Source organism: Synchiropus splendidus, chromosome 16 (assembly GCF_027744825.2).
Source record: "Synchiropus splendidus isolate RoL2022-P1 chromosome 16, RoL_Sspl_1.0, whole genome shotgun sequence".
In the NCBI taxonomy this organism is placed as follows: domain Eukaryota; kingdom Metazoa; phylum Chordata; class Actinopteri; order Syngnathiformes; family Callionymidae; genus Synchiropus; species Synchiropus splendidus.
In genome coordinates this window covers 1,290,654-2,444,086 of record NC_071349.1, presented here as the reverse complement: position 1 = coordinate 2,444,086, position 1,153,433 = coordinate 1,290,654, and positions in this window count along the sequence as shown.

Here is a 1,153,433-nt window from a genome sequence, read left to right as displayed (position 1 = left end):
TGCAACTACTAGAAAGACCCTTTCTGCTATAGTGGGAGGTGAAAATTTCATGTTCTGGAGCTTACCTACAAAGTTTTGGCACAATGCAGAAAACAAATTTTCATCCTCAGATAAGGTCGATTTCAGAACGCCAAACATAAAAATGTTGAGAACTTTGGAAAAACACTTCAGACAGCTAAGATTTGATGTGCAACTACTAGAAAGACTCATTCTGCTATAGTGGGAGGTTAAAATTTCATGTTCTGAAGCTTCGCTGCAAAGTTATGGCACAATGCGTAAAACTCGTTTTCAGCCTGAGATGAGGTTGATTTCAGAACGCCAAACATAAAAATGTTGATAACTCAGGAAAAACTCTACAGACAGCTTAGATTTGATGTGCAACTACTAGAAAGACCATTTCTGCTATAGTGGGAGGTGAAAATTTCATGTTCTGAGGCTTTCCTGCAAAGTTATGGCAAATTGCGTAAAACGCGTTTTCAGCTTGAGAAAAGGTTGATTCCGAAACGCCAAACATAAGAATGTTGATAACTTTGGAAAAACACTTCAGACAACTTAGATTTGATGTGCAACTACTAGAAATACCCTTTCTGATATAGTGGGAGGAGAAAATTTTATGTTCTGAAGTCGCCCTGCAAAGTTATGGCACAATGCAGAAAACGCGTTTTCAGCCAGAGATTAGGTGGGTTCCAGAACGCCAAACATAAAAATGTTGATAACTTTGGAAAAACACTTCAGACAGCTTAGATGTGATGTGCAACTACTAGAAAGAACCTTTCTGCTATAGTTGGACGTGAAAATTTCATGTTCTGAAGTTTCCCTGCAAAGTTATGGCACAATGCAGAAAACACGTTTTCAGTCTGAGATAAGGTTGATTCCGGAAAGCCAAACATAAGAATGTTGATAACTTTGGAAAAACACTTCAGACAACTTAGATTTGATGTGCAACTATTAGAAATACCCTTTCTGATATAGTGGGAGGTGAAAATTTCATGTTCTGAAGCTTCCCTGCAAAGTTATGGCACAATGCAGAAAACCCATTTCAGCCTGAGATTAGGTGGGTTCCAGAACGCCAAACATAAAAATGTTGATAACTTTGGAAAAACACTTCAGACAGCTTAGATGTGATGTGCAACTACGAGAAAGACCCTATCTGCTATAGTGGGAGGCTAACATTTCATGTTCTGAAGCTTCCCTGAAAAGTTATGGCACAATGCAGAAAACGCGTTTTCAGCCTGAGATAATGTCGATTCCGGAAAGCCAAACATAAAAATATTGATAACTTTGGAAAAACACTTCAGACAGCTTAGATTTGATGTGCAACTACTAGAAAGACCCTTTCTGCTATAGTGGGAGGTGAAAATTTCATGTTCTGAAGCTTCCCTGCAAAGTTATGGCAAAATATGTAAAACGCGTTTTCAGGCTGAGATAAGGTTGTTTCTGGAACGCCAAACATAAAAATGGTCTTAACTTTGGAAAAACACTTCAAACAGCTTAGATTTGATGTGCAACTACTCGAAAGACCCTTTCTGCTATAGTCGGAGGTGAAAATTTCATGTTCTGAAGTTTCCCTGCATAGTTATGGCACAATGCAGAAAACACGTTTTCAGTCTGAGATAAGGTTGATTCCGGAACGCCAAACATAAGAATGTTGATAACTTTGGAAAAACACTTCAGACAACTTAGATTTGATGTGCAACTACTAGAAATACCCTTTCTGCTATAGTGGGAGGAGAAAATTTCATGTTCTGAAGTCTCCAGGCAAAGTTGTGGCACAATGCAGAAAATGCGTTTTCAGCCTGAGATAAGGTGGGTTCCGGAACGCCAAACATAAAAATGTTGATAACTTTGGAAAAACACTTCAGACAGCTTAGATTTGATGTGCAACTACTAGAAAGACCCTTTCTGCTATAGTGGGATGTTAAAATTTCATCTTCTGAAGCTTCCCTGCAAAGTTATGGCAAAATATGTAAAACGCGTTTTCAGGTTGAGATAAGGTGGGTTCCATAACCCCAAACATAAAAATGTTGATAACTTTGGAAAAACACTTCAGACATCTTAGATTTGATGTGCAACTACTAGAAAGACACTTTCTGCTATAGTGGGAGGTGAAAATTTCATGTTCTGAAGCTTCCCTGCAAAGTTATGGCACAATGCAGAAAACGCGTTTTCAGCCTGAGATAAGGTGGGTTCCAGAACGCCAAACATAAAAATGTTGATAACTTTGGAAAAACACTTCAGACAGCTTAGATTTGATGTGCAACTCCTCGAAAGACCCTATCTGCTATAGTGGGAAGCGAACATTTCATGTTCTGAAGCATCCCTGCAAAGTTATGCAACAATGCAGGAAACGCGTTTTCAGCCTGAGATAAGGTCGATTCCGGAACGCCAAACATAAAAATATTGATAACTTTGGAAAAACACTTCAGACAGCTTAGATTTGATGTGAAACTACTAGAATGACCCTTTCCGCTATAGTGGGAGTTGAAAATTTCATGTTCTCAAGCTTTCCTGCAAAGTTATGGCACAATGCGTAAAACGCGTTTTCAGCCGGAGATAAGGTTGATTCCGGAACGCCAAACATAAGAATGTTGATAACTTTGGAAAAACAATTCAGACAGCTTTGATTTGATGTGCAACTACTAGAAAGATCCTTTCTTCTATAGTGGGATGTTAAAATTTCATGTTCTGAAGCTTCCCTGCAAACTTATGGCAAAATATGTAAAACGCGTTTTAAGGCTGAGATAAGGTGGGTTCCGGAACGCCAAACATAAAAATGTTGATAACTTTAGAAAAACAATTCAAGACAGTTTAGATTTGATGTGCAACTACTAGAATGACCTTTTCTGCTATAGTGGGAGGTTATAATTTCATGTTCTGAAGCTTCCCTGCAAAGTAATGGCACAATGCAGAAAACGCGTTTTCAGCCTGAGATAAGGTGGGTTCCAGAACGCCAAACATAAAAATGTTGATAGCTTTGGAAAAACACTTCAGACAGCTTAGATTTGATGTGAAACTACTAGAAAGACCCTATCTGCTATAGTGGGAGGCAATCATTTCATGTTCTGAAGCTTCCCTGAAAAGTTAAGGCACAATGTAGAAAAGGCGTTTTCAGCCTGAGATTAGGTGGGTTCCAGAACGCCAAACATAAAAATGTTGATAACTTTGGAAAAACACTTCAGACAGCTTAGATTTGATGTGCAACTACTGGAAAGACCCTTTCTGCTATAGTGGGAGGTGAAAATATCATGTTCTGAAGCTTCCCTGCAAAGTTATGCCACAGTGCGTAAAACGCGTTTTCAGCCTGAGATAAGATTGATTTCAGTAGGCCAAACATAAAAATGTTCAGAACTTTGGAAAAACACTTCAGACTGCTATGATTTGATGTGCAACTACTAGAAATACCCTTTCTGCTATAGTGGGAGGAGAAAATTTCATGTTCTGAAGCTTCCCATGGAAAATTATGGGACAATGCAGAAAACGGTTTTTCATCCTGAGATAAGGTCGATTACGGAACGCGAAACATAAGAATGTTGATAACTTTGGAAAAACAATTCAGACAGCTTTGATTTGATGTGCAACTACTAGAAAGATCCTTTCTGCTATAGTGGGATGTTAAAATTTCATGTTCTGAAGCTTCCCTGCAAACTTATGGCAAAATATGTAAAACGCGTTTTAAGGCTGAGATAAGGTGGGTTCCGGAACGCCAAACATAAAAATGTTGATAACTTTAGAAAAACAATTCAAGACAGTTTAGATTTGATGTGCAACTACTAGAATGACCTTTTCTGCTATAGTGGGAGGTTATAATTTCATGTTCTGAAGCTTCCCTGCAAAGTAATGGCACAATGCAGAAAACGCGTTTTCAGCCTGAGATAAGGTGGGTTCCAGAACGCCAAACATAAAAATGTTGATAGCTTTGGAAAAACACTTCAGACAGCTTAGATTTGATGTGCAACTACTAGAAAGACCCTATCTGCTATAGTGGGAGGCGATCATTTCACGTTCTGAAGCTTCCCTGAAAAGTTAAGGCACAATGTAGAAAAGGCGTTTTCAGCCTGAGATTAGGTGGGTTCCAGAACGCCAAACATAAAAATGTTGATAACTTTGGAAAAACACTTCAGACAGCTTAGATTTGATGTGCAACTACTGGAAAGACCCTTTCTGCTATAGTGGGAGGTGAACATTTCATTTTCTGAAGCTTCCCTGCAAACTTATGGCACAATGCGTAAAACGCGTTTTCAGCCTGAGATAAGGTCGATTCCAGAACGCCAAACATAAAAATGTTGATTACTTTCGAAAAACGCTTCAGACAGCTTAGATTTGATGTGCAACTACTCGAAAGACCCTTTCTGCTATAGTGGGAGGTCAAAATTTCATGTTCTGAAGCTTCCCATGGAAAGTTATGGGACAATGCAGAAAACGGTTTTTCATCCTGAGATAAGGTCGATTACGGAACGCGAAACATAAAAATGTTCATAACTTTCGAAAAACACTTCAGACAGCTTAGATTTGATGTGCAACTACTAGAAAGACCCTTTCTGCTATAGTGGGAGGTGAAAATTTCATGTTCTGGAGCTTCCCTGCAAAGTTATGGGACAATGCAGAAAACGATTTTTCATCCTGAGATAAAGTCGATTCCGGAACGCCAAACGTAAAAATGTTGATAACTTTCGAAAAACACTTCAGACAGCTTAGATCTGATGTGCAACTACCAGAAAGACCCTTTCTGCTATAGTGGGAGGTGAAAATTTCATGTTCTGAAGCTTCCCTGCAAAGTTATGGGACAATGCAGAAAACGATTTTTCATCCTGAGATAAAGTCGATTCCGGAACGCCAAACGTAAAAATGTTGATAACTTTCGAAAAACACTTCAGACAGCTTAGATTAGCTCTGCAACTACTACAAAGACCCTTTCTGCTGTAGTGGGAGGTGAAAATTTCATGTTCTGAGGATTCCCTGCAAAGTTATGGCACAATGCAGAAAACGCGTTTTCAGCCTGAGATGAGGTTGATTTCAGAACGCCAAACATAAAAATGTTGAGAACTTTGGAAAAACACTTCAGACAGCTAAGATTTGATGTGCAACTACTAGAAAGACCCATTCTGCTATAGTGGGAGGTTAAATTTTCATGTTCTGAAGCTTCCCTGCAAAGTTATGGCACAATGCAGAAAACGCGTTTTCAGCCTGAGATTAGGTCGATTCCGGAACGCCAAACATAAAAATGTAGACAATTTTGGAAAAACACTTCAGACAGCTTAGATTTGATGTGCATCTACTAGAAAGACCCTTTCTGCTATAGTGGGAGGTGAAATTTTCATGTTCTGAAGCTTCCCTGCAAAGTTATGGCACAATGCAGAAAACGCGTTTTCGGCCTGAGATAAGGTCGATTCAGGAACACCAAACATAAAAATGTTGAGAACTTTGGAAAAACACTTCAGACAGCTAAGATTTGATGTGCAACTACTAGAAAGACCCATTCTGCTATAGTGGGAGGTTAAAATTTCATGTTCTGAAGCTTCCATGCAAAGTTATGGCACAATGCGTTAAACGCGTTTTCAGCCTGAAATAAGGTCGATTACGGAACGCAAAACATAAAAATGTTGATAACTTTGGAAAAACACTTCAGACAGCTTAGATTTGATGTGCAACTACAACAAAGACCCTTTCTGCTATAGTGGGAGGTGAAAATTTCATGTTCGGAAGCTTCCATGCAAAGTTATGTCACAATGCAGACAACGCGTTTTCAGCCTGAGATAAGGTCGATTCTGGAACGCCAAACATAAAAATGTTGATAACGTTCGAAAAACACTTCAGACAGCTTAGATTTGATGTGCAACTACTAGAAAGACCCTTTCTGCTATAGTGGGAGGTGAACATTTCATGTTCTGAGGCTTCTCTGAGAAGTTATGGTACAAGGCTGAAAACGCGTTTTCAGCCTGAGATAAGGTGGGTTCCGAAACGCTAAACGTAAAAATGTTGATAACTTTGGAAAAACACTTCAGACAGCTTCGATTTGATGTGCAACTACTAGAAAGACCCTTTCTGCCATAGTGGGAGGTCAAAATTTCATGTTCTGAAGGTTCCCTGCAAAGTTATGGCACAATGCAGAAAATGCGTTTTCAGCTAGTGATAAGGTGGGTTCCAGAACGCCAAACATAAAAATGTTGATAACTTTCGAAAAACACTTCAGACAGCTTAGATTTGATGTGCAAATACTAGAAAGACCCTTTTTGCTATAGTGGTACGTTAAAATTTCATGTTCTGAAGCTTCCCTGCAAAGTTATGGCACAATGCAGGCAAGGCGTTTTCAGCCTAAGATAAGGTCGATTCTGGAACGCCAAACATAAAAATGTTGATAACTTTGGAAAAACACTTCAGACAGCTTAGATTTGATGGGCAAATACTAGAAAGACCCTTTCTGCTATAGTGGGACGTGAAAATTTCATGTTCTGAAGCTTCCCGGCAAAGTTATGGGACAATGCAGAAAATGCGTTTTCAGCTTGAGATAAGGTGGGTTCCGGAACGCCAAACATAAAAATGTTGATCACTTTGGAAAAACACTTCAGACAGCTTAGATTTGATGTTCAACTACCAGAAAGACCCTTTCTGCTATAGTGGGAGGTGAAAATTTCATGTTCTGAAGCTTCCCTGCAAAGTTATGGGACAATGCAGAAAACGATTTTTCATCCTGAGATAAAGTCGATTCCGGAACGCCAAACGTAAAAATGTTGATAAATTTGGAAAAACACTTCAGACAGCTTAGATTTGATGTGCAACTACTAGAAAGACCCTTTCTGCTATAGTGGGAGGTGAACATTTCATGTTCTGAGGCTTCCCTGAGAAGTTATGGCACAAGGCAGATAACGCGTTTTCAGCCTGAGATAAGGTCGATTCCAGAACGCCAATCATAAAAATGTTGATAACTTTCGAAAAACGCTTCAGACATCTTAGATTTGATGTGCAACTACTAGAAAGACCCTTTCTGCTATAGTGGGAGGTGAAAATTTCATGTTCTGAAGCTTCTTTGCAAAGTTATGGGACAATGCAGAAAACGATTTTTCATCCTGAGATAAAGTCGATTCCGGAACGCCAAACGTAAAAATGTTGATAACTTTCAAAAAACACTTCAGACAGCTTAGATTTGATGTGCAACTACTAGAAAGACCCTTTCTGCTATAGTGGTAAGTGAAAATTTCATGTTCTGAAGCTTCCCAGCAAAGTTATGGCACAATGCCGAAGACGCGTTTTCAGCCTGAGATAAGGTGGGTTCCGGAACGCCAAACATAAAAATGTTGATAAATTTGGAAAAACACTTCAGACAGCTTAGATTTGATGTGCAACTACAAGAAAGACCCTTTCTGCTATACTGGGAGGTGAACATTTCATGTTCTGAAGCTTCCCTGAGAAGTTATGGCACAATGCAGAAAACGCGTTTTCAGCCTGAGATAAAGTCGATTCCGGAACGCCAAACGTAAAAATGTTGATAACTTTCGAAAAACACTTCAGACAGCTTAGATTTGATGTGAAACTACTCGAAAGACCCTTTCTGCTATAGTGGGAGGTGAAAATTTCATGTTCTGAAGCTTCCATGCAAAGTTATGGCACAATGCAGACAACTCGTTTTCAGCCAGAGATAAGACCGATTCTGGAATGCCAAACATAAAAATGTTGATAACTTTCGAAAAACACTTCAGACAGCTTAGATTTGATGTGCAACTGCTAGAAAGACCCTTTCTGCTATAGTGGGAGGTGAACATTTCATGTTCTGAAGCTTCCCTGCAAAGTTATGGGACAATGCAGAAAACGCGTTTTCAGCCTGACATAAGGTCGATTCAGGAACACCAAACATAAAAATGTTGAAAACTCTCGAAAAACACTTCAGACAGCTAAGATTTGATGTGCAACTACTGGAAAGACCCTTTCTGCTACAGTGGGAGGTTAAAATTTCATGTTCAGAAGCTTCCCTGCAAAGTTATGGCACAATGCGTTAAACGAGTTTTCAGCCTGAGATGAGGTTGATTTCAGAATGCCAAACATAAAAATGTTGAGAACTTTGAAAAAACACTTCAGACAGCTAAGATTTGATGTGCAACTACTAGAAAGACCCATTCTGCTATAGTGGGAGGTTAAAATTTCATGTTCTGAAGCTTCCCTGCAAAGTTATGGCACAATGCAGAAAACGCGTTTTCGGCCTGAGATAAGGTCGATTCAGGAACTCCAAACATAAAAATGTTGAAAACTTTCGAAAAACACTTCAGACAGCTTAGATTTGATGTGCAACTACTAGAAAGACCCTTTCTGCTATAGTGGGAGGTGACAATTTCATGTTCTGAAGCTTCCCTGCAAAGTTATGGGACAATGCAGAAAACGATTTTTCATCCTGAGATAAAGTCGATTCCGGAACGCCAAACGTAAAAATGTTGATAACTTTCGAAAAACACTTCAGACAGCTTAGATTTGATGTGAAACTACTCGAAAGACCCTTTCTGCTATAGTGGGAGGTGAAAATTTCATGTTCTGAAGCTTCCATGCAAAGTTATGGCACAATGCAGACAACTCGTTTTCAGCCAGAGATAAGATCGATTCTGGAATGCCAAACATAAAAATGTTGATAACTTTCGAAAAACACTTCAGACAGCTTAGATTTGATGTGCAACTGCTAGAAAGACCCTTTCTGCTATAGTGGGAGGTGAACATTTCATGTTCTGAAGCTTCCCTGCAAAGTTATGGGACAATGCAGAAAACGCGTTTTCAGCCTGAGATAAGGTCGATTCAGGAACACCAAACATAAAAATGTTGAAAACTCTCGAAAAACACTTCAGACAGCTTAGATTTGATGTGCAACTAGTGGAAAGACCCTTTCTGCTATAGTGGGAGGTTAAAATTTCATGTTCTGAAGCTTCCCTGCAAAGTTATGGCACAATGCGTTAAACGAGTTTTCAGCCTGAGATGAGGTTGATTTCAGAATGCCAAACATAAAAATGTTGAGAAATTTGAAAAAACACTTCAGACAGCTAAGATTTGATGTGCAACTACTAGAAAGACCCATTCTGCTATAGTGGGAGGTTAAAATTTCATGTTCTGAAGCTTCCCTGCAAAGTTATGGCACAATGCAGAAAACGCGTTTTCGGCCTGAGATAAGGTCGATTCAGGAACACCAAACATAAAAATGTTGAAAACTTTCGAAAAACACTTCAGACAGCTTAGATTTGATGTGCATCTACGAGAAAGACCCTTTCTGCTCTAGTGGGAGGTGAAAATTTCATGTTCTGAAGCTTCCCTGCAAAGTTATGGCACAATGCAGAAAACGCGTTTTCAGCTTGAGATAAGGTGGGTTCCAGAACGCCAAACATAAAAATGTTGATAACTTTGGAAAAACACTTCAGACAGCTTAGATTTGATGTGCAAATACTAGAAAGATCCTATCTGCTATAGTGGGAGGCGAACATTTCATGTTCTGAAGCTTCCCTGAAAAGTTATGGCACAATGCAGAAAACGCGTTTTCAGCTTGAGATAAGGTGGGTTCCAGAACGCCAAACATAAAAATGTTGATAACTTTGGAAAAACACTTCAGACAGCTTAGATTTGATGTGCAAATACTAGAAAGACCCTATCTGCTATAGAGGGAAGCGGACATTTCATGTTCTGAACCTTCCCTGAAAAGTTATGGCACAATGCAGAAAACGCGTTTTCAGCCTGAGATTAGGTGGGTTCCAGAACGCCAAACATAAAAATGTTGATAACTTTGGAAAAACACTTCAGACAGCTTAGATTTGATGTGAAACTACTAGAAAGACCCTTTCTGCTATAGTGGGAGGTGAAAATTTCATGTTCTGAAGCTTCCATGCAAAGTTATGGCACAATGCAGACAACTCGTTTTCAGCCTGAGATAAGATCGATTCTGGAATGCCAAACATAAAAATGTAGATAACTTTCGAAAAACACTTCAGACAGCTTAGATTTGATGTGCAACTGCTAGAAAGACCCTTTCTGCTATAGTGGGAGGTGAACATTTCATGTTCTGAAGCTTCCCTGCAAAGTTATGGGACAATGCAGAAAACGCGTTTTCAGCCTGAGATAAGGTCGATTCAGGAACACCAAACATAAAAATGTTGAAAACTCTCGAAAAACACTTCAGACAGCTTAGATTTGATGTGCAACTACTGGAAAGACCCTTTCTGCTACAGTGGGAGGTTAAAATTTCATGTTCTGAAGCTTCCCTGCAAAGTTATGGCACAATGCGTTAAACGAGTTTTCAGCCTGAGATGAGGTTGATTTCAGAATGCCAAACATAAAAATGTTGAGAAATTTGAAAAAACACTTCAGACAGCTAAGATTTGATGTGCAACTACTAGAAAGACCCATTCTGCTATAGTGGGAGGTTAAAATTTCATGTTCTGAAGCTTCCCTGCAAAGTTATGGCACAATGCAGAAAACGCGTTTTCGGCCTGAGATAAGGTCGATTCAGGAACACCAAACATAAAAATGTTGAAAACTTTCGAAAAACACTTCAGACAGCTTAGATTTGATGTGCATCTACGAGAAAGACCCTTTCTGCTCTAGTGGGAGGTGAAAATTTCATGTTCTGAAGCTTCCCTGCAAAGTTATGGCACAATGCAGAAAACGCGTTTTCAGCTTGAGATAAGGTGGGTTCCAGAACGCCAAACATAAAAATGTTGATAACTTTGGAAAAACACTTCAGACAGCTTAGATTTGATGTGCAAATACTAGAAAGATCCTATCTGCTATAGTGGGAGGCGAACATTTCATGTTCTGAAGCTTCCCTGAAAAGTTATGGCACAATGCAGAAAACGCGTTTTCAGCTTGAGATAAGGTGGGTTCCAGAACGCCAAACATAAAAATGTTGATAACTTTGGAAAAACACTTCAGACAGCTTAGATTTGATGTGCAAATACTAGAAAGACCCTATCTGCTATAGTGGGAAGCGGACATTTCATGTTCTGAACCTTCCCTGAAAAGTTATGGCACAATGCAGAAAACGCGTTTTCAGCCTGAGATTAGGTGGGTTCCAGAACGCCAAACATAAAAATGTTGATAACTTTGGAAAAACACTTCAGACAGCTTAGATTTGATGTGAAACTACTAGAAAGACCCTTTCTGCTATAGTGGGAGGTGAAAATTTCATGTTCTGAAGCTTCCATGCAAAGTTATGGCACAATGCAGACAACTCGTTTTCAGCCTGAGATAAGATCGATTCTGGAATGCCAAACATAAAAATGTTGATAACTTTCGAAAAACACTTCAGACAGCTTAGATTTGATGTGAAACTACTAGAAAGACCCTTTCTGCTATAGTGGGAGGTTAAAATTTCATGTTCTGAAGCTTCCCTGCAAAGTTATGGGACAATGCAGAAAAAGATTTTTCATCCTGAGATAAGGTCGATTCCGGAACGTTAAACATAAAAATGTTGATAACTTTCGAAAAACGCTTCAGACAGCTTAGATTTGATATGCAACTCCTAGAAAGACCCTTTCTGCTATAGTGGGACGTGAAAATTTCATGTTCTGAAGCTTCCCTGCAAAGTTATGGCAAAATATGTAAAACGCGTTTTCAGACTGAGATAAGGTGGGTTCCGGAACGCCAAACATAAAAGTGTTGATAACTTTCGAAAAACACTTCAGACAGCTTAGATTTGATGTGAAACTACTAGAAAGACCCTTTCTGCTATAGTGGGAGGTTAAAGTTTCATGTTCTGAAGCTTCCCTGCAAAGTTATGGGACAATGCAGAAAAAGATTTTTCATCCTGAGATAAGGTCGATTCCGGAACGTTAAACATAAAAATGTTGATAACTTTCGAAAAACGCTTCAGACAGCTTAGATTTGATATGCAACTCCTAGAAAGACCCTTTCTGCTATAGTGGGACGTGAAAATTTCATGTTCTGAAGCTTCCCTGCAAAGTTATGGCAAAATATGTAAAACGCGTTTTCAGACTGAGATAAGGTGGGTTCCGGAACGCCAAACATAAAAGTGTTGATAACTTTCGAAAAACACTTCAGACAGCTTAGATTTGAAGTGCAACTACTAGAATGACCTTTTCTGCCTTTAGTGGGAGGTTAAAATTTCATGTTCTGAAGCTTCCCTGCAAAGTTATGGCACAATGCAGAAAACGCGTTTTCAGCCGGAGATAAGGTCGATTCCAAAACGCCAAACATAAAAATGTTGATATGTTTGGAAAAACACTTTCGACAGCTTAGATTTGATGTGCAACTACTAGAAAGACCCTTTCTGCTATAGTGGGAGGTGAAAATTTCATTTTCTGAAGCTTCCCTGCAAAGTTATGGCACAATGCGTTAAACGCGTTTTCAGCCTGAGATGAGGTTGATTTCAGAATGCCAAACATAAAAATGTTGAGAACTTTGAAAAAACACTTCAGACAGCTAAGATTAGATGTGCAACTACAAGAAAGACCCATTCTGCTATAGTGGGAGGTTAAAATTTCATGTTCTGAAGCTTCCCTGCAAAGTTATGGCACAATGCAGAAAACGCGTTTTCAGCCTGAGATAAGGTCGATTCCGGAACGCCAAACATAAAAATGTTGATAACTTTGGAAAAACACTTCAGACAGCTTAGATTTGATGTGCATCTACTAGAAAGAGCCTTTCTGCTATAGTGGGAGGCGAAATTTTCATGTTCTGAAGCTTCCCTGCAAAGTTATGGCACAATGCAGAAAACGCGTTTTCGGCCTGAGATAAGGTCGATTCAGGAACACCAAACATAAAAATGTTGAAAACTTTCGAAAAACACTTCAGACAGCTAAGATTTGATGTGCATCTACGAGAAAGACCCTTTCTGCTCTAGTGGGAGGTGAAAATTTCATGTTCTGAAGCTTCCCTGCAAAGTTATGGCACAATGCAGAAAACGTGTTTTCAGCCTGAGATAAGGTGGGTTCCAGAACGCCAAACATAAAAATGTTGATAACTTTGGAAAAACACTTCAGACAGCTTCGATTTGATGTGCAACTACTAGAAAGACCCTATCTGCTATAGTGGGAGGCGAACATTTCATGTTCTGAAGCTTCCCTGAAAAGTTATGGCACAATGCAGAAAACGCGTTTTCAGCTTGAGATAAGGTGGGTTCCATAACGCCAAACATAAAAATGTTGATAACTTTGGAAAAACACTTCAGACTTCTTAGATTTGATGTGCAAATACTAGAAAGAACCTATCTGCTATAGTGGGAGGCGATCATTTCATGTTCTGAACCTTCCCTGAAAAGTTATGGCACAATGAAGAAAACGCGTTTTCAGCCTGAGATTAGGTGGGTTCCAGAACGCCAAACATGAAAATGTTGATAACTTTGGAAAAACACTTCAGACAGCTTAGATTTGATGTGCAACTACTAGAAATACCCTTTCTGCTATAGTGGGATGTTAAAATTTCATGTTCTGAAGCTTCCCTCAAAGTTATGGCAAAATATGTAAAACGCGTTTTCAGGCTGAAATAAGGTGGGTTCCGGAACGCCAAACATAAGAATGTTGATAACTTTGGAAAAACACTTCAGACAACTTAGATTTGATGTGCAACTACTAGAAATACCCTTTCTGCTATAGTGGGAGGAGAAAATTTCATGTTCTGAAGTCTACCTGCAAAGTTATGGCACAATGCAGAAAACGCATTTTCAGCCTGAGATAAGGTCGATTCCGGAACGCCAAACATAAGAATGTTGATAACTTTGGAAAAACATTTCAGACAGCTTAGATTTGCTCTGCAACTACTAGAAAGACCCTTTCTGCTGTAGTGGGAGGTGAAAATTTCATGTTCTGAAGCTTCCCTGCAAAGTTATGGCACAATGCAGAAAACGTGTTTTCAGCCTGAGATAAGGTGGGTTCCAGAACGCCAAACATAAAAATGTTGATAACTTTGGAAAAACACTTCAGACAGCTTAGATTTGATGTGCAACTACCAGAAAGACCCTATCTGCTATAGTGGGAGGCGAACATTTCATGTTCTGAAGCTTCCCTGCAAAGTTATGGCACAATGCGTAAAACGCGTTTTCAGCCTGAGATAAGGTCGATTCCGGAACGCCAAACATAAGAATGTTGATAACTTTGGAAAAACATTTCAGACAGCTTAGATTTGATGTGCAACTACTAGAAAGACCATTTCTGCTATAGTGGGATGTTAAAATTTCATGTTCTTAAGCTTCCCTGCAAAGTTATGGCAAAATATGTAAAACGCGTTTTCAGACTGAGATAAGGTGGGTTCCGGAACGCCAAACATAAAAATGTTGATAACTTTGGAAAAACACTTCAGACAGCTTAGATTTGATGTGCAACTACTAGAAAGACCCTCTCTGCGATAGTGGGAGGTGAACATTTCATGTTCTGAAGCTTCCCAGAGAAGTTATGGCACAATGCAGAAAACGCGTTTTCAGCCTGAGATAAGGTGGTTTCCGAAGCACCAAACGTAAAAATGTTGATAACTTTGGAACAACACTTCAGACAGCTTAGATTTGATGTGCAACTACTAGAAATACCCTTTCTGCTATAGTGGGAGGTGAAAATTTCATTTTCTGAAGCTTCCCTGCAAAGTTATGGCACAATGCGTAAAACGCGTTTTCAGCCTGAGATAAGGTCGATTCCGGAACGCCAAACATAAAAATGTTAATAACTTTGGAAAAACACTTCAGACAGCTTAGATTTGATGTGCAACTACTAGAAATACCCTTTCTGCTATAGTGGGAGGTGAAATTTCATGTTCTGAAGCTTCCCTGCAAAGTTATGGCACAATGCAGAAAACGCCTTTTCTGCCTGAGATAAGGTTGATTCCCGAACGCCAAACATGAAAATGTTCATAACTTTGGAAAAACACTTCAGACAGCTTAGATTTGATGTGCAACTACTAGAAAGACCCTTTCTGGTATAGTGGGAGTTGAAAATTTCATGTTCTGAAGCTTCCCTGCAAAGTTATGAGACAATGCAGAAAACGATTTTTCATCCTGAGATAAGGTCAATTCCGGAACGCCAAACATAAAAATGTTGATAACTTTGGAAAAACACATCAGACAGCTTAGATTTGATCTGCAACTACTAGAAAGAGCCTTTCTGGTATAGTGGGAGGTTAAAATTTCATGTTCGGAAGCTTCCATGCAAAGTTATGGCACAATGCAGACAACTCGTTTTCAGCCTGAGATAAGGTCAATTCTGGAACGCCAAACTTAAAAATGTTCATAACTTTCGAAAGACACTTCAGACAGCTTAGATTTGATGTGAAACTACTAGGAAGACCCTTTCTGCTATCGTGGGAGGCGAACATTTCATGTTCTGAAGCTTCCCTGCAAAGTTATGGCACAATGCGTAAAACGCGTTTTCAGCCTGAGATAAGGTCGATTCCGGAACGCCAAACATAAAAATGTTGATAACTTTCGAAAAAAACTTCAGACAGCTTAGATTTGATGTGCAACGACTACAAAGACCCTGTCGGTTATAGTGGGAGTTGAAAATTTCATGTTCTGTAGCTTCCCTGCAAAGTTAAGGAACAATGCAGAAAACGCGTTTTCAGCCTGACATAAGGTGGGTTCCGGAACGCCAAACATAAAAATGTTGATAACTTTGGAAAAACACTTCTGACAGCTTAGATTTGATGTGCAACTACTAGAAAGACCCTTTCTGCTACAGTGGGAGGTTAAAATTCCATGTTCTGAAGCTTCCCTGCAAAGTTATGGGACAATGCAGAAAACGCGTTTTCAGCCTGAGATAAGGTGGGTTCCGGAACGCCAAACATAAAAATGTTGATAACTTTGGAAAAACACTTCAGACAGGTTAGATTTGATGTGCAACTACTAGAGAGACCCTTTATGCTTATAGTCGGAGGAGAAAATTTCATGTTCTGAAGCTTCCCTGCAAAGTTATGGCACAATGCAGAAAACGCGTTTTTAGCCTGAGAAAAGGTAGTTTCCGGAACATCAAACATAAAAATGTTGACAACTTTGGAAAAACACTTCAGACAGCTTAGATTTGATGTGTAACTACTAGAAAGACCATTTCTGCTATAGTGGCAGGTGAAAATTTCATGTTCTGAAGCTTCCCTGCAAATTTATGGCACAATGCAGAAAACGCATTTTCATCCTGACATAAGGTGGGTTCCGAAACGCCAAACATAAAAATGTTGATAACTTTGGAAAGACATTTCAGACAGCTTAGAGTTGATGTGCAAATACTAGTAAGACCCTTTCTGCTATAGTTGGTAGTGAAAATTCCATGTTCTGAAGCTTTCCTTCAAAGTTATGGCACAATGCAGAAAACACGTTTTCAGCCTGAGACAAGGTGGGTTCCGGAACGCCAAACATAAAAATGTTGATAACTTTCGAAAAACACTTCAGACAGCTTAGATTTGATGTGCAACGACTACAAAGACCCTGTCGGTTATAGTGGGAGTTGAAAATTTCATGTTCTGTAGCTTCCCTGCAAAGTTAAGGAACAATGCAGAAAACGCGTTTTCAGCCTGACATAAGGTGGGTTCCGGAACGCCAAACATAAAAATGTTGATAACTTTGGAAAAACACTTCAGACAGCTTAGAGTTGATGTGCAAATACTAGTAAGACCCTTTCTGCTATAGTTGGTAGTGAAAATTCCATGTTCTGAAGCTTCCGTGCAAATTTATGCAAAAGGCGTAAAACGCGTTTTCAGCCTGAGATAAGGTCGATTCCGGAACGCCAAACATAAAAATGTTGATAACTTTGGAAAAACACATCAGACAGCTTAGATTTGATGTGCAACTACTGGAAATACCCTTTCTGCTATAGTGGGAGGTGAAAATGTCATGTTCTGAAGCTGCCCTGCAAAGTTATGGCACACAACAGAAAACGCGTTTTCAGCCTGAGATAAGGTGGGTTCCGGAACGCCAAACATAAAAATGTTGATAACTTTGGAAAAACTATTCAGACAGCTTAGATTTGATGTGCAACTACTAGAAAGGCCCTTTCTGCTATAGTGGGAGGGGAAAATTTCATGTTCTGAAGCTTCCCTGCAAAATTATGGCACAATGCAGAAAACGCGTTTTCAGCCTGAGAAAAGGTGGGTTCCGGAACGCCAATCATAAAAATGTTGATATCTTTGGAAAAACACTTCAGACAGCTTAGATTTGATGTGCAACTACGAGAAAGACCCTTTCTGCTATAGTGGGAGGTGAAAATTTCATGTTCTGATGCTTCCCTGCAAAGTTATGGCACAATGCAGAAAACGCGTTTTCAGCCAGAGATAAGGTGGGTTCCGGAACGCCAAACATAAAAATGTTGATAACTTTCGAAAAACACTTCAGACAGATTAGATTTGATGTGTAACTATTAGAAAGATCCTGTTTGTCATAGTGGGAGCTGAAAATTTCATGTTCTGATGCTTCCCTGCAAAGTTAAGGAACAATGCAGAAAACGCGTTTTCAGACTGAGATAAGGTGGGTTCCGGAACGCCAAACATAAAAATGTTGATAACTTTGGAAAAACACTTCAGACAGCTTAGATTTGATGTGCAACTACGAGAAAGAGCCTTTCTGCTACAGTGGGTGGTTAAAATTTTATGTTCTGAAGCTTCCCTGCAAAGTTGTGGCACAATGCAGAAAACGCGTTTTCAGCCTGAGATAAGGTGGGTTCCGGAACGCCAAACATAAAAATGTTGATAACTTTGGAAAAACTATTCAGACAGCTTAGATTTGATGTGCAACTACTAGAAAGGCCCTTTCTGCTATAGTGGGAGGGGAAAATTTCATGTTCTGAAGCTTCCCTGCAAAATTATGGCACAATGCAGAAAACGCGTTTTCAGCCTGAGAAAAGGTGGGTTCCGGAACGCCAATCATAAAAATGTTGATATCTTTGGAAAAACACTTCAGACAGCTTAGATTTGATGTGCAACTACGAGAAAGACCCTTTCTGCTATAGTGGGAGGTGAAAATTTCATGTTCTGATGCTTCCCTGCAAAGTTATGGCACAATGCAGAAAACGCGTTTTCAGCCAGAGATAAGGTGGGTTCCGGAACGCCAAACATAAAAATGTTGATAACTTTCGAAAAACACTTCAGACAGATTAGATTTGATGTGTAACTATTAGAAAGATCCTGTTTGTCATAGTGGGAGCTGAAAATTTCATGTTCTGATGCTTCCCTGCAAAGTTAAGGAACAATGCAGAAAACGCGTTTTCAGACTGAGATAAGGTGGGTTCCGGAACGCCAAACATAAAAATGTTGATAACTTTGGAAAAACACTTCAGACAGCTTAGATTTGATGTGCAACTACGAGAAAGAGCCTTTCTGCTACAGTGGGTGGTTAAAATTTTATGTTCTGAAGCTTCCCTGCAAAGTTGTGGCACAATGCAGAAAACGCGTTTTCAGCCTGAGATAAGGTGGGTTCCGGAACGCCAAACATAAAAATGTTGATAACTTTGGAAAACCACTTCAGACAGCGTAGATTTGATGTGCAACTACAAGAAAGACCCTTTATGCTATTGTGGGAGGTTAAAATTTCATGTTCTGAAGATTCCCAGCAAAGTTATGGCACAATGCAGAAAACGCGTTTTCAGCCTGAGATATGGTGGGTTCCGGAACGCCAAACATAAAAATGTTGATAACTTTGGAAAAAACATTTCAGACAGCTTAGATTTGATGTGTAACTACTAGAAAGACCCTTTCTGCTATAGTGGGAAGTGAAAATTTCATGTTCTGAAGCTTCCCTGCAAAGTTATGGGACAATGCAGAAAACGCGTTTTCAGCCTGAGATAAGGTGGGTTCCGGAACGCCAAACATAAAAATGTTGATAACTTTAGAAAAAACATATCAGACAGCTTAGATTTGATGTGCAACTACGAGAAAGACCCTTTCTGCTATAGTGGGAGCTGAAAATTTCATGTTCTGAAGCTTCCCTGCAAAGTTATGGCACAATGCAGAAAACGCGTTTTCAGCCTGAGATAAGATGGGTTCCGGAACGCCAAACATAAAAATGTTGATAACTTTGGAAAAACACTTTAGACAACTTATATTTGATGTGCAACTACTAGAAAGACCCTTTCTGCTATAGTGGGAGCTGAAAATTTCATGTTCTGAAGCTTCCCTGCAAAGTTATGGCACAATGCAGAAAACGCGTTTTCAGCCTGAGATAAGGTGGGTTCCGGAACGCCAAACATAAAAATGTTGATAACTTTCGACAAACACTTCAGACAGCTTAGATTTGATGTGCAACGACTAGAAAGACCCTTTATGCTACAGTGGGAGGTTAAAATTTCATGTTCTGAAGCTTCCCTGCAAAGTTATGGCACAATGCAGAAAACGCGTTTTCAGCCCGAGATAATGTCGTTTCCGGAACGCCAAACATAAAAATGTTGATCACTTTGGAAAAACACTTCAGACAGCTTATATTTGATGTGCAACTACTAGAAAGACCCTTTCTGCTATCGTGCGAGGTGAAACTTTCATGTTCTGAAGCTTTCCTTCAAAGTTATGGCACAATCCAGAAAACGCATTTTCTGCCTGAGATAAGGTGGGTTCCGGAACGCCAAACATAAAAATGTTGATAACTTTCGAAAAACACTTCAGACAGCTTAGATTTGATGTACAACGACTAGAAAGACCCTTTCTGCTACAGTGGGAGGTTAAAATTTCAAGTTCTGAAGCTTCCCTGCAAAGTTATGGCACAATGCAAAAAACGCGTTTTCAGCCTGAGATAAGGTGAGTTCCGGAACGCCAAACATAAAAATGTTGATAACTTTGGAAAAACTATTCAGACAGCTTAGATTTGATGTGCAACTATTAGAAAGACACTTTCTGTTATAGTGGGAAGTGAAAATTTCATTTTCTGAAGCTTCCCTGCAAAGTTATGGCACAATGCGTAAAACGCGTTTTCAGCCTGAGATAAGGTCGATTCCAAAACGCCAAACATAAAAATCTTGATAACTTTGGAAAAACACTTCAGACAGCTTAGATTTGATGTTCAACTACTAGAAAGACCCTTTCTGCTATAGTGGGAGGTGAACATTTCATGTTCTGAAGCTTCCCTGAGAAGTTATGGGACAATGCACAAAACGCGTTTTCAGTCCTGAGATAAGGTGGGTTCCGGAACTCCAAACGTAAAAATGTTGATAACTTTGGAACAACACTTCAGATAGCTTAGATTTGATGTGCAACTACCAGAAAGACCTTTTCTGCTATAATGGGAGGTTAAAATTTCATGTTCTGAAGCTTCCCTGCAAAGTTATGGCACAATGCAGAAAACGCGTTTTCAGCCTGAGATAAGGTGAGTTCCGGAACGCCAAACATAAAAATGTTGATAACTTTCGAAAAACACTTCAGACAGCGTAGATTTGATGTGCAACTACTAGAAAGACCCTTTCTGTTATCGTGGGAGGTGAACATTTCATGTTCTGAAGCTTCCCTGCAAAGTTATGGCACAATGCAGAAAATACGTTTTCAGCCTGAGATAAGGTGGGTTCCGGAACGCCAAACATAAAAATGTTGATAACTTTGGGAAAAAAATTTCAGACAGCTTAGATTTGATGTGCAACTACTAGAACGACCCTTTCTGCTATAGTGGGAGGTCAAAATTTCATGTTCTGAAGCTTCCCGTGGAAAGTTATGCCACAATGCAGGAAACGCGTTTTCAGCCTGAGATAAGGTCGATTCCGGATCGCCAAACATAAGAATGTTGACAACTTTGGAAAAACACTTCAGACAGCTTAGATTTGATGTGCAACTACTAGAAAGACCCTTTCTGCTATAGTGGGATGTTAAAATTTCATGTTCTGAAGCTTCCCTGCAAAGTTATGGCACAATGCAAAAAACGCGTTTTCAGCCTGAGATAAGGTGAGTTCCGGAACGCCAAACATAAAAATGTTGATAACTTTGGAAAAACTATTCAGACAGCTTAGATTTGATGTGCAACTATTAGAAAGACACTTTCTGTTATAGTGGGAAGTGAAAATTTCATTTTCTGAAGCTTCCCTGCAAAGTTATGGCACAATGCGTAAAACGCGTTTTCAGCCTGAGATAAGGTCGATTCCAAAACGCCAAACATAAAAATCTTGATAACTTTGGAAAAACACTTCAGACAGCTTAGATTTGATGTTCAACTACTAGAAAGACCCTTTCTGCTATAGTGGGAGGTGAACATTTCATGTTCTGAAGCTTCCCTGAGAAGTTATGGGACAATGCACAAAACGCGTTTTCAGTCCTGAGATAAGGTGGGTTCCGGAACTCCAAACGTAAAAATGTTGATAACTTTGGAACAACAGTTCAGATAGCTTAGATTTGATGTGCAACTACCAGAAAGACCTTTTCTGCTATAATGGGAGGTTAAAATTTCATGTTCTGAAGCTTCCCTGCAAAGTTATGGCACAATGCAGAAAACGCGTTTTCAGCCTGAGATAAGGTGAGTTCCGGAACGCCAAACATAAAAATGTTGATAACTTTCGAAAAACACTTCAGACAGCGTAGATTTGATGTGCAACTACTAGAAAGACCCTTTCTGTTATCGTGGGAGGTGAACATTTCATGTTCTGAAGCTTCCCTGCAAAGTTATGGCACAATGCAGAAAATACGTTTTCAGCCTGAGATAAGGTGGGTTCCGGAACGCCAAACATAAAAATGTTGATAACTTTGGGAAAAACATTTCAGACAGCTTAGATTTGATGTGCAACTACTAGAACGACCCTTTCTGCTATAGTGGGAGGTCAAAATTTCATGTTCTGAAGCTTCCCGTGGAAAGTTATGCCACAATGCAGGAAACGCGTTTTCAGCCTGAGATAAGGTCGATTCCGGATCGCCAAACATAAGAATGTTGACAACTTTGGAAAAACACTTCAGACAGCTTAGATTTGATGTGCAACTACTAGAAAGACCCTTTCTGCTATAGTGGGATGTTAAAATTTCATGTTCTGAAGCTTCCCTGCAAAGTTATGGCAAAATATGTAAAACGCGTTTTCAGGCTGAGATAAGGTGGGTTCCGGAACGCCAAACATAAAAATGTTGATAACTTTCGAAAAACACTTCAGACAGCTTAGATTTGATGTGCAACTACTAGAAAGACCCTTTCTGCTATCGTGGGAGGAGAAAATTTCATGTTCTGAAGTCTCCCTGCAAAGTTATGGCACAATGCAGAAAACTTGTTTTTGGCCTGAGATAAGGTGGGTTCCAGAACGCCAAACATAAAAATGTTGATAACTTTGGAAAAACACTTCAGACAGCTTAAATTTGATGTGCAATTACGAGAAAGACCCTTTCTGCTATAGTGGGAGGTAAAAATTTCATGTTCTGAAGCTTTCCTGCAAAGTTATGGCAAATTGTGAAAAACGCGTTTTCAGCCTGAGATAAGGTTGTTTCTGGAACGTTGGAAAAACACTTCAAACAGCTTAGAATTGATGTGCAACTACTAGAAAGAACCTTTCTGCTATAGTTGGACGTGAAAATTTCATGTTCTGAAGTTTCCCTGCAAAGTTATGGCACAATGCAGAAAACACGTTTTCAGTCTGAGATAAGGTTGATTCCGGAACGCCAAACATAAGAATGTTGATAACTTTGGAAAAACACTTCAGACTACTTAGATTTGATGTGCAACTATTAGAAATACCCTTTCTGATATAGTGGGAGGTGAAAATTTCATGTTCTGAAGCTTCCCTGCAAAGTTATTACACAATGCAGAAAACGCGTTTTCAGCCTCAGATAAGGTCGATTCCGGAACGCCAAACATCAAAATGTAGATAACTATGGAAAAACACTTCAGACAGCTTAGATTTGATGTGCAACTACTAGAAAGACCCTTTCTGCTATAGTGGGAGGTGAAAATTTCATGTTCTGAAGCATTCCTGCAAAGTTATGGCACAATGTGTAAAATGTGTTTTCAGCCTGAGAAAAGGTCGATTCAGGAACACCAAACATAAAAATGTTGAAAACTTTCGAAAAACACTTCAGACAGCTTAGATTTGATGTGCAACTACGAGAAAGACCCTTTCTGCTATAGTGGGAGGTGAAAATTTCATGTTCTGAAGCTTCGCTGCAAAGTTATGGCACAATGCGTAAAACTCGTTTTCAGACTGAGATAAGGTGGGTTCCGGAACGCCAAACATAAAAATGTTGATAACTTTCGAAAAACACTTCAGACAGCTTAGATTTGATGTGCAACTACTAGGAAGACCCTTTCTGCTATCGTGGGAGGAGAAAATTTCATGTTCTGAAGTCTCCCTGCAAAGTTATGGCACAATGCAGAAAACGTGTTTTTGGCCTGAGATAAGGTGGGTTCCCGAACGCCAAACATAAAAATGTTGATAACTTTGGAAAAACACTTCAGACAGCTTAAATTTGATGTGCAATTACGAGAAAGACCCTTTCTGCTATAGTGGGAGGTAAAAATTTCATGTTCTGAAGCTTTCCTGCAAAGTTATGGCAAATTGTGAAAAACGCGTTTTCAGCCTGAGATAAGGTTGTTTCTGGAACGTTGGAAAAACACTTCAAACAGCTTAGAATTGATGTGCAACTACTAGAAAGAACCTTTCTGCTATAGTTGGACGTGAAAATTTCATGTTCTGAAGTTTCCCTGCAAAGTTATGGCACAATGCAGAAAACACGTTTTCAGTCTGAGATAAGGTTGATTCCGGAACGCCAAACATAAGAATGTTGATAACTTTGGAAAAACACTTCAGACTACTTAGATTTGATGTGCAACTATTAGAAATACCCTTTCTGATATAGTGGGAGGTGAAAATTTCATGTTCTGAAGCTTCCCTGCAAAGTTATTACACAATGCAGAAAACGCGTTTTCAGCCTCAGATAAGGTCGATTCCGGAACGCCAAACATCAAAATGTAGATAACTATGGAAAAACACTTCAGACAGCTTAGATTTGATGTGCAACTACTAGAAAGACCCTTTCTGCTATAGTGGGAGGTGAAAATTTCATGTTCTGAAGCATTCCTGCAAAGTTATGGCACAATGTGTAAAATGTGTTTTCAGCCTGAGAAAAGGTCGATTCAGGAACACCAAACATAAAAATGTTGAAAACTTTCGAAAAACACTTCAGACAGCTTAGATTTGATGTGCAACTACGAGAAAGACCCTTTCTGCTATAGTGGGAGGTGAAAATTTCATGTTCTGAAGCTTCGCTGCAAAGTTATGGCACAATGCGTAAAACTCGTTTTCAGACTGAGATGAGGTTGATTTCAGAACGCCAAACATAAAAATGTTGATAACTCAGGAAAAACTCTATAGACAGCTTAGATTTGATGTGCAACTACTAGAAACACCCTTTCTGCTATAGTGGGAGGTGAAAATTTCATGTTCTGAGGCTTTCCTGCAAAGTTATGGCAAATTGCGTATAACGCGTTTTCAGCTTGAGATAAGGTTGATTCCGGAACGCCAAACATAAAAATGTTGAAAACTTTCGAAAAACACTTCAGACAGCTTAGATTTGATGTGCAATGACTAAAAAGAACCTTTCTGCTATAGTTGGACGTGAAAATTTCATGTTCTGAAGTCGCCCTGCAAAGTTATGGCACAATGCAGAAAATGCGTTTTCAGCCTGAGATAAGGTGGGTTCCAGAACGCCAAAAATAAAAATGTTGATAATTTTGGAAAAACACTTCAGACATCTTAGATTTGATGTGCAACTACGAGAAAGACCCTTTCTGCTACAGTGGGAGGTGGAAATTTCATGTTCTGAAGCATCCCTGCAAAGTTATGCCACAATGCAGGAAACGCGTTTTCAGCCTGAGATAAGGTCGATTCCGGATCGCCAAAAATAAAAATGTTGATAACTTTGGAAAAACACTTCAGACAGCTTAGATTTGATGTGCAACTACTAGAAATACCCTTTCTGCTATAGTGGGAGGTGAAAATTTCATGTTCTAAGGCTTTCCTGCAAAGTTATGGCAAATTGCGCAAAACGCGTTTTCAGCCTGAGATAAGGTTGTTTCTGGAACGCCAAACATAAAAATGGTGTTTACTTTGGAAAAACACTTCAGACTACTTAGATTTGATGTGCAACTACTAGAAAGACCATTTCTGCTATAGTGGGATGTTAAAATTTCATGTTCTTAAGCTTCCCTGCAAAGTTATGGCAAAATATGTAAAACGCGTTTTCAGACTGAGATAAGGTGGGTTCCGGAACGCCAAACATAAAAATGTTGATAACTTTAGAAAAACACTTCAAGACAGCTTAGATTTGATGTGCAACTACTAGAATGACCTTTTCTGCTATAATGGGAGGTTAAAATTTCATGTTCTGAAGCTTCCCTGCAAAGTTATGGCACAATGCAGAAAATGCGTTTTCAGCCTGAGATAAGGTGGGTTCCGGAACGCCAAACATAAAAATGTTGATAACTTTGAAAAAACACTTCAGACAGCTTAGATTTGATGAGCAACTACTAGAAAGACCCTTTCTGCTATAGTGGGAGGTGAAAATTTTATATTCTGCAGCTTTCCTGCAAAGTGATGGCACAATGCTGAAAACGCGTTTTCAGCCTGAGATAAGGTTGATTCCGAAACGCCAAACATAAGAATGTTGATAACTTTGGAAAAACACTTCAGACAGCTTAGATTTGATGTGCAACTACTAGAAAGACCCTTTCTGGTATAGTGGGAGGTGAAAATTTCATGTTCTGAAGTTTCCCTGCAAAGTTATGGCACAATGCAGAAAACGCGTTTTCAGCCAGAGATAAGGTCGATTCTGGAATGCCAAACATAAAAATGTTGATAACTTTGGAAAAACACTTCAGACAGCTTAGATTTGACGTGCAACTACTAGAAAGACCCATTCTGCTGTAGTGGGAGTTGAAAATTTCATGTTTTGAAGCTTCCCTGCAAAGTTATGGCACAATGCAGAAAACGTGTTTTCAGCCTGAGATAAGGTCGATTCAGGAACGCCAAATATAAAAATGTTGAAAACTATCGAAAAACACTTCAGTCAGCTTAGATTTGATGTGGCACTACTAGAAAGACCCTTTCTGCTATAGTGGGATATGAAAATTTCGTGTTCTGAAGATTCCCTGCAAAGTTATGGCAGAATGCGTAAATCGCGTTTTCAGGCTGAGATAAGGTGGGTTCCGGAACGCCAAACATAAAAATGTTGAGAACTTTGGAAAAACACTTCAAACAGCTTAGATTTGATGTGCAACTACTAGAAAGACCCTTTCTGCTATAGTGGGTGGTGAAAATTTCATGTTCTGAAGATTCACTGCAAAGTTATGGCACAATGCAGAAAAACACTTTTCAGCCTGAGATAAGGTGGGTTCCGGAAAGCCAAACATAAAATTGTTGATAACTTTGGAAAAACACTTCAGACAGCCTAGATTTGATGTGCAACTACTAGAGAGACCCTTTCTGCTATAGTGGGAGGTGAACATTTCATGTTCTGAAGCTTCCCTGCAAAGTTATGGCACAATGCAGAAAACGCGTTTTCAGGCTGAGATAAGGTTGATTCCGGAACGGCAAACATAAAAATGTTGATAACTTTCGAAAAACACTTCAAACAGCTTAGATTTGATGTGCAACTACTAGAAAGACCCTTTCTGCTATAGTGGGATGTTGAAATGTCATGTTCTGAAGCTTCCCTGCAAAGTTATGGCACAATGCAGAAAACGCGTTTTCAGCATGAGACAAGGTCAATTACGGAACGCCAAACATAAAAATATGATAACTTTGAAAAAACACTTCAGACAGCTTAGATTTGATGTGCAACTACTAGAAAGACCCTTTCTGCTATAGTGGGAGGTGAAAATTTCATGTTCTGAAGTTTCCCTGCAAAGTTGTGGCACAATGCAGAAAACGCGTTTTCAGCCTGAGATAAGGTCGATTCTGGAATGCCAAACATAAAAATGTTGATAACTTTGGAAAAACACTTCAGACAGCTTAGATTTGACATGCAACTACTAGAAAGACCCTTTCTGCTGTAGTGGGAGATGAAAATTTCATGTTCTGAAGCTTCCCTGCAAAGTTATGGCACAATGCAGAAAACGTCTTTTCAGCCAGAGATAAGGTCGATTCTGGAATGCCAAACATAAAAATGTTGATAACTTTGGAAAAACACTTCAGACAGCTTAGATTTGACATGCAACTACTAGAAAGACCCTTTCTGCTGTAGTGGGAGATGAAAATTTCATGTTCTGAAGCTTTCCTGCCAAGTTATGGCACAATGCGTAAAACGCGTTTTCAGCCTGAGATAAGGTAGATTCCGGATCGCCAAACATAAGAATGTTGATAACTTTGGAAAAACACTTCAGACAGCTTAGATTTGATGTGCAACTACTAGAAAGACCCTTTCTGCTATAGTGGGATGTCAAAATTTCATGTTGTGAAGCTTCCCTGCAAAGTTATGGCAAAATATGTAAAACGCATTTTCAGCCTGAGATAAGGTTATTTCTGGAACGCCAAACATAAGCTTCCCTGCAAAGTTATGGCACAATGCAGAAAACGCGTTTTCAGCCTGAGATAAGTTGGGTTACAGAACGCCAAACATAAAAATGTTGATAACTTTGGAAAAACACTTCAGACAGCTTAGATTTGATGTGCAACTACTAGAAAGACCCTTTCTGCCATAGTGGGATGTTAAAATTTCATGTTCTGAAGCTTCCCTGCAAAGTTATGGCAAAATATGTAAAACGCGTTTTCAGGCTGAGATAAGGTGGGTTCCGGAACGCCAAACATAAAAATGTTGATAACTTCAGAAAAACACTTCAAGACAGCTTAGATTTTATGTGCAACTTCTCGAATGACCTTTTCTGCTAAAGTGGGAGGTTAATATTTCATGTTCTGAAGCTTCCCTGCAAAGTTATGGCAAAATATGTAAATCGCATTTTCAGGCTGAGATAAGGTTGTTTCTGGAACGCCAAACATAAGCTTCCCTGCAAAGTTATGGCACAATGCAGAAAACGCGTTTTCAGCCTGAGATAAGGTGGGTTCCAGAACGCCAAACATAAAAATGTTGATAACTTTGGAACAACACTTCAGACAGCTTAGATTTGATGTGCAACTCCTCGAAAGACCCTATCTGCTATCGTGGGAGGCGAACATTTCATGTTCTGAAGCTTCCTTGCAAATTTATGGAACAATGCGTTAAACGCGTTTTCAGCCTGAGATAAGGTTGATTCAGGAACGCCAAACATAAAAAAGTTGATAACTTTTTAAATACACTTCAGACAGCTTAGATTTGATGTGCAACTACTAGAAAGACCCTTTCTGCTATAGTGGGAGGTTAAAATTTCATGTTCTGAAGCTTCCCTGCAAAGTTATGGCACAGTACGTAAAACGCGTTTTCAGCCTGAGATAAGATTGATTTCAGAACGCCAAGCATAAAAATGTTCAGAACTTAGGAAAAACAATTCAGACTGCTAAGATTTGATGTGCAACTACTAGAAATACCCTTTCTGCTATAGTGGGAAGAGAAAATTTCATGTTCTGAAGTCTCCCTGCAAAGTTACGGCACAATGCAGAAAACGCGTTTTCAGCCTGAGATAAGGTGGGTTACAGAACGCCAAACATAAAAATGTTGATAACTTTGGAAAAACACTTCAGACAGCTTAGATTTGATGTGCAACTACTAGAAAGACCCTTTCTGCCATAGTGGGATGTTAAAATTTCATGTTCTGAAGCTTCCCTGCAAAGTTATGGCAAAATATGTAAAACGCGTTTTCAGGCTGAGATAAGGTGGGTTCCGGAACGCCAAACATAAAAATGTTGATAACTTCAGAAAAACACTTCAAGACAGCTTAGATTTTATGTGCAACTTCTCGAATGACCTTTTCTGCTATAGTGGGAGGTTAATATTTCATGTTCCGAAGCTTCCCTGCAAAGTTATGGCACAATGCAGAAAACGCGTTTTCATCCGGAGATAAGTTCGCTTCCGAAACGCCAAAAATAAAAATGTTGATAACTTTGGAAAAACACTTTCGACAGCTTAGATTTGATGTGCAAATACTAGAAAGACCCTTTCTGCTATAGTGGGAGGTGAAAATTTCATGTTCTGAAGCTTCCCTGCAAAGTTATGGCACAGTACGTAAAACGCGTTTTCAGCCTGAGATAAGATTGATTTCAGAACGCCAAACATAAAAATGTTAATAACTTTGGAAAAACACTTCAGACAGCTTAGATTTGATGTGCAACTACTAGAAAGACCCTTTCTGCCATAGTGGGATGTTAAAATTTCATGTTCTGAAGCTTCCCTGCAAAGTTATGGCAAAATATGTAAAACGCGTTTTCAGGCTGAGATAAGGTGGGTTCCGGAACGCCAAACATAAAAATGTTGATAACTTCAGAAAAACACTTCAAGACAGCTTCGATTTTATGTGCAACTTCTCGAATGACCTTTTCTGCTAAAGTGGGAGGTTAATATTTCATGTTCTGAAGCTTCCGTGCAAAGTTATGGCAAAATATGTAAATCGCATTTTCAGGCTGAGATAAGGTTGTTTCTGGAACGCCAAACATAAGCTTCCCTGCAAAGTTATGGCACAATGCAGAAAACGCGTTTTCAGCCTGAGATAAGGTGGGTTCCAGAACGCCAAACATAAAAATGTTGATAACTTTGGAACAACACTTCAGACAGCTTAGATTTGATGTGCAACTCCTCGAAAGACCCTATCTGCTATCGTGGGAGGCGAACATTTCATGTTCTGAAGCTTCCTTGCAAATTTATGGAACAATGCGTTAAACGCGTTTTCAGCCTGAGATAAGGTTGATTCAGGAACGCCAAACATAAAAAAGTTGATAACTTTTTAAATACACTTCAGACAGCTTAGATTTGATGTGCAACTACTAGAAAGACCCTTTCTGCTATAGTGGGAGGTGAAAATTTCATGTTCTGAAGTTTCCCTGCAAAGTTATGGCACAATGGAGAAAACGCGTTTTCAGCCTGAGATAAGGTGGGTTCCGGAACGCCAAACATAAAAATGTTGATATCTTTGGAAAAACACTTCAGACAGCTTAGATTTGATGTGCAACTACAAGACAGACCCTTTCTGCAATAGCGGGAGGTTAAAATATCATATTCTGAAGCTTCCCTGCAAAGTTATGGCACAATGCAGAAAACGCGTTTTCAGCCTGAGATAAGGTGGGTTCCAGAACGCCAAACATAAAAATGTTGATAACTTTGGAAAAACATTTCAGACAACTTAGATTTGATGTGCAACTACTAGAAAGACCCTTTCTGCCATTGTGGGAGGTGAAAATTTGATGTTCTGAAGCTTCCCTGCAAAGTTATGGCACCATGCGTAAAACGCGTTTACAGGCTGAGATAAGGTCGATTCTGGAACGCCAAACATAAAAGTGTTGATAACTTCGAAAAGACACTTAAGACAGCTTAGATTCGATGAGCAACTACTAGAAAGACCCTTTCTACTATAGCGGCAAGTGGAAATTTCATGTTCTGAGGCTTCCCTGCAAAGTTATGGCACAATGCAAAAAACACGTTTTCAGACTGAGATAAGGTGGGGTCCAGAACGCCAAACACAAAAATGTTGATAACTTTGGAAAAACATTTCAGACAGCTTAGATTTGATCTGCAACTACTTGAAAGACACTTTCTGCTATAGTGGGAGTTGAAAATTCGATGTTCTGAAGCTTCCAAGCAAAGTTATGGCACAATGCGTAAAACACATTTTCAGCCTGAGATAAGGTCGATTCCGGAACGCCAAATATGAAAATGTTGATAATTTTGGAAAAACACTTCAGACAGCTTAGATTTGATGTGCAACTACTAGAAAGACCCTTTCTGCCATTGTGGGAGGTGAAAATTTCATGTTCTGAAGCTTCCCTGCAAAGTTATGGAACAATGCGTTAAACACGTTTTCAGCCTGAGATAAGGTCGATTCAGGAACGCCAAACATAAAAAATATGATAACTTTTGAAATACACTTCAGACAGCTTAGATTTGATGTGCAACTACTAGAAAGACCCTTTCTGCTTTAGTGGGATGTGAAAATGTAATGTTCTGAAGCTTTATGCAAAGTTATGGCACAATGCGTAAAACGCGTTTTCAGCCTGAGATAAGGTCGATTCCGGAACGCCAAAACATAAAAATGTTGATCACTTTGGAAAAACACTTCAGACAGCTTAGATTTGATGTGCAACTATTAGAAAGACCCTATATGCTATTGTGGGAGGTGAAAATTTCATGTTCTGAAGTTTCCCTGCAAAGTTGTGGCACAATGCAGAAAACGCGTTTTCAGCCAGAGATAAGGTCGAATCAGGAATGCCAAACATAAAAATGTTGATAACTTATTAAAGACACTTCACACAGCTTCGATTTCATGTGCAACTACTAGAAAGGCCCTTTCTACTATAGCGGTAGGTGAAAATTTCTTGTTCTGACGCTTCCCTGCAAAGTTATGGCACAATGCAGAAAACACGTTTTCAGACTGAGATAAGGTGGGTTCCAGAACGGCGAACATAAAAATGTTGATAACTTTGGAAAAACATTTCAGACAGCTTAGATTTGATCTGCAACTACTCGAAAGACCCTTTCTGCTATAGTGGGAGGTGAAAATTTCATGTTCTGAAGCTTTATGCAAAGTTATGGCACAATGCGTAAAACGCGTTTTCAGCCTGAGATAAGGTCGATTCCGGAACGCCAAACATGAAAATGTTGATAACTTTGGAAAAACACATCAGACAGCTTAGATTTGATGTGCAACAACAAGACAGACCCTTTCTGCAATATTGGGAGGTTAAAATTTCATATTCTGAAGTTTCCTGCAAAGTTATGGCACAATGCAGAAAACGCGTTTTCAGCTTGAGATAAAGGTGGGTTCCCGAATGCCAAACATAAAAATGTTGAAAAGTTTGGAAAAACACTTCAGACAGCTTAGATTTGATGTGCAACTACCAGAAAGACCTTTTCTGCAATGGTGGAAGTTTAAAATTTCATGTTCTGAAGCTTCCTTGAAAAGTTATGGCACAATGCGGAAAACACGTTTTCAGCCTGAGATAAAGTCGATTCCGGAACGCCAAACATAAAAATGTTGATAACTTAGGAAAAACACTTCAGACAGCTTAGAATTCACGTGAAACTACTAGAAAGACCCTTTCTGCTATAGAGGGAGGAGAAAATTTCATGTTCTGAAGCTTTATGCAAAGTTGTGGCACAATGCGTAAAAAGCGTTTTCAGCCTGAGATAAGGTCGATTCCGGTACGCCAAACATGAAAGTGTTGATAACTTTGGAAAAACACTTCAGACAGCTTACATTTGATTTGCAACTACTAGAAAGACCCTTTCTGCCATTGTGGGAGGTGAAAATTTCATGTTCTGAAGCTTCACGGCAAAGTTATGGAACAATGCGTAAAACGCGTTTTCAGCCTGAGATAAGATGGGTTTCGGAACGCCAAGCATAAAAATGTAGATAACTATGGAAAAACACTTCAGACAGCTTAGATTTGAAGTGCAACTACTAGAAAGACCGTTTCTGCTATTGTGGGAGGTGAAAATTTGATGTTCTGAATCTTGATGCAAAGTTATGGCACAATGCAGAAAACGCGTTTTCAGCCTGAGATAAGGTGGGTTCCAGAACGCCAAACATAAAAATGTTGATAACTTTGGAAAAACATTTAAGACAGCTTGGATTTGATGTGCAACTATTAGAAAGACCCTTTCTGCCATTGTGGGAGGTGAAAATGTGATGTTCTGAAGCTTCCCTGCAAAGTTATGGCACCATGCGTAAAACGCGTTTTCAGGCTGAGATAAGGTCGATTCTGGAACGCCAAACATAAAAGTGTTGATAACTTCGAAAAGACACTTAAGACAGCTTAGATTCGATGAGCAACTTCTAGAAAGACCCTTTCTACTATAGCGGCAGGTAGAAATTTCATGTTCTGAGGCTTCCCTGCAAAGTTATGGCACAATGCGTAAAACACGCTTTCAGCCTGAGATAAAGTCGATTCCGGAACGCCAAACATAAAAATGTTGATAACTTTGGAAAAACACTTCAGACAGATTAGAATTTTTTTGTGCAACTACTAGAAAGACCCTTTCTGCTATAGTGGGATGTGAAAATGTCATGTTCTGAAGCTTCCCTGCAAAGTTATGGCACAAGGCAGAAAAGTCATTTTCTGCCTGAGATAAGGTTGATTCCGGAACTCCAAACATAAAAATGTTGATAACTTTGGAAAGCCACTTCAGACAGCTTGGATTGGATGTGCAACTACTAGAACGACCCTTTCTACTACAGCGGCAAGTGAAAATTTCATGTTCTGTGGCATCCCTGCAAAGTTATGGCACAATGCAAAAAACACGTTTTCAGACTGAGATAAGGTGGGTTCCAGAACGCCAAACATAAAAATGTTGATAACTTTGGAAAAACATTTCAGACAGCTTAGATTCGATGTGCAACTACTAGAAAGACCCTCTCTATTATAGCGCGAGGTGAAAATTTCATGTTCTGAAACTTCCCTGCAAAGTTAGGGCACAATGCAGAAAACACATTTTCAGACTGAGATAAGGTCAATTCCGGAACGCCAAACATAAACATGTTCATAATTCTGGAAAAACACTTCAGACAGCTTAGATTTGATGTGCAACTACTAGAAAGACCATTTCTGCAATTATGGGAGGTGAAAATTCGATGTTCTGAAGCTTTCCTGCAAAGTTATGGCACAATGCGTAAAACGCGTTTTCAGCCTGAGATAAGGTTGATTCCGGAACACCAAACATAAAAGTGTTGATAACTTTGGAAAAACAATTCAAACAGCTTCGATTTGATGTGCAACTACTAGAAAGACCCTTTCTGCTATAGTGGGATGTAGAAATTTCATGTTCTGAAGCTTCCCTGCAAAGTTATGGCACAATGCAGAAAACGCGTTGCCAGCCTGAGATAAGGTGGGTTCCAGAACGCCAAACATAAAAATGTTGATAACTTTGGAAAAACAATTCAAACAGCTTCGATTTGATGTGCAACTACTAGAAAGACCCTTTCTGCTATCGTGGGTCGTGGAAATTTCATGTTCTGAAGCTTCCCTGCAAAGTTATGTCACAATGCAGAAAACGCGTTTTCAGCCTCACATAAGGTCAATTCCGGAACGCCAAACATAAAAATGTTAATAACTTCCGAAAAACACTTCAGACAGCTTAGATTTGATGTGCAAGTACTAGAAAGACCATTTCTGCTGTAGTGGGAGGTGAAAATTTCATGTTCTGAAGCTTCCCTGCAAAGTTATGGCACAATGCAGAAAACGAGTTTTCAGCATCACATAAGGTCGATTCCGGAATGCCAAACATAAAAATGTTGATAACTTTGGAAAAACACTTCAGACAGCTTAGATTTGATGTGCACCTACTAGAAAGACAGTTTCTGCCATTGTGGGAGGTGAAAATTCGATGTTTTGAAGCTTCCCTGCAAAGTTATGCCCCAATGCAGGAAACGCGTTTTCAGCCTGAGATAAGGTCGATTCCGGAACGCCAAACATAAAAATATTGATAACTTTTGAAAAACTCTTTAGACAGCTTAGATTTGATGTGCAACTACTAGAAAGACCCTTTCTGATATAGTGGGTGGTGAATATTCGATGATATGAAGCTTCCCACCAAAGTTATGGCAAAATGCGTAAAACGCGTTTTCAGCCTGAGATAAGGTCGATTCCGGAACGCCAAACATAAACATGTTCATAATTCTGGAAAAACACTTCAGACAGCTTAGATTTGATGTGCAACTACCAGAAAGACCATTTCTGCTATAGTGGGAGGTGTAAATTTCATGTTCTGAAACTTCCCTGCAAAGTTATGGCACAATGCAGAAAATACGTTTTCAGCATGAGACAAGGTCAATTCTGGAACGCCAAACATAGAAATATGATAACTTTGGAAAAACACTTCACACAGCTTAGATTTGATGTGCAACTACTAGAAAGACCCTTTCTGCTACAGTGGGAGGTGAAAATTTCATGTTCTGAAGCTTCCCTGCATAGTTATGGCACAATGCAGAAAACGTGTTTTCAGCCTGAGATAAGGTCGATTCCGGAACGCCAAACATAAAAATGTTGATAACTTTGGAAAAACACGTCAAACAGCTTAGATTTGATGTGCAACTACTAGAAAGACCCTTTCTGCTATAGTGGGATGTGAAAATGACATGTTCTGAAGCTTCCCTGCAAAGTTATGGCACAAGGCAGAAAAGTCATTTTCTGCCTGAGATAAGGTGGGTTCCGGAACGCCAAACAAAAAAATGTTGATAACTTTCGAAAAACACTTCAGGCAGCTTAGATTTGATGTGCAACTACTAGAAAGACCCTTTCTGCTATAGTGGGAGGTGAAAATTTCATGTTCTGAAGCTTCCCTGCAGTGTTATGGCACAATGCAGGAAACACGTTTTCAGCCTGAGATAAGGTGGGTTTCAGAACGCCAAGCATAAAAATATTGATAACTTTGGAAAAACACTTCAGACAGCTTAGATTTGATTTGCAACTACTAGAAAGACCCTTTCTGCTATAGTGGGAGGTGAAAATTTCTTATTCTGCAGCTTTCCTGCAAAGTGATGGCATAATGCAGAAAACGCGTTTTCAGCCTGAGATAAGGTTGATTCCGGAACGCCAAACATAAGAATCTTGATAACTTTGGAAAAACACTTCAGACAGGTTAGATTTGATGTGCAACTACTACAAAGACCCTTTCTGCTATAGTGGGAGGTTAAAATTTCGTGTTCTGAATCTTCCCTCCAAAGTTATGGCATAATGCAGAAAACGCGTTTTCAGCCTCACATAAGGTCAATTCCGGAACGCCAAACATAAAAATGTTGATAACTTCGGAAAAACACTTCAGACAGCTTAGATTAGTTGTACAAGTACTAGAAAGACCCTTTCTGCTATAGTGGGAGGAGAAAATTTAATGTTCTGAAGCTTTCCTGCAAAGTTATGGCACAATGCGTAAAATGCGTTTTCAGCCTGAGATTAGGTTGATTCCGGAACGTCAAACATAAAAATGTTGATTACTTTGGAAAAACACTTCAAACAGCTTAGATTTGATGTGCAACTACGAGAAAGACCCTTTCTGCTATAGTGGGATGTAGAAATTTCATGTTCTGAAGCTTTCCTGCAAAGTTATGGCACAATGCAGAAAACGAGTTTTCAGCATCACATAAGGTCGATTCCGGAATGCCAAACATAAAAATGTTGATAACTTTGGAAAAACACTTCAGACAGCTTATATTTGATGTGCAACTACTAGAAAGACCGTTTCTGCTATAGTGGGAGGTGAAAATTCGATGTTCTGAAGCTTCCCTGCAAAGTTATGGCACCATGCGTAAAACGCGTTTTCAACCTCAGATAAGGTCGATTCCAGAACGCCAAAGATAAAAATGTTCATAATTCTGGAAAAACACTTCAGACAGCTTAGATTTTATGTGCAAGAATGAGAAAAACCCTTTCTGCTATAATGGGAATTGAAAATTCGATGTTCTGAAGCTTCCCTGCAAAGTTATGCCACAATGCAGGAAACGCGTTTTCAGCGTGAGATAAGGTCGATTCCGGAACGCCAAACATAAAAATATTGATAACTTTGGAAAAACTCTTTAGACAGCTTAGATTTGATGTGCAACTACTAGAAAGACCCTTTCTGCTATAGTGGGAGTTGAAAATTTCATGTTCTGAAGCTTTCCTGCAAAGTTATGGCACAATGCGTAAAACGCGTTTTCAGCCTAAGATAAGGTTGATTCCGGAAAACCAAACATAAAAGTGTTGATAACTTTGGAAAAACAATTCAAACAGCTTCGATTTGATGTGCAACTACTAGAAAGACCCTTTCTGCTATCGTGGGAGGTTAAAATTTCATGTTCTGAAGCTTCCCTGCAAAGGTACGTCACAATGCAGAAAACGCGTTTTCAGCCTCACATATGGTCAATTCCGAAACGCCAAACATAAAAATGTTGATAACTTCGGAAAAACACTTCAGACAGCTTAGATTTGATGTACAAGTACTAGAAAGACCCTTTCTGCTATAGTGGGAGGTGAAAATTTAATGTTCTGAAGGTTTCCTGCAAAGTTATGGCACAATGCGTAAAATGCGTTTTCAGCCTGATATTAGGTTGATTCCGGAACGCCAAATATAAAAATGTTGATTACTTTGGAAAAACACTTCAAACAGCTTAGATTTGATGTGCAACAACTAGAAAGACCCTTTATGCTATAGTGGGAGGTGAAAATGTCATGTTCTGAAGCTTCACTGCAAAGTTATGGCACAATGCGTAAAATGCGTTTTCAGCCTGATATTAGGTTGATTCCGGAACGCCAAATATAAAAATGTTGATTACTTTGGAAAAACACTTCAAACAGCTTAGATTTGATGTGCAACAACTAGAAAGACCCTTTCTGCTATAGTGGGAGGTGAAAATTTCATATTTTGCAGCTTTCCTGCAAAGTTATGGCACAATGCAGAAAACGCGTTTTCAGCCTGAGATAAGGTGGGTTCCAGAACGTCAAACATAAAAATGTTGAGAACTTTGGAAAAACACTTCAGACAGCTTAGATTTGATATGCAACTACTAGAAAGACCCTTTCTGCTATAGTGGGAGTTGAAAATTTCATGTTCTGAAAATACCCTGCAAAGTTATGGCACAATGAAGAAAACGCGTTTTCAGCCTCACATAAGGTCGATTCCGGAATGCCAAACATAAAAATGTTGATAACTTTGGAAAAACACTTCAGACAGGTTAGATTTGATGTGCAACTACTAGAAAGACCATTTCTGCTATAGTGGCAGGTGAAAATTTCATGTTCTGAAGCTTCCCTGCAAAGTTATGGCACAATGCAGAAAACGCGATTTTAGCCTGAGAAAAGGTAGATTCCGGAACATCAAACATAAAAATGTTGACAACTTTGGAAAAACACTTCAGACAGCTTAGATTTGATGTGTAACTACTAGAAAGACCATTTCTGCTATAGTGGCAGGTGAAAATTTCATGTTCTGAAGCTTCCCTGCAAATTTATGGCACAATGCAGAAAACGCATTTTCATCCTGACATAAGGTGGGTTCCGAAACGCCAAACATAAAAATGTTGATAACTTTGGAAAGACACTTCAGACAGCTTAGAGTTGATGTGCAAATACTAGTAAGACCCTTTCTGCTATAGTTGGTAGTGAAAATTCCATGTTCTGAAGCTTCCCTGCAAATTTATGCAAAAGGCGTAAAACGCGTTTTCAGCCTGAGATAAGGTCGATTCCGGAACGCCAAACATAAAAATGTTGATAACTTTGGAAAAACACATCAGACAGCTTAGATTTGATGTGCAACTACTGGAAAGACCGTTTCTGCTATAGTGGGAGGTGAAAATGTCATGTTCTGAAGCTTCCCTGCAAAATTATGGCACAATGCAGAAAACGCGTTTTCAGCCTGAGAAAAGGTGGGTTCCGGAACGCAAATCATAAAAATGTTGATATCTTTGGAAAAACACTTCAGACAGCTTAGATTTGATGTGCAACTACTCGAAAGACCCTGTCTGTTATAGTGGGAGTTGAAAATTTCATGTTCTGAAGCTTCTCTGCAAAGTTAAGGAACAATGCAGAAAACGCGTTTTCAGCCTGAGATAAGGTGAGTTCCGAAACGCCAAACATAAAAATGTTGATAACTCTGGAAAAACACTTCAGACAGCTTAGATTTGATGTGCAACTACTAGAAAGACCCTTTCTGCAATAGTGGGAGGTGAACATTTCATGTTCTGAAGCTTCCCTGAGAAGTTATGGCACAATGCACAGAACGCGTTTTCAGCCTGAGATAAGGTGAGTTCCGGAACGCCAAACATAAAAATATTGATAACTTTGGAAAAACACTTCAGACAGCTTTGATTTGATGTGCAACTACTAGAAAGACCCTTTCTGCTATAGTGGGATGTAAAAATTTCATGTTCTAAAGCTTCCCTGCAAAGTTATGGCAAAATATGTAAAACGCGTTTCCAGGCTGAGATAAGGTGGGTTCCGGAACGCCAAACATAAAAATGTTGATAACTTCAGAAAAACACTTCAAGACAGCTTAGATTTGATGTGCAACTACTAGAATGACCTTTTCTGCTATAGTGGGAGGTTAAAACTTCATGTTCTCAAGCTTCCCTGCAAAGTTATGGCACAATGCAGAAAACGCATTTTCAGCCGGACATAAGGTCGATTCCGAAACGCCAAACATAAAAATGTTGATAACTTTGGGAAAACACTTCAAACAGCTTAGATTTGATGTGCAACTACTAGAATGACCCTTTCTGCTATAGTGGGAGGTTAAAACTTCATGTTCTGAAGCTGCCCTGCAAAGTTATGGCACATTGCAGAAAACGCGTTTTCAGCCTGAGATAAGGTGGGTTCCAGAACGCCAAACATAAAATTGTTGATAACTTTGGAAAAACACTTCAGACAGCTTAGATTTGATGTGCAACTCCTCGAAAGACCCTATCTGCTACAGTGGGAGGCGAACATTTCATGTTCTGATGCATCCCTGCAAAGTTATGCAACAATGCAGGAAACGCGTTTTCAGCCTGGAATTAGGTGGGTTCCAGAACGCCAAACATAAAAATATTGATAACTTTGGAAAAACACTTCAGACAGCTTAGATTTGATGTGCAACTACGAGAAAGACCCTTTTAGCTACAGTGGGAGGTGAAAATTTCATGTTCTGAAGCTTCCCTGCAAAGTTATACCACAATGCAGGAAACGCGTTTTCAGCCTGAGATAAGGTCGATTCCGGAACGCCAAACATAAAAATATTGATAACTTTGGAAAAACACTTCAGACAGCTTAGATTTGATGTGCAACTACTAGAAAGACCCTATCTGCTATAGTGGGAGGCGAACATTTCATGTTCTGAAGCTTCCCTGAAAAGTTATGGCAAAATGCAGAAAACGCGTTTTCAGCCTGAGATTAGGAGGGTTCCAGAACGCCAAACATAAAAATGTTGTTAACTTTGGAAAAACACTTCAGACAGCTTAGATTTGATGTGCAACTACTAGAAAGACCCTTTCTGCTATAGTGGGATGTAAAAATTTCATGTTCTGAAGCTTCCCTGCAAAGTTATGGCAAAATATGTAAAACGCGTTTTCAGGCTGAGATAAGGTGGGTTCCGGAACGCCAAACATAAAAATGTTGATAACTTCAGAAAAACACTTCAAGACAGCTTAGATTCGATGTGCAACTACTATAATGACCTTTTCTGCTATAGTGGGAGTTTAAAACTTCATGTTCTGAAGCTTCCCTGCAAAGTTATGGCACATTGCAGAAAACGCGTTTTCAGCCTGAGATAAGGTGGGTTCCAGAACGCCAAACATAAAAGTGTTGATAACTTTGGAAAAACACTTCAGACAGCTTAGATTTGATGTGCAACTCCTCGAAAGACCCTATCTGCTATAGTGGGAGGCGAACATTTCATGTTCTGATGCATCCCTGCGAAGTTATGCAACAATGCAGGAAACGCGTTTTCAGCCTGAGATAAGGTCGATTCCGGAACGCCAAACATAAAAATGTTGATAACTTTGGGAAAACACTTCAAACAGCTTAGATTTGATGTGCAACTACTAGAATGACCCTTTCTGCTATAGTGGGAGGTTAAAACTTCATGTTCTGAAGCTGCCGTGCAAAGTTATGGCACATTGCAGAAAACGCGTTTTCAGCCTGAGATAAGGTGGGTTCCAGAACGCCAAACATAAAATTGTTGATAACTTTGGAAAAACACTTCAGACAGCTTAGATTTGATGTGCAACTCCTCGAAAGACCCTATCTGCTACAGTGGGAGGCGAACATTTCATGTTCTGATGCATCCCTGCAAAGTTATGCAACAATGCAGGAAACGCGTTTTCAGCCTGGAATTAGGTGGGTTCCAGAACGCCAAACATAAAAATATTGATAACTTTGGAAAAACACTTCAGACAGCTTAGATTTGATGTGCAACTACGAGAAAGACCCTTTTAGCTACAGTTGGAGGTCAAAATTTCATGTTCTGAAGCTTCCCTGCAAAGTTATACCACAATGCAGGAAACGCGTTTTCAGCCTGAGATAAGGTCGATTCCGGAACGCCAAACATAAAAATATTGATAACTTTGGAAAAACACTTCAGACAGCTTAGATTTGATGTGCAACTCCTCGAAAGACCCTATCTGCTATAGTGGGAGGCGAACATTTCATGTTCTGATGCATCCCTGCGAAGTTATGCAACAATGCAGGAAACGCGTTTTCAGCCTGAGATTAGGTGGGTTCCAGAACGCCAAACATAAAAATGTTGATAACTTTGGAAAAACACTTCAGACAGCTTAGATTTGATGTGCAACTACTAGAAAGACCCTTTCTGCCATAGTGGGATGTTAAAATTTCATGTTCTGAAGCTTCCCTGCAAAGTTATGGCAAAATATGTAAAACGCGTTTTCAGGGTGAGATAAGGTGGGTTCCGGAACGCCAAACATAAAAATGTTGATAACTTCAGAAAAACACTTCAGGACAGCTTAGATTTGATGTGCAACTGCTAGAATGACCCTTTCTGCTATAGTGGGAGGTTAAAACTTCATGTTCTCAAGCTTCCCTGCAAAGTTATGGCACAATGCAGAAAACGCATTTTCAGCCGGAGATAAGGTCGATTCCGAAACGCCAAACATAAAAATGTTGATAACTTCGGAAAAACACTTCAAACAGCTTAGATTGGATGTGCAACTACTAGAAAGACCCTTTCTGCTATAGTGGGAGGTGAAAATTTCATGTTCTGGGGCTTACCTACAAAGTTTTGGCACAATGCAGGAAACGCGTTTTCATCATTAGATAAGGTCGATTCCGAAACGCCAAACATCAAAATGTTGATAACTTTGGAAAAAAAACTTCAGACAGCTTAGATTTGATGTGCAAGTACTAGAAAGACCCTTTCTGCTATAGTGGGAGGTGAAAATTTAATGTTCTGAAGGTTTCCTGCAAAGTTATGGCACAATGCGTAAAATGCGTTTTCAGCCTGATATTAGGTTGATTCCGGAACGCCAAATATAAAAATGTTGATTACTTTGGAAAAACACTTCAAACAGCTTAGATTTGATGTGCAACAACTAGAAAGACCCTTTATGCTATAGTGGGAGGTGAAAATGTCATGTTCTGAAGCTTCACTGCAAAGGTATGGCACAATGCAGAAAACGCGTTTTCAGCCTGAGATAAGGTTGATTCCGGAACGCCAAACATAAAAATGTTGACAACTTTGGAAAAACACTTCAGACAGCTTAGATTTGATGTGTAACTACTAGAAATACCATTTCTGCTATAGTGGCAGGTGAAAATTTCATGTTCTGAAGCTTCCCTGCAAATTTATGGCACAATGCAGAAAACGCATTTTCATCCTGACATAAGGTGGGTTCCGAAACGCCAAACATAAAAATGTTGATAACTTTGGAAAGACACTTCAGACAGCATAGAGTTGATGTGCAAATACTAGTAAGACCCTTTCTGCTATAGTTGGTAGTGAAAATTCCATGTTCTGAAGCTTCCCTGCAAATTTATGCAAAAGGCGTACAACGCGTTTTCAGCCTGAGATAAGGTCGATTCCGGAACGCCAAACATAAAAATGTTGATAACTTTGGAAAAACACATCAGACAGCTTAGATTTGATGTGCAACTACTGGAAAGACCGTTTCTGCTATAGTGGGAGGTGAAAATGTCATGTTCTGAAGCTTCCCTGCAAAATTATGGCACAATGCAGAAAACGCGTTTTCAGCCTGAGAAAAGGTGGGTTCCGGAACGCAAATCATAAAAATGTTGATATCTTTGGAAAAACACTTCAGACAGCTTAGATTTGATGTGCAACTACTCGAAAGACCCTGTCTGTTATAGTGGGAGTTGAAAATTTCATGTTCTGAAGCTTCTCTGCAAAGTTAAGGAACAATGCAGAAAACGCGTTTTCAGCCTGAGATAAGGTGAGTTCCGAAACGCCAAACATAAAAATGTTGATAACTCTGGAAAAACACTTCAGACAGCTTAGATTTGATGTGCAACTACTAGAAAGACCCTTTCTGCTATAGTGGGAGGTGAACATTTCATGTTCTGAAGCATCCCTGAGAAGTTATGGCACAATGCACAGAACGCGTTATGGCAAAATATGTAAAACGCGTTTTCAGGGTGAGATAAGGTGGGTTCCGGAACGCCAAACATAAAAATGTTGATAACTTCAGAAAAACACTTCAAGACAGCTTAGATTTGATGTGCAACTGCTAGAATGACCTTTTCTGCTATAGTGGGAGGTTAAAACTTCATGTTCTCAAGCTTCCCTGCAAAGTTATGGCACAATGCAGAAAACGCATTTTCAGCCGGAGATAAGGTCGATTCCGAAACGCCAAACATAAAAATGTTGATAACTTCGGAAAAACACTTCAAACAGCTTAGATTGGATGTGCAACTACTAGAAAGAACCTTTCTGCTATAGTGGGAGGTGAAAATTTCATGTTCTGGGGCTTACCTACAAAGTTTTGGCACAATGCAGGAAACGCGTTTTCATCATTAGATAAGGTCGATTCCGAAACGCCAAACATCAAAATGTTGATAACTTTGGAAAAAAAACTTCAGACAGCTTAGATTTGATGTGCAAGTACTAAAAAGACCCTTTCTGCTATAGTGGGAGGTGAAAATTTAATGTTCTGAAGGTTTCCTGCAAAGTTATGGCACAATGCGTAAAATGCGTTTTCAGCCTGATATTAGGTTGATTCCGGAACGCCAAATATAAAAATGTTGATTACTTTGGAAAAACACTTCAAACAGCTTAGATTTGATGTGCAACAACTAGAAAGACCCTTTATGCTATAGTGGGAGGTGAAAATGTCATGTTCTGAAGCTTCCCTGCAAAATTATGGCACAATGCAGAAAACGCGTTTTCAGCCTGAGAAAAGGTGGGTTCCGGAACGCAAATCATAAAAATGTTGATATCTTTGGAAAAACACTTCAGACAGCTTAGATTTGATGTGCAACTACTCGAAAGACCCTGTCTGTTATAGTGGGAGTTGAAAATTTCATGTTCTGAAGCTTCTCTGCAAAGTTAAGGAACAATGCAGAAAACGCGTTTTCAGCCTGAGATAAGGTGAGTTCCGAAACGCCAAACATAAAAATGTTGATAACTCTGGAAAAACACTTCAGACAGCTTAGATTTGATGTGCAACTACTAGAAAGACCCTTTCTGCTATAGTGGGAGGTGAACATTTCATGTTCTGAAGCTTCCCTGAAAAGTTATGGCACAATGCACAGAACGCGTTTTCAGCCTGAGATAAGGTGAGTTCCGGAACGCCAAACATAAAAATATTGATAACTTTGGAAAAACACTTCAGACAGCTTAGATTTGATGTGCAACTACTAGAAAGACCCTTTCTGCTATAGTGGGATGTAAAAATTTCATGTTCTGAAGCTTCCCTGCAAAGTTATGGCAAAATATGTAAAACGCGTTTTCAGGCTGAGATAAGGTGGGTTCCGGAACGCCAAACATAAAAATGTTGATAACTTCAGAAAAACACTTCAAGACAGCTTAGATTTGATGTGCAACTACTAGAATGACCTTTTCTGCTATAGTGGGAGGTTAAAACTTCATGTTCTCAAGCTTCCCTGCAAAGTTATGGCACAATGCAGAAAACGCATTTTCAGCCGGACATAAGGTCGATTCCGAAACGCCAAACATAAAAATGTTGATAACTTTGGGAAAACACTTCAAACAGCTTAGATTTGATGTGCAACTACTAGAATGACCCTTTCTGCTATAGTGGGAGGTTAAAACTTCATGTTCTGAAGCTGCCCTGCAAAGTTATGGCACATTGCAGAAAACGCGTTTTCAGCCTGAGATAAGGTGGGTTCCAGAACGCCAAACATAAAATTGTTGATAACTTTGGAAAAACACTTCAGACAGCTTAGATTTGATGTGCAACTCCTCGAAAGACCCTATCTGCTACAGTGGGAGGCGAACATTTCATGTTCTGATGCATCCCTGCAAAGTTATGCAACAATGCAGGAAACGCGTTTTCAGCCTGGAATTAGGTGGGTTCCAGAACGCCAAACATAAAAATATTGATAACTTTGGAAAAACACTTCAGACAGCTTAGATTTGATGTGCAACTACGAGAAAGACCCTTTTAGCTACAGTGGGAGGTGAAAATTTCATGTTCTGAAGCTTCCCTGCAAAGTTATACCACAATGCAGGAAACGCGTTTTCAGCCTGAGATAAGGTCGATTCCGGAACGCCAAACATAAAAATATTGATAACTTTGGAAAAACACTTCAGACAGCTTAGATTTGATGTGCAACTACTAGAAAGACCCTATCTGCTATAGTGGGAGGCGAACATTTCATGTTCTGAAGCTTCCCTGCAAAGTTATGGCAAAATATGTAAAACGCGTTTTCAGGCTGAGATAAGGTGGGTTCCGGAACGCCAAACATAAAAATGTTGATAACTTCAGAAAAACACTTCAAGACAGCTTAGATTTGATGTGCAACTACTAGAAAGACCCTTTCTGCTACAGTGGGAGGCGAACATTTCATGTTCTGATGCATCCCTGCAAGGTTATGCAACAATGCAGGAAACGCGTTTTCAGCCTGGAATTAGGTGGGTTCCAGAACGCCAAACATAAAAATATTGATAACTTTGGAAAAACACTTCAGACAGCTTAGATTTGATGTGCAACTACGAGAAAGACCCTTTCTGCTATAGTGGGATGTAAAAATTTCATGTTCTGAAGCTTCCCTGCAAAGTTATGGCAAAATATGTAAAACGCGTTTTCAGGCTGAGATAAGGTGGGTTCCGGAACGCCAAACATAAAAATGTTGATAACTTTGGGAAAACACTTCAAACAGCTTAGATTTGATGTGCAACTACTAGAAAGACCCTTTCTGCTATAGTGGGAGGTGAACATTTCTTGTTCTGAAGCTTCCCTGCAAAGTTATGGCACATTGCAGAAAACGCGTTTTCAGCCTGAGATAAGGTGGGTTCCAGAACGCCAAACATAAAAATGTTGATAACTTTGGAAAAACACTTCAGACAGCTTAGATTTGATGTGCAACTCCTCGAAAGACCCTATCTGCTATAGTGGGAGGCGAACATTTCATGTTCTGATGCATCCCTGCGAAGTTATGCAACAATGCAGGAAACGCGTTTTCAGCCTGAGATAAGGTCGATTCCGGAACGCCAAACATAAAAATGTTGATAACTTTGGGAAAACACTTCAAACAGCTTAGATTTGATGTGCAACTACTAGAATGACCCTTTCTGCTATAGTGGGAGGTTAAAACTTCATGTTCTGAAGCTGCCCTGCAAAGTTATGGCACATTGCAGAAAACGCGTTTTCAGCCTGAGATAAGGTGGGTTCCAGAACGCCAAACATAAAATTGTTGATAACTTTGGAAAAACACTTCAGACAGCTTAGATTTGATGTGCAACTCCTCGAAAGACCCTATCTGCTACAGTGGGAGGCGAACATTTCATGTTCTGATGCATCCCTGCAAAGTTATGCAACAATGCAGGAAACGCGTTTTCAGCCTGGCATTAGGTGGGTTCCAGAACGCCAAACATAAAAATATTGATAACTTTGGAAAAACACTTCAGACAGCTTAGATTTGATGTGCAACTACGAGAAAGACCCTTTTAGCTACAGTGGGAGGTGAAAATTTCATGTTCTGAAGCTTCCCTGCAAAGTTATACCACAATGCAGGAAACGCGTTTTCAGCCTGAGATAAGGTCGATTCCGGAACGCCAAACATAAAAATATTGATAACTTTGGAAAAACACTTCAGACAGCTTAGATTTGATGTGCAACTACTAGAAAGACCCTATCTGCTATAGTGGGAGGCGAACATTTCATGTTCTGAAGCTTCCCTGAAAAGTTATGGCACAATGCAGAAAACGCGTTTTCAGCCTGAGATTAGGTGGGTTCCAGAACGCCAAACATAAAAATGTTGTTAACTTTGGAAAAACACTTCAGACAGCTTAGATTTGATGTGCAACTACTAGAAAGACCCTTTCTGCTATAGTGGGATGTAAAAATTTCATGTTCTGAAGCTTCCCTGCAAAGTTATGGCAAAATATGTAAAACGCGTTTTCAGGCTGAGATAAGGTGGGTTCCGGAACGCCAAACATAAAAATGTTGATAACTTCAGAAAAACACTTCAAGACAGCTTAGATTCGATGTGCAACTACTATAATGACCTTTTCTGCTATAGTGGGAGGTTAAAACTTCATGTTCTGAAGCTTCCCTGCAAAGTTATGGCACATTGCAGAAAACGCGTTTTCAGCCTGAGATAAGGTGGGTTCCAGAACGCCAAACATAAAAATGTTGATAACTTTGGAAAAACACTTCAGACAGCTTAGATTTGATGTGCAACTCCTCGAAAGACCCTATCTGCTATAGTGGGAGGCGAACATTTCATGTTCTGATGCATCCCTGCGAAGTTATGCAACAATGCAGGAAACGCGTTTTCAGCCTGAGATTAGGTGGGTTCCAGAACGCCAAACATAAAAATGTTGATAACTTTGGAAAAACACTTCAGACAGCTTAGATTTGATGTGCAACTACTAGAAAGACCCTTTCTGCCATAGTGGGATGTTAAAATTTCATGTTCTGAAGCTTCCCTGCAAAGTTATGGCAAAATATGTAAAACGCGTTTTCAGGGTGAGATAAGGTGGGTTCCGGAACGCCAAACATAAAAATGTTGATAACTTCAGAAAAACACTTCAAGACAGCTTAGATTTGATGTGCAACTGCTAGAATGACCTTTTCTGCTATAGTGGGAGGTTAAAACTTCATGTTCTCAAGCTTCCCTGCAAAGTTATGGCACAATGCAGAAAACGCATTTTCAGCCGGAGATAAGGTCGATTCCGAAACGCCAAACATAAAAATGTTGATAACTTCGGAAAAACACTTCAAACAGCTTAGATTGGATGTGCAACTACTAGAAAGACCCTTTCTGCTATAGTGGGAGGTGAAAATTTCATGTTCTGGGGCTTACCTACAAAGTTTTGGCACAATGCAGGAAACGCGTTTTCATCATTAGATAAGGTCGATTCCGAAACGCCAAACATCAAAATGTTGATAACTTTGGAAAAAAAACTTCAGACAGCTTAGATTTGATGTGCAACTACTAGAAAGACCCTTTTTGCTATAGTGGGAGGTGAAAATTTCATGTTCTGAAGCTTCCCTGCAAAGTTAAGGCACAATGCAGAAAACGGGTTTTCAGCCTGAGATAAGGTCGATTCCTGAACGGCAAACATAAAAATGTTGATAAATTTCGAAAATCATTTCAGACAGCTTAGATTTGATGTGCAAGTAGGAGAAAAACCCTTTCTGCTTTAGTGGGAATTGAAAATTTGATGTTCTGAAGCTTTCCTGCAAAGTTATGGCGCAATGCGTAAAACGCGTTTTCAGCCTGAGATAAGGTTGATTCCGGAACGTCAAACATAAAAATGTTGATAACTTTGGAAAAACACTTCAGACAGCTTAGATTTGATGTGCAACTACTCGAGAGACCCTTTCTGCTATAGTGGGAGGTGAACATTTCATGTTCTGAAGCTTCCCTGCAAAGTTATGGCACAATGCAGAAAACGCGTTTTCAGCAGGAGACAAGGTCAATAACGGAACGCCAAACATAAAAATATGATAACTATGAAAAAACACTTCAGACAGCTTAGATTTGATGTGCAACTACTAGAAAGACCCTTTCTGCTATAGTGGGAGGTGAACATTTCATGTTCTGAAGTTTCCCTGCAAAGTTATGGCACAATGCAGAAAACGCGTTTTCAGCCAGAGATAAGGTCGATTCTGGAACGCCAAATATAAAAATGTTGAAAACTATCGAAAAACACTTCAGACAGCTTACATTTGATGTGCAAGTAGGAGAAAAACCCTTTCTGCTTTAGTGGTGGGAATTGAAAATTTCATGTTCTGAAGCTTTCCTGCAAAGTTATGGCGCAATGCGTAAAACGCGTTTTCAGCCTGAGATAAGGTTGATTCCGGAACGCCAAACATAAGAATGTTGATAACTTTGGAAAAACACTTCAGACTACTTAGATTTGATGTGCAACTATTAGAAATACCCTTTCTGATATAGTGGGAGGTGAAAATTTCATGTTCTGAAGCTTCCCTGCAAAGTTATTACACAATGCAGAAAACGCGTTTTCAGCCTCAGATAAGGTCGATTCCGGAACGCCAAACATCAAAATGTAGATCACTATGGAAAAACACTTCAGACAGCTTAGATTTGATGTGCAACTACTAGAAAGACCCTTTCTGCTATAGTGGGAGGTGAAAATTTCATGTTCTGAAGCATTCCTGCAAAGTTATGGCACAATGTGTAAAATGTGTTTTCAGCCTGAGAAAAGGTCGATTCAGGAACACCAAACATAAAAATGTTGAAAACTTTCGAAAAACACTTCAGACAGCTTAGATTTGATGTGCAACTACGAGAAAGACCCTTTCTGCTATAGTGGGAGGTGAAAATTTCATGTTCTGAAGCTTCGCTGCAAAGTTATGGCACAATGCGTAAAACTCGTTTTCAGACTGAGATGAGGTTGATTTCAGAACGCCAAACATAAAAATGTTGATAACTCAGGAAAAACTCTACAGACAGCTTAGATTTGATGTGCAACTACTAGAAACACCCTTTCTGCTATAGTGGGAGGTGAAAATTTCATGTTCTGAGGCTTTCCTGCAAAGTTATGGCAAATTGCGTATAACGCGTTTTCAGCTTGAGATAAGGTTGATTCCGGAACGCCAAACATAAAACTGTTGAAAACTTTCGAAAAACACTTCAGACAGCTTAGATTTGATGTGCAACGACTAAAAAGAACCTTTCTGCTACAGTTGGACGTGAAAATTTCATGTTCTGAAGTTTCCCTGCAAAGTTATGGCACAATGCAGAAAACACGTTTTCAGTCTGAGATAAGGTTGATTCCGGAACGCCGTACATAAGAATGTTGATAACTTTGGAAAAACACTTCAGACAACTTAGATTTGATGTGCAACTATTAGAAATACCCTTTCTGATATAGTGGGAGGTGAAAATTTCATGTTCTGAAGCTTCCCTGAAAAGTTATGGCACAATGCAGAAAACGCGTTTTCAGCCTGAGATTAGGTGGGTTCCAGAACGCAAAACATAAAAATGTTGATAACTTTGGAAAAACACTTCAGACATCTTAGATTTGATGTGCAACTACTAGAAAGACCCTTTCTGCTACAATGGTAGGTGAAAATTTCATGTTCTGAAGCATCCCTGCAAAGTTATGCCACAATGCTGGAAACGCGTTTTCAGCCTGAGATAAGCTCGATTCCGGATCGCCAAACATAAGAATGTTGATAACTTTGGAAAAACACTTCAGACAGCTTAGATTTGATGTGCAACTACTAGAAAGACCCTTTCTGTTATAGTGGGATGTTAAAATTTCATGTTCTGAAGCTTCCCTGCAAAGTTATGGCAAAATCTGTAAAACGCGTTTTCAGGCTGAGATAAGGTGGGTTCCGGAACGCCAAACATAAAAATGTTGATAACTTTCGAAAAACACTTCAGACAGCTTAGATTTGATGTGCAACTACTGGAAAGACCCTTTCTGCTATAGTGGGAGGAGAAAATTTCATGTTCTTAAGTCTCCCTGCAAAGTTATGGCACAATGCAGAAAACGCGTTTTCAGCCTGAGATAAGGTGGGTTTCAGAACGCCAAACATAAAAATGTTGATATCTTTGGAAAAACACTTCAGACAGCTTAGATTTGATGTGGAACTACTAGAAAGACCCATTCTGCTATAGTGGGTGGTAAAAATTTAATGTTCTGAAGCTTTCCTGCAAAGTTATGGCAAATTGTGTAAAACGCGTTTTCAGCCTGAGATAAGGTTGTTTCTGGAACGCCAAACATAAGAATGGTGTTAACTTTGGAAAAACACTTCAAACAGCTTAGATTTGATGTGCAACTACTAGAAATACCCTTTCTGATATAGTGGGAGGAGAAAATTTCATGTTCTGAAGTCGCCCTGCAAAGTTATGGCACAATGCAGAAAATGCGTTTTCAGCCTGAGATAAGGTGGGTTCCAGAACGCCAAAAATAAAAATGTTGATAACTTTGGAAAAACACTTCAGACATCTTAGATTTGATGTGCAACTACGAGAAAGACCCTTTCTGCTACAGTGGGAGGTGGAAATTTCATGTTCTGAAGCATCCCTGCAAAGTTATGCCACAATGCAGGAAACGCGTTTTCAGCCTGAGATAAGGTCGATTCCGGATCGCCAAAAATAAAAATGTTGATAACTTTGGAAAAACACTTCAGACAGCTTAGATTTGATGTGAAACTACTAGAAATACCCTTTCTGCTATAGTGGGAGGTGAAAATTTCATGTTCTAAGGCTTTCCTGCAAAGTTATGGCAAATTGCGCAAAACGCGTTTTCAGCCTGAGATAAGGTTGTTTCTGGAACGCCAAACATAAAAATGGTGTTTACTTTGGAAAAACACTTCAGACTACTTAGATTTGATGTGCAACTACTAGAAAGACCATTTCTGCTATAGTGGGATGTTAAAATGTCATGTTCTTAAGCTTCCCTGCTAAGTTATGGCAAAATATGTAAAACCCGTTTTCAGACTGAGATAAGGTGGGTTCCGGAACGCCAAACATAAAAATGTTGATAACTTTAGAAAAACACTTCAAGACAGCTTAGATTTGATGTGCAACTACTAGAATGACCTTTTCTGCTATAATGGGAGGTTAAAATTTCATGTTCTGAAGCTTCCCTGCAAAGTTATGGCACAATGCAAAAAATGCGTTTTCAGCCTGAGATAAGGTGGGTTCCGGAACGCCAAACATAAAAATGTTGATAACTTTGAAAAAACACTTCAGACAGCTTAGATTTCATGTGCAACTACTAGAAAGACCCTTTCTGCTATAGTGGGAGGTGAAAATTTTATATTCTGCAGCTTTCCTGCAAAGTGATGGCACAATGCTGAAAACGCGTTTTCAGCCTGAGATAAGGTTGATTCCGAAACGCCAAACATAAGAATGTTGATAACTTTGGAAAAACACTTCAGACAGCTTAGATTTGATGTGCAACTACTAGAAAGACCCCTTCTGCTATAGTGGGAGGTGAAAATTTAATGTTCTGAAGTTTCCCTGCAAAGTTATGGCACAATGCAGAAAACGCGTTTTCAGCCAGAGATAAGGTCGATTCTGGAATGCCAAACATAAAAATGTTGATAACTTTGGAAAAACACTTCAGACAGCTTAGATTTGACGTGCAACTACTAGAAAGACCCATTCTGCTGTAGTGGGAGTTGAAAATTTCATGTTCTGAAGCTTCCCTGCAAAGTTATGGCACAATGCAGAAAACGTGTTTTCAGCCTGAGATAAGGTCGATTCAGGAACGCCAAATATAAAAATGTTGAAAACTATCGAAAAACACTTCAGTCAGCTTAGATTTGATGTGCAACTACTAGAAAGACCCTTTCTGCTATAGTGGGTGGTGAAAATTTCATGTTCTGAAGATTCCCTGCAAAGTTATGGCACAATGCAGAAAACGCGTATTCAGCCTGTGATAAGGTCGATTCCGGAACGCCAAATATTAAAATGTTTATAACTTTGGAAATACACTTCAGACAGCTTAGATTTGATGTGCAACTACTAGAAAGACCCTTTCTGCTATAGTGGGAGGTTAAAATTTCATGTTCTGAAGCTTCCCTGCAAAGTTATGGCAGAATGCGTGAATCGCATTATCAGCCTGAGATAAGGTCGATTCCGGAACGCCAAACATAAAAATGTTGATAACTTTCGAAAAACACTTCAAACAGCTTAGATTTGATGTGCAACTACTAGAAAGACCCTTTCTGCTATAGTGGGATGTTGAAATGTCATGTTCTGAAGCTTCCCTGCAAAGTTATGGCACAATGCAGAAAACGCGTTTTCAGCATGAGACAAGGTCAATTACGGAACGCCAAACATAAAAATATGATAACTTTGAAAAAACACTTCAGACAGCTTAGATTTGATGTGCAACTACTAGAAAGACCCTTTCTGCTATAGTGGGAGGTGAAAATTTCATGTTCTGAAGTTTCCCTGCAAAGTTGTGGCACAATGCAGAAAACGCGTTTTCAGCCTGAGATAAGGTCGATTCTGGAATGCCAAACATAAAAATGTTGATAACTTTGGAAAAACACTTCAGACAGCTTAGATTTGACATGCAACTACTAGAAAGACCCTTTCTGCTGTAGTGGGAGATGAAAATTTCATGTTCTGAAGCTTCCCTGCAAAGTTATGGCACAATGCAGAAAACGTCTTTTCAGCCAGAGATAAGGTCGATTCTGGAATGCCAAACATAAAAATGTTGATAACTTTGGAAAAACAGTTCAGACAGCTTAGATTTGACATGCAACTTCTAGAAAGACCCTTTCTGCTGTAGTGGGAGATGAAAATTTCATGTTCTGAAGCTTTCCTGCAAAGTTATGGCACAATGCGTAAAACGCGTTTTCAGCCTGAGATAAGGTTGATTCCGGATCGCCAAACATAAGAATGTTGATAACTTTGGAAAAACACTTCAGACAGCTTAGATTTGATGTGCAACTACTAGAAAGACCCTTTCTGCCATAGTGGGATGTCAAAATTTCATGTTGTGAAGCTTCCCTGCAAAGTTATGGCAAAATATGTAAAACGCATTTTCAGCCTGAGATAAGGTTGTTTCTGGAACGACAAACATAAGCTTCCCTGCAAAGTTATGGCACAATGCAGAAAACGCGTTTTCAGCCTGAGATAAGGTGGGTTCCAGAACGCCAAACATAAAAATGTTGATAACTTTGGAAAAACACTTCAGACAGCTTAGATTTGATGTGCAACTCCTCGAAAGACCCTATCTGCTATAGTGGGAGGCGAACATTTCATGTTCTGAAGCATCCCTGCAAAGTTATGCAACAATGCAGGAAACGCGTTTTCAGCCTGAGATTAGGTCGATTCCGGAACGCCAAACATAAAAATATTGATAACTTTGGAAAAACACTTCAGACAGCTTAGATTTGATGTGAAACTACTAGAAAGACCCTTTCTGCTATAGTGGGAGTTGAAAATTTCATGTTCTGAAGCTTTCCTGCAAAGTTATGGCACAATGCGTAAAACGCGTTTTCAGCCTCAGATAAGGTTGATTCCGGAACGCCAAACATAAAAATGTTGATAACTTTGGAAAAACACTTCAGACAGCTTAGATTTGATGTGCAACTACTAGAAAGACCCTTTTAGCTACAGTGGTAGGTGAAAATTTCATGTTCTGAAGCTTCCCTGCAAAGTTATGCCACAATGCAGGAAATGCGTTTTCAGCCTGAGATAAGGTCGATTCCGAAACGCCAAACATAAAAATATTGATAACTTTGGAAAAACACTTCAGACAGCTTAGATTTGATGTGCAACTACTAGAAAGACCCTTTCTGCCATAGTGGGATGTTAAAATTTCATGTTCTGAAGCTTCCCTGCAAAGTTATGGCAAAATATGTAAAACGCGTTTTCAGGCTGAGATAAGGTGGGTTCCGGAACGCCAAACATAAAAATGTTAATAACTTCAGAAAAACACTTCAAGACAGCTTAGATTTTATGTGCAACTTCTCGAATGACCTTTTCTGCTATAGTGGGAGGTTAAAATTTCATGTTCTGAAGCTTCCCTGCAAAGTTATGGCACAATGCAGAAAACGCGTTTTCATCCGGAGATAAGTTCGCTTCCGAAACGCCAAAAATAAAAATGTTGATAACTTTGGAAAAACACTTTCGACAGCTTAGATTTGATGTGCAACTACTAGAAAGACACTTTCTGCTATAGTGGGAGGTGAAAATTTCATGTTCTGAAGCTTCCCTGCAAAGTTATGGCACAATGCAGAAAACGCGTTTTCAGCCTGAGATAAGGTGGGTTCCAGAACGCCAAACATAAAAATGTTGATAACTTTGGAAAAACACTTCAGACAGCTTAGATTTGATGTGCAACTCCTCGAATGACCCTATCTGCTATAGTGGGAGTTGAAAATTTCATGTTCTGAAGCTTTCCTGCAAAGTTATGCAACAATGCGTAAAACGCGTTTTCAGCCTGAGATTAGGTGGGTTCCAGAACGCCAAACATAAAAATGTTGATAACTTTGGAAAAACACTTCAGACAGCTTAGATTTGATGTGCAACTACTAGAAAGACCCTTTTAGCTACAGTGGGAGGTGAAAATTTCATGTTCTGAAGCTTCCCTGCAAAGTTATGCCACAATGCAGGAAATGCGTTTTCAGCCTGAGATAAGGTCGATTCCGAAACGCCAAACATAAAAATATTGATAACTTTGGAAAAACACTTCAGACAGCTTAGATTTGATGTGCAACTACTAGAAAGACCCTTTCTGCCATAGTGGGATGTTAAAATTTCATGTTCTGAAGCTTCCCTGCAAAGTTATGGCAAAATATGTAAAACGCGTTTTCAGGCTGAGATAAGGTGGGTTCCGGAACGCCAAACATAAAAATGTTAATTACTTCAGAAAAACACTTCAAGACAGCTTAGATTTTATGTGCAACTTCTCGAATGACCTTTTCTGCTATAGTGGGTGGTTAAAATTTCATGTTCTGAAGCTTCCCTGCAAAGTTATGGCACAATGCAGAAAACACGTTTTCATCCGGAGATAAGTTCGCTTCCCAAACGCCAAAAATAAAAATGTTGATAACTTTGGAAAAACACTTTCGACAGCTTAGATTTGATGTGCAACTACTAGAAAGACACTTTCTGCTATAGTGGGAGGTGAAAATTTCATGTTCTGAAGCTTCCCTGCAAAGTTATGGCACAATGCAGAAAACGCGTTTTCAGCCTGAGATATGGTGGGTTCCAGAACGCCAAACATAAAAATGTTGATAACTTTGGAAAAACACTTCAGACAGCTTAGATTTGATGTGCAACTCCTCGAATGACCCTATCTGCTATAGTGGGAGGCGAACATTTCATGTTCTGAAGCATCCCTGCAAAGTTATGCAACAGTGCAGGAAACGCGTTTTCAGCCTGAGATTAGGTGGGTTCCAGAACGCCAAACATAAAAATGTTGATAACTTTGGAAAAACACTTCAGACAGCTTAGATTTGATGTGCAACTACTAGAAAGACCCTTTTAGCTACAGTGGGAGGTGAAAATTTCATGTTCTGAAGCTACCCTGCAAAGTTATGCCACAATGCAGGAAATGCGTTTTCAGCCTGAGATAAGGTCGATTCCGAAACGCCAAACATAAAAATATTGATAACTTTGGAAAAACACTTCAGACAGCTTAGATTTGATGTGCAACTACTAGAAAGACCCTTTTTGCCATGGTGGGATGTTAAAATTTCATGTTCTGAAGCTTCCCTGCAAAGTTATGGCAAAATATGTAAAACGCGTTTTCTGGCTGAGATAAGGTGGGTTCCGGAACGCCAAACATAAAAATGTTGATAACTTCAGAAAAACACTTCAAGACAGCTTAGATTTTATGTGCAACTTCTCGAATGACCTTTTCTGCTATAGTGGGAAGTTAAAATTTCATGTTCTGAAGCTTCCCTGCAAAGTTATGGCACAATGCAGAAAACGTGTTTTCATCCGGAGATAAGTTCGCTTCCGAAACGCCAAAAATAAAAATGTTGTTAACTTTGGAAAAACACTTTCGACAGTTTAGATTTGATGTGCAACTACTAGAAAGACCCTTTCTGCTATAGTGGGAGGTTAAAATTTCATGTTCTGAAGCTTCCCTGCAAAGTTATGGCACAGTACGTAAAACGCGTTTTCAGCCTGAGATAAGATTGATTTCAGAACGCCAAGCATAAAAATATTCAGAACTTTGGAAAAACAATTCAGACTGCTAAGATTTGATGTGCAACTACTAGAAATACCCTTTCTGCTATAGTGGGAAGAGAAAATTTCATGTTCTGAAGTCTCCCTGCAAAGTTACGGCACAATGCAGAAAACGCGTTTTCAGCCTGAGATAAGGTGGGTTACAGAACGCCAAACATAAAAATGTTGATAACTTTGGAAAAACACTTCAGACAGCTTAGATTTGATGTGCAACTACTAGAAAGACCCTTTCTGCCATAGTGGGATGTTAAAATTTCATGTTCTGAAGCTTCCCTGCAAAGTTATGGCAAAATATGTAAAACGCGTTTTCAGGCTGAGATAAGGTGGGTTCCGGAACGCCAAACATAAAAATGTTGATAACTTCAGAAAAACACTTCAAGACAGCTTAGATTTTATGTGCAACTTCTCGAATGACCTTTTCTGCTATAGTGGGAGGTTAATATTTCATGTTCCGAAACTTCCCTGCAAAGTTATGGCACAATGCAGAAAACGCGTTTTCATCCGGAGATAAGTTCGCTTCCGAAACGCCAAAAATAAAAATGTTGATGACTTTGGAAAAACACTTTCGACAGCTTAGATTTGATGTGCAAATACTAGAAAGGCCCTTTCTGCTATAGTGGGAGGTGAAAATTTCATGTTCTGAAGCTTCCCTGCAAAGTTATGGCACAGTACGTAAAACGCGTTTTCAGCCTGAGATAAGATTGATTTCAGAACGCCAAACATAAAAATGTTAATAACTTTGGAAAAACACTTCAGACAGCTTAGATTTGATGTGCAACTACTAGAAAGACCCTTTCTGCCATAGTGGGATGTTAAAATTTCATGTTCTGAAGCTTCCCTGCAAAGTTATGGCAAAATATGTAAAACGCGTTTTCAGGCTGAGATAAGGTGGGTTCCGGAACGCCAAACATAAAAATGTTGATAACTTCAGAAAAACACTTCAAGACAGCTTAGATTTTATGTGCAACTTCTCGAATGACCTTTTCTGCTAAAGTGGGAGGTTAATATTTCATGTTCTGAAGCTTCCCTGCAAAGTTATGGCAAAATATGTAAATCACATTTTCAGGCTGAGATAAGGTTGTTTCTGGAACGCCAAACATAAAAATGTTGATAACTTTGGAAAAACACTTCAGACAGCTTAGATTTGATGTGCAACTCCTCGAAAGACCCTATCTGCTATCGTGGGAGGCGAACATTTCATGTTCTGAAGCTTCCTTGCAAATTTATGGAACAATGCGTTAAACGCGTTTTCAGCCTGAGATAAGGTTGATTCAGGAACGCCAAACATAAAAAAGTTGATAACTTTTTACATACACTTCAGACAGCTTAGATTTGATGTGCAACTACTAGAAAGACCCTTTCTGCTATAGTGGGAGGTGAAAATTTCATGTTCTGAAGTTTCCCTGCAAAGTTATGGCACAATGGAGAAAACGCGTTTTCAGCCTGAGATAAGGTGGGTTCCGGAACGCCAAACATAAAAATGTTGATATCTTTGGAAAAACACTTCAGACAGCTTAGATTTGATGTGCAACTACAAGACAGACCCTTTCTGCCATTGTGGGAGGTGAAAATTTGATGTTCTGAAGATTCCCTGCAAAGTTATGGCACCATGCGTAAAACGCGTTTTCAGGCTGAGATAAGGTCGATTCTGGAACGCCAAACATAAAAGTGTTGATAACTTCGAAAAGACACTTAAGACAGCTTAGATTCGATGAGCAACTACTAGAAAGACCCTTTCTACTATAGCGGCAAGTGGAAATTTCATGTTCTGAGGCTTCCCTGCAAAGTTGTGGCACAATGCAAAAAACACGTTTTCAGACTGAGATAAGGTGGGGTCCAGAACGCCAAACATAAAAATGTTGATAACTTTGGAAAAACATTTCAGACAGCTTAGATTTGATCTGCAACTACTTGAAAGACACTTTCTGCTATAGTGGGAGTTGAAAATTCGATGTTCTGAAGCTTCCAAGCAAAGTTATGGCACAATGCGTAAAACACATTTTCAGCCTGAGATAAGGTCGATTCCGGAACGCCAAATATGAAAATGTTGATAATTTTGGAAAAACACTTCAGACAGCTTAGATTTGATGTGCAACTACTAGAAAGACCCTTTCTGCCATTGTGGGTGGTGAAAATTTCATGTTCTGAAGCTTCCCTGCAAAGTTATGGAACAATGCGTTAAACACGTTTTCAGCCTGAGATAAGGTCGATTCAGGAACGCCAAACATAAAAAATATGATAACTTTTGAAATACACTTCAGACAGCTTAGATTTGATGTGCAACTACTAGAAAGACCCTTTCTGCTTTAGTGGGATGTGAAAATGTAATGTTCTGAAGCTTTATGCAAAGTTATGGCACAATGCGTAAAACGCGTTTTCAGCCTGAGATAAGGTCGATTCCGGAACGCCAAACATAAAAATGTTGATAACTTTGGATAAACACTTCAGACAGCTTAGATTTGATGTGCAACTATTAGAAAGACCCTATATGCTATTGTGGGAGGTGAAAATTTCATGTTCTGAAGTTTCCCTGCAAAGTTGTGGCACAATGCAGAAAACGCGTTTTCAGCCAGAGATAAGGTCGATTCTGGAATGCCAAACATAAAAATGTTGATAACTTATTAAAGACACTTCAGACAGCTTAGATTTGATGTGCAACTACTAGAAAGACCCTTTCTGCCATTGTGGGAGGTGAAAATTTCATGTTCTGAAGCTTCCCTGCAAAGTTATGGAACAATGCGTTAAACACGTTTTCAGCCTGAGATAAGGTCGATTCAGGAACGGCAAACATAAAAAATATGATAACTTTTGAAATACACTTCAGACAGCTTAGATTTGATGTGCAACTACTAGAAAGACCCTTTCTGCTTTAGTGGGATGTGAAAATGTAATGTTCTGAAGCTTTATGCAAAGTTATGGCACAATGCGTAAAACGCGTTTTCAGCCTGAGATAAGGTCGATTCCGGAACGCCAAAACATAAAAATGTTGATAACTTTGGAAAAACACTTCAGACAGCTTAGATTTGATGTGCAACTATTAGAAAGACCCTATATGCTATTGTGGGAGGTGAAAATTTCATGTTCTGAAGTTTCCCTGCAAAGTTGTGGCACAATGCAGAAAACACGTTTTCAGCCAGAGATAAGGTCGAATCAGGAATGCCAAACATAAAAATGTTGATAACTTATTAAAGACACTTCAGACAGCTTCGATTTCACGTGCAACTACTAGAAAGGCCCTTTCTACTATAGCGGTAGGTGAAAATTTCTTGTTCTGACGCTTCCCTGTAAAGTTATGGCACAATGCAGAAAACACGTTTTCAGACTGAGATAAGGTGGGTTCCAGAACGGCAAACATAAAAATGTTGATAACTTTGGAAAAACATTTCAGACAGCTTTGATTTGATCTGCAACTACTTGAAAGACACTTTCTGCTATAGTGGGAGTTGAAAATTCGATGTTCTGAAGCTTCCAAGCAAAGTTATGGCACAATGCGTAAAACACATTTTCAGCCTGAGATAAGGTCGATTCCGGAACGCCAAATATGAAAATGTTGATAATTTTGGAAAAACACTTCAGACAGCTTAGATTTGATGTGCAACTACTAGAAAGACCCTTTCTGCCATTGTGGGAGGTGAAAATTTCATGTTCTGAAGCTTCCCTGCAAAGTTATGGAACAATGCGTTAAACACGTTTTCAGCCTGAGATAAGGTCGATTCAGGAACGCCAAACATAAAAAATATGATAACTTTTGAAATACACTTCAGACAGCTTAGATTTGATGTGCAACTACCAGAAAGACCTTTTCTGCAATGGTGGAAGTTTAAAATTTCATGTTCTGAAGCTTCCTTGAAAAGTTATGGCACAATGCGGAAAACACGTTTTCAGCCTGAGATAAAGTCGATTCCGGAACGCCAAACATAAAAATGTTGATAACTTAGGAAAAACACTTCAGACAGCTTAGAATTCACGTGAAACTACTAGAAAGACCCTTTCTGCTATAGAGGGAGGTGAAAATTTCATGTTCTGAAGCTTTATGCAAAGTTGTGGCACAATGCGTAAAACGCGTTTTCAGCCTGAGATAAGGTCGATTCTGGTACGCCAAACATAAAAGTGTTGATAACTTTGGAAAAACACTTCAGACAGCTTACATTTGATTTGCAACTACTAGAAAGACCCTTTCTGCCATTGTGGGAGGTGAAAATGTCATGTTCTGAAGCTTCACGGCAAAGTTATGGAACAATGCGTAAAACGCGTTTTCAGCCTGAGATAAGATGGGTTTCGGAACGCCAAGCATAAAAATGTTGATAAGTTTGGAAAAACACTTCAGACAGCTTAGCTTTAATGTGCAACTACTAGAAAGACCCTTTCTGCTATAGTGGGATGTGAAAATTTCATGTTCTGAAGCTTCCCTGCAAAGTTATGGCACAATGCAGAAAACGCGTTTTCAGCCTGAGATAAGGTCGATTCCGGTACACCAAACATAAAAATATTGATAACTTTGGAAAAACACTTCAGACAGCTTAGCTTTGATGTGCAACTACTAGAAAGTCCCTTTCTGCTATAGTGGAAGTTGAAAATTCGATGTTCTGAAGCTTCCCTGCAAATTTATGGAACAATGCGTTAAACGCGTTTTCAGCCTGAGATAAGGTTGATTCAGGAACGCCAAACATAAAAAAGTTGATAACTTTTGAAATACACTTCAGACAGCTTAGATTTGATGTGCAAGTACTAGAAAGACCCTTTCTGCTATAGTGGGAAGTGAAAATTTCATGTTCTGAAGCTTCCCTGCAAAGTTATGGCACAATGCAGAAAACGCGTTTTCAGACTGAGATAAGGTGGGTTCCAGAACGCCAAACATAAAAATGTTGATAACTTTGGAAAAACATTTCAGACAGCTTAGATTCGATGTGCAACTACTCGAAAGACCCTCTCTATTATAGCGGGAGGTGAAAATTTCATGTTCTGAAACTTCCCTGCAAAGTTAGGGCACAATGCAGAAAACACATTTTCAGACTGAGATAAGGTCAATTCCGGAACGCCAAACATAAACATGTTCATAATTCTGGAAAAACACTTCAGACAGCTTAGATTTGATGTGCAACTACTAGAAAGACCATTTCTGCCATTGTGGGAGGTGAAAATTCGATGTTCTGAAGCTTTCCTGCAAAGTTATGGCACAATGCGTAAAACGCGTTTTCAGCCTGAGATAGGGTTGATTCCGGAACACCAAACATAAAAGTGTTGATAACTTTGGAAAAACAATTCAAACAGCTTCGATTTGATGTGCAACTACTAGAAAGACCCTTTCTGCTATAGTGGGATGTAGAAATTTCATGTTCTGAAGCTTCCCTGCAAAGTTATGGCACAATGCAGAAAACGCGTTGCCAGCCTGAGATAAGGTGGGTTCCAGAACGCCAAACATAAAAATGTTGATAACTTTGGAAAAACAATTCAAACAGCTTCGATTTGATGTGCAACTACTAGAAAGACCCTTTCTGCTATCGTGGGTCGTGGAAATTTCATGTTCTGAAGCTTCCCTGCAAAGTTATGTCACAATGCAGAAAACGCGTTTTCAGCCTCACATAAGGTCAATTCCGGAACGCCAAACATAAAAATGTTAATAACTTCCGAAAAACACTTCAGACAGCTTAGATTTGATGTGCAAGTACTAGAAAGACCATTTCTGCTGTAGTGGGAGGTGAAAATTTCATGTTGTGATGCTTCCCTGCAAAGTTATGGCACAATGCAGAAAACGAGTTTTCAGCATCACATAAGGTCGATTCCGGAATGCCAAACATAAAAATGTTGATAACTTTGGAAAAACTCTTTAGACAGCTTAGATTTGATGTGCAACTACTAGAAAGACCCTTTCTGATATAGTGGGTGGTGAATATTCGATGATATGAAGCTTCCCACCAAAGTTATGGCACAATGCGTAAAACGCGTTTTCAGCCTGAGATAAGGTCGATTCCGGAACGCCAAACATAAACATGTTCATAATTCTGGAAAAACACTTCAGACAGCTTAGATTTGATGTGCAACTACTAGAAAGACCATTTCTGCTATAGTGGGAGGTGAAAATTTCATGTTCTGAAACTTCCCTGCAAAGTTATGGCACAATGCAGAAAATACGTTTTCAGCATGAGACAAGGTCAATTCTGGAACGCCAAACATAGAAATATGATAACTTTGGAAAAACACTTCACACAGCTTAGATTTGATGTGCAACTACTAGAAAGACCCTTTCTGCTACAGTGGGAGGTGAAAATTTCATGTTCTGAAGCTTCCCTGCATAGTTATGGCACAATGCAGAAAACGTGTTTTCAGCCTGAGATAAGGTCGATTCCGGAACGCCAAACATAAAAATGTTGATAACTTTGGAAAAACACGTCAAACAGCTTAGATTTGATGTGCAACTACTAGAAAGACCCTTTCTGCTATAGTGGGATGTGAAAATGTCATGTTCTGAAGCTTCCCTGCAAAGTTATGGCACAAGGCAGAAAAGTCATTTTCTGCCTGAGATAAGGTTGATTCCGGAACACCAAACATAAAAGTGTTGATAACTTTGGAAAAACAATTCAAACAGCTTCGATTTGATGTGCAACTACTAGAAAGACCCTTTCTGCTATAGTGGGATGTAGAAATTTCATGTTCTGAAGCTTCCCTGCAAAGTTATGGCACAATGCAGAAAACGCGTTGCCAGCCTGAGATAAGGTGGGTTCCAGAACGCCAAACATAAAAATGTTGATAACTTTGGAAAAACAATTCAAACAGCTTCGATTTGATGTGCAACTACTAGAAAGACCCTTTCTGCTATCGTGGGTCGTGGAAATTTCATGTTCTGAAGCTTCCCTGCAAAGTTATGGCACAATGCAGAAAACGAGTTTTCAGCATCACATAAGGTCGATTCCGGAATGCCAAACATAAAAATGTTGATAACTTTGGAAAAACACTTCAGACAGCTTAGATTTGATGTGCACCTACTAGAAAGACCGTTTCTGCCATTGTGGGAGGTGAAAATTCGATGTTTTGAAGCTTCCCTGCAAAGTTATGCCACAATGCAGGAAACGCGTTTTCAGCCTGAGATAAGGTCGATTCCGGAACGCCAAACATAAACATGTTCATAATTCTGGAAAAACACTTCAGACAGCTTAGATTTGATGTGCAACTACTAGAAAGACCATTTCTGCTATAGTGGGAGGTGTAAATTTCATGTTCTGAAGCTTCCCTGCAAAGTTATGGCACAATGCAGAAAACGAGTTTTCAGCATCACATAAGGTCGATTCCGGAATGCCAAACATAAAAATGTTGATAACTTTGGAAAAACACTTCAGACAGCTTAGATTTGATGTGCACCTACTAGAAAGACCGTTTCTGCCATTGTGGGAGGTGAAAATTCGATGTTTTGAAGCTTCCCTGCAAAGTTATGCCACAATGCAGGAAACGCGTTTTCAGCCTGAGATAAGGTCGATTCCGGAACGCCAAACATAAAAATATTGATAACTTTTGAAAAACTCTTTAGACAGCTTAGATTTGATGTGCAACTACTAGAAAGACCCTTTCTGATATAGTGGGTGGTGAATATTCGATGATATGAAGCTTCCCACCAAAGTTATGGCACAATGCGTAAAACGCGTTTTCAGCCTGAGATAAGGTCGATTCTGGAACGCCAAACATAAACATGTTCATAATTCTGGAAAAACACTTCAGACAGCTTAGATTTGATGTGCAACTACTAGAAAGACCATTTCTGCTATAGTGGGAGGTGTAAATTTCATGTTCTGAAACTTCCCTGCAAAGTTATGGCACAATGCAGAAAATACGTTTTCAGCATGAGACAAGGTCAATTCTGGAACGCCAAACATAGAAATATGATAACTTTGGAAAAACACTTCACACAGCTTAGATTTGATGTGCAACTACTAGAAAGACCCTTTCTGCTACAGTGGGAGGTGAAAATTTCATGTTCTGAAGCTTCCCTGCATAGTTATGGCACAATGCAGAAAACGTGTTTTCAGCCTGAGATAAGGTCGATTCCGGAACGCCAAACATAAAAATGTTGATAACTTTGGAAAAACACATCAAACAGCTTAGATTTGATGTGCAACTACTAGAAAGACCCTTTCTGCTATAGTGGGATGTGAAAATGTCATGTTCTGAAGCTTCCCTGCAAAGTTATGGCACAAGGCAGAAAAGTCATTTTCTGCCTGAGATAAGGTGGGTTCCGGAACGCCAAACAAAAAAATGTTGATAACTTACGAAAAACACTTCAGGCAGCTTAGATTTGATGTGCAACTACTAGAAAGACCCTTTCTGCTATAGTGGGAGGTGAAAATTTCATGTTCTGAAGCTTCCCTGCAATGTTATGGCACAATGCAGGAAACACGTTTTCAGCCTGAGATAAGGTGGGTTTCAGAACGCCAAGCATAAAAATATTGATAACTTTGGAAAAACACTTCAGACAGCTTAGATTTGATTTGCAACTACTAGAAAGACCCTTTCTGCTATAGTGGGAGGTGAAAATTTCTTATTCTGCAGCTTTCCTGCAAAGTGATGGCATAATGCAGAAAACGCGTTTTCAGCCTGAGATAAGGTTGATTCCGGAACGCCAAACATAAGAATCTTGAAAAATTTGGAAAAACACTTCAGACAGGTTAGATTTGATGTGCAACTACTAGAAAGACCCTTTCTGCTATAGTGGGAGGTTAAAATTTCGTGTTCTGAATCTTCCCTCCAAATTTATGGCACAATGCAAAAAAAGCGTTTACAGCCTGAGATAAGGTGGGTTCCGAAACGCCTAACATAAAAATGTTGATAACTTTGGAAAAACACTTCAGACAGCCTACATTTGATGTGCAACTACTAGAAAGACCCTTTCTGCTATAGTGGGAGATGAAAATTTCATGTTCTGAAGCTTACCTGCAAAGTTATGTCACAATGCAGAAAACGCGTTTTCAGCCTCACATAAGGTCAATTCCGGAACGCCAAACATAAAAATGTTGATAACTTCGGAAAAACACTTCAGACAGCTTAGATTAGTTGTACAAGTTCTAGAAAGACCCTTTCTGCTATAGTGGGAGGTGAAAATTTAATGTTCTGAAGCTTTCCTGCAAAGTTATGGCACAATGCGTAAAATGCGTTTTCAGCCTGAGATTAGGTTGATTCCGGAACGTCAAACATAAAAATGTTGATTACTTTGGAAAAACACTTCAAACAGCTTAGATTTGATGTGCAACTACGAGAAAGACCCTTTCTGCTATAGTGGGATGTAGAAATTTCATGTTCTGAAGCTTTCCTGCAAAGTTATGGCACAATGCAGAAAACGAGTTTTCAGCATCACATAAGGTCGATTCCGGAATGCCAAACATAAAAATGTTGATAACTTTGGAAAAACACTTCAGACAGCTTATATTTGATGTGCAACTACTAGAAAGACCGTTTCTGCTATAGTGGGAGGTGAAAATTCGATGTTCTGAAGCTTCCCTGCAAAGTTATGGCACCATGCGTAAAACGCGTTTTCAACCTGAGATAAGGTCGATTCCGGAACGCCAAAGATAAAAATGTTCATAATTCTGGAAAAACACTTCAGACAGCTTAGATTTTATGTGCAAGAATGAGAAAAACCCTTTCTGCTATAATGGGAATTGAAAATTCGATGTTCTGTAGCTTCCCTGCAAAGTTATGCCACAATGCAGGAAACGCGTTTTCAGCCTGAGATAAGGTCGATTCCGGAACGCCAAACATAAAAATATTGATAACTTTGGAAAAACTCTTTAGACAGCTTAGATTTGATGTGCAACTACTAGAAAGACCCTTTCTGCTATAGTGGGAGTTGAAAATTTCATGTTCTGAAGCTTTCCTGCAAAGTTATGGCACAATGCGTAAAACGCGTTTTCAGCCTAAGATAAGGTTGATTCCGGAAAACCAAACATAAAAGTGTTGATAACTTTGGAAAAACAATTCAAACAGCTTCGATTTGATGTGCAACTACTAGAAAGACCCTTTCTGCTATCGTGGGAGGTTAAAATTTCATGTTCTGAAGCTTACCTGCAAAGGTACGTCACAATGCAGAAAACGCGTTTTCAGCCTCACATATGGTCAATTCCGGAACGCCAAACATAAAAATGTTGATAACTTCGGAAAAACACTTCAGACAGCTTAGATTTGATGTACAAGTACTAGAAAGACCCTTTCTGCTATAGTGGGAGGTGAAAATTTAATGTTCTGAAGGTTTCCTGCAAAGTCATGGCACAATGCGTAAAATGCGTTTTCAGCCTGATATGAGGTTGATTCCGGAACGCCAAATATAAAAATGTTGATTACTTTGGAAAAACACTTCAAACAGCTTAGATTTGATGTGCAACAACTAGAAAGACCCTTTATGCTATAGTGGGAGGTGAAAATGTCATGTTCTGAAGCTTCACTGCAAAGGTATGGCACAATGCAGAAAACGCGTTTTCAGCCTGAGATAAGGTTGATTCCGGAACGCCAAACATAAAAATGTTGATGACTTTGGAAAAACACTTCAGACAGCTTAGATTTGATATGCAACTACTAGAAAGACCCTTTCTGCTATAGTGGGAGGTGAAAATTTCATATTTTGCAGCTTTCCTGCAAAGTTATGGCACAATGCAGAAAACGCGTTTTCAGCCTGAGATAAGGTGGGTTCCAGAACGTCAAACATAAAAATGTTGAGAACTTTGGAAAAACACTTCAGACAGCTTAGATTTGATATGCAACTACTAGAAAGACCCTTTCTGCTATAGTGGGAGTTGAAAATTTCATGTTCTGAAAATTCCCTGCAAAGTTATGGCACAATGAAGAAAACGCGTTTTCAGCCTCACATAAGGTCGATTCCGGAATGCCAAATATAAAAATGTTGATAACTTCGGAAAAACACTTCAGACAGCTTAGATTTGATGTGCAACTACTAGAAAGACCCTTTCTGCTATAATGGGAGGTGAAAATTTCATGTTCTGAAGCTTTCCTGCAAAGTTATGGCACAATGCGTAAAACGCGTTTTCAGCCTGAGATAAGGTTGATTCCGGAACGCCAAACATAAAAATGTTGATAACTTTGGACAAACACTTCAGACAGCTTCGATTTGATGTGCTTTTTACGAGAAAGACCCTTTCTGCTATAGTGGGAAATGAACATTTCATGATCTGAAGTTTCCCTGCAAAGTTATGGCACAATGCAGAAAACGCGTTTTCAGCCTGAGATAAGGTCGATTCAGGAACACCAAACATACAAATCTTGAAAACTTTCGAAAAACACTTCAGACAGCTTAGATTTGATGTGTAACTACGAGAAAGACCCTTTCTGCTATAGTGGGAGGTTAAAATTTCATGTTCTGAAGCTTCGCTGCAAAGTTATGGAACAATGCAGAAAACGCGTTTTCAGCCTGACAAAAGGTGGGTTCCGGAACGCCAAACATAAAAATGTTGATAACTTTGGAAAAACACTTCAGACAGCTTGGATTTGATGTGCAACTACTAGAAAGACCCTTTCTACTATTGTGGGAGGTTAAAAATTCATGTTCTTAAGCTTCCCTGCAAAGTTGTGGCACAATGCAGAAAACGCATTTTCAGCCTGACAAAAGGTGGGTTCCGGAACGCCAAACATAAAAATGTTGATAACTTTGGAAAAACACTTCAGACAGGTTAGATTTGATGTGCAACTACTAGAGAGACCCTTTATGCTTATAGTCGGAGGAGAAAATTTCATGTTCTGAAGCTTCCCTGCAAAGTTATGGCACAATGCAGAAAACGCGTTTTTAGCCTGAGAAAAGGTAGATTCCGGAACATCAAACATACAAATCTTGAAAACTTTCGAAAAACACTTCAGACAGCTTAGATTTGATATGCAACTACTAGAAAGACCCTTTCTGCTATAGTGGGAGTTGAAAATTTCATGTTCTGAAAATTCCCTGCAAAGTTATGGCACAATGAAGAAAACGCGTTTTCAGCCTCACATAAGGTCGATTCCGGAATGCCAAATATAAAAATGTTGATAACTTCGGAAAAACACTTCAGACAGCTTAGATTTGATGTGCAACTACTAGAAAGACCCTTTCTGCTATAATGGGAGGTGAAAATTTCATGTTCTGAAGCTTTCCTGCAAAGTTATGGCACAATGCGTAAAACGCGTTTTCAGCCTGAGATAAGGTTGATTCCGGAACGCCAAACATAAAAATGTTGATAACTTTGGACAAACACTTCAGACAGCTTCGATTTGATGTGCTTTTTACGAGAAAGACCCTTTCTGCTATAGTGGGAAATGAACATTTCATGATCTGAAGTTTCCCTGCAAAGTTATGGCACAATGCAGAAAACGCGTTTTCAGCCTGAGATAAGGTCGATTCAGGAACACCAAACATACAAATCTTGAAAACTTTCGAAAAACACTTCAGACAGCTTAGATTTGATGTGTAACTACGAGAAAGACCCTTTCTGCTATAGTGGGAGGTTAAAATTTCATGTTCTGAAGCTTCGCTGCAAAGTTATGGAACAATGCAGAAAACGCGTTTTCAGCCTGACAAAAGGTGGGTTCCGGAACGCCAAACATAAAAATGTTGATAACTTTGGAAAAACACTTCAGACAGCTTAGATTTGATGTGCAACTACTAGAAAGACCCTTTCTACTATTGTGGGAGGTTAAAAATTCATGTTCTTAAGCTTCCCTGCAAAGTTGTGGCACAATGCAGAAAACGCATTTTCAGCCTGACAAAAGGTGGGTTCCGGAACGCCAAACATAAAGATGTTGATAACTTTGGAAAAACACTTCAGACAGCTTAGAGTTGATGTGCAAATACTAGTAAGACCCTTTCTGCTATAGTTGGTAGTGAAAATTCCATGTTCTGAAGCTTCCCTGCAAATTTATGCAAAAGGCGTAAAACGCGTTTTCAGCCTGAGATAAGGTCGATTCCGGAACGCCAAACATAAAAATGTTGATAACTTTGGAAAAACACATCAGACAGCTTAGATTTGATGTGCAACTACTGGAAAGACCGTTTCTGCTATAGTGGGAGGTGAAAATGTCATGTTCTGAAGCTTCCCTGCAAAATTATGGCACAATGCAGAAAACGCGTTTTCAGCCTGAGAAAAGGTGGGTTCCGGAACGCCAATCATAAAAATGTTGATATCTTTGGAAAAACACTTCAGACAGCTTAGATTTGATGTGCAACTACTCGAAAGACCCTGTCTGTTATAGTGGGAGTTGAAAATTTCATGTTCTGAAGCTTCTCTGCAAAGTTATGGCACAATGCACAAAACGCGTTTTCAGCCTGAGATAAGGTGAGTTCCGGAACGCCAAACATAAAAATATTGATAACTTTGGAAAAACACTTCAGACAGCTTAGATTTGATGTGCAACTACTAGAAAGACCCTTTCTGCTATAGTGGGATGTAAAAATTTCATGTTCTGAAGCTTCCCTGCAAAGTTATGGCAAAATATGTAAAACGCGTTTTCAGGCTGAGATAAGGTGGGTTCCGGAACGCCAAACATAAAAATGTTGATAACTTCAGAAAAACACTTCAAGACAGCTTAGATTTGATGTGCATCTACTAGAAAGACCCTTTCTGCTATAGTGGGAGGTGAAATTTTCATGTTCTGAAGCTTCCCTGCAAAGTTATGGCACAACGCAAAAAACGCGTTTTCGGCCTGAGATAAGGTCGATTCAGGAACACCAAACATAAAAATGTTGAAAACTTTCGAAAAACACTTCAGACAGCTTAGATTTGATGTGCAACTACTAGAAATACCCTTTCTGCTATAGTGGGAGGATAAAATTTCATGTTCTGAAGTCTCCCTGCAAAGTTATGGCACAATGCAGAAAACGCGTTTTCATCCTGAGATAAGGTGGGTTCCTGAACGCCAAACATAAAAATGTTGATAACTTTGGAGAAACACTTCAGACAGCTTAGATTTGATGTGCAACTACTAGAAAGACCCTTTCTGCTACAGTGGGAGGCGAACATTTCATGTTCTGATGCATCCCTGCAAAGTTATGCAACAATGCAGGAAACGCGTTTTCAGCCTGGAATTAGCTGGGTTCCAGAACGCCAAACATAAAAATATTGATAACTTTGGAAAAACACTTCAGACAGCTTAGATTTGATGTGCAACTACGAGAAAGACCCTTTTAGCTACAGTGGGAGGTGAAAATTTCATGTTCTGAAGCTTCCCTGCAAAGTTATACCACAATGCAGGAAACGCGTTTTCAGCCTGAGATAAGGTCGATTCCGGAACGCCAAACATAAAAATATTGATAACTTTGGAAAAACACTTCAGACAGCTTAGATTTGATGTGCAACTACTAGAAAGACCCTATCTGCTATAGTGGGAGGCGAACATTTCATGTTCTGAAGCTTCCCTGAAAAGTTATGGCACAATGCAGAAAACGCGTTTTCAGCCTGAGATTAGGTGGGTTCCAGAACGCCAAACATAAAAATGTTGTTAACTTTGGAAAAACACTTCAGACAGCTTAGATTTGATGTGCAACTACTAGAAAGACCCTTTCTGCTATAGTGGGATGTAAAAATTTCATGTTCTGAATCTTCCCTGCAAAGTTATGGCAAAATATGTAAAACGCGTTTTCAGGCTGAGATAAGGTGGGTTCCGGAACGCCAAACATAAAAATGTTGATAACTTCAGAAAAACACTTCAAGACAGCTTAGATTCGATGTGCAACTACTATAATGACCTTTTCTGCTATAGTGGGAGTTTAAAACTTCATGTTCTGAAGCTTCCTGCAAAGTTATGGCACATTGCAGAAAACGCGTTTTCAGCCTGAGATAAGGTGGGTTCCAGAACGCCAAACATAAAAATGTTGATAACTTTCGAAAAACACTTCAGACAGCTTATATTTCATGTGCAACTACGAGAAATACCCTTTCTGCTATAGTGGGAGGTGAAAATTTCATGTTCTGAAGCTTCCCTGCAAAGTTATGGCACAATGCAGAAAAGGCGTTTTCAGCCTGAAAAAAGGTGTGTTCCGGAACGCCAAACATAAAAATGTTGATAACTTTGGAAAAAACATTTCAGACAGCTTAGATTTGATGTGCAACTACTAGAAATACCCTTTCTGCTATAGTGGGAAGTGAAAATTTCATGTTCTGAAGTTTCCCTGCAAAGTTATGGGACAATGCAGAAAATGCGTTTTCAGCCAGAGATAAGGTGGGTTCCGGAACGCCAAACATAAAAATGTTGATAACTTTGGAAAAAACATTTCAGACAGCTTAGATTTGATGTGTAACTACTAGAAAGACCCTTTCTGCTATAGTGGGAAGTGAAACTTTCATGTTCTGAAGCTTTCCTTCAAAGTTATGGCACATTGCAGAAAACGCGTTTTCAGCCTGAGACAAGGTGGGTTCCGGAACTTCAAACATAAAAATGTTGATAACTTTGGAAAAACACTTCAGACAGCTTAGATTTGATGTGCAACTACATTAACGACCCTTTATGCTATTGTGGGAGGTTAAAATTTCATGTTCTAAAGATTCCCAGCAAAGTTATGCCACAAAGCAGAAAATGCGTTTTCAGCCAGAGATAAGGTGGGTTCCGGAACGCCAAACATAAAAAAGTTGATAACTTTCGAATAACACTTCAGACAGCTTATATTTGATGTGTAACTACTAGAAAGACCCTTTCTGCTATAGTGGGAGGTGAAACTTTCATGTTCTGAAGCTTCCCTGCAAATTTATGGCACAAAACAGAAAATGCGTTTTCAGCCAGAGATAAGGTGGGTTCCGGAACGCCAAACATAAAAATGTTGATAACTTTGGAAAACCACTTCAGACAGCTTAGATTAGATGTGCAACTACATTAACGACCCTTTATGCTATTGTGGGAGGTTAAAATTTCATGTTCTAAAGATTCCCAGCAAAGTTATGCCACAAAGCAGAAAATGCGTTTTCAGCCAGAGATAAGGTGGGTTCCGGAACGCCAAACATAAAAAAGTTGATAACTTTCGAATAACACTTCAGACAGCTTATATTTGATGTGTAACTACTAGAAAGACCCTTTCTGCTATAGTGGGAGGTGAAACTTTCATGTTCTGAAGCTTTCCTTCAAAGTTATGGCACAATGCAGAAAACGCTTTTTCAGCCTGAGACAAGGTGGGTTGCGGAACGCCAAACATAAAAATGTTGATAATTTTCGAAAAACACTTCAGACAGCTTAGATTTGATGTGCAACTACTACAAAGACCCTATCTGTTGTAGTGGGAGTTGAAAATTTCATGTTCTGAAGCTTCCCTGCAAAGTTATGGCACAATGCAGAAACCGGCTTTTCAGCCTGAGATAAGGTGGGTTCCGGAACGCCAAACATAAAAATGTTGATAACTTTGGAAAAAACATTTCAGACAGCTTAGATTTGAAGTGCAACTACTAGAAAGACCCTTTCTGCTATAGTGGGAGGTGAAAATTTCATGTTCTGAAGCTTCCTGCAAAGTTATGGCACAATGCAGAAAACGCGTTTTCAGCCTGAGATAAGGTGGGTTCCGGAACGCCAAACATAAAAATGTTGATAACTTTCGAAAAACACTTCAGACAGCTTATATTTCATGTGCAACTACGAGAAATACCCTTTCTGCTATAGTGGGAGGTGAAAATTTCATGTTCTGAAGCTTCCCTGCAAAGTTATGGCACAATGCAGAAAAGGCGTTTTCAGCCTGAAAAAAGGTGGGTTCCGGAACGCCAAACATAAAACTGTTGATAACTTTAGGAAACCACTTCAGACAGCTTAGATTTGATGTGCAACTACAAGAAAGACCCTTTATGCTATTGTGGGAGGTTAAAATTTCATGTTCTAAAGATTCCCAGCAAAGTTATGGCACAAAGCAGAAAATGCGTTTTCAGCCAGAGATAAGGTGGGTTCCGGAACGCCAAACATAAAAATGTTGATAACTTTGGAAAAAACATTTCAGACAGCTTAGATTTGATGTGCAACTACTAGAAATACCCTTTCTGCTATAGTGGGAAGTGAAAATTTCATGTTCTGAAGTTTCCCTGCAAAGTTATGGGACAATGCAGAAAACGCGTTTTCAGCCTGAGATAAGGTGGGTTCCGGAACGCCAAACATAAAAATGTTGATACATTTGGAAAAAAACTTTTCAGAAAGCTTAGATTTGATGTACAACTACTAGAAAGACCTTTTCATCTATAGTGGGAGGTGAAAATTTCATGTTGTGAAGCTTCCTGCAAAGTTATGGCAAAATGCAGAAAACGCGTTTTCAGCCTGAGATAAGGTGGGTTCCGGAACGCCAGACGTAAAAACGTTGATAACTTTGGAAAAACACTCCAGACAGCTTAGATTTGATGTGCAACTGCAAGAAAGACCCTTTATGCTATTGTGGGAGGTTAAAATTTCATGTTCTAAAGATTCCCAGCAAAGTTATGGCACAAAGCAGAAAACGCTTTTTCAGCCAGAGATGAGGCGGGTTCCGGAACGCCAAACATAAAAATGTTGATAACTTTGGAAAAACACTTTAGATAGCTTAGATTTGATGTGTAACTACTAGAAATACCCTTTCTGCTATAGTGGGAGGTGAAACTTTCATGTTCTGAAGCTTTCCTTCAAAGTTATGGCACAATGCAGAAAACGCGTTTTCAGCCTGAGACAAGGTGGGTTCCGGAACTTCAAACATAAAAATGTTGATAACTTTGGAAAAACACTTCAGACAGCTTAGATTTGATTTCCAACTACTAGTAAGACCCTTTCTGCTACAGTGGGAGGTTAAAATTTCATGTTCTGAAGCTTCCCTGCAAAGTTATGGCACAATGCAGAAAACACTTTTTCAGCCTGAGATAAGGAGGGTTCCGGAACGCCAAACATAAAAATGTTGATAACTTTGGAAAAAACTTTTCAGACAGCTTAGATTTGATGTGCAACTACGAGAAAGACCCTTTCTGCTATAGTGGGAGGTGAAAATTTCATGTTCTGAAGCTTCCCTGCAAATTTATGGCACAAAGCAGAAAATGCGTTTTCAGCCTGACAAAAGGTGGGTTCCGGAACGCCAAACCTAAAAATGTTGATAACTTTGGAAAAACACTTCAGACAGCTTAGATTTGATGTGCAACTACTAGAAAGACCCTTTCTGCTATTGTGGGAGGTTAAAATTTCATGTTCTTAAGCTTCCCTGCAAAGTTGTGGCACAATGCATAAAACGCATTTTCAGCCTGACATAAGGTGGGTTCCGGAACGCCAAACATAAAAATGTTGATAACTTTGGAACAACACTTCAGACAGCTTAGATTTGATGTGCAACTACTAGAAAGACCCTTTCTGCTATAGTGGAATATGAAAATATCGTGTTCTGAAGATTCCCTGCAAAGTTATGGCAGAATGCGTAAATCGCGTATTCAGCCTGAGATAAGGTCGATTCCGGAACGCCAAATATAAAAATGTTGATAACTTTAGAAAAACACTTCAGACAGCTTAGATTTGATGTGCAACTACTGGAAAAAGCCTTTCTGCTATAGTGGGAGTTGAAAATTTCATGTTCTGAAGCTTCTCTGCAAAGTTATGGCACATTGCAGAAAACGCGTTTTCAGCCTGAGATAAGATCGATTCAGGAACGCCAAACATAAAAATGTTGAAAACTTTCAAAAAACACTTAGACAGCTTAGATTTGATGTGCAAGTATGAGAAAGACCCCTTCTGTTATAATGGGAATTGAAAAGTTCATGTTCTGAAGCTTCCCTCCAAAGTTATGGCACAATGCAAAAAAAGCGTTTACAGCCTGAGATAAGGTGGGTTCCGGAACGCCAAACATAAAAATGTTGATAACTTTGGAAGAACACTTCAAACAGCATAGATTTGATGTGCAACTACTAGAAAGACCCTTCCTGCTATAGTGGGAGGTGAAAATTTCATGTTCTGAAGCTTCCCGGCAAAGTTATGGCACAATGCAGAAAACGCGTTTTCAGCCTGAGATAAGGTCGATTCTGGAATGCCAAACATAAAAATGTTGATGACTTATGAAAGACACTTCAGACAGCTTAGATTTGATGTGCAACTACTAGAAAGACCCTTTCTGCTATAGTGGGATGTGAAAATTTCATGTTCTGAAGCTTCCCTGCAAAGTTATGGCACAATGCAGAAAACACGTTTTCAGCCTGAGATAAGTTCGATTCCGAAACGCCAAACATAAAAATGTAGATAACTTTGGAAAAACACTTCAGACAGCTTAGATTTGAAGTGCAACTACTAGAAAGACCGTTTCTGCTATTGTGGGAGGTGAAAATTTCATGTTCTGAAGCTTCCCAGCAAAGTTATGGCACCATGCGTAAAACGCGTTTACAGCCTGAGATAAGGTCGATTCCGGAACGCCAAGCATAAAAATGTTGATAACTTTCTAAAAAAACTTCATACAGCTTAGATTCGATGTGCAACTACTAGAGAGACCCTTTCTGCCATAGTGGGAGGTGAACATTTCATGTTCCGAAGCTTCCCTGCAAAGTTATGGCACAATGCAGAAAACGCGTTTTCAGCCCGAGATAAGGTGGGTTCCAGAACGCCAAACATAAGAATGTTGATAACTTTGGAAAAACACTTCAGACAGCTTAGATTTGAAGTGCAACTACTAGAAAGACCCTTTCTGCTATAGTGGGAGGTGAAAATTTCATGTTCTGAGGCTTCCCGGCAAAGTTACGGCACAAAGCAGAAAACACATTTTCAGACTGAGATAAGATGGGTTCCAGAACGCCAAACATAAAAAAGTAGATAACTTTGGAAAAACACTTCAGACAGCTTAGATTTGATGTGCAACTACTAGAAAGACCCTTTCTGCTATAGTGGGAGGTGAAAATTTCATGTTCTGAAGCTTCCCTGCAAAGTTATGGCACCATGCGTAAAACACGTTTTCAGCCTGAGATTAGGTCGATTCCGAAACGCCAAACATAAGAATGTTGATAACTTTGGAAAAACACTTCAGACAGCTTAGATTTGATGTGCAACTACTTGAAAGACCCTTTCTGATATAGCGGGTGGTCAAAATTCGATGTTCTGAAGCTTCCCTCCAAAGTTATGGCACAATGCGTAAAACGCGTTTTCAGCTTGAGATTAGGTCGATTCTGGAATGCCAAACATAGAAATGTTGATAACTTTGGAAAAACACTTCAGACAGCTTAGATTTCACGTGCAACTACTAGAAAGACCCTTTCTGCTATAGTGAGAGGTGGAAATTTCATGTTCTGAAGCATCCCTGCAAAGTTATGGCACAATGCAGAAAACGGGTGTTCAGCCTGAGATAAGGTTGATTCCGGAACTCCAAACATAAAAATGTTGATAACTTTGGAAAGCCACTTCAGACAGCTTGGATTTGATGTGCAACTACTAGAACGACCCTTTCTACTATAGCGGCAGGTGAAAATTTCATGTTCTGTGGCATCCCTGCAAAGTTATGGCACAATGCAAAAAACACGTTTTCAGCCTGAGATAAGGTGGGTTCCAGAACGCCAAACATAAAAAGGTTGAAAACTTTGGAAAAACATTTCAGACAGCTTAGATTTAATCTGCAACTACTAGAAAGACCCTTTCTGCTATAGTGGGAGGTGAAAATTTCATGTTCTAAAGCTTTATGCAAAGTTATTGCACAATGATGAAAACGCGTTTTCAGCCTGAGATAAGGTGGGTTCCGGAACGCCAAACATAAAAATGTTGATAACTTTGGAAAAACATTTCAGACAGCTTAGGTTTGATCTGTAACTACTAGAAAGACCCTTTCTGCTATAGTGGGAGGTGAAAATTTCATGTTCTGAAGCTTTATGCAAAGTTATGGCACAATGCGTAAAACGCGTTTTCAGCCTGAGATAAGGTCGATTCCGGAACGGCAAACATTAAAATGTTGATAACTTTGGAAAAACACTTCAGACAGCTTAGATTTGATGTGCAACTACTAGAAAGACCCTTTCTGCTATTGTGGGAGGTTAAAATTTCATGTTCTTAAGCTTCCCTGCAAAGTTGTGGCACAATGCATAAAACGCATTTTCAGCCTGACATAAGGTGGGTTCCGGAACGCCAAACATAAAAATGTTGATAACTTTGGAACAACACTTCACACAGCTTAGATTTGATGTGCAACTACTAGAAAGACCCTTTCTGCAATAGTGGAATATGAAAATATCATGTTCTGAAGATTCCCTGCAAAGTTATGGCAGAATGCGTAAATCGCGTATTCAGCCTGAGATAAGGTCGATTCCGGAACGCCAAATATAAAAATGTTGATAACTTTAGAAAAACACTTCAGACAGCTTAGATTTGATGTGCAACTACTGGAAAAAGCCTTTCTGCTATAGTGGGAGTTGAAAATTTCATGTTCTGAAGCTTCTCTGCAAAGTTATGGCACATTGCAGAAAACGCGTTTTCAGCCTGAGATAAGATCGATTCAGGAACGCCAAACATAAAAATGTTGAAAACTTTCAAAAAACACTTAGACAGCTTAGATTTGATGTGCAAGTATGAGAAAGACCCCTTCTGTTATAATGGGAATTGAAAAGTTCATGTTCTGAAGCTTCCCTCCAAAGTTATGGCACAATGCAAAAAAAGCGTTTACAGCCTGAGATAAGGTGGGTTCCGGAACGCCAAACATAAAAATGTTGATAACTTTGGAAGAACACTTCAAACAGCATAGATTTGATGTGCAACTACTAGAAAGACCCTTCCTGCTATAGTGGGAGGTGAAAATTTCATGTTCTAAAGCTTTATGCAAAGTTATTGCACAATGATGAAAACGCGTTTTCAGCCTGAGATAAGGTGGGTTCCGGAACGCCAAACATAAAAATGTTGATAACTTTGGAAAAACATTTCAGACAGCTTAGGTTTGATCTGTAACTACTAGAAAGACCCTTTCTGCTATAGTGGGAGGTGAAAATTTCATGTTCTGAAGCTTTATGCAAAGTTATGGCACAATGCGTAAAACGCGTTTTCAGCCTGAGATAAGGTCGATTCCGGAACGGCAAACATTAAAATGTTGATAACTTTGGAAAAACACTTCAGACAGCTTAGATTTGATGTGCAACTACTAGAAAGACCCTTTCTGCTATAGTGGGAGGTGAAAATTTCATGTTCTGAATCTTCTCTGCAAAGTTATGGCACAATGCAGAAAACGCGTTTTCAGCCTGAGATAAGGTGGGTTTCGGAACGCCAAGCATAAAAATGTTGATAACTTTGGAAAAAGACTTCAAACAGCTTAGATTTGATGTGCAACTACTAAAAAGACCCTTTCTGCTATTATGGGAGGTGAAAATTTCATGTTCTGAAGATTCCCTGCAAAGTTACGGCACAATGCAGAAAACGCGTATTCAGCCTGAGATAAGGTCGATTCCGTAACGCCAAAGATAAAAATGTTAATAACTTCGGAAAAACACTTCAGACAGCTTAGATTTGATGTGCAACTACCAGAAAGACCCTTTCTGCTATAGTGGAAATTTAAAATTTCATGTTCTGAAGCTTCCTTGCAAAGTTATGGCACAATGCGGAAAACACGTTTTCAGCCTGAGATAAAGTCGATTCCGGAACGCCAAACATAAAAATGTTGATAACTTTGGAAAAACACTTCAGACAGCTTAGATTTCACCTGAAACTACTAGAAAGACCCTTTCTGCTATAGTGGGAGGTGAAAATTTCATGTTTGAAGCTTCCCTGCAAAGTTGTGGCACAATGCGTAAAACGCGTTTTCTGCCTGAGATAAGGTCATTTCCGGAACTCCAGACATAAAAATGTTGATGACTTTGGAAAAACACTTCAGACTGCTTGGATTTGATGTCCAACTACTAGATAGACCATTTCTGCCATTGTGGGAGGTGAAAATTTCATGTTCTGAAGCTTCACGGCAAAGTAATTGAACAATGCGTAAAACGCGTTTTCAGCCTGTGATAAGGTCGATTCAGGAACGTCAAACATAAAAAAGTTGATAACTTTTGAAATACACTTCAGACCGCTTACATTTGATGTGCAACTACAAGAAAGACCCTTTCTGCTATAGTGGGAGGTGAAAATTTCATGTTCTGAAGCATCCCTGCAAAGTTATGGCACAATGCAGAAAACGCGTTTTCAGCCTGAGATAAGGTCGATTCCGGTACGCCAAACATAAAAATGTTGATAACTATGGAAAAACATTTCAGACAGCTTAGATTTGATGTGCAACTACAAGACAGAACCTTTCTGGAATAGTGGGAGGTTAAAATATCATATTCGGAAGCTTCCCTGCAAAGTTATGGCACAATGCAGAAAAAGCGTTTTCAGCCTGAGATAAGGTTGATTTCGGAACGCCAAACATAAGAATGTTGATAACTTTGGAAAAACACTTCAGACAGCTTAGATTTGAAGTGCAACTACTAGAAAGACCCTTTCTGCTTTAGTGGGAGGTGAAAATTTCATGTTCTGAGGCTTCCCGGCAAAGTTACGGCACAAAGCAGAAAACACATTTTCAGACTGAGATAAGATGGGTTCCAGAACGCCAAACATAAAAAAGTAGATAACTTTGGAAAAACACTTCAGACAGCTTAGATTTGATGTGCAACTACTTGAAAGACCCTTTCTGATATAGCGGGTGGTCAAAATTCGATGTTCTGAAGCTTCCCTCCAAAGTTATGGCACAATGCGTAAAACGCGTTTTCAGCTTGAGATTAGGTCGATTCCGGAACGCCAAACATAAAAATGTTGATAACTTTGGAAAGCCACTTCAGACAGCTTAGATTTGATGTGCAACTACTAGAAAGACCATTTCTACTATAGCAGCAAGTGAATATTTCATGTTCTGTGGCTTCCCTGCAAAGTTATGGCACAATGCGTAAAACACGTTTTCAGACTGAGATAAGGTGGGTTCCAGAACGCCAAACATAAAAATGTTGATAACTTTGGAAAAACATTTCAGACAGCTTAGATTTGATCTGCAACTACTAGAAAGACCCTTTCTGCTATAGTGGGAGGTGAAAATTCGATGTTCTGAAGCTTCACTGCAAAGTTATGGCACCAAGCGTAAAACGCGTTTTCAGCCAGAGATAAGGTCGATTCCGGAACGCCAAACATAAAAATGTTGATAATTCTGGAAAAACACTTCAGACAGCTTAGATTTGAAGTGCAACTACTAGAAAGACCCTTTCTGCTATAGTGGGAGGTGAAAATTTCATGTTCTGAGGCTTCCCGGCAAAGTCACGGCACAAAGCAGAAAACACATTTTCAGACAGAGATAAGGTGGGTTCCAGAACGCCAAACATAAAAAAGTAGATAACTTTGGAAAAACACTTCAGACAGCTTAGATTTGATGTGCAACTACTAGTAAGACCCTTTCTGCTATAGTGGGAGGTGAAAATTTCATGTTCTGAAGCTTCCCTGCCAAGTTATGGCTCAATTCCGAAAACGCGTTTTCAGTCTGAGATAAGGTCGATTCGGGAACGCCAAACATAAAAATGTTGATAACTTTGGAAAAACTCTTCAGACAGCTTAGATTTGTTGAGCAACTACTAGAAAGACCCTTTCTACTATAGTGGAAGGTGAAAATTTCATGTTCTGAAGCTTCCCTGAGAAGTTATGGCACAATGCGTAAAACGCGTTTTCAGCCTGAGATAAGGTCGATTCCGGAACGGCAAACATAAGAATGTTGATAACTTTGGAAAAACACTTCAGACAGCTTAGATTTGATGTGCAACTACTAGAAAGACCCTTTCTGCTATAGTTGGAGGTGAAAATTTCATGTTCTGAAGTTTCCCTGCAAAGTTATGGCACAATGCAGAAAACACGTTTTCAGTCTGAGATAAGGTCGATTCCGGAACGCCATACATAAAAATGTTGATAACTTTCGAAAAACACTTCAGACAGCTTAGATTTGATGTGCAACTACTAGAAAGACCCTTTCTGCGATAGTGGGAGGTGAACATTTCATGTTCTGAGGCTTCCCTGAGAAGTTATGGCACAATGCAGAAAACGCGTTTTCAGCCAGAGATAAGATGGGTTCCGGAACGCCAAGCGTAAAAATGTTGATAACTTTGGAAAAACACTTCAGACAGCTTATATTTGATGAGCAACTACTAGAAAGACAATTTCTGCTATAGTGGTAGGTGAAACTTTCGTGTTCTGAAGCTTTCCTTCAAAGTTATGGCACAATGCAGAAAACGCGTTTTCAGCCTGAGATAAGATGTTTTCCGGAACGCCAAAAATAAAAATGTTGATAACTTTGGAAAAACACTTCAGACAGCTTATATTTGAGGTGCAACTACTAGAAAGACCCTTTCTGCTATAGTGGGAGGTGAAAATTTAATTTTTGAAGCTTTCCTGCAAAGTTATGGCGCAACGCAGAAAACGCGTTTTCAGCCTGAGATAAGGTGGGTTCCGGAACGCCAAACATAAAAATGTTGATAACTTTGGAAAAACACATCAGACAGCTTATATTTGATATGCAACTACTAGAAAGACCCTTCGTGCTATAGTGGGAGGTGAAACTTTCATGTTCTGAAGCTTTCCTTCAAAGTTATGGCACAATGCAGAAAATGCGTTTTCAGCCTGAGATAAGGTGGGTTCCGGAACGCCAAACATAAAAATGTTGATAACTTTGGAAAAACACTTCAGACAGCTTGGATTTGATGTGCAACTACTACAAGGACCCTGTCTGTTATAGTGGGAGGTAAAAATTTCATGTTCTGAAGCTTCCCTGCAAAGTTATGGCACAATGCAGAAAACCCGTTTTCAGCCTGAAAAAAGGTGGGTTCCAGAACGCCAAACATAAAAATGTTGATAACTTTGGAAAACCACTTCAGACAGCTTAGATTTGATGTGCAACTACTAGAAAGACAATTTCTGCTATAGTGGTAGATGAAACTTTCGTGTTCTGAAGCTCTCCTTCAAAGTTATGGCACAATGCAGAAAACGCGTTTTCAGCCTGAGATAAGATGTTTTCCGGAACGCCAAAAAAAAAAATGTTGATAATTTTGGAAAAACACTTCAGACAGCTTAGATTTGAGGTACAACTACTAGAAAGACCCTTTCTGCTATAGTGGGAGGTGACAATTTCATTTTTGAAGCATTCCTGCAAAGTTATGGCACAACACAGAAAACGCGTTTTCAGCCTGAGATAAGGTGGGTTCCGGAACGCCGAACATAAAAATGTTGATAACTTTGCGAAAAACATTTCAGATAGCTTAGATTTTTAGTGCAACTACTAGAAAGACCCTCTATGCAATAGTGGGAAGTGAAAATTTCATGTTCTGAAGCTTCCTTGCAAAGTTATGGCACAATGCAAAAAACGCGTTTTTAGCCTATGATAATGTGGGTTCCGGAGCGCCAAACATGAAAATGTTGATAACTTTGGAAAAACTCATCAGACAGCTTAGATTTGATGTGCTACTACTAGAAAGACCCTTTCTGCAACAGTGGGAGGTTAAAATTTCATGTTCTGAAGCTTCCCTGCAAAGTTATGGCACAATGCAGAAAACACGTTTTCAGCCTGAGATAAGGTGGGTTCCGGAACGCCAAACTTAAAAATGTTGATAACTTTGGAAAAACACTTCAGAGAGCTTAGATTTGATGTGCAACTACTAGAAAGACCCTTTCTGCTACAGTGGGAGGTTAAAATTTCATGTTCTGAAGCTTCCCTGTAAAGTTATGGCACAATGCAGAAAACGCGTTTTCAGCCTGAGATAAGGAGGGTTCCGGAACGCCAAACATAAAAATGTTGATAACTTTGGAAAAAACATTTCAGACAGCTTAGATTTGATGTACAACGACTAGAAAGACCCTTTCTGCTATAGTGGGAGGTTAAAATTTCATGTTCTGAAGCTTCCCTGCAAAGTTATGGCACAATGCGGAAAACGCGTTTTCAGCCCGAGATAAGGTCGTTTCCGGAACGCCAAACATAATAATGTTGATAGCTTTCGAAAAACACTTCAGACAACTTAGATTTGATGTGCATCTACTAGAAAGACCCTGTCTGTTATTGTGGGAGTTGAAACTTTCATGTTCTGAAGCTTCCCTGCAAAGTTAAGGAACAATGCAGAAAACGCGTTTTCAGCCTGAGGTAAGATGGGTTCCGGAACGCCAAACATAAAAATGTTGATAACTTTAGAAAAACACTTCAGACAGCTTAGATTTGATGTACAACGACTAGAAAGACCGTTTCTGCTATAGTGGGAGGTGAAAATTTCATGTTCTGAAGCTTCCCTGCAAAGTTATGGCACAATGATGAAAACGCGTTTTCAGCCCGAGATAAGTTCGTTTCCGGAACGCCAAACATAAAAATGTTGATAGTTTTCGAGAAACACTTCAGACAACTTATATTTGATGTGCAACTACTAGAAAGACGCTGTCTGTTATAGTGGGAGTTGAAAATTTCATGTTCTGAAGCTTCCCTGCAAAGTTATGGAACAATGCGGAAAACGCATTTTCAGCCTGAGATAAGGTGGGTTCCGGGACGCCAAACATAAAAATGTTGATAACTTTCGAAAAACACTTCAGACAGCTTAGATTTGATGTGCAACTACTAGAAAAACCCTTTCTGCTATAGTGGGAGGTGAAAATTACGTGTTTTGAAGCTTCCCTGCAAAGTTATGGGACAATGCGTAAAACACGTTTTCAGCCTGAGATAAGGTCGATTCCAGAACGCCAAACATAAAAATGTTGATAACTTTGGAAAAACACTTCAGACAGCTTAGATTTGATGTGCAACTACTAGAAAGACCCTTTCTGCTATAGTGGGAGGTGAAAATGTCATTTTCTGAAGCTTCCCTGAGAAGTTATGGAACAATGCACAAAACGCGTTTTCAGCCTGAGATAAGGTGGGTTCCGGAACGCCAAACGTAAAAATGTTGATAACTTTGGAACAACACTTCAGACAGCTTAGATTTGATGTGCAAGTACTAGAAAGACCCTTTCTGCGATAGTGGGAGGTGAAAATTTCATGTTCTAAAGGTTCCCTGCAAAGTTATGGCACAATGCGTAAAACGCGCATTCAGCCTGAGATAAGGTCGATTCCGGAACGCCAAACATAAAAATGTTGATAACTTTGGAAAAACACTTCAGACAGCTTAGATTTGATGTGCAACTACTAGAAAGACCCTTTCTGCTATAGTGGGAGGTGAAAATTTCATGTTCTAAAGGTTCCCTGCAAAGTTATGGCACAATGCGTAAAACGCGCATTCAGCCTGAGATAAGGTCGATTCCGGAACGCCAAACATAAAAATGTTGATAACTTTGGAAAAACACTTCAGACAGCTTAGATTTGATGTGCAACTACTAGAAAGACCCTTTCTGCTATAGTGGGAGGTGAACATTTCATGTTCTGAAGCTTCCCTGAGAAGTTATGGCACAATGCACAAAACGCGTTTTCAGCCTGAGATAAGATGTGTTCCGGAACGCCAAACGTAAAAATGTTGATAACTTTGGAAAAACACTTCAGAGAGCTTAGATTTGATGTGCAACTACTAGAAAGACCCTTTCTGCTATAGTGGGAGGTGAAAATTTCATTTTCTGAAGCTTCCCTGGAAAGTTATGGCACAAAGCGTGAAAAGCGTTTTCAGCCTGAGATAAGGTTGATTCCGGAACGCCATACATAAAAATGTTGATAACTTTGGAAAAACACTTCAGACAGCTTAGATTTGATGTGCAACTACTAGGAAGACCCTTTTTGCTATAGTGGGAGGTTAAAATTTCATGTTCGGAAGCTTCCATGCAAAGTTATGGCACAATGCAGACAACGCGTTTTCAGCCTGAGATAAGGTCGATTCTGGAACGCCAAACATAAAAATGTAGATAACTTTCGAAAAACACTTCAGACTGCTTAGATTTGATGTGCAACTACTAGAAAGACCCTTCCTGCTATAGTGGGAGGTGAACATTTCATGTTCTGAAGCTTCCCTGCAAAGTTATGGCACAATGCAGAAAACGCGTTTTCAGCTTGAGATAAGGTGGGTTCCGGAACGCCAAACATAAAAATGTTGATAACTTTCGAAAAACACTTCAGACAGCTTAGATTTGATGTGCAACTACTAGAAAGAGCCTTTCTGCTATAGTGGGAGGTCAAAATTTCATGTTCTGAAGCTTCCCTGGAAAGTTATGGGACAATGCAGAAAACGATTTTTCATCCTGAGATAAGGTCGATTCCGGAACACCAAGCGTAAAAATGATGATGACTTTGGAACAACACTTCAGACAGCTTAGATTTGATGTGCAACTACTAGAAAGACCCTTTCTGCTATAGTGGGAGGTGAAAATTTCATTTTCTGAACCTTCCCTGCAAAGTTATGGCACAATGCGTAAAACGCGTTTTCAGCCTGAGATAAGGTCAATTCCGGAACGCCAAACATAAAAATGTTGATAACTATGGAAAAACACTTCAGACAGCTTAGATTTGATGTGCAACTACTAGAAAGATCCTTTCTGCTATAGTGGGAGGTCGAAATTTCATGTTCTGAAGCTTCCCTGAGAAGTTATGGGACAATGCAGAAAATGATTTTTCAGCCTGAGACAAGGTGGGTTCCGAAACGCCAAACATAAAAATGTTGATAACTTTCGAAAAACACTTCAGACAGCTTAGATCTGACGTGCAACTACTAGAAAGACCCTTTCTGCTATAGTGGGAGGTGAAAATTTCATGTTCTGAAGCTTCCTTGCAAAGTTATGGCACAATGCAGAAAATGCGTTTTCAGCCTGAGATAAGGTTGATTCCAGAACGCCAAACATAAAAATGTTGATAACTTTGGAAAAACACTTCAGACAGCTTAGATTTGATGTGCAACTCCGAGAAAGACCCTTTCTGCTATAGTGGGAGGTGAAAAATTCATGTTCTAAAGGTTCCCTGCAAAGTTATGGCACAATGCGTAAAACGCGTTTTCAGCCTGAGATAAGGTTGATTCCGGAACGCCATACATAAAAATGTTGATAACTTTCGAAAAACACTTCAGACAGCTTAGATTTGATGTGCAACTACTAGAAAGATCCTTTCTGCTTTAGTGGGAGGTGAAAATTTCATTTTCCGAAGCTTCCCTGCAAAGTTATGGCACAATGCGTAAAACGCGTTTTCAGCCTGAGATAAGGTCGATTCTGGAACGCCAAACATAAAAATGTTGATAAAGACCCTTTCTGCTATAGTCGGAGGTCAAAATTTCATGTTGTAAAGCTTCCCTGGAAAGTTATGGGACAATGCAGAAAACGCGTTTTCAGCCTGAGATAAGGTGGGTTCCGAAACGGCAAACGTAAAAATGTTGATCACTTTGGAAAAACACTTCAGACAGCTTAGATTTGATGTGCAAGTACTAGAAAGACCCTTTCTGTGATAGTGGGAGGTCAAAATTTCATGTTCTGAAGCTTCCCATGGAAAGTTATGGGACAATGCAGAAAACGATTTTTCATCCTGAGATAAGGTTGATTACGGAACGCGAAACATAAAAATGTTCATATCTTTCGAAAAACACTTCAGACAGCTTAGATTTGATGTGCAACTACTAGAAAGACCCTTTCTGCTATAGTGGGAGGTGAAAATTTCATGTTCTGAAGCTTCCCTGCAAAGTTATGGGACAATACAGAAAACGATTTTTCATCCTGAGATAAAGTCGATTCCGGAACGCCAAACGTAAAAATGTTGATAACTTTCGAAAAACACTTCTGACAGCTTAGATTTAATGTGCAAGTACGAGAAAGACCCTTTCTGCTATAGTGGGAGGTGAAAATTTCATTTTCTGAAGCTTTCCTGCAAAGTTATGGCACAATGCGTAAAACGCGTTTTCAGCCTGAGATAAGGTCGATTCCGGAACGCCAAACATAAAAATGTTGATAACTTTCGAAAAACACTTCAGACAGCTTAGATTTGATGTGCAACTACTAGAAAGACCCTTTCTGCTATAGTGGGAGGTGAAAATTTCATGTTCTGAAGCTTCCATGCAAAGTTATGGCACAATGCAGACAACTCGTTTTCAGCCTGAGATAAGATCGATTCCGGAACGTTAAACATAAAAATGTTGATAACTTTCGAAAAACGCTTCAGACAGCTTAGATTTGATGTGCAACTACTAGAATGACCTTTTCTGCCATAGTGGGAGGTTAAAATTTCATGTTCTGAAGCTTCCCTGCAAAGTTATGGCACAATGCAGAAAACGCGTTTTCAGCCGGAGATAAGGTCGATTCCGACACGCCAAACATAAAAATGTTGATATGTTTGGAAAAACACTTTCGACACCTTAGATTTGATGTGCAACTACTAGAAAGACCCTTTCTGCTATAGTGGGACGTCAAAATTTCATGTTCTGAAGCTTCCCATGGAAAGTAATGGGACAAAGCAGAAAACGATTTTTCATCCTGAGATAAGGTCGATTACGGAACGCGAAACATAAAAATGTTCATAACTTTCGAAAAACACTTCAGACAGCTTACATTTGATGTGCAACTACTAGAAAGACCCTTTCTGCTATAGTGGGACGTCAAAATTTCATGTTCTGAAGCTTCCCATGGAAAGTAATGGGACAAAGCAGAAAACGATTTTTCATCCTGAGATAAGGTCGATTACGGAACGCGAAACATAAAAATGTTCATAACTTTTGAAAAACACTTCATACAGCTTAGATTTGATGTGCAACTACTAGAAAGACCCTTTCTGCTATAGTGGGAGGTGACAATTTCATGTTCTGAAGCTTCCCTGCAAAGTTATGGGACAATGCAGAAAACGATTTTTCATCCTGAGATAAAGTCGATTCCGCAACGCCAAACGTAAAAATGTTGATAACTTTCGAAAAACACTTCAGACAGCTTAGATTTGATGTGAAACTACTAGAAAGACCCTTTCTGCTATAGTGGGAGGTGAAAATTTCATGTTCTGAAGCTTCCATGCAAAGTTATGGCACAATGCAGACAACTCGTTTTCAGCCTGAGATAAGATTGATTCTGGAATGCCAAACATAACAATGTTGATAACTTTCGAAAAACACTTCAGACAGCTTAGATTTGATGTGCAACTGCTAGATAGACCCTTTCTGCTATAGTGGGAGGTGAACATTTCATGTTCTGAAGCGTCCCTGCAAAGTTATGGCACAATGCGTTAAACGCGTTTTCAGCCTGAGATAAGGTCGATTCAGGAACACCAAACATAAAAATGTTGAAAACTTTCGAAAAACACTTCAGACAGCTTAGATTTGATGTGCAACTACTGGAAAGACCGTTTCTGCTACAGTGGGAGGTTAAAATTTCATGTTCTGAAGCTTCCCTGCAAAGTTATGGCACAATGCAGAAAACGCGTTTTCAGCCTGAGATATGGGGGGTTCCGGAACGCCAAACATAAAAATGTTGATAACTTTCGAAAAACACTACAGACAGCTTAGATTTGATGTGCAACTACTAGAAAGACCCTTTCTGCTATAGTGGGAGTTGAACATTTCATGTTCTGAAGCTTCCCTGCAAAGTTATGGGACAATGCAGAAAACGATTTTTCATCCTGAGATAAGGTCGATTCCGGAACGTTAAACATAAAAATGTTGATAACTTTCGAAAAACGCTTCAGACAGCTTAGATTTGATATGCAACTACTAGAAAGACCCTTTCTGCTATAGTGGGACGTGAAAATTTCATGTTCTGAAGCTTCCCTGCAAAGTTATGGCAAAATATGTAAAACGTGTTTTCAGACTGAGATAAGGTGGGTTCCGGAACGCCAAACATAAAAATGTTGATAACTTTGAAAAAACACTTCAGACAGCTAAGATTTGATGTGCAACTGCTAGAAAGACCCATTCTGCTATAGTGGGAGGTTAAAATTTCATGTTCTGAAGCTTCCCTGCAAAGTTATGGCACAATGCAGAAAACGCGTTTTCAGCTTGAGATAAGGTCGATTCCGAAACGCCAAACATAAAAATGTTGATATGTTTGGAAAAACACTTTCGACAGCTTAGATTTGATGTGCAACTACTAGAAATACCCTTTCTGCTGTAGTGGGAGGAGAAAATTTCATGTTCTGAAGTCTCCCTGCAAAGTTGTGGCACAATGCGTAAAACGCGTTTTCAGCCTGAGATAAGGTCGATTCCGGAACGCCATACATAAAAATGTTGATAACTTTCGAAAAACACTTCAGACAGCTTAGATTTGATGTGCAACTACTAGAAAGACCCTTTCTGCGATAGTGGGAGGTGAACATTTCATGTTCTGAGGCTTCCCTGAGAAGTTATGGCACAATGCAGAAAACGCGTTTTCAGCCAGAGATAAGATGGGTTCCGAAACGCCAAGCGTAAAAATGTTGATAACTTTGGAAAAACACTTCAGACAGCTTATATTTGATGTGCAACTACTAGAAAGACAATTTCTGCTATAGTGGTAGGTGAAACTTTCGTGTTCTGAAGCTTTCCTTCAAAGTTATGGCACAATGCAGAAAACGCGTTTTCAGCCTGAGATAAGATGTTTTCCGGAACGCCAAAAATAAAAATGTTGATAACTTTGGAAAAACACTTCAGACAGCTTATATTTGAGGTGCAACTACTAGAAAGACCCTTTCTGCTATAGTGGGAGGTGAAAATTTAATTTTTGAAGCTTTCCTGCAAAGTTATGGCGCAACGCAGAAAACGCGTTTTCAGCCTGAGATAAGGTGGGTTCCGGAACGCCAAACATAAAAATGTTGATAACTTTGGAAAAACACATCAGACAGCTTATATTTGATATGCAACTACTAGAAAGACCCTTCGTGCTATAGTGGGAGGTGAAACTTTCATGTTCTGAAGCTTTCCTTCAAAGTTATGGCACAATGCAGAAAATGCGTTTTCAGCCTGAGATAAGGTGGGTTCCGGAACGCCAAACATAAAAATGTTGATAACTTTGGAAAAACACTTCAGACAGCTTGGATTTGATGTGCAACTACTACAAGGACCCTGTCTGTTATAGTGGGAGGTAAAAATTTCATGTTCTGAAGCTTCCCTGCAAAGTTATGGCACAATGCAGAAAACCCGTTTTCAGCCTGAAAAAAGGTGGGTTCCAGAACGCCAAACATAAAAATGTTGATAACTTTGGAAAACCACTTCAGACAGCTTAGATTTGATGTGCAACTACTAGAACGACAATTTCTGCTATAGTGGTAGATGAAACTTTCGTGTTCTGAAGCTCTCCTTCAAAGTTATGGCACAATGCAGAAAACGCGTTTTCAGCCTGAGATAAGATGTTTTCCGGAACGCCAAAAAAAAAAATGTTGATAACTTTGGAAAAACACTTCAGACAGCTTAGATTTGAGGTACAACTACTAGAAAGACCCTTTCTGCTATAGTGGGAGGTGACAATTTCATTTTTGAAGCATTCCTGCAAAGTTATGGCACAACACAGAAAACGCGTTTTCAGCCTGAGATAAGGTGGGTTCCGGAACGCCGAACATAAAAATGTTGATAACTTTGGAAAAACACTTCAGACAGCTTGGATTTGATGTCCAACTACTACAAGGACCCTGTCTGTTATAGTGGGAGGTAAAAATTTCATGTTCTGAAGCTTCCCTGCAAAGTTATGGCACAATGCAGAAAACCCGTTTTCAGCCTGAAAAAAGGTGGGTTCCAGAACGCCAAACATAAAAATGTTGATAACTTTGGAAAACCACTTCAGACAGCTTAGATTTGATGTGCAACTACTAGAAAGACAATTTCTGCTATAGTGGTAGATGAAACTTTCGTGTTCTGAAGCTCTCCTTCAAAGTTATGGCACAATGCAGAAAACGCGTTTTCAGCCTGAGATAAGATGTTTTCCGGAACGCCAAAAAAAAAAATGTTGATAACTTTGGAAAAACACTTCAGACAGCTTAGATTTGAGGTACAACTACTAGAAAGACCCTTTCTGCTATAGTGGGAGGTGACAATTTCATTTTTGAAGCATTCCTGCAAAGTTATGGCACAACACAGAAAACGCGTTTTCAGCCTGAGATAAGGTGGGTTCCGGAACGCCGAACATAAAAATGTTGATAACTTTGGGAAAAACATTTCAGATAGCTTAGATTTGAAGTGCAACTACTAGAAAGACCCTCTATGCAATAGTGGGAAGTGAAAATTTCATGTTCTGAAGCTTCCTTGCAAAGTTATGGCACAATGCAAAAAACGCGTTTTTAGCCTATGATAATGTGGGTTCCGGACCGCCAAACATGAAAATGTTGATAACTTTGGAAAAACTCATCAGACAGCTTAGATTTGATGTGCTACTACTAGAAAGACCCTTTCTGCTATAGTGGGAGGTTAAAATTTCATGTTCTGAAGCTTCCCTGCAAAGTTATGGCACAATGCAGAAAACACGTTTTCAGCCTGAGATAAGGTGGGTTCCGGAACGCCAAACTTAAAAATGTTGATAACTTTGGAAAAACACTTCAGAGAGCTTAGATTTGATGTGCAACTACTAGAAAGACCCTTTCTGCTACAGTGGGAGGTTAAAATTTCATGTTCTGAAGCTTCCCTGTAAAGTTATGGCACAATGCAGAAAACGCGTTTTCAGCCAGAGATAAGGAGGGTTCCGGAACGCCAAACATAAAAATGTTGATAACTTTGGAAAAAACATTTCAGACAGCTTAGATTTGATGTACAACGACTAGAAAGACCCTTTCTGCTATAGTGGGAGGTGAAAATTTCATGTTCTGAAGCTTCCCTGCAAAGTTATGGCACAATGCGGAAAACGCGTTTTCAGCCCGAGATAAGGTCGTTTCCGGAACGCCAAACTTAATAATGTTGATAGCTTTCGAAAAACACTTCAGACAACTTAGATTTGATGTGCATCTACTAGAAAGACCCTGTCTGTTATAGTGGGAGTTGAAACTTTCATGTTCTGAAGCTTCCCTGCAAAGTTAAGGAACAATGCAGAAAACGCGTTTTCAGCCTGAGGTAAGATGGGTTCCGGAACGCCAAACATAAAAATGTTGATAACTTTAGAAAAACACTTCAGACAGCTTAGATTTGATGTACAACGACTAGAAAGACCGTTTCTGCTATAGTGGGAGGTGAAAATTTCATGTTCTGAAGCTTCCCTGCAAAGTTATGGCACAATGATGAAAACGCGTTTTCAGCCCGAGATAAGTTCGTTTCCGGAACGCCAAACATAAAAATGTTGATAGTTTTCGAGAAACACTTCAGACAACTTATATTTGATGTGCAACTACTAGAAAGACGCTGTCTGTTATAGTGGGAGTTGAAAATTTCATGTTCTGAAGCTTCCCTGCAAAGTTATGGAACAATGCGGAAAACGCATTTTCAGCCTGAGATAAGGTGGGTTCCGGGACGCCAAACATAAAAATGTTGATAACTTTCGAAAAACACTTCAGACAGCTTAGATTTGATGTGCAACTACTAGAAAAACCCTTTCTGCTATAGTGGGAGGTGAAAATTTCATTTTCTGGAACTTCCCTGCAAAGTTATGGCACAATGCGTAATACGCGTCTTCAGCCTGAGATAAGGTCGATTCCGGAACGCCAAACATGAAAATGTTGATAACTTTGGAAAAACTCATCAGACAGCTTAGATCTGATGTGCAACTACTAGAAAGACACTTTCTGCTATAGTGGGAGGTGAAAATTACGTGTTTTGAAGCTTCCCTGCAAAGTTATGGGACAATGCGTAAAACACGTTTTCAGCCTGAGATAAGGTCGATTCCAGAACGCCAAACATAAAAATGTTGATAACTTTGGAAAAACACTTCAGACAGCTTAGATTTGATGTGCAACTACTAGAAAGACCCTTTCTGCTATAGTGGGAGGTGAAAATTTCATGTTCTAAAGGTTCCCTGCAAAGTTATGGCACAATGCGTAAAACGCACTTTCAGCCTGAGATAAGGTCGATTCCGGAACGCCAAACATAAAAATGTTGATAACTTTCGAAAAACACTTCAGACAGCTTAGATTTGATGTGCAAGTACTAGAAAGACCCTTTCTGCGACAGTGGGAGGTGAAAATTTCATTTTCTGAAGCTTCCCTGAGAAGTTATGGCACAATGCACAAAACGCGTTTTCAGCCTGAGATAAGGTGGGTTACGGAACCCCAAACGTAAAAATGTTGATAACTTTGGAACAACATTTCAGACAGCTTAGATTTGATGTGCAACTACTAGAAAGACCCTTTCTGCTATAGTGGGAGGTGAAAATTTCATGTTCTAAAGGTTCCCTGCAAAGTTATGGCACAATGCGTAAAACGCGCATTCAGCCTGAGATAAGGTCGATTCCGGAACGCCAAACATAAAAATGTTGATAACTTTGGAAAAACACTTCAGACAGCTTAGATTTGATGTGCAACTACTAGAAAGACCCTTTCTGCTATAGTGGGAGGTGAAAATTTCATGTTCTAAAGGTTCCCTGCAAAGTTATGGCACAATGCGTAAAACGCGCATTCAGCCTGAGATAAGGTCGATTCCGGAACGCCAAACATAAAAATGTTGATAAATTTGGAAAAACACTTCAGACAGCTTAGATTTGATGTGCAACTACTAGAAAGACCCTTTCTGCTATAGTGGGAGGTGAACATTTCATGTTCTGAAGCTTCCCTGAGAAGTTATGGCACAATGCACAAAACGCGTTTTCAGCCTGAGATAAGGTGTGTTCCGGAACGCCAAACGTAAAAATGTTGATAACTTTGGAAAAACACTTCAGAGAGCTTATATTTGATGTGCAACTACTAGAAAGACCCTTTCTGCTATAGTGGGAGGTGAAAATTTCATTTTCTGAAGCTTCCCTGGAAAGTTATGGCACAAAGCGCGAAAAGCGTTTTCAGCCTGAGATAAGGTTGATTCCGGAACGCCATACATAAAAATGTTGATAACTTTGGAAAAACACTTCAGACAGCTTAGATTTGATGTGCAACTACTAGGAAGACCCTTTCTGCTATAGTGGGAGGTTAAAATTTCATGTTCGGAAGCTTCCATGCAAAGTTATGGCACAATGCAGACAACGCGTTTTCAGCCTGAGATAAGGTCGATTCTGGAACGCCAAACATAAAAATGTAGATAACTTTCGAAAAACACTTCAGACTGCTTAGATTTGATGTGCAACTACTAGAAAGACCCTTCCTGCTATAGTGGGAGGTGAACATTTCATGTTCTGAAGCTTCCCTGCAAAGTTATGGCACAATGCAGAAAACGCGTTTTCAGCTTGAGATAAGGTGGGTTCCGGAACGCCAAACATAAAAATGTTGATAACTTTCGAAAAACACTTCAGACAGCTTAGATTTGATGTGCAACTACTAGAAAGAGCCTTTCTGCTATAGTGGGAGGTCAAAATTTCATGTTCTGAAGCTTCCCTGGAAAGTTATGGGACAATGCAGAAAACGATTTTTCATCCTGAGATAAGGTCGATTCCGGAACACCAAGCCTAAAAATGATGATGACTTTGGAACAACACTTCAGACAGCTTAGATTTGATGTGCAACTACTAGAAAGACCCTTTCTGCTATAGTGGGAGGTGAAAATTTCATTTTCTGAACCTTCCCTGCAAAGTTATGGCACAATGCGTAAAACGCGTTTTCAGCCTGAGATAAGGTCAATTCCGGAACGCCAAACATAAAAATGTTGATAACTATGGAAAAACACTTCAGACAGCTTAGATTTGATGTGCAACTACTAGAAAGACCCTTTCTGCTATAGTGGGAGGTCGAAATTTCATGTTCTGAAGCTTCCCTGAGAAGTTATGGGACAATGCAGAAAATGATTTTTCAGCCTGAGACAAGGTGGGTTCCGAAACGCCAAACATAAAAATGTTGATAACTTTCGAAAAACACTTCAGACAGCTTAGATCTGACGTGCAACTACTAGAAAGACCCTTTCTGCTATAGTGGGAGGTGAAAATTTCATGTTCTGAAGCTTCCTTGCAAAGTTATGGCACAATGCAGAAAATGCGTTTTCAGCCTGAGATAAGGTTGATTCCAGAACGCCAAACATAAAAATGTTGATAACTTTGGAAAAACACTTCAGACAGCTTAGATTTGATGTGCAACTCCGAGAAAGCCCCTTTCTGCTATAGTGGGAGGTGAAAAATTCATGTTCTAAAGGTTCCCTGCAAAGTTATGGCACAATGCGTAAAACGCGTTTTTAGCCTGAGATAAGGTTGATTCCGGAACGCCATACATAAAAATGTTGATAACTTTCGAAAAACACTTCTGACAGCTTAGATTTGATGTGCAACTACTAGAAAGATCCTTTCTGCTTTAGTGGGAGGTGAAAATTTCATTTTCCGAAGCTTCCCTGCAAAGTTATGGCACAATGCTTAAAACGCGTTTTCAGCCTGAGATAAGGTCGATTCTGGAACGCCAAACATAAAAATGTTGATAAAGACCCTTTCTGCTATAGTCGGAGGTCAAAATTTCATGTTGTAAAGCTTCCCTGGAAAGTTATGGGACAATGCAGAAAACGCGTTTTCAGCCTGAGATAAGGTGGGTTCCGAAACGGCAAACGTAAAAATGTTGATCACTTTGGAAAAACACTTCAGACAGCTTAGATTTGATGTGCAAGTACTAGAAAGACCCTTTCTGTGATAGTGGGAGGTCAAAATTTCATGTTCTGAAGCTTCCCATGGAAAGTTATGGGACAATGCAGAAAACGATTTTTCATCCTGAGATAAGGTTGATTACGGAACGCGAAACATAAAAATGTTCATATCTTTCGAAAAACACTTCAGACAGCTTAGATTTGATGTGCAACTACTAGAAAGACCCTTTCTGCTATAGTGGGAGGTGAAAATTTCATGTTCTGAAGCTTCCCTGCAAAGTTATGGGACAATACAGAAAACGATTTTTCATCCTGAGATAAAGTCGATTCCGGAACGCCAAACGTAAAAATGTTGATAACTTTCGAATAACACTTCTGACAGCTTAGATTTAATGTGCAAGTACTAGAAAGACCCTTTCTGCTATAGTGGGAGGTGAAAATTTCATGTTCGGAAGCTTCCATGCAAAGTTATGGCACAATGCAGACAACGCGTTTTCAGCCTGAGATAAGGTCGATTCTGGAACGCCAAACATAAAAATGTAGATAACTTTCGAAAAACACTTCAGACTGCTTAGATTTGATGTGCAACTACTAGAAAGAAGGTGGGTTCCGAAACGCCAAACATAAAAATGTTGATAACTTTCGAAAAACACTTCAGACAGCTTAGATCTGACGTGCAACTACTAGAAAGACCCTTTCTGCTATAGTGGGAGGTGAAAATTTCATGTTCTGAAGCTTCCTTGCAAAGTTATGGCACAATGCAGAAAATGCGTTTTCAGCCTGAGATAAGGTTGATTCCAGAACGCCAAACATAAAAATGTTGATAACTTTGGAAAAACACTTCAGACAGCTTAGATTTGATGTGCAACTCCGAGAAAGACCCTTTCTGCTATAGTGGGAGGTGAAAAATTCATGTTCTAAAGGTTCCCTGCAAAGTTATGGCACAATGCGTAAAACGCGTTTTCAGCCTGAGATAAGGTTGATTCCGGAACGCCATACATAAAAATGTTGATAACTTTCGAAAAACACTTCAGACAGCTTAGATTTGATGTGCAACTACTAGAAAGATCCTTTCTGCTTTAGTGGGAGGTGAAAATTTCATTTTCCGAAGCTTCCCTGCAAAGTTATGGCACAATGCGTAAAACGCGTTTTCAGCCTGAGATAAGGTCGATTCTGGAACGCCAAACATAAAAATGTTGATAAAGACCCTTTCTGCTATAGTCGGAGGTCAAAATTTCATGTTGTAAAGCTTCCCTGGAAAGTTATGGGACAATGCAGAAAACGCGTTTTCAGCCTGAGATAAGGTGGGTTCCGAAACGGCAAACGTAAAAATGTTGATCACTTTGGAAAAACACTTCAGACAGCTTAGATTTGATGTGCAAGTACTAGAAAGACCCTTTCTGTGATAGTGGGAGGTCAAAATTTCATGTTCTGAAGCTTCCCATGGAAAGTTATGGGACAATGCAGAAAACGATTTTTCATCCTGAGATAAGGTTGATTACGGAACGCGAAACATAAAAATGTTCATATCTTTCGAAAAACACTTCAGACAGCTTAGATTTGATGTGCAACTACTAGAAAGACCCTTTCTGCTATAGTGGGAGGTGAAAATTTCATGTTCTGAAGCTTCCCTGCAAAGTTATGGGACAATACAGAAAACGATTTTTCATCCTGAGATAAAGTCGATTCCGGAACGCCAAACGTAAAAATGTTGATAACTTTCGAAAAACACTTCTGACAGCTTAGATTTAATGTGCAACTACTAGAAAGACCCTTTCTGCTATAGTGGGAGGTCGAAATTTCATGTTCTGAAGCTTCCCTGAGAAGTTATGGGACAATGCAGAAAATGATTTTTCAGCCTGAGACAAGGTGGGTTCCGAAACGCCAAACATAAAAATGTTGATAACTTTCGAAAAACACTTCAGACAGCTAAGATCTGACGTGCAACTACTAGAAAGACCCTTTCTGCTATAGTGGGAGGTGAAAATTTCATGTTCTGAAGCTTCCTTGCAAAGTTATGGCACAATGCAGAAAATGCGTTTTCAGCCTGAGATAAGGTTGATTCCAGAACGCCAAACATAAAAATGTTGATAACTTTGGAAAAACACTTCAGACAGCTTAGATTTGATGTGCAACTCCGAGAAAGCCCCTTTCTGCTATAGTGGGAGGTGAAAAATTCATGTTCTAAAGGTTCCCTGCAAAGTTATGGCACAATGCGTAAAACGCGTTTTTAGCCTGAGATAAGGTTGATTCCAGAACGCCATACATAAAAATGTTGATAACTTTCGAAAAACACTTCAGACAGCTTAGATTTGATGTGCAACTACTAGAAAGATCCTTTCTGCTTTAGTGGGAGGTGAAAATTTCATTTTCCGAAGCTTCCCTGCAAAGTTATGGCACAATGCGTAAAACGCGTTTTCAGCCTGAGATAAGGTCGATTCTGGAACGCCAAACATAAAAATGTTGATAAAGACCCTTTCTGCTATAGTCGGAGGTCAAAATTTCATGTTGTAAAGCTTCCCTGGAAAGTTATGGGACAATGCAGAAAACGCGTTTTCAGCCTGAGATAAGGTGGGTTCCGAAACGGCAAACGTAAAAATGTTGATCACTTTGGAAAAACACTTCAGACAGCTTAGATTTGATGTGCAAGTACTAGAAAGACCCTTTCTGTGATAGTGGGAGGTCAAAATTTCATGTTCTGAAGCTTCCCATGGAAAGTTATGGGACAATGCAGAAAACGATTTTTCATCCTGAGATAAGGTTGATTACGGAACGCGAAACATAAAAATGTTCAGATCTTTCGAAAAACACTTCAGACAGCTTAGATTTGATGTGCAACTACTAGAAAGACCCTTTCTGCTATAGTGGGAGGTGAAAATTTCATGTTCTGAAGCTTCCCTGCAAAGTTATGGGACAATACAGAAAACGATTTTTCATCCTGAGATAAAGTCGATTCCGGAACGCCAAACGTAAAAATGTTGATAACTTTCGAAAAACACTTCTGACAGCTTAGATTTAATGTGCAAGTACTAGAAAGACCCTTTCTGCTATAGTGGGAGGTGAAAATTTCATGTTCGGAAGCTTCCATGCAAAGTTATGGCACAATGCAGACAACGCGTTTTCAGCCTGAGATAAGGTCGATTCTGGAACGCCAAACATAAAAATGTAGATAACTTTCGAAAAACACTTCAGACTGCTTAGATTTGATGTGCAACTACTAGAAAGAAGGTGGGTTCCGAAACGCCAAACATAAAAATGTTGATAACTTTCGAAAAACACTTCAGACAGCTTAGATCTGACGTGCAACTACTAGAAAGACCCTTTCTGCTATAGTGGGAGGTGAAAATTTCATGTTCTGAAGCTTCCTTGCAAAGTTATGGCACAATGCAGAAAATGCGTTTTCAGCCTGAGATAAGGTTGATTCCAGAACGCCAAACATAAAAATGTTGATAACTTTGGAAAAACACTTCAGACAGCTTAGATTTGATGTGCAACTCCGAGAAAGACCCTTTCTGCTATAGTGGGAGGTGAAAAATTCATGTTCTAAAGGTTCCCTGCAAAGTTATGGCACAATGCGTAAAACGCGTTTTCAGCCTGAGATAAGGTTGATTCCGGAACGCCATACATAAAAATGTTGATAACTTTCGAAAAACACTTCAGACAGCTTAGATTTGATGTGCAACTACTAGAAAGATCCTTTCTGCTTTAGTGGGAGGTGAAAATTTCATTTTCCGAAGCTTCCCTGCAAAGTTATGGCACAATGCGTAAAACGCGTTTTCAGCCTGAGATAAGGTCGATTCTGGAACGCCAAACATAAAAATGTTGATAAAGACCCTTTCTGCTATAGTCGGAGGTCAAAATTTCATGTTGTAAAGCTTCCCTGGAAAGTTATGGGACAATGCAGAAAACGCGTTTTCAGCCTGAGATAAGGTGGGTTCCGAAACGGCAAACGTAAAAATGTTGATCACTTTGGAAAAACACTTCAGACAGCTTAGATTTGATGTGCAAGTACTAGAAAGACCCTTTCTGTGATAGTGGGAGGTCAAAATTTCATGTTCTGAAGCTTCCCATGGAAAGTTATGGGACAATGCAGAAAACGATTTTTCATCCTGAGATAAGGTTGATTACGGAACGCGAAACATAAAAATGTTCATATCTTTCGAAAAACACTTCAGACAGCTTAGATTTGATGTGCAACTACTAGAAAGACCCTTTCTGCTATACTGGGAGGTGAAAATTTCATGTTCTGAAGCTTCCCTGCAAAGTTATGGGACAATACAGAAAACGATTTTTCATCCTGAGATAAAGTCGATTCCGGAACGCCAAACGTAAAAATGTTGATAACTTTCGAAAAACACTTCTGACAGCTTAGATTTAATGTGCAAGTACGAGAAAGACCCTTTCTGCTATAGTGGGAGGTGAAAATTTCATTTTCTGAAGCTTTCCTGCAAAGTTATGGCACAATGCGTAAAACGCGTTTTCAGCCTGAGATAAGGTCGATTCCGGAACGCCAAACATAAAAATGTTGATAACTTTCGAAAAACACTTCAGACAGCTTAGATTTGATGTGCAACTACTAGAAAGACCCTTTCTGCTATAGTGGGAGGTGAAAATTTCATGTTCTGAAGCTTCCATGCAAAGTTATGGCACAATGCAGACAACTCGTTTTCAGCCTGAGATAAGATCGATTCCGGAACGTTAAACATAAAAATGTTGATAACTTTCGAAAAACGCTTCAGACAGCTTAGATTTGATATGCAACTACTAGAAAGACCCTTTCTGCTATAGTGGGACGTGAAAATTTCATGTTCTGAAGCTTCCCTGCAAAGTTATGGCACAATGCGTAAAACGCGTTTTCAGCCTGAGATAAGGTCGATTCCGGAACGCCAAACATAAAAATGTTGATAACTTTCGAAAAACACTTCAGACAGCTTACATTTGATGTGCAACTACTAGAAAGACCCTTTCTGCTATAGTGGGACGTCAAAATTTCATGTTCTGAAGCTTCCCATGGAAAGTAATGGGACAAAGCAGAAAACGATTTTTCATCCTGAGATAAGGTCGATTACGGAACGCGAAACATAAAAATGTTCATAACTTTTGAAAAACACTTCACACAGCTTAGATTTGATGTGCAACTACTAGAAAGACCCTTTCTGCTATAGTGGGAGGTGACAATTTCATGTTCTGAAGCTTCCCTGCAAAGTTATGGGACAATGCATAAAACGATTTTTCATCCTGAGATAAAGTCGATTCCGCAACGCCAAACGTAAAAATGTTGATAACTTTCGAAAAACACTTCAGACAGCTTAGATTTGATGTGAAACTACTAGAAAGACCCTTTCTGCTATAGTGGGAGGTGAAAATTTCATGTTCTGAAGCTTCCATGCAAAGTTATGGCACAATGCAGACAACTCGTTTTCAGCCTGAGATTAGATTGATTCTGGAATGCCAAACATAACAATGTTGATAACTTTCGAAAAACACTTCAGACAGCTTAGATTTGATGTGCAACTGCTAGATAGACCCTTTCTGCTATAGTGGGAGGTGAACATTTCATGTTCTGAAGCGTCCCTGCAAAGTTATGAAACAATGCGTTAAACGCGTTTTCAGCCTGAGATAAGGTCGATTCAGGAACACCAAACATAAAAATGTTGAAAACTTTCGAAAAACACTTCAGACAGCTTAGATTTGATGTGCAACTACTGGAAAGACCGTTTCTGCTACAGTGGGAGGTTAAAATTTCATGTTCTGAAGCTTCCCTGCAAAGTTATGGCACAATGCAGAAAACGCGTTTTCAGCCTGAGATAAGGTCGATTCCGGAACGCCAAACATAAAAATGTTGATAACTTTCGAAAAACACTACAGACAGCTTAGATTTGATGTGCAACTACTAGAAAGACCCTTTCTGCTATAGTGGGAGGTGAACATTTCATGTTCTGAAGCTTCCCTGCAAAGTTATGGGACAATGCAGAAAACGATTTTTCATCCTGAGATAAGGTCGATTCCGGAACGTTAAACATAAAAATGTTGATAACTTTCGAAAAACGCTTCAGACAGCTTAGATTTGATATGCAACTACTAGAAAGACCCTTTCTGCTATAGTGGGACGTGAAAATTTCATGTTCTGAAGCTTCCCTGCAAAGTTATGGCAAAATATGTAAAACGTGTTTTCAGACTGAGATAAGGTGGGTTCCGGAACGCCAAACATAAAAATGTTGATAACTTTGAAAAAACACTTCAGACAGCTAAGATTTGATGTGCAACTGCTAGAAAGACCCATTCTGCTATAGTGGGAGGTTAAAATTTCATGTTCTGAAGCTTCCCTGCAAAGTTATGGCACAATGCAGAAAACGCGTTTTCAGCTTGAGATAAGGTCGATTCCGAAACGCCAAACATAAAAATGTTGATATGTTTGGAAAAACACTTTCGACAGCTTAGATTTGATGTGCAACTACTAGAAATACCCTTTCTGCTGCAGTGGGAGGAGAAAATTTCCTGTTCTGAAGTCTCCCTGCAAAGATATGGCACAATGTAGAAAACGCGTTTTCAGCTTGAGATAAGGTGGGTTCCAGAACGCCAAACATAAAAATGTTGATAACTTTGGAAAAACACTTCAGACAGCTTAGATTTGATGTGCAAATACTAGAAAGACCCTATCTGCTATAGTGGGAGGCGGACATTTCATGTTCAGAAGCTTCCCTGAAAAGTTATGGCACAATGCAGAAAACGCGTTTTCAGCTTGAGATAAGGTGGGTTCCAGAACGCCAAACATAACGATGTTGATAACTTTGGAAAAACACTTCAGACAACTTAGATTTGATGTGCAAATACTAGAAAGACCCTATCTGCTATAGTGGGAGGCGAACATTTCATATTCAGAACCTTCCCTGAAAAGTTATGGCACAATGCAGAAAACGCGTTTTCAGCCTGAGATTAGGTGGGTTCCAGAACGCCAAACATAAAAATGTTGATAACTTTGGAAAAACACTTCAGACAGCTTAGATTTGATGTGCAACTACCAGAAAGACCCTATCTGCTATAGTGGGAGGCGAACATTTCATGTTCTGAAGCTTCCCTGCAAAGTTATGGCACAATGCGTAAAACGCGTTTTCAGCCTGAGATAAGGTTGATTCCGGAACGCCAAACATAAGAATGTTGATAACTTTGGAAAAACACTTCAGACAGCTTAGATTTGATGTGCAACTACTAGAAAGACCATTTCTGCTATAGTGGGATGTTAAAATTTCATGTACTTAAGCTTCCCTGCAAAGTTATGGCAAAATATGTAAAACGCGTTTTCAGACTGAGATAAGGTGGGTTCCGGAACGCCAAACATAAAAATGTTGATAACTTTGGAAAAACACTTCAGACAGCTTAGATTTGATGTGCAACTACTAGAAAGACCCTCTCTGCTATAGTGGGAGGTGAACATTTCATGTTCTGAAGCTTCCCTGAGAAGTTATGGCACAATGCAGAAAACGCGTTTTCAGCCTGAGATAAGGTGGTTTCCGAAACACCAAACGTAAAAATGTTGATAACTTTGGAACAACACTTCAGACAGCTTAGATTTGATGTGCAACTACCAGAAAGACCCTATCTGCTATAGTGGGAGGCGAACATTTCATGTTCTGAAGCTTCCCTGCAAAGTTATGGCACAATGCGTAAAACGCGTTTTCAGCCTGAGATAAGGTTGATTCCGGTACGCCAAACATAAGAATGTTGATAACTTTGGAAAAACACTTCAGACAGCTTAGATTTGATGTGCAACTACTAGAAAGACCATTTCTGCTATAGTGGGAGGTGAAATTTCATGTTCTGAAGCTTCCCTGCAAAGTTATGGCTCAATGCAGAAAACGCCTTTTCTGCCTGAGATATGGTTGATTCCCGAACGCCAAACATGAAAATGTTCATAACTTTGGAAAAACACTTCAGACAGCTTAGATTTGATGTGTAACTACTAGAAAGACCCTTTCTGGTATAGTGGGAGTTGAAAATTTCATGTTCTGAAGCTTCCCTGCAAAGTTATGAAACAATGCAGAAAACGATTTTTCATCCTGAGATAAGGTCAATTCCGGAACGCCAAACATAAAAATGTTGATAACTTTGGAAAAACACTTCAGATAGCTTAGATTTGATGTGCAACTACTAGAAAGACCCTTTCTGCTATAGTGGGATGTGAACATTTCATGTTCTGAAGCTTCCCTGCAAAGTTATTGCACAATGTGTAAAACGCGTTTTCAGCCTAAGATAAGGTCGATTCCGCAACGCCAAACATAAAAATGTTGATAACCTTGGAAAAAAACTTCAGACAGCTTAGATTTGATGTGCAACTACTAGAAAGACCCTTTCGGCTATTGTGGGAGGTGAAAATTTTATGTCCTGAAGATTCCCTGCAAAGTTATAGCACAATGCAGAAAACGCGTGTTCAGCCTGAGATAAGGTGGGTTCCGGAACACCAAACGTAAAAATGTTGATAACTTTGGAAAAACATTTCAGACAGCTTAGATTTGATGTGCAACTACTAGAAAGACCCTTTCTGCTATAGTGGGAGGTGAATATTTCATGTTCTGAAGCTTCCCTGCAAAGTTATGGCACAATGCCGAAAACGCGTTTTCAGCCTGAGATAAGGTGGGTTCCGGAACGCCAAACATAAAAATGTTGATAACTTTCGAAAAGCACTTCAGACAGCTTAGATTTGATGTGCAACTACTAGAAAGACCCTTTCTGCTATAGTGGGATGTGAAAATTTCATGTTCTGAAGCTTCCCTGCAAAATTATGGCACAATGCAGAAAACCTGTTTTCAGCCTGAGATATGGTGGGTTCCGGAACGCCAAACAAAAAAATGTTGATAACTTTGGAAAAACACTTCAGACAGCTTAGATTTGATGTGCAACTACTAGAAAGACCCTTTCTGCTATAGTGGGAGGTGAAAATTTCATGTTCTGAAGCTTCCATGCAAAGTTATGGCACAATGCAGAAAACGCCTTTTCAGCCTGAGATAAGGGGGGTTCCGGAACGCCAAACATAAAAATGTTGATAACTTTCGAAAAACACTACAGACAGCTTAGATTTGATGTGCAACTACTAGAAAGACCCTTTCTGCTATAGTGGGAAGTTAAAATTTCATTTTCTGAAGCTTCCCTGCAAAGTTATGGCACAATGCGTTAAACGCGTTTTCAGCCTGAGATGAGGTTGATTCCGGAACGGCAAACATAAAAATGTTGATAACTTTGGGAAAACACTTCAGACAGCTTAGATTTGATGTGCATCTACTAGAAAGACCCTTTCTGCGATAGTCGGAGGTGAAATTTTCATGTTCTGAAGTCTCCCTGCAAAGTTATGGCACAATGCAGAAAACGCGTTTTCAGCTTGAGATGAGGTGGGTTCCAGAACGCCAAACATAAAAATGTTGATAACTTTGGAAAAACACTTCAGACAGCTTAGATTTGATGTGCAAATACTAGAAAGACCCTATCTGCTATAGTGGGAGGCGAACATTTCATGTTCTGAAGCTTCCCTGAAAAGTTATGGCACAATGCAGAAAACGCGTTTTCAGCTTGAGATAAGGTGGGTTCCAGAACGCCAAACATAAAAATGTTGATAACCTTGGAAAAAAACTTCAGACAGCTTAGATTTGATGTGCAACTACTAGAAATACCCATTCTGCTATAGTGGGAGGAGAAAATTTCATGTTCTGAAGTCTCCCTGCAAAGTTATGGCACAATGCAGAAAACGCGTTTTCAGCCTGAGATAAGGTGGGTTCCGGAACGCCAAATATAAAAATGTTGATAACTTTAGAAAAACCCTTCAAGACAGCTTAGATTTGATGTGCAACTACTAGAATGACCTTTTCTGCTATAATGGGAGGTTAAAATTTCATGTTCTTAAGCTTCCCTGCAAAGTTATGGCATAATATGTAAAACGCGTTTTCAGACTGAGATTAGGTGGGTTCCGGAACGCCAAACATAAAAATGTTGATAACTTTAGAAAAACACTTCAAGACAGCTTAGATTTGATGTGCAACTACTAGAATGACCTTTTCTGCTATAATGGGAGGTTAAAATTTCATGTTCTGAAGCTTCCCTGCAAAGTTATGGCACAATGCAGAAAACACGTTTTCAGCCGGAGATAAGGTCGATTCCGAAACGCCAAACATAAAAATGTTGATAACTTTGAAAAACACTTTCGACAGCTTAGATTTGATGTGCAACTACTAGAAAGACCCTTTCTGCTATAGTGGGAGGTTAAAATTTCATTTTCTGAAGCTTCCCTGCAAAGTTATGGCACAATGCGTTAAACGCGTTTTCAGCCTGAGATGAGGTTGATTTCAGAACGCCAAACATAAAAATGTTGAGAACTTTAGAAAAACACTTCAGACAGCTAAGATTTGATGTGCAACTACTAGAAAGACCCATTCTGCTTTAGTGGGAGGTTAAAATTTCATGTTCTGAAGCTTCCCTGCAAAGTTATGGCACAATGCAGAAAACGCGTTTTCAGCCTGAGATAAGGTCGATTCCGGAACGCCAAACATAAAAATGTTGATAACTTTGGAAAAACACTTCAGACAGCTTAGATTTGATGTGCATCTACTAGAAAGACCCTTTCTGCTATAGTGGGAGGTGAAATTTTCAAGTTCTGAAGCTTCCCTGCAAAGTTATGGCACAATGCAGAAAACGCGTTTTCGGCCTGAGATAAGGTCGATTCAGGAACACCAAACATAAAAATGTTGAAAACTTTCGAAAAACACTTCAGACAGCTTAGATTTGATGTGCAACTACTAGAAAGACCATTTCTGCTATAGTGGGAGGTTAAAATTTCATGTTCTGAAGCTTCCCTGCAAAGTTATGGCACAATGCAGAAAACGCGTTTTCAGCCTGAGATAAGGTCGATTCCGGAACGCCAAACATAAAAATGTTGATAACTTTGGAAAAACACTTCAGACAGCTTAGATTTGATGTGCATCTACTAGAAAGACCCTATCTGCTATAGTGGGAGGCGAACATTTCATGTTCTGAAGCTTCCCTGCAAAGTTATGGCACAATGCGTAAAACGCGTTTTCAGCCTGAGATAAGGTTGATTCCGGAACGCCAAACATAAGAATGTTGATAACTTTGGAAAAACACTTCAGACAGCTTAGATTTGATGTGCAACTACTAGAAAGACCATTTCTGCTATAGTGGGATGTTAAAATTTCATGTTCTTAAGCTTCCCTGCAAAGTTATGGCAAAATATGTAAAACGCGTTTTCAGACTGAGATAAGGTGGGTTCCGGAACGCCAAACATAAAAATGTTGATAACTTTAGAAAAACACTTCAAGACAGCTTAGATTTGATGTGCAACTACTAGAATGACCTTTTCTGCTATAATGGGAGGTTAAAATTTCATGTTCTGAAGCTTCCCTGCAAAGTTATGGCACAATGCAGAAAACACGTTTTCAGCCGGAGATAAGGTCGATTCCGAAACGCCAAACATAAAAATGTTGATAACTTTGGAAAAACACTTTCGACAGCTTAGATTTGATGTGCAACTACTAGAAAGACCCTTTCTGCTATAGTGGGAGGTTAAAATTTCATTTTCTGAAGCTTCCCTGCAAAGTTATGGCACAATGCGTTAAACGCGTTTTCAGCCTGAGATGAGGTTGATTTCAGAACGCCAAACATAAAAATGTTGAGAACTTTAGAAAAACACTTCAGACAGCTAAGATTTGATGTGCAACTACTAGAAAGACCCTTTCTGCTATAGTGGGAGGTGAAATTTTCATTTTCTGAAGCTTCCCTGCAAAGTTATGGCACAATGCAGAAAACGCGTTTTCGGCCTGAGATAAGGTCGATTCAGGAACACCAAACATAAAAATGTTGAAAACTTTCGAAAAACACTTCAGACAGCTTAGATTTGATGTGCATCTACTAGAAAGACCATTTCTGCTATAGTGGGAGGTTAAAATTTCATGTTCTGAAGCTTCCCTGCAAAGTTATGGCACAATGCAAAAAACGCGTTTTCAGCCTGAGATAAGGTCGATTCCGGAACGCCAAACATAAAAATGTTGATAACTTTGGAAAAACACTTCAGACAGCTTAGATTTGATGTGCAACTACTAGAAAGACCATTTCTGCTATAGTGGGATGTTAAAATTTCATGTTCTTAAGCTTCCCTGCAAAGTTATGGCAAAATATGTAAAACGCGTTTTCAGACTGAGATAAGGTGGGTTCCGGAACGCCAAACATAAAAATGTTGATAACTTTAGAAAAACACTTCAAGACAGCTTAGATTTGATGTGCAACTACTAGAATGACCTTTTCTGCTATAATGGGAGGTTAAAATTTCATGTTCTTAAGCTTCCCTGCAAAGTTATGGCAAAATATGTAAAACGCGTTTTCAGACTGAGATAAGGTGGGTTCCGGAACGCCAAACATAAAAATGTTGATAACTTTAGAAAAACACTTCAAGACAGCTTAGATTTGATGTGCAACTACTAGAATGACCTTTTCTGCTATAATGGGAGGTTAAAATTTCATGTTCTGAAGCTTCCCTGCAAAGTTATGGCACAATGCAGAAAACACGTTTTCAGCCGGAGATAAGGTCGATTCCGAAACGCCAAACATAAAAATGTTGATAACCTTGGAAAAACACTTTCGACAGCTTAGATTTGATGTGCAACTACTAGAAAGACCCTTTCTGCTATAGTGGGAGGTTAAAATTTCATTTTCTGAAGCTTCCCTGCAAAGTTATGGCACAATGCAGAAAACGCGTTTTCGGCCTGAGATAAGGTCGATTCAGGAACACCAAACATAAAAATGTTGAAAACTTTCGAAAAACACTTCAGACAGCTTAGATTTGATGTGCAACTACTAGAAAGACCATTTCTGCTATAGTGGGTGGTTAAAATTTCATGTTCTGAAGCTTCCCTGCAAAGTTATGGCACAATGCAGGAAACGCGTTTTCGGCCTGAGATAAGGTCGATTCAGGAACACCAAACATAAAAATGTTGAAAACTTTCGAAAAACACTTCAGACAGCTTAGATTTTATGTGCAACTACTAGAAAGACCATTTCTGCTATAGTGGGTGGTTAAAATTTCATGTTCTGAAGCTTCCCTGCAAAGTTATGGCACAATGCAGAAAACGCGTTTTCAGCCTGAGATAAGGTCTATTCCGGAACGCCAAACATAAAAATGTTGATAACTTTGGAAAAACACTTCAGACAGCTTAGATTTGATGTGCATCTACTAGAAAGACCCTTTCTGCTATTGTGGGAGGTGAAATTTTCATGTTCTGAAGCTTCCCTGCAAAGTTATGGCACAATGCAGAAAACGCGTTTTCGGCCTGAGATAAGGTCGATTCAGGAACACCAAACATAAAAATGTTGAAAACTTTCGAAAAACACTTCAGACAGCTTAGATTTGATGTGCAAATACTAGAAAGACCCTATCTGCTATAGTGGGAGGCGACCATTTCATGTTCTGAAGCTTCCCTGAATAGTTATGGCACAATGCAGAAAACGCATTTTCAGCTTGAGCTAAGGTGGGTTCCAGAACGCCAAACATAAAAATGTTGATAACTTTGGAAAAACACTTCAGACAGCTTAGATTTGATGTGCAAATACTAGAAAGACCCTATCTGCTATAGTGGGAGGCGAACATTTCACGTTCTGAACCTTCCCTGAAAAGTTATGGCACAATGCAGAAAACGCGTTTTCAGCCTGAGATTAGGTGGGTTCCGGAACGCCAAACATAATAATGATGATAACTTTGGAAAAACACTTCAGACAGCTTAGATTTGATGTGCATCTACTAGAAAGACCCTTTCTGCTATAGTGGGAGGTGAAATTTTTATGTCCTGAAGCTTCCCTGCAAAGTTATGGCACAATGCAGAAAACGCGTTTTCGGCCTGAGATAAGGTCGATTCAGGAACACCAAACATATAAATGTTGAAAACTTTCGAAAAACACTTCAGACAGCTTAGATTTGATGTGCAACTACTAGAAAGACCATTTCTGCTATAGCAGGAGGTTAAAATTTCATGTTCTGAAGCTTCCCTGCAAAGTTATGGCACAATGCAGAAAACGCGTTTTCAGCCTGAGATAAGGTCGATTCCGGAACGCCAAACATAAAAATGTTGATAACTTTGGAAAAACACTTCAGACAGCTTAGATTTGATGTGCATCTACTAGAAAGACCCTTTCTGCTATTGTGGGAGGTGAAATTTTCATGTTCTGAAGCTTCCCTGCAAAGTTATGGCACAATGAAGAAAACGCGTTTTCAGCTTGAGATAAGGTGGGTTCCAGAACGCCAAACATAAAAATGTTGATAACTTTGGAAAACCACTTCAGACAGCTTAGATTTGATGTGCAAATACTAGAAAGACCCTATCTGCTATAGTGGGAGGCGACCATTTCATGTTCTGAAGCTTCCCTGAATAGTTATGGCACAATGCAGAAAACGCGTTTTCAGCTTGAGCTAAGGTGGGTTCCAGAACGCCAAACATAAAAATGTTGATAACTTTGGAAAAACACTTCAGACAGCTTAGATTTGATGTGCAAATACTAGAAAGACCCTATCTGCTATAGTGGGAGGCGAACATTTCACGTTCTGAACCTTCCCTGAAAAGTTATGGCACAATGCAGAAAACGCGTTTTCAGCCTGAGATTAGGTGGGTTCCAGAACGCCAAACATAAAAATGTTGATAACTTTGGAAAAACACTTCAGACAGCTTAGATTTGATGTGCAACTACTAGAAAGACCATTTCTGCTATAGTGGGATGTTAAAATGTCATGTTCTTATGCTTCCCTGCAAAGTTATGGCAAAATATGTAAAACGCGTTTTCAGACTGAGATAAGGTGGGTTCCGGAACGCCAAACATAAAAATGTTGATAACTTTAGAAAAACACTTCAAGACAGCTCAGATTTGATGTGCAACTACTAGAATGACCTTTCCTGCTGTAATGGGAGGTTAAAATTTCATGTTCTGAAGCTTCCCTGCAAAGTTATGTCACAATGCAGAAAACACGTTTTCAGCCGGAGATAAGGTCGATTCCGAAACGCCAAACATAAAAATGTTGAGAACTTTAGAAAAACACTTCAGACAGCTAAGATTTGATGTGCAACTACAAGAAAGACCCATTCTGCTATAGTGGGATGTTAAAATTTCATGTTCTTAAGCTTCCCTGCAAAGTTATGGCAAAATATGTAAAACGCGTTTTCAGACTGAGATAAGGTGGGTTCCGGAACGCCAAACATAAAAATGTTGATAACTTTAGAAAAACACGTCAAGACAGCTTAGATTTGATGTGCAACTACTAGAATGACCTTTTCTGCTATAATGGGAGGTTAAAATTTCATGTTCTGAAGCTTCCCTGCAAAGTTATGGCACAATGCAGAAAACACGTTTTCAGCCGGAGATAAGGTCGATTCAGGAACACCAAACATGAAAATGTTGAAAACTTTCGAAAAACACTTCAGACAGCTTAGATTTGATGTGCAACTACTAGAAAGACCATTTCTGCTATAGTGGGATGTTAAAATTTCATGTTCTTAAGCTTCCCTGCAAAGTTATGGCAAAATATGTAAAACGCGTTTTCAGACTGAGATAAGGTGGGTTCCGGAACGCCAAACATAAAAATGTTGATAACTTTAGAAAAACACGTCAAGACAGCTTAGATTTGATGTGCAACTACTAGAATGACCTTTTCTGCTATAATGGGAGGTTAAAATTTCATGTTCTGAAGCTTCCCTGCAAAGTTATGGCACAATGCAGAAAACACGTTTTCAGCCGGAGATAAGGTCGATTCCGAAACGCCAAACATAAAAATGTTGATAACTTTGGAAAAACACTTTCGACAGCTTAGATTTGATGTGCAACTACTAGAAAGACCCTTTCTGCTATAGTGGGAGGTTAAAATTTCATTTTCTGAAGCTTCCCTGCAAAGTTATGGCACAATGCGTTAAACGCGTTTTCAGCCTGAGATGAGGTTGATTTCAGAACGCCAAACATAAAAATGTTGAGAACTTTAGAAAAACACTTCAGACAGCTAAGATTTGATGTGCAACTACTAGAAAGACCCATTCTGCTATAGTGGGAGGTTAAAATTTCATGTTCTGAAGCTCCCCTGCAAAGTTATGGCACAATGCAGAAAACGCGTTTTCAGCCTGAGATAAGGTCGATTCCGGAACGCCAAACATAATAATGTTGATAACTTTGGAAAAACACTTCAGACAGCTTAGATTTGATGTGCATCTACTAGAAAGACCCTTTCTGCTATAGTGGGAGGTGAAATTTTCATGTTCTGAAGCTTCCCTGCAAAGTTATGGCACAATGCAGAAAACGCGTTTTCGGCCTGTGATAAGGTCGATTCAGGAACACCAAACATAAAAATGTAGAAAACTTTCGAAAAACACTTCAGACAGCTTAGATTTGATGTGCATCTACGAGAAAGACCCTTTCTGCTCTAGTGGGAGGTGAAAATTTCATGTTCTGAAGCTTCCCTGCAAAGTTATGGCACAATGAAGAAAACGCGTTTTCAGCTTGAGATAAGGTGGGTTCCAGAACGCCAAACATAAAAATGTTGATAACTTTCTAAAAACACTTCAGACAGCTTAGATTTGATGTGCAAATACTAGAAAGACCCTATCTGCTATAGTGGCAGGCGAACATTTCATGTTCTGAAGCTTCCCTGAATAGTTATGGCACAATGCAGAAAACGCGTTTTCAGCTTGAGCTAAGGTGGGTTCCAGAACGCCAAACATAAAAATGTTGATAACTTTGGAAAAACACTTCAGACAGCTTAGATTTGATGTGCAAATACTAGAAAGACCCTATCTGCTATAGTGGGAGGCGAACATTTCACGTTCTGAACCTTCCCTGAAAAGTTATGGCACAATGCAGAAAACGCGTTTTCAGCCTGAGATTAGGTGGGTTCCAGAACGCCAAACATAAAAATGTTGATAACTTTGGAAAAACACTTCAGACAGCTTAGATTTGATGTGCAACTACTAGAAATACCCTATCTGCTATAGTGGGAGGCGAACATTTCATGTTCTGAAGCTTCCCTGCAAAGTTATGGCACAATGCGTAAAACGCGTTTTCAGCCTGAGATAAGGTGGGTTCCGGAACGCCAAACATAAAAATGTTGATAACTTTAGAAAAACACTTCAAGACAGCTGAGATTTGATGTGCAACTACTAGAATGACCTTTTCTGCTATAATGGAAGGTTAAAATTTCATGTTATGAAGCTTCCCTGCAAAGTTATGGCACAATGCAGAAAACACGTTTTCAGCCGGAGATAAGGTCGATTCCGAAACGCCAAACATAAAAATGTTGATAACTTTGGAAAAACACTTCAGACAGCTTAGATTTGATGTGCAAATACTAGAAAGACCCATTCTGCTATAGTGGGAGGTTAAAATTTCATGTTCTGAAGCTTCCCTGCAAAGTTATGGCACAATGCAGAAAACGCGTTTTCAGCCTGAGATAAGGTCGATTCACGAACACCAAACATAAAAATGTTGAAAACTTTCGAAAAACACTTCAGACAGCGCAGATTTGATGTTCAACTACGAGAAAGACCCTTTCTGCTATAGTGGGACGTGAAAATTTTATGTTCTGAAACTTCCCTGCAAAGTTATGGCACAATGCGTAAAACGCGTTTTCAGCCTGACATAAGGTCGATTCCGGAATGCCAAACAAAAAAATGTTGATAACTTTGGAAAAACACTTCAGACAGCTTAGATTTGATGAGCAACTACTGGAAAGACCCTTTCTGCTACAGTGGGAGGTTAAAATTTCATGTTCTGAAGCTTCCCTGCAAAGTTATGGCACAATGCAGAAAACGCGTTTTCAGCCTGAGATAAGGGGGGTTCCGGAACGCCAAACATAAAAATGTTGATAACTTTCGAAAAACACTACAGACAGCTTAGATTTGATGTGCAACTGCTAGAAAGACCCTTTCTGCTATAGTGGGAGATGAACATTTCATGTTCTGAAGCTTCCCTGCAAAGTTATGGGACAATGCAGAAAACGATTTTTCATCCTGAGATAAGGTCGATTCCGGAACGCCAAACATAAAAATGTTGATAACTTTCGAAAAACGCTTCAGACAGCTTAGATTTGATATGCAACTACTAGAACGACCCTTTCTGCTATAGTGGGACGTGAAAATTTCATGTTCTGAAGCTTCCCTGCAAAGTTATGGCACAATGCAGAAAACGCGTTTTCAGCCTGAGATAAGGTCGATTCCGGAACGCCAAACATAAAAATGTTGATAACTTTGGAAAAACACTTCAGACAGCTTAGATTTGATGTGCAACTACGAGAAAGACCCATTCTGCTCTAGTGGGAGGTGAAAATTTCATGTTCTGAAGCTTCCCTGCAAAGTTATGGCACAATGAAGAAAACGCGTTTTCAGCCTGAGATAAGGTGGGTACCAGAACGCCAAACATAAAAATGTTGATAACTTTGGAAATACACTTCAGAAAGCTTAGATTTGATGTGCAACTACTAGAAATACCCTTTCTGCTGTAGTGGGAGGAGAAAATTTCATGTTCTGAAGTCTCCCTGCAAAGTTATGGCACAATGCAGAAAACGCGTTTTCAGCTTGAGATAAGGTGGGTTCCAGAACGCCAAACATAAAAATGTTGATAACTTTGGAAAAACACTTCAGACAGCTTAGATTTGATGTGCAAATACTAGAAAGACCCTATCTGCTATAGTGGGAGGCGAACATTTCATGTTCTGAAGTTTCCCTGAAAAGTTATGCCACAATGCAGGAAACGCGTTTTCAGCCTGAGATAAGGTCGATTCCGGAACGCCAAACATAAGAATGTTGATCACTTTGGAAAAACACTTCAGACAACTTAGATTTGATGTGCAACTACTAGAAAGACCCTATCTGCTATAGTGGGAGGCGAACATTTTATGTTCTGAAGCTTCCCTGCACAGTTATGGCACAATGCGTAAAACGAGTTTTCAGCCTGAGATAAGGTTGATTCCAGAACGCCAAACATAAGAATGTTGATAACTTTGGAAAAACACTTCAGACAGCTTAGATTTGATGTGCAACTACTAGAAAGACCATTTCTGCTATAGTGGGATGTTAAAATGTCATGTTCTTAAGCTTCCCTGCTAAGTTATGGCAAAATATGTAAAACCCGTTTTCAGACTGAGATAAGGTGGGTTCCGGAACGCCAAACATAAAAATGTTGATAACTTTAGAAAAACACTTCAAGACAGCTTAGATTTGATGTGCAACTACTAGAATGACCTTTTCTGCTATAATGGGAGGTTAAAATTTCATGTTCTGAAGCTTCCCTGCAAAGTTATGGCACAATGCAGAAAACGCGTTTTCAGCCTGAGATAAGGCGGGTTCCCGAACGCCAAACATAAAAATGTTCATAACTTTGGAAAAACACTTTCGACTGCTTAGATTTGATGTGCAACTACTAGAAAGACCCTTTCTGCTATAGTGGAAGGTTAAAATTTCATTTTCTGAGGCTTCCCTGCAAAGTTATGGCACAATGCGTTAAACGCGTTTTCAGCCTGAGATGAGGTTGATTTCAGAACGCCAAACATAAAAATGTTGATAACTTTGGAAAAACACTTCAGACAGCTTAGATTTGATGTGCAACTACTAGAAAGACCATTTTTGCTATAGTGGGAGGTGAAACTTTCATGTTCTGAAGCTTCCCTGCAAAGTTATGGCACAATGCAGAAAACGCGTTTTCGGCCTGAGATAAGGTCGATTCAGGAACACCAAACATAAAAATGTTGAAAACTTTCGAAAAACACTTCAGACAGCTTAGTTTTGATGTGCAACTACGAGAAAGACCCTTTCTGCTTTAGTGGGAGGTGAAAATATCATGTTCTGAAGCTTCCCTGCAAAGTTATGGCACAATGCGTGAAACGCGTTTTCAGCCAGAGATGAGGTTGATTTCAGAACGCCAAACATAAAAATGTTGTTAACTCAGGAAAAACTCTACAGACAGCTTATATTTGATGTGCAACTACTAGAAATACCCTTTCTGCTCTAGTGGGAGGTGAAAATTTAATGTTCTTAAGCTTCCCTGCAAAGTTATGGCACAATGCAGAAAACGCGTTTTCAGCCGGAGATAAGGTCAATTCCGAAACGCCAAACATAAAAATGTTGATAACTTTGGAAAAACACTTTCGACAGCTTAGATTTGATGTGCAACTACTAGAAAGACCCTTTCTGCTATAGTGGGAGGTTAAAATTTCATTTTACTGAAGCTTCCCTGCAAAGTTATGGCACAATGCGTTAAACGCATTTTGAGCCTGAGATGAGGTAGATTTCAAATCGCCAAACATAAAAATGTTGATAACTTTGGAAAAACTCTACAGACAGCTTAGATTTGATGTGCAACTACTAGAAAGACCGTTTCTGCTATAGTGGGAGGTAAAAATTTCATGTTCTGAAGCTTCCCTGCAAAGTTATGGCAGAATGCGTAAATCGCGTTTTCAGCCTGAGATAAGGTCGATTCCGGAACGCCAAACATAAAAGTGTTGATAACTTTGGAAAAACACTTCAAACAGCTTTGATTTGATGTGCACCTACTCGAAAGACCCTTTCTGCTATAGTGGGAGGTGAAATTTTCATGTTCTGAAGCTTCCCTGCAAAGTTATGGCACAATGCAGAAAACGCGTTTTCGGCCTGAGATAAGGTCGATTCAGGAACACCAAACATAAAAATGTTGAAAACTTTCGAAAAACACTTCAGACAGCTTAGATTTGATGTGCAACTACTAGAAATACCCTTTCTGCTATAGTGGGAGGAGAAAATTTCATGTTCTGAAGCTTCCCTGCAAAGTGATGGCACAATGCAGAAAACGCGTTTTCATCCTGAGATAAGGTGGGTTCCAGAACGCCAAACATAAAAATGTTGATAACTTTGGAAAAACACTTCAGACAGCTTAGATTTGATGTGCAACTACTAGAAAGACCCTTTCTGCTATAGTGGGAGGTGAAAATTTCATGTTCTGGAGCTTACCTACAAAGTTTTGGCACAATGCAGAAAACGCGTTTTCATCCTCAGATAAGGTCGATTCCGGAACGCCAAACATCAAAATGTTGATAAATTTGGAAAAACACTTCAGACAGCATAGATTTGATGTGCAACTACTCGAAAGACCCTTTCTGCTATCATGGGAGGTGAAAATTTCATGTTCTGAAGCTTCCCTGCAAAGTTATGGCAAAATGCAGAAAACGCGTTTTCAGCGTCAGATAAGGCCGATTCCGGAACGCCAAACATCAAAATGTAGATAACTTTGGAAAAACACTTCAGACAGCTTAGATTTGATGTGCAACTACGAGAAAGACCCTTTCTGATATAGTGGGAGGAGAAAATATCATGTTCTGAAGCTTCCCTGCAAAGTTATGGCACAATGCGTAAAACGCGTTTTCAGCCTGAGATGAGGTTGATTTCAGAACGCCAAACATAAAAATGTTGATAACTCAGGAAAAACTCTACAGACAGCTTAGATTTGATGTGCAACTACTAGAAATACCCTTTCTGCTCTAGTGGGAAGTGAAAATTTCATGTTCTAAAGCTTCCCTGCAAAGTTATGGCACAATGCAGAAAACGCGTTTTCTGCCTGAGATAAGGTCGATTCCGGAACGCCAAACATAAAAATGTTGATAACTCAGGAAAAACTCTACAGACAGCTTAGATTTGATGTGCAACTACTAGAAAGACCCTTTCTGCTGAAGTGGAAGGTGAAAATTTCATGTTCTAAAGCTTCCCTGCAAAGTTATGTCACAATGCAGAAAACGCGTTTTCAGCCTGAGATGAGGTTGATTTCAGAACGCCAAACATAAAAATGTTGATAACTCAGGAAAAACTCTACAGACAGCTTAGATTTGATGTGCAACTACGAGAAAGACCCTTTCTGCTATAGTGGGAGGTGAAAATTTCATGTTCTGAAGCTTCCCTGCAAAGTCATGGCACAATGCAGAAAACCTGTTTTCAGCCTGAGATAAGGTGGTTTCCAGAACGCCAAACATAAAAATGTTGATAACTTTGGAAAAACACTTCAGACAGCTTAGATTTGATGTGCAACTACGAGAAAGACCCTTTCTGCTATAGTGGGAGGCGAAAATATCATGTTCTGAAGCTTCCCTGCAAAGTTATGGCACAATGCGTAAAACGCGTTTTCAGCCTGAGATAAGGTCGATTCCGAAACGCCAAACATAAAAATGTTGATAACTCAGGAAAAACTCTACAGACAGCTTAGATTTGATGTGCAACTACTAGAAAGACCCTTTCTGCTATAGTGGGAGGAGAAATTTCATGTTCTGAAGCTTCCCTGCAAAGTTATGGGACAATGCAGAAAACGATTTTTCATCCTGAGATAAGGTCGATTCCGAAACGCCAAACATAAAAATGTTGATAACTCAGGAAAAACACATCAGACAGCTTAGATTTGATGTGCAACTACTGGAAAGACCCTTTCTGCTATAGTGGGAGGTGAAAATTTCATGTTCTAAAGCTTCCCTGCAAAGTTATGGCACAATGCAGAAAACGCGTTTTCAGCCTGAGATGAGGTTGATTTCAGAACGCCAAACATAAAAATGTTGATAACTCAGGAAAAACTCTACAGACAGCTTAGATTTGATGTGCAACTACGAGAAAGACCCTTTCTGCTATAGTGGGAGGTGAAAATTTCATGTTCTGAAGCTTCCCTGCAAAGTCATGGCACAATGCAGAAAACCTGTTTTCAGCCTGAGATAAGGTGGTTTCCAGAACGCCAAACATAAAAATGTTGATAACTTTGGAAAAACACTTCAGACAGCTTAGATTTGATGTGCAACTACGAGAAAGACCCTTTCTGCTATAGTGGGAGGCGAAAATATCATGTTCTGAAGCTTCCCTGCAAAGTTATGGCACAATGCGTAAAACGCGTTTTCAGCCTGAGATGAGGTTGATTTCAGAACGCCAAACATGAAAATGTTGATAACTCAGGAAAAACTCTACAGACAGCTTAGATTTGATGTGCAACTACTAGAAAGACCCTTTCTGCTATAGTGGGATGTCAAAATTTCATGTTCTGAAGCTTCCCTGCAAAGTTATGGCAAAATATGTAAAACGTATTTTCAGCCTGAGATAAGGTTGTTTCTGGAACGCCAAACATAAGCTTCCCTGCAAAGTTATGGCACAATGCAGAAAAGGCGTTTTCAGCCTGAGATAAGGTGGGTTCCAGAACGCCAAACATAAAAATGTTGATAACTTTGGAAAAACACTTCAGACAGCTTAGATTTGATGTGCAACTCCTCGAAAGACCCTTTCTGCTATAGTGGGAGTTGAAAATTTAATGTTCTGAAGCTTTCCTGCAAAGTTATGGCACAATGCGTAAAACCCGTTTTCAGTCTCAGATAAGGTTGATTCCGGAACGCCAAACATAAGAATGTTGATAACTTTGGAAAAACACTTCAGACAGCTTAGATTTGATGTGCAACTACTAGAAAGACCCTTTCTGCTATAGTTGGAGGTGAAAATTTCATGTTCTGAAGCATCCCTGCAAAGTTATGGCACAATGCAGAAAACACCTTTTCAGTCTGAGATAAGGTTGATTCCGGAACGCCAAACATAAGAATGTTGATAACTTTGGAAAAACACTTCAGACAACTTAGATTTTATGTGCAACTACTAGAAAGACCCTTTCTGCTATAGTGGGATGTTAAAATTTCATCTTCTGAAGCTTCCCTGCAAAGTTATGGCAACATTAGTAAAACGCGTTTTCAGGCTGAGATAAGGTGGGTTCCTGAACGCCACACATAAAAATGTTGATAACTTTGGAAAAACACTTCAGACAGCTTAGATTTGATGTGCAACTACTAGAAAGACACTTTCTGCTATAGTGGGAGGTGAAAATTTCATGTTCTGAAGCTTCCCTGCAAAGTGATGGCACAATGCAGAAAACGCGTTTTCAGCCTGAGATAAGGTGGGTTCCAGAACGCCAAACATAAAAATGTTGATAACTTTGGAAAAACACTTCAGACAGCTTAGATTTGATGTGCAACTCCTCGAAAGACCCTATCTGCTATAGTGGGAGGCGAACATTTCATTTTCTGAAGCTTCCCTGCAAAGTTATGGCACAATGCGTTAAACGCGTTTTCAGCCTGAGATGAGGTTGATTTCAGAACGCCAAACATAAAAATGTTGATAACTTTGGAAAAACACTTCAGACAGCTTAGATGTGATGTGCAACTACTAGAAAGACCATTTTTGCTATAGTGGGAGGTGAAACTTTCATGTTCTGAAGCTTCCCTGCAAAGTTATGGCACAATGCAGAAAACGCGTTTTCGGCCTGAGATAAGGTCGATTCAGGAACACCAAACATAAAAATGTTGAAAACTTTCGAAAAACACTTCAGACAGCTTAGTTTTGATGTGCAAATACGAGAAAGACCCTTTCTGCTTTAGTGGGAGGTGAAAATATCATGTTCTGAAGCTTCCCTGCAAAGTTATGGCACAATGCGTGAAACGCGTTTTCAGCCTGAGATGAGGTTGATTTCAGAACGCCAAACATAAAAATGTTGTTAACTCAGGAAAAAGTCTACAGACAGCTTATATTTCATGTGCAACTACTAGAAATACCCTTTCTGCTCTAGTGGGAGGTGAAAATGTCATGTTCTGAAGCTTCCCTGCAAAGTTATGGCACAATGCAGAAAACGCGTTTTCAGCCGGAGATAAGGTCAATTCCGAAACGCCAAACATAAAAATGTTGATAACTTTGGAAAAACACTTTCGACAGCTTAGATTTGATGTGCAACTACTAGAAAGACCCTTTCTGCTATAGTGGGAGGTTAAAATTTCATTTTCTGAAGCTTCCCTGCAAAGTTATGGCACAATGCGTTAAACGCATTTTGAGCCTGAGATGAGGTAGATTTCAAATCGCCAAACATAAAAATGTTGATAACTTTGGAAAAACTCTACAGACAGCTTAGATTTGATGTGCAACTACTAGAAAGACCGTTTCTGCTATAGTGGGAGGTAAAAATTTCATGTTCTGAAGCTTCCCTGCAAAGTTATGGCAGAATGCGTAAATCGTGTTTTCAGCCTGAGATAAGGTCGATTCCGGAACGCCAAACATAAAAGTGTTGATAACTTTGGAAAAACACTTCAAACAGCTTTGATTTGATGTGCACCTACTCGAAAGACCCTTTCTGCTATAGTGGGAGGTGAAATTTTCATGTTCTGAAGCTTCCCTGCAAAGTTATGGCACAATGCAGAAAACGCGTTTTCGGCCTGAGATAAGGTCGATTCAGGAACACCAAACATAAAAATGTTGAAAACTTTCGAAAAACACTTCAGACAGCTTAGATTTGATGTGCAACTACTAGAAATACCCTTTCTGCTATAGTGGGAGGAGAAAATTTCATGTTCTGAAGTCTCCCTAAAAAGTTATGGCACAATGCAGAAAACGCGTTTTCATCCTGAGATAAGGTGGGTTCCAGAACGCCAAACATAAAAATGTTGATAACTTTGGAAAAACACTTCAGACAGCTTAGATTTGATGTGCAACTACTAGAAAGACCCTTTCTGCTATAGTGGGAGGTGAAAATTTCATGTTCTGGAGCTTACCTACAAAGTTTTGGCACAATGCAGAAAACGCGTTTTCATCCTCAGATAAGGTCGATTCCGGAACGCCAAACATCAAAATGTTGATAAATTTGGAAAAACACTTCAGACAGCATAGATTTGATGTGCAACTACTCGAAAGACCCTTTCTGCTATCATGGGAGGTGAAAATTTCATGTTCTGAAGCTTCCCTGCAAAGTTATGGCAAAATGCAGAAAACGCGTTTTCAGCGTCAGATAAGGTCGATTCCGGAACGCCAAACATCAAAATGTAGATAACTTTGGAAAAACACTTCAGACAGCTTAGATTTGATGTGCAACTACGAGAAAGACCCTTTCTGATATAGTGGGAGGAGAAAATATCATGTTCTGAAGCTTCCCTGCAAAGTTATGGCACAATGCGTAAAACGCGTTTTCAGCCTGAGATGAGGTTGATTTCAGAACGCCAAACATAAAAATGTTGATAACTCAGGAAAAACTCTACAGACAGCTTAGATTTGATGTGCAACTACTAGAAATACCCTTTCTGCTCTAGTGGGAAGTGAAAATTTCATGTTCTAAAGCTTCCCTGCAAAGTTATGGCACAATGCAGAAAACGCGTTTTCTGCCTGAGATAAGGTCGATTCCGGAACGCCAAACATAAAAATGTTGATAACTCAGGAAAAACTCTACAGACAGCTTAGATTTGATGTGCAACTACTAGAAAGACCCTTTCTGCAGAAGTGGAAGGTGAAAATTTCATGTTCTAAAGCTTCCCTGCAAAGTTATGGCACAATGCAGAAAACGCGTTTTCAGCCTGAGATGAGGTTGATTTCAGAACGCCAAACATAAAAATGTTGATAACTCAGGAAAAACTCTACAGACAGCTTAGATTTGATGTGCAACTACGAGAAAGACTCTTTCTGCTATAGTGGGAGGTGAAAATTTCATGTTCTGAAGCTTCCCTGCAAAGTCATGGCACAATGCAGAAAACCTGTTTTCAGCCTGAGATAAGGTGGTTTCCAGAACGCCAAACATAAAAATGTTGATAACTTTGGAAAAACACTTCAGACAGCTTAGATTTGATGTGCAACTACGAGAAAGACCCTTTCTGCTATAGTGGGAGGCGAAAATATCATGTTCTGAAGCTTCCCTGCAAAGTTATGGCACAATGCGTAAAACGCGTTTTCAGCCTGAGATAAGGTCGATTCCGAAACGCCAAACATAAAAATGTTGATAACTCAGGAAAAACTCTACAGACAGCTTAGATTTGATGTGCAACTACTAGAAAGACCCTTTCTGCTATAGTGGGAGGAGAAAATTTCATGTTCTGAAGCTTCCCTGCAAAGTTATGGGACAATGCAGAAAACGATTTTTCATTATGAGATAAGGTCGATTCCGAAACGCCAAACATAAAAATGTTGATAACTCAGGAAAAACACATCAGACAGCTTAGATTTGATGTGCAACTACTGGAAAGACCCTTTCTGCTATAGTGGGAGGTGAAAATTTCATGTTCTAAAGCTTCCCTGCAAAGTTATGGCACAATGCAGAAAACGCGTTTTCAGCCTGAGATGAGGTTGATTTCAGAACGCCAAACATAAAAATGTTGATAACTCAGGAAAAACTCTACAGACAGCTTAGATTTGATGTGCAACTACGAGAAAGACCCTTTCTGCTATAGTGGGAGGTGAAAATTTCATGTTCTGAAGCTTCCCTGCAAAGTCATGGCACAATGCAGAAAACCTGTTTTCAGCCTGAGATAAGGTGGTTTCCAGAACGCCAAACATAAAAATGTTGATAACTTTGGAAAAACACTTCAGACAGCTTAGATTTGATGTGCAACTACGAGAAAGACCCTTTCTGCTATAGTGGGAGGCGAAAATATCATGTTCTGAAGCTTCCCTGCAAAGTTATGGCACAATGCGTAAAACGCGTTTTCAGCCTGAGATGAGGTTGATTTCAGAACGCCAAACATGAAAATGTTGATAACTCAGGAAAAACTCTACAGACAGCTTAGATTTGATGTGCAACTACTAGAAAGACCCTTTCTGCTATAGTGGGATGTCAAAATTTCATGTTCTGAAGCTTCCCTGCAAAGTTATGGCAAAATATGTAAAACGTATTTTCAGCCTGAGATAAGGTTGTTTCTGGAACGCCAAACATAAGCTTCCCTGCAAAGTTATGGCACAATGCAGAAAAGGCGTTTTCAGCCTGAGATAAGGTGGGTTCCAGAACGCCAAACATAAAAATGTTGATAACTTTGGAAAAACACTTCAGACAGCTTAGATTTGATGTGCAACTCCTCGAAAGACCCTTTCTGCTATAGTGGGAGTTGAAAATTTAATGTTCTGAAGCTTTCCTGCAAAGTTATGGCACAATGCGTAAAACCCGTTTTCAGTCTCAGATAAGGTTGATTCCGGAACGCCAAACATAAGAATGTTGATAACTTTGGAAAAACACTTCAGACAGCTTAGATTTGATGTGCAACTACTAGAAAGACCCTTTCTGCTATAGTTGGAGGTGAAAATTTCATGTTCTGAAGCATCCCTGCAAAGTTATGGCACAATGCAGAAAACACCTTTTCAGTCTGAGATAAGGTTGATTCCGGAACGCCAAACATAAGAATGTTGATAACTTTGGAAAAACACTTCAGACAACTTAGATTTTATGTGCAACTACTAGAAAGACCCTTTCTGCTATAGTGGGATGTTAAAATTTCATCTTCTGAAGCTTCCCTGCAAAGTTATGGCAACATATGTAAAACGCGTTTTCAGGCTGAGATAAGGTGGGTTCCTGAACGCCACACATAAAAATGTTGATAACTTTGGAAAAACACTTCAGACAGCTTAGATTTGATGTGCAACTACTAGAAAGACACTTTCTGCTATAGTGGGAGGTGAAAATTTCATGTTCTGAAGCTTCCCTGCAAAGTGATGGCACAATGCAGAAAACGCGTTTTCAGCCTGAGATAAGGTGGGTTCCAGAACGCCAAACATAAAAATGTTGATAACTTTGGAAAAACACTTCAGACAGCTTAGATTTGATGTGCAACTCCTCGAAAGACCCTATCTGCTATAGTGGGAGGCGAACATTTCATTTTCTGAAGCTTCCCTGCAAAGTTATGGCACAATGCGTTAAACGCGTTTTCAGCCTGAGATGAGGTTGATTTCAGAACGCCAAACATAAAAATGTTGATAACTTTGGAAAAACACTTCAGACAGCTTAGATTTGATGTGCAACTACTAGAAAGACCATTTTTGCTATAGTGGGAGGTGAAACTTTCATGTTCTGAAGCTTCCCTGCAAAGTTATGGCACAATGCAGAAAACGCGTTTTCGGCCTGAGATAAGGTCGATTCAGGAACACCAAACATAAAAATGTTGAAAACTTTCGAAAAACACTTCAGACAGCTTAGTTTTGATGTGCAAATACGAGAAAGACCCTTTCTGCTTTAGTGGGAGGTGAAAATATCATGTTCTGAAGCTTCCCTGCAAAGTTATGGCACAATGCGTGAAACGCGTTTTCAGCCTGAGATGAGGTTGATTTCAGAACGCCAAACATAAAAATGTTGTTAACTCAGGAAAAAGTCTACAGACAGCTTATATTTGATGTGCAACTACTAGAAATACCCTTTCTGCTCTAGTGGGAGGTGAAAATTTAATGTTCTTAAGCTTCCCTGCAAAGTTATGGCACAATGCAGAAAACGCGTTTTCAGCCGGAGATAAGGTCAATTCCGAAACGCCAAACATAAAAATGTTGATAACTTTGGAAAAACACTTTCGACAGCTTAGATTTGATGTGCAACTACTAGAAAGACCCTTTCTGCTATAGTGGGAGGTTAAAATTTCATTTTCTGAAGCTTCCCTGCAAAGTTATGGCACAATGCGTTAAACGCATTTTGAGCCTGAGATGAGGTAGATTTCAAATCGCCAAACATAAAAATGTTGATAACTTTGGAAAAACTCTACAGACAGCTTAGATTTGATGTGCAACTACTAGAAAGACCGTTTCTGCTATAGTGGGAGGTAAAAATTTCATGTTCTGAAGCTTCCCTGCAAAGTTATGGCAGAATGCGTAAATCGTGTTTTCAGCCTGAGATAAGGTCGATTCCGGAACGCCAAACATAAAAGTGTTGATAACTTTGGAAAAACACTTCAAACAGCTTTGATTTGATGTGCACCTACTCGAAAGACCCTTTCTGCTATAGTGGGAGGTGAAATTTTCATGTTCTGAAGCTTCCCTGCAAAGTTATGGCACAATGCAGAAAACGCGTTTTCGGCCTGAGATAAGGTCGATTCAGGAACACCAAACATAAAAATGTTGAAAACTTTCGAAAAACACTTCAGACAGCTTAGATTTGATGTGCAACTACTAGAAATACCCTTTCTGCTATAGTGGGAGGAGAAAATTTCATGTTCTGAAGTCTCCCTAAAAAGTTATGGCACAATGCAGAAAACGCGTTTTCATCCTGAGATAAGGTGGGTTCCAGAACGCCAAACATAAAAATGTTGATAACTTTGGAAAAACACTTCAGACAGCTTAGATTTGATGTGCAACTACTAGAAAGACCCTTTCTGCTATAGTGGGAGGTGAAAATTTCATGTTCTGGAGCTTACCTACAAAGTTTTGGCACAATGCAGAAAACGCGTTTTCATCCTCAGATAAGGTCGATTCCGGAACGCCAAACATCAAAATGTTGATAAATTTGGAAAAACACTTCAGACAGCATAGATTTGATGTGCAACTACTCGAAAGACCCTTTCTGCTATCATGGGAGGTGAAAATTTCATGTTCTGAAGCTTCCCTGCGAAGTTATGGCAAAATGCAGAAAACGCGTTTTCAGCGTCAGATAAGGTCGATTCCGGAACGCCAAACATCAAAATGTAGATAACTTTGGAAAAACACTTCAGACAGCTTAGATTTGATGTGCAACTACGAGAAAGACCCTTTCTGATATAGTGGGAGGAGAAAATATCATGTTCTGAAGCTTCCCTGCAAAGTTATGGCACAATGCGTAAAACGCGTTTTCAGCCTGAGATGAGGTTGATTTCAGAACGCCAAACATAAAAATGTTGATAACTCAGGAAAAACTCTACAGACAGCTTAGATTTGATGTGCAACTACTAGAAATACCCTTTCTGCTCTAGTGGGAAGTGAAAATTTCATGTTCTAAAGCTTCCCTGCAAAGTTATGGCACAATGCAGAAAACGCGTTTTCTGCCTGAGATAAGGTCGATTCCGGAACGCCAAACATAAAAATGTTGATAACTCAGGAAAAACTCTACAGACAGCTTAGATTTGATGTGCAACTACTAGAAAGACCCATTCTGCTGAAGTGGAAGGTGAAAATTTCATGTTCTAAAGCTTCCCTGCAAAGTTATGGCACAATGCAGAAAACGCGTTTTCAGCCTGAGATGAGGTTGATTTCAGAACGCCAAACATAAAAATGTTGATAACTCAGGAAAAACTCTACAGACAGCTTAGATTTGATGTGCAACTACGAGAAAGACCCTTTCTGCTATAGTGGGAGGTGAAAATTTCATGTTCTGAAGCTTCCCTGCAAAGTCATGGCACAATGCAGAAAACCTGTTTTCAGCCTGAGATAAGGTGGTTTCCAGAACGCCAAACATAAAAATGTTGATAACTTTGGAAAAACACTTCAGACAGCTTAGATTTGATGTGCAACTACGAGAAAGACCCTTTCTGCTAAGGTGGGAGGCGAAAATATCATGTTCTGAAGCTTCCCTGCAAAGTTATGGCACAATGCGTAAAACGCGTTTTCAGCCTGAGATGAGGTTGATTTCAGAACGCCAAACATGAAAATGTTGATAACTTTGGAAAAACACTTCAGACAGCTTAGATTTGATGTGCAACTACTAGAAAGACCCTTTCTGCTATAGTTGGAGGTGAAAATTTCATGTTCTGAAGCATCCCTGCAAAGTTATGGCACAATGCAGAAAACACCTTTTCAGTCTGAGATAAGGTTGATTCCGGAACGCCAAACATAAGAATGTTGATAACTTTGGAAAAACACTTCAGACAACTTAGATTTTATGTGCAACTACTAGAAAGACCCTTTCTGCTATAGTGGGATGTTAAAATTTCATCTTCTGAAGCTTCCCTGCAAAGTTATGGCAACATATGTAAAACGCGTTTTCAGGCTGAGATAAGGTGGGTTCCTGAACGCCACACATAAAAATGTTGATAACTTTGGAAAAACACTTCAGACAGCTTGGATTTGATGTGCAACTACTAGAAAGACACTTTCTGCTATAGTGGGAGGTGAAAATTTCATGTTCTGAAGCTTCCCTGCAAAGTGATGGCACAATGCAGAAAACGCGTTTTCAGCCTGAGATAAGGTGGGTTCCAGAACGCCAAACATAAAAATGTTGATAACTTTGGAAAAACACTTCAGACAGCTTAGATTTGATGTGCAACTCCTCGAAAGACCCTATCTGCTATAGTGGGAGGCGAACATTTCATGTTCTGAAGCATCCCTGCAAAGTTATGCAACAATGCAGGAAACGCGTTTTCAGCCGGAGATTAGGTGGGTTCCAGAACGCCAAACATAAAAGTGTTGATAACTTTGGAAAATCACTTCAGACAGCTTAGATTTGATGTGCAACTACTAGAAAGACCCTTTTAGCTACAGTGGGAGGTGAAAATTTCATGTTTTGAAGCTTCCCTGCAAAGTTATGCCACAATGCAGGAAATGCGTTTTCAGCCTGAGATAAGGTCGTTTCCGAAACGCCAAACATAAAAATATTGATAACTTTGGAAAAACACTTCAGACAGCTTAGATTTGATGTGCAACTACTAGAAAGACCCTTTCTGCTATAGTGGGAGGTGAAAATGTCATGTTCTGAAGCTTCCCTGCAAAGTTATGGCACAATGCAGAAAACGTGTTTTCAGCCTGAGATAAGGTCGATTCTGGAATGCCAAACATAAAAATTTTGATAAATTTGGAAAAACACTTCAGACAGCTTAGATTTGATGTGCAACTACTAGAAAGACCCATTCTGCTATAGTGGGAGTTGAAAATTTCATGTTCTGAAACTTCCCTGCAAAGTTATGGCACATTGCAGAAAACGCATTTTCAGCCTGAGATAAGGTCGATTCAGGAACGCCAAACATAAAAATGTTGAAAACTTTCAAAAAACACTTCAGACAGCTAAGATTTGATGTGCAAGTACGAGAAAGACCCTTTCTGCTATAATGGGAATTGAAAATTTCATGTTCTGAAGCTTTCCTCCAAAGTTATGCCACAATGCAGAAAACGCGGTCACAGCCTGAGATACGGTGGGTTCCGGAACGCCAAACATAAAAATGTTGATAACTTTGGAAAAACACTTCAGACAGCTTAGATTTGATGTGCAACTACTAGAAAAACCCTTTCTGCTATAGTGGGAGGTGAAAATTTGATGTTCTCAACCTTCCCGGCAAAGTTATGAAACAATGTGTAAAAGGCGTTTTCAGCCTGAGATAAGGTCGATTCCGGAACGCCAAACATAAAAATGTTAATAACTTCGGAAAAACACATCAGTCAGCTTAGATTTGATGTGCAACTACTCGAAAGACCCTTTCTGCTACAGTGGGAGGTGAAAATTTCATGTTCTGAAGCATCCCTGCAAAGTTATGCCACGATGCAGGAAACGCGTTTTCAGCCTGAGATAATGTCGATTCCGGAAAGCCAAACATAAAAATATTGATAACTTTGGAAAAACACTTCAGACAGCTTAGATTTGATGTGCAACTACTAGAAAGACCCTATCTGCTATAGTGGCAGGCGAACATTTCATGTTCTGAAGCTTCCCTGAAAAGTTATGCCACAATGCAGGAAACGCGTTTTCAGCCTGAGATAAGGTCGATTCCGGAACGCCAAACATAAGAATGTTGATCACTTTGGAAAAACACTTCAGACAACTTAGATTTGATGTGCAACTACTAGAAAGACCCTATCTGCTATAGTGGGAGGCGAACATTTTATGTTCTGAAGCTTCCCTGCACAGTTATGGCACAATGCGTAAAACGAGTTTTCAGCCTGAGATAAGGTTGATTCCAGAACGCCAAACATAAGAATGTTGATAACTTTGGAAAAACACTTCAGACAGCTTAGATTTGATGTGCAACTACTAGAAAGACCATTTCTGCTATAGTGGGATGTTAAAATGTCATGTTCTTAAGCTTCCCTGCTAAGTTATGGCAAAATATGTAAAACCCGTTTTCAGACTGAGATAAGGTGGGTTCCGGAACGCCAAACATAAAAATGTTGATAACTTTAGAAAAACACTTCAAGACAGCTTAGATTTGATGTGCAACTACTAGAATGACCTTTTCTGCTATAATGGGAGGTTAAAATTTCATGTTCTGAAGCTTCCCTGCAAAGTTATGGCACAATGCAGAAAACGCGTTTTCAGCCTGAGATAAGGCGGGTTCCCGAACGCCAAACATAAAAATGTTCATAACTTTGGAAAAACACTTTCGACTGCTTAGATTTGATGTGCAACTACTAGAAAGACCCTTTCTGCTATAGTGGGAGGTTAAAATTTCATTTTCTGAAGCTTCCCTGCAAAGTTATGGCACAATGCGTTAAACGCGTTTTCAGCCTGAGATGAGGTTGATTTCAGAACGCCAAACATAAAAATGTTGATAACTTTGGAAAAACACTTCAGACAGCTTAGATTTGATGTGCAACTACTAGAAAGACCATTTTTGCTATAGTGGCAGGTGAAACTTTCATGTTCTTAAGCTTCCCTGCAAAGTTATGGCACAATGCAGAAAACGCGTTTTCAGCCGGAGATAAGGTCAATTCCGAAACGCCAAACATAAAAATGTTGATAACTTTGGAAAAACACTTTCGACAGCTTAGATTTGATGTGCAACTACTAGAAAGACCCTTTCTGCTATAGTGGGAGGTTAAAATTTCATTTTACTGAAGCTTCCCTGCAAAGTTATGGCACAATGCGTTAAACGCATTTTGAGCCTGAGATGAGGTAGATTTCAAATCGCCAAACATAAAAATGTTGATAACTTTGGAAAAACTCTACAGACAGCTTAGATTTGATGTGCAACTACTAGAAAGACCGTTTCTGCTATAGTGGGAGGTAAAAATTTCATGTTCTGAAGCTTCCCTGCAAAGTTATGGCAGAATGCGTAAATCGTGTTTTCAGCCTGAGATAAGGTCGATTCCGGAACGCCAAACATAAAAGTGTTGATAACTTTGGAAAAACACTTCAAACAGCTTTGATTTGATGTGCACCTACTCGAAAGACCCTTTCTGCTATAATGGGAATTGAAAATTTCATGTTCTGAAGCTTTCCTCCAAAGTTATGCCACAATGCAGAAAACGCGGTCACAGCCTGAGATACGGTGGGTTCCGGAACGCCAAACATAAAAATGTTGATAACTTTGGAAAAACACTTCAGACAGCTTAGATTTGATGTGCAACTACTAGAAAAACCCTTTCTGCTATAGTGGGAGGTGAAAATTTGATGTTCTCAACCTTCCCGGCAAAGTTATGAAACAATGTGTAAAAGGCGTTTTCAGCCTGAGATAAGGTCGATTCCGGAACGCCAAACATAAAAATGTTAATAACTTCGGAAAAACACATCAGTCAGCTTAGATTTGATGTGCAACTACTCGAAAGACCCTTTCTGCTACAGTGGGAGGTGAAAATTTCATGTTCTGAAGCATCCCTGCAAAGTTATGCCACGATGCAGGAAACGCGTTTTCAGCCTGAGATAATGTCGATTCCGGAAAGCCAAACATAAAAATATTGATAACTTTGGAAAAACACTTCAGACAGCTTAGATTTGATGTGCAACTACTAGAAAGACCCTATCTGCTATAGTGGCAGGCGAACATTTCATGTTCTGAAGCTTCCCTGAAAAGTTATGCCACAATGCAGGAAACGCGTTTTCAGCCTGAGATAAGGTCGATTCCGGAACGCCAAACATAAGAATGTTGATCACTTTGGAAAAACACTTCAGACAACTTAGATTTGATGTGCAACTACTAGAAAGACCCTATCTGCTATAGTGGGAGGCGAACATTTTATGTTCTGAAGCTTCCCTGCACAGTTATGGCACAATGCGTAAAACGAGTTTTCAGCCTGAGATAAGGTTGATTCCAGAACGCCAAACATAAGAATGTTGATAACTTTGGAAAAACACTTCAGACAGCTTAGATTTGATGTGCAACTACTAGAAAGACCATTTCTGCTATAGTGGGATGTTAAAATGTCATGTTCTTAAGTTTCCCTGCTAAGTTATGGCAAAATATGTAAAACCCGTTTTCAGACTGAGATAAGGTGGGTTCCGGAACGCCAAACATAAAAATGTTGATAACTTTAGAAAAACACTTCAAGACAGCTTAGATTTGATGTGCAACTACTAGAATGACCTTTTCTGCTATAATGGGAGGTTAAAATTTCATGTTCTGAAGCTTCCCTGCAAAGTTATGGCACAATGCAGAAAACGCGTTTTCAGCCTGAGATAAGGCGGGTTCCCGAACGCCAAACATAAAAATGTTCATAACTTTGGAAAAACACTTTCGACTGCTTAGATTTGATGTGCAACTACTAGAAAGACCCTTTCTGCTATAGTGGGAGGTTAAAATTTCATTTTCTGAAGCTTCCCTGCAAAGTTATGGCACAATGCGTTAAACGCGTTTTCAGCCTGAGATGAGGTTGATTTCAGAACGCCAAACATAAAAATGTTGATAACTTTGGAAAAACACTTCAGACAGCTTAGATTTGATGTGCAACTACTAGAAATACCCTTTCTGCTCTAGTGGGAGGTGAAAATTTAATGTTCTTAAGCTTCCCTGCAAAGTTTTGGCACAATGCAGAAAACGCGTTTTCAGCCGGAGATAAGGTCAATTCCGAAACGCCAAACATAAAAATGTTGATAACTTTGGAAAAACACTTTCGACAGCTTAGATTTGATGTGCAACTACTAGAAAGACCCTTTCTGCTATAGTGGGAGGTTAAAATTTCATTTTACTGAAGCTTCCCTGCAAAGTTATGGCACAATGCGTTAAACGCATTTTGAGCCTGAGATGAGGTAGATTTCAAATCGCCAAACATAAAAATGTTGATAACTTTGGAAAAACTCTACAGACAGCTTAGATTTGATGTGCAACTACTAGAAAGACCGTTTCTGCTATAGTGGGAGGTAAAAATTTCATGTTCTGAAGCTTCCCTGCAAAGTTATGGCAGAATGCGTAAATCGTGTTTTCAGCCTGAGATAAGGTCGATTCCGGAACGCCAAACATAAAAGTGTTGATAACTTTGGAAAAACACTTCAAACAGCTTTGATTTGATGTGCACCTACTCGAAAGACCCTTTCTGCTATAGTGGGAGGTGAAATTTTCATGTTCTGAAGCTTCCCTGCAAAGTTATGGCACAATGCAGAAAACGCGTTTTCGGCCTGAGATAAGGTCGATTCAGGAACACCAAACATAAAAATGTTGAAAACTTTCGAAAAACACTTCAGACAGCTTAGATTTGATGTGCAACTACTAGAAATACCCTTTCTGCTATAGTGGGAGGAGAAAATTTCATGTTCTGAAGCTTCCCTGCAAAGTGATGGCACAATGCAGAAAACGCGTTTTCATCCTGAGATAAGGTTGATTCCAGAACGCCAAACATAAAAATGTTGATAACTTTGGAAAAACACTTCAGACAGCTTAGATTTGATGTGCAACTACTAGAAAGACCCTTTCTGCTATAGTGGGAGGTGAAAATTTCATGTTCTGGAGCTTACCTACAAAGTTTTGGCACAATGCAGAAAACGCGTTTTCATCCTCAGATAAGGTCGATTCCGGAACGCCAAACATCAAAATGTTGATAAATTTGGAAAAACACTTCAGACAGCATAGATTTGATGTGCAACTACTCGAAAGACCCTTTCTGCTATCATGGGAGGTGAAAATTTCATGTTCTGAAGCTTCCCTGCAAAGTTATGGCAAAATGCAGAAAACGCGTTTTCAGCGTCAGATAAGGTCGATTCCGGAACGCCAAACATCAAAATGTAGATAACTTTGGAAAAACACTTCAGACAGCTTAGATTTGATGTGCAACTACGAGAAAGACCCTTTCTGATATAGTGGGAGGAGAAAATATCATGTTCTGAAGCTTCCCTGCAAAGTTATGGCACAATGCGTAAAACGCGTTTTCAGCCTGAGATGAGGTTGATTTCAGAACGCCAAACATAAAAATGTTGATAACTCAGGAAAAACTCTACAGACAGCTTAGATTTGATGTGCAACTACTAGAAATACCCTTTCTGCTCTAGTGGGAAGTGAAAATTTCATGTTCTGAAGCTTCCCTGCAAAGTTATGGCACAATGCAGAAAACGCGTTTTCTGCCTGAGATAAGGTCGATTCCGGAACGCCAAACATAAAAATGTTGATAACTCAGGAAAAAGTCTACAGACAGCTTAGATTTGATGTGCAACTACTAGAAAGACCCTTTCTGCTGAAGTGGAAGGTGAAAATTTCATGTTCTAAAGCTTCCCTGCAAAGTTATGTCACAATGCAGAAAACGCGTTTTCAGCCTGAGATGAGGTTGATTTCAGAACGCCAAACATAAAAATGTTGATAACTCAGGAAAAACTCTACAGACAGCTTAGATTTGATGTGCAACTACGAGAAAGACCCTTTCTGCTATAGTGGGAGGTGAAAATTTCATGTTCTGAAGCTTCCCTGCAAAGTCATGGCACAATGCAGAAAACCTGTTTTCAGCCTGAGATAAGGTGGTTTCCAGAACGCCAAACATAAAAATGTTGATAACTTTGGAAAAACACTTCAGACAGCTTAGATTTGATGTGCAACTACGAGAAAGACCCTTTCTGCTATAGTGGGAGGCGAAAATATCATGTTCTGAAGCTTCCCTGCAAAGTTATGGCACAATGCGTAAAACGCGTTTTCAGCCTGAGATAAGGTCGATTCCGAAACGCCAAACATAAAAATGTTGATAACTCAGGAAAAACTCTACAGACAGCTTAGATTTGATGTGCAACTACTAGAAAGACCCTTTCTGCTATAGTGGGAGGAGAAAATTTCATGTTCTGAAGCTTCCCTGCAAAGTTATGGGACAATGCAGAAAACGATTTTTCATCCTGAGATAAGGTCGATTCCGAAACGCCAAACATAAAAATGTTGATAACTCAGGAAAAACACATCAGACAGCTTAGATTTGATGTGCAACTACTGGAAAGACCCTTTCTGCTATAGTGGGAGGTGAAAATTTCATGTTCTAAAGCTTCCCTGCAAAGTTATGGCACAATGCAGAAAACGCGTTTTCAGCCTGAGATGAGGTTGGTTTCAGAACGCCAAACATAAAAATGTTGATAACTCAGGAAAAACTCTACAGACAGCTTAGATTTGATGTGCAACTACGAGAAAGACCCTTTCTGCTATAGTGGGAGGTGAAAATTTCATGTTCTGAAGCTTCCCTGCAAAGTCATGGCACAATGCAGAAAACCTGTTTTCAGCCTGAGATAAGGTGGTTTCCAGAACGCCAAACATAAAAATGTTGATAACTTTGGAAAAACACTTCAGACAGCTTAGATTTGATGTGCAACTACGAGAAAGACCCTTTCTGCTTTAGTGGGAGGCGAAAATATCATGTTCTGAAGCTTCCCTGCAAAGTTATGGCACAATGCGTAAAACGCGTTTTCAGCCTGAGATGAGGTTGATTTCAGAACGCCAAACATGAAAATGTTGATAACTCAGGAAAAACTCTACAGACAGCTTAGATTTGATGTGCAACTACTAGAAAGACCCTTTCTGCTATAGTGGGATGTCAAAATTTCATGTTCTGAAGCTTCCCTGCAAAGTTATGGCAAAATATGTAAAACGTATTTTCAGCCTGAGATAAGGTTGTTTCTGGAACGCCAAACATAAGCTTCCCTGCAAAGTTATGGCACAATGCAGAAAAGGCGTTTTCAGCCTGAGATAAGGTGGGTTCCAGAACGCCAAACATAAAAATGTTGATAACTTTGGAAAAACACTTCAGACAGCTTAGATTTGATGTGCAACTCCTCGAAAGACCCTATCTGCTATAGTGGGAGGCGAACATTTCATTTTCTGAAGCTTCCCTGCAAAGTTATGGCACAATGCGTTAAACGCGTTTTCAGCCTGAGATGAGGTTGATTTCAGAACGCCAAACATAAAAATGTTGATAACTTTGGAAAAACACTTCAGACAGCTTAGATTTGATGTGCAACTACGAGAAAGACCATTTTTGCTATAGTGGGAGGTGAAACTTTCATGTTCTGAAGCTTCCCTGCAAAGTTATGGCACAATGCAGAAAACGCGTTTTCGGCCTGAGATAAGGTCGATTCAGGAACACCAAACATAAAAATGTTGAAAACTTTCGAAAAACACTTCAGACAGCTTAGTTTTGATGTGCAAATACGAGAAAGACCCTTTCTGCTTTAGTGGGAGGTGAAAATATCATGTTCTGAAGCTTCCCTGCAAAGTTATGGCACAATGCGTGAAACGCGTTTTCAGCCTGAGATGAGGTTGATTTCAGAACGCCAAACATAAAAATGTTGTTAACTCAGGAAAAAGTCTACAGACAGCTTATATTTGATGTGCAACTACTAGAAATACCCTTTCTGCTCTAGTGGGAGGTGAAAATTTAATGTTCTTAAGCTTCCCTGCAAAGTTATGGCACAATGCAGAAAACGCGTTTTCAGCCGGAGATAAGGTCAATTCCGAAACGCCAAACATAAAAATGTTGATAACTTTGGAAAAACACTTTCGACAGCTTAGATTTGATGTGCAACTACTAGAAAGACCCTTTCTGCTATAGTGGGAGGTTAAAATTTCATTTTCTGAAGCTTCCCTGCAAAGTTATGGCACAATGCGTTAAACGCATTTTGAGCCTGAGATGAGGTAGATTTCAAATCGCCAAACATAAAAATGTTGATAACTTTGGAAAAACTCTACAGACAGCTTAGATTTGATGTGCAACTACTAGAAAGACCGTTTCTGCTATAGTGGGAGGTAAAAATTTCATGTTCTGAAGCTTCCCTGCAAAGTTATGGCAGAATGCGTAAATCGTGTTTTCAGCCTGAGATAAGGTCGATTCCGGAACGCCAAACATAAAAGTGTTGATAACTTTGGAAAAACACTTCAAACAGCTTTGATTTGATGTGCACCTACTCGAAAGACCCTTTCTGCTATAGTGGGAGGTGAAATTTTCATGTTCTGAAGCTTCCCTGCAAAGTTATGGCACAATGCAGAAAACGCGTTTTCGGCCTGAGATAAGGTCGATTCAGGAACACCAAACATAAAAATGTTGAAAACTTTCGAAAAACACTTCAGACAGCTTAGATTTGATGTGCAACTACTAGAAATACCCTTTCTGCTATAGTGGGAGGAGAAAATTTCATGTTCTGAAGTCTCCCTAAAAAGTTATGGCACAATGCAGAAAACGCGTTTTCATCCTGAGATAAGGTGGGTTCCAGAACGCCAAACATAAAAATGTTGATAACTTTGGAAAAACACTTCAGACAGCTTAGATTTGATGTGCAACTACTAGAAAGACCCTTTCTGCTATAGTGGGAGGTGAAAATTTCATGTTCTGGAGCTTACCTACAAAGTTTTGGCACAATGCAGAAAACGCGTTTTCATCCTCAGATAAGGTCGATTCCGGAACGCCAAACATCAAAATGTTGATAAATTTGGAAAAACACTTCAGACAGCATAGATTTGATGTGCAACTACTCGAAAGACCCTTTCTGCTATCATGGGAGGTGAAAATTTCATGTTCTGAAGCTTCCCTGCAAAGTTATGGCAAAATGCAGAAAACGCGTTTTCAGCGTCAGATAAGGTCGATTCCGGAACGCCAAACATCAAAATGTAGATAACTTTGGAAAAACACTTCAGACAGCTTAGATTTGATGTGCAACTACGAGAAAGACCCTTTCTGATATAGTGGGAGGAGAAAATATCATGTTCTGAAGCTTCCCTGCAAAGTTATGGCACAATGCGTAAAACGCGTTTTCAGCCTGAGATGAGGTTGATTTCAGAACGCCAAACATAAAAATGTTGATAACTCAGGAAAAACTCTACAGACAGCTTAGATTTGATGTGCAACTACTAGAAATACCCTTTCTGCTCTAGTGGGAAGTGAAAATTTCATGTTCTAAAGCTTCCCTGCAAAGTTATGGCACAATGCAGAAAACGCGTTTTCTGCCTGAGATAAGGTCGATTCCGGAACGCCAAACATAAAAATGTTGATAACTCAGGAAAAACTCTACAGACAGCTTAGATTTGATGTGCAACTACTAGAAAGACCCTTTCTGCTGAAGTGGAAGGTGAAAATTTCATGTTCTAAAGCTTCCCTGCAAAGTTATGGCACAATGCAGAAAACGCGTTTTCAGCCTGAGATGAGGTTGATTTCAGAACGCCAAACATAAAAATGTTGATAACTCAGGAAAAACTCTACAGACAGCTTAGATTTGATGTGCAACTACGAGAAAGACCCTTTCTGCTATAGTGGGAGGTGAAAATTTCATGTTCTGAAGCTTCCCTGCAAAGTCATGGCACAATGCAGAAAACCTGTTTTCAGCCTGAGATAAGGTGGTTTCCAGAACGCCAAACATAAAAATGTTGATAACTTTGGAAAAACACTTCAGACAGCTTAGATTTGATGTGCAACTACGAGAAAGACCCTTTCTGCTATAGTGGGAGGCGAAAATATCATGTTCTGAAGCTTCCCTGCAAAGTTATGGCACAATGCGTAAAACGCGTTTTCAGCCTGAGATAAGGTCGATTCCGAAACGCCAAACATAAAAATGTTGATAACTCAGGAAAAACTCTACAGACAGCTTAGATTTGATGTGCAACTACTAGAAAGACCCTTTCTGCTATAGTGGGAGGAGAAAATTTCATGTTCTGAAGCTTCCCTGCAAAGTTATGGGACAATGCAGAAAACGATTTTTCATCCTGAGATAAGGTCGATTCCGAAACGCCAAACATAAAAATGTTGATAACTCAGGAAAAACACATCAGACAGCTTAGATTTGATGTGCAACTACTGGAAAGACCCTTTCTGCTATAGTGGGAGGTGAAAATTTCATGTTCTAAAGCTTCCCTGCAAAGTTATGGCACAATGCAGAAAACGCGTTTTCAGCCTGAGATGAGGTTGATTTCAGAACGCCAAACATAAAAATGTTGATAACTCAGGAAAAACTCTACAGACAGCTTAGATTTGATGTGCAACTACGAGAAAGACCCTTTCTGCTATAGTGGGAGGTGAAAATTTCATGTTCTGAAGCTTCCCTGCAAAGTCATGGCACAATGCAGAAAACCTGTTTTCAGCCTGAGATAAGGTGGTTTCCAGAACGCCAAACATAAAAATGTTGATAACTTTGGAAAAACACTTCAGACAGCTTAGATTTGATGTGCAACTACGAGAAAGACCCTTTCTGCTATAGTGGGAGGCGAAAATATCATGTTCTGAAGCTTCCCTGCAAAGTTATGGCACAATGCGTAAAACGCGTTTTCAGCCTGAGATGAGGTTGATTTCAGAACGCCAAACATGAAAATGTTGATAACTCAGGAAAAACTCTACAGACAGCTTAGATTTGATGTGCAACTACTAGAAAGACCCTTTCTGCTATAGTGGGATGTCAAAATTTCATGTTCTGAAGCTTCCCTGCAAAGTTATGGCAAAATATGTAAAACGTATTTTCAGCCTGAGATAAGGTTGTTTCTGGAACGCCAAACATAAGCTTCCCTGCAAAGTTATGGCACAATGCAGAAAAGGCGTTTTCAGCCTGAGATAAGGTGGGTTCCAGAACGCCAAACATAAAAATGTTGATAACTTTGGAAAAACACTTCAGACAGCTTAGATTTGATGTGCAACTCCTCGAAAGACCCTTTCTGCTATAGTGGGAGTTGAAAATTTAATGTTCTGAAGCTTTCCTGCAAAGTTATGGCACAATGCGTAAAACCCGTTTTCAGTCTCAGATAAGGTTGATTCCGGAACGCCAAACATAAGAATGTTGATAACTTTGGAAAAACACTTCAGACAGCTTAGATTTGATGTGCAACTACTAGAAAGACCCTTTCTGCTATAGTTGGAGGTGAAAATTTCATGTTCTGAAGCATCCCTGCAAAGTTATGGCACAATGCAGAAAACACCTTTTCAGTCTGAGATAAGGTTGATTCCGGAACGCCAAACATAAGAATGTTGATAACTTTGGAAAAACACTTCAGACAACTTAGATTTTATGTGCAACTACTAGAAAGACCCTTTCTGCTATAGTGGGATGTTAAAATTTCATCTTCTGAAGCTTCCCTGCAAAGTTATGGCAACATATGTAAAACGCGTTTTCAGGCTGAGATAAGGTGGGTTCCTGAACGCCACACATAAAAATGTTGATAACTTTGGAAAAACACTTCAGACAGCTTAGATTTGATGTGCAACTACTAGAAAGACACTTTCTGCTATAGTGGGAGGTGAAAATTTCATGTTCTGAAGCTTCCCTGCAAAGTGATGGCACAATGCAGAAAACGCGTTTTCAGCCTGAGATAAGGTGGGTTCCAGAACGCCAAACATAAAAATGTTGATAACTTTGGAAAAACACTTCAGACAGCTTAGATTTGATGTGCAACTCCTCGAAAGACCCTATCTGCTATAGTGGGAGGCGAACATTTCATTTTCTGAAGCTTCCCTGCAAAGTTATGGCACAATGCGTTAAACGCGTTTTCAGCCTGAGATGAGGTTGATTTCAGAACGCCAAACATAAAAATGTTGATAACTTTGGAAAAACACTTCAGACAGCTTAGATTTGATGTGCAACTACTAGAAAGACCATTTTTGCTATAGTGGGAGGTGAAACTTTCATGTTCTGAAGCTTCCCTGCAAAGTTATGGCACAATGCAGAAAACGCGTTTTCGGCCTGAGATAAGGTCGATTCAGGAACACCAAACATAAAAATGTTGAAAACTTTCGAAAAACACTTCAGACAGCTTAGTTTTGATGTGCAAATACGAGAAAGACCCTTTCTGCTTTAGTGGGAGGTGAAAATATCATGTTCTGAAGCTTCCCTGCAAAGTTATGGCACAATGCGTGAAACGCGTTTTCAGCCTGAGATGAGGTTGATTTCAGAACGCCAAACATAAAAATGTTGTTAACTCAGGAAAAAGTCTACAGACAGCTTATATTTGATGTGCAACTACTAGAAATACCCTTTCTGCTCTAGTGGGAGGTGAAAATTTAATGTTCTTAAGCTTCCCTGCAAAGTTATGGCACAATGCAGAAAACGCGTTTTCAGCCGGAGATAAGGTCAATTCCGAAACGCCAAACATAAAAATGTTGATAACTTTGGAAAAACACTTCCGACAGCTTAGATTTGATGTGCAACTACTAGAAAGACCCTTTCTGCTATAGTGGGAGGTTAAAATTTCATTTTCTGAAGCTTCCCTGCAAAGTTATGGCACAATGCGTTAAACGCATTTTGAGCCTGAGATGAGGTAGATTTCAAATCGCCAAACATAAAAATGTTGATAACTTTGGAAAAACTCTACAGACAGCTTAGATTTGATGTGCAACTACTAGAAAGACCGTTTCTGCTATAGTGGGAGGTAAAAATTTCATGTTCTGAAGCTTCCCTGCAAAGTTATGGCAGAATGCGTAAATCGTGTTTTCAGCCTGAGATAAGGTCGATTCCGGAACGCCAAACATAAAAGTGTTGATAACTTTGGAAAAACACTTCAAACAGCTTTGATTTGATGTGCACCTACTCGAAAGACCCTTTCTGCTATAGTGGGAGGTGAAATTTTCATGTTCTGAAGCTTCCCTGCAAAGTTATGGCACAATGCAGAAAACGCGTTTTCGGCCTGAGATAAGGTCGATTCAGGAACACCAAACATAAAAATGTTGAAAACTTTCGAAAAACACTTCAGACAGCTTAGATTTGATGTGCAACTACTAGAAATACCCTTTCTGCTATAGTGGGAGGAGAAAATTTCATGTTCTGAAGTCTCCCTAAAAAGTTATGGCACAATGCAGAAAACGCGTTTTCATCCTGAGATAAGGTGGGTTCCAGAACGCCAAACATAAAAATGTTGATAACTTTGGAAAAACACTTCAGACAGCTTAGATTTGATGTGCAACTACTAGAAAGACCCTTTCTGCTATAGTGGGAGGTGAAAATTTCATGTTCTGGAGCTTACCTACAAAGTTTTGGCACAATGCAGAAAACGCGTTTTCATCCTCAGATAAGGTCGATTCCGGAACGCCAAACATCAAAATGTTGATAAATTTGGAAAAACACTTCAGACAGCATAGATTTGATGTGCAACTACTCGAAAGACCCTTTCTGCTATCATGGGAGGTGAAAATTTCATGTTCTGAAGCTTCCCTGCGAAGTTATGGCAAAATGCAGAAAACGCGTTTTCAGCGTCAGATAAGGTCGATTCCGGAACGCCAAACATCAAAATGTAGATAACTTTGGAAAAACACTTCAGACAGCTTAGATTTGATGTGCAACTACGAGAAAGACCCTTTCTGATATAGTGGGAGGAGAAAATATCATGTTCTGAAGCTTCCCTGCAAAGTTATGGCACAATGCGTAAAACGCGTTTTCAGCCTGAGATGAGGTTGATTTCAGAACGCCAAACATAAAAATGTTGATAACTCAGGAAAAACTCTACAGACAGCTTAGATTTGATGTGCAACTACTAGAAATACCCTTTCTGCTCTAGTGGGAAGTGAAAATTTCATGTTCTAAAGCTTCCCTGCAAAGTTATGGCACAATGCAGAAAACGCGTTTTCTGCCTGAGATAAGGTCGATTCCGGAACGCCAAACATAAAAATGTTGATAACTCAGGAAAAACTCTACAGACAGCTTAGATTTGATGTGCAACTACTAGAAAGACCCATTCTGCTGAAGTGGAAGGTGAAAATTTCATGTTCTAAAGCTTCCCTGCAAAGTTATGGCACAATGCAGAAAACGCGTTTTCAGCCTGAGATGAGGTTGATTTCAGAACGCCAAACATAAAAATGTTGATAACTCAGGAAAAACTCTACAGACAGCTTAGATTTGATGTGCAACTACGAGAAAGACCCTTTCTGCTATAGTGGGAGGTGAAAATTTCATGTTCTGAAGCTTCCCTGCAAAGTCATGGCACAATGCAGAAAACCTGTTTTCAGCCTGAGATAAGGTGGTTTCCAGAACGCCAAACATAAAAATGTTGATAACTTTGGAAAAACACTTCAGACAGCTTAGATTTGATGTGCAACTACGAGAAAGACCCTTTCTGCTATAGTGGGAGGCGAAAATATCATGTTCTGAAGCTTCCCTGCAAAGTTATGGCACAATGCGTAAAACGCGTTTTCAGCCTGAGATGAGGTTGATTTCAGAACGCCAAACATGAAAATGTTGATAACTCAGGAAAAACTCTACAGACAGCTTAGATTTGATGTGCAACTACTAGAAAGACCCTTTCTGCTATAGTGGGATGTCAAAATTTCATGTTCTGAAGCTTCCCTGCAAAGTTATGGCAAAATATGTAAAACGTATTTTCAGCCTGAGATAAGGTTGTTTCTGGAACGCCAAACATAAGCTTCCCTGCAAAGTTATGGCACAATGCAGAAAAGGCGTTTTCAGCCTGAGATAAGGTGGGTTCCAGAACGCCAAACATAAAAATGTTGATAACTTTGGAAAAACACTTCAGACAGCTTAGATTTGATGTGCAACTCCTCGAAAGACCCTTTCTGCTATAGTGGGAGTTGAAAATTTAATGTTCTGAAGCTTTCCTGCAAAGTTATGGCACAATGCGTAAAACGCGTTTTCAGTCTCAGATAAGGTTGATTCCGGAACGCCAAACATAAGAATGTTGATAACTTTGGAAAAACACTTCAGACAGCTTAGATTTGATGTGCAACTACTAGAAAGACCCTTTCTGCTATAGTTGGAGGTGAAAATTTCATGTTCTGAAGCATCCCTGCAAAGTTATGGCACAATGCAGAAAACACCTTTTCAGTCTGAGATAAGGTTGATTCCGGAACGCCAAACATAAGAATGTTGATAACTTTGGAAAAACACTTCAGACAACTTAGATTTTATGTGCAACTACTAGAAAGACCCTTTCTGCTATAGTGGGATGTTAAAATTTCATCTTCTGAAGCTTCCCTGCAAAGTTATGGCAACATATGTAAAACGCGTTTTCAGGCTGAGATAAGGTGGGTTCCTGAACGCCACACATAAAAATGTTGATAACTTTGGAAAAACACTTCAGACAGCTTGGATTTGATGTGCAACTACTAGAAAGACACTTTCTGCTATAGTGGGAGGTGAAAATTTCATGTTCTGAAGCTTCCCTGCAAAGTGATGGCACAATGCAGAAAACGCGTTTTCAGCCTGAGATAAGGTGGGTTCCAGAACGCCAAACATAAAAATGTTGATAACTTTGGAAAAACACTTCAGACAGCTTAGATTTGATGTGCAACTCCTCGAAAGACCCTATCTGCTATAGTGGGAGGCGAACATTTCATGTTCTGAAGCATCCCTGCAAAGTTATGCAACAATGCAGGAAACGCGTTTTCAGCCGGAGATTAGGTGGGTTCCAGAACGCCAAACATAAAAGTGTTGATAACTTTGGAAAATCACTTCAGACAGCTTAGATTTGATGTGCAACTACTAGAAAGACCCTTTTAGCTACAGTGGGAGGTGAAAATTTCATGTTTTGAAGCTTCCCTGCAAAGTTATGCCACAATGCAGGAAATGCGTTTTCAGCCTGAGATAAGGTCGTTTCCGAAACGCCAAACATAAAAATATTGATAACTTTGGAAAAACACTTCAGACAGCTTAGATTTGATGTGCAACTACTAGAAAGACCCTTTCTGCTATAGTGGGAGGTGAAAATGTCATGTTCTGAAGCTTCCCTGCAAAGTTATGGCACAATGCAGAAAACGTGTTTTCAGCCTGAGATAAGGTCGATTCCGGAATGCCAAACATAAAAATTTTGATAAATTTGGAAAAACACTTCAGACAGCTTAGATTTGATGTGCAACTACTAGAAAGACCCATTCTGCTATAGTGGGAGTTGAAAATTTCATGTTCTGAAACTTCCCTGCAAAGTTATGGCACATTGCAGAAAACGCATTTTCAGCCTGAGATAAGGTCGATTCAGGAACGCCAAACATAAAAATGTTGAAAACTTTCAAAAAACACTTCAGACAGCTAAGATTTGATGTGCAAGTACGAGAAAGACCCTTTCTGCTATAATGGGAATTGAAAATTTCATGTTCTGAAGCTTTCCTCCAAAGTTATGCCACAATGCAGAAAACGCGGTCACAGCCTGAGATACGGTGGGTTCCGGAACGCCAAACATAAAAATGTTGATAACTTTGGAAAAACACTTCAGACAGCTTAGATTTGATGTGCAACTACTAGAAAAACCCTTTCTGCTATAGTGGGAGGTGAAAATTTGATGTTCTCAACCTTCCCGGCAAAGTTATGAAACAATGTGTAAAAGGCGTTAACAGCCTGAGATAAGGTCGATTCCGGAACGCCAAACATAAAAATGTTAATAACTTCGGAAAAACACATCAGTCAGCTTAGATTTGATGTGCAACTACTCGAAAGACCCTTTCTGCTACAGTGGGAGGTGAAAATTTCATGTTCTGAAGCATCCCTGCAAAGTTATGCCACGATGCAGGAAACGCGTTTTCAGCCTGAGATAATGTCGATTCCGGAAAGCCAAACATAAAAATATTGATAACTTTGGAAAAACACTTCAGACAGCTTAGATTTGATGTGCAACTACTAGAAAGACCCTTTCTGCTATAGTGGGAGTTGAAAATTTCATGTTCTGAAGCTTTCCTGAAAAGTTATGGCACAATGCGTAAAACGCGTTTTCAGCCTGAGATAAGGTGGGTTCCGGAACGCCAAACATAAAAATGTTGATATCTTTGGAAAAACACTTCAGACAGCTTAGATTTGATGTGCAACTACTATAAAGACCCTTTCTGCTATAGTGGGAGGTGAAAATTTCATGTTCTGAAGCTTCCCTGCAAAGTTATGGCACAATGCAGAAAACGCGTTTTCAGCCTCACATAAGGTCGATTCCGGTACGCCAAACATAAAAATGTTGATAGCTTTGGAAAAACACTTCAGACAGCTTAGATTTGATGTGCAACTACTAGAGAGACCCTTTCTGCTATAGTGGGAGGTGAACATTTCATGTTCTGAAGCTTCCCTGCAAAGTTATGGCACAATGCAGAAAACGCGTTTTCAGCCTGAGATAAGGTTGATTCCGGAACGCCAATCATAAAAATGTTGATAACTTTGGAAAAACACTTCAGACAGCTTAGATTTGATGTGCAACTACTAGAAAGACCCTTTCTGCTATAGTGGGAGGTGAAAATTTCATGTTCTGAAGCTTCCCTGCAAAGTTGTGGCACAATGCAGAAAACGCGTTTTCAGCCTGAGATAAGGTTGATTCCGGAACGCCAAACATAAAAATGTTGATAACTTTGGAAAAACACTTCAAACAGCTTAGATTTGATGTGCAACTACTAGAAAGACCCTTTCTGCTATAGTGGGATGTTGAAATGTCATGTTCTGAAGCTTCCCTGCAAAGTTATGGCACAATGCAGAAAACGCGTTTTCAGCATGAGACAAGGTCAATTACGGAACGCCAAACATAAAAATATGATAACTTTGAAAAAACACTTCAGACAGCTTAGATTTGATGTGCAACTTCTAGAAAGACCCTTTCTGCTATAGTGGGAGGTGAAAATTTCATGTTCTGAAGTTTCCCTGGAAAGTTATGGCACAATGCAGAAAACGCGTTTTCAGCCAGAGATAAGGTCGATTCTGGAATGCCAAACATAAAAATGTTGATAACTTTGGAAAAACACTTCAGACAGCTCAGATTTGACGTGCAACTACTAGAAAGACCCTTTCTGCTGTAGTGGGAGTTGAAAATTTCATGTTTTGAAGCTTCCCTGCAAAGTTATGGCACAATGCAGAAAACGTGTTTTCAGCCTGAGATAAGGTTGATTCAGGAACGCCAAACATAAAAATGTTTATAACTTTGGAAAAACACTTCAGACAGCTTAGATTTTATGTGCAACTACTAGAAAGACCCTTTCTGCTATAGTCGGATATGAAAATTTCGTGTTCTGAAGATTCCCTGCAAAGTTATGGCAGAATGCGTAAATCGCGTATTCAGCTTGAGATAAGATCGATTCCGGCACGCCAAACATAAAAATGTTGATAACATTGAAAAAACACTTCAGACAGCTTAGATTTGATTGCAACTACTAGAAAGACCCTTTCTGCTATAGTGGGAGGTGAGAATTTTATATTCTGCAGCTTTCCTGCAAAGTGATGGCACAATGCTGAAAACGCGTTTTCAGCCTGAGATAAGATTGATTCCGAAACGCCAAACATAAGAATGTTGATAACTTTGGAAAAACACTTCAGACAGCTTAGATTTGATGTGCAACTATTAGAAAAACCCTTTCAGCTATAGTGGGAGTTGAAAATTTCATGTTCTGAAGCTTTCCTGCACAGTTATGACACAATGCGTCAAACGCGTTTTCAGCCTGAGACAAGGTTGATTCCGGAACGCCAAACATAAAAATGTTGATAATTTTGGAAAAACACTTCAAACAGCTTAGATTTGATGTGCAACTACTAGAAAGACCCTTTCTGCTATAGTGGGAGGTGAAAATTTCATGTTCTGAAGTTTCCCTGCAAAGTTATGGCACAATGCAGAAAACGCGTTTTCAGCGAGAGATAAGGTCGATTCTGGAATGCCACACATAAAAATGTTGATAACTTTGGAAAAACACTTCAGACAGCTTAGATTTGATGTGCAACTACTAGAAAGACCCTTTCTGCTACAGTGGGAGGTGAAAATTTCATGTTCTGAAGCATCCCTGCAAAGTTATGCCACAATGCAGGAAACGCGTTTTCAGCCTGAGATAAGGTCGATTCCGGAAAGCCAAACATAAAAATATTGATAACTTTGGAAAAACACTTCAAACAGCTTAGATTTGATGTGCAACTACTAGAAAGACCCTTTCTGCTATAGTTGGAGGTGAAAATTTCATGTTCTGAAGTTTCCCTGCAAAGTTATGGCACAATGCAGAAAACACGTTTTCAGTCTGAGATAAGGTTGATTCCGGAACGCCAAACATAAGAATGTTGATAACTTTCGAAAAACACTCCAGACAACTTAGATTTGATGTGCAACTACTAGAAATACCCTTTCTGCTATAGTGGGAGGAGAAATTTTCATGTTCTGAAGTCTCCCTGCAAAGTTATGGCACAATGCAGAAAATGCGTTTTCAGCCTGAGATAAGGTGGGTTCCAGAACACCAAACATAAAAATGTTGATAACTTTGGAAAAACACTTCAGACAGCTTAGATTTGATGTGCAACTACTAGAAAGACACTTTCTGCTATAGTGGGATGTTAAAATTTCATCTTCTGAAGCTTCCCTGCAAAGTTATGGCAAAATATGTAAAACGCGTTTTCAGCCTGAGATAAGGTCGATTCCGGAAAGCCAAACATAAAAATATTGATAACTTTGGAAAAACACTTCAGACAGCTTAGATTTGATGTGCAACTACTAGAAAGACCCTTTCTGCTATAGTGGGAGTTGAAAATTTCATGTTCTGAAGCTTTCCTGCAAAGTTATGGCACAATGCGTAAAACGCGTTTTGAGCCTGAGATAAGGTTGATTCCGGATCGCCAAACATAAGAATGTTGATAACTTTGGAAAAACACTTCAGACAGCTTAGATTTGATGTGCAACTACTAGAAAGACCCTTTCTGCTATAGTGGGATGTTAAAATTTCATGTTCTGAAGCTTCCCTGCAAAGTTATGGCAAAATATGTAAAACGCATTTTCAGCCTGAGATAAGGTTGTTTCTGGAACGCCAAACATAAGCTTCCCTGCAAAGTTATGGCACAGTGCAGAAAACGCGTTTTCAGCCTGAGATTAGGTGGGTTCCAGAACGCCAAACATAAAAATGTTGATAACTTTGGAAAAACACTTCAGACAGCTTAGATTTGATGTGCAACTCCTCGAAAGACCCTATCTGCTATAGTGGGAGGCGAACATTTCATGTTCTGAAGCATCCCTGCAAAGTTATGCAACAATCCAGGAAACGCGTTTTCAGCCTGAGATAAGGTCGATTCTGGAATGCCAAACATAAAAATGTTGATAACTTTGGAAAAACACTTCAGACAGCTTAGATTTGACGTGCAACTACTAGAAAGACCCTTTCTGCTGTAGTGGGAGTTGAAAATTTCATGTTCTGAAGCTTCCCTGCAAAGTTATGGCACAATGCAGAAAACGTGTTTTCAGCCTGAGATAAGGTCGATTCAAGAACGCCAAACATAAAAATGTTGATAACTTTCGAAAAACACTTCAGACAGCTTAGATTTGATGTGCAACTACTAGAAAGACCCTTTCTGCTATAGTGGGAGGTGAAAATTTCATGTTCTGATGTTTCCCTGCAAAGTTATGGCACAATGCAGAAAACGCGTTTTCAGCCAGAGATAAGGTCGATTCTGGAATGCCAAACATAAAAATGTTGATAACTTTGGAAAAACACTTCAGACAGCTTAGATTTGACGTGCAACTACTAGAAAGACCCTTTCTGCTGTAGTGGGAGTTGAAAATTTCATGTTCTGAAGCTTCCCTGCAAAGTTATGGCACAATGCAGAAAACGTGTTTTCAGCCTGAGATAAGGTCGATTCAGGAACGCCAAACATAAAAATGTTGATAACTTTCGAAAAACACTTCAGACAGCTTAGATTTGATGTGCAACTACTAGAAAGAACCTTTCTGCTATAGTTGGACGTGAAAATTTCATGTTCTGAAGTTTCCCTGCAAAGTTATGGCACAATGCAGAAAACACGTTTTCAGTCTGCGATAAGGTTGATTCCGGAACGCCAAACATAAGAATGTTGATAACTTTGGAAAAACACTTCAGACAACTTAGATTTGATGTGCAACTATTAGAAATACCCTTTCTGATATTGTGGGAGGTGAAAATTTCATGTTCTGAAGCTTGCCTGCAAAGTTATGGCACAGTGCAGAAAACGCGTTTTCAGCCTGAGATTAGGTGGGTTCCAGAACGCCAAACATAAAAATGTTGATAACTTTGGAAAAACACTTCAGACAGCTTAGATTTGATGTGCAACTACTAGAAAGACACTTTCTGCTACAGTGGGAGGTTAAAATTTCATGTTCTGAAGCTTCCATGCAAAGTTATGCCACAATGCAGGAAACGCGTTTTCAGCCTGAGATAAGGTCGATTCCGGAAAGCCAAACATAAAAATATTGATAACTTTGGAAAAACACTTCAGACAGCTTAGATTTGATGTGCAACTACTAGAAATACCCTTTCTGCTATAGTGGGAGGAGAAAATTTCATGTTCTGAAGTCTCCCTGCAAAGTTATGGCACAATGCAGAAAATGCGTTTTCAGCCTGAGATAAGGTGGGTTCCAGAACACCAAACATAAAAATGTTGATAACTTTGGAAAAACACTTCAGACAGCTTAGATTTGATGTGCAACTACTAGAAAGACCATTTCTGCTATAGTGGGATGTTAAAATTTCATCTTCTGAAGCTTCCCTGCAAAGTTATGGCAAAATATGTAAAACGCGTTTTCAGCCTGAGATAAGGTCGATTCCGGAAAGCCAAACATAAAAATATTGATAACTTTGGAAAAACACTTCAGACAGCTTAGATTTGATGTGCAACTCCTCGAAAGACCCTATCTGCTATAGTGGGAGGCGAACATTTCATGTTCTGAAGCATCCCTGCAAATTATGCAACAATGCAGGAAACGCGTTTTCAGCCCGAGATTAGATCGATTCCGGAACGCCAAACATAAAAATATTGATAACTTTGGAAAAACACTTCAGACAGCTTAGATTTGATGTGAAACTACTAGAAAGACCCTTTATGCTATAGTGGGAGTTGAAAATTTCATGTTCTGAAGCTTTCCTGCAAAGTTATGGCACAATGCGTAAAACGCGTTTTCAGCCTCAGATAAGGTTGATTCCGGAACGCCAAACATAAGAATGTTGATAACTTTGGAAAAACACTTCAGACAGCTTAGATTTGATGAGCAACTACTAGAAAGACCCTTTCTGCTATAGTTGGAGGTGAAAATTTCATGTTCTGAAGTTTCCCTGCAAAGTTATGGCACAATGCAGAAAACACGTTTTCAGTCTGAGATAAGGTTGATTCCGGAACGCCAAACATAAGAATGTTGATAACTTTCGAAAAACACTTCAGACAACTTAGATTTTATGTGCAACTACTAGAAAGACCCTTTCTGCTATAGTGGGATGTTAAAATTTCATCTTCTGAAGCATCCCTGCAAAGTTATGGCAAAATATGTAAAACGCGTTTTCAGGCTGAGATAAGGTTGATTCCGGAACGCCACACATAAAAATGTTGATAACTTTGGAAAAACACTTCAGACAGCTTAGATTTGATGTGCAACTACTAGAAAGACACTTTCTGCTATAGTGGGAGGTGAAAATTTCATGTTCTGAAGCTTCCCTGCAAAGTTATGGCACAATGCAGAAAACGTGTTTTCAGCCTGAGATAAGGTGGGTTCCAGAACGCCAAACATAAAAATGTTGATAACTTTGGAAAAACACTTCAGACAGCTTAGATTTGATGTGCAACTCCTCGAAAGACCCTATCTGCTATAGTGGGAGGCGAACATTTCATGTTGTGAAGCATCCCTGCAAAGTTATGCAACAATGCAGGAAACGCGTTTTCAGCCCGAGATTAGGTGGGTTCCAGAACGCCAAACATAAAAATGTTGATAACTTTGGAAAAACACTTCAGACAGCTTAGATTTGATGTGCAACTACTAGAAAGACCCTTTTAGCTACAGTGGGAGGTGAAAATTTCATGTTCTGAAGCTTCCCTGCAAAGTTATGCCACAATGCAGGAAATGCGTTTTCAGCCTGAGATAAGGTCGATTCCGAAACGCCAAACATAAACATATTGATAACTTTGGAAAAACACTTCAGACAGCTTAGATTTGATGTGCAACTACTAGAAAGACCCTTTCTGCTATAGTGGGAGGTGAAAATTTCATGTTCTGAAGCTTCCCTGCAAAGTTATGGCACAATGCAGAAAACGCGTTTTCAGCCTGAGATAAGGTCGATTCCGGAATGCCAAACATAAAAATTTTGATAAATTTGGAAAAACACTTCAGACAGCTTAGATTTGATGTGCAACTACTAGAAAGACTCATTCTGCTATAGTGGGAGATGAAAATTTCATGTTCTGAAACTTCCCTGCAAAGTTATGGCACATTGCAGAAAACGCATTTTCAGCCTGAGATAAGGTCGATTCAGGAACGCCAAACATAAAAATGTTGAAAACTTTCAAAAAACACTTCAGACAGCTAAGATTTGATGTGCAAGTACGAGAAAGACCCTTTCTGCTATAATGGGAATTGAAAATTTCATGTTCTGAAGCTTTCCTCCAAAGTTATGCCACAATGCAGAAAACGCGCTCACAGCCTGAGATAAGGTGGGTTCCGGAACGCCAAACATAAAAATGTTGATAACTTTGGAAAAACACTTCAGACAGCTTAGATTTGATGTGCAACTACTAGAAAAACCCTTTCTGCTATAGTGGGAGGTGAAAATTTGATGTTCTCAACCTTCCCGGCAAAGTTATGAAACAATGTGTAAAAGGCGTTTTCAGCCTGAGATAAGGTCGATTCCGGAACGCCAAACATAAGAATGTTGATAACTTTGGAAAAACACTTCAGACAACTTAGATTTGATGTGCAACTACTAGAAATACCCTTTCTGCTATAGTGGGAGTTGAAAATTTCATGTTCTGAAGCTTTCCTGCAAAGTTATGGCACAATGCGTAAAACGCGTTTTCAGCCTGAGATAAGGTTGATTCCGGAACGCCAAACATAAGAATGTTGATAACTTTGGAAAAACACTTCAGACAACTTAGATTTGATGTGCAACTACTAGAAAGACCCTTTCTGCTATAGTGGGATGTCAAAATTTCATGTTCTGAAGCTTCCCTGCAAAGTTATGGCAAAATATGTAAAACGCATTTTCAGCCTGAGATAAGGTTGTTTCTGGAACGCCAAACATAAGCTTCCCTGCAAAGTTATGGCACAATGCAGAAAACACGTTTTCAGCCTGAGATAAGGTGGGTTCCAGAACGCCAAACATAAAAATGTTGATAACTTTGGAAAAACACTTCAGACAGCTTAGATTTGATGTGCAACTACTAGAAAGACCCTTTCTGCTGTAGTGGGAGTTGAAAATTTCATGTTCTGAAGCTTCCCTGCAAAGTTATGGCACAATGCAGAAAACGTGTTTTCAGCCTGAGATAAGGTCGATTCAGGAACGCCAAACATAAAAATGTTGATAACGTTCGAAAAACACTTCAGACAGCTTAGATTTGATGTGCAACTACTAGAAAGACCATTTCTGCTATAGTGGGAGGTGAAAATTTCATGTTCTGATGTTTCCCTGCAAAGTTATGGCACAATGCAGAAAACGCGTTTTCAGCCAGAGATAAGGTCGATTCTGGAATGCCAAACATAAAAATGTTGATAACTTTGGAAAAACACTTCAGACAGCTTAGATTTGACGTGCAACTACTAGAAAGACCCTTTCTGCTGTAGTGGGAGTTGAAAATTTCATGTTCTGAAGCTTCCCTGCAAAGTTATGGCACAATGCAGAAAACGTGTTTTCAGCCTGAGATAAGGTCGATTCAGGAACGCCAAACATAAAAATGTTGATAACTTTCGAAAAACACTTCAGACAGCTTAGATTTGATGTGCAACTACTAGAAAAAACCTTTCTGCTATAGTTGGACGTGAAAATTTCATGTTCTGAAGTTTCCCTGCAAAGTTATGGCACAATGCAGAAAACACGTTTTCAGTCTGCGATAAGGTTGATTCCGGAACGCCAAACATAAGAATGTTGATAACTTTGGAAAAACACTTCAGACAAATTAGATTTGATGTGCAACTATTAGAAATACCCTTTCTGATATAGTGGGAGGTGAAAATTTCATGTTCTGAAGCTTGCCTGCAAAGTTATGGCACAGTGCAGAAAACGCGTTTTCAGCCTGAGATTAGGTGGGTTCCAGAACGCCAAACATAAAAATGTTGATAACTTTGGAAAAACACTTCAGACAGCTTAGATTTGATGTGCAACTCCTCGAAAGACCCTATCTGCTATAGTGGGAGGCGAACATTTCATGTTCTGAAGCATCCCTGCAAAGTTATGCAACAATCCAGGAAACGCGTTTTCAGCCTGAGATAAGGTCGATTCTGGAATGCCAAACATAAAAATGTTGATAACTTTGGAAAAACACTTCAGACAGCTTAGATTTGACGTGCAACTACTAGAAAGACCCTTTCTGCTGTAGTGGGAGTTGAAAATTTCATGTTCTGAAGCTTCCCTGCAAAGTTATGGCACAATGCAGAAAACGTGTTTTCAGCCTGAGATAAGGTCGATTCAGGAACGCCAAACATAAAAATGTTGATAACTTTCGAAAAACACTTCAGACAGCTTAGATTTGATGTGCAACTACTAGAAAGAACCTTTCTGCTATAGTTGGACGTGAAAATTTCATGTTCTGAAGTTTCCCTGCAAAGTTATGGCACAATGCAGAAAACACGTTTTCAGTCTGCGATAAGGTTGATTCCGGAACGCCAAACATAAGAATGTTGATAACTTTGGAAAAACACTTCAGACAACTTAGATTTGATGTGCAACTATTAGAAATACCCTTTCTGATATTGTGGGAGGTGAAAATTTCATGTTCTGAAGCTTGCCTGCAAAGTTATGGCACAGTGCAGAAAACGCGTTTTCAGCCTGAGATTAGGTGGGTTCCAGAACGCCAAACATAAAAATGTTGATAACTTTGGAAAAACACTTCAGACAGCTTAGATTTGACGTGCAACTACTAGAAAGACCCTTTCTGCTGTAGTGGGAGTTGAAAATTTCATGTTCTGAAGCTTCCCTGCAAAGTTATGGCACAATGCAGAAAACGTGTTTTCAGCCTGAGATAAGGTCGATTCAGGAACGCCAAACATAAAAATGTTGATAACTTTCGAAAAACACTTCAGACAGCTTAGATTTGATGTGCAACTACTAGAAAAAACCTTTCTGCTATAGTTGGACGTGAAAATTTCATGTTCTGAAGTTTCCCTGCAAAGTTATGGCACAATGCAGAAAACACGTTTTCAGTCTGCGATAAGGTTGATTCCGGAACGCCAAACATAAGAATGTTGATAACTTTGGAAAAACACTTCAGACAAATTAGATTTGATGTGCAACTATTAGAAATACCCTTTCTGATATAGTGGGAGGTGAAAATTTCATGTTCTGAAGCTTGCCTGCAAAGTTATGGCACAGTGCAGAAAACGCGTTTTCAGCCTGAGATTAGGTGGGTTCCAGAACGCCAAACATAAAAATGTTGATAACTTTGGAAAAACACTTCAGACAGCTTAGATTTGATGTGCAACTCCTCGAAAGACCCTATCTGCTATAGTGGGAGGCGAACATTTCATGTTCTGAAGCATCCCTGCAAAGTTATGCAACAATCCAGGAAACGCGTTTTCAGCCTGAGATAAGGTCGATTCTGGAATGCCAAACATAAAAATGTTGATAACTTTGGAAAAACACTTCAGACAGCTTAGATTTGACGTGCAACTACTAGAAAGACCCTTTCTGCTGTAGTGGGAGTTGAAAATTTCATGTTCTGAAGCTTCCCTGCAAAGTTATGGCACAATGCAGAAAACGTGTTTTCAGCCTGAGATAAGGTCGATTCAGGAACGCCAAACATAAAAATGTTGATAACTTTCGAAAAACACTTCAGACAGCTTAGATTTGATGTGCAACTACTAGAAAGAACCTTTCTGCTATAGTTGGACGTGAAAATTTCATGTTCTGAAGTTTCCCTGCAAAGTTATGGCACAATGCAGAAAACACGTTTTCAGTCTGCGATAAGGTTGATTCCGGAACGCCAAACATAAGAATGTTGATAACTTTGGAAAAACACTTCAGACAACTTAGATTTGATGTGCAACTATTAGAAATACCCTTTCTGATATTGTGGGAGGTGAAAATTTCATGTTCTGAAGCTTGCCTGCAAAGTTATGGCACAGTGCAGAAAACGCGTTTTCAGCCTGAGATTAGGTGGGTTCCAGAACGCCAAACATAAAAATGTTGATAACTTTGGAAAAACACTTCAGACAGCTTAGATTTGATGTGCAACTACAAGAAAGACACTTTCTGCTACAGTGGGAGGTTAAAATTTCATGTTCTGAAGCTTCCATGCAAAGTTATGCCACAATGCAGGAAACGCGTTTTCAGCCTGAGATAAGGTCGATTCCGGAAAGCCAAACATAAAAATATTGATAACTTTGGAAAAACACTTCAGACAGCTTAGATTTGATGTGCAACTACTAGAAATACCATTTCTGCTATAGTGGGAGGAGAAAATTTCATGTTCTGAAGTCTCCCTGCAAAGTTATGGCACAATGCAGAAAATGCGTTTTCAGCCTGAGATAAGGTGGGTTCCAGAACACCAAACATGAAAATGTTGATAACTTTGGAAAAACACTTCAGACAGCTTAGATTTGATGTGCAACTACTAGAAAGACCCTTTCTGCTATAGTGGGATGTTAAAATTTCATCTTCTGAAGCTTCCCTGCAAAGTTATGGCAAAATATGTAAAACGCGTTTTCAGCCTGAGATAAGGTCGATTCCGGAAAGCCAAACATAAAAATATTGATAACTTTGGAAAAACACTTCAGACAGCTTAGATTTGATGTGCAACTCCTCGAAAGACCCTATCTGCTATAGTGGGAGGCGAACATTTCATGTTCTGAAGCATCCCTGCAAATTATGCAACAATGCAGGAAACGCGTTTTCAGCCTGAGATTAGATCGATTCCGGAACGCCAAACATAAAAATATTGATAACTTTGGAAAAACACTTCATACAGCTTAGATTTGATGTGAAACTACTAGAAAGACCCTTTATGCTATAGTGGGAGTTGAAAATTTCATGTTCTGAAGCTTTCCTGCAAAGTTATGGCACAATGCGTAAAACGCGTTTTCAGCCTCAGATAAGGTTGATTCCGGAACGCCAAACATAAGAATGTTGATAACTTTGGAAAAACACTTCAGACAGCTTAGATTTGATGAGCAACTACTAGAAAGACCCTTTCTGCTATAGTTGGAGGTGAAAATTTCATGTTCTGAAGTTTCCCTGCAAAGTTATGGCACAATGCAGAAAACACGTTTTCAGTCTGAGATAAGGTTGATTCCGGAACGCCAAACATAAGAATGTTGATAACTTTCGAAAAACACTTCAGACAACTTAGATTTTATGTGCAACTACTAGAAAGACCCTTTCTGCTATAGTGGGATGTTAAAATTTCATCTTCTGAAGCATCCCTGCAAAGTTATGGCAAAATATGTAAAACGCGTTTTCAGGCTGAGATAAGGTTGATTCCGGAACGCCACACATAAAAATGTTGATAACTTTGGAAAAACACTTCAGACAGCTTAGATTTGATGTGCAACTACTAGAAAGACACTTTCTGCTATAGTGGGAGGTGAAAATTTCATGTTCTGAAGCTTCCCTGCAAAGTTATGGCACAATGCAGAAAACGTGTTTTCAGCCTGAGATAAGGTGGGTTCCAGAACGCCAAACATAAAAATGTTGATAACTTTGGAAAAACACTTCAGACAGCTTAGATTTGATGTGCAACTCCTCGAAAGACCCTATCTGCTATAGTGGGAGGCGAACATTTCATGTTGTGAAGCATCCCTGCAAAGTTATGAAACAATGCAGGAAACGCGTTTTCAGCCCGAGATTAGGTGGGTTCCAGAACGCCAAACATAAAAATGTTGATAACTTTGGAAAAACACTTCAGACAGCTTAGATTTGATGTGCAACTACTAGAAAGACCCTTTTAGCTACAGTGGGAGGTGAAAATTTCATGTTCTGAAGCTTCCCTGCAAAGTTATGCCACAATGCAGGAAATGCGTTTTCAGCCTGAGATAAGGTCGATTCCGAAACGCCAAACATAAACATATTGATAACTTTGGAAAAACACTTCAGACAGCTTAGATTTGATGTGCAACTACTAGAAAGACCCTTTCTGCTATAGTGGGAGGTGAAAATTTCATGTTCTGAAGCTTCCCTGCAAAGTTATGGCACAATGCAGAAAACGCGTTTTTAGCCTGAGATAAGGTCGATTCCGGAATACCAAACATAAAAATTTTGATAAATTTGGAAAAACACTTCAGACAGCTTAGATTTGATGTGCAACTACTAGAAAGACTCATTCTGCTATAGTGGGAGATGAAAATTTCATGTTCTGAAACTTCCCTGCAAAGTTATGGCACATTGCAGAAAACGCATTTTCAGCCTGAGATAAGGTCGATTCAGGAACGCCAAACATAAAAATGTTGAAAACTTTCAAAAAACACTTCAGACAGCTAAGATTTGATGTGCAAGTACGAGAAAGACCCTTTCTGCTATAATGGGAATTGAAAATTTCATGTTCTGAAGCTTTCCTCCAAAGTTATGCCACAATGCAGAAAACGCGCTCACAGCCTGAGATAAGGTGGGTTCCGGAACGCCAAACATAAAAATGTTGATAACTTTGGAAAAACACTTCAGACAGCTTAGATTTGATGTGCAACTACTAGAAAAACCCTTTCTGCTATAGTGGGAGGTGAAAATTTGATGTTCTCAACCTTCCCGGCAAAGTTATGAAACAATGTGTAAAAGGCGTTTTCAGCCTGAGATAAGGTCGATTCCGGAACGCCAAACATAAGAATGTTGATAACTTTGGAAAAACACTTCAGACAACTTAGATTTGATGTGCAACTACTAGAAATACCCTTTCTGCTATAGTGGGAGTTGAAAATTTCATGTTCTGAAGCTTTCCTGGAAAGTTATGGCACAATGCGTAAAACGCGTTTTCAGCCTGAGATAAGGTTGATTCCGGAACGCCAAACATAAGAATGTTGATAACTTTGGAAAAACACTTCAGACAGCTTAGATTTGATGTGCAACTACTAGAAAGACCCTTTCTGCTATAGTGGGATGTCAAAATTTCATGTTCTGAAGCTTCCCTGCAAAGTTATGGCAAAATATGTAAAACGCATTTTCAGCCTGAGATAAGGTTGTTTCTGGAACGCCAAACATAAGCTTCCCTGCAAAGTTATGGCACAATGCAGAAAACACGTTTTCAGCCTGAGATAAGGTGGGTTCCAGAACGCCAAACATAAAAATGTTGATAACTTTGGAAAAACACTTCAGACAGCTTAGATTTGATGTGCAACTACTAGAAAGACCCTTTTTGCTACAGTGGGAGGTGAAAATTTCATGTTCTGAAGCATCCCTGCAAAGTTATGCCACAATGCAGGAAACGCGTTTTCAGGCTGAGATAAGGTCGATTCCGGAAAGCCAAACATAAAAATATTGATAACTTTGGAAAAACACTTCAGCTTAGATTTGATGTGCAACTACGAGAAAGACCCTTTCTGCTATAGTGGGAGTTGAAAATTTCATGTTCTGAAGCTTTCCTGCAAAGTTATGGCACAATGCGTAAAACGTGTTTTCAGCCTGAGATAAGGTTGATTCCGGATCGCCAAACATAAGAATGTTGATAACTTTGGAAAAACACTACAGACAGCTTAGATTTGATGTGCAACTACTAGAAAGACCCTTTCTGCTATAGTGGGATGTCAAAATTTCATGTTCTGAAGCTTCCCTGCAAAGTTATGGCAAAATATGTAAAACGCATTTTCAGCCTGAGATAAGGTTGTTTCTGGAACGCCAAACATAAGCTTCCCTGCAAAGTTATGGCACAATGCAGAAAACGCGTTTTCAGCCTGAGATAAGGTGGGTTCCAGAACGCCAAACATAAAAATGTTGATAACTTTGGAAAAACACTTCAGACAGCTTAGATTTGATGTGCAACTCCTCGAAAGACCCTATCTGCTATAGTGGGAGGCGAACATTTCATGTTCTGAAGCATCCCTGCAAAGTTATGCAACAATGCAGGAAACGCGTTTTCAGCCTGAGATTAGGTCGATTCCGGAACGCCAAACATAAAAATATTGATAACTTTGGAAAAACACTTCAGACAGCTTAGATTTGATGTGAAACTACTAGAAAGACCCTTTCTGCTATAGTGGGAGTTGAAAATTTCATGTTCTGAAGCTTTCCTGCAAAGTTATGGCACAATGCGTAAAACGCGTTTTCAGCCTCAGATAAGGTTGATTCCGGAACGCCAAACATAAGAATGTTGATAACTTTGGAAAAACACTTCAGACAGCTTAGATTTGATGTGCAACTACTAGAAAGACCGTTTCTGCTATAGTTGGAGGTGAAAATTTCACGTTCTGAAGTTTCCCTGCAAAGTTATGGCACAATGCAGAAAACACGTTTTCAGTCTGAGATAAGGTTGATTCCGGAAGGCCAAACATAAGAATGTTGATAACTTTGGAAAAACACTTCAGACAACTTAGATTTTATGTGCAACTACTAGAAAGACCCTTTCTGCTATAGTGGGATGTTATAATTTCATCTTCTGAAGCATCCCTGCAAAGTTATGGCAAAATATGTAAAACGCGTTTTCAGGCAGAGATAAGGTGGGTTCCGGAACGCCACACATAAAAATGTTGATAACTTTGGAAAAACACTTCAGACAGCTTAGATTTGATGTGCAACTCCTCGAAAGACCCTATCTGCTATAGTGGGAGGTGAACATTTCATGTTGTGAAGCATCCCTGCAAAGTTATGGCACAATGCAGAAAACACGTTTTCAGTCTGAGATAAGGTTGATTCCGGAACGCCAAACATAAGAATGTTGATAACTTTGGAAAAACACTTCAGACAACTTAGATTTGATGTGCAACTATTAGAAATACCCTTTCTGATATAGTGGGAGGTGAAAATTTCATGTTCTGAAGCTTCCCTGCAAAGTTATGGCACAATGCAGAAAACGCGTTTTCAGCCTGAGATAAGGTGGGTTCCAGAACGCCAAACATAAAAATATTGATAACTTTGGAAAAACACTTCAGACAGCTTAGATTTGATGTGCAACTACTAGAAAGACCCTTTCTGCCATAGTGGGATGTTAAAATTTCGTGTTCTGAAGCTTCCCTGCAAAGTTATGGCACAATGCAGAAAACGCGTTTTCAGCCTGACATAAGGTGGGTTCCAGAACGCCAAACATAAAAATGTTGATAACTTTGGAAAAACACTTCAGACAGCTTAGATTTGATGTGCAACTCCTCGAAAGACCCTTTCTGCTATAGTGGGAGGAGAAAATTTCATGTTCTGAAGTCTCCCTGCAAAGTTACGGCACAATGCAGAAAACGCGTTTTCAGCCTGAGATAAGGTGGGTTACAGAACGCCAAACATAAAAATGTTAATAACTTTGGAAAAACACTTCAGACAGCTTAGATTTGATGTGCAACTACTAGAAAGACCCTTTCTGCCATAGTGGGATGTTAAAATTTCATGTTCTGAAGCTTCCCTGCAAAGTTATGGCAAAATATGTAAAATGCGTTTTCAGGCTGAGATAAGGTGGGTTCCGGAACGCCAAACATAAAAATGTTGATAACTTCAGAAAAACACTTCAAGACAGCTTAGATTTTATGTGCAACTTCTCGAATGACCTTTTCTGCTATAGTGGGAGGTTAAAATTTCATGTTCTGAAGCTTCCCTGCAAAGTTATGGCACATTGCAGAAAACGCGTTTTCATCCGGAGATAAGTTCGCTTCCGAAACGCCAAAAATAAAAATGTTGATAACTTTGGAAAAACACTTTCGACAGCTTAGATTTGATGTGCAACTACTAGAAAGACACTTTCTGCTATAGTGGGAGGTGAAAATTTCATGTTCTGAAGCTTCCCTGCAAAGTTATGGCACAATGCAGAAAACGCGTTTTCAGCCTGACATAAGGTGGGTTCCAGAACGCCAAACATAAAAATGTTGATAACTTTGGAAAAACACTTCAGACAGCTTAGATTTGATGTGCAACTCCTCGAAAGACCCTTTCTGCTATAGTGGGAGGAGAAAATTTCATGTTCTGAAGTCTCCCTGCAAAGTTACGGCACAATGCAGAAAACGCGTTTTCAGCCTGAGATAAGGTGGGTTACAGAACGCCAAACATAAAAATGTTAATAACTTTGGAAAAACACTTCAGACAGCTTAGATTTGATGTGCAACTACTAGAAAGACCCTTTCTGCCATAGTGGGATGTTAAAATTTCATGTTCTGAAGCTTCCCTGCAAAGTTATGGCAAAATATGTAAAATGCGTTTTCAGGCTGAGATAAGGTGGGTTCCGGAACGCCAAACATAAAAATGTTGATAACTTCAGAAAAACACTTCAAGACAGCTTAGATTTTATGTGCAACTTCTCGAATGACCTTTTCTGCTATAGTGGGAGGTTAATATTTCATGTTCTGAAGCTTCCCTGCAAAGTTATGGCACAATGCAGAAAACGCGTTTTCATCCGGAGATAAGTTCGCTTCCGAAACGCCAAAAATAAAAATGTTGATAACTTTGGAAAAACACTTTCGACAGCTTAGATTTGATGTGCAAATACTGGAAAGACCATTTCTGCTATAGTGGGAGGTTAAAATTTCATGTTCTGAAGCTTCCCTGCAAAGTTATGGCACAGTACGTAAAACGCGTTTTCAGCCTGAGATAAGATTGATTTCAGAACGCCAAAATTAAGAATGTTGATAACTTTGGAAAAACACTTCAGACAGCTTAGATTTGATGTGCAACTACTAGAAAGAACCTTTCTGCTATAGTTGGACGTGAAAATTTCATGTTCTGAAGTTTCCCTGCAAAGTTATGGCACAATGCAGAAAACACGTTTTCAGTCTGAGATAAGGTTGATTCCGGAACGCCAAACATAAGAATGTTGATAACTTTGGAAAAACACTTCAGACAGCTTAGATTTGATGTGCAACTACTAGAGAGACACTTTCTGCTATAGTGGGAGGTGAAAATTTCATGTTCTGAAGCTTCCCTGCAAAGTTATGGCACAATGCAGAAAACGCGTTTTCAGCCTGAGATAAGGTGGGTTCCAGAACGCCAAACATAAAAATGTTGATAACTTTGGAAAAACACTTCAGACAGCTTAGATTTGATGTGCAACTCCTAGAAAGACCCTTTTAGCTACAGTGGGAGGTGAAAATTTCATGTTCTGAAGCTTCCTTGCAAAGTTATGCCACAATGCAGGAAATGTGTTTTCAGCATGAGATAAGGTCGATTCCGAAACGCCAAACATAAAAATATTGATAACTTTGGAAAAACACTTCAGACAGCCTAGATTTGATGTGCAACTACTAGAAAGACCCTTTCTGCCATAGTGGGATGTTAAAATTTCATGTTCTGAAGCTTCCCTGCAAAGTTATGGCAAAATATGTAAAACACGTTTTCAGGCTGAGATAAGGTGGGTTCCGGAACGCCAAACATAAAAATGTTGATAACTTCAGAAAAGCACTTCAAGACAGCTTAGATTTGATGTGCAACTTCTCGAATGACCTTTTCTGCTATAGTGGGAGGTTAAAATTTCATGTTCTGAAGCTTCCCTGCAAAGTTATGGCACAATGCAGAAAACGCGTTTTCATCCGGAGATAAGTTCGCTTCCGAAACGCCAAAAATAAAAATGTTGATAACTTTGGAAAAACACTTTCGACAGCTTAGATTTGATGTGCAACTACTAGAATGACCCTTTCTGCTATAGTGGGAGGTTAAAACTTCATGTTCTCAAGCTTCCCTGCAAAGTTACGGCACAATGCAGAAAACGCATTTTCAGCCGGAGATAAGGTCGATTCTGGAATGCCAAACATAAAAATGTTGATAACTTTGGAAAAAAAACTTCAGACAGCTTAGATTTGATGTGCAACTACTAGAAAGACCCTTTCTGCTATAGTGGGAGGTGAACATTTCATGTTCTGAAGCTTCCCTGCAAAGTTATGGCACAATGCAGAAAACGCGTTTTCAGCCTGAGATAAGGTTGATTCCGGAACGCCAAACATAAAAATGTTGATAACTTTGGAAAAACACTTCAGACAGCTTAGATTTGATGTGCAACTACTAGAAAGACCCTTTCTGCTATAGTGGGAGGTGAAAATTTCATGTTCTGAAGCTTCCCTGCAAAGTTGTGGCACAATGCAGAAAACGCATTTTCAGCCTGAGAAAAGGTGGGTTCCGGAACGCCAAACATAAAAATGTTGATAACTTTGGAAAAACACTTCAGACAGCTTAGATTTGATGTGCAACTACTAGAGAGACCCTTTCTGCTGTAGTGGGAGGTGAAAATTTCATGTTCTTAAGCTTCCCTGCAAAGTTATGGCAAAATATGTAAAACGCGTTTTCAGACTGAGATAAGGTGGGTTCCGGAACGCCAAACATAAAAATGTTGATAACTTTAGAAAAACCCTTCAAGACAGCATAGATTTGATGTGCAACTACTAGAATGACCTTTTCTGCTATAACGGGAGGTTAAAATTTCATGTTCTTAAGCTTCCCTGCAAAGTTATGGCAAAATATGTAAAACGCGTTTTCAGACTGAGATTAGGTGGGTTCCGGAACGCCAAACATAAAAATGTTGATAACTTTAGAAAAACACTTCAAGACAGCTTAGATTTGATGTGCAACTACTAGAATGACCTTTTCTGCTATAATGGGAGGTTAAAATTTCATGTTCTGAAGCTTCCCTGCAAAGTTATGGCACAATGCAGAAAACACGTTTTCAGCCGGAGATAAGGTCGATTCCGAAACGCCAAACATAAAAATGTTGATAACTTTGGAAAAACACTTTCGACAGCTTAGATTTGATGTGCAACTACTAGAAAGACCCTTTCTGCTATAGTGGGAGGTTAAAATTTCATTTTCTGAAGCTTCCCTGCAAAGTTATGGCACAATGCGTTAAACGCGTTTTCAGCCTGAGATGAGGTTGATTTCAGAACGCCAAACATAAAAATGTTGAGAACTTTAGAAAAACACTTCAGACAGCTAAGATTTGATGTGCAACTACTAGAAAGACCCATTCTGCTATAGTGGGAGGTTAAAATTTCATGTTCTGAAGCTTCCCTGCAAAGTTATGGCACAATGCAGAAAACGCGTTTTCAGCCTGAGATAAGGTCGATTCCGGAACGCCAAACATAAAAATGTTGATAACTTTGGAAAAACACTTCAGACAGCTTAGATTTGATGTGCATCTACTAGAAAGACCCTTTCTGCTATAGTGGGAGGTGAAATTTTCATGTTCTGAAGCTTCCCTGCAAAGTTATGGCACAATGCAGAAAACGCGTTTTCGGCCTGAGATAAGGTCGATTCAGGAACACCAAACATAAAAATGTTGAAAACTTTGGAAAAACACTTCAGACAGCTTAGATTTGATGTGCAACGACTAGAAAGACCATTTCTGCTATAGTGGGAGGTTAAAATTTCATGTTCTGAAGCTTCCCTGCAAAGTTATGGCACAATGCAGAAAACGCGTTTTCAGCCTGAGATAAGGTCGATTCCGGAACGCCAAACATAAAAATGTTGATAACTTTGGAAAAACACTTCAGACAGCTTAGATTTGATGTGCATCTACTAGAAAGACCCTATCTGCTATAGTGGGAGGCGAACATTTCATGTTCTGAAGCTTCCCTGCAAAGTTATGGCACAATGCGTAAAACGCGTTTTCAGCCTGAGATAAGGTTGATTCCGGAACGCCAAACATAATAATGTTGATAACTTTGGAAAAACACTTCAGACAGCTTAGATTTGATGTGCAACTACTAGAAAGACCATTTCTGCTATAGTGGGATGTTAAAATTTCATGTTCTTAAGCTTCCCTGCAAAGTTATGGCAAAATATGTAAAACGCGTTTTCAGACTGAGATAAGGTGGGTTCCGGAACGCCAAACATAAAAATGTTGATAACTTTAGAAAAACACTTCAAGACAGCTTAGATTTGATGTGCAACTACTAGAATGACCTTTTCTGCTATAATGGGAGGTTAAAATTTCATGTTCTTAAGCTTCCCTGCAAAGTTATGGCAAAATATGTAAAACGCGTTTTCAGACTGAGATAAGGTGGGTTCCGGAACGCCAAACATAAAAATGTTGATAACTTTAGAAAAACACTTCAAGACAGCTTAGATTTGATGTGCAACTACTAGAATGACCTTTTCTGCTATAATGGGAGGTTAAAATTTCATGTTCTGAAGCTTCCCTGCAAAGTTATGGCACAATGCAGAAAACACGTTTTCAGCCGGAGATAAGGTCGATTCCGAAACGCCAAACATAAAAATGTTGATAACTTTGGAAAAACACTTTCGACAGCTTAGATTTGATGTGCAACTACTAGAAAGACCCTTTCTGCTATAGTGGGAGGTTAAAATTTCATTTTCTGAAGCTTCCCTGCAAAGTTATGGCACAATGCGTTAAACGCGTTTTCAGCCTGAGATGAGGTTGATTTCAGAACGCCAAACATAAAAATGTTGAGAACTTTAGAAAAACACTTCAGACAGCTAAGATTTGATGTGCAACTACTAGAAAGACCCTTTCTGCTATAGTGGGAGGTGAAATTTTCATGTTCTGAAGCTTCCCTGCAAAGTTATGGCACAATGCAGAAAACGCGTTTTCGGCCTGAGATAAGGTCGATTCAGGAACACCAAACATAAAAATGTTGAAAACTTTCGAAAAACACTTCAGACAGCTTAGATTTGATGTGCAACTACTAGAAAGACCATTTCTGCTATAGTGGGAGGTTAAAATTTCATGTTCTGAAGCTTCCCTGCAAAGTTATGGCACAATGCAGAAAACGCGTTTTCAGCCTGAGATAAGGTCGATTCCGGAACGCCAAACATAAAAATGTTGATAACTTTGGAAAAACACTTCAGACAGCTTAGATTTGATGTGCATCTACTAGAAAGACCCTATCTGCTATAGTGGGAGGCGAACATTTCATGTTCTGAAGCTTCCCTGCAAAGTTATGGCACAATGCGTAAAACGCGTTTTCAGCCTGAGATAAGGTTGATTCCGGAACGCCAAACATAAGAATGTTGATAACTTTGGAAAAACACTTCAGACAGCTTAGATTTGATGTGCAACTACTAGAAAGACCATTTCTGCTATAGTGGGATGTTAAAATTTTATGTTCTTAAGCTTCCCTGCAAAGTTATGGCAAAATATGTAAAACGCGTTTTCAGACTGAGATAAGGTGGGTTCCGGAACGCCAAACATAAAAATGTTGATAACTTTAGAAAAACACTTCAAGACAGCTTAGATTTGATGTGCAACTACTAGAATGACCTTTTCTGCTATAATGGGAGGTTAAAATTTCATGTTCTTAAGCTTCCCTGCAAAGTTATGGCAAAATATGTAAAACGCGTTTTCAGACTGAGATAAGGTGGGTTCCGGAACGCCAAACATAAAAATGTTGATAACTTTAGAAAAACACTTCAAGACAGCTTAGATTTGATGTGCAACTACTAGAATGACCTTTTCTGCTATAATGGGAGGTTAAAATTTCATGTTCTGAAGCTTCCCTGCAAAGTTATGGCACAATGCAGAAAACACGTTTTCAGCCGGAGATAAGGTCGATTCCGAAACGCCAAACATAAAAATGTTGATAACTTTGGAAAAACACTTTCGACAGCTTAGATTTGATGTGCAACTACTAGAAAGACCCTTTCTGCTATAGTGGGAGGTTAAAATTTCATTTTCTGAAGCTTCCCTGCAAAGTTATGGCACAATGCGTTAAACGCGTTTTCAGCCTGAGACGAGGTTGATTTCAGAACGCCAAACATAAAAATGTTGATAACTTTGGAAAAACACTTCAGACAGCTTAGATTTGATGTGCATCTACTAGAAAGACCCTTTCTGCTATAGTGGGAGGTGAAATTTTCATGTTCTGAAGCTTCCCTGCAAAGTTATGGCACAATGCAGAAAACGCGTTTTCGGCCTGAGATAAGGTCGATTCAGGAACACCAAACATAAAAATGTTGAAAACTTTCGAAAAACACTTCAGACAGCTTAGATTTGATGTGCAACTACTAGAAAGACCATTTCTGCTATAGTGGGTGGTTAAAATTTCATGTTCTGAAGCTTCCCTGCAAAGTTGTGGCACAATGCAGAAAACGCGTTTTCGGCCTGAGATAAGGTCGATTCAGGAACACCAAACATAAAAATGTTGAAAACTTTCGAAAAACACTTCAGACAGCTTAGATTTGATGTGCAACTACTAGAAAGACCATTTCTGCTATAGTGGGTGGTTAAAATTTCATGTTCTGAAGCTTCCCTGCAAAGTTATGGCACAATGCAGAAAACGCGTTTTCAGCCTGAGATAAGGTCGATTCCGGAACGCCAAACATAAAAATGTTGATAACTTTGGAAAAACACTTCAGACAGCTTAGATTTGATGTGCATCTACTAGAAAGACCCTTTCTGCTATTGTGGGAGGTGAAATTTTCATGTTCTGAAGCTTCCCTGCAAAGTTATGGCACAATGCAGAAAACGCGTTTTCGGCCTGAGATAAGGTCGATTCAGGAACACCAAACATAAAAATGTTGAAAACTTTCGAAAAACACTTCAGACAGCATAGATTTGATGTGCATCTACGAGAAAGACCCTTTCTGCTCTAGTGGGAGGTGAAAATTTCATGTTCTGAAGCTTCCCTGCAAAGTTATGGCACAATGAAGAAAACGCGTTTTCAGCTTGAGATAAGGTGGGTTCCAGAACGCCAAACATAAAAATGTTGATAACTTTGGAAAACCACTTCAGACAGCTTAGATTTGATGTGCAAATACTAGAAAGACCCTATCTGCTATAGTGGGAGGCGACCATTTCATGTTCTGAAGCTTCCCTGAACAGTTATGGCACAATGCAGAAAACGCGTTTTCAGCTTGAGCTAAGGTGGGTTCCAGAACGCCAAACATAAAAATGTTGATAACTTTGGAAAACCACTTCAGACAGCTTAGATTTGATGTGCAAATACTAGAAAGACCCTATCTGCTATAGTGGGAGGCGAACATTTCACGTTCTGAACCTTCCCTGAAAAGTTATGGCACAATGCAGAAAACGCGTTTTCAGCCTGAGATTAGGTGGGTTCCGGAACGCCAAACATAAAAATGTTGATAACTTTAGAAAAACACTTCAAGACAGCTTGGATTTGATGTGCAACTACTAGAATGACCTTTTCTGCTATAATGGGAGGTTAAAATTTCATGTTCTGAAGCTTCCCTGCAAAGTTATGGCACAATGCAGAAAACACGTTTTCAGCCGGAGATAAGGTCGATTCCGAAACGCCAAACATAAAAATGTTAATAACTTTGGAAAAACACTTTCGACAGCTTAGATTTGATGTGCATCTACTCGAAAGACCCTTTCTGCTATAGTGGGAGGTGAAATTTTCATGTTCTGAAGCTTCCCTGCAAAGTTATGGCACAATGCGTTAAACGCGTTTTCAGCCTGAGATGAGGTTGATTTCAGAACGCCAAACATAAAAATGTTGAGAACTTTAGAAAAACACTTCAGACAGCTAAGATTTGATGTGCAACTACTAGAAAGACCCATTCTGCTATAGTGGGAGGTTAAAATTTCATGTTCTGAAGCTCCCCTGCAAAGTTATGGCACAATGCAGAAAACGCGTTTTCAGCCTGAGATAAGGTCGATTCCGGAACGCCAAACATAATAATGTTGATAACTTTGGAAAAACACTTCAGACAGCTTAGATTTGATGTGCATCTACTAGAAAGACCCTTTCTGCTATAGTGGGAGGTGAAATTTTTATGTTCTGAAGCTTCCCTGCAAAGTTATGGCACAATGCAGAAAACGCGTTTTCGGCCTGAGATAAGGTCGATTCAGGAACACCAAACATATAAATGTTGAAAACTTTCGAAAAACACTTCAGACAGCTTAGATTTGATGTGCAACTACTAGAAAGACCATTTCTGCTATAATGGGAGGTTAAAATTTCATGTTCTGAAGCTTCCCTGCAAAGTTATGGCACAATGCAGAAAACACGTTTTCAGCCGGAGATAAGGTCGATTCCGAAACGCCAAACATAAAAATGTTGATAACTTTGGAAAAACACTTTCGACAGCTTAGATTTGATGTGCAACTACTAGAAAGACCCTTTCTGCTATAGTGGGAGGTTAAAATTTCATTTTCTGAAGCTTCCCTGCAAAGTTATGGCACAATGCAGAAAACGCGTTTTCGGCCTGAGATGAGGTCGATTCAGGAACACCAAACATAAAAATGTTGAAAACTTTCGAAAAACACTTCAGACAGCATAGATTTGATGTGCATCTACGAGAAAGACCCTTTCTGCTCTAGTGGGAGGTGAAAATTTCATGTTCTGAAGCTTCCCTGCAAAGTTATGGCACAATGAAGAAAACGCGTTTTCAGCTTGAGATAAGGTGGGTTCCAGAACGCCAAACATAAAAATGTTGATAACTTTGGAAAACCACTTCAGACAGCTTAGATTTGATGTGCAAATACTAGAAAGACCCTATCTGCTATAGTGGGAGGCGACCATTTCATGTTCTGAAGCTTCCCTGAATAGTTATGGCACAATGCAGAAAACGCGTTTTCAGCTTGAGCTAAGGTGGGTTCCAGAACGCCAAACATAAAAATGTTGATAACTTTGGAAAACCACTTCAGACAGCTTAGATTTGATGTGCAAATACTAGAAAGACCCTATCTGCTATAGTGGGAGGCGAACATTTCACGTTCTGAACCTTCCCTGAAAAGTTATGGCACAATGCAGAAAACGCGTTTTCAGCCTGAGATTAGGTGGGTTCCGGAACGCCAAACATAAAAATGTTGATAACTTTAGAAAAACACTTCAAGACAGCTTGGATTTGATGTGCAACTACTAGAATGACCTTTTCTGCTATAATGGGAGGTTAAAATTTCATGTTCTGAAGCTTCCCTGCAAAGTTATGGCACAATGCAGAAAACACGTTTTCAGCCGGAGATAAGGTCGATTCCGAAACGCCAAACATAAAAATGTTAATAACTTTGGAAAAACACTTTCGACAGCTTAGATTTGATGTGCATCTACTCGAAAGACCCTTTCTGCTATAGTGGGAGGTGAAATTTTCATGTTCTGAAGCTTCCCTGCAAAGTTATGGCACAATGCGTTAAACGCGTTTTCAGCCTGAGATGAGGTTGATTTCAGAACGCCAAACATAAAAATGTTGAGAACTTTAGAAAAACACTTCAGACAGCTAAGATTTGATGTGCAACTACTAGAAAGACCCATTCTGCTATAGTGGGAGGTTAAAATTTCATGTTCTGAAGCTCCCCTGCAAAGTTATGGCACAATGCAGAAAACGCGTTTTCAGCCTGAGATAAGGTCGATTCCGGAACGCCAAACATAATAATGTTGATAACTTTGGAAAAACACTTCAGACAGCTTAGATTTGATGTGCATCTACTAGAAAGACCCTTTCTGCTATAGTGGGAGGTGAAATTTTTATGTTCTGAAGCTTCCCTGCAAAGTTATGGCACAATGCAGAAAACGCGTTTTCGGCCTGAGATAAGGTCGATTCAGGAACACCAAACATATAAATGTTGAAAACTTTCGAAAAACACTTCAGACAGCTTAGATTTGATGTGCAACTACTAGAAAGACCATTTCTGCTATAATGGGAGGTTAAAATTTCATGTTCTGAAGCTTCCCTGCAAAGTTATGGCACAATGCAGAAAACACGTTTTCAGCCGGAGATAAGGTCGATTCCGAAACGCCAAACATAAAAATGTTGATAACTTTGGAAAAACACTTTCGACAGCTTAGATTTGATGTGCAACTACTAGAAAGACCCTTTCTGCTATAGTGGGAGGTTAAAATTTCATTTTCTGAAGCTTCCCTGCAAAGTTATGGCACAATGCGTTAAACGCGTTTTCAGCCTGAGATGAGGTTGATTTCAGAACGCCAAACATAAAAATGTTGAGAACTTTAGAAAAACACTTCAGACAGCTAAGATTTGATGTGCAACTACTAGAAAGACCCTTTCTGCTATAGTGGGAGGTGAAATTTTCATGTTCTGAAGCTTCCCTGCAAAATTATGGCACAATGCAAAAAACGCGTTTTCGGCCTGAGATAAGGTCGATTCAGGAACACCAAACATAAAAATGTTGAAAACTTTCGAAAAAAACTTCAGACAGCTTAGATTTGATGTGCAACTACTAGAAAGACCATTTCTGCTATAGTGGGAGGTTAAAATTTCATGTTCTGAAGCTTCCCTGCAAAGTTATGGCACAATGCAGAAAACGCGTTTTCAGCCTGAGATAAGGTCGATTCCGGAACGCCAAACATAAAAATGTTGATAACTTTGGAAAAACACTTCAGACAGCTTAGATTTGATGTGCATCTACTAGAAAGACCCTATCTGCTATAGTGGGAGGTGAACATTTCATGTTCTGAAGCTTCCCTGCAAAGTTATGGCACAATGCGTAAAACGCGTTTTCAGCCTGAGATAAGGTTGATTCCGGAACGCCAAACATAAGAATGTTGATAACTTTGGAAAAACACTTCAGACAGCTTAGATTTGATGTGCAACTACTAGAAAGACCATTTCTGCTATAGTGGGATGTTAAAATTTCATGTTCTTAAGCTTCCCTGCAAAGTTATGGCAAAATATGTAAAACGCGTTTTCAGACTGAGATAAGGTGGGTTCCGGAACGCCAAACATAAAAATGTTGATAACTTTAGAAAAACACTTCAAGACAGCTTAGATTTGATGTGCAACTACTAGAATGACCTTTTCTGCTATAATGGGAGGTTAAAATTTCATGTTCTTAAGCTTCCCTGCAAAGTTATGGCAAAATACGTAAAACGCGTTTTCAGACTGAGATAAGGTGGGTTCCGGAACGCCAAACATAAAAATGTTGATAACTTTAGAAAAACACTTCAAGACAGCTTAGATTTGATGTGCAACTACTAGAATGACCTTTTCTGCTATAATGGGAGGTTAAAATTTCATGTTCTGAAGCTTCCCTGCAAAGTTATGGCACAATGCAGAAAACACGTTTTCAGCCGGAGATAAGGTCGATTCCGAAACGCCAAACATAAAAATGTTAATAACTTTGGAAAAACACTTTCGACAGCTTAGATTTGATGTGCATCTACTCGAAAGACCCTTTCTGCTATAGTGGGAGGTGAAATTTTCATGTTCTGAAGCTTCCCTGCAAAGTTATGGCACAATGCGTTAAACGCGTTTTCAGCCTGAGATGAGGTTGATTTCAGAACGCCAAACATAAAAATGTTGAGAACTTTAGAAAAACACTTCAGACAGCTAAGATTTGATGTGCAACTACTAGAAAGACCCATTCTGCTATAGTGGGAGGTTAAAATTTCATGTTCTGAAGCTTCCCTGAATAGTTATGGCACAATGCAGAAAACGCGTTTTCAGCTTGAGCTAAGGTGGGTTCCAGAACGCCAAACATAAAAATGTTGATAACTTTGGAAAAACACTTCAGACAGCTTAGATTTGATGTGCAAATACTAGAAAGACCCTATCTGCTATAGTGGGAGGCGAACATTTCACGTTCTGAACCTTCCCTGAAAAGTTATGGCACAATGCAGAAAACGCGTTTTCAGCCTGAGATTAGGTGGGTTCCAGAACGCCAAACATAAAAATGTTGATAACTTTGGAAAAACACTTCAGACAGCTTAGATTTGATGTGCATCTACGAGAAAGACCCTTTCTGCTCTAGTGGGAGGTGAAAATTTCATGTTCTGAAGCTTCCCTGCAAAGTTATGGCACAATGAAGAAAACGCGTTTTCAGCTTGAGATAAGGTGGGTTCCAGAACGCCAAACATAAAAATGTTGATAACTTTCTAAAAACACTTCAGACAGCTTAGATTTGATGTGCAACTACTAGAAATACCCTATCTGCTATAGTGGGAGGCGAACATTTCATGTTCTGAAGCTTCCCTGCAAAGTTATGGCACAATGCGTAAAACGCGTTTTCAGCCTGAGATAAGGTGGGTTCCGGAACGCCAAACATAAAAATGTTGATAACTTTAGAAAAACACTTCAAGACAGCTTAGATTTGATGTGCAACTACTAGAATGACCTTTTCTGCTATAATGGAAGGTTAAAATTTCATGTTATGAAGCTTCCCTGCAAAGTTATGGCACAATGCAGAAAACACGTTTTCAGCCGGAGATAAGGTCGATTCCGAAACGCCAAACATAAAAATGTTGATAACTTTGGAAAAACACTTCAGACAGCTTAGATTTAATGTGCAAATACTAGAAAGACCCATTCTGCTATAGTGGGAGGTTAAAATTTCATGTTCTGAAGCTTCCCTGCAAAGTTATGGCACAATGCAGAAAACGCGTTTTCAGCCTGAGATAAGGTCGATTCAGGAACACCAAACATAAAAATGTTGAAAACTTTCGAAAAACACTTCAGACAGCGTAGATTTGATGTGCAACTACGAGAAAGACCCTTTCTGCTATAGTGGGACGTGAAAATTTTATGTTCTGAAACTTCCCTGCAAAGTTATGGCACAATGCGTAAAACGCGTTTTCAGCCTGACATAAGGTCGATTCCGGAATGCCAAACAAAAAAATGTTGATAACTTTGGAAAAACACTTCAGACAGCTTAGATTTGATGTGCAACTACTGGAAAGACCCTTTCTGCTACAGTGGGAGGTTAAAATTTCATGTTCTGAAGCTTCCCTGCAAAGTTATGGCACAATGCAGAAAACGCGTTTTCAGCCTGAGATAAGGGGGGTTCCGGAACGCCAAACATAAAAATGTTGATAACTTTCGAAAAACACTACAGACAGCTTAGATTTGATGTGCAACTGCTAGAAAGACCCTTTCTGCTATAGTGGGAGATGAACATTTCATGTTCTGAAGCTTCCCTGCAAAGTTATGGGACAATGCAGAAAACGATTTTTCATCCTGAGATAAGGTCGATTCCGGAACGCCAAACATAAAAATGTTGATAACTTTCGAAAAACGCTTCAGACAGCTTAGATTTGATATGCAACTACTAGAACGACCCTTTCTGCTATAGTGGGACGTGAAAATTTCATGTTCTGAAGCTTCCCTGCAAAGTTATGGCACAATGAAGAAAACGCGTTTTCAGCCTGAGATAAGGTGGGTACCAGAACGCCAAACATAAAAATGTTGATAACTTTGGAAATACACTTCAGAAAGCTTAGATTTGATGTGCAACTACTAGAAATACCCTTTCTGCTGTAGTGGGAGGAGAAAATTTCATGTTCTGAAGTCTCCCTGCAAAGTTATGGCACAATGCAGAAAACGCGTTTTCAGCTTGAGATAAGGTGGGTTCCAGAACGCCAAACATAAAAATGTTGATAACTTTGGAAAAACACTTCAGACAGCTTAGATTTGATGTGCAAATACTAGAAAGACCCTATCTGCTATAGTGGGAGGCGAACATTTCATGTTCTGAAGTTTCCCTGAAAAGTTATGCCACAATGCAGGAAACGCGTTTTCAGCCTGAGATAAGGTCGATTCCGGAACGCCAAACATAAGAATGTTGATCACTTTGGAAAAACACTTCAGACAACTTAGATTTGATGTGCAACTACTAGAAAGACCCTATCTGCTATAGTGGGAGGCGAACATTTCATGTTCTGAAGCTTCCCTGCACAGTTATGGCACAATGCGTAAAACGAGTTTTCAGCCTGAGATAAGGTTGATTCCAGAACGCCAAACATAAGAATGTTGATAACTTTGGAAAAACACTTCAGACAGCTTAGATTTGATGTGCAACTACTAGAAAGACCATTTTTGCTATAGTGGGAGGTGAAACTTTCATGTTCTGAAGCTTCCCTGCAAAGTTATGGCACAATGCAGAAAACGCGTTTTCGGCCTGAGATAAGGTCGATTCAGGAACACCAAACATAAAAATGTTGAAAACTTTCGAAAAACACTTCAGACAGCTTAGTTTTGATGTGCAACTACGAGAAAGACCCTTTCTGCTTTAGTGGGAGGTGAAAATATCATGTTCTGAAGCTTCCCTGCAAAGTTATGGCACAATGCGTGAAACGCGTTTTCAGCCTGAGATGAGGTTGATTTCAGAACGCCAAACATAAAAATGTTGTTAACTCAGGAAAAACTCTACAGACAGCTTATATTTGATGTGCAACTACTAGAAATACCCTTTCTGCTCTAGTGGGAGGTGAAAATTTAATGTTCTTAAGCTTAACTGCAAAGTTATGGCACAATGCAGAAAACGCGTTTTCAGCCGGAGATAAGGTCAATTCCGAAACGCCAAACATAAAAATGTTGATAACTTTGGAAAAACACTTTCGACAGCTTAGATTTGATGTGCAACTACTAGAAAGACCTTTTCTGCTATAGTGGGAGGTTAAAATTTCATTTTCTGAAGCTTCCCTGCAAAGTTATGGCACAATGCGTTAAACGCATTTTGAGCCTGAGATGAGGTAGATTTCAAATCGCCAAACATAAAAATGTTGATAACTTTGGAAAAACTCTACAGACAGCTTAGATTTGATGTGCAACTACTAGAAAGACCGTTTCTGCTATAGTGGGAGGTAAAAATTTCATGTTCTGAAGCTTCCCTGCAAAGTTATGGCAGAATGCGTAAATCGTGTTTTCAGCCTGAGATAAGGTCGATTCCGGAACGCCAAACATAAAAGTGTTGATAACTTTGGAAAAACACTTCAAACAGCTTTGATTTGATGTGCACCTACTCGAAAGACCCTTTCTGCTATAGTGGGAGGTGAAATTTTCATGTTCTGAAGCTTCCCTGCAAAGTTATGGCACAATGCAGAAAACGCGTTTTCGGCCTGAGATAAGGTCGATTCAGGAACACCAAACATAAAAATGTTGAAAACTTTCGAAAAACACTTCAGACAGCTTAGATTTGATGTGCAACTACTAGAAATACCCTTTCTGCTATAGTGGGAGGAGAAAATTTCATGTTCTGAAGTCTCCCTACAAAGTTATGGCACAATGCAGAAAACGCGTTTTCATCCTGAGATAAGGTGGGTTCCAGAACGCCAAACATAAAAATGTTGATAACTTTGGAAAAACACTTCAGACAGCTTAGATTTGATGAGCAACTACTAGAAAGACCCTTTCTGCTATCATGGGAGGTGAAAATTTCATGTTCTGAAGCTTCCCTGCAAAGTTATGGCAAAATGCAGAAAACGCGTTTTCAGCGTCAGATAAGGTCGATTCCGGAACGCCAAACATCAAAATGTAGATAACTTTGGAAAAACACTTCAGACAGCTTAGATTTGATGTGCAACTACGAGAAAGACCCTTTCTGATATAGTGGGAGGAGAAAATATCATGTTCTGAAGCTTCCCTGCAAAGTTATGGCACAATGCGTAAAACGCGTTTTCAGCCTGAGATGAGGTTGATTTCAGAACGCCAAACATAAAAATGTTGATAACTCAGGAAAAACTCTACAGACAGCTTAGATTTGATGTGCAACTACTAGAAATACCCTTTCTGCTCTAGTGGGAAGTGAAAATTTCATGTTCTAAAGCTTCCCTGCAAAGTTATGGCACAATGCAGAAAACGCGTTTTCTGCCTGAGATAAGGTCGATTCCGGAACGCCAAACATAAAAATGTTGATAACTCAGGAAAAACTCTACAGACAGCTTAGATTTGATGTGCAACTACTAGAAAGACCCTTTCTGCTGAAGTGGAAGGTGAAAATTTCATGTTCTAAAGCTTCCCTGCAAAGTTATGGCACAATGCAGAAAACGCGTTTTCAGCCTGAGATGAGGTTGATTTCAGAACGCCAAACATAAAAATGTTGATAACTCAGGAAAAACTCTACAGACAGCTTAGATTTGATGTGCAACTACGAGAAAGACCCTTTCTGCTATAGTGGGAGGTGAAAATTTCATGTTCTGAAGCTTCCCTGCAAAGTCATGGCACAATGCAGAAAACCTGTTTTCAGCCTGAGATAAGGTGGTTTCCAGAACGCCAAACATAAAAATGTTGATAACTTTGGAAAAACACTTCAGACAGCTTAGATTTGATGTGCAACTACGAGAAAGACCCTTTCTGCTATAGTGGGAGGCGAAAATATCATGTTCTGAAGCTTCCCTGCAAAGTTATGGCACAATGCGTAAAACGCGTTTTCAGCCTGAGATAAGGTCGATTCCGAAACGCCAAACATAAAAATGTTGATAACTCAGGAAAAACTCTACAGACAGCTTAGATTTGATGTGCAACTACTAGAAAGACCCTTTCTGCTATAGTGGGAGGAGAAAATTTCATGTTCTGAAGCTTCCCTGCAAAGTTATGGGACAATGCAGAAAACGATTTTTCATCCTGAGATAAGGTCGATTCCGAAACGCCAAACATAAAAATGTTGATAACTCAGGAAAAACACATCAGACAGCTTAGATTTGATGTGCAACTACGAGAAAGACCCTTTCTGCTATAGTGGGAGGTGAAAATTTCATGTTCTGAAGCTTCCCTGCAAAGTCATGGCACAATGCAGAAAACCTGTTTTCAGCCTGAGATAAGGTGGTTTCCAGAACGCCAAACATAAAAATGTTGATAACTTTGGAAAAACACTTCAGACAGCTTAGATTTGATGTGCAACTACGAGAAAGACCCTTTCTGCTATAGTGGGAGGCGAAAATATCATGTTCTGAAGCTTCCCTGCAAAGTTATGGCACAATGCGTAAAACGCGTTTTCAGCCTGAGATAAGGTCGATTCCGAAACGCCAAACATAAAAATGTTGATAACTCAGGAAAAACTCTACAGACAGCTTAGATTTGATGTGCAACTACTAGAAAGACCCTTTCTGCTATAGTGGGAGGAGAAAATTTCATGTTCTGAAGCTTCCCTGCAAAGTTATGGGACAATGCAGAAAACGATTTTTCATCCTGAGATAAGGTCGATTCCGAAACGCCAAACATAAAAATGTTGATAACTCAGGAAAAACACATCAGACAGCTTAGATTTGATGTGCAACTACGAGAAAGACCCTTTCTGCTATAGTGGGAGGTGAAAATTTCATGTTCTGAAGCTTCCCTGCAAAGTCATGGCACAATGCAGAAAACCTGTTTTCAGCCTGAGATAAGGTGGTTTCCAGAACGCCAAACATAAAAATGTTGATAACTTTGGAAAAACACTTCAGACAGCTTAGATTTGATCTGCAACTACGAGAAAGACCCTTTCTGCTATAGTGGGAGGCGAAAATATCATGTTCTGAAGCTTCCCTGCAAAGTTATGGCACAATGCGTAAAACGCGTTTTCAGCCTGAGATGAGGTTGATTTCAGAACGCCAAACATGAAAATGTTGATAACTCAGGAAAAACTCTACAGACAGCTTAGATTTGATGTGCAACTACTAGAAAGACCCTTTCTGCTATAGTGGGATGTCAAAATTTCATGTTCTGAAGCTTCCCTGCAAAGTTATGGCAAAATATGTAAAACGTATTTTCAGCCTGAGATAAGGTTGTTTCTGGAACGCCAAACATAAACTTCCCTGCAAAGTTATGGCACAATGCAGAAAAGGCGTTTTCAGCCTGAGATAAGGTGGGTTCCAGAACGCCAAACATAAAAATGTTGATAACTTTGGAAAAACACTTCAGACAGCTTAGATTTGATGTGCAACTCCTCGAAAGACCCTTTCTGCTATAGTGGGAGTTGAAAATTTAATGTTCTGAAGCTTTCATGCAAAGTTATGGCACAATGCGTAAAACGCGTTTTCAGTCTCAGATAAGGTTGATTCCGGAACGCCAAACATAAAAATGTTGATAACTTTGGAGAAACACTTCAGACAGCTTAGATTTGATGTGCAACTCCTCGAAAGACCCTATCTGCTATAGTGGGAGGCGAACATTTCATGTTCTGAAGCATCCCTGCAAAGTTATGCAACAATGCAGGAAACGCGTTTTCAGCCAGAGATTAGGTGGGTTCCAGAACGCCAAACATAAAAATGTTGATAACTTTGGAAAATCACTTCAGACAGCTTAGATTTGATGTGCAACTACTAGAAAGACCCATTCTGCTATAGTGGGAGTTGAAAATTTCATGTTCTGAAGCTTCCCTGCAAAGTTATGCCACAATGCAGGAAATGCGTTTTCAGCCTGAGATAAGGTCGATTCCGAAACGCCAAACATAAAAATATTGATAACTTTGGAAAAACACTTCAGACAGCTTAGATTTGATGTGCAACTACTAGAAAGACCCTTTCTGCTATAGTGGGAGGTGAAAATGTCATGTTCTGAAGCTTCCCTGCAAAGTTATGGCACAATGCAGGAAATGCGTTTTCAGCCTGAGATAAGGTCGATTCCGAAACGCCAAACATAAAAATATTGATAACTTTGGAAAAACACTTCAGACAGCTTAGATTTGATGTGCAACTACTAGAAAGACCCTTTCTGCTATAGTGGGAGGTGAAAATGTCATGTTCTGAAGCTTCCCTGCAAAGTTATGGCACAATGCAGAAAACGTGTTTTCAGCCTGAGATAAGGTCGATTCCGGAATGCCAAACATAAAAATTTTGATAAATTTGGAAAAACACTTCAGACAGCTTAGATTTGATGTGCAACTACTAGAAAGACCCATTCTGCTATAGTGGGAGTTGAAAATTTCATGTTCTGAAACTTCCCTGCAAAGTTATGGCACATTGCAGAAAACGCATTTTCAGCCTGAGATAAGGTCGATTCAGGAACGCCAAACATAAAAATGTTGAAAACTTTCAAAAAACACTTCAGACAGCTAAGATTTGATGTGCAAGTACGAGAAAGACCCTTTCAGCTATAATGGGAATTGAAAATTTCATGTTCTGAAGCTTTCCTGCAAAGTTATGCCACAATGCAGAAAAGGCGTTTTCAGCCTGAGATAAGGTGGGTTCCAGAACGCCAAACATAAAAATGTTGATAACTTTGGAAAAACACTTCAGACAGCTTAGATTTGATGTGCAACTCCTCGAAAGACCCTTTCTGCTATAGTGGGAGTTGAAAATTTAATGTTCTGAAGCTTTCCTGCAAAGTTATGGCACAATGCGTAAAACGCGTTTTCAGTCTCAGATAAGGTTGATTCCGGAACGCCAAACATAAAAATGTTGATAACTTTGGAAAAACACTTCAGACAGCTTAGATTTGATGTGCAACTACTAGAAAAACCCTTTCTGCTATAGTGGGAGGTGAAAATTTGATGTTCTCAACCTTCCCGGCAAAGTTATGAAACAATGTGTAAAAGGCGTTTTCAGCCTGAGATAAGGTCGATTCCGGAACGCCAAACATAAAAATGTTAATAACTTCGGAAAAACACATCAGTCAGCTTAGATTTGATGTGCAACTACTCGAAAGACCCTTTCTGCTACAGTGGGAGGTGAAAATTTCATGTTCTGAAGCATCCCTGCAAAGTTATGCCACGATGCAGGAAACGCGTTTTCAGCCTGAGATAATGTCGATTCCGGAAAGCCAAACATAAAAATATTGATAACTTTGGAAAAACACTTCAGACAGCTTAGATTTGATGTGCAACTACTAGAAAGACCCTTTCTGCTATAGTGGGAGTTGAAAATTTCATGTTCTGAAGCTTTCCTGCAAAGTTATGGCACAATGCGTAAAACGCGTTTTCAGCCTGAGATAAGGTGGGTTCCGGAACACCAAACATAAAAATGTTGATAACTTTCGAAAAACACTTCAGACAGCTTAGATTTGACGTGCAACTACTAGAAAGACCCTTTCTGCTATAGTGGGAGGTAAAAATTTCATGTTCTGAAGCTTCCCTGCAAAGTTATGGCACAATGCAGAAAACGCATTTTCAGCCTGAGATTAGGTGGGTTCCAGAACGCCAAACATAAGAATGTTGATAACTTTGGAAAAACACTTCAGACAACTTAGATTTGATGTGCAACTATTAGAAATACCCTTTCTGCTATAGTTGGACGTGAAAATTTCATGTTCTGAAGTTTCCCTGCAAAGTTATGGCACAGTGCAGAAAACGCGTTTTCAGCCTGAGATAAGGTCGATTCCGGAAAGCCAAACATAAAAATATTGATAACTTTGGAAAAACACTTCAGACAGCTTAGATTTGATGTGCAACTCCTCGAAAGACCCTATCTGCTATATTGGGAGGTCAGAATTTCTTGTTCTGAAGCCTCCCTGCAAAGTTATGGCACAATGCAGAAAACGCGTGTTCTGCCTGAGATAAGGTCGATTCCGGAACGCCAAACATAAGAATGTTGATAACTTTGGAAAAACACTTCAGACAACTTAGATTTGATGTGCAACTATTAGAAAGACCCTTTCTGCTATATTGGGATGTTAAAATTTCATCTTCTGAAGCATCCCTGCAAAGTTATGGCAAAATATGTAAAACGCGTTTTCAGGCTGAGATAAGGTGGGTTCCGGAACGACACACATAAAAATGTTGATAACTTTGGAAAAACACTTCAGACAGCTCAGATTTGATGTGCAACTACTAGAAAGACACTTTCTGCTATAGTGGGAGGTGAAAATTTCATGTTCTGAAGCTTCCCTGCAAAGTTATGGCACAATGCAGAAAACGAGTTTTCAGCATCACATAAGGTCGATTCCGGAACGCCAAACATAAAAATGTTGATATCTTTGGAAAAACACTTCAGACAGCTTAGATTTGATGTGCAACTACTATAAAGACCCTTTCTGCTATAGTGGGAGGTGAAAATTTCTTGTTCTGACGCTTCCCTGCAAAGTTATGGCACAATGCAGAAAATGCGTTTTCAGCCTCACATAAGGTCGATTCCGGTACGCCAAACATAAAAATGTTGATAGCTTTGGAAAAACACTTCAGACAGCTTAGATTTGATGTGCAACTACTAGAGAGACCCTTTCTGCTATAGTGGGAGGTGAACATTTCATGTTCTGAAGCTTCCCTGCAAAGTTATGGCACAATGCAGAAAACGCGTTTTCAGCCTGAGATAAGGTTGATTCCGGAACGCCAATCATAAAAATGTTGATAACTTTGGAAAAACACTTCAGACAGCTTAGATTTGATGTGCAACTACTAGAAAGACCCTTTCTGGTATAGTGGGAGGTGAAAATTTCATGTTCTGAAGCTTCCCTGCAAAGTTGTGGCACAATGCAGAAAACGCGTTTTCAGCCTGAGATAAGGTTGATTCCGGAACGCCAAACATAAAAATGTTGATAACTTTGGAAAAACACTTCAAACAGCTTAGATTTGACGTGCAACTACTAGAAAGACCCTTTCTGCTGTAGTGGGAGTTGAAAATTTCATGTTTTGAAGCTTCCCTGCAAAGTTATGGCACAATGCAGAAAACGTGTTTTCAGCCTGAGATAAGGTCGATTCAGGAACGCCAAATATAAAAATGTTGAAAACTATCGAAAAACACTTCAGACAGCTTAGATTTGATGTGCAAGTAGGAGAAAAACCCTTTCTGCTTTAGTGGGAATTGAAAATTTCATGTTCTGAAGCTTTCCTGCAAAGTTATGGCGCAATGCGTAAAACGCGTTTTCAGCCTGAGATAAGATCGATTCCGGCACGCCAAACATAAAAATGTTGATAACTTTGAAAAAACACTTCAGACAGCTTAGATTTGATGTGCAACTACTAGAAAGACCCTTTCTGCTATAGTGGGAGGTGAGAATTTTATATTCTGCAGCTTTCCTGCAAAGTGATGGCACAATGCTGAAAACGCGTTTTCAGCCTGAGATAAGATTGATTCCGAAACGCCAAACATAAGAATGTTGATAACTTTGGAAAAACACTTCAGACAGCTTAGATTTGATGTGCAACTATTAGAAAAACCCTTTCAGCTATAGTGGGAGTTGAAAATTTCATGTTCTGAAGCTTTCCTGCACAGTTATGACACAATGCGTCAAACGCGTTTTCAGCCTGAGACAAGGTTGATTCCGGAACGCCAAACATAAAAATGTTGATAATTTTGGAAAAACACTTCAAACAGCTTAGATTTGATGTGCAACTACTAGAAAGACCCTTTCTGCTATAGTGGGAGGTGAAAATTTCATGTTCTGAAGTTTCCCTGCAAAGTTATGGCACAATGCAGAAAACGCGTTTTCAGCCAGAGATAAGGTCGATTCTGGAATGCCAAACATAAAAATGTTGATAACTTTGGAAAAACACTTCAGACAGCTTAGGTTTGATGTGCAACTACTAGAAAGACCCTTTCTGCTACAGTGGGAGGTGAAAATTTCATGTTCTGAAGCATCCCTGCAAAGTTATGCCACAATGCAGGAAACGCGTTTTCAGCCTGAGATAAGGTCGATTCCGGAAAGCCAAACATAAAAATATTGATAACTTTGGAAAAACACTTCAAACAGCTTAGATTTGATGTGCAACTACTAGAAAGACCCTTTCTGCTATAGTTGGAGGTGAAAATTTCATGTTCTGAAGTTTCCCTGCAAAGTTATGGCACAATGCAGAAAACACGTTTTCAGTCTGAGATAAGGTTGATTCCGGAACGCCAAACATAAGAATGTTGATAACTTTCGAAAAACACTCCAGTCAACTTAGATTTGATGTGCAACTACTAGAAATACCCTTTCTGCTATAGTGGGAGGAGAAATTTTCATGTTCTGAAGTCTCCCTGCAAAGTTATGGCACAATGCAGAAAATGCGTTTTCAGCCTGAGATAAGGTGGGTTCCAGAACACCAAACATAAAAATGTTGATAACTTTGGAAAAACACTTCAGACAGCTTAGATTTGATGTGCAACTACTAGAAAGACACCTTCTGCTATAGTGGGATGTTAAAATTTCATCTTCTGAAGCTTCCCTGCAAAGTTATGGCAAAATATGTAAAACGCGTTTTCAGCCTGAGATAAGGTCGATTCCGGAAAGCCAAACATAAAAATATTGATAACTTTGGAAAAACACTTCAGACAGCTTAGATTTGATGTGCAACTACTAGAAAGACCCTTTCTGCTATAGTGGGATGTTAAAATTTCATGTTCTGAAGCTTCCCTGCAAAGTTATGGCAAAATATGTAAAACGCATTTTCAGCCTGAGATGAGGTTGTTTCTGGAACGCCAAACATAAGCTTCCCTGCAAAGTTATGGCACAATGCAGAAAACGCGTTTTCAGCCTGAGATAAGGTGGGTTCCAGAACGCCAAACATAAAAATGTTGATAACTTTGGAAAAACACTTCAGACAGCTTAGATTTGATGTGCAACTCCTCGAAAGACCCTATCTGCTAAAGTGGGAGGCGAACATTTCATGTTCTGAAGCATCCCTGCAAAGTTATGCAACAATCCAGGAAACGCGTTTTCAGCCTGAGATAAGGTCGATTCTGGAATGCCAAACATAAAAATGTTGATAACTTTGGAAAAACACTTCAGACAGCTTAGATTTGACGTGCAACTACTAGAAAGACCCTTTCTGCTGTAGTGGGAGTTGAAAATTTCATGTTCTGAAGCTTCCCTGCAAAGTTATGGCACAATGCAGAAAACGTGTTTTCAGCCTGAGATAAGGTCGATTCAGGAACGCCAAACATAAAAATGTTGATAACTTTCGAAAAACACTTCAGACAGCTTAGATTTGATGTGCAACTACTAGAAAGACCCTTTCTGCTATAGTGGGAGGTGAAAATTTCATGTTCTGATGTTTCCCTGCAAAGTTATGGCACAATGCAGAAAACGCGTTTTCAGCCAGAGATAAGGTCGATTCTGGAATGCCAAACATAAAAATGTTGATAACTTTGGAAAAACACTTCAGACAGCTTAGATTTGACGTGCAACTACTAGAAAGACCCTTTCTGCTGTAGTGGGAGTTGAAAATTTCATGTTCTGAAGCTACCCTGCAAAGTTATGGCACAATGCAGAAAACGTGTTTTCAGCCTGAGATAAGGTCGATTCAGGAACGCCAAACATAAAAATGTTGATAACTTTCGAAAAACACTTCAGACAGCTTAGATTTGATGTGCAACTACTAGAAAGAACCTTTCTGCTATAGTTGGACGTGAAAATTTCATGTTCTGAAGTTTCCCTGCAAAGTTATGGCACAATGCAGAAAACACGTTTTCAGTCTGCGATGAGGTTGATTCCGGAACGCCAAACATAAGAATGTTGATAACTTTGGAAAAACACTTCAGACAACTTAGATTTGATGTGCAACTATTAGAAATACCCTTTCTGATATAGTGGGAGGTGAAAATTTCATGTTCTGAAGCTTGCCTGCAAAGTTATGGCACAGTGCAGAAAACGCGTTTTCAGCCTGAGATTAGGTGGGTTCCAGAACGCCAAACATAAAAATGTTGATAACTTTGGAAAAACACTTCAGACAGCTTAGATTTGATGTGCAACTACTAGAAAGACACTTTCTGCTACAGTGGGAGGTGAAAATTTCATGTTCTGAAGCATCCCTGCAAAGTTATGCCACAATGCAGGAAACGCGTTTTCAGCCTGAGATAAGGTCGATTCCGGAAAGCCAAACATAAAAATATTGATAACTTTGGAAAAACACTTCAGACAGCTTAGATTTGATGTGCAACTACTAGAAATACCCTTTCTGCTATAGTGGGAGGAGAAAATTTCATGTTCTGAAGTCTCCCTGCAAAGTTATGGCACAATGCAGAAAATGCGTTTTCAGCCTGAGATAAGGTGGGTTCCAGAACACCAAACATAAAAATGTTGATAACTTTGGAAAAACACTTCAGACAGCTTAGATTTGATGTGCAACTACTAGAAAGACCCTTTCTGCTATAGTGGGATGTTAAAATTTCATCTTCTGAAGCTTCCCTGCAAAGTTATGGCAAAATATGTAAAACGCGTTTTCAGCCTGAGATAAGGTCGATTCCGGAAAGCCAAACATAAAAATATTGATAACTTTGGAAAAACACTTCAGACAGCTTAGATTTGATGTGCAACTCCTCGAAAGACCCTATCTGCTATAGTGGGAGGCGAACATTTCATGTTCTGAAGCATCCCTGCAAATTATGCAACAATGCAGGAAACGCGTTTTCAGCCTGAGATTAGATCGATTCCGGAACGCCAAACATAAAAATATTGATAACTTTGGAAAAACACTTCAGACAGCTTAGATTTGATGTGAAACTACTAGAAAGACCCTTTATGCTATAGTGGGAGTTGAAAATTTCATGTTCTGAAGCTTTCCTGCAAAGTTATGGCACAATGCGTAAAACGCGTTTTCAGCCTCAGATAAGGTTGATTCCGGAACGCCAAACATAAGAATGTTGATAACTTTGGAAAAACACTTCAGACAGCTTAGATTTGATGAGCAACTACTAGAAAGACCCTTTCTGCTATAGTTGGAGGTGAAAATTTCATGTTCTGAAGTTTCCCTGCAAAGTTATGGCACAATGCAGAAAACACGTTTTCAGTCTGAGATAAGGTTGATTCCGGAACGCCAAACATAAGAATGTTGATAACTTTCGAAAAACACTTCAGACAACTTAGATTTTATGTGCAACTACTAGAAAGACCCTTTCTGCTATAGTGGGATGTTAAAATTTCATCTTCTGAAGCATCCCTGCAAAGTTATGGCAAAATATGTAAAACGCGTTTTCAGGCTGAGATAAGGTTGATTCCGGAACGCCACACATAAAAATGTTGATAACTTTGGAAAAACACTTCAGACAGCTTAGATTTGATGTGCAACTACTAGAAAGACCCTTTCTGCTATAGTGGGAGGTGAAACTTTCATGTTCTGAAGCTTTCCTTCAAAGTTATGGGACAATGCAGAAAACGCATTTTCAGCCTGAGATAAGGTGGGTTCCGGAACGCCAATCATAAAAATGTTGATAACTTTCGAAAAACACTTCAGACAGATTAGATTTGATGTGCAACTATTAGAAAGACCCTGGTTGTCATAGTGGGAGCTGAAAATTTTATGTTCTGATGCTTCCCTGCAAAGTTACGGAACAATGCAGAAAACGCGTTTTCAGCCTGAGATAAGGTGGGTTCCGGAACGCCAAACATAAAAATGTTGATAACTTTCGAAAAACACTTCAGACAGATTAGATTTGATGTGCAACTATTAGAAAGACCCTGTTTGTCATAGTGGGAGGTTAAAATTTCATGTTCTGAAGCTTCCCTGCAAAGTTATGGCACAATGCAGAAAACGCCTTTTCTGCCTGAGATAAGGTCGATTCCGGAACGCCAAACATAAAAATGTATATAACTTTGGAAAAACACTTCAGACAGCTTAGATTTGTTGTGCAACTATTAGAAAGACCCTTTCTGCTATAGTGGGAGGTGAAAATTTCATATTCTGCAGCTTTTCTGCAAAGTGATGACACAATGCAGAAAACGCGTATTCAGCCTGAGATAAGGTTGATTCCGGAACGCCAAACATAAGAACGTTGATAACTTTGGAAAAACACTTCAGCCAGGTTAGACTTGATGTGCAACTACTTGAAGGACGCTTTCTGCAACAGTGGCAGGTTAAAATTTCATGTTCTGAAGCTTCCCTGCAAAGTTATGGCACAATGCAGAAAATGCGTTTAAAGCCTGAGATAAGGTGGGTTCCGGAACGCCAAACATAAAAATGTTGATAACTTTGGAAAAACACTTCAGACAGCTTAGATTTGATGTGCAACTACAAAAGCTACGTTTTCTGCCTGAGATAAGGTCGATTCCGGAACGCCAAACATAAAAATGTTGATAACTCAGGAAAAACTCTACAGACAGCTTAGATTTGATGTGCAACTACTAGAAATACCCTTTCTGCTGAAGTGGGAGGTGAAAATTTCATGTTCTGAAGCTTCCCTGCAAAGTTATGGCACAATGCAGAAAACGTGTTTTCAGCCTGAGATAAGGTGGGTTCCAGAACGCCAAACATAAAAATGTTGATAACTTTGGAAAAACACTTCAGACAGCTTAGATTTGATGTGCAACTACTAGAAAGACCCTTTTAGCTACAGTGGGAGGTGAAAATTTCATGTTCTGAAGCTTCCCTGCAAAGTTATGCCACAATGCAGGAAATGCGTTTTCAGCCTGAGATAAGGTCGATTCCGAAACGCCAAACATAAAAATATTGATAACTTTGGAAAAACACTTCAGACAGCTTAGATTTGATGTGCAACTACTAGAAAGACCCTTTCTGCTATAGTGGGAGGTGAAAATTTCATGTTCTGAAGCTTCCCTGCAAAGTTATGGCACAATGCAGAAAACGCGTTTTCAGCCTGAGATAAGGTCGATTCCGGAATGCCAAACATAAAAATTTTGATAAATTTGGAAAAACACTTCAGACAGCTTAGATTTGATGAGCAACTACTAGAAAGACTCATTCTGCTATAGTGGGAGATGAAAATTTCATGTTCTGAAACTTCCCTGCAAAGTTATGGCACATTGCAGAAAACGCATTTTCAGCCTGAGATAAGGTCGATTCAGGAACGCCAAACATAAAAATGTTGAAAACTTTCAAAAAACACTTCAGACAGCTATTATTTGATGTGCAAGTACGAGAAAGACCCTTTCTGCTATAATGGGAATTGAAAATTTCATGTTCTGAAGCTTTCCTCCAAAGTTATGCCACAATGCAGAAAACGCGCTCACAGCCTGAGATAAGGTGGGTTCCGGAACGCCAAACATAAAAATGTTGATAACTTTGGAAAAACACTTCAGACAGCTTAGATTTGATGTGCAACTACTAGAAAAACCCTTTCTGCTATAGTGGGAGGTGAAAATTTGATGTTCTCAACCTTCCCGGCAAAGTTATGAAACAATGTGTAAAAGGCGTTTTCAGCCTGAGATAAGGTCGATTCCGGAACGCCAAACATAAAAATGTTGATAACTTTGGAAAAACACTTCAGACAGCTTAGATTTGATGTGCAACTACTAGAAAGAACCTTTCTGCTATAGTTGGACGTGAAAATTTCATGTTCTGAAGCATCCCTGCAAAGTTATGCGACAATGCAGGAAACGCGTTTTCAGGCTGAGATAAGGTCGATTCCGGAAAGCCAAACATAAAAATATTGATAACTTTGGAAAAACACTTCAGCTTAGATTTGATGTGCAACTACGAGAAAGACCCTTTCTGCTATAGTGGGAGTTGAAAATTTCATGTTCTGAAGCTTTCCTGCAAAGTTATGGCACAATGCGTAAAACGCGTTTTCAGCCTGAGATAAGGTTGATTCCGGATCGCCAAACATAAGAATGTTGATAACTTTGGAAAAACACTTCAGACAGCTTAGATTTGATGTGCAACTACTAGAAAGACCCTTTCTGCTATAGTGGGATGTCAAAATTTCATGTTCTGAAGCTTCCCTGCAAAGTTATGGCAAAATATGTAAAACGCATTTTCAGCCTGAGATAAGGTTGTTTCTGGAACGCCAAACATAAGCTTCCCTGCAAAGTTATGGCACAATGCAGAAAACGCGTTTTCAGCCTGAGATAAGGTGGGTTCCAGAAAGCCAAACATAAAAATGTTGATAACTTTGGAAAAACACTTCAGACAGCTTAGATTTGATGTGCAACTCCTCGAAAGACCCTATCTGCTATAGTGGGAGGCGAACATTTCATGTTCTGAAGCATCCCTGCAAAGTTATGCAACAATGCAGGAAACGCGTTTTCAGCCTGAGATTAGGTCGATTCCGGAACGCCAAACATAAAAATATTGATAACTTTGGAAAAACACTTCAGACAGCTTAGATTTGATGTGAAACTACTAGAAAGACCCTTTCTGCTATAGTGGGAGTTGAAAATTTCATGTTCTGAAGCTTTCCTGCAAAGTTATGGCACAATGCGTAAAACGCGTTTTCAGCCTCAGATAAGGTTGATTCCGGAACGCCAAACATAAGAATGTTGATAAATTTGGAAAAACACTTCAGACAGCTTAGATTTGATGTGCAACTACTAGAAAGACCGTTTCTGCTATAGTTGGAGGTGAAAATTTCACGTTCTGAAGTTTCCCTGCAAAGTTATGGCACAATGCAGAAAACACGTTTTCAGTCTGAGATAAGGTTGATTCCGGAAGGCCAAACATAAGAATGTTGATAACTTTGGAAAAACACTTCAGACAACTTAGATTTTATGTGCAACTACTAGAAAGACCCTTTCTTCTATAGTGGGATGTTAAAATTTCATCTTCTGAAGCATCCCTGCAAAGTTATGGCAAAATATGTAAAACGCGTTTTCAGGCAGAGATAAGGTGGGTTCCGGAACGCCACACATAAAAATGTTGATAACTTTGGAAAAACACTTCAGACAGCTTAGATTTGATGTGCAACTCCTCGAAAGACCCTATCTGCTATAGTGGGAGGCGAACATTTCATGTTGTGAAGCATCCCTGCAAAGTTATGGCACAATGCAGAAAACACGTTTTCAGTCTGAGATAAGGTTGATTCCGGAACGCCAAACATAAGAATGTTGATAACTTTGGAAAAACACTTCAGACAACTTAGATTTGATGTGCAACTATTAGAAATACCCTTTCTGATATAGTGGGAGATGAAAATTTCATGTTCTGAAGCTTCCCTGCAAAGTTATGGCACAATGCAGAAAACGCGTTTTCAGCCTGAGATAAGGTGGGTTCCAGAACGCCAAACATAAAAATATTGATAACTTTGGAAAAACACTTCAGACAGCTTAGATTTGATGTGCAACTACTAGAAAGACCCTTTCTGCCATAGTGGGATGTTAAAATTTCGTGTTCTGAAGCTTCCCTGCAAAGTTATGGCACAATACAGAAAACGCGTTTTCAGCCTGACATAAGGTGGGTTCCAGAACGCCAAACATAAAAATGTTGATAACTTTGGAAAAACACTTCAGACAGCTTAGATTTGATGTGCAACTCCTCGAAAGACCCTTTCTGCTATAGTGGGAGGAGAAAATTTCATGTTCTGAAGTCTCCCTGCAAAGTTACGGCACAATGCAGAAAACGCGTTTTCAGCCTGAGATAAGGTGGGTTACAGAACGCCAAACATAAAAATGTTAATAACTTTGGAAAAACACTTCAGACAGCTTAGATTTGATGTGCAACTACTAGAAAGACCCTTTCTGCCATAGTGGGATGTTAAAATTTCATGTTCTGAAGCTTCCCTGCAAAGTTATGGCAAAATATGTAAAATGCGTTTTCAGGCTGAGATAAGGTGGGTTCCGGAACGCCAAACATAAAAATGTTGATAACTTCAGAAAAACACTTCAAGACAGCTTAGATTTTATGTGCAACTTCTCGAATGACCTTTTCTGCTATAGTGGGAGGTTAAAATTTCATGTTCTGAAGCTTCCCTGCAAAGTTATGGCACATTGCAGAAAACGCGTTTTCATCCGGAGATAAGTTCGCTTCCGAAACGCCAAAAATAAAAATGTTGATAACTTTGGAAAAACACTTTCGACAGCTTAGATTTGATGTGCAACTACTAGAAAGACACTTTCTGCTATAGTGGGAGGTGAAAATTTCATGTTCTGAAGCTTCCCTGCAAAGTTATGGCACAATGCAGAAAACGCGTTTTCAGCCTGACATAAGGTGGGTTCCAGAACGCCAAACATAAAAATGTTGATAACTTTGGAAAAACACTTCAGACAGCTTAGATTTGATGTGCAACTCCTCGAAAGACCCTTTCTGCTATAGTGGGAGGAGAAAATTTCATGTTCTGAAGTCTCCCTGCAAAGTTACGGCACAATGCAGAAAACGCGTTTTCAGCCTGAGATAAGGTGGGTTACAGAACGCCAAACATAAAAATGTTAATAACTTTGGAAAAACACTTCAGACAGCTTAGATTTCATGTGCAACTACTAGAAAGACCCTTTCTGCCATAGTGGGATGTTAAAATTTCATGTTCTGAAGCTTCCCTGCAGAGTTATGGCAAAATATGTAAAATGCGTTTTCAGGCTGAGATAAGGTGGGTTCCGGAACGCCAAACATAAAAATATTGATAACTTCAGAAAAACACTTCAAGACAGCTTAGATTTTATGTGCAACTTCTCGAATGACCTTTTCTGCTATAGTGGGAGGTTAATATTTCATGTTCTGAAGCTTCCCTGCAAAGTTATGGCACAATGCAGAAAACGCGTTTTCATCCGGAGATAAGTTCGCTTCCGAAACGCCAAAAATAAAAATGTTGATAACTTTGGAAAAACACTTTCGACAGCTTAGATTTGATGTGCAAATACTGGAAAGACCATTTCTGCTATAGTGGGAGGTTAAAATTTCATGTTCTGAAGCTTCCCTGCAAAGTTATGGCATAGTACGTAAAACGCGTTTTCAGCCTGAGATAAGATTGATTTCAGAACGCCAAACTTAAGAATGTTGATAACTTTGGAAAAACACTTCAGACAGCTTAGATTTGATGTGCAACTACTAGAAAGAACCTTTCTGCTATAGTTGGACGTGAAAATTTCATGTTCTGAAGTTTCCCTGCAAAGTTATGGCACAATGCAGAAAACACGTATTCAGTCTGAGATAAGGTTGATTCCGGAACGCCAAACATAAGAATGTTGATAACTTTGGAAAAACACTTCAGACAACTTAGATTTGATGTGCAACTATTAGAAATACCCTTTCTGCTATAGTGGGAGTTGAAAATTTCATGTTCTCAAGCTTTCCTGCAAAGTTATGGCACAATGCGTAAAACGCGTTTTCAGCCTCAGATAAGGTTGATTCCGGAACGCCAAACATAAGAATGTTGATAACTTTGGAAAAACACTTCAGACAGCTTAGATTTGATGTGCAACTACTAGAGAGACACTTTCTGCTATAGTGGGAGGTGAAAATTTCATGTTCTGAAGCTTCCCTGCAAAGTTATGGCACAATGCAGAAAACGCGTTTTCAGCCTGAGATAAGGTGGGTTCCAGAACGCCAAACATAAAAATGTTGATAACTTTGGAAAAACACTTCAGACAGCTTAGATTTGATGTGCAACTCCTAGAAAGACCCTTTTAGCTACAGTGGGAGGTGAAAATTTCATGTTCTGAAGCTTCCTTGCAAAGTTATGCCACAATGCAGGAAATGTGTTTTCAGCCTGAGATAAGGTCGATTCCGAAACGCCAAACATAAAAATATTGATAACTTTGGAAAAACACTTCAGACAGCTTAGATTTGATGTGCAACTACTAGAAAGACCCTTTCTGCCATAGTGGGATGTTAAAATTTCATGTTCTGAAGCTTCCCTGCTAAGTTATGGCAAAATATGTAAAACACGTTTTCAGGCTGAGATAAGGTGGGTTCCGGAACGCCAAACATAAAAATGTTGATAACTTCAGAAAAGCACTTCAAGACAGCTTAGATTTGATGTGCAACTTCTCGAATGACCTTTTCTGCTATAGTGGGAGGTTAAAATTTCATGTTCTGAAGCTTCCCTGCAAAGTTATGGCACAATGCAGAAAACGCGTTTTCATCCGGAGATAAGTTCGCTTCCGAAACGCCAAAAATAAAAATGTTGATAACTTTGGAAAAACACTTTCGACAGCTTAGATTTGATGTGCAACTACTAGAATGACCCTTTCTGCTATAGTGGGAGGTTAAAACTTCATGTTCTCAAGCTTCCCTGCAAAGTTACGGCACAATGCAGAAAACGCATTTTCAGCCGGAGATAAGGTCGATTCTTGAATGCCAAACATAAAAATGTTGATAACTTTGGAAAAAAAACTTCAGACAGCTTAGATTTGATGTGCAACTACTAGAAAGACCCTTTCTGCTATAGTGGGAGGTGAACATTTCATGTTCTGAAGCTTCCCTGCAAAGTTATGGCACAATGCAGAAAACGCGTTTTCAGCCTGAGATAAGGTTGATTCCGGAACGCCAAACATAAAAATGTTGATAACTTTGGAAAAACACTTCAGACAGCTTAGATTTGATGTGCAACTACTAGAAAGACCCTTTCTGCTATAGTGGGAGGTGAAAATTTCATGTTCTGAAGCTTCCCTGCAAAGTTGTGGCACAATGCAGAAAACGCATTTTCAGCCTGAGAAAAGGTGGGTTCCGGAACGCCAAACATAAAAATGTTGATAACTTTGGAAAAACACTTCAGACAGCTTAGATTTGATGTGCAACTACTAGAGAGACCCTTTCTGCTGTAGTGGGAGGTGAAAATTTCATGTTCTGAAGATTCCCTGCAAAGTTATGGCACAATGCAGAAAACGCGTATTCAGCCTGAGATAAGGTCGATTCCGGAACGCCAAACATTAAAATGTTTATAACTTTGGAAATACACTTCAGACAGCTTAGATTTGATGTGCAACTACTAGAAAGACCCATTCTGCTATAGTGGGATGTGAAAATGTCATGTTCTGAAGCTTCCCTGCAAAGTTATGGCACAATGCAGAAAACGCGTATTCAGCCTGAGATAAGGTCGATTCCGGAACGCCAAACATTAAAATGTTTATAACTTTGGAAATACACTTCAGACAGCTTAGATTTGATGTGCAACTACTAGAAAGACCCATTCTGCTATAGTGGGATGTGAAAATGTCATGTTCTGAAGCTTCCCTGCAAAGTTATGCCACAAAGCAGAAAACGCGTTTTCAGCCTGAGATAAGGTGGGTTCCGGAACGCCAAACAAAAAAATGTTGATAACTTTCGAAAAACACATCAGACAGCTTAGTTTAATGTGCAACTACTAGAAAGACCCTTTCTGCTATAGTGGGAGGTGAAAATATCATGTTCTGAAGCTTCCCTGCAAAGTTATGGCACAATGCGTGAAACGCGTTTTCAGCCTGAGATGAGGTTGATTTCAGAACGCCAAACATAAAAATGTTTATAACTCAGGAAAAACTCTAAAGACAGCTTAGATTTGATGTGCAACGACTAGAAATACCCTTTCTGCTATAGTGGGACGTGAAAATTTCATATTCTGAAGTTTCCCTGAAAAGTTTTGGCACAATGCAGAAAACGCGTTTTCATCCTGAGATGAGGTCGATTCCGGAACGCCAAACATAAAAATGTTGATAACTTTCGAAAAACACTTCAGACAGCTTAGATTTGTTGTGCAACTACTAGATATACCCTTTCTGCTGAAGTGGTAGGTGAAAATTTCATGTTCTAAAGCTTCCCTGCAAAGTTATGGCACAATGCAGAAAACGCGTTTTAAGCGTGAGATAAGGAGAGTTCCGGAACGCCAAACATAAAAATGTTGATAACTTTGGAACAACACATCAGACCTCTTAGATTTGATGTGCAACTACTAGAAAGACCATTTCTGCTATAGTGGGACGTGAAAATTTCATATTCTGAAATTTCCCTGAAAAGTTTTGGCACAATGCAGAAAACGCGTTTTCATCCTGAGATGAGGTCGATTCCGGAACGCCAAACATAAAAATGTTGATAACTTTCGAAAAACACTTCAGACAGCTTAGATTTGTTGTGCAACTACTAGATATACCCTTTCTGCAGAAGTGGTAGGTGAAAATTTCATGTTCTAAAGCTTCCCTGCAAAGTTATGGCACAATGCGTAAAACGCGTTTTCAGTCTGAGATAAGGTCGATTCCGGAACGCCAAACATAAAAATGTTGATAACTCAGGAAAAACTCTACAGACAGCTTAGATTTGATGTGCAACTACTAGAAAGACCCTTTCTGCTATAGTGGGATGTGAAAATTTCATGTTCCGAAGCTTCCCTGCAAAGTTATGGCACAATTCCGAAAACGCGTTTTCAGCCTGAGATAAGGTCGATTCCGGAACGCCAAACATAAAAATGTTGATAACTTTGGAAAAACACTTCAGACAGCTTAGCTTTGATGTGCAACTACTAGAAAGACCCTTTCTGCTATAGTGGGATATGAAAATTTCATGTTCTGAAGCTTGCCTGCAAAGTTATGGCACAATGCAGAAAACACGTCTTCAGCCTGAGATAAGATAGATTCCGGTACGCCAAACATAAAAATGTTGATAACTTTGGAAAAACACTTCAGACTGCTTAGATTTTATGTGCAACTACTAGAAAGACCCTTTCTGATATAGTGGGTGGTGAAAATTCGATGATCTGAAGCTTCCCACCAAAGTTATGGCACAATGCGTAAAACGCGTTTTCAGCCTGAGATAAGGTCGATTCCGGAACGCCAAACATAAAAATGTTGATAACTTTGGAAAAACACTTCAGACAGCTGAGATTTGATGTGCAACTACAAGACAGACCCTTTCTGCTATAGTGGGAGGTGAAAATTTCATGTTCTGAAGCTTTATGCAAAGTTATGGCACAATGTATAAAACGCGTTTTCAGCCTGAGATAAGGTGCGTTCCGGAACGCCAAACATAAAAATGTTGATAACTTTCGAAAAACACTTCAGAGAGCTTAGATTTGAAGTGCAACTACTAGAAAGACCCTTTCTGCTATAGTGGGATGTGAAAATTTCATGTTCCGAAGCTTCCCACCAAAGTTATGGCACAATGCGTAAAACGCGTTTTCAGCCTGAGATAAGGTCGATTCCGGAACGCCAAACATAAAAATGTTGATAACTTTGGAAAAACACGTCAGACAGCTTAGATTTGATGTGCAACTACGAGAAAGACCCTTTCTGCTGTAGTGGGAGGTGAAAATATCATGTTCTGAAGCTTCCCTGCAAAGTTATGGCACAATGCGTGAAACGCGTTTTCAGCCTGAGATGAGGTTGATTTCAGAACGCCAAACATAAAAATGTTGATAACTCAGGAAAAACTCTAAAGACAGCTTAGATTTGATGTGCAACGACTAGAAATACCCTTTCTGCTATAGTGGGACGTGAAAATTTCATATTCTGAAGTTTCCCTGAAAAGTTTTGGCACAATGCAGAAAACGCGTTTTCATCCTGAGATGAGGTCGATTCCGGAACGCCAAACATAAAAATGTTGATAACTTTCGAAAAACACTTCAGACAGCTTAGATTTGTTGTGCAACTACTAGATATACCCTTTCTGCAGAAGTGGTAGGTGAAAATTTCATGTTCTAAAGCTTCCCTGCAAAGTTATGGCACAATGCAGAAAACGCGTTTTAAGCGTGAGATAAGGAGAGTTCCGGAACGCCAAACATAAAAATGTTGATAACTTTGGAACAACACATCAGACCTCTTAGATTTGATGTGCAACTACTAGAAAGACCATTTCTGCTATAGTGGGACGTGAAAATTTCATATTCTGAAGTTTCCCTGAAAAGTTATGGCACAATGCAGAAAACACGTTTTCTGCCTGAGATAAGGTCGATTCCGGAACGCCAAACATAAAAATGTTGATAACTCAGGAAAAACTCTACAGACAGCTTAGATTTGATGTGCAACTACTAGAAAGACCCTTTCTGCTATAGTGGGATGTGAAAATTTCATGTTCCGAAGCTTCCCTGCAAAGTTATGGCACAATTCCGAAAACGCGTTTTCAGCCTGAGATAAGGTCGATTCCGGAACGCCAAACATAAAAATGTTGATAACTTTGGAAAAACACTTCAGACAGCTTAGATTTGATGTGCAACTACTAGAAAGACCATTTCTGCTATAGTGGGATATGAAAATTTCATGTTCTGAAGTTTCCCTGAAAAGTTTTGGCACAATGCAGAAAACGCGTTTTCATCCTGAGATGAGGTCGATTCCGGAACGCCAAACACAAAAATGTTGATAACTTTCGAAAAACACTTCAGACAGCTTAGATTTGTTGTGCAACTACTAGATATACCCTTTCTGCAGAAGTGGTAGGTGAAAATTTCATGTTCTAAAGCTTCCCTGCAAAGTTATGGCACAATGCAGAAAACGCGTTTTAAGCGTGAGATAAGGAGAGTTCCGGAACGCCAAACATAAAAATGTTGATAACTTTGGAACAACACATCAGACCTCTTAGATTTGATGTGCAACTACTAGAAAGACCATTTCTGCTATAGTGGGACGTGAAAATTTCATATTCTGAAGTTTCCCTGAAAAGTTATGGCACAATGCAGAAAACACGTTTTCTGCCTGAGATAAGGTCGATTCCGGAACGCCAAACATAAAAATGTTGATAACTCAGGAAAAACTCTACAGACAGCTTAGATTTGATGTGCAACTACTAGAAAGACCCTTTCTGCTATAGTGGGATGTGAAAATTTCATGTTCCGAAGCTTCCCTGCAAAGTTATGGCACAATTCCGAAAACGCGTTTTCAGCCTGAGATAAGGTCGATTCCGGAACGCCAAACATAAAAATGTTGATAACTTTGGAAAAACACTTCAGACAGCTTAGATTTGATGTGCAACTACTAGAAAGACCATTTCTGCTATAGTGGGATATGAAAATTTCATGTTCTGAAGCTTGCCTGCAAAGTTATGGCACAATGCAGAAAACACGTCTTCAGCCTGAGATAAGATAGATTCCGGTACGCCAAACATAAAAATGTTGATAACTTTGGAAAAACACTTCAGACTGCTTAGATTTTATGTGCAACTACTAGAAAGACCCTTTCTGATATAGTGGGTGGTGAAAATTCGATGATCTGAAGCTTCCCACCAAAGTTATGGCACAATGCGTAAAACGCGTTTTCAGCCTGAGATAAGGTCGATTCCGGAACGCCAAACATAAAAATGTTGATAACTTTGGAAAAACACTTCAGACAGCTGAGATTTGATGTGCAACTACAAGACAGACCCTTTCTGCTATAGTGGGAGGTGAAAATTTCATGTTCTGAAGCTTTATGCAAAGTTATGGCACAATGTATAAAACGCGTTTTCAGCCTGAGATAAGGTGCGTTCCGGAACGCCAAACATAAAAATGTTGATAACTTTCGAAAAACACTTCAGAGAGCTTAGATTTGTTGTGCAACTACTAGATAAACCCTTTCTGCTGAAGTGGTAGGTGAAAATTTCATGTTCTAAAGCTTCCCTGCAAAGTTATGGCACAATGCAGAAAACGCGTTTTAAGCGTGAGATAAGGAGAGTTCCGGAACGCCAAACATAAAAATGTTGATAACTTTGGAACAACACATCAGACCTCTTAGATTTGATGTGCAACTACTAGAAAGACCATTTCTGCTATAGTGGGACGTGAAAATTTCATATTCTGAAGTTTCCCTGAAAAGTTATGGCACAATGCAGAAAACACGTTTTCTGCCTGAGATAAGGTCGATTCCGGAACGCCAAACATAAAAATGTTGATAACTCAGGAAAAACTCTACAGACAGCTTAGATTTGATGTGCAACTACTAGAAAGACCCTTTCTGCTATAGTGGGATGTGAAAATTTCATGTTCCGAAGCTTCCCTGCAAAGTTATGGCACAATTCCGAAAACGCGTTTTCAGCCTGAGATAAGGTCGATTCCGGAACGCCAAACATAAAAATGTTGATAACTTTGGAAAAACACTTCAGACAGCTTAGATTTGATGTGCAACTACTAGAAAGACCATTTCTGCTATAGTGGGATATGAAAATTTCATGTTCTGAAGCTTGCCTGCAAAGTTATGGCACAATGCAGAAAACACGTCTTCAGCCTGAGATAAGATAGATTCCGGTACGCCAAACATAAAAATGTTGATAACTTTGGAAAAACACTTCAGACTGCTTAGATTTTATGTGCAACTACTAGAAAGACCCTTTCTGATATAGTGGGTGGTGAAAATTCGATGATCTGAAGCTTCCCACCAAAGTTATGGCACAATGCGTAAAACGCGTTTTCAGCCTGAGATAAGGTCGATTCCGGAACGCCAAACATAAAAATGTTGATAACTTTGGAAAAACACTTCAGACAGCTGAGATTTGATGTGCAACTACAAGACAGACCCTTTCTGCTATAGTGGGAGGTGAAAATTTCATGTTCTGAAGCTTTATGCAAAGTTATGGCACAATGTATAAAACGCGTTTTCAGCCTGAGATAAGGTGCGTTCCGGAACGCCAAACATAAAAATGTTGATAACTTTCGAAAAACACTTCAGAGAGCTTAGATTTGAAGTGCAACTACTAGAAAGACCCTTTCTGCTATAGTGGGATGTGAAAATTTCATGTTCCGAAGCTTCCCACCAAAGTTATGGCACAATGCGTAAAACGCGTTTTCAGAATGAGATAAGGTCGATTCCGGAACGCCAAACATAAAAATGTTGATAACTTTGGAAAAACACGTCAGACAGCTTAGATTTGATGTGCAACTACGAGAAAGACCCTTTCTGCTATAGTGGGAGGTGAAAATATCATGTTCTGAAGCTTCCCTGCAAAGTTATGGCACAATGCGTGAAACGCGTTTTCAGCCTGAGATGAGGTTGATTTCAGAACGCCAAACATAAAAATGTTTATAACTCAGGAAAAACTCTAAAGACAGCTTAGATTTGATGTGCAACGACTAGAAATACCCTTTCTGCTATAGTGGGACGTGAAAATTTCATATTCTGAAGTTTCCCTGAAAAGTTTTGGCACAATGCAGAAAACGCGTTTTCATCCTGAGATGAGGTCGATTCCGGAACGCCAAACATAAAAATGTTGATAACTTTCGAAAAACACTTCAGACAGCTTAGATTTGTTGTGCAACTACTAGATATACCCTTTCTGCTGAAGTGGTAGGTGAAAATTTCATGTTCTAAAGCTTCCCTGCAAAGTTATGGCACAATGCAGAAAACGCGTTTTAAGCGTGAGATAAGGAGAGTTCCGGAACGCCAAACATAAAAATGTTGATAACTTTGGAACAACACATCAGACCTCTTAGATTTGATGTGCAACTACTAGAAAGACCATTTCTGCTATAGTGGGACGTGAAAATTTCATATTCTGAAATTTCCCTGAAAAGTTTTGGCACAATGCAGAAAACGCGTTTTCATCCTGAGATGAGGTCGATTCCGGAACGCCAAACATAAAAATGTTGATAACTTTCGAAAAACACTTCAGACAGCTTAGATTTGTTGTGCAACTACTAGATATACCCTTTCTGCTCTAGTGGGAGGTGAAAATTACATGTTCTGAAGCTTCCCTGCAAAGTTATGGCACAATGCAGAAAACACGTTTTCTGCCTGAGATAAGGTCGATTCCGGAACGCCAAACATAAAAATGTTGATAACTCAGGAAAAACTCTACAGACAGCTTAGATTTGATGTGCAACTACGAGAAAGACCCTTTCTGCTATAGTGGGAGGTGAAAATATCATGTTCTGAAGCTTCCCTGCAAAGTTATGGCACAATGCGTAAAACGCGTTTTCAGTCTGAGATAAGGTCGATTCCGGAACGCCAAACATAAAAATGTTGATAACTTTGGAAAAACACTTCAGACAGCTTAGCTTTGATGTGCAACTACTAGAAAAACCCTTTCTGCTATAGTGGGATGTGAAAATTTCATGTTCTGAAGCTTCCCTGCAAAGTTATGGCACAATGCAGAAAACACGTTTTCAGACTGAGATAAGGTGGGTTCCAGAGCGGCAAACATAAAAATGTTGATAACTTTGGAAAAACATTTCAGACAGCTTAGATTTGATCTGCAACTACTAGAAAGACCCTTTCTGCTATAGTGGGAGGTGAAAATTTCATGTTCTGAAGCTTTATGCAAAGTTGTGGCACAATGCGTAAAAAGCGTTTTCAGCCTGAGATAAGGTCGACTCCGGAACACCAAACATAAAAATGTTGATAAGTTTGGAAAAACACTTCAGACAGCTTAGCTTTAATGTGCAACTACGAGAAAGACCCTTTCTGCTATTGTGGGAGGTGAAAATTCGATGTTCTGAAGCTTCCTTGCAAAGTTATGGCACCATGCGTAAAACGCGTTTTCAGCCTGAGATAAGGTCGATTCCGGAACGCCAAACATAAAAGTGTTGATAACTTTGGAAAAACACATCAGACAGCTTAGATTTGATGTGCAACTACTAGAAAGACCCTTTCTGCCATTGTGGGAGGTGAAAAATTCATGTTCTGAAGCTTCCTTGCAAAGTTATGGCACAATGCAGAAAACGCGTTTTCAGCCTGAGATAAGGTCGATTCTGGAACGCCAAACATAAAAATGTTGATAAGTTTCGAAAAACACTTCAGACAGCTTAGATTTGATGTGCAACTACAAGAAAGACCCTTTGTGCTATAGTGGGAGGTGAACATTTCATGTTCTGAAGCTTCCATGCAAAATTATGGCACAATGCAGAAAACGCGTTTTCAGCCTGAGATAAGGTCAATTCTGGAACGCGAAACATAAAAATGTTGATAACTTTCGAAAAACACTTCAGACAGCTTAGATATGATGTGAAACTACTAGAAAGACCCTTTCTGCTATAGTGGGAGGTGAACATTTCATGTTCTGAAGCTTCCATGCAAAGTTATGGCACGATGAAGACAACCCGTTTTCAACCTGAGATAAGGTCGATTCTGGAACGTCAAACATAAAAATGTTGATAACTTTGGAAAAACACTCCAGACAGCTTAGATTTGATGTGCAACTACTAGAAAGACCCTTTTTTGCTATAGTGGGAGTGAAATTTTCATTTTCTGAAGCTTCCCTGCAAAGTTATGCCACAATGCGTAAAACGCGTTTTCAGCCTGAGATAAGGTCGATTCCGGAACGCCAAACATAAAAATGTTGATAACTTTGGAAAAACACATCAGACAGCTTAGATTTGATGTGCAACTGCTAGAAAGACCCTTTCTGCTATAGTGGGAGGTGAAAATTTCATGTTCTGAAGCTTCCTTGCAAAGTTATGGCACAATGCAGAAAATGCGTTTTCAGCCTGAGATAAGGTTGATTCCGGAACGCCAAACATAAAAATGTTCATAACTTTGGAAGAACACCTCAGACAGCTTAGATTTGATGTGCAAATACTAGAAAGACCCTTTCTGCTATAGTGGGACGTGAAAATTTCATGTTCAGAATCTTCCCTGCAAAGTTATGGGACAATGCAGAAAACAATTTTTCATCCTGAGATAAGGTCGATTCCGGAATGCCAAACATAAAAATGTTGATAACTTTGGAAAAACACTCCAGACAGCTTAGATTTGATGTGCAACTACTAGAAAAACCCTTTCTGCTATAGTGGGAGGTGAAAATTTCATTTTCTGAAGCTTCCCAGCAAAGTTATGGCACAATGCGTAAAACGCGTTTTCAGCCTGAGATAAGGTCGATTCCGGAACGCCAAACATAAAAATGTTGATAACTTTGGAAAAACACTTCAGACATCTTAGATTTGATGTGCAAATACTAGAAAGACCCTTTCTGCTATAGTGGGACGTGAAAATTTCATGTTCAGAATCTTCCCTGTAAAGTTATGGGACAATGCAGAAAACAATTTTTCATCCAGAGATTAGGTCGATTCCGGAACGCCAAACATAAAAATGTTGATAACTTTCGAAAAACACTTCAGACAGCTTAGATTTGATGTGCAACTACTAGAAAGACCCTTTCTGCTATAGTGGGAGGTGAACATTTCATGTTCTGAAGCTTCTATGCAAAATTATGGCACAATGCAGAAAACGCGTTTTCAGCCTGAGATAAGGTCAATTCTGGAACGCGAAACATAAAAATGTTGATAACTTTCGAAAAACACTTCAGACAGCTTAGATTTGATGTGAAACTACTAGAAAGACCCTTTCTGCTATAGTGGGAGGTGAACATTTCATGTTCTGAAGCTTCCATGCAAAGTTTTGGGACAATGCAGACAACCCGTTTTCAACCTGAGATAAGGTTGATTCTGGAACGCCAAACATAAAAATGTTGATAACTTTCGAAAAACACTTCAGACAGCTTAGATTTGATGTGCAACTACTAGAAAGACCCTTTCTGCTATAGTGGGAGGTGAACATTTCATGTTCTGAAGCTTCCCTGCAAAGTTATGGCACAATGCAGAAAATGCGTTTTCAGCCTGAGATAAGGTTGATTCCGGAACGCCAAACATAAAAATGTTCATAACCTTGGAAGAACATTTCAGACAGCTTAGATTTGATGTGCAAATACTAGAAAGACCCTTTCTACTATAGTGGGACGTGAAAATTTCATGTTCAGAATCTTCCCTGCAAAGTTATGGGACAATGCAGAAAACAATTTTTCATCCTGAGATAAGGTCGATTCCGGAACGCCAAACATAAAAATGTTGATAACTTTGGAAAAACACTCCAGACAGCTTAGATTTGATGTGCAACTACTAGAAAGACCCTTTCTGCTATAGTGGGAGGTGAAAATTTCATTTTCTGAAGCTTCCCTGCAAAGTTATGGCACAATGCGTAAAACGCGTTTTCAGCCTGAGATAAGGTCGATTCCGGAACGCCAAACATAAAAATGTTGATAACTTTGGAAAAACACTTCAGACAGCTTAGATTTGATGTGAAACTACTAGAAAGACCCTTTCTGCTATAGTGGGAGGTGAACATTTCATGTTCTGAAGCTTCCATGCAAAGTTATGGCACAATGCAGACAACCCGTTTTCAACCTGAGATAAGGTCGATTCTGGAACGCCAAACATAAAAATGTTGATAACTTTGGAAAAACACTTCAGACATCTTAGATTTGATGTGCAAATACTAGAAAGACCCTTTCTGCTATAGTGGGACGTGAAAATTTCATGTTCAGAATCTTCCCTGCAAAGTTATGGGACAATGCAGAAAACAATTTTTCATCCTGAGATTAGGTCGATTCCGGAACGCCAAACATAAAAATGTTGATAACTTTCGAAAAACACTTCAGACAGCTTAGATTTGATGTGCAACTACTAGAAAGACCCTTTCTGCTATAGTGGGAGGTGAAAATTTCATTTTCTGAAGCTTCCCTGCAAAGTTATGGCACAATGCGTAAAACGCGTTTTCAGCCTGAGATAAGGTCGATTCCGGAACGCCAAACATAAAAATGTTGATAACTTTGGAAAAACACTTCAGACATCTTAGATTTGATGTGCAAATACTAGAAAGACCCTTTCTGCTATAGTGGGACGTGAAAATTTCATGTTCAGAATCTTCCCTGTAAAGTTATGGGACAATGCAGAAAACAATTTTTCATCCTGAGATTAGGTCGATTCCGGAACGCCAAACATAAAAATGTTGATAACTTTCGAAAAACACTTCAGACAGCTTAGATTTGATGTGCAACTACTAGAAAGACCCTTTCTGCTATAGTGGGAGGTGAACATTTCATGTTCTGAAGCTTCTATGCAAAATTATGGCACAATGCAGAAAACGCGTTTTCAGCCTGAGATAAGGTCAATTCTGGAACGCGAAACATAAAAATGTTGATAACTTTCGAAAAACACTTCAGACAGCTTAGATTTGATGTGAAACTACTAGAAAGACCCTTTCTGCTATAGTGGGAGGTGAACATTTCATGTTCTGAAGCTTCCCTGCAAAGTTATGGCACAATGCAGACAACCCGTTTTCAACCTGAGATAAGGTCGATTCTGGAACGCCAAACATAAAAATGTTGATAACTTTCGAAAAACACTTCAGACATCTTAGATTTGATGTGCAACTACTAGAAAGACCCTTTCTGATATAGTGGGAGGTGAACATTTCATGTTCTGAAGCTTCCCTGCAAAGTTATGGCACAATGCAGAAAACGCGTTTTCAGCTTGAGATAAGGTCGATTCCGGAACGCCAAACATAAAAATGTTGATAACTTTCAAAAAACACTTCAGACAGCTTAGATTTGATTTGCAACTACTAGAAAGACCCTTTCTGCTTTAGTGGGACGGGAAAATTTCATGTTCTGAAGCTTCCCTGCAAAGTTATGTCACAATGCAGAAAACCTGTTTTCAGCCTGAGATAAGGTGGGTTCCGGAACGCCAAACATAAAAATGTTGATAACTTTCGAAAAACACTTCAGACAGCATAGATTTGATGTGCAACCTCTAGAAAGACCCTTTCTGCTATAGTGGGACGTGAAAATTTCATGTTCTGAAGCTTCCCTTCAAAGTTATGGCACAATGCAGAAAACGCGTTTTCAGCTTGAGATAAGGTGGGTTCTGGAACGCCAAAGATAAAAATGTTGATAACTTTCGAAAAACACTTCAGACAGCTAAGATTTGATGTGCTAATACTAGAAAGACCCTTTCTGCTATAGTGGGACGTGAAAATTTCATGTTCAGAATCTTCCCTGCAAAGTTATGGGACAATGCAGGAAACAATTTTTCATCCTGAGATAAGGTCGATTCCGGAACGCCAAACATAAAAATGTTGATAACTTTCGAAAAACACTTCAGACAGCTTAGATTTGATGTGCAACCTCTAGACAGACCCTTTCTGCTATAGTGGGACGTGAAAATTTCATGTTCTGAAGCTTCCCTGCAAAGTTATGGCACAATGCAGAAAACGCGTTTTCAGCTTGAGATAAGGTGGGTTCCGGAACGCCAAAGATAAAATTGTTGATAAATTTCGAAAAACACTTCAGACAGCTTAGATTTGATGTGCAAATACTAGAAAGACCCTTTCTGCTATAGTGGGACGTGAAAATTTCATGTTCAGAATCTTCCCTGCAAAGTTATGGGACAATGCAGGAAACAATTTTTCATCCTGAGATAAGGTCGATTCCGGAACGCCAAACATAAAAATGTTGATAACTTTCGAAAAACACTTCAGACAGCTTAGATTTGATGTGAAACTACTAGAAAGACCCATTCTGCTATAGTGGGAGGTGAACATTTCATGTTCTGAAGCTTCCATGCAAAGTTATGGCACAATGCAGACAACCCGTTTTCAACCTGAGATAAGGTCGATTCTGGAACGCCAAACATAAAAATGTTGATAACTTTCAAAAAACACTTCAGACAGCTTAGATTTGATGTTCAAGTACTAGAAAGACCCTTTCTGCTATAGTGGGACGGGAAAATTTCATGTTCTGAAGCTTCCCTGCAAAGTTATGTCACAATGCAGAAAACCTGTTTTCAGCCTGAGATAAGGTGGGTTCCGGAACGCCAAACATAAAAATGTTGATAACTTTCGAAAAACACTTCAGACAGCTTAGATTTGATGTGCAACCTCTAGAAAGACCCTTTCTGCTATAGTGGGACGTGAAAATTTCATGTTCTGTAGCTTCCCTGCAAAGTTATGGCACAATGCAGAAAACGCGTTTTCAGCTTGAGATAAGGTGGGTTCCGGAACGCCAAAGATAAAAATGTTGATAACTTTCGAAAAACACTTCAGACAGCTAAGATTTGATGTGCAAATACTAGAAAGACCCTTTCTGCTATAGTGGGACGTGAAAATTTCATGTTCAGAATCTTCCCTGCAAAGTTATGGGACAATGCAGGAAACAATTTTTCATCCTGAGATAAGGTCGATTCCGGAACGCCAAACATAAAAATGTTGATAACTTTCGAAAAACACTTCGGACAGCTTAGATTTGATGTGCAACTACTGGAAAGACCCTTTCTGCTATAGTGGGACGTGAAAATTTCATGTTCTGAAGCTTCCCTGCAAAGTTATGGCACAATGCCGAAAACGCGTATTCTGCCTGAGATAAGGTGGGTTCCGGAACACCAAACATAAAAATGTTGATAACTTTGGAAAAACACTCCAGACAGCTTAGATTTGATGTGCAACTACGAGAAAGACCCTTTCTGCTATAGTGGGAGGTGAAAATTTCATTTTCTGAAGCTTCCCTGCAAAGTTATGGCACAATGCGTAAAAGGCGTTTTCAGCCTGAGATAAGGTCGATTCCGGAACGCCAAACATAAAATGTTGATAACTTTGGAAAAACACATCAGACAGCTCAGATTTGATGTGCAACTACTAGAAAGACCCTTTCTGGTATAGTGGGAGGTGAAATTTTCATGTTCTGAAGCTTCCTTGCAAAGTTATGGCACAATGCAGAAAATGCGTTTTCAGCCTGAGATAAGGTTGATTCCGGAACGCCAAACATAAAAATGTTCATAACTTTGGAAAAACATATCAGACAGCTTAGATTTGATGTGCAAATACTAGAAAGACCTTTTCTGCTATAGTGGGACGTGAAAATTTCATGTTCAGAATCTTCCCTGCAAAGTTATGGGACAATGCAGAAAACGCGTTTTCAGCTTGAGATAAGGTGGGTTCCGGAACGCCAAAGATAAAAATGTTGATAACTTTCGAAAAACACTTCAGACAGCTAAGATTTGATGTGCAAATACTAGAAAGACCCTTTCTGCTATAGTGGGACGTGAAAATTTCATGTTCAGAATCTTCCCTGCAAAGTTATGGGACAATGCAGGAAACAATTTTTCATCCTGAGATAAGGTCGATTCCGGAACGCCAAACATAAAAATGTTGATAACTTTCGAAAAACACTTCGGACAGCTTAGATTTGATGTGCAACTACTGGAAAGACCCTTTCTGCTATAGTGGGACGTGAAAATTTCATGTTCTGAAGCTTCCCTGCAAAGTTATGGCACAATGCCGAAAACGCGTATTCTGCCTGAGATAAGGTGGGTTCCGGAACACCAAACATAAAAATGTTGATAACTTTGGAAAAACACTCCAGACAGCTTAGATTTGATGTGCAACTACGAGAAAGACCCTTTCTGCTATAGTGGGAGGTGAAAATTTCATTTTCTGAAGCTTCCCTGCAAAGTTATGGCACAATGCGTAAAAGGCGTTTTCAGCCTGAGATAAGGTCGATTCCGGAACGCCAAACATAAAATGTTGATAACTTTGGAAAAACACATCAGACAGCTCAGATTTGATGTGCAACTACTAGAAAGACCCTTTCTGGTATAGTGGGAGGTGAAATTTTCATGTTCTGAAGCTTCCTTGCAAAGTTATGGCACAATGCAGAAAATGCGTTTTCAGCCTGAGATAAGGTTGATTCCGGAACGCCAAACATAAAAATGTTCATAACTTTGGAAAAACATATCAGACAGCTTAGATTTGATGTGCAAATACTAGAAAGACCTTTTCTGCTATAGTGGGACGTGAAAATTTCATGTTCAGAATCTTCCCTGCAAAGTTATGGGACAATGCAGAAAACAATTTTTCATCCTGAGATAAGGTCGATTCCGGAACGCCAAACATAAAAATGTTGTTAACTTTCGAAAAACACTTCAGACAGCTTAGATTTGATGTGCAACTACTGGAAAGACCCTTTCTGCTATAGTGGGACGTGAAAATTTCATGTTCTGAAGCTTCCCCGCAAAGTTATGGCACAATGCCGAAAACGCGTTTTCTGCCTGAGATATGGTGGGTTCCGGAACGCCAAACATAAAAATGTTGATAACATTGGAAAAACACTCCAGACAGCTTAGATTTGATGTGCAACTACGAGAAAGACCCTTTCTGCTATAGTGGGAGGTGAAAATTTCATTTTCTGATGCTTCCTTGCAAAGTTATGGCACAATGCGTAAAACGCGTTTTCAGCCTGAGATAAGGTTGATTCCGGAACGCCAAACATAAAAATGTTGATAACTTTGGAAAAACACTTCAGACAGCTTAGATTTGATGTGCAACTACTAGAAAGACCCTTTCTGCCATAGTGGGAGGTGAAAATTTCATTTTCTGAAGCTTCCCTGCAAAGTTATGGCACAATGCGTAAAACGCGTTTTCAGCCTGAGATAAGGTTGATTCCGGAACGCCAAACCTAAAAATGTTGATAACTTTGGAAAAACACTTCAGACAGCTTAGATTTGATGTGCAAATACTAGAAAGACCCTTTCTGCTATAGTGGGACGTGAAAATTTCATGTTCAGAATCTTCCCTGCAAACTTATGGCACAATGAGTAAAACGCGTTTTCAGCTTGAGATAAGGTCGATTCCGGAACGCCAGACATAAAAATGTTGATAATTTTGGAAAAACACATCAGACAGCTTTGATTTGATGTGCAACTACTAGAAAAACCCTTATTGCTATAGTGGGAGGTGAAAATTTCTTTTTCTGAAGCTTCTCTGCAAAGTTATGGCACAATGCAGAAAACGCGTTTTCAGCTTGAGATAAGGTGGGTTCCGGAACGCCAAACATAAAAATGTTGATAACTTTCGAAAAACACTTCAGACAGCTTAGATTTGATGTGCAACTACTAGAAAACCCCTTTCTGCTATAGTGGGAGGTGAAAATTTCATTTTCTGAAGCTTCCTTGCAAAGTTATGGCACAATGCAGAAAACGCGTTTTCAGCCTGAGATAAGGTTGATTCCGGAACGCCAAACATAAAAATGGTGATAACTTTCGAAAAACACTTCAGACAGCTTAGATTTGATGTGCAACTACTAGAAAAACCCTTTCTGCTATAGTGGGAGGTGAACATTTCATGTTCTGAAGCTTCCCTGAGAAGTTATGGCACAATGCAGAAAACGCGTTTTCAGCCTGAGATAAGGTGGGTTCCGAAACGCCAAACGTAAAAATGTTGATAACTTTCGAAAAACACTTCAGACAGCTTAGATTTGATGTGCAACTACTAAAAAGAACCTTTCTGCTATCGTGGGAGGTCAAAATTTCATGTTCTGAAGCTTCCATGGAAAGTTATGGGACAATGCAGGAAACGAATTTTCATCCTGAGATAAGGTCGATTCCGGAACGCCAAACATAAAAATGTTGATAACTTTCGAAAAACACTTCAGACAGCTTAGATTTGATGTGCAACTACTAGAAAGACCCCTTCTGCTACAGTGGGAGGTGAAAATTTCATGTTCTGAAGCTTCCTTGCAAAGTTATGGCACAATGCAGAAAACGCGTTTTCAGCCTGAGATAAGGTCGATTCCGGAACGACAAACATAAAAATGTTGATAACTTTTGGAAAACACATCAGACATCTTAGATTTGATGTGCAACTACTAGAAGGACCCTTCCTGCTATAGTGGGAGGTTAAAATTTCATGTTCTGAAGCCTCCCTGCAAAGTTATGGCACAATGCAGAAAACGCGTTTTCAGCTTAAGATAAGGTGGGTTCCGGAACGCCAAGCATAAAAATGTTGATAACTTTTGAAAAACACTTCAGTCAGCTTAGATTTGATGTGCAACTACTTGAAAGACCTTTTCTACTATAGTGGGACGTGAAAATTTCATGTTCTGAAGCTTCCCTGCAAAGTTATGGCACAATGCGTAAAACGCGTTTTCAGCCTGAGATAAGGTCGATTCCGGAACGCCAAACATAAAAATGTTGATAACTTTGGAAAAACACATCAGACATCTTAGATTTCATGTGCAACTACCAGAAAAACCCTTTCTGCTATAGTGGGAGGTTAAAATTTCATGTTCGGAAGCTTCCATGCAAAGTTATGGGACAATGCAGGAAACGCATTTTCATGATGAGATAAGGTCGATTCCGGAACGCCAAACATAAAAATGTTGATAACTTTCGAAAAACACTTCAGACAGCTTAGATTTGATGTGCAACTACTAGAAAGACCCTTTCTGCTACAGTGGGAGGTGAAAATTTCATGTTCTGAAGCTTCCTTGCAAAGTTATGGCACAATGCAGAAAACGCGTTTTCAGCCTGAGATGAGGTGGATTCCGGAACGCCAAACATAAAAATGTTGATAGCTTTGGAAAAACACTTCAGACAGCTTAGATTTGATGTGCAACTACTAGAAAAACCCTTTCTGCTATAGTGGGAGGTGAAAATTTCATTTTCTGAAGCTTCCTTGCAAAGTTATGGCACAATGCAGAAAACGTGTTTTCAGCCTGAGATAAGGATGATTCCGGAACGCCAAACATAAAAATGTTGTTAACTTTGGAAAAACACTTCAGACAGCTTAGATTTGATGTGCAACTACTAGAAAAACCCTTTCTGCTATAGTGGGAGGTGAAAATTTCATTTTCTGATGCTTCCCTGAGAAGTTATGGCACAATGCAGAAAACGCGTTTTCAGCCTGAGATAAGGTCGATTCCGGAACGCCAAACATAAAAATGTTGATAACTTTCGAAAAACACTTCAGACAGCTTAGATTTGATGTGCAACTACTAGAAAGACCCTTTCTGCTATAGTGGGAGGTGAAAATTTCATGTTCTGAAGCTTCCCTGCAAAGTTATGGCACAATGCAGAAAACGCGTTTTCAGCTTGAGATAAGGTGGGTTCCGGAACGCCAAACATAAAAATGTTGATAACTTTCGAAAAACACTTCAGACAGCTTAGATTTGATATGCAACAACTAGAAAGACCCTTTCTGCTATAGTGGGACGTGAAAATTTCATGTTCTGAAGCTTCCCTGCAAAGTTATGGCACAATGCAGAAAATGCGTTTTCAGCCTGATATGGTTGATTCCGGAACGCCAAACATAAAAATGTTCATAACTTTAGAAAAACACTTCAGACAGCTTAGATTTGATGTGCAACTACTAGAAAACCCCTTTCTGCTATAGTGGGAGGTGAAAATTTCATTTTCTGAAGCTTCCCTGCAAAGTTATGGCACAAAGCGTAAAAAGTGTTTTCTGCCTGAGATAAGGTCGATTCCGGAACACCTAACATAAAAATGTTGATAACTTTCGGAAAACACTTCAGACATCTTAGATTTGACGTGCAACTACGAGATGGACCCTTTCTGCTATAGTGGGAGGTTAAAATTTCATGTTCTGAAGCCTCCCTGCAAAGTTATGGCACAATGCAGAAAACGCGTTTTCAGCTTGAGATAAGGTCGATTCCGGAACGCCAAACATAAAAATGTTGATAACTTTGGAAAAACACATCAGACAGCTTAGATTTGATGTGCAACTACTAGAAAGACCCTTTCTGCTGCAGTGGGAGGTGAACATTTCATGTTCTGAAGCCTCCCTGCAAAGTTTTGGCACAATGCAGAAAACGCGTTTTCAGCTTGAGATAAGGTGGGTTTCGGAACGCCAAACATAAAAATGTTGATGACTTTGGAAAAACACTTCAGACAGCTTAGATTTGATGTGCAACTGCTAGCAAAACCCTTTCTGCTATAGTGGGAGGTGAACATTTCATGTACTGAAGCTTCCCAGCAAAGTTATGGCACAATGCAGAAAACCAGTTTTCAGCCTGAGATAAGGTGGGTTCCGGAACGCCAAACATAAAAATGTTGATAACTTTCGAAAAACACTTCAGACAGCTTAGATTTGATGTGCAACTACTAGAAAGACCCTTTCAGCTATAGTGGGAGGTGAAAATTTCATGTTCTGAAGCTTCCCTGCAAAGTTATGGCACAATGCAGAAAACGCGTTTTCAGCCTGAGATAAGGTAGATTCCGGAACGCCATACATAAAAATGTTTATAACTTTGGAAAAACACATCAGACTGCTTAGATTTGATGTGCAACTACTAGCAAAACCCTTTCTGCTATAGTGGGAGGTGAACATTTCATGTTCTGAAGTTTCCCAGCAAAGTTATGGCACAATGCAGAAAACCTGTTTTCAGCCTGAGATAAGGTGGGTTCCGGAACGCCAAACATAAAAATGTTGATAACTTTCGAAAAACAGTTCAGACAGCTTAGATTTGATGTGCAACTACTAGAAAGACCCTTTCTGCTATAGTGGGAGGTGAAAATTTCATGTTCTGAAGCTTCCCTGCAAAGTTATGGCACAATGCAGAAAACGCGTTTTCAGCTTGAGATAAGGTGGGTTCCGGAACGCCAAACATAAAAATGTTGATAACTTTCGAAAAACACTTCAGACAGCTTAGATTTGATATGCAACAACTAGAAAGACCCTTTCTGCTATAGTGGGACGTGAAAATTTCATGTTCTGAAGCTTCCCTGCAAAGTTATGGCACAATGCAGAAAATGCGTTTTCAGCCTGATATGGTTGATTCCGGAACGCCAAACATAAAAATGTTCATAACTTTAGAAAAACACTTCAGACATCTTAGATTTGACGTGCAACTACGAGATGGACCCTTTCTGCTATAGTGGGAGGTTAAAATTTCATGTTCTGAAGCCTCCCTGCAAAGTTATGGCACAATGCAGAAAACGCGTTTTCAGCTTGAGATAAGGTCGATTCCGGAACGCCAAACATAAAAAATGTTGCTAACTTTGGAAAAACACATCAGACAGCTTAGATTTGATGTGCAACTACTAGAAAGACCCTTTCTGCTGCAGTGGGTGGTGAACATTTCATGTTCTGAAGCCTCCCTGCAAAGTTTTGGCACAATGCAGAAAACGCGTTTTCAGCTTGAGATAAGGTGGGTTTCGGAACGCCAAACATAAAAATGTTGATGACTTTGGAAAAACACTTCAGACAACTTAGATTTGATGTGCAACTGCTAGCAAAACCCTTTCTGCTATAGTGGGAGGTGAACATTTCATGTTCTGAAGCTTCCCAGCAAAGTTATGGCACAATGCAGAAAACCAGTTTTCAGCCTGAGATAAGGTGGGTTCCGGAACGCCAAACATAAAAATGTTGATAACTTTCGAAAAACACTTCAGACAGCTTAGATTTGATGTGCAACTACTAGAAAGACCCTTTCAGCTATAGTGGGAGGTGAAAATTTCGTGTTCTGAAGCTTCCCTGCAAAGTTATGGCACAATGCAGAAAACGCGTTTTCAGCCTGAGATAAGGTAGATTCCGGAACGCCATACATAAAAATGTTTATAACTTTGGAAAAACACATCAGACAGCTTAGATTTGATGTGCAACTACTAGCAAAACCCTTTCTGCTATAGTGGGAGGTGAACATTTCATGTTCTGAAGTTTCCCAGCAAAGTTATGGCACAATGCAGAAAACCTGTTTTCAGCCTGAGATAAGGTGGGTTCCGGAACGCCAAACATAAAAATGTTGATAACTTTCGAAAAACAGTTCAGACAGCTTAGATTTGATGTGCAACTACTAGAAAGACCCTTTCAGCTATAGTGGGAGGTGAAAATTTCATGTTCTGAAGCTTCCCTGCAAAGTTATGGCACAATGCAGAAAACGCGTTTTCAGCCTGAGATAAGGTAGATTCCGGAACGCCATACATAAAAATGTTTATAACTTTGGAAAAACACATCAGACAGCTTAGATTTGATGTGCAACTACTAGAAAGACCCTTTCTGCTATAGTGGGAGGTTAAAATTTCATGTTCGGAAGCTTCCATGCAAAGTTATGGCACAATGCAGACAACGCGTTTTCAGCCTGAGATAAGGTCGATTCTGGAACGCCAAACATAAAAATGGTGATAACTTCCGAAAAACACTTCAGACAGCTTAGATTTGATGTGCAACTACTAGAAAGACCCTTTCTGCTATAGTGGGAGGTGAAAATTTCATGTTCTGAAGCTTCCCTGCAAAGTTATGGCACAATGCAGAAAACGCGTTTTCAGCTTGAGATAAGGTGGGTTCCGGAAAGCCAAACATAAAAATGTTGATAACTTTCGAAAAACACTTCAGACAGCTTAGATTTGATGTGCAACTACTAGAAAGACCCTTTCTGCTTTAGTGGGAGGTAAAAATTTCATTTTCTGAAGCTTCCGTGCAAAGTTATGGCACAATGCGTAAAACGCGTTTTCAGCCTGAGATAAGGTCGATTCCGGAACGCCAAACATAAAAATGTTGATAACTTTGGAAAAACACATCAGACAGCTTAGATTTGATGTGCAACTACTAGAAAGACCCTTTCTGGTATAGTGGGAGGTGAAAATTTCATGTTCTGAAGCTTCCTTGCAAAGTTATGGCACAATGCAGAAAATGCGTTTTCAGCCTGATAAGGTTGATTCCGGAACGCCAAACATAAAAATCTTCATAACTTTAGAAAAACACTTCAGACAGCTTAGATTTGATGTGCAACTACTAGAAAAACTCTTTCTGCTATAGTGGGAGGTGAACATTTCATGTTCTGAAGCTTCCCTGAGAAGTTATGGCACAATGCAGAAAACGCGTTTTCAGCCTGAGATAAGGTCGGTTCCGAAACGCCAAACGTAAAAATGTTGATAACTTTTGAAAAACACTTCAGACAGCTTAGATTTGATTTGCAACTACTAAAAAGATCCTTTCTGCTATCGTGGGAGGTCAAAATTTCATGTTCTGAAGCTTCCTTGCAAAGTTATGGCACAATGCAGAAAACGCGTTTTCAGCCTGAGATGAGGTGGATTCCGGAACGCCAAACATAAAAATGTTGATAACTTTGGAAAAACACTTCAGACAGCTTAGATTTGATGTGCAACTACTAGAAAAACCCTTTCTGCTATAGTGGGAGGTGAAAATTTCATTTTCTGAAGCTTCCTTGCAAAGTTATGGCACAATGCAGAAAACGTGTTTTCAGCCTGAGATAAGGATGATTCCGGAACGCCAAACATAAAAATGTTGTTAACTTTGGAAAAACACTTCAGACAGCTTAGATTTGATGTGCAACTACTAGAAAGACCCTTTCTGCTATAGTGGGAGGTGAAAATTTCATGTTCTGAAGCTTCCCTGCAAAGTTATGGCACAATGCAGAAAACGCGTTTTCAGCTTGAGATAAGGTGGGTTCCGGAACGCCAAACATAAAAATGTTGATAACTTTCGAAAAACACTTCAGACAGCTTAGATTTGATATGCAACAACTAGAAAGACCCTTTCTGCTATAGTGGGACGTGAAAATTTCATGTTCTGAAGCTTCCCTGCAAAGTTATGGCACAATGCAGAAAATGCGTTTTCAGCCTGATATGGTTGATTCCGGAACGCCAAACATAAAAATGTTCATAACTTTAGAAAAACACTTCAGACATCTTAGATTTGACGTGCAACTACGAGATGGACCCTTTCTGCTATAGTGGGAGGTTAAAATTTCATGTTCTGAAGCCTCCCTGCAAAGTTATGGCACAATGCAGAAAACGCGTTTTCAGCTTGAGATAAGGTCGATTCCGGAACGCCAAACATAAAAAATGTTGATAACTTTGGAAAAACACATCAGACAGCTTAGATTTGATGTGCAACTACTAGAAAGACCCTTTCTGCTGCAGTGGGTGGTGAACATTTCATGTTCTGAAGCCTCCCTGCAAAGTTTTGGCACAATGCAGAAAACGCGTTTTCAGCTTGAGATAAGGTGGGTTTCGGAACGCCAAACATAAAAATGTTGATGACTTTGGAAAAACACTTCAGACAACTTAGATTTGATGTGCAACTGCTAGCAAAACCCTTTCTGCTATAGTGGGAGGTGAACATTTCATGTTCTGAAGCTTCCCAGCAAAGTTATGGCACAATGCAGAAAACCAGTTTTCAGCCTGAGATAAGGTGGGTTCCGGAACGCCAAACATAAAAATGTTGATAACTTTCGAAAAACACTTCAGACAGCTTAGATTTGATGTGCAACTACTAGAAAGACCCTTTCAGCTATAGTGGGAGGTGAAAATTTCGTGTTCTGAAGCTTCCCTGCAAAGTTATGGCACAATGCAGAAAACGCGTTTTCAGCCTGAGATAAGGTAGATTCCGGAACGCCATACATAAAAATGTTTATAACTTTGGAAAAACACATCAGACAGCTTAGATTTGATGTGCAACTACTAGCAAAACCCTTTCTGCTATAGTGGGAGGTGAACATTTCATGTTCTGAAGTTTCCCAGCAAAGTTATGGCACAATGCAGAAAACCTGTTTTCAGCCTGAGATAAGGTGGGTTCCGGAACGCCAAACATAAAAATGTTGATAACTTTCGAAAAACAGTTCAGACAGCTTAGATTTGATGTGCAACTACTAGAAAGACCCTTTCAGCTATAGTGGGAGGTGAAAATTTCATGTTCTGAAGCTTCCCTGCAAAGTTATGGCACAATGCAGAAAACGCGTTTTCAGCCTGAGATAAGGTAGATTCCGGAACGCCATACATAAAAATGTTTATAACTTTGGAAAAACACATCAGACAGCTTAGATTTGATGTGCAACTACTAGAAAGACCCTTTCTGCTATAGTGGGAGGTTAAAATTTCATGTTCGGAAGCTTCCATGCAAAGTTATGGCACAATGCAGACAACGCGTTTTCAGCCTGAGATAAGGTCGATTCTGGAACGCCAAACATAAAAATGGTGATAACTTCCGAAAAACACTTCAGACAGCTTAGATTTGATGTGCAACTACTAGAAAGACCCTTTCTGCTATAGTGGGAGGTGAAAATTTCATGTTCTGAAGCTTCCCTGCAAAGTTATGGCACAATGCAGAAAACGCGTTTTCAGCTTGAGATAAGGTGGGTTCCGGAAAGCCAAACATAAAAATGTTGATAACTTTCGAAAAACACTTCAGACAGCTTAGATTTGATGTGCAACTACTAGAAAGACCCTTTCTGCTTTAGTGGGAGGTAAAAATTTCATTTTCTGAAGCTTCCGTGCAAAGTTATGGCACAATGCGTAAAACGCGTTTTCAGCCTGAGATAAGGTCGATTCCGGAACGCCAAAAATAAAAATGTTGATAACTTTGGAAAAACACATCAGACAGCTTAGATTTGATGTGCAACTACTAGAAAGACCCTTTCTGGTATAGTGGGAGGTGAAAATTTCATGTTCTGAAGCTTCCTTGCAAAGTTATGGCACAATGCAGAAAATGCGTTTTCAGCCTGATAAGGTTGATTCCGGAACGCCAAACATAAAAATCTTCATAACTTTAGAAAAACACTTCAGACAGCTTAGATTTGATGTGCAACTACTAGAAAAACCCTTTCTGCTATAGTGGGAGGTGAAAATTTCATTTTCAGAAGCTTCCCTGCAAAGTTATGGCACAATGCGTAAAACGCGTTTACAGCCTGAGATAAGGTCGATTCCGGAACGCCAAACATAGAAATGTTGATAACTTTGGAAAAACACTTCAGACAGCTTAGATTTGTTGAGCAACTACTAGAAAGACCCTTTCTACTATAGTGGGAGGTGAACATTTCATGTTCTGAAGCTTCCCTGAGAAGTTATGCCACAAAGCAGGAAACGCGTTATCAGCCTGAGATAAGGTCATTTCCGGAACGCCAAACATAAAAATATTGATAACTTTGGAAAAACACTTCAGACAGCTTAGATTTGATGTGCAACTACTGGAAAGACCCTTTCTGCCATAGTGGGATGTTAAAATTTCATGTTCTGAAGCTTCCCTGCAAAGTTATGGCAAAATATGTAAAACGCGTTTTCAGCCTGAGATAAGGTGGGTTCCGGAACGCCAAACATAAAAATGTTGATAACTTCAGAAAAACACTTCAAGACAGCTTAGATTTGATGTGCAACTTCTCGAATGACCTTTTCTGCTATAGTGGGAGGTTAAAATTTCATGTTCTGAAGCTTCCCTGCAAATTTATGGCACAATGCAGAAAACGCGTTTTCATTCTCAGATAAGGTCGATTCCGGAACGCCAAACATCAAAATGTTGTTAACTTTGGAAAAAAAACTTCAGACAGCTTAGATTTGATGTGTAACTACTAGAAAGACCCTTTCTGCTATAGTGGGAGGTTAAAATTTCATGTTCTGAAGCTTCTCTGAAAAGTTATGGCACAATGCACAAAAACGCTTTTCAGCCTGAGATAAGGTGGGTTTCGGAACGCCAAACATAAAAGTGTTGATAACTTTCGAAAAATACTTCAGACAGCTTAGATTTGATGTGCACCTACTAGAAAGACCCTTTCTGCTATAGTGGGAGGTTAAAATTTCATGTTCTGAAGCTTCCCTGAAAAGTTATGGCACAATGCACAAAAACGCGTTTTCAGCCTGAGATAAGATCGATTCAGGAACACCAAACATAAAAATGTTGAAAACTTTCGAAAAACACTTCAGACAGCTTAGATTTGATGTGCAAGTACGAGAAAGACCCTTTCTGCTATAATGGGAATTGAAAATTTCATGTTCTGAAGCTTTCCTCCAAAGTTATGCCACAATGCAGAAAACGCGTTTTCAGCCTGAGATAAGGTCGATTCAGAATCGCCAAACATAAAAAATATGATAACTTTTGAAATACACTTCAGACAGCTTAGATTTGATGAGCAACTACTAGAAAGACCCTTTCTGCTATAGTGGGAGGTGAAAATTTAATGTTCTGAAGCTTCTCTGCAAAGTTATGGCACAATGCAGAAAACGTGTTTTCAGCCTGAGATAAGGTTGATTCCGGAACGCCAAACATAAAAATATTGATAACTTTGGAAAAATTCTTCAGACAGCTTAGATTTGATGTGCAACTACTAGAAAGACCCTTTCTGCTATAGTGGGAGTTGAAAATTTCATGTTCTGAAGCTTTCCTGCAAAGTTATGGCACAAAGTGTAAAACGCGTTTTCGGCCTGAGATAAGGTTGATTCCGGAAGACCAAACATAAAAGTGTTGATAACTTTGGAAAAACAATTGAAACAGCTTAGATTTGATGTGCAACTACTAGAAAGACCCTTTCTGCTATCGTGGGAGGTTAAAATTTCATGTTCTGAAGATTCCCTGCAAAGTCATGTCACAATGCAGAAAACGCGTTTTCAGCCTCACATAAGGTCAATTCCGGAACGCCAAACATAAAAATGTTGATAACTTCGGAAAAACACTTCAGACAGCTTAGATTTGATGTGCAACTACTAGAAAGACCCTTTCTGCTATAGTGGGAGGTCAAAATTTCATGTTCTGATGCTTCCCATGGAAAGTTATGGGACAATGCAGAAAACGATTTTTCATCCTGAGATGAGGTGGGTTCCGGAACGCCAAACATAAAAATGTTGATTACTTTCGAAAAACACTTCAGACAGCTTAGATTTGATGTGCAACTACTAGAAAGACCCTTTCTGCTATAGTGGGAGGTGAACATTTCATGTTCTGAGGCTTCCCTGCAAAGTTATGGCACGATGCAGAAAACGTGTTTTCAGCCTGAGATAAGGTTGGTTCCGGAACGCCAAACATAAGACTGTTGATAACTTTGGAAAAACACTTCAAACAGCTTAGATTTGATGTGCAACTACTAGAAAGACCCTTTCTGCTATAGTGGGAGGTAAAAATTTCATGTTCTGCAAATTCCCTGCAAAGTTATGGCACAATGAAGAAAACGCGTATTCAGCCGGAGATAAGATCGATTCCGGAACGCCAAACATAAAAATGTTTATAACTTTGGAAAAACACTTCAGACAGCTTAGATTTGATGTGCAACTACTAGAAAGACCCTTTCTGCTATAGTGGGAGGTGAAAATTTCATGTTCTGAAGTTTCCCTGCAAAGTTATGGCACAATGCAGAAAAGGCGTTTTCAATAAGGTGCGAACCGGAACGCCAAACATAAAAATGTTGATAACTTTCGAAAAACACTTCAGACAGCTTAGATTTGTTGTGCAACTACTAGAAAGACCCTTTCTGCTATAGTGGGAGGTGAAAATTTCATATTCTGCAGCTTTCCTGCAAAGTGATGGCACAATGCAGAGAACGCGTTTTCAGCCTGAGATAAGGTTGATTCCGGAACGCCAAACATAAGACTGTTGATAACTTTGGAAAAACACTTCAAACAGCTCAGATTTGATGTGCAACTACTAGTAAGACCCTTTCTGCTATAGTGGGAGGTAAAAATTTCATGTTCTGCAAATTCCCTGCAAAGTTATGGCACAATGCAGAAAACGCGTATTCAGCCGGAGATAAGATCGATTCCGGAACGCCAAACATAAAAATGTTTATAACTTTGGAAAAACACTTCAGACAGCTTAGATTTGATGTGCAACTACTAGAAAGACCCTTTCTGCTATAGTGGGAGGTGAAATTTCATGTTCTGAAGCTTCCCTGCAAAGTTATGGCACAATGCGGAAAACGCGTTTTCAGCCCGAGATAAGGTCGTTTCCGGAACGCCAAACATACAAATGTTGAGAGCTTTCGAAAAACACTTCAGACAGCTTAGATTTGAAGTGCAACTACTAGAAAGACCCTTTATGCTATAGTGGGAGGTGAAAATTTTATGTTCTGAAGCTTCCTTGCAAAGTTATGGCACCATGCCTAAAACGCGTTTTCAGCCTGAGATAAGGTTGATTCCGGAACGCCAAACATAAAAGTGTTGATAACTTTGAAAAACACTTCAGACAGCTTAGATTTGAAGTGCAACTACTAGAAAGACCCTTTCTACTATAGCGGGAGGTGAAAATTTCATGTTCTGAAGCTTCCCTGCCAAGTTATGGCACAATTCCGAAAACGCGTTTTCAGTCTGAGATGAGGTCGATTCCGGAACGCCAAACATAAAAATGTTGATAATTTTGGAAAAACACTTCAGACAGCTTAGATTTGATGTGCAACTACTAGAAAGACCCTTTCTGCTATAGTGGAACTTTAAAATGTCATGTTCTGATGCATCCCTGCAAAGATATGGCACAATGCAGAAAACGGGTGTTCAGCCTGAGATAAGTTTGATTCCGGAACGCCAAACATACAAATGTTGATAACTTTGGAAAGTCACTTCAGACAGCTTAGATTTGATGTGCAACTAGGAGAAAGACCCTTTCTGCTATAGTGGGTGGTGAAAATTCGATGTTCTGAAGCTTCCCTGCAAAGTTATGGCACAATGTGTAAAACGCGTTTTCAGCCTGAGATAAGGTCGATTCCGGAACGCCAAACATAAAAATGTCGATAACTTTGGAAAAACACTTCAGACAGCTTAGATTTGATGTGCAACTACTAGAAAGGCCCTTTCTACTATAGTGGGAGGTGAAAATTTCATGTTCTGAGGCTTCCCTGCAAAGTTATGGCACAATCCAGAAAAGACGTTTTCAGACTGAGATAAGATGGGTTCCAGAACGCCAAACATGAAAATGTTGATAACTTTGGAAAAACACTTCAGACAGCTTAGTTTTGATGTTCAACTACAAGACAGACTCGTTCTGCAATATTGGGAGGTGAAAATTTCATATTCTGATGCTTCCCTGCAAAGTTATGGCACAAAGCAGAAAACTCGTTTTCAGGCTGTGATAAGTATGATTCCGGAACGCCAAACATAAAAATGTTGATAACTTTGTAAAAACACTTCAGACAGCTTAGATTTGATGAGCAACTACAAGACAGATCCTTTCTGCAATAGTGGGAGGTTAAAATTTCATATTCTGAAGTCTCCTGCAAAGTTATTGTAACGAATACGGAAGCAGGAGACTCAAATGCAGGTTGGGGATTAGAAGATGGTTATTTAATCGTGCTGAGCGGAAGGTTCTTCTGATTCCATGGAGGAGATCCTGGACTAGTGGTTGAGGATCCAGGAATCCGGCTGTCCGTGCGGTGATGGTGCAGGAGGTGCAGGCAGTGGAGTAGGGGTTCAGGAGGTGCAGGCAGGCAGAATCTGAGGCAGAAGAGACAAACTGAAAAGACTCTGACGATGCGTTGTGCAGGCAGAGATAAACTACTAACTATCCCGCTCGAGAACCAACCATGAAGGGTTGACGAACAGGCGAGGACTGGCAGGTTGGTCCGGTCTTTATGCCGTCAGAAGATTGGAGGCAGGTGTGAATGTCACGAGGTGGGTTGGGCGGTGACGTCAGCGGAAGAGGTTGTGACAGTACCCCCCCTCCGACGGACGCCTCCAGGCGGCCCACCGGGCATCTCCGGATGGTCTCTATAAATATCCTGTAGGAGAGTAGGGTCTAAAATGTTCTTCCGTGGAACCCAGCATCTCTCCTCTGCGCCGTATCCTTCCCAGTCCACAAGATACTGAACTCCACGACCACGTCTCCTGGACCGCAGGATACGCCGGACGGTGTAGGCTGGGTGGTCATCAATCATCCGAGGGGGAGGAGGGCTAGGGGTGGGAGTAGCCAAGGGGCTAGAAGAAACAGGCTTAATGCAAGAGACATGAAAAGAGGGGTGAATCCTGAGGGTTCGGGGCAGTTTAAGGCGGACCACGGTTGGATTAATAATCCTCAAGATTTCGAAGGGACCAATAAACTTGGGAGCCAGTTTCTTGGCATCAGTCTTCAGGGGGAGGTTCTTAGTGGAAAGCCAAACCTTGTCTCCAGGGCAATACTTGGGTGCTGTCTGGCGGTGGCGGTTAGTCAAACACTCTTAACGCTTAGAAGTCTTTACGAGCGTGGAGCGAGCTCTGCGCCAGGTTCCCCGACATCGGCGGATGTGTGCCATGACAGAGGGCACGGATATCTCCTTCTCCTGAGAAGGAAACAGCGGTGGCTGGTAACCATACAGACATTCAAACGGAGACATACCCGTAGCAGAAGAGACCAAGGTGTTGTGGGCATATTCGACCCATGGCAGTTGGGTTGACCAAGTGGAAGGCTGAGCCGAGATGAGACAACGGAGGGTTTTTTCCAGTTCTTGGTTGGCCCTTTCTGCTTGACCGTTGGTTTGTGGATGGAAACCTGAGGACAGACTAACACTGGCTCCAATGGCGGAACAGAATGCCTTCCAAACAGCTGAAGTGAACTGTGGACCCCGGTCTGAGACAATGTCGCTTGGCAGTCCATGTAGTCTGAAGACATTGCTCATGAGGAGGTCAGCTGTTTCTTTAGCCAACGGTAGGCTAGGCAACGGGAGGAAGTGTGCAAATTTACTGAAACGATCGATAACGGTGAAGATGACAGATTTTCCCTGAGAGATTGGTAACCCAGTAACAAAGTCCAAAGCTATATGAGACCAAGGTCGACGGGGAATCGGGAGTGGTCGGAGGAAGCCAGAGCTGGGTTGGTTGGAAGTCTTGTTACTGGCACACACATGACAGGCGGAAACAAAAGACTTTGTATCCTGGTCTAGCGTGGGCCACCAGAACCTGCGCCGGAGGAAGGAGATTGTTCTAGTGACTCCGGGGTGACAAGTGAGTTTGGAAGAGTGGGTCCACTCTAACACTTCATAGAGTCTTCATAGAGTCGGGAACAAAAAGCCTACCGGGGGGGCCATTGCCAGGATCTGGCTGCTGATGTTGGGCATTCTTAACTTCCTCTTCTATTGTCCACGTGACGGCAGCAGAGATGAAGCAGTTCCTGGGCAGAACGGTGTCAGGTGCGTCCAAAAGTCCAGTCTTCTCAGGGATACGGGAGAGAGCATCTGGCTTTGCGTTTTTGGACCCAGGCCTGAAAGTCAGGGAGAAATTAAAGCGTCCAAAGAAGAGTGCCCATCTGGCCTGGCGGGAATTCAACCTCTTTGCAGATTGTATATAGGCCAGATTCTTGTGATCGGTCCAGACGAGGAATGGTAGTTCTGCCCCCTCAAGCCAGTGCCTCCACTCTTCCAAGGCAAGTTTTACCGCTAATAATTCCCGATTTCCCACATCGTAGTTGCTTTCAGCAGGTGATAGGCGGTGAGACATGAAGGCGCAGGGATGTAGCTTACCATCTTCGGTGGAACGCTGGGAGAGAACCGCTCCGACCCCAACCTCAGAAGCGTCCACCTCGACCACAAATTGTTTTGATGGGTCTGGTTGGACCAGTATTGGCGCAGTAGTGAAGAGACGCTTAAGATTGGCGAAGGCAGCTTCAGCTTCAGAGGACCACTGGAAGTGTCTGGAAGTAGAGGTTAAGTGAGTGAGTGGAGCGGCGACCTTACTGTAATTCCGAATGAATCTCCGGTAGAAGTTGGCGAAACCAAGAAACCTCTGGAGCTGTTTGAGGTTGGAGGGAGTTGGCCAGTCGACCACTGCCTTCACTTTCTCCGGGTCCATCTTAACCTGGCCACCCGCAATGATATAACCAAGGAAGGAGACAGACTTGGAATGAAATTCGCAATTCTCAGCTTTCACGTAGAGTTTGTTCTCGAGTAACCGCTGGAGGACTTGACGTACGTGATTTCGGTGTTCTTCCAGATCCTTCGAAAATATGAGAATGTCATCTAAATAGACGAAGACAAACTGGTTTAACATGTCTCTTAAAATGTCATTGACCAGATGTTGAAAAACAGCTGGAGCATTAGAGAGACCAAAAGGCATGACCAGATATTCAAAGTGGCCGAGATGGGTGTTAAAACCAGTTTTCCACTCGTCACCTTCTCTTATCCGGACCAGGTGGTAGGCGTTTCGAAGGTCCAGTTTTGTAAAAATGGTGGCTCCCTGAAGAACGTCAAAAGCAGAATTAATAAGAGGGAGAGGATATTTGTTTTTAATTGTGATGCTGCTCTGAAATCAATGCAGGGGCGTAGACTCTTGTCCTTCTTTTCAACAAAGAAGAAACCAGCACCAAGTGGAGAGACTGAAGGCCTTGTAATGCCAGCTTCAAGGGACTCCTTTAGATAGCGCTCCATGGCCTCCCGTTCAGGGCAAGAGAGGTTGTACAAGCGAGACTTGGGTAACTGGGCACCTGGCAACAGATCAATTGCACAATCATAAGGCCGATGAGGTGGTAAAGATGTGGCTTTCTCTTTGTTGAACGCAGCTCTCAAATCTTGGTACTCAACTGGAATGAGAGACAGATCAGTGGTGTCAATGGTACAAGGAGGACCAAAAGTGGGAGGTAAAGCGGAGAGAAGACAAACTTTATGACAGTTTAGACTCCAACTTATGATTTTCTCATTTCTCCAGTCAATGTGGGGGTTATGCTTGAGAAGCCATGGGCGTCCGAGGATCACAGGCACGAATGAGGAGTCCAGAACATAAAAACTAATTTCCTCCTGATGGTTACCGGACAGCAGGAGGCGCACAGGAGCAGTCATACGGGTGATTGAAGCCAGGAGACGGCCATCTAAAGCATTTGCTTCAAGCGGTTCAGGGAGCAGAAAGGTCGAAATATTAAAGGTTTTCACGGTGTTGCCATCAATAAAGTTTTGATCAGCACCAGAATCAATGAGTGCAGACAATTTAAGTGACTGACCTTGGTGGGTTATGGTGACGTCAAACTTGGTGCGCGGACGGGGAGATTGTGGGAAGGAGGTGCGGCTCGCTAGGAGTCTCCCCGATTCTAGCGAGCCTGCCCGTTTAACGGACGGTGAGGACAGGTGGTTAAGAAGTGTCCGCTCCTCCCACAATACAGACAGCTGTTGGACTGAATGCGACGGCGCCGCTCCTCCGGATCAATGCGATAACGCCCCAACTGCATCGGCTCTGAAGTGTCATTGGGCGGGAGAGCAGGTGTGCCTTCATCCTTGGGGGTGTGACCAATCGGAAGGAGCGATTGACGAGGCTGGGCGGAGACTGTGTTCGGCGTGGTTTGCTGCTGTCTTTGTCTCCTCCGCTCACGGTGGCGGTTGTCGACCCTAATTGACAGCGCAATTAAATCATCCAGGCTAGTGGCTTCCGGATAAGATACGAGGTGGTCCTTGACGGCTTCGTTTAACCCCTGGTGGTAAACTGCCTGGAGCGATTCCTCTTCCCATCCCGCTTCGGCCGAGAGGGTCCGAAAAGCCACACTGTACTCCGCGACGCTGCGTGCGCCCTGGCGCAGCGTCAGCAGCCGTTTGGATGCGTCCTTACCCCGGACGGGATGATCAAACACCTTCCTCATCTCGGAAACGAAGGCGGAATAATGAAGCGCCGTCTCAGCTCCTCTCTCCTTCACTGCAGCCGCCCAGGACAGTGCGCTTCCGCGAAGCAGGCTCATAATGAAAGCAATCTTGGACCCATCAGAGGAGTAAGTGTATGGTTGTTGCTCGAAGACAATCTCGCACTGCAAGAGGAAGGATCGGCATTGACCCAGATCTCCGTCATACCTCTCAGGCGCAGGAACCCAAGGTTCGCGGAGCAGGTGAGGAGGTGGAGCTGCAACGGAATGAGTCGTAACGGCGGGCGGGTCGGAGACAATGGGTGGGTGAGGTGTTGGAGCAGTGGCTAACGGCGGGGCTAGCCCGTCACGCAGGCGGGCCACACTCACCGACAGTTCTCTGATGACCCCAACTAACTCTTCCAACGTTTGGTCATGTTGGCTTAAAAGAGCACCTTGAGATGAGACAGCCTTGCGCACAGCGTCCAAATCTGCTGAGTCCATCGTGGCCTGTTCGTTCTGTAACGAATACGGAAGCAGGGGACTCAAATGCAGGTTGGGGATTAGAAGATGGTTATTTAATCGTGCTGAGCGGAAGGTTCTTCTGATTCTGTGGAGGAGATCCTGGACTAGTGGTTGTTGAGGATCCAGGAATCCGGCTGGTCGTGCGGTAATGGTGCAGGAGGTGCAGGCAGTGGAGTAGGGGTTCAGGAGGTGCAGGCAGTGGAGTAGGGGTTCAGGAGGTGCAGGCAGGCAGAAGCTCTGAGGCAGAAGAAACAAACGGAAATGACTCTGACAATGCGATGTGCAGGCAGTGATAAACTACTAATTATCCCGCTGGAGAACCAACCATGAAGGGTTGACGAACAGGCGAGGACTGGCAGGTTGGTCCGGTCTTTATGCCGTCAGAAGATTGGAGGCAGGTGTGAATGTGACGAGGTGGGTTGGGCGGTGACGTCAGCGGAAGAGGTTGTGACAGTTATGGCACAATGCAGAAAACACGTTTTCAGCCTGAGATAAGGTGGGTTCCCGAACGCCAAACATAAAAATGTTGATAACTTTGTAAAAACACTTCAGACAGCTTAGATTTCACGAGAAACTACTAGAAAGACCCTTTCTGCTATAGTGGGAGGTGAAAATTTCATGTTCTGAACCTTCTCTTAGAATATATGGCACAATGCAGAAAATGCGTTTTCAGCCTGAGATAAGGTGGGTTTCGGAACGCCAAACATAAAAATGTTGACAACTTTGGAAAAACACTTCAGACAGCATACATTTGATGTGCAACTACTAGAAAGACCCTTTCTGCTATAGTGGGAGGTGAACATTTCATGTTCTGAAGCTTCACTGCAAAGTTATAGCACAATGCAGAAAACGCGTTTTCAGACTGAGATAAGGTCGATTCTGGAACGCCAAACATAAAAATGTTGATAACTTTCGAAAAACACTTCAGACAGCTTAGATATCATGTGCAACTACTAGAAAGACCCTTTCTACTATACTGGGAGGTGAAAATGTCATGTTCTGAAGCTTTATGCAAAGTTATGGCACAATGCGTAAAACGCGTTTTCAGCCTGAGATAAGGTCGATTCCGGAACGCCAAACATAAAAATGTTGATAACTTTGGAAAAACACTTCAGACAGCTTAGATTTGATGTGCAACTACTAGAAAGACCCTTTCTACTATAGCGGCAGGTGAAAATGTCATGTTCTGAGGCTTCCCTGCAAAGTTATGGTACAATGCAAAAAACACGTTTGCAGACTGAGATAAGGTGGGTTCCAGAACGCCAAACATAAAAATGTTGATAACTTTGGAAAAACATTTCAGACAGCTTAGATTTGATGTGCAACTGCTAGAAAGACCCTTTCTGCTATAGTGGGAGGTGAAAATTTCATGTGCTGAAGCTTTATGCAAAGTTATGGCACAATGCGTAAAACATGTTTTCAGCCTGACATAAGGTGGGTTTCGGAACGCCAAACATAAAAATGTTGACAACTTTGGAAAAACACTTCAGACAACATAGATTTGATGTGCAACTACTAAAAAGGCCCTTTCTGCTATAGTGGGAGGTGAAAATTTCATGTTCTGAAGCTTCCGTGCAAAGTTATGGAACAATGCAGAAAAATCGTTTTCAGCCTGAGATAAGGTCGATTCTGGAACGCCAAACATAAAAACGTTCATAACTTTCGAAAAAACACTTCAGACAGCTTAGATTTGAAGTGTAACTACTAGAAATACCCTTTCTGCTATAGTGGGAGGTGAAAATTTCATGTTCTGAAGCGTCCCTGCAAAGTTATGGCACAATGCGTAAAACGCGTTTTCCGCCAGAGATAAGGTCGATTCCGGAACGCCAAACATAAATATGTTGATAACTTTGGAAAAACACTTCAGACAGCTTAGATTTGATGTGCAACTACGAGAAAGACCCTTTCTGCTATAGTGGGAGGTGAACATTTCATGTTCGGAAGCTTCCCTGCAAAGTTATGGCACAAAGCGTAAAAAGCATTTTCAGCCTGAGATAAGGTCGATTCCGGAACGACAAACATAAAAATGTTGATAACTTTCGAAAAACACTTCAGACAGCTTAGATTTGATGTGCAACTACTAGAAAGACCCTTTCTGCTATAGTGGGAGTTGAACATTTCATGTTCTGAATCTTCCCTGCAAAGATGTGGCACAATGCAGAAAACGCGTTTTCAACCTGAGATAAGGTAGATTCCGGAACGCCAAACATAAAAATGTTGATAACTTTGGAAAAACACTTCAGACAGCTTACATTTGATGTGAAACTACTAGAAAGACCCTTTCTGCTATAGTGGGAGGTGAACATTTCGTGTTCGGAAGCTTCCATGCCAAGTTATGGCACAATGCAGACAACGCGTTTTCAGCCTGAGATAAGGTCGATTCTGGAACGCCAAACATAAAAATGTTGATAACTTTCGAAAAACACTTCAGACAGCTTAGATTTGATGTGCAACTTCTTGAAAGACCCTTTATGCTATAGTCGGAGGTGAAAATTTCATTTCCTGAAGCTTCCCTGCAAAGTTATGGCACAAAGCGTAAAAAGCATTTTCAGCCTGAGATACGCTCGATTCCGTAACGACAAACATAAAAATGTTGATAACTTTCGAAAAACACTTCAGACAGCTGAGATTTGATGTGCAACTACTAGAAAGACCCTTTCTGCTATAGTGTTAGGTCAAAATTTCATGTTCTGAAGCTTCCCTGGAAAGTTATGGGACAATGCAGAAAACAATATTTCATCCTGAGATACGGTCGATTCTGTAACGCCAAACATAAAAATGTTGATAACTTTCGAAAAACACTTCAGACAGCTTAGATCTGATGTGCAACTACTAGAAAGACCCTTTCTGCTATAGTGGGAGGTGAACATTTCATGTTCTGAAGCTTCCTTGCAAAGTTATGGCACAATGCAGAAAATGCGTTTTCAGCCTGAGATAAGGTTGATTCCGGAACGCCAAACATAAAAATGTTGATAATTTTGGAAAAACACTTCAAACAGCTTAGATTTGATGTGCAACTACTAGAAAAACCCTTTCTGCTATAGTGGGAGGTGAAAATTTCATTTTCTGAAGCTTCCCTGCAAAGTTATGGCACAAAGCGTAAAAAGCGTTTTCAGCCTGAGATAAGATAGATTCCGGAAAGCCAAACATAAAAATGTTGATAACTTTGGAAAAACACTTCAGACAGCTTCGATTTGATGTGCAACTGCGAGAAAGACCCTTTCTGCGATAGTGGGAGGTGAACATTTCATGTTCTGAAGCTTCCCTGAGAAGTTATGGCTCAATGTAGAAAACGCGTTTTCAGCCTTAGATAAGGTGGGTTCCGAAACGCAAAACGTAAAAATGTTGATCACTTTGGAATAACACTTCAGACAGCTTAGATTTGATGTGCAACTACGAGAAAGACCCTTTCTGCTATAGTGGGAGGTGAAAAATTCATGTTCTCAAGGTTCCCTGCAAAGTTATGGCACAATGCGTAAAACGCGTTTTCAGCCTGAGATAAGGTTGATTCCGGAACGCCATACATAACAATGTTGATAACTTTGGAAAAACACATCAGACAGCTTAGATTTGATGTGCAACTACTCGAAAGACCCTTTCTGCTATAGTGGTAGGTTAAAATTTCATGTTCGGAAGCTTCCATGCAAAGTTATGGCACAATGCAGACAATGCGTTTTCAGCCTGAGATCAGGTCGATTCTGGAACGCCAAACATAAAAATGTTGATAACTTTTGAAATACACTTCAGACAGGTTAGATTTGATGTGCAACTGCTCGAAAGACCCTTTCTGCTATAGCGGGTGGTGAAAATTCGATGCTCTGAAGCTTCCCTGGAAAGTTATGGTACAATGCGTAAAACGCGTTTTCAGCCTGAGAAAAGGTCGATTCCGGAACGCCAAACATAAAAATATTGATAACTTTGGAAAAACACTTCAGACAGCTTAGATTTGATGTGCAACTACTAGAAAAACCCTTTCTGCGATAGTGGGAGGTGATATTTTCATTTTCTGAAGCTTCGCTGCAAAGATATGGCACAATGCAGATAACGCGTTTTCAGCCTGAGATAAGGTGGGTTCCGGAACGCCAAACATAAAAATGTTCATAACTTTGGAAAAACACTTCAGACAGCTTCGATTTGATGTGCATATACGAGAAAGACCCTTTCTGCGATAGTGGGTGGTGAACATTTCATGTTCTGAAGCTTCCCTGAGAAGTTATGGCACAATGCAGAAAACGCGTTTTCAGCCTGAGGTAAGGTCGATTCCGGAACGCCAAACATAACAATGTTGATAACTTTGGAAAAACCCATCAGACAGCTTAGATTTGATGTGAAACTTCTAGAAAAACCCTTACTGCGATAGTGGGAGGTGAAAATGTCATGTTCTGAAGCTTCCCTGCAAAGTTATGGCACAATGCAGAAAAGGCGTTTTCAGCCTGAGATAAGGTAGATTCCGGAACGCCAAACATAAAAATGTTGATAACTTTTGAAAAACACTTCAGACAGCTTAGATTTGATGTGCAACTACTAGAAAGAAACTTTCTGCTATAGTGGGATATGAAAATTTCATGTTCTGAAGCTTCCCTGCAAAGTTATGGCACAATGCAGAAAACGCGTTTTCGGCCAGAGATAAGGTCGATTCAGGAACGCCAAGCGTAAAAATGTTGATAACTTTGGAAAAACACATCAGACAGCTTAGATTTGATGTGCAACTACTAGAAAGACCCTTTCTGCTTTAGTGGGAGGTGAAAATTTCATGTTCTGAAGCTTCCCTGCAAAGTTATGGCACAATGCAGAAAACGCGTTTTCGGCCAGAGATAAGGTCGATTCAGGAACACCAAACATAAAAATGTTGATAACTTTCGAAAAACACATCAGACAGCTTAGATTTGATGTGCAACTACTAGAAAGACCATTTCTGCTATAGTGGGATATGAAAATTTCATATTCTGCAGCTTTCCTGCAAAGTGATGGCACAATGCAGAAAACGCGTTTTCAGCCTAAGATAAGGTTGATTCCGGAACGCCAAACATAAGAATGTTGATAACTTTGGAAAAACACTTCAGACAGGATAGATTTGATGTGCAACTACTAGAAGGACCCTTTCTGCTATAGTGGCAGGTTAAAATTTCATGTTCTGAAGCTTCCCTCCAAAGTTATGGCACAATGCAGAAAACGCGTTTTCAGCCTGAGATAAGGTCGATTCAGGAACGGCAAACATAAAAATATGATAACTTTGGAAAAACACCTCAGACAGCTTCGATTTGATGTGCAACTACTAGAAAGACCGTTTCTGCTATAGTGGGATATGAAAATTTCATGTTCTGAAGCTTCCCTGCAAAGTTATGGCACAAGGCAGAAAACGCGTTTTCAGCCTGAGATAAGGTGGGTTCCGGAACGCCAAACCAAAAAATGTTGATAACTTTGGAAAAACACTTCAGAAAACTTAGATTTGACGTGCAACTACTAGAAAGACCCTTTCTGCTGTAGTTGGAGTTGAAAATTTCATGTTCTGAAGCTTCCCTGCAAAGTTATGGCACAATGCAGAAAACGCGTTTTCAACCTGAGATAAGGTGGGTTCCGGAACGCCAAACATAAAAATGTTGATAACTTTGGAAAAACACTTCAGACAGCTTAGATTTGATGTGCAACTACTAGAAAGACCCTTTCTGCTATAGTGGGAGGTCAAAATTTGATGTTCTGAGGCTTCCTTGCAAAGTTATGGCACAATGCAGAAAATGCGTTTTCAGCCTGAGATAATGTCGATTCCGGAACGCCAAACAGAAAAATGTTAATAACTTTGGAAAAACACTTCAGACAGCTGAGATTTGATGTGCAACTACTAGAAAAACCCTTTCTGCTATAGTGGGAGGTGAAAATTTCATTTTCTGAAGCTTCCCTGCAAAGTTATGGCACAAAGCGTAAAAAGCGTTTTCAGCCTGAGATAAGATAGATTCCGGAAAGCCAAACATAAAAATGTTGATAACTTTGGAAAAACACTTCAGACAGCTTCGATTTGATGTGCAACTGCGAGAAAGACCCTTTCTGCGATAGTGGGAGGTGAACATTTCATGTTCTGAAGCTTCCCTGAGAAGTTATGGCTCAATGTAGAAAACGCGTTTTCAGCCTTAGATAAGGTGGGTTCCGAAACGCAAAACGTAAAAATGTTGATCACTTTGGAATAACACTTCAGACAGCTTAGATTTGATGTGCAACTACGAGAAAGACCCTTTCTGCTATAGTGGGAGGTGAAAAATTCATGTTCTCAAGGTTCCCTGCAAAGTTATGGCACAATGCGTAAAACGCGTTTTCAGCCTGAGATAAGGTTGATTCCGGAACGCCATACATAACAATGTTGATAACTTTGGAAAAACACATCAGACAGCTTAGATTTGATGTGCAACTACTCGAAAGACCCTTTCTGCTATAGTGGTAGGTTAAAATTTCATGTTCGGAAGCTTCCATGCAAAGTTATGGCACAATGCAGACAACGCGTTTTCAGCCTGAGATCAGGTCGATTCTGGAACGCCAAACATAAAAATGTTGATAACTTTTGAAATACACTTCAGACAGGTTAGATTTGATGTGCAACTGCTCGAAAGACCCTTTCTGCTATAGCGGGTGGTGAAAATTCGATGCTCTGAAGCTTCCCTGGAAAGTTATGGTACAATGCGTAAAACCCGTTTTCAGCCTGAGAAAAGGTCGATTCCGGAACGCCAAACATAAAAATATTGATAACTTTGGAAAAACACTTCAGACAGCTTAGATTTGATGTGCAACTACTAGAAAAACCCTTTCTGCGATAGTGGGAGGTGATATTTTCATTTTCTGAAGCTTCCCTGCAAAGATATGGCACAATGCAGATAACGCGTTTTCAGCCTGAGATAAGGTGGGTTCCGGAACGCCAAACATAAAAATGTTCATAACTTTGGAAAAACACTTCAGACAGCTTCGATTTGATGTGCATATACGAGAAAGACCCTTTCTGCGATAGTGGGTGGTGAACATTTCATGTTCTGAAGCTTCCCTGAGAAGTTATGGCACAATGCAGAAAACGCGTTTTCAGCCTGAGGTAAGGTCGATTCCGGAACGCCAAACATAACAATGTTGATAACTTTGGAAAAACCCATCAGACAGCTTAGATTTGATGTGAAACTTCTAGAAAAACCCTTACTGCGATAGTGGGAGGTGAAAATGTCATGTTCTGAAGCTTCCCTGCAAAGTTATGGCACAATGCAGAAAAGGCGTTTTCAGCCTGAGATAAGGTAGATTCCGGAACGCCAAACATAAAAATGTTGATAACTTTTGAAAAACACTTCAGACAGCTTAGATTTGATGTGCAACTACTAGAAAGAAACTTTCTGCTATAGTGGGATATGAAAATTTCATGTTCTGAAGCTTCCCTGCAAAGTTATGGCACAATGCAGAAAACGCGTTTTCGGCCAGAGATAAGGTCGATTCAGGAACGCCAAGCGTAAAAATGTTGATAACTTTGGAAAAACACATCAGACAGCTTAGATTTGATGTGCAACTACTAGAAAGACCCTTTCTGCTTTAGTGGGAGGTGAAAATTTCATGTTCTGAAGCTTCCCTGCAAAGTTATGGCACAATGCAGAAAACGCGTTTTCGGCCAGAGATAAGGTCGATTCAGGAACACCAAACATAAAAATGTTGATAACTTTCGAAAAACACATCAGACAGCTTAGATTTGATGTGCAACTACTAGAAAGACCATTTCTGCTATAGTGGGATATGAAAATTTCATATTCTGCAGCTTTCCTGCAAAGTGATGGCACAATGCAGAAAACGCGTTTTCAGCCTAAGATAAGGTTGATTCCGGAACGCCAAACATAAGAATGTTGATAACTTTGGAAAAACACTTCAGACAGGATAGATTTGATGTGCAACTACTAGAAGGACCCTTTCTGCTATAGTGGCAGGTTAAAATTTCATGTTCTGAAGCTTCCCTCCAAAGTTATGGCACAATGCAGAAAACGCGTTTTCAGCCTGAGATAAGGTCGATTCAGGAACGGCAAACATAAAAATATGATAACTTTGGAAAAACACCTCAGACAGCTTCGATTTGATGTGCAACTACTAGAAAGACCGTTTCTGCTATAGTGGGATATGAAAATTTCATGTTCTGAAGCTTCCCTGCAAAGTTATGGCACAAGGCAGAAAACGCGTTTTCAGCCTGAGATAAGGTGGGTTCCGGAACGCCAAACCAAAAAATGTTGATAACTTTGGAAAAACACTTCAGAAAACTTAGATTTGACGTGCAACTACTAGAAAGACCCTTTCTGCTGTAGTTGGAGTTGAAAATTTCATGTTCTGAAGCTTCCCTGCAAAGTTATGGCACAATGCAGAAAACGCGTTTTCAACCTGAGATAAGGTGGGTTCCGGAACGCCAAACATAAAAATGTTGATAACTTTGGAAAAACACTTCAGACAGCTTAGATTTGATGTGCAACTACTAGAAAGACCCTTTCTGCTATAGTGGGAGGTCAAAATTTGATGTTCTGAGGCTTCCTTGCAAAGTTATGGCACAATGCAGAAAATGCGTTTTCAGCCTGAGATAATGTCGATTCCGGAACGCCAAACAGAAAAATGTTAATAACTTTGGAAAAACACTTCAGACAGCTGAGATTTGACGTGCAACTACTAGAAAGAACCTTTCTGCTTTAGTGGGAGGTCAAAATTTCATGTTCTGAAGCTTCCCTGAGAAGTTATGGCACAATGCAGAAAACGCGGTTTCAGCCTGAGATAAGGTGGTTTCCAAATCGCCAAAGGTAAAAATGTTGATTACTTTGGAACAACACTTCTGCCAGCTTAGATTTGATGTGCAACTACTAGAAAGACCCTTTCTGCTATAGTGGGAGGTGAACATTTCATGTTCTGAAGCTTCCCTGCAAAGTAATGGCACAATGCGTAAAACGCGTTTTCAGCCTGAGATAAGGTCGATTCCGGAACGCCAAACATAAAAATGTTGATAACTTTCGAAAAACACTTCAGACAGCTTACATTTGATGTGCAACTACTAGAAAGACCCTTTTTGCTATGGTGGGACGCGAAAATTTCATGTGCTGAAGCTTCCCTGCAAAGTTATGGCACAATGCAGAAAACGCGTTTTCAGCTTGTGATAAGGTGGGTTCCGGAACGCCAAACATAAAAATGTTGATAACTTTCGAAAAACACTTCAGACAGCTTAGATAAAATGTGCAAATACTAGAAAGACCCTTTCTGCTATAGTGGGATGTGAAAATTTCATGTTCTGAAGCTTCCCTGCAAAGTTATCGGACAATGCAGAAAACGATTTTTCATCCTGAGATAAGGTGGTTTCCGAAACGCCAAACGTAAAAATGTTGATAACTTTGGAAAAACATTTCAGACAGCTTAGATTTGATGTGCAACTACTAGAAAGACCCGTTCTGCTGTAGTGGGAGGTGAAAATTTCATGTTCTGAAGATTCCTTGCAAAGTTATGGCACAATGCAGGAAACGCGTTTTCAGCCTGAGATAAGGTCGATTCAGGAACACCAAACATAAAAATGTTGAAAACTTTCGAAAAACACATCAGACAGCTTAGATTTGAGGTGCAACTACTAGAAAGACCCTTTCTGGTATAGTGGGAGGTGAAAATTTCATGTTCGGAAGCTTCCCTGCAAAGTTATGGGACAATGCAGAAAACGATTTTTCATCCTGAGATAAGGTCGATTCCGGAACGCCAAACATAAAAATGTTGATAACTTTCGAAAAACACTTCAGACAGCTTAGATTTCATGTGCAACTACTAGAAAGACCCTTTCTGCTATAGTGGGAGCTGAAAATTTAATGTTCTGAAGCTTCCCTGCAAAGTTATGGCACAATGCAGAAAACGCGTTTTCAGCCTGAGATAAGGTAGGTTCCGGAACGCCAAACATAAAAATGTTGATAACTTTCGAAAAACACTTCAGACAGCTTATATTTGAAGTGCAACTACTAGAAAGACGCTTTCTGCTATAGTGGGAGGTGAAAATTAGATGTTCTGAAGCTTCCCTGAGAAGTTATGGCACAATGCAGAAAACGCGTTTTCAGCCCTAGACAAGGTGGTTTCCGAAACGCCAAACGTAAAAATGTTGATAATTTTGGAACAACACTTCAGACAGCTTAGATTTCATGTGCAACTACTAGAAAGACCCTTTCTGCTATAGTGGGAGGTGAAAATTTCATTTTCTGAACCTTCCCTGCAAAGTTATGGCACAATGCGTGAAACGCGTTTTCAGCCTGAGATAATGTCGATTCCGGAACGCCAAACATAACAATGTTGATAACTTTGGAAAAACCCATCAGACAGCTTAGATTTGATGTGAAACTTCTAGAAAAACCCTTACTGCGATAGTGGGAGGTGAAAATGTCATGTTCTGAAGCTTCCCTGCAAAGTTATGGCACAATGCAGAAAAGGCGTTTTCAGCCTGAGATAAGGTAGATTCCGGAACGCCAAACATAAAAATGTTGATAACTTTTGAAAAACACTTCAGACAGCTTAGATTTGATGTGCAACTACTAGAAAGAAACTTTCTGCTATAGTGGGATATGAAAATTTCATGTTCTGAAGCTTCCCTGCAAAGTTATGGCACAATGCAGAAAACGCGTTTTCGGCCAGAGATAAGGTCGATTCAGGAACGCCAAGCGTAAAAATGTTGATAACTTTGGAAAAACACATCAGACAGCTTAGATTTGATGTGCAACTACTAGAAAGACCCTTTCTGCTTTAGTGGGAGGTGAAAATTTCATGTTCTGAAGCTTCCCTGCAAAGTTATGGCACAATGCAGAAAACGCGTTTTCGGCCAGAGATAAGGTCGATTCAGGAACACCAAACATAAAAATGTTGATAACTTTCGAAAAACACATCAGACAGCTTAGATTTGATGTGCAACTACTAGAAAGACCATTTCTGCTATAGTGGGATATGAAAATTTCATATTCTGCAGCTTTCCTGCAAAGTGATGGCACAATGCAGAAAACGCGTTTTCAGCCTAAGATAAGGTTGATTCCGGAACGCCAAACATAAGAATGTTGATAACTTTGGAAAAACACTTCAGACAGGATAGATTTGATGTGCAACTACTAGAAGGACCCTTTCTGCTATAGTGGCAGGTTAAAATTTCATGTTCTGAAGCTTCCCTCCAAAGTTATGGCACAATGCAGAAAACGCGTTTTCAGCCTGAGATAAGGTCGATTCAGGAACGGCAAACATAAAAATATGATAACTTTGGAAAAACACCTCAGACAGCTTCGATTTGATGTGCAACTACTAGAAAGACCGTTTCTGCTATAGTGGGATATGAAAATTTCATGTTCTGAAGCTTCCCTGCAAAGTTATGGCACAAGGCAGAAAACGCGTTTTCAGCCTGAGATAAGGTGGGTTCCGGAACGCCAAACCAAAAAATGTTGATAACTTTGGAAAAACACTTCAGAAAACTTAGATTTGACGTGCAACTACTAGAAAGACCCTTTCTGCTGTAGTTGGAGTTGAAAATTTCATGTTCTGAAGCTTCCCTGCAAAGTTATGGCACAATGCAGAAAACGCGTTTTCAACCTGAGATAAGGTGGGTTCCGGAACGCCAAACATAAAAATGTTGATAACTTTGGAAAAACACTTCAGACAGCTTAGATTTGATGTGCAACTACTAGAAAGACCCTTTCTGCTATAGTGGGAGGTCAAAATTTGATGTTCTGAGGCTTCCTTGCAAAGTTATGGCACAATGCAGAAAATGCGTTTTCAGCCTGAGATAATGTCGATTCCGGAACGCCAAACAGAAAAATGTTAATAACTTTGGAAAAACACTTCAGACAGCTGAGATTTGACGTGCAACTACTAGAAAGAACCTTTCTGCTTTAGTGGGAGGTCAAAATTTCATGTTCTGAAGCTTCCCTGAGAAGTTATGGCACAATGCAGAAAACGCGGTTTCAGCCTGAGATAAGGTGGTTTCCAAATCGCCAAAGGTAAAAATGTTGATTACTTTGGAACAACACTTCTGCCAGCTTAGATTTGATGTGCAACTACTAGAAAGACCCTTTCTGCTATAGTGGGAGGTGAACATTTCATGTTCTGAAGCTTCCCTGCAAAGTAATGGCACAATGCGTAAAACGCGTTTTCAGCCTGAGATAAGGTCGATTCCGGAACGCCAAACATAAAAATGTTGATAACTTTCGAAAAACACTTCAGACAGCTTACATTTGATGTGCAACTACTAGAAAGACCCTTTTTGCTATAGTGGGACGCGAAAATTTCATGTGCTGAAGCTTCCCTGCAAAGTTATGGCACAATGCAGAAAACGCGTTTTCAGCTTGTGATAAGGTGGGTTCCGGAACGCCAAACATAAAAATGTTGATAACTTTCGAAAAACACTTCAGACAGCTTAGATAAAATGTGCAAATACTAGAAAGACCCTTTCTGCTATAGTGGGATGTGAAAATTTCATGTTCTGAAGCTTCCCTGCAAAGTTATCGGACAATGCAGAAAACGATTTTTCATCCTGAGATAAGGTGGTTTCCGAAACGCCAAACGTAAAAATGTTGATAACTTTGGAAAAACATTTCAGACAGCTTAGATTTGATGTGCAACTACTAGAAAGACCCGTTCTGCTGTAGTGGGAGGTGAAAATTTCATGTTCTGAAGATTCCTTGCAAAGTTATGGCACAATGCAGGAAACGCGTTTTCAGCCTGAGATAAGGTCGATTCAGGAACACCAAACATAAAAATGTTGAAAACTTTCGAAAAACACATCAGACAGCTTAGATTTGAGGTGCAACTACTAGAAAGACCCTTTCTGGTATAGTGGGAGGTGAAAATTTCATGTTCGGAAGCTTCCCTGCAAAGTTATGGGACAATGCAGAAAACGATTTTTCATCCTGAGATAAGGTCGATTCCGGAACGCCAAACATAAAAATGTTGATAACTTTCGAAAAACACTTCAGACAGCTTAGATTTCATGTGCAACTACTAGAAAGACCCTTTCTGCTATAGTGGGAGCTGAAAATTTAATGTTCTGAAGCTTCCCTGCAAAGTTATGGCACAATGCAGAAAACGCGTTTTCAGCCTGAGATAAGGTAGGTTCCGGAACGCCAAACATAAAAATGTTGATAACTTTCGAAAAACACTTCAGACAGCTTATATTTGAAGTGCAACTACTAGAAAGACGCTTTCTGCTATAGTGGGAGGTGAAAATTAGATGTTCTGAAGCTTCCCTGAGAAGTTATGGCACAATGCAGAAAACGCGTTTTCAGCCCTAGACAAGGTGGTTTCCGAAACGCCAAACGTAAAAATGTTGATAATTTTGGAACAACACTTCAGACAGCTTAGATTTCATGTGCAACTACTAGAAAGACCCTTTCTGCTATAGTGGGAGGTGAAAATTTCATTTTCTGAACCTTCCCTGCAAAGTTATGGCACAATGCGTGAAACGCGTTTTCAGCCTGAGATAATGTCGATTCCGGAACGCCAAACATAAAAATGTTGATAATTTTGGAAAAACACTTCAGACAGCTTAGATTTGATGTGCAACTACTAGAAAGACCCTTTCTGCTATAGTGGGAGGTGAACATTTCATGTTCTGAAGCTTCCCTGAGAAGTTATGGCACAATGCAGAAAACGCGTTTTCAGCCTGAGACAAGGTGGTTTCCGAAACGCCAAACGTAAAAATGTTGATAACTTTGGAACAACACTTCAGACAGCTTAGATTTAATGTGCAACTACTAGAAATACCATTTCTGCTATAGTGGGAGGTGAAAATTTCATTTTCTGAACCTTCCCTGCAAATTTATGGCACATTGCAGACAACGCGTTTTCAGCCTGACATAAGGTCGATTCTGAAACGCCAAACATAAAAATGTTGATAACTTTGGAAAAACACTTCAGACAGCTTAGATTTAATGTGCAACTACTAGAAAGACCCTTTCTGCTGTAGTGGGAGGTTAAAATTTCATGTTCTGAAGCTTCCCTGAAAAGTTATGGCACAATGCACAAAAACGCTTTTCAGCCTGAGATAAGGTGGGTTTCGGAACGCCAAACGTAAAATTGTTGATAACTTTGGAACAACACTTCAGACAGCTTAGATTTAATGTGCAACTATTAGAAATACCCTTTCTGCTATAGTGGGAGGTGAAAATTTCATTTTCTGAACCTTCCCTGCAAAGTTATGGCACAATGCGTGAAACACGTTTTCAGCCTGAGACAAGGTCGATTCCGGAACGCCAAACATAAAAATGTTGATAACTTTGGAAAAACACTTCAGACAGCTTACATTTGATGTGCAACTACTAGAAAGACCGTTTCTGCTATAGTGGGAGGTGAACATTTCATGTTCTGAAGCTTCCCTGCAAAGTTATGGCACAATGCGTAAAACGCGTTTTCAGCCTAAGATAAGGTCGATTCCGGAACGCCAAACATAAAAATGTTGATAACTTTGGAAAAACACATCAGACAGCTTAGATTTGATGTGCAACTACTAGAAAGACCCTTTCTGATATAGTGGGAGGTTAAATTTTCATGTTCAGAAGCTTCCATGCAAAGTTATGGCACAATGCAGACAACGCGTTTTCAGCCAGAGATAAGGTGGGTTCCGGAACGCCAAACATAAAAATGTTGATAATTTTGGAAAAACACTTCAGACAGCTTAGATTTGATGTGCAACTACTAGAAAGACCCTTTCTGATATAGTGGGAAGTTAAATTTTCATGTTCTGAAGCTTCCCTGAGAAGTTATGGCACAATGCAGAAAACGCGTTTTCAGCCTGAGACAAGGTGGTTTCCGAAACGCCAAACGTAAAAATGTTGATAACTTTGGAACAACACTTCAGACAGCTTAGATTTAATGTGCAACTACTAGAAATACCCTTTCTGCTATAGAGGGAGGTGAAAATTTCATTTTCTGAACCTTCCCTGCAAATTTATGGCACATTGCAGACAACGCGTTTTCAGCCTGACATAAGGTCGATTCTGAAACGCCAAACATAAAAATGTTGATAACTTTGGAAAAACACTTCAGACAGCTTAGATTTAATGTGCAACTACTAGAAAGACCCTTTCTGCTGTAGTGGGAGGTTAAAATTTCATGTTCTGAAGCTTCCCTGAAAAGTTATGGCACAATGCACAAAAACGCTTTTCAGCCTGAGATAAGGTGGGTTTCGGAACGCCAAACGTAAAATTGTTGATAACTTTGGAACAACACTTCAGACAGCTTAGATTTAATGTGCAACTATTAGAAATACCCTTTCTGCTATAGTGGGAGGTGAAAATTTCATTTTCTGAACCTTCCCTGCAAAGTTATGGCACAATGCGTGAAACACGTTTTCAGCCTGAGACAAGGTCGATTCCGGAACGCCAAACATAAAAATGTTGATAACTTTGGAAAAACACTTCAGACAGCTTACATTTGATGTGCAACTACTAGAAAGACCGTTTCTGCTATAGTGGGAGGTGAACATTTCATGTTCTGAAGCTTCCCTGCAAAGTTATGGCACAATGCGTAAAACGCGTTTTCAGCCTAAGATAAGGTCGATTCCGCAACGCCAAACATAAAAATGTTGATAACTTTGGAAAAACACATCAGACAGCTTAGATTTGATCTGCAACTACTATAAAGACCCTTTCTGATATAGTGGGAGGTTAAATTTTCATGTTCAGAAGCTTCCATGCAAAGTTATGGCACAATGCCGACAACGCGTTTTCAGCCAGAGATAAGGTGGGTTCCGGAACGCCAAACATAAAAATGTTGATAATTTTGGAAAAACACTTCAGACAGCTTAGATTTGATGTGCAACTACTAGAAAGACCCTTTCTGATATAGTGGGAAGTTAAATTTTCATGTTCAGAAGCTTCCATGCAAAGTTATGGCACAATGCAGACAACGCGTTTTCAGCCAGAGATAAGGTGGGTTCCGGAACGCCAAACATAAAAATGTTGATAATTTTGGAAAAACACTTCAGACAGCTTAGATTTGAAGTGCAACTAATAGAAAGACGCTTTCTGCTATAGTGGGAGGTGAAAATTTCATTTTCTGAAGCTTCCCTGCAAAGTTATGGCACAATGCCGAAAACGCGTTTTCAGCCTGAGATAAGGTGGGTTCCGGAACGCCAAACATAAAAATGTTGATAATTTTGGAAAAACACTTCAGACAGCTTAGATTTGATGTGCAACTACTAGAAAGACCCTTTCTGCTATAGTGGGAGGTGAACATATCATGTTCTGAAGCTTCCCTGAGAAGTTATGGCACAATGCAGAAAACGCGTTTTCAGCCTGAGACAAGGTGGTTTTCCGAAACGCCAAACGTAAAAATGTTGATAACTTTGGAACAACACTTCAGACAGCTTAGATTTAATGTGCAACTACTAGAAATAACCTTTCTGCCATAGTGGGAGGTGAAAATTTCATTTTCTGAACCTTCCCTGCAAATTTATGGCACAATGCAGACAACGCGTTTTCAGCCTGAGATAAGGTCGATTCTGAAACGCCAAACATAAAAATGTTGATAACTTTGGAAAAACACTTCAGACAGCTTAGATTTAATGTGCAACTACTAGAAAGACCCTTTCTGCTGTAGTGGGAGGTTAAAATTTCATGTTCTGAAGCTTCCCTGAAAAGTTATGGCACAATGCACAAAAACGCTTTTCAGCCTGAGATAAGGTGGGTTTCGGAACGCCAAACATAAAAATGTTGATAACTTTTGGAAAAACACTTCAGACAGCTTAGATTTGATGTGCAACTACTAGAAAGACCCTTTCTGCTATAGTAGGAGGTGAACATTTCATGTTCTGAAGCTTCCCTGAGAAGTTATGGCACAATGCAGAAAACGCGTTTTCAGCCTGAGACAAGGTGGTTTCCGAAACGCCAAACGTAAAATTGTTGATAACTTTGGAACAACACTTCAGACAGCTTAGATTTAATGTGCAACTATTAGAAATACCCTTTCTGCTATAGTGGGAGGTGAAAATTTCATTTTCTGAACCTTCCCTGCAAAGTTATGGCACAATGAGTGAAACACGTTTTCAGCCTGAGACAAGGTCGATTCCGGAACGCCAAACATAAAAATGTTGATAACTTTGGAAAAACACTTCAGACAGCTTGCATTTGATGTGCAACTACTAGAAAGACCCTTTCTGCTATAGTGGGAGGTGAACATTTCATGTTCTGAAGCTTCCCTGCAAAGTTATGGCACAATGCGTAAAACGCGTTTTCAGCCTAAGATAAGGTCGATTCCGGAACGCCAAACATAAAAATGTTGATAACTTTGGAAAAACACATCAGACAGCTTAGATTTGATCTGCAACTACTAGAAAGACCCTTTCTGATATAGTGGGAGGTTAAATTTTCATGTTCAGAAGCTTCCATGCAAAGTTATGGCACAATGCAGACAACGCGTTTTCAGCCAGAGATAAGGTGGGTTCCGGAACGCCAAACATAAAAATGTTGATAACTTTTGGAAAAACACTTCAGACAGCTTAGATTTGATGTGCAACTACTAGAAAGACCCTTTCTGCTATAGTAGGAGGTGAACATTTCATGTTCTGAAGCTTCCCTGAGAAGTTATGGCACAATGCAGAAAACGCGTTTTCAGCCTGAGACAAGGTGGTTTCCGAAACGCCAAACATAAAAATGTTGATAACTTTGGAAAAACACTTCAGACAGCTTACATTTGATGTGCAACTACTAGAAAGACCCTTTCTGCTATAGTGGGAGGTGAACATTTCATGTTCTGAAGCTTCCCTGCAAAGTTATGGCACAATGCGTAAAACGCGTTTTCAGCCGAAGATAAGGTCGATTCCGGAACGCCAAACATAAAAATGTTGATAACTTTGGAAAAACACATCAGACAGCTTAGATTTGATCTGCAACCACTAGAAAGACCCTTTCTGATATAGTGGGAGGTTAAATTTTAATGTTCAGAAGCTTCCATGCAAAGTTATGGCACAATGCAGACAACGCGTTTTCAGCCTGAGATAAGGTCAATTCTGAAACGCCAAACGTAAAAATGTTGATAACTTTGGAAAAACATTTCAGACAGCTTAGATTTGATGTGCAACTACTAGAAAGACCCTTTCTGCTATAGTGGGAGGTGAACATTTCATGTTCTGAAGCTTCCCTGAGAAGTTATGGCACAATGCAGAAAACGCGTTTTCAGCCTGAGATTAGGGGGGTTCCGGAACGCCAAACATAAAAATGTTGATAACTTTTGGAAAAACACTTCAGACAGCTTAGATTTGATGTGCAACTACTAGAAAGACCCTTTCTGCTATAGTAGGAGGTGAACATTTCATGTTCTGAAGCTTCCCTGAGAAGTTATGGCACAATGCAGAAAACGCGTTTTCAGCCTGAGACAAGGTGGTTTCCGAAACGCCAAACATAAAAATGTTGATAACTTTGGAAAAACACTTCAGACAGCTTACATTTGATGTGCAACTACTAGAAAGACCCTTTCTGCTATAGTGGGAGGTGAACATTTCATGTTCTGAAGCTTCCCTGCAAAGTTATGGCACAATGCGTAAAACGCGTTTTCAGCCGAAGATAAGGTTGATTCCGGAACGCCAAACATAAAAATGTTGATAACTTTGGAAAAACACATCAGACAGCTTAGATTTGATCTGCAACCACTAGAAAGACCCTTTCTGATATAGTGGGAGGTTAAATTTTAATGTTCAGAAGCTTCCATGCAAAGTTATGGCACAATGCAGACAACGCGTTTTCAGCCTGAGATAAGGTCAATTCTGAAACGCCAAACGTAAAAATGTTGATAACTTTGGAAAAACATTTCAGACAGCTTAGATTTGATGTGCAACTACTAGAAAGACCCTTTCTGCTATAGTGGGAGGTGAACATTTCATGTTCTGAAGCTTCCCTGAGAAGTTATGGCACAATGCAGAAAACGCGTTTTCAGCCTGAGATTAGGGGGGTTCCGGAACGCCAAACATAAAAATGTTGATAACTTTGGAAAAACACTTCAGACAGCTTAGATTTGATGTGCAACTACGAGAAAGACCCTTTCTGCTATAGTGGGAGGTGAAAATTTCATGTTCTGAAGCTTCCCTGCAAAATTATTGCACAATGTGTAAAACGCATTTTCAGCCTAAGATAAGGTCGATTCCGAAACGCCAAACGTAAAAATGTTGATAACTTTGGAAAAACATTTCAGACAGCTAAGATTTGATGTGCAACTACTAGAAAGAGCCTTTCTGCTATAGTAGGAGGTTAAAATTTCATGTTCGGAAGCTTCCATGCAAAGTTATGGCACAATGCAGACAACGCGATTTCAGCCTGACATAAGGTCGATTCTGGAACGCCAAACATAAAAATGTTGATAACTTTGGAAAAACACTTCAGACAGCTTAGATTTGAGGTGCAACTACTAGAAAGACCTTTTCTGCTATAGTGTTAGGTGAACATTTGATGTTCTGAAGCTTCCCTGAGAAGTTATGGCACAATGCGTAAAACGTGTTTTCAGCCTGAGATAAGGTCGATTCTGGAACGCCAAACATAAAAATGTTGATAACTTTGGAAAAACACTTCAGACAGCTTAGATTTGATGTGCAACTACTAGAAAGACCCTTTCTGCTATAGTGGGAGGTGAACATTTCATGTTCGGAAACTTCCATGCCAAGTTATGGCGCAATGCAGACAACGCGTTTTCAGCCTGAGATAAGGTCGATTCTGTAACGCCAAACATAAAAATGTTGATAACTTTCGACAAACACTTCAGACAGCTTAGATTTGATGTGCAACTTCTAGAAGGACCCTTTCTGCTATAGTGGGAGGTGAAAATTTCATTTCCTGAAGCTTCCCTGCAAAGTTATGGCACAATGCAGAAAACGCGTTTTCAGCCTGAGAAAAGGTCGATTCCGGAACGCCAAACATAAAAATGTTGATAACTTTCGAAAAACACTTCAAACAGCATAGATTTGATGTGCAACTACTAGATAGACCCTTTCTGCCATAGTGGGAGGTGAAAATTTCATGTTCTGTAGCTTCCCTGCAAAGTTATGGCACAATGCAGAAAATGCGTTTTCAGCCTGAGATAAGGTGGGTTCCACAACGCCAAACATAAAAATGTTGAAAACTTTCGAAAAACACTTCAGACAGCTTAGATTGGAGGTGCAACTACTAGAAAGACCTTTTCTGCTATAGTGTTAGGTGAACATTTGATGTTCTGAAGCTTCCCTGAGAAGTTATGGCACAATGCGTAAAACGTGTTTTCAGCCTGAGATAAGGTCGATTCCGGAACGCCAAACATAAAAATGTTGATAACTTTGGAAAAACACTTCAGACAGCTTAGATTTGATGTGCAACTACTAGAAAGACCCTTTCTGCTATAGTGGAAGGTGAACATTTCATGTTCGGAAGCTTCCATGCCAAGTTATGGCACAATGCAGACAACGCGTTTTCAGCCTGAGATAAGGTCGATTCTGTAACGCCAAACATAAAAATGTTGATAACTTTCGAAAAACACTTCAGACAGCTTAGATTTGATGTGCAACTTCTAGAAGGACCCTTTCTGCTATAGTGGGAGGTGAAAATTTCATTTCCTGAAGCTTCCCTGCAAAGTTATGGCACAATGCAGAAAACGCGTTTTCAGCCTGAGAAAAGGTCGATTCCGGAACGCCAAACATAAAAATGTTGATAACTTTCGAAAAACACTTCAAACAGCTTAGATTTGATGTGCAACTACTAGAAAGACCCTTTCTGCTATAGTGGGAGATGAAAATTTCATGTTCTGTAGCTTCCCTGCAAAGTTATGGCACAATGCAGAAAATGCGTTTTCAGCCTGAGATAAGGTGGGTTCCACAACGCCAAACATAAAAATGTTGATAACTTTGGAAATACACTTCAGACAGCTTAGATTTGATGTGCAACTACTAGAAAGACCCTTTCTGCTATAGTGGGAGGTGAACATTTCATGTTCGGAAGCTTCCATGCCAAGTTATGGCACAATGCAGACAACGCGTTTTCAGCCTGAGATAAGGTCGATTCTGTAACGCCAAACATAAAAATGTTGATAACTTTGGAAAAACACTTCGGACAGCTTAGATCTGATGTGCAACTACTAGAAAGACCCTTTCTGCTATAGTGGGAGGTGAAAATTACATGTTTTGAAGCTTCCCTGCAAAGTTATGGGACAATGCAGAAAACGCGTTTTCAGCCTGAGATAAGGTCGATTCAGGAACACCAAACATAAAAATGTTGAAAACTTTCGAAAAACACTTCAGACAGCTTAGATTTGATGTGCAACTACTAGAAAGACCCTTGATGCCATTGTCCGATGTGAAAATTTCATTTTCAGAAGCTTCCCAGCAAAGTTATGGCACAATGCCGAAAACGCGTTTTCAGCCTGAGATAAGGTGGGTTCCGGAACGCCAAACATAAAAATGTTGATAACTTTGGAAAAACCCTTCAGACAGCTTAGATCTGATGTGCAACTACTAGAATGACCCTTTCTGCTATAGTGGGAGGTGAAAATTTCATGTTCTGAAGCTTCCTTGCAAAGTTATGGCACAATGCAGAAAATGCGTTTTGAGCCTGAGATAAGGTTGATTCCGGAACGCCTAACATAAAAATGTTGATAACTTTGGAAAAACACTTCAAACAGCTTAGATTTGATGTGCAACTACTAGAAAAACCCTTTCTGCTATCGTGGGAGGTGAACATTTCATGTTCTGAAGCTTCCCTGAGAAGTTATGGCACAATGCAGAAAACGCGTTTTCAGCCTGAGATAAGGTGGGTTCCGAAACGCCAAACTTAAAAATGTTGATAACTTTGGAAAAACACTTCAGACAGCTTAGATTTGATGTGCAACTACTAGAAAGACCCTTTCTGCTATAGTGGGAGGTGAACATTTCATGTTCTGAAGCTTCCCTGAAAAGTTATGGCACAATGCACAAAAACGCTTTTCAGCCTGAGATAAGGTGGGTTTCGGAACGCCAAACATAAAAATGTTGATAACTTTTGGAAAAACACTTCGGACAGCTTAGATTTGATGTGCAACTACTAGAAATACCCTTTCTGCTATAGTGGGAGGTGAAAATTTCATTTTCTGAACCTTCCCTGCAAAGTTATGGCACAATGCGTGAAACGCGTTTTCAGCCTGAGACAAGGTCGATTCCGGAACGCCAAACATAAAAATGTTGATAACTTTGGAAAAACACTTCAGACAGCTTACATTTGATGTGCAACTACTAGAAAGACCCTTTCTGCTATAGTGGGAGGTGAACATTTCATGTTCTGAAGCTTCCCTGCAAAGTTATGGCACAATGCGTAAAACGCGTTTTCAGCCGAGGATAAGGTCGATTCCGGAACGCCAAACATAAAAATGTTGATAACTTTGGAAAAACACATCAGACAGCTTAGATTTGATCTGCAACTACTAGAAAGACCCTTTCTGATATAGTGGGAGGTTAAATTTTCATGTTCAGAAGCTTCCATGCAAAGTTATGGCACAATGCAGACAACGCGTTTTCAGCCTGAGACAAGGTGGTTTCCGAAACGCCAAACGTAAAAATGTTGATAACTTTGGAACAACACTTCAGACAGCTTAGATTTAATGTGCAACTACTAGAAATACCCTTTCTGCTATGGTGGGAGGTGAAAATTTCATTTTCTGAACCTTCCCTGCAAAGTTATGGCACAATACGTAAAACGCGTTTTCAGCCTGAGACAAGGTGGTTTCCGAAACGCCAAACGTAAAAATGTTGATAACTTTGGAAAAACACATCAGACAGCTTAGATTTGATCTGCCACTACTAGACAGACCCTTTCTGCTATAGTGGGAGGTGACAATTTCATGTCCTGAAGCTTCCCTGCAAAGTTATGGCACAATGCAGAAAACGCGTTTTCAGCCTGAGATTAGGGGGGTTCCGGAACGCCAAACATAAAAATGTTGATAACTTTGGAAAAACACTTCAGACAGCTTAGATTTGATGTGCAACTACGAGAAAGACCCTTTCTGCTATAGTGGGAGGTGAAAATTTCATGTTCTGAAGCTTCCCTGCAAAATTAATGCACAATGTGTAAAACGCATTTTCAGCCTAAGATAAGGTCGATTCCGAAACGCCAAACGTAAAAATGTTGATAACTTTGGAAAAACATTTCAGACAGCTAAGATTTGATGTGCAACTACTAGAAAGAGCCTTTCTGCTATAGTAGGAGGTTAAAATTTCATGTTCGGAAGCTTCCATGCAAAGTTATGGCACAATGCAGACAACGCAATTTCAGCCTGACATAAGGTCGATTCTGGAACGCCAAACATAAAAATGTTGATAACTTTGGAAAAACACTTCAGACAGCTTAGACTTGAGGTGCAACTACTAGAAAGACCTTTTCTGCTATAGTGTTAGGTGAACATTTGATGTTCTGAAGCTTCCCTGAGAAGTTATGGCACAATGCGTAAAACGTGTTTTCAGCCTGAGATAAGGTCGATTCCGGAACGCCAAACATAAAAATGTTGATAACTTTGGAAAAACACTTCAGACAGCTTAGATTTGATGTGCAACTACTAGAAAGACCCTTTCTGCTATAGTGGGAGGTGTACATTTCATGTTCTGAAGCTTCCCTGAGAAGTTATGGCACAATGCACAAAACGCGTTTACAGCCTGAGATAAGGTCGATTCTGGAACGCCAAACATAAAAATGTTGATAACTTTGGAAAACCACTTCAGACAGCTTAGATTTGATGTGCAACTACTAGAAAGATCCTTTCTGCTTTAGTGGCAGGTCAAAATTTCATTTTCTCAAGCTTCCCTGCAAAGTTATGGCACAATGCAGAAAACGCGTTTTCAGCCCGAGATAAGGTCGTTTCCGGAACGCCAAACATAAAAATGTTGATAGCTTTCGAAAAACACTTCAGACAACTTAGATTTGATGTGCAACTACTAGAAAGACCCTTTCTGCAATAGTGGGAGGTGAACATTTCATGTTCTGAAGCTTCCCTGAGAAGTTATGGCACAATGCAGAAAACGCGTTTTCAGCCTGAGATAAGGTGGGTTCCGAAACGCAAAACTTAAAAATGTTGATAACTTCGGAAAAACACTTCAGACAGCTTAGATTTGATGTGCAACTACTAGAAAGACCCTTTCTGCTATAGTGGGAGGTGAACATTTCATGTTCTGAAGCTTCCCTGCAAAGTTATGGCACAATGCGTAAAACGCGTTTTCAGCCGAGGATAAGGTCGATTCCGGAACGCCAAACATAAAAATGTTGATAACTTTGGAAAAACACATCAGACAGCTTAGATTTGATCTGCAACTACTAGAAAGACCCTTTCTGATATAGTGGGAGGTTAAATTTTCATGTTCAGAAGCTTCCATGCAAAGTTATGGCACAATGCAGAAAACGCGTTTTCAGCCTGAGACAAGGTGGTTTCCGAAACGCCAAACGTAAAAATGTTGATAACTTTGGAACAACACTTCAGACAGCTTAGATTTAATGTGCAACTACTAGAAATACCCTTTCTGCTATGGTGGGAGGTGAAAATTTCATTTTCTGAACCTTCCCTGCAAAGTTATGGCACAATACGTAAAACGCGTTTTCAGCCTGAGACAAGGTGGTTTCCGAAACGCCAAACGTAAAAATGTTGATAACTTTGGAAAAACACATCAGACAGCTTAGATTTGATCTGCCACTACTAGACAGACCCTTTCTGCTATAGTGGGAGGTGACAATTTCATGTCCTGAAGCTTCCCTGCAAAGTTATGGCACAATGCAGAAAACGCGTTTTCAGCCTGAGATTAGGGGGGTTCCGGAACGCCAAACATAAAAATGTTGATAACTTTGGAAAAACACTTCAGACAGCTTAGATTTGATGTGCAACTACGAGAAAGACCCTTTCTGCTATAGTGGGAGGTGAAAATTTCATGTTCTGAAGCTTCCCTGCAAAATTATTGCACAATGTGTAAAACGCATTTTCAGCCTAAGATAAGGTCGATTCCGAAACGCCAAACGTAAAAATGTTGATAACTTTGGAAAAACATTTCAGACAGCTAAGATTTGATGTGCAACTACTAGAAAGAGCCTTTCTGCTATAGTAGGAGGTTAAAATTTCATGTTCGGAAGCTTCCATGCAAAGTTATGGCACAATGCAGACAACGCGATTTCAGCCTGACATAAGGTCGATTCTGGAACGCCAAACATAAAAATGTTGATAACTTTGGAAAAACACTTCAGACAGCTTAGACTTGAGGTGCAACTACTAGAAAGACCTTTTCTGCTATAGTGTTAGGTGAACATTTGATGTTCTGAAGCTTCCCTGAGAAGTTATGGCACAATGCGTAAAACGTGTTTTCAGCCTGAGATAAGGTCGATTCCGGAACGCCAAACATAAAAATGTTGATAACTTTGGAAAAACACTTCAGACAGCTTAGATTTGATGTGCAACTACTAGAAAGACCCTTTCTGCTATAGTGGGAGGTGTACATTTCATGTTCTGAAGCTTCCCTGAGAAGTTATGGCACAATGCACAAAACGCGTTTACAGCCTGAGATAAGGTCGATTCTGGAACGCCAAACATAAAAATGTTGATAACTTTGGAAAACCACTTCAGACAGCTTAGATTTGATGTGCAACTACTAGAAAGATCCTTTCTGCTTTAGTGGCAGGTCAAAATTTCATTTTCTCAAGCTTCCCTGCAAAGTTATGGCACAATGCAGAAAACGCGTTTTCAGCCCGAGATAAGGTCGTTTCCGGAACGCCAAACATAAAAATGTTGATAGCTTTCGAAAAACACTTCAGACAACTTAGATTTGATGTGCAACTACTAGAAAGACCCTTTCTGCAATAGTGGGAGGTGAACATTTCATGTTCTGAAGCTTCCCTGAGAAGTTATGGCACAATGCAGAAAACGCGTTTTCAGCCTGAGATAAGGTGGGTTCCGAAACGCAAAACTTAAAAATGTTGATAACTTCGGAAAAACACTTCAGACAGCTTAGATTTGATGTGCAACTACTAGAAAGACCCTTTCTGCTATAGTGGGAGGTGAACATTTCATGTTCTGAAGCTTCCCTGCAAAGTTATGGCACAATGCGTAAAACGCGTTTTCAGCCGAGGATAAGGTCGATTCCGGAACGCCAAACATAAAAATGTTGATAACTTTGGAAAAACACATCAGACAGCTTAGATTTGATCTGCAACTACTAGAAAGACCCTTTCTGATATAGTGGGAGGTTAAATTTTCATGTTCAGAAGCTTCCATGCAAAGTTATGGCACAATGCAGAAAACGCGTTTTCAGCCTGAGACAAGGTGGTTTCCGAAACGCCAAACGTAAAAATGTTGATAACTTTGGAACAACACTTCAGACAGCTTAGATTTAATGTGCAACTACTAGAAATACCCTTTCTGCTATGGTGGGAGGTGAAAATTTCATTTTCTGAACCTTCCCTGCAAAGTTATGGCACAATACGTAAAACGCGTTTTCAGCCTGAGACAAGGTGGTTTCCGAAACGCCAAACGTAAAAATGTTGATAACTTTGGAAAAACACATCAGACAGCTTAGATTTGATCTGCCACTACTAGACAGACCCTTTCTGCTATAGTGGGAGGTGACAATTTCATGTCCTGAAGCTTCCCTGCAAAGTTATGGCACAATGCAGAAAACGCGTTTTCAGCCTGAGATTAGGGGGGTTCCGGAACGCCAAACATAAAAATGTTGATAACTTTGGAAAAACACTTCAGACAGCTTAGATTTGATGTGCAACTACGAGAAAGACCCTTTCTGCTATAGTGGGAGGTGAAAATTTCATGTTCTGAAGCTTCCCTGCAAAATTATTGCACAATGTGTAAAACGCATTTTCAGCCTAAGATAAGGTCGATTCCGAAACGCCAAACGTAAAAATGTTGATAACTTTGGAAAAACATTTCAGACAGCTAAGATTTGATGTGCAACTACTAGAAAGAGCCTTTCTGCTATAGTAGGAGGTTAAAATTTCATGTTCGGAAGCTTCCATGCAAAGTTATGGCACAATGCAGACAACGCGATTTCAGCCTGACATAAGGTCGATTCTGGAACGCCAAACATAAAAATGTTGATAACTTTGGAAAAACACTTCAGACAGCTTAGACTTGAGGTGCAACTACTAGAAAGACCTTTTCTGCTATAGTGTTTGGTGAACATTTGATGTTCTGAAGCTTCCCTGAGAAGTTATGGCACAATGCGTAAAACGTGTTTTCAGCCTGAGATAAGGTCGATTCCGGAACGCCAAACATAAAAATGTTGATAACTTTGGAAAAACACTTCAGACAGCTTAGATTTGATGTGCAACTACTAGAAAGACCCTTTCTGCTATAGTGGGAGGTGTACATTTCATGTTCTGAAGCTTCCCTGAGAAGTTATGGCACAATGCACAAAACGCGTTTACAGCCTGAGATAAGGTCGATTCTGGAACGCCAAACATAAAAATGTTGATAACTTTGGAAAACCACTTCAGACAGCTTAGATTTGATGTGCAACTACTAGAAAGATCCTTTCTGCTTTAGTGGCAGGTGAAAATTTCATTTTCTCAAGCTTCCCTGCAAAGTTATGGCACAATGCAGAAAACGCGTTTTCAGCCCGAGATAAGGTCGTTTCCGGAACGCCAAACATAAAAATGTTGATAGCTTTCGAAAAACACTTCAGACAACTTAGATTTGATGTGCAACTACTAGAAAGACCCTTTCTGCAATAGTGGGAGGTGAACATTTCATGTTCTGAAGCTTCCCTGAGAAGTTATGGCACAATGCAGAAAACGCGTTTTCAGCCTGAGATAAGGTGGGTTCCGAAACGCAAAACTTAAAAATGTTGATAACTTCGGAAAAACACTTCAGACAGCTTAGATTTGATGTGCAACTACTAGAAAGACCTTTTCTGCTATAGTGGGAGGTGAAAATTTCAGGTTCTGAAAATTCCCTGCAAAGTTATGGCACAATGAAGAAAACGCGTATTCAGCCGGAGATAAGATCGATTCCTGAACGCCAAACATAAAAATGTTCATAACTTTGGAAAAACACTTCAGACAGCTTAGATTTGATGTGCAACAACTAGAAAGACCCTTTCTGCTATAGTGGGAGGTGAAAATTTTTTGTTCTGAAGCTTCCCTGCAAAGTTATGGCACAATGCAGAAAACGCGTTTTCAGCCTCACATAAGGTCGATTCCAGAACGCCAAACATAAAAATGTTGATAACTTCGGAAAAACACTTCAGACAGCTTAGATTTGATGTGCAACTACGAGAAAGACCCTTTCTGCTATAGTGGGAGGTGAAAATTTCATGTTCTGAAGCTTCGCTGCAAAGTTATGGCACAATGCAGAAAACGTGTTTTCAGCCTGAGATAAGGTCGATTCAGGAACACCAAACATAAAAATGTTGAAAACTTTGGAAAAACACTTCAGACAGCTTAGATTTGATGTGCAACTTTGAGAAAGACCCTTTCTGCTATAGTGGGAGGTGAAAATGTCATGTTCTGAAGCTTCCCTGCAAAGTCATGGCTCAATGCGTAAAACGCGATTTCAGCCTGAGATAAGGTCGATTCCGCAGCGCCAAACATAAAAATGTTGATAGCTTTGGAAAAACACTTCAGACAGCTTAGATTTGATGTGCAACTACTAGAAAGACACTTTCTGTTGTAGTGGGAGGTGAAAATTTCATGTTCTGAAGCTTCTCTGCAAAGTTATGGCACAATGCAGAAAACGCGTTTTCAGCCTGAGATAAGGTCGATTATCGAACGCCAAACATAAAAATTTTGATAACGTTGGAAAAACACTTCAGACAGCTGAGATTTGATGTGCAACTACTAGAAAGACCCTTTCTGCTATAGTGGATAGTGAAAATTCCATGTTCTGAAGCTTCCCTGCAAAGTTATGGCACAATGCGTAAAACACGTTTTCAGCCTGAGATAAGGTCGATTCCGCAATGCCAAACATAAAAATGTTGATAACTTTTGAAAAACACTTCAGACAGATTAGATTTGATGTGCAACTACTAGAAACACCCTTTCCGCTATAGTGGGAGGTGAACATTTCGTGTTCTGAAGCTTCCCTGCAAAGTTATGGCACAATGCGTAAAAAGCGTTTTCAGCCTGAGATAAGTTCGATTCCGCAACGGCAAACATAAAAAAGTTGATAACTTTGGAAAAACAATTCAGACAGCTTAGATTTGATGTGCAACTACTAGAAAGACCCTTTCTGCTGTAGTGGGAGGTGAACATTCCCTGTTCTGAAGCTTCCCTGCAAAGTTATGGCACAATGCAGAAAACGCATTTTCAGCCTGAGATAAGGAGGGTTCTAGAACGCCAAACATAAAAATGTTGATACCTTTTGAAAAACACTTCAGACAGCTTAGATTTGATGTGCAACTGCTGGAAAGAACCTTTCTGCTGTAGTGGGAGGTGAAAATTTCATGTTCTGAAGCTTCTCTGCAAAGTTATGGCACAATGCGTAAAACGCGTTTTCAGCCTGAGATCAGGTCGATTCCGGAACGCCAAACATAAAAAAGTTGATAACTACACTAAAACTCTTCAGACAGCTTAGATTTGATGTGCAACTACGAGAAAGACCCTATCTGCTATAGTGGGAGGCGAACATTTCATGTTCTGAAGCTTCCCTGAAAAGTTATGGCACAATGCAGAAAACGCGTTTTCAGCCTGAGATAAGGTGGGTTCCAGAACGCCAAACATAAAAATGTTGATAACTTTGGATAAACACTTCAGACAGCTTAGATTTGATGTGCAACTACTAGAAAGACCCTTTCTGCTATTCTGGGATGTTAAAATTTCATCTTCTGAAGTTTCCCTGCAAAGTTATGGCACAATGCAGAAAACACGTTTTCAGTCTGAGATAAGGTTGATTCCGGAACGCCAAACATAAAAATGTTGATAACTTTGGAAAAACACTTTCCACAGCTTAGATTTGATGTGCAACTACTAGAAAGGCCCTTTCTGCTATAGTGGGAGGAGAAAATTTCATGTTCTGAAGTCTCCCTGCAAAGTTATGGCACAATGCAGAAAACACGTTTTCAGTCTGAGATAAGGTTGATTCCGGAACGCCAAACATAAGAATGTTGATAACTTTGGAAAAACACTTCAGACAACTTAGATTTGATGTGCAACTACGAGAAGTACCCTTTCTGCTATAGTCGGAGGAGAAAATTTCATGTTCTGAAGTCTCCCTGCAAAGTTATAGCACAATGCAGAAAACGCGTTTTCAGCCTGAGATAAGGTGGATTCCAGAACGCCAAACATAAAAATGTTGATAACTTTGGAAAAACACTTCAGACAGCTTAGATTTGATGTGCAACTACTAGAAAGACCCTTTCTGCTATTCTGGGATGTTAAAATTTCATCTTCTGAAGCTTCCCTGCAAAGTTATGGCACAATGCAGAAAACGCGTTTTCAGCCGGAGATAAGGTCGATTCCGTAACGCCAACATAAAAATGTTGATAACTTTGGAAAAACACTTTCCACAGCTTAGATTTGATGTGCAACTACTAGAAAGGCCCTTTCTGCTATAGTGGGAGGAGAAAATTTCATGTTCTGAAGTCTCCCTGCAAAGTTATGGCACAATGCAGAAAACACGTTTTCAGTCTGAGATAAGGTTGATTCCGGAACGCCAAACATAAGAATGTTGATAACTTTGGAAAAACACTTCAGACAACTTAGATTTGATGTGCAACTACGAGAAGTACCCTTTCTGCTATAGTCGGAGGAGAAAATTTCATGTTCTGAAGTCTCCCTGCAAAGTTATAGCACAATGCAGAAAACGCGTTTTCAGCCTGAGATAAGGTGGATTCCAGAACGCCAAACATAAAAATGTTGATAACTTTGGAAAAACACTTCAGACAGCTTAGATTTGATGTGCAACTACTAGAAAGACACTTTCTGCTATAGTGGGAGATGAAAATTTCATGTTCTGAAGCTTTCCTGCAAAGTTAGGGCAAATTGCGTAAAACGCGTTTTCAGCCTGAGATAAGGTTGTTTCTGGAACGCCAAATGTAAAAATGGTATTAACTTTGGAAAAACACTTCAAACAGCTTAGATTTGATGTGCAACTACTAGAAAGACCCTTTCTGCTATAGTGGGAGGAGAAAACTTCATGTTCTGAAGTCTCCCTGCAAAGTTACGGCACAATGCAGAAAACGCGTTTTCAGCCTGAGATAAGGTGGGTTCCGGAACGCCAAACATAAAAATGTTGATAACTTTGGAAAAACACTTCAGACAGCTTAGATTTGATGTGCAACTTCGAGAAAGACCCTTTCTGCTCTCGTGGGAGGTGAAAATTTCAAGTTCTGAAGCTTCGCTGCAAAGTTATGACACAATGCGTAAAACCCGTTTTCAGCCTGAGATGAGGTTGATTTCAGAACGCCAAACATAAAAATGTTGATAACTTTGGAAAAACACTTCAGACAGCTTATATTTGATGTCCAACTACTCGAAAGACCTTTTCTGCTATAGCGCAAGTTTAAAATTTCATGTTCTGAAGCTTCCCTGCAAAGTTATGACACAATGCAGAAAACACGTCTTCAGCCTGAGATAAGATCGATTCTGGTACGCCAAACATAAAAATGTTGATAACTTTGGAAAAACACTTCATACTGCTTAGATTTGATGTGCAACTACTAGAAAGGCCCTTTCTGCTATAGTGGGAGGAGAAAATTTCATGTTCTGAAGTCTCCCTGCAAAGTTATGGCACAATGCAGAAAACACGTTTTCAGTCTGAGATAAGGTTGATTCCGGAACGCCAAACATAAGAATGTTGATAACTTTGGAAAAACACTTCAGACAACTTAGATTTGATGTGCAACTACGAGAAATACCCTTTCTGCTATAGTGGGAGGAGAAAATTTCATGTTCTGAAGTCTCCCTGCAAAGTTATAGCACAATGCAGAAAACGCGTTTTCAGCCTGAGATAAGGTGGATTCCAGAACGCCAAACATAAAAATGTTGATAACTTTGGAAAAACACTTCAGACAGCTTAGATTTGATGTGCAACTACTAGAAAGACACTTTCTGCTATAGTGGGAGATGAAAATTTCATGTTCTGAAGCTTCCCTGCAAAGTTATGGCACAATGCGTAAAATGCGTTTTCAGCCTGAGATAAGGTCGATTACGGAACGCCAAACATAAACATGTTCATAATTCTGGAAAAACACTTCATACTGCTTAGATTTGATGTGCAACTACTAGAAAGACCATTTCTGCCATTGTGGGAGGTGAAAATTCGATGTTCTGAAGCTTCCCTGCAAAGTTATGTCACAATGCAGAAAACGCGTTTTCAGCCTCACATAAGGTCAATTCCGGAACGCCAAACATAAAAATGTTAATAACTTCGGAAAAACACTTCAGACAGCTTAGATTTGATGTGCAACTACTAGAAAGACCATTTCTGCTATAGTGGGAGGTGAAAATTTCATGTTCTGAAGCTTCGCTGCAAAGTTATGACACAATGCGTAAAACCCGTTTTCAGCCTGAGATGAGGTTGATTCCGGAACGTCAAACATAAAAATGTTGATAACTTTGGAAAAACACTTCAGACAGCTTAGATTTGATGTGCAACTACTAGAAAGACCGTTTCTGCTATAGTGGGAGGTGAAAATTCGATGTTCTGAAGCTTCCCTGCAAAGTCATGGCACCATGCGTAAAACGCGTTTTCAGCCTGAGATAAGGTCGATTCCGCAGCGCCAAACATAAAAATGTTGATAGCTTTGGAAAAACACTTCAGACAGCTTAGATTTGATGTACAACTACTAGAAAGACACTTTCTGTTGTAGTGGGAGGTGACAATTTCATGTTCTGAAGCTTCTCTGCAAAGTTATGGCACAATGCAGAAAACGCGTTTTCAGCCTGAGATATGGTCGATTATCGAACGCCAAACATAAAAATGTTGATAACGTTAGAAAAACACTTCAGACTGCTGAGATTTGATGTGCAACTACTAGAAAGACCCTTTCTGCTATAGTGGATAATGAAAATTCCATGTTCTGAAGCTTCCCTGCAAAGTTATGGCACAATGCGTAAAACACGTTTTCAGCCTGAGATAAGGTCGATTCCGCAATGCCAAACATAAAAATGTTGATAACTTTGGAAAAACACTTCAGACAGCTTAGATTTGATGTGCAACTACTAGAAAGACCCTTTCTGCTATTCTGGGATGTTAAAATTTCATCTTCTGAAGCTTCCCTGCAAAGTTATGGCACAATGCAGAAAACGCGTTTTCAGCTGGAGATAAGGTCGATTCCGTAACGCCAACATAAAAATGTTGATAACGTTGGAAAAACACTTTCCACAGCTTAGATTTGATGTGCAACTACTAGAAAGGCCCTTTCTGCTATAGTGGGAGGAGAAAATTTCATGTTCTGAAGTCTCCCTGCAAAGTTATGGCACAATGCAGAAAACACGTTTTCAGTCTGAGATAAGGTTGATTCCGGAACGCCAAACATAAGAATGTTGATAACTTTGGAAAAACACTTCAGACAACTTAGATTTGATGTGCAACTACGAGAAATACCCTTTCTGCTATAGTGGGAGGAGAAAATTTCATGTTCTGAAGTCTCCCTGCAAAGTTATAGCACAATGCAGAAAACGCGTTTTCAGCCTGAGATAAGGTGGATTCCAGAACGCCAAACATAAAAATGTTGATAACTTTGGAAAAACACTTCAGACAGCTTAGATTTGATGTGCAACTACTAGAAAGACACTTTCTGCTATAGTGGGAGATGAAAATTTCATGTTCTGAAGCTTTCCTGCAAAGTTAGGGCAAATTGCGTAAAACGCGTTTTCAGCCTGAGATAAGGTTGTTTCTGGAACGCCAAATGTAAAAATGGTATTAACTTTGGAAAAACACTTCAAACAGCTTAGATTTGATGTGCAACTACTAGAAAGACCCTTTCTGCTATAGTGGGAGGAGAAAACTTCATGTTCTGAAGTCTCCCTGCAAAGTTACGGCACAATGCAGAAAACGCGTTTTCAGCCTGAGATAAGGTGGGTTCCGGAACGCCAAACATAAAAATGTTGATAACTTTGGAAAAACACTTCAGACAGCTTAGATTTGATGTGCAACTTCGAGAAAGACCCTTTCTGCTCTCGTGGGAGGTGAAAATTTCAAGTTCTGAAGCTTCGCTGCAAAGTTATGACACAATGCGTAAAACCCGTTTTCAGCCTGAGATGAGGTTGATTTCAGAACGCCAAACATAAAAATGTTGATAACTTTGGAAAAACACTTCAGACAGCTTATATTTGATGTCCAACTACTCGAAAGACCTTTTCTGCTATAGCGCAAGTTTAAAATTTCATGTTCTGAAGCTTCCCTGCAAAGTTATGGCACAATGCAGAAAACACGTCTTCAGCCTGAGATAAGATCGATTCTGGTACGCCAAACATAAAAATGTTGATAACTTTGGAAAAACACTTCATTCTGCTTAGATTTGATGTGCAACTACTAGAAAGACCCTTTCTAATATAGTGGGTGGTGAACATTCGATGATAGAAAGCTTCCCACCAAAGTTATGGCACAATGCGTAAAATGCGTTTTCAGCCTGAGATAAGGTCGATTACGGAACGCCAAACATAAACATGTTCATAATTCTGGAAAAACACTTCATACTGCTTAGATTTGATGTGCAACTACTAGAAAGACCATTTCTGCCATTGTGGGAGGTGAAAATTCGATGTTCTGAAGCTTCCCTGCAAAGTTACGTCACAATGCAGAAAACGCGTTTTCAGCCTCACATAAGGTCAATTCCGGAACGCCAAACATAAAAATGTTAATAACTTCGGAAAAACACTTCAGACAGCTTAGATTTGATGTGCAACTACTAGAAAGACCATTTCTGCTATAGTGGGAGGTGAAAATTTCATGTTCTGAAGCTTCGCTGCAAAGTTATGACACAATGCGTAAAACCCGTTTTCAGCCTGAGATGAGGTTGATTCCGGAACGTCAAACATAAAAATGTTGATAACTTTGGAAAAACACTTCGGACAGCTTAGATTTGATGTGCAACTACTAGAAAGACCGTTTCTGCTATAGTGGGAGGTGAAAATTCGATGTTCTGAAGCTTCCCTGCAAAGTTATGTCACAATGCAGAAAACGCGTTTTCAGCCTCACATAAGGTCAATTCCGGAACGCCAAACATAAAAATGTTAATAACTTCGGAAAAACACTTCAGACAGCTTAGATTTGATGTGCAACTACTAGAAAGACCATTTCTGCTATAGTGGGAGGTGAAAATTTCATGTTCTGAAGCTTCGCTGCAAAGTTATGACACAATGCGTAAATCCCGTTTTCAGCCTGAGATGAGGTTGATTCCGGAACGTCAAACATAAAAATGTTGATAACTTTGGAAAAACACTTCAGACAGCTTAGATTTGATGTGCAACTACTAGAAAGACCGTTTCTGCTATAGTGGGAGGTGAAAATTCGATGTTCTGAAGCTTCCCTGCAAAGTCATGGCACCATGCGTAAAACGCGTTTTCAGCCTGAGATAAGGTCGATTCCGCAGCGCCAAACATAAAAATGTTGATAGCTTTGGAAAAACACTTCAGACAGCTTAGATTTGATGTGCAACTACTAGAAAGACACTTTCTGTTGTAGTGGGAGGTGAAAATTTCATGTTCTGAAGCTTCTCTGCAAAGTTATGGCACAATGCAGAAAACGCGTTTTCAGCCTGAGATATGGTCGATTATCGAACGCCAAACATAAAAATGTTGATAACGTTAGAAAAACACTTCAGACTGCTGAGATTTGATGTGCAACTACTAGAAAGACCCTTTCTGCTATAGTGGATAATGAAAATTCCATGTTCTGAAGCTTCCCTGCAAAGTTATAGCACAATGCGTAAAACACGTTTTCAGCCTGAGATAAGGTCGATTCCGCAATGCCAAACATAAAAATGTTGATAACTTTTGAAAAACACTTCAGACAGATTAGATTTGATGTGCAACTACTAGAAACACCCTTTCCGCTATAGTGGGACGTCAAAATTTCATGTTCTGAAGCTTCCCTGCAAAGTTATGGCACAATGCGTAAAAAGCGTTTTCAGCCTGAGATAAGTTCGATTCCGCAACGGCAAACATAAAACAGTTGATAACTTTGGAAAAACAATTCAGACAGCTTAGATTTGATGTGCAACTACTAGAAAGACCCTTTCTGCTATAGTGGGAAGTGAACATTCCCTGTTCTGAAGCTTCCCTGCAAAGTTATGGCACAATGCAGAAAACGCATTTTCAGCCTGAGATAAGGAGGGTTCTAGAACGCCAAACATAAAAATGTTGATAACGTTCGAAAAACACTTCAGACAGCTTAGATTTAATGTGCAACTATTAGAAAGACCCTTTCTGCTATAGTGGGAGGTGCAAATTTCATGTTCTGAAGCTTCCCTGCAAAGTTATGGCACAATGCAGAAAACGCGTTTTCAGCCTGAGATAAGGTCAATTCCGGAACGCCAAACATAAAAATGTTGATAACTTTCGAAATACACTTCAGACAGCTTAGATTTGATGTGCAACTGCTCGAAAGACCCTTTCTGCTATAGTGGGTGGAGAAAATTCGATGTTCTGAATCTTCCCTGGAAAGTTATGGCCCAATGCGTAAAACACGTTTCCAGCCTGAGATAAGGTCGATTCCGGAACGCCAAACATAAAAAATGTTGATAACTTTTGAAATACACTTCAGACAGCTTCGATTTGATGTGAAACTACTAGAAAGACCCTTTCTGCTATAGTGGGTGGTGAAAATTCGATGCTCTTAAGCTTCCCTGGAAAGTTATGGTACAATGCGTAAAACGCGTTTTCAGCCTGAGATAAGGTCGATTCCGAAACGCCAAACGTAAAAATGTTGATAACTTTGGAACAACACTTCAGACAGCTTAGATTTGATGTGCAACTACTAGGAGGACCGTTTCTGCTATAGTGTTAGGTCGAAATTTCATGTTCTGAAGCTTCCCTGGAAAGTTATGGGACAATTCAGAAAACAATTTTTCATCCTGAGATACGGTCGATTCTGTAACGCCAAACATTGAAATGTTGACAACTTTGGAAAAACACTTCAGACAGCTTAGATTTGATGTGCAACTACTAGAAAGACACTTTCTGCTATAGTGGGAGGTGAACATTTCATGTTCTGAAGCTTCCCTGAGAAGTTATGGCACAATGCAGAAAACGCGTTTTCAGCGTGAGATAAGGTCGATTCCGAAACGCCAAACGTAAAAATGTTTATCACTTTGGAACAACACTTCAGACAGCTTAGATTTGATGTGCAACTACTAGAAAGACCCTTTCTGCTTTAGTGGGAGGTGTAAATTTCATTTTCTGAAGTTTCCCTGCAAAGTTATGACAAAATGCGTAAAACGCGTTTTCAGCCTGAGATAAGGTCGATTCTGGAACGCCAAACATAAAAATGTTGATAACTTTGGAAAAACACTTCAGACAGCTTAGATTTGATGTGCAACTACTCGAAAGACCCTTTCTGCTATAGTGGGAGGTCGAAAATTCATGTTCTGACGCTTCCCTGGAAAGTCATGGGACAATGCAGAAAACGATTTTTCATCCTGAGATAAGGTCGATTCCGGAACACCAAACATAAAAATGTTGATAACTTTCGAAAAACACTTCGGACAGCTTAGATCTGATGTGCAACTACTAGAAAGACCCTTTCTGCTATGGTGGGAGGTGAACATTTCATGTTCTGAAGCTTCCCTGCAAAGTTATGGCACATTGCAGAAAACGCGTGTTCAGCCTGAGATAAGGTCGATTCCGGAAAGCCAAACATAAAAATGTTGATAACTCAGGAAAAACTCTACAGACAGCTTAGATTTGATGTGCAACTACTAGAAATACCCTTTCTGCTGAAGTGGGAGGTGAAAATTTCATGTTCTGAAGCGTCCCTGCAAAGTTATGGCACAATGCAGAAAACGCGTTTTCGGCCTGAGATAAGGTCGATTCAGGAACATCAAACATAAAAATGTTGAAAACTTTCGAAAAACACTTCAGATAGCTTAGATTTGATGTGCAACTACGAGAAAGACCCTTTCTGCTATAGTGGGAGGTGAAATTTTCATGTTCTAAAGCTTCCCTGCAAAGTTATGGCACAATGCAGAAAACGCGTTTTCAGCCTGAGATAAGGTGGGTTCCGGAACGCCAAACATAAAAATGTTGATAACTTTTGAACAACACATCAGACAGCTTAGATTTGATGTGCAACTACTAGAAAGACAATTTCTGCTATAGTGGGAGGTGAAAATTTCATGTTCTGAAGCTTTCCTGCAAAGTTATGGCACAATGCAGAAAACGCGTTTTCAGCCTGAGATAAGGTGGGTTCCAGAACGCCAAACATAAAAATGTTGATAACTTTGGAAAAACACTTCAGACAGCTTAGATTTGATGTGCAACTACTAGAAAGACCCTTTCTGCTTTAGTGGGAGGTGTAAATTTCATTTTCTGAAGTTTCCCTGCAAAGTTATGACAAAATGCGTAAAACGCGTTTTCAGCCTGAGATAAGGTCGATTCTGGAACGCCAAACATAAAAATGTTGATAACTTTGGAAAAACACTTCAGACAGCTTAGATTTGATGTGCAACTACTCGAAAGACCCTTTCTGCTATAGTGGGAGGTCGAAAATTCATGTTCTGACGCTTCCCTGGAAAGTCATGGGACAATGCAGAAAACGATTTTTCATCCTGAGATAAGGTCGATTCCGGAACACCAAACATAAAAATGTTGATAACTTTCGAAAAACACTTCGGACAGCTTAGATCTGATGTGCAACTACTAGAAAGACCCTTTCTGCTATGGTGGGAGGTGAACATTTCATGTTCTGAAGCTTCCCTGCAAAGTTATGGCACATTGCAGAAAACGCGTGTTCAGCCTGAGATAAGGTCGATTCCGGAAAGCCAAACATAAAAATGTTGATAACTCAGGAAAAACTCTACAGACAGCTTAGATTTGATGTGCAACTACTAGAAATACCCTTTCTGCTGAAGTGGGAGGTGAAAATTTCATGTTCTGAAGCTTCCCTGCAAAGTTATGGCACAATGCAGAAAACGCGTTTTCGGCCTGAGATAAGGTCGATTCAGGAACACCAAACATAAAAATGTTGAAAACTTTCGAAAAACACTTCAGATAGCTTAGATTTGATGTGCAACTACGAGAAAGACCCTTTCTGCTATAGTGGGAGGTGAAATTTTCATGTTCTAAAGCTTCCCTGCAAAGTTATGGCACAATGCAGAAAACGCGTTTTCAGCCTGAGATAAGGTGGGTTCCGGAACGCCAAACATAAAAATGTTGATAACTTTTGAACAACACATCAGACAGCTTAGATTTGATGTGCAACTACTAGAAAGACCATTTCTGCTATAGTGGGAGGTGAAAATTTCATGTTCTGAAGCTTTCCTGCAAAGTTATGGCACAATGCAGAAAACGCGTTTTCAGCCTGAGATAAGGTGGGTTCCAGAACGCCAAACATAAAAATGTTGATAACTTTGGAAAAACACTTCAGACAGCTTAGATTTGATGTGCAACTAGTAGAAAGACCCTTTCTGCTATAGTGAGGGTGAAAATGTCATGTTCTGAGGCTTTCCTGCAAAGTTATGGCAAATTGCGTAAAACGCGTTTTCAGCCTGAGACAAGGTCGATTCTGGAACGCCAAACATAAAAATGTTGATAACTTTGGAAATACACTTCAGACAGCTTAGATTTGATGTGCAACTACTAGAAATACCCTTTCTGCTCTAGTGGGGGGTGAAAATTTCATGTTCTAAAGCTTCCCTGCAAAGTTATGGCACAATGCAGAAAACGCGTTTTAAGCGTGAGATAAGGAGAGTTCCGGAACGCCAAACATAAAAATGTTGATAACTTTGGAAAAACACTTAAGACAGCTTAGATTTGATGTGCAACTACTAGAAAGACCATTTCTGCTATAGTGGGAGGTGAAAATTTCATGTTCTGAAGCTTCCCTGAAAAGTTATGGCACAATGCAGAAAACGCGTTTTCAGCCTGAGTTTAGGTTGATTCCGGAACGCCAAACATAAGAATGTTGATAACTTTGGAAAAACACTTCAGACAGCTTAGATTTGATGTGCAACTACTAGAAAGACCCTTTCTGCTATAGTGGGAGGTAAAAATTTCATGTTCTGAAGCTTTCCTGCAAAGTTATGGCAAATTGTGTAAAACGCGTTTTCAGCCTGAGATAAGGTTGTTTCTGGAACGCCAAACATAAAAATGGTGTTAACTTTGGAAAAACACTTCAAACTGCTTAGATATGATGTGCAACTACTAGAAAGAACCTTTCTGCTATAGTTGGAGGTGAAAATTTCATGTTCTGAAGTTTCCCTCCAAAGTTATGGCACAATGCAGAAAACACGTTTTCAGTCTGAGATAAGGTTGATTCCGGAACGCCAAACATAAGAATGTTGATAACTTTGGAAAAACACTTCAGACTCCTTAGATTTGATGTGCAACTACTAGAAATACCCTTTCTGCTATAGTGGGAGGAGAAAATTTCATGTTCTGAAGTCTCCCTGTAAAGTTATGGCACAATGCAGAAAATGCGTTTTCAGCCTGAGAAAAGGTGGGTTCCAGAACGCCAAACATAAAAATGTTGATAACTTTGGAAAAACACTTCAGACAGCTTAGATTTGATGTGCAACTACTAGAAAGACACTTTCTGCTATAGTGGGATGTGAAAATTTCATGTTCCGAAGCTTCCCTGCAAAGTTATGGCACAATGCAGAAAAGGCGTTTTCAATAAGGTGCGATCCCGAACGCCAAACATAAAAATGTTGATAACTTTCGAAAAACACTTCAGACAGCTAAGATTTGTTGTGCAACTACTAGAAAGACCCTTTCTGCTATAGTGAGAGGTGAAAATTTCATATTCTGCAGCTTTCCTGCAAAGTGATGGCACAATGAAGAAAACGCGTTTTCAGCCTGAGATAAGGTTGATTCCGGAACGCCAAACATAAGGATGTTGATAACTTTGGAAAAACACTTCAGACAGGTTAGATTTGATGTGCAACTACTAGAAGGACCCTTTCTGCTATAGTGGCATGTTAAAATTTCATGTTCTGAAGCTTCCCTGCAAAGTTATGGCACAATGCGTAAAACGCGTTTTTAGCCTGAGATAAGGTCGATTCCGGAACTCCAAACATAAAAATGTCGATAACTTCGGAAAAACACTTCAGACAGCTTATATTTGACGTGCAACTACTAGAAAGACCCTTTCTGCTGTAGTGGGAGTTGAAAATTTCATGTTCTGAAGCTTCCCTGCAAAGTTATGGCACAATGCAGAAAAGGCGTTTTCAATAAGGTGCGATCCCGAACGCCAAACATAAAAATGTTGATAACTTTCGAAAAACACTTCAGACAGCTTAGATTTGTTGTGCAACTACTAGAAAGACCCTTTCTGCTATAGTGAGAGGTGAAAATTTCATATTCTGCACCTTTCCTGCAAAGTGATGGCACAATGCAGAAAACGCGTTTTCAGCCTGAGATAAGGTTGATTCCGGAACGCCAAACATAAGGATGTTGATAACTTTGGAAAAACACTTCAGACAGGTTAGATTTGATGTGCAACTACTAGAAAGACCGTTTCTGCGATAGTGGGACGTGAAAATTTCATGTTCGGAAGCATCCAAGCAAAGTTATGGCACAATGCAGAAACCGCGTTTTCTGCCAGAGATAAGGTCGATTCCGGAACGCCAAACATAAAAATGTTGATCAGTTTGGAAAAACACTACAGACAGTTCAGATTTGATGCGCAACTACTAAAAAGACCCTTTCTGCTATAGTGGGAGGTTAAAATTTCATGTTCTGAAGCTTTCATGCAAAGTTATGGTACATTGCGTAAAACGCGTTTTCAGCCTGAGATAAGGTCGATTCCGGAACGCCAAACATAAAAATGTTGATAACTTTCGAAAAACAGTTCAGACAGCTTAGATTTGATGTGCAACTACTAGAAAGACCCTTTCTGCTATAGTGGGAGGTCAAAATTTCATGTTCTGAAGCTTACCTGCAAAGTTATGGCACAATGCAGAAAACGATTTTTCATCCTGAGATAAGGTTGGTTCCGGAACGCCAAACATAAAAATGTTGATAACTTTGGAAAAACACTTCAGACAGCTTAGATTTGATGTGCAACTACTAGAAAGACCCTTTCTGCTATTGTGGGAGGTGAAAATTTCATGTTCTACAGCTTCCCTGCAAAGTTATGGCACAATTCGTAAAACGCGTTTTTAGCCTGAGATAAGGTCGATTCCGGAACACCAAACATAAAAATGTAGATAACTTTCGAAAAACACATCAGACAGCTTAGATTTGATGTGCAACTACTAGAAAGACCGTTTCTGCGATAGTGGGACGTGAAAATTTCATGTTCCGAAGCATCCATGCAAAGTTATGGCACAATGCAGAAAACGCGTTTTCTGCCAGAGATAAGGTCGATTCCGGAACGCCAAACATAAAAATGTTGATAACTTTGGAAAAACACTTCAGACAGCTTATAGTTGATGTGCAACTACGAGAAGGACCCTTTCTGTTATAGTGGGAGGTGAAAATTCCATGTACTCAAGCTCCCCTGAAAAGTTAAGGCACAATGCAGAAAACGCGTTTTCAGCCTGAGATAAGGTGGGTTCCAGAACGCCAAACATAAAAATGTTGATAACTTTGGAAAAACACTTCAGACAGCTAAGATTTGATGTGCAACTACTAGAAAGACCATTTCTGCTATAGTAGGAGGTTTAAATGTCATGTTCTGAAGCTTCTCTGCAAAGTTATGGCACAATGCAGAAAACGCATTTTGAGCCTGAGATAAGGTCGATTCCCAAACGCCAAACATAAAAATGTTGATCACTTTGGAAAAACACTTCAGACAGCTTAGATTTGATGTGCAACTACTAGAAAGGCCCTTTCTACTATAGTGGGAGGTGAAAATTGCATGTTCTGAGGCTTCACTGCAAAGTTATGGCACAATCCAGAAAACGCGTTTTCAGTCTGAGATACGGGGGATTCCGGAACGCAAAAACATATAAATGTTGATAACTTTCGAAAAACACTTAAGACAGCTTAGATTTGATGTGCAACTACTAGAAAGACCCTTTCTGCTATAGTCAGAGGTGAAAATTTCATGTTCTGAAGCTTCCCTGCAAACTTATGGTACAAAGAAAGAAACACGTTTTCAGCCTGAGATAAGGTGGGTTCCGGAACGCCAAGCGTAAAAATGTTTATAACTATGGAAAAACACTTCAGACAGTTTAGATTTGATGTGCAACTTCTAGAAAGACCCTTTCTGCTATAGTGGGATGTGAAAATTTCATGTTCTGAAGCGTCTCTGCAAAGTTATGGCACAATGCAGAAAACGCGTTTTCAGCCTGAGATAAGGTGGGTTTCGGAACGCCAAGCGTAAAAATGTTTATAACTTTGGAAAAACACTTCAGACAGCTTAGATTTGATGTGCAACTACTAGAAAGACCCTTTCTGCTATAGTGGCATGTGAATATTTCATGTTCTGAAGCTTGCCTGCAAAGTTATGGCACAATGCAGAAAACGCGTATTCAGCCTGAGATAAGGTCGATTCCGTAACGCCAAACATAAAAATGTTTATAACTTTGGAAAAACACTTCAGACAGCTTAGATTTGATGTGCAACTACTAGAAAGACCCTTTCTGCTATAGTGGGATATGAAAATTTAATGTTCTGAAGATTCCCTGCAAAGTTATGGCAGAATGCGTAAATCGCGTTAACAGCCTGAGATAAGGTGGGTTCCAGAACGCCAAACATAAAAATGTTGATAACTTTGGATAAACACTTCAGACAGCTTAGATTTGATGTGCAACTACTAGAAAGACCCTTTCTGCTATAGTGGGATGTGAAAAATTCATGTTCTGAAGATTCCCTGCAAAGTTATGGCACATTGCGGAAAACCCGTTTTCAGCTTGAGAAAAGGTGGGTTCCGGAACGCCAAACATAAAAATGTTGATAACTTTGGAAAAACACTTCAGACAGCTTAGATTTGATGTGCAACTGCTAGAAAGACCCTTTATGCTACTGTGGGAGGTTAAAATTCCATTTTCTGACGCTTCCCTGCAAAGTTATGGCACAAAGCAGGAAACGCATTTTCAGCCTGAGATAAGGTGGGTTCCGGAACGCCAAACATAAAAATGTTGATAACTTTGGAAAAACACTTCAGACAGCTTACATTTGATGTTCAACTACTAGAAAGACCGTTTCTGCTAGAGTGGGAGGTTAAAATTCCATGTTCTGAATCTTCCCTGCAAAGTTATGGGACAATGCAGAAAACGATTTTTCATCCTGAGATAAGGTCGATTCCGGAACGCCAAACATAAAAATGTTGATAACTTTCGAAAAACACTTCAGACAGCTTAGATTTGATGTGCAACTACTAGAAAGACCCTTTCTGCTATAGTGGGAGGTGAACATTTCATGTTCTGAAGCTTCCTTGCAAAGTTATGGCACAATGCAGAAAATGCGTTTTCAGCCTGAGATAAGGTTTATTCCGGAACGCCAAACATAAAATTGTTGATAACTTTGGAAAAACACTTCAGACAGCTTCAATTTGATGTGCAACTACTAGAAAGACCCTTTCTGCTATAGTGGGAGGTGAACATTTCGTGTTCTGAAGCCTCCCTGCAAAGTTATGGCACAATGCAGAAAACGCGTTTTCAGCTTGAGATAAGGTGGGTTCCGGAACGCCAAACATAAAAATGTTGATCACTTTCGAAAAACACTTCAGACAGCATAGATTTGATGTGCAACTACTGGAAAGATCCTTTCTGCTATAGTGGGACGTGAAAATTTCATGTTCTGACGCTTCCCTGCAAAGTTATGCCACAATGCAGAAAACGCGTTTTCAGCCTGAGATAAGGTAGATTCCGGAACGCCATACATAAAAATGTTTATAACTTTGGAAAAACACTTCAGACAGCTTAGATTTGATGTGCAACTACTAGAAAGACCCTTTCTGCTATAGTGGCATGTGAATATTTCATGTTCTGAAGCTTGCCTGCAAAGTTATGGCACAATGCAGAAAACGCGTATTCAGCCTGAGATAAGGTCGATTCCGTAACGCCAAACATAAAAATGTTTATAACTTTGGAAAAACACTTCAGACAGCTTAGATTTGATGTGCAACTACTAGAAAGACCCTTTCTGCTATAGTGGGATATGAAAATTTAATGTTCTGAAGATTCCCTGCAAAGTTATGGCAGAATGCGTAAATCGCGTTAACAGCCTGAGATAAGGTGGGTTCCAGAACGCCAAACATAAAAATGTTGATAACTTTGGATAAACACTTCAGACAGCTTAGATTTGATGTGCAACTACTAGAAAGACCCTTTCTGCTATAGTGGGATGTGAAAAATTCATGTTCTGAAGATTCCCTGCAAAGTTATGGCACATTGCGGAAAACCCGTTTTCAGCTTGAGAAAAGGTGGGTTCCGGAACGCCAAACATAAAAATGTTGATAACTTTGGAAAAACACTTCAGACAGCTTAGATTTGATGTGCAACTGCTAGAAAGACCCTTTATGCTACTGTGGGAGGTTAAAATTCCATTTTCTGACGCTTCCCTGCAAAGTTATGGCACAAAGCAGGAAACGCATTTTCAGCCTGAGATAAGGTGGGTTCCGGAACGCCAAACATAAAAATGTTGATAACTTTGGAAAAACACTTCAGACAGCTTACATTTGATGTTCAACTACTAGAAAGACCGTTTCTGCTAGAGTGGGAGGTTAAAATTCCATGTTCTGAATCTTCCCTGCAAAGTTATGGGACAATGCAGAAAACGATTTTTCATCCTGAGATAAGGTCGATTCCGGAACGCCAAACATAAAAATGTTGATAACTTTCGAAAAACACTTCAGACAGCTTAGATTTGATGTGCAACTACTAGAAAGACCCTTTCTGCTATAGTGGGAGGTGAACATTTCATGTTCTGAAGCTTCCTTGCAAAGTTATGGCACAATGCAGAAAATGCGTTTTCAGCCTGAGATAAGGTTTATTCCGGAACGCCAAACATAAAATTGTTGATAACTTTGGAAAAACACTTCAGACAGCTTCAATTTGATGTGCAACTACTAGAAAGACCCTTTCTGCTATAGTGGGAGGTGAACATTTCATGTTCTGAAGCCTCCCTGCAAAGTTATGGCACAATGCAGAAAACGCGTTTTCAGCTTGAGATAAGGTGGGTTCCGGAACGCCAAACATAAAAATGTTGATCACTTTCGAAAAACACTTCAGACAGCATAGATTTGATGTGCAACTACTGGAAAGATCCTTTCTGCTATAGTGGGACGTGAAAATTTCATGTTCTGACGCTTCCCTGCAAAGTTATGCCACAATGCAGAAAACGCGTTTTCAGCCTGAGATAAGGTAGATTTCGGAACGCCATACATAAAAATGTTTATAACTTTGGAAAAACACTTCAGACAGCTTAGATTTGATTTGCAACGACTAGAAAGACCCTTTCTGCTATAGTGGGAGGTGAAATTTTCATTTTCTGGAGCTTCCCTGCAAAGTTATGGCACAAAGCGTAGAAAGCGTTTTTTCCCTGAGATAAGTCGATTCCGGAACGCCAAACATAAAAATGTTGATAACTTTGGAAAAACACTTCAGACATCTTAGATTTGATGTGCAACTACTCGAAAGACCCTTTCTGCTATAGTGGGAGGTGAAAATTTCATGTTCTAAAGGTTCCCTGCAAAGTTATGGCACAATGCGTGAAACGCGTTTTCAGCCTGAGAAAAGGTAGATTCCGGAACGCCATACATAAAAATGTTGATAACTTTGGAAAAACACATCAGACAGCTTAGATTTGATCTGCAACTACTAGAAAGACCCTTTCTGCTATAGTGGGAGGTTAAAATTTCATGTTCAGAAGCTTCCATGCAAAGTTATGGCACAATGCAGACAACGCGATTTCAGCCTGAGATAAGGTCGATTCTGGAACGCCAAACATAAAAATGTTGATAACTTCCGAAAAACACTTCAGACAGCTTAGATTTGATGTGCAACTACTAGAAAGACCATTTCTGCTATAGTGGGACGTGAACATTTCATGTTCTGAAGCCTCCCTGCAAAGTTATGGCACAATGTAGAAAACGCGTTTTCAGCTTGAGATAAGGTGGGTTCCGGAACGCCAAACATAAAAATGTTGATAACTTTCGAAAAACACTTCAGACAGCTTAGATTTGATGTGCAACTATGAGAAAGACCCTTTCTGCTATAGTGGGAGGTTAAAATTTCATGTTCTGAATCTTCCCTGCAAAGTTATGGGACTATGCAGAAAACGATTTTTCATCCTGAGATATGGTGGGTTCCGGAACGCCAAACATAAAAATGTTGGTAACTTTGGATAAACACTTCAGACAGCTTAGATTTGATGTGCAACTACTAGAAAGACCCTTTCTGCGATTGTGGGAGGTGAAAATTTCATTTTCTGAAGCCTCCCTGCAAAGTTATGGCACAATGCAGTAAAAGCGTTTTCAGCTTGAGATATGGTCGATTCCGGAACGCCAAACATAAAAATGTTGATAACTTTGGAAAAACACATCAGACAGCTTAGATTTGATTTGCAACTACTAGAAAGACCCTTTCTGCTATAGTGGGAGGTTAAAATTTCATGTTCGGAAGTTTCCATGCAAAGTTATGGCACAATGCAGACAACGCGTTTTCAGTTTGAGATAAGGTTGATTCCGGAACGCTAAACATAAAAATGTTGATAACTTTCGAAAAACACTTCAGACAGCTTAGATTTGAAGTGCAACTACTAGAAGGACCCTTTCTGCTTTAGTGGGAGGTTAAAATTTCATGTTCTGAAGCTTCCCTGCAAAGTTATGGCACAATGCAGAAAACGCGTTTTCAGCCTGAGATAAGGTGGGTTCCGGAACGCCAAACGTAAAAATCTTGATCACTTTGGAACAACACTTCAGACAGCTTAGATTTGATGTGCAACTACTAGAAAGACCCTTTCTGCTATAGTGGGAGGTGAACATTTCATGTTCTGAAGCTTCCTTGCAAAGTTATGGCACAATGCAGAAAATGCGTTTTCAGCCTGAGATAAGGTTTATTCCGGAACGCCAAACATAAAATTGTTGATAACTTTGGAAAAACACTTCAGACAGCTTCAATTTGATGTGCAACTACTAGAAAGACCCTTTCTGCTATAGTGGGAGGTGAACATTTCATGTTCTGAAGCCTCCCTGCAAAGTTATGGCACAATGCAGAAAACGCGTTTTCAGCTTGAGATAAGGTGGGTTCCGGAACGCCAAACATAAAAATGTTGATCACTTTTGAAAAACACTTCAGACAGCATAGATTTGATGTGCAACTATTGGAAAGATCCTTTCTGCTATAGTGGGACGTGAAAATTTCATTTTCTGACGCTTCCCTGCAAAGTTATGGCACAAAGCGTAGAAAGCGTTTTTTGCCTGAGATATGGTCGATTCCGGAACGCCAAACATAAAAATGTTGATAACTTTGGAAAAACACATCAGACAGCTTAGATTTGATTTGCAACTACTAGAAAGACCCTTTCTGCTATAGTGGGAGGTTAAAATTTCATGTTCGGAAGCTTCCATGCAAAGTTATGGCACAATGCAGACAACGCGTTTTCAGCCTGAGATAAGGTGGGTTCCGGAACGCCAAACGTAAAAATCTTGATCACTTTGGAACAACACTTCAGACAGCTTAGATTTGATGTGCAACTACTAGAAAGACCCTTTCTCCTATAGTGGGAGGTTAAAATTTCATGTTTCGAAGCTTCCATGCAAAGTTATGGCACAATGCAGACAACGCGTTTTCAGCCTGAGATAAGGTTGATTCTGGAACACCAAACATAAAAATGTTGATAACTTCCGAAAAACACTTCAGACAGCTTAGATTTGATGTGCAACTACTAGAAAGACCCTTTCTGCTATAGTGGGACGTGTAAATTTCATGTTCTGAAGCTTCCCTGCAAAGTTATGGCACAATGCAGAAAACGCGTTTTCAGCCTGAGATAAGGTCGATTCTGGAACGCCAAACATAAAAATGTTGATAACTTTTGAAAAACACTTCAGACAGCTTAGATTTGATGTGCAACTACTAGAAAGACCCTTTCTGGTATAGTGGGAGGTTAAAATTTCGTGTTCTGAAGCTTCCCTGCAAAGTTATGGCACAATGCAGAAAACGCGTTTTCAGCCTTAGATAAGGTGGGTTCCGGAACGCCAAACGTAAAAATGTTGATCACTTTGGAACAACACTTCAGACAGCTTAGGTTTGATGTGGAACTACCAGAAAGACCCTTTCTGCTATAGTGGGAGGTGAAAATTTCATGTTCTAAAGGTTCCCTGCAAAGTTATGGCACAATGCGTGAAACGCGTTTTCAGCCTGAGAAAAGGTAGATTCCGGAACGCCATACATAAAAATGTTGATAACTTTCGAAAAACACTTCAGACAGCTTAGATTTGATGTGCAACTACTAGAAAGACCCTTTCTGCTATAGTGGGAGGTGAACATTTCTTTTTCGGAAATTTCCATGCAAAGTTATGGCACAATGCAGACAACGCGTTTTCAGCCCGAGATAAGGTCCGTTCTGGAACGCCAAACATAAAAATGTTGATAACTTCCGAAAAACACTTCAGACAGCTTAGATTTGATGTGCAACTACTAGAAAGACTCTTTCTGCTATAGTGGGAGGTGAACATTTCATGTTCTGAAGTCTCCCTGCAAAGTGATGGCACAATGCAGAAAACGCGTTTTCAGCTTGAGATAAGGTGGGTTCCGGAACTTCAAACATAAAAATGTTGATAACTTTCGAAAAACACTTCAGACAGCTTAGATTTGATGTGCAACTACTAGAAAGACCCTTTCTGGTATAGTGGGACGTGAAAATTTCATGTTCCGAACCTTCCCTGCAAAGTTATGGCACAATGCAGAAAACGCCTTTTCAGTCTGAGATAACGTTGATTCCGGAACGCCAAACATAAAAATGTTCATAACTTTCGAAAAACACTTCAGACAGCTAACATTTGATGTGCAACTACTAGAAAGACCCTTACTGCTAGAGTGGGAGGTGAACATTTCATGTTCTGAAGCTTCCCTGCAAAGTTATGGCACAATGCGTAAAACGCGTTTTCAGCCTGACATAAGGTTGATTCCGGAACGCCAAACGTAAAAATGTTGATAACTTTGGAAAAACATTTCAGACAGCTTAGATTTGATGTGCAACTTCTAGAAAGACCCTTTCTGCTATAGTGGGAGGTGAAAATGTCATGTTCTGAAGATCCCCTGCAAAGTTATGGCACAATGCAGAAAACGCGTTTTCAGTCTGAGATAAGGTCGATTCAGGAACACCAAACATAAAAATGTTGAAAACTTTCGAAAAACACTTCAGACAGCTTAGATTTGATGTGCAACTACTAGAAAGACCCTTTCTGCGATAGTGGGAGGTGAAAATTTCATTTTCTGAATCTTCCCTGCAAAGTCATGGCACAATGCAGAAAACGCGTTTTCAGCCTGAGATAAGGTTGATTCCGGAACGCCAAACATGAAAATGTTGATAACCTTGGAAAAACACTTCAGACAGCTTAGATTTGATTGGCAACTACTAGAAAAACCCTTTCTGCTATAGTGGGAGGTGAACATTTCATGTTCTGAAGCTTCCCTGCAAAGCTATTGCACAATGCGTAAAACGCGTTTTCAGCCTCAGATAAGGTCGATTCCGGAACGCCAAACATAAAAATGTTGATAACTTTGGAAAAACACATCAGACAGCTTAGATTTGATGAGCAAATACTAGATAGACCCTTTCTGGGGGGCGCTACTGAGCAGGCTGTGGCGTAAGTCGTGTTTTTCCTCGGCTCCTCCACTTTGCATATTTAGATAAAATACATATCTCCAACATTTAATACAATACAAAAAAGAGGCAGACAAGATGGTCAAAGGCAAGAAAAAGTTGCCCGCTGAGTCGGACGTGCACTTGAGAGATGAAGAGGAGCGCCACTCTGACGAGCTAGCCAGCGTTAGCTCACAGGGCTCTCCGGCTCATGAGGCCACGTCGCAAAATACTTTGTCATCTATACTTGAAGCAATTAGACAGATGGACAAAAAGATGGACAACAGATTCGATGGATTGATGTTGTCACTCAATGCCGTAAAAGCAGCATTATCTGAAAACTCAGCCCGAATAACCGGACTGGAGGGCGCTCGGGACGACCACGAGACACGCATTGCTGACTTGGAGGCAACTTGTGAATGGCTGACGTCGCTTAACCGGAGCTTGAACACGAAACTCTGTGATTTAGAGGCGCGATCGAGGAGACAGAACATAAAAATAATGGGAATCCCGGAAAAGCCAGAAAACGGCTCCCCGACGGCGTTTGTCACAGAACTATTACTGAAGATCCTGGGAACGGTCAACTTTCCTCACGGGATTAAGATTGACCGAGCGCATCGCGTGGGCTGACTGTCCAGCAAACCTCGCATCATTATCGCGAAACTACACCACGACCCAGTGAAAGAGCGAGTGCTGCAAATGGCTCGGTCCAAAACGCCGCTGAGTTACGAGGGACATTGGATCAGCATCTTCCCGGACCTGCCTGCAGAAGTGATCAAAGACCGAAAGGAATTCGATGGAATCCGACGAGTTTTGAGACAAGCTGGACTAAGACACGGATTTCTTTTTCCGGCTCGTTTAATTCTCACGCACCACGGTGACACCAAGATATTTAACTCCAGCACTGAGGCCGAGGAGTATGTCGATAAGCACATTCAGCCACGACAGACATCGACGGAGAACACTTCTGCGATATGTCAGCAATGAAGAGCGGTAGAATATAAAGTGGACAGTTTAAGTTTGTAATACTGGCGTGAGTATCTCTTCGCATACGTGTGTGTCACGAAATTACTATTTGACGAGTTATAATAATCGTGATATTGCCTGTTCTGAGTTTTATAATGCTGTTTCGTTGGGTCGGTTCCAGATACATTGTTCTATCCTTGTTTATAACCAGTAATGCCACGTTGCTGCATTTATGCTGCCTTTTCTTTATTTTATTTTATTTTTTTTTCTTTGGCCTCTCGTTCTTTATTTATTAATTTTTTTTTTACTTCATGTACCATCTAAAGAACTTGATAATTCATGAAAATAACATGAATATTGAAGACTATGCTAATAGATATTTAATAGAAGTGGAGAGGCTTGACTTCTGTATTTGTTAGTTGTTACTCTTGACTTTAGAGAGCTGCAGTCAGGCTGAATCCAATGTGTCTTCTAAAATGGGTGTTTGATATGTTCTGGGGAGGGAGAAGTTGGGGAATTCTGTGTGTTTTTTTCTCTTTTTTTTCATTGAGATGTTGCACTAATAGGATGTCTTTATTGATCAAGATCAACATTTTGACACGGAAACTTTTGTGTTGACATGACGAGACCAGATGTAGTTTCAGCCACAAAGAACAATATAAATATATGCTCCTGGAATGTCAAAGGTTTAAACAACCCAACAAAAAGAGCCAAAGTATTTTCCCACATACAATCCTTACGCAGTGACATCGTTTTTCTCCAAGAAACCCATATAGTACACAAAGATTTCTTGAAGTTACAACATAGATGGAACGGTCATATTTTCCAATCCACATTCTCGGCCAAATCCCGCGGTGTAGCAATACTAATTGGTAAGGATATTCCCTTTCAGCATATTTCAACAAAAAATGACCCAAATGGCCGCTACCTAATCATAACCGGAAGGATTCTAGCATTACATGTAACTCTACTCAACATTTATGCCCCAAATTTTGATAATCCAGGATTTTTCCGAGGTGTGTTCAATAATATTTTAGATATATCATCAACTTATCTGATAGTTGGTGGGGATTTCAACTGTGTACTTGACACTAACATGGACAGATCCTCAACTCGTCAGAGCAAACCATCGGACTCCACCATTGTATTAAATAGTATAATGAAAACATATAACCTAGTTGATATATGGAGGGCACATCACCCGGATGGGAGAGACTACTCATTCTTCTCTCCTGTCCATAAAACATATACAAGAATTGACTTCTTCCTCATTGATGGCAAATTGATGACTGAAGTTGCCTCATCCAAATATGGAAACATATTAATCTCAGACCATAGTCCAGTAATCATCAATATAGATGTGGGCTGGAAACGGGCACCTTACACTTGGCGCTTTAACCCCAATCTGCTTAATGATGAAACATTTGTGGAGAGATGTTCAGGCAGTATCCGTGATTATTTAGAATTTAATGTCACAGGCAGCGTCTCAGACTCAGTAATATGGGAGGCCTTCAAGGCAGTGACGAGAGTTGTCATAATAGCATACGAAGCCATGCAAAAGAAAGTGAAAACAGCTCGACTCACAGAAATAGACCGGGAACTAAAACAAGCTGAAAAGCAGTACAGAGAGACAGTATCATGTGAAAATTTCAAAAGGGTTGCTAGATTAAAACAAGAATATAACAGTATTCTTTCCAAACACGTTAGCACTCTCTTGCTGAAAATAAAACACAAGCAATTTGAACTAGGCGACAAGCCTAGCTCACTACTGGCTCGACAGCTTAGAGGTGCACAGGCCAGCCGAGCAATCCATAAAATCAAATGTTCTGCAGGATACCTGATCACTGATCATCATAAGATTAATGAATGTTTTAAAAAGTATTATGCACAGTTATATTCCTCCCAACATGATAGGACTGATCAAGACATTCTTAGTTTTTTGCAGTCCCAATTTCTTCCAAAATTAGATGCTCACAGACAATGTCAACTAAATGCTGAACTAACCCTACAAGAGGTTCTTACAGCTATAAAGCAATTCCCAAATGGTAAGGCAGCAGGTCCAGATGGCTTTGGTATAGAATTTTATAAAACATTTGCAGATGATTTAGCACCCCTTCTTCTTAGAATGTACAAGGAGTCAATTAAGAATAAAAAACTACCAGAATCACTCTATAGGGCCAATATTTCACTCGTACTAAAAAAAGATAAAGACAACACTGACATGTCATCGTATCGACCAATATCATTGCTGAACTGCGACTACAAAATATTCACAAAGATATTAGCCAATAGATTAAATAGATAGATTAAATGAGCACATCTCCACGCTTATACATCCAAATCAAGTGGGGTTTATCCCTGGACGGTTCTCATTTTTTAATGTGCGCAGACTGATGAATATAGTATATCACAAATGGGATAAGCAGTCAAAAGCTGCAGTTCTTGCTCTCGATGCCCAAAAAGCGTTCGACCAGATAGAGTGGAGGTTTATGCGGATGGTGATCAAGGAGTTTGGCCTGGGTAGCAACTTTGCCTCATGGGTAGAAATGCTCTATCTTTGCTCGGTAGCATCAATCATCACTAACTCACAGAAATCTCCCCCTTTTATCCTTGAGCGTGGAGTAAGACAAGGGTGCCCCCTCTGCCCTCTTCTGTTCGCTTTATGTATAGAACCTTTAGCTGCCAGCATCAGAAACACACCGGAAATTGTTCCGATACACTTCGGCAATATAAATCATAATATCTCCCTGTATGCTGATGATGTTGTTTTGTTCCTTTCTCAGGCAGAGCAAGCAATGCCAGTCCTGTTAAATCTCATAAAAAACTTTGGGAAGTTTTCAGGATATACCATCAACTGGCAGAAATCTGAATTTATGCCTTTGGGAAGTGGATTAAACAAAGAGTTTATAAAAAATCTTCCATTTAAAATATCAACGCTAATACAATATCTTGGCACCTCAATTACCAAAGATCCAAATCTTTTATTCAAAAATAATTATGTTAATTTAGTGGATAAACTGAAAAATGATATTGAATACTGGCGGACACTTCCAGTATCAATGATCGGAAGAATTGCAGCAATAAAAATGATTTCATTGCCAAGATTTCTATACATATTTCAAAATATACCTATATTTTTACCTAAAACATTCTTTAAAAAAATTGACTCAATAATTCTTCCCTTCATTTGGGGCTATAAAACCCACAGAATTGGGAAAAAACATCTATGCAAAGCAAGGCATTTGGGAGGCCTCGCACTCCCAATATTTCAGCATTACTACTGGGCCGCAATATGTCGTGCGCTGACTTACTGGCAGAAAGCATTTCCTGAAGCTCCAACGCATTTAACCCCATCGTGGCTGACCATTGAACAAAACATTAAAGGAACTTCCCTCCCAGCTTTGCTGTATGCTCCAAAGGGGAATACAGGCTCTTCCAAAAAATATGGTTTCATTATCGAAAACTCTTTCAAGGTATGGCAGCAAATAAAGAAAACCCAGGATGTAAAGCAATTCAACCGAGCCGCCCCCATTTGTTATAATCATGCATTCCCTTCCTCACTCTCAGATCCTGTGTTTCTGATTTGGAAAAGTAAAGGACTGGTTAACATTCGGGACTTATATGTTGATAATATATTCTCATCATTCACCCAGCTCCAAGATAGATTCTCACTTCTGGCATCGCACTTCTTCAGATATTTACAAATTAGAAATTATGTTAAAACTCACATAACTAATTTTGAAACCGATGATCCCCCTCACTGCATAGAGTCACTGATGATGAGCACGCCGGATGCAAAACGCCTGGTCTCTCGCTTTGTCAATGCATTTTCAGAACAGCCAGATAAGTCGACACAACATCAAAGAACATCATGGGCAACTGAACTAGGCGTAGAGATATCAGATGACACCTGGCTGAAGTGTCTGCAGGCTATACACACATGCTCAATAAATTCCAGACATCAATTAATCCAATTTAAAGTTATTCATAGATTGCATTACTCTCGGGTTAGATTACATTCGTTTTACCCAGATTCCTCCCCAAGATGTATTAAGTGTCATCAGAGTGATGGTACACTGACCCACATGTTTTGGTCCTGCACAAAACTGAGGAATTTTTGGACCCGTATTTTTCAAATTCATTCTGAGATTGTCAGATGCAATATAGAACCTGATCCCAAAGCTGCAATCTTAGGCTGGTCAGAACAACTTGCAGACCTAGGCCGTCTTAAGACCCGTGCATTTTGGTACGGAAGTACTATTGCGAAGAAAAATATATTGATGATGTGGAACAAGGAAGCAGCACCATCAGTTGACTTATGGCTAATTGACATGGCTAATCTGTTGCATATAGAAGAAATACGATTTGAAAGACTTGGGAAAATTAGGACGTTTAAGAAAGTGTGGCAACCTTTTTTTGATTACCTTTCATCCCAGTAAAAACATCTGTTTAACTCGTCTAGATGTCTGTCATGGATGATCGTCAAAGAATAAATAGATCACTTAATCTAAAGTGCAGCAACTTTTTTTATTTATTTATTTTTTTTGGGTGGTTGTTTTTGTCTTTGTTTTTTGTTTTTCATGTTTTCATTGTTGTCCTGTGGTATATATATACAGATGTGTATTATAATTTGTGGTTTGTCAGTTATATAAACGTATACTAGGTATAGTGGGAGGTGAAAATTTCATGTTATGAAGCTTCCCTGCAAAGTTATGGCACAATGCAGAAAACGCCTTTTCAGCCTGAGATAAGGTTGATTCCGGAACGCCAAACATAAAAATGTTCATAACTTTGGAAAAACACTTCAGACAGCTTACATTTGATGTGCAACTACTAGAAAGACCCTTTCTGCTATAGTGGGAGGTGAACATTTCATGTTTTGAAGCTTCCCTGCAAAGTAATGGCACAATGCGTAAAACGCGTTTTCAGCCTGAGATAAGGTCGATTCCGGAACGCCAAACATAAAAATGTTGATAACTTTGGAAAAACACTTCAGACAGCTTAGATTTGATGTGCAACTACTAGAAAGACCGTTTCTGCTTTAGTGGGATGTGAACATTTCATGTTCTGAAGCTTGCCTGCAAAGTTATTGCACAATGTGTAAAACGCGTTTTCAGACTAAGATAAGGTCGATTCCGGAACGCCAAACATAAAAATGTTGATAACTTTGGTAAAACACATCAGACAGCTTAGATTTGATGTGCAACTACTAGAAAGACCCTTTCTGCTATAGTGGGAGGTTAAAATTTCATGTTGGGAAGCTTCCATGCAAAGTTATGGCACAATGCAGACAATGCGTTTTCAGCTTGAGATAAGGTCGATTCTGGAACGCCAAACATAAAAATGTTGATAACCTTCGAAAAAAAACTTCAGACAGCTTAGATTTGATGTGCAACTACTAGAAAGACCCTTTCTGCTATAGTGGGACGTGAAAATTTCATGTTCTGAAGCTTCCCTGCAAAGTTATGGCACAATGCAGAAAACGCGTGTTCAGCCTGAGATAAGGTGGGTTCCGGAACGCCAAATATAAAAATGTTGATAACTTTGGAAAAACATTTCAGACAGCTTAGATTTGATGTGCAACTACTGGAAAGACCCTTTCTGCTATAGTGGGAGGTGAAAATTTCATTTTCTGAAGCTTCCCTGCAAAGTTATTGCACAATGCGTAAAACGCGTTTTCAGCCTAAGATAAGGTCGATTCCGGAACGCCAAACATAAAAAAGTTGATAACTTTGGAAAAACACATCAGACAGCTTAGATTTGATGTGCAACTACTAGAAAGACCCTTTCTGGTATAGTGGGAGGTGAACATTTCATGTTCTGAAGCTTCCCTGCAAAGTTATGGCACAATGCGTAAAACGCGTTTTCAGCCTGAGATAAGGTCGATTCCGGAACGTCAAACATAAAAATGTTGATAACTTTGGAAAAACACTTCAGACAGCTTAGATTTGGTGTGCAACTACTAGAAAGACCCTTTCTGCTATAGTGGGAGGTGAACATTTCATGTTCTGAAGCTTCCCTGCAAAGTTATGGCACAATGCGTAAAACGCGTTTTCAGCCTGAGATAAGGTCGATTCCGGAACGCCAAACAAAAAAATGTTGATAACTTTGGAAAAACACATCAGACAGCTTAGATTTGATCTGCAACTACTGGAAAGACCCTTTCTGCTAATGTGGGAGGTGAAAATTTCATTTTCTGAAGCTTCCCTGAAAAGTTGTGGCACAATGCGTAAAACGCGTTTTCAGCCTGAGATAAGGTTGATTCCGGAACGCCAAACATAAAAATGTTGATAACTTTGGAAAAACACTTCAGACAGCTTAGATTTGATGTGCAACTACTAGAAAGACCCTTTCTGCTATAGTGGGAGGTGAAAATGTCATGTTCTGAAGATTCCCTGCAAAGTTATGGCACAATGCGTAAAACCCGTTTTCAGCCTGAGATAAGGTCGATTCCGGAACGTCAAACATAAAAATGTTGATAACTTTGGAAAAACACTTCAGACAGCTTAGATTTGATGTGCAACTACTAGAAAGACCCTTTCTTCTATAGTGGGAGGTGAAAATTTCATTTTCTGAAGCTTCCCTCCAAAGTTATGGCACAATGCAGAAAACGCGTTTTAAGCCTGAGATAAGGTTGATTCCGGAATGCCAAACATAAAAATGTTGATAACTTTGGAAAAACACTTCAGACAGCTTAGATTTGGTGTGCAACTACAAGAAAGACCCTTTCTGCTATCGTGGGAGGTGAACATTTCATGTTCTGAAGCTTCGCTGCAAAGTTATGGCACAATGCAGAAAACGCCTTTTCAGCTTGAGATAAGGTTGATTCCGAAACGCCAAACATAAAAATTTTCATAACTTTGGAAAAACACTTCAGACAGCTTACATTTGATATGCAACTACTAGAAAGACGGTTTCTGCTATAGTGGGAGGTGAACATTTCATGTTCTGAAGCTTCCCTGCAAAGTTATTGCACAATGCGTAAAACGCGTTTTCAGCCTGAGATAAGGTGGGTTCCGGAACGCCAAACAAAAAAATGTTGATAACTTTGGAAAAACACCTCAGACAGCTTAGATTTGATGTGAAACTACTAGAAAGACCCTTTCTGCTATTGTGGGAGGTGAAAATTTCATGTCCTGAAGCTTCCCTGCAAAGTTATGGCACAATGCACAAAAAACGCGTGTTCAGCCTGAGATAAGGTTGATTCCGGAACGCCAAACATAAAAATGTTGATAACTTTGGAAAAACACTTCAGACAGCTTACATTTGATATGCAACTACTAGAAAGACCCTTTCTGCTATAGTGGGAGGTGAACATTTCATGTTCTTAAGCTTCCCTGCAAAGTTATGGCACAATGCGTGAAACGCGTTTTCAGCCTGAGATAAGGTCGATTCCGGAACGCCAAACATAAAAATGTTGATAACTTTGGAAAAACACTTCAGACAGCTTAGATTTGATGTGCAACTACGAGAAAGACCCTTTCTGCTATAGTGGGAGGTGAAAATGTCATGTTCTGAAGCTTCCCTGAGAAGTTATGGCACAATACAGAAAACGCGTTTTCAGCCTGAGATACGGTGGGTTCCGGAACGCCAAGCGTAAAAATGTTGATAACTTTGGAACAACAGTTCAGACAGCTTACATTTGATGTGCAACTACAAGAAAGACCCTTTCTGCTATAGTGGGAGGTGAACATTTCATGTTCTGAAGCTTCCCTGCAAAGTTATGGCACAATGCAGAAAACGCCTTTTCAGCTTGAGATAAGGTTGATTCCGAAACGCCAAACATAAAAATTTTCATAACTTTGGAAAAACACTTCAGACAGCTTACATTTGATATGCAACTGCTAGAAAGACCCTTTCTGCTATAGTGGGAGGTGAACATTTCATGTTCTGAAGCTTCCCTGCAAAGTTATTGCACAATGCGTAAAACGTGTTTTCAGCCTGAGATAAGGTGGGTTCCGGAACGCCAAACATAAAAATGTTGATAACTTTGGAAAAACACTTCAGACAGCTTAGATTTGATGTGCAACTACTAGAAAGACCCTTTCGGCTATTGTGGGAGGTGAAAATTTCATGTTCTGTAGCTTCCCTGCACAGTTATGGCACAATGCGTAAAACGCGTTTTCAGCCTGAGATAAGGTTGATTCCGGAACGCCAAACAAAAAAATGTTGATAACTTTGGAAAAACACATCAGACAGCTTAGATTTGATCTGCAACTACTGGAAAGACCCTTTCTGCTAATGTGGGAGGTGAAAATTTCATTTTCTGAAGCTTCCCTGCAAAGTTATGGCACAATGCGTAAAACGCGTTTTCAGCCTGAGATAAGGTCGATTCCGGAACGCCAAACAAAAAAATGTTGATAACTTTGGAAAAACACATCAGACAGCTTAGATTTGATCTGCAACTACTTGAAAGACCCTTTCTGCTATAATGGGAGGTGAAAATTTCATGTTCTGAATCTTCCGTGCAAAGTTATGGCACAATGCAGAAAACGCGTTTTAAGCCTGAGATAAGGTTGATTCCGGAACGCCAAACATAAAAATGTTGATAACTTTGGAAAAACACTTCAGACAACTTAGATTTGGTGTGCAACTACAAGAAAGACCCTTTCTGCTATAGTGGGAGGTGAACATTTCATGTTCTGAAGCTTCCCTGCAAAGTTATGGCACAATGCAGAAAACGCCTTTTCAGCTTGAGATAAGGTTGATTCCGAAACGCCAAACATAAAAATTTTCATAACTTTGGAAAAACACTTCAGACAGCTTACATTTGAAATGCAACTACTAGAAAGACCCTTTCTGCTATAGTGGGAGGTGAACATTTCATGTTCTGAAGCTTCCCTGCAAAGTTATGGCACAATGCGTAAAACTCGTTTTCAGCCTGAGATAAGGTCGATTCCGGAACGCCAAACAAAAAAATGTTGATAACTTTGGAAAAACACTTCAGACAGCTTAGATTTGATGTGAAACTACTAGAAAGACTCTTTCTGCTATAGTGGGAGGTGAAACTTTCATGTTCTGAAGCTTCCCTGCAAAGTTATTGCACAATGCGTAAAACGCGTTTTCAGCCTGAGATGAGGTCGATTCCGGAACGCCAAACATAAAAATGTTAATAACTCAGGAAAAACTCTACAGACAGCTTAGATTTGATGTGCAACTACTAGAAAGACCCTTTCTGCTATAGTGGGACGTGAAAATTTCATGTTCTGAAGCTTCCCTCCAAAGTTATGGCACTATGCGTAAAACACGTTTTCAGCCTGAGATAAGGTTGATTCCGGAACGCCAAACATAAAAATTTTGATAACTTTGGAAAAACACATCAGACAGCTTAGATTTGATCTGCAACTACTAGAAAGACCCTTTCTGCTATAGTGGGAGGTGAACATTTCATGTTCTGAAGCTTCCCTGCAAAGTTATGGCACAATGCGTAAAACGCGTTTTCAGCCTGAGATAAGGTCGAGCCCGGAACGCCAAACATAAAAATGTTGATAACTTTGGAAAAACACTTCAGACAGCTTAGATATGATGTGCAAATACTAGAAAGTCCCTTTCGGCTATTGTGGGAGGTGAAAATTTCATGTTCTGAAGCTTCCATGCAAAGTTATGGCACAATGCGTAAAACGCGATTTCAACCTCAGATAAGGTCGATTCCGGAACGCCAAACATAAAAATGTTGATAACTTTGGAAAAACACTTCAGACAGCTTAGATTTGATGTGCAACTGGTAGAAAGACCCTTTCGGCTATTGTGGGAGGTGAAAATTTCATGTTCTGAAGCTTCCCTGCAAAGTTATGGCACAATCCGTAAAACTCGTTTTCAGCCTGAGATAAGGTCGATTCCGGAACGCCAAACAAAAAAATGTTGATAACTTTGGAAAAACACTTCAGACAGCTTAGATTTGATGTGAAACTACTATAAAGACCCTTTCTGCGATAGTGGGAGGTGAAAATTTCATGTTCTGAATCTTCCCTGCAAAGTTATGGCACAATGCAGAAAACGCGTTTTAAGCCTGAGATAAGGTTGATTCCGGAACGCCATACATAAAAATGTTCATAACTTTGGAAAAACACTTCAGACAGCTTACATTTGATATGCAACTACTAGAAAGACCCTTTCTGCGATCGTGGGAGGTGAACATTTCATGTTCTGAAGCTTCCCTGCAAAGTTATGGCACAATGCGTAAAACGCGTTTTCAGCCTGAGATAAGGTCGAGTCCGGAACGCCAAACATAAAAATGTTGATAACTTTGGAAAAACACTTCAGACAGCTTAGATATGATGTGCAAATACTAGAAAGACCCTTTCGGCTATTGTGGGAGGTGAAAATTTCATGTTCTGAAGCTTCCATGCAAAGTTATGGCACAATGCGTAAAACGCGATTTCAACCTCAGATAAGGTCGATTCCGGAACGCCAAACATAAAAATGTTGATAACTTTGGAAAAACACTTCAGACAGCTTAGATTTGATGTGCAACTGGTAGAAAGACCCTTTCGGCTATTGTGGGAGGTGAAAATTTCATGTTCTGAAGCTTCCCTGCAAAGTTATTGCACAATGCGTAAAACGCGTTTTCAGCCTGGGATAAGGTCGATTCCGGAACGACAAACAAAAATGTTGATACCTTTGGAAAAACACATCAGACAGCTTAGATTTGATGTGCAACTGGTAGAAAGACCCTTTCGGCTATTGTGGGAGGTGAAAATTTCATGTTCTGAAGCTTCCCTGCAAAGTTATTGCACAATGCGTAAAACGCGTTTTCAGCCTGGGATAAGGTCGATTCCGGAACGACAAACAAAAATGTTGATACCTTTGGAAAAACACATCAGACAGCTTAGATTTGATGTGCAACTACTAGAAAGACCCTTTCTGCTATATTGGGAGGTCAAAATTTCATGTTCTGAAGCTTCCCTGCAAAGTTATGGCACAATGCAGAAAACGCGTTTTCAGTCTGAGATAAGGTGGGTTCCGGAACGCCAAACATAAAAATGTTGATAACTTTGGAAAAACATTTCAGACAGCTTAGATTTGATGTGCAATTACTAGAAAGACCCTTTCTGCTATAGTGGGAGGTGAAAATGTCATGTTCAGAAGCTTCCCTGCAAAGTTATGGCACAATGCAGAAAACGCGTTTTCAGCCTGAGATAAGGTCGATTCCGGAACGCCAAACATAAAAATGTTGATAACTTTGGAAAAACACATCAGACAGCTTAGATTTGTTGTGCAACTACTAGAAAGACCCTTTCTGCTATAGTGGGAGGTGAAAATTTCATTTTCTGAAGCTTCCCTGCAAAGTTATGGCACAATGCAGAAAACGCGTTTTCAGTCTGAGATAAGGTGGGTTCCGGAACGCCAAACATAAAAATGTTGATAACTTTGGAAAAACATTTCAGACAGCTTAGATTTGATGTGCAACTTCTAGAAAGACCCTTTCTGTTATAGTGGGAGGTGAAAATTTCATTTTCTGAAGCTTCACTGCAAAGTTATGGCACAATGCGTTAAACGCGTTTTCAGCCAGAGATAAGTTCGATTCGGAACGCCAACCATAAAAATGTTGATAACTTTGGAAAAACACATCAGACAGCTTAGATTTGATCTGCAACTACTAGAAAGACCCTTTCTGCTATAGTGGGAGGTGAAATTTTCATGTTCTGAATCTTCCCTGCAAAGTTATGGCACAATGCAGAAAACGCGTTTTCAGCCTGAGATAAGGTTGATTCCGGAACGCCAAACATAAAAATGTTGATAACTTTGGAAAAACACTTCAGACAGCTTAGATTTGATGTGCAACTACTAGAAAGACCCTTTCTGCTATAGTCGAAGGTGAAAATTTCATGTTCTGAAGCTTCCCTGCAAAGTTTTTGCACAATGCGTAAAACGCGTTTTCAGTCTGAGATAAGGTCGATTCCGCAACGGCAAACATACAAATGTTGATAACTTTGGAAAAACACATCAGACAGCTTAGATTTGATCTGCAACTACTAGAAAGACCCTTTCTGCTATAGTGGGAGGTGAAAATTTCATTTTCTGAAGCTTCCCTGCAAAGTTATGGCACAATGTAGAAAACGCGTTTTCAGCCTGTGATAAGGTGGGTTCCGGAAAGCCAAATATAAAAATGTTGATAACTTTGGAAAAACATTTCAGACAGCTTAGATTTGATGTGCAACTACTAGAAGGACCCTTTCTGCTATAGTGGGAGGTTAAAATTTCAAGTTCTGAAGCTTCCCTCCAAAGATATGGCACAATGCAGAAAACGCGTTTACAGCCTGAGATAAGGTGGGTTCCGGAACGCCAAACATAAAAATGTTGATAACTTTGGAAAAACACTTCAGACTGCTTAGATTTGATGTGCAACTACTAGAAAGACCCTTTCTGCTATAGTGGGAGGTGAAAATTTCATGTTCTGAAGCTTCCCTGCAAAGTTATGGCACAATGCAGAAAACGCGTTTTCAGCCTGAGAAAAGGTCGATTCAGGAACACCAAACATAAAAATGTTGAAAACTTTCGAAAAACACTTCAGACAGCTTAGATTTGATGTGCAACTACTAGAAAGACCCTTTCTGATATAGTGGGAGGTGGAAAATTTTTGTTCTGAAGCTTCCCTGCAAAGTTATGGCACAATGCAGAAAACGCGTTTTCAGCCTCACATAAGGTCGATTCCGGAACGCCAAACATAAAAATGTTGATGACTTCGGAAAAACACTTCAAACAGCTTAAATTTGATGTGCAACTACTAGAAAGACCCTTTCTGCTATAGTGGGAAACGAACATTTCATGATCTGAACCTTCCCTGCAAAGTTATGGCACAATGCAGAAAACGCGTTTTCAGCCTGAGATAAGGTCGATTCAGGAACACCAAACATAAAAATGTTGAAAACTTTCGAAAAACACTTCAGACAGCTTAGATTTGATGTGCAACTACGAGAAAGACCCTTTCTGCAATAGTGGGAGGTGAAAATTTCATTTTCTGAAGCTTCGCTGCAAAGTTCTGGCACAATGCGTAAAACTCGTTTTCAGCCTGAGATGAGGTGGGTTCCGGAACGCCAAACATAAAAATGTTGATAACTTTGGAAAAACACTTCAGACAACTTAGATTTGATGTGCAACTACTTGAAATACCCTTTCTGCTATAGTGGGAGGAGAAAATTTCATGTTCTGAAGTCGCCCTGCAAAGTTATGGCACAATGCGTAAAACACGTTTTCAGCCTGAGATAGGGTCGATTCCAGAACGCCAAACATAAAAATGTTGATAACTTTGGAAAAACACTTCAGACAGCTTATATTTGATATGCAACTACTAGAAAGACCCTTTCTGCTATAGTGGGAGGTGAAAATTTCATTTTCTGAAGCTTCCCTGAGAAGTTATGGCACAATGCGTAAAACACGTTTTCAGCCTGAGATAGGGTCGATTCCAGAACGCCAAACATAAAAATGTTGATAACTTTGGAACAACACTTCAGAGAGCTTAGATTTGATGTGCAACTACTAGAAAGTACCTTTCTGCTATAGTGGGAGGTCGAAATTTCATTTTCTGAAGCTTCCCTGCAAAGTTATGGCACAATGCGTAAAACACGTTTTCAGCCTGAGATAAGGTCGATTCCAGAACGCCAAACATAAAAATGTTGATAACTTTTGAAAAACACTTCAGACAGCTTAGATTTGATGTGCAACTACTAGAAAGACCCTTGATGCCATTGTGCGATGTGAAAATTTCATTTTCAGAAGCTTCCTTGCAAAGTTATGGCACAATGCGTAAAACGCGTTTTCAGCCTGACATAAGGTCGATTCCGGAACGGGAAACATAAAAAAGTTGATAACTTTGTAAAAACACTTCAGACAGCTTAGATTTGATGTGCAACTACTGGAAAGACCCTTTCTACTATAGCGACAGGTGAAAATTTCATGTTCTGAGGCTTCCCTGCAAAGTTATGGCACAATGCAGAAAACGCGTTTTCAGCATGAGATGAGGTGGGTTCCGGAACGCCAAACATAAAAATGTTGATAACTTTGTAAAAACACTTCAGACAGCTTAGATTTGATGTGCAACTAGAAGACAGATCCTTTCTGCAATAGTGGGAGGTTAAAATTTCATATTCTGAAGTTTCCTGCACAGTTATGCCACAATGCAGAAAACACGTTTTCAGCCTGAGATAAGGTGGGTTCCCGAACGCCAAACATAAAAATGTTGATAACTTTGAAAAAACACTTCAGACAGCTGAGATTTCGCGTGAAACTACTAGAAAGGCCCATTCTGCTATAGTGGGAGGTGAAAATTTCATGTTCTGAACCTTCCCTTAGAATATATGGCACATTGCAAAAAATGCGTTCTCAGCCTGAGATAAGGTGGGTTTCGGAAAGCCAAACATAAAAATGTTGACAACTTTGGAAAAACACCTCAGATGGCATAGATTTGATGTGCAACTACTAGAAAGACCCTTTCTGCTATAGTGGGAGGTGAAAATTTCATGTTCTAAAGGTTCCCTGCAAAGTTAGGGCACAATGCGTTAACCGCGTTTTCAGCCTGAGATAAGGTCGATTCCGGAACACCATACATAACAATGTTGATAACTTTGGAAAAACACTTCAGACAGCTTAGATATCATGTGCAACTACTAGAAAGACCCTTTCTACTATACTGGGAGGTGAAAATTTCATGTTCTGAAGCTTCCCTGCAAAGTTATGGCACAATGCGTAAAATGCGTTTTCAGCCTGAGATAAGGTCGATTCCGGAACGCCAAACATAAAAATGTTGATAACTTTGGAAAAACACTTCAAACAGCTTAGATTTGATGTGCAACTACTAGAAAAACCCTTTCTGCGATAGGGGGGAGGTGAAAATTTCATTTTCTGAAGCTTCCCTGCAAAGTTATGGCACAAAGCGTAAAAAGCGTTTTCAGCCTGAGATAAGGTCGATTCCGGAACGCCAAACATAAAAATGTTGATAACTTTGGAAAAACACTTCAGACAGCTTAGATTTGATGTGCAACTACTAGAAGGACCCTTTCTGCTATAGTGGGAGGTTAAAATTTCATGTTCTGAAGCTTCCCTGCAAAGATATGGCACAATGCAGAAAACGCGTTTTCAGCCTGAGATAAGGTCGATTCCGGAACGCCAAACATAAAAATGTTGATAACTTTAGAAAAACACTTCAGACAGCTTAGATTTGATGTGCAACTACTAGAAAGACCCTTTCTGCTATAGTGGGAGGTGAAAATTTCATGTTCTAAAGGTTCCCTGCAAAGTTATGGCACAATGCGTTAAACGCGTTTTCAGCCTGAGATAAGGTCGATTCCGGAACACCATACATAACAATGTTGATAACTTTGGAAAAACACTTCAGACAGCTTAGATTTGATGTGCAACTACTAGAAAGACCCTTTCTGCTGTAGTGGGGGGTTAAAATTTCATGTTCCGAAGCTTCCATGCAAAGTTATGGCACAATGCAGACCACGCGTTTTCAGTCTGAGATAAGGTCGATTCCGGAACGCCAAACATAAAAATGTGGATCACTTTGGAAAAACACTTCAGACAGCTTAGATTTGATGTGCAACTACTAGAAAGCCACTTTCTGCTATAGTGGGAGGTGAAAATTTCATGTTCTGAAGTTTTCCTGCAAAGTTATGGCAAATTGCGTAAAACGCGTTTTCAGCCTGAGATAAGGTGGGTTCCAGAACGCCAAACATAAAAATGGTGTTAACTTTGGACAAACACTTCAAACAGCTTAGATTTGATGTGCAACTACTAGAAAGACCCTATCTGCTATAGTGGGAGGCGAACATTTCATGTTCTGAAGCTTCCCTGAAAAGTTATGCCACAATGCAGGAAACGCATTTTCAGCCTGAGATAAGGTTGTTTCCGGAAAGCCAAACATAAGAATGTTGATAGCTTTGGAAAAACACTTCAAACAACTTAGATTTGATGTGCAACTATTGGAAATACCCTTTCTGCTATAGTGGGTGGAAAAAATTTCATGTTCTGAAGTCTCCCTGCAAAGTTACGGCACAATGCAGAAAACGCGTTTTCAGCCTCAGATAAGGTGGGTTCCAGAACGCCAAACATAAAAATGTTGATAACTTTGGAAAAACACTTCAGACAGCTTAGATTAGATGTGCAACTACTAGAAAGACCCTATCCGCTATAGTGGTAGGCGAACATTTCATGTTCTGAAGCTTCCCTGAAAAGTTATGGCACAATGCAGAAAACGCGTTTTCAGCCTGAGATTAGGTGGGTTCCAGGACGCCAAACATAAAAATGTTAATAACTTTGGAAAAACACTTCAGACAGCTTAGATTTGATGTGCAACTACTAGAAAGACCCTTTCTGCTACAGTGGGAGGTGAAAATGTCATGTTCTGAAGCATCCCTGCAAAGTTATGCCACAATGCAGGAAACGCGTTTTCAGCCTGAGATAAGGTCGATTCCGGAAAGCCAAACATAAAAATGTTGACAACTTTGGAAAAACACTTCAGACAGCTTAGATTTGATGTGCAACTACTAGAAAGACCCTTTCTGCTATAGTGGGATGTTAAAATTTCATGTTCTGAAGCTTCCCTGCAAAGTTATGGCAAAATATGTAAAACGCGTTTTCAGGCTGAGATAAGGTGGGTTCCGGAACGCCAAACATAAAAATGTTGATAACTTTGGAAAAACACTTCAGACAGCTTACATTTGATGTGCAACTACTAGAAAGACCCTTTCTGCTATAGTGGGAGGTAAAAATTTCATGTTCTGAAGCTTTCCGTCAAAGTTATGGCACAATGCAGAAAACGCGTTTTCAGCCTGAGACAAGGTGGGTTCCGGAACGCCAAACAGAAAAATGTTGATAACTTTCGAAAAACACTTCAGACAGCTTAGATTTGATGTGCAACTATTAGAAATACCCTGTTTGTCATAGTGGGAGCTGAAAATTTCATGTTCTGATGCTTCCCTGCAAAGTTAAGGAACAATGCAGAAAACGCGTTTTCAGCCTGCGATAATGTGGGTTCCGGAACGCCAAAGTTAAAAATGTTGATAACTTTGGAAAAACACTTCAGACAGCTTAGATTTGATGTGCAACTACTAGAAAGACCCTTTCTGCTACAGTGGGAGGTTAAAATTTCATGTTCTGAAGCTTCCCTGCAAAGTTATGGCACAATGCAGAAAACGCATTTTCAGCCCGAGATAATGTGGGTTCCCGAGCGGCAAACGTAAAAATGTTGATAACTTTGGAAAAACATATCAGACAGCTTAGATTTAATGTGCAACGACTAGAAAGACCCTTTCTGCTATAGTGGGAGGTGAAAATTTCATGTTCTGAAGCTTCCCTGCAAAGTTATGGCACAATGCAGAAAACGCTTTTTCAGCATGAGATAAGGAGGGTTCCGGAACGCCAAACATAAAAATGTTGATAACTTTGGAAAAAACATTTCAGACAGCTTAGATTTGATGTGCAACTACGAGAAAGACCCTTTCTGCTATAGTGGGAGGTGAAAATTTCATGTTCTGAAGCTTCCCTGCAAAGTTATGGCACAAAGCAGAAAATGCGTTTTCAGCCAGAGATAAGGTGGGTTCCGGAACGCCAAACATAAAAATGTTGATAACTTTGGAAAAACACTTCAGACAGCTTAGATTTGATGTGTAACTACTAGGAAGACCATTTCTGCTATAGTGGGAGGTGAAACTTTCATGTTCTGAAGCTTTCCGTCAAAGTTATGGCACAATGCAGAAAACGCGTTTTCAGCCTGAGATAAGGAGGGTTCCGGAACGCCAAACATAAAAATTTTGATAATTTGGAAAAAACATTTCAGACAACTTAGATTTGATGTGCAACTACTAGAAAGACCCTGTCTGTTGTAGTGGAAGGTGAAAATTTCATGTTCTGAAGCTTCCCTGCAAAGTTATGGCACAATGCAGAAAACGCGTTTTCAGCCCGAGATAAGGTCGTTTCCGGAACGCCAAACATAAAAATGTTGATAGCTTTCGAGAAACACTTCAGAAAACTTATATTTGATGTGCAACTACTCGAAAGACCCTGTCTGTTATAGTGGGAGTTGAAAATTTCATGTTCTGAAGCTTCTCTGCAAAGTTAAGGAACAATGCAGAAAACGCGTTTTCAGCCTGAGATAAGGTGGGTTCCGAAACGCCAAACGTAAAAATGTTGATCACTTTGGAACAACACTTCAGACAGCTTAGATTTGATCTGCAACTACTAGAAAGACCCTTTCTGATATAGTGGGTGGTGAATATTCTATGATCTGAAGCTTCGCACCAAAGTTATGGCACAATGCGTGAAACGCGTTTTCAGCCTGTGATAAGGTCGATTCCGGAACGCCAAACATAAAAATGTTGATAACTTTTGAAAAACACTTCAGACAGCTTAGATTTGATGTGCAACTACGAGAAAGACCGTTTCTGCTATAGTGGGAGGTGAAAATTCGATGTTCTGAAGCTTCCCAGCAAAGTTATGGCACCATGCGTAAAACGAGTTTTCAGCCTGAGATAAGGTCGATTCCGGAACGCCAAACATAAAAATATTGATAACTTTGGAAAAACTCTTTAGACAGCTTAGATTTGATGTGCAACTACTAGAAAGACCCTTTCTGCTATAGTGGGAGGTCAAAATTTCATGTTCTGAATCTTCCCTGGAAAGTTATGGGACAATGCAGAAAACGCGTTTTCAGCCTGAGATAAGGTGGGTTCCGAAACGCCAAACGTAAAAATGTTGATCACTTTGGAACAACACTTCAGACAGCTTAGATTTGATGTGCAACTACTAGGAAGACCCTTTCTGATATAGTGGGTGGTGAATATTCTATGATCTGAAGCTTCGCACCAAAGTTATGGCACAATGCGTAAAACGCGTTTTCAGCCTGTGATAAGGTCGATTCCGGAACGCCAAACATAAAAATGTTGATAACTTTCGAAAAACACTTCAGACAGCTTATATTTGATGTGCAACTACTAGAAAGACCCTTTCTGCTATAGTGTTAGGTCAAAATTTCATGTTCTGAAGCTTCCCTGGAAAGTTATGGGACAATGCAGAAAATAATTTTTCATCCTGAGATACGGTCGATTCTGTAACGCCAAACATTAAAATGTTGATAACTAAGGAAAAACACTTCAGACAGCTTAGATTTGATGTGCAACTACTAGAAAGCCACTTTCTGCTATAGTGGGAGGTGAACATTTCATGTTCTGAAGCTTCCCTGAGAAGTTATGGCACAATGCAGAAAAGGCGTTTTCAGCCTGAGATAAGGTGGGTTCCGGAACGCCAAACATAAGAATGTTGATAACTTTGGAAAAACACTTCAGACAGCTTAGATTTGATGTGCAACTACTAGAAAGACCCTTTCTGCTACAATGGGACGTGAAAATTTCATGTTCTGAAGCATCCCTGCAAAGTTATGCCACAATGCAGGAAACGCGTTTTCAGCCTGAGATAAGGTCGATTCCGGAACGCCAAACATAAGAATGTTGATAACTTTGGAAAAACACTTCAGACAGCTTAGATTTGATGTGCAACTACTAGAAAGACCCTTTCTGCTATAGTGGGATGTTAAAATTTCATGTTCTGAAGCTTCCCTGCAAAGTTATGGCAAAATATGTAAAACGCGTTTTCAGCCTGAGATAAGGTGGGTTCCGGAACGCCAAACATAAAAATGTTGATAACTTTGGAAAAACACTTCAGACAGCTTAGATTTGATGTGCAACTACTAGAAAGACCCTTTCTGCTACAGTGGGAGGTGAAAATTTCATGTTCTGAAGCATCCCTGCAAAGTTATGCCACAATGCAGGAAACGCGTTTTCAGCCTGAGATAAGGTCGATTCCGGAAAGCCAAACATAAAAATGTTGACAACTTTGGAAAAACACTTCAGACAGCTTAGATATGATGTGCAACTACTAGAAAGACCCTTTCTGCTATTGTGGGAGTTGAAAATTTCATGTTCTGAAGCTTTCCTGCAAAGTTATGGCACAATGCGTAAAACGCGTTTTCAGCCTGAGATAAGGTTGTTTCTGGAACGCCAAACATAAAAATGGTGTTAACTTTGGAAAAACACTTTAGACAGCTTAGATTTGATGTGCAACTACCAGAAAGACCCTTTCTGCTATAGTGGGAGGTGAAAATTTCATGTTCTAAATCTTCCCTGCAAAGTTATGGCACAATGCAGAAAAAACGTTTTCAGCCTGAGATAAGGTCGATTCCGGAACGCCAAACATAAAAATGTAGATAACTTTGGAAAAACACTTCAGACAGCTTAGATGTGATGTGCAACTACTCGAAAGACCGTTTCTGCTATAGTGGGAGGTTAAAATTTCATATTCTGAAGTTTCCTGCAAAGTTATGGCACAATGCAGAAAACGCGTTTACAGCCTGAGATATGGTCGATTCCGGAATGCCAAACATAAAACTGTTGATAATTTTGGAAAAAACACTTCAGACAGCTTAGATTTAGTGTGCAACTACTAGAAAGACCCTTTCTGCCATTGTGGGAGGTGAAAAATTCATGTTCTGAAGCTTCCTTGCAAAGTTATGGCACCATGCGTAAAACGCGTTTTCAGCCTGAGATAAGGTCGATTCCGGAACGCCAAACATAAAAGTGTTGATAACTTTGAAAAGACACTTGAGACAGCTTAGATTCGATGTGCAACTACTAGAAAGACCCTTTCTGTTATAGTGGGAGGTGAACATTTCATGTTCTGAAGCTTCCATGCAAAGTTATGGAACAAAGCAGAAAACGCGTTTTCAGCTTCAGATAAGGTGGATTCCGGAACGCCAAATATAAAAATGTTCATAACTTTGGGAAAACACTTCAGACATCTTACATTTGATGTGCAACTACTAGAAGGACCCTTTCTGCTATTGTGGGAGGTTATAATTTCATGTTCTGAGGCTTCCCTGCAAAGATACGGCACAATGCAGAAAACACATTTTCAGACTGAGATAAGGTGGGTTCCAGAACGCCAAACAAAAAAATGTTGATAACTTTGGAAAAACATTACAGACAGCTTAGATTTTATCTGCAACTACTCGAAAGACCCTTTCTGCTATAGTGGGAGGTGAAAATTTCATGTTCTGAAGCTTTATGCAAAGTTATGGCACAATGCGTAAAACGCGTTTTCAGCCTGAGATAAGGTCGATTCCAGAACGCCAAACATTAAAATGTGGATAACTTTGGAAAAACACTTCAGACAGCATAGATTTGATGTACAACTACTAGAAAGGCCTTTTCTGCTATAGCGCAAGTTTAAAATTTCATGTTCTGAAGCTTCCCTGCAAAGTTATGGCACAATGCAGAAAACGCGTTTTCAGCCTGAGATAAGGTTGATTCCAGAACGCCAAACATAAAAATGTTGATAACTTTGGAAAAAAAATTCAGACTGCTTAGATTTGATGTGCAACTACTAGAAAGACCCTTTCCGATATAGTGGGTGGTGAAAATTCGATGTTCTGAAGCTTCCCTCCAAAGTTATGGCATAATGCGTAAAACGCGTTTTCAGTCTGAGATAAGGTCGATTCCGGAACGCAAAACATAAAAATGTTGATAACTTTGAAAAGACATTTCAGACAGCTTAGATTTGATGTCCAACTACTAGAAAGACCCTTTCTGCTATAGTGGGAGGTGAAAATGTCATGTTCTGAAGCTTCCCTGCAAAGTTATGGCACAATGCAGAAAACACGTCTTCAGCCTGAGATAAGATAGATTCTGGTACGCCAAACATAAAAATGTTGATAACTTTGGAAAAACACTTCAGACAGCTTAGATTTGATGTGCAACTACGAGAAAGACCGTTTCTGCTATAGTGGTTCGTGAAAATTCGATGTTCTGAAGTTTCCCTGCAAAGTTATGGCACCATGCGTAAAACGCGTTTTCAGCCTGAGATAAGGTCGATTCCGGAACGGCAACCATAAAAATGTTGATAACTATAGAAAAACACTTCAGACAGCTTAGATTTGATGTGCAACTATTAGAAAGACCCTTTCTGCTACAGTGGGATGTGAAAATTTCATGTACTGAAGCTTCCCTGCAAAGTTATGGCACAATGCTTAAAACGCGTTTTCAGCCTGAGACAAGGTCGATTCCGGAACGACAAACATAAAAATGTTGATAACTTTTGAAAAACACTTCAGACTGCATAGATTTGATGTGCAACTACTAGAATAACCCTTTCTGCTACAGTGGGATGTGAAAATTTCATGTTCTGAAGTTTCCCTGCAAAGTTATGGCACAATGCTTAAAACGCGTTTTCAGCCTGAGATAAGGTCGATTCCGGAACGCCAAACATAAGAATGTTGATAACTTTTGAAAAACACTTCAGACAGCTTAGATTTGATGTGCAACTACTAGAAAGACCCTTTCTGCTATAGTGGGAGATAAAAATTTCATGTTCTGAAGCTTTCCTGCAAAGTTATGGCAAATTGCGTAAAACGCGTTTTCAGCCTGAGATAAGGTTGTTTCTGGAACGCCAAACATAAAAATGGTGTTAACTTTGGAAAAACACTTCAGACAACTTAGATTTGATGTGCAACATCTAGAAAGACCCTTTCTGCTATACTGCGAGGTTAAAATTTCATGTTCTGAAGTTTCCCTGCAAAGTTATGGCACAATGCAGAAAACACGTTTTCAGTCTGAGATAAGGTTGATTCCGGAACGCCAAACATAAAAATATTGATAACTTTGGAAAAACACTTCAGACAGCTTAGATTTGATGTGCAACTACTAGAAAGACCCTTTCTGCTATAGTGGGATGTTAAAATTTCATCTTCTGAAGCTTCCCTGCAAAGTTATGGCAAAATATGTAAAACGCGTTTTCAGCCTGAGATTAGGTGGGTTCCAGAACGCCAAACATAAAAATGTTGATAACTTTGGAAAAACACTTCAGACAACTTAGATTTGATGTGCAACATCTAGAAAGACCCTTTCTGCTATAGTGCGAGGTTAAAATTTCATGTTCTGAAGTTTCCCTGCAAAGTTATGGCACAATGCAGAAAACACGTTTTCAGTCTGAGATAAGGTTGATTCCGGAACGCCAAACATAAGAATGTTGATAACTTTGGAAAAACACTTCAGACAACTTAGATTTGATGTGCAACTACTAGCAAGACCCTATCTGCTATAGTGGGAGGCGAACATTTCATGTTCTGACGCTTCCTTGAAAAGTTATGGCACAATGCAGAAAACGCGTTTTCAGCCTGAGATTAGGTGGGTTCCAGAACGCCAAACGTAAAAATGTTGATAACTTTGGAACAACACTTCAGACGGCATAGATTTGATGTGCAACTACTAGAAAGACCCTTTCTGCTATAGTGGGATGTTAAAATTTCATCTTCTGAAGCTTCCCTGCAAAGTTATGGCAAAATATGTAAAACGCGTTTACAGCCTGAGATAAGGTCGATTCCGGAATGCCAAACATAAAACTGTTGATAACTTTGGAAAAACATTTTAGACAGCTTAGTTTTGATCTTCAACTACGAGAAAGACCCTTTCTGCTATAGTGGGAGGTGAAAATTTCATGTTCTGAAGCTTTATACAAAGTTATGGCACAATGCGTAAAACGCATTTTCAGCCTGAGATAAGGTCGATTCCGGAACGCCAAACATAAAAATGTTGATAACTTTGGAAAAACACTTCAGACAGCTTAGATTTGATGTACAACTACTAGAAAGACCCTTTCTGATATAGTCTGTGGTGAAAATTCGATGTTCTGAAGCTTCCCTCCAAAGTTATGGCACAATGCGTAAAACGCGTTTTCAGTCTGAGATAAGGTCGATTCCGGAACGCCAAACATAAAAATGTTGATAACTTTGGAAAAACACTTCAGACAGCTAAGCTTTGATGTGCAACTACTAGAAAGACCCTTTCTGCTTTAGTGGGAGGTGGAAATTTCATGTTCTGAAGCTTCCCTGCCAAGTTATGGCACAATTCCGAAAACGCGTTTTCAGCCTGAGATAAGGTCGATTCCGGAACGCCAAACATAATAATGTTGATAACTTTCGAAAAACTCTTCAGACAGCTTAGATTTGATGTGCAACTACTAGAAAGACCCTTTCTGCTATAGCGGGAGTTGAAAAATCGATGTTCTGAAGCTTCCCTGCAAATTTATGGAACAATGTGTTAAACGCGTTTTCAGCCTGAAATGAGGATGTTTCTGGCACGCAAAACATAAAAATGGTGTTAACTTTGAAAAAACACTTCAGACAACTTAGATTTGATGTGCAACTACTAGAAATACCCTTTCTGCTATAGTGGGAGGTGAAAATTTCATGTTCTGAAGCTTCCCTGCAAAGTTATGGCACAATGCAGAAAACGCGTTTTCAGCCTGAGATAAGGTGGGTTCCAGAACGCCTAACATAAAAATGTTGATAACTTTGGAAAAACACTTCAGACAGCTTAGATTTGATGTGCAACTACTAGAAAGACCCTATCTGCTATAGTGGGAGACGAACATTTCATGTTCTGAAGCTTCCCTGAAAAGTTATGGCACAATGCAGAAAACGCGTTTTCAGCCTGAGATCAGGTGGGTTCCAGAACGCCAAACATGAAAATGTTGATAACTTTGGAAAAACACTTCAGTCAGCTTAGATTTGATGTGCAACTACTAGAAAGACACTTTCTGCTTCAGTGGGATTTGAAAATTTCATGTTCTGAAGCTTTCCTGCAAAGTTATGGCACAATGCGTAAAACGCGTTTTCAGCCTGAGATAAGGTTGATTCCGGAACGCCAAACATAAGAATGTTGATAACTTTGGAAAAACACTTCAGACAGCATAGATTTGATGTGCAACTACTAGAAAGACCCTTTCTGCTATAGTGGGAGTTGAAAATTTCATGTTCTGAAGCTTTCCTGCAAAGTCATGGCACAATGCAGATAACGCGATTTCAGCCAGAGATAAGGTCGATTCCGTAATGCCAAACTTAAAAATGTTGATAACTTTGGAAAAACACTTTCGACAGCTTCGATTTGATGTGCAACTACTAGAAAGACCCTTTCTGCTATAGTGCGAGGTTAAAATTTCATGTTCTGAAGTTTCCCTGCAAAGTTATGGCACAATGCAGAAAACACGTTTTCAGTCTGAGATAAGGTTGATTCCGGAACGCCAAACATAAGAATGTTGATAACTTTGGAAAAACACTTCAGACAACTTAGATTTGATATGCAACTATTAGAAATACCCTTTCTGATATCGTGGGGGGAGAAAACTTCATGTTCTGAAGTCTCCCTGCAAAGTTATGGCACAATGCAGAAAACGCGTTTTCAGCCTGAGATAAGGTGGGTTCCAGAACTCCTAGCATAAAAATGTTGATAACTTTGGAAAAACACTTCAGACAGCTTAGATTTGATGTGCAACTACTAGAAATACCCTTTCTGCTATAGTGGGAGGTAAAAATTTCATGTTCTGAAGCTTTCCTGCAAAGTTATGGCAAATTGCATAAAACGCGTTTTCAGCCTGAGATAAGGTTGTTTCTGGAACGCCAAACATAAAAATGGTGTTAACTTTGGAAAAACACTTCAGACAACTTAGATTTGATGTGCAACTACTAGAAATAACCTTTCTGCTATAGTGGGAGGAGAAAATTTCATGTTCTGAAGTCTCCCTGCAAAGTTATGGCACAATGCAGAAAATGCGTTTTCAGCCTGAGATAAGGTGGGTTCCAGAACGCCAAACATAAAAATGTTGATAACTTTGGAAAAACACTCCAGAAAGCTTAGATTTGATGTGCAACTACTAGAAAGACCCTTTCTGCTATAGTGGGAGGTGAAAATTTCATGTTCTGAAGCTTCCCTGCAAAGTTATGGCACTATGTAAAAAACGCGTTTTCAGCCTGATATAAGGTGGGTTCCAGAACGCCAAACATAAAAATGTTGATAACTTTGGAAAAACACTTCAGACAACTTAGATTTGATGTGCAACTACTAGAAATACCCGTTCTGCTATAGCGGGAGGAGAAAATTTCATGTTCTGAAGCTTCCCTGCAAAGTTATGGCACAATGCAGAAAACACGTTTTCAGTCTGAGATAAGGTTGATTCCGGAACGCCAAACATAAGAATGTTGATAACTTTGGAAAAACACTTCAGACAACTTAGATTTGATGTGCAACTACTAGAAATACCCTTTCTGCTATAGTGGGAGGTGAAAATTTCATGTTCTGAAGCTTCCCTGCAAAGTTATGGCACAATGCAGAAAACGCGTTTTCAGCCTGAGATTATGTGGGTTCCAGAACGCCAAACATAAAAATGTTGATAACTTTGGAAAAACACTTCAGACAGCTTAGATTTGATGTGCAATTACTAGAAAGACCCTTTCTGCTATAGTGGGAGGTTAAAATTTCATGTTCTTAAGCTTCCCTGCAAAGTTATGGCACAATGCAGAAAACGCGTTTTCAGCCTGAGATAAGGTCGATTCCGAAACTCCAAACATAAAAATGTTGATAACTTTGGAAAAACACTTCAGACATTTTAGATTAGATGTGCAACTACTAGAAAGACCCTGTTTGCTATAGTGGGAGGTGAAAATTTCATGTTCTGGAGCTTACCTACAAAGTTTTGGCACAATGCAGAAAACGCGTCTTCATCCTCAGATAAGGTTGATTCTGGAACGGCAAACATCAAAATGTTGATAACTTAGGAAAAACACTTCAGACAGCTTAGATTTGATGTGCAACTACTAGAAAAACCCTTTCTGCTATAGTGGGATGTTAAAATTTCATGTTCTGAAGCTTACCTGCAAAGTTATGGCAAAATATGTAAAATGCGTTTTCAGGCTGAGATAAGGTGGGTTCCGGAACGCCAAACATAAAAATGTTGATAACTTCAGAAAAACACTTCAAGACAGCTTAGATTTGATGTGCAACTACTAGAATGACCTTTTCTGCTATAGTGGGAGGTTAAAATTTCATGTTCTGAAGCTTCCCTGCAAAGTTATGGCACAATGCAGAAAACGCGTTTTCAGACGGAGATAAGGTCGATTCCGAAACGCCAAACATAAAAATGTTGATAACTTTGGAAAAACACTTCAAACATCTTAGATTGGATGTGCAACTACGAGAGAGACCCTTTCTGCTATAGTGGGAGGTGAAAATTTCATGTTCTGGAGCTTACCTACAAAGTTTTGGCACAATGCAGAAAACGCGTCTTCATCCTCAGATAAGGTTGATTCTGGAACGCCAAACATCAAAATGTTGATAACTTTGGAAAAACACTTCAGACAGCTTAGATTTGATGTGCAACTACTAGAAAAACCCTTTCTGCTATAGTGGGATGTTAAAATTTCATGTTCTGAAGCTTACCTGCAAAGTTATGGCAAAATATGTAAAATGCGTTTTCAGCCTGAGATAAGGTCGATTCCTGAACGGCAAACATAAAAATGTTGATAACTTTCGAAAAACATTTCAGACAGCTTAGATTTGATGTGCAACTACTAGAAAGACCCTTTCTGCTATAGTGGGAGGTGAAAAATTTTTGTTCTGAAGCTTCCCTGCAAAGTTATGGCACAATGCAGAAAACGCGTTTTCAGCCTCACATAAGGTCGATTCCGGAACGCCAAACATAAAAATGTTGATAACTTTGGAAAAACACTTCAGACAGCTTAGATTTGATGTGCAACTACTAGAAAGACATGTTCTGCTATAGTGGGAGGTGAAAATTTCATGTTCTGAAGCTTCCCTGCAAAGTTAAGCCAGAATGCAGAAAATGCGTTTTCAGCCTGAGATAAGGTGGGTTCCAGAACGGCAAACATAAAAATGTTGATAACTTTGGAAAAACACTTCAGACAGCTTAGATTTGATCTGCAACTACTAGAAAGACCCTTTCTGCTATAGTGGGAGGTGAAAATTTCATATTCTGAAGTTTTATGCAAACTTATGGCACAATGCGTAAAACCCGTTTTCAGCCTGAGATAAGGTCGATTCCGGAACGCCAAACATGAAAATGTTGATAACTTTGGAAAAACACTTCAGACAGCTTCGATTTGATGTGCAACTACAAGACAGACCCTTTCTGCAACAGTGGGAGGTTAAAATTTCTTATTCTGAAGTTTCCTGCAAAGTTATGGCACAATGCGGTAAAAAAGGTTTTCAGCCTGAGATAAAGTCGATTCCGGAACGCCAAACATAAAAATGTTGATAACTTTGGAAAAACACTTCAGACAGCTTAGATTTCACGTGAAACTACTAGAAAGACCCTTTCTGCTATAATGGGAGGTGAAAATTTCATGTTCTTAAGCTTCACAGCAAAGTTATGGAACAATGCGTGAAACGCGTTTTCAGCCTGTGATCAGGTCGATTCAGGAACGTCAAACATAAAAAAGTTGATAACTTTTGAAATACACTTCAGACCGCTTACAATTGATGTGCAACTACAAGAAAGACCCTTTCTGCTATAGTGGGAGGTGAAAATTTCATGTTCTGAAGCTTCCCTGCAAAGGTATGGCACAATGCAGAAAACGCGTTTTCAGCCTGAGATAAGATGGGTTCCGGAACGCCAAACATAAAAATGTTGATAAGTTTGGAAAAACACTTCAGACAGCTTAGCTTGAATGTGCAACTACTTGAAAGACCCTTTCTGCCATAGAGGAAGTTTAAAATGTCATGTTCTGAAGCTCCCCTGAAAAGTTATGGCACAATGCGTAAAACGCGTCTTCAGCCTGAGATAAGGTCGATTCCAGAACGCCAAACATAAAAATGTTGATAACTTTGGAAAAACACTTCAGACAGCTTAGATTTGATATGCAACTACGTAAAAAACCTTTCTGCTATAGTGGGAGGTTAAAATTTCATGTTCTGAAGCTTTATGCAAAGTTATGGCACAATGCGTAAAACGCGTTTTCAGCCTGAGATAAGGTCGATTCCGGAAAGCCAAACATAAAAATGTTGATAACTTTGGAAAAAAATTTCAGACAGCTTAGATTCGATGTGCAACTACTAGAAAGACCCTTTCTACTATAGCGGGAGGAGAAAATTTCATGTTCTGAGGCTTCCCTGCAAAGTTACGGCACAATGCAGAAAACACATTTTCAGACTGAGATAAGGTGGGTTCCAGAACGCCAAACATAAAAATGTTGATAACTTTGGAAAAACATTTCAGACAGCTTAGATTTGATCTGCAACTACTAGAAAGACCCTTTCTGCTATAGCGGGAGGTGAAAATTTCATGTTCTTAAGCTTTATGCAAAGTTATGGCACAATGCGTAAAACGCGTTTTCAGCCTGAGATAAGGTCGATTCCGGAACGCCAAACATGAAAATGCTGATAACTTTGGAAAAACACTTCAGACAGCTTAGATTTGATGTGCAACTACAAGACAGACCCTTTCTGCAATAGTGGGAAGTTAAAATTTCATATTCTGAAGTTTCCTGCAAAGTTATGGCACAATGCAGAAAACGCGTTTTCAGCTTGAGATAAGGTGGGTTCCCGAACGCCAAACATAAAAATGTTGAAAACTTTGGAAAAACACTTCAGACAGCTTAGACTTGATGTGCAACTACCAGAAAGACCTTTTCTGCGATAGTGGAAGTTTAAAATTTCATGTTCTGAAGCTCCCTTGCAAAGTTATGGCACAATGCGGAAAACACGTTTTCAGCCTGAGATAAAGTCGATTCCGGAACGCCAAACATAACAATTTTGATAACTTTGGAAAAACACTTCAGACATCTTAGATTTCACGTGAAACTACTAGAAAGACCCTTTCTGCTATAGTGGGAGGTGAAAATTTCATGTTCTGAAGCTTTATGCAAAGTTGTGGCACAATGCGTAAAAAGCGTTTTCAGCCTGAGATAAGGTCGACTCCGGAACGCCAAACATAAAAATGTTGATAAGTTTGGAAAAACACTTCAGACAGCTTAGCTTTAATGTGCAACTACGAGAAAGACCCTTTCTGCTATTGTGGGATGTGAAAATTTCATGTTCTGAAGCTTCCCTGCAAAGTTATGGTACCATGTGTAAAACGCGTTTTCCGCCTGAGATAAGGTCGATTCCGGAACGCCAAACATAAAAGTGTTGATAACTTTGAGAAGACACTTCAGACAGCTTAGATTTGATGTGCAACTACTAGAAAGACCCTTTCTACTATAGCGGGAGGTTGAAAATTTCATGTTCTGAGGTTTCCCTTCAAAGTTACCGCACAATGCAGAAAACCAATTTTCAGACTGAGATAAGGTGGGTTCCAGAACGCCAAACATAAAAATGTTGATAACTTTGGAAAAACACTTCAGACAGCTTAGATTTGATGTCCAACTACTAGAAAGACCTTTTCAGCTATAGCGCAAGTTTAAAATTTCATGTTCTGAAGCTTCCCTGCAAAGTTATGGCACAATGCAGAAAACACGTCTTCAGCCTGAGATAAGATAGATTCTGGTACGCCAAACATAAAAATGTTGATAACTTTGGAAAAACACTTCAGACAGCTTAGATTTGATGTGCAACTACTAGAAAGACCATTTCTGCCATTGTGGGAGGTGAAAATTCGATGTTCTGAAGCTTCCCTGCAAAGTTATGCCAAAATGCAGGAAACGCGTTTTCAGCTTCAGATAAGGTTGATTCCGGAACACCAAACATAAAAGTGTTGATAACTTTGGAAAAACTCTTTAGACAGGTTAGATTTGATGTGCAACTACTAGAAAGAGCCTTTCTGCTATAGTGGGACTTGAAAATTTCATGTTCTGAAGCTTTCCTGCTAAGTTATGGCACAATGCGTAATACGCGTTTTCAGCCTCAGATAAGGTTGATTCCGGAACACCAAACATAACAATTTTGATAACTTTGGAAAAACACTTCAGACATCTTAGATTTCACGTGAAACTACTCGAAAGACCCTTTCTGCTATAGTGGGAGGTGAAAATTTCATGTTCTGAAGCTTTATGCAAAGTTGTGGCACAATGCGTAAAAAGCGTTTTCAGCCTGACATAAGGTCGACTCCGGAACGCCAAACATAAAAATGTTGATAAGTTTGGAAAAACACTTCAGACAGCTTAGCTTTAATGTGCAACTACGAGAAAGAACCTTTCTGCTATAGTGGGACGTGAAAATTTCATATTCTGATGTTTCCCTGAAAAGTTTTGGCACAATGCAGAAAACGCGTTTTCATCCTGAGATGAGGTCGATTCCAGAACGCCAAACATAAAAATGTTGATAACTTTCGAAAAACACTTCACACAGCTTAGATTTGTTGTGCAACTACTAGAAATACCCTTTCTGGTCGAGTGGGAGGTGAAAATTTCATGTTCTAAAGCTTCCCTGCAAAGTTATGGCACAATGCAGAAAACGCGTTTTCGGCCTGAGAAAAGATCGATTCAGGAACACCAAACAAAAAAAATGTTGAAAACTTTCGAAAAACACTTCAGACAGCTTAGATTTGATGTGCAACTACGAGAAGGACCCTTTCTGCTATAGTGGGAGGTGAAAATATCATGTTCTGAAGCTTCCCTGCAAAGTTATGGCACAATGCGTAAAACGCGTTTTCAGTCTGAGATAAGGTCGATTCCGGAACGCCAAACATAAAAATGTTGATAACTTTGGAAAAACACTTCAGACAGCTTAGCTTTGATGTGCAACTACTAGAAAAACCCTTTCTGCTATAGTGGGATTTGAAAATTTCATGTTCTGAAGCTTCCCTGCAAAGTTATGGCACAATGAAGAAAACGCGTTTTCAGACTGAGATAAGGTGGGTTCCAGAACGCCAAACAGAAAAAAGTAGATAACTTTGGAAAAACATATCAGACAGCTTAGATTTGATGTGCAACTACTAGAAAGACCCTTTCTGCTATAGTGGGAGGTGGAAATTTCATGTTCTGAAGCTTCCCTGCCAAGTTATGGCACAATTCCGAAAACGCGTTTTCAGCCTGAGATAAGGTCGATTCCGGTACGCCAAACATAAAAATGTTGATAACTTTGGAAAAACACTTCAGACTGCTTAGATTTTATGTGCAACTACTAGAAAGACCCTTTCTGATATAGTGGGTGGTGAAAATTCGATGATCTGAAGCTTCCCACCAAAGTTATGGCACAATGCGTAAAACGCGTTTCCAGCCTGAGATAAGGTCGATTCCGGAACGCCAAACATAAAAATGTTGATAACTTTGGAAAAACACTTCAGCAGCTGAGATTTGATGTGCAACTACAAGACAGACCCTTTCTGCTATAGTGGGAGGTGAAAATTTCATGTTCTGAAGCTTTATGCAAAGTTATGGCACAATGCATTAAACGCGTTTTCAGCCTGAGATGAGGTTGATTTCAGAACGCCAAACATAAAAATGTTGATAACTCAGGAAAAACTCTACAGACAGCTTAGATTTGATGTGCAACTACTAGAAATACCCTTTCTGCTATAGTGGGACGTGAAAATTTCATATTCTGAAGCTTCCCTGCAAAGTTATGGCACAATGCAGAAAACGCGTTTTCAGACTGAGATAAGGTGGGTTCCAGAACGCCAAACAGAAAAAAGTAGATAACTTTGGAAAAACACTTCAGACAGCTTAGCTTTGATGTGCAACTACTAGAAAGACCCTTTCTGCTATAGTGGGATGTGAAAATTTCATGTTCCGAAGCTTCCCTGCAAAGTTATGGCACAATTCCGAAAACGCGTTTTCAGCCTGAGATAAGGTCGATTCCGGAACGCCAAACATAAAAATGTTGATAACTTTGGAAAAACACTTCAGACAGCTTAGATTTGATGTGCAACTACTAGAAAGACCATTTCTGCTATAGTGGGATATGAAAATTACATGTTCTGAAGCTTGCCTGCAAAGTTATGGCACAATGCAGAAAACACGTCTTCAGCCTGAGATAAGATAGATTCCGGTACGCCAAACATAAAAATGTTGATAACTTTGGAAAAACACTTCAGACTGCTTAGATTTTATGTGCAACTACTAGAAAGACCCTTTCTGATATAGTGGGTGGTGAAAATTCGATGATCTGAAGCTTCCCACCAAAGTTATGGCACAATGCGTAAAACGCGTTTTCAGCCTGAGATAAGGTCGATTCCGGAACGCCAAACATAAAAATGTTGATAACTTTGGAAAAACACTTCAGACAGCTGAGATTTGATGTGCAACTACAAGACAGACCCTTTCTGCTATAGTGGGAGGTGAAAATTTCATGTTCTGAAGCTTTATGCAAAGTTATGGCACAATGTATAAAACGCGTTTTCAGCCTGAGATAAGGTGCGTTCCGGAACGCCAAACATAAAAATGTTGATAACTTTCGAAAAACACTTCAGACCTCTTAGATTTGATGTGCAACTACGAGAAAGACCCTTTCTGCTATAGTGGGAGGTGAAAATATCATGTTCTGAAGCTTCCCTGCAAAGTTATGGCACAATGCGTAAAACGCGTTTTCAGTCTGAGATAAGGTCGATTCCGGAACGCCAAACATAAAAATGTTGATAACTTTGGAAAAACACTTCAGACAGCTTAGCTTTGATGTGCAACTACTAGAAAAACCCTTTCTGCTATAGTGGGATGTGAAAATTTCATGTTCTGAAGCTTCCCTGCAAAGTTATGGCACAATGAAGAAAACGCGTTTTCAGACTGAGATAAGGTGGGTTCCAGAACGCCAAACAGAAAAAAGTAGATAACTTTGGAAAAACATATCAGACAGCTTAGACTTGATGTGCAACTACTAGAAAGACCCTTTCTGCTATAGTGGGAGGTGGAAATTTCATGTTCTGAAGCTTCCCTGCCAAGTTATGGCACAATGCGTAAAACGCGTTTTCAGTCTGAGATAAGGTCGATTCCGGAACGCCAAACATAAAAAAGTTGATAACTTTTGAAATACACTTCAGACAGCTTAGATTTGATGTGCAAGTACTAGAAAGACCGTTTCTGCTATAGTGGGATGTGAAAATTTCATGTTCTGAGGCTTCCCTGCAAAGTTATGGCACAATGCAGAAAACACGTTTTCAGACTGAGATAAGGTGGGTTCCAGAGCGGCAAACATAAAAATGTTGATAACTTTGGAAAAACATTTCAGACAGCTTAGATTTGATCTGCAACTACTAGAAAGACCCTTTCTGCTATAGTGGGAGGTGCAAATTTCATGTTCTGAAGCTTCCCTGCAAAGTTATGCCACAATGCAGAAAACGCCTTTTCAGCCTGAGATAAGGTCGACTCCGGAACACCAAACATAAAAATGTTGATAAGTTTGGAAAAACACTTCAGACAGCTTAGCTTTAATGTGCAACTACGAGAAAGACCCTTTCTGCTATTGTGGGATGTGAAAATTTCATGTTCTGAAGCTTCCCTGCAAAGTTATGGCACAATGCAGAAAAAACGTTTTCAGCCTGAGATAAGGTCGATTCCGGAACGCCAAACATAAAAATGTAGATAACTTTGGAAAAACACTTCAGACAGCTTAGATGTGATGTGCAACTACTCGAAAGACCGTTTCTGCTATTGTGGGAGGTGAAAATTCGATGTTCTGAAGCTTCCCTGCAAAGTTATGGCACCATGCGTAAAACGCGTTTACAGCCTGAGATAAGGGCGATTCCGGAATGCCAAACATAAAACTGTTGATAATTTTGGAAAAACACTACAGACAGCTTAGATTTGATGTGCAACTACTAGAAAGACCCTTTCTGCCATTGTGGGAGGTGAAAAATTCATGTTCTGAAGCTTCCTTGCAAAGTTATGGCACCATGCGTAAAACGCGTTTTCAGCCTGAGATAAGGTCGATTCCGGAACGCCAATCATAAAAGTGTTGATAACTTTGGAAAAACACATCAGACAGCTTAGATTCGATGTGCAACTACTAGAAAGACCCTTTCTACTATAGCGGGAGGTGAAAATTTCCTGTACTGAGGCTTCCCTGCAAAGTTACGGCACAATGCAGAAAACACATTTTCAGACTGAGATAAGGTGGGTTCCAGAACGCCAAACAAAAAAATGTTGATAACTTTGGAAAAACATTTCAGACAGCTTAGATTTTATCTGCAACTACTAGAAAGACCCTTTCCGCTTTAGTGGGAGGTGAAAATTTCATGTTCTGAAGCTTTATGCAAGGTTATGGCACAATGCGTAAAACGCGTTTTCATCCTGAGATGAGGTCGATTCCAGAACGCCAAACATAAAAATGTTGATAACTTTCGAAAAACACTTCACACAGCTTAGATTTGTTGTGCAACTACTAGAAATACCCTTTCTGGTCGAGTGGGAGGTGAAAATTTCATGTTTTAAAGCTTCCCTGCAAAGTTATGGCACAATGCAGAAAACGCGTTTTCGGCCTGAGAAAAGATCGATTCAGGAACACCAAACAAAAAAAATGTTGAAAACTTTCGAAAAACACTTCAGACAGCTTAGATTTGATGTGCAACTACGAGAAGGACCCTTTCTGCTATAGTGGGAGGTGAAAATATCATGTTCTGAAGCTTCCCTGCAAAGTTATGGCACAATGCGTAAAACGCGTTTTCAGTCTGAGATAAGGTCGATTCCGGAACGCCAAACATAAAAATGTTGATAACTTTGGAAAAACACTTCAGACAGCTTAGCTTTGATGTGCAACTACTAGAAAAACCCTTTCTGCTATAGTGGGATTTGAAAATTTCATGTTCTGAAGCTTCCCTGCAAAGTTATGGCACAATGAAGAAAACGCGTTTTCAGACTGAGATAAGGTGGGTTCCAGAACGCCAAACAGAAAAAAGTAGATAACTTTGGAAAAACATATCAGACAGCTTAGATTTGATGTGCAACTACTAGAAAGACCCTTTCTGCTATAGTGGGAGGTGGAAATTTCATGTTCTGAAGCTTCCCTGCCAAGTTATGGCACAATTCCGAAAACGCGTTTTCAGCCTGAGATAAGGTCGATTCCGGTACGCCAAACATAAAAATGTTGATAACTTTGGAAAAACACTTCAGACTGCTTAGATTTTATGTGCAACTACTAGAAAGACCCTTTCTGATATAGTGGGTGGTGAAAATTCGATGATCTGAAGCTTCCCACCAAAGTTATGGCACAATGCGTAAAACGCGTTTCCAGCCTGAGATAAGGTCGATTCCGGAACGCCAAACATAAAAATGTTGATAACTTTGGAAAAACACTTCAGCAGCTGAGATTTGATGTGCAACTACAAGACAGACCCTTTCTGCTATAGTGGGAGGTGAAAATTTCATGTTCTGAAGCTTTATGCAAAGTTATGGCACAATGCATTAAACGCGTTTTCAGCCTGAGATGAGGTTGATTTCAGAACGCCAAACATAAAAATGTTGATAACTCAGGAAAAACTCTACAGACAGCTTAGATTTGATGTGCAACTACTAGAAATACCCTTTCTGCTATAGTGGGACGTGAAAATTTCATATTCTGAAGCTTCCCTGCAAAGTTATGGCACAATGCAGAAAACGCGTTTTCAGACTGAGATAAGGTGGGTTCCAGAACGCCAAACAGAAAAAAGTAGATAACTTTGGAAAAACACTTCAGACAGCTTAGCTTTGATGTGCAACTACTAGAAAGACCCTTTCTGCTATAGTGGGATGTGAAAATTTCATGTTCCGAAGCTTCCCTGCAAAGTTATGGCACAATTCCGAAAACGCGTTTTCAGCCTGAGATAAGGTCGATTCCGGAACGCCAAACATAAAAATGTTGATAACTTTGGAAAAACACTTCAGACAGCTTAGATTTGATGTGCAACTACTAGAAAGACCATTTCTGCTATAGTGGGATATGAAAATTTCATGTTCTGAAGCTTGCCTGCAAAGTTATGGCACAATGCAGAAAACACGTCTTCAGCCTGAGATAAGATAGATTCCGGTACGCCAAACATAAAAATGTTGATAACTTTGGAAAAACACTTCAGACTGCTTAGATTTTATGTGCAACTACTAGAAAGACCCTTTCTGATATAGTGGGTGGTGAAAATTCGATGATCTGAAGCTTCCCACCAAAGTTATGGCACAATGCGTAAAACGCGTTTTCAGCCTGAGATAAGGTCGATTCCGGAACGCCAAACATAAAAATGTTGATAACTTTGGAAAAACACTTCAGACAGCTGAGATTTGATGTGCAACTACAAGACAGACCCTTTCTGCTATAGTGGGAGGTGAAAATTTCATGTTCTGAAGCTTTATGCAAAGTTATGGCACAATGTATAAAACGCGTTTTCAGCCTGAGATAAGGTGCGTTCCGGAACGCCAAACATAAAAATGTTGATAACTTTCGAAAAACACTTCAGAGAGCTTAGATTTGAAGTGCAACTACTAGAAAGACCCTTTCTGCTATAGTGGGATGTGAAAATTTCATGTTCCGAAGCTTCCCACCAAAGTTATGGCACAATGCGTAAAACGCGTTTTCAGCCTGAGATAAGGTCGATTCCGGAACGCCAAACATAAAAATGTTGATAACTTTGGAAAAACACGTCAGACAGCTTAGATTTGATGTGCAACTACGAGAAAGACCCATTCTGCTATAGTGGGAGGTGAAAATATCATGTTCTGAAGCTTCCCTGCAAAGTTATGGCACAATGCGTGAAACGCGTTTTCAGCCTGAGATGAGGTTGATTTCAGAACGCCAAACATAAAAATGTTGATAACTCAGGAAAAACTCTAAAGACAGCTTAGATTTGATGTGCAACGACTAGAAATACCCTTTCTGCTCTAGTGGGAGGTGAAAATTTCATGTTCTAAAGCTTCCCTGCAAAGTTATGGCACAATGCAGAAAACACGTTTTCTGCCTGAGATAAGGTCGATTCCGGAACGCCAAACATAAAAATGTTGATAACTCAGGAAAAACTCTACAGACAGCTTAGATTTGATGTGCAACTACTAGATATACCCTTTCTGCTGAAGTGGTAGGTGAAAATTTCATGTTCTAAAGCTTCCCTGCAAAGTTATGGCACAATGCAGAAAACGCGTTTTAAGCGTGAGATAAGGAGAGTTCCGGAACGCCAAACATAAAAATGTTGATAACTTTGGAACAACACATCAGACCTCTTAGATTTGATGTGCAACTACGAGAAAGACCCTTTCTGCTATAGTGGGAGGTGAAAATATCATGTTCTGAAGCTTCCCTGCAAAGTTATGGCACAATGCGTAAAAAGCGTTTTCAGTCTGAGATAAGGTCGATTCCGGAACGCCAAACATAAAAATGTTGATAAGTTTGGAAAAACACTTCAGACAGCTTAGCTTTGATGTGCAACTACTAGAAAAACCCTTTCTGCTATAGTGGGATGTGAAAATTTCATGTTCTGAAGCTTCCCTGCAAAGTTATGGCACAATGAAGAAAACGCGTTTTCAGACTGAGATAAGGTGGGTTCCAGAACGCCAAACAGAAAAAAGTAGATAACTTTGGAAAAACATATCAGACAGCTTAGACTTGATGTGCAACTACTAGAAAGACCCTTTCTGCTATAGTGGGAGGTGGAAATTTCATGTTCTGAAGCTTCCCTGCCAAGTTATGGCACAATGCGTAAAACGCGTTTTCAGTCTGAGATAAGGTCGATTCCGGAACGCCAAACATAAAAAAGTTGATAACTTTTGAAATACACTTCGGACAGCTTAGATTTGATGTGCAAGTACTAGAAAGACCCTTTCTGCTATAGTGGGATGTGAAAATTTCATGTTCCGAAGCTTCCCACCAAAGTTATGGCACAATGCGTAAAACGCGTTTTCAGCCTGAGATAAGGTCGATTCCGGAACGCCAAACATAAAAATGTTGATAACTTTGGAAAAACACGTCAGACAGCTTAGATTTGATGTGCAACTACGAGAAAGACCCATTCTGCTATAGTGGGAGGTGAAAATATCATGTTCTGAAGCTTCCCTGCAAAGTTATGGCACAATGCGTGAAACGCGTTTTCAGCCTGAGATGAGGTTGATTTCAGAACGCCAAACATAAAAATGTTGATAACTCAGGAAAAACTCTAAAGACAGCTTAGATTTGATGTGCAACGACTAGAAATACCCTTTCTGCTCTAGTGGGAGGTGAAAATTTCATGTTCTAAAGCTTCCCTGCAAAGTTATGGCACAATGCAGAAAACACGTTTTCTGCCTGAGATAAGGTCGATTCCGGAACGCCAAACATAAAAATGTTGATAACTCAGGAAAAACTCTACAGACAGCTTAGATTTGATGTGCAACTACTAGATATACCCTTTCTGCTGAAGTGGTAGGTGAAAATTTCATGTTCTAAAGCTTCCCTGCAAAGTTATGGCACAATGCAGAAAACGCGTTTTAAGCGTGAGATAAGGAGAGTTCCGGAACGCCAAACATAAAAATGTTGATAACTTTGGAACAACACATCAGACCTCTTAGATTTGATGTGCAACTACGAGAAAGACCCTTTCTGCTATAGTGGGAGGTGAAAATATCATGTTCTGAAGCTTCCCTGCAAAGTTATGGCACAATGCGTAAAACGCGTTTTCAGTCTGAGATAAGGTCGATTCCGGAACGCCAAACATAAAAATGTTGATAAGTTTGGAAAAACACTTCAGACAGCTTAGCTTTGATGTGCAACTACTAGAAAAACCCTTTCTGCTATAGTGGGATGTGAAAATTTCATGTTCTGAAGCTTCCCTGCAAAGTTATGGCACAATGAAGAAAACGCGTTTTCAGACTGAGATAAGGTGGGTTCCAGAACGCCAAACAGAAAAAAGTAGATAACTTTGGAAAAACATATCAGACAGCTTAGACTTGATGTGCAACTACTAGAAAGACCCTTTCTGCTATAGTGGGAGGTGGAAATTTCATGTTCTGAAGCTTCCCTGCCAAGTTATGGCACAATGCGTAAAACGCGTTTTCAGTCTGAGATAAGGTCGATTCCGGAACGCCAAACATAAAAAAGTTGATAACTTTTGAAATACACTTCGGACAGCTTAGATTTGATGTGCAAGTACTAGAAAGACCGTTTCTGCTATAGTGGGATGTGAAAATTTCATGTTCTGAGGCTTCCCTGCAAAGTTATGGCACAATGCAGAAAACACGTTTTCAGACTGAGATAAGGTGGGTTCCAGAGCGGCAAACATAAAAATGTTGATAACTTTGGAAAAACATTTCAGACAGCTTAGATTTGATGTGCAACTACTAGAAAGACCCTTTCTGCTATAGTGGGAGGTGCAAATTTCATGTTCTGAAGCTTCCCTGCAAAGTTATGCCACAATGCAGAAAACGCCTTTTCAGCCTGAGATAAGGTCGACTCCGGAACACCAAACATAAAAATGTTGATAAGTTTGGAAAAACACTTCAGACAGCTTAGCTTTAATGTGCAACTACGAGAAAGACCCTTTCTGCTATTGTGGGATGTGAAAATTTCATGTTCTGAAGCTTCCCTGCAAAGTTATGGCACAATGCAGAAAAAACGTTTTCAGCCTGAGATAAGGTCGATTCCGGAACGCCAAACATAAAAATGTAGATAACTTTGGAAAAACACTTCAGACAGCTTAGATGTGATGTGCAACTACTCGAAAGACCGTTTCTGCTATTGTGGGAGGTGAAAATTCGATGTTCTGAAGCTTCCCTGCAAAGTTATGGCACCATGCGTAAAACGCGTTTACAGCCTGAGATAAGGGCGATTCCGGAATGCCAAACATAAAACTGTTGATAATTTTGGAAAAACACTACAGACAGCTTAGATTTGATGTGCAACTACTAGAAAGACCCTTTCTGCCATTGTGGGAGGTGAAAAATTCATGTTCTGAAGCTTCCTTGCAAAGTTATGGCACCATGCGTAAAACGCGTTTTCAGCCTGAGATAAGGTCGATTCCGGAACGCCAATCATAAAAGTGTTGATAACTTTGGAAAAACACATCAGACAGCTTAGATTCGATGTGCAACTACTAGAAAGACCCTTTCTACTATAGCGGGAGGTGAAAATTTCCTGTACTGAGGCTTCCCTGCAAAGTTACGGCACAATGCAGAAAACACATTTTCAGACTGAGATAAGGTGGGTTCCAGAACGCCAAACAAAAAAATGTTGATAACTTTGGAAAAACATTTCAGACAGCTTAGATTTTATCTGCAACTACTAGAAAGACCCTTTCCGCTTTAGTGGGAGGTGAAAATTTCATGTTCTGAAGCTTTATGCAAGGTTATGGCACAATGCGTAAAACGCGTTTTCAGCCTGAGATAAGGTCGATTCCAGAACGCCAAACATTAAAATGTGGATAACTTTGGAAAAATACTTCAGACAGCATAAATTTGATGTACAACTACTAGAAAGACCTTTTCTGCTATAGCGCAAGTTAAAAATTTCATGTTCTGAAGCTTCCCTGCAAAGTTATGGCACAATGCAGAAAACGCGTTTTCAGCCTGAGATAAGGTCGATTCCGGTACGCCAAACATAAAAATGTTGATAACTTTGGAAAAACACTTCAAACTGCTTAGATTTGATGTGCAACTACTAGAAAGACCCTTTCTGATATAGTGGGTGGTGAAAATTCGATGTTCTGAAGCTTCCCTCCAAAGTTATGGCATAATGCGTAAAACGTGTTTTCAGTCTGAGATAAGGTCGATTCCGGAACGCCAAACATAAAAATTTTGATAACTTTGGAAAAACACTTCAGACAGCTTAGCTTTGATGTGCAACTACTAGAAAGACCCTTTCTGCTATAGCGGGAGGTTGAAAATTTCATGTTCTGAGGTTTCCCTTCAAAGTTACGGCACAATGCAGAAAACACATTTTGAGACTGAGATAAGGTGGGTTCCAGAACGCCAAACATTAAAATGTTGATAACTTTGGAAAAACACTTCAGACAGCTTAGATTTGATGTCCAACTACTAGAAAGACCCTTTCTGCTATAGTGGGAGGTGAAAATTTCATGTTCTGAAGCTTCGCTGCAAAGTTATGGCACAATGCAGAAAACGCGTTTTCAGCCTGAGATAAGGTTGATTCCGGAACGCCAAACATAAAAATGTTGATAACTTTGGAAAAACACTTCAAACAGCTCAGATTTGATGTGCAACTACTAGAAAGACCCTTTCTGCTATAGTGGGAGGTGAAAATTTCATATTCTGCAGCTTTCCTGCAAAGTTATGGCACAATGCAGAAAACGCGTTTTCAGCCTGACAAAAGGTCAATTCCGGAACGCCAAACATAAAAATGTTGATGACTTTGGAAAAACACTTCAGACAGCTTAGATTTGATGTGCAACTACTAGAGAGACCCTTTATGCTATAGTGGGAGGTGAAAATGTCATGTTCTGAAGATTCCCTGCAAAGTTATGGCACAATGCAGAAAACGCGTTTTCAGCCTGAGATAAGGTTGATTCCGGAACGCCAAACATAAAAATGTTGATAACTTTGGACAAACACTTCTGACAGCTTCGATTTGATGTGCAACTACAAGAAAGACCCTTTTTGCTATAGTGGGAAATGGACATTTCATGATCTGAAGCTTCCCTGCAAAGTTATGGCACAATGCAGAAAACGCGTTTTCAGCCTGAGATAAGGTCGATTCAGGAACACCAAACATAAAAATGTTGAAAACTTTCGAAAAACACTTCAGACAGCTTAGATTTGATGTGCAACTACTAGAAAGACCCTTTCTGCTATAGTGGGAGGTGAAAATTTCATATTCTGCAGCTTTCCTGCAAAGTTATGGCACAATGCAGAAAACGCGTTTTCAGCCTGACAAAAGGTGGGTTCCGGAACGCCAAACATAAAAATGTTGATAACTTTGGAAAAACACTTCAGACAGGTTAGATTTGATGTGCAACTACTAGAGAGACCCTTTATGCTATAGTGGGAGGAGAAAATTTCATGTTCTGAAGCTTCCCTGCAAAGTTATGGCACAATGCAAAAAAAGCATTTTCAGCCTGAGATAAGGTTGATTCCGGAACGCCAAACATAAAAATGTTGATAACTTTGGAAAAACGCTTCAAACAGCTCAGATTTGATGTGCAACTACTAGAAAGACCCTTTCTGCTATAGTGGGTGGTGAATATTCGATGATCTGAAGCTTCCCACCAAAGTTATGGCACAATGTGTAAAACGCGTTTTCAGCCTGAGATAAGGTCGATTCCGGAACGCCAAACATAAAAATGTTGATAACTTTGGAAAAACACTTCAGACAGCTTAGGTTTGATGTGCAACTACTAGAAAGACCATTTCTGCCATTGTGGGAGGTGAAAATTCGATGTTCTGAAGCTTCCCTGCAAAGTTATGCCACAAAGCAGGAAACGCGTTTTCAGCCTGAGATAAGGTCGATTCAGGAACACCAAACATAAAAATGTTGAAAACTTTCGAAAAACACTTCAGACAGCTTAGATTTGATGTGCAACTACGAGAAAGACCCTTTCTGCTGTAGTGGGAGGTGAAAATTTCATGTTCTGAAGCTTCGCTGCAAAGTTATGGCACAATGCAGAAAACGCGTTTTCAGCTTGAGATAAGGTTGATTCCGGAACGCCAAACATAAAAATGTTGATAACTTTGGAAAAACGCTTCAAACAGCTTAGATTTGATGTGCAACTACTAGAAAGACCCTTTCTGCTATAGTGGGAGGTGAAAATTTCATATTCTGCAGCTTTCCTGCAAAGTTATGGCACAATGCAGAAAACGCGTTTTCAGCCTGACAAAAGGTGGGTTCCGGAACGCCAAACATAAAAATGTTGATAACTTTGGAAAAACACTTCAGACAGGTTAGATTTGATGTGCAACTACTAGAGAGACCCTTTATGCTATAGTGGGAGGAGAAAATTTCATGTTCTGAAGCTTCCCTGCAAAGTTATGGCACAATGCAAAAAAAGCATTTTCAGCCTGAGATAAGGTTGATTCCGGAACGCCAAACATAAAAATGTTGATAACTTTGGAAAAACACTTCAAACAGCTCAGATTTGATGTGCAACTACTAGAAAGACCCTTTCTGCTATAGTGGGTGGTGAATATTCGATGATCTGAAGCTTCCCACCAAAGTTATGGCACAATGTGTAAAACGCGTTTTCAGCCTGAGATAAGGTCGATTCCGAAACGCCAAACATAAAAATATTGATAACTTTGGAAAAACTCTTTAGACAGCATAGATTTGATGTGCACCTACTAGAAAGACCCTTTCTGCTATAGTGGGAGGTTAAAATTTCATGTTCTGAAGCTTCCCTGCAAAGTTATGTCACAATGCAGAAAACGCGTTTTCAGCCTCACATAAGGTCAATTCCGGAACGCCAAACATAAAAATGTTGATAACTTTGGAAAAACACTTCAGACAGCTTAGATTTGTTGTGCAACTACTAGAGAGAACCTTTATGCTATAGTGGGAGGTGAAAATGTCATGTTCTGAAGCTTCCCTGCAAAGTTATGGCACAATGCAGAAAACGCGTTTTCAGCCTGAGATAAGGTTGATTCCGGAACGCCAAACATAAAAATGTTGATAACTTTGGAAAAACACATCAAACAGCTTAGATTTGATGTGCAACTACTTTAAAGACCCTTTCTGCTATAGTGGGAGGTGGAAAATTTTTGTTCTGAAGCTTCCCTGCAAAGTTATGGCACAATGCAGAAAACGCGTTTTCAGCCTCACATAAGGTCGATTCCGGAACGCCAAACATAAAAATGTTGATAACTTCGGAAAAACACTTCAAACAGCTCAGATTTGATGTGCAACTACTAGAAAGACCCTTTCTGCTATAGTGGGAGGTGAAAATTTCATATTCTGCAGCTTTCCTGCAAAGTTATGGCACAATGCAGTAAACACGTTTTCAGCCTGAGATAAGGTGGATTTCGGAACGCCAAGCATAAAAATGTTGATAACTTTGGAAAAACACTTCACACAGCTTACATTTGATGTGCAACTACTAGAAGGACCATTTCTGCTATAGTGGGAGGTGTAAATTTCAAGTTCTGAAACTTCCCTGCAAAGTTATGGCACAATGAAGAAAACGCGTTTTCAGCCTGACAAAAGGTGGGTTCCGGAACGCCAAACATAAAAATGTTGATAACTTTGGAAAAACACTTCAGACAGGTTAGATTTGATGTGCAACTACCAGAGAGACCCTTTATGCTATAGTGGGAGGAGAAAATTTCATGTTCTGAAGCTTCCCTGCAAAGTTATGGCACAATGCAAAAAAAGCATTTTCAGCCTGAGATAAGGTTGATTCCGGAACGCCAAACATAAAAATGTTGATAACTTTGGAAAAACACTTCAAACAGCTCAGATTTGATGTGCAACTACTAGAAAGACCCTTTCTGCTATAGTGGGTGGTGAATATTCGATGATCTGAAGCTTCCCACCAAAGTTATGGCACAATGTGTAAAACGCGTTTTCAGCCTGAGATAAGGTCGATTCCGAAACGCCAAACATAAAAATGTTGATAACTTTGGAAAAACACTTCAGACAGCTTAGGTTTGATGTGCAACTACTAGAAAGACCATTTCTGCCATTGTGGGAGGTGAAAATTCGATGTTCTGAAGCTTCCCTGCAAAGTTATGCCACAATGCAGGAAACGCGTTTTCAGCCTGAGATAAGGTCGATTCCGGAACGCCAAACATAAAAATATTGATAACTTTGGAAAAACTCTTTAGACAGCATAGATTTGATGTGCACCTACTAGAAAGACCCTTTCTGCTATAGTGGGAGGTTAAAATTTCATGTTCTGAAGCTTCCCTGCAAAGTTATGTCACAATGCAGAAAACGCGTTTTCAGCCTCACATAAGGTCAATTCCGGAACGCCAAACATAAAAATGTTGATAACTTTGGAAAAACACATCAAACAGCTTAGATTTGATGTGCAACTACTTTAAAGACCCTTTCTGCTATAGTGGGAGGTGGAAAATTTTTGTTCTGAAGCTTCCCTGCAAAGTTATGGCACAATGCAGAAAACGCGTTTTCAGCCTCACATAAGGTCGATTCCGGAACGCCAAACATAAAAATGTTGATAACTTCGGAAAAACACTTCAAACAGCTCAGATTTGATGTGCAACTACTAGAAAGACCCTTTCTGCTATAGTGGGAGGTGAAAATTTCATATTCTGCAGCTTTCCTGCAAAGTTATGGCACAATGCAGTAAACACGTTTTCAGCCTGAGATAAGGTGGATTTCGGAACGCCAAGCATAAAAATGTTGATAACTTTGGAAAAACACTTCACACAGCTTACATTTGATGTGCAACTACTAGAAGGACCATTTCTGCTATAGTGGGAGGTGTAAATTTCAAGTTCTGAAACTTCCCTGCAAAGTTATGGCACAATGAAGAAAACGCGTTTTCAGCATGAGACAAGGTCAATTCCGGAACGCCAAATATAAAAATATGATAACCTTTGAAAAACACATCAGACAGCTTAGATTTGATGTGCAACTACTAGAAAGACCCTTTCTGCTACAGTGGGAGGTGAAAATTTCATGTTCTGAAGCTTCCGTGCAAAGTTATGGCAGAATGCAGAAAAGGCGTTTTCAGCCTGAGATAAGGTTGATTCCGGAACGCCAAACATAAAAATGTTGATAACTTTGGAAAAACACTGCAAACAGCTTAGATTTGATGTGCAACTACTAGAAAGACCCTTTCTGCTATAGTGGGATATGGAAATTTCATGTTCTGAAGATTCCCTGCAAAGTTATGACAGAATGCGTAAATCGTGTTTTCAGCCTGAGATAAGGTTGATTCCTGAACGCCAAACATAAAAATGTTGATGACTTTGGAAAAACACTTCAAACAGCTTAGATTTGATGTGCAACTACGAGAAAGACCCTTTCTGCTATAGTGGGATGTGAAAATGTCATGTTCTGAAGCTTCCCTGCAAAGTTATGGCACAAGGCAGAAAAAGCGTTTTCAATCTGAGATAAGGTGGGTTCCGGAATGCAAAACAAAAAAATGTTGATAACTTTCGAAAAACCCATCAGACAGCTTAGATTTGATGTGCAACTACTAGAAAGACCCTTTCTGCTATAGTGGGAGGTGAAAATTTCATTTTCTGAATCTTCCCTGCAAAGTTATGGCACAATGCAGAAAACGCGTTTTCAGCCTGAGATAAGGTGGGTTTCGGAACGCCAAACAAAAAAATGTTGATAACTTTTGAAAAACACTTCAGGCAGCTTAGATTTGATGTGCAACTACTCGAAAGACCCTTTCTGCTATGGTGGGAGGTGAAAATTTCTTGTTCTGAAGCTTCCCTGCAATGTTATGGCACAATGCAGGAAACGCGATTTCAGCCTGAGATAAGGTGGGTTTCAGAACGCCAAGCATAAAAATATTGATAACTTTGGAAAAACACTTCAGACAGCTTAGATTTGATGTGCAACTACTAGAAAGACCCTTTCTGCTATAGTGGGAGGTGAAAATTTCATGTTATGAAGCTTCCCTGCAAAGTTAAGGCACAATGCAGAAAACGCGTTTTCAGCCTGAGAAAAGGTCGATTCCGGAATGCCAAACATAAAAATGTTGATAACTTTGGAAAAACACTTCAGACGGCTTAGATTTGATGTGCAACTACTAGAAAGACCCTTTCTGCTATAGTGGGAGGTGAAAATTTCATGTTCTGACGCTATACTGCAAAGTTATGGCACAATGCAGAAAATGCGTTTACAGCCTGAGATAAGGTGGGTTCCGGAACGGCAAACATAAAAATGTTGATAACTTTCGAAATACACTTCAGACAGCTTAGATTTGATGTGCAGCTACTAGAAAGAACCTTTCTGCTATAGTGGGAGGTCAAAATTTCATGTTCTGAAGCTTCCCTGGAAAGTTATGGGACAATGCAGAAAGCGCATTTTCATCCTGAGATAAGGTCGATTCCGGAATGCCAAACATAAAAATGTTGATAACTTTCGAAAAACACTTCAGACAGCTTAGATTTGATGTGCAACTACTAGAAAAACCCTTTCTGCTATAGTGGGAGGTGAAAATTTCATTTTCTGATGCTTCCCTGCAAAGTTATGGCACAATGCGTAAAACGCGTTTTCAGCCTGAGATAAGGTTGATTCCGGAACGCCAAACATAAAAATGTTGATAACTTTGGAAAAACACTTCAGACAGCTTAGATTTGATGTGCAACTACGAGAAAGACCCTTTCTGCTATAGTGGGAGGTGAAAACTTCATGTTCTGAAGCTTCCTTGCAAAGTTATGGCACAATGCAGAAAATGCGTTTTCAGCCTGAGATAAGGTCAATTCTGGAACGCGAAACATAAAAATGTTGATAACTTTCGAAAAACACTTCAGACAGCTTAGATATGATGAGAAACTACTAGAAAGACCCTTTCTGCTATAGTGGGAGGTGAACATTTCATTTTCTGAAGCTTCCCTGCAAAGTTATGCCACAATGCGTAAAACGCGTTTTCAGTCTGAGATAAGGTCGATTCCGGAACGCCAAACAGAAAAATGTTGATAACTTTGGAAAAACACATCAGACAGCTTAGATTTGATGTGCAACTGCTAGAAAGACCCTTTCTGGTATAGTGGGAGGTGAAAATTTCATGTTCTGAAGCTTCCTTGCAAAGTTATGGCACAATGCAGAAAATGCGTTTTCAGCCTGAGATAAGGTTGATTCCGGAACGCCAAACATAAAAATGTTCATAACTTTGGAAGAACACTTCAGACAGCTTAGATTTGATGTGCAAATACTAGAAAGACCCTTTCTGCTATAGTGGGACGTGAAAATTTCATGTTCAGAATCTTCCCTGCAAAGTTATGGGACAATGCAGAAAACAATTTTTCATCCTGAGATAAGGTCGATTCCGGAATGCCAAACATAAAAATGTTGATAACTTTGGAAAAACACTCCAGACAGCTTAGATTTGATGTGCAAATACTAGAAAGACCCTTTCTGCTATAGTGGGACGTGAAAATTTCATGTTCAGAATCTTCCCTGTAAAGTTATGGGACAATGCAGAAAACAATTTTTCATCCTGAGATTAGGTCGATTCCGGAACGCCAAACATAAAAATGTTGATAACTTTCGAAAAACACTTCAGACAGCTTAGATTTGATGTGCAACTACTAGAAAGACCCTTTCTGCTATAGTGGGAGGTGAATATTTCATGTTCTGAAGCTTCTATGCAAAATTATGGCACAATGCAGAAAACGCGTTTTCAGCCTGAGATAAGGTCAATTCTGGAACGCGAAACATAAAAATGTTGATAACTTTCGAAAAACACTTCAGACAGCTTAGATTTGATGTGAAACTACTAGAAAGACCCTTTCTGCTATAGTGGGAGGTGAACATTTCATGTTCTGAAGCTTCCCTGCAAAGTTATGGCACAATGCAGACAACCCGTTTTCAACCTGAGATAAGGTCGATTCTGGAACGCCAAACATAAAAATGTTGATAACTTTCGAAAAACACTTCAGACATCTTAGATTTGATGTGCAACTACTAGAAAGACCCTTTCTGATATAGTGGGAGGTGAACATTTCATGTTCTGAAGCTTCCCTGCAAAGTTATGGCACAATGCAGAAAACGCGTTTTCAGCTTGAGATAAGGTCGATTCCGGAACGCCAAACATAAAAATGTTGATAACTTTCAAAAAACACTTCAGACAGCTTAGATTTGATTTGCAACTACTAGAAAGACCCTTTCTGCTATAGTGGGACGGGAAAATTTCATGTTCTGAAGCTTCCCTGCAAAGTTATGTCACAATGCAGAAAACCTGTTTTCAGCCTGAGATAAGGTGGGTTCCGGAACGCCAAACATAAAAATGTTGATAACTTTCGAAAAACACTTCAGACAGCATAGATTTGATGTGCAACCTCTAGAAAGACCCTTTCTGCTATAGTGGGAGGTGAACATTTCATGTTCTGAAGCTTCTATGCAAAATTATGGCACAATGCAGAAAACGCGTTTTCAGCCTGAGATAAGGTCAATTCTGGAACGTGAAACATAAAAATGTTGATAACTTTCGAAAAACACTTCAGACAGCTTAGATTTGATGTGCAACTACTAGAAAGACCCTTTCTGCTATAGTGGGACGGGAAAATTTCATGTTCTGAAGCTTCCCTGCAAAGTTATGTCACAATGCAGAAAACCTGTTTTCAGCCTGAGATAAGGTGGGTTCCGGAACGCCAAACATAAAAATGTTGATAACTTTCGAAAAACACTTCAGACAGCTTAGATTTGATGTGCAACCTCTAGAAAGACCCTTTCTGCTATAGTGGGAAGTGAAAATTTCATGTTCTGAAGCTTCCCTGCCAAGTTATGGCACAATGCAGAAAACCTGTTTTCAGCCTGAGATAAGGTGGGTTCCGGAACGCCAAACATAAAAATGTTGATAACTTTCGAAAAACACTTCAGACAGCTTAGATTTGATGTGCAACCTCTAGACAGACCCTTTCTGCTATAGTGGGACGTGAAAATTTCATGTTCTGAAGCTTCCCTGCAAAGTTATGGCACAATGCAGAAAACGCGTTTTCAGCTTGAGATAAGGTGGGTTCCGGAACGCCAAAGATAAAAATGTTGATAAATTTCGAAAAACACTTCAGACAGCTAAGATTTGATGTGCAAATACTAGAAAGACCCTTTCTGCTATAGTGGGAGGTGAACATTTCATGTTCTGAAGCTTCCATGCAAAGTTATGGCACAATGCAGACAATCCGTTTTCAACCTGAGATAAGGTCGATTCTGGAACGCCAAACATAAAAATGTTGATAACTTTCAAAAAACACTTCAGACAGCTTAGATTTGATGTTCAACTACTAGAAAGACCCTTTCTGCTATAGTGGGACGGGAAAATTTCATGTTCTGAAGCTTCCCTGCAAAGTTATGTCACAATGCAGAAAACCTGTTTTCAGCCTGAGATAAGGTGGGTTCCGGAACGCCAAACATAAAAATGTTGATAACTTTCGAAAAACACTTCAGACAGCTTAGATTTGATGTGCTACCTCTAGAAAGACCCTTTCTGCTATAGTGGGACGTGAAAATTTCATGTTCTGTAGCTTCCCTGCAAAGTTATGGCACAATGCAGAAAACGCGTTTTCAGCTTGAGATAAGGTGGGTTCCGGAACGCCAAAGATAAAAATGTTGATAACTTTCGAAAAACACTTCAGACAGCTAAGATTTGATGTGCAAATACTAGAAAGACCCTTTCTGCTATAGTGGGACGTGAAAATTTCATGTTCAGAATCTTCCCTGCAAAGTTATGGGACAATGCAGGAAACAATTTTTCATCCTGAGATAAGGTCGATTCCGGAACGCCAAACATAAAAATGTTGATAACTTTCGAAAAACACTTCGGACAGCTTAGATTTGATGTGCAACTACTGGAAAGACCCTTTCTGCTATAGTGGGACGTGAAAATTTCATGTTCTGAAGCTTCCCTGCAAAGTTATGGCACAATGCCGAAAACGCGTTTTCTGCCTGAGATAAGGTCGATTCCGGAACGCCAAACATAAAATGTTGATAACTTTGGAAAAACACATCAGACAGCTTAGATTTGATGTGCAAACACTAGAAAGACCTTTTCTGCTATAGTGGGACGTGAAAATTTCATGTTCAGAATCTTCCCTGCAAAGTTATGGGACAATGCAGAAAACAATTTTTCATCGTGAGATAAGGTCGATTCCGGAACGCCAAACATAAAAATGTTGTTAACTTTCGAAAAACACTTCAGACAGCTTAGATTTGATGTGCAACTACTGGAAAGACCCTTTCTGCTATAGTGGGACGTGAAAATTTCATGTTCTGAAGCTTCCCCGCAAAGTTATGGCACAATGCCGAAAACGCGTTTTCTGCCTGAGATAAGGTGGGTTCCGGAACACCAGACATAAAAATGTTGATAACTTTGGAAAAACACTCCAGACAGCTTAGATTTGATGTGCAACTACGAGAAAGACCCTTTCTGCTATAGTGGGTGGTGAAAATTTCATTTTCTGAAGCTTCCCTGCAAAGTTATGGCACAATGCGTAAAACGCGTTTTCAGCCTGAGATAAGGTTCATTCCGGAACGCCAAACATAAAAATGTTGATAACTTTGGAAAAACACTTCAGACAGCTTTGATTTGATGTGCAAATACTAGAAAGACCCTTTCTGCTATAGTGGGACGTGAAAATTTCATGTTCAGAATCTTCCCTGCAAACTTATGGCACAATGAGTAAAACGCGTTTTCAGCTTGAGATAAGGTCGATTCCGGAACGCCAGACATAAAAATGTTGATAATTTTGGAAAAACACATCAGACAGCTTTGATTTGATGTGCAACTACTAGAAAAACTCTTATTGCCATAGTGGGAGGTGAAAATTTCATTTTCTGAAGCTTCCTTGCAAAGTTATGGCACAATGCAGAAAACGCGTTTTCAGCCTGAGATAAGGTTGATTCCGGAACGCCAAACATAAAAATGGTGATAACTTTCGAAAAACACTTCAGACAGCTTAGATTTGATGTGCAACCTCTAGAAAGACCCTTTCTGCTATAGTGGGACGTGAAAATTTCATGTTCTGTAGCTTCCCTGCAAAGTTATGGCACAATGCAGAAAACGCGTTTTCAGCTTGAGATAAGGTGGGTTCCGGAACGCCAAAGATAAAAATGTTGATAACTTTCGAAAAACACTTCGGACAGCTTAGATTTGATGTGCAACTACTGGAAATACCCTTTCTGCTATAGTGGGACGTGAAAATTTCATGTTCTGAAGCTTCCCTGCAAAGTTATGGCACAATGCCGAAAACGCGTTTTCTGCCTGAGATAAGGTGGGTTCCGGAACACCAAACATAAAAATGTTGATAACTTTGGAAAAACACTCCAGACAGCTTAGATTTGATGTGCAACTACGAGAAAGACCCTTTCTGCTATAGTGGGAGGTGAAAATTTCATTTTCTGAAGCTTCCCTGCAAAGTTATGGCACAATGCGTAAAACGCGTTTTCAGCCTGAGATAAGGTCGATTCCGGAACGCCAAACATAAAATGTTGATAACTTTGGAAAAACACATCAGACAGCTCAGATTTGATGTGCAACTACTAGAAAGACCCTTTCTGGTATAGTGGGAGGTGAAATTTTCATGTTCTGAAGCTTCCTTGCAAAGTTATGGCACAATGCAGAAAATGCGATTTCAGCCTGAGATAAGGTTGATTCCGGAACGCCAAACATAAAAATGTTCATAACTTTGGAAAAACATATCAGACAGCTTAGATTTGATGTGCAAATACTAGAAAGACCTTTTCTGCTATAGTGGGACGTGAAAATTTCATGTTCAGAATCTTCCCTGCAAACTTATGGCACAATGAGTAAAACGCGTTTTCAGCTTGAGATAAGGTCGATTCCGGAACGCCAGACATAAAAATGTTGATAATTTTGGAAAAACACATCAGACAGCTTTGATTTGATGTGCAACTACTAGAAAAACCCTTATTGCCATAGTGGGAGGTGAAAATTTCATTTTCTGAAGCTTCCTTGCAAAGTTATGGCACAATGCAGAAAACGCGTTTTCAGCCTGAGATAAGGTTGATTCCGGAACGCCAAACATAAAAATGGTGATAACTTTCGAAAAACACTTCAGACAGCTTAGATTTGATGTGCAACTACTAGAAAAACCCTTTCTGCTATAGTGGGAGGTGAACATTTCATGTTCTGAAGCTTCCCTGAGAAGTTATGGCACAATGCAGAAAACGCGTTTTCAGCCTGAGATAAGGTGGGTGCCGAAACGCCAAACGTAAAAATGTTGATAACTTTCGAAAAACACATCAGACAGCTTAGATTTGATGTGCAACTACTAAAAAGAACCTTTCTGCTATCGTGGGAGGTCAAAATTTCATGTTCTGAAGCTTCCATGGAAAGTTATGGGCCAATGCAGGAAACGAATTTTCATGCTGAGATAAGGTCGATTCCGGAACGCCAAACATAAAAATGTTGATAACTTTCGAAAAACACTTCAGACAGCTTAGATTTGATGTGCAACTACTAGAAAGACCCCTTCTGCTACAGTGGGAGGTGAAAATTTCATGTTCTGAAGCTTCCTTGCAAAGTTATGGCACAATGCAGAAAACGCGTTTTCAGCCTGAGATAAGGTTGATTCCAGAACGCCAAACATAAAAATGTTGATAACTTTGGAAAAACACTTCAGACAGCTTAGATTTGATGTGCAACTACTAGAAAAACCCTTTCTGCTATAGTGGGAGGTGAAAATTTCATTTTCTGAAGCTTCCTTGCAAAGTTATGGCACAATGCAGAAAACGTGTTTTCAGCCTGAGATAAGTTGGGTTCCGAAACGCCAAACGTAAAAATGTTGATAACTAACGAAAAACACTTCAGACAGCTTAGATTTGATGTGCAACTACGAGAAAGAACATTTCTGCTATAGTGGGAGGTAAAAATTTCATGTTCTGAAGCTTCCCAGCAAAGTTATGGCACAATGCAGAAAACGCGTTTTAAGCGTGAGATAAGGAGAGTTCCGGAAAGCCAAACATAAAAATGTTGATAACTTTGGAACAACACATCAGACCTCTTAGATTTGATGTGCAACTACTAGAAAGACCATTTCTGCTATAGTGGGACGTGAAAATTTCATATTCTGAAGTTTCCCTGAAAAGTTTTGGCACAATGCAGAAAACGCGTTTTCATCCTGAGATGAGGTCGATTCCGGAACGCCAAACATAAAAATGTTGATAACTCAGGAAAAACTCTACAGACAGCTTAGATTTGATGTGCAACTACTAGATATACCCTTTCTGCTCTAGTGGGAGGTGAAAATTTCATGTTCTGAAGCTTCCCTGCAAAGTTATGGCACAATGCAGAAAACACGTTTTCTGCCTGAGATAAGGTCGATTCCGGAACGCCAAACATAAAAATGTTGATAACTCAGGAAAAACTCTACAGACAGCTTAGATTTGATGTGCAACTACGAGAAAGACCCTTTCTGCTATAGTGGGAGGTGAAAATATCATGTTCTGAAGCTTCCCTGCAAAGTTATGGCACAATGCGTAAAACGCGTTTTCAGTCTGAGATAAGGTCGATTCCGGAACGCCAAACATAAAAATGTTGATAACTTTGGAAAAACACTTCAGACAGCTTAGCTTTGATGTGCAACTACTAGAAAAACCCTTTCTGCTATAGTGGGATGTGAAAATTTCATGTTCTGAAGCTTCCCTGCAAAGTTATGGCACAATGAAGAAAACGCGTTTTCAGACTGAGATAAGGTGGGTTCCAGAACGCCAAACAGAAAAAAGTAGATAACTTTGGAAAAACATATCAGACAGCTTAGACTTGATGTGCAACTACTAGAAAGACCCTTTCTGCTATAGTGGGAGGTGAAAATTTCATGTTCTGAAGCTTTATGCAAAGTTATGGCACAATGTATAAAACGCGTTTTCAGCCTGAGATAAGGTGCGTTCCGGAACGCCAAACATAAAAATGTTGATAACTTTCGAAAAACACTTCAGAGAGCTTAGATTTGAAGTGCAACTACTAGAAAGACCCTTTCTGCTATAGTGGGATGTGAAAATTTCATGTTCCGAAGCTTCCCACCAAAGTTATGGCACAATGCGTAAAACGCGTTTTCAGCCTGAGATAAGGTCGATTCCGGAACGCCAAACATAAAAATGTTGATAACTTTGGAAAAACACGTCAGACAGCTTAGATTTGATGTGCAACTACGAGAAAGACCCTTTCTGCTGCAGTGGGAGGTGAAAATATCATGTTCTGAAGCTTCCCTGCAAAGTTATGGCACAATGCGTGAAACGCGTTTTCAGCCTGAGATGAGGTTGATTTCAGAACGCCAAACATAAAAATGTTGATAACTCAGGAAAAACTCTAAAGACAGCTTAGATTTGATGTGCAACGACTAGAAATACCCTTTCTGCTATAGTGGGACGTGAAAATTTCATATTCTGAAGTTTCCCAGAAAAGTTTTGGCACAATGCAGAAAACGCGTTTTCATCCTTAGATGAGGTCGATTCCGGAACGCCAAACATAAAAATGTTGATAACTTTCGAAAAACACTTCAGACAGCTTAGATTTGTTGTGCAACTACTAGATATACCCTTTCTGCAGAAGTGGTAGGTGAAAATTTCATGTTCTAAAGCTTCCCTGCAAAGTTATGGCACAATGCAGAAAACGCGTTTTAAGCGTGAGATAAGGAGAGTTCCGGAACGCCAAACATAAAAATGTTGATAACTTTGGAACAACACATCAGACCTCTTAGATTTGATGTGCAACTACTAGAAAGACCATTTCTGCTATAGTGGGACGTGAAAATTTCATATTCTGAAGTTTCCCTGAAAAGTTATGGCACAATGCAGAAAACACGTTTTCTGCCTGAGATAAGGTCGATTCCGGAACGCCAAACATAAAAATGTTGATAACTCAGGAAAAACTCTACAGACAGCTTAGATTTGATGTGCAACTACTAGAAAGACCCTTTCTGCTATAGTGGGATGTGAAAATTTCATGTTCCGAAGCTTCCCTGCAAAGTTATGGCACAATTCCGAAAACGCGTTTTCAGCCTGAGATAAGGTCGATTCCGGAACGCCAAACATAAAAATGTTGATAACTTTGGAAAAACACTTCAGACAGCTTAGATTTGATGTGCAACTACTAGAAAGACCCTTTCTGATATAGTGGGTGGTGAAAATTCGATGATCTGAAGCTTCCCACCAAAGTTATGGCACAATGCGTAAAACGCGTTTTCAGCCTGAGATAAGGTCGATTCCGGAACGCCAAACATAAAAATGTTGATAACTTTGGAAAAACACTTCAGACAGCTGAGATTTGATGTGCAACTACAAGACAGACCCTTTCTGCTATAGTGGGAGGTGAAAATTTCATGTTCTGAAGCTTTATGCAAAGTTATGGCACAATGTATAAAACGCGTTTTCAGCCTGAGATAATGTGCGTTCCGGAACGCCAAACATAAAAATGTTGATAACTTTCGAAAAACACTTCAGAGAGCTTAGATTTGAAGTGCAACTACTAGAAAGACCCTTTCTGCTATAGTGGGATGTGAAAATTTCATGTTCCGAAGCTTCCCACCAAAGTTATGGCACAATGCGTAAAACGCGTTTTCAGAATGAGATAAGGTCGATTCCGGAACGCCAAACATAAAAATGTTGATAACTTTGGAAAAACACGTCAGACAGCTTAGATTTGATGTGCAACTACGAGAAAGACCCTTTCTGCTATAGTGGGAGGTGAAAATATCATGTTCTGAAGCTTCCCTGCAAAGTTATGGCACAATGCGTGAAACGCGTTTTCAGCCTGAGATGAGGTTGATTTCAGAACGCCAAACATAAAAATGTTTATAACTCAGGAAAAACTCTAAAGACAGCTTAGATGTGATGTGCAACGACTAGAAATACCCTTTCTGCTATAGTGGGACGTGAAAATTTCATATTCTGAAGTTTCCCTGAAAAGTTTTGGCACAATGCAGAAAACGCGTTTTCATCCTGAGATGAGGTCGATTCCGGAACGCCAAACATAAAAATGTTGATAACTTTCGAAAAACACTTCAGACAGCTTAGATTTGTTGTGCAACTACTAGATATACCCTTTCTGCTGAAGTGGTAGGTGAAAATTTCATGTTCTAAAGCTTCCCTGCAAAATTATGGCACAATGCAGAAAACGCGTTTTAAGCGTGAGATAAGGAGAGTTCCGGAACGCCAAACATAAAAATGTTGATAACTTTGGAACAACACATCAGACCTCTTAGATTTGATGTGCAACTACTAGAAAGACCATTTCTGCTATAGTGGGACGTGAAAATTTCATATTCTGAAATTTCCCTGAAAAGTTTTGGCACAATGCAGAAAACGCGTTTTCATCCTGAGATGAGGTCGATTCCGGAACGCCAAACATAAAAATGTTGATAACTTTCGAAAAACACTTCAGACAGCTTAGATTTGTTGTGCAACTACTAGATATACCCTTTCTGCAGAAGTGGTAGGTGAAAATTTCATGTTCTAAAGCTTCCCTGCAAAGTTATGGCACAATGCGTAAAACGCGTTTTCAGTCTGAGATAAGGTCGATTCCGGAACGCCAAACATAAAAATGTTGATAACTTTGGAAAAACACTTCAGACAGCTTAGCTTTGATGTGCAACTACTAGAAAAACCCATTCTGCTCTAGTGGGAGGTGAAAATTTCATGTTCTGAAGCTTCCCTGCAAAGTTATGGCACAATGCAGAAAACACGTTTTCTGCCTGAGATAAGGTCGATTCCGGAACGCCAAACATAAAAATGTTGATAACTCAGGAAAAACTCTACAGACAGCTTAGATTTGATGTGCAACTACGAGAAAGACCCTTTCTGCTATAGTGGGAGGTGAAAATATCATGTTCTGAAGCTTCCCTGCAAAGTTATGGCACAATGCGTAAAACGCGTTTTCAGTCTGAGATAAGGTCGATTCCGGAACGCCAAACAGAAAAAAGTAGATAACTTTGGAAAAACATATCAGACAGCTTAGACTTGATGTGCAACTACTAGAAAGACCCTTTCTGCTATAGTGGGAGGTGGAAATTTCATGTTCTGAAGCTTCCCTGCCAAGTTATGGCACAATGCGTAAAACGCGTTTTCAGTCTGAGATAAGGTCGATTCCGGAACGCCAAACATAAAAATGTTGATAACTTTGGATAAACACTTCAGACAGCTTAGCTTTGATGTGCAACTACTAGAAAGACCCTTTCTGCTATAGTGGGATATGAAAATTTCATGTTCTGAAGCTTGCCTGCAAAGTTATGGCACAATGCAGAAAACACGTTTTCTGCCTGAGATAAGGTCGATTCCGGAACGCCAAACATAAAAATGTTGATAACTCAGGAAAAACTCTACAGACAGCTTAGATTTGATGTGCAACTACTAGAAAGACCCTTTCTGCTATAGTGGGATGTGAAAATTTCATGTTCCGAAGCTTCCCTGCAAAGTTATGGCACAATTCCGAAAACGCGTTTTCAGCCTGAGATAAGGTCGATTCCGGAACGCCAAACATAAAAATGTTGATAACTTTGGAAAAACACTTCAGACAGCTTAGATTTGATGTGCAACTACTAGAAAGACCCTTTCTGCTATAGTGGGAGGTGAAAATTTCATGTTCTGAAGCTTTATGCAAAGTTGTGGCACAATGCATAAAAAGCGTTTTCAGCCTGAGATAAGGTCGACTCCGGAACACCAAACATAAAAATGTTGATAAGTTTGGAAAAACACTTCAGACAGCTTAGCTTTAATGTGCAACTACGAGAAAGACCCTTTCTGCTATTGTGGGATGTGAAAATTTCATGTTCTGAAGCTTCCCTGCAAAGTTATGGCACAATGCAGAAAAAACGTTTTCAGCCTGAGATAAGGTCGATTCCGGAACGCCAAACATAAAAATGTAGATAACTTTGGAAAAACACTTCAGACAGCTTAGATGTGATGTGCAACTACTCGAAAGACCGTTTCTGCTATTGTGGGAGGTGAAAATTCGATGTTCTGAAGCTTCCCTGCAAAGTTATGGCACCATGCGTAAAACGCGTTTACAGCCTGAGATAAGGGCGATTCCGGAATGCCAAACATAAAACTGTTGATAATTTTGGAAAAACACTACAGACAGCTTAGATTTGATGTGCAACTACTAGAAAGACCCTTTCTGCCATTGTGGGAGGTGAAAAATTCATGTTCTGAAGCTTCCTTGCAAAGTTATGGCACCATGCGTAAAACGCGTTTTCAGCCTGAGATAAGGTCGATTCCGGAACGCCAAACATAAAAGTGTTGATAACTTTGGAAGAACACATCAGACAGCTTAGATTCGATGTGCAACTACTAGAAAGACCCTTTCTACTATAGCGGGAGGTGAAAATTTCCTGTTCTGAGGCTTCCCTGCAAAGTTACGGCACAATGCAGAAAACACATTTTCAGACTGAGATAAGGTGGGTTCCAGAACGCCAAACAAAAAAATGTTGATAACTTTGGAAAAACATTTCAGACAGCTTAGATTTTATCTGCATCTACTAGAAAGACCCTTTCTGCTTTAGTGGGAGGTGAAAATTTCATGTTCTGAAGCTTTATGCAAGGTTATGGCACAATGCGTAAAACGCGTTTTCAGCCTGAGATAAGGTCGATTCCAGAACGCCAAACATTAAAATGTGGATAACTTTGGAAAAATACTTCAGACAGCATAAATTTGATGTACAACTACTAGAAAGACCTTTTCTGCTATAGCGCAAGTTAAAAATTTCATGTTCTGAAGCTTCCCTGCAAAGTTATGGCACAATGCAGAAAACGCGTTTTCAGCCTGAGATAAGGTCGATTCCGGAACGCCAAACATAAAAATGTTGATAACTTTGGAAAAACACTTCATACTGCTTAGATTTGATGTGGAACTACTAGAAAGACCCTTTCTGATATAGTGGGTGGTGAAAATTCGATGTTCTGAAGCTTCACTCCAAAGTTATGGCATAATGCGTAAAACGTGTTTTCAGTCTGAGATAAGGTCGATTCCGGAACGCCAAACATAAAAATGTTGATAACTTTGGAAAAACACTTCAGACAGCTTAGGTTTGATGTGCAACTACTAGAAAGACCATTTCTGCTATAGCGGGAGGTTGAAAATTTCATGTTCTGAGGTTTCCCTTCAAAGTTACGGCACAATGCAGAAAACACATTTTGAGACTGAGATAAGGTGGGTTCCAGAACGCCAAACATTAAAATGTTGATAACTTTGGAAAAACACTTCAGACAGCTTAGATTTGATGTCCAACTAATAGAAAGACCCTTTCTGCTATAGTGGGAGGTGAAAATTTCATGTTCTGAAGCTTCGCTGCAAAGTTATGGCACAATGCAGAAAACGCGTTTTCAGCCAGAGATAAGGTTGATTCCGGAACGCCAAACATAAAAATGTTGATAACTTTGGAAAAACACTTCAAACAGCTCAGATTTGATGTGCAACTACTAGAAAGACCCTTTCTGCTATAGTGGGAGGTGAAAATTTCATATTCTGCAGCTTTCCTGCAAAGTTATGGCACAATGCAGAAAACGCGTTTTCAGCCTGACAAAAGGTCAATTCCGGAACGCCAAACATAAAAATGTTGATGACTTTGGAAAAACACTTCAGACAGCTTAGATTTGATGTGCAACTACTAGAGAGACCCTTTATGCTATAGTGGGAGGTGAAAATGTCATGTTCTGAAGCTTCCCTGCAAAGTTATGGCACAATGCAGAAAACGCGTTTTCAGCCTGAGATAAGGTTGATTCCGGAACGCCAAACATAAAAATGTTGATAACTTTGGACAAACACTTCTGACAGCTTCGATTTGATGTGCAACTACGAGAAAGACCCTTTCTGCTATAGTGGGAAATGGACATTTCATGATCTGAAGCTTCCCTGCAAAGTTATGGCACAATGCAGAAAACGCGTTTTCAGCCTCAGATAAGGTCGATTCAGGAACACCAAACATAAAAATGTTGAAAACTTTCGAAAAACACTTCAGACAGCTTAGATTTGATGTGCAACTACTAGAAAGACCCTTTCTGCTATAGTGGGAGGTGAAAATTTCATATTCTGCAGCTTTCCTGCAAAGTTATGGCACAATGCAGAAAACGCGTTTTCAGCCTGACAAAAGGTGGGTTCCGGAACGCCAAACATAAAAATGTTGATAACTTTGGAAAAACGCTTCAAACAGCTCAGATTTGATGTGCAACTACTAGAAAGACCCTTTCTGCTATAGTGGGTGGTGAATATTCGATGATCTGAAGCTTCCCACCAAAGTTATGGCACATTGTGTAAAACGCGTTTTCAGCCTGAGATAAGGTCGATTCCGGAACGCCAAACATAAAAATGTTGATAACTTTGGAAAAACACTTCAGACAGCTTAGGTTTGATGTGCAACTACTAGAAAGACCATTTCTGCCATTGTGGGAGGTGAAAATTTGATGTTCTGAAGCTTCCCTGCAAAGTTATGCCACAAAGCAGGAAACGCGTTTTCAGCCTGAGATAAGGTCGATTCAGGAACACCAAACATAAAAATGTTGAAAACTTTCGAAAAACACTTCAGACAGCTTAGATTTGATGTGCAACTACGAGAAAGACCCTTTCTGCTGTAGTGGGAGGTGAAAATTTCATGTTCTGAAGCTTCGCTGCAAAGTTATGGCACAATGCAGAAAACGCGTTTTCAGCTTGAGATAAGGTTGATTCCGGAACGCCAAACATAAAAATGTTGATAACTTTGGAAAAACGCATCAAACAGCTTAGATTTGATGTGCAACTACTAGAAAGACCCTTTCTGCTATAGTGGGAGGTGAAAATTTCATATTCTGCAGCTTTCCTGCAAAGTTATGGCACAATGCAGAAAACGCGTTTTCTGCCTGACAAAAGGTGGGTTCCGGAACGCCAAACATAAAAATGTTGATAACTTTGGAAAAACACTTCAGACAGGTTAGATTTGATGTGCAACTACTAGAGAGACCCTTTATGCTATAGTGGGAGGAGAAAATTTCATGTTCTGAAGCTTCCCTGCAAAGTTATGGCACAATGCAAAAAAAGCATTTTCAGCCTGAGATAAGGTTGATTCCGGAACGCCAAACATAAAAATGTTGATAACTTTGGAAAAACACTTCAAACAGCTCAGATTTGATGTGCAAGTACTAGAAAGACCCTTTCTGCTATAGTGGGTGGTGAATATTCGATGATCTGAAGCTTCCCACCAAAGTTATGGCACAATGTGTAAAACGCGTTTTCAGCCTGAGATAAGGTCGATTCCGAAACGCCAAACATAAAAATGTTGATAACTTTGGAAAAACACTTCAGACAGCTTAGGTTTGATGTGCACCTACTAGAAAGACCCTTTCTGCTATAGTGGGAGGTTAAAATTTCATGTTCTGAAGCTTCCCTGCAAAGTTATGTCACAATGCAGAAAACGCGTTTTCAGCCTCACATAAGGTCAATTCCGGAACGCCAAACATAAAAATGTTGATAACTTTGGAAAAACACTTCAGACAGCTTAGATTTGTTGTGCAACTACTAGAGAGAACCTTTATGCTATAGTGGGAGGTGAAAATGTCATGTTCTGAAGCTTCCCTGCAAAGTTATGGCACAATGCAGAAAACGCGTTTTCAGCCTGAGATAAGGTTGATTCCGGAACGCCAAACATAAAAATGTTGATAACTTTAGAAAAACACATCAAACAGCTTAGATTTGATGTGCAACTACTTTAAAGACCCTTTCTGCTATAGTGGGAGGTGCAAAATTTTTGTTCTGAAGCTTCCCTGCAAAGTTATGGCACAATGCAGAAAACGCGTTTTCAGCCTCACATAAGGTCGATTCCGGAACGCCAAACATAAAAATGTTGATAACTTCGGAAAAACACTTCAAACAGCTCAGATTTGATGTGCAACTACTAGAAGGACCATTTCTGCTATAGTGGGAGGTGTAAATTTCAATTCTGAAACTTCCCTGCAAAGTTATGGCACAATGAAGAAAACGCGTTTTCAGCATGAGACAAGGTCCATTCCGGAACGCCAAATATAAAAATATGATAACCTTTGAAAAACACATCAGACAGCTTAGATTTGATGTGCAACTACTAGAAAGACCCTTTCTGCTACAGTGGGAGGTGAAAATTTCATGTTCTGAAGCTTCCGTGCAAAGTTATGGCACAATGCAGAAAAGGCGTTTTCAGCCTGAGATAAGGTGGGTTTCAGAACGCCAAGCATAAAAATATTGATAACTTTGGAAAAACACTTCAGACAGCTTAGATTTGATGTGCAACTACTAGAAAGACCCTTTCTGCTATAGTGGGAGGTGAAAATTTCATGTTATGAAGCTTCCCTGCAAAGTTATGGCACAATGCAGAAAACGCATTTTCATCCTGAGACAAGGTCGATTCCGGAATGCCAAACATAAAAATGTTGATAACTTTCGAAAAACACTTCAGACAGCTTAGATTTGATGTGCAACTACTAGAAAAACCCTTTCTGCTATAGTGGGAGGTGAAAATTTCATTTTCTGATGCTTCCCTGCAAAGTTATGGCACAATGCGTAAAACGCGTTTTCAGCCTGAGATAAGGTTGATTCCGGAACGCCAAACATAAAAATGTTGATAACTTTGGAAAAACACTTCAGACAGCTTAGATTTGATGTGCAACTACGAGAAAGACCCTTTCTGCTATAGTGGGAGGTGAAAACTTCATGTTCTGAAGCTTCCCTGCAAAGTTATGGCACAAAACGTAAAAAGCGTTTTCTGCCTGAGATAAGGTCGATTCCGGAACGCCAAACATAAAAATGTTGATAACTTTCGCAAAAAACTTCAGACAGCTTAGATTTGATGTGCAACTACTAGAAAGACCCTTTCTGCTATAGTGGGACGTGAAAATTTCATGTTCTGAAGCTTCCATGCAAAGTTATGGCACAATGCAGAAAACGCGTTTTCAGCCTGAGATAAGGTCGATTCTGGAACGCCAAACATAAAAATGTTGATAAGTTTCGAAAAACACTTCAGACAGCTTAGATTTGATGTGCAACTACAAGAAAGACCCTTTGTGCTATAGTGGGAGGTGAACATTTCATGTTCTGAAGCTTCCATGCAAAATTATGGCACAATGCAGAAAACGCGTTTTCAGCCTGAGATAAGGTCAATTCTGGAACGCGAAACATAAAAATGTTGATAACTTTCGAAAAACACTTCAGACAGCTTAGATATGATGTGAAACTACTAGAAAGACCCTTTCTGCTATAGTGGGAGGTGAACATTTCATGTTCTGAAGCTTCCATGCAAAGTTATGGCACGATGAAGACAACCCGTTTTCAACCTGAGATAAGGTCGATTCTGGAACGTCAAACATAAAAATGTTGATAACTTTGGAAAAACACTCCAGACAGCTTAGATTTGATGTGCAACTACTAGAAAGACCCTTTTTTGCTATAGTGGGAGTGAAATTTTCATTTTCTGAAGCTTCCCTGCAAAGTTATGCCACAATGCGTAAAACGCGTTTTCAGCCTGAGATAAGGTCGATTCCGGAACGCCAAACATAAAAATGTTGATAACTTTGGAAAAACACATCAGACAGCTTAGATTTGATGTGCAACTGCTAGAAAGACCCTTTCTGCTATAGTGGGAGGTGAAAATTTCATGTTCTGAAGCTTCCTTGCAAAGTTATGGCACAATGCAGAAAATGCGTTTTCAGCCTGAGATAAGGTTGATTCCGGAACGCCAAACATAAAAATGTTCATAACTTTGGAAGAACACTTCAGACAGCTTAGATTTGATGTGCAAATACTAGAAAGACCCTTTCTGCTATAGTGGGACGTGAAAATTTCATGTTCAGAATCTTCCCTGCAAAGTTATGGGACAATGCAGAAAACAATTTTTCATCCTGAGATAAGGTCGATTCCGGAATGCCAAACATAAAAATGTTGATAACTTTGGAAAAACACTCCAGACAGCTTAGATTTGATGTGCAACTACTAGAAAGACCCTTTCTGCTATAGTGGGAGGTGAAAATTTCATTTTCTGAAGCTTCCCAGCAAAGTTATGGCACAATGCGTAAAACGCGTTTTCAGCCTGAGATAAGGTCGATTCCGGAACGCCAAACATAAAAATGTTGATAACTTTGGAAAAACACTTCAGACATCTTAGATTTGATGTGCAAATACTAGAAAGACCCTTTCTGCTATAGTGGGACGTGAAAATTTCATGTTCAGAATCTTCCCTGTAAAGTTATGGGACAATGCAGAAAACAATTTTTCATCCAGAGATTAGGTCGATTCCGGAACGCCAAACATAAAAATGTTGATAACTTTCGAAAAACACTTCAGACAGCTTAGATTTGATGTGCAACTACTAGAAAGACCCTTTCTGCTATAGTGGGAGGTGAACATTTCATGTTCTGAAGCTTCTATGCAAAATTATGGCACAATGCAGAAAACGCGTTTTCAACCTGAGATAAGGTTGATTCTGGAACGCCAAACATAAAAATGTTGATAACTTTCGAAAAACACTTCAGACAGCTTAGATTTGATGTGCAACTACTAGAAAGACCCTTTCTGCTATAGTGGGAGGTGAACATTTCATGTTCTGAAGCTTCCCTGCAAAGTTATGGCACAATGCAGAAAACGCTTTTTCAGCTTGAGATAAGGTCGATTCCGGAACGCCAAACATAAAAATGTTGATAACTTTCGAAAAACACTTCAGACAGCTTAGATTTGATGTGCAACCTCTAGAAAGACCCTTTCTGGTATAGTGGGAGGTGAAAATTTCATGTTCTGAAGCTTCCTTGCAAAGTTATGGCACAATGCAGAAAATGCGTTTTCAGCCTGAGATAAGGTTGATTCCGGAACGCCAAACATAAAAATGTTCACAACCTTGGAAGAACATTTCAGACAGCTTAGATTTGATGTGCAAATACTAGAAAGACCCTTTCTACTATAGTGGGACGTGAAAATTTCATGTTCAGAATCTTCCCTGCAAAGTTATGGGACAATGCAGAAAACAATTTTTCATCCTGAGATAAGGTCGATTCCGGAACGCCAAACATAAAAATGTTGATAACTTTGGAAAAACGCATCAAACAGCTTAGATTTGATGTGCAACTACTAGAAAGACCCTTTCTGCTATAGTGGGAGGTGAAAATTTCATATTCTGCAGCTTTCCTGCAAAGTTATGGCACAATGCAGAAAACGCGTTTTCAGCCTGACAAAAGGTGGGTTCCGGAACGCCAAACATAAAAATGTTGATAACTTTGGAAAAACACTTCAGACAGGTTAGATTTGATGTGCAACTACTAGAGAGACCCTTTATGCTATAGTGGGAGGAGAAAATTTCATGTTCTGAAGCTTCCCTGCAAAGTTATGGCACAATGCAAAAAAAGCATTTTCAGCCTGAGATAAGGTTGATTCCGGAACGCCAAACATAAAAATGTTGATAACTTTGGAAAAACACTTCAAACAGCTCAGATTTGATGTGCAAGTACTAGAAAGACCCTTTCTGCTATAGTGGGTGGTGAATATTCGATGATCTGAAGCTTCCCACCAAAGTTATGGCACAATGTGTAAAACGCGTTTTCAGCCTGAGATAAGGTCGATTCCGAAACGCCAAACATAAAAATGTTGATAACTTTGGAAAAACACTTCAGACAGCTTAGGTTTGATGTGCACCTACTAGAAAGACCCTTTCTGCTATAGTGGGAGGTTAAAATTTCATGTTCTGAAGCTTCCCTGCAAAGTTATGTCACAATGCAGAAAACGCGTTTTCAGCCTCACATAAGGTCAATTCCGGAACGCCAAACATAAAAATGTTGATAACTTTGGAAAAACACTTCAGACAGCTTAGATTTGTTGTGCAACTACTAGAGAGAACCTTTATGCTATAGTGGGAGGTGAAAATGTCATGTTCTGAAGCTTCCCTGCAAAGTTATGGCACAATGCAGAAAACGCGTTTTCAGCCTGAGATAAGGTTGATTCTGGAACGCCAAACATAAAAATGTTGATAACTTTAGAAAAACACATCAAACAGCTTAGATTTGATGTGCAACTACTTTAAAGACCCTTTCTGCTATAGTGGGAGGTGCAAAATTTTTGTTCTGAAGCTTCCCTGCAAAGTTATGGCACAATGCAGAAAACGCGTTTTCAGCCTCACATAAGGTCGATTCCGGAACGCCAAACATAAAAATGTTGATAACTTCGGAAAAACACTTCAAACAGCTCAGATTTGATGTGCAACTACTAGAAGGACCATTTCTGCTATAGTGGGAGGTGTAAATTTCAATTCTGAAACTTCCCTGCAAAGTTATGGCACAATGAAGAAAACGCGTTTTCAGCATGAGACAAGGTCCATTCCGGAACGCCAAATATAAAAATATGATAACCTTTGAAAAACACATCAGACAGCTTAGATTTGATGTGCAACTACTAGAAAGACCCTTTCTGCTACAGTGGGAGGTGAAAATTTCATGTTCTGAAGCTTCCGTGCAAAGTTATGGCACAATGCAGAAAAGGCGTTTTCAGCCTGAGATAAGGTGGGTTTCAGAACGCCAAGCATAAAAATATTGATAACTTTGGAAAAACACTTCAGACAGCTTAGATTTGATGTGCAACTACTAGAAAGACCCTTTCTGCTATAGTGGGAGGTGAAAATTTCATGTTATGAAGCTTCCCTGCAAAGTTATGGCACAATGCAGAAAACGCATTTTCATCCTGAGACAAGGTCGATTCCGGAATGCCAAACATTAAAATGTTGATAACTTTCGAAAAACACTTCAGACAGCTTAGATTTGATGTGCAACTACTAGAAAAACCCTTTCTGCTATAGTGGGAGGTGAAAATTTCATTTTCTGATGCTTCCTTGCAAAGTTATGGCACAATGCGTAAAACGCGTTTTCAGCCTGAGATAAGGTTGATTCCGGAACGCCAAACATAAAAATGTTGATAACTTTGGAAAAACACTTCAGACAGCTTAGATTTGATGTGCAACTACGAGAAAGACCCTTTCTGCTATAGTGGGAGGTGAAAACTTCATGTTCTGAAGCTTCCCTGCAAAGTTATGGCACAAAACGTAAAAAACGTTTTCTGCCTGAGATAAGGTCGATTCCGGAACGCCAAACATAAAAATGTTGATAACTTTCGCAAAAAACTTCAGACAGCTTAGATTTGATGTGCAACTACTAGAAAGACCCTTTCTGCTATAGTGGGACGTGAAAATTTCATGTTCTGAAGCTTCCATGCAAAGTTATGGCACAATGCAGAAAACGCGTTTTCAGCCTGAGATAAGGTCGATTCTGGAACGCCAAACATAAAAATGTTGATAAGTTTCGAAAAACACTTCAGACAGCTTAGATTTGATGTGCAACTACAAGAAAGACCCTTTGTGCTATAGTGGGAGGTGAACATTTCATGTTCTGAAGCTTCCATGCAAAATTATGGCACAATGCAGAAAACGCGTTTTCAGCCTGAGATAAGGTCAATTCTGGAACGCGAAACATAAAAATGTTGATAACTTTCGAAAAACACTTCAGACAGCTTAGATATGATGTGAAACTACTAGAAAGACCCTTTCTGCTATAGTGGGAGGTGAACATTTCATGTTCTGAAGCTTCCATGCAAAGTTATGGCACGATGAAGACAACCCGTTTTCAACCTGAGATAAGGTCGATTCTGGAACGTCAAACATAAAAATGTTGATAACTTTGGAAAAACACTCCAGACAGCTTAGATTTGATGTGCAACTACTAGAAAGACCCTTTTTTGCTATAGTGGGAGTGAAATTTTCATTTTCTGAAGCTTCCCTGCAAAGTTATGCCACAATGCGTAAAACGCGTTTTCAGCCTGAGATAAGGTCGATTCCGGAACGCCAAACATAAAAATGTTGATAACTTTGGAAAAACACATCAGACAGCTTAGATTTGATGTGCAACTGCTAGAAAGACCCTTTCTGCTATAGTGGGAGGTGAAAATTTCATGTTCTGAAGCTTCCTTGCAAAGTTATGGCACAATGCAGAAAATGCGTTTTCAGCCTGAGATAAGGTTGATTCCGGAACGCCAAACATAAAAATGTTCATAACTTTGGAAGAACACTTCAGACAGCTTAGATTTGATGTGCAAATACTAGAAAGACCCTTTCTGCTATAGTGGGACGTGAAAATTTCATGTTCAGAATCTTCCCTGCAAAGTTATGGGACAATGCAGAAAACAATTTTTCATCCTGAGATAAGGTCGATTCCGGAATGCCAAACATAAAAATGTTGATAACTTTGGAAAAACACTCCAGACAGCTTAGATTTGATGTGCAACTACTAGAAAGACCCTTTCTGCTATAGTGGGAGGTGAAAATTTCATTTTCTGAAGCTTCCCAGCAAAGTTATGGCACAATGCGTAAAACGCGTTTTCAGCCTGAGATAAGGTCGATTCCGGAACGCCAAACATAAAAATGTTGATAACTTTGGAAAAACACTTCAGACATCTTAGATTTGATGTGCAAATACTAGAAAGACCCTTTCTGCTATAGTGGGACGTGAAAATTTCATGTTCAGAATCTTCCCTGTAAAGTTATGGGACAATGCAGAAAACAATTTTTCATCCAGAGATTAGGTCGATTCCGGAACGCCAAACATAAAAATGTTGATAACTTTCGAAAAACACTTCAGACAGCTTAGATTTGATGTGCAACTACTAGAAAGACCCTTTCTGCTATAGTGGGAGGTGAACATTTCATGTTCTGAAGCTTCTATGCAAAATTATGGCACAATGCAGAAAACGCGTTTTCAGCCTGAGATAAGGTCAATTCTGGAACGCGAAACATAAAAATGTTGATAACTTTCGAAAAACACTTCAGACAGCTTAGATTTGATGTGAAACTACTAGAAAGACCCTTTCTGCTATAGTGGGAGGTGAACATTTCATGTTCTGAAGCTTCCATGCAAAGTTTTGGGACAATGCAGACAACCCGTTTTCAACCTGAGATAAGGTTGATTCTGGAACGCCAAACATAAAAATGTTGATAACTTTCGAAAAACACTTCAGACAGCTTAGATTTGATGTGCAACTACTAGAAAGACCCTTTCTGCTATAGTGGGAGGTGAACATTTCATGTTCTGAAGCTTCCCTGCAAAGTTATGTCACAATGCAGAAAACCTGTTTTCAGCCTGAGATAAGGTGGGTTCCGGAACGCCAAACATAAAAATGTTGATAACTTTCGAAAAACACTTCAGACAGCATAGATTTGATGTGCAACCTCTAGAACGACCCTTTCTGCTATAGTGGGACGTGAAAATTTCATGTTCTGAAGCTTCCCTTCAAAGTTATGGCACAATGCAGAAAACGCGTTTTCAGCTTGAGATAAGGTGGGTTCTGGAACGCCAAAGATAAAAATGTTGATAACTTTCGAAAAACACTTCAGACAGCTAAGATTTGATGTGCAAATACTAGAAAGACCCTTTCTGCTATAGTGGGACGTGAAAATTTCATGTTCAGAATCTTCCCTGCAAAGTTATGGGACAATGCAGGAAACAATTTTTCATCCTGAGATAAGGTCGATTCCGGAACGCCAAACATAAAAATGTTGATAACTTTCGAAAAACACTTCAGACAGCTTAGATTTGATGTGCAACCTCTAGACAGACCCTTTCTGCTATAGTGGGACGTGAAAATTTCATGTTCTGAAGCTTCCCTGCAAAGTTATGGCACAATGCAGAAAACGCGTTTTCAGCTTGAGATAAGGTGGGTTCCGGAACGCCAAAGATAAAATTGTTGATAAATTTCGAAAAACACTTCAGACAGCTAAGATTTGATGTGCAAATACTAGAAAGACCCTTTCTGCTATAGTGGGACGTGAAAATTTCATGTTCAGAATCTTCCCTGCAAAGTTATGGGACAATGCAGGAAACAATTTTTCATCCTGAGATAAGGTCGATTCCGGAACGCCAAACATAAAAATGTTGATAACTTTCGAAAAACACTTCAGACAGCTTAGATTTGATGTGAAACTACTAGAAAGACCCATTCTGCTATAGTGGGAGGTGAACATTTCATGTTCTGAAGCTTCCATGCAAAGTTATGGCACAATGCAGACAACCCGTTTTCAACCTGAGATAAGGTCGATTCTGGAACGCCAAACATAAAAATGTTGATAACTTTCAAAAAACACTTCAGACAGCTTAGATTTGATGTTCAACTACTAGAAAGACCCTTTCTGCTATAGTGGGACGGGAAAATTTCATGTTCTGAAGCTTCCCTGCAAAGTTATGTCACAATGCAGAAAACCTGTTTTCAGCCTGAGATAAGGTGGGTTCCGGAACGCCAAACATAAAAATGTTGATAACTTTCGAAAAACACTTCAGACAGCTTAGATTTGATGTGCAACCTCTAGAAAGACCCTTTCTGCTATAGTGGGACGTGAAAATTTCATGTTCTGTAGCTTCCCTGCAAAGTTATGGCACAATGCAGAAAACGCGTTTTCAGCTTGAGATAAGGTGGGTTCCGGAACGCCAAAGATAAAAATGTTGATAACTTTCGAAAAACACTTCAGACAGCTAAGATTTGATGTGCAAATACTAGAAAGACCCTTTTTGCTATAGTGGGACGTGAAAATTTCATGTTCAGAATCTTGCCTGCAAAGTTATGGGACAATGCAGCAAACAATTTTTCATCCTGAGATAAGGTCGATTCCGGAACGCCAAACATAAAAATGTTGATAACTTTCGAAAAACACTTCGGACAGCTTAGATTTGATGTGCAACTACTGGAAAGACCCTTTCTGCTATAGTGGGACGTGAAAATTTCATGTTCTGAAGCTTCCCTGCAAAGTTATGGCACAATGCCGAAAACGCGTATTCTGCCTGAGATAAGGTGGGTTCCGGAACACCAAACATAAAAATGTTGATAACTTTGGAAAAACACTCCAGACAGCTTAGATTTGATGTGCAACTACGAGAAAGACCCTTTCTGCTATAGTGGGAGGTGAAAATTTCATTTTCTGAAGCTTCCCTGCAAAGTTATGGCACAATGCGTAAAAGGCGTTTTCAGCCTGAGATAAGGTCGATTCCGGAACGCCAAACATAAAATGTTGATAACTTTGGAAAAACACATCAGACAGCTCAGATTTGATGTGCAACTACTAGAAAGACCCTTTCTGGTATAGTGGGAGGTGAAATTTTCATGTTCTGAAGCTTCCTTGCAAAGTTATGGCACAATGCAGAAAATGCGTTTTCAGCCTGAGATAAGGTTGATTACGGAACGCCAAACATAAAAATGTTCATAACTTTGGAAAAACATATCAGACAGCTTAGATTTGATGTGCAAATACTAGAAAGACCTTTTCTGCTATAGTGGGACGTGAAAATTTCATGTTCAGAATCTTCCCTGCAAAGTTATGGGACAATGCAGAAAACGCGTTTTCAGCTTGAGATAAGGTGGGTTCCGGAACGCCAAAGATAAAAATGTTGATAACTTTCGAAAAACACTTCAGACAGCTAAGATTTGATGTGCAAATACTAGAAAGACCCTTTCTGCTATAGTGGGACGTGAAAATTTCATGTTCAGAATCTTCCCTGCAAAGTTATGGGACAATGCAGGAAACAATTTTTCATCCTGAGATAAGGTCGATTCCGGAACGCCAAACATAAAAATGTTGATAACTTTGGAAAAACACTTCGGACAGCTTAGATTTGATGTGCAACTACTGGAAAGACCCTTTCTGCTATAGTGGGACGTGAAAATTTCATGTTCTGAAGCTTCCCTGCAAAGTTATGGCACAATGCCGAAAACGCGTATTCTGCCTGAGATAAGGTGGGTTCCGGAACACCAAACATAAAAATGTTGATAACTTTGGAAAAACACTCCAGACAGCTTAGATTTGATGTGCAACTACGAGAAAGACCCTTTCTGCTATAGTGGGAGGTGAAAATTTCATTTTCTGAAGCTTCCCTGCAAAGTTATGGCACAATGCGTAAAAGGCGTTTTCAGCCTGAGATAAGGTCTATTCCGGAACGCCAAACATAAAATGTTGATAACTTTGGAAAAACACATCAGACAGCTCAGATTTGATGTGCAACTACTAGAAAGACCCTTTCTGGTAAAGTGGGAGGTGAAATTTTCATGTTCTGAAGCTTCCTTGCAAAGTTATGGCACAATGCAGAAAATGCGTTTTCAGCCTGAGATAAGGTTGATTCCGGAACGCCAAACATAAAAATGTTCATAACTTTGGAAAAACATATCAGACAGCTTAGATTTGATGTGCAAATACTAGAAAGACCTTTTCTGCTATAGTGGGACGTGAAAATTTCATGTTCAGAATCTTCCCTGCAAAGTTATGGGACAATGCAGAAAACAATTTTTCATCCTGAGATAAGGTCGATTCCGGAACGCCAAACATAAAAATGTTGTTAACTTTCGAAAAACACTTCAGACAGCTTAGATTTGATGTGCAACTACTGGAAAGACCCTTTCTGCTATAGTGGGACGTGAAAATTTCATGTTCTGAAGCTTCCCCGCAAAGTTATGGCACAATGCCGAAAACGCGTTTTCTGCCTGAGATAAGGTGGGTTCCGGAACGCCAAACATAAAAATGTTGATAACATTGGAAAAACACTCCAGACAGCTTAGATTTGATGTGCAACTACGAGAAAGACCCTTTCTGCTATAGTGGGAGGTGAAAATTTCATTTTCTGATGCTTCCTTGCAAAGTTATGGCACAATGCGTAAAACGCGTTTTCAGCCTGAGATAAGGTTGATTACGGAACGCCAAACATAAAAATGTTGATAACTTTGGAAAAACACTTCAGACAGCTTAGATTTGATGTGCAACTACTAGAAAGACCCTTTCTGCCATAGTGGGAGGTGAAAATTTCATTTTCTGAAGCTTCCCTGCAAAGTTATGGCACAATGCGTAAAACGCGTTTTCAGCCTTAGATAATAAGGTTGATTCCGGAACGCCAAACATAAAAATGTTGATAACTTTGGAAAAACACTTCAGACAGCTTAGATTTGATGTGCAAATACTAGAAAGACCCTTTCTGCTATAGTGGGACGTGAAAATTTCATGTTCAGAATCTTCCCTGCAAACTTATGGCACAATGAGTAAAACGCGTTTTCAGCTTGAGATAAGGTCGATTCCGGAACGCCAGACATAAAAATGTTGATAATTTTGGAAAAACACATCAGACAGCTTTGATTTGATGTGCAACTACTAGAAAAACCCTTATTGCTATAGTGGGAGGTGAAAATTTCTTTTTCAGAAGCTTCTCTGCAAAGTTATGGCACAATGCAGAAAACGCGTTTTCAGCTTGAGATAAGGTGGGTTCCGGAACGCCAAACATAAAAATGTTGATAACTTTCGAAAAACACTTCAGACAGCTTAGATTTGATGTGCAACTACTAGAAAACCCCTTTCTGCTATAGTGGGAGGTGAAAATTTCATTTTCTGAAGCTTCCTTGCAAAGTTATGGCACAATGCAGAAAACGCGTTTTCAGCCTGAGATAAGGTTGATTCCGGAACGCCAAACATAAAAATGGTGATAACTTTCGAAAAACACTTCAGACAGCTTAGATTTGATGTGCAACTACTAGAAAAACCCTTTCTGCTATAGTGGGAGGTGAACATTTCATGTTCTGAAGCTTCCCTGAGAAGTTATGGCACAATGCAGAAAACGCGTTTTCAGCCTGAGATAAGGTGGGTTCCGAAACGCCAAACGTAAAAATGTTGATAACTTTCGAAAAACACTTCAGACAGCTTAGATTTGATGTGCAACTACTAAAAAGAACCTTTCTGCTATCGTGGGAGGTCAAAATTTCATGTTCTGAAGCTTCCATGGAAAGTTATGGGACAATGCAGGAAACGAATTTTCATCCTGAGATAAGGTCGATTCCGGAACGCCAAACATAAAAATGTTGATAACTTTCGAAAAACACTTCAGACAGCTTAGATTTGATGTGCAACTACTAGAATGACCCCTTCTGCTGCAGTGGGAGGTGAAAATTTCATGTTCTGAAGCTTCCTTGCAAAGTTATGGCACAATGCAGAAAACGCGTTTTCAGCCTGAGATAAGGTTGATTCCAGAACGCCAAACATAAAAATGTTGATAACTTTGGAAAAACACTTCAGACAGCTTAGATTTGATGTGCAACTACTAGAAAAACCCTTTCTGCTATAGTGGGAGGTGAAAATTTCATTTTCTGAAGCTTCCTTGCAAAGTTATGGCACAATGCAGAAAACGTGTTTTCAGCCTGAGATAAGTTGGGTTCCGAAACGCCAAACGTAAAAATGTTGATAACTAACGAAAAACACTTCAGACAGCTTAGATTTGATGTGCAACTACGAGAAAGAACATTTCTGCTATAGTGGGAGGTCAAAATTTCATGTTCTGAAGCTTCCCAGCAAAGTTATGGCACAAAGCGTAAAAAGCGTCTTCTGCCTGAGATAAGGTCGATTCCGGAACGACAAACATAAAAATGTTGATAACTTTTGGAAAACACATCAGACATCTTAGATTTGATGTGCAACTACTAGAAGGACCCTTCCTGCTATAGTGGGAGGTTAAAATTTCATGTTCTGAAGCCTCCCTGCAAAGTTATGGCACAATGCAGAAAACGCGTTTTCAGCTTAAGATAAGGTGGGTTCCGGAACGCCAAGCATAAAAATGTTGATAACTTTTGAAAAACACTTCAGTCAGCTTAGATTTGATGTGCAACTACTTGAAAGACCTTTTCTACTATAGTGGGACGTGAAAATTTCATGTTCTGAAGCTTCCCTGCAAAGTTATGGCACAATGCGTAAAACGCGTTTTCAGCCTGAGATAAGGTCGATTCCGGAACGCCAAACATAAAAATGTTGATAACTTTGGAAAAACACATCAGACATCTTAGATTTCATGTGCAACTACCAGAAAAACCCTTTCTGCTATAGTGGGAGGTTAAAATTTCATGTTCGGAAGCTTCCATGCAAAGTTATGGCACAATGCAGACAACGCGTTTTCAGCCTGAGATAAGGTCGATTCTGGAACGCCAAACATAAAAATGTTGATAACTTCCGAAAAACACTTCAGACAGCTTAGATTTGATGTGCAACTACGAGAAAGACCCTTTCTGCTATAGTGGGAGGTGAAAATTTCATGTTCTGCAGCTTCCCAGCAAAGTTATGGCACAATGCAGAAAACGCGTTTTCAGCTTGAGATAAGGTGGGTTCCGGAACGCCAAACATAAAAATGATGATAACTTTTGTAAAACACTTCAGACAGCTTAGATTTGATGTGCAACTACTAGAAAAACCCTTTCTGCTATAGTGGGAGGTGAAAATTTCATTTTCTGATGCTTCCCTACAAAGTAATGGCACAATGCGTAAAACGCGTTTTCAGCCTGAGATAAGGTCGATTCTGGAACGACAAACATAAAAATGTTGATAACTTTGGAAAAACACTTCAGACAGCTTAGATTTGATGTGCAACTACTAGAAAAACTCTTTCTGCTATAGTGGGAGGTGAACATTTCATGTTCTGAAGCTTCCCTGAGAAGTTATGGCACAATGCAGAAAACGCGTTTTCAGCCTAAGATAAGGTCGGTTCCGAAACGCCAAACGTAAAAATGTTGATAACTTTTGAAAAACACTTCAGACAGCTTAGATTTGATTTGCAACTACTAAAAAGATCCTTTCTGCTATCGTGGGAGGTCAAAATTTCATGTTCTGAAGCTTCCCTGGAAAGCAATGGGACAATGCAGGAAACGCATTTTCATGATGAGATAAGGTCGATTCCGGAACGCCAAACATAAAAATGTTGATAACTTTCGAAAAACACTTCAGACAGCTTAGATTTGATGTGCAACTACTAGAAAGACCCTTTCTGCTACAGTGGGAGGTGAAAATTTCATGTTCTGAAGCTTCCTTGCAAAGTTATGGCACAATGCAGAAAACGCGTTTTCAGCCTGAGATGAGGTGGATTCCGGAACGCCAAACATAAAAATGTTGATAACTTTGGAAAAACACTTCAGACAGCTTAGATTTGATGTGCAACTACTAGAAAAACCCTTTCTGCTATAGTGGGAGGTGAAAATTTCATTTTCTGAAGCTTCCTTGCAAAGTTATGGCACAATGCAGAAAACGTGTTTTCAGCCTGAGATAAGGATGATTCCGGAACGCCAAACATAAAAATGTTGTTAACTTTGGAAAAACACTTCAGACAGCTTAGATTTGATGTGCAACTACTAGAAAAACCCTGTCTGCTATAGTGGGAGGTGAAAATTTCATTTTCTGATGCTTCCCTGAGAAGTTATGGCACAATGCAGAAAACGCGTTTTCAGCCTGAGATAAGGTCGATTCCGGAACGCCAAACATAAAAATGTTGATAACTTTCGAAAAACACTTCAGACAGCTTAGATTTGATGTGCAACTACTAGAAAGACCCTTTCTGCTATAGTGGGAGGTGAAAATTTCATGTTCTGAAGCTTCCCTGCAAAGTTATGGCACAATGCAGAAAACGCGTTTTCAGCTTGAGATAAGGTGGGTTCCGGAACGCCAAACATAAAAATGTTGATAACTTTCGAAAAACACTTCAGACAGCTTAGATTTGATATGCAACAACTAGAAAGACCCTTTCTGCTATAGTGGGACGTGAAAATTTCATGTTCTGAAGCTTCCCTGCAAAGTTATGGCACAATGCAGAAAATGCGTTTTCAGCCTGATATGGTTGATTCCGGAACGCCAAACATAAAAATGTTCATAACTTTCGGAAAACACTTCAGACATCTTAGATTTGACGTGCAACTACGAGATGGACCCTTTCTGCTATAGTGGGAGGTTAAAATTTCATGTTCTGAAGCCTCCCTGCAAAGTTATGGCACAATGCAGAAAACGCGTTTTCAGCTTGAGATAAGGTCGATTCCGGAACGCCAAACATAAAAATGTTGATAACTTTGGAAAAACACATCAGACAGCTTAGATTTGATGTGCAACTACTAGAAAGACCCTTTCTGCTGCAGTGGGAGGTGAACATTTCATGTTCTGAAGCCTCCCTGCAAAGTTTTGGCACAATGCAGAAAACGCGTTTTCAGCTTGAGATAAGGTGGGTTTCGGAACGCCAAACATAAAAATGTTGATGACTTTGGAAAAACACTTCAGACAGCTTAGATTTGATGTGCAACTGCTAGCAAAACCCTTTCTGCTATAGTGGGAGGTGAACATTTCATGTTCTGAAGCTTCCCAGCAAAGTTATGGCACAATGCAGAAAACCAGATTTCAGCCTGAGATAAGGTGGGTTCCGGAACGCCAAACATAAAAATGTTGATAACTTTCGAAAAACACTTCAGACAGCTTAGATTTGATGTGCAACTACTAGAAAGACCCTTTCAGCTATAGTGGGAGGTGAAAATTTCATGTTCTGAAGCTTCCCTGCAAAGTTATGGCACAATGCAGAAAACGCGTTTTCAGCCTGAGATAAGGTAGATTCCGGAACGCCATACATAAAAATGTTTATAACTTTGGAAAAACACATCAGACAGCTTAGATTTGATGTGCAACTACTAGCAAAACCCTTTCTGCTATAGTGGGAGGTGAACATTTCATGTTCTGAAGTTTCCCAGCAAAGTTATGGCACAATGCAGAAAACCTGTTTTCAGCCTGAGATAAGGTGGGTTCCGGAACGCCAAACATAAAAATGTTGATAACTTTCGAAAAACAGTTCAGACAGCTTAGATTTGATGTGCAACTACTAGAAAGACCCTTTCTGCTATAGTGGGAGGTGAAAATTTCATGTTCTGAAGCTTCCCTGCAAAGTTATGGCACAATGCAGAAAACGCGTTTTCAGCCTGAGATAAGGTAGATTCCGGAACGCCATACATAAAAATGTTTATAACTTTGGAAAAACACATCAGACAGCTTAGATTTGATGTGCAACTACTAGAAAGACCCTTTCTGCTATAGTGGGAGGTTAAAATTTCATGTTCAGAAGCTTCCATGCAAAGTTATGGCACAATGCAGACAACGCGTTTTCAGCCTGAGATAAGGTCGATTCTGGAACGCCAAACATAAAAATGGTGATAACTTCCGAAAAACACTTCAGACAGCTTAGATTTGATGTGCAACTACTAGAAAGACCCTTTCTGCTATAGTGGGAGGTAAAAATTTCATGTTCTGAAGCTTCCCTGCAAAGTTATGGCACAATGCAGAAAACGCGTTTTCAGCTTGAGATAAGGTGGGTTCCGGAACGCCAAACATAAAAATGTTGATAACTTTGGAAAAACACATCAGACAGCTTAGATTTGATGTGCAACTACTAGAAAGACCCTTTCTGGTATAGTGGGAGGTGAAAATTTCATGTTCTGAAGCTTCCTTGCAAAGTTATGGCACAATGCAGAAAATGCGTTTTCAGCCTGATAAGGTTGATTCCGGAACGCCAAACATAAAAATGTTCATAACTTTAGAAAAACACTTCAGACAGCTTAGATTTGATGTGCAACTACTAGAAAAACCCTTTCTGCTATAGGGGGAGGTGAAAATTTCATTTTCTGAAGCTTCCCTGCAAAGTTATGGCACAAAGCGTAAAAAGTGTTTTCTGCCTGAGATAAGGTCGATTCCGGAACACCTAACATAAAAATGTTGATAACTTTCGGAAAACACTTCAGACATCTTAGATTTGATGTGCAACTACTAGAAAGACCCTTTCTGCTATAGAGGGAGGTTAAAATTTCATGTTCGGAAGCTTCCATGCAAAGTTATGGCACAATGCAGACAACGCGTTTTCAGCCTGAGATAAGGTCGATTCTGGAATGCCAAACATAAAAATGTAGATAACTTCCGAAAATCACTTCAGACAGCTTAGATTTGATGTGCAACTACTAGAAAGACCCTTTCTGCTATAGTGGGAGGTGAACATTTGATGTTCTGAAGCCTCCCTGCAAAGTTATGGCACAATGCGTAAAACGCGTTTTCAGCCTGAGATAAGGTTGATTCCGGAACGCCAAACATAAAAATGTTGATAACTTTGGAAAAACACTTCAGACAGCTTAGATTTGATGTGCAACTACTAGAAAGACCCTTTCTGCCATAGTGAGAGGTGAAAATTTCATTTTCTGAAGCTTCCCTGCAAAGTTATGGCACAATGCGTAAAACGCGTTTTCAGCCTGAGATAAGGTTGATTCCGGAACGCCAAACATAAAAATGTTGATAACTTTGGAAAAACACTTCAGACAGCTTAGATTTGATGTGCAAATAGTAGAAAGACCCTTTCTGCTATAGTGGGACGTGAAAATTTCATGTTCAGAATCTTCCCTGCAAACTTATGGCACAATGAGTAAAACGCGTTTTCAGCTTGAGATAAGGTCGATTCCGGAACGCCAGACATAAAAATGTTGATAATTTTGGAAAAACACATCAGACAGCTTTGATTTGATGTGCAACTACTAGAAAAACCCTTATTGCTATAGTGGGAGGTGAAAATTTCTTTTTCTGAAGCTTCTCTGCAAAGTTATGGCACAATGCAGAAAACGCGTTTTCAGCTTGAGATAAGGTGGGTTCCGGAACGCCAAACATAAAAATGTTGATAACTTTCGAAAAACACTTCAGACAGCTTAGATTTGATGTGCAACTACTAGAAAACCCCTTTCTGCTATAGTGGGAGGTGAAAATTTCATTTTCTGAAGCTTCCTTGCAAAGTTATGGCACAATGCAGAAAACGCGTTTTCAGCCTGAGATAAGGTTGATTCCGGAAGGCCAAACATAAAAATGGTGATAACTTTCGAAAAACACTTCAGACAGCTTAGATTTGATGTGCAACTACTAGAAAAACCCTTTCTGCTATAGTGGGAGGTGAACATTTCATGTTCTGAAGCTTCCCGAAGAAGTTATGGCACAATGCAGAAAACGCGTTTTCAGCCTGAGATAAGGTGGGTTCCGAAACGCCAAACGTAAAAATGTTGATAACTTTCGAAAAACACTTCAGACAGCTTAGATTTGATGTGCAACTACTAAAAAGAACCTTTCTGCTATGGTGGGAGGTCAAAATTTCATGTTCTGAAGCTTCCATGGAAAGTTATGGGACAATGCAGGAAACGAATTTTCATCCTGAGATAAGGTCGATTCCGGAACGCCAAACATAAAAATGTTGATAACTTTCGAAAAACACTTCAGACAGCTTAGATTTGATGTGCAACTACTAGAAAGACCCCTTCTGCTACAGTGGGAGGTGAAAATTTCATGTTCTGAAGCTTCCTTGCAAAGTTATGGCACAATGCAGAAAACGCGTTTTCAGCCTGAGATAAGGTTGATTCCAGAACGCCAAACATAAAAATGTTGATAACTTTGGAAAAACACTTCAGACAGCTTAGATTTGATGTGCAACTACTAGAAAAACCCTTTCTGCTATAGTGGGAGGTGAAAATTTCATTTTCTGAAGCTTCCTTGCAAAGTTATGGCACAATGCAGAAAACGTGTTTTCAGCCTGAGATAAGTTGGGTTCCGAAACGCCAAACGTAAAAATGTTGATAACTAACGAAAAACACTTCAGACAGCTTAGATTTGATGTGCAACTACGAGAAAGAACATTTCTGCTATAGTGGGAGGTCAAAATTTCATGTTCTGAAGCTTCCCAGCAAAGTTATGGCACAAAGCGTAAAAAGCGTCTTCTGCCTGAGATAAGGTCGATTCCGGAACGACAAACATAAAAATGTTGATAACTTTTGGAAAACACATCAGACATCTTAGATTTGATGTGCAACTACTAGAAGGACCCTTCCTGCTATAGTGGGAGGTTAAAATTTCATGTTCTGAAGCCTCCCTGCAAAGTTATGGCACAATGCAGAAAACGCGTTTTCAGCTTGAGATAAGGTGGGTTCCGGAACGCCAAGCATAAAAATGTTGATAACTTTTGAAAAACACTTCAGTCAGCTTAGATTTGATGTGCAACTACTTGAAAGACCTTTTCTACTATAGTGGGACGTGAAAATTTCATGTTCTGAAGCTTCCCTGCAAAGTTATGGCACAATGCGTAAAACGCGTTTTCAGCCTGAGATAAGGTCGATTCCGGAACGCCAAACATAAAAATGTTGATAACTTTGGAAAAACACATCAGACATCTTAGATTTCATGTGCAACTACTAGAAAAACCCTTTCTGCTATAGTGGGAGGTTAAAATTTCATGTTCGGAAGCTTCCATGCAAAGTTATGGCACAATGCAGACAACGCGTTTTCAGCCTGAGATAAGGTCGATTCTGGAACGCCAAACATAAAAATGTTGATAACTTCCGAAAAACACTTCAGACAGCTTAGATTTGATGTGCAACTACGAGAAAGACCCTTTCTGCTATAGTGGGAGGTGAAAATTTCATGTTCTGCAGCTTCCCAGCAAAGTTATGGCACAATGCAGAAAACGCGTTTTCAGCTTGAGATAAGGTGGGTTCCGGAACGCCAAACATAAAAATGATGATAACTTTTGTAAAACACTTCAGACAGCTTAGGTTTGATGTGCAACTACTAGAAAAACCCTTTCTGCTATAGTGGGAGGTGAAAATTTCATTTTCTGATGCTTCCCTACAAAGTTATGGCACAATGCGTAAAACGCGTTTTCAGCCTGAGATAAGGTCGATTCTGGAACGACAAACATAAAAATGTTGATAACTTTGGAAAAACACTTCAGACAGCTTAGATTTGATGTGCAACTACTAGAAAAACTCTTTCTGCTATAGTGGGAGGTGAACATTTCATGTTCTGAAGCTTCCCTGAGAAGTTATGGCACAATGCAGAAAACGCGTTTTCAGCCTGAGATAAGGTCGGTTCCGAAACGCCAAACGTAAAAATGTTGATAACTTTTGAAAAACACTTCAGACAGCTTAGATTTGATTTGCAACTACTAAAAAGATCCTTTCTGCTATCGTGGGAGGTCAAAATTTCATGTTCTGAAGCTTCCCTGGAAAGTAATGGGACAATGCAGGAAACGCATTTTCATGATGAGATAAGGTCGATTCCGGAACGCCAAACATAAAAATGTTGATAACTTTCGAAAAACACTTCAGACAGCTTAGATTTGATGTGCAACTACTAGAAAGACCCTTTCTGCTACAGTGGGAGGTGAAAATTTCATGTTCTGAAGCTTCCTTGCAAAGTTATGGCACAATGCAGAAAACGCGTTTTCAGCCTGAGATGAGGTGGATTCCGGAACGCCAAACATAAAAATGTTGATAACTTTGGAAAAACACTTCAGACAGCTTAGATTTGATGTGCAACTACTAGAAAAACCCTTTCTGCTATAGTGGGAGGTGAAAATTTCATTTTCTGAAGCTTCCTTGCAAAGTTATGGCACAATGCAGAAAACGTGTTTTCAGCCTGAGATAAGGATGATTCCGGAACGCCAAACATAAAAATGTTGTTAACTTTGGAAAAACACTTCAGACAGCTTAGATTTGATGTGCAACTACTAGAAAAACCCTTTCTGCTATAGTGGGAGGTGAAAATTTCATTTTCTGATGCTTCCCTGAGAAGTTATGGCACAATGCAGAAAACGCGTTTTCAGCCTGAGATAAGGTCGATTCCGGAACGCCAAACATAAAAATGTTGATAACTTTCGAAAAACACTTCAGACAGCTTAGATTTGATGTGCAACTACTAGAAAGACCCTTTCTGCTATAGTGGGAGGTGAAAATTTCATGTTCTGAAGCTTCCCTGCAAAGTTATGGCACAATGCAGAAAACGCGTTTTCAGCTTGAGATAAGGTGGGTTCCGGAACGCCAAACATAAAAATGTTGATAACTTTCGAAAAACACTTCAGACATCTTAGATTTGACGTGCAACTACGAGATGGACCCTTTCTGCTATAGTGGGAGGTTAAAATTTCATGTTCTGAAGCCTCCCTGCAAAGTTATGGCACAATGCAGAAAACGCGTTTTCAGCTTGAGATAAGGTCGATTCCGGAACGCCAAACATAAAAATGTTGATAACTTTGGAAAAACACATCAGACAGCTTAGATTTGATGTGCAACTACTAGAAAGACCCTTTCTGCTGCAGTGGGAGGTGAACATTTCATGTTCTGAAGCCTCCCTGCAAAGTTTTGGCACAATGCAGAAAACGCGTTTTCAGCTTGAGATAAGGTGGGTTTCGGAACGCCAAACATAAAAATGTTGATGACTTTGGAAAAACACTTCAGACAGCTTAGATTTGATGTGCAACTGCTAGCAAAACCCTTTCTGCTATAGTGGGAGGTGAACATTTCATGTTCTGAAGCTTCCCAGCAAAGTTATGGCACAATGCAGAAAACCAGTTTTCAGCCTGAGATAAGGTGGGTTCCGGAACGCCAAACATAAAAATGTTGATAACTTTCGAAAAACACTTCAGACAGCTTAGATTTGATGTGCAACTACTAGAAAGACCCTTTCAGCTATAGTGGGAGGTGAAAATTTCATGTTCTGAAGCTTCCCTGCAAAGTTATGGCACAATGCAGAAAACGCGTTTTCAGCCTGAGATAAGGTAGATTCCGGAACGCCATACATAAAAATGTTTATAACTTTGGAAAAACACATCAGACAGCTTAGATTTGATGTGCAACTACTAGCAAAACCCTTTCTGCTATAGTGGGAGGTGAACATTTCATGTTCTGAAGTTTCCCAGCAAAGTTATGGCACAATGCAGAAAACCTGTTTTCAGCCTGAGATAAGGTGGGTTCCGGAACGCCAAACATAAAAATGTTGATAACTTTCGAAAAACAGTTCAGACAGCTTAGATTTGATGTGCAACTACTAGAAAGACCCTTTCAGCTATAGTGGGAGGTGAAAATTTCATGTTCTGAAGCTTCCCTGCAAAGTTATGGCACAATGCAGAAAACGCGTTTTCAGCCTGAGATAAGGTAGATTCCGGAACGCCATACATAAAAATGTTTATAACTTTGGAAAAACACATCAGACAGCTTAGATTTGATGTGCAACTACTAGAAAGACCCTTTCTGCTATAGTGGGAGGTTAAAATTTCATGTTCGGAAGCTTCCATGCAAAGTTATGGCACAATGCAGACAACGCGTTTTCAGCCTGAGATAAGGTCGATTCTGGAAAGCCAAACATAAAAATGTTGATAACTTTCGAAAAACACTTCAGACAGCTTAGATTTGATGTGCAACTACTAGAAAGACCCTTTCTGCTATAGTGGGAGGTGAAAATTTCATGTTCTGAAGCTTCCCTGCAAAGTTATGGCACAATGCAGAAAACGCGTTTTCAGCCTGAGATAAGGTCGATTCCGGAACGCCAAACATAAAAATGTTGATAACTTTGGAAAAACACATCAGACAGCTTAGATTTGATGTGCAACTACTAGAAAGACCCTTTCTGGTATAGTGGGAGGTGAAAATTTCATGTTCTGAAGCTTCCTTGCAAAGTTATGGCACAATGCAGAAAATGCGTTTTCAGCCTGATAAGGTTGATTCCGGAACGCCAAACATAAAAATGTTCATAACTTTAGAAAAACACTTCAGACAGCTTAGATTTGATGTGCAACTACTAGAAAAACCCTTTCTGCTATAGTGGGAGGTGAAAATTTCATTTTCAGAAGCTTCCCTGCAAAGTTATGGCACAATGCGTAAAACGCGTTTACAGCCTGAGATAAGGTCGATTCCGGAACGCCAAACATAGAAATGTTGATAACTTTGGAAAAACACTTCAGACAGCTTAGATTTGTTGAGCAACTACTAGAAAGACCCTTTCTACTATAGTGGGAGGTGAACATTTCATGTTCTGAAGCTTCCCTGAGAAGTTATGCCACAAAGCAGGAAACGCGTTATCAGCCTGAGATAAGGTCGATTCCGGAACGCCAAACATAAAAATATTGATAACTTTGGAAAAACACTTCAGACAGCTTAGATTTGATGTGCAACTACTGGAAAGACCCTTTCTGCCATAGTGGGATGTTAAAATTTCATGTTCTGAAGCTTCCCTGCAAAGTTATGGCAAAATATGTAAAACGCGTTTTCAGCCTGAGATAAGGTGGGTTCCGGAACGCCAAACATAAAAATGTTGATAACTTCAGAAAAACACTTCAAGACAGCTTAGATTTGATGTGCAACTTCTCGAATGACCTTTTCTGCTATAGTGGGAGGTTAAAATTTCATGTTCTGAAGCTTCCCTGCAAATTTATGGCACAATGCAGAAAACGCGTTTTCATTCTCAGATAAGGTCGATTCCGGAACGCCAAACATCAAAATGTTGTTAACTTTGGAAAAAAAACTTCAGACAGCTTAGATTTGATGTGTAACTACTAGAAAGACCCTTTCTGCTATAGTGGGAGGTTAAAATTTCATGTTCTGAAGCTTCTCTGAAAAGTTATGGCACAATGCACAAAAACGCTTTTCAGCCTGAGATAAGGTGGGTTTCGGAACGCCAAACATAAAAGTGTTGATAACTTTCGAAAAATACTTCAGACAGCTTAGATTTGATGTGCACCTACTAGAAAGACCCTTTCTGCTATAGTGGGAGGTTAAAATTTCATGTTCTGAAGCTTCCCTGAAAAGTTATGGCACAATGCACAAAAACGCGTTTTCAGCCTGAGATAAGATCGATTCAGGAACACCAAACATAAAAATGTTGAAAACTTTCGAAAAACACTTCAGACAGCTTAGATTTGATGTGCAAGTACGAGAAAGACCCTTTCTGCTATAATGGGAATTGAAAATTTCACGTTCTGAAGCTTTCCTCCAAAGTTATGCCACAATGCAGAAAACGCGTTTTCAGCCTGAGATAAGGTCGATTCAGAATCGCCAAACATAAAAAATATGATAACTTTTGAAATACACTTCAGACAGCTTAGATTTGATGAGCAACTACTAGAAAGACCCTTTCTGCTATAGTGGGAGGTGAAAATTTAATGTTCTGAAGCTTCTCTGCAAAGTTATGGCACAATGCAGAAAACGCATTTTCAGGCTGAGATAAGGTTGATTCCGGAACGCCAAACATAAAAATATTGATAACTTTGGAAAAATTCTTCAGACAGCTTAGATTTGATGTGCAACTACTAGAAAGACCCTTTCTGCTATAGTGGGAGTTGAAAATTTCATGTTCTGAAGCTTTCCTGCAAAGTTATGGCACAAAGTGTAAAACGCGTTTTCGGCCTGAGATAAGGTTGATTCCGGAAGACCAAACATAAAAGTGTTGATAACTTTGGAAAAACAATTGAAACAGCTTAGATTTGATGTGCAACTACTAGAAAGACCCTTTCTGCTATCGTGGGAGGTTAAAATTTCATGTTCTGAAGATTCCCTGCAAAGTCATGTCACAATGCAGAAAACGCGTTTTCAGCCTCACATAAGGTCAATTCCGGAACGCCAAACATAAAAATGTTGATAACTTCGGAAAAACACTTCAGACAGCTTAGATTTGATGTGCAACTACTAGAAAGACCCTTTCTGCTATAGTGGGAGGTCAAAATTTCATGTTCTGATGCTTCCCATGGAAAGTTATGGGACAATGCAGAAAACGATTTTTCATCCTGAGATGAGGTGGGTTCCGGAACGCCAAACATAAAAATGTTGATAACTTTCGAAAAACACTTCAGACAGCTTAGATTTGATGTGCAACTACTAGAAAGACCCTTTCTGCTATAGTGGGAGGTGAACATTTCATGTTCTGAGGCTTCCCTGCAAAGTTATGGCACGATGCAGAAAACGTGTTTTCAGCCTGAGATAAGGTTGGTTCCGGAACGCCAAACATAAGACTGTTGATAACTTTGGAAAAACACTTCAAACAGCTTAGATTTGATGTGCAACTACTAGAAAGACCCTTTCTGCTATAGTGGGAGGTAAAAATTTCATGTTCTGCAAATTCCCTGCAAAGTTATGGCACAATGAAGAAAACGCGTATTCAGCCGGAGATAAGATCGATTCCGGAACGCCAAACATAAAAATGTTTATAACTTTGGAAAAACACTTCAGACAGCTTAGATTTGATGTGCAACTACTAGAAAGACCCTTTCTGCTATAGTGGGAGGTGAAAATTTCATGTTCTGAAGTTTCCCTGCAAAGTTATGGCACAATGCAGAAAAGGCGTTTTCAATAAGGTGCGAACCGGAACGCCAAACATAAAAATGTTGATAACTTTCGAAAAACACTTCAGACAGCTTAGATTTGTTGTGCAACTACTAGAAAGACCCTTTCTGCTATAGTGGGAGGTGAAAATTTCATATTCTGCAGCTTTCCTGCAAAGTGATGGCACAATGCAGAGAACGCGTTTTCAGCCTGAGATAAGGTTGATTCCGGAACGCCAAACATAAGACTGTTGATAACTTTGGAAAAACACTTCAAACAGCTCAGATTTGATGTGCAACTACTAGTAAGACCCTTTCTGCTATAGTGGGAGGTAAAAATTTCATGTTCTGCAAATTCCCTGCAAAGTTATGGCACAATGCAGAAAACGCGTATTCAGCCGGAGATAAGATCGATTCCGGAACGCCAAACATAAAAATGTTTATAACTTTGGAAAAACACTTCAGACAGCTTAGATTTGATGTGCAACTACTAGAAAGACCCTTTCTGCTATAGTGGGAGGTGAAATTTCATGTTCTGAAGCTTCCCTGCAAAGTTATGGCACAATGCGGAAAACGCGTTTTCAGCCCGAGATAAGGTCGTTTCCGGAACGCCAAACATACAAATGTTGAGAGCTTTCGAAAAACACTTCAGACAGCTTAGATTTGAAGTGCAACTACTAGAAAGACCCTTTATGCTATAGTGGGAGGTGAAAATTTTATGTTCTGAAGCTTCCTTGCAAAGTTATGGCACCATGCGTAAAACGCGTTTTCAGCCTGAGATAAGGTTGATTCCGGAACGCCAAACATAAAAGTGTTGATAACTTTGAAAAACACTTCAGACAGCTTAGATTTGAAGTGCAACTACTAGAAAGACCCTTTCTACTATAGCGGGAGGTGAAAATTTCATGTTCTGAAGCTTCCCTGCCAAGTTATGGCACAATTCCGAAAACGCGTTTTCAGTCTGAGATGAGGTCGATTCCGGAACGCCAAACATAAAAATGTTGATAATTTTGGAAAAACACTTCAGACAGCTTAGATTTGATGTGCAACTACTAGAAAGACCCTTTCTGCTATAGTGGAACTTTAAAATGTCATGTTCTGATGCATCCCTGCAAAGATATGGCACAATGCAGAAAACGGGTGTTCAGCCTGAGATAAGTTTGATTCCGGAACGCCAAACATACAAATTTTGATAACTTTGGAAAGTCACTTCAGACAGCTTAGATTTGATGTGCAACTAGGAGAAAGACCCTTTCTGCTATAGTGGGTGGTGAAAATTCGATGTTCTGAAGCTTCCCTGCAAAGTTATGGCACAATGTGTAAAACGCGTTTTCAGCCTGAGATAAGGTCGATTCCGGAACGCCAAACATAAAAATGTCGATAACTTTGGAAAAACACTTCAGACAGCTTAGATTTGATGTGCAACTACTAGAAAGGCCCTTTCTACTATAGTGGGAGGTGAAAATTTCATGTTCTGAGGCTTCCCTGCAAAGTTATGGCACAATCCAGAAAAGACGTTTTCAGACTGAGATAAGATGGGTTCCAGAACGCCAAACATGAAAATGTTGATAACTTTGGAAAAACACTTCAGACAGCTTAGTTTTGATGTTCAACTACAAGACAGACTCGTTCTGCAATATTGGGAGGTGAAAATTTCATATTCTGAAAATTCCCTGCAAAGTTATGGCACAAAGCAGAAAACTCGTTTTCAGGCTGTGATAAGGATGATTCCGGAACGCCAAACATAAAAATGTTGATAACTTTGTAAAAACACTTCAGACAGCTTAGATTTGATGAGCAACTACAAGACAGATCCTTTCTGCAGTAGTGGGAGGTTAAAATTTCATATTCTGAAGTCTCCTGCAAAGTTATTGTAACGAATACGGAAGCAGGAGACTCAAATGCAGGTTGGGGATTAGAAGATGGTTATTTAATCGTGCTGAGCGGAAGGTTCTTCTGATTCCATGGAGGAGATCCTGGACTAGTGGTTGAGGATCCAGGAATCCGGCTGTCCGTGCGGTGATGGTGCAGGAGGTGCAGGCAGTGGAGTAGGGGTTCAGGAGGTGCAGGCAGGCAGAATCTGAGGCAGAAGAGACAAACTGAAAAGACTCTGACGATGCGTTGTGCAGGCAGAGATAAACTACTAACTATCCCGCTCGAGAACCAACCATGAAGGGTTGACGAACAGGCGAGGACTGGCAGGTTGGTCCGGTCTTTATGCCGTCAGAAGATTGGAGGCAGGTGTGAATGTGACGAGGTGGGTTGGGCGGTGACGTCAGCGGAAGAGGTTGTGACAGTACCCCCCCTCCGACGGATGCCTCCAGGCGGCCCACCGGGCATCTCCGGATGGTCTCTATAAATATCCTGTAGGAGAGTAGGGTCTAAAATGTTCTTCCGTGGAACCCAGCATCTCTCCTCTGGGCCGTATCCTTCCCAGTCCACAAGATACTGAACTCCACGACCACGTCTCCTGGACCGCAGGATACGCCGGACGGTGTAGGCTGGGTGGTCATCAATCATCCGAGGGGGAGGAGGGCTAGGGGTGGGAGTAGCCAAGGGGCTAGAAGAAACAGGCTTAATGCAAGAGACATGAAAAGAGGGGTGAATCCTGCGGGTTCGGGCCAGTTTAAGGCGGACCACGGTTGGATTAATAATCCTTAAGATTTCGAAGGGACCAATAAACTTGGGAGCCAGTTTCTTGGCATCAGTCTTCAGGGGGAGGTTCTTAGTGGAAAGCCAAACCTTGTCTCCAGGGCAATACTTGGGTGCTGTCTGGCGGTGGCGGTTAGTCAAACACTCTTAACGCTTAGAAGTCTTTACGAGCGTGGAGCGAGCTCTGCGCCAGGTTCCCCGACATCGGCGGATGTGTGCCATGACAGAGGGCACGGATATCTCCTTCTCCTGAGAAGGAAACAGCGGTGGCTGGTAACCATACAGACATTCAAACGGAGACATACCCGTAGCAGAAGAGACCAAGGTGTTGTGGGCATATTCGACCCATGGCAGTTGGGTTGACCAAGTGGAAGGCTGAGCCGAGATGAGACAACGGAGGGTTTTTTCCAGTTCTTGGTTGGCCCTTTCTGCTTGACCGTTGGTTTGTGGATGGAAACCTGAGGACAGACTAACACTGGCTCCAATGGCGGAACAGAATGCCTTCCAAACAGCTGAAGTGAACTGTGGACCCCGGTCTGAGACAATGTCGCTTGGCAGTCCATGTAGTCTGAAGACATTGCTCATGAGGAGGTCAGCTGTTTCTTTAGCCAACGGTAGGCTAGGCAACGGGAGGAAGTGTGCAAATTTACTGAAACGATCGATAACGGTGAAGATGACAGATTTTCCCTGAGAGATTGGTAACCCAGTAACAAAGTCCAAAGCTATATGAGACCAAGGTCGACGGGGAATCGGGAGTGGTCGGAGGAAGCCAGAGCTGGGTTGGTTGGAAGTCTTGTTACTGGCACACACATGACAGGCGGAAACAAAAGACTTTGTATCCTGGTCTAGCGTGGGCCACCAGAACCTGCGCCGGAGGAAGGAGATTGTTCTAGTGACTCCGGGGTGACAAGTGAGTTTGGAAGAGTGGGTCCACTCTAACACTTCATAGAGTCTTCATAGAGTCGGGAACAAAAAGCCTACCGGGGGGGCCATTGCCAGGATCTGGCTGCTGATGTTGGGCATTCTTAACTTCCTCTTCTATTGTCCACGTGACGGCAGCAGAGATGAAGCAGTTCCTGGGCAGAACGGTGTCAGGTGCGTCCAAAAGTCCAGTCTTCTCAGGGATACGGGAGAGAGCATCTGGCTTTGCGTTTTTGGACCCAGGCCTGAAAGTCAGGGAGAAATTAAAGCGTCCAAAGAAGAGTGCCCATCTGGCCTGGCGGGAATTCAACCTCTTTGCAGATTGTATATAGGCCAGATTCTTGTGATCGGTCCAGACGAGGAATGGTAGTTCTGCCCCCTCAAGCCAGTGCCTCCACTCTTCCAAGGCAAGTTTTAATAATAATTCCCGATTTCCCACATCGTAGTTGCTTTCAGCAGGTGATAGGCGGTGAGACATGAAGGCGCAGGGATGTAGCTTACCATCTTCGGTGGAACGCTGGGAGAGAACCGCTCCGACCCCAACCTCAGAAGCGTCCACCTCGACCACAAATTGTTTTGATGGGTCTGGTTGGACCAGTATTGGCGCAGTAGTGAAGAGACGCTTAAGATTGGCGAAGGCAGCTTCAGCTTCAGAGGACCACTGGAAGTGTCTGGAAGTAGAGGTTAAGTGAGTGAGTGGAGCGGCGACCTTACTGTAATTCCGAATGAATCTCCGGTAGAAGTTGGCGAAACCAAGAAACCTCTGGAGCTGTTTGAGGTTGGAGGGAGTTGGCCAGTCGACCACTGCCTTCACTTTCTCCGGGTCCATCTTAACCTGGCCACCCGCAATGATATAACCAAGGAAGGAGACAGACTTGGAATGAAATTCGCAATTCTCAGCTTTCACGTAGAGTTTGTTCTCGAGTAACCGCTGGAGGACTTGACGTACGTGATTTCGGTGTTCTTCCAGATCCTTCGAAAATATGAGAATGTCATCTAAATAGACGAAGACAAACTGGTTTAACATGTCTCTTAAAATGTCATTGACCAGATGTTGAAAAACAGCTGGAGCATTAGAGAGACCAAAAGGCATGACCAGATATTCAAAGTGGCCGAGATGGGTGTTAAAACCAGTTTTCCACTCGTCACCTTCTCTTATCCGGACCAGGTGGTAGGCGTTTCGAAGGTCCAGTTTTGTAAAAATGGTGGCTCCCTGAAGAACGTCAAAAGCAGAATTAATAAGAGGGAGAGGATATTTGTTTTTAATTGTGATGCTGCTCTGAAATCAATGCAGGGGCGTAGACTCTTGTCCTTCTTTTCAACAAAGAAGAAACCAGCACCAAGTGGAGAGACTGAAGGCCTTGTAATGCCAGCTTCAAGGGACTCCTTTAGATAGCGCTCCATGGCCTCCCGTTCAGGGCAAGAGAGGTTGTACAAGCGAGACTTGGGTAACTGGGCACCTGGCAACAGATCAATTGCACAATCATAAGGCCGATGAGGTGGTAAAGATGTGGCTTTCTCTTTGTTGAACGCAGCTCTCAAATCTTGGTACTCAACTGGAATGAGAGACAGATCAGTGGTGTCAATGGTACAAGGAGGACCAAAAGTGGGAGGTAAAGCGGAGAGAAGACAAACTTTATGACAGTTTAGACTCCAACTTATGATTTTCTCATTTCTCCAGTCAATGTGGGGGTTATGCTTGAGAAGCCATGGGCGTCCGAGGATCACAGGCACGAATGAGGAGTCCAGAACATAAAAACTAATTTCCTCCTGATGGTTACCGGACAGCAGGAGGCGCACAGGAGCAGTCATACGGGTGATTGAAGCCAGGAGACGGCCATCTAAAGCATTTGCTTCAAGCGGTTCAGGGAGCAGAAAGGTCGAAATATTAAAGGTTTTCACGGTGTTGCCATCAATAAAGTTTTGATCAGCACCAGAATCAATGAGTGCAGACAATTTAAGTGACTGACCTTGGTGGGTTATGGTGACGTCAAACTTGGTGCGCGGACGGGGAGATTGTGGGAAGGAGGTGCGGCTCGCTAGGAGTCTCCCCGATTCTAGCGAGCCTGCCCGTTTAACGGACGGTGAGGACAGGTGGTTAAGAAGTGTCCGCTCCTCCCACAATACAGACAGCTGTTGGACTGAATGCGACGGCGCCGCTCCTCCGGATCAATGCGATAACGCCCCAACTGCATCGGCTCTGAAGTGTCATTGGGCGGGAGAGCAGGTGTGCCTTCATCCTTGGGGGTGTGACCAATCGGAAGGAGCGATTGACGAGGCTGGGCGGAGACTGGGTTCGGCGTGGTTTGCTGCTGTCTTTGTCTCCTCCGCTCACGGTGGCGGTTGTCGACCCTAATTGACAGCGCAATTAAATCATCCAGGCTAGTGGCTTCCGGATAAGATACGAGGTGGTCCTTGACGGCTTCGTTTAACCCCTGGTGGTAAACTGCCTGGAGCGATTCCTCTTCCCATCCCGCTTCGGCCGAGAGGGTCCGAAAAGCCACACTGTACTCCGCGACGCTGCGTGCGCCCTGGCGCAGCGTCAGCAGCCGTTTGGATGCGTCCTTACCCCGGACGGGATGATCAAACACCTTCCTCATCTCGGAAACGAAGGCGGAATAATGAAGCGCCGTCTCAGCTCCTCTCTCCTTCACTGCAGCCGCCCAGGACAGTGCGCTTCCGCGAAGCAGGCTCATAATGAAAGCAATCTTGGACCCATCAGAGGAGTAAGTGTATGGTTGTTGCTCGAAGACAATCTCGCACTGCAAGAGGAAGGATCGGCATTGACCCAGATCTCCGTCATACCTCTCAGGCGCAGGAACCCAAGGTTCGCGGAGCAGGTGAGGAGGTGGAGCTGCAACGGAATGAGTCGTAACGGCGGGCGGGTCGGAGACAATGGGTGGGTGAGGTGTTGGAGCAGTGGCTAACGGCGGGGCTAGCCCGTCACGCAGGCGGGCCACACTCACCGACAGTTCTCTGATGACCCCAACTAACTCTTCCAACGTTTGGTCATGTTGGCTTAAAAGAGCACCTTGAGATGAGACAGCCTTGCGCACAGCGTCCAAATCTGCTGAGTCCATCGTGGCCTGTTCGTTCTGTAACGAATACGGAAGCAGGGGACTCAAATGCAGGTTGGGGATTAGAAGATGGTTATTTAATCGTGCTGAGCGGAAGGTTCTTCTGATTCTGTGGAGGAGATCCTGGACTAGTGGTTGTTGAGGATCCAGGAATCCGGCTGGTCGTGCGGTAATGGTGCAGGAGGTGCAGGCAGTGGAGTAGGGGTTCAGGAGGAGCAGGCAGTGGAGTAGGGGTTCAGGAGGTGCAGGCAGGCAGAAGCTCTGAGGCAGAAGAAACAAACGGAAATGACTCTGACAATGCGATGTGCAGGCAGTGATAAACTACTAATTATCCCGCTGGAGAACCAACCATGAAGGGTTGACGAACAGGCGAGGACTGGCAGGTTGGTCCGGTCTTTATGCCGTCAGAAGATTGGAGGCAGGTGTGAATGTGACGAGGTGGGTTGGGCGGTGACGTCAGCGGAAGAGGTTGTGACAGTTATGGCACAATGCAGAAAACACGTTTTCAGCCTGAGATAAGGTGGGTTCCCGAACGCCAAACATAAAAATGTTGATAACTTTGTAAAAACACTTCAGACAGCTTAGATTTCACGAGAAACTACTAGAAAGACCCTTTCTGCTATAGTGGGAGGTGAAAATTTCATGTTCTGAACCTTCTCTTAGAATATATGGCACAATGCAGAAAATGCGTTTTCAGCCTGAGATAAGGTGGGTTTCGGAACGCCAAACATAAAAATGTTGACAACTTTGGAAAAACACTTCAGAAAGCATACATTTGATGTGCAACTACTAGAAAGACCCTTTCTGCTGTAGTGGGAGGTGAACATTTCATGTTCTGAAGCTTCACTGCAAAGTTATAGCACAATGCAGAAAACGCGTTTTCAGACTGAGATAAGGTCGATTCTGGAACGCCAAACATAAAAATGTTGATAACTTTCGAAAAACACTTCAGACAGCTTAGATATCATGTGCAACTACTAGAAAGACCCTTTCTACTATACTGGGAGGTGAAAATGTCATGTTCTGAAGCTTTATGCAAAGTTATGGCACAATGCGTAAAACGCGTTTTCAGCCTGAGATAAGGTCGATTCCGGAACGCCAAACATAAAAATGTTGATAACTTTGGAAAAACACTTCAGACAGCTTAGATTTGATGTGCAACTACTAGAAAGACCCTTTCTACTATAGCGGCAGGTGAAAATGTCATGTTCTGAGGCTTCCCTGCAAAGTTATGGTACAATGGAAAAAACACGTTTGCAGACTGAGATAAGGTGGGTTCCAGAACGCCAAACATAAAAATGTTGATAACTTTGGAAAAACATTTCAGACAGCTTAGATTTGATGTGCAACTGCTAGAAAGACCCTTTCTGCTATAGTGGGAGGTGAAAATTTCATGTGCTGAAGCTTTATGCAAAGTTATGGCACAATGCGTAAAACATGTTTTCAGCCTGACATAAGGTGGGTTTCGGAACGCCAAACATAAAAATGTTGACAACTTTGGAAAAACACTTCAGACAACATAGATTTGATGTGCAACTACTAAAAAGGCCCTTTCTGCTATAGTGGGAGGTGAAAATTTCATGTTCTGAAGCTTCCGTGCAAAGTTATGGAACAATGCAGAAAAATCGTTTTCAGCCTGAGATAAGGTCGATTCTGGAACGCCAAACATAAAAACGTTCATAACTTTCGAAAAAACACTTCAGACAGCTTAGATTTGAAGTGTAACTACTAGAAATACCCTTTCTGCTATAGTGGGAGGTGAAAATTTCATGTTCTGAAGCGTCCCTGCAAAGTTATGGCACAATGCGTAAAACGCGTTTACAGCTGAAGATAAGGTGGGTTCCAGAACGCCAAACATGAAAATGTTGATAACTTTGGAAAAACACTTCAGACAGCTTAGATTTGATGTGCAACTACTAGAAAGACCCTTTCTGCTATTGTGGGAGGTAAAAATTTCATGTTCGGAAGCTTCCATGCAAAGTAATGGCACAATGCAGACAACGCGTTTTCAGCCTGAGATAAGGTCGATTCTGGAACGCCAAACATAGAAATGTTGATAACTTTCGAAAAACACTTCAGACAGCTTAGATTTGATGTGCAACTACTAGAAAGACCCTTTCTGCTATAGTGTTAGGTCAAAATTTCATGTTCTGAAGCTTCCCTGGAAAGTTATGGGACAATGCAGAAAACAATTTTTCATCCTGAGATAAGGTCGATTCTGTAACGCCAAACATAAAAATGTTGATAACTTTGGAAAAACACTTCAGACAGCTTAGATTTGATGTGCAACTTCTAGAAAGACCCTTTCTGGTATAGTGGGAGGTGAAAATTTCATTTCCTGAAACTTCCCTGCAAAGTTATGGCAAAAAGCGTAAAAAGCGTTTTCAACCTGAGATAAGGTCGATTCCTGAACGCCAAACATTAAAATGTTGATAACTTCGGAAAAACACTTCAGACAGCTTAGATTTGATGTGCAACAACTAGAAAGACCCTTTCTGCTATAGTGGGAGGTCGAAATTTCATGTTCTGAAGCTTCCCTGAGAAGTTATGGGACAATGCAGAAAACAATTTTTCAGCCTGAGACAAGGTGGGTTCCGATACGCCAAACATAAAAATGTTGATAACTTTGGAAAAACACTTCAGACAGCTTATATTTGATGTGCAACTTCTAGAAAGACCCTTTCTGCTATAATGGGAGGTGAACATTTCGTGTTCTGAAGCTTCCCTGCAAAGTTAGGGCACAAAGCGTGAAAAGCGTTTTCAGCCTGAGATAAGGTCGATTCCGTAACGCCAAACATAAAAATGTTGATAACTTTGGAAAAAACATTTCAGACAGTTTAGATTGGATGTGCAACTACTAGAAGGACCCTTTCTGCTATAGTGGGAGGTTAAATTTTCATTTTCTGAAGCTTCCCTCCAAAGTTATGGCAAAATGCGTAAAACGCATTTTCAGCCTCAGATAAGGTCGATTCTGGAACGCCAAACATAAAAATGTTGATAACTTTGGAAAAACACTTCAGACAGCTTAGATTTGATGTGCAACTACTAGAAAGACCCTTTCTGCTATAGTGGGAGGTGAAAATTTCATGTTCTGAAGCTTTATGCAAAGTTATGGCACAATGCGTAAAACTCGTTTTCAGCCTGAGATGAGGTTGATTTCAGAACGCCAAACATAAAAATGTTGATAACTTTGGAAAAACACTTCAGACAGCTTAGATTTGATGTGCAACTACGAGAAAGACCCTTTCTGCTATAGTGGGAGGTTAAAATTTGATGTTCTGAAGCTTCCCTGCAAAGTTGTGGCACAATGCAGAAAACGCACTTTCAGCCTGAGAAAAGGTGGGTTCCGGAACGCCAAACAAAAAAATGTTGATAACTTTGGAAAAACACTTCAGACAGCTTAGATTTGATGTGCAACTACTAGAAAGACCCTTTCTGCTATTGTGGGAGGTAAAAATTTCATGTTCGGAAGCTTCCATGCAAAGTAATGGCACAATGCAGACAACGCGTTTTCAGCCTGAGATAAGGTCGATTCTGGAACGCCAAACATAGAAATGTTGATAACTTTCGAAAAACACTTCAGACAGCTTAGATTTGATGTGCAACTACTAGAAAGACCCTTTCTGCTATAGTGTTAGGTCAAAATTTCATGTTCTGAAGCTTCCCTGGAAAGTTATGGGACTATACAGAAAACAATTTTTCATCCTGAGATAAGGTCGATTCTGTAACGCCAAACATAAAAATGTTGATAACTTTGGAAAAACACTTCAGACAGCTTAGATTTCATGTGCAACTTCTAGAAAGACCCTTTCTGGTATAGTGGGAGGTGAAAATTTCATTTCCTGAAACTTCCCTGCAAAGTTATGGCAAAAAGCGTAAAAAGCGTTTTCAACCAGAGATAAGGTCGATTCCTGAACGCCAAACATAAAAATGATGATAACTTTCGAAAAACACTTCAGACAGCTTAGATTTGATGTGCAACTACTAGAAAGACCCTTTCTGCTACAGTGTTAGGTCAAAATTTCATGTTCTGAAGCTTCCCTGGAGAGTTATGGGGCAATGCAGAAAACAATTTTTCATCCTGAGATACGGTCGATTCTGTAACGCCAAACATTAAAATGTTGATAACTTCGGAAAAACACTTCAGACAGCTTAGATTTGATGTGCAACAACTAGAAAGACCCTTTCTGCTATAGTGGGAGGTCGAAATTTCATGTTCTGAAGCTTCCCTGAGAAGTTATGGGACAATGCAGAAAACAATTTTTCAGCCTGAGACAAGGTGGGTTCCGAAACGCCAAACATAAAAATGTTGATAACTTTGGAAAAACACTTCAAACAGCTTAGATTTGATGTGCAACTACTAGAAAGACCCTTTCTGCTATAGTGGGAGGTTAAATTTTCATTTTCTGAAGCTTCGCTGCAAAGATATGGCACAATGCAGAAAACGCGTTTTCAGCCTGAGATAAGGTCGATTCCGGAACGCCAAACATAAAAATGTTGATACCTTTGGAAAAACACTTCAAACAGCTTAGATTTGATGTTAAACTACTAGAAAGACCCTTTCTGCTATAGTGTGATGGGAAAATTTCATGTTCTGAAGCTTCCCTCCAAAGTTATGGCACAATGCAGAAAACGCGTTTACAGCCTGTGATAAGGTGGGTTCCGGAACGCCAAACATAAAAATGTTGAAAACTTTGGAAAAACACTTCAAACAGCTTAGATTTGATGTGCAAGTAGGAGAAAGACCATTTCTGCTTTAGTGGGAATTGAAAATTTCATGTTCTGAAGCTTTCCTGCAAAGTTATGGCACAATGCGTTAAACGCGTTTTCAGCCTGAGATAAGGTTGATTCCGGAACGCCAAACATAAAAATGTTGATAACTTTGGAAAAACACTTCAGACAGCTTAGATTTGATGTGCAACTACTAGCAAGACCCTTTCTGCTATAGTGGGAGGTTAAAATTTCATGTTCTGAAGCTTCCCTGAAAAGTTATGGCACAATGCGTGAAAACGCTTTTCAGCCTGAGATAAAGTGGGTTTCGGAACGCCAAACATAAAAGTGTTGTTAACTTTGGAAAAACACTTCAGACTGGTTAGATTTGATGTGCAACTACTACAAAGACCCTTTCTGCTATAGTGGGAAATGAACATTTCATGTTCTGAAGCTTCCCTGCAAAGTTATGGCACAATGCAGAAAATGCGTTTTCAATAAGGTGCGATACAGAACGCCAAACATAAAAATGTTGATAACTTTGGAAAAACACTTCAGACAGCTTAGATTTGATGTGAAACTACGAGAAAGACCCTTTCTGCTATAGTGTGATGTGAAAATTTCATGTTCTGAAGATTCCCTCCAAAGTTGTGGCACAATGCACAAAACGCGTTTACAGCCTGAGATAAGGTCGATTCTGGAATGACGAATATAAAAATGTTGATAACTTTCGAAAAACACTTCAGACAGCTTAGATTTGACGTCCAACTACTAGAAAGACCCTTTCTGCTGTAGTGGCAGTTGAAAATTTCATGTTCTGAAGTTCCCAGCAAGGTTATGGTACAATGCAGAAAACGCGTTTTCAACCTGAGATAAGGTCGATTCAGGAACACCAAACATAAAAATGTTGAAAACTTTCGAAAAACACTTCAGACAGCTTAGATTTGATGTGCAAGTAGGAGAAAGACCCTTCCTGCTTTAGTGGGAATTGAAAATTTCATGTTCTGAAGCTTCCCTGCAAAGTTATGGCACAATGCAGAAAATGCGTTTTCAGCCTGAGATAAGGTGGGTTCCGGTACGCCAAACATAAAAATGTTAAAAACTTTTGAAAAACACTTCAGACAGCTTAGATTTGATGTGCAACTACTAGAAAGACCCTTTCTGCTACAGTGGGAGGTGAAAATTTCATGTTCTGAAGCTTCCGTGCAAAGTTATGGCACAATGCAGAAAAGGCGTTTTCAGCCTGAGATAAGGTAGATTCCGGAACGCCAAACATAAAAATGTTGATAACTTTGGAAAAACACTTCAGACAGCTTAGATTTGATGTGCAACTACTAGAAAGACCCTTTCTGCTATAGTGGGATATGAAAATTTCATGTTCTGAAGCTTCCCTGCAAAGTTATGGCACAATACAGAAAACGCGTTTTCAGCCTGCAATAAGGTGGGTTCCGGAACGCCTAACAAAAAAATATGATAACTTTGGAAAAACACTTCAGACAGCTTAGATTTGATGTGCAACTACTAGAAAGACCATTTCTGCTATAGTGGGCGGTGAAAATTTCATGTTCTGAAGCTTCCCTGCAAAGTTATGGCACAATGCAGAAAAGGCTTTTCAATAAGGTGCGATCCGGAACGCCTAACAAAAAAATATGATAACTTTCGAAAAACACTTCAGACAGCATAGATTTGTTGTGCAACTGCTAGAAAGACCCTTTCTGCTATAGTGAGAGGTGAAAATTTCATATTCTGCAACTTTCCTGCAAAGTGATGGCACAATGCAGTAAACGCGTTTTCAGCCTGAGATAAGGTGGGTTCCAGAACGTCAAACATAAAAATGTTGATAACTTTGGAAAAACACTTCAGACAGCTTAGATTTGTTGTGCAACTACTAGAAAGACCCTTTCTGCTATAGTGGGAGGTGAAAATTTCATATTCTGCAGCTTTCCTGCAAAGTGATGGCACAATGCAGAGAACGCGTTTTCAGCCTGAGATAAGGTTGATTCCGGAACGCCAAACATAAGACTGTTGATAACTTTGGAAAAACACTTCAAACAGCTCAGATTTGATGTGCAACTACTAGTAAGACCCTTTCTGCTATAGTGGGAGGTAAAAATTTCATGTTCTGAAGCTTCCCTGGAGAGTTATGGGGCAATGCAGAAAACAATTTTTCATCCTGAGATACGGTCGATTCTGTAACGCCAAACATTAAAATGTTGATAACTTCGGAAAAACACTTCAGACAGCTTAGATTTGATGTGCAACAACTAGAAAGACCCTTTCTGCTATAGTGGGAGGTCGAAATTTCATGTTCTGAAGCTTCCCTGAGAAGTTATGGGACAATGCAGAAAACAATTTTTCAGCCTGAGACAAGGTGGGTTCCGAAACGCCAAACATAAAAATGTTGATAACTTTGGAAAAACACTTCAAACAGCTTAGATTTGATGTGCAACTACTAGAAAGACCCTTTCTGCTATAGTGGGAGGTTAAATTTTCATTTTCTGAAGCTTCGCTGCAAAGATATGGCACAATGCAGAAAACGCGTTTTCAGCCTGAGATAAGGTCGATTCCGGAACGCCAAACATAAAAATGTTGATACCTTTGGAAAAACACTTCAAACAGCTTAGATTTGATGTTAAACTACTAGAAAGACCCTTTCTGCTATAGTGTGATGGGAAAATTTCATGTTCTGAAGCTTCCCTCCAAAGTTATGGCACAATGCAGAAAACGCGTTTACAGCCTGAGATAAGGTGGGTTCCGGAACGCCAAACATAAAAATGTTGAAAACTTTGGAAAAACACTTCAAACAGCTTAGATTTGATGTGCAAGTAGGAGAAAGACCATTTCTGCTTTAGTGGGAATTGAAAATTTCATGTTCTGAAGCTTTCCTGCAAAGTTATGGCACAATGCGTTAAACGCGTTTTCAGCCTGAGATAAGGTTGATTCCGGAACGCCAAACATAAAAATGTTGATAACTTTGGAAAAACACTTCAGACAGCTTAGATTTGATGTGCAACTACTAGCAAGACCCTTTCTGCTATAGTGGGAGGTTAAAATTTCATGTTCTGAAGCTTCCCTGAAAAGTTATGGCACAATGCGTGAAAACGCTTTTCAGCCTGAGATAAAGTGGGTTTCGGAACGCCAAACATAAAAGTGTTGTTAACTTTGGAAAAACACTTCAGACTGGTTAGATTTGATGTGCAACTACTACAAAGACCCTTTCTGCTATAGTGGGAAATGAACATTTCATGTTCTGAAGCTTCCCTGCAAAGTTATGGCACAATGCAGAAAATGCGTTTTCAATAAGGTGCGATCCAGAACGCCAAACATAAAAATGTTGATAACTTTGGAAAAACACTTCAGACAGCTTAGATTTGATGTGAAACTACGAGAAAGACCCTTTCTGCTATAGTGTGATGTGAAAATTTCATGTTCTGAAGATTCCCTCCAAAGTTGTGGCACAATGCACAAAACGCGTTTACAGCCTGAGATAAGGTCGATTCTGGAATGACGAATATAAAAATGTTGATAACTTTCGAAAAACACTTCAGACAGCTTAGATTTGACGTCCAACTACTAGAAAGACCCTTTCTGCTGTAGTGGCAGTTGAAAATTTCATGTTCTGAAGTTCCCAGCAAGGTTATGGTACAATGCAGAAAACGCGTTTTCAACCTGAGATAAGGTCGATTCAGGAACACCAAACATAAAAATGTTGAAAACTTTCGAAAAACACTTCAGACAGCTTAGATTTGATGTGCAAGTAGGAGAAAGACCCTTCCTGCTTTAGTGGGAATTGAAAATTTCATGTTCTGAAGCTTCCCTGCAAAGTTATGGCACAATGCAGAAAATGCGTTTTCAGCCTGAGATAAGGTGGGTTCCGGTACGCCAAACATAAAAATGTTAAAAACTTTTGAAAAACACTTCAGACAGCTTAGATTTGATGTGCAACTACTAGAAAGACCCTTTCTGCTACAGTGGGAGGTGAAAATTTCATGTTCTGAAGCTTCCGTGCAAAGTTATGGCACAATGCAGAAAAGGCGTTTTCAGCCTGAGATAAGGTAGATTCCGGAACGCCAAACATAAAAATGTTGATAACTTTGGAAAAACACTTCAGACAGCTTAGATTTGATGTGCAACTACTAGAAAGACCCTTTCTGCTATAGTGGGATATGAAAATTTCATGTTCTGAAGCTTCCCTGCAAAGTTATGGCACAATACAGAAAACGCGTTTTCAGCCTGCAATAAGGTGGGTTCCGGAACGCCTAACAAAAAAATATGATAACTTTGGAAAAACACTTCAGACAGCTTAGATTTGATGTGCAACTACTAGAAAGACCATTTCTGCTATAGTGGGCGGTGAAAATTTCATGTTCTGAAGCTTCCCTGCAAAGTTATGGCACAATGCAGAAAGGGCTTTTCAATAAGGTGCGATCCGGAACGCCTAACAAAAAAATATGATAACTTTCGAAAAACACTTCAGACAGCATAGATTTGTTGTGCAACTGCTAGAAAGACCCTTTCTGCTATAGTGAGAGGTGAAAATTTCATATTCTGCAACTTTCCTGCAAAGTGATGGCACAATGCAGTAAACGCGTTTTCAGCCTGAGATAAGGTGGGTTCCAGAACGTCAAACATAAAAATGTTGATAACTTTGGAAAAACACTTCAGACAGCTTAGATTTGATGTGCAACTACTAGAAAGACCCTTTTTGCTATAGTGGGAGGTGGAAATTTCATTTTCTGAAGCTTCCCTGCAAAGTTATGGCACAATGCGTAAAACGCGTTTTAAGCGTGAGATAAGGTGAGTTCCGGAACGCCAAACATAAAAATGTTGATAACTTTGGAAAAACACATCAGACAGCTTAGATTTGATGTGCAACTACTAGAAAGATCCTTTCTGCTATAGTGGGAGGTGAAAATTTCATGTTCTGAAGCTTCCCTGCAAAGTTATGGCACAATGCAGAAAACGTGTTTTCGGCCAGATATAAGGTCGATTCAGGAACACCAAACATAAAAATGTTGAAAACTTTCGAAAAACACTTCAGACAGCTTAGATTTGATGTGCAACTACGAGAAAGACCCTTTCTGCTATAGTGGGAAGTGAAAATATCATGTTCTAAAGCTTCCCTGCAAAGTTATGGCACAATGCAGAAAACGCGTTTTCAGCCTGGGATAAGGTCGATTCCGGAACGCCAAACATAAGTATGTTGATAACTTTGGAAGAACACTTCAGACAGCTTAGATTTAATGTGCAACTACTAGAAAGACCCTTTCTGCTATAGTTGGAGGTGAAAATTTCATGTTCTGAAGCTTCCCTGCAAAGTTATGGCACAATGCAGAAAATGCGTTTTCAATAAGGTGCGATCCGGAACGCCAAACATAAAAATGTTGATAACTTTGGAAAAACACTTCAAACAGCTTAGATTTCTAGTGAAACTACTAGAAAGACCCTTTCTGCTATAGTGTGATGTGAAAATTTCATGTTCTGAAGCTTCCCTGCAAAGTTATATCACAATGCAGAAAACGTGTTTTCAGCCAGAGATAAGGTCGATTCTGGAATGCCGAATATAAAAATGTTGATAACTTTCGAAAAACACTTCAGACAGCTAAGATTTGACGTGCAACTACTAGAAAGACCCTTTATGGTTTTGTGGGAGGTGAAAATTTCATGTGCTGATGTATCCCTGCAAAGTTATGGCAAAATGCAGAAAATGCATTTTCAGACTGAGATAATGTGGGTTCCAGAACGCCAAACATATAAATGTTGATAACTTCGGAAAAACACATCAGACAGCTTAGATTTGACGTGCAACTACGAGAAAAACCCTTTCTGCTATAGTGGGTGGTGAAAATTCGATGTTCTGAAGCTTCCCTGCAAAGTTAAGGAACAAAGCGTTAAACGTGTTTTCAGCCTGAGATATGGTCGATTCCGGAACGCCAAACATAAAAGTGTTGATAACTTTGAAAAGACACTTCAGACAGCTTAGATTTGATGTGCAACTACTAGAAAGACCCTATCTGCTATAGTGGGACGTGAAAATTTCATGTTCTGAAGATTCCCTGCAAAGTTATGGCAGAATGCGTAAATCGCGTTTTCAGCCTGAGATAAGGTCGATTCCGGAACGCCAAACATAAAAATGTTGATAACTTTGGAAAAACACATCAGACAGCTTAGATTTGATCTGCAACTACTAGAAAGAGCCTTTCTGATATAGTGGGAGGTTAAATTTTCATGTTCAGAGGCTTCCATGCAAAGTTATGGCACAATGCAGACAACGCGTTTTCAGCCTGACATAAGGTCGATTCTGAAACGCCAAACGTAAAAATGTTGATAACTTTGGAAAAACATTTCAGACAGCTTAGATTTGATGTGCAACTACTAGAAAGACCCTTTCTGCTGTAGTGGGAGGTGAAAATTTCATGTTCTGAAGATTCCCTGCAAAGTTATGGCACAATGCCGAAAACGCGTTTTCAGCTTGAGATAAGGTGGGTTCCGGAACGCCAAACATAAAAATGTTGATAATTTTGGAAAAACACTTCAGACAGCTTAGATTTGATGTGCAACTACTAGAAAGACCCTTTCTGCTATAGTGGGAGGTGAACATTTCATGTTCTGAAGCTTCCCTGAGAAGTTATGGCACAATGCAGAAAACGCGTTTTCAGCCTGAGACAAGGTGGTTTCCGAAACGCCAAACATAAAAATGTTGATAACTTTGGAAAAACACTTCAGACAGCTTACATTTGATGTGCAACTACTAGAAAGACCCTTTCTGCTATAGTGGGAGGTTAACATTTCATGTTCTGAAGCTTCCCTGCAAAGTTATGGCACAATGCGTAAAACGAGTTTTCAGCCTAAGATAAGGTCGATTCCAGAACGCCAAACATAAAAATGTTGATAACTTTGGAAAAACACATCAGACAGCTTAGATTTGATCTGCAACTACTAGAAAGACCCTTTCTGCTATAGTGGGAGGTTAAATTTTCATGTTCGGAAGCTTCCATGCAAAGTTATGGCACAATGCAGACAACGCGTTTTCAGCCTGAGATAAGGTCGATTCTGAAACGCCAAACAAAAAAATGTTGATAACTTTGGAAAAACACTTCAGACAGCTTAGATTTGATGTGAAACTACTAAAAAGACCCTTTCTGCTATAGTGGGAGGTGACAATTTCATGTCCTGACGCTTCCCTGCAAAGTTATGGCACAATGCAGAAAACGCGTTTTCAGCCTGAGATAAGGTCGATTCTGGAACACCAAACATAAAAATGTTGAAAACTTTCGAAAAACACTTCAGACCGCTTAGATTTGATGTGCAACTACTAGAAAGACCCTTTCTGCTACAGTGGGAGGTTAAAATTTCATGTTCTGAAGCTTCCCTGCAAAGTTATGGCACAATGCAGAAAACGCGTTTTCAGCCTGAGATTAGGGGGCTTCCGGAACGCCAAACATAAAAATGTTGATAACTTTGGAAAAACATTTCAGACAGCTTAGATTTGATGTGCAACTACTAGAAATACCCTTTCTGCTATAGTGGGAGGTGAACATTTCATGTTCTGAAGCTTCCCTGAGAAGTTATGGCACAATGCAGAAAACGCGTTTTCAGCCTGAGACAAGGTGGTTTCCGAAACGCCAAACATAAAAATGTTGATAACTTTGGAACAACACTTCAGACAGCTTAGATTTAATGTGCAACTACTAGAAATACCCTTTCTGCTATAGTGGGAGGTTAAATTTTCATGTTCAGAAGCTTCCATGCAAAGTTATGGCACAATGCCGAAAACGCGTTTTCAGCCTGAGACAAGGTGGTTTCCGAAACGCCAACCATAAAAATGTTGATAACTTTGGAAAAACACTTCAGACAGCTTACATTTGATGTGCAACTACTAGAAAGACCCTTTCTGCTATAGTGGGAGGTGAACATTTCATGTTCTGAAGCTTCCCTGCAAAGTTATGGCACAATGCGTAAAACGCGTTTTCAGCCTAAGATGAGGTCGATTCCGGAACGCCAAACATAAAAATGTTGATAACTTTGGAAAAACACATCAGACAGCTTATATTTGATCTGCAACTACTCGAAAGACCCTTTCTGCTATAGTGGGAGGTTAAATTTTCATGTTCGGAAGCTTCCATGCAAAGTTATGGCACAATGCAGACAACGCGTTTTCAGCCTGAGATAAGGTCGATTCTGAAACGCCAAACAAAAAAATGTTGATAACTTTGGAAAAACACTTCAGACAGCTTAGATTTGATGTGAAACTACTAGAAAGACCCTTTCTCCTATAGTGGGAGGTGACAATTTCATGTCCTGACGCTTCCCCGCAAAGTTATGGCACAATGCAGAAAACGCGTTTTCAGCCTGAGATAAGGTCGATTCTGGAACACCAAACATAAAAATGTTGAAAACTTTCGAAAAACAATTCAGACCGCTTAGATTTGATGTGCAACTACTAGAAAGACCCTTTCTGCTACAGTGGGAGGTTAAAATTTCATGTTCTGAAGCTTCCCTGCAAAGTTATGGCACAATGCAGAAAACGCGTTTTCAGCCTGAGATTAGGGGGGTTCCGAAACGCCAAACGTAAAAATGTTGATAACTTTGGAAAAACATTTCAGACAGCTTAGATTTGATGTGCAACTACTAGAAAGAGCCTTTCTGCTATAGTAGGAGGTTAAAATTTCATGTTCGGAAGCTTCCATGCAAAGTTATGGCACAATGCAGACAACGCGTTTTCAGCCTGACATAAGGTCGATTCTGGAACGCCAAACAAAAAAATGTTGATAACTTTGGAAAAACACTTCAGACAGCTTAGATTTGATGTGAAACTACTAGAAAGACCCTATCTGCTATAGTGGGAGGTGACAATTTCATGTCCTGACGCTTCCCTGCAAAGTTATGGCACAATGCAGAAAACGCGTTTTCAGCCTGAGATAAGGTCGATTCTGGAACACCAAACATAAAAATGTTGAAAACTTTCGAAAAACAATTCAGACCGCTTAGATTTGATGTGCAAGTACTAGAAAGACCCTTTCTGCTACAGTGGGAGGTTAAAATTTCATGTTCTGAAGCTTCCCTGCAAAGTTATGGCACAATGCAGAAAACGCGTTTTCAGCCTGAGATTAGGGGGCTTCCGGAACGCCAAACATAAAAATGTTGATAACTTTGGAAAAACATTTCAGACAGCTTAGATTTGATGTGCAACTACTAGAAATACCCTTTCTGCTATAGTGGGAGGTGAACATTTCATGTTCTGAAGCTTCCCTGAGAAGTTATGGCACAATGCAGAAAACGCGTTTTCAGCCTGAGACAAGGTGGTTTCCGAAACGCCAAACATAAAAATGTTGATAACTTTGGAACAACACTTCAGACAGCTTAGATTTAATGTGCAACTACTAGAAATACCCTTTCTGCTATAGTGGGAGGTTAAATTTTCATGTTCAGAAGCTTCCATGCAAAGTTATGGCACAATGCAGACAACGCGTTTTCAGCCTGAGATAAGGTCGATTCTGAAACGCCAAACGTAAAAATGTTGATAACTTTGGAAAAACATTTCAGACAGCTTAGATTTGATGTGCAACTACTAGAAAGACCCTTTCTGCTGTAGTGGGAGGTGAAAATTTCATGTTCTGAAGATTCCCTGCAAAGTTATGGCACAATGCCGAAAACGCGTTTTCAGCCTGAGACAAGGTGGTTTCCGAAACGCCAAACATAAAAATGTTGATAACTTTGGAAAAACACTTCAGACAGCTTATATTTGATCTGCAACTACTCGAAAGACCCTTTCTGCTATAGTGGGAGGTTAAATTTTCATGTTCGGAAGCTTCCATGCAAAGTTATGGCACAATGCAGACAACGCGTTTTCAGCCTGAGATAAGGTCGATTCTGGAACACCAAACATAAAAATGTTGAAAACTTTCGAAAAACAATTCAGACCGCTTAGATTTGATGTGCAACTACTAGAAAGACCCTTTCTGCTACAGTGGGAGGTTAAAATTTCATGTTCTGAAGCTTCCCTGCAAAGTTAAGGCACAATGCAGAAAACGCGTTTTCAGCCTGAGATTAGGGGGGTTCGGGAACGCCAAACATAAAAATGTTGATAACTTTGGAAAAACACTTCAGACAGCTTAGATTTGATGTGCAACTACGAGAAAGACCCTTTCTGCTATAGTGGGAGGTGAAAATTTCATGTTCTGAAGCTTCCCTGCAAAGTTATTGCACAATGTGTAAAACGCATTTTCAGCCTAAGATAAGGTCGATTCCGAAACGCCAAACGTAAAAATGTTGATAACTTTGGAAAAACATTTCAGACAGCTTAGATTTGATGTGCAACTACTAGAAAGAGCCTTTCTCCTATAGTAGGAGGTTAAAATTTCATGTTCGGAAGCTTCCATGCAAAGTTATGGCACAATGCAGACAACGCGTTTTCAGCCTGACATAAGGTCGATTCTGGAACGCCAAACAAAAAAATGTTGATAACTTTGGAAAAACACTTCAGACAGCTTAGATTTGATGTGAAACTACTAGAAAGACCCTTTCTGCTATAGTGGGAGGTGACAATTTCATGTCCTGACGCTTCCCTGCAAAGTTATGGCACAATGCAGAAAACGCGTTTTCAGCCTGAGATAAGGTCGATTCTGGAACACCAAACATAAAAATGTTGAAAACTTTCGAAAAACAATTCAGACCGCTTAGATTTGATGTGCAAGTACTAGAAAGACCCTTTCTGCTACAGTGGGAGGTTAAAATTTCATGTTCTGAAGCTTCCCTGCAAAGTTATGGCACAATGCAGAAAACGCGTTTTCAGCCTGAGATAAGGTCGATTCCGGAACGCCAAACATAAAAATGTTGATAACTTTGGAAAAACACTTCAGACAGCTTAGATTTGAGGTGCAACTACTAGAAAGACCCTTTCTGATATAGTGGATGGTGAAAATTCAAGGTCCTGAAGCTTCCCTGCAAAGTTATGGCACAATACGTAAAACGCGTTTTCAGCCTGAGATACGGTCGATTCCGGAACGCCAAACATAAAAATGTTCATAACTTTGGAAAAACACTTCAGACAGCTTAGATTTGATGTGCAACTACTAGAAAGACCATTTCTGCTATAGTGGGATATGAAAATTTCATATTCTGCAGCTTTCCTGCAAAGTGATGGCACAATGCAGAAAACGCGTTTTCAGCCTAAGATAAGGTTGATTCCGGAACGCCAAACATAAGAATGTTGATAACTTTGGAAAAACACTTCAGACAGGATAGATTTGATGTGCAACTACTAGAAGGACCCTTTCTGCTATAGTGGCAGGTTAAAATTTCATGTTCTGAAGCTTCCCTCCAAAGTTATGGCACAATGCAGAAAACGCGTTTTCAGCCTGAGATAAGGTCGATTCAGGAACGGCAAACATAAAAATATGATAACTTTGGAAAAACACCTCAGACAGCTTCGATTTGATGTGCAACTACTAGAAAGACCGTTTCTGCTATAGTGGGATATGAAAATTTCATGTTCTGAAGCTTCCCTGCAAAGTTATGGCACAAGGCAGAAAACGCGTTTTCAGCCTGAGATAAGGTGGGTTCCGGAACGCCAAACCAAAAAATGTTGATAACGTTGGAAAAACACTTCAGAAAACTTAGATTTGACGTGCAACTACTAGAAAGACCCTTTCTGCTGTAGTTGGAGTTGAAAATTTCATGTTCTGAAGCTTCCCTGCAAAGTTATGGCACAATGCAGGAAACGCGTTTTCAACCTGAGATAAGGTGGGTTCCGGAACGCCAAACATAAAAATGTTGATAACTTTGGAAAAACACTTCAGACAGCTTAGATTTGATGTGCAACTACTAGAAAGACCCTTTCTGCTATAGTGGGAGGTCAAAATTTGATGTTCTGAGGCTTCCTTGCAAAGTTATGGCACAATGCAGAAAATGCGTTTTCAGCCTGAGATAATGTCGATTCCGGAACGCCAAACAGAAAAATGTTAATAACTTTGGAAAAACACTTCAGACAGCTGAGATTTGACGTGCAACTACAAGAAAGAACCTTTCTGCTTTAGTGGGAGGTCAAAATTTCATGTTCTGAAGCTTCCCTGAGAAGTTATGGCACAATGCAGAAAACGCGGTTTCAGCCTGAGATAAGGTGGTTTCCAAATCGCCAAAGGAAAAAATGTTGATTACTTTGGAACAACACTTCTGCCAGCTTAGATTTGATGTGCAACTACTAGAAAGACCCTTTCTGCTATAGTGGGAGGTGAACATTTCATGTTCTGAAGCTTCCCTGCAAAGTAATGGCACAATGCGTAAAACGCGTTTTCAGCCTGAGATAAGGTCGATTCCGGAACGCCAAACATAAAAATGTTGATAACTTTCGAAAAACACTTCAGACAGCTTACATTTGATGTGCAACTACTAGAAAGACCCTTTTTGCTATAGTGGGACGTGAAAATTTCATGTGCTGAAGCTTCCCTGCAAAGTTATGGCACAATGCAGAAAACGCGTTTTCAGCTTGTGATAAGGTGGGTTCCGGAACGCCAAACATAAAAATGTTGATAACTTTCGAAAAACACTTCAGACAGCTTAGATAAAATGTGCAAATACTAGAAAGACCCTTTCTGCTATAGTGGGATGTGAAAATTTCATGTTCTGAAGCTTCCCTGCAAAGTTATCGGACAATGCAGAAAACGATTTTTCATCCTGAGATAAGGTGGTTTCCGAAACGCCAAACGTAAAAATGTTGATAACTTTGGAAAAACATTTCAGACAGCTTAGATTTGATGTGTAACTACTAGAAAGACCCGTTCTGCTGTAGTGGGAGGTGAAAATTTCATGTTCTGAAGATTCCTTGCAAAGTTATGGCACAATGCAGGAAACGCGTTTTCAGCCTGAGATAAGGTCGATTCAGGAACACCAAACATAAAAATGTTGAAAACTTTCGAAAAACACATCAGACAGCTTAGATTTGAGGTGCAACTACTAGAAAGACCCTTTCTGGTATAGTGGGAGGTGAAAATTTCATGTTCGGAAGCTTCCCTGCAAAGTTATGGGACAATGCAGAAAACGATTTTTCATCCTGAGATAAGGTCGATTCCGGAACGCCAAACATAAAAATGTTGATAACTTTCGAAAAACACTTCAGACAGCTTAGATTTCATGTGCAACTACTAGAAAGACCCTTTCTGCTATAGTGGGAGCTGAAAATTTAATGTTCTGAAGCTTCCCTGCAAAGTTATGGCACAATGCAGAAAACGCGTTTTCAGCCTGAGATAAGGTAGGTTCCGGAACGCCAAACATAAAAATGTTGATAACTTTCGAAAAACACTTCAGACAGCTTATATTTGAAGTGCAACTACTAGAAAGACGATTTCTGCTATAGTGGGAGCTGAAAATTAGATGTTCTGAAGCTTCCCTGAGAAGTTATGGCACAATGCAGAAAACGCGTTTTCAGCCCTAGACAAGGTGGTTTCCGAAACGCCAAACGTAAAAATGTTGATAATTTTGGAACAACACTTCAGACAGCTTAGATTTCATGTGCAACTACTAGAAAGACCCTTTCTGCTATAGTGGGAGGTGAAAATTTCATTTTCTGAACCTTCCCTGCAAAGTTATGGCACAATGCGTGAAACGCGTTTTCAGCCTGAGATAATGTCGATTCCGGAACGCCAAACATAAAAATGTTGATAATTTTGGAAAAACACTTCAGACAGCTTAGATTTGATGTGCAACTACTAGAAAGACCCTTTCTGCTATAGTGGGAGGTGAACATTTCATGTTCTGAAGCTTCCCTGAGAAGTTATGGCACAATGCAGAAAACGCGTTTTCAGCCTGAGACAAGGTGGTTTCCGAAACGCCAAACGTAAAAATGTTGATAACTTTGGAACAACACTTCAGACAGCTTAGATTTAATGTGCAACTACTAGAAATACCCTTTCTGCTATAGTGGGAGGTGAAAATTTCATTTTCTGAACCTTCCCTGCAAATTTATGGCACATTGCAGACAACGCGTTTTCAGCCTGACATAAGGTCGATTCTGAAACGCCAAACATAAAAATGTTGATAACTTTGGAAAAACACTTCAGACAGCTTAGATTTAATGTGCAACTACTAGAAAGACCCTTTCTGCTGTAGTGGGAGGTTAAAATTTCATGTTCTGAAGCTTCCCTGAAAAGTTATGGCACAATGCACAAAAACGCTTTTCAGCCTGAGATAAGGTGGGTTTCGGAACGCCAAACGTAAAATTGTTGATAACTTTGGAACAACACTTCAGACAGCTTAGATTTAATGTGCAACTATTAGAAATACCCTTTCTGCTATAGTGGGAGGTGAAAATTTCATTTTCTGAACCTTCCCTGCAAAGTTATGGCACAATGCGTGAAACACGTTTTCAGCCTGAGACAAGGTCGATTCCGGAACGCCAAACATAAAAATGTTGATAACTTTGGAAAAACACTTCAGATAGCTTACATTTGATGTGCAACTACTAGAAAGACCGTTTCTGCTATAGTGGGAGGTGAACATTTCATGTTCTGAAGCTTCCCTGCAAAGTTATGGCACAATGCGTAAAACGCGTTTTCAGCCTAAGATAAGGTCGATTCCGGAACGCCAAACATAAAAATGTTGATAACTTTGGAAAAACACATCAGACAGCTTAGATTTGATCTGCAACTACTAGAAAGACCCTTTCTGATATAGTGGGAGGTTAAATTTTCATGTTCAGAAGCTTCCATGCAAAGTTATGGCACAATGCAGACAACGCGTTTTCAGCCAGAGATAAGGTGGGTTCCGGAACGCCAAACATAAAAATGTTGATAATTTTGGAAAAACACTTCAGACAGCTTAGATTTGATGTGCAACTACTAGAAAGACCCTTTCTGATATAGTGGGAAGTTAAATTTTCATGTTCAGAAGCTTCCATGCAAAGTTATGGCACAATGCAGACAACGCGTTTTCAGCCTAAGATAAGGTCGATTCCGGAACGCCAAACATAAAAATGTTGATAACTTTGGAAAAACACTTCAGACAGCTTAGATTTGAAGTGCAACTAATAGAAAGACGCTTTCTGCTATATTGGGAGGTGAAAATTTCATTTTCTGAAGCTTCCCTGCAAAGTTATGGCACAATGCCGAAAACGCGTTTTCAGCCAGAGATAAGGTGGGTTCCGGAACGCCAAACATAAAAATGTTGATAATTTTGGAAAAACACTTCAGACAGCTTAGATTTGATGTGCAACTACTAGAAAGACCCTTTCTGCTATAGTGGGAGGTGAACATATCATGTTCTGAAGCTTCCCTGAGAAGTTATGGCACAATGCAGACAACGCGTTTTCAGCCTGAGATAAGGTCGATTCTGTAACGCCAAACGTAAAAATGTTGATAACTTTGGAAAAACATTTCAGACAGCTTAGATTTGATGTGCAACTACTAGAAAGACCCTTTCTGATGTAGTGGGAGGTTAAATTTTCATGTTCAGAAGCTTCCATGCAAAGTTATGGCACAATGCAGACAACGCGTTTTCAGCCTGAGATAAGGTGGGTTCCGGAACGCCAAACATAAAAATGTTGATAATTTTGGAAAAACACTTCAGACAGCTTAGATTTGATGTGCAACTACTAGAAAGACCCTTTCTGCTATAGTGGGAGGTGAAAATTTCATTTTCTGAACCTTCCCTGCAAAGTTATGGCACAATGCAGACAACGCGTTTTCAGCCTGAGATAAGGTCGATTCTGAAACGCCAAACGTAAAAATGTTGATAACTTTGGAAAAACATTTCAGACAGCTTAGATTTGATGTGCAACTACTAGAAAGACCCTTTCTGCTGTAGTGGGAGGTGAAAATTTCATGTTCTGAAGATTCCCTGCAAAGTTATGGCACAATGCAGGAAACGCGTTTTCAGCCTGAGATAAGGTCGATTCAGGAACACCAAACATAAAAATGTTGAAAACTTTCGAAAAACACTTCAGACAGCTTAGATTTGATGTGCAACTACTAGAAAGACCCTTTCTGCTATAGTGGGAGGTGAACATTTCATGTTCTGAAGCTTCCCTGCAAAGTTATGGCACAATACGTAAAACGCGTTTTCAGCCTGAGATAAGGTCGATTCCGGAACGCCAAACGTAAAAATGTTGATAACTTTGGAAAAACATTTCAGACAGCTTAGATTTGATGTGCAACTACTAGAAAGACCCTTTCTGCTGTAGTGGGAGGTTAAAATTTCATGTTCTGAAGCTTCCCTGAAAAGTTATGGCCCAATGCACAAAAACGCTTTTCAGCCTGAGATAAGGTGGGTTTCGGAACGCCAAACATAAAAATGTTGATAACTTTTGGAAAAACACTTCAGACAGCTTAGATTTGATGTGCAACTACTAGAAAGACCCTTTCTGCTATAGTAGGAGGTGAACATTTCATGTTCTGAAGCTTCCCTGAGAAGTTATGGCACAATGCAGAAAACGCGTTTTCAGCCTGAGACAAGGTAGTTTCCGAAACGCCAAACATAAAAATGTTGATAACTTTGGAAAAACACTTCAGACAGCTTACATTTGATGTGCAACTACTAGAAAGACCCTTTCTGCTATAGTGGGAGGTGAACATTTCATGTTCTGAAGCTTCCCTGCAAAGTTATGGCACAATGCGTAAAACGCGTTTTCAGCCGAAGATAAGGTCGATTCCGGAACGCCAAACATAAAAATGTTGATAACTTTGGAAAAACACATCAGACAGCTTAGATTTGATCTGCAACCACTAGAAAGACCCTTTCTGATATAGTGGGAGGTTAAATTTTAATGTTCAGAAGCTTCCATGCAAAGTCATGGCACAATGCAGACAACGCGTTTTCAGCCTGAGATAAGGTCGATTCTGAAACGCCAAACGTAAAAATGTTGATAACTTTGGAAAAACATTTCAGACAGCTTAGATTTGATGTGCAACTACTAGAAAGACCCTTTCTGCTATAGTGGGAGGTGAACATTTCATGTTCTGAAGCTTCCCTGAGAAGTTATGGCACAATGCAGAAAACGCGTTTTCAGCCTGAGACAAGGTGGTTTCCGAAACGCCAAACGTAAAAATGTTGATAACTTTGGAACAACACTTCAGACAGCTTAGATTTAATGTGCAACTACTAGAAATACCCTTTCTGCTATGGTGGGAGGTGAAAATTTCATTTTCTGAACCTTCCCTGCAAAGTTATGGCACAATACGTAAAACGCGTTTTCAGCCTGAGATAAGGTCGATTCCGGAACGCCAAACATAAAAATGTTGATTACTTTGGAAAAACACATCAGACAGTTTAGATTTGATCTGCCACTACTAGACAGACCCTTTCTGCTATAGTGGGAGGTGACAATTTCATGTCCTGAAGCTTCCCTGCAAAGTTATGGCACAATGCAGAAAACGCGTTTTCAGCCTGAGATTAGGGGGGTTCCGGAACGCCAAACATAAAAATGTTGATAACTTTGGAAAAACACTTCAGACAGCTTAGATTTGATGTGCAACTACGAGAAAGACCCTTTCTGCTATAGTGGGAGGTGAAAATTTCATGTTCTGAAGCTTCCCTGCAAAATTATTGCACAATGTGTAAAACGCATTTTCAGCCTAAGATAAGGTCGATTCCGAAACGCCAAACGTAAAAATGTTGATAACTTTGGAAAAACATTTCAGACAGCTAAGATTGGATGTGCAACTACTAGAAAGAGCCTTTCTGCTATAGTAGGAGGTTAAAATTTCATGTTCGGAAGCTTCCATGCAAAGTTATGGCACAATGCAGACAACGCGATTTCAGCCTGACATAAGGTCGATTCTGGAACGCCAAACATAAAAATGTTGATAACTTTGGAAAAACACTTCAGACAGCTTAGATTTGAGGTGCATCTACTAGAAAGACCTTTTCTGCTATAGTGTTAGGTGAACATTTGATGTTCTGAAGCTTCCCTGAGAAGTTATGGCACAATGCGTAAAACGTGTTTTCAGCCTGAGATAAGGTCGATTCTGGAACGCCAAACATAAAAATGTTGATAACTTTGGAAAAACACTTCAGACAGCTTAGATTTGATGTGCAACTACTAGAAAGACCCTTTCTGCTATAGTGGGAGGTGAACATTTCATGTTCGGAAACTTCCATGCCAAGTTATGGCGCAATGCAGACAACGCGTTTTCAGCCTGAGATAAGGTCGATTCTGTAACGCCAAACATAAAAATGTTGATAACTTTCGACAAACACTTCAGACAGCTTAGATTTGATGTGCAACTTCTAGAAGGACCCTTTCTGCTATAGTGGGAGGTGAAAATTTCATTTCCTGAAGCTTCCCTGCAAAGTTATGGCACAATGCAGAAAACGCGTTTTCAGCCTGAGACAAGGTGGTTTCCGAAACGCCAAACGTAAAAATGTTGATAACTTTGGAACAACACTTCAGACAGCTTAGATTTAATGTGCAACTACTAGAAATACCCTTTCTGCTATAGTGGGAGGTGAAAATTTCATTTTCTGAACCTTCCCTGCAAATTTATGGCACATTGCAGACAACGCGTTTTCAGCCTGACATAAGGTCGATTCTGAAACGCCAAACATAAAAATGTTGATAACTTTGGAAAAACACTTCAGACAGCTTAGATTTAATGTGCAACTACTAGAAAGACCCTTTCTGCTGTAGTGGGAGGTTAAAATTTCATGTTCTGAAGCTTCCCTGAAAAGTTATGGCACAATGCACAAAAACGCTTTTCAGCCTGAGATAAGGTGGGTTTCGGAACGCCAAACGTAAAATTGTTGATAACTTTGGAACAACACTTCAGACAGCTTAGATTTAATGTGCAACTATTAGAAATACCCTTTCTGCTATAGTGGGAGGTGAAAATTTCATTTTCTGAACCTTCCCTGCAAAGTTATGGCACAATGCGTGAAACACGTTTTCAGCCTGAGACAAGGTCGATTCCGGAACGCCAAACATAAAAATGTTGATAACTTTGGAAAAACACTTCAGATAGCTTACATTTGATGTGCAACTACTAGAAAGACCGTTTCTGCTATAGTGGGAGGTGAACATTTCATGTTCTGAAGCTTCCCTGCAAAGTTATGGCACAATGCGTAAAACGCGTTTTCAGCCTAAGATAAGGTCGATTCCGGAACGCCAAACATAAAAATGTTGATAACTTTGGAAAAACACATCAGACAGCTTAGATTTGATCTGCAACTACTAGAAAGACCCTTTCTGATATAGTGGGAGGTTAAATTTTCATGTTCAGAAGCTTCCATGCAAAGTTATGGCACAATGCAGACAACGCGTTTTCAGCCAGAGATAAGGTGGGTTCCGGAACGCCAAACATAAAAATGTTGATAATTTTGGAAAAACACTTCAGACAGCTTAGATTTGATGTGCAACTACTAGAAAGACCCTTTCTGATATAGTGGGAAGTTAAATTTTCATGTTCAGAAGCTTCCATGCAAAGTTATGGCACAATGCAGACAACGCGTTTTCAGCCTAAGATAAGGTCGATTCCGGAACGCCAAACATAAAAATGTTGATAACTTTGGAAAAACACTTCAGACAGCTTAGATTTGAAGTGCAACTAATAGAAAGACGCTTTCTGCTATATTGGGAGGTGAAAATTTCATTTTCTGAAGCTTCCCTGCAAAGTTATGGCACAATGCCGAAAACGCGTTTTCAGCCTGAGATAAGGTGGGTTCCGGAACGCCAAACATAAAAATGTTGATAATTTTGGAAAAACACTTCAGACAGCTTAGATTTGATGTGCAACTACTAGAAAGACCCTTTCTGCTATAGTGGGAGGTGAACATATCATGTTCTGAAGCTTCCCTGAGAAGTTATGGCACAATGCAGACAACGCGTTTTCAGCCTGAGATAAGGTCGATTCTGTAACGCCAAACGTAAAAATGTTGATAACTTTGGAAAAACATTTCAGACAGCTTAGATTTGATGTGCAACTACTAGAAAGACCCTTTCTGATGTAGTGGGAGGTTAAATTTTCATGTTCAGAAGCTTCCATGCAAAGTTATGGCACAATGCAGACAACGCGTTTTCAGCCTGAGATAAGGTGGGTTCCGGAACGCCAAACATAAAAATGTTGATAATTTTGGAAAAACACTTCAGACAGCTTAGATTTGATGTGCAACTACTAGAAAGACCCTTTCTGCTATAGTGGGAGGTGAAAATTTCATTTTCTGAACCTTCCCTGCAAAGTTATGGCACAATGCAGACAACGCGTTTTCAGCCTGAGATAAGGTCGATTCTGAAACGCCAAACGTAAAAATGTTGATAACTTTGGAAAAACATTTCAGACAGCTTAGATTTGATGTGCAACTACTAGAAAGACCCTTTCTGCTGTAGTGGGAGGTGAAAATTTCATGTTCTGAAGATTCCCTGCAAAGTTATGGCACAATGCAGGAAACGCGTTTTCAGCCTGAGATAAGGTCGATTCAGGAACACCAAACATAAAAATGTTGAAAACTTTCGAAAAACACTTCAGACAGCTTAGATTTGATGTGCAACTACTAGAAAGACCCTTTCTGCTATAGTGGGAGGTGAACATTTCATGTTCTGAAGCTTCCCTGCAAAGTTATGGCACAATACGTAAAACGCGTTTTCAGCCTGAGATAAGGTCGATTCCGGAACGCCAAACGTAAAAATGTTGATAACTTTGGAAAAACATTTCAGACAGCTTAGATTTGATGTGCAACTACTAGAAAGACCCTTTCTGCTGTAGTGGGAGGTTAAAATTTCATGTTCTGAAGCTTCCCTGAAAAGTTATGGCCCAATGCACAAAAACGCTTTTCAGCCTGAGATAAGGTGGGTTTCGGAACGCCAAACATAAAAATGTTGATAACTTTTGGAAAAACACTTCAGACAGCTTAGATTTGATGTGCAACTACTAGAAAGACCCTTTCTGCTATAGTAGGAGGTGAACATTTCATGTTCTGAAGCTTCCCTGAGAAGTTATGGCACAATGCAGAAAACGCGTTTTCAGCCTGAGACAAGGTAGTTTCCGAAACGCCAAACATAAAAATGTTGATAACTTTGGAAAAACACTTCAGACAGCTTACATTTGATGTGCAACTACTAGAAAGACCCTTTCTGCTATAGTGGGAGGTGAACATTTCATGTTCTGAAGCTTCCCTGCAAAGTTATGGCACAATGCGTAAAACGCGTTTTCAGCCGAAGATAAGGTCGATTCCGGAACGCCAAACATAAAAATGTTGATAACTTTGGAAAAACACATCAGACAGCTTAGATTTGATCTGCAACCACTAGAAAGACCCTTTCTGATATAGTGGGAGGTTAAATTTTAATGTTCAGAAGCTTCCATGCAAAGTCATGGCACAATGCAGACAACGCGTTTTCAGCCTGAGATAAGGTCGATTCTGAAACGCCAAACGTAAAAATGTTGATAACTTTGGAAAAACATTTCAGACAGCTTAGATTTGATGTGCAACTACTAGAAAGACCCTTTCTGCTATAGTGGGAGGTGAACATTTCATGTTCTGAAGCTTCCCTGAGAAGTTATGGCACAATGCAGAAAACGCGTTTTCAGCCTGAGACAAGGTGGTTTCCGAAACGCCAAACGTAAAAATGTTGATAACTTTGGAACAACACTTCAGACAGCTTAGATTTAATGTGCAACTACTAGAAATACCCTTTCTGCTATGGTGGGAGGTGAAAATTTCATTTTCTGAACCTTCCCTGCAAAGTTATGGCACAATACGTAAAACGCGTTTTCAGCCTGAGATAAGGTCGATTCCGGAACGCCAAACATAAAAATGTTGATTACTTTGGAAAAACACATCAGACAGTTTAGATTTGATCTGCCACTACTAGACAGACCCTTTCTGCTATAGTGGGAGGTGACAATTTCATGTCCTGAAGCTTCCCTGCAAAGTTATGGCACAATGCAGAAAACGCGTTTTCAGCCTGAGATTAGGGGGGTTCCGGAACGCCAAACATAAAAATGTTGATAACTTTGGAAAAACACTTCAGACAGCTTAGATTTGATGTGCAACTACGAGAAAGACCCTTTCTGCTATAGTGGGAGGTGAAAATTTCATGTTCTGAAGCTTCCCTGCAAAATTATTGCACAATGTGTAAAACGCATTTTCAGCCTAAGATAAGGTCGATTCCGAAACGCCAAACGTAAAAATGTTGATAACTTTGGAAAAACATTTCAGACAGCTAAGATTTGATGTGCAACTACTAGAAAGAGCCTTTCTGCTATAGTAGGAGGTTAAAATTTCATGTTCGGAAGCTTCCATGCAAAGTTATGGCACAATGCAGACAACGCGATTTCAGCCTGACATAAGGTCGATTCTGGAACGCCAAACATAAAAATGTTGATAACTTTGGAAAAACACTTCAGACAGCTTAGATTTGAGGTGCAACTACTAGAAAGACCTTTTCTGCTATAGTGTTAGGTGAACATTTGATGTTCTGAAGCTTCCCTGAGAAGTTATGGCACAATGCGTAAAACGTGTTTTCAGCCTGAGATAAGGTCGATTCTGGAACGCCAAACATAAAAATGTTGATAACTTTGGAAAAACACTTCAGACAGCTTAGATTTGATGTGCAACTACTAGAAAGACCCTTTCTGCTATAGTGGGAGGTGAACATTTCATGTTCGGAAACTTCCATGCCAAGTTATGGCGCAATGCAGACAACGCGTTTTCAGCCTGAGATAAGGTCGATTCTGTAACGCCAAACATAAAAATGTTGATAACTTTCGACAAACACTTCAGACAGCTTAGATTTGATGTGCAACTTCTAGAAGGACCCTTTCTGCTATAGTGGGAGGTGAAAATTTCATTTCCTGAAGCTTCCCTGCAAAGTTATGGCACAATGCAGAAAACGCGTTTTCAGCCTGAGAAAAGGTCGATTCCGGAACGCCAAACATAAAAATGTTGATAACTTTCGAAAAACACTTCAAACAGCTTAGATTTGATGTGCAACTACTAGATAGACCCTTTCTGCCATAGTGGGAGGTGAAAATTTCATGTTCTGTAGCTTCCCTGCAAAGTTATGGCACAATGCAGAAAATGCGTTTTCAGCCTGAGATAAGGTGGGTTCCACAACGCCAAACATAAAAATGTTGAAAACTTTCGAAAAACACTTCAGACAGCTTAGATTGGAGGTGCAACTACTAGAAAGACCTTTTCTGCTATAGTGTTAGGTGAACATTTGATGTTCTGAAGCTTCCCTGAGAAGTTATGGCACAATGCGTAAAACGTGTTTTCAGCCTGAGATAAGGTCGATTCCGGAACGCCAAACATAAAAATGTTGATAACTTTGGAAAAACACTTCAGACAGCTTAGATTTGATGTGCAACTACTAGAAAGACCCTTTCTGCTATAGTGGAAGGTGAACATTTCATGTTCGGAAGCTTCCATGCCAAGTTATGGCACAATGCAGACAACGCGTTTTCAGCCTGAGATAAGGTCGATTCTGTAACGCCAAACATAAAAATGTTGATAACTTTCGAAAAACACTTCAGACAGCTTAGATTTGATGTGCAACTTCTAGAAGGACCCTTTCTGCTATAGTGGGAGGTGAAAATTTCATTTCCTGAAGCTTCCCTGCAAAGTTATGGCACAATGCAGAAAACGCGTTTTCAGGCTGAGAAAAGGTCGATTCCGGAACGCCAAACATAAAAATGTTGATAACTTTCGAAAAACACTTCAAACAGCTTAGATTTGATGTGCAACTACTAGAAAGACCCTTTCTGCTATAGTGGGAGATGAAAATTTCATGTTCTGTAGCTTCCCTGCAAAGTTATGGCACAATGCAGAAAATGCGTTTTCAGCCTGAGATAAGGTGGGTTCCACAACGCCAAACATAAAAATGTTGATAACTTTGGAAATACACTTCAGACAGCTTAGATTTGATGTGCAACTACTAGAAAGACCCTTTCTGCTATAGTGGGAGGTGAACATTTCATGTTCGGAAGCTTCCATGCCAAGTTATGGCACAATGCAGACAACGCGTTTTCAGCCTGAGATAAGGTCGATTCTGTAACGCCAAACATAAAAATGTTGATAACTTTGGAAAAACACTTCGGACAGCTTAGATCTGATGTGCAACTACTAGAAAGACCCTTTCTGCTATAGTGGGAGGTGAAAATTACATGTTTTGAAGCTTCCCTGCAAAGTTATGGGACAATGCAGAAAACGCATTTTCAGCCTGAGATAAGGTCGATTCAGGAACACCAAACATAAAAATGTTGAAAACTTTCGAAAAACACTTCAGACAGCTTAGATTTGATGTGCAACTACTAGAAAGACCCTTGATGCCATTGTCCGATGTGAAAATTTCATTTTCAGAAGCTTCCCAGCAAAGTTATGGCACAATGCCGAAAACGCGTTTTCAGCCTGAGATAAGGTGGGTTCCGGAACGCCAAACATAAAAATGTTGATAACTTTGGAAAAACCCTTCAGACAGCTTAGATCTGATGTGCAACTACTAGAAAGACCCTTTCTGCTATAGTGGGAGGTGAAAATTTCATGTTCTGAAGCTTCCTTGCAAAGTTATGGCACAATGCAGAAAATGCGTTTTCAGCCTGAGATAAGGTTGATTCCGGAACGCCTAACATAAAAATGTTGATAACTTTGGAAAAACACTTCAAACAGCTTAGATTTGATGTGCAACTACTAGAAAAACCCTTTCTGCTATAGTGGGAGGTGAACATTTCATGTTCTGAAGCTTCCCTGAGAAGTTATGGCACAATGCAGAAAACGCGTTTTCAGCCTGAGATAAGGTGGGTTCCGAAACGCCAAACTTAAAAATGTTGATAACTTTGGAAAAACACTTCAGACAGCTTAGATTTGATGTGCAACTACTAGAAAGACCCTTTCTGCTATAGTGGGAGGTGAACATTTCATGTTCTGAAGCTTCCCTGAAAAGTTATGGCACAATGCACAAAAACGCTTTTCAGCCTGAGATAAGGTGGGTTTCGGAACGCCAAACATAAAAATGTTGATAACTTTTGGAAAAACACTTCGGACAGCTTAGATTTGATGTGCAACTACTAGAAATACCCTTTCTGCTATAGTGGGAGGTGAAAATTTCATTTTCTGAACCTTCCCTGCAAAGTTATGGCACAATGCGTGAAACGCGTTTTCAGCCTGAGACAAGGTCGATTCCGGAACGCCAAACATAAAAATGTTGATAACTTTGGAAAAACACTTCAGACAGCTTACATTTGATGTGCAACTACTAGAAAGACCCTTTCTGCTATAGTGGGAGGTGAACATTTCATGTTCTGAAGCTTCCCTGCAAAGTTATGGCACAATGCGTAAAACGCGTTTTCAGCCGAGGATAAGGTCGATTCCGGAACGCCAAACATAAAAATGTTGATAACTTTGGAAAAACACATCAGACAGCTTAGATTTGATCTGCAACTACTAGAAAGACCCTTTCTGATATAGTGGGAGGTTAAATTTTCATGTTCAGAAGCTTCCATGCAAAGTTATGGCACAATGCAGACAACGCGTTTTCAGCCTGAGACAAGGTGGTTTCCGAAACTCCAAACGTAAAAATGTTGATAACTTTGGAACAACACTTCAGACAGCTTAGATTTAATGTGCAACTACTAGAAATACCCTTTCTGCTATGGTGGGAGGTGAAAATTTCATTTTCTGAACCTTCCCTGCAAAGTTATGGCACAATACGTAAAACGCGTTTTCAGCCTGAGACAAGGTGGTTTCCGAAACGCCAAACGTAAAAATGTTGATAACTTTGGAAAAACACATCAGACAGCTTAGATTTGATCTGCCACTACTAGACAGACCCTTTCTGCTATAGTGGGAGGTGACAATTTCATGTCCTGAAGCTTCCCTGCAAAGTTATGGCACAATGCAGAAAACGCGTTTTCAGCCTGAGATTAGGGGGGTTCCGGAACGCCAAACATAAAAATGTTGATAACTTTGGAAAAACACTTCAGACAGCTTAGATTTGATGTGCAACTACGAGAAAGACCCTTTCTGCTATAGTGGGAGGTGAAAATTTCATGTTCTGAAGCTTCCCTGCAAAATTATTGCACAATGTGTAAAACGCATTTTCAGCCTAAGATAAGGTCGATTCCGAAACGCCAAACGTAAAAATGTTGATAACTTTGGAAAAACATTTCAGACAGCTAAGATTTGATGTGCAACTACTAGAAAGAGCCTTTCTGCTATAGTAGGAGGTTAAAATTTCATGTTCGGAAGCTTCCATGCAAAGTTATGGCACAATGCAGACAACGCGATTTCAGCCTGACATAAGGTCGATTCTGGAACGCCAAACATAAAAATGTTGATAACTTTGGAAAAACACTTCAGACAGCTTAGACTTGAGGTGCAACTACTAGAAAGACCTTTTCTGCTATAGTGTTAGGTGAACATTTGATGTTCTGAAGCTTCCCTGAGAAGTTATGGCACAATGCGTAAAACGTGTTTTCAGCCTGAGATAAGGTCGATTCCGGAACGCCAAACATAAAAATGTTGATAACTTTGGAAAAACACTTCAGACAGCTTAGATTTGATGTGCAACTACTAGAAAGACCCTTTCTGCTATAGTGGGAGGTGTACATTTCATGTTCTGAAGCTTCCCTGAGAAGTTATGGCACAATGCACAAAACGCGTTTACAGCCTGAGATAAGGTCGATTCTGGAACGCCAAACATAAAAATGTTGATAACTTTGGAAAACCACTTCAGACAGCTTAGATTTGATGTGCAACTACTAGAAAGATCCTTTCTGCTTTAGTGGCAGGTGAAAATTTCATTTTCTCAAGCTTCCCTGCAAAGTTATGGCACAATGCAGAAAACGCGTTTTCAGCCCGAGATAAGGTCGTTTCCGGAACGCCAAACATAAAAATGTTGATAGCTTTCGAAAAACACTTCAGACAACTTAGATTTGATGTGCAACTACTAGAAAGACCCTTTCTGCAATAGTGGGAGGTGAACATTTCATGTTCTGAAGCTTCCCTGAGAAGTTATGGCACAATGCAGAAAATGCGTTTTCATCCTGAGATAAGGTGGGTTCCACAACGCCAAACATAAAAATGTTGATAACTTTGGAAATACACTTCAGACAGCTTAGATTTGATGTGCAACTACTAGAAAGACCCTTTCTGCTATAGTGGGAGGTGAACATTTCATGTTCGGAAGCTTCCATGCCAAGTTATGGCACAATGCAGACAACGCGTTTTCAGCCTGAGATAAGGTCGATTCTGTAACGCCAAACATAAAAATGTTGATAACTTTGGAAAAACACTTCGGACAGCTTAGATCTGATGTGCAACTACTAGAAAGACCCTTTCTGCTATAGTGGGAGGTGAAAATTACATGTTTTGAAGCTTCCCTGCAAAGTTATGGGACAATGCAGAAAACGCGTTTTCAGCCTGAGATAAGGTCGATTCAGGAACACCAAACATAAAAATGTTGAAAACTTTCGAAAAACACTTCAGACAGCTGAGATTTGATGTGCAACTACTAGAAAGACCCTTGATGCCATTGTCCGATGTGAAAATTTCATTTTCAGAAGCTTCCCAGCAAAGTTATGGCACAATGCCGAAAACGCGTTTTCAGCCTGAGATAAGGTGGGTTCCGGAACGCCAAACATAAAAATGTTGATAACTTTGGAAAAACCCTTCAGACAGCTTAGATCTGATGTGCAACTACTAGAAAGACCCTTTCTGCTATAGTGGGAGGTGAAAATTTCATGTTCTGAAGCTTCCTTGCAAAGTTATGGCACAATGCAGACAACGCGTTTTCAGCCTGAGATAAGGTCGATTCTGTAACGCCAAACGTAAAAATGTTGATAACTTTGGAAAAACATTTCAGACAGCTTAGATTTGATGTGCAACTACTAGAAAGACCCTTTCTGATGTAGTGGGAGGTTAAATTTTCATGTTCAGAAGCTTCCATGCAAAGTTATGGCACAATGCAGACAACGCGTTTTCAGCCTGAGATAAGGTGGGTTCCGGAACGCCAAACATAAAAATGTTGATAATTTTGGAAAAACACTTCAGACAGCTTAGATTTGATGTGCAACTACTAGAAAGACCCTTTCTGCTATAGTGGGAGGTGAAAATTTCATTTTCTGAACCTTCCCTGCAAAGTTATGGTACAATGCAGACAACGCGTTTTCAGCCTGAGATAAGGTCGATTCTGAAACGCCAAACGTAAAAATGTTGATAACTTTGGAAAAACATTTCAGACAGCTTAGATTTGATGTGCAACTACTAGAAAGACCCTTTCTGCTGTAGTGGGAGGTGAAAATTTCATGTTCTGAAGATTCCCTGCAAAGTTATGGCACAATGCAGGAAACGCGTTTTCAGCCTGAGATAAGGTCGATTCAGGAACACCAAACATAAAAATGTTGAAAACTTTCGAAAAACACTTCAGACAGCTTAGATTTGATGTGCAACTACTAGAAAGACCCTTTCTGCTATAGTGGGAGGTGAACATTTCATGTTCTGAAGCTTCCCTGCAAAGTTATGGCACAATACGTAAAACGCGTTTTCAGCCTGAGATAAGGTCGATTCCGGAACGCCAAACGTAAAAATGTTGATAACTTTGGAAAAACATTTCAGACAGCTTAGATTTGATGTGCAACTACTAGAAAGACCCTTTCTGCTGTAGTGGGAGGTTAAAATTTCATGTTCTGAAGCTTCCCTGAAAAGTTATGGCCCAATGCACAAAAACGCTTTTCAGCCTGAGATAAGGTGGGTTTCGGAACGCCAAACATAAAAATGTTGATAACTTTTGGAAAAACACTTCAGACAGCTTAGATTTGATGTGCAACTACTAGAAAGACCCTTTCTGCTATAGTAGGAGGTGAACATTTCATGTTCTGAAGCTTCCCTGAGAAGTTATGGCACAATGCAGAAAACGCGTTTTCAGCCTGAGACAAGGTAGTTTCCGAAACGCCAAACATAAAAATGTTGATAACTTTGGAAAAACACTTCAGACAGCTTACATTTGATGTGCAACTACTAGAAAGACCCTTTCTGCTATAGTGGGAGGTGAACATTTCATGTTCTGAAGCTTCCCTGCAAAGTTATGGCACAATGCGTAAAACGCGTTTTCAGCCGAAGATAAGGTCGATTCCGGAACGCCAAACATAAAAATGTTGATAACTTTGGAAAAACACATCAGACAGCTTAGATTTGATCTGCAACCACTAGAAAGACCCTTTCTGATATAGTGGGAGGTTAAATTTTAATGTTCAGAAGCTTCCATGCAAAGTTATGGCACAATGCAGACAACGCGTTTTCAGCCTGAGATAAGGTCGATTCTGAAACGCCAAACGTAAAAATGTTGATAACTTTGGAAAAACATTTCAGACAGCTTAGATTTGATGTGCAACTACTCGAAAGACCCTTTCTGCTATAGTGGGAGGTGAACATTTCATGTTCTGAAGCTTCCCTGAGAAGTTATGGCACAATGCAGAAAACGCGTTTTCAGCCTGAGACAAGGTGGTTTCCGAAACGCCAAACGTAAAAATGTTGATAACTTTGGAACAACACTTCAGACAGCTTAGATTTAATGTGCAACTACTAGAAATACCCTTTCTGCTATGGTGGGAGGTGAAAATTTCATTTTCTGAACCTTCCCTGCAAAGTTATGGCACAATACGTAAAACGCGTTTTCAGCCTGAGATAAGGTCGATTCCGGAACGCCAAACATAAAAATGTTGATTACTTTGGAAAAACACATCAGACAGCTTAGATTTGATCTGCCACTACTAGACAGACCCTTTCTGCTATAGTGGGAGGTGACAATTTCATGTCCTGAAGCTTCCCTGCAAAGTTATGGCACAATGCAGAAAACGCGTTTTCAGCCTGAGATTAGGGGGGTTCCGGAACGCCAAACATAAAAATGTTGATAACTTTGGAAAAACACTTCAGACAGCTTAGATTTGATGTGCAACTACGAGAAAGACCCTTTCTGCTATAGTGGGAGGTGAAAATTTCATGTTCTGAAGCTTCCCTGCAAAATTATTGCACAATGTGTAAAACGCATTTTCAGCCTAAGATAAGGTCGATTCCGAAACGCCAAACGTAAAAATGTTGATAACTTTGGAAAAACATTTCAGACAGCTAAGATTTGATGTGCAACTACTAGAAAGAGCCTTTCTGCTATAGTAGGAGGTTAAAATTTCATGTTCGCAAGCTTCCATGCAAAGTTATGGCACAATGCAGACAACGCGATTTCAGCCTGACATAAGGTCGATTCTGGAACGCCAAACATAAAAATGTTGATAACTTTGGAAAAACACTTCAGACAGCTTAGATTTGAGGTGCAACTACTAGAAAGACCTTTTCTGCTATAGTGTTAGGTGAACATTTGATGTTCTGAAGCTTCCCTGAGAAGTTATGGCACAATGCGTAAAACGTGTTTTCAGCCTGAGATAAGGTCGATTCTGGAACGCCAAACATAAAAATGTTGATAACTTTGGAAAAACACTTCAGACAGCTTAGATTTGATGTGCAACTACTAGAAAGACCCTTTCTGCTATAGTGGGAGGTGAACATTTCATGTTCGGAAACTTCCATGCCAAGTTATGGCGCAATGCAGACAACGCGTTTTCAGCCTGAGATAAGGTCGATTCTGTAACGCCAAACATAAAAATGTTGATAACTTTCGACAAACACTTCAGACAGCTTAGATTTGATGTGCAACTTCTAGAAGGACCCTTTCTGCGATAGTGGGAGGTGAAAATTTCATTTCCTGAAGCTTCCCTGCAAAGTTATGGCACAATGCAGAAAACGCGTTTTCAGCCTGAGAAAAGGTCGATTCCGGAACGCCAAACATAAAAATGTTGATAACTTTCGAAAAACACTTCAAACAGCTTAGATTTGATGTGCAACTACTAGATAGACCCTTTCTGCCATAGTGGGAGGTGAAAATTTCATGTTCTGTAGCTTCCCTGCAAAGTTATGGCACAATGCAGAAAATGCGTTTTCAGCCTGAGATAAGGTGGGTTCCACAACGCCAAACATAAAAATGTTGAAAACTTTCGAAAAACACTTCAGACAGCTTAGATTGGAGGTGCAACTACTAGAAAGACCTTTTCTGCTATAGTGTTAGGTGAACATTTGATGTTCTGAAGCTTCCCTGAGAAGTTATGGCACAATGCGTAAAACGTGTTTTCAGCCTGAGATAAGGTCGATTCCGGAACGCCAAACATAAAAATGTTGATAACTTTGGAAAAACACTTCAGACAGCTTAGATTTGATGTGCAACTACTAGAAAGACCCTTTCTGCTATAGTGGAAGGTGAACATTTCATGTTCGGAAGCTTCCATGCCAAGTTATGGCACAATGCAGACAACGCGTTTTCAGCCTGAGATAAGGTCGATTCTGTAACGCCAAACATAAAAATGTTGATAACTTTCGAAAAACACTTCAGACAGCTTAGATTTGATGTGCAACTTCTAGAAGGACCCTTTCTGCTATAGTGGGAGGTGAAAATTTCATTTCCTGAAGCTTCCCTGCAAAGTTATGGCACAATGCAGAAAACGCGTTTTCAGCCTGAGAAAAGGTCGATTCCGGAACGCCAAACATAAAAATGTTGATAACTTTCGAAAAACACTTCAAACAGCTTAGATTTGATGTGCAACTACTAGAAAGACCCTTTCTGCTATAGTGGGAGATGAAAATTTCATGTTCTGTAGCTTCCCTGCAAAGTTATGGCACAATGCAGAAAATGCGTTTTCAGCCTGAGATAAGGTGGGTTCCACAACGCCAAACATAAAAATGTTGATAACTTTGGAAATACACTTCAGACAGCTTAGATTTGATGTGCAACTACTAGAAAGACCCTTTCTGCTATAGTGGGAGGTGAACATTTCATGTTCGGAACCTTCCATGCCAAGTTATGGCACAATGCAGACAACGCGTTTTCAGCCTGAGATAAGGTCGATTCTGTAACGCCAAACATAAAAATGTTGATAACTTTGGAAAAACACTTCGGACAGCTTAGATCTGATGTGCAACTACTAGAAAGACCCTTTCTGCTATAGTGGGAGGTGAAAATTACATGTTTTGAAGCTTCCCTGCAAAGTTATGGGACAATGCAGAAAACGCGTTTTCAGCCTGAGATAAGGTCGATTCAGGAACACCAAACATAAAAATGTTGAAAACTTTCGAAAAACACTTCAGACAGCTTAGATTTGATGTGCAACTACTAGAAAGACCCTTGATGCCATTGTCCGATGTGAAAATTTCATTTTCAGAAGCTTCCCAGCAAAGTTATGGCACAATGCCGAAAACGCGTTTTCAGCCTGAGATAAGGTGGGTTCCGGAACGCCAAACATAAAAATGTTGATAACTTTGGAAAAACCCTTCAGACAGCTTAGATCTGATGTGCAACTACTAGAAAGACCCTTTCTGCTATAGTGGGAGGTGAAAATTTCATGTTCTGAAGCTTCCTTGCAAAGTTATGGCACAATGCAGAAAATGCGTTTTCAGCCTGAGATAAGGTTGATTCCGGAACGCCTAACATAAAAATGTTGATAACTTTGGAAAAACACTTCAAACAGCTTAGATTTGATGTGCAACTACTAGAAAAACCCTTTCTGCTATAGTGGGAGGTGAACATTTCATGTTCTGAAGCTTCCCTGAGAAGTTATGGCACAATGCAGAAAACGCGTTTTCAGCCTGAGATAAGGTGGGTTCCGAAACGCCAAACTTAAAAATGTTGATAACTTTGGAAAAACACTTCAGACAGCTTAGATTTGATGTGCAACTACTAGAAAGACCCTTTCTGCTATAGTGGGAGGTGAACATTTCATGTTCTGAAGCTTCCCTGAAAAGTTATGGCACAATGCACAAAAACGCTTTTCAGCCTGAGATAAGGTGGGTTTCGGAACGCCAAACATAAAAATGTTGATAACTTTTGGAAAAACACTTCGGACAGCTTAGATTTGATGTGCAACTACTAGAAATACCCTTTCTGCTATAGTGGGAGGTGAAAATTTCATTTTCTGAACCTTCCCTGCAAAGTTATGGCACAATGCGTGAAACGCGTTTTCAGCCTGAGACAAGGTCGATTCCGGAACGCCAAACATAAAAATGTTGATAACTTTGGAAAAACACTTCAGACAGCTTACATTTGATGTGCAACTACTAGAAAGACCCTTTCTGCTATAGTGGGAGGTGAACATTTCATGTTCTGAAGCTTCCCTGCAAAGTTATGGCACAATGCGTAAAACGCGTTTTCAGCCGAGGATAAGGTCGATTCCGGAACGCCACACATAAAAATGTTGATAACTTTGGAAAAACACATCAGACAGCTTAGATTTGATCTGCAACTACTAGAAAGACCCTTTCTGATATAGTGGGAGGTTAAATTTTCATGTTCAGAAGCTTCCATGCAAAGTTATGGCACAATGCAGACAACGCGTTTTCAGCCTGAGACAAGGTGGTTTCCGAAACTCCAAACGTAAAAATGTTGATAACTTTGGAACAACACTTCAGACAGCTTAGATTTAATGTGCAACTACTAGAAATACCCTTTCTGCTATGGTGGGAGGTGAAAATTTCATTTTCTGAACCTTCCCTGCAAAGTTATGGCACAATACGTAAAACGCGTTTTCAGCCTGAGACAAGGTGGTTTCCGAAACGCCAAACGTAAAAATGTTGATAACTTTGGAAAAACACATCAGACAGCTTAGATTTGATCTGCCACTACTAGACAGACCCTTTCTGCTATAGTGGGAGGTGACAATTTCATGTCCTGAAGCTTCCCTGCAAAGTTATGGCACAATGCAGAAAACGCGTTTTCAGCCTGAGATTAGGGGGGTTCCGGAACGCCAAACATAAAAATGTTGATAACTTTGGAAAAACACTTCAGACAGCTTAGATTTGATGTGCAACTACGAGAAAGACCCTTTCTGCTATAGTGGGAGGTGAAAATTTCATGTTCTGAAGCTTCCCTGCAAAATTATTGCACAATGTGTAAAACGCATTTTCAGCCTAAGATAAGGTCGATTCCGAAACGCCAAACGTAAAAATGTTGATAACTTTGGAAAAACATTTCAGACAGCTAAGATTTGATGTGCAACTACTAGAAAGAGCCTTTCTGCTATAGTAGGAGGTTAAAATTTCATGTTCGGAAGCTTCCATGCAAAGTTATGGCACAATGCAGACAACGCGATTTCAGCCTGACATAAGGTCGATTCTGGAACGCCAAACATAAAAATGTTGATAACTTTGGAAAAACACTTCAGACAGCTTAGACTTGAGGTGCAACTACTAGAAAGACCTTTTCTGCTATAGTGTTAGGTGAACATTTGATGTTCTGAAGCTTCCCTGAGAAGTTATGGCACAATGCGTAAAACGTGTTTTCAGCCTGAGATAAGGTCGATTCCGGAACGCCAAACATAAAAATGTTGATAACTTTGGAAAAACACTTCAGACAGCTTAGATTTGATGTGCAACTACTAGAAAGACCCTTTCTGCTATAGTGGGAGGTGTACATTTCATGTTCTGAAGCTTCCCTGAGAAGTTATGGCACAATGCACAAAACGCGTTTACAGCCTGAGATAAGGTCGATTCTGGAACGCCAAACATAAAAATGTTGATAACTTTGGAAAACCACTTCAGACAGCTTAGATTTGATGTGCAACTACTAGAAAGATCCTTTCTGCTTTAGTGGCAGGTGAAAATTTCATTTTCTCAAGCTTCCCTGCAAAGTTATGGCACAATGCAGAAAACGCGTTTTCAGCCCGAGATAAGGTCGTTTCCGGAACGCCAAACATAAAAATGTTGATAGCTTTCGAAAAACACTTCAGACAACTTAGATTTGATGTGCAACTACTAGAAAGACCCTTTCTGCAATAGTGGGAGGTGAACATTTCATGTTCTGAAGCTTCCCTGAGAAGTTATGGCACAATGCAGAAAATGCGTTTTCATCCTGAGATAAGGTGGGTTCCACAACGCCAAACATAAAAATGTTGATAACTTTGGAAATACACTTCAGACAGCTTAGATTTGATGTGCAACTACTAGAAAGACCCTTTCTGCTATAGTGGGAGGTGAACATTTCATGTTCGGAAGCTTCCATGCCAAGTTATGGCACAATGCAGACAACGCGTTTTCAGCCTGAGATAAGGTCGATTCTGTAACGCCAAACATAAAAATGTTGATAACTTTGGAAAAACACTTCGGACAGCTTAGATCTGATGTGCAACTACTAGAAAGACCCTTTCTGCTATAGTGGGAGGTGAAAATTACATGTTTTGAAGCTTCCCTGCAAAGTTATGGGACAATGCAGAAAACGCGTTTTCAGCCTGAGATAAGGTCGATTCAGGAACACCAAACATAAAAATGTTGAAAACTTTCGAAAAACACTTCAGGCAGCTTAGATTTGATGTGCAACTACTAGAAAGACCCTTGATGCCATTGTCCGATGTGAAAATTTCATTTTCAGAAGCTTCCCAGCAAAGTTATGGCACAATGCCGAAAACGCGTTTTCAGCCTGAGATAAGGTGGGTTCCGGAACGCCAAACATAAAAATGTTGATAACTTTGGAAAAACCCTTCAGACAGCTTAGATCTGATGTGCAACTACTAGAAAGACCCTTTCTGCTATAGTGGGAGGTGAAAATTTCATGTTCTGAAGCTTCCTTGCAAAGTTATGGCACAATGCAGAAAATGCGTTTTCAGCCTGAGATAAGGTTGATTCCGGAACGCCTAACATAAAAATGTTGATAACTTTGGAAAAACACTTCAAACAGCTTAGATTTGATGTGCAACTACTAGAAAAACCCTTTCTGCTATAGTGGGAGGTGAACATTTCATGTTCTGAAGCTTCCCTGAGAAGTTATGGCACAATGCAGAAAACGCGTTTTCAGCCTGAGATAAGGTGGGTTCCGAAACGCCAAACTTAAAAATGTTGATAACTTTGGAAAAACACTTCAGACAGCTTAGATTTGATGTGCAACTACTAGAAAGACCCTTTCTGCTATAGTGGGAGGTGAACATTTCATGTTCTGAAGCTTCCCTGAAAAGTTATGGCACAATGCACAAAAACGCTTTTCAGCCTGAGATAAGGTGGGTTTCGGAACGCCAAACATAAAAATGTTGATAACTTTTGGAAAAACACTTCGGACAGCTTAGATTTGATGTGCAACTACTAGAAATACCCTTTCTGCTATAGTGGGAGGTGAAAATTTCATTTTCTGAACCTTCCCTGCAAAGTTATGGCACAATGCGTGAAACGCGTTTTCAGCCTGAGACAAGGTCGATTCCGGAACGCCAAACATAAAAATGTTGATAACTTTGGAAAAACACTTCAGACAGCTTACATTTGATGTGCAACTACTAGAAAGACCCTTTCTGCTATAGTGGGAGGTGAACATTTCATGTTCTGAAGCTTCCCTGCAAAGTTATGGCACAATGCGTAAAACGCGTTTTCAGCCGAGGATAAGGTCGATTCCGGAACGCCAAACATAAAAATGTTGATAACTTTGGAAAAACACATCAGACAGCTTAGATTTGATCTGCAACTACTAGAAAGACCCTTTCTGATATAGTGGGAGGTTAAATTTTCATGTTCAGAAGCTTCCATGCAAAGTTATGGCACAATGCAGACAACGCGTTTTCAGCCTGAGACAAGGTGGTTTCCGAAACGCCAAACGTAAAAATGTTGATAACTTTGGAACAACACTTCAGACAGCTTAGATTTAATGTGCAACTACTAGAAATACCCTTTCTGCTATGGTGGGAGGTGAAAATTTCATTTTCTGAACCTTCCCTGCAAAGTTATGGCACAATACGTAAAACGCGTTTTCAGCCTGAGACAAGGTGGTTTCCGAAACGCCAAACGTAAAAATGTTGATAACTTTGGAAAAACACATCAGACAGCTTAGATTTGATCTGCCACTACTAGACAGACCCTTTCTGCTATAGTGGGAGGTGACAATTTCATGTCCTGAAGCTTCCCTGCAAAGTTATGGCACAATGCAGAAAACGCGTTTTCAGCCTGAGATTAGGGGGTTTCCGGAACGCCAAACATAAAAATGTTGATAACTTTGGAAAAACTCTACAGACAGCTTAGATTTGATGTGCAACTACTAGAAAGACCGTTTCTGCTATAGTGGGAGGTAAAAATTTCATGTTCTGAAGCTTCCCTGCAAAGTTATGGCAGAATGCGTAAATCGTGTTTTCAGCCTGAGATAAGGTCGATTCCGGAACGCCAAACATAAAAGTGTTGATAACTTTGGAAAAACACTTCAAACAGCTTTGATTTGATGTGCACCTACTCGAAAGACCCTTTCTGCTATAGTGGGAGGTGAAATTTTCATGTTCTGAAGCTTCCCTGCAAAGTTATGGCACAATGCAGAAAACGCGTTTTCGGCCTGAGATAAGGTCGATTCAGGAACACCAAACATAAAAATGTTGAAAACTTTCGAAAAACACTTCAGACAGCTTAGATTTGATGTGCAACTACTAGAAATACCCTTTCTGCTATAGTGGGAGGAGAAAATTTCATGTTCTGAAGTCTCCCTAAAAAGTTATGGCACAATGCAGAAAACGCGTTTTCATCCTGAGATAAGGTGGGTTCCAGAACGCCAAACATAAAAATGTTGATAACTTTGGAAAAACACTTCAGACAGCTTAGATTTGATGTGCAACTACTAGAAAGACCCTTTCTGCTATAGTGGGAGGTGAAAATTTCATGTTCTGGAGCTTACCTACAAAGTTTTGGCACAATGCAGAAAACGCGTTTTCATCCTCAGATAAGGTCGATTCCGGAACGCCAAACATCAAAATGTTGATAAATTTGGAAAAACACTTCAGACAGCATAGATTTGATGTGCAACTACTCGAAAGACCCTTTCTGCTATCATGGGAGGTGAAAATTTCATGTTCTGAAGCTTCCCTGCAAAGTTATGGCAAAATGCAGAAAACGCGTTTTCAGCGTCAGATAAGGTCGATTCCGGAACGCCAAACATCAAAATGTAGATAACTTTGGAAAAACACTTCAGACAGCTTAGATTTGATGTGCAACTACGAGAAAGACCCTTTCTGATATAGTGGGAGGAGAAAATATCATGTTCTGAAGCTTCCCTGCAAAGTTATGGCACAATGCGTAAAACGCGTTTTCAGCCTGAGATGAGGTTGATTTCAGAACGCCAAACATAAAAATGTTGATAACTCAGGAAAAACTCTACAGACAGCTTAGATTTGATGTGCAACTACTAGAAATACCCTTTCTGCTCTAGTGGGAAGTGAAAATTTCATGTTCTAAAGCTTCCCTGCAAAGTTATGGCACAATGCAGAAAACGCGTTTTCTGCCTGAGATAAGGTCGATTCCGGAACGCCAAACATAAAAATGTTGATAACTCAGGAAAAACTCTACAGACAGCTTAGATTTGATGTGCAACTACTAGAAAGACCCTTTCTGCAGAAGTGGAAGGTGAAAATTTCATGTTCTAAAGCTTCCCTGCAAAGTTATGGCACAATGCAGAAAACGCGTTTTCAGCCTGAGATGAGGTTGATTTCAGAACGCCAAACATAAAAATGTTGATAACTCAGGAAAAACTCTACAGACAGCTTAGATTTGATGTGCAACTACGAGAAAGACTCTTTCTGCTATAGTGGGAGGTGAAAATTTCATGTTCTGAAGCTTCCCTGCAAAGTCATGGCACAATGCAGAAAACCTGTTTTCAGCCTGAGATAAGGTGGTTTCCAGAACGCCAAACATAAAAATGTTGATAACTTTGGAAAAACACTTCAGACAGCTTAGATTTGATGTGCAACTACGAGAAAGACCCTTTCTGCTATAGTGGGAGGCGAAAATTTCATGTTCTGAAGCTTCCCTGCAAAATTATTGCACAATGTGTAAAACGCATTTTCAGCCTAAGATAAGGTCGATTCCGAAACGCCAAACGTAAAAATGTTGATAACTTTGGAAAAGCATTTCAGACAGCTAAGATTTGATGTGCAACTACTAGAAAGAGCCTTTCTGCTATAGTAGGAGGTTAAAATTTCATGTTCGGAAGCTTCCATGCAAAGTTATGGCACAATGCAGACAACGCGATTTCAGCCTGACATAAGGTCGATTCTGGAACGCCAAACATAAAAATGTTGATAACTTTGGAAAAACACTTCAGACAGCTTAGACTTGAGGTGCAACTACTAGAAAGACCTTTTCTGCTATAGTGGGAGGTGAACATTTCATGTTCTGAAGCTTCCCTGAGAAGTTATGGCACAATGCAGAAAACGCGTTTTCAGCCTGAGACAAGGTGGTTTCCGAAACGCCAAACGTAAAAATGTTGATAACTTTGGAAAAACACATCAGACAGCTTAGATTTGATCTGCCACTACTAGACAGACCCTTTCTGCTATAGTGGGAGGTGACAATTTCATGTCCTGAAGCTTCCCTGCAAAGTTATGGCACAATGCAGAAAACGCGTTTTCAGCCTGAGATTAGGGGGGTTCCGGAACGCCAAACATAAAAATGTTGATAACTTTGGAAAAACACTTCAGACAGCTTAGATTTGATGTGCAACTACGAGAAAGACCCTTTCTGCTATAGTGGGAGGTGAAAATTTCATGTTCTGAAGCTTCCCTGCAAAATTATTGCACAATGTGTAAAACGCATTTTCAGCCTAAGATAAGGTCGATTCCGAAACGCCAAACGTAAAAATGTTGATAACTTTGGAAAAACATTTCAGACAGCTAAGATTTGATGTGCAACTACTAGAAAGAGCCTTTCTGCTATAGTAGGAGGTTAAAATTTCATGTTCGGAAGCTTCCATGCAAAGTTATGGCACAATGCAGACAACGCGATTTCAGCCTGACATAAGGTCGATTCTGGAACGCCAAACATAAAAATGTTGATAACTTTGGAAAAACACTTCAGACAGCTTAGACTTGAGGTGCAACTACGAGAAAGACCTTTTCTGCTATAGTGTTAGGTGAACATTTGATGTTCTGAAGCTTCCCTGAGAAGTTATGGCACAATGCGTAAAACGTGTTTTCAGCCTGAGATAAGGTCGATTCCGGAACGCCAAACATAAAAATGTTGATAACTTTGGAAAAACACTTCAGACAGCTTAGATTTGATGTGCAACTACTAGAAAGACCCTTTCTGCTATAGTGGGAGGTGTACATTTCATGTTCTGAAGCTTCCCTGAGAAGTTATGGCACAATGCACAAAACGCGTTTACAGCCTGAGATAAGGTCGATTCTGGAACGCCAAACATAAAAATGTTGATAACTTTGGAAAACCACTTCAGACAGCTTAGATTTGATGTGCAACTACTAGAAAGATCCTTTCTGCTTTAGTGGCAGGTGAAAATTTCATTTTCTCAAGCTTCCCTGCAAAGTTATGGCACAATGCAGAAAACGCGTTTTCAGCCCGAGATAAGGTCGTTTCCGGAACGCCAAACATAAAAATGTTGATAGCTTTCGAAAAACACTTCAGACAACTTAGATTTGATGTGCAACTACTAGAAAGACCCTTTCTGCAATAGTGGGAGGTGAACATTTCATGTTCTGAAGCTTCCCTGAGAAGTTATGGCACAATGCAGAAAACGCGTTTTCAGCCTGAGATAAGGTGGGTTCCGAAACGCAAAACTTAAAAATGTTGATAACTTCGGAAAAACACTTCAGACAGCTTAGATTTGATGTGCAACTACTAGAAAGACCTTTTCTGCTATAGTGGGAGGTGAAAATTTCAGGTTCTGAAAATTCCCTGCAAAGTTATGGCACAATGAAGAAAACGCGTATTCAGCCGGAGATAAGATCGATTCCTGAACGCCAAACATAAAAATGTTCATAACTTTGGAAAAACACTTCAGACAGCTTAGATTTGATGTGCAACAACTAGAAAGACCCTTTCTGCTACAGTGGGAGGTGAAAATTTTTTGTTCTGAAGCTTCCCTGCAAAGTTATGGCACAATGCAGAAAACGCGTTTTCAGCCTCACATAAGGTCGATTCCAGAACGCCAAACATAAAAATGTTGATAACTTCGGAAAAACACTTCAGACAGCTTAGATTTGATGTGCAACTACGAGAAAGACCCTTTCTGCTATAGTGGGAGGTGAAAATTTCATGTTCTGAAGCTTCGCTGCAAAGTTATGGCACAATGCAGAAAACGTGTTTTCAGCCTGAGATAAGGTCGATTCAGGAACACCAAACATAAAAATGTTGAAAACTTTGGAAAAACACTTCAGACAGCTTAGATTTGATGTGCAACTTTGAGAAAGACCCTTTCTGCTATAGTGGGAGGTGAAAATGTCATGTTCTGAAGCGTCCCTGCAAAGTCATGGCTCAATGCGTAAAACGCGATTTCAGCCTGAGATAAGGTCGATTCCGCAGCGCCAAACATAAAAATGTTGATAGCTTTGGAAAAACACTTCAGACAGCTTAGATTTGATGTGCAACTACTAGAAAGACACTTTCTGTTGTAGTGGGAGGTGAAAATTTCATGTTCTGAAGCTTCTCTGCAAAGTTATGGCACAATGCAGAAAACGCGTTTTCAGCCTGAGATAAGGTCGATTATCGAACGCCAAACATAAAAATGTTGATAACGTTGGAAAAACACTTCAGACAGCTGAGATTTGATGTGCAACTACTAGAAAGACCCTTTCTGCTATAGTGGATAGTGAAAATTCCATGTTCTGAAGCTTCCCTGCAAAGTTATGGCACAATGCGTAAAACACGTTTTTAGCCTGAGATAAGGTCGATTCCGCAATGCCAAACATAAAAATGTTGATAACTTTTGAAAAACACTTCAGACAGATTAGATTTGATGTGCAACTACTAGAAACACCCTTTCCGCTATAGTGGGAGGTGAACATTTCGTGTTCTGAAGCTTCCCTGCAAAGTTATGGCACAATGCGTAAAAAGCGTTTTCAGCCTGAGATAAGTTCGATTCCGCAACGGCAAACATAAAAAAGTTGATAACTTTGGAAAAACAATTCAGACAGCTTAGATTTGATGTGCAACTACTAGAAAGACCCTTTCTGCTGTAGTGGGAGGTGAACATTCCCTGTTCTGAAGCTTCCCTGCAAAGTTATGGCACAATGCAGAAAACGCATTTTCAGCCTGAGATAAGGAGGGTTCTAGAACGCCAAACATAAAAATGTTGATACCTTTTGAAAAACACTTCAGACAGCTTAGATTTGATGTGCAACTGCTGGAAAGAACCTTTCTGCTGTAGTGGGAGGTGAAAATTTCATGTTCTGAAGCTTCTCTGCAAAGTTATGGCACAATGCGTAAAACGCGTTTTCAGCCTGAGATCAGGTCGATTCCGGAACGCCAAACATAAAAAAGTTGATAACTACACTAAAACTCTTCAGACAGCTTAGATTTGATGTGCAACTACGAGAAAGACCTTTTCTGATATAGTGCGAGGTGAAAATTTCATGTTCTGAAGCTTCCCGGCAAATTTATGGCACAATGCGTAAAACGCGTTTTCAGCCTGAGATAAGGTCGATTCTGGAACGCCAAACATAAAAATGTTGATAACTTTGGAAAAACACTTCAGACAGCTTAGATTTGATGCGCAACTACTAGAAAGACCCTTTCTGCTATAGTGAGATGTGAAAATGTCATGTTCTGAAGTTTCCCTGCAAAGTTATGGCACAATGCAGAAAACACGTTTTCAGTCTGAGATAAGGTTGATTCCGGAACGCCAAACATAAAAATGGTGTTAACTTTGGAAAAACACTTCAAACAGCTTAGATTTGATGTGCAACTACTAAAAAGACCCTATCTGCTATAGTGGGAGGCGAACATTTCATGTTCTGAAGCTTCCCTGAAAAGTTATGGCACAATGCAGAAAACGCGTTTTCAGCCTGAGATAAGGTGGGTTCCAGAACGCCAAACATAAAAATGTTGATAACTTTGGATAAACACTTCAGACAGCTTAGATTTGATGTGCAACTACTAGAAAGACCCTTTCTGCTATTCTGGGATGTTAAAATTTCATCTTCTGAAGCTTCCCTGCAAAGTTATGGCACAATGCAGAAAACGCGTTTTCAGCCGGAGATAAGGTCGATTCCGTAACGCCAACATAAAAATGTTGATAACTTTGGAAAAACACTTTCCACAGCTTAGATTTGATGTGCAACTACTAGAAAGGCCCTTTCTGCTATAGTGGGAGGAGAAAATTTCATGTTCTGAAGTCTCCCTGCAAAGTTATGGCACAATGCAGAAAACACGTTTTCAGTCTGAGATAAGGTTGATTCCGGAACGCCAAACATAAGAATGTTGATAACTTTGGAAAAACACTTCAGACAACTTAGATTTGATGTGCAACTACGAGAAATACCCTTTCTGCTATAGTGGGAGGAGAAAATTTCATGTTCTGAAGTCTCCCTGCAAAGTTATAGCACAATGCAGAAAACGCGTTTTCAGCCTGAGATAAGGTGGATTCCAGAACGCCAAACATAAAAATGTTGATAACTTTGGAAAAACACTTCAGACAGCTTAGATTTGATGTGCAACTACTAGAAAGACACTTTCTGCTATAGTGGGAGATGAAAATTTCATGTTCTGAAGCTTTCCTGCAAAGTTAGGGCAAATTGCGTAAAACGCGTTTTCAGCCTGAGATAAGGTTGTTTCTGGAACGCCAAATGTAAAAATGGTATTAACTTTGGAAAAACACTTCAAACAGCTTAGATTTGATGTGCAACTACTAGAAAGACCCTTTCTGCTATAGTGGGAGGAGAAAACTTCATGTTCTGAAGTCTCCCTGCAAAGTTACGGCACAATGCAGAAAACGCGTTTTCAGCCTGAGATAAGGTGGGTTCCGGAACGCCAAACATAAAAATGTTGATAACTTTGGAAAAACACTTCAGACAGCTTAGATTTGATGTGCAACTTCGAGAAAGACCCTTTCTGCTCTCGTGGGAGGTGAAAATTTCAAGTTCTGAAGCTTCGCTGCAAAGTTATGACACAATGCGTAAAACCCGTTTTCAGCCTGAGATGAGGTTGATTTCAGAACGCCAAACATAAAAATGTTGATAACTTTGGAAAAACACTTCAGACAGCTTATATTTGATGTCCAACTACTCGAAAGACCTTTTCTGCTATAGCGTAAGTTTAAAATTTCATCTTCTGAAGCTTCCCTGCAAAGTTATGGCACAATGCAGAAAACACGTCTTCAGCCTGAGATAAGATCGATTCTGGTACGCCAAACATAAAAATGTTGATAACTTTGGAAAAACACTTCATACTGCTTAGATTTGATGTGCAACTACTAGAAAGGCCCTTTCTGCTATAGTGGGAGGAGAAAATTTCATGTTCTGAAGTCTCCCTGCAAAGTTATGGCACAATGCAGAAAACACGTTTTCAGTCTGAGATAAGGTTGATTCCGGAACGCCAAACATAAGAATGTTGATAACTTTGGAAAAACACTTCAGACAACTTAGATTTGATGTGCAACTACGAGAAATACCCTTTCTGCTATAGTGGGAGGAGAAAATTTCATGTTCTGAAGTCTCCCTGCAAAGTTATAGCACAATGCAGAAAACGCGTTTTCAGCCTGAGATAAGGTGGATTCCAGAACGCCAAACATAAAAATGTTGATAACTTTGGAAAAACACTTCAGACAGCTTAGATTTGATGTGCAACTACTAGAAAGACACTTTCTGCTATAGTGGGAGATGAAAATTTCATGTTCTGAAGCTTCCCTGCAAAGTTATGGCACAATGCGTAAAATGCGTTTTCAGCCTGAGATAAGGTCGATTACGGAACGCCAAACATAAACATGTTCATAATTCTGGAAAAACACTTCATACTGCTTAGATTTGATGTGCAACTACTAGAAAGACCATTTCTGCCATTGTGGGAGGTGAAAATTCGATGTTCTGAAGCTTCCCTGCAAAGTTATGTCACAATGCAGAAAACGCGTTTTCAGCCTCACATAAGGTCAATTCCGGAACGCCAAACATAAAAATGTTAATAACTTCGGAAAAACACTTCAGACAGCTTAGATTTGATGTGCAACTACTAGAAAGACCATTTCTGCTATAGTGGGAGGTGAAAATTTCATGTTCTGAAGCTTCGCTGCAAAGTTATGACACAATGCATAAAACCCGTTTTCAGCCTGAGATGAGGTTGATTCCGGAACGTCAAACATAAAAATGTTGATAACTTTGGAAAAACACTTCAGACAGCTTAGATTTGATGTGCAACTACTAGAAAGACCGTTTCTGCTATAGTGGGAGGTGAAAATTCGATGTTCTGAAGCTTCCCTGCAAAGTCATGGCACCATGCGTAAAACGCGTTTTCAGCCTGAGATAAGGTCGATTCCGCAGCGCCAAACATAAAAATGTTGATAGCTTTGGAAAAACACTTCAGACAGCTTAGATTTGATGTGCAACTACTAGAAAGACACTTTCTGTTGTAGTGGGAGGTGAAAATTTCATGTTCTGAAGCTTCTCTGCAAAGTTATGGCACAATGCAGAAAACGCGTTTTCAGCCTGAGATATGGTCGATTATCGAACGCCAAACATAAAAATGTTGATAACGTTAGAAAAACACTTCAGACTGCTGAGATTTGATGTGCAACTACTAGAAAGACCCTTTCTGCTATAGTGGATAATGAAAATTCCATGTTCTGAAGCTTCCCTGCAAAGTTATGGCACAATGCGTAAAACACGTTTTCAGCCTGAGATAAGGTCGATTCCGCAATGCCAAACATAAAAATGTTGATAACTTTGGAAAAACACTTCAGACAGCTTAGATTTGATGTGCAACTACTAGAAAGACCCTTTCTGCTATTCTGGGATGTTAAAATTTCATCTTCTGAAGCTTCCCTGCAAAGTTATGGCACAATGCAGAAAACGCGTTTTCAGCTGGAGATAAGGTCGATTCCGTAACGCCAACATAAAAATGTTGATAACGTTGGAAAAACACTTTCCACAGCTTAGATTTGATGTGCAACTACTAGAAAGGCCCTTTCTGCTATAGTGGGAGGAGAAAATTTCATGTTCTGAAGTCTCCCTGCAAAGTTATGGCACAATGCAGAAAACACGTTTTCAGTCTGAGATAAGGTTGATTCCGGAACGCCAAACATAAGAATGTTGATAACTTTGGAAAAACACTTCAGACAACTTAGATTTGATGTGCAACTACGAGAAATACCCTTTCTGCTATAGTGGGAGGAGAAAATTTCATGTTCTGAAGTCTCCCTGCAAAGTTATAGCACAATGCAGAAAACGCGTTTTCAGCCTGAGATAAGGTGGATTCCAGAACGCCAAACATAAAAATGTTGATAACTTTGGAAAAACACTTCAGACAGCTTAGATTTGATGTGCAACTACTAGAAAGACACTTTCTGCTATAGTGGGAGATGAAAATTTCATGTTCTGAAGCTTTCCTGCAAAGTTAGGGCAAATTGCGTAAAACGCGTTTTCAGCCTGAGATAAGGTTGTTTCTGGAACGCCAAATGTAAAAATGGTATTAACTTTGGAAAAACACTTCAAACAGCTTAGATTTGATGTGCAACTACTAGAAAGACCCTTTCTGCTATAGTGGGAGGAGAAAACTTCATGTTCTGCAGTCTCCCTGCAAAGTTACGGCACAATGCAGAAAACGCGTTTTCAGCCTGAGATAAGGTGGGTTCCGGAACGCCAAACATAAAAATGTTGATAACTTTGGAAAAACACTTCAGACAGCTTAGATTTGATGTGCAACTTCGAGAAAGACCCTTTCTGCTCTCGTGGGAGGTGAAAATTTCAAGTTCTGAAGCTTCGCTGCAAAGTTATGACACAATGCGTAAAACCCGTTTTCAGCCTGAGATGAGGTTGATTTCAGAACGCCAAACATAAAAATGTTGATAACTTTGGAAAAACACTTCAGACAGCTTATATTTGATGTCCAACTACTCGAAAGACCTTTTCTGCTATAGCGCAAGTTTAAAATTTCATGTTCTGAAGCTTCCCTGCAAAGTTATGGCACAATGCAGAAAACGCGTTTTCAGCCTGAGATAAGGTCAATTCCGGAACGCCAAACATAAAAATGTTGATAACTTTCGAAATACACTTCAGACAGCTTAGATTTGATGTGCAACTGCTCGAAAGACCCTTTCTGCTATAGTGGGTGGAGAAAATTCGATGTTCTGAATCTTCCCTGGAAAGTTATGGCCCAATGCGTAAAACACGTTTCCAGCCTGAGATAAGGTCGATTCCGGAACGCCAAACATAAAAAATGTTGATAACTTTTGAAATACACTTCAGACAGCTTCGATTTGATGTGAAACTACTAGAAAGACCCTTTCTGCTATAGTGGGTGGTGAAAATTCGATGCTCTTAAGCTTCCCTGGAAAGTTATGGTACAATGCGTAAAACGCGTTTTCAGCCTGAGATAAGGTCGATTCCGAAACGCCAAACGTAAAAATGTTGATAACTTTGGAACAACACTTCAGACAGCTTAGATTTGATGTGCAACTACTAGGAGGACCCTTTCTGCTATAGTGTTAGGTCGAAATTTCATGTTCTGAAGCTTCCCTGGAAAGTTATGGGACAATTCAGAAAACAATTTTTCATCCTGAGATACGGTCGATTCTGTAACGCCAAACATTGAAATGTTGATAACTTTGGAAAAACACTTCAGACAGCTTAGATTTGATGTGCAACTACTAGAAAGACACTTTCTGCTATAGTGGGAGGTGAACATTTCATGTTCTGAAGCTTCCCTGAGAAGTTATGGCACAATGCAGAAAACGCGTTTTCAGCGTGAGATAAGGTCGATTCCGAAACGCCAAACGTAAAAATGTTTATCACTTTGGAACAACACTTCAGACAGCTTAGATTTGATGTGCAACTACTAGAAAGACCCTTTCTGCTTTAGTGGGAGGTGTAAATTTCATTTTCTGAAGTTTCCCTGCAAAGTTATGACAAAATGCGTAAAACGCGTTTTCAGCCTGAGATAAGGTCGATTCTGGAACGCCAAACATAAAAATGTTGATAACTTTCGAAAAACACTTCGGACAGCTTAGATCTGATGTGCAACTACTAGAAAGACCCTTTCTGCTATGGTGGGAGGTGAACATTTCATGTTCTGAAGCTTCCCTGCAAAGTTATGGCACATTGCAGAAAACGCGTGTTCAGCCTGAGATAAGGTCGATTCCGGAAAGCCAAACATAAAAATGTTGATAACTCAGGAAAAACTCTACAGACAGCTTAGATTTGATGTGCAACTACTAGAAATACCCTTTCTGCTGAAGTGGGAGGTGAAAATTTCATGTTCTGAAGCTTCCCTGCAAAGTTATGGCACAATGCAGAAAACGCGTTTTCGGCCTGAGATAAGGTCGATTCAGGAACACCAAACATAAAAATGTTGAAAACTTTCGAAAAACACTTCAGATAGCTTAGATTTGATGTGCAACTACGAGAAAGACCCTTTCTGCTATAGTGGGAGGTGAAATTTTCATGTTCTAAAGCTTCCCTGCAAAGTTATGGCACAATGCAGAAAACGCGTTTTCAGCCTGAGATAAGGTGGGTTCCGGAACGCCAAACATAAAAATGTTGATAACTTTTGAACAACACATCAGACAGCTTAGATTTGATGTGCAACTACTAGAAAGACCATTTCTGCTATAGTGGGAGGTGAAAATTTCATGTTCTGAAGCTTTCCTGCAAAGTTATGGCACAATGCAGAAAACGCGTTTTCAGCCTGAGATAAGGTGGGTTCCAGAACGCCAAACATAAAAATGTTGATAACTTTGGAAAAACACTTCAGACAGCTTAGATTTGATGTGCAACTACTAGAAAGACCCTTTCTGCTATAGTGAGAGGTGAAAATTTCATGTTCTGAGGCTTTCCTGCAAAGTTATGGCAAATTGCGTAAAACGCGTTTTCAGCCTGAGACAAGGTCGATTCTGGAACGCCAAACATAAAAATGTTGATAACTTTGGAAATACACTTCAGACAGCTTAGATTTGATGTGCAACTACTAGAAATACCCTTTCTGCTCTAGTGGGGGGTGAAAATTTCATGTTCTAAAGCTTCCCTGCAAAGTTATGGCACAATGCAGAAAACGCGTTTTAAGCGTGAGATAAGGAGAGTTCCGGAACGCCAAACATAAAAATGTTGATAACTTTGGAAAAACACTTAAGACAGCTTAGATTTGATGTGCAACTACTAGAAAGACCATTTCTGCTATAGTGGGAGGTGAAAATTTCATGTTCTGAAGCTTCCCTGAAAAGTTATGGCACAATGCAGAAAACGCGTTTTCAGCCTGAGATTAGGTTGATTCCGGAACGCCAAACATAAGAATGTTGATAACTTTGGAAAAACACTTCAGACAGCTTAGATTTGATGTGCAACTACTAGAAAGACCCTTTCTGCTATAGTGGGAGGTAAAAATTTCATGTTCTGAAGCTTTCCTGCAAAGTTATGGCAAATTGTGTAAAACGCGTTTTCAGCCTGAGATAAGGTTGTTTCTGGAACGCCAAACATAAAAATGGTGTTAACTTTGGAAAAACACTTCAAACAGCTTAGATATGATGTGCAACTACTAGAAAGAACCTTTCTGCTATAGTTGGAGGTGAAAATTTCATGTTCTGAAGTTTCCCTCCAAAGTTATGGCACAATGCAGAAAACACGTTTTCAGTCTGAGATAAGGTTGATTCCGGAACGCCAAACATAAGAATGTTGATAACTTTGGAAAAACACTTCAGACACCTTAGATTTGATGTGCAACTACTAGAAATACCCTTTCTGCTATAGTGGGAGGAGAAAATTTCATGTTCTGAAGTCTCCCTGTAAAGTTATGGCACAATGCAGAAAATGCGTTTTCAGCCTGAGAAAAGGTGGGTTCCAGAACGCCAAACATAAAAATGTTAATAACTTTGGAAAAACACTTCAGACAGCTTAGATTTGATGTGCAACTACTAGAAAGACACTTTCTGCTATAGTGGGATGTGAAAATTTCATGTTCCGAAGCTTCCCTGCAAAGTTATGGCACAATGCAGAAAAGGCGTTTTCAATAAGGTGCGATCCCGAACGCCAAACATAAAAATGTTGATAACTTTCGAAAAACACTACAGACAGCTAAGATTTGTTGTGCAACTACTAGAAAGACCCTTTCTGCTATAGTGAGAGGTGAAAATTTCATATTCTGCAGCTTTCCTGCAAAGTGATGGCACAATGCAGAAAACGCGTTTTCAGCCTGAGATAAGGTTGATTCCGGAACGCCAAACATAAGGATGTTGATAACTTTGGAAAAACACTTCAGACAGGTTAGATTTGATGTGCAACTACTAGAAGGACCCTTTCTGCTATAGTGGCATGTTAAAATTTCATGTTCTGAAGCTTCCCTGCAAAGTTATGGCACAATGCGTAAAACGCGTTTTTAGCCTGAGATAAGGTCGATTCCGGAACTCCAAACATAAAAATGTCGATAACTTCGGAAAAACACTTCAGACAGCTTATATTTGACGTGCAACTACTAGAAAGACCCTTTCTGCTGTAGTGGGAGTTGAAAATTTCATGTTCTGAAGCTTCCCTGCAAAGTTATGGCACAATGCAGAAAAGGCGTTTTCAATAAGGTGCGATCCCGAACGCCAAACATAAAAATGTTGATAACTTTCGAAAAACACTTCAGACAGCTTAGATTTGTTGTGCAACTACTAGAAAGACCCTTTCTGCTATAGTGAGAGGTGAAAATTTCATATTCTGCACCTTTCCTGCAAAGTGATGGCACAATGCAGAAAACGCGTTTTCAGCCTGAGATAAGGTTGATTCCGGAACGCCAAACATAAGGATGTTGATAACTTTGGAAAAACACTTCAGACAGGTTAGATTTGATGTGCAACTACTAGAAAGACCGTTTCTGCGATAGTGGGACGTGAAAATTTCATGTTCGGAAGCATCCAAGCAAAGTTATGGCACAATGCAGAAACCGCGTTTTCTGCCAGAGATAAGGTCGATTCCGGAACGCCAAACATAAAAATGTTGATCAGTTTGGAAAAACACTACAGACAGTTCAGATTTGATGCGCAACTACTAAAAAGACCCTTTCTGCTATAGTGGGAGGTTAAAATTTCATGTTCTGAAGCTTTCATGCAAAGTTATGGTACATTGCGTAAAACGCGTTTTCAGCCTGAGATAAGGTCGATTCCGGAACGCCAAACATAAAAATGTTGATAACTTTCGAAAAACAGTTCAGACAGCTTAGATTTGATGTGCAACTACTAGAAAGACCCTTTCTGCTATAGTGGGAGGTCAAAATTTCATGTTCTGAAGCTTACCTGCAAAGTTATGGCACAATGCAGAAAACGATTTTTCATCCTGAGATAAGGTTGGTTCCGGAACGCCAAACATAAAAATGTTGATAACTTTGGAAAAACACTTCAGACAGCTAAGATTTGATGTGCAACTACTAGAAAGACCATTTCTGCTATAGTAGGAGGTTTAAATGTCATGTTCTGAAGCTTCTCTGCAAAGTTATGGCACAATGCAGAAAACGCATTTTGAGCCTGAGATAAGGTCGATTCCCAAACGCCAAACATAAAAATGTTGATCACTTTGGAAAAACACTTCAGACAGCTTAGATTTGATGTGCAACTACTAGAAAGGCCCTTTCTACTATAGTGGGAGGTGAAAATTGCATGTTCTGAGGCTTCACTGCAAAGTTATGGCACAATCCAGAAAACGCGTTTTCAGTCTGAGATACGGGGGATTCCGGAACGCAAAAACATATAAATGTTGATAACTTTCGAAAAACACTTAAGACAGCTTAGATTTGATGTGCAACTACTAGAAAGACCCTTTCTGCTATAGTCAGAGGTGAAAATTTCATGTTCTGAAGCTTCCCTGCAAACTTATGGTACAAAGAAAGAAACACGTTTTCAGCCTGAGATAAGGTGGGTTCCGGAACGCCAAGCGTAAAAATGTTTATAACTATGGAAAAACACTTCAGACAGTTTAGATTTGATGTGCAACTTCTAGAAAGACCCTTTCTGCTATAGTGGGATGTGAAAATTTCATGTTCTGAAGCGTCTCTGCAAAGTTATGGCACAATGCAGAAAACGCGTTTTCAGCCTGAGATAAGGTGGGTTTCGGAACGCCAAGCGTAAAAATGTTTATAACTTTGGAAAAACACTTCAGACAGCTTAGATTTGATGTGCAACTACTAGAAAGACCCTTTCTGCTATAGTGGCATGTGAATATTTCATGTTCTGAAGCTTGCCTGCAAAGTTATGGCACAATGCAGAAAACGCGTATTCAGCCTGAGATAAGGTCGATTCCGTAACGCCAAACATAAAAATGTTTATAACTTTGGAAAAACACTTCAGACAGCTTAGATTTGATGTGCAACTACTAGAAAGACCCTTTCTGCTATAGTGGGATATGAAAATTTAATGTTCTGAAGATTCCCTGCAAAGTTATGGCAGAATGCGTAAATCGCGTTAACAGCCTGAGATAAGGTGGGTTCCAGAACGCCAAACATAAAAATGTTGATAACTTTGGATAAACACTTCAGACAGCTTAGATTTGATGTGCAACTACTAGAAAGACCCTTTCTGCTATAGTGGGATGTGAAAAATTCATGTTCTGAAGATTCCCTGCAAAGTTATGGCACATTGCGGAAAACCCGTTTTCAGCTTGAGAAAAGGTGGGTTCCGGAACGCCAAACATAAAAATGTTGATAACTTTGGAAAAACACTTCAGACAGCTTAGATTTGATGTGCAACTGCTAGAAAGACCCTTTATGCTACTGTGGGAGGTTAAAATTCCATTTTCTGACGCTTCCCTGCAAAGTTATGGCACAAAGCAGGAAACGCATTTTCAGCCTGAGATAAGGTGGGTTCCGGAACGCCAAACATAAAAATGTTGATAACTTTGGAAAAACACTTCAGACAGCTTACATTTGATGTTCAACTACTAGAAAGACCGTTTCTGCTAGAGTGGGAGGTTAAAATTCCATGTTCTGAATCTTCCCTGCAAAGTTATGGGACAATGCAGAAAACGATTTTTCATCCTGAGATAAGGTCGATTCCGGAACGCCAAACATAAAAATGTTGATAACTTTGGAAAAACACTTCAGACAGCTTCAATTTGATGTGCAACTACTAGAAAGACCCTTTCTGCTATAGTGGGAGGTGAACATTTCATGTTCTGAAGCCTCCCTGCAAAGTTATGGCACAATGCAGAAAACGCGTTTTCAGCTTGAGATAAGGTGGGTTCCGGAACGCCAAACATAAAAATGTTGATCACTTTCGAAAAACACTTCAGACAGCATAGATTTGATGTGCAACTACTGGAAAGATCCTTTCTGCTATAGTGGGACGTGAAAATTTCATGTTCTGACGCTTCCCTGCAAAGTTATGCCACAATGCAGAAAACGCGTTTTCAGCCTGAGATAAGGTAGATTCCGGAACGCCATACATAAAAATGTTTATAACTTTGGAAAAACACTTCAGACAGCTTAGATTTGATTTGCAACGACTAGAAAGACCCTTTCTGCTATAGTGGGAGGTGAAATTTTCATTTTCTGGAGCTTCCCTGCAAAGTTATGGCACAAAGCGTAGAAAGCGTTTTTTGCCTGAGATAAGTCGATTCCGGAACGCCAAACATAAAAATGTTGATAACTTTGGAAAAACACTTCAGACATCTTAGATTTGATGTGCAACTACTAGAAAGACCCTTTCTGCTATAGTGGGAGGTGAAAATTTCATGTTCTAAAGGTTCCCTGCAAAGCTATGGCACAATGCGTGAAACGCGTTTTCAGCCTGAGAAAAGGTCGATTCCGGAACGCCAAACATAAAAATGTTGATAACTTTGGAAAAACACATCAGACAGCTTAGATTTGATTTGCAACTACTAGAAAGACCCTTTCTGCTATAGTGGGAGGTTAAAATTTCATGTTCGGAAGCTTCCATGCAAAGTTATGGCACAATGCAGACAACGCGTTTTCAGTTTGAGATAAGGTTGATTCCGGAACGCTAAACATAAAAATGTTGATAACTTTGGATAAACACTTCAGACAGCTTAGATTTGATGTGCAACTACTAGAAGGACCCTTTCTGCTTTAGTGGGAGGTTAAAATTTCATGTTCTGAAGCTTCCCTGCAAAGTTATGGCACAATGCAGAAAACGCGTTTTCAGCCTGAGATAAGGTGGGTTCCGGAACGCCAAACGTAAAAATCTTGATCACTTTGGAACAACACTTCAGACAGCTTAGATTTGATGTGCAACTACTAGAAAGACCCTTTCTCCTATAGTGGGAGGTTAAAATTTCATGTTTCGAAGCTTCCATGCAAAGTTATGGCACAATGCAGACAACGCGTTTTCAGCCTGAGATAAGGTCGATTCTGGAACACCAAACATAAAAATGTTGATAACTTCCGAAAAACACTTCAGACAGCTTAGATTTGATGTGCAACTACTAGAAAGACCCTTTCTGCTATAGTGGGACGTGTAAATTTCATGTTCTGAAGCTTCCCTGCAAAGTTATGGCACAATGCAGAAAACGCGTTTTCAGCCTGAGATAAGGTCGATTCTGGAACGCCAAACATAAAAATGTTGATAACTTTTGAAAAACACTTCAGACAGCTTAGATTTGATGTGCAACTACTAGAAAGACCCTTTCTGGTATAGTGGGAGGTTAAAATTTCGTGTTCTGAAGCTTCCCTGCAAAGTTATGGCACAATGCAGAAAACGCGTTTTCAGCCTTAGATAAGGTGGGTTCCGGAACGCCAAACGTAAAAATGTTGATCACTTTGGAACAACACTTCAGACAGCTTAGGTTTGATGTGGAACTACCAGAAAGACCCTTTCTGCTATAGTGGGAGGTGAAAATTTCATGTTCTAAAGGTTCCCTGCAAAGTTATGGCACAATGCGTGAAACGCGTTTTCAGCCTGAGAAAAGGTAGATTCCGGAACGCCATACATAAAAATGTTGATAACTTTCGAAAAACACTTCAGACAGCTTAGATTTGATGTGCAACTACTAGAAAGACCCTTTCTGCTATAGTGGGAGGTGAAAATTTCATGTTCTAAAGGTTCCCTGCAAAGTTATGGCACAATGCGTGAAACGCGTTTTCAGCCTGAGAAAAGGTAGATTCCGGAACGCCATACATAAAAATGTTGATAACTTTCGAAAAACACTTCAGACAGCTTAGATTTGATGTGCAACTACTAGAAAGACCCTTTCTGCTATAGTGGGAGGTGAACATTTCATGTTCTTAAGCTTCCATGCAAAGTTATGGCACAATGCAGAAAACGCGTATTCAGCTTGAGATAAGGTCGATTCCGGAACGCCAAACATAAAAATGTTGATAACTTTCGAAAAACACTTCAGACAGCTTAGATTTCATGTGCAACTACTAGAAAGACCCTTTCTACTATAGTGGGAGGTTAAAATTTCTTTTTCGGAAATTTCCATGCAAAGTTATGGCACAATGCAGACAACGCGTTTTCAGCCCGAGATAAGGTCCGTTCTGGAACGCCAAACATAAAAATGTTGATAACTTCCGAAAAACACTTCAGACAGCTTAGATTTGATGTGCAACTACTAGAAAGACTCTTTCTGCTATAGTGGGAGGTGAACATTTCATGTTCTGAAGTCTCCCTGCAAAGTGATGGCACAATGCAGAAAACGCGTTTTCAGCTTGAGATAAGGTGGGTTCCGGAACTTCAAACATAAAAATGTTGATAACTTTCGAAAAACACTTCAGACAGCTTAGATTTGATGTGCAACTACTAGAAAGACCCTTTCTGGTATAGTGGGACGTGAAAATTTCATGTTCCGAACCTTCCCTGCAAAGTTATGGCACAATGCAGAAAACGCCTTTTCAGTCTGAGATAACGTTGATTCCGGAACGCCAAACATAAAAATGTTCATAACTTTCGAAAAACACTTCAGACAGCTAACATTTGATGTGCAACTACTAGAAAGACCCTTACTGCTAGAGTGGGAGGTGAACATTTCATGTTCTGAAGCTTCCCTGCAAAGTTATGGCACAATGCGTAAAACGCGTTTTCAGCCTGACATAAGGTTGATTCCGGAACGCCAAACGTAAAAATGTTGATAACTTTGGAAAAACATTTCAGACAGCTTAGATTTGATGTGCAACTTCTAGAAAGACCCTTTCTGCTATAGTGGGAGGTGAAAATGTCATGTTCTGAAGATCCCCTGCAAAGTTATGGCACAATGCAGAAAACGCGTTTTCAGTCTGAGATAAGGTCGATTCAGGAACACCAAACATAAAAATGTTGAAAACTTTCGAAAAACACTTCAGACAGCTTAGATTTGATGTGCAACTACTAGAAAGACCCTTTCTGCGATAGTGGGAGGTGAAAATTTCATTTTCTGAATCTTCCCTGCAAAGTCATGGCACAATGCAGAAAACGCGTTTTCAGCCTGAGATAAGGTTGATTCCGGAACGCCAAACATGAAAATGTTGATAACCTTGGAAAAACACTTCAGACAGCTTAGATTTGATTGGCAACTACTAGAAAAACCCTTTCTGCTATAGTGGGAGGTGAACATTTCATGTTCTGAAGCTTCCCTGCAAAGCTATTGCACAATGCGTAAAACGCGTTTTCAGCCTCAGATAAGGTCGATTCCGGAACGCCAAACATAAAAATGTTGATAACTTTGGAAAAACACATCAGACAGCTTAGATTTGATGAGCAAATACTAGATAGACCCTTTCTGGGGGGCGCTACTGAGCAGGCTGTGGCGTAAGTCGTGTTTTTCCTCGGCTCCTCCACTTTGCATATTTAGATAAAATACATATCTCCAACATTTAATACAATACAAAAAAGAGGCAGACAAGATGGTCAAAGGCAAGAAAAAGTTGCCCGCTGAGTCGGACGTGCACTTGAGAGATGAAGAGGAGCGCCACTCTGACGAGCTAGCCAGCGTTAGCTCACAGGGCTCTCCGGCTCATGAGGCCACGTCGCAAAATACTTTGTCATCTATACTTGAAGCAATTAGACAGATGGACAAAAAGATGGACAACAGATTCGATGGATTGATGTTGTCACTCAATGCCGTAAAAGCAGCATTATCTGAAAACTCAGCCCGAATAACCGGACTGGAGGGCGCTCGGGACGACCACGAGACACGCATTGCTGACTTGGAGGCAACTTGTGAATGGCTGACGTCGCTTAACCGGAGCTTGAACACGAAACTCTGTGATTTAGAGGCGCGATCGAGGAGACAGAACATAAAAATAATGGGAATCCCGGAAAAGCCAGAAAACGGCTCCCCGACGGCGTTTGTCACAGAACTATTACTGAAGATCCTGGGAACGGTCAACTTTCCTCACGGGATTAAGATTGACCGAGCGCATCGCGTGGGCTGACTGTCCAGCAAACCTCGCATCATTATCGCGAAACTACACCACGACCCAGTGAAAGAGCGAGTGCTGCAAATGGCTCGGTCCAAAACGCCGCTGAGTTACGAGGGACATTGGATCAGCATCTTCCCGGACCTGCCTGCAGAAGTGATCAAAGACCGAAAGGAATTCGATGGAATCCGACGAGTTTTGAGACAAGCTGGACTAAGACACGGATTTCTTTTTCCGGCTCGTTTAATTCTCACGCACCACGGTGACACCAAGATGTTTAACTCCAGCACTGAGGCCGAGGAGTATGTCGATAAGCACATTCAGCCACGACAGACATCGACGGAGAACACTTCTGCGATATGTCAGCAATGAAGAGCGGTAGAATATAAAGTGGACAGTTTAAGTTTGTAATACTGGCGTGAGTATCTCTTCGCATACGTGTGTGTCACGAAATTACTATTTGACGAGTTATAATAATCGTGATATTGCCTGTTCTGAGTTTTATAATGCTGTTTCGTTGGGTCGGTTCCAGATACATTGTTCTATCCTTGTTTATAACCAGTAATGCCACGTTGCTGCATTTATGCTGCCTTTTCTTTATTTTTTTTTATTTTTTTTTCTTTGGCCTCTCGTTCTTTATTTATTAATTTTTTTTTTACTTCATGTACCATCTAAAGAACTTGATAATTCATGAAAATAACATGAATATTGAAGACTATGCTAATAGATATTTAATAGAAGTGGAGAGGCTTGACTTCTGTATTTGTTAGTTGTTACTCTTGACTTTAGAGAGCTGCAGTCAGGCTGAATCCAATGTGTCTTCTAAAATGGGTGTTTGATATGTTCTGGGGAGGGAGAAGTTGGGGAATTCTGTGTGTTTTTTTCTCTTTTTTTTCATTGAGATGTTGCACTAATAGGATGTCTTTATTGATCAAGATCAACATTTTGACACGGAAACTTTTGTGTTGACATGACGAGACCAGATGTAGTTTCAGCCACAAAGAACAATATAAATATATGCTCCTGGAATGTCAAAGGTTTAAACAACCCAACAAAAAGAGCCAAAGTATTTTCCCACATACAATCCTTACGCAGTGACATCGTTTTTCTCCAAGAAACCCATATAGTACACAAAGATTTCTTGAAGTTACAACATAGATGGAACGGTCATATTTTCCAATCCACATTCTCGGCCAAATCCCGCGGTGTAGCAATACTAATTGGTAAGGATATTCCCTTTCAGCATATTTCAACAAAAAATGACCCAAATGGCCGCTACCTAATCATAACCGGAAGGATTCTAGCATTACATGTAACTCTACTCAACATTTATGCCCCAAATTTTGATAATCCAGGATTTTTCCGAGGTGTGTTCAATAATATTTTAGATATATCATCAACTTATCTGATAGTTGGTGGGGATTTCAACTGTGTACTTGACACTAACATGGACAGATCCTCAACTCGTCAGAGCAAACCATCGGACTCCACCATTGTATTAAATAGTATAATGAAAACATATAACCTAGTTGATATATGGAGGGCACATCACCCGGATGGGAGAGACTACTCATTCTTCTCTCCTGTCCATAAAACATATACAAGAATTGACTTCTTCCTCATTGATGGCAAATTGATGACTGAAGTTGCCTCATCCAAATATGGAAACATATTAATCTCAGACCATAGTCCAGTAATCATCAATATAGATGTGGGCTGGAAACGGGCACCTTACACTTGGCGCTTTAACCCCAATCTGCTTAATGATGAAACATTTGTGGAGAGATGTTCAGGCAGTATCCGTGATTATTTAGAATTTAATGTCACAGGCAGCGTCTCAGACTCAGTAATATGGGAGGCCTTCAAGGCAGTGACGAGAGTTGTCATAATAGCATACGAAGCCATGCAAAAGAAAGTGAAAACAGCTCGACTCACAGAAATAGACCGGGAACTAAAACAAGCTGAAAAGCAGTACAGAGAGACAGTATCATGTGAAAATTTCAAAAGGGTTGCTAGATTAAAACAAGAATATAACAGTATTCTTTCCAAACACGTTAGCACTCTCTTGCTGAAAATAAAACACAAGCAATTTGAACTAGGCGACAAGCCTAGCTCACTACTGGCTCGACAGCTTAGAGGTGCACAGGCCAGCCGAGCAATCCATAAAATCAAATGTTCTGCAGGATACCTGATCACTGATCATCATAAGATTAATGAATGTTTTAAAAAGTATTATGCACAGTTATATTCCTCCCAACATGATAGGACTGATCAAGACATTCTTAGTTTTTTGCAGTCCCAATTTCTTCCAAAATTAGATGCTCACAGACAATGTCAACTAAATGCTGAACTAACCCTACAAGAGGTTCTTACAGCTATAAAGCAATTCCCAAATGGTAAGGCAGCAGGTCCAGATGGCTTTGGTATAGAATTTTATAAAACATTTGCAGATGATTTAGCACCCCTTCTTCTTAGAATGTACAAGGAGTCAATTAAGAATAAAAAACTACCAGAATCACTCTATAGGGCCAATATTTCACTCGTACTAAAAAAAGATAAAGACAACACTGACATGTCATCGTATCGACCAATATCATTGCTGAACTGCGACTACAAAATATTCACAAAGATATTAGCCAATAGATTAAATAGATAGATTAAATGAGCACATCTCCACGCTTATACATCCAAATCAAGTGGGGTTTATCCCTGGACGGTTCTCATTTTTTAATGTGCGCAGACTGATGAATATAGTATATCACAAATGGGATAAGCAGTCAAAAGCTGCAGTTCTTGCTCTCGATGCCCAAAAAGCGTTCGACCAGATAGAGTGGAGGTTTATGCGGATGGTGATCAAGGAGTTTGGCCTGGGTAGCAACTTTGCCTCATGGGTAGAAATGCTCTATCTTTGCCCGGTAGCATCAATCATCACTAACTCACAGAAATCTCCCCCTTTTATCCTTGAGCGTGGAGTAAGACAAGGGTGCCCCCTCTGCCCTCTTCTGTTCGCTTTATGTATAGAACCTTTAGCTGCCAGCATCAGAAACACACCGGAAATTGTTCCGATACACTTCGGCAATATAAATCATAATATCTCCCTGTATGCTGATGATGTTGTTTTGTTCCTTTCTCAGGCAGAGCAAGCAATGCCAGTCCTGTTAAATCTCATAAAAAACTTTGGGAAGTTTTCAGGATATACCATCAACTGGCAGAAATCTGAATTTATGCCTTTGGGAAGTGGATTAAACAAAGAGTTTATAAAAAATCTTCCATTTAAAATATCAACGCTAATACAATATCTTGGCACCTCAATTACCAAAGATCCAAATCTTTTATTCAAAAATAATTATGTTAATTTAGTGGATAAACTGAAAAATGATATTGAATACTGGCGGACACTTCCAGTATCAATGATCGGAAGAATTGCAGCAATAAAAATGATTTCATTGCCAAGATTTCTATACATATTTCAAAATATACCTATATTTTTACCTAAAACATTCTTTAAAAAAATTGACTCAATAATTCTTCCCTTCATTTGGGGCTATAAAACCCACAGAATTGGGAAAAAAACATCTATGCAAAGCAAGGCATTTGGGAGGCCTCGCACTCCCAATATTTCAGCATTACTACTGGGCCGCAATATGTCGTGCGCTGACTTACTGGCAGAAAGCATTTCCTGAAGCTCCAACGCATTTAACCCCATCGTGGCTGACCATTGAACAAAACATTAAAGGAACTTCCCTCCCAGCTTTGCTGTATGCTCCAAAGGGGAATACAGGCTCTTCCAAAAAATATGGTTTCATTATCGAAAACTCTTTCAAGGTATGGCAGCAAATAAAGAAAACCCAGTGTAATATCTTCGGGTTCCGTTTTACTGGCTCTTTTATCCGAAAGAGACGGAGACTCGTGTGGACGTTACTTGCACGTTTCTTTATTATATAGCGTAACTCTAGTGCCACAGCGTACGTACCTTACGTACTCCACCACACAATTATACAGCACCTTAATAACAACGTATTCAACAATAACCATAGAACAATCTTTACTAAATACGGGAACTAAGTAAATATATCAATATATTACACTCCTCCCCTTTAAATAAAAACCCCTTTTTTATTTATTCTACATAGAACATAACTATATTTCCCTACACGTAAACAATATTTTCCTTAGTTATTATAAATCCTTCAACAACAGCTACACTAACTTAAACTTAACATTTCAAAAATACCTCAGTCAATCAACTAAAACTGTAAACTACAAAAAGGGAAATTCCGACTCCCCAAACCTTGTCCTCCCAATCCAAGGGATTATTTTACTTATTTATTTTTCTATGCTAAGTTCTCAATCGAACTGGTTTCATGCGCACTCGTTGAGGATAACGCCGCACAGTAGGACTCTTGACAGGTGTAGACAGTTGATCTCTGGTATGATCTCCGCTCTGCGACGGATCACTCTGTGCAGGGCTTGATGGTAGAGTCGGCACCTCTGGGGTATCGTCTGCAGTGTCAGCGGTTGGTGCCTCTGCGGTATGAGTTAGTCTCAAGGTTGAGTCGCAGGTTGACTGGGGTCTGAAAATGTCAGGTTTCCTCACAGATGGTCCTGCGTCATCTCTCATGAGTGACAAAGGGTCGCAAACAGGTCTGGGTGAGGTCTCACACGGTGACTCCTGAGAGTGCAGCAAATGGTCGATGTGAACAGAACGCACTCGTCCCCCTTCATCTATGAGGTACGACACTGGTCCCAGTCGTTTCACAATAGTTCCAAGTAACCATTTTTCTTCCCCTCCACGGAAGTTTCTCACCCGTACCTGATCCCCTGGCACCAAGTTCCTCAACCTTGGTTTTGACTTGTCATGGTGTATCTTTTGTCTGAGTTGTTTGTCTTCAATGGTTCTCTGTAAACTTGGCTTGAGCAAGCTAAACCTTGTTCTCAACTGACGTTTGAGAAACAACTCTGCCGGTGAAACTCCTGTCACCGATTGTGGTGTGCTTCGGTACATCAGCAGGAAGTTAGCCAGTTTGTGCTGCAGTGATATGGTAGTCTGCGGAGCTTGATCTGACAGTACTTGTTTCCTCAGGGACGCCTTGACCGTCTGCACTGCCCTCTCAGCAGCTCCATTTGACGCTGGATGATATGCAGGAACTAATGTTTGTTTGATGCCATTGCTTCTCAAAAACTGTTTAAATTCCCCAGCAGTAAACTGTGGTCCATTGTCTGATACCACTTCCTCTGGCAGACCATGAGATGCAAAAATGTTTCGGAGCACCTGAATGGTTTTCTGCGATGTAGTTATTTTCATTGGAACTACTTCAAGCCATTTTGAGTGACTGTCAACAACGACCAATAGGTTATGTTTGTCTTTTTCACAAAAGTCTATGTGTATTCTTTGCCACACACGAGTAGGCCACTTCCAGTGATGTAATGGTGCGACAGCAGGCAGCATCCTCACTGACTGGCAGGCTTCACAGTTTTGTACTGCTTTTTCAATGTCCCTGTCCAAATTTGGCCACCACATATATGACCTGGCCAGCGCCTTCATACGGCAGATACCTGGATGTCCAGCATGTAGGTCGCTAAGTAGCCTTGCCCTGTGTGCTATTGGTACAATAACCCTCATGCCCCAAAGAATACAACCCTGCTCTACAGACAGCTCACTCCTCCTCAGGAAATACGGTCTGAGGACCTCATCAGCAACATGCTCAGGCCAGCCATTTAAAGTGAGATCCTTCACTCTACTCAGTGTTGGATCATTCTTTGTACTTTGTGCAATGTCACTAGCACAGACCGGGAGGTCATCTACAACAGAGAAATAGAAGATTGAACTTTCTTCTGCTGTCATGTCCTTCTCTTTACTCGGTAGTCTGGAAAGCGCATCTGCATTGGCATGATCTGCTGACTTTCGATACTCAATGTCATAATTATATGACATCAGTATTAGTGCCCACCTCTGCATTCGCAGTGCAGCCAGAGTGGGAATAGCTGACTTTGGTCCCAGTATTGCCAACAGCGGCTTGTGGTCAGTTATCAGAACGAACTTCCTGCCATACAAGTATTTATGGAATTTTTTTACTCCAAAGATGATAGAGAGCGCCTCTTTCTCTATTTGTGCATAATTGCACTCTGCAACTTTTAGGGTGCGAGATGCAAAAGCTATAGGCTTCTCCTCGCCATTTGCCATGATGTGGGATATCACTGCGCCCACACCATAAGGCGACGCATCACATGCCAGTCTCAGGGGTTTAGTTGCATCATAGTGAACTACGGCCTTACTTTCCATTAAAAGTCTTTTTGACTTAACAAATGCCTCCTCGCATTGTGTTGTCCACTTCCAAGGACTCTCTCTTTTTAGTAGTGCATACATTGGTTGTAACAGTGTTGATAGATTCTTCATGAACCTTCCATAGTAGTTCAACAGTCCAATGTATGAGCGCAACTCGGTCTCATTTGTAGGACTGGGAGCATCGATTATGGCTTCCAACTTCTGATTCGTGGGATGAAGACCTTCACTGTCCACAATGTGGCCCAAGTATTCCACACTGCTCTGCATGAATTTACACTTGGATCGCTTCACCCTCACACCATATCTTTCTAGACGACCCAGCACTTCACTTAGCTTCTTTAGATGATCTTTCCTGCAGCCAGCGGTGATTAAGATGTCGTCCAAGAAACAGGTGACATTGTCCAGTCCTTGTAGTATTTGGTCCATCACGCCTTGGAATATAGATGGTGCACTTGAAACTCCATATGACAGGCGATGATAAGTGTACAGACCTCGGTGTGTGTTCACTGTTAAATATTTTTCTGACTCTTTGTCCAGCTCCAACTGCTGATATGCATGTGACAAGTCCAGTTTTGTGAACAACTTTCCACCGGCTAGTGTGGCAAACAGATCCTCTGTGTTGGGTAGTGGGTATGTTTCCTCTTCTACACTCTGGTTGATTGTAACCTTGTAGTCACCACAGATTCGTATGGACTTGTCAGCTTTTGGAACAATAACAATGGGTGACGCCCACTCACTGCGATCTGTTTTGGATATAATTCCCATTCCTTCCAGCCTGTCCAGTTCCTTTTCAACTGGTTCTCTAAGGGCATAGGGCACCGGTCTTGCCTTCTTACAGATGGGCTGAGTGTTAGGTCTTACTCGAATGGTGGCTTTAAATTCCTTTATGGTGCTGGGCCCTTCTTCAAACACCGCCTTGTGTTTCTCTAACACCTCCTCCAGATCCTCAAGACCCGAAGAATTTTGAGATGAATTCAATGAAAAGATTTCTCTCCAGTTCAGCTTAAAGGAGTCCAGCCAGTCACATCCGAGTAAAGCGGGCCTGTTTCCCTTGACAACCACTAGACGGAGCTTTGCTGTTTGCTGCTTGTATTTTACATCCACTTGCACTTCGCCCACTGTGGGAATTTTCTCATTTGTGAAAGTGAATAGTTTCACATTGCATTTCTGAAGGGGCAGATGAGACAGCCATTTTTTATACATCATCTCTGACACAAGCGTTGCCTGCGCTCCTGTGTCGAGCAGCATTTCCACTTCTTTTCCTTCGATATGAACATGCATGTGAATGCCATGTCGTTTACTTGCAGCGGTGTACACAGTGCACACCCCCAATTCGTCTGTGTCATCTTGATCACATTCAGCCTCTTCATGCACATAATGTGTCTTTTTATTGCGACAAGCACGAGCTATATGTCCCACCTTTGAGCAAAAATGACATTTTTCCTGTTTAAATCTGCATGTCTGCGCAGGATGCTTACCCCCGCAACGGTGGCACAGCTTGTTCCCTTGTTGTTGTCTCTGATCATTTTTCTGTAATGACTCGGAGTTAGTAGCGCCTTTTGTGAAGGTGGATCCTTTTTTCCATTTACTTTTACTTCTCTCCTGATGCACCTTATTCACAGTTCCGGTCATTTTAAACTTTCCAGCAAATTCCTGTGCGTTGCGTGCAGCAGTTTCCATAGCCGCTGCTGTCTCACACGCCTCCTGAAACGTCAGACCTTGTCTCGACAGCAGCCTCTTTTGTGCCTCCTCACTTTTCAGTCCGCTTACAAACCGGTCTCGGAGTGCATCATTTAGGTGTGCGCCAAAATCACAATGCGTTGACAGTTGTTTTAATGCCACAATATAGTCCGCAATTGACTCCCCCTCGTTTTGGTTCCTTTTTTGGAAACGGAATCTTTCCACAATTACGATGGGCTTGGGCTTATAGTGCTCACTTAGTGTTTCGCACAACTGCTGGTATGTTTTGCTGCTTGGCTTATCCGGGCTTGTCAAGTTTTTCAAAAGTCTGTAAGCATCCGCACCGATCACTGACAGGAACACGCTGACTTTTTTAGCATCCGCAACGTCATTTGCAATCATCCACATGTCCAGTCGCTCCAAGTAAGATTCAAAATCTTCTTGCCTCTCTCGGTATTCACCGATTGCTCCGATCTGGATACCAGCCATGCTGACGGACGACTAGCCGCGTTAGCTTCGGCGCTAACTTCTTCTCCAGGAGCTACGCGTCTGACAAATCCACTTGTCTTTTCTCAGGGATGGTCTTTCATGAGAGCCATCCCATCCTCATCGCCACTGTAATATCTTCGGGTTCCGTTTTACTGGCTCTTTTATCCGAAAGAGACGGAGACTCGTGTGGACGTTACTTGCACGTTTCTTTATTATATAGCGTAACTCTAGTGCCACAGCGTACGTACCTTACGTACTCCACCACACAATTATACAGCACCTTAATAACAACGTATTCAACAATAACCATAGAACAATCTTTACTAAATACGGGAACTAAGTAAATATATCAATATATTACACCCAGGATGTAAAGCAATTCAACCGAGCCGCCCCCATTTGTTATAATCATGCATTCCCTTCCTCACTCTCAGATCCTGTGTTTCTGATTTGGAAAAGTAAAGGACTGGTTAACATTCGGGACTTATATGTTGATAATATATTCTCATCATTCACCCAGCTCCAAGATAGATTCTCACTTCTGGCATCGCACTTCTTCAGATATTTACAAATTAGAAATTATGTTAAAACTCACATAACTAATTTTGAAACCGATGATCCCCCTCACTGCATAGAGTCACTGATGATGAGCACGCCGGATGCAAAACGCCTGGTCTCTCGCTTTGTCAATGCATTTTCAGAACAGCCAGATAAGTCGACACAACATCAAAGAACATCATGGGCAACTGAACTAGGCGTAGAGATATCAGATGACACCTGGCTGAAGTGTCTGCAGGCTATACACACATGCTCAATAAATTCCAGACATCAATTAATCCAATTTAAAGTTATTCATAGATTGCATTACTCTCGGGTTAGATTACATTCGTTTTACCCAGATTCCTCCCCAAGATGTATTAAGTGTCATCAGAGTGATGGTACACTGACCCACATGTTTTGGTCCTGCACAAAACTGAGGAATTTTTGGACCCGTATTTTTCAAATTCATTCTGAGATTTTCAGATGCAATATAGAACCTGATCCCAAAGCTGCAATCTTAGGCTGGTCAGAACAACTTGCAGACCTAGGCCGTCTTAAGACCCGTGCATTTTGGTACGGAAGTATTATTGCGAAGAAAAATATATTGATGATGTGGAACAAGGAAGCAGCACCATCAGTTGACTTATGGCTAATTGACATGGCTAATCTGTTGCATATAGAAGAAATACGATTTGAAAGACTTGGGAAAATTAGGACGTTTAAGAAAGTGTGGCAACCTTTTTTTGATTACCTTTCATCCCAGTAAAAACATCTGTTTAACTCGTCTAGATGTCTGTCATGGATGATCGTCAAAGAATAAATAGATCACTTAATCTAAAGTGCAGCAACTTTTTTTATTTATTTATTTTTTTTGGGTGGTTGTTTTTGTCTTTGTTTTTTGTTTTTCATGTTTTCATTGTTGTCCTGTGGTATATATATACAGATGTGTATTATAATTTGTGGTTTGTCAGTTATATAAACGTATACTAGAGACCACACTCGAGTGAATTATATACTGCAATGTGATTTGTGTTTTCTATTATGTAAAATGTAAAATAAAATAATACAAAAAAAGAAAGACCCTTTCTGGTATAGTGGGAGGTGAAAATTTCATGTTATGAAGCTTCCCTGCAAAGTTATGGCACAATGCAGAAAACGCCTTTTCAGCCTGAGATAAGGTTGATTCCGGAACGCCAAACATAAAAATGTTCATAACTTTGGAAAAACACTTCAGACAGCTTACATTTGATGTGCAACTACTAGAAAGACCCTTTCTGCTATAGTGGGAGGTGAACATTTCATGTTTTGAAGCTTCCCTGCAAAGTAATGGCACAATGCGTAAAACGCGTTTTCAGCCTGAGATAAGGTCGATTCCGGAACGCCAAACATAAAAATGTTGATAACTTTGGAAAAACACTTCAGACAGCTTAGATTTGATGTGCAACTACTAGAAAGACCCTTTCTGCTTTAGTGGGATGTGAACATTTCATGTTCTGAAGCTTGCCTGCAAAGTTATTGCACAATGTGTAAAACGCGTTTTCAGACTAAGATAAGGTCGATTCCGGAACGCCAAACATAAAAATGTTGATAACTTTGGTAAAACACATCAGACAGCTTAGATTTGATGTGCAACTACTAGAAAGACCCTTTCTGCTATAGTGGGAGGTTAAAATTTCATGTTCGGAAGCTTCCATGCAAAGTTATGGCACAATGCAGACAATGCGTTTTCAGCTTGAGATAAGGTCGATTCTGGAACGCCAAACATAAAAATGTTGATAACCTTCGAAAAAAAACTTCAGACAGCTTAGATTTGATGTGCAACTACTAGAAAGACCCTTTCTGCTATAGTGGGACGTGAAAATTTCATGTTCTGAAGCTTCCCTGCAAAGTTATGGCACAATGCAGAAAACGCGTGTTCAGCCTGAGATAAGGTGGGTTCCGGAACGCCAAAGATAAAAATGTTGATAACTTTGGAAAAACATTTCAGACAGCTTAGATTTGATGTGCAACTACTGGAAAGACCCTTTCTGCTATAGTGGGAGGTGAAAATTTCATTTTCTGAAGCTTCCCTGCAAAGTTATTGCACAATGCGTAAAACGCGTTTTCAGCCTAAGATAAGGTCGATTCCGGAACGCCAAACATAAAAAAGTTGATAACTTTGGAAAAACACATCAGACAGCTTAGATTTGATGTGCAACTACTAGAAAGACCCTTTCTGGTATAGTGGGAGGTGAACATTTCATGTTCTGAAGCTTCCCTGCAAAGTTATGGCACAATGCGTAAAACGCGTTTTCAGCCTGAGATAAGGTCGATTCCGGAACGTCAAACATAAAAGTGTTGATAACTTTGGAAAAACACTTCAGACAGCTTAGATTTGGTGTGCAACTACTAGAAAGACCCTTTCTGCTATAGTGGGAGGTGAACATTTCATGTTCTGAAGCTTCCCTGCAAAGTTATGGCACAATGCAGAAAACGCCTTTTCAGCTTGAGATAAGGTTGATTCCGAAACGCCAAACATAAAAATGTTGATAACTTTGGAAAAACACTTCAGACAGCTTACATTTGATATGCAACTACTAGAAAGACCCTTTCTGCTATAGAGGGAGGTGAACATTTCATGTTCTGAAGCTTCCCTGCAAAGTTATTGCACAATGCGTAAAACGCGTTTTCAGCCTGAGATAAGGTCGATTCCGGAACGCCAAACAAAAAAATGTTGATAACTTTGGAAAAACACATCAGACAGCTTAGATTTGATCTGCAACTACTGGAAAGACCCTTTCTGCTAATGTGGGAGGTGAAAATTTCATTTTCTGAAGCTTCCCTGAAAAGTTGTGGCACAATGCGTAAAACGCGTTTTCAGCCTGAGATAAGGTCGATTCCGGAACGCCAAACATAAAAATGTTGATAACTTTGGAAAAACACTTCAGACAGCTTAGATTTGATGTGCAACTACTAGAAAGACCCTTTCTGCTATAGTGGGAGGTGAAAATGTCATGTTCTGAAGCTTCCCTGCAAAGTTATGGCACAATGCGTAAAACCCGTTTTCAGCCTGAGATAAGGTCGATTCCGGAACGTCAAACATAAAAATGTTGATAACTTTGGAAAAACACTTCAGACAGCTTAGATTTGATGTGCAACTACTAGAAAGACCCTTTCTTCTATAGTGGGAGGTGAAAATTTCATTTTCTGAAGCTTCCCTCCAAAGTTATGGCACAATGCAGAAAACGCGTTTTAAGCCTGAGATAAGGTTGATTCCGGAATGCCAAACATAAAAATGTTGATAACTTTGGAAAAACACTTCAGACAGCTTAGATTTGGTGTGCAACTACAAGAAAGACCCTTTCTGCTATCGTGGGAGGTGAACATTTCATGTTCTGAAGCTTCGCTGCAAAGTTATGGCACAATGCAGAAAACGCCTTTTCAGCTTGAGATAAGGTTGATTCCGAAACGCCAAACATAAAAATTTTCATAACTTTGGAAAAACACTTCAGACAGCTTACATTTGATATGCAACTACTAGAAAGACGGTTTCTGCTATAGTGGGAGGTGAACATTTCATGTTCTGAAGCTTCCCTGCAAAGTTATTGCACAATGCGTAAAACGCGTTTTCAGCCTGAGATAAGGTGGGTTCCGGAACGCCAAACAAAAAAATGTTGATAACTTTGGAAAAACACCTCAGACAGCTTAGATTTGATGTGAAACTACTAGAAAGACCCTTTCTGCTATTGTGGGAGGTGAAAATTTCATGTCCTGAAGCTTCCCTGCAAAGTTATGGCACAATGCACAAAAAACGCGTGTTCAGCCTGAGATAAGGTTGATTCCGGAACGCCAAACATAAAAATGTTGATAACTTTGGAAAAACACTTCAGACAGCTTACATTTGATATGCAACTACTAGAAAGACCCTTTCTGCTATAGTGGGAGGTGAACATTTCATGTTCTTAAGCTTCCCTGCAAAGTTATGGCACAATGCGTGAAACGCGTTTTCAGCCTGAGATAAGGTCGATTCCGGAACGCCAAACATAAAAATGTTGATAACTTTGGAAAAACACTTCAGACAGCTTAGATTTGATGTGCAACTACGAGAAAGACCCTTTCTGCTATAGAGGGAGGTGAACATTTCATGTTCTGAAGCTTCCCTGCAAAGTTATTGCACAATGCGTAAAACGCGTTTTCAGCCTGAGATAAGGTCGATTCCGGAACGCCAAACAAAAAAATGTTGATAACTTTGGAAAAACACTTCAGACAGCTTAGATTTGATGTGCAACTACTAGAAAGACCCTTTCTTCTATAGTGGGAGGTGAAAATTTCATTTTCTGAAGCTTCCCTCCAAAGTTATGGCACAATGCAGAAAACGCGTTTTAAGCCTGAGATAAGGTTGATTCCGGAATGCCAAACATAAAAATGTTGATAACTTTGGAAAAACACTTCAGACAGCTTAGATTTGGTGTGCAACTACAAGAAAGACCCTTTCTGCTATCGTGGGAGGTGAACATTTCATGTTCTGAAGCTTCGCTGCAAAGTTATGGCACAATGCAGAAAACGCCTTTTCAGCTTGAGATAAGGTTGATTCCGAAACGCCAAACATAAAAATTTTCATAACTTTGGAAAAACACTTCAGACAGCTTACATTTGATATGCAACTACTAGAAAGACGGTTTCTGCTATAGTGGGAGGTGAACATTTCATGTTCTGAAGCTTCCCTGCAAAGTTATTGCACAATGCGTAAAACGCGTTTTCAGCCTGAGATAAGGTGGGTTCCGGAACGCCAAACAAAAAAATGTTGATAACTTTGGAAAAACACCTCAGACAGCTTAGATTTGATGTGAAACTACTAGAAAGACCCTTTCTGCTATTGTGGGAGGTGAAAATTTCATGTCCTGAAGCTTCCCTGCAAAGTTATGGCACAATGCACAAAAAACGCGTGTTCAGCCTGAGATAAGGTTGATTCCGGAACGCCAAACATAAAAATGTTGATAACTTTGGAAAAACACTTCAGACAGCTTACATTTGATATGCAACTACTAGAAAGACCCTTTCTGCTATAGTGGGAGGTGAACATTTCATGTTCTTAAGCTTCCCTGCAAAGTTATGGCACAATGCGTGAAACGCGTTTTCAGCCTGAGATAAGGTCGATTCCGGAACGCCAAACATAAAAATGTTGATAACTTTGGAAAAACACTTCAGACAGCTTAGATTTGATGTGCAACTACGAGAAAGACCCTTTCTGCTATAGTGGGAGGTGAAAATGTCATGTTCTGAAGCTTCCCTGAGAAGTTATGGCACAATACAGAAAACGCGTTTTCAGCCTGAGATACGGTGGGTTCCGGAAGGCCAAGCGTAAAAATGTTGATAACTTTGGAACAACAGTTCAGACAGCTTACATTTGATGTGCAACTACAAGAAAGACCCTTTCTGCTATAGTGGGAGGTGAACATTTCATGTTCTGAAGCTTCCCTGCAAAGTTATGGCACAATGCAGAAAACGCCTTTTCAGCTTGAGATAAGGTTGATTCCGAAACGCCAAACATAAAAATTTTCATAACTTTGGAAAAACACTTCAGACAGCTTACATTTGATATGCAACTGCTAGAAAGACCCTTTCTGCTATAGTGGGAGGTGAACATTTCATGTTCTGAAGCTTCCCTGCAAAGTTATTGCACAATGCGTAAAACGTGTTTTCAGCCTGAGATAAGGTGGGTTCCGGAACGCCAAACATAAAAATGTTGATAACTTTGGAAAAACACTTCAGACAGCTTAGATTTGATGTGCAACTACTAGAAAGACCCTTTCGGCTATTGTGGGAGGTGAAAATTTCATGTTCTGTAGCTTCCCTGCACAGTTATGGCACAATGCGTAAAACGCGTTTTCAGCCTGAGATAAGGTTGATTCCGGAACGCCAAACAAAAAAATGTTGATAACTTTGGAAAAACACATCAGACAGCTTAGATTTGATCTGCAACTACTGGAAAAACCCTTTCTGCTAATGTGGGAGGTGAAAATTTCATTTTCTGAAGCTTCCCTGCAAAGTTATGGCACAATGCGTAAAACGCGTTTTCAGCCTGAGATAAGGTCGATTCCGGAACGCCAAACAAAAAAATGTTGATAACTTTGGAAAAACACATCAGACAGCTTAGATTTGATCTGCAACTACTAGAAAGACCCTTTCTGCTATAATGGGAGGTGAAAATTTCATGTTCTGAATCTTCCGTGCAAAGTTATGGCACAATGCAGAAAACGCGTTTTAAGCCTGAGATAAGGTTGATTCCGGAACGCCAAACATAAAAATGTTGATAACTTTGGAAAAACACTTCAGACAACTTAGATTTGGTGTGCAACTACAAGAAAGACCCTTTCTGCTATAGTGGGAGGTGAACATTTCATGTTCTGAAGCTTCCCTGCAAAGTTATGGCCCAATGCAGAAAACGCCTTTTCAGCTTGAGATAAGGTTGATTCCGAAACGCCAAACATAAAAATTTTCATAACTTTGGAAAAACACTTCAGACAGCTTACATTTGAAATGCAACTACTAGAAAGACCCTTTCTGCTATAGTGGGAGGTGAACATTTCATGTTCTGAAGCTTCCCTGCAAAGTTATGGCACAATGCGTAAAACTCGTTTTCAGCCTGAGATAAGGTCGATTCCGGAACGCCAAACAAAAAAATGTTGATAACTTTGGAAAAACACTTCAGACAGCTTAGATTTGATGTGAAACTACTAGAAAGACTCTTTCTGCTATAGTGGGAGGTGAAACTTTCATGTTCTGAAGCTTCCCTGCAAAGTTATTGCGCAATGCGTAAAACGCGTTTTCAGCCTGAGATGAGGTCGATTCCGGAACGCCAAACATAAAAATGTTGATAACTCAGGAAAAACTCTACAGACAGCTTAGATTTGATGTGCAACTACTAGAAAGACCCTTTCTGCTATAGTGGGACGTGAAAATTTCATGTTCTGAAGCTTCCCTCCAAAGTTATGGCACTATGCGTAAAACACGTTTTCAGCCTGAGATAAGGTTGATTCCGGAACGCCAAACATAAAAATTTTGATAACTTTGGAAAAACACATCAGACAGCTTAGATTTGATCTGCAACTACTAGAAAGACCCTTTCTGCTATAGTGGGAGGTGAACATTTCATGTTCTGAAGCTTCCCTGCAAAGTTATGGCACAATGCGTAAAACGCGTTTTCAGCCTGAGATAAGGTCGAGCCCGGAACGCCAAACATAAAAGTGTTGATAACTTTGGAAAAACACTTCAGACAGCTTAGATATGATGTGCAAATACTAGAAAGTCCCTTTCGGCTATTGTGGGAGGTGAAAATTTCATGTTCTGAAGCTTCCATGCAAAGTTATGGCACAATGCGTAAAACGCGATTTCAACCTCAGATAAGGTCGATTCCGGAACGCCAAACATAAAAATGTTGATAACTTTGGAAAAACACTTCAGACAGCTTAGATTTGATGTGCAACTGGTAGAAAGACCCTTTCGGCTATTGTGGGAGGTGAAAATTTCATGTTCTGAAGCTTCCCTGCAAAGTTATGGCACAATCCGTAAAACTCGTTTTCAGCCTGAGATAAGGTCGATTCCGGAACGCCAAACAAAAAAATGTTGATAACTTTGGAAAAACACTTCAGACAGCTTAGATTTGATGTGAAACTACTATAAAGACCCTTTCTGCGATAGTGGGAGGTGAAAATTTCATGTTCTGAATCTTCCCTGCAAAGTTATGGCACAATGCAGAAAACGCGTTTTAAGCCTGAGATAAGGTTGATTCCGGAACGCCATACATAAAAATGTTCATAACTTTGGAAAAACACTTCAGACAGCTTACATTTGATATGCAACTACTAGAAAGACCCTTTCTGCGATCGTGGGAGGTGAACATTTCATGTTCTGAAGCTTCCCTGCAAAGTTATGGCACAATGCGTAAAACGCGTTTTCAGCCTGAGATAAGGTCGAGTCCGGAACGCCAAACATAAAAATGTTGATAACTTTGGAAAAACACTTCAGACAGCTTAGATATGATGTGCAAATACTAGAAAGACCCTTTCGGCTATTGTGGGAGGTGAAAATTTCATGTTCTGAAGCTTCCATGCAAAGTTATGGCACAATGCGTAAAACGCGATTTCAACCTCAGATAAGGTCGATTCCGGAACGCCAAACATAAAAATGTTAATAACTTTGGAAAAACACTTCAGACAGCTTAGATTTGATGTGCAACTGGTAGAAAGACCCTTTCGGCTATTGTGGGAGATGAAAATTTCATGTTCTGAAGCTTCCCTGCAAAGTTATTGCACAATGCGTAAAACGCGTTTTCAGCCTGGGATAAGGTCGATTCCGGAACGACAAACAAAAATGTTGATACCTTTGGAAAAACACATCAGACAGCTTAGATTTGATGTGCAACTACTAGAAAGACCCTTTCTGCTATATTGGGAGGTCAAAATTTCATGTTCTGAAGCTTCCCTGCAAAGTTATGGCACAATGCAGAAAACGCGTTTTCAGTCTGAGATAAGGTGGGTTCCGGAACGCCAAACATAAAAATGTTGATAACTTTGGAAAAACATTTCAGACAGCTTAGATTTGATGTGCAATTACTAGAAAGACCCTTTCTGCTATAGTGGGAGGTGAAAATGTCATGTTCAGAAGCTTCCCTGCAAAGTTATGGCACAATGCAGAAAACGCGTTTTCAGCCTGAGATAAGGTCGATTCCGGAACGCCAAACATAAAAATGTTGATAACTTTGGAAAAACACATCAGACAGCTTAGATTTGTTGTGCAACTACTAGAAAGACCCTTTCTGCTATAGTGGGAGGTGAAAATTTCATTTTCTGAAGCTTCCCTGCAAAGTTATGGCACAATGCAGAAAACGCGTTTTCAGTCTGAGATAAGGTGGGTTCCGGAACGCCAAACATAAAAATGTTGATAACTTTGGAAAAACATTTCAGACAGCTTAGATTTGATGTGCAACTTCTAGAAAGACCCTTTCTGTTATAGTGGGAGGTGAAAATTTCATTTTCTGAAGCTTCACTGCAAAGTTATGGCACAATGCAGAAAACGCGTTTTCAGCCTGAGATAAGGTTGATTCCGGAACGCCAAACATAAAAATGTTGATAACTTTGGAAAAACACTTCAGACAGCTTAGATTTGATGTGCAACTACTAGAAAGACCCTTTCTGCTATAGTCGAAGGTGAAAATTTCATGTTCTGAAGCTTCCCTGCAAAGTTTTTGCACAATGCGTAAAACGCGTTTTCAGTCTGAGATAAGGTCGATTCCGCAACGGCAAACATACAAATGTTGATAACTTTGGAAAAACACATCAGACAGCTTAGATTTGATCTGCAACTACTAGAAAGACCCTTTCTGCTATAGTGGGAGGTGAAAATTTCATTTTCTGAAGCTTCCCTGCAAAGTTATGGCACAATGTAGAAAACGCGTTTTCAGCCTGTGATAAGGTGGGTTCCGGAAAGCCAAATATAAAAATGTTGATAACTTTGGAAAAACATTTCAGACAGCTTAGATTTGATGTGCAACTACTAGAAGGACCCTTTCTGCTATAGTGGGAGGTTAAAATTTCAAGTTCTGAAGCTTCCCTCCAAAGTTATGGCACAATGCAGAAAACGCGTTTTCAGCCTGAGAAAAGGTCGATTCAGGAACACCAAACATAAAAATGTTGAAAACTTTCGAAAAACACTTCAGACAGCTTAGATTTGATGTGCAACTACTAGAAAGACCCTTTCTGATATAGTGGGAGGTGGAAAATTTTTGTTCTGAAGCTTCCCTGCAAAGTTATGGCACAATGCAGAAAACGCGTTTTCAGCCTCACATAAGGTCGATTCCGGAACGCCAAACATAAAAATGTTGATGACTTCGGAAAAACACTTCAAACAGCTTAAATTTGATGTGCAACTACTAGAAAGACCCTTTCTGCTATAGTGGGAAACGAACATTTCATGATCTGAACCTTCCCTGCAAAGTTATGGCACAATGCAGAAAACGCGTTTTCAGCCTGAGATAAGGTCGATTCAGGAACACCAAACATAAAAATGTTGAAAACTTTCGAAAAACACTTCAGACAGCTTAGATTTGATGTGCAACTACGAGAAAGACCCTTTCTGCTATAGTGGGAGGTGAAAATTTCATTTTCTGAAGCTTCGCTGCAAAGTTCTGGCACAATGCGTAAAACTCGTTTTCAGCCTGAGATGAGGTGGGTTCCGGAACGCCAAACATAAAAATGTTGATAACTTTGGAAAAACACTTCAGACAACTTAGATTTGATGTGCAACTACTTGAAATACCCTTTCTGCTATAGTGGGAGGAGAAAATTTCATGTTCTGAAGTCGCCCTGCAAAGTTATGGCACAATGCAGAAAACGCGTTTTCAGCCTAAGATAAGGTTGATTCCGGAACGCCAAACATAAAAATGTTGATAACTGTGGAAAAACACTTCAAACAGCTCAGATTTGATGTGCAACTACTAGAAAGACCCTTTCTGCTATAGTGGGAGGTGAAAATTTCATATTCTGCAGCTTTCCTGCAAAGTTATGGCACAATGCAGAAAACGCGTTTTCAGCCTGAGATAAGGTGGGTTTCGGAACGCCAAGCATAAAAATGTTGATAACTTTGGAAAAACACTTCACACAGCTTACATTTGATGTGCAACTACTAGAAGGACCATTTCTGCTATAGTGGGAGGTGTAAATTTCAAGTTCTGAAACTTCCCTGCAAAGTTATGGCACAATGCAGAAAACGCGTATTCAGCCTGAGATAAGGTCGATTCCGTAATGCCTGACATAAAAATGTTCATAATTTTGGAAAAACACTTCAGACAGCTTAGATTTGATGTGCAACTTCTAGAAAGACCCTTTCTGCTATAGTGGGATATGAAAATTTCATGTTCTGAAGATTCCCTGCAAAGTTATGGCAGAATACGTAAATCGTGTTTTCAGCCTGAGATAAGGTGGGTTCCGGAATGCAAAACAAAAAAATGTTGATAACTTTCGAAAAACCCATCAGACAGCTTAGATTTGATGTGCAACTACTAGAAAGACCCTTTCTGCTATAGTGGGAGGTGAAAATATCATGTTCTGAAGCTTCCCTGCAAAGTTATGGCACAATGCAGAAAACGCGTTTTCAGCCTGAGATAATGTGGGTTTCGGAACGCCAAACAAAAAAATGTTGATAACTTTCAAAAAACACTTCAGACAGTTTAGATTTGAAGTGCAAGTGCGAGAAAGACCCTTTCTGCTATCATGGGAATTGAAAATGTCATGTTCTGAAGCTTCCCTGCAAAGTTATGGCACAATGCAGAAAACGCGCTCACAGACTGAGATAAGGTGGGTTCCAGAACGCCAAACAAAAAAATGTTGATAACTTTTGAAAAACATTTCAGACAGCTTAGATTTTATCTGCAACTACTAGAAAAACCCTTTCTGCTATAGTGGGAGGGGAAAATTTCATGTTCTGAAGCTTTATGCAAAGTTATGGCACAATGCGTAAAACCCGTTTTCAGCCTCAGATACGGTCGATTACAGAACGCCAAACATTAAAATGTGGATAACTTTGGAAAAACACTTCAGACAGCATAAATTTGATGTACAACTACTAGAAAGACCTTTTCTGCTATAGCGCAAGTTTAAAATTTCATGTTCTGAAGCTTCCCTGCAAAGTTATGGCACCATGCGTAAAACGCGTTTTCAGCCTGAGATAAGGTCGATTCCGCAACGCCAAACATAAACAAGTTCATAATTCTCGAAAAACACTTCAGACAGTTTAGATTTGATGTGCAACTACGAGAAAGACCATTTCTGCCATTGTGGGAGGTTAAAATTCGATGTTCTGAAGCTTCCCTGCAAAGTTATGCCACAATGCAGGAAACGCGTTTTCAGTCTGAGATAAGGTCGATTCCGGAACGCCAAACATAAAAATGTTGATTACTTTGGAAAAACAATTCAAACAGCTTCGATTTGATGTGCAACTACAAGAAAGACCCTTTCTGCTATCGTGTGAGGTGAAAATGTCATGTTCTGAAGCTTCCCTGCAAAGTTATGGCACAAGGCAGGAAAAGCGTTTTCAGCCTGAGATAAGGAGGGTTCCGTAATGCAAAACAAAAAAATGTTGATAACTTTCGAAAAACCCATCAGACAGCTTAGATTTGATGTGCAACTACTAGAAAGACCCTTTCTGCTATAGTGGGAGGTGAAAATGTCATGTTCTGAAGCTTCCCTGCAAAGTTATGGCACAATGCAGAAAACGCGTTTTCAGCCTGAGATAATGTGGGTTTCGGAACGCCAAACAAAAAAACGTTGATAGCTTTCAAAAAACACTTCAGACAGTTTAGATTTGAAGTGCAAGTACGAGAAAGACCCTTTCTGCTATAATGGGAATTGAAAATTTCATGTTCTGAAGCTTTCCTGTAAAGTTATGGCACAATGCGTAAAACGCGTTTTCAGCCTCAGATAAGGTTGATTCCGGAACGCCAAACTTAAAAATGTTGATTACTTTGGAAAAACAATTCAAACAGCTTCGATTTGATGTGCAACTACAAGAAAGACCCTTTCTGCTATCGTGGGTGGTGAATATTCGATGATCTGAAGCTTCGCACCAAAGTTATGGCACAGTGCGTAAAACGCGTTTTCAGACTGAGATAAGGTCGATTCCGGAACGCCAAACATAAAAATGTTCATAATTCTGGAAAAACACTTCAGACAGCTTAGATTTGATGTGCAACTACGAGAAAGACCCTTTCTGCTATAGTGGGAGGTTAAAATTTCATGTTCTGAAGCTTCCCTGTAAAGTTATGTCACAATGCAGAAAACGCGTTTTCAGCCTCACATAAGGTCAATTCCGGAACGCCAAACATAAAAATGTTCATAACTTCGGAAAAACACTTCAGACAGCTAGGATTTGATGTGCAACTACTAAAGAGACCCGTTATGCTATAGTGGGAGGTGAAAATGTCATGTTCTGAAGCTTCCCTGCAAAGTTATGGCACAATGCAGAAAACGCGTTTTCAGCCTGAGAAAAGGTCGATTCAGGAACACCAAACATAAAAATGCTGAAAACTTTCGAAAAACACTTCAGACAGCTTAGATTTGATGTGCAACTACGAGAAAGACCCTTTCTGCTATAGTGGGAGGTGAAAATTTCATATTCTGAAGCTTCGCTGCAAAGTTATGGCACAATGCGTAAAACTCGTTTTCAGCCTGAGATGAGGTTTATTTCAGAACGGCAAACATAAAAATGTTGATAACTTTGGAAAAACACTTCAGACAGCTTAGATTTGATGTGCAACTACTTGAAAGACCCTTTCTGCTATAGTGGGAGTAGAAAATTTCATGTTCTGAAGCTTTCCAGCAAAGTTATGGCACAATGCGTAAAACGCGGTTTCTGCCTGAGATAAGGTTGATTCCGGAACGCCAAACATAAGAATGTTGGTAACTTTGGAAAAACACTTCAGACAGATTAGATTTGATGTGCAACTACTAGAAAGACCCTTTATGCTATAGTCGCATGTGAATATTTCATGTTCTGAAGCTTGCCTGCAAAGTTATGGCACAATGCAGAAAATGCGTTTTCAGCCTCAGATAAGGTGGGTTCCAGAACGCCAAACACAAAAATGTTGATAAGTTTGGAAAAACACTTCAGACAGCTTAGATTTGAAGTGCAACTACGAGAAAGACCCTTTCTGCTATAGTGGGAGGTGAAAATTTCATGTTCTGAACCTTCCCTTAGAATATATGGCACAATGCAAAAAATGCGTTCTCAGCCTGAGATAAGGTCAATTCCGGAACGCCAAACATAAAAATGTTGATAACTTTGGAAAAACACTTCAGACAGCTTAGATTTGATGTGCAACTACTAGAAAGACCCTTTCTGCTGTAGTGGGAGTTGAAAATTTCATGTCCTGAAGCTTCCCTGCAAAGTTATGGCACAATGCGTAAAATGCGTTTTCAGCCTGAGATAAGGTCGATTCCGGAACGCCAAACATAAAAATGTTGATAACTTTGGAAAAACACTTCAGACAGCTTAGATTTGATGTGCAACTGCTCGAAAGACCCTTTCTGCTATAGTGGGTGGAGAAAATTCGATGTTCTGAATCTTCCCTGGAAAGTTATGGTCCAATGCGTAAAACACGTTTTCAGCCTGAGATAAGGTCGATTCCGGAACGCCAAACATTAAAAATGTTGATAACTTTTGAAATACACTTCAGACAGCTTCGATTTGATGTGAAACTACTAGAAAGACCCTTTCTGCTATAGTGCGTGGTGAAAGTTCGATGCTCTTAAGCTTCCCTGGAAAGTTATGGTACAATGCGTAAAACGCGTTTTCAGCCTGAGATAAGGTCGATTCCGAAACGCCAAACGTAAAAATGTTTATCACTTTGGAACAACACTTCAGACAGCTTAGATTTGATGTGCAACTACTAGAAAGACCCTTTCTGCTATAGTGTTAGGTCGAAATTTCATGTTCTGAAGCTTCCCTGGAAAGTTATGGGACAATGCAGAAAACAATTTTTCATCCTGAGATACGGTCGATTCTGTAACGCCAAACATTAAAATGTTGATAACTTTGGAAAAACACTTCAGGCAGCTTAGATTTGAAGTGCAACAACTAGAAAGACCCTTTCTGCTATAGTGGGAGGTCGAAATTTCATGTTCTGAAGCTTCCCTGAGAAGTTATGGGACAATGCAGAAAACGATTTTTCAGCCTGAGACAAGGTGGGTTCCGAAACGCCAAACATAAAAATGTTGATAACTTTCGAAAAACACTTCGGACAGCTTAGATCTGATGTGCAACTACTAGAAAGACCCTTTCTGCTATAGTGGGAGGTGAAAATTTCGAGTTCTGGAGGTCCCTTGCAAAGTTATGACACAATGCAGAAAATGCGTTTTCAGCCTGAGATAAGGTTGATTCCGGAACGCCAAACATAAAAATGTTGATAACTTTGGAAAAACACTTCAAAAGCTTGGATTTGATATGCAACAACTAGAAAAACCCTTTCTGCTATAGTGGGAGGTGAAATTTTCATTTTCTGAAGCTTCCCTGCAAAGATATGGCACAATGCAGAAAACGCGTTTTCAGCCTGAGATAAGGTGGGTTCCGGAACGCCAAACATAAAAATGTTGATAACTATGGAAAAACACTTCAGACAGCTTAGATTTGATGTGCAACTACTCGAAAGACCCTTTCTGCTATAGTGGGAGGTCGAAAATTCATGTTCTGAAGCCTCCCTAGAAAGTTATGGGACAATGCAGAAAACGCGTTTTCAGCCTGAGATAAGGTTGATTCTGGAACGCCAAACAAAAATGTTGATAACTTTGGAAAGACACTTCAGACAGCTTAGATTTGATGTGCAACTACTAGAAAGACCTTTTCTGTTATAGTGGGAGGTGAAAATTTCATGTTCTGAAGCTTCCCTGCAAAGTTATGGCACAATGCGTCAAACGTGTTTTCAGCCTGAGATAAGGTCGATTCCGGAACGCCAAACGTAAAAATGTTGATAACTTTGGAACAACACTTCAGACAGCTTAGATTTGATGTGCAACTACTAGAAAAACCCTTTCTGCTATAGTGGGAGGTGGAAATTTCATTTTCTGAAGCTTCCTTGCAAAGTTATGGCACAATGCGTAAAACGCGTTTTCAGCCTGAGAAAAGGTCGATTCTGGAACGCCAAACATAAAAATGTTGATAACTTTGGAAAAACACTTCAGACAGCTTAGATTTGATGTGCAACTACTCGACAGAGCCTTTCTGCTATAGTGGGAGGTCGAAATTTCATGTTCTGAAGCTTCCCTGGAAAGTCATGGGACAATGCAGAAAACGATTTTTCATCCTGAGATAAGGTCGATTCCGGAACACCAAACATAAAAATGTTGATAACTTTCAAAAAACACTTTGGACAGCTTAGATCTGATGTGCAACTACTAGAAAGACCCTTTCTGCGATAGGGGGGAGGTGAAAATTTCATTTTCTGAAGCTTCCCTGCAAAGTTATGGCACAAAGCGTAAAAAGCGTTTTCAGCCTGAGATAAGGTCGATTCCGGAACGCCAAACATAAAAATGTTGATAACTTTGGAAAAACACTTCAGACAGCTTAGATTTGATGTGCAACTACTAGAAAGACAATTTCTGCTATAGTGGGAGGTGAAAATTTCATGTTCTGCAGCTTTCCTGCTAAGTGATGGCACAATGCAGAAAACGCGTTTTCAGCCTGAGATAAGGTCATTTCCGGAACGCCAAAAATGAAAATGTTGATAACTTTGGAAAAACACTTCAGACAGCTTAGATTTGATGTGCAACTACTAGAAAGACCCTTTCTGCTACAGTGGGAGGTTAAAATTTCATGTTCTGAAGCTTCCCTGCAAAGTTATGGCACAATGCGGAAAACGCGTTTTCAGCCGGAGATAAGGTCATTTCCGGAAAGCCAAACATAAAAATGTTGATAGCTTTCGAAAAACACTTCAGACAACTTAGATTTGATGTGCAACTACTAGAAAGACCCTGTCTGTTATAGTGGGAGTTGAAAATTTCATGTTCTGAAGCTCCCCTGCAAAGTTATGGAACAATGCGGAAAATGCATTTTCAGCCTGAGATAAGGTGGGTTCCGGGACGCCAAACTTGAAAATGGTGATAACTTTGTAAAAACTCATCAGACAGCTTAGATTTGATGTGCAACTACTAGAAAGACCCTTTCTGCAATAGTGGGATGTGAAAATTTCATGTTTTGAAGCTTCCCTGCAAAGTTATGGCACAATGCAGAAAACGCGTTTTCAGCCTGAGATAAGGTGGGTTCCGGAACGCCAATCATAATAATGTTGATAACTTTGGAAAAACACTTCAGACGGCTCAGATTTGATGTGCAACTACTAGAAAGTACCTTTCTGCTATAGTGGGAGGTCAAAATTTCATTTTCTGAAGCTTCCCTGCAAAGTTATGGCACAATGCGTAAAACACGTTTTCAGCCTGAGATAAGGTCGATTCCAGAACGCCAAACATAAAAATGTTGATAACTTTGGAAAAACACTTCAGACAGCTTAGATTTGATGTGCAACTACTAGAAAGAACCTTTCTGCTATAGTGGGAGGTGAACATTTCATGTTCTGAAGCTTCCCTGAGAAGTTATGGCACAATGCACAAAACGCGTTTTCAGCCTGAGATAAGGTGGGTTCCGGAACGCCAACCTTAAAAATGTTGCTAACTTTGGAAATACACTTCAGACAGCTTAGATTTGATGCGCAACTACTAGAAAGACCCTTTCTGCTATATTGGGAGGTCAGAATTTCATGTTCTGAAGCTTCCCTGCAAAGTTATGGGACAATGCAGAAAACGATTTTTCATCCTGAGATAAGGTCGATTCCGGAAAGCCAAACATAAAAATGTTGATGACTCAGGAAAAACTCTACAGACAGCTTAGATTTGATGTGCAACTACTAGAAATACCCTTTCTGCTGAAGTGGGAGGTGAAAATTTCATGTTCTAAAACTTCCCTGCAAAGTTATGGCACAATCCAGAAAACGCGTTTTAAGCGTGAGATAAGGTGAGTTCCGTAACGCCAAACATAAAAATGTTGATAACTTTGGAACAACTCATCAGACAGCTAAGATTTGATGTGCAAATACGAGAAAGACCCTTTCTGCTATAGTGGGAGGTGAAAATATCATGTTCTGAAGCTTCCCTGCAAAGTTATGGCACAATCCAGAAAACGCGTTTTAAGCGTGAGATAAGGTGAGTTCCGTAACGCCAAACATAAAAATGGTGTTAACTTTGGAAAAAACACTTCAGACAGCTTAGATTTGATGTGCAACTACTAGAAAGATCCTTTCTGCTACAGTGGGAGGTGAAAATTTCATGTTCTGAAGCATCCCTGCAAAGTTATGCCACAATGCAGGAAACGCGTTTTCAGCCTGAGATAAGGTCGATTCCGGAAAGCCAAACATAAAAATGTTGACAACTTTGGAAAAACACTTCAGACAGCTTAGATTTGATGTGCAACTACTAGAAAGACCCTTTCTGCTATAGTGGGAGGTGAAAATTTCATGTTCTGAAGCTTTCCTGAAAAGTTATGGCAAATTGCGTTAAACGCGTTTTCAGCCTGAGATAAGGTTGTTTCTGGAACGCCAAACATAAAAATGGGGTTAACTTTGGAAAAACACTTCAAACAGCTTAGATTTGATGTGCAACTACTAGAAAGACCCTTTCTGCTATAGTTGGAGGTGAAAATTTCATGTTCTGAAGTTTCCATGCAAAGTTATGGCACAATGCAGAAAAACACGTTTTCAGTCTGAGATAAGGTCGATTCCGGAAAGCCAAACATAAAAATGTTGATAACTTTGGAAAAACACTACAGAAAGCTTAGATTTGATGTGCAACTGTTGGAAAGAGCCTTTCTGCTATAGTGGAAGTTCAAATTTCATGTTCTGAAGCTTCCCTGCAAAGTTATGGCACATTGCAGAAAACGCGTTTTCAGCCTGAGATAAGGTCGATTCAGGAACGCCAAACATAAAAATGTTGATAACTTTGGAAAAACACTTCAGACAGCTTAGATTTGATGCGCAACTACTAGAAAGACCCTTTCTGCTATATTGGGAGGTCAGAATTTCATGTTCTGAAGCTTCCCTGCAAAGTTATGGGACAATGCAGAAAACAATTTTTCATCCTGAGATAAGGTCGATTCCGGAAAGCCAAACATAAAAATGTTGATAACTTTGGAAAAACACTTCAGACAGCTTAGATTTGATGCGCAACTACTAGAAAGACCCTTTCTGCTATATTGGGAGGTCAGAATTTCATGTTCTGAAGCTTCCCTGCAAAGTTATGGGACAATGCAGAAAACGATTTTTCATCCTGAGATAATTTGGAAAAACACTTCAGACAGCTTAGATTTGATGTGCAACTACTAGAAAGACCCTTTCTGCTATTGTGGGAGTTGAAAATTTCATGTTCTGAAGCTTTCCTGCAAAGTTATGGCACAATGCGTAAAACGCGTTTTCAGCCTGAGATAAGGTTGTTTCCGGAACGCCAAACATAAGAATGTTGATAACTATGGAAAAACAATTCAGACAGCTTAGATATGATGTGCAACTACTAGAAAGACCCTTTCTGCTATAGTGGGATGTTAAAATTTCATGTTCTGAAGCTTCCCTGCAAAGTTATGGCACAACGCAGAAAACGCGTTTTCAGCCTGAGATAAGGTGGGTTCCGGAACGCCAAACATAAGAATTTTGATAACTTTGGAAAAACACTTCAGACAGCTTAGATTTGATGTGCAACTACTAGAAAGACCCTTTCTGCTATAGTGGGAGGTAAAAATTTCATGTTCTGAAGCTTTCCTGCAAAGTTATGGCAAATTGTGTAAAACGCGTTTTCAGCCTGAAATAAGGTTGTTTCTGGAACGCCAAACATAAAAATGGTGTTAACTTTGGAAAAACACTTAAAACAGTTTAGATTTGATGTGCAACTACTAGAAAGAACCTTTCTGCTATAGTTGGAGGTGAAAATTTCATGTTCTGAAGTTTCCCTTCAAAGTTATGCCACAATGCAGAAAACACGTATTCAGTCTAAGATAAGGTTGATTCCGGAACGCCAAACATAAGAATGTTGATAACTTTGGAAAACCACTTCAGACAGCTTAGATTTGATGTGCAACTACTAGAAATACCCTTTCTGCTATATGGGAGGAGAAAATTTCATGTTCTGAAGTCTCCCTGCAAAGTTATGGCACAATGCAGAAAATGCGTTTTCAGCCTGAGATAAGGTGGGTTCCAGAACGCCAAACATAAAAATGTTGATAACTTTGGAAAAACACTTCAGACAGCTTAGATTTGATGTGCAACTACTAGAAAGACACTTTCTGCTATAGTGGGAGTTGAAAATTTCATGTTCTGAAGCTTCCCTGCAAAGTTATGGCACAATGCAGAAAACGCGTTTTCAGCATGAGACAAGGTCAATTACGGAACGCCAAACATAAAAATATGATAACTTTGAAAAAACACTTCAGACAGCTTAGATTTGATGTGCAACTACTAGAAAGACCCTTTCTGCTATAGTGGGAGGTGAAAATTTCATGTTCTGAAGCTTCCCTGCAAAGTTATGGCACAATGCAGAAAACGTGTTTTCAGCCTGTGATAAGGTCGATTCTGGAACGCCAAACATAAGAATGTTGATAACTTTGGAAAAACACTTCAGACAGGTTAGATTTGATGTGCAACTACTAGAAGGACCCTTTCTGCTATAGTGGCAGGTTAAAATTTCATGTTCTGAAGCTTCTCTGCAAAGTTATGGCACCATGCGTAAAACGCGTTTTCAGCCTGAGATAAGGTCGATTCCGGAACGCCAAACATAAAAATGTTGATAACTATTGAAAAACACGTCAGACAGCTTAGATTTGATGTGCAACTACTCGAAAGACCCTTTCTGCTATAGTGGCAGGTGAAAATTTCATGTTCTGAAGCTTCCCTGCAGAGTCATGGCGCAAAGCGTAAAACGCGTTTTGAGCCTGAGATAAGGTCGATTCCGGAACGCCAAACATAAAAAAGTTGATAACTTTGGAAATACACATCAGATAGCTTAGATTTGATGTGCAACTACAAGAAAGACCCTTTCTGCTATAGTGGGAGGTGAAATTTTCATGTTCTGAAGCTTCCCTCCAAATTTATGGCACAATGCAGAAAACGCGTTTTCAGCCAGAGATAAGATGGGTTCCGGAACGCCATAAATAAAAATGTTGATATCTTTGGAAAAAAACTTCAGACAGCTTAGATTTGATGTGCAACTACTAGAAAAATCCTTTCTGCTATAGTGGGAGGTGAAAATTTCATGTTCTGAAGCTTCCCTGCAAAGTTATGGCACAATGCAGAAAATGCGTTTTCAGCCTGAGATAAGGTCGATTCCGGAACGCCAAACATAAAAATATTGATAACTTTGGAAATACACTTCAGACAGCTTAGATTTGATGTGGAACTTCTAGAAAGACACTTTCTGCTACAATGGGAGTTGAAAATTTCATGTTCTGAAGCTTTCCTGCAAAGTTATGGCACAATGCAGAAAACGCGTTTTCAGCCTGAGATAAGGTTGATTCCGGAACGCCAAACATAAGAATGTTGATAACTTTGGAAAAACACTTCAGACAGCTTAGATTTGATGTGCAACTACTAGAAAGACCCTATCTGCTATAGTGGGAGGCGAATATTTCATGTTCTGAAGCTTCCCTGCAAAGTTATGCCACAATGCAGGAAACGCGTTTTCAGCCTGAGATAAGGTGGGTTCCGGAACGCCAAACATAAAAATGTTGATAACTTTCGAAAAACACTTCAGACAGCTTAGATTTGAAGTGCAACTACTAGAAAGACCCTTTCTGCTATAGTGGGATGTTTAAATGTCATGTTCTGAAGCTTCCCTGCAAAGTTATGGCACAATGCAGAAAAGGCGTTTTCAATAAGGTGCGTTCCGGAACGCCAAACATAAAAATGTTGATAACTTTCGAAAAACACTTCAGACAGCTTATATTTGACGTGCAACTACTAGAAAGAAGCTTTCTGCTATAGTGGGAGTTGAAAATTTCATGTTCTGAAGCTTCACTGCAAAGTTATGGCTCAATGCAGAAACCGCGTTTTCAGCCAGAGATAAGGTCGATTCTGGAATGCCAAACATAAAAATGTTGATAACTTTGGAAAAACACTTCAGACAGCTTAGATTTGATGTGCAACTACTAGAAAGACCGTTTCTGCTATAGTGGAAGGTGAAAATTTCATGTTCTGAAAATTCCCTGCAAAGTTATGGCACAATGAAGAAAACGCGTATTCAGCCCGAGATAAGATCGATTCCGGAACGCCAAACATAAAAATGTTGCTAACTTAGGAAAAACACTTCAGACAGCTTAGATTTGATGTGCAACTACTAGAGAGACCCTTTCTGCTATAGTGGGAGGTGAAAAATTTTTGTTCTGAAGCTTCCCTGCAAAGTTATGGCACAATGCAGAAAACGCGTTTTCAGCCTGAGATAAGGTCGATTCTGGAACGCCAAACATAAGAATGTTGATAACTTTGGAAAAACACTTCAGACAGGTTAGATTTGATGTGCAACTACTAGAAGCACCCTTTCTGCTATAGTGGGATGTTAAAATTTCATGTCCTGAAGCTTTCCTGCAAAGTTATGGCAAAATATGTAAAACGCGTTTTCAGGCTGAGATAAGGTGGGTTCCGGAACGCCAAACATAAAAATGTTGATAACAGTAGAAAAACACTTCAGGACAGCTTAGATTTGATGTGCAACTACTAGAATGACCTTTTCTGCTATAGTGGCAGGTTAAAATTTCATGCTCTGAAACTTCCCTGCAAAGTTATGGCACAATGCAAAAAACGCGTTTTCAGCCTGAGATAAGGTGGGTTCCAGAACGCCATACATAAAAATGTTGATAACTTCGGAAAAACACTTCAGACAGCTTAGATTTAATGTGCAACTACGAGAAAGACCCTTTCTGCTATAGTGGGATGTTTAAATGTCATGTTCTGAAGCTTCCCTGCAAAGTTATGGCACAATGCAGAAAACGCGTTTTCAGCCTGAGATAAGGTTGATTCCGGAACGCCAAACATAAGGATGTTGATAACTTTGGAAAAAAACTTCAGACAGCTTAGATTTGACGAGCAACTACAAGAAAGACCCTTTCTGCTATAGTGGGAGTTGAAAATTTAATGTTCTGAAGCTTCCCTGCAAAGTTATGCCACAATGCAGGAAACGCGTTTTCAGCCTGAGATAAGGTCGATTCCGGAACGCCAAACATAAAAATATTGATAACTTCGGGAAAACACTTCAGACAGCTTAGATTTGATGTACAAGTACTAGAAAGACCCTTTCTGCTATAGTGGGAGGTGAAAAGTTCATGTTCTGAAGCTTTCCTGCAAAGTTATGGCACAATGCGTAAAACGCGTTTTCAGCCTGAGATAAGGTCGATTCCGGAACGCCAAACATAAAAATGTTGATAACTTTGGAAAAACACTTCAAACAGCTTAGATTTGATGTGCAACTACTAGAAAGACCGTTTCTGCTATAGTGGAAGGTGAAAATTTCATGTTCTTAAAATTCCCTGCAAAGTTTTGGCACAATGAAGAAAGCGCGTATTCAGCCCGAGATAAGATCGATTCCGGAAAGCCAAACATAAAAATGTTGCTAACTTTGGAAAAACACTTCAGACAGGTTAGATTTGATGTGCAACTACTAGAGAGACCCTTTCTGCTATAGTGGGAGGTGAAAAATTTTTGTTCTGAAGCTTCGCTGCAAAGTTCTGGCACAATGCGTAAAACTCGTTTTCAGCCTGAGATGAGGTTGATTTCAGAACGGCAAACATAAAAATGTAGCTAACTTTGGAAAAACACTTCAGACAGCTTAGATTTGATGTGCAACTACTAGAAAGACCCGTTCTGCTATAGTGGGAGGTTAAAATTTTATGTTCTGAAGCTTCCCTGCAAAGTTATGGCACAATGCAGAAAATGCGTATTCAGCCTGAGATAAGGTTGATTCCGGAACGCCAAATGTAAAAATGTTGATAACTTCGGAAAAACACTTCAGACAGCTTAGATTGGATGTACAAGTATTAGAAAGACCCTTTCTGCTATAGTGGGAGGTGAAAATTTCATGTTCTGAAGCTTTCCTGCAAAGTTATGGCACAATGCGTAAAACGCGTTTTCAGCCTGAGATAAGGTCGATTCCGGAACGCCAAACATAAAAAGGTTCATAATTCTGGAAAAACACTTCAGCCAGCTTAGATTTGATGTGCAACTTCTAGAAAGACCATTTCTGCCATTGTGGAACTGAAAATTCGATGTTCTGAAGCTTCCCTGCAAAGTTATGCCACAATGCAGGAAACGCGTTTTCAGCCTGAGATAAGGTCGATTCAGGAACGCCAAACATAAAAATGTTAATAACTTCGGAAAAACACTTCAGACAGCTTAGATTTGATGTGCAACTACTAGAAAGACCCTTTCTGCTATAGTGGGAGGTGACATTTTTTTTGTTCTGAAGCTTCCCTGCAAAGTTATGGCACAATGCAGAAAACGCGTTTTCAGCCTCACATAAGGTCGATTCCGGAACGCCAAGCATAAAAATGTTGATAACTTTGGAAAAACACTTCAAACAGCTTAGATTTGATGTGCAACTACTAGAAAGACCCTTTCTGCTATAGTGGAAGGTGAAAATTTCATGTTCTGAAGCTTCGCTGTAAAGTTATGGCACAATTCAGAAAACGCGTTTTCAGCCTGACAAAAGGTGGGTTCCGTAACGCCAAACAAAAAAATGTTGATAACTTTGGAAAAACACTTCAGACAGGTTAGATTTGATGTGCAACTCCTAGAGAGACCCTTTCTGCTATAGTGGGAGGTGAAAAATTTTTGTTCTGAAGCTTCCCTGCAAAGTTATGGCACAATGCAGAAAACGCGTTTTCAGCCTCACATAAGGTCGATTCCGGAACGCCAAACATAAAAATGTTGATAACTTCGGAAAAACACTTCAGACAGCTTAGATTTGATGTGCAACTACTAGAAAGACCCTTTCTGCTATAGTGGGAGGTGAAATTTTCATGTTCTGAAGCTTTCCAGCAAAGTTATGGCACAATGTGTAAAATGCGTTTTCAGCCTGAGATAAGCTCGATTCAGGAACACCAAACATAAAAATGTTGAAAACTTTCGAAAAACACTTCAGACATCTTTGATTTGATGTGCAACTACGAGAAAGACCCTTTCTGCTATAGTGGGAGGTGAAAATTTCATGTTCTGAAGCTTCGCTGCAAAGTTCTGGCACAATGCGTAAAACTCGTTTTCAGCCTGAGATGAGGTTGATTTCAGAACGGCAAACATAAAAATGTTGCTAACTTTGGAAAAACACTTCAGACATCTTTGATTTGATGTGCAACTACGAGAAAGACCCGTTCTGCTATAGTGGGAGGTGAAATTTTCATGTTCTGAAGCTTTCCTGCAAAGTTATGGCACAATGCGTAAAATGCGTTTTCAGCCTGAGATAAGGTCGATTCAGGAACACCAAACATAAAAATGTTGAAAACTTTCGAAAAACACTTCAGACATCGTAGATTTGATGTGCAACTACGAGAAAGACCCTTTCTGCTATAGTGGGAGGTGAAAATTTCATGTTCTGAAGCTTCCCTGCAAAGTTATGGCACAATGCAGAAAACGCGTTTTCAGCCTGAGATAAGGTCGATTCCGGAACGCCAAACATAAAAATATTGATAACTTTGGAAATACACTTCAGACAGCTTAGATTTGATGTGGAACTTCTAGAAAGACACTTTTTCTGCTACAATGGGAGTTGAAAATTTCATGTTCTGAAGCTTTCCTGCAAAGTTATGGCACAATGCAGAAAACGCGTTTTCAGCCTGAGATAAGGTTGATTCCGGAACGCCAAACATAAGAATGTTGATAACTTTGGAAAAACACTTCAGACAGCTTAGATTTGATGTGCAACTACTAGAAAGACCCTATGTGCTATAGTGGGAGGCGAATATTTCATGTTCTGAAGCTTCCCTGAAAAGTTATGGCACAATGCAGAAAACGCGTTTTCAGCCTGAGATAAGGTCGATTCCGGAACGTCAAACATAAAAATGTTGATAACTTTGGAAAGCCACTTCAGACAGCTTAGATTTGATGTGCAACTACTAGAGAGACCCTTTCTGCTATAGTGGGAGGTGAAAAATTTTTGTTCTGAAGCTTCCCTGCAAAGTTATGGCACAATGCAGAAAACGCGTTTTCAGCCTCACATAAGGTCGATTCCGGAACGCCAAACATAAAAATATTGATAACTTCGGAAAAACACTTCAGACAGCTTAGATTTGATGTGCAACTACTAGAAAGACCCTTTCTGCTATAGTGGGAGGTGAAATTTTCATGTTCTGAAGCTTTCCTGCAAAGTTATGGCACAATGCGTAAAATGCGTTTTCAGCCTGAGATAAGGTCAATTCAGGAACACCAAACATAAAAATGTTGGAAACTTTCGAAAAACACTTCAGACATCTTAGATTTGATGTGCAACTACGAGAATGACCCTTTCTGCTATAGTGGGAGGTGAAAATTTCATGTTCTGAAGCTTCGCTGCAAAGTTCTGGCACAATGCGTAAAACTCGTTTTCAGCCTGAGATGAGGTTGATTTCAGAACGGCAAACATAAAAATGTTGCTAACTTTGGAAAAACACTTCAGACAGCTTAGATTTGATGTGCAACTACTAGAGAGACCCTTTATGCTATAGTGGGTGGAGAAAATTTCATGTTCTGAAGCTTCCCTGCAAAGTAATGGCACAATGCAGAAAACGCATTTTCAGCCTGACAAAAGGTGGGTTCCGGAACGCCAAACATAAAAATGTTGATAACTTTTGAAAAACACTTCAGACAGGTTAGATTTGATGTGCAACTACTAGAGAGACCCTTTATGCTATAGTGGGAGGCGAATATTTCATGTTCTGAAGCTTCCCTGAAAAGTTATGGCACAATGCAGAAAACGCGTTTTCAGCCTGAGATAAGGTCGATTCCGGAACGTCAAACATAAAAATGTTGATAACTTTGGAAAGCCACTTCAGACAGCTTAGATTTGATGTGCAACTACTAGAGAGACCCTTTCTGCTATAGTGGGAGGTGAAAAATTTTTGTTCTGAAGCTTCCCTGCAAAGTTATGGCACAATGCAGAAAACTCGTTTTCAGCCTCACATAAGGTCGATTCCGGAACGCCAAACATAAAAATATTGATAACTTCGGAAAAACACTTCAGACAGCTTAGATTTGATGTGCAACTACTAGAAAGACCCTTTCTGCTATAGTGGGAGGTGAAATTTTCATGTTCTGAAGCTTTCCTGCAAAGTTATGGCACAATGCGTAAAATGCGTTTTCAGCCTGAGATAAGGTCAATTCAGGAACACCAAACATAAAAATGTTGGAAACTTTCGAAAAACACTTCAGACATCTTAGATTTGATGTGCAACTACGAGAATGACCCTTTCTGCTATAGTGGGAGGTGAAAATTTCATGTTCTGAAGCTTCGCTGCAAAGTTCTGGCACAATGCGTAAAACTCGTTTTCAGCCTGAGATGAGGTTGATTTCAGAACGGCAAACATAAAAATGTTGCTAACTTTGGAAAAACACTTCAGACAGCTTAGATTTGATGTGCAACTACTAGAGAGACCCTTTATGCTATAGTGGGTGGAGAAAATTTCATGTTCTGAAGCTTCCCTGCAAAGTTATGGCACAATGCAGAAAACGCATTTTCAGCCTGACAAAAGGTGGGTTCCGGAACGCCAAACATAAAAATGTTGATAACTTTTGAAAAACACTTCAGACAGGTTAGATTTGATGTGCAACTACTAGAGAGACCCTTTATGCTATAGTGGGTGGAGAAAATTTCATGTTCTGAAGCTTCCCTGCAAAGTTATGGCACAATGCAGAAAACGCATTTTCAGCCTGAGATAAGGTTGATTCCGGAACGCCAAACATAAAAATGTTGATAACTTTGGATAAACGCTTCAAACAGCTCAGATTTGATGTGCAACTACTAGAAAGACCCTTTCTGCTATAGTGGGAGGTGAAAATTTCATATTCTGCAGCTTTCCTGCAAAGTTATGGCACAATGCAGAAAACGCGTTTTCAATAAGGTGCGTTCCGGAACGCCAAACATAAAAATGTTGATAACTTTCGAAAAACACTTCAGACAGCTTATATTTGACGTGCAACTACTAGAAAGACCCTTTCTGCTATAGTGGGAGGTTAAAATTTCATGTTCTGAAGCTTCCCTGCAAAGTTATATCACAATGCAGAAAACGCGTTTTCAGCCAGAGATAAGGTCGATTCTGGAATGCCAAACATAAAAATGTTGATAACTTTGGAAAAACACTTCTGACAGCTTAGATTTGACGTGCAACTACAAGAAAGACCCTTTCTGCTATAGTGGGAGTTGAAAATTTCATGTTCTGAAGCTTCACTGCAAAGTTATGGCTCAATGCAGAAAACGCGATTCCAGCCTGAGATAAGGTGGGTTCCGGAACGCCAAACAAAAAAATATGATAACTTTGGGAAAACACTTCATACAGCTTAGATTTGATGTGCAACTACTAGAAAGACCCTTTCTGCTATAGTGGGAAGTGAAAATGTCATGTTCTGAAGTTTCCCTGCAAAGTTATGGCACAATGCAGAAAAGGCGCTTTCAATAAGGTGCGTTCCGGAACGCCAAACATAAAAATGTTGATAACTTTCGAAAAACACTTCAGACGGCTTATATTTGACGTGCAACTACTAGAAAGACCCTTTCTGCTATAGTGGGAGTTGAAAATTTAATGTTCTGAAGCTTCCCTGCAAAGTTATGGGACAATGCGGAAAACGCGTTTTCAGCCTGAGATGAGGTTGATTTCAGAACCCCAAACATAAAAATGTTGATAACTCAGGAAAAACTCTACAGACAGCTTAGTTTTGATGTGCAACTACTAGAAAGACCCTTTCTGCTACAGTGGGAGGTGAAAATTTCATGTTCTGAAGCTTCCCTGCAAAGTTATGGCACAATGCGTAAAACGCGTTTTCAGCCTGAGATAAGGTTGATTCCGGAACGCCAAACATAAGAATGTTGATAACTTTGGAAAAACACTTCAGACAGCTTAGATTTGATGTGCAACTACTAGAAAGACCCTTTCTGCTATAGTGGGAGGTGAAAATTTCATGTTCTGAAGTTTCCCTGCAAAGTTATGGCACAATGCAGAAAAGGCGCTTTCAATAAGGTGCGTTCCGGAACGCCAAACATAAAAATGTTGATAACTTTCGAAAAACACTTCAGACAGATTATATTTGACGTGCAACTACTAGAAAGACCCTTTCTGCTATAGTGGGAGTTGAAAATTTAATGTTCTGAAGCTTCCCTGCAAAGTTATGGGACAATGCGGAAAACGCGTTTTCAGCCTGAGATGAGGTTGATTTCAGAACCCCAAACATAAAAATGTTGATAACTCAGGAAAAACTCTACAGACAGCTTAGTTTTGATGTGCAACTACTAGAAAGACCCTTTCTGCTATAGTGGGAGGTGAAAATTTCATGTTCTGAAGCTTCCCTGCAAAGTTATGGCATTTGGAAAAACACTTCAGACAGCTTAGATTTGATGTGCAACTACTAGAAAGACCCTATCTGCTATAGTGGGAGGCAAATATTTCATGTTCTGAAGCTTCCCTGAAAAGTTATGGCACAGTGCAGAAAACGCGTTTTCAGCCTGAGATAAGGTTGATTCCGGAACGCCACACATAAGAATGTTGATAACTTTGGAAAAACACTTCAGACAGGTTAGATTTGATGTGCAACTACTGGAAGGACCCTTTCTGCAATAGTAGCAGGTTAAAATTTCATGTTCTGAAGCATCTTTCCAAAGTTATGGCACAATGCAGAAAACACATTTACAGCCTGAGATAAGGTGGGTTCCGGAACGCCAAACATAAAAATGTTGATAACTTTGGAAAAATACTTCAAACAGCTTAGATTTGATGTGCAACTATTAGAAAAACCCTTTCTGCTACAGTGGGAGGTGAAATTTTCATGTTCTGAAGCTTCCCTGCAAAGTTATTGCACAATGCGTAAAACGCGTTTTCAGCCTGAGATAAGGTCGCTTCCGGAACGCCAAACATAAAAATGTTGATAACTTTGGAAAAACACTTCAGACAGATTAGATTGGATGTGGAACTACTAGAAAGACCCTTTCTGCTCTAGTGGGACGTGAAAATTTCATGTTCTAATGCTTCCCTGCAAAGTTATGGCACAATGCAGAAAACGCGTTTTCAGCCTGAGAAAAGGTCCATTCCGGAACGCCAAACATAAGAATGTTGATAACTTTGGAAAAACACTTCAGACAGCTTAGATTTGATGTGCAAGTACGAGAAAGACCCTTTCTGCTACAGTGGGAGGTGAAATTTTCATGTTCTGAAGCTTCCCTGCAAAGTTATGGCACAATTCCGAAAACGCGTTTTCAGCCTGAGATAAGGTCGCTTCCGGAACGCCAAACATAAAAAAGTTGATAACTTTTGAAATACACTTCAGACAGCTTAGATTTGATGTGCAAGTACTAGAATGACCCTTTCTGCTATAGTGGGAGGTGAAAATTTCATGTTCTGAAGCTTCCCTGCAAAGTTGTGGCACAATGGAGAAAACGCGTTTTCAGCCTGAGATAAGGTGGGTTCCGGAACGCCAAACATAAAAATGTTGATAACTTTCGAAAAACACTTCAGAGAGCTTAGATTTGAAGTGCAACTACCAGAACGACCCTTTCTACTATAGCGGCAGGTGAAAATTTCATGTTCTGAAGCTTCCCTGCAAAGTTATGGCACAATGCAGAAAACACGTCTTCAGCCTGAGATAAGATAGATTCCGGTACGCCAAACATAAAAATGTTGATAACTTTGGAAAAACACTTCAGACTGCTTAGATTTTACGTGCAACTACTAGAAAGACCCTTTCTGATATAGTGGGTGGTGAAAATTCGATGATCTGAAGCTTCCCACCAAAGTTATGGCACAATGCGTAAAACGCGTTTTCAGCCTGAGATAAGGTCGATTCCGGAACGCCAAACATAAAAATGTTGATAACTTTGGAAAAACACTTCAGACAGCTGAGATTTGATGTGCAACTACAAGACAGACCCTTTCTGCTATAGTGGGAGGTGAAAATTTCATGTTCTGAAGCTTTTTGCAAAGTTATGGCACAATGCATAAAACGCGTTTTCAGCCTGAGATATGGTGGGTTCCGGAACGCCAAACATAAAAATGTTGATAACTTTCGAAAAACACTTCAGAGAGCTTAGATTTGATGTGCAACTACTAGAAAGACCCTTTCTGCCATTGTGGGAGGTGAAAATTTCATGTTCTGAAGCTTCCCTGCAAAGTTATGGCACAATGGAGAAAACGCGTTTTCAGCCTGAGATAAGGTGGGTTCCGGAACGCCAAACATAAAAATGTTGATAACTTTGGAAAAACACTTCAGACAGCTTAGATTTGATGTGCAACTGCAAGACAGACCCTTTCTGCTATAGTGGGAGGTTTAAATTTCATGTTCTGACGCTATACTGCAAAGTTATGGCACAATGCAGAAAACGCGTTTACAGCCTGAGATATGGTGGGTTCCGGAACGCCAAACATAAAAATGTTGATAACTTTCGAAAAACACTTCAGACAGTTTAGATTTGAAGTGCAAGTACGAGAAAAACCCTTTCTGCTATAGTGGGAATTGAAAATTTCATGTTCTGAAGCTTTCCTCCAAAGTTATGGCACAATGCGTAAAACGCGTTTTCAGCCTGAGATGAGGTTGATTTCAGAACCCCAAAAATAAAAATGTTGATAACTCAGGAAAAACTCTACAGACAGCTTAGATTTGATGTGCAACTACTAGAAAGACCATTTCTGGTATAGCTGGAGGTGAAAATTTCATGTTCTGAAGCTTCGCTGCAAAGTTATGGCACAATGCAGAAAACGCGTTTTCAGCCTGAGATAAGGTCGATTCCGGAATGCCAAACATAAAAATGTTGATAACTTCGGAAAAACACTTCAAACAGCTCAGATTTGATGTGCAACTATTAGAAAGACCCTTTCTGCTATAGTGGGAGGTGAAAATGTCATGTTCTGAAGCTTCCCTGCAAAGTTATGGCACAATGCAGAAAACGCGTTTTCAGCCTGAGATAAGGTCGATTCCGGAATGCCAAACATAAAAATGTTGATAACTTCGGAAAAACACTTAAGACAGCTTTGATTTGATGTGCAACTACTAGAAAGACCCTTTCTGCAATAGTGGGAGGTTTAAATTTCATGTTCTGACGCTATACTGCAAAGTTATGGCACAATGCAGAAAATGCGTTTACAGCCTGAGATAAGGTCGATTCCGGAACGCCAAACATAATAATGTTGATAACTTTCGAAAAACACTTCAAAAAGCTTAGATTTGATGTGCAACTTCTAGAAAGACCCTTGCTGCTATAGTGGGATATGAAAATTTGATGTTCTGAAGATTCCCTGCAAAGTTATGGCAGAATGCGTAAATCGTGTTTTCAGCCTGAGATAAGGTCGATTCCGGAACGCCAAACATAAAAGTGTTGATAACTTTGGAAAAACACTTCAGACAGCTTAGATTTTATGTGCAACTACTCGAAAGACCCTTTCTGCTATCGTGGGAGGTTAAAATTTCATATTCTGTAGCTTCCCTCCAAAGTTATGGCACAATGCAAAAAAAGCGTTTACAGCCTGAGATAAGGTGGGATCCGAAACGCCTAACATAAAAATGTTGATAACTTTGGGAAAACACTTCAGACAGCTTAGATTTGATGTGCAACTACTAGAAAGACCCTTTCTGCTATAGTGGGAGTTGAAAATTTCATGTTCTGAAGCTTCCCTGCAAAGTTAAGGCACATTGCAGAAAAGGCGTTTTCAGCCTGAAATAAGGTCGATTCAGGAACGCCAAACACAAAAATGTTGAAAACTTTCAAAAAACACTTCAGACAGTTTAGATTTGAAGTGCAAGTACGAGAAAGACCATTTCTGCTATAATGGGAATTGAAAATTTCATGTTCTGAAGCTTTCCTCCAAAGTTATGGCACAATGCGTAAAACGCGTTTTCAGCCTGAGATGAGGTTGATTTCAGAACCCCAAACATAAAAATGTTGATAACTCAGGAAAAACTCTACAGACAGCTTAGATTTGATGTGCAACTACTAGAAAGACCATTTCTGGTATAGCTGGAGGTGAAAATTTCATGTTCTGAAGCTTCGCTGCAAAGTTATGGCACAATGCAGAAAACGCGTTTTCAGCCTGACAAAAGGTCAATTCCGGAACGCCAAACATAAAAATGTTGATAACTTCGGAAAAAAACCTTCAGACAGCTTAGATTTGATGTGCAACTACTAGAAAGACCCTTTCTGCTATAGTGGGAGGTGAAATTTTCATGTTCTGTTGCTTTCCTGCAAAGTTATGGCACAATGCGTAAAATGCGTTTTCAGCCTGAGATAAGGTCGATTCAGGAACACCAAACATAAAAATGTTGAAAACTTTTGAAAAACACTTCAGACAGCTTAGATTTGATGTGCAACTACCAGAAAGACCCTTTCTGCTATAGTGGGAGGTGAAAATTTCATGTTCTGAAGCTTCGCTGCAAAATTCTGGCACAATGCGTAAAACTCGTTTTCAGCCAGAGATGAGGTTGATTTCAGAACGGCAAACATAAAAATGTTGCTAACTTTGGAAAAACACTTCAGAGAGCTTAGATTTGATGTGCAACTAATAGAAAGACCCGTTCTGCTATAGTGGGAGGTTAAAATTTCATGTTCTGAAGCTTCCCTGCAAAGTTGTGGCACAATGCAGAAAACGCGTTTACAGCCTGAGATAAGGTGGGTTCCAGAACGAAAAACATAAAAATTTTGAGAACTTTGGAAAAACACTTCAGACAGCTTAGATTTGATGTGCAACTACTAGAAAGACCCTTTCTGCTATAGTGGGAGGTAAAAATTTCATCTTCTGAAAATTCCCTGCAAAGTTATGGCACAATGAAGAAAACGCGTATTCAGCCGGAGATAAGATCGATTCCGGAACGCCAAACATAAAAATGTTTATAACTTTGGAAAAACACTTCAGACAGCTTAGATTTGATGTGCAACTACTAGAAAGACCCTTTCTGCTATAGTGGGAGGTGAAAAATTCATGTTCTGAAGTTTCCCTGCAAAGTTATGGCACAATGCAGAAAACGCGTTTTCAATAAGGTGCGTTCCGGAACGCCAAACATAAAAATGTTGATAACTTTCGAAAAACACTTCAGACAGCTTATATTTGACGTGCAACTACTAGAAAGACCCTTTCTGCTATAGTGGGAGTTGAAAATTTCATGTTCTGAAGCTTCACTGCAAAGTTATGGCTCAATGCAGAAAACGCGACTTCAGCCTGAGATAAGGTGGGCTCGGGAACACCAAACATAAGAATGTTGATAACTTTGGAAAAACACTTCAGACAGGTTAGATTTGATGTGCAACTACTAGAAAGACCCTTTCTGCTATAGTGGCAGGTTAAAATTTCATGTTCTGAAGCTTCCCTGCAAAGTTAAATCACAATGCAGAAAACGCGTTTTCAGCGAGAGATAAGGTCGATTCTGGAATGCCAAACATAAAAATGTTGTTAACTTTGGAAAAACACTTCAGACAGCTTAGATTTTACGTGCAACTACAAGAAAGACCCTTTCTGCTATAGTGGGAGTTGAAAATTTAATGTTCTGAAGCTTCCCTGCAAAGTTATGCCACAATGCAGGAAACGCATTTTCAGGCTGAGATAAGGTCGATTCCGGAACGGCAAACATAAAAATATTGATAACTTTGGAAAAACACTTCAGACAGCTTAGATTTGATGTGCAACTACTAGAAAGACCCTATCTGCTATAGTGGGAGGCGAATATTTCATGTTCTGAAGCTTCCCTGAAAAGTTATGGCACAATGCAGAAAACGCGTTTTCAGCCTGAGATAAGGTCGATTCCGGAACGCCAAACATAAAAATGTTGATAACTTTGGAAAAACACTTCAGACAGCTTAGATTAGATCTGAGACTACGAGAAAGACCCTTTCTGCTATTGTGGGAGGTGAACATTTGATGTTCTGAAGCTTCCCAGCAAAGTTATGGCACCATACGCAAAAACGCGTTTACAGCCTGAGATAAGGTCGATTCCGGAATGCCAAACATAAAACTGTTGATAACTTTGGAAAAACATTTCAGACAGCTTAGTTTTGATCTGCAACTACTAGAAAGACCATTTCTGCTATAGTGGGAGGTGAAAATTTCATGTTCTGAAGTTTTATGCAAAGTTATGGCACAATGCGTAAAACGCGTTTTCAGCCAGAGATAAGGTCGATTCCGGAACGCCAAGCATTAAAATGTTGATAACTTTGGAAAAACACTTCAGACAGCTTAGCTTTGATGGTGCAACTACTAGAACGACCCTTTCTGCTATAGTGGGATGTGAAAATTTCATGTTCCGAAGCTACCCTGCAAAGTTATGGCACAATTCCGAAAACGCGTTTTCAGCCTGAGATAAGGTCGATTCCGGAACGCCAAACATAAAAATGTTGATAATTTTGGAAAAACACTTCAGACAGCTTAGATTTGATGTGAAACTACTAGAAAGACCCTTTCTGCTATAGTGGGAGGTGAAAATTTCATGTTCTGAAGCTTTATGCAAAGTTATGGCACAATGCGTAAAACGCGTTTACAGACTGAGATAAGGTGGGTTTCGGAACGCCAAACATAAAACTGTTGATAACTTTCGAAAAACACTTCAGACAGCTTAGATGTGATGTGCAACTACTAGAAAGACCCTTTCTGCTATAGTGGGATGTTAAAATTTCATGTTCTGAAGCTTCCCTGCAAAGTTAAGGCACAGTGCAGAATACGCGTTTTCAGCCTAAGATATGGTCGATTCCGGAACGCCAAACATAAAAATGTTGAAAACTTTGGAAAAACACTTCAGACAGCTTAGATTTGACGTGCAACTACTAGAAAGACCATTTCTGCTATAGTGGGAAGTGAAAATTTCATGTTCTGAAGCTTTATGCAAAGTTATGGCACAATGCGTAAAACGCGTTTTCAGCCTGAGATAGGGTCGATTCCGGAAAGCCAAACATGAAAATGTTGATAACTTTGGAAAAACACTTCAGACAGCTTCGATTTGATGTGCAACTACAAGACAGACCCTTTCTGCAACAGTGGGAGGTTAAAATTTCTTATTCTGAAGTTTCCTGCAAAGTTATGGCACAATGCAGAAAACGCGTTTTCAGCTTGAGATAAGGTGGGTTCCCGAACGCCAAACATAAAAATGTTGAAAACTTTGGAAAAACACTTCAGACAGCTTAGATTTGATGAGCAACTACTAGAAAGACCCTTTCTGCTATAGTGGAAGTTTAAAATTTCATGTTCTGAAGCTGCCTTGCAAAGTTATGGCACAATGCCGAAAAAAAGGTTTTCAGCCTGAGATAAAGTCGGTTCCGGAACGCCAAACATAAAAATGTTGATAATTTTGGAAAAACACTTCAGACAGCTTAGATTTCACGTGAAACTACTAGAAAGACCCTTTCTGCTATAGTGGGAGGTGAAAATTTCATGTTCTGAAGCTTCCCTGCAAAGGTATGGCACAATGCAGAAAACGCGTTTTCAGCCTGAGATAAGATGTGTTCCGGAACGCCAAACATAAAAATGTTGATAAATTTGGAAAAACACTTCAGACAGCTTAGATTTGATGTGCAACTACTAGAAAGACCGTTTCTGCTATAGTGGGAGTTGAAAATTTCATGTTCTGAAGCTATCCTGCAAAGTTATGGCACAATGCGTAAAACGCGTTTTCAGCCTGAGATAAGGTTGATTCCGGAACACCAAACATGAAAGTGTTGATAACTTTGGAAAAACAATTCAAACAGCTTCGATTTTATGTGCAACTACAAGAAAGACCCTTTCTGCTATAGTGGGAGGTTAAAATTTCATGTTCTGAAGCTTCCCTGCAAAGTTATGTCACAATGCAGAAAACGCGTTTTCAGCCTCACATAAGGTCAATTCCGGAACGCCAAACGTAAAAATGTTGATAACTTCGGAAAAACACTTCAGACAGCTTAGATTTGATGTGCAACTACTAGAAAGACCATTTCTGCCATTGTGGAAGTGAAAATTCGATGTTCTGAAGCTTCCCTGCAAAGTTATGCCACAATGCAGGAAACGCGTTTTCAGCCTGATATAAGGTCGATTCAGGAACGCCAAACATAAAAATATTGATAACTTTGGAAAAACTCTTTAGACAGCTTAGATTTGATGTGCCACTACTCGAAAAACCCTTTCTGCTATCGTGGGAGGTGAAAATTTCATGTTCTGAAGCTTCCCTGCAAAGTTATGTCACAATGCAGAAAACGCGTTTTCAGCCTCACATATGGTCAATTCCGGAACGCCAAACATAAAAATGTTAATAACTTCGGAAAAACACTTCAGACAGCTTAGATTTGATGTGCAACTACTAGAAAGACCCTTTCTGCTATAGTGGGAGGTGACATTTTTTTGTTCTGAAGCTTCCCTGCAAAGTTATGGCACAATGCAGAAAACGCGTTTTCAGCCTCACATAAGGTCCATTCCGGAACGCCAAACATAAAAATGTTGATCTCTTCCGAAAAACACTTCAGACAGCTTAGATTTGATGTGCAACTACTCGAGAGACCCTTTATGCTATAGTGGGAGGTGAAAATGTCATGTTCTGAAGCTTCCCTGCAAAGTTATGGCACAATGCAGAAAACGCGTTTTCAGCCTGAGATAAGGTTGATTCCAGAACGCCAAACATAAAAAAGTTGATAACTTTGGAAAAACACTTCAAACAGCTTAGATTTGATGTGCAACTACTAGAAAGACCCTTTCTGCTATAGTGGAAGGTGAAAATTTCACGTTCTGAAAATTCCCTGCAAAGTTATGGCACAATGAAGAAAACGCGTATTCAGCCCGAGATAAGATCGATTCCGGAACGCCAAACATAAAAATGTTGATAACTTCGGAAAAACACTTCAGACAGCTTAGATTTGATGTGCAACTACTAGAAAGACCCTTACTGCTATAGTGGGAGGTGAAATTTTCATGTTCTGAAGCTTTCCTGCAACGTTATGGCACAATGCGTAAAATGCGTTTTCAGCCTGAGATAAGGTCGATTCAGGATCACCAAACATCAAAATGTTGAAAACTTTCCAAAAACACTTCAGACATCTTAGATTTGATGTGCAACTACTAGAAAGACCCTTTCTGCTATAGTGGGAGGTGAAAATTTCATGTTCTGAAGCTTCGCTGCAAAGTTATGGCACAATTTGTAAAACTCGTTTTCAGCCTGAGATGAGGTTGATTTCAGAACGGCAAACATTAAAATGTTGATAACTTTGGAAAAACACTTCAGACAGCTTAGATTTGATGTGCAACTACTCGAGAGACCCTTTATGCTATAGTGGGAGGTGAAAATGTCATGTTCTGATGCTTCCCTGCAAAGTTATGGCACAATGCAGAAAACGCGTTTTCAGCCTGAGATAAGGTTTATTCCGGAACGCCAAACATAAAAATGTTGATTACTTTGGAAAAACACTTCAAACAGCTTAGATTTGATGTGCAACTACTAGAAAGACCCTTTCTGCTATAGTGGAAGGTGAAAATTTCATGTTCTGAAAATTCCCTGCAAAGTTATGGCACAATGAAGAAAACGCGTATTCAGCTCGAGATAAGATCGTTTCCGGAACGCCAAACATAAAAATGTTGCTAACTTTGGAAAAACACTTCAGACAGCTTAGATTTGATGTGCAACTACTAGAAAGACCCTTTCTGCTATAGTGGGAGGTTAAAATTTCATGTTCTGAAGCTTCGCTGCAAAGTTATGGCACAATGCAGAAAACGCGTTTTCAGCCTGACTAAAGGTGGGTTCCGGAACGCCAAACATAAAAATGTTGATAACTTTGGAAAAACACTTCAGACTGCTTAGATTTGATGTGCAACTACTAGAAAGACCCTTTCTGCTATAGTGGGAGGTGAAAATTTCATGTTCTGAAGCTTCCCTGCAAAGTTATGCCACAATGCAGGAAACGCGTTTTCAGCCTGAGATAAGGTGGGTTCCGGAACGCCAAACATAAAAATGTTGATAACTGTCGAAAAAGACTTCAGACAGCTTAGATTTGAAGTGCAACTACTAGAAAGACCCTTTCTGCTATAGTGGGAGGTGAAAATTTCATGTTCTGAAGCTTTATGCAAAGTTATGGCACAATGCGTAAAACGCGTTTACAGCCTGAGATAAGGTGGGTTTCGGAACGCCAAACATAAAAGAGTTGATAACTTTCGAAAAACACTTCAGACAGCTTAGATGTGATGTGCAACTACTAGAAAGACCCTTTCAGCTATAGTGGGAGGAGAAAATTTCATATTCTGCAGCTTTCCTGCAAAGTTATGGCACAATGCATAAAAGGCGTTTTCAATAAGGTGCGATCCGGAACGCCAAACATATAAATGTTGAAAACTTTGGAAAAACACTTCAGACAGCTTAGATTTGATGTGCAACTACTAGAAAGATCCTTTCTGATGTAGTGGGAGGTGAAAATGTCATGTTCTGAAGCTTCCCTGCAAAGTTATGGCACAAAGCAGAAAATACGTTTTCAGCCTGAGATGAGGTGGGTTCCAGAACGGCAAACATAAAAATGTTGAAAACTTTGGAAAAACACTTCAGACAGCTTAGATTTGATGAGCAACTACTAGAAAGACCCTTTCTGCTATAGTGGAAGTTTAAAATTTCATGTTCTGAAGCTTCCTTGCAAAGTTATGGCACAATGCGGAAAAAAAGGTTTTCAGCCTGAGAGAAAGTCGGTTCCGGAACGGCAAACATAAAAATGTTGATAACTTCGGAAAAACACTTCAGACAGCTTAGATTTGATGTGCAACTACTAGAAAGACCCTTTCTACTATAGTGGGTGGTGAAAATTTCATGTTTTGTGGCATCCCTGCAAAGTTATGGCACAATGCAAAAAACACGTTTTCAGACTGAGATAAGGTTGATTCCGGAACACCAAACATGAAAGTGTTGATAACTTTGGAAAAACAATTCAAACAGCTTCGATTTTATGTGCAACTACTAGAAAGACCCTTTCTGCTATAGTGGGAGGTTAAAATTTCATGTTCTGAAGCTTCCCTGCAAAGTTATGTCACAATGCAGAAAACGCGTTTTCAGCCTCACATAAGGTGAATTCCGGAACGCCAAACATAAAAATGTTGATAACTTCGGAAAAACACTTCAGACAGCTTAGATTTGATGTACAAGTACGAGAAAGACCCTTTCTGCTAGAGTGGGAGGTGAAAATTTCATGTTCTGAAGCTTCCCTGCAAAGTTATGCCACAATGCAGGAAACGCGTTTTCAGCCTCACATAAGGTCAATTCCGGAACGCCAAACATAAAAATGTTAATAACTTCGGAAAATCACTTCAGACAGCTTAGATTTGATGTGCAACTACTAGAAAGACCCTTTCTGCTATAGTGGGAGGTGAAAATTTCATGTTGTGAAGCTTCCCTGCAAAGTTATGTCACAATGCAGAAAACGCGTTTTCAGCCTCACATAAGGTCAATTCCGGAACGCCAAACATAAAAATGTTAATAACTTCGGAAAAACACTTCAGACAGGTTAGATTTGATGTGCAACTACGAGAAAGACCCTTTCTGCTATAGTGGGAGGTGAAATTGTTTTGTTCTGAAGCTTCCCTGCAAAGTTATGGCACAATGCAGAAAACGCGTTTTCAGCCTCACATAAGATCGATTCCGGAACGCCAAACATAAAAATGTTGATAACTTCCGAAAAACACTTCAGACAGCTTAGATTTGATGTGCAACTACTCGAGAGACCCTTTATGCTATAGTGGGAGGTGAAAATGTCATGTTCTGAAGCTTCCCTGCAAAGTTATGGCACAATGCGTAAAACGCGTTTTCAGCCTGAGATAAGGTTGATTCCGGAACACCAAACATGAAAGTGTTGATAACTTTGGAAAAACAATTCAAACAGCTTCGATTTGATGTGCAACTACTAGAAAGACCCTTTCTGCTGCAGTGGGAGGTTAAAATTTCATGTTCTGAAGCTTCCCTGCAAAGTTATGTCACAATGCAGAAAACGCGTTTTCAGCCTCACATAAGGTGAATTCCGGAACGCCATACATAAAAATGTTAATAACTTCGGAAAAACACTTCAGACAGCTTAGATTTGATGTGCAACTACTAGAAAGACCCTTTCTGCTATAGTGGGAGGTGAAATTGTTTTGTTCTGAAGCTTCCCTGCAAAGTTATGGAACAAGGCAGAAAACGCATTTTCATCCTGAAATAAGGACGATTCCGGAACACCAAACATAAAAATGTTGATAACTTTGGAAAAATACTTCAGACATCTTTGATTTGATGTGCAACTACTAGAAAGACCCTTTCTGCTATAGTGGGAGGTGAACATTTCATGTTCTGAAGCTTCCCAGCAAAGTTATGGCACAATGCAGAAAACGCGTTTTCAGCTTGAGATAAGGTGGGTTCCGGAACGCCAAACATAAAAATGTTGATAACTTTTGAAAAACACTTCAGACAGCTTAGATTTGATGTGCAACTTCTAGAAAGACCCTTTCTGGTGTAGTGGGATGTGAACATTTCATGTTCTGAAGCTTCCCTGCAAAGTTATGGCACAATGCGTAAAACGCGTTTTCAGCCTGAGATAAGGTCGATTCCGGAACGCCAGACATAAAAATGTTGAAAACTTTGGAAAAACACTTCAGACAGCTTAGATTTGATGTGCAACTACTAGAAAGACCTTTTCTGCTATAGCGCAAGTTTAAAATTTCATGTTGTGAAGCTTCCCTGCAAAGTTATGGCACAATGCAGAAAACGCGTTTTCAGGCTGAGATAAGGTCGATTCCGGAACGCCAAACATAAAGATGTCGATAACTTTGGATAAACACTTCAGACAGCTTAGATTTGATGTGCAACTACTAGAAACACCATTTCTGCTATAGTGGGATGTGAAAATTTCATGTTCTGAAGCTTGCCTGCAAAGTTATGGCACAATGCGTAAAACGCGTTTACAGCCTGAGATAAGGTGGGTTTCGGAACGCCAAACATAAAAGAGTTGATAACTTTCGAAAAACACTTCAGACAGCTTAGATGTGATGTGCAACTACTAGAAAGACCCTTTCAGCTATAGTGGGAGGAGAAAATTTCATATTCTGCAGCTTTCCTGCAAAGTTATGGCACAATGCATAAAAGGCGTTTTCAATAAGGTGCGATCCGGAACGCCAAACATATAAATGTTGAAAACTTTGGAAAAACACTTCAGACAGCTTAGATTTGATGTGCAACTACTAGAAAGATCCTTTCTGATGTAGTGGGAGGTGAAAATGTCATGTTCTGAAGCTTCCCTGCAAACTTATGGCACAAAGCAGAATACACGTTTTCAGCCTGAGATGAGGTGGGTTCCAGTACGGCAAACATAAAAATGTTGAAAACTTTGGAAAAACACTTCAGACAGCTTAGATTTGATGTGCAACTACTAGAAAGACCCTTTCTGCTATAGTGGGATATGAAAATTTCATGTTCTGAAGCTTCACTGCAAAGTTATGGCAGAATGCGTAAATCGTGTTTTCAGCCTGAGATAAGGTCGTTTCCGGAACGCCAAACATAAAAGTGTTGATAACTTTGGAAAAACACTTCAGACAGCTTAGATTTTATGTGCAATTACTCGAAAGACCCTTTCTGCTATAGTGGGAGGTGAAAATTTCATGTACTGAAGCTTCCCTGCAAAGTTATGGCACAATGCAGAAAACGCGTTTTCGGCTTGAGATAAGGTCGATTCAGGAACACCAAACATAAAAATGTTGAAAACTTTCGAAAAACACTTCAGACAGCTTAGATTTGATGTGCAACTACTAGAAAGACCCTTTCTGCTACAGTGGGAGGTGAAAATTTCATGTTCTGAAGCTTCCCTGCAAAGTTATGCCACAATGCGTAAAACGCGTTGTCAGCCTGAGATGAGGTTGATTTCAGAACCCCAAACGTAAAAATGTTGATAACTCAGGAAAAACTCTACAGACAGCTTAGATTTGATGTGCAACTACTAGAAAGACCCTTTCTGCTATAGCTGGAGGTGAAAATTTCATGTTCTGAAGCTTCGCTGCAAAGTTATGGCACAATGCAGAAAACGCGTTTTCAGCCTGACAAAAGGTGGGTTCCGGAACGCCAAACATAAAAATGTTGATAACTTTGGAAAAACACTTCAGACAGCTTAGATTTGATGTGCAACTACTAGAAAGACCCTTTCTGCTATAGTGGGAGGTGAAAATTTCATGATCTGAAGCTTCCCTGCAAAGTTATGGCACAATGCAGAAAACGCGTTTTCAGCCTGAGATATGGTGGGTTCCAGAACGCCAAACATAAAAATGTTGATAACTTTGGAAAAACACTTCAGACAGCTTAGATTAGATGTGCAACTACTAGAAAGACCCTATCTGCTATAGTGGGAGGCGAATATTTCTTGTTCTGAAGCTTCCCTGAAAAGTTATGGCAGAATGCGTAAATCGTGTTTTCAGCCTGAGATAAGGTCGATTCCGTAACGCCAAACATAAAAGTGTTGATAACTTTGGAAAAACACTTCAAACAGCTTTGATTTGATGTGCACCTACTAGAAAGACCCTTTCTGCTATAGTGGGAGGTGAAATTTTCATGTTCTAAAACTTCCCTGCAAAGTTATGGCACAATGCAGAAAACGCGTTTTCGGCCTGAGATAAGGTCGATTCAGGAACACCAAACATAAAACTGTTGAAAACTTTCGAAAAACACTTCAGACAGCTTAGATTTGATGTGCAACTACGAGAAAGACCCTTTCTGCTATAGTGGGAGTTGAAAATACCATGTTCTGAAGCTTCCCTGCAAAGTTATGGCACAATGCGTAAAACGCGTTTTCAGCCTGAGATGAGGTTGATTTCAGAACCCCAAACGTAAAAATGTTGATAACTCAGGAAAAACTCTACAGACAGCTTAGATTTGATGTGCAACTACTAGAAAGACCCTTTCTGCTATAGCTGGAGGTGAAAATTTCATGTTCTGAAGCTTCCCTGCAAAGTTGTGGCACAATGCAGAAAACGCGTTTTCAGCCTGAGATAAGGTGGGTTCCAGAACGCCAAACATAAAAATTTTGAGAACTTTGGAAAAACACTTCAGACAGCTTAGATTTGATGTGCAACTACTAGAAAGACCCTTAATGCTAAAGTGGGAGGTAAAAATTTCATGTTCTGAAAATTCCCTGCAAAGTTATGGCACAATGAAGAAAACGAGTTTTCAGCCTGAGATAAGGTGGGTTCCGGAACGCCAAACAAAAAAATATGATAACTTAGGGAAAACACTTCAGACAGCTTAGATTTGATGTGAGACTACTAGAAAGACCCTTTCTGCTATAGTGGGATATGAAAATTTCATGTTCTGAAGCTTCCCTGCAAAGTTATGGCAGAATGCGTAAATCGTGTTTTCAGCCTGAGATAAGGTTGATTCCGGAACGCCAAACATAAAAGTGTTGATAACTTTGGAAAAACACTTCAGACAGCTTAGATTTGATGTGCAACTACTCGAAAGACCCTTTCTGCTATAGTGGGAGGTGAAAATTTCATGTTCTGAAGCTTCCCTGCAAAGTTATGGCACAATGCAGAAAACGCGTTGTCGGCTTGAGATAAGGTCGATTCAGGAACACCAAACATAAAAATGTTGAAAACTTTCGAAAAACACTTCAGACCGCTTAGATTTGATGTGCAACTACTAGAAAGACCCTTTCTGCTACAGTGGGAGGTGAAAATTTCATGTTCTGAAGCTTCCCTGCAAAGTTATGCCACAATGCAGGAAACGCGTTTTCAGCCTGTGATAAGGTCGATTCCGGAACGCCAAACATAAAAACATTGATAACTTTGGAAAAACACTTCAGACAGCTTAGATTTGATGTGCAACTACTAGAAAGACCCTTTCTGCTATAGTGGGAGGTGAAAATTTCATGATCTGAAGCTTCCCTGCAAAGTTATGGCACAATGCAGAAAACGCGTTTTCAGCCTGAGATATGGTGGGTTCCAGAACGCCAAACATAAAAATGTTGATAACTTTGGAAAAACACTTCAGACAGCTTAGATTTGATGTGCAACTACTAGAAAGACCCTATCTGCTATAGTGGGAGGCGAATATTTCATGTTCTGAAGCTTCCCTGAAAAGTTATGGCAGAATGCGTAAATCTTGTTTTCAGCCTGAGATAAGGTCGATTCCGTAAAGCCAAACATAAAAGTGTTGATAACTTTGGAAAAACACTTCAAACAGCTTTGATTTGATGTGCACCTACTAGAAAGACCCTTTCTGCTACAGTGGGAGGTGAAATTTTCATGTTCTAAAGCTTCCCTGCCAAGTTATGGCACAATGCAGAAAACGCGTTTTCGGCCTGAGATAAGGTCGATTCAGGAACACCAAACATAAAACTGTTGAAAACTTTCGAAAAACACTTCAGACAGCTTAGATTTGATGTGCAACTACGAGAAAGACCCTTTCTGCTATAGTGGGAGTTGAAAATACCATGTTCTGAAGCTTCCCTGCAAAGTTATGGCACAATGCGTAAAACGCGTTTTCAGCCTGAGATGAGGTTGATTTCAGAACCCCAAACGTAAAAATGTTGATAACTCATGAAAAACTCTACAGACAGCTTAGATTTGATGTGCAACTACTAGAAAGACCCTATCTGCTATAGTGGGAGGTGAAAAATTTTTGTTCTGAAGTTTCCCTGCAAAGTTATGGCACAATGCAGAATACGCGTTTTCAGCCTGAGATAAGGTCGATTCTGGAATGCCAAACATAAAAATGTTGATAACTTTGGAAAAACACTTCAGACAGCTTAGATTTGACGTGCAACTACAAGAAAGACCCTTTCTGCTATAGTGGGAGTTGAAAATTTGATGTTCTGAAGCTTCCCTGCAAAGTTATGGCACAATGCAGAAAACGAGTTTTCAGCCTGAGATAAGGTGGGTTCCGGAACGCCAAACAAAAAAATATGATAACTTTGGGAAAACACTTCAGACAGGTTAGATTTGATGTGCAACTACTAAAGAGATCCTTTATGCTATAGTTGGGAGGAGAAAATTTCATGTTCTGAAGCTTCCCTGCAAAGTTATGGCACAATGCAGAAAACGCGTTTTCAGCCTGAGATAAGGTCGATTCCGGAACGCCAAACATAAAAATGTTGATAACTTTGGAAAAACTCTTCAGACAGCTTAGATTTGACGTGCAACTACAAGAAAGACCCTTTCTGCTATAGTGGGAGTTGAAAATTAAATGTTCTGAAGCTTCCCTGCAAAGTTATGCCACAATGCAGGAAACGCGTTTTCAGCCTGAGATAAGACGATTCCGGAACGCCAAACATAAAAATGTTGATAACTTTGGAAAAACACTTCAGACAGCTTAGATTTGACGTGCAACTACAAGAAAGACCCTTTCTGCTATAGTGGGAGTTGAAAATTTCATGTTCTGAAGCTTCCCTGCAAAGTTATGGCACAATGCAGAAAACGAGTTTTCAGCCTGAGATAAGGTGGGTTCCGGAACGCCAAACAAAAAAATATGATAACTTTGGGAAAACGCTTCAGACAGCTTAGATTTGATGTGAGACTACTAGAAAGACCCTTTCTGCTATAGTGGGATATGAAAATTTCATGTTCTGAAGCTTCACTGCAAAGTTATGGCAGAATGCGTAAATCGTGTTTTCAGCCTGAGATAAGGTCGATTCCGGAACGCCAAACATAAAAGTGTTGATAACTTTGGAAAAACACTTCAGACAGCTTAGATTTGATGTGCAACTACTCGAAAGACCCTTTCTGCTATAGTGGGAGGTGAAAATTTCATGTTCTGAAGCTTCCCTGCAAAGTTATGGCACAATGCAGAAAACGCGTATTCAGCTGGAGATAAGATCGATTCCGGAACGCCAAACATAAAAATGTTCATAACTTTGGAAAAACACTTCAGACAGCTTAGATTTGATGTGCAACTACGAGAAAGACCCTCTCTGCTATAGTGGGAGGTGAAAATTTCATGTTCTGAAGCTTCGCTGCAAAGTTCTGCCACAATGCGTAAAACTCGTTTTCAGCCTGAGATGAGGTTGATTTCAGAATGGCAAACATAAAAATGTTGCTAACTTTGGAAAAACACTTCAGACAGCTTAGATTTGATGTGCAACTACTAGAAAGACCCCTTCTGCTATAGTGGGAGGTTAAAATTTCATCTTCTGAAGCTTCCCTGCAAAGTTGTGGCACAATGCAGAAAACGCATTTTCAGCCTGACAAAAGGTGGGTTCCGGAACGCCAAACATAAAAATGTTGATAACTTTGGAAAAACACTTCAGACAGGTTAGATTTGATGTGCAACTACTAGAGAGACCCTTTATGCTATAGTGGGAGGAGAAAATTTCATGTTCTGAAGCTTCCCTGCAAAGTTATGGCACAATGCAGAAAACGCGTTTTCAGCCTGAGATAAGGTCGATTCCGGAACGCCAAACATAAAAATGTTGATAACTTTGGAAAAACACTTCAGACAGCTTAGATTTGACGTGCAACTACAAGAAAGACCCTTTCTGCTATAGTGGGAGTTGAAAATTAAATGTTCTGAAGCTTCCCTGCAAAGTTATGCCACAATGCAGGAAACGCGTTTTCAGCCTGAGATAAGGTCGATTCCGGAACGCCAAACAAAAAAATATGATAACTTTGGAAAAACACTTCAGACAGCTTAGATTTGACGTGCAACTACAAGAAAGACCCTTTCTGCTATAGTGGGAGTTGAAAATTTGATGTTCTGAAGCTTCCCTGCAAAGTTTTGGCACAATGCAGAAAACGCATTTTCAGCCTGACAAAAGGTGGGTTCCGGAACGCCAAACATAAAAATGTTGATAACTTTGGAAAAACACTTCAGACAGCTTAGATTTGACGTGCAGCTACAAGAAAGACCCTTTCTGCTATAGTGGGAGTTGAAAATTAAATGTTCTGAAGCTTCCCTGCAAAGTTATGCCACAATGCAGGAAACGCGTTTTCAGCCTGAGATAAGGTCGATTCCGGAACGCCAAACATAAAAATGTTGATAACTTTGGAAAAACACTTCAGACAGCTTAGATTTGATGTGCAACTACAAGAAAGACCCTTTCTGCTATAGTGGGAGTTGAAAATTTGATGTTCTGAAGCTTCCCTGCAAAGTTATGGCACAATGCAGAAAACGAGTTTTCAGCCTGAGATAAGGTGGGTTCCGGAACGCCAAACAAAAAAATATGATAACTTTGGGAAAACACTTCAGACAGCTTAGATTTGATGTGAGACTACTAGAAAGACCCTTTCTGCTATAGTGGGATATGAAAATTTCATGTTCTGAAGCTTCACTGCAAAGTTATGGCAGAATGCGTAAATCGTGTTTTCAGCCTGAGATAAGGTCGATTCCGGAACGACAAACATAAAAGTGTTGATAACTTTGGAAAAACACTTCAGACAGCTTAGATTTTATGTGCAACTACTCGAAAGACCCTTTCTGCTATAGTGGGAGGTGAAAATTTCATGTTCTGAGGCTTCCCTGCAAAGTTATGGCACAATGCAGAAAACGCGTTACAGCCAGACAAAAGGTGGGTTCCGGAACGCCAAACATAAAAATGTTGATAACTTTGGAAAAACACATCAGACAGGTTAGATTTGATGTGCAACTACGAGAAAGACCCTTTCTGCTATAGTGGGAGGTTAAAATTTCATGTTCTGAAGCTTCGCTGCAAAGTTATGGCACAATGCAGAAAACGCGTTTTCAGCCTGACAAAAGGTTGGGTTCCGGAACGCCAAACATAAAAATGTTGATAACTTTGGAAAAACACTTCAGACAGGTTAGATTTGATGTGCAACTACTAGAGAGACCCTTTCTGCTATAGTGGGAGGTGAAAAATTTTTGTTCTGAAGCTTCCCTGCAAAGTTATGGCACAATGCAGAAAACACGTTTTCAGCCTGAGATAAGGTCGATTCAGGAACACCAAACATAAAAATGTTGAAAACTTTCGAAAAACACTTCAGACATCTTAGATTTGATGTGCAACTACGAGAAAGACCCTTTCTGCTATAGTGCGAGGTGAAAATTTCATGTTCTGAAGCTTCCCTGCAAAGTTGTGGCACAATGCAGAAAACGCGTTTTCAGCCTGAGATAAGGTGGGTTCCAGAACGCCAAACATAAAAATTTTGAGAACTTTGGAAAAACACTTCAGACAGCTTAGATTTGATGTGCAACTACTAGAAAGACCCTTTCTGCTATAGGGGGAGGTAAAAATTTCATGTTCTGAAAATTCCCTGCAGAGTTATGGCACAATGAAGAAAACGCGTATTCAGCTGGAGATAAGATCGATTCCGGAACGCCAAACATAAAAATGTTTATAACTTTGGAAAAACACTTCAGACAGCTTAGATTTGATGTGCAACTACGAGAAAGACCCTTTGTGCTATAGTGGGAGGTGAAAATGTCATGTTCTGAAGCTTCGCTGCAAAGTTCTGCCACAATGCGTAAAACTCGTTTTCAGCCTGAGATGAGGTTGATTTCAGAATGGCAAACATAAAAATGTTGCTAACTTTGGAAAAACACTTCAGACAGGTTAGATTTGATGTGCAACTACTAGAAAGACCCCTTCTGCTATAGTGGGAGGTTAAAATTTCATCTTCTGAAGCTTCCCTGCAAAGTTGTGGCACAATGCAGAAAACGCATTTTCAGCCTGACCAAAGGTGGGTTCCGGAACGCCAAACATAAAAATGTTGATAACTTTGGAAAAACACTTCAGACAGGTTAGATTTGATGTGCAACTACTAGAGAGACCGTTTATGCTATAGTGGGAGGAGAAAATTTCATGTTCTGAAGCTTCCCTGCAAAGTTATGGCACAATGCAGAATACGCGTTTTCAGCCTGATATAAGGTCGATTCCGGAACGCCAAACATAAAAATGATGATAACTTTTGGAGAAACACTTCAGACAGCTTAGATTTGACGTGCAACTACAAGAAAGACCCTTTCTGCTATAGTGGGAGTTGAAAATTAAATGTTCTGAAGCTTCCCTGCAAAGTTATGCCACAATGCAGGAAACTCGTTTTCAGCCTGAGATAAGGTCGATTCCGGAACGCCAAACATAAAAATATTGATAACTTTGGAAAAACACTTCAGACAGCTGAGATTTGATGTGCAACTACTAGAAAGACCCTTTCTGCTATAGTGGCAGGTTAAAATTTCATGTTCTGAAGCTTCCCTGCAAAGTTATATCACAATGCAGAAAACGCGTTTTCAGCCAGAGATAAGGTCGATTCTGGAATGCCAAACATAAAAATGTTGATAACTTTGGAAAAACACTTCAGACAGCTTAGATTTGACGTGCAACTACAAGAAAGACCCTTTCTGCTATAGTGGGAGTTGAAAATTTGATGTTCTGAAGCTTCCCTGCAAAGTTTTGGCACAATGCAGAAAACGAGTTTTCAGCCTGAGATAAGGTGGGTTCCGGAACGCCAAACAAAAAAATATGATAACTTTGGGAAAACACTTCAGACAGGTTAGATTTGATGTGCAACTACTAGAGAGACCCTTTATGCTATAGTGGGAGGAGAAAATTTCATGTTCTGAAGCTTCCCTGCAAAGTTATGGCACAATGCAGAAAACGCGTTTTCAGCCTGAGATAAGGTCGATTCCGGAACGCCAAACATAAAAATGTTGATAACTTTGGAAAAACACTTCAGACAGCTTAGATTTGATGTGCAACTACTAGAAAGACCCGTTCTGCTATAGTGGGAGGTTAAAATTTCATCTTCTGAAGCTTCCCTGCAAAGTTGTGGCACAATGCAGAAAACGCATTTTCAGCCTGACAAAAGGTGGGTTCCGGAACGCCAAACATAAAAATGTTGAAAACTTTCGAAAAACACTTCAGACAGCTTAGATTTGATGTGCAACTACGAGAAAGACCCTTTCTGCTATAGTGGGAGTTGAAAATATCATGTTCTGAAGCTTCCCTGCAAAGTTATGGCACAATGCGTAAAACGCGTTTTCAGCCTGAGATGAGGTTGATTTCAGAACCCCAATCATAAAAATGTTGATAACTCAGGAAAAACTCTACAGACAGCTTAGATTTGATGTGCAACTACTAGAAAGACCCTTTCTGCTATAGCTGGAGGTGAAAATTTCATGTTCTGAAGCTTCGCTGCAAAGTTATGGCACAATGCAGAAAACGCGTTTTCAGCCTGACAAAAGGTGGTTTCCGGAACGCCAAACATAAAAATGTTGATAACTTTGGAAAAACACTTCAGACAGGTTAGATTTGATGTGCAACTACTAGAAAGACCCTTTCTGCTATAGCGGGAGGTTAAAATTTCATGTTCTGAAGCTTCGCTGCAAAGTTATGGCACAATGCAGAAAACGCGTTTTCAGCCTGACAAAAGGTGGGTTCCGGAACGCCAAACATAAAAATGTTGATAACTTTGGAAAAACACTTCAGACAGGTTAGATTTGATGTGCAACTACTAGTGAGACCATTTCTGCTATAGTGGGAGGTGAAAAATATTTGTTCTGAAGCGTCCCTGCAAAGTTATGGCACAATGCAGAAAACGCGTTTTCAGCCTCACATAAGGTCGATTCCGGAACGCCAAACATAAAAATGTTGATAACTTCGGAAAAACACTTCAGACAGCTTAGATTTGATGTGCAACTACTAGAAAGACCCTTTCTGCTATAGTGGGAGTTGAAAATATCATGTTCTGAAGCTTCCCTGCAAAGTTATGGCACAATGCGTAAAACGCGTTTTCAGCCTGAGATGAGGTTGATTTCAGAACCCCAAACATAAAAATGTTGATAACTCAGGAAAAACACTACAGACAGCTTAGATTTCATGTGCAACTACTAGAAAGACCCTTTCTGCTATAGCTGGAGGTGAAAATTTCATGTTCTGAAGCTTCGCTGCAAAGTTATGGCACAATGCAGAAAACGCGTTTTCAGCCTGTTAAAAGGTGGTTTCCGGAACGCCAAACATAAAAATGTTGATAACTTTGGAAAAACACTTCAGACAGGTTAGATTTGATGTGCAACTACTAGAAAGACCCTTTCTGCTATAGCGGGAGGTTAAAATTTCATGTTCTGAAGCTTCCCTGCAAAGTTATGCCACAATGCAGGAAACGCGTTTTCAACCTGAGATAAGGTCGATTCCGGAACGCCAAACAAAAAAATATGATAACTTTGGAAAAACACTTCAGACAGGTTAGATTTGATGTGCAACTACTAGAGAGACCATTTCTGCTATAGTGGGAGGTGAAAATTTTTTGTTCTGAAGCTTCCCTGCAAAGTTATATCACAATGCAGAAAACGCGTTTTCAGGCAGAGGTAAGGTCGATTCTGGAATGCCAAACATAAAAATGTTGATAACTTTGGAAAAACACTTCAGACAGCTTAGATTTCACGTGCAACTACAAGAAAGACCCTTTCTGCTATAGTGGGAGTTGAAAATTTAATCTTCTGAAGCTTCCCTGCAAAGTTATATCACAATGCAGAAAACGCGTTTTCAGCCAGAGATAAGGTCGATTCTGGAATGCCAAACATAAAAATGTTGATAACTTTGGAAAAACACTTCAGACAGCTTAGATTTCACGTGCAACTACAAGAAAGACCCTTTCTGCTATAGTGGCAGGTTAAAATTTAATGTTCTGAAGCTTCCCTGCAAAGTTATATCACAATGCAGAAAACGCGTTTTCAGGCAGAGATAAGGTCGATTCTGGAATGCCAAACATAAAAATGTTGATAACTTTGGAAAAACACTTCAGACAGCTTAGATTTCACGTGCAACTACAAGAAAGACCCTTTCTGCTATAGTGGCAGGTTAAAATTTCATGTTCTGAAGCTTCCCTGCAAAGTTATATCACAATGCAGAAAAGGCGTTTTCAGCCAGACATAAGGTCGATTCTGGAATGCCAAATATAAAAATGTTGATAACTTTGGAAAAACACTTCAGACAGCTTAGATTTGACGTCCAACTACAAGAAAGACCCTTTCTGCTATAGTGGGAGTTGAAAATTTAATGTTCTGAAGCTTCCCTGCAAAGTTATGGCACAATGCAGAAAACGCGTTTTCAGCCTGAGATAAGGTCGATTCAGGAACACCAAACATAAAAATGTTGAAAACTTTCGAAAAACACTTCAGACAGCTTAGATTTGATGTGCAACTACTAGAAAGACCCTTTCTGCTACAGTGGGAGGTGAAAATTTCATGTTCTGAAGCTTTCCTGCAAAGTTATGGCACAATGCGTAAAACGCGTTTTCAGCCTAAGATAAGGTTGATTCCGTAACGCCAAACATAAGAATGTTGATAACTTTGGAAAAACACTTCAGACAGCTTAGATTTGATGTGCAACTACTAGAAAGACCCTTTCTGCTATAGTGGGAGGTGAAAATTTCATGATCTGAAGCTTCCCTGCAAAGTTATGGCACAATGCAGAAAACGCGTTTTCAGCCTGAGATGAGGTGGGTTCCAGAACGCCAAACATAAAAATGTTGATAACTTTGGAAAAACATTTCAGACAGCTTAGATTTGATGTGCAACTACTAGAAAGACCCTATCTGCTATAGTGGGAGGCGAATATTTCATGTTCTGAAGCTTCCCTGAAAAGTTATGGCACAATGCAGAAAACGCGTTTTCAGCCTGAGATAAGGTCGATTCCGGAACGCCAAACATAAAAATGTTGATAACTTTGGAAAAACGCTTTAGACAGCTTAGATTTGATGCGAGACTACTAGAAAGACACTTTCTGCTATAGTGGGATATGAAAATTTCATGTTCTGAAGCTTCCCTGCAAAGTTATGGCAGAATGCGTTAATCGTGTTTTCAGCCTGAGATAAGGTCGATTCCGGAACGCCAAACATAAAAGTGTTGATAACTTTGGAAAAACACTTCAAACAGCTTTGATTTGATGTGCACCTTCTAGAAAGACCCTTTCTGCTATAGTGGGAGGTGAAATTTTCATGTTCTAAAGCTTCCCTGCAAAGTTATGGCACAATGCAGAAAACGCGTTTTCGGCCTGAGATAAGGTCGATTCAGGAACACCAAACAAAAAACTGTTGAAAATTTTCGAAAAACACTTCAGACAGCTTAGATTTGATGTGCAACTACGAGAAAGACCCTTTCTGCTATAGTGGGAGTTGAAAATACCATGTTCTGAAGCTTCCCTGCAAAGTTATGGCACAATGCGTAAAACGCGTTTTCAGCCTGAGAAAAGGTCGATTCCGGAACGCCAAACATAAAAATGTTGATAACTTCGGAAAAACACTTCAGACAGCTTAGATTTGATGTGCAACTACTAGAAAGACCCTTTCTGCTATAGCTGGAGGTGAAAATTTCATGTTCTGAAGCTTCGCTGCAAAGTTATGGCACAATGCAGAAAACGCGTTTTCAGCCTGACAAAAGGTCGATTCCGGAAAGCCAAACATAAAAATGTTGATGACTTCGGAAAAACACTTCAGACAGCTTAGATTTGATGTGCAACTACGAGAAAGACCCTTTCTGCTATAGTGGGAGGTGAAAATGTCATGTTCTGAAGCTTCGCTGCAAAGTTCTGGCACAATGCGTAAAACTCGTTTTCAGCCTGAGATGAGGTTGATTTCAGAACGTCAAACATAAAAATGTTGCTAACTTTGGAAAAACACTTCAGACAGCTTAGATTTGATGTGCAACTACTAGAAAGACCCGTTCTGCTATAGTGGGAGGTTAAAATTTCATGTTCTGAAGCTTCCCTGCAAAGTTGTGGCACAATGCAGAAAACGCGTTTTCAGCCTGAGATAAGGTGGGTTCCAGAACGCCAAACATAAAAATTTTGAGAACTTTGGAAAAACACTTCAGACAGCTTAGATTTGATGTGCAACTACTAGAAAGACCCGTTCTGCTATAGTGGGAGGTTAAAATTTCATGTTCTGAAGCTTCCCTGCAAAGTTGTGGCACAATGCAGAAAACGCGTTTTCAGCCTGAGATAAGGTGGGTTCCAGAACGCCAAACATAAAAATTTTGAGAACTTTGGAAAAACACTTCAGACAGCTTAGATTTGATGTGCAACTACTAGAAAGACCCTTTCTGCTATAGTGGGATGTTTAAATGTCATGTTCTGAAGCTTCCCTGCAAAGTTATGGCACAATGCAGAAAACTCGTTTTCGGCCTGAGATAAGGTCGATTCAGGAACACCAAACAAAAAACTGTTGAAAATTTTCGAAAAACACTTCAGACAGCTTAGATTTGATGTGCAACTACGAGAAAGACCCTTTCTGCTATAGTGGGAGTTGAAAATACCATGTTCTGAAGCTTCCCTGCAAAGTTATGGCACAATGCGTAAAACGCGTTTTCAGCCTGACAAAAGGTCGATTCCGGAACGCCAAACATAAAAATGTTGATAACTTCGGAAAAACACTTCAGACAGCTTAGATTTGATGTGCAACTACTAGAAAGACCCTTTCTGCTATAGCTGGAGATGAAAATTTCATGTTCTGAAGCTTCGCTGCAAAGTTATGGCACAATGCAGAAAACGCGTTTTCAACCTGACAAAAGGTCGATTCCGGAACGCCAAACATAAAAATGTTGATAACTTCGGAAAAACACTTCAGACAGCTTAGATTTGATGTGCAACTACGAGAAAGACCCTTTCTGCTATAGTGGGAGGTGAAAATTTCATGTTCTGAAGCTTCGCTGCAAAGTTCTGGCACAATGCGTAAAACTCGTTTTCAGCCTGAGATGAGGTTGATTTCAGAACGTCAAACATAAAAATGTTGCTAACTTTGGAAAAACACTTCAGACAGCTTAGATTTGATGTGCAACTACTAGAAAGACCCGTTCTGCTATAGTGGGAGGTTAAAATTTCATGTTCTGAAGCTTCCCTGCAAAGTTGTGGCACAATGCAGAAAACGCGTTTTCAGCCTGAGATAAGGTGGGTTCCAGAACGCCAAACATAAAAATTTTGAGAACTTTGGAAAAACACTTCAGACAGCTTAGATTTGATGTGCAACTACTAGAAAGACCCTTTCTGCTATAGTGGGAGGTAAAAATTTAATGTTCTGAAAATTCCCTGCAAAGTTATGGCACAATGAAGAAAACGCGTATTCAGCTGGAGATAAGATCGATTCCGGAACGTCAAACATAAAAATGTTGCTAACTTTGGAAAAACACTTCAGACAGCTTAGATTTGATGTGCAACTACTAGAAAGACCCGTTCTGCTATAGTGGGAGGTTAAAATTTCATGTTCTGAAGCTTCCCTGCAAAGTTGTGGCACAATGCAGAAAACGCGTTTTCAGCCTGAGATAAGGTGGGTTCCAGAACGCCAAACATAAAAATTTTGAGAACTTTGGAAAAACACTTCAGACAGCTTAGATTTGATGTGCAACTACTAGAAAGACCCTTTCTGCTATAGTGGGAGGTAAAAATTTCATGTTCTGAAAATTCCCTGCAAAGTTATGGCACAATGAAGAAAACGCGTATTCAGCTGGAGATAAGATCGATTCCGGAACGCCAAACATAAAAATGTTGATAACTTTGGAAAAACACTTTCGACAGCTTAGATTTGATGTGCAACTACTAGAAAGACCCTTTCTGCTATAGTGGGATGTTTAAATGTCATGTTCTGAAGCTTCCCTGCAAAGTTATGGCACAATGCAGAAAACTCGTTTTCAGCATGAGACAAGGTCAATTCCGGAAAGCCAAACATAAAAATGTTGATAACTTTGGAAAAACACTTCAGACAGCTTAAATTTGATGTGCAACTACTAGAAAGACCCTATCTGCTATAGTGGGAGGCGAATATTTCATGTTCTGAAGCTTCCCTGAAAAGTTATGGCACAATGCAGAAAACGCGTTTTCAGGCTGAGATAAGGTCGATTCCGGAACGCAAAACATAAAAATATTGATAACTTTGGAAAAACACTTCAGACAGCTTAGATTTGATGTGAGACTACTAGAAAGACCCTTTCTGCTATAGTGGGATATGAAAATTTCATGTTCTGAAGCTTCCCTGCAAAGTTATGGTAGAATGCGTAAATCGTGTTTTCAGCCTGATATAAGGTCGATTCCGGAACGCCAAACATAAAACTGTTGAAAACTTTCGAAAAACACTTCAGACAGCTTAGATTTGATGTGCAACTACGAGAAAGACCCTTTCTGCTACAGTGTGATGTGAAAATTTCATGTTCTGAAGCTTCACTGCGAAGTTATGCCACAATGCAGGAAACACGTTTTCAGCCTGAGATAAGGTCGATTCCGGAACGCAAAACATAAAAATATTGATAACTTTGGAAAAACACTTCAGACAGCTTAGATTTGATGTGCAACTACTTGAAATACCCTTTCTGCAATAGTGGGAGAAGAAAATTTCATGTTCTGAAGCTTCCCTCCAAAGTTATGGCACAATGCGAAAAACGCGTTTTCAGCCTGAGATGAGGTTGATTTCAGAACCACAAACATAAAAATGTTGATAACTCAGGAAAAACTCTACAGACAGCTTAGATTTGATGTGCAACTACTAGAAAGGCCCGTTCTGCTATAGTGGGAGGAGAAAATTTCATGTTCTGAAGTCTCCCTGCAAAGTTATGGCACTATCCATAAACCGCGTTTTCAGCCTGAGATAAGGTGGGTTCCAGAACGCCAAACATAAAAGTGTTGATAACTTTGGAAAAACACTTCAGACAGCTTAGATTTGATGTGCAACTACTATAAAGACCCTTTCTGCTATAGTGGGATATGAAAATTTCATGTTCTGAAGCTTCCCTGCAAAGTTATGGCAGAATGCGTAAATCGTGTTTTCAGCCTGAGATAAGGTCGATTCCGGAACGCCAAACATAAAAGATTTGATAACTTTGGAAAAACACTTCAGACAGCTTCGATTTGATGTGCACCTACTAGAAAGACCCTTTCTACTATAGTGGGAGGTGAAAATTTCATGTTCTGGAGCTTACCTACAAAGTTTTGACACAATGCAGAAAACGCGTTTTCAGCCTGAGATAAGGTGGGTTCCAGAACGCCGAACATAAAAATGTTGATAACTTTGGAAAAACACTTCAGACAGCTTAGATTTGATGTACAACTACTAGAAAGACCCTTTCTGCTACAGTGGGAGGTGAAAATTTCATGTTCTGAAGCTTCCCTGCAAAGTTATGGCACAATGCGTAAAACGCGTTTTCAGCCTGAGATAAGGTGGATTTCAGAACGACAAACATGAAAATATTGATAACTTTGGAAAAACACTTCAGACAGCTAAGATTTGATGTGCAACTACTAGAAAGACGCATTCTGCTATAGTGGGAGGTGAAAATTTCATGTTCTGGAGCTTACCTACAAAGTTTTGGCACAATGCAGAAAACGCGTTATCAGCCTGAGATACGGTGGGTTCCAGAACGCCAAACATAAAAATGTTGATAACTTTGGAAAAACACTTCAGACAGCTTAGATATGATGTGCAACTACTAGAAAGACCCTTTCTGCTACAGTGGGAGTTGAAAATTTCATGTTCTGAAGCTTCCCTGCAACGTTATGGCACAATGCGTAAACCGCGTTTTCAGCCTGAGATAAGGTGGATTTCAGAACGCCAAACATAAAAATATTGATAACTTTGGAAAAACACTTCAGACAGCTAAGATTTGATGTGCAACTACTAGAAAGACGCATTCTGCTATAGTGGGAGGTTAAAATTTCATGTTCTGAAGCTTCCCTGCAAAGTTATGGCACAATGCAGAAAACGCGTTTTCAGCCTGAGATAAGGTCGATTCCGGAACGCCAAACGTAAAAATGTTGATAACTTTGGAAAAACACTTCCGACAGCTTAGATTTGATGTGCAACTACTAGAAAGACCCTTTCTGCTATAGTGGGATATGAAAATTTCATGTTCTGAAGCTTCCCTGCAAAGTTATGGCAGAATGCGTAAATCGTGTTTTCAGCCTGAGATAAGGTCGATTCCGGAACGCCAAACATAAAAATATTGATAACTTTGGAAAAACACTTCAGACAGCTTAGATTTGATGTGCAACTACGAGAAAGACCCTTTCTGCTATAGTGGGAGGTGAAAATTTCATGTTCTGAAGCTTCCCTGCAAAGTTACGCCACAATGCAAGAAACGCGTTTTCAGCCTGAGATAAGGTCGATTCCGGAACGCCAAACATAAAAGTGTTGATAACTTTGGAAAAACACTTCAGACAGCTTAGATTTGATGTGCAACTACTAGAAAGACCCTTTCTGCTATAGTGGGAGGTGAAAATTTCATGTTCTGAAGCTTCCCTGCAAAGTTATGGCACAATGCAGAAAACGCGTTTTCAGCCTGAGATAAGGTCGTTTCCGGAACACCAAACATAAAAATATTGATAACTTTGGAAAAACACTTCAGACAGCTTAGATTTGATGTGCAACTACTAGAAAGACCCTTTCTGGTATAGTGGGAGGTGAAAATTTGATGTTCTGAAGCTTCCCTGCAAAGTTATGGCAGAATGCGTAAATCGTGTTTTCAGCCTGAGATAAGGTCGATTCCGGAACGCCAAACATAAAAGTGTTGATAACTTTAGAAAAACACTTCAAACAGCTTTGATTTGATGTGCACCTACTAGAAAGACCCTTTCTGCCATAGTGGGAGGTGAAATTTTCATGTTCTAAAGCTTCCCTGCAAAGTTATGGCACAATGCAGAAAACGCGTTTTCAGCCTGAGATAAGGTCGATTCAGGAACACCAAACATAAAAATGTTGAAAACTTTCGAAAAACACTTCAGACAGCTTAGATTTGATGTGCAACTACGAGAAAGACCCTTTCTGCTATAGTGGGAGGGGAAAATTTCATGTTCTGAAGCTTCCCTGCAAAGTTATGGCACAATGCGTAAAACGCGTTTTCAGCCTGAGATGAGGTTGATTTCAGAACCACAAACATAAAAATGTTGATAACTCAGGAAAAACTCTACAGACAGCTTAGATTTGATGTGCAACTACTAGAAAGACCCTTTTTGCTATAGTGGGAGGTGAAAATGTCATGTTCTGAAGCTTCCCTGCAAAGTTATGGCAAAATATGTAAAGCGCGTTTTCAGGCTGAGATAAGGTCGATTCCGAAACGCCAAACATAAAAATGTTGATAACTTTGGAAAAACACTTTCGACAGCTTAGATTTGATGTGCAACTGCTAGAAAGACCCTTTCTGCTATAGTGGGAGGTTAAAATTTCATGTTCTGAAGCTTCCCTGCAAAGTTATGGCACAATGCGTAAAACGCGTTTTCAGCCTGAGATGAGGTTGATTTCAGAACGCCAAACATAAAAATGTTGAGAACTTTGGAAAAACACTTCAGACAGCTAAGATTTGATGTGCAACTACTAGAAAGACGCATTCTGCTATAGTGGGAGGTTAAAATTTCATGTTCTGAAGCTTTCCTGGAAAGTTATGGCACAATGCAGAAAACGCGTTTTCAGCCTGAGATAAGGTCGATTCCGGAACGCCAAACATAAAAATGTTGATAACTTTGGAAAAACACTTCAGACAGCTTAGATTTGACGTGCAACTACAAGAAAGACCCTTTCTGCTATAGTGGGAGTTGAAAATTTGATGTTCTGAAGCTTCCCTGCAAAGTTATGGCACAATGCAGAAAACGAGTTTTCAGCCTGAGATAAGGTGGGTTCCGGAACGCCAAACAATAAAATATGATAACTTTGGAAAAACACTTCAGACAGCTTAGATTTGACGTGCAACTACAAGAAAGACCCTTTCTGCTATAGTGGGAGTTGAAAATTTGATGTTCTGAAGCTTCCCTGCAAAGTTTTGGCACAATGCAGAAAACGCATTTTCAGCCTGACAAAAGGTGGGTTCCGGAACGCCAAACATAAAAATGTTGATAACTTTGGAAAAACACTTCAGACAGCTTAGATTTGACGTGCAGCTACAAGAAAGACCCTTTCTGCTATAGTGGGAGTTGAAAATTAAATGTTCTGAAGCTTCCCTGCAAAGTTATGCCACAATGCAGGAAACGCGTTTTCAGCCTGAGATAAGGTCGATTCCGGAACGCCAAACATAAAAATGTTGATAACTTTGGAAAAACACTTCAGACAGCTTAGATTTGATGTGCAACTACAAGAAAGACCCTTTCTGCTATAGTGGGAGTTGAAAATTTGATGTTCTGAAGCTTCCCTGCAAAGTTATGGCACAATGCAGAAAACGAGTTTTCAGCCTGAGATAAGGTGGGTTCCGGAACGCCAAACAAAAAAATATGATAACTTTGGGAAAACACTTCAGACAGCTTAGATTTGATGTGAGACTACTAGAAAGACCCTTTCTGCTATAGTGGGATATGAAAATTTCATGTTCTGAAGCTTCACTGCAAAGTTATGGCAGAATGCGTAAATCGTGTTTTCAGCCTGAGATAAGGTCGATTCCGGAACGACAAACATAAAAGTGTTGATAACTTTGGAAAAACACTTCAGACAGCTTAGATTTTATGTGCAACTACTCGAAAGACCCTTTCTGCTATAGTGGGAGGTGAAAATTTCATGTTCTGAAGCTTCCCTGCAAAGTTATGGCACAATGCAGAAAACGCGTTTTCGGCCTGAGATAAGGTCGATTCAGGAACACCAAACATAAAAATGTTGAAAACTTTCGAAAAACACTTCAGACAGCTTAGATTTGATGTGCAACTACTAGAAAGACCCTTTCTGCTATAGCTGGAGGTGAAAATTTCATGTTCTGAAGCTTCGCTGCAAAGTTATGGCACAATGCAGAAAACGCGTTTTCAGCCAGACAAAAGGTGGGTTCCGGAACGCAAAACATAAAAATGTTGATAACTTTGGAAAAACACTTCAGACAGGTTAGATTTGATGTGCAACTACTGGAAAGACCCTTTCTGCTATAGTGGGAGGTGAAAAATTTTTGTTCTGAAGCTTCCCTGCAAAGTTATGGCACAATGCAGAAAACACATTTTCAGCCTGAGATAAGGTCGATTCAGGAACACCAAACATAAAAATGTTGAAAACTTTCGAAAAACACTTCAGACATCTTAGATTTGATGTGCAACTACGAGAAAGACCCTTTCTGCTATAGTGGGAGGTGAAAATTTCATGTTCTGAAGCTTCCCTGCAAAGTTGTGGCACAATGCAGAAAACGCGTTTTCAGCCTGAGATAAGGTGTGTTCCAGAACGCCAAACATAAAAATTTTGAGAACTTTGGAAAAACACTTCAGACAGCTTAGATTTGATGTGCAACTACTAGAAAGACCCTTTCTGCTATAGGGGGAGGTAAAAATTTCATGTTCTGAAAATTCCCTGCAAAGTTATGGCACAATGCAGAAAACGCGTTTTCAGCATGAGATAAGGTGTGTTCCAGAACGCCAAACATAAAAATGTTTATAACTTTGGAAAAACACTTCAGACAGCTTAGATTTGATGTGCAACTACGAGAAAGACCCTTTGTGCTATAGTGGGAGGTGAAAATGTCATGTTCTGAAGCTTCGCTGCAAAGTTCTGCCACAATGCGTAAAACTCGTTTTCAGCCTGAGATGAGGTTGATTTCAGAATGGCAAACATAAAAATGTTGCTAACTTTGGAAAAACACTTCAGACAGCTTAGATTTGATGTGCAACTACTAGAAAGACCCCTTCTGCTATAGTGGGAGGTTAAAATTTCATCTTCTGAAGCTTCCCTGCAAAGTTGTGGCACAATGCAGAAAACGCATTTTCAGCCTGACCAAAGGTGGGTTCCGGAACGCCAAACATAAAAATGTTGATAACTTTGGAAAAACACTTCAGACAGGTTAGATTTGATGTGCAACTACTAGAGAGACCGTTTATGCTATAGTGGGAGGAGAAAATTACATGTTCTGAAGCTTCCCTGCAAAGTTATGGCACAATGCAGAATACGCGTTTTCAGCCTGAGATAAGGTCGATTCCGGAACGCCAAACATAAAAATGATGATAACTTTTGGAGAAACACTTCAGACAGCTTAGATTGGACGTGCAACTACAAGAAAGACCCTTTCTGCTATAGTGGGAGTTGAAAATTAAATGTTCTGAAGCTTCCCTGCAAAGTTATGCCACAATGCAGGAAACTCGTTTTCAGCCTGAGATAAGGTCGATTCCGGAACGCCAAACATAAAAATATTGATAACTTTGGAAAAACACTTCAGACAGCTGAGATTTGATGTGCAACTACTAGAAAGACCCTTTCTGCTATAGTGGCAGGTTAAAATTTCATGTTCTGAAGCTTCCCTGCAAAGTTATATCACAATGCAGAAAACGCGTTTTCACCCAGAGATAAGGTCGATTCTGGAATGCCAAACATAAAAATGTTGATAACTTTGGAAAAACACTTCAGACAGCTTAGATTTGACGTGCAACTACAAGAAAGACCCTTTCTGCTATAGTGGGAGTTGAAAATTTGATGTTCTGAAGCTTCCCTGCAAAGTTTTGGCACAATGCAGAAAACGAGTTTTCAGCCTGAGATAAGGTGGGTTCCGGAATGCCAAACAAAAAAATATGATAACTTTGGGAAAACACTTCAGACAGGTTAGCTTTGATGTGCAACTACTAGAGAGACCCTTTATGCTATAGTGGGAGGAGAAAATTTCATGTTCTGAAGCTTCCCTGCAAAGTTATGGCACAATGCAGAAAACGCGTTTTCAGCCTGAGATAAGGTCGATTCCGGAACGCCAAACATAAAAATGTTGATAACTTTGGAAAAACACTTCAGACAGGTTAGATTTGATGTGCAACTACTAGAAAGACCCTTTCTGCTATAGTGGGAGTTGAAAATTTGATGTTCTGAAGCTTCCCTGCAAAGTTATGGCACAATGCAGAAAACGAGTTTTCAGCCTGAGATAAGGTGGGTTCCGGAACGCCAAACAAAAAAATATGATAACTTTGGGAAAACACTTCAGACAGCTTAGATTTGATGTGAGACTACTAGAAAGACCCTTTCTGCTATAGTGGGATATGAAAATTTCATGTTCTGAAGCTTCACTGCAAAGTTATGGCAGAATGCGTAAATCGTGTTTTCAGCCTGAGATAAGGTCGATTCCGGAACGACAAACATAAAAGTGTTGATAACTTTGGAAAAACACTTCAGACAGCTTAGATTTTATGTGCAACTACTCGAAAGACCCTTTCTGCTATAGTGGGAGGTGAAAATTTCATGTTCTGAAGCTTCCCTGCAAAGTTATGGCACAATGCAGAAAACGCGTTTTCGACCTGAGATAAGGTCGATTCAGGAACACCAAACATAAAAATGTAGAAAACTTTCGAAAAACACTTCAGACAGCTTAGATTTGATGTGCAACTACTAGAAAGACCCTTTCTGCTATAGCTGGAGGTGAAAATTTCATGTTCTGAAGCTTCGCTGCAAAGTTATGGCACAATGCAGAAAACGCGTTTTCAGCCTGACAAAAGGTTGGGTTCCGGAACGCCAAACATAAAAATGTTGATAACTTTGGAAAAACACTTCAGACAGGTTAGATTTGATGTGCAACTACTAGAGAGACCCTTTCTGCTATAGTGGGAGGTGAAAAATTTTTGTTCTGAAGCTTCCCTGCAAAGTTATGGCACAATGCAGAAAACACGTTTTCAGCCTGAGATAAGGTCGATTCAGGAACACCAAACATAAAAATGTTGAAAACTTTCGAAAAACACTTCAGACATCTTAGATTTGATGTGCAACTACGAGAAAGACCCTTTCTGCTATAGTGGGAGGTGAAAATTTCATGTTCTGAAGCTTCCCTGCAAAGTTGTGGCACAATGCAGAAAACGCGTTTTCAGCCTGAGATAAGGTGTGTTCCAGAACGCCAAACATAAAAATTTTGAGAACTTTGGAAAAACACTTCAGACAGCTTAGATTTGATGTGCAACTACTAGAAAGACCCTTTCTGCTATAGGGGGAGGTAAAAATTTCATGTTCTGAAAATTCCCTGCAAAGTTATGGCACAATGAAGAAAACGCGTATTCAGCTGGAGATAAGATCGATTCCGGAACGCCAAACATAAAAATGTTTATAACTTTGGAAAAACACTTCAGACAGCTTAGATTTGATGTGCAACTACGAGAAAGACCCTTTGTGCTATAGTGGGAGGTGAAAATGTCATGTTCTGAAGCTTCGCTGCAAAGTTCTGCCACAATGCGTAAAACTCGTTTTCAGCCTGAGATGAGGTTGATTTCAGAATGGCAAACATAAAAATGTTGCTAACTTTGGAAAAACACTTCAGACAGCTTAGATTTGATGTGCAACTACGAGAAAGACCCTTTCTGCTATAGTGGGAGTTGAAAATACCATGTTCTGAAGCTTCCCTGCAAAGTTATGGCACAATGCGTAAAACGCGTTTTCAGCCTGAGAAAAGGTCGATTCCGGAACGCCAAACATAAAAATGTTGATAACTTCGGAAAAACACTTCAGACAGCTTAGATTTGATGTGCAACTACTAGAAAGACCCTTTCTGCTATAGCTGGAGGTGAAAATTTCATGTTCTGAAGCTTCGCTGCAAAGTTATGGCACAATGCAGAAAACGCGTTTTCAGCCTGACAAAAGGTCGATTCCGGAAAGCCAAACATAAAAATGTTGATAACTTCGGAAAAACACTTCAGACAGCTTAGATTTGATGTGCAACTACGAGAAAGACCCTTTCTGCTATAGTGGGAGGTGAAAATGTCATGTTCTGAAGCTTCGCTGCAAAGTTCTGGCACAATGCGTAAAACTCGTTTTCAGCCTGAGATGAGGTTGATTTCAGAACGTCAAACATAAAAATGTTGCTAACTTTGGAAAAACACTTCAGACAGCTTAGATTTGATGTGCAACTACTAGAAAGACCCGTTCTGCTATAGTGGGAGGTTAAAATTTCATGTTCTGAAGCTTCCCTGCAAAGTTGTGGCACAATGCAGAAAACGCGTTTTCAGCCTGAGATAAGGTGGGTTCCAGAACGCCAAACATAAAAATTTTGAGAACTTTGGAAAAACACTTCAGACAGCTTAGATTTGATGTGCAACTACTAGAAAGACCCGTTCTGCTATAGTGGGAGGTTAAAATTTCATGTTCTGAAGCTTCCCTGCAAAGTTGAGGCACAATGCAGAAAACGCGTTTTCAGCCTGAGATAAGGTGGGTTCCAGAACGCCAAACATAAAAATTTTGAGAACTTTGGAAAAACACTTCAGACAGCTTAGATTTGATGTGCAACTACTAGAAAGACCCTTTCTGCTATAGTGGGATGTTTAAATGTCATGTTCTGAAGCTTCCCTGCAAAGTTATGGCACAATGCAGAAAACTCGTTTTCGGCCTGAGATAAGGTCGATTCAGGAACACCAAACAAAAAACTGTTGAAAATTTTCGAAAAACACTTCAGACAGCTTAGATTTGATGTGCAACTACGAGAAAGACCCTTTCTGCTATAGTGGGAGTTGAAAATACCATGTTCTGAAGCTTCCCTGCAAAGTTATGGCACAATGCGTAAAACGCGTTTTCAGCCTGACAAAAGGTCGATTCCGGAACGCCAAACATAAAAATGTTGATAACTTCGGAAAAACACTTCAGACAGCTTAGATTTGATGTGCAACTACTAGAAAGACCCTTTCTGCTATAGCTGGAGATGAAAATTTCATGTTCTGAAGCTTCGCTGCAAAGTTATGGCACAATGCAGAAAACGCGTTTTCAACCTGACAAAAGGTCGATTCCGGAACGCCAAACATAAAAATGTTGATAACTTCGGAAAAACACTTCAGACAGCTTAGATTTGATGTGCAACTACGAGAAAGACCCTTTCTGCTATAGTGGGAGGTGAAAATTTCATGTTCTGAAGCTTCGCTGCAAAGTTCTGGCACAATGCGTAAAACTCGTTTTCAGCCTGAGATGAGGTTGATTTCAGAACGTCAAACATAAAAATGTTGCTAACTTTGGAAAAACACTTCAGACAGCTTAGATTTGATGTGCAACTACTAGAAAGACCCGTTCTGCTATAGTGGGAGGTTAAAATTTCATGTTCTGAAGCTTCCCTGCAAAGTTGTGGCACAATGCAGAAAACGCGTTTTCAGCCTGAGATAAGGTGGGTTCCAGAACGCCAAACATAAAAATTTTGAGAACTTTGGAAAAACACTTCAGACAGCTTAGATTTGATGTGCAACTACTAGAAAGACCCGTTCTGCTATAGTGGGAGGTTAAAATTTCATGTTCTGAAGCTTCCCTGCAAAGTTGTGGCACAATGCAGAAAACGCGTTTTCAGCCTGAGATAAGGTGGGTTCCAGAACGCCAAACATAAAAATTTTGAGAACTTTGGAAAAACACTTCAGACAGCTTAGATTTGATGTGCAACTACTAGAAAGACCCGTTCTGCTATAGTGGGAGGTTAAAATTTCATGTTCTGAAGCTTCCCTGCAAAGTTGAGGCACAATGCAGAAAACGCGTTTTCAGCCTGAGATAAGGTGGGTTCCAGAACGCCAAACATAAAAATTTTGAGAACTTTGGAAAAACACTTCAGACAGCTTAGATTTGATGTGCAACTACTAGAAAGACCCTTTCTGCTATAGTGGGATGTTTAAATGTCATGTTCTGAAGCTTCCCTGCAAAGTTATGGCACAATGCAGAAAACTCGTTTTCGGCCTGAGATAAGGTCGATTCAGGAACACCAAACAAAAAACTGTTGAAAATTTTCGAAAAACACTTCAGACAGCTTAGATTTGATGTGCAACTACGAGAAAGACCCTTTCTGCTATAGTGGGAGTTGAAAATACCATGTTCTGAAGCTTCCCTGCAAAGTTATGGCACAATGCGTAAAACGCGTTTTCAGCCTGACAAAAGGTCGATTCCGGAACGCCAAACATAAAAATGTTGATAACTTCGGAAAAACACTTCAGACAGCTTAGATTTGATGTGCAACTACTAGAAAGACCCTTTCTGCTATAGCTGGAGATGAAAATTTCATGTTCTGAAGCTTCGCTGCAAAGTTATGGCACAATGCAGAAAACGCGTTTTCAACCTGACAAAAGGTCGATTCCGGAACGCCAAACATAAAAATGTTGATAACTTCGGAAAAACACTTCAGACAGCTTAGATTTGATGTGCAACTACGAGAAAGACCCTTTCTGCTATAGTGGGAGGTGAAAATTTCATGTTCTGAAGCTTCGCTGCAAAGTTCTGGCACAATGCGTAAAACTCGTTTTCAGCCTGAGATGAGGTTGATTTCAGAACGTCAAACATAAAAATGTTGCTAACTTTGGAAAAACACTTCAGACAGCTTAGATTTGATGTGCAACTACTAGAAAGACCCGTTCTGCTATAGTGGGAGGTTAAAATTTCATGTTCTGAAGCTTCCCTGCAAAGTTGTGGCACAATGCAGAAAACGCGTTTTCAGCCTGAGATAAGGTGGGTTCCAGAACGCCAAACATAAAAATTTTGAGAACTTTGGAAAAACACTTCAGATAGCTTAGATTTGATGTGCAACTACTAGAAAGACCCTTTCTGCTATAGTGGGAGGTAAAAATTTAATGTTCTGAAAATTCCCTGCAAAGTTATGGCACAATGAAGAAAACGCGTATTCAGCTGGAGATAAGATCGATTCCGGAACGTCAAACATAAAAATGTTGCTAACTTTGGAAAAACACTTCAGACAGCTTAGATTTGATGTGCAACTACTAGAAAGACCCGTTCTGCTATAGTGGGAGGTTAAAATTTCATGTTCTGAAGCTTCCCTGCAAAGTTGTGGCACAATGCAGAAAACGCGTTTTCAGCCTGAGATAAGGTGGGTTCCGGAACGCCAAACATAAAAATTTTGAGAACTTTGGAAAAACACTTCAGACAGCTTAGATTTGATGTGCAACTACTAGAAAGACCCTTTCTGCTATAGTGGGAGGTAAAAATTTCATGTTCTGAAAATTCCCTGCAAAGTTATGGCACAATGAAGAAAACGCGTATTCAGCTGGAGATAAGATCGATTCCGGAACGCCAAACATAAAAATGTTGATAACTTTGGAAAAACACTTTCGACAGCTTAGATTTGATGTGCAACTACTAGAAAGACCCTTTCTGCTATAGTGGGATGTTTAAATGTCATGTTCTGAAGCTTCCCTGCAAAGTTATGGCACAATGCAGAAAACTCGTTTTCAGCATGAGACAAGGTCAATTCCGGAAAGCCAAACATAAAAATGTTGATAACTTTCGAAAAACACTTCAGACAGCTTAGATTTGATGTGCAACTATTAGAAAGACCCTTTCTGCTATAGTGGGAGGTGAAAATTTCATGTTCTGAAGCTTCCCTGCAAAGTTATGGCACAATTCAGAAAACGCGTTTTCAGCCTGAGATAAGGTGGGTTCCAGAACGCCAAACATAAAAATGTTGATAACTTTGGAAAAACACTTCAGACAGCTTAGATTTGATGTGCAACTACTAGAAGGACCCTATCTGCTATAGTGGGAGGCGAATATTTCATGTTCTGAAGCTTCCCTGAAAAGTTATGGCACAATGCAGAAAACGCGTTTTCAGGCTGAGATAAGGTCGATTCCGGAACGCAAAACATAAAAATATTGATAACTTTGGAAAAACACTTCAGACAGCTTAGATTTGATGTGAGACTACTAGAAAGACCCTTTCTGCTATAGTGGGATATGAAAATTTCATGTTCTGAAGCTTCCCTGCAAAGTTATGGTAGAATGCGTAAATCGTGTTTTCAGCCTGATATAAGGTCGATTCCGGAACGCCAAACATAAAACTGTTGAAAACTTTCGAAAAACACTTCAGACAGCTTAGATTTGATGTGCAACTACGAGAAAGACCCTTTCTGCTACAGTGTGATGTGAAAATTTCATGTTCTGAAGCTTCACTGCGAAGTTATGCCACAATGCAGGAAACACGTTTTCAGCCTGAGATAAGGTCGATTCCGGAACGCAAAACATAAAAATATTGATAACTTTGGAAAAACACTTCAGACAGCTTAGATTTGATGTGCAACTACTAGAAAGACCCTTTCTGCTATAGTGGGAGTTGAAAATTTCATGTTCTGAAGCTTTCCGGCAAAGTTATGGCAAAATGCGTAAAACGCGTTTTCAGCCTGAGATAAGGTTGATTCCGGAACGCCAAACATAAGAATGTTGATAACTTTGGAAAAACACTTCAGACAACTTAGATTTGATGTGCAACTACTTGAAATACCCTTTCTGCAATAGTGGGAGAAGAAAATTTCATGTTCTGAAGCTTCCCTCCAAAGTTATGGCACAATGCGTAAAACGCGTTTTCAGCCTGAGATGAGGTTGATTTCAGAACCACAAACATAAAAATGTTGATAACTCAGGAAAAACTCTACAGACAGCTTAGATTTGATGTGCAACTACTAGAAAGGCCCGTTCTGCTATAGTGGGAGGAGAAAATTTCATGTTCTGAAGTCTCCCTGCAAAGTTATGGCACTATCCATAAACCGCGTTTTCAGCCTGAGATAAGGTGGGTTCCAGAACGCCAAACATGAAAATGTTGATAACTTTGGAAAAACACTTCAGACAGCTTAGATTTGATGTGCAACTACTCGAAAGACCCTTTCTGCTATAGTGGGAGGTGAAAATGTCATGTTCTGAAGCTTCCCTGCAAAGTTATGGCAAAATATGTAAAGCGCGTTTTCAGGCTGAGATAAGGTCGATTCCGGAACGCCAAACGTAAAAATGTTGATAACTTTGGAAAAACACTTCAGACAGCTTAGATTTGATGTGCAACTACTATAAAGACCCTTTCTGCTATAGTGGGATATGAAAATTTCATGTTCTGAAGCTTCCCTGCAAAGTTATGGCAGAATGCGTAAATCGTGTTTTCAGCCTGAGATAAGGTCGATTCCGGAACGCCAAACATAAAAGATTTGATAACTTTGGAAAAACACTTCAGACAGCTTCGATTTGATGTGCACCTACTAGAAAGACCCTTTCTACTATAGTGGGAGGTAAAAATTTCATGTTCTGGAGCTTACCTACAAAGTTTTGACACAATGCAGAAAACGCGTTTTCAGCCTGAGATAAGGTGGGTTCCAGAACGCCGAACATAAAAATGTTGATAACTTTGGAAAAACACTTCAGACAGCTTAGATTTGATGTACAACTACTAGAAAGACCCTTTCTGCTACAGTGGGAGGTGAAAATTTCATGTTCTGAAGCTTCCCTGCAAAGTTATGGCACAATGCGTAAAACGCGTTTTCAGCCTGAGATAAGGTGGATTTCAGAACGACAAACATGAAAATATTGATAACTTTGGAAAAACACTTCAGACAGCTAAGATTTGATGTGCAACTACTAGAAAGACGCATTCTGCTATAGTGGGAGGTGAAAATTTCATGTTCTGGAGCTTACCTACAAAGTTTTGGCACAATGCAGAAAACGCGTTATCAGCCTGAGATAAGGTGGGTTCCAGAACGCCAAACATAAAAATGTTGATAACTTTGGAAAAACACTTCAGACAGCTTAGATATGATGTGCAACTACTAGAAAGACCCTTTCTGCTACAGTGGGAGTTGAAAATTTCATGTTCTGAAGCTTCCCTGCAACGTTATGGCACAATGCGTAAACCGCGTTTTCAGCCTGAGATAAGGTGGATTTCAGAACGCCAAACATAAAAATATTGATAACTTTGGAAAAACACTTCAGACAGCTAAGATTTGATGTGCAACTACTAGAAAGACGCATTCTGCTATAGTGGGAGGTTAAAATTTCATGTTCTGAAGCTTCCCTGCAAAGTTATGGCACAATGCAGAAAACGCGTTTTCAGCCTGAGATAAGGTCGATTCCGGAACGCCAAACGTAAAAATGTTGATAACTTTGGAAAAACACTTCCGACAGCTTAGATTTGATGTGCAACTACTAGAAAGACCCTTTCTGCTATAGTGGGATATGAAAATTTCATGTTCTGAAGCTTCCCTGCAAAGTTATGGCAGAATGCGTAAATCGTGTTTTCAGCCTGAGATAAGGTCGATTCCGGAACGCCAAACATAAAAATATTGATAACTTTGGAAAAACACTTCAGACAGCTTAGATTTGATGTGCAACTACGAGAAAGACCCTTTCTGCTATAGTGGGAGGTGAAAATTTCATGTTCTGAAGCTTCCCTGCAAAGTTACGCCACAATGCAAGAAACGCATTTTCAGCCTGAGATAAGGTCGATTCCGGAACGCCAAACATAAAAGTGTTGATAACTTTGGAAAAACACTTCAGACAGCTTAGATTTGATGTGCAACTACTAGAAAGACCCTTTCTGCTATAGTGGGAGGTGAAAATTTCATGTTCTGAAGCTTCCCTGCAAAGTTATGGCACAATGCAGAAAACGCGTTTTCAGCCTGAGATAAGGTCGATTCCGGAACACCAAACATAAAAATATTGATAACTTTGGAAAAACACTTCAGACAGCTTAGATTTGATGTGCAACTACTAGAAAGACCCTTTCTGGTATAGTGGGAGGTGAAAATTTGATGTTCTGAAGCTTCCCTGCAAAGTTATGGCAGAATGCGTAAATCGTGTTTTCAGCCTGAGATAAGGTCGATTCCGGAACGCCAAACATAAAAGTGTTGATAACTTTAGAAAAACACTTCAAACAGCTTTGATTTGATGTGCACCTACTAGAAAGACCCTTTCTGCCATAGTGGGAGGTGAAATTTTCATGTTCTAAAGCTTCCCTGCAAAGTTATGGCACAATGCAGAAAACGCGTTTTCAGCCTGAGATAAGGTCGATTCAGGAACACCAAACATAAAAATGTTGAAAACTTTCGAAAAACACTTCAGACAGCTTAGATTTGATGTGCAACTACGAGAAAGACCCTTTCTGCTATAGTGGGAGGGGAAAATTTCATGTTCTGAAGCTTCCCTGCAAAGTTATGGCACAATGCGTAAAACGCGTTTTCAGCCTGAGATGAGGTTGATTTCAGAACCACAAACATAAAAATGTTGATAACTCAGGAAAAACTCTACAGACAGCTTAGATTTGATGTGCAACTACTAGAAAGACCCTTTTTGCTATAGTGGGAGGTGAAAATGTCATGTTCTGAAGCTTCCCTGCAAAGTTATGGCAAAATATGTAAAGCGCGTTTTCAGGCTGAGATAAGGTCGATTCCGAAACGCCAAACATAAAAATGTTGATAACTTTGGAAAAACACTTTCGACAGCTTAGATTTGATGTGCAACTGCTAGAAAGACCCTTTCTGCTATAGTGGGAGGTTAAAATTTCATGTTCTGAAGCTTCCCTGCAAAGTTAAGGCACAATGCGTAAAACGCGTTTTCAGCCTGAGATGAGGTTGATTTCAGAACGCCAAACATAAAAATGTTGAGAACTTTGGAAAAACACTTCAGACAGCTAAGATTTGATGTGCAACTACTAGAAAGACGCATTCTGCTATAGTGGGAGGTTAAAATTTCATGTTCTGAAGCTTCCCTGGAAAGTTATGGCACAATGCAGAAAACGCGTTTTCAGCCTGAGATAAGGTCGATTCCGGAACGCCAAACATAAAAATGTTGATAACTTTGGAAAAACACTTCAGACAGCTTAGATTTGACGTGCAACTACAAGAAAGACCCTTTCTGCTATAGTGGGAGTTGAAAATTTGATGTTCTGAAGCTTCCCTGCAAAGTTATGGCACAATGCAGAAAACGAGTTTTCAGCCTGAGATAAGGTGGGTTCCGGAACGCCAAACAATAAAATATGATAACTTTGGAAAAACACTTCAGACAGCTTAGATTTGACGTGCAACTACAAGAAAGACCCTTTCTGCTATAGTGGGAGTTGAAAATTTGATGTTCTGAAGCTTCCCTGCAAAGTTTTGGCACAATGCAGAAAACGCATTTTCAGCCTGACAAAAGGTGGGTTCCGGAACGCCAAACATAAAAATGTTGATAACTTTGGAAAAACACTTCAGACAGCTTAGATTTGACGTGCAGCTACAAGAAAGACCCTTTCTGCTATAGTGGGAGTTGAAAATTAAATGTTCTGAAGCTTCCCTGCAAAGTTATGCCACAATGCAGGAAACGCGTTTTCAGCCTGAGATAAGGTCGATTCCGGAACGCCAAACATAAAAATGTTGATAACTTTGGAAAAACACTTCAGACAGCTTAGATTTGATGTGCAACTACAAGAAAAACCCTTTCTGCTATAGTGGGAGTTGAAAATTTGATGTTCTGAAGCTTCCCTGCAAAGTTATGGCACAATGCAGAAAACGAGTTTTCAGCCTGAGATAAGGTGGGTTCCGGAACGCCAAACAAAAAAATATGATAACTTTGGGAAAACACTTCAGACAGCTTAGATTTGATGTGAGACTACTAGAAAGACCCTTTCTGCTATAGTGGGATATGAAAATTTCATGTTCTGAAGCTTCACTGCAAAGTTATGGCAGAATGCGTAAATCGTGTTTTCAGCCTGAGATAAGGTCGATTCCGGAACGACAAACATAAAAGTGTTGATAACTTTGGAAAAACACTTCAGACAGCTTAGATTTTATGTGCAACTACTCGAAAGACCCTTTCTGCTATAGTGGGAGGTGAAAATTTCATGTTCTGAAGCTTCCCTGCAAAGTTATGGCACAATGCAGAAAACGCGTTTTCGGCCTGAGATAAGGTCGATTCAGGAACACCAAACATAAAAATGTTGAAAACTTTCGAAAAACACTTCAGACAGCTTAGATTTGATGTGCAACTACTAGAAAGACCCTTTCTGCTATAGCTGGAGGTGAAAATTTCATGTTCTGAAGCTTCGCTGCAAAGTTATGGCACAATGCAGAAAACGCGTTTTCAGCCAGACAAAAGGTGGGTTCCGGAACGCAAAACATAAAAATGTTGATAACTTTGGAAAAACACTTCAGACAGGTTAGATTTGATGTGCAACTACTGGAAAGACCCTTTCTGCTATAGTGGGAGGTGAAAAATTTTTGTTCTGAAGCTTCCCTGCAAAGTTATGGCACAATGCAGAAAACACATTTTCAGCCTGAGATAAGGTCGATTCAGGAACACCAAACATAAAAATGTTGAAAACTTTCGAAAAACACTTCAGACATCTTAGATTTGATGTGCAACTACGAGAAAGACCCTTTCTGCTATAGTGGGAGGTGAAAATTTCATGTTCTGAAGCTTCCCTGCAAAGTTGTGGCACAATGCAGAAAACGCGTTTTCAGCCTGAGATAAGGTGTGTTCCAGAACGCCAAACATAAAAATTTTGAGAACTTTGGAAAAACACTTCAGACAGCTTAGATTTGATGTGCAACTACTAGAAAGACCCTTTCTGCTATAGGGGGAGGTAAAAATTTCATGTTCTGAAAATTCCCTGCAAAGTTATGGCACAATGCAGAAAACGCGTTTTCAGCATGAGATAAGGTGTGTTCCAGAACGCCAAACATAAAAATGTTTATAACTTTGGAAAAACACTTCAGACAGCTTAGATTTGATGTGCAACTACGAGAAAGACCCTTTGTGCTATAGTGGGAGGTGAAAATGTCATGTTCTGAAGCTTCGCTGCAAAGTTCTGCCACAATGCGTAAAACTCGTTTTCAGCCTGAGATGAGGTTGATTTCAGAATGGCAAACATAAAAATGTTGCTAACTTTGGAAAAACACTTCAGACAGCTTAGATTTGATGTGCAACTACTAGAAAGACCCCTTCTGCTATAGTGGGAGGTTAAAATTTCATCTTCTGAAGCTTCCCTGCAAAGTTGTGGCACAATGCAGAAAACGCATTTTCAGCCTGACCAAAGGTGGGTTCCGGAACGCCAAACATAAAAATGTTGATAACTTTGGAAAAACACTTCAGACAGGTTAGATTTGATGTGCAACTACTAGAGAGACCGTTTATGCTATAGTGGGAGGAGAAAATTACATGTTCTGAAGCTTCCCTGCAAAGTTATGGCACAATGCAGAATACGCGTTGTCAGCCTGAGATAAGGTCGATTCCGGAACGCCAAACATAAAAATGATGATAACTTTTGGAGAAACACTTCAGACAGCTTAGATTGGACGTGCAACTACAAGAAAGACCCTTTCTGCTATAGTGGGAGTTGAAAATTAAATGTTCTGAAGCTTCCCTGCAAAGTTATGCCACAATGCAGGAAACTCGTTTTCAGCCTGAGATAAGGTCGATTCCGGAACGCCAAACATAAAAATATTGATAACTTTGGAAAAACACTTCAGACAGCTGAGATTTGATGTGCAACTACTAGAAAGACCCTTTCTGCTATAGTGGCAGGTTAAAATTTCATGTTCTGAAGCTTCCCTGCAAAGTTATATCACAATGCAGAAAACGCGTTTTCACCCAGAGATAAGGTCGATTCTGGAATGCCAAACATAAAAATGTTGATAACTTTGGAAAAACACTTCAGACAGCTTAGATTTGACGTGCAACTACAAGAAAGACCCTTTCTGCTATAGTGGGAGTTGAAAATTTGATGTTCTGAAGCTTCCCTGCAAAGTTTTGGCACAATGCAGAAAACGAGTTTTCAGCCTGAGATAAGGTGGGTTCCGGAACGCGAAACAAAAAAATATGATAACTTTGGGAAAACACTTCAGACAGGTTAGATTTGATGTGCAACTACTAGAGAGACCCTTTATGCTATAGTGGGAGGAGAAAATTTCATGTTCTGAAGCTTCCCTGCAAAGTTATGGCACAATGCAGAAAACGCGTTTTCAGCCTGAGATAAGGTCGATTCCGGAACGCCAAACATAAAAATGTTGATAACTTTGGAAAAACACTTCAGACAGGTTAGATTTGATGTGCAACTACTAGAAAGACCCTTTCTGCTATAGTGGGAGTTGAAAATTTGATGTTCTGAAGCTTCCCTGCAAAGTTATGGCACAATGCAGAAAACGAGTTTTCAGCCTGAGATAAGGTGGGTTCCGGAACGCCAAACAAAAAAATATGATAACTTTGGGAAAACACTTCAGACAGCTTAGATTTGATGTGAGACTACTAGAAAGACCCTTTCTGCTATAGTGGGATATGAAAATTTCATGTTCTGAAGCTTCACTGCAAAGTTATGGCAGAATGCGTAAATCGTGTTTTCAGCCTGAGATAAGGTCGATTCCGGAACGACAAACATAAAAGTGTTGATAACTTTGGAAAAACACTTCAGACAGCTTAGATTTTATGTGCAACTACTCGAAAGACCCTTTCTGCTATAGTGGGAGGTGAAAATTTCATGTTCTGAAGCTTCCCTGCAAAGTTACGGCACAATGCAGAAAACGCGTTTTCGACCTGAGATAAGGTCGATTCAGGAACACCAAACATAAAAATGTAGAAAACTTTCGAAAAACACTTCAGACAGCTTAGATTTGATGTGCAACTACTAGAAAGACCCTTTCTGCTATAGCTGGAGGTGAAAATTTCATGTTCTGAAGCTTCGCTGCAAAGTTATGGCACAATGCAGAAAACGCGTTTTCAGCCTGACAAAAGGTTGGGTTCCGGAACGCCAAACATAAAAATGTTGATAACTTTGGAAAAACACTTCAGACAGGTTAGATTTGATGTGCAACTACTAGAGAGACCCTTTCTGCTATAGTGGGAGGTGAAAAATTTTTGTTCTGAAGCTTCCCTGCAAAGTTATGGCACAATGCAGAAAACACATTTTCAGCCTGAGATAAGGTCGATTCAGGAACACCAAACATAAAAATGTTGAAAACTTTCGAAAAACACTTCAGACATCTTAGATTTGATGTGCAACTACGAGAAAGACCCTTTCTGCTATAGTGGGAGGTGAAAATTTCATGTTCTGAAGCTTCCCTGCAAAGTTGTGGCACAATGCAGAAAACGCGTTTTCACCCTGAGATAAGGTGTGTTCCAGAACGCCAAACATAAAAATTTTGAGAACTTTGGAAAAACACTTCAGACAGCTTAGATTTGATGTGCAACTACTAGAAAGACCCTTTCTGCTATAGGGGGAGGTAAAAATTTCATGTTCTGAAAATTCCCTGCAAAGTTATGGCACAATGAAGAAAACGCGTATTCAGCTGGAGATAAGATCGATTCCGGAACGCCAAACATAAAAATGTTTATAACTTTGGAAAAACACTTCAGACAGCTTAGATTTGATGTGCAACTACGAGAAAGACCCTTTGTGCTATAGTGGGAGGTGAAAATGTCATGTTCTGAAGCTTCGCTGCAAAGTTCTGCCACAATGCGTAAAACTCGTTTTCAGCCTGAGATGAGGTTGATTTCAGAATGGCAAACATAAAAATGTTGCTAACTTTGGAAAAACACTTCAGACAGCTTAGATTTGATGTGCAACTACTAGAAAGACCCCTTCTGCTATAGTGGGAGGTTAAAATTTCATCTTCTGAAGCTTCCCTGCAAAGTTGTGGCACAATGCAGAAAACGCATTTTCAGCCTGACCAAAGGTGGGTTCCGGAACGCCAAACATAAAAATGTTGATAACTTTGGAAAAACACTTCAGACAGGTTAGATTTGATGTGCAACTACTAGAGAGACCGTTTATGCTATAGTGGGAGGAGAAAATTTCATCTTCTGAAGCTTCCCTGCAAAGTTATGGCACAATGCAGAATACGCGTTTTCAGCCTGAGATAAGGTCGATTCCGGAACGCCAAACATAAAAATGATGATAACTTTTGGAGAAACACTTCAGACAGCTTAGATTTGACGTGCAACTACAAGAAAGACCCTTTCTGCTATAGTGGGAGTTGAAAATTAAATGTTCTGAAGCTTCCCTGCAAAGTTATGCCACAATGCAGGAAACTCGTTTTCAGCCTGAGATAAGGTCGATTCCGGAACCCCAAACATAAAAATATTGATAACTTTGGAAAAACACTTCAGGCAGGTGAGATTTGATGTGCAACTACTAGAAAGACCCTTTCTGCTATAGTGGCAGGTTAAAATTTCATGTTCTGAAGCTTCCCTGCAAAGTTATATCACAATGCAGAAAACGCGTTTTCACCCAGAGATAAGGTCGATTCTGGAATGCCAAACATAAAAATGTTGATAACTTTGGAAAAACACTTCAGACAGCTTAGATTTGACGTGCAACTACAAGAAAGACCCTTTCTGCTATAGTGGGAGTTGAAAATGTGATGTTCTGAAGCTTCCCTGCAAAGTTTTGGCACAATGCAGAAAACGAGTTTTCAGCCTGAGATAAGGTGGGTTCCGGAACGCCAAACAAAAAAATATGATAACTTTGGGAAAACACTTCAGACAGGTTAGATTTGATGTGCAACTACTAGAGAGACCCTTTATGCTATAGTGGGAGGAGAAAATTTCATGTTCTGAAGCTTCCCTGCAAAGTTATGGCACAATGCAGAAAACGCGTTTTCGACCTGAGATAAGGTCGATTCAGGAACACCAAACATAAAAATGTAGAAAACTTTCGAAAAACACTTCAGACAGCTTAGATTTGATGTGCAACTACTAGAAAGACCCTTTCTGCTATAGCTGGAGGTGAAAATTTCATGTTCTGAAGCTTCGCTGCAAAGTTATGGCACAATGCAGAAAACGCGTTTTCAGCCTGACAAAAGGTTGGGTTCCGGAACGCCAAACATAAAAATGTTGATAACTTTGGAAAAACACTTCAGACAGGTTAGATTTGATGTGCAACTACTAGAGAGACCCTTTCTGCTATAGTGGGAGGTGAAAAATTTTTGTTCTGAAGCTTCCCTGCAAAGTTATGGCACAATGCAGAAAACACATTTTCAGCCTGAGATAAGGTCGATTCAGGAACACCAAACATAAAAATGTTGAAAACTTTCGAAAAACACTTCAGACATCTTAGATTTGATGTGCAACTACGAGAAAGACCCTTTCTGCTATAGTGGGAGGTGAAAATTTCATGTTCTGAAGCTTCCCTGCAAAGTTGTGGCACAATGCAGAAAACGCGTTTTCAGCCTGAGATAAGGTGTGTTCCAGAACGCCAAACATAAAAATTTTGAGAACTTTGGAAAAACACTTCAGACAGCTTAGATTTGATGTGCAACTACTAGAAAGACCCTTTCTGCTATAGGGGGAGGTAAAAATTTCATGTTCTGAAAATTCCCTGCAAAGTTATGGCACAATGAAGAAAACGCGTATTCAGCTGGAGATAAGATCGATTCCGGAACGCCAAACATAAAAATGTTTATAACTTTGGAAAAACACTTCAGACAGCTTAGATTTGATGTGCAACTACGAGAAAGACCCTTTGTGCTATAGTGGGAGGTGAAAATGTCATGTTCTGAAGCTTCGCTGCAAAGTTCTGCCACAATGCGTAAAACTCGTTTTCAGCCTGAGATGAGGTTGATTTCAGAATGGCAAACATAAAAATGTTGCTAACTTTGGAAAAACACTTCAGACAGCTTAGATTTGATGTGCAACTACTAGAAAGACCCCTTCTGCTATAGTGGGAGGTTAAAATTTCATCTTCTGAAGCTTCCCTGCAAAGTTGTGGCACAATGCAGAAAACGCATTTTCAGCCTGACCAAAGATGGGTTCCGGAACGCCAAACATAAAAATGTTGATAACTTTGGAAAAACACTTCAGACAGGTTAGATTTGATGTGCAACTACTAGAGAGACCGTTTATGCTATAGTGGGAGGAGAAAATTTCATCTTCTGAAGCTTCCCTGCAAAGTTATGGCACAATGCAGAATACGCGTTTTCAGCCTGAGATAAGGTCGATTCCGGAACGCCAAACATAAAAATGATGATAACTTTTGGAGAAACACTTCAGACAGCTTAGATTTGACGTGCAACTACAAGAAAGACCCTTTCTGCTATAGTGGGAGTTGAAAATTAAATGTTCTGAAGCTTCCCTGCAAAGTTATGCCACAATGCAGGAAACTCGTTTTCAGCCTGAGATAAGGTCGATTCCGGAACCCCAAACATAAAAATATTGATAACTTTGGAAAAACACTTCAGGCAGGTGAGATTTGATGTGCAACTACTAGAAAGACCCTTTCTGCTATAGTGGCAGGTTAAAATTTCATGTTCTGAAGCTTCCCTGCAAAGTTATATCACAATGCAGAAAACGCGTTTTCACCCAGAGATAAGGTCGATTCTGGAATGCCAAACATAAAAATGTTGATAACTTTGGAAAAACACTTCAGACAGCTTAGATTTGACGTGCAACTACAAGAAAGACCCTTTCTGCTATAGTGGGAGTTGAAAATGTGATGTTCTGAAGCTTCCCTGCAAAGTTTTGGCACAATGCAGAAAACGAGTTTTCAGCCTGAGATAAGGTGGGTTCCGGAACGCCAAACAAAAAAATATGATAACTTTGGGAAAACACTTCAGACAGGTTAGATTTGATGTGCAACTACTAGAGAGACCCTTTATGCTATAGTGGGAGGAGAAAATTTCATGTTCTGAAGCTTCCCTGCAAAGTTATGGCACAATGCAGAAAATGCGTTTTCAGCCTGAGATAAGGTCGATTCCGGAACGCCAAACATAAAAATGTTGATAACTTTGGAAAAACACTTCAGACAGCTTAGATTTGATGTGCAACTACTAGAAAGACCCGTTCTGCTATAGTGGGAGGTTAAAATTTCATCTTCTGAAGCTTCCCTGCAAAGTTGTGGCACAATGCAGAAAACGCATTTTCAGCCTGACAAAAGGTGGGTTCCGGAACGCCAAACATAAAAATGTTGAAAACTTTCGAAAAACACTTCAGACAGCTTAGATTTGATGTGCAACTACGAGAAAGACCCTTTCTGCTATAGTGGGAGTTGAAAATATCATGTTCTGAAGCTTCCCTGCAAAGTTATGGCACAATGCGTAAAACGCGTTTTCAGCCTGAGATGAGGTTGATTTCAGAACCCCAATCATAAAAATGTTGATAACTCAGGAAAAACTCTACAGACAGCTTAGATTTGATGTGCAAATTCTAGAAAGACCCTTTCTGCTATAGCTGGAGGTGAAAATTTCATGTTCTGAAGCTTCGCTGCAAAGTTATGGCACAATGCAGAAAACGCGTTTTCAGCCAGACAAAAGGTGGGTTCCGGAATGCCAAACATAAAAATGTTGATAACTTTGGAAAAACACTTCAGACAGGTTAGATTTGATGTGCAACTACTAGAGAGACCCTTTCTGCTATAGTGGGAGGTGAAAAATTTTTGTTCTGAAGCTTCCCTGCAAAGTTATGGCACAATGCAGAAAACACGTTTTCAGCCAGAGATAAGGTCGATTCAGGAACACCAAACATAAAAATGTTGAAAACTTTCGAAAAACACTTCAGACATCTTAGATTTGATGTGCAACTACGAGAAAGACCCTTTCTGCTATAGTGGGAGGTGAAAATTTCATGTTCTGAAGCTTCCCTGCAAAGTTGTGGCACAATGCAGAAAACGCGTTTTCAGCCTGAGATAAGGTGGGTTCCAGAACGCCAAACATAAAAATTTTGAGAACTTTGGAAAAACACTTCAGACAGCTTAGATTTGATGTGCAACTACTAGAAAGACCCTTTCTGCTATAGGGGGAGGTAAAAATTTCATGTTCTGAAAATTCCCTGCAAAGTTATGGCACAATGAAGAAAACGCGTATTCAGCTGGAGATAAGATCGATTCCGGAACGCCAAACATAAAAATGTTTATAACTTTGGAAAAACACTTCAGACAGCTTAGATTTGATGTGCAACTACGAGAAAGACCCTTTGTGCTATAGTGGGAGGTGAAAATGTCATGTTCTGAAGCTTCGCTGCAAAGTTCTGCCACAATGCGTAAAACTCGTTTTCAGCCTGAGATGAGGTTGATTTCAGAATGGCAAACATAAAAATGTTGCTAACTTTGGAAAAACACTTCAGACAGCTTAGATTTGATGTGCAACTACTAGAAAGACCCCTTCTGCTATAGTGGGAGGTTAAAATTTCATCTTCTGAAGCTTCCCTGCAAAGTTGTGGCACAATGCTGAAAACGCATTTTCAGCCTGACCAAAGGTGGGTTCCGGAACGCCAAACATAAAAATGTTGATAACTTTGGAAAAACACTTCAGACAGGTTAGATTTGATGTGCAACTACTAGAGAGACCGTTTATGCTATAGTGGGAGGAGAAAATTTCATGTTCTGAAGCTTCCCTGCAAAGTTATGGCACAATGCAGAATACGCGTTTTCAGCCTGAGATAAGGTCGATTCCGGAACGCCAAACATAAAAATGATGATAACTTTTGGAGAAACACTTCAGACAGCTTAGATTTGACGTGCAACTACAAGAAAGACCCTTTCTGCTATAGTGGGAGTTGAAAATTAAATGTTCTGAAGCTTCCCTGCAAAGTTATGCCACAATGCAGGAAACTCGTTTTCAGCCTGAGATAAGGTCGATTCCGGAACGCCAAACATAAAAATATTGATAACTTTGGAAAAACACTTCAGACAGCTGAGATTTGATGTGCAACTACTAGAAAGACCCTTTCTGCTATAGTGGCAGGTTAAAATTTCATGTTCTGAAGCTTCCCTGCAAAGTTATATCACAATGCAGAAAACGCGTTTTCACCCAGAGATAAGGTCGATTCTGGAATGCCAAACATAAAAATGTTGATAACTTTGGAAAAACACTTCAGACAGCTTAGATTTGACGTGCAACTACAAGAAAGACCCTTTCTGCTATAGTGGGAGTTGAAAATTTGATGTTCTGAAGCTTCCCTGCAAAGTTATGGCACAATGCAGAAAACGAGTTTTCAGCCTGAGATAAGGTGGGTTCCGGAACGCCAAACAATAAAATATGATAACTTTGGAAAAACACTTCAGACAGCTTAGATTTGACGTGCAACTACAAGAAAGACCCTTTCTGCTATAGTGGGAGTTGAAAATTAAATGTTCTGAAGCTTCCCTGCAAAGTTATGCCACAATGCAGGAAACGCGTTTTCAGCCTGAGATAAGGTCGATTCCGGAACGCCAAACATAAAAATGTTGATAACTTTGGAAAAACACTTCAGACAGCTTAGATTTGATGTGCAACTACAAGAAAGACCCTTTCTGCTATAGTGGGAGTTGAAAATTTGATGTTCTGAAGCTTCCCTGCAAAGTTATGGCACAATGCAGAAAACGAGTTTTCAGCCTGAGATAAGGTGGGTTCCGGAACGCCAAACAAAAAAATATGATAACTTTGGGAAAACACTTCAGACAGCTTAGATTTGATGTGAGACTACTAGAAAGACCCTTTCTGCTATAGTGGGATATGAAAATTTCATGTTCTGAAGCTTCACTGCAAAGTTATGGCAGAATGCGTAAATCGTGTTTTCAGCCTGAGATAAGGTCGATTCCGGAACGACAAACATAAAAGTGTTGATAACTTTGGAAAAACACTTCAGACAGCTTAGATTTTATGTGCAACTACTCGAAAGACCCTTTCTGCTATAGTGGGAGGTGAAAATTTCATGTTCTGAAGCTTCCCTGCAAAGTTATGTCACAATGCAGAAAACGCGTTTTCGGCCTGAGATAAGGTCGATTCAGGAACACCAAACATAAAAATGTTGAAAACTTTCGAAAAACACTTCAGACAGCTTAGATTTGATGTGCAACTACTCGAAAGACCCTTTCTGCTATAGCTGGAGGTGAAAATTTCATGTTCTGAAGCTTCGCTGCAAAGTTATGGCACAATGCAGAAAACGCGTTTTCAGCCAGACAAAAGTTGGGTTCCGGAACGCCAAACATAAAAATGTTGATAACTTTGGAAAAACACATCAGACAGGTTAGATTTGATGTGCAACTACTAGAAAGACCCTTTCTGCTATAGTGGGAGGTTAAAATTTCATGTTCTGAAGCTTCGCTGCAAAGTTATGGCACAATGCAGAAAACGCGTTTTCAGCCTGACAAAAGGTTGGGTTCCGGAACGCCAAACATAAAAATGTTGATAACTTTGGAAAAACACTTCAGACAGGTTAGATTTGATGTGCAACTACTAGAGAGACCCTTTCTGCTATAGTGGGAGGTGAAAAATTTTTGTTCTGAAGCTTCCCTGCAAAGTTATGGCACAATGCAGAAAACACGTTTTCAGCCTGAGATAAGGTCGATTCAGGAACACCAAACATAAAAATGTTGAAAACTTTCGAAAAACACTTCAGACATCTTAGATTTGATGTGCAACTACGAGAAAGACCCTTTCTGCTATAGTGGGAGGTGAAAATTTCATGTTCTGAAGCTTCCCTGCAAAGTTGTGGCACAATGCAGAAAACGCGTTTTCAGCCTGAGATAAGGTGGGTTCCAGAACGCCAAACATAAAAATTTTGAGAACTTTGGAAAAACACTTCAGACAGCTTAGATTTGATGTGCAACTACTAGAAAGGCCCTTTCTGCTATAGGGGGAGGTAAAAACTTCATGTTCTGAAAATTCCCTGCAAAGTTATGGCACAATGAAGAAAACGCGTATTCAGCTGGAGATAAGATCGATTCCGGAACGCCAAACATAAAAATGTTTATAACTTTGGAAAAACACTTCAGACAGCTTAGATTTGATGTGCAACTACGAGAAAGACCCTTTGTTCTATAGTGGGAGGTGAAAATGTCATGTTCTGAAGCTTCGCTGCAAAGTTCTGCCACAATGCGTAAAACTCGTTTTCAGCCTGAGATGAGGTAGATTTCAGAATGGCAAACATAAAAATGTTGCTAACTTTGGAAAAACACTTCAGACAGCTTAGATTTGATGTGCAACTACTAGAAAGACCCCTTCTGCTATAGTGGGAGGTTAAAATTTCATCTTCTGAAGCTTCCCTGCAAAGTTGTGGCACAATGCAGAAAACGCATTTTCAGCCTGACCAAAGGTGGGTTCCGGAACGCCAAACATAAAAATGTTGATAACTTTGGAAAAACACTTCAGACAGGTTAGATTTGATGTGCAACTACTAGAGAGACCGTTTATGCTATAGTGGGAGGAGAAAATTTCATGTTCTGAAGCTTCCCTGCAAAGTTATGGCACAATGCAGAATACGCGTTTTCAGCCTGAGATAAGGTCGATTCCGGAACGCCAAACATAAAAATGATGATAACTTTTGGAGAAACACTTCAGACAGCTGAGATTTGATGTGCAACTACTAGAAAGACCCTTTCTGCTATAGTGGCAGGTTAAAATTTCATGTTCTGAAGCTTCCCTGCAAAGTTATATCACAATGCAGAAAACGCGTTTTCACCCAGAGATAAGGTCGATTCTGGAATGCCAAACATAAAAATGTTGATAACTTTGGAAAAACACTTCAGACAGCTTAGATTTGACGTGCAACTACAAGAAAGACCCTTTCTGCTATAGTGGGAGTTGAAAATTTGATGTTCTGAAGCTTCCCTGCAAAGTTTTGGCACAATGCAGAAAACGAGTTTTCAGCCTGAGATAAGGTGGGTTCCGGAACGCCAAACAAAAAAATATGATAACTTTGGGAAAACACTTCAGACAGGTTAGATTTGATGTGCAACTACTAGAGAGACCCTTTATGCTATAGTGGGAGGAGAAAATTTCATGTTCTGAAGCTTCCCTGCAAAGTTATGGCACAATGCAGAAAACGCGTTTTCAGCCTGAGATAAGGTCGATTCCGGAACGCCAAACATAAAAATGTTGATAACTTTGGAAAAACACTTCAGACAGCTTAGATTTGATGTGCAACTACTAGAAAGACCCGTTCTGCTATAGTGGGAGGTTAAAATTTCATCTTCTGAAGCTTCCCTGCAAAGTTGTGGCACAATGCAGAAAACGCATTTTCAGCCTGACAAAAGGTGGGTTCCCGGAACGCCAAACATAAAAATGTTGAAAACTTTCGAAAAACACTTCAGACAGCTTAGATTTGATGTGCAACTACGAGAAAGACCCTTTCTGCTATAGTGGGAGTTGAAAATATCATGTTCTGAAGCTTCCCTGCAAAGTTATGGCACAATGCGTAAAACGCGTTTTCAGCCTGAGATGAGGTGGGTTCCAGAACGCCAAACATAAAAATTTTGAGAACTTTGGAAAAACACTTCAGACAGCTTAGATTTGATGTGCAACTACGAGAAAGACCCTTTCTGCTATAGGGGGAGGTAAAAATTTCATGTTCTGAAAATTCCCTGCAAAGTTATGGCACAATGAAGAAAACGCGTATTCAGCTGGAGATAAGATCGATTCCGGAACGCCAAACATAAAAATGTTTATAACTTTGGAAAAACACTTCAGACAGCTTAGATTTGATGTGCAACTACGAGAAAGACCCTTTGTGCTATAGTGGGAGGTGAAAATGTCATGTTCTGAAGCTTCGCTGCAAAGTTCTGCCACAATGCGTAAAACTCGTTTTCAGCGTGAGATGAGGTTGATTTCAGAATGGCAAACATAAAAATGTTGCTAACTTTGGAAAAACACTTCAGACAGCTTAGATTTGATGTGCAACTACTAGAAAGACCCCTTCTGCTATAGTGGGAGGTTAAAATTTCATCTTCTGAAGCTTCCCTGCAAAGTTGTGGCACAATGCAGAAAACGCATTTTCAGCCTGACCAAAGGTGGGTTCCGGAACGCCAAACATAAAAATGTTGATAACTTTGGAAAAACAATTCAGACAGGTTAGATTTGATGTGCAACTACTAGAGAGACCGTTTATGCTATAGTGGGAGGAGAAAATTTCATGTTCTGAAGCTTCCCTGCAAAGTTATGGCACAATGCAGAATACGCGTTTTCAGCCTGAGATAAGGTCGATTCCGGAACGCCAAACATAAAAATGATGATAACTTTTGGAGAAACACTTCAGACAGCTTAGATTTGACGTGCAACTACAAGAAAGACCCTTTCTGCTATAGTGGGAGTTGAAAATTAAATGTTCTGAAGCTTCCCTGCAAAGTTATGCCACAATGCAGGAAACTCGTTTTCAGCCTGAGATAAGGTCGATTCCGGAACGCCAAACATAAAAATATTGATAACTTTGGAAAAACACTTCAGACAGCTGAGATTTGATGTGCAACTACTAGAAAGACCCTTTCTGCTATAGTGGCAGGTTAAAATTTCATGTTCTGAAGCTTCGCTACAAAGTTATGGCACAATGCAGAAAACGCGTTTTCAGCCTGTTAAAAGGTGGTTTCCGGAACGCCAAACATAAAAATGTTGATAACTTTGGAAAAACACTTCAGACAGGTTAGATTTGATGTGCAACTACTAGAAAGACCCTTTCTGCTATAGCGGGAGGTTAAAATTTCATGTTCTGAAGCTTCGCTGCAAAGTTATGGCACAATGCAGAAAACGCGTTTTCAGCCTGACAAAAGGTGGGTTCCGGAACGCCAAACATAAAAATGTTGATAACTTTGGAAAAACACTTCAGACAGGTTAGATTTGATGTGCAACTACTAGAGAGACCATTTCTGCTATAGTGGGAGGTGAAAATTTTTTGTTCTGAAGTTTCCCTGCAAAGTTATGCCACAATGCAGAAAAGGCGTTTTCAATAAGGTGCGTTCCGGAACGCCAAACATAAAAATGTTGATAACTTTCGAAAAACACTTCAGACAGCTTATATTTGACGTGCAACTGCTAGAAAGACCCTTTCTGCTATAGTGGGAGTTGAAAATTTCATGTTCTGAAGCTTCACTGCAAAGTTATGGCTCAATGCAGAAAACGCGATTTCAGCCTGAGATAAGGTGGGCTCGGGAACACCAAACATAAGAATGTTGATAACTTTGGAAAAACACTTCAGACAGGTTAGATTTGATGTGCAACTACTAGAAGGACCCTTTCTGCTATAGTGGGAGTTGAAAATTTCATGTTCTGAAGCTTCCCTGCAAAGTGAAATCACAATGCAGAAAACGCGTTTTCAGCCAGAGATAAGGTCGATTCTGGAATGCCAAACATAAAAATGTTGATAACTTTGGAAAAACACTTCAGACAGCTTAGATTTGATGTGCAACTACGAGAAAGACCCTTTGTGCTATAGTGGGAGGTGAAAATGTCATGTTCTGAAGCTTCGCTGCAAAGTTCTGCCACAATGCGTAAAACTCGTTTTCAGCGTGAGATGAGGTTGATTTCAGAATGGCAAACATAAAAATGTTGCTAACTTTGGAAAAACACTTCAGACAGCTTAGATTTGATGTGCAACTACTAGAAAGACCCCTTCTGCTATAGTGGGAGGTTAAAATTTCATCTTCTGAAGCTTCCCTGCAAAGTTGTGGCACAATGCAGAAAACGCATTTTCAGCCTGACCAAAGGTGGGTTCCGGAACGCCAAACATAAAAATGTTGATAACTTTGGAAAAACACTTCAGACAGGTTAGATTTGATGTGCAACTACTAGAGAGACCGTTTATGCTATAGTGGGAGGAGAAAATTTCATGTTCTGAAGCTTCCCTGCAAAGTTATGGCACAATGCAGAATACGCGTTTTCAGCCTGAGATAAGGTCGATTCCGGAACGCCAAACATAAAAATGATGATAACTTTTGGAGAAACACTTCAGACAGCTTAGATTTGACGTGCAACTACAAGAAAGACCCTTTCTGCTATAGTGGGAGTTGAAAATTAAATGTTCTGAAGCTTCCCTGCAAAGTTATGCCACAATGCAGGAAACTCGTTTTCAGCCTGAGATAAGGTCGATTCCGGAACGCCAAACATAAAAATATTGATAACTTTGGAAAAACACTTCAGACAGCTGAGATTTGATGTGCAACTACTAGAAAGACCCTTTCTGCTATAGTGGCAGGTTAAAATTTCATGTTCTGAAGCTTCGCTACAAAGTTATGGCACAATGCAGAAAACGCGTTTTCAGCCTGTTAAAAGGTGGTTTCCGGAACGCCAAACATAAAAATGTTGATAACTTTGGAAAAACACTTCAGACAGGTTAGATTTGATGTGCAACTACGAGAAAGACCCTTTCTGCTATAGCGGGAGGTTAAAATTTCATGTTCTGAAGCTTCGCTGCAAAGTTATGGCACAATGCAGAAAACGCGTTTTCAGCCTGACAAAAGGTGGGTTCCGGAACGCCAAACATAAAAATGTTGATAACTTTGGAAAAACACTTCAGACAGGTTAGATTTGATGTGCAACTACTAGAGAGACCATTTCTGCTATAGTGGGAGGTGAACATTTTTTGTTCTGAAGTTTCCCTGCAAAGTTATGCCACAATGCAGAAAAGGCGTTTTCAATAAGGTGCGTTCCGGAACGCCAAACATAAAAATGTTGATAACTTTCGAAAAACACTTCAGACAGCTTATATTTGACGTGCAACTACTAGAAAGACCCTTTCTGCTATAGTGGGAGTTGAAAATTTCATGTTCTGAAGCTTCACTGCAAAGTTATGGCTCAATGCAGAAAACGCGATTTCAGCCTGAGATAAGGTGGGCTCGGGAACACCAAACATAAGAATGTTGATAACTTTGGAAAAACACTTCAGACAGGTTAGATTTGATGTGCAACTACTAGAAGGACCCTTTCTGCTATAGTGGGAGTTGAAAATTTCATGTTCTGAAGCTTCCCTGCAAAGTGAAATCACAATGCAGAAAACGCGTTTTCAGCCAGAGATAAGGTCGATTCTGGAATGCCAAACATAAAAATGTTGATAACTTTGGAAAAACACTTCAGACAGCTTAGATTTGACGTGCAACTACAAGAAAGACCCTTTCTGCTATAGTGGGAGTTGAAAATTTAATGTTCTGAAGCTTCCCTGCAAAGTTATATCACAATGCAGAAAACGCGTTTTCAGCCAGAGATAAGGTCGATTCTGGAATGCCAAACATAAAAATGTTGATAACTTTGGAAAAACACTTCAGACAGCTTAGATTTCACGTGCAACTACAAGAAAGACCCTTTCTGCTATAGTGGGAGTTGAAAATTTAATCTTCTGAAGCTTCCCTGCAAAGTTATATCACAATGCAGAAAACGCGTTTTCAGCCAGAGATAAGGTCGATTCTGGAATGCCAAACATAAAAATGTTGATAACTTTGGAAAAACACTTCAGACAGCTTAGATTTCACGTGCAACTACAAGAAAGACCCTTTCTGCTATAGTGGCAGGTTAAAATTTAATGTTCTGAAGCTTCCCTGCAAAGTTATATCACAATGCAGAAAACGCGTTTTCAGGCAGAGATAAGGTCGATTCTGGAATGCCAAACATAAAAATGTTGATAACTTTGGAAAAACACTTCAGACAGCTTAGATTTCACGTGCAACTACAAGAAAGACCCTTTCTGCTATAGTGGCAGGTTAAAATTTCATGTTCTGAAGCTTCCCTGCAAAGTTATATCACAATGCAGAAAAGGCGTTTTCAGCCAGACATAAGGTCGATTCTGGAATGCCAAACATAAAAATGTTGATAACTTTGGAAAAACACTTCAGACAGCTTAGATTTGACGTCCAACTACAAGAAAGACCCTTTCTGCTATAGTGGGAGTTGAAAATTTAATGTTCTGAAGCTTCCCTGCAAAGTTATGGCACAATGCAGAAAACGCGTTTTCAGCCTGAGATAAGGTCGATTCAGGAACACCAAACATAAAAATGTTGAAAACTTTCGAAAAACACTTCAGACAGCTTAGATTTGATGTGCAACTACTAGAAAGACCCTTTCTGCTACAGTGGGAGGTGAAAATTTCATGTTCTGAAGCTTTCCTGCAAAGTTATGGCACAATGCGTAAAACGCGTTTTCAGCCTAAGATAAGGTTGATTCCGTAACGCCAAACATAAGAATGTTGATAACTTTGGAAAAACACTTCAGACAGCTTAGATTTGATGTGCAACTACTAGAAAGACCCTTTCTGCTATAGTGGGAGGTGAAAATTTCATGATCTGAAGCTTCCCTGCAAAGTTATGGCACAATGCAGAAAACGCGTTTTCAGCCTGAGATGAGGTGGGTTCCAGAACGCCAAACATAAAAATGTTGATAACTTTGGAAAAACATTTCAGACAGCTTAGATTTGATGTGCAACTACTAGAAAGACCCTATCTGCTATAGTGGGAGGCGAATATTTCATGTTCTGAAGCTTCCCTGCAAAGTTATGGCAGAATGCGTAAATCGTGTTTTCAGCCTGAGATAAGGTCGATTCCGGAACGCCAAACATAAAAGTGTTGATAACTTTGGAAAAACACTTCAAACAGCTTTGATTTGATGTGCACCTTCTAGAAAGACCCTTTCTGCTATAGTGGGAGTTGAAAATACCATGTTCTGAAGCTTCCCTGCAAAGTTATGGCACAATGCGTAAAACGCGTTTTCAGCCTGACAAAAGGTCGATTCCGGAACGCCAAACATAAAAATGTTGATAACTTCGGAAAAACACTTCAGACAGCTTAGATTTGATGTGCAACTACTAGAAAGACCCTTTCTGCTATAGCTGGAGGTGAAAATTTCATGTTCTGAAGCTTCGCTGCAAAGTTATGGCACAATGCAGAAAACGCGTTTTCAGCCTGACAAAAGGTCGATTCCGGAACGCCAAACATAAAAATGTTGATAACTTCGGAAAAACACTTCAGACAGCTTAGATTTGATGTGCAACTACGAGAAAGACCCTTTCTGCTATAGTGGGAGGTGAAAATTTCATGTTCTGAAGCTTCGCTGCAAAGTTCTGGCACAATGCGTAAAACTCGTTTTCAGCCTGAGATGAGGTTGATTTCAGAACGTCAAACATAAAAATGTTGATAACTTTGGAAAAACACTTCAGACAGCTTAGATTTGATGTGCAACTACTATAAAGACCCTTTCTGCTATAGTGGGATATGAAAATTTCATGTTCTGGAGCTTACCTACAAAGTTTTGACACAATGCAGAAAACGCGTTTTCAGCCTGAGATAAGGTGGGTTCCAGAACGCCAAACATAAAAATGTTGATAACTTTGGAAAAACACTTCAGACAGCTTAGATTTGATGTACAACTACTAGAAAGACCCTTTCTGCTACAGTGGGAGGTGAAAATTTCATGTTCTGAAGCTTCCCTGCAAAGTTATGGCACAATGCGTAAAACGCGTTTTCAGCCTGAGATAAGGTGGATTTCAGAACGACAAACATGAAAATATTGATAACTTTGGAAAAACACTTCAGACAGCTAAGATTTGATGTGCAACTACTAGAAAGACGCATTCTGCTATAGTGGGAGGTGAAAATTTCATGTTCTGGAGCTTACCTACAAAGTTTTGACACAATGCAGAAAACGCGTTTTCAGCCTGAGATAAGGTGGGTTCCAGAACGCCAAACATAAAAATGTTGATAACTTTGGAAAAACACTTCAGACAGCTTAGATTTGATGTACAACTACTAGAAAGACCCTTTCTGCTACAGTGGGAGGTGAAAATTTCATGTTCTGAAGCTTCCCTGCAAAGTTATGGCACAATGCGTAAAACGCGTTTTCAGCCTGAGATAAGGTGGATTTCAGAACGACAAACATGAAAATATTGATAACTTTGGAAAAACACTTCAGACAGCTAAGATTTGATGTGCAACTACTAGAAAGACGCATTCTGCTATAGTGGGAGGTGAAAATTTCATGTTCTGGAGCTTACCTACAAAGTTTTGGCACAATGCAGAAAACGCGTTTTCAGCCTGAGATAAGGTGGGTTCCAGAACGCCAAACATAAAAATGTTGATAACGTTGGAAAAACATTTCAGACAGCTTAGATATGATGTGCAACTACTAGAAAGACCCTTTCTGCTACAGTGGGAGTTGAAAATTTCATGTTCTGAAGCTTCCCTGCAACGTTATGGCACAATGCGTAAACCGCGTTTTCAGCCTGAGATAAGGTGGATTTCAGAACGCCAAACATAAAAATATTGATAACTTTGGAAAAACACTTCAGACAGCTAAGATTTGATGTGCAACTACTAGAAAGACGCATTCTGCTATAGTGGGAGGTTAAAATTTCATGTTCTGAAGCTTCCCTGCAAAGTTATGGCACAATGCAGAAAACGCGTTTTCAGCCTGAGATAAGGTGGATTTCAGAACGCCAAACGTAAAAATGTTGATAACTTTGGAAAAACACTTCCGACAGCTTAGATTTGATGTGCAACTACTAGAAAGACCCTTTCTGCTATAGTGGGATATGAAAATTTCATGTTCTGAAGCTTCCCTGCAAAGTTATGGCAGAATGCGTAAATCGTGTTTTCAGCCTGAGATAAGGTCGATTCCGGAACGCCAAACATAAAAATATTGATAACTTTGGAAAAACACTTCAGACAGCTTAGATTTGATGTGCAACTACGAGAAAGACCCTTTCTGCTATAGTGGGAGGTGAAAATTTCATGTTCTGAAGCTTCCCTGCAAAGTTATGGCACAATGCAGAAAACGCGTTTTCAGCCTGAGATAAGGTCGATTCCGGAACGCCAAACATAAAAGTGTTGATAACTTTGGAAAAACACTTCAGACAGCTTAGATTTGATGTGCAACTACTAGAAAGACCCTTTCTGCTATAGTGGGAGGTGAAAATTTCATGTTCTGAAGCTTCCCTGCAAAGTTATGGCACAATGCAGAAAACGCGTTTTCAGCCTGAGATAAGGTCGATTCCGGAACACCAAACATAAAAATATTGATAACTTTGGAAAAACACTTCAGACAGCTTAGATTTGATGCGAGACTACTAGAAAGACCCTTTCTGCTGTAGTGGGATATGAAAATTTCATGTTCTGAAGCTTCCCTGCAAAGTTATGGCAGAATGCGTAAATCGTGTTTTCAGCCTGAGATAAGGTCGATTCCGGAACGCCAAACATAAAAGTGTTGATAACTTTGGAAAAACACTTCAAACAGCTTTGATTTGATGTGCACCTACTAGAAAGACCCTTTCTGCCATAGTGGGAGGTGAAATTTTCATGTTCTAAAGCTTCCCTGCAAAGTATTGGCACAATGCGTAAAACGCGTTTTCAGCCTGAGATGAGGTTGATTTCAGAACCACAAACATAAAAATGTTGATAACTCAGGTAAAACTCTACAGACAGCTTAGATTTGATGTGCAACTACTAGAAAGACCCTTTTTGCTATAGTGGGAGGTGAAAATGTCATGTTCTGAAGCTTCCCTGCAAAGTTATGGCAAAATATGTAAAGCGCGTTTTCAGGCTGAGATAAGGTCGATTCCGAAACGCCAAACATAAAAATGTTGATAACTTTGGAAAAACACTTTCGACAGCTTAGATTTGATGTGCAACTGCTAGAAAGACCCTTTCTGCTATAGTGGGAGGTTAAAATTTCATGTTCTGAAGCTTCCCTGCAAAGTTATGGCACAATGCGTAAAACGCGTTTTCAGCCTGAGATGAGGTTGATTTCAGAACGCCAAACATAAAAATGTTGATAACTTTGGAAAAACACTTCAGACAGCTTAGATTTGACGTGCAACTACTATAAAGACCCTTTCTGCTATAGTGGGATATGAAAATTTCATGTTCTGAAGCTTCCCTGCAAAGTTATGGCAGAATGCGTAAATCGTGTTTTCAGCCTGAGATAAGGTCGATTCCGGAACGCCAAACATAAAAGTGTTGATAACTTTGGAAAAACACTTCAGACAGCTTCGATTTGATGTGCACCTACTAGAAAGACCCTTTCTGCTATAGTGGGAGGTGAAAATTTCATGTTCTGGAGCTTACCTACAAAGTTTTGGCACAATGCAGAAAACGCGTTTTCAGCCTGAGATAAGTTGGGTTCCAGAACGCCAAACATAGAAATGTTGATAACTTTGGAAAAACACTTCAGACAGCTTACACTTGATGTGCAACTACTAGAAAGACCCTATCTGCTATAGTGGGATATGAAAATTTCATGTTCTGAAGCTTCCCTGCAAAGTTATGGCAGAATGCGTAAATCGTGTTTTCAGCCTGAGATAAGGTCGATTCCGGAACGCCAAACATAAAAGTGTTGATTACTTTGGAAAAACACTTCAAACAGCTTTGATTTGATGTGCACCTACTAGAAAGACCCTTTCTGCTATAGTGGGAGGTGAATTTTTCATGTTCTAAAGCTTCCCTGCAAAGTTATGGCACAAAGCAGAAAACGCGTTTTCAGCTTGAGATGAGGTAGGTTCCGGAACGCCAAACATAAAAATGTTATTAACTTTCGAAAAACACTTCAGGCAGCTTAGATTTGATGTGCAACTACTAGAAAGACCCTTTCTGCTATAGTGGGAGGTGAAAATTTCATGTTCTAAAGGTTCCCTGCAAAGTTATGGCACAATGCGAAAAACGCGTTTTCAGCCTGAGATGAGGTTGATTTCAGAACCCCAAACATAAAAATGTTGATAACTCAGGAAAAACTCTACAGACAGCTTAGATTTGATGTGCAACTACTAGAAAGACCCTTTCTGCTACAGTGTGAGGTGAAAATTTCATGTTCTGAAGCTTCACTGCAAAGTTATGCCACAATGCAGGAAACACGTTTTCAGCCTGAGATAAGGTCGATTCCGGAACGCAAAACATAAAAATATTGATAACTTTGGAAAAACACTTCAGACAGCTTAGATTTGATGTGTAACTACTAGAAAGACCCTTTCTGCTATAGTGGGAGTTGAAAATTTCATGTTCTGAAGCTTTCCGGCAAAGTTATGGCACAATGCGTAAAGCGCGTTTTCAGCTTGAGATAAGGTTGATTCCGGAACGCCAAACAGAAGAGTGTTGATAACTTTGGAAAAACACTTCAGACAACTTAGATTTGATGTGCAACTACTTGAAATACCCTTTCTGCTATACTGGGAGGAGATAATTTCATGTTCTGAAGCTTCCCTGCAAAGTTATGGCACAATGCGTAAAACGCGTTTTCAGCCTGAGATGAGGTTGATTTCAGAACCACAAACATAAAAATATTGATAACTTTCGAAAAACACTTCGGACAGCTTAGATTTGATGTGCAACTACTAGAAAGACCCTTTCTGCTATAGTGGGAGGTGAAAATGTCATGTTCTGAAGCTTCCCTGCAAAGATATGGCAAAATATGTAAAGTGCGTTTTCAGGCTGAGATAAGGTCGATTCCGAAACGCCAAACATAAAAATGTTGATAACTTTGGAAAAACACTTTCGACAGCTTAGATTTGATGTGCAACTACTAGAAAGACCCTTTCTGCTATAGTGGGAGGTTAAAATTTCATGTTCTGAAGATTCCCTGCAAAGTTATTGCAAAATATGTAAAGCGGGTTTTCAGGCTGAGATAAGGTCGATTCCGAAACGCCAAACATAAAAATGTTGATAACTTTGGAAAAACACTTTCGACAGCTTAGATTTGATGTGCAACTACTAGAAAGACCCTTTCTGCTATAGTGGGATATGAAAATTTCATGTTCTGAAGCTTCCCTGCAAAGTTATGGCAGAATGCGTAAATCGTGTTTTCAGCCTGAGATAAGATCGATTCCGGAACGCCAAACATAAGAGTGTTGATAACTTTGGAAAAACACTTCAGACAACTTAGATTTGATGTGCAACTACTAGAAAGACCCTTTCTGCTATAGTGGGATATGAAAATTTCATGTTCTGAAGCTTCCCTGCAAAGTTATGGCACAATGCAGAAAACGCGTTTTCAGCCTGAGATAAGTTGGGTTCCAGAACGCCAAACATAAAAATGTTGATAACTTTGGAAAAACACTTCAGACAGCTTAGATTTGATGCGAGACTACTAGAAAGACCCTTTCTGCTGTAGTGGGATATGAAATTTTCATGTTCTGAAGCTTCCCTGCAAAGTTATGGCAGAATGCGTAAATCGTGTTTTCAGCCTGAGATAAGGTCGATTCCGGAACGCCAAACATAAAAGTGTTGATAACTTTGGAAAAACACTTCAAACAGCTTTGATTTGATGTGCACCTACTAGAAAGACCCTTTCTGCCATAGTGGGAGGTGAAATTTTCATGTTCTAAAGCTTCCCTGCAAAGTATTGGCACAATGCGTAAAACGCGTTTTCAGCCTGAGATGAGGTTGATTTCAGAACCACAAACATAAAAATGTTGATAACTCAGGTAAAACTCTACAGACAGCTTAGATTTGATGTGCAACTACTAGAAAGACCCTTTTTGCTATAGTGGGAGGTGAAAATGTCATGTTCTGAAGCTTCCCTGCAAAGTTATGGCAAAATATGTAAAGCGCGTTTTCAGGCTGAGATAAGGTCGATTCCGAAACGCCAAACATAAAAATGTTGATAACTTTGGAAAAACACTTTCGACAGCTTAGATTTGATGTGCAACTGCTAGAAAGACCCTTTCTGCAATAGTGGGAGGTTAAAATTTCATGTTCTGAAGCTTCCCTGCAAAGTTATGGCACAATGCGTAAAACGCGTTTTCAGCCTGAGATGAGGTTGATTTCAGAACGCCAAACATAAAAATGTTGAGAACTTTGGAAAAACACTTCAGACAGCTAAGATTTGATGTGCAACTACTAGAAAGACGCATTCTGCTATAGTGGGAGGTTAAAATTTTCATGTTCTGAAGCTTCCCTGGAAAGTTATGGCACAATGCAGAAAACGCGTTTTCAGCCTGAGATAAGGTCGATTCCGGAACGCCAAACGTAAAAATGTTGATAACTTTGGAAAAACACTTCAGACAGCTTCGATTTGATGTGCACCTACTAGAAAGACCCTTTCTGCTATAGTGGGAGGTGAAAATTTCATGTTCTGGAGCTTACCTACAAAGTTTTGGCACAATGCAGAAAACGCGTTTTCAGCCTGAGATAAGTTGGGTTCCAGAACGCCAAACATAGAAATGTTGATAACTTTGGAAAAACACTTCAGACAGCTTACACTTGATGTGCAACTACTAGAAAGACCCTATCTGCTATAGTGGGATATGAAAATTTCATGTTCTGAAGCTTCCCTGCAAAGTTATGGCAGAATGCGTAAATCGTGTTTTCAGCCTGAGATAAGGTCGATTCCGGAACGCCAAACATAAAAGTGTTGATTACTTTGGAAAAACACTTCAAACAGCTTTGATTTGATGTGCACCTACTAGAAAGACCCTTTCTGCTATAGTGGGAGGTGAATTTTTCATGTTCTAAAGCTTCCCTGCAAAGTTATGGCACAAAGCAGAAAACGCGTTTTCAGCTTGAGATGAGGTAGGTTCCGGAACGCCAAACATAAAAATGTTATTAACTTTCGAAAAACACTTCAGGCAGCTTAGATTTGATGTGCAACTACTAGAAAGACCCTTTCTGCTATAGTGGGAGGTGAAAATTTCATGTTCTAAAGGTTCCCTGCAAAGTTATGGCACAATGCGAAAAACGCGTTTTCAGCCTGAGATGAGGTTGATTTCAGAACCCCAAACATAAAAATGTTGATAACTCAGGAAAAACTCTACAGACAGCTTAGATTTGATGTGCAACTACTAGAAAGACCCTTTCTGCTATAGTGGGAGTTGAAAATTTCATGTTCTGAAGCTTTCCGGCAAAGTTATGGCACAATGCGTAAAGCGCGTTTTCAGCTTGAGATAAGGTTGATTCCGGAACGCCAAACAGAAGAGTGTTGATAACTTTGGAAAAACACTTCAGACAACTTAGATTTGATGTGCAACTACTTGAAATACCCTTTCTGCTATACTGGGAGGAGATAATTTCATGTTCTGAAGCTTCCCTGCAAAGTTATGGCACAATGCGTAAAACGCGTTTTCAGCCTGAGATGAGGTTGATTTCAGAACCACAAACATAAAAATATTGATAACTTTCGAAAAACACTTCGGACAGCTTAGATTTGATGTGCAACTACTAGAAAGACCCTTTCTGCTATAGTGGGAGGTGAAAATGTCATGTTCTGAAGCTTCCCTGCAAAGTTATGGCAAAATATGTAAAGTGCGTTTTCAGGCTGAGATAAGGTCGATTCCGAAACGCCAAACATAAAAATGTTGATAACTTTGGAAAAACACTTTCGACAGCTTAGATTTGATGTGCAACTACTAGAAAGACCCTTTCTGCTATAGTGGGAGGTTAAAATTTCATGTTCTGAAGCTTCCCTGCAAAGTTATGGCAAAATATGTAAAGCGGGTTTTCAGGCAGAGATAAGGTCGATTCCGAAACGCCAAACATAAAAATGTTGATAACTTTGGAAAAACACTTTCGACAGCTTAGATTTGATGTGCAACTACTAGAAAGACCCTTTCTGCTATAGTGGGATATGAAAATTTCATGTTCTGAAGCTTCCCTGCAAAGTTATGGCAGAATGCGTAAATCGTGTTTTCAGCCTGAGATAAGATCGATTCCGGAACGCCAAACATAAGAGTGTTGATAACTTTGGAAAAACACTTCAGACAACTTAGATTTGATGTGCAACTACTTGAAATACCCTTTCTGCTATAGTGGGAGGAGATAATTTCATGTTCTGAAGCTTCCCTGCAAAGTTATGGCACAATGCGTAAAACGCGTTTTCAGCCTGAGATGAGGTTGATTTCAGAACCACAAACATAAAAATGTTGATAACTTTCGAAAAACACTTCGGACAGCTTAGATTTGATGTGCAACTACTAGAAAGACCCTTTCTGCTATAGTGGGAGGTGAAAATGTCATGTTCTGAAGCTTCCCTGCAAAGTTATGGCAAAATATGTAAAGTGCGTTTTCAGGCTGAGATAAGGTCGATTCCGAAACGCCAAACATAAAAATGTTGATAACTTTGGAAAAACACTTTCGACAGCTTAGATTTGATGTGCAACTACTAGAAAGACCCTTTCTGCTATAGTGGGATATGAAAATTTCATGTTCTGAAGCTTCCCTGCAAAGTTATGGCAGAATGCGTAAATCGTGTTTTCAGCCTGAGATAAGGTCGATTCCGGAACGCCAAACATAAAAGTTTTGATAACTTTGGAAAAACACTTCAGACAGCTTCGATTTGATGTGCACCTACTAGAAAGACCCTTTCTGCTATAGTGGGAGGTGAAAATTTCATGTTCTGGAGCTTACCTACAAAGTTTTGGCACAATGCAGAAAACGCGTTTTCAGTCTGAGATAAGGTGGGTTCCAGAACGCCAAACATAAAAATGTTGATAACTTTGGAAAAACACTTCAGACAGCTTAGATTTGATGTGCAACTACTAGAAAGACCCTATCTGCTATAGTGGGAGGCGAATATTTCATGTTCTGAAGCTTCCCTGAAAAGTTATGGCACAATGCAGAAAACGCGTTTTCAGCCTGAGATAAGGTCGATTCCGGAACGCCAAACATAAAAATGTTGATAACTTTGGAAAAACACTTCAGACAGCTTAGATTTGATGTGAGACTACTAGAAAGACCCTTTCTGCTATAGTGGGATATGAAAATTTTAATGTTCTGAAGCTTCCCTGCAAAGTTATGGCAGAATGCGTAAATCGTGTTTTCAGCCTGAGATAAGGTCGATTCCGGAACGCCAAACATAAAAGTGTTGATTACTTTGGAAAAACACTTCAAACAGCTTTGATTTGATGTGCACCTACTAGAAAGACCCTTTCTGCTATAGTGGGAGGTGAAATTTTCATGTTCTAAAGCTTCCCTGCAAAGTTATGGCACAATGCAGAAAACGCGTTTTCGGCCTGAGATAAGGTCGATTCAGGAACACCAAACATAAAAATGTTGAAAACTTTCGAAAAACTCTACAGACAGCTTAGATTTGATGTGAAACTACTAGAAAGACCCTTTCTGCTACAGTGTGAGGTGAAAATTTCATGTTCTGAAGTTTCACTGCAAAGTTATGCCACAATGCACGAAACACGTTTTCAGCCTGAGATAAGGTCGATTCCGGAACGCAAAACATAAAAATATTGATAACTTTGGAAAAACACTTCAGACAGCTTAGATTTGATGTGCAAATACTAGAAAGACCCTTTTTGCTATAGTGGGAGTTGAAAATTTTCATGTTCTGAAGCTTTCCGGCAAAGTTATGGCACAAAGCGTAAAACGCGTTTTCAGCCTGAGATAAGGTTGATTCCGGAACGTCAAACATAAGAGTGTTGATAACTTTGGAAAAACACTTCAGACAACTTAGATTTGATGTGCAACTACTTGAAATACCCTTTCTGCTATAGTGGGAGGAGATAATTTCATGTTCTGAAGCTTCCCTGCAAAGTTATGGCACAATGCGTAAAACGCGTTTTCAGCCTGAGATGAGGTTGATTTCAGAACCACAAACACAAAAATGTTGATAACTTTCGAAAAACACTTCGGACAGCTTAGATTTGATGTGCAACTACTAGAAAGACCCTTTCTGCTATAGTGGGAGGTGAAAATGTCATGTTCTGAAGCTTCCCTGCAAAGTTATGGCAAAATATGTAAAGCGCGTTTTCAGGCTGAGATAAGGTCGATTCCGAAACGCCAAACATAAAAATGTTGATAACTTTGGAAAAACACTTTCGACAGCTTAGATTTGATGTGCAACTACTAGAAAGACCCTTTCTGCTATAGTGGGAGGTTAAAATTTCATGTTCTGAAGCTTCCCTGCAAAGTTATGGCACAATGCGTAAAACGCGTTTTCAGCCTGAGATGAGGTTGATTTCACAACGCCAAACATAAAAATGTTGAGAACTTTGGAAAAACACTTCAGACAGCTAAGATTTGATGTGCAACTACTAGAAAGACGCATTCTGCTATAGTGGGAGGTTAAAATTTCATGTTCTGAACTTTCCCTGCAAAGTTATGGCACAATGCAGAAAACGCGTTTTCAGCCTGAGATAAGGTCGATTCCGGAACGCCAAACGTAAAAATGTTGATAACTTTGGAAAAACACTTCAGACAGCTTAGATTTGATGTGCAACTACTATAAAGACCCTTTCTGCGATAGTGGGATATGAAAATTTCATGTTCTGAAGCTTCCCTGCAAAGTTATGGCAGAATGCGTAAATCGTGTTTTCAGCCTGAGATAAGGTCGATTCCGGAACGCCAAACATAAAAATGTTGATAACTTTGGAAAAACACTTCAGACAGCTTAGATTTGATGTACAACTACTAGAAAGACCCTTTCTGCTACAGTGGGAGGTGAAAATTTCATGTTCTGAAGCTTCCCTGCAAAGTTATGGCACAATGCGTAAAACGCGTTTTCAGCCTGAGATAAGGTCGATTTCAGAACGCCAAACATAAAAATATTGATAACTTTGGAAAAACACTTCAGACTGCTAAGATTTGATGTGCAACTACTAGAATGACGCATTCTGCTATAGTGGGAGGTTAAAATTTCATGTTCTGAAGCTTCCCTGCAAAGTTATGGCACAATGCAGAAAACGCGTTTTCAGCCTGAGATAAGGTCGATTCCGGAACGCCAAACGTAAAAATGTTGATAACTTTGGAAAAACACTTCCGATAGCTTACATTTGATGTGCAACTACTAGAAAGACCCTTTCTGATATAGTGGGAGAAGAAAATTTCATGTTCTGAAGTCTCCCTGCAAAGTTATGGCACAATGCAGAAAACGCGTTTTCAGCCTGAGATAAGATGGGTTCCAGAACGTCAAACATAAAAATGTTGATTACTTTGAAAAAACACTTCCGACAGCTTAGATTTGATGTGCAACTACGAGAAAGACCCTTTCTGCTATAGTGGGAGCTGAAAATTTGGTGTTCTGAAGCTTCCCTGCAAAGTTATGCCACAATGCAAGAAACGCGTTTTCAGCCTGAGATAAGGTCGATTCCGGAACGCCAAACATAAAAATATTGATAACTATGGAAAAACACTTCAGACAGCTTAGATTTGATGTGCAACCACTAGAAAGACCCTTTCTGCTATAGTGGGAGTAGAAAATTTCATGTTCTGAAGCTTTCATGCAAAGTTATGGCACAATGCGTAAAACGCGTTTTCAGCCTGAGATAAGGTTGATTCCGGAACGCCAAACATAAGAATGTTGATAACTTTGGAAAAACACTTCAGACAGCTTAGATTTGATGTGCAACTACTAGAAAGACCCTTTCTGCTATAGTGGGATGTTAAAATTTCATGTTCTGAAGTCTCCCTGCAAAGTTATGGCACTATCCAGAAAACGCGTTTTTAGCCTGAGAAAAGGTCGATTCAGGAACACCAAACATAAAAATGTTGAAAACTTTGGAAAAACACTTTCGACAGCTTAGATTTGATGTGCAACTACTAGAAAGACCCTTTCTGCTATAGTGGGGGGTTAAAATTTCATGTTCTGAAGCTTCCCTGCAAAGTCATGGCACAATGCGTAAAACGCGTTTTCAGCCTGAGATGAGGTTGATTTCAGAACGCCAAACATAAAAATGTTGATAACTTTGGAAAAACACTTCAGACAGCTGAGATTTGATGTGCAACTACTAGAAAGACCCTTTCTGCTATAGTGGGAGGTGAAAATGTCATGTTCTGAAGCTTCCCTGCAAAGTTATAGCAAAATATGTAAAGCGCGTTTTCAGGCTGAGATAAGGTCGATTCCGAAACGCCAAACATAAAAATGTTGATAACTTTGGAAAAACACTTTCGACAGCTTAGATTTGATGTGCAACTACTAGAAAGACCCTTTCTGCTATAGTGGGAGGTTAAAATTTCATGTTCTGAAGCTTCCCTGCAAAGTTATGGCACAATGCGTAAAACGCGTTTTCAGCCTGAGATGAGGTTGATTTCAGAACGCCAAACATAAAAATGTTGAGAACTTTGGAAAAACACTTCAGACAGCTTAGATTTGATGTGCAACTACTAGAAAGACCCTTTCTGCTACAGTGGGAGGTGAAAATTTCATGTTCTGAAGCTTCCCTGCAAAGTTATCGCAAAATATGTAAAGCGCGTTTTCAGGCTGAGATAAGGTCGATTCCGAAACGCCAAACATAAAAATGTTGATAACTTTGGAAAAACACTTTCGACAGCTTAGATTTGATGTGCAACTACTAGAAAGACCCTTTCTGCTATAGTGGGAGGTTAAAATTTCATGTTCTGAAGCTTCCCTGGAAAGTTATGGCACAATGCTTAAAAATCGTTTTCAGCCTGAGATGAGGTTGATTTCAGAACGCCAAACATAAAAATGCTGAGAACTTTGGAAAAACACTTCAGACAGCTAAGATTTGATGTGCAACTACTAGAAAGACGCATTCTGCTATAGTGGGAGGTTAAAATTTCATGTTCTGAAGCTTCCCTGCAAAGTTATGGCACAATGCAGAAAACGCGTTTTCAGCCTGAGATAAGGTCGATTCCGGAACGCCAAACGTAAAAATGTTGATAACTTTCGAAAAACACTTCAAACAGCTTAGATTTGATGTGCAACTACTAGAAAGACCCTTTCTGCTATAGTGGTAGGTGAAAATTTCATATTCTGCAGCATTCCTGCAAAGTGATGACACCATGCAGAAAACGCGTTTTCAGCCTGAGATAAGGTGGGTTCCGGAACGCCAAACATAAAAATGTTGATAACTTTGGAAAAACACATCAAACAGCTTAGATTTGATGTGCAACTGCTGGAAAGAGCCTTTCCGCTATAGTGGAATTTGAAAATTTCATGTTCTGAAGCTTCCCTGCAAAGTTATGGCACATTGCAGAAAACGCGTTTTAAGCGTGAGATAAGGTGAGTTCCGGAACGCCAAACATAAAAATGTTGAAAACTTTCGAAAAACACTTCAGACAGCTTAGATTTGATGTGCAAGTACGAGAAAGACCCTTTCTGCTACAGAGGGAGGTGAAAATTTCATGTTCTGAAGCTTCCCTGCAAAGTTATTGCACAATGCGTAAAACGCGTTTTCAGCCTGAGATAAGGTCGATTCCGGAACGCCAAACATAAAAATGTTGATAACTTTGGAAAAACACTTCAGACAGATTAGATTTGATGTGCAACTACTAGAAAGACCCTTTCTGCTATATTGGGAGGTGAAAATTTCATGTTCTGAAGCTTCCCTGCAAAGTTGTGGGACAATGCAGAAAATGATTTTTCATCCAGTGATAAGGTCGATTCCGGAACGCCAAACATAAAAATGTTGATAACTTTCGAAAAACACTTCAGACAGCTTAGATTTGATGTGCAACTACTAGAAATACCCTTTCTGCTCTAGTGGGACGTGAAAATTTCATGTTCTAAAGCTTCCCTGCAAAGTTATGGCACAATGCAGAAAACGCGTTTTCAGCCTGAGATAAGGTGGGTTCCACAACGGCAAACATAAAAATGTTGATCACTTTGGAAATACACTTCAGACAGCTCAGATTTGATGCGCAACTACTAGAAAGACCCTTTCTGCTATATTGGGAGGTCAGAATTTCATGTTCTGAAGCTTCCCTGCAAAGTTATGGGACAATGCAGAAAACGATTTTTCATCCTGAGATAAGGTCGATTCCGGAACGCCAAACATAAAAATGTTGATTACTTTCGAAAAACACTTTAGACAGCTTAGATTTGTTGTGCAACTACTAGAAATACCCATTCTGCTCTAGTGGGAGGTGAAAATTTCATGTTCTGAAGCTTCCCTGCAAAGTTATGGCACAACGCAGAAAACGCGTTTTCATCCTGAGATAAGGTCGATTCCGGAACGCCAAACATAAAAATGTTGATTACTTTCGAAAAACACTTTAGACAGCTTAGATTTGTTGTGCAACTACTAGAAATACCCATTCTGCTCTAGTGGGAGGTGAAAATTTCATGTTCTGAAGCTTCCCTGCAAAGTTATGGCACAATGCAGAAAACGCGTTTTCAGCCTGAGATAAGGTCGATTCCGGAACGCCAAACATAAAAATGTTGATAACTCAGGAAAAACTCTACAGACAGCTTAGATTTGATGTGCAACTACTAGAAATACCCTTTCTGCTGAAGTGGGAGGTGAAAATTTCATGTTCTAAAGCTTCCCTGCAAAGTTATGGCACAATGCGTAAAACGCGTTTTCAGCCTGAGATGAGGTTGATTTCAGAACGCCAAACATAAAAATGTTGATAACTCAGGAAAAACTCTACAGACAGCTTAGATTTGATGTGCAACTACTAGAAATACCCTTTCTGCTATAGTGGGACGTGAAAATTTCATATTCTGAAGCTACCCTGAAAAGTTTTGGCACAATGCAGAAAACGCGTTTTCATCCTGAGATGAGGTCGATTCCGGAACGCCAAACATAAAAATGTTGAGAACTTTCGAAAAACACTTCAGATAGCTTAGATTTGTTGTGCAACTACTAGAAATACCCTTTCTGCTCTAGTGGGAGGTGAAAATTTCATGTTCTAAAGCTTATCTGCAAAGTTATGGCACAATACAGAAAACACGTTTTCTGCCTGAGATAAGGTCGATTCCGGAACGCTAAACATAAAAATGTTGATAACTCAGGAAAAACTCTACAGACAGCTTAGATTTGATGTGCAACTACTAGATATACCCTTTCTGCTGATATGGGAGGTGAAAATTTCATGTTCTGAAGCTTCCCTCCAAAGTTATGGCACAATGCGTAAAACGCGTTTTCAGTCTGAGAAAAGGTAGATTCCGGAACGCCAAACATAAAAAAGTTGATAACTTTTGAAATACACTTCAGACAGCTTAGATTTGATGTGCAAGTACTAGAAAGACCCTTTCTACTATAGCGGCAGGTGAAAATTTCATGTTCTGTGGCATCCCTGCAAAGTTATGGCACAATGGAGAAAACGCGTTTTCAGCCTGAGATAAGGTGGGCTCCGGAACGCCAAACATAAAAATGTTGATAACTTTCGAAAAACACTTCAGAGAGCTTAGATTTGAAGTGCAACTACTAGAACGACCCTTTCTACTATAGCGGCAGGTGAAAATTTCATGTTGTGTGGCATCCCTGCAAAGTTATGGCACAATGCAAAAAACACGTTTTCAGACTGAGATAAGGTGGGTTCCAGAACGCCAAACATAAAAAATTTGATAACTTTGGAAAAACACTTCAGACAGATTAGATTTGATGTGCAACTACTAGAAACTCCCTTTCTGCTATATTGGGAGGTGAAAATTTCATGTTCTGAAGCTTCACTGAAAAGTTATGCCTCCATGCAGGAAACACGTTTTCAGCCTGAGATAAGGTCGATTCCGGAACGCAAAACATAAAAATATTGATAAATTTGGAAAAACACTTCAGACAGCTTAGATTTGATGTGCAACTACTAGAAAGACGCATTCTGCTATAGTGGGAGGTTAAAATTTCATGTTCTGAAGCTTCCCTGCAAAGTTATGGCACAATGCAGAAAACGCGTTTTCAGCCTGAGATAAGGTCGATTCCGGAACGCCAAACGTAAAAATGTTGATAACTTTGGAAAAACACATCAGACAGGTTAGATTTGATGGGCAACTACTAGAAAGACCCTTTCTGCTATAGTGGGAGGTGAAAATTTCATATTCTGCAGCATTCCTGCAAAGTGATGACACCATGCAGAAAATGCGTTTTCAGCCTGAGATAAGGTTGATTCCGGAACGCCACACATAAGAATGTTGATAACTTTGGAAAAACACTTCAGACAGGTTAGATTTGATGTGCAACTACTAGAAGGACCCTTTCTGCTATAGTGGGAGGTGAAAATTTCATATTCTGCAGCATTCCTGCAAAGTGATGACACCATGCAGAAAACGCGTTTTCAGCCTGAGATAAGGTGGGTTCCGGAACGCCAAACATAAAAATGTTGATAACTTTGGAAAAACACATCAAACAGCTTAGATTTGATGTGCAACTGCTGGAAAGAGCCTTTCTGCTATAGTGGAAGTTGAAAATTTCATGTTCTGAAGCTTCCCTGCAAAGTTATGGCACATTGCAGAAAACGCGTTTTAAGCGTGAGATAAGGTGAGTTCCGGAACGCCAAACATAAAAATGTTGAAAACTTTCGAAAAACACTTCAGACAGCTTAGATTTGATGTGCAAGTACGAGAAAGACCCTTTCTGCTACAGTGGGAGGTGAAAATTTCATGTTCTAAAGCTTCCCTGCAAAGTTATGGCACAATGCAGAAAACGCGTTTTAAGCGTGAGATAAGGTGAGTTCCGGAACGCCAAACATAAAAATGTTGATAACTTTGGAACAACTCATCAGACAGCTAAGATTTGATGTGCAACTACAAGAAAGACCCTTTCTGCTATAGTGGGAGGTGAAAATATCATGTTCTGAAGCTTCCCTGTAGTTATGGCACAATGCAGAAAACGCGTTTTCGGCCTGAGATAAGGTCGATTCAGGAACACCAAACATAAAAATGTTGAAAACTTTGGAAAAACACTTCAGACAGCTTAGATTTGATGTGCAACTACGAGAAAGACCCTTTCTGCTATAGAGGGAGGTGAAAATATCATGTTCTGAAGCTTCCCTGCAAAGTTATGGCACAATGCGTAAAACGCGTTTTCAGCCTGAGATGAGGTTGATTTCAGAACGCCAAACATAAAAATGTTGATAACTCAGGAAAAACTCTACAGACAGCTTAGATTTGATGTGCAACTACTAGAAATACCCTTTCTGCTATAGTGGGACGTGAAAATTTCATATTCTGAAGCTACCCTGAAAAGTTTTGGCACAATGCAGAAAACGCGTTTTCATCCTGAGATGAGGTCGATTCCGGAACGCCAAACATAAAAATGTTGATAACTTTCGAAAAACACTTCAGATAGCTTAGATTTGTTGTGCAACTACTAGAAATACCCTTTCTGCTCTAGTGGGAGGTGAAAATTTCATGTTCTAAAGCTTATCTGCAAAGTTATGGCACAATTCAGAAAACACGTTTTCTGCCTGAGATAAGGTCGATTCCGGAACGCTAAACATAAAAATGTTGATAACTCAGGAAAAACTCTACAGACAGCTTAGATTTGATGTGCAACTACTAGATATACCCTTTCTGCTGAAGTGGGAGGTGAAAATTTCATGTTCTGAAGCTTCCCTCCAAAGTTATGGCACAATGCGTAAAACGCGTTTTCAGTCTGAGAAAAGGTAGATTCCGGAACGCCAAACATAAAAAAGTTGATAACTTTTGAAATACACTTCAGACAGCTTAGATTTGATGTGCAAGTACTAGAAAGACCCTTTCTGCTATAGTGGGAGGTGAAAATTTCATGTTCTGAAGCTTCCCTGCAAAGTTATGGCACAATGGAGAAAACGCGTTTTCAGCCTGAGATAAGGTGGGTTCCGGAACGCCAAACATAAAAATGTTGATAACTTTCGAAAAACACTTCAGAGAGCTAAGATTTGAAGTGCAACTACTAGAACGACCCTTTCTGCTCTAGTGGGAGGTGAAAATTTCATGTTCTAAAGCTTATCTGCAAAGTTATGGCACAATGCAGAAAACACGATTTCTGCCTAAGATAAGGTCGATTCCGGAACGCCAAACATAAAAATGTTGATAACTCAGGAAAAACTCTACAGACAGCTTAGATTTGATATGCAACTACTAGATATACCCTTTCTGCTGAAGTGGGAGGTGAAAATTTCATGTTCTGAAGCTTCCCTCCAAAGTTATGGCACAATGCGTAAAACGCGTTTTCAGTCTGAGAAAAGGTAGATTCCGGAACGCCAAACATAAAAATGTTGATAACTTTGGAAAAACACTTCAGACAGCTTAGCTTTGATGTGCAACTTCTAGAAAAACCCTTTCTGCTATAGTGGGAGGTGGAAATTTCATGTTCTGAAGCTTCCCTGCAAAGTGATGACACCATGCAGAAAACGCGTTTTCAGCCTGAGATAAGGTGGGTTCCGGAACGCCAAACATAAAAATGTTGATAACTTTGGAAAAACACATCAAACAGCTTAGATTTGATGTGCAACTGCTGGAAAGAGCCTTTCTGCTATAGTGGAAGTTGAAAATTTCATGTTCTGAAGCTTCCCTGCAAAGTTATGGCACATTGCAGAAAACGCGTTTTAAGCGTGAGATAAGGTGAGTTCCGGAACGCCAAACATAAAAATGTTGAAAACTTTCGAAAAACACTTCAGACAGCTTAGATTTGATGTGCAAGTACGAGAAAGACCCTTTCTGCTACAGTGGGAGGTGAAAATTTCATGTTCTGAAGCTTCCCTGCAAAGTTATTGCACAATGCGTAAAACGCGTTTTCAGCCTGAGATAAGGTCGATTCCGGAACGCCAAACATAAAAATGTTGATAACTTTGGAAAAACACTTCAGACAGATTAGATTTGATGTGCAACTACTAGAAGGACCCTTTCTGCTATAGTGGGAGGTGAAAATTTCATGTTCTAAAGCTTCCCTGCAAAGTTATGGCACAATGCAGAAAACGCGTTTTAAGCGTGAGATAAGGTGAGTTCCGGAACGCCAAACATAAAAATGTTGATAACTTTGGAACAACTCATCAGACAGCTAAGATTTGATGTGCAACTACAAGAAAGACCCTTTCTGCTATAGTGGGAGGTGAAAATTTCATGTTCTGAAGCTTATCTGTAGTTATGGCACAATGCAGAAAACGCGTTTTCGGCCTGAGATAAGGTCGATTCAGGAACACCAAACATAAAAATGTTGAAAACTTTGGAAAAACACTTCAGACAGCTTAGATTTGATGTGCAACTACGAGAAAGACCCTTTCTGCTATAGAGGGAGGTGAAAATATCATGTTCTGAAGCTTCCCTGCAAAGTTATGGCACAATGCGTAAAACGCGTTTTCAGCCTGAGATGAGGTTGATTTCAGAACGCCAAACATAAAAATGTTGATAACTCAGGAAAAACTCTACAGACAGCTTAGATTTGATGTGCAACTACTAGAAATACCCTTTCTGCTATAGTGGGACGTGAAAATTTCATATTCTGAAGCTACCCTGAAAAGTTTTGGCACAATGCAGAAAACGCGTTTTCATCCTGAGATGAGGTCGATTCCGGAACGCCAAACATAAAAATGTTGATAACTTTCGAAAAACACTTCAGATAGCTTAGATTTGTTGTGCAACTACTAGAAATACCCTTTCTGCTCTAGTGGGAGGTGAAAATTTCATGTTCTAAAGCTTATCTGCAAAGTTATGGCACAATTCAGAAAACACGTTTTCTGCCTGAGATAAGGTCGATTCCGGAACGCTAAACATAAAAATGTTGATAACTCAGGAAAAACTCTACAGACAGCTTAGATTTGATGTGCAACTACTAGATATACCCTTTCTGCTGAAGTGGGAGGTGAAAATTTCATGTTCTGAAGCTTCCCTCCAAAGTTATGGCACAATGCGTAAAACGCGTTTTCAGTCTGAGAAAAGGTCGATTCCGGAACGCCAAACATAAAAAAGCTGATAACTTTTGAAATACACTTCAGACAGCTTAGATTTGATGTGCAAGTACTAGAAAGACCCTTTCTGCTATAGTGGGAGGTGAAAATTTCATGTTCTGAAGCTTCCCTGCAAAGTTATGGCACAATGGAGAAAACGCGTTTTCAGCCTGAGATAAGGTGGGTTCCGGAACGCCAAACATAAAAATGTTGATAACTTTCGAAAAACACTTCAGAGAGCTTAGATTTGAAGTGCAACTACTAGAACGAACCTTTCTGCTCTAGTGGGAGGTGAAAATTTCATGTTCTAAAGCTTATCTGCAAAGTTATGGCACAATGCAGAAAACACGATTTCTGCCTAAGATAAGGTCGATTCCGGAACGCCAAACATAAAAATGTTGATAACTCAGGAAAAACTCTACAGACAGCTTAGATTTGATATGCAACTACTAGATATACCCTTTCTGCTGAAGTGGGAGGTGAAAATTTCATGTTCTGAAGCTTCCCTCCAAAGTTATGGCACAATGCGTAAAACGCGTTTTCAGTCTGTGAAAAGGTAGATTCCGGAACGCCAAACATAAAAATGTTGATAACTTTGGAAAAACACTTCAGACAGCTTAGCTTTGATGTGCAACTTCTAGAAAAACCCTTTCTGCTATAGTGGGAGGTGGAAATTTCATGTTCTGAAGCTTCCCTGCAAAGTGATGACACCATGCAGAAAACGCGTTTTCAGCCTGAGATAAGGTGGGTTCCGGAACGCCAAACATAAAAATGTTGATAACTTTGGAAAAACACATCAAACAGCTTAGATTTGATGTGCAACTGCTGGAAAGAGCCTTTCTGCTATAGTGGAAGTTGAAAATTTCATGTTCTGAAGCTTCCCTGCAAAGTTATGGCACATTGCAGAAAACGCGTTTTAAGCGTGAGATAAGGTGAGTTCCGGAACGCCAAACATAAAAATGTTGAAAACTTTCGAAAAACACTTCAGACAGCTTAGATTTGATGTGCAAATACGAGAAAGACCCTTTCTGCTACAGTGGGAGGTGAAAATTTCATGTTCTGAAGCTTCCCTGCAAAGTTATTGCACAATGCGTAAAACGCGTTTTCAGCCTGAGATAAGGTCGATTCCGGAACGCCAAACATAAAAATGTTGATAACTTTGGAAAAACACTTCAGACAGATTAGATTTGATGTGCAACTACTAGAAGGACCCTTTCTGCTATAGTGGGAGGTGAAAATTTCATGTTCTAAAGCTTCCCTGCAAAGTTATGGCACAATGCAGAAAACGCGTTTTAAGCGTGAGATAAGGTGAGTTCCGGAACGCCAAACATAAAAATGTTGATAACTTTGGAACAACTCATCAGACAGCTAAGATTTGATGTGCAACTACAAGAAAGACCCTTTCTGCTATAGTGGGAGGTGAAAATATCATGTTCTGAAGCTTATCTGTAGTTATGGCACAATGCAGAAAACGCGTTTTCGGCCTGAGATAAGGTCGATTCAGGAACACCAAACATAAAAATGTTGAAAACTTTGGAAAAGCACTTCAGACAGCTTAGATTTGTTGTGCAACTACTAGAAATACCCTTTCTGCTCTAGTGGGAGGTGAAAATTTCATGTTCTAAAGCTTATCTGCAAAGTTATGGCACAATTCAGAAAACACGTTTTCTGCCTGAGATAAGGTCGATTCCGGAACGCTAAACATAAAAATGTTGATAACTCAGGAAAAACTCTACAGACAGCTTAGATTTGATGTGCAACTCCTAGATATACCCTTTCTGCTGAAGTGGGAGGTGAAAATTTCATGTTCTGAAGCTTCCCTCCAAAGTTATGGCACAATGCGTAAAACGCGTTTTCAGTCTGAGAAAAGGTAGATTCCGGAACGCCAAACATAAAAAAGTTGATAACTTTTGAAATACACTTCAGACAGCTTAGATTTGATGTGCAAGTACTAGAAAGACCCTTTCTGCTATAGTGGGAGGTGAAAATTTCATGTTCTGAAGCTTCCCTGCAAAGTTATGGCACAATGGAGAAAACGCGTTTTCAGCCTGAGATAAGGTGGGTTCCGGAACGCCAAACATAAAAATGTTGATAACTTTCGAAAAACACTTCAGAGAGCTTAGATTTGAAGTGCAACTACTAGAACGACCCTTTCTGCTCTAGTGGGAGGTGAAAATTTCATGTTCTAAAGCTTATCTGCAAAGTTATGGCACAATGCAGAAAACACGATTTCTGCCTAAGATAAGGTCGATTCCGGAACGCCAAACATAAAAATGTTGATAACTCAGGAAAAACTCTACAGACAGCTTAGATTTGATATGCAACTACTAGATATACCCTTTCTGCTGAAGTGGGAGGTGAAAATTTCATGTTCTGAAGCTTCCCTCCAAAGTTATGGCACAATGCGTAAAACGCGTTTTCAGTCTTTGAAAAGGTAGATTCCGGAACGCCAAACATAAAAATGTTGATAACTTTGGAAAAACACTTCAGACAGCTTAGCTTTGATGTGCAACTTCTAGAAAAACCCTTTCTGCTATAGTGGGAGGTGGAAATTTCATGTTCTGAAGCTTCCCTGCCAAGTTATGGCACAATTCCGAAAACGCGTTTTCAGCCTGAGATAAGGTCGATTCCGGAACGCCAAACATAAAAAAGTTGATAACTTTTGAAATACACTTCAGACAGCTTAGATTTGATGTGCAAGTACTAGAAAGACCCTTTCTGCTATAGTGGGAGGTGAAAATTACATGTTCTGAAGCTTCCCTGCAAAGTTATGGCACAATGGAGAAAACGCGTTTTCAGCCTGAGATAAGGTGGGTTCCGGAACGCCAAACATAAAAATGTTGATAACTTTCGAAAAACACTTCAGAGAGCTTAGATTTGAAGTGCAACTACTAGAACGACCCTTTCTACTATAGCGGCAGGTGAAAATTTCATGTTCTGTGGCATCCCTGCAAAGTTATGGCGCAATGCAAAAAACACGTTTTCAGACTGAGATAAGGTGGGTTCCAGAACGCCAAACATAAAAATGTTGATAACTTTGGAAAAACACTTCAGACAGCTTAGATTTGATGTACAACTACGTGAAAGACCTATTCTGCTATAGCGCAAGTTTAAAATTTCATGTTCTGAAGCTTCCCTGCAAAGTTATGGCACAATGCAGAAAACGCGTTTTCAGCCTGAGAAAAGGTCGATCCCGGAACGCCAAACATAAAAATGTTGATAACTTTGGATAAACACTTCAGACAGCTTAGCTTCGATGTGCAACTACTAGAAAGACCCTTTCTGCTATAGTGGGAGTTGAAAATATCATGTTCTGAAGCTTCCCTGCAAAGTTATGGCACAATGCGTAAAACGCGTTTTCAGCCTGAGATGAGGTTGATTTCAGAACCCCAAACATAAAAATGTTGATAACTCAGGAAAAACTCTACAGACAGCTTAGATTTGATGTGCAACTACTAGAAAGACCCTTTCTGCTACAGTGTGAGGTGAAAATTTCATGTTCTGAAGCTTCACTGAAAAGTTATGCCTCCATGCAGGAAACACGTTTTCAGCCTGAGATAAGGTCGATTCCGGAACGCAAAACATAAAAATATTGATAAATTTGGAAAAACACTTCAGACAGCTTAGATTTGATGTGCAACTACTAGAAAGACCCTTTCTGCTATAGTGGGAGTTGAAAATTTCATGTTCTGAAGCTTTCCGGCAAAGTTATGGCACAATGCGTAAAACGCGTTTTCAGTCTGAGATGAGGTTGATTTCAGAACCACAAACATAAAAATGTTGATAACTTTCGAAAAACACTTCGGACAGCTTAGATTTGATGTGCAACTACTAGAAAGACAGTTTCTGCTATAGTGGGAGGTGAAAATGTCATGTTCTGAAGCTTCCCTGCAAAGTAATGGCAAAATATGTAAAGCGCGTATTCAGCCTGAGATGAGGTTGATTTCAGAACGCCAAACATAAAAATGTTGAGAACTTTGGAAAAACACTTCAGACAGCTAAGATTTGATGTGCAACTACTAGAAAGACGCATTCTGCTATAGTGGGAGTTTAAAATTTCATGTTCTCAAGCTTCCCTGCAAATTTATGGCACAATGCAGAAAACGCGTTTTCAGCCTGAGATAAGGTCGATTCCGGAACGCCAAACGTAAAAATGTTGATAACTTTGGAAAAACACTTCAGACAGCTTAGATTTGATGTGCAACTACTATAAAGACCCTTTCTGCTATAGTGGGATATGAAAATTTCATGTTCTGAAGCTTCCCTGCAAAGTTATGGCAGAATGCGTAAATCGTGTTTTCAGCCTGAGATAAGGTCAATTCCGATACGCTAAACATAAAAGTGTTGATAACTTTGGAAAAACACTTCAGACAGCTTCGATTTGATGTGCAACTACAAGAAAGACCCTTTCTGCTATAGTGGGATATGAAAATTTCATGTTCTGAAGCTTCCCTGCAAAGTTATGGCAGAATGCGTAAATCGTGTTTTCAGCCTGAGATAAGGTCGATTCCGGAACGCCAAACATAAAAGTGTTGATAACTTTGGAAAAACACTTCCGACAGCTTAGATTTGATCTGCAACTACTAGAAAGACCCTTTCTGCTATAGTGGGAAGTTAAAATTTAATGTTCTGAAGCTTCCCTGTAAAGTTATGGGACAATGCGTAAAACGCGTTTTCAGCCTGAGATAAGGTGGGTTCCAGAACGCCAAACATAAAAATATTGATAACTTTGGAAAAACACTTCAGACTGCTAAGATTTGATGTGCAACTACTAGAAAGACGCATTCTGCTATAGTGGGAGGTTAAAATTTCATGTTCTGAAGCTTCCCTGCAAAGTTATGGCACAATGCAGAAAACGCGTTTTCAGCCTGAGATAAGGTCGATTCCCGAACGCCAAACGTAAAAATGTTGATAACTTTGGAAAAACACTTCCGACAGCTTAGATTTGATGTGCAACTACTAGAAAAACCCTTTCTGCTATAGTGGGATATGAAAATTTCATGTTCTGAAGCTTCCCTGCAAAGTTATGGCAGAATGCGTAAATCGTGTTTTCAGCGTGAGATAAGGTTGATTCCGGAACGCCAAACATAAAAGTGTTGATAACTTTTGAAAAACACTTCAGACAGCTTCGGTTTGATGTGCACCTACTAGAAAGACCCTTTCTGCTATAGTGGGAGGTGAAAATTTCATGTTCTGGAGCTTACCTACAATGTTTTGGCACAATGCAGAAAACGCGTTTTCAGCCTGAGATAAGGTGGGTTCCAGAACGCCAAACATAAAAATGTTGATAACTTTGGAAAAACACTTCAGACAGCTTAGATTTGATGTGCAACTACTAGAAAGACCCTTTCTGCTACAGTGGGAGGTGAAAATTTCATGTTCTGAAGCTTCCCTGCAAAGTTATGCCACAATGCAAGAAACGCGTTTTCAGCCTGAGATGAGGTTGGTTTCAGAATTCCAAACATAAAAATGTTGAGAACTTTGGAAAAACACATCAGACAGCTAAGATTTGATGTGCAACTACTAGAAAGACGCATTCTGCTATAGTGGGAGGTGAAAATTTCATGTTCTGAAGCTTCCCTGCAAAGTTATGGCAGAATGCGTAAATCGTGTTTTCAGCCTGAGATAAGGTCGATTCCAGAACGGCAAACATAAAAGTGTTGATAACTTTGGAAAAACACTTCAGACAGCTTCGATTTGATGTGCACCTACTAGAAAGACCCTATCTGCTATAGTGGGAGGTGAAATTTTCATGTTCTGAAGCTTCCCTGCAAAGTTATGGCACAATGCAGAAAACTCGTGTTCAGCCTCACATAAGGTCAATTCCGGAACGCCAAACATAAAAATGTTAATAACTTCGGAAAAACACTTCAGACAGCTTAGATTTGATGTGCAACTTCTAGAAAGACCCTTTCGGCTATAGTGGGAAATGAACATTTCATGATCTGAAGGTTCCCTGCAAAGTTATGGCACAATGCAGAAAACGCGTTTTCAGCCTGAGAAAAGGTCGATTCAGGAACACCAAACATAAAAATGTTGAAAACTTTCGAAAAACACTTCAGACAGCTTAGATTTGATGTGCAACTACGAGAAAGACCCTTTCTGCTATAGTGGGAGGTGAAAATTTCTTGTTCTGAAGCTTCGCTGCAAAGTTATGGCACAATGCGTAAAACTCGTTTTCAGCCTGAGATGAGGTTGATTTCAGAACGCCAAACATAAAAATGTTGATAACTTTGGAAAAACACTTCAAACAGCTTAGATTTGATGTGCAACTACTAGAAAGACCCTTTCTGCTATAGTGGGTGGTAAAAATTCCATGTTCTGAAGCTTCCCAGCAAAGTTATGGCACAATGAGTAAAGTGCGTTTTCAGCCTGAGATAAGGTCGATTCCGAAACGCCAAACATAAAAATGTTGATAACTTTGGAAAAACACTTCATACAGCTTACATTTGATGTGCAACTACTAGAAAGACCCTTTCTGCTATAGTGGGAGGAGAAAATTTCATGTTCTGAAGTCTCCCTGCAAAGTTATGGCACTATCCAGAAAACGTGTTTTCAGCCTGAGATAAGGTGGGTTCCAGAACGCCAAACATAAAAATGTTGATAACTTTGGAAAAACACTTCAGACAGCTTAGATTTGATGTGCAACTACTAGAAAGACCCTTTCTGCTATAGTGGGAGGTGAAAATGTCATGTTCTGAAGCTTCCCTGCAAAGTTATGGCAAAATATGTAAAGCGCGTTTTCAGGCTGAGATAAGGTCGATTCCGAAACGCCAAACATAAAAATGTTGATAACTTTGGAAAAACACTTTCGACAGCTTAGATTTGATGTGCAACTACTAGAAAGACCCTTTCTGCTATAGTGGGAGGTTAAAATTTCATGTTCTGAAGCTTCCCTGCAAAGTTATGGCACAATGCGTAAAACGCGCTTTCAGCCTGAGATGAGGTTGATTTCAGAACGCCAAACATAAAAATGTTGAGAACTTTGGAAAAACACTTCAGACAGCTAAGATTTGATGTGCAACTACTAGAAAGACGCATTCTGATATAGTGGGAGGTTAAAATTTCATGTTCTGAAGCTTCCCTGCAAAGTTATGGCACAATGCAGAAAACGCGTTTTCAGCCTGAGATAAGGTCGATTCCGGAACGCCAAACGTAAAAATGTTGATAACTTTGGAAAAACACTTCAGACAGCTTAGATTTGATGTGCAACAACTAGAAAGACCCTTTCTGCTATAGTGGGATATGAAAATTTCATGTTCTGAAGCTTCCCTGCAAAGTTATGGCAGAATGCGTAAATCGTGTTTTCAGCCTGAGATAAGGTCGATTCCGGAACGCCAAAAATATAAATGTTGATAACGTTGGAAAAACACTTCAGACAGCTTAGATTTGATGTACAACTACTAGAAAGACCCTTTCTGCTACAGTGGGAGGTGAAAATTTCATGTTCTGAAGCTTCCCTGCAAAGTTATGGCACAATGCGTAAAACGCGTTTTCAGCCTGAGATAAGGTCGATTTCAGAACGCCAAACATAAAAATATTGATAACTTTGGAAAAACACTCCAGACTGCTAAGATTTGATGTGCAACTACTAGAAAGACGCATTCTGCTATAGTGGGAGGTTAAAATTTCATGTTCTGAAGCTTCCCTGCAAAGTTATGGCACAATGCAGAAAACGCGTTTTCAGCCTGAGATAAGGTCGATTCCGGAACGCCAAACGTAAAAATGTTGATAACTTTGGATAAACACTTCAGACAGCTTAGCTTCGATGTGCAACTACTAGAAAGACCCTTTCTGCTATAGTGGGAGTTGAAAATATCATGTTCTGAAGCTTCCCTGCAAAGTTATGGCACAATGCGTAAAACGCGTTTTCAGCCTGAGATGAGGTTGATTTCAGAACCCCAAACATAAAAATGTTGATAACTCAGGAAAAACTCTACAGACAGCTTAGATTTGATGTGCAACTACAAGAAATACCCTTTCTGCTACAGTGTGAGGTGAAAATTTCATATTCTGAAGCTTCACTGAAAAGTTATGCCTCCATGCAGGAAACACGTTTTCAGCCTGAGATAAGGTCGATTCCGGAACGCAAAACATAAAAATATTGATAAATTTGGAAAAACACTTCAGACAGCTTAGATTTGATGTGCAACTACTAGAAAGACCCTTTCTGCTATAGTGGGAGTTGAAAATTTCATGTTCTGAAGCTTTCCGGCAAAGTTATGGCACAATGCTTAAAACGCGTTTTCAGTCTGAGATGAGGTTGATTTCAGAACCACAAACATAAAAATGTTGATAACTTTCGAAAAACACTTCGGACAGCTTAGATTTGATGTGCAACTACTAGAAAGACAGTTTCTGCTATAGTGGGAGGTGAAAATGTCATGTTCTGAAGCTTCCCTGCAAAGTTATGGCAAAATATGTAAAGCGCGTTTTCAGCCTGAGATGAGGTTGATTTCAGAACGCCAAACATAAAAATGTTGAGAACTTTGGAAAAACACTTCAGACAGCTAAGATTTGATGTGCAACTACTAGTAAGACGCATTCTGCTATAGTGGGAGTTTAAAATTTCATGTTCTCAAGCTTCCCTGCAAATTTATGGCACAATGCAGAAAACGCGTTTTCAGCCTGAGATAAGGTCAATTCCGATACGCTAAACATAAAAGTGTTGATAACTTTGGAAAAACACTTCAGACAGCTTCGATTTGATGTGCAACTACAAGAAAGACCCTTTCTGCTATAGTGGGATATGAAAATTTCATGTTCTGAAGCTTCCCTGCAAAGTTATGGCAGAATGCGTAAATCGTGTTTTCAGCCTGAGATAAGGTCGATTCCGGAACGCCAAACATAAAAGTGTTGATAACTTTGGAAAAACACTTCCGACAGCTTAGATTTGATCTGCAACTACTAGAAAGACCCTTTCTGGTATAGTGGGAAGTTAAAATTTCATGTTCTGAAGCTTCCCTGTAAAGTTATGGCACAATGCGTAAAACGCGTTTTCAGCCTGAGATAAGGTGGGTTCCAGAACGCCAAACATAAAAATATTGATAACTTTGGAAAAACACTTCAGACTGCTAAGATTTGATGTGCAACTACTAGAAAGACGCATTCTGCTATAGTGGGAGGTTAAAATTTCATGTTCTGAAGCTTCCCTGCAAAGTTATGGCACAATGCAGAAAACGCGTTTTCAGCCTGAGATAAGGTCGATTCCCGAACGCCAAACGTAAAAATGTTGATAACTTTGGAAAAACACTTCCGACAGCTTAGATTTGATGTGCAACTACTAGAAAAACCCTTTCTGCTATAGTGGGATATGAAAATTTCATTTTCTGAAGCTTCCCTGCAAAGTTATGGCAGAATGCGTAAATCGTGTTTTCAGCGTGAGATAAGGTTGATTCCGGAACGCCAAACATAAAAGTGTTGATAACTTTTGAAAAACACTTCAGACAGCTTCGGTTTGATGTGCACCTACTAGAAAGACCCTTTCTGCTATAGTGGGAGGTGAAAATTTCATGTTCTGGAGCTTACCTACAATGTTTTGGCACAATGCAGAAAACGCGTTTTCAGCCTGAGATAAGGTGGGTTCCAGAACGCCAAACATAAAAATGTTGATAACTTTGGAAAAACACTTCAGACAGCTTAGATTTGATGTGCAACTACTAGAAAGACCCTTTCTGCTATAGTGGCAGCTGAAAATTTCATGTTCTGAAGCTTGCCTGCAAAGTTATGCCACAATGCAAGAAACGCGTTTTCAGCCTGAGATAAGGTCGATTCCGGAACACCAAACATAAAAGTGCTGATAACTTTGGAAAAACACTTCAGACAGCTTAGATTTGATGTGCAACTACTAGAAAGACCCTTTCAGCTATAGTGGGAGGTGAAAATATTATGTTCTGGAGCTTACCTACAAAGTTATGGCTCAATGCGTAAAACGCGTTTTCAGCCTGAGATAAGGTTGATTCCGGTACGCCAAACATAAGAATGTTGATAACTTTGGAAAAACACTTCAGACAGCTTAGATTTGATGTGCAACTACTAGAAATACCCTTTCTGCTATAGTGGGATGTTAAAATTTCATGTTCTGAAGTCTCCCTGCAAAGTTATGGCACTATCCACAAAACGCGTTTTTAGCCTGAGATAAGGTGGGTTCCAGAACGCCAAACATAAAAATGTTGATAACTTTGGAAAAACAATTTCGACAGCTTAGATTTGATGTGCAACTACTAGAAAGACCCTTTCTGCTATAGTGGGAAGTTAAAATTTCATGTTCTGAAGCTTCCCTGTAAAGTTATGGCACAATGCGTAAAACGCGTTTTCAGCCTGAGATGAGGTTGGTTTCAGAATTCCAAACATAAAAATGTTGAGAACTTTGGAAAAACACATCAGACAGCTAAGATTTGATGTGCAACTACTAGAAAGACGCATTCTGCTATAGTGGGAGGTGAAAATTTCATGTTCTGAAGCTTCCCTGCAAAGTTATGGCAGAATGCGTAAATCGTGTTTTCAGCCTGAGATAAGGTCGATTCCGGAACGGCAAACATAAAAGTGTTGATAACTTTGGAAAAACACTTCAGACAGCTTCGATTTGATGTGCACCTACTAGAAAGACCCTATCTGCTATAGTGGGAGGTGAAATTTTCATGTTCTGAAGCTTCCCTGCAAAGTTATGGCACAATGCAGAAAACTCGTGTTCAGCCTCACATAAGGTCAATTCCGGAACGCCAAACATAAAAATGTTAATAACTTCGGAAAAACACTTCAGACAGCTTAGATTTGATGTGCAACTTCTAGAAAGACCCTTTCTGCTATAGTGGGAAATGAACATTTCATGATCTGAAGGTTCCCTGCAAAGTTATGGCACAATGCAGAAAACGCGTTTTCAGCCTGAGAAAAGGTCGATTCAGGAACACCAAACATAAAAATGTTGAAAACATTCGAAAAACACTTCAGACAGCTTAGATTTGATGTGCAACTACGAGAAAGACCCTTTCTGCTATAGTGGGAGGTGAAAATTTCTTGTTCTGAAGCTTCGCTGCAAAGTTATGGCACAATGCGTAAAACTCGTTTTCAGCCTGAGATGAGGTTGATTTCAGAACGCCAAACATAAAAATGTTGATAACTTTGGAAAAACACTTCAAACAGCTTAGATTTGATGTGCAACTACTAGAAAGACCCTTTCTGCTATAGTGGGTGGTGAAAATGTCATGTTCTGAAGCTTCCCAGCAAAGTTATGGCACAATGAGTAAAGTGCGTTTTCAGCCTGAGATAAGGTCGATTCCGAAACGCCAAACATAAAAATGTTCATAACTTTGGAAAAACACTTTCGACAGCTTAGATTTGATGTGCAACTACTAGAAAGACCCTTTCTGCTATAGTGGGAGGTTAAAATTTCATGTTCTGAAGCTTCCCTGCAAAGTTATGGTACAATGCGTAAAACGCGCTTTCAGCCTGAGATGAGGTTGATTTCAGAACGCCAAACATAAAAATGTTGAGAACTTTGGAAAAACACTTCAGACAGCTAAGATTTGATGTGCAACTACTAGAAAGACGCATTCTGATATAGTGGGATATGAAAATTTCATGTTCTGAAGCTTCCCTGCAAAGTTATGGCAGAATGCGTAAATCGTGTTTTCAGCCTGAGATAAGGTCGATTCCGGAACGCCAAACATAAAAATGTTGATAACTTTGGAAAAACACTTCAGACTGCTTAGATTTTATGTGCAACTACTAGAAAGACCCTTTCTGATATAGTGGGTGGTGAAAATTCGATGATCTGAAGCTTCCCACCAAAGTTATGGCACAATGCATAAAACGCGTTTTCAGCCTGAGATAAGGTGGGTTCCGGAACGCCAAACATAAAAATGTTGATAACTTTCGATAAACACTTCAGAGAGCTTAGATTTGATGTGCAACTACTAGAAAGACCCTTTCTGCCATTGTGGGAGGTGAAAATTTCATGTTCTGAAGCTTCCCTGCAAAGTTATGGCACAATGGAGAAAACGCCAAACATAAAAATGTTGATAACTTTGGATAAACACTTCAGACAGCTTAGCTTTAATGTGCAACTACTAGAAAGACCCTTTCTGCTATAGTGGGATGTGAAAATTTCATGTTCCGAAGCTTCCCTGCAAAGTTATGGCACAATGCGTAAAACGCGTTTTCAGCCTGAGATAAGGTCGATTCCGGAACGCCAAACATAAAAATGTTGATAACTTTCGAAAAACACTTCAGAGAGCTTAGATTTGATGTGCAACTACTAGAAAGACCCTTTCTGCTATAGTGGGAGGTGAAATTTTCATGTTCTGAAGCTTCCCTGCAAAGTTATGGCACAATGCAGAAAACGCGTTTTCAGCCTGAGATAAGGTGAGTTCCGGAACTCCAAACATAAAAATGTTGATAACTTTGGAAAAACACTTCAGACAGCTTAGATTTGATGTGCAACTGCTAGAATGAACCTTTCTGTTATAGTGGGAGGTGAAAATTCCATGTTCTGAAGCTACCCAGAAAAGTGAAGGCACAATGCAGAAAACGCGTTTTCAGCCTGAGATAAGGTGGGTCCCGGAACACCAAAAATAAAAATGTTGATAACTTTGGAAAAACATTGCAGACAGCTTATATTTGATGTGCAACTACTAGAAAGACCCTTTCTGCTATAGTGGGAGGTGAAACTTTCATGTTCTGAAGCTTCCCTGCAAAGTTATGGCACAATGCAGAAAACGCGTTTTCAGCCCGAGATAAGGTCGTTTCCGGAACGCCAAACATAAAAATGTTGATAACTTTCGAAAAACACTTCAGACAACTTAGATTTGATGTGCAACGACTAGAAAGACCCTTTCTGCTATAGTGGGAGGTGAACATTTCATGTTCTGAAGCTTCCTTGCAAAGTAATGGCACAATGCAGAAACCGCGTTTTCAGCCTGAGATAAGGTTGATTCCGGAACGGCAAACATAAAAATGTTGATAACTTTGGAAAAGTACTTCATACAGCTTAGATTTGATGTGCAACTACTAGAAAGACCCTTTCTGCTATAGTGGGAGGTGAAAATTTCATTTTCTGATGCTTCCCTGCAAAGTTATGGCACAATGTGTAAAACGCGTTTTCAGCCTGAGATAAGGTCGATTCCGAAACGCCAAACATAAAAATGTTAATAACTTTGGAAAAACACATCAGACAGCTTACATTTGATGTGCAACTACTAGAAAGACCCTTTCTGCTATAGTGGGAGGTTAAAATTTCATGTTCGGAAGCTTCCATACAAAGTTATGGCACAATGCAGACAACGCGTTTTCAGCCTGAGATAAGGTCGATTCTGGAACGCCAAACATAAAAATGTTGATAACTTTCGAAAAACCCTTCAGACAGCTTAGATTTGATGTGCAACTACTAGAAAGACCCTTTCTGCTATAGTGGGAGGTCAAAATTTCATGTTCTGAAGTTTCCCTGGAAAGTTATGGGACAATGCAGAAAACGCATTTTCATGCTGAGATTAGGTCGATTCCGGAACACCAAACATAAAAATGTTGATAACTTTGGAAAAACACTTCAGCCAGCTTAGATTTGATGTGCAACTACTAGAAAGACCCTTTCTGCTATAATGGGAGGTGAAAATTTCATGTTCTAAAGGTTCCCTGCAAAGTTATGGCACAATGTGTAAAACGCGTTTTCAGCCTGAGATAAGGTCGATTCCGGAAAGCCAAACATAAAAATGTTGATAACTTTCGAAAAACACTTCAGACAGCTTAGATTTGATGTGCAACTACTAGAAAGACCCTTTCTGCTATAGTGGGAGGTCAAAATTTCATGTTCTGAAGTTTCCCTGGAAAGTTATGGGACAATGCAGAAAATGCATTTTCATGCTGAGATTAGGTCGATTCCGGAACACCAAACATAAAAATGTTGATAACTTCGGAAAAACACTTCAGCCAGCTTAGATTTGATGTGCAACTACTAGAAAGACCCTTTCTGCTATAGTGGGAGGTGAACATTTCATGTTCTGAAGCTTCCCTGAGAAGTTATGGAACAATGCAGACAACGCGTTTTCAGCCTGAGATAACGTGGGTTCCGAAACGCCAAACGTGAAAATGTTGATCACTTTGGAACAACACTTCAGACAGCTAAGATTTGATGTGCAACTACTAGAAAGACCCTTTTTGCTATAGTGGGAGGTTAAAATTTCATATTCGGAAGCTTCCATGTAAAGTGATGGCAAAATGCAGACAACGCGTTTTCAGCCTGAGATAAGGTCGATTCTGGAACGCCAAACATAAAAATGTTGATAACTTTCGAAAAACACTTCAGACAGCTTAGATTTGATGTGCAACTACTAGAAAGACCCTTTCTGCTATAGTGGGAGGTGAAATTTTCATGTTCTGAAGCTTCCCTGCAAAGTTATGGCACAAAGCGTAAAAAGCATTTTCAGCCTGAGATAAGATAGATTCCGGAACGCCAAACATAAAAATGTTTATAACTACGGAAAAACACATCAGACAGCTTAGATTTGATGTGCAACTACTAGAAAGACCCTTTCTGCTATAGTGGGACGTCAAAATTTCATGTTCGAAAGCTTCCCTGCAAAGTTATTGCACAATGTGTAAAACTCGTTTTCAGCCTAAGATAAGGTCAATTCCGGAACGCCAAACATAAAAATGTTGATAACTTTGGAAAAACACATCAGACAGCTTAGATTTGATCTGCAACTACTAGAAAGACCCTTTCTGCTATAGTGGGAGGTGAACATTTCATGTTCTGAAGCTTCCCTGCAAAGTTATGGCACAATGCAGACAATGCGTTTTCAGCCTGAGATAAGGTCGATTCTGGAACGCCAAACATTAAAATGTTGATAACTTTCGAAAAACACTTCAGACAGCTTAGATTTGATGTGCAACTACTAGAAAGACCCTTTCTGCTATAGTGGGAAGTGAACATTTCATGTTCTGAAGATTCCCTGCAAAGTTATGGCACAATGCAGAAAACGCGTTTTCAGCCTGAGATAAGGTCGATTCAGGAACACCAAACATAAAAATGTTGAAAACTTTCGAAAAACACTTCAGACAGCTTAGATTTGATGTGCAACTACTAGAAAGACCCTTTCTGCTATAGTGGGAGGTGAACATTTCTTGTTCTGAAGCTTCCCTGAGAAGTTATGGCACAATGCAGAAAACGCGTTTTCAGCTTGAGATAAGGTCGATTCCGGAACGCCAAACATAAAAATGTTAACAACTTTGGAAAAACACTTCAGACAGCTTAGATTTGATGTGCAACTACTAGAAAGACCCTTTCTGCTATGGTGGGATGTGAACATTTCATGTTCTGAAGCTTCCCTGCAAAGTTATTGCACAATGTGTAACACTCGTTTTCAGCCTAAGATAAGGTCAATTCCGGAACGCCAAACATAAAAATGTTGATAACTCAGGAAAAACTCTACAGACAGCTAAGATTTGATGTGCAACTACTAGAAATACCCTTTCTGATCAAGTGGGAGGTGAAAATTTCATGTTCTGAAGCTTTCCTGCAAAGTTATGGCACAATGCAGAAATCACGTTTTCAGCCTGAGATAAGGTCGATTCCGGAACGCCAAACATAAAAATGTTGATAACTTTCGAAAAACGCTTCAGACAGCTTAGATTTGATGTGCAACTACTAGAAAGACCCTTTCTGCTATAGAGGGTCGTGAAAATTTGATGTTCTGAAGCTTCCCTGCAAAGTTATGGCACAATGCAGAAAACCTGTTTTCAGCCTGAGATAATGTCGATTCCGGAACGCCAAACATAAAAATGTTGATAACTTACGAAAAACACTTCAGACAGCTTAGATTTGATGTGCAACTACTAGAAAGACCCTTTCTGCTATAGTGGGAGGTGAAAATTTCATGTTCTGAAGCTTCCCTGCAAAGTTATGGCACAATCCTTAAAACGCGTTTTCAGCCTGAGATAAGGTCGATTCCGGAACGCCAAAAAAAAAAATGTTGATAAATTTGGAAAAACACTTCAGACAGCTTAGATTTGATGTGAAACTACTAGAAAGACCCTTTCTGCTATAGTGGGAGGTGAAAATTTCATGTACAGAAGCTTCCATGCAAAGTTATGGCACAATGCAGACAACGCGTTTTCAGCCTGAGAGAAGGTCGATTCTGGAACGCCAAACATAAAAATGTTGATAACTTTCGAAAAACACTTCAGACAGCTTAGATTTGAAGTGCAACTACGAGAAAGACCCTTTCTGCTATAGTGGGAGGTGAACATTTCATGTTCTGAAGCTTCCCTGCAAAGTTATGGCACAATGCAGAAAACGCGTTTTCAGCTTGAGATGAGGTGGGTTTCGGAACGCCAAACATAAAAATGTTGATAACTTTGGAAAAACACTTCAGACAGCTTAGATTTGATGTGCAACTACTCGAAAGACCCTTTCTGCTATAGTGGGAGGTTAAAATTTCATGTTCGGAAGCTTCCATGCAAAGTTATGGCACAATGCAGACAACTCGTTTTCAGTCTGAGATAAGATCGATTCTGGAATGCCAAACATAAAAATGTTGATAATTTTCGAAAAACACTTCAAACAGCTTAGATTTGATGTGCAACTACTAGAAATACCCTTTCTGCTATAGTGGGAGGTGAACATTTCATTTTCTGTTGCTTCCCTGCAAAGTTATGGCACAATGCAGAAAACCTGTTTTCAGCCTGAGATAATGTCGATTCCGGAACGCCAAACATAAAAATGTTGATAACTTACGAAAAACACTTCAGACAGCTTAGATTTGATGTGCAACTACTAGAAAGACCCTTTCTGCTATAGTGGGAGGTGAAAATTTCATGTTCTGAAGCTTCCCTGCAAAGTTATGGCACAATCCTTAAAACGCGTTTTCAGCCTGAGATAAGGTCGATTCCGGAACGCCAAAAAAAAAAATGTTGATAAATTTGGAAAAACACTTCAGACAGCTTAGATTTGATGTGAAACTACTAGAAAGACCCTTTCTGCTATAGTGGGAGGTGAAAATTTCATGTACAGAAGCTTCCATGCAAAGTTATGGCACAATGCAGACAACGCGTTTTCAGCCTGAGAGAAGGTCGATTCTGGAACGCCAAACATAAAAATGTTGATAACTTTCGAAAAACACTTCAGACAGCTTAGATTTGAAGTGCAACTACGAGAAAGACCCTTTCTGCTATAGTGGGAGGTGAACATTTCATGTTCTGAAGCTTCCCTGCAAAGTTATGGCACAATGCAGAAAACGCGTTTTCAGCTTGAGATGAGGTGGGTTTCGGAACGCCAAACATAAAAATGTTGATAACTTTGGAAAAACACTTCAGACAGCTTAGATTTGATGTGCAACTACTCGAAAGACCCTTTCTGCTATAGTGGGAGGTTAAAATTTCATGTTCGGAAGCTTCCATGCAAAGTTATGGCACAATGCAGACAACTCGTTTTCAGTCTGAGATAAGATCGATTCTGGAATGCCAAACATAAAAATGTTGATAATTTTCGAAAAACACTTCAAACAGCTTAGATTTGATGTGCAACTACTAGAAATACCCTTTCTGCTATAGTGGGAGGTGAACATTTCATTTTCTGTTGCTTCCCTGCAAAGTTATGGGACAATGCAGAAAACGATTTTTCATCCTGAGATAAGGTCGATTCCGGAACGCCAAACATAAAAATGTTGATAACTTTCGAAAAACGCTTCAGACAGCTTAGATTTGATGTGCAACTACTAGAAAGACCCTTTCTGCTATAGAGGGTCGTGAAAATTTGATGTTCTGAAGCTTCCCTGCAAAGTTATGGCACAATGCAGAAAACCTGTTTTCAGCCTGAGATAAGGTGGGTTCCGGAACGCCAAACATAAAAATGTTGATAACTTTCGAAAACCACTTCAGACAGCTTAGATTTGATGTGCATCTACTAGAAAGACCCTTTCTGCTGTAGTGGGAAGTGAAAATTTCATGTTCAGAAGATTCCCTGCAAAGTTATGGCACAATGTAGAAAACGCGATTTCAGCCTGAGATAAGGTGGGTTCCGGAACGCCAAACATAAAAATGTTGATAACTTTGGAAAAACATTCCAGACAGCTTAGATTTGATGTGCAACTACTAGAAAGACCCTTTCTGCTATAGTGGGAGGTGAACATTTCATGTTCTGAAGCTTCCCTGCAAAGTTATGGCACAATGCAGAAAACGCGTTTTCAGCCTGAGAGAAGGTCGATTCCGGAACGCCAAACATAAAAATGTTGATAACTCAGGAAAAACTCTACATACAGCTTAGATTTGATGTGCAACTACTAGAAATACCCTTTCTGATTAAGTGGGAGGTGAAAATTTCATGTTCTGAAGATTCCCTGCAAAGTTATGGCACAATGCAGAAAACGCGTTTTCAGCCTGAGATAAGGTCGATTCAGGAACGCCAAACATAAAAATGTTGATAACTTTGGAAAAACACATCAGACAGCTTAGATTTGTTGTGCAACTACTAGAAAGACCGTTTCTGCTATAGTGGGAGGTGAAAATTTCATGTTCTGAAGCTTTCCTGCAAAGTTATGGCACAATGCAGAAATGGCGTTTTCAGCCTGAGATAAGGTCGATTCCGGAACGCCAAACATAAAAATGTTGATAACTTTCGAAAAACGCTTCAGACAGCTTAGATTTGATGTGCAACTACTAGAAAGACCCTTTCTGCTATAGAGGGTCGTGAAAATTTGATGTTCTGAAGCTTCCCTGCAAAGTTATGGCACAATGCAGAAAACCTGTTTTCAGCCTGAGATAAGGTGGGTTCCGGAACGCCAAACATAAAAATGTTGATAACTTTCGAAAAACACTTCAGACAGCTTAGATTTGATGTGCATCTACTAGAAAGACCCTTTCTGCTGTAGTGGGAGGTGAAAATTTCATGTTCAGAAGATTCCCTGCAAAGTTATGGCACAATGTAGAAAACGCGATTTCAGCCTGAGATAAGGTGGGTTCCGGAACGCCAAAAAAAAAAATGTTGATAACTTTGGAAAAACACTTCAGACAGCTTAGATTTAATGGGAAAATACTAGAAAGACCCTTTCTGCTATAGTGGGAGGTGAAAATTTCATGTCCTGAAGCTTCCCTGCAAAGTTATCGCACAATGCAGAAAACGCCTGTTCAGCCTGAGATAAGGTGGGTTCTGGAACGCCAAACATAAAAATGTTGATAACTTTGGAAAAACACTTCAGACAGCTTAGATTTGATGTGCAACTACTAGAAAGACCCTTTCTGCTATAGTGGGACGTGAAAATTTCATGTTCTGAAGCTTCCCTGCAAAGTTATGGCACAATCCGTAAAACGCGTTTTCAGCCTGAGATAAGGTCGATTCCGGAACGCCAAAAAAAAAAATGTTGATAACTTTGGAAAAACACTTCAGACAGCTTAGATTTAATGGGAAAATACTAGAAAGACCCTTTCTGCTATAGTGGGAGGTGAAAATTTCATGTCCTGAAGCTTCCCTGCAAAGTTATCGCACAATGCAGAAAACGCCTGTTCAGCCTGAGATAAGGTGGGTTCTGGAACGCCAAACATAAAAATGTTGATAACTTTGGAAAAACACTTCAGACAGCTTAGATTTGATGTGGAACTACTAGAAAGACCGTTTCGGCTATTGTGGGAGGTGAAAATGTCATGTTCTGAACCTTCCCTGCAAAGCTATGGCACAATGCGTAAAACGCGTTTTCAGCCTGAGATAAGGTCGATTCCGGAACGCCAAACATAAAAATGTTGATAACTTTGGAAAAACACTTCAGACAGCTTAGATTTGATGTGCAACTACTAGAAAGACCCTTTCTGCTGTAGTGGGAGGTGAAAATTTCATGTTCTGAATATTCCCTGCTAAGTTATGGCACAATGCAGAAAACGCGTTTTCAGCCTCAGATAAGGTCGATTCAGGAACACTAAACATAAAAATGTTGAAAACTTTCGAAAAACACTTCAGACAGCTTAGATTTGTTGTCTAACTACTGGAAAGACCCTTTCTGCTATAGTGGGACGTTAAAATTTCATGTTCGGAAGCTTCCATGCAAAGTTATGGCACAATGCGGACATCGCGTTTTCACCCTGAGATAATGTCGATTCTGCAACGTCAAACATTAAAATGTTGATAACTTTCGAAAAACACTTCAGACAGCTTAGATGTCAAGTGCAACTACTAGAAAGACCCTTTCTGCTATAGTGGGAGGTGAAAATTTCATGTTCTGAAGCTTTCCTGCAAAGTTATGGCACAATGCAGAAATCGCGTTTTCAGCTTGAGATAAGGTTGATTCCGAAACGCCAAACATAAAAATGTTGATAACTTTCGAAAAGCACTTCAGACAGCTTAGATTTAATGGGAAACTACTAGAAAGACCCTTTCTGCTATAGTGGGAGGTGAAAATTTCATGTCCTGAACCTTCCCTGCAAAGCTATGGCACAATGCGTAAAACGCGTTTTCAGCCTGAGATAAGGTCGATTCCGGAACGCCAAACATAAAAATGTTGATAACTTTGGAAAAACACTTCAGACAGCTTAGATTTTATGTGCAACTACTAGAAAGACCCTTTCTGCTATAGTGGGAGGTGAAAATTTCATGTTCTGAAGCATACCTGCAAAGTTATGGCACAATCCGTAAAACGCGTTTTCAGCCTGAGATAAGGTCGATTCCAGAACGCCAAACAAAAAAATGTTGATAACTTTGGAAAAACACTTCAGACAGCTTAGATTTAATGTGCAACTACTAGAAAGACCCTTTCTGCTATAGTGGGAGGTGAAAATTTCATGTCCTGAAGCTTCCCTGCAAAGTTATCGCACAATCCAGAAAACGCCTGTTCAGCCTGAGATAAGGTCGATTCTGGAACGCCAAACATAAAAATGTTGATAACTTTCGAAAAACCCTTCAGACAGCTTAGATTTGATGTGCAACTACTAGAAAGACCCTTTCTGCTATAGTGGGAGGTCAAAATTTCATGTTCTGAAGTTTCCCTGGAAAGTTATGGGACAATGCAGAAAACGCATTTTCATGCTGAGATTAGGTCGATTCCGGAACACCAAACATAAAAATGTTGATAACTTTGGAAAAACACTTCAGCCAGCTTAGATTTGATGTGCAACTACTAGAAAGACCCTTTCTGCTATAATGGGAGGTGAAAATTTCATGTTCTAAAGGTTCCCTGCAAAGTTATGGCACAATGTGTAAAACGCGTTTTCAGCCTGAGATAAGGTCGATTCCGGAAAGCCAAACATAAAAATGTTGATAACTTTCGAAAAACACTTCAGACAGCTTAGATTTGATGTGCAACTACTAGAAAGACCCTTTCTGCTATAGTGGGAGGTCAAAATTTCATGTTCTGAAGTTTCTCTGGAAAGTTATGGGACAATGCAGAAAATGCATTTTCATGCTGAGATTAGGTCGATTCCGGAACACCAAACATAAAAATGTTGATAACTTCGGAAAAACACTTCAGCCAGCTTAGATTTGATGTGCAACTACTAGAAAGACCCTTTCTGCTATAGTGGGAGGTGAACATTTCATGTTCTGAAGCTTCCCTGAGAAGTTATGGAACAATGCAGACAACGCGTTTTCAGCCTGAGATAACGTGGGTTCCGAAACGCCAAACGTGAAAATGTTGATCACTTTGGAACAACACTTCAGACAGCTTAGATTTGATGTGCAACTACTAGAAAGACCCTTTCTGCTATAGTGGGAGGTGAAAATTTCATGTTCTGAAGCTTCCTTGCAAAGTTATGGCACAATGAAGAAAATGCGTTTTCAGCCTGAGATAAGGTTGATTCCGGAACGCCAAACATAAAAATGTTTGTAACTTTCGAAAAACACTTCAGACAGCTTAGATTTGATGTGCAACTACTAGAAAGACCCTTTCTGCTATAGTGGGAGGTGAAATTTTCATGTTCTGAAGCTTCCCTGCAAAGTTATGGCACAAAGCGTAAAAAGCATTTTCAGCCTGAGTTAAGATAGATTCCGGAACGCCAAACATAAAAATGTTTATAACTACGGAAAAACACATCAGACAGCTTAGATTTGATGTGCAACTACTAGAAAGACCCTTTCTGCTATAGTGGGACGTCAAAATTTCATGTTCGAAAGCTTCCCTGCAAAGTTATTGCACAATGTGTAAAACTCGTTTTCAGCCTAAGATAAGGTCAATTCCGGAACGCCAAACATAAAAATGTTGATAACTTTGGAAAAACACATCAGACAGCTTAGATTTGATCTGCAACTACTAGAAAGACCCTTTCTGCTATAGTGGGAGGTGAACATTTCATGTTCTGAAGCTTCCCTGCAAAATTATGGCACAATGCAGACAACGCGTTTTCAGCCTGAGATAAGGTCGATTCTGGAACGCCAAACATTAAAATGTTGATAACTTTCGAAAAACACTTCAGACAGCTTAGATTTGATGTGCAACTACTAGAAAGACCCTTTCTGCTATAGTGGGAGGTGAACATTTCATGTTCTGAAGCTTCCCTGCAAAGTTATTGGACAATGCGTAAAACGCGTTTTCAGCCTGACATAAGGTCGATTCCGGAACGCCTAACATAAAAATGTTGATAACTTTCGAAAAACACTTCAGACAGCTTAGATTTGATGTGCAACTACTGGAAAGACCCTTTCTGCTAACGTGGGAGGTCAAAATTTCATGTTCGGAAGCTTCCATGCAAAGTTATGGCACAATGCAGACAACGCGTTTTCAGCCTGAGATAATGTCGATTCCGGAACGCCAAACATAAAAATGTTGATAACTTACGAAAAACACTTCAGACAGCTTAGATTTGATGTGCAACTACTAGAAAGACCCTTTCTGCTATAGTGGGAGGTGAACATTTCTTGTTCTGAAGCTTCCCTGAGAAGTTATGGCACAATGCAGAAAACGCGATTTCAGGCTGAGATAAGGTGGTTTCCGAAACGCCAAACGTAAAAATGTTGATATCTTTCGAACAACACTTCAGACAGCTCAGATTTAATGTGCAACTACTAGAAACACCCTTTCTGCTATAGTGGGAGGTGAAAATTTCATGTTCTGAAGCTTCCCTTCAAAGTTATGGCACAATGCGGAAAACGCCTTTTCAGACTGAGATAAGGTTGATTCCAGAACGCCAAACATAAAAATGTTCATTACTTTGGAGAAACACTTCAGACAGCTTACATTTGATGTGCAACTACTAGAAAGACCCTTTCTGCTATAGTGGGAGGTGAACATTTCATGTTCGGAAGCTTCCCTGCAACGTTATGACACAATGCGTAAAACGCCTTTTCAGCTTGAGATAAGGTCGATTACGGAACGCCAAACATAAAAATGTTAACAACTTTGGAAAAACACTTCAGACAGCTTAGATTTGATGTGCAACTACTAGAAAGACCCTTTCTGCTATGGTGGGATGTGAACATTTCATGTTCTGAAGCTTCCCTGCAAAGTTATTGCACAATGTGTAACACTCGTTTTCAGCCTAAGATAAGGTCAATTCCGGAACGCCAAACATAAAAATGTTGATAACTTTGGAAAAACACATCAGACAGCTTAGATTTGATCTGCAACTACTAGAAAGACCCTTTCTGCTATAGTGGGAGGTGAACATTTCATGTTCTGAAGCTTCCCTGCAAAGTTATGGCACAATGCAGACAACGCGTTTTCAGCCTGAGATAAGGTCGATTCCGGAACGCCAAACATAAAAATGTTGATAACTTTGGAAAAACACTTCAGACAGCTTAGATTTGATGTGCAACTACTCGAAAGACCCTTTCTGCTATAGTGGGAGGTGAAAATTTCATGTACGGAAGCTTCCATGCAAAGTTATGGCACAATGCAGAAAACGCGTTTTCAGCCTGACATAAGGTCGATTCCGGAACGCCTAACATAAAAATGTTGATAACTTTCGAAAAACACTTCAGACAGCTTAGATTTGATGTGCAACTACTGGAAAGACCCTTTCTGCTAACGTGGGACGTTAAAATTTCATGTTCGGAAGCTTCCATGCAAAGTTATGGCACAATGCAGACAACGCGTTTTCAGCCTGAGATAATGTCGATTCCGGAACGCCAAACATAAAAATGTTGATAACTTACGAAAAACACTTCAGACAGCATAGATTTGATGTGCAACTACTAGAAAGACCCTTTCTGCTATAGTGGGAGGTGAACATTTCTTGTTCTGAAGCTTCCCTGAGAAGTTATTGCACAATGCAGAAAACGCGATTTCAGCCTGAGATAAGGTGGTTTCCGAAACGCCAAACGTAAAAATGTTGATATCTTTCGAACAACACTTCAGACAGCTCAGATTTAATGTGCAACTACTAGAAACACCCTTTCTGCTATAGTGGGAGGTGAAAATTTCATGTTCTGAAGCTTCCCTTCAAAGTTATGGCACAATGCGGAAAACGCCTTTTCAGACTGAGATAAGGTTGATTCCCGAACGCCAAACATAAAAATGTTCATTACTTTGGAGAAACACTTCAGACAGCTTACATTTGATGTGCAACTACTAGAAAGACCCTTTCTGCTATAGTGGGAGGTGAACATTTCATGTTCGGAAGCTTCCCTGCAAAGTTATGGCACAATGCGTAAAACGCCTTTTCAGCTTGAGATAAGGTCGATTCCGGAACGCCAAACATTAAAATGTTGATAACTTTCGAAAAACACTTCAGACAGCTTAGATTTGATGTGCAACTACTAGAAAGACCCTTTCTGCTATGGTGGGATGTGAACATTTCATGTTCTGAAGCTTCCCTGCAAAGTTATTGCACAATGTGTAACACTCGTTTTCAGCCTAAGATAAGGTCAATTCCGGAACGCCAAACATAAAAATGTTGATAACTTTCGAAAAACACATCAGACAGCTTAGATTTGATGTGCAACTTCGAGAAAGACCCTTTCTGCTATAGTGGGAGGTGAACATTTCATGTTCTGAAGCTTCCCTGCAAAGTTATGGCACAATGCAGAAAACGCGTTTTCAGCTTGAGATGAGGTGGGTTTCGGAACGCCAAACATAAAAATGTTGATAACTTTGGAAAAACACTTCAGACAGCTTAGATTTGATGTGCAACTACTCGAAAGACCCTTTCTGCTATAGTGGGAGGTTAAAATTTCATGTTCGGAAGCTTCCATGCAAAGTTATGTCACAATGCAGACAACTCGTTTTCAGTCTGAGATAAGATCGATTCTGGAATGCCAAACATAAAAATGTTGATAATTTTCGAAAAACACTTCAAACAGCTTAGATTTGATGTGCAACTACTAGAAATACCCTTTCTGCTATAGTGGGAGGTGAACATTTCATGTTCTGATGCTTCCCTGCAAAGTTATGGGACAATGCAGAAAACGATTTTTCATCCTGAGATAAGGTCGATTCCGGAACGCCAAACATAAAAATGTTGATAACTATCGAAAAACGCTTCAGACAGCTTAGATTTGATGTGCAACTACTAGAAAGACCCTTTCTGCTATAGAGGGTCGTGAAAATTTGATGTTCTGAAGCTTCCCTGCAAAGTTATGGCACAATGCAGAAAACCTGTTTTCAGCCTGAGATAAGGTTGATTCCGGAACGCCAAACATAAAAATGTTGATAACTTTGGAAAAACACTTCAGACTGCTTAGATTTGATGTGCATCTACTAGAAAGACCCTTTCTGCTGTAGTGGGAGGTGAAAATTTCATGTTCAGAAGATTCCCTGCAAAGTTATGGCACAATGTAGAAAACGCGATTTCAGCCTGAGATAAGGTGGGTTCCGGAACGCCAAACATAAAAATGTTGATAACTTTGGAAAAACATTCCAGACAGCTTAGATTTGATGTGCAACTACTAGAAAGACCCTTTCTGCTATAGTGGGAGGTGAACATTTCATGTTCTGAAGCTTCCCTGGAAAGTTATTGCACAATACGTAAAACGCGTTTTCAGCCTAAGATAAGGTCGATTCCGGAACGCCAAACATAAAAATGTTGATAACTTTGGAAAAACACATCAGACAGCTTAGATTTGTTGTGCAACTACTAGAAAGACCGTTTCTGCTATAGTGGGAGGTTAAAATTTCATGTTCGAAAGCTTCCATGCAAAGTTATGGCACAATGCAGACAACGCGTTTTCAGCCTGAGATAATGTTGATTCTGGAACGCCAAACATAAAAATGTTGATAACTTTCGAAAAACACATCAGACAGCTTAGCTTTGATGGTGCAACTACTAGAACGACCCTTTCTGCTATAGTGCGATGTGAAAATTTCATGTTCCGAAGCTACCCTGCAAAGTTATGGCATAATTCCGAAAACGCGTTTTCAGCGTGAGATAAGGTCGATTCCGGAACGCCAAACATAAAAATGTTGATAATTTTGGAAAAACACTTCAGACAGCTTAGATTTGATGTGCAACTACTAGAAAGACCCTTTCTGCTATAGTGGGAGGTGAAAATTTCATGTTCTGAAGCTTTATGCAAAGTTATGGCACAATGCGTAAAACGCGTTTACAGCCTGAGATAAGGTGGGTTTCGGAACGCCAAACATAAAAGTGTTGATAACTTTCGAAAAACACTTCAGACAGCTTAGATGTGATGTGCAACTACTAGAAAGACCCTTTCTGCTATAGTGGGATGTTAAAATTTCATGTTCTGAAGCTTCCCTGCAAAGTTAAGGCACAGTGCAGAACACGCGTTTTCAGCCTGAGATATGGTCGATTCCGGAACGCCAAACATAAAAATGTTGAAAACTTTGGAAAAACACTTCAGACAGCTTAGATTTGACGTGCAACTACTAGAAAGACCATTTCTGCTATAGTGGGAGGTGAAAATTTCATGTTCTGAAGCTTTATGCAAAGTTATGGCACAATGCGTAAAACGCGTTTTCAGCCGGAGATAAGGTCGATTCCGGAAAGCCAAACATGAAAATGTGGATAACTTTGGAAAAACACTTCAGACAGCTTCGATTTGATGAGCAACTACTAGAAAGACCCTTTCTGCTATAGTGGAAGTTTAAAATTTCATGTTCTGAAGCTGCCTTGCAAAGTTATGGCACAATGCGGAAAAAAAGGTTTTCAGCCTGAGATAAAGTCGGTTCCGGAACGCCAAACATAAAAATGTTGATAACTTTGGAAAAACACTTCAGACAGCTTAGATTTCACGTGAAACTACAAGAAAGACCATTTCTGCTATAGTGGGAGGTGAAAATTTCATGTTCTGAAGCTTCCCTGCAAAGGTATGGCACAATGCAGAAAACGCGTTTTCAGCCTGAGATAAGATGTGTTCCGGAACGCCAAACATAAAAATGTTGATAAATTTGGAAAAACACTTCAGACAGCTTAGATTTCACGTGAAACTACAAGAAAGACCGTTTCTGCTATAGTGGGAGCTGAAAATTTCATGTTCTGAAGCTTTCCTGCAAAGTTATGGCACAATGCGTAAAACGCGTTTTCAGCCTGAGATAAGGTCGATTCCGGAACGCCAAACATAAAAATGTTCATAATTCTGGAAAAACACTTCAGACAGCTTAGATTTGATGTGCAACTACTAGAAAGACCATTTCTGCCATTGTGGAAGTGAAAATTCGATGTTCTGAAGCTTCCCTGCAAAGTTATGCCACAATGCAGGAAACGCGTTTTCAGCCTGATATAAGGTCGATTCAGGAACGCCAAATATAAAAATATTGATAACTTTGGAAAAACTCTTTAGACAGCTTAGATTTGATGTGCAACTACTCGAAAAACTCTTTCTGCTATCGTGGGAGGTGAAAATTTCATGTTCTGAAGCTTCCCTGCAAAGTTATGTCACAATGCAGAAAACGTGTTTTCAGCCTAACATAAGGTCAATTCCGGAACGCCAAACATAAAAATGTTAATAACTTCGGAAAAACACTTCAGACAGCTTAGATTTGATGTGCAACTATTAGAAAGACACTTTCTGCTATAGTGGGAGGTGACATTTTTTTGTTCTGAAGCTTCCCTGCAAAGTTATGGCACAATGGAGAAAACGCGTTTTCAGCCTGAGATAAGGTGGGTTCCGGAACGCCAAACATAAAAAAGTTGATAACTTTGGAAAAACACTTCAGACAGCCTAGATTTGATGCGCAACTGCAAGACAGACCCTTTCTGCTATAGTGGGGGGTGAAAATTTCATGTTCTGAAGCTTCCCTGCAAACTTCTGGCACAATGCGTAAAACGCGTTTTCAGCCTGAGATAAGGTGGGTTCCTGAAGGCCAAACAAAAAAATGTTGAAAACTTTGGAAAAACATTTCAGACAGCTTAGATTTCATGTGAAACTACTAGAAAGACCCTTTCTGCTGTAGTGGGAGGTGAAAATTTCATGTTCTGAAGCTTCCCTGCAAAGTTATGCCACAATGCAGGAAACGCGTTTTCAGCCTGAGATAAGGTGGGTTCCGGAACGCCAAACATAAAAATGTTGATAACTTTCGAAAAACACTTCAAGACAGCTTCGATTTGATGTGCAACTACGAGAAAGACCCTTTCTGCTACAGTGGGAAATGAAAATTTCATGTTCTGAAGCTTCCCTGCAAAGTTATGCCAAAATGCAGGAAACACGTTTTCAGCCTGAGATAAGGTCGATTCCGGAACGCCAAACATAAAAATGTTGATAACTTCGGAAAAACACTTCAAACAGCTCAGATTTGATGTGCAACTATTAGAAAGACCCTTTCTGCTAAAGTGGGAGGTGAAAATTTCATGTTCTGAAGCTTCCCTGCAAAGTTATGGCAGAATGCGTAAATCGTGTTTTCAGCCTGAGATAAGGTCGATTCCTGAACGCCAAACATAAAAATGTTGATAACTTTGGAAAAACACTTCAAACAGCTTAGATTTGATGTGCAACTACTAGAAAGACCCTTTCTGCTATAGTGGGAGGTTAAAATTTCATATTCTGTAGCTTCCCTCCAAAGTTATGGCACAATGCAAAAAAAGCGTTAACAGCCTGAGATAAGGTGGGTTCCGAAACGCCAAACAAAAGAATGTTGATAACTTTGGAAAAACACTTCAGACAGCTTAGATTTGATGTGCAACTACTAGAAAGACCCTTTCTGCTATAGTGGGAGGTGAAAATTTCATGTTCTGAGGCTATACTGCAAAGTTATGGCACAATGCAGAAAATGCGTTTTCAGCCTGAGATAAGGTCGATTCCGGAACGCCAAACATAAAAATGTTCATAATTCTGGAAAAACACTTCAGACAGCTTAGATTTGATGTGCAACTACTAGAAAGACCATTTCTGCCATTGTGGAAGTGAAAATTCGATGTTCTGAAGCTTCCCTGCAAAGTTATGCCACAATGCAGGAAACGCGTTTTCAGCCTGATATAAGGTCGATTCAGGAACGCCAAATATAAAAATATTGATAACTTTGGAAAAACTCTTTAGACAGCTTAGATTTGATGTGCAACTACTCGAAAAACTCTTTCTGCTATCGTGGGAGGTGAAAATTTCATGTTCTGAAGCTTCCCTGCAAAGTTATGTCACAATGCAGAAAACGTGTTTTCAGCCTAACATAAGGTCAATTCCGGAACGCCAAACATAAAAATGTTAATAACTTCGGAAAAACACTTCAGACAGCTTAGATTTGATGTGCAACTATTAGAAAGACACTTTCTGCTATAGTGGGAGGTGACATTTTTTTGTTCTGAAGCTTCCCTGCAAAGTTATGGCACAATGGAGAAAACGCGTTTTCAGCCTGAGATAAGGTGGGTTCCGGAACGCCAAACATAAAAAAGTTGATAACTTTGGAAAAACACTTCAGACAGCCTAGATTTGATGCGCAACTGCAAGACAGACCCTTTCTGCTATAGTGGGGGGTGAAAATTTCATGTTCTGAAGCTTCCCTGCAAACTTCTGGCACAATGCGTAAAACGCGTTTTCAGCCTGAGATAAGGTGGGTTCCTGAAGGCCAAACAAAAAAATGTTGAAAACTTTGGAAAAACATTTCAGACAGCTTAGATTTCATGTGAAACTACTAGAAAGACCCTTTCTGCTGTAGTGGGAGGTGAAAATTTCATGTTCTGAAGCTTCCCTGCAAAGATATGCCACAATGCAGGAAACGCGTTTTCAGCCTGAGATAAGGTGGGTTCCGGAACGCCAAACATAAAAATGTTGATAACTTTCGAAAAACACTTCAAGACAGCTTCGATTTGATGTGCAACTACGAGAAAGACCCTTTCTGCTACAGTGGGAAATGAAAATTTCATGTTCTGAAGCTTCCCTGCAAAGTTATGCCAAAATGCAGGAAACACGTTTTCAGCCTGAGATAAGGTCGATTCCGGAACGCCAAACATAAAAATGTTGATAACTTCGGAAAAACACTTCAAACAGCTCAGATTTGATGTGCAACTATTAGAAAGACCCTTTCTGCTAAAGTGGGAGGTGAAAATTTCATGTTCTGAAGCTTCCCTGCAAAGTTATGGCAGAATGCGTAAATCGTGTTTTCAGCCTGAGATAAGGTCGATTCCTGAACGCCAAACATAAAAATGTTGATAACTTTGGAAAAACACTTCAAACAGCTTAGATTTGATGTGCAACTACTAGAAAGACCCTTTCTGCTATAGTGGGAGGTTAAAATTTCATATTCTGTAGCTTCCCTCCAAAGTTATGGCACAATGCAAAAAAAGCGTTAACAGCCTGAGATAAGGTGGGTTCCGAAACGCCAAACAAAAGAATGTTGATAACTTTGGAAAAACACTTCAGACAGCTTAGATTTGATGTGCAACTACTAGAAAGACCCTTTCTGCTATAGTGGGAGGTGAAAATTTCATGTTCTGAGGCTATACTGCAAAGTTATGGCACAATGCAGAAAATGCGTTTTCAGCCTGAGATAAGGTCGATTCCGGAATGCCAAACGTAAAAATGTTGATAACTTTGGAAAAACACTTCAGACAGCTTAGATTTGATGTGCAACTACTAGAAAGACCCATTCTGCTCTAGTGGGAGTTGAAAATTTCATGTTCTGAAGCTTCCCTGCAAAGTTATGGCACATTGCAGAAAAGGCGTTTTCAGCTTGAAATAAGGTCGATTCAGGAACGCCAAACACAAAAATGTTGAAAACTTTCAAAAAACACTTCAGACAGTTTAGATTTGAAGTGCAAGTACGAGAAAGACCCTTTCTGCTATAATGGGAATTGAAAATTTCATGTTCTGAAGCTTTCCTCCAAAGTTATGGCACAATGCAGAAAACGCGTTTTCAGCCTGAGATAAGGTCGATTCAGGAACACCAAACATAAAAATGTTGAAAACTTTCGAAAAACACTTCAGACAGCTTAGATTTGATGTGCAACTACGAGAAAGTCCCTTTCTGCTATAGTGGGAGTTGAAAATATCATGTTCTGAAGCTTCCCTGCAAAGTTATGGCACAATGCGTAAAACGCGTTTTCAGCCTGAGATGAGGTTGATTTCAGAACCCCAAACATAAAAATGTTGATAACTCAGGAAAAACTCTACAGACAGCTTAGATTTGATGTGCAACTACTAGAAAGACCATTTCTGCTATAGCTGGAGGTGAAAATTTCATGTTCTGAAGCTTCGCTGCAAAGTTATGGCACAATGCAGAAAACGCGTTTTCAGCCTGAGATAAGGTCGATTCCGGAACGCCAAACATAAAAATGTTGATAACTTTGGAAAAACACTTCAGACAGCTTAGATTTGATGTGCAACTACTAGAAAGACCATTTCTGCCATTGTGGAAGTGAAAATTCGATGTTCTGAAGCTTCCCTGCAAAGTTATGCCACAATGCAGGAAACGCGTTTTCAGCCTGATATAAGGTCGATTCAGGAACGCCAAATATAAAAATATTGATAACTTTGGAAAAACTCTTTAGACAGCTTAGATTTGATGTGCAACTACTCGAAAAACTCTTTCTGCTATCGTGGGAGGTGAAAATTTCATGTTCTGAAGCTTCCCTGCAAAGTTATGTCACAATGCAGAAAACGTGTTTTCAGCCTAACATAAGGTCAATTCCGGAACGCCAAACATAAAAATGTTAATAACTTCGGAAAAACACTTCAGACAGCTTAGATTTGATGTACAACTATTAGAAAGACACTTTCTGCTATAGTGGGAGGTGACATTTTTTTGTTCTGAAGCTTCCCTGCAAAGTTATGGCACAATGGAGAAAACGCGTTTTCAGCCTGAGATAAGGTGGGTTCCGGAACGCCAAACATAAAAAAGTTGATAACTTTGGAAAAACACTTCAGACAGCCTAGATTTGATGCGCAACTGCAAGACAGACCCTTTCTGCTATAGTGGGGGGTGAAAATTTCATGTTCTGAAGCTTCCCTGCAAACTTCTGGCACAATGCGTAAAACGCGTTTTCAGCCTGAGATAAGGTGGGTTCCTGAAGGCCAAACAAAAAAATGTTGAAAACTTTGGAAAAACATTTCAGACAGCTTAGATTTCATGTGAAACTACTAGAAAGACCCTTTCTGCTGTAGTGGGAGGTGAAAATTTCATGTTCTGAAGCTTCCCTGCAAAGTTATGCCACAATGCAGGAAACGCGTTTTCAGCCTGAGATAAGGTGGGTTCCGGAACGCCAAACATAAAAATGTTGATAACTTTCGAAAAACACTTCAAGACAGCTTCGATTTGATGTGCAACTACGAGAAAGACCCTTTCTGCTACAGTGGGAAATGAAAATTTCATGTTCTGAAGCTTCCCTGCAAAGTTATGCCAAAATGCAGGAAACACGTTTTCAGCCTGAGATAAGGTCGATTCCGGAACGCCAAACATAAAAATGTTGATAACTTCGGAAAAACACTTCAAACAGCTCAGATTTGATGTGCAACTATTAGAAAGACCCTTTCTGCTAAAGTGGGAGGTGAAAATTTCATGTTCTGAAGCTTCCCTGCAAAGTTATGGCAGAATGCGTAAATCGTGTTTTCAGCCTGAGATAAGGTCGATTCCTGAACGCCAAACATAAAAATGTTGATAACTTTGGAAAAACACTTCAAACAGCTTAGATTTGATGTGCAACTACTAGAAAGACCCTTTCTGCTATAGTGGGAGGTTAAAATTTCATATTCTATAGCTTCCCTCCAAAGTTATGGCACAATGCAAAAAAAGCGTTAACAGCCTGAGATAAGGTGGGTTCCGAAACGCCAAACAAAAGAATGTTGATAACTTTGGAAAAACACTTCAGACAGCTTAGATTTGATGTGCAACTACTAGAAAGACCCTTTCTGCTATAGTGGGAGGTGAAAATTTCATGTTCTGAGGCTATACTGCAAAGTTATGGCACAATGCAGAAAATGCGTTTTCAGCCTGAGATAAGGTCGATTCCGGAATGCCAAACGTAAAAATGTTGATAACTTTGGAAAAACACTTCAGACAGCTTAGATTTGATGTGCAACTACTAGAAAGACCCATTCTGCTCTAGTGGGAGTTGAAAATTTCATGTTCTGAAGCTTCCCTGCAAAGTTATGGCACATTGCAGAAAAGGCGTTTTCAGCCTGAAATAAGGTCGATTCAGGAACGCCAAACACAAAAATGTTGAAAACTTTCAAAAAACACTTCAGACAGTTTAGATTTGAAGTGCAAGTACGAGAAAGACCCTTTCTGCTATAATGGGAATTGAAAATTTCATGTTCTGAAGCTTTCCTCCAAAGTTATGGCACAATGCAGAAAACGCGTTTTCAGCCTGAGATAAGGTCGATTCAGGAACACCAAACATAAAAATGTTGAAAACTTTCGAAAAACACTTCAGACAGCTTAGATTTGATGTGCAACTACGAGAAAGTCCCTTTCTGCTATAGTGGGAGTTGAAAATATCATGTTCTGAAGCTTCCCTGCAAAGTTATGGCACAATGCGTAAAACGCGTTTTCAGCCTGAGATGAGGTTGATTTCAGAACCCCAAACATAAAAATGTTGATAACTCAGGAAAAACTCTACAGACAGCTTAGATTTGATGTGCAACTACTAGAAAGACCATTTCTGCTATAGCTGGAGGTGAAAATTTCATGTTCTGAAGCTTCGCTGCAAAGTTATGGCACAATGCAGAAAACGCGTTTTCAGCCTGAGAGAAGGTCGATTCCGGAACGCCAAACATAAAAATGTTGATAACTCAGGAAAAACTCTACAGACAGCTTAGATTTGATGTGCAACTACTAGAAATACCCTTTCTGATTAAGTGGGAGGTGAAAATTTCATGTTCTGAAGATTCCCTGCAAAGTTATGGCACAATGCAGAAAACGCGTTTTCAGCCTGAGATAAGGTCGATTCAGGAACACCAAACATAAAAATGTTGAAAACTTTCGAAAAACACTTCAGACAGCTTAGATTTGATGTGCAACTACTAGAAAGACCCTTTCTGCTATAGTGGGAGGTGAACATTTCATGTTCTGAAGCTTCCCTGGAAAGTTATTGCACAATACGTAAAACGCGTTTTCAGCCTAAGATAAGGTCGATTCCGGAACGCCAAACATAAAAATGTTGATAACTTTGGAAAAAAACATCAGACAGCTTAGATTTGTTGTGCAACTACTAGAAAGACCGTTTCTGCTATAGTGGGAGGTTAAAATTTCATGTTCGAAAGCTTCCATGCAAAGTTATGGCACAATGCAGACAACGCGTTTTAAGCCTGAGATAATGTCGATTCTGGAACGCCAAACATAAAAATGTTGATAACTTTCGAAAAACACATCAGACAGCTTAGCTTTGATGGTGCAACTACTAGAACGACCCTTTCTGCTATAGTGCGATGTGAAAATTTCATGTTCCGAAGCTACCCTGCAAAGTTATGGCATAATTCCGAAAACGCGTTTTCAGCCTGAGATAAGGTCGATTCCGGAACGCCAAACATAAAAATGTTCATAATTTTGGAAAAACACTTCAGACAGCTTAGATTTGATGTGCAACTACTAGAAAGACCCTTTCTGCTATAGTGGGAGGTGAAAATTTCATGTTCTGAAGCTTTATGCAAAGTTATGGCACAATGCGTAAAACGCGTTTACAGCCTGAGATAAGGTGGGTTTCGGAACGCCAAACATAAAAGTGTTGATAACTTTCGAAAAACACTTCAGACAGCTTAGATGTGATGTGCAACTACTAGAAAGACCCTTTCTGCTATAGTGGGATGTTAAAATTTCATGTTCTGAAGCTTCCCTGCAAAGTTAAGGCACAGTGCAGAACACGCGTTTTCAGCCTGAGATATGGTCGATTCCGGAACGCCAAACATAAAAATGTTGAAAACTTTGGAAAAACACTTCAGACAGCTTAGATTTGACGTGCAACTACTAGAAAGACCATTTCTGCTATAGTGGGAGGTGAAAATTTCATGTTCTGAAGCTTTATGCAAAGTTATGGCACAATGCGTAAAACGCGTTTTCAGCCGGAGATAAGGTCGATTCCGGAAAGCCAAACATGAAAATGTTGATAACTTTGGAAAAACACCTCAGACAGCTTCGATTTGATGAGCAACTACTAGAAAGACCCTTTCTGCTATAGTGGAAGTTTAAAATTTCATGTTCTAAAGCTGCCTTGCAAAGTTATGGCACAATGCGGAAAAAAAGGTTTTCAGCCTGAGATAAAGTCGGTTCCGGAACGCCAAACATAAAAATGTTGATAACTTTGGAAAAACACTTCAGACAGCTTAGATTTCACGTGAAACTACAAGAAAGACCATTTCTGCTATAGTGGGAGGTGAAAATTTCATGTTCTGAAGCTTCCCTGCAAAGGTATGGCACAATGCAGAAAACGCGTTTTCAGCCTGAGATAAGATGTGTTCCGGAACGCCAAACATAAAAATGTTGATAAATTTGGAAAAACACTTCAGACAGCTTAGATTTCACGTGAAACTACAAGAAAGACCGTTTCTGCTATAGTGGGAGCTGAAAATTTCATGTTCTGAAGCTTTCCTGCAAAGTTATGGCACAATGCGTAAAACGCGTTTTCAGCCTGAGATAAGGTTGATTCCGGAACACCAAACATGAAAGTGTTGATAACTTTGGAAAAACAATTCAAACAGCTTCGATTTGATGTGCAACTACTAGAAAGACCCTTTCTGCTATAGTGGGAGGTGAAAATTTCATGTTCTGAAGCTTTCCTGCAAAGTTATGGCACAATGCGTAAAACGCGTTTTCAGCCTGAGATAAGGTCGATTCCGGAACGCCAAACATAAAAATGTTCATAATTCTGGAAAAACACTTCAGACAGCTTAGATTTGATGTGCAACTACTAGAAAGACCATTTCTGCCATTGTGGAAGTGAAAATTCGATGTTCTGAAGCTTCCCTGCAAAGTTATGCCACAATGCAGGAAACGCGTTTTCAGCCTGATATAAGGTCGATTCAGGAACGCCAAATATAAAAATATTGATAACTTTGGAAAAACTCTTTAGACAGCTTAGATTTGATGTGCAACTACTCGAAAAACTCTTTCTGCTATCGTGGGAGGTGAAAATTTCATGTTCTGAAGCTTCCCTGCAAAGTTATGTCACAATGCAGAAAACGTGTTTTCAGCCTAACATAAGGTCAATTCCGGAACGCCAAACATAAAAATGTTAATAACTTCGGAAAAACACTTCAGACAGCTTAGATTTGATGTGCAACTATTAGAAAGACACTTTCTGCTATAGTGGGAGGTGACATTTTTTTGTTCTGAAGCTTCCCTGCAAAGTTATGGCACAATGGAGAAAACGCGTTTTCAGCCTGAGATAAGGTGGGTTCCGGAACGCCAAACATAAAAAAGTTGATAACTTTGGAAAAACACTTCAGACAGCCTAGATTTGATGCGCAACTGCAAGACAGACCCTTTCTGCTATAGTGGGGGGTGAAAATTTCATGTTCTGAAGCTTCCCTGCAAACTTCTGGCACAATGCGTAAAACGCGTTTTCAGCCTGAGATAAGGTGGGTTCCTGAAGGCCAAACAAAAAAATGTTGAAAACTTTGGAAAAACATTTCAGACAGCTTAGATTTCATGTGAAACTACTAGAAAGACCCTTTCTGCTGTAGTGGGAGGTGAAAATTTCATGTTCTGAAGTTTCCCTGCAAAGTTATGCCACAATGCAGGAAACGCGTTTTCAGCCTGAGATAAGGTGGGTTCCGGAACGCCAAACATAAAAATGTTGATAACTTTCGAAAAACACTTCAAGACAGCTTCGATTTGATGTGCAACTACGAGAAAGACCCTTTCTGCTACAGTGGGAAATGAAAATTTCATGTTCTGAAGCTTCCCTGCAAAGTTATGCCAAAATGCAGGAAACACGTTTTCAGCCTGAGATAAGGTCGATTCCGGAACGCCAAACATAAAAATGTTGATAACTTCGGAAAAACACTTCAAACAGCTCAGATTTGATGTGCAACTATTAGAAAGACCCTTTCTGCTAAAGTGGGAGGTGAAAATTTCATGTTCTGAAGCTTCCCTGCAAAGTTATGGTAGAATGCGTAAATCGTGTTTTCAGCCTGAGATAAGGTCGATTCCTCAACGCCAAACATAAAAATGTTGATAACTTTGGAAAAACACTTCAAACAGCTTAGATTTGATGTGCAACTACTAAAAAGACCCTTTCTGCTATAGTGGGAGGTTAAAATTTCATATTCTGTAGCTTCCCTCCAAAGTTATGGCACAATGCAAAAAAAGCGTTTACAGCCTCAGATAAGGTGGGTTCCGAAACGCCAAACAAAAGAATGTTGATAACTTTGGAAAAACACTTCAGACAGCTTAGATTTGATGTGCAACTACTAGAAAGACCCTTTCTGCTATAGTGGGAGGTGAAAATTTCATGTTCTGAGGCTATACTGCAAAGTTATGGCACAATGCAGAAAATGCGTTTTCAGCCTGAGATAAGGTCGATTCCGGAATGCCCAACGTAAAAATGTTGATAACTTTGGAAAAACACTTCAGACAGCTTAGATTTGATGTGCAACTACTAGAAAGACCCATTCTGCTCTAGTGGGAGTTGAAAATTTCATGTTCTGAAGCTTCCCTGCAAAGTTATGGCACATTGCAGAAAAGGCGTTTTCAGCCTGAAATAAGGTCGATTCAGGAACGCCAAACACAAAAATGTTGAAAACTTTCAAAAAACACTTCAGACAGTTTAGATTTGAAGTGCAAGTACGAGAAAGACCCTTTCTGCTATAATGGGAATTGAAAATTTCATGTTCTGAAGCTTTCCTCCAAAGTTATGGCACAATGCAGAAAACGCGTTTTCAGCCTGAGATAAGGTCGATTCAGGAACACCAAACATAAAAATGTTGAAAACTTTCGAAAAACACTTCAGACAGCTTAGATTTGATGTGCAACTACGAGAAAGTCCCTTTCTGCTATAGTGGGAGTTGAAAATATCATGTTCTGAAGCTTCCCTGCAAAGTTATGGCACAATGCGTAAAACGCGTTTTCAGCCTGAGATGAGGTTGATTTCAGAACCCCAAACATAAAAATGTTGATAACTCAGGAAAAACTCTACAGACAGCTTAGATTTGATGTGCAACTACTAGAAAGACCATTTCTGCTATAGCTGGAGGTGAAAATTTCATGTTCTGAAGCTTCGCTGCAAAGTTATGGCACAATGCAGAAAATGCGTTTTCAGCCAGAGATAAGGTCGATTCCGGAATGCCAAACGTAAAAATGTTGATAACTTTGGAAAAACACTTCAGACAGCTTAGATTTGAAGTGCAAGTACGAGAAAGACCCTTTCTGCTATAATGGGAATTGAAAATTTCATGTTCTGAAGCTTTCCTCCAAAGTTATGGCACAATGCAGAAAACGCGTTTTCAGCCTGAGATAAGGTCGATTCAGGAACACCAAACATAAAAATGTTGAAAACTTTCGAAAAACACTTCAGACATCTTAGATTTGATGTGCAACTACGAGAAAGACCCTTTCTGCTATAGTGGGAGGTGAAAATTTCATGTTCTGAAGCTTCGCTGCAAAGTTCTGGCACAATGCGTAAAACTCGTTTTCAGCCTGAGATGAGGTTGATTTCAGAACGGCAAACATAAAAATGTTGCTAACTTTGGAAAAACACTTCAGAGAGCTTAGATTTGATGTGCAACTACTAGAAAGACCCGTTCTGCGATAGTGGGTGGTTAAAATTTCATGTTCTGAAGCTTCCCTGCAAAGTTGTGGCACAATGCAGAAAACGCGTTTTCAGCCAGAGATAAGGTGGGTTCCAGAACGCCAAACGTAAAAATGTTGATAACTTTGGAAAAACACTTCAGACAGCTTAGATTTGATGTGCAACTACTAGAAAGACCCTTTCTGCTAAAGTGGGAGGTGAAAATTTCATATTCTGTAGCTTCCCTCCAAAGTTATGGCACAATGCAAAAAAAGCGTTTACAGCCTGAGATAAGGTGGGTTCCGAAACGCCTAACATAAAAATGTTGATAACTTTGGAAAAACACTTCAAACAGCTTAGATTTGATGTGCAACTACTAGAAAGACCCTTTCTGCTATAGTGGGAGGTTAAAATTTCATATTCTGTAGCTTCCCTCCAAAGTTATGGCACAATGCAAAAAAAGCGTTTACAGCCTGAGATAAGGTGGGTTCCGAAACGCCTAACATAAAAATGTTGATAACTTTGGAAAAACACTTCAGACAGCTTAGATTTGATGTGCAACTATTAGAAAGACCCTTTCTGCTATAGTGGGAGGTGAAAATGTCATGTTCTGAAGCTTCCCTGCAAAGTTATGGCACAATGCAGAAAACGCGTTTTCAGCCTGAGATAAGGTCGATTCCGGAATGCCAAACATAAAAATGTTGATAACTTTGGAAAAACACTTCAGACAGCTTAGATTTGATGTGCAACTACTAGAAAGACCCTTTCTGCTATAGTGGGAGTTGAAAATATCATGTTCTGAAGCTTCCCTGCAAAGTTATGGCACAATGCGTAAAACGCGTTTTCAGCCTGAGATGAGGTTGATTTCAGAACCCCAAACATAAAAATGTTGATAACTCAGGAAAAACTCTACAGACAGCTTAGATTTGATGTGCAACTACTAGAAAGACCATTTCTGCTATAGCTGGAGGTGAAAATTTCATGTTCTGAAGCTTCGCTGCAAAGTTATGGCACAATGCAGAAAACACGTTTTCAGCCTGACAAAAGGTGGGTTCCGGAACGCCAAACATAAAAATGTTGATAACTTCGGAAAAAAACCTTCAGACAGCTTAGATTTGATGTGCAACTACTAGAAAGACCCTTTCTGCTATAGTGGGAGGTGAAATTTTCATGTTCTGTTGCTTTCCTGCAAAGTTATGGCACAATGCGTAAAATGCGTTTTCAGCCTGAGATAAGGTCGATTCAGGAACACCAAACATAAAAATGTTGAAAACTTTCGAAAAACACTTCAGACATCTTAGATTTGATGTGCAACTACGAGAAAGACCCTTTCTGCTATAGTGGGAGGTTAAAATTTCATGTTCTGAAGCTTCGCTGCAAAGTTATGGCACAATGCAGAAAACGCGTTTTCAGCCTGACAAACGGTGGGTTCCGGAACGCCAAACATAAAAATGTTGATAACTTTGTAAAATCACTTCAGACAGGTTAGATTTGATGTGCAACTACTAGAGAGACCCTTTATGCTATAGTGGGAGTTGAAAATTTGATGTTCTGAAGCTTCCCTGCAAAGTTATGGCACAATGCAGAAAACGAGTTTTCAGCCTGAGATAAGGTCGTTTCCGGAACGCCAAACATAAAAGTGTTGATAACTTTGGAAAAACACTTCAGACAGCTAAGATTTTATGTGCAACTACTCGAAAGACCCTTTCTGCTATAGTGGGAGGTGAAAATTTCATGTTCTGAAGCTTCCCTGCAAAGTTATGGCACAATGCAGAAAAGGCGTTTTCAGCCTCACATAAGGTCGATTCCGGAACGCCAAACATAAAAATGTTGATAACTTCGGAAAAACACTTCAGACAGCTTAGATTTGATGTGCAACTACTAGAGAGACCCTTTATGCTATAGTGGGAGGTGAAATTTTCATGTTCTGAAGCTTTCCTGCAAAGTTATGGCACAATTCGTAAAATGCGTTTTCAGCCTGAGATGAGGTTGATTTCAGAACGTCAAACATAAAAATGTTGCTAACTTTGGAAAAACACTTCAGACAGCTTAGATTTGATGTGCAACTACTAGAAAGACCTTTTCTGCTATAGTGGGAGGTGAAAATTTCATGTTCTGAAGCTTCCCTGCAAAGTTATATCACAATGCAGAAAACGCGTTTTCAGCCAGAGATAAGGTCGATTCTGGAATGCCAAACATAAAAATGTTGATAACTTTGGAAAAACACTTCAGACAGCTTAGATTTCACGTGCAACTACAAGAAAGACCCTTTCTGCTATAGTGGGAGTTGAAAATTTAATGTTCTGAAGCTTCCCTGCAAAGTTATGGCACAATGCAGAAAACGAGTTTTCAGCCTGAGATAAGGTGGGTTCCGGAACGCCAAACAAAAAAATATGATAACTTAGGGAAAACACTTCAGACAGCTTAGATTTGATGTGAGACTACTAGAAAGACCCTTTCTGCTATAGTGGGATATGAAAATTTCATGTTCTGAAGCTTCCCTGCAAAGTTATGGCAGAATGGGTAAATCGTGTTTTCAGCCTGAGATAAGGTCGATTCCGGAACGCCAAACATAAAAGTGTTGATAACTTTGGAAAAACACTTCAGACAGGTTAGATTTGATGTGCAACTACTAGAGAGACCCTTTATGCTATAGTGGGAGGAGAAAATTTCATGTTCTGAAGCTTCCCTGCAAAGTTATGGCACAATGCAGAAAACGCGTTTTCAGCCTGAGATAAGGTCGATTCCGGAACGCCAAACATAAAAATGTTGATAACTTTGGAAAAACACTTCAGACAGCTTAGATTTGATGTGCAACTACTAGAAAGACCCTTTCTGCTATAGTGGCAGGTTAAAATTTCATGTTCTGAAGCTTCCCTGCAAAGTTATATCACAATGCAGAAAACGCGTTTTCAGCCAGAGATAAGGTCGATTCTGGAATGCCAAACATAAAAGTGTTGATAACTTTGGAAAAACACTTCAGACAGCTTAGATTTTATGTGCAACTACTCGAAAGACCCTTTCTGCTATAGTGGGAGGTGAAAATTTCATGTTCTGAAGCTTCCCTGCAAAGTTATGGCACAATGCAGAAAACGCGTTTTCGGCCTGAGATAAGGTCGATTCAGGAACACCAAACATAAAAATGTTGAAAACTTTCGAAAAACTCTTCAGACAGCTTAGATTTGATGTGCAACTACAGAAAGACCCTTTCTGCTATAGTGGGAGTTGAAAATTTCATGTTCTGAAGCTTCCCTGAAAAGTTATGGCACAATGCAGAAAACGCGTTTTCAGCCTGAGATAAGGTCGATTCCGGAACGCCAAACATAAAAATGTTGATAACTTTGGAAAAACACTTCAGACAGCTTTGCTTTGATGTGCAACTACTAGAAAGACCCTTTCTGCTATAGTGGGAGGTGAAAATTTCATGTTCTGAGGCTTTCCTGCAAAGTTATGGCACAATGCAGAAAACGCGTTTTCAGCCTGAGATAAGGTTGATTCCGGAACGCCAAACATAAAAATGTTGATAACTTTGGAAAAACAATTCAGACAACTTAGATTTGATGTGCAACTACTAGAAATACCCTTTCTGCTACAGTGGGAGGAGAAAATTTCATGTTCTGAAGTCTCCCTGCAAAGTTATGGCACAATGCAGAAAACGCATTTTCAGCCTGAGATAAGGTGGGTTCCAGAACGCCAAACATAAAAATGTTGTTAACTTTGGAAAAACACTTCAGACAGCTTAGATTTGATGTGCAACTACTAGAAAGACCCTTTCTGCAATAGTGGGAGGTGAAAATTTCATGTTCTGAGGCTTTCCTGCAAAGTTATGGCAAATTGCGTAAAACGCGTTTTCAGCCTGAGATAAAGTTGTTTCTGGAACGCCAAACATAAAAATGGTGTAAACTTTGGAAAAACACTTCAAACAGCTTAGATTTGATGTGCAACTACTAGAAAGACCCTTTCTGCTATAGTGGGAGGAGAAAATTTCATGTTCTGAAGTCTCCCTGCAAAGTTATGGCGCAATGCAGAAAAGGCGTTTTCAGCCTGAGAAAAGGTGGGTTCCAGAACGCCAAACATAAAAATGTTGATAACTTTGGAAAAACACTTCAGACAGCTTAGATTTGATGTGCAACTACTAGAAAGACCCTATCTGCTATAGTGGGAGGCGAATATTTCATGTTCTGAAGCTTCCCTGAAATGTTATGGCACAATGCAGAAAACGCGTTTTCAGCCTGAGATAAGGTCGATTCCGGAACGCCAAACATAAAAATGTTGATAACTTTGGAAATACACTTCAGACAGCTTTGCTTTGATGTGCAACTACTAGAAAGACCCTTTCTGCTATAGTGGGAGGTGAAAATTTCATGTTCTGAGGCTTTCCTGCAAAGTTATGGCACAATGCAGAAAACGCGTTTTCAGCCTGAGATAAGGTTGATTCCGGAACGCCAAACATAAAAATGTTGATAACTTTGGAAAAACAATTCAGACAACTTAGATTTGATGTGCAACTACTAGAAATACCCTTTCTGCTACAGTGGGAGGAGAAAATTTCATGTTCTGAAGTCTCCCTGCAAAGTTATGGCACAATGCAGAAAACGCATTTTCAGCCTGAGATAAGGTGGGTTCCAGAACGCCAAACATAAAAATGTTGATAACTTTGGAAAAACACTTCAGACAGCTTAGATTTGATGTGCAACTACTAGAAAGACCCTTTCTGCAATAGTGGGAGGTGAAAATTTCATGTTCTGAGGCTTTCCTGCAAAGTTATGGCAAATTGCGTAAAACGCGTTTTCAGCCTGAGATAAAGTTGTTTCTGGAACGCCAAACATAAAAATGGTGTAAACTTTGGAAAAACACTTCAAACAGCTTAGATTTGATGTGCAACTACTAGAAAGACCCTTTCTGCTATAGTGGGAGGAGAAAATTTCATGTTCTGAAGTCTCCCTGCAAAGTTATGGCGCAATGCAGAAAAGGCGTTTTCAGCCTGAGAAAAGGTGGGTTCCAGAACGCCAAACATAAAAATGTTGATAACTTTGGAAAAACACTTCAGACAGCTAAGATTTGATGTGCAACTACTAGAAAGACCCTTTGTGCTATACTGGAAGGTGAAATTTTAATGTTCTGAAGCTTCCCTGCAAAGTTATCGCGCAATGCGTAAAACGCGTTTTCAGCCTGAGATAAGGTAGATTCCGAAACGCCAAACATAAAAATGTTGATAACTTTGGAAAAACACTTCAGACAGCTTAGATTTGATGTGCAACTACTAGAGAGACCGTTTCTGCTATTGTGGGAGGTGAAAATTTGATGTTCTGAAGCTTCCCAGCGAAGTTATGGCACCATGCGTAAAAACGCGTTTACAGCCTGGGATAAGGACGATTCCGGAACGCCAAACATAAAAATGTTGATAACTTTGGAAGAACACTTCAGACAGCTTAGATTTGATGTGCAACTACTAGAAAGACCCATTCTGCTACAGTTGGATATGAAAATTTCATGTTCTGAAGCTTCCCTGCAAAGTTATGGCACAATGCGTAAAACGCGTTTTCAGCCTGAGATAAGGTCGATTCCGGAACGCCAAACATAAAAATGTTGATAACTTTGGAAAAACACTTCAGACAGCTTAGATTTGATGGTCAACTACTAGAAAGACCCTTTCTGCTATAGTGGGATGTGAAAATGTAATGTTCTGAAGCTTTATGCAAAGTTATGGCACAATGCGTAAAACACGTTTTCAGCCTGAGATAAGGTCGATTCCGGAACGCCAAACATAAAAATGTTGATAACTTTGGAAAAACACTTCAGACAACTTGGATTTGATGTGCAACTACTAGAAAGACCCTTTCTGCTATAGTGGGATGTGAAAATTTCATGTTCTGAAGCTTCCCTGCAAAGTTATGGCATCATGCGTAGAACGCGTTTTCAGCCTGAGATAAGGTCGATTCCGGAACGCCAAAAATAAAAGTGTTGATAACTTTGAAAAGACACTTCAGACAGCTTAGATTTGATGTGCAACTACAAGACAGACCGTTTCTGCTATAGTGGGAGGTGAAAATTTCATGTTCTGATGCTTCCCTGCAAAGTTATGGCACAATGCAGAAAACGCGTTTTCAGCCTGAGATAAGGTGGGTTCCGGAACGCCAAACATAAAAATGTTGAAAACTTTGGAAAAACACTTCAGACAGCTTAGATTTGATGTGCAACTACTAGAAAGACCCTTTCTGCTATAGTGGGAGGTGAAAATATCATACTCTGCAGCTTCCCTGCAAAGTTATGGCACAATGCAGAAAACTCGTTTTCAGCCTGAGATAAGGTCGATTCCGGTACGCCAAACATAAAAATGTTGATAACTTTGGGAAAACACCTCAGACTGCTTAGATTTGATGTGCAACTACTAGAAAGACCCTTTCTGATATAGAGGGTGCTGAAAATTCGATGTTCTGAAGCTTCCCACCAAAGTTATGGCACAATGCGTAAAACGCGTTTTCAGCCTGAGATAAGGTTGATTCCGGAACGCCAAACATAAAAATGTTGATAACTTTGGATAAACACTTCAGGCAGCTTAGCTTTGATGTGCAACTACTAGAAAGACCCTTTCTGCTATAGTGGGATGTGAAAATTTCATGTTCCGAAGCTTCCCGGCAAAGTTATGGCACAATTCCGAAAACGCGTTTTCAGCCTGAGATAAGGTCGATTCCGGAACGCCAAATATAAAAATGTTGATAATTTTGGAAAAACACTTCAGACAGCATAGATTTGATGTCCAACTACTAGAAAGACCCTTTCTGCCATTGTGGGAGGTGAAAATTTCATGTTCTGAAGCTTCCCTGGAAAGTTATGGAACAATGCGTTAAACGCGTTTTCAGCCTGAGATAAGGTCCATTCAGGAACACCAAACATAAAAAATATGATAACTTTTGAAATACACTTCAGACAGCTTAGATTTAATCTGCAACTACTAGAAAGACCCTTTCTGGTATAGTGGGAGGTGAAAATTTCATGTTCTAAAGCTTTATGCAAAGTTATGGCACAATGCGTAAAACGCGTTTTCAGGGTGAGATAAGGTGGGTTCCCCAAGACCAAAAATGAAAATGTTGAAAACTTTGGAAAAACACTTCAGACAGCTTAGATTTCACGAGAAAGTACTAGAAAGACGCTTTCTGCTATAGTGGGAGGTGAAGATTTCATGTTCTGAAGCGTCCCTGCAAAGTTATATCACAATACAGAAAAGGCGTTTTCAGCCAGAGATAAGGTCGATTCTGGAATGCCAAACATAAAAATGTTGATAACTTTGGATAAACACTTCAGACAGCTTAGATTTGACGTGCAACTACTAGAAAGACCCTTTCTGCTATAGTGGGAGGTGAAAATTTCATGTACTGAAGCTTTATGCAAAGTTGTGGCACAATGCGTAAAACGCGTTTTCAGCCTGAGATAAGTTCGATTCCGGAACGCCAAACATAAAAATGTTGATAACTTTGGAAAAACACTTCAGACAGCTTAGATTTGATGTGCAACTACTAGAAAGACCCTTTCTGCTATAGTGGGAGGAGAAAATTTCATGTTCTGAAGCTTCCCTGCAAAGTTATGGCACAATGCAGAAAACGCGTTTTCAGCCTGAGATAAGGTCGATTCCGGAACGCCAAACATAAAAATGTTGATAACTTTGGAAAAACACTTCAGACAGCTTAGATTTGATGTGCAACTACTAGAAAGACCCTTTCTGCTATAGTGGCAGGTTAAAATTTCATGTTCTGAAGCTTCCCTGCAAAGTTATATCACAATGCAGAAAACGCGTTTTCAGCCAGAGATAAGGTCGATTCTGGAATGCCAAACATAAAAGTGTTGATAACTTTGGAAAAACACTTCAGACAGCTTAGATTTTATGTGCAACTACTCGAAAGACCCTTTCTGCTATAGTGGGAGGTGAAAATTTCATGTTCTGAAGCTTCCCTGCAAAGTTATGGCACAATGCAGAAAACGCGTTTTCGGCCTGAGATAAGGTCGATTCAGGAACACCAAACATAAAAATGTTGAAAACTTTCGAAAAACTCTTCAGACAGCTTAGATTTGATGTGCAACTACAGAAAGACCCTTTCTGCTATAGTGGGAGTTGAAAATTTCATGTTCTGAAGCTTCCCTGAAAAGTTATGGCACAATGCAGAAAACGCGTTTTCAGCCTGAGATAAGGTCGATTCCGGAACGCCAAACATAAAAATGTTGATAACTTTGGAAAAACACTTCAGACAGCTTTGCTTTGATGTGCAACTACTAGAAAGACCCTTTCTGCTATAGTGGGAGGTGAAAATTTCATGTTCTGAGGCTTTCCTGCAAAGTTATGGCACAATGCAGAAAACGCGTTTTCAGCCTGAGATAAGGTTGATTCCGGAACGCCAAACATAAAAATGTTGATAACTTTGGAAAAACAATTCAGACAACTTAGATTTGATGTGCAACTACTAGAAATACCCTTTCTGCTACAGTGGGAGGAGAAAATTTCATGTTCTGAAGTCTCCCTGCAAAGTTATGGCACAATGCAGAAAACGCATTTTCAGCCTGAGATAAGGTGGGTTCCAGAACGCCAAACATAAAAATGTTGTTAACTTTGGAAAAACACTTCAGACAGCTTAGATTTGATGTGCAACTACTAGAAAGACCCTTTCTGCAATAGTGGGAGGTGAAAATTTCATGTTCTGAGGCTTTCCTGCAAAGTTATGGCAAATTGCGTAAAACGCGTTTTCAGCCTGAGATAAAGTTGTTTCTGGAACGCCAAACATAAAAATGGTGTAAACTTTGGAAAAACACTTCAAACAGCTTAGATTTGATGTGCAACTACTAGAAAGACCCTTTCTGCTATAGTGGGAGGAGAAAATTTCATGTTCTGAAGTCTCCCTGCAAAGTTATGGCGCAATGCAGAAAAGGCGTTTTCAGCCTGAGAAAAGGTGGGTTCCAGAACGCCAAACATAAAAATGTTGATAACTTTGGAAAAACACTTCAGACAGCTTAGATTTGATGTGCAACTACTAGAAAGACCCTATCTGCTATAGTGGGAGGCGAATATTTCATGTTCTGAAGCTTCCCTGAAAAGTTATGGCACAATGCAGAAAACGCGTTTTCAGCCTGAGATAAGGTCGATTCCGGAACGCCAAACATAAAAATGTTGATAACTTTGGAAATACACTTCAGACAGCTTTGCTTTGATGTGCAACTACTAGAAAGACCCTTTCTGCTATAGTGGGAGGTGAAAATTTCATGTTCTGAGGCTTTCCTGCAAAGTTATGGCACAATGCAGAAAACGCGTTTTCAGCCTGAGATAAGGTTGATTCCGGAACGCCAAACATAAAAATGTTGATAACTTTGGAAAAACAATTCAGACAACTTAGATTTGATGTGCAACTACTAGAAATACCCTTTCTGCTACAGTGGGAGGAGAAAATTTCATGTTCTGAAGTCTCCCTGCAAAGTTATGGCACAATGCAGAAAACGCATTTTCAGCCTGAGATAAGGTGGGTTCCAGAACGCCAAACATAAAAATGTTGATAACTTTGGAAAAACACTTCAGACAGCTTAGATTTGATGTGCAACTACTAGAAAGACCCTTTCTGCAATAGTGGGAGGTGAAAATTTCATGTTCTGAGGCTTTCCTGCAAAGTTATGGCAAATTGCGTAAAACGCGTTTTCAGCCTGAGATAAAGTTGTTTCTGGAACGCCAAACATAAAAATGGTGTAAACTTTGGAAAAACACTTCAAACAGCTTAGATTTGATGTGCAACTACTAGAAAGACCCTTTCTGCTATAGTGGGAGGAGAAAATTTCATGTTCTGAAGTCTCCCTGCAAAGTTATGGCGCAATGCAGAAAAGGCGTTTTCAGCCTGAGAAAAGGTGGGTTCCAGAACGCCAAACATAAAAATGTTGATAACTTTGGAAAAACACTTCAGACAGCTAAGATTTGATGTGCAACTACTAGAAAGACCCTTTGTGCTATACTGGAAGGTGAAATTTTAATGTTCTGAAGCTTCCCTGCAAAGTTATCGCGCAATGCGTAAAACGCGTTTTCAGCCTGAGATAAGGTAGATTCCGAAACGCCAAACATAAAAATGTTGATAACTTTGGAAAAACACTTCAGACAGCTTAGATTTGATGTGCAACTACTAGAGAGACCGTTTCTGCTATTGTGGGAGGTGAAAATTTGATGTTCTGAAGCTTCCCAGCGAAGTTATGGCACCATGCGTAAAAACGCGTTTACAGCCTGGGATAAGGACGATTCCGGAACGCCAAACATAAAAATGTTGATAACTTTGGAAGAACACTTCAGACAGCTTAGATTTGATGTGCAACTACTAGAAAGACCCATTCTGCTACAGTTGGATATGAAAATTTCATGTTCTGAAGCTTCCCTGCAAAGTTATGGCACAATGCGTAAAACGCGTTTTCAGCCTGAGATAAGGTCGATTCCGGAACGCCAAACATAAAAATGTTGATAACTTTGGAAAAACACTTCAGACAGCTTAGATTTGATGGTCAACTACTAGAAAGACCCTTTCTGCTATAGTGGGATGTGAAAATGTAATGTTCTGAAGCTTTATGCAAAGTTATGGCACAATGCGTAAAACACGTTTTCAGCCTGAGATAAGGTCGATTCCGGAACGCCAAACATAAAAATGTTGATAACTTTGGAAAAACACTTCAGACAACTTGGATTTGATGTGCAACTACTAGAAAGACCCTTTCTGCTATAGTGGGATGTGAAAATTTCATGTTCTGAAGCTTCCCTGCAAAGTTATGGCATCATGCGTAGAACGCGTTTTCAGCCTGAGATAAGGTCGATTCCGGAACGCCAAAAATAAAAGTGTTGATAACTTTGAAAAGACACTTCAGACAGCTTAGATTTGATGTGCAACTACAAGACAGACCGTTTCTGCTATAGTGGGAGGTGAAAATTTCATGTTCTGATGCTTCCCTGCAAAGTTATGGCACAATGCAGAAAACGCGTTTTCAGCCTGAGATAAGGTGGGTTCCGGAACGCCAAACATAAAAATGTTGAAAACTTTGGAAAAACACTTCAGACAGCTTAGATTTGATGTGCAACTACTAGAAAGACCCTTTCTGCTATAGTGGGAGGTGAAAATATCATACTCTGCAGCTTCCCTGCAAAGTTATGGCACAATGCAGAAAACTCGTTTTCAGCCTGAGATAAGGTCGATTCCGGTACGCCAAACATAAAAATGTTGATAACTTTGGGAAAACACCTCAGACTGCTTAGATTTGATGTGCAACTACTAGAAAGACCCTTTCTGATATAGAGGGTGCTGAAAATTCGATGTTCTGAAGCTTCCCACCAAAGTTATGGCACAATGCGTAAAACGCGTTTTCAGCCTGAGATAAGGTTGATTCCGGAACGCCAAACATAAAAATGTTGATAACTTTGGATAAACACTTCAGGCAGCTTAGCTTTGATGTGCAACTACTAGAAAGACCCTTTCTGCTATAGTGGGATGTGAAAATTTCATGTTCCGAAGCTTCCCGGCAAAGTTATGGCACAATTCCGAAAACGCGTTTTCAGCCTGAGATAAGGTCGATTCCGGAACGCCAAATATAAAAATGTTGATAATTTTGGAAAAACACTTCAGACAGCATAGATTTGATGTCCAACTACTAGAAAGACCCTTTCTGCCATTGTGGGAGGTGAAAATTTCATGTTCTGAAGCTTCCCTGGAAAGTTATGGAACAATGCGTTAAACGCGTTTTCAGCCTGAGATAAGGTCCATTCAGGAACACCAAACATAAAAAATATGATAACTTTTGAAATACACTTCAGACAGCTTAGATTTAATCTGCAACTACTAGAAAGACCCTTTCTGGTATAGTGGGAGGTGAAAATTTCATGTTCTAAAGCTTTATGCAAAGTTATGGCACAATGCGTAAAACGCGTTTTCAGGGTGAGATAAGGTGGGTTCCCCAAGACCAAAAATGAAAATGTTGAAAACTTTGGAAAAACACTTCAGACAGCTTAGATTTCACGAGAAAGTACTAGAAAGACGCTTTCTGCTATAGTGGGAGGTGAAGATTTCATGTTCTGAAGCGTCCCTGCAAAGTTATATCACAATACAGAAAAGGCGTTTTCAGCCAGAGATAAGGTCGATTCTGGAATGCCAAACATAAAAATGTTGATAACTTTGGATAAACACTTCAGACAGCTTAGATTTGACGTGCAACTACTAGAAAGACCCTTTCTGCTATAGTGGGAGGTGAAAATTTCATGTACTGAAGCTTTATGCAAAGTTGTGGCACAATGCGTAAAACGCGTTTTCAGCCTGAGATAAGTTCGATTCCGGAACGCCAAACATAAAAATGTTGATAACTTTGGAAAAACACTTCAGACAGCTTAGATTTGATGTGCAACTACTAGAAAGACCCTTTCTGCTATAGTGGGATGTGAAAATTTCATGTTCTGAAGCTTCCCTGCAAAGTTGTGGCACAATGCAGAAAACACGTTTTCAGCCTGAGATAAGGTCGATTCTGGAATGCCAAACATAAAAATGTAGATAACTTTGGAAAAACACTTCAGACGGCTTAGATTTGATGTGCAACTACTAGAAAGACCCTTTCTGCTATTGTGGGAGGTGAAAATTTTATGTTCTGAACCTCCCCTGCAAACTTATGGCACAATGCGTAAAACGCGTTTTCAGCCTGAGATAAAGTCGATTCCGGTACGCCAAACATAAAAATGTTGATAACTTTGGGAAAACACCTCAGACTGCTTAGATTTGATGTGCAACTACTAGAAAGACCCTTTCTGCTATAGTGGGATGTGAAAATTTCATGTTCTGAAGCTTCCCTGCAAAGTTGTGGCACAATGCAGAAAACACGTTTTCAGCCTGAGATAAGGTCGATTCTGGAATGCCAAACATAAAAATGTAGATAACTTTGGAAAAACACTTCAGACGGCTTAGATTTGATGTGCAACTACTAGAAAGACCCTTTCTGATATAGTGGGTGGTGAAAATTCAATGTTCTGAAGCTTCCCTCCATAGTTATGGCACAATGCGTAAAACGCGTTTTCAGGGTGAGATAAGGTGGGTTCCCGAAGACCAAAAATGAAAATGTTGAAAACTTTGGAAAAACACTTCAGACAGCTTAGATTTCAAGAGAAAGTGCTAGAAAGACGCTTTCTGCTATAGTGGGAGGTGAAGATTTCATGTTCTGAAGCTTCCCTGCAAAGTTATGGCACAATGCAGAAAACGGGTTTTCAGCCTGAGATAAGGTGGGTTCCAGAACGCCAAACATAAAAATGTTGATAACTTTGGAAAAACACTTCAGACAGCTTAGATTTGATGTGCAACTACTAGAAAGCCCCGTTCTGCTATAGTGGGAGTTGAAAATTTGATGTTCTGAAGCTTCCCTGCAAAGCTGTGGCACAATGCAGAAAACGCGTTTTCAGCCTGAGATAAGGTCGATTCCGGAACGCCAAAAATAAAAAAGTTGATAACTTTTGAAATACACTTCAGACAGCTTAGATTTGATGTGCAACTACTAGAAAGACCCTATCTGCTATAGTGGGATGTGAAAATTTAATGTTCTGAAGCTTTATGCAAATTTATGGCACAATGCGTAAAACGCGTTTTCAGCCTGAGACAAGGTCGATTCCGGAACGTCCAACATTAAAATGTTGATAACTTAGGAAAAACACTTCAGACAGCTTAGATTTGATGTACAACTACTAGAAAGACCTTTTCTGCTATAGTGCAAGTTTAAAATTTCATATTCTGAAGCTTCCCTGCAAAGTTATGGCACAATGCAGAAAACGCGTTTTCAGCCTGAGATAAGGTCGATTCCGGTACGCCAAACATAAAAATGTTGATAACTTTGGAAAAACACTTCAGACTGCTTAGATTTGATGTGCAACTACTAGAAAGACCCTATCTGCTATAGTGGGATGTGAAAATTTCATGTTCTGAAGGTTCCCTGCAAAGTTATGGCGCAATGCAGAAAACGCGTTTTCAGACTGAGATAAGGTGGGTTCCAGAACGCCAAACATAAAAAAAGTAGATAACTTTGGAAAAACACTTCAGACAGCTTAGATTTCATGTGCAACTACTAGAAAGACCCATTCTGCTATAGAGGGAGGTGAAAATTTCCTGTTCTGAAGCGTCCCTGCAAAGTTATGGCACAATGCAGAAAACACGTTTTCACCCTGAGATAAGGTGTGTTCCGGAATGCCAAACATAAAAATGTTCATAACTTTGGAAAAACACTTCAGACAGCTTACATTTCAGGTGAAAGTACTAGAAAGACCCTTTCTGCTACAGTGGGAGGTGAAAATTTCATGTTCTGAAGCGTCCCTGCAAAGTTATGGCACAATGCAGAAAACGCGTTTTCAACCTGAGATAAGGTGGGTTCCGGAACGCCAAACATAAAAATGTTGAAAACTTTCGAAAAACACTTCAGACAGTTTGGATTTGAAGTGCAACTACTAGAAAGACCCTTTTTGCTATAGTGGGAAGTCAAAATTTCATGTTCTGAATCTACCCTGCAAAGTAATAGCGCAATGCAGAAAACACATTTTCAGCCTGAGATAAAGTCGATTCCGGAACGCTAAACATAAAAATGTTGATAACTTTGGACAAACACTTCAGACAGCTTCAATTTCACGTGAAAGTACTAGAAAGACCCTTTCTGCTATAGAAGGAGGTGAAAATTTCCTGTTCTGAAGCGTCCCTGCAAAGTTATGGCACAATGCAGAAAACACATTTTCAGCCTGAGATAAGGTCGATTCCGGAACGCTAAACATAAAAACGTTGATAACTTTGGAAAAACACTTCAGACAGCTTAGATTTCACGTGAAAGTACTAGAAAGACACTTTCTGCTCTCGAGGGAGGTGAAAATTTCCTGTTCTGAAGCTTCCCTGCAAAGTTATGTCACAATGCAGAAAACCTGTTTTCAGCGTGAGATAAGGTGGGTTCCGAATCGCCAAACATAAAAATGTTGATAACGTTGGAAAAACACTTCAGACAGCTTAGATTTGATGTGCAACTACTAGAAAGACCCTTTCTGCATCAGTGGGTCTTGAACATTTCATGTTCGGAAGCTTCCCTGAGAAGTTATGGCACAAAACAGAAAACGCGTTTTCAGCCTGAGATAAGGTGGGTTCCGGAACGCCAAGTGTAAATATGTTCATAACTTTGGTTCAACACTTCAGACAGCTTAGATTTGATGTGCAACTACGAGAAAGACCCTTTCTGCTATAGTGGAAGGTCAAAATTTCATGTTCTGAATCTTCCCTGCAAAGTTATTGCACAATGCGTAAAACGCGTTTTCAGCCTGAGATAAGGTCGATTCCGCAACGGCAAACATAAAAATGTTGATAACTTTGGAAAAACACATCAGACTGCTTAGATTTGATGTGCAACTACTAGAAAGACCCTATCTGCTATAGTGGGATGTGAAAATTTCATGTTCTGAAGGTTCCCTGCAAAGTTATGGCGCAATGCAGAAAATGCGTTTTCAGACTGAGATAAGGTGGGTTCCAGAACGCCAAACATAAAAAAAGTAGATAACTTTGGAAAAACACTTCAGACAGCTTAGATTTCATGTGCAACTACTAGAAAGACCCATTCTGCTATAGAGGGAGGTGAAAATTTCCTGTTCTGAAGCGTCCCTGCAAAGTTATGGCACAATGCAGAAAACACGTTTTCACCCTGAGATAAGGTGTGTTCCGGAATGCCAAACATAAAAATGTTGATAACTTTGGAAAAACACATCAGACAGCTTAGATTTGATGTGCAAGTACTAGAAAGACCCATTCTGCTATAGTGGGAGGTGAAAATTTCATGTTCTGATGCTTCCCTCCAAAGTTATGGCACAATGCAGAAAACGCGTTTTCGGCCTGAGATATGGTCGATTCAGGAACACCAAACATAAAAATGTTGATAACTTTGGAAAAACACATCAGACAGCTTAGATTTGATGTGCAACTACTAGAAAGACCCTTTCTTCTATATTGGGAGGTCAAAATTTCCTGTTCTGAAGCTTCCCTGCAAAGTTATGTCACAATGCAGAAAACCTGTTTTCAGCGTGAGATAAGGTGGGTTCCGAATCGCCAAACATAAAAATGTTGATAACGTTGGAAAAACACTTCAGACAGCTTAGATTTGATGTGCAACTACTAGAAAGACCCTTTCTGCATCAGTGGGTCTTGAACATTTCATGTTCGGAAGCTTCCCTGAGAAGTTATGGCACAAAACAGAAAACGCGTTTTCAGCCTGAGATAAGGTGGGTTCCGGAACGCCAAGTGTAAATATGTTCATAACTTTGGTTCAACACTTCAGACAGCTTAGATTTGATGTGCAACTACGAGAAAGACCCTTTCTGCTATAGTGGAAGGTCAAAATTTCATGTTCTGAATCTTCCCTGCAAAGTTATTGCACAATGCGTAAAACGCGTTTTCAGCCTGAGATAAGGTCGATTCCGCAACGCCAAACATAAAAATGTTGATAACTTTGGAAAAACACATCAGACTGCTTAGATTTGATGTGCAACTACTAGAAAGACCCTATCTGCTATAGTGGGATGTGAAAATTTCATGTTCTGAAGGTTCCCTGCAAAGTTATGGCGCAATGCAGAAAACGCGTTTTCAGACTGAGATAAGGTGGGTTCCAGAACGCCAAACATAAAAAAAGTAGATAACTTTGGAAAAACACTTCAGACAGCTTAGATTTCATGTGCAACTACTAGAAAAACCCATTCTGCTATAGAGGGAGGTGAAAATTTCCTGTTCTGAAGCGTCCCTGCAAAGTTATGGCACAATGCAGAAAACACGTTTTCACCCTGAGATAAGGTGGGTTCAGGAACACCAAACATAAAAATGTTGAAAACTTTCGAAAAACACTTCAGACAGCTTAGATATGATGTGCAACTACGAGAAAGACCCTTTCCGCTATAGTGGGAGGTGAAAATTTCATGTTCTGAAGCTTCGCTGCAAAGTTATGGCACAATGCGTAAAACTCGTTTTCAGCCAGAGATGAGGTTGATTTCAGAACGCCAAACATAAAAATGTTGATAACTTTCGAAAAACACTTCAGACAGCTTAGATTTGATGTGCAACTACTAGAAAGACCCTTTCTGCTATAGTGGGAGTTTAAAATTTCATGTTCTGAAGCTTTCCTGCAAAGTTATGGCACAATGCAGAAAAGGCGTTTTCAGCTTGAGATAAGGTGGGTTCCGGATTGCCAAACATAAAAGTGTTGATAACTTTGGAAAAACACTTCAGACAGCTTAGATTTGATGTGCAACTACTAGAAAGACCCTTTCTGCTATAATGGGAGGTGAACATTTCATGTTCTGAAGCTTCCCTGAGAAGCTATGGCACAATGCGGAAAACGCGTTTTCAGCCTGAGATAAGGTGGGTTCCGGAACGCCAATCGTAAAAATGTTGAGTACTTTGGAACAACACTTCGGACAGCTTAGATTTGATGTGCAACTACGAGAAAGATCCTCTCCGATATAGTGGGAGGTGAAAATTTCATGTTCTGAAGCTTCCCTGCAAAGTTATGGGACAATGCAGAAAACGATTTTTCATCCTGATGTAACCAGTTGGAAAATGTTGTTAATGTTATTATTTGAATGTTACCGTCCCGTGTCAGTGTTACTTTAACAAAGTTATAGATGTCACCGTGTTATGTGCGTGTGTTGCGTCATTACGTCAGTCTGAGCAGCCTGCAGAGAATGAGTGCTGAAGTCTACGTCGGAGTGTTCAGTGTTTTGTCATCCTGCATCATAAGAAAACGTAAGTGATTAATATGTGTGAACCCTGTTGTATTTTAGGTGTTGGACAAAATATTGATCGTCATTTTTAGTTTAGTTTAGTGCAGATGCGTGACGCACATGTATATGAGGGATACGGTGTTTAGATAAGATAGTTTTGTTTTGTTCATGTTTGCTATGTGTAATTGAGTGTTTCGTGCGTGTTCCACTATGTTACCCGAAATGTTACGTGTCGTCATGTTCATGTCGTGTGTTTCATTTAACAGAGTGAACGGGAGCAGACACACTTGTGTGATTAATAGCGGTTCAAACAAAAGAGAAGTAGGTTAGCGGTCCATATGTTCATATGTTATTTGTTCCGTGTGTAATGTAGTGTTGTGTTGTTTTCATTTGTAGAAGTGTCCTCTGCAATACCACTACCGGTTTGTTTTAGTGTGTCAGGTTCATTTTCTTCATCTTTTTGTAATTATGTAAAAAATCCTATGAGGATCTAGTAGATAAACGATCCCAAAAGTTATTAGTTGTCCAGTTCTGTTTTTTTGGCCAACACTGAGGTAAGATCGATTTTGGAATGCCAAACATAAAAATGTTAATAACTTTCGAAAAACACTTCAGACTGCTTAGATTTGTTGTGCAACTACGAGAAAGACCCTTTCTGCTATAATGGGAGGTGAAAATTTCATGTTCTGAAGCTTCCCTGCAAAGTTATGGCACAATGCAGAAAACGCGTGTTCAGCCTGAGATAAGGTGGGTTCCGGAACGCCAAACATAAAAATGTTGATAACTTTGGAAAAACATTTCAGACAGCTTAGATTTGATGTGCAACTTCTAGAAAGACCCTTTCTGCTATAGTGGGAGGTGAAAATTTCATGTTCTGAAGCTTCCCTGAAAAGTTATGGCACAATGTAGAAAACGCGTTTTCAGCTTGAGATGAGGTGGGTTCCGGAACGCCAAACATAAAAATGGTGACGACTTTGGAAAAACACTTCAGACAGATTAGATTTGATGTGCAACAACTAGAAAGACCCTTTCTGCTATAGTGGGAGGTGAACATTTCATGTTCTGAAGCTTCCCTGAGAAGTTATGGCACAATACAGAAAAGGCGTTTTCAGCCTGAGATATGGTGGGTTCCGGAACGCCAAGCGTAAAAAAGTTGATAACTTTGGAACAACACTTCAGACAGCTTAGATTTGATGTGCAACTACTGGAAAGACCCTTTCTGCTATAGTGGGAGGTGGAAATTTCATTTTCTGAAGCTTCCCTGCAAAGTTATGGCACAATGCGAAAAACGCGTGTTAAGCGTGAGATAAGGTGAGTTCCGGAACGCCAAACATAAAAATGTTGAAAACTTTGGAAAAACACTTCAGACAGCTTAGATTTGACGTGCAACTACTAGAAAGACCCTTTCTGCTATAGTGGGCGGTGAAAATTTCATGTTCTGAAGCTTCCCTGCAAAGTTATGGCACAATGCAGAAAAGGCTTTTCAATAAGGTGCGATCCGGAACGCCATACATAAAAATGTTGATAACTTTCGAAAAACACTTCAGACAGCATCGATTTGTTGTGCAACTACTAGAAAGACCCTTTCTGCTATAGTGAGAGGTGAAAATTTCATATTCTGCAGCTTTCCTGCAAAGTGATGGCACAATGCAGTAAACGCGTTTTCAGCCTGAGATAAGGTTGATTCCGGAACGCCAAACATAAGAATGTTGATAACTTTGGAAAAACACTTCAGACAGGTTAGATTTGACGTGCAACTACTGGAAGAACCCTTTCTGGTATAGTGGCAGGTTAAAATTTCATGTTCTGAAGCTTCCCTCCAAAGTTATGGCACAATGCAGAAAACGCGTTTTCAGCCTGAGATAAGGTCGATTCCGGAACGCCAAACATAAAAATGTTGATAACTTTGGAAAAACACTTCAGACAGCTTAGATTGGATGTGCAACTACTAGAAAGACCCTTTCTGCTATAGTGGGATAAGAAAAATTCAAGTTCTGAAGATTCCCTGCAAAGTTATGGCAGAATGCTTAAATCGCGTTTTCAGCCTGAGATAAGGTCGATTCAGGAACGCCAAACATAAAAATGTTGAAAACTTTCAAAAAACACTTCAGACAGCTTAGATTTGATGTGCAAGTACGAGAAAAACCCTTTCTGCTATAATGGGAATTGAAAATTTCATGTTCTGAAGCTTCCCTGCAAAGTTATGGCACAATGCAGAAAACGCGCTCACAGCCTAAGATAAGGTGGGTTCCGGAACGCCAAACATAAAAATGTTGATAACTTTGGAAGAACACTTCAGACAGCTTAGATTTGATGTGCAACTACTAGAAAGACCATTTCTGCTATAGTGGGAGGTGTAAATTTCATGTTCTGAAACTTCCCTGCAAAGTTATGGCACGATGCAGAAAACGCGTTTTCAACATGAGACAAGGTCAATTCCGGAACGCCAAGCATGAAAATATGATAACTTTGGAAAAACACTTCAGACAGCTTAGATTTGATGTGCAACTACTAGAAAGACCCTTTCTGCTATAGTGGGAGGTTAAAATTTCGTGTTCTGAAGCTTCCCTGCAAAGTCATGGCACAATGAAGAAAAGGCGTTTTCAATAAGGTGCGATCCGGAACGCCAAACATAAAAATGTTGATAACTTTCGAAAAACACTACAGACAGCTTAGATTTGTTGTGCAACTACTAGAAAGATCCTTTCTGCTATAGTGGGAGGTTAAAATTTCGTGTTCTGAAGCTTCCCTGCAAAGTTATGGCACAATGCAAAAAAAGCGTTTACAGCCTGAGATAAGGTGGGTTCCGGAATCCCAAACATAAAAATATTGATAACTTTGGAAAAACACTTCAGACAGCTTAGATTTGATGTGTAACTACTAGAAAGACCCTTTCTGCTATAGTGGGAGGTCAAAATGTCATGTTCTGAAGCTTCCCTGCAATGTTATGGCACTTTGTAGAAAACGCGTTTTCAGCCTGAGATAAGGTCGATTCAGGAACGCCAAACATAAAAATGTTGAAAACTTTCAAAAAACACTTCAGACAGCTTAGGTTTGCTGTGCAAGTACGAGAAAGACCCTTTCTGCTACAGTGGGATTTGAAAATTTCATGTTCTGAAGCCTCCCTGCAAAGTTATGGCACAATGCAGAAAAAGCGTTTTCAGCCTGAGATAAAGTTGATTCCTGATCGCCAAACATAAGAATGTTGATAACTTTGGAAAAACCCTTCAAACAGCTTAGATTTCATGTGCAACTACTGGAAAGATCCTTTCTGCTATAGTGGGAGGTGAAAATTTCATGTTCTGAAGTTTCCCTGCAAAGTTATATCACAATGCAGAAAACGCGTTTTCAGCCTGAGAAAAGGTCGATTCTGGAATGCCAAACATAAAAATGTTGATAACTTTGGAAAAACACTTCAGACAGCTTATATTTGACGTGCAACTACTAGAAAGACCCTTTCTGCTATAGTGGGATGTGAAAATGTCATGTTCTGAAGCTTCCCTGCAAAGTTATGGCACAAGGCAGAAAACGCGTTTTCAGCCTGAGATAAGGTGGGTTCCGGAACGCCAAACATAAAAATGTTGAAAACTTTGGAAAAACACTTCAGACAGCTTAGATTTGATGTGCAATTACTAGAAAGACCCTTTCTGCTATAGTGGGATGTGAAAATTTCATGTTCTGAAGTTTCCGTGCAAAGTTATATCACAATGCAGAAAACGCGTTTTCAGCCAGAGATAAGGTCGATTCTGGAATGCCAAACATAAAAATGTTGATAAGTTTGGAAAAACACTTCAGACAGCTTAGATTTGATGTGCAACTACTAGAAAGACCCTTTCTGCTATAGTGGGATCTGAAAATGTTATGTTCTGAAGCTTCCCTGCAAAGTTATGGCACAAGGCAGAAAACGCGTTTTCAGCCTGAGATAAGGTCGATTCAGGAATGCCAAATATAAAAATGTTGATAACTTTGGAAAAACACTTCAAACAGCTTAGATTTCATGTGCAACTACTAGAAAGACCCTTTCTGCTATAGTGGGATCTGAAAATGTTATGTTCTGAAGCTTCCCTGCAAAGTTATGGCACAAGGCAGAAAACGCGTTTTCAGCCTGAGATAAGGTCGATTCAGGAACGCCAAATATAAAAAGGTTGAAAACTTTCGAAAAACACTTCAGACAGCTTAGATTTGATGTGCAAGTAGGAGAAAGACCCTTTCTGCCTTAGTGGGAATTGAAAATTTCATGTTCTGAAGCTTTCCTGCAAAGTTATGGGACAATGCAGAAAACGCGTTTTCAGCCAGAGATAAGTTCGATTCTGGAATGGCAAACATAAAAATGTTGATAACTTTGGAAAAACACTTCAGACAGCTTAGATTTGACGTGCAACTAATAGAAAGACCCTTTCTGCTGTAGTGGGAGTTGAAAATTTCATGTTCTGAAGCTTCCCTGCAAAGTTATGGCACAATGCAGAAAACGCGTTTTCAGCCTGAGATAAGGTGGGTTCCGGAACGCCAAACAAAAAAATGTTGAGAACTTTCAAAAAACACTTCAGACAGCTTAGATTTGATGTGCAAGTAGGAGAAAGACCCTTTCTGCTTTAGTGGGAATTGAAAATTTCATGTTCTGAAGCTTTCCTGCAAAGTTATGGCACAATGCAGAAAACGCGTTTTAAGCTTGAGATAAGGTTGATTCCGGAACGCCAAACATAAGAATGTTGATAACTTTGGAAAAACACTTCAGACAGCTTAGATTTGATGTGCAACTACTAGAAAGACCCTTTCTGCTATAGTGAGAGGTGAAAATTTCATATTCTGCAGCTTTCCTGCAAAGTGATGGCACAATGCAGAAAACGCGTTTTGAGCCTGAGATAAGGTCGATTCTGGAATGCCGAATATAAAAATGTTGATAACTTTCTAAAAACACTTCAGACAGCTTAGATTTGACGTGCAACAACTAGAAAGAGCCTTTCTGCTGTAGTGGGAGTTGAAAATTTCATGTTCTGAAGCTTCCCTGCAAAGTTATGGCACAATGCAGAAAACGCGTTTTGAGCCTGAGATAAGGTCGATTCTGGAACGCCAAACATAAAAATGTTGATAACTTTGGAAAAACACTTCAGACAGCTTAGATGTGATGTGCAACTGCTAGGAAGACCCTTTCTGCAATAGTGGGATATGAAAATTTCATGTTCTGAAGATTCCCTGCAAAGTTATGGCAGAATGCGTAAATCGCGTTTTCAGCCTGAGATAAGGTCGATTCCGGAACGCCAAACATAAAAATGTTGATAACTTTGGAAAAACACTTCAAACAGCTTAGATTTGATGTGCAACTACAAGAAGGACCCTTTCTGCTATAGTGGCAGGTTAAAATTTCATGTTCTGAAGCTTCCCTCCAACGTTATGGCACAATGCAGAAAACGCGTTTACAGCCTGAGATAAGGTGGGTTCCGGAACGCCAAACATAGAAATGTTGATAACTTTGGAAAAACACTTCAGACAGGTTAGATTTGATGTGCAACTACTAGAAATACCCTTTCATTTATAGTTGCAGGTTAAAATTTCATGTTCTGAAGCTTCCCTCCAAAGTTATGGCACAATGCAGAAAACGCGTTTAGAGCCTGTGATAAGGTGGGTTCCGTAACGCCAAACATAAAAATGTTGAAAACTTTGGAAAAACACTTCAGACAGCTTAGATTTGATGTGTAATTACGAGAAAGACCCTTTCTGCTATAGTGGGATGTGAAAATGTCATGTTCTGGAGCTTCTCTGCAAAGTTATATCACAATGCAGAAAACGCTTTTTCAGGCAGAGATAAGGTAGATTCTGGAACGCCAAACATAGAAATGTTGATAACTTTGGAAAAACACTTCAGACAGCTTAGATGTGATGTGCAACTACTAGGAAGACCCTTTCTGCAATAGTGGGATATGAAAATTTCATGTTCTGAAGATTCCCTGCAAAGTTATGGCAGAATGCGTAAATCGCGTTTTCAGCCTGAGATAAGGTCGATTCCGGAACGCCAAACATAAAAATGTTGATAACTTTGGAAAAACACTTCAAACAGCTTTGATTTCATGTGCAACTACTAGAAAGATCCTTTCTGCTATAGTGGGAGGTGAAAATTTCATGTTCTGAAGTTTCCCTGCAAAGTTATATCACAATGCAGAAAACGCGTTTTCAGCCTGAGAAAAGGTCGATTCTGGAATGCCAAACATAAAAATGTTGATAACTTTGGAAAAACACTTCAGACAGCTTATATTTGACGTGCAACTTCTAGAAAGACCCTTTCTGCAATAGTGGGATATGAAAATTTCATGTTCTGAAGATTCCCTGCAAAGTTATGGTAGAATGCGTAAATCGCGTTTTCAGCCTGAGATAAGGTCGATTCCGCAACGCCAAATAAAGAAATTTTGAAAACTTTCGAAAAACACTTCAGACAGCTTAGATTTGATGTGCAAGTAGGAGAAAGACCCTTTCTGCTTTACTGGGAATTGAAAATTTCATGTTCTGAAGCTTTCCTGCAAAGTTATGGCACAATGCGTAAAACGCGTTTTCAGCCTGAGATAAGGTTGATTCCGGAACGCCATACATAAAAATGTTTATAACTTTGGAAAAACACTTCAGACAGCTTAGATGTGATGTGCAACTACTAGAAAGACCCTTTCTGCAATAGTGGGATATGAAAATTTCATGTTCTGAAGATTCCCTGCAAAGTTATGGCAGAATGCGTAAATCGCGTTTTCAGCCTGAGATAAGGTCGATTCCGGAACGCCAAACATAAAGATGTTGGTAACTTTGGAAAAACACTTCAAACAGCTTAGATTTCATGTGCAACTACTAGAAAGACCCTTTCTGCTATAGTGGGATGTGAAAATTTCATGTTCAGAAGTTTCCGTGCAAAGTTATACCACAATGCAGAAAACGCGTTTTCAGCCAGAGATAAGGTCGATTCTGGAATGCCAAACATAAAAATGTTGATAAGTTTGGAAAAACACTTCAGACAGCTTAGATTTGATGTGCAACTACTAGAAGGCACCCGTTCTGCTATAGTGGCAGGTTAAAATTTCATGTTCTGAAGATTCCCTGCAAAGTTTTGGCAGAATGCGTAAATCGCGTTTTCAGCCTGAGATTAGGTCGATTCCGGAACGCCATACAAAAAAATGTTGTTAACTTTGGAAAAACACTTCAGACAGCTTAGATGTGATGTGCAACTACTAGAAAGACCCTTTCCGCAATAGTGGGATATGAAAATTTCATGTTCTGAAGATTCCCAGCAAAGTTATATCACAATGCAGAAAACGCGTTTTCAGCCAGAGATAAGGTCGATTCTGGAATGCCAAACATAAAAATGTTGATAAGTTTGGAAAAACACTTCAGACAGCTTAGATTTGATGTGCAACTACTAGAAGGCACCCGTTCTGCTATAGTGGCAGGTTAAAATTTCATGTTCTGAAGATTCCCTGCAAAGTTTTGGCAGAATGCGTAAATCGCGTTTTCAGCCTGAGATTAGGTCGATTCCGGAATGCCAAACATAAAAATGTTGATAACTTTGGAAAAACACTTCAGACAGCTTAGAAATGATGTGCAACTACTAGAAAGACCCTTTCTGCTACAGTGGTAGGTTAAAATTTCATGTTCTGAAGCTTCCCTGCAAAGTTATGGCACTATGCAGAAAACGCGTTTTTAGCCTGAGATAAGGTGGGTTCCGGAACGCCAAACATAAAATTCTTGATAACTTTGGAAAAACACTTCAGACAGCTTATATTTGATCTGCAACTACTAGAAAGACAATTTCTGCTATAGTGGTAGGTGAAACTTTCATGTACTGAAGATTTCCTTCAAAGTTATGGCACAATGCAGAAAACGCGTTTTCAGCCTGAGATATGGTGGATTCCGGAACGCCAAACATAAAAATGTTGATAACTTTGGAAAAACACTTCAGACCACTTAGATTTGATGTGCAACTACTAGAAAGACCCTTTCTGTTATAGTGGGAGGTGAAAATTCCATGTTCTGAAGCTCCCCTAAAAAGTTAAGGCACAATGCAGAAAACGCGTTTTCAGCCTGAGATAAGGTGGGTTCCGGAACGCCAAACATAAAAATGTTGGTAACTTTGGAAAAACACTTCAGAAAGCTTAGATTTGATGTGCAACTACAAGAAAGACCCTTTCTGCTATAGTGGGAGGTGAAAATTCCATGTTCTGAAGCTCCCCTAAAAAGTTAAGGCACAATGCAGAAAACGCGTTTTTAGCCTGAGATAAGGTGGGTTCCGGAACGCCAAACATAAAAATGTAGATAACTTTGGAAAAACACTTCAGACAGCTTAGATTTGATCTACAACGACTAGAAAGACCCTTTCTGCTATAGTGGGAGGTGAAAATTTGATGTTCTGAAGCTTCTCTGCAAAGTTATGGCACAATGCAGAAAACGCGTTTTAAGCCCGAGATAAGGTCGTTTCTGGAACGCCAACGTAAAAAATGTTGATAGCTTTCGAAAAAAAATTTCGGACAGCTTAGATTTGATGTGCAACTACTAGAAAGACCCTTTCTGCTATAGTGGGAGATTAAAATTTCATGTTCTGAAGCTTCCCTGCAAAGTTAAGGATCAATGCAGAAAACGCGTTTTCAGCATGAGGTAAGGTGGGTTCCGGAACGCCAAACAAAAAAATGTTGATAACTTTGGAAAAACACTTCAGACCGCTTAGATTTGATGTGCAACAACTAGAAGGACCCTTTCTGTTATAGTGGGAGGTGAAAATTCCATGTTCTGAAGCTCCCCTGAAAAGTTAAGGCACAATGCAGAAAACGCGTTTTCAGCCTGAGATAAGGTGGGTTCCGGAACGCCAAACATAAAAATGTTGGTAACTTTGGAAAAACACTTCAGACAGCTTAGATTTGATGTACAACGACTAGAAAGACCCTTTCTGCTATGGTGGGAGGTGAAAATTTCATGTTCTGAAGCTTCCCTGCAAAGTTATGGCACAATGCAGAAAACGCGTTTTCAGCCCGAGATAAGGTCGTTTCCGGAACGCCAAACATAAAAATGTTGATAGCATTGGAGAAACACTTCAGACAACTTATATTTGATGTGCAACTACTAGAAAGACCCTGTCTGTTATAGTGGGAGTTGAAAATTTCATGTTCTGAAGCTTCCCTGCAAAGTCAAGGAACAATGCAGTAAACGCGTTTTCAGCCTGAGATAAGGTGAGTTCCGGAACGCCAAACAAAAAAATGTTGACAACTTTGGAAAAACACTTCAGACAGCTTAGATTTGATGTGCAACTACAAGAAAGACCCTTTCTGCTAGAGTGGGAGGTGAAATTTTCATGTTCTAAAGCTTCCCTGCAAAGTTATGGCACAATGCAGAAAACGCGTTTTCAGCCTGAGATAAGGTGAGTTCCGGAACGCCAAACATAAAAATGTTGATAACTTTTAAAAAACACTTCAGACAGCTTAGATTTGATGTGCAACTACTAGAAAGACCCTTTTTGCTTTAGTGGGAGGTGAAAATTTCACGATCTGAAGCTTATCAGAAAAGTTATGGCACAATGCAGAAAACGCGTTTTCAGCCTGAGATAAGGTGGGTTCCGGAACGCCAAACGTAAAAATGTTGATAACTTTCGAACAACACTTCAGACAGCTTAGATTTCATGTGCAACTACTAGAAAGACCCTTTCTGCTTTAGAGGGAGGTGAAAATTTCATGTTCTGAAGCTTCCCTGCAAAGTTAAGCATCAATGCAGAAAACGCGTTTTCAGCCTGAGATAAGTTGAGTTCCGGAACGCCAAACATAAAAATGTTGATTACTTTGTAAAAAAACTTCAGACCGCTTAAATTTGATGTGCAACTACTAGAATGACCCTTTCTGTTATAGTGGAAGGTGAAAATTCCATGTTCTGAAGCCTCCCTGAAAAGTTAAGGCACAATGCAGAAAACGCGTTTTCAGCCTGAGATAAGGTGAGTTCCGGAACGCCAAACATAAAAATGTTGATAACTTTGGAAAAACACTTCAGACAGCTTAGATTTGATGTGCAACTACTAGAAAGACCCTTTTTGCTTTAATGGGAGGTGAAAATTTCACGATCTGAAGCTTATCAGAAAAGTTATGGCACAATGCAGAAAACGCGTTTTCAGCCGGAGATAAGGTGGGTTCCAGAACGCCAAACGTAAAAATGTTGATAACTTCCGAACAACACTTCAGACAGCTTAGATTTGATGTGCAACTTCTAGAAAGACCCTTTCTGCTATAGTGGGAGGTGAAAATTTCATGTTCTGAAGCTTCCCTGCAAAGTTATGGCACAATGCAGAAAACGCGTTTTCAGCCTGAAAAAAGGTAGATTCCGGAATGGCAAACATAAAAATGTTGATAACTTTCGAAAAACACTTCAGACAGCTTAGATTTGATGTGCAACTACTACAAAGACCCTGTCTGTGAGAGTGGGAGTTGAAAATTTCATGTTCTGAAGCTTCCCTGCAAAGTTATGGGATAATGCAGAAAACGCGTTTTCAGCCTGAGATAAGGTGGGTCCCGGAACGCCAAACATAAAAATGTTGATAACTTTGGAAAAACATTGCAGACAGCTTAGATTTGATGTGCAACTACTAGAAATACCCTATCTGCTATAGTGGGAGGTGAAACTTTCATGTTCTGAAGATTTCCTTCAAAGTTATGGCACAATGCAAAAAACGCATTTTCAGCCTGAGATAAGGTGGGTTCCGGAACGTCAAACATAAAAATGTAGCTAACTTTCGAAAAACACTTCAGACAGATTAGATTTGATGTGCAACTATTCGAAAGACCCTGTTTGTCATAGTGGGAGTTGAAAATTTCATGTTCTGATGCTTCCCTGCAAAGTTAAGGAACAATGCAGAAAACGCGTTTTCAGCCTGAGATAAGGTGGGTTCGGGAACGCCAAACATAAAAATGTAGATAACTTTGGAAAAACACTTCAGACAGTTTAGATTTGATCTACAACGACTAGAAAGAACCTTTCTGCTATAGTGGGAGGTGAAAATTTGATGTTCTGAAGCTTCTCTGCAAAGTTGTGGCACAATGCAGAAAACGCGTTTTCAGCCCGAGATAAGGTCGTTTCTGGAACGCCAACCTAAAAAATGTTGATAGCTTTCGAAAAAACATTTCAGACAGCTTAGATTTGATGTGCAATTACTAGAAGGACCCTTTCTGTTATAGTGGGAGGTGAAAATTCCATGTTCTGAAGCTTCCCTGTAAAGTTATGGCACAATGCAGAAAACACGTTTTCAGCCCGAGATAAGGTCGTTTCCGGAACGCCAAACATAAAAATGTTGATAAATTTCGAGAAACACTTCAGACAACTTATATTTGATGTGGAACTACTAGAAAGACCCTGTCTGTTATAGTGGGAGTTGAAAATTTCATGTTCTGAAGCTTCCCTGCAAAGTCAAGGAACAATGCAGTAAACGCGTTTTCAGCCTGAGATAAGGTGGGTCCCGGAACGCCAAACATAAAAATGTAGCTAACTTTCGAAAAACACTACAGACCGCTTAGATTTGATGTGCAATTACTAGAAGGACCCTTTCTGTTATAGTGGGAGGTGAAAATTCCATGTTCTGAAGCTCCCCTGGAAAGCTAAGGCACAATGCAGAAAACGCGTTTTCAGCCTGAGATAAGGTGGGTTCCGGAACGCCAAACATAAAAATATTGGTAACTTTGGAAAAACACTTCAGACAGCTTAGATTTGATGTACAACGACTAGAAAGACCCTTTCTGCTGTGGTGGGAGGAGAAAATTTCATGTTCTGAAGCTTCCCTACAAAGTTATGGCACAATGCAGAAAACGCGTTTTCAGCCCGAGATAAGGTCGTTTCCGGAACGCCAAACATAAAAATGTTGATAGCTTTCGAGAAACACTTCATACAACTTATATTTGATGTGCAACTACTAGAAAGACCCTGTCTGCTATAGTGGGAGTTGAAAATTTCATGTTCTGAAGCGTCCCTGCAAAGTCAAGGAACAATGCAGAAAACGCGTTTTCAGCCCGAGATAAGGTCGTTTCTGGAACGCCAACCTAAAAAATGTTGATAGCTTTCGAAAAAACATTTCAGACAGCTTAGATTTGATGTGCAACTACCAGAAAGACCCTTTCTGCTATAGTGGGAGGTTAAAATTTCATGTTCTGAAGCTTCCCTGCAAATTTATGGCACAATGCAGAAAATGCGTTTTGAGCCTTATAAGGTGGTTTCCGAAACTTCAAACATAAAAATGTTGATAACTTTCTAAAAACACTTCAGACAGCTTAGATTTGATGTGCAACTACTAGAAAGACCCTTTCTGGTTTAGAGGGTGGAGAAAATTTCATGTTCGGAAACTTCCCTGAGAAGTTATGGCACAATGCAGAAAACGCGTTTTCAGCCTAAGATAACGTGGGTTCCGGAACACCCAACGTAAAAATGTTGATAACTTTGGAAAAACACTTCAGACAGCTTAGATTTGATGAGCAACTAATAGAATGACCCTTTCTGTTATAGTGGGAGGTGAAAATTCCATGTTGAATGCAGAAAATACGTTTTCAGCCTGAGATAAGGTTGATTCCGGAACGCCAAACATAAAAATGTTGATAACTTTGGAAAAACACTTCAGACAGCTTAGATTTGATGTGCAACTACTAGAAAGACCCTTCCTGCTTTAGAGGGAGGTGAAAATTTCATGTTCTGAAGCTTCCCTGCAAAGTTATGGCAGAATGCGTAAAAAGCGTTTTCAGCCAGAGATAAGGTAGATTCCGGAACGCCAAACATAAAAATGGTGATAACTTTGGAAAAACACTTCAGACAACTTTAATTTTTATGTGCAACTACTAGAAAGACCCTTTCTGCTATAGTGGGACGTGAAAATTTCATGTTCTGAAGCTTCCCTGCAAAGTTATGCCACAATGCGTAAAAGGCGTTTTCTGCCTGAGATAAGGTCGTTTCTGGAACGCCAAACATAAAAATGTTGATAACTTCAGAAGAAAACATCAGACAGCTTAGATTTGACGTGCAACTACTAGAAAGACCCTTTCTGCAATAGTGGGATTTGAAAATTTCATGTTCTGAAGCTTCCCTGCAAAGTTAAGGCACAATGCAGAAAACACGTTTTCAGCCTGAGATGAGGTCGATTCCGGAACGCCAAACATAAAAATGTTGATAACTTTCGAAAAACACTTCAGACAGCTTAGATTTGACGTGCAACTATTAGAAAGACCCTTTCTGCGATAATGGGACGTGCAATTTTCATGTTCTGAAGCTTCCCTGCAAAGTTATGGCACAATGCATAAAACGCGTTTTCAGCCTGAGAAAAGTTCAATTCCGCATCGCCAAACATAAAAATGTTGATAACTTTGGAAAAACACTTCAGACAGCTTAGATTTGATGTGCAACTACTAGAAAGATCCTTTCCGATATAGTGGGAGGTGAAAATTTCATGTTCTGAAGCTTCCCTGTAAAGTTATGGCACAATTCCGAAAACGCGTTTTCAGCCTTAGAGAAGGTCGATTCCGGAACGCCAAACATAAAAATGTTGATAACTTTGGAAAAACACTTCAGACAGCTTAGATGTGATGTGCAACTACCAGAAAGATCCTTTCCGATATAGTGGGAGGTGAAAATTTCATGTTCTGAAGCTTCCCTGAGAAGTTATGGCACAATGTAGAAAACACGTTTTCAGCCTGAGATGAGGTCGATTCCGGAACGCCAAACATAAAAATGTTGATAACTTTCGAAAAACACTTCAGACAGCTTAGATTTGACGTGCAACTATTAGAAAGACCCTTTCTGCTATAGTGGGAGGTGAATATTTGATGTTCTGATGCTTCCCTGCAAAGTTATGCCACAATGCGTAAAAAGCGTTTTCAGCCTGAGATAAGGTCGATTCCGAAACGCCAAACATAAAAATGTTGATAACTTCGGAAGAACACATGAGACAGCTTAGATTTGACGTGCAACTACGAGAAAGATCCTTTCCGATATAGTGGGAGGTGAAAATTTCATGTTCTGAAGCTTCCCTGCAAAGTTATGGCACAATGTAGAAAACGCGTTTTCAGCCTTAGATAAGGTCGATTCCGGAACGCCAAACATAAAAATGTTGATAACATTGGAAAAACACTTCAGACAGCTTAGATGTGATGTGCAACTACTAGAAAGATCCTTTCCGATATAGTGGGAGGTGAAAATTTCATGTTCTGAAGCTTCCCACCAAAGTTATGGGACAATGCAGAAAACACGTTTTCAGCCTTAGATAAGGTCGATTCCGGAACGCCAAACATAAAAATGTTGATAACTTTCGAAAAACACTTCAGACATCTTAGATTTGACGTGCAACTACTAGAAAGACCCTTTCTACTATAGTGGGAGGTGAAAATTTCATGTTCTGAAGCTTCCCTGCAAAGTTATGGCACAATGCATAAAACGCGTTTTCAGCCTGAGATAAGGTCGATTCCGGAACGCCAAACATAAAAATGTTGATAACTTTGAAAAAACACTTCAGACAGCTTTGATTTGATGTGCAGCTACTAGAAAGACCTTTTATGCTCTAGTGGGAGGTTAAAATTTCATGTTCTGTAGCTTCCCTGCAAAGTTATGGAACAATGCGTAAATCGCGTTTTCAGCCTGAGAAAAGTTCGATTCCGCTACGCCAAACATAAAAATGTTGATAACTTTGGAAAAACACTTCAGACAGCTTAGATGTGATGTGCAACTACTAGAAAGACCCTTTCTGCAATAGTGGGATTTGAAAATTTCATGTTCTGAAGCTTCCCTGCAAAGTTATGGCACAATGCATAAAACGCGTTTTCAGCCTGAGATAAGGTCGATTCCGGAACGCCAAACATAAAAATGTTGATAACTTTCTAAAAACACTTCAGACACCTTAGATTTGATGTGCAACTACTAGAAAGATCCTTTCCGATATAGTGGGAGGTGAAAATTTCATGTTCTGAAGCTTCCCTGCAAAGTTATGGCACAATTCCGAAAACGCGTTTTCAGCCAGAGATGAGGTCGATTCCTGAACGCCAAACATAAAAATGTTGTAACTTTTGAAAAACACTTCAGACAGCTTACATTTGATGTGCAACTGCTAGAAAGACCCTTTCTGCTATAGTGGGATTTGAAAATTTCATGTTCTGAAGCTTCCCTGCAAAGTTATGGCACAATTCCGAAAACGCGTTTTCAGCCTGAGATAAGGTCGATTCCGGAAAGCCAAACATAAAAATGTTGATAACTTTGGAAAAACACTTCTGACAGCTTAGATTTGACGTGCAACTACGAGAAAGACCCTTTCTACTATAGTGGGAGGTGAAAATTTCATGTTCTGAAGCTTCCATGCAAAGTTATGCCACAATGCGTAAAAAGCGTTTTCAGCCTGAGATAAGGTCGATTCCGGACCGCCAAACATAAAAATGTTGATAACTTCGGAAAAACACATCAGACAGCTTAGATTTGACGTGCAACTACGAGAAAGACCCTTTCCACTATAGTGGGAGGTGAAAATTTGATGTTCTGAAGCTTCCCTACAAAGTTATGCCACAATGCGTAAAAGGCGTTTTCTGCCTGAGGTAAGGTCGTTTCCGGAACGCCAAACATAAAAATGTTGATAACTTCGGAAGAAAACATCAGACAGCTTGGATTTGACGTGCAACTACGAGAAAGACCCTTTCTGCTATAGTGGGACGTGAAAATTTCATGTTCTGAAGCTTCCCTGCAAAGTCATGGCATAATTCCGAAAACGCGTTTTCAGCCTTAGATAAGGTCGATTCCGGAACGCCAAACATAAAAATGTTGATAACTTTGGAAAAACACTTCAGACAGCTTAGATGTGATGTGCAACTACTAGAAAGATCCTTTCCGATATAGCGGGGGGTGAATATTTGATGTTCTGATGCTTCCCTGCAAAGTTATGCCACAATGCGTAAAAAGCGTTTTCAGCCTGAGATAAGGTCGATTCCGGAACGCCAAACATAAAAATGTTGATAACTTCGGAAGAACACATGAGACAGCTTAGATTTGACGTGCAACTACGAGAAAGATCCTTTCCGATATAGTGGGAGGTGAAAATTTCATGTTCTGAAGCTTCCCTGCAAAGTTATGGCACAATGTAGAAAACGCGTTTTCAGCCTTAGATAAGGTCGATTCCGGAACGCCAAACATAAAAATGTTGATAAATTTCTAAAAACACTTCAGACACCTTAGATTTGATGTGCAACTACTAGAAAGATCCTTTCCGATATAGTGGGAGGTGAAAATTTCATGTTCTGAAGCTTCCCTGCAAAGTTATGGCACAATTCCGAAAACGCGTTTTCAGCCAGAGATGAGGTCGATTCCTGAACGCCAAACATAAAAATGTTGTAACTTTTGAAAAACACTTCAGACAGCTTACATTTGATGTGCAACTGCTAGAAAGACCCTTTCTGCTATAGTGGGATTTGAAAATTTCATGTTCTGAAGCTTCCCTGCAAAGTTATGGCACAATTCCGAAAACGCGTTTTCAGCCTGAGATAAGGTCGATTCCGGAAAGCCAAACATAAAAATGTTGATAACTTTGGAAAAACACTTCTGACAGCTTAGATTTGACGTGCAACTACGAGAAAGACCCTTTCTACTATAGTGGGAGGTGAAAATTTCATGTTCTGAAGCTTCCATGCAAAGTTATGCCACAATGCGTAAAAAGCGTTTTCAGCCTGAGATAAGGTCGATTCCGGACCGCCAAACATAAAAATGTTGATAACTTCGGAAAAACACATCAGACAGCTTAGATTTGACGTGCAACTACGAGAAAGACCCTTTCCACTATAGTGGGAGGTGAAAATTTGATGTTCTGAAGCTTCCCTACAAATTTATGCCACAATGCGTAAAAAGGCGTTTTCTGCCTGAGGTAAGGTCGTTTCCGGAACGCCAAACATAAAAATGTTGATAACTTCGGAAGAAAACATCAGACAGCTTAGATTTGACGTGCAACTACGAGAAAGACCCTTTCTGCTATAGTGGGACGTGAAAATTTCATGTTCTGAAGCTTCCCTGCAAAGTCATGGCATAATTCCGAAAACGCGTTTTCAGCCTTAGATAAGGTCGATTCCGGAACGCCAAACATAAAAATGTTGGTAACTTTGGAAAAACACTTCAGACAGCTTAGATGTGATGTGCAACTACTAGAAAGATCCTTTCCGATATAGTGGGAGGTGAAAATTTCATGTTCTGAAGCTTCCCTGCAAAGTTATGGCACAATGCGTAAAACACGTTTTCAGCCTGAGATAAGGTCAATTCCGGAACGCCAAAAATAAAAATGTTGATAACTTTGGAAAAACACTTCAGACAGCTTAGATTTGATGTGCAACTACTAGAAAGACCCTTTATGCTCTAGTGGGACGTTAAAAATTTCATGTTCTGCAGCTTAATGCAAAGTTATGGCACATTGCGCAAAACGCGTTTTCAGCCTGAGATAAGGTCGATTCCGGAATGCCAAACATAAAAATTTTAATAACTTGGGAAAAACACTTCAGACAGCTTAGATTTGATGTGCAGCTACTAGAAACACCCTTTCTACTATAGTGGGAGGTGAAAATTTGATGTTCTGAAGCTTCCCTGCAAAGTTATGCCACAATGCGTAAAAAGCGTTTTCAGCCTGAGATAAGGTCGATTCCGGAACGCCAAAATAAATATGTTGATAACTTCGGAAAAACACATCAGACAGCTTAGATTTGACGTGCAACTACGAGAAAGACCTTTCTAATATAGTGGGAGGTGAATATTTGATGTTCTGAAGCTTCCCTACAAAGTTATGGCACAATGCGTAAAACACGTTTTCAGCCTGAGAAAAGTTCGATTCCGGAACGCCAAACATAAAAATGTTGATAACTTTGGAAAAACACTTAAGACAGCTTAGATGTGATGTGCAACTACTAGAAAGATCCTTTGCGATATAGTGGGAGGTGAAAATTTCATGTTCTGAAGCTTCCCTGCAAAGTTATGGCACAATGCAGAAAATACGTTTTCAGCCTGAGATGAGGTCGATTCCGGAACGCCAAACATAAAAATGTTGATAACTTTCGAGAAGCACTTCAGACAGCTTAGATTTGTCGTGCAATTACTAGAAAGACCCTTTCTGCTATAGTGGGAGGTGAAATTTTCATGTTCTGAAGCTTCCCTGCAAAGTTATGGAACAATGCGTAAAACGCGTTTTCAGCCTGAGAAAAGTTCGATTCCGCTACGCCAAACATAAAAATGTTGATAACTTTGAAAAAACACTTCAGACAGCTTAGATTTGATGTGCAACTACTTGAAAGACCCTTTCTGCAATAGTGGGATTTGAAAATTTCATGTTCTGAAGCTTCCCTGCAAAGTTATGGCACAACTCCGAAAACGCGTTTTCAGCCTGAGATAAGGTCGATTCCAGAATGCCAAACATAAAAATGTTGATAACTTTGGAAAAACAATTCAGACAGCTTAGATGTGATGTGCAACTACTAGAAAGATCCTTTCCGATATAGTGGGAGGTGAAAATTTCATGTTCTGAAGCTTCCCTGCAAAGTTATGGCACAATGTAGAAAACACGTTTTCAGCCTGAGACGAGGTCGATTCCGCAACGCCAAACATAAAAGTGTTGATACCTTTGAAAAAACACTTCAGACAGCTTTGATTTGATGTGCAACTACTAGAAAGACCCTTTATGCTCTAGTGGGAGGTTAAAATTTCATGTTCTGAAGCTTCCCTGCAAAGTTGTGGCACAATGCGTAAAACGCGTTTTCAGCCTGAGATAAAGTCGATTCCGGAACGCCAGACATAAAAATGTTGATTACTTTGGAAAAACACATCAGACAGCTTAGATGTGATGTGCAACTACTAGACAGACCCTTTCTACTATAGTGGGAGGTGAAAATTTCATGTTCTGAAGCTTCCCTGCAAAGTTTTGGCACAATGCAGAAAACGCGTTTTCAGCCTGAGATAAGGTCGATTCCGGAACGCCAGACATAAAAATGTTGATTACTTTGGAAAAACACTTCAGACAGCTTAGATTTGATGTGCAACTACTAGAAAGACCCTTTCTACTATAGTGGGAGGTGAAAATTTGATGTTCTGAAGCTTCCCTACAAGGTTATGCCACAATGCGTAAAAGGCGTTTTCTGCCTGAGATAAGGTCGTTTCCGGAACGCCAAACATAAAAATGTTGATAACTTCGGAAGAAAACATCACACAGCTTAGATTTGACGTGCAACTACGAGAAAGACCCTTTCTGCTATAGTGGGAGGTGAAAATTTCATGTTCTGAAGCTTCCCTGCAAAGTTATGGCACAATTCCGAAAACGCGTATTCAGCCTTAGATATGGTCGATTCCGGAACGCCAAACATAAAAATGTTGGTAACTTTGAAAAAACACTTCAGACAGCTTAGATTTGATGTGCAACTACTAGAAATACCCTTTCTGCAATAGTGGGATTTGAAAATTTCATGTTCTGAAGCTTCCCTGCAAAGTTATGGCACAATGCATAAAACGCGTTTTCAGCCTGAGATAAGGTCGATTCCGGAACGCCAAACATAAAAATGTTGATAACTTTCGAAAAACACTTCAGACAGCTTAGATTTGATGTGCAACTACTAGAAAGATCCTTTCCGATATAGTGGGAGGTGAAAATTTCATGTTCTGAAGCTTCCCTGCAAAGTTATGGCACAATTCCGAAAACACGTTTTCAGCCTGAGAAAAGGTCGATTCCTCAACGCCAAACATAAACATGTTGATAACTCTGAAAATACACTTCAGACAGCTTAGATTTGATGTGCTACTACTAGACAGACCCTTTCTGCTATAGTGGGAGGTGGAAATTCCATGTTGTGAAGCTTCCCAGGAAAGTTATGGCACAATGCTGAAAACGCATTTTCAGCCTGAGATAAGGTCGATTCCGGAACGCCAAACATAAAAATGTTGATAACTTTGAAAAAACACTTCAGACAGCTTTGATTTGATGTGCAACTACTAGAAAGACCCTTTATGCTCTAGTGGGATGTTAAAATTTCATGTTCTGAAGCTTCCCTGCAAAGTTATGGAACAATGCGTAAAATGCGTTTTCAGCCTGAGAAAAGTTCGATTCCGCTACGCCAAACATAAAAATGTTGATAACTTTGGAAAAACACTTCAGACAGCTTAGATGTGATGTGCAACTACTAGAAAGACCCTTTCTGCAATAGTGGGATTTGAAAATTTCATGTTCTGAAGCTTCCCTGCAAAGTTATGGCACAATGCATAAAACGCGTTTTCAGCCTGAGATATGGTCGATTCCGGAACGCCAAACATAAAAATGTTGATAACTTTCGAAAAACACTTCAGACAGCTTAGATGTGATGTGCAACTACGAGAAAGATCCTTTCCGATATAGTGGGAGGTGAAAATTTCATGTTCTGAAGCTTCCCTGCAAAGTTATGGCACAATGCAGAAAACGCGTTTTCAGCCTGAGATAAGGTCGATTCCGGAACGCCAAACATAAAAATGTTGATAACTTTCGAAAAACACTTCAGACAGCTTGGATTTGATGTGCAACTACTAGAAATACCCTTTCTGCAATAGTGGGATTTGAAAATTTCATGTTCTGAAGCTTCCCTGCAAAGTTATGGCACAATGCATAAAACGCGTTTTCAGCCTGAGATAAGGTCGATTCCGGAACGCCAAACATAAAAATGTTGATAACTTTCGAAAAACACTTCAGACAGCTTAGATGTGATGTGCAACTACGAGAAAGATCCTTTCCGATATAGTGGGAGGTGAAAATTTCATGTTCTGAAGCTTCCCTGCAAAGTTATGGCACAATGCAGAAAACGCGTTTTCAGCCTGAGATAAGGTCGATTCCGGAACGCCAGACATAAAAATGTTGATTACTTTGGAAAAACACTTCAGACAGCTTAGATTTGATGTGCAACTACTAGAAAGACCCTTTCTACTATAGTGGAAGGTGAAAATTTGATGTTCTGAAGCTTCCCTACAAGGTTATGCCACAATGCGTAAAAGGCGTTTTCTGCCTGAGATAAGGTCGTTTCCGGAACGCCAAACATAAAAATGTTGATAACTTCGGAAGAAAACATCACACAGCTTAGATTTGACGTGCAACTACGAGAAAGACCCTTTCTGCTATAGTGGGAGGTGAAAATTTCATGTTCTGAAGCTTCCCTGCAAAGTTATGGCACAATTCCAAAAACGCGTATTCAGCCTTAGATATGGTCGATTCCGGAACGCCAAACATAAAAATGTTGGTAACTTTCGAAAAACACTTCAGACAGCTTAGATTTGATGTGCAACTACTAGAAAGATCCTTTCCGATATAGTGGGAGGTGAAAATTTCATGTTCTGAAGCTTCCCTGCAAAGTTATGGCACAATTCCGAAAACACGTTTTCAGCCTGAGAAAAGGTCGATTCCTCAACACCAAACATAAACATGTTGATAACTCTGAAAATACACTTCAGACAGCTTAGATTTGATGTGCTACTACTAGACAGACCCCTTCTGCTATAGTGGGAGGTCGAAATTCCATGTTGTGAAGCTTCCCAGGAAAGTTATGGCACAATGCTGAAAACGCATTTTCAGCCTGAGATAAGGTCGATTCCGGAACGCCAAACATAAAAATGTTGATAACTTTGAAAAAACACTTCAGACAGCTTTGATTTGATGTGCAACTACTAGAAAGACCCTTTATGCCCTAGTGGGATGTTAAAATTTCATGTTCTGAAGCTTCCCTGCAAAGTTATGGAACAATGCGTAAAATGCGTTTTCAGCCTGAGAAAAGTTCGATTCCGCTACGCCAAACATAAAAATGTTGATAACTTTGGAAAAACACTTCAGACAGCTTAGATGTGATGTGCAACTACTAGAAAGACCCTTTCTGCAATAGTGGGATTTGAAAATTTCATGTTCTGAAGCTTCCCTGCAAAGTTATGGCACAATGCATAAAACGCGTTTTCAGCCTGAGATAAGGTCGATTCCGGAACGCCAAACATAAAAATGTTGATAACTTTCGAAAAACACTTCAGACAGCTTGGATTTGATGTGCAACTACTAGAAATACCCTTTCTGCAATAGTGGGATTTGAAAATTTCATGTTCTGAAGCTTCCCTGCAAAGTTATGGCACAATGCATAAAACGCGTTTTCAGCCTGAGATAAGGTCGATTCCGGAACGCCAAACATAAAAATGTTGATAACTTTCGAAAAACACTTCAGACAGCTTAGATTTGATGTGCAACTACTAGAAAGATCCTTTCCGATATAGTGGGAGGTGAAAATTTCATGTTCTGAAGCTTCCCTGCAAAGTTATGGCACAATTCCGAAAACACGTTTTCAGCCTTAGATAAGGTCGATTCCGGAACGCCAAACATAAAAATGTTGATAACTTTGGAAAAACACTTCAGACAGCTTAGATGTGATGTGCAACTACTAGAAAGATCCTTTCCGATATAGTGGGAGGTGAAAATTTCATGTTCTGAAGCTTCCCTGCAAAGTTATGGCACAATGCAGAAAACACGTTTTCAGCCTGAGAAAAGGTCGATTCCTCAACGCCAAACATAAACATGTTGATAACTCTGAAAATACACTTCAGACAGCTTAGATTTGATGTGCTACTACTAGACAGACCCTTTCTGCTATAGTGGGAGGTGGAAATTCCATGTTGTGAAGCTTCCCAGGAAAGTTATGGCACAATGCTGAAAACGCATTTTCAGCCTGAGATAAGGTCGATTCCGGAACGCCAAACATAAAAATGTTGATAACTTTGAAAAAACACTTCAGACAGCTTTGATTTGATGTGCAACTACTAGAAAGACCCTTTCAGCTATAGTGGGATTTGAAAATTTCATGTTCTGAAGCTTCCCTGCAAAGACGTGGCACAATGCGTAAAAAGCGTTTTCAGCCTGAGATAAGGTCGATTCCGGACCGCCAAACATAAAAATGTTGATAACTTCGGAAAAACACATCAGACAGCTTAGATTTGACGTGCAACTACGAGAAAGACCCTTTCCACTATAGTGGGAGGTGAAAATTTGATGTTCTGAAGCTTCCCTACAAAGTTATGCCGCAATGCGTAAAAGGCGTTTTCTGCCTGAGGTAAGGTCGTTTCCGGAACGCCAAACATAAAAATGTTGATAACTTCGGAAGAAAACATCAGACAGCTTAGATTTGACGTGCAACTACGAGAACGACCCTTTCTGCTATAGTGGGAGGTCAAAATTTCATGTTCTGAAGCTTCCCTGCAAAGTTATGGGACAATGCAGAAAACGATTTTTCATCCTGAGATAAGGTCGATTCCGGAACGCCAAAGGTAAAAATGTCGATAACTTTCGAAAAACACTTCAGACAGCTTAGATTTGATGTGCAACTACTAGAAAGACCCTTTCTGCTATAGTGGGAGGTGAAAATTTCATGTTCTGAAGCTTCCCTGCAAAGTTATGGGACAATGCAGAAAACGATTTTTCATCCTGAGATAAAGTCGATTCCGGAACGCCAAACGTAAAAATGTTGATAACTTTCGAAAAACACTTCAGACAGCTTCGATTTGATGTGCAACTACTAGAAAGACCCTTTCTGCAATAGTGGGACGTGAAAATTTCATGTTCTGAAGCTTCCCTGCAAAGTTATGGCACTATGCAGAAAACGCGTTTTCAGCTTGAGATAAGGTGGGTTCCGGAAAGCCAAACATAAAAATGTTGATTACTTTGGAACAACACTTCTGACAGCTTAGATTTAATGTGCAACTACTAGAAATACCATTTCTGCAATAGTGGGAGGTGAAAATTTCATTTTCTGAAGCTTCCCTGCAAAGTTATGGCACAATGCGTAAAACGCGTTTTCAGCCTGAGATAAGGTCGATTCCGGAACGCCAAACATAAAAATGTTGATAACTTTCGAAAAACACTTCAGACAGCTTAGATTTGATGTGTAACTATTAGAAAGACCCTTTCTGCTATAGTGGGAGGTCAAAATTTCATGTTCTGAAGCTTCCCATGGAAAGTTATGGGACAATTCAGAAAACGATTTTTCATCCTGAGATAAGGTCGATGACGGAACGCGAAACATAAAAATGTTCATAACTTTCGAAAAACACTTCAGAGAGCTTCGATTTGATGTGCAACTACTAGAAAGACCCTTTCTGCTATAGAGGGAGGTCAAAATTTCATGTTCTGAAGCTTCCCAGCAAAGTTATGGCACAATGCAGACAACGCGTTTTCAGCCTAAGATAAGGTGGGTTCCGGAACGCCAAACATAAAAATGTTGATAACTTTCGAAAAACACTTCAGACAGCTTAGATTTGATGTGCAAATACTAGAAAGACCCTTTTTGCTATAGTGGTGCATGAAAATTTCATGTTCTGAAGCTTCCCTTCAAAGTTATGGCACAATGCAGACAACGCGTTTTCAGCCTAAGATAAGGTTGATTCTGGAACGCCAAACATAAAAATGTTGATAACTTTCGAAAAACACTTCAGACAGCTTAGATTTGATGTGCAACTACTAGAACGACCCTTTCTGCTATAGTGGGAGGTCAAAATTTCATGTTCTGAAGCTTCCCGTGGAAAGTTATGGGACAATGCAGAAAACGATTTTTCAGCCTTAGATAAGGTGGGTTCCGGAACGCTAAACATAAAAATGTTGATAACTTTCGAAAAACACTTCAGACAGCTTAGATTTGATGTGCAAATACTAGAAAGACCCTTTCTGCTATAGTGGGACGTGAAAATTTCATGTTCAGAAGCTTCCCTGCAAAGTTATGGGACAATGCAGAAAACGATTTTTCATCCTGAGATAAGGTCGATTCCGGAACGCCAAAGGTAAAAATGTCGATAACTTTCGAAAAACACTTCAGACAGCTTAGATTTGATGTGCAACTACTAGAAAGACCCTTTCTGCTATAGTGGGAGGTGAAAATTTCATGTTCTGAAGCTTCCCTGCAAAGTTATGGGACAATGCAGAAAATGATTTTTCATCCTGAGATAAAGTCGATTCCGGATCGCCAAACGTAAAAATGTTGATAACTTTCGAAAAACACTTCAGACAGCTTCGATTTGATGTGCAACTACTAGAAAGACCCTTTCTGCAATAGTGGGACGTGAAAATTTCATGTTCTGAAGCTTCCCTGCAAAGTTATGGCACTATGCAGAAAACGCGTTTTCAGCTTGAGATAAGGTGGGTTCCGGAAAGCCAAACATAAAAATGTTGATTACTTTGGAACAACACTTCTGACAGCTTAGATTTAATGTGCAACTACTAGAAATACCATTTCTGCAATAGTGGGAGGTGAAAATTTCATTTTCTGAAGCTTCCCTGCAAAGTTATGGCACAATGCGTAAAACGCGTTTTCAGCCTGAGATAAGGTCGATTCCGGAACGCCAAACATAAAAATGTTGATAACTTTCGAAAAACACTTCAGACAGCTTAGATTTGATGTGCAACTATTAGAAAGACCCTTTCTGCTATAGTGGGAGGTCAAAATTTCATGTTCTGAAGCTTCCCATGGAAAGTTATGGGACAATTCGGAAAACGATTTTTCATCCTGAGATAAGGTCGATGATGGAACGCGAAACATAAAAATGTTCATAACTTTCGAAAAACACTTCAGAGAGCTTAGATTTGATGTGCAACTACTAGAAAGGCCCTTTCTGCTATCGTGGGAGGTGAAAATTTTGCTTCCCTGCAAAGTTATGGGACAATGCAGAAAACGATTTTTCATCCTGATGTAACCAGTTGGAAAATGTTGTTAATGTTATTATTTGAATGTTACCGTCCCGTGTCAGTGTTACTTTAACAACGTTATAGATGTCACCGTGTTATGTGCGTGTGTTGCGTCATTACGTCAGTCTGAGCAGCCTGCAGAGAATGAGTGCTGAAGTCTACGTCGGAGTGTTCAGTGTTTTGTCATCCTGCATCATAAGAAAACGTAAGTGATTAATATGTGTGAACCCTGTTGTATTTTAGGTGTTGGACAAAATATTGATCGTCATTTTTAGTTTAGTTTAGTGCAGATGCGTGACGCACATGTATATGAGGGATACGGTGTTTAGATAAGATAGTTTTGTTTTGTTCATGTTTGCTATGTGTAATTGAGTGTTTCGTGCGTGTTCCACTATGTTACCCGTAATGTTACGTGTCGTCATGTTCATGTCGTGTGTTTCATTTAACAGAGTGAACGGGAGCAGACACACGTGTGTGATTAAGAGCGGTTCAAACAAAAGAGAAGTAGGTTAGCGGTCCATATGTTCATATGTTATTTGTTCCGTGTGTAATGTGGTGTTGTGTTGTTTTCATTTGTAGAAGTGTCCTCTGCAATACCACTACCGGTTTGTTTTAGTGTGTCAGGTTCATTTTCTTCATCTTTTTGTAATTATGTAAAAAATCCTATGAGGATCTAGTAGATAAACGATCCCAAAAGTTATTTGTTGTCCAGTTCTGTTTTTTTGGCCAACATATTTTGGTGTCAGAAGTGGGATCTATCTATTAGTTTTGTTTTGGAAAAGTGGAACACAGTATAGTAATCACCGGTAGTGGTATACAAAACTGCAGAGAAGAGAGAACGTCCTGGAGCTGCTGGATGTGTTCAGAACTCCGAGCAGACTGAGAGGAACTTCCGGACGTTACATCGCCAAGGATTCAGCGAGGACGTGACATCACTTGGGCACAGGACTGAACCAGTTCATCACTCCAACCGACTCACGGCTTTCCTACAACGCAAGTAAAACTGAAATCATGGAATCACTGGAGATAGAAACTGAAGTTGATAATGTTGATGTGCAAGAACAAATTGCTGAGTTGCAAAGGAAACATCAACAAGCCATGCACACTATTGCCTCCCTGAGTCGAGATGCACAGACAAAATCTTATGTTTATGTTCCCCGGGAACGTCATATCACACCGTTCAGTGGTGATTACGTCAAAGATGGCCGAACAGTAGATGACTTCATTGAAGAAGTAGATCGTGTTCTGCGTGCTAGAAATCAATCTGAAGGTGATCAGTATGATTTTGTTGTGTCATTGCTCAGAGGATCAGCATTAGAAGAAGTAAGACTCAGAAGCAGTTATGGGTGCACTCATGTAAGAGACTTATTTGAATATCTCATTGAAGCATTCAGGGACAAGAGATGGGTCACACAACTGTTACAGGACTTTTATAATCGGAAGCAAAAGGATTTTGAAGATGTGATTGAATATTCACACGCCTTATGTCAGCTGCTAAGATCTGTGTTGAATAACGATGCCAGTGTAGTAGCTGATGATAGACAAACACTGAGAGACCAATTCATTCAAGGTCTGAGGGATCCAGTTCTAAAAAGAGAGCTACGAAAGTTTGTTAGATCACACCCAGACTGTTCAATGATTGATGTCAGGGAAGAAGCCTCTTTGTGGTCAATGGAAGATACTACCACAAACAAAAGTTTAAAGAGCAGAAGCAAGGTTTCTGACAGTTTGGATGGAAATATCAGATGTTCTGCAGTTAGGTCGGAGGAACGACGATCTGCGAGTGTGGACAAACTTTTCAAAGTTGTGGCTGAGCAAGGGAAACAGATAGGTGAGTTGACAGCTGCAGTCAAGTCACTTACCACTCAGGCAATGAGTACAAGAGCTCCACCTCGTAATAAATATCGAACGCAATTAAAATTTACTGAAGATGGAAAGCCAATATGTCTCAAGTGTCAAGGGGAGGGACACATAGCAAGGAACTGCAGTAAGAACTCTGACAAGTCAGAAGCTGATGATCATGGAAGTCAGGTGTCTCATTCTGTTAGAAATCGATTGACGAAAGGACGTAAAATAAAGTCACCAGAAACCAGCTCAGAACAGGATCAGTTGTTGTCTCGCGCAGTTGGAACATGTCCTGTGGTGGAGATGAAGGTGGGGGGTGTACTAACTAAATGCTTGTTAGACACTGGAAGCCAAGTGAGCACAATTTCTGAAACCTTTTTTCGTGAGCATTTGTGTGGTGCAGATGAGGACATGTTAGCTACAGCTGGATGGCTTAGACTCACTGCGGCAAACGGTCTGGAGATCCCATATTTGGGATATCTAGAGCTGGCCGTAGAGACAGTGAGTGTCAGAATTCCAAATTGTGGCTTCTTAGTGGTGAAAGACCTACCTGGTTCCACAGCGTCTGAATCCATCATTGTTGGAATGAACATTATTAGTCAATGTCGTCAGCTGGTTCATGAGGAGTTTGAGACCACTCTGGAAGGAAAACTTGATTCAGATTGGAGAAGTGTTTTTCAACAGACACAGGAGTGTGTGATCAGGAGACAAACAGTGTCTAGAGTGGCAGGTCAAGATCAAGTTTATATCCCTGCAGCATCTGTGGTTACTGTTATTGCCAAAGGATCACCACAGAAATCTGAAGTCGCTTGTCAAAGTTTGTTAGAGCCATTAAAAGTTCCTTTGCCAGGTGGTGTGGTGGTCCTGCCGACTGTAGTGGAGGTTAGCAGTCATACGGTACCTGTGCAGGTGGTAAACTTTTCTCAAGAGGATGTGTGGCTGCATCCTAGAACCCGGCTTGGTATCCTTTCACCTCTTTCATGTTTGAATGAAGAAACTCAAGTGAATGTGAAATTTCAGCGTGTTTCCTGCAGTACAGAGGAAGTTTCAGTTCATTCACACAGTCAGTCCAATCCTAATATTGAGAGTTTACTGGATAAATTGGATATTGGTGGTACTGAAGACGAACAGCTGCAGTTGAAAACATTGCTGTCTAGATTTCCTGAAGTCTTTGCTGTGACTGATGATGACTTGGGTTACACAGATCGAGTCACCCATGAGATTGAACTAGTGGATGACGTGCCAGTGAACATACCTTATCGTCGCATTCCACCGAATCAGTACAATGAAGTTAAAGAACATATTTCACAGTTACTAAAAAAAGGAGTAATTCAGGAAAGCACCAGTTCTTATGCATCCCCTGTGGTGGTGGTGAGGAAGACAGATGGAAGTATCAGATTATGTGTGGACTACCGTAAACTCAACCAGAAGACTAAGAAAGATGCTTTTCCGTTACCACGGATTGACGAGAGTTTTGATGCACTGCAAGGCTCAAAGTTCTTCTCGACAATTGATCTTGCAAGTGGTTATCACCAAGTAGCTGTTAAGGAGAGCGATCGTTGCAAAACTGCATTTTCAACACCTTTTGGGTTGTTTGAATATTTGCGCATGCCCATGGGAGTTTGTAACGGACCTGCAACATTCCAGCGGTTAATGCAAACTACCATGAGTGATCTGATTTTCCAGATTATGCTGGTCTACTTGGATGATATTCTAGTGTTCTCTGAAACATTCTCAGAGCATCTTGAGAGACTGGAAGTGATTTTAAAGCGGTTATGAGACAACGGTCTGAAGGTGAAACTTAAGAAATGTCATTTTTTGCAGTCCAAAGTCACTTTCTTAGGACATCAGATCTCAGCGGAGGGAATCGAGACAGATGAAGGAAAGATAGCCGCAGTTAAACAGTGGCCAGTGCCCAAGACCCTGAGGGAATTGAGATCATTTTTGGGGTTCTGTGGGTACTACAGAAGGTTTGTGGAACACTTTTCTAGACTTGCTGGGCCACTTCATGACTTAGTGAACAGATGCCTAAATGCTGGATATCCATCTCAGGTGAACCAGATGATGTGTCAATCTTGGACGCCAGAGTGTCAAATGGCATTTGAAGTGCTGAAAGAGAAACTGACGACTGCTCCAATATTAGGATTTGCTGATTTCACCAGTCCTTTTATTGTTGAGACCGATGCTAGCAATCAGGGATTAGGAGCTGTGTTGTACCAACAACAAGGATCCAGGAAGAGAGTTATTGCTTATGCCAGTCGTCGTTTGAGAAATGCTGAGAAAAGCGACAAGAATTATCGTAGCATGAAGCTTGAACTACTGGCTTTGAAATGGGCCGTGTCAGAAAAGTTTCGTGGTTACTTATTGGGTTCAAAGTTTACAGTCATTACGGACAACAACGCTCTCTGTCATTTGAATACTGCTAAACTGGGAGCAATAGAACAGAGGTGGATGGCACAGCTGGCCGCTTTTGATTTTGAAGTTCAGTACCGTCCAGGTAGTAGCAATAAAGCTGCTGATGCTTTGTCTAGGCACCCATTAGCAGGGGAGCCTGAGTCTGAAGATTTGGAGTACGATGGCTGTGTTGCCATATGTAATGTGATCTCCAAAGGGACCTCACTTGGACTTGAACTAGCTACTGCTGGATTGGAATCCCTGAAAGTCAGACAGATGAGAGCTATGGAAAAGGGAGTTCCATTAGTTCACCCAATAAGTCAGGGAAATACCCCGACTTTACCAGGATACTCAAAGGAGGCGTTACATGCATTTCAATCTGAAGACGTCGTTTTGAGTATGTTTAGAAAGTTTTGGGACAAAAAGAGAAAACCCAATTTCAAAGAGAGAAAAGAACTGTCAAAACCCGTGTTAAGGCTGTTGAAACATTGGTCACACATTCAAGAGAAAGATGGTCTTCTTTATAGGGTGATTCAAGATGTAAGACATGGTGAATGTTTTCAACTTATAGTGCCAGAATGTCTGAAATCCAGAGTGTTGGAAAGTGTCCATGATTCCATGGGTCACCAAGGCAGTGAGCGTACTATAGAACTTCTCAGAAAGAGATGTTTCTGGGTCGGACTCCAAGAAGATGTGAAAGAGTGGATTAAAAAATGTGAGCGCTGTGTGTTAACAAAAATGCCACATCCAAAGATCCATCCTCCAATGAAGGCATTTTTGGCCAGTAGACCACTTGAGGTAGTAGCTGTTGACTTCACTCTTCTAGATCCAGCTTCAGATGGGAGAGAAAATGTACTGGTAATCACAGATGTTTTTACTAAGTTCACGCAAGCTTTTCCGACACGCGATCAGAAGGCAGAAACCACGGCAAAAGTGTTGCTGAGAGAGTGGTTTATGAAGTATGGAATACCTGAACGTTTGCATTCTGATCAGGGTAGGAATTTCGAGAGTGAGGTAATATCTGAGCTGTGTAGACTCTACGGAGTGAAGAAGAGTAGAACTACTCCTTATCATCCGACAGGAAACGCACAATGTGAAAGATTTAACAGGACATTACACGAGTTGCTTCGCACCCTTCCAGCAGAAAAGAAGCGCAAATGGCCTGAATATTTGCCAGAGTTGGTGTATGCTTACAATGTTACGCCACATTCCACTACTGGCTATTCGCCATACTTTTTGTTGTTTGGAGTTGAACCTCATCTTCCTGTTGATGCGTTGCTTGGACAAGAGTCATCTGTTGAGATTAAGCATGACTGGTTAGCGATCCATCAGAGAAGATTGAGAGAAGCCCATGCAAGAGCAATGGAGTATTGTGAGCGTAAAGCTGCTGAGAGAATTGCTAAGCTCAACGAAAAAGTGTATTGTCCGCCAGTTGAGCTGGGTCAGACTGTGTACTTGAGAAACAGACCTCCTGGTCGAAACAAGATCCAAGATGCTTGGCAACCGGTTCCCCATGTTGTGGTAGATGTACAGGGAACAACATACACAGTGGAACCCCTGGAGGGAGGACCAGTGAAGAGAGTCCATAGAGCAGACATTCGTCCTTGTGATTCAAAACCCGAACTGATCTCAAAGCCAAGACATGCCGAATGTGAGAACAAGCCTAAAGTTTTGGTGCAAGAACAGGATTTAGTGGCTGATGATGCATCAGAAGATGGTGTGGTGATAGAAGTGATTGTTCCAAGTGATATTCACAATCAAAGTGATGTAGATCAGTCATCTCATGATCTTTGTGAAGGTCCAAGTCACGATTTTCCAGATCAGGAATTGGAAGTTGAAGCAGTACCTGAACTGAGAGAAAAAACAAAGTCACTTCCTGTACCTGCTCCTCGTAGAAGTAAGAGAGTTACTGCAGGGCAGCATTCTAACTTGCACCATGAGCCAAAGTCAGTGTTGGAAACTAGATCCATTGATCCTGCAGCTGTCTCACAGATCATTGCCAATCTCGGTACAACGTTCTTTAGGGAGACTGTAAAAGAACTGCGGAATTCTCTCTCCGTCATCGAGTACGTTGACTGTTAAGCAGGGGAGAATGGAACCAGTTGGAAAATGTTGTTAATGTTATTATTTGAATGTTACCGTCCCGTGTCAGTGTTACTTTAACAAAGTTATAGATGTCACCGTGTTATGTGCGTGTGTTGCGTCATTACGTCAGTCTGAGCAGCCTGCAGAGAATGAGTGCTGAAGTCTACGTCGGAGTGTTCAGTGTTTTGTCATCCTGCATCATAAGAAAACGTAAGTGATTAATATATGTGAACCCTGTTGTATTTTAGGTGTTGGACAAAATATTGATCGTCATTTTTAGTTAGAAGAAGTTTCGGAGTGCAGATGCGTGACGCACATGTATATGAGGGATACGGTGTTTAGATAAGATAGTTTTGTTTTGTTCAGGTTTGCTATGTGTAATTGAGTGTTTCGTGCGTGTTCCACTATGTTACCCGTAATGTTACGTGTCGTCATGTTCATGTCGTGTGTTTCATTTAACAGAGTGAACGGGAGCAGACACACGTGTGTGATTAAGAGCGGTTCAAACAAAAGAGAAGTAGGTTAGCGGTCCATATGTTCATATGTTATTTGTTCCGTGTGTAATGTGGTGTTGTGTTGTTTTCATTTGTAGAAGTGTCCTCTGCAATACCACTACCGGTTTGTTTTAGTGTGTCAGGTTCATTTTCTTCATCTTTTTGTAATTATGAAAAAATCATATGAGGATCTAGTAGATAAACGATCCCAAAAGTTATTTGTTGTCCAGTTCTGTTTTTTTGGCCAACACTGAGATAAAGTCGATTCCGGAACGCCAAACGTAAAAATGTTGATAACTTTCGAAAAACGCTTCAGACAGCTTAGATTTGATGTGCAACTACTAGAAAGACCCTTTCTGCCATAGTGGGACGTGAACATTTCATGTTCTGAAGCTTCCCTGCAAAGTTATGGCACAATGCAGAAAACGGGTTTTCAGCCTGAGATAAGGTGGGTTCCAGAACGCCAAACATAAAAATGTTGATAACTCTGGAATAACACTTCAGACAGCTTAGATTTCATGTGTAACTACTAGAAAGACCCTTTCTGCTATAGTGGGAGGTGAAACTTTCATGTTCTGAAGCTTTCCTTCAAAGTTATGGCACAATGCAGAAAACGCGTTTTCAGCCTGAGACAAGGTGGGTTCCGGAACGCCAAACATAAAAATGTTGATGACTTTCGAAAAACACTTCAGACAGCTTAGATTTGATGTGCAACTACTACAAAGACCCTGTCTGTTGTAGTGGAAGTTGAAAATTTCACGTTCTGAAGCTTCCCTGCAAAGTTATGGCACAATGCAGAAAACACGTTTTCAGCCTGAGATAAGGTGGGTTCCGGAACGCCAAAAATAAAAATGTTGATAACTTTGGAAAAAACATTTCAGACAGCTTAGATTTGATGTGCAACTACTAGAAAAACCCTTTCTGCTATAGTGGGAGGTGAGAATTTAACATTCTGAAGCTTCCCTGCAAAATTATGGGACAATGCAGAAAACGCGTTTTCAGCCTGAGATAAGGTTGGTTCCGGAACGCCAAACATAAAAATGTTGATAACTTACGAAAAACACTTCAGACAGCTTAGATTTGATGAGCAACTACTAGAAAGACCCTTTCTGCTACAGTGGGAGGTTAAAATTTTCATGTTCTGAAGCTTCCCTGCAAAGTTATGGCACAATGCAGAAAACGCGTTTTCAGCCTGAGGGAATGTGGGTTCCGGAACGCCAAACGTAAAAATGTTGATAACTTTGGAAAAACACTTCAGACAGCTTAGATTTGATGTACAACGACTAGAAAGACCCTTTCTGTTATAGTGGGAGGTGAAAATTCCATGTTCTGAAGCTCTCCAGAAAAGTAAAGGCACAATGCAGAAAACGGGTTTTCAGCCAGAGATAAGGTGGGTTCCGGAACGCCAAACATAAAAATGTTGATAACTTTGGAAAAACACTTCAGACAGCTTAGATTTGATGTGCAACTAGTAGAAAGACCCTTTCTGCTATAGTGGGAGGTGAAAATTTCATTTTCTGAAGCTTCAATGCAAAGTTATGGCACAATGCAGACAACGCGTTTTCAGCCTGAGATAAGGTCGATTCTGAAACGCCAAACATAAAAATGTTGATAACTTTGGAAAAACACTTCAGACAGCTTAGATTTGATGTACAACGACTAGAAAGACCCTTTCTGCTGTAGTGGTAGGTAAAACTTTCATGTTCTGAAGCTTCCCTGCAAAGTTGTGGCACAATGCAGAAAACGCGTTTTCAGCCCGAGAAAAGGTCGTTTCCGGAACACCAACCTAAAAAATGTTGATAGCTTTTGAAAAACACTTCAGACAACTTAGATTTGATGTGCAACTACTAGAAAGACCCTGTCTGTTATAGTGGGAGTTGAAAATTTCATTTTCTGAAGCTTCCCTGCAAAGTTAAGGAACAATGCAGAAACCGCGTTTTCAGCCTGAGATAAGGTGGGTTCCGGAACGCCAAACATAGAAATGTTTATAACTTTGGAAAAACGCTTCAGACAGCTTAGATTTGATGTGCAACTACTAGAAAGACCCTTTCTGCTACAGTGGGAGGTTAAAATTTCATGTTCTGAAGCTTCCCTGCAAAGTTTGGCACAATGCAGAAAACACATTTTCAGCCTGAGATAAGGAGGGTTCCGGAACGTCAAACATAAAAATGTTGATAATTTGGAAAAAACATTTCAGACAACTTAGATTTGATGTGCAACTACTAGAAAGACCCTTTCTGCTATAGTGGGAGGTGAAAATTTCATGTTCTGAAGCTTCCCTGCAAAGTTTTGGCACAATGCAAAAAACGCGTTTTCAGCCTGAATAAAGATGGGTTCCGGAACGCCAAACATAAAAATGTTGATAACTTTGGAAAAAACATTTCAGACAACTTAGATTTGATGTGCAACTACTAGAAAGACCCTTTCTGCTATAGTGGGAGGTGAAAATTTCATGTTCTGAAGCTTCCTGCAAAGTTATGGCACAATGCAGAAAAGGCGTTTTCAGCCTGAGATAAGGTGGGTGCCGGAACGCCAAACATAAAAATGTTGATAACTTTGGAAAAACACTTCAGACAGCTTATATTTGATATGCAACTACTAGAAAAACCCTTTCTGCTACAGTGGGAGGTGAAACTTTCATGTTCTGAAGCTTTCCTTCAAAGATGTGGCACAATGCAGAAAACGCATTTTCAGCCCGAGAAAAGGTCGTTTCCGGAACACCAACCTAAAAAATGTTGATAGCTTTCGAAAAACACTTCAGACAACTTAGATTTGATGTGCAACTACTAGAAAGACCCTGTCTGTTATAGTGGGAGTTGAAAATTTCATGTTCTGAAGCTTCCCTGCAAAGTTAAGGAACAATGCAGAAACCGCGTTTTCAGCCTGAGATAAGGTGGGTTCCGGAACGCCAAACATAGAAATGTTTATAACCTTGGAAAAAACATTTCAGACAACTTAGATTTGATGTGCAACTACTTGAAAGACCCTTTCTGCTATAGTGGGAGGTGAAAATTTCATGATCTGAAGCTTCCTGCAAAGTTATGGCACAATGCAAAAAACGTGTTTTCAGCCTGAGATATGGTGGGTTCCGGAACGCCAAACATAAAAATGTTGATAACTTTGGAAAAAACATTTCAGATAGCTTAGATTTGATGTGCAACTACGAGAAAGACCCTTTCTGCTATTGTGGGAGGTGAAAATTTCATGTTCTGAAGTTTCCCTGCAAAGTTATGGGACAATGCAGAAAACGCGTTTTCAGCCCGAGATAAGGTGGGTTCCGGAACGCCAAGCATAAAAATGTTGATAACTTTGGAAAAACACTTCAGACAGCTTAGATTTGATGTGCAACTACGAGAAAGGCCCTTTCTGCTATAGTGGGAGGTTAAAATGTCATGTTCTGAAGCTTCCCTGCAAAGTTATGGCACAATGAAGAAAACGCGTTTTCAGCCCGAGATAAGGTCGTTTCCGGAACACCAACCTAAAAAATGTTGATAGCTTTCGAAAAACACTTCAGACAACTTAGATTTGATGTGCAACTACTAGAAAGACCCTGTCTGTTATATTGGGAGTTGAAAATTTCATGTTCTGAAGCTTCCCTGCAAAGTTAAGGAACAATGCAGAAACCGCGTTTTCAGCCTGTGATGAGGTGGGTTCCGGAACGCCAAACATAAAAATGTTTATAACTTTGGAAAAACGCTTCAGACAGCTTAGATTTGATGTGCAACTACTACAAAGACCCTGTCTGTTGTAGTGGGAGTTGAAAATTTCATGTTCTGAAGCTTCCCTGCAAAGTAATGGGACAATGCAGAAAACGCGTTTTCAGCCTGAGATAAGGTGGGTTCCGGAACGCCAAACAAAAAAATGTTGATAACTTTGGAAAAACACTTCAGACAACTTAGATTTAATGTGCAACGACTAGAAAGACCCTTTCTGCTACAGTGGGAGGTTAAAATTTCATGTTCTGAAGCTTCCCTGCAAAGTTTTGGCACAATGCAGAAAACACGTTTTCAGCCTGAGAAAAGGAGGGTTCCGGAACGTCTAACATAAAAATGTTGATAACTTTCGAAAAACACTTCAGGCAGCTTAGATTTGATGTGAAACTACTACAAAGACCCTGTCTGTTGTAGTGGGAGTTGAAAATGTCATGTTCTGAAGCTTCCCTGCAAAGTAATGGGACAATGCAGAAAACGCGTTTTCAGCCTGAGATAAGGTGGGTTCCGGAACGCCAAACATAAAAATGTTGATAACTTTGGAAAAACACTTCAGACAACTTAGATTTAATGTGCAACGACTAGAAAGACCCTTTCTGCTACAGTGGGAGGTTAAAATTTCATGTTCTGAAGCTTCCCTGCAAAGTTTTGGCACAATGCAGAAAACACGTTTTCAGCCTGAGAAAAGGAGGGTTCCGGAACGTCAAACATAAAAATGTTGATAATTTGGAAAAAACATTTCAGACAACTTAGATTTGATGTGCAACTACTAGAAAGACCCTTTCTGCTATAGTGGGAGGTTAAAATTTCATGTTCTAAAGATTCCCAGCAAACTTATGGCACAAAGCAGAAAATGCGTTTTCAGCCAGAGATAAGGAGGGTTCCGGAACGCCAAACATAAAAATGTTGATAATTTGGAAAAAACATTTCAGACAACTTAGATTTGATGTGCAACTACTAGAAAGACCCTTTCTGCTATAGTGGGAGGTGAAAATTTCATGTTCTGAAGCTTCCCTGCAAAGTTATGGCACAATGCAAAAAACGTGTTTTCAGCCTGAGATAAGGTGGGTTCTGGAACGCCAAACATAAAAATGTTGATAACTTTGGAAAAAACATTTCAGACAGCTTAGATTTGATGTGCAACTACTAGAAAGACCCTATCTGCTATAGTGGGAGGTGAAAATTTCATGTTCTGAAGCTTCCTGCAAAGTTATGGCACAATGCAGAAAAGGCGTTTTCAGCCTGAGATAAGGTGGGTTCCGGAACGCCAAACATAAAAATGTTGATAACTTTGGAAAAACACTTCAGACAGCTTATATTTGATGTGCAACTACTAGAAAAACCCTTTCTGCTACAGTGGGAGGTGAAACTTTCATGTTCTGAAGCTTTCCTTCAAAGATGTGGCACAATGCAGAAAACGCATTTTCAGCCCGAGATAAGGTGGGTTCCGGAACGCCAAGCATAAAAATGTTGATGACTTTGGAAAAACACTTCAGACAGCTTAGATTTGATGTGCAACTACAAGAAAGACCCTTTCTGCTATTGTGGGAGGTGAAAATTTCATGTTCTGAAGCTTCCCTGCAAAGTTATGGCACAATGCAGAAAACACGTTTTCAGCCTGAGATAAGGAGGGTTCCGGAACGCCAAACATAAATATGATGATAACTTTGGAAAAAACACTTCAGACAGATTAGATTTGATGTGCAATTATTAGAAAGACCCTGTTTGTCATAGTGGGAGTTGAAAATTTCATGTTCTGATGCTTCCCTGCAAAGTTAAGGAACAATGCAGAAAATGCGTTTTCAGCCTGAGATAAGGTGGGTTCCGGAACACCAAACTTAAAAATGTTGATAACTTTGGAAAAACACTTCAGACAGCGTAGATTTGATGTGCAACTACTAGAAAGACCCTTTCTGCTACAGTGGGAGGTTAAAATCTCCTGTTCTGAAGCTTCCCTGCAAAGTTATAGCACAATGCAGAAAACTTGTTTTCAGCCTGAGGTAATGTGGGTTCCGGCGCGCCAAACGTAAAAATGTTGATAACTTTGGAAAAACACTTCAGACAGCCTAGATTTGATGTACAACTACAAGAAAGACCCTTTATGCTATTGTGGGAGGTTAAAATTTCATGTTCTAAAGATTCCCAGCAAAGTTATGGCACAAAGCAGAAAACGCGTTTTCAGCCAGAGATAAGGAGGGTTCCGGAACGCCAAACATAAAAATGTTGATAACTTTGGAATAACACTTCAGATAGCTTAGATTTGATGTGTAACTACGAGAATGACCCTTTCTGCGATAGTGGGAGGTGAAACTATCATGTTCTGAAGCTTTCCTTCAAAGTTATGGCACAATGCAAAAAACGCGTTTTTAGCATGAGACAAGGTGGGTTCCGGAACGCCAAACATAAAAATGTTGATAACTTTCGAAAAACACTTCAGGCAGCTTAGATTTGATGTGCAACTACTACAAAGACCCTGTCTGTTGTAGTGGGAGTTGAAAATTTCATGTTCTGAAGCTTCCCTGCAAAGTAATGGGACAATGCAGAAAGCGCGTTTTCAGCCCGAGATAAGGTGGGTTCCGGAACGCCAAGCATAAAAATGTTGATAACTTTGGAAAAACACTTCAGACAACTTAGATTTGATGTGCAACTACGAGAAAGACCCTTTCTGCTATAGTGGGAGGTGAAAATTTCAAGTTCTGAAGCTTCCCTGTAAAGTTATGGCACACAACAGAAAACGCGTTTTCAGCCTGAGATAAGGTCGATTCCGGAACGCCATACATAAAAATGTTGATAACTTTGGAAAAACACATCAGACAGCTTAGATTTGATGTGCAACTACTAGAAAGACCCTTTCTGCTATAGTGGGAGGTTAAAATTTCATGTTCGGAAGCTTCCATGCAAAGTTATGGCACAATGCAGACAACGCGTTTTCAGCCTGAGATAAGGTCGATTCTGGAACGCCAAACATAAAAATGTTGATAACTTTCGAAAAACACTTCAGACAGCTTAGATTTGATGTGCAACTACTAGAAAGACCCTTTCTGCTATAGTGGGAGGTGAAAATTTCATGTTCTAAAGGTTCCCTGCAAAGTTATGGCGCAATGCGTAAAACGCGTTTTCAGCCTCAGATAAGGTCGATTCCGGAACGCTAAAGATAAAAATGTTGATAACTTTGGAAAAAACATTTCAGACAGCTTAGATTTGATGTGCAACTACGAGAAAGACCCTTTCTGCTATAGTGGGAGGTTAAATTTTCATGTTCAAAAGATTCCCAGCAAAGTTATGGCACAAAGCAGAAAATGCGTTTTCAGCCTGAGATAAGGTCGATTCCGGAACGCCAAACATAAAAGTGTTAAAAACTTTCAAAAAACACTTCATACAGCTTAGATTTGATGTGCAAGTACGAGAAAGACCCTTTCTGCTATAGTGGGAGGTGAAAATTTCATGTTCTGAAGCTTCCCTGCAAAGTTATGGCACAATGCAAAAAACGCGTTTTCAGCCTGAGATAAGGTGGGTTCCGGAACGCCAAACATAAAAATGTTGATCACTTTGGAAAAACACTTCAGACAGCTTATATTTGATGTGCAACTACTAAAAAGACCCTTTCTGCTATAGTGGGAGGTGAAAATTTCATGTTCTGAACCTTCCCTGCAAAGTTATGGCACAATGCAGAAAACGCGTTTTCAGCCCGAGATAATGTCGTTTCCGGAACGCCAAACATAAAAATGTTGATAGCTTTCGAAAAACACTTCAGACAACTTAGATTTGATGTGCAACTACGAGAAAGACCCTTTCTGTTATAGTGGGAGGCGAAAATTTCATGTTCTGAACCTTCCCTGCAAAGTTATGGCACAATGCAGAAAACGCGTTTTCAGCCCGAGATAATGTCGTTTCCGGAACGCCAAACATAAAAATGTTGATAGCTTTCGAAAAACACTTCAGACAACTTAGATTTGATGTGCAACTACGAGAAAGACCCTTTCTGTTATAGTGGGAGGCGAAAATTTCATGTTCTGAAGCTTCCCTGCAAAGTTATGGCACAATGCAGAAAATGCGTTTTCAGCCCGAGATAAGGTTGTTTCCGGAACGCCAAACATAAAAATGTTGATAGCTTTCGAGAAACACTTCAGACAACTTATATTTTATGTGCAACTACTAGAAAGACCCTGTCTGTTAAAGTGGGAGTTGAAAATTTCATGTTCTGAAGCTTCTCTGCAAAGTTATGGCACAATGCAGAAAACGCGTTTTCAGCCTGAGATAAGGTGAGTTCCGGAACGCCAAACATAAAAATGTTGATAACTTTGGAAAAACACTTCAGACAGCTTAGATTTGATGTGCAACCGCTAGAAAGACCCTTTCTGCTTTAGTGGGAGGTGAAAATTTCATGATCTGAAGCTTCCCTGAAAAGTTATGGCACATTTCAGAAAATACGTTTTCAGCCTGAGATAAGGTGGGTTCCGGAACGCCAAACGTGAATATGTTGATAACTTTGGAAAAACACTTCAGACAGCTTAGATTTGATGTGCAACTACTAGAAGGACCCTTTCTGTTATAGTGGGATGTGAAAATTCCATGTTCTGAACCTCCCCAGAAAAGTAAAGGCACAATGCAGAAAACGCGTTTTCAGCCAGAGATAAGGTGGGTTCCGGAACGCCAAACATAAAAATGTTGATAACTTTGGAAAAACACTTCAGACAGCTTAGATTTGATGTACAACGACTAGAAAGACCCTTTCTGCTATAGTGGGAGGTGAAAATTTCATGTTCTGAAGCCTCCTTGCAAAGTTATGGCACAATGCAGAAAATGCGTGTTCAGCCTGAGATAAGGTTGATTCCGGAACGCCAAAACTAAAAATGTTGATAACTTTGGAACAACACTTCAGACAGCTTAGATTTGATGTGCAACTACTAGAAAGACCCTTTCTGCTTAAGTGGGACGTGAAAATTTCATGTTCTAAAGGTTCCCTGCAAAGTTATGGCACAATGCGTAAAACGCGTTTTCAGCTTGAGATAAGGTGGGTTCCCGAACGCCAAACATAAAAATGTTGATAACTTTGGAATAACACTTCAGACAGCTTACATTTGATGTGCAACTACTAAAAAGACCCTTTCTGCTATAGTGGGAGGTGAAAATTTCATGTTCTGAAGCTTCCCTGCAAAGTTATGGCACAATGCAAAAAACGCGTTTTCAGCCTGAGATAAGGTGGGTTCCGGAACGCCAAACATAAAAATGTTGATCACTTTGGAAAAACACTTCAGACAGCTTATATTTGATGTGCAACTACTAAAAAGACCCTTTCTGCTATAGTGGGAGGTGAAAATTTCATGTTCTGAACCTTCCCTGCAAAGTTATGGCACAATGCAGAAAACGCGTTTTCAGCCCGAGATAATGTCGTTTCCGGAACGCCAAACATAAAAATGTTGATAGCTTTCGAAAAACACTTCAGACAACTTAGATTTGATGTGCAACTACGAGAAAGACCCTTTCTGTTATAGTGGGAGGCGAAAATTTCATGTTCTGAAGCTTCCCTGCAAAGTTATGGCACAATGCAGAAAATGCGTTTTCAGCCCGAGATAAGGTTGTTTCCGGAACGCCAAACATAAAAATGTTGATAGCTTTCGAGAAACACTTCAGACAACTTATATTTTATGTGCAACTACTAGAAAGACCCTGTCTGTTAAAGTGGGAGTTGAAAATTTCATGTTCTGAAGCTTCTCTGCAAAGTTATGGCACAATGCAGAAAACGCGTTTTCAGCCTGAGATAAGGTGAGTTCCGGAACGCCAAACATAAAAATGTTGATAACTTTGGAAAAACACTTCAGACAGCTTAGATTTGATGTGCAACCGCTAGAAAGACCCTTTCTGCTTTAGTGGGAGGTGAAAATTTCATGATCTGAAGCTTCCCTGAAAAGTTATGGCACATTTCAGAAAATACGTTTTCAGCCTGAGATAAGGTGGGTTCCGGAACGCCAAACGTGAATATGTTGATAACTTTGGAAAAACACTTCAGACAGCTTAGATTTGATGTGCAACTACTAGAAGGACCCTTTCTGTTATAGTGGGATGTGAAAATTCCATGTTCTGAACCTCCCCAGAAAAGTAAAGGCACAATGCAGAAAACGCGTTTTCAGCCAGAGATAAGGTGGGTTCCGGAACGCCAAACATAAAAATGTTGATAACTTTGGAAAAACACTTCAGACAGCTTAGATTTGATGTACAACGACTAGAAAGACCCTTTCTGCTATAGTGGGAGGTGAAAATTTCATGTTCTGAAGCTTCCTTGCAAAGTTATGGCACAATGCAGAAAATGCGTGTTCAGCCTGAGATAAGGTTGATTCCGGAACGCCAAAACTAAAAATGTTGATAACTTTGGAACAACACTTCAGACAGCTTAGATTTGATGTGCAACTACTAGAAAGACCCTTTCTGCTTAAGTGGGACGTGAAAATTTCATGTTCTAAAGGTTCCCTGCAAAGTTATGGCACAATGCGTAAAACGCGTTTTCAGCTTGAGATAAGGTGGGTTCCGGAACGCCAAGCGTAAAAATGTTGATAACTTTGGAATAACACTTCAGACAGGTTAGATTTAATGTGCAACTACTAGAAAGACCCTTTCTGCAATAGTGAGAGGTGAAAATGTCATGTTCTTAAGGTTCCCTGCAAAGTTATGGCACAATGCGTAAAACGCGTTTTCAGCCTGGGATAAGGTCGATTCCGGAACGCTACACATAAAAATGTTGATTACTTTGGAACAACACTTCAGACAGCTTAGATTTGATGTGCAACTACTAGAAAGACCCTTTCTGCTATAGTGGGAGGTGAAAATTTCATTTTCTGAAGCTTCCCTGAAAAGTTATGGCAAAATGCGTAAAACGCGTTTTCAGACTGAGATAAGGTCGATTCCGGAACGCCAAACATAAAAATGTTGATAACTTTGGAAAAACACTTAAGACAGCTTAGATTTGATGTGCAACTACTAGAAAGACCCTTTCTGCTATAGTGGGAGGAGAACATTTCATGTTATGAACTTTCCCTGAGAAGCTATGGCACAATGCAGAAAACGCGTTTTCAGCCTGAGATAAGGTGGGTTCCGGAACTCCAATCGTAAAAATGTTGATTACTGTGGAACAACACTTCAGACAGCTTAGATTTGATGTGCAACTACGAGAAAGACCCTTTCTGCTATCGTGGGAGGTGAAAATTTCATTTTCTGAAGCTTCCCTGCAAAGTTATGGCACAATGCGTAAAACGCGGTTTCAGCCTGAGATAAGGTCGATTCTGGAACGCCAAACATAAAAATGTTGATAACTTTCGAAAAACACTTCAGACAGCTTAGATTTGATGTGCAACTACTAGAAAGAACCTTTCTGCTATAGTGGGAGGTCAAAATTTCATGTTCTGAAGCTTCCCTGGAAAGTTATGGGACAATGCAGACAACGCGTTTTCAGCCTGAGATACGGTCGATTCTGGAACGCCAAACATAAAAATGTTGATAACTTTCGAAAAACACTTCAGACAGCTTAGATTTGATGTGCAACTAATAGAAAGACCCTTTCTGCTATAGTGGGAGGTGAAAATTTCATGTTCTAAAGGTTCCCTGCAAAGTTATGCCACAATGCGTAAAACGCGTTTTCAGCCTGAGATAAGGTCGATTCCGGAACGCTAAACATAAAAATGTAGATAACTTTGGAAAAACACTTCAGACAGCTTAGATTTGATGTGCAACTACTAGAAAGACCCTTTCTGCTATAGTGGGAGGTGAACATTTCATGTTCTGAAGATTCCCTGAGAAGTTATGGCGCAATGCAGAAAATGCGTTTTCAGCCTGAGATAAGGTGGGTTCCGAAACGCCATACGTAAAAATGTTGATAACTTTGGAATAACACTTCAGACAGCTTAGATTTAATGTGCAACTACTAGAAAGACCCTTTCTGCTATAGTGGGAGGTGAAAATTTCATGTTCTAAAGGTTCCCTGCAAAGTTATGGCACAATGCGTAAAACGCGTTTTCAGCCTGAGATAAGGTCGATTCCGGAACGCCATACATAAAAATGTTGATAACTTTGGAAAAACACATCAGACAGCTTAGATTTGATGTGCAACTACTAGAAAGACCCTTTCTGCTGTAGTGGGAGGTGAACATTTCATGTTCTGAAGCTTCCCTGCAAAGTTATGGCACAATGCCGAAAACGCGTTTTCAGCTTGAGATAAGGTGGGCTCCGGTACGCCAAACATAAAAATGTTGATAACTTTCGAAAAACACTTCAGACAGCTTAGATTTGATGTGCAAATACTAGAAAGACCCTTTCTGCTATAGTGGGACGTTAAAATTTCATGTTCTGAAGCTTCCCTGCAAAGTTATGGGACAATGCAGAAAACAATTTTTCATCCTGAGATAAGGTCGATTCCGGAACGCCAAACATAAAAATGTTGATAACTTTCGAAAAACACTTCAGACAGCTTAGATTTGATGTGCAACTACTACAAAGACCCTTTCTGCTATAGTGGTACGTGAAAATTTCATGTTCTGAAGCTTCCCTGCAAAGTTATGGCACAATCCAGACAACGCGTTTTCAGCCTAAGATAAGGTCGATTCTGGAACGCCAAATATAAAAATGTTGATAACTTTGGAAAAACACTTCAGACAGCTTAGATTTGATGTGCAACTGCTAGAACGACCCTTTCTGCTATAGTGGGAGGTCAAAATTTCATGTTGTGAAGCTTCCGGTGGAAAGTTATGGGACAATGCAGAAAACGATTTTTCATCCTGAGATAAGGTCGATTCCGGAACGCCAAACATAAAAATGTTGATAACTTTCGAAAAACACTTCAGACAGCTTAGATTTGATGTGAAACTACCAGAAAGACCGTTTCTGCTATAGTGGGACCTGAAAATATTATGTTTTGAAGCTTCCCTGCAAAATTATGGCACAATGCAGAAAACGCGTTTTCAGTTTGTGATAACGTGGGTTCCGGAACGCCAAACATAAAAATGTTGATAACTTTCGAAAAACACTTCAGACAGCTTAGATTTGATGTGCAAATACTAGAAAGACCCTTTCTGCTATAGTGGGACGTGAAAATTTCATGTTCTGAAGCTTCCCAGCAAAGTTATGGCACAATGCCGAAAACGCGTTTTCAGCCTGAGATAAGGTGGGTTCCGGAACGCTAAACATAAAAATGTTGATAACTTTCGAAAAACACTTCAGACAGCTTAGATTTGATGTGCAAATACTAGAAAGACCCTTTCTGCTATAGTGGGACGTGAAAATTTCATGTTCAGAAGCTTCCCTGCAAAGTTATGGGACAATGCAGAAAACGATTTTTCATCCTGAGATAAGGTCGATTCCGGAACGCCAAAGGTAAAAATGTCGATAACTTTCGAAAAACACTTCAGACAGCTTAGATTTGATGTGCAACTACTAGAAAGACCCTTTTTGCTATAGTGGGAGGTGAAAATTTCATGTTCTGAAGCTTCCCTGCAAAGTTATGGGACAATGCAGAAAACGATTTTTCATCCTGAGATGAAGTCGATTCCGGAACGCCAAACGTAAAAATGTTGATAACTTTCGAAAAACACTTCAGGCAGCTTCGATTTGATGTGCAACTACTAGAAAGACCCTTTCTGCAATAGTGGGACGTGAAAATTTCATGTTCTGAAGCTTCCCTGCAAAGTTATGGCACTATGCAGAAAACGCGTTTTCAGCTTGAGATAAGGTGGGTTCCGGAAAGCCAAACATAAAAATGTTGATTACTTTGGAACAACACTTCTGACAGCTTAGATTTAATGTGCAACTACTAGAAATACCATTTCTGCAATAGTGGGAGGTGAAAATTTCATTTTCTGAAGCTTCCCTGCAAAGTTATGGCACAATGCGTAAAACGCGTTTTCAGCCTGAGATAAGGTCGATTCCGGAACGCCAAACATAAAAATGTTGATAACTTTTGAAAAAATCTTCAGACAGCTTAGATTTGATGTGCAACTACTAGAAAGGCCCTTTCTGCTATCGTGGGAGGTGAAAATTTCATGTTCTGAAGCTTCCCTGCAAAGTTATGGGACAATGCAGAAAACGATTTTTCATCCTGATGTAACCAGTTGGAAAATGTTGTTAATGTTATTATTTGAATGTTACCGTCCCGTGTCAGTGTTACTTTAACAAAGTTATAGATGTCACCGTGTTATGTGCGTGTGTTGCGTCATTACGTCAGTCTGAGCAGCATGCAGAGAATGATTGCTGAAGTCTACGTCGGAGTGTTCAGTGTTTTGTCATCCTGCATCATAAGAAAACGTAAGTGATTAATATGTGTGAACCCTGTTGTATTTTAGGCGTTGGACAAAATATTGATCGTCATTTTTAGTTTAGTTTAGTGCAGATGCGTGACGCACATGTATATGAGGGATACGGTGTTTATATAAGATAGTTTTGTTTTGTTCATGTTTGCTATGTGTAATTGAGTGTTTCGTGCGTGTTCCACTATGTTACCCGAAATGTTACGTGTCGTCATGTTCATGTCGTGTGTTTCATTTAACAGAGTGAACGGGAGCAGACACACTTGTGTGATTAATAGCGGTTCAAACAAAAGAGAAGTAGGTTAGCGGTCCATATGTTCATATGTTATTTGTTCCGTGTGTAATGTGGTGTTGTGTTGTTTTCATTTGTAGAAGTGTCCTCTGCAATACCACTACCGGTTTGTTTTAGTGTGTCAGGTTCATTTTCTTCATCTTTTTGTAATTATGTAAAAAATCCTATGAGGATCTAGTAGATAAACGATCCCAAAAGTTATTAGTTGTCCAGTTCTGTTTTTTTGGCCAACACTGAGGTAAGATCGATTTTGGAATGCCAAACATAAAAATGTTAATAACTTTCGAAAAACACTTCAGACAGCTTAGATTTGATGTGCAACTGCTAGAAAGACCCTTTCTGCTATAGTGGGAGGTGAACATTTCATGTTCTGAAGCTTCCCTGCATAGTTATGGGACAATGCAGAAAACGATTTTTCATCCTGAGATAAGGTCGATTCCGGAACGCCAAACATAAAAATGTTGATAACTTTCGAAAAACGCTTCAGACAGCTTAGATTTGATGTGCAACTGCTAGAAAGACCCTTTCTGCCATAGTGGGACGTGAAAATTTCATGTTCTGAAGCTTCCCTGCAAAGTTATGGCACAATGCAGAAAACGGGTTTTCAGCTTGAGATAAGGTGGATTCCGGAACGCCAAACATTAAAATGTTGATAACTTTCGAAAAACACTTCAGTCACCTTAGATTTGATGTGCATCTACTAGAAAGACCCTTTCTGCTGTAGTGGGAGGTGAAAATTTCATGTTCTGAAGATTCCCTGCAAAGTTATGGCACAATGCAGAAAACGTGTTTTCAGCCTGAGATAAGGTCGACTCCGGAACGCCAAACATAAAAATGTTGAAAACTTTCGAAAAACACTTCAGACAGCTTAGATTTGATGTGCAACTACGAGAAAGACCCTTTCTGCTATAGTGGGAGGTGAAAATATCATATTCTGAAGCTTCCCTGCAAAGTTATGGCACAATGCGTTAAAAGCGCTTTCAGCCTGAGATGAGGTTGATTTCAGTACGCCAAACATAAAAATGTTGATAACTTTGGAAAACACTTCAGACAGCTTAGATTTGATGTGCAACTACTAGAAAGACCCTTTCTGCTACAGTGGGATGTGAAAATTTCATGTTCTGAAGCTTCCCTGCAAAGTTATGCCACAATGCAGGAAACACGTTTTCAGCCTGAGATAAGGTCGATTCCGGAACGCCAAACATAAAAATATTGATAACTTTGGAAAAACACTTCAGACAGCTTAGATTTGCTCTGCAACTACTAGAAAGACCCTTTCTGCTGTAGTGGGAGGTGAAAATGTCATGTTCTGAAGCTTCCCTGCAAAGTTATGGCACAATGCAGAAAACGCGTTTTCAGCCTGAGATAAGGTGGGTTCCCGAACGCCAAACGTAAAAATGTTGATAACTTTGGAAAAACACTTCAGACAGCTTAGATTTGATGTGCAACTACTAGAAAGACCCTTTCTGCCATAGTGGGATGTTAAAATTTAATGTTCTGAAGCTTCCCTGCAAAGTTATGGCAAAATATGTAAAACGCGTTTTCAGGCTGAGATAAGGTGGGTTCCGGAACGCCAAACGTAAAAATGTTGATAACTTTGGAAAAACACTTTCGACAGCTTAGATTTGATGTGCAACTACTAGAAAGACCCTTTCTGCTATAGTGGGAGGTGAAACTTTCATGTTCTGAAGCTTTCCTTCAAAGTTATGGCACAATGCAGAAAACGCGTTTTCAGCCTGAGACAAGGTGGGTTCCGGAACGCCAAACATAAAAATGTTGATAACTTTCGAAAAACACTTCAGACAGCTTCGATTTGATGTGCAACTACTACAAAGACCCTTTCTGCTACAGGGGGAGGATAAAATTTCATGTTCTGAAGCTTCCCTGCAAAGTTATGGCACAATGCAGAAAATGCGTTTTCAGCCTGAGATAAGGTGGGTTCCTGAACGCCAAACATAAAAATGTTGATAACTTTGGATAAAACATTTCAGACTGCTTTGATTTGATGTGCAACTACTAGAAAGACCCTTTTCTGCTATAGTGGGAGGTGAAATTTTCATGTTCTGAAGCTTCCCTGCAAAGTTATGGCACAATGCAGAAAACGCGTTTTCAGCCTGAGATAAGTTGGGTTCTGGAACGCCAAACATAAAAATGTTGATAACTTTCGAAAAACACTTCAGACAGCTTAGATTTGATGAGCAACTACAAGAAAGACCCTTTATGCTATTGTGGGAGGTTAAAATTTCATGTTCTAAAGATTCCCAGCAAAGTTATGGCACAATGCAAAAAAACGTGTTTTCAGCATGAGACAAGGTGGGTTCCGGAACGCCAAACATAAAAATGTTGATAAACACTTCAGGCAGCTTAGATTTGATGTGCAACTACTACAAAGACCCTGTCTGTTGTCGTGGGAGTTGGAAATTTCATGTTCTGAAGCTTCCCTGCAAAGTAATGGGACAATGCAGAAAACGCGTTTTCAGCCTGAGATATGGTGGGTTCCGGAACGGCAAACATAAAAATGTTGATAACTTTGGAAAAACACTTCAGACAGCTTAGATTTGATGTGCAGCTACTCGAAAGACCCTTTCTGGTACAGTGGGAGGTTAAAATTTCATGTTCTGAAGCTTGCCTGCAAAGTTAAGGCACAACGCAAAAAACGCGTTTTCAGCCTGAGGTAATGTGGGTTCCGGAGCGCCAAACGTAAAAATGTTGATGACTTTGGAAAAACACTTCAGACAGCTTAAATTTGATGTGCGACGACTAGAAAGACCCTTTCTGCTATAGTGGGAGGTGAAAATTTCATGTTCTGAAGCTTCCCTGCAAAGTTATGGGACAATGCAGAAAACGCGTTTTCAGCCCGAGATAAGGTGGGTTCCGGAACGCCAAACGTAAAAATGTTGATAACTTTGGAACAACACTTCAGACAGCTTAGATTTGATGTGCAACTACTAGAAAGACCCTTTCTGATTTAGAGGGAGGTGAAAATTTCATGTTCTGAAGCTTCCCTGCAAAGTTATGGCACAATGCAAAAAACGCGTTTTCAACCTGAGATAAGGTGGGTTCCGGAACACCAAACATAAAAATGTTGATAACTTTGGAAAAACACTTCAGACAGCTTAGATTTGATGTGCAACTACTATAAAAACCCGTTCTGCTGTAGTGGGAGGTGAAAATTTCATGTTCTGAACCTTCCCTGCAAAGTTATGGCACAATGCAGAAAACGCGTTTTCAGCCCGAGATAATGTCGTTTCCGGAACGCCAAACATAAAAATGTTGATCACTTTGGAAAAACACTTCAGACAACTTAGATTTGATGTGCAACTACGAGAAAGACCATTTCTGTTATAGTGGGAGGTGAAAATTTCATGTTCTGAAGCTTCCCTGCAAAGTAATGGCACAATGCAGAAAATGCGTTTTCAGCCCGAGATAAAGTCGTTTCCGGAACGCCAAACATAAAAATGTTGATAGCTTTCGAGAAACACTTCAGACAACTTATATTTGATGTGCAACTACTAGAAAGACCCTTTCTGCTATAGTGGGATGTGAAAATGTCATGTTCTGAAGCTTCCCTGCAAAGTTACGGCACAAGGCAGAAAACGCGTTTACAGCCTGTGATAAGGTGTGTTCCGGAACGCCAAACATAAAAATGTTGATAACTTTCGAAAAATACTTCAGACAGCTTAGATTTGTTGTGCAACTACTAGAAAGACCCTTTCTGCTATAGTGGGATGTGAAAATTTCATGTTCTGAATTTTCCCTGCAAAGTTATGGCACAATGCGTAAAACGCGATTTCAGCCTGAGATAAGGTGGGTTCCGGAACGCCAAACATAAAAATGTTGATAGCTTTGGAAAAAACATTTCAGACAGCTTAGATTTGATGTGCAACTACTAGAAAGACCCTTTCTGCTATAGTGGAAGGTGAAAATTTCATTTTTGAAGCTTTCCTGCAAAGTTATGGCACATTGCAGAAAACGCGTTTTCAGCCTGAGATAAGGTGGGTTCCGGCACGCCAAACATATAAATGTTGATAACTTTGGAAAAACACTTCAAACAGCTTAGGTTTGATGTGCAACTACTAGAAAGACCCTTTCTGCTATAGTGGGAGGTGAAAATTTCATGTTCTGAAGCTTCCCAGCAAAGTTATGGCAGAATGCGTAAAACGCGTTTTCATCCCGAGATAAGGTCGATTCCGGAACGCCAAACATAAAAATGTTGATAACTTTCGAAAAACATTTCAGACAGCTTAGATTTGATGTGCAACTACTAGAAAGACCCTTTCTGCTGTAGTGGGAGGTGAAAATTTCATGTTCTAAAGCTTCCCTGCAAAGTTAGGGCACAATGCAGAAAACGCGTTTTCAGGCTGAAATAATGTGGGTTCCGGAACGCCAACCTAAAAAATGTTGATAGCTTTCGAAAAACACTTCAGACAACTTAGATTTGATGTGCAACTATTAGAAAGACCCTGTCTGTTATAGTGTGAGTTGAAAATTTCATGTTCTGAAGCTTCCCTGCAAAGTAAAGAAACAATGCAGAAAACGCGTTTTCAGACTGAAAAACAGTGGGTTCCGGAACGCCAAACATAAAAATGTTGATAACTTTGGAAAACCACTTCAGACAGCTTAGATTTGATGTGCAACTACAAGAAAGACCCTTTATGCTATTGTGGGAGGTTAAAATTTCATGTTCTGAAGCTTCCCTGAGAAGTTATGGCACAATTCAGAAAACACGTTTTCAGCCTGAGATAAGGTGGGTTCCGGAACGTCAAACGTAAAAATGTTGATAATTTTGGAACAACACTTCAGACAGCTTTGATTTGATGTGCAACTACTACAAAGACCGTTTCTGCTTTAGAGGGAGGCGAAAATTTCATGTTCTGAAGCTTCCCTGCAAAGTTATGGGACAATGCAGAAAACGATTTTTCATCCTGAGATAAGGTCGATTCCGGAACGCCAAACATAAAAATGTTGATAACTTTCGAAAAACACTTCGGACAGCTTAGATCTGATGTGCAACTACTAGAAAGACCCTTTTTGCTATAGTGGGAGGTGAACATTTCATGTTCTGAAGCTTCCCTGAGAAGTTATGGCACAATGCAGAAAACGCGTTTTCAGCCTGAGATAAGGTGGGTTCCGGAACGCCAAGCGTAAAAATGTTGATAACTTTGGAAAAACACTTCAGACAGCTTAGATTTGATGTGCAACTACGAGAAAGACCTTTTCTGCTATAGTGGGAGGTGAACATTTCATGTTCTGAAGCTTCCGTGCAAAGTTATGGCACAATGCGTAAAACGCGTTTTCAGCCTGAGATAAGGTGGGTTCCATAAGACCAAGCGTAAAAATGTTGATAACTTTGGAACAACACTTCAGACAGCTTAGATTTCATGTGCAACTACTAGAAAGACCCTTTCTGCTATAGAGGGAGGTCAAAATTTCATGTTCTGAAGCTTCCCTCAGAAGTTATGGCACAATGCAGAAAACGCGTTTTCAGCATGAGATAAGGTCGATTCCGGAACGCCAAACATAAAAATGTTGATAACTTTGGAAAAACACTTCAGACGGCTTAGATTTGATGTGCAACTACTAGAAAGACCCTTTCTGCTATAGTGGGAGGTAAAAATTTCATGTTCGGAAGCTTCCATGCAAAGTTATGGCACAATGCAGACAACGCGTTTTCAGCCTGAGATAAGGTCGATTCTGGAACGCAAAACATAAAAATGTTGATAACTTTGGAAAACCACTTCAGACAGCATAGATTTGTTGTGCAACTACAAGAAAGACCCTTTATTCTATTGTGGGAGGTTAAAATTTCATGTTCTGATGATTCCAAGCAAAGTTATGGCATAAAGCAGAAAACGCGTTTTCAGCCAGAGATAAGGTGGGTTCCGGAACGCCAAACATAAAAATGTTGATAACTTTGGAAAAACACTTCAGACAGCTTGGATTTGATGTGCAACTACTACAAAGACCCTTTCTGCTACAGTGGGAGGTTAAAATTTCATGTTCTGAAGCTTCCCTGCAAAGTTAAGGAACAATGCAGAAAACGCGTTTTCAGCCTGACATAAGGTGGGATTCCGGAACGCCAAACATAAAAATGTTGATAACTTTGGAAAAACACTTCAGACAGCTTAGATTAGATGTGCAACTACTAGAAAGACTCTTTCTGCTATAGTGGGACGTGAAAATTTCATGTTCTTAAGCTTCCCTGCAAAGTTATGGCACAATGCAGAAAACACGTTTTCAGCTTGAGATAAGGTGGGTTCCGGAACGCCAAACATAAAAATGTTGATAACTTTGGAAAAACACTTCAGATAGCTTGGATTTGATGTTCAACTACTACAAAGACCCTGTCTGTTATAGTGGGATTTGAAAATTTCATGTTCTGAAGCTTCCCTGCAAAGTTAAGGGACAATGCAGAAAACGCGTTTTGAGCCTGAGACAAGGTGGGTTCCGGAACGCCAAACATAAAAATGTTGATAACTTTGGAAAACCACTTCAGACAGCTTAGATTTGTTGTGCAACTACAAGAAAGACCCTTTATGCTATTGTGGTAGGTTAAAATTTCATGTTCTGAAGATTCCCAGCAAAGTTATGGCATAAAGCAGAAAACGCGTTTTCAGCCAGAGATAAGGTGGGTTCCGGAACGCCAAACATAAAAATGTTGATAACTTTCGAAAAACACTTCAGACAGATTAGATTTGATGTGCAACTATTAGAAAGACCATGTTTGTCATAGTGGGAGCTGAAAATTTCATGTTCTGATGCTTCCCTGCAAAGTTAAGGAACAATGCAGGAAACGCGTTTTCAGCCTGAGATAAGGTGGGTTCCGGAACGCCAAACATAAAAATGTTGATAACTTTGGAAAAACACTTCAGACAGCTTAGATTTGATGTGTAACTACTAGAAAGACCCTTTCTGCTATAGTGGGAGGTGAAACTTTCATGTTCTGAAGCTTTCCTTCAAAGTTATAGCACAATGCAGAAAACGCGTTTTCAGCCTGAGACAAGGTGGGTTCCGGAACGCCAAACATAAAAATGTTGATAACTTTGGAAAAAACATATCAGACAGCTTAGATTTGATGTGCAACGACTACAAAGACCCTTTATGCTATTGTGGGAGGTTAAAATTTCATGTTCTGAAGATTCCCAGCAAAGTTTTGGCATAAAGCAGAAAACGCGTTTTCAGCCAGAGATAAGGTGGGTTCCGGAACGCCAAACATAAAAATGTTGATAACTTTCGAAAAACACTTCAGACAGATTAGATTTGATGTCCAACTATTAGAAAGACCCTGTTTGTCATAGTGAGAGCTGAAAATTTTATGTTCTGATGCTTCCCTGCAAAGTTAAGGAACAATGCAGAAAACGCGTTTTGAGCCTGAGACAAGGTGGGTTCCGGAACGCCAAACATAAAAATGTTGATAACTTTGGAAAACCACTTCAGACAGCTTAGATTTGTTGTGCAACTACAAGAAAGACCCTTTATGCTATTGTGGTAGGTTAAAATTTCATGTTCTGAAGATTCCCAGCAAAGTTATGGCATAAAGCAGAAAACGCGTTTTCAGCCAGAGATAAGGTGGGTTCCGGAACGCCAAACATAAAAATGTTGATAACTTTCGAAAAACACTTCAGACAGCTTAGATTTGATGTGCAAGTACCAGAAAGACCCTTTCTGCTATAGTGGGAGGTGAACATTTCATGTTCTGAAGCTTCCTTGAGAAGTTATGGCACAATGCGTAAAACGCGTTTTCAGGCTGAGATAAGGTCGATTCCGGAACGCCAAACATTAAAATGTTGATAACTTTGGAAAAACACTTCAGACAGCTTAGATTTGATGTGCAACTACTAGAAAGACCCTTTCTGCTATAGTGGTAGGTGAAAATTTCATTTTCTGAAGCTTCTCTGCAAAGTTATTGCACAATGCAGATAACGCGTTTTCAGCTTGAGATAAGGTGGGTTCCGGAACGCCAAACATAAAAATGTTGATAACTTTGGAAAAACACTTCAGACAGCATAGATTTGATGTGCAACTACTAGAAAGACCCTTTCTGCTATAGTGGGACCTCAATATTTCATGTTCTGAAGCTTCCCTGCAAAGTTATGGCACAATGCCGAAAACGCGTTTTCAGCCTGAGTTAAGGTGGGTTCCGGAACGCCCAACATAAAAATGTTGATAATTTTGGAACAACACTTCAGACAGCTTAGATTTATTGTGCAACTACTAGAAAGACCATTTCTGCTATAGTGGGATGTGAACATTTCATGTTCTGAAGCTTCCCTGCAAAGTTATGGCACAATGCAGAAAACGCGTTTTCAGCCTGAGATAAGGTGGTTTCCGAAACGCCAAACGTAAAAATGTTGATAACTTTGGAACAACACTTCAGACAGCTTAGATTTATTGTGCAACTACTAGAAACACCCTTTCTGCTATATTGGGAGGTGAAAATATCATTTTCTGAAGCTTCCCCGCAAAGTTATTGCACAATGCGTAAAACGCGTTTTCAGCCTGAGATAAGGTCGATTCCGGAACGCCAAACATAAAAATGTTGATAACTTTGGAAAAACACTTCAGACAGCTTAGATTTGATGTGCAAATACTAGAAAGACCCTTCCTGCTATAGTGGGAGGTGAACATTTCATGTTCTGAGGCTACCCTGCAAAGTTATGGCACAATGCAGAAAACGCGTTTTCAGCTTGAGATAAGGTCGATTCCGGAACGCCAAACACAAAAATGTTGATAACTTTCGAAAAACACTTCAGACAGCTTAGATTTGATGTGCAACTACTAGAAAGACCATTTCTGTTATAGTGGGACGTGAACATTTCATGTTCTGAAGCTTCGCTGCAAAGTTATGGCACAATGCAGATAACGCGTTTTCAGCTTGAGACAAGGTGGGTTCCGGAACGCTAAACATAAAAATGTTGATAACTTTGGAAAAACACTTCAGACAGCATAGATTTGATGTGCAACTACTAGAAAGACCCTTTCTGCTATAGTGGGACCTGAATATTTCATGTTCTGAAGCTTCCCTGCAAAGTTATGGCACAATACCGAAAACGCGTTTTCAGCCTCAGTTAAGGTGGGTTCTGGAACGCCAAACATAAAAATGTTGATAATTTTGGAAAAACACTTCAGACAGCTTAGATTTGATGTGCAACTACGAGAAAGACCCTTTCTGCTATAGTGGGAGGTGAACATTTCATGTTCTGAAGCTTCCCTGCAAAGTTATGGCACAATGCAGAAAACGCGTTTTCAGCTTGAGTTAAGGTGGGTTCCGGAACGCCAAACGTAAAAATGTTGATAACTTTGGAACAACACTTCAGACAGCTTAGATTTAATGTGCAACTACTAGAAATACCCTTTCTGCTATAGTGGGAGGTGAAAATTTCATTTTCTGAAGCTTCCCTGCAAAGTTATTGCACAACGCGTAAAACGCGTTTTCAGCCTATGATAAGGTCGATTCCGGAACGCCAAACATAAAAATGTTGATAACTTTGGAAAAACTCATCGGACAGCTTTGATTTGTTGTGAAACTAATAGAAAGACCCTTTCTGCTATAGTGGGAGTTTAAAATTTCATGTTCGGAAGCTTCCATGCAAAGTTATGGCACAATGCAGACAACGCGTTTTCAGCCTGAGATAAGGTCGATTCTGGAACGCCAAACATAAAAATGTTGATAGCTTTCGAAAAACACTTCAGTCAGCTTAGATTTGATGTGCAACGACTAGAAAGACCCTTTCTGCTATAGTGGGAGGTGAACATTTCATGTTCTGAATCTTCCCTGCAAAGTTATGGCACAATGCAGAAATCGCGTTTTCAGCTTGAGATAAGGTCGATTCCGGAACGCCAAACATAAAAATGTTGATAACTTTCGAAAAGCACTTCTGACAGCTTAGATTTGATGTGCAACTACTAGAAAGACCCTTTCTGCTATCATGGGAGATGAACATTTCATGTTCTGAAGCTTCCCTGCAAAGTTATGGCACAATGCAGAAAACGCGTTTTCAGCTTGAGATAAGGTGGGTTCCGGAACGCCAAACATAAAAATGTTGATAACTTTGGAAAAACACTTAAGACAGCTTAGATTTGATGTGCAACTGCCAGAAAGACCCTTTCTGCTATAGTGGGAGGTGAACATTTCATGTTCTGAAGCCTCCCTGAGAAGTTATGGCACAATGCAGAAAACGCGTGTTCAGTCTGAGATAAGGTGGTTTCCGAAACGCCAAACGTAAAAATGTTGAGAACTTTGGAACAACACTTCAGACAGCTTAGATTTGATGTGCAACTACCAGAAAGACCATTTCTGTTATAGTGGGACGTGAACATTTCATGTTCTGAAGCTTCCCTGCAAAGTTATGGCACAATGCAGAAAACGCGTGTTCAGTCTGAGATAAGGTGGTTTCCGAAACGCCAAATGTAAAAATGTTGATAACTTTGGAACAACACTTCAGACACCTTAGATTTAATGTGCAACTACTAGAAATACCCTTTCTGCTATAGTGGGAGGTGAAAATTTCATTTTCTGAAGCTTCCCTGCAAAGTTATGGCACAATTCGTAAAACGCGTTTTCAGCCTGAGATAAGGTCGATTCCGGAACGCCAAACATAAAAATGTTGATATCTTTGGAAAAACTCATCGGACAGCTAAGATTTGTTGTGAAACTAATAGAAAGACCCTTTCTGCTATAGTGGGAGGTAAAAATTTCATGTTCGGAAGCTTCCCTGCAAAGTTATGGCACAATGCAGAAATCGCGTTTTCAGCTTGAGATAAGGTCGATTCCGGAACGCCAAACATAAAAATGTTGATAACTTTCGAAAAACACTTCTAACAGCTTAGATTTGATGTGCAACTACTAGAAAGTCCATTTCTGTTATAGTGGGACGTGAACATTTCATGTTCTGAAGCTTCCCTGCAAAGTTATGGCACAATGCAGATAACGCGTTTTCAGCTTGAAATAAGGTGGTTTCCGAAACGCCAAACGTAAAAATGTTGATAACTTTGGAACAACACTTCAGACAGCTTAGATTTGATGTGCAACTACTAGAAAGACCCTTTCTGCTATAGTGGGAGGTGAACATTTCATGTTCTGAAGCTTCCCTGAGAAGTTATGGCACAATGCAGAAAACGCGTTTTCAGCTTGAGATAAGGTGGGTTCCGGAACGCCAAACATAAAAATGTTGATAACTTTGGAAAAACACTTCAGACAGCTTAGATTTGATGTGCAACTACCAGAAAGACCCTTTCTGCTATAGTGGGAGGTGAACATTTCATGTTCTGAAGCCTCCCTGAGAAGTTATGGCACAATGCAGAAAACGCGTGTTCAGTCTGAGATAAGGTGGTTTCCGAAACGCCAAACGTAAAAATGTTGATAACTTTGGAACAACACTTCAGACAGCTTAGATTTGATGTGCAACTACTAGAAACACCCTTTCTGCTATAGTGGGAGGTGAAAATTTCATTTTCTGAAGCTTCCCTGCAAAGTTATTGCACAATGCGTAAAACGCGTTTTCAGCCTGAGATAATGTCGATTCCGGAACGCCAAACATAAAAATGTTGATAACTTTCGAAAAACACTTCAGACAGCTTAGATTTGATGTGCAACTACTAGAAAGACCATTTCTGTTATAGTGGGACGTGAACATTTCATGTTCTGAAGCTTCCATGCAAAGTTATTGCACAATGCAGATAACGCGTTTTCAGCTTGAGATAAGGTGGGTTCCGGAACGCCAAACATAAAAATGTTGATAACTTTGGAAAAACACTTCAGACAGCATAGATTTGATGTGCAACTACTAGAAAGACCCTTTCTGCTATAGTGGGTCCTGAATATTTCATGTTCTGAAGCTTCCCTGCAAAGTTATGGCACAATGCCGAAAACGCGTTTTCAGCCTGAGTTAAGGTGGGTTCCGGAACGCCAAACATAAAAATGTTGATAATTTTGGAAAAACACTTCAGACAGCTTAGATTTGATGTGCAACTACTAGAAAGACCCTTTCTGCTATAGTGGGAGGTGAACATTTCATGTTCTGAAGCTTCCCTGCAAAGTTATGGCACAATGCAGAAAACGCGTTTTCAGCTTGAGATAAGGTCGATTCCGAAACGCCAAACGTAAAAATGTTGATAACTTTGGAACAACACTTCAGACAGCTTAGATTTAATGTGCAACTACTAGAAACACCCTTTCTGCTATATTGGGAGGTGAAAATATCATTTTCTGAAGCTTCCCCGCAAAGTTATTGCACAATGCGTAAAACGCGTTTTCAGCCTGAGATAAGGTCGATTCCGGAACGCCAAACATAAAAATGTTGATAACTTTGGAAAAACACTTCAGACAGCTTAGATTTGATGTGCAAATACTAGAAAGACCATTTCTGTTATAGTGGGACGTGAACATTTCATGTTCTGAAGCTTCCCTGCAAAGTTATGGCACAATGCAGATAACGCGTTTTCAGCTTGAGACAAGGTGGGTTCCGGAACGCCAAACATAAAAATGTTGATAACTTTGGAAAAACACTTCAGACAGCATAGATTTGATGTGCAACTACTAGAAAGACCCTTTCTGCTATAGTGGGACCTGAATATTTCATGTTCTGAAGCTTCCCTGCAAAGTTATGGCACAATGCCGAAAACCCGTTTTCAGCCTGAGTTAAGGTGGGTTCTGGAACGCCAAACATAAAAATGTTGATAGTTTTGGAAAAACACTTCAGACAGCTTAGATTTGATGTGCAACTACGAGAAAGACCCTTTCTGCTATAGTGGGAGGTGAACATTTCATGTTCTGAAGCTTTCCTTCAAAGTTATGGCACAATGCAGACAACGCGTTTTCAGCCTGAGATAAAGTCGATTCTGGAACGCCAAACATAAAAATGTTGATAACTTTCGAAAAACACTTCAGACAGCTTAGATTTGATGTGCAACTACTAGAAATACCCTTTCTGCTATAGTGGGAGGTCAAAATTTCATGTTCTGAAACTTCCCTGGAAAGTTATGGGACAATACAGAAAACGATTTTTCATCCTGACATAAAGTCGATTCCGGAACGCCAAACATATAAATGTTGATAACTTTCGAAAAACACTTCGGACAGCTTCGATTTAATGTGCAACTACTAGAAATACCCTTTCTGCTATGGTGGGAGGTGAAAATTTCATTTTCTGAAGCTTCCCTGCAAAGTTATGGCACAATTCGTAAAACGCGTTTTCAGCCTGAGATAAGGTCGATTCCGGAACGCCAAACATAAAAATGTTGATATCTTTGGAAAAACTCATCGGACAGCTTAGATTTGTTGTGAAACTAATAGAAAGACCCTTTCTGCTATAGTGGGAGGTTAAAATTTCATGTTCGGAAGCTTCCATGCAAAGTTATGGCACAATGCAGACAACGCGTTTTCAGCCTGAGATAAGGTTGATTCTGGAACGCCAAACATAAAAATGTTGATAGCTTACGAAAAACACTTCAGTCAGCTTAGATTTGATGTGCAACTACTAGAAAGACCCTTTCTGCTATAGCGGGAGGTGAACATTTCATGTTCTGAAGCTTCCCTGCAAAGTTATGGCACAATGCAGAAATCGCGTTTTCAGCTTGAGATAAGGTCGATTCCGGAACGCCAAACATAAAAATGTTGATAACTTTCGAAAAACACTTCTAACAGCTTAGATTTGATGTGCAACTACTAGAAAGTCCATTTCTGTTATAGTGGGACGTGAACATTTCATGTTCTGAAGCTTCCCTGCAAAGTTATGGCACAATGCAGATAACGCGTTTTCAGCTTGAGATAAGGTGGTTTCCGAAACGCCAAACGTAAAAATGTTGATAACTTTGGAACAACACTTCAGACAGCTTAGATTTGATGTGCAACTACTAGAAAGACCCTTTCTGCTATAGTGGGAGGTGAACATTTCATGTTCTGAAGCTTCCCTGAGAAGTTATGGCACAATGCAGAAAACGCGTTTTCAGCTTGAGATAAGGTGGGTTCCGGAACGCCAAACATAAAAATGTTGATAACTTTGGAAAAACACTTCAGACAGCTTAGATTTGATGTGCAACTACCAGAAAGACCCTTTCTGCTATAGTGGGAGGTGAACATTTCATGTTCTGAAGCCTCCCTGAGAAGTTATGGCACAATGCAGAAAACGCGTGTTCAGTCTGAGATAAGGTGGTTTCCGAAACGCCAAACGTAAAAATGTTGATAACTTTGGAACAACACTTCAGACAGCTTAGATTTAATGTGCAACTACTTGAAACACCCTTTCTGCTATAGTGGGAGGTGAAAATTTCATTTTCTGAAGCTTCCCTGCAAAGTTATTGCACAATGCGTAAAACGCGTTTTCAGCCTGAGATAATGTCGATTCCGGAACGCCAAACATAAAAATGTTGATAACTTTCGAAAAACACTTCAGACAGCTTAGATTTGATGTGCAACTACTAGAAAGACCATTTCTGTTATAGTGGGACGTGAACATTTCATGTTCTGAAGCTTCCATGCAAAGTTATTGCACAATGCAGATAACGCGTTTTCAGCTTGAGATAAGGTGGGTTCCGGAACGCCAAACATAAAAATGTTCATAACTTTGGAAAAACACTTCAGACAGCATAGATTTGATGTGCAACTACTAGAAAGACCCTTTCTGCTATAGTGGGTCCTGAATATTTCATGTTCTGAAGCTTCCCTGCAAAGTTATGGCACAATGCCGAAAACGCGTTTTCAGCCTGAGTTAAGGTGGGTTCCGGAATGCCAAACATAAAAATGTTGATAATTTTGGAAAAACACTTCAGACAGCTTAGATTTGATGTGCAACTACTAGAAAGACCCTTTCTGCTATAGTGGGAGGTGAACATTTCATGTTCTGAAGCTTCCCTGCAAAGTTATGGCACAATGCAGAAAACGCGTTTTCAGCTTGAGATAAGGTCGATTCCGAAACGCCAAACGTAAAAATGTTGATAACTTTGGAACAACACTTCAGACAGCTTAGATTTAATGTGCAACTACTAGAAACACCCTTTCTGCTATATTGGGAGGTGAAAATATCATTTTCTGAAGCTTCCCCGCAAAGTTATTGCACAATGCGTAAAACGCGTTTTCAGCCTGAGATAAGGTCGATTCCGGAACGCCAAACATAAAAATGTTGATAACTTTGGAAAAACACTTCAGACAGCTTAGATTTGATGTGCAAATACTAGAAAGACCCTTCCTGCTATAGTGGGACGTGAACATTTCATGTTCTGAAGCTTCCCTGCAAAGTTATGGCACAATGCAGATAACGCGTTTTCAGCTTGAGACAAGGTGGGTTCCGGAACGCCAAACATAAAAATGTTGATAACTTTGGAAAAACACTTCAGACAGCATAGATTTGATGTGCAACTACTAGAAAGACCCTTTCTGCTATAGTGGGACCTGAATATTTCATGTTCTGAAGCTTCCCTGCAAAGTTATGGCACAATGCCGAAAACCCGTTTTCAGCCTGAGTTAAGGTGGGTTCTGGAACGCCAAACATAAAAATGTTGATAGTTTTGGAAAAACACTTCAGACAGCTTAGATTTGATGTGCAACTACGAGAAAGACCCTTTCTGCTATAGTGGGAGGTGAACATTTCATGTTCTGAAGCTTTCCTTCAAAGTTATGGCACAATGCAGACAACGCGTTTTCAGCCTGAGATAAAGTCGATTCTGGAACGCCAAACATAAAAATGTTGATAACTTTCGAAAAACACTTCAGACAGCTTAGATTTGATGTGCAACTACTAGAAATACCCTTTCTGCTATAGTGGGAGGTCAAAATTTCATGTTCTGAAACTTCCCTGGAAAGTTATGGGACAATACAGAAAACGATTTTTCATCCTGACATAAAGTCGATTCCGGAACGCCAAACATATAAATGTTGATAACTTTCGAAAAACACTTCGGACAGCTTCGATTTGTTGTGCAACTACTAGAAAGACCCTTTCTGCTACAGTGGGAGGTGAAAATTTCATGTTCTGAAGCATCCCTGCAAAGTTATGGCACAATGCAGAAATCGAGTTTTCAGCCTGAGATAAGGGGGGTTCCGAAACGCCAAACGTAAAAATGTTGATAACTTTGGAACAACACTTCAGACAGCTTAGATTTGATGTGCAACTACTAGAAAGACCCTTTCTGCAATAGTGGGAGGTTAAAATTTCATGTTCTGAAGCTTCCATGCAAAGTTATGGCACAATGCAGACAACGCGTTTTCAGCCTGAGATAAGGTCGATTCCGGAAAGCCAAACATAAAAATGTTGATAACTTTGGAACAACACTTCAGACAGCTTAGATTTGATGTGCAACGACTAGAAAGACCCTTTCTGCTATAGTGGGAGGTCAAAATTTCATGTTCTGAAGCTTCCCTGGAAAGTTATGGGACAATGTAGAAAACGATTTTTCTTCCTGAGATAAGGTCGATTCCGGAACGCCAAACATTAAAATGTTGATAACTTTGGAAAAACACTTCAGACAGCTTAGATTTGATGTGCAACTACGAGAAAGACCCTTTCTGCTATAGTGGGAGGTGAACATTTCATGTTCTGAAGCTTCCCTGAGAATTATGGCACAATGCAGAAAACGCGTTTTCAGCGTGAGATAAGGTGGGTTCCGAAACGCCAAACGTAAAAATATTGATCACTTTGGAACAACACTTCAGACAGCTTAGATTTGATATGCAAGTACCAGAAAGACCCTTTCTGCTAAAGTAGGAGGTGAACATTTCATGTTCTGAAGCTTCCCTGAGAAGTTATGGCACAATGCGTAAAACGCGTTTTTAGGCTGAGATAAGGTCGATTCCGGAATGCCAAACATTAAAATGTTGATAACTTTGGAAAAACACTTCAGACAGCTTAGATTTGATCTGCAACTACTAGAAAGACCCTTTCTGCTATAGTGGGAGGTGAAAATTTCATGTTCGGAAGCTTCCATGCAAAGTTATGGCACAATGCAGAAAACGCGTTTTCAGCCTGAGATAAGGTGGGTTCCGGAACGCCAAGCGTAAAAATGTTGATAACTTTGGAACAACACTTCAGACAGCTTAGATTTGAAGTGCAACTACTAGAAAGACCCTTTTTGCTATAGTGGGAGTTGAAAATTTGATTTTCTGAAGCATCCCTGCAATGTTATGGCACAATGCGTAAAACGCGTTTTCAGCCTGAGATAAGGTCGATTCCGGAACGCCAAACATAAAAATGTTGATAACTTTCGAAAAACACTTCGGACAGCTTAGATCTGATGCACAACTACTAGAAAGACCCTTTCTGCTATAGTGGGAGGTGAAAATTTCATGTTCTGAAGCTTCCCTGCAAAGTTATGGCACAATGCAGAAATCGAGTTTTCAGCCTGAGATAAGGTGGGTTCCGAAACGCCAAACGTAAAAATGTTGATAACTTTGGAACAACACTTCAGACAGCTTAGATTTGATGTGCAACTACTAGAAAGACCCTTTCTGCAATAGTGGGAGGTTAAAATTTCATGTTCTGAAGCTTCCATGCAAAGTTATGGCACAATGCAGACAACGCGTTTTCAGCCTGAGATAAGGTCGATTCCGGAACGCCATACATAAAAATGTTGATATCTTTGGAACAACACTTCAGACAGCTTAGATTTGATGTGCAACGACTAGAAAGACCCTTTCTGCTATAGTGGGAGGTCAAAATTTCATGTTCTGAAGCTTCCCTGGAAAGTTATGGGACAATGTAGAAAACGATTTTTCTTCCTGAGATAAGGTCGATTCCGGAACGCCAAACATTAAAATGTTGATAACTTTGGAAAAACACTTCAGACAGCTTAGATTTGATGTGCAACTACTAGAAAGACCCTTTCTGCTATAGTGGGAGGTGAACATTTCATGTTCTGAAGCTTCCCTGAGAATTATGGCACAATGCAGAAAACGCGTTTTCAGCGTGAGATAAGGTGGGTTCCGAAACGCCAAACGTAAAAATATTGATCACTTTGGAACAACACTTCAGACAGCTTAGATTTGATGTGCAAGTACCAGAAAGACCCTTTCTGCTAAAGTGGGAGGTGAACATTTCATGTTCTGAAGCTTCCCTGAGAAGTTATGGCACAATGCGTAAAACGCGTTTTTAGGCTGAGATAAGGTCGATTCCGGAACGCCAAACATTAAAATGTTGATAACTTTGGAAAAACACTTCAGACAGCTTAGATTTGATCTGCAACTACTAGAAAGACCCTTTCTGCTATCGTGGGAGGTGAACATTTCATGTTCTGAAGCTTCCCTGCAAAGTTATGGCACAATGCAGAAAACGCGTTTTCAGCCTGAGATAAGGTGGGTTCCGAAACGCAAAACGTAAAAATGTTGATCACTTTGGAATAACACTTCAGACAGCTTAGATTTGATGTGCAACTACTAGAAAGACCCTTTCTGCTATAGTGGGAGGTGAAAATTTCATGTTCTAAAGGTTCCCTGCAAAGTTATTTCACAATGCGTAAAACGCGTTTTCAGCCTGAGATAAGGTCGATTCCGGAACGCCAAACATTAGCTTAGATTTGATGTGCAACTACTAGAAAGACCCTTTCTGCTATAGTGGGAGGTTAAAATTTCATGTCCGGAAGCTTCCATGCAAAGTTAATGCACAATGCAGACAACGCATTTTCAGCCTGAGATAAGGTCGATTCTGGAACGCCAAACATAAAAATGTTGATAACTTTGGAAAAACACTTCAGACAGCTTCGATTTGATGTGCAACTACTAGAAAGACGCTTTCTGCTATAGTGGGAGGTCAAAATTTCATGTTCTGAAGCTTCCCTGCAAAGTTATGGCACTATGCAGAAAACGCGTTTTCAGCCTGAGATAAGGTCGATTCCGGAACGCCAAACATAAAAATATTGATAACTTTGGAAAAACACTTCAGACAGCTTAGATTTGATGTGCACCTACTAGAAAGACCCTTTCTGCTATAGTGGGAGGTGAAAATTTCATGTTCCTGAGCTTACCTACAAAGTTTTGGCACAATACAGAAAACGCGTTTTCAGCCTGAGATAAGGTGGGTTCCAGAACGCCAAACATAAAAATGTTGATAACTTTGGAAAAAACACTTCAGACAGCTTAGATTTGATGTGCAACTACTAGAAAGACCCTTTCTGCTACAGTGGGATATGAAAATTTCATGTTCATGAGCTTCCCAGCAAAGTTATGGCACAATGCGTAAATCGCGTTTTCAGCCATAGATAAGGTCGATTCCGGAACGCCAAACATAAAAGTGTTGATAACTTTGGAAAAACACTTCAGACAGCTTAGATTTGATGTGCAACTACTAGAAAGACCCTTTCTGCTACAGTGGGAGGTGAAAATTTCATGTTCTGAAGCATCCCTGCAAAGTTATGGCACAATGCAAGAAACGCGTTTTCAGCCTGAGATAAGGTCGATTCCGGAACGCCAAACATAAAAATATTGATAACTTTGGAAAAACACTTCAGACAGCTTAGATTTGATGTGCAACTACGAGAAAGACCCTTTCTGCTGTAGTGGGAGGTGAAAATTTCATGTTCTGGAGCTTACCTACAAAGTTTTGGCACAATGTAGAAAACGCGTTTTCAGCCTGAGATAAGGTGGGTTCCAGAACGCCAAACATAAAAATGTTGATAACTTTGGAAAAACACTTCAGACAGCTTAGATTTGATGTGCAACTACTAGAAAGACCCTTTCTGCTGCAGTGGGAGGTGAAAATTTCATGTTCTGAAGCTTCCCTGCAAAGTTATGCCACAATGCAAGAAACGCGTTTTCAGCCTGAGATAAGGTCGATTCCGGAACGCCAAACATAAAAATATTGATAACTTTGGAAAAACACTTCAGACAGCTTAGATTTGATGTGCAACTACGTTAAAGACCGTTTCTGCTATAGTGGGAGTAGAAAATTTCATGTTCTGAAGCTTTCCTGCAAAGTTAATGCACAATGGGTAAAACGCGTTTTCAGCCTGAGATAAGGTTGATTCCGGAACGCCAAACATAAGAATGTTAATAACTTTGGAAAAACACTTCAGACAGCTTAGATTTGATGTGCAACTACTAGAAAGACCCTTTCTGCTATAGTGGGATGTGAAAATTTCATGTTCTGAAGCTTCCCTTCCAAGTTATGGCACAATGCAGAAAACGCGTTTTCAGCTTGAGATAAGGTGGGTTCCGGAACGCCAAACATAAAAATGTTGATAACTTTCGAAAAACACTTCAGACTGCTTAGATTTGATGTGCAACTACTAGAAAGACCCTTTCTGCCATAGTGGGAGGTCAAAATTTCATGTTCTGAAGCTTCCCTGGAAAGTTATGGGACAATGCAGAAAACGATTTTTCATCCTGAGATAAGGTCGATTCCGGAACGCCAAACATAAAAATGTTGATAACTTTCGAAAAACACTTCAGACAGCTTAGATTTGATGTGCAACTACTAGAAAGACCCTTTCTGCTATAGTGGGATGTGAAAATTTCATGTACTGAAGCTTCCCTTCCAAGTTATGGCACAATGCAGAAAACGCGTTTTCAGCTTGAGATAAGGTGGGTTCCGGAACGCCAAACGTAAAAATGTTGATAACTTTCGAAAAACACTTCAGACAGCTTAGATTTGATGTGCAACTACTAGAAAGACCCTTTCTGCTATAGTGGGAGGAGAACATTTCATGTTCTGAAGCTTCCCTGGAAAATTATGGCACAATGCGCAAAACGCGTTTTCAGACTGAGATAAGGTCGATTCCGGAACGCCAAACATAAAAATGTTGATAACTTGGGAAAAACACTTCAGACAGCTTAGATTTGATGTGCAACTACTAGAAAGACCCTTTCTGCTATAGTGGGAGGAGAACATTTCATGTTCTGAACTGTCCCTGAGAATCTATGGCACAATGCAGAAAACGCGTTTTCAGCCTGAGATAAGGTGGGTTCCGGAACGCCAATCGTAAAAATGTTGATTACTTTGGAACAACACTTCAGACAGCTTAGATTTGATGTGCAACTACTAGACAGACCCTTTCTGCTATAGTGGGAGGTGAAAATTTCATTTTCTGAAGCTTCCCTGCAAAGTTATGGCACAATGCGTAAAACGCGTTTTCAGCCTGAGATAAGGTCGATTCTGGAACGCCAAACATAAAAATGTTGATAACTTTGGAACAACACTTCAGACAGCTTAGATTTGATGTGCAACTACTAGAAAGTCCCTTTCTGCTATAGTGGGAGGTGAACATTTCATGTTCTGAAGCTTCCCTGAGAAGTTATGGCACAATGCAGAAAACGCGTTTTCAGCCTGAGATAAGGTGGGTTCCGAAACGCCAAACGTAAAATTGTTGATAACTTTGGGACAACACTTCAGACAGCTTAGATTTGATGTGCAACTACTAGAAAGACCCTTTCTGCTATAGTGGGAGGTGAAAATTTCATGTTCTAACGGTTCCCTGCAAAGTTATGGCACAATGCAGAAAACGCGTTTTCAGCTTGAGATAAGGTGGGTTCCGGAACGCCAAACATAAAAATGTTGATAACTTACGAAAAACACTTCAGACAGCTTCGATCTGATGTGCAACTACTAGAAAGAACCTTTCTGCTATAGTGGGAGGTTAAAATTTCAGGTTCTGAAGCTTCCCTGCAAAGTTATGGCACAACGCAGAGAACGCGTTTTCAGCTTGAGATAAGGTGGGTTCCGAAACGCCAAACATAAAAATGTTGATCACTTTGGAACAACACTTCAGACAGCTTAGATTTGATGTGCAACTACTAGAAAGACCCTTTCTGCTATAGTGGGAGGTCAAAATTTCATATTCTGAAGCTTCCCTGGAAAGTTCTGGGACAATGCAGAAAACGATTGTTCATTGTGAGATAAGGTTGATTCTGGAACGCCAAACATAAAAATGTTGATTACTTTCGAAAAACACTTCAGACAGCTTAGATTTGATGTGTAACTACTAGAAAGACCCTTTCTGCTATAGTGGGAGGTGAACATTTCATGTTCTGAAGCTTCCCTGCAAAGTTATGGCACAATGCAGACAACGAGTTTTCAGCTTGAGATAAGGTGGGTTCCGGTACGCCAAACATAAAAATGTTGATAACTTTGGAAAAACACTTCAGACAGCTTAGATTTGATGTACAACGACTAGAAAGACCCTTTCTGCTATAGTGGGAGGTGAAAATTTCATGTTCTGAACCTTCCCTGCCAAGTTATGGCACAATGCAGAAAACGCGTTTTCAGCCCGAGATAATATCGTTTCCGGAACGCCAAACATAAAAATGTTGATAGCTTTCGAAAAACACTTCAGACAACTTAGATTTGATGTGCAACTACTAGAAAGACCCTTTCTGCTATAGTGGGAGGTGAAACTTTCATGTTCTGAAGCTTTCCTTCAAAGTTATGGCACAATGCAGAAAACGCATGTTCAGCCTGAGATAAGGTGGGTTCCGGAACGCCAAACATAAAAATGTTGATAGCTTTCGAAAAACACTTCAGACAACTTAGATTTGATGTGCAACTACGAGAAAGTCCCTTTCTGCTATAGTGGGAGGTGAAAATTTCATGTTGTAAAGGTTCCCTGCAAAGTTATGGCACAATGCGTGAAACGCGTTTTCAGCCTGAGATAAGGTCGATTCTGGAATGCCATACATAAAAATGTTGATAACTTTGGAAAAACACATCAGACAGCTTAGATTTGATGTGCAACTACTAGAAAGACCCTTTCTGCTATAGTGGGAGGTTAAAATTTCATGTTCGAAAGCTTCCAAGCAAAGTTATGGCACAATGCAGACAACGCGTTTTTAGCCTGAGATAAGGTCGATTCTGGAACGCCAATCATAAAAATGTTGATAACTTTCAAAAAACACTTCAGACAGCATAGATTTGATGTGCAACTACTAGAAAGTCCCTTTCTGCTATAGTGGGAGGTGAACATTTCATGTTCTGAAGCTTCCCTGAGAAGTTATGGCACAATGCAGAAAACGCGTTTTCAGCCTGAGATAAGGTGGGTTCCGAAACGCCAAACGTAAAATTGTTGATAACTTTGGAACAACACTTCAGACAGCTTAGATTTGATGTGCAACTACTAGAAAGACCCTTTCTGCTATAGTGGGAGGTGAAAATTTCATGTTCTAACGGTTCCCTGCAAAGTTATGGCACAATGCGTAAAACGCGTTTTCAGTCTGAGATAAGGTCGATTCCGGAACGCCAAACATAAAAATGTTGATAACTTTGGAAAAACACTTCAGACAGCTTAGATTTGATGTGCAACTACTAGAAAGACCCTTTCTGCTATAGTGGGAGGTTAAAATTTCATGTTCGGAAGCTTCCATGCAAAGTTATGGCACAATGCAGACAATGCGTTTTCAGCCTGAGATAAGGTCGATTCTGGAACGCCAAACATAAAAATGTTGGTAACTTTCGAAAAACACTTCAGGCAGCATAGATTTGATGTGCGACTACGAGAAAGAACCTTTCTGCTATAGTGGGATGTCAAAATTTCATGATCTGAAGCTTCCCTGGAAAGTTATGGGACAATGCAGAAAATACATTTTCATCCTGAGATAAGGTCGATTCCGGAACGCCAAACATAAAAATGTTGATGACTTTCGAAAAACACTTCAGACAGCTTAGATTTGATGTGCAACTACTAGAAAGACCCTTTCTGCTATAGTGGGAGGTGAAAATTTCATGTTCTGAAGCTTCCATGCAAAGTTATGGCACAATGCAGAAAATGCGTTTTCAGCCTGAGATAAGGTCGATTCCGGAACGCCAAACATAAAAATGTTGATAACTTTCGAAAAACACTTCAGACAGCTTAGATTTGATGTGCAACTACTAGAAAGACCCTTTCTGCTATAGTGGGATGTGAAAATTTCATGTTCTGAAGCTTCCCTTCAAAGTTATGGCAGAATGCAGAAAACGCGTTTTCAGCTTGAGATAAGGTGGGTTCCGGAACGCCAAACGTAAAAATGTTGATAACTTTCGAAAAACACTTCAGACAGCTTAGATTTGATGTGCAACTACTAGAAAGACCCTTACTGCTATAGTGGGAGGTTAAAATTTCATGTTCGGAAGCTTCCATGCAAAGTTATGGCACAATGCAGACAACGCGTTTTCAGCCTGAGATATGGTCGATTCTGGAACGCCAAACATAAATATGTTGATGACTTTCGAAAAACACTTCAGACAGCTTAGATTTGATGTGCAACTACTAGAAAGAACCTTTCTACTACAGTGGGAGGTCAAAATTTCATGTTCTGAAGCTTCCCTGGAAAGTTATTGGACAATGCAGAAAATGCATTTTCATCCTGAGATAAGGTCGATTCCGGAACGCCAATCATAAAAATGTTGATAACTTTCGAAAAACACTTCAGACAGCTTAGATTTGATGTGCAACTACTAGAAAGACCCTTTCTGCCATAGTGGGAGGTCAAAATTTCATGTTCTGAAGCTTCCCTTGAAAGTTATGGGACAATGCAGAAAACGATTTTTCATCCTGAGATAAGGTGGGTTCCGGAACGCCAAACGTAAAAATGTTGATAACTTTCGAAAAACACTTCAGACAGCTTAGATTCGATGTGCAACTACTAGAAAGACCCTTTCTGCTATAGTGGGAGGTGAAAATTTCATGTTCTAACGGTTCCCTGCAAAGTTATGGCACAATGCGTAAAACGCGTTTTCAGTCTGAGATAAGGTCGATTCCGGAACGCCAAACATAAAAATGTTGATAACTTTGGAAAAACACTTCAGACAGCTTAGATTTGATGTGCAACTACTAGAAAGACCCTTTCTGCTATAGTGGGAGGTTAAAATTTCATGTTCGGAAGCTTCCATGCAAAGTTATGGCACAATGCAGACAACGCGTTTTCAGCCTGAGATCAGGTCGATTCTGGAACGCCAAACATAAAAATGTTGATAACTTTCCAAAAACACTTCAGACAGCATAGATTTGATATGCGACTACGAGAAAGAACCTTTCTGCTATAGTGGGATGTCAAATTTTCATGATCTGAAGCTTCCCTGGAAAGTTATGGGACAATGCAGAAAATACATTTTCATCCTGAGATAAGGTCGATTCCGGAACGCCAAACATAAAAATGTTGATGACTTTGGAAAAACACTTCAGACAGCTTAGATTTGATGTGCAACTACTAGAAAGACCCTTTCTGCTATAGTGGGTGGTTAAAATTTTCATGATCTGAAGCTTCCCTGGAAAGTTATGGGACAATGCAGAAAATACATTTTCATCCTGAGATAAGGTCGATTCCGGAACGCCAAACATAAAAATGTTGATGACTTTGGAAAAACACTTCAGACAGCTTAGATTTGATGTGCAACTACTAGAAAGACCCTTTCTGCTATAGTGGGTGGTTAAAATTTCATGTTCGGAAGCTTCCATGCAAAGTTATGGCACAATGCAGACAACGCGTTTTCAGCCTGAGATAAGGTCGATTCTGGAACGCCAAACATAAAAGTGTTAATAACTTTGGAAAAACACTTCAGACAGCTTAGATTTGATGTGCAACTACGAGAAAGACCCTTTGTGCTATAGTGGGAAATGAACATTTCATGATCTGAAGCTTCCATGCAAAGTTATGGCACAATGCAGAAAACGCGTTTCCAGCCTGAGATAAGGTCGATTCAGGAACACCAAACAAAAAAATGTTGAAAACTTTCGAAAAACACTTCAGACAGCTTAGATTTGATGTGCAACTACTAGAGAGACCCTTTCTTCTATAGTGGGATATGAAAATGTCATGTTCTGAAGCTTCCCTGCAAAGTTATGGCAGAATGCGTAAATCGTGTTTTCAGCCTGAGATAAGGTCGATTCCGGAACGCCAAACATAAAAATGTTGATAACTTTGGAAAAACACTTCAGACAGCTTAGATTTGATGTGCAACTACTAGAAAGACCATTTCTGCTATAGTAGGAAGTGAAAATTTCATGTTCTGAAGCTTCCCTGCAAAGTTATGTCATAATGCAGACAACGCGTTTTCAGCCTCACATAAGGTCAATTCCGGAACGCCAAATATCAAAATGTTGATAACTTCGGAAAAACACTTCAGACAGCTTAGATTTGATGTGCAACTAGTAGAAAGACCCTTTCTGCTATAGTGGGAGGTGAAAATGTCATGTTCTGAAGCTTCCCTGCAAAGTTATGGCACAATGCAGAAAACGCGTTTTCAGCCTGAGACAAGGTCGATACCGGAATGCCAAACATAAATATGTTGATAACTTTGGAAAAACACTTCAGACAGCTTAGATTTGATGTGTAACTACTAGAAAGACCCTTTCTGCTATAGTGGGAGGTGAAAATTTCATGTTCTAAAGGTTCCCTGCAAAGTTATGGCATAATGCGTTAAACGCGTTTTCAGACTGAGATAAGGTCGATTCCGGAACGCCAAACATAAAAATGTTGATAACTTTGGAAAAACACTTCAGACAGCTTAGATTTGATGTGCAACTACTAGAAAGACCCTTTCTGCCATAGTGGGAGGTCAAAATTTCATGTTCTGAAGCTTCCCTTGAAAGTTATGGAACAATGCAGAAAACGATTTTTCATCCTGAGATGAGGTCAATTCCGGAACGCCAAACATAAAAATGTTGATAACTTTCGAAAAACACTTCAGACAGCTTAGATTTGATGTGCAACTACTAGAAAGACCCTTTCTGCTATAGTGGGATGTGAAAATTTCATGTTCTGAAGCTTCCCTTCAAAGTTATGGCACAATGCAGAAAACGCGTTTTCAGCTTGAGATAAGGTGGGTTCCGGAACGCCAAACGTAAAAATGTTGATAACTTTCGAAAAACACTTCAGACAGCTTAGATTTGATGTGCAACTACTAGAAAGACCCTTTCTGCTATAGTGGGAGGTGAAAATTTCATGTTCTAACGGTTCCCTGCAAAGTTATGGCACAATGCGTAAAACGCGTTTTCAGTCTGAGATAAGGTCGATTCCGGAACGCCAAACATAAAAATGTTGATGACTTTGGAAAAACACTTCAGACAGCTTAGATTTGATGTGCAACTACTAGAAAGACCCTTTCTGCTATAGTGGGTGGTTAAAATTTCATGTTCGGAAGCTTCCATGCAAAGTTATGGCACAATGCAGACAACGCGTTTTCAGCCTGAGATAAGGTCGATTCTGGAACGCCAAACATAAAAATGTTGATAACTTTCGAAAAACACTTCAGACAGCTTAGATTTGATGTGCAACTAGGAGAAAGAACCTTTCTGCTATAGTGGGAGGTCAAAATTTCATGTTCTGAAGCTTCCCTGGAAAGTTATGGCACAATGCAGAAAACGCGTTTTCAGCCTGAGATAATGTGGGTTCCGGAAAGCCAAACATAAAAGTGTTAATAACTTTGGAAAAACACTTCAGACAGCTTAGATTTGATGTGCAACTACGAGAAAGACCCTTTGTGCTATAGTGGGAAATGAACATTTCATGATCTGAAGCTTCCATGCAAAGTTATGGCACAATGCAGAAAACGCGTTTCCAGCCTGAGATAAGGTCGATTCAGGAACACCAAACATAAAAATGTTGAAAACTTTCGAAAAACACTTCAGACAGCTTAGATTTGATGTGCAACTACTAGAGAGACCCTTTCTTCTATAGTGGGATATGAAAATGTCGTGTTCTGAAGCTTCCCTGCAAAGTTATGGCAGAATGCGTAAATCGTGTTTTCAGCCTGAGATAAGGTCGATTCCGGAACGCCAAACATAAAAGTGTTGATAACTTTGGAAAAACACTTCAAACAGCTTCGATTTGATGTGCAACTACTAGAAAGACCATTTCTGCTATAGTGGGAAGTGAAAATTTCATGTTCTGAAGCTTCCCTGCAAAGTTATGTCATAATGCAGACAACGCGTTTTCAGCCTCACATAAGGTCAATTCCGGAACGCCAAATATCAAAATGTTGATAACTTCGGAAAAACACTTCAGACAGCTTAGATTTGATGTGCAACTAGTAGAAAGACCCTTTCTGCTATAGTGGGAGGTGAAAATGTCATGTTCTGAAGCTTCCCTGCAAAGTTATGGCACAATGCGTAAAACGCGTTTTCAGCCTGAGTTGAGGTTGATTTCAAAACTCCAAAAATAAAAATGTTGAGAACTTTGGATAAACACTTTAGACAGCATATATTTGACGTGCAACTACTAGAAAGACCCTTTCTGCTATAGTGGGAGTTGAAAATTTCATGTTCTGAAGCTTCCCTGCAAAGTTATGGCACAATGCAGAAAAGGCGTTTTCAATAAGGTGCGATCCGGAACGCCAAACATAAAAATGTTGATAACTTTCGAAAAACACTTCAGACAGCTTAGATTTGATGTGCAACTACCAAAAAGACCCTATCTGCTTTCGTGGGAGGTGAAAATTTCATGTTCTGAAGCTTCCCTGCAAAGTTATGGCACAATGCAGAAAACGCGGTTTCAGCCGGAGATAAGGTCGATTCCGAAACACCAAACATAAAAATGTTGATAACTTTGGAAAAACACTTTCGACAGCTTAGATTTGATGTGCAACTACGAGAAAGACCCTTTCTGCTATAGTGGGAGGTTAAAATTTCATGTTCTGAAGCTTCCCTGCAAAGTTATGGCACAATGCAAAAAACGCGTTTCAGCCTGAGATAAGTTCGATTCCGGAACGCCGAACATAAAAATGTTTATAACTTTGGAAAAACACTTCTCACAGCTTAGATTTGATGTGCAACTACTAGAAAGACCATTTCTGCTATAGTGGGATATGAAAATTTCATGTTCTGAAGATTCCCTGCAAAGTTATGGCAGAATGCGTAAATCGCGTTTTCAGCCTGAGATAAGGTCGATTCCTGAACGCCAAACATAAAAATGTTGATAACTTTGTAAAAACACTTCAAACATCTTAGATTTGATATGGAACTACTAGAAAGACCCTTTCTGCTATAGTGGGTGGTGAAAATTTCATGTTCTGAAGCTTAACTGCAAAGTTATGGCACAATGCAGAAAACGCGTTTTCAGCATGAGACAAGGTTGATTCCGGAACGCCAAACATAAAAATGTTGATAACTTTGGAAAAACACTTCAAACAGCTTAGATTTGATGTGCAACTACTAGAAAGACCCTTTCTGCTATAGTGGGAGGTGAAAATGTCATGTTCTGAAGCTTCCCTGCAAAGTTATGGCACAATGCGTAAAACGCGTTTTCAGCCTGAGTTGAGGTTGATTTCAAAACTCCAAAAATAAAAATGTTGAGAACTTTGGATAAACACTTCAGACAGCATATATTTGACGTGCAACTACTAGAAAGACCCTTTCTGCTATAGTGGGAGTTGAAAATTTCATGTTCTGAAGCTTCCCTGCAAAGTTATGGCACAATGCAGAAAAGGCGTTTTCAATAAGGTGCGATCCGGAACGCCAAACATAAAAATGTTGATAACTTTCGAAAAACACTTCAGACAGCTTGGATTTGTTGTGCAACTACTAGAAAGACCCTTTCTGCTATAGTGAGAGGTGAAAATTTCATATTCTGCAGCTTTCCTGCAAAGTGATGGCACAATGCAGAAAACACGTTTTCAGCCTGAGATAAGGTTGATTCCGGAACACCAAACATAAAAATGTTGATAACTTTGGAAAAACACTTCAGACAGCTTAGGATGTGCAACTACCAAAAAGACCCTTTCTGCTTTCGTGGGAGGTGAAAATTTCATGTTCTGAAGCTTCCCTGCAAAGTTATGGCACAATGCAGAAAACGCGGTTTCAGCCGGAGATAAGGTCGATTCCGAAACACCAAACATAAAAATGTTGATAACTTTGGAAAAACACTTTCGACAGCTTAGATTTGATGTGCAACTACGAGAAAGACCCTTTCTGCTATAGTGGGAGGTTAAAATTTCATGTTCTGAAGCTTCCCTGCAAAGTTATGGCACAATGCAAAAAACGCGTTTCAGCCTGAGATAAGTTCGATTCCGGAACGCCGAACATAAAAATGTTTATAACTTTGGAAAATCACTTCTCACAGCTTAGATTTGATGTGCAACTACTAGAAAGACCATTTCTGCTATAGTGGGATATGAAAATTTCATGTTCTGAAGATTCCCTGCAAAGTTATGGCAGAATGCGTAAATCGCGTTTTCAGCCTGAGATAAGGTCGATTCCTGAACGCCAAACATAAAAATGTTGATAACTTTGTAAAAACACTTCAAACATCTTAGATTTGATATGGAACTACTAGAAAGACCCTTTCTGCTATAGTGGGTGGTGAAAATTTCATGTTCTGAAGCTTAACTGCAAAGTTATGGCACAATGCAGAAAACGCGTTTTCAGCATGAGACAAGGTTGATTCCGGAACGCCAAACATAAAAATGTTGATAACTTTGGAAAAACACTTCAAACAGCTTAGATTTGATGTGCAACTACTAGAAAGACCCTTTCTGCTATAGTGGGAGGTGTAAATTTCATGTTCTGAAACTTCCCTGCAAAGTTATGGCACAATGCAGAAACGCGTTTTCAGCCTGAGATAAGGTCGATTCTGGAACGCCAAACATAAAAATGTTGATAACTTTCGAAAAACACTTCAGACAGCTTAGATTTGATGTGCAACTAGGAGAAAGAACCTTTCTGCTATAGTGGGAGGTCAAAATTTCATGTTCTGAAGCTTCCCTGGAAAGTTATGGCACAATGCAGAAAACGCGTTTTCAGCCTGAGATAATGTGGGTTCCGGAAAGCCAAACATAAAAGTGTTAATAACTTTGGAAAAACACTTCAGACAGCTTAGATTTGATGTGCAACTACGAGAAAGACCCTTTGTGCTATAGTGGGAAATGAACATTTCATGATCTGAAGCTTCCATGCAAAGTTATGGCACAATGCAGAAAACGCGTTTCCAGCCTGAGATAAGGTCGATTCAGGAACACCAAACATAAAAATGTTGAAAACTTTCGAAAAACACTTCAGACAGCTTAGATTTGATGTGCAACTACTAGAGAGACCCTTTCTTCTATAGTGGGATATGAAAATGTCGTGTTCTGAAGCTTCCCTGCAAAGTTATGGCAGAATGCGTAAATCGTGTTTTCAGCCTGAGATAAGGTCGATTCCGGAACGCCAAACATAAAAGTGTTGATAACTTTGGAAAAACACTTCAAACAGCTTCGATTTGATGTGCAACTACTAGAAAGACCATTTCTGCTATAGTGGGAAGTGAAAATTTCATGTTCTGAAGCTTCCCTGCAAAGTTATGTCATAATGCAGACAACGCGTTTTCAGCCTCACATAAGGTCAATTCCGGAACGCCAAATATCAAAATGTTGATAACTTCGGAAAAACACTTCAGACAGCTTAGATTTGATGTGCAACTAGTAGAAAGACCCTTTCTGCTATAGTGGGAGGTGAAAATGTCATGTTCTGAAGCTTCCCTGCAAAGTTATGGCACAATGCGTAAAACGCGTTTTCAGCCTGAGTTGAGGTTGATTTCAAAACTCCAAAAATAAAAATGTTGAGAACTTTGGATAAACACTTTAGACAGCATATATTTGACGTGCAACTACTAGAAAGACCCTTTCTGCTATAGTGGGAGTTGAAAATTTCATGTTCTGAAGCTTCCCTGCAAAGTTATGGCACAATGCAGAAAAGGCGTTTTCAATAAGGTGCGATCCGGAACGCCAAACATAAAAATGTTGATAACTTTCGAAAAACACTTCAGACAGCTTAGATTTGATGTGCAACTACCAAAAAGACCCTATCTGCTTTCGTGGGAGGTGAAAATTTCATGTTCTGAAGCTTCCCTGCAAAGTTATGGCACAATGCAGAAAACGCGGTTTCAGCCGGAGATAAGGTCGATTCCGAAACACCAAACATAAAAATGTTGATAACTTTGGAAAAACACTTTCGACAGCTTAGATTTGATGTGCAACTACGAGAAAGACCCTTTCTGCTATAGTGGGAGGTTAAAATTTCATGTTCTGAAGCTTCCCTGCAAAGTTATGGCACAATGCAAAAAACGCGTTTCAGCCTGAGATAAGTTCGATTCCGGAACGCCGAACATAAAAATGTTTATAACTTTGGAAAAACACTTCTCACAGCTTAGATTTGATGTGCAACTACTAGAAAGACCATTTCTGCTATAGTGGGATATGAAAATTTCATGTTCTGAAGATTCCCTGCAAAGTTATGGCAGAATGCGTAAATCGCGTTTTCAGCCTGAGATAAGGTCGATTCCTGAACGCCAAACATAAAAATGTTGATAACTTTGTAAAAACACTTCAAACATCTTAGATTTGATATGGAACTACTAGAAAGACCCTTTCTGCTATAGTGGGTGGTGAAAATTTCATGTTCTGAAGCTTAACTGCAAAGTTATGGCACAATGCAGAAAACGCGTTTTCAGCATGAGACAAGGTTGATTCCGGAACGCCAAACATAAAAATGTTGATAACTTTGGAAAAACACTTCAAACAGCTTAGATTTGATGTGCAACTACTAGAAAGACCCTTTCTGCTATAGTGGGAGGTGAAAATGTCATGTTCTGAAGCTTCCCTGCAAAGTTATGGCACAATGCGTAAAACGCGTTTTCAGCCTGAGTTGAGGTTGATTTCAAAACTCCAAAAATAAAAATGTTGAGAACTTTGGATAAACACTTCAGACAGCATATATTTGACGTGCAACTACTAGAAAGACCCTTTCTGCTATAGTGGGAGTTGAAAATTTCATGTTCTGAAGCTTCCCTGCAAAGTTATGGCACAATGCAGAAAAGGCGTTTTCAATAAGGTGCGATCCGGAACGCCAAACATAAAAATGTTGATAACTTTCGAAAAACACTTCAGACAGCTTGGATTTGTTGTGCAACTACTAGAAAGACCCTTTCTGCTATAGTGAGAGGTGAAAATTTCATATTCTGCAGCTTTCCTGCAAAGTGATGGCACAATGCAGAAAACACGTTTTCAGCCTGAGATAAGGTTGATTCCGGAACACCAAACATAAAAATGTTGATAACTTTGGAAAAACACTTCAGACAGCTTAGGATGTGCAACTACCAAAAAGACCCTTTCTGCTTTCGTGGGAGGTGAAAATTTCATGTTCTGAAGCTTCCCTGCAAAGTTATGGCACAATGCAGAAAACGCGGTTTCAGCCGGAGATAAGGTCGATTCCGAAACACCAAACATAAAAATGTTGATAACTTTGGAAAAACACTTTCGACAGCTTAGATTTGATGTGCAACTACGAGAAAGACCCTTTCTGCTATAGTGGGAGGTTAAAATTTCATGTTCTGAAGCTTCCCTGCAAAGTTATGGCACAATGCAAAAAACGCGTTTCAGCCTGAGATAAGTTCGATTCCGGAACGCCGAACATAAAAATGTTTATAACTTTGGAAAATCACTTCTCACAGCTTAGATTTGATGTGCAACTACTAGAAAGACCATTTCTGCTATAGTGGGATATGAAAATTTCATGTTCTGAAGATTCCCTGCAAAGTTATGGCAGAATGCGTAAATCGCGTTTTCAGCCTGAGATAAGGTCGATTCCTGAACGCCAAACATAAAAATGTTGATAACTTTGTAAAAACACTTCAAACATCTTAGATTTGATATGGAACTACTAGAAAGACCCTTTCTGCTATAGTGGGTGGTGAAAATTTCATGTTCTGAAGCTTAACTGCAAAGTTATGGCACAATGCAGAAAACGCGTTTTCAGCATGAGACAAGGTTGATTCCGGAACGCCAAACATAAAAATGTTGATAACTTTGGAAAAACACTTCAAACAGCTTAGATTTGATGTGCAACTACTAGAAAGACCCTTTCTGCTATAGTGGGAGGTGTAAATTTCATGTTCTGAAACTTCCCTGCAAAGTTATGGCACAATGCAGAAACGCGTTTTCAGCCTGAGATAAGGTCGATTCCGGAACGCCAAATATAAAAATGTTGATAACTTTGGAAAAACACTTCAGACAGCTTAGATTTGATGTGCAACTAATAGAAAGACCCTTTCTTCTATAGCGGGATATGAAAATTTGATGTTCTGACGTTTCCCTGCAAAGTTATGACAAAATGTGTAAATCGTGTTTTCAGCCTAAGATAAGGTCGATTCCGGAACGCCAAACATAAAAGTGTTGATAACTTGGGTAAAACACTTCAAACAGCTTCGATTTAATGTGCAACTACTAGAAAGACCCTTTCTGCAATAGTGGGAGGTGATAATTTCATGTTCTGAAGCTTACCTGCAAAGTTATGTCACAATGCAGAAAACGCGTTTTCAGCCTCACATAAGGTCAATTCCGGAACGCCAAATATAAAAATGTTGATAACTTCGGAAAAACACTTCAGACAGCTTAGATTTGATGTGCAACTACTAGAATGACCTTTTCTGATTTAGTGGGAGGTGAAATTTTCATGTTCTGAAACTTCCCTGCAAAGTTATGGCACAATGCAGAAAACGCGTTTTCAGCCGGAGATGAGGTTGATTTCAGAACGCCAACCATAAAAATGTTGATAACTTTGGAAAAAAAACTTCAGACAGCTTAGATTTGATGTGCAACTACTAGAAAGACCTTTTCTGCTTTAGTGGGAGGTGAAATTTTCATGTTCTGAATCTTCCCTGCAAAGTTATTTCACAATGCAGAAAACGCGTTTTCAGCCGGAGATAAGGTCGATTCCGAAACGCCAAACATAAAAATGTTGATAACTTTGGAAAAACACTTTCGACAGCTTAGATTTGATGTGCAACTACGAGAAAGACCCTTTCTGCGATAGTGGGAGGTTAAAATTTCATGTTCTGAAGCTTCATTGCAAAGTTAAGGCGCAATGCGTAAAACGCGTTTTCAGCCTTAGATGAGGTTGATTTCAGAACGCCAAACATAAAAATGTTGAGAACTTTGGAAAAACACTTCAGACAGCTAAGATTTGATGTGCAACTACTAGAAAGACCCATTCTGCTATAGCGGGAGGTTAAAGTTTCATGTTCTGAAGCTTCCCTGCAAAGTTATGGCACAATGCAGAAAACGCGTTTCAGCCTGAGATAAGGTCGATTCCGGAACGCCAAACATAAAAATGTTGATAACTTTGGAAAAAAACTTCAGACAGCTTAGATTTGATGTGCAACTACTAGAAAGACCCTTTCTGCTATAGTGAGAGGTGAAATTTTCATATTCTGCAGCTTTCCTGCAAAGTGATGGCACAATGCAGAAAACGCGTTTTCAGCCTGAGATAAGGTTGATTCCGCAACGCCAAACATAAGAATGTTGATAACTTTGGAAAAACACTTCAGACAGGTTAGATTTGATGTGCAACTACTAGAAAGACCCTTTCTGCTATAGTGGCAGGTTAAAATTTCATGTTCTCAAGCTTCCATCCAAATTTATGGCACAATGCAGAAAACACGTTTACAGCCTGAGATAAGGTGGGTTCCGGAACGCCAAACATAAAAATGTTGATAACTTTCAAAAAATACTTCAGACAGCTTAGATTTGTTGTGCAACTACTAGAAAGAACCTTTCTGCTATAGTGGGAGGTTAAAATTTCGTGTTCTGAAGCTTCCCTGCAAAGTGATGGCACAATGCAGAAAACGAGTTTTCAGCCTGAGATAAGGTGGGTTCCGAAACGCCTAACATAAAAATGTTGAGAACTTTGGAAAAACACTTCAGACAGCTAAGATTTGATGTGCAACTACTAGAAAGACCCATTCTGCTATAGTGGGAGGTTAAAATTTCATATTCTGCAGCTTTCCTGCAAAGTGATGGCACAATGCAGAAAACACGTTTTCAGCCTGAGATAAGGTTGATTCCGGAACACCAAACATAAAAATGTTGATAACTTTGGAAAAACACTTCAGACAGCTTAGATATGATGTGCAACTACCAAAAAGACCCTTTCTGCTTTCGTGGGAGGTGAAAATTTCATGTTCTGAAGCTTCCCTGCAAAGTTATGGCACAATGCAGAAAACGCGGTTTCAGCCGGAGATAAGGTCGATTCCGAAACACCAAACATAAAAATGTTGATAACTTTGGAAAAACACTTTCGACAGCTTAGATTTGATGTGCAACTACGAGAAAGACCCTTTCTGCTATAGTGGGAGGTTAAAATTTCATGTTCTGAAGCTTCCCTGCAAAGTTATGGCACAATGCAAAAAACGCGTTTCAGCCTGAGATAAGTTCGATTCCGGAACGCCGAACATAAAAATGTTTATAACTTTGGAAAAACACTTCTCACAGCTTAGATTTGATGTGCAACTACTAGAAAGACCATTTCTGCTATAGTGGGATATGAAAATTTCATGTTCTGAAGATTCCCTGCAAAGTTATGGCAGAATGCGTAAATCGCGTTTTCAGCCTGAGATAAGGTCGATTCCTGAACGCCAAACATAAAAATGTTGATAACTTTGTAAAAACACTTCAAACATCTTAGATTTGATATGGAACTACTAGAAAGACCCTTTCTGCTATAGTGGGTGGTGAAAATTTCATGTTCTGAAGCTTAACTGCAAAGTTATGGCACAATGCAGAAAACGCGTTTTCAGCATGAGACAAGGTTGATTCCGGAACGCCAAACATAAAAATGTTGATAACTTTGGAAAAACACTTCAAACAGCTTAGATTTGATGTGCAACTACTAGAAAGACCCTTTCTGCTATAGTGGGAGGTGTAAATTTCATGTTCTGAAACTTCCCTGCAAAGTTATGGCACAATGCAGAAACGCGTTTTCAGCCTGAGATAAGGTCGATTCCGGAACGCCAAATATAAAAATGTTGATAACTTTGGAAAAACACTTCAGACAGCTTAGATTTGATGTGCAACTAATAGAAAGACCCTTTCTTCTATAGCGGGATATGAAAATTTGATGTTCTGACGTTTCCCTGCAAAGTTATGACAAAATGTGTAAATCGTGTTTTCAGCCTGAGATAAGGTCGATTCCGGAACGCCAAACATAAAAGTGTTGATAACTTGGGTAAAACACTTCAAACAGCTTCGATTTAATGTGCAACTACAAGTAAGACCCTTTCTGCAATAGTGGGAGGTGATAATTTCATGTTCTGAAGCTTACCTGCAAAGTTATGTCACAATGCAGAAAACGCGTTTTCAGCCTCACATAAGGTCAATTCCGGAACGCCAAATATAAAAATGTTGATAACTTCGGAAAAACACTTCAGACAGCTTAGATTTGATGTGCAACTACTAGAATGACCTTTTCTGATTTAGTGGGAGGTTAAATTTTCATGTTCTGAAACTTCCCTGCAAAGTTATGGCACAATGCAGAAAACGCGTTTTCAGCCGGAGATGAGGTTGATTTCAGAACGCCAACCATAAAAATGTTGATAACTTTGGAAAAAAAACTTCAGACAGCTTAGATTTGATGTGCAACTACTAGAAAGACCTTTTCTGCTTTAGTGGGAGGTGAAATTTTCATGTTCTGAATCTTCCCTGCAAAGTTATGGCACAATGCAGAAAACGCGTTTTCAGCCGGAGATAAGGTCGATTCCGAAACGCCAAACATAAAAATGTTGATAACTTTGGAAAAACACTTTCGACAGCTTAGATTTGATGTGCAACTACGAGAAAGACCCTTTCTGCTATAGTGGGAGGTTAAAATTTCATGTTCTGAAGCTTCATTGCAAAGTTAAGGCGCAATGCGTAAAACGCGTTTTCAGCCTTAGATGAGGTTGATTTCAGAACGCCAAACATAAAAATGTTGAGAACTTTGGAAAAACACTTCAGACAGCTAAGATTTGATGTGCAACTACTAGAAAGACCCATTCTGCTATAGTGGGAGGTTAAAATTTCATGTTCTGAAGCTTCCCTGCAAAGTTATGGCACAATGCAGAAAACGCGTTTCAGCCTGAGATAAGGTCGATTCCGGAACGCCAAACATAAAAATGTTGATAACTTTGGAAAAAAACTTCAGACAGCTTAGATTTGATGTGCAACTACTAGAAAGACCCTTTCTGCTATAGTGAGAGGTGAAATTTTCATATTCTGCAGCTTTCCTGCAAAGTGATGGCACAATGCAGAAAACGCGTTTTCAGCCTGAGATAAGGTTGATTCCGCAACGCCAAACATAAGAATGTTGATAACTTTGGAAAAACACTTCAGACAGGTTAGATTTGATGTGCAACTACTAGAAAGACCCTTTCTGCTATAGTGGCAGGTTAAAATTTCATGTTCTGAAGCTTCCATCCAAATTTATGGCACAATGCAGAAAACACGTTTACAGCCTGAGATAAGGTGGGTTCCGGAACGCCAAACATAAAAATGTTGATAACTTTCAAAAAACACTTCAGACAGCTTAGATTTGTTGTGCAACTGCTAGAAAGAACCTTTCTGCTATAGTGGGAGGTTAAAATTTCGTGTTCTGAAGCTTCCCTGCAAAGTGATGGCACAATGCAGAAAACGAGTTTTCAGCCTGAGATAAGGTGGGTTCCGAAACGCCTAACATAAAAATGTTGATAACTTTGGAAAAACACTTCAGACAGGTTAGATTTGATGTGGAACTACTAGAAGGACCCTTTCTGCTATAGTGGCAGGTTAAAATTTCACGTTCTGAAGCTTCCCTCCAAATTTATGGCACAATGCAGAAAACACGTTTACAGCCTGAGATAAGGTGGGTTCGGGAACGCCAAACATAAAAATGTTGATAACTTTGGAAAAACACTTCAGAAAGCTTAGATTTGATGTGCAACGACTAGAAAAACCCTTTCTGCTATAGTGGGATGTGAAAATTTCATGTTCTGAAGCTTCCCTGCAAAGTTATATCACAATGCAGAAAACGCGTTTTCAGCCAGAGATAAGGTCGATTCTGGAATGCCAAACATAAAAATGTTGATAACCTTGGAAAAACACTTCAGACAGCTTAGATTTGACGTGCAACTAATAGAAAGACCCTTTCTGCTGTAGTGGGAGTTGAAAATTTCATGTTCTGAAGCTTCCCTGGAAAGTTATGGCACAATGCAGAAAACGCGTTTTCAGCCTGAGATAAGGTCGATTCAGGAACGCCAAATTTAAAAAGGTTGAAAACTTTCGAAAAACACTTCAGACAGCTTAGATTTGATGTGCAAGTAGGAGAAAGACCCTTTCTGCTTTAGTGGGAATTGAAAATTTCATGTTCTGAAGCTTTCCTGCAAAGTTATTGGACAATGCAGAAAACGCGTTTTAAGCTTGAGATAAGGTTGATTCCGGAACGCCAAACATAAAAATGTTGATAACTTTGGAAAAACACTTCAAACAGCTTAGATTTGATGTGCAACTACTAGAAAGACCCTTTCTGCTATACTGGGATGTGAAAATGTCATGTTCTGAAGCTTCCCTGCAAAGTTATGGCACAATGCAGAAAACGCGTTTTCAGCCGGAGATAAGGTCGATTCCAAAACACCAAACATAAAAATGTTGATAACTTTGGAAAAACACTTTCGACAGCTTAGATTTGATGTGCAACTACTAGAAAGACCCTTCCTGCTATAGTGGGAGGTTAAAATTTCATGTTCTGAAGCTTCACTGCAAAGTTATGGCACAATGCGTAATACGCGTTTTCAGCCTGAGATGAGGTTGATTTCAGAACGCCAAACATAAAAATGTTGAGAACTTTGGAAAAACACTTCAGACAGCTAAGATTTGATGTGCAACTACTAGAAAGACCCATTCTGCTACAGTGGGAGGTTAAAATTTCATGTTCTGAAGCTTCCCTGCAAAGTTATGGCACAATGCAGAAAACGCGTTTCAGCCTGAGATAAGGTCGATTCCGGAACGCCAAACATAAAAATGTTGATAACTTTGGAAAAAAACTTCAGACAGCTTAGATTTGATGTGCAACTACTAGAAAGACCCTTTCTGCTATAGTGAGAGGTGAAAATTTGTTATTCTGCAGCTTTCCTGCAAAGTGATGGCACAATGCAGAAAACGCGTTTTCAGCCAGAGTTAAGGTGGGTTCTGGTACGCCAAATATAAAAAGGTTGAAAACTTTCGAAAAACACTTCAAACAGCTTAGATTTGATGTGCAAGTAGGAGAAAGACCCTTTCTGCTTTAGTGGGAATTGAAAATTTCATGTTCTGAAGCTTTCCTGCAAAGTTATGGGACAATGCAGAAAACGCGTTTTAAGCTTGAGATAAGGTTGATTCCGGAACGCCAAACATAAAAATGTTGATAACTTTGGAAAAACACTTCAAACAGCTTAGATTTGATGTGCAACTACTAGAAAGACCATTTCTGCTATAGTGAGAGCTGAAAATTTCATATCCTGCAGCTTTCCTGCAAAGTGATGGCACAACGCAGAAAACGCGTTTTCAGCCTGAGAAAAGGTTGATTCCTGAACGCCAAACATAAGAATGTTGATAACTTTGGAAAAACACTTCAGACAGGTTAGATTTGATGTGCAACTACTAGAAGGACCCTTTCTGCTATAGTGGCAAGTTAAAATTTCATGTTCTGAAGCTTCCCTCCAAATCTATGGCACAATGCAGAAAACACGTTTACAGCCTGAGATAAGGTGGGTTCCGGAACGCCAAACATAAAAATGTTGATAACTTTGGAAAAACACTTCAGAAAGCTTAGATTTGATGTGCAACGACTAGAAAAACCCTTTCTGCTATAGTGGGATGTGAAAATTTCATGTTCTGAAGCTTCCCTGCAAAGTTATATCACAACGCAGAAAACGCGTTTTCAGCCAGGGATAAGAACGATTCTGGAATGCCAAACATAAAAATGTTGATAACTTTGGAAAAACACTTCAGACAGCTTGGATTTGACGTGCAACTAATAGAAAGACCCTTTCTGCTGTAGTGGGAGGTGAAAATTCCATGTTCTGAAGCTTCTCTGCAAAGTTATATCACAATGCAGAAAACGCGTTTTCAGCCAGAGATAAGGTCGATTCCGGAACGCCAAACATAAAAATGTTGATAACTTTGGAAAAACACTTCAGACAGCTTAGATTTGACGTGCAACTACTAGAAAGACCCCTTCTGCAATAGTGGGATATGAAAATTTCATGTTCTGAAGATTCCCTGCAAAGTTATGGCAGAATGCATAAATCGCGTTTTCAGCATGAGATAAGGTTGATTCCGGAATGCCAAACAAAAAAATGTGGATAACTTTCGAAAAACACATCAGACAGCTTAGATTTGATGTGCAACTACTAGAAAGACCCTTTCTGCTATAGTGGCAGGTTAAAATTTCATGTTCTGAAGCTTCCCTCCAAAGTTATGGCACAATGCAGAAAACGCGTTTACAGCCTGTGATAAGGTGGGTTCCGTAACGCCAAACATAAAAATGTTGAAAACTTTGGAAAAACACTTCAGACAGCTTAGATTTGATGAGTAATTACGAGAAAGACCCTTTCTGCTATAGTGGGATGTGAAAATGTCATGTTCTGAAGCTTCTATGCAAAGTTATATCACAATGCAGAAAACGCGTTTTCAGGCAGAGATAAGGTAGATTCTGTAACGCCAAACATAAGAATGTTGATAACTTTGGAAAAACACTTCAGACAGGTTAGATTTGATGTGCAACTACTAGAAAGACCCTTTCTGCAATAGTGGGATATGAAAATTTCATGTTCTGAAGATTCCCTGCAAAGTTATGGCAGAATGCGTAAATCGCGTTTTCAGCCTGAGATAAGGTCGATTCCGGAACGCCAAACATAAAAATGTTGATAACTTTGGAAAAACACTTCAGACAGCTTAGATTTGATGTGCAACTACTAGAAAGACCCTTTCTGCTACAGTGGGAGGTGAAAATTTCATGTTCTGAAGCTTCCCTACAAAGTTATGCCACAATGCAGGAAACGCGTTTTCAGCCTGAGATAAGGTCGATTCCGGAACGCCAAACATAAAAATATTGATAACTTTGGAAAAACACTTCAGACAGCTTAGATTTGATGTGCAACTACTAGAAAGACCCCTTCTGCTATAGTGGGAGTTGAAAATTTCTTGTTCTGAAGCTTTCCTGCAAAGTTATGGCACAATGCGTGAAACGCGTTTTCAGCCTGAGATAAGGTTGATTCCGGAACGCCAAACATAATAATGTTGATTACTTTGGAAAAAAACTTCATACAGCTTAGATTTGATGTGCAACTACTAGAAAGACCCTTTCTGCTATTGTGGGAAGTGAAAATTTCATGTTCTGAAGCTTCCCTCCAAAGTTATGGCACAATGCAGAAAACGCGTTTTCAGCCTGAGATAAGGTGGGTTCCGGAACGCCAAACATAAAAATGTTGATAACTTTGGAAAAACACTTCGGATATCTTACATTTGATGTGCAACTACTAGAAAGACCCTTTCTGCTATAGTGGGAGGAGAAAATTTCATGTTCTGAAGTCTCCCTCCAAAGTTATGGCACAATGCAGAAAACGCGTTTTCAGCCTGAGATAAGGTGGATTCCAGAACGCCAAACATAAAAAATGTTGATAACTTTGGAAAAATACTTCAGACAGCTTAGATTTGATGTGCAACTACTAGAAAGACCCTTTCTGCTATAGTGGGAGGTGAAATTATCATGTTCTGAAGCTTCCCTGCAAAGTTATGGCACAATGCGTAAAACGCATTTTCAGCCTGAGATGAGGTTGATTTCAGAACGCCAAACATAAAAATGTTGATAACTCAGGAAAAACACTTCAGACAGCTTCGATTTGATGTGCAACTACTAGAAAGACCCTTTCTGCTATAGTGGGAGGTGTAAATTTCATGTTCTGAAACTTCCCTGCAAAGTTATGGCACAATGCAGAAAACGCGTTTTCAGCCAGAGATAAGGTCGATTCTGGAATGCCAAACATAAAAATGTTGATAACCTTGGAAAAACACTTCAGACAGCTTAGATTTGACGTGCAACTAATAGAAAGACCCTTTCTGCTGTAGTGGGAGTTGAAAATTTCATGTTCTGAAGCTTCCCTGGAAAGTTATGGCACAATGCAGAAAACGCGTTTTCAGCCTGAGATAAGGTCGATTCAGGAACGCCAAATTTAAAAAGGTTGAAAACTTTCGAAAAACACTTCAGACAGCTTAGATTTGATGTGCAAGTAGGAGAAAGACCCTTTCTGCTTTAGTGGGAATTGAAAATTTCATGTTCTGAAGCTTTCCTGCAAAGTTATTGGACAATGCAGAAAACGCGTTTTAAGCTTGAGATAAGGTTGATTCCGGAACGCCAAACATAAAAATGTTGATAACTTTGGAAAAACACTTCAAACAGCTTAGATTTGATGTGCAACTACTAGAAAGACCCTTTCTGCTATACTGGGATGTGAAAATGTCATGTTCTGAAGCTTCCCTGCAAAGTTATATCACAACGCAGAAAACGCGTTTTCAGCCAGGGATAAGGACGATTCTGGAATGCCAAACATAAAAATGTTGATAACTTTGGAAAAACACTTCAGACAGCTTGGATTTGACGTGCAACTAATAGAAAGACCCTTTCTGCTGTAGTGGGAGGTGAAAATTCCATGTTCTGAAGCTTCTCTGCAAAGTTATATCACAATGCAGAAAACGCGTTTTCAGCCAGAGATAAGGTCGATTCCGGAACGCCAAACATAAAAATGTTGATAACTTTGGAAAAACACTTCAGACAGCTTAGATTTGACGTGCAACTACTAGAAAGACCCTTTCTGCAATAGTGGGATATGAAAATTTCATGTTCTGAAGATTCCCTGCAAAGTTATGGCAGAATGCATAAATCGCGTTTTCAGCATGAGATAAGGTTGATTCCGGAACGCCAAACAAAAAAATGTGGATAACTTTCGAAAAACACATCAGACAGCTTAGATTTGATGTGCAACTACTAGAAAGACCCTTTCTGCTATAGTGGCAGGTTAAAATTTCATGTTCTGAAGCTTCCCTCCAAAGTTATGGCACAATGCAGAAAACGCGTTTACAGCCTGTGATAAGGTGGGTTCCGTAACGCCAAACATAAAAATGTTGAAAACTTTGGAAAAACACTTCAGACAGCTTAGATTTGATGAGTAATTACGAGAAAGACCCTTTCTGCTATAGTGGGATGTGAAAATGTCATGTTCTGAAGCTTCTATGCAAAGTTATATCACAATGCAGAAAACGCGTTTTCAGGCAGAGATAAGGTAGATTCTGTAACGCCAAACATAAGAATGTTGATAACTTTGGAAAAACACTTCAGACAGGTTAGATTTGATGTGCAACTTCTAGAAAGACCCTTTCTGCTGTAGTGGGAGTTGAAAATTTCATGTTCTGAAGCTTCCCTGCAAAGTTATGGCACAATGCAGAAAACGCGTTTTGAGCCTGAGATAAGGTCGATTCCGGAACGCCAAAAATAAAAATGTTGATAACTTTTGAAAAACACTTCAGACAGCTTAGATGTGATGTGCAACTACTAGGAAGACCCTTTCTGCAATAGTGGGATATGAAAATTTCATGTTCTGAAGATTCCCTGCAAAGTTATGGCAGAATGCGTAAATCGCGTTTTCAGCCTGAGATAAGGTCGATTCCGGAACGCCAAACATAAAAATGTTGATAACTTTGGAAAAACACTTCAGACAGCTTAGATTTGATGTGCAACTACTAGAAAGACCCTTTCTGCTACAGTGGGAGGTGAAAATTTCATGTTCTGAAGCTTCCCTACAAAGTTATGCCACAATGCAGGAAACGCGTTTTCAGCCTGAGATAAGGTCGATTCCGGAACGCCAAACATAAAAATATTGATAACTTTGGAAAAACACTTCAGACAGCTTAGATTTGATGTGCAACTACTAGAAAGACCCCTTCTGCTATAGTGGGAGTTGAAAATTTCATGTTCTGAAGCTTTCCTGCAAAGTTATGGCACAATGCGTGAAACGCGTTTTCAGCCTGAGATAAGGTTGATTCCGGAACGCCAAACATAATAATGTTGATTACTTTGGAAAAAAACTTCATACAGCTTAGATTTGATGTGCAACTACTAGAAAGACCCTTTCTGCTATTGTGGGAAGTGAAAATTTCATGTTCTGAAGCTTCCCTCCAAAGTTATGGCACAATGCAGAAAACGCGTTTTCAGCCTGAGATAAGGTGGGTTCCGGAACGCCAAACATAAAAATGTTGATAACTTTGGAAAAACACTTCGGATATCTTACATTTGATGTGCAACTACTAGAAAGACCCTTTCTGCTATAGTGGGAGGAGAAAATTTCATGTTCTGAAGTCTCCCTCCAAAGTTATGGCACAATGCAGAAAATGCGTTTTCAGCCTGAGATAAGGTGGATTCCAGAACGCCAAACATAAAAAATGTTGATAACTTTGGAAAAATACTTCAGACAGCTTAGATTTGATGTGCAACTACTAGAAAGACCCTTTCTGCTATAGTGGGAGGTGAAATTATCATGTTCTGAAGCTTCCCTGCAAAGTTATGGCACAATGCGTAAAACGCATTTTCAGCCTGAGATGAGGTTGATTTCAGAACGCCAAACATAAAAATGTTGATAACTCAGGAAAAACACTTCAGACAGCTTCGATTTGATGTGCAACTACTAGAAAGACCCTTTCTGCTATAGTGGGAGGTGTAAATTTCATGTTCTGAAACTTCCCTGCAAAGTTATGGCACAATGCAGAAAACGCGTTTTCAGCCAGAGATAAGGTCGATTCTGGAATGCCAAACATAAAAATGTTGATAACCTTGGAAAAACACTTCAGACAGCTTAGATTTGACGTGCAACTAATAGAAAGACCCTTTCTGCTGTAGTGGGAGTTGAAAATTTCATGTTCTGAAGCTTCCCTGGAAAGTTATGGCACAATGCAGAAAACGCGTTTTCAGCCTGAGATAAGGTCGATTCAGGAACGCCAAATTTAAAAAGGTTGAAAACTTTCGAAAAACACTTCAGACAGCTTAGATTTGATGTGCAAGTAGGAGAAAGACCCTTTCTGCTTTAGTGGGAATTGAAAATTTCATGTTCTGAAGCTTTCCTGCAAAGTTATTGGACAATGCAGAAAACGCGTTTTAAGCTTGAGATAAGGTTGATTCCGGAACGCCAAACATAAAAATGTTGATAACTTTGGAAAAACACTTCAAACAGCTTAGATTTGATGTGCAACTACTAGAAAGACCCTTTCTGCTATACTGGGATGTGAAAATGTCATGTTCTGAAGCTTCCCTGCAAAGTTATGGCACAATGCAGAAAACGCGTTTTCAGCCGGAGATAAGGTCGATTCCAAAACACCAAACATAAAAATGTTGATAACTTTGGAAAAACACTTTCGACAGCTTAGATTTGATGTGCAACTACTAGAAAGACCCTTCCTGCTATAGTGGGAGGTTAAAATTTCATGTTCTGAAGCTTCACTGCAAAGTTATGGCACAATGCGTAATACGCGTTTTCAGCCTGAGATGAGGTTGATTTCAGAACGCCAAACATAAAAATGTTGAGAACTTTGGAAAAACACTTCAGACAGCTAAGATTTGATGTGCAACTACTAGAAAGACCCATTCTGCTACAGTGGGAGGTTAAAATTTCATGTTCTGAAGCTTCCCTGCAAAGTTATGGCACAATGCAGAAAACGCGTTTCAGCCTGAGATAAGGTCGATTCCGGAACGCCAAACATAAAAATGTTGATAACTTTGGAAAAAAACTTCAGACAGCTTAGATTTGATGTGCAACTACTAGAAAGACCCTTTCTGCTATAGTGAGAGGTGAAAATTTCTTATTCTGCAGCTTTCCTGCAAAGTGATGGCACAATGCAGAAAACGCGTTTTCAGCCAGAGTTAAGGTGGGTTCTGGTACGCCAAATATAAAAAGGTTGAAAACTTTCGAAAAACACTTCAAACAGCTTAGATTTGATGTGCAAGTAGGAGAAAGACCCTTTCTGCTTTAGTGGGAATTGAAAATTTCATGTTCTGAAGCTTTCCTGCAAAGTTATGGGACAATGCAGAAAACGCGTTTTAAGCTTGAGATAAGGTTGATTCCGGAACGCCAAACATAAAAATGTTGATAACTTTGGAAAAACACTTCAAACAGCTTAGATTTGATGTGCAACTACTAGAAAGACCATTTCTGCTATAGTGAGAGCTGAAAATTTCATATTCTGCAGCTTTCCTGCAAAGTGATGGCACAACGCAGAAAACGCGTTTTCAGCCTGAGAAAAGGTTGATTCCTGAACGCCAAACATAAGAATGTTGATAACTTTGGAAAAACACTTCAGACAGGTTAGATTTGATGTGCAACTACTAGAAGGACCCTTTCTGCTATAGTGGCAAGTTAAAATTTCATGTTCTGAAGCTTCCCTCCAAATCTATGGCACAATGCAGAAAACACGTTTACAGCCTGAGATAAGGTGGGTTCCGGAACGCCAAACATAAAAATGTTGATAACTTTGGAAAAACACTTCAGAAAGCTTAGATTTGATGTGCAACGACTAGAAAAACCCTTTCTGCTATAGTGGGATGTGAAAATTTCATGTTCTGAAGCTTCCCTGCAAAGTTATATCACAACGCAGAAAACGCGTTTTCAGCCAGGGATAAGGACGATTCTGGAATGCCAAACATAAAAATGTTGATAACTTTGGAAAAACACTTCAGACAGCTTGGATTTGACGTGCAACTAATAGAAAGACCCTTTCTGCTGTAGTGGGAGGTGAAAATTCCATGTTCTGAAGCTTCTCTGCAAAGTTATATCACAATGCAGAAAACGCGTTTTCAGCCAGAGATAAGGTCGATTCCGGAACGCCAAACATAAAAATGTTGATAACTTTGGAAAAACACTTCAGACAGCTTAGATTTGACGTGCAACTACTAGAAAGACCCTTTCTGCAATAGTGGGATATGAAAATTTCATGTTCTGAAGATTCCCTGCAAAGTTATGGCAGAATGCATAAATCGCGTTTTCAGCATGAGATAAGGTTGATTCCGGAACGCCAAACAAAAAAATGTTGATAACTTTCGAAAAACACTTCAGACAGCTTAGATTTGATGTGCAACTACTAGAAAGACCCTTTCTGCTACAGTGGGAGGTTAAAATTTCATGTTCTGAAGCTTCCCTGCAAAGTTATGGCACAATGCAGAAAACGCGTTTTCAGCCTGAGATAAGCTGGGTTCCGGAACGCCAACCATAAAAATGTTGATAACTTTGGAAAAAACATTTCAGACAGCTTAGATTTGATGTGCAACTACTAGAAAGACCCTTTCTTCCATAGTGGGAGGTGAAAATTTCATGTTCTGAAGCTCCCCTGCAAAGTTATGGCACAATGCAGAATACGCGTTTTCAGCCTGATATTAGTTGGGTTCCGGAGCGGCAAACATAAAAGTGTTGATAACTTTGGAAAAACACTTCAGACAGCTTAGATTTGATATGCAACTACTAGAAAGACCCTTTCTGCTATAGTGGGAAGTGGAAATTTCATGTTCTGAAGCTTCCCTGCAAAGTTAAGGAACAATGCAGAAAACGCGTTTTCAGCCTGAGATAGGGTGGGTTCCGGAACGCCAACCATAAAAATGTTGATAACTTTGGAAAAAACATTTCAGACAGCTTAGATTTGATGTGCAACTACTAGAAAGACCCTTTCTTCCATAGTGGGAGGTGAAAATTTCATGTTCTGAAGCTCCCCTGCAAAGTTATGGCACAATGCAGAAAACGCGTTTTCAGCCTGAGACAAGGTGAGTTCCAGAACGCCAAACATAAAAATGTTGATAACTTTCGAAAAACACTTCAGACAGCTTAGATTTGATGTGCAACTACTAGAAAGACCCTTTCTGCTACAGTGGGAGGTTAAAATTTCATGTTCTGAAGCTTCCCTGCAAAGTTATGGCACAATGCAGAAAACGCGTTTTCAGCCTGAGATAAGCTGGGTTCCGGAACGCCAACCATAAAAATGTTGATAACTTTGGAAAAAACATTTCAGACAGCTTAGATTTGATGTGCAACTACTAGAAAGACCCTTTCTTCCATAGTGGGAGGTGAAAATTTCATGTTCTGAAGCTCCCCTGCAAAGTTATGGCACAATGCAGAATACGCGTTTTCAGCCTGATATTAGTTGGGTTCCGGAGCGGCAAACATAAAAGTGTTGATAACTTTGGAAAAACACTTCAGACAGCTTAGATTTGATATGCAACTACTAGAAAGACCCTTTCTGCTGTAGTGGGAGTTGAAATTTTCATGTTCTGATGCTTCCCTGCAAAGTTAAGGAATAATGCAGAAAACGCGTTTTCAGCCTGGGATATGGTGGGTTCCGGAACGCCAAACATAAAAATGTTGATAACTTTCGAAAAACACTTCAGATAGCTTAGATTTGATGTGCAACTACTACAAAGACCCTTTCTTCTATAGTGGGAGGTGAAAATTTCATGTTCTGAAGCTTCCCTGCAAAGTTATGGCACAATGCAGAAAACGCGTTTTCAGCCTGAGACAAGGTGGGTTCCGGAACGCCAAACATAAAAATGTTGATAACTTTCGAAAAACACTTCAGACAGCTTAGATTTGATGTGCAACTACTACAAAGACCCTGTCTGTTATAGTGGGAGTTGAAAATTTCGTGTTCTGAAGCTTCCCTGCAAAGTTAAGGAACAACGGAGAAAACGCGTTTTCAGCCTGAGATAAGGTGGGTTCCGGAACACCAAACATAAAAATGTTGATAACTTTGGAAAAACACTTCAGACAGCTTAGATTTGCTGTGCAACTACTAGAAAGACCCTTTCTGCTACAGTGGGGGGTTAAAATTTCATGTTGTGAAGCTTCCCTGCAAAGTTATGGGACAATGCAGAAAACGCGTTTTCAGCCTGAGATAAGGTGGGTTTCGGAACGCCAAACATAAAAATGTTGATAACTTTGGATAAAACATTTCAGACAGCTTAGATTTGATGTGCAACTACTAGAAAGACCCTTTCTTCTATAGTGGGAGGTGAAAATTTCATGTTCTGAAGCTTCCCTGCAAAGTAATGGCACAATGCAGAAAAGGCGTTTTCAGCCTGATATTAGTTGGGTTCGGGAGCGGTAAACATAAAAGTGTTGATAACTTTGGAAAAAACACTTCAGACAGCTTAGATTTGATGTGCAACTACTAGAAAGACCCTTTCAGCTATAGTGCGAAGTGAAAATTTCATGTTCTGAAGCTTCCCAGCAAAGTTATGGCACATTGCAGAAAACGCGTTTTCAGTCTGAGATAAGGTGGGTTCCGGAATGCCAAACATATAAAATGTTGATAATTTTGGAAAAACACTTCAGACAGCTTAGATTTGATTTGCAACTACTAGAAAGACCCTTTCTGCTGCAGTGGGAGGTGAAAATTTCATGCTCTGATGCTTCCCTGCAAAGTTATGGCACAATGCAGAAAACACTTTTTCAGCCTGAGATAAGGTTGATTCCGGAACACCAAAGATAAGAATGTTGATAACTTTGGACAAACACATCAGACAGCTTAGATTTGATGTGCAACTACTAGAAAGACCCTTTCTGCTATAGTGGGAGGTGAAAATTTCATGTTCTGAAGCTTCCCTGTGTCGCTCGGGTTTGGATTTCAAGGTTTTGTGTACAGGGCAATTGGCTATAACAAGCCGTCCCTAGTTCCGAGTACACTTCCTCCCTTTGCCTCTCTGGTAAAGGGCCCCCTCGTGTGGTCAACTCAGTCAGCCTATTGTTGCAGACACGGTTCTAAAACTATAATAGATGTATCAACTTCACTTATTATATTAGTGAGTAGTGTCGGCGCTTCACTGAGCGGGTTATTTAATTCGCCCAACCTGTTGAGAAACAGGTTCATGACCTTACAATGCTACACCTTCTGCCGTAGTCTCTTTACTTAGCTTCGTTTAGGGACACATGATTAGATCCTCAATCCATTCCTTAAATAAAATATTACCTCAACCTTCTGAACTACCACTTTATCATTGACATAATAATTCAGGATGGAATAATGCTACCAGTCGAGACATTCACTACATGTGCACAGGAAAGGGAATCAAACATTAATTCAATCCAGCATTAACTCACCTATAACCCAGTTGATGGTAGTACAGGAGCCAGTCGATTCTTTAGTAGTCAGGGATCAATGCCGTTGTGCCTTTTCAGTACTTAATTCGTACTCAGTTTTATTTTGTTTTTATATCAAATGTATTTCTCCAAAAAATTGATAAAAAGGATAACAATAACAGTAAAATCAATAAAGAATAAAATTCAATACAAAAATGATAAAAGGGTAATAAAACAATAAAATTCAAAAAAGGATAATAAAAACAATAAAATCAATAAACATCAATAAACTCAAGGGTATTGCCAGACGCTAATACCCAACAAAGTCAAAGGCACTGCCAGACGCTAGTGCACATCCATAAATGTCAAAAATCATATAATCAATGAATCAACACAATAAAAAGGATTAAGTCAAAGATCCTAAAAAATATATTCAAAGTATATGCAATAAAAGAGATTAAGTCAAAAGAATTAATAATAAAAATCAATCAATCAATAATAAAAACCATAAGAGAACAACTAAAAGAGTTAAATCAAATGGCCTAAGAGCAAGAGCAAGAGCACCGTCCCAAGTTAAGATCCAAGACCTTACAGCAAACGGATGAAGCCAAAAGCGTGGAACAAGAGCGAGAGCGAGGGGTCAGTTTATCCTAGACCTTTTTAGCAACATTGCCGATTTCAATAAACAATCCCCCAATGCGTCATTAATGGGTGACGTGTTCTTGTCATCTTCAGTGGAAAGTTTGAATTTTCATCACGTGTTCTAGCTGTCGTCCTTAGTGGAAAGTTTTAACTTCATTAGAGACACCCCTTATGTCTTATGCAGATGTTTTAGATTCATTGAACATGCTGAGTGTTAGTTTCATTGTTTTGATAAATGTAACTTATGTTCTAAGTGAAGACCACAATGTTCTATTAATACAACGTTCCTTCTAAGTGTTAACCATAATCGCAAGCCCAGCTTAAAAACATGTTCTGCTTACAAATTCATCCTGAGGTTAGAGCATGCCCTGCTTGTAAGGTCAAAAGTGCAAAGCAGATTCAATAAGTGCTCATAATAAGTGTAAAGCATACAGGTTCAATAAGTGCTCATAATAAGTGTAGACCTTGGTTATAATATTTTCGATTTTCCAGTATATACAACAATCCCCTCCGAAAATATCCTCCTTCACCATTTGTCTAAGTCCTTCGATTCATCTTCTTCATCTTTTTCATCTTTTTCATTCATTCGGGACTCAAGCTCCTTCAAATCTTCCTCCTTCAGCCTTCTCAGCACATTCATATAGTAATCGAACAATCTCTGTGCAGACTCCTTGCCTCTACCGGTAGATGTCGCGGCGTCGTGCGTTGAAGGAGGAGTGAGGTCGCTTCCTCTGCTCGGACGATTAGTCGTGGTGGGATCTGGACTCTCATCTCGGGGGGTGGTAGGAGAGTATTCGTTCCGCTCAGGCGTAACAGGGGTCGAAACTCTGGGGGTATTCGGACGCACCGGAGATGATGTGTTCACAGGATCAGCCGACCCTGAAGATGTGTTCACAGGGTCAGCCGACCCTGTGGAGGTAACATTAGCTGGGACATCTGTGACCTGTTTTGAGTCTGGGAAGACAAATTTGTTTTTTATCATATTTAACCCACATTGATGACAATTTTTCAGGACATGGCCCTCATGTTTACATAGGAGAAGATTTTTGAGAGTCATTACTTTACCTTCACAATAGTCGCAATTTGTTGCACCGGTGTCTTCCGGAGGTTTTGATTGATCTTTCGGATTTTCTTCATCCGTCTCACCTTCAGTTAGCGAGGTATCACTCTGCTGTGATCGGGGAGAGGACTGCAGGTGTACGTACGTTGGTACGGACACGGAGGCCCTTGGACGTCTGGGTGCCCTTGGGGCGGGAGTAGCTCCCGAATCCGAGTTAGCAGATGGTCCTTTATCAGGCAGAGACTTGTTCCCCTGCCCAGGAGCCGAAGCAAACTGAAATACCCAACCGCTTCTGGACGTCGCAGCTCTCTCTACCCAGCTTCTCGCCGGATTTGTTCTCTGAGGAGAGGGCCTCCCACCGCGCCTAAATCTCTGCTTGTGCTGCTCGAGCATAGCAGGGCGCTTCCAGTCACGTTCTCCCTTCAACACAGCCAGAGTTTCTTTCTCATTTCCGCTTATTACCAGTTGGGCAAAATTCTGCCATGAGACTGGTCCTTGAACATGCCACCCCAATGCGGTGGGCACTGTTGTTCTATTTTTCAATAATTTGCTCATCCACTTGAAGTAACCACGGGGGCAAAATCCTCCCTGATAATGGTGTAGACTATACCCCCCATGCCATAATCTACCATGTTCACTGAGTATCAAGTCCTCCCAGTCCTCATACACGCTCACAGCGTCTCTTTGCCACTGAGTCACCATCAGCAAGTTTGGGTCACGGAGGTGAATCTGGTCCCCTGGAGATCGGTAACCCGGCTGTATGTTTCCCGGCCCCCAAGGTCTAGTGGGACTAATGAACCCCAAATCTTTATCATAAACTTCTCCCTCCTCTTCCGTTTTCAACAACATTCCCTGCACCACATATGGAGGATGAAATCCTCCCTGTTCAATCCAGGATGTCTGCCCAGGTCCTATAGTACAGTGGTACACCCTAAGGGCGTACGTGGTCAATGGGGGCAGCTTATCATCCCCTGGGAACGTGAACTCCCAGTGTTCAGCACATACCACTGGAAGCCAGTGTACTAATGGCTCATCCTCCTGGCACATTACCACGAAACGTGGCCATGCCTGGAGGATGAACGGGGTCTCTTTTTCAAATGACCACACGATCTTTCTCGTTGGTTTGATTTCGAGGGGCACCCATATCTTTTGGACCTTCTTTCTGTGTTCTTGGATGACGACGCTGCGTGATACTTTTGCTGTAAATCTCATGAGGGGCTTATTCCTCCAATATTCAATCATTTTGGTGGAGGGTCCCCAACTAAAAACCCTACGGCGTCCTATGTCTGCAGGTCGGACTTTGGTTTTAGGATTAAGGGGCTCCATGATCACATCCAGAGCTAACAGCACATTCGTCTCCTTTGTGCCCCATGGATCCCATTGATCCGCCTTGTCGTTCCCGTCCGTAATCACAATTGGGCCCAACAGAAACATTACAAAATGTCAATTTTGAGAAGGTCTACTAACAGCAGACGCCATTCCAAACAACCTAATGTCGTTAGGAGTTTTCCATAGTTTCATGGGATAACAAGTCCCCATCAGATAACCTATATAAAACATAGAGACATACAAGGAAGTTCCTCCAGCTAATTTTTTAATCAGGACCCATATCATCAGAATCATCCATTGCCCTGTAAGATTTAGTGCTGCCTTTTTATGCCTCCCCAGGGTTGACCAAATTAATGTCAGCAATAAACCTATGAGTATAAGATATATCACTGTCCCTGCTATATTGCAATAGGTGCACTGAGAACCTGTGCAAAAAATAGTAAAGTCAATTCGGTGTACAAACTGTCCAGAATGTATACTACGGTGACCTCGGTCGGCCAAAGCCACGGTTTCTGAGGACTAAGATTCAATGCAGCGACTCCAATGAGGCCGAATGATGTGTGTAAAGGGGTTACTTTTCTAACTAAAAAACGAATGCATCCTACTACTAATCCGAAGATGCACCCTAGGCAAGTTTTTTGCTTGTGTAATGGAGGAACAAATACTACTTGTAACATGGACAGTATCATAAGATCAATAAAATCTGTCCCTAGCTGAGGAGGATTTGCTGGGTCATACCCGGTGTTGTTCGTCTGGTTGCTTGCCATGCTCAGTGCGACTAAATGTAAGATACTTCCTGCGCAGCTTTGCCTGTGTGCTTGTAGATGGAGGTGTTACCTTCAGTTTCCTGTTGACGTAGATGGAACGTCAGTATGTCTGCTCCAATGTATGCCCATGTCAGCATCATCCAGAAGATAGTCCAAACACTATCTCCTGGATCCGTGCAGTGTTCAAACACTTTTGGGTGTTTAATGTATCGTGGGTAATAAGCCATGGAGCTCAGTGTATCGTTTTGTAACATTGTGTCATTTTGCCATTTAGTCAATCCTACAGTGATGTCATAAACCAATGCCTTCGCACTGATTAGGATGTATTTTTCTGTTATTAAAGTGGTTGTTTCAACCTTTCTCCATTCCAGGAGAGATCTATAAGAACTCTGAGTGGTTATGGATCTACAAAGAGTAATGTTTGTTCTCTGACACCAATCTTCTCTGTTGGAGAAGTAGGTAATTTTAAAATTAAGTGATTCAAATACTATTATGATGGTGCCTAACACCCATATTAAGGTCATAAATTTAATCCTGAGGTTTTCCTTATTCGCTTCCCCCTCAGGTACTTTTGTAGCCGATACCTTGGTCTTCCTATCTGTAAGACATAAGCAAGGTCCCTGAGTTAAACCTCACTATAGCCTTTGTCCGATGATTTGTTCCATTTTCCTTGTTTCTTTTTCTTTATGTCTTCCTTAACGTCTCGAAGAGCTTTCTTCAAGAACTCTCTTTCTTGTCTATCTTTTCGTCTGCTGGCTGCACGGTACGGATAGCAGCATATACTGTTAAAGCACCGACATGAGGTTCTACCCCCATTCCCTCCTTTTGTACACTATCTTTCCCCGGGACAATTATCATGTTATTAAGATGGGGCCAGGCCCGAATAGACACTTCTCCATTGGAATAATTCCAGGAGACTTCTTTTCTTCTGAGAAAGTTCTGGTAATTAGCTAATTGATCCTGAAGGGCCATTCCCGAGGTTCTTTCACCTCCTGTAATTTGTGTAATATGTCCCCACAGTTGGCTTGGGTTAAACAATAATGTTGCTTCTTTAAGTGTAGCATACCATGTCCTTTGGTCATTATCTCGGAGTCCTTCCGTAGATGGTCTCTTCCATTCAGTAATATTTTCTTGGAACACTGAGTCGTAACCCCACATCCCTTGCTCAGTCTGTACTTCGATCTCATATTTTTTAACTCTTTCCTTCAGATTGTTCAATGGGTTTGTTAGATGTGGGAGTCCGGAGCCCACCAGAAATTGATGTATTATCGTAGTATTCTTTTTTCCTTTCTGGTGAGCAGTAAGAGTATTTTCTTTTAGTTCTTTATATGACACAATATGGGGCCATATCAGCATTCCTAAGCTTTCTGTGTCAAACGAGTTCCATCCTAATCCTTTTCCTAACAAAAGGCCGGCTAACTGAGACCACTCCCATGCTTTGAAGAAAACCGTGGGGTCTTTTTCAGCCTCATTATTTAGACATGTCGGAGAAATAGTATACTTATGGTCTACTTGCCCTTGACCACTAGGTCGTCGACCAATGGAGTTTCTAGATGGGAGTGGGCAGGATAGATTGACCGGTAGGTCTTTGGTACAGTCCTCCATTGCTCTTGCCCAATCTTCTCCCCTCATAGGATAAAATATTCTGTTTTCTGTATTGTTAGGTTTTTCATTAATGAGCTGATATGCATATCTTACATGAGTAATGTTTATCCTTAGTTCTTTGGACAAACATTGCTTAGCCTCAGCCCACCAGGTCGACTGATTATTATTGACCCAATTCCTCCAGGGTTGTTGAGTCATCATGGGAATTGCTAGTCCTATCTGATCCCTTCGACACTCACAGGGCTCTTTGTGACAATCATTTCCTTCTTCCATTCCTTTATTATTAAACTGCATGTTATGGCATAATATACCATTTTCTTGCAGCGCCCCTAATTTGTACCACATGACCCTTCGCTGCACGACAAGGTATTTTAGCCATAATTTCCAAAATTTACTATCTGAGTGCTGATCTGCAATGTACGCCTTTCCTGTCCCGTTAATTTTGTTCTTATTTTGTTCACTCGTGGTGGATAGCAAATGCCATCTCCAATAAACATTACGTAATCCGGTGTCTTGTGCGTCGGCATCATCTCCATCATTTTCAGGTCCTCTGTTTCTGCAATTTTTTCCTGGCTTGCATCTGGGGTAAACCTCCTCTCTCCTGAAATGAGTGTCAGGGGGAGGCTTGCCGTCTGACCATGGTCTGGAACCATTTGCCATCAAATAAAAACAATTCTCAAGTTGTCTGTCTTCGTGTTCGGAGAGAATGAACGCAGTTTGTTGTTCCTTCTTTCCTTTGTGTTTATTTTGATTCGCCGCTACTATAGCGGCAAAAATAACAGTAGATGATAACGACGTGGTTTTTGCCTCTACCTTTTGGAACATTCCTTTAGTGCATAGGCTCTCAAGTGTGTACTCCTGCCCTCTTCTCACTCTTCTAGGAGCAGGGTCAGTCGGATCAGTGTTTAACACATCGGGGTCAGGGTTGGCCGAAAAAGACAGGGGGGCTATATCTAACAGAAGCTGTCCTATTTGATTACTTTTATCCCATTCATCATTACCATAAGTTTCCGTGGTTGCCCACAGTTCTTGTTCCCATGTTTTATTATCATAGCTGCCTGGTTCAATTCTTTTGATAATCGGGGCATCCCATATATGGGTAGCATTAATCTTCTGACATGTTTTCATCTGATAATACCTATCTTCTACCATCGTCCACCCTCGTCTTGTCTGTTGGGCAAAAACTCTATAATGACAGGTTTTAACAGGGCTAATGCCGATGGACCATCCAGAGAGTCTCATCTCCTCATGATTTATTAGCTTTACTTTTACTGTTACGAATTCCTTGGATGTGGGTCCATAACGAGATACTATATCCTCCCAGGTATTGTAACTACATAAGGTTTCGTTCTGCTGACCACACTGAGCCTTGTATCTACACAGCCTTTCATATGCTGCCTGAGATGCCTGAAGAAGCCAGCTCATGAGTCCTTCATCACAATCTGACACATTGGCACTTTTAAATTGGACATCACAATCTCCGGTGTCATTCTTATCTGGACTTGCAGATTCTGAAGTGTCATTATTAATTTCAATGTGGTCTGATAATGGGATTGTCTTAATAATAGTAGGCGGGGAAACATAGGTTTCTATTTGGTCGGAGATCAGGGTGGAAATAGGTGTAGCTACAGGATTTGTAGGGGCCGTGGTCATGACTTCCTGATTTTGTCCGTCTGTTATCGCTATGGTGGTGCTTTCAGATTCAGAAGTAGCTGTGCTAGTGGTCATTTGGCCTTGAGTAGTATTGGCATTTTGTTTCTGACTATTTATAGTGGGGGTAATTGTCATGATGGTAGCTGTCAAAATAGTAGCTGCTTCTGTGATTTTGTTCACAGAGCTTTTCACACTCCGGCGCTGTCTCTGTCTGGGTTTTGCGGTGACTGCCCGACCTGTCATTTCCTGTTCAGCAGATTTTTGCTCAGCATATTGACACGTGCCACTTACAGCTCCGTGTATATTTAGATAGACAGCTGCTTGTCTCATCCATAAAGCTTGATCAAATTGAGTGCCATTTTTCTCTGTTGCAATTGGTAGGGGTATTTCTCTAGTTTCTGGAGTCAGAATGGTGCAGTTTTTACAGTGTACTGTTTTTAATTTCCAATGTCGGGTGACACTGCTAGTATGGGTCATGTGTTCATAGACTATATTTGACCATGAGGCTATAACTAATATTAGTATGAATAATAACATTCCGATTATAAAAAGACTCAAGGGAGACATCCTAGTGGTTTTCTCCCATTCCTTGATCATTTTGTCTCGTTTCATTTGTTTCCTTGAAATTGTAGCTGGTGTCTGGTGTTGCATGTCTTTGGCTTGATCTTTATATGCCAATTGTTGTCTTGCCTTAAATTGCCACCAGCGCCTAGCTTTCCAACACCAGAATTTGTCCCATAAATTCATTATTCCTTCTTTCCCTTCCTTCTTTTAAGAAGGCGGGCTATTCTCGATTGCTTACCGTTAGCTGGCCGTTTGCCCTTATCATGTTTTTTAGGGGCCTCTTCCTCTTCTGACCCAGGATTATTGAGATCCTGTGGGTGAGAAGAGGACGGTGGCATTAATTCTTGCAACTCGGACTCCCTTTTTACTCCTGATTGGTTCATAATAGCCGGGCTGTTTTTGGGATTATTCCTCTCCCCCTCTGGACCAATCTCATATACAGCTAGGCGGGGCCTCAGGTGCTGCTGGAAAAATGTGTTGCCTGGCATCTCCAGATCCAGAACAGCCTCAGAAAATCCAGTACGACTTAGCTTAGATCTTTTCCTCAGCCAAGCTGACCTCCACCAAGTCAATTTTTCTTTTGCTACGGGCACAACCGGGATCGAGACATTGGTCAATATCATCAAATCTCCAGTCTTCACCTCTATGAAGACCCCCAACGGGTAACATGCGATGCGGGTGGACGCAATAAGGACATGGGCCGCCCCGGGCACTGTTCGAGGGCCGCATTCAGTAACAAGAATAAGAGTACGCTTTATAGTGCAGACCCTAACTTCTTTTGCTTCATTAGGATGTCTGGGCAAGGTCCCAGAAGTTGTAAAAATCATTTTATTGTTGGATAAATGGGGGTAGTTGTACACAACAGGGTGGTACACTTTCCCCTTAACCTCCTTATCGTGGGGCCATTATTGTTCGGTCCACCACCTTCCCAAAGAGGTGGATTCCCAATTTCTCCAACTAAAGCCTGGCAAAGATAGGCTTCCGTCTCTAGACAGATGTAAGCCATTCTCCCACTTCCACGGGAGGAAGTCTTCCCATTTCATTGTGGTATCCTTGGGGATCAATGAAAGTTTCCTTTTGAACTTCGATGACAATTTATCATCACTAGTAGACCACATAGTCTGATATATCAGGATGGGGCAGTTCCAGGAGTCAACAGTACTGGCCCTTAATGCAAGCGGGGGCTGCATGAGAGGATCGTTTGAATGAAAACGATGCCGTAGCGCCAAAAATTGTGCTGGGTTTATCTGCCAGGGGGTGCCTGTATCACACACGGCCCAGTCCCCCTCACTTCGGCCACAGATGCATGGCTTGCAGTGGGTGTCTTTACGTAATATTTGGTATCGACCCCCCCACGACTCCCAGCACCACATGCAGAACGTGAAAGGGGCAGATCCCATTAATTCGATCCCGCCCACCAGGTGTTCAGCTCCTACCTCCGCTTGCTCAGGACGGTGCTCATGCTTGTACCTTGCATCACCAGACCAGATGAGGACAAAAATGGGCTTAGCACAAAGGGCACAATCACCAGGTTCATAATTAGACCACCTAACACTGGTGGTGGGGTGAGTATAAGGCATAACAATCCCCTTTTTCCAGGAACGATTAGAACCATCCCAGGCCATAACAAGGAGGCCATTATTCGGGAAGACTCGATCGGGGTACATTTTAACATAGTCTTCCCCTACCCCCTGAACCCATCCTGGCACATGGTCTCGGTCAGCTTCCATCCTGATTTTTACACTTAAGTCGAAGTTGCTTGGGGTGGTACCTGTGGCCATCTTTTCCCGTAAGTACGTTCCCTTCGACTTTCACTATTGTAGTAGACCTTCCAGTGGCGAGTATCCACACCTCACTGCCCACCTGTAACGATACAGAGGGCCCATGAGAGTGGGCAGGGTCATGACCCCGGTGTGTCCTCCCCCATTATCAGCTATTACCAGGAATTTTTTATAATGACCAAAGTGACTCCCCAGGACACCTACGTCCATAGATGCGGAAATGCCTGGGAATTCTTCAGCTATTTTGCCTTCTTGATAAGCAATAGGAGGCAACAATCCCTTCTCCATGCATATCTCACAATTATGTCTAACCAGCGATATTGTGTCTTTGAGAGGGCCGGCCTCAATCCCGTTATCAACCATCCATCGCCGCGTTCTCTCATTACCAACATGTAGCAAAGCGCGATGTATATGCTGGACATAATCCAGCCTCTCTTCCTGAGGGATGACAAGTTTCCCTTGATCATTCTTCCATTTATCAGGAAAAATCAAGGTGCCCACTACAACTGCTCTAGTCTGCACTAGTCTGTCGACCACATCATTTCCCATGTGATCAAAATCTTGGAGTCCCGTGTGACTATTGACATGTGTCACCCACAATTTTATATGTTGCAGCAGCTGATTCACCACTATCCATAAGTCACGGTGCTCCAGCTCTTTACCTTTATAATTCTGGAAGTCTCGTTGCTGCCAGTATTTAAGGTTATCTTTCAGCCCTTCCGACACATACCAACTATCGGTCACAATCCTTATGAATTTTATTCCCTTCCTTTTCACATATTGTAGCCCGCTGACAACTGCCTGTAGCTCGGCTTCCTGTGCTGTTTTGCCCATTCTTCCTTTTTCCTTATATATCGGTTTGTCTCGTTTGTATAACACAAACCCCAATATCCCTCGGGATCCTGAGATGTTTTACTACCGTCAGTAAAAAGGGTGTATATCCCTCTATAGTCTGGTTGAGACATCGCAGGGATTTTAGGCTGCTGCCTAGACTTAGCCATTTCAAATGACCAATTCGGATCTAGAAGCATTTGCTTCCACTTTCCCCATCTAGAGGCATAAGCTTTAGCAAACTCCACCGTGTCCTTGACCATTTCTTTAGTGAGGTCATTCTGTACTGTACATTTTACATAAACCTGGCCTAAGTTAGAAGCCAGTTCAGTATAGACTTTCCATAATAACCTCAGTTCTCTTTCTGCTGGGGCAAATCGACTTTCAGTGGGTGAATATCTGACAGATACGTAGCAAATCGGTGTTTCATTACTTTCCTCGTAGACTGCCGCGCACCCCCCATTTTCCTTTTCCTCCAACACTACCACGGAGATATTCTGTCCATCTCGATACGGAGCGAGCTTCACCCCATCTGTAAGAATGTGTTGAATAAGACAGTTCCAGGTTTCTGTTTCTTCTGGCGTTAGCATTCTATTGTGCTCTATTAATTTTAGGGACCGCTTGTCGAATGACCTGACCTTATTTTTAATTATCTCAACAGGTCTCGCTCAAGTAGAGTAATAAGGAATCATACTTCGCAGCCACCCCAATTTTCCTAAGCATTTTTCTAGCTCTTTAAGCGTAGGAGCACCCTACTAGTTTTTGGAGATATTCGTTAGTGGAAGTTATCGCGTGCTTTGTAACCAAAACACCCAGATATTTAACTTGCGGTACTCCTATCTCACATTTAGTAATTCCAATCTTCATTCCATGATCCTTCAGTCTCCGGATCACTTCCTCTAAAAGCTCGAGATGTTCTTCTTCTGTCTCTGTGGAGATAAATATATCATCTATAAAACACGTGACTGGCAAGTCATGCAACAATTTCTCCATTCTTTCCTGAAATGCGTTTGGGGAATTTACAAATCCTTGGGGCAGCCTGGTCCACATGTAGCCCTGTCCTTTTATCATAAAACAAGTTTTCGGCCTGCTCTCTTCCGCCAGTGGCACTGACTAGAATCCATTAGCGAGGTCAATACTGGAGTTATATTCTCCCGGGCGTATTTTTAACATGGTTTGTCGGCGATTGATTATTTGTCTAGTATCTTTCACTGTCATGTCATTTAACATTTTCAGATTATGGACAGGCCTAACGGTACCGTCCTTTTTTGGTACTGCCTGCACTGGCATTAAGCAGGGTGGTTCTTTAATTTTCTCAATGACTCCTAATTGTTCTAATTCTTTAAACACTGCCAGCAATTGATCTTCATATTTTCCTAATGGGTATTGTTTTTGTTTACCGGGGAGACCACCCCTAATGACATATGGTTCTGTTTTCATTAATCCTACATCATTTTTAAATCGAGCCACTTCGGCCGAATAGAGAATCTTTTCTAAGCGTGCTTTGTCTTTTATGTGCGAGGCACATACTAATTTTTCTATGGCCGTAATCCTGTTAACTTCTCTCATCCAATTTGAAGAAGGGGCATCAATAATCCATTCTGAATCATTCGGAGACAATAAAGGGTTAGGCCCTATTGCCACAGTTTTCCATTAAATATACAGAGGGCCATCATAACGACATCTCCATTAGCCAATTTAACGAGTATCTTCTGATCGAGAGTAACCATTCCCTTGGTAATATGGATATATCTGTTCCAGTATCATAATAGCAATCTCTTTTTTGATCTGTAACCCATATCTGCACTTTATAAGGCCTCATTATTGGGTTTTGGGTTCGCGTTTCTCTAACACTTTCCTCTGGGCTGCGGTCAGTTCCCTTCCCTGATCCTGATTTCGCCGCGCCGCTGCAAGTATTACCGCTTCTTTTTGCACTTGGGTCATCGTTTTCCAGTCCTCGTCGGACACTGGTTTCGGACGGGGGCGATCTTGCCCCTTTGTTTGGGGTCGATTGTCGGCATGATTCTGCATCCAGCGAGGCTGCCTGTGGGTATTCATGCCTGAGCCATTCATATTGTTGTTGAATGGAGGGCGCTTGCCCCCACCCTGTCTCTCGGGTCTGATGTCTTGCTGGTTTCGATCCTTTCTGGGTGGAAAGGAAGATCGAGTGCGAGGCTGTGGGTTTGCTGGTTTCGATTCGGTAGGGGGAAGGGGCTTCCCCCTCTGCTCGTTTTTTGGCTGTCGAGGTTCAGATACATCCTGTTTCTCTTTTTGCTTTCTAAGAGCTCTTCTCACACCCATAAGGGAGCTGTGACGTGTGATAACCTCAGTTTTTGCATCGAGTCCCTTCGCTTGGAGGAACTCCAGAACTAATTTTGCTTGCTCGGGGCAGTTAATCTGAATCAGAAAACTCTTAACCTGTGACTCATCGGCCCCCTCTTCTGCCAGAATAGAATAAGCCTGTAAAAGAGACATTTCTCCTCTATTTACTTTATCAACCAGATCTCGTATGGTTGCTTCTACCTGACTAGTAAGTAGAGTAGCCACATCGGAGGTTAACAAATCCATTAATGTCTGCCCTTGGACTAAATCTAATCCATTCTCTCTGGAGACATATTTACTAATAAACGGGTCAGTCATTTGAGCAGGAGATAACTCCTTATTCAATCTCCTGACATACTCACAGTTGGATTCTTTATCTCTTCTTTTTGGGAGTGCTTTGCATAGGTCTGCCAGGGTAATTTTATTCAACACCCTGACGTCACTGTCTTGCCTGGGCTCCGATAGGGGGCCTCCTGCAAGAATCGACACTGCCAGCTGGGTGCGCTGCCGTCCTATCCTACCTGCGGGGGCCATCCTGCCACCCTGTCTTGGGGGAGTTGGGGGATCTGGCTGCGGACCCAGAGGCGAGTCACTATCGCTGCCGGATTCATCGCTACTCTGATCGTCGGGTTCAGAGGGACATTGAGACTGTCCTTCCCAGGGCTCCGTCGGCTGGCGAGTGGCCCTGGGCATCTGGGAGTAAATATCAGTTAATGAATCACGGTGTGCATCATACCCTCGTGCAAGATACGCCCGCTTAAAAGATTTTGACACTCCTTGCCACTCACCTATTTCCTCAGCAGAGGGAGATCGCATTCTCCGGGCCCTTTCCTTCCTATCATGAGGAAACCACTGGGGTGTAATTATTTATTTATTCCACCCTGGCTCCGGAGGCTGCTGGTGTACCAGCGGATCATAGTCATGAACCATAGGGTGTTCTCTTAATTCTTCCTTGCTGGGGTCGCACGGCCACTTGGTGGCGTCGTACTCTCCCCAGGTTACCTTACGCCCTCTAGAGTCTTTTGCTCGAACCATTCGGGTGGGCTGGCGATTAACAGGGGGCGTTGATGGTCGTTCGCCCTGTGGGGGCTTGGGTAGAGGGGTTGAGGGGCGTGGTACAGACGCAGAGGAGGGCCGTTCGTCACGTGGGGACCTGGGTAGAGAAGTTGGGGGGCGTGGTGTAGACGCAGAGGAGGGTCGGAAGGAAACCCGAGGCTCCTCTGGCTCGCTGCGCTCCTCCTCCTCTAGGCCACGCTGCAGCTGAGGAGAATTATCTAGATACTTTGCAAAGTTATCCTGTTTTAAAAGCAATACTGTGTCATAGAGTGTTTTTGCCAGTTGTCGGTTTCCTACCAGACACTTAACTGTTTCAAAATAACCCATTGAGGCCAGCGTCGCATAAGTAGCCGTCATCCATCGTGCTAATTGTGTATTTGTGACAACCCCCAATGATTCAGGAGGATTGAGGTCAAGGGTCACCTTAGACAATTCAAGCCGGGCAATTTTGCTGGCTCCGGTGTGTATTTGACCTTCTACTGAGCGCGAATGCACTAACGGTGTCAAACAGACAGTAGCCACGGAGGAATCTTCGCAATCAGTGAAGTCTAGGTGATGGACCCGCTCAAAGGCTCGGTAACTCCGGTCACGAACTTCTTCACTCAAAAGTGAAAGTTGATAATCGAGGTCCTTTCTGCCAATCTTCTTTTTCCACGGAATAAATGCCCTCACCTCATCTAGTCCGTTCCACTTTCTTAAGGGGATCACTACATTGTCCCCAGTGGGTTTATATTTGGCCGTAGAAGTGGGCAGAATAATAAACATGGATCCATTGTCCATTCTAATGACCGGGATGTCATCCGGAGTTGACTCACTCAACCCTGGGTCTCTGGCATCAGAGTTTCCTGGGGCATTAAGGCCCGAGGCCTCTATCAAGCCATTAGAGGGATTAAGTGGTTGCATAGGCTGAGGGCGATTTTCCGGGGAACCTGAAATATATTCTAATCTTATCTGGCTTAAACTTCAATTGATCTGATCCCGATGGCTTTCTATTTGTTGTGACATCGCACTAAGTTGTCCCGCCATTTTTTTCCAGACTAGTAATAATTTCTCTGCTGTTTTCACTCACGTGTAGGGGTTCTCCCTCATCAGAGTCATCCTCTGACGGCGGGGAGAAGTGGACCCTCACTGGAGTGGCATAGCCATGGTCCCTGAGAGCCTCGCTAGTTTCATAGGCGGGTGGCGCAGTTGCAGTCGGAGTATGGGCTATTTCTTGTAATGCAGTGTCCAATGACCCCATATTTGTCAGTGGTGATGGGCCAGTTGGTCCGTATAACGTTTGGTGTTCTTTGAGATCAGCGTGGGTATACATTCCCGATTTAGCGGGGTAGCGCTGGTATTGACGAACAAAGCTGTCAGTAATATTCCCAACGGCACGGTCAAAGACAAACTCCTTATATGACTTGCCCACTACGTGCATCCCCATTAGTTCAGCAATTAATGTCGCATCAACTCGATAATTACTGGACGCTGCATAGTCCTGAACTTTCACTGGATCCGCTTTAAATCGCCCTTTTAGTATTTCCTGCCACAGCCCAGCCTCAGGAGCCAGGAGGACTACTATTCGGTTAAAATCGGGGTCACGGTTTACCCATTCCCGAGTGTGATCAATACAAATTTCCACTGCCCTTCCGAGAGGGAAATTGAACACTCCTGTCCCAAAAATGGGAACAATGACGGCTCACGTTCCGGCATGAGTCAAGGAGTTGTGATAAGTTGTCGAAAGTATCTTAAAAGAACCCTCAGGGTCCTTGTCGTCAAAGGGCAAGTAATGGGCCATTAATATTGTATGCAATCTCGAGTCCCCGGTGTCCAAGGGACGCGCCTCACCTGGGGCCCAGTCCCCCGCGTGATCCTAGTCAAAGTCTTTCACCGCCTCAGGAAAACTCTCTTTCACCCAACAAGCTATACCCGCACTATCGGTAGGTCTTGGGCACCTCCGTGGATTAAGGAGCGTATACGAACCGAAAGGCAAAATATCCCATAATTCCTGATTTTCTAATCGTGCATCGATTATCAGAAAAGATGCTACAACCCACATATCAGGGGGGGCAGCCAAAACCTCAGATTCGGCTATGGAGGCTCTTCTCTTAGAGACTCCACTGCTTTCAGGCACAACCTCTTTGCTCATTTTTATTCTGCAGTCTCAGTCAAATTATTCAAGGAATTCACTTTACCGGCTGTGAACAGTTTCCCGAACTATGCCGCTGCTTCCTGCTGCAGTTCCCCAGTTGTCCTTAGCGGACCGTTATAAGGCCTCACGGGACTTTTTGCTGTACTTCTGTATTCCAGCTATTATAGCAGTTGCACTGTAATTACCTTAATACTTTAACTGCTCTACTCGGGGTGATCAGTCCCAAGGGGCAGCTCCTTGGTAAATTATAGAGTCAACTAAATCGTACTTTGTCGAGTGATAGAGTCTGAATCTATCATTGATTCAAAGCTCAGAGATAGTAGGATCTATCTATTTACTACCGAACTTTTCCCGTCAGAGTTTCAATCTGGGGTCCAGTTACTCACAAATAGATTGTACGTTTTTCAATCATGTCCCTGTTCGGGCGCCATGTCACTCGGGTTTGGATTTCAAGGTTTTGTGTACAGGGCAATTGGCTATAACAAGCCGTCCCTAGTTCCGAGTACACTACCTCCCTTTGCCTCTCTGGTAAAGGGCCCCCTCGTGTGGTCAACTCAGTCAGTCTATTGTTGCAGACACGGTTCTAAAACTATAATAGATGTATCAACTTCACCTATTATATTAGTGAGTAGTGTCGGCGCTTCACTGAGCGGGTTATTTAATTCGCCCGACCTGTTGAGAAACAGGTTCTTGACCTTACAATGCTACACCTTCTACCGTAGTCTCTTTACTTAACTTCGTTTAGGGACACATGATTGGATCCTCAATCCATTCCTTAAATGAAATATTACCTCAGCCTTCTGAACTACCACTTTATCATTGACATAATAATTCAGGATGGAATAATGCTACCAGTTGAGACATTCACTACATGTGCACAGGGAAGGGAATCAAACATTAATTCAATCGAGCATTAACTCACCTATAACCCAGTTGATGGTAGTACAGGAGCCAGTCGATTCTTTAGTAGTCAGGGATCAATGCCGTTGTGCCTTTTCAGTACTTAATTCGTACTCAGTTTTATTTTGTTTTTATATCAAAAGTATTTCTTCAAAAAATGATAAAAAGGATAACAAAACAGTAAAATCAATAAAGAATAAAATTCAATACAAAAATGATAAAAGGGTAATAAAACAATAAAATTCAAAAAAGGATAATACAAACAATAAAATCAATAAACATCAATAAACTCAAGGGTATTGCCAGACGCTAATACCCAACAAAGTCAAAGGCACTGCCAGACGCTAGTGCACATCCATAAATGTCAAAAATCATATAATCAAAATGCATACACAATAAAAAGGATTAAGTCAAAGATCCTCAAAAATGTTTTCAAAGTATATGCAATAAAAGAGATTAAGTCAAAAGAATGAATCATAAAAATCAACCAATCAATAATAAAAAACCATAAGAGAACAACAAAAAGAGTTAAATCAAATGGCCTAAGAGCAAGAGCAAGAGCACCGTCCCAAGTTAAGATACAAGACCTTACAGCAAACGTATGAAGCCAAAAGCGTGGAACAAGAGCGAGAGCGAGGGGTCAGTTTATCCTCGACCTTTATAGCAACATTGCCGATTTCAATAAACAATCCCCCAATGCGTCATTAATTGGTGACGTGTTCTTGTCATCTTCAGTGGAAAGTTTGAATTTTCATCACGTGTTCTAGCTGTCGTCCTTAGTGGAAAGTTTTAACTTCATTAGAGACACACCTTATGTCTGTTTTAGATTCATTGAACATGCTGAGTGTTAGTTTCATTGTTTTGATAAATGTAACTTATGTTCTAAGTGAAGACCACAATGTTCTATTAATACAACGTTCCTTCTAAGTGTTAACCATAATCGCAAGCTCAGCTTAAAAACATGTTCTGCTTACAAGTTCACCCTGAGGTTAGAGCATGCCCTGCTTGTAAGGTCAAAAGTGCAAAGCATACAGATTCAATAAGTGCTCATAATAAGGGTAAAGCATACAGGTTCAAAAAGTGCTCATAATAAGTGTAGATCTTGGTTATAATATTTTTGATTTTCCAGTATATACAACACCCTGCAAAGTTATGGCACAATGCAGAAAACGTGTTTTCAGCCTGAGATAAGGTCGATTCCGGAACGCCAAACATAAAAAATGTTGATAACTTCAGAAAAATACTTCAGACAGCTTAGATTTGATGTGCAACTACTAGAAAGACCCTTTCTGCTATAGTGGGAGGTGAAAATTTCATGCTCTGAAGCTTCCCTGCAAAGTTATGGCGCAATGCAGAAAATGCGTTTTCAGCCTGTGATAAGGTCGATTCCAGAACGCCAAACATAAAAATGTTGATAACTTTGGAAAAACACTCCAGACAGCTTAGATTTGATGTGCAACTACTAGAAAGACCCTTTATGCTATAGTGGGATGTGAAAATTTAATGTTCTGAAGTTTCCCTGAAAAGATATGGCACAAAGCAGAAAACGCGTTTTCAGCCTGAGATAAGGTGGGTTCCGGAACGCCAAACATAAAAATGTTGATAACTTTCGAAAAACACTTCAGACAGCTTAGATTTGATGTGCAACTACTAGAAAGACCCTTTCTGCTATAGTGGGAGGTGAAAATTTCATGTTGTGAAGCCTCTCCGCAAAGTTATGGCACAATGCTGAAAAGGCATTTTCAGCCTGAGATAAGGTGGGTTCCGGAACGCCAACCATAAAAATGTTGATAACTTTGGAAAAACACTTCAGACAGCTTAGATTTGATGTGCAACTACTAGAAAGACCCTTTCTGTTGTAGTGGGAGGTGAAAATTTCATGTTCTGAAGCTTCCCTGCGAAGTTATGGCACAATTCAGAACAAGCGTTTTCAGCCTGAGATAAGGTCGATTCCTGAACGCTAAACATAAAAATGTTGATAACTTTGGCAAAACACTTCAGACAGCTTAGATTTGATATGCAACTACTAGAAATACCCTTTATGCTCTTGTGGGATGTGAAAATTTCATGTTCTGAAGCTTCCCTGAAAAGATATGGCAGGAAGCAGAAAACGCGTTTTCAGCCTGAGATAAGGTTGATTCCAGAACGGCAAACATAAAAAAGTTGATAACTTTCGAAAAACACTTCAGACAGCTTAGATTTGATGTTCACCTACTAGAAAGACCCTTTTTGCTATAGTGGGTGGTGATAATTTCATGTTCTGAAGCTTCCCTGCAAAGTTGTGGCACAATGCAGAAAACGCGTTTTCAGCCTGAGATAAGGTCGATTCCGAAACGCCAAACATAGAAATGTTGATAACCTTCGAAAAAGACTTCAGACAGCTTAGATTTGATGTGCAACTACTAGAAAGTCACTTTCTGCTATAGTGGGTGGTGATAATTTCATGTTCTGAAGCTTCCCTGCAAAGTTAAGGCACAATTTGTAAAACGCGTTTTCAGCCTGAGATAAGGTCGATTCCGTAACGCCAAACTTAAAAATGTTGATAACTTTGGAAAAACACTTCAGACAGCTTAGATTTGATGTGCAACTACTCGAAAGACCCTTTCTGCTATAGTGGGAGGTGAAAATTTCATAGTTCCCTGCAAAGTTATGGCACAATGCAGAAAACACATTTTCAGGTCAGAGAGATGAAGGAAGCCACTATCTGTCAAACCTGTAATGATTTATCGATTTATAGCTCCGGAAGTAATAAACCCCAACCCTTCCGGAAGTAATAAAACCCTCCCCCTTTTTATATCAAAAAGAAATTAAAATAATAACCCACTCCAGTTTTTATATCAACAGGAAATTAAAATAATAACCTCACCCCTTGTTTTATGACGGGAAGGAAAATAATGGTGGTTGAGAGGGGAAGCTTCACCCTTGTGTGATACAGGGGTGGGGGTCGGTTACATCCTCTCAGACTCAACAAATGGTTAGACACGGCAGGGGTGCCAGGTAGGGTCTGTGGGAGGAAGGGGTGTGATGAGGCTTCGTGGATTACCTTGAGGATGTGGGTAAAAGCTGCGATATTATTTCTGGTTTAAACATTCTAGAAGTTATTTAACAGCTTATGAAGCAGTTTTTCATTCTTGAAATATTTCTTAAAGATAAAACAGGAGAAAGAAAACACTTTTTTTTTTAAAGTCTTCACTCATAGTTCAAATGACACAGCCACCAACTCATGCACCATTTTTCAAAATGTGTTTAAAACAGATAATTTGTACATGTCTGAGAAATACTTTTAGTTTTCAGAAAATAAGGTTGAGTGAACAAGGATAAAACAAAAGAAAGAAATACCTTTAGTTTTCAGCATTAGTTCAAATGACACAGCTAACCAATTCGCATGAGTTTCTGTTGAATTAGTCTATTTAATTTTATACCCTGTGTGAGTTTGAAACAATGCATTTTTACTTACTCAGGAAATACTTTGAAAAAATGAGGTCAACAGACGGGGGACAACAGTCATTAGGCCTGACTCTTTCTCAGACACTGAAACAGAGTCCGTGGTAACTGGTTAATTTGCTGAGGAGATGTGAGTTCTTTCCCGGCCGGTTGAATCTTCAAAAGAGACAATCTGAAGACAGAGAGGTCTGTCTGAAGACAAACCTCATTCGTCTATCTGAAGGCAAACCTCGCTGTTCAGACTGAGTGCGCACACACACACACACACACACACACACGCACACACACACGCACGCACGCACACAGGCAGGCAGGCACACACACACACACACACACACACACACACACACACACACACACACACACACACACACACACACACACGCACACACACACACACACGCACGCACGCACACAGGCAGGCAGGCACACACACACACACACACACACACGCACACACACACACGCACGCACGCACACAGGCAGGCAGGCACACACACACACACACACACACACACACACGCGCACACACACACACACGCACGCACGCACGCACACAGGCAGGCAGGCACACACACACACACACACACACACACACACGCACACACACACACACACACGCATGCACACAGGCAGGCAGGCACACACACACACACACACACACACACACACACACACAGGTCACCCGGCTGTAGACCCCTCCTTTTCAAATTGCATAATTTGACAGCGGAAAAGTTTACACCTCTGAGCTATCTAGCAAACGCTGAGCTCTTCCAACATTTTTATCCAAAATCAACAAAAGGTATAGCCCAGACCCTGCCCGCACGAATGGTGTATTTAGACGACACCGATCAGACCGCATTTTACAGCGGTTCAGGTGTAACCTTTGCTGTTGACCAGACCTTACACAACTTCATACGACACCTTTTAAAATTGCATCACTTAACAACGGAAAAGTTTACACCTCTGAGCTATCTAGCAAACGCTGAGCTCTTCCAACATTGTTTTATCCAAAATCAACAAGGTATCACCTAGGCCCTTCCCACGCTAAGGAGTATTTAGGTGACCATGATCCAGACCATGCTTTACATCAGTTCAGGGGTAACCTTTGCTGCTGACCAGACCATCCAGAACTCCATCCAGCTCCTTTTCAAACGGACTCCAATTGCACTATGGACTCCTCCTCCTCTGCACTCCGTAGGTGAATATATCTATATGTATACAGTATATCTGTGTATCTACATATACAAGTATTATAAGAATTATATAAAACGTTATGTCATGTTTATCACATCTCTTTTCATTCACAGATGTCGTCACCCATCTGTGTGACGTTCATTTAACACAGAGTGATACAGGTAAAAACATTTAATTATTTTATAATTCGTTGTTAATATCTCTATTATTTACTACAACAGCATCCCTTCTATTTTCAGACATTGTTGAGTCAGCCAATAACTTTCTGGGGGCATAAGAAGGACCGCTGGAGCTGGAACAAACAGAGATTTTATTATTTTAAAGTTACATGATGCTGTTTCAAGTCAGACGATAAAATATAGAAACATTCTATTTTCATCTGTCGTTGCTTGACTGAGTCATGCTTTTCGAAAAAAAATCTAGTCACACTAAAGGTAAAAAAAGAAAGACTTCACTACTTTTAGTTTGTACTGTACCCTGTAATTTAGGGGTAAAACAATCAAACGTGCGAGCAGTAGAAAATGACTTCATCATCAGCCGTGACATTTAGATCAGACCAGACTGAGCAATACAACGTTTGAGCCTTCGAGAAGTTACTACTCAACACTAATACACACATACTGCACACAAGCACAAAATGGACTGCAACACAGAAAGTTAACACACACACACACACACACACACAGCGACACGCAACCACTGTTGCAAAAATGAGGGAAAGTGAGAATAAGTTACAAGAACTGTTCTTCACTCTGCTTCTTTTCAATCCCAGTATCATGCAAGATGAAATGACTGAATGTGTTCCTGCAATGTAACAATTGTGAAGCAATGTGATATAATAGCTATACAAACGTCCTATAACTTGTCATGTAACACATCTACAATGTAGGAGGGACTGAACATTCATTGAATGAACATTCATTTATACTTGATGCTATCGCTAGTCAGACAAGTAGTGTAGAAATATCCAAAGTATGTCAACCCTTAATTTTATTTTATTTTTTTTATTTTACTTATTTTTTTGCCTTACCAGTGGCTTAAATGTGTATTTTACAAGCCGTGCTTTTCACTGATTTAAATGTGTCTTTATTCTGTATTTTCAGGTGAAAACAGCCAAATGCGGGAGCAGTACGGTGCAACATGTTCGTTTTGGAGTGTGCATTTTGTGTTTAGCATTTTTTAAAAAGTAACTTGTGACTATTCAAAACCAGGCAACTAGTGTAGAAATAATTGAATGTTTTAACTCTTTAAAAGTTGCACCAAAGGATAAAAATAAATATCACAGGTTAGGTATGTTAGGTATTATCAGGATGAATCAACCAGTTATGCATGCATTACGCAATTACTCTAGCATCATATGTGGTATTTAGATCAGATCCAGAGACTAACCTGCTTCTAGCTGAGGTGAAACTATGAATGTATGAATTGAGAATTATAAAAAAAAGTAACCCGAGTCGAAATCGAAATGTGTTGAAATTAAATCTTTCCATTTAAAAAAAACTGTGTTTCTATTGTTCATTTTCACAAAATTTTAATGCTGAAGTAAAGCTTGTGAACAAATTCAGATATTGTATTTTAATATTTCTTCACAAGTTACAGGTGTATTCTAAGTTTTTATTTATCAACTGTGTCTCAAATTTTAAAACTTTTTCAGTGTTTTTAAAAACAAACAACTGGCAATCATTAAACTGGTTGACATTGTGGGTTCTTGAACCTGTTTTTGTCTTGTCTGTTTTGTCTGTGTTCGCAAGTTACCATAAAAGAATAGTTTTGGTAGGCAAGCTGTTCATGTTATAAAATCTAATCGCAGCACTGAAGCCTGTAAGTACATTTTTCCTTTTAATTCAAACTTTTCTCCATCCATTAGAATCTCAAATATCTGTTTCACTGTTAAAAAATTGTCAGTACAAGAAATTGAATTGTTTGTAAAAACAACAAATTTCTTTCAGCAGTTTTCTTTCAGCGCTCACTCTCACACACACACACACACACACACACACACACTCGTGCATCAAATTTAAGACTTTCCATTCTCACTATAAGACAACAAGCCATTTTAGCATGTGCGAGCAGCATGTTCCCAATCTTCTTAATCTTTTCATTCACCTGACACTGTCTGCTTACACAAATTGTACTAGTAATCCTGAACTAAAGCCTGACATTTTTGTACAACCATCTACGATATGGTAAATAAATGAATATTATTAGAAATGTTATTAGAAACTAGATATAGTTTATTTAAAAATTTTGACAAACTTTTTTCATTTGTTCAGCCATTTTTCAAATTTGAAAAAAATAAAAGATGTATAACTTTTGAGATGTCAAGAACTTTTTATTCTTCGCTACCAGTCACAACCCCACTTTTGCATGAAATAGTATGAAATATAATTTTTTTTTTTTTTTACAAGTAAAGCTTTTTACTACTCACTGTCAATTCTAACTGACAAACAACAAATCACAGGGTTGACATTGTAGTTTCTGACATACTTTCAGTTTTTTCATTTTTAATCGTCCTAGACCTACATTTTCTTTACATATCTTCAAGCTAAAGAGTATTTTATCTTTTATTTGTTTACATTCACAAGGTGTACGAATTGCGTGGAAGCATTTTTTTTTTTTTTTACGTTAGTGGTCTCTCAATGAGGCGCTGAATCCTGCAGAAGGCTTTTATTCCTTTTTATGAACTTGCATCTACCTATCCATCCATCTGTCAGTTAAGTTTTAAAGTGTAACTGCATAAGACGGAATATGCACACAGAAAATATTAGAACAAATAAATACGAGAATATACTTCAAAGAACAACTCTGTTCATTGAGAAGGGAGAGAATAGAAACTCCATAGAAAGAACATCTGAGAAAAACAACAACAACAACAACAACAAGAAAAACAATATAACAAAGCTAACAAAGATTTTTGAAAGCAACAGTGTGATTATATCTCATTTTTCACTCAAATTAAATTTTTAAATGAGTGAATGTCTGCAAACACATGAAAGCATGTTTGTGAACATACCCTGATAACGCTTGGTGATCCAATATCCAATCCTATGGGAAGATGTCCCGGATCATACTCAGGCCGTCTTCGTTCAACATATACAGCCAACGACTAGTTTCTCGCCCCTAAAATCAGCCTCGATGCACTTTTTAAAAACGGTGGCAAAATTCGCTGTTCTGCCCATAAGAGGGGGAAAGTGATAGAATGAGATTAAGATTTGTCTTTTTTTTTTCTTGAACAATTACAGTAATTGTGTGTGTCATTCTCCCATAAATCGGTTGCTATCATTTAGCGTAAATGTCGCGAGCTGCCCAAAATGTCAAGGGTGACCACTGTGATGAATACAATCTTGAATCTTGAGCACCTCTTGAGTGCCCCTTGTTTGTCCCGCAGCGGGGAAATGTTGGATCTACGCATACGTAGGTAAATGTGGAATTGATGAACATCTCATAAACATCTCATACGAGAACTTTAAACGGAAGGAAGGAACACATATTGGATATGAAGTTCTATGAAGCTTTTCCACTGGACCTTTGGAGTCAAAGCGTAGACTGACATTCATGTTTGCATGTTACTACAGTACTTTTTGGGTTTTATTTTGTAATTATGTAGTGTTTCTGTTGGTTGGGGAGAAACTCTTCAAAGTGCTGCAATTTCTGGGACCACGTTGCAATTTTCAAACGTTACTGTCAACGTTTGCGTCAAAAGGATACTTCTGCAAGGAATCTCAATTAATTCCAAAAGCAAACGGATACCTACAATATCCTTGAACAAAATCTGAAATTTTGAAAGAGTTAAATCTAATGCTGTTGTAATATATTCTCACTATGATGTGATTTAAACATAAATGATGCAATAGTTATCTCCTGCAAAAGATAATTTTGATGAAAGTTGAAAATTAAAAGTTGAATGCAGGCAAATATTTATGTTGAATGTTTGTGAGTAGCTTGTAAAATCTTTGATGTATGACTTCATTTTACCCTTTCCTCACTAGTAGCCATCACAAATTGGCGACCTCCATCTTGATCTGAGATGCACCCTCCTCCTATGAAAACCTGGCCATCAATTCAGACATATGTGACTCTGCTTGTCTGTCTGTGTAGCAGTCTCTAAACCATACATCATGGCAGGTCCTTTGTATTGTATTGTTTGTAAAGAACAAGTACAACAATACGTGGTATCCTCAGTTTAGACAGAACGCGGGTGATTCAACAAGTTACACATGTTCAATGGTGCTCATTCAGAGAACCAATGATTGATGTTTGAGTTCTGGACCAGCAGGAGACCTGACAGATATTTCTTGTTGATGCCAGTGAGGAGAGAGTGACTGTACGTCTCGCAGAAGAATATAAACGCATTAACTGATAATCTGAGGATCAAAAAACTTGAACAATGACCCCTCTTTCAGGATGGCCTCAAATTTTCATCCACGATCTAACAGTCATGTGTAAAGGGTTCCCCCGTTGTTTGTGGTGACGCCGGATGACTTGTTTTGACATAATTCACCTGATGGGCTGCTTGAGACCCGTCAACACAACATTGTCAGGGATAAAAAGAAAATCACTTTAAAAAACAGATCAGTTACTAAAAAACTCTGGGTCGTGTACGATAAAAGGCGTTTGTTTTCAGACGGCACAACCAAACCTTTCGGGTTCTGAGTTTTGAGTGGATGAGGGGTCATTATGGAAGGAATTAATTTCGATCCGCGTTTGAAAACACCATTTTCATGTCTAGTGGTGGGACCGTCGGGGTCGGGAAAGACCCATTTTGTAAAATGTATACTTGAAAATTGTGAACATGTTATGGATGATGTCAATGTAAATATTGTATGGATTTATACTTCTTTTCAACCGATGTACAGTGAATTGCAAAAGATGAATAAAAATATCAAATTCATTGAAGGTTTACCTGAATCTTTTGAAAATGAAGATGTATTTCCTTCTGATAGAAAACATTTGATTATTCTTGACGATGATATTTTTGAAGCTTCTGAAAACCGTGAGGTTGTTCGCATTTTTACACAGTACAGACATCATAAAAATATGAGTGTTATAATGCTGACGCAAAACTTATTTCATCGTGGTAAATATAGTCGTACTATTAGTCTGAATAGCAATTACTTTGTACTGTTTACGAATCCTCGCGATAAAATGCAGATAAAAGTTCTTGCTCAACAGATTTACCCGTCTCAAAGAGCTTTCTTTCTAGAAAGCTTTGAAGATGCTACAGCTGGCGCACACGGGTACTTAATTGTTGATCTAACACCCTCATGTCCAGAACGCTACAGACTAAGGACCGGGATACTTCCTCATCAACGTCACACTGTGTACATACCAAAAACGTCTGCTTAAGTTATGTCAGCGCGTATAAAAAGAAACGCGGGTTTACTCAAGGAACTATACCATGCTCCGTCAAAGAAACGTAAAGACATTTTGATGCGTAGTTCTCGGGACTTTATTCAAGCTCTTGGTGAGATCGCCCTGAATGTTTTGAAGGGGAATGTACCATTGTCGCAGGCTCAGTTCAAAAAACTGAAAAAAACAGAAGAAAAACATCAGACTCTTGGCTAATAAAAAGGCGTGCGTGAAGCGTAAACGAAGGATTCTTAAAAAGCAATCGGGAGGATTCATTTTGCCGTTGCTAGCGGCCGCCGTTCCAATCATTGGAAATCTAATAGGAGGACTTGTAAAGAAGTAAAACACTATGAAGACTGTCCAGAAAATGTATCTCGTCTCTCCTCAGCAAATTAACCGGTTATCACGTCCAACACCCGACATCCGTGAAACTGCCGAAGATGAATTAAATGACAAGATGAGGTCCATTCTAAATGATTCTCAGTTAAACTCGTATGAGAAGATTAAAAAGTACGATGCTCTATTGCAAAGATATTTAACCTTTACAAAACAGGATCAGAGAGACCAAAGGAGAGTAACTCTGACTTTACAACGAGACGGAGTCAGCGATCATCCCCACAACTCTAACAGTCGTGTCGAAAGTGTTCTAAAAACACCCTCTGTAACAGACGACTTGGGTAAGGATATTCTAAACAGCCTTCCGTCAAAAGCTCGAAGAAATGCTGAATACATTATCCAGAGGATATCCAAAAACGGCGACGGTTGGAATATGAATGGTGAATTTATGTATGAAGGAAATGCTGTAAAAGGCTCTCATGTGATTGATATATTCAAGTACCTTTCCCTACCGTATAAGAAAACGAGTTCTTCATTACCTGAGGGCTGGTCCGAGTTTCTCGTCACATTATTAAAGCTAAACATCCCTCTCACACTGCTGTCCAATCCTGAAGCGAGGGCTCAATATCAGAGACTTAAATCGAATTCTATCTCGCGAAAGAAAAGTATAGCTGAGAGCTGGTCTCCCGACCCAAAGGATCCTAAAACGACACCTCGACAACGCTTGACGCGTGTAGTGACCAAAGGGAAGAAATTGTCTCTAACACCTCGATGGGTTTCCTGAATAATTGTCTTGTACACGGTTATTGTCTTTTCATCAATAAAATGTTTTATTGAATTATTATGTGATTACAGATTTTTCTTTTAAACACACGCACAAACAAAATAAGATTAGTCACACGTTACAATAGTCTTTAAAATACAGAAGAGAACAGTTTTGTTGTTTCCACGGACAGTGTGCACATCTTTTTAGACATTTTTGATGTCCTTTCACAAAGTTGTATACCATGAGGTCGTTTTTCAAGGTATTGTCACTGTATAGACCGAATACTTCTTCGATACACAGCCCTCTAGCACGATGACAGAGGTAGAAGACGCAATGATGACCACATACAAACGTTAGAGCGTGCTGTAGTTGGCCATTGTTGTACTTGATGTTGCCTGAATGTTTCTTGAGAAACTTTAAAATATTTTCAGGGTAATGTGAAAAGTACGGCCCCATTCCAAATGAGTCAAAGAAAGTTGTTCTACCGTCTTCTTCGAGAGTTAAAGCCAACCAGTGCTCTCCTGGTTTATGTGCCGGGTGTGTGTTGACGACGAAATATGCAGGCAGTCTGAGGGCGTGTGTCAATTGAGGCAACTTATCCGACGGTCATACACCATAAAATGTGTCGCCCAAGAGACCTCTCAGCAGCCTCTGTAACTGGAGACTATCCATAACTTTTTAATAGTAGTCCACCAGCACTTGTCTTTTCGCATCAATCTCCAGAATGGAATCGTAACAAGCGTACACAATCAGTGTTACGGTGTTTGGTAAGGGTACTCTGAATCTCATCTCCAGTCTTAAATTCCCATTTGAGACAGGGGAGAGAGCGTCGTTGTCGTCGGCTGGATTGAGATTAAACGCAAACAACGAATAACCTCCGTTAAAACCTTCGCGGTCAATGCTTAGCGGTAGATCCTTCAAATGTCTTCCTGTAGCTAGAATCATGTTATAAAACTCTCTGACCACCATACCGTTATTAAACTGAGGTTGAAAATCTTTAGCGGGGATCTGTCGACCGTCCTGACAGAGGGCTAGATATTCGGTGTTGTAATGGTGAAAATTGAACGGGGAGAGATCTCTCCTACCGGTAAACGCCTCATGATGCACCATCCCTAAAACCACGTATTTAGGTATTGAACCCAGAAATAAATTCTCCTGGGTACATATTCTTGAGTTTTCTGGAATGGAGTATGTTTTTACGTTGACTCGTGAGAGGGGGTATAGAGCATTTCCTTTTAACAAACCCGCTGCATGACCTATTCTCACAGCTGGCGAAACAGTGACTTTCTTCACAAACAGAGAGGCGCCGAGGATTTTCAGACGAAAGGTGGAGTCACGGGGTCCGGTCAGGCAGAAGGCATCGTTCGCCCTGGTGAGTTTAATTCTTAAATCGACCGAGTTTAATAACAGTCTCTCGCAGAAAAATATGTCGCTGTGAAGAGGACCGAGAAGGTGTACTTCTCTGGATCTGCTCGTGAACTCTGCCCGTTTATTAAGGCCTGCGTTGGATCCGTTTACAGTGACGATCGAGTCGACCGACCGGGGTGTGTCTTGGTAAAAAAGACCGGCGCTAAACTGTGTTTTAAGAGTGTCGCCGGAAAAGTTGAGAAGTGTTTCAATCATAGCTCTGTACGGGTGAGTGGAACTGGACTGCGAAATCATCCGATCCCCCAGAACCACATCGCACTGGTCAAAGATTGTGTTTAGAGGATAATTGATGAGGCCGACTGCTGCGTCGTTAGCCAGCGGGGTGCCATCGGCGTTAGTAATTCTTGCACGCACGTGTAGAAGGGTGTCGTTTAGGTCTAGATACTTTTCGCCGTCTCCCGGTATAAAAAACTCAATTGGGCCTCCTTCGCTGATAGCGGCTACTGGAGCAATTTCTGTGTAAATTTTGTCCTCGATGGAAAGCTGCGTCATCGGCGGCGTGAATAAATCCAGTTCTGCCAATGTGCATTCAGTAGATTTCTGGTGTAGGAGCGCCATGTTACTGTATATAAGGTTTTTTAAAATATATCGGAGCTCCCTCTGGACTTCCTCTTGGCCCGTTTGCTTCTGTCAACTGGCTTCTTTCTTTTTTTGTTTGTACGTTTATTAGAGCTCTGTGTTACACGTCGTCCTGGTGGTCGTCTCTTTGTCCTTCGTGATAAGACGGCTATACCGCCTGACCCTTCCTGTCTCTGTTGATCGCTCATTCCTCTCACGGTACGGGTGAACATATCCGAGGCTATGTTACCCACTGCTGATTTGAGATGAGGCTTCGCTATGGCAATACCTCTTTTCAACAGAGGTGATACAAACCGAAACATTTTTGAGAAGAGGGAACCGATGCCTCGTCCGTACATAACCGGGGCACCGTAGAACCCGGGTAGATCTCCGCCCAACTGTTTTTCATAATATTGTACAAATCTGTGCGGGTCGTCTCTTAAGCCTGCATGTACCATTGTGTTTGTTTATGACGTGGTCTGCAAAGGTGGGTTATCTCTCTGGTGTTGTGATGATGAATGGATTTCCAGACGACGATACGAGGGTTATATAATATCCTATCAAGTAACAGGTCTAAAGTGTAGAGTCACCACCACTTTTCCAAAGGTAAAATTGACTGGTTTGTTAAGATCTGATTTAATTTGTATCTGAATATTTTCAATATGGTTCTTGGCAACTGGTAAATAGTAAGCAGGGTTAAAATGTTGTGTGATTATATCTGAGTAACTACCCTTGATTTCCACCGTTCTTAAAAGCGGTGCATATGCATCCCCTACAAGCTGAGGTCTTACAACGTCACTGTAACAGTAAAGATGGTAAAACCCCGCTTTTAAATCAACTGGATGGGGCACTCTGAACTCGCAAAAATTGATCCAATGACCAGGCTCTACACCTAACATGTAAGCTAAAGGCGAGTTAAAAAGCACTAAGTTCTGACCGTCTCCTTGAAGATCAATTTTTTGCCGTGCACCGTCAAACAGGAAGCGTATATTGTTATTGTTTTTTTTAAAGGTTTGCTCCAACTCGGTTGTAATCTGATTAATAGAGCTGTAATATCCACCCTTGAACTTCAGTTTAGAAATATCTGTTCGTGCAGTTTTGAAATGTCGATCAACCCCTCGTGATTCGTCTTTTTTCCTCTGAGGTGAGGCGCTGGCGTCAGGATCCGGAGCCCTAAGTCTCGCCATGGCTCTATGAAATTCATCTTTATGCCTCCTCGACGTGTTAGCATCTGTATCTGATCCCCTTGGGGGAGCCGTGTTTGTGTTGGAATCAGTTCCTCTAGGATTCGGTTTCCAGTAAAATAACGCCGCATCCTCCGGAACATTATGCCATGTGTGAGGGTATGTAATCTCTGTCAAAGCCACCTCCCATTTCCCGTTTAAATCGATATGTTGTGCTAAATCAACGCGGAAAGTACCAATCGAGTTGTCTTTAAAAACTTTTGCACTGGCGTTTGATGGTAAAGTCACATAGAAGCCAGTGTTCTTTGAGCCGTACATGATGATATGACGCCTGGTGTAAAGAAGGATCGTCTTATATATTTTTTATATCTGAAGCTTTTACCCAACTGTTGAATTTTTCAGGCCAGTTCTTCCACTGGACAAAGACCTGTCTCTCTCCTTTAACGCGGCGTTCCTTGAGAATCTTTTCAACGTGAAATACTTTATCCTTAACGAGTTGTACTTTTTGTAATTCTTGATCATAGGGTTCGCCGTCGAAATCTTTCAATTTATACACAGGCGGGTTGCGGTGAATACATTCAGTTATCGTAAATATCTCATCTGTAAAACTCTGCTCATACTTTTTGTCAAATACACCTCGTAGTTTTGATATCCTAACATGATCGCCCTCCTTAAATTTCGGCTTCTGTCGACCTCTCGACGGTCTAATGTAAAGATTGTCAAACACTTGCAGAGTATTTTCTTTAGTTACTTCCATCGGTGTCATTTTTATACTACTGTGATAGCTGTGATTATAACTCTTTACTAGATCCTGTAAAACCTCGATGTAACGTAGAGTGTTTTTAGCTGTAAAATATCTCCACATCCGATTTTTAAGAGTGCGGTTAAATCTCTCAACCACAGAGGCCTTAACGTCCCTCGCTGTTGAAAAATGATTAATACCCTTCCTTTCCATCAAAGTCCTGAAACTCTTGTTAAAAAATTCTTTCCCGTCATCCGTCTGTAGCTTTGCAGGCGTCCCGCTCTCCTCCAGCACTGATTCAAACGCCTTCATTGTCTCAATCGCAGTCTTTCTTTTTAAAACGCGTACATAGGCCTTCTTTGAAAATACATCTATAACGGTCAACAAGTAATTTTGATCGTCGTTATATCTAGCCAATGCCTGCATGTCGCATAGGTCGGCCTGGAATTGTTGAAGCGGCCTGTGAACAAATACTCTGTTTCTCGGAAAGTTTACTCTGACCGGTTTGTGCAGGGTGTAAGCATCCTGTTTTGATAAAAAATCTTTAATAGATTTAGAACTGACTGGTTTTCCAGTCTCAGCCTGCACCCCTCGACGAAGGCGATCCACACCTCCATAGCTCCCGGGTTGAAGATTATTGTAATAAACTCTTTTAATGATGTGTTTCACCGACATGTTAAATGAGAAATGAATGAGCCGAGATCCGAATATGCTTCTTAATGTTTTTTATTAAACAGGTTATGTCAGGATTTGATTGTAAAGTTATACAAAGACAGTAAAAGCAAAAAAAAATATCACATACGAGGGAATCTCGTGTTTGTGACATCGCCCAGGACCGGCGTTCTATTCCAGATTCTACTTGCTGATTCCAGACGTTCAATTAGAGGATCCTCTGGCTCGTGTTTGATGTATTCGTTCCAGACGCTTGATTTTGGAGACCTCATTTCGAGCAAGACTGTCTCAGCCGTAGCCTTGGTTCTCATTTTCTCCGGTTGTACGTCATTCACGGTCAAGTAGTGTTGTATAGCAGGCAGAAAGTTGTTGTTACAGAGTCTTTTCATCAACGGGTAGAAGTTAAGGCTGTAGAAATCATCCTCCATCTCTTCAAGACAGCTGTGTTGTACTTGGCTGGGATGGTCTACTTGGCAGCCGTAGCAGATCTCCCTCCAATATCTGCGCATGGTTTTACCTAGTAGATGAAATACAACTGTCTTTACAGCTTTCAGGAAGAAACCGCTTATCCATCCATCCGTTTCATCATTAGCTGCTGGTTCTTGGTCTTGAGAAGCTGAGGATGAAGCAGGCGGATGCACGTCGACAGTTTCGTTCTCGGGACAGGAGGTTGTTGCTCTCCCTACAGGATCCTCCTCATCGTCCACGTCTTCCATATCAGTTGCATCAGAGTCGTCTGTGTCGTCTTTGATGGTCAATGAAGGACAGGCTCCGTCCGCCATGCCGTTGTTAGAACCCTCGTACTCATGACCATCACCTGTATCGTCTTCTACCACAGGAAGTAGACGGGTCGGCGTGGGGTTGTTCATTCCGTACCCTGCACCGCCTGTAGCAGCTCCGAGGAAGATAGTGGCAATACGTCTCGGAACACCTTCGGTCCTCATCGTTGTCCTGGATGCGTTTGTTCCGCCGGGTACGTCTGCAGGGTGTCGCTCTGGAAAACACCCTCTTTATAACAAACGCCAGCGAGTAGGCGGTCCAAAGGGCGGGACTAAAAGGTCAGTGCTTTTTTTCAACACAAGGGTATCAACCCATAAGCGGCTATGGTAGAAGAGGCCGTCGATTTTTGGAGAAATCTCACGGATTTTTTCACTCCAAGCATCCAAGGGTATGGTTAACAGAGTACGAAATACACCGCAATCAGAATTAAAATACTCCAGGACGAAATCTTCTTCTTCTTCACTCGTGACTCCTGTTGATACTTTATGGAGGGCTCTGAAGGACCACCGTCCTGATCCTGAGATTTTAGCCAGCCATATAGCCACGAAGGACGGCTTCCTCTCCATTCGATCAGCTTTGTTAGACCCGGCTCCAGCCTTCTGACGATGTTGTTGTTGTTCTTCTTCTTCTTCAGCCCTTAGAAGATTTTCCGGCTTCACCTCTCTCAGCACACCCCAGTCGTTAGACGATAACACGGCCATCTCCGTATAGGCACTCAAGGTTTCATCGTCATCCAGTTGATAAATGTACAATTCAGCTGTTTCATACTTAAACACGTACCCCCATCTCCCTCGACGTCCGTAAGGCTCTAGAGACAACTCATCCCGCAAAGATTCCCCGGGTGGTGCCTGCGTACGCCGTAGGTACATTACAGATTTACGGGGAGCCCCAGCACCCATCCACAGGTCCTCAATAACAGTCACAGCTGTCTCGCTGATCACTGGTGATCCACGCGCGGTTGTAGGGACAGACATTGCGAGTTGGTTGGGTTTGCCGGTTCCTTGCTCCTTGCGACGGTCTGAAGGTTACATATATACACACAGGTCTATGTTTATTCAGCGGTCAGAACCCTCCCTTCGTTATTTTCCTTCCTGTTATAAAACAAGGGATGATAGGGTTAATTATTACCCTTCCTGTCATAAAACAAGGGGGAGGGTTATAATTTTAATTCCCTGTTGATATAAAAAAGGGGAGGGGTTATTATTTTAATTTATTTTTATATAAAAAGGGGGGGGGGGTTATTATTTTAATTTCTTTTTTATATAAAAGGGGGGAGAGGTTATTATTTTAATTTCTTTTTTATATAAAAAGGGGGAGGGGGTGGTTTTATTACCTCTGGAAGGGGAGGGGTTTTATTACCTCCAGGGCCATAAATCAAACAGTTTTGACATTTTGGTGTATCCTTCTTCTCTCTTTCAGGAATTGTTCCTGAAAAGAAGAAAAAATATTATTTCTGTCAAATAAGAAACAAATTAATCCTTAAAAAATGGAAAACGTGAACTTTGCAGACATGCAATTTACCGGGGAAGGATGAGACTGCGCACACTCAGCCATGGTTTTTAGTCCAAATAATCTGGAGGGAAATAAACTTACGTAAATTACTCGTAGTAGTAGAAGTGTATTTCAATCCACATCGAAATGGTTCAATGCTTGGCAAAGTTTCTAGATTATGGAAACAAGGTCATTTACCGTTCTGACAATATGTCGCTTTTCCTCGGATGATTGATGCAATATAATGGCGCAGCGTGTCGCTGCAGCTGATTGGACAATAGACGTCACGTGACTACCGGGAACGCGCATGGAGTAACAGGCACGTGCCGCCACTTCTACGAGTGCGCATCAATTTTATTTACAGGTGCGAGAAGAGGTGCAAAAGGGTGCACGCACGACGATCCTTTTTGTTCATGCTGTGGCGGGAAAGCGCATTCGTAATTGATATGAAGTATTCACGTGTGATATTTTTGTTTTTTTTAAAGAATTAAAGTCGTCAATTACATATATGTGCCACCGGGTTTACGGATGCAAATGTGCAGTTACGCGTATGTGCCTCTAACGCATGGATACCAGTCTTGTGTTACGGGTATGTGCCACTTTTGCACCCATTTTACCTTCATTATAAATACCTGGGCTGATATATCAGTCTCAACTGTGGTCCGAGCTTTCAGGAAGGCGGGAATTGTCACCGAACTGCCAGACAACGGCAGCGACACTCGGGTAATGACGACTTTGATGAGACGGAGCCAGCCATGTTGGATGCTGTATTCACCCAAATGTTCTATTCGCACACTGAAGAAGAAGAATTCCAGGGATTCGTGGATGAGGACTGAACTGATGAGCATTACCTGTTTCGCTTCATATTGTGAAGAGAAACATATTTCTCACACAAACACAATTGTTCATATTCTGAATGTGGACATTAACGTTTGAACAACTTATTGAGTTATTGTTATTGTTTTGCACTGTTTTGGGACTTCCTATATTCCTATATGTCCCCATGTTGTGGTTGCGCTAACATTCCAATATAAAAGTGATAAAAATGTTAAAAAACCAGTTATACTTTGCTGTTGTTAAAAAAAAAAAACTGTGTCGCGAAAATACTGTGTGAATGACATTACCATGGGGAAAACAATAAAAATATGTTCATTCATTTTGGGAGTGAACGGAGATGTCAGAACACTGGTTTGTATGCTATTACCAGTAATAAAGTTTGACTGATTTATCTGACTGTTTTGTTGACATTCCTTTTAGGACAGCTCCATCTAGTGGATGCGTAACGCAACACCAGCCACTACTGTAGCTTCTATTCGATGCGCCTTATAATGCGGTGCGCCCTACATATTAAAACAGTTTTAAAATAGGCCATTCATTGAAGGTGCACCTTATAATCCGATGTGCCTTGTAGTGTGGAAAATACGGTAAACTTCAGTGTAACCGGTAATTATTCTGTCGCCTCTGGACCTCTGCACCTGCTGGCGCACTGCGCTGTGTCTGCTTGGATGTGTGGGAAGGGTGAAGAGAAAAGAGACTGGCCAGGGTTCAAAGACTGTGTGTTGACTGTTTACTTTTCAAAACACGACTCACGTTAGTCCACCACAAGCACAAACACATGGACAACTAATCTTTCATTTATGAGACAAAAATGAAGAAGAAAGTTGTTTCCAAGCAGCCGTGATCGTATAGTACTCTGTGTTGTGGTCGCAGCAACCCCTGTTCGAATCCGGGCCACAGCACTCTGCTTTCTTTTCATTCATATTTGCCCTTTTGCCTGAAACAGACACGATCACTGTGAGCCTTCCACCCAGGCTCCTGCATCTCAGTGGTTAAAGTGTAAATATTCATCTTTTGCATCTTCTCTGCCTGTGTGGATCATTCCCTGTATGTATATAGTTCTCTTGAACTGTAAATGTTTGGGTGTGTTTGTGAATTTCAATACATTTCCAGTGCTCACCTCCAATCTTTCATCGTATGTTCATTAAATTTGACTGTACCAACACTTGAGTCAGTTCATCATTTAAAAAGAAAAATATCAACTCAGTCTCTCACTCTATTGATCAGCTTCACAAGAAGAAAAGCCGTTTAATGTGAAAGCTAAGCAGCAACGCTCAGATTTGGGCGCCAGAGGGAGCCAAAAACGGGACCAAAATGGGGGTCAAGCAAGTGTAAAGATTGCGCCCCATCTTATGTTAAGAGGCTGAGCGAACAGTGCAAAAAACGCGTTTTCAGCCCAAGAAAAGGTAGTTTACGGACCAAAGAAAATAAAAAATGTTGATAACTGTCTTAAATCACTTTAGACAGGTTGAATTAGTTCTGCACCCAGTAGAAATACCTTTTCTGCTGCTAGAAAGAGTGAAGTAGCCATGCTTTGAGGGGACGCCCCAGGATCGGAGGTCCGCTCATAATTTCTGCCCCCTGCTGCAGGACTGTTTGGGAGGGAGGCAGACTCCAGGGACAGCTGGAAACAAACATATTCTAGGAATATTACACCAGCCTTTCTACTTCATTGGAAGTGCCAGGGCACTCAGCAAAATGTGATTGTGAAATTACAGAGGCGTGAGTGAGTGACTCTGTAATTGTGAAATTACAGCCGGAGCTGGGGCACATGGCACATCAAGAGAAGAAGCTTGAGACTTGAAGAGGTGCGGAGCGCCTTGTCTGGACTATGGAAACTTCAGGCAGGACTGAGGTCTCGTCACAGTCACGGGAGAGAGTTGTCGCATCACCGCAGGAGACTCAGGCTGGTCGCGCTCCATGTGTGGATGTCAGGATCTCCGGCAGCAGCTTCTCTTGGGGCAGTCGGCTTCCAGTCTCTGACCGCAGGAAATTTCTGTTTATGTGAAAGTTAATGACACTTTGAAATAGGAAGTGGCATTAACAATCCTCCATACCTGGAGAGAAAACATTTACTGAGCAGCTACAGTCAGGTCACCAAGATAAGCTGTAAGCTGAGATGGCTGTAGTTGACTCTTTTCTTGGTTCACCGCAAAGCCAAGGTGGCTTTTGTGGACCAATCCCATTCTGGTGTGAGCTAATGACTCTTCCCTCGATCTGGCGAGGATTAACCAGTCGTCAAGGTAAGACAAGCTCCTGAGGCCCCTTGCCCTCAAGGACTCTAGGGCTGTGTCGACCATCTTAAAGAAAGTTCTCTGGGCCAGAGAGTAGCCGAACGGGAGCCTGTGGAATTGAAACACTCGGTCCGCCAAAGCGAAGGTTATGAGCAGGCCAAATCGGCACATCAAAATAAGCATCCGTCAGGTCGATGGACGTCACCCAGTCTCCACGACGCACGCACTTCAGGACTGAGGTGGCCGCTGGCATAATTGGAGAGTATAACCCACCTTCAGAATCCGTTTGATCCATTTAGAGAAGCTGGACAGTGAGTTTCCCACATCGGAGCGAATAGTCACCAAACATGACTCCTGTTTGGACCTGGCTATAATCAACCAATAGTCCAAGTACGTCACAATCCGCAGACCTTGTCTCTTTAGGGGATCAAGCCCCGCCTCCACGCACTTGGCGAAGGTGCGAGGCACTAGAGAGCTGTATGTACACCTGATCCTCTAGCCCAAAGACTCGGCCAAACCGTGTTGTGGAAGTAGGCGTCTGCAAGATCTATGGAGGTCATTGACTCTCACACTCTCTGCACTCCAGGAGTCTGCTGGTAGTCCGGAAACGCTGCTCAGTCTCCTGTTGGTTGAGGAGAATGAGGTCCAGAACAGGTCTCCACTCTCCTGTCTTCTTAGGTTCCAGAAAGTACCTGGAGTAAAACCCAGTGTAGGAGGATTGCTTTCTTAGTATTTTTTAGTTATTGGACACCTGTGCTTCTTATTGTGGCAAAGCTGAGGAAAAACAAAACTTTTTGGCTCCAGAAACTTTCCCAGGAACAGTTCTGGCGTCAAGGAGGCCGAGAGACCGTAACAAAACTGCTCGGTCACCAGGGACGATGTCAAACAAAAACAAATTTTTGAAGCCGGAGAGCTGCCACTCGAGTTTGCACTGACAGGAACCGGAAGAGAAGTTGACGGGTGATAAACCGTAATTTTGGGCAGAGATGAAACAGACCCGATACCAAACTAATGCATCTTATTTTTTATTCAAGTTAGACTTTGGTTTAGATGCATACTTTTCGATACAAAGTTTTCTTCCTACACTTTCCCGCCCCTTCGACCAGCGACGGCGTTCCCCCTGGGCAGCGGTTATGTGTGGACGAGGTGCCGTGAGCGTAGCACCACGCCGCCGGACTGTTGAATCTCCAAAATCTCTGGTGGAGTGAGAGAGGTTCTGCCATGAGAGAGTTGAAGGATACACCAAAATGTCAAACCTGTATTGATTTATGGCCCCCCGTAGGGAATAAACCCCTTCCCCTTCCGGAAGTAATAAACCTCCTTCCCCTTTTTTATATCAACAGGAAATTAAAATAATAACCATCCCCCTTGTTTTATGACAGGAAGGGAAATAACGAAGGGAGGGGTTCGCACAGCTGTATAAACATCACCCTGTGTGTATATATATATATGTACCCTTCAGACTGTTGCAAGGAACACCGGCGCGTGGATCACCAGTGATCAGCGAGACAGCTGTGACTGTTATTGAGGACCCGTGGATGGGCGCTGGGGCTCCCCGTAAATCTGTAATGTACCTACGACGTACGCAGGCACCACCCGGGGAATCTTTGCAGGATGAGTGGTCTCTAGAGCCTTACGGACGCCGAGGGAGATGGGGGTACACGTTCAAGGATGAAACAGCTGAATTGTACATTTATCAACTGGATGATGACGAAACCTTGAGTGCCTATACGGAGATGGCTGTGTTATCGTCTAACGACTGGGGTGTGTTGAGAGAGGTGAAGCCGGAAAATCTTCCAAGGGCTGAAGAAGAAGAACAACGTCAGAAGGTTGGAGCCGTGTCTAACAAACCTGATCGAATGGAGAGCAACCTCCCATTTTCGGATGTGGAGATCTTTTACAGCTAAAAACACTCATGAGTACAACGGTTCTAACAACGACACGACAGACGGAGCCTGTCCTTCATCAACCATCAAAGACGACACAGACGACTCTGATGCAACTGAAATGGAAGACGTTGATGATGAGGAGGATCCTGTAGGGAGAGCAACAACCTCCTACCCCAAGAACAAAACTGTCGGCGTGCATCCGCCTGCTTCATCCTCAGCTTCTCAAGACCAAGAACCAGCAGCTAATGATGAAACGGATGGATGGATAAGCGGTTTCTTCCTGAAAGCTGTAAAGACAGTTGTATTTCATCTACTAGGTAAAACCATGCGCAGGTATTGGAGGGAGATCTGCTACGGTTGCCAAGTAAACCATCCCTGCCAAGTACAACACAGCTGTCTTGAAGAGATGGAGGATGACAGTCTTAACTTCCACCCGCTGATGAAGAGACTCTGTAACAAGAACTTTCTGCCTGCTGTACAACACTACTTGACCCTGAATGACGTACAACCGGAGAAAATGAGAATCAAAGCTACGACTGAGACAGTCTTGCTCGAAATGAGATCTCCAAAATCAAGTGTCTGGAATGAATACATCAAACATGAGCCTGAGGATCCTCTAATTCAGCATCTGGAATCAGCAAGTAGAATCTGGAATAGAACGCCGGTCCTGGGCGATGTCACAAACACGAGATTCACTTGTATGGGATCCTTTTTTTTTTTTTTTTTTTTTTTTTACTCTCTTTGTATAACATTACGTTCGAATCCTGACATAACCTGTTTAATAAAAAACATTAAGAAGCATATTCGGATCTCAGCTCATTCATTTCTCGTTTAACATGTCGGTGAAGCACATCATTAAAAGAGTTTATTCCAATCCACTTCACCCCGGGAGCTATGGAAGTGTGAGTCGCCTTCGTCGAGGGGTGCAGGTTGAGACTGGAAAACCAGTCAGTTCTAAATCTATTAAAGATTTTTTATCAGAACAGGATGCTTACACCCTGCATAAACCAGCCAGAGTAAACTTTCCGAGAAACAGAGTATTTGTTCACAGGCCACTCAGATTTAACCGCACTCTTAAAAATCGGATGTGGAGATCTTTTACAGCTAAAAACACTCTACGTTACATCGAGGTTTTACAGGATCTAGTGAAGAGTTATAATCACAGCTATCACAGCAGTATAAAAATGACACCGATGGAAGTAACTAAAGAAAATACTCTGCAAGTGTTTGACAATCTTTACATTAGACCGGCGAAATTTAAGGAGGGCGATCACGTTAGGATATCAAAACTACAAGGTGTATTTGACAAAAAGTATGAGCAGAGTTTTACAGACGAGATATTTACGATAACTGAATGTATTCACCGCGACCCGCCCGTGTATAAACTGAAAGATTTCGATGGCGAACCCATCCAGGGGTCATTTTATGATCAAGAATTACAAAAAGTACAACTCGTAAAGGATAAAGTATTTCACGTTGAAAAGATTCTCAAGGAACGTGTCGTTAAAGGAGAGAGACAGAACTGGCCTGAAAAATTCAACAGCCGGGTAAAAGCTTCAGATATAAAAAAATATATATAAGACGATCCTTCTTTACACCAGGCATCATATCATCATGTACGGCTCAAAGGCTTCTATGTGACTTTACCATGAAACGCCAGTGCAAAAGTTTTTAAAGACAACTCGATTGGTACTTTCTGCGTTGATTTAGCACAACATATCGATTTAAACGGAAAATGGGAGGTTGCTTTGACGGAGATTACATACCCTCACACATGGCATAATATTCCGGAGGATGCGGCATCATTTTACTGGAAACCGAACCCTAGAGGACCTGATTCCAGCACAAACACGGCTCCCCTGAGAGGATCAGATACAGATGCTAACACGCCATGGCGGCATAAAGATGAATTTCATAGAGCCATGGCGAGACTTAGGGCTCCCGATCCAGACGTCAGCGCCTCAGCTCAGAGGAAAAAAAGACGAATCGCGAGGGGTTAATCGACATTTCAAAATGGCAGGGACAAATATTTCCAAACTGAAGTTCAAGGGTGGATATTACAACTCTATTAATCAGATTACAACAGAGTTGGAGCAAACCTTTAAAAAACCAATAACAATATACGCTTCCTGTTTGACAGTGCGCGGCAAAAAATTGATCTTCAAGGAGACGGTCAGAACCTAGTGCTTTTTAACTCGCCTTTGGCTTACATGTTAGGTGTAGAGCCTGGTAATTGGATCCATTTTTGCGAGTTCAGAGTGCCCCATCCAGTTGATTTAAAAGCGGGGTTTTACCATCTCTACTGTTACAGCGACATAAGACCGCAGCTTGTAGGGGATGCATACGCACCGCTTTTAAGAACGGTGGAAATCAAGGGTAGCTACTCAGATATAATCACACAACATTTTAACCCTGCTTACTATTTACCAGTTGCCAAGAACCATATTGAAAATATTCAGATACAAATTAAATCAGATCTTAACAAACCAGTCAGTTTTACCTTTGGAAAGGTGGTGGTGACTCTACACTTTAGACCTGTTACTTGAGAGGATATTATATAACCCTTGTATCATCGTCTGGAAATTCATTCATCACCACAACACCAGAGAGATAACCCACCTTTGCAGACCAAGTCAAAAACAAACACAATGGTTCACACAGGCTTAAGAGACGACCCCCACAGATTTGTACAATATTATGAAAAACAGTTGGGCGGAGATCTACCCGGTTTCTACGGTGCCCCGATTATGTACGGACAAGGCATCTGTTCCCTCTTCTCAAAAATGTTTCGGTTTGTATCACCTCTGTTGAAAAGAGGTATTGCCATAGCGAAGCCTCATCTCAAATCAGCGGTGGGTAACATAGCCTCGGATATGTTCACCCGTACCGTGAGAGGAATGAGCGATCAACAGGAAGGGTCAGAAGGTATAGCCGTCTTATCACGAAGGACAAAGAGACGCCCTCCAGGACGACGTGTAACACAGAGCTCAAATAAACGTACAAACAAAAAAAGAAAGAATTCAGTTGACAGAAGCAAACGGGCCAAGAGGAAGTCCAGAGGGAGCTCTGATATATTTTAAAAAACCTTATATACAGTAACATGGCGCTCCTACACCAGAAATCTGCTGAATGCACATTGGCAGAACTGGATTTATTCACGCTGCCGATGATGCAGCTTCCCATCGAGGACAAAATTTACACCGAAATTGCTCCAGTAGCCGCTATCAGCGAAGGAGGACCGATTGAGTTTTTCATACTGGGAGACGGCGAAAAGTATCTAGACCTAAACAACACCCTTCTACACGTGCGTGCAAGAATTACTAACGCCGATGGCACACCGCTGGCTAACAACGCAGCAGTCAGTCTCATCAATTACCCTCTAAACACAATCTTTGACCAGTGCGATGTGGTTCTGGGGGATCGGATGATTTCGCAGTCCAGTTCCACTCACCCGTACAGAGCTATGATCGAAACACTTCTCAACTTTTCAGGCGACACTCTTAAAACACAGTTTAGCGGCGGTCTTTTTTACCAAGACACACCTGGGTCGGTTGACTCGATCGTCACTGTAAACGGTCCCAACGCAGGCCTTAACAAAAGGGCCGAGTTCACGAGCAGATCCAGAGAAGTACATCTTCTCGGTCCTCTCCACAGCGACATATTTTTTTGTGAGAGACTGTTATTAAACTCGGTCAATTTAAGAATTAAACTCACCAGGGCGAACGATGCCTTCTGCCTGACCGGACCCCGCGACTCCATATTTCGTCTGATAATCCTCGGTGCCTCTCTGTTTGTGAAGAAAGTCACTGTTTCGCCAGCTGTGAGAATTGGTCATGCAGCGGGTTTGTTAAAAGGAAATGCTCTCTACCCACTCTCACGAGTCAAAGTAAAAACATACTCCATTCCAGAGAACTCAAGAATATGCACCCAGGAGAATTTATTTCTTGGTTCAATACCTAATTACGTGGTTTTAGGGATGGTGCATCATGAGGCATTTACCGGCAGGAGAGATCTCTCCCCGTTCAATTTTCATCATTACAACACTGAATATCGAGCCCTCTGTCAGGACGTCCGACAGAGAGTTTTATAACATGATTCTAGCTACAGGAAGACATTTGAAGGATCTACCTCTAAGCATTGACTGCAAAGGTCTTAACAGCGGTTCTTCACTGTTTGCATTTAATCTCAATCCAGCCGACGATTACGACGCTATCTCCCCTGTCTCAAATGGGAATTTAAGACTGGAGATGAGATTCAGAGTTGCTTCACCAAACACCGTAAAGGTACGTTCACACCGAACGCGACTTCCGCCGGCGACACGTCTGATTTGCATACAAAGTCAATGGAGTTGGGCGATTGACAACGATCAGCGGCGACCAACATGGCCGCGACACGACTGGAGTGTGCGACACTACGTGATTTGAGCTACATACGGCGATTCCGGCTACTCAAGACGACACGACTGGACTACTGCGACAGTCGCAGTAGTTCAATTTTTTTAACTACTGCGACCAGTCGTGGAGCGTTGACCAATCAGAGACCAGATCCTTGAGTGACGTGTCCCGGAGGAGGCGAAGCTCATCGCTGCGGTTGTTTACATGCAGACTTTCCGCCGTGGCACAAATTGTGCATTTTTTTATTTCCACCGGAACATAAATAGGAAGAATCTTGTCCGGAGGGAAAGTTCGCCACAACGGTGGGGTTCCTGGTGAGTTTACTTAAGTTGTATTTGCCTAAACCCAATGTGCACCTAGTTTATGATGCGAATGTACTGCTGCGACTGTAGAAACTACGTATGTATGGCGACGGGATAAATAAGTACTGTTTCTGATTTAATTTAATTCAGATGAGACGTCATGAAGGGTCTGTTTATATGAGGGGATGACGGTGACCGAGGAGTGGAGTGGTCAGCGGCATCTACTGTAGTGCCGTGTAGTGAGCGTTCTTCGCCGTCCTCTCTCTTCTGGAGCCCTTCATCTCCAAGAGAGACCTCGGCCAACATGACTGGAGAGGCAGCAGCAGCTGCAGCAAGGTAGCAGGTAGGTTTGCAGGTTCATTTAGTGGTGACATTCTGAATACGAGCTAAATATATATATAAAAACGTATGTAGCTTTCTGTATTGCTTTTTTCTGTATAGCTTGTACAATAATGTAATCACGCTATGCTGTCATTAAGGAGAGGAGGAGGATGGATCCACTCATGATGTTGGTGATGATGGTGAGGAGCAGGATGGACCTTCCTCCCGCTTCACCTGGTGCTGCTGCATCTCCACCTGCCACTGGCCCCTGCTCATCCACTGCTGCTCCCCATCTATGTAGAAATAACATTTTCTAGCATTATTCTATATATTTTTTATTAAATGTTATTGTTCCACATCATTCAAGCACTGTCATAGTGATAAAGAAAATGTGATTGTTTGATCATATTTATGGTTCACCCCTGGTTTACCCTTTAGGTTTGAACTGAAGAGATTTGCTGCTTACTTGTAATTCTATGCTTACATGCTGATGTCCGCACTGCATTCCAGAGGCCCCTTAGTTTCTATATTTAAGTTGATGCTTTTCCCAAAAAGCACGCGTCTCCTTACTGGAGGATGGCCTCTCAACATTCTCGGATGGCAGGAATGTGGACTCGCTGTATAACGGACACCTCTAAGCGTCAGTCTCCAGTCAGCCTTCGCTTTTGTAAACCAGCGTTACTTCTGTGAACTCTGACTCCTTCGAAGTAAAATTTCCCTTGATCTCAAGTTCACTGATCTCTCGTCATTTTTTAAAGAACAACAAGCAGAAATATCTAACATTTAATTGGTCCTTCGAGCCGGATCCCAACATCTTCGACTGACAAGAGGACGACGACCAGCGCTGAAACACTGTGCACAGCAAAGACAAAGACCTTCGTCCCCGTTGGATTACAGAGGAGGCCAGTGACTGCCGTCGAAGTCGAGTCTGTCGGAGTGACGGGATCCAGACCAGGGACGAACATCAGTGAACGGTGAGACAAGTGCACCAGCGTGTGTGTTTGACGTCAGGGCCAGGTATAGGCCGGGTAAGAATATAAAAACTTCGGATAAGTTAATTATTCAGCACGTACCATAACCGTGGGATAGTAATACTAGGAACTAATATTGGGGAATTTTAGCTCTGAGGTAGACGCGTACTTAAGCGTGGGAAGTAATAATTGGAATCAAAAATAGAATAAGAGTCTCATGAAGAGTGAATTCTAGTTCCGTTAGTCATGTACTATAACCATGAGGTGTGAATGTGTCAGAGTGAATGTATAGTCTTTGTACTAAAACATCAGGACTGTCGAAATCTAACAGTGATACTGACCTAAACAACTGAATGACTCTGTAGCTGTAGCAGTCCAAAAAGTTGGAGTAAGTGCATAACTATAATTGAGTGCATGTAATATATACCTGAGTATAAATAATATAAAATTAGCGCTATAATACATTATAATATAATATAATATAATATAATATAATATAATATAATATAAGTATTAATATTATAAATAATACATATAATAAATGTAAAATATATATAAGATATAGGATCCTTTATTAATATTTAAAAAGAAAAAAAAAAGAGGAAAAAAAAAAAAAAAAAAGAAACAATAAAAAAATAAAATAAAAATGGGTACCTTAATTTCAAAAAGAAAACGAACCCCACTACAGGGTGATGTAAAATTAATGGAAAAAAGATGGCCAGGCCAACATAAATATTTAACTTTATGGAAAGAAAAATATAAGTTTTCTGGAAAACTTGACCCAAAACAATGTGAAGAGTTAAGAAAATCAATAAATGAAAGATCTAAGGGAAATAAGAAAATTCTGGATAAAAATGGATATGAGTGTGCTGTTATGTGGTGTGAGGAAGCAAATAGAAGGCAGAAAGGAAAAATTGAAAAAGAAATGAAAAAACAACTAGAAAAAGATGAAGCAGTTGAAAAAAATTTCTCGCGATACAAAGCAGTATTCGATCTAAATTGCGGTATGGAACCAACCACTATACATGAAATGACCCCTTACACAAAGCAACTTAAACACGGGTTTTTGCGTAACTGTAGACCTGAGATCTCCGTTTTTGTACGAAAACACATTATTACTGTCAATACCGCGCCACTTCTTGATGTTGTTGCTCATTGTAAATATGCTGAGACCATGATTGCAAACAAAAATGAAAAGAAACGCGCCGCACCGACGAAACTTTTTTTAGTTTCTGAAAACGACGAAGATGAAATCTTTTATCAGTCTGTTAAAGGTCGCACATACCGCCACCCTCGTTACTCATCACCAAACCGTAAAATACAACAGACTTCAACACAAAAATCAGATAGTTATGAGCATGATGCAGAAATGGGAAATTGTTTCTTCTGTCATAAACCGGGACATATTGCTCGTAACTGTCCAAAGAAACAACAGTATCAAGCATGACTACACTACAGTATGTCACCACATTGTGGTGAACAGGAGGGAGGAGTAGATTCCTTCTATTCAGAGTCAGATGAAAATAACTTTCAAACACAATTTTCACAAACATAAAAACTTGTTAGAACGACTACTGAAAGCTGTTCTTCTCCCTAAACAAGTGTCAATCTGTAAATGTAAAGCACATACTAACAAACAAGATGCATTACCAAAAGGAAACAACTTTGCAGATTGTGCAGCAAAAACACAAATACCTATCGATCCTACAGGACAGAAGATAGCTCCATTGAAGAAAAATCCAATCCCCTTTTAGATTTTTGTGAAGTCACCAAAAAGAAAACATTGGCACAATCCGCGTTGGGAGGGACCATTTAAGGTTGTATTGTCTACACCCACAGCTGTTAAAATTCAGGAAAGGTCAACTTGGATACATAACGCTCACTGTAAAAGAGCTCCCACACAAATTGAACAAGACTAAGGGACAGTTTCCTAGCATCCCCATCTGACAAGACCAGTTAGTCTAAAAGGTCCGGTGTACGAACGGGATAGATCGTGCAGACGGTCCTCTGGCAGAAGAAAACCACGGATGATGGGGTTGGCAGTGTGGCAAAATTGGGCGAGAGCGTGACTTATCTTAGGGACTGTTATAGGGAGTGGGAGACTCCTAGTTACAGGGAAATTTAAAAACACCTATGATCAACAAGAATGCCCAGTAGTGTTCTTGCGCGCTTGCGAAAACCAACAAACAACATTCGAACTTGATCTGTTGACCTTACAATTCTATGGTTACTCATATTGCCAACATATTCAACTACCATACACCTACATGCAAGCAGGAGTGTACCTTTGTGATCCTCCATGTAATTGGAACAACATCTTTGCTGCTTCACTGAATACTTGGGTCAACACTAAACATAAAAAGCGTGACAGATTTTGGATATCTAGACCCCCAATCTCATGTTTAGTTGACAATAAATTTGGCTGTAATCCAATGTATATAACCGTCAAACCCATATTTGCAGATGCAGGAACATACATAGTCGGAGTAGACATTAAAGGAACTGATGAATTAAGAATGTTCACGTTAGAAGTTAATTCTAATTGTCTAGTTGCTTCAACAATCGCATCTCTTCCTCAGCCAACTATTCCATCTGGCAAAATATTAGCGAAAACGATTGAAATTGACAATCCAAATGATGTAGTCCCCATGGAAACCGGTAGCGGAAGACAAAATACTTGGCTTAACTGGATGCTCTATACAGCTTCAACTTTAAATAAAAGAAATTGTGTTCTATGTGCTCAAGCCTCACCGTCTCTCACAACAGTTCCTGTCAATCTAAATTCCACAGCTATAGAATGTTTACTGTATCTTATGCAACCTATGCCTATTGGAAAAATTATGGATTCTTCTTGTGCTCCATATGATTATATTTATCCTGTATCTGACAAAGAAGTTCCAACTGAAATCATGATTTCCCCAGGAAATTACACGTGTTACAAAATTTTTGGAAAAAAAGCAGGAAAAAGATTAGGAAGATTTCCATCAGACTGGTGTAAAACGACAGCAGTACTTGTTGGAAATTATTCTGTTCCCCGTGCTGATGTGTTTTGGTTAGGAGGTGACAGAAAAATTAGATCAACCATCCCGTATGGATACCATGGTCAAGTCGCCTTAATATGGTTGATCCTTCCAATAGTAGAATTAGATACAGATGCAGTTGTTGGATGGGAATCATCAAATTTCAGGACACCTTTAATAAGACGCCCACGTGATGTTCTATTTCAGAAAATGGAAGAATTGTATGGAGTTACTAATCCTGTTTATGGCCCTGAAACTTATATCGACGCAATCGGTGTACCACGAGGTATTCCATCACAATTCAAAGCTCGTTGTGAGATTGCTGCTGGATGGACTGCAGCCATTCCAGTAGCAGGACCTATTATTGAAACAAATAAAAACGTAGCCTGGATTAACTATGTTTATTACAACCAACAGCGTTTAATAAACCTTACTTATATCGGTATTAAAGGACTTCGAGATCAACTAGCACCAACATCTCTCATGACATGGCAAAATCGAATGGCATTAGATTTCTTAATGGCAGAAAAAGGTGGAGTTTGTTCTATTTTTAAAGGTCATTGTTGCACTTTTATTCCTAACAACACAGCTCCTGGAGGAAGTGTCTCCCAAGCCCTGGCAGACCTCAAGTCTTTATCAGAAGAAGTGGCTAAAAACAGTGGTATCGATGATACATTTTCCAACTGGTTCACCAAAGTGTTTGGAATATGGGGGGGATATATCAAAAATCTCTTTCTATCGATACTGGCCGCTCTTCTTGTATTTGCTCTCATAGGTTGTTGCTGCATTCCATGTCTTCGAAGCCTGACTGAAAGGATCATCGCGAAGTCAGTGGAACGTACCTACCTGTATACCAAACTTCAACAACAACCCGAGAGCGAGGTCGAGCTGGGCGGGAAGGAGATATCCCAGAAGAACCAGGACAGTGAGGAGGAATAAGAACTGCAACCACTTCAAAGGACCAGGACAGTGAAAAGAAATAAGGACTGTAACCGCTTCAACCAATGGCACATCACAACCCTTTCCTACTCCACGACAACCATAAAAGGACAACAAATTTCAAAGGAACTGCGTGTCGTCTCTCCACAAGGATTAATGACTCTGATACAGAAAATCAAATGAAGATATATACAGATGATGACTTTCTTTGTGTAATAAATATGATAAACAGTAGGGAAATGATAAAGAAAATGTGATTGATTGATCATATTTATGGTTCACCCCTGGTTTACCCTTTAGGTTTGAACTGAAGAGATTTGCTGCTTACTTGTAATTCTATGCTTACATGCTGATGTCCGCATTGCATTTCAGAGGCCCCTTAGTTTCTATATATAAGCTGATGCTTTTCCCAAAATGCACGCGTCTCCTTACTGGAGGATGGCCTCTCAACATTCTCGGATGGCAGGAATGTGGACTCGCTGTATAAAGGACACCTCTAAGCATCAGTCTCCAGTCAGCCTTCGCTGTTGTAAACCAGCGTTGCTTCTGTGAACTCTGACTCCTTCGAAGTAAAATTTCCCTTGATCTCAAGTTCACTGATCTCTCGTCATTTTTTAAAGAACAACAAGCAGAAATATCTAACAATAACTTTCGAAAAACACTTCAGACAGCTTAGATTTGATGTGCAACTACTAGAAAGACCCTTTCTGCTATAGTGGGAGGTGAACATTTCATGTTCTGAAGCTTCCCTGCAAAGTTATGGCACATTGCAGAAAACGCGTTTTCAGCTTGAGATAAGGTCGATTCCGGAAGGCCAAACATAAAAATGTTGATAACTTTCGAAAAACACTTCAGACAGCTTAGATTTGATGTGCAACTACGAGAAAGACCCTTTCTGCTATAGTGGGAGGTGAAAATTTCATGTTCTGAAGCTTCCTTGCAAAGTTATGGCACAATGCAGAAAATGCGTTTTCAGCCTGAGATAAGGTTGATTCCGGAACGCCAAACATAAAAATGTTGATAACTTTGGAAAAACACTTCAGACAGCTTAGATTTGATGTGCAACTACTAGAAAGACCCTTTCTGGCATAGTGGGAGGTGAAAATTTCATGTTCTGAAGCTTCCTTGCAAAGTCATGGCACAATGCAGAAAATGCGTTTTCAGCCTGAGATAAGGTTGATTCCGGAACGCCAAACATAAAAATGATAACTTTGGAAAAACACTTCAGACAGCTTAGATTTGATGTGCAACTACTAGAAAAACCATTTCTGCTATAGTGGGAGGTGAACATTTCATGTTCTGAAGCTTCCCTGCAAAGTTATGGCACAATGCAGAAAACGCGTTTTCAGCCAGAGATAATGTGGGTTCCGGAACGCCAATCATAAAAATGTTGATAACTTTCGAAAAACATTTCAGACAGCTTAGATTTGATGTGCAGCTACTAGAAAGAACCTTTCTGCTATAGTGGGAGGTGAACATTTCATGTTCTGAAGCTTCCCTGAGAAGTTATGGCACAATGCAGAAAACGCGTTTTCAGACTGAGATAAGGTGGGTTCCGAAACGCCAAACATAAAAATGTTGATAACTTTCGAAAAACACTTCAGACAGCTTAGATTTGATGAGCAACTACTAGAAAGACCATTTCTGCTATAGTGGGAGGTCAAAATTTCATGTTCTGAAGCTTCCCTGGAAAGTTATGGGACAATGCAGAAAACGCATTTTCATCCTGAGATTAGGTCGATTCCGGAACGCCAATCATAAAAATGTTGATAACTTTGAAAAAACACTTCAGACAGCTTAGATTTTATGTGCAACTACTAGAAGGACCCTTTCTGCTATAGTGGCAGGTTAAAATTTGATGTTCTGAAGCTTCCCTGCAAAGTTATGGCGCAAAGCGTAAAAAGCGTTTTCAGACTGAGATAAGGTGGGTTCCGAAACGCCAAAACGTAAAAATGTTGATCACTTTGGAACAACACTTCAGACAGCTTAGATTTTATGTGCAACTACTAGAAAGACCCGTTCTGCTATAGTGGGAGGTGAAAATTTCATGTTCTAAAGGTTCCCTGCAAAGTTATGGCACAATCCGTAAAACGCGTTTTCAGCCTGAGATAAGGTCGATTCCGGAACGCCATACATAAAAATGTTGATAACTTTGGAAAAACACATCAGACAGCTGAGATTTGATGTGCAACTACTAGAAAGACTCTTTCTGCTATAGTGGGAGGTTAAAATTTCATGTTCTGAAGCTTCCCTGGAAAGTTATGGGACAATGCAGAAAACGATTTTTCATCCTGAGATAAGGTCGATTCCGGAACGCCAAATATAAAAATGTTGATAACTTTGGAAAAACACTTCAGACAGCTTAGATTTGATGTGCAACTACTAGAAAGACCCTTTCTGCTATAGTTGGAGGTGAAAATTTCATGTTCAGAAGCTTCCCTGGAAAGTTATGGGACAATGCAGAAAACGCATTTTCATCCTGAGATTAGGTCGATTCCGGAACGCCAAACATAAAAATGTTGATATCTTTGGAAAAACACTTCAGACAGCTTAGATTTGATGTGCAACTACTAGAAGGACCCTTTCTGCTATAGTGGCAGGTTCAAATTTCATGTTCTGAAGCTTCCCTGCAAAGTTATGGCACAATGCAGACAATGCTTTTTCAGCCTGAAATAAGGTCGCTTCTGGAACGGCAAACATAAAAATGTTGATAACTTTCGAAAAACACTTCAGACTGCTTAGATTTGATGAGCAACTACGAGAAAGACCCTATCTGCTATAGTGGGAGGTGAACATTTTATGTTCTGAAGCTTCCATGCAAAGTTATGGCACAATGCAGAAAACGCGTTTTCAGCCAGAGATAAGGAGGGTTCCGGAACGCCAAACATAAAAATGTTGATAACTTTGGAAAAACAGTTCAGACAGCTTAGATTTGATGTGCAACTACTAGAAAGACCCTTTCTGCTATAGTGGGAGGTGAACATTTCATGTTCTGAAGCTTCCCTGCAAAGTTATGGGACAATGCAGAAAACGATTTTTCATCCTGAGATAAGGCCGAATCCGGAACGCCAAACATAAAAATATTGATAACTTTCGAAAAACACTTCAGACAGCTTAGATTTGATGTGCAGCTACTAGAAAGAACCTTTCTGCTATAGTGGGAGGTCCAAATTTCATGTTCTGAAGCTTCCCTGGAAAGTTATGGGACAATGCAGAAAGCGCATTTTCATCCTGAGATAAGGTCGATTCCGGAACGCCAAACATAAAAATGTTGATAACTTTCGAAAAACACTTCAGACAGCTTAGATTTGATGTGCAACTACTAGAAAAACCCTTTCTGCTATAGTGGGAGGTGAAATTTTCATTTTCTGATGCTTCCCTGCAAAGTTATGGCACAATGCGTAAAACACGTTTTCAGCCTGAGATAAGGTTGATTCCGGAACGCCAAACATAAAAATGTTGATAACTTTGGAAAAACACTTCAGACAGCTTAGATTTGATGTGCAACTACGAGAAAGACCCTTTCTGCTATAGTGGGAGGTGAAAATTTCATGTTCTGAAGCTTCCTTGCAAAGTTATGGCACAATGCAGAAAATGCGTTTTCAGCCTGAGATAAGGTTGATTCCGGAACGCCAAACATAAAAATGTTGATAACTTTGGAAAAACACTCCAGACAGCTTAGATTTGATGTGCAACTACTAGAAAGACCCTTTCTGCTATAGTGGGAGGTGAAAATTTCATTTTCTGAAGCTTCCCTGCAAAGTTATGGCACAAAGCGTAAAACCCGTTTTCAGCCTGAGATAAGGTTGATTCTGGAACGCCAAACATAAAAATGTTGATAACTTTGGAAAAACACTTCAGACAGCTTAGATTTGATGTGCAACCTCTAGAAAGACCCTTTCTGCTATAGTGGCACGTGAAAATTTCATGTTCTGAAGCTTCCCTGCAAAGTTATGGCACAATGCAGAAGACGCGTTTTCAGCTTGAGATAAGGTGGGTTCCGGAACGCCAAACATAAAAATGTTGATAACTTTCGAAAAACACTTCAGACAGCTTAGATTTGATGTGCAACTACTAGAAAGACCCTTTCTGCTATAGTGGGAGGTGAACATTTCATGTTCTGAAGATTCCCTGCAAAGTTATGGCACAATGCAGAAAACGCGTTTTCAGCTTGAGTTAAGGTGGGTTCCGGAACGCCAAAGATAAAAATGTTGATAACTTTCGAAAAACACTTCAGACAGCTTAGATTTGATGTGAAACTACTAGAAAGACCCTTTCTGCTATAGTGGGAGGTGAACATTTCATGTTCCGAAGCTTCCATGCAAAGTTATGGCACAATGCAGACAACCCGTTTTCAACCTGAGATAAGGTCGATTCTGGAACGCCAAACATAAAAATGTTGATAACTTTCGAAAAACACTTCAGACAGCTTAGATTTGATGTGCAACCTCTAGAAAGACCCTTTCTGCTATAGTGGGACGTGAAAATTTCATGTTCTGAAGCTTCCCTGCCAAGTTATGGCACAATGCAGAAAACCTGTTTTCAGCCTGAGATAAGTTGGGTTCCGGAACGCCAAACATAAAAATGTTGATAACTTTCGAAAAACACTTCAGACAGCTTAGATTTGATGTGCAACCTCTAGAAAGACCCTTTCTGCTATTGTGGGAGGTGAACATTTCATGTTCTGAAGCTTCCATGCAAAGTTATGGCACAATGCAGACAACCCGTTTTCAACCTGAGATAAGGTCGATTCTGGAACGCCAAACATAAAAATGTTGATAACTTTCGAAAAACACTTCAGACAGCTTAGATTTGATGTGCAACTACTAGAAAGATCCTTTCTACTATAGTGGGAGGTGAACATTTCATGTTCTGAAGCTTCCCTGCAAAGTTATGGCACAATGCAGAAAACGCGTTTTCAGCTTGAGATAAGGTCGGTTCCGGAACGCCAAAGATAAAAATGTTGATAACTTTCGAAAAACACTTCAGACAGCTAAGATTTGATGGGCAAATACTAGAAAGACCCTTTCTGCTATAGTGGGACGTGAAAATTTCATGTTCAGAATCTTCCCTGCAAAGTTATGGGACAATGCAGGAAACAATTTTTCATCCTGAGATAAGGTCGATTCCGGAACGCCAAACATAAAAATGTTGATAACTTTCGAAAAACACTTCAGACAGCTAAGATTTGATGTGCAAATACTAGAAAGACCCTTTCTGCTATAGTGGGACGTGAACATTTCATGTTCAGAATCTTCCCTGCAAAGTTATGGGACAATGCAGGAAACAATTTTTCATCCTGAGATAAGGTCAATTCCGGAACGCCAAACATAAAAATGTTGTTAACTTTCGAAAAAAACTATTCAGACAGCTTAGATTTGATGTGCAACTACTGGAAAGACCCTTTCTGCTATAGTGGGACATGAAAATTTCATGTTCTGAAGCTTCCCCGCAAAGTTATGGCACAATGCCGAAAACGCGTTTTCAGCCTGAGATAAGGTGGGTTCCGGAACGGCAAACATAAAAATGTTGATAACTTTGGAAAAACACTCCAGACAGCTTAGATTTGATGTGCAACTACTAGAAAGACCCTTTCTGCTATAGTGGGAGGTGAAAATTTCATTTTCTGAAGCTTCCCTGCAAAGTTATGGCACAAAGCGTAAAACCCGTTTTCAGCCTGAGATAAGGTTGATTCCGGAACGCCAAACATAAAAATGTTGATAACTTTGGAAAAACACTTCAGACAGCTTAGATTTGATGTGCAAATACTAGAAAGACCCTTTCTGCTATAGTGGGACGTGAAAATTTCATGTTCAGAATCTTCCCTGCAAAGTTATGGGACAATGCAGAAAACAATTTTTCATCCTGAGATAAGGTCGATTCCAGAATGCCACACATAAAAATGTTGATAACTTTGGAAAAACACATCAGACAGCTTTGATTTGATGTGCAACTATTAGAAAGAACCTTTCTGCTATAGTCGGAGGTTAAAATTTCATGTTCGGAAGCTTCCATGCAAAGTTATGGCACAATGCAGACAACGCGTTTTCATCCTGAGATAAGGTCGATTCTGGAACGCCGAACATAAAAATGTTGATAACTTTCGACAAACACTTCAGACAGCTTAGATTTGATGTGCAACTACTGGAAAGACCCTTTCTGCTATAGTGGGACGTGAAAATTTCATGTTCTGAAGCTTCCCTGCGAAGTTATCGTACAATGCAGAAAACGCGTTTTCAGCTTGAGATAAGGTGGTTTCCGGAACGCCAAACATAAAAATGTTGATAACTTTGGAAAAACACTTCAGAAAGCTGAGATTTGATGTGCAACTACTAGAAAAACCCTTTCTGCTATAGTGGGAGGTGAAAATTTCATTTTCTGATGCTTCCCTGCAAAGTTATGGCACAATGCGTAAAACGCGTTTTCAGCCTGAGATAAGGTCGATTCCGGAACGCCAAACATAAAAATGTTGATAACTTTCGATAAACACTTCAGACAGCTTAGATTTGATGTGCAACTACTAGAAAGACCCTTTCTGCTATAGTGGGAGGTGAAAATTTCATGTTCTGAAGCTTCCCTGCAAAGTTATGGCACAATGCCGAAAACGCGTTTTCAGCCTGAGATAAGGTGGGTTCCGGAACGCCAAACATAAAAATGTTGATAACTTTGGAAAAACACTTCAGACAGCTTTGATTTGATGTGCAACTACTAGAAAGACCCTTTCTGCTATAGCGGGAGGTGAAAATTTCATGTTCTGAAGCTTCCCTGCAAAGTTATGGCACAATGCAGAAAACGCCTTTTCAGTCTGAGATAAGGTTGATTCCGGAACGCCAAACATAAAAATGTTCATAACTTTGGAAAAACACTTCAGACTGCTAACATTTGATGTGCAACTACTAGAAAGACCCTTTCTGCTATAGTGGGAGGTGAACATTTCATGTTCTGAAGCTTCCCTGCAAAGTTATGGCACAATGAGTAAAACGCCTTTTCAGCTTGAGATAAGGTCGATTCCGGAACGCCAAACGTAAAAATGTTGATAACTTTGGAAAAACACATCAGACAGCTTTGATTTGATGTGCAACTACTAGAAAGACCCTTTCTGCTATAGTGGGAGGTGAAAATTTCTTTTTCTGAAGCTTCTCTGCAAAGTTAAGGCCCAATGCAGAAAACGCGTTTTCAGCCTGAGATAAGGTTGATTCCGGAACGCCAAACATAAAAATGTTGATAACTTCCGAAAAACACTTCAGACAGCTTAGATTTGATGTGCAACTACTAGAAAAACCCGTTCTGGTATAGTGGGAGGTGAACATTTCATTTTCTGAAGCTTCCCTGCAAAGTTATGGCACAATGCAGAAAACGCGTTTTCAGCCTAAGATAAGGTCGATTCTGGAACGCCAAACATAAAAATGTTGATAACTTCCGAAAAACACTTCAGACAGCTTAGATTTGATGTGCAACTACTAGAAAGACCCTTTCTGCTATAGTGGGAAGTGAACATTTCATGTTCTGAAGCCTCCCTTCAAAGTTATGGCACAATGCAGAAAACGCGTTTTCAGCTTGAGATAAGGTGGGTTCCGGAACGCCAAACAAAAAAATGTTGATAACTTTTGTAAAACACTTCAGACAGCTTAGATTTCATGTGCAACTACTAGAAAAACCCTTTCTGCTATAGTGGGAGGTGAAAATTTCATTTTCTGATGCTTCCCTGCAAAGTTATGGCACAATGCGTAAAACGCGTTTTCAGCCTGAGATAAGGTGGGTTCCGAAACGCCAAACGTAAAAATGTTGATAACTTTCGAAAAACACTTCAGACAGCTTAGATTTGATGTGCAACTACTAAAAAGAACCTTTCTGCTATCGTGGGAGGTGAAAATTTCATTTTCTGAAGCTTCCCTGCAAAGTTATGGCACAAAGCGTAAAAAGCGTTTTCTGCCTGAGATAAGGTCGATTCCGGAACGCCAAACCTAAAAATGTTGATAACTTTCGGAAAATAATTCAGACAGCTTAGATTTGATGTGCAACTTCTAGAAAGACCCTTTCTACTATAGTGGGAGGTGAACATTTCATTTTCTGATGCTTCCCTGAGAAGTTATGGCACAATGCAGAAAACGCGTTTTCAGCCTGAGATAAGGTGGGTTCCGAAACGCCAAACGTAAAAATGTTGATAACTATCGAAAAACACTTCAGACAGCTTAGATTTGATGTGCAACTACTAGAAAGAACCTTTCTGCTATAGTGGGGGGTCAAAATTTCATGTTCTGAAGCTTCCCTGGAAAGTTATGGGACAATGCAGAAAACGGATTTTCATCCTGAGATAAGGTCGATTCCGGAACGCCAAACATAAAAATGTTGATAACTTTGGAAAAACACATCAGACAGCTTAGATTTGATGTGCAACTACTAGAAAGACCCTTTCTGCTATAGTGGGAGGTAAAAATTTCATGTTCGGAAGCTTCCATGCAAAGTTATGGCACAATGCAGACATCGCGTTTTCAGCCTGAGATAAGGTCGATTCTGGAACGCCAAACATAAAAATGTTGATAACTTTCGAAAAACACTTCAGACAGTTTAGATTTGATCTGCAACTACTAGAAAGACCCTTTCTGCTATAGTGGGAGGTGAAAATTTCATGTACTGAAGCTTCCCTGCAAAGTTATGGCACAATGCAGAAAACGCGTTTTCAGCTTGAGATAAGGTCGATTCCGGAACGCCAAACATAAAAATGTTGATAACTTTCGAAAAATACTTCAGACAGCTTAGATTTGATGTGCAACTACTAGAAAGACCCTTTCTGCTATAGTGGGACCGGAAAATTTCATGTTCTGAAGCTTCCTTGCAAAGTTATGGCACAATGCAGAAAATGCGTTTTCAGCCTGAGATAAGGTTGATTCCGGAACGCCAAACATAAAAATGTTGATAACTTTGGAAAAACACTTCAGACAGCTTAGATTTGATGTGCAACTACTAGAAAGACCCTTTCTGCTATAGTGGGAGGTTAAAATTTCATGTTCGGAAGCTTCCATGCAAAGTTATGGCACAAAGCGTAAAAAGCGTTTTCTGCCTGAGATAAGGTGGATTCCGGAACGCCAAACATAAAAATGTTGATAACTTTGGAAAAACACTTCAGACATCTTAGATTTGATGTGCAACTACTAGAAAGACCCTTTCTGCTATAGTGGGAGGTTAAAATTTCATGTTCGGAAGCTTCCATGCAAAGTTATGGCACAATGCGGACAACGTGTTTTCAGTCTGAGATAAGGTCGATTCTGGAACGCCAAACATAAAAATGTTGATAACTTCCGAAAAAAACTTCAGACAGCTTAGATTTGATGTGCAACTACTAGAAAGACCCTTTCTGCTATAGTGGGTGGTGAACATTTCATGTTCTGAAGCCTCCCTGCAAAGTTATGGCACAATGCAGAAAACGCGTTTTCAGCTTGAGATAAGGTGGGTTCCGGATCTCCAAACATAAAAATGTTGATAACTTTCGAAAAACACTTCAGACAGCTTAGATTTGATGGGCAACTACTAGAAAGACCCTTTCTGCTATAGTGGGACGTGAAAATTTCATGTTCTGAAGCCTCCCTGCAAAGTTATGGCACAATGCCGAAAACGCGTTTTCAGCCTGAGATAAGGTGGGTTCCGGAACGCCAAACATAAAAATGTTGATAACTTTGGAAAAACACTTCAGACAGCTTAGATTTGATGTGCAACTACTAGAAAGACCCTTTCTGCTATAGTGGGAGGTGAACATTTCATGTCCTGAAGCTTCCCTACAAAGTTATTGCACAATGCAGAAAACGCGTGTTCAGCCTGAGATAAGGTGGGTTCCGGATCGCCAAACGTAAAAGTGTTGATAACTTTGGAAAAACATTTCAGACAGCTTAGATTTGATGTGCAACTTCTAGAAAGACCCTTTCTGCTATAGTGGGAGGTGAAAATGTCATGTTCTGAATATTCCGTGCAAAGTTATGGCATAATGCAGAAAACGCGTTTTCAGTTTGAGATAAGGTCGATTCAGGAACGCCAAACATAAAAATGTTGATAACTTTGGAAAAACACATCAGACAGCTTGGATTTGATGTGCAATTACTAGAAAGACCCTTTCTGGTATAGTGGGAGGTTAAAATTTCATGTTATGAAGCTTCCCTGCAAAGTTATGGCACAATACAGAAAACGCGTTTTCAGCTTGAGATAAGGTCGATTCCGGAACGCCAAACATAAAAATTTTGATAACTTTGGTTCAACACTTCAGACAGCTTAGATTTGATGTGCAACTACTAGAAAGACCCTTTCTGCAATAGTGGGACTTGAACATTTCATGTTCTGAAGCTTCCCTGAGAAGTTATGGCACAATACAGAAAACGCGTTTTCAGCCTGAGATAAGGTGGGTTCCGGAACGCCAAGCATAAAAATGTTGATAACTTTGGTTCAACACTTCAGACAGGTTAGATTTGATGTGCAACTACTAGAAAGACCCTTTCTGCTATAGTGGGAGTTGAAAATTTCATTTTCTGAGTTCCCTCCAAAGTTATGGCACAATGCGGAAAACGCGTTTTCAGCCTGAGATAAGGTTGATTCCGGAACGCCAAACATAAAAATTTTGATAACTTTGGAAAAACACATCAGACAGCTTAGATTTGATCTGCAACTACTGGAAAGACCCTTTCTGCTATAGTGGGAGGTGAAAATTTCATGTTCTGAATCTTCCCTGCAAAGTTATGGCACAATGCGGAAAACGCGTTTTCAGCCTGAGATAAGGTTGATTCCGGAACGCCAAACATAAAAATGTTGATAACTTTGGAAAAACACATCAGACAGCTTAGATTTGATGTGCAACTACTAGAAAGACCCTTTCTGGTATAGTGGGAGGTTAAAATTTCATGTTATGAAGCTTCCCTGCAAAGTTATGGCACAATGCAGAAAACGCGTTTTCAGCTTGAGATAAGGTCGATTCCGGAACGCCAAACATAAAAATGTTGATAACTTTGGTTCAACACTTCAGACAGCTTAGATTTGATGTGCAACTACTAGAAAGACCCCTTCTGCAATAGTGGGACTTGAACATTTCATTTTCTGACACTTCCCTGAGAAGTTATGGCACAATACAGAAAACGCGTTTTCAGCCTGAGACCAGGTAGGTTCCGGAACGCCAAGCATAAAAATGTTGATAACTTTGGTTCAACACTTCAGACAGCTTAGATTTGATGTGCAACTACTAGAAAGACCCTTTCTGCTATAGTGGGAGCTGAAAATTTCATTTTCTGAGTTCCCTCCAAAGTTATGGCACAATGCGGAAAACGCGTTTTCAGCCTGAGATAAGGTTGATTCCGGAACGCCAAACATAAAAATGTTGATAACTTTGGAAAAACACTTCAGACGGCTTAGATTTGATGTGCAACTACTAGAAAGACCCTTTCTGGTATAGTGGGAGGTGAAAATTTCATGTTCTGAAGCTTCCCTGCAAAGTTATGGCACAATGCAGAAAACGCCTTTTCAGCCTGAGATAAGGTTGATTCCGGAACGCCAAACATAAAAATGTTCATAACTTTGGAAAAACACTTCAGACAGCTTACATTTGATGTGCAACTACTAGAAAGACCATTTCTGTGAAAGCGCGAGGTGAACATTTCATGTTCTGAAGCTTCCCTGCAAAGTTATGGCACAATGCGTAAAACGCGTTTTCAGACTGAGATAAGGTCGATTCCGGAACATCAAACATAAAAATGTAGATAACTTTGGAAAAACACTTCAGACAGCTTAGATTTCATGTGCAACTACTAGAAAGACCCTTTCTGCTATAGTGGGATGTGAACATTTCATGTTTTGAAGCTTCCCGGCAAAGTTATGGCACAATGCAGACAACGCGTTTTCAGCCTGAGATAAGGTCGATTCTGGAACGCCAAACATAAAAATGTTGATAACTTTCGAAAAACACTTCAGACAGCTTAGATTTGATGTGCAACTACTAGAAAGACCATTTCTGCTATAGTGGGAGGTGAACATTTCATGTTCTGAAGCTTCCCTGCAAAGTTATGGCACAATGCAGAAAACGCGTTTTCAGCTTGAGATAAGGTCGATTCCGGAACGCCAAACATAAAAATGTTGATAACTTTCGAAAAACACTTCAGACAGTTTAGATTTGATGTGCAACTACTAGAAAGACCCTTTCTGCTATAGTGGGACGTGAAAATTTCATGTCTTGAAGCTTCCCTGCAAAGTTATGGCACAATGCAGAAAACGCATTTTCAGCCTGAGATAAGGTCGATTCTGGAACGCCAAACATAAAAATGTTGATAACTTTCGAAAAACACTTCAGACAGCTTAGATTTGATGTGCAACTACTAGAAAGACCATTTCTGCTATAGTGGGAGGTGAACATTTCATGTTCTGAAGCTTCCCTGCAAAGTTATGGCACAATGCAGAAAACGCGTTTTCAGCTTGAGATAAGGTCGATTCCGGAACGCCAAACATAAAAATGTTGATAACTTTCGAAAAACACTTCAGACAGCTTAGATTTGATGTGCAACTACTAGAAAAACCCTTTCTGCTATAGTGGGACGTGAAAATTTCATGTCTTGAAGCTTCCCTGCAAAGTTATGGCACAATGCAGAAAACGCATTTTCAGCCTGAGATAAGGTTGATTCCGGAACGCCAAACATAAAAATGTTGATAACTTTCGAAAAACACTTCAGACAGCTTAGATATGATGTGCAACTACTAGAAAGACCCTTTCTGGTATGGTGGGAGGTGAAAATTTCATGTTCTGAAGCTTCCCTGCAAAGTTATGGCACAATGCAGAAAACGCCTTTTCAGCCTGAGATAAGGTTGATTCCGGAACGCCAAACATAAAAATGTTCATAACTTTGGAAAAACACTTCAGACAGCTTACATTTGATGTGCAACTACTAGAAAGACCATTTCTGCGAAAGCGGGAGGTGAACATTTCATGTTCTGAAGCTTCCCTGCAAAGTTATGGCACAATGCGTAAAACGCGTTTTCAGACTGAGATAAGGTCGATTCCGGAACGTCAAACATAAAAATGTTGATAACTTTGGAAAAACACTTCAGACAGCTTAGATTTTATGTGCAACTACTAGAAAGACCCTTTCTGCTATAGTGGGATGTGAACATTTCATGTTCTGAAGCTTCCCGGCAAAGTTATGGCACAATGCAGACAACGCGTTTTCAGCCTGAGATAAGGTCGATTCTGGAACGCCAAACATAAAAATGTTGATAACTTTCGAAAAACACTTCAGACAGCTTAGATTTGATGTCCAACTACTAGAAAGACCCTTTCTGCTATAGTGGGAGGTGAACATTTCATGTTCTGAAGCTTCCCTGCAAAGTTATGTCACAATGCAGAAAACCTGTTTTCAGCCTGAGATAAAGTGGGTTCTGGAACGCCAAACATAAAAATATTGATAACCTTGGAAAAACACTTCAGACAGCTTAGATTTGATGTGCAACTACTAGAAAGACTCTTTCGGCTATTGTGGGAGGTGAAAATTTCATGTCTTGAAGCTTCCCTGCAAAGTTATGGCACAATGCAGAAGACGCAAGTTCAGCCTGAGATAAGGTGGGTTCCGGAACGCCAAACGTAAAAATGTTGATAACTCTTGAAAAACATTTCCGACAGCTTAGATTTGATGTGCAACTATTAGAAAGACCCTTTCTGCAATAGTGGGACTTGAACATTTCATGTTCTGAAGCTTCCCTGAGAAGTTATGGCACAATACAGAAAACGCGTTTTCAGCCTGAGATAAGGTGGGTTCCGGAACACCAAGCGTAAAAATTTTGATAACTTTGGTTCAACACTTCAGACAGCTTATATTTGATGTGCAACTACTAGAAAGACCCTTTCTGCTATAGTGGGAGGTGAAAATTTCATTTTCTGAAGCTTCCCTCCAAAGTTTTGGCACAATGCGTAAAACGCGTTTTCAGCCTGAGATAAGGTCGATTCCGGAACGCCAAACAAAAAAATTTTGATAACTTTGGAAAAACAGATCAGACAGCTTAGATTTGATGTGCAACTACTAGAAAGACCCTTTCTGCTATAGTGTTAGGTCAAAATTTCATGTTCTGAAGCTTCCCTGGAAAGTTATGGGACAATGCAGAAAACAATTTTTCATCCTGAGATACGGTCGATTCTGTAACGCCAAACATTAAAATGTTGATAACTTTGGAAAAACACTTCAGACAGCTTAGATATGATGTGCAACAACTAGAAAGACCCTTTCTGCTATAGTGGGAGGTCGAAATTTCATGTTCTGAAGCTTCCCTGAGAAGTTATGGGACAATGCAGAAAATGATTGAGACAAGGTGGGTTCCGAAACGCCAAACATAAAAATGTTGATAACTTTCGAATAACACTTTGGACAGCTTAGATCTGATGTGCAACTACTAGAAAGACCCTTTCTGCTATAGTGGGAGGTGAAAATTTCATGTTCTGAAGCTTCCTTGCAAAGTTATGGCACAATGCAGAAAACGCGTTTTCAGCCTGAGATAAGGTGGGTTCCGAAACGCAAAACGTAAAAATGTTGATCACTTTGGAATAACACTTCAGACAGCTTAGATTTGATGTGCAACTACGAGAAAGACCCTTTCTGCTATAGTGGGAGGTGAAAAATTCATGTTCTAAAGGTTCCCTGCAAAGTTATGGCATAATGCGTAAAACGCGTTTTCAGCCTGAGATAAGGTCGATTCTGGAACGCCAAACATAAAAATGTTGATGACTTTCGAAAAACACTTCAGACAGCTTAGATTTGATGTGCAACTACTAGAAAGACCCTTTCTGCTATAGTGGGAGGTGAACATTTCATGTTCTGAAGCTTCCCTGAGAAGTTATGGCACAATGCAGAAAACGCGTTTTCAGCCTGAAATAAGGTGGGTTCCGGAACGCCAAGCGTAAAAATGTTGATAACTTTGGAACAACACTTCAGACAGCTTAGATTGGATGTGCAACTACTAGAAAGATCCTTTCTGCTTTAGTGGGAGGTGAAAATTTGATTTTCTGAAGCTTCCCTGCAAAGTTATGGCACAATGCAGAAAACGCGATTTCAGCCTGAGATAAGGTGGGTTCCGAAACGCCAAACGTAAAAATGTTGATCACTTTGGAAAAACACTTCAGACAGCTTAGATCTGATGTGCAACTACGAGAAAGACCCTTTCTGCTATCGTGCGAGGTGAACATTTCATGTTCTGAAGCTTCCCTGAGAAGTTATGGCACAATGCAGAAAATGCGTTTTCAGCCTGAGATAAGGTCGATTCCGGTACGCCAAACATAACAATGTTGATAACTTTGGAAAAACACATCAGACAGCTTAGATTTGATGTGCAACTACTAGAAAGACCCTTTCTGCTATAGTGGTATGTTAAAATTTCATGTTCGGAAGCTTCCATGCAAAGTTATGGCACAATGCAGACAACGCGTTTTCAGCCTGAGATAAGGTCGATTCTGGAACGCCAAACATAAAAATGTTGATAACTTTGGAAAAACACCTCAGACAGCTTAGATTTGATGTGCAACTACTAGAAAGACCCTTTCTGCTATAGTGGGAGGTGAACATTTCATTTTCTGAAGCTTCCCTGCAAAGTTATGGCACAATGCAGACAAGGCGTTTTCAGCCTGAGATAAGGTCGATTCTGGTACGCCAAACAGAAAAATGTTGATAACTTTCGAAAAACAGTTCAGACAGCTTAGATTTGATGTGCAACTACTAGAAAGACCCTTTCTGCTATAGTGGGAGGTGAAAATTTCATGTTCTGAACCTTCCTTACATAGTTATGGCACAATGCAGAAAATGCGTTTTCAGCCTGAGATAAGGTTGATTCCGGAACGCCAAACATAAAAATGTTGATAACTTTGGAAAAACACTTCAGACAGCTTAGATTTGATGTGCAACTACTAGAAAGACCCTTTCTGCTATAGTGGTAGGTTAAAATTTCATGTTCGGAAGCTTCCATGCAAAGTTATGGCACAATGCAGAAAATGCGTTTTCAGCCTGAGATAAGGTTGATTGCGGAACGCCAAACGTAAAAATGTTGATAACTTTGGAAAAACACTTCAGACAGCGTCGATTTGATGTGTAACTACTAGAAAGACCCTTTCTGCTATAGTGGGAGGTGAACATTTCATGTTCTGAAGCTTCCCTGAGAAATTATGGCACAATGCAGAAAACGCGTTTTCAGCCTGAGATTAGGTGGGTTCCGAAACGCAAAACGTAAAAAGGTTGATCACTTTGGAATAACACTTGAGACAGCTTAGATTTGATGTGCAACTACTAGAAAGACCTTTTCTGCTATAGTGGGAGGTGAAAATTTGATGTTCTAAAGGTTCCCTGCAAAGTTAGGGCACAATGCGTTAAACGCGTTTTCAGCCTGACATAAGTTCGATTCCGGAACGCCATACATAACAATGTTGATAACTTTGGAAAAACACATCAGACAGCTTAGATTTGATATGCAACTACTAGAAAGACCCTTTCTGCTATAGTGGGAGGTCAAAATTTCATGTTCTGAAGCTTCCCTGAGAAGTTATGGCACAATGCAGAAAACGCGTTTTCAGCCTGAGATTAGGTGGGTTCCGAAACGCAAAACGTAAAAAGGTTGATCACTTTGGAATAACACTTGAGACAGCTTAGATTTGATGTGCAACTACTAGAAAGACCTTTTCTGCTATAGTGGGAGGTGAAAATTTGATGTTCTGAAGCTTCCCTGAAAAGTTATGGCACAATGCGTAAAACGTGTTTTCAGCCTGAGATAAGGTCGATTCTGGAACGCCAAACATAAAAATGTTGATAACTTTGGAAAAACACCTCAGACAGCTTAGATTTGATGTGCAACTACTAGAAAGACCCTTTCTGCTATAGTGGGAGGTGAACATTTCATTTTCTGAAGCTTCCCTGCAAAGTTATGGCACAATGCAGACAAGGCGTTTTCAGCCTGAGATAAGGTCGATTCTGGAACGCCAAACATAAAAATGTTGATAACTTTCGAAAAACACTTCAGACAGCTTAGATTTGATGTGCAACTACTAGAAAGACCCTTTCTGCTATAGTGGGAGGTGAAAATTTCATGTTCTGAAGCTTCCTTACAAAGTTATGGCACAATGCAGAAAATGCGTTTTCAGCCTGAGATAAGGTCGATTCGGGAACGCCAAACATAAAAATGTTGATAACTATGGAAAAACACTTAAGAATGCTTAGATTTGATGTGCAACTACTAGAAAGACCCTTTCTGCTATAGTGGGAGGTGAACATTTCATGTTCTGAAGCTTCCCTGAGAAGTTATGGCACAATGCGTAAAACGCGTTTTCAGGCTGAGATAAGGTCGATTCCGGAACGCCAAACATTAAAATGTTGATAACTTTGGAAAAACACTTCAGACAGCTTTGATTTGATGTGCAACTACTAGAAAGACCCTTTCTGCTATAGTTGGACGTGAACATTTCATGTTCTGAAGCTTCCCTGAGAAGTTATGGCACAATGCAGAAAACGCGTTTTCAGCCTGAGATAAGGTGGGTTCCGGAACGCCAAACACAAAAATGTTGATATCTTTGGAAAAACACTTCAGACAGCTTAGATTTGATGTGCAATTACTAGAAAGACCCTTTCTGCGATAGCGGGAGTTGAACATTTCATGTTCTGAAGCTTCCCTGAGAAGTTATGGCACAATGCAGAAAACACGTTTTCAGCCTGAGATAAGGTCGATTCCGGAACGCCATACATAAAAATGTTGATAACTTTGGAAAAACACTTCAGACAGCTTAGATTTGATGTGCAACTACTCGAAAGACCCTTTCTGCTATAGTGGGAGGTGAACATTTCATGTTCCGAAGCTTCCCTGCAAAGTAATGGCACAATGCAGAAAACGCGTTTTCAGTTTGAGATAAGGTGTGTTCCGGAACGCCAAACATAAAAATGTTGATAATTTTCGAAAAACGCTTCAGACAGCTTAGATTTGATGTGCAACTACTAGAAAGACCCTTTCTGCTATAGTGGGAGGTGAAAATTTCATGTTCTGAAGATTCCCAGCAAAGTTATAGCACAATGCAGAAAACGCATTTTGAGCCTGAGATAAGGTCGATTCCGGAACGCCAAACATAAAAGTGTTGATAACTTTGGAAAAACACTTCAGACAGCTTAGATTTGATGCGCATCTACTAAAAAGACCCTTTCTGCAACAGTGGGAGGTTAAAATTTCATGTTCGGAAGCTTTCATGCAAAGTTATGGTACAATGCGTAAAACGCGTTTTCAGCCTGAGTTAAGGTCGATTCCGGAACGCCAAACATAAAAATGTTGATAACTTTCGAAAAACTGTTCAGACAGCTTAGATTTGATGTGCAACTACTAGAAAGACCCTTTCTGCTATTGTGGGAGGTCAAAATTTCATGTCTTGAAGCTTCCCTGCAAAGTTATGGCACAATGCAGAAGACGCAAGTTCAGCCTGAGATAAGGTGGGTTCCGGAACGCCAAACGTAAAAATGTTGATAACTCTTGAAAAACATTTCCGACAGCTTAGATTTGATGTGCAACTATTAGAAAGACCCTTTCTGCAATAGTGGGACTTGAACATTTCATGTTCTGAAGCTTCCCTGAGAAGTTATGGCACAATACAGAAAACGCGTTTTCAGCCTGAGATAAGGTGGGTTCCGGAACACCAAGCGTAAAAATTTTGATAACTTTGGTTCAACACTTCAGACAGCTTATATTTGATGTGCAACTACTAGAAAGACCCTTTCTGCTATAGTGGGAGGTGAAAATTTCATTTTCTGAAGCTTCCCTCCAAAGTTTTGGCACAATGCGTAAAACGCGTTTTCAGCCTGAGATAAGGTCGATTCCGGAACGCCAAACAAAAAAATTTTGATAACTTTGGAAAAACAGATCAGACAGCTTAGATTTGATGTGCAACTACTAGAAAGACCCTTTCTGCTATAGTGTTAGGTCAAAATTTCATGTTCTGAAGCTTCCCTGGAAAGTTATGGGACAATGCAGAAAACAATTTTTCATCCTGAGATACGGTCGATTCTGTAACGCCAAACATTAAAATGTTGATAACTTTGGAAAAACACTTCAGACAGCTTAGATATGATGTGCAACAACTAGAAAGACCCTTTCTGCTATAGTGGGAGGTCGAAATTTCATGTTCTGAAGCTTCCCTGAGAAGTTATGGGACAATGCAGAAAATGATTGAGACAAGGTGGGTTCCGAAACGCCAAACATAAAAATGTTGATAACTTTCGAATAACACTTTGGACAGCTTAGATCTGATGTGCAACTACTAGAAAGACCCTTTCTGCTATAGTGGGAGGTGAAAATTTCATGTTCTGAAGCTTCCTTGCAAAGTTATGGCACAATGCAGAAAACGCGTTTTCAGCCTGAGATAAGGTGGGTTCCGAAACGCAAAACGTAAAAATGTTGATCACTTTGGAATAACACTTCAGACAGCTTAGATTTGATGTGCAACTACGAGAAAGACCCTTTCTGCTATAGTGGGAGGTGAAAAATTCATGTTCTAAAGGTTCCCTGCAAAGTTATGGCATAATGCGTAAAACGCGTTTTCAGCCTGAGATAAGGTCGATTCTGGAACGCCAAACATAAAAATGTTGATGACTTTCGAAAAACACTTCAGACAGCTTAGATTTGATGTGCAACTACTAGAAAGACCCTTTCTGCTATAGTGGGAGGTGAACATTTCATGTTCTGAAGCTTCCCTGAGAAGTTATGGCACAATGCAGAAAACGCGTTTTCAGCCTGAAATAAGGTGGGTTCCGGAACGCCAAGCGTAAAAATGTTGATAACTTTGGAACAACACTTCAGACAGCTTAGATTGGATGTGCAACTACTAGAAAGATCCTTTCTGCTTTAGTGGGAGGTGAAAATTTGATTTTCTGAAGCTTCCCTGCAAAGTTATGGCACAATGCAGAAAACGCGATTTCAGCCTGAGATAAGGTGGGTTCCGAAACGCCAAACGTAAAAATGTTGATCACTTTGGAAAAACACTTCAGACAGCTTAGATCTGATGAGCAACTACGAGAAAGACCCTTTCTGCTATCGTGCGAGGTGAACATTTCATGTTCTGAAGCTTCCCTGAGAAGTTATGGCACAATGCAGAAAATGCGTTTTCAGCCTGAGATAAGGTCGATTCCGGTACGCCAAACATAACAATGTTGATAACTTTGGAAAAACACATCAGACAGCTTAGATTTGATGTGCAACTACTAGAAAGACCCTTTCTGCTATAGTGGTATGTTAAAATTTCATGTTCGGAAGCTTCCATGCAAAGTTATGGCACAATGCAGACAACGCGTTTTCAGCCTGAGATAAGGTCGATTCTGGAACGCCAAACATAAAAATGTTGATAACTTTGGAAAAACACCTCAGACAGCTTAGATTTGATGTGCAACTACTAGAAAGACCCTTTCTGCTATAGTGGGAGGTGAACATTTCATTTTCTGAAGCTTCCCTGCAAAGTTATGGCACAATGCAGACAAGGCGTTTTCAGCCTGAGATAAGGTCGATTCTGGTACGCCAAACAGAAAAATGTTGATAACTTTCGAAAAACAGTTCAGACAGCTTAGATTTGATGTGCAACTACTAGAAAGACCCTTTCTGCTATAGTGGGAGGTGAAAATTTCATGTTCTGAACCTTCCTTACATAGTTATGGCACAATGCAGAAAATGCGTTTTCAGCCTGAGATAAGGTTGATTCCGGAACGCCAAACATAAAAATGTTGATAACTTTGGAAAAACACTTCAGACAGCTTAGATTTGATGTGCAACTACTAGAAAGACCCTTTCTGCTATAGTGGTAGGTTAAAATTTCATGTTCGGAAGCTTCCATGCAAAGTTATGGCACAATGCAGAAAATGCGTTTTCAGCCTGAGATAAGGTTGATTGCGGAACGCCAAACGTAAAAATGTTGATAACTTTGGAAAAACACTTCAGACAGCGTCGATTTGATGTGTAACTACTAGAAAGACCCTTTCTGCTATAGTGGGAGGTGAACATTTCATGTTCTGAAGCTTCCCTGAGAAGTTATGGCACAATGCAGAAAACGCGTTTTCAGCCTGAGATTAGGTGGGTTCCGAAACGCAAAACGTAAAAAGGTTGATCACTTTGGAATAACACTTGAGACAGCTTAGATTTGATGTGCAACTACTAGAAAGACCTTTTCTGCTATAGTGGGAGGTGAAAATTTGATGTTCTAAAGGTTCCCTGCAAAGTTAGGGCACAATGCGTTAAACGCGTTTTCAGCCTGACATAAGTTCGATTCCGGAACGCCATACATAACAATGTTGATAACTTTGGAAAAACACATCAGACAGCTTAGATTTGATATGCAACTACTAGAAAGACCCTTTCTGCTATAGTGGGAGGTCAAAATTTCATGTTCTGAAGCTTCCCTGAGAAGTTATGGCACAATGCAGAAAACGCGTTTTCAGCCTGAGATTAGGTGGGTTCCGAAACGCAAAACGTAAAAAGGTTGATCACTTTGGAATAACACTTGAGACAGCTTAGATTTGATGTGCAACTACTAGAAAGACCTTTTCTGCTATAGTGGGAGGTGAAAATTTGATGTTCTGAAGCTTCCCTGAAAAGTTATGGCACAATGCGTAAAACGTGTTTTCAGCCTGAGATAAGGTCGATTCTGGAACGCCAAACATAAAAATGTTGATAACTTTGGAAAAACACCTCAGACAGCTTAGATTTGATGTGCAACTACTAGAAAGACCCTTTCTGCTATAGTGGGAGGTGAACATTTCATTTTCTGAAGCTTCCCTGCAAAGTTATGGCACAATGCAGACAAGGCGTTTTCAGCCTGAGATAAGGTCGATTCTGGAACGCCAAACATAAAAATGTTGATAACTTTCGAAAAACACTTCAGACAGCTTAGATTTGATGTGCAACTACTAGAAAGACCCTTTCTGCTATAGTGGGAGGTGAAAATTTCATGTTCTGAAGCTTCCTTACAAAGTTATGGCACAATGCAGAAAATGCGTTTTCAGCCTGAGATAAGGTCGATTCGGGAACGCCAAACATAAAAATGTTGATAACTATGGAAAAACACTTAAGAATGCTTAGATTTGATGTGCAACTACTAGAAAGACCCTTTCTGCTATAGTGGGAGGTGAACATTTCATGTTCTGAAGCTTCCCTGAGAAGTTATGGCACAATGCGTAAAACGCGTTTTCAGGCTGAGATAAGGTCGATTCCGGAACGCCAAACATTAAAATGTTGATAACTTTGGAAAAACACTTCAGACAGCTTTGATTTGATGTGCAACTACTAGAAAGACCCTTTCTGCTATAGTTGGACGTGAACATTTCATGTTCTGAAGCTTCCCTGAGAAGTTATGGCACAATGCAGAAAACGCGTTTTCAGCCTGAGATAAGGTGGGTTCCGGAACGCCAAACACAAAAATGTTGATATCTTTGGAAAAACACTTCAGACAGCTTAGATTTGATGTGCAATTACTAGAAAGACCCTTTCTGCGATAGCGGGAGTTGAACATTTCATGTTCTGAAGCTTCCCTGAGAAGTTATGGCACAATGCAGAAAACACGTTTTCAGCCTGAGATAAGGTCGATTCCGGAACGCCATACATAAAAATGTTGATAACTTTGGAAAAACACTTCAGACAACTTAGATTTGATGTGCAACTACTCGAAAGACCCTTTCTGCTATAGTGGGAGGTGAACATTTCATGTTCCGAAGCTTCCCTGCAAAGTAATGGCACAATGCAGAAAACGCGTTTTCAGTTTGAGATAAGGTGTGTTCCGGAACGCCAAACATAAAAATGTTGATAATTTTCGAAAAACGCTTCAGACAGCTTAGATTTGATGTGCAACTACTAGAAAGACCCTTTCTGCTATAGTGGGAGGTGAAAATTTCATGTTCTGAAGATTCCCAGCAAAGTTATAGCACAATGCAGAAAACGCATTTTGAGCCTGAGATAAGGTCGATTCCGGAACGCCAAACATAAAAGTGTTGATAACTTTGGAAAAACACTTCAGACAGCTTAGATTTGATGCGCATCTACTAAAAAGACCCTTTCTGCAACAGTGGGAGGTTAAAATTTCATGTTCGGAAGCTTTCATGCAAAGTTATGGTACAATGCGTAAAACGCGTTTTCAGCCTGAGTTAAGGTCGATTCCGGAACGCCAAACATAAAAATGTTGATAACTTTCGAAAAACTGTTCAGACAGCTTAGATTTGATGTGCAACTACTAGAAAGACCCTTTCTGCTATTGTGGGAGGTCAAAATTTCATGTCTTGAAGCTTCCCTGCAAAGTTATGGCACAATGCAGAAGACGCAAGTTCAGCCTGAGATAAGGTGGGTTCCGGAACGCCAAACTTAAAAATGTTGATAACTCTTGAAAAACATTTCCGACAGCTTAGATTTGATGTGCAACTATTAGAAAGACCCTTTCTGCAATAGTGGGACTTGAACATTTCATGTTCTGAAGCTTCCCTGAGAAGTTATGGCACAATACAGAAAACGCGTTTTCAGCCTGAGATAAGGTGGGTTCCGGAACACCAAGCGTAAAAATTTTGATAACTTTGGTTCAACACTTCAGACAGCTTATATTTGATGTGCAACTACTAGAAAGACCCTTTCTGCTATAGTGGGAGGTGAAAATTTCATTTTCTGAAGCTTCCCTCCAAAGTTTTGGCACAATGCGTAAAACGCGTTTTCAGCCTGAGATAAGGTCGATTCCGGAACGCCAAACAAAAAAATTTTGATAACTTTGGAAAAACAGATCAGACAGCTTAGATTTGATGTGCAACTACTAGAAAGACCCTTTCTGCTATAGTGTTAGGTCAAAATTTCATGTTCTGAAGCTTCCCTGGAAAGTTATGGGACAATGCAGAAAACAATTTTTCATCCTGAGATACGGTCGATTCTGTAACGCCAAACATTAAAATGTTGATAACTTTGGAAAAACACTTCAGACAGCTTAGATATGATGTGCAACAACTAGAAAGACCCTTTCTGCTATAGTGGGAGGTCGAAATTTCATGTTCTGAAGCTTCCCTGAGAAGTTATGGGACAATGCAGAAAATGATTGAGACAAGGTGGGTTCCGAAACGCCAAACATAAAAATGTTGATAACTTTCGAATAACACTTTGGACAGCTTAGATCTGATGTGCAACTACTAGAAAGACCCTTTCTGCTATAGTGGGAGGTGAAAATTTCATGTTCTGAAGCTTCCTTGCAAAGTTATGGCACAATGCAGAAAACGCGTTTTCAGCCTGAGATAAGGTGGGTTCCGAAACGCAAAACGTAAAAATGTTGATCACTTTGGAATAACACTTCAGACAGCTTAGATTTGATGTGCAACTACGAGAAAGACCCTTTCTGCTATAGTGGGAGGTGAAAAATTCATGTTCTAAAGGTTCCCTGCAAAGTTATGGCATAATGCGTAAAACGCGTTTTCAGCCTGAGATAAGGTCGATTCTGGAACGCCAAACATAAAAATGTTGATGACTTTCGAAAAACACTTCAGACAGCTTAGATTTGATGTGCAACTACTAGAAAGACCCTTTCTGCTATAGTGGGAGGTGAACATTTCATGTTCTGAAGCTTCCATGAGAAGTTATGGCACAATGCAGAAAACGCGTTTTCAGCCTGAAATAAGGTGGGTTCCGGAACACCAAGCGTAAAAATGTTGATAACTTTGGAACAACACTTCAGACAGCTTAGATTGGATGTGCAACTACTAGAAAGATCCTTTCTGCTTTAGTGGGAGGTGAAAATTTGATTTTCTGAAGCTTCCCTGCAAAGTTATGGCACAATGCAGAAAACGCGATTTCAGCCTGAGATAAGGTGGGTTCCGAAACGCCAAACGTAAAAATGTTGATCACTTTGGAAAAACACTTCAGACAGCTTAGATCTGATGTGCAACTACGAGAAAGACCCTTTCTGCTATCGTGCGAGGTGAACATTTCATGTTCTGAAGCTTCCCTGAGAAGTTATGGCACAATGCAGAAAATGCGTTTTCAGCCTGAGATAAGGTCGATTCCGGTACGCCAAACATAACAATGTTGATAACTTTGGAAAAACACATCAGACAGCTTAGATTTGATGTGCAACTACTAGAAAGACCCTTTCTGCTATAGTGGTATGTTAAAATTTCATGTTCGGAAGCTTCCATGCAAAGTTATGGCACAATGCAGACAACGCGTTTTCAGCCTGAGATAAGGTCGATTCTGGAACGCCAAACATAAAAATGTTGATAACTTTGGAAAAACACCTCAGACAGCTTAGATTTGATGTGCAACTACTAGAAAGACCCTTTCTGCTATAGTGGGAGGTGAACATTTCATTTTCTGAAGCTTCCCTGCAAAGTTATGGCACAATGCAGACAAGGCGTTTTCAGCCTGAGATAAGGTCGATTCTGGTACGCCAAACAGAAAAATGTTGATAACTTTCGAAAAACAGTTCAGACAGCTTAGATTTGATGTGCAACTACTAGAAAGACCCTTTCTGCTATAGTGGGAGGTGAAAATTTCATGTTCTGAACCTTCCTTACATAGTTATGGCACAATGCAGAAAATGCGTTTTCAGCCTGAGATAAGGTTGATTCCGGAACGCCAAACATAAAAATGTTGATAACTTTGGAAAAACACTTCAGACAGCTTAGATTTGATGTGCAACTACTAGAAAGACCCTTTCTGCTATAGTGGTAGGTTAAAATTTCATGTTCGGAAGCTTCCATGCAAAGTTATGGCACAATGCAGAAAATGCGTTTTCAGCCTGAGATAAGGTTGATTGCGGAACGCCAAACGTAAAAATGTTGATAACTTTGGAAAAACACTTCAGACAGCGTCGATTTGATGTGTAACTACTAGAAAGACCCTTTCTGCTATAGTGGGAGGTGAACATTTCATGTTCTGAAGCTTCCCTGAGAAGTTATGGCACAATGCAGAAAACGCGTTTTCAGCCTGAGATTAGGTGGGTTCCGAAACGCAAAACGTAAAAAGGTTGATCACTTTGGAATAACACTTGAGACAGCTTAGATTTGATGTGCAACTACTAGAAAGACCTTTTCTGCTATAGTGGGAGGTGAAAATTTGATGTTCTAAAGGTTCCCTGCAAAGTTAGGGCACAATGCGTTAAACGCGTTTTCAGCCTGACATAAGTTCGATTCCGGAACGCCATACATAACAATGTTGATAACTTTGGAAAAACACATCAGACAGCTTAGATTTGATATGCAACTACTAGAAAGACCCTTTCTGCTATAGTGGGAGGTCAAAATTTCATGTTCTGAAGCTTCCCTGAGAAGTTATGGCACAATGCAGAAAACGCGTTTTCAGCCTGAGATTAGGTGGGTTCCGAAACGCAAAACGTAAAAAGGTTGATCACTTTGGAATAACACTTGAGACAGCTTAGATTTGATGTGCAACTACTAGAAAGACCTTTTCTGCTATAGTGGGAGGTGAAAATTTGATGTTCTGAAGCTTCCCTGAAAAGTTATGGCACAATGCGTAAAACGTGTTTTCAGCCTGAGATAAGGTCGATTCTGGAACGCCAAACATAAAAATGTTGATAACTTTGGAAAAACACCTCAGACAGCTTAGATTTGATGTGCAACTACTAGAAAGACCCTTTCTGCTATAGTGGGAGGTGAACATTTCATTTTCTGAAGCTTCCCTGCAAAGTTATGGCACAATGCAGACAAGGCGTTTTCAGCCTGAGATAAGGTCGATTCTGGAACGCCAAACATAAAAATGTTGATAACTTTCGAAAAACACTTCAGACAGCTTAGATTTGATGTGCAACTACTAGAAAGACCCTTTCTGCTATAGTGGGAGGTGAAAATTTCATGTTCTGAAGCTTCCTTACAAAGTTATGGCACAATGCAGAAAATGCGTTTTCAGCCTGAGATAAGGTCGATTCGGGAACGCCAAACATAAAAATGTTGATAACTATGGAAAAACACTTAAGAATGCTTAGATTTGATGTGCAACTACTAGAAAGACCCTTTCTGCTATAGTGGGAGGTGAACATTTCATGTTCTGAAGCTTCCCTGAGAAGTTATGGCACAATGCGTAAAACGCGTTTTCAGGCTGAGATAAGGTCGATTCCGGAACGCCAAACATTAAAATGTTGATAACTTTGGAAAAACACTTCAGACAGCTTTGATTTGATGTGCAACTACTAGAAAGACCCTTTCTGCTATAGTTGGACGTGAACATTTCATGTTCTGAAGCTTCCCTGAGAAGTTATGGCACAATGCAGAAAACGCGTTTTCAGCCTGAGATAAGGTGGGTTCCGGAACGCCAAACACAAAAATGTTGATATCTTTGGAAAAACACTTCAGACAGCTTAGATTTGATGTGCAATTACTAGAAAGACCCTTTCTGCGATAGCGGGAGTTGAACATTTCATGTTCTGAAGCTTCCCTGAGAAGTTATGGCACAATGCAGAAAACACGTTTTCAGCCTGAGATAAGGTCGATTCCGGAACGCCATACATAAAAATGTTGATAACTTTGGAAAAACACTTCAGACAGCTTAGATTTGATGTGCAACTACTCGAAAGACCCTTTCTGCTATAGTGGGAGGTGAACATTTCATGTTCCGAAGCTTCCCTGCAAAGTAATGGCACAATGCAGAAAACGCGTTTTCAGTTTGAGATAAGGTGTGTTCCGGAACGCCAAACATAAAAATGTTGATAATTTTCGAAAAACGCTTCAGACAGCTTAGATTTGATGTGCAACTACTAGAAAGACCCTTTCTGCTATAGTGGGAGGTGAAAATTTCATGTTCTGAAGATTCCCAGCAAAGTTATAGCACAATGCAGAAAACGCATTTTGAGCCTGAGATAAGGTCGATTCCGGAACGCCAAACATAAAAGTGTTGATAACTTTGGAAAAACACTTCAGACAGCTTAGATTTGATGCGCATCTACTAAAAAGACCCTTTCTGCAACAGTGGGAGGTTAAAATTTCATGTTCGGAAGCTTTCATGCAAAGTAATGGCACAATGCAGACAAGGCGTTTTCAGCCTGAGATAAGGTCGATTCCGGAACGCCAAACATAAAAATGTTGATAACTTTCGAAAAACAGTTCAGACAGCTTAGATTTGATGTGCAACTACTAGAAAGACCATTTCTGCTATAGTGAGAGGTCAAAATTTCATGTTCTGACGCTTTCCTGCAAAGTTATGGCACAATGCAGAAAACGATTTTTGGAAAAACACTTCAGACAGCTTAGATTTGGTGCGCAACTACTAAAAAGACCCTTTCTGCTATAGTGTGAGGTTAAAATTTCATGTTCGGAAGCTTTCATGCAAAGTTATGGTACAATGCGTAAAACGCGTTTTCAGCCTGAGTTAAGGTCGATTCCGGAACGCCAAACATAAAAATGTTGATAACTTTCGAAAAACAGTTCAGACAGCTTAGATTTGATGTGCAACTACTAGAAAGACCCTTTCTGCTATTGTGGGAGGTCAAAATTTCATGTTCTGAAGCTTACCTGCAAAGTTATGGCACAATGCAGAAAACGATTTTTCATCCTGAGATAAGGTCGATTCCGGAACGCCAAACATAAAAATGTTGATATCTTTTGAAAAACACTTCAGACAGCTTAGTTTGTTGGGCAACCACTAAAAAGACCCTTTCTGCTATAGTGGGAGGTTAAAATTTCATGTACTGAAGCTTCTCTGCAAAGTTATGGCACAATGCAGAAAACGCATTTTGAGTCTGAGATAAGGTCGATTCCCGAACGCCAAACATAAAAATGATGATCACTTTGGAAAAACACTTCAGACAGCTTAGATTTGGTGCGCAACTACTAAAAAGACCCTTTCTGCTATTGTGCGAGGTGAAAATTTCATGTTCTGAAGCTTCCCTGCAAAGTTATGGCACAATGCGTAAAACGCGTTTTCAGCCTGAGATAAGGTCGATTCCGGAACGCCAAACATAAAAAGGTTGATAACTTTCGAAAAACACTTCAGACAGCTTAGATTTGATGTACAACGACTACAAAAACCCTTTCTGTAATAGTGGGAGGTGAAAATTCCATGTTCTGAAGCTCCCCAGAAAAGTAAAGGCACAATGCAGAAAACGCGTTTTCAGCCTGAGATGAGGTCGATTCCGGAACACCAAACATAAAAATGTTGATAACTTTTGAAAAACACTTCAGACAGCTTAGATTTGATGTGCAACTACTAGAAAGACCATTTCTGCTATAGTGGGAGGTCAAAATTTCATGTTCTGAAGCTTCCCTGCATAGTTATGGCACAATGCGTAAAACGCGTTTTCAGCCTGAGATAAAGTCGATTCCGGAACGCCAAACATAAAAAAGTTGATAACTTTGGAAAACACTTCAGACAGCTTCGATTTGATGTGCAACTACTGGAAAGACCCTTTGTGCTATAGTGGGAGGTTAAAATTTAATGTTCAGAAGCTTCTCTGCAAAGTTATGGCACAATGCAGAAAACGCATTTTGAGCCTGAGATAAGGTCGATTCCGGAACGCCAAACATAAAAGTGTTGATAACTTTGGAAAAAAACTTCAGACAGCTTAGATTTGGTGCGCAACTACTAAAAAGACCCTTTCTACTATAGTGTGAGGTTAAAATTTTATGTTCGGAAGCTTTCATGCAAAGTTATGGCACAATGCGTAAAACGCGTTTTCAGACTGAGATAAGGTCGATTCCGGAACGCCAAACATAAAAATGTTGATAACTTTCGAAAAACAGTTCAGACAGCTTAGATTTGATGTGCAACTACTAGAAAGACCATTTCTGCTATAGTGAGAGGTCAAAATTTCATTTTCTGACGCTTTCCTGCAAAGTTATGGGACAATGCAGAAAACGATTTTTCATCCTGAGATAAGGTCGATTCCGGAACGCCAAACATAAAAATGTTGATCACTTTGGAAAAACAATTCAGACAGCTTAGATTTGATGCGCAACTACTAAGAAGACCCTTTCTGTTATAGTGGGAGGTGAAAATTTCATGTTCGGAAGCTTTCATGCAAAGTTATGGCACAATGCAGACAACGCGTTTTCAGCCTGAGATAAGGTTGGTTCCGGAACGCCAAACATAAAAATGTTGATAACTTTTGAAAAACACTTCAGACAGCTTAGATTTGATGTGCAACTACTAGAAAGACCATTTCTGCTATCGTGGGAGGTCAAAATTTCATGTTCTGACGCTTTCCTGCAAAGTTATGGGACAATGCAGAAAACGATTGTTCATCGTGAGATAAGGTCGATTCCGGAACGCCAAACATAAAAATGTTGATAACTTTTGAAAAACACTTCAGACAGCTTAGATTTGATGTGCAACTACTAGAAAGACCATTTCTGCTATAGTGGGAGGCGAAAATTTCATGTTCTGAAGCTTCCCTGCAAAGTTATGTCACAATGCAGAAAACTCGTTTTCAGCCTCACATAAGGTCAATTCCGGAACGCCAAACATAAAAATGTTGATAACTTCGGAAAAACACTTCAGACAGTTTAGATTTGATGTACAAGTACTAGAAAGACCCTTTCTGCTATAGTGGGAGGTGAAAATTTAATGTTCTGAAGCTTTCCTGCAAAGTTATGGCACAATGCGTAAAATGCGTTTTCAGCCTGAGATAAGGTTGATTCCGGAACGCCAAACTTAAAAATGTTGATTACTTAGGAAAAACACTTCAAACAGCTTAGATTTGATGTACAACTATTAGAAAGACCCTTTCTGCTATAGTGGGAGGTGAAAATTTCATGTTCTGAGGCTTCCCTGCAAAGTTATGGCACAATGCAGAAAACGCGTTTTCAGCCTGACATAAGGTCGATTCCGGAACGCCAAACATAAAAATGTTTATAACTTTGGAAAAACACTTCAGACAGCTTAGATTTGATGTGCAACTACTAGAAAGACCCTTTCTGCTATAATGGGATAAGAAAAGTTCATGTTCTGAAACTTCCCTGCAAAGTTATGGCACAATGCAGAAAATACGTTTTCAGCATGAGACAAGGTCAATTCTGGAACGCCAAACATAGAAATATGATAACTTTGGAAAAACACTTCAGACAGCTTAGATTTGATGTGCAACTACTAGAAAGACCCTTTCTGCTATAGTGTGAGGTTAAAATTTCATGTTCTGAGGCTTCCCTCCAAAGTTATGGCACAATGCAAAAAAAGCGTTTTCAGCCTGAGATAAGGTTGATTCCGGAACGCCAAACATAAGAATGTTGATAACTTTGGAAAAACACTTCAGACAGGTTAGATTTGATGTGCAACTACTAGAAAGACCCTTTCTGCTATAGTGGGAGGTTAAAATTTCGTGTTCTGAAGCTTCCCTCCAAAGTTATGGCACAATGCAAAAAAAGCGTTTACAGCCTGAGATAAGGTGGGTTCCGAAACGCCTAACATAAAAATGTTGATAACTTTGGAAAAACACTTCAGACAGCTTAGATTTGATGTGCAACTATTAGAAAGACCCTTTCTGCTATAGTGGGAGGTGAAAATTTCATGTTCTGAAGCTTCCCTGCAAAGTTATGGCACAATGCAGAAAACGCGTTTTCTGCCTCACATAAGGTCAATTCCGGAACGCCAAACATAAAAATGTTCATAACTTCGGAAAAACACTTCAGACAGCTAGGATTTGATGTACAAGTACTAGAAAAACCCTTTCTGCTATAGTGGGATGTGAAAATTTCATGTTCTGAAGATTCCCTGCAAAGTTATGGCACAATGCAGAAAACGCGTATTCAGCCTGAGATAAGGTCGATTCCGTAATGCCAAACATAAAAATGTTTATAACTTTGGAAAAACACTTCAGACAGCTTAGATTTGATGTGCAACTACTAGAAAGACCCTTTCTGCTATAATGGGATATGAAAATTTCATGTTCTGAAGCTTCCCTGCAATGTTATGGCACAATGCAGGAAACGCGTTTTCAGCCTGAGATAAGGTTGATTCCGGAACGCCAAACATAAGAATGTTGATAACTTTGGAAAAACACTTCAGACAGGTTAGATTTGATGTGCAACTACTAGAAAGACCCTTTCTGCTATAGTGGGAGGTGAAAATTTCATGTTCTGAGGCTTCCCTGCAAAGTTATGGCACAATGCAGAAAACGCGTTTTCAGCCTGACATAAGGTCGATTCCGGAATGCCAAACATAAAAATGTTGATAACTTTGGAAAAACACTTCAGACAGCTTAGATTTGATGTGCAACTACTAGAAAGACCCTTTCTGCTATAGTGGAAGTTTAAAATGTAATGTTCTGAAGCTCCCCTTAAAAGTTATGGCACAATGCAGAAAATGCGTGTTCAGCCTGAGATAAGGTCGATTCCGGAACGCCAAACATAAAAATGTTGATGACTTTGGAAAATCACTTCAGACAGCTTAGATTTGATCTGCAACTACTAGAAAGACCCTTTCTGCTATAGTGGGAGGTGAAAATTTCATGTTCTGAATCTTTATGCAAAGTTATTGAACAATGCGTAAAACGCGTTTTCAGCCTGTGATAAGGTCGATTCAGGAACGTCAAATATAAAAAAGTTGATAACTTTTGACATACACTTCAGACCGCTTACATTTGATGTGCAACTACTAGAAAGACCCTTTCTGCTATAGTGTTAGGTCGAAATTTCATGTTCTGAAGCTTCCCTGGAAAGTTTTGGGACAATGCAGAAAACAATTTTTCATCCTGAGATACGGTCGATTCTGTAACGCCAAACATTAAAATGTTGATAACTTTGGAAAAACACTTCAGACAGCTTAGATTTGATATGCAACTACTAGAAAGACACTTTCTGCTATAGAGGGAGGTGAACATTTCATGTTCTGAAGCTTCCCTGAGAAGTTATGGGACAATGCAGAAAACGATTCTTCAGCCTGAGACAAGGTCGATTCTGGAACGCCAAACATAAAAATTTTGATAACTTTGGAAAAACACTTCAGACAGCTTAGATTTGATGTGCAACTACTAGAAAGACCCTTTCTGCTATAGTGGCATGTGAATATTTCATGTTCTGAAGCTTGCCTGCAAAGTTATGGCACAATGCAGAAAACGCGTTTACAGCCTGAGATAAGGTCGATTCCGTAATGCCAAACATAAAAATATTTATAACTTTGGAAAAGCACTTCAGACAGCTTAGATTTGATGTGCAACTACTAGAAAGACCGTTTCTGCTATAATGGGATATGAAAATTTCATGTTCTGAAGATTCCCTGCAAAGTTATGGCAGAATGCGTAAATCGTGTTTTCACCCTGAGATAAGGTCGATTCCTGAACGCCAAACATAAAAATGTTGATGACTTTGCAAAAACACTTCAGACAGCTTAGATTTGATGTGCAACTACTAGAAAGATCCTTTATGCTATTGTGGGAGGTGAAAATTTCATGTTCTGAAGCGTCCCAGCAAAGTTCTGGTACAATGCAGAAAACGGGCTTTCAGCCTGAGATAAGGTCGATTCCGGAACGCCAAACATAAAAATGTTGATAACTTTGGAAAAATACTTCAGACAGCTTAGATTTGATGTGCAACTACTAGAAAGACCTTTTCTGCTATAGTGGAAGTTTAAAATGTAATGTTCTGAAGCTCCCCTTAAAAGTTATGGCACAATGCAGAAAATGCGTGTTCAGCCTGAGATAAGGTCGATTCCGGAACGCCAAACATAAAAATGTTGATGACTTTGGAAAATCACTTCAGACAGCTTAGATTTGATCTGCAACTACTAGAAAGACCGTTTCTGCTATAGTGGGAGGTGAAAATTTCATGTTCTGAATCTTTATGCAAAGTTATTGAACAATGCGTAAAACGCGTTTTCAGCCTGTGATAAGGTCGATTCAGGAACGTCAAATATAAAAAAGTTGATAACTTTCGAAAAACACTTCAGACCGCTTACATTTGATGTGCAACTACTAGAAAGACCCTTTCTGCTATAGTGTTAGGTCGAAATTTCATGTTCTGAAGCTTCCCTGGAAAGTTTTGGGACAATGCAGAAAACAATTTTTCATCCTGAGATACGGTCGATTCTGTAACGCCAAACATTAAAATGTTGATAACTTTGGAAAAACACTTCAGACAGCTTAGATTTGATGTGCAACTACTACAAAGACACTTTCTGCTATAGTGGGAGGTGAACATTTCATGTTCTGAAGCTTCCCTGAGAAGTTATGGGACAATGCAGAAAACGATTCTTCAGCCTGAGACAAGGTGGGTTCCGAAACGCCAAACATATAAATGTTGATAACTTTCGAAAAACACTTCGGACAGCTTAGATCTGATGTGCAACTACTAGAAAGACCCTTTCTGCTATAGTGGGAGGTGAAAATTTCATGTTCTGAAGCTTCCCTGCCAAGTTATGGCACAATGCAAAAAACAAGTTTTCAGACTGAGATAAGGTGGGTTCCAGAACGCCAAACATAAAAATGTAGATAACTTTGGAAAAACACTTCAGACAGCTTAGATTTGATGTGCAACTACTAGAAAGACCCTTTCTACTATAGCGGGAGGTGAAAATTTCATGTTCTGAGGCTTCCCTGCAAAGTTATCGCACAATGCTGAAAACGAGTTTTCAGCCTGAGATAAGGTCGATTCCGGTACGCCAAACATAAAACTGTTGATAACTATGGAAAAACATTTCAGACAGCTTAGATTTGATGTGCAACTACTTGAAAGACCCTTTCTGCCATTGTGGGAGGTGAAAATTCGATGTTCTGAAGCTTCCCTGCAAAGTTATGGCACCATGCGTAAAACACGTTTTCAGCCTGAGATAAGGTCGATTCCGGAACGCCAAACATAAAAATGTTGATAACTTTGAAAAGACACTTCAGACAGCTTAGAGTTGATGTGCAACTACTAGAAAGACCCTTTCTGCTATAGTGGGAGGTGAAAATTCGATGTTCTGAAGCTTCACTGCAAAGTTATGGCACCATGCGTAAAACGCGTTTTCAGCCAGAGATAAGGTCGATTCCCGAACGCCAAACATAAAAATGTTGATAATTCTGGAAAAACACTTCAGACAACTTCGATTTGATGTGCAACTACTAGAAAGACCCTTTCTACTATAGCGGGAGGTGAAAATTTCATGTTCTGAAGCTTCCCTGCAAAGTTATGGCACAATGCAGAAAACGTGTTTTCAGCCTGAGATAAGGTCGATTCCGGAACGCCAAATATAAAAATGTTTAAAACTATCGAAAAACACTTCAGACAGCTGAGATTTGATGTGCAAGTAGGAGAAAAATCCTTTCTGCTTCAGTGGGAATTGAAAATTTCATGTTCTGAAACTTCCCTGCAAAGTTATGGCACATTGCAGAAAACGCATTTTCAGCCTGAGATAAGGTCGATTCAGGAACGCCAAACATAAAAATGTTGAAAACTTTCAAAAAACACTTCATACAGCTTAGATTTGATGTGCAAGTACGAGAAAGACCCTTTCTGTTATAATGGGAATTGAAAATTTCATGTTCTGAAGCTTCCCTGCAAAGTTATGGCACAGTGCAGAATACGCTTTTTCAGCATGAGATATGGTAGATTCCGTAACGCCAAACATAAAAATGTTGAAAACTTTGGAAAAACACTTCAGACAGCTTAGATTTGATGTGCAACTACTAGAAAGACCCTTTCTGCTATAGTGGGAGGTGAAAATTTAATGTTCTGAAGCTTTATGCAAAGTTATGGCACAATGCGTAAAACGCGTTTTCAGCCTGAGATAAGGTCGATTCCGGAACGCCAAACATGAAAATGTTGATAACTTTGGAAAAACACTTCAGACAGCTTAGATTTGATGAGCAACTACTAGAAAGACCCTTTCTGCTATAGTGGAAGTTTAAAATTTCATGTTCTGAAGCTTCCTTGCAAAGTTATGGCACAATGCGGAAAAAAAGGTTTTCAGCCTGAGATAAAGTCGGTTCCGGAACGCCAAACATAAAAATGTTGATAACTTTGGAAAAACACTTCAGACAGCTTAGATTTCACGTGAAACTACTAGAAAGACCCTTTCTGCAATAGTGGGAGGTTAAAATTTCATATTCTGAAGTTTCCTGCAAAGTTATGGCACAATGCAGAAAACGCGTTTTCAGCTTGAGATAAGGTGGGTTCCCGAACGCCAAACGTAAAAATGTTGAAAAGTTTGGAAAAACACTTCAGACAGCTTAGATTTGATGTACAACTACCAGAAAGACCTTTTCTGCTATAGCGGAAGGTTAAAATTTCATGTTCTGAAGCTTCCTTGCAAAGTTATGGCACAATGCGGAAAACACGTTTTCAGCCTGAGATAAAGTCGATTTCGGAACGCCAAACATAAAAATGTTGATAACTTTGGAAAAACACTTCAGACAGCTTAGATTTGATTTGCAATTACTAAAAAAAACCCTTTCTGCCATTGTGGGAGGTGAAAATTTCATGTTCTGAAGCTTCACGGCAAAGTTATGGAACAATGCGTAAAACGCGTTTTCAGCCTGTGATAAGGTCGATTCAGGAACGTCAAACATAACAAAGTTGATAACTTTTGAAATACACTTCAGACCGCTTAGATTTGATGTGCAACTACTAGAAAGACCCTCTCTGCTATAGTGGGAGGTGAACATTTCATGTTCCGAAGCTTCCCTGCAAAGTTATGGCACAATTCCGAAAACGCGTTTTCAGCCTGAGATAAGGTCGATTCTGGAACGCCAAACATAAAAATGTTGATAATTTTGGAAAAACACTTCAGACAGCTTAGATTTGATGTGCAACTACTAGAAAGACCGTTTCTGCTATTGTGGGAGGTGAACATTTGATGTTCTGAAGCTTCCCAGCAAAGTTATGGCACCATACGCAAAAACGCGTTTTCAGCCTGAGATAAGGTCGATTCTGGAACGCCAAACATAAAACTGTTGATAACTTTGGAAAAACATTTCAGACAGCTTAGTTTTGATCTGCAACTACTAGAAAGACCCTTTCTGCTATCGTGGGAGGTGAAAATTTCATGTTCTGAAGCTTTATGCAAAGTTATGGCACAATGCGTAAAACGCGTTTTCAGCCTGAGATAAGGTTGATTCCGGAACGCCAAACACAAAAATGTTGATAACTTTGGGAAAACACCTCAGACTGCTTAGATTTGATGTGCAACTACTAGAAAGACCCTTTCTGATATAGTGGGTGGTGAAAATTCGATGTTCTGAAGCTTCCCTCCAAAGTTATGGCACAATGCGTAAAACGCATTTTCAGCCTGAGATAAGGTCGATTCCGGAACGCCAAACAATAAAATGTTGATAACTTTGGAAAAACACTTCAGACAGCTTAGCTTTGATGGTGCAACTACTAGAACGACCCTTTCTGCTATAGTGGGATGTGAAAATTTCATGTTCCGAAGCTTCCCTGCAAAGTTATGGCACAATTCCGAAAACGCGTTTTCAGCCTGAGATAAGGTCGATTCCGGAACGCCAAACATAAAAATGTTGATAATTTTGGAAAAACACTTCAGACAGCTTAGATTTGATGTGCAACTACTAGAAAGACCTTTTCTGCTATTGTGGAACTTTAAAATGTCATTTTCTGATGCATCCCTGCAAAGTTATGGCACAATGCAGAAAACGGGGTGTTCAGCCTGAGATAAGGTTGATTCCGGAACGTCAAACATAAAAATGTTGATAATTTTGGAAAAACACATCAGACAGCTTAGATTTGATGTGCAACTACTAGAAAGACCTTTTCTGCTATTGTGGAACTTTAAAATGTCATTTTCTGAAGTCTCCCTGCAAAGTTATGGCACAATGCAGAAAATGCGTTTTCAGCCTGAGATACGGTGGGTTCCAGAACGCCAAACATAAAAATGTTGTTAACTGCAGAAAAACACTTCAGACAGCTTAGATTTGATGTGCAACTACTAGAAAGACACTTTCTGCTATAGTGGCAGGTTAAAATTTCATGCTCTGAAACTTCCCTGCAAAGTTATGGCACAATGTAGAAAACGCGTTTTCAGCCTGAGATACGGTGGGTTCCAGAACGCCAAACATAAAAATGTTGATAACTTCGGAAAAACACTTCAGACAGCTTAGATTTGATGTGTAAGTACTAGAAAGACCCTTTCTGCTATAGTGGGAGGTGAAAATTTCATGTTCTGAAGCTTCCTTGCAAAGTTATGGCACAATGCGGAAAACACGTTTTCAGCCTGAGATAAAGTCGATTTCGGAACGCCAAACATAAAAATGTTGATAACTTTGGAAAAACACTTCAGACAGCTTAGATTTGATTTGCAATTACTAAAAAAAACCCTTTCTGCCATTGTGGGAGGTGAAAATTTCATGTTCTGAAGCTTCACGGCAAAGTTATGGAACAATGCGTAAAACGCGTTTTCAGCCTGTGATAAGGTCGATTCAGGAACGTCAAACATAACAAAGTTGATAACTTTTGAAATACACTTCAGACCGCTTAGATTTGATGTGCAACTACTAGAAAGACCCTTTCTGCTATAGTGGGAGGTGAACATTTCATGTTCTGAAGCTTCCCTGCAAAGGTATGGCACAATGCAGAAAACGCGTTTTCAGCCTGAGATAAGGTGGGTTCCAGAACGCCAAACACAAAAATGTTGATAACTTTGGGAAAACACCTCTGACTGCTTAGATTTGATGTGCAACTACTAGAAAGACCCTTTCTGATATAGTGGGTGGTGAAAATTCGATGTTCTGAAGCTTCCCTCCAAAGTTATGGCACAATGCGTAAAACGCATTTTCAGCCTGAGATAAGGTCGATTCCGGAACGCCAAACATTAAAATGTTGATAACTTTGGAAAAACACTTCAGACAGCTTAGCTTTGATTGTGCAACTAGTAGAACGACCCTTTCTGCTATAGTGGGATGTGAAAATTTCATGTTCCGAAGCTTCCCTGCAAAGTTATGGCACAATTCCGAAAACGCGTTTTCATCCTGAGATAAGGTCGATTCTGGAACGCCAAACATAAAAATGTTGATAATTTTGGAAAAACACTTCAGACAGCTTAGATTTGATGTGCAACTACTAGAAAGACCGTTTCTGCTATTGTGGGAGGTGAACATTTGATGTTCTGAAGCTTCCCAGCAAAGTTATGGCACCATACGCAAAAACGCGTTTACAGCCTGAGATAAGGTCGATTCCGGAATGCCAAACATAAAACTGTTGATAACTTTGGAAAAACATTTCAGACAGCTTAGTTTTGATCTGCAACTACTAGAAAGACCCTTTCTGCTATCGTGGGAGGTGAAAATTTCATGTTCTGAAGCTTTATGCAAAGTTATGGCATAATACGTAAAACGCGTTTTCAGCCTGAGATAAGGTTGATTCCGGAACGCCAAACACAAAAATGTTGATAACTTTGGGAAAACACCTCAGACTGCTTAGATTTGATGTGCAACTACTAGAAAGACCATTTCTGATATAGTGGGTGGTGAAAATTCGATGTTCTGAAGCTTCCCTCCAAAGTTATGGCACAATGCGTAAAACGCATTTTCAGCCTGAGATAAGGTCGATTCCGGAACGCCAAACATTAAAATGTTGATAACTTTGGAAAAACACTTCAGACAGCTTAGCTTTGATGGTGCAACTACTAGAACGACCCTTTCTGCTATAGTGGGATGTGAAAATTTCATGTTCCGAAGCTTCCCTGCAAAGTTATGGCACAATTCCGAAAACGCGTTTTCAGCCTGAGATAAGGTCGATTCCGGAACGCCAAACATAAAAATGTTGATAATTTTGGAAAAACACTTCAGACAGCTTAGATTTGATGTGCAACTACTAGAAAGACCTTTTCTGCTATTGTGGAACTTTAAAATGTCATTTTCTGATGCATCCCTGCAAAGTTATGGCACAATGCAGAAAACGGGGTTTTCAGCCTGAGATAAGGTTGATTCCGGAACGTCAAACATAAAAATGTTGATAACTTTGGAAAGCCACTTCAGACAGCTTAGATTTGATGTGTAACTACTAGAAAGACCCTTTCTGCTATAGTGGGAGGAGAAAATTTCATGTTCTGAATTCTCCCTGCAAAGTTATGGCACAATGCAGAAAATGTGTTTTCAGCCTGAGATACGGTGGGTTCCAGAACGCCAAACATAAAAATGTTGTTAACTGCAGAAAAACACTTCAGACAGCTTAGATTTGATGTGCAACTACTAGAAAGACACTTTCTGCTATAGTGGCAGGTTAAAATTTCATGCTCTGAAACTTCCCTGCAAAGTTATGGCACAATGCAGAAAACGCGTTTTCAGCCTGAGATACGGTGGGTTCCAGAACGCCAAACATAAAAATGTTGATAACTTCGGAAAAACACTTCAGACAGCTTAGATTTGATGTGTAAGTACTAGAAAGATCCTTTCTGCTATAGTGGGAGGTGAAAATTTCATGTTCTGAAGCTTCCCTGCAAAGTTAAGGCACAGTGCAGAATACGCGTTTTCAGCCTGAGATATGGTCGATTCCGGAACGTCAAACATAAAAATGTTGAAAACTTTGGAAAAACACTTCAGACAGCTTAGATTTGATGTGCAACTACTAGAAAGACCCTTTCTGCTATAGTGGGAGGTGAAAATTTCATGTTCTGAAGCTTTATGCAAAGTTATGGCATAATGCGTAAAACGCGTTTTCAGCCTCAGATAAGGTCGATTCCGGAACGCCAATCATGAAAATGTTGATAACTTTGGAAAAACACTTCAGACAGCTTCGATTTGATGTGCAACTACAAGACAGACCCTTTCTGCTATAGCGGAAGTTTCAAATTTCATGTTCTGAAACTTCCTTGCAAAGTTATGGCACAATGCGGAAAAAAAGGTTTTCAGCCTGAGATAAGGTGGGTTTCGGAACGCCAAACATAAAAATGTTGATGACTTTGGAAAAACACTTCAGACAGCTTAGATTTCACGTGAACGTACTAGAAAGACCCTTTCTGCTATAGTGGGAGGTGAAAATTTCATGTTCTGAAACTTCCCTGCAAAGTTATGGGACAATGCAGAAAAGGCGTTTTCAATAAGGTGCGATCCGGAACGCCAAACATAAGGATGTTGATAACTTTGGAAAAACACTTCAGACAGGTTAGATTTGATATGCAACAACTAGAAGGACCCTTTCTGCTATAGTGGCAGGTTAAAATTTCATGTTCTGACGCTTCCCTCCAAAGTTATGGCACAAAGCAGAAAACGCGGTTAGAGCCTGAGATAAGGTGGGTTCCGGAACGCCAAACATAAACATGTTGATAACTTTGGAAAAAAACTTCAGACAGCTTAGATTTGACGAGCAACTACTAGACAGACCCATTCTGCTATAGTGGGAGGTGAAAACTTCATGTTCTGAAGCTTCCCTGCAAAGTTATGGCACAATGCAGAAAACGCGTTTTCAGCCTGAGATTAGGTCGATTCCGAAACACCAAACAGAAAAATGTTGATAACTTCTGGAAAACACTTCAGACAGCTTAGATGTGTTGTGCAACTACTAGAAAGATCCTTTCTGATATAGTGGGAGGTGAAAATTTCATGTTCTGAAGCTTCCCTGCAAAGTTTTGGCACAATGCAGAAAACACGTTTTCAGCCTGAGATGAGGTGGGTTCCGGAACGCCAAACATAAAAATGTTGAAAACTTTGGAAAAACACTTCAGACAGCTTAGATTTGACGTGCAACTACTAGAAAGACCATTTCTGCTATAGTGGGAGGTGAAAATTTCATGTTCTGAAGCTTCCCTGCAAAGTTAAGGCACAGTGCAGAATACGCGTTTTCAGCGTGAGATAAGGTCGATTCCGGAACGCCAAACATGAAAATGTTGATAACTTTGGAAAAACACTTCAGACAGCTTCGATTTGATGTGCAACTACAAGACAGACCCTTTCTGCAACAGTGGGAGGTTAAAATATCTTATTCTGAAGTTTCCTGCAAAGTTATGGCACGAAGCAGAAAACGCGTTTTCAGCTTGAGATAAGGTGGTTTCCCGAACGCCAAACATTAAAATGTTGATAAATTTGGAAAAACACTTCAGACAGCTTAGATTTGATGTGCAACTACTAGAAAGACCCTTTCTGGTATAGTGGGAGGTTAAAATTTCATGTTCCGAAGCTTCCCTGCAAAGTTATGTCACAATACAGAAAACGCGTTTTCAGCCTCACATAAGGTCAATTCCGGAACGCCAAACGTAAAGATGTTGATAACTTCGGAAAAACACTTCAGACAGCTTAGATTTGATGTACAAGTACTAGAAAGACCCTTTCTGCTATAGTGGGAGGTGAAAATGTCATGTTCTGAAGCTTTCCTGCAAAGTTATGGCACAATGCAGAAAACGCGTTTTCAGCATGAGACAAGGTCAATTCCGGAACGCCAAATATAAAAATATGATAACTTTGGAAAAACACTTCAGACAGTTTAGATTTGTTGTGCAACTACTAGAAAGACCCATTCCGCTATAGTGGGAGGCGAAAATTTCATGTTCTGAAGCTTCCCTGCAAAGTTATGGCACAATGCAGAAAATGTGTTTTCAGCCTGAGATAAGGTCGATTCAGGAACGCCAAATAAAAAAATGTTGAAAACTATCGAAAAACACTTCAGACAGCTTAGATTTGATGTGCAAGTAGGAGAAAAACCCTTTCTGCTTTAGTGGGAATTGAAAATTTCATGTTTTGAAGCTTCCCTGCAAAGTTATGGCACATTGCAGAAAACGCGTTTTCAGCCTGAGATAAGATCGATTCAGGAATGCCAAACATAAAAATGTTGAAAACTTTCAAAAAACACTTCAGACAGCTTAGATTTGATGTGCAAGTATGAGAAAGACCCTTTCTGCTATAATGGGAATTGAAAATTTCATGTTCTGAAGCTTCCCTCCAAAGTTATGGCACAATGTGTAAAACGCGTTTTCTGCCTGAGATAAGGTCGATTCCGGAACGCCAAACATAAAAATGTTGATAACTTTGGAAAAACACTTCAGACAGCTTAGATTTGATGTGCAACTACTAGAAAGACCCTCTCTACTATAGTGGGAGGTGAAAATGTGATGTTCTGAAGCTTCCCTGCAAAGTTATGAAACAATGTGTAAAAGGCATTTTCAGCCTGAGATAAGGTCGATTCCGGAACGCCAAACATAAAAATGTTGATAACTTCGGAAAAACACATCAGTCAGCTTAGATTTGAGGTGCAACTACGAGAAAGACCCTTTCTGCTATAGTGGGATGTGAAAATGTAATGTTCTGTAGCTTTATGCAAAGTTATGGCACAATGCATAAAACGCGTTTTCAGCCTGAGATAAGGTCGATTCCGGAACGCCAAACATAAAAATGTTGATAACTTTGGAAAAACACTTTAGACCGCATAGATTTGATGTGTAACTATTAGAAAAACCCTATATGCTATTGTGGGAGGTGAAAATTTCATGTACTGATGCATCCCTGCAAAGTTATGGCACAATGCAGAAAAAGCGTTTTCAGCCTGAGATAAGGTTGATTCCGGAACGCCAAACATAAAAATGTTGATAACTTATGAAAGACACTTCAGACAGCTTAGATTTGATGTGCAACTACTAGAAAGACCCTTTCTGCTATAGTGGGAGGTGAAAATTTCATGTTCTGAAGCTTTATGCAAAGTTATGGCACAATGCGTGAAACGCGTTTTCAGCCTGAGATAAGGTCGATTCCGGAACGCCAAACATGAAAATGTTGATAACTTTGGAAAAACACTTCAGACAGCTTAGATTTGATGTGCAACAACAAGACAGACCCTTTCTGCAATAGTGGGAGGTTAAAATTTCATATTCTGAAGTTTCCTGCAAATTTATGGCACAATGCAGAATACGCATTTTCAGCTTTAGATAAGGTGGGTTCCCGAACGTCAAACATAAAAATGTTGAAAAGTTTGGAAAAACACTTCAGACAGCTTAGATTTGATGTGCAACTACCAGAAAGACCTTTTCTGCTATAGTGGAAGTTTAAAATTTCATTCTCTGAAGCTTCTTTGCAAAGTTATGGCACAATGCGGAAAACACGTTTTCAGCCTGAGATAAAGTCGATTCCGGAACGCCAAACATAAAAATGTTGATAACTTTGGAAAAACACTTCAGACAGCTTAGATTTCACGTGAAACTACTAGAAAGACCCTTTCTGCTATAGAGGGAGATGAAAATTTCAAGTTCTGAAGCTTCACGGCAACGTTATGGAACAATGCGTAAAACGCGTTTTCAGCCTGTGATAAGGTTGATTCCGGAACGCCAAACATTAAAATGTGGATAACTTTGGAAAAACACTTCAGACAGCTTAGATTTGATGTACAACTACTAGAAAGACCCTTTCTGCTATAGTGGGAGGTGAAAATTTGATGTTCTGAAGCTTCCCTGCAATGGTATGGCACAATGCGTAAAACGCGTTTACAGGCTGAGATAAGGTCGATTCCGGAATGCCAAACATAAAACTGTTGATAACTTTGGAAAAACATTTCAGACAGCTTAGTTCTGATCTGCAACTACTAGAAAGACCCTTTCTGCTACAGTGGGAGGTGAAAATTTCATGTTCTGAAGCTTCCCTGAAAAGTTATGGCACAATGCAGAAAACGCGTTTTCAGCCTGAGATAAGGTGGGTTCCAGAACGCCAAACATAAAAATGTTGATAACTTTGGAAAAACACTTCAGACAGCTTAGATTTGATGTGCAACTACTAGAAAGACCCTTTCTGCTATAGTGGGAGGTAAAAATTTCATGTTCTGAAGCTTTCCTGCAAAGTTATTGCAAATTGTGTAAAACGCATTTTCAGCCTGAGATAAGGTTGTTTCTGGAACGCCAAACATAAGAATGGTGTTAACTTTGAAAAAACACTTCAAACAGCTTAGATTAGATGTGCAACTACTAGAAAGACACTTTCTGCTATAGTGGGAAGTGAAAATTTCATGTTCTGAAGCTTCCCTGCAAAGTTATGGCACAATGCAGAAAACGCGTTTTCAGCCTGAGATAAGGTGGGTTCCAGAACGCCAAACATAAAAATGTTGATAACTTTGGAAGAACACTTCAGACAGCTTAGATTTGATGTGCAACTCCTCGAAAGACCCCATCTGCTATAGTGGGAGGCGAACATTTCATGTTCTGAAGCATCCCTGCAAAGTTATGCAACAATGCAGGAAACGCGTTTTCAGCCTGAGATAAGGTCGATTCCGGAACGCCAAACATAAAAATGTTGATAACTTTCGAAAAACACTTCAAACAGCTTAGATTTGATGTGCAACTACCAGAAAGACCTTTTCTGCTATAGTGGAAGTTTAAAATTTCATTCTCTGAAGCTTCTTTGCAAAGTTATGGCACAATGCGGAAAACACGTTTTCAGCCTGAGATAAAGTCGATTCCGGAACGCCAAACATAAAAATGTTGATAACTTTGGAAAAACACTTCAGACAGCTTAGATTTCACGTGAAACTACTAGAAAGACCCTTTCTGCTATAGAGGGAGATGAAAATTTCAAGTTCTGAAGCTTCACGGCAACGTTATGGAACAATGCGTAAAACGCGTTTTCAGCCTGTGATAAGGTCGATTCCGGAACGCCAAACATTAAAATGTGGATAACTTTGGAAAAACACTTCAGACAGCTTAGATTTGATGTACAACTACTAGAAAGACCCTTTCTGCTATAGTGGGAGGTGAAAATTTGATGTTCTGAAGCTTCCCTGCAAAGGTATGGCACAATGCGTAAAACGCGTTTACAGGCTGAGATAAGGTCGATTCCGGAATGCCAAACATAAAACTGTTGATAACTTTGGAAAAACATTTCAGACAGCTTAGTTCTGATCTGCAACTACTAGAAAGACCCTTTCTGCTACAGTGGGAGGTGAAAATTTCATGTTCTGAAGCTTCCCTGAAAAGTTATGGCACAATGCAGAAAACGCGTTTTCAGCCTGAGATAAGGTGGGTTCCAGAACGCCAAACATAAAAATGTTGATAACTTTGGAAAAACACTTCAGACAGCTTAGATTTGATGTGCAACTACTAGAAAGACCCTTTCTGCTATAGTGGGAGGTAAAAATTTCATGTTCTGAAGCTTTCCTGCAAAGTTATTGCAAATTGTGTAAAACGCATTTTCAGCCTGAGATAAGGTTGTTTCTGGAACGCCAAACATAAGAATGGTGTTAACTTTGAAAAAACACTTCAAACAGCTTAGATTAGATGTGCAACTACTAGAAAGACACTTTCTGCTATAGTGGGAAGTGAAAATTTCATGTTCTGAAGCTTCCCTGCAAAGTTATGGCACAATGCAGAAAACGCGTTTTCAGCCTGAGATAAGGTGGGTTCCAGAACGCCAAACATAAAAATGTTGATAACTTTGGAAGAACACTTCAGACAGCTTAGATTTGATGTGCAACTCCTCGAAAGACCCCATCTGCTATAGTGGGAGGCGAACATTTCATGTTCTGAAGCATCCCTGCAAAGTTATGCAACAATGCAGGAAACGCGTTTTCAGCCTGAGATAAGGTCGATTCCGGAACGCCAAACATAAAAATGTTGATAACTTTCGAAAAACACTTCAAACAGCTTAGATTTGATGTGCAACTACTAGAAAGACCCTTTCTGCTATAGTGGGAGGTGAAAATTTCATGTTCTGAAGTTTCCCTGCAAAGTTATGGCACAATGCAGAAAACGCGTTTTCAGCCAGAGATAAGGTCGATTCTGGAATGCCAAATATAAAAATGTTGATAACTTTGGAAAAACACTTCAGACAGCTTAGATTTGACGTGAAACTACTAGAAAGACCCATTCTGCTGTAATGGGAGTTGAAAATTTCATGTTCTGAAGCTTCCCTGCAAAGTTATGGCACAATGCAGAAAACGTGTTTTCAGCCTGAGATAAGGTCGATTCAGGAACGCCAAATATAAAAATGTTGAAAACTATCAAAAAACACTTCAGACAGCTAAGATTTGATGTGGAACTACTAGAAAGACCCTTTCTGCTATAGTGGGATATGAAAATTTCGTGTTCTGAAGATTCCCTGCAAAGTTATGGCAGAATGCGTAAATCGCGTATTCAGCCTGAGATAAGGTCGATTCCGGCACGCCAAACATAAAAATGTTGATAACTTAGAAAAAACACTTCAGACAGCTTAGATTTGATGTGCAACTACTGGAAAAAGCCTTTCTGCTATAGTGGGAGTTGAAAATTTCATGTTCTGAAGCTTCCCTGCAAAGTTATGGCACATTGCAGAAAACACGTTTTCAGCCTGAGATAAGGTCGATTCCGGAACGCCAAACATAAAAATATGATAACTTTGAAAAAACACTTCAGACAGCTTAGATTTGATGTGCAACTACTAGAAAGAACCTTTCTGCTATAGTGGGAGGTGAAAATTTCATGTTCTGAAGTTTCCCTGCAAAGTTATGGCACAATGCAGAAAACGCGTTTTCAGCCAGAGATAAGGTCGATTCTGGAATGCCAAACATAAAAATGTTGATAACTTTGGAAAAACACTTCAGACAGCTTAGATTTGACGCGCAACTACTAGAAAGACCCTTTCTGCTAAAGTGGGAGGTGAAAATTTCATGTTCTGAAGATTCCCTGCAAAGTTATGGCACAATGCAGAAAACGCGTATTCAGCCTGAGATAAGGTCGATTCCGGAACGCCAAACATTAAAATGTTTATAACTTTGGAAATACACTTCAGACAACTTAGATTTGATGTGCAACTACTAGAAAGACCCTTTCTGCTACAGTGGGAGGTGAAAATTTCATGTTCTGAAGCTTCCCTGCAAAGTTATGCCACAAAGCAGAAAACGCGTTTTCAGCCTGAGATAAGGTTGATTCCGGTACGCCAAACATAAAAATGTTGATAACTTTGGAAAAACACTTCAAACAGCTTTGATTTGATGTGCAACTACTAGAAAGACCCTTTCTGCTATAGTGGGAGGTTAAAATTTCATGTTCAGAAGCTTCCCTGCAAAGTTATGGCAGAATGCGTAAATCGCGTTATCAGCCTGAGATAAGGTCGATTCCGGAACGCCAAACATAAAAATGTTGATAACTTTCGAAAAACACTTCAAACAGCTTAGATTTGATGTGCAACTACTAGAAAGACCCTTTCTGCTATAGTGGGAGGTGAAAATTTCATGTTCTGAAGTTTCCCTGCAAAGTTGTGGCACAATGCAGAAAACGCGTTTTCAGCCAGAGATAAGGTCGATTCTGGAATGCCAAACATAAAAATGTTGATAACTTTGGAAAAACACTTCAGACAGCTTAGATTTGACGTGCAACTACTCGAAAGACCCTTTCTGCTGTAGTGGGAGTTGAAAATTTTATGTTCTGAAGCTTCCCTGCAAAGTTATGGCACAATGCACAAAAACACTTTTCAGCCTGAGATAAGGTGGGTTCCGGAACGCCAAACATAAAATTGTTGATAACTTTGGAAAAACACTTCAGACAGCTTAGATTTGATGTGCAACTACTAGAGAGACCCTTTCTGCTATAGTGGGAGGTGAACATTTCATGTTCTGAAGCTTCCCTGCAAAGTTATGGCACAATGCAGAAAACACGTTTTCAGCCTGAGATAAGGTTGATTCCGGAACGCCAAACATAAAAATGTTGATAACTTTGGAAAAACACTTCAAACAGCTTAGATTTGATGTACAACTACTAGAAAGACCCTTTCTGCTATAGTGGGAGGTGAAAATTTCATGTTCTGAAGTTTCCCTGCAAAGTTGTGGCACAATGCAGAAAACGCGTTTTCAGCCTGAGATAAGGTCGATTCTGGAATGCCAAACATAAAAATGTTGATAACTTTGGAAAAACACTTCAAACAGCTTAAATTTGATGTGCAACTACTAGAAAGACCCTTTCTCCTATAGTGGGAGGTTAAAAATTCATGTTCTGAAGCTTCCCTGAAAAGTTATGGCACAATGCACAAAAACACTTTTCAGCCTGAGATAAGGTGGGTTCCGGAACGCCAAACATAAAATTGTTGATAACTTTGGAAAAACACTTCAGACAGCTTAGATTTGATGTGCAACTACTAGAGAGACCCTTTCTGCTATAGTGGGAGGTGAACATTTCATGTTCTGAAGCTTCCCTGCAAAGTTATGGCACAATGCAGAAAACACGTTTTCAGCCTGAGATAAGGTTGATTCCGGAACGCCAAACATAAAAATGTTGATAACTTTGGAAAAACACTTCAAACAGCTTAGATTTGATGTACAACTACTAGAAAGACCCTTTCTGCTATAGTGGGAGGTGAAAATTTCATGTTCTGAAGTTTCCCTGCAAAGTTGTGGCACAATGCAGAAAACGCGTTTTCAGCCTGAGATAAGGTCGATTCTGGAATGCCAAACATAAAAATGTTGATAACTTTGGAAAAACACTTCAAACAGCTTAAATTTGATGTACAACTACTAGAAAGACACTTTCTGCTATAGTGGGAGGTGAAAATTTCATGTTCTGAAGCTTCCCTGCAAAGTTATGGCACAATGCAGAAAACGCGTTTTCAGCCTGAGATAAGGTGGGTTCCAGAACGCCAAACATAAAAATGTTGATAACTTTGGAAAAACACTTCAGACAGCTTAGATTTGATGTGCAACTACTGGAAAAAGCCTTTCTGCTATAGTGGGAGTTGAAAATTTCATGTTCTGAAGCTTCCCTGCAAAGTCATGGCACATTGCAGAAAACACGTTTTCAGCCTGAGATAAGGTCGATTCCGGAACGCCAAACATAAAAATATGATAACTTTGAAAAAACACTTCAGACAGCTTAGATTTAATGTGCAACTACTAGAAAGACCCATTCTGCTATAGTGGGAGTTGAAAATTTCATGTTCTGAAACTTCCCTGCAAAGTTATGGCACATTGCAGAAAACGCATTTTCAGCCTGAGATAAGGTCGATTCAGGAACGCCAAACATAAAAATGTTGATAACTTTCGAAAAACACTTCAGACAGCTTAGATTTGATGTGCAACTACGAGAAAGACCCTTTCTACTATAGTGGGAGGTAAAAATTTCATGTTCTGAAGCTTCCCTGCAAAGTTATGGCACAATGCAGAAAACGCGTTTTCAGCCTGAGATTAGGTGGGTTCCAGAAGGCCAAACATAAAAATGTTGATAACTTTCGAAAAACACTTCAGACAGCTTAGATTTGATGTGCAACTACTAGAAAGAACCTTTCTGCTTTAGTTGGACGTGAAAATTTCATGTTCTGAAGTTTCCCTGCAAAGTTATGGCACAATGCAGAAAACACGTTTTCAGTCTGCGATAAGGTTGATTCCGGAACGCCAAACATAAGAATGTTGATAACTTTGGAAAAACACTTCAGACAACTTAGATTTGATGTGCAACTATTAGAAATACCCTTTCTGATATAGTGGGAGGTGAAAATTTCATGTTCTGAAGCTTCCCTGCAAAGTTATGGCACAGTGCAGAAAACGCGTTTTTAGCCTGAGATTAGGTGGGTTCCAGAACGCCAAACATAAAAATGTTGATAACTTTGGAAAAACACTTCAGACAGCTTAGATTTGATGTGCAACTACTAGAAAGACCCTTTCTGCTACAGTGGGAGGTGAAAATTTCATGTTCTGAAGCATCCCTGCAAAGTAATGCCACAATGTAGGAAACGCGTTTTCAGCCTGAGATAAGGTTGATTCCGGAAAGCCAAACATAAAAATATTGATAACTTTGGAAAAACACTTCAGACAGCTTAGATTTGATGTGCAACTACTAGAAAGACCCTTTCTGCTATAGTGGGATGTCAAAATTTCATGTTCTGAAGCTTCCCTGCAAAGTTATGGCAAAATATGTAAAACGCATTTTCAGCCTGAGATAAGGTTGTTTCTGGAACGCCAAACATAAGCTTCCCTGCAAAGTTATGGCACAATGCAGAAAACGCGTTTTCAGCCTGAGATAAGGTGGGTTCCAGAACGCCAAACATAAAAATGTTGATAACTTTGGAAAAACACTTCAGACAGCTTAGATTTGATGTGCAACTCCTCGAAAGACCCTTTCTGCTATAGTGGGAGTTGAAAATTTCATGTTCAGAAGCTTTCCTGCAAAGTTATAGCACAATGCGTAATACGCGTTTTCAGCCTCAGATAAGGTTGATTCCGGAACGGCAAACATAAGAATGTTGATAACTTTGGAAAAACTCTTCAGACAGCTTAGATTTGATGTGCAACTACTAGAAAGACCCTTTCTGCTATAGTTGGAGGTGAAAATTTCATGTTCTGAAGTTTCCCTGCAAAGTTATGTCACAATGCAGAAAACACGTTTTCAGTCTGACATAAGGTTGATTCCGGAACGCCAAACATAAGAATGTTGATAACTTTGGAAAAACACTTCAGACAGCTTAGATTTGATGTGCAACTCCTCGAAAGACCCTATCTGCTATAGTGGGAGGCGAACATTTCATGTTGTGAAGCATCCCTGCAAAGTTATGCAACAATGCAGGAAACGCGTTTTCAGCCCGAGATTAGGTGGGTTCCAGAACGCCAAACATAAAAATGTTGATAACTTTGGAAAAACACTTCAGACAGCTTAGATTTGATGTGCAACTCCTCGAAAGACCCTTTCTGCTATAGTGGGAGTTGAAAATTTCATCTTCTGAAGCTTCCCTGCAAAGTTATGGCAAAATATGTAAAACGCGTTTTCAGGCTGAGATAAGGTCGATTCCGAAACGCCAAACATAAAAATATTGATAACTTTGGAAAAACACTTCAGGCAGCTTAGATTTGATGTGCAACTACTAGAAAGACCCTTTCTGCCATAGTGGGATGTTAAAATTTCATGTTCTGAAGCTTCCCTGCAAAGTTATGGCAAAATATGTAAAACGCGTTTTCAGGCTGAGATAAGGTGGGTTCCGGAACGCCAAACATAAAAATGTTAATAACTTCAGAACAACACTTCAAGACAGCTTAGATTTTATGTGCAACTTCTCGAATGACCTTTTCTGCTATAGTGGGAGGTTAAAATTTCATGTTCTGAAGCTTGCCTGCAAAGTTATGGCACAATGCAGAAAACGCGTTTTCATCCGGAGATAAGTTCGCTTCCGAAACGCCAAAAATAAAAATGTTGATAACTTTGGAAAAACACTTTCGACAGCTTAGATTTGATGTGCAACTACTAGAAAGACACTTTCTGCTATAGTGGGAGGTGAAAATTTCATGTTCTGAAGCTTCCCTGCAAAGTTATGGCACAATGCAGTAAACGCGTTTTCAGCCTGAGATAAGGTGGGTTCCAGAATGCCAAACATAAAAATGTTGATAACTTTGGAAAACACTTCAGACAGCTTAGATTTGATGTGCAACTCCTCGAAAGACCCTATCTGCTATAGTGGGAGGCGAACATTTCATGTTCTGAAGCATCCCTGCAAAGTTATGCAACAATGCAGGAAACGCGTTTTCAGCCTGAGATTAGGTGGGTTCCAGAACGCCAAACATAAAAATGTTGATAACTTTGGAAAAACACTTCAGACAGCTTAGATTTGATGTGCAACTACTAGAAAGACCCTTTTAGCTACAGTGGGAGGTGAAAATTTCATGTTCTGAAGCTTCCCTGCAAAATTATGCCACAATGCAGGAAATGCGTTTTCAGCCTGAGATAAGGTCGATTCCGAAACGCCAAACATAAAAATATTGATAACTTTGGAAAAACACTTCAGACAGCTTAGATTTGATGTGCAACTACTAGAAAGACCCTTTCTGCCATGGTGGGATGTTAAAATTTCATGTTCTGAAGCTTCCCTGCAAAGTTATGGCAAAATATGTAAAACGCGTTTTCAGGCTGAGATAAGGTGGGTTCCGGAACGCCAAACATAAAAATGTTGATAACTTCAGAACAACACTTCAAGACAGCTTAGATTTTATGTGCAACTTCTCGAATGACCTTTTCTGCTATAGTGGGAGGTTAAAATTTCATGTTCTGAAGCTTCCCTGCAAAGTTATGGCACAATGCAGAAAACGCGTTTTCATCCGGAGATAAGTTCGCTTCCGAAACTCCAAAAATAAAAATGTTGATAACTATGGAAAAACACTTTCGACAGCTTAGATTTGATGTGCAACTACTAGAAAGACCCTTTCTGCTATAGTGGGAGGCGAACATTTCATGTTCTGAAGCATCCCTGCAAAGTTATGCAACAATCCAGGAAACGCGTTTTCAGCCTGAGATAAGGTCGATTCCGGAAAGCCAAACACAAAAATATTGATAAGTTTGGAAAAACACTTCAGACAGCTTAGATTTGATGTGCAACTATTAGAAATACCCTTTCTGATATAGTGGGAGGTGAAAATTTCATGTTCTGAAGCTTCCCTGCAAAGTTATGGCACAATGCAGGAAACGCGTTTTCAGCCTGAGATAAGGTCGATTCCGGAAAGCCAAACATAAAAATATTGATAAGTTTGGAAAAACACTTCAGACAGCTTAGATTTGATGTGCAACTACTAGAAAGACCCTTTCTGCTAAAGTGGGAGTTGAAAATTTCATGTTCTGAAGCTTTCCTGCAAAGTTATGGCACAATGCGTAAAACGCATTTTCAGCCTGAGATAAGGTTGATTCCGGATCGCCAAACATAAGAATGTTGATAACTTTGGAAAAACACTTCAGACAGCTTAGATTTGATGTGCAACTACAAGAAAGACCCTTTCTGCTATAGTGGGATGTTAAAATTTCATGTTCTGAAGCTTCCCTGCAAAGTTATGGAAAAATATGTAAAACGCATTTTCAGCCTGAGATAAGGTTGTTTCTGGAACGCCAAACATAAGCTTCCCTGCAAAGTTATGGCACAATGCAGAAAACGCGTTTTCAGCCTGAGATAAGGTGGGTTCCAGAACGCCAAACATAAAAATGTTGATAACTTTGGAAAACACTTCAGACAGCTTGGATTTGATGTGCAACTCCTCGAAAGACCCTATCTGCTATAGTGGGAGGCGAACATTTCATGTTCTGAAGCATCCCTGCAAAGTTATGGCACAATGCAGAAAACGCGTTTTCGGCCTGAGATAAGGTCGATTCAGGAACACCAAACATAAAAATGTTGAAAACTTTCGAAAAACACTTCAGACAGCTTAGATTTGATGTGCAACTACTAGAAATACCCTTTCTGCTATAGTGGGAGGAGAAAATTTCATGTTCTGAAGTCTCCCTGCAAAGTTATGGCACAATGCAGAAAACGCGTTTTCATCCTGAGATAAGGTGGGTTCCTGAACGCCAAACATAAAAATGTTGATAACTTTGGAGAAACACTTCAGACAGCTTAGATTTGATGTGCAACTACTAGAAAGACCCTTTCTGCTACAGTGGGAGGTGAAAATTTCATGTTCTGAAGCTTCCCTATAAAGTTATGCCACAATGCAGGAAACGCTTTTTCAGCCTGAGATAAGGTGGGTTCCAGAACGCCAAACATAAAAATGTTGATAACTTTGGAAAACAACTTCAGACAGCTTAGATTTGATGTGCAACTACTAGAAAGACCCTTTCTGCTGTAGTGGGAGGTGAAAATGTCATGTTCTGAAGCTTCCCTGCAAAGTTATGGCAAAATATGTAAAGCGCGTTTTCAGGCTGAGATAAGGTCAATTCCGAAACGCCAACCATAAAAATGTTGAAAACTTTGGAAAAACACTTTCGACAGCTTAGATTTGATGTGCAACTACTAGAAAGACCCTTTCTGCTATAGTGGGAGGTTAAAATTTCATGTTCTGAAGCTTCCCTGCAAAGTTATGGCAGAATGCGTAAATCGTGCTTTCAGCCTGAGATAAGGTCGATTCCGGAACGGCAAACATAAAAGTGTTGATAACTTTGGAAAAACACTTTCGACAGCTTCGATTTGATGTGCAACTACTAGAAAGACCCTTTCTGCTATAGTGGGAGGTGAAAATTTCATGTTCTGGAGCTTACCTACAAAGTTTTGGCACAATGCAGAAAACGCGTTTTCATCCTCAGATAAGGTCGATTCCGGAACGCCAAACATCAAAATGTTGATAACTTTGGAAAAACACTTCAGACAGCATAGATTTGATGTGCAACTACTCGAAAGACCCTTTCTGCTATCATGGGAGGTGAAAATTTCATGTTCTGAAGCTTCCCTGCAAAGTTATGGCACAATGCAGAAAACGCGTTTTCAGCGTCAGATAAGGTCGATTCCGGAACGCCAAACATCAAAATGTAGATAACTTTGGAAAAACACTTCAGACAGCTTAGATTTGATGTGCAACTACTAGAAAGACCCTTTCTGCTATAGTGGGAGGTGAAAATTTCATGTTCTGAAGCTTCCCTGCAAAGTTATGGCACAATGTGTAAAATGCGTTTTCAGCCTGAGAAAAGGTCGATTCAGGAACACCAAACATAAAAATGTTGAAAACTTTCGAAAAACACTTCAGACAGCTTAGATTTGATGTGCAACTACGAGAAAGACCCTTTCTGCTATAGTGGGAGGTGAAAATGTCATGTTCTGAAGCATCCCTGCAAAGTCATGGCACAATGCAGAAAACCTGTTTTCAGCCTGAGAAAAGGTGGTTTCCAGAACGCCAAACATAAAAATGTTGATAACTTTGGAAAACACTTCAGACAGTTTAGATTTGATGTGCAACTACGAGAAACACCCATTCTGCTATAGTGGGAGGTGAAAATATCATGTTCTGAAACTTCCCTGCAAAGTTATGGCACAATGCGTAAAACACGTTTTCAGCCTGAGATGAGGTTGATTTCAGAACGCCAAACATAAAAATGTTGATAACTCAGGAAAAACTCTACAGACAGCTTAGATTTGATGTGCAACTACTAAAAAGACCCTTTCTGCTATAGTGGGAGGTGAAAATATCATGTTCTGAAGCTTCCCTGCAAAGTTATGGCACAATGCGTAAAATGCGTTTTCAGCCTGAGATAAGGTGGGTTCCATAACGCCAAAATAAAAATGTTGATAACTTTGGAAAAACACTTCAGACAGCTTAGATTTGATGTGCAACTACTAGAAAGACCCTTTCTGCTCTAGTGGGAGGAGAAAATTTCATGTTCTAAAGCTTCCCTGCAAAGTTATGGCACAATGCAGAAAACGCGTTTTCTGCCTGACATAAGGTCGATTCCGGAACGCCAAACATAAAAATGTTGATAACTCCGGAAAAACTCTACAGACAGCTTAGATTTGATGTGCAACTACTAGAAAGACCCTTTCTGCTATAGTGGGAGGTGAAAATTTCATGTTCTAAAGCTTCCCTGCAAAGTTATGGCACAATGCAGAAAACGCGTTTTAAGCGTGAGATAAGGTGAGTTCCGGAACGCCAAACATAAAAATGTTGATAACTTTGGAACAACACATCAGACAGCTTAGATTTGATGTGCAACTACGAGAAAGACCCTTTCTGCTATAGTGGGAGGTGAAAATATCATGTTCTGAACCTTCCCTGCAAAGTCATGGCACAATGCAGAAAACGCGTTTTCGGCCTGAGATAAGGTCGATTTAGGAAAAACAAACATAAAAATGTTGAAAACTTTCGAAAAACACTTCAGACAGCTTAGATTTGATGTGCAACTACGAGAAAGACCCTTTCTGCTATAGTGGGAGGTGAAAATATCATGTTCTGAAGCTTCCCTGCAAAGTTATGGCACAATGCAGAAAACGCGTTTTCAGCGTCAGATAAGGTCGATTCCGGAACGCCAAACATCAAAATGTAGATAACTTTGGAAAAACACTTCAGACAGCTTAGATTTGATGTGCAACTACTAGAAAGACCCTTTCTGCTATAGTGGGAGGTGAAATTTTCATGTTCTGAAGCTTCCCTGCAAAGTTATGGCAAAATATGTAAAACGCGTTTTCAGGCAGAGATAAGGTGGGTTCCGGAACGCCAAACATAAAAATGTTGATAACTTTCGAAAAACACTTCAGACAGCTTAGATTTGATGTGCAACTACTAGAAAGACCCTTTCTGATATAGTGGGAGGAGAAAATTTCATGTTCTGAAGTCGCCCTGCAAAGTTATGGCACAATGCAGAAAACGCGTTTTCAGCCTGAGATAAGGTGGGTTCCAGAACGCCAAAAATGAAAATGTTGATAACTTTGGAAAAACACTTCAGACAGCTTAGATTTGATGTGCAACTACCAGAAAGACCCTTTCTGCTATAGTGGGAGGTGAAAATTTCATGTTCTGAGGCTTTCCTGCAAAGTTATGGCAAATTGCGTAAAACGCGTTTTCAGCTTGAGATAAGGTTGATTCCGGAACGCCAAACATAAGAATGTTGATAACTTTGGAAAAACACTTCAGACAACTTAGATTTGATGTGCAACTACTAGAAATACCCTTTCTGATATAGTGGGAGGAGAAAATTTCATGTTCAGAAGTCGCCCTGCAAAGTTATGGCACAATGCAGAAAACGCGTTTTCAGCCTGAGATAAGGTGGGTTCCAGAACGCCAAAAATAAAAATGTTGATAACTTTGGAAAAACACTTCAGACAGCTTATATTTGATGTGCAACTACTAGAAAGACCCTTTCTGCTATAGTGGGAGGTGAAAATTTCATGTTCTGATGCTTTCCTGCAAAGTTATGGCAAATTGCGCAAAACGCGTTTTCAGCCTGAGATAAGGTTGTTTCTGGAACTTTGGAAAAACACTTCAAACAGCTTAGATTTGATGTGCAACTACTAGAAAGAACCTTTCTGCTATAGTCGGACGTGAAAATTTCATGTTCTGAAGTTTCCCTGCAAAGTTATGGCACAATGCTGAAAACACGTTTTCAGTCTGAGATAAGGTTGATTCCGGAACGCCAAACATAAGAATGTTGATAACTTTGGAAAAACATTTCAGACTACTTAGATTTGATGTGCAACTATTAGAAATACCCTTTCTGATATAGTGGGAGGTGAAAATTTCATGTTCTGAAGCTTCCCTGCAAAGTTATGACACAATGCAGAAAACACGTTTTCAGCCTCAGATAAGGTCGATTCCCGAACGCCAAACATCAAAATGTAGATAACTTTGGAAAAACACTTCAGACAGCTTAGATTTGATGTGCAACTACTAGAAAGACCCTTTCTGCTATAGTGGGAGGTGAAAAATTCATGTTCTGAAGCTTTCCTGCAAAGTTATGGCACAATGTGTAAAATGTGTTTTCAGCCTGAGAAAAGGTCGATTCAGGAACACCAAACATAAAAATGTTGAAAACTTTGGAAAAACACTTCAGACAACTTAGATTTGATGTGCAACTACTAGAAATACCCTTTCTGATATAGTGGGAGGAGAAAATTTCATGTTCAGAAGTCGCCCTGCAAAGTTATGGCACAATGCAGAAAACGCGTTTTCAGCCTGAGATAAGGTGGGTTCCAGAACGCCAAAAATAAAAATGTTGATAACTTTGGAAAAACACTTCAGACAGCTTATATTTGATGTGCAACTACTAGAAAGACCCTTTCTGCTATAGTGGGAGGTGAAAATTTCATGTTCTGAGGCTTTCCTGCAAAGTTATGGCAAATTGCGCAAAACGCGTTTTCAGCCTGAGATAAGGTTGTTTCTGGAACTTTGGAAAAACACTTCAAACAGCTTAGATTTGATGTGCAACTACTAGAAAGACCCATTCTGCTATAGTGGGAGTTGAAAATTTCATGTTCTGAAACTTCCCTGCAAAGTTATGGCACATTGCAGAAAACGCATTTTCAGCCTGAGATAAGGTCGATTCAGGAACGCCAAACATAAAAATGTTGATAACTTTCGAAAAACACTTCAGACAGCTTAGATTTGATGTGCAACTACGAGAAAGACCCTTTCTACTATAGTGGGAGGTAAAAATTTCATGTTCTGAAGCTTCCCTGCAAAGTTATGGCACAATGCAGAAAACGCGTTTTCAGCCTGAGATTAGGTGGGTTCCAGAAGGCCAAACATAAAAATGTTGATAACTTTCGAAAAACACTTCAGACAGCTTAGATTTGATGTGCAACTACTAGAAAGAACCTTTCTGCTTTAGTTGGACGTGAAAATTTCATGTTCTGAAGTTTCCCTGCAAAGTTATGGCACAATGCAGAAAACACGTTTTCAGTCTGCGATAAGGTTGATTCCGGAACGCCAAACATAAGAATGTTGATAACTTTGGAAAAACACTTCAGACAACTTAGATTTGATGTGCAACTATTAGAAATACCCTTTCTGATATAGTGGGAGGTGAAAATTTCATGTTCTGAAGCTTCCCTGCAAAGTTATGGCACAGTGCAGAAAACGCGTTTTTAGCCTGAGATTAGGTGGGTTCCAGAACGCCAAACATAAAAATGTTGATAACTTTGGAAAAACACTTCAGACAGCTTAGATTTGATGTGCAACTACTAGAAAGACCCTTTCTGCTACAGTGGGAGGTGAAAATTTCATGTTCTGAAGCATCCCTGCAAAGTAATGCCACAATGTAGGAAACGCGTTTTCAGCCTGAGATAAGGTTGATTCCGGAAAGCCAAACATAAAAATATTGATAACTTTGGAAAAACACTTCAGACAGCTTAGATTTGATGTGCAACTACTAGAAAGACCCTTTCTGCTATAGTGGGATGTCAAAATTTCATGTTCTGAAGCTTCCCTGCAAAGTTATGGCAAAATATGTAAAACGCATTTTCAGCCTGAGATAAGGTTGTTTCTGGAACGCCAAACATAAGCTTCCCTGCAAAGTTATGGCACAATGCAGAAAACGCGTTTTCAGCCTGAGATAAGGTGGGTTCCAGAACGCCAAACATAAAAATGTTGATAACTTTGGAAAAACACTTCAGACAGCTTAGATTTGATGTGCAACTCCTCGAAAGACCCTTTCTGCTATAGTGGGAGTTGAAAATTTCATGTTCAGAAGCTTTCCTGCAAAGTTATAGCACAATGCGTAATACGCGTTTTCAGCCTCAGATAAGGTTGATTCCGGAACGGCAAACATAAGAATGTTGATAACTTTGGAAAAACTCTTCAGACAGCTTAGATTTGATGTGCAACTACTAGAAAGACCCTTTCTGCTATAGTTGGAGGTGAAAATTTCATGTTCTGAAGTTTCCCTGCAAAGTTATGTCACAATGCAGAAAACACGTTTTCAGTCTGACATAAGGTTGATTCCGGAACGCCAAACATAAGAATGTTGATAACTTTGGAAAAACACTTCAGACAGCTTAGATTTGATGTGCAACTCCTCGAAAGACCCTATCTGCTATAGTGGGAGGCGAACATTTCATGTTGTGAAGCATCCCTGCAAAGTTATGCAACAATGCAGGAAACGCGTTTTCAGCCCGAGATTAGGTGGGTTCCAGAACGCCAAACATAAAAATGTTGATAACTTTGGAAAAACACTTCAGACAGCTTAGATTTGATGTGCAACTCCTCGAAAGACCCTTTCTGCTATAGTGGGAGTTGAAAATTTCATCTTCTGAAGCTTCCCTGCAAAGTTATGGCAAAATATGTAAAACGCGTTTTCAGGCTGAGATAAGGTCGATTCCGAAACGCCAAACATAAAAATATTGATAACTTTGGAAAAACACTTCAGGCAGCTTAGATTTGATGTGCAACTACTAGAAAGACCCTTTCTGCCATAGTGGGATGTTAAAATTTCATGTTCTGAAGCTTCCCTGCAAAGTTATGGCAAAATATGTAAAACGCGTTTTCAGGCTGAGATAAGGTGGGTTCCGGAACGCCAAACATAAAAATGTTAATAACTTCAGAACAACACTTCAAGACAGCTTAGATTTTATGTGCAACTTCTCGAATGACCTTTTCTGCTATAGTGGGAGGTTAAAATTTCATGTTCTGAAGCTTGCCTGCAAAGTTATGGCACAATGCAGAAAACGCGTTTTCATCCGGAGATAAGTTCGCTTCCGAAACGCCAAAAATAAAAATGTTGATAACTTTGGAAAAACACTTTCGACAGCTTAGATTTGATGTGCAACTACTAGAAAGACACTTTCTGCTATAGTGGGAGGTGAAAATTTCATGTTCTGAAGCTTCCCTGCAAAGTTATGGCACAATGCAGTAAACGCGTTTTCAGCCTGAGATAAGGTGGGTTCCAGAATGCCAAACATAAAAATGTTGATAACTTTGGAAAACACTTCAGACAGCTTAGATTTGATGTGCAACTCCTCGAAAGACCCTATCTGCTATAGTGGGAGGCGAACATTTCATGTTCTGAAGCATCCCTGCAAAGTTATGCAACAATGCAGGAAACGCGTTTTCAGCCTGAGATTAGGTGGGTTCCAGAACGCCAAACATAAAAATGTTGATAACTTTGGAAAAACACTTCAGACAGCTTAGATTTGATGTGCAACTACTAGAAAGACCCTTTTAGCTACAGTGGGAGGTGAAAATTTCATGTTCTGAAGCTTCCCTGCAAAGTTATGCCACAATGCAGGAAATGCGTTTTCAGCCTGAGATAAGGTCGATTCCGAAACGCCAAACATAAAAATATTGATAACTTTGGAAAAACACTTCAGACAGCTTAGATTTGATGTGCAACTACTAGAAAGACCCTTTCTGCCATGGTGGGATGTTAAAATTTCATGTTCTGAAGCTTCCCTGCAAAGTTATGGCAAAATATGTAAAACGCGTTTTCAGGCTGAGATAAGGTGGGTTCCGGAACGCCAAACATAAAAATGTTGATAACTTCAGAACAACACTTCAAGACAGCTTAGATTTTATGTGCAACTTCTCGAATGACCTTTTCTGCTATAGTGGGAGGTTAAAATTTCATGTTCTGAAGCTTCCCTGCAAAGTTATGGCACAATGCAGAAAACGCGTTTTCATCCGGAGATAAGTTCGCTTCCGAAACTCCAAAAATAAAAATGTTGATAACTATGGAAAAACACTTTCGACAGCTTAGATTTGATGTGCAACTACTAGAAAGACCCTTTCTGCTATAGTGGGAGGCGAACATTTCATGTTCTGAAGCATCCCTGCAAAGTTATGCAACAATCCAGGAAACGCGTTTTCAGCCTGAGATAAGGTCGATTCCGGAAAGCCAAACACAAAAATATTGATAAGTTTGGAAAAACACTTCAGACAGCTTAGATTTGATGTGCAACTATTAGAAATACCCTTTCTGATATAGTGGGAGGTGAAAATTTCATGTTCTGAAGCTTCCCTGCAAAGTTATGGCACAATGCAGGAAACGCGTTTTCAGCCTGAGATAAGGTCGATTCCGGAAAGCCAAACATAAAAATATTGATAAGTTTGGAAAAACACTTCAGACAGCTTAGATTTGATGTGCAACTACTAGAAAGACCCTTTCTGCTAAAGTGGGAGTTGAAAATTTCATGTTCTGAAGCTTTCCTGCAAAGTTATGGCACAATGCGTAAAACGCATTTTCAGCCTGAGATAAGGTTGATTCCGGATCGCCAAACATAAGAATGTTGATAACTTTGGAAAAACACTTCAGACAGCTTAGATTTGATGTGCAACTACAAGAAAGACCCTTTCTGCTATAGTGGGATGTTAAAATTTCATGTTCTGAAGCTTCCCTGCAAAGTTATGGAAAAATATGTAAAACGCATTTTCAGCCTGAGATAAGGTTGTTTCTGGAACGCCAAACATAAGCTTCCCTGCAAAGTTATGGCACAATGCAGAAAACGCGTTTTCAGCCTGAGATAAGGTGGGTTCCAGAACGCCAAACATAAAAATGTTGATAACTTTGGAAAACACTTCAGACAGCTTGGATTTGATGTGCAACTCCTCGAAAGACCCTATCTGCTATAGTGGGAGGCGAACATTTCATGTTCTGAAGCATCCCTGCAAAGTTATGGCACAATGCAGAAAACGCGTTTTCGGCCTGAGATAAGGTCGATTCAGGAACACCAAACATAAAAATGTTGAAAACTTTCGAAAAACACTTCAGACAGCTTAGATTTGATGTGCAACTACTAGAAATACCCTTTCTGCTATAGTGGGAGGAGAAAATTTCATGTTCTGAAGTCTCCCTGCAAAGTTATGGCACAATGCAGAAAACGCGTTTTCATCCTGAGATAAGGTGGGTTCCTGAACGCCAAACATAAAAATGTTGATAACTTTGGAGAAACACTTCAGACAGCTTAGATTTGATGTGCAACTACTAGAAAGACCCTTTCTGCTACAGTGGGAGGTGAAAATTTCATGTTCTGAAGCTTCCCTATAAAGTTATGCCACAATGCAGGAAACGCTTTTTCAGCCTGAGATAAGGTGGGTTCCAGAACGCCAAACATAAAAATGTTGATAACTTTGGAAAACAACTTCAGACAGCTTAGATTTGATGTGCAACTACTAGAAAGACCCTTTCTGCTGTAGTGGGAGGTGAAAATGTCATGTTCTGAAGCTTCCCTGCAAAGTTATGGCAAAATATGTAAAGCGCGTTTTCAGGCTGAGATAAGGTCAATTCCGAAACGCCAACCATAAAAATGTTGAAAACTTTGGAAAAACACTTTCGACAGCTTAGATTTGATGTGCAACTACTAGAAAGACCCTTTCTGCTATAGTGGGAGGTTAAAATTTCATGTTCTGAAGCTTCCCTGCAAAGTTATGGCAGAATGCGTAAATCGTGCTTTCAGCCTGAGATAAGGTCGATTCCGGAACGGCAAACATAAAAGTGTTGATAACTTTGGAAAAACACTTTCGACAGCTTCGATTTGATGTGCAACTACTAGAAAGACCCTTTCTGCTATAGTGGGAGGTGAAAATTTCATGTTCTGGAGCTTACCTACAAAGTTTTGGCACAATGCAGAAAACGCGTTTTCATCCTCAGATAAGGTCGATTCCGGAACGCCAAACATCAAAATGTTGATAACTTTGGAAAAACACTTCAGACAGCATAGATTTGATGTGCAACTACTCGAAAGACCCTTTCTGCTATCATGGGAGGTGAAAATTTCATGTTCTGAAGCTTCCCTGCAAAGTTATGGCACAATGCAGAAAACGCGTTTTCAGCGTCAGATAAGGTCGATTCCGGAACGCCAAACATCAAAATGTAGATAACTTTGGAAAAACACTTCAGACAGCTTAGATTTGATGTGCAACTACTAGAAAGACCCTTTCTGCTATAGTGGGAGGTGAAAATTTCATGTTCTGAAGCTTCCCTGCAAAGTTATGGCACAATGTGTAAAATGCGTTTTCAGCCTGAGAAAAGGTCGATTCAGGAACACCAAACATAAAAATGTTGAAAACTTTCGAAAAACACTTCAGACAGCTTAGATTTGATGTGCAACTACGAGAAAGACCCTTTCTGCTATAGTGGGAGGTGAAAATGTCATGTTCTGAAGCATCCCTGCAAAGTCATGGCACAATGCAGAAAACCTGTTTTCAGCCTGAGAAAAGGTGGTTTCCAGAACGCCAAACATAAAAATGTTGATAACTTTGGAAAACACTTCAGACAGTTTAGATTTGATGTGCAACTACGAGAAACACCCATTCTGCTATAGTGGGAGGTGAAAATATCATGTTCTGAAACTTCCCTGCAAAGTTATGGCACAATGCGTAAAACACGTTTTCAGCCTGAGATGAGGTTGATTTCAGAACGCCAAACATAAAAATGTTGATAACTCAGGAAAAACTCTACAGACAGCTTAGATTTGATGTGCAACTACTAAAAAGACCCTTTCTGCTATAGTGGGAGGTGAAAATATCATGTTCTGAAGCTTCCCTGCAAAGTTATGGCACAATGCGTAAAATGCGTTTTCAGCCTGAGATAAGGTGGGTTCCATAACGCCAAAATAAAAATGTTGATAACTTTGGAAAAACACTTCAGACAGCTTAGATTTGATGTGCAACTACTAGAAAGACCCTTTCTGCTCTAGTGGGAGGAGAAAATTTCATGTTCTAAAGCTTCCCTGCAAAGTTATGGCACAATGCAGAAAACGCGTTTTCTGCCTGACATAAGGTCGATTCCGGAACGCCAAACATAAAAATGTTGATAACTCCGGAAAAACTCTACAGACAGCTTAGATTTGATGTGCAACTACTAGAAAGACCCTTTCTGCTATAGTGGGAGGTGAAAATTTCATGTTCTAAAGCTTCCCTGCAAAGTTATGGCACAATGCAGAAAACGCGTTTTAAGCGTGAGATAAGGTGAGTTCCGGAACGCCAAACATAAAAATGTTGATAACTTTGGAACAACACATCAGACAGCTTAGATTTGATGTGCAACTACGAGAAAGACCCTTTCTGCTATAGTGGGAGGTGAAAATATCATGTTCTGAACCTTCCCTGCAAAGTCATGGCACAATGCAGAAAACGCGTTTTCGGCCTGAGATAAGGTCGATTTAGGAAAAACAAACATAAAAATGTTGAAAACTTTCGAAAAACACTTCAGACAGCTTAGATTTGATGTGCAACTACCAGAAAGACCCTTTCTGCTATAGTGGGAGGTGAAAATTTCATGTTCTGAGGCTTTCCTGCAAAGTTATGGCAAATTGCGTAAAACGCGTTTTCAGCTTGAGATAAGGTTGATTCCGGAACGCCAAACATAAGAATGTTGATAACTTTGGAAAAACACTTCAGACAACTTAGATTTGATGTGCAACTACTAGAAATACCCTTTCTGATATAGTGGGAGGAGAAAATTTCATGTTCAGAAGTCGCCCTGCAAAGTTATGGCACAATGCAGAAAACGCGTTTTCAGCCTGAGATAAGGTGGGTTCCAGAACGCCAAAAATAAAAATGTTGATAACTTTGGAAAAACACTTCAGACAGCTTATATTTGATGTGCAACTACTAGAAAGACCCTTTCTGCTATAGTGGGAGGTGAAAATTTCATGTTCTGATGCTTTCCTGCAAAGTTATGGCAAATTGCGCAAAACGCGTTTTCAGCCTGAGATAAGGTTGTTTCTGGAACTTTGGAAAAACACTTCAAACAGCTTAGATTTGATGTGCAACTACTAGAAAGAACCTTTCTGCTATAGTCGGACGTGAAAATTTCATGTTCTGAAGTTTCCCTGCAAAGTTATGGCACAATGCTGAAAACACGTTTTCAGTCTGAGATAAGGTTGATTCCGGAACGCCAAACATAAGAATGTTGATAACTTTGGAAAAACATTTCAGACTACTTAGATTTGATGTGCAACTATTAGAAATACCCTTTCTGATATAGTGGGAGGTGAAAATTTCATGTTCTGAAGCTTCCCTGCAAAGTTATGACACAATGCAGAAAACACGTTTTCAGCCTCAGATAAGGTCGATTCCCGAACGCCAAACATCAAAATGTAGATAACTTTGGAAAAACACTTCAGACAGCTTAGATTTGATGTGCAACTACTAGAAAGACCCTTTCTGCTATAGTGGGAGGTGAAAAATTCATGTTCTGAAGCTTTCCTGCAAAGTTATGGCACAATGTGTAAAATGTGTTTTCAGCCTGAGAAAAGGTCGATTCAGGAACACCAAACATAAAAATGTTGAAAACTTTGGAAAAACACTTCAGACAACTTAGATTTGATGTGCAACTACTAGAAATACCCTTTCTGATATAGTGGGAGGAGAAAATTTCATGTTCAGAAGTCGCCCTGCAAAGTTATGGCACAATGCAGAAAACGCGTTTTCAGCCTGAGATAAGGTGGGTTCCAGAACGCCAAAAATAAAAATGTTGATAACTTTGGAAAAACACTTCAGACAGCTTATATTTGATGTGCAACTACTAGAAAGACCCTTTCTGCTATAGTGGGAGGTGAAAATTTCATGTTCTGAGGCTTTCCTGCAAAGTTATGGCAAATTGCGCAAAACGCGTTTTCAGCCTGAGATAAGGTTGTTTCTGGAACTTTGGAAAAACACTTCAAACAGCTTAGATTTGATGTGCAACTACTAGAAAGAACCTTTCTGCTATAGTCGGACGTGAAAATTTCATGTTCTGAAGTTTCCCTGCAAAGTTATGGCACAATGCTGAAAACACGTTTTCAGTCTGAGATAAGGTTGATTCCGGAACGCCAAACATAAGAATGTTGATAACTTTGGAAAAACATTTCAGACTACTTAGATTTGATGTGCAACTATTAGAAATACCCTTTCTGATATAGTGGGAGGTGAAAATTTCATGTTCTGAAGCTTCCCTGCAAAGTTATGACACAATGCAGAAAACACGTTTTCAGCCTCAGATAAGGTCGATTCCCGAACGCCAAACATCAAAATGTAGATAACTTTGGAAAAACACTTCAGACAGCTTAGATTTGATGTGCAACTACTAGAAAGACCCTTTCTGCTATAGTGGGAGGTGAAAAATTCATGTTCTGAAGCTTTCCTGCAAAGTTATGGCACAATGTGTAAAATGTGTTTTCAGCCTGAGAAAAGGTCGATTCAGGAACACCAAACATAAAAATGTTGAAAACTTTCGAAAAACACTTCAGACAGCTTAGATATGATGTGCAACTACGAGAAAGACCCTTTCTGCTATAGTGGGAGGTGAAAATTTCATGTTCTGAAGCTTCGCTGCAAAGTCATGGCACAATGCAGAAAACCTGTTTTCAGCCTGAGATAAGGTGGTTTCCAGAACGCCAAACATAAAAATGTTGATAACTTTGGAAAAACACTTCAGACAGCTTAGATTTGATGTGCAACTACGAGAAAGACCCTATCTGCTATAGTGGGAGGTGAAAATATCATGTTCTGAAGCTTCCCTGCAAAGTTATGGCACAATGCGTAAAACGCGTTTTCAGCCTGAGATGAGGTTGATTTCAAAACGCCAAACATAAAAATGTTGATAACTCAGGAAAAACTCTACAGACAGCTTAGATTTGATGTGCAACTACTGGAAAGACCCTTTCTGCTATAGTGGGAGGACAAAATTTCATGTTCTGAAGCTTCCCTGCAAAGTTATGGGACAATGCAGAAAACGATTTTTCATCCTGAGATATGGTCGATTCCGAAACGCCAAACATAAAAATGTTGATAACTTTCGAAAAACACTTCAGACAGCTTAGTTTGTTGTGCAACTACTAGAAATATCCTTTCTGCTCTAGTGGGAGGTGAAAATTTCATGTTCTAAAGCTTCCCTGCAAAGTTATGGCACAATGCAGAAAACGCGTTTTCGGCCTGAGATAAGGTCGATTCAGGAACACCAAACATAAAAATGTTGAAAACTTTCGAAAAACACTTCAGACAGCTTAGATTTGATGTGCAACTACGAGAAAGACCCTTTCTGCTATAGTGGGAGGTGAAAATATCATGTTCTGAAGCTTCCCTGCAAAGTTATGGCACAATGCGTAAAACGCGTTTTCAGCCTGAGATGAGGTTGATTTCAGAACGCCAAACATAAAAATGTTGATAACTCAGGAAAAACTCTACAGACAGCTTAGATTAGATGTGCAACTACTAGAAACACCCTTTCTGCTATAGTGGGACGTGAAAATTTCATGTTCTGAGGCTTTCCTGCAAAGTTATGGCAAATTGCATATAACGCGTTTTCAGCTTGAGATAAGGTTGATTCCGGAACGCCAAACATAAGAATGTTAATAACTTTGGAAAAACACTTCAAACAGCTTAGATTTGATGTGCAACGACTAAAAAGAACCTTTCTGCTATAGTGGGAGGTGAACATTTCATGTTCTGAAGCTTCCCTGAGAAGTTATGGCACAATGCAGAAAACGCGTTTTCAGTATGAGATAAGGTTGATTCCGGAACGCCAAACATAAGAATGTTGATAACTTTGGAAAAACACTTCAGACAACTTAGATTTGATGTGCAACTATTAGAAATACCCTTTCTGATATAGTGGGAGGTGAAAATTTCATGTTCTGGAGCTTCCCTGAAAAGTTATGGCACAATGCAGAAAACGCGTTTTCAGCCTGAGATTAGGTGGGTTCCAGAACGCCAAACATAAAAATGTTGATAACTTTGGAAAAACACTTCAGACATCTTAGATTTGATGTGCAACTACTAGAAAGACCCTTTCTGCTACAGTGGGAGGTGAAAATTTCATGTTCTGAAGCATCCCTGCAAAGTTATGCCACAATGCAGGAAACGCGTTTTCAGCCTGAGATAAGGTCGATTCCGGATCGCCAAACATAAGAATATTGATAACTGTGGAAAAACACTTCAGACAGCTTAGATTTGATGTGCAACTACTAGAAAGACCCTTTCTGCTATAGTGGGATGTCAAAATTTCATGTTCTGAAGCTTCCCTGCAAAGTTATGGCAAAATATCTAAAACGCATTTTCAGCCTGAGATAAGGTTGTTTCTGGAACGCCAAACATAAGCTTCCCTGCAAAGTTATGGCACAATGCAGAAAACGCGTTTTCAGCCTGAGATAAGGTGGGTTCCAGAACGCCAAACATAAAAATGTTGATAACTTTGGAAAAACACTTCAGACAGCTTAGATTTGATGTGCAACTCCTCGAAAGACCCTTTCTGCTATAGTGGGAGTTGAAAATTTCATGTTCAGAAGCTTTCCTGCAAAGTTATAGCACAATGCGTAATACGCGTTTTCAGCCTCAGATAAGGTTGATTCCGGAACGGCAAACATAAGAATGTTGATAACTTTGGAAAAACTCTTCAGACAGCTTAGATTTGATGTGCAACTACTAGAAAGACCCTTTCTGCTATAGTTGGAGGTGAAAATTTCATGTTCTGAAGTTTCCCTGCAAAGTTATGTCACAATGCAGAAAACACGTTTTCAGTCTGACATAAGGTTGATTCCGGAACGCCAAACATAAGAATGTTGATAACTTTGGAAAAACACTTCAGACAGCTTAGATTTGATGTGCAACTCCTCGAAAGACCCTATCTGCTATAGTGGGAGGCGAACATTTCATGTTGTGAAGCATCCCTGCAAAGTTATGCAACAATGCAGGAAACGCGTTTTCAGCCCGAGATTAGGTGGGTTCCAGAACGCCAAACATAAAAATGTTGATAACTTTGGAAAAACACTTCAGACAGCTTAGATTTGATGTGCAACTCCTCGAAAGACCCTTTCTGCTATAGTGGGAGTTGAAAATTTCATCTTCTGAAGCTTCCCTGCAAAGTTATGGCAAAATATGTAAAACGCGTTTTCAGGCTGAGATAAGGTCGATTCCGAAACGCCAAACATAAAAATATTGATAACTTTGGAAAAACACTTCAGGCAGCTTAGATTTGATGTGCAACTACTAGAAAGACCCTTTCTGCCATAGTGGGATGTTAAAATTTCATGTTCTGAAGCTTCCCTGCAAAGTTATGGCAAAATATGTAAAACGCGTTTTCAGGCTGAGATAAGGTGGGTTCCCGAACGCCAAACATAAAAATGTTAATAACTTCAGAACAACACTTCAAGACAGCTTAGATTTTATGTGCAACTTCTCGAATGACCTTTTCTGCTATAGTGGGAGGTTAAAATTTCATGTTCTGAAGCTTCCCTGCAAAGTTATGGCACAATGCAGAAAACGCGTTTTCATCCGGAGATAAGTTCGCTTCCGAAACGCCAAAAATAAAAATGTTGATAACTTTGGAAAAACACTTTCGACAGCTTAGATTTGATGTGCAACTACTAGAAAGACACTTTCTGCTATAGTGGGAGGTGAAAATTTCATGTTCTGAAGCTTCCCTGCAAAGTTATGGCACAATGCAGTAAACGCGTTTTCAGCCTGAGATAAGGTGGGTTCCAGAATGCCAAACATAAAAATGTTGATAACTTTGGAAAAACACTTCAGACAGCTTAGATTTGATGTGCAACTCCTCGAAAGACCCTATCTGCTATAGTGGGAGGCGAACATTTCATGTTCTGAAGCATCCCTGCAAAGTTATGCAACAATGCAGGAAACGCGTTTTCAGCCTGAGATTAGGTGGGTTCCAGAACGCCAAACATAAAAATGTTGATAACTTTGGAAAAACACTTCAGACAGCTTAGATTTGATGTGCAACTACTAGAAAGACCCTTTTAGCTACAGTGGGAGGTGAAAATTTCATGTTCTGAAGCTTCCCTGCAAAGTTATGCCACAATGCAGGAAATGCGTTTTCAGCCTGAGATAAGGTCGATTCCGAAACGCCAAACATAAAAATATTGATAACTTTGGAAAAACACTTCAGACAGCTTAGATTTGATGTGCAACTACTAGAAAGACCCTTTCTGCCATGGTGGGATGTTAAAATTTCATGTTCTGAAGCTTCCCTGCAAAGTTATGGCAAAATATGTAAAACGCGTTTTCAGGCTGAGATAAGGTGGGTTCCGGAACGCCAAACATAAAAATGTTGATAACTTCAGAACAACACTTCAAGACAGCTTAGATTTTATGTGCAACTTCTCGAATGACCTTTTCTGCTATAGTGGGAGGTTAAAATTTCATGTTCTGAAGCTTCCCTGCAAAGTTATGGCACAATGCAGAAAACGCGTTTTCATCCGGAGATAAGTTCGCTTCCCAAACTCCAAAAATAAAAATGTTGATAACTTTGGAAAAACACTTTCGACAGCTTAGATTTGATGTGCAACTGCTAGAAAGACCCTTTCTGCTATAGTGGGAGGCGAACATTTCATGTTCTGAAGCATCCCTGCAAAGTTATGCAACAATCCAGGAAACGCGTTTTCAGCCTGAGATAAGGTCGATTCCGGAAAGCCAAACACAAAAATATTGATAAGTTTGGAAAAACACTTCAGACAGCTTAGATTTGATGTGCAACTATTAGAAATACCCTTTCTGATATAGTGGGAGGTGAAAATTTCATGTTCTGAAGCTTCCCTGCAAAGTTATGGCACAATGCAGGAAACGCGTTTTCAGCCTGAGATAAGGTCGATTCCGGAAAGCCAAACATAAAAATATTGATAAGTTTGGAAAAACACTTCAGACAGCTTAGATTTGATGTGCAACTACTAGAAAGACCCTTTCTGCTAAAGTGGGAGTTGAAAATTTCATGTTCTGAAGCTTTCCTGCAAAGTTATGGCACAATGCGTAAAACGCATTTTCAGCCTGAGATAAGGTTGATTCCGGATCGCCAAACATAAGAATGTTGATAACTTTGGAAAAACACTTCAGACAGCTTAGATTTGATGTGCAACTACAAGAAAGACCCTTTCTGCTATAGTGGGATGTTAAAATTTCATGTTCTGAAGCTTCCCTGCAAAGTTATGGCAAAATATGTAAAACGCATTTTCAGCCTGAGATAAGGTTGTTTCTGGAACGCCAAACATAAGCTTCCCTGCAAAGTTATGGCACAATGCAGAAAACGCGTTTTCAGCCTGAGATAAGGTGGGTTCCAGAACGCCAAACATAAAAATGTTGATAACTTTGGAAAAACACTTCAGACAGCTTAGATTTGATGTGCAACTCCTCGAAAGACCCTATCTGCTATAGTGGGAGGCGAACATTTCATGTTCTGAAGCATCCCTGCAAAGTTATGGCACAATGCAGAAAACGCGTTTTCGGCCTGAGATAAGGTCGATTCAGGAACACCAAACATAAAAATGTTGAAAACTTTCGAAAAACACTTCAGACAGCTTAGATTTGATGTGCAACTACTAGAAATACCCTTTCTGCTATAGTGGGAGGAGAAAATTTCATGTTCTGAAGTCTCCCTGCAAAGTTATGGCACAATGCAGAAAACGCGTTTTCATCCTGAGATAAGGTGGGTTCCTGAACGCCAAACATAAAAATGTTGATAACTTTGGAGAAACACTTCAGACAGCTTAGATTTGATGTGCAACTACTAGAAAGACCCTTTCTGCTACAGTGGGAGGTGAAAATTTCATGTTCTGAAGCTTCCCTACAAAGTTATGCCACAATGCAGGAAACGCTTTTTCAGCCTGAGATAAGGTGGGTTCCAGAACGCCAAACATAAAAATGTTGATAACTTTGGAAAACAACTTCAGACAGCTTAGATTTGATGTGCAACTACTAGAAAGACCCTTTCTGCTGTAGTGGGAGGTGAAAATGTCATGTTCTGAAGCTTCCCTGCAAAGTTATGGCAAAATATGTAAAGCGCGTTTTCAGGCTGAGATAAGGTCAATTCCGAAACGCCAACCATAAAAATGTTGAAAACTTTGGAAAAACACTTTCGACAGCTTAGATTTGATGTGCAACTACTAGAAAGACCCTTTCTGCTATAGTGGGAGGTTAAAATTTCATGTTCTGAAGCTTCCCTGCAAAGTTATGGCAGAATGCGTAAATCGTGCTTTCAGCCTGAGATAAGGTCGATTCCGGAACGGCAAACATAAAAGTGTTGATAACTTTGGAAAAACACTTTCGACAGCTTCGATTTGATGTGCAACTACTAGAAAGACCCTTTCTGCTATAGTGGGAGGTGAAAATTTCATGTTCTGGAGCTTACCTACAAAGTTTTGGCACAATGCAGAAAACGCGTTTTCATCCTCAGATAAGGTCGATTCCGGAACGCCAAACATCAAAATGTTGATAACTTTGGAAAAACACTTCAGACAGCATAGATTTGATGTGCAACTACTCGAAAGACCCTTTCTGCTATCATGGGAGGTGAAAATTTCATGTTCTGAAGCTTCCCTGCAAAGTTATGGCACAATGCAGAAAACGCGTTTTCAGCGTCAGATAAGGTCGATTCCGGAACGCCAAACATCAAAATGTAGATAACTTTGGAAAAACACTTCAGACAGCTTAGATTTGATGTGCAACTACTAGAAAGACCCTTTCTGCTATAGTGGGAGGTGAAAATTTCATGTTCTGAAGCTTCCCTGCAAAGTTATGGCACAATGTGTAAAATGCGTTTTCAGCCTGAGAAAAGGTCGATTCAGGAACACCAAACATAAAAATGTTGAAAACTTTCGAAAAACACTTCAGACAGCTTAGATTTGATGTGCAACTACGAGAAAGACCCTTTCTGCTATAGTGGGAGGTGAAAATTTCATGTTCTGAAGCATCCCTGCAAAGTCATGGCACAATGCAGAAAACCTGTTTTCAGCCTGAGAAAAGGTGGTTTCCAGAACGCCAAACATAAAAATGTTGATAACTTTGGAAAACACTTCAGACAGTTTAGATTTGATGTGCAACTACGAGAAACACCCATTCTGCTATAGTGGGAGGTGAAAATATCATGTTCTGAAACTTCCCTGCAAAGTTATGGCACAATGCGTAAAACACGTTTTCAGCCTGAGATGAGGTTGATTTCAGAACGCCAAACATAAAAATGTTGATAACTCAGGAAAAACTCTACAGACAGCTTAGATTTGATGTGCAACTACTAAAAAGACCCTTTCTGCTATAGTGGGAGGTGAAAATATCATGTTCTGAAGCTTCCCTGCAAAGTTATGGCACAATGCGTAAAATGCGTTTTCAGCCTGAGATAAGGTGGGTTCCATAACGCCAAAATAAAAATGTTGATAACTTTGGAAAAACACTTCAGACAGCTTAGATTTGATGTGCAACTACTAGAAAGACCCTTTCTGCTCTAGTGGGAGGAGAAAATTTCATGTTCTAAAGCTTCCCTGCAAAGTTATGGCACAATGCAGAAAACGCGTTTTCTGCCTGACATAAGGTCGATTCCGGAACGCCAAACATAAAAATGTTGATAACTCCGGAAAAACTCTACAGACAGCTTAGATTTGATGTGCAACTACTAGAAAGACCCTTTCTGCTATAGTGGGAGGTGAAAATTTCATGTTCTAAAGCTTCCCTGCAAAGTTATGGCACAATGCAGAAAACGCGTTTTAAGCGTGAGATAAGGTGAGTTCCGGAACGCCAAACATAAAAATGTTGATAACTTTGGAACAACACATCAGACAGCTTAGATTTGATGTGCAACTACTGGAAAGACCCTTTCTGCTATAGTGGGAGGTGAAAATTTCATGTTCTGAAGCTGCCCTGCAAAGTTATGGCACAATGCAGAAAACGCGTTTTCGGCCTGAGATAAGGTCGATTTAGGAAAAACAAACATAAAAATGTTGAAAACTTTCGAAAAACACTTCAGACAGCTTAGATTTGATGTGCAACTACGAGAAAGACCCTTTCTGCTATAGTGGGAGGTGAAAATATCATGTTCTGAACCTTCCCTGCAAAGTCATGGCACAATGCAGAAAACGCGTTTTCGGCGTGAGATAAGGTCGATTTAGGAAAAACAAACATAAAAATGTTGAAAACTTTCGAAAAACACTTCAGACAGCTTAGATTTGATGTGCAACTACGAGAAAGACCCTTTCTGCTATAGTGGGAGGTGAAAATATCATGTTCTGAAGCTTCCCTGCAAAGTTATGGCACAATGCAGAAAACGCGTTTTCAGCGTCAGATAAGGTCGATTCCGGAACGCCAAACATCAAAATGTAGATAACTTTGGAAAAACACTTCAGACAGCTTAGATTTGATGTGCAACTACTAGAAAGACCCTTTCTGCTATAGTGGGAGGTGAAATTTTCATGTTCTGAAGCTTCCCTGCAAAGTTATGGCAAAATATGTAAAACGCGTTTTCAGGCAGAGATAAGGTGGGTTCCGGAACGCCAAACATAAAAATGTTGATAACTTTCGAAAAACACTTCAGACAGCTTAGATTTGATGTGCAACTACTAGAAAGACCCTTTCTGATATAGTGGGAGGAGAAAATTTCATGTTCTGAAGTCGCCCTGCAAAGTTATGGCACAATGCAGAAAACGCGTTTTCAGCCTGAGATAAGGTGGGTTCCAGAACGCCAAAAATGAAAATGTTGATAACTTTGGAAAAACACTTCAGACAGCTTAGATTTGATGTGCAACTACCAGAAAGACCCTTTCTGCTATAGTGGGAGGTGAAAATTTCATGTTCTGAGGCTTTCCTGCAAAGTTATGGCAAATTGCGTAAAACGCGTTTTCAGCTTGAGATAAGGTTGATTCCGGAACGCCAAACATAAGAATGTTGATAACTTTGGAAAAACACTTCAGACAACTTAGATTTGATGTGCAACTACTAGAAATACCCTTTCTGATATAGTGGGAGGAGAAAATTTCATGTTCAGAAGTCGCCCTGCAAAGTTATGGCACAATGCAGAAAACGCGTTTTCAGCCTGAGATAAGGTGGGTTCCAGAACGCCAAAAATAAAAATGTTGATAACTTTGGAAAAACACTTCAGACAGCTTATATTTGATGTGCAACTACTAGAAAGACCCTTTCTGCTATAGTGGGAGGTGAAAATTTCATGTTCTGAGGCTTTCCTGCAAAGTTATGGCAAATTGCGCAAAACGCGTTTTCAGCCTGAGATAAGGTTGTTTCTGGAACTTTGGAAAAACACTTCAAACAGCTTAGATTTGATGTGCAACTACTAGAAAGAACCTTTCTGCTATAGTCGGACGTGAAAATTTCATGTTCTGAAGTTTCCCTGCAAAGTTATGGCACAATGCTGAAAACACGTTTTCAGTCTGAGATAAGGTTGATTCCGGAACGCCAAACATAAGTATGTTGATAACTTTGGAAAAACATTTCAGACTACTTAGATTTGATGTGCAACTATTAGAAATACCCTTTCTGATATAGTGGGAGGTGAAAATTTCATGTTCTGAAGCTTCCCTGCAAAGTTATGACACAATGCAGAAAACACGTTTTCAGCCTCAGATAAGGTCGATTCCCGAACGCCAAACATCAAAATGTAGATAACTTTGGAAAAACACTTCAGACAGCTTAGATTTGATGTGCAACTACTAGAAAGACCCTTTCTGCTATAGTGGGAGGTGAAAAATTCATGTTCTGAAGCTTTCCTGCAAAGTTATGGCACAATGTGTAAAATGTGTTTTCAGCCTGAGAAAAGGTCGATTCAGGAACACCAAACATAAAAATGTTGAAAACTTTCGAAAAACACTTCAGACAGCTTAGATATGATGTGCAACTACGAGAAAGACCCTTTCTGCTATAGTGGGAGGTGAAAATATCATGTTCTGAAGCTTCCCTGCAAAGTTATGGCACAATGCGTAAAACGCGTTTTCAGCCTGAGATGAGGTTGATTTCAAAACGCCAAACATAAAAATGTTGATAACTCAGGAAAAACTCTACAGACAGCTTAGATTTGATGTGCAACTACTGGAAAGACCCTTTCTGCTATAGTGGGAGGACAAAATTTCATGTTCTGAAGCTTCCCTGCAAAGTTATGGGACAATGCAGAAAACGATTTTTCATCCTGAGATATGGTCGATTCCGAAACGCCAAACATAAAAATGTTGATAACTTTCGAAAAACACTTCAGACAGCTTAGTTTGTTGTGCAACTACTAGAAATATCCTTTCTGCTCTAGTGGGAGGTGAAAATTTCATGTTCTAAAGCTTCCCTGCAAAGTTATGGCACAATGCAGAAAACGCGTTTTCGGCCTGAGATAAGGTCGATTCAGGAACACCAAACATAAAAATGTTGAAAACTTTCGAAAAACACTTCAGACAGCTTAGATTTGATGTGCAACTACGAGAAAGACCCTTTCTGCTATAGTGGGAGGTGAAAATATCATGTTCTGAAGCTTCCCTGCAAAGTTATGGCACAATGCGTAAAACGCGTTTTCAGCCTGAGATGAGGTTGATTTCAGAACGCCAAACATAAAAATGTTGATAACTCAGGAAAAACTCTACAGACAGCTTAGATTAGATGTGCAACTACTAGAAACACCCTTTCTGCTATAGTGGGAGGTGAAAATTTCATGTTCTGAGGCTTTCCTGCAAAGTTATGGCAAACTGCATATAACGCGTTTTCAGCTTGAGATAAGGTTGATTCCGGAACGCCAAACATAAGAATGTTGATAACTTTGGAAAAACACTTCAAACAGCTTAGATTTGATGTGCAACGACTAAAAAGAACCTTTCTGCTATAGTGGGAGGTGAACATTTCATGTTCTGAAGCTTCCCTGAGAAGTTATGGCACAATGCAGAAAACGCGTTTTCAGTATGAGATAAGGTTGATTCCGGAACGCCAAACATAAGAATGTTGATAACTTTGGAAAAACACTTCAGACAACTTAGATTTGATGTGCAACTATTAGAAATACCCTTTCTGATATAGTGGGAGGTGAAAATTTCATGTTCTGGAGCTTCCCTGAAAAGTTATGGCACAATGCAGAAAACGCGTTTTCAGCCTGAGATTAGGTGGGTTCCAGAACGCCAAACATAAAAATGTTGATAACTTTGGAAAAACACTTGAGACATCTTAGATTTGATGTGCAACTACTAGAAAGACCCTTTCTGCTACAGTGGGAGGTGAAAATTTCATGTTCTGAAGCATCCCTGCAAAGTTATGCCACAATGCAGGAAACGCGTTTTCAGCCTGAGATAAGGTCGATTCCGGATCGCCAAACATAAGAATGTTGATAACTCCGGAAAAACTCTACAGACAGCTTAGATTTGATGTGCAACTACTAGAAAGACCCTTTCTGCTATAGTGGGAGGTGAAAATTTCATGTTCTAAAGCTTCCCTGCAAAGTTATGGCACAATGCAGAAAACGCGTTTTAAGCGTGAGATAAGGTGAGTTCCGGAACGCCAAACATAAAAATGTTGATAACTTTGGAACAACACATCAGACAGCTTAGATTTGACGTGCAACTACTGGAAAGACCCTTTCTGCTATAGTGGGAGGTGAAAATTTCATGTTCTGAAGCTGCCCTGCAAAGTTATGGCACAATGCAGAAAACGCGTTTTCGGCCTGAGATAAGGTCGATTTAGGAAAAACAAACATAAAAATGTTGAAAACTTTCGAAAAACACTTCAGACAGCTTAGATTTGATGTGCAACTACGAGAAAGACCCTTTCTGCTATAGTGGGAGGTGAAAATATCATGTTCTGAACCTTCCCTGCAAAGTCATGGCACAATGCAGAAAACGCGTTTTCGGCCTGAGATAAGGTCGATTTAGGAAAAACAAACATAAAAATGTTGAAAACTTTCGAAAAACACTTCAGACAGCTTAGATTTGATGTGCAACTACGAGAAAGACCCTTTCTGCTATAGTGGGAGGTGAAAATATCATGTTCTGAAGCTTCCCTGCAAAGTTATGGCACAATGCAGAAAACGCGTTTTCAGCGTCAGATAAGGTCGATTCCGGAACGCCAAACATCAAAATGTAGATAACTTTGGAAAAACACTTCAGACAGCTTAGATTTGATGTGCAACTACTAGAAAGACCCTTTCTGCTATAGTGGGAGGTGAAATTTTCATGTTCTGAAGCTTCCCTGCAAAGTTATGGCAAAATATGTAAAACGCGTTTTCAGGCAGAGATAAGGTGGGTTCCGGAACGCCAAACATAAAAATGTTGATAACTTTCGAAAAACACTTCAGACAGCTTAGATTTGATGTGCAACTACTAGAAAGACCCTTTCTGATATAGTGGGAGGAGAAAATTTCATGTTCTGAAGTCGCCCTGCAAAGTTATGGCACAATGCAGAAAACGCGTTTTCAGCCTGAGATAAGGTGGGTTCCAGAACGCCAAAAATGAAAATGTTGATAACTTTGGAAAAACACTTCAGACAGCTTAGATTTGATGTGCAACTACCAGAAAGACCCTTTCTGCTATAGTGGGAGGTGAAAATTTCATGTTCTGAGGCTTTCCTGCAAAGTTATGGCAAATTGCGTAAAACGCGTTTTCAGCTTGAGATAAGGTTGATTCCGGAACGCCAAACATAAGAATGTTGATAACTTTGGAAAAACACTTCAGACAACTTAGATTTGATGTGCAACTACTAGAAATACCCTTTCTGATATAGTGGGAGGAGAAAATTTCATGTTCAGAAGTCGCCCTGCAAAGTTATGGCACAATGCAGAAAACGCGTTTTCAGCCTGAGATAAGGTGGGTTCCAGAACGCCAAAAATAAAAATGTTGATAACTTTGGAAAAACACTTCAGACAGCTTATATTTGATGTGCAACTACTAGAAAGACCCTTTCTGCTATAGTGGGAGGTGAAAATTTCATGTTCTGAGGCTTTCCTGCAAAGTTATGGCAAATTGCGCAAAACGCGTTTTCAGCCTGAGATAAGGTTGTTTCTGGAACTTTGGAAAAACACTTCAAACAGCTTAGATTTGATGTGCAACTACTAGAAAGAACCTTTCTGCTATAGTCGGACGTGAAAATTTCATGTTCTGAAGTTTCCCTGCAAAGTTATGGCACAATGCTGAAAACACGTTTTCAGTCTGAGATAAGGTTGATTCCGGAACGCCAAACATAAGAATGTTGATAACTTTGGAAAAACATTTCAGACTACTTAGATTTGATGTGCAACTATTAGAAATACCCTTTCTGATATAGTGGGAGGTGAAAATTTCATGTTCTGAAGCTTCCCTGCAAAGTTATGACACAATGCAGAAAACACGTTTTCAGCCTCAGATAAGGTCGATTCCCGAACGCCAAACATCAAAATGTAGATAACTTTGGAAAAACACTTCAGACAGCTTAGATTTGATGTGCAACTACTAGAAAGACCCTTTCTGCTATAGTGGGAGGTGAAAAATTCATGTTCTGAAGCTTTCCTGGAAAGTTATGGCACAATGTGTAAAATGTGTTTTCAGCCTGAGAAAAGGTCGATTCAGGAACACCAAACATAAAAATGTTGAAAACTTTCGAAAAACACTTCAGACAGCTTAGATATGATGTGCAACTACGAGAAAGACCCTTTCTGCTGTAGTGGGAGGTGAAAATTTCATGTTCTGAAGCTTCCCTGCAAAGTCATGGCACAATGCAGAAAACCTGTTTTCAGCCTGAGATAAGGTGGTTTCCAGAACGCCAAACATAAAAATGTTGATAACTTTGGAAAAACACTTCAGACAGCTTAGATTTGATGTGCAACTACGAGAAAGACCCTATCTGCTATAGTGGGAGGTGAAAATATCATGTTCTGAAGCTTCCCTGCAAAGTTATGGCACAATGCGTAAAACGCGTTTTCAGCCTGAGATGAGGTTGATTTCAAAACGCCAAACATAAAAATGTTGATAACTCAGGAAAAACTCTACAGACAGCTTAGATTTGATGTGCAACTACTGGAAAGACCCTTTCTGCTATAGTGGGAGGACAAAATTTCATGTTCTGAAGCTTCCCTGCAAAGTTATGGGACAATGCAGAAAACGATTTTTCATCCTGAGATATGGTCGATTCCGAAACGCCAAACATAAAAATGTTGATAACTTTCGAAAAACACTTCAGTCAGCTTAGTTTGTTGTGCAACTACTAGAAATATCCTTTCTGCTCTAGTGGGAGGTGAAAATTTCATGTTATAAAGCTTCCCTGCAAAGTTATGGCACAATGCAGAAAACGCGTTTTCGGCCTGAGATAAGGTCGATTCAGGAACACCAAACATAAAAATGTTGAAAACTTTCGAAAAACACTTCAGACAGCTTAGATTTGATGTGCAACTACGAGAAAGACCCTTTCTGCTATAGTGGGAGGTGAAAATATCATGTTCTGAAGCTTCCCTGCAAAGTTATGGCACAATGCGTAAAACGCGTTTTCAGCCTGAGATGAGGTTGATTTCAGAACGCCAAACATAAAAATGTTGATAACTCAGGAAAAACTCTACAGACAGCTTAGATTAGATGTGCAACTACTAGAAACACCCTTTCTGCTATAGTGGGAGGTGAAAATTTCATGTTCTGAGGCTTTCCTGCAAAGTTATGGCAAATTGCATATAACGCGTTTTCAGCTTGAGATAAGGTTGATTCCGGAACGCCAAACATAAGAATGTTGATAACTTTGGAAAAACACTTCAAACAGCTTAGATTTGATGTGCAACGACTAAAAAGAACCTTTCTGCTATAGTGGGAGGTGAACATTTCATGTTCTGAAGCTTCCCTGAGAAGTTATGGCACAATGCAGAAAACGCGTTTTCAGTATGAGATAAGGTTGATTCCGGAACGCCAAACATAAGAATGTTGATAACTTTGGAAAAACACTTCAGACAACTTAGATTTGATGTGCAACTATTAGAAATACCCTTTCTGATATAGTGGGAGGTGAAAATTTCATGTTCTGGAGCTTCCCTGAAAAGTTATGGCACAATGCAGAAAACGCGTTTTCAGCCTGAGATTAGGTGGGTTCCAGAACGCCAAACATAAAAATGTTGATAACTTTGGAAAAACACTTCAGACATCTTAGATTTGATGTGCAACTACTAGAAAGACCCTTTCTGCTACAGTGGGAGGTGAAAATTTCATGTTCTGAAGCATCCCTGCAAAGTTATGCCACAATGCAGGAAACGCGTTTTCAGCCTGAGATAAGGTCGATTCCGGATCGCCAAACATAAGAATGTTGATAACTTTGGAAAAACACTTCAGAAAGCTTAGATTTGATGTGCAACTACTAGAAAGACCCTTTCTGTTATAGTGGGATGTTAAAATTTCATGTTCTGAAGCTTCCCTGCAAAGTTATGGCAAAATAGGTAAAACGCGTTTTCAGGCTGAGATAAGGTGGGTTCCGGAACGCCAAACATAAAAATGTTGATAACTTTCGAAAAACACTTCAGACAGCTTAGATTTGATGTGCAACTACTAGAAAGAACCTTTCTGCTATAGTGGGAAGTGAAAATTTCATGTTCTGAAGCTTCCCTGCAAAGTTATGGCACAATGCAGAAAACGCGTTTTCAGCCTGAGATAAGGTGGGTTCCAGAACGCCAAACATAAAAATGTTGATAAATTTGGAAAAACACTTCAGACAGCTTAGATTTTATGTGCAACTCCTCGAAAGACCCTATCTGCTATAGTGGGAGGCGAACATTTCATGTTCTGAAGCATCCCTGCAAAGTTATGCAACAATGCAGGAAACGCGTTTTCAGCCTGAGATAAGGTCGATTCCGGAACGCCAAACATAAAAATATTGATAACTTTGGAAAAACACTTCAGACAGCTTAGATTTGATGTGCAACTACGAGAAAGCCCCTTTCTGCTATAGTGGGAGGTGAAAATTTCAAGTTCTGAAGCTTCGCTGCAAAGTTATGACACAATGCGTAAAACTCGTTTTCAGCCTGAGATGAGGTTGATTTCAGAACACCAAACATAAAAATATTGATAACTTTGGAAAAACACTTCAAACAGCTTAGATTTCATGTGCAACTACTAGAAAGACCCTTTCTGCTATAGTGGGATGTTGAAATGTCATGTTCTGAAGATTCCCTGCAAAGTTATGGCACAATGCAGAAAACGCGTATTCAGCCTGAGATAAGGTCGATTCCGGAACGCCAAACATTAAAATGTTTATAACTTTGGAAAAACACTTCAGACAGCTTAGATTTGATGTGCAACTACTAGAAAGACCCTTTCTGCAATAGTGGGATGTGAAAATTTCAAGTTCTGAAGCTTCGCTGCAAAGTTATGACACAATGCGTAAAACTCGTTTTCAGCCTGAGATGAGGTTGATTTCAGAACACCAAACATAAAAATGTTGATAACTTTGGAAAAACACTTCAGAGAGCTTAGATTTGATGCGCAACTACTAGAAAGACCCTTTCTGCTATAGTGGGAGGTGAAAATTTCATGTTCTGAAGCTTCCCTGCAAAGTTGTGGCACAATGCAGAAAACGCATTTTCAGCCTGAGAAAAGGTGGGTTCCGGAACGCCAAACATAAAAATGTTTATAACTTTGGAAAAACACTTCAGACAGCTTAGATTTTATGTGCAACTACTAGAGAGACCCTTTCTGCTATAGTGGGATTTGAAAATTTCATGTTCAGAAGCTTCCCTGCAAAGTTATGGCAGAATGCGTAAATCGCGTTATCAGCCTGAGATAAGGTCGATTCCAGAATGCCAAACATAAAAATGTTGATAACTTTCGAAAAACACTTCAAACAGCTTAGATTTGATGTGCAACTACTAGAAAGACCCTTTCGGCTATAGTGGGATGTTGAAATGTCATGTTCTGAAGCTTCCCTGCAAAGTTATGGCACAATGCAGAAAACGCGTTTTCAGCATGAGACAAGGTCAATTACGGAACGCCAAACATAAAAATATGATAACTTTGAAAAAACACTTCAGACAGCTTAGATTTGATGTGCAACTACTAGAAAGACCCTTTCTGCTATAGTGGGAGGTGAAAATTTCATGTTCTGAAGTTTCCCTGTAAAGTTGTGGCACAATGCAGAAAACGCGTTTTCAGCCAGAGATAAGGTCGATTCTGGAATGCCAAACATAAAAATGTTGATAACTTTGGAAAAACACTTCAGACAGCTTAGATTTGACGTGCAACTACTAGAAAGACCCTTTCTGCTGTAGTGGGAGTTGAAAATTTCATGTTCTGAAGCTTCCCTGCAAAGTTATGGCACAATGCAGAAAACGTGTTTTCAGCCTGAGATAAAGTCGATTCAGGAACGCCAAATATAAAAATGTTGAAAACTATCGAAAAACTCTTCAGACAGCTTAGATTTGATGTGCAACTACTAGAAAGACCCTTTCTGCTATAGTGGGATTTGAAAATTTCATGTTCAGAAACTTCCCTGCAAAGTTATGGCAGAATGCGTAAATCGCGTTATCAGCCTGAGATAAGGTCGATTCCGGAACGCCAAACATAAAAATGTTGATAACTTTCGAAAAACACTTCAAACAGCTTAGATTTCATGTGCAACTACTAGAAAGACCCTTTCTGCTATAGTGGGATGTTGAAATGTCATGTTCTGAAGCTTTCCTGCAAAGTTATGGCACAATGCGTCAAACGCGTTTTCAGCGTGAGATAAGGTTGATTCCGGAACGCCAAACATAAAAATGTTGATAATTTTGGAAAAACACTTCAAACAGCTTAGATTTGATGTGGAACTACTAGAAAGACCTTTTCTGCTATAGTGGGAGGTGAAAATTTCATGTTCTGAAGATTCCCTGCAAAGTTATGGCACAATGCAGAAAACGCGTATTCAGCCTGAGATAAGGTCGATTCCGGAACGCCAAACATTAAAATGTTTATAACTTTGGAAATACACTTCAGACAGCTTAGATTTGATGTGCAACTACTAGAAAGACCCTTTCTGCAATAGTGGGATGTGAAATTGTCATGTTCTGAAGCTTCCCTGCAAAGTTATGCCACAAAGCAGAAAACGCGTTTTCAGCCTGAGATAAGGTGGGTTCCGGAACGCCAAACATAAAAATGTTGATAACTTTGGAAAAACACTTCAGACAGCTTAGATTTGATGTGCAACTACTAGAGAGACTCTTTCTGCTATAGTGGGAGGTGAACATTTCATGTTCTGAAGCTTCCGTGCAAAGTTATGGCACAATGCAGAAAACGCGTTTTCAGCCTGAGATAAGGTTGATTCCGGTACGCCAAACATAAAAATGTTGATAACTTTGGAAAAACACTTCAAACAGCTTAGATTTGATGTGCAACTACTAGAAAGACCCTTTCTGCTATAGTGGGAGGTTAAAATTTCATGTTCAGAAGCTTCCCTGCAAAGTTATGGCAGAATGCGTAAATCGCGTTATCAGCCTGAGATAAGGTCGATTCCGGAACGCCAAACATAAAAATGTTGATAACTTTCGAAAAACACTTCAAACAGCTTAGATTTGATGTGCAACTACTAGAAAGACCCTTTCTGCTATAGTGGGATGTTGAAATGTCATGTTCTGAAGCTTCCCTGCAAAGTTATGGCACAATGCAGAAAACGCGTTTTCAGCATGAGACAAGGTCAATTACGGAAGGCCAAACATAAAAATATGATAACTTTGAAAAAACACTTCAGACAGCTTAGATTTGATGTGCAACTACTAGAAAGACCCTTTCTGCTATAGTGGGAGGTGAAAATTTCATGTTCTGAAGTTTCCCTGCAAAGTTGTGGCACAATGCAGAAAACGCGTTTTCAGCCAGAGATAAGGTCGATTCTGGAATGCCAAACATAAAAATGTTGATAACTTTGGAAAAACACTTCAGACAGCTTAGATTTGACGTGCAACTACTAGAATGACCCTTTCTGCTGTAGTGGGAGTTGAAAATTTTATGTTCTGAAGCTTCCCTGCAAAGTTATTGCACAATGCAGAAATCGTCTTTTCAGCCTGAGATAAGGTCGATTCAGGAACGCCAAATATAAAAATGTTGAAAACTATCGAAAAACACTTCAGACAGCTTAGATTTGATGTGCAACTACTAGAAAGACCCTTTCTGCTATAGTGGGATTTGAAAATTTCATGTTCAGAAGCTTTCCTGCAAAGTTATGGCGCAATGCGTAAAACGCGTTTTCCGCCTGAGATAAGGTAGATTCAGGAACGCCAAACATAAAAATGTTTATAACTTTGGAAAAACACTTCAGACAGCTTAGATTTGATGTGGAACTACTAGAAAGACCCTTTCTGCTATAGTGGGATATGAAAATTTCGTGTTCTGAAGATTCCCTGCAAAGTTATGGCAGAATGCGTAAATCGCGTATTCAGCCTGAGATAAGGTCGATTCCGGCACGCCAAACATAAAAATGTTGATAACTTTGAAAGAACACTTCAGACAGCTTAGATTTGATGTGCAACTACTAGAAAGACCCTTTCTGCTATAGTGGGAGGTGAAAATTTTATATTCTGCAGCTTTCCTGCAAAGTGATGGCACAATGCTGAAAACGCGTTTTCAGCCTGAGATAAGGTTGATTCCGAAACGCCAAACATAAGAATGTTGATAACTTTGGAAAAACACTTCAGACAGCTTAGATTTGACGTGCAACTACTAGAAAGACCCTTTCTGCTGTAGTGGGAGGTTAAAATTTCATGTTCTGAAGCTTCCCTGAAAAGTTATGGCACGATGCACAAAAACACTTTTCAGCCTGAGATAAGGTGGGTTCCAGAACGCCAAACATAAAATTGTTGATAACTTTGGAAAAACACTTCAGACAGCTTAGATTTGATGTGCAACTACTAGAGAGAATCTTTCTGCTATAGTGGGAGGTGAACATTTCATGTTCTGAAGCTTCCCTGCAAAGTTATGGCACAATGCAGAAAACGCGTTTTCAGCCTGAGATAAGGTTGATTCCGGAACGCCAAACATAAAAATGTTGATAACTTTGGAAAAACACTTCAAACAGCTTAGATTTGATGTACAACTACTAGAAAGACCCTTTCTGCTATAGTGGGATGTTGAAATGTCATGATCTGAAGCTTCCCTGCAAAGTTATGGCACAATGCAGAAAACGCGTTTTCAGCATGAGATAAGGTCAATTACGGAACGCCAAACATAAAAATATGATAACTTTGAAAAAACACTTCAGACAGCTTAGATTTGATGTGCAACTACTAGAAAGACCCTTTCTGCTATAGTGGGAGGTGAAAATTTCATGTTCTGAAGTTTCCCTGCAAAGTTGTGGCACAATGCAGAAAAGGCGTTTTCAGCCTGAGATAAGGTCGATTCTGGAATGCCAAACATAAAAATGTTGATAACTTTGGAAAAACAATTCAGACAGCTTAGATTTGACATGCAACTCCTAGAAAGACCCTTTCTGCTGTAGTGGGAGTTGAAAATTTCATGTTCTGAAGCTTCCCTGCAAAGTTATGGCACATTGCAGAAAACACGTTTTCAGCCTGAGATAAGGTCGATTCCGGAACGCCAAACATAAAAATATGATAACTTTGAAATAACACTTCAGACAGCTTAGATTTGATGTGCAAGTATGAGAAAGACCCTTTCTGTTATAATGGGAATTGAAAATTTCATGTTCTGAAGCTTCCCTCCATAGTTATGGCACAATGCAAAAAAAGCGTTTACAGCCTGAGATAAGGTCGATTCCGGAATGCCAAACATAAAAATGTTGATAACTTTGGAAGAACACTTCAGACAGCTTAGATTTGATGTGCAACTACTAGAAAGACCCATTCTGCTATAGTGGGAGTTGAAAATTTCATGTTCTGAAACTTGCCTGCAAAGTTATGGCACATTGCAGAAAACGCATTTTCAGCCTGAGATAAGGTCGATTCAGGAACGCCAAACATAAAAATGTTGAAAACTTTCAAAAAACACTTCAGACAGCTAAGATTTGATGTGCAAGTACGAGAAAGACCCTTTCTGCTATAATGGGAATTGAAAATTTCATGTTTTGAAGCTTTCCTCCAAAGTTATGCCACAATGCAGAATACGCGCTCACAGCCTGAGATAAGGTGGGTTCCGGAATGCCAAACATAAAAATGTTGATAACTTTGGAAAAACACTTCAGACAGCTTAGATTTGATGTGCAACTACTAGAAAGACCTTTTCTGCTATAGTGGGAGGTGAAAATTTGATGTTCTCAACCTTCCCGGCAAAGTTATGAAACAATGTGTAAAAGGCGTTTTCAGCCTGAGATAAGGTCGATTCCGGAACGCCAAACATAAAAACGTTAATAACTTCGGAAAAACACATCAGTCAGCTTAGATTTGATGTGCAACTACTCGAAAGACCCTTTCTGCTACAGTGGGAGGTGAAAATTTCATGTTCTGAAGCATCCCTGCAAAGTTATGCCACAATGCAGGAAACGCGTTTTCAGCCTGAGATAAGGTCGATTCCGGAAAGCCAAACATAAAAATATTGATAACTTTGGAAAAACACTTCAGACAGCTTAGATTTGATGTGCAACTACTAGAAAGAACCTTTCTGCTATAGTTGGACGTGAAAATTTCATGTTCTTAAGTTTCCCTGCAAAGTTATGGCACAATGCAGAAAACACGTTTTCAGTCTGCGATAAGGTTGATTCCGGAACACCAAACATAAGAATGTTGATAACTTTGGAAAAACACTTCAGACAACTTAGATTTGATGTGCAACTATTAGAAATACCCTTTCTGATATAGTGGGAGGTGAAAATTTCATGTTCTGAAGCTTCCCTGCAAAGTTATGGCACAGTGCAGAAAACGCGTTTTCAGCCTGAGATTAGGTGGGTTCCAGAACGCCAAACATAAAAATGTTGATAACTTTGGAAAAACACTTCAGACAGCTTAGATTTGATGTGCAACTACTAGAAAGACCCTTTCTGCTACAGTGGGAGGTGAAAATTTCATGTTCTGAAGCATCCCTGCAAAGTTATGCCACAATGCAGGAAACGCGTTTTCAGCCTGAGATAAGGTCGATTCCGGAAAGCCAAACATAAAAATATTGATAACTTTGGAAAAACACTTCAGACAGCTTAGATTTGATGTGCAACTACTAGAAAGACCCTTTCTGCTATAGTGGGAGTTGAAAATTTCATGTTCTGAAGCTTTCCTGCAAAGTTATGGCACAATGCGTAAAACGCGTTTTCAGCCTGAGATAAGGTTGATTCCGGATCGCCAAACATAAGAATGTTGATAACTTTGGAAAAACACTTCAGACAGCTTAGATTTGATGTGCAACTACTAGAAAGACCCTTTCTGCTATAGTGGGATGTCAAAAATTCATGTTCTGAAGCTTCCCTGCAAAGTTATGGCAAAATATGTAAAACGCATTTTCAGCCTGAGATAAGGTTGTTTCTGGAACGCCAAACATAAGATTCCCTGCAAAGTTATGGCACAATGCAGAAAACGCGTTTTCAGCCTGAGATAAGGTGGGTTCCAGAACGCCAAACATAAAAATGTTGATAACTTTGGAAAAACACTTCAGACAGCTTAGATTTGATGTGCAACTCCTCGAAAGACCCTTTCTGCTATAGTGGGAGTTGAAAATTTCATGTTCTGAAGCTTTCCTGCAAAGTTATGGCACAATGCGTAAAACGCGTTTTCAGCCTCAGATATGGTTGATTCCGGAACGCCAAACATAAGAATGTTGATAACTTTGGAAAAACACTTCAGACAGCTTAGATTTGATGTGCAACTACTAGAAAGACCCTTTCTGCTATAGTTGGAGGTGAAAATTTCATGTTCTGAATTTTCCCTGCAAAGTTATGGCACAATGCAGAAAACGCGTTTTCAGGCTGAGATAAGGTGGGTTCCGGAACGCCACACATAAAAATGTTGATAAGTTTGGAAAAACACTTCAGACAGCTTAGATTTGATGTGCAACTACTAGAAAGACACTTTCTGCTATAGTGGGAGGTGAAAATTTCATGTTCTGAAGCTTCCCTGCAAAGTTATGGCACAATGCAGAAAACGCGTTTTCAGCCTGAGATAAGGTGGGTTCCAGAACGCCAAACATAAAAATGTTGATAACTTTGGAAAAACACTTCAGACAGCTTAGATTTGATGTGCAATTACTAGAAAGACCCTTTTAGCTACAGTGGGAGGTGAAAATTTCATGTTCTGAAGCTTCCCTGCAAAGTTATGCCACAATGCAGGAAATGCGTTTTCAGCCTGAGATAAGGTCGATTCCGAGACGCCAAACATAAAAATATTGATAACTTTGGAAAAACACTTCAGACAGCTTAGATTTGATGTGCAACTACCAGAAAGACCCTTTCTGCCATGGTGGGATGTTAAAATTTCATGTTCTGAAGCTTCCCTGCAAAGTTATGGCAAAATATGTAAAACGCGTTTTCAGGCTGAGATAAGGTGGGTTCCGGAACGCCAAACATAAAAATGTTGATAACTTCAGAAAAACACTTCAAGACAGCTTAGATTTTATGTGCAACTTCTCGAATGACCTTTTCTGCTATAGTGGGAAGTTAAAATTTCATGTTCTGAAGCTTCCCTGCAAAGTTATGGCACAATGCAGAAAACGCGTTTTCATCCGGAGATAAGTTCGCTTCCGAAACGCCAAAAATAAAAATGTTGATAACTTTGGAAAAACACTTTCGACAGTTTAGATTTGATGTGCAACTACTAGAAAGACCCTTTCTGCTATAGTGGGAGGTTAAAATTTCATGTTCTGAAGCTTCCCTGCAAAGTTATGGCACAGTACGTAAAACGCGTTTTCAGCCTGAGATAAGATTGATTTCAGAACGCCAAACATAAAAATGTTCAGAACTTTGGAAAAACACTTCAGACTGCTAAGATTTGATGTGCAACTACTAGAAATACCCTTTCTGCTATAGTGGGAAGAGAAAATTTCATGTTCTGAAGTCTCCCTGCAAAGTTACGGCACAATGCAGAAAACGCGTTTTCAGCCTGAGATAAGGTCGATTCCGGAAAGCCAAACATAAAAATATTGATAACTTTGGAAAAACACTTCAGACAGCTTAGATTTGATGTGCAACTACTAGAAAGAACCTTTCTGCTATAGTTGGACGTGAAAATTTCATGTTCTGAAGTTTCCCTGCAAAGTTATGGCACAATGCAGAAAACACGTTTTCAGTCTGCGATAAGGTTGATTCCGGAACACCAAACATAAGAATGTTGATAACTTTGGAAAAACTCTTCAGACAGCTTAGATTTGATGTGCAACTACTAGAAAGACCCTTTCTGCCATAGTGGGATGTTAAAATTTCATGTTCTGAAGCTTCCCTGCAAAGTTATGGCAAAATATGTAAAACGCGTTTTCAGGCTGAGATAAGGTGGGTTCCGGAACGCCAAACATAAAAATGTTGATAACTTCAGAAAAACACTTCAAGACAGCTTAGATTTTATGTGCAACTTCTCGAATGACCTTTTCTGCTATAGTGGGAGGTTAAAACTTCATGTTCTGAAGCTTCCCTGCAAAGTTATGGCACATTGCAGGAAACGCGTTTTCAGCCTGAGATAAGGTGGGTTCCAGAACGCCAAACATAAAAATGTTGATAACTTTGGAAAAACACTTCAGACAGCTTAGATTTGATGTGCAACTCCTCGAAAGAGCCCATCTGCTATAGTGGGAGGCGAACATTTCATGTTCTGATGCATTCCTGCAAAGTTATGCAACAATGCAGGAAACGCGTTTTCAGCCTGAGATTAGGTGGGTTCCAGAACGCCAAACATAAAAATGTTGATAACTTTGGAAAAACACTTCAGACAGCTTAGATTTGATGTGCAACTACTAGAAAGACCCTTTTAGCTACAGTGGGAGCTGAAAATTTCATGTTCTGAAGCTTCCCTGCAAAGTTATGCCACAATGCAGGAAACGCGTTTTCAGCCTGAGATAAGGTAGATTCCGGAACGCCAAACATAAAAATATTGATAACTTTGGAAAAACACTTCAGACAGCTTAGATTTGATGTGCAACTACTAGAAAGACCCTTTCTGCCATAGTGGGATGTTAAAATTTCATGTTCTGAAGCTTCCCTGCAAAGTTATGGCAAAATATGTAAAACGCGTTTTCAGGCTGAGATAAGGTGGGTTCCGGAACGCCAAACATAAAAATGTTGATAACTTCAGAAAAACACTTCAGACAGCTTAGATTTGATGTGCAACTACTAGAAAGACCCTTTCTGCTATAGTGGGAGGTGAAAATTTCATGTTCTGGAGCTTACCTATAAAGTTTTGGCACAATGCAGGAAACGCGTTTTCATCCTTAGATAAGGTCGATTCCGAAACGCCAAACATCAAAATGTTGATAACTTTGGAAAAAAAACTTCAGACAGCTTAGATTTGATGTGCAACTACTAGAAAGACCCTTTTTGCTATAATGGGATGTGAAAATTTCATGTTCTGAAGCTTCCCTGCAAAGTTAAGGCACAATGCAGAAAACGGGTTTTCAGCCTGAGATAAGGTCGATTCCTGAACGGCAAACATAAAAATGTTGATAACTTTCGAAAATCATTTCAGACAGCTTAGATTTGATGTGCAAGTAGGAGAAAAACCCTTTCTGCTTTAGTGGGAATTGAAAATTTCATGTTCTGAAGCTTTCCTGCAAAGTTATGGCGCAATGCGTAAAACGCGTTTTCAGCCTGAGATAAGGTTGATTCCGGAACGCCAAACAAAAAAATGTTGATAACTTTGGAAAAACACTTCAAACTGCTTAGATTTGATGTGCAACTACTAGAGAGACCCTTTCTGCTATAGTGGGAGGTCAACATTTCATGTTCTGAAGCTTCCCTGCAAAGTTATGGCACAATGCAGAAAACGCGTTTTCAGCATGAGACAAGGTCAATTACGGAACGCCAAACATAAAAATATGATAACTTTGAAAAAACACTTCAGACAGCTTAGATTTGATGTGCAACTACTAGAAAGACCCTTTCTGCTATAGTGGGAGGTGAACATTTCATGTTCTGAAGTTTCCCTGCAAAGTTAAGGCACAATGCAGAAAACGCGTTTTCAGCCAGAGATAAGGTCGATTCTGGAATGCCAAACATAAAAATGTTGATAACTTTGGAAAAACACTTCAGACAGCTTAGATTTGACGTGCAACTACTAGAAAGACCCTTTCTGCTGTAGAGGGAGTTGAAAATTTCATGTTCTGAAGCTTTCCTACAAAGTTATGGCACAATGCAGAAAACGCGTATTCAGCCTGAGATAAGGTTGATTCCTGAACGCCAAACATAAAAATGTTGATAACTTTGAAAAAACACTTCAGACAGATTAGATTTGATGTGCAACTACTAGAAAGACCCTTTCTGCCATAGTGGGATGTTAAAATTTCATGTTCTGAAGCTTCCCTGCAAAGTTATGGCAAAATATGTAAAACGCTTTTTCAGGCTGAGATAAGGTGGGTTCCGGAACGCCAAACATAAAAATGTTGATAACTTCAGAAAAACACTTCAGACAGCTTACATTTGATGTGCAACTACTAGAAAGACCCTATCTGCTACAGTGGGAGGTTAAAATTTCATGTTCTGAAGCTTCCCTGCAAAGTTATGGCACAATGCAGAAAACGCCTTTTCAGCCTGAAAAAAGGTGGGTTCCGGAACGCCAAACATAAAAATGTTGATAACTTTGGGAAACCACTTCAGACAGCTTAGATTTGATGTGCAACTACAAGAAAGACCCTTTATGCTATAGTTGGAGGTTAAAATTTCATGTTCTAAAGATTCCCAGCAAAGTTATGGCACAAAGCAGAAAATGCGTTTTCAGCCAGAGATAAGGTGGGTTCCGGAACGCCAAACATAAAAATGTTGATAACTTTGGAAAAAACATTTCAGACAGCTTAGATTTGATGTGCAACTACTAGAAAGGCCCTTTCTGCTGTAGTGGGAGGTGAAAATTTCATCTTCTGAAGCTTCCTGCAAAGTTATGGCACAATGCAAAAAACGAGTTTTCAGCCTGAGATAAGGTGGGTTCCGGAACGCCAAACATAAAAATGTTGATAACTTTGGAAAAAACATTTCAGACAGCTTAGATTTGATGTGCAACTACTAGAAAGACCCTTTCTGCTATAGTGGGAAGTGAAAATTTCATGTTCTGAAGTTTCCCTGCAAAGTTATGGGACAATGCAGAAAACGCCTTTTCAGCCTGAAAAAAGGTGGGTTCCGGAACGCCAAACATAAAAATGTTGATAACTTTGGGAAACCGCTTCACACAGCTTAGATTTGATGTGCAACTACAAGAAAGACCCTTTATGCTATTGTGGGAGGTTAAAATTTCATGTTCTAAAGATTCCCAGCAAAGTTATGGCACAAAGCAGAAAACGCTTTTTCAGCCAGAGATGAGGCGGGTTCCGGAACGCCAAACATAAAAATGTTGATAACTTTGGAAAAACACTTTAGATAGCTTAGATTTGATGTGTAACTACTAGAAAGACCCTTTCTGCTATAGTGGGAGGTGAAACTTTCATGTTCTGAAGCTTTCCTTCAAAGTTATGGCACAATGCAGAAAACGCGTTTTCAGCCTGAGACAAGGTGGGTTCCGGAACTTCAAAGATAAAAATGTTGATAACTTTGGAAAAACACTTCAGACAGCTTAGATTTGATTTCCAACTACTAGTAAGACCCTTTCTGCTACAGTGGGAGGTGAAAATTTCATGTTCTGAAGCTTCCCTGCAAAGTTATGGCACAATGCAGAAAACGCGTTTTCAGCCTGAGATAAGGTGGGTTCCGGAACGCCAAACATAAAAATGTTGATAACTTTCGAAAAACACTTCAGACAGATTAGATTTGATGTGCAACTATTAGAAAGACCCTGTTTGTCATAGTGGGAGTTGAAAATTTCATGTTCTGATGCCTCCCTGCAAAGTTAAGGAACAATGCAGAAAATGCGTTTTCAGCCTGAGATAAGGAGGGTTCCGGAACACCAAACTTAAAAATGTTGATAACTTTGGAAAAACACTTCAGACAGCTTAGATTTGATGTGCAACTACTAGAAAGACCCATTCTGCTACAGGTGGAGGTTAAAATTTCATGTTCTGAAGCTTCCCTGCAAAGTTATGGCACAATGCAGAAAACGTGTTTTCAGCCTGAGGTAATGTGGGTTCCGGAGCGCCAAACGTAAAAATGTTGATAACTTTCGAAAAACACTTCAGACAGCTTAGATTTGATGTGCAACGACAAGAAAGACCCTTTATGCTATTGTGGGAGGTTAAAATTTCATGTTCTAAAGATTCCCAGCAAAGTTATGGTACAAAGCTGAAAACACGTTTTCAGCCAGAGATAAGGTGGGTTCCGGAACGCCAAACATAAAAATGTTGATAACTTTGGAAAAACACTTCAAATAGCTTAGATTTGATGTGTAACTACGAGAAAGACCCTTTCTGCTATAGTGGGAGGTGAAACTTTCATGTTCTGAAGCTTTCCTTCAAAGTTATGGCACAATGCAAAAAACGCGTTTTCAGCATGAGACAAGGTGGGTTCCGGAGCGCCAAACGTAAAAATGTTGATAACTTTGGAAAAACACTTCAGACAGCTTAGATTTGATGTGCAACGACTAGAAAGACCCTTTCTCCTATAGTGGGAGGTGAAAATTAGATGTTCTGTAGCTTCCCTGCAAAGTTATGGCACAATGCAGAAAAAGCGTTTTCAGCCCGAGATAAGGTGGGTTCCGGAACGCCAAACATAAAAATGTTGATAACTTTGGAAAAACACTTCAAACAGCTTAGATTTGATGTACAACGACTAGAAAGACCCTTTCTGCTATAGTGGGAGGTGAAAATTTGATGTTCTGAAGCTTCCCTGCAAAGTTATGGCACAATGCAGAAAAAGCGTTTTCAGCCCGAGATAAGGTCGTTTCTGGAACGCCAACCTAAAAAATGTTGATAGCTTTTAAAAAACACTTCAGACAACTTAGATTTGATGTGCAACTACTAGAAAGACCCTGTCTGTTATAGTGGGAGGTGAAAATTTCATGTTCTGAAGCTTCCCTGCAAAGTTATGGCACAATGCAGAAAACGCGTCTTCAGCCCGAGATATGGTCGTTTCCGTAACGCCAAACATAAAAATGTTGATAGCTTTCGAGAAACACTTCAGACAACTTATATTTGATGAGCAACTACTCGAAAAAGACCCAGTCTGTTATAGTGGGAGTTGAAAATTTCATGTTCTGAAGCGTCTCTGCAAAGTTAAGGAACAATGCAGAAAACGCGTTTTCAGCCTGAGATAAGGTGAGTTCCGGAACGCCAAACATAAAAATGTTGATAACTTTGGAAAAACACTTCAGACAGCTTAGATTTGATGTGCAACTACTAGAAAGACCCTTTCTGCGATAGTGGGAGGTGAACATTTCATGTTCTGAAGCTTCCCTGCAAAGTTATGGCACAATGCAGAAAATACGTTTTCAGCCTGAGATAAATTGGGTTCCGGAACGCCAAACGTAAAAATGTTGATAACTTTGGAACAACACTTCAGACAGCTTAGATTTGATGTGCAACTACTAGAAAGACCCTTTCTGCTACAGTGGGAGGTTAAAATTTCATGTTCTGAAGCTTCCCTGCAAAGTTATGGCACAATGCAGAAAACGCGTTTTCAGCCTGAGATAAGCCGAGTTCCGGAACGCCAAACATAAAAATGTTGATAACTTTGGAAAAACACTTCAGACAACTTAGATTTGATGTGCAACTACGAGAAAGACCCTTTCTGATATAGTGGGAGGTGAAAATTTCAAGTTCTGAAGCTTCCCTGCAAAGTTATGGCACACAACAGAAAACGTGTTTTCAGCCTGAGATAAGGTGGGTTCCGGAACGCCAAACATAAAAATGTTGATAATTTTGGAAAAAGCATTCAAACAGCTTAGATTTGATATGCAACTACTAGAAAAACCCTTTCTGCTATAGTGGGAGGTGACAATTTCGTGATCTGAAGCTTCCCTGAGAAGTTATGGCACAATGCAGAAAATACGTTTTCAGCCTGAGATAAGGTGGGTTCCGGAACGCCAAACGTAAAAATGTTGATAACTTTGGAACAACACTTCAGACAGCTTAGATTTGATGTGCAACTACTAGAAAGACCCTTTCTGCTACAGTGGGAGGTGAAAATTTCATGATCTGAAGCTTCCCACAAAAATTATGGCACATTTCAGAAAATACGTTTTCAGCCTGAGATAAGGTGGGTTCCGGAACGCCAAACGAAAAAATGTTGATAACTTTGGAAAAACACTTCAGACTGCTTAGATTTGATGTGCAACTACTAGAAGGACCCTTTCTGTTATCGTGGGATGTGAAAATTCCATGTTCTGAAGCTCCCCAGAAAAGTAAGGGCACAATGCAGAAAATGCGTTTTCAGCCAGAGATAAGGTGGGTTCCGGAACGCCAAACATAAACATGTTGATAACTTTGGAAAAACACTTCAGACAACTTAGATTTGATGAGCAACTCCGAGAAAGACCCTTTCTGCTATAGTGGGAGGTGAAAATTTCAAGTTCTGAAGCTTCCCTGCAAAGTTATGGCACACAACAGAAAACGCGTTTTCAGCCTCAGATAAGGTGGGTTCCGGAACGCCAAACATAAAAATGTTGATAACTTTGGAAAAACTATTCAGACAGCTTAGATTTGATGTGCAACTACTAGAAAGACCCTTTCTGCTATAGTGGGAGGTGAAAATTTCATGATCTGAAGCTTCCCTGAGAAGTTATGGCACAATGCACAAAACGCGTTTTCAGCCTGAGATAAGGTGGGTTCCGGAACGCCAAACGTTAAAATGTTGATAACTTTGGAACAACACTTCAGACAGCTTAGATTTGATGTGCAACTACTAGAGAGACCCTTTCTGCTATAGTGGGAGGTGAAAATTTCATGTTCTGAAGTTTCCCTGCAAAGTTATGGCACAATGCAGAAAATGCGTTTTCAATAAGGTGCGATCCGGAACGCCCAACATAAAAATGTTGATAACTTTCGAAAAACACTTCAGACAGCTTAGATTTGTTGTGCAACTACTAGAAAGACCCTTTCTGCTATAGTGGGAGGTGAAAATTTCATATTCTGCAGCTTTCCTGCAAAGTTATGACACAATGCAGAAAACGCGTTTTCAGCCTGAGATAAGGTCGATTCCGGAACGCCAAACATAAAAATATTGATAACTTTCGAAAAACACTTCAGACAGCTTAGATATGATGTGCAACTACTAGAAATACCCTTTCTGCTCTAGTGGGACGTGAAATTTTCATGTTCTAAAGCTTCCCTGCAAAGTTATGGCACAATGCAGAAAAACGCGTTTTCAGCCTGAGAAAAGGTCGATTCCGGAACGCCAAACATAAGAATGTCGATAACTTTGGAAAAACACTTCAAACAGCTTAGATTTGATGTGCAACTACTAGAAAGACCCTTTCTGCTATAGTTGGAGGTGAAATTTTCATGTTCTGAGTTTCCATGCAAAGTTATGGCACAATGCAGAAAAACGCGTTTTCAGCCTGAGATAAGGTTGTTTCTGGAACGCCAAACATAAAAATGGGGTTAACTTTGGAAAAACACTTCAAACAGCTTAGATTTGATGTGCAACTACTAGAAAGACCCTTTCTGCTATAGTTGGAGGTGAAATTTTCATGTTCTGAAGTTTCCATGCAAAGTTATGGCACAATGCAGAAAACACGTTTTCAGTCTGAGATAAGGTTGATTCCGGAACGCCAAACATAAAAATGTTGATAACTTTGGAAAAATCACTTCAGACAGCTTAGATTTGATGTGCGACTGCTGGAAAGAGCCTTTCTGCTATAGTGGAAGTTGAAAATTTCATGTTCATAAGCTTCCCTGCCAAGGTATGGCACATTGCAGAAAACGCGTTTTCAGGCTGACATAAGGTCGATTCAGGAACGCCAAACATAAAAATGTTGAAAACTTTCGAAAAACACTTCAAACAGCTTAGATTTGATGTGCAACTACTAGAGAGACCCTTTCTGCTATAGTGGGAGGTGAAAATTTCATGTTCTGAAGCTTCCCTGCAAAGTTATGGCACAATGCAGAAAACGCGTTTTCAGCCTGAGATAAGGTTTATTCCGGAACGCCAAACATAAAAATGTTGATAACTTTGGAAAAACACCTCAAACAGCTTAGATTTGATGTGCAACTACTAGAAAGACCCTTTCTGCTATAGTTGGAGGTGAAATTTTCATGTTCTGAAGTTTCCATGCAAAGTTATGGCACAATGCAGAAAAACGCGTTTTCAGCCTGAGATAAGGTTGTTTCTGGAACGCCAAACATAAAAATGGGGTTAACTTTGGAAAAACACTTCAAACAGCTTAGATTTGATGTGCAACTACTAGAAAGACCCTTTCTGCTATAGTTGGAGGTGAAATTTTCATGTTCTGAAGTTTCCATGCAAAGTTATGGCACAATGCAGAAAACACGTTTTCAGTCTGAGATAAGGTTGATTCCGGAACGCCAAACATAAAAATGTTGATAACTTTGGAAAAACACTTCAGACAGCTTAGATTTGATGTGCGACTGCTGGAAAGAGCCTTTCTGCTGTAGTGGAAGTTGAAAATTTCATGTTCTGAAGCTTCCCTGCCAAGGTATGGCACATTGCAGAAAACGCGTTTTCAGGCTGACATAAGGTCGATTCAGGAACGCCAAACATAAAAATGTTGAAAACTTTCGAAAAACACTTCAGACAACTTAGATTTGATATGCAACTACTAGAAATACCCTTTCTGCTATAGTGGGAGGAGAAAATTTCATGTTCTGAAGTCTCCCTGCAAAGTTATGGCACAATGCAGAAAACGCGTTTTCAGCCCGAGATAAGGTGGGTTACAGAACGCCAAACATAAAGATGTTGATAACTTTGGAAAAACACTTCAGACAGCTTAGATTTTATGTGCAACTACTCGAAAGACCCTTTCTGCTATCGTCGGAGGTGAAAATTTCATGTTCTGAAGCTTCCCTGCAAAGTTATGGCACAATGCAGAAAACGCGTTTTCAGCCTGAGATAAGGTCGATTCAGGAACGCCAAACATAAAAATGTTGAAAACTTTCGAAAAACACTTCAAACAGCTTAGATTTGATGTGCAACTACTAGAGAGACCCTTTCTGCTATAGTGGGAGGTGAAAATTTCATGTTCTGAAGCTTCCCTGCAAAGTTATGGCACAATGCAGAAAACGCGTTTTCAGCCTGAGATAAGGTTTATTCCGGAACGCCAAACATAAAAATGTTGATAACTTTGGAAAAACACTTCAAACAGCTTAGATTTGATGTGCAACTACTAGAAAGACCCTTTCTGCTATAGTTGGAGGTGAAATTTTCATGTTCTGAAGTTTCCATGCAAAGTTATGGCACAATGCAGAAAAAGGCGTTTTCAGCCTGAGATAAGGTTGTTTCTGGAACGCCAAACATAAAAATGGGGTTAACTTTGGAAAAACACTTCAAACAGCTTAGATTTGATGTGCAACTACTAGAAAGACCCTTTCTGCTATAGTTGGAGGTGAAATTTTCATGTTCTGAAGTTTCCATGCAAAGTTATGGCACAATGCAGAAAACACGTTTTCAGTCTGAGATAAGGTTGATTCCGGAACGCCAAACATAAAAATGTTGATAACTTTGGAAAAACACTTCAAACAGCTTAGATTTGATGTGCAACTACTAGAAAGACCCTTTCTGCTATAGTGGGAGGTGAAAATTTCATGTTCTGAAGCTTTCCTGCAAAGTTATGGCAAATTGCGTAAAACGCGTTTTCAGCCTGAGATAAGGTTGTTTCTGGAACGCCAAACATAAAAATGGGATTAACTTTGGAAAAACACTTCAAACAGCTTAGATTTGATGTGCGACTACTAGAAAGACCCTTTCTGCTGTAGTGGGAGGTGAAAATTTCATCTTCTGAAGCTTCCTGCAAAGTTATGGCACAATGCAAAAAACGAGTTTTCAGCCTGAGATAAGGTGGGTTCCGGAACGCCAAACGTAAAAATGTTGATAACTTTGGAACAACACTTCAGACAGCTTAGATTTGATGTGCAACTACTAGAAAGACCCTTTCTGCTACAGTGGGAGGTTAAAATTTCATGTTCTGAAGCTTCCCTGCAAAGTTATGGCACAATGCAGAAAACGCGTTTTCAGCCTGAGATAAGCCGAGTTCCGGAACGCCAAACATAAAAATGTTGATAACTTTGGAAAAACACTTCAGACAACTTAGATTTGATGTGCAACTACGAGAAAGACCCTTTCTGATATAGTGGGAGGTGAAAATTTCAAGTTCTGAAGCTTCCCTGCAAAGTTATGGCACACAACAGAAAACGCGTTTTCAGCCTGAGATAAGGTGGGTTCCGGAACGCCAAACATAAAAATGTTGATAATTTTGGAAAAAGCATTCAAACAGCTTAGATTTGATATGCAACTACTAGAAAAACCCTTTCTGCTATAGTGGGAGGTGACAATTTCGTGATCTGAAGCTTCCCTGAGAAGTTATGGCACAATGGAGAAAATACGTTTTCAGCCTGAGATAAGGTGGGTTCCGGAACGCCAAACGTAAAAATGTTGATAACTTTGGAACAACACTTCAGACAGCTTAGATTTGATGTGCAACTACTAGAAAGACCCTTTCTGCTATAGTGGGAGGTGAAAATTTCATGTTCTGAAGCTTTCCTGCAAAGTTATGGCAAATTGCGTAAAACGCGTATTCAGCCTGAGATAAGGTTGTTTCTGGAACGCCAAACATAAAAATGGGGTTAACTTTGGAAAAACACTTCAAACAGCTTAGATTTGATGTGCAACTACTAGAAAGACCCTTTCTGCTATAGTTGGAGGTGAAAATTTCATGTTCTGAAGTTTCCAAGCAAAGTTATGGCACAATGCAGAAAACGCGTTTTCAGCCTGAGATAAGGTTGATTCCGGAACGCCAAACATAAAAATGTTGATAACTTTGGAAAAAAACTTCAAACAGCTTAGATTTGATGTGCAACTACTAGAAAGACCCTTTCTGCTATAGTGGGAGGTGAAAATTTCATGTTCTGAAGCTTTCCTGCAAAGTTATGGCAAATTGCGTAAAACGCGTTTTCAGCCTGAGATAAGGTTGTTTCTGGAACGCCAAACATAAAAATGGGATTAACTTTGGAAAAACACTTCAAACAGCTTAGATTTGATGTGCGACTACTAGAAAGACCCTTTCTGCTGTAGTGGGAGGTGAAAATTTCATCTTCTGAAGCTTCCTGCAAAGTTATGGCACAATGCAAAAAACGAGTTTTCAGCCTGAGATAAGGTGGGTTCCGGAACGCCAAACGTAAAAATGTTGATAACTTTGGAACAACACTTCAGACAGCTTAGATTTGATGTGCAACTACTAGAAAGACCCTTTCTGCTACAGTGGGAGGTTAAAATTTCATGTTCTGAAGCTTCCCTGCAAAGTTATGGCACAATGCAGAAAACGCGTTTTCAGCCTGAGATAAGCCGAGTTCCGGAACGCCAAACATAAAAATGTTTATAACTTTGGAAAAACACTTCAGACAACTTAGATTTGATGTGCAACTACGAGAAAGACCCTTTCTGATATAGTGGGAGGTGAAAATTTCAAGTTCTGAAGCTTCCCTGCAAAGTTATGGCACAATGCAGAAAACGCGTTTTCAGCCTGAGATAAGGTGGGTTCCGGAACGCCAAACATAAAAATGTTGATAATTTTGGAAAAAGCATTCAAACAGCTTAGATTTGATATGCAACTACTAGAAAAACCCTTTCTGCTATTGTGGGAGGTGACAATTTCGTGATCTGAAGCTTCCCTGAGAAGTTATGGCACAATGGAGAAAATACGTTTTCAGCCTGAGATAAGGTGGGTTCCGGAACGCCAAACGTAAAAATGTTGATAACTTTGGAACAACACTTCAGACAGCTTAGATTTGATGTGCAACTACTAGAAAGACCCTTTCTGCTACAGTGGGAGGTGAAAATTTCATGATCTGAAGCTTCCCACAAAAGTTATGGCACATTTCAGAAAATACGTTTTCAGCCTGAGATAAGGTGGGTTCCGGAACGCCAAACGAAAAAATGTTGATAACTTTGGAAAAACACTTCAGACTGCTTAGATTTGATGTGCAACTACTAGAAGGACCCTTTCTGTTATCGTGGGATGTGAAAATTCCATGTTCTGAAGCTCCCCAGAAAAGTAAGGGCACAATGCAGAAAACGCGTTTTCAGCCAGAGATAAGGTGGGTTCCGAAACGCCAAACATAAAAATGTTGATAATTTTGGAAAAAGCATTCAAACAGCTTAGATTTGATATGCAACTACTAGAAAAACCCTTTCTGCTATAGTGGGAGGTGACAATTTCGTGATCTGAAGCTTCCCTGAGAAGTTATGGCACAATGGAGAAAATACGTTTTCAGCCTGAGATAAGGTGGGTTCCGGAACGCCAAACGTAAAAATGTTGATAACTTTGGAACAACACTTCAGACAGCTTAGATTTGATGTGCAACTACTAGAAAGACCCTTTCTGCTACAGTGGGAGGTGAAAATTTCATGATCTGAAGCTTCCCACAAAAGTTATGGCACATTTCAGAAAATACGTTTTCAGCCTGAGATAAGGTGGGTTCCGGAACGCCAAACGAAAAAATGTTGATAACTTTGGAAAAACACTTCAGACTGCTTAGATTTGATGTGCAACTACTAGAAGGACCCTTTCTGTTATCGTGGGATGTGAAAATTCCATGTTCTGAAGCTCCCCAGAAAAGTAAGGGCACAATGCAGAAAACGCGTTTTCAGCCAGAGATAAGGTGGGTTCCGGAACGCCAAACATAAAAATGTTGATAATTTTGGAAAAAGCATTCAAACAGCTTAGATTTGATATGCAACTACTAGAAAAACCCTTTCTGCTATAGTGGGAGGTGACAATTTCGTGATCTGAAGCTTCCCTGAGAAGTTATGGCACAATGCAGAAAATACGTTTTCAGCCTGAGATAAGGTGGGTTCCGGAACGCCAAACGTAAAAATGTTGATAACTTTGGAACAACACTTCAGACAACTTAGATTTGATGTGCAACTACGAGAAAGACCCTTTCTGATATAGTGGGAGGTGAAAATTTCAAGTTCTGAAGCTTCCCTGCAAAGTTATGGCACACAACAGAAAACGCGTTTTCAGCCTGAGATAAGGTGGGTTCCGGAACGCCAAACATAAAAATGTTGATAATTTTGGAAAAAGCATTCAAACAGCTTAGATTTGATATGCAACTACTAGAAAAACCCTTTCTGCTATAGTGGGAGGTGACAATTTCGTGATCTGAAGCTTCCCTGAGAAGTTATGGCACAATGCAGAAAATACGTTTTCAGCCTGAGATAAGGTGGGTTCCGGAACGCCAAACGTAAAAATGTTGATAACTTTGGAACAACACTTCAGACAGCTTAGATTTGATGTGCAACTACTAGAAAGACCCTTTCTGCTACAGTGGGAGGTGAAAATTTCATGATCTGAAGCTTCCCACAAAAGTTATGGCACGTTTCAGAAAATACGTTTTCAGCCTGAGATAAGGTGGGTTCCGGAACGCCAAACGAAAAAATGTTGATAACTTTGGAAAAACACTTCAGACTGCTTAGATTTGATGTGCAACTACTAGAAGGACCCTTTCTGTTATCGTGGGATGTGAAAATTCCATGGTCTGAAGCTCCCCAGAAAAGTAAGGGCACAATGCAGAAAACGCGTTTTCAGCCAGAGATAAGGTGGGTTCCGGAACACCAAACATAAACATGTTGATAACTTTGGAAAAACACTTCAGACAACTTAGATTTGATGAGCAACTACGAGAAAGACCCTTTCTGCTATAGTGGGAGGTGAAAATTTCAAGTTCTGAAGCTTCCCTGCAAAGTTATGGCACACAACAGAAAACGCGTTTTCAGCCTCAGATAAGGTGGGTTCCGGAACGCCAAACATAAAAATGTTGATAACTTTGGAAAAACTATTCAGACAGCTTAGATTTGATGTGCAACTACTAGAAAGACCCTTTCTGCTATAGAGGGAGGTGAAAATTTCATGATCTGAAGCTTCCCTGAGAAGTTATGGCACAATGCACAAAACGCGTTTTCAGCCTGAGATAAGGTGGGTTCCGGAACGCCAAACGTTAAAATGTTGATAACTTTCGAAAAACACTTCAGACAGCTTAGATTTGTTGTGCAACTACTAGAAAGACCCTTTCTGCTATAGTGGGAGGTGAAAATTTCATATTCTGCAGCTTTCCTGCAAAGTTATGACACAATGCAGAAAAAAGCGTTTTCAGCCTGAGAAAAGGTCGATTCCGGAACGCCAAACATAAGAATGTTGATAACTTTGGAAAAACACTTCAAACAGCTTAGATTTGATGTGCAACTACTAGAAAGACCCTTTCTGCTATAGTTGGAGGTGAAATTTTCATGTTCTGAAGTTTCCATGCAAAGTTATGGCACAATGCAGAAAAACGCGTTTTCAGCCTGAGATAAGGTTGTTTCTGGAACGCCAAACATAAAAATGGGGTTAACTTTGGAAAAACACTTCAAACAGCTTAGATTTGATGTGCAACTACTAGAAAGACCCTTTCTGCTATAGTTGGAGGTGAAATTTTCATGTTCTGAAGTTTCCATGCAAAGTTATGGCACAATGCAGAAAACACGTTTTCAGTCTGAGATAAGGTTGATTCCGGAACGCCAAACATAAAAATGTTGATAACTTTGGAAAAACACTTCAGACAGCTTAGATTTGATGTGCGACTGCTGGAAAGAGCCTTTCTGCTATAGTGGAAGTTGAAAATTTCATGTTCTGAAGCTTCCCTGCCAAGGTATGGCACATTGCAAAAAACGCGTTTTCAGGCTGACATAAGGTCGATTCAGGAACGCCAAACATAAAAATGTTGAAAACTTTCGAAAAACACTTCAAACAGCTTAGATTTGATGTGCAACTACTAGAGAGACCCTTTCTGCTATAGTGGGAGGTGAAAATTTCATGTTCTGAAGCTTCCCTGCAAAGTTATGGCACACAACAGAAAACGCGTTTTCAGCCTGAGATAAGGTGGGTTCCGGAACGCCAAACATAAAAATGTTGATAATTTTGGAAAAAGCATTCAAACAGCTTAGATTTGATATGCAACTACTAGAAAAACCCTTTCTGCTATAGTGGGAGGTGACAATTTCGTGATCTGAAGCTTCCCTGAGAAGTTATGGCACAATGCAGAAAATACGTTTTCAGCCTGAGATAAGGTGGGTTCCGGAACGCCAAACGTAAAAATGTTGATAACTTTGGAACAACACTTCAAACAGCTTAGATTTGATGTGCAACTACTAGAAAGACCCTTTCTGCTACAGTGGGAGGTGAAAATTTCATGATTTGAAGCTTCCCACAAAAGTTATGGCACATTTCAGAAAATACGTTTTCAGCCTGAGATAAGGTGGGTTCCGGAACGCCAAACGAAAAAATGTTGATAACTTTGGAAAAACACTTCAGACTGCTTAGATTTGATGTGCAACTACGAGAAGGACCCTTTCTGTTATCGTGGGATGTGAAAATTCCATGTTCTGAAGCTCCCCAGAAAAGTAAGGGCACAATGCAGAAAACGCGTTTTCAGCCAGAGATAAGGTGGGTTCCGGAACACCAAACATAAACATGTTGATAACTTTGGAAAAACACTTCAGACAACTTAGATTTGATGAGCAACTACGAGAAAGACCCTTTCTGCTATAGTGGGAGGTGAAAATTTCAAGTTCTGAAGCTTCCCTGCAAAGTTATGGCACACAACAGAAAACGCGTTTTCAGCCTCAGATAAGGTGGGTTCCGGAACGCCAAACATAAAAATGTTGATAACTTTGGAAAAACTATTCAGACAGCTTAGATTTGATGTGCAACTACTAGAAAGACCCTTTCTGCTATAGAGGGAGGTGAAAATTTCATGATCTGAAGCTTCCCTGAGAAGTTATGGCACAATGCACAAAACGCGTTTTCAGCCTGAGATAAGGTGGGTTCCGGAACGCCAAACGTTAAAATGTTGATAACTTTGGAACAACACTTCAGACAGCTTAGATTTGATGTGCAACTACTAGAGAGACCCTTTCTGCTATAGTGGGAGGTGAAAATTTCATGTTCTGAAGTTTCCCTGCAAAGTTATGGCACAATGCAGAAAATGCGTTTTCAATAAGGTGCGATCCGGAACGCCAAACATAAAAATGTTGATAACTTTCGAAAAACACTTCAGACAGCTTAGATTTGTTGTGCAACTACTAGAAAGACCCTTTCTGCTATAGTGGGAGGTGAAAATTTCATATTCTGCAGCTTTCCTGCAAAGTTATGACACAATGCAGAAAACGCGTTTTCAGCCTGAGATAAGGTCGAGTCCGGAACGCCAAACATAAAAATGTTGATAACTTTTGAAAAACACTTCAAACAGCTTAGATTTGATGTGCAACTACTAGAGAGACCCTTTCTGCTATAGTGGGAGGTGAAAATTTCATGTTCTGAAGCTTCCCTGCAAAGTTATGGCACAATGCAGAAAACGCGTTTTCAGCCTGAGATAAGGTTTATTCCGGAACGCCAAACATAAAAATGTTGATAACTTTGGAAAAACACTTCAAACAGCTTAGATTTGATGTGCGACTGCTGGAAAGAGCCTTTCTGCTATAGTGGAAGTTGAAAATTTCATGTTCTGAAGCTTCCCTGCCAAGGTATGGCACATTGCAGAAAACGCGTTTTCAGGCTGACATAAGGTCGATTCAGGAACGCCAAACATAAAAATGTTGAAAACTTTCGAAAAACACTTCAGACAACTTAGATTTGATATGCAACTACTAGAAATAGCCTTTCTGCTATAGTGGGAGGAGAAAATTTCATGTTCTGAAGTCTCCCTGCAAAGTTATGGCACAATGCAGAAAACGCGTTTTCAGCCCGAGATAAGGTGGGTTACAGAACGCCAAACATAAAGATGTTGATAACTTTGGAAAAACACTTCAGACAGCTTAGATTTTATGTGCAACTACTCGAAAGACCCTTTCTGCTATCGTCGGAGGTGAAAATTTCATGTTCTGAAGCTTCCCTGCAAAGTTATGGCACAATGCAGAAAACGCGTTTTCAGCCTGAGATAAGGTCGATTCAGGAACGCCAAAGATAAAAATGTTGAAAACTATCGAAAAACACTTCAAACAGCTTAGATTTGATGTGCAACTACTAGAGAGACCCTTTCTGCTATAGTGGGAGGTGAAAATTTCATGTTCTGAAGCTTCCCTGCAAAGTTATGGCACAATGCAGAAAACGCGTTTTCAGCCTGAGATAAGGTTTATTCCGGAACGCCAAACACAAAAATGTTGATAACTTTGGAAAAACACTTCAAACAGCTTAGATTTGATGTGCAACTACTAGAAAGACCCTTTCTGCTATAGTTGGAGGTGAAATTTTCATGTTCTGAAGTTTCCATGCAAAGTTATGGCACAATGCAGAAAAACGCGTTTTCAGCCTGAGATAAGGTTGTTTCTGGAACGCCAAACATAAAAATGGGGTTAACTTTGGAAAAACACTTCAAACAGCTTAGATTTGATGTGCAACTACTAGAAAGACCCTTTCTGCTATAGTTGGAGGTGAAATTTTCATGTTCTGAAGTTTCCATGCAAAGTTATGGCACAATGCAGAAAACACGTTTTCAGTCTGAGATAAGGTTGATTCCGGAACGCCAAACATAAAAATGTTGATAACTTTGGAAAAACACTTCAGACAGCTTAGATTTGATGTGCGACTGCTGGAAAGAGCCTTTCTGCTATAGTGGAAGTTGAAAATTTCATGTTCTGAAGCTTCCCTGCCAAGGTATGGCACATTGCAGAAAACGCGTTTTCAGGCTGAGATCAGGTCGATTCAGGAACGCCAAACATAAAAATGTTGAAAACTTTCGAAAAACACTTCAGACAACTTAGATTTGATATGCAACTACTAGAAATACCCTTTCTGCTATAGTGGGAGGAGAAAATTTCATGTTCTGAAGTCTCCCTGCAAAGTTATGGCACAATGCAGAAAACGCGTTTTCAGCCCGAGATAAGGTGGGTTACAGAACGCCAAACATAAAGATGTTGATAACTTTGGAAAAACACTTCAGACAGCTTAGATTTTATGTGCAACTACTCGAAAGACCCTTTCTGCTATCGTGGGAGGTGAAAATTTCATGTTCTGAAGCTTCCCTGCAAAGTTATGGCACAATGCAGAAAACGCGTTTTCAGCCTGAGATAAGGTCGATTCAGGAACGCCAAACATAAAAATGTTGAAAACTTTCGAAAAACACTTCAAACAGCTTAGATTTGATGTGCAACTACTAGAGAGACCCTTTCTGCTATAGTGGGAGGTGAAAATATCATGTTCTGAAGCTTCCCTGCAAAGTTATGGCACAATGCAGAAAACGCGTTTTCAGCCTGAGATAAGGTTTATTCCGGAACGCCAAACATAAAAATGTTGATAACTTTGGAAAAACACTTCAAACAGCTTAGATTTGATGTGCAACTACTAGAAAGACCCTTTCTGCTATAGTGGGAGGTGAAAATTTCATGTTCTGAAGCTTTCCTGCAAAGTTATGGCAAATTGCGTAAAACGCGTATTCAGCCTGAGATAAGGTTGTTTCTGGAACGCCAAACATAAAAATGGGGTTAACTTTGGAAAAACACTTCAAACAGCTTAGATTTGATGTGCAACTACTAGAAAGACCCTTTCTGCAATAGTTGGAGGTGAAAATTTCATGTTCTGAAGTTTCCAAGCAAAGTTATGGCACAATGCAGAAAACGCGTTTTCAGCCTGAGATAAGGTTGATTCCGGAACGCCAAACATAAAAATGTTGATAACTTTGGAAAAACACTTCAAACAGCTTAGATTTGATGTGCAACTACTAGAAAGACCCTTTCTGCTATAGTGGGAGGTGAAAATTTCATGTTCTGAAGCTTTCCTGCAAAGTTATGGCAAATTGCGTAAAACGCGTTTTCAGCCTGAGATAAGGTTGTTTCTGGAACGCCAAACATAAAAATGTTGATAACTTTGGAAAAACACTTCAAACAGCTTAGATTTGATGTGCAACTACTAGAAAGACCCTTTCTGCTATAGTTGGAGGTGAAATTTTCATGTTCTGAAGTTTCCATGCAAAGTTATGGCACAATGCAGAAAAACGCGTTTTCAGCCTGAGATAAGGTTGTTTCTGGAACGCCAAACATAAAAATGGGGTTAACTTTGGAAAAACACTTCAAACAGCTTAGATTTGATGTGCAACTACTAGAAAGACCCTTTCTGCTATAGTTGGAGGTGAAATTTTCATGTTCTGAAGTTTCCATGCAAAGTTATGGCACAATGCAGAAAACACGTTTTCAGTCTGAGATAAGGTTGATTCCGGAACGCCAAACATAAAAATGTTGATAACTTTGGAAAAACACTTCAGACAGCTTAGATTTGATGTGCGACTGCTGGAAAGAGCCTTTCTGCTATAGTGGAAGTTGAAAATTTCATGTTCTGAAGCTTCCCTGCCAAGGTATGGCACATTGCAGAAAACGCGTTTTCAGGCTGAGATAAGGTCGATTCAGGAACGCCAAACATAAAAATGTTGAAAACTTTCGAAAAACACTTCAGACAACTTAGATTTGATATGCAACTACTAGAAATACCCTTTCTGCTATAGTGGGAGGAGAAAATTTCATGTTCTGAAGTCTCCCTGCAAAGTTATGGCACAATGCAGAAAACGCGTTTTCAGCCCGAGATAAGGTGGGTTACAGAACGCCAAACATAAAGATGTTGATAACTTTGGAAAAACACTTCAGACAGCTTAGATTTTATGTGCAACTACTCGAAAGACCCTTTCTGCTATCGTGGGAGGTGAAAATTTCATGTTCTGAAGCTTCCCTGCAAAGTTATGGCACAATGCAGAAAACGCGTTTTCAGCCTGAGATAAGGTCGATTCAGGAACGCCAAACATAAAAATGTTGAAAACTTTGGAAAAACACTTCAAAAAGCTTAGATTTGATGTGCAACTACTAGAAAGACCCTTTCTGCTATAGTGGGAGGTGAAAATTTCATGTTCTGAAGCTTTCCTGCAAAGTTATGGCAAATTGCGTAAAACGCGTATTCAGCCTGAGATAAGGTTGTTTCTGGAACGCCAAACATAAAAATGGGGTTAACTTTGGAAAAACACTTCAAACAGCTTAGATTTGATGTGCAACTACTAGAAAGACCCTTTCTGCTATAGTTGGAGGTGAAAATTTCATGTTCTGAAGTTTCCAAGCAAAGTTATGGCACAATGCAGAAAACGCGTTTTCAGCCTGAGATAAGGTTGATTCCGGAACGCCAAACATAAAAATGTTGATAACTTTGGAAAAACACTTCAAACAGCTTAGATTTGATGTGCAACTACTAGAAAGACCCTTTCTGCTATAGTGGGAGGTGAAAATTTCATGTTCTGAAGCTTTCCTGCAAAGTTATGGCAAATTGCGTAAAACGCGTTTTCAGCCTGAGATAAGGTTGTTTCTGGAACGCCAAACATAAAAATGGGATTAACTTTGGAAAAACACTTCAAACAGCTTAGATTTGATGTGCGACTACTAGAAAGACCCTTTCTGCTGTAGTGGGAGGTGAAAATTTCATCTTCTGAAGCGTCCTGCAAAGTTATGGCACAATGCAAAAAACGAGTTTTCAGCCTGAGATAAGGTGGGTTCCGGAACGCCAAACATAAAAATGTTGACAACTTTGGAAAAAACATTTCAGACAGCTTAGATTTGATGTGCAACTACTAGAAAGACCCTTTCTGCTATAGTGGGAAGTGAAAATTTCATGTTCTGAAGTTTCCCTGCAAAGTTATGGGACAATGCAGAAAACGCGTTTTCAGCCTGAGATAAGGTGGGTTCCGGAACACCAAACGTAAAAATGTTGATAACTTTGGAAAAACACTTCAGACAGCTTACATTTGATGTGCAACTACAAGAAAGACCCTTTATGCTATTGTGGGAGGTTAAAATTTCATGTTCTAAAGATTCCCAGCAAAGTTATGGCACAAAGCAGAAAACGCTTTTTCAGCCAGAGATGAGGCGGGTTCCGGAACGCCAAACATAAAAATGTTGATAACTTTGGAAAAACACTTTAGATAGCTTAGATTTGATGTGTAACTACTAGAAAGACCCTTTCTGCTATAGTGGGAGGTGAAACTTTCATGTTCTGAAGCTTTCCTTCAAAGTTATGGCACAATGCAGAAAACGCGTTTTCAGCCTGAGACAAGGTGGGTTCCGGAACTTCAAAGATAAAAATGTTGATAACTTTGGAAAAACACTTCAGACAGCTTAGATTTGATTTCCAACTACTAGTAAGACCCTTTCTGCTACAGTGGGAGGTGAAAATTTCATGTTCTGAAGCTTCCCTGCAAAGTTATGGCACAATGCAGAAAACGCGTTTTCAGCCTGAGATAAGGTGGGTTCCGGAACGCCAAACATAAAAATGTTGATAACTTTCGAAAAACACTTCAGACAGATTAGATTTGATGTGCAACTATCAGAAAGACCCTGTTTGTCATAGTGGGAGTTGAAAATTTCATGTTCTGATGCTTCCCTGCAAAGTTAAGGAACAATGCAGAAAATGCGTTTTCAGCCTGAGATAAGGAGGGTTCCGGAACACCAAACTTAAAAATGTTGATAACTTTGGAAAAACACTTCAGACAGCTTAGATTTGATGTGCAACTACTAGAAAGACCCATTCTGCTACAGGTGGAGGTTAAAATTTCATGTTCTGAAGCTTCCCTGCAAAGTTATGGCACAATGCAGAAAACGTGTTTTCAGCCTGAGGTAATGTGGGTTCCGGAGCGCCAAACGTAAAAATGTTGATAACTTTCGAAAAACACTTCAGACAGCTTAGATTTGATGTGCAACGACAAGAAAGACCCTTTATGCTATTGTGGGAGGTTAAAATTTCATGTTCTAAAGATTCCCAGCAAAGTTATGGTACAAAGCAGAAAACACGTTTTCAGCCAGAGATAAGGTGGGTTCCGGAACGCCAAACATAAAAATGTTGATAACTTTGGAAAAACACTTCAAATAGCTTAGATTTGATGTGTAACTACGAGAAAGACCCTTTCTGCTATAGTGGGAGGTGAAACTTTCATGTTCTGAAGCTTTCCTTCAAAGTTATGGCACAATGCAAAAAACGCGTTTTCAGCATGAGACAAGGTGGGTTCCGGAGCGCCAAACGTAAAAATGTTGATAACTTTGGAAAAACACTTCAGACAGCTTAGATTTGATGTGCAACGACTAGAAAGACCCTTTCTGCTATAGTGGGAGGTGAAAATTTGATGTTCTGTAGCTTCCCTGCAAAGTTATGGCACAATGCAGAAAAAGCGTTTTCAGCCCGAGATAAGGTGGGTTCCGGAACGCCAAACATAAAAATGTTGATAACTTTGGAAAAACACTTCAAACAGCTTAGATTTGAGGTACAACGACTAGAAAGACCCTTTCTGCTATAGTGGGAGGTGAAAATTTGATGTTCTGAAGCTTCCCTGCAAAGTTATGGCACAATGCAGAAAAAGCGTTTTCAGCCCGAGATAAGGTCGTTTCTGGAACGCCAACCTAAAAAATGTTGATAGCTTTTAAAAAACACTTCAGACAACTTAGATTTGATGTGCAACTACTAGAAAGACCCTGTCTGTTATAGTGGGAGGTGAATATTTCATGTTCTGAAGCTTCCCTGCAAAGTTATGGCACAATGCAGAAAACGCGTCTTCAGCCCGAGATATGGTCGTTTCCGTAACGCCAAACATAAAAATGTTGATAGCTTTCGAGAAACACTTCAGACAACTTATATTTGATGAGCAACTACTCGAAAGACCCAGTCTGTTATAGTGGGAGTTGAAAATTTCATGTTCTGAAGCTTCTCTGCAAAGTTAAGGAACAATGCAGAAAACGCGTTTTCAGCCTGAGATAAGGTGAGTTCCGGAACGCCAAACATAAAAATGTTGATAACTTTGGAAAAACACTTCAGACAGCTTAGATTTGATGTGCAACTACTAGAAAGACCCTTTCTGCGATAGTGGGAGGTGAACATTTCATGTTCTGAAGCTTCCCTGCAAAGTTATGGCACAATGCAGAAAATACGTTTTCAGCCTGAGATAAATTGGGTTCCGGAACGCCAAACGTAAAAATGTTGATAACTTTGGAACAACACTTCAGACAGCTTAGATTTGATGTGCAACTACTAGAAAGACCCTTTCTGCTACAGTGGGAGGTTAAAATTTCATGTTCTGAAGCTTCCCTGCAAAGTTATGGCACAATGCAGAAAACGCGTTTTCAGCCTGAGATAAGCCGAGTTCCGGAACGCCAAACATAAAAATGTTGATAACTTTGGAAAAACACTTCAGACAACTTAGATTTGATGTGCAACTACGAGAAAGACCCTTTCTGATATAGTGGGAGGTGAAAATTTCAAGTTCTGAAGCTTCCCTGCAAAGTTATGGCACACAACAGAAAACGCGTTTTCAGCCTGAGATAAGGTGGGTTCCGGAACGCCAAACATAAAAATGTTGATAATTTTGGAAAAAGCATTCAAACAGCTTAGATTTGATATGCAACTACTAGAAAAACCCTTTCTGCTATAGTGGGAGGTGACAATTTCGTGATCTGAAGCTTCCCTGAGAAGTTATGGCACAATGCAGAAAATACGTTTTCAGCCTGAGATAAGGTGGGTTCCGGAACGCCAAACGTAAAAATGTTGATAACTTTGGAACAACACTTCAGACAACTTAGATTTGATGTGCAACTACTAGAAAGACCCTGTCTGTTATAGTGGGAGGTGAATATTTCATGTTCTGAAGCTTCCCTGCAAAGTTATGGCACAATGCAGAAAACGCGTCTTCAGCCCGAGATATGGTCGTTTCCGTAACGCCAAACATAAAAATGTTGATAGCTTTCGAGAAACACTTCAGACAACTTATATTTGATGAGCAACTACTCGAAAGACCCAGTCTGTTATAGTGGGAGTTGAAAATTTCATGTTCTGAAGCTTCTCTGCAAAGTTAAGGAACAATGCAGAAAACGCGTTTTCAGCCTGAGATAAGGTGAGTTCCGGAACGCCAAACATAAAAATGTTGATAACTTTGGAAAAACACTTCAGACAGCTTAGATTTGATGTGCAACTACTAGAAAGACCCTTTCTGCGATAGTGGGAGGTGAACATTTCATGTTCTGAAGCTTCCCTGCAAAGTTATGGCACAATGCAGAAAATACGTTTTCAGCCTGAGATAAATTGGGTTCCGGAACGCCAAACGTAAAAATGTTGATAACTTTGGAACAACACTTCAGACAGCTTAGATTTGATGTGCAACTACTAGAAAGACCCTTTCTGCTACAGTGGGAGGTTAAAATTTCATGTTCTGAAGCTTCCCTGCAAAGTTATGGCACAATGCAGAAAACGCGTTTTCAGCCTGAGATAAGCCGAGTTCCGGAACGCCAAACATAAAAATGTTGATAACTTTGGAAAAACACTTCAGACAACTTAGATTTGATGTGCAACTACGAGAAAGACCCTTTCTGATATAGTGGGAGGTGAAAATTTCAAGTTCTGAAGCTTCCCTGCAAAGTTATGGCACACAACAGAAAACGCGTTTTCAGCCTGAGATAAGGTGGGTTCCGGAACGCCAAACATAAAAATGTTGATAATTTTGGAAAAAGCATTCAAACAGCTTAGATTTGATATGCAACTACTAGAAAAACCCTTTCTGCTATAGTGGGAGGTGACAATTTCGTGATCTGAAGCTTCCCTGAGAAGTTATGGCACAATGCAGAAAATACGTTTTCAGCCTGAGATAAGGTGGGTTCCGGAACGCCAAACGTAAAAATGTTGATAACTTTGGAACAACACTTCAGACAGCTTAGATTTGATGTGCAACTACTAGAAAGACCCTGTCTGTTATAGTGGGAGGTGAAAATTTCATGTTCTGAAGCTTCCCTGCAAAGTTATGGCACAATGCAGAAAACGCGTCTTCAGCGCGAGATATGGTCGTTTCCGTAACGCCAAACATAAAAATGTTGATAGCTTTCGAGAAACACTTCAGATAACTTATATTTGATGAGCAACTACTCGAAAGACCCAGTCTGTTATAGTGGGAGTTGAAAATTTCATGTTCTGAAGCTTCTCTGCAAAGTTAAGGAACAATGCAGAAAACGCGTTTTCAGCCTGAGATAAGGTGAGTTCCGGAACGCCAAACATAAAAATGTTGATAACTTTGGAAAAACACTTCAGACAGCTTAGATTTGATGTGCAACTACTAGAAAGACCCTTTCTGCGATAGTGGGAGGTGAACATTTCATGTTCTGAAGCTTCCCTGCAAAGTTATGGCACAATGCAGAAAATACGTTTTCAGCCTGAGATAAATTGGGTTCCGGAACGCCAAACGTAAAAATGTTGATAACTTTGGAACAACACTTCAGACAGCTTAGATTTGATGTGCAACTACTAGAAAGACCCTTTCTGCTACAGTGGGAGGTTAAAATTTCATGTTCTGAAGCTTCCCTGCAAAGTTATGGCACAATGCAGAAAACGCGTTTTCAGCCTGAGATAAGCCGAGTTCCGGAACGCCAAACATAAAAATGTTGATAACTTTGGAAAAACACTTCAGACAACTTAGATTTGATGTGCAACTACGAGAAAGACCCTTTCTGATATAGTGGGAGGTGAAAATTTCAAGTTCTGAAGCTTCCCTGCAAAGTTATGGCACACAACAGAAAACGCGTTTTCAGCCTGAGATAAGGTGGGTTCCGGAACGCCAAACATAAAAATGTTGATAATTTTGGAAAAAGCATTCAAACAGCTTAGATTTGATATGCAACTACTAGAAAAACCCTTTCTGCTATAGTGGGAGGTGACAATTTCGTGATCTGAAGCTTCCCTGAGAAGTTATGGCACAATGCAGAAAATACGTTTTCAGCCTGAGATAAGGTGGGTTCCGGAACGCCAAACGTAAAAATGTTGATAACTTTGGAACAACACTTCAGACAGCTTAGATTTGATGTGCAACTACTAGAAAGACCCTTTCTGCTACAGTGGGAGGTGAAAATTTCATGATCTGAAGCTTCCCACAAAAGTTATGGCACATTTCAGAAAATACGTTTTCAGCCTGAGATAAGGTGGGTTCCGGAACGCCAAACGAAAAAATGTTGATAACTTTGGAAAAACACTTCAGACTGCTTAGATTTGATGTGCAACTACTAGAAGGACCCTTTCTGTTATCGTGGGATGTGAAAATTCCATGTTCTGAAGCTCCCCAGAAAAGTAAGGGCACAATGCAGAAAACGCGTTTTCAGCCAGAGATAAGGTGGGTTCCGGAACGCCAAACATAAACATGTTGATAACTTTGGAAAAACACTTCAGACAACTTAGATTTGATGTGCAACTACGAGAAAGACCCTTTCTGATATAGTGGGAGGTGAAAATTTCAAGTTCTGAAGCTTCCCTGCAAAGTTATGGCACACAACAGAAAACGCGTTTTCAGCCTGAGATAAGGTGGGTTCCGGAACGCCAAACATAAAAATGTTGATAATTTTGGAAAAAGCATTCAAACAGCTTAGATTTGATATGCAACTACTAGAAAAACCCTTTCTGCTATAGTGGGAGGTGACAATTTCGTGATCTGAAGCTTCCCTGAGAAGTTATGGCACAATGCAGAAAATACGTTTTCAGCCTGAGATAAGGTGGGTTCCGGAACGCCAAACGTAAAAATGTTGATAACTTTGGAACAACACTTCAGACAGCTTAGATTTGATGTGCAACTACTAGAAAGACCCTTTCTGCTACAGTGGGAGGTGAAAATTTCATGATCTGAAGCTTCCCACAAAAGTTATGGCACATTTCAGAAAATACGTTTTCAGCCTGAGATAAGGTGGGTTCCGGAACGCCAAACGAAAAAATGTTGATAACTTTGGAAAAACACTTCAGACTGCTTAGATTTGATGTGCAACTACTAGAAGGACCCTTTCTGTTATCGTGGGATGTGAAAATTCCATGTTCTGAAGCTCCCCAGAAAAGTAAGGGCACAATGCAGAAAACGCGTTTTCAGCCAGAGATAAGGTGGGTTCCGGAACGCCAAACATAAACATGTTGATAACTTTGGAAAAACACTTCAGACAACTTAGATTTGATGAGCAACTACGAGAAAGACCCTTTCTGCTATAGTGGGAGGTGAAAATTTCAAGTTCTGAAGCTTCCCTGCAAAGTTATGGCACACAACAGAAAACGCGTTTTCAGCCTCAGATAAGGTGGGTTCCGGAACGCCAAACATAAAAATGTTGATAACTTTGGAAAAACTATTCAGACAGCTTAGATTTGATGTGCAACTACTAGAAAGACCCTTTCTGCTATAGTGGGAGGTGAAAATTTCATGATCTGAAGCTTCCCTGAGAAGTTATGGCACAATGCACAAAACGCGTTTTCAGCCTGAGATAAGGTGGGTTCCGGAACGCCAAACGTTAAAATGTTGATAACTTTGGAACAACACTTCAGACAGCTTAGATTTGATGTGCAACTACTAGAGAGACCCTTTCTGCTATAGTGGGAGGTGAAAATTTCATGTTCTGAAGTTTCCCTGCAAAGTTATGGCACAATGCAGAAAATGCGTTTTCAATAAGGTGCGATCCGGAACGCCAAACATAAAAATGTTGATAACTTTCGAAAAACACTTCAGACAGCTTAGATTTGTTGTGCAACTACTAGAAAGACCCTTTCTGCTATAGTGGGAGGTGAAAATTTCATATTCTGCAGCTTTCCTGCAAAGTTATGACACAATGCAGAAAACGCGTTTTCAGCCTGAGATAAGGTCGATTCCGGAACGCCAAACATAAAAATGTTGATAACTTTCGAAAAACACTTCAGACAGCTTAGATATGATGTGCAACTACTAGAAATACCCTTTCTGCTCTAGTGGGACGTGAAATTTTCATGTTCTAAAGCTTCCCTGCAAAGTTATGGCACAATGCAGAAAAACGCGTTTTCAGCCTGAGAAAAGGTCGATTCCGGAACGCCAAACATAAGAATGTTGATAACTTTGGAAAAACACTTCAAACAGCTTAGATTTGATGTGCAACTACTAGAAAGACCCTTTCTGCTATAGTTGGAGGTGAAATTTTCATGTTCTGAAGTTTCCATGCAAAGTTATGGCACAATACAGAAAAACGCGTTTTCAGCCTGAGATAAGGTTGTTTCTGGAACGCCAAACATAAAAATGGGGTTAACTTTGGAAAAACACTTCAAACAGCTTAGATTTGATGTGCAACTACTAGAAAGACCTTTTCTGCTATAGTTGGAGGTGAAATTTTCATGTTCTGAAGTTTCCATGCAAAGTTATGGCACAATGTAGAAAACACGTTTTCAGTCTGAGATAAGGTTGATTCCGGAACGCCAAACATAAAAATGTTGATAACTTTGGAAAAACACTTCAGACAGCTTAGATTTGATGTGCGACTGCTGGAAAGAGCCTTTCTGCTATAGTGGAAGTTGAAAATTTCATGTTCTGAAGCTTCCCTGCCAAGGTATGGCACATTGCAGAAAACGCGTTTTCAGGCTGACATAAGGTCGATTCAGGAACGCCAAACATAAAAATGTTGAAAACTTTCGAAAAACACTTCAAACAGCTTAGATTTGATGTGCAACTACTAGAGAGACCCTTTCTGCTATAGTGGGAGGTGAAAATTTCATGTTCTGAAGCTTCCCTGCAAAGTTATGGCACAATGCAGAAAACGCGTTTTCAGCCTGAGATAAGGTTTATTCCGGAACGCCAAACATAAAAATGTTGATAACTTTGGAAAAACACTTCAAACAGCTTAGATTTGATGTGCAACTACTAGAAAGACCCTTTCTGCTATAGTTGGAGGTGAAATTTTCATGTTCTGAAGTTTCCATGCAAAGTTATGGCACAATGCAGAAAAACGCGTTTTCAGCATGAGATAAGGTTGTTTCTGGAACGCCAAACATAAAAATGGGGTTAACTTTGGAAAAACACTTCAAACAGCTTAGATTTGATGTGCAACTACGAGAAAGACCCTTTCTGCTATAGTTGGAGGTGAAATTTTCATGTTCTGAAGTTTCCATGCAAAGTTATGGCACAATGCAGAAAACACGTTTTCAGTCTGAGATAAGGTTGATTCCGGAACGCCAAACATAAAAATGTTGATAACTTTGGAAAAACACTTCAGACAGCTTAGATTTGATGTGCGACTGCTGGAAAGAGCCTTTCTGCTATAGTGGAAGTTGAAAATTTCATGTTCTGAAGCTTCCCTGCCAAGGTATGGCACATTGCAGAAAACGCGTTTTCAGGCTGACATAAGGTCGATTCAGGAACGCCAAACATAAAAATGTTGAAAACTTTCGAAAAACACTTCAGACAACTTAGATTTGATATGCAACTACTAGAAATACCCTTTCTGCTATAGTGGGAGGAGAAAATTTCATGTTCTGAAGTCTCCCTGCAAAGTTATGGCACAATGCAGAAAACGCGTTTTCAGCCCGAGATAAGGTGGGTTACAGAACGCCAAACATAAAGATGTTGATAACTTTGGAAAAACACTTCAGACAGCTTAGATTTTATGTGCAACTACTCGAAAGACCCTTTCTGCTATCGTCGGAGGTGAAAATTTCATGTTCTGAAGCTTCCCTGCAAAGTTATGGCACAATGCAGAAAACGCGTTTTCAGCCTGAGATAAGGTCGATTCAGGAACGCCAAACATAAAGATGTTGATAACTTTGGAAAAACACTTCAGACAGCTTAGATTTTATGTGCAACTACTCGAAAGACCCTTTCTGCTATAGTGGGAGGTGAAAATTTCATGTTCTGAAGCTTCCCTGCAAAGTTATGGCACAATGCAGAAAACGCGTTTTCAGCCTGAGATAAGGTTTATTCCGGAACGCCAAACATAAAAATGTTGATAACTTTGGAAAAACACTTCAAACAGCTTAGATTTGATGTGCAACTACTAGAAAGACCCTTTCTGCTATAGTTGGAGGTGAAATTTTCATGTTCTGAAGTTTCCATGCAAAGTTATGGCACAATGCAGAAAAACGCGTTTTCAGCCTGAGATAAGGTTGTTTCTGGAACGCCAAACATAAAAATGGGGTTAACTTTAGAAAAACACTTCAAACAGCTTAGATTTGATGTGCAACTACTAGAAAGACCCTTTCTGCTATAGTTGGAGGTGAAATTTTCATGTTCTGAAGTTTCCATGCAAAGTTATGGCACAATGCAGAAAACACGTTTTCAGTCTGAGATAAGGTTGATTCCGGAACGCCAAACATAAAAATGTTGATAACTTTGGAAAAACACTTCAGACAGCTTAGATTTGATGTGCGACTGCTGGAAAGAGCCTTTCTGCTATAGTGGAAGTTGAAAATTTCATGTTCTGAAGCTTCCCTGCCAAGGTATGGCACATTGCAGAAAACGCGTTTTCAGGCTGAGATAAGGTCGATTCAGGAACGCCAAACATAAAAATGGGATTAACTTTGGAAAAACACTTCAAACAGCTTAGATTTGATGTGCAACTACTAGAGAGACCCTTTCTGCTATAGTGGGAGGTGAAAATATCATGTTCTGAAGCTTCCCTGCAAAGTTATGGCACAATGCAGAAAACGCGTTTTCAGCCTGAGATAAGGTGGGTTCCGGAACGCCAAACAAAAAAATATGATAACTTTGGAACAACACTTCAGACACCTTAGATTTGATGTGCAACTACTAGAAAGACCCTTTCTGCTATAGTGGGAGGTGAAAATTTCATGTTGTGAATCTTCTCTGCAAAGTTATGGCACAATGCAGAAAACGCGTTTTCAGCCTGAGATAAGGTGGGTTTCGGAACGCCAAGCATAAAAATGTTGATAACTTTGGAAAAAGACTTCAAACAGCTTAGATTTGATGTGCAACTACTAAAAAGACCCTTTCTGCTATTATGGGAGGTGAAAATTTCATGTTCTGAAGATTCCCTGCAAAGTTACGGCACAATGCAGAAAACGCGTATTCAGCCTGAGATAAGGTCGATTCCGTAACGCCAAAGATAAAAATGTTTATAACTTTGGAAAAACACTTCAGACCGCTTAGATTTGATGTGCAACTACTAGAAAGACCCTTTCTGCTTTAGCGGAATATGAAAATTTCATGTTCTGAAGATTCCCTGCAAAGTTATGGCAGAATGCGTAAATCGCGTTTTCAGCCTGAGATAAGGTCGATTCCTGAACGCCAAACATAAAAATATGATAACATTGAAAAAACACTTCAGACATCTTAGATTTGATGTGCAACTACTAGAAAGACCCTTTCTGCCATTGTGGGAAGTGAAAATTTGATGTTCTGAAGGTTCCCTGCAAAGTTTCGGCACAATGCGTAAAACGCGTTTTCAGCATGAGACAAGGTCAATTCCGGAACGCCAAACATAAAAATATGATAACATTGAAAAAACACTTCAGACATCTTAGATTTGATGTGCAACTACTAGAAAGACCCTTTCTGCTATAGTGGGAGGTGAAAATTTCATGTTCTGAAGTTTCCCTGCAAAGTTATGGCACAATGCAGAAAACGCGTTTTCAGCCTGAGATAAGGTCGATTCAGGAATGCCAAACATAAAAATGTTGATAACTTTGGAAAAACACTTCAGACAGCTTAGATTTGCTGTGCAACTCCTAGAAAGACCCCTTATGCTATAGTGGGAGTTGAAAATTTCATGTTCTGAAGCTTCCCTGCAAAGTTATGGCACATTGCAGAAAACGCGTTTTCAGCCTGAGATAAGATCGATTCAGGAATGCCAAACTAAAAATGTTGAAAACTTTCAAAAAACACTTCAGACAGCTTAGATTTGATGTGCAAGTATGAGAAAGACCCTTTCTGCTATAATGGGAATTGAAAATTTCATGTTCTGAAGCTTTCCTCCAAAGTTATGCCACAATGCAGAAAACGCGCTGACAGCCTGAGATAAGGTGGGTTCCGGAACGCCAAACATAAAAATGTTGATAACTTTGGAAGAACACTTCAGACAGCTTAGATTTGATGTGCAACTGCTGGAAAGACCCTTTCTGCTATAGTGGGATTTGAAAATTTCATGTTCTGAAGCTTCCCTGCAAAGTTATGGCACAATGCGTAAAACGCGTTTTCAGCCTGAGATAAGGTCTATTCCGGAACGCCAAACATAAAAATGTTGATAACTTTGGAAAAACACTTCAGACAGCTTAGATTTGATGTGGAACTATTAGAAAGACCCTATATGCTATTGTGGGAGGTGAAAATTTCATGTACTGATGCATCCCTGCAAAGTTATGGCACAATGCGTAAAACGCGTTTTCAGCCTGAGATAAGGTTGATTCCGGAACGTCAAACATAAAAATGTTGATAACTTTGGAAAGCCACTTCAGACAGCTTAGATTTGATGTGCAACTACTAGAAAGACCCTTTCTACTATAGCGGCAGGTGAAAATTTCATGTTCTGAAGATTCCCTGCAAAGATATGACACAATGCAAAAAACCCGTTTTCAGACTGAGATAAGGTGGGTTCAGTAACGCCAAACATAAAAATGTTGATAACTTTGGAAAAAAACCAGACAGCTTAGATTTGATGTGCAACTACTAGAAAGACCATTTCTGCTATAGTGGGTGGTGAAAATTCGATGTTCTGAAGCTTCCCTGCAAAGTTATGGCACAATGCGTAAAACGCGTTTTCAGCCTGAGATAAGGTCGATTCCGGGACGCCAAATATAAAAATGTTGATAACTTTGGAAAAACACTTCAGACAGCTTAGATTTGATCTGCAACTACTACAAAGACCCTTTCTGCTATAGTGGGTGGTGAAAATTTCATGTGCTGAAGCTTCCCTGCAAAGTTATGCCACAATGCGTAAAACGCATTTTCAGCCTGATATAAGGTGGGTTCAGTAACGCCAAACATAAAAATGTTGATGACTGTGGAAAAACACCAGACAGCTTAGATTTGATGTTCAACTACTAGAAAGACCCTTTCTGCTATAGTGGGTTGTGAAAATTTCATGTTCTGAAGCTTCCCTGAGAAGTTATGGCACAAGGCAGAAAACTCGTTTTCAGCCTGAGATAAGGTGGGTTCCGGAACGCCAAAAATAAAAATGTTGTTAACTTTGGAAAAACACTTCAGACAGCTTAGATTTCATGTGCAACTACTAGAAAGACCCTTTCTGCTATAGTGGGAGCTGAAAATTTCATGTTTTGAAGCTTCCCTGCAAAGTTATGGCACAATGCAGAAAACGCATCATCAGCCTGAGATAATGTGGGTTCCAGAACGCCAAAAATAAAAATGTTGTCAACTTTGGAAGAACACTTCAGACAGCTTAAATTTCATGTGCAAGTATGAGAAAGACCCTTTCTGCTATAATGGGAATTGAAAATTTCATGTTCTGAAGCTTTCCTCCAAAGTTATGCCACAATGCAGAAAACGCGCTGACAGCCTGAGATAAGGTGGGTTCCGGAACGCCAAACATAAAAATGTTGATAACTTTGGAAGAACACTTCAGACAGCTTAGATTTGATGTGCAACTGCTGGAAAGACCCTTTCTGCTATAGTGGGATTTGAAAATTTCATGTTCTGAAGCTTCCCTGCAAAGTTATGGCACAATGCGTAAAACGCGTTTTCAGCCTGAGATAAGGTCTATTCCGGAACGCCAAACATAAAAATGTTGATAACTTTGGAAAAACACTTCAGACAGCTTAGATTTGATGTGGAACTATTAGAAAGACCCTATATGCTATTGTGGGAGGTGAAAATTTCATGTACTGATGCATCCCTGCAAAGTTATGGCACAATGCGTAAAACGCGTTTTCAGCCTGAGATAAGGTTGATTCCGGAACGTCAAACATAAAAATGTTGATAACTTTGGAAAGCCACTTCAGACAGCTTAGATTTGATGTGCAACTACTAGAAAGACCCTTTCTACTATAGCGGCAGGTGAAAATTTCATGTTCTGAAGATTCCCTGCAAAGATATGACACAATGCAAAAAACCCGTTTTCAGACTGAGATAAGGTGGGTTCAGTAACGCCAAACATAAAAATGTTGATAACTTTGGAAAAAAACCAGACAGCTTAGATTTGATGTGCAACTACTAGAAAGACCATTTCTGCTATAGTGGGTGGTGAAAATTCGATGTTCTGAAGCTTCCCTGCAAAGTTATGGCACAATGCGTAAAACGCGTTTTCAGCCTGAGATAAGGTCGATTCCGGGACGCCAAATATAAAAATGTTGATAACTTTGGAAAAACACTTCAGACAGCTTAGATTTGATCTGCAACTACTACAAAGACCCTTTCTGCTATAGTGGGTGGTGAAAATTTCATGTGCTGAAGCTTCCCTGCAAAGTTATGCCACAATGCGTAAAACGCATTTTCAGCCTGATATAAGGTGGGTTCAGTAACGCCAAACATAAAAATGTTGATGACTGTGGAAAAACACCAGACAGCTTAGATTTGATGTTCAACTACTAGAAAGACCCTTTCTGCTATAGTGGGTTGTGAAAATTTCATGTTCTGAAGCTTCCCTGAGAAGTTATGGCACAAGGCAGAAAACTCGTTTTCAGCCTGAGATAAGGTGGGTTCCGGAACGCCAAAAATAAAAATGTTGTTAACTTTGGAAAAACACTTCAGACAGCTTAGATTTCATGTGCAACTACTAGAAAGACCCTTTCTGCTATAGTGGGAGCTGAAAATTTCATGTTTTGAAGCTTCCCTGCAAAGTTATGGCACAATGCAGAAAACGCATCATCAGCCTGAGATAATGTGGGTTCCAGAACGCCAAAAATAAAAATGTTGTCAACTTTGGAAGAACACTTCAGACAGCTTAAATTTCATGTGCAACTATTAGAAAGACCCTTTCTGCTATAGTGGGTGGCGAACATTCGATGTTCTGAAGCTTCCCTGGAAAGTTATGGCACAATGCGTAAAACGCGTTTTCAGCCTGACATAAGGTCGATTCCGGAACGATAAACATAAAAATGTTGATAACTTTGGAAAAACACTTCAGACAGCTTAGATTTGATGTGCAACTACTGGAAAGACCCTTTATGCTATTGTGGGAGGTGAAAATTTCATGTTCTGAAGCGTCGCAGCAAAGTTATGGCACAATGCAGAAAACGCGTTTTCAGCCTGAGATAAGGTGGGTTCCGGAACGCCAAACATAAAAATGTTGAAAACTTTGGAAAAACACTTCAGACAGCTTAGATTTGATGTGCAACTGCTAGAAAGACCCTTTCTGCTGTAGTAGGATGTGAAAATGTAATGTTCTGAAGCTTTATGCAAAGTTATGGCACAATGCGTAAAACGCGTTTTCAGCCTGAGATAAGCTCGATTCCGTAACGCTGAACATAAAAATGTTGAGAGCTTTGGAAAAACACTTCAGACAGCTTAGATTTGATGTGCAACTATTAGAAAGACCCTATATGCTATTGTGGGAGGTGAAAATGTCATGTTCTGATGCATCCCTGCAAAGTTATGGCAAAATGCAGAAAAAGAGTTTTCAGCCTGAGATAAGGTGGGTTCCGGAACGCCAAACATAAAAATGTTGACAACTTTGGAAAAACACTTCAGACAGCTTAGATTTGATGTGCAACTTCCAGAAATACCCTTTCTGCTATAGTGGAAGTTTAAAATTTCATGTTCTGAAGCTTCCTTGCAAAATTATGGCACAATGCGGAAAACACGTTTTCAGTCTGAGATAAAGTCGATTCCGGAACGCCAAACATAAAAATGTTGATAACTTTGGAAAAACACTTCAGACAGCTTAGATTTCACGTGAAACTACTAGAAAGACCCTTTCTGCTATAGTGGGAGGTGAAAATTTCATGTTCTGAAGCTTCCCTGCAAAGTTGTGGCACAATGCGTAAAACGCGTTTTCAGCCTGAGATAAGGTAGATTCCGGAACTCCAGACATAAAAATGTTGATGACTTTGGAAAAACACTTCAGACAGCTTAGATTTGATGTCCAACTACTAGATAGACCATTTCTGCCATTGTGGGAGGTGAAAATTTCATGTTCTGAAGCTTCACGGCAAAGTAATTGAACAATGCGTAAAACACGTTTTCAGCCTGTGATAAGGTCGATTCAGGAACGTCAAACATAAAAAAGTTGATAACTTTTGAAATACACTTCAGACCGCTTACATTTGATGTGCAACTACTAGAAAGACCCTTTCTGCTATAGAGGGAGGTGAAAATTTCATGTTCTGAAGCTTCCCTGCAAAGTTATGGCACAATGCAGAAAACGCGTTTTCAGCTTGAGATAAGGTCGATTCCGGTACGCCAAACATAAAAATGTTGATAACTATGGAAAAGCATTTCAGACCGCTTAGATTTGATGTGCAACTACTTGAAGGACCCTTTCTGCCATTGTGGGAGGTGAAAATTCGATGTTCTGAAGCTTCCCTGCAAAGTTATGGCACCATGCGTAAAACACGTTTTCAGCCTGAGATTAGGTCGATTCCGGAACGCCATCAAATCTTCAGACAGCTGAGATTTGATGTGCAACTACTAGAAAGACCCTTTCTACTATAGCGGCAAGTGAATATTTCATGTTCTGTGGCATCCCTGCAAAGTAATGGCACAATGCGTAAAACACGTTTTCAGACTGAGATAAGGTCGATTCCGGAACGATAAACATAAAAATGTTGATAACTTTGGAAAAACACTTCAGAGAGCTTAGATTTGATGTGCAACTACTAGAAAGACCCTTTCTGCTATAGTGGGAGGTGAAAATTCGATGTTCTGAAGCTTCACTGCAAAGTTATGGCACCATGCGTAAAACGCGTTTTCAGCCTGACATAAGGTCGATTCCGGAACGATAAACATAAAAATGTTGATAACTTTGGAAAAACACTTCAGAGAGCTTAGATTTGATGTGCAACTACTAGAAAGACCCTTTATGCTATTGTGGGAGGTGAAAATTTCATGTTCTGAAGCGTCCCAGCAAAGTTATGGCACAATGCAGAAAACGCGTTTTCAGCCTGAGATAAGGTGGGTTCCGGAACGCCAAACATAAAAATGTGGACAACTTTAGAAAAACACTTCAGACAGCTTAGATTTGATGTGCAACTACGAGAAAGACCCTTTCTGCTATAGTGGGATGTGAAAATTTAATGTTCGGAAGCTTTATGCAAAGTTATGGCATAATGCGTAAAACGCGTTTTCAGCCTGAGATAAGGTCGATTCCGGAACGCCAAACATAAAAATGTTGATGACTTTGGAAAATCACTTCAGACAGCTTAGATTTGAACTGCAACTACTAGAAAGACCCTTTCTGCTATAGTGGGAGGTGAAAATTTCATGTTCTGAAGCTTTATGCAAAGTTATGGCACAATGCATAAAACGTGTTTTCAGCCTGAGATAAGCTCGATTCCGTAAGGCTAAACATAAAAATGTTGAGAACTTTGGAAAAACACTTCAGACAGCTTAGATTTGATGTGCAACTACTAGTAAGACCCTTTCTACTATAGCGGGAGGTGAAAATTTCATGTTCTGAAGCTTCCTTGCAAAGTTATGGCACAATGCGGAAAACACGTTTTCAGCCTGAGATAAAGTCGATTCCGGAACGCCAAACATAAAAATGTTGATAACTTTGGAAAAACACTTCAGACAGCTTAGATTTCACCTGAAACTACTAGAAAGACCCTTTCTGCTATAGTGGGAGGTGAAAATTTCATGTTCTGAAGCTTCCTTGCAAAGTTATGGCACAATGCGGAAAACACGTGTTCAGCCTGAGATAAGGTCGATTCCGGTACGCCAAACATAAAAATGTTGATAACTATGGAAAAACATTTCAGACAGCTTAGATTTGATGTGCAACTACAAGACAGAACCTTTCTGGAATATTGGGAGGTTAAAATATCATATTCTGAAGCTTCCCTGCAAAGTTATGGCACAATGCAGAAAAAGCGTTTTCAGCCTGAGATAAGGTTGATTCCGGAACGCCAAACATAAGAATGTTGATAACTTTGGAAAAACACTTCAGACAGCTTAGATTTGAAGTGCAACTACTAGAAAGACCCTTTCTGCTATAGTGGGAGGTGAAAATTTCATGTTCTGAGGCTTCCCGGCAAAGTTACGGCACAAAGCAGAAAACACATTTTCAGACTGAGATAAGATGGGTTCCAGAACGCCAAACATAAAAAAGTAGATAACTTTGGAAAAACACTTCAGACAGCTTAGATTTGATGTGCAACTACTAGAAAGACCCTTTCTGCGATAGTGGGAGGTGAAAATTTCATGTTCTGAAGCTTCCCTGCAAAGTTATGGCACCATGCGTAAAACACGTTTTCAGCCTGAGATTAGGTCGATTCCGAAACGCCAAACATAAGAATGTTGATAACTTTGGAAAAACACTTCAGACAGCTTAGATTTGATGTGCAACTACTTGAAAGACCCTTTCTGATAAAGCGGGTGGTCAAAATTCGATGTTCTGAAGCTTCCCTCCAAAGTTATGGCACAATGCGTAAAACGCGTTTTCAGCTTGAGATTAGGTCGATTCCGGAACGCCAAACATAAAAATGTTGATAACTTTGGAAAGCCACTTCAGACAGCTGAGATTTGATGTGCAACTACTAGAAAGACCCTTTCTACTATAGCGGCAAGTGAATATTTCATGTTCTGTGGCATCCCTGCCAAGTTATGGCACAATGCGTAAAACACGTTTTCAGACTGAGATAAGGTGGGTTCCAGAACGCCAAACATAAAAATGTTGATAACTTTGGAAAAACATTTCAGACAGCTTAGATTTGATCTGCAACTACTAGAAAGACCCTTTCTGCTATAGTGGGAGGTGAAAATTCGATGTTCTGAAGCTTCACTGCAAAGTTATGGCACCATGCGTAAAACGCGTTTTCAGCCTGAGATAAGGTTGATTCCGGAACGCCAAACATAAAAGTGTGATAACTGTGAAAAAACATTTCAGACAGCTTAGATTTGAAGTGCAACTACTAGAAAGACCCTTTCTGCTATAGTGGGAGGTGAAAATTTCATGTTCTGAGGCTTCCCGGCAAAGTTACGGCACAAAGCAGAAAACACATTTTCCGACTGAGATAAGGTGGGTTCCAGAACGCCAAACATAAAAAAGAAGATAACTTTGGAAAAACACTTCAGACAGCTTAGATTTGATGTGCAGCTACTAGTAAGACCCTTTCTGCTATAGTGGGAGGTGAAAATTTCATGTTCTGAAGCTTCCCTGCCAAGTTATGGCTCAATTCCGAAAACGCGTTTTCAGTCTGAGATAAGGTCGATTCGGGAACGCCAAACATAAAAATGTTGAGAGCTTTGGAAAAACACTTCAGACAGCTTAGATTTGATGTGGAACTATTAGAAAGACCCTATATGCTATTGTGGGAGGTGAAAATGTCATGTTCTGATGCATCCCTGCAAAGTTATGGCAAAATGCAGAAAAAGAGTTTTCAGCCTGAGATAAGGTGGGTTCCGGAACGCCAAACATAAAAATGTTGACAACTTTGGAAAAACACTTCAGACAGCTTAGATTTGATGTGCAACTTCCAGAAATACCCTTTCTGCTATAGTGGAAGTTTAAAATTTCATGTTCTGAAGCTTCCTTGCAAAATTATGGCACAATGCGGAAAACACGTTTTCAGTCTGAGATAAAGTCGATTCCGGAACGCCAAACATAAAAATGTTGATAACTTTGGAAAAACACTTCAGACAGCTTAGATTTCACGTGAAACTACTAGAAAGACCCTTTCTGCTATAGTGGGAGGTGAAAATTTCATGTTCTGAAGCTTCCCTGCAAAGTTGTGGCACAATGCGTAAAACGCGTTTTCAGCCTGAGATAAGGTAGATTCCGGAACTCCAGACATAAAAATGTTGATGACTTTGGAAAAACACTTCAGACAGCTTAGATTTGATGTCCAACTACTAGATAGACCATTTCTGCCATTGTGGGAGGTGAAAATTTCATGTTCTGAAGCTTCACGGCAAAGTAATTGAACAATGCGTAAAACACGTTTTCAGCCTGTGATAAGGTCGATTCAGGAACGTCAAACATAAAAAAGTTGATAACTTTTGAAATACACTTCAGACCGCTTACATTTGATGTGCAACTACTAGAAAGACCCTTTCTGCTATAGAGGGAGGTGAAAATTTCATGTTCTGAAGCTTCCCTGCAAAGTTATGGCACAATGCAGAAAACGCGTTTTCAGCTTGAGATAAGGTCGATTCCGGTACGCCAAACATAAAAATGTTGATAACTATGGAAAAGCATTTCAGACCGCTTAGATTTGATGTGCAACTACTTGAAGGACCCTTTCTGCCATTGTGGGAGGTGAAAATTCGATGTTCTGAAGCTTCCCTGCAAAGTTATGGCACCATGCGTAAAACACGTTTTCAGCCTGAGATTAGGTCGATTCCGGAACGCCATCAAATCTTCAGACAGCTGAGATTTGATGTGCAACTACTAGAATGACCCTTTCTACTATAGCGGCAAGTGAATATTTCATGTTCTGTGGCATCCCTGCAAAGTAATGGCACAATGCGTAAAACACGTTTTCAGACTGAGATAAGGTCGATTCCGGAACGTTAAACATAAAAATGTTGATAACTTTGGAAAAACACTTCAGAGAGCTTAGATTTGATGTGCAACTACTAGAAAGACCCTTTCTGCTATAGTGGGAGGTGAAAATTCGATGTTCTGAAGCTTCACTGCAAAGTTATGGCACCATGCGTAAAACGCGTTTTCAGCCTGACATAAGGTCGATTCCGGAACGATAAACATAAAAATGTTGATAACTTTGGAAAAACACTTCAGAGAGCTTAGATTTGATGTGCAACTACTAGAAAGACCCTTTATGCTATAGTGGGAGGTGAAAATTTCATGTTCTGAAGCGTCCCAGCAAAGTTATGGCACAATGCAGAAAACGCGTTTTCAGCCTGAGATAAGGTGGGTTCCGGAACGCCAAACATAAAAATGTGGACAACTTTAGAAAAACACTTCAGACAGCTTAGATTTGATGTGCAACTACGAGAAAGACCCTTTCTGCTATAGTGGGAGGTGAAAATTTCATGTTCTGAGGCTTCCCGGCAAAGTTACGGCACAAAGCAGAAAACACATTTTCAGACTGAGATAAGATGGGTTCCAGAACGCCAAACATAAAAAAGTAGATAACTTTGGAAAAACACTTCAGACAGCTTAGATTTGATGTGCAACTACTAGAAAGACCCTTTCTGCTATAGTGGGAGGTGAAAATTTCATGTTCTGAAGCTTCCCTGCAAAGTTATGGCACCATGCGTAAAACACGTTTTCAGCCTGAGATTAGGTCGATTCCGAAACGCCAAACATAAGAATGTTGATAACTTTGGAAAAACACTTCAGACAGCTTAGATTTGATGTGCAACTACTTGAAAGACCCTTTCTGATAAAGCGGGTGGTCAAAATTCGATGTTCTGAAGCTTCCCTCCAAAGTTATGGCACAATGCGTAAAACGCGTTTTCACCTTGAGATTAGGTCGATTCCGGAACGCCAAACATAAAAATGTTGATAACTTTGGAAAGCCACTTCAGGCAGCTGAGATTTGATGTGCAACTACTAGAAAGACCCTTTCTACTATAGCGGCAAGTGAATATTTCATGTTCTGTGGCATCCCTGCCAAGTTATGGCACAATGCGTAAAACACGTTTTCAGACTGAGATAAGGTGGGTTCCAGAACGCCAAACATAAAAATGTTGATAACTTTGGAAAAACATTTCAGACAGCTTAGATTTGATCTGCAACTACTAGAAAGACCCTTTCTGCTATAGTGGGAGGTGAAAATTCGATGTTCTGAAGCTTCACTGCAAAGTTATGGCACCATGCGTAAAACGCGTTTTCAGCCTGAGATAAGGTTGATTCCGGAACGCCAAACATAAAAGTGTGATAACTGTGAAAAAACATTTCAGACAGCTTAGATTTGAAGTGCAACTACTAGAAAGACCCTTTCTGCTATAGTGGGAGGTGAAAATTTCATGTTCTGAGTCTTCCCGGCAAAGTTACGGCACAAAGCAGAAAACACATTTTCAGACTGAGATAAGGTGGGTTCCAGAACGCCAAACATAAAAAAGAAGATAACTTTGGAAAAACACTTCAGACAGCTTAGATTTGATGTGCAACTACTAGTAAGACCCTTTCTGCTATAGTGGGAGGTGAAAATTTCATGTTCTGAAGCTTCCCTGCCAAGTTATGGCTCAATTCCGAAAACGCGTTTTCAGTCTGAGATAAGGTCGATTCGGGAACGCCAAACATAAAAATGTTGATAATTTTGGAAAAACACTTCAGACAGCTTAGATTTGATGTGCAAGTACTAGAAAGACCCTGTCTGCTATAGTGGGAGGTGAAAATTTCATGTTCTGAAGCTTCCTTGCAAAGTTATGGAACAATGCGTGAAACGCGTTTTCAGTCTGAGATAAGGTCGATTCGGGAACGCCAAACATAAAAATGTTGATAACTTTGGAAAAACACTTCAGACAGCTTAGATTTGATGTGCAACTACTAGAAAAACCCTTTCTGCTATAGTGGGAGGTGAAACTTCGATGTTCTGAAGCTTCCCTGCAAAGTTATGGCACCATGCGTAAAACGCGTTTTCAGCCTGAGATAAGGTTGATTCCGGAACGCCAAACATAAAAGTGTGATAACTTTGAAAAAACATTTCAGACAGCTTAGATTTGAAGTGCAACTACTAGAAAGACCCTTTCTGCTATAGTGGGAGGTGAAAATTTCATGTTCTGAGGCTTCCCGGCAAAGTTACGGCACAAAGCAGAAAACACATTTTCAGACTGAGATAAGGTGGGTTCCAGAACGCCAAACATAAAAAAGTAGATAACTTTGGAAAAACACTTCAGACAGCTTAGATTTGATGTGCAACTACTAGTAAGACCCTTTCTGCTATAGTGGGAGGTGAATTTTCATGTTCTGAAGTTTCCCAGCAAAGTTATGCCACAATGGAGAAAACGCGTTTTGTGCCTGAGATTAGGTGGGTTCCGGAAAGCCAAACATAAAAATGTTGATAACTTAGGAAAAGCACTTCAGACAGCTTTGATTTGATGTGCAACTAGAAGACAGATCCTTTCTGAAATAGTGGGAGGTTAAAATTTCATATTCTGAAGTTTCCTGCACATTTATGCCACAATGCAGAAAACATGTTTTCAGCCTGAGATAAGGTGGGTTCCCGAACGCCAAACATAAAAATGTTGATAACTTTGAAAAAACACTTCAGACAGCTTAGATTTGATGTGCAACTACTAGAAAAACCCTTTCTGCTATAGTGGGAGGTGAAAATTTTATTTTCTGAAGCTTCCCTGCAAAGTTATGGCACAAAGCGGAAAAAGCGTTTTCAGCCTGAGATAAGGTCGATTCCGGAACGCCAAACATAAAAATGTTGATAACTTTGGAAAAACACTTCAGACAGCTTAGATTTGATGTGCAACTACGAGAAAGACCCTTTCTGCTATAATGGGAGGTGAAAAATTCATGTTCTAAAGGTTCCCTGCAAAGTTATGGCACAATGCGTAAAACGCATTTTCAGCCTGAGATAAGGTCGATTCCGGAACGCCAAACATAAAAAAGTTGATAACTTTTGAAATACACTTCAGACAGCTTCGATTTGATGTGAAACTACTAGAAAGACCCTTTCTGCTATAGTGGGTGGTGAAAATTCGATGCTCTGAAGCTTCCCTGGAAAGTTATGGCACAATCCAAATAAGACGTTTTCAGACTGAGATAAGGTGGGTTCCGGAACGCCAAACATAAAAATGTTGATAACTTTGGAAAAACACTTCAGACAGCTTAGATTTAATGTGCAACTACTAGAAAGACCCTTTCTGCTATAGTGGGAGGTGAACATTTCATGTTTTGAAGCTTCCCTGAGAAGTTATGGCACAATGCGTAAAACGCGTTTTCAGCCTGAGATAAGGTCGATTCCGGAACGCCAAACATAAAAATGTTGATAACTTTGGAAAAACACTTCAGACAGCTTAGATTTGATGTGCAACTACTAGAAAGACCCTTTCTGCTATAGTGGGAGGTGAACATTTCATGTTCTGAAGCTTCCCTGAGAAGTTATGGCACAATGCAGAAAACGCGTTTTCAGCCTGAAATAAGGTCGATTCCGAAACGCCAAATGTAAAAATGTTTATCACTTTGGAACAACACTTCAGACAGCTTAGATTTGATGTGCAATTACTAGAAAGACCCTTTCTGCTATAGTGGGAGGTAAAAATTTCATGTTCGGAAGCTTCCATGCAAAGTTATGGCACAATGCAGACAACGTGTTTTCAGCCTGAGATAAGGTCGATTCTGGAACGCCAAACATAAAAATGTTGATAACTTTCGAAAAACACTTCAGACAGCTTAGATTTGATGTGCAACTTCTAGAAAGACCCTTTCTGCTTTAGTGGGAGGTGAAAATTTCATTTCCTGAAGCTTCCCTGCAAAGTTATGGCACAAAGCGAAAAAGCATTTTCAGCCTGAGATAAGGTCGATTCCGGAACGCCAAACATAAAAATGTTGATAACTTTCGAAAAACACTTCAGACAGCTTAGATTTGATGTGCAACTACTAGAAAGACCCTTTCTGCTATAGTGTTAGGTCAAAATTTCATGTTCTGAAGCTACCCTGGAAAGTTATGGGACAATGCAGAAAATGATTTTTCAGCCAGAGACAAGGTGGGTTCCGAAACGCCAAACATAAAAATGTTGATAACTTTCGAAAAACACTTCAGACAGCTTAGATCTGACGTGCAACTACTAGAAAGACCCTTTCTGCTATAGTGGGAGGTGAAAATTTCATGTTCTGAAGCTTCCTTGCAAAGTTATGGCACAATGCAGAAAATGCGTTTTCAGCCTGAGATAAGGTCGATTCCGGAACGCCAAACATAAAAATGTTGATAACTTTGGAAAAACACTTCAGACAGCTTAGATTTGATGTGCAACTCCGAGAAAGACCCTTTCTGCTATAGTGGGAGGTGAAAAATTCATGTTCTAAAGGTTCCCTGCAAAGTTATGGCACAATGCGTAAAACGCGTTTTCAGCCTGAGATAAGGTCGATTCCGGAACGCCATACATAAAAATGTTGATAACTTTCGAAAAACACTTCAGACAGCTTAGATTTGATGTGCAACTACTAGAAAGACCCTTTCTGCTATAGTGGGTGGTGAACATTTCATGTTCTGAGGCTTCCCTGAGAAGTTATGGCACAATGCAGAAAACGCGTTTTCAGCCTGAGATAAGATGGGTTCCGGAACGCCAAGCGTAAAAATGTTGATAACTTTGGAAAAACACTTCAGACAGCTTATATTTGATGTGCAACTACTAGAAAGACAATTTCTGCTATAGTGGTAGGTGAAACTTTCGTGTTCTGAAGCTTTCCTTCAAAGTTATGGCACAATACAGAAAACGCGTTTTCAGCCTGAGATAAGATGTTTTCCGGAACGCCAAAAATAAAAATGTTGATAACTTTGGAAAAACACTTCAGACAGCTTATATTTGAGGTGCAACTACTAGAAAGACCCTTTCTGCTATAGTGGGAGGTGAAAATTTAATTTTTGAAGCTTTCCTGCAAAGTTATGGCGCAACGCAGAAAACGCGTTTTCAGGCTGAGATAAGGTGGGTTCCGGAACGCCAAACATAAAAATGTTGATAACTTTGGAAAAACACATCAGACAGCTTATATTTGATATGCAACTACTAGAAAGACCCTTCGTGCTATAGTGGGAGGTGAAACTTTCATGTTCTGAAGCTTTCCTTCAAAGTTATGGCACAATGCAGAAAATGCGTTTTCAGCCTGAGATAAGGTGGGTTCCGGAACGCCAAACATAAAAATGTTGATAACTTTGGAAAAACACTTCAGACAGCTTGGATTTGATGTGCAACTACTACAAGGACCCTGTCTGTTATAGTGGGAGGTAAAAATTTCATGTTCTGAAGCTTCCCTGCAAAGTTATGGCACAATGCAGAAAACCCGTTTTCAGCCTGAAAAAAGGTGGGTTCCAGAACGCCAAACATAAAAATGTTGATAACTTTGGAAAACCACTTCAGACAGCTTAGATTTGATGTGCAACTACTAGAAAGACAATTTCTGCTATAGTGGTAGATGAAACTTTCGTGTTCTGAAGCTCTCCTTCAAAGTTATGGCACAATGCAGAAAACGCGTTTTCAGCCTGAGATAAGATGTTTTCCGGAACGCCAAAAAAAAAAATGTTGATAACTTTGGAAAAACACTTCAGACAGCTTAGATTTGAGGTACAACTACTAGAAAGACCCTTTCTGCTATAGTGGGAGGTGACAATTTCATTTTTGAAGCATTCCTGCAAAGTTATGGCACAACACAGAAAACGCGTTTTCAGCCTGAGATAAGGTGGGTTCCGGAACGCCGAACATAAAAATGTTGATAACTTTGGGAAAAACATTTCAGATAGCTTAGATTTGAAGTGCAACTACTAGAAAGACCCTCTATGCAATAGTGGGAAGTGAAAATTCCATGTTCTGAAGCTTCCTTGCAAAGTTATGGCACAATGCAAAAAACGCGTTTTTAGCCTATGATAATGTGGGTTCCGGAGCGCCAAACATGAAAATGTTGATAACTTTGGAAAAACTCATCAGACAGCTTAGATTTGATGTGCAACTACAAGAAAGACCCTTTCTGCAACAGTGGGAGGTTAAAATTTCATGTTCTGAAGCTTCCCTGCAAAGTTATGGCACAATGCAGAAAACACGTTTTCAGCCTGAGATAAGGTGGGTTCCGGAACGCCAAACTTAAAAATGATGATAACTTTGGAAAAACACTTCAGACAGCTTAGATTTGATGTGCAACTACTAGAAAGACCCTTTCTGCTACAGAGGGAGGTTAAAATTTCATGTTCTGAAGCTTCCCTGTAAAGTTATGGCACAATGCAGAAAACGCGTTTTCAGCCTGAGATAAGGAGGGTTCCGGAACGCCAAACATAAAAATGTTGATAACTTTGGAAAAAACATTTCAGACAGCTTAGATTTGATGTACAACGACTAGAAATACCCTTTCTGCTATAGTGGGAGGTGAAAATTTCATGTTCTGAAGCTTCCCTGCAAAGTTATGGCACAATGCGGAAAACGCGTTTTCAGCCCGAGATAAGGTCGTTTCCGGAACGCCAAACATAATAATGATGATAGCTTTCGAAAAACACTTCAGACAACTTAGATTTGATGTGCATCTACTAGAAAGACCCTGTCTGTTATAGTGGGAGTTGAAACTTTCATGTTCTGAAGCTTCCCTGCAAAGTTAAGGAACAATGCAGAAAACGCGTTTTCAGCCTGAGGTAAGATGGGTTCCGGAACGCCAAACATAAAAATGTTGATAACTTTAGAAAAACACTTCAGACAGCTTAGATTTGATGTACAACGACTAGAAAGACCGTTTCTGCTATAGTGGGAGGTGAAAATTTCATGTTCTGAAGCTTCCCTGCAAAGTTATGGCACAATGATGAAAACGCGTTTTCAGCCCGAGATAAGTTCGTTTCCGGAACGCCAAACATAAAAATGTTGATAGTTTTCGAGAAACACTTCAGACAACTTATATTTGATGTGCAACTACTAGAAAGACGCTGTCTGTTATAGTGGGAGTTGAAAATTTCATGTTCTGAAGCTTCCCTGCAAAGTTATGGAACAATGCGGAAAACGCATTTTCAGCCTGAGATAAGGTCGATTCCGGAACGCCAAACATGAAAATGTTGATAACTTTGGAAAAACTCATCAGACAGCTTAGATTTGATGTGCAACTACTAGAAAGACACTTTCTGCTATAGTGGGAGGTGAAAATTTCATGTTCTAAAGGTTCCCTGCAAAGTTATGGCACAATGCGTAAAACGCACTTTCAGCCTGAGATAAGGTCGATTCCGGAACGCCAAACATAAAAATGTTGATAACTTTCGAAAAACACTTCAGACAGCTTAGATTTGATGTGCAACTACTAGAAAGACCCTTTCTGCTACAGTGGGAGGTTAAAATTTCATGTTCTGAAGCTTCCCTGTAAAGTTATGGCACAATGCAGAAAACGCGTTTTCAGCCTGAGATAAGGAGGGTTCCGGAACGCCAAACATAAAAATGTTGATAACTTTGGAAAAAACATTTCAGACAGCTTAGATTTGATGTACAACGACTAGAAAGACCCTTTCTGCTATAGTGGGAGGTGAAAATTTCATGTTCTGAAGCTTCCCTGCAAAGTTATGGCACAATGCGGAAAACGCGTTTTCAGCCCGAGATAAGGTCGTTTCCGGAACGCCAAACATAGTAATGTTGATAGCTTTCGAAAAACACTTCAGACAACTTAGATTTGATGTGCATCTACTAGAAAGACCCTGTCTGTTATAGTGGGAGTTGAAACTTTCATGTTCTGAAGCTTCCCTGCAAAGTTAAGGAACAATGCAGAAAACGCGTTTTCAGCCTGAGGTAAGATGGGTTCCGGAACGCCAAACATAAAAATGTTGATAACTTTAGAAAAACACTTCAGACAGCTTAGATTTGATGTACAACGACTAGAAAGACCGTTTCTGCTATAGTGGGAGGTGAAAATTTCATGTTCTGAAGCTTCCCTGCAAAGTTATGGCACAATGATGAAAACGCGTTTTCAGCCCGAGATAAGTTCGTTTCCGGAACGCCAAACATAAAAATGTTGATAGTTTTCGAGAAACACTTCAGACAACTTATATTTGATGTGCAACTACTAGAAAGACGCTGTCTGTTATAGTGGGAGTTGAAAATTTCATGTTCTGAAGCTTCCCTGCAAAGTTATGGAACAATGCGGAAAACGCATTTTCAGCCTGAGATAAGGTCGATTCCGGAACGCCAAACATGAAAATGTTGATAACTTTGGAAAAACTCATCAGACAGCTTAGATTTGATGTGCAACTACTAGAAAGACACTTTCTGCTATAGTGGGAGGTGAAAATTTCATGTTCTAAAGGTTCCCTGCAAAGTTATGGCACAATGCGTAAAACGCACTTTCAGCCTGAGATAAGGTCGATTCCGGAACGCCAAACATAAAAATGTTGATAACTTTCGAAAAACACTTCAGACAGCTTAGATTTAATGTGCAAGTACTAGAAAGACCCTTTCTGCGATAGTGGGAGGTGAAAATTTCATTTTCTGAAGCTTCCCTGAGAAGTTATGGCACAATGCACAAAACGCGTTTTCGGCCTGAAATAAGGTCGATTCAGGAACACCAAACATAAAAATGTTGAAAACTTTCGAAAAACACTTCAGACAGCTTAGATTTGATGTGCATCTACGAGAAAGACCCTTTCTGCTCTAGTGGTAGGTGAAAATTTCATGTTCTGAAGCTTCCCTTCAAAGTTATGGCACAATGAAGAAAACGCGTTTTCAGCTTGAGATAAGGTGGGTTCCAGAACGCCAAACATAAAAATGTTGATAACTTTGGAAAAACACTTCAGATAGCTTAGATTTGATGTGCAAATACTAGAAAGACCCTATCTGCTATAGTGGGAGGCGAACATTTCATGTTCTGAAGCTTCCCTGAATAGTTATGGCACAATGCAGAAAACGCGTTTTCAGCTTGAGCTAAGGTGGGTTCCAGAACGCCAAACATAAAAATGTTGATAACTTTGGAAAAACACTTCAGACAGCTTAGATTTGATGTGCATCTACTAGAAAGACCCTTTCTGCTATAGTGGGAGGTGAAATTTTCATGTTCTGAAGCTTCCCTGCAAAGTTATGGCACAATGCAGAAAACTCGTTTTCGGCCTGAGATAAGGTCGATTCAGGAACACCAAACATAAAAATGTTGAAAACTTTCAAAAAACACTTCAGACAGCTTAGATTTGATGTGCAACTACTAGAAAGACCATTTCTGCTATAGTGGGAGGTTAAAATTTCATGTTCTGAAGCTTCCCTGCAAAGTTATGGCACAATGCAGAAAACGCGTTTTCAGCCTGAGATAAGGTCGATTCCGGAACGCCAAACATAAAAATGTTGATAACTTTGGAAAAACACTTCAGTCAGCTTAGATTTTATGTGCATCTACTAGAAAGACCCTTTCTGCTATTGTGGGAGGTGAAATTTTCATGTTCTGAAGCTTCCCTGCAAAGTTATGGCACAATGCAGAAAACGCGTTTTCGGCCTGAGATAAGGTCGATTCACGAACACCAAACATAAAAATGTTGAAAACTTTCGAAAAACACTTCAGACAGCATAGATTTGATGTGCATCTACGAGAAAGACCCTTTCTGCTCTAGTGGGAGGTGAAAATTTCATGTTCTGAAGCTTCCCTGCAAAGTTATGGCACAATGAAGAAAACGCGTTTTCAGCTTGAGATAAGGTGGGTTCCAGAACGCCAAACATAAAAATGTTGATAACTTTGGAAAACCACTTCAGACAGCTTAGATTTGATGTGCAAATACTAGAAAGACCCTATCTGCTATAGTGGGAGGCGACCATTTCATGTTCTGAAGCTTCCCTGAATAGTTATGGCACAATGCAGAAAACGCGTTTTCAGCTTGAGCTAAGGTGGGTTCCAGAACGCCAAACGTAAAAATGTTGATAACTTTGGAAAAACACTTCAGACAGCTTAGATTTGATGTGCAAATACTAGAAAGACCCTATCTGCTATAGTGGGAGGCGAACATTTCACGTTCTGAACCTTCCCTGAAAAGTTATGGCACAATGCAGAAAACGCGTTTTCAGCCTGAGATTAGGTGGGTTCCAGAACGCCAAACATAAAAATGTTGATAACTTTGGAAAAACACTTCAGACAGCTTAGATTTGATGTGCAACTACTAGAAAGACCATTTCTGCTATAGTGGGATGTTAAAATGTCATGTTCTTAAGCTTCCCTGCAAAGTTATGGCAAAATATGTAAAACGCGTTTTCAGACTGAGATAAGGTGTGTTCCGGAACGCCAAACATAAAAATGTTGATAACTTTAGAAAAACACTTCAAGACAGCTTAGATTTGATGTGCAACTACTAGAATGACCTTTTCTGCTATAATGGGAGGTTAAAATTTCATGTTCTGAAGCTTCCCTGCAAAGTTATGGCACAATGCAGAAAACACGTTTTCAGCCGGAGATAAGGTCGATTCCGAAACGCCAAACATAAAAATGTTGATAACTTTGGAAAAACACTTTCGACAGCTTAGATTTGATGTGCAACTACTAGAAAGACCCTTTCTGCTATAGTGGGAGGTTAAAATTTCATTTTCTGAAACTTCCCTGCAAAGTTATGGCACAATGCAGAAAACGCGTTTTCAGCCTGAGATGAGGTTGATTTCAGAACGCCAAACATAAAAATGTTGAGAACTTTAGAAAAACACTTCAGACAGCTAAGATTTGATGTGCAACTACTAGAAAGACCCATTCTGCTATAGTGGGAGGTTAAAATTTCATGTTCTGAAGCTTCCCTGCAAAGTTATGGCACAATGCAGAAAACGCGTTTTCAGCCTGAGATAAGGTCGATTCCGGAACGCCAAACATAAAAATGTTGATAACTTTGGAAAAACACTTCAGACAGCTTAGATTTGATGTGCATCTACTCGAAAGACCCTTTCTGCTATAGTGGGATGTTAAAATTTCATGTTCTTAAGCTTCCCTGCAAAGTTATGGCAAAATATGTAAAACGCGTTTTCAGACTGAGATAAGGTGGGTTCCGGAACGCCAAACATAAAAATGTTGATAACTTTAGAAAAACACTTCAAGACAGCTTAGATTTGATGTGCAACTACTAGAATGACCTTTTCTGCTATAATGGGAGGTTAAAATTTCATGTTCTGAAGCTTCCCTGCAAAGTTATGGCACAATGCAGAAAACACGTTTTCAGCCGGAGATAAGGTCGATTCCGAAACGCCAAACATAAAAATGTTGATAACTTTGGAAAAACACTTTCGACAGCTTAGATTTGATGTGCAACTACTAGAAAGACCCTTTCTGCTATAGTGGGAGGTTAAAATTTCATTTTCTGAAGCTTCCCTGCAAAGTTATGGCACAATGCGTTAAACGCGTTTTCAGCCTGAGATGAGGTTGATTTCAGAACGCCAAACATAAAAATGTTGAGAACTTTAGAAAAACACTTCAGACAGCTAAGATTTGATGTGCAACTACTAGAAACACCCATTCTGCTATAGGGGGAGGTTAAAATTTCATGTTCTGAAGCTTCCCTGCAAAGTTATGGCACAATGCAGAAAACGCGCTTTCAGCCTGAGATAAGGTCGATTCCGGAACGCCAAACATAAAAATGTTGATAACTTTGGAAAAACACTTCAGACAGCTTAGATTTGATGTGCATCTACTAGAAAGACCCTTTCTGCTATAGTGGGAGGTGAAATTTTCATGTTCTGAAGCTTCCCTGCAAAGTTATGGCACAATGCAGAAAACGCGTTTTCGGCCTGAGATAAGGTCGATTCAGGAACACCAAACATAAAAATGTTGAAAACTTTCGAAAAACACTTCAGACAGCTTACATTTGATGTGCAACTACTAGAAAGACCCTTTCTGCTATAGTGGGAGGTGAACATTTCATGTTCTGAAGCTTCCCTGCAAAGTTATGGCACAATGCGTAAAACACGTTTTCAGCCTAAGATAAGGTCGATTCCGGAACGCCAAACATAAAAATGTTGATAACTTTGGAAAAACACATCAGACAGCTTAGATTTGATCTGCAACTACTAGAAAGACCCTTTCTGCTATAGTGGGAGGTTACATTTTCATGTTTGGAAGCTTCCATGCAAAGTTATGGCACAATGCAGACAATGCGTTTTCAGCCTGAGATAAGGTCGATTCTGGAACGCCAAACGTAAAAATGTTGATAACTTTGGAAAAACATTTCAGACAGCTTAGATTTGATGTGCAAATACTAGAAAGACCCTTTCTGCTATAGTGGGACCTGAAAATTTCATGTTCTGAAGCTTCCCTGCAAAAGTTATGGCACAATGCCGAAAACGCGTTTTCAGCCTGAGATAAGGTGGGTTCCGGAACGCCAAACATAAAAATGTTGACTATTTTGGAAAAACACTTCAGACAGCTTAGATTTGATGTGCAACTACTAGAAAGACCCTTTCTGCTATAGTGGGAGGTGAAAATTTCATGTTCGGAAGCTTCCATGCAAAGTTATGGCACAATGCAGACAACGCGTTTTCAGCCTGACATAAGGTCAATTCTGCAACGCCAAACGTAAAAATGTTGATAACTTTGGAAAAACATTTCAGACAGCTTAGATTTGATGTGCAACTACTAGAAAGAACCTTTCTGCTATCGTGGGAGGTGAACATTTCATGTTCTGAAGCTTCCCTGAGAAGTTATGGCACAATGCAGAAAACGCGTTTTCAGCCTGAGACAAGGTGGTTTCCGAAACGCCAAACGTAAAAATGTTGATAACTTTGGGACAACACTTCAGACAGCTTAGATTTAATGTGCAACTACTAGAAATACCCTTTCTGCTATAGTGGGACGTGAACATTTCATGTGCTGAAGCTTGCCTGCAAATTTGAGATAAGGTTGATTCCCGAACGATGAACATAAAAATGTTGATAACTTTAAAAAAACACTTCAGACAGCTTAGATTTGATGTGCAACTACTAGAAAGACCCTTTCTGCTACAGTGGGAGGTTAAAATTTCATGTTCTGAAGCTTCCCTGCAAAGTTATGGCACAATGCAGACAACTCGTTTTCAACCTGAGATAAGATCGATTCTGGAATGCCAAACATAAAAATGTTGATAACTTTCGAAAAACACTTCAGACAGCTTAGATTTGATGTGCAACAGCTAGAAAGACCCTTTCTGCTATAGTGGGAGGTGAAAATTTCATGATCTGAAGCTTCCCTGCAAAGTTATGGCACAATGCAGAAAACCTGTTTTCAGCTTGAGATAAGGTGGGTTCCGGAACGCCATACATAAAATGTTGATAACTTTGGAAAAACACTTCAGACAACTTAGATTTGATGTGCAACTACTAGAAAGACCCTTTCTGCTGTAGTGGGAGGTGAAAATTTCATGTTCTGAAGATTCCTTGCAAAGTTATGGCACAATGCAGGAAACGCGTTTTCAGCCTGAGATAAGGTCGATTCAGGAACACCAAACATAAAAATGTTGAAAACTTTCGAAAAACACTTCAGACAGCTTAGATTTGATGTGCAACTACTAGAAAGACCCTTTCTGGTGTAGTGGGAGGTGAAAATTTCATGTTCTGGAGCTTCCCTGCAAAGTTATGGCACAATGAAGAAAACGCGTTTTCAGCCAGAAATAAGGTGGGTACCAGAACGCCAAACATAAAAATGTTGATAACTTTGGAAAAACACTTCAGACAGCTTAGATTTGATGTGCAATTACTAGAAAGACCCTTTCTGCTTTAGTGGGATGTTAAAATTTCATGTTCTGAAGCTTCCCTCAAAGTTATGGCAAAATAAGTAAAACGCGTTTTCAGCCTGAGATAAGGTGGGTTCCGGAACGCCAAACATAAAAATGTCTATAACTTTAGAAAAAACACTTCAAGACCGCATAGATTTGATGTGCAACTACTAGAATGACCTTTTCTGCTATAGTGGGAGGTGAAAATTTCATGTTCTGAAGCTTCCCTGCAAAGTTATGGCACAATGCAGGAAACGCGTTTTCGGCCTGAGATAAGGTCGATTCAGGAACACCAAACATAAAAATGTTGAAAACTTTCGAAAAACACTTCAGACAGCTTAGATTTGATGTGCAACTACTAGAAATACCCTTTCTGCTGTAGTGGGAGGAGAAAATTTCATGTTCTGAAGTCTCCCTGCAAAGTTATGGCACAATGAAGAAAACGCGTTTTCAGCCAAAGATAAGGTGGGTACCAGAACGCCAAACATAAAAATGTTGATAACTTTGGAAATACACTTCAGACAGCTTACATTTGATGTGCAACTACTAGAAATACCCTTTCTGCTGTAGAGGGAGGAGAAAATTTAATGTTCTGAAGTCTCCCTGCAAAGTTATGGCACAATGCAGAAAACGCGTTTTCAGCCTGAGATAAGGTGGGTTCCAGAACGCCAAACATAGAAATGTTGATAACTTTGGAAAAACACTTCAGACAGCTTAGATGTGATGTGCAACTACTAGAAAGACCCTTTCTGCTACAGTGGGAGGTGAAAATTTCATGTTCTGAAGCTTCCCTGCAAAGTTATGCCACAATGCAGGAAACGCGTTTTCAGCCTGAGATAAAGTCGATTCCGGAACGCCAAACATAAGAATGTTGATAACTTTGGAAAAACACTTCAGACAGCTTAGATTTGATGCGCAACTACTAGAAATACCCTTTCTGCTCAAGTGGGAGGTGAAAATTTCATGTTCTAAAGCTTCCCTGCAAAGCTATGGCACAATGCAGGAAACACGTTTTCGGCCTGAGATAAGGTCGATTCAGGAACACCAAACATAAAAATGTTGAAAACTTTCGAAAAACACTTCAGACAGCTTAGATTTGATGTGCAACTACGAGAAAGACCCTTTCTGCTATAGTGGGAGGTGAAAATATCATGTTCTGAAGCTTCCCTGCAAAGTTATGGCACAATGCAGAAAACGCGTTTTCAGCCGGAGATAAGGTCGATTCAGGAACACCAAACATAAAAATGTTGATAACTTTGGAAAAACACTTCAGACAGCTTAGATGTAATGTGCAACTACTAGAAAGACCCTTTCTGTTACAGTGGGAGGTGAAAATTTCATGTTCTGAAGCTTCCCTGCAAAGTTATGCCACAATGCAGGAAACGCGTTTTCAGCCTGAGATAAGGTCGATTCCGGAACGCCAAACATAAGAATGTTGATAACTTTGGAAAAACACTTCAGACAGCTTAGATTTGATGTGCAACTACTAGAAATACCCTTTCTGCTCAAGTGGGAGGTGAAATTTTCATGTTCTAAAGCTTCCCTGCAAAGCTATGGCACAATGCAGGAAACGCGTTTACGGGCTGAGATAAGGTCGATTCAGGAACACCAAACATAAAAATGTTGAAAACTTTCGAAAAACACTTCAGACAGCTTAGATTTGATGTGCAATTACTAGAAAGACCCTTTCTGCTTTAGTGGGATGTTAAAATTTCATGTTCTGAAGCTTCCCTCAAAGTTATGGCAAAATAAGTAAAACGTGTTTTCAGGCTGAAATAAGGTGGGTTCCGGAACGCCAAACATAAGAATGTTGATAACTTTGGAAAAACACTTCAGACAACTTAGATTTGATGTGCAACTACTAGAAATACCCTTTCTGCTATAGTGGGAGGAGAAAATTTCATGTTCTGAAGCTTCCCTGCAAAGTTATGGCACAATGCGGAAAACGCGTTTTCAGCCGGAGATAAGGTGGGTTCCGGAACGCCAAACATAAAAATGTTGATAACTTTAGAAAAAACACTTCAAGACCGCATAGATTTGATGTGCAACTACTAGAATGACCTTTTCTGCTATAGTGGGAGGTTAAAATTTCATGTTCTGAAGCTTCCATGCAAAGTTATGGCACAATGCAGACAACGCGTTTTCAGCCTGAGATAAGGTCGATTCTGGAACGCCAAACGTAAAAATGTTGATAACTTTGGAAAAACATTTCAGACAGCTTAGATTTGAAGTGCAAATACTAGAAAGACCCTTTCTGCTATAGTGGGACGTGAAAATTTCATGTTCTGAAGCTTCCCTGCAAAGTTATGGGACAATGCAGAAAATGATTTTTCATCCTGAGATAAGGTCGATTCCGGAACGCCAAACATAAAAATGTTGATAACTTTCGAAAAACACTTCAGACAGCTTAGATTTCATGTGCAACTACTAGAAAGACCCTTTCTGCTATAGTGGGAGGTTAAATTTTCATGTTCGGAAGCTTCCCTGCAAAGTTATGGCACAATGCGGAAAACGCGTATTCAGCCGGAGATAAGGTGGGTTCCGGAACGCCAAAAATAAAAATGTTGATAACTTTAGAAAAAACACTTCAAGACCGCATAGATTTGATGTGCAACTACTAGAATGACCTTTTCTGCTATAGTGGGAGGTTAAAATTTCATGTTCTGAAGCTTCCCTGCAAAGTTATGGCACAATGCAGAAAACGCGTTTTCAGTCGGAGATAAGGTCGATTCCGAAACGCCAAACATAAAAATGTTGATAACTTTGGAAAAACACTTTCGACAGCTTAGATTTGATGTGCAACTACTAGAAAGACCATTTCTGCTATAGTGGGAGGTTAAAATTTCATGTTCTGAAGCTTCCCTGCAAAGTTATGGCACAATGCAGAAAACGCGTTTTCAGCCTGAGATAAGGTGGTTTCCGAAACGCCAAACGTAAAAATGTTGATAACTTTGGAACAACACTTCAGACAGCTTAGATTTGATGTGCAACTACTAGAAAGAGCCTTTCTGCTATAGAGGGAGGTGAACATTTCATGTTCTGAAGCTTCCATGCAAAGTTATGGCACAATGCAGACAACGCGTTTTCAGCCTGAGATAAGGTCGATTCTGGAACGCCAAACGTAAAAATGTTGATAACTTTGGAAAAACATTTCAGACAGCTTAGATTTGAAGTGCAAATACTAGAAAGACCCTTTCTGCTATAGTGGGACGTGAAAATTTCATGTTCTGAAGCTTCCCTGCAAAGTTATGGGACAATGCAGAAAATGATTTTTCATCCTGAGATAAGGTCGATTCCGGAACGGCAAACATAAAAATGTTGATAACTTTCGAAAAACACTTCAGACAGCTTAGATTTCATGTGCAACTACTAGAAAGACCCTTTCTGCTATAGTGGGAGGTTAAATTTTCATGTTCGGAAGCTTCCATGCAAAGTTATGGCACAATGCAGACAACGCGTTTTCAGCCTGAGATAAGGTGGGTTCCGGAATGCCAAACATAAAAATGTTGATAATTTTGGAAAAACACTTCAGACAGCTTAGATTTGATGTGCAACTACTAGAAAGACCCTTTCTGCTATAGTGGGAGGTGAGCATTTCATGTTCTGAAGCTTCTCTGCAAAGTTATGGCACAATGCAGAAAACGCGTTTTCAGCTTGAGATAAGGTGGGTTCCGGAACGCCAAACATAAAAATGTTGATAACTTTGGAAAAACACTTCAGACAGCTTACATTTGATGTGCAACTACTAGAAAGACCCTTTCTGCTATAGTGGGAAGTGAACATTTCATGTTCTGAAGCTTCCCTGCAAAGTTATGGCACAATGCGTAAAACGCGTTTTCAGCCTAAGATAAGGTCGATTCCGGAACGCCAAACATAAAAATGTTGACTATTTTGGAAAAACACTTCAGACAGCTTAGATTTGATGTGCAACTACTAGAAAGACCCTTTCTGCTATAGTGGGAGGTGAAAATTTCATGTTCGGAAGCTTCCATGCAAAGTTATGGCACAATGCAGACAACGCGTTTTCAGCCTGACATAAGGTCGATTCTGCAACGCCAAACGTAAAAATGTTGATAACTTTGGAAAAACATTTCAGACAGCTTAGATTTGATGTGCAACTACTAGAAAGAACCTTTCTGCTGTAGTGGGAGGTGAAAATTTCATGTTCTGAAGATTCCTTGCAAAGTTATGGCCCAATGCAGGAAACGCGTTTTCAGCCTGAGATAAGGTCGATTCAGGAACACCAAACATAAAAATGTTGAAAACTTTCGAAAAACACTTCAGACAGCTTAGATTTGAGGTGCAACTACTAGAAAAACCCTTTCTGGTATAGTGGGAGGTGAAAATTTCATGTTCTGAAGCTTCCCTGCAAAGTTATGGGACAATGCAGAAAACGATTTTTCATCCTGAGATAAGGTCGATTCCGGAACGCCAAACATAAAAATGTTGATAACTTTCGAAAAACACTTCAGACAGCTTAGATTTCATGTGCAACTACTAGAAAGACCCTTTCTGCTATCGTGGGAGGTGAACATTTCATGTTCTGAAGCCTCCCTGCAAAGTTATGGCACAATGCAGAAAACGCGTTTTCAGCCTGAGATAAGGTGGTTTCCGAAACGCCAAAAGTAAAAATGTTGATAACTTTGGAACAACACTTCAGACAGCTTAGATTTAATGTGCAACTACTAGAAATACCCTTTCTGCTATAGTGGGAGGAGAGAATTTCATTTTCTGAAGCTTCCCTGCAAAGTTATGGCACAATGCGAGAAACGCGTTTTCAGCCTGAAATAAGGTCGATTCCGGAACGCCAAACATAAAAATGTTGATAACTTTGGAAAAACACTTCAGACAGCTTACATTTGATGTGAAACTACTAGAAAGACCCTTTCTGCTATAGTGGGAGGTGAACATTTCATGTTCTGAAGCTTCCCTGCAAAGTTATGGCACAATGCGTAAAACGCGTTTTCAGCCTAAGATAAGCTCGATTCCGGAACGCCAAACATAAAAATGTTGATAACTTTGGAAAAACACATCAGACAGCTTAGATTTGATCTGCAACTACTAGAAAGACCCTTTCTGCTATAGTGGGAGGTTAAATTTTCATGTTCGGAAGCTTCCATGCAAAGTTATGGCACAATGCAGACAACGCGTTTTCAGCCTGAGATAAGGTCGATTCTGGAACGCCAAACGTAAAAATGTTGATAACTTTGGAAAAACATTTCAGACAGCTTAGATTTGATGTGCAACTACCAGAAAGACCCTTTCTGCTGTGGTGGGAGGTGAAAATTTCATGTTCTGAAGATTCCCTGCAAAGTTATGGCACAATGCAGGAAACACGTTTTCAGCCTGGGATAAGGTGGATTCAGGAATACCAACCATAAAAATGTTGAAAACTTTCGAAAAACACTTCAGACAGTTTAGATTTCATGTGCAACTACTAAAAAGACCCTTTCTGCTATAGTGCGACCTGAAAATTTCATGTTCTGAAGCTTCCCTGGAAAGTTATGGCACAATGCCGAAAACGCGTTTTCAGCCTGAGATAAGGTGGGTTCCGGAACGCCAAACATAAAAATGTTGATAATTTTGGAAAAACACTTCAGACAGCTTAGATTTGGTGTGCAACTACTAGAAAGACCCTTTCTGCTATCGTGGGAGGTGAACATTTCATGTTCTGAAGCTTCCCTGAGAAGTTATGGCACAATGCAGAAAACTCGTTTTCAGCCTGAGACAAGGTGGTTTCCGAAACGCCAAACGTAAAAATGTTGATAACTTTGGAACAACACTTCAGACAGCTTAGATTTAATGTGCAACTACTAGAAATACCCTTTCTGCTATAGTGGGACGTGAACATTTCATGTGCTGAAGCTTCCCTGAGAAGTTATGGCACAATACAGAAAACGCGTTTTCAGCCTGAGATAAGGTGGGTTCCGGAACGCCAAGCGTAAAAATGTTGGTAACTTTGGAAAAACACTTCAGACAGCTTAGGTTTGATGTGCAACTACTAGAAACACCCTTTCTGCTATAGTGGGAGGTGAACATTTCATGTTCTGAAGCTTCCCTGCAAAGTTATGGCACAATGCGTAAAACGCGTTTTCAGCCTAAGATAAGGTCGATTCCGGAACACCAAACATAAAAATGTTGATAACTTTTGAAAAACACATCAGACAGCTTAGATGTGATCTGCAACTACTAGAAAGAACCTTTCTGCTGTAGTGGGAGGTTAAATTTTCATGTTCGGAAGCTTCCATGCAAAGTTATGGCAGAATGCAGACATCGCGTTTTCAGCCTGAGATAAGGTCGATTCTGGAACGCCAAACGTAAAAATGTTGATAACTTTGGAAAAACATTTCAGACAGCTTAGATTTGATGTGCAACTACTAGAAAGACCCTTTCTGCTGTAGTGGGAGGTGAAAATTTCATGTTCTCAAGATTCCCTGCAAAGTTATGGCACAATGCCGGAAACGTGTTTTCAGCCAGAGATAAGGTGGATTCAGGAACACCATCCATAAAAATGTTGATAACTTTGGAACAACACTTCAGACAGCTTAGATTTAATGTGCAACTACTAGAAATACCCTTTCTGCTATAGTGGGAGGTGAACATTTCATGTTCTGAAGCTTCCCTGCAAAGTTATGGCACAATGCGTAAAACGCGTTTTCAGCCTAAGATAAGCTCGATTCCGGAACGCCAAACATAAAAATGTTGATAACTTTGGAAAAACACATCAGACAGCTTAGATTTGATCTGCAACTACTAGAAAGACCCTTTCTGCTATAGTGGGAGGTTAAATTTTCATGTTCGGAAGCTTCCATGCAAAGTTATGGCACAATGCAGACAACGCGTTTTCAGCCTGAGATAAGGTCGATTCTGGAACGCCAAACGTAAAAATGTTGATAACTTTGGAAAAACATTTCAGACAGCTTAGATTTGATGTGCAACTACGAGAAAGACCCTTTCTGCTATAGTGGGAGGTGAAAATTTCATGTTCTGAAGATTCCCTGCAAAGTTATGGCACAATGCAGGAAACACGTTTTCAGCCTGAGATAAGGTGGATTCAGGAACACCAACCATAAAAATGTTGAAAACTTTCGAAAAACACTTCAGACAGTTTAGATTTCATGTGCAACTACTAAAAAGACCCTTTCTGCTATAGTGGGACCTGAAAATTTCATGTTCTGAAGCTTCCCTGGAAAGTTATGGCACAATGCCGAAAACGCGTTTTCAGCCTGAGATAAGGTGGGTTCCGGAACGCCAAACATAAAAATGTTGATAATTTTGGAAAAACACTTCAGACAGCTTAGATTTGGTGTGCAACTACTAGAAAGACCCTTTCTGCTATCGTGGGAGGTGAACATTTCATGTTCTGAAGCTTCCCTGAGAAGTTATGGCACAATGCAGAAAACGCGTTTTCAGCCTGAGACAAGGTGGTTTCCGAAACGCCAAACGTAAAAATGTTGATAACTTTGGAACAACACTTCAGACAGCTTAGATTTAATGTGCAACTACTAGAAATACCCTTTCTGCTATAGTGGGACGTGAACATTTCATGTGCTGAAGCTTCCCTGAGAAGTTATGGCACAATACAGAAAACGCGTTTTCAGCCTGAGATAAGGTGGGTTCCGGAACGCCAAGCGTAAAAATGTTGGTAACTTTGGAAAAACACTTCAGACAGCTTAGGTTTGATGTGCAACTACTAGAAACACCCTTTCTGCTATAGTGGGAGGTGAACATTTCATGTTCTGAAGCTTCCCTACAAAGTTATGGCACAATGCGTAAAACGCGTTTTCAGCCTAAGATAAGGTCGATTCCAGAACACCAAACATAAAAATGTTGATAACTTTTGAAAAACACATCAGACAGCTTAGATTTGATCTTCAACTACTAGAAAGAACCTTTCTGCTATAGTGGGAGGTTAAATTTTCATGTTCGAAAGCTTCCATGCAAAGTTATGGCACAATGCAGACATCGCGTTTTCAGCCTGAGATAAGGTCGATTCTGGAACGCCAAACGTAAAAATGTTGATAACTTTGGAAAAACATTTCAGACAGCTTAGATTTGATGTGCAACTACTAGAAAGACCCTTTCTGCTGTAGTGGGAGGTGAAAATTTCATGTTCTGAAGATTCCCTGCAAAGTTATGGCACAATGCAGGAAACGCGTTTTCAGCCTGAGATAAGGTGGATTCGGGAACACCAACCATAAAAATGTTGAAAACTTTCGAAAAACACTTCAGACAGCTTAGATTTGATTTGCAACTACTATAAAGACCCTTTCTGCTATAGTGGGACGTGAACATTTCATGTTCTGAAGCTTCCCTGAGAAGTTATGGCACAATACAGAAAACGCGTTTTCAGCCTGAGATAAGGTGGGTTCCGGAACGCCAAGCGTAAAAATGTTGATAACTTTGGAAAAACACTTCAGACAGCTTAGATTTGATGTGCAACTACTAGAAACACCCTTTCTGCTATAGTGGGAGGTGAACATTTCATGTTCTGAAGCTTCCCTGCAAAGTTATTGCACAATGTGTAAAACGCGTTTTCAGCCTAAGATAAGGTCGATTCCGGAACGCCAAACATAAAAATTTTGATAACTTTGGAAAAACACATCAGACAGCTTAGATTTGATGTGCAACTACTAGAAAGACCCTTTCTGCTATAGTGGGAGGTGAAAATTTCATGTTCGGAAGCTTCCATGCAAAGTTATGGCACAATGCAGACAACGCGTTTTCAGCCTGACATAAGGTCGATTCTGCAACGCCAAACGTAAAAATGTTGATAACTTTGGAAAAACATTTCAGACAGCTTAGATTTGATGTGCAACTACTAGAAAGAACCTTTCTGCTGTAGTGGGAGGTGAAAATTTCATGTTCTGAAGATTCCTTGCAAAGTTATGGCCCAATGCAGGAAACGCGTTTTCAGCCTGAGATAAGGTCGATTCAGGAACACCAAACATAAAAATGTTGAAAACTTTCGAAAAACACTTCAGACAGCTTAGATTTGAGGTGCAACTACTAGAAAAACCCTTTCTGGTATAGTGGGAGGTGAAAATTTCATGTTCTGAAGCTTCCCTGCAAAGTTATGGGACAATGCAGAAAACGATTTTTCATCCTGAGATAAGGTCGATTCCGGAACGCCAAACATAAAAATGTTGATAACTTTCGAAAAACACTTCAGACAGCTTAGATTTCATGTGCAACTACTAGAAAGACCCTTTCTGCTATCGTGGGAGGTGAACATTTCATGTTCTGAAGCCTCCCTGCAAAGTTATGGCACAATGCAGAAAACGCGTTTTCAGCCTGAGATAAGATGGTTTCCGAAACGCCAAAAGTAAAAATGTTGATAACTTTGGAACAACACTTCAGACAGCTTAGATTTAATGTGCAACTACTAGAAATACCCTTTCTGCTATAGTGGGAGGAGAGAATTTCATTTTCTGAAGCTTCCCTGCAAAGTTATGGCACAATGCGAGAAACGCGTTTTCAGCCTGAAATAAGGTCGATTCCGGAACGCCAAACATAAAAATGTTGATAACTTTGGAAAAACACTTCAGACAGCTTACATTTGATGTGAAACTACTAGAAAGACCCTTTCTGCTATAGTGGGAGGTGAACATTTCATGTTCTGAAGCTTCCCTGCAAAGTTATGGCACAATGCGTAAAACGCGTTTTCAGCCTAAGATAAGCTCGATTCCGGAACGCCAAACATAAAAATGTTGATAACTTTGGAAAAACACATCAGACAGCTTAGATTTGATGTGCAACTACTAGAAAGACCCTTTCTGCTATAGTGGGAGGTGAAAATTTCATGTTCGGAAGCTTCCATGCAAAGTTATGGCACAATGCAGACAACGCGTTTTCAGCCTGACATAAGGTCGATTCTGCAACGCCAAACGTAAAAATGTTGATAACTTTGGAAAAACATTTCAGACAGCTTAGATTTGATGTGCAACTACTAGAAAGAACCTTTCTGCTGTAGTGGGAGGTGAAAATTTCATGTTCTGAAGATTCCTTGCAAAGTTATGGCCCAATGCAGGAAACGCGTTTTCAGCCTGAGATAAGGTCGATTCAGGAACACCAAACATAAAAATGTTGAAAACTTTCGAAAAACACTTCAGACAGCTTAGATTTGAGGTGCAACTACTAGAAAAACCCTTTCTGGTATAGTGGGAGGTGAAAATTTCATGTTCTGAAGCTTCCCTGCAAAGTTATGGGACAATGCAGAAAACGATTTTTCATCCTGAGATAAGGTCGATTCCGGAACGCCAAACATAAAAATGTTGATAACTTTCGAAAAACACTTCAGACAGCTTAGATTTCATGTGCAACTACTAGAAAGACCCTTTCTGCTATCGTGGGAGGTGAACATTTCATGTTCTGAAGCCTCCCTGCAAAGTTATGGCACAATGCAGAAAACGCGTTTTCAGCCTGAGATAAGGTGGTTTCCGAAACGCCAAAAGTAAAAATGTTGATAACTTTGGAACAACACTTCAGACAGCTTAGATTTAATGTGCAACTACTAGAAATACCCTTTCTGCTATAGTGGGAGGAGAGAATTTCATTTTCTGAAGCTTCCCTGCAAAGTTATGGCACAATGCGAGAAACGCGTTTTCAGCCTGAAATAAGGTCGATTCCGGAACGCCAAACATAAAAATGTTGATAACTTTGGAAAAACACTTCAGACAGCTTACATTTGATGTGAAACTACTAGAAAGACCCTTTCTGCTATAGTGGGAGGTGAACATTTCATGTTCTGAAGCTTCCCTGCAAAGTTATGGCACAATGCGTAAAACGCGTTTTCAGCCTAAGATAAGCTCGATTCCGGAACGCCAAACATAAAAATGTTGATAACTTTGGAAAAACACATCAGACAGCTTAGATTTGATCTGCAACTACTAGAAAGACCCTTTCTGCTATAGTGGGAGGTTAAATTTTCATGTTCGGAAGCTTCCATGCAAAGTTATGGCACAATGCAGACAACGCGTTTTCAGCCTGAGATAAGGTCGATTCTGGAACGCCAAACGTAAAAATGTTGATAACTTTGGAAAAACATTTCAGACAGCTTAGATTTGATGTGCAACTACCAGAAAGACCCTTTCTGCTGTGGTGGGAGGTGAAAATTTCATGTTCTGAAGATTCCCTGCAAAGTAATGGCACAATGCAGGAAACACGTTTTCAGCCTGGGATAAGGTGGATTCAGGAATACCAACCATAAAAATGTTGAAAACTTTCGAAAAACACTTCAGACAGTTTAGATTTCATGTGCAACTACTAAAAAGACCCTTTCTGCTATAGTGCGACCTGAAAATTTCATGTTCTGAAGCTTCCCTGGAAAGTTATGGCACAATGCCGAAAACGCGTTTTCAGCCTGAGATAAGGTGGGTTCCGGAACGCCAAACATAAAAATGTTGATAATTTTGGAAAAACACTTCAGACAGCTTAGATTTGGTGTGCAACTACTAGAAAGACCCTTTCTGCTATCGTGGGAGGTGAACATTTCATGTTCTGAAGCTTCCCTGAGAAGTTATGGCACAATGCAGAAAACGCGTTTTCAGCCTGAGACAAGGTGGTTTCCGAAACGCCAAACGTAAAAATGTTGATAACTTTGGAACAACACTTCAGACAGCTTAGATTTAATGTGCAACTACTAGAAATACCCTTTCTGCTATAGTGGGACGTGAACATTTCATGTGCTGAAGCTTCCCTGAGAAGTTATGGCACAATACAGAAAACGCGTTTTCAGCCTGAGATAAGGTGGGTTCCGGAACGCCAAGCGTAAAAATGTTGGTAACTTTGGAAAAACACTTCAGACAGCTTAGGTTTGATGTGCAACTACTAGAAACACCCTTTCTGCTATAGTGGGAGGTGAACATTTCATGTTCTGAAGCTTCCCTACAAAGTTATGGCACAATGCGTAAAACGCGTTTTCAGCCTAAGATAAGGTCGATTCCGGAACACCAAACATAAAAATGTTGATAACTTTTGAAAAACCCATCAGACAGCTTAGATTTGATCTGCAACTACTAGAAAGAACCTTTCTGCTATAGTGGGAGGTTAAATTTTCATGTTCGGAAGCTTCCATGCAAAGTTATGGCAGAATGCAGACATCGCGTTTTCAGCCTGAGATAAGGTCGATTCTGGAACGCCAAACGTAAAAATGTTGATAACTTTGGAAAAACATTTCAGACAGCTTAGATTTGATGTGCAACTACTAGAAAGACCCTTTCTGCTGTAGTGGGAGGTGAAAATTTCATGTTCTGAAGATTCCCTGCAAAGTTATGGCACAATGCCGGAAACGTGTTTTCAGCCTGAGATAAGGTGGATTCAGGAACACCATCCATAAAAATGTTGATAACTTTGGAACAACACTTCAGACAGCTTAGATTTAATGTGCAACTACTAGAAATACCCTTTCTGCTATAGTGGGAGGTGAACATTTCATGTTCTGAAGCTTCCCTGCAAAGTTATGGCACAATGCGTAAAACGCGTTTTCAGCCTAAGATAAGCTCGATTCCGGAACGCCAAACATAAAAATGTTGATAACTTTGGAAAAACACATCAGACAGCTTAGATTTGATCTGCAACTACTAGAAAGACCCTTTCTGCTATAGTGGGAGGTTAAATTTTCATGTTCGGAAGCTTCCATGCAAAGTTATGGCACAATGCAGACAACGCGTTTTCAGCCTGAGATAAGGTCGATTCTGGAACGCCAAACGTAAAAATGTTGATAACTTTGGAAAAACATTTCAGACAGCTTAGATTTGATGTGCAACTACGAGAAAGACCCTTTCTGCTGTGGTGGGAGGTGAAAATTTCATGTTCTGAAGATTCCCTGCAAAGTTATGGCACAATGCAGGAAACACGTTTTCAGCCTGAGATAAGGTGGATTCAGGAACACCAACCATAAAAATGTTGAAAACTTTCGAAAAACACTTCAGACAGTTTAGATTTCATGTGCAACTACTAAAAAGACCCTTTCTGCTATAGTGGGACCTGAAAATTTCATGTTCTGAAGCTTCCCTGGAAAGTTATGGCACAATGCCGAAAACGCGTTTTCAGCCTGAGATAAGGTGGGTTCCGGAACGCCAAACATAAAAATGTTGATAATTTTGGAAAAACACTTCAGACAGCTTAGATTTGGTGTGCAACTACTAGAAAGACCCTTTCTGCTATCGTGGGAGGTGAACATTTCATGTTCTGAAGCTTCCCTGAGAAGTTATGGCACAATGCAGAAAACGCGTTTTCAGCCTGAGACAAGGTGGTTTCCGAAACGCCAAACGTAAAAATGTTGATAACTTTGGAACAACACTTCAGACAGCTTAGATTTAATGTGCAACTACTAGAAATACCCTTTCTGCTATAGTGGGACGTGAACATTTCATGTGCTGAAGCTTCCCTGAGAAGTTATGGCACAATACAGAAAACGCGTTTTCAGCCTGAGATAAGGTGGGTTCCGGAACGCCAAGCGTAAAAATGTTGGTAACTTTGGAAAAACACTTCAGACAGCTTAGGTTTGATGTGCAACTACTAGAAACACCCTTTCTGCTATAGTGGGAGGTGAACATTTCATGTTCTGAAGCTTCCCTACAAAGTTATGGCACAATGCGTAAAACGCGTTTTCAGCCTAAGATAAGGTCGATTCCAGAACACCAAACATAAAAATGTTGATAACTTTTGAAAAACACATCAGACAGCTTAGATTTGATCTTCAACTACTAGAAAGAACCTTTCTGCTATAGTGGGAGGTTAAATTTTCATGTTCGAAAGCTTCCATGCAAAGTTATGGCACAATGCAGACATCGCGTTTTCAGCCTGAGATAAGGTCGATTCTGGAACGCCAAACGTAAAAATGTTGATAACTTTGGAAAAACATTTCAGACAGCTTAGATTTGATGTGCAACTACTAGAAAGACCCTTTCTGCTGTAGTGGGAGGTGAAAATTTCATGTTCTGAAGATTCCCTGCAAAGTTATGGCACAATGCAGGAAACGCGTTTTCAGCCTGAGATAAGGTGGATTCGGGAACACCAACCATAAAAATGTTGAAAACTTTCGAAAAACACTTCAGACAGCTTAGATTTGATTTGCAACTACTATAAAGACCCTTTCTGCTATAGTGGGACGTGAACATTTCATGTTCTGAAGCTTCCCTGAGAAGTTATGGCACAATACAGAAAACGCGTTTTCAGCCTGAGATAAGGTGGGTTCCGGAACGCCAAGCGTAAAAATGTTGATAACTTTGGAAAAACACTTCAGACAGCTTAGATTTGATGTGCAACTACTAGAAACACCCTTTCTGCTATAGTGGGAGGTGAACATTTCATGTTCTGAAGCTTCCCTGCAAAGTTATTGCACAATGTGTAAAACGCGTTTTCAGCCTAAGATAAGGTCGATTCCGGAACGCCAAACATAAAAATTTTGATAACTTTGGAAAAACACATCAGACAGCTTAGATTTCATCTGCAACTACTAGAAAGAGCCTTTCTGCTATAGTGGGAGGTTAAAATTTCATGTTCGGAAGCTTCCATGCAAAGTTTTGGCACAATGCAGACAACGCGTTTTCAGCCTGACATAAGGTCGATTCTGGAACGCCAAACATAAAAATGTTGATAACTTTCGAAAGACACTTCAGACAGCTTAGATTTGATGTGCAACAACGAGGAAGATCCTTTCTGCTATAATGGGAGGTGAACATTTCATGTTCTAAAGCTTGCCTGCAAATTTATGGCACAATGCAGAAAACGCGTTTTCAGCTTGAGATAAGGTCGATTCCGGAACGCCAAACGTAAAAATGTTGATAACCTTGGAAAAAAACTTCAGACAGCTTAGATTTGATGTGCAACTACTAGAAAGACCCTTTCGGCTGTTGTGGGAGGTGAAAATTTCATGTCCTGAAGCTTCCTTGGAAAGTTATGGCACAATGCAGAAAACGCCTTTTCAGCCTGAGATAAGGTTGATTCCCGAACGATGAACATAAAAATGTTCATAACTTTGGAAAAACACTTCAGACAGCTTACATTTGATGTGCAACTTCTAGAAAGACCATTTCTGCTATAGTGGGAGGTGAACATTTCATGTTCTGAAGCTTCCCTGAAAAGTTATGGCACAATGCGTAAAACGCGTTTTCAGGCTGAGATAAGGACGATTCCGGAACGCCAAACATAAAAATGTTGATAACTTTGGAAAAACACTTCAGACAGCTTAGATTTGATGTGCAACTACTAGAAAGACCCTTTCTGCTATAGTAGGATCTGAACATTTCATGTTCTGAAGCTTCCCTGCAAAGTTATTGCACAATGTGTAAAACGCGTTTTCAGCCTAAGATAAGATCGATTCCGGAACGCCAAATATAAAAATGTTGATAACTTTCGAAAAACACTTCAGACAGCTTAGATTTGATGTGCAACTACAAGAAAGACCCTTTCGGCTATTGTGGGAGGTGAAAATTTCATGTCCTGAAGATTCCCTGCAAAGTTATGGCACAATGCAGAAAACGCGTGTTCAGCCTAAGATAAGGTGGGTTCCGGAACGCCAAACGTAAAAATGTTGATAACTTCGGAAAAACATTTCAGACAGCTTAGATTTGATGTGCAACTACTAGAAAGACCCTTTCTGCTATAGTGGGAGGTGAAAATTTCATGTTCTGAAGCTTCCCTTCAAAGTTATGGCACAATGCAGAAAATGCGTTTTCAGCCTGAGATAAGGTCGATTCCGGAACGCCAAACATAAAAATGTTGATAACTTTGGAAAAACACATCAGACAGCTTAGATTTGTCTTGCAACTACTAGAAAGACCCTTTCTGCTATAGTGGGAGGTTAAAATTTCATGTTGGGAAGCTTCCATGCAAAGTTATGGCACAATGCACAAAAACGCTTTTCAGCCTGAGATAATGTCGATTCTGGAACGCCAAATATAAAAATGTTGATAACTTTCGAAAAACACTTCAGACAGCTTAGATTTGATGTGCAACTACTAGAAAGACCCTTTCTGCTATAGTTTGAGGTGAAAATTTCATGTTCTGAAGCTTCCTTGCAAAGTTATGGCACAATGCAGAAAACCTGTTTTCAGCCTGAGATAACGTGGGTTCCGGAACGCCAAACATAAAAATGTTGATAACTTTGGAAAAACACTTCAGACAGCTTAGATATGATGTGCAACTACTAGAAAGACCCTTTCGGCTATTGTGGGAGGTGAAAATGTCACGTTCTGAAGCTTCCCTGCAAAGTTATGGCACAATGCGTAAAACGCGTTTTCAGCCTGAGATAAGGTCGATTCCGGAACGCCAAACAAAAAAATGTTGATAACTTTGGAAAAACACTTCAATCAGCTTAGATTTGATGTGAAACTACTAGAAAGACCTTTTCTGCTATAGTGGGAGGTGACAATTTCATGTCCTGAAGCTTCCCTGCAAAGTTATGGCACAATGCAGAAAACGCGTTTTCAGCCTGAGATAAGGTCGATTCAGGAACACCAAACATAAAAATGTTGATAACTTTCGAAAAACACTTCAGACAGCTTAGATTTGATGTGCAACTACTAGAAAGACCCTTTCTGCTACAGTGGGAGGTTAAAATTTCATGTTCTGAAGCTTCCCTGCAAAGTTATGGCACAATGCAGACAACTCGTTTTCAACCTGAGGTAAGATCGATTCTGGAATGCCAAACATAAAAATGTTGATAACTTTGGAAAAACACTTCAGACAGCTTAGATTTGATGTGCAACAGCTAGAAACACCCTTTCTGCTATAGTGGGAGGTGAAAATTTCATGATCTGAAGCTTCCCTGCAAAGTTATGGCACAATGCAGAAAACCTGTTTTCAGCCTGAGATAAGGTGGGTTCCGGAACGCCATACATAAAATGTTGATAACTTTGGAAAAACACTTCAGACAACTTAGATTTGATGTGCAACTACTAGAAAGACCCTTTCTGGTGTAGTGGGAGGTGAAAATTTCATGTTCTGGAGCTTCCCTGCAAAGTTATGGCACAATGAAGAAAACGCGTTTTCAGCCAGAGATAAGGTGGGTACCAGAACGCCAAACATAAAAATGTTGATAACTTTGGAAAAACACTTCAGACAGCTTAGATTTGATGTGCAATTACTAGAAATACCCTTTCTGCTTTAGTGGGATGTTAAAATTTCATGTTCTGAAGCTTCCCTCAAAGTTATGGCAAAATAAGTAAAACGTGCTTTCAGGCTGAAATAAGGTGGGTTCCGGAACGCCAAACATAAGAATGTTGATAACTTTGGAAAAACACTTCAGACAACTTAGATTTGATGTGCAACTACTAGAAAGACCCTTTCTGCTATAGTGGGAGGTTAAAATTTCATGTTCTGAAGCTTCCCTGCAAAGTTATGGCACAATGCAGGAAACGCGTTTTCAGCCTGAGATAAGGTGGATTCAGGAACACCAACCATAAAAATGTTGAAAACTTTCGAAAAACACTTCAGACAGCTTAGATTTGATTTGCAACTACTATAAAGACCCTTTCTGCTATAGTGGGACGTGAACATTTCATGTTCTGAAGCTTCCCTGAGAAGTTATGGCACAATACAGAAAACGCGTTTTCAGCCTGAGATAAGGTGGGTTCCGGAACGCCAAGCGTAAAAATGTTGATAACTTTGGAAAAACACTTCAGACAGCTTAGATTTGATGTGCAACTACTAGAAACACCCTTTCTGCTATAGTGGGAGGTGAACATTTCATGTTCTGAAGTTTCCCTGCAAAGTTATTGCACAATGTGTAAAACGCGTTTTCAGCCTAAGATAAGGTCGATTCCGGAACGCAAAACATAAAAATTTTGATAACTTTGGAAAAACACATCAGACAGCTTAGATTTGATGTGCAACAACGAGGAAGATCCTTTCTGCTATAATGGGAGGTGAACACTTCATGTTCTAAAGCTTGCCTGCAAATTTGAGATAAGGTTGATTCCCGAACGATGAACATAAAAATGTTCATAACTTTGGAAAAACACTTCAGACAGCTTACATTTGATGTGCAACTTTTAGAAAGACCATTTCTGCTATAGTGGGAGGTGAACATTTCATGTTCTGAAGCTTCCCTGAAAAGTTATGGCACAATGCGTAAAACGCGTTTTCAGGCTGAGATAAGGACGATTCCGGAACGCCAAACATAAAAATGTTGATAACTTTGGAAAAACACTTCAGACAGCTTAGATTTGATGTGCAACTACTAGAAAGACCCTTTCTGCTATAGTAGGATCTGAACATTTCATGTTCTGAAGCTTCCCTGCAAAGTTATTGCACAATGTGTAAAACGCGTTTTCAGCCTAAGATAAGATCGATTCCGGAACGCCAAACATAAAAATGTTGATAACTTTCGAAAAACACTTCAGACAGCTTAGATTTGATGTGCAACTACAAGAAAGACCCTTTCGGCTATTGTGGGAGGTGAAAATTTCATGTCCTGAAGATTCCCTGCAAAGTTATGGCACAATGCAGAAAACGCGTGTTCAGCCTAAGATAAGGTGGGTTCCGGAACGCCAAACGTAAAAATGTTGATAACTTCGGAAAAACATTTCAGACAGCTTAGATTTGATGTGCAACTACTAGAAAGACCCTTTCTGCTATAGTGGGAGGTGAAAATTTCATGTTCTGAAGCTTCCCTTCAAAGTTATGGCACAATGCAGAAAATGCGTTTTCAGCCTGAGATAAGGTCGATTCCGGAACGCCAAACATAAAAATGTTGATAACTTTGGAAAAACACATCAGACAGCTTAGATTTGTCTTGCAACTACTAGAAAGACCCTTTCTGCTATAGTGGGAGGTTAAAATTTCATGTTGGGAAGCTTCCATGCAAAGTTATGTCACAATGCACAAAAACGCTTTTCAGCCTGAGATAATGTCGATTCTGGAACGCCAAATATAAAAATGTTGATAACTTTCGAAAAACACTTCAAACAGCTTAGATTTGATGTGCAACTACTAGAAAGACCCTTTCTGCTATAGTTTGAGGTGAAAATTTCATGTTCTGAAGCTTCCTTGCAAAGTTATGGCACAATGCAGAAAACCTGTTTTCAGCCTGAGATAACGTGGGTTCCGGAACGCCAAACATAAAAATGTTGATAACTTTGGAAAAACACTTCAGACAGCTTAGATATGATGTGCAACTACTAGAAAGACCCTTTCGGCTATTGTGGGAGGTGAAAATGTCACGTTCTGAAGCTTCCCTGCAAAGTTATGGCACAATGCGTAAAACGCGTTTTCAGCCTGAGATAAGGTCGATTCCGGAACGCCAAACAAAAAAATGTTGATAACTTTGGAAAAACACTTCAATCAGCTTAGATTTGATGTGAAACTACTAGAAAGACCTTTTCTGCTATAGTGGGAGGTGACAATTTCATGTCCTGAAGCTTCCCTGCAAAGTTATGGCACAATGCAGAAAACGCGTTTTCAGCCTGAGATAAGGTGGGTTCCGGAACGCCAAACATAAAAATGTTGATAATTTTGGAAAAACACTTCAGACAGCTTACATTTGATGTGCAACTACTAGAAAGACCCTTTCTGCAGTAGTGGGAGGTGAAAATTTCATGTTCTGAAGATTCCTTGCAAAGTTATGGCACAATGCAGGAAACGCGTTTTCAGCCTGAGATAAGGTCGATTCAGGAACACCAAACATAAAAATGTTGAAAACTTTCGAAAAACACTTCAGACAGCTTAGATTTGATGTGCAACTACTAGAAAGACCCTTTCTGGTATAGTGGGAGGTGAAAATTTCATGTTCTGAAGCTTCCCTGCAAAGTTATGGGACAATGCAGAAAACGATTTTTCATCCTGAGATAAGGTCGATTCCGGAACGCCAAACATAAAAATGTTGATAACTGTCGAAAAACACTTCAGACAGCTTAGATTTCATGTGCAACTACTAGAAAGACCCTTTCTGCTATAGTGGGACCTGAAAAATTCATGTTCTGAAGCTTCCCTGCAAAGTTATGGCACATTGCCGAAAACGCGTGTTCAGCCTAAGATAAGGTGGGTTCCGGAACGCCAAACGTAAAAATGTTGATAACTTCGGAAAAACATTTCAGACAGCTTAGATTTGATGTGCAACTACTAGAAAGACCCTTTCTGCTATAGTGGGAGGTGAAAATTTCATGTTCTGAAGCTTCCCTTCAAAGTTATGGCACAATGCAGAAAATGCGTTTTCAGCCTGAGATAAGGTCGATTCCGGAACGCCAAACATAAAAATGTTGATAACTTTGGAAAAACACATCAGACAGCTTAGATTTGTCTTGCAACTACTAGAAAGACCCTTTCTGCTATAGTGGGAGGTTAAAATTTTATGTTGGGAAGCTTCCATGCAAAGTTATGTCACAATGCACAAAAACGCTTTTCAGCCTGAGATAATGTCGATTCTGGAACGCCAAATATAAAAATGTTGATAACTTTCGAAAAACACTTCAGACAGCTTAGATTTGATGTGCAACTACTAGAAAGACCCTTTCTGCTATAGTTTGAGGTGAAAATTTCATGTTCTGAAGCTTCCTTGCAAAGTTATGGCACAATGCAGAAAACCTGTTTTCAGCCTGAGATAACGTGGGTTCCGGAACGCCAAACATAAAAATGTTGATAACTTTGGAAAAACACTTCAGACAGCTTAGATATGATGTGCAACTACTAGAAAGACCCTTTCGGCTATTGTGGGAGGTGAAAATGTCACGTTCTGAAGCTTCCCTGCAAAGTTATGGCACAATGCGTAAAACGCGTTTTCAGCCTGAGATAAGGTCGATTCCGGAACGCCAAACAAAAAAATGTTGATAACTTTGGAAAAACACTTCAATCAGCTTAGATTTGATGTGAAACTACTAGAAAGACCTTTTCTGCTATAGTGGGAGGTGACAATTTCATGTCCTGAAGCTTCCCTGCAAAGTTATGGCACAATGCAGAAAACGCGTTTTCAGCCTGAGATAAGGTCGATTCAGGAACACCAAACATAAAAATGTTGATAACTTTCGAAAAACACTTCAGACAGCTTAGATTTGATGTGCAACTACTAGAAAGACCCTTTCTGCTACAGTGGGAGGTTAAACTTTCATATTCTGGAGCTTCCCTGCAAAGTAATGGCACAATGAAGAAAACGCGTTTTCAGCCAGAGATAAGGTGGGTACCAGAACGCGAAACATAAAAATGTTGATAACTTTGGAAAAACACTTCAGACAGCTAAGATTTGATGTGCAACTACTAGAAAGACCCTTTCTGCTATAGTGGGATGTTAAAATTTCATGTTCTGAAGCTTCCCTCAAAGTTATGGCAAAATAAGTAAAACGCGTTTTCAGCCTGAGATAAGGTGGGTTCCGGAACGCCAAACATAAAAATGTTGATAATTTTGGAAAAACACTTCAGACAGCTTACATTTGTTGTGCAACTACTAGAAAGACCCTTTCTGCTGTAGTGGGAGGTGAAAATTTCATGTTCTGAAGATTCCTTGCAAAGTTATGGCACAATGCAGGAAACGCGTTTTCAGCCTGAGATAAGGTCGATTCAGGAACACCAAACATAAAAATGTTGAAAACTTTCGAAAAACACTTCAGACAGCTTAGATTTGATGTGCAACTACTAGAAAGACCCTTTCTGGTATAGTGGGAGGTGAAAATTTCATGTTCTGAAGCTTCCCTGCAAAGTTATGGGACAATGCAGAAAACGATTTTTCATCCTGAGATAAGGTCGATTCCGGAACGCCAAACATAAAAATGTTGATAACTGTCGAAAAACACTTCAGACAGCTTAGATTTCATGTGCAACTACTAGAAAGACCCTTTCTGCTATAGTGGCACCTGAAAATTTCATGTTCTGAAGCTTCCCTGCAAAGTTATGGCACATTGCCGAAAACGCGTTTTCAGCTTGAGATAAGGTGGGTTCCAGAACGCCAAACATAAAAATGTTGATAATTTTGGAAAAACACTTCAGACAGCTTAGATTTGATGTGCAACTACTAGAAAGACCCTTTCTGCTATAGTGGGAGGTGAACATTTCATGTTCTGAAGCTTCCCTGCAAAGTTATGGTACAATGCAGAAAACGCGTTTTCAGCTTGAGATAACGTGGGTTCCGGAACGCCTTCACCTTCACCTTCACCTTCTTCTGCCGCTTATCCGGGGTCGGGTCGCGGAGGCAGCATTCGGAGCAAGGAAGCCCAAACTTCCCGGTCCGCACAAACCCCCTCCAGCTCCTCCCGGGGGATCCCGAGGCGTTCCCAGGCCAGACCGGAGACATAAAAATGTTGATAACTTTGGAAAAACACTTCAGACAGCTTAGATTTGATGTGCAACTACTAGAAAGACCCTTTCTGCTATAATGGGAGGTGAAAATTTCATTTTCTGAAGCTTCCCTGCAAAGTTATGGCTAAATGCAGGAAACGCGTTTACGGCCTGAGATAAGGTCGATTCAGGAACACCAAACATAAAAATGTTGAAAACTTTCGAAAAACACTTCAGACAGCTTAGATTTGATGTGCAAGTACTAGAAATACCCTTTCTGCTCTAGTGGGAGGTGAAAATTTCATATTCTGGAGCTTCCCTGCAAAGTTATGGCACAATGAAGAAAACGCGTTTTCAGCCAGAGACAAGGTGGGTACCAGAACGCCAAACATAAACATGTTGATAACTTTGGAAAAACACTTCAGACAGCTAAGATTTGATGTGCAACTACTAGAAAGACCCTTTCTGCTATAGTGGGAAGGTAAAATTTCATGTTCTGAAGCTTCCCTCAAAGTTATGGCAAAATAAGTAAAACGCGTTTTCAGCCTGAGATAAGGTGGGTTCCGGAACGCCAAACATAAAAATGTTGATAATTTTGGAAAAACACTTCAGACAGCTTACATTTGATGTGCAACTACTAGAAAGACCCTTTCTGCTGTAGTGGGAGGTGAAAATTTCATGTTCTGAAGATTCCTTGCAAAGTTATGGCACAATGCAGGAAACGCGTTTTCAGCCTGAGATAAGGTCGATTCAGGAACACCAAACATAAAAATGTTGAAAACTTTCGAAAAACACTTCAGACAGCTTAGATTTGATGTGCAACTACTAGAAAGACGCTTTCTGGTATAGTGGGAGGTGAAAATTTCATGTTCTGAAGCTTCCCTGCAAAGTTATGGGACAATGCAGAAAACGATTTTTCATCCTGAGATAACGTCGATTCCGGAACGCCAAACATAAAAATGTTGATAACTTTCGAAAAACACTTCAGACAGCTTAGATGTCATGTGCAACTACTAGAAAGACCCTTTCTGCTATAGTGGGACCTGAAAATTTCATGTTCTGAAGCTTCCCTGCAAAGTTATGGCACATTGCCGAAAACGCGTTTTCAGCTTGAGATAAGGTGGGTTCCAGAACGCCAAACATAAAAATGTTGATAATTTTGGAAAAACACTTCAGACAGCTTAGATTTGATGTGCAACTACTAGAAAGACCCTTTCTGCTACAGTGGGAGGTGAAAATTTCATGTTCTGAAGCATCCCTGCAAAGTTATGCAACAATGCAGGAAACGCGTTTTCAGCCTGAGATAAGGTCGATTCCGGAATGCCAAACATAAAAATGTTGATAACTTTGGAAAAACACATCAGACAGCTTAGATTTGATCTGCAACTACTAGAAAGACCCTTTCTGCTATAGAGGGAGGTTACATTTTCATGTTCGGAAGCTTCCATGCAAAGTTATGGCACAATGCAGAAAACGCGTTTTCAGCCTGAGATAAGGTCGATTCTGGAACGCCAAACGTAAAAATGTTGATAGCTTTGGAAAAACATTTCAGACAGCTTAGATTTGATGTGCAACTACTAGAAAGACCCTTTCTGCTGTAGTGGGAGGTGAAATTTTCATGTTCTGAAGATTCCCTGCAAAGTTATGACACAATGCAGGAAACGCGTTTTCAGCCTGAGATAAGGTCGATTCAGGAACACCAAACATAAAAGTGTTGAAAACTTTCGAAAAACACGTCAGACAGCTTAGATTTGATTTGCAACTACTAGAAAGACCCTTTCTGCTATAGTGGGACGTGAACATTTCATGTTCTGAAGCTTCCCTGAGAAGTTATGGCACAATACAGAAAACGCGTTTTCTGCCTGAGATAAGGTGGGTTCCGGAACGCCAAGCGTAAAAATGTTGATAACTTTGGAAAAACACTTCAGACAGCTTAGATTTGATGTGCAACTACTAGAAAGACCCTTTCTGCTATAGTGGGAGGTGAACATTTCATGTTCTGTAGCTTCCTTGAGAAGTTATGGCACAATGCAGAAAACGCGTTTTCAGCCTGAGATAAGGTGGTTTACGAAACGCCAAACGTAAAAATGTTGATAACTTTGGAAAAACATTTCAGACAGCTTAGATTTGATCTGCAACTACTAGAAAGAGCCTTTCTGCTATAGTGGGAGGTTAAAATTTCATGTTCGGAAGCTTCCATGCAAAGTTATGGCACCATGCAGACAACGCGTTTTCAGCCTGAGATAAGGTCGATTCTGGAACGCCAAACATAAAAATGTTGATAACTTTCGAAAGACACTTCAGACAGCTTAGATTTGATGTGCAACTACTAGAAAGACCCTTTCGGCTATTGTGGGAGGTGAAAATTTCATGTCCTGAAGCTTCCTTGCAAAGTTATCGCACAATGCAGAAAACGCCTTTTCAGCCTGAGATAAGGTTGATTACCGAACGATAAACATGAAAATGTTCATTACTTTGGAAAAACACTTCAGACAGCTTACATTTGATGTGCAACTTCTAGAAAGACCTTTTCTGCTATAGTGGGAGGTGAACATTTCATGTTCTGAAGCTTCCCTGAAAAGTTATGGCACAATGCGTAAAACGCGTTTTCAGCCTGAGATAAGGTCGATTCCGGAACGCCAAACATAAAAATGTTGATAACTTTGGAAAAACACTTCACACAGCTTAGATTTGATGTGCAACTACTCGAAAGACCCTTTCGGCTATTGTGGGAGGTGAAAATTTCATGTCCTGAAGCTTCCCTGCAAAGTTATGGCACAATGCGGAAAACGCGTGTTCAGCCTGAGATAAGGTGGTTTCCGAAACGCCAAACGTAAAAATGTTGATAACTTTGGAAAAACATTTCAGACAGCTTAGATTTGATCTGCAACTACTAGAAAGAACCTTTCTGCTATAGTGGGAGGTTAAAATTTCATGTTCGGAAGCTTCCATGCAAAGTTATGGCACAATGCAGACAACGCGTTTTCAGCCTGAGATAAGGTCGATTCTGGAACGCCAAACATAAAAATGTTGATAACTTTCGAAAGACACTTCAGACAGCTTAGATTTGATGTGCAACTACTAGAAAGACCCTTTCGGCTATTGTGGGAGGTGAAAATTTCATGTCCTGAAGCTTCCTTGCAAAGTTATGGCACAATGCAGAAAACGCGTTTTCAGCCTGAGATAAGGTCGATTCAGGAACACCACACATAAAAATGTTGAAAACTTTCGAAAAACACTCCAGACAGCTTAGATTTGATGTGCAACTACTAGAAAAACCCTTTCTGCTATAGTGTGAGGTGAACATTTCATGTTCTGAAGCTTCCCTGCAAAGTTATGGCACAATGCAGAAATCGCGTATTCAGCTTGAGATAAGGTCGATTCCGAATCGCCAAACATAAAAATGTTGATAACTTTCGAAAAGCACTTCAGACAGCTTAGATTTGATGTGCAACTACTAGAAACACCCTTTCTGCTATAGTGGGACGTGAAAATTTCATGTTCTGAAGCTTCCCTGCAAAGTGATCGCACAATGCAGAAAACCTGTTTTCAGCCTGAGATAAGGTGGGTTCCGGTACGCCAAACATGAAAATGTTCATAACTTTGGAAAAACACTTCAGACAGCTTAGATTTGATGTGCAACTACTAGAAAGACCCTTTCGGCTATTGTGGGAGGTGAAAATGTCATGTTCTGAAGCTTCCCTGCAAAGTTATGGCACAATGCAGAAATCGCGTATTCAGCTTGAGATAAGGTCGATTCCGAAACGCCAAACATAAAAATGTTGATAACTTTCGAAAAGCACTTCAGACAGCTTAGATTTGATGTGCAACTACTAGAAAGACCCTTTCTGCTACAGTGGGAGGTTAAAATTTCATGTTCTGAAGCTTCCCTGCAAAGTTATGGCACAATGCAGAAAACGCGTTTTCAGCCTGAGATAAGGTCGATTCCGGAACGCCAAACATAAAAATGTTGATAACTTTCGAAAAACGCTTCAGACAGCTTAGATTTGATGTGCAACTACTAGAAAGACCCTTTCTGCTATAGTGGGACGTGAAAATTTCATGTTCTGAAGCTTCCCTGCAAAGTTATGGCACAATGCAGAAAACGCGTTTTCAGCTTGAGATAAGGTGTGTTTCGGAACGCCAAACATAAAAATGTTGATAACTTTCGAAAAACACTTCAGTCAGCTTAGATTTGATGTGCATCTACTAGAAAGACCCTTTCTGCTATAGTGGGACCTGGAAATTTCATTTTCTGAAGATTCCCTGCAAAGTTATGGCACGATGTAGAAAACACGTTTTCAGCCTGAGATAAGGTCGATTCCGAAACGCCAAACATAAAAATGTTGATAACTTTGGAAAAACACTTTCGACAGCTTAGATTTGATGTGCAACTACTAGAAAGACCCTTTCTGGTATAGTGGGAGGTGAAAATTTCATGTTCTAAAGCTTCCCTGCAAAGTTATGGGACAATGCAGAAAACGATTTTTCATCCTGAGATAAGGTCGATTCCGGAACGCCAAACATAAAAATGTTGATAACTTTCGAAAAACACTTCAGACAGCTTAGATTTCATGTGCAACTACTAGAAAGACCCTTTCTGCTATAGTGGGACCTGAAAATTTCATGTTCTGAAGCTTCCCTGCAAAGTTATGGCACAATGCCGAAAACGCGTTTTCAGCCTGAGATAAGGTGGGTTCCAGAACGCCAAACATAAAAACGTTGATAATTTTGGAAAAACACTTCAGACAGCTTAGATTTGATGTGCAACTACTAGAAAGACCCTTTCTGCTATAGTGGGAGGTGAACATTTCATGTTCTGAAGCTTCCCTGCAAAGTTATGGCACAATGCAGAAAATGCGTTTTCAGCTTGAGATAAGGTGGGTTCCGGAACGCCAAACATAAAAATGTTGATAACTTTGGAAAAACACTTCAGACAGCTTCGATTTGATGTGCAACTACTAGATAGACCCTTTCTGCTATAGTGGGAGGTGAAAATTTCATTTTCTGAAGCTTCCCTGCAAAGTTATCGCACAATGCGTGAAACGCGTTTTCAGCCTGAGATAAGGTCGATTCCGGAATGCCAAACATAAAAATGTTGATAACTTTGGAAAAACACATCAGACAGCTTAGATTTGATCTGCAACTACTAGAAAGACCCTTTCTGCTATAGAGGGAGGTTATATTTTCATGTTCAGAAGCTTCCATGCAAAGTTATGGCACAATGCAGAAAACGCGTTTTCAGCCTGAGCTAAGGTCGATTCTGGAACGCCAAACGTAAAAATGTTGATAGCTTTGGAAAAACATTTCAGACAGCTTAGATTTGATGTGCAACTACTAGAAAGACCCTTTCTGCTGTAGTGGGAGGTAAAAATTTCATGTACTGAAGATTCCCTGCAAAGTTATGACACAATGCAGGAAACGCGTTTTCAGCCTGAGATAAGGTCGATTCAGGAACACCAAACATAAAAATGTTGAAAACTTTCGAAAAACACTTCAGACAGCTTAGATTTGATTTGCAACTACTAGAAAGACCCTTTCTGCTATAGTGGGACGTGAACATTTCATGTTCTGAAGCTTCCCTGAGAAGTTATGGCACAATACAGAAAACGCGTTTTCTGCCTAAGATAAGGTGGGTTCCGGAACGCCAAACGTAAAAATGTTGATAACTTTGGAAAAACATTTCAGACAGCTAAGATTTGATCTGCAACTACTAGAAATAGCCTTTCTGCTATAGTGGGAGGTTAAAATTTCATGTTCGGAAGCTTCCATGCAAAGTTATGGCACAATGCAGACAACGCGTTTTCAGCACTAGATAAGGTCGATTCTGGAACGCCAAACATAAAAATGTTGATAACTTTCGAAAGACACTTCAGACAGCTTAGATTTGATGTGCAACTACTAGAAAGACCCTTTCGGCTATTGTGGGAGGTGAAAATTTCATGTCCTTAAGCTTCCTTGCAAAGTTATGGCACAATGCAGAAAACGCCTTTTCAGCCTGAGATAAGGTTGATTCCCGAACGATAAACATGAAAATGTTCATAACTTTGGAAAAACACTTCAGACAGCTTACATTTGATGTGCAACTTCTAGAAAGACCTTTTCTGCCATTGTGGGAGGTGAAAATTTCATGTCCTGAAGCTTCCCTGCAAAGTTATGGCACAATGCGGAAAACGCGTGTTCAGCCTGAGATAAGGTGGTTTCCGAAACGCCAAACGTAAAAATGTTGATAACTTTGGAAAAACATTTCAGACAGCTTAGATTTGATCTGCAACTACTAGAAAGAACCTTTCTGCTATAGTGGGAGGTTAAAATTTCATGTTCGGAAGCTTCCATGCAAAGTTATGGCACAATGCAGACAACGCGTTTTCAGCCTGAGATAAGGTCGATTCTGGAACGCCAAACATAAAAATGTTGATAACTTTCGAAAAGCACTTCAGACAGCTTAGATTTGATGTGCAACTACTAGAAAGACCCTTTCTGCTACAGTGGGAGGTTAAAATTTCATGTTCTGAAGCTTCCCTGCAAAGTTATGGCACAATGCAGAAAACGCGTTTTCAGCCTGAGATAAGGTCGATTCCGGAACGCCAAACATAAAAATGTTGATAACTTTCGAAAAACGCTTCAGACAGCTTAGATTTGATGTGCAACTACTAGAAAGACCCTTTCTGCTATATTGGGAGGTCAAAATTTGATGTTCTGAAGCTTCCCTGCAAAGTTATGGGACAATGCAGAAAATGATTTTTCATCCCGAGATAAGGTCGATTCCGGAACGCCAAACATAAAAATGTTGATAACTTTCGAAAAACACTTCAGACAGCTTAGATTTGATGTGCAACTACTAGAAAGACCCTTTCTGCTGTAGTGGGAGGTGAAAATTTCATGTTCTGAATATTCCCTGCAAAGTTATGGCACGATGTAGAAAACACGTTTTCAGCCTGAGATAAGGTCGATTCCGAAACGCCAAACATAAAAATGTTGATAACTTTGGAAAAACACTTTCGACAGCTTAGATTTGATGTGCAACTACTAGAAAGACCATTTCTGCTATAGTGGGAGGTGAAAATTTCATGTTCTGAAGCTTCCCTGCAAAGTTATGGCACAATGCAAAAAACGCCTTTTCAGCCTGAGATAAGGTTGATTCCCGAACGCCAAACATGAAAATGTTCATAACTTTGGAAAAACACTTCAGACAGCTTACATTTGATGTGCAACTACTAGAAAGACCCTTTCTGCTATAGTGGGAGGTGAACATTTCATGTTCTGAAGCTTCCCTGCAAAGTTATGGCACAATGCAGACAACGCGTTTTCAGCCTGAGATAAGGTCGATTCTGGAACGCCAAACGTGAAAATGTTGATAACTTTCGAAAAACACTTCAGACAGCTTAGATTTCATGTGCAACTACTAGAAAGACCCTTTCTGCTATAGTGGGACCTGGAAATTTCATTTTCTGAAGCTTCCCTGCAAAGTTATGGCACAATGCCGAAAACGCGTTTACAGCCTGAGATAAGGTGGGTTCCGGAACGCCAAACATAAAAATGTTGTTAATTGTGGAAAAACACTTCAGACAGCTTACATTTGATGTGCAACTACTAGAAAGACCCTTTCTGCTGTAGTGGGAGGTTAAAATTTCATGTTCTGAAGATTCCTTGCAAAGTTATGGCACAATGCAGGAAACGCGTTTTCAGCCTGAGATAAGGTCGATTCAGGAACACCAAACATAAAAATGTTGAAAACTTTCGAAAAACACTTCAGACAGCTTAGATTTGATGTGCAACTACTAGAAAAACCCTTTCTGGTATAGTGGGAGGTGAAAATTTCATGTTCTAAAGCTTCCCTGCAAAGTTATGGGACAATGCAGAAAACGATTTCTCATCCTGAGATAAGGTCGATTCCGGAACGCCAAACATAAAAATGTTGATAACTTTCGAAAAACACTTCAGACAGCTTAGATTTCATGTGCAACTACTAGAAAGAACCTTTCTGCTATAGTCGGACCTGAAAATTTCATGTTCTGAAGCTTCCCTGCAAAGTTATGGCACAATGCCGAAAACGCGTTTTCAGCCTGAGATAAGGTGGGTTCCAGAACGCCAAACATAAAAACGTTGATAATTTTGGAAAAACACTTCAGACAGCTTAGATTTGATGTGCAACTACTAGAAAGACCCTTTCTGCTATAGTGGGAGGTGAACATTTCATGTTCTGAAGCTTCCCTGCAAAGTTATGGCACAATGCAGAAAATGCGTTTTCAGCTTGAGATAAGGTGGGTTCCGGAACGCCAAACATAAAAATGTTGATAACTTTGGAAAAACACTTCAGACAGCTTCGATTTGATGTGCAACTACTAGAAAGACCCTTTCTGCTATAGTGGGAGGTGAAAATTTCATTTTCTGAAGCTTCCCTGCAAAGTTATCGCACAATGCAGAAAATGCGTTTTCAGCCTGAGCTAAGGTCGATTCTGGAACGCCAAACGTAAAAATGTTGATAGCTTTGGAAAAACATTTCAGACAGCTTAGATTTGATGTGCAACTACTAGAAAGACCCTTTCTGCTGTAGTGGGAGGTGAAAATTTCATGTTCTGAAGATTCCCTGCAAAGTTATGACACAATGCAGGAAACGCGTTTTCAGCCTGAGATAAGGTCGATTCAGGAACACCAAACATAAAAATGTTGAAAACTTTCGAAAAACACTTCAGACAGCTTAGATTTGATTTGCAACTACTAGAAAGACCCTTTCTGCTATAGTGGGACGTGAACATTTCATGTTCTGAAGCTTCCCTGAGAAGTTATGGCACAATACAGAAAACGCGTTTTCTGCCTGAGATAAGGTGGGTTCCGGAACGCCAAACGTAAAAATGTTGATAACTTTGGAAAAACATTTCAGACAGCTAAGATTTGATCTGCAACTACTAGAAAGAGCCTTTCTGCTATAGTGGGAGGTTAAAATTTCATGTTCGGAAGCTTCCATGCAAAGTTATGGCACAATGCAGACAACGCGTTTTCAGCCTGAGATAAGGTCGATTCTGGAACGCCAAACATAAAAATGTTGATAACTTTCGAAAGACACTTCAGACAGCTTAGATTTGATGTGCAACTACTAGAAAGACCCTTTCGGCTATTGTGGGAGGTGAAAATTTCATGTCCTTAAGCTTCCTTGCAAAGTTATGGCACAATGCAGAAAACGCCTTTTCAGCCTGAGATAAGGTTGATTCCCGAACGATAAACATGAAAATGTTCATAACTTTGGAAAAACACTTCAGACAGCTTACATTTGATGTGCAACTTCTAGAAAGACCTTTTCTGCTATAGTGGGAGGTGAACATTTCATGTTCTGAAGCTTCCCTGAAAAGTTATGGCACAATGCGTAAAACGCGTTGTCAGCCTGAGATAAGGTCGATTCCGGAACGCCAAACATAAAAATGTTGATAACTATGGAAAAACACTTCACACAGCGTAGATTTGATGTTCAAACTACTAGAAAGACCCTTTCTGCTATAGTGGGATGTGAACATTTCATGTTCTGAAGCTTCCCTGCAAAGTTATTGCACAATGTGTAAAACGCGTTTTCAGCCTAAGATAAGGTCGATTCCGGAACGCCAAACATGAAAATGTTCATAACTTTGGAAAAACACTTCAGACAGCTTACATTTGATGTGCAACTTCTAGAAAGACTTTTTCTGCTATAGTGGGAGGTGAACATTTCATGTTCTGAAGCTTCCCTGAAAAGTTATTGCACAATGTGTAAAACGCGTTTTCAGCCTAAGATAAGGTCGATTCCGGAACGCCAAACATGAAAATGTTCATAACTTTGGAAAAACACATCAGACAGCTTAGATTTGATGTGCAACTACTCGAAAGACCCTTTCGGCTATTGTGGGAGGTGAAAATTTCATGTCCTGAAGCTTCCCTGCAAAGTTATGGCACAATGCGGAAAACGCGTGTTCAGCCTGAGATAAGGTGGGTTCCGGAACGCCAAACGTAAAAATGTTGATAACTTTGGAAAAACATTTCAGACAGCTTAGATTTGATGTGCAACAACTAGAAAGACCCTTTCTGCTATAGTGGGAGGTGAAAATTTCATGTTCTGAAGCTTCCCTGCAAAGTTATGGCACAATGCAGAAAACGCGTTTTCAGCCTGAGATAAGGTGGGTTCCAGAACGCCAAACATAAAAATGTTGATAACTTTGGAAAAAGACTTCAGACAGCTTAGATTTGATGTGAGACTACTAGAAAGACCCTTTCTGCTATAGTGGGATATGAAAGTTTCATGTTCTGAAGTCTCCCTGCAAAGTTATGGCAAAATGCAGAAAACGCGTTTTCAGCCTGAGATAAGGTGGGTTCCAGAACGGTAAACATAAAAATGTTGATAACTTTGGAAATACACTTCAGACAGCTTAGATTTGATGTGCAACTACTAGAAAGACCCTTTCTGCTACAGTGGGAGGAGAAAATTTCATGTTCTGAAGTCTCCCTGCAAAGTTATGGCACAATGCAGAAAACGCGTTTTCAGCCTGAGATAAGGTGGGTTCCAGAACGCCAAACATGAAAATGTTGATAACTTTGGAAAAACACTTCAGACAGCTTAGATTTGATGTGCAACTACTAGAAAGACCCTTTCTGCTATAGTGGGAGGTTAAAATTTCATGTTCTGAAGCTTCCCTGTAAAGTTATGGCACAATTCAGAAAACGCGTTTTCAGCCTGAGATAAGGTCGATTCGGGAACGCCAAAGGTAAAAATGTTGATAACTTTGGAAAAACACTTCAGACAGCTTAGATTTGATGTGCAACTACTAGAAAGATGCATTCTGCTATCGTGGGAGGTTAAAATTTCATGTTCTGAAGCTTCCCTGCAAAGTTTTGGCACAATTCAGAAAACGCGTTTTCAACCTGAGATAAGGTCGATTCCGGAACGGCAAACATAAAAGTGTTGATAACTTTGGAAAAACACTTCAGACAGCTTCGATTTGATGTGCACCTACTAGAAAGAACCTTTCTGCTATAGTGGGATGTGGAAATTTCATGTTCTGAAGCTTCCCTGCAAAGTTATGGCACAATGCAGAAAACTCGTGTTCAGCCTCACATAAGGTCAATTCCGGAACGCCAAACGTAAAAATGTTAATAACTTCGGAAAAACACTCCAGACAGCTTAGATTTGATGTGCAAGTACTAGAAAGACCCTTTCTGGTATAGTGGGAGGTGAAAATTTCATGATCTGAAGCTTGCCTGCAAAGTTATGGCACAATGCAGAAAACATTTTTTCAGCCTGAGATATGGTTGATTCCGGAACGCCAAACATAAGAATGTTGATAACTTTGGAAAAACACTTCAGACAGCTTAGATTTGATTTGCAACTACTAGAAATACCCTTTCTGCTATAGTGGGAGGAGAAAATTTCATGTTCTGAAGTCTCCCTGCAAAGTTATGGCACAATGCAGAAAACGCGTTTTCAGCCTGAGATAAGGTGGGTTCCAGAACGCCAAACATAAAAATGTTGATAACTTTAGAAAAACACTTCAGACAGCTTAGATTTGATGTGCAACTACTAGTAAGACCCTTTCTGCTATAGTGGGATGTTAAAATTTCATGTTCTGAAGCTTCCCTGCAAAGTTATGGCAAAATATGTAAAACGCGTTTTCAGGCTGAGATAAGGTGGGTTCCGGAACGCCAAACATAAGAATGTTGATAACTTTGGAAAAACACTTCAGACAACTTAGATTTGATGTGCAACTACTAGAAATACCGTTTCAGCTATAGTGGGAGGAGAATATTTCATGTTCTGAAGTCTCCCTGCAAAGTTATGGCACAATGCAGAAAACGCGTTTTCAGCCTGAGATAAGGTGGGTTCCAGAACGGTAAACATAAAAATGTTGATAACTTTGGAAATACACTTCAGACAGCTTAGATTTGATGTGCAACTACTAGAAATACCCTTTCTGCTATAGTGGGAGGAGAAAATTTCATGTTCTGAAGTCTCCCTGCAAAGTTATGGCACAATGCAGAAAACGCGTTTTCAGCTTGAGATAAGGTGGGTTCCAGAACGCCAAACATAAAAATGTTGATAACTTTGGAAAAACACGTCAGACAGCTTAGATTTGATGTGCAACTACTAGAAAGACCCTTTCTGCTATAGTGGGAGGTTAAAAATTCATGTTCTGAAGCTTCCCTGTAAAGTTATGGCACAATGCGTAAAACGCGTTTTCAGCCTGAGATGAGGTTGATTTCGGAACGCCAAACATAAAAATGTTGAGAACTTTGGAAAAGCACTTGAGACAGCTAAGATTTGATGTGCAACTACCAAAAAACGCATTCTGCTATAGTGGGAGGTTAAAATTTCATGTTCTAGAGCTTCCCTGCAAAGTTATGGCACAATTCAGAAAACGCGTTTTCAGCCTGACATAAGGTCGATTCCGGAACGCCAAACGTAAAAGTGTTGATAACTTTGGAAAAACACTTCAGACAGCTTCGATTTGATGTGCAACTACTAGAAATACCCTTTCTGCTATAGTGGGAGGAGAAAATTTCATGTTCTGAAGTCTCCCTGCAAAGTTATGGCACAATGCAGAAAACGCGTTTTCAGCCTGAGACAAGGTGGGTTCCAGAACGCCAAACATAAAAATGTTGATAACTTTGGAAAAACACTTCAGACAGCTTAGAATTGATGTGCAACTACTAGAAAGACCCTTTCTGCTATAGTGGGAGTTGAAAATTTCATGTTCTGAAGCTTTCCTGCAAAGTTATGGCACAATGCGTAAAACGCGTTTTCAGCCTGAGATAAGGTTGATTCTGGAACGCCAAACATAAGAATGTTGATAACTTTAGAAAAACACTTCAGACAGCTTAGATTTGATGTGCAACTACTAGTAAGACCCTTTCTGCTATAGTGGGATGTTAAAATTTCATGTTCTGAAGCTTCCCTGCAAAGTTATGGCAAAATATGTAAAACGCGTTTTCAGGCTGAGATAAGGTGGGTTCCGGAACGCCAAACATAAGAATGTTGATAACTTTGGAAAAACACTTCAGACAACTTAGATTTGATGTGCAACTACTAGAAATACCCTTTCAGCTATAGTGGGAGGAGAATATTTCATGTTCTGAAGTGTCCCTGCAAAGTTATGGCACAATGCAGAAAACGCGTTTTCAGCCTGAGATAAGGTGGGTTCCAGAACGGTAAACATAAAATGTTGATAACTTTGGAAATACACTTCAGACAGCTTAGATTTGATGTGCAACTACTAGAAAGACCCTTTCTGCTATAGTGGGAGGAGAAAATTTCATGTTCTGAAGTCTCCCTGCAAAGTTTTGGCACAATGCAGAAAACGCGTTTTCAGCCTGAGATAAGGTGGGTTCCAGAACGCCAAACATAAAAATGTTGATAACTTTGGAAAAACACTTCAGACAGCTTAGATTTGATGTTCAACTACTGGAAAGACCCTTTCTGCTATAGTGGGAGGAGAAAATTTCATGTTCTGAAGTCTCCCTGCAAAGTTATGGCACAATGCAGAAAACGCGTTTTCAGCCTGAGATAAGGTGGGTTCCAGAACGCCCAACATGAAAATGTTGATAACTTTGGAAAAACACTTCAGACAGCTTAGATTTGATGTGCAACTACAAGAAAGACCCTTTCTGCTATAGTGGGAGGTTAAAATTTCATGTTCTGAAGCTTCCCTGTAAAGTTATGGCACAATGCGTAAAACGCGTTTTCAGCCTGAGATGAGTTTGATTTCGAACGGCAAACATGAAAATGTTGAGAACTTTGGAAAAACACTTCAGACAGCCAAGATTTGATGTGCAACTACTAGAAATACGCATTCTGCTATAGTGGGAGGTTAAAATTTCATGTTCTGAAGCTTCCCTGCAAAGTTATGGCACAATTCAGAAAACGCGTTTTCAGCCTGAGATAAGGTCGATTCCGGAACGCCAAAGGTAAAAATGTTGATAACTTTGGAAAAACACTTCAGACAGCTTAGATTTGATGTGCAACTACTAGAAAGACCCTTTCTGCTATAGTGGGATATGAAAATTTCATGTTCTGAAGCTTCCCTGCAAAGTTATGGCAGAATGCGTAAATCGTGTTTTCAGCCAGAGATGAGGTTGATTTCAGAACGCCAAACATAAATATGTTGAGAACTTTGGAAAAACACTTCAGACAGCTAAGATTTGATGTGCAACTACTAGAAAGATGCATTCTGCTATCGTGGGAGGTTAAAATTTCATGTTCTGAAGCTTCCCTGCAAAGTTTTGGCACAATTCAGAAAACGCGTTTTCAACCTGAGATAAGATCGATTCCGGAACGGCAAACATAAAAGTGTTGATAACTTTGGAAAAACACTTCTTCAGACAGCTTCGATTTGATGTGCACCTACTAGAAAGACCCTTTCTGCTATAGTGGGATGTGGAAATTTCATGTTCTGAAGCTTCCCTGCAAAGTTATGGCACAATGCAGAAAACTCGTGTTCAGCCTCACATAAGGTCAATTCCGGAACGCCAAACGTAAAAATGTTAATAACTTCGGAAAAACACTCCAGACAGCTTAGATTTGATGTGCAAGTACTAGAAAGACCCTTTCTGGTATAGTGGGAGGTGAAAATTTCATGATCTGAAGCTTGCCTGCAAAGTTATGGCACAATGCAGAAAACATTTTTTCAGCCTGAGATATGGTTGATTCCGGAACGCCAAACATAAGAATGTTGATAACTTTGGAAAAACACTTCAGACAGCTTAGATTTGATGTGCAACTACTAGAAAGACACTTTCTGCTATAGTGGGAGGTGAAAATTTCATGTTCTGAAGCTTTGCTGCAAAGTTTTGGCACAATGCAGAAAACGCGTTTTTGGCCTGAGATAAGGTTGATTCAGGAACACCAAACATAAAAATGTTGAAAACTTTCGAAAAACACTTCAGACAGATTAGATTTGATGTGCAACTATGAGATAGACCCTTTCTGCTATAGTGGGAGGTGAAAATATCATGTTCTGAAGCTTCCATGCAAAGTTATGGCACAATGCGTAAAACGCGTTTTCAGCCTGAGATGAGGTTGATTTCAGAACGCCAAACATAAAAATGTTGATAACTCAGGAAAAACTCTACAGACTGCTTAGATTTGATGTGCAACTACTAGAAATACCCTTTCTGCTATAGTGGGAGGAGAAAATTTCATGTTCTGAAGTCTCCCTGCAAAGTTATGGCACAATGCAGAAAACGCGTTTTCAGCCTGAGATAAGGTGGGTTCCAGAACGCCAAACATAAAAATGTTGATAACTTTGGAAAAACACTTCAGACAACTTAGATTTGATGTGCAACTACTAGAAAGACCCTTTCTGCTATAGTGGGAGGTTAAAATTTCATGTTCTGAAGCTTCCCTGTAAAGTTATGGCACAATGCGTAAAACGCGTTTTCAGCATGAGATAAGGTTGATTCTGGAACGCCAAACATAAGAATGTTGATAACTTTGGAAAAACACTTCAGACAGCTTAGATTTGATGTGCAACTACTAGAAAGACCCTTTCTGCTATAGTGGGAGGTTAAAATTTCATGTTCTGAAGCTTCCCTGTAAAGTTATGGCACAATGCGTAAAACGCGTTTTTAGCCTGAGATGAGGTTGATTTCGGAATGCCAAACATAAAAATGTTGAGAACTTTGGAAAAACACTTCAGACAGCTAAGATTTGATGTGCAACTACAAGAAAGACGCATTCTGCTATAGTGGGAGGTTAAAATTTCATGTTCTGAAGCTTCCCTGCAAAGTTATGGTACAATTCAGAAAACGCGTTTTCAGCCTGAGATAAGGTCGATTCCGGAACGCCAAACGTAAAAATGTTGATAACTTTGGAAAAACACTTCAGGCAGCTTAGATTTGATGTGCAACTACTAGAAAGACCCTTTCTGCTATAGTGGGATATGAAAATTTCATGTTCTGAAGCTTCCCTGCAAAGTTATGGCAGAATGCGTAAATCGTGTTTTCAGCCAGAGATAAGGTCGATTCCGGAACGGCAAACATAAAAGTGTTGATAACTTTGGAAAAACACTTCAGACAGCTTCGATGTGATGTGCACCTACTAGAAAGACCCTTTCTGCTATAGTGGGAGGTGAAATTTTCATGTTCTGAAGCTTGCCTGCAAAGTTATGGCACAATGCAGAAAAAATGTTTTAAGCCTAAGATATGGTTGATTCCGGAACGCCAAACATAAGAATGTTGATAACTTTGGAAAAATACTTCAGACAGCTTACATTTGATGTGCAACTACGAGAAAGACCCTTTCTGCTATAGTGGGAGCTGAAAATTTCATGTTCTGAAGCTTCCCTGCAAAGTTATGGCACAATGCATAAAACGCGTTTTCAGCCTGAGATAAGGTCGATTCAGGAACGCCAGACATAAAAGTGTTGATAACTTTGGAAAAACACTTTCGACAGCTTAGATTTGATGTGCAACTACTAGAAAGACCCTTTCTGCTATAGAGGGAGGTTAAAATTTCATGTTCTGAATCTTCCCTGCAAAGTTAGGGCACAATGCGTAAATCGCGTTTTCAGCCTGAGATAAGGTCGATTCAGGAACGCCAGACATAAAAGTGTTGATAACTTTGGAAAAACACTTTCGACAGCTTAGATTTGATGTGCAACTACTAGAAAGATGCATTCTGCTATCGTGGGAGGTTAAAATTTCATGTTCTGAAGCTTCCCTGCAAAGTTTTGGCACAATTCAGAAAACGCGTTTTCAGCCTGAGATAAGGTCGATTCCGGAACGGCAAACGTAAAAATGTTAATAACTTTGGAAAAACACTCCAGACAGCTTAGATTTGATGTGCAACTACTAGAAATACCCTTTCTGGAATAGTGGGAGGTGAAATTTTCAAGTTCTGAAGCTTGCCTGCAAAGTTATGGCACAATGCAGAAAACATTTTTTCAGCCTGAGATATGGTTGATATCGGAACGCCAAACATAAGAATGTTGATAACTGTGGAAAAACACTTCAGACAGCTTAGATTTGATGTGCAACTACCAAAAAACGCATTCTGCTATAGTGGGAGGTTAAAATTTCATGTTCTAGAGCTTCCCTGCAAAGTTATGGCACAATGCGTAAAACGCGTTTTCAGCCTGAGATGAGGTTGATTTCAGAACGCCAAACATAAAAATGTTGATAACTCAGGAAAAATTCTACAGACTGCTTAGATTTGATGTGCAACTACTAGAAATACCCTTTCTGCTATAGTGGGAGGAGAAAATTTCATGTTCTGAAGTCTCCCTGCAAAGTTATGGCACAATGCAGAAAACGCGTTTTCAGCCTGAGATAAGGTGGGTTCCAGAACGCCAAACATAAAAATGTTGATAACTTTGGAAAAACACTTCAGACAGCTTAGATTTGATGTGCAACTACTAGAAAGACCCTTTCTGCTATAGTGGGAGGTTAAAATTTCATGTTCTGAAGCTTCCCTGTAAAGTTATGGCACAATGCGTAAAACGCGTTTTCAGCATGAGATAAGGTTGATTCTGGAACGCCAAACATAAGAATGTTGATAACTTTAGAAAAACACTTCAGACAGCTTAGATTTGATGTGCAACTACTAGTAAGACCCTTTCTGCTATAGTGGGATGTTAAAATTTCATGTTCTGAAGCTTCCCTGCAAAGTTATGGCAAAATATGTAAAACGCGTTTTCAGGCTGAGATAAGGTGGGTTCCAGAACGCCAAACATAAAAATGTTGATAACTTTGGAAAAACACTTCAGACAGCTTAGATTTGATGTGCAACTACTAGAAAGACCCTTTCTGCTATAGTGGGAGGTTAAAATTTCATGTTCTGAAGCTTCCCTGTAAAGTTATGGCACAATGCGTAAAACGCGTTTTTAGCCTGAGATGAGGTTGATTTCGGAATGCCAAACATAAAAATGTTGAGAACTTTGGAAAAACACTTCAGACAGCTAAGATTTGATGTGCAACTACAAGAAAGACGCATTCTGCTATAGTGGGAGGTTAAAATTTCATGTTCTGAAGCTTCCCTGCAAAGTTATGGTACAATTCAGAAAACGCGTTTTCAGCCTGAGATAAGGTCGATTCTGGAACGCCAAACGTAAAAATGTTGATAACTTTGGAAAAACACTTCAGACAGCTTAGATTTGATGTGCAACTACTAGAAAGACCCTTTCTGCTATAGTGGGATATGAAAATTTCATGTTCTGAAGCTTCCCTGCAAAGTTATGGCAGAATGCGTAAATCGTGTTTTCAGCCAGAGATAAGGTCGATTCCGGAACGGCAAACATAAAAGTGTTGATAACTTTGGAAAAACACTTCAGACAGCTTCGATGTGATGTGCAGCTACTAGAAAGACCCTTTCTGCTATAGTGGGAGGTGAAATTTTCATGTTCTGAAGCTTCCCTGCAAAGTTATGGCACAATGCGTAAAACGCGTTTTCAGGCTGAGATAAGGTGGGTTCCATAACGCCAAACATAAAAATTTTGATAACTTTGGAAAAACACTTCAGACAGCTTAGATTTGATGTGCAACTACTAGAAAAACCCTTTCTGCTATAGTGGGAGTTGAAAATTTCATGTTCTGAAGCTTTCCTGCAAAGTTATGGCACAATGCGTAAAACGCGTTTTCAGCCTGAGATAAGGTTGATTCTGGAACGCCAAACATAAGAATGTTGATAACTTTAGAAAAACACTTCAGACAGCTTAGATTTGATGTGCAACTACTAGTAAGACCCTTTCTGCTATAGTGGGATGTTAAAATTTCATGTTCTGAAACTTCCCTGCAAAGTTATGGCAAAATATGTAAAACGCGTTTTCAGGCTGAGATAAGGTGGGTTCCGGAACGCCAAACATAAGAATGTTGATAACTTTGGAAAAACACTTCAGACAACTTAGATTTGATGTGCAACTACTAGAAATACCCTTTCAGCTATAGTGGGAGGAGAGTATTTCATGTTCTGAAGTCTCCCTGCAAAGTTATGGCACAATGCAGAAAACGCGTTTTCAGCCTGAGATAAGGTGGGTTCCAGAACGGTAAACATAAAAATGTTGATAACTTTGGAAATACACTTCAGACAGCTTAGATTTGATGTGCAACTACTAGAAAGACCCTTTCTGCTATAGTGGGAGGAGAAAATTTCATGTTCTGAAGTCTCCCTGCAAAGTTATGGCACAATGCAGAAAACGCGTTTTCAGCCTGAGATAAGGTGGGTTCCAGAATGCCAAACATAAAAATGTTGATAACTTTGGAAAAACACTTCAGACAGCTTAGATTTGATGTGCAACTACTAGAAAGACGCATTCTGCTATAGTGGGAGGTTAAAATTTCATGTTCTGAAGCTTCCCTGCAAAGTTATGGCACAATTCAGAAAACGCGTTTTCAGCCTGAGATAAGGTCGATTCCGGAACGCCAAACGTAAAAGTGTTGATAACTTTGGAAAAACACTTCAGACAGCTTCGATTTGATGTGCAATTACTAGAAATACCCTTTCTGCTATAGTGGGAGGAGAAAATTTCATGTTCTGAAGTCTCCCTGCAAAGTTATGGCACAATGCAGAAAACGCGTTTTCAGCCTGAGATAAGGTGGGTTCCAGAACGCCAAACATAAAAATGTTGATAACTTTGGAAAAAAACACTTCAGACAGCTTAGATTTGATGTGCAACTACTAGAAAGACCCTTTCTGCTATAGTGGGAGTTGAAAATTTCATGTTCTGAAGCTTTCCTGCAAAGTTATGGCACAATGCGTAAAACGCGTTTTCAGCCTGAGATAAGGTTGATTCTGGAACGCCAAACTTAAGAATGTTGATAACTTTAGAAAAACACTTCAGACAGCTTAGATCTGATGTGCAACTACTAGTAAGACCCTTTCTGCTATAGTGGGATGTTAAAATTTCATGTTCTGAAGCTTCCCTGCAAAGTTATGGCAAAATATGTAAAACGCGTTTTCAGGCTGAGATAAGGTGGGTTCCGGAACGCCAAACATAAGAATGTTGATAACTTTGGAAAAACACTTCAGACAACTTAGATTTGATGTGCAACTACTAGAAATACCCTTTCAGCTATAGTGGGAGGAGAATATTTCATGTTCTGAAGTCTCCCTGCAAAGTTATGGCACAATGCAGAAAACGCGTTTTCAGCCTGAGATAAGGTGGGTTCCAGAACGGTAAACATAAAAATGTTGATAACTTTGGAAATACACTTCAGACAGCTTAGATTTGATGAGCAACTACTAGAAAGACCCTTTCTGCTATAGTGGGAGGAGAAAATTTCATGTTCTGAAGTCTCCCTGCAAAGTTATGGCACAATGCAGAAAACGCGTTTTCAGCCTGAGATAAGGTGGGTTCCAGAACGCCAAACATAAAAATGTTGATAACTTTGGAAAAACACTTCAGACAGCTTAGATTTGATGTGCAACTACTAGAAAGACCCTTTCTGCTATAGTGGGAGGTTAAAATTTCATGTTCTGAAGCTTCCCTGTAAAGTTATGGCACAATGCGTAAAACGCGTTTTCAGCCTGAGATAAGGTTGATTCTGGAACGCCAAATATAAGAATGTTGATAACTTTAGAAAAACACTTCAGACAGCTTAGATTTGATGTGCAACTACTAGTAAGACCCTTTCTGCTATAGTGGGATGTTAAAATTTCATGTTCTAAAGCTTCCCTGCAAAGTTATGGCAAAATATGTAAAACGCGTTTTCAGGCTGAGATAAGGTGGGTTCCGGAACGCCAAACATAAGAATGTTGATAACTTTGGAAAAACACTTCAGACAACTTAGATTTGATGTGCAACTACTAGAAATACCGTTTCAGCTATAGTGGGAGGAGAATATTTCATGTTCTGAAGTCTCCCTGCAAAGTTATGGCACAATGCAGAAAACGCGTTTTCAGCCTGAGATAAGGTGGGTTCCAGAACGGTAAACATAAAAATGTTGATAACTTTGGAAATACGCTTCAGACAGCTTAGATTTGATGTGCAACTACTAGAAATGCCCTTTCTGCTATAGTGGGAGGAGAAAATTTCATGTTCTGAAGTCTCCCTGCAAAGTTATGGCACAATGCGTAAAACGCGTTTTCAGCATGAGATGAGGTTGATTTCGGACCGCCAAAAATAAAAATGTTGAGAACTTTGGAAAAACACTTCAGACAGCTATGATTTGATGTGCAACTACTAGAAAGACGCATTCTGCTATAGTGGGAGGTTAAAATTTCATGTTCTGAAGCTTCCCTGCAAAGTTATGGCACAATTCAGAAAACGCGTTTTCAGCCTGAGATAAGGTCGATTCTGGAACGCCAAACGTAAAAGTGTTGATAACTTTGGAAAAACACTTCAGACAGCTTCGATTTGATGTGCACCTACTAGAAAGACCCTTTCTGCTATAGTGGGATGTGGAAATTTCATGCTCTGAAGCTTCCCTGCAAAGTTATGGCACAATGCAGAAAACTCGTGTTCAGCCTCACATAAGGTCAATTCCGGAACGCCAAGCGTAAAAATGTTAATAACTTCGGAAAAACACTCCAGACAGCTTAGATTTGATGTGCAAGTACTAGAAAGACCCTTTCTGGTATAGTGGGAGGTGAAAATTTCATGTTCTGAAGCTTGCCTGCAAAGTTATGGCACAATGCAGAAAACATTTTTTCAGCCTGAGATATGGTTGATTCCGGAACGCCAAACAAAAGAATGTTGATAACTTTGGAAAAACACTTCAGACAGCTTAAATTTGATGTCCAACTACTAGAAAGAAACTTTCTGCTATAGTGGGAGGGGAAAATTTCATGTTCTGAAGCTTTGCTGCAAAGATAGGGCAAATAGAGTAAAACGCGTTTTCAGCCTGAGATAAGGTTGTTTCTGGAAGGCCAAACATAAAAATGGTGTTAACTTTGGAAAAACACTTCAAACAGCTTAGATTTGATGTGCAACTACTTGAAAGACCCTTTCTGCTATAGTGGGAGGTGAAAATTTCATGTTCTGAAGCTTCCCTGCAAAGTTATGGCACAATGCAGAAAACGCGTTTTCAGCCTGAGATAAGGTGGGTTCCAGAACGCCAAACATAAAAATGTTGATAACTTTGGAAAAACACTTCAGACAGCTTAGATTTGATGTGCAACTATTAGAAAGACCCTTTCTGCTATAGTGGGAGGTTAAAAATTCATGTTCTGAAGCTTCCCTGTAAAGTTATGGCACAATGCGTAAAACGCGTTTTCAGCATGAGATGAGGTTGATTTCGGACCGCCAAAAATAAAAATGTTGAGAACTTTGGAAAAACACTTCAGACAGCTATGATTTGATGTGCAACTACTAGAAAGACTCATTCTGCTATAGTGGGAGGTTAAAATTTCATGTTCTGAAGCTTCCCTGCAAAGTTATGGCACAATTCAGAAAACGCGTTTTCAGCCTGAGATAAGGTCGATTCTGGAACGCCAAACGTAAAAGTGTTGATAACTTTGGAAAAACACTTCAGACAGCTTCGATTTGATGTGCACCTACTAGAAAGACCCTTTCTGCTATAGTGGGATGTGGAAATTTCATGCTCTGAAGCTTCCCTGCAAAGTTATGGCACAATGCAGAAAACTCGTGTTCAGCCTCACATAAGGTCAATTCCGGAACGCCAAGCGTAAAAATGTTAATAACTTCGGAAAAACACTCCAGACAGCTTAGATTTGATGTGCAAGTACTAGAAAGACCCTTTCTGGTATAGTGGGAGGTGAAAATTTCATGTTCTGAAGCTTGCCTGCAAAGTTATGGCACAATGCAGAAAACATTTTTTCAGCCTGAGATATGGTTGATTCCGGAACGCCAAACAAAAGAATGTTGATAACTTTGGAAAAACACTTCAGACAGCTTAAATCTGATGTCCAACTACTAGAAAGAAACTTTCTGCTATAGTGGGAGGGGAAAATTTCATGTTCTGAAGCTTTGCTGCAAAGATAGGGCAAATAGCGTAAAACGCGTTTTCAGCCTGAGATAAGGTTGTTTCTGGAAGGCCAAACATAAAAATGGTGTTAACTTTGGAAAAACACTTCAAACAGCTTAGATTTGATGTGCAACTACTTGAAAGACCCTTTCTGCTATAGTGGGAGGTGAAAATTTCATGTTCTGAAGCTTCCCTGCAAAGTTATGGCACAATGCAGAAAACGCGTTTTCAGCCTGAGATAAGGTGGGTTCCAGAACGCCAAACATAAAAATGTTGATAACTTTGGAAAAACACTTCACACAGCTTAGATTTGATGTCCAACTACTAGAAAGACACTTTCTGCTATAGTGGGAGGTGAAAATTTCATGTTCTGAAGCTTTGCTGCAAAGTTAGGGCAAATTGCGTAAAACGCGTTTTCAGCCTGAGATAAGGTTGTTTCTGGAAGGCCAAACATAAAAATGGTGTTAACTTTGGAAAAACACTTCAAACAGCTTAGATTTTATGAGCAACTACTTGAAAGACCCTTTCTGCTATAGTGGGAGGTGAAAATTTCATGTTCTGAAGCTTCCCTGCAAAGTTATGGCACAATGCAGAAAACGCGTTTTCAGCCTGAGATAAGGTGGGTTCCAGAACGCCAAACATAAAAATGTTGAAAACTTTGGAAAAACACTTCAGACAGCTTAGATTTGATGTGCAACTACTAGAAAGACCCTTTCTGCTATAGTGGGAGTTGAAAATTTCATGTTCTGAAGCTTTCCTGCAAAGTTATGTCACAATGCGTAAAACGCGTTTTCAGCCTGAGATAAGGTTGATTCTGGCACGCCAAACATAAGAATGTTGATAACTTTAGAAAAACACTTCAGACAGCTTAGATTTGATGTTCAACTACTGGTAAGACCCTTTCTGCTATAGTGGGATGTTAAAATTTCATGTTCTGAAGCTTCCCTGCAAAGTTATGGCAAAATATGTAAAACGCGTTTTCAGGCTGAGATAAGGTGGGTTCAGGAACGCCAAACATAAGAATGTTGATAACTTTGGAAAAACACTTCAGACAACTTAGATTTGATGTGCAACTACTAGAAATACCCTTTCAGCTATAGTGGGAGGAGAATACTTCATGTTCTGAAGTCTCCCTGCAAAGTTATGGCACAATGCAGAAAACGCGTTTTCAGCCTGAGATAAGGTGGGTTCCAGAACGGTAAACATAAAAATGTTGATAACTTTGGAAATACACTTCAGACAGCTTAGATTTGATGTGCAACTACTAGAAAGACCCTTTCTGTTATAGTGGGAGGAGAAAATTTCATGTTCTGAAGTCTCCCTGCAAAGTTATGGCACAATGCAGAAAACGCGTTTTCAGCCTGAGATAAGGTGGGTTCCAGAACGCCAAACATAAAAATGTTGATAACTTTGGAAAAACACTTCAGACAGCTTAGATTTGATGTGCAACTACTAGAAAGACCCTTTCTGCTATAGTGGGAGGTTAAAATTTCATGTTCTGAAGCTTCCCTGTAAAGTTATGGCACAATGCGTAAAACGCGTTTTCAGCCTGAGATGAGGTTGATTTCGGAACGCCAAACATAAAAATGGTGAGAACTTTGGAAAAACACTTCAGACAGCTAAGATTTGATGTGCAACTACTAGAAAGATGCATTCTGCTATCGTGGGAGGTTAAAATTTCATTTTCTGAAGCTTCCCTGCAAAGTTATCGCACAATGCGTGAAACGCGTTTTCAGCCTGAGATAAGGTCGATTCCGGAATGCCAAACATAAAAATGTTGATAACTTTGGAAAAACACATCAGACAGCTTAGATTTGATCTGCAACTACTAGAAAGACCCTTTCTGCTATAGAGGGAGGTTATATTTTCATGTTCAGAAGCTTCCATGCAAAGTTATGGCACAATGCAGAAAACGCGTTTTCAGCCTGAGCTAAGGTCGATTCTGGAACGCCAAACGTAAAAATGTTGATAGCTTTGGAAAAACATTTCAGACAGCTTAGATTTGATGTGCAACTACTAGAAAGACCCTTTCTGCTGTAGTGGGAGGTGAAAATTTCATGTTCTGAAGATTCCCTGCAAAGTTATGACACAATGCAGGAAACGCGTTTTCAGCCTGAGATAAGGTCGATTCAGGAACACCAAACATAAAAATGTTGAAAACTTTCGAAAAACTCTTCAGACAGCTTAGATTTGATTTGCAAGTACTAGAAAGACCCTTTCTGCTATAGTGGGACGTGAACATTTCATGTTCTGAAGCTTCCCTGAGAAGTTATGGCACAATACAGAAAACGCGTTTTCTGCCTGAGATAAGGTGGGTTCCGGAATGCCAAACGTAAAAATGTTGATAACTTTGGAAAAACATTTCAGACAGCTAAGATTTGATCTGCAACTACTAGAAAGAGCCTTTCTGCTATAGTGGGAGGTTAAAATTTCATGTTCGGAAGCTTCCATGCAAAGTTATGGCACAATGCAGACAACGCGTTTTCAGCCTGAGATAAGGTCGATTCTGGAACGCCAAACATAAAAATGTTGATAACTTTCGAAAGACACTTCAGACAGCTTAGATTTGATGTGCAACTACTAGAAAGACCCTTTCGGCTATTGTGGGAGGTGAAAATTTCATGTCCTGAAGCTTCCCTGCAAAGTTATGGCACAATGCGGAAAACGCGTGTTCAGCCTGAGATAAGGTGGGTTCCGGAACGCCAAACGTAAAAATGTTGATAACTTTGGAAAAACATTTCAGACAGCTTAGATTTGATGTGCAACAACTAGAAAGACCCTTTCTGCTATAGTGGGAGGTGAAAATTTCATGTTCTGAAGCTTCCCTGCAAAGTTATGGCACAATGCAGAAAACGCGTTTTCAGCCTGAGATAAGGTGGGTTCCAGAACGCCAAACATAAAAATGTTGATAACTTTGGAAAAAGACTTCAGACAGCTTAGATTTGATGTGAGACTACTAGAAAGACCCTTTCTGCTATAGTGGGATATGAAAGTTTCATGTTCTGAAGTCTCCCTGCAAAGTTATGGCAAAATGCAGAAAACGCGTTTTCAGCCTGAGATAAGGTGGGTTCCAGAACGGTAAACATAAAAATGTTGATAACTTTGGAAATACACTTCAGACAGCTTAGATTTGATGTGCAACTACTAGAAAGACCCTTTCTGCTATAGTGGGAGGTTAAAAATTCATGTTCTGAAGCTTCCCTGTAAAGTTATGGCACAATGCGTGAAACGCGTTTTCAGCCTGAGATGAGGTTGATTTCGGAACGCCAAACATAAAAATGTTGAGAACTTTGGAAAAACACTTGAGACAGCTAAGATTTGATGTGCAACTACCAAAAAACGCATTCTGCTATAGTGGGAGGTTAAAATTTCATGTTCTAGAGCTTCCCTGCAAAGTTATGGCACAATTCAGAAAACGCGTTTTCAGCCTGAGATAAGGTCGATTCCGGAACGCCAAACGTAAAAGTGTTGATAACTTTGGAAAAACACTTCAGACAGCTTCGATTTGATGTGCAACTACTAGAAATACCCTTTCTGCTATAGTGGGAGGAGAAAATTTCATGTTCTGAAGTCTCCCTGCAAAGTTATGGCACAATGCAGAAAACGCGTTTTCAGCCTGAGATAAGGTGGGTTCCAGAACGCCAAACATAAAAATGTTGATAACTTTGGAAAAACACTTCAGACAGCTTAGAATTGATGTGCAACTACTAGAAAGACCCTTTCTGCTATAGTGGGAGTTGAAAATTTCATGTTCTGAAGCTTTCCTGCAAAGTTATGGCACAATGCGTAAAACGCGTTTTCAGCCTGAGATAAGGTTGATTCTGGAACGCCAAACATAAGACTGTTGATAACTTTAGAAAAACACTTCAGACAGCTTAGATTTGATGTGCAACTACTAGTAAGACCCTTTCTGCTATAGTGGGATGTTAAAATTTCATGTTCTGAAGCTTCCCTGCAAAGTTATGGCAAAATATGTAAAACGCGTTTTCAGGCTGAGATAAGGTGGGTTCCGGAACGCCAAACATAAGAATGTTGATAACTTTGGAAAAACACTTCAGACAACTTAGATTTGATGTGCAACTACTAGAAATACCCTTTCAGCTATAGTGGGAGGAGAATATTTCATGTTCTGAAGTCTCCCTGCAAAGTTATGGCACAATGCAGAAAACGCGTTTTCAGCCTGAGATAAGGTGGGTTCCAGAACGGTAAACATAAAATGTTGATAACTTTGGAAATACACTTCAGACAGCTTAGATTTGATGTGCAACTACTAGAAAGACCCTTTCTGCTATAGTGGGAGGAGAAAATTTCATGTTCTGAAGTCTCCCTGCAAAGTTTTGGCACAATGCAGAAAACGCGTTTTCAGCCTGAGATAAGGTGGGTTCCAGAACGCCAAACATAAAAATGTTGATAACTTTGGAAAAACACTTCAGACAGCTTAGATTTGATGTGCAACTACTGGAAAGACCCTTTCTGCTATAGTGGGAGGAGAAAATTTCATGTTCTGAAGTCTCCCTGCAAAGTTATGGCACAATGCGTAAAACGCGTTTTCAGCCTGAGATAAGGTGGGTTCCGGAACGCCAAACGTAAAAATGTTGATAACTTTGGAAAAACATTTCAGACAGCTTAGATTTGATGTGCAACAACTAGAAAGACCCTTTCTGCTATAGTGGGAGGTGAAAATTTCATGTTCTGAAGCTTCCCTGCAAAGTTATGGCACAATGCAGAAAACGCGTTTTCAGCCTGAGATAAGGTGGGTTCCAGAACGCCAAACATAAAAATGTTGATAACTTTGGAAAAAGACTTCAGACAGCTTAGATTTGATGTGAGACTACTAGAAAGACCCTTTCTGCTATAGTGGGATATGAAAGTTTCATGTTCTGAAGTCTCCCTGCAAAGTTATGGCAAAATGCAGAAAACGCGTTTTCAGCCTGAGATAAGGTGGGTTCCAGAACGGTAAACATAAAAATGTTGATAACTTTGGAAATACACTTCAGACAGCTTAGATTTGATGTGCAACTACTAGAAAGACCCTTTCTGCTATAGTGGGAGGTTAAAAATTCATGTTCTGAAGCTTCCCTGTAAAGTTATGGCACAATGCGTGAAACGCGTTTTCAGCCTGAGATGAGGTTGATTTCGGAACGCCAAACATAAAAATGTTGAGAACTTTGGAAAAACACTTGAGACAGCTAAGATTTGATGTGCAACTACCAAAAAACGCATTCTGCTATAGTGGGAGGTTAAAATTTCATGTTCTAGAGCTTCCCTGCAAAGTTATGGCACAATTCAGAAAACGCGTTTTCAGCCTGAGATAAGGTCGATTCCGGAACGCCAAACGTAAAAGTGTTGATAACTTTGGAAAAACACTTCAGACAGCTTCGATTTGATGTGCAACTACTAGAAATACCCTTTCTGCTATAGTGGGAGGAGAAAATTTCATGTTCTGAAGTCTCCCTGCAAAGTTATGGCACAATGCAGAAAACGCGTTTTCAGCCTGAGATAAGGTGGGTTCCAGAACGCCAAACATAAAAATGTTGATAACTTTGGAAAAACACTTCAGACAGCTTAGAATTGATGTGCAACTACTAGAAAGACCCTTTCTGCTATAGTGGGAGTTGAAAATTTCATGTTCTGAAGCTTTCCTGCAAAGTTATGGCACAATGCGTAAAACGCGTTTTCAGCCTGAGATAAGGTTGATTCTGGAACGCCAAACATAAGACTGTTGATAACTTTAGAAAAACACTTCAGACAGCTTAGATTTGATGTGCAACTACTAGTAAGACCCTTTCTGCTATAGTGGGATGTTAAAATTTCATGTTCTGAAGCTTCCCTGCAAAGTTATGGCAAAATATGTAAAACGCGTTTTCAGGCTGAGATAAGGTGGGTTCCGGAACGCCAAACATAAGAATGTTGATAACTTTGGAAAAACACTTCAGACAACTTAGATTTGATGTGCAACTACTAGAAATACCCTTTCAGCTATAGTGGGAGGAGAATATTTCATGTTCTGAAGTCTCCCTGCAAAGTTATGGCACAATGCAGAAAACGCGTTTTCAGCCTGAGATAAGGTGGGTTCCAGAACGGTAAACATAAAATGTTGATAACTTTGGAAATACACTTCAGACAGCTTAGATTTGATGTGCAACTACTAGAAAGACCCTTTCTGCTATAGTGGGAGGAGAAAATTTCATGTTCTGAAGTCTCCCTGCAAAGTTTTGGCACAATGCAGAAAACGCGTTTTCAGCCTGAGATAAGGTGGGTTCCAGAACGCCAAACATAAAAATGTTGATAACTTTGGAAAAACACTTCAGACAGCTTAGATTTGATGTGCAACTACTGGAAAGACCCTTTCTGCTATAGTGGGAGGAGAAAATTTCATGTTCTGAAGTCTCCCTGCAAAGTTATGGCACAATGCGTAAAACGCGTTTTCAGCCTGAGATGAGTTTGATTTCGAACAGCAAACATGAAAATGTTGAGAACTTTGGAAAAACACTTCAGACAGCCAAGATTTGATGTGCAACTACTAGAAATACGCATTCTGCTATAGTGGGAGGTTAAAATTTCATGTTCTGAAGCTTCCCTGCAAAGTTATGGCACAATTCAGAAAACGCGTTTTCAGCCTGAGATAAGGTCGATTCCGGAACGCCAAAGGTAAAAATGTTGATAACTTCGGAAAAACACTTCTGACAGCTTAGATTTGATGTGCAACTACTAGAAAGACCCTTTCTGCTATAGTGGGATATGAAAATTTCATGTTCTGAAGCTTCCCTGCAAAGTTATGGCAGAATGCGTAAATCGTGTTTTCAGCCAGAGATGAGGTTGATTTCAGAACGCCAAACATAAATATGTTGAGAACTTTGGAAAAACACTTCAGACAGCTAAGATTTGATGTGCAACTACTAGAAAGATGCATTCTGCTATCGTGGGAGGTTAAAATTTCATGTTCTGAATCTTCCCTGCAAAGTTTTGGCACAATTCAGAAAACGCGTTTTCAACCTGAGATAAGATCGATTCCGGAACGGCAAACATAAAAGTGTTGATAACTTTGGAAAAACACTTCTTCAGACAGCTTCGATTTGATGTGCACCTACTAGAAAGACCCTTTCTGCTATAGTGGGATGTGGAAATTTCATGTTCTGAAGCTTCCCTGCAAAGTTATGGCACAATGCAGAAAACTCGTGTTCAGCCTCACATAAGGTCAATTCCGGAACGCCAAACGTAAAAATGTTAATAACTTCGGAAAAACACTCCAGACAGCTTAGATTTGATGTGCAAGTACTAGAAAGACCCTTTCTGGTATAGTGGGAGGTGAAAATTTCATGATCTGAAGCTTGCCTGCAAAGTTATGGCACAATGCAGAAAACATTTTTTCAGCCTGAGATATGGTTGATTCCGGAACGCCAAACATAAAAATGTTGATAACTTTGGAAAAACACTTCAGACAGCTTAGATTTGATGTGCAACTACTAGAAAGACACTTTCTGCTATAGTGGGAGGTGAAAATTTCATGTTCTGAAGCTTTGCTGCAAAGTTTTGGCACAATGCAGAAAACGCGTTTTTGGCCTGAGATAAGGTCGATTCAGGAACACCAAACATAAAAATGTTGAAAACTTTCGAAAAACACTTCAGACAGATTAGATTTGATGTGCAACTATGAGATAGACCCTTTCTGCTATAGTGGGAGGTGAAAATATCATGTTCTGAAGCTTCCCTGCAAAGTTATGGCACAATGCGTAAAACGCGTTTTCAGCCTGAGATGAGGTTGATTTCAGAACGCCAAACATAAAAATGTTGATAACTCAGGAAAAACTCTACAGACTGCTTAGATTTGATGTGCAACTACTAGAAATACCCTTTCTGCTATAGTGGGAGGAGAAAATTTCATGTTCTGAAGTCTCCCTGCAAAGTTATGGCACAATGCAGAAAACGCGTTTTCAGCCTGAGATAAGGTGGGTTCCAGAACGCCAAACATAAAAATGTTGATAACTTTGGAAAAACACTTCAGACAGCTTAGATTTGATGTGCAACTACTAGAAAGACCCTTTCTGCTATAGTGGGAGGTTAAAATTTCATGTTCTGAAGCTTCCCTGTAAAGTTATGGCACAATGCGTAAAACGCGTTTTCAGCATGAGATAAGGTTGATTCTGGAACGCCAAACATAAGAATGTTGATAACTTTAGAAAAACACTTCAGACAGCTTAGATTTGATGTGCAACTACTAGTAAGAACCTTTCTGCTATAGTGGGATGTTAAAATTTCATGTTCTGAAGCTTCCCTGCAAAGTTATGGCAAAATATGTAAAACGCGTTTTCAGGCTGAGATAAGGTGGGTTCCAGAACGCCAAACATAAAAATGTTGATAACTTTGGAAAAACACTTCAGACAGCTTAGATTTGATGTGCAACTACTAGAAAGACCCTTTCTGCTATAGTGGGAGGTTAAAATTTCATGTTCTGAAGCTTCCCTGTAAAGTTATGGCACAATGCGTAAAACGCGTTTTCAGCCTGAGATGAGGTTGATTTCGGAATGCCAAACATAAAAATGTTGATAACTTTGGAAAAACACTTCAGACAGCTAAGATTTGATGTGCAACTACTAGAAAGACGCATTCTGCTATAGTGGGAGGTTAAAATTTCATGTTCTGAAGCTTCCCTGCAAAGTTATGGTACAATTCAGAAAACGCGTTTTCAGCCTGAGATAAGGTCGATTCCGGAACGCCAAACGTAAAAATGTTGATAACTTTGGAAAAACACTTCAGACAGCTTAGATTTGATGTGCAACTACTAGAAAGACCCTTTCTGCTATAGTGGGATATGAAAATTTCATGTTCTGAAGCTTCCCTGCAAAGTTATGGCACAATGCGTAAAACGCGTTTTCAGGCTGAGATAAGGTCGATTCCGCAACGCCAAACATACAAATGTTGATAACTTTGGAAAAACACTTCAAACAGCTTAGATTTGATGTGCAACTACAAGAAAGACACTTTCTGCTATAGTGGGATTTGGAAATTTCATGTTCTGAAGCTTGCCTGCAAAGTTATGGCACAATGCAGAAAAAATGTTTTAAGCCTAAGATATGGTTGATTCCGGAACGCCAAACATAAGAATGTTGATAACTTTGGAAAAATACTTCAGACAGCTTACATTTGATGTGCAACTACGAGAAAGACCCTTTCTGCTATAGTGGGAGCTGAAAATTTCATGTTCTGAAGCTTCCCTGCAAAGTTATGGCACAATGCATAAAACGCGTTTTCAGCCTGAGATATGGTCGATTCAGGAACGCCAGACATAAAAGTGTTGATAACTTTGGAAAAACACTTTCGACAGCTTAGATTTGATGTGCAACTACTAGAAAGACCCTTTCTGCTATAGAGGGAGGTTAAAATTTCATGTTCTGAAGCTTCCCTGCAAAGTTAGGGGACAATGCGTAAATCGCGTTTTCAGCCTGAGATAAGGTCGATTCAGGAACGCCAGACATAAAAGTGTTGATAACTTTGGAAAAACACTTTCGACAGCTTAGATTTGATGTGCAACTACTAGAAAGATGCATTCTGCTATCGTGGGAGGTTAAAATTTCATGTTCTGAAGCTTCCCTGCAAAGTTTTGGCACAATTCAGAAAACGCGTTTTCAGCCTGAGATAAGGTCGATTCCGGAACGGCAAACGTAAAAATGTTAATAACTTTGGAAAAACACTCCAGACAGCTTAGATTTGATGTGCAACTACTAGAAATACCCTTTCTGGAATAGTGGGAGGTGAAAATTTGATGTTCTGAAGCTTTGCTGCAAAGTTATGGCACAATGCAGAAAACATTTTTTCAGCCTGAGATATGGTTGATATCGGAACGCCAAACATAAGAATGTTGATAACTGTGGAAAAACACTTCAGACAGCTTAGATTTGATGTGCAACTACTAGAAAGACACTTTCTGCTATAGTGGGAGGTGAAAATTTGATGTTCTGAAGCTTTGCTGCAAAGTTATGGCACAATGCAGAAAACGCGTTTTTGGCCTGAGATAAGGTCGATTCAGGAACACCAAACATAAAAATGTTGAAAACTTTTGAAAAACACTTCAGACAGATTAGATTTGATGTGCAACTATGAGATAGACCCTTTCTGCTATAGTGGGAGGTGAAAATATCATGTTCTGAAGCTTCCCTGCAAAGTTATGGCACAATGCGTAAAGCGCGATTTCAGCCTGAGATGAGGTTGATTTCAGAACGCCAAACATAAAAATGTTGATAACTCAGGAAAAACTCTACAGACAGCTTAGATTTGATGTGCAACTACTGGAAATACCCTTTCTGCTATAGTGGGAGGAGAAAATTTAATGTTCTGAAGTCTCCCTGCAAAGTTATGGCACAATGCAGAAAACGCGTTTTCAGCCTGAGATAAGGTTGATTCTGGAACGCCAAACATAAGAATGTTGATAACTTTAGAAAAACACTTCAGACAGCTTAGATTTGATGTGCAACTACTAGTAAGACCCTTTCTGCTATAGTGGGATGTTAAAATTTCATGTTCTGAAGCTTCCCTGCAAAGTTATGGCAAAATATGTAAAACGCGTTTTCAGGCTGAGATAAGGTGGGTTCCGGAACGCCAAACATAAGAATGTTGATAACTTTGGAAAAACACTTCAGACAGCTTAGATTTGATGTGCAACTACTAGAAATACCCTTTCAGCTATAGTGGGAGGAGAAAATTTCATGTTCTGAAGTCTCCCTGCAAAGTTATGGCACAATGCAGAAAACGCGTTTTCAGCCTGAGATGAGGTTGATTTCGGAACGCCAAACATAAAAATGTTGAGAACTTTGGAAAAACACTTCAGACAGCTAAGATTTGATGTGCAACTACTAGAAAGACGCATTCTGCTATAGTGGGAGGTTAAAATTTCATGTTCTGAAGCTTCCCTGCAAAGTTATGGCACAATTCAGAAAACGCGTTTTCAGCCTGAGATAAGGTCGATTCCGGAACGCCAAACGTAAAAGTGTTGATAACTTTGGAAAAACACTTCAGACAGCTTCGATTTGATGTGCAATTACTAGAAATACCGTTTCTGCTATAGTGGGAGGAGAAAATTTCATGTTCTGAAGTCTCCCTGCAAAGTTATGGCACAATGCAGAAAACGCGTTTTCAGCCTGAGATAAGGTGGGTTCCAGAACGCCAAACATAAAAATGTTGATAACTTTGGAAAAACACTTCAGACAGCTTAGATTTGATGTGCAACTACTAGAAAGACCCTTTCTGCTATAGTGGGAGTTGAAAATTTCATGTTCTGAAGCTTTCCTGCAAAGTTATGGCACAATGCGTAAAACGCGTTTTCAGCCTGAGATAAGGTTGATTCTGGAACGCCAAACTTAAGAATGTTGATAACTTTAGAAAAACACTTCAGACAGCTTAGATTTGATGTGCAACTACTAGTAAGACCCTTTCTGCTATAGTGGGATGTTAAAATTTCATGTTCTGAAGCTTCCCTGCAAAGTTATGGCAAAATATGTAAAACGCGTTTTCAGGCTGAGATAAGGTGGGTTCCGGAACGCCAAACATAAGAATGTTGATAACTTTGGAAAAACACTTCAGACAACTTAGATTTGATGTGCAACTACTAGAAATACCCTTTCTGCTATAGTGGGAGGAGAAAATTTCATGTTCTGAATTCTCCCTGCAAAGTTATGGCACAATGCAGAAAACGCGTTTTCAGCCTGAGATAAGGTGGGTTCCAGAACGCCAAACATAAAAATGTTGATAACTTTGGAAAAACACTTCAGACAGCTTAGATTTGATGTGCAACTACTAGAAAGACCCTTTCTGCTATAGTGGGAGGTTAAAATTTCATGTTCTGAAGCTTCCCTGTAAAGTTATGGCACAATGCGTAAAACGCGTTTTCAGCCTGAGATAAGGTTGATTCTGGAACGCCAAATATAAGAATGTTGATACCTTTAGAAAAACACTTCAGACAGCTTAGATTTGATGTGCAACTACTAGTAAGACCCTTTCTGCTATAGTGGGATGTTAAAATTTCATGTTCTAAAGCTTCCCTGCAAAGTTATGGCAAAATATGTAAAACGCGTTTTCAGGCTGAGATAAGGTGGGTTCCGGAACGCCAAACATAAGAATGTTGATAACTTTGGAAAAACACTTCAGACAACTTAGATTTGATGTGCAACTACTAGAAATACCCTTTCAGCTATAGTGGGAGGAGAATATTTCATGTTCTGAAGTCTCCCTGCAAAGTTATGGCACAATGCAGAAAACGCGTTTTCAGCCTGAGATAAGGTGGGTTCCAGAACGGTAAACATAAAAATGTTGATAACTTTGGAAATACGCTTCAGACAGCTTAGATTTGATGTGCAACTACTAGAAATACCCTTTCTGCTATAGTGGGAGGTTAAAAATTCATGTTCTGAAGCTTCCCTGTAAAGTTATGGCACAATGCGTAAAACGCGTTTTCAGCATGAGATGAGGTTGATTTCGGACCGCCAAAAATAAAAATGTTGAGAACTTTGGAAAAACACTTCAGACAGCTATGATTTGATGTGCAACTACTAGAAAGACGCATTCTGCTATAGTGGGAGGTTAAAATTTCATGTTCTGAAGCTTCCCTGCAAAGTTATGGCACAATTCAGAAAACGCGTTTTCAGCCTGAGATAAGGTTGTTTCTGGAAGGCCAAACATAAAAATGGTGTTAACTTTGGAAAAACACTTCAGACAGCTTCGATTTGATGTGCACCTACTAGAAAGACCCTTTCTGCTATAGTGGGATGTGGAAATTTCATGCTCTGAAGCTTCCCTGCAAAGTTATGGCACAATGCAGAAAACTCGTGTTCAGCCTCACATAAGGTCAATTCCGGAACGCCAAACGTAAAAATGTTAATAACTTCGGAAAAACACTCCAGACAGCTTAGATTTGATGTGCAAGAATGAGAAAGACCCTTTCTGCTATAATGGGAATTGAAAATTTCATGTTCTGAAGCTTCCCTCCAAGGTTATGGCACAATGCAAAAAAAGCGTTTACAGCCTGAGATAAGGTGGGTTCCGGAACGCCAAACATAAAAATGTTGATAAGTTTGGAAAAACACTTCAGACAGCTTAGATTAGATGTGCAAATACTAGAAAGACCCTTTATACAATAGTGGGAGGTGAAAATTTCATGTTCTGAGGCTTCCCTGCAAAGTTGTGGCACAATCCAGAAAAGACCTTTTCAGACTGAGATAAGGTTGATTCCGAATCGCCAAACATAAAAATGTTGATAACTTTGGAAAAACACTTCAGACAGCTTAGATTTGATGTGCAACTACTAGAAAGACCCTTTCTACTGTAGCGGCAGGTGAAAATTTCATGTTCTGAGGCTTCCCTGCAAAGTTATTACACAATGCAAAAAACACGTTTTCAGACTGAGATAAGGTGGGTTCAGTAACGCCAAACATAAAAATGTTGATAACTTTGGAAAAACATTTCAGACAGCTTAAATTTGATCTGCAACTACTAGAATGACCCTTTCTGCTATAGTGGGAGGTGAAAATTTCATGTGCTGAAGCTTTATGCAAAGTTATGGCAAAATGCGTAAAACACGTTTTCAGCCTGAGATAAGGTCGATTCCGGAACGCCAAACATAAAAATGTTGATAACTTATTAAAAACACTTCAGACAGCTTAGATTTGATGTGCAACTACAAGACAGGCCCTTTCTGCAATAGTGGGAGGTTAAAATTTCATATTTTGAAGTTTCCTGCAAAGTTATGGCACAATGCAGAAAACAAGTTTTCAGCCTGAGATAAGGTGGGTTCCCGAACGCCAAACAAAAAAAGGTTGATAACTTTGGAAAAACACTTCAGACAGCTTAGGTTTCACGTGAAACTACTAGAAAGACCCTTTCTGCTATAGTGGGAGGTGAAAATTTCATGTTCTGAACCTTCCCTTAGAATATATGGCACAATGCAGAAAATGCGTTTTCAGCCTGAGATAAGGTGGGTTTCGGAACGCCAAACATAAAAATGTTGACAACTTTGGAAAAACACTTCAGACAGCATAGATTTGATGTGCAACTAGGAGAAAGACCCTTTCTGCTATAGTGGGTGGTGAAAATTCGATGTTCTGAAGCTTCCCTGCAAAGTTATGGCACAATGCGTAAAACGCGTTTTAAGCCTGAGATAAGGTCGATTCCGGAACGCCAAACATAAAAATGATGATAACTTTGGAAAAACACTTCAGACAGCTTAGATTTGATGTGCAACTACGAGAAAGACCCTTTCTGCTATCGTGGGTGGTGAAAATTCGATGTTCTGACGCTTCCCTGGAAAGTTATTGCACAATTCGTAAAAAGCGTTTTCAGCCTGAGATAAGGTCGATTCCGGAACGCCAAACATAAAAATGTTGATAACTTTGGAAAAACACTTCAGACAGCTTAGATTTGATGTGCAACTACTAGAAAGACCCTTTCTGCAATAGTGGGAGGTTAAAATTTCATATTTTGAAGTTTCCTGCAAAGTTATGGCACAATGCAGAAAATGCGTTTTCAGCCTGAGATAAGGTGGGTTTCGGAACGCCAAACATAAAAATGTTGACAACTTTGGAAAAACACTTCAGACAGCATAGATTTGACGTGCAACTACTAGAAAGACCCTTTCTACTACAGCGGCTGGTGAAAATTTCATGTTCGGTGGCTTCCCTGCAAAGTTATGGCACAATGCAGAAAACGCATTTTCAGCCTGATATAAGGTGGGTTCAGGAACGAGAAACATAAAAATGTTGATAACTTTGGAAAAACACCAGACAGCTTAGATTTGATGTGCAACTACGAGAAAGACCCTTTCTACTATAGTGGGATGTGAAAATTTGATGTTCTGAAGCGTCCCTGCAAAGTTATGGCACAATGCAGAAAACGCATCTTCAGCCTGAGATAAGGTGGGTTCCAGAACGCAAAACATAAAAATGTTGACGACTTTGGAAAAAACACTTCAGACAGCTTAGATTTGATGTGCAACTACTAGAAAGACCCTTTCTGCTATAGTGGGAGGTGAAAATTTCATGTTCTGAAGCTTCCCTGGAAAGTTATGGCACAATGCACAAAAACGCTTTTCAGCCTGAGATTAGGTGGGTTTCGGAACGCCAAACATTAAAGTGTTGCTAACTTTCGAAAAACTCTTCAGACAGCTTAGATTTGATGTGCAACTACTATAAAGACCGTTTCTGCTATCGTGGGTGGTGAAAAGTCGATGTTCTGAAGCTTCCCTGGAAAGTTATTGCACAATGCGTAAAACGCGTTTTCAGCCTGAGATAAGGTCGATTCCGGAACGCCAAACATAAAAATGTTGATAACTTTGGAAAAACACTTCAGACAGCTTAGATTTGATGTGCAAATACTAGAAAGACCCTTTATACAATAGTGGGAGGTGAAAATTTCATGTTCTGAGGCTTCCCTGCAAAGTTGTGGCACAATCCAGAAAAGACCTTTTCAGACTGAGATAAGGTTGATTCCGAATCGCCAAACATAAAAATGTTGATAACTTTGGAAAAACACTTCAGACAGCTTAGATTTGATGTGCAAATACTAGAAAGACCCTTTATACAATAGTGGGATATGAAAATTTCATGTTCTGAGGCTTCCCTGCAAAGTTGTGGCACAATCCAGAAAAGACCTTTTCAGACTGAGATAAGGTTGATTCCGAATCGCCAAACATAAAAATGTTGATAACTTTGGAAAAACACTTCAGACAGCTTAGATTTGATGTGCATCTACTAGAAACACCCTTTCTGATATAGTGGGTGGTGAAAATTCGATGTTCTGAAGCTTCCCTGCAAAGTTATGCCACAATGCGTAAAACCCATTTTCAGCCAGATATAAGGTGGGTTCAGTAACGCCAAACATAAAAATGTTGATGACTTTGGAAAAACACCAGACAGCTTAGATTTGATGTGCAACTACTAAACAGACCCTTTCTGCAATAGTGGGAGGTTAAAATTTCATATTTTGAAGTTTCCTGCAAAGTTATGGCACAATGCAGAAAACAAGTTTTCAGCCTGAGATAAGGTGGGTTCCCGAACGCCAAACATAAAAATGTTGATAACTTTGGAAAAACACTTCAGACAGCTTTGGTTTCACGTGAAACTACGAGAAAGACCCTTTCTGCTATAGTGGGAGGTGAAAATTTCATGTTCTGAACCTTCCCTTAGAATATATGGCACAATGCAGAAAATGCGTTTTCAGCCTGAGATAAGGTGGGTTTCGGAACGCCAAACATAAAAATGTTGACAACTTTGGAAAAACACTTCAGACAGCATAGATTTGATGTGCAACTAGGAGAAAGACCCTTTCAGCCATTGTGGGAGGTGAAAATTTCATGTTCTGTGGCATCCCTGCAAAGTTATGGCACAATGCAAAAAACATGTTTTCAGACTGAGATAAGGTGGGTTCCAGAACGCCAAACATAAAAATGTTGATAACTTTGGAAAACATTTCAGACAGCTTAGATTTGATGTGCAACTACTAGAAAGACCCTTTCTGCCATTGTGGCAGGTGAAAATTCGATGTTCTGAAGCTTCCCTGCAAAGTTATGGCACAATGCAGATATCGCGTTTTCAGCCTGAGATAAGGTGGGTTTCGGAACGCCAAGCATAAAAATGTTGATAACTTTGGAAAAACACTTCAGACAGCTTAGATTTGATGTGCAAGAATGAGAAAGACCCTTTCTGCTATAATGGGAATTGAAAATTTCATGTTCTGAAGCTTCCCTCCAAGGTTATGGCACAATGCAAAAAAAGCGTTTACAGCCTGAGATAAGGTGGGTTCCGGAACGCCAAACATAAAAATGTTGATAAGTTTGGAAAAACACTTCAGACAGCTTAGATTAGATGTGCAAATACTAGAAAGACCCTTTATACAATAGTGGGAGGTGAAAATTTCTTGTTCTGAGGCTTCCCTGCAAAGTTGTGGCACAATCCAGAAAAGACCTTTTCAGACTGAGATAAGGTTGATTCCGAATCGCCAAACATAAAAATGTTGATAACTTTGGAAAAACACTTCAGACAGCTTAGATTTGATGTGCAACTACTAGAAAGACCCTTTCTACTGTAGCGGCAGGTGAAAATTTCATGTTCTGAGGCTTCCCTGCAAAGTTATTACACAATGCAAAAAACACGTTTTCAGACTGAGATAAGGTGGGTTCAGTAACGCCAAACATAAAAATGTTGATAACTTTGGAAAAACATTTCAGACAGCTTAAATTTGATCTGCAACTACTAGAATGACCCTTTCTGCTATAGTGGGAGGTGAAAATTTCATGTGCTGAAGCTTTATGCAAAGTTATGGCAAAATGCGTAAAACACGTTTTCAGCCTGAGATAAGGTCGATTCCGGAACGCCAAACATAAAAATGTTGATAACTTTTTAAAAACACTTCAGACAGCTTAGATTTGATGTGCAACTACAAGACAGGCCCTTTCTGCAATAGTGGGAGGTTAAAATTTCATATTTTGAAGTTTCCTGCAAAGTTATGGCACAATGCAGAAAACAAGTTTTCAACCTGAGATAAGGTGGGTTCCCGAACGCCAAACAAAAAAAGGTTGATAACTTTGGAAAAACACTTCAGACAGCTTAGGTTTCACGTGAAACTACTAGAAAGACCCTTTCTGCTATAGTGGGAGGTGAAAATTTCATGTTCTGAACCTTCCCTTAGAATATATGGCACAATGCAGAAAATGCGTTTTCAGCCTGAGATAAGGTGGGTTTCGGAACGCCAAACATAAAAATGTTGACAACTTTGGAAAAACACTTCAGACAGCATAGATTTGATGTGCAACTAGGAGAAAGACCCTTTCTGCTATAGTGGGTGGTGAAAATTCGATGTTCTGAAGCTTCCCTGCAAAGTTATGGCACAATGCGTAAAACGCGTTTTAAGCCTGAGATAAGGTCGATTCCGGAACGCCAAACATAAAAATGATGATAACTTTGGAAAAACACTTCAGACAGCTTAGATTTGATGTGCAACTACGAGAAAGACCCTTTCTGCTATCGTGGGTGGTGAAAATTCGATGTTCTGACGCTTCCCTGGAAAGTTATTGCACAATTCGTAAAAAGCGTTTTCAGCCTGAGATAAGGTCGATTCCGGAACGCCAAACATAAAAATGTTGATAACTTTGGAAAAACACTTCAGACAGCTTAGATTTGATGTGCAACTACTAGAAAGACACTTTCTGCTATAGTGGGAGGTGAAAATTTCATGTTCTGAAGCTTCCCTGCAAAGTTATGGCACAATGCAGAAAACGCGTTTTCAGCCTGAGATAAGGTGGGTTTCGGAACGCCAAACATAAAAATGTTGACAACTTTGGAAAAACACTTCAGACAGCATAGATTTGACGTGCAACTACTAGAAAGACCCTTTCTACAATAGCGGCTGGTGAAAATTTCATGTTCGGTGGCTTCCCTGCAAAGTTATGGCACAATGCAGAAAACGCATTTTCAGCCTGATATAAGGTGGGTTCAGGAACGAGAAACATAAAAATGTTGATAACTTTGGAAAAACACCAGACAGCTTAGATTTGATGTGCAACTACGAGAAAGACCCTTTCTACTATAGTGGGATGTGAAAATTTGATGTTCTGAAGCGTCCCTGCAAAGTTATGGCACAATGCAGAAAACGCATCTTCAGCCTGAGATCAGGTGGGTTCCAGAACGCAAAACATAAAAATGTTGACGACTTTGGAAAAAACACTTCAGACAGCTTAGATTTGATGTGCAACTACTAGAAAGACCCTTTCTGCTATAGTGGGAGGTGAAAATTTCATGTTCTGAAGCTTCCCTAGAAAGTTATGGCACAATGCACAAAAACGCTTTTCAGCCTGAGATTAGGTGGGTTTCGGAACGCCAAACATTAAAGTGTTGCTAACTTTCGAAAAACTCTTCAGACAGCTTAGATTTGATGTGCAACTACTAGAAAGACCCTTTCTGATATAGTGGGAGGTGAAAATTTCATGTTCTGAAGCTTCCCTAGAAAGTTATGGCACATTGCACAAAAACGCTTTTCAGCCTGAGATAAGGTGGGTTTCGGAACGCCAAACATAAAAGTGTTGATAACTTTGGAAAAACATTTCAGACAGCTTAGATTTGATGTGCAACTACTAGAAAGACCGTTTCTGCTATCGTGGGTGGTGAAAAGTCGATGTTCTGAAGCTTCCCTGGAAAGTTATTGCACAATGCGTAAAACGCGTTTTCAGCCTGAGATAAGGTCGATTCCGGAACGCCAAACATAAAAATGTTGATAACTTTGGAAAAACACTTCAGACAGCTTAGATTTGATGTGCAAATACTAGAAAGACCCTTTATACAATAGTGGGAGGTGAAATTTTCATGTTCTGAGGCTTCCCTGCAAAGTTGTGGCACAATCCAGAAAAGACCTTTTCAGACTGAGATAAGGTTGATTCCGAATCGCCAAACATAAAAATGTTGATAACTTTGGAAAAACACTTCAGACAGCTTAGATTTGATGTGCAAATACTAGAAAGACCCTTTATACAATAGTGGGATATGAAAATTTCATGTTCTGAGGCTTCCCTGCAAAGTTGTGGCACAATCCAGAAAAGACCTTTTCAGACGGAGATAAGGTTGATTCCGAATCGCCAAACATAAAAATGTTGATAACTTTGGAAAAACACTTCAGACAGCTTAGATTTGATGTGCAACTACTAGAAAGACCCTTTCTACTGTAGCGGCAGGTGAAAATTTCATGTTCTGAGGCTTCCCTGCAAAGTTATGACACAATGCAAAAAACACGTTTTCAGACTGAGATAAGGTGGGTTCAGTAATGCCAAACATAAAAATGTTGATAACTTTGGAAAAACATTTCAGACAGCTTAAATTTGATCTGCAACTACTAGAATGACCCTTTCTGCTATAGTGGGAGGTGAAAATTTCATGTGCTGAAGCTTTATGCAAAGTTATGGCAAAATGCGTAAAACACGTTTTCAGCCTGAGATAAGGTCGATTCCGGAACGCCAAACATAAGAATGTTGATAACTTTGGAAAAACACTTCAGACAGCTTAGATTTGATGTGCAAATACTAGAAAGACCCTTTCTACAATAGTGGGAGGTGAAAATTTCATGTTCTGAGGCTTCCCTGCAAAGTTATGGCACAATGCGTGAAACGCGTTTTCAGCCTGAGATGAGGTTGATTTCAGAACGCCAAACATAAAAATGTTGATAACTCATGAAAAACTCTACAGACAGCTTAGATTTGATGTGCAACTACTAGGAATACCCTTTCTGCTCTCGTGGGAGGTGAAAATTTCATGTTCTAAAGCTTCCCTGCAAAGTTATGGCACAATGCAGAAAACGCGTTTTCAGCCTGAGATAAGGTCGATTCCTGAGCGCCAAACATAAAAATGTTGATAACTTTGGAAAAACACTTCAGACAGCTTATATTTGATGTGAGACTACTTGAAAGACCCTTTCTGCTATAGTGGGAGGTGAAAATATCATGTTCTGAAGCTTTCCTGCAAAGTTATGGCACAATGCGTAAAACGCGTTTTCAGCCTGAGATAAGGTTGATTCTGGAACGCCAAACATAAGAATGTTGATAACTTTACAAAAACACTTCAGACAGCTTAGATTTGATGTGCAACTACTAGAAAGACCCTTTCTGCTATAGTGGGAGGTGAAAATTTCATGTTCTGAAGCTTCCGTGCAAAGTTATGGCACAATGCGTGAAACGCGTTTTCAGCCTGAGATGAGGTTGATTTCAGAACGCCAAACATAAAAATGTTGATAACTCAGGAAAAACTCTACAGACAGCTTAGATTTGATGTGCAACTACTAGAAAGACTCTTTCTGCTATAGTGGGATACGAAAATTTCATGTTCTGAAGCTTACCAGCAAAGTTATGGCAGAATGCGTAAATCGTGTTTTCAGCCTAAGATAAGGTCGATTCCGGAACGCCAAACATAAAAGTGTTGATAACTTTGGAAAAACACTTCAAACAGCTTTGATTTGATGTGCACCTACTCGAAAGACCCTTTCTGCTATAGTGGGAGGTGAAATTTTCATGTTCTCAAGCTTTCCTGCAAAGTTATGGCACAATGCGTAAAACGCGTTTTCAGCCTGAGATAAGGTTGATTCCGGAACGCCAAACATAAGAATGTTGATAACTTTGGAAAAACAATTCAGACAGCTTTGATTTGATGTGCAACTACTAGAAAGATCCTTTCTGCTATAATGGGATGTTAAAATTTCATGTTCTGAAGCTTCCCTGCAAACTTATGGCAAAATATGTAAAACGCGTTTTAAGGCTGAGATAAGGTGGGTTCCGGAACGCCAAACATAAAAATGTTGATAACTTTAGAAAAACACTTTCGACAGCTTAGATTTGATGTGCAACTATTAGAAATACCCTTTCTGCTATAGTGGGAGGAGAAAATTTCATGTTCTGAAGTCTCCCTGCAAAGTTACGGCACAATGCAGAAAACACGTTTTCAGCCTGAGATAAGGTGGGTTCCAGAACGCCAAACATAAAAATGTTGATAACTTTGGAAAAACACTTCAGACAGCTTAGATTTGATGTACAACTACTAGAAAGACCCTTTCTGCCATAGTGGGATGTTAAAATTTCATGTTCTGAAGCTTCCCTGCAAAGTTATGGCAAAATATGTAAAACGCGTTTTCAGGCTGAGATAAGGTGGGTTCCGGAACGCCAAACATAAAAATGTTGATAACTTCAGAAAAACACTTCAAGACAGCTTAGATTTGATGTGCAACTTCTCGAATGACCTTTTCTGCTATAGTGGGAGGTTAAAATTTCATGTTCTGAAGCTTCCCTGCAAAGTTATGGCACAATGCAGAAAACGCGTTTTCATCCAGAGATAAGTTCGCTTCCGAAACGCCAAACATAAAAATGTTCATAACTTTGGAAAAACACTTTCGACAGCTTAGATTTGATGTGCAACTACTAGAAAGACCCTTTCTGCTATAGTGGGAGGTTAAAATTTCATGTTCTGAAGCTTCCCTGCAAAGTTATGGCACAATGCAGAAAACGCGTTTTCAGCCTGAGATAAGGTGGGTTCCGGAACGCCAAACATAAAAATGTTGATAACTTTGGAAAAACACTTCAGACAGCTTAGATTTGATGTGCAACTACTAGAAAGACCCTATCTGCTATAGTGGGAGGCGAACATTTCATATTCTGACGCTTCCCTGAAAAGTTTAGGCACAATGCAGAAAAAGGCGTTTTCAGCCTGAGATTAGGTGGGTTCCAGAACGCCAAACATAAAAATGTTGATAACTTTAGAAAAACACTTCAAGACAGCTTAGATTTGATGTGCAACTACTAGAAAGACCCTTTCTGCTATAGTGGGAGGTTAAAATTTCATTTTCTGAAGCTTCCCTGAAAAGTTATGGCACAATGCAAAAAAACGCTTTTCAGCCTGAGATAAGGTGGGTTTCGGAATGCCAAACATAAAAGTGTTGATAACTTTCGAAAAAAACTTCAGACAGCTTAGATTTGATGTGCAACTACTAGAAAGACCCTTTCTGCTATAGTGGGAGGTTCAAATTTCATGTTCTGAAGCTTCCCTGCAAAGTAAAGGCACAATGCAGAAAACGCGTTTTCAGCCTGAGATAAGATGGGTTCCAGAACGCCAAACATAAAAATGTTGATAGCTTTGGAAAAACACTTCAGACAGCTTAGATTTGATGTGCAACTACTAGAAAGACCCTTTCTGCTATAGTGGGAGGTGAACATTTCATGTTCTGAAGCTTCCCTGCAAAGTTATGGCACAATGCAGAAAACGCGTTTTCAGCCGGAGATGAGGTCGATTCCGAAACGCCAAACATAAAAATGTTGATATGTTTGGAAAAACACTTTCGACAGCTTAGATTTGATGTGCAACTACTAGAAAGACCCTTTCTGCTATAGTGGGAGGTTAAAATTTCATTTTCTGAAGCTTCCCTGCAAAGTTATGGCACAATGCGTTAAACGCGTTTTCAGCCTGAGATGAGGTTGATTTCAGAATGCCAAACATAAAAATGTTGAGAACTTTGAAAAAACACTTCAGACAGCTAAGATTTGATGTGCAACTACTAGAAAGACCCATTCTGCTATAGTGGGAGGTTAAAATTTCATGTTCTGAAGTCTCCCTGCAAAGTTATGGCACAATGCAGAAAACGCGTTTTCAGCTTGAGATAAGGTGGGTTCCAGAACGCCAAACATAAAAATGTTGATAACTTTGGAAAAACACTTCAGACAGCTAAGATTTGATGTGCAACTACTAGAAAGACCCATTCTGCTATAGTGGGAGGTTAAAATTTCATGTTCTGAAGCTTCCCTGCAAAGTTATGGCACAATGCAGAAAACGCGTTTTCAGCCTGAGATTAGGTCAATTCCGGAACGCCAAACATAAAAATGTAGATAATTTTGGAAAAACACTTCAGACAGCTTAGATTTGATGTGCAACTACCAGAAAGACCCATTCTGCTATAGTGGGAGGTTAAAATTTCATGTTCTGAAGCTTCCATGCAAAGTTATGGCACAATGCGTTAAACGCGTTTTCAGCCTGAGATAAGGTCGATTACGGAACGCAAAACATAAAAATGTTGATAACTTTGGAAAAACACTTCAGACAGCTTAGATTTGATGTGCAACTACAACAAAGACCCTTTCTGCTATAGTGGGAGGTGAAAATTTCATGTTCGGAAGCTTCCATGCAAAGTTATGTCACAATGCAGACAACGCGTTTTCAGCCTGAGATAAGGTCGATTCTGGAACGCCAAACATAAAAATGTTGATAACGTTCGAAAAACACTTCAGACAGCTTAGATTTGATGTGCAACTATTAGAAAGAACCTTTCTGCTATAGTGGGAGGTCAAAATTTCATGTTCTGAAGACTCCCTGCAAAGTTATGGCACAATGCGTAAAAACGCGTTTTCAGCCTGAGATAAGGTCGATTCCGGAACGCTAAACATAAAATTGTTGATAACTTTGGAAAAACACTTCAGACAGCTTAGATTTGATGTGCAACTACTAGAAAGACCCTTTCTGCTATAGTGGGAGGTGAACATTTCATGTTCTGCAGCTTCCCATGGAAAGTTATGGGACAATGCAGAAAACGATTTTTCATCCTGAGATAAGGTCGATTACGGAACGCCAAACATAAAAATGTTCATAAGTTTCGAAAAACACTTCAGACAGCTTAGATTTGATGTGCAACTACTAGAAAGACCCTTTCTGCTATAGTGGGACGTGAAAATTTCATGTTCTGAAGCTTCCCAGCAAAGTTATGGCACAATGCCGAAAACGCGTTTTCAGCCTGAGATAAGGTGGGTTCCGGAACGCCAAACATAAAAATGTTGATAACTTTGGAAAAACACTTCAGACAGCTTAGATTTGATGTGCAACTACAAGAAAGACCCTTTCTGCTATAGTGGGAGGTGAACATTTCATGTTCTGAAGCTTCCCTGAGAAGTTATGGCACAATGCAGAAAACGCGTTTTCAGCCTGAGATAAGGTGGTTTCCAAAACGCCAAACGTAAAAATGTTGATTACTTTGGAACAACACTTCTGACAGCTTAGATTTAATGTGCAACTACTAGAAAGACCCTTTCTGCTATAGTGGGAGGTGAAAATTTCATTTTCTGAAGCTTTCCTGCAAAGTTATGGCACAATGCGTAAAACGCGTTTTCAGCCTGAGATAAAGTCGATTCCGGAACGCCAAACGTAAAAATGTTGATAACTTTCGAAAAACACTTCAGACAGCTTAGATTTGAAGTGCAACTACTGTAAAGACCCTTTCTGCTACAGTGGGAGGTTAAAATTTCATGTTCTGAAGCTTCCCTGCAAAGTTATGGCACAATGCAGAAAACGCGTTTTCAGCCTGAGATATGGGGGGTTCCGGAACGCCCAACATAAAAATGTTGATAACTTTCGAAAAACACTACAGACAGCTTAGATTTGATGTGCAACTACTAGAAAGACCCTTTCTGCTATGGTGGGAGGTGAACATTTCATGTTCTGAAGCTTCCCTGCAAAGTTATGGGACAATGCAGAAAACGATTTTTCATCCTGAGATAAGGTCGATTCCGGAACGTTAAACATAAAAATGTTGATAACTTTCGAAAAACGCTTCAGACAGCTTAGATTTGATATGCAACTACTAGAAAGACCCTTTCTGCTATAGTGGGACGTGAAAATTTCATGTTCTGAAGCTTCCCTGCAAAGTTATGGCAAAATATGTAAAACGCGTTTTCAGACTGAGATAAGGTGGGTTCCGGAACGCCAAACATAAAAATGTTGATAACTTTAGAAAAACACTTCAAGACAGCTTAGATTTGATGTGCAACTACTAGAAAGACCCTTTCTGCTATAGTGGGAGGTTAAAATTTCATTTTCTGAAGCTTCCCTGCAAAGTTATGGCACAATGCGTTAAACGCGTTTTCAGCCTGAGATGAGGTTGATTTCAGAATGCCAAACATAAAAATGTTGAGAACTTTGAAAAAACACTTCAGACAGCTAAGATTTGATGTGCAACTACTAGAAAGACCCATTCTGCTATAGTGGGAGGTTAAAATTTCATGTTCTGAAGTCTCCCTGCAAAGTTATGGCACAATGCAGAAAACGCGTTTTCAGCTTGAGATAAGGTGGGTTCCAGAACGCCAAACATAAAAATGTTGATAACTTTGGAAAAACACTTCAGACAGCTAAGATTTGATGTGGAACTACTAGAAAGACCCTTTCTGCTACAGTGGGAGTTGAAAATTTCATGTTCTGAAGCTTCCCTGCAAAGTTATGCCACAATGCAGGAAACGCGTTTTCAGCCTGAGATAAGGTCGATTCCGGAACGGAAAACATAAAAATGTTGATAACTTTGGAAAAACACTTCAGACAGCTTAGATTTGATGTGCAACTACAAGAAAGACCCTTTCTGCTATAGTGGGAGGTGAACATTTCATGTTCTGAAGCTTCCCTGAGAAGTTATGGCACAATGCAGAAAACGCGTTTTCAGCCTGAGATAAGGTGGTTTCCAAAACGCCAAACGTAAAAATGTTGATTACTTTGGAACAACACTTCTGACAGCTTAGATTTAATGTGCAACTACTAGAAAGACCCTTTCTGCTATAGTGGGAGGTGAAAATTTCATTTTCTGAAGCTTTCCTGCAAAGTTATGGCACAATGCGTAAAACGCGTTTTCAGCCTGAGATAAAGTCGATTCCGGAACGCCAAACGTAAAAATGTTGATAACTTTCGAAAAACACTTCAGACAGCTTAGATTTGAAGTGCAACTACTGTAAAGACCCTTTCTGCTACAGTGGGAGGTTAAAATTTCATGTTCTGAAGCTTCCCTGCAAAGTTATGGCACAATGCAGAAAACGCGTTTTCAGCCTGAGATATGGGGGGTTCCGGAACGCCCAACATAAAAATGTTGATAACTTTCGAAAAACACTACAGACAGCTTAGATTTGATGTGCAACTACTAGAAAGACCCTTTCTGCTATGGTGGGAGGTGAACATTTCATGTTCTGAAGCTTCCCTGCAAAGTTATGGGACAATGCAGAAAACGATTTTTCATCCTGAGATAAGGTCGATTCCGGAACGTTAAACATAAAAATGTTGATAACTTTCGAAAAACGCTTCAGACAGCTTAGATTTGATATGCAACTACTAGAAAGACCCTTTCTGCTATAGTGGGACGTGAAAATTTCATGTTCTGAAGCTTCCCTGCAAAGTTATGGCAAAATATGTAAAACGCGTTTTCAGACTGAGATAAGGTGGGTTCCGGAACGCCAAACATAAAAATGTTGATAACTTTAGAAAAACACTTCAAGACAGCTTAGATTTGATGTGCAACTACTAGAAAGACCCTTTCTGCTATAGTGGGAGGTTAAAATTTCATTTTCTGAAGCTTCCCTGCAAAGTTATGGCACAATGCGTTAAACGCGTTTTCAGCCTGAGATGAGGTTGATTTCAGAATGCCAAACATAAAAATGTTGAGAACTTTGAAAAAACACTTCAGACAGCTAAGATTTGATGTGCAACTACTAGAAAGACCCATTCTGCTATAGTGGGAGGTTAAAATTTCATGTTCTGAAGTCTCCCTGCAAAGTTATGGCACAATGCAGAAAACGCGTTTTCAGCTTGAGATAAGGTGGGTTCCAGAACGCCAAACATAAAAATGTTGATAACTTTGGAAAAACACTTCAGACAGCTAAGATTTGATGTGGAACTACTAGAAAGACCCTTTCTGCTACAGTGGGAGTTGAAAATTTCATGTTCTGAAGCTTCCCTGCAAAGTTATGCCACAATGCAGGAAACGCGTTTTCAGCCTGAGATAAGGTCGATTCCGGAACGGAAAACATAAGAATGTTGATAACTTTTGAAAAACACTTCAGACAACTTAGATTTGATGTGCAACTACTAGAAATACCCTTTCTGCTATAGTGGGAGGAGAAAATTTCAAGTTCTGAAGTCTCCCTGCAAAGTTATGGCACAATGCAGAAAACGCGTTTTCAGCCTGAGATAAGGTGGGTTCCAGAACGCCAAACATAAAAATGTTGATAACTTTGGAAAAACACTTCAGACAGCTTAGATTTGCTCTGCAACTACGAGACAGACCCTTTCTGCTGTAGTGGGAGGTGAAAATTTCATGTTCTGAAGCTTCCCTGCAAAGTTATTGCACAATGCAGAAAACGTGTTTTCAGCCTGATATTAGGTGGGTTCCAGGACGCCAAACATAAAAATGTTGATAACTTTGGAAAAACACTTCAGACAGCTTAGATTTGATGTGCAACTACCAGAAAGACCCTATCTGCTATAGTGGGAGGCGAACATTTCATGTTCTGAAGCTTCCCTGCAAAGTTATGGCTCAATGCGTAAAACGCGTTTTCAGCCTGAGATAAGGTTGATTCCGGAACGCCAAACATAAGAATGTTGATAACTTTGGAAAAACACTTCAGACAGCTTAGATTTGATGTGCAACTACTAGAAAGACCATTTCTGCTATAGTGGGACGTGAAAATTTCATGTTCTGAAGCTTCCCTGCACAGTTATGGCAAAATATGTAAAATGCGTTTTCAGACTCAGATAAGGTGGGTTCCGGAACGCCAAACATAAAAATGTTGATAACTTTAGAAAAACACTTCAAGACAGCTTAGATTTGATGTGCAACTACTAGAATGACCTTTTCTGCCATAGTGGGAGGTTAAAATTTCATGTTCTGAAGCTTCCCTGCAAAGTTATGGCACAATGCAGAAAACGCGTTTTCAGCCGGAGATAAGGTCGATTCCGAAACGCCAAACATAAAAATGTTGATTTGTTTGGAAAAACACTTTCGACAGCTTAGATTTGATGTGCAACTACTAGAAAGACCCTTTCTGCTATAGTGGGAAGTTAAAATTTCATTTTCTGAAGCTTCCCTGCAAAGTTATGGCACAATGCGTTAAATGCGTTTTCAGCCTGAGATGAGGTTGATTTCAGAATGCCAAACATAAAAATGTTGAGAACTTTGGAAAAACACTTCAGACAGCTAAGATTTGATGTGCAACTACTAGAAAGACCCTTTCGGCTATAGTGGGAGGTTAAAATTTCATGTTCTGAAGCTTCCCTGCAAAGTTATGGCACAATGCAGAAAACGCGTTTTCAGCCTGAGATAAGGTCGATTCCGGAACGCCAAACATAAAAATGTTGATAACTTTGGAAAAACACTTCAGACAGCTTAGATTTGATGTGCATCTACTAGAAAGACCCTTTCTGCTATAGTCGGAGGTGAAATTTTCATGTTCTGAAGTTTCCATGCAAAGTTATGGCACAATGCAGAAAACGCGTTTTCGGCCTGAGATAAGGTCGATTCAGGAACACCAAACATAAAAATGTTGAAAACTTTTGAAAAACACTTCAGACAGCTTAGATTTGATTTGCATCTACGAGAAAGACCCTTTCTGCTCTAGTGGGGGGTGAAAATTTCATGTTCTGAAGCTTCCCTGAGAAGTTTTGGCACAATGAAGAAAACGCGTTTTCAGCCTGAGATAAGGTGGGTACCAGAACGCCAAACATAAAAATGTTGATAACTTTGGAAATACACTTCAGACAGCTTAGATTTGATGTGCAACTACTAGAAATACCCTTTCTGCTGTAGTGGGAGGAGAAAATTTCATGTTCTGAAGTCTCCCTGCAAAGTTATGGCACAATGCAGAAAACGCGTTTTCAGCTTGAGATAAGGTGGGTTCCGAAACGCCAAACATAAAAATGTTGATATGTTTGGAAAAACACTTTCGACAGCTTAGATTTGATGTGCAACTACTAGAAAGACCCTTTCTGCTATAGTGGGAAGTTAAAATTTCATTTTCTGAAGCTTCCCTGCAAAGTTATGGCACAATGCGTTAAATGCGTTTTCAGCCTGAGATGAGGTTGATTTCAGAATGCCAAACATAAAAATGTTGAGAACTTTGGAAAAACACTTCAGACAGCTAAGATTTGATGTGCAACTACTAGAAAGACCCTTTCGGCTATAGTGGGAGGTTAAAATTTCATGTTCTGAAGCTTCCCTGCAAAGTTATGGCACAATGCAGAAAACGCGTTTTCAGCCTGAGATAAGGTCGATTCCGGAACGCCAAACATAAAAATGTTGATAACTTTGGAAAAACACTTCAGACAGCTTAGATTTGATGTGCATCTACTAGAAAGACCCTTTCTGCTATAGTCGGAGGTGAAATTTTCATGTTCTGAAGTTTCCATGCAAAGTTATGGCACAATGCAGAAAACGCGTTTTCGGCCTGAGATAAGGTCGATTCAGGAACACCAAACATAAAAATGTTGAAAACTTTTGAAAAACACTTCAGACAGCTTAGATTTGATTTGCATCTACGAGAAAGACCCTTTCTGCTCTAGTGGGGGGTGAAAATTTCATGTTCTGAAGCTTCCCTGAGAAGTTTTGGCACAATGAAGAAAACGCGTTTTCAGCTTGAGATAAGGTGGGTTCCAGAACGCCAAACATAAAAATGTTGATAACCTTGGAAAAAAACTTCAGACAGCTTAGATTTGATGTGCAACTACTAGAAAGACCCTTTCGGCTATTGTGGGAGGTGAAAATTTTATGTCCTGAAGATTCCCTGCAAAGTTATAGCACAATGCAGAAAACGCGTGTTCAGCCTGAGATAAGGTGGGTTCTGGAACGCCAAACATAAGAATGTTGATAACTTTGGAAAAACACTTCAGACAACTTAGATTTGATGTGCAACTACTAGAAATACCCTTTCTGCTATAGTGGGAGGAGAAAATTTCATGTTCTGAAGTCTCCCTGCAAAGTTATGGCACAATGCAGAAAACGCGTTTTCAGCCTGAGATAACGTGGGTTCCAGAACGCCAAACATAAAAATGTTGATAACTTTGGATAAACACTTCAGACAGCTTAGATTTGCTCTGCAACTACTAGAAAGACCCTTTCTGCTATAGTGGGAGGTTAAAATTTCATGTTCTGAAGCTTCCCTGCAAAGTTATGGCACAATGCAGACAATGCGTTTTCAGCCTGAGATAAGGTCGATTCCGGAACGCCAAACATAAAAATGTTGATAACTTTGGAAAAACACTTCAGACAGCTTAGATTTGATGTGCATCTACTAGAAAGACCCTTTCTGCTGTAGTGGGAGGTGAACATTTCATGTTCTGAAGCTTCCCTGCAAAGTTATGGCACAATGCAGAAAACGCGATTTCAGCTTGAGATAAGGTCGATTCCGGAACGCCAAACATAAAAATGTTGATAACCTTGGAAAAAAACTTCAGACAGCTTAGATTTGATGTGCAACTACTAGAAAGACCCTTTCGGCTATTGTGGGAGGTGAAAATTTTATGTCCTGAAGATTCCCTGCAAAGTTATAGCACAATGCAGAAAACGCGTGTTCAGCCTGAGATAAGGTGGGTTCCGGAACACCAAACGTAAAAATGTTGATAACTTTGGAAAAACATTTCAGACAGCTTAGATTTGATGTGCAACTACTAGAAAGACCCTTTCTGCTATATTGGGAGGTGAATATTTCATGTTCTGAAGCTTCCCTGCAAAGTTATGGCACAATGCCGAAAACGCGTTTTCAGCCTGAGATAAGGTGGGTTCCGGAACGCCAAACATAAAAATGTTGATAACTTTCGAAAAGCACTTCAGACAGCTTAGATTTGATGTGCAACTACTAGAAAGACCCTTTCTGCTATAGTGGGACGTGAAAATTTCATGTTCTGAAGCTTCCCTGCAAAGTTATGGCACAATGCAGAAAACCTGTTTTCAGCCTGAGATATGGTGGGTTCCGGAACGCCAAACAAAAAAATGTTGATAACTTTGGAAAAACACTTCAGACAGCTTAGATTTGATGTGAAACTACTAGAAAGACCCTTTCTGCTATAGTGGGAGGTGAAAATTTCATGTGCTGAAGCTTCCATGCAAAGTTATGGCACAATGCAGACAACTCGTTTTCAGCCTGAGATAAGATCGATTCTGGAATGCCAAAAATAAAAATGTTGATAACTTTCGAAAAACACTTCAGACAGCTTAGATTTGATGTGCAACTGCTAGAAAGACCCTTTCTGCTGTAGTGGGAGGAGAAAATTTCATGTTCTGAAGTCTCCCTGCAAAGTTATGGCACAATGCAGAAAACGCGTTTTCAGTTTGAGATAAGGTGGGTTCCAGAACGCCAAACATAAAAATGTTGATAACTTTGGAAAAACACTTCAGACAGCTTAGATTTAATGTGCAAATACTAGAAAGACCCTATCTGCTATAGTGGGAGGCGAACATTTCATGTTCTGAAGCTTCCCTGAAAAGTTATGGCACGATGCAGAAAACACGTTTTCAGCTTGAGATAAGGTGGGTTCCAGAACGCCAAACATAAAAATGTTGATAACTTTGGAAAAACACTTCAGACAGCTTAGATTTGATGTGCAAATACTAGAAAGACCCTATCTGCTATAGTGGGAGGCGAACATTTCATGTTCTCAACCTTCCCTGAAAAGTTATGGCACAATGCAGAAAACGCGTTTTCAGCCTGAGATTAGGTGGGTTCCAGAACGCCAAACATAAAAATGTTGATAACCTTGGAAAAAAACTTCAGACAGCTTAGATTTGATGTACAACCACTAGAAATACCCTTTCTGCTATAGTGGGAGGAGAACATTTCATGTTCTGAAGTCTCCCTGCAAAGTTATGGCACAATGCAGAAAACGCGTTTTCAGCCTGAGATAACGTGGGTTCCAGAACGCCAAACATAAAAATGTTGATAACTTTGGAAAAACACTTCAGACAGCTTAGATTTGATGTGCAACTACTAGAATGACCTTTTCTGCCATAGTGGGAGGTTAAAATTTCATGTTCTGAAGCTTCCCTGCAAAGTTATGGCACAATGCAGAAAACGCGTTTTCAGCCGGAGATAAGGTGGGTTCCGGAACGCCAAACATAAAAATGTTGATAACTTTCGAAAAGCACTTCAGACAGCTTAGATTTGATGTGCAACTACTAGAAAGACCCTTTCTGCTATAGTGGGACGTGAAAATTTCATGTTCTGAAGCTTCCCTGCAAAGTTATGGCACAATGCAGAAAACCTGTTTTCAGCCTGAGATATGGTGGGTTCCGGAACGCCAAACAAAAAAATGTTGATAACTTTGGAAAAACACTTCAGACAGCTTAGATTTGATGTGAAACTACTAGAAAGACCCTTTCTGCTATAGTGGGAGGTGAAATGTTCTGAAGCTTCCCTGCAAAGTTATGGGACAATGCAGAAAACGCGTTTTCAGCCTGAGATAAGGTCGATTCAGGAACACCAAACATAAAAATGTTGAAAACTTTCGAAAAACACTTCAGACAGCTTAGATTTGATGTGAAACTACTAGAAAGACCCTTTCTGCTATAGTGGGAGGTGAACATTTCATGTTCTGAAGCTTCCCTGCAAAGTTATGGGACAATGCAGAAAACGATTTTTCATCCTGAGATAAGGTCGATTCCGAAACGCCAAACATAAAAATGTTGATGACTTTCGAAAAACGCTTCAGACAGCTTAGATTTGATATGCAACTACTAGAAAGACCCTTTCTGCTATAGTGGGACGTGAAAATTTCATGTTCTGAAGCTTCCCTGCACAGTTATGGCAAAATATGTAAAATGCGTTTTCAGACTGAGATAAGGTGGGTTCCGGAACGCCAAACATAAAAATGTTGATAACTTTAGAAAAACACTTCAAGACAGCTTAGATTTGATGTGCAACTACTAGAATGACCTTTTCTGCCATAGTGGGAGGTTAAAATTTCATGTTCTGAAGCTTCCCTGCAAAGTTATGGCACAATGCAGAAAACGCGTTTTCAGCCGGAGATAAGGTCGATTCCGAAACGCCAAACATAAAAATGTTGATATGTTTGGAAAAACACTTTCGACAGCTTAGATTTGATGTGCAACTACTAGAAAGACCCTTTCTGCTATAGTGGGAAGTTAAAATTTCATTTTCTGAAGCTTCCCTGCAAAGTTATGGCACAATGCGTTAAATGCGTTTTCAGCCTGAGATGAGGTTGATTTCAGAATGCCAAACATAAAAATGTTGAGAACTTTGGAAAAACACTTCAGACAGCTAAGATTTGATGTGCAACTACTAGAAAGACCCATTCTGCTATAGTGGGAGGTTAAAATTTCATGTTCTGAAGCTTCCCTGCAAAGTTATGGCACAATGCAGAAAACGCGTTTTCAGCCTGAGATAAGGTCGATTCCGGAACGCCAAACATAAAAATGTTGATAACTTTGGAAAAACACTTTAGACAGCTTAGATTTGATGTGGATCTACTAGAAAGACCCTTTCTGCTATAGTCGGAGGTGTAATTTTCATGTTCTGAAGCTTCCATGTAAAGTTATGGCACAATGCAGAAAACGCGTTTTCGGCCTGAGATAAGGTCGATTCAGGAACACCAAACATAAAAATGTTGAAAACTTTCGAAAAACACTTCAGACAGCTTAGATTTGATGTGCATCTACGAGAAAGACCCTTTCTGCTCTAGTGGGAGGTGAAAATTTCATGTTCTGAAGCTTCCCTGAGAAGTTTTGGCACAATGAAGAAAACGCGTTTTCAGCCTGAGATAAGGTGGGTACCAGAACGCCAAACATAAAAATGTTGATAACTTTGGAAATACACTTCAGACAGCTTAGATTTGATGTGCAACTACTAGAAATACCCTTTCTGCTGTAGTGGGAGGAGAAAATTTCATGTTCTGAAGTCTCCCTGCAAAGTTATGGCACAATGCAGAAAACGCGTTTTCAGTTTGAGATAAGGTGGGTTCCAGAACGCCAAACATAAAAATGTTGATAACTTTGGAAAAACACTTCAGACAGCTTAGATTTAATGTGCAAATACTAGAAAGACCCTATCTGCTATAGTGGGAGGCGAACATTTCATGTTCTGAAGCTTCCCTGAAAAGTTATGGCACGATGCAGAAAACGCGTTTTCAGCCTGAGATAACGTGGGTTCCAGAACGCCAAACATAAAAATGTTGATAACTTTGGAAAAACACTTCAGACAGCTTAGATTTGATGTGAAACTACTAGAAAGACCCTTTCTGCTATAGTGGGAGGTGAAATGTTCTGAAGCTTCCCTGCAAAGTTATGGGACAATGCAGAAAACGCGTTTTCAGCCTGAGATAAGGTCGATTCAGGAACACCAAACATAAAAATGTTGAAAACTTTCGAAAAACACTTCAGACAGCTTAGATTTGATGTGAAACTACTAGAAAGACCCTTTCTGCTATAGTGGGAGGTGAACATTTCATGTTCTGAAGCTTCCCTGCAAAGTTATGGGACAATGCAGAAAACGATTTTTCATCCTGAGATAAGGTCGATTCCGAAACGCCAAACATAAAAATGTTGATGACTTTCGAAAAACGCTTCAGACAGCTTAGATTTGATATGCAACTACTAGAAAGACCCTTTCTGCTATAGTGGGACGTGAAAATTTCATGTTCTGAAGCTTCCCTGCACAGTTATGGCAAAATATGTAAAATGCGTTTTCAGACTGAGATAAGGTGGGTTCCGGAACGCCAAACATAAAAATGTTGATAACTTTAGAAAAACACTTCAAGACAGCTTAGATTTGATGTGCAACTACTAGAATGACCTTTTCTGCCATAGTGGGAGGTTAAAATTTCATGTTCTGAAGCTTCCCTGCAAAGTTATGGCACAATGCAGAAAACGCGTTTTCAGCCGGAGATAAGGTCGATTCCGAAACGCCAAACATAAAAATGTTGATATGTTTGGAAAAACACTTTCGACAGCTTAGATTTGATGTGCAACTACTAGAAAGACCCTTTCTGCTATAGTGGGAAGTTAAAATTTCATTTTCTGAAGCTTCCCTGCAAAGTTATGGCACAATGCGTTAAATGCGTTTTCAGCCTGAGATGAGGTTGATTTCAGAATGCCAAACATAAAAATGTTGAGAACTTTGGAAAAACACTTCAGACAGCTAAGATTTGATGTGCAACTACTAGAAAGACCCTTTCGGCTATAGTGGGAGGTTAAAATTTCATGTTCTGAAGCTTCCCTGCAAAGTTATGGCACAATGCAGAAAACGCGTTTTCAGCCTGAGATAAGGTCGATTCCGGAACGCCAAACATAAAAATGTTGATAACTTTGGAAAAACACTTCAGACAGCTTAGATTTGATGTGCATCTACTAGAAAGACCCTTTCTGCTATAGTCGGAGGTGAAATTTTCATGTTCTGAAGTTTCCATGCAAAGTTATGGCACAATGCGTTAAACGCGTTTTCAGCCTGAGATGAGGTTGATTTCAGAATGCCAAACATAAAAATGTTGAGAACTTTGGAAAAACACTTCAGACAGCTAGGATTTGATGTGCAACTACTAGAAAGACCCATTCTGCTATAGTGGGAGGTTAAAATTTCATGTTCTGAAGCTTCCCTGCAAAGTTATGGCACAATGCAGAAAACGCGTTTTCAGCCTGAGATAAGGTCGATTCCGGAACGCCAAACATAAAAATGTTGATAACTTTGGAAAAACACTTTAGACAGCTTAGATTTGATGTGGATCTACCAGAAAGACCCTTTCTGCTATAGTCGGAGGTGTAATTTTCATGTTCTGAAGCTTCCATGTAAAGTTATGGCACAATGCAGAAAACGCGTTTTCGGCCTGAGATAAGGTCGATTCAGGAACACCAAACATAAAAATGTTGAAAACTTTCGAAAAACACTTCAGACAGCTTAGATTTGATGTGCATCTACGAGAAAGACCCTTTCTGCTCTAGTGGGAGGTGAAAATTTCATGTTCTGAAGCTTCCCTGAGAAGTTTTGGCACAATGAAGAAAACGCGTTTTCAGCCTGAGATAAGGTGGGTACCAGAACGCCAAACATAAAAATGTTGATAACTTTGGAAATACACTTCAGACAGCTTAGATTTGATGTGCAACTACTAGAAATACCCTTTCTGCTGTAGTGGGAGGAGAAAATTTCATGTTCTGAAGTCTCCCTGCAAAGTTATGGCACAATGCAGAAAACGCGTTTTCAGCTCGAGATAAGGTGGGTTCCAGAACGCCAAACATAAAAATGTTGATAACTTTGGAAAAACACTTCAGACAGCTTAGATTTGATGTGCAAATACTAGAAAGACCCTATCTGCTATAGTGGGAGGCGAACATTTCATGTTCTGAAGCTTCCCTGAAAAGTTATGGCACAATGCAGAAAACGCGTTTTCAGCTTGAGATAAGGTGGGTTCCAGAACGCCAAACATAAAAATGTTGATAACTTTGGAAAAACACTTCAGACAGCTTAGATTTGATGTGCAAATACTAGAAAGACCCTTTCTGCTATAGTGGGAGGAGAAAATTTCATGTTCTGAAGTCTCCCTGCAAAGTTATGGCACAATGCAGAAAACGCGTTTTCAGCCTGAGATAACGTGGGTTCCAGAACGCCAAACATAAAAATGTTGATAACTTTGGAAAAACACTTCAGACAGCTTAGATTTGCTCTGCAACTACTAGAAAGACCCTTTCTGCTATAGTGGGAGGTGAAATTTCCATGTTCTGAAGCTTCCCTGCAAAGTTATGGCACAATGCAGAAAACGCGTTTTCGGCCTGAGATAAGGTCGATTCAGGAACACCAAACATAAAAATGTTGAAAACTTTCGAAAAACACTTCAGACAGCTTAGATTTGATGTGCAACTACTAGAAAGACCATTTCTGCTATAGTGGGATGTGAAAATTTCATGTTCTTAAGCTTCCCTGCAAAGTTATGGCAAAATATGTAAAACGCGTTTTCAGACTGAGATAAGGTGGGTTCCGGAACGCCAAACATAAAAATGTTGATAACTTTAGAAAAACACGTCAAGACAGCTTAGATTTGATGTGCAACTACTAGAATGACCTTTTCTGCTATAGTGGGACGTGAAAATTTCATGTTCTGAAGCTTCCCTGCAAAGTTATGGCAAAATATGTAAAATGCGTTTTCAGACTGAGATAAGGTGGGTTCCGGAACGCCAAACATAAAAATGTTGATAACTTTAGAAAAACACTTCAAGACAGCTTAGATTTGATGAGCAACTACTAGAATGACCTTTTCTGCCATAGTGGGAGGTTAAAATTTCATGTTCTGAAGCTTCCCTGCAAAGTTATGGCACAATGCAGAAAACGCGTTTTCAGCCGGAGATAAGGTCGATTCCGAAACGCCAAACATAAAAATGTTGATATGTTTGGAAAAACACTTTCGACAGCTTAGATTTGATGTGCAACTACTAGAAAGACCCTTTCTGCTATAGTGGGAAGTTAAAATTTCATTTTCTGAAGCTTCCCTGCAAAGTTATGGCACAATGCGTTAAACGCGTTTTCAGCCTGAGATGAGGTTGATTTCAGAATGCCAAACATAAAAATGTTGAGAACTTTGGAAAAACACTTCAGACAGCTAAGATTTGATGTGCAACTACTAGAAAGACCCATTCTGCTATAGTGGGAGGTTAAAATTTCATGTTCTGAAGCTTCCCTGCAAAGTTATGGCACAATGCAGAAAACGCGTTTTCAGCCTGAGATAAGGTCGATTCCGGAACGCCAAACATAAAAATGTTGATAACTTTGGAAAAACACTTTAGACAGCTTAGATTTGATGTGCATCTACGAGAAAGACCCTTTCTGCTATAGTGGGAGGTGAAAATTTCATGTTCTGAAGCTTCCCTGAGAAGTTTTGGCACAATGAAGAAAACGCGTTTTCAGCCTGAGATAAGGTGGGTACCAGAACGCCAAACATAAAAATGTTGATAACTTTGGAAATACACTTCAGACAGCTTAGATTTGATGTGCAACTACTAGAAATACCCTTTCTGCTGTAGTGGGAGGAGAAAATTACATGTTCTGAAGTCTCCCTGCAAAGTTATGGCACAATGCAGAAAACGCGTTTTCAGCTTGAGTTAAGCTGGGTTCCAGAACGCCAAACATAAAAATGTTGATAACTTTGGAAAAACACTTCAGACAGCTTAGATTTGATGTGCAAATACTAGAAAGACCCTATCTGCTATAGTGGGAGGCGAACATTTCATGTTCTGAAGCTTCCCTGAAAAGTTATGGCACAATGCAGAAAACGCGTTTTCAGCCTGAGATTAGGTGGGTTCCAGAACGCCAAACATAAAAATGTTGATAACCTTGGAAAAAAACTTCAGACAGCTTAGATTTGATGTACAACTACTAGAAATACCCTTTCTGCTATAGTGGGAGGAGAACATTTCATGTTCTGAAGTCTCCCTGCAAAGTTATGGCACAATGCAGAAAACGCGTTTTCAGCCTGAGATAACGTGGGTTCCAGAACGCCAAACATAAAAATGTTGATAACTTTGGAAAAACACTTCAGACAGCTTAGATTTGCTCTGCAACTACTAGAAAGACCCTTTCTGCTATAGTGGGAGGTTAAAATTTCATTTTCTGAAGCTTCCCTGCAAAGTTATGGCCCAATGCGTTAAACGCGTTTTCAGCCTGAGATGAGGTGGATTTCAGAACGCCAAACATAAAAATGTTGAGAACTTTAGAAAAACACTTCAGACAGCTAAGATTTGATGTGCACTACTAGAAAGACCCATTCTGCTATAGTGGGAGGTTAAAATTTCATGTTCTGAAGCTTCCCTGCAAAGTTATGGCACAATGCAGAAAACGCGTTTTCAGCCTGAGATAAGGTCGATTCCGGAACGCCAAACATAAAAATGTTGATAACTTTGGAAAAACACTTCAGACAGCTTAGATTTGATGTGCATCAACGAGAAAGACCCTTTCTGCTATAGTGGGAGGTGAAATTTCCATGTTCTGAAGCTTCCCTGCAAAGTTATGGCACAATACAGAAAACGCGTTTTCGGCCTGAGATAAGGTCGATTCAGGAACACCAAACATAAAAATGTTGAAAACTTTCGAAAAACACTTCAGACAGCTTAGATTTGATGTGCAACTACTAGAAAGACCATTTCTGCTATAGTGGGATGTGAAAATTTCATGTTCTTAAGCTTCCCTGCAAAGTTATGGCAAAATATGTAAAACGCGTTTTCAGACTGAGATAAGGTGGGTTCCGGAACGCCAAACATAAAAATGTTGATAACTTTAGAAAAACACGTCAAGACAGCTTAGATTTGATGTGCAACTACTAGAATGACCTTTTCTGCTATAATGGGAGGTTAAAATTTCATGTTCTGAAGCTTCCCTGCAAAGTTATGGCACAATGCAGAAAACACGTTTTCAGCCGGAGATAAGGTCGATTCCGAAACGCCTAACATAAAAATGTTGATAACTTTGGAAAAACACTTTCGTCAGCTTAGATTTGATGTGCAACTACTAGAAAGACCCTTTCTGCTATAGTGGGAGGTTAAAATTTCATTTTCTGAAGCTTCCCTGCAAAGTTATGGCACAATGGGTTAAACGCGTTTTCAGCCTGAGATGAGGTTGATTTCAGAACGCCAAACATAAAAATGTTGAGAACTTTAGAAAAACACTTCAGACAGCTAAGATTTGATGTGCAACTACTAGAAAGACCCATTCTGCTATAGTGGGAGGTTAAAATTTCATGTTCTGAAGCTTCCCTGCAAATTTATGGCACAATGCAGAAAACGCGTTTTCAGCCTGAGATAAGGTCGATTCCGGAACGCCAAACATAAAAATGTTGATAACTTTGGAAAAACACTTCAGACAGCTTAGATTTGATGTGCATCTACTAGAAAGACCCTTTCTGCTATAGTGGGAGGTGTAATTTTCATGTTCTGAAGCTTCCCTGCAAAGTTATGGCACAATGCAGAAAACGCGTTTTCGGCCTGAGATAAGGTCGATTCAGGAACACCAAACATAAAAATGTTGAAAACTATCGAAAAACACTTCAGACAGCTTAGATTTGATGTGCATCTACGAGAAAGACCCTTTCTGCTGTAGTGGGAGGTTGAAAATTTCATGTTCTGAAGCTTCCCTGCAAAGTTATGGCACAATCAAGAAAACGCGTTTTCAGGTTGAGATAAGGTGGGTTCCTGAACGCCAAACATAAAAATGTTGATAACTTTGGAAAAACACTTCAGACAGCTTAGATTTGATGTGCAAATACTAGAAAGACCCTATCTGCTATAGTGGGAGGCGAACATTTCATGTTCTGAACCTTCCATGAAAAGTTATGGCACAATGCAGAAAACGCGTTTTCAGCCTGAGATTAGGTGGGTTCCAGAACGCCAAACATAAAAATGTTGATAACTTTGGAAAAACACTTCAGACAGCTTAGATTTGATGTGCAACTACTACAAAGACCCTTTCTGCTACAGTGGGAGTTGAAAATTTCATGTTCTGAAGCTTCCCTGCAAAGTTATGCCACAATGCAGGAAACGCGTTTTCAGCCTGAGATAAGGTCGATTCCGGAACGCCAAACATAAGAATGTTGATAACTTTGGAAAAACACTTCAGACAACTTAGATTTGATGTGCAACTACTAGAAATACCCTTTCTGCTATAGTGGGAGGAGAAAATTTCATGTTCTGAAGTCTCCCTGCAAAGTTATGGCACAATGCAGAAAACGCGTTTTCAGCCTGAGATAAGGTGGGTTCCTGAACGCCAAACATAAAAATGTTGATAACTTTGGAAAAACACTTCAGACAGCTTAGATTTGCTCTGCAACTACTAGAAAGACCCTTTCTGCTGTAGTGGGTGGTGAAAATTTCATGTTCTGAAGCTTCCCTGAAAAGTTATGGCACAATGCAGAAAACGTGTTTTCAGCCTGAGATAAGGTGGGTTCCAGAACGCCAAACATAAAAATGTTGATAACTTTGGAAAAACACTTCAGACAGCTTAGATTTGATGTGCAACTACTAGAAAGACCCTATCTGCTATAGTGGGAGGCGAACATTTCATGTTCTGAAGCTTCCCTGCAAAGTTATGGCACAATGCGTAAAACCTGTTTTCAGCCTGAGATAAGGTGGGTTCCGGAACACCAAACATAAAAATGTTGATAACTTTAGAAAAACACTTCAAGACAGCTTAGATTTGATGTGCAACTACTCGAATGACCTTTTCTGCTATAATGGAAGGTTAAAATTTCATGTTATGAAGCTTCCCTGCAAAGTTATGGCACAATGCAGAAAACACGTTTTCAGCCGGAGATAAGGTCGATTCCGAAACGCCAAACATAAAAATGTTGATAAATTTGGAAAAACACTTTCGACAGCTTAGATTTGATGTGCAACTACTAGAAAGACCCTTTCTGCTATAGTGGGATGTTAAAATTTCATGTTCTGAAGCTTCCCTGCAAAGTTTTGGCACAATGCAGAAAACGCGTTTTCAGCCTGAGATAAGGTCGATTCCGGAACGCCAAACATAAAAATGTTGATAACTTTGGAAAAACACTTCAGACAGCTTAGATTTGATGTGCATCTACTAGAAAGACCCTTTCTGCTATAGTGGGAGGTGAAATTTTCATGTTCTGATGCTTCCCTGCAAAGTTATGGCACAATGCAGAAAACGCGTTTTCGGCCTGAGATAAGGTCGATTCAGGAACACCAAACATAAAAATGTTGAAAACTTTCGAAAAACACTTCAGACAGCTTAGATTTGATGTGCAACTACGAGAAAGACCCTTTCTGCTATAGTGGGACGTGAAAATTTCATGTTCTTAAGCTTCCCTGCAAAGTTATGGCACAATGCAGAAAACACGTTTTCAGCCGGAGATAAGGTCGATTCCGAAACGCCAAACATAAAAATGTTGATAACTTTGGAAAAACACTTTCGACAGCTTAGATTTGATGTGCAACTACTAGAAAGACCCTTTCTGCTATAGTGGGAGGTTAAAATTTCATTTTCTGAAGCTTCCCTGCAAAGTTATGGCACAATGCGTGAAACGCGTTTTCAGCCTGAGATGAGGTTGATTTCAGAACGCCAAACATAAAAATGTTGATAACTTTGGAAAAACACTTCAGACAGCTTAGATTTGATGTGCATCTACTAGAAAGACCCTTTCTGCTATAGTGGGAGGTGTAATTTTCATGTTCTGAAGCTTCCCTGCAAAGTTATGGCACAATGCAGAAAACGCGTTTTCGGCCTGAGATAAGGTCGATTCAGGAACACCAAACATAAAAATGTTGAAAACTATGGAAAAACACTTCAGACAGCTTAGATTTGATGTGCATCTACGAGAAAGACCCTTTCTGCTGTAGTGGGAGGTTGAAAATTTCATGTTCTGAAGCTTCCCTGCAAAGTTATGGCACAATCAAGAAAACGCGTTTTCAGGTTGAGATAAGGTGGGTTCCAGAACGCCAAACATAAAAATGTTGATAACTTTGGAAAAACACTTCAGACAGCTTAGATTTGATGTGCAACTACTACAAAGACCCTTTCTGCTACAGTGGGAGTTGAAAATTTCATGTTCTGAAGCTTCCCTGCAAAGTTATGCCACAATGCAGGAAACGCGTTTTCAGCCTGAGATAAGGTCGATTCCGGAACGCCAAACATAAGAATGTTGATAACTTTGGAAAAACACTTCAGTCAACTTAGATTTGATGTGCAACTACTAGAAATACCCTTTCTGCTATAGTGGGAGGAGAAAATTTCATGTTCTGAAGTCTCCCTGCAAAGTTATGGCACAATGCAGAAAACGCGTTTTCAGCCTGAGATAAGGTGGGTTCCTGAACGCCAAACATAAAAATGTTGATAACTTTGGAAAAACACTTCAGACAGCTTAGATTTGCTCTGCAACTACTAGAAAGACCCTATCTGCTATAGTGGGAGGCGAACATTTCATGTTCTGAAGCTTCCCTGCAAAGTTATGGCACAATGCGTAAAACCTGTTTTCAGCCTGAGATAAGGTGGGTTCCGGAACACCAAACATAAAAATGTTGATAACTTTAGAAAAACACTTCAAGACAGCTTAGATTTGATGTGCAACTACTCGAATGACCTTTTCTGCTATAATGGAAGGTTAAAATTTCATGTTATGAAGCTTCCCTGCAAAGTTATGGCACAATGCAGAAAACACGTTTTCAGCCGGAGATAAGGTCGATTCCGAAACGCCAAACATAAAAATGTTGATAAATTTGGAAAAACACTTTCGACAGCTTAGATTTGATGTGCAACTACTAGAAAGACCCTTTCTGCTATAGTGGGATGTTAAAATTTCATGTTCTGAAGCTTCCCTGCAAAGTTTTGGCACAATGCAGAAAACGCGTTTTCAGCCTGAGATAAGGTCGATTCCGGAACGCCAAACATAAAAATGTTGATAACTTTGGAAAAACACTTCAGACAGCTTAGATTTGATGTGCATCTACTAGAAAGACCCTTTCTGCTATAGTGGGAGGTGAAATTTTCATGTTCTGAAGCTTCCCTGCAAAGTTATGGCACAATGCAGAAAACGCGTTTTCGGCCTGAGATAAGGTCGATTCAGGAACACCAAACATAAAAATGTTGAAAACTTTCGAAAAACACTTCAGACAGCTTAGATTTGATGTGCAACTACGAGAAAGACCCTTTCTGCTATAGTGGGACGTGAAAATTTCATGTTCTTAAGCTTCCCTGCAAAGTTATGGCACAATGCAGAAAACACGTTTTCAGCCGGAGATAAGGTCGATTCCGAAACGCCAAACATAAAAATGTTGATAACTTTGGAAAAACACTTTCGACAGCTTAGATTTGATGTGCAACTACTAGAAAGACCCTTTCTGCTATAGTGGGAGGTTAAAATTTCATTTTCTGAAGCTTCCCTGCAAAGTTATGGCACAATGCGTGAAACGCGTTTTCAGCCTGAGATGAGGTTGATTTCAGAACGCCAAACATAAAAATGTTGATAACTTTGGAAAAACACTTCAGACAGCTTAGATTTGATGTGCATCTACTAGAAAGACCCTTTCTGCTATAGTGGGAGGTGTAATTTTCATGTTCTGAAGCTTCCCTGCAAAGTTATGGCACAATGCAGAAAACGCGTTTTCGGCCTGAGATAAGGTCGATTCAGGAACACCAAACATAAAAATGTTGAAAACTATCGAAAAACACTTCAGACAGCTTAGATTTGATGTGCATCTACGAGAAAGACCCTTTCTGCTGTAGTGGGAGGTTGAAAATTTCATGTTCTGAAGCTTCCCTGCAAAGTTATGGCACAATCAAGAAAACGCGTTTTCAGGTTGAGATAAGGTGGGTTCCAGAACGCCAAACATAAAAATGTTGATAACTTTGGAAAAACACTTCAGACAGCTTAGATTTGATGTGCAACTACTACAAAGACCCTTTCTGCTACAGTGGGAGTTGAAAATTTCATGTTCTGAAGCTTCCCTGCAAAGTTATGCCACAATGCAGGAAACGCGTTTTCAGCCTGAGATAAGGTCGATTCCGGAACGCCAAACATAAGAATGTTGATAACTTTGGAAAAACACTTCAGTCAACTTAGATTTGATGTGCAACTACTAGAAATACCCTTTCTGCTATAGTGGGAGGAGAAAATTTCATGTTCTGAAGTCTCCCTGCAAAGTTATGGCACAATGCAGAAAACGCGTTTTCAGCCTGAGATAAGGTGGGTTCCTGAATGCCAAACATAAAAATGTTGATAACTTTGGAAAAACACTTCAGACAGCTTAGATTTGCTCTGCAACTACTAGAAAGACCCTTTCTGCTGTAGTGGGAGGTGAAAATTTCATGTTCTGAAGCTTCCCTGAAAAGTTATGGCACAATGCAGAAAACGTGTTTTCAGCCTGAGATAAGGTGGGTTCCAGAACGCCAAACATAAAAATGTTGATAACTTTGGAAAAACACTTCAGACAGCTTAGATTTGATGTGCAACTACTAGAATGACCTTTTCTGCTATAATGGAAGGTTAAAATTTCATGTTATGAAGCTTCCCTGCAAAGTTATGGCACAATGCAGAAAACACGTTTTCAGCCGGAGATAAGGTCGATTCCGAAACGCCAAACATAAAAATGTTGATAAATTTGGAAAAACACTTTCGACAGCTTAGATTTGATGTGCAACTACTAGAAAGACCCTTTCTGCTATAGTGGGAGGTGAAATTTTCATGTTCTGAAGCTTCCCTGCAAAGTTATGGCACAATGCAGAAAACGCGTTTTCGGCCTGAGATAAGGTCGATTCAGGAACACCAAACATAAAAATGTTGAAAACTTTCGAAAAACACTTCAGACAGCTTAGATTTGATGTGCAACTACGAGAAAGACCCTTTCTGCTATAGTGGGACGTGAAAATTTCATGTTCTGAAGCTTGCCTGCAAAGTTATGGCACAATGCAGAAAACCTGTTTTCAGCCTGAGATAAGGTGGGTTCCGGAACACCAAACATAAAAATGTTGATAACTTTGGAAAAACACTTCAGACAGCTTAGATATGATGTGCAACTACTAGAAAGACCCTTTCTGCTGTAGTGGGAGGTGAAAATTTCATGTTCTGAAGCTTCCCTGAAAAGTTATGGCACAATGCAGAAAACGTGTTTTCAGCCTGAGATAAGGTGGGTTCCAGAACGCCAAACATAAAAATGTTGATAACTTTGGAAAAACACTTCAGACAGCTTAGATTTGATGTGCAACTACTAGAAAGACTCTATCTGCTATAGTGGGAGGCGAACATTTCATGTTCTGAAGCTTCCCTGCAAAGTTATGGCACAATGCAGAAAACGCGTTTTCGGCCTGAGATAAGGTCGATTCAGGAACACCAAACATAAAAATGTTGAAAACTTTCGAAAAACACTTCAGACAGCTTAGATTTGATGTGCAACTACTAGAATGACCTTTTCTGCTATAGTGGGACGTGAAAATTTCATGTTCTGAAGCTTCCCTGCAAAGTTATGGCAAAATATGTAAAATGCGTTTTCAGACTGAGATAAGGTGGGTTCCGGAACGCCAAACATAAAAATGTTGATAACTTTAGAAAAACACTTCAAGACAGCTTAGATTTGATGAGCAACTACTAGAATGACCTTTTCTGCCATAGTGGGAGGTTAAAATTTCATGTTCTGAAGCTTCCCTGCAAAGTTATGGCACAATGCAGAAAACGCGTTTTCAGCCAGAGATAAGGTCGATTCCGAAACGCCAAACATAAAAATGTTGATATGTTTGGAAAAACACTTTCGACAGCTTAGATTTGATGTGCAACTACTAGAAAGATCCTTTCTGCTATAGTGGGAAGTTAAAATTTCATTTTCTGAAGCTTCCCTGCAAAGTTATGGCACAATGCGTTAAACGCGTTTTCAGCCTGAGATGAGGTTGATTTCAGAATGCCAAACATAAAAATGTTGAGAACTTTGGAAAAACACTTCAGACAGCTAAGATTTGATGTGCAACTACTAGAAAGACCCATTCTGCTATAGTGGGAGGTTAAAATTTCATGTTCTGAAGCTTCCCTGCAAAGTTATGGCACAATGCAGAAAACGCGTTTTCAGCCTGAGATAAGGTCGATTCCGGAACGCCAAACATAAAAATGTTGATAACTTTGGAAAAACACTTTAGACAGCTTAGATTTGATGTGCATCTACGAGAAAGACCCTTTCTGCTCTAGTGGGAGGTGAAAATTTCATGTTCTGAAGCTTCCCTGAGAAGTTTTGGCACAATGAAGAAAACGCGTTTTCAGCCTGAGATAAGGTGGGTACCAGAACGCCAAACATAAAAATGTTGATAACTTTGGAAATACACTTCAGACAGCTTAGATTTGATGTGCAACTACTAGAAATACCCTTTCTGCTGTAGTGGGAGGAGAAAATTTCATGTTCTGAAGTCTCCCTGCAAAGTTATGGCACAATGCAGAAAACGCGTTTTCAGCTTGAGATAAGGTGGGTTCCAGAACGCCAAACATAAAAATGTTGATAACTTTGGAAAAACACTTCAGACAGCTTAGATTTGATGTGCAAATACTAGAAAGACCCTATCTGCTATAGTGGGAGGCGAACATTTAATGTTCTGAAGCTTCCCTGAAAAGTTATGGCACAATGCAGAAAACGCGTTTTCAGCTTGAGATAAGGTGGGTTCCAGAACGCCAAACATAAAAATGTTGATAACTTTGGAAAAACACTTCAGACAGCTTAGATTTGATGTGCAAATACTAGAAAGACCCTATCTGCTATAGTGGGAGGCGAACATTTCATGTTCTAAACCTTCCCTGAAAAGTTATGGCACAATGCAGAAAACGCGTTTTCAGCCTGAGATTAGGTGGGTTCCAGAACGCCAAACATAAAAATGTTGATAACCTTGGAAAAAAACTTCAGACAGCTTAGATTTGATGTACAACTACTAGAAATACCCTTTCTGCTATAGTGGGAGGAGAACATTTCATGTTCTGAAGTCTCCCTGCAAAGTTATGGCACAATGCAGAAAACGCGTTTTCAGCCTGAGATAACGTGGGTTCCAGAACGCCAAACATAAAAATGTTGATAACTTTGGAAAAACACTTCAGAGAGCTTAGATTTGCTCTGCAACTACTAGAAAGACCCTTTCTGCTATAGTGGGAGGTTAAAATTTCATTTTCTGAAGCTTCCCTGCAAAGTTATGGCCCAATGCGTTAAACGCGTTTTCAGCCTGAGATGAGGTGGATTTCAGAACGCCAAACATAAAAATGTTGAGAACTTTAGAAAAACACTTCAGACAGCTAAGATTTGATGTGCACTACTAGAAAGACCCATTCTGCTATAGTGGGAGGTTAAAATTTCATGTTCTGAAGCTTCCCTGCAAAGTTATGGCACAATGCAGAAAACGCGTTTTCAGCCTGAGACAAGGTCGATTCCGGAACGCCAAACATAAAAATGTTGATAACTTTGGAAAAACACTTCAGACAGCTTAGATTTGATGTGCATCAACGAGAAAGACCCTTTCTGCTATAGTGGGAGGTGAAATTTCCATGTTCTGAAGCTTCCCTGCAAAGTTATGGCACAATACAGAAAACGCGTTTTCGGCCTGAGATAAGGTCGATTCAGGAACACCAAACATAAAAATGTTGAAAACTTTCGAAAAACACTTCAGACAGCTTAGATTTGATGTGCAACTACTAGAAAGACCATTTCTGCTATAGTGGGATGTGAAAATTTCATGTTCTTAAGCTTCCCTGCAAAGTTATGGCAAAATATGTAAAACGCGTTTTCAGACTGAGATAAGGTGGGTTCCGGAACGCCAAACATAAAAATGTTGATAACTTTAGAAAAACACGTCAAGACAGCTTAGATTTGATGTGCAACTACTAGAATGACCCTTTCTGCTATAGTGGGAGGTGAAATTTCCATGTTCTGAAGCTTCCCTGCAAAGTTATGGCACAATCAAGAAAACGCGTTTTCAGGTTGAGATAAGGTGGGTTCCAGAACGCCAAACATAAAAATGTTGATAACTTTGGAAAACACTTCAGACAGCTTAGATTTGATGTGCAAATACTAGAAAGACCCTATCTGCTATAGTGGGAGGCGAACATTTCATGTTCTGAACCTTCCATGAAAAGTTATGGCACAATGCAGAAAACGCGTTTTCAGCCTGAGATTAGGTGGGTTCCAGAACGCCAAACATAAAAATGTTGATAACTTTGGAAAAACACTTCAGACAGCTTAGATTTGATGTGCAACTACTACAAAGACCCTTTCTGCTACAGTGGGAGTTGAAAATTTCATGTTCTGAAGCTTCCCTGCAAAGTTATGCCACAATGCAGGAAACGCGTTTTCAGCCTGACATAAGGTCGATTCCGAAACGCCAAACATAAGAATGTTGATAACTTTGGAAAAACACTTCAGACAACTTAGATTTGATGTGCAACTACTAGAAATACCCTTTCTGCTATAGTGGGATGTTAAAATTTCATGTTCTGAAGCTTCACTCAAAGTTATGGCAAAATATGTAAAACGCGTTTTCAGGCTGAAATAAGGTGGGTTCCGGAACGCCAAACATAAGAATGTTGATAACTTTGGAAAAACACTTCAGACAACTTAGATTTGATGTGCAACTACTAGAAATACCCTTTCTGCTATAGTGGGAGGAGAAAATTTCATGTTCTGAAGTCTCCCTGCAAAGTTATGGCACAATGCAGAAAACGCGTTTTCAGCCTGAGATAAGGTGGGTTCCAGAACGCCAAACATAAAAATGTTGATAACTTTGGAAAAACACTTCAGACAGCTTAGATTTGCTCTGCAACTACTAGAAAGACCCTTTCTGCTGTAGTGGGAGGTGAAAATTTCATGTTCTGAAGCTTCCCTGAAAAGTTATGGCACAATGCAGAAAACGTGTTTTCAGCCTGAGATAAGGTGGGTTCCAGAACGCCAAACATAAAAATGTTGATAACTTTGGAAAAACACTTCAGACAGCTTAGATTTGATGTGCAACTACTAGAAAGACCCTATCTGCTATAGTGGGAGGCGAACATTTCATGTTCTGAAGCTTCCCTGCAAAGTTATGGCACAATGCGTAAAACGCGTTTTCAGCCTGAGATAAGGTTGATTCCGGAACGCCAAATATAAAAATGTTGATAACTTTAGAAAAACACTTCAAGACAGCTTAGATTTGATGTGCAACTACTAGAATGACCTTTTCTGCTATAATGGAAGGTTAAAATTTCATGTTATGAAGCTTCCCTGCAAAGTTATGGCACAATGCAGAAAACACGTTTTCAGCCGGAGATAAGGTCGATTCCGAAACGCCAAACATAAAAATGTTGATAAATTTGGAAAAACACTTTCGACAGCTTAGATTTGATGTGCAACTACTAGAAAGACCCTTTCTGCTATAGTGGGATGTTAAAATTTCATGTTCTGAAGCTTCCCTGCAAAGTTTTGGCACAATGCAGAAAACGCATTTTCAGCCTGAGATAAGGTCGATTCCGGAACGCCAAACATAAAAATGTTGATAACTTTGGAAAAACACTTCAGACAGCTTAGATTTGATGTGCATCTACTAGAAAGACCCTTTCTGCTATAGTGGGAGGTGAAATTTTCATGTTCTGAAGCTTCCCTGCAAAGTTATGGCACAATGCAGAAAACGCGTTTTCGGCCTGAGATAAGGTCGATTCAGGAACACCAAACATAAAAATGTTGAAAACTTTCGAAAAACACTTCAGACAGCTTAGATTTGATGTGCAACTACGAGAAAGACCCTTTCTGCTATAGTGGGACGTGAAAATTTCATGTTCTGAAGCTTGCCTGCAAAGTTATGGCACAATGCAGAAAACCTGTTTTCAGCCTGAGATAAGGTGGGTTCCGGAACACCAAACATAAAAATGTTGATAACTTTGGAAAAACACTTCAGACAGCTTAGATATGATGTGCAACTACTAGAAAGACCCTTTCTGCTGTAGTGGGAGGTGAAAATTTCATGTTCTGAAGCTTCCCTGAAAAGTTATGGCACAATGCAGAAAACGTGTTTTCAGCCTGAGATAAGGTGGGTTCCAGAACGCCAAACATAAAAATGTTGATAACTTTGGAAAAACACTTCAGACAGCTTAGATTTGATGTGCAACTACTAGAAAGACTCTATCTGCTATAGTGGGAGACGAACATTTCATGTTCTGAAGCTTCCCTGCAAAGTTATGGCACAATGCGTAAAACGCGTTTTCAGCCTGAGATAAGGTTGATTCCGGAACGCCAAACATAAGAATGTTGATAACTTTGGAAAAACACTTCAGACAGCTTAGATTTGATGTGCAACTACTAGAAAGACCATTTCTGCTATAGTGGGATGTTAAAATTTCATGTTCTTAAGCTTCCCTGCAAAGTTATGGCACAATGCAGAAAACACGTTTTCAGCCGGAGATAAGGTCGATTCCGAAACGCCAAACATAAAAATGTTGATAACTTTGGAAAAACACTTTCGACAGCTTAGATTTGATGTGCAACTACTAGAAAGACCCTTTCTGCTATAGTGGGAGGTTAAAATTTCATTTTCTGAAGCTTCCCTGCAAAGTTATGGCACAATGCGTGAAACGCGTTTTCAGCCTGAGATGAGGTTGATTTCAGAACGCCAAACATAAAAATGTTGAGAACTTTAGAAAAACACTTCAGACAGCTAAGATTTGATGTGCAACTACTAGAAAGACCCATTCTGCTATAGTGGGAGGTTAAAATTTCATGTTCTGAAGCTTCCCTGCAAAGTTATGGCACAATGCAGAAAACGCGTTTTCAGCCTGAGATAAGATCGATTCCGGAACGCCAAACATAAAAATGTTGATAACTTTGGAAAAACACTTCAGACAGCTTAGATTTGATGTGCATCTACTAGAAAGACCCTTTCTGCTATAGTGGGAGGTGAAATTTTCATGTTCTGAAGCTTCCCTGCAAAGTTATGGCACAATGCGTTAAACGCGTTTTCAGCCTGAGATGAGGTTGATTTCAGAACGCCAAACATAAAAATGTTGAGAACTTTGGAAAAACACTTCAGACAGCTAAGATTTGATGTGCAACTACTAGAAAGACCCATTCTGCTATAGTGGGAGGTTAAAATTTCATGTTCTGAAGCTTCCCTGCAAAGTTATGGCACAATGCAGAAAACGCGTTTTCAGCCTGAGATAAGGTCGATTCCGGAACGCCAAACATAAAAATGTTGATAACTTTGGAAAAACACTTCAGACAACTTAGATTTGATGTGCAACTACTAGAAAAACCCTTTCTGCTATAGTGGGAGGAGAAAATTTCATGTTCTGAAGTCTCCCTGCAAAGTTATGGCACAATGCAGAAAACGCGTTTTCAGCCTGAGATAAGGTGGGTTCCAGAACGCCAAACATAAAAATGTTGATGACTTTGGAAAAACACTTCAGACAGCTTAGATTTGTTCTGCAACTACTAGAAAGACCCTTTCTGCTGTAGTGGGAGGTGAAAATTTCATGTTCTGAAGCTTCCCTGCAAAGTGATGGCTCAATGCAGAAAACGTGTTTTCACCCTGAGATAAGGTGGGTTCCAGAACGCCAAACATAAAAATGTTGATAACTTTGGGAAAACACTTCAGACAGCTTAGATTTGATGTGCAACTACTAGAAAGACCCTATCTGCTATAGTGGGAGGCGAACATTTTATGTTCTGAAGCTTCCCTGCACAGTTATGGCACAATGCGTAAAACGCGTTTTCAGCCTGAGATAAGGTTGATTCCGGAACGCCAAACATAAGAATGTTGATAACTTTGGAAAAACACTTCAGACAGCTTAGATTTGATGTGCAACTACTAGAAAGACCATTTCTGCTATAGCGGGATGTTAAAATTTCATGTTCTTAAGCTTCCCTGCAAAGTTATGGCAAAATATGTAAAACGCGTTTTCAGACTGAGATGAGGTGGGTTCCGGAACGCCAAACATAAAAATGTTGATAACTTTAGAAAAACACTTCAAGACAGCTTAGATTTGATGTGCAACTACTAGAATGACCTTTTCTGCTATAATGGGAGGTTAAAATTTCATGTTCTGAAGCTTCCCTGCAAAGTTATGGCACAATGCAGAAAACGCGTTTTCAGCCGGAGATAAGGTCGATTCCGAAACGCCAAACATAAAAATGTTGATAACTTTGGAAAAACACTTTCGACAGCTTAGATTTGATGTGCAACTACTAGAAAGACCCTTTCTGCTATAGTGGGAGGTTAAAATTTCATTTTCTGAAGCTTGCCTGCAAAGTTATGGCACAATGCGTTAAACGCGTTTTCAGCCTGAGATGAGGTTGATTTCAGAACGCCAAACATAAAAATGTTGAGAACTTTGGAAAAACACTTCAGACAGCTTAGATTTGATGTGCAACTACTAGAAAGACCGTTTCTGCTATAGTGGGAGGTAAAAATTTCATGTTCTGAAGCTTCCCTGCAAAGTTATGGCAGAATGCGTAAATCGTGTTTTCAGCCTGAGATAAGGTCGATTCCGGAACGCCAAACATAAAAGTGTTGATAACTTTGGAAAAACACTTCAAACAGCTTTGATTTGATGTGCACCTACTCGAAAGACCCTTTCTGCTATAGTGGGAGGTGAAATTTTCATGTTCTGAAGCTTCCCTGCAAAGTTATGGCACAATGCAGAAAACGCGTTTTCGGCCAGAGATAAGGTCGATTCAGGAACACCAAACATAAAAATGTTGAAAACTTTTGAAAAACACTTCAGACAGCTTAGATTTGATGTGCACCTACTAGAAATACCCTTTCTGCTATAGTGGGAAGAGAAAATTTCATGTTCTGAAGTCTCCCTGCAAAGTTATGGCACAATGCAGAAAACACGTTTTCAGCCTGAGATAAGGGGGTTTCCGGAACGCCAAACATCAAAATGTTGATAACTTTGGAAAAACACTTCAGACAGCATAGATTTGATGTGCAACTACTCGAAAGACCCTTTCTGCTATCATGGGAGGTGAAAATTGCATGTTCTGAAGCTTCCCTGCAAAGTTATGGCACAATGCAGAAAACGCATTTTCAGCGTCAGATAAGGTCGATTCCGGAACGCCAAACATCAAAATGTAGATAACTTTGGAAAAACACTTCAGACAGCTTAGATTTGACGTGCAACTACTAGAAACACCCTTTCTGCTATAGTGGGAGGTGAAAATTTCATGTTCTGAAGCTTTCCTGCAAAGGTATGGCACAATGTGTAAAATGCGTTTTCAGCCTGAGAAAAGGTCGATTCAGGAACACCAAACATAAAAATGTTGAAAACTTTCGAAAAACACTTCAGACAGCTTAGATTTGATGTGCAATTACTAGAAAGACCCTTTCTGCTTTCGTGGGAGGTGAAAATTTCATGTTCTGAAGCCTCCCTGCAAAGTCATGGCACAATGCAGAAAACCTGTTTTCAGCCTGAGATAAGGTGGTTTCCAGAACGCCAAACATAAAAATGTTGATAACTTTGGAAAAACACTTCAGACAGCATAGATTTGATGTGCAACTACGAGAAATACCCTTTCTGATATAGTGGGAGGAGAAAATATCATGTTCTGAAGCTTCCCTGCAAAGTTATGGCAAAATATGTAAAACGCGTTTTCAGGCTGAGATAAGGTGGGTTCCGGAACGCCAAAATGAAAATGTTGATAACTTTGGAAAAACACTTCAGACAGTTTAGATTTGATGTGCAACTATTAGAAATACAATTTCTGCTATAGTGGGAGGCGAACATTTCATGTTCTGAAGCTTCCCTGAAAAGTTATGGCACAATGCAGAAAACGCGTTTTGAGCCTGATATTAGGTGGGTTCCAGAACGCCAAACATAAAAATGTTGATAACTTTGTAAAAACACTTCAGACATCTTAGATTTGATGTGCAACTACTAGAAAGACCCTTTCTGCTATAGTGGGATGTTAAAATTTCATGTTCTGAAGCTTCCCTGCAAAGTTATGGCAAAATATGTAAAACGCGTTTTCAGGCTGAGATAAGGTGGGTTCCAGAACGCCAAACATAAAAATGTTGATAACTTTGGAAAAACACTTCAAACAGCTTAGATTTGATGTGCAACTACTAGAAAGAACCTTTCTGCTATAGTTGGACGTGAAAATTTCATGTTCTGAAGTTTCCCTGCAAAGTTATGGCACAATGCAGAAAACACGTTTTCAGTCTGAGATAAGGTTGATTCCGGAACGCCAAACATAAGAATGTTGATAACTTTGGAAAAACACTTCAGACTACTTAGATTTGATGTGCAACTATTAGAAAGACCCTTTCTGCTATAGTGGGAGGTGAAAAATTCATGTTCTGAAGCTTTCCTGCAAAGTTATTGCGCAATGTGTAAAATGTGTTTTCAGCCTGAGAAAAGGTCGATTCAGGAACACCAAACATAAAAATGTTGAAAACTTTCGAAAAACACTTCAGACAGCTTAGATTTGATGTGCAACTACGAGAAATGCCCTTTCTGCTATAGTGGGAGGTGAAAATTTCATGTTCTGAAGCTTCCCTGCAAAGTTATGGCACAATGCGTAAAACGCGTTTTCAGCCTGAGATGAGGTTGATTTCAGAACGCCAAACATAAAAATGTTGATAACTCAGGAAAAACTCTACAGACAGCTTAGATTGTCATGTGCAACTACTAGAAAGACCCTTTCTGCTGAAGTGGGAGGTGAAAATTTCATGTTCTAAAGCTTCCCTGCAAAGTTATGGCACAATGCAGAAAACGCGTTTTAAGCGTCAGATAAGATGAGTTCCGGAACGCCAAACATAAAAATGTTGATAACTTTGGAAAAACACATCAGACAGCTTAGATTTGATGTGCAACTACTAGAAAGACCCTTTCTGCTATAGTGGGAGGTGAAAATTTCATGTTCTGAAGCTGCCCTGCAAAGTTATGGCACAATGCAGAAAACGCGTTTTCGGCCTGAGATGAGGTCGATTCAGGAACACCAAACATAAAAATGTTGAAAACCTTCGAAAAACATTTCACACAGCTTAGATTTGATGTGCAACTACGAGAAAGACCCTTTCTGCTATAGTGGGAGGTGAAAATATCATGTTCTGAAGCTTCCCTGCAAACTTATGGCACAATGCGTAAAACGCGTTTTCAGCCTGAGATGAGGTTGATTTCAGAACGCCAAACATAAAAATGTTGATAACTAAGGAAAAACACTTCAGACATCTTAGATTTGATGTGCAACTACTAGAAAGACCCTTTCTGCTATAGTGGGATGTTAAAATTTCATGTTCTGAAGCTTCCCTGCAAAGTTATGGCAAAATATGTAAAACGCGTTTTCAGGCTGAGATAAGGTGGGTTCCAGAACGCCAAACATAAAAATGTTGATAACTTTCGAAAAACACTTCAGACAGCTTAGATTTGATGTGCAACTACTATAAAGACCCTTTCTGCTATAGTGGGAGGAGAAAATTTCATGTTCTGAAGTCTCCCTGCAAAGTTATGGCACAATGCAGAAAACGCGTTTTCAGCCTGAGATAACGTGGGTTCCAGAACGCCAAACATAAAAATGTTGATAACTTTGGAAAAACACTTCAGACAGCTTAGATTTGATGTGCAATTACGAGAAAGACCCTTTCTGCTACAGTGGGAGGTAAACATTTCATGTTCTGAAGCTTTCCTGCAAAGTTATGGCAAATTGTGTAAAACGCGTTTTCAGCCTGAGATAAGGTTGTTTCTGGAACGCCAAACATAAGAATGGTGTTAACTTTGGAAAAACACTTCAAACAGCTTAGATTTGATGTGCAACTACTAGAAAGACCCTTTCTGCTATACTGGGAGGTGAAAATTTCATGTTCTGAGGCTTTCCTGCAAAGTTATGGCAAATTGCGCAAAACGCGTTTTCAGCCTGAGATAAGGTTGTTTCTGGAACTTTGGAAAAACACTTCAAACAGCTTAGATTTGATGTGCAACTACTAGAAAGAACGTTTCTGCTATAGTTGGACGTGAAAATTTCATGTTCTGAAGTTTCCCTGCAAAGTTATTGCACAATGCAGAAAACACGTTTTCAGTCTGAGATAAGGTTGATTCCGGAACGTCAAACATAAGAATGTTGATAACTTTGGAAAAACACTTCAGACTACTTAGATTTGATGTGCAACTATTAGAAATACCCTTTCTGATATAGTGGGAGGTGAAAAATTCATGTTCTGAAGCTTTCCTGCAAAGTTATGGCACAATGTGTAAAATGTGTTTTCAGCCTGAGAAAAGGTCGATTCAGGAACACCAAACATAAAAATGTTGAAAACTTTCGAAAAACACTTCAGACAGCTTATATTTGATGTGCAACTACGAGAAAGACCATTTCTGCTATAGTGGGAGGTGAAAATTTCATGTTCTGAAGCTTCCCTGCAAAGTCATGGCACAATGCAAAAAACCTGTTTTCAGCCTGAGATAAGGTGGTTTCCAGAACGCCAAACATAAAAATGTTGATAACTTTGGAAAAACACTTCAGACAGCTTAGATTTGATGTGCAACTACGAGAAAGACCCTTTCTGCTATAGTGGGAGGTGAAAATATCATGTTCTGAAGCTTCCCTGCAAAGTTATGGCACAATGCGTAAAACGCGTTTTCAGCCTGAGATGAGGTTGATTTCAGAACGCCAAACTTAAAAATGTTCATAACTCAGGAAAAACTCTACAGACAGCTTAGATTTGATATGCAACTACTAGAAAGACCCTTTCTGCTATAGTGGGAGGAGAAAATTTCATGTTCTGAAGCTTCCCTGCAAAGTTATGGGACAATGCAGAAAACGATTTTTCATCCTGAGATAAGGTCGATTCCGGAACGCCAAACATAAAAATGTTGATAACTTTCGAAAAACACTTCAGACAGCTTAGTTTGTTGTGCAACTACTAGAGATATCCTTTCTGCTCTAGTGGGAGGTGAAAATTTCATGTTCTAAAGCTTCCCTGCAAAGTTATGGCACAATGCAGAAAACGCGTTTTCTGACTGAGATAAGGTCGATTCCGGAACGCCAAACATAAAAATGTTGATAACTCAGGAAAAACTCTACAGACAGCTTAGATTTGATGTGCAACTACTAGAAAGACCCTTTCTGCTATAGTGGGAGGTGAAAATTTCATGTTCTGAAGCTGCCCTGCAAAGTTATGGCACAATGCAGAAAATGCGTTTTCAGCCTGAGATGAGGTTGATTTCAGAACGCCAAACATAAAAATGTTGATAACTCAGGAAAAACTCTACAGACAGCTTAGATTTGATGTGCAACTACTAGAAACACCCTTTCTGCTATAGTGGGAGGTGAAAATATCATGTTCTGAAGCTTCCCTGCAAAGTTATGGCACAATGCGTAAAACGCGTTTTCAGCCTGAGATGAGGTTGATTTCAGAACGCCAAACATAAAAATGTTGATAACTCAGGAAAAACTCGACAGACAGCTTAGATTTGATGTGCAACTACGAGAAAGACCCTTTCTGCTATAGTGGGAGGTAAAAATTTCATGCTCTGAAGCTTTCCTGCAAAGTTATTGCAAATTGTGTAAAACGCATTTTCAGCCTGAGATAAGGTAGTTTCTGGAACGCCAAACATAAGAATGGTGTTAACTTTGGAAAAACACTTCAAACAGCTTAGATTTGATGTGCAACTACTAGAAAGACACTTTCTGCTATAGTGGGAAGTGAAAATTTCATGTTCTGAAGCTTCCCTGCAAAGTTATGGCACAATGCAGAAAACGCGTTTTCAGCCTGAGATAAGGTGGGTTCCAGAACGCCAAACATAAAAATGTTGATAACTTTGGAAAAACACTTCAAACAGCTTAGATTTGATGTGCAACTACTAGAAAGACCCTTTCTGCTATAGTGGGAGGTGAACATTTCATATTCTGAAGCTTCCCTGCAAAGTTATGGCACAATGCGTAAAACGTGTTTTCAGCCTGAGATCAGGTCGATTCCGGAACTCCAAATATAAAAATGTTGATAACTTTCGAAAAGCAGTTCAGACAGGTTAGATTTGATGTGCAAATACGAGAAAGACCCTTTCTGCTATAGTGGGAGGTGAAAATTTCAAGTTCTGAAGCTTCGCTGCAAAGTTATGACACAATGCGTAAAACTCGTTTTCAGCCTGAGATGAGGTTGATTTCAGAACGCCAAACATAAAAATGTTGATAACTTTGGAAAAACATCAGACAGCTTAGATTTGATGTGCAACTACTGGAAAGACCCTTTCTGCTATAGTGGGAGGTGAAAATTTCATGTTCTGAAGCTGCCCTGCAAAGTTATGGCACAATGCAGAAAACGCGTTTTCAGCCTGAGATGAGGTTGATTTCAGAACGCCAAACATAAAAATGTTGATAACTCAGGAAAAACTCTACAGACAGCTTAGATTTGATGTGCAACTACTAGAAACACCCTTTCTGCTATAGTGGGAGGTGAAAATATCATGTTCTGAAGCTTCCCTGCAAAGTTATGGCACAATGCGTAAAACGCGTTTTCAGCCTGAGATGAGGTTGATTTCAGAACGCCAAACATAAAAATGTTGATAACTCAGGAAAAACTCGACAGACAGCTTAGATTTGATGTGCAACTACTGGAAAGACCCTTTCTGCTATAGTGGGAGGAGAAAATTTCATGTTCTGAAGCTTCCCTGCAAAGTTATGGCACAATGCAGAAAACGCGTTTTAAGCGTAAGATAAGGTGAGTTCCGGAACGCCAAACATAAAAATGTTGATAACTTTGGAAAAACACATCAGACAGCTTAGATTTGATGTGCAACTACTGGAAAGACCCTTTCTGCTATAGTGGGAGGTGAAAATTTCATATTCTGAAGCTGCCCTGCAAAGTTATGGCACAATGCAGAAAACGCGTTTTCAGCCTGAGATGAGGTTGATTTCAGAACGCCAAACATAAAAATGTTGATAACTCAGGAAAAATTCTACAGACAGCTTAGATTTGATGTGCAACTACTAGAAACACCCTTTCTGCTATAGTGGGAGGTGAAAATTTCATGTTCTGAGGCTTTCCTGCAAAGTTATGGCAAATTGCGTATAACGCGTTTTCAGCTTGAGATAAGGTTGATTCCGGAAAGCCAAACATAAAAATATTGATAACTTTGGAAAAACACTTCAGACAGCTTAGATTTGATGTGCAACTACTAGAAAGACCCTTTCTGCTATAGTGGGAGTTGAAAATTTCATGTTCTGAAGCTTCCCTGCAAAGTTATGGCAAAATATGTAAAACGCATTTTCAGGCTGAGATAAGGTGGGTTCCGGAACGCCAAACATAAAAATGTTGATAACTATCGAAAAACACTTCAGACAGCTTAGATTTGATGTGCAACTACTAGAAAGTCCCTTTCTGCTATAGTGGGAGGTAAAAATTTCATGCTCTGAAGCTTTCCTGCAAAGTTATTGCAAATTGTGTAAAACGCATTTTCAGCCTGAGATAAGGTTGTTTCTGGAACGCCAAACATAAGAATGGTGTTAACTTTGGAAAAACACTTCAAACAGCTTAGATTTGATGTGCAACTACTAGAAAGACACTTTCTGCTATAGTGGGAAGTGAAAATTTCATGTTCTGAAGCTTCCCTGCAAAGTTATGGCACAATGCAGAAAACGCGTTTTCAGCCTGAGATAAGGTGGGTTCCAGAACGCCAAACATAAAAATGTTGATAACTTTGGAAAAACACTTCAGACAGGTTAGATTTGATGTGCAACTCCTCGAAAGACCCTATCTGCTATAGTGGGAGGCGAACATTTCATGTTCTGAAGCATCCCTGCAAAGTTATGGCACAATGCAGAATACGCGTTTTCAGCCTGAGATAAGGTGGGTTCCAGAACGCCAAACATAAAAATGTTGATAACTTTGGAAAAACTCTTCAAACAGCTTAGATTTGATGTGCAACTACTAGAAAGACCCTTTCTGCTATAGTGGGAGGTGAACATTTCATATTCTGAAGCTTCCCTGCAAAGTTATTGCACAATGCGTAAAACGTGTTTTCAGCCTGAGATCAGGTCGATTCCGGAACTCCAAATATAAAAATGTTGATAACTTTCGAAAAGCAGTTCAGACAGGTTAGATTTGATGTGCAACTACGAGAAAGACCCTTTCTGCTATAGTGTGAGGTGAAAATTTCAAGTTCTGAAGCTTCGCTGCAAAGTTATGACACAATGCGTAAAACTCGTTTTCAGCCTGAGATGAGGTTGATTTCAGAACGCCAAACATAAAAATGTTGATAACTTTGGAAAAACACTTCAGACAGCTTAGATTTGATGCGCAACTACTAGAAAGACCCTTTCTGCTATAGTGGGAGGTGAAAATTTCATGTTCTGAAGCTTCCCTGCAAAGTGATGGCACAATGCTGAAAACCCGTTTTCAGCCTGAGATAAGGTTGATTCCGAAACGCCAAACATAAGAATGTTGATAACTTTGGAAAAACACTTCAGACAGCTTAGATTTGATGTGCAACTACTGGAAAAAGCCTTTCTACTATAGTGGGAGCTGAATATTTCATGTTCTGAAGCTTCCCTGCAAAGTTATGACACATTGCAGAAAACACGTTTTCAGCCTGAGATAAGGTCGATTCCGGAACGCCAAACATAAAAATATGATAACTTTGAAAAAACACTTCAGACAGCTTAGATTTGATGTGCAACTACTAGAAAGACCCTTTCTGCTATAGTGGGAGGTGAAAATTTCATGTTCTGAAGTTTCCCTGCAAAGTTATGGCACAATGCAGAAAACGCGTTTTCAGCCAGAGATAAGGCCGATTCTGGAATGCCAAACATAAAAATGTTGATAACTTTGGAAAAACACTTCAGACAGCTTAGATTTGACGCGCAACTACTAGAAAGACCCTTTCTGCTATAGTGGGAGTTTAAAATTTCATGTTCAGAAGCTTCCCTGCAAAGTTATGGCAGAATGCGTAAATCGCGTTATCAGCCTGAGATAAGGTCGATTCCGGAACGCCAAACATAAGAATGGTGTTAACTTTGGAAAAACACTTCAAACAGCTTAGATTTGATGTGCAACTACTAGAAAGACCCTTTCTGCTATAGTGGGAGGTGAAAATTTCATGTTCTGAAGTTTCCCTGCAAAGTTGTGGCACAATGCAGAAAACGCGTTTTCAGCCAGAGATAAGGTCGATTCTGGAATGCCAAACATAAAAATGTTGATAACTTTGGAAAAACACTTCAGACAGCTTAGATTTGATGTGCAACTACTAGAAAGACCCTTTCTGCTATAGTGGGATTTGAAAATTTCATGTTCAGAAGCTTCCCTGCAAAGTTATGGCAGAATGCGTAAATCGCGTTATCAGCCTGCGATAAGGTCGATTCCGGAACGCCAAACATAAAAATGTTGATAACTTTCGAAAAACACTTCAAACAACTTAGATTTGATGTGCAACTACTAGAAAGACCCTTTCTGCTATAGTGGGAGGTGAAAATTTTATATTCTGCAGCTTTCCTGCAAAGTGATGGCACAATGCTGAAAACGCGTTTTCAGCCAGAGATAAGGTTGATTCCGAAACGCCAAACATAAGAATGTTGATAACTTTGGAAAAACACTTCAGACAGCTTAGATTTGATGTGCAACTACTGGAAAAAGCCTTTCTGCTATAGTGGGAGCTGAAAATTTCATGTTCTGAAGCTTCCCTGCAAAGTTATGGCACATTGCAGAAAACACGTTTTCAGCCTGAGATAAGGTCGATTCCGGAACGCCAAACATAAAAATATGATAACTTTGAAAAAACACTTCAGACAGCTTAGATTTGATGTGCAAGTATGAGAAAGACCCTTTCTGTTATAATGGGAATTGAAAATTTCATGTTCTGAAGCTTCCCTCCAAAGTTATGGCACAATGCAAAAAAAGCGTTTACAGCCTGAGATAAGGTCGATTCCGGAATGCCAAACATAAAAATGTTGATAACTTTGGAAGAACACTTCAGACAGCTTAGATTTGATGTGCAACTACTAGAAAGACCCATTCTGCGATAGTGGGAGTTGAAAATTTCATGTTCTGAAACTTCCCTGCAAAGTTATGGCACACTGCAGAAAACGCATTTTCAGCCTGAGATAAGGTCGATTCAGGAACGCCAAACATAAAAATGTTGAAAACTTTCAAAAAACACTTCAGACAGCTAAGATTTGATGTGCAAGTACGAGAAAGACCCTTTCTGCTATAATGGGAATTGAAAATTTCATGTTCTGAAGCTTTCCTCCAAAGTTATGCCACAATGCAGAAAACGCGCTCACAGCCTGAGATAAGGTGGGTTCCGGAACGCCAAACATAAAAATGTTGATAACTTTGGAAAAACACTTCAGACAGCTTAGATTTGATGTGCAACTACTAGAAAGACCCTTTCTGCTATAGAGGGAGGTGAAAATTTGATGTTCTCAACCTTCCCAGCAAAGTTATGAAACAATGTGTAAAAGGCGTATTCAGCCTGAGATAAGGTCGATTCCGGAACGCCAAACATAAAAATGTTAATAACTTCGGAAAAACACATCAGTCAGCTTAGATTTGATGTGCAACTACTCGAAAGACCCTTTCTGCTACAGTGGGAGGTGAAAATTTCATGTTCTGAAGCATCCCTGCAAAGTTGTGCCACAATGAAGGAAACGCGTTTTCAGCCTGAGATAAGGTCGATTCCGGAAAGCCAAACATAAAAATGTTGATAACTTTCGAAAAACACTTCAGACAGCTTAGATTTGATGTGCAACTACTAGAAAGACCCTTTCTGCTATAGTGGGAGGTAAAAATTTCATGTTCTGAAGCTTCCCTGCAAAGTTATGGCACAATGCAGAAAACGCGTTTTCAGCCTGAGATTAGGTGGGTTCCAGAACGCCAAACATAAAAATGTTGATAACTTTCGAAATACACTTCAGACAGCTTAGATTTGATGTGCAACTACTAGAAAGAACCTTTCTGCTATAGTTGGACGTGAAAATTTCATGTTCTGAAGTTTCCCTGCAAAGTTATGGCACAATGCAGAAAACACGTTTTCAGTCTGCGATAAGGTTGATTCCGGAACGCCAATTATAAGAATGTTGATAACTTTGGAAAAACACTTCAGACAACTTAGATTTGATGTGCAACTATTAGAAATACCCTTTCTGATATAGTGGGAGGTGAAAATTTCATGTTCTGAAGCTTCCCTGCAAAGTTATGGCACAATGCAGAAAACGCGTTTTCAGTCTGAGATAAGGTTGATTCTGGAACGCCAAACGTAAGAATGTTGATAACTTTGGAAAAACACTTCAGACAACTTAGATTTTATGTGCAACTACTAGAAAGACCCTTTCTGCTATAGTGGGATGTTAAAATTTAATCTTCTGAAGCTTCCCTGCAAAGTTATGGCAAAATATGTAAAACGCGTTTTCAGGCTGAGATAAGGTGGGTTCCGGAACGCCAAACATAAAAATGTTGATAACTTTGGAAAAACACTTCAGACAGCTTAGATTTGATGTGCAACTACTAGAAAGACACTTTCTGCTATAGTGGGAGGTGAAAATTTCATGTTCTGAAGCTTCCCTGCAAAGTTATGGCACAATGCAGAAAACGCGTTTTCAGCCTGAGATAAGGTGGGTTCCAGAACGCCAAACATAAAAATGTTGATAACTTTGGAAAAACACTTCAGACAGCTTAGATTTGATGTGCAACTCCTCGAAAGACCCTATCTGCTATAGTGGGAGGCGAACATTTCATGTTCTGAAGCATCCCTGCAAAGTTATGCAACAATCCAGGAAACGCGTTTTCAGCCTGAGATAAGGTCGATTCCGGAATGCCAAACATAAAAATATTGATAACTTTGGAAAAACACTTCAGACAGCTTAGATTTGATGTGAAACTACTAGAAAGACCCTTTCTGCTATAGTGGGAGTTGAAAATTTCATGTTCTGAGGCTTTCCTGCAAAGTTATGGCAAATTGCGTAAAACGCGTTTTCAGCTTGAGATAAGGTTGATTCCGAAACGCCAAACATAAGAATGTTGATAACTTTGGAAAAACACTTCAGACAACTTAGATTTGATGTGCAACTACTAGAAATACCCTTTCTGATATAGTGGGAGGAGAAAATTTCATGTTCTGAAGTCGCCCTGCAAAGTATTGGCACAATGCAGAAAACGCGTTTTCAGCCTGAGATAATGTGGGTTCCAGAACGCCAAACATAAAAATGGTGTTAACTTTGGAAAAACACTTCAGACAGCTTAGATGTGATGTGCAACTACTAGAAAGACCCTAACTGCTATAGTGGGAGGCTAACATTTCATGTTCTGAAGCTTCCCTGAAAAGTTATGGCACAATGCAGAAAACGCTTTTTCAGCCGGAGATAAGGTCGATTCCGTAATGCCAAACATAAAAATGTTGATAACTTTGGAAAAACACTTTCGACAGCTTAGATTTGATGTGCAACTACTAGAAATACCCTTTCTGCTATAGTGGGAGGAGAAAATTTCATGTTCTGAAGTCTCCCTGCAAAGTTACGGCACAATGCAGAAAACACGTTTTCAGCCAGAGATAAGGTGGGTTCCAGAACGCCAAATATTAAAATATTGATAACTTTGGAAAAACACTTCAGACAGCTTAGATTTTATGTGAAACTACTAGAAAGACACTTTCTGCTATAGTGGGAGGTGAAAATTTCATGTTCTGAGGCTTTCCTGCAAAGTTATGGCAAATTGGGTAAAACGCGTTTTCAGCTTGAGATAAGGTTGATTCCGAAACGCCAAACATAAGAATGTTGATAACTTTGGAAAAACACTTCAGACAACTTAGATTTGATGTGCAACTACTAGAAATACCCTTTCTGATATAGTGGGAGGAGAAAATTTCATGTTCTGAAGCATCCCTGCAAAGTTATGCAACAATGCAGGAAACGCGTTTTCAGCCTGAGATAAGGTTGATTCCGGAACGCCAAACATAAGAATGTTGATCACTTTGGAAAAACACTTCAGGCAGCTTAGATTTGATGTGCAACTACTCGAAAGACCCTTTCTGCTATGGTGGGAGGTGAAAATTTCTTGTTCTGAAGCTTCCCTGCAATGTTATGGCACAATGCAGGAAACGCGATTTCAGCCTGAGATAAGGTGGGTTTCAGAACGCCAAACATAAAAATGTTGATAACTTTACAAAAACACTTCAAGACAGCTTAGATTTGATGTGCAACTACTAGAATGACCTTTTCTGCTATAGTGGGAGGTTAAAATTTCATGTTCTGAAGCTTCCCTGCAAAGGTATGGCACAATGCAGAAAACGCTTTTTCAGCCGGAGATAAGGTCGATTCCGTAATGCCAAACATAAAAATGTTGATAACTTTGGAAAAACACTTTCGACAGCTTAGATTTGATGTGCAACTACTAGAAATACCCTTTCTGCTATAGTGGGAGGAGAAAATTTCATGTTCTGAAGTCTCCCTGCAAAGTTACGGCACAATGCAGAAAACACGTTTTCAGCCAGAGATAAGGTGGGTTCCAGAACGCCAAACATAAAAATGTTGATAACTCAGGAAAAACTCTACAGACTGCTTAGATTTGATGTGCAACTACTAGAAAGACCCTTTCTGCTATACTGGGAGGTGAAAATTTCATGTTCTGAAGCTTCCCTGCAAAGTTATGGCACAATGCAGAAAACGTGTTTTCAGCCTGAGATAAGGTGGGTTCCAGAACGCCAAACATAAAAATGTTGATAACTTTGGAAAAACACTTCAGACAGCTTAGATTTGATGTGCAACTACTAGAAAGACCCTTTCTGCTATAGTGGGAGGTGAAAATTTCATGTACTGAAGCTTCCCTTCAAAGTTATGGCACAATATGTAAAGCGCGTTTTCAGGCTGAGATAAGGTCGATTCTGAAAGGCCAACCATAAAAATGTTGATAACTTTGGAAAAACACTTTCGACAGCTTAGATTTGATGTGCAACTACTAGAAAGACCCTGTCCGCTATAGTGGGAGGTTAAAATGTCATGTTCTGAAGCTTCCCTGCAAAGTTATGGCAGAAGGCGTAAATCGTGTTTTCAGCCTGAGATAAGGTCGATTCCGGAACGGCAAACATAAAAGTGTTGATAACTTTGGAAAAACACTTCAGACAGCTTCGATTTGATGTGCACCTTCTAGAAAGACCCTTTCTGCTATAGTGGGAGGTGAAATTTTCATGTTCTGAAGCTTCCCTGCAAAGTTATGGCACAATGCCTAAAACGCGTTTTCAGCCTGAGATAAGGTCGATTCAGGAACGCCAAATATAAAAGTGTTGATAACTTTGGAAAAACACTTCAAACAGCTTAGATTTGATGTGCAACTACTAGAAAGACCCTTTCTGCTATAGTGGGAGGTGAAAATTTCATGTTCTGGAGCTTACCTACAAAGTTTTGGCTCAATGCAGAAAACAAATTTTCATCCTCAGATAAGGTCGATTTCAGAACGCCAAACATAAAAATGTTGAGAACTTTGGAAAAACACTTCAGACAGCTAAGATTTGATGTGCAACTACTAGAAAGACGCATTCTGCTATAGTGGGAGGTTAAAATTTCATGTTCTGAAGCTTCCCTGCAAAGTTATGGCACAATGCAGAAAACGCGTTTTCAGCATGAGATAAGGTCGATTCCGGAACGGCAAACATAAAAGTGTTGATAACTTTGGGAAAACACTTCAGACAGCTTAGATTTGATGTGCAAGTACTAGAAAGACCCTTTCTGCTATAGTGGGAGGTGAAATTTTCATGTTCTGAAGCTTCCCTGCAAAGTTATGGCAGAAGGCGGAAATCGTGTTTTCAGCCTGAGATAAGGTCGATTCCAGAACGCCAAACATAAAAATGTTGATAACTTTGGAAAAACACTTCAGACAGCTTAGATGTGATGTGCAGCTACTAGAAAGACCCTATCTGCTATAGTGGGAGGCTAACATTTCATGTTCTGAAGCTTCCCTGAAAAGTTATGGCACAATGCAGAAAACGCGTTTTCAGCCTGAGATAAGGTCGATTCCGGAAAGCCAAACATAAAAATATTGATAACTTTGGAAAAACACTTCAGACAGCTTAGATTTGATGTGCAACTACTAGAAAGACCCTTTCTGCTATAGTGGGAGGTGAAAATTTCATGTTCTGAAGCTTTCCTGCAAAGTTATGGCAAATTGTGTAAAACGCGTTTTCAGCCTGAGATAAGGTTGTTTCTGGAACGCCAAACATAAAAATGGTGTTAACTTTGGAAAAACACTTCAAACAGCTTAGATTTGATGTGCAACTACTCGAAAGACCCTTTTTGCTATAGTTGGAGGTGAAAATTTCATGTTCTGAAGTTTCCCTGCATAGTTATGGCACAATGCAGAAAACACGTTTTCAGTCGGAGATAAGGTCGATTCCGGAACGGCAAACATAAAAGTGTTGATAACTTTGGAAAAACACTTCAGACAGCTTCGATTTGAGGTGCACCTTCTAGAAAGACCCTTTCTGCTATAGTGGGAGCAGAAAATTTCATGTTCTGAACCTTCCCTGCAAAGTTATGGCACAATGCCTAAAACGCGTTTTCAGCCTGAGACAAGTTCGATTCAGGAACGCCAAACATAAAAGTGTTGATAACTTTGGAAAAACACTTCAAACAGCTTAGATTTGATGTGCAACTACTACAAAGACCCTTTCTGGTATAGTGGGAGGTGAAAATTTCATGTTCTGGAGCTTACCTACAAAGTTTTGGCACAGTGCAGAAAACAAATTTTCATCCTCAGATAAGGTCGATTTCAGAACGCCAAACATAAAAATGTTGAGAACTTTGGAAAAACACTTCAGACAGCTAAGATTTGATGTGCAACTACTAGAAAGACGCATTCTGCTATAGTGGGAGGTTAAAATTTCATGTTCTGAAGCTTCCCTGCAAAGTTATGGCACAATGCAGAAAAAGCGTTTTCAGCATGAGATAAGGTCGATTCCGGAACGGCAAACATAAAAGTGTTGATAACTTTGGAAAAACACTTCAGACAGCTTAGATTTGATGTGCAAGTACTAGAAAGACCCTTTCTGCTATAGTGGGAGGTGAAAATTTCATGTTCTGAAGCTTCGCTGCAAAGTTATGGCACAATGCGTAAAACTCGTTTTCAGCCTGAGATGAGGTTGATTTCAGAACGCCAAACATAAAAATGTTGATAACTCAGGAAAAACTCTACAGACAGCTTAGATTTGATGTGCAACTACTAGAAATACCCTTTCTGATATAGTGGGAGGAGAAAATTTCATGTTCTGAAGTCGCCCTGCAAAGTTATGGCACAATGCAGAAAACGCGTTTTCAGCCTGAGATAATGTGGGTTCCAGAACGCCAAACATAAAAATGGTGTTAACTTTGGAAAAACACTTCAGACAGCTTAGATTTGATGTGCAACTACTAGAAAGAACCTTTCTGCTATAGTTGGACGTGAAAATTTCATGTTCTGAAGTTTCCCTGCAAAGTTATGTCACAATGCAGAAAACACGTTTTCAGTCTGAGATAAGGTTGATTCCGGAAAGCCAAACATAAGAATGTTGATAACTTTGGAAAAACACTTCAGACAACTTAGATTTGATGTGCAACTATTAGAAATACCCTTTCTGATATAGTGGGAGGTGAAAATTTCATGTTCTGAAGCTTCCCTGCAAAGTTATGGCACAATGCAGAAAACACGTTTTCAGCCTGAGATTAGGGGGGTTCCAGAACGCCAAACATAAAAATGTTGATAACTTTGGAAAAACACTTCAGACAGCTTAGATGTGATGTGCAACTACTAGAAAGACCCTTTCTGCTATAGTGGGAGGCTAACATTTCATGTTCTGAAGCTTCCCTGAAAAGTTATGGCACAATGCAGAAAACGCGTTTTCAGCCTGAGATAAGGTCGATTCCGGAAAGCCAAACATAAAAATATTGATAACTTTGGAAAAACACTTCAGACAGCTTAGATTTGATGTGCAACTACTAGAAAGACCCTTTCTGCTATAGTGGGAATTGAAAATTTCATGTTCTGAAGCTTCCCTGCAAAGTTATGGCAAAATATGTAAAACGCGTTTTCAGGCTGAGATAAGGTGGGTTCCAGAACGCCAAACATAAATATGTTGATAACTTTGGAAAAACACTTCAGACAGCTTAGATTTGATGTGCAACTACTAGAAAGAACCTTTCTGCTATAGTTGGACGTGAAAATTTCATGTTCTGAAGTTTCCCTGCAAAGTTATGGCACAATGCAGAAAACACGTTTTCAGTCTGAGATAAGGTTGATTCCGGAAAGCCAAACATAAGAATGTTGATAACTTTGGAAAAACACTTCAGACAACTTAGATTTGATGTGCAACTATTAGAAATACCCTTTCTGATATAGTGGGAGGTGAAAATTTCATGTTCTGAAGCTTCCCTGCAAAGTTATGGCACAATGCAGAAAACGCGTTTTCAACCTGAGATTAGGGGGGTTCCAGAACGCCAAACATAAAAATGTTGATAACTTTGGAAAAACACTTCAGACAGCTTAGATGTGATGTGCAACTACTAGAAAGACCCTTTCTGCTATAGTGGGAGGCTAACATTTCATGTTCTGAACCTTCCCTGAAAAGTTATGGCACAATGCAGAAAACGCGTTTTCAGCCTGAGATAAGGTCGATACCGGAACGCCAAACATAAAAATATTGATAACTTTGGAAAAACACTTCAGACAGCTTAGATTTGATGTGCAACTACTAGAAAGACCCTTTCTGCTATAGTGGGAATTGAAAATTTCATGTTCTGAAGCTTCCCTGCAAAGTTATGGCAAAATATGTAAAACGCGTTTTCAGGCTGAGATAAGGTGGGTTCCAGAACGCCAAACATAAATATGTTGATAACTTTGGAAAAACACTTCAGACAGCTTAGATTTGATGTGCAACTACTAGAAAGACCCTTTCTGCTATAGTGGGATGTTAAAATTTCATCTTCTGAAGCTTCCCTGCAAACTTATGGCACAATGCGTAAAACGCGTTTTCAGCCTGAGATGAGGTTGATTTCAGAACGCCAAACATAAAAATGTTGATAACTCAGGAAAAACTCGACAGACAGCTTAGATTTGATGTGCAACTACGAGAAAGACCCTTTCTGCTATAGTGGGAGGCGAACATTTCATGTTCTGAAGCTTCCCTGAAAAGTTATGGCACAATGCAGAAAACGCGTTTTCAGCCTGAGATTAGGTGGGTTCCAGAACGCCAAACATAAGAATGTTGATCACTTTGGAAAAACACTTCAGACAGCTTTGATTTGATGTGCAACTACTAGAAAGATCCTTTCTGCTATAGTGGGATGTTAAAATTTCATGTTCTGAAGCTTCCCTGCAAAGTTATGGCAAAATATGTAAAACGCGTTTTAAGGCTGACATGAGGTTGATTTCAGAACTCCAAACATAAAAATGTTGATAACTCAGGAAAAACTCTACAGACAGCTTAGATTTGATGTGCAACTACTAGAAAGACCCTTTCTGCTGTAGTGGGAGGTGAAAATTTCATGTTCTGAAGCTTCCCTGCAAAGTTATGGCACAATGCAGAAAACCCGTTTTCAGCCTGAGATAAGGTGGGTTCCAGAACGCCAAACATAAAAATGTTGATAACTTTGGAAAAACACTTCAGACAACTTAGATTTGATGTGCAACTATTAGAAATACCCTTTCTGATATAGTGGGAGGTGAAAATTTCATGTTCTGAAGATTCCCTGCAAAGTTATGGCACAATGCAGAAAACACGTTTTCAGCCAGAGATAAGGTGGGTTCCAGAACGCCCAACATAAAAATGTTGATAACTTTGGAAAAACACTTCAGACAGATTAGATGTGATGTGCAACTACTAGAAAGACCCTATCTGCTATAGTGGGAGGCTAACATTTCATGTTCTGAAGCTTCCCTGAAAAGTTATTGCACAATGCAGAAAACGCGTTTTCAGCCTGAGATAAGGTCGATTCCGGAAAGCCAAACATAAAAATATTGATAACTTTGGAAAAACACTTCAGACAGCTTAGATTTGATGTGCAACTACTAGAAAGACCCTTTCTGCTATAGTGGGAGTTGAAAATTTCATGTTCTGAAGCTTCCCTGCAAAGTTATGGCAAAATATGTAAAACGCGTTTTCAGGCTGAGATAAGGTGGGTTCCAGAACGCCAAACATAAAAATGTTGATAACTTTGGAAAAACACTTCAGACAGCTTAGATTTGATGTGCAACTACTAGAAAGACCCTTTCTGCTATAGTGGGAGCAGAAAATTTCATGTTCTGAAGCTTCCCTGCAAAGTTATGGCACAATGCCTAAAACGCGTTTTCAGCCTGAGATAAGGTCGATTCAGGAACGCCAAACATAAAAGTGTTGATAACTTTGGAAAAACACTTCAACCAGCTTAGATTTGATGTGCAATTACTAGAAAGACCCTTTCTGCTATAGTGGGAGGTGAAAATTTCATGTTCTGGAGCTTACCTACAAAGTTTTGGCACAATGCAGAAAACGCGTTTTCAGCCTGAGATAAGGTCGATTCCGGAAAGCCAAACATAAAAATATTGATAACTTTGGAAAAACACTTCAGACAGCTTAGATTTGATGTGCAACTACTAGAAAGACCCTTTCTGCTATAGTGGGAGGTAAAAATTTCATGTTCTGAAGCTTTCCTGCAAAGTTATGGCAAATTGTGTAAAACGCGTTTTCAGCCTGAGATAAGGTTGTTTCTGGAACGCCAAACATAAAAATGTTGATAACTTTGGAAAAACACTTCAGACAACTTAGATTTGATGTGCAACTACTAGAAATACCCTTTCTGCTATAGTGGGAGGAGAAAATTTCATGTTCTGAAGTCTCCAGGCAAAGTTATGGCACAATGCAGAAAATGCGTTTTCAGCCTGAGATAAGGTGGGCTCCAGAACGCCAAACATAAAAATGTTGATAACTTTGGAAAAACACTTCAGACAGCTTAGATTTGATGTGCAACTACTAGAAAGACACTTTCTGCTATAGTGGGAGGTGAAAATTTCATGTTCTGAAGCTTCCCTGCAAAGTTATGGCACAATGCAGAAAACGCGTTTTCAGCCTGAGATAAGGTTGATTCCGGAACGGCAAACATAAAGTGTTGATAACTTTGGAAAAACACTTCAGACAGCTTCGATTTGATGTGCACCTTCTAGAAAGACCCTTTCTGCTATAGTGGGAGGTGAAATTTTCATGTTCTGAAGCTTCCCTGCAAAGTTATGGCACAATGCAGAAAACTCGTGTTCAGCCTCACATAAGGTCAATTCCGGAACGCCAAACATAAAAATGTTGATAACTTTGGATAAACACTTCAAACAGCTTAGATTTGATGTGCAACTACTAGAAAGACCCTTTCTGCTATAGTGGGATGTGGAAATTTCATGTTCTGAAGCTTGCCTGCAAAGTTATGGCACAATGCAGGAAACATGTTTTCAGCCTAAGATATGGTTGATTCCGGAACGCCAAACATAAGAATGTTGATAACTTTGGAAAAATACTTCAGACAGCTTAGATTTGATGTGCAACTACAAGAAAGACCCTTTCTGCTATAGTGGGAGCAGAAAATTTCATGTTCTGAAGCTTCCCTGCAAAGTTATGGCACAATGCCTAAAACGCGTTTTCAGCCTGAGATAAGGTCGATTCAGGAACGCCAAACATAAAAGTGTTGATAACTTTGGAAAAACACTTCAACCAGCTTAGATTTGATGTGCAATTACTAGAAAGACCCTTTCTGCTATAGTTGGAGGTGAAAATTTCATGTTCTGAAGTTTCCCTGCATAGTTATGGCACAATGCAGAAAACACGTTTTCAGTCTGAGATAAGGTTGATTCCGGAACGCCAAACATAAGAATGTTGATAACTTTGGAAAAACACTTCAGACAACTTAGATTTGATGTGCAACTACTAGAAATACCCTTTCTGCTATAGTGGGAGGAGAAAATTTCATGTTCTGAAGTCTCCAGGCAAAGTTATGGCACAATGCAGAAAATGCGTTTTCAGCCTGAGATAAGGTGGGCTCCAGAACGCCAAACATAAAAATGTTGATAACTTTGGAAAAACACTTCAGACAGCTTAGATTTGATGTGCAACTACTAGAAAGACACTTTCTGCTATAGTGGGAGGTGAAAATTTCATGTTCTGAAGCTTCCCTGCAAAGTTATGGCACAATGCAGAAAACGCGTTTTCAGCCTGAGATAAGGTTGATTCCGGAACGGCAAACATAAAGTGTTGATAACTTTGGAAAAACACTTCAGACAGCTTCGATTTGATGTGCACCTTCTAGAAAGACCCTTTCTGCTATAGTGGGAGGTGAAATTTTCATGTTCTGAAGCTTCCCTGCAAAGTTATGGCACAATGCAGAAAACTCGTGTTCAGCCTCACATAAGGTCAATTCCGGAACGCCAAACATAAAAATGTTGATAACTTTGGATAAACACTTCAAACAGCTTAGATTTGATGTGCAACTACTAGAAAGACCCTTTCTGCTATAGTGGGATGTGGAAATTTCATGTTCTGAAGCTTGCCTGCAAAGTTATGGCACAATGCAGGAAACATGTTTTCAGCCTAAGATATGGTTGATTCCGGAACGCCAAACATAAGAATGTTGATAACTTTGGAAAAATACTTCAGACAGCTTAGATTTGATGTGCAACTACAAGAAAGACCCTTTCTGCTATAGTGGGAGCAGAAAATTTCATGTTCTGAAGCTTCCCTGCAAAGTTATGGCACAATGCCTAAAACGCGTTTTCAGCCTGAGATAAGGTCGATTCAGGAACGCCAAACATAAAAGTGTTGATAACTTTGGAAAAACACTTCAACCAGCTTAGATTTGATGTGCAATTACTAGAAAGACCCTTTCTGCTATAGTGGGAGGTGAAAATTTCATGTTCTGGAGCTTACCTACAAAGTTTTGGCACAATGCAGAAAACGCGTTTTCATCCTCAGATAAGGTCGATTCCGGAACGCCAAACATCAAAATGTTGATAACTTTGGAAAAACTCTTCAGACAGCTTAGATTTGATGTGCAACTACGAGAAAGACCCTTTCTTCTATAGTGGGAGCTGAAAATTTCATGTTCTGAAGCTTCCCTGCAAAGTTATGGCACAATGCATAAAACGCGTTTTCAGGCTGAGATAAGGTCGATTCAGGAACGCCAAACATAAAAGTGTTGATAACTTTGGAAAAACACTTCAAACAGCTTAGATTTGATGCGCAACTACTAGAAAGACCCTTTCTGCTATAGTGGGAGGTGAAAATTTCATGTTCTGGAGCTTACCTACAAAGTTTTGGCACAATGCAGAAAACAAATTTTCATCCTCAGATGAGGTCGATTTCAGAACGCCAAACATAAAAATGTTGATAACTTTGGAAAAACACTTCAGACAGCTTAGATTTGATGTGCAAGTACAAGAAAGACCCTTTCTGCTATAGTGGGAGGTGAAAATTTCATGTTCTGAAGCTTCGCTGCAAAGTTATGGCACAATGCTTAAAACTCGTTTTCAGCCTGAGATGAGGTTGATTTCAGAACGCCAAACATAAAAATGTTGATAACACAGGAAAAACTCTACAGACAGCTTAGATTTGATGTGCAACTACTAGAAAGACCCTTTCTGCTATAGTGGGAGGTGAAAATTTCATGTTCTGAGGCTTTCCTGCAAAGTTATGGCAAATTGCGTAAAACGCGTTTTCAGCTTGAGATAAGGTTGATTCCGAAACGCCAAACATAAGAATGTTGATAACTTTGGAAAAACACTTCAGACAACTTAGATTTGATGTGCAACTACTAGAAATACCCTTTCTGATATAGTGGGAGGAGAAAATTTCATGTTCTGAAGTCGCCCTGCAAAGTTATGGCACAATGCAGAAAACGCGTTTTCAGCCTGAGATAATGTGGGTTCCAGAACGCCAAACATAAAAATGGTGTTAACTTTGGAAAAACACTTCAGACAGCTTAGATTTGATGTGCAACTACTAGAAAGAACCTTTCTGCTATAGTTGGACGTGAAAATTTCATGTTCTGAAGTTTCCCTGCAAAGTTATGGCACAATGCAGAAAACACGTTTTCAGTCTGAGATAAGGTTGATTCCGGAAAGCCAAACATAAGAATGTTGATAACTTTGGAAAAACACTTCAGACAACTTAGATTTGATGTGCAACTATTAGAAATACCCTTTCTGATATAGTGGGAGGTGAAAATTTCATGTTCTGAAGCTTCCCTGCAAAGTTATGGCACAATGCAGAAAACGCGTTTTCAGCCTGAGATAAGGTTGATTCCGGAACGGCAAACATAAAGTGTTGATAACTTTGGAAAAACACTTCAGACAGCTTCGATTTGATGTGCACCTTCTAGAAAGACCCTTTCTGCTATAGTGGGAGGTGAAATTTTCATGTTCTGAAGCTTCCCTGCAAAGTTATGGCACAATGCAGAAAACTCGTGTTCAGCCTCACATAAGGTCAATTCCGGAACGCCAAACATAAAAATGTTGATAACTTTGGATAAACACTTCAAACAGCTTAGATTTGATGTGCAACTACTAGAAAGACCCTTTCTGCTATAGTGGGATGTGGAAATTTCATGTTCTGAAGCTTGCCTGCAAAGTATTGGCACAATGCAGGAAACATGTTTTCAGCCTAAGATATGGTTGATTCCGGAACGCCAAACATAAGAATGTTGATAACTTTGGAAAAATACTTCAGACAGCTTAGATTTGATGTGCAACTACAAGAAAGACCCTTTCTGCTATAGTGGGAGCAGAAAATTTCATGTTCTGAAGCTTCCCTGCAAAGTTATGGCACAATGCCTAAAACGCGTTTTCAGCCTGAGATAAGGTCGATTCAGGAACGCCAAACATAAAAGTGTTGATAACTTTGGAAAAACACTTCAACCAGCTTAGATTTGATGTGCAATTACTAGAAAGACCCTTTCTGCTATAGTGGGAGGTGAAAATTTCATGTTCTGGAGCTTACCTACAAAGTTTTGGCACAATGCAGAAAACGCGTTTTCATCCTCAGATAAGGTCGATTCCGGAACGCCAAACATCAAAATGTTGATAACTTTGGAAAAACTCTTCAGACAGCTTAGATTTGATGTGCAACTACGAGAAAGACCCTTTCTTCTATAGTGGGAGCTGAAAATTTCATGTTCTGAAGCTTCCCTGCAAAGTTATGGCACAATGCATAAAACGCGTTTTCAGCCTGAGATAAGGTCGATTCAGGAACGCCAAACATAAAAGTGTTGATAACTTTGGAAAAACACTTCAGACAGCTTAGATTTGATGTGCAAGTACAAGAAAGACCCTTTCTGCTATAGTGGGAGGTGAAAATTTCATGTTCTGAAGCTTCGCTGCAAAGTTATGGCACAATGCGTAAAACTCGTTTTCAGCCTGAGATGAGGTTGATTTCAGAACGCCAAACATAAAAATGTTGATAACACAGGAAAAACTCTACAGACAGCTTAGATTTGATGTGCAACTACTAGAAAGACCCTTTCTGCTATAGTGGGAGGTGAAAATTTCATGTTCTGAGGCTTTCCTGCAAAGTTATGGCAAATTGCGTAAAACGCGTTTTCAGCTTGAGATAAGGTTGATTCCGAAACGCCAAACATAAGAATGTTGATAACTTTGGAAAAACACTTCAGACAACTTAGATTTGATGTGCAACTACTAGAAATACCCTTTCTGATATAGTGGGAGGAGAAAATTTCATGTTCTGAAGTCGCCCTGCAAAGTTATGGCACAATGCAGAAAACGCGTTTTCAGCCTGAGATAATGTGGGTTCCAGAACGCCAAACATAAAAATGGTGTTAACTTTGGAAAAATACTTCAGACAGCTTAGATTTGATGTGCAACTACTAGAAAGAACCTTTCTGCTATAGTTGGACGTGAAAATTTCATGTTCTGAAGTTTCCCTGCAAAGTTATGGCACAATGCAGAAAACACGTTTTCAGTCTGAGATAAGGTTGATTCCGGAAAGCCAAACATGAGAATGTTGATAACTTTGGAAAAACACTTCAGACAACTTAGATTTGATGTGCAACTATTAGAAATACCCTTTCTGATATAGTGGGAGGTGAAAATTTCATGTTCTGAAGCTTCCCTGCAAAGTTATGGCACAATGCAGAAAACGCGTTTTCAGCCTGAGATTAGGTGGGTTCCAGAACGCCAAACATAAAAATGTTGATAACTTTGCAAAAACACTTCAGACAGCTTAGATGTGATGTGCAACTACTAGAAAGACCCTATCTGCTATAGTGGGAGGCTAACATTTCATGTTCTGAAGCTTCCCTGAAAAGTTATGGCACAATGCATAAAACGCTTTTTCAGCCGGAGATAAGGTCGATTCCGTAATGCCAAACATAAAAATGTTGATAACTTTGGAAAAACACTTTCGACAGCTTAGATTTGATGTGCAACTACTAGAAATACCCTTTCTGCTATAGTGGGAGCAGAAAATTTCATGTTCTGAAGTCTCCCTGCAAAGTTACGGCACAATGCAGAAAACACGTTTTCAGCCAGAGATAAGGTGGGTTCCAGAACGCCAAATATAAAAATATTGATAACTTTGGAAAAACACTTCAGACAGCTTAGATTTGATGTGAAACTACTAGAAAGACCCTTTCTGCTATAGTGGGAGGTGAAAATTTCATGTTCTGAGGCTTTCCTGCAAAGTTATGGCAAATTGCGTAAAACGCGTTTTCAGCTTGAGATAAGGTTGATTCCGGAACGCCAAACATAAGAATGTTGATCACTTTGGAAAAACACTTCAGACAGCTTTGATTTGATGTGCAACTACTAGAAAGATCTTTTCTGCTATAGGGGGATGTTAAAATTTCATGTTCTGAAGCTTCCCTGCAAAGTTATGGCAAAATATGTAAAACGCGTTTTAAGGCTGAGATAAGGTGGGTTCCGGAACGCCAAACATAAAAATGTTGATAACTTTACAAAAACACTTCAAGACAGCTTAGATTTGATGTGCAACTACTAGAATGACCTTTTCTGCTATAGTGGGAGGTTAAAATTTCATGTTCTGAAGCTTCCCTGCAAAGGTATGGCACAATGCAGAAAACGCTTTTTCAGCCGGAGATAAGGTTGATTCCGGAAAGCCAAACATAAGAATGTTGATAACTTTGGAAAAACACTTCAGACAACTTAGATTTGATGTGCAACTATTAGAAATACCCTTTCTGATATAGTGGGAGGTGAAAATTTCATGTTCTGAAGCTTCCCTGCAAAGTTATGGCACAATGCAGAAAACGCGTTTTCAGCCTGAGATAAGGTTGATTCCGGAACGGCAAACATAAAGTGTTGATAACTTTGGAAAAACACTTCAGACAGCTTCGATTTGATGTGCACCTTCTAGAAAGACCCTTTCTGCTATAGTGGGAGGTGAAATTTTCATGTTCTGAAGCTTCCCTGCAAAGTTATGGCACAATGCAGAAAACTCGTGTTCAGCCTCACATAAGGTCAATTCCGGAACGCCAAACATAAAAATGTTGATAACTTTGGATAAACACTTCAAACAGCTTAGATTTGATGTGCAACTACTAGAAAGACCCTTTCTGCTATAGTGGGAGCAGAAAATTTCATGTTCTGAAGCTTCCCTGCAAAGTTATGGCACAATGCCTAAAACGCGTTTTCAGCCTGAGATAAGGTCGATTCAGGAACGCCAAACATAAAAGTGTTGATAACTTTGGAAAAACACTTCAACCAGCTTAGATTTGATGTGCAATTACTAGAAAGACCCTTTCTGCTATAGTGGGAGGTGAAAATTTCATGTTCTGGAGCTTACCTACAAAGTTTTGGCACAATGCAGAAAACGCGTTTTCATCCTCAGATAAGGTCGATTCCGGAACGCCAAACATCAAAATGTTGATAACTTTGGAAAAACTCTTCAGACAGCTTAGATTTGATGTGCAACTACGAGAAAGACCCTTTCTTCTATAGTGGGAGCTGAAAATTTCATGTTCTGAAGCTTCCCTGCAAAGTTATGGCACAATGCATAAAACGCGTTTTCAGCCTGAGATAAGGTCGATTCAGGAACGCCAAACATAAAAGTGTTGATAACTTTGGAAAAACACTTCAAACAGCTTAGATTTGATGCGCAACTACTAGAAAGACCCTTTCTGCTATAGTGGGAGGTGAAAATTTCATGTTCTGGAGCTTACCTACAAAGTTTTGGCACAATGCAGAAAACAAATTTTCATCCTCAGATGAGGTCGATTTCAGAACGCCAAACATAAAAATGTTGATAACTTTGGAAAAACACTTCAGACAGCTTAGATTTGATGTGCAAGTACAAGAAAGACCCTTTCTGCTATAGTGGGAGGTGAAAATTTCATGTTCTGAAGCTTCGCTGCAAAGTTATGGCACAATGCGTAAAACTCGTTTTCAGCCTGAGATGAGGTTGATTTCAGAACGCCAAACATAAAAATGTTGATAACACAGGAAAAACTCTACAGACAGCTTAGATTTGATGTGCAACTACTAGAAAGACCCTTTCTGCTATAGTGGGAGGTGAAAATTTCATGTTCTGAGGCTTTCCTGCAAAGTTATGGCAAATTGCGTAAAACGCGTTTTCAGCTTGAGATATGGTTGATTCCGAAACGCCAAACATAAGAATGTTGATAACTTTGGAAAAACACTTCAGACAACTTAGATTTGATGTGCAACTACTAGAAATACCCTTTCTGATATAGTGGGAGGAGAAAATTTCATGTTCTGAAGTCGCCCTGCAAAGTTATGGCACAATGCAGAAAACGCGTTTTCAGCCTGAGATAATGTGGGTTCCAGAACGCCAAACATAAAAATGGTGTTAACTTTGGAAAAATACTTCAGACAGCTTAGATTTGATGTGCAACTACTAGAAAGAACCTTTCTGCTATAGTTGGACGTGAAAATTTCATGTTCTGAAGTTTCCCTGCAAAGTTATGGGACAATGCGTTAAACGCGTTTTCAGCCTGAGATGAGGTTGATTTCAGAATGCCAAACATAAAAATGTTGAGAACTTTGGAAAAACACTTCAGACAGCTTAGATTTGATGTGCATCTACTAGAAAGACCCTTTCTGCTATAGTCGGAGGTGAAATTTTCATGTTCTGAAGCTTCACTGCAAAGTTATGGCACAATGCAGAAAACGCGTTTTCGGCCTGAGATAAGGTCGATTCAGGAACACCAAACATAAAAATGTTGAAAACTTTCGAAAAACACTTCAGACAGCTTAGATTTGATGTGCATCTACAAGAAAGACCCTTTCTGCTCTAGTGGGAGGTGAAAATTTCATGATCTGAAGCTTCCCTGAGAAGTTTTGGCACAATGAAGAAAACGCATTTTCAGCCTGAGATAAGGTGGGTACCAGAACGCCAAACATAATAATGTTGATAACTTTGGAAATACACTTCAGACAGCTTAGATTTGATGTGCAACTACTAGAAATACCCTTTCTGCTGTAGTGGGAGGAGAAAATTTCATGTTCTGAAGTCTCCCTGCAAAGTTATGGCACAATGCAGAAAACGCGTTTTCAGCTTGAGATAAGGTGGGTTCCAGAACGCCAAACATAAAAATGTTGAGAACTTTCGAAAAACACTTCAGACAGCTAAGATTGGATGTGCAACTACTAGAAAGACCCATTCTGCTATAGTGGGAGGTTAAAATTTCATGTTCTGAAGCTTCCCTGCAAAGTTATGGCACAATGCAGAAAACGCGTTTTCAGCCTGAGATAAGGTCGATTCCGAAACGCCAAACATAAAAATGTTTATATGTTTGGAAAAACACTTCAGACAGCTTAGATTTGATGTGCATCTACTAGAAAGACCCTTTCTGCTATAGTCGGAGGTGAAATTTTCATGTTCTGAAGCTTCCCTGCAAAGTTATGGCACAATGCAGAAAACGCATTTTCGGCCTGAGATAAGGTCGATTCAGGAACACCAAACATAAAAATGTTGAAAACTTTCGAAAAACACTTCAGACAGCTTACATTTGATGTGCATCTACAAGAAAGACCCTTTCTGCTCTAGTGGAAGGTGAAAATTTCATGTTCTGAAGCTTCCCTGAGAAGTTTTGGCACAATGAAGAAAACGCGTTTTCAGCCTGAGATATGGTTGATTCCGAAACGCCAAACATAAGAATGTTGATAACTTTGGAAAAACACTTCAGACAACTTAGATTTGATGTGCAACTACTAGTAATACCCTTTCTGATATAGTGGGAGGAGAAAATTTCATGTTCTGAAGTCGCCCTGCAAAGTTATGGCACAATGCAGAAAACGCGTTTTCAGCCTGAGATAATGTGGGTTCCAGAACGCCAAACATAAAAATGGTGTTAACTTTGGAAAAATACTTCAGACAGCTTAGATTTGATGTGCAACTACTAGAAAGAACCTTTCTGCTATAGTTGGACGTGAAAATTTCATGTTCTGAAGTTTCCCTGCAAAGTTATGGGACAATGCGTTAAACGCGTTTTCAGCCTGAGATGAGGTTGATTTCAGAATGCCAAACATAAAAATGTTGAGAACTTTGGAAAAACACTTCAGACAGCTTAGATTTGATGTGCATCTACTAGAAAGACCCTTTCTGCTATAGTCGGAGGTGAAATTTTCATGTTCTGAAGCTTCACTGCAAAGTTATGGCACAATGCAGAAAACGCGTTTTCGGCCTGAGATAAGGTCGATTCAGGAACACCAAACATAAAAATGTTGAAAACTTTCGAAAAACACTTCAGACAGCTTAGATTTGATGTGCATCTACAAGAAAGACCCTTTCTGCTCTAGTCGGAGGTGAAAATTTCATGATCTGAAGCTTCCCTGAGAAGTTTTGGCACAATGAAGAAAACGCGTTTTCAGCCTGAGATAAGGTGGGTACCAGAACGCCAAACATAATAATGTTGATAACTTTGGAAATACACTTCAGACAGCTTAGATTTGATGTGCAACTACTAGAAATACCCTTTCTGCTGTAGTGGGAGGAGAAAATTTCATGTTCTGAAGTCTCCCTGCAAAGTTATGGCACAATGCAGAAAACGCGTTTTCAGCTTGAGATAAGGTGGGTTCCAGAACGCCAAACATAAAAATGTTGAGAACTTTCGAAAAACACTTCAGACAGCTAAGATTGGATGTGCAACTACTAGAAAGACCCATTCTGCTATAGTGGGAGGTGAAAATTTCATGTTCTGAAGCTTCGCTGCAAAGTTATGGCACAATGCGTAAAACTCGTTTTCAGCCTGAGATGAGGTTGATTTCAGAACGCCAAACATAAAAATGTTGATAACACAGGAAAAACTCTACAGACAGCTTAGATTTGATGTGCAACTACTAGAAAGACCCTTTCTGCTATAGTGGGAGGTGAAAATTTCATGTTCTGAGGCTTTCCTGCAAAGTTATGGCAAATTGCGTAAAACGCGTTTTCAGCTTGAGATAAGGTTGATTCCGAAACGCCAAACATAAGAATGTTGATAACTTTGGAAAAACACTTCAGACAACTTAGATTTGATGTGCAACTACTAGAAATACCCTTTCTGATATAGTGGGAGGAGAAAATTTCATGTTCTGAAGTCGCCCTGCAAAGTTATGGCACAATGCAGAAAACGCGTTTTCAGCCTGAGATAATGTGGGTTCCAGAACGCCAAACATAAAAATGGTGTTAACTTTGGAAAAATACTTCAGACAGCTTAGATTTGATGTGCAACTACTAGAAAGAACCTTTCTGCTATAGTTGGACGTGAAAATTTCATGTTCTGAAGTTTCCCTGCAAAGTTATGGCACAATGCAGAAAACACGTTTTCAGTCTGAGATAAGGTTGATTCCGGAAAGCCAAACATGAGAATGTTGATAACTTTGGAAAAACACTTCAGACAACTTAGATTTGATGTGCAACTATTAGAAATACCCTTTCTGATATAGTGGGAGGTGAAAATTTCATGTTCTGAAGCTTCCCTGCAAAGTTATGGCACAATGCAGAAAACGCGTTTTCAGCCTGAGATTAGGTGGGTTCCAGAACGCCAAACATAAAAATGTTGATAACTTTGCAAAAACACTTCAGACAGCTTAGATGTGATGTGCAACTACTAGAAAGACCCTATCTGCTATAGTGGGAGGCTAACATTTCATGTTCTGAAGCTTCCCTGAAAAGTTATGGCACAATGCATAAAACGCTTTTTCAGCCGGAGATAAGGTCGATTCCGTAATGCCAAACATAAAAATGTTGATAACTTTGGAAAAACACTTTCGACAGCTTAGATTTGATGTGCAACTACTAGAAATACCCTTTCTGCTATAGTGGGAGCAGAAAATTTCATGTTCTGAAGTCTCCCTGCAAAGTTACGGCACAATGCAGAAAACACGTTTTCAGCCAGAGATAAGGTGGGTTCCAGAACGCCAAATATAAAAATATTGATAACTTTGGAAAAACACTTCAGACAGCTTAGATTTGATGTGAAACTACTAGAAAGACCCTTTCTGCTATAGTGGGAGGTGAAAATTTCATGTTCTGAGGCTTTCCTGCAAAGTTATGGCAAATTGCGTAAAACGCGTTTTCAGCTTGAGATAAGGTTGATTCCGGAACGCCAAACATAAGAATGTTGATCACTTTGGAAAAACACTTCAGACAGCTTTGATTTGATGTGCAACTACTAGAAAGATCTTTTCTGCTATAGGGGGATGTTAAAATTTCATGTTCTGAAGCTTCCCTGCAAAGTTATGGCAAAATATGTAAAACGCGTTTTAAGGCTGAGATAAGGTGGGTTCCGGAACGCCAAACATAAAAATGTTGATAACTTTACAAAAACACTTCAAGACAGCTTAGATTTGATGTGCAACTACTAGAATGACCTTTTCTGCTATAGTGGGAGGTTAAAATTTCATGTTCTGAAGCTTCCCTGCAAAGGTATGGCACAATGCAGAAAACGCTTTTTCAGCCGGAGATAAGGTTGATTCCGGAAAGCCAAACATAAGAATGTTGATAACTTTGGAAAAACACTTCAGACAACTTAGATTTGATGTGCAACTATTAGAAATACCCTTTCTGATATAGTGGGAGGTGAAAATTTCATGTTCTGAAGCTTCCCTGCAAAGTTATGGCACAATGCAGAAAACGCGTTTTCAGCCTGAGATAAGGTTGATTCCGGAACGGCAAACATAAAGTGTTGATAACTTTGGAAAAACACTTCAGACAGCTTCGATTTGATGTGCACCTTCTAGAAAGACCCTTTCTGCTATAGTGGGAGGTGAAATTTTCATGTTCTGAAGCTTCCCTGCAAAGTTATGGCACAATGCAGAAAACTCGTGTTCAGCCTCACATAAGGTCAATTCCGGAACGCCAAACATAAAAATGTTGATAACTTTGGATAAACACTTCAAACAGCTTAGATTTGATGTGCAACTACTAGAAAGACCCTTTCTGCTATAGTGGGAGCAGAAAATTTCATGTTCTGAAGCTTCCCTGCAAAGTTATGGCACAATGCCTAAAACGCGTTTTCAGCCTGAGATAAGGTCGATTCAGGAACGCCAAACATAAAAGTGTTGATAACTTTGGAAAAACACTTCAACCAGCTTAGATTTGATGTGCAATTACTAGAAAGACCCTTTCTGCTATAGTGGGAGGTGAAAATTTCATGTTCTGGAGCTTACCTACAAAGTTTTGGCACAATGCAGAAAACGCGTTTTCATCCTCAGATAAGGTCGATTCCGGAACGCCAAACATCAAAATGTTGATAACTTTGGAAAAACTCTTCAGACAGCTTAGATTTGATGTGCAACTACGAGAAAGACCCTTTCTTCTATAGTGGGAGCTGAAAATTTCATGTTCTGAAGCTTCCCTGCAAAGTTATGGCACAATGCATAAAACGCGTTTTCAGCCTGAGATAAGGTCGATTCAGGAACGCCAAACATAAAAGTGTTGATAACTTTGGAAAAACACTTCAAACAGCTTAGATTTGATGCGCAACTACTAGAAAGACCCTTTCTGCTATAGTGGGAGGTGAAAATTTCATGTTCTGGAGCTTACCTACAAAGTTTTGGCACAATGCAGAAAACAAATTTTCATCCTCAGATGAGGTCGATTTCAGAACGCCAAACATAAAAATGTTGATAACTTTGGAAAAACACTTCAGACAGCTTAGATTTGATGTGCAAGTACAAGAAAGACCCATTCTGCTATAGTGGGAGGTGAAAATTTCATGTTCTGAAGCTTCGCTGCAAAGTTATGGCACAATGCGTAAAACTCGTTTTCAGCCTGAGATGAGGTTGATTTCAGAACGCCAAACATAAAAATGTTGATAACACAGGAAAAACTCTACAGACAGCTTAGATTTGATGTGCAACTACTAGAAAGACCCTTTCTGCTATAGTGGGAGGTGAAAATTTCATGTTCTGAGGCTTTCCTGCAAAGTTATGGCAAATTGCGTAAAACGCGTTTTCAGCTTGAGATATGGTTGATTCCGAAACGCCAAACATAAGAATGTTGATAACTTTGGAAAAACACTTCAGACAACTTAGATTTGATGTGCAACTACTAGAAATACCCTTTCTGATATAGTGGGAGGAGAAAATTTCATGTTCTGAAGTCGCCCTGCAAAGTTATGGCACAATGCAGAAAACGCGTTTTCAGCCTGAGATAATGTGGGTTCCAGAACGCCAAACATAAAAATGGTGTTAACTTTGGAAAAATACTTCAGACAGCTTAGATTTGATGTGCAACTACTAGAAAGAACCTTTCTGCTATAGTTGGACGTGAAAATTTCATGTTCTGAAGTTTCCCTGCAAAGTTATGGGACAATGCGTTAAACGCGTTTTCAGCCTGAGATGAGGATGATTTCAGAATGCCAAACATAAAAATGTTGAGAACTTTGGAAAAACACTTCAGACAGCTTAGATTTGATGTGCATCTACTAGAAAGACCCTTTCTGCTATAGTCGGAGGTGAAATTTTCATGTTCTGAAGCTTCACTGCAAAGTTATGGCACAATGCAGAAAACGCGTTTTCGGCCTGAGATAAGGTCGATTCAGGAACACCAAACATAAAAATGTTGAAAACTTTCGAAAAACACTTCAGACAGCTTAGATTTGATGTGCATCTACAAGAAAGACCCTTTCTGCTCTAGTGGGAGGTGAAAATTTCATGATCTGAAGCTTCCCTGAGAAGTTTTGGCACAATGAAGAAAACGCGTTTTCAGCCTGAGATAAGGTGGGTACCAGAACGCCAAACATAATAATGTTGATAACTTTGGAAATACACTTCAGACAGCTTAGATTTGATGTGCAACTACTAGAAATACCCTTTCTGCTGTAGTGGGAGGAGAAAATTTCATGTTCTGAAGTCTCCCTGCAAAGTTATGGCACAATGCAGAAAACGCGTTTTCAGCTTGAGATAAGGTGGGTTCCAGAACGCCAAACATAAAAATGTTGAGAACTTTCGAAAAACACTTCAGACAGCTAAGATTGGATGTGCAACTACTAGAAAGACCCATTCTGCTATAGTGGGAGGTTAAAATTTCATGTTCTGAAGCTTCCCTGCAAAGTTATGGCACAATGCAGAAAACGCGTTTTCAGCCTGAGATAAGGTCGATTCCGAAACGCCAAACATAAAAATGTTGATATGTTTGGAAAAACACTTCAGACAGCTTAGATTTGATGTGCATCTACTAGAAAGACCCTTTCTGCTATAGTCGGAGGTGAAATTTTCATGTTCTGAAGCTTCCCTGCAAAGTTATGGCACAATGCAGAAAACGCATTTTCGGCCTGAGATAAGGTCGATTCAGGAACACCAAACATAAAAATGTTGAAAACTTTCGAAAAACACTTCAGACAGCTTACATTTGATGTGCATCTACAAGAAAGACCCTTTCTGCTCTAGTGGAAGGTGAAAATTTCATGTTCTGAAGCTTCCCTGAGAAGTTTTGGCACAATGAAGAAAACGCGTTTTCAGCCTGAGATATGGTTGATTCCGAAACGCCAAACATAAGAATGTTGATAACTTTGGAAAAACACTTCAGACAACTTAGATTTGATGTGCAACTACTAGAAATACCCTTTCTGATATAGTGGGAGGAGAAAATTTCATGTTCTGAAGTCGCCCTGCAAAGTTATGGCACAATGCAGAAAACGCGTTTTCAGCCTGAGATAATGTGGGTTCCAGAACGCCAAACATAAAAATGGTGTTAACTTTGGAAAAATACTTCAGACAGCTTAGATTTGATGTGCAACTACTAGAAAGAACCTTTCTGCTATAGTTGGACGTGAAAATTTCATGTTCTGAAGTTTCCCTGCAAAGTTATGGGACAATGCGTTAAACGCGTTTTCAGCCTGAGATGAGGTTGATTTCAGAATGCCAAACATAAAAATGTTGAGAACTTTGGAAAAACACTTCAGACAGCTTAGATTTGATGTGCATCTACTAGAAAGACCCTTTCTGCTATAGTCGGAGGTGAAATTTTCATGTTCTGAAGCTTCACTGCAAAGTTATGGCACAATGCAGAAAACGCGTTTTCGGCCTGAGATAAGGTCGATTCAGGAACACCAAACATAAAAATGTTGAAAACTTTCGAAAAACACTTCAGACAGCTTAGATTTGATGTGCATCTACAAGAAAGACCCTTTCTGCTCTAGTGGGAGGTGAAAATTTCATGATCTGAAGCTTCCCTGAGAAGTTTTGGCACAATGAAGAAAACGCGTTTTCAGCCTGAGATAAGGTGGGTACCAGAACGCCAAACATAATAATGTTGATAACTTTGGAAATACACTTCAGACAGCTTAGATTTGATGTGCAACTACTAGAAATACCCTTTCTGCTGTAGTGGGAGGAGAAAATTTCATGTTCTGAAGTCTCCCTGCAAAGTTATGGCACAATGCAGAAAACGCGTTTTCAGCTTGAGATAAGGTGGGTTCCAGAACGCCAAACATAAAAATGTTGAGAACTTTCGAAAAACACTTCAGACAGCTAAGATTGGATGTGCAACTACTAGAAAGACCCATTCTGCTATAGTGGGAGGTTAAAATTTCATGTTCTGAAGCTTCCCTGCAAAGTTATGGCACAATGCAGAAAACGCGTTTTCAGCCTGAGATAAGGTCGATTCCGAAACGCCAAACATAAAAATGTTGATATGTTTGGAAAAACACTTCAGACAGCTTAGATTTGATGTGCATCTACTAGAAAGACCCTTTCTGCTATAGTCGGAGGTGAAATTTTCATGTTCTGAAGCTTCCCTGCAAAGTTATGGCACAATGCAGAAAACGCATTTTCGGCCTGAGATAAGGTCGATTCAGGAACACCAAACATAAAAATGTTGAAAACTTTCGAAAAACACTTCAGACAGCTTACATTTGATGTGCATCTACAAGAAAGACCCTTTCTGCTCTAGTGGAAGGTGAAAATTTCATGTTCTGAAGCTTCCCTGAGAAGTTTTGGCACAATGAAGAAAACGCGTTTTCAGCCTGAGATAAGGTGGGTATCAGAACGCCAAACATAATAATGTTGATAACTTTGGAAATACACTTCAGACAGCTTAGATTTGATGTGCAACTACTAGAAATACCCTTTCTGCTGTAGTGGGAGGAGAAAATTTCATGTTCTGAAGTCTCCCTGCAAAGTTATGGCACAATGCAGAAAACGCGTTTTCAGCCTGAGATTAGGTGGGTTCCAGAACGCCAAACATAAAAATGTTGATAACCTTGGAAAAAAACTTCAGACAGCTTAGATTTGATGTGCAACTACTAGAAAGACCCTTTCGGCTATTGTGGGAGGTGAAAATTTTATGTCCTGAAGATTCCCTGCAAAGTTATAGCACAATGCAGAAAACGCGTGTTCAGCCTGAGATAAGGTGGGTTCCGGAACGCCAAACATAAGAATGTTGATAACTTTGGAAAAACACTTCAGACAACTTAGATTTGATGTGCAACTACTAGAAATACCCTTTCTGCTGTAGTGGGAGGTGAAAATTTCATGTTCTGAAGCTTCCCTGCAAAGTTATGGCACAATGCAGAAAACGTGTTTTCAGCCTGAGATAAGGTGGGTTCCAGAACGCCAAACATAAAAATGTTGATTACTTTGGAAAAACACTTCAGACAGCTTAGATTTGATGTGCAACTACTAGAAAGACCCTTTCTGCTATAGTGGGAGGTGAAATTTTCATGTTCTGAAGCTTCCCTGCAAAGTTATGGCACAATGCAGAAAACGCGTTTTCGGCCTGAGATAAGGTCGATTCAGGAACACCAAACATAAAAATGTTGAAAACTTTCGAAAAACACTTCAGACAGCTTAGATTTGATGTGCAACTACTAGAAAGACCATTTCTGCTATAGTGGGAGGTGAAAATTTCATGTTCATAAGCTTCCCTGCAAAGTTATGGCAAAATATGTAAAACGCGTTTTCAGACTGAGATAAGGTGGGTTCCGGAACGCCAAAAATAAAAATGTTGATAACTTTATAAAAACACGTCAAGACAGCTTAGATTTGATGTGCAACTACTAGAATGACCTTTTCTGCTATAATTGGAGGTTAAAATTTCATGTTCTGAAGCTTCCCTGCAAAGTTATGGCACAATGCAGAAAACACGTTTTCAGCCGGAGATAAGGTCGATTCCGAAACGCCAAACATAAAAATGTTGATAACTTTCGAAAAACACTTCAGACAGCTTAGATTTGATGTGCATCAATGAGAAAGACCCTTTCTGCTCTAGTGGGAGGTGAAAATTTCATGTTCTGAAGCTTCCCTGCAAAGTTATGGCACAATGAAGAAAACGCGTTTTCAGCTTGAGATAAGGTGGGTTCCAGAACGCCAAACATAAAAATGTTGATAACTTTGGAAAAACACTTCAGACAGCTTAGATTTGATGTGCAAATACTAGAAAGACCCTATCTGCTATAGTGGGAGGCGAACATTTCGTGTTCTGAAGCTTCCCTGAATAGTTATGGCACAATGCAGAAAACTCGTTTTCAGCTTGAGCTAAGGTGGGTTCCAGAACGCCAAACATAAAAATGTTGATAACTTTGGAAAAACACTTCAGACAGCTTAGATTTGATGTGCAAATACTAGAAAGACCCTATCTGCTATAGCGGGAGGCGAACATTTCATGTTCTGAACCTTCCCTGAAAAGTTATGGCACAATGCAGAAAACGCGTTTTCAGCCTGAGATTAGGTGGGTTCCAGAACGCCAAACATAAAAATGTTGATAACTTTGGAAAAACACTTCAGACAGCTTAGATTTGATGTGCAACTACTAGAAAGACCCTTTCTGCTACAGTGGGAGTTGAAAATTTCATGTTCTGAAGCTTCCCTGCAAAGTTATGCCACAATGCAGGAAACGCGTTTTCAGCCTGAGATAAGGTCGATTCCGAAACGCCAAACATAAGAATGTTGATAACTTTGGAAAAACACTTCAGACAACTTAGATTTGATGTGCAACTACTAGAAATACCCTTTCTGCTATAGTGGGATGTTAAAATTTCATGTTCTGAAGCTTCCCTCAAAGTTATGGCAAAATATGTAAAACGCGTTTTCAGGCTGAAATAAGGTGGGTTCCGGAACGCCAAACATAAGAATGTTGATAACTTTGGAAAAACACTTCAGACAACTTAGATTTGATGTGCAACTACTAGAAATACCCTTTCTGCTATAGTGGGAGGAGAAAATTTCATGTTCTGAAGTCTCCCTGCAAAGTTATGGCACAATGCAGAAAACGCGTTTTCAGCTTGAGATAAGGTGGGTTCCAGAACGCCAAACATAAAAATGTTGATAACTTTGGAAAAACACTTCAGACAGCTTAGATTTGCTCTGCAACTACTAGAAAGACCCTTTCTGCTGTAGTGGGAGGTGAAAATTTCATGTTCTGAAGCTTCCCTGAAAAGTTATGGCACAATGCAGAAAACGTGTTTTCAGCCTGAGATAAGGTGGGTTCCAGAACGCCAAACATAAAAATGTTGATAACTTTGGAAAAACACTTCAGACAGCTTCGATTTGATGTGCACCTTCTAGAAAGACCCTTTCTGCTATAGTGGGAGGTGAAATTTTCATGTTCTGAAGCTTCCCTGCAAAGTTATGGCACAATGCAGAAAACTCGTGTTCAGCCTCACATAAGGTCAATTCCGGAACGCCAAACATAAAAATGTTGATAACTTTGGATAAACACTTCAAACAGCTTAGATTTGATGTGCAACTACTAGAAAGACCCTTTCTGCTATAGTGGGATGTGGAAATTTCATGTTCTGAAGCTTGCCTGCAAAGTTATGGCACAATGCAGGAAACATGTTTTCAGCCTAAGATATGGTTGATTCCGGAACGCCAAACATAAGAATGTTGATAACTTTGGAAAAATACTTCAGACAGCTTAGATTTGATGTGCAACTACAAGAAAGACCCTTTCTGCTATAGTGGGAGCAGAAAATTTCATGTTCTGAAGCTTCCCTGCAAAGTTATGGCTCAATGCCTAAAACGCGTTTTCAGCCTGAGATAAGGTCGATTCAGGAACGCCAAACATAAAAGTGTTGATAACTTTGGAAAAACACTTCAAACAGCTTAGATTTGATGTGCAATTACTAGAAAGACCCTATCTGCTATAGTGGGAGGTGAAAATTTCATGTTCTGGAGCTTACCTACAAAGTTTTGGCACAATGCAGAAAACGCGTTTTCATCCTCAGATAAGGTCGATTCCGGTACGCCAAACATCAAAATGTTGATAACTTTGGAAAAACTCTTCAGACAGCTTAGATTTGATGTGCAACTACGAGAAAGACCCTTTCTTCTATAGTGGGAGCTGAAAATTTCATGTTCTGAAGCTTCCCTGCAAAGTTATGGCTCAATGCCTAAAACGCGTTTTCAGCCTGAGAAAAGGTCGATTCAGGAACGCCAAACATAAAAGTGTTGATAACTTTGGAAAAACACTTCAAACAGCTTAGATTTGATGCGCAACTACTAGAAAGACCCTTTCTGCTATAGTGGGAGGTGAAAATTTCATGTTCTGGAGCTTACCTACAAAGTTTTGGCACAATGCAGAAAACAAATTTTCATCCTCAGATAAGGTCGATTTCAGAACGCCAAACATAAAAATGTTGATAACTTTGGAAAAACACTTCAGACAGCTTAGATTTGATGTGCAAGTACTAGAAAGACCCTTTCTGCTATAGTGGGAGGTGAAAATTTCATGTTCTGAAGCTTCGCTGCAAAGTTATGGCACAATGCGTAAAACTCGTTTTCAGCCTGAGATGAGGTTGATTTCAGAACGCCAAACATAAAAATGTTGATAACACAGGAAAAACTCTACAGACAGCTTAGATTTGATGTGCAACTACTAGAAAGACCCTTTCTGCTATAGTGGGAGGTGAAAATTTCATGTTCTGAGGCTTTCCTGCAAAGTTATGGCAAATTGCGTAAAACGCGTTTTCAGATTGAGATAAGGTTGATTCCGAAACGCCAAACATAAGAATGTTGATAACTTTGGAAAAACACTTCAGACAACTTAGATTTGATGTGCAACTACTAGAAATACCCTTTCTGATATAGTGGGAGGAGAAAATTTCATGTTCTGAAGTGCGCCCTGCAAAGTTATGGCACAATGCAGAAAACGCGTTTTCAGCCTGAGATAATGTGGGTTCCAGAACGCCAAACATAAAAATGGTGTTAACTTTGGAAAAACACTTCAGACAGCTTAGATTTGATGTGCAACTACTAGAAAGAACCTTTCTGCTATAGTTGGACGTGAAAATTTCATGTTCTGAAGTTTCCCTGCAAAGTTATGGCACAATGCAGAAAACACGTTTTCAGTCTGAGATAAGGTTGATTCCGGAAAGCCAAACATAAGAATGTTGATAACTTTGGAAAAACACTTCAGACAACTTAGATTTGATGTGCAACTATTAGAAATACCCTTTCTGATATAGTGGGAGGTGAAAATTTCATGTTCTGAAGCTTCCCTGCAAAGTTATGGCACAATGCAGAAAACGCGTTTTCAGCCTGAGATTAGGTGGGTTCCAGAACGCCAAACATAAAAATGTTGATAACTTTGGAAAAACACTTAAGACAGCTTAGATGTGATGTGCAACTACTAGAAAGACCCTATCTGCTATAGTGGGAGGCTAACATTTCATGTTCTGAAGCTTCCCTGAAAAGTTATGGCACAATGCATAAAACGCTTTTTCAGCCGGAGATAAGGTCGATTCCGTAATGCCAAACATAAAAATGTTGATAACTTTGGAAAAACACTTTCGACAGCTTAGATTTGATGTGCAACTACTAGAAATACCCTTTCTGCTATAGTGGGAGCAGAAAATTTCATGTTCTGAAGTCTCCCTGCAAAGTTACGGCACAATGCGGAAAACACGTTTTCAGCCAGAGATAAGGTGGGTTCCAGAACGCCAAATATAAAAATATTGATAACTTTGGAAAAACACTTCAGACAGCTTTGATTTGATGTGCAACTACTAGAAAGATCTTTTCTGCTATAGGGGGATGTTAAAATTTCATGTTCTGAAGCTTCCCTGCAAAGTTATGGCAAAATATGTAAAACGCGTTTTAAGGCTGAGATAAGGTGGGTTCCGGAACGCCAAACATAAAAATGTTGATAACTTTACAAAAACACTTCAAGACAGCTTAGATTTGATGTGCAACTACTAGAATGACCTTTTCTGCTATAGTGGGAGGTTAAAATTTCATGTTCTGAAGCTTCCCTGCAAAGTTATGGCACAATGCGTTAAACGCGTTTTCAGCCTGAGATGAGGTTGATTTCAGAATGCCAAACATAAAAATGTTGAGAACTTTGGAAAAACACTTCAGACAGCTTAGATTTGATGTGCAACTACTAGAAAGACCCTTTCTGCTATAGTGGGAGGTGAAATTTTCATGTTCTGAAGCTTCCCTGCAAAGTTATGGCACAATGCAGAAAACGCGTTTTCAGCCTGAGATAAGGTCGATTCCGAAACGCCAAACATAAAAATGTTGATATGTTTGGAAAAACACTTCAGACAGCTTAGATTTGATGTGCATCTACTAGAAAGACCCTTTCTGCTATAGTCGGAGGTGAAATTTTCATGTTCTGAAGCTTCCCTGCAAAGTTATGGCACAATGCAGAAAACGCGTTTTCGGCCTGAGATAAGGTCGATTCAGGAACACCAAACATAAAAATGTTGAAAACTTTCGAAAAACACTTCAGACAGCTTAGATTTGATGTGCATCTACAAGAAAGACCCTTTCTGCTCTAGTGGAAGGTGAAAATTTCATGTTCTGAAGCTTCCCTGAGAAGTTTTGGCACAATGAAGAAAACGCGTTTTCAGCCTGAGATAAGGTGGGTATCAGAACGCCAAACATAATAATGTTGATAACTTTGGAAATACACTTCAGACAGCTTAGATTTGATGTGCATCTACTAGAAAGACCCTTTCTGCTATAGTGGGAGGTGAAATTTTCATGTTCTGAAGCTTCCCTGCAAAGTTATGGCACAATGCAGAAAACGCGTTTTCAGCCTGAGATAAGGTTGATTCCGGAACGGCAAACATAAAGTGTTGATAACTTTGGAAAAACACTTCAGACAGCTTCGATTTGATGTGCACCTTCTAGAAAGACCCTTTCTGCTATAGTGGGAGGTGAAATTTTCATGTTCTGAAGCTTCCCTGCAAAGTTATGGCACAATGCAGAAAACTCGTGTTCAGCCTCACATAAGGTCAATTCCGGAACGCCAAACATAAAAATGTTGATAACTTTGGATAAACACTTCAAACAGCTTAGATTTGATGTGCAACTACGAGAAAGACCCTTTCTGCTATAGTGGGATGTGGAAATTTCATGTTCTGAAGCTTGCCTGCAAAGTTATGGCACAATGCAGGAAACATGTTTTCAGCCTAAGATATGGTTGATTCCGGAACGCCAAACATAAGAATGTTGATAACTTTGGAAAAATACTTCAGACAGCTTAGATTTGATGTGCAACTACAAGAAAGACCCTTTCTGCTATAGTGGGAGCAGAAAATTTCATGTTCTGAAGCTTCCCTGCAAAGTTATGGCACAATGCCTAAAACGCGTTTTCAGCCTGAGATAAGGTCGATTCAGGAACGCCAAACATAAAAGTGTTGATAACTTTGGAAAAACACTTCAACCAGCTTAGATTTGATGTGCAATTACTAGAAAGACCCTTTCTGCTATAGTGGGAGGTGAAAATTTCATGTTCTGGAGCTTACCTACAAAGTTTTGGCACAATGCAGAAAACGCGTTTTCATCCTCAGATAAGGTCGATTCCGGAACGCCAAACATCAAAATGTTGATAACTTTGGAAAAACTCTTCAGACAGCTTAGATTTGATGTGCAACTACGAGAAAGACCCTTTCTTCTATAGTGGGAGCTGAAAATTTCATGTTCTGAAGCTTCCCTGCAAAGTTATGGCACAATGCATAAAACGCGTTTTCAGGCTGAGATAAGGTCGATTCAGGAACGCCAAACATAAAAGTGTTGATAACTTTGGAAAAACACTTCAAACAGCTTAGATTTGATGCGCAACTACTAGAAAGACCCTTTCTGCTATAGTGGGAGGTGAAAATTTCATGTTCTGGAGCTTACCTACAAAGTTTTGGCACAATGCAGAAAACAAATTTTCATCCTCAGATGAGGTCGATTTCAGAACGCCAAACATAAAAATGTTGATAACTTTGGAAAAACACTTCAGACAGCTTAGATTTGATGTGCAAGTACAAGAAAGACCCTTTCTGCTATAGTGGGAGGTGAAAATTTCATGTTCTGAAGCTTCGCTGCAAAGTTATGGCACAATGCTTAAAACTCGTTTTCAGCCTGAGATGAGGTTGATTTCAGAACGCCAAACATAAAAATGTTGATAACACAGGAAAAACTCTACAGACAGCTTAGATTTGATGTGCAACTACGAGAAAGACCCTTTCTGCTATAGTGGGATGTGGAAATTTCATGTTCTGAAGCTTGCCTGCAAAGTTATGGCACAATGCAGGAAACATGTTTTCAGCCTAAGATATGGTTGATTCCGGAACGCCAAACATAAGAATGTTGATAACTTTGGAAAAATACTTCAGACAGCTTAGATTTGATGTGCAACTACAAGAAAGACCCTTTCTGCTATAGTGGGAGCAGAAAATTTCATGTTCTGAAGCTTCCCTGCAAAGTTATGGCACAATGCCTAAAACGCGTTTTCAGCCTGAGATAAGGTCGATTCAGGAACGCCAAACATAAAAGTGTTGATAACTTTGGAAAAACACTTCAACCAGCTTAGATTTGATGTGCAATTACTAGAAAGACCCTTTCTGCTATAGTGGGAGGTGAAAATTTCATGTTCTGGAGCTTACCTACAAAGTTTTGGCACAATGCAGAAAACGCGTTTTCATCCTCAGATAAGGTCGATTCCGGAACGCCAAACATCAAAATGTTGATAACTTTGGAAAAACTCTTCAGACAGCTTAGATTTGATGTGCAACTACGAGAAAGACCCTTTCTTCTATAGTGGGAGCTGAAAATTTCATGTTCTGAAGCTTCCCTGCAAAGTTATGGCACAATGCATAAAACGCGTTTTCAGGCTGAGATAAGGTCGATTCAGGAACGCCAAACATAAAAGTGTTGATAACTTTGGAAAAACACTTCAAACAGCTTAGATTTGATGCGCAACTACTAGAAAGACCCTTTCTGCTATAGTGGGAGGTGAAAATTTCATGTTCTGGAGCTTACCTACAAAGTTTTGGCACAATGCAGAAAACAAATTTTCATCCTCAGATGAGGTCGATTTCAGAACGCCAAACATAAAAATGTTGATAACTTTGGAAAAACACTTCAGACAGCTTAGATTTGATGTGCAAGTACAAGAAAGACCCTTTCTGCTATAGTGGGAGGTGAAAATTTCATGTTCTGAAGCTTCGCTGCAAAGTTATGGCACAATGCTTAAAACTCGTTTTCAGCCTGAGATGAGGTTGATTTCAGAACGCCAAACATAAAAATGTTGATAACACAGGAAAAACTCTACAGACAGCTTAGATTTGATGTGCAACTACTAGAAAGACCCTTTCTGCTATAGTGGGAGGTGAAAATTTCATGTTCTGAGGCTTTCCTGCAAAGTTATGGCAAATTGCGTAAAACGCGTTTTCAGCTTGAGATAAGGTTGATTCCGAAACGCCAAACATAAGAATGTTGATAACTTTGGAAAAACACTTCAGACAACTTAGATTTGATGTGCAACTACTAGAAATACCCTTTCTGATATAGTGGGAGGAGAAAATTTCATGTTCTGAAGTCGCCCTGCAAAGTTATGGCACAATGCAGAAAACGCGTTTCAGCCTGAGATAATGTGGGTTCCAGAACGCCAAACATAAAAATGGTGTTAACTTTGGAAAAACACTTCAGACAGCTTAGATTTGATGTGCAACTACTAGAAAGAACCTTTCTGCTATAGTTGGACGTGAAAATTTCATGTTCTGAAGTTTCCCTGCAAAGTTATGGCACAATGCAGAAAACACGTTTTCAGTCTGAGATAAGGTTGATTCCGGAACGGCAAACATAAAGTGTTGATAACTTTGGAAAAACACTTCAGACAGCTTCGATTTGATGTGCACCTTCTAGAAAGACCCTTTCTGCTATAGTGGGAGGTGAAATTTTCATGTTCTGAAGCTTCCCTGCAAAGTTATGGCACAATGCAGAAAACTCGTGTTCAGCCTCACATAAGGTCAATTCCGGAACGCCAAACATAAAAATGTTGATAACTTTGGATAAACACTTCAAACAGCTTAGATTTGATGTGCAACTACTAGAAAGACCCTTTCTGCTATAGTGGGATGTGGAAATTTCATGTTCTGAAGCTTGCCTGCAAAGTATTGGCACAATGCAGGAAACATGTTTTCAGCCTAAGATATGGTTGATTCCGGAACGCCAAACATAAGAATGTTGATAACTTTGGAAAAATACTTCAGACAGCTTAGATTTGATGTGCAACTACAAGAAAGACCCTTTCTGCTATAGTGGGAGCAGAAAATTTCATGTTCTGAAGCTTCCCTGCAAAGTTATGGCACAATGCCTAAAACGCGTTTTCAGCCTGAGATAAGGTCGATTCAGGAACGCCAAACATAAAAGTGTTGATAACTTTGGAAAAACACTTCAACCAGCTTAGATTTGATGTGCAATTACTAGAAAGACCCTTTCTGCTATAGTGGGAGGTGAAAATTTCATGTTCTGGAGCTTACCTACAAAGTTTTGGCACAATGCAGAAAACGCGTTTTCATCCTCAGATAAGGTCGATTCCGGAACGCCAAACATCAAAATGTTGATAACTTTGGAAAAACTCTTCAGACAGCTTAGATTTGATGTGCAACTACGAGAAAGACCCTTTCTTCTATAGTGGGAGCTGAAAATTTCATGTTCTGAAGCTTCCCTGCAAAGTTATGGCACAATGCATAAAACGCGTTTTCAGCCTGAGATAAGGTCGATTCAGGAACGCCAAACATAAAAGTGTTGATAACTTTGGAAAAACACTTCAGACAGCTTAGATTTGATGTGCAAGTACAAGAAAGACCCTTTCTGCTATAGTGGGAGGTGAAAATTTCATGTTCTGAAGCTTCGCTGCAAAGTTATGGCACAATGCGTAAAACTCGTTTTCAGCCTGAGATGAGGTTGATTTCAGAACGCCAAACATAAAAATGTTGATAACACAGGAAAAACTCTACAGACAGCTTAGATTTGATGTGCAACTACTAGAAAGACCCTTTCTGCTATAGTGGGAGGTGAAAATTTCATGTTCTGAGGCTTTCCTGCAAAGTTATGGCAAATTGCGTAAAACGCGTTTTCAGCTTGAGATAAGGTTGATTCCGAAACGCCAAACATAAGAATGTTGATAACTTTGGAAAAACACTTCAGACAACTTAGATTTGATGTGCAACTACTAGAAATACCCTTTCTGATATAGTGGGAGGAGAAAATTTCATGTTCTGAAGTCGCCCTGCAAAGTTATGGCACAATGCAGAAAACGCGTTTTCAGCCTGAGATAATGTGGGTTCCAGAACGCCAAACATAAAAATGGTGTTAACTTTGGAAAAATACTTCAGACAGCTTAGATTTGATGTGCAACTACTAGAAAGAACCTTTCTGCTATAGTTGGACGTGAAAATTTCATGTTCTGAAGTTTCCCTGCAAAGTTATGGCACAATGCAGAAAACACGTTTTCAGTCTGAGATAAGGTTGATTCCGGAAAGCCAAACATGAGAATGTTGATAACTTTGGAAAAACACTTCAGACAACTTAGATTTGATGTGCAACTATTAGAAATACCCTTTCTGATATAGTGGGAGGTGAAAATTTCATGTTCTGAAGCTTCCCTGCAAAGTTATGGCACAATGCAGAAAACGCGTTTTCAGCCTGAGATTAGGTGGGTTCCAGAACGCCAAACATAAAAATGTTGATAACTTTGCAAAAACACTTCAGACAGCTTAGATGTGATGTGCAACTACTAGAAAGACCCTATCTGCTATAGTGGGAGGCTAACATTTCATGTTCTGAAGCTTCCCTGAAAAGTTATGGCACAATGCATAAAACGCTTTTTCAGCCGGAGATAAGGTCGATTCCGTAATGCCAAACATAAAAATGTTGATAACTTTGGAAAAACACTTTCGACAGCTTAGATTTGATGTGCAACTACTAGAAATACCCTTTCTGCTATAGTGGGAGCAGAAAATTTCATGTTCTGAAGTCTCCCTGCAAAGTTACGGCACAATGCAGAAAACACGTTTTCAGCCAGAGATAAGGTGGGTTCCAGAACGCCAAATATAAAAATATTGATAACTTTGGAAAAACACTTCAGACAGCTTAGATTTGATGTGAAACTACTAGAAAGACCCTTTCTGCTATAGTGGGAGGTGAAAATTTCATGTTCTGAGGCTTTCCTGCAAAGTTATGGCAAATTGCGTAAAACGCGTTTTCAGCTTGAGATAAGGTTGATTCCGGAACGCCAAACATAAGAATGTTGATCACTTTGGAAAAACACTTCAGACAGCTTTGATTTGATGTGCAACTACTAGAAAGATCTTTTCTGCTATAGGGGGATGTTAAAATTTCATGTTCTGAAGCTTCCCTGCAAAGTTATGGCAAAATATGTAAAACGCGTTTTAAGGCTGAGATAAGGTGGGTTCCGGAACGCCAAACATAAAAATGTTGATAACTTTACAAAAACACTTCAAGACAGCTTAGATTTGATGTGCAACTACTAGAATGACCTTTTCTGCTATAGTGGGAGGTTAAAATTTCATGTTCTGAAGCTTCCCTGCAAAGGTATGGCACAATGCAGAAAACGCTTTTTCAGCCGGAGATAAGGTTGATTCCGGAAAGCCAAACATAAGAATGTTGATAACTTTGGAAAAACACTTCAGACAACTTAGATTTGATGTGCAACTATTAGAAATACCCTTTCTGATATAGTGGGAGGTGAAAATTTCATGTTCTGAAGCTTCCCTGCAAAGTTATGGCACAATGCAGAAAACGCGTTTTCAGCCTGAGATAAGGTTGATTCCGGAACGGCAAACATAAAGTGTTGATAACTTTGGAAAAACACTTCAGACAGCTTCGATTTGATGTGCACCTTCTAGAAAGACCCTTTCTGCTATAGTGGGAGGTGAAATTTTCATGTTCTGAAGCTTCCCTGCAAAGTTATGGCACAATGCAGAAAACTCGTGTTCAGCCTCACATAAGGTCAATTCCGGAACGCCAAACATAAAAATGTTGATAACTTTGGATAAACACTTCAAACAGCTTAGATTTGATGTGCAACTACTAGAAAGACCCTTTCTGCTATAGTGGGAGCAGAAAATTTCATGTTCTGAAGCTTCCCTGCAAAGTTATGGCACAATGCCTAAAACGCGTTTTCAGCCTGAGATAAGGTCGATTCAGGAACGCCAAACATAAAAGTGTTGATAACTTTGGAAAAACACTTCAACCAGCTTAGATTTGATGTGCAATTACTAGAAAGACCCTTTCTGCTATAGTGGGAGGTGAAAATTTCATGTTCTGGAGCTTACCTACAAAGTTTTGGCACAATGCAGAAAACGCGTTTTCATCCTCAGATAAGGTCGATTCCGGAACGCCAAACATCAAAATGTTGATAACTTTGGAAAAACTCTTCAGACAGCTTAGATTTGATGTGCAACTACGAGAAAGACCCTTTCTTCTATAGTGGGAGCTGAAAATTTCATGTTCTGAAGCTTCCCTGCAAAGTTATGGCACAATGCATAAAACGCGTTTTCAGCCTGAGATAAGGTCGATTCAGGAACGCCAAACATAAAAATGTTGATAACACAGGAAAAACTCTACAGACAGCTTAGATTTGATGTGCAACTACTAGAAAGACCCTTTCTGCTATAGTGGGAGGTGAAAATTTCATGTTCTGAGGCTTTCCTGCAAAGTTATGGCAAATTGCGTAAAACGCGTTTTCAGCTTGAGATATGGTTGATTCCGAAACGCCAAACATAAGAATGTTGATAACTTTGGAAAAACACTTCAGACAACTTAGATTTGATGTGCAACTACTAGAAATACCCTTTCTGATATAGTGGGAGGAGAAAATTTCATGTTCTGAAGTCGCCCTGCAAAGTTATGGCACAATGCAGAAAACGCGTTTTCAGCCTGAGATAATGTGGGTTCCAGAACGCCAAACATAAAAATGGTGTTAACTTTGGAAAAATACTTCAGACAGCTTAGATTTGATGTGCAACTACTAGAAAGAACCTTTCTGCGATAGTTGGACGTGAAAATTTCATGTTCTGAAGTTTCCCTGCAAAGTTATGGGACAATGCGTTAAACGCGTTTTCAGCCTGAGATGAGGTTGATTTCAGAATGCCAAACATAAAAATGTTGAGAACTTTGGAAAAACACTTCAGACAGCTTAGATTTGATGTACATCTACTAGAAAGACCCTTTCTGCTATAGTCGGAGGTGAAATTTTCATGTTCTGAAGCTTCACTGCAAAGTTATGGCACAATGCAGAAAACGCGTTTTCGGCCTGAGATAAGGTCGATTCAGGAACACCAAACATAAAAATGTTGAAAACTTTCGAAAAACACTTCAGACAGCTTAGATTTGATGTGCATCTACAAGAAAGACCCTTTCTGCTCTAGTGGGAGGTGAAAATTTCATGATCTGAAGCTTCCCTGAGAAGTTTTGGCACAATGAAGAAAACGCGTTTTCAGCCTGAGATAAGGTGGGTACCAGAACGCCAAACATAATAATGTTGATAACTTTGGAAATACACTTCAGACAGCTTAGATTTGATGTGCAACTACTAGAAATACCCTTTCTGCTGTAGTGGGAGGAGAAAATTTCATGTTCTGAAGTCTCCCTGCAAAGTTATGGCACAATGCAGAAAACGCGTTTTCAGCTTGAGATAAGGTGGGTTCCAGAACGCCAAACATAAAAATGTTGAGAACTTTCGAAAAACACTTCAGACAGCTAAGATTGGATGTGCAACTACTAGAAAGACCCATTCTGCTATAGTGGGAGGTTAAAATTTCATGTTCTGAAGCTTCCCTGCAAAGTTATGGCACAATGCAGAAAACGCGTTTTCAGCCTGAGATAAGGTCGATTCCGAAACGCCAAACATAAAAATGTTGATATGTTTGGAAAAACACTTCAGACAGCTTAGATTTGATGTGCATCTACTAGAAAGACCCTTTCTGCTATAGTCGGAGGTGAAATTTTCATGTTCTGAAGCTTCCCTGCAAAGTTATGGCACAATGCAGAAAACGCATTTTCGGCCTGAGATAAGGTCGATTCAGGAACACCAAACATAAAAATGTTGAAAACTTTCGAAAAACACTTCAGACAGCTTACATTTGATGTGCATCTACAAGAAAGACCCTTTCTGCTCTAGTGGAAGGTGAAAATTTCATGTTCTGAAGCTTCCCTGAGAAGTTTTGGCACAATGAAGAAAACGCGTTTTCAGCCTGAGATATGGTTGATTCCGAAACGCCAAACATAAGAATGTTGATAACTTTGGAAAAACACTTCAGACAACTTAGATTTGATGTGCAACTACTAGAAATACCCTTTCTGATATAGTGGGAGGAGAAAATTTCATGTTCTGAAGTCGCCCTGCAAAGTTATGGCACAATGCAGAAAACGCGTTTTCAGCCTGAGATAATGTGGGTTCCAGAACGCCAAACATAAAAATGGTGTTAACTTTGGAAAAATACTTCAGACAGCTTAGATTTGATGTGCAACTACTAGAAAGAACCTTTCTGCTATAGTTGGACGTGAAAATTTCATGTTCTGAAGTTTCCCTGCAAAGTTATGGGACAATGCGTTAAACGCGTTTTCAGCCTGAGATGAGGTTGATTTCAGAATGCCAAACATAAAAATGTTGAGAACTTTGGAAAAACACTTCAGACAGCTTAGATTTGATGTGCATCTACTAGAAAGACCCTTTCTGCTATAGTCGGAGGTGAAATTTTCATGTTCTGAAGCTTCACTGCAAAGTTATGGCACAATGCAGAAAACGCGTTTTCGGCCTGAGATAAGGTCGATTCAGGAACACCAAACATAAAAATGTTGAAAACTTTCGAAAAACACTTCAGACAGCTTAGATTTGATGTGCATCTACAAGAAAGACCCTTTCTGCTCTAGTGGGAGGTGAAAATTTCATGATCTGAAGCTTCCCTGAGAAGTTTTGGCACAATGAAGAAAACGCGTTTTCAGCCTGAGATAAGGTGGGTACCAGAACGCCAAACATAATAATGTTGATAACTTTGGAAATACACTTCAGACAGCTTAGGTTTGATGTGCAACTACTAGAAATACCCTTTCTGCTGTAGTGGGAGGAGAAAATTTCATGTTCTGAAGTCTCCCTGCAAAGTTATGGCACAATGCAGAAAACGCGTTTTCAGCTTGAGATAAGGTGGGTTCCAGAACGCCAAACATAAAAATGTTGAGAACTTTCGAAAAACACTTCAGACAGCTAAGATTGGATGTGCAACTACTAGAAAGACCCATTCTGCTATAGTGGGAGGTTAAAATTTCATGTTCTGAAGCTTCCCTGCAAAGTTATGGCACAATGCAGAAAACGCGTTTTCAGCCTGAGATAAGGTCGATTCCGAAACGCCAAACATAAAAATGTTGATATGTTTGGAAAAACACTTCAGACAGCTTAGATTTGATGTGCATCTACTAGAAAGACCCTTTCTGCTATAGTCGGAGGTGAAATTTTCATGTTCTGAAGCTTCCCTGCAAAGTTATGGCACAATGCAGAAAACGCATTTTCGGCCTGAGATAAGGTCGATTCAGGAACACCAAACATAAAAATGTTGAAAACTTTCGAAAAACACTTCAGACAGCTTACATTTGATGTGCATCTACAAGAAAGACCCTTTCTGCTCTAGTGGAAGGTGAAAATTTCATGTTCTGAAGCTTCCCTGAGAAGTTTTGGCACAATGAAGAAAACGCGTTTTCAGCCTGAGATAAGGTGGGTATCAGAACGCCAAACATAATAATGTTGATAACTTTGGAAATACACTTCAGACAGCTTAGATTTGATGTGCAACTACTAGAAATACCCTTTCTGCTGTAGTGGGAGGAGAAAATTTCATGTTCTGAAGTCTCCCTGCAAAGTTATGGCACAATGCAGAAAACGCGTTTTCAGCCTGAGATTAGGTGGGTTCCAGAACGCCAAACATAAAAATGTTGATAACCTTGGAAAAAAACTTCAGACAGCTTAGATTTGATGTGCAACTACTAGAAAGACCCTTTCGGCTATTGTGGGAGGTGAAAATTTTATGTCCTGAAGATTCCCTGCAAAGTTATAGCACAATGCAGAAAACGCGTGTTCAGCCTGAGATAAGGTGGGTTCCGGAACGCCAAACATAAGAATGTTGATAACTTTGGAAAAACACTTCAGACAACTTAGATTTGATGTGCAACTACTAGAAATACCCTTTCTGCTGTAGTGGGAGGTGAAAATTTCATGTTCTGAAGCTTCCCTGCAAAGTTATGGCACAATGCAGAAAACGTGTTTTCAGCCTGAGATAAGGTGGGTTCCAGAACGCCAAACATAAAAATGTTGATTACTTTGGAAAAACACTTCAGACAGCTTAGATTTGATGTGCAACTACTAGAAAGACCCTTTCTGCTATAGTGGGAGGTGAAATTTTCATGTTCTGAAGCTTCCCTGCAAAGTTATGGCACAATGCAGAAAACGCGTTTTCGGCCTGAGATAAGGTCGATTCAGGAACACCAAACATAAAAATGTTGAAAACTTTCGAAAAACACTTCAGACAGCTTAGATTTGATGTGCAACTACTAGAAAGACCATTTCTGCTATAGTGGGAGGTGAAAATTTCATGTTCTTAAGCTTCCCTGCAAAGTTATGGCAAAATATGTAAAACGCGTTTTCAGACTGAGATAAGGTGGGTTCCGGAACGCCAAAAATAAAAATGTTGATAACTTTATAAAAACACGTCAAGACAGCTTAGATTTGATGTGCAACTACTAGAATGACCTTTTCTGCTATAATTGGAGGTTAAAATTTCATGTTCTGAAGCTTCCCTGCAAAGTTATGGCACAATGCAGAAAACACGTTTTCAGCCGGAGATAAGGTCGATTCCGAAACGCCAAACATAAAAATGTTGATAACTTTCGAAAAACACTTCAGACAGCTTAGATTTGATGTGCATCAATGAGAAAGACCCTTTCTGCTCTAGTGGGAGGTGAAAATTTCATGTTCTGAAGCTTCCCTGCAAAGTTATGGCACAATGAAGAAAACGCGTTTTCAGCTTGAGATAAGGTGGGTTCCAGAACGCCAAACATAAAAATGTTGATAACTTTGGAAAAACACTTCAGACAGCTTAGATTTGATGTGCAAATACTAGAAAGACCCTATCTGCTATAGTGGGAGGCGAACATTTCGTGTTCTGAAGCTTCCCTGAATAGTTATGGCACAATGCAGAAAACTCGTTTTCAGCTTGAGCTAAGGTGGGTTCCAGAACGCCAAACATAAAAATGTTGATAACTTTGGAAAAACACTTCAGACAGCTTAGATTTGATGTGCAAATACTAGAAAGACCCTATCTGCTATAGCGGGAGGCGAACATTTCATGTTCTGAACCTTCCCTGAAAAGTTATGGCACAATGCAGAAAACGCGTTTTCAGCCTGAGATTAGGTGGGTTCCAGAACGCCAAACATAAAAATGTTGATAACTTTGGAAAAACACTTCAGACAGCTTAGATTTGATGTGCAACTACTAGAAAGACCCTTTCTGCTACAGTGGGAGTTGAAAATTTCATGTTCTGAAGCTTCCCTGCAAAGTTATGCCACAATGCAGGAAACGCGTTTTCAGCCTGAGATAAGGTCGATTCCGAAACGCCAAACATAAGAATGTTGATAACTTTGGAAAAACACTTCAGACAACTTAGATTTGATGTGCAACTACTAGAAATACCCTTTCTGCTATAGTGGGATGTTAAAATTTCATGTTCTGAAGCTTCCCTCAAAGTTATGGCAAAATATGTAAAACGCGTTTTCAGGCTGAAATAAGGTGGGTTCCGGAACGCCAAACATAAGAATGTTGATAACTTTGGAAAAACACTTCAGACAACTTAGATTTGATGTGCAACTACTAGAAATACCCTTTCTGCTATAGTGGGAGGAGAAAATTTCATGTTCTGAAGTCTCCCTGCAAAGTTATGGCACAATGCAGAAAACGCGTTTTCAGCTTGAGATAAGGTGGGTTCCAGAACGCCAAACATAAAAATGTTGATAACTTTGGAAAAACACTTCAGACAGCTTAGATTTGCTCTGCAACTACTAGAAAGACCCTTTCTGCTGTAGTGGGAGGTGAAAATTTCATGTTCTGAAGCTTCCCTGAAAAGTTATGGCACAATGCAGAAAACGTGTTTTCAGCCTGAGATAAGGTGGGTTCCAGAACGCCAAACATAAAAATGTTGATAACTTTGGAAAAACACTTCAGACAGCTTCGATTTGATGTGCACCTTCTAGAAAGACCCTTTCTGCTATAGTGGGAGGTGAAATTTTCATGTTCTGAAGCTTCCCTGCAAAGTTATGGCACAATGCAGAAAACTCGTGTTCAGCCTCACATAAGGTCAATTCCGGAACGCCAAACATAAAAATGTTGATAACTTTGGATAAACACTTCAAACAGCTTAGATTTGATGTGCAACTACTAGAAAGACCCTTTCTGCTATAGTGGGATGTGGAAATTTCATGTTCTGAAGCTTGCCTGCAAAGTTATGGCACAATGCAGGAAACATGTTTTCAGCCTAAGATATGGTTGATTCCGGAACGCCAAACATAAGAATGTTGATAACTTTGGAAAAATACTTCAGACAGCTTAGATTTGATGTGCAACTACAAGAAAGACCCTTTCTGCTATAGTGGGAGCAGAAAATTTCATGTTCTGAAGCTTCCCTGCAAAGTTATGGCTCAATGCCTAAAACGCGTTTTCAGCCTGAGATAAGGTCGATTCAGGAACGCCAAACATAAAAGTGTTGATAACTTTGGAAAAACACTTCAAACAGCTTAGATTTGATGTGCAATTACTAGAAAGACCCTATCTGCTATAGTGGGAGGTGAAAATTTCATGTTCTGGAGCTTACCTACAAAGTTTTGGCACAATGCAGAAAACGCGTTTTCATCCTCAGATAAGGTCGATTCCGGTACGCCAAACATCAAAATGTTGATAACTTTGGAAAAACTCTTCAGACAGCTTAGATTTGATGTGCAACTACGAGAAAGACCCTTTCTTCTATAGTGGGAGCTGAAAATTTCATGTTCTGAAGCTTCCCTGCAAAGTTATGGCTCAATGCCTAAAACGCGTTTTCAGCCTGAGAAAAGGTCGATTCAGGAACGCCAAACATAAAAGTGTTGATAACTTTGGAAAAACACTTCAAACAGCTTAGATTTGATGCGCAACTACTAGAAAGACCCTTTCTGCTATAGTGGGAGGTGAAAATTTCATGTTCTGGAGCTTACCTACAAAGTTTTGGCACAATGCAGAAAACAAATTTTCATCCTCAGATAAGGTCGATTTCAGAACGCCAAACATAAAAATGTTGATAACTTTGGAAAAACACTTCAGACAGCTTAGATTTGATGTGCAAGTACTAGAAAGACCCTTTCTGCTATAGTGGGAGGTGAAAATTTCATGTTCTGAAGCTTCGCTGCAAAGTTATGGCACAATGCGTAAAACTCGTTTTCAGCCTGAGATGAGGTTGATTTCAGAACGCCAAACATAAAAATGTTGATAACACAGGAAAAACTCTACAGACAGCTTAGATTTGATGTGCAACTACTAGAAAGACCCTTTCTGCTATAGTGGGAGGTGAAAATTTCATGTTCTGAGGCTTTCCTGCAAAGTTATGGCAAATTGCGTAAAACGCGTTTTCAGATTGAGATAAGGTTGATTCCGAAACGCCAAACATAAGAATGTTGATAACTTTGGAAAAACACTTCAGACAACTTAGATTTGATGTGCAACTACTAGAAATACCCTTTCTGATATAGTGGGAGGAGAAAATTTCATGTTCTGAAGTGCGCCCTGCAAAGTTATGGCACAATGCAGAAAACGCGTTTTCAGCCTGAGATAATGTGGGTTCCAGAACGCCAAACATAAAAATGGTGTTAACTTTGGAAAAACACTTCAGACAGCTTAGATTTGATGTGCAACTACTAGAAAGAACCTTTCTGCTATAGTTGGACGTGAAAATTTCATGTTCTGAAGTTTCCCTGCAAAGTTATGGCACAATGCAGAAAACACGTTTTCAGTCTGAGATAAGGTTGATTCCGGAAAGCCAAACATAAGAATGTTGATAACTTTGGAAAAACACTTCAGACAACTTAGATTTGATGTGCAACTATTAGAAATACCCTTTCTGATATAGTGGGAGGTGAAAATTTCATGTTCTGAAGCTTCCCTGCAAAGTTATGGCACAATGCAGAAAACGCGTTTTCAGCCTGAGATTAGGTGGGTTCCAGAACGCCAAACATAAAAATGTTGATAACTTTGGAAAAACACTTAAGACAGCTTAGATGTGATGTGCAACTACTAGAAAGACCCTATCTGCTATAGTGGGAGGCTAACATTTCATGTTCTGAAGCTTCCCTGAAAAGTTATGGCACAATGCATAAAACGCTTTTTCAGCCGGAGATAAGGTCGATTCCGTAATGCCAAACATAAAAATGTTGATAACTTTGGAAAAACACTTTCGACAGCTTAGATTTGATGTGCAACTACTAGAAATACCCTTTCTGCTATAGTGGGAGCAGAAAATTTCATGTTCTGAAGTCTCCCTGCAAAGTTACGGCACAATGCGGAAAACACGTTTTCAGCCAGAGATAAGGTGGGTTCCAGAACGCCAAATATAAAAATATTGATAACTTTGGAAAAACACTTCAGACAGCTTTGATTTGATGTGCAACTACTAGAAAGATCTTTTCTGCTATAGGGGGATGTTAAAATTTCATGTTCTGAAGCTTCCCTGCAAAGTTATGGCAAAATATGTAAAACGCGTTTTAAGGCTGAGATAAGGTGGGTTCCGGAACGCCAAACATAAAAATGTTGATAACTTTACAAAAACACTTCAAGACAGCTTAGATTTGATGTGCAACTACTAGAATGACCTTTTCTGCTATAGTGGGAGGTTAAAATTTCATGTTCTGAAGCTTCCCTGCAAAGTTATGGCACAATGCGTTAAACGCGTTTTCAGCCTGAGATGAGGTTGATTTCAGAATGCCAAACATAAAAATGTTGAGAACTTTGGAAAAACACTTCAGACAGCTTAGATTTGATGTGCAACTACTAGAAAGACCCTTTCTGCTATAGTGGGAGGTGAAATTTTCATGTTCTGAAGCTTCCCTGCAAAGTTATGGCACAATGCAGAAAACGCGTTTTCAGCCTGAGATAAGGTCGATTCCGAAACGCCAAACATAAAAATGTTGATATGTTTGGAAAAACACTTCAGACAGCTTAGATTTGATGTGCATCTACTAGAAAGACCCTTTCTGCTATAGTCGGAGGTGAAATTTTCATGTTCTGAAGCTTCCCTGCAAAGTTATGGCACAATGCAGAAAACGCGTTTTCGGCCTGAGATAAGGTCGATTCAGGAACACCAAACATAAAAATGTTGAAAACTTTCGAAAAACACTTCAGACAGCTTAGATTTGATGTGCATCTACAAGAAAGACCCTTTCTGCTCTAGTGGAAGGTGAAAATTTCATGTTCTGAAGCTTCCCTGAGAAGTTTTGGCACAATGAAGAAAACGCGTTTTCAGCCTGAGATAAGGTGGGTATCAGAACGCCAAACATAATAATGTTGATAACTTTGGAAATACACTTCAGACAGCTTAGATTTGATGTGCATCTACTAGAAAGACCCTTTCTGCTATAGTGGGAGGTGAAATTTTCATGTTCTGAAGCTTCCCTGCAAAGTTATGGCACAATGCAGAAAACGCGTTTTCAGCCTGAGATAAGGTCGATTCCGAAACGCCAAACATAAAAATGTTGATATGTTTGGAAAAACACTTCAGACAGCTTAGATTTGATGTGCATCTACTAGAAAGACCCTTTCTGCTATAGTCGGAGGTGAAATTTTCATGTTCTGAAGCTTCCCTGCAAAGTTATGGCACAATGCAGAAAACGCGTTTTCGGCCTGAGATACGGTCGATTCAGGAACACCAAACATAAAAATGTTGAAAACTTTCGAAAAACACTTCAGACAGCTTAGATTTGATGTGCATCTACAAGAAAGACCCTTTCTGCTCTAGTGGAAGGTGAAAATTTCATGTTCTGAAGCTTCCCTGAGAAGTTTTGGCACAATGAAGAAAACGCGTTTTCAGCCTGAGATAAGGTGGGTATCAGAACGCCAAACATAATAATGTTGATAACTTTGGAAATACACTTCAGACAGCTTAGATTTGATGTGCAAATACTAGAAAGACCCTATCTGCTATAGTGGGAGGCGAACATTTCATGTTCTGAAGCTTCCCTGAATAGTTATGGCACAATGCAGAAAACGCGTTTTCAGCTTGAGCTAAGGTGGGTTCCAGAACGCCAAACATAAAAATGTTGATAACTTTGGAAAAACACTTCAGACAGCTTAGATTTGCTCTGCAACTACTAGAAATACCCTTTCTGCTGTAGTGGGAGGAGAAAATTTCATGTTCTGAAGTCTCCCTGCAAAGTTATGGCACAATGCAGAAAACGCGTTTTCAGCCTGAGATTAGGTGGGTTCCAGAACGCCAAACATAAAAATGTTGATAACCTTGGAAAAAAACTTCAGACAGCTTAGATTTGATGTGCAACTACTAGAAAGACCCTATCGGCTATGGTGGGAGGTGAAAATTTTATGTCCTGAAGATTCCCTGCAAAGTTATAGCACAATGCAGAAAACGCGTGTTCAGCCTGAGATAAGGTGGGTTCCGGAACGCCAAACATAAGAATGTTGATAACTTTGGAAAAACACTTCAGACAACTTAGATTTGATGTGCAACTACTAGAAATACCCTTTCTGCTGTAGTGGGAGGTGAAAATTTTATGTTCTGAAGCTTCCCTGCAAAGTTATGGCACAATGCAGAAAACGTGTTTTCAGCCTGAGATAAGGTGGGTTCCAGAACGCCAAACATAAAAATGTTGATTACTTTGGAAAAACACTTCAGACAGCTTAGATTTGATGTGCAACTACTAGAAAGACCCTTTCTGCTATAGTGGGAGGTGAAATTTTCATGTTCTGAAGCTTCCCTGCAAAGTTATGGCACAATGCAGAAAACGCGTTTTCGGCCTGAGATAAGGTCGATTCAGGAACACCAAACATAAAAATGTTGAAAACTTTGGAAAAACACTTCAGACAGCTTAGATTTGCTCTGCAACTACTAGAAATACCCTTTCTGCTGTAGTGGGAGGAGAAAATTTCATGTTCTGAAGTCTCCCTGCAAAGTTATGGCACAATGCAGAAAACGCGTTTTCAGCCTGAGATTAGGTGGGTTCCAGAACGCCAAACATAAAAATGTTGATAACCTTGGAAAAAAACTTCAGACAGCTTAGATTTGATGTGCAACTACTAGAAAGACCCTATCGGCTATGGTGGGAGGTGAAAATTTTATGTCCTGAAGATTCCCTGCAAAGTTATAGCACAATGCAGAAAACGCGTGTTCAGCCTGAGATAAGGTGGGTTCCGGAACGCCAAACATAAGAATGTTGATAACTTTGGAAAAACACTTCAGACAACTTAGATTTGATGTGCAACTACTAGAAATACCCTTTCTGCTGTAGTGGGAGGTGAAAATTTTATGTTCTGAAGCTTCCCTGCAAAGTTATGGCACAATGCAGAAAACGTGTTTTCAGCCTGAGATAAGGTGGGTTCCGGAACGCCAAACATAAGAATGTTGATAACTTTGGAAAAACACTTCAGACAACTTAGATTTGATGTGCAACTACTAGAAATACCCTTTCTGCTGTAGTGGGAGGTGAAAATTTCATGTTCTTAAGCTTCCCTGCAAAGTTATGGCAAAATATGTAAAACGCGTTTTCAGACTGAGATAAGGTGGGTTCTGGAACGCCAAACATAAAAATGTTGATAACTTTAGAAAAACAGGTCAAGACAGCTTAGATTTGATGTGCAACTACTAGAATGACCTTTTCTGCTATAATGGGAGGTTAAAATTTCATGTTCTGAAGCTTCCCTGCAAAGTTATGGCACAATGCAGAAAACACGTTTTCAGCCGGAGATAAGGTCGATTCCGAAACGCCAAACATAAAAATGTTGATAACTTTCGAAAAACATTTCAGACAGCTTAGATTTGATGTGCATCAATGAGAAAGACCCTTTCTGCTCTAGTGGGAGGTGAAAATTTCATGTTCTGAAGCTTCCCTGCAAAGTTATGGCACAATGAAGAAAACGCGTTTTCAGCTTGAGATAAGGTGGGTTCCAGAACGCCAAACATAAAAATGTTGATAACTTTGGAAAAACACTTCAGACAGCTTAGATTTGATGTGCAAATACTAGAAAGACCCTATCTGCTATAGTGGGAGGCGAACATTTCATGTTCTGAAGCTTCCCTGAATAGTTATGGCACAATGCAGAAAACGCGTTTTCAGCTTGAGCTAAGGTGGGTTCCAGAACGCCAAACATAAAAATGTTGATAACTTTGGAAAAACACTTCAGACAGCTTAGATTTGATGTGCAAATACTAGAAAGACCCTATCTGCTATAGTGGGAGGCGAACATTTCATGTTCTGAACCTTCCCTGAAAAGTTATGGCACAATGCAGAAAACGCGTTTTCAGCCTGAGATTAGGTGGGTTCCAGAACGCCAAACATAAAAATGTTGATAACTTTGGAAAAACACTTCAGACAGCTTAGATTTGATGTGCAACTACTAGAAAGACCCTTTCTGCTACAGTGGGAGTTGAAAATTTCATATTCTGAAGCTTCCCTGCAAAGTTATGCCACAATGCAGGAAACGCGTTTTCAGCCTGAGATAAGGTCGATTCCGAAACGCCAAACATAAGAATGTTGATAACTTTGGAAAAACACTTCAGACAACTTAGATTTGATGTGCAACTACTAGAAATACCCTTTCTGCTATAGTGGGATGTTAAAATTTCATGTTCTGAAGCTTCCCTCAAAGTTATGGCAAAATATGTAAAACGCGTTTTCAGGCTGAAATAAGGTGGGTTCCGGAACGCCAAACATAAGAATGTTGATAACTTTGGAAAAACACTTCAGACAACTTAGATTTGATGTGCAACTACTAGAAATACCCTTTCTGCTATAGTGGGAGGAGAAAATTTCATGTTCTGAAGTCTCCCTGCAAAGTTATGGCACAATGCAGAAAACGCGTTTTCAGCTTGAGATAAGGTGGGTTCCAGAACGCCAAACATAAAAATGTTGATAACTTTGGAAAAACACTTCAGACAGCTGAGATTTGCTCTGCAACTACTAGAAAGACCCTTTCTGCTGTAGTGGGAGGTGAAAATTTCATGTTCTGAAGCTTCCCTGAAAAGTTATGGCACAATGCAGAAAACGTGTTTTCAGCCTGAGATAAGGTGGGTTCCAGAACGCCAAACATAAACATGTTGATAACTTTGGAAAAACACTTCAGACAGCTTAGATTTGCTCTGCAACTACTAGAAAGACCCTTTCTGCTGTAGTGGGAGGCGAACATTTCATGTTCTGAAGCTTCCCTGCAAAGTTATGGCACAATGCGTAAAACGCGTTTTCAGCCTGAGATAAGGTTGATTCCGGAACGCCAAACATAAGAATGTTGATAACTTTGGAAAAACACTTCAGACAGCTTAGATTTGATGTGCAACTACTAGAAAGACCATTTCTGCTATAGTGGGAGGTTAAAATTTCATTTTCTGAAGCTTCCCTGCAAAGTTATGGCACAATGCGTGAAACGCGTTTTCAGCCTGAGATGAGGTTGATTTCAGAACGCCAAACATAAAAATGTTGAGAACTTTAGAAAAACACTTCAGACAACTTAGATTTGATGTGCAACTACTAGAAATACCCTTTCTGCTATAGTGGGAGGTTAAAATTTCATGTTCTGAAGTTTCCCTGCAAAGTTATGGCACAATGCAGAAAACGCGTTTTCAGCCTGAGATAATGTCGATTCCGGAACGCCAAACATAAAAATGTTGATAACTTTGGAAAAACACTTCAGACAGCTTAGATATGATGTGCAACTACTAGAAAGACCCTTTCGGCTATTGTGGGAGGTGAAAATGTCATGTTCTGAAACTTCCCTGCAAAGTTATGGCACAATGCGTAAAACGCGTTTTCAGCCTGACATAAGGTCGATTCCGGAATGCCAAACAAAAAAATGTTGATAACTTTGGAAAAACACTTCAGACAGCTTAGATTTGATGTGCAACTACTGGAAAGACCCTTTCTGCTACAGTGGGAGGTTAAAATTTCATGTTCTGAAGCTTCCCTGCAAAGTTATGGCACAATGCAGAAAACGCGTTTTCAGCCTGAGATAAGGGGGGTTCCGGAACGCCAAACATAAAAATGTTGATAACTTTCGAAAAACACTACAGACAGCTTAGATTTGATGTGCAACTACTAGAAAGACCCTTTCTGCTATAGTGGGACGTGAAAATTTCATGTTCTGAAGCTTCCCTGCAAAGTTATGGGACAATGCAGAAAACGCGTTTTCAGACTGAGATAAGGTGGGTTCCGGAACGCCAAACATAAAAATGTTGATAACTTTAGAAAAACACTTCAAGACAGCTTAGATTTGATGTGCAACTACTAGAAATACCCTTTCTGCTCTAGTGGGAGGTGAAAATTTCATGTTCTTAAGCTTCCCTGCAAAGTTATGGCACAATGCAGAAAACGCGTTTTCAGCCGGAGATAAGGTCAATTCCGAAACGCCAGACATAAAAATGTTGATAACTTTGGAAAAACACTTTCGACAGCATAGATTTGATGTGCAACTACTAGAAAGACCCTTTCTGCTATGGTGGGAGGTTAAAATTTCATTTTCTGAAGCTTCCCTGCAAAGTTATGGCACAATGCGTTAAACGCATTTTCAGCCTGAGATGAGGTTGATTTCAAATCGCCAAACATAAAAATGTTGATAACTTTGGAAAAACACTTCAGACAGCTTAGATTTGATGTGCAAATACTAGAAAGACCTTATCTGCTATAGTGGGAGGCGAACATTTCATGTTCTGAACCTTCCCTGAAAAGTTATGGCACAATGCAGAAAACGCGTTTTCAGCCTGAGATTAGGTGGGTTCCAGAACGCCAAACATAAAAATGTTGATAACTTTGGAAAAACACTTCAGACAGCTTAGATTTGATGTGCAACTACTAGAAAGACCCTTTCTGCTACAGTGGGAGTTGAAAATTTCATGTTCTGAAGCTTCCCTGCAAAGTTATGCCACAATGCAGGAAACGCGTTTTCAGCCTGAGATAAGGTCGATTCCGAAACGCCAAACATAAGAATGTTGATAACTTTGGAAAAACACTTCAGACAACTTAGATTTGATGTGCAACGACTAGAAATACCCTTTCTGCTATAGTGGGATGTTAAAATTTCATGTTCTGAAGCTTCCCTCAAAGTTATGGCAAAATATGTAAAACGCGTTTTCAGGCTGAAATAAGGTGGGTTCCGGAACGCCAAACATAAGAATGTTGATAACTTTGGAAAAACACTTCAGACAACTTAGATTTGATGTGCAACTACTAGAAATACCCTTTCTGCTATAGTGGGAGGAGAAAATTTCATGTTCTGAAGTCTCCCTGCAAAGTTATGGCACAATGCAGAAAACGCGTTTTCAGCCTGAGATAAGGTGGGTTCCAGAACGCCAAACATAAAAATGTTGATAACTTTGGAAAAACACTTCAGACAGCTTAGATTTGCTCTGCAACTACTAGAAAGACCCTTTCTGCTGTAGTGGGAGGTGAAAATATCATGTTCTGAAGCTTCCCTGAAAAGTTATGGCACAATGCAGAAAACGTGTTTTCAGCCTGAGATAAGGTGGGTTCCAGAACGCCAAACATAAAAATGTTGATAACTTTGGAAAAACACTTCAGACAGCTTAGATTTGATGTGCAACTATTAGAAAGACCCTATCTGCTATAGTGGGAGGCGAACATTTCATGTTCTGAAGCTTCCCTGCAAAGTTATGGCACAATGCGTAAAACGCGTTTTCAGCCTGAGATAAGGTTGATTCCGGAACGCCAAACATAAGAATGTTGATAACTTTGGAAAAACACTTCAGACAGCTTAGATTTGATGTGCAACTACTAGAAAGACCATTTCTGCTATAGTGGGATGTTAAAATTTCATGTTCTTAAGCTTTCCTGCAAAGTTATGGCAAAATATGTAAAACGCGTTTTCAGACTGAGATAAGGTGGGTTCCGGAACGCCAAACATAAAAATGTTGATAACTTTAGAAAAACACTTCAAGAAAGCTTAGATTTGATGTGCAACTACTAGAATGACCTTTTCTGCTATAGTGGGAGGTTAAAATTTCATGTTCTGAAGCTTCCCTGCAAAGTTATGGCACATGCAGAAAACGCGTTTTCATCCGGAGATAAGTTCGCTTCCGAAAAGCCAAAAATAAAGATGTTGATAACTTTGGAAAAACACTTTCGACAGCTTAGATTTGATGTGCAACTACTAGAAAGACCCTTTCTGCTATAGTGGGAGGTTAAAATTTCATGTTCTGAAGCTTCCCTACAAAGTTATGGCACAGTACGTAAAACGCGTTTTCAGCCTGAGATAAGATTGATTTCAGAACGCCAAACATAAAAATGTTCAGAACTTTGGAAAAACACTTCAGACTGCTAAGATTTGATGTGCAACTACTAGAAATACCCTTTCTGTTATAGTGGGTGGAGAAAATTTCATGTTCTGAAGTCTCCCTGCAAAGTTACGGCACAATGCAGAAAACGCGTTTTCAGCCTGAGATAAGGTGGGTTCCGGAACGCCAAACATAAAAATGTTGATAACTTCAGAAAAACACTACAAGACAGCTTAGATTTGATGTGCAACTACTAGAATGACCCCTTTTGCTATAGTGGGAGGTGAAAATTTCATGTTCTGAAGCTTCCCTGCAAAGTTAAGGCACAATGCAGAAAACGGGTTTTCAGCCTCAGATAAGGTCGATTCCTGAACGGCAAACATAAAAATGTTGATATCTTTGGAAAAACACTTCAGACAGCTTAGATTTGATGTGCAACTACTATAAAGACCCTTTCTGCTATAGTGGGAGGTGAAAATTTCTTGTTCTGAAGCTTCCCTGCAAAGTTATGGCACAATGCAGAAAACGCGTTTTCGGCCTCACATAAGGTCGATTCCGGTACGCCAAACATAAAAATGTTGATCACTTTGGAAAAACACTTCAGACAGCTTAGATTTGATGTGCAACTACTAGAGAGACCATTTCTGCTATAGTGGGAGGTGAACATTTCATGTTCTGAAGCTTCCCTGCAAAGTTATGGCACAATGCCTAAAACGCGTTTTCAGCCTGAGATAAGGTCGATTCAGGAACGCCAAACATGAAAGTGTTGATAACTTTGGAAAAACACTTCAAACAGCTTAGATTTGATGTGCAACTACTAGAAAGACCCTTTCTGCTATAGTGGGAGGTGAAAATTTCATGTTCTGGAGCTTACCTACAAAGTTTTGGCACAATGCAGAAAACGCGTTTTCATCCTCAGATAAGGTCGATTCCGGAACGCCAAACATCAAAATGTTGATAACTTTGGAAAAACACTTCAGACAGCTTAGATTTGATGTGCAACTACGAGAAAGACCCTTTCTGCTATAGTGGGAGCTGAAAATTTCATGTTCTGAAGCTTCCCTGCAAAGTTATGGCACAATGCATAAAACGCGTTTTCAGCCTGAGATAAGGTCGATTCAGGAACGCCAAACATCAAAATGTTGATAACTTTGGAAAAACACTTCAGACAGCTTAGATTTGATGTGCAACTACGAGAAAGACCCTTTCTGCTATAGTGGGAGGTGAAAATTTCATGTTCTGGAGCTTACCTACAAAGTTTTGGCACAATGCAGAAAATAAATTTTCATCCTCAGATAAGGTCGATTTCAGAACGCCAAACATAAAAATGTTGAGAACTTTGGAAAAACACTTCAGACAGCTAAGATTTGATGTGCAACTACTAGAAAGACGCATTCTGCTATAGTGGGAGGTTAAAATTTCATGTTCTGAAGCTTCCCTGCAAAGTTATGGCACAATGCAGAAAACGCGTTTTCAGCCTGAGATAAGGTCGATTCCGGAATGGCAAACATAAAAGTGTTGATAACTTTGGAAAAACACTTCAGACAGCTTCGATTTGATGTGCACCTACTAGAAAGACCCTTTCTGCTATAGTGGGAGGTGAAATTTTCATGTTCTGAAGCTTCCCTGCAAAGTTATGGCACAATGCAGAAAACTCGTGTTCAGCCTCACATGACGTCAATTCCGGAACGCCAAACATAAAATTGTTAATAACTTCGGAAAAACACTTCAGACAGCTTAGATTTGATGTGCAAGTACTAGAAAGACCCTTTCTGGTATAGTGGGAGGTGAAAATTTAATGTTCTGAAGCTTTCCTGCAAAGTTATGGCACAATGCGTAAAACACGTTTTCAGCCTGAGATAAGGTCGATTCCGGAACGCCAAACATAAAAATGTTGATAACTTTGGAAAAACACTTCAAACAGCTTAGATTTGATGTGCAACTACTAGAAAGACCCTTTCTGCTATAGTGGGATGTGGAAATTTCATGTTCTGAAGCTTGCCTGCAAAGTTATGGCACAATGCAGAAAACATGTTTTCAGCCTGAGATATGGTTGATTCCGGAACGCCAAACATAAGAATGTTCATAACTTTGGAAAAACACTTCAGACAGCTTAGATTTGATGTGCAACTACGAGAAAGACCCTTTCTGCTATAGTGGGAGCTGAAAATTTCATGTTCTGAAGCTTCCCTGCAAAGTTATGGCACAATGCATAAAACGCGTTTTCAGCCTGAGATAAGGTCGATTCAGGAACACCAAACATAAAAGAGTTGATAACTTTGGAAAAACACTTCAAACGGCTTAGTTTTGATGTGCAACTACTAGAAAGACCCTTTCTGCTATAGTGGGAGGTGAAAATTTCATGTTCTGAAGCTTCCGTGCAAAGTTATGGCACAATGCATAAAACGCGTTTTCAGCTTGAGATAAGGTTGATTCCGAAACGCCAAACATAAGAATGTTGATAACTTTGGAAAAACACTTCAGACAACTTAGATCTGATGTGCAACTACTAGAAATACCCTTTCTGATATAGTGGGAGGAGAAAATTTCATGTTCTGAAGTCGCCCTGCAAAGTTATGGCATAATGCAGAAAACGCGTTTTCAGCCTGAGATAATGTGGGTTCCAGAACGCCAAACATAAAAATGTTGATAACTTTGGAAAAACACTTCAGACAACTTAGATTTGATGTGCAACTATTAGAAATACCCTTTCTGATATAGTGGGAGGTGAAAATTTCATGTTCTGAAGCTTCCCTGCAAAGTTATGGCACAATGCAGAAAACACGTTTTCAGCCTGAGATAAGGTGGGTTCCAGAACGGCAAACTTAAAAATGTTGATAACTTTGTAAAAACACTTCAGACAGCTTAGATTTGATGTGCAACTTCTAGAAAGACCCTTTCTGCTATAGTGGGAGGTAAAAATTTCATGTTCTGAAGCTTTCCTGCAAAGTTATGGCAAATTGTGTAAAACGCGTTCTCAGCCTGAGATAAGGTTGTTTCTGGAACGCCAAACATAAAAATGGTGTTAACTTTGGAAAAACACTTCAAACAGCTTAGATTTGATGTGCAACTTCTAGAAAGACCCTTTCTTCTATAGTGGGAGGTAAAAATTTCATGTTCTGAAGTCTCCCTGCAAAGTTATGGCTCAATGCAGAAAATGCGTTTTCAGCCAGAGATAAGGTGGGTTCCAGAACGCCAAACATAAAAATGTTGATAACTTTGGAAAAACACTTCAGACAGCTTAGATTTGATGTGCAACTACTAGAAAGACACTTTCTGCTATAGTGGGAGGTGAAAATTTCATGTTCTGAAGTTTCCCTGCAAAGTTATGGCACAATGCAGAAAACACGTTTTCAGTCTGAGATAAGGTTGATTCCGGAACGCCAAACATAAGAATGTTGATAACTTTGGAAAAACACTTCAGACAACTTAGATTTGATGTGCAACTATTAGAAATACCCTTTCTGATATAGTGGGAGGTGAAAATTTCATGTTCTGAAGCTTCCCTGCAAAGTTATGGCACAATGCAGAAAACACGTTTTCAGCCTGAGATAAGGTGGGTTCCAGAACGGCAAACTTAAAAATGTTGATAACTTTGGAAAAACACTTCAGACAGCTTAGATTTGATGTGCAACTACTAGAAAGACCCTTTCTGCTATAGTGGGAGTTGAAAATTTCATGTTCTGAAGCTTCCCTGCAAAGTTATGGCAAAATATGTAAAACGCGTTTTCAGGCTGAGATAAGGTGGGTTCCAGAACGCCAAACATAAAAATGTTGATAACTTTGTAAAAACACTTCAGAGAGCTTTGATTTGATGTGCAACTTCTAGAAAGACCCTTTCTGCTATAGTGGGAGGTAAAAATTTCATGTTCTGAAGCTTTCCTGCAAAGTTATGGCAAATTGTGTAAAACGCGTTCTCAGCCTGAGATAAGGTTGTTTCTGGAACGCCAAACATAAAAATGGTGTTAACTTTGGAAAAACACTTCAAACAGCTTAGATTTGATGTGCAACTACTAGAAATACCCTTTCTGCTATAGTGGGAGGAGAAAATTTCATGTTCTGAAGTCTCCCTGCAAAGTTCCGGCACAATGCAGAAAACACGTTTTCAGCCAGAGATAAGGTGGGTTCCAGAACGCCAAACATAAAAATGTTGATAACTTTGGAAAAACACTTCAGACAGCTTAGATTTGATGTGAGACTACTAGAAAGACCCTTTCTGCTATAGTGGGAGTTGAAAATATCATGTTCTGAAGCTTCCCTGCAAAGTTATGGCACAATGCGTAAAACGCGTTTTCAGCCTGAGATGAGGTTGATTTCAGAACTCCAAACATAAAAATGTTGATAACTCAGGAAAAACTCTACAGACAGCTTAGATTTGATGTGCAACTACTAGAAAGACCCTTTCTGCTATAGTGGGAGGTGAAAATTTCATGTTCTGAAGCTTCCCTGCAAAGTTATGGCACAATGCAGAAAACGCGTTTTCAGCCTGAGATAAGGTGGGTTCCAGAACGCCAAACATAAAAATGTTGATAACTTTGGAAAAAGACTTCAGACAACTTAGATTTGATGTGCAACTATTAGAAATACCCTTTCTGATATAGTGTGAGGTGAAAATTTCATGTTCTGAAGCTTCCCTGCAAAGTTATGGCACAATGCAGAAAACGCGTTTTCAGCCTGAGATTAGGTGGGTTCCAGAACGCCAAACATAAAAATGTTGATAACTTTGGAAAAAAACTTCAGACAGCTTAGATGTGATGTGCAACTACTAGAAAAACCCTATCTGCTGTAGTGGGAGGCTAACATTTCATGTTCTGAAGCTTCCCTGAAAAGTTATGGCACAATGCAGAAAACGCGTTTTCAGCCTGAGATAAGGTCGATTCCGGAAAGCCAAACATAAAAATATTGATAACTTTGGAAAAACACTTCAGACAGCTTAGATTTGATGTGCAACTACTAGAAAGACCTTTTCTGCTATAGTGGGAGTTGAAAATTTCATGTTCTGAAGCTTCCCTGCAAAGTTATGGCAAAATATGTAAAACGCGTTTTCAGGCTGAGATAAGGTGGGTTCCGGAACGCCAAACATAAAAATGTTGATAACTATCGAAAAACACTTCAGACAGCTTAGATTTGATGTGCAACTACTAGAAAGTCCCTTTCTGCTATAGTGGGAGGTAAAAATTTCATGTTCTGAAGCTTTCCTGCAAAGTTATTGCAAATTGTGTAAAACGCATTTTCAGCCTGAGATAAGGTTGTTTCTGGAACGCCAAACGTAAGAATGTTGTTAACTTTGGAAAAACACTTCAAACAGCTTAGATTTGATGTGCAACTCCTCGAAAGACCCTATCTGCTATAGTGGGAGGCGAACATTTCATGTTCTGAAGCATCCCTGCCAAGTTATGGCACAATGCAGAAAACGCGTTTTCAGCCTGAGATCAGGTGGGTTCCAGAACGCCAATCATAAAAATGTTGATAACTTTGGAAAAACACTTCAGACAGCTTAGATGTGATGTGCAACTACTAGAAAGACCCTTTCTGATATAGTGGGAGGTGAAAATTTCATGTTCTGAAGCTTCCCTGCAAAGTTATGGCACAATGCAGAAAACACGTTTTCAGCCTGAGATAAGGTGGGTTCCAGAACGGCAAACTTAAAAATGTTGATAACTTTGGAAAAACACTTCAGACAGCTTAGATTTGATGTGCAACTACTAGAAAGACCCTTCTGCTATAGTGGGAGTTGAAAATTTCATGTTCTGAAGCTTCCCTGCAAAGTTATGGCAAAATATGTAAAACGCGTTTTCAGGCTGAGAAAAGGTGGGTTCCGGAACGCCAAACATAAAAATGTTGATAACTATCGAAAAACACTTCAGACAGCTTAGATTTGATGTGCAACTACTAGAAAGTCCCTTTCTGCTATAGTGGGAGGTAAAAATTTCATGTTCTGAAGCTTTCCTGCAAAGTTATTGCAAATTGTGTAAAACGCATTTTCAGCCTGAGATAAGGTTGTTTCTGGAACGCCAAACATAAGAATGTTGTTAACTTTGGAAAAACACTTCAAACAGCTTAGATTTGATGTGCAACTACTAGAAAGACACTTTCTGCTATAGTGGGAAGTGAAAATTTCATGTTCTGAAGCTTCCCTGCAAAGTTATGGCACAATGCAGAAAACGCGTTTTCAGCCTGAGATAAGGTGGGTTCCAGAACGCCAAACATAAAAATGTTGATAACTTTGGAAAAACACTTCAGACAGGTTAGATTTGATGTGCAACTCCTCGAAAGACCCTATCTGCTAGTGTGGGAGGCGAACATTTCATGTTCTGAAGCATCCCTGCCAAGTTATGGCACAATGCAGAAAACGCGTTTTCAGCCTGAGATCAGGTGGGTTCCAGAACGCCAAACATAAAAATGTTGATAACTTTGGAAAAACACTTCAGACAGCTTAGATGTGATGTGCAACTACTAGAAAGACCCTTTCTGCTATAGTGGGATGTGGAAATTTCATGTTCTGAAGCTTGCCTGCAAAGTTATGGCACAATGCAGGAAACATGTTTTCAGCCTAAGATATGGTTGATTCCGGAACGCCAAACATAAGAATGTTGATAACTTTGGAAAAATACTTCAGACAGCTTAGATTTGATGTGCAACTACAAGAAAGACCCTTTCTGCTTTCGTGGGAGCAGAAAATTTCATGTTCTGAAGCTTCCCTGCAAAGTTATGGCACAATGCCTAAAACGCGTTTTCAGCCTGAGATAAGGTCGATTCAGGAACGCCAAACATAAAAGTGTTGATAACTTTGGAAAAACACTTCAAACAGCTTAGATTTGATGTGCAACTACTAGAAAGACCCTTTCTGCTATAGTGGGAGGTGAAAATTTCATGTTCTGGAGCTTACCTACAAAGTTTTGGCACAATGCAGAAAACGCGTTTTCATCCTCAGATAAGGTCGATTCCGGAACGCCAAACATCAAAATGTTGATACCTTTGGAAAAACACTTCATACAGCTTAGATTTGATGTGCAACTACGAGAAAGACCCTTTCTGCTATAGTGGGAGCTGAAAATTTCATGTTCTGAAGCTTCCCTGCAAAGTTATGGCACAATGCATAAAACGCGTTTTCAGCCTGAGATAAGATCGATTCAGGAACGCCAAACATAAAAGTGTTGATAACTTTGGAAAAACACTTCAAACAGCTTAGATTTGATGTGCAACTACTAGAAAGACCCTTTCTGCTATAGTGGGAGGTGAAAATTTCATGTTCTGGAGCTTACCTACAAAGTTTTGGCACAATGCAGAAAACAAATTTTCATCCTCAGATAAGGTCGATTTCAGAACGCCAAACATAAAAATGTTGAGAACTTTGGAAAAACACTTCAGACAGCTAAGATTTGATGTGCAACTATTAGAAAGACGCATTCTGCTATAGTGGGAGGTTAAAATTTCATGTTCTGAAGCTTCCCTTCAAAGTTATGGCACAATGCAGAAAACGCGTTTTCAGCATGAGATAAGGTCGATTCCGGAACGGCAAACATAAAAGTGTTGATAACTTTGGAAAAACACTTCAGACAGCTTAGATTTGATCTGCAAGTACTAGAAAGACCCTTTCTGCTATAGTGGGAGGTGAAAATTTCATGTTCTGAAGCTTCGCTGCAAAGTTATGGCACAATGCGTAAAACTCGTTTTCAGCCTGAGATGAGGTTGATTTCAGAACGCCAAACATAAAAATGTTGATAACTCAGGAAAAACTCTACAGACAGCTTAGATTTGATGTGCAACTACTAGAAAGACCCCTTCTGCTATAGTGGGAGGTGAAAATTTCATGTTCTGAGGCTTTCCTGCAAAGTTATGGCAAATTGCGTAAAACGCGTTTTCAGCTTGAGATAAGGTTGATTCCGAAACGCCAAACATAAGAATGTTGATAACTTTGGAAAAACACTTCAGACAACTTAGATTTGATGTGCAACTACTAGAAATACCCTTTCTGATATAGTGGGAGGAGAAAATTTCATGTTCTGAAGTCGCCCTGCAAAGTATTGGCACAATGCAGAAAACGCGTTTTCAGCCTGAGATAATGTGGGTTCCAGAACGCCAAACATAAAAATGGTGTTAACTTTGGAAAAACACTTCAGACAGCTTTGATTTGATGTGCAACTACTAGAAAGATCTTTTCTGCTATAGGGGGATGTTAAAATTTCATGTTCTGAAGCTTCCCTGCAAAGTTATGGCAAAATATGTAAAACGCGTTTTAAGGCTGAGATAAGGTGGGTTCCGTAATGCCAAACATAAAAATGTTGATAACTTTGGAAAAACACTTTCGACAGCTTAGATTTGATGTGCAACTACTAGAAATACCCTTTCTGCTATAGTGGGAGGAGAAAATTTCATGTTCTGAAGTCTCCCTGCAAAGTTACGGCACAATGCAGAAAACACGTTTTCAGCCAGAGATAAGGTGGGTTCCAGAACGCCAAACATAAAAATGTTGATAACTCAGGAAAAACTCTACAGACTGCTTAGATTTGATGTGCAACTACTAGAAAGACCCTTTCTGCTATACTGGGAGGTGAAAATTTCATGTTCTGAAGCTTCCCTGCAAAGTTATGGCACAATGCAGAAAACGTGTTTTCAGCCTGAGATAAGGTGGGTTCCAGAACGCCAAACATAAAAATGTTGATAACTTTGGAAAAACACTTCAGACAGCTTAGATTTGATGTGCAACTACTAGAAAGACCCTTTCTGCTATAGTGGGAGGTGAAAATTTCATGTACTGAAGCTTCCCTTCAAAGTTATGGCACAATATGTAAAGCGCGTTTTCAGGCTGAGATAAGGTCGATTCTGAAAGGCCAACCATAAAATTGTTGATAACTTTGGAAAAACACTTTCGACAGCTTAGATTTGATGTGCAACTACTAGAAAGACCCTTTCTGCTATAGTGGGAGGTGAAAATTTCATGTTCTGGAGCTTACCTACAAAGTTTTGGCACAATGCAGAAAACGCGTTTTCATCCTCAGATAAGGTTGATTCCGGAACGCCAAACATCAAAATGTTGATAACTTTGGAAAAACACTTCAGACAGCTTAGATTTGATGTGCAACTACTAGAAAGACGCATTCTGCTATAGTGGGAGGTTAAAATTTCATGTTCTGAAGCTTCCCTGCAAAGTTATGGCACAATGCAGAAAACGCGTTTTCAGCATGAGATAAGGTCGATTCCGGAACGGCAAACATAAAAGTGTTGATAACTTTGGAAAACACTTCAGACAGCTTAGATTTGATGTGCAAGTACTAGAAAGACCCTTTCTGCTATAGTGGGAGGTGAAAATTTCATGTTCTGAAGCTTCGCTGCAAAGTTATGGCACAATGCGTAAAACTCGTTTTCAGCCTGAGATGAGGTTGATTTCAGAACGCCAAACATAAAAATGTTGATAACTCAGGAAAAACTCTACAGACAGCTTAGATTTGATGTGCAACTACTAGAAAGACCCTTTCTGCTACAGTGGGAGGTGAAAATTTCATGTTCTGAGGCTTTCCTGCAAAGTTATGGCAAATTGCGTAAAACGCGTTTTCAGCTTGAGATAAGGTTGATTCCGAAACGCCAAACATAAGAATGTTGATAACTTTGGAAAAACACTTCAGACAACTTAGATTTGATGTGCAACTACTAGAAATACCCTTTCTGATATAGTGGGAGGTGAAAATTTCATGTTCTGAAGCTTTCCTGCAAAGTTATGGCAAATTGTGTAAAACGCGTTTTCAGCCTGAGATAAGGTTGTTTCTGGAACGCCAAACATAAAAATGGTGTTAACTTTGGAAAAACACTTCAAACAGCTTAGATTTGATGTGCAACTACTCGAAAGACCCTTTCTGCTATAGTTGGAGGTGAAAATTTCATGTTCTGAAGTTTCCCTGCATAGTTATGGCACAATGCAGAAAACACGTTTTCAGTCGGAGATAAGGTTGATTCCGGAACGCCAAACATAAGAATGTTGATAACTTTGGAAAAACACTTCAGACAACTTAGATTTGATGTGCAACTACTAGAAATACCCTTTCTGCTATAGTGGGAGGAGAAAATTTCATGTTCTGAAGTCTCCAGGCAAAGTTATGGCACAATGCAGAAAATGCGTTTTCAGGTTGAGATAAGGTGGGTTCCAGAACGCCAAACATAAAAATGTTGATAACTTTGGAAAAACACTTCAGACAGCTTAGATTTGATGAGCAACTCCTCGAAAGACCCTATCTGCTATAGTGGGAAGCGAACATTTCATGTTCTGAAGCATCCCTGCAAAGTTATGGGAGAAGGCGTAAATCGTGTTTTCAGCCTGAGATAAGGTCGATTCCGGAACGGCAAACATAAAAGTGTTGATAACTTTGGAAAAACACTTCAGACAGCTTCGATTTGAGGTGCACCTTCTAGAAAGACCCTTTCTGCTATAGTGGGAGCAGAAAATTTCATGTTCTGAACCTTCCCTGCAAAGTTATGGCACAATGCCTAAAACGCGTTTTCAGCCTGAGACAAGTTCGATTCAGGAACGCCAAACATAAAAGTGTTGATAACTTTGGAAAAACACTTCAAACAGCTTAGATTTGATGTGCAACTACTACAAAGACCCTTTCTGGTATAGTGGGAGGTGAAAATTTCATGTTCTGGAGCTTACCTACAAAGTTTTGGCACAGTGCAGAAAACAAATTTTCATCCTCAGATAAGGTCGATTTCAGAACGCCAAACATAAAAATGTTGAGAACTTTGGAAAAACACTTCAGACAGCTTAGATTTGATGTGCAAGTACTAGAAAGACCCTTTCTGCTATAGTGGGAGGTGAAAATTTCATGTTCTGAAGCTTCGCTGCAAAGTTATGGCACAATGCGTAAAACTCGTTTTCAGCCTGAGATGAGGTTGATTTCAGAACGCCATACATAAAAATGTTGATAACTCAGGAAAAACTCTACAGACAGCTTAGATTTGATGTGCAACTACTAGAAAGACCCTTTCTGCTATAGTGGGAGGTGAAAATTTCATGTTCTGAGGCTTTCCTGCAAAGTTATGGCAAATTGCGTAAAACGCGTTTTCAGCTTGAGATAAGGTTGATTCCGAAACGCCAAATATAAGAATGTTGATAACTTTGGAAAAACACTTCAGACAACTTAGATTTGATGTGCAACTACTAGAAATGCCCTTTCTGATATAGTGGGAGGAGAAAATTTCATGTTCTGAAGTCGCCCTGCAAAGTTATGGCACAATGCAGAAAACGCGTTTTCAGCCTGAGATAATGTGGGTTCCAGAACGCCAAACATAAAAATGGTGTTAACTTTGGAAAAACACTTCAGACAGCTTAGATTTGATGTGCAACTACTAGAAAGAACCTTTCTGCTATAGTTGGACGTGAAAATTTCATGTTCTGAAGTTTCCCTGCAAAGTTATGGCACAATGCAGAAAACACGTTTTCAGTCTGAGATAAGGTTGATTCCGGAAAGCCAAACATAAGAATGTTGATAACTTTGGAAAAACACTTCAGACAACTTAGATTTGATGTGCAACTATTAGAAATACCCTTTCTGATATAGTGGGAGGTGAAAATTTCATGTTCGGAAGCTTCCCTGCAAAGTTATGGCACAATGCAGAAAACGCGTTTTCAGCCTGAGATTAGGGGGGTTCCAGAACGCCAAACATAAAAATGTTGATAACTTTGGAAAAACACTTCAGACAGCTTAGATGTGATGTGCAACTACTAGAAAGACCCTTTCTGCTATAGTGGGAGGCTAACATTTCATGTTCTGAAGCTTCCCTGAAAAGTTATGGCACAATGCAGAAAACGCGTTTTCAGCCTGAGATAAGGTCGATTCCGGAAAGCCAAACATAAAAATATTGATAACTTTGGAAAAACACTTCAGACAGCTTAGATTTGATGTGCAACTACTAGAAAGACCCTTTCTGCTATATTGGGAATTGAAAATTTCATGTTCTGAAGCTTCCCTGCAAAGTTATGGCAAAATATGTAAAACGCGTTTTCAGGCTGAGATAAGGTGGGTTCCAGAACGCCAAACATAAATATGTTGATAACTTTGGAAAAACACTTCAGACAGCTTAGATTTGATGTGCAACTACTAGAAAGACCCTTTCTGCTATAGTGGGAGGTAAAAATGTCATGTTCTGAAGCTTTCCTGCAAAGTTATGGCAAATTGTGTAAAACGCGTTTTCAGCCTGAGATAAGGTTTTTTCTGGAACGCCAAACATAAAAATGGTGTTAACTTTGGAAAAACACTTCAAACAGCTTAGATTTGATGTGCAACTACTCGAAAGACCCTTTCTGCTATAGTTGGAGGTGAAAATTTCATGTTCTGAAGTTTCCCTGCATATTTATGGCACAATGCAGAAAACACGTTTTCAGTCTGAGATAAGGTTGATTCCGGAACGCCAAACATAAGAATGTTGATAACTTTGGAAAAACACTTCAGACAACTTAGATTTGATGTGCAACTACTAGAAATACCCTTTCTGCTATAGTGGGAGGAGAAAATTTCATGTTCTGAAGTCTCCAGGCAAAGTTATGGCACAATGCAGAAAATGCGTTTTCAGCGTGAGATAAGGTGGGTTCCAGAACGCCAAACATAAAAATGTTGATAACTTTGGAAAAACACTTCAGACAGCTTAGATTTGATGTGCAACTACTAGAAAGACCCTTTCTGCTATAGTGGGATGTTAAAATTTCATCTTCTGAAGCTTCCCTGCAAACTTATGGCACAATGCGTAAAACGCGTTTTCAGCCTGAGATGAGGTTGATTTCAGAACGCCAAACATAAAAATGTTGATAACTCAGGAAAAACTCGACAGACAGCTTAGATTTGATGTGCAACTACGAGAAAGACCCTTTCTGCTATAGTGGGAGGCGAACATTTCATGTTCTGAAGCTTCCCTGAACAGTTATGGCACAATGCAGAAAACGTGTTTTCAGCCTGAGATTAGGTGGGTTCCAGAACGCCAAACATAAGAATGTTGATCACTTTGGAAAAACACTTCAGACAGCTTTGATTTGATGTGCAACTACTAGAAAGATCCTTTCTGATATAGTGGGAGGTGAAAATTTCATGTTCTGAAGCTTCCCTGCAAAGTTATGGCAAAATATGTAAAACGCGTTTTAAGGCTGAGATGAGGTTGATTTCAGAACTCCAAACATAAAAATGTTGATAACTCAGGAAAAACTCTACAGACAGCTTAGATTTGATGTGCAACTACTAGAAAGACCCTTTCTGCTGTAGTGGGAGGTGAAAATTTCATGTTCTGAAGCTTCCCTGCAAAGTTATGGCACAATGCAGAAAACGCGTTTTCAGCCTGAGATAAGGTGGGTTCCAGAACGCCAAACATAAAAATGTTGATAACTTTGGAAAAACACTTCAGACAACTTAGATTTGATGTGCAACTATTAGAAATACCCTTTCTGATATAGTGGGAGGTGAAAATTTCATGTTCTGAAGATTCCCTGCAAAGTTATGGCACAATGCAGAAAACACGTTTTCAGCCAGAGATAAGGTGGGTTCCAGAACGCCAAACATAAAAATGTTGATAACTTTGGAAAAACACTTCAAACAGCTTAGATGTGATGTGCAACTACTAGAAAGACCCTATCTGCTATAGTGGGAGGCTAACATTTCATGTTCTGAAGCTTCCCTGAAAAGTTATGGCACAATGCAGAAAACGCGTTTTCAGCCTGAGATAAGGTCGATTCCGGAAAGCCAAACATAAAAATATTGATAACTTTGGAAAAACACTTCAGACAGCTTAGATTTGATGTGCAACTACTAGAAAGACCCTTTCTGCTATAGTGGGAGGTAAAAATTTCATGTTCTGAAGCTTTCCTGCAAAGTTATGGCAAATTGTGTAAAACGCGTTTCAGCCTGAGATAAGGTTGTTTCTGGAACGCCAAACATAAAAATGGTGTTAACTTTGGAAAAACACTTCAAACAGCTTAGATTTGATGTGCAACTACTCGAAAGACCCTTTCTGCTATAGTTGGAGGTAAAAATTTCATGTTCTGAAGTTTCCCTGCATAGTTATGGCACAATGCAGAAAACACGTTTTCAGTCGGAGATAAGGTTGATTCCGGAACGCCAAACATAAGAATGTTGATAACTTTGGAAAAACACTTCAGACAACTTAGATTTGATGTGCAACTACTAGAAATACCCTTTCTGCTATAGTGGGAGGAGAAAATTTCATGTTCTGAAGTCTCCAGGCAAAGTTATGGCACAATGCAGAAAATGCGTTTTCAGGTTGAGATAAGGTGGGTTCCAGAACGCCAAACATAAAAATGTTGATAACTTTGGAAAAACACTTCAGACAGCTTAGATTTGATGAGCAACTCCTCGAAAGACCCTATCTGCTATAGTGGGAAGCGAACATTTCATGTTCTGAAGCATCCCTGCAAAGTTATGGGAGAAGGCGTAAATCGTGTTTTCAGCCTGAGATAAGGTCGATTCCGGAACGGCAAACATAAAAGTGTTGATAACTTTGGAAAAACACTTCAGACAGCTTCGATTTGAGGTGCACCTTCTAGAAAGACCCTTTCTGCTATAGTGGGAGCAGAAAATTTCATGTTCTGAACCTTCCCTGCAAAGTTATGGCACAATGCCTAAAACGCGTTTTCAGCCTGAGACAAGTTCGATTCAGGAACGCCAAACATAAAAGTGTTGATAACTTTGGAAAAACACTTCAAACAGCTTAGATTTGATGTGCAACTACTACAAAGACCCTTTCTGGTATAGTGGGAGGTGAAAATTTCATGTTCTGGAGCTTACCTACAAAGTTTTGGCACAGTGCAGAAAACAAATTTTCATCCTCAGATAAGGTCGATTTCAGAACGCCAAACATAAAAATGTTGAGAACTTTGGAAAAACACTTCAGACAGCTAAGATTTGATGTGCAACTACTAGAAAGACGCATTCTGCTATAGTGGGAGGTTAAAATTTCATGTTCTGAAGCTTCCCTGCAAAGTTATGGCACAATGCAGAAAACGCGTTTTCAGCATGAGATAAGGTCGATTCCGCAACGGCAAACATAAAAGTGTTGATAACTTTGGAAAAACACTTCAGACAGCTTAGATTTGATGTGCAAGTACTAGAAAGACCCTTTCTGCTATAGTGGGAGGTGAAAATTTCATGTTCTGAAGCTTCGCTGCAAAGTTATGGCACAATGCGTAAAACTCGTTTTCAGCCTGAGATGAGGTTGATTTCAGAACGCCATACATAAAAATGTTGATAACTCAGGAAAAACTCTACAGACAGCTTAGATTTGATGTGCAACTACTAGAAAGACCCTTTCTGCTATAGTGGGAGGTGAAAATTTCATGTTCTGAGGCTTTCCTGCAAAGTTATGGCAAATTGCGTAAAACGCGTTTTCAGCTTGAGATAAGGTTGATTCCGAAACGCCAAATATAAGAATGTTGATAACTTTGGAAAAACACTTCAGACAACTTAGATTTGATGTGCAACTACTAGAAATGCCCTTTCTGATATAGTGGGAGGAGAAAATTTCATGTTCTGAAGTCGCCCTGCAAAGTTATGGCACAATGCAGAAAACGCGTTTTCAGCCTGAGATAATGTGGGTTCCAGAACGCCAAACATAAAAATGGTGTTAACTTTGGAAAAACACTTCAGACAGCTTAGATTTGATGTGCAACTACTAGAAAGAACCTTTCTGCTATAGTTGGACGTGAAAATTTCATGTTCTGAAGTTTCCCTGCAAAGTTATGGCACAATGCAGAAAACACGTTTTCAGTCTGAGATAAGGTTGATTCCGGAAAGCCAAACATAAGAATGTTGATAACTTTGGAAAAACACTTCAGACAACTTAGATTTGATGTGCAACTATTAGAAATACCCTTTCTGATATAGTGGGAGGTGAAAATTTCATGTTCGGAAGCTTCCCTGCAAAGTTATGGCACAATGCAGAAAACGCGTTTTCAGCCTGAGATTAGGGGGGTTCCAGAACGCCAAACATAAAAATGTTGATAACTTTGGAAAAACACTTCAGACAGCTTAGATGTGATGTGCAACTACTAGAAAGACCCTTTCTGCTATAGTGGGAGGCTAACATTTCATGTTCTGAAGCTTCCCTGAAAAGTTATGGCACAATGCAGAAAACGCGTTTTCAGCCTGAGATAAGGTCGATTCCGGAAAGCCAAACATAAAAATATTGATAACTTTGGAAAAACACTTCAGACAGCTTAGATTTGATGTGCAACTACTAGAAAGACTCTTTCTACTATATTGGGAATTGAAAATTTCATGTTCTGAAGCTTCCCTGCAAAGTTATGGCAAAATATGTAAAACGCGTTTTCAGGCTGAGATAAGGTGGGTTCCAGAACGCCAAACATAAATATGTTGATAACTTTGGAAAAACACTTCAGACAGCTTAGATTTGATGTGCAACTACTAGAAAGACCCTTTCTGCTATAGTGGGAGGTAAAAATGTCATGTTCTGAAGCTTTCCTGCAAAGTTATGGCAAATTGTGTAAAACGCGTTTTCAGCCTGAGATAAGGTTTTTTCTGGAACGCCAAACATAAAAATGGTGTTAACTTTGGAAAAACACTTCAAACAGCTTAGATTTGATGTGCAACTACTCGAAAGACCCTTTCTGCTATAGTTGGAGGTGAAAATTTCATGTTCTGAAGTTTCCCTGCATATTTATGGCACAATGCAGAAAACACGTTTTCAGTCTGAGATAAGGTTGATTCCGGAACGCCAAACATAAGAATGTTGATAACTTTGGAAAAACACTTCAGACAACTTAGATTTGATGTGCAACTACTAGAAATACCCTTTCTGCTATAGTGGGAGGAGAAAATTTCATGTTCTGAAGTCTCCAGGCAAAGTTATGGCACAATGCAGAAAATGCGTTTTCAGCGTGAGATAAGGTGGGTTCCAGAACGCCAAACATAAAAATGTTGATAACTTTGGAAAAACACTTCAGACAGCTTAGATTTGATGTGCAACTACTAGAAAGACCCTTTCTGCTATAGTGGGATGTTAAAATTTCATCTTCTGAAGCTTCCCTGCAAACTTATGGCACAATGCGTAAAACGCGTTTTCAGCCTGAGATGAGGTTGATTTCAGAACGCCAAACATAAAAATGTTGATAACTCAGGAAAAACTCGACAGACAGCTTAGATTTGATGTGCAACTACGAGAAAGACCCTTTCTGCTATAGTGGGAGGCGAACATTTCATGTTCTGAAGCTTCCCTGAACAGTTATGGCACAATGCAGAAAACGTGTTTTCAGCCTGAGATTAGGTGGGTTCCAGAACGCCAAACATAAGAATGTTGATCACTTTGGAAAAACACTTCAGACAGCTTTGATTTGATGTGCAACTACTAGAAAGATCCTTTCTGATATAGTGGGAGGTGAAAATTTCATGTTCTGAAGCTTCCCTGCAAAGTTATGGCAAAATATGTAAAACGCGTTTTAAGGCTGAGATGAGGTTGATTTCAGAACTCCAAACATAAAAATGTTGATAACTCAGGAAAAACTCTACAGACAGCTTAGATTTGATGTGCAACTACTAGAAAGACCCTTTCTGCTGTAGTGGGAGGTGAAAATTTCATGTTCTGAAGCTTCCCTGCAAAGTTATGGCACAATGCAGAAAACGCGTTTTCAGCCTGAGATAAGGTGGGTTCCAGAACGCCAAACATAAAAATGTTGATAACTTTGGAAAAACACTTCAGACAACTTAGATTTGATGTGCAACTATTAGAAATACCCTTTCTGATATAGTGGGAGGTGAAAATTTCATGTTCTGAAGATTCCCTGCAAAGTTATGGCACAATGCAGAAAACACGTTTTCAGCCAGAGATAAGGTGGGTTCCAGAACGCCAAACATAAAAATGTTGATAACTTTGGAAAAACACTTCAGACAGCTTAGATGTGATGTGCAACTACTAGAAAGACCCTATCTGCTATAGTGGGAGGCTAACATTTCATGTTCTGAAGCTTCCCTGAAAAGTTATGGCACAATGCAGAAAACGCGTTTTCAGCCTGAGATAAGGTCGATTCCGGAAAGCCAAACATAAAAATATTGATAACTTTGGAAAAACACTTCAGACAGCTTAGATTTGATGTGCAACTACTAGAAAGACCCTTTCTGCTATAGTGGGAGGTAAAAATTTCATGTTCTGAAGCTTTCCTGCAAAGTTATGGCAAATTGTGTAAAACGCGTTTCAGCCTGAGATAAGGTTGTTTCTGGAACGCCAAACATAAAAATGGTGTTAACTTTGGAAAAACACTTCAAACAGCTTAGATTTGATGTGCAACTACTCGAAAGACCCTTTCTGCTATAGTTGGAGGTGAAAATTCCATGTTCTGAAGTTTCCCTGCATAGTTATGGCACAATGCAGAAAACACGTTTTCAGTCTGAGATAAGGTTGATTCCGGAACGCCAAACATAAGAATGTTGATAACTTTGGAAAAACACTTCAGACAACTTAGATTTGATGTGCAACTACTAGAAATACCCTTTCTGCTATAGTGGGAGGAGAAAATTTCATGTTCTGAAGTCTCCAGGCAAAGTTATGGCACAATGCAGAAAATGCGTTTTCAGCCTGAGATAAGGTGGGCTCCAGAACGCCAAACATAAAAATGTTGATAACTTTGGAAAAACACTTCAGACAGCTTAGATTTGATGTGCAACTACTAGAAAGACACTTTCTGCTATAGTGGGAGGTGAAAATTTCATGTTCTGAAGCTTCCCTGCAAAGTTATGGCACAATGCAGACAACGCGTTTTCAGCCTGAGATAAGGTTGATTCCGGAACGGCAAACATAAAGTGTTGATAACTTTGGAAAAACACTTCAGACAGCTTCGATTTGATGTGCACCTTCTAGAAAGACCCTTTCTGCTATAGTGGGTGGTGAAATTTTCATGTTCTGAAGCTTCCCTGCAAAGTTATGGCACAATGCAGAAAACTCGTGTTCAGCCTCACATAAGGTCAATTCCGGAACGCCAAACATAAAAATGTTGATAACTTTGGACAAACACTACAAACAGCTTAGATTTGATGTGCAACTACTAGAAAGACCCTTTCTGCTATAGTGGGATGTGGAAATTTCATGTTCTGAAGCTTGCCTGCAAAGTTATGGCACAATGCAGGAAACATGTTTTCAGCCTAAGATATGGTTGATTCCGGAACGCCAAACATAAGAATGTTGATAACTTTGGAAAAATACTTCAGACAGCTTAGATTTGATGTGCAACTACAAGAAAGACCCTTTCTGCTATAGTGGGAGCAGAAAATTTCATGTTCTGAAGCTTCCCTGCAAAGTTATGGCACAATGCCTAAAACGCGTTTTCAGCCTGAGATAATGTGGGTTCCAGAACGCCAAACATAAAAATGGTGTTAACTTTGGAAAAACACTTCAGACAGCTTAGATTTGATGTGCAACTACTAGAAAGAACCTTTCTGCTATAGTTGGACGTGAAAATTTCATGTTCTGAAGTTTCCCTGCAAAGTTATGGCACAATGCAGAAAACACGTTTTCAGTCTGAGATAAGGTTGATTCCGGAAAGCCAAACATAAGAATGTTGATAACTTTGGAAAAACACTTCAGACAACTTAGATTTGATGTGCAACTATTAGAAATACCCTTTCTGATATAGTGGGAGGTGAAAATTTCATGTTCGGAAGCTTCCCTGCAAAGTTATGGCACAATGCAGAAAACGCGTTTTCAGCCTGAGATTAGGGGGGTTCCAGAACGCCAAACATAAAAATGTTGATAACTTTGGAAAAACACTTCAGACAGCTTAGATGTGATGTGCAACTACTAGAAAGACCCTTTCTGCTATAGTGGGAGGCTAACATTTCATGTTCTGAAGCTTCCCTGAAAAGTTATGGCACAATGCAGAAAACGCGTTTTCAGCCTGAGATAAGGTCGATTCCGGAAAGCCAAACATAAAAATATTGATAACTTTGGAAAAACACTTCAGACAGCTTAGATTTGATGTGCAACTACTAGAAAGACCCTTTCTACTATATTGGGAATTGAAAATTTCATGTTCTGAAGCTTCCCTGCAAAGTTATGGCAAAATATGTAAAACGCGTTTTCAGGCTGAGATAAGGTGGGTTCCAGAACGCCAAACATAAATATGTTGATAACTTTGGAAAAACACTTCAGACAGCTTAGATTTGATGTGCAACTACTAGAAAGACCCTTTCTGCTATAGTGGGAGGTAAAAATGTCATGTTCTGAAGCTTTCCTGCAAAGTTATGGCAAATTGTGTAAAACGCGTTTTCAGCCTGAGATAAGGTTTTTTCTGGAACGCCAAACATAAAAATGGTGTTAACTTTGGAAAAACACTTCAAACAGCTTAGATTTGATGTGCAACTACTCGAAAGACCCTTTCTGCTATAGTTGGAGGTGAAAATTTCATGTTCTGAAGTTTCCCTGCATATTTATGGCACAATGCAGAAAACACGTTTTCAGTCTGAGATAAGGTTGATTCCGGAACGCCAAACATAAGAATGTTGATAACTTTGGAAAAACACTTCAGACAACTTAGATTTGATGTGCAACTACTAGAAATACCCTTTCTGCTATAGTGGGAGGAGAAAATTTCATGTTCTGAAGTCTCCAGGCAAAGTTATGGCACAATGCAGAAAATGCGTTTTCAGCGTGAGATAAGGTGGGTTCCAGAACGCCAAACATAAAAATGTTGATAACTTTGGAAAAACACTTCAGACAGCTTAGATTTGATGTGCAACTACTAGAAAGACCCTTTCTGCTATAGTGGGATGTTAAAATTTCATCTTCTGAAGCTTCCCTGCAAACTTATGGCACAATGCGTAAAACGCGTTTTCAGCCTGAGATGAGGTTGATTTCAGAACGCCAAACATAAAAATGTTGATAACTCAGGAAAAACTCGACAGACAGCTTAGATTTGATGTGCAACTACGAGAAAGACCCTTTCTGCTATAGTGGGAGGCGAACATTTCATGTTCTGAAGCTTCCCTGAACAGTTATGGCACAATGCAGAAAACGTGTTTTCAGCCTGAGATTAGGTGGGTTCCAGAACGCCAAACATAAGAATGTTGATCACTTTGGAAAAACACTTCAGACAGCTTTGATTTGATGTGCAACTACTAGAAAGATCCTTTCTGATATAGTGGGAGGTGAAAATTTCATGTTCTGAAGCTTCCCTGCAAAGTTATGGCAAAATATGTAAAACGCGTTTTAAGGCTGAGATGAGGTTGATTTCAGAACTCCAAACATAAAAATGTTGATAACTCAGGAAAAACTCTACAGACAGCTTAGATTTGATGTGCAACTATTAGAAATACCCTTTCTGATATAGTGGGAGGTGAAAATTTCATGTTCTGAAGATTCCCTGCAAAGTTATGGCACAATGCAGAAAACACGTTTTCAGCCAGAGATAAGGTGGGTTCCAGAACGCCAAACATAAAAATGTTGATAACTTTGGAAAAACACTTCAGACAGCTTAGATGTGATGTGCAACTACTAGAAAGACCCTATCTGCTATAGTGGGAGGCTAACATTTCATGTTCTGAAGCTTCCCTGAAAAGTTATGGCACAATGCAGAAAACGCGTTTTCAGCCTGAGATAAGGTCGATTCCGGAAAGCCAAACATAAAAATATTGATAACTTTGGAAAAACACTTCAGACAGCTTAGATTTGATGTGCAACTACTAGAAAGACCCTTTCTGCTATAGTGGGAGGTAAAAATTTCATGTTCTGAAGCTTTCCTGCAAAGTTATGGCAAATTGTGTAAAACGCGTTTCAGCCTGAGATAAGGTTGTTTCTGGAACGCCAAACATAAAAATGGTGTTAACTTTGGAAAAACACTTCAAACAGCTTAGATTTGATGTGCAACTACTCGAAAGACCCTTTCTGCTATAGTTGGAGGTGAAAATTCCATGTTCTGAAGTTTCCCTGCATAGTTATGGCACAATGCAGAAAACACGTTTTCAGTCTGAGATAAGGTTGATTCCGGAACGCCAAACATAAGAATGTTGATAACTTTGGAAAAACACTTCAGACAACTTAGATTTGATGTGCAACTACTAGAAATACCCTTTCTGCTATAGTGGGAGGAGAAAATTTCATGTTCTGAAGTCTCCAGGCAAAGTTATGGCACAATGCAGAAAATGCGTTTTCAGCCTGAGATAAGGTGGGCTCCAGAACGCCAAACATAAAAATGTTGATAACTTTGGAAAAACACTTCAGACAGCTTAGATTTGATGTGCAACTACTAGAAAGACACTTTCTGCTATAGTGGGAGGTGAAAATTTCATGTTCTGAAGCTTCCCTGCAAAGTTATGGCACAATGCAGACAACGCGTTTTCAGCCTGAGATAAGGTTGATTCCGGAACGGCAAACATAAAGTGTTGATAACTTTGGAAAAACACTTCAGACAGCTTCGATTTGATGTGCACCTTCTAGAAAGACCCTTTCTGCTATAGTGGGTGGTGAAATTTTCATGTTCTGAAGCTTCCCTGCAAAGTTATGGCACAATGCAGAAAACTCGTGTTCAGCCTCACATAAGGTCAATTCCGGAACGCCAAACATAAAAATGTTGATAACTTTGGACAAACACTACAAACAGCTTAGATTTGATGTGCAACTACTAGAAAGACCCTTTCTGCTATAGTGGGATGTGGAAATTTCATGTTCTGAAGCTTGCCTGCAAAGTTATGGCACAATGCAGGAAACATGTTTTCAGCCTAAGATATGGTTGATTCCGGAACGCCAAACATAAGAATGTTGATAACTTTGGAAAAATACTTCAGACAGCTTAGATTTGATGTGCAACTACAAGAAAGACCCTTTCTGCTATAGTGGGAGCAGAAAATTTCATGTTCTGAAGCTTCCCTGCAAAGTTATGGCACAATGCCTAAAACGCGTTTTCAGCCTGAGATAAGGTGGGCTCCAGAACGCCAAACATAAAAATGTTGATAACTTTGGAAAAACACTTCAGACAGCTTAGATTTGATGTGCAACTACTAGAAAGACACTTTCTGCTATAGTGGGAGGTGAAAATTTCATGTTCTGAAGCTTCCCTGCAAAGTTATGGCACAATGCAGACAACGCGTTTTCAGCCTGAGATAAGGTTGATTCCGGAACGGCAAACATAAAGTGTTGATAACTTTGGAAAAACACTTCAGACAGCTTCGATTTGATGTGCACCTTCTAGAAAGACCCTTTCTGCTATAGTGGGTGGTGAAATTTTCATGTTCTGAAGCTTCCCTGCAAAGTTATGGCACAATGCAGAAAACTCGTGTTCAGCCTCACATAAGGTCAATTCCGGAACGCCAAACATAAAAATGTTGATAACTTTGGACAAACACTACAAACAGCTTAGATTTGATGTGCAACTACTAGAAAGACCCTTTCTGCTATAGTGGGATGTGGAAATTTCATGTTCTGAAGCTTGCCTGCAAAGTTATGGCACAATGCAGGAAACATGTTTTCAGCCTAAGATATGGTTGATTCCGGAACGCCAAACATAAGAATGTTGATAACTTTGGAAAAATACTTCAGACAGCTTAGATTTGATGTGCAACTACAAGAAAGACCCTTTCTGCTATAGTGGGAGCAGAAAATTTCATGTTCTGAAGCTTCCCTGCAAAGTTATGGCACAATGCCTAAAACGCGTTTTCAGCCTGAGATAAGGTCGATTCAGGAACGCCAAACATAAAAGTGTTGATAACTTTGGAAAAACACTTCAACCAGCTTAGATTTGATGTGCAATTACTAGAAAGGCCCTTTCTGCTATAGTGGGAGGTGAAAATTTCATGTTCTGGAGCTTACCTACAAAGTTTTGGCACAATGCAGAAAACGCGTTTTCATCCTCAGATAAGGTCGATTCCGGAACGCCAAACATCAAAATGTTGATAACTTTGGAAAAACTCTTCAGACAGCTTAGATTTGATGTGCAACTACGAGAAAGACCCTTTCTTCTATAGTGGGAGCTGAAAATTTCATGTTCTGAAGCTTCCCTGCAAAGTTATGGCACAATGCATAAAACGCGTTTTCAGCCTGAGATAAGGTCGATTCAGGAACGCCAAACATAAAAGTGTTGATAACTTTGGAAAAACACTTCAAACAGCTTAGATTTGATGCGCAACTACTAGAAAGACCCTTTCTGCTATAGTGGGAGGTGAAAATTTCATGTTCTGGAGCTTACCTACAAAGTTTTGGCACAGTGCAGAAAACAAATTTTCATCCTCAGATGAGGTCGATTTCAGAACGCCAAACATAAAAATGTTGATAACTTTGGAAAAACACTTCAGACAGCTTAGATTTGATGTGCAAGTACAAGAAAGACCCTTTCTGCTATAGTGGGAGGTGAAAATTTCATGTTCTGAAGCTTCGCTTCAAAGTTATGGCACAATGCGTAAAACTCGTTTTCAGCCTGAGATGAGGTTGATTTCAGAACGCCAAACATAAAAATGTTGATAACACAGGAAAAACTCTACAGACAGCTTAGATTTGATGTGCAACTACTAGAAAGACCCTTTCTGCTATAGTGGGAGGTGAAAATTTCATGTTCTGAGGCTTTCTTGCAAAGTTATGGCAAATTGCGTAAAACGCGTTTTCAGCTTGAGATAAGGTTGATTCCGAAACGCCAAACATAAGAATGTTGATAACTTTGGAAAAACACTTCAGACAACTTAGATTTGATGTGCAACTACTAGAAATACCCTTTCTGCTATAGTGGGAGGAGAAAATTTCATGTTCTGAAGTCTCCAGGCAAAGTTATGGCACAATGCAGAAAATGCGTTTTCAGCCTGAGATAAGGTGGGCTCCAGAACGCCAAACATAAAAATGTTGATAACTTTGGAAAAACACTTCAGACAGCTTAGATTTGATGTGCAACTACTAGAAAGACACTTTCTGCTATAGTGGGAGGTGAAAATTTCATGTTCTGAAGCTTCCCTGCAAAGTTATGGCACAATGCAGAAAACGCGTTTTCAGCCTGAGATAAGGTTGATTCCGGAACGGCAAACATAAAGTGTTGATAACTTTGGAAAAACACGTCAGACAGCTTCGATTTGATGTGCACCTTCTAGAAAGACCCTTTCTGCTATAGTGGGAGGTGAAATTTTCATGTTCTGAAGCTTCCCTGCAAAGTTATGGCACAATGCAGAAAACTCGTGTTCAGCCGCACGTAAGGTCAATTCCGGAACGCCAAACATAAAAATGTTGCTAACTTTGGATAAACACTTCAAACAGCTTAGATTTGATGTGCAACTACTAGAAAGACCCTTTCTGCTATAGTGGGATGTGGAAATTTCATGTTCTGAAGCTTGCCTGCAAAGTTATGGCACAATGCAGGAAACATGTTTTCAGCCTAAGATATGGTTGATTCCGGAACGCCAAACATAAGAATGTTGATAACTTTGGAAAAATACTTCAGACAGCTTAGATTTGATGTGCAACTACAAGAAAGACCCTTTCTGCTATAGTGGGAGCAGAAAATTTCATGTTCTGAAGCTTCCCTGCAAAGTTATGGCACAATGCCTAAAACGCGTTTTCAGCCTGAGATAAGGTCGATTCAGGAACGCCAAACATAAAAGTGTTGATAACTTTGGAAAAACACTTCAACCAGCTTAGATTTGATGTGCAATTACTAGAAAGACCCTTTCTGCTATAGTGGGAGGTGAAAATTTCATGTTCTGGAGCTTACCTACAAAGTTTTGGCACAATGCAGAAAACGCGTTTTCATCCTCAGATAAGGTCGATTCCGGAACGCCAAACATCAAAATGTTGATAACTTTGGAAAAACACTTCAAACAGCTTAGATTTGATGCGCAACTACTAGAAAGACCCTTTCTGCTATAGTGGGAGGTGAAAATTTCATGTTCTGGAGCTTACCTACAAAGTTTTGGCACAATGCAGAAAACAAATTTTCATCCTCAGATGAGGTCGATTTCAGAACGCCAAACAGAAAAATGTTGATAACTTTGGAAAAACACTTCAGACAGCTTAGATTTGATGTGCAAGTACAAGAAAGACCCTTTCTGCTATAGTGGGAGGTGAAAATTTCATGTTCTGAAGCTTCGCTGCAAAGTTATGGCACAATGCGTAAAACTCGTTTTCAGCCTGAGATGAGGTTGATTTCATAACGCCAAACATAAAAATGTTGATAACACAGGAAAAACTCTACAGACAGCTTAGATTTGATGTGCAACTACTAGAAAGACCCTTTCTGCTATAGTGGGAGGTGAAAATTTCATGTTCTGAGGCTTTCCTGCAAAGTTATGGCAAATTGCGTAAAACGCGTTTTCAGCTTGAGATAAGGTTGATTCCGAAACGCCAAACATAAGAATGTTGATAACTTTGGAAAAACACGTCAGACAACTTAGATTTGATGTGCAACTACTAGAAATACCCTTTCTGATATAGTGGGAGGAGAAAATTTCATGTTCTGAAGTCGCCCTGCAAAGTTATGGCACAATGCAGAAAACGCGTTTTCAGCCTGAGATAATGTGGGTTCCAGAACGCCAAACATAAAAATGGTGTTAACTTTGGAAAAACACTTCAGACAGCTTAGATTTGATGTGCAACTACTAGAAAGAACCTTTCTGCTATAGTTGGACGTGAAAATTTCATGTTCTGAAGTTTCCCTGCAAAGTTATGGCACAATGCAGAAAACACGTTTTCAGTCTGAGATAAGGTTGATTCCGGAAAGCCAAACATAAGAATGTTGATAACTTTGGAAAAACACTTCAGACAACTTAGATTTGATGTGCAACTATTAGAAATACCCTTTCTGATATAGTGGGAGGTGAAAATTTCATGTTCTGAAGCTTCCCTGCAAAGTTATGGCACAATGCAGAAAACGCGTTTTCAGCCTGAGATTAGGTGGGTTCCAGAACGCCAAACATAAAAATGTTGATAACTTTGGAAAAACACTTCAGACAGCTTAGATGTGATGTGCAACTACTAGAAAGACCCTATCTGCTATAGTGGGAGGCTAACATTTCATGTTCTGAAGCTTCCCTGAAAAGTTATGGCACAATGCATAAAACGCTTTTTCAGCCGGAGATAAGGTCGATTCCGTAATGCCAAACATAAAAATGTTGATAACTTTGGAAAAACACTTTCGACAGCTTAGATTTGATGTGCAACTACTAGAAATACCCTTTCTGCTATAGTGGGAGCAGAAAATTTCATGTTCTGAAGTCTCCCTGCAAAGTTATGGCACAATGCAGAAAACACGTTTTCAGCCAGAGATAAGGTGGGTTCCAGAACGCCAAATATAAAAATATTGATAACTTTGGAAAAACACTTCAGACAGCTTAGATTTGATGTGAAACTACTAGAAAGACCCTTTCTGCTATAGTGGGAGGTGAAAATTTCATGTTCTGAGGCTTTCCTGCAAAGTTATGGCAAATTGCGTAAAACGCGTTTTCAGCTTGAGATAAGGTTGATTCCGGAACGCCAAACATAAGAATGTTGATCACTTTGGAAAAACACTTCAGACAGCTTTGATTTGATGTGCAACTACTAGAAAGATCTTTTCTGCTATAGGGGGATGTTAAAATTTCATGTTCTGAAGCTTCCCTGCAAAGTTATGGCAAAATATGTAAAACGCGTTTTAAGGCTGAGATAAGGTGGGTTCCGGAACGCCAAACATAAAAATGTTGATAACTTTACAAAAACACTTCAAGACAGCTTAGATTTGATGTGCATCTACTAGAAAGACCCATTCTGCTATAGTCGGAGGTGAAATTTTCATGTTCTGAAGTCTCCCTGAGAAGTTTTGGCACAATGAAGAAAACGCGTTTTCAGCCTGAGATAAGGTGGGTACCAGAACGCCAAACATAATAATGTTGATAACTTTGGAAATACACTTCAGACAGCTTAGATTTGATGTGCAACTACTAGAAATACCCTTTCTGCTGTAGTGGGAGGAGAAAATTTCATGTTCTGAAGTCTCCCTGCAAAGTTATGGCACAATGCAGAAAACGCGTTTTCAGCTTGAGATAAGGTGGGTTCCAGAACGCCAAACATAAAAATGTTGAGAACTTTCGAAAAACACTTCAGACAGCTAAGATTGGATGTGCAACTACTAGAAAGACCCATTCTGCTATAGTGGGAGGTTAAAATTTCATGTTCTGAAGCTTCCCTGCAAAGTTATGGCACAATGCAGAAAACGCGTTTTCAGCCTGAGATAAGGTCGATTCCGAAACGCCAAACATAAAAATGTTGATATGTTTGGAAAAACACTTCAGACAGCTTAGATTTGATGTGCATCTACTAGAAAGACCCTTTCTGCTATAGTCGGAGGTGAAATTTTCATGTTCTGAAGCTTCCCTGCAAAGTTATGGCACAATGCAGAAACCGCATTTTCGGCCTGAGATAAGGTCGATTCAGGAACACCAAACATAAAAATGTTGAAAACTTTCGAAAAACACTTCAGACAGCTTAGATTTGATGTGCAACTACTAGAAATACCCTTTCTGCTGTAGTGGGAGGAGAAAATTTCATGTTCTGAAGTCTCCCTGCAAAGTTATGGCACAATGCAGAAAACGCGTTTTCAGCCTGAGATTAGATGGGTTCCAGAACGCCAAACATAAAAATGTTGATAACCTTGGAAAAAAACTTCAGACAGCTTAGATTTGATGTGCAACTACTAGAAAGACCCTTTCGGCTATTGTGGGAGGTGAAAATTTTATGTCCTGAAGATTCCCTGCAAAGTTATATCACAATGCAGAAAACGCGTGTTCAGCCTGAGATAAGGTGGGTTCCGGAACGCCAAACATAAGAATGTTGATAACTTTGGAAAAACACTTCAGACAACTTAATTTTGATGTGCAACTACTAGAAATACCCTTTCTGCTGTAGTGGGAGGTGAAAATTTCATGTTCTGAAGCTTCCCTGCAAAGTTATGGCACAATGCAGAAAACGTGTTTTCAGCCTGAGATAAGGTGGGTTCCAGAACGCCAAACATAAAAATGTTGATTACTTTGGAAAAACACTTCAGACAGCTTAGATTTGATGTGCAACTACTAGAAAGACCCTTTCTGCTATAGTGGGAGGTGAAATTTTCATGTTCTGAAGCTTCCCTGCAAAGTTATGGCACAATGCAGAAAACGCGTTTTCGGCCTGAGATAAGGTCGATTCAGGAACACCAAACATAAAAATGTTGAAAACTTTCGAAAAACACTTCAGACAGCTTAGATTTGATGTGCAACTACTAGAAAGACCATTTCTGCTATAGTGGGAGGTGAAAATTTCATGTTCTTAAGCTTCCCTGCAAAGTTATGGCAAAATATGTAAAACGCGTTTTCAGACTGAGATAAGGTGGGTTCCGGAACGCCAAACATAAAAATGTTGATAACTTTATAAAAACACGTCAAGACAGCTTAGATTTGATGTGCAACTACTAGAATGACTTTTTCTGCTATAATTGGAGGTTAAAATTTCATGTTCTGAAGCTTCCCTGAATAGTTATGGCACAATGCAGAAAACTCGTTTTCAGCTTGAGCTAAGGTGGGTTCCAGAACGCCAAACATAAAAATGTTGATAACTTTGGAAAAACACTTCAGACAGCTTAGATTTGATGTGCAAATACTAGAAAGACCCTATCTGCTATAGTGGGAGGCGAACATTTCATGTTCTGAACCTTCCCTGCAAAGTTATGGCACAATGCAGAAAACGCGTTTTCAGCCTGAGATTAGGTGGGTTCCAGAACGCCAAACATAAAAATGTTGATAACTTTGGAAAAACACTTCAGACAGCTTAGATTTGATGTGCAACTACTAGAAAGACCCTTTCTGCTACAGTGGGAGTTGAAAATTTCATGTTCTGAAGCTTCCCTGCAAAGTTATGCCACAATGCAGGAAACGCGTTTTCAGCCTGAGATAAGGTCGATTCCGAAACGCCAAACATAAGAATGTTGATAACTTTGGAAAAACACTTCAGACAACTTAGATTTGATGTGCAACTACTAGAAATACCCTTTCTGCTATAGTGGGATGTTAAAATTTCATGTTCTGAAGCTTCCCTCAAAGTTATGGCAAAATATGTAAAACGCGTTTTCAGGCTGAAATAAGGTGGGTTCCGGAACGCCAAACATAAGAATGTTGATAACTTTGGAAAAACACTTCAGACAACTTAGATTTGATGTGCAACTACTAGAAATACCCTTTCTGCTATAGTGGGAGGAGAAAATTTCATGTTCTGAAGTCTTCTGCAAAGTTATGGCACAATGCAGAAAACGCGTTTTCAGCTTGAGATAAGGTGGGTTCCAGAACGCCAAACATAAAAATGTTGATAACTTTGGAAAAACACTTCAGACAGCTTAGATTTGCTCTGCAACTACTAGAAAGACCCTTTCTGCTGTAGTGGGAGGTGAAAATTTCATGTTCTGAAGCTTCCCTGAAAAGTTATGGCACAATGCAGAAAACGTGTTTTCAGCCTGAGATAAGGTGGGTTCCAGAACGCCAAACATAAAAATGTTGATAACTTTGGAAAAACACTTCAGACAGCTTCGATTTGATGTGCACCTTCTAGAAAGACCCTTTCTGCTATAGTGGGAGGTGAAATTTTCATGTTCTGACGCTTCCCTGCAAAGTTATGGCACAATGCAGAAAACTCGTGTTCAGCCTCACATAAGGTCAATTCCGGAACGCCAAACATAAAAATGTTGATAACTTTGAATAAACACTTCAAACAGCTTAGATTTGATGTGCAACTACTAGAAAGACCCTTTCTGCTATAGTGGGATGTGGAAATTTCATGTTCTGAAGCTTGCCTGCAAAGTTATGGCACAATGCAGGAAACATGTTTTCAGCCTAAGATATGGTTGATTCCGGAACGCCAAACATAAGAATGTTGATAACTTTGGAAAAATACTTCAGACAGCTTAGATTTGATGTGCAACTACAAGAAAGACCCTTTCTGCTATAGTGGGAGCAGAAAATTTCATGTTCTGAAGCTTCCCTGCAAAGTTATGGCTCAATGCCTAAAACGCGTTTTCAGCCTGAGATAAGGTCGATTCAGGAACGCCAAACATAAAAGTGTTGATAACTTTGGAAAAACACTTCAAACAGCTTAGATTTGATGTGCAATTACTAGAAAGACCCTTTCTGCTATAGTAGGAGGTGAAAATTTCATGTTCTGGAGCTTACCTACAAAGTTTTGGCACAATGCAGAAAACGCGTTTTCATCCTCAGATAAGGTCGATTCCGGAACGCCAAACATCAAAATGTTGATAACTTTGGAAAAACTCTTCAGACAGCTTAGATTTGATGTGCAACTACGAGAAAGACCCTTTCTTCTATAGTGGGAGCTGAAAATTTCATGTTCTGAAGCTTCCCTGCAAAGTTATGGCACAATGCATAAAACGCGTTTTCAGCCGGAGATAAGGTCGATTCAGGAACGCCAAACATAAAAGTGTTGATAACTTTGGAAAAACACTTCAAACAGCTTAGATTTGATGCGCAACTACTAGAAAGACCCTTTCTGCTATAGTGGGAGGTGAAAATTTCATGTTCTGGAGCTTAACCTACAAAGTTTTGGCACAATGCAGAAAACAAATTTTCATCCTCAGATAAGGTCGATTTCAGAACGCCAAACATAAAAATGTTGATAACTTTGGAAAAACACTTCAGACAGCTTAGATTTGATGTGCAAGTACTAGAAAGACCCTTTCTGCTATAGTGGGAGGTGAAAATTTCATGTTCTGAAGCTTCGCTGCAAAGTTATGGCACAATGCGTAATACTCGTTTTCAGCCTGAGATGAGGTTGATTTCAGAACGCCAAACATAAAAATGTTGATAACACAGGAAAAACTCTACAGACAGCTTAGATTTGATGTGCAACTACTAGAAAGACCCTTTCTGCAATAGTGGGAGGTGAAAATTTCATGTTCTGAAGTCTTCTGCAAAGTTATGGCACAATGCAGAAAACGCGTTTTCAGCTTGAGATAAGGTGGGTTCCAGAACGCCAAACATAAAAATGTTGATAACTTTGGAAAAACACTTCAGACAGCTTAGATTTGCTCTGCAACTACTAGAAAGACCCTTTCTGCTGTAGTGGGAGGTGAAAATTTCATGTTCTGAAGCTTCCCTGAAAAGTTATGGCACAATGCAGAAAACGTGTTTTCAGCCTGAGATAAGGTGGGTTCCAGAACGCCAAACATAAAAATGTTGATAACTTTGGAAAAACACTTCAGACAGCTTCGATTTGATGTGCACCTTCTAGAAAGACCCTTTCTGCTATAGTGGGAGGTGAAATTTTCATGTTCTGAAGCTTCCCTGCAAAGTTATGGCACAATGCAGAAAACTCGTGTTCAGCCTCACATAAGGTCAATTCCGGAACGCCAAACATAAAAATGTTGATAACTTTGAATAAACACTTCAAACAGCTTAGATTTGATGTGCAACTACTAGAAAGACCCTTTCTGCTATAGTGGGATGTGGAAATTTCATGTTCTGAAGCTTGCCTGCAAAGTTATGGCACAATGCAGGAAACATGTTTTCAGCCTAAGATATGGTTGATTCCGGAACGCCAAACATAAGAATGTTGATAACTTTGGAAAAATACTTCAGACAGCTTAGATTTGATGTGCAACTACAAGAAAGACCCTTTCTGCTATAGTGGGAGCAGAAAATTTCATGTTCTGAAGCTTCCCTGCAAAGTTATGGCTCAATGCCTAAAACGCGTTTTCAGCCTGAGATAAGGTCGATTCAGGAACGCCAAACATAAAAGTGTTGATAACTTTGGAAAAACACTTCAAACAGCTTAGATTTGATGTGCAATTACTAGAAAGACCCTTTCTGCTATAGTGGGAGGTGAAAATTTCATGTTCTGGAGCTTACCTACAAAGTTTTGGCACAATGCAGAAAACGCGTTTTCATCCTCAGATAAGGTCGATTCCGGAACGCCAAACATCAAAATGTTGATAACTTTGGAAAAACTCTTCAGACAGCTTAGATTTGATGTGCAACTACGAGAAAGACCCTTTCTTCTATAGTGGGAGCTGAAAATTTCATGTTCTGAAGCTTCCCTGCAAAGTTATGGCACAATGCATAAAACGCGTTTTCAGCCTGAGATAAGGTCGATTCAGGAACGCCAAACATAAAAGTGTTGATAACTTTGGAAAAACACTTCAAACAGCTTAGATTTGATGCGCAACTACTAGAAAGACCCTTTCTGCTATAGTGGGAGGTGAAAATTTCATGTTCTGGAGCTTAACCTACAAAGTTTTGGCACAATGCAGAAAACAAATTTTCATCCTCAGATAAGGTCGATTTCAGAACGCCAAACATAAAAATGTTGATAACTTTGGAAAAACACTTCAGACAGCTTAGATTTGATGTGCAAGTACTAGAAAGACCCTTTCTGCTATAGTGGGAGGTGAAAATTTCATGTTCTGAAGCTTCGCTGCAAAGTTATGGCACAATGCGTAAAACTCGTTTTCAGCCTGAGATGAGGTTGATTTCAGAACGCCAAACATAAAAATGTTGATAACACAGGAAAAACTCTACAGACAGCTTAGATTTGATGTGCAACTACTAGAAAGACCCTTTCTGCAATAGTGGGAGGTGAAAATTTCATGTTCTGAGGCTTTCCTGCAAAGTTATGGCAAATTGCGTAAAACGCGTTTTCAGATTGAGATAAGGTTGATTCCGAAACGCCAAACATAAGAATGTTGATAACTTTGGAAAAACACTTCAGACAACTTAGATTTGATGTGCAACTACTAGAAATACCCTTTCTGATATAGTGGGAGGAGAAAATTTCATGTTCTGAAGTCGCCCTGCAAAGTTATGGCACAATGCAGAAAACGCGTTTTCAGCCTGAGATAATGTGGGTTCCAGAACGCCAAACATAAAAATGGTGTTAACTTTGGAAAAACACTTCAGACAGCTTAGATTTGATGTGCAACTACTAGAAAGAACCTTTCTGCTATAGTTGGACGTGAAAATTTCATGTTCTGAAGTTTCCCTGCAAAGTTATGGCACAATGCAGAAAACACGTTTTCAGTCTGAGATAAGGTTGATTCCGGAAAGCCAAACATAAGAATGTTGATAACTTTGGAAAAACACTTTAGACAACTTAGATTTGATGTGCAACTATTAGAAATACCCTTTCTGATATAGTGGGAGGTGAAAATTTCATGTTCTGAAGCTTCCCTGCAAAGTTATGGCACAATGCAGAAAACGCGTTTTCAGCCTGAGATTAGGTGGGTTCCAGAACGCCAAACATAAAAATGTTGATAACTTTGGAAAAACACTTCAGACAGCTTAGATGTGATGTGCAACTACTAGAAAGACCCTATCTGCTATAGTGGGAGGCTAACATTTCATGTTCTGAAGCTTCCCTGAAAAGTTATGGCACAATGCATAAAACGCTTTTTCAGCCGGAGATAAGGTCGATTCCGTAATGCCAAACATAAAAATGTTGATAACTTTGGAAAAACACTTTCGACAGCTTAGATTTGATGTGCAACTACTAGAAATACCCTTTCTGCTATAGTGGGAGCAGAAAATTTCATGTTCTGAAGTCTCCCTGCAAAGTTACGGCACAATGCAGAAAACACGTTTTCAGCCAGAGATAAGGTGGGTTCCAGAACGCCAAATATAAAAATATTGATAACTTTGGAAAAACACTTCAGACAGCTTAGATTTGATGTGAAACTACTAGAAAGACCCTTTCTGCTATAGTGGGAGGTGAAAATTTCATGTTCTGAGGCTTTCCTGCAAAGTTATGGCACAATGCGTTAAACGCGTTTTCAGCCTGAGATAAGGTCGATTACGGAACGCAAAACATAAAAATGTTGATCACTTTGGAAAAACACTTCAGACAGCTTTGATTTGATGTGCAACTACTATAAAGATCTTTTCTGCTATAGGGGGATGTTAAAATTTCATGTTCTGAAGCTTCCCTGCAAAGTTATGGCAAAATATGTAAAACGCGTTTTAAGGCTGAGATAAGGTGGGTTCCGGAACGCCAAACATAAAAATGTTGATAACTTTACAAAAACACTTCAAGACAGCTTAGATTTGATGTGCAACTACTAGAATGACCTTTTCTGCTATAGTGGGAGGTTAAAATTTCATGTTCTGAAGCTTCCCTGCAAAGGTATGGCACAATGCAGAAAACGCTTTTTCAGCCGGAGATAAGGTCGATTCCGTAATGCCAAACATAAAAATGTTGATAACTTTGGAAAAACACTTTCGACAGCTTAGATTTGATGTGCAACTACTAGAAATACCCTTTCTGCTATAGTGGGAGGAGAAAATTTCATGTTCTGAAGTCTCCCTGCAAAGTTACGGCACAATGCAGAAAACACGTTTTCAGCCAGAGACAAGGTCGATTCCGAAACGCCAAACATAAAAATGTTGATATGTTTGGAAAAACACTTTCGACAGCTTAGATTTGATGTGCAACTACTAGAAAGACCCTTTCTGCTATCGTGAGAAGTTAAAATTTCATTTTCTGAAGCTTCCCTGCAAAGTTATGGCACAATGCGTTAAACGCGTTTTCAGCCTGAGATGAGGTTGATTTCAGAATGCCAAACATAAAAATGTTGAGAACTTTGGAAAAACACTTCAGACAGCTTAGATTTGATGTGCATCTACTAGAAAGACCCTTTCTGCTATAGTCGGAGGTGAAATTTTCATGTTCTGAAGCTTCCCTGCAAAGTTATGGCACAATGCAGAAAACGCGTTTTCGGCCTGAGATAAGGTCGATTCAGGAACACCAAACATAAAAATGTTGAAAACTTTCGAAAAACACTTCAGACAGCTTAGATTTGATGTGCATCTACAAGAAAGACCCTTTCTGCTCTAGTGGAAGGTGAAAATTTCATGTTCTGAAGCTTCCCTGAGAAGTTTTGGCACAATGAAGAAAACGCGTTTTCAGCCTGAGATAAGGTGGGTATCAGAACGCCAAACATAATAATGTTGATAACTTTGGAAAAACACTTCAGACAACTTAGATTTGATGTGCAACTACTAGAAATACCCTTTCTGCTGTAGTGGGAGGTGAAAATTTCATGTTCTGAAGCTTCCCTGCAAAGTTATGGCACAATGCAGAAAACGTGTTTTCAGCCTGAGATAAGGTGGGTTCCAGAACGCCAAACATAAAAATGTTGATTACTTTGGAAAAACACTTCAGACAGCTTAGATTTGATGTGCAACTACTAGAAAGACCCTTTCTGCTATAGTGGGAGGTGAAATTTTCATGTTCTGAAGCTTCCCTGCAAAGTTATGGCACAATGCAGAAAACGCGTTTTCGGCCTGAGATAAGGTCGATTCAGGAACACCAAACATAAAAATGTTGAAAACTTTCGAAAAACACTTCAGACAGCTTAGATTTGATGTGCAACTACTAGAAAGACCATTTCTGCTATAGTGGGAGGTGAAAATTTCATGTTCTTAAGCTTCCCTGCAAAGTTATGGCAAAATATGTAAAACGCGTTTTCAGACTGAGATAAGGTGGGTTCTGGAACGCCAAACATAAAAATGTTGATAACTTTAGAAAAACACGTCAAGACAGCTTAGATTTGATGTGCAACTACTAGAATGACCTTTTCTGCTATAATGGGAGGTTAAAATTTCATGTTCTGAAGCTTCCCTGCAAAGTTATGGCACAATGCAGAAAACACGTTTTCAGCCGGAGATAAGGTCGATTCCGAAACGCCAAACATAAAAATGTTGATAACTTTCGAAAAACACTTCAGACAGCTTAGATTTGATGTGCATCAATGAGAAAGACCCTTTCTGCTCTAGTGGGAGGTGAAAATTTCATGTTCTGAAGCTTCCCTGCAAAGTTATGGCACAATGAAGAAAACGCGTTTTCAGCTTGAGATAAGGTGGGTTCCAGAACGCCAAACATAAAAATGTTGATAACTTTGGAAAAACACTTCAGACAGCTTAGATTTGATGTGCAAATACTAGAAAGACCCTATCTGCTATAGTGGGAGGCGAACATTTCATGTTCTGAAGCTTCCCTGAATAGTTATGGCACAATGCAGAAAACACGTTTTCAGCTTGAGCTAAGGTGGGTTCCAGAACGCCAAACATAAAAATGTTGATAACTTTGGAAAAACACTTCAGACAGCTTAGATTTGATGTGCAAATACTAGAAAGACCCTATCTGCTATAGTGGGAGGCGAACATTTCATGTTCTGAACCTTCCCTGAAAAGTTATGGCACAATGCAGAAAACGCGTTTTCAGCATGAGATTAGGTGGGTTCCAGAACGCCAAACATAAAAATGTTGATAACTTTGGAAAAACACTTCAGACAGCTTAGATTTGATGTGCAACTACTAGAAAGACCCTTTCTGCTACAGTGGGAGTTGAAAATTTCATGTTCTGAAGCTTCCCTGCAAAGTTATGCCACAATGCAGGAAACGCGTTTTCAGCCTGAGATAAGGTCGATTCCGAAACGCCAAACATAAGAATGTTGATAACTTTGGAAAAACACTTCAGACAACTTAGATTTGATGTGCAACTACTAGAAATACCCTTTCTGCTATAGTGGGATGTTAAAATTTCATGTTCTGAAGCTTCCCTCAAAGTTATGGCAAAATATGTAAAACGCGTTTTCAGGCTGAAATAAGGTGGGTTCCGGAACGCCAAACATAAGAATGTTGATAACTTTGGAAAAACACTTCAGACAACTTAGATTTGATGTGCAACTACTAGAAATACCCTTTCTGCTATAGTGGGAGGAGAAAATTTCATGTTCTGAAGTCTCCCTGCAAAGTTATGGCACAATGCAGAAAACGCGTTTTCAGCTTGAGATAAGGTGGGTTCCAGAACGCCAAACATAAAAATGTTGATAACTTTGGAAAAACACTTCAGACAGCTTAGATTTGCTCTGCAACTACTAGAAAGACCCTTTCTGCTGTAGTGGGAGGTGAAAATTTCATGTTCTGAAGCTTCCCTGAAAAGTTATGGCACAATGCAGAAAACGTGTTTTCAGCCTGTGATAAGGTGGGTTCCAGAACGCCAAACATAAAAATGTTGATAACTTTGGAAAAACACTTCAGACAGCTTAGATTTGATGTGCAACAACTAGAAAGACCCTATCTGCTATAGTGGGAGGCGAACATTTCATGTTCTGAAGCTTCCCTGCAAAGTTATGGCACAATGCGTAAAACGCGTTTTCAGCCTGAGATAAGGTTGATTCCGGAACGCCAAACATAAGAATGTTGATAACTTTGGAAAAACACTTCAGACAGCTTAGATTTGATGTGCAACTACTAGAAATACCCTTTCTGCTATAGTGGGATGTTAAAATTTCATGTTCTGAAGCTTCCCTCAAAGTTATGGCAAAATATGTAAAACGCGTTTTCAGGCTGAAATAAGGTGGGTTCCGGAACGCCAAACATAAGAATGTTGATAACTTTGGAAAAACACTTCAGAAAACTTAGATTTGATGTGCAACTACTAGAAATACCCTTTCTGCTATAGTGGGAGGAGAAAATTTCATGTTCTGAAGTCTCCCTGCAAAGTTATGGCACAATGCAGAAAACGCGTTTTCAGCTTGAGATAAGGTGGGTTCCAGAACGCCAAACATAAAAATGTTGATAACTTTGGAAAAACACTTCAGACAGCTTAGATTTGCTCTGCAACTACTAGAAAGACCCTTTCTGCTGTAGTGGGAGGTGAAAATTTCATGTTCTGAAGCTTCCCTGAAAAGTTATGGCACAATGCAGAAAACGTGTTTTCAGCCTGAGATAAGGTGGGTTCCAGAACGCCAAACATAAAAATGTTGATAACTTTGGAAAAACACTTCAGACAGCTTAGATTTGATGTGCAACAACTAGAAAGACCCTATCTGCTATAGTGGGAGGCGAACATTTCATGTTCTGAAGCTTCCCTGCAAAGTTATGGCACAATGCGTAAAACGCGTTTTCAGCCTGAGATAAGGTTGATTCCGGAACGCCAAACATAAGAATGTTGATAACTTTGGAAAAACACTTCAGACAGCTTAGATTTGATGTGCAACTACTAGAAAGACCATTTCTGCTATAGTGGGAGGTTAAAATTTCATTTTCTGAAGCTTCCCTGCAAAGTTATGGCACAATGCGTGAAACGCGTTTTCAGCCTGAGATGAGGTTGATTTCAGAACGCCAAACATAAAAATGTTGAGAACTTTAGAAAAACACTTCAGACAGCTAAGATTTGATGTGCAACTACTAGAAAGACCCATTCTGCTATAGTGGGAGGTTAAAATTTCATGTTCTGAAGTTTCCCTGCAAAGTTATGGCACAATGCAGAAAACGCGTTTTCAGCCTGAGATAAGGTCGATTCCGGAACGCCAAACATAAAAATGTTGATAACTTTGGAAAAACACTTCAGACAGCTTAGATATGATGTGCAACTACTAGAAAGACCCTTTCGGCTATTGTGGGAGGTGAAAATGTCATGTTCTGAAACTTCCCTGCAAAGTTATGGCACAATGCGTAAAACGCGTTTTCAGCCTGACATAAGGTCGATTCCGGAATGCCAAACAAAAAAATGTTGATAACTTTGGAAAAACACTTCAGACAGCTTAGATTTGATGTGCAACTACTGGAAAGACCCTTTCTGCTACAGTGGGAGGTTAAAATTTCATGTTCTGAAGCTTCCCTGCAAAGTTATGGCACAATGCAGAAAACGCGTTTTCAGCCTGAGATAAGGGGGGTTCCGGAACGCCAAACATAAAAATGTTGATAACTTTCGAAAAACACTACAAACAGCTTAGATTTGATGTGCAACTACTAGAAAGACCCTTTCTGCTATAGTGGGACGTGAAAATTTCATGTTCTGAAGCTTCCCTGCAAAGTTATGGGACAATGCAGAAAACGCGTTTTCAGACTGAGATAAGGTGGGTTCCGGAACGCCAAACATAAAAATGTTGATAACTTTAGAAAAACACTTCAAGACAACTTAGATTTGATGTGCAACTACTAGAAATACCCTTTCTGCTCTAGTGGGAGGTGAAAATTTCATGTTCTTAAGCTTCCCTGCAAAGTTATGGCACAATGCAGAAAACGCGTTTTCAGCCGGAGATAAGGTCAATTCCGAAACGCCAAACATAAAAATGTTGATAACTTTGGAAAAACACTTTCGACAGCATAGATTTGATGTGCAACTACTAGAAAGACCCTTTCTGCTATAGTGGGAGGTTAAAATTTCATTTTCTGAAGCTTCCCTGCAAAGTTATGGCACAATGCGTTCAACGCATTTTCAGCCTGAGATGAGGTTGATTTCAAATGGCCAAACATAAAAATATTGATAACTTTGGAAAAACACTTCAGACAGCTTAGATTTGATGTGCAAATACGAGAAAGACCCTTTCTGCTATAGTGGGAGGCGAACATTTCATGTTCTGAACCTTCCCTGCAAAGTTATGCCACAATGCAGGAAACGCGTTTTCAGCCTGAGATAAGGTCGATTCCGAAACGCCAAACATAAGAATGTTGATAACTTTGGAAAAACACTTCAGACAACTTAGATTTGATGTGCAACGACTAGAAATACCCTTTCTGCTATAGTGGGATCTTAAAATTTCATGTTCTGAAGCTTCCCTCAAAGTTATGGTAAAATATGTAAAACGCGTTTTCAGGCTGAAATAAGGTGGGTTCCGGAACGCCAAACATAAGAATGTTGATAACTTTGGAAAAACACTTCAGGCAACTTAGATTTGATGTGCAACTACTAGAAATACCCTTTCTGCTATAGTGGGAGGAGAAAATTTCATGTTCTGAAGTCTCCCTGCAAAGTTATGGCACAATGCAGAAAACGCGTTTTCAGCCTGAGATAAGGTGGGTTCCAGAACGCCAAACATAAAAATGTTGATAACTTTGGAAAAACACTTCAGACAGCTTAGATTTGCTCTGCAACTACTAGAAAGACCCTTTCTGCTGTAGTGGGAGGTGAAAATTTCATGTTCTGAAGCTTCCCTGAAAAGTTATGGCACAATGCAGAAAACGTGTTTTCAGCCTGAGATAAGGTGGGTTCCAGAACGCCAAACATAAAAATGTTGATAACTTTGGAAAAACACTTCAGACAGCTTAGATTTGATGTGCAACTATTAGAAAGACCCTATCTGCTATAGTGGGAGGCGAACATTTCATGTTCTGAAGCTTCCCTGCAAAGTTATGGCACAATGCGTAAAACGCGTTTTCAGCCTGAGATAAGGTTGATTCCGGAACGCCAAACATAAGAATGTTGATAACTTTGGAAAAACACTTCAGACAGCTTAGATTTGATGTGCAACTACTAGAAAGACCATTTCTGCTATAGTGGGATGTTAAAATTTCATGTTCTTAAGCTTTCCTGCAAAGTTATGGCAAAATATGTAAAACGCGTTTTCAGACTGAGATAAGGTGGGTTCCGGAACGCCAAACATAAAAATGTTGATAACTTTAGAAAAACACTTCAAGACAGCTTAGATTTGATGTGCAACTACTAGAATGACCTTTTCTGCTATAATGGAAGGTTAAAATTTCATGTTGTGAAGCTTCCCTGCAAAGTTATGGCACAATGCAGAAAACACGTTTTCAGCCGGAGATAAGGTCGATTCCGAAACGCCAAACATAAAAATGTTGATAACTTTGCAAAAACACTTTCGACAGCTTAGATTTGATGTGCAACTACTAGAAAGACCCTTTCTGCTATAGTGGGAGGTTAAAATTTCATTTTCTGAAGCTTCCCTGCAAAGTTATGGCACAATGCGTGAAACGCGTTTTCAGCCTGAGATGAGGTTGATTTCAGAACGCCAAACATAAAAATGTTGAGAACTTTAGAAAAACACTTCAGACAGCTAAGATTTGATGTGCAACTACTAGAAAGACCCATTCTGCTATAGTGGGAGGTTAAAATTTCATGTTCTGAAGCTTCCCTGCAAAGTTATGGCACAATGCAGAAAACGCGTTTTCAGCCTGAGATAAGGTCGATTCCGGAACGCCAAACATAAAAATGTTGATAACTTTGGAAAAACACTTCAGACAGCTTAGATTTGATGTGCATCTACTAGAAAGACCCTTTCTGCTATAGTGGGAGGTGAAATTTTCATGTTCTGAAGCTTCCCTGCAAAGTTATGGCACAATGCAGAAAACGCGTTTTCGGCCTGAGATAAGGTGGGTTCCGGAACGCCAAACATAAAAATGTTGATAACTTTGGAAAAACACTTCAGACAGCTTAGATATGATGTGCAACTACTAGAAATACCCTTTCTGCTCTAGTGGGAGGTGAAAATTTCATGTTCTTAAGCTTCCCTGCAAAGTTATGGCACAATGCAGAAAACGCGTTTTCAGCCGGAGATAAGGTCAATTCCGAAACGCCAAACATAAAAATGTTGATAACTTTGGAAAAACACTTTCGACAGCATAGATTTGATGTGCAACTACTAGAAAGACCCTTTCTGCTATAGTGGGAGGTTAAAATTTCATTTTCTGAAGCTTCCCTGCAAAGTTATGGCACAATGCGTTAAACGCATTTTCAGCCTGAGATGAGGTTGATTTCAAATCGCCAAACATAAAAATGTTGATAACTTTGGAAAAACACTTCAGACAGCTTAGATTTGATGTGCAAATACTAGAAAGACCCTTTCTGCTATAGTGGGAGGCGAACATTTCATGTTCTGAACCTTCCCTGCAAAGTTATGCCACAATGCAGGAAACGCGTTTTCAGCCTGAGATAAGGTCGATTCCGAAACGCCAAACATAAGAATGTTGATAACTTTGGAAAAACACTTCAGACAACTTAGATTTGATGTGCAACGACTAGAAATACCCTTTCTGCTATAGTGGGATGTTAAAATTTCATTTTCTGAAGCTTCCCTCAAAGTTATGGCAAAATATGTAAAACGCGTTTTCAGGCTGAAATAAGGTGGGTTCCGGAACGCCAAACATAAGAATGTTGATAACTTTGGAAAAACACTTCAGACAACTTAGATTTGATGTGCAACTACTAGAAATACCCTTTCTGCTATAGTGGGAGGAGAAAATTTCATGTTCTGAAGTCTCCCTGCAAAGTTATGGCACAATGCAGAAAACGCGTTTTCAGCCTGAGATAAGGTGGGTTCCAGAACGCCAAACATAAAAATGTTGATAACTTTGGAAAAACACTTCAGACAGCTTAGATTTGCTCTGCAACTACTAGAAAGACCCTTTCTGCTGTAGTGGGAGGTGAAAATTTCATGTTCTGAAGCTTCCCTGAAAAGTTATGGCACAATGCAGAAAACGTGTTTTCAGCCTGAGATAAGGTGGGTTCCAGAACGCCAAACATAAAAATGTTGATAACTTTGGAAAAACACTTCAGACAGCTTAGATTTGATGTGCAACTATTAGAAAGACCCTATCTGCTATAGTGGGAGGCGAACATTTCATGTTCTGAAGCTTCCCTGCAAAGTTATGGCACAATGCGTAAAACGCGTTTTCAGCCTGAGATAAGGTTGATTCCGGAACGCCAAACATAAGAATGTTGATAACTTTGGAAAAACACTTCAGACAGCTTAGATTTGATGTGCAACTACTAGAAAGACCATTTCTGCTATAGTGGGATGTTAAAATTTCATGTTCTTAAGCTTTCCTGCAAAGTTATGGCAAAATATGTAAAACGCGTTTTCAGACTGAGATAAGGTGGGTTCCGGAACGCCAAACATAAAAATGTTGATAACTTTAGAAAAACACTTCAAGACAGCTTAGATTTGATGTGCAACTACTAGAATGACCTTTTCTGCTATAATGGAAGGTTAAAATTTCATGTTGTGAAGCTTCCCTGCAAAGTTATGGCACAATGCAGAAAACACGTTTTCAGCCGGAGATAAGGTCGATTCCGAAACGCCAAACATAAAAATGTTGATAACTTTGCAAAAACACTTTCGACAGCTTAGATTTGATGTGCAACTACTAGAAAGACCCTTTCTGCTATAGTGGGAGGTTAAAATTTCATTTTCTGAAGCTTCCCTGCAAAGTTATGGCACAATGCGTGAAACGCGTTTTCAGCCTGAGATGAGGTTGATTTCAGAACGCCAAACATAAAAATGTTGAGAACTTTAGAAAAACACTTCAGACAGCTAAGATTTGATGTGCAACTACTAGAAAGACCCATTCTGCTATAGTGGGAGGTTAAAATTTCATGTTCTGAAGCTTCCCTGCAAAGTTATGGCACAATGCAGAAAACGCGTTTTCAGCCTGAGATAAGGTCGATTCCGGAACGCCAAACATAAAAATGTTGATAACTTTGGAAAAACACTTCAGACAGCTTAGATTTGATGTGCATCTACTAGAAAGACCCTTTCTGCTATAGTGGGAGGTGAAATTTTCATGTTCTGAAGCTTCCCTGCAAAGTTATGGCACAATGCAGAAAACGCGTTTTCGGCCTGAGATAAGGTCGATTCAGGAACACCAAACATAAAAATGTTGATAACTTTGGAAAAACACTTCAGACAGCTTAGATATGATGTGCAACTACTAGAAAGACCCTTTCGGCTATTGTGGGAGGTGAAAATGTCATGTTCTGAAGCTTCCCTGCAAAGTTATGGCACAATGCGTAAAACGCGTTTTCAGCCTGACATAAGGTCGATTCCGGAATGCCAAACAAAAAAATGTTGATAACTTTGGAAAAACACTTTCGACAGCATAGATTTGATGTGCAACTACTAGAAAGACCCTTTCTGCTATAGTGGGAGGTTAAAATTTCATTTTCTGAAGCTTCCCTGCAAAGTTATGGCACAATGCGTTAAACGCATTTTCAACCTGAGATGAGGTTGATTTCAAATCGCCAAACATAAAAATGTTGATAACTTTGGAAAAACTCTACAGACAGCTTAGATTTGATGTGCACCTACTCGAAAGACCCTTTCTGCAATAGTGGGAGGTGAAATTTTCATGTTCTGAAGCTTCCCTGCAAAGTTATGGCACAATGCAGAAAACGCGTTTTCGGCCTGAGATAATGTCGATTCAGGAACACCAAACATAAAAATGTTGAAAACTTTCGAAAAACACTTCAGACAGCTTAGATTTGGTGTGCAACTACTAGAAATACCCTTTCTGCTATAGTGGGAGGAGAAAATTTCATGTTCTGAAGTCTCCCTGCAAAGTTATGGCACAATGCAGAAAACGCGTTTTCATCCTGAGATAAGGTGGGTTCCAGAACGCCAAACATAAAAATGTTGATAACTTTGGAAAAACACTTCAGACAGCTTAGATTTGATGTGCAACTACTAGAAAGACCCTTTCTGCTACAGTGGGAGGTGAAAATTTCATGTTCTGATGCTTCCCTACAAAGTTATGCCACAATGCAGGAAACGCGTTTTCAGCCTGAGATAAGGTGGGTTCCAGAACGCCAAACATAAAAATGTTGATAACTTTGGAAAACAACTTCAGACAGCTTAGATTTGATGTGCAACTACTAGAAAGACCCTTTCTGCCATAGTGGGAGGTGAAAATGTCATGTTCTGAAGCTTCCCTGCAAAGTTATGGCAAAATATGTAAAGCGCGTTTTCAGGCTGAGATAAGGTCGATTCCGAAACGCCAACCATAAAAATGTTGAAAACTTTGGAAAAACACTTTCGACAGCTTAGATTTGATGTGCAACTACTAGAAAAACCCTTTCTGCTATAGTGGGAGGTTAAAATTTCATGTTCTGAAGCTTCCCTGCAAAGTTATGGCAGAATGCGTAAATCGTGTTTTCAGCCTGAGATGAGGTTGATTTCAAATCGCCAAACATAAAAATGTTGATGACTTTGGAAAAACTCTACAGACAGCTTAGATTTGATGTGCAACTACTAGAAAGACCGTTTCTGCTATAGTGGGAGGTAAAAATTTCATGTTCTGAAGCTTCCCTGCAAAGTTATGGCAGAATGCGTAAATCGTGTTTTCAGCCTGAGATAAGGTCGATTCCGGAACGCCAAACATAAAAGTGTTCATAACTTTGGAAAAACACTTCAAACAGCTGTGATTTGGTGTGCAACTACTAGAAATACCCTTTCTGCTATAGTGGGAGGAGAAAATTTCATGTTCTGAAGTCTCCCTGCAAAGTTATGGCACAATGCAGAAAACGCGTTTTCATCCTGAGATAAGGTGGGTTCCAGAACGCCAAACATAAAAATGTTGATAACTTTGGAAAAACACTTCAGACAGCTTAGATTTGATGTGCAACTACTAGAAAGACCCTTTCTGCTACAGTGGGAGGTGAAAATTTCATGTTCTGATGCTTCCCTACAAAGTTATGCCACAATGCAGGAAACGCGTTTTCAGCCTGAGATAAGGTGGGTTCCAGAACGCCAAACATAAAAATGTTGATAACTTTGGAAAACAACTTCAGACAGCTTAGATTTGATGTGCAACTACTAGAAAGACCCTTTCTGCTATAGTGGGAGGTGAAAATGTCATGTTCTGAAGCTTCCCTGCAAAGTTATGGCAAAATATGTAAAGCGCGTTTTCAGGCTGAGATAAGGTCGATTCCGAAACGCCAACCATAAAAATGTTGAAAACTTTGGAAAAACACTTTCGACAGCTTAGATTTGATGTGCAACTACTAGAAAGACCCTTTCTGCTATAGTGGGAGGTTAAAATTTCATGTTCTGAAGCTTCCCTGCAAAGTTATGGCAGAATGCGTAAATCGTGTTTTCAGCCTGAGATAAGGTCGATTCCGGAACGCCAAACATAAAAGTGTTCATAACTTTGGAAAAACACTTCAAACAGCTTTGATTTGATGTGCACCTACTCGAAAGACCCTTTCTGCAATAGTGGGAGGTGAAATTTTCATGTTCTGAAGCTTCCCTGCAAAGTTATGGCACAATGCAGAAAACGCGTTTTCGGCCTGAGATAAGGTCGATTCAGGAACACCAAACATAAAAATGTTGAAAACTTTCGAAAAACACTTCAGACAGCTTAGATTTGATGTGCAACTACTTGAAATACCGCTTTCTGCTATAGTGGGAGGAGAAAATTTCATGTTCTGAAGTCTCCCTGCAAAGTTATGGCACAATGCAGAAAACGCGTTTTCATCCTGAGATAAGGTGGGTTCCAGAACGCCAAACATAAAAATGTTGATAACTTTGGAAAAACACTTCAGACAGCTTAGATTTGATGTGCAACTACTAGAAAGACCCTTTCTGCTACAGTGGGAGGTGAAAATTTCATGTTCTGAAGCTTCCCTACAAAGTTATGCCACAATGCAGGAAACGCGTTTTCAGCCTGAGATAAGGTGGGTTCCAGAACGCCAAACATAAAAATGTTGATAACTTTGGAAAACAACTTCAGACAGCTTAGATTTGATGTGCAACTACTAGAAAGACCCTTTCTGCTATAGTGGGAGGTGAAAATGTCATGTTCTGAAGCTTCCCTGCAAAGTTATGGCAAAATATGTAAAGCGCGTTTTCAGGCTGAGATAAGGTCGATTCCGAAACGCCAACCATAAAAGTGTTGATAACTTTGGAAAAACACTTCAGACAGCTTCGATTTGATGTGCACCTACTAGAAAGACCCTTTCTGCAATAGTGGGAGGTGAAATTTTCATGTTCTGAAGCTTCCCTGCAAAGTTATGGCACAATGCAGAAAACTCGTGTTCAGCCTCACATAAGGTCAATTCCGGAGCGCCAAACATAAAAATGTTGATAACTTTGGAAAAACACTTCAAACAGCTTAGATTTGATGTGCAACTACTAGAAAGACCCTTTTTGGTATAGTGGGAGGTGAAAATTTCATGTTCTGAAGCTTTCCTGCAAAGTTATGGCACAATGCGTAAAACGCGTTTTCAGCCTGAGATAAGGTCGATTCCGGAACGCCATACATAAAAATGTTGATAACTTTGGAAAAACACTTCAAACAGCTTAGATTTGATGTGCAACTACTAGAAAGACCCTTTCTGCTATAGTGGGAGGTGAAAATTTCATGTTCTGGAGCTTACGTACAAAGTTTTGGCACAATGCAGAAAACGCGTTTTCATCCTCAGATAAGGTCGATTCCGGAACGCCAAACATCAAAATGTTGATAACTTTGGAAAAACACTTCAGACAGCATAGATTTGATGTGCAACTACTCGAAAGACCCTTTCTGCTATCATGGGAGGTGAAAATTTCATGTTCTGAAGCTTCCCTGCAAAGTTATGGCACAATGAAGAAAACGCGTTTTCAGCTTGAGATAAGGTGGGTTCCAGAACGCCAAACATAAAAATGTTGATAACTTTGGAAAAACACTTCAGACAGCTTAGATTTGATGTGCAAATACTAGAAAGACCCTATCTGCTATAGTGGGAGTTGAAAATTTCATGTTCTGAAGCTTCCCTGCAAAGTTATGCCACAATGCAGGAAACGCGTTTTCAGCCTGAGATAAGGTCGATTCCGAAACGCCAAACATAAGAATGTTGATAACTTTGGAAAAACACTTCAGACAACTTAGATTTGATGTGCAACTACTAGAAAAACCCTTTCTGCTATAGTGGGATGTTAAAATTTCATGTTCTGAAGCTTCCCTCAAAGTTATGGCAAAATATGTAAAACGCGTTTTCAGGCTGAAATAAGGTGGGTTCCGGAAGGCCAAACATAAGAATGTTGATAACTTTGGAAAAACACTTCAGACAACTTAGATTTGATGTGCAACTACTAGAAATACCCTTTCTGCTATAGTGGGAGGAGAAAATTTCATGTTCTGAAGTCTCCCTGCAAAGTTATGGGACAATGCAGAAAACGCGTTTTCAGCCTGAGATAAGGTGGGTTCCAGAACGCCAAACATAAAAATGTTGATAACTTTGGAAAAACACTTCAGACAGCTTAGATTTGATGTGCAACTACTAGAAAGACCCTATCTGCTATAGTGGGAGGCGAACATTTCATGTTCTGAAGCTTCCCTGCAAAGTTATGGCACAATGCGTAAAACGCGTTTTCAGCCTGAGATAAGGTCGATTCAGGAACGCCAAACATAAAAATGTTGATAACTTTAGAAAAACACTTCAAGACAGCTTAGATTTGATGTGCAACTACTAGAATGACCTTTTCTGCTATAATGGAAGGTTAAAATTTCATGTTGTGAAGCTTCCCTGCAAAGTTATGGCACAATGCAGAAAACACGTTTTCAGCCGGAGATAAGGTCGATTCCGGAACGCCAAACATAAAAATGTTGATAACTTTCGAAAAACGCTTCAGACAGCTTAGATTTGATATGCAACTACTAGAACGACCCTTTCTGCTATAGTGGGACGTGAAAATTTCATGTTCTGAAGCTTCCCTGCAAAGTTATGACAAAATATGTAAAACGCGTTTTCAGACTGAGATAAGGTGGGTTCCGGAACGCCAAACATAAAAATGTTGATAACTTTGGAAAAACACTTTCGACAGCATAGATTTGATGTGCAACTACTAGAAAGACCCTTTCTGCTATAGTGGGAGGTTAAAATTTCATTTTCTGAAGCTTCCCTGCAAAGTTATGGCACAATGCGTTAAACGCATTTTCAGCCTGAGATGAGGTTGATTTCAAATCGCCAAACATAAAAATGTTGATAACTTTGGAAAAACTCTACAGACAGCTTAGATTTGATGTGCAACTACTAGAAAGACCGTTTCTGCTATAGTGGGAGGTAAAAATTTCATGTTCTGAAGCTTCCCTGCAAAGTTATGGCACAATGCAGAAAACGCGTTTTCGGCCTGAGATAAGGTCGATTCAGGAACACCAAACATAAAAATGTTGAAAACTTTCGAAAAACACTTCAGACAGCTTAGATTTGATGTGCAACTACTAGAAATACCCTTCCTGCTATAGTGGGAGGAGAAAATTTCATGTTCTGAAGTCTCCCTGCAAAGTTATGGCACAATGCAGAAAACGCGTTTTCATCCTGAGATAAGGTGGGTTCCAGAACGCCAAACATAAAAATGTTGATAACTTTGGAAAAACACTTCAGACAGCTTAGATTTGATGTGCAACTACTAGAAAGACCCTTTCTGCTATAGTGGGAGGTGAAAATGTCATGTTCTGAAGCTTCCCTGCAAAGTTATGGCAAAATATGTAAAGCGCGTTTTCAGGCTGAGATAAGGTCGATTCCGAAACGCCAACCATAAAAATGTTGAAAACTTTGGAAAATCACTTTCGACAGCTTAGATTTGATGTGCAACTACTAGAAAGACCCTTTCTGCTATAGTGGGAGGTTAAAATTTCATGTTCTGAAGCTTCCCTGCAAAGTTATGGCACAATGCAGAAAACGCGTTTTCGGCCTGAGATAAGGTCGATTCAGGAACACCAAACATAAAAATGTTGAAAACTTTCGAAAAACACTTCAGACAGCTTAGATTTGATGTGCAACTACTAGAAATACCCTTTCTGCTATAGTGGGAGGAGAAAATTTCATGTTCTGAAGTCTCCCTGCAAAGTTATGGCACAATGCAGAAAACGCGTTTTCATCCTGAGATAAGGTGGGTTCCAGAACGCCAAACATAAAAATGTTGATAACTTTGGAAAAACACTTCAGACAGCTTAGATTTGATTCGCAACTACTAGAAAGACCCTTTCTGCTATAGTGGGAGGTGAAAATGTCATGTTCTGAAGCTTCCCTGCAAAGTTATGGCAAAATATGTAAAGCGCGTTTTCAGGCTGAGATAAGGTCGATTCCGAAACGCCAACCATAAAAATGTTGAAAACTTTGGAAAATCACTTTCGACAGCTTAGATTTGATGTGCAACTACTAGAAAGACACTTTCTGCTATAGTGGGAGGTTAAAATTTCATGTTCTGAAGCTTCCGTGCAAAGTTATGGCAGAATGCGTAAATCGTGTTTTCAGCCTGAGATAAGGTCGATTCCGGAACGGCAAACATAAAAGTGTTGATAACTTTGGAAAAACACTTCAGACAGCTTCGATTTGATGTGCACCTACTAGAAAGACCCTTTCTGCTATAGTGGCTGGTGAAATTTTCATGTTCTGAAGCTTCCCTGCAAAGTTATGGCATAATGCAGAAAACTCGTGTTCAGCCTCACATAAGGTCAATTCCGGAACGCCAAACATAAAAATGTTAATAACTTCGGAAAAACACTTCAGACAGCTTAGATTTGATGTGCAACTACTAGAAAGACCCATTCTGCTATAGTGGGAGGTGAAAATTTCATGTTCTGAAGCTTTCCTGCAAAGGTATGGCACTATGTGTAAAATGCGTTTTCAGCCTGAGAAAAGGTCGATTCAGGAACACCAAACATAAGAATGTTGATAACTTTGGAAAAACACTTCAGACAGCTTAGATATGATGTGCAACTACGAGAAAGACCCTTTCGGCTATTGTGGGAGGTGAAAATTTCATGTTCTGAAGCTTCCCTGCAAAGTTATGGTACAATGCGTAAAACGCGTTTTCAGCCTGACATAAGGTCGATTCCGGAATGCCAAACAAAAAAATGTTGATAACTTTGGAAAAACACTTCAGACAGCTTAGATTTGATGTGCAACTACTGGAAAGACCCTTTCTGCTACAGTGGGAGGTTAAAATTTCATGTTCTGAAGCTTCCCTGCAAAGTTATGGCACAATGCAGAAAACGCGTTTTCAGCCTGAGATAAGGGGGGTTCCGGAACGCCAAACATAAAAATGTTGATAACTTTCGAAAAACACTACAGACAGCTTAGATTTGATGTGCAACTACTAGAAAGACCCTTTCTGCTATAGTGGGAGATGAACATTTCATGTTCTGAAGCTTCCCTGCACAGTTATGGGACAATGCAGAAAACGATTTTTCATCCTGAGATAAGGTCGATTCCGGAACGCCAAACATAAAAATGTTGATAACTTTCGAAAAACGCTTCAGACAGCTTAGATTTGATATGCAACTACTAGAACGACCCTTTCTGCTATAGTGGGACGTGAAAATTTCATGTTCTGAAGCTTCCCTGCAAAGTTATGACAAAATATGTAAAACGCGTTTTCAGACTGAGATAAGGTGGGTTCCGGAACGCCAAACATAAAAATGTTGATAACTTTGGAAAAACACTTTCGACAGCATAGATTTGATGTGCAACTACTAGAAAGACCCTTTCTGCTATAGTGGGAGGTTAAAATTTCATTTTCTGAAGCTTCCCTGCAAAGTTATGGCACAATGCGTTAAACGCATTTTCAGCCTGAGATGAGGTTGATTTCAAATCGCCAAACATAAAAATGTTGATAACTTTGGAAAAACTCTACAGACAGCTTAGATTTGATGTGCAACTACTAGAAAGACCGTTTCTGCTATAGTGGGAGGTAAAAATTTCATGTTCTGAAGCTTCCCTGCAAAGTTATGGCACAATGCAGAAAACGCGTTTTCGGCCTGAGATAAGGTCGATTCAGGAACACCAAACATAAAAATGTTGAAAACTTTCGAAAAACACTTCAGACAGCTTAGATTTGATGTGCAACTACTAGAAATACCCTTCCTGCTATAGTGGGAGGAGAAAATTTCATGTTCTGAAGTCTCCCTGCAAAGTTATGGCACAATGCAGAAAACGCGTTTTCATCCTGAGATAAGGTGGGTTCCAGAACGCCAAACATAAAAATGTTGATAACTTTGGAAAAACACTTCAGACAGCTTAGATTTGATGTGCAACTACTAGAAAGACCCTTTCTGCTATAGTGGGAGGTGAAAATGTCATGTTCTGAAGCTTCCCTGCAAAGTTATGGCAAAATATGTAAAGCGCGTTTTCAGGCTGAGATAAGGTCGATTCCGAAACGCCAACCATAAAAATGTTGAAAACTTTGGAAAATCACTTTCGACAGCTTAGATTTGATGTGCAACTACTAGAAAGACCCTTTCTGCTATAGTGGGAGGTTAAAATTTCATGTTCTGAAGCTTCCCTGCAAAGTTATGGCACAATGCAGAAAACGCGTTTTCGGCCTGAGATAAGGTCGATTCAGGAACACCAAACATAAAAATGTTGAAAACTTTCGAAAAACACTTCAGACAGCTTAGATTTGATGTGCAACTACTAGAAATACCCTTTCTGCTATAGTGGGAGGAGAAAATTTCATGTTCTGAAGTCTCCCTGCAAAGTTATGGCACAATGCAGAAAACGCGTTTTCATCCTGAGATAAGGTGGGTTCCAGAACGCCAAACATAAAAATGTTGATAACTTTGGAAAAACACTTCAGACAGCTTAGATTTGATTCGCAACTACTAGAAAGACCCTTTCTGCTATAGTGGGAGGTGAAAATGTCATGTTCTGAAGCTTCCCTGCAAAGTTATGGCAAAATATGTAAAGCGCGTTTTCAGGCTGAGATAAGGTCGATTCCGAAACGCCAACCATAAAAATGTTGAAAACTTTGGAAAATCACTTTCGACAGCTTAGATTTGATGTGCAACTACTAGAAAGACACTTTCTGCTATAGTGGGAGGTTAAAATTTCATGTTCTGAAGCTTCCCTGCAAAGTTATGGCAGAATGCGTAAATCGTGTTTTCAGCCTGAGATAAGGTCGATTCCGGAACGGCAAACATAAAAGTGTTGATAACTTTGGAAAAACACTTCAGACAGCTTCGATTTGATGTGCACCTACTAGAAAGACCCTTTCTGCTATAGTGGCTGGTGAAATTTTCATGTTCTGAAGCTTCCCTGCAAAGTTATGGCATAATGCAGAAAACTCGTGTTCAGCCTCACATAAGGTCAATTCCGGAACGCCAAACATAAAAATGTTAATAACTTCGGAAAAACACTTCAGACAGCTTAGATTTGATGTGCAACTACTAGAAAGACCCTTTCTGCTATAGTGGGAGGTGAAAATTTCATGTTCTGGAGCTTACCTACAAAGTTTTGGCACAATGCAGAAAACGCGTTTTCATCCTCAGATAAGGTCGATTCCGGAACGCCAAACATCAAAATGTTGATAACTTTGGAAAAACACTTCAGACAGCATAGATTTGATGTGCAACAACTCGAAAGACCCTTTCTGCTATAGTGGGAGGTGAAAATTTCATGTTCTGAAGCTTTCCTGCAAAGGTATGGCACAATGCAGAAAACGTGTTTTCAGCGTCAGATAATGTCGATTCCGGAACGCCAAACATCAAAATGTAGATAACTTTGGAAAAACACTTCAGACAGCTTAGATTTGATGTGCAACTACTAGAAAGACCCTTTCTGCTATAGTGGGAGGTGAAAATTTCATGTTCTGAAGCTTTCCTGCAAAGGTATGGCACTATGTGTAAAATGCGTTTTCAGCCTGAGAAAAGGTCGATTCAGGAACACCAAACATAAAAATGTTGAAAACTTTCGAAAAACACTTCAGACAGCTTAGATTTGATGTGCAACTACAAAAAAGACCCTTTCTGCTATAGTGGGAGGTGAAAATTTCATGTTCTGAAGCTTCGCTGCAAAGTTATGGCACAATGCGTAAAACTCGTTTTCAGCCTGAGATGAGGTTGATTTCAGAATGCCAAACATAAAAATGTTGATAACTTTGGAAAAACAGTTCAGACAGCTTAGATTTGATGTGCAACTACGAGAAAGACCCTTTCTGCTATAGTGGGAGGTGAAAATGTCATGTTCCGAAGCCTCCCTGCAAAGTCATGGCACAATGCAGAAAACCTGTTTTCAGCCTGAGATAAGGTGGTTTCCAGAACGCCAAACATAAAAATGTTGATAACTTTGGAAAAACACTTTCAGACAGCTTAGATTTGATGTGCAACTACGAGAAATACCCTTTCTGATATAGTGGGAGGAGAAAATTTCATGTTCTGAAGTCGCCCTGCAAAGTTATGGCACAATGCTGAAAACGCGTTTTCAGCCTGAGATAAGGTGGGTTCCAGAACGCCAAACATAAAAATGTTGATAACTTTGGAAAAACACTTCAGACAGTTTAGATTTGATGTGCAACTACGAGAAACACCCATTCTGCTATAGTGGGAGGTGAAAATATCATGTTCTGAAACTTCCCTGCAAAGTTATGGCACAATGCGTAAAACCCGTTTTCAGCCTGAGATGAGGTTGATTTCAGAACGCCAAACATAAAAATGTTGATAACTCAGGAAAAACTCTACAGACAGCTTAGATTTGATGTGCAACTACGAAATAGACCCTTTCTGCTATAGTGGGAGGTGAAAATATCATGTTCTGAAGCTTCCCTGCAAAGTTATGGCACAATGCGTAAAATGCGTTTTCAGCCTGAGATAAGGTGGGTTCCAGAACGCCAAAATAAAAATGTTGATAACTTTGGAAAAACACTTCAGACAGCTTAGATTTGATGTGCAACTACTAGTAAGACCCTTTCTGCTATAGTTGGAGGTGAAAATTTCATGTTCTGAAGTTTCCCTGCAAAGTTATGGCACAATGCAGAAAACACGTTTTCAGTCTGAGATAAGGTTGATTCCGGAACGCCAAACATAAGAATGTTGATAACTTTGGAAAAACATTTCAGACTACTTAGATTTGATGTGCAACTATTAGAAAGAACCTTTCTGCTATAGTGGGAGGTGAAAAATTCATGTTCTGAAGCTTTCCTGCAAAGTTATGGCACAATGTGTAAAATGTGTTTTCAGCCTAAGAAAAGGTCGATTCAGGAACACCAAACATAAAAATGTTGAAAACTTTCGAAAAACACTTCAGACAGCTTAGATTTGATGTGCAACTACGAGAAAGACCCTTACTGCTATAGTGGGAGGTGAAAATTTCATGTTCTGAAGCTTCCCTGCAAAGTCATGGCACAATGCAGAAAACCTGTTTTCTGCCTGAGATAAGGTGGTTTCCAGAACGCCAAACATAAAAATGTTGATAACTTTGGAAAAACACTTCAGACAGCTTAGATTTGATGTGCAACTACGAAAAAGACCCTTTCTGCTATAGTGGGAGGTGAAAATATCATGTTCTGAAGCTTCCCTGCAAAGTTATGGCACAATGCGTAAAACGCGTTTTCAGCCTGAGATGAGGCTGATTTCAGAACGCCAAACATAAAAATGTTGATAACTTTCGAAAAACACTTCAGACAGCTTAGTTTGTTGTGCAACTACTAGAAATATCCTTTCTGCTCTAGTGGGAGGTGAAAATTTCATGTTCTAAAGCTTCCCTGCAAAGTTATGGCACAATGCAGAAAACGCGTTTTCTGACTGAGATAAGGTCGATTCCGGAACGCCAAACATAAAAATGTTGATAACTCAGGAAAAACTCTACAGACAGCTTAGATTTGATGTGCAACTACTAGAAAGACCCTTTCTGCTGAAGTGGGAGGTGAAAATTTCATGTTCTAAAGCTTCCCTGCAAAGTTATGGCACAATGCAGAAAACGCGTTTTAAGCGTGAGATAAGGTGAGTTCCGGAACGCCAAACATAAAAATGTTGAAAACTTTGGAAAAACACATCAGACAGCTTAGATTTGATGTGCAACTACTGGAAAGACCCTTTCTGCTATAGTGGGAGGTGAAAATTTCATGTTCTGAAGCTGCCCTGCAAAGTTATGGCACAATGCAGAAAACGCGTTTTCGGCCTGAGATAAGGTCGATTCAGGAACACCAAACATAAAAATGTTGAAAACTTTCGAAAAAAACTTCAGACAGCTTAGATTTGATGTGCAACTACGAGAAAGACCCTTTCTGCTATAGTGGGAGGTGAAAATATCATGTTCTGAAGCTTCCCTGCAAAGTTATTGCACAATGCGTTAAACGCGTTTTCAGCCTGAGATGAGGTTGATTTCAGAACGCCAAACATAAAAATGTTGATAACTCAGGAAAAACTCTACAGACAGCTTAGATTTGATGTGCAACCACTAGAAACACCCTTTCTGCTATAGTGGGAGGTGAAAATTTCATGTTCTGAGGCTTTCCCGCAAAGTTATGGCAAATTGCGTATAACGCGTTTTCAGCTTGAGATAAGGTTGATTCCGGAACGCCAAACATAAGAATGTTGATAACTTTGGAAAAACACTTCAAACAGCTTAGATTTGATTGGCAACGACTAAAAAGACCCTTTCTGATATAGTGGGAGTTGAAAATTTCATGTTCTGAAGCTTCCCTGAAAAGTTATGGCACAATGCAGAAAACGCGTTTTCAGCCTGAGATTAGGTGGGTTCCGGATCGCCAAACATAAGAATGTTGATAACTTTGGAAAAACACTTCAGACAGCTTAGATTTGATGTGCAACTACTAGAAAGACCCTTTCTGTTATAGTGGGATGTTAAAATTTCATGTTCTGAAGCTTCCCTGCAAAGTTATGGCAAATTGTGTAAAACGCGTTTTCAGCCTGAGATAAGGTTGTTTCTGGAACGCCAAACATAAGAATGGTGTTAACTTTGGAAAAACACTTCAGACAGTTTAGATTTGATGTGCAACTACTAGAAAGACCCTTTCTGCTATAGTGGGAGGTGAAAATTTCATGTTCTGAGGCTTTCCTGCAAAGTTATGGCAAATTGCGCAAAACGCGTTTTCAGCCTGAGATAAGGTTGTTTCTGGAACGCCAAACATAAGAATGGTGTTAACTTTGGAAAAACACTTCAAACAGCTTAGATTAGATGTGCAACTACTAGAAAGACACTTTCTGCTATAGTGGGAAGTGAAAATTTCATGTTCTGAAGCTTCCCTGCAAAGTTATGGCACAATGCAGAAAACGCGTTTTCAGCCTGAGATAAGGTGGGTTCCAGAACGCCAAACATAAAAATGTTGATAACTTTGGAAAAACACTTCAGACAGCTTAGATTTGATGTGCAACTCCTCGAAAGACCCTATCTGCTATAGTGGGAGGCGAACATTTCATGTTCTGAAGCATCCCTGCAAAGTTATGCAACAATGCGGGAAACGCGTTTTCAGCCTGAGATAAGGTCGATTCCGGAACGCCAAACATAAAAATATTGATAACTTTGGAAAAACACTTCAGACAGCTTAGATTTGATGTGCAACTACGAGAAAGACCCTTTCTGCTATAGTGGGAGGTGAAAATTTCATGTTCTGAAGCTTCCCTGCAAAGTTATGGCAGAATGCGTAAATCGCGTTATCAGCCTGAGATAAGGTCGATTCCGGAACGCCAAACATAAAAATGTTGATAACTTTCGAAAAACACTTCAAACAGCTTGGATTTGATGTGCAACTACTAGAAAGACCCTTTCTGCTATAGTGGGATGTTGAAATGTCATGTTCTGAAGCTTCCCTGCAAAGTTATGGCACAATGCAGAAAACGCGTTTTCAGCCTGAGATAAGGTCGATTCCGGAAAGCCAAACATAAAAATATTGATAACTTTGGAAAAACACTTCAGACAGCTTAGATTTGATGTGCAACTACGAGAAAGACCCTTTCTGCTATAGTGGGAGTTGAAAATTTCATGTTCTGAAGCGTCCCTGCAAAGTTATGGCAAAATATGTAAAACGCGGTTTCAGGCTGAGATAAGGTGGGTTCCGGAACGCCAAACATAAAAATGTTGATAACTTTCGAAAAACACTTCAGACAGCTTAGATTTGATGTGCAACTACTAGAAAGACCCTTTCTGCTATAGTGGGAGGAGAAAATTTCATGTTCTGAAGTCTCCCTGCAAAGTTATGGCACAATGCAGAAAACGCGTTTTCAGCCTGAGATAAGGTGGGTTCCAGAACGCCAAACATAAAAATGTTGATAACTTTGGAAAAACACTTCAGACAGCTTAGATTTGATGTGCAACTACTAGAAAGACCCTTTCTACTATAGTGGGAGGTAAAAATTTCATGTTCTGAAGCTTTCCTGCAAAGTTATTGCAAATTGTGTAAAACGCATTTTCAGCCTGAGATAAGGTTGTTTCTGGAACGCCAAACATAAGAATGGTGTTAACTTTGGAAAAACACTTCAAACAGCTTAGATTAGATGTGCAACTACTAGAAAGACACTTTCTGCTATAGTGGGAAGTGAAAATTTCATGTTCTGAAGCTTCCCTGCAAAGTTATGGCACAATGCAGAAAACTCGTGTTCAGCCTCACATAAGGTCAATTCCGGAGCGCCAAACATAAAAATGTTGATAACTTTGGAAAAACACTTCAAACAGCTTAGATTTGATGTGCAACTACTAGAAAGACCCTTTTTGGTATAGTGGGAGGTGAAAATTTCATGTTCTGAAGCTTTCCTGCAAAGTTATGGCACAATGCGTAAAACGCGTTTTCAGCCTGAGATAAGGTCGATTCCGGAACGCCATACATAAAAATGTTGATAACTTTGGAAAAACACTTCAAACAGCTTAGATTTGATGTGCAACTACTAGAAAGACCCTTTCTGCTATAGTGGGAGGTGAAAATTTCATGTTCTGGAGCTTACGTACAAAGTTTTGGCACAATGCAGAAAACGCGTTTTCATCCTCAGATAAGGTCGATTCCGGAACGCCAAACATCAAAATGTTGATAACTTTGGAAAAACACTTCAGACAGCATAGATTTGATGTGCAACTACTCGAAAGACCCTTTCTGCTATCATGGGAGGTGAAAATTTCATGTTCTGAAGCTTCCCTGCAAAGTTATGGCACAATGAAGAAAACGCGTTTTCAGCTTGAGATAAGGTGGGTTCCAGAACGCCAAACATAAAAATGTTGATAACTTTGGAAAAACACTTCAGACAGCTTAGATTTGATGTGCAAATACTAGAAAGACCCTATCTGCTATAGTGGGAGTTGAAAATTTCATGTTCTGAAGCTTCCCTGCAAAGTTATGCCACAATGCAGGAAACGCGTTTTCAGCCTGAGATAAGGTCGATTCCGAAACGCCAAACATAAGAATGTTGATAACTTTGGAAAAACACTTCAGACAACTTAGATTTGATGTGCAACTACTAGAAAAACCCTTTCTGCTATAGTGGGATGTTAAAATTTCATGTTCTGAAGCTTCCCTCAAAGTTATGGCAAAATATGTAAAACGCGTTTTCAGGCTGAAATAAGGTGGGTTCCGGAAGGCCAAACATAAGAATGTTGATAACTTTGGAAAAACACTTCAGACAACTTAGATTTGATGTGCAACTACTAGAAATACCCTTTCTGCTATAGTGGGAGGAGAAAATTTCATGTTCTGAAGTCTCCCTGCAAAGTTATGGGACAATGCAGAAAACGCGTTTTCAGCCTGAGATAAGGTGGGTTCCAGAACGCCAAACATAAAAATGTTGATAACTTTGGAAAAACACTTCAGACAGCTTAGATTTGATGTGCAACTACTAGAAAGACCCTATCTGCTATAGTGGGAGGCGAACATTTCATGTTCTGAAGCTTCCCTGCAAAGTTATGGCACAATGCGTAAAACGCGTTTTCAGCCTGAGATAAGGTCGATTCAGGAACGCCAAACATAAAAATGTTGATAACTTTAGAAAAACACTTCAAGACAGCTTAGATTTGATGTGCAACTACTAGAATGACCTTTTCTGCTATAATGGAAGGTTAAAATTTCATGTTGTGAAGCTTCCCTGCAAAGTTATGGCACAATGCAGAAAACACGTTTTCAGCCGGAGATAAGGTCGATTCCGAAACGCCAAACATAAAAATGTTGATAACTTTGCAAAAACACTTTCGACAGCTTAGATTTGATGTGCAACTACTAGAAAGACCCTTTCTGCTATAGTGGGAGGTTAAAATTTCATTTTCTGAAGCTTCCCTGCAAAGTTATGGCACAATGCGTGAAACGCGTTTTCAGCCTGAGATGAGGTTGATTTCAGAACGCCAAACATAAAAATGTTGAGAACTTTAGAAAAACACTTCAGACAGCTAAGATTTGATGTGCAACTACTAGAAAGACCCATTCTGCTATAGTGGGAGGTGAAAATTTCATGTTCTGAAGCTTTCCTGCAAAGGTATGGCACTATGTGTAAAATGCGTTTTCAGCCTGAGAAAAGGTCGATTCAGGAACACCAAACATAAGAATGTTGATAACTTTGGAAAAACACTTCAGACAGCTTAGATATGATGTGCAACTACGAGAAAGACCCTTTCGGCTATTGTGGGAGGTGAAAATTTCATGTTCTGAAGCTTCCCTGCAAAGTTATGGTACAATGCGTAAAACGCGTTTTCAGCCTGACATAAGGTCGATTCCGGAATGCCAAACAAAAAAATGTTGATAACTTTGGAAAAACACTTCAGACAGCTTAGATTTGATGTGCAACTACTGGAAAGACCCTTTCTGCTACAGTGGGAGGTTAAAATTTCATGTTCTGAAGCTTCCCTGCAAAGTTATGGCACAATGCAGAAAACGCGTTTTCAGCCTGAGATAAGGGGGGTTCCGGAACGCCAAACATAAAAATGTTGATAACTTTCGAAAAACACTACAGACAGCTTAGATTTGATGTGCAACTACTAGAAAGACCCTTTCTGCTATAGTGGGAGATGAACATTTCATGTTCTGAAGCTTCCCTGCACAGTTATGGGACAATGCAGAAAACGATTTTTCATCCTGAGATAAGGTCGATTCCGGAACGCCAAACATAAAAATGTTGATAACTTTCGAAAAACGCTTCAGACAGCTTAGATTTGATATGCAACTACTAGAACGACCCTTTCTGCTATAGTGGGACGTGAAAATTTCATGTTCTGAAGCTTCCCTGCAAAGTTATGACAAAATATGTAAAACGCGTTTTCAGACTGAGATAAGGTGGGTTCCGGAACGCCAAACATAAAAATGTTGATAACTTTGGAAAAACACTTTCGACAGCATAGATTTGATGTGCAACTACTAGAAAGACCCTTTCTGCTATAGTGGGAGGTTAAAATTTCATTTTCTGAAGCTTCCCTGCAAAGTTATGGCACAATGCGTTAAACGCATTTTCAGCCTGAGATGAGGTTGATTTCAAATCGCCAAACATAAAAATGTTGATAACTTTGGAAAAACTCTACAGACAGCTTAGATTTGATGTGCAACTACTAGAAAGACCGTTTCTGCTATAGTGGGAGGTAAAAATTTCATGTTCTGAAGCTTCCCTGCAAAGTTATGGCACAATGCAGAAAACGCGTTTTCGGCCTGAGATAAGGTCGATTCAGGAACACCAAACATAAAAATGTTGAAAACTTTCGAAAAACACTTCAGACAGCTTAGATTTGATGTGCAACTACTAGAAATACCCTTCCTGCTATAGTGGGAGGAGAAAATTTCATGTTCTGAAGTCTCCCTGCAAAGTTATGGCACAATGCAGAAAACGCGTTTTCATCCTGAGATAAGGTGGGTTCCAGAACGCCAAACATAAAAATGTTGATAACTTTGGAAAAACACTTCAGACAGCTTAGATTTGATGTGCAACTACTAGAAAGACCCTTTCTGCTATAGTGGGAGGTGAAAATGTCATGTTCTGAAGCTTCCCTGCAAAGTTATGGCAAAATATGTAAAGCGCGTTTTCAGGCTGAGATAAGGTCGATTCCGAAACGCCAACCATAAAAATGTTGAAAACTTTGGAAAATCACTTTCGACAGCTTAGATTTGATGTGCAACTACTAGAAAGACCCTTTCTGCTATAGTGGGAGGTTAAAATTTCATGTTCTGAAGCTTCCCTGCAAAGTTATGGCACAATGCAGAAAACGCGTTTTCGGCCTGAGATAAGGTCGATTCAGGAACACCAAACATAAAAATGTTGAAAACTTTCGAAAAACACTTCAGACAGCTTAGATTTGATGTGCAACTACTAGAAATACCCTTTCTGCTATAGTGGGAGGAGAAAATTTCATGTTCTGAAGTCTCCCTGCAAAGTTATGGCACAATGCAGAAAACGCGTTTTCATCCTGAGATAAGGTGGGTTCCAGAACGCCAAACATAAAAATGTTGATAACTTTGGAAAAACACTTCAGACAGCTTAGATTTGATTCGCAACTACTAGAAAGACCCTTTCTGCTATAGTGGGAGGTGAAAATGTCATGTTCTGAAGCTTCCCTGCAAAGTTATGGCAAAATATGTAAAGCGCGTTTTCAGGCTGAGATAAGGTCGATTCCGAAACGCCAACCATAAAAATGTTGAAAACTTTGGAAAATCACTTTCGACAGCTTAGATTTGATGTGCAACTACTAGAAAGACCCTTTCTGCTATAGTGGGAGGTTAAAATTTCATGTTCTGAAGCTTCCCTGCAAAGTTATGGCAGAATGCGTAAATCGTGTTTTCAGCCTGAGATAAGGTCGATTCCGGAACGGCAAACATAAAAGTGTTGATAACTTTGGAAAAACACTTCAGACAGCTTCGATTTGATGTGCACCTACTAGAAAGACCCTTTCTGCTATAGTGGCTGGTGAAATTTTCATGTTCTGAAGCTTCCCTGCAAAGTTATGGCATAATGCAGAAAACTCGTGTTCAGCCTCACATAAGGTCAATTCCGGAACGCCAAACATAAAAATGTTAATAACTTCGGAAAAACACTTCAGACAGCTTAGATTTGATGTGCAACTACTAGAAAGACCCTTTCTGCTATAGTGGGAGGTGAAAATTTCATGTTCTGGAGCTTACCTACAAAGTTTTGGCACAATGCAGAAAACGCGTTTTCATCCTCAGATAAGGTCGATTCCGGAACGCCAAACATCAAAATGTTGATAACTTTGGAAAAACACTTCAGACAGCATAGATTTGATGTGCAACAACTCGAAAGACCCTTTCTGCTATAGTGGGAGGTGAAAATTTCATGTTCTGAAGCTTTCCTGCAAAGGTATGGCACAATGCAGAAAACGTGTTTTCAGCGTCAGATAATGTCGATTCCGGAACGCCAAACATCAAAATGTAGATAACTTTGGAAAAACACTTCAGACAGCTTAGATTTGATGTGCAACTACTAGAAAGACCCTTTCTGCTATAGTGGGAGGTGAAAATTTCATGTTCTGAAGCTTTCCTGCAAAGGTATGGCACTATGTGTAAAATGCGTTTTCAGCCTGAGAAAAGGTCGATTCAGGAACACCAAACATAAAAATGTTGAAAACTTTCGAAAAACACTTCAGACAGCTTAGATTTGATGTGCAACTACAAAAAAGACCCTTTCTGCTATAGTGGGAGGTGAAAATTTCATGTTCTGAAGCTTCGCTGCAAAGTTATGGCACAATGCGTAAAACTCGTTTTCAGCCTGAGATGAGGTTGATTTCAGAATGCCAAACATAAAAATGTTGATAACTTTGGAAAAACAGTTCAGACAGCTTAGATTTGATGTGCAACTACGAGAAAGACCCTTTCTGCTATAGTGGGAGGTGAAAATGTCATGTTCCGAAGCCTCCCTGCAAAGTCATGGCACAATGCAGAAAACCTGTTTTCAGCCTGAGATAAGGTGGTTTCCAGAACGCCAAACATAAAAATGTTGATAACTTTGGAAAAACACTTTCAGACAGCTTAGATTTGATGTGCAACTACGAGAAATACCCTTTCTGATATAGTGGGAGGAGAAAATTTCATGTTCTGAAGTCGCCCTGCAAAGTTATGGCACAATGCTGAAAACGCGTTTTCAGCCTGAGATAAGGTGGGTTCCAGAACGCCAAACATAAAAATGTTGATAACTTTGGAAAAACACTTCAGACAGTTTAGATTTGATGTGCAACTACGAGAAACACCCATTCTGCTATAGTGGGAGGTGAAAATATCATGTTCTGAAACTTCCCTGCAAAGTTATGGCACAATGCGTAAAACCCGTTTTCAGCCTGAGATGAGGTTGATTTCAGAACGCCAAACATAAAAATGTTGATAACTCAGGAAAAACTCTACAGACAGCTTAGATTTGATGTGCAACTACGAAATAGACCCTTTCTGCTATAGTGGGAGGTGAAAATATCATGTTCTGAAGCTTCCCTGCAAAGTTATGGCACAATGCGTAAAATGCGTTTTCAGCCTGAGATAAGGTGGGTTCCAGAACGCCAAAATAAAAATGTTGATAACTTTGGAAAAACACTTCAGACAGCTTAGATTTGATGTGCAACTACTAGTAAGACCCTTTCTGCTATAGTTGGAGGTGAAAATTTCATGTTCTGAAGTTTCCCTGCAAAGTTATGGCACAATGCAGAAAACACGTTTTCAGTCTGAGATAAGGTTGATTCCGGAACGCCAAACATAAGAATGTTGATAACTTTGGAAAAACATTTCAGACTACTTAGATTTGATGTGCAACTATTAGAAAGAACCTTTCTGCTATAGTGGGAGGTGAAAAATTCATGTTCTGAAGCTTTCCTGCAAAGTTATGGCACAATGTGTAAAATGTGTTTTCAGCCTAAGAAAAGGTCGATTCAGGAACACCAAACATAAAAATGTTGAAAACTTTCGAAAAACACTTCAGACAGCTTAGATTTGATGTGCAACTACGAGAAAGACCCTTTCTGCTATAGTGGGAGGTGAAAATTTCATGTTCTGAAGCTTCCCTGCAAAGTCATGGCACAATGCAGAAAACCTGTTTTCTGCCTGAGATAAGGTGGTTTCCAGAACGCCAAACATAAAAATGTTGATAACTTTGGAAAAACACTTCAGACAGCTTAGATTTGATGTGCAACTACGAAAAAGACCCTTTCTGCTATAGTGGGAGGTGAAAATATCATGTTCTGAAGCTTCCCTGCAAAGTTATGGCACAATGCGTAAAACGCGTTTTCAGCCTGAGATGAGGCTGATTTCAGAACGCCAAACATAAAAATGTTGATAACTTTCGAAAAACACTTCAGACAGCTTAGTTTGTTGTGCAACTACTAGAAATATCCTTTCTGCTCTAGTGGGAGGTGAAAATTTCATGTTCTAAAGCTTCCCTGCAAAGTTATGGCACAATGCAGAAAACGCGTTTTCTGACTGAGATAAGGTCGATTCCGGAACGCCAAACATAAAAATGTTGATAACTCAGGAAAAACTCTACAGACAGCTTAGATTTGATGTGCAACTACTAGAAAGACCCTTTCTGCTGAAGTGGGAGGTGAAAATTTCATGTTCTAAAGCTTCCCTGCAAAGTTATGGCACAATGCAGAAAACGCGTTTTAAGCGTGAGATAAGGTGAGTTCCGGAACGCCAAACATAAAAATGTTGAAAACTTTGGAAAAACACATCAGACAGCTTAGATTTGATGTGCAACTACTGGAAAGACCCTTTCTGCTATAGTGGGAGGTGAAAATTTCATGTTCTGAAGCTGCCCTGCAAAGTTATGGCACAATGCAGAAAACGCGTTTTCGGCCTGAGATAAGGTCGATTCAGGAACACCAAACATAAAAATGTTGAAAACTTTCGAAAAAAACTTCAGACAGCTTAGATTTGATGTGCAACTACGAGAAAGACCCTTTCTGCTATAGTGGGAGGTGAAAATATCATGTTCTGAAGCTTCCCTGCAAAGTTATTGCACAATGCGTTAAACGCGTTTTCAGCCTGAGATGAGGTTGATTTCAGAACGCCAAACATAAAAATGTTGATAACTCAGGAAAAACTCTACAGACAGCTTAGATTTGATGTGCAACCACTAGAAACACCCTTTCTGCTATAGTGGGAGGTGAAAATTTCATGTTCTGAGGCTTTCCCGCAAAGTTATGGCAAATTGCGTATAACGCGTTTTCAGCTTGAGATAAGGTTGATTCCGGAACGCCAAACATAAGAATGTTGATAACTTTGGAAAAACACTTCAAACAGCTTAGATTTGATTGGCAACGACTAAAAAGACCCTTTCTGATATAGTGGGAGTTGAAAATTTCATGTTCTGAAGCTTCCCTGAAAAGTTATGGCACAATGCAGAAAGCGCGTTTTCAGCCTGAGATTAGGTGGGTTCCGGATCGCCAAACATAAGAATGTTGATAACTTTGGAAAAACACTTCAGACAGCTTAGATTTGATGTGCAACTACTAGAAAGACCCTTTCTGTTATAGTGGGATGTTAAAATTTCATGTTCTGAAGCTTCCCTGCAAAGTTATGGCAAATTGTGTAAAACGCGTTTTCAGCCTGAGATAAGGTTGTTTCTGGAACGCCAAACATAAGAATGGTGTTAACTTTGGAAAAACACTTCAGACAGTTTAGATTTGATGTGCAACTACTAGAAAGACCCTTTCTGCTATAGTGGGAGGTGAAAATTTCATGTTCTGAGGCTTTCCTGCAAAGTTATGGCAAATTGCGCAAAACGCGTTTTCAGCCTGAGATAAGGTTGTTTCTGGAACGCCAAACATAAGAATGGTGTTAACTTTGGAAAAACACTTCAAACAGCTTAGATTAGATGTGCAACTACTAGAAAGACACTTTCTGCTATAGTGGGAAGTGAAAATTTCATGTTCTGAAGCTTCCCTGCAAAGTTATGGCACAATGCAGAAAACGCGTTTTCAGCCTGAGATAAGGTGGGTTCCAGAACGCCAAACATAAAAATGTTGATAACTTTGGAAAAACACTTCAGACAGCTTAGATTTGATGTGCAACTCCTCGAAAGACCCTATCTGCTATAGTGGGAGGCGAACATTTCATGTTCTGAAGCATCCCTGCAAAGTTATGCAACAATGCGGGAAACGCGTTTTCAGCCTGAGATAAGGTCGATTCCGGAACGCCAAACATAAAAATATTGATAACTTTGGAAAAACACTTCAGACAGCTTAGATTTGATGTGCAACTACGAGAAAGACCCTTTCTGCTATAGTGGGAGGTGAAAATTTCATGTTCTGAAGCTTCCCTGCAAAGTTATGGCAGAATGCGTAAATCGCGTTATCAGCCTGAGATAAGGTCGATTCCGGAACGCCAAACATAAAAATGTTGATAACTTTCGAAAAACACTTCAAACAGCTTGGATTTGATGTGCAACTACTAGAAAGACCCTTTCTGCTATAGTGGGATGTTGAAATGTCATGTTCTGAAGCTTCCCTGCAAAGTTATGGCACAATGCAGAAAACGCGTTTTCAGCCTGAGATAAGGTCGATTCCGGAAAGCCAAACATAAAAATATTGATAACTTTGGAAAAACACTTCAGACAGCTTAGATTTGATGTGCAACTACGAGAAAGACCCTTTCTGCTATAGTGGGAGTTGAAAATTTCATGTTCTGAAGCGTCCCTGCAAAGTTATGGCAAAATATGTAAAACGCGGTTTCAGGCTGAGATAAGGTGGGTTCCGGAACGCCAAACATAAAAATGTTGATAACTTTCGAAAAACACTTCAGACAGCTTAGATTTGATGTGCAACTACTAGAAAGACCCTTTCTGCTATAGTGGGAGGAGAAAATTTCATGTTCTGAAGTCTCCCTGCAAAGTTATGGCACAATGCAGAAAACGCGTTTTCAGCCTGAGATAAGGTGGGTTCCAGAACGCCAAACATAAAAATGTTGATAACTTTGGAAAAACACTTCAGACAGCTTAGATTTGATGTGCAACTACTAGAAAGACCCTTTCTACTATAGTGGGAGGTAAAAATTTCATGTTCTGAAGCTTTCCTGCAAAGTTATTGCAAATTGTGTAAAACGCATTTTCAGCCTGAGATAAGGTTGTTTCTGGAACGCCAAACATAAGAATGGTGTTAACTTTGGAAAAACACTTCAAACAGCTTAGATTAGATGTGCAACTACTAGAAAGACACTTTCTGCTATAGTGGGAAGTGAAAATTTCATGTTCTGAAGCTTCCCTGCAAAGTTATGGCACAATGCAGAAAACGCGTTTTCAGCCTGAGATAAGGTGGGTTCCAGAACGCCAAACATAAAAATGTTGATAACTTTGGAAAAACACTTCAGACAGCTTAGATTTGATGTGCAACTACTAGAAAGACCCTTTCTGCTATAGTGGGAGGTAAAAATTTCATGTTCTGAAGCTTTCCTGCAAAGTTATTGCAAATTGTGTAAAACGCATTTTCAGCCTGAGATAAGGTTGTTTCTGGAACGCCAAACATAAGAATGGTGTTAACTTTGAAAAAACACTTCAAACAGCTTAGATTAGATGTGCAACTACTAGAAAGACACTTTCTGCTATAGTGGGAAGTGAAAATTTCATGTTCTGAAGCTTCCCTGCAAAGTTATGGCACAATGCAGAAAACGCGTTTTCAGCCTGAGATAAGGTGGGTTCCAGAACGCCAAACATAAAAATGTTGATAACTTTGGAAAAACAATTCAGACAGCTTAGATTTGATGTGCAACTCCTCGAAAGACCCCATCTGCTATAGTGGGAGGCGAACATTTCATGTTCTGAAGCATCCCTGCAAAGTTATGCAACAATGCAGGAAACGCGTTTTCAGCCTGAGATAAGGTCGATTCCGGAACGCCAAACATAAAAATGTTGATAACTTTCGAAAAACACTTCAAACAGCTTAGATTTGATGTGCAACTACTAGAAAGACCCTTTCTGCTATAGTGGGAGGTGAAAATTTCATGTTCTGAAGTTTCCCTGCAAAGTTATGGCACAATGCAGAAAACGCGTCTTCAGCCAGAGATAAGGTCGATTCTAGAATGCCAAATATGAAAATGTTGATAACTTTGGAAAAACACTTCAGACAGCTTAGATTTGACGTGCAACTACTAGAAAGACCCATTCTGCTGTAATGGGAGTTGAAAATTTCATGTTCTGAAGCTTCCCTGCAAAGTTATGGCACAATGCAGAAAACGTGTTTTCAGCCTGAGATAAGGTCGATTCAGGAACGCCAAATATAAAAATGTTGAAAACTATCAAAAAACACTTCAGACAGCTTAGATTTGATGTGGAACTACTAGAAAGACCCTTTCTGCTATAGTGGGATATGAAAATTTCGTGTTCTGAAGATTCCCTGCAAAGTTATGGCAGAATGCGTAAATCGCGTATTCAGCCTGAGATAAGGTCGATTCCGGCACGCCAAACATAAAAATGTTGATAACTTAGAAAAAACACTTCAGACAGCTTAGATTTGATGTGCAACTAGTGGAAAAAGCCTTTCTGCTATAGTGGGAGTTGAAAATTTCATGTTCTGAAGCTTCCCTGCAAAGTTATGGCACATTGCAGAAAACACGTTTTCAGCCTGAGATAAGGTCGATTCCGGAACGCCAAACATAAAAATATGATAACTTTGAAAAAACACTTCAGACAGCTTAGATTTGATGTGCAACTACTAGAAAGATCCTTTCTGCTATAGTGGGAGGTGAAAATTTCATGTTCTGAAGTTTCCCTGCAAAGTTATGGCACAATGCAGAAAACGCGTTTTCAGCCAGAGATAAGGTCGATTCTGGAATGCCAAACATAAAAATGTTGATAACTTTGGAAAAACACTTCAGACAGCTTAGATTTGACGCGCAACTACTAGAAAGACCCGTTCTGCTATAGTGGGAGGTGAAAATTTCATGTTCTGAAGATTCCCTGCACAGTTATGGCACAATGCAGAAAACGTCTTTTCAGCCTGAGATAAGGTCGATTCCGGAACGCCAAACATTAAAATGTTTATAACTTTGGAAATACACTTCAGACAGCTTAGATTTGATGTGCAACTACTAGAAAGACCCTTTCTGCTATAGTGGGAGGTAAAAATTTCATGTTCTGAAGCTTTCCTGCAAAGTTATTGCAAATTGTGTAAAACGCATTTTCAGCCTGAGATAAGGTTGTTTCTGGAACGCCAAACATAAGAATGGTGTTAACTTTGGAAAAACACTTCAAACAGCTTAGATTAGATGTGCAACTACTAGAAAGACACTTTCTGCTATAGTGGGAAGTGAAAATTTCATGTTCTGAAGCTTCCCTGCAAAGTTATGGCACAATGCAGAAAACGCGTTTTCAGCCTGAGATAAGGTGGGTTCCAGAACGCCAAACATAAAAAATGTTGATAACTTTGGAAAAACACTTCAGACAGCTTAGATTTGATGTGCAACTCCTCGAAAGACCCCATCTGCTATAGTGGGAGGCGAACATTTCATGTTCTGAAGCATCCCTGCAAAGTTATGCAACAATGCAGGAAACGCGTTTTCAGCCTGAGATAAGGTCGATTCCGGAACGCCAAACATAAAAATATTGATAACTTTGGAAAAACACTTCAGACAGCTTAGATTTGATGTGCAACTACGAGAAAGACCCTTTCTGCTATAGTGGGAGGTGAAAATTTCATGTTCTGAAGCTTCCCTGCAAAGTTATGGCAGAATGCGTAAATCGCGTTATCAGCCTGAGATAAGGTCGATTCCGGAACGCCAAACATAAAAATGTTGATGACTTTCGAAAAACACTTCAAACAGCTTAGATTTGATGTGCAACTACTAGAAAGACCCTTTCTGCTATAGTGGTAGGAGAAAATTTCATGTTATGAAGTCTCCCTGCAAAGTTATGGCACAATGCAGAAAACGCGTTTTCAGCCTGAGATAAGGTGGGTTCCAGAACGCCAAACATAAAAATGTTGATAACTTTGGAAAAACACTTCAGACAGCTTAGATTTGATGTGCAACTACTAGAAAGACCCTTTCTGCTATAGTGGGAGGTAAAAATTTCATGTTCTGAAGCTTTCCTGCAAAGTTATTGCAAATTGTGTAAAACGCATTTTCAGCCTGAGATAAGGTTGTTTCTGGAACGCCAAACATAAGAATGGTGTTAACTTTGAAAAAACACTTCAAACAGCTTAGATTAGATGTGCAACTACTAGAAAGACACTTTCTGCTATAGTGGGAAGTGAAAATTTCATGTTCTGAAGCTTCCCTGCAAAGTTATGGCACAATGCAGAAAACGCGTTTTCAGCCTGAGATAAGGTGGGTTCCAGAACGCCAAACATAAAAATGTTGATAACTTTGGAAAAACACTTCAGACAGCTTAGATTTGATGTGCAACTCCTCGAAAGACCCCATCTGCTATAGTGGGAGGCGAACATTTCATGTTCTGAAGCATCCCTGCAAAGTTATGGCACAATGCAGAAAACGCGTTTTCATCCTGAGATAAGGTGGGTTCCTGAACGCCAAACATAAAAATGTTGATAACTTTGGAGAAACACTTCAGACAGCTTAGATTTGATGTGCAACTACTAGAAAGACCCTTTCTGCTACAGTGGGAGGTGAAAATTTCATGTTCTGAAGCTTCCCTACAAAGTTATGCCACAATGCAGGAAACGCTTTTTCAGCCTGAGATAAGGTGGGTTCCAGAACGCCAAACATAAAAATGTTGATAACTTTGGAAAACAACTTCAGACAGCTTAGATTTGATGTGCAACTACTAGAAAGACCCTTTCTGCTGTAGTGGGAGGTGAAAATGTCATGTTCTGAAGCTTCCCTGCAAAGTTATGGCAAAATATGTAAAGCGCGTTTTCAGGCTGAGATAAGGTCAATTCCGAAACGCCAACCATAAAAATGTTGAAAACTTTGGAAAAACACTTTCGACAGCTTAGATTTGATGTGCAACTACTAGAAAGACCCTTTCTGCTATAGTGGGAGGTTAAAATTTCATGTTCTGAAGCTTCCCTGCAAAGTTATGGCAGAATGCGTAAATCGTGCTTTCAGCCTGAGATAAGGTCGATTCCGGAACGGCAAACATAAAAGTGTTGATAACTTTGGAAAAACACTTTCGACAGCTTCGATTTGATGTGCAACTACTAGAAAGACCCTTTCTGCTATAGTGGGAGGTGAAAATTTCATGTTCTGGAGCTTACCTACAAAGTTTTGGCACAATGCAGAAAACGCGTTTTCATCCTCAGATAAGGTCGATTCCGGAACGCCAAACATCAAAATGTTGATAACTTTGGAAAAACACTTCAGACAGCATAGATTTGATGTGCAACTACTCGAAAGACCCTTTCTGCTATCATGGGAGGTGAAAATTTCATGTTCTGAAGCTTCCCTGCAAAGTTATGGCACAATGCAGAAAACGCGTTTTCAGTGTCAGATAAGGTCGATTCCGGAACGCCAAACATCAAAATGTAGATAACTTTGGAAAAACACTTCAGACAGCTTAGATTTGATGTGCAACTACTAGAAAGACCCTTTCTGCTATAGTGGGAGGTGAAAATTTCATGTTCTGAAGCTTCCCTGCAAAGTTATGGCACAATGTGTAAAATGCGTTTTCAGCCTGAGAAAAGGTCGATTCAGGAACACCAAACATAAAAATGTTGAAAACTTTCGAAAAACACTTCAGACAGCTTAGATTTGATGTGCAACTACGAGAAAGACCCTTTCTGCTATAGTGGGAGGTGAAAATTTCATGTTCTGAAGCATCCCTGCAAAGTCATGGCACAATGCAGAAAACCTGTTTTCAGCCTGAGAAAAGGTGGTTTCCAGAACGCCAAACATAAAAATGTTGATAACTTTGGAAAACACTTCAGACAGTTTAGATTTGATGTGCAACTACGAGAAACACCCATTCTGCTATAGTGGGAGGTGAAAATATCATGTTCTGAAACTTCCCTGCAAAGTTATGGCACAATGCGTAAAACACGTTTTCAGCCTGAGATGAGGTTGATTTCAGAACGCCAAACATAAAAATGTTGATAACTCAGGAAAAACTCTACAGACAGCTTAGATTTGATGTGCAACTACTAAAAAGACCCTTTCTGCTATAGTGGGAGGTGAAAATATCATGTTCTGAAGCTTCCCTGCAAAGTTATGGCACAATGCGTAAAATGCGTTTTCAGCCTGAGATAAGGTGGGTTCCATAACGCCAAAATAAAAATGTTGATAACTTTGGAAAAACACTTCAGACAGCTTAGATTTGATGTGCAACTACTAGAAAGACCCTTTCTGCTCTAGTGGGAGGAGAAAATTTCATGTTCTAAAGCTTCCCTGCAAAGTTATGGCACAATGCAGAAAACGCGTTTTCTGCCTGACATAAGGTCGATTCCGGAACGCCAAACATAAAAATGTTGATAACTCCGGAAAAACTCTACAGACAGCTTAGATTTGATGTGCAACTACTAGAAAGACCCTTTCTGCTATAGTGGGAGGTGAAAATATCATGTTCTGAACCTTCCCTGCAAAGTCATGGCACAATGCAGAAAACGCGTTTTCGGCCTGAGATAAGGTCGATTTAGGAAAAACAAACATAAAAATCTTGAAAACTTTCGAAAAACACTTCAGACAGCTTAGATTTGATGTGCAACTACGAGAAAGACCCTTTCTGCTATAGTGGGAGGTGAAAATATCATGTTCTGAAGCTTCCCTGCAAAGTTATGGCACAATGCAGAAAACGCGTTTTCAGCGTCAGATAAGGTCGATTCCGGAACGCCAAACATCAAAATGTAGATAACTTTGGAAAAACACTTCAGACAGCTTAGATTTGATGTGCAACTACTAGAAAGACCCTTTCTGCTATAGTGGGAGGTGAAATTTTCATGTTCTGAAGCTTCCCTGCAAAGTTATGGCAAAATATGTAAAACGCGTTTTCAGGCAGAGATAAGGTGGGTTCCGGAACGCCAAACATAAAAATGTTGATAACTTTCGAAAAACACTTCAGACAGCTTAGATTTGATGTGCAACTACTAGAAAGACCCTTTCTGATATAGTGGGAGGAGAAAATTTCATGTTCTGAAGTCGCCCTGCAAAGTTATGGCACAATGCAGAAAACGCGTTTTCAGCCTGAGATAAGGTGGGTTCCAGAACGCCAAAAATGAAAATGTTGATAACTTTGGAAAAACACTTCAGACAGCTTAGATTTGATGTGCAACTACCAGAAAGACCCTATCTGCTATAGTGGGAGGTGAAAATTTCATGTTCTGAGGCTTTCCTGCAAAGTTATGGCAAATTGCGTAAAACGCGTTTTCAGCTTGAGATAAGGTTGATTCCGGAACGCCAAACATAAGAATGTTGATAACTTTGGAAAAACACTTCAGACAACTTAGATTTGATGTGCAACTACTAGAAATACCCTTTCTGATATAGTGGGAGGAGAAAATTTCATGTTCAGAAGTCGCCCTGCAAAGTTATGGCACAATGCAGAAAACGCGTTTTCAGCCTGAGATAAGGTGGGTTCCAGGACGCCAAAAATAAAAATGTTGATAACTTTGGAAAAACACTTCAGACAGCTTATATTTGATGTGCAACTACTGGAAAGACCCTTTCTGCTATAGTGGGAGGTGAAAATTTCATGTTCTGAGGCTTTCCTGCAAAGTTATGGCAAATTGCGCAAAACGCGTTTTCAGCCTGAGATAAGGTTGTTTCTGGAACTTTGGAAAAACACTTCAAACAGCTTAGATTTGATGTGCAACTACTAGAAAGAACCTTTCTGCTATAGTCGGACGTGAAAATTTCATGTTCTGAAGTTTCCCTGCAAAGTTATGGCACAATGCTGAAAACACGTTTTCAGTCTGAGATAAGGTTCATTCCGGAACGCCAAACATAAGAATGTTGATAACTTTGGAAAAACATTTCAGACTACTTAGATTTGATGTGCAACTATTAGAAATACCCTTTCTGATATAGTGGGAGGTGAAAATTTCATGTTCTGAAGCTTCCCTGCAAAGTTATGACACAATGCAGAAAACACGTTTTCAGCCTCAGATAAGGTCGATTCCCGAACGCCAAACATCAAAATGTAGATAACTTTGGAAAAACACTTCAGACAGCTTAGATTTGATGTGCAACTACTAGAAAGACCCTTTCTGCTATAGTGGGAGGTGAAAAATTCATGTTCTGAAGCTTTCCTGCAAAGTTATGGCACAATGTGTAAAATGTGTTTTCAGCCTGAGAAAAGGTCGATTCAGGAACACCAAACATAAAAATGTTGAAAACTTTCGAAAAACACTTCAGACAGCTTAGATATGATGTGCAACTACGAGAAAGACCCTTTCTGCTATAGTGGGAGGTGAAAATTTCATGTTCTGAAGCTTCCCTGCGAAGTCATGGCACAATGCAGAAAACCTGTTTTCAGCCTGAGATAAGGTGGTTTCCAGAACGCCAAACATAAAAATGTTGATAACTTTGGAAAAACACTTCAGACAGCTTAGATTTGATGTGCAACTACGAGAAAGACCCTATCTGCTATAGTGGGAGGTGAAAATATCATGTTCTGAAGCTTCCCTGCAAAGTTATGGCACAATGCGTAAAACGCGTTTTCAGCCTGAGATGAGGTTGATTTCAAAACGCCAAACATAAAAATGTTGATAACTCAGGAAAAACTCTACAGACAGCTTAGATTTGATGTGCAACTACTGGAAAGACCCTTTCTGCTATAGTGGGAGGACAAAATTTCATGTTCTGAAGCTTCCCTGCAAAGTTATGGGACAATGCAGAAAACGATTTTTCATCCTGAGATATGGTCGATTCCGAAACGCCAAACATAAAAATGTTGATAACTTTCGAAAAACACTTCAGACAGCTTAGTTTGTTGTGCAACTACTAGAAATATCCTTTCTGCTCTAGTGGGAGGTGAAAATTTCATGTTCTAAAGCTTCCCTGCAAAGTTATGGCACAATGCAGAAAACGCGTTTTCGGCCTGAGATAAGGTCGATTCAGGAACACCAAACATAAAAATGTTGAAAACTTTCGAAAAACACTTCAGACAGCTTAGATTTGATGTGCAACTACGAGAAAGATCCTTTCTGCTATAGTGGGAGGTGAAAATATCATGTTCTGAAGCTTCCCTGCAAAGTTATGGCACAATGCGTAAAACGCGTTTTCAGCCTGAGATGAGGTTGATTGCAGAACGCCAAACATAAAAATGTTGATAACTCAGGAAAAACTCTACAGACAGCTTAGATTAGATGTGCAACTACTAGAAACACCCTTTCTGCTATAGTGGGAGGTGAAAATTTCATGTTCTGAAGCTTCCCTGCAAAGTTATGGCAAAATATGTAAAACGCGTTTTCAGGCTGAGATAAGGTGGGTTCCAGAACGCCAAACATAAAAATGTTGATAACTTTCGAAAAACACTTCAGACAGCTTAGATTTGATGTGCAACTACTAGAAAGAACCTTTCTGCTATAGTGGGAAGTGAAAATTTCATGTTCTGAAGCTTCCCTGCAAAGTTATGGCACAATGCAGAAAACGCGTTTTCAGCCTGAGATAAGGTGGGTTCCAGAACGCCAAACATAAAAATGTTGATAAATTTGGAAAAACACTTCAGACAGCTTAGATTTGATGTGCAACTCCTCGAAAGACCCTATCTGCTATAGTGGGAGGCGAACATTTCATGTTCTGAAGCATCCCTGCAAAGTTATGCAACAATGCAGGAAACGCGTTTTCAGCCTGAGATAAGGTCGATTCCGGAACGCCAAACATAAAAATATTGATAACTTTGGAAAAACACTTCAGACAGCTTAGATTTGATGTGCAACTACGAGAAAGCCCCTTTCTGCTATAGTGGGAGGTGAAAATTTCAAGTTCTGAAGCTTCGCTGCAAAGTTATGACACAATGCGTAAAACTCGTTTTCAGCCTGAGATGAGGTTGATTTCAGAACGCCAAACATAAAAATGTTGATAACTTTGGAAAAACACTTCAGAGAGCTTAGATTTGATGCGCAACTACTAGAAAGACCCTTTCTGCTATAGTGGGAGGTGAAAATTTCATGTTCTGAAGCTTCCCTGCAAAGTTGTGGCACAATGCAGAAAACGCATTTTCAGCCTGAGAAAAGGTGGGTTCCGGAACGCCAAACATAAAAATGTTTATAACTTTGGAAAAACACTTCAGACAGCTTAGATTTTATGTGCAACTACTAGAAAGACCCTTTCGGCTATAGTGGGATGTTGAAATGTCATGTTCTGAAGCTTCCCTGCAAAGTTATGGCACAATGCAGAAAACGCGTTTTCAGCATGAGACAAGGTCAATTACGGAACGCCAAACATAAAAATATGATAACTTTGAAAAAACACTTCAGACAGCTTAGATTTGATGTGCAACTACTAGAAAGACCCTTTCTGCTATAGTGGGAGGTGAAAATTTCATGTTCTGAAGTTTCCCTGTAAAGTTGTGGCACAATGCAGAAAACGCGTTTTCAGCCAGAGATAAGGTCGATTCTGGAATGCCAAACATAAAAATGTTGATAACTTTGGAAAAACACTTCAGACAGCTTAGATTTGACGTGCAACTACTAGAAAGACCCTTTCTGCTGTAGTGGGAGTTGAAAATTTCATGTTCTGAAGCTTCCCTGCAAAGTTATGGCACAATGCAGAAAACGTGTTTTCAGCCTGAGATAAGGTCGATTCAGGAACGCCAAATATAAAAATGTTGAAAACTATCGAAAAACACTTCAGACAGCTTAGATTTGATGTGCAACTACTAGAAAGACCCTTTCTGCTATAGTGGGATTTGAAAATTTCATGTTCAGAAACTTCCCTGCAAAGTTATGGCAGAATGCGTAAATCGCGTTATCAGCCTGAGATAAGGTCGATTCCGGAACGCCAAACATAAAAATGTTGATAACTTTCGAAAAACACTTCAAACAGCTTAGATTTCATGTGCAACTACTAGAAAGACCCTTTCTGCTATAGTGGGATGTTGAAATGTCATGTTCTGAAGCTTTCCTGCAAAGTTATGGCACAATGCGTCAAACGCGTTTTCAGCGTGAGATAAGGTTGATTCCGGAACGCCAAACATAAAAATGTTGATAATTTTGGAAAAACACTTCAAACAGCTTAGATTTGATGTGGAACTACTAGAAAGACCCTTTCTGCTATAGTGGGAGGTGAAAATTTCATGTTCTGAAGATTCCCTGCAAAGTTATGGCACAATGCAGAAAACGCGTATTCAGCCTGAGATAAGGTCGATTCCGGAACGCCAAACATTAAAATGTTTATAACTTTGGAAATACACTTCAGACAGCTTAGATTTGATGTGCAACTACTAGAAAGACCCTTTCTGCAATAGTGGGATGTGAAATTGTCATGTTCTGAAGCTTCCCTGCAAAGTTATGCCACAAAGCAGAAAACGCGTTTTCAGCCTGAGATAAGGTGGGTTCCGGAACGCCAAACATAAAAATGTTGATAACTTTGGAAAAACACTTCAGACAGCTTAGATTTGATGTGCAACTACTAGAGAGACTCTTTCTGCTATAGTGGGAGGTGAACATTTCATGTTCTGAAGCTTCCGTGCAAAGTTATGGCACAATGCAGAAAACGCGTTTTCAGCCTGAGATAAGGTTGATTCCGGTACGCCAAACATAAAAATGTTGATAACTTTGGAAAAACACTTCAAACAGCTTAGATTTGATGTGCAACTACTAGAAAGACCCTTTCTGCTATAGTGGGAGGTTAAAATTTCATGTTCAGAAGCTTCCATGCAAAGTTATGGCAGAATGCGTAAATCGCGTTATCAGCCTGAGATAAGGTCGATTCCGGAACGCCAAAATAAAAATGTTGATAACTTTGGAAAAACACTGCAGACAGCTTAGATTTGATGTACAACTACTAGAAAGACCCTTTCTGCCATAGTGGGATGTTAAAATTTCATGTTCTGAAGCTTCCCTGCAAAGTTATGGCAAAATATGTAAAACGCGTTTTCAGGCTGAGATAAGGTGGGTTCCGGAACGCCAAACATAAAAATGTTGATAACTTCAGAAAAACACTTCAAGACAGCTTAGATTTGATGTGCAACTTCTCGAATGACCTTTTCTGCTATAGTGGGAGGTTAAAATTTCATGTTCTGAAGCTTCCCTGCAAAGTTATGGCACAGTGCGTAAAACGCGTTTTCTGCCTGAGATAAGATTGATTTCAGAAGGCCAAACATAAAAATGTTCAGAACTTTGGAAAAACACTTCAGACTGCTATGATTTGATGTGCAACTACTAGAAAGACCCTTTCTGCTATAGTGGGAGGTCAAAATTTCATGTTCTGAAGTCTCCCTGCAAAGTTACGGCACAATGCAGAAAACGCGTTTTCAGCCTGAGATAAGGTCGATTCCGGAACGCCAAACATAAAAATGTTGATAACTTTCGAAAAACACTTCAGACAGCTTAGATTTGATGTGCAACTACTAGAAAGACCCTTTCTGCTATAGTGGGAGGTCAAAATTTCATGTTCTGAAGCTTCCCATGGAAAGTTATGGGACAATGCAGAAAACGATTTTTCATCCTGAGATAAGGTCGATTACGGAACGCGAAACATAAAAATGTTCATAACTTTCGAAAAACACTTCAGACAGCTTAGATTTGATGTGCAACTACTACAAAGACCCTTTCTGCTATTGTGGGAGGTGAACATTTCATGTTCTGAAGCTTCCCTGCAAAGTTATGGCACAATGCGTAAAACGCGTTTTCAGCCTGAGATAAGGTCGATTCCAGAACGCCAAACATAAAAATGTCGATAACTTTCGAAAAACGCTTCAGACAGCTTAGATTTGATGTGCAACTACTAGAAAGACCCTTTCTGCTTTCGTGGGAGGTGAAAATTTCATGTTCTGGAGCTTCCCTGCAAAGTTATGGGACAATGCAGAAAACGATTTTTCATCCTGAGATAAAGTCGATTCCGGAACGCCAAACGTAAAAATGTTGATAACTTTCGAAAAACACTTCAGACAGCTTAGATTTGATGTGCAACTACCAGAAAGACCCTTTCTGCTATAGTGGGAGGTGAAAATTTCATGTTCTGAAGCTTCCCTGCAAAGTTATGGGACAATGCAGAAAACGATTTTTCATCCTGAGATAAAGTCGATTCCGGAACGCCAAACGTAAAAATGTTGATAACTTTCGAAAAACACTTCAGACAGCTTAGATTTGCTCTGCAACTACTACAAAGACCCTTTCTGCTGTAGTGGGAGGTGAAAATTTCATGTTCTGAGGCTTCCCTGCAACGTTATGACACAATGCAGAAAACGTGTTTTCAGCCTGAGATAAGGTGGGTTCCAGAAGGCCAAACATAAAAATGTTGATAACTTTGGAAAAACACTTCAGACAGCTTAGATTTGATGTGCAACTACTAGAAAGACCCTATCTGCTATAGTGGGAGGCGAACATTTCATGTTCTGAAGCTTCCCTGCAAAGTTAATGCAAAATATGTAAAACGCGTTTTCAGACTGAGATAAGGTGGGTTCCGGAACGCCAAACATAAAAATGTTGATAACTTTAGAAAAACACTTCAGACAGCTTAGATTTGATGTGCAACTACTAGAAAGACCCATTCTGCTATAGTGGGAGGTTAAAATTTCATGTTCTGAAGCTTCCCTGCAAAGTTATGGCACAATGCAGAAAACGCGTTTTCAGCCTGAGATGAGGTTGATTTCAGAACGCCAAACATAAAAATGTTGAGAACCTTGGAAAAACACTTCAGACAGCTAAGATTTGATGTGCAACTACTAGAAAGACCCATTCTGCTATAGTGGGAGGTTAAAATTTCATGTTCTGAAGCTTCCCTGCAAAGTTATGGCACAATGCAGAAAACGCGTTTTCAGCCTGAGATTAGGTCGATTCCGGAACGCCAAACATAAAAATGTAGATAATTTTGGAAAAACACTTCAGACAGCTTAGATTTGATGTGCAACTACTAGAAAGACCCATTCTGCTATAGTGGGAGGTTAAAATTTCATGTTCTGAAGCTTCCATGCAAAGTTATGGCACAATGCGTTAAACGCGTTTTCAGCCTGAGATAAGGTCGATTACGGAACGCAAAACATAAAAATGTTTATAACTTTGGAAATACACTTCAGACAGCTTAGATTTGATGTGCAACTACTAGAAAGACCCTTTCTGCAATAGTGGGATGTGAAATTGTCATGTTCTGAAGCTTCCCTGCAAAGTTATGCCACAAAGCAGAAAACGCGTTTTCAGCCTGAGATAAGGTGGGTTCCGGAACGCCAAACATAAAAATGTTGATAACTTTGGAAAAACACTTCAGACAGCTTAGATTTGATGTGCAACTACTAGAGAGACTCTTTCTGCTATAGTGGGAGGTGAACATTTCATGTTCTGAAGCTTCCGTGCAAAGTTATGGCACAATGCAGAAAACGCGTTTTCAGCCTGAGATAAGGTTGATTCCGGTACGCCAAACATAAAAATGTTGATAACTTTGGAAAAACACTTCAAACAGCTTAGATTTGATGTGCAACTACTAGAAAGACCCTTTCTGCTATAGTGGGAGGTTAAAATTTCATGTTCAGAAGCTTCCATGCAAAGTTATGGCAGAATGCGTAAATCGCGTTATCAGCCTGAGATAAGGTCGATTCCGGAACGCCAAAATAAAAATGTTGATAACTTTGGAAAAACACTGCAGACAGCTTAGATTTGATGTACAACTACTAGAAAGACCCTTTCTGCCATAGTGGGATGTTAAAATTTCATGTTCTGAAGCTTCCCTGCAAAGTTATGGCAAAATATGTAAAACGCGTTTTCAGGCTGAGATAAGGTGGGTTCCGGAACGCCAAACATAAAAATGTTGATAACTTCAGAAAAACACTTCAAGACAGCTTAGATTTGATGTGCAACTTCTCGAATGACCTTTTCTGCTATAGTGGGAGGTTAAAATTTCATGTTCTGAAGCTTCCCTGCAAAGTTATGGCACAGTGCGTAAAACGCGTTTTCTGCCTGAGATAAGATTGATTTCAGAAGGCCAAACATAAAAATGTTCAGAACTTTGGAAAAACACTTCAGACTGCTATGATTTGATGTGCAACTACTAGAAAGACCCTTTCTGCTATAGTGGGAGGTCAAAATTTCATGTTCTGAAGTCTCCCTGCAAAGTTACGGCACAATGCAGAAAACGCGTTTTCAGCCTGAGATAAGGTCGATTCCGGAACGCCAAACATAAAAATGTTGATAACTTTCGAAAAACACTTCAGACAGCTTAGATTTGATGTGCAACTACTAGAAAGACCCTTTCTGCTATAGTGGGAGGTCAAAATTTCATGTTCTGAAGCTTCCCATGGAAAGTTATGGGACAATGCAGAAAACGATTTTTCATCCTGAGATAAGGTCGATTACGGAACGCGAAACATAAAAATGTTCATAACTTTCGAAAAACACTTCAGACAGCTTAGATTTGATGTGCAACTACTACAAAGACCCTTTCTGCTATTGTGGGAGGTGAACATTTCATGTTCTGAAGCTTCCCTGCAAAGTTATGGCACAATGCGTAAAACGCGTTTTCAGCCTGAGATAAGGTCGATTCCAGAACGCCAAACATAAAAATGTCGATAACTTTCGAAAAACGCTTCAGACAGCTTAGATTTGATGTGCAACTACTAGAAAGACCCTTTCTGCTTTCGTGGGAGGTGAAAATTTCATGTTCTGGAGCTTCCCTGCAAAGTTATGGGACAATGCAGAAAACGATTTTTCATCCTGAGATAAAGTCGATTCCGGAACGCCAAACGTAAAAATGTTGATAACTTTCGAAAAACACTTCAGACAGCTTAGATTTGATGTGCAACTACCAGAAAGACCCTTTCTGCTATAGTGGGAGGTGAAAATTTCATGTTCTGAAGCTTCCCTGCAAAGTTATGGGACAATGCAGAAAACGATTTTTCATCCTGAGATAAAGTCGATTCCGGAACGCCAAACGTAAAAATGTTGATAACTTTCGAAAAACACTTCAGACAGCTTAGATTTGCTCTGCAACTACTACAAAGACCCTTTCTGCTGTAGTGGGAGGTGAAAATTTCATGTTCTGAGGCTTCCCTGCAACGTTATGACACAATGCAGAAAACGTGTTTTCAGCCTGAGATAAGGTGGGTTCCAGAAGGCCAAACATAAAAATGTTGATAACTTTGGAAAAACACTTCAGACAGCTTAGATTTGATGTGCAACTACTAGAAAGACCCTATCTGCTATAGTGGGAGGCGAACATTTCATGTTCTGAAGCTTCCCTGCAAAGTTAATGCAAAATATGTAAAACGCGTTTTCAGACTGAGATAAGGTGGGTTCCGGAACGCCAAACATAAAAATGTTGATAACTTTAGAAAAACACTTCAGACAGCTTAGATTTGATGTGCAACTACTAGAAAGACCCATTCTGCTATAGTGGGAGGTTAAAATTTCATGTTCTGAAGCTTCCCTGCAAAGTTATGGCACAATGCAGAAAACGCGTTTTCAGCCTGAGATGAGGTTGATTTCAGAACGCCAAACATAAAAATGTTGAGAACCTTGGAAAAACACTTCAGACAGCTAAGATTTGATGTGCAACTACTAGAAAGACTATTTCTGCTATAGTGGGAGGTTAAAATTTCATGTTCTGAAGCTTCCCTGCAAAGTTATGGCACAATGCAGAAAACGCGTTTTCAGCCTGAGATTAGGTCGATTCCGGAACGCCAAACATAAAAATGTAGATAATTTTGGAAAAACACTTCAGACAGCTTAGATTTGATGTGCAACTACTAGAAAGACCCATTCTGCTATAGTGGGAGGTTAAAATTTCATGTTCTGAAGCTTCCATGCAAAGTTATGGCACAATGCGTTAAACGCGTTTTCAGCCTGAGATAAGGTCGATTACGGAACGCAAAACATAAAAATGTTTATAACTTTGGAAATACACTTCAGACAGCTTAGATTTGATGTGCAACTACTAGAAAGACCCTTTCTGCAATAGTGGGATGTGAAATTGTCATGTTCTGAAGCTTCCCTGCAAAGTTATGCCACAAAGCAGAAAACGCGTTTTCAGCCTGAGATAAGGTGGGTTCCGGAACGCCAAACATAAAAATGTTGATAACTTTGGAAAAACACTTCAGACAGCTTAGATTTGATGTGCAACTACTAGAGAGACTCTTTCTGCTATAGTGGGAGGTGAACATTTCATGTTCTGAAGCTTCCGTGCAAAGTTATGGCACAATGCAGAAAACGCGTTTTCAGCCTGAGATAAGGTTGATTCCGGTACGCCAAACATAAAAATGTTGATAACTTTGGAAAAACACTTCAAACAGCTTAGATTTGATGTGCAACTACTAGAAAGACCCTTTCTGCTATAGTGGGAGGTTAAAATTTCATGTTCAGAAGCATCCATGCAAAGTTATGGCAGAATGCGTAAATCGCGTTATCAGCCTGAGATAAGGTCGATTCCGGAACGCCAAAATAAAAATGTTGATAACTTTGGAAAAACACTGCAGACAGCTTAGATTTGATGTACAACTACTAGAAAGACCCTTTCTGCCATAGTGGGATGTTAAAATTTCATGTTCTGAAGCTTCCCTGCAAAGTTATGGCAAAATATGTAAAACGCGTTTTCAGGCTGAGATAAGGTGGGTTCCGGAACGCCAAACATAAAAATGTTGATAACTTCAGAAAAACACTTCAAGA